We start from the raw sequence: 1,051,532 nt of genomic DNA on the forward strand, positions 1-1,051,532 counted from the left end.
ATACATTGGGTTTAACCTAATTTCAGGCATCTCAATAAAGTATATTCTACAATCTCTCAGAGTAAATGTTCGCATGTTATAACTTGACATTACGACCTAAAACTAATGGCTTAATTCATATATTGGGTTAAGGCTGCTTTGTGAATGGCAGAAATTGCTACTCCACCATGAATGTTTTAGTGACTTGTGCTTTTGCTGTTGTCTAAGTTTGCAGTTGGGTATTTGTAGTCAAACTTTCATTATATTCTTTCTATAAACACTCATGAATATTCACCCTTGGTAATTCAAGCTAATGTCTAACCACTCATTATAGCCAAAATTTTGTGGGATGTCTGATTTCAACCTAACCCCATTTTCAATCTTATCTTAATCTTGTGGGAGATTTTTTAACAAGTCAGGTAGTTATTATGTAAATACTATCCACATTTAAGATTACCATTAAAGTTCCCCTACTGTCACTAGTTTAATAACTCAGAATTGTCAAATTTTCTATAGCAATGCTTTAATAATCAGTTATATCACCTACTCTAAATCCTCCTTCATCAATAATTAAACTAACGTAGGGGTCGGCCCCATGGTAAAGTGGTTAAGTTTCTGTACTCCACTTCAGTGGCCCAGGGTTTCACTGGTTCAGACCTTGAGCACGGACCTAGCATTGCTCCTCAAGCCATGCTGAGGTGGCGTCCCACATGGCAGAACTAGAAGGACCTACAACTAGAATATGCAACTATGCACTGGGGGGCTTTGGGGGAAGAAGAAGAAGAAAATAAAGATAGGCAACAGATGTTATCTCTGGGCCAATCTTTAAAAAAAATTAATTAAACTAACCTAATATGAGTACTGTAGGCTAATTCTCATTATGTTGACCAAAAAGGATGGCATCCATTTCACTGGGAAATTTTAGTAGAAGTTTTTCATTTCTACTTCCTACATTCCTCCATGCTGTCTGTAAAGAATGTCTAAGAGTCCTCTGCATAGATGTAATCAAACAAAGATCCTACTAACTGTAAATGGATCTGGTAGTGTTTTTGCATTATTATATACTCCATATTTGTTAAGTAAACTGCAGAGGTAATATTTTAATATTCAATTTGTCCATTTATAGAAAAAATGAATAAAGTGTCACCTATATTTTAAAATTTATATCTTGTTTTCCTTGTTGTTCTTAAATATCAGTAAGATTTTTATTCAACGTCTAGTCACTTAAGTTTGTAAGCTATAGTATGTTATGCCAAGATCAGGGCACTTTTTTACCTGACAGGATGCTGATTACTTTGACTTGATTTATTCTTCACTCAATGATGTTTATTGTATGTAAGTGTTCATTCAAGCACACTTAATTTAAGATAATTTGAAGAGGGTTTATTTACAATGGAAGTATTTCTGAGATGTGGATTAGATGTAGGAGAAACCACAATGGATACCTCAATAACCTGTATTTTAGTAACAAGTAGGAGCTATCACCACACTTGGACATCATTGGCAATAGTACTAAAAAGATGAGAGAACAGAGTGGTCAATGGAACTAGAAAAAAAAGATTTGTGCAGAGCATGCCACCTTGAGAAGAACAGTGATTTTTCTATTGGGTCACAGTCAGCCCAAGATGATGTCATTCTCCTCCCTGCCTCTGGTCTCCTGCTGGGGCTTTCCATTCGTTGATCCAATTAAATCCAGAGGGCTATGGAGTCATTTGATGTGATCCATTCTGGGCAGCCTCCTGGATGGAGAGGAGATCTGAACTCAGACTTTAACATTATTATGTCTCTCACAACCTCATATCTTTTATGTATGGTGCTGATCTTGAAGTGTCTACTTTAAGAAAAAGCATACATTTTAAGTTCTTTCTTCCACTACCAGTAATGAATTTTCTCTGTGGGTATTGTCATTGGAATTTCATATTAATCAATTGAAGGGATTATTATTTTTATGATACTAATATTAGCTCCACATTAACATGATATATCTTTTTATTTACTTAATAATTATTAATCAATAATAATTTTATCTAATGCAGATTGTCTTTCTGAATCTCAGTAACTTTCTTTTTGGTTTTGAGATCTTATACATTCTTTGTTAGATTTGTTCCTAAGTATTTGATATTTTATGCTATTGTCAAAGGTGTCTTCTTTTTAAGCACATTTTCTAATTGCTTGTTGTTAGTGTATAGAATGACAATGGCCTGCTGTATAATGATTTTTTTTTAAAGTTTTTTTTGTTGCTCTATCACTTTATCAAGTCTCTCTTTTTTTTTTTTACCCCTGGAAAAGATTTGCCCTGAGCTAACGTCTGTTACCAATCTTCCTCTCTCTCTTTTTTCCCTCCCCAAAGCCCCAGTACACAGTTGTATATCATAATTGTAGGTCCTTTTAGTTGTTCTATGTGAGCTGCCACCACAGCATGGCTACTGAGACAAGTGATGTGGTTCTGTGCTGGGGAACTGAACCTGGGCCGCCTGAGGAAGGAAAGAGGCTTGGTAAGCAACAGAAGTAGCACTAAAATCAGCAAGGAAATGATGGATTATTTAACAAATTGTACTAAGACAAATGGTAAGTCTATGGAAACAAAATTAATTGGACCACTATATCGCATCATGAACAAAACCCACTTGACAATGGATTTATGATGAAAATGTGAAAGGCAAAACAATAACAGTTTTAAAAGAAAGATTAGGAACTACATTTTTTGAGTCTGAGATAAGGAAAGATTTTTAAAAATGTAAGATTCAAAAAGTGTATAACACAAATGGGAAGATTAGTACATTAGACTTTATTAAACATAAGAATTTCTGTTCATCAAAAGATAATATGAAAATAAGAATGAAAAGACAAGTCACAAACTGGGAGAAGTTGCTTCAAATTTATAACAAAAGATTAGTATTCAGAGTATCTCAAAGTGCTCCTATAAATCAATAAGAAAAAGATTAACAGCTTAATGGTCAAAAGACACAAATAAGCATTCACAGAAGAGCAAACATGAATGGCCCATAAATATAGAAAACATATTCAGTCTTATTTGTAAAAAGAAAATACAAATAAATGTGACCACTATATCATACCTATCATATTTCAAAAATATTAAAAAGTCTGATAAAACTAAATATTTAAGTGGATATGGGGCAACAGGAAGTCTTATAAATTAGTATAAATAAGTAAGATTAAGTAAAATTATAAGTTGATGTCATCACTTTGAGAAACAATGTAATGTTATGCAGAAACGTTGAAGGAACATGGTTTCTACAATGTGGCACCTCCCATCATAAGAATAGAATTTCTCGTATGTTTACCAGGATGTGTGTTCATAGAGACATTTGTAATGCCAAAATCCTAGAAATTAAACAACTTAAATTGTGATATATTTATTCAATGGATTACTGTAGAGCAGTGAAAATGCATGAACCATATCTATAAACAGCAGTGCAGATGGTTCTGAAGAATATAGAGCTAAGCAAAAGAAGCAAATCATAAAATACATGCACAAAAAATTTTACACATGTAAGTTTAAAACGTATGAAACTAAGCAATATATTATTTAGGGATGTGTGCATAGAAATGAAACTAGAATGAAAAGCAAGGAAATAAGAATAAAATTCAGAACAGTAGTTAACCCTGAGTACAAGAAAAAAGTAGTTTAGGGGCAGAACTGGCTTCAGGAACAGCTGACATACCCGGATTCTAGTGCTCAAAACATATCTCCCATTTGTCTTTTTCCTCCCTATCTCTGCTTTCCTTGGTGTTGACTTCAATCTCAGCAGGCTCTCCATTCATGGGGACTACCAGCACTTCCAGGCTCAGCAACCTTTGGAGAGTAAAGACATCTGTTTTCTAGTTGCTCCAATGGAATTCCAGGCATGACTCTCATTTTCCAAACTGGGTCTTGAGTTCACCCTTGCGTTGGTGGTGGAGTTGTGCAATTATCACCACCAATTCTGCACCACGTGTTAACTGCTTAACCTTAAGTGTCAGGGTCAATCCCAGTAGTCCACATTAATAGAATGGGGGATTTGTGGTCTTCCAAAGGAAAATTAAGGCTCTGTTACCAAAAGAATGGGATATTATTGATGCTGAGATGCCAAAACAACAGATGTGTACTTCGGTCTTAAGGCAAACCATGACTCTCTCTCTGAATCAAATACCTGACAACTTTTAAATGGTGGTTGCTAATATGGAGAGTCTATAGGATGCTTAGATGCTTAGCTAAATTCTGATCGGAAATTAGTAAATGGGAGGAAAGACTATCATCTACGTATGACAAGAATACCACAGTACTGTGTGTGATACACTTTAAAAAATCCGACTCAATTGGAGTAAATGATGGAACAATTGACCCCACATCATTACAAATTCATTAAATTTACAAATTCATTAAAGATCCATAAGACCCCCAGAATTCTCAACATTTGTGCAGCTTTCACTGCAAATAGAAAGGAGAAAAAATTGGGTGCTCTCAGGTAACAGAACTAAATTCTAGGGATGGGCTTGAGATATCAATTCAGATTTAGAGATCTGGAGTTAATACAGCCACTACAAGTTGAATTCCTGATAAGCAGGAGCCCAGGGAGTGGATAAAGCATGCTGATAATCAGAAGGGTCCTGAGTGGAAACTTTCAGAATGGGGGGGACCTGGGGCCACCCAGGACAGCTGGGACCACTTAGATACGCATTTCTAGCTTCCTTGCATTCTCTAGTCCGTATGAGGCAGTGATCGAAAAAAGATCTTGAAACATGAAGTTTAAACTTTAAAATAAAACCCAGGAATTTGATCAGTGGAAATACCACTCACCTATTTATTTTGATTGTGTGATGCATGAATTATGATACTTTTGTCTGCAGATTTCCAGAGTTAGTCAGTCCCAGAAATGGTTAATTTCATGACTCAACAATGTTAAGGTTTTGCTTCACCTTCTCTAACGTTCCCTGGGCTTTACCGCTGTGGTAGCAGTATCTTGTCTTGGTTTAAGGCATCACATCATGACACAGCATCTAAAGGGAAAGAAAGTGGATGGAGAGTTTTGAAGAGGGTCGATTAGTCTATAATAAACTTGCCATAATTGTAATGGTACCAAGACACTCTCAGAGTAGTTTTGAGATTCTTCAACTATATGCTTTAAAAAAAGGGATTATACTACAACTCCCTTCATATTTCTACACATTGGATTTGAGGTACAAAATGGGGCAGAGTTGAATTGTTTTGCATTATAGTTGGGGAAGGGGTTGAAGTTCCTTGCGTGGTGGAAAATCTTAGACGGAGAAAGAGAAATCAACGAGATTGGGCCCTTTATGGGGCAGCAAAAATATCATAGAGTTGGCCAAAAAGGAGCTTTATAGAATAGGATAGTCTACTAAGGGTTATTTATTTATTTTATTTACATATAAGTGGTGCCTAAGTATATTATTGTAAAACATTTTTAAAATATAGAAATACATAGACTAAAAAGTGAAAGTCTACCTTCATATCTCCCCCGTGTTCTATTTCCCAACACAAAGATGATAATTGCTGGCAGTTTAGTGTATATGCTTGCTAGTCTTTCTTATGAATTTTTATTACAAATAAAATGTGGTCATACTATCCATACAGTTCTGCAAAGTGCTTTATTTTGACTTAACAATGAGTTAGTTGTCTTTCCTTAAAAGTCATATGGATTTCCTTATTCTCCAGTTGCTACTTAGTATACCATGCTATGAATATTCCAACATATATGACATCTATATTGTCTAACTTTTTATTACAAATAGTAATGCAAAAAAACCCACTTTGGGGCTGGCCCCGTGGCCGAGTGGTTGAGTTCGCGCACTCTGCTGCAGGCGGCCCAGTGTTTCATTGGTTGGAATCCTGGGCGCGAACATGGCACTGCTCATCAAACCACGCAGAGGCGGCGTCCCACATGCCACAGCTAGAACCCACAACGAAGAATATACAACTATGTACTGGGGGACTTTGGGGAGAAAAAGGAAAAAAAATAAAATCTTAAAAAAAACCCCCACTTTAGGGGGCCAGCCAGCAGCGTGGTGGTTGAGTCCACTTTGGTGGTCCAGGGTTTGTCGGTTCAGATCTTGGGCGCGGATCTCTGCACTGCTTATTAAACAATGCTGTGACAGGTGTCCGACATATAAAATAGAGGAAGATGGACACAGATGTCAGCTCAGGTCAATCTTCTTCCACAAAAAGAGGAGGATTGGCAGGAGATGTTGGCTCAGGGCCAATCTTCCTTACCAAAAAACCCCTCCACTTCTTTGTACATATGCCCTTGTGCACCTGTGTTTTCTGTAGAATAGATATCCAGAAGTGAATTACTGATTAAAGTAAATGTTCCTCTAATCTTCTAAAGATTTGTCCTTTTACATTCTAAAATGTCATTAGCAGTGCATTTTCCTACTAAGTGCGTGAGAGGAATTATTATTCCCCTTTTTGTCAAAAGTAGATATCTTTTTAATTGTTGCCACTATATTACGTAAAAAACTATATATCATTTTAGCTTAATATACATTTCCCTGATTATAAGTAATATTGAGCATCTTTTTATATATCATTTGTATTTGAATTGCCTCATTATCTTTTTTACCTTTTTTTCTATTGGATTCAATTTTATTTATTGATCTTCAGGAGTTTTTAATATTCTAGATAATAAATTGTTCTATATTCTATTCATAAATATTTTCTCCAGACTGCCTTTTGCCTCTTGACTTTATATTGTTTTGCACAAAATTTTTAATTAGTATGCAGATGTATTTTTTTTAACTATCTTAACCATTTTTATGTATACAGTTGAGTGGTAGCAAATACAGTCAAAATGTTGTATAACCATCACTACCGTCCAACTCCATAACTCTTGTCATCTTGTAACACTAACTCATTAAACACTAACTCTCCACTTCCCCCTCCCCCAAGTCCTGGGCCACCACCATTCTGCTTTCTGTATCTATGATTTTGACTCCTCCAGGGACCTCGCATAAGTGGAATCACACACTACTTGCCTTTTTGACTGGCTTATTTCACTTAGCATAATGTCTTCAAGCTTCATCCATATTGTAGCATGTGTTAGAATTTCCTTCCTTTTTAAGGCTGAATAGTGTTCCATTGTCCATATAGACCACATTTTTTTGGTTCTCCCTTCATCCATGGATGGACACTTGTGTTGCTTCTGCTCTTTGGTTGTTGTAAATAATGCTTCTATGAACATGGGGTACAAATACCTCTTCAAGATCCTGCTTTCAATTCTTTTAGTTGTACACCCTGAGGTGGAATTGCTGGATCATATGGTAGTTCTATTTTTTTTTATTAAGGTTATGAAAGTTAACATCCTTGTGAAATTATGTTGTACATCATTATTAGTCATGTTGTAGGTACACCACTTCACCCCTTGTGCCCTCCCCCCACCCCCTTTTCCCCTGGCAAGCACCGATCAGTTCTCTTTGTCCATATGTTAACTACCACCTATGAGTGGAGTCATACAGAGTTCGTCTTTCTCTGTCTGGCTTATTTCACTTAACATAATACCCTCAAGGTCTATCCATGTTGTTGTGAATGGGACGACTTTGTCCTTTTTTATGGCTGAGCAGTATTCTATTGTATATATGTACCACATCTTCTTTATCCAATCATCAGTTGCTGGGCACTTAGGTTGGTTCCATGACTTGGCTATTGTGAATAATGCTGCGATGAACATAGGGGTGCACGGAACTTTTGGAATTGCTGATTTCAGGTTCTTAGGATAGATACCCAGTAGTGGGATGGCTGGGTCATAAGGTATTTCTATTCTTAACTTTTTGAGGCATCTCCATACTGTTTTCCATAGTGGCTGCACCAGTTTGCATTCCCACCAACAGTGTATGAGGGTTCCTTTTCTCCACAGCCTCTCCAACATTTGTCACTCTTGGTTTTGGATATTTTTGCCATTCTAACAGGTGTAAGGTGATATCTTAGTGTAGTTTTGATTTGCATTTCCCTGACGATTAGTGATGATGAGCATCTTTCCATGTGTCTATTGGCCATCTGTATATCTTCTTTGGAGAAATGTCTGTTCATGTCCCCTGTCCATTTTGTAATTGGGTTGTTTGATTTTTTATTGTTGAGTTGTGTGAGTTCTTTGTATCTTATGGAGATTAACCCTTTGTCGGATAAATAACTTGTGAATATTTTTTTCCCAATTAGTGGGCTGTTTTTTTGTTTCAATCCTGTTTTCCTTTGCCTTGAAGAAGCTCTTTAGTCCGATGAAGTCCCATTTGTTTATTCTTTCTATTGTTTCCCTCATGTGAGGGGTTATGGTGTCCGAAAAGATTCTTTTGAAGCTGATGTCAAAGAACGTACTGCCGATATTCTCTTCTAGAAGACTTATTGTTTCAGGCCTAATCTTTAGGTCTTTGATCCATTTTGAGTTTATTTTAGTAAATGGTGAAAAAAATGGTTGATTTTCATTCTTTTACATGTGGCTGTCCAGTTTTCCCAGCACCATTTGTTGAAGAGACTTTTTCCTCCATTGTAGGCCCTCAGCTCCTTTGTCAAAGATTAGCTGTCCATAGATGTGTGGTTTTATTTCTGGGCTTTCAATTCTGTTCCATTGATCAGTGCATCTGTTTTTGTACCAGTACCGTGCTGTTTTGATTACTGTAGCTTTGTAGTATGTTTTGAAGTCAGGGATTGTGATGCCTCCAGCTTTGTTCTTCTTTCTCAGGATTGCTTTAGCAATTCGGGGTCTTTTGTTGCCCCATATGAATTTTAGGATTCTTTGTTCAATTTCTGTAAAGAATGACATTGGAATTCTGATTGGGATAGTGTTGAATCTGTAGATTGCTTTAGGTAGTATGGACATTTTAACTATGTTTATTCTTCCAATCCATGTGCATGGAATGTCTTTCCATCTCTTTATGTCGTCGTTGATTTCTTTCGAGAAGGTCTTGTAGTTTTCATTGTATAGATCTTTCACTTCCTTGGTTAAATTTATCCCAAGGTATTTTATTCTTTTTGTTGCGATCGTGAATGGGATTGAGTTCTTGAGATCTTTTTCTGTTAGTTCATTGTTAGCATATAGAAATGCTACTGATTTATGTATGTTGATTTTATACCCTGCAACTTTGCTGTAGTTGTTGATTGTTTCTAATAGTTTTTCTATGAATTCTTTGGGGTTTTCTATATATAAGATCATGTCATCTGCAAACAGTGAGAGTTTTACTTCTTCGTTGCCTATTTGGATTCCTTTTATTTCTTTTTCCTGCAGAATTGCTCTGGCCAAAACCTCCAGTACTATGTTGAATAAGAGTGGTGAAAGTGGGCACCCTTGTCTTGTTCCTGTGCTGAGAGGGATGGGTTTCAGTTTTTGTCTGTTGAGTATGATGTTGGCTGTGGGTTTGTCATATATGGCCTTTATTATATTGAGGTACTTTCCTTCTATACCTATTTTATTGAGGGTTTTTATCATAAATGGATGTTGGATCTTGTTGAATGCTTTCTCTTCATCTATTGAGATGATCATGTGGTTTTTGTTTCTCATTTTGTTAATGTAGTGAATCACGTTGATTGACTTGCGGATGTTGAACCATCCCTGTGTCCTTGGTATAAATCCCACTTGATCATGGTGTATAATCTTTTTGATATATTGCTGTATTCGGTTTGCCAAAATTTTGTTGAGGATTTTTGCATCTATGTTCATCAGTGATATTGGCCTGTAGTTTTCCTTCTTTGTGTTGTCCTTGTCAGCTTTGGGGATCAGGGTGATGTTGGCTTCATAGAATGTATTCGGGAGTGCTCCATCTTCCTCTATTTTCTGGAATAGTTTGAGAAGGATAGGTATTAAATCTTCTTTGACTATTTGGTAGAATTCTCCAGAGAAGCCATGTGGTCGTGGACTCTTATTTTTGGGGAGGTTTTTGATTACTGTTTCTAATTCTCTACTTGTGATTGGTCTATTCAGATTCTCTATTTCTTCCTGATTCAGTTTGGGTAGGTTGTATGAGTCTAGGAATTTATCCATTTCTTCTAGGTTGTTCAATTTGTTGGCGCATAGTTTTTCATGGTATTCTCTTATGATCTTTTGTATTTCTTCAGTATCTGTTGTGATTTCTCCTCTCTCGTTTCAAATTTTATTTATTTGAGACTTCAGTCTCGTTTTTTTAGTGAGTCTGGCTAAGGGTTTGTCGATTTTGTTAATTTTTTCGAAAAACCAACTCTTTGTTTCATTGATCCTTTCTACTGTCTTTTTTGTTTCAATATAATTTATTTCTGCTCTAATTTTTATTATTTCCCTCCTTCTACTGACTTTGGGCTTTGTTTGTTCTTCTTTTTCTAATTCCGTTAGGTGTCGTTTGAGGTTGTTTATGTAAGATTTTTCTTGTTTATTGAGGTGAGCCTGCATTGCAATGAATTTCCCTCTTAGGACTGCTGCGTCCCAAATCATTTAGTATGGTGTGTTTTCATTTTCATTTGTCTCCAGATAATATTTGATTTCTTCTTTAATTTCTTCAATAATCCATTGTTTGTTCAGTAGCATGTTGTTTAGTCTCCACATTTTTGGCCCTTTCCCAGCTTTATTCTTGTAGTTGATTTCTCGTTTCAAAGCATTGTGATCGGAAAAGATGCTTGATATTATTTCAACACTCTTGAACTTATTGATGCTTGCTTTGTTTCCCAAGATATGGTCTATCCTTGAGAATGTTCCATGCACACTTGAGAAGAATGTGTAACCTGCTGTTTTTGGATGAAGAGTCCTATATATATCTATTAGGTCCATCTGATCTAATTGTTCATTTAATTCTAAAATTTCCTTGTTGATTTTCTGTCTGGATGATCTGTTCATTGGTGTTAATGGGGTGTTGAGGCCCCCTACTATTATTGTATTGCTGTTGATGTCTCCTTTTAGTTTTGTTAATAGTTTCTTTACGAATTTTGGTGCTCCTGTGTTAGGTGTGTATATATTTATAAGTGTTATGTCATCTTGGTGTAGCATCCTATTTATCATTACTGCCCCTCTTTGTCTTTCTTTATCTGTTTTGCTTTGAAGTCTACTTTGTCTGATATAAGTATGGCAACACCTGCTTTCTTTTGTTCATTATTAGCTTGGAGTATTGTCTTCCATCCCTTCACTTTGAGTCTGTGTTTGTCTTTGGGGCTGAGGTGTGTTTCCTGGAGGCAGCATATTGTTGGATCTTGTTCTTTGATCCATCCTGCCACTCTGTGCCTTTTGATTGGAAAGTTCAATCCATTCATGTTTTGAGTGATTATTGAAACGTGGGGGCCTACTGTTGCCACTTTATCACTTGTTTCCGGTTCTTTTGCATTTTGTCCTGATGGAGAGCTGTTACTTTGTGTTATTGTCCTTCGGCTTATCTCCTTGTTCTGGATTTTGTAACCTCTTTCCTTTTTTTGATTTTTCAGGAATGAGGTTCTTCCTGAGCATTTCTTGAAGAGGAGGTTTTGTGGCAATGAACTCCCTTAACTTTTGTTTATCTGGGAAAGTTTTTATTTCTCCATCATATTTGAAGGATATTTTCGCTGGGTAGAGTATTCTTGGCTGCAAGTTTTTGTCCTTCAGAGTTTTGAATATTTCATTCCAATCTCTTCTAGCCTGTAGGGTCTCTCCTGAGAAATCTGCTGATAGCCTGATGGGGTTTCCTTTGTAAGTTATTTTCTTCTGCTTGGCCACCCTTAGTATTTTCTCTTTGTCATTGACTTTTGCTAGTTTCACTACTATATACCTTGGGGTTGGTCTTCTTGCGTTAATAAAGTTTGGAGATCTATTGGCTTCTGTCACATGAAGTTCCGACTCTCTTCCCAAGTTTGGAAAGTTCTCAGCTATTATGTCTTTGAACAGGCCTTCTGCCCCCTTCTCCTTCTCTTCTCGCTCTGGTATACCTATATTCCTTATGTTGCATCTCCTAATTGAGTTGGATAATTCTCGGAGAGTTTCTTTATTTCTTTTTAGTCTTAGTTCTCTCTCCTCCTCTGTCTGCAGCATTTCTATATTCCTATCCTCCAAATTGCTAATTCTGTCCTCCATATTATCGACCCTACTGTTCAGAGAGTCCAGATTTTTCTTAATCTCCTCCATTGTGTTCTTCATCTCCAGTATTTCTAATTGGTTCTTCTTTATAGTGTCAAGCTCTTTTGTGACATAGCTCCTGAACTCATTGAGTTGTCTATCTGAATTCTCTTTTAACTCGTTGAGTTTTTTAATAATGGCAGTTTTGAAATCATCGTCATTTAGGTTATAGATTTCATTGTCTTTGGGATTGTTTTCTGGGTGCTTATCATTTTCCTTCTGTTCTGGAGATTTAACATATTTTTTCATACTGCTTGATGGCGTGGATTTGTGCCTCCGCATAGAGATAGAGTTGTCACTGCTTCCACTTGTTGCGACTGGTGTGTGTCGGGGAGCAGCTGTTTAGACTGCACCAACCAGGAATCCTGTCAGCTGTTACTGAGTGGACCTGGACCCCTCGTAGTCACAGTGGTCCTGTGGGGTCCCTCGTCGGTTGTGGGGGTAATTGCAAGGGGGCCTCAGGCTGCTGGTGCCTACTGTTGCAGCCCACTTAGACGCACTCCCTCCTTGTGGTCTGCAGCAGTGTTGTGGGCTTTCCCAGCAGCCAGGAGCAGGATCACCTATAATCACCGCTTTGTCCCCAACAGAGCCCACAAGATCACACTTGCCCACTATAGGTCCCAGCAGAGCTACGAGTATCTTCTGCAGTCTGTCGTTAGCACACCTAGCTGTGCTACTTTTGCCCCAGGGCCTTCCTGCCTTGTGATTGCCAGTTGGGACCTCTCCACTAGTTCTGTGCAGAGGCTTTCGCTGAGGCTGCTGTAGGAACCTGGAGTTCCCCCCTGGGCTACGTAGCCATTTCACCGGAGCTCCACTCTCACAGGATCTCTGGGAGCCCCTTGCCTCGTCTGGGACATGGCCAGAGTCCGTGGGCCTGGTGGTGGCTTGTAAGCTGCTGCCTTGTGGGGAATTCTGCTCTAGGGAGATTCCTGGTGTTCCGAACGCTGGGCGGGGCTTCCCTGCCAATGGCGAGCAGAGGCCCTCCCTGCTGGGGGGGTGTGTGGGACCCTGGAGTGTCCCCCCGGGCCACAGAGCTGGGTGTTGGAGCTCCACCCAGTCCCCCAGCACATCCAAGGGAAGTCCGGGTGCCCCCTGCACCGGAGACCAGCAGCAGCTTGCCATCTGGTGCAATGCCAGGGAATCTGCCAACCGGGAGCTTCCCTTTGTCCTGGATTCTGGGCGTGGCTTCCCTGCTAATGGTGAGCAGAGGCTTTCCCTGCTGGGGAGGTGCGGGACCCTGGAGCCTCCCCCCGGGCAGCAGAGCCGGGCGCTGGAGCTCCAACCATGTCCCAAAGAACGTCTATGGGAAGTCTGGGTGCCCCCTGCACCAACTTCTGTGCAGGAGACCGTGGGCCCAACAGCAGCTTGTGGTCTGGTGCTGTGCCAGGGAATCCACCTGCCAGGAGCTTCCCTTTGTTCTGGATTCTGGGCGGGGCCTCCCTGCTAATGGTGAACAGAGGCTTTCCCTGCTGGGGAGGTGCAGGACCCCGGAGCCTCCCCCCGGGCCACAGAGCTGGGCGCTGGACCTCCAACCGTGTCCCCAAGCACGTCTATGGGAAGTCAGGGCACCCCTGCATGGACCCGTACACCAGAGACTGTGGACCCAGCAGCAGTTTGTGGTCTGGTGCTGTGCCGGGGAATCCACCCGCCGGGAGCTTCCCTTTGATCTGGATTCTGGGCGGGGCCTCCCTGCTAATGGCGAGCGGAGGCCTTCCCTGCCGGTGGGTGCGGGACCCTGGGGATTCCCCATGGGCTTAGGTGTAATCGTGGGGGGCTTGAGTAGGGCTGTTGTCACCTGTTTCCACTGACGCTCCGCTGGTGAGTGCACACTCCCGCCCTTGGTGTGTGGTGATGCTGTGGGGGAGTCCACTGGAAGAGAGCCTCCTGCAGGAACTGGGCTGTCCGGGGGTTGGGGGTCAGGGGTCAGAGAGTTTTCACCTATTTCCATCTCCTCCCGGCGGGAAGTCCATCCGCCTTCCGATGTATAGTAGCACGAGACTCTTAGGCATCTTGAGATGCTGTCTGGATATCCTTTGTTAATCGGTGAATGTCCAATTAGCTGTAGATTCTTAGGTTGGCTCCCGCCTGGCCAGCTGAGAAGCTCTGCTGCTCCCAAAGGTGGCTTTTTTCCTCTCTGGCCGGAGTTACTGCCTCTTCTGCTTTCGTCAGGACTGTCCCTTGTTGTGGGGGTTCTTTTTATCCAGTTTTCAGTTTTCAATCCAGGGTGATTCTTCCTAAAATTTTTGTAACCTGGTTGTGTTTGTGGGAGGAGGCGAGTTCAACGTCTGCTCACAGCACCATCTTGACGAGAACCTCCACAGATGTATTTTTCGATCATTATATTTATAGCTGTTGGGCTTTGCATCTAGCTTAGGAAGGTCTTCTCATTAGAAAATTATAATTATATTCTCATGCATATTTTTAATTTCAAATATAATTTCATTTTCATTTTGAATGATTAGCTGTTTCAAATAAATCTGGAAGTTATTTTTGTGAATGACACGATGTAGTCATTTAAATATGGTTTAATAAATGAATAACAGGTTATCCTTTCTCCACTGGCCTGATAATAGTAATCTTTGTTGTTCTTCTTACTATGATGATGATGATGATGATGATTATAAATAACATCTTTTGGTTGCTGATAAGGAGAGTCTAGCCTTTTATTAGTTATGTGAATTAACTAATTTAATCCTAAAAGTAGACAGTTACTGATATTACCCCCATTTTATACCTTAGGAAATCAAGGTTCAATGAGGTTAAATAATTTTCCCAAGGTGACACAGTCAATTAGTGTTGGAATCAGATTTGAACGCAGCCAGTCCTGTTCCAGAATGCATAGTCTTAACTATCATACTATTTCTATAATATTCTAAATTTCAGTATTAACAGATGTCTTTTTTGTACCATCCACTCTGTTTATTGATCAATTTCCATACTAATGTATGCTATTTTAATTACAATGAATTCATAGGCCATGTGGATGTGGTAGGGGATGTCCCCTCTTATTTGTTTAAATATTTTCTTGTCTATTTATTTCCATTTTCTCTTTCATATGAACTTTAAAATTAGCTTCTCAAGTTTTATGGAAATCCTGTTGTGATTATTTGACTTTATACATTTATTTGAGAAAATTAATGTCTTTATAACATGTGAATATTTTTCATAGAAACAATCTATTCATTGATTTTGATTTTTCAAAATGATCCTTAACAATGTTTCTTTGTTATAGTCCTGTGCTTGTCTTTTGGTTTTATCTTCAAGTAGTTCAAAATATTTATTTCAATTGTAAATTGCACATTTTTCAACTATGTTTTCCAATTATTTATTGCTATATATGGAACTATAATTAGTTGATTTTTGTCTCTGAGATGTAGCTGAGTGATCTTATAAATTATAATTTTTCTTTTACTATTTTAAATTTCTTTTCTGAAAGAAGCCTGTGAAGAGCCTTTTGGATTTCCTTTAGAAATGAAGAATATAAAATCGTTACACAAATGAATGATTAGGAAAACGAGAGCAAAGAGAAAAAGCTTAACATTCACTGAGTCAACCCATTAAAGTAAGTAAATTTTATGAGCCAGTCCATGTGGATGTGAACCAATGATTCTTTACTTGAAAGATTTTTTTCTTTGCTGTCTTTTTTGGCTTTTTCTTTTCCTTTAACATAAAAAGCCTAAGGAAAAAAATGATATGTCAATTTACATTATTATGATAATCTTGATTCTTGCTTAAACAATTAAGGAGTGCCTGACTCAAAGTGAAAACATCAGCTTTGTGCAGTGATTTCTTCCGTTACGTTTAGTCAACCTCAGCATCTTTGAAAGGCAAAGACTTCATACTATGAATGCCTGAGAAAATCTAAAGAATATTTGTTTGAAACATACACACACACACACACACACACCCCACATAAGCATGTACTTCTGAAGTGTGAAAAGCAAAATCAGCAAAGCAACAGTCTGGTGTCAGCCAGTTTAGGTAAAATGCCCCATTCTGACCAAGAGCATCTTACCAGGGGACAGAAGGAGCATGATAGCAGGTTTTAGAGGTTTCTGAAGATATGCTACCTTTACAGAATGCTTTAAACTTGGTAACGTTTCCACACATTGTCGGTTTTTTTATGTTTATTACAAACTGATAGTGGTTTAAGTCAGAAATACTTCAGAGGAAATTAAAATAACAGGCATTGCCACATAACAGAAATTTTATATAACACATCTCATGATTGGTAGAAATTGTACAGAATATATGGAAATAGTAAAATTGCTTGATTTAAAGTCCGAGAACTAAAATTAGAGGCCAAGTACTTGAATAATTCTCTTGAATATTTAGTGGATTCCTACTTTGAGCTGAAAAATATACATATATTCCAAAAGGGGGAAGTTTTCTGGACCTTTGGGAAGACTCTTTCTTCCCTCTCACCTTTCTTTTCCAAAAGCATTTTAGAGTAATGTAAGACATTTTATAATGTTCAGGTATATTTATAACTTTTTCACAATATTTATTTAGTATTTATAAAGTTCAAAGGAAATTAAATAAGATGAAGCTCCTGTCTTCAAGTTTACATCCTAGAGTAGAACTAGTGTATACTGCTAAGAAAACATAAACTGTAAGTGCAAACCAGACCAGTGCGAATTTTATGCAGGTGTTGAGGAAACTCACCCGCGAGGCATTGAGTTAGGCAAAACGTCATGGAATAGCAAGGCTTAAGCTGGCTTTGAAAGAACTGCAGGTTTTGCCCATTTGTTGAATTCTCTGGCTGACAGTAATCTCTTTTCACTTTAATTCTGATGTTTCATTTTTTTCATTTAGTGCTTGATGGAAAACTACATCCCAGCCATGGGATGATGACGTCACCCATCACACTTTCAGCATCGGTTATGAACTTCTTGAGAAGAGGGGCTGAGTCTTGTTCTCAGCTGTTTTCCTATGTGCCTCTGTACCTATTCACTGTCTTTGTTCACGAAAGGTTATTTATCCATAAAAATTTGCATACTTGAATAATATTGTTATATTATCACAAATATATATATATAGTTTTCTCATATAGATTTTTAGGAATGTGTGCGGCCACATCTAACGTATTTTTACATCCTTCCCAGTTTCTAGCACAGGGCTCTGCAAATTGTGAGTGCTTCATGAATTTTCTCAATTGAATGATAGTGTTGTGGATGAGAGGACGAATCTAAGCAAAGGAAATGAGAGATATAGACAAGGGCAAGGAAGGAGGTCAAGGTGAAAGATATAGCATCTCTTTGGTTACGGAATAGTTGAGTATCTTCAGCAGTTTTCCAACATCAGTTAGTAGAAACTCCATCTTTCCAGTTATTTGATTCAAAATTCTTGAATCCTCTCTTTCTCCTTATATACCGTCTCAAGCAATCAGGTAGTCTTGTCAGCATTAAATACAAAGTAAATTCCAAATAGACCCATTTCTCACCACTCTCGCTGCAACCACTGCAGTCCAAAGGAAATCATCACTTACTTGAAAAGATCTCCCTGCTTCTACCCTTGCTCTCTTTCTGGTGTAGGTCATGTCCACATGGAGGCCAGAGAAATCTTTTCAGAACATACGTGGCTCCTCTGCTCAACCCTTAAAATGGCTTGGCATCTCTTCCAGAGCAAAACCCAAGGAACATATATGGCTCACGAAGCCCTACATGATCTGGCTCCTCCACTCTCTCTGCCCTGCTCTCATCTCACGTTCACCTTTCACACTGGCCTCCATGCTGTTCTTCTAACACTACAAAAGGACTTGTGACTCATGACTTTTGAAGTATTGTTTCCCTCTGTTAAGAATACTCTTACCCCAAATCATTGCTTGCCTCATCTCTACACCTCCTCTGGTCTTTTTTCAAATGTCACCTTCTCTGACTATCCCGATATTCTGAATTCTTTATACAAATTTGTGCCCATTCAACAAACAAGCTCTGTCCTCACAGCTGTGCTTTAGCATTTCCTTCATAGCACTTACTTCCACCTAACATATTCTGTATTAATTGATTTGGTTCCTATCTGCCTCTTTGCCTCCCCACTCTAGAATGGGAGCTTCAAGATGGTAGAGTTTTTCTTTTCTTTTTTTTTTTTTCAGTGCTCTATCCCTAGGACCCGGGACAGAGGACCCTAGAGAGCACTCAAAAATGTTTGAGTTTTGCTTTGAGATGAAAATCAACAGAGATACACTTGAAGAAGGGAGTAGAGGTTACCTGTAGTCAGAGAGAGGGTAAATCTGAGGAAAATAAAGAGTAAGGAAGGGATTGCTGTAATCTGATCTGAGGTCACCTGGATATTGTTTAGGAAAGTAGTTGTGGAAATAAGAGAAGAAGTAATGAATTCAAATGGGACAAAAACTGAATTGGCTGAATTAACTATAGTGGGTGGAGGGAAGTGTGATGCCATAGGAAGTCCTAATACTGTTATCTTAGAGAGCTGGAAACTTGGGCCACTCCTAACAAAGACAAAGGTGGGAAGTTAAGCTTGTTAGGAAGAGATGACTTTGCTGTTAACTCTCCTTATTTTGACTTTTACTCTCTTTGAGTTTTTCCTCTTTTGGTATTATTAAATGCAATGGGAGTTAGACTTGAACAAATTACGGAGTAGGGACTTTAAACTGTTTGGCTACACATTTGAATGGATAAAATGAGTGACCATCTGGATTAGTAAGAATTCCTTTGGTCAAAGTCATGGTAACCCAAATCAAACTAGCTGGAGCAAAAAGGGATACTTATTGGAGGGACACCTTGCTGTCAAACGTGATTAAAGAAGTGAGACGAATCAGCTTTTGGGAGGGCAGAGCCGTCACAAGCTCCAGGACTAGCTGGAACAGGGGACATGAACACTGCCAGGACTCTCTATCTCAGCTTCTTGTCTCTGCTTCTCTGCTTTTCAGCTCCAATTTCTCCTATTCAAGGCCAGCTTGCTACTCTGCTTCCTCTGCACCTGCATCCTACGTCACGGTGTTCCCACTTCCAGGGAGGCGCTGGCTGGCTCTTGCTAATTTGAGTTTGAAAAAACCCCAGCGAAGGATTCAGAGTCACTCCTTTTAGGTCATAGGCTCACCCTTGGGTATTCAGCCAAGGCCAAGGGGCCATGATGTGAAGTGTCCTGCATGAGGACCAAGAGTCTGCTCATTTTATCAATGAGGAAACTGAAGCACTGGGAGATTAACTGATTTGTCCAAGACCACCCTCCTAGTGCAAAACTATTTGATCAGTGTCTATAGACGTTATTAAATAAATATTAGTTATAATTGGACTTGCATTCATTAAAAAGTCACCTGGGAAAGGTCTGAAACAGAGCAGCAAAAACAGGCATATAGATTATATTTAATAGGTTACATGGTACCACCTAGTGGTAATCTGGAGAATTTCATCCTTGTTCATATTTCACTTTAATAACCGAGGAAGTTTTGCTTAATGTAATCTTTAAGAAGGTATCATAAATTGGAAATAACAAATTTACTTATTTTATGGGTCTATTAATAGAACAGCATACTTTAAAGTATCAGTCCAATTAATAATCAGTAAACCAGCTTTGTAATGCTGATGTTGACAATAACTTTGAAGTTTAAAAAATTGTGGCTAAGTTCTCTTACAGAAAATAGCCATCTTTCCTCAAATGCAGTATAAAATGAGCCAGATTTCAAGGCTTGCAACAGTTTGGTAAGACAGACAGTCGTCTTTCTGGGAATCACATAGTTGCTACTATGAACGAGGTAAAATGTAGGTATGCACTAGCGGCCTTTTCTGAGCATGCACTTGCTCATCCCAGAGGCCAGCAGGAGAGCTATTCTGCAATTTGCTTCTAGCAGAGGAGATGGGGAGCCACAGGGCACAGAGCTGGTCAGTCAACCTGGTTCTGAATCCACGTGTCTACTCCAGTCTCACCAATTTGGATCAATGCAGCCATGCTGTTCCCTTTTATAAATGCGTGATTTAAAACAATGTGATTCTAACATTTATTATTTCTACATATTACAGCACGATTTTTAAAGTAAGGGAAACCTAATTTCCTTTTATAAAAATATTAACCACTTGACTGAATATTTTTAAGATCATATTTAGTTCAACACCATTTGATGATTTTTAGTATAAACTTACATTTCTATTGCAGAAATGATATTTCATAGTGCATGTGATCAATAAATTTGTCCCTGGAGTACTAGATGTGTAACAAGAGATTTGCATATCTTTAGAGAATTCACCATACCATCTCTAATCTAATCTAAATATTAGCCTGATTTCAGCTCTAAAGGCTGAAATCAGGCTAATATTTACAACTCCAGTTATTTGATGAGATCATTCAAATGTTGATATGATCCACAAGGGGAAAAAATCATGAGAAAGCAGGTAACTTGAACATAATGTTTTCTTCCCTTGAGCTAACAAGATTTCATTATGTGTGGAAATATTACTCTATCCTTCCTTCAGGTAAGAAAGAGTTGCTACTCCAGCTTGTTAATTAGTTCCATTTTCAATTCCCGTATCAACCAGCGGCATGAGAACAGTTTTTAGAGGCATTGGTAAACTAAGGGCTGATAAATGTAGTTGATTGAGTGGTAATATTTAAAATTAGATATATTTTGAATGTAAATCTCATTTATGTGGAAACAGAAGATTTTAATGGCGTCTTAAAATATACACCTGTAGTCCTTAATATATTTAATTTCATATGAATGTGCGGGTGATATATTTTGCTAAGTATATCTGGAATATTTATGGAAACCATCTGGCTTCCCAGCAGTTATTTAAAATTGAGTCACGTTAATCACAATTTTAAAATGTTTCACAAGGGATATAGAAAGCAGCAGCTCCTGCAGTATTTCCCCCTCTATTCCATCCTTTCCTTCCAGAGAAATTTGGAGGTGATCCAGGAATCTCCTGGGATGCATCAAGAATCAATACTCATATACACACTCAGGGCTCAAGATCTTGGGGAGCCTGAAAGAGTGGCATTTGATCATATTTTCCTGATTGGGAAAGTGTACTGGAGAGCCCTTCTGTATCCAAGCAGAATGCAGGATTCCTGGGCTTCCTATAGGTGTGTTCTGTAGCCTTGAAAAATAAAAGAGAATAATGCTATTATTCAGCAAATTCTTCATGGCAAGACATAGCTTAGCTTGCTCTTGGCCTTGACCAGGAACAGTTTTACAAATAATTCAGTGACGCTAAGAGATAAGTGTAGCTAGAGAAAGATCCAAGTAGGAGTGTTTAAGGGATAGGGTGTGTCTGCTCATCTTCACCATGCTGTCGGGGGTCCTCCTCCAAACTCCAGGAGAGTGGAATTGTCCCTGCCTGAGTCAGCAGTGCCTGGCCCTGCCTCTCATCTGAGCTGAAAATTTAGAAGCACAGATGCCTCCATGACTCCATCTGAAGCCCATCTTTAAAACGAGGGATTGATTGGGCCCATCGCTAATGCTGACAGGTCCCCAGCCCTTAGCTGAGTTGGGTTTATGATGGAAACAAAATGAAACAAGAAGAATAGGCCTCTTTCTCCAGAGACTCTGTAGGATAATTCAAAGAGGGGAGATGAATCTGGGAAGAGGGTGTGCTTTAATTCATTTTGTGAACCAAATCTCTGGTTCCATGTGGTCTTTTTATCCTCTCTTTGGAGCATCATCCCAAGTGAGAGGACTCTCCAAATGGGTCCCTTCTGATGAGGGCCCTGATGCTGACGAAATCCTCCCCACTTTCCCCCTGTGGACGTTGCGTGAGAATCAACTCTAAATTGCTATGTTCTCTGGAGACATTTCCCACATTTTCCTCGAGCCTCAGTTTCCTGCTGGAAACCCATAGGACCAACACCTCCAGGAGAACTTGCAACTATACTTTTGCATACATCTGCCCATGCTTCCTTCAGGCCCACAATTTTCATTCCATTCTACTACTCCCTACTCTTCTTCCATCATATTAGGCACCTGGATTTCTTTCTCAGTGTGTCATTTACCATGAGGCAGAAGACTTTCCTCACCCAGGGAGCACGCAATGGAGAGACCAGCCTCTATGCTAAATTGTTGTCCTCACTCCCTGAGCCGGAGATGGTAGCTTTTGCAACTATTGGTGATCGCGTTTCCTACATTTATCCTTCTTTCTAGGACCCAGTGTAAAGCAAATCTTAGATAAAAATTAGCTTTTGGAAACACAATGTAAATCAGGGAAAGAGGCAGAGAGGAATTTGACATAATAACCCCAAGGAGACATGCAAGGAGGAAGCATTCCTTGATTCCCACTTGCTTTCTACTGCTCCATTTGTAACTCCAGGTCCTTGGAGGTGGATGGAGTGGAACACTTGATGACATGTACCAAGGCAGGCTGAGAAGAAGAGGCATGAACTTGGGAGTAGAAGCAGAGGAATCAAGGGACATATGGAGTTGAGAGCAGAGGAGAGAAGAGACAGTGGGCCCAGAGAGGAAATTTTCTTCTTCTCTGCTGGCAACAAGCATAGTGGCCATACTGCATAGCTCTAAGACCCTAGATGAAACATCTCAGGACCCTTGATGATTTGAGTATAATTTGTATGTGGCAGAAAAATTCCTTCTGATACTTCACTATTTGTAAAATGTGTATATGTTGGAAGATATGATTAAAACCTGAATCAAAGGATTGTTTTACAAATTCTTTTGGACTCAGTGAGTGTGGAGAGGAAAGAGATTATTCAATATGGGACCCCATCACCCTTCTCTTCCACAATGCATAGTACCAGGTTATATGTATACATCTGTACAATATATCAATCATGTGCCATCCATCTCCTCTTGAGCTCTTCCAATACATGTCATGAAGAAGAAAATTGAATAAATATGTGTCTAGCATGTTTTCTTCAGCCTTAATGCTGTGTCATGAGAGACTTTTGCTAACTTTCACCAATCCTCTTCTAGACAAGCTGTTCGATGCTCTGATCTTCATAAAGCCAGACCTCTGGAGAACATCTAAATATATTAACATCCAAGAGATAAATAGAAGGATACTTCTAGAAAATCTGAACAATGCAAGTTCCTAGTGTTACCTTTATGTCTGGTTTCTTTTGACAGCCGGCATACTAGGTGCTGCGAGACCTCTGAAATACCCTGAGTCATTGTTTATCTGAGTTATATATTCTACTAGCTGCCTTGTATGGCCCCTGGTCCAAGTGTTTTTGGGCAGATTATAGCAGGACCATATTTATTCCAAAGCTGAGAAACGTGTATCTGAAGACCTGTAGTGGAAATTCCTAGAACTGCTCTATCTGCCAGTCATTAGCAGAACACCAGGAAAAGTCTTCATTAACTTGAAATGGGAAAGCCCCCAACATTAAGGGTATCCAAAAAATTATGGATTTCAGTGGGTTTCCATATCCCATTTTTCAAATTTCACTTCCATTTTAAACAATTTTTTAATAAAAAGAATCTTCTTTACTAATGCATTATTAGTTTCTGCTTTTGGTAACTTAATTTGATAGGCTTCTCTCCACCTGAAATTATTCATCAATATTTTATTCCAGTGTTTGTCTAATTAAATGTTTTCATTAACTCTTTAAAATACTTTTTTTTGTCTTTGATTTTTCTGAGGTAGTAATCTACCTTGATTTTTAGTTGCTTAGACCAATACATTACTCAAAAATCAAACTGATTTGAAATCCTTCTTTTATCATATACCAAGTTGTTTCAAATATTTATGCCAATTTCTAGGTTTATTTTTCTGTTCTGTTTATCAGTTTGTGCTTTAACCATTACCAAATGTCTTGTTTACTCTTTTATTTTCTTTCTTTAGTTTTACCTTTTATTTTTCTCAAAGATAGGAAAGCTTTGAATTTTCTATTTATTTTTATTCCAGGAACACATTGCTGTTCTAAACTCTCTCATCTACACTGATGGTTTGTTAGTTGATTTTCTTGGCTTTTCTAGGTAAACGATCATATTGCATGTAAATAGTCATAAATTTGACCCTTCTTTTTCCATATGTATATCCTGTTGATTTCCTTTCTTCTTCCCTCCTTTTTTCCCCTTCTTTCCTTCCTTCTTTCTTCCCATCTTCCCTCCCCGTTCCCTTACTCTCTCTTTTTTTCTTGGTTAAAACTTTCTAAACAATGCTGAACAACAGTAGGAAACGGTGCAGTCTCATCTTATTTTTGTTATAGTCTTCATTAATGTGAATGGATAGGTTTGTTTGCACTTTGTTGTTCAACAAAATATATTTGCTGTTGGATTCAGTTACTGGTGCACCATTTGGGCCAAGTGTAAGACAGGAATGGTAGCCTGTGAGTCAGCAGCCACATGCTTCCATAGGGTGTATGTAGGGCGTGGTTGAGAACTCCCTTTCCCCATCCCCACTCATCATCTGCCCTGCTTCAGGCTAAGCTTGCCTAGATTCCCTGCTGCTTGGAGCTTGATTATGTTTTCACAACTTTCTGAAAACTATCCACTGGCTCTCCAGGTGGGCTAGTGAATTGCTGGGTGGTTTGCCATTCACCAAGTTAAATTTATCAGCAGCGTGTCTTCCAGAAATTGCTTGAAGTGACTTTTCTCTGATTTCTCTTAATGTTTTAAAATTTCTTTGGAATGTCAATGGGAATTAAGTAAACAAATCAGCTCAGCTAACCTACTTGAAATGAGATTTTTTAAAAGATAAAATCTATCATATTTAATTCTCAAATGTCAAAACATAAGTGAATCTTCCCTTAAGCTATAAAGACTGATGCAAATGATGTATTAAAATTCAGGTCTTACCACACATCAGTGAGGGTAGCTCACTTAAAAATGTTTTCCTGCTTAACTAATTAACACTGGATTAGGAGCAGTGGCTCCAAAATGAAAATAGGAATATGAATAGGTTGTCTCTTTCCAAAAGAAGTGACAACTAAGCACGTGTGTTGAAAGAATTTTTATTCAAATTATTCTATGAATTATTTTACTTTTATTATATTGGCAAAGAGCCTTCCTAAGAAACAATGTTGAATTTTGGATCAACACTGCATATTAACTAGGAAAAAAAAAACCCTATCTCATTATTCTTTCCAAATAACAAGTATTTTTCCAATGGGACCACTGTAGGTTTGTGCATATTGATATCTGATTTTTCAAAAGATTTACTACTCTGTTCACTGTTTTGCAACACTAGGTCTTGTTGTGTCTTTCACAGTGAAATGACATCTTTGTTTGAATCACATTTTTGGCAGGATGGTGTTCTGTTACATCCCATGGGAATCTTGGAGGCTGAGAAAGAAGGGAGACAGCTCTTCTTACCTAAGAAGCTTATGCTTGAATTTTTGTTTTGGCTTCTAGGAAACTTGCCCCTGTGCATGAGGTGAGTATAAAAATCTCTGTAATGCTTGATCAAACTAGATTGTTTTCTCAAATTAAAAGTACACCACAGAGCATTGAAAAACCCTTTTCTGCTTTTAGACTTAGTTCAAAATCCAAAATGAATTTGAATGCAACCTATACCAGTGCTCTCCACCTTCGTTCTCATACCCAGACATCTTCAGCCATTTTATATCCTCATTTCATTCCTTCAGTGGAAAACAGCTCTTTGGTTCCTAACTCAAACCTGTTCTCTCTGTCAGCACCCCATGCTCAGAATCTCTCCTATTTTTTATTTATTTCACTCAACTAGCTCTCTGATTTCTATAAGCCAGTTCCCTGATTTTCAAGGTAAAACATGGCTAATCTGTCAAACTAAGTCCAAATATAGGCATAGACTTGGAGTGAGTTAGTTAGCCAAATCTAGCTTCTTTTTCTCTATGCTCACATTAACTCATTATTGTGACTATACGATAAAGATGAGATAATATGAAGGGCCTGTGTTATTTCTCATGGACTGACAACTTGGTTTGATACATCTCTACCCTGGACTGCCTGGACATTTATACTGACACCCACACTTTCAATCATATTGAAGGTGATACATAACTAAGGTGTTATAAAAAAAAGTCTGCAAATATCATCTCCCTCTTCTATGGCTTCAATTTGAAGTAACTTAACATCTCAAAATTCTGCAAAGTTCCCAAACAAGCAGGCTTCAATGACACAGATCATGGTTGGTAAGATTTACCATCTTGGTAACTTTCCAGGATGATTGCTATTTTTTTCAAGAAAGCAGCTGTGTGCCCCCTGCAGGCAGGTTGCCTCACTGGTGAGGTCACTCTGCTGGTGGAAAGGGCCCCCCTGTTTCCTAGAGCCATTTCTTCTTCCATATGGCCAGACCATCTCCAGCTCGCTCTCCTGATTAGTCCACTGCTACAGCCTTTTAAATGTAGGGCACGTCTCCTACAAACGAAAGAACTGCAAGATCTGGGTTCTAGGCCTGGTTCTGTTCCTGACCCAGTATGTGATTTTGGGCAAATCAGTGCCTCTGGACTGAACCTCAGTTTCCTAGGACATAAAATGAGTGTTTTGGATTTTATGATATTTCATGTCACTTCCTGCTCTAAAGTTTAAAATTCTCATTCATCTCAAGGTTCCTTCTCTTTTAATTTATAACTTACTATCATGGTCTGTTGGCTGCTGGGAGGAGGGAATGAGGCAGGCAGGGTACCTGTCAACTCATGATTGCTGGGAAATTAAGTCCTAGCCCAGATATGTGTTTTATTTTTCTCCCCAGGTCATTTAATTTATGTCTACCTGGTGGATGAGTTAAAATAGTAACCCATACCTCCTTCAAGAGCATTTTATTCATCACACACAAATGATAAATTTCCTGAGGGGAAATGATACACAGTCTAGGCCGTGTTTCCTTATATTACATTCCAGTTGGTGACTGGTGCATTTGGACCACAGGACAATCCTCCTCTTATTGATCCTGCATAGGAACGACAGGCCTGGGGTTACTAGAATCTCAGAAAGTCTAGGAGGTCAGAAAAGAAGTTGAAAGAGGCCGCGTTTCCAGGAGCTGGTATGAATACCTTTATACCTTAGGTGACTAGGAATTTCTGGTGTGCCTTATTTTTACAGGTTTTCTGAGTAAGGAGATTTGAGGACATGTAATCTCTGAATATTCAAACAACATCAGAGATGAAAAGGTGTCATTTGATTGAGGTTAAAACCCAGGTAGGCGGCTGGCCCCATGAGATAGCAGTTAGGTTTGGGTGCTTTGCTTTGGTTGCCCAGGGTTTGCAGGTTTGCATCCTGGGTGTGGACCCACTCACCACTCATCAAGCCATGCTGTGGCAGGCGTCTCACATATAAAATAGAGGAAGATGGGGACGGATGTTAGCTCAGGGCTAATCTTCCTCAGCAAAAAGAGGAGGATTGGTGGCCGAGGTAAGCTTAGGCCTAATCTTCCTTAAAAGAAAAACAACAACAACAACAACAAAAACCCAGGCAGGACAAAGTTTATTTGTCTTTAAAGTCTGGAATGTGTATGCAAAAAGGAACTAGAATTCCTGATTGCCTGGAACTTACCCCACTGGAGCAGGAGAATTTCTAATTTTTTCCCTTCCTTTCATTTGTCCAGGCTGCCTCTGGAGACCACTGAACAAGTAGGTTAGTTACAGCACCACTAGGAAGCTTGGGAACCTAGGTTTCTTGAAAGGATTGCAGTAGCATTAAATAAAGCTATAGGAAGCTGAGGCCTACTACTCAGATTTCTGAGGCAAAAATACACTTTGTTATAATAATAGAGCTTAGACTTCTCGTGATGGGTAGGGATATAGAAGCGAAGTAGCAGTCCTTGTCATTACTCAAAGAGTCATCTTGTTTGACCTTATCTGATGCTGTTAAGCAACCTTGAATAAAACCAATTTATTCAAAAACTGAAAGCTAAAATTTAGGCAGATATTTTTGAGATTACTTAAATTCCATACAATTCATCTCAATTAGAATTAGAAAGCTACTGCACAAAAGATCTTTTAAGAAGATATTGATGGTGCTTGGAATTCACCCTTTCATTTTGTCTTGGTTCGCCTTGCTAGAGGTGTATGCATTTTGTTGATCGTTTTGGAGAAACAGCTTTTGCTTTTGATTATTTTTAATATTGTTTTCCCATTTTCATCTGTTTGAATTTATGCTCTCATTTTTATTATTTCTTTACTTCTGCTTTCTTAGATTTAATTTACTCATCTTCCTCTAGTTTCCTAAAGTAGAATTGTAAGCTATTAACTTTAGATCATTCCTAATTTCTCCTATTGTAATATATGCATTTATGGTTATAAATTCCCCTCTAAGCACCATTTTTACTGTATATTATTAATTTTTATTAGCTATATAATTATTTTTATTTTATTCAAAATATATTTTAATTTTTTTGAGACTTTCTCTTTGGCCTCCATGTTATTTAGAAGTGTGTTCTGTAGTCTCCAAATATTTGGGGGTTTTCCAGTCAACTTTCTGTTTTTATTTCTAATTTAATTCCATTGTGGTCTGAGAACATACTTTGTCTGAAATCTATTATTTTAAATTTGCTCTGTAAGGCAATAATAAAAATGAAAGCAGAAATTTGAAAAGTTGGAAATAGAAAAAGAGTACAGAGAGGAAACAAAAAATAAAAGCTAGTTCCTTGAAAAGATTAATAAAATGGATACAATTCTAGCAAGGCTAACCAAGACAAAACAAAAAAAGGAGAGACAGATAGACAGAAGACAAGAACGACCATACCACAAACGAAAGAAGCATTGCCATTACTGATCCCTTGGGCATTCAAAGGACAAAGAGGGAACAGTATGAATAATTCTGTCCCCAAATTTGATAACTAAATGAAATGGACCAATTTCTTGAAAGACACAAACTACAAAACTCACTCAAGGAGAAAAAAATAACATTACTATCCCTGTATCTACTGAAGAAATTAGCTTAATAATTTAAAACTCTCAGAAAAGAAAGCACCAGGTCCAGATGGTTTCATAGGTGAATTCTATCCAACAATTAGCAAAGAAATACTAACAAGTCTCTGCAATCTCTTCCCAAAAATAGTAGCAGTGGGAACACTTCCCAATTCATCTTAGGATGTCAGCATAACTCCAATACCAAAACCAGATAAAGATATTACAAGGCAAACAATCCCACAGATTAATATTTCTTATGAACATAGACACAAAAACACTTAACAAAATATTCACAAATTGATCCAGAAATACATAAAGATAATAATACATCACTACCAAGTGGTGTTCTTTCTGGAAACACAAAGCTGGTTCAACATTCTAAAATCAATTAATGTAATTGTCACAACAACAAATCATATGACCATATCAATAGATGCAGAAAAAGCATTCGACAAAATTCAATACTCATTCTTGACAAAAACTCTCAGAAAACAATGAATACACGGGAACTTCCTCAACTTGATAAAGGACAGCTACAAAAAAATCTATAGCTAACTATATACTGAATAGTGAGAAATTGGATATTTTCTCCTAAGATAAGGAAGAAGGTAAGGATGTTCTCTTTCACTATTCCTGTTCAACATCTTACAGGAAGTCCTAGCTAGCGCAACAAAACAAAGAAAAGAAATACAATGTATACTGAGCGCAAGGGAAAGAATAAAATTATCTTCATCTGCAGCTGACATGATTCTGTACGTAGAAAATTCCAAACAAACAAATAAGCAAACCTTCCTGGAAGAAATAAATGAGTATATCAAGGTTGCACAATACAAAGTCCATTTCTTTCCTATATTCCATCAAAAACAATTAGAATTAGAAATGAGAAGAGCAATGCCATTTACAACAGCACCAAAAAGCTGAACCGTTTGGATACAAATCCAACAAAATCTGTATGGATGTGTATGTGAAAAGCTACACAAAAGTGATGAAAGGAATCAAAATAAATGGAGAGATAGTCCATGTTAATTGATTGGAAGATTCATTATTGTTGAGACATCAATTCTCCTCAACTTAACTATAGATTCAAAGCAATCACAGTCGAAATCTCGGTAAGCTTTTTGTAGATGTTGACAATCTGTGATATTATTAATAAATAGTAAATTAATTAATTTAAATTAATAACTGAAAGGAACCAGTCTGAAGAGGCTTGTATTGTATGATTCCATTTACGTGTCATTCTCAAAAAAGCAAAACCATAGAGATGGTAAACAGATCAATGAATACCATAGGTTTGGGGTGTGGGGAGATTTGGGTAGATGAAACAGAGAGGATACTTTAGGGTGGTGAAACTATCCTGTATGATCATGTAATGGTGGATGAATTACACTATGCATTAAACTTTACAGCACAAAGAATGAACCTTAAAGTATTCAAATAAAAAAATCAGGAGTTTAGGGGGATTTAAGGATGGAATGCAAACTGCGATATTAGAAAACTATGAAATAATCTCACTAAAGGATGTGAGGACAAAAGATGCTAACCTATGTAACTGCGGAAACAAGTGGAGTCTGTAAGACTAAAAGTAGAAGGAACTACATATATACACTACACTCCAGTTGGTAACTTTGTTTCCCATTGGGATAAGGGTTAACAATTCTGCAACTGCTATACACACATGGGAACTGAACAATTAAGTAAGTGAATCATGGATAGTGGGAGCGAGATTTCTCAGTTTTGTAATGGGGCGTTACAGACAAACAAAAGGAGAAGGCTAGGATATTCTGTGGTGTAATAGATTAGAGTTGGATACATCCATATGAACTCATGTTTAGCTTAATATAGATACAGACAGCTACTTATAGGAATACTTATAGAAATATAGATTAGTACATACACATATATTTCCTTGATCTGTCAGCTGAGAGGGCTTAGAAACAAGGACAGCTTAGTAAGAACTAGCATGCCCAGTACCCAGATCTTGGTTTCTAATACTCTTCCTCCAATACAAGGAACTGACTGGGGCTTCCTGGAGAAATGGTTGATTCCAAGACAGGGGCAAGGAACACACATGATGAGTCTGAGGAATCATGTGGTGCCAGAAACCAAGGAAGTATTCTAACCCCTCTCCCCTACCTCTAAAACAAAATAAAACAAAAAACAAAAGCAAAGAGCAAAAAATCCACATAAAACATAAAACACAATGATGCAGACATGTCAAAGGGGTGCAGGAACCAACTGGAAGAGCTCTGTTTGGTCACAGCTAGAACGATTTGAGCAACAAAATTAATAGCATAGTATTGGATTGAATCCAAGATAAGAAGCAAATACTCATGAGTCCATACTACTATAAACAAAGATTGAATAAATAACTCTCCCCACCATAAATGTGGGCTGCATATGGTGACTTATTCCAGAGAGAACAATACGGAAAGGGAGAAAAGAGTAATTTTACAATGGAGAAACCTGACAAATACAACCTCAGCCAGATGATCAGGGTTAATATCAACAGCGATGTCATGTTGATAGTATGTACACTTGATATGATGACATGAGAATGATACCTTACCTATGTAGACTTCCTCCCCCAAATCCATAACCTCATGAAAAAAAGTCATACAAACCTCAATTGAAGGGCGTTCTACAAAATACCTGACCAGTATTCCTCAAAACTTTCAAGGTCTTCAAAAGCAATGAAAGTCTGAGAAACTATTACAGTCAAGAGAATCTTAAGGAGGCATGACAAGTAAATGTAATTTTAAATGGGATCCTGGAAGAGAAAAAGAGCATGGGATGAACACTCAGGAAATCTAAATAAAGAATGGATTTTCGGGCCCAGCCTGTGGCAGAGTGGTTAAAGTTCTGTGCATTCTGCTTCAGTGGCCTAGGTTCACGAGTTTGGATCCGGGTGTGGACCTACTCCGTTCACCAGACATGCAGTGAATGCGTCTCACATACAAAAAAATAGAGGAAGATTGGCACAGATGTTAGCTCAGGTCTAATCTTCCTCAAGCCAAAAAAGAGGAGGATTGGCAACGAATGTTAGCTCAGGGTGATATTTCTTCAGAAAAAACAAAAAAGAATGGATTTTAGTTAATGGTGTATCAATGTTGGCTCGTTATTGTGACAAATGTATCATGCTAACGTAAGATATTAACAAGAGGGTAAACTGAGTGTGGGCTATGTAGGAGCCCTACACGTTATCTTCTTTACTTTTCTGTAAACCTAAAACTATTCCAAAACAAAAAAGATTCTTAAAAAAAACTGGGTGTTATGTTTAACCACAATAGGTTCTAATCATCTAAAGGTGATGAACAAATTTATTTATGCATTAACCAAAGATAATTAACAACTATAAACTCAAGTATACTAGAGTCCAGTGACATACTTGATCTTCACTGGACTTAATGGGAGATGCCTTCATGGCCAGTGAAAAATAGGATGGGTTTTAACCAATTACATAGATGTATGTACTAATCCTGTTAGTTTGCAGGGTCCAACATTCAATCCTTTAATTAGTCTAACCACAGTAAACTTTCTATTTCTATCATATAAAAGTTTCTTCTCTTCTTTGGATGGTCACTCAAAGAAGTTCTACACTGGGCTGTTTTGTCTTGCTTGAGCAAGTGAAGAAACTCAGTGTTCGTTTTATTGATGGACAGTCTTTGACATTCTTTTTTTTTTTTTGAGGAAGATTAGCCCTGAGCTAACATCAGCTGCCAATCCTCCACTTTTTGCTGATGAAGACTGGCCCTGAGCTAACATCTGTGCCCATCTTCCTCTACTTCAGATGTGGGACACCTGCCACAGCAGGGCTTGCCAAGCAGTGCCATGTCCACACCCAGAATCCGAACTGGCAAACCCTGGCCGCTGAAGTGGAATGTGCGAACTTAACAGCTGCGCCACCAGGCTGACCCTGACATTCTTTTAATGAGAGATCATACTGAGTGAATCTATTAGCTTTCCTTCATCTAGAGCAGGGTTTCTTAACCTTGGCACTATTTTGGGCCACGTAAGTATTATGGGGGCTGTCATGTGCATTCTAGGATACCTAGCAGCATCTCTGGCCTCTGCCCACTAGATGTCAGTGGCATGCTCTCTTCCAGGTATGAAAACCAAAAATGTTTCCAGCCAAATGTCCCCTGGTTGGCAAAGTCGCCACTCCTTGAGAACCACTGGTTTAGAGCAACACAGGGCCTGAGGTGTTCAGGATGGGGCCTCTTGAGTCCATGTTCCTGGGGCCTGCTGTTTGTAGTGGTGATAACTCAATAGCAACAGAATATTTACTGTTCTCATTGACTTTTGCCTTGTTTCCCAGCCAGAAATCTGCGAGTGGCACACAGTGCCACTATGTTGGGACTTTAGAGTTTGCCGATGGAGCACCCATCCTTGGTTTTGTCCATTAAATTTCTACAGGGAGAGGTGTTTGTCCCCAGGATTTGGTACATCATTAGTGGGCTCCTCACTCAATCTGTGCCTAGTCTGTTTGTTGTCTGTGTCTCCTATCTTCTCTCTGTCTCCTTTGCTATGTAGACCATCATTGGCCAAAATGTTGAACAAAATTCTGTTGTTCTGTGTCTTCCTTGTATATCAACTCTGTTATATTCTGTTAACTTTCCTCTTGATTCTATGTTAAATTTTGATATCCAGACCATCTAAGTGGATTTCATAGATCATTAAGAAAAATAAATAACTCAATAGAAAAATAGGTAAATAAAGTGACTAGGTAATTAATCAGTTAGATTGCAAAGATTACAATAATTTACAATAGCATCAGAGTTGTTGAGGTGTGCAAATTTATTTAATGCTAGTAGTTGTGTAAATTAATATATCCTTCCTGAAGTTCCATGTGATAACACTTCTCAAAATTTAAAGTTATATACATTTTAACCTAAAGGAAAAGGTTTCCGACTGAAGATACACATTTTTTGATTAGTAAATATTCATTGTCAACTATTATGTGCGATACTGAGAATAAAATGGTAAATGATATAAGAATTCATAACCAGTTAAAATTCCCATGCTAAGAGGCTGGTTATATGTACTTACAAGGTAGTATTATGTCAACCTTAGAAAGAATAAACTACATTTATAAGAGCTGGCACTTAAAAAAAGTAGCAATATTTCTAGAGAATATACAGGATTAAATTACATGTAACAACAGTTAAGTTGAAAAACTGGATAATATAATTCCATTTTGTTAAAAGAAATTTAAGAATGCATCTGAAAGAAAATGAAGGATCTTCACCAAAATTTTGCCAATAAACTATTAAATTGTTTTGCTTTTCTTATCATTAGGACCACTGAACTAAATCAATGAATAAATGAATAAATGTTAAGGAAATAAATTAAGAAGGGTTGGATTATCAAACATTTAACTGCCTACTCTCTAAATAGAATTATTCTTTTCATCTTTTTCCCAAATAGCATGATCAGAAAACTATGTTAAGGAAAATCATTAATAGAAAGACCTTTGTATATAAACATAATCATGATTTGTTTTAATAATCCTTAAGGTATAGTAAACCTAAAATATCAGTAGTTATTTAGCGATTAGCTATTTCAGTGGTGGGAGGCGACAACTTCCTCAAAACCTCCAATGAAGGCAGTTTCTTCTCTTGCTCCTCTGTCTTTTAGCTGGGACCCACTGCCTCTTCTCTTTTGCCACATGGTGGCAGCGTCTCAACACTGCTCCTCCATTTCCTCCTGGGCACGTACACTCAGGCAAAACCTCGATCTGTGCACCACAGTATGATCAGAGGGGCATGGCTAGGTGAGACCTACATGCCACGAACACGAACACTTGTGTGCTGTGTAATGCCTTTCTGTGAAAATACTCTGTGACACAGAAGAAAATAATATCTAATGTTCAATTGCCATGTATAAAAATTATACATATTTTCGAATAACATTTTAACTTTTAGAACAACTTTATCATTAATTTAGTTAGCTTCAGAGCAAATTTCAGTACTGGTAATATTTTCTACAATTAATTGTGCTTTTTATCTTATTGTCTTAGTAGATGTAGCAATACTAATTCTTAAATTACTCCTGCCGTCTCTTATTAAAATTAAAAGTAAAATGTGTGATTCACGTGTTCTCTGAGGCTGGGTGGATGAGGGAGAGAGAAGAATCCTTTTAAGGCGGTGTATTTCAGTTTTAGGAAATTAGACTGTCACCATGTGAATGTGCTAGTAGGTAGGACAGTACATAATTTCCATGTTCACCATTCTCTTCCTGGTACCTAGCACCAAGTCTGGAATAAAAGAATAAATTAATAATGATCTCTTATTCCCCATCTGATGATTCTGCTTTCCTGCAGCTGATGTTTTAACTAATCCTCAATATCATCACAGAATGATACTAAAAGTTATTCATAAAAGATACTTCTAAATGCACTTGCCTTTTATTAAATATATGGAGCACACACATTTAATAGTAACTAAAAATATCTTTGAAAAACTTTATATTGGTTTTCTGTGCTATGTGCTATGGTAAACATAGTTTTTGTTTGTCTTGTTAAATTTGTAGTTCATAGTGAAAACATTGTGTGAGATGACTATATGTTCACATATATCAATATAAACAAATCATTGGGTCAGTTAAGATTAAGAAAATAGGTCTTCTGGTTAGACATTCTAAATTTCAGTATTACTCACCTAGATGTTCTTGTTCAAGCTATTTAAATTCTCTAAAACTTAGTTTCCTCATGTATAAAAGGAGATGAAAATACATCTTGTATAGAGTTTGGGAAGATTCAGTGTCAGAATGTATATAAAGCAGTTAGTGGGGTGCCTGGAGCACAGTGAGTGTTATAAATTGTGCTCTGGTTGCTATTGCTTTGACAAAAACTAGAGAGTATACTTCTGGAAGTGGGAAAAATCAGGTTTATGCATTATAGTGAGATAACTTTATAATGGTGAAGAACAATGATGAATGGTGCATGAAAAAGACACTCTCCTTGACCAAGCATTAGTTATGTCCTCTTCTTGATCAGGCCTCCACCTTGGCTTTTGGTATATGTCCTTGCTAAGTCTAATTTTAACAAGAATCCTACAAAGCAATTTAGAGACAATCCTCTACCCTTGATGTCTGATCAAGTTCTTTGTCCCCCACCTTTGATGTCTAAGTCCTTGACCTGTCTTTAACAACAATCTTGGTAGGCCACTGCAGCAATAATTGTCTTACCTTTGATGTCTCCTTTTAGTAATTTTCCATCCATTGACCTCACTCATCTCCTTGGCTATTAATCTCCAGCTGACTTTGCTGTATTTGGAGTTGAGCTCCATCTCTCTCCCTGGTTTCAATACCTCTATTGCAATAGTTTTGAATAAAGTCTTCCTTACCATTTTAAAAAGTATCAGAAAAATTTTTCTTTAACAGGCACACCATGCATAGAGATTCATCACTGATTATAGACGTGGATTACAGGATGAATACCTTTGTGTGCATGTGCATGTGTGTATGGGTGTAGATGTGTGTGTAGGTGGAAAGAATCATTGCCAAAACTCAACCTCATTCTGGACTCTGTGATTAAAAAGTGAAACAAGTAATATTTTTTATCACTATAGAAAAAATTCCCTACTTTGTGTTGTATAAATATATCTCAAAGGCTTCACCAGTGCAGACTGAAAAGCAATGTCTTTCCACTATTGCTCTTATATTTCAGATATTTTGGGCTATTTTCACATGCTTCTTCTTTAACTCAAATTTCATAACGTTTGACCAAGTGCCCAAATCATTACTTTTGGATTTGTCGAGATTGTATTGTTATTGCACAAAATTGGAGTTATCCTACCAGATGCACATTAAAAAAAACAACAATTACTATGGCATCAGCTTTTGGGAAAAGAAAATAGCTTTATTGCTAGATTGATCTGCAAGGAGACAGGGTGCATATGCTTTCAGATCTGTCTTTCTGATCCAGGGCTTGGGGAAATATTTATGGGATGAAGGGCAGGGTGGTCTGAAGTGAGGAGATAGGTGATTGGAGGTAAGGAGAAGTGAGATAATTGATGTTCTGTGCAAGCATAGTCAAGCTTCATGCCTCTTCATAGGACTCATTTTCACAAAATAGTGGTGTTAGTATGACGCAAGAGTGGAGTTTTCAGACCTTTGACATCATAAGTTCAATTATCAGGCATTTTTGCAGGCCTAGTTGATGGGTTGGTGGTCTCAACTGGCCTGACCTGGAAAAGGGGTCTCAGTTCCTGAAAAACCACTCATAATTGCTCTGTTGATAAAATGGGGTCAGCTGAACTGGTCATGGAGGGCCTGTGGTTACAAATTTCCCTTTTGTGATGTTCATTCCTCAATCTTGAGGGATGTAGTGTGATGACCAACCACTCCAGCTTCTTCTTGCTGATAAAGAGCAGAGGTTGTTCCATCTCACTGAACCAGTTTCTTAGTAAGGTGGTGATTCATGTGGGCTCCCAAAGTTAGACCTATACTGTGTAAGCAAGTAACCAGGTATTTAATAGGGAACATTCCTAAAGAAACAAAAAGAAAAATAAGGCTAATATTTGGAGCAAATTATAAATCAGTTTCTGAGCCAAGGGAGCAGCAAGTCAAGAAGATTTCTAGATGTCAGGGTCAAAGCATCTTTTGCAGTTGGAAATGTCTCTGATGATGTCATCACGTGTTCAGGCACCTTTCTGAGTGGCTTACACAGCAATAGGCATGAATCTCTCTTAAGTTTATATCAAGTTGTCCAGCCTCAGTTTTGCAAGCCCTCAGGAAAAAGGGTGGTTCAGCTCTCAATGATTCCAAATGACAATGATGGATAAATTGAAAATGCTAGTGTGGAGATTTGTAGCCAGATATTTTAGGAGACTAGAAGAATTCAGGATCCAGTCAAGTTTACAGATAGAAAACAAAAACCTCAATTAACAGAACTAGAATCTGATATCCACAAGTGTGTACTATAGTTTCTATTGTAACATAATTTTTCTCTCTAAAATTACCCTCATTTTTTTCTCTCTCTTTTTTTTTGTGAGGAAGATTAGCCCTGAGCTAACTGCTGCCAATCCTCTTCTTTTTTTGCTGAGGAAGACTGGCCCTGAGCTAACATCCATGCCCATCTTCCTCTACTTTATACGTGGGATGCCTACCACAGCATGGCTTTTGCCGAGTGGTGCCATGTCTGCAATTGGTATCTGAGCTGGCGAATCCCAGGCTGCTGAGAAGTGGAACATGCAGACTTCACTGCTGTGCCACCAGCCTGGCCCCTTACCCTCATTTTACCAAAGATAGCCAAATTAGGACTAATTGGTTGGCAAAATAATTCATTTCAATAAACTTGGCCAAATTATTTACATAACTACAGTAAGAATAGCTATTGATCATATAGACTCTTTTAAAATTGCATTGCAGTAACTTTTTATAAGGAATCTCAGATTGAACTTTAAAGGCCTCTTGAGACCAGCAAACCCAAGCCAAGGACTTGTAGTCAGACTCTGCCTGCAATACCTACTGATCTGGGTGAATTCCTCTCTTCTTATGAGGTTTCCAAAATACCCTGAGGTTCTCTGCACCTTCCAGGGAAGTGATATTATTCATTCACCTGGTAAGGTTGCTGGGAACCCTGTAAGCAAGGTGCCAGGCCAATATTTTCAAGTGGCTTTATTCCATAAATTCAATCCATGTTCCTTAAAGCTGTTTAGTCATGTCTGAGTCTATGCATGATTCCCTCAAATATTACATTCCAGTCAAAGCCTTGGTAATATAACCAATTCTTCCACTTGTGTCCTATTATAAGGAGAACAGATTCTTATTGCACTTATACAAATAACTATATTGCCATAGAAACAAGAATACTCACTCATCCTGGCCTGCCCCATGGGCAAGTGGTTAAGTTTGCACTCTCCACTTTGGTGGCAAAGTCCACTTTCACTGGTTTGGATTCTGGGAGTATTTGTAGTACTGCACATCAAGCCATGCTGAAGTGGCATCCCACATAGCATAACCAGGGGCACTCACAACTAGAGTATACAACTATGTACTAGGAGGCTTTGGGGAGAAGAAGAAGAAGAAGAAAAGAAGATTGGCAGCAGATGTTAGCTTAGGTACCAATCTTTAAAAAAAAAAAAAGAATACTCACTCATCAAGAGTTTGCAAATTCTGGAGGGGTCAGGTAGGGAGAAAAAGATGAATATTTCAATTCTGCTTACAAAGATATAATTTACCAAATTTCTATAGGTCACAGTTAGCTTAAAAGAAAAGAGAAAAGGTTTCCTTAAATCTGGAAAAGCAAAACTTTAAAAATCAGCAATAACTCAAACAAAATTTGATAAAAATTATAATCATCCCCATCACTTCATTTATTCCCATGTAATCAACTCCTGATCTTGATCTTCTGTTAGCCATATTATGAGGTCATCAGTTTCTCCATCAGAGTTCTCTAATTTCTTACCCACTTCAGCTCTATAATCTGAAAATTTGTCAGAAACCTGTATTCTAGAGCAAGTGTCAGAGTCCTTTCCATGAATCTCTCTGAAGATGAAGCATATTTGCAAAAGCTTGAGTAAAAAAATAGTTAAATATCTGTGAATGACAAAAGATTTAAAAGTGGTATTTGACAAAGAAACTTGGTTATGTCTGTGACATACAATAATTTAAAATAGCTATAATTATGACTGATAACCAGGACCTATCAGAATTTTAAGAATGTTATTTAATTTTAAAAACTCTTATGTTAATAACATTTGCCCATGTAATATAACCTAAGAAGGTTTAACATCATTTATTTGACAATGGTTCCCAATATTTTGACATACCAAATAAGCCTAATTAGTTTAATATCTCTTTCTCTACAGAAAAAGATAACAAATTCCTTGAGAAGTCCCAGTGCCCCATTGGAAATTCTCAAAGTTTGAATTTTGGGGAAGTTGGCAAAAAAAATCAAAAGATTTTAAAACACTTGATCAGATAGGAAGCAAGGCATAGTTACCTATTTAACCAAGGGCACAACAGAAGATGTTAAATGAAAGCAGAGAGAGTTAAACAACAACAACAGCAACAACAACAAAATCCCTTAGTTGTCCCAATAGAGAGACCTCAGCTTTTTGATCATAGGAAATTATTTTGACAAAACATAGGTTTTCTGTCTTTTAGGTAGATTTACCCAAAAATAAAGAAAAACCTTTTATAATCTCTTTGCTGAGAACTGACTAAAAGTCTAGGAAAATTAACACTTTAAGAGAGAGGAAAAACCAAATTTTAATTTTTCTATCAGTTTACTTTGACATTAAAACTTATTCACTTAATTAAATTCATTTTAATCTTAGCCAACTTGACCATGTATACAACAATTTAATCAGGATTACTCTTCCACAAATCTTCTATAAATTTCTTTTTACATTCAGAATTTGTCCCATGCCTTCTTTCTTTCCTCTTCGTACTTCAGGACCAATTTATCTTTCTTAACAAAACAACAAAAATATTTCCATTCTTTTTACCTTCTTTACTGAAAACATACATCTTACTTTCCTTGAATACAAAGATGTTTTCCTTATTAATTTTTAGTAGCTTTGATCATATATATTAATTAGAATTCTTAACCCTTACAGACATTAATTTTTAGTGAAAACTAAGAAGAGGGCAATTATAAACTGTTTTTTACATTAGCATTCTGTGGCTTGACAAGTTTATAAATACTTTTCATAATTTCTAGAAACATGCTACTTCATAGTAAATATAAGACATGTTTACTAATAGACTCAAACATCTTCTTTTTTGTTTTTCAGTGACAAGAAACCAAAAGTAGTTAAACTTAGACATGTTTAGCCATAATGTTTCAGTATTTTATCTTATTTGAAAATGACCTAAGCACTGAATGAATTTTCCATCATTTAACTTAACCTAGCAAAACTTTAAAAGTTTAAGTAACCAAGGAGATTTTGAAGTTAAGTACATTCACTATAACACATAGTTATTGTTGAAAAGTTCACCTAATACTTTTATCTTTTTCACATCTATTTCAATTGTTCTCAATAATTATTCAGATTGCCTAAAAACTTCTTGAGACATTAGGCAAAATTAGCTATCATTTTAAGTTCTTTTTGCTAACCAGTTTTGTAACAGAGATAATATGAGCTTATTTGACCAATAAATGCAGAATAAAGGCTGCATGTCTCAATCATATCCAATGTTGATAACTATGAGGACATGTCTATTTCAATCAAACTAACAAACTTAAATAAACTTTCACTTACCAAAGATTATTTTGTATTATGCTAGCTTGAAGAAACATTGGAGTTAGTTTCTATCACATTTATATAAATGCTTACTTTAAGCCAATTAAATAGAGCTCTTGTAGAAATTATACCATCCAGGGGTAAAAAAATAATCTCTCTCACACACACATACACACACACACACATATACATATACATAGATATATAGACACATACATGAAGACTCCACAGCTATCATTGTAAAATTACTGCCATGAATCAGATATAGTAATATAAGGCTCAGTAGTTATGAAAGCACAATTGAATTCAAATCTTTTCAAGCTTTTTCTACTAATATCTATGGAGAAAACACTCAAGATGCTAGATTTTGGTTGTTGGTGCTGTTATAGCCATTTTTCTTCTTTTTCTTCAGTTTTAGGAATTGGTGAGGAGCTACATAACAGTTCCCCACAGAGGTTACAAGCTTTTTGGGATAAAGGCAATGGGTAGAATCTGAACTGCCTCTAGAGCTGCATTTCCAGTCTTGCAAGGATTATAAGTTGAGGATAGTTGCTCTCAATTCCTCAGAAATTTGGGTTGTAATGTAAATGGCATTATAGCTCAATCTACCTGTCCAACTACATCATCCTAACTTGCTTCTTTCCCTCTGGGTGCTTAGTTTTACTTTAATTTAGGGAAGAAGGCCTGGAAAGAAAATTCTCATCAGGCTCTAAATATCAGCTTCAAGTTTGGCTGAATTTCTGATCATTAGTTGCTAACTCCTTTCAAATATCGTGTCAGGTTTCAGCTGGGGTGAGCAGTAATTATACCTGGCAGTATTGAACAATTCTGGTAATCTTTATCTTAGAAGCATTCAAAAACGTCTCTGAGTCTTGTTAACTCTGAGAGGGGCTCATTTTGGGCCCTCCTGTGAAGGTAGATTAAGGATGTCTGTAAAGCCATGGCCTAATAGGCTTTTATTTTAGGTATCTTTTATAACTTATATTTTCTTTTTGTCACAAAACTTTCAACAAATTTACTTCATAATTTTGATGTCTTTGCTTTTAAGTAAACTTTTAAATGATCTTATCTAGTCAGAATATTCCTTCCAATGGCCGACGTAATTCCCCTGAGGCTGACAGCAGTTTGGAAGGACCCCTAGGCACAAAAGGGAATGCAATCTGCATTTCTGTCCAGCCATCTCTGACCAAAAAATGAGAAGCAACCACATTTTTGTCTGACCATATTCTTTGGATCCCCCCAACCCCCGCCAAGCAGATGATTATCAAGCCAAGCTCTCAGGGCATGAAACAAGCTTGGTAAGATTTTGCATTCTTTGTAAATATTTTCAACTTCTGATACCTTTAGGTTCTGAGCAATTGTGCAAGATCATGGGAGCACTTGACATTTTTAAAGATTAAAGATTTTTCTTGTTTCTTGGTTTGGAGGCTTGAAAAGAACCCAAACTGGCCACTGTAATTTTAGATTATCCCAAGTTATCTTGCCAGCTGTTTACAGTTATCCCCAATTTAGGCAGCTCTTCCCAAGGTGGCTGCAAGAAACAAAGTTATTTGGAAAGAGAATTTGTTACCATCACTGAGAAACTCAGTCCCCCAACAGCTAATTTTAACAAATAAAACAGTCAGATAGACAAACATGAAAAGACATAGAAATCCAATATTCTGGGACTGTAACCCAGGGTATTCTGGGACTCTAACTCAGAATTTAGGACTCTAGACTGTTCCTTTGAGTGCACCAGTGGCTGTACCCTTTTATATTGTCTCCCTTGGAATGAGACTTGAACCCACAATTCTAGCCTTGGGACTGTAACCCAGCAAAAATCTCCCCAGTGAGGACTCTAACCCACAATCCTGATGAGATTATTAGACAATTTTTAACAAAGCCACTCACCCAAAAGACATCTTGCCCCAGAAGCTGTTTCTTCTTCCAAAAGAAAAAGGCACCAAGAGGTCTAGAGTGCCACAATGGGAGACAGAATCCAATCAGCCAAGCCTCTAGAGAAAATTATCTGGGCGGCCACTTAGGGTCAACAAAAAGATCATGCACTCCACTGGGGATTCCAGAGCCTTGGGTGGGCAGTCACAGGACCTAGTCCTTCTGTGGGTTTCAAAATTGTTACCACACAAAGTTGGGGTTCTCCTACCAGATGCACATAAAAAAATGCCAATTATTATAGCATTAGCTTTTGAGAAAAGAAACCAGCTTTATTGCTAGATTGATATGCAAGGTGAAAGGGGGCATATGCCCTGAGATCTGTCTCCCTGATCCAGGGCTTGGGGAAAAATTTGTGAGATGAAGGGTGGGGCAGTGTTAAGTGTGGAGATGGATGATTGGAGGTAAGGAGAAGTGAGGTGATTGACAATCTGCACAAGCATAGTCAAGCATCATGCCTCTTCATAGGATGCATGTTCACCGAATGGTGGTGTTACTGTGATCTGAGGGTGGAGTTTTCAGCCCTTTGATGTCAGAAAGTCACTTATCAGGCATTTGCACAGGCCTAGTTGATGGGCTAGTGATCTGAACTGGTCTGAATTGGACAAGGGATCCTTCCTAAAAGACCACTCAATTATTATTTTGAGAAGATGGGGCCAGTTGAACTTGTGCTAGGGGGCTTGTGTTTACAGCATTAAATTTATATGTCATAAAATATCCCTTATAAAGAAAACTTGACCAGGTCAATCTTGATCCAGATGCCAAAATTATTTCTCATTACTTAGAGGATTAAGATCTAAATATAGAAAAATATGTAATTTCTTAAGTTTCCTCTGTCTGCCCTATAAAAATGGTAATAAATGCTTAACTGTCATCATTTTGATAGATGAGTTCACAATAACACCATGCGAATCAGTGAATACTTTAAATAAAGGAAGATTTGTAGGTCATTGTTATGACTGATATGTTATTTCAGATAAAACCTACAGACTAGTGTAGTAAAAAAGCATTCGTATTTTATTATTTTGTGAAATAAAGTAAAATAACTTTTTTCCCCACAGGCTACTGAAGTTTTCTTTACCTGCTATGTGTTGCTTTATATAAATTTCGTAAAGTTACTTATACTCCCTTCGTCCCATCACTGTCTGTTTTCCAGAGGAAAATTAAATGTTACAGAGACAGAAGTTAAATTGGAACGCTAAACCAGACTATTTTTCTTTTCCATGTCAGATTTATAAACTAGAAAAGAACACAATACAAAACGTGAAAGAGGAGGATTTCATATTTTGTACTGCATTTTTTTCCTAGCTTATAAATCTGTTTAAATGAATTTCCTGTTTTTAATTTAGTTTTCCTGATGTTCTTCCTATAAACATCATCACATTTTTTATTAGAAGCAATCTAACCAATTGTCTTTGTTCTTAAATTTAATTATATTTTTTGAAAATATGGTAAAATGTGACCACATGTCACAAACTGGGTTTTGCCTCAGAATTTCAAAGTTGCTTAATATTAGAAAATATGCTAATTTAATTCAGCATATTTATAGGTTAAAAGGTCAGAATAGCTTAATAGATGAAAATCATTGGATAATATTCTGCCTCAATGAATGACACAAGGTTTTTAGCAGTCACTGAACAGATGTGAATTTCCTTTTTGTGATAAAAGGTATTTTCCAGAGGCTTATACAAAACATAATTCCTAATAATGGAAATATTCTATTTAAATTCAGGAACAAGATAAGAATGTCCTGTCCCTCATACAATTCAGCATTATATTAGAGGCCCTAGTCTATGTAATTAAAAACAAAAGTAAATAAAATATAAAGGTTGTAAAGAAAGGTAAAAATTGCCCTGTCATGGGCAAGTTAATTAATCTGGTAAAGTTAGGGTTTTATTTTGCCCAATTTATTCATTTCTTGTCTGTTTGGTAACATCCAGATTAAAAATTTCTTCCTAGGTTTTTCCTTCTTGCTTGTCTTCTCAGTGTTGAATGTATATTCTTGAAAATTTTCGAGTCTGTATCCCTCCAAGTGAAGCTGGGACGCTAGTGGAAATAATTAGCTTGTTTCCCATCTGCATCCAGACTGACTTTGAGTAAGTCCTTGACCCTGAAAAGACTCAGTGTCTCTATTATGAATTAGGATATTAGTATTCATCTCATATTAATCTTTTGTAGTTTGAGCTATTTTATGTGTGCATGTACCTCAAACACAAATACAGATTGAGTTGTTTTAGTGTTTGTGCCTCAAATTTACAGACAAATTTTTTATCCAATAATCTAATACAAATTTTCTATCCTATTATCACAAACTTCAAACAACTTGAACTAGTCATAATTAGTGGATTTAGGAATATGTAATGCTATTTCTACATTACAGTTAAGGAAAATGAGGCAGAGAGATATTAAAAGACATAATTACAGTGTTAGTTCAGATTAGGTTCCAGATAGTAACAAATCTTGCAAAAAAAATATTGTGATAAAACTTCATTTCTTTTTTAGAAATTGGAGTCCAGAAGTAGGTAGTCTAAAGCTCCATGAATATCAGGGATCTAGGCTCTTCTCTATTATTACTACCCTTTTTGCTACTTCATAATCTAAGAAAGTTTGTCAGTCTCAAGTTATTCCATCCAGCAAAAGGAAGAAGGAATAAATAAGAAAGGACAAGTTGTCACTTAAGGAGGTTTCTGAAAGTTGCAACTAACACTTTGGCTTATTATTAATTGGACAGAACTTAATCACATAGCCACACTTAGCTGTGAGGTAAGATAACGTAATCTTTATTCTAGGAACACCCAGCTGCACTAAAAAATCATTGGTACTCTTACTAATAAAGAAGAGAAGAATGAATATTGGGATATATAACTAGCAGTCCATACCATGATAAGTCTGATCTTCACTTGAAGTTTATTTGTTTATTTGAAATTTATCTTCTCTTTGACTAGCTTGACACACCTACATGCACTGTTCGTAATCTTTGGATCAATAGATCCAGTTTCTGATATTAACTTTATGATTTCTTATATATCTTCAACACATATCTTACTTTAGTTTGTACTCTTATTTTCTCATTGTATACAGAAATCCGATATCTATCCCTCCAGTGGATATATAAGGAATGTGCAGATCTAGCCCCACAGTTCCCCATTAAATTCTCATTTGTATACACGTCTTTTTTTTCAAAAAAGACTTTTTTCTATTAGTCCAATGATCTGTCTATTTATGTGTATCTGGTCACAGTATCCCACTGATGACTGTACACATTGATAAATTTAATGTTACTTTAATTATTGAGATTTTTATTATAGGTTTTAATATTTGTTAGGGAAAGTTTACTTTCATTACTTTTTCTATTATTTATAGAGTTTTTCTACTTTATTTTTTTTTTAAAAATTTAAACTTAACTATACTGCTTCTAAAAATTCTGTTAACATTTCTCATTGTGATTGTGTTAAATTTATAAATTAATGTCTTGATAATTTTGAGTCTTCCGACCCAAGAACAGGCATGACTTAAACTTGTTGAATTTTATTTTTGATCCCTTATGAGTGTTCTTAAGTATTTTTTCCATATTTAACTAATGCCTTTAAATTTTACATAACAGTATTTTAAATTACATAGCAGTAATTTCCACCATTTCCCTTTTATATTATTAATATGTTTGGAAATTTGAATAATGAGTGATCAGAGGGCTATTGGGTAAATAAATTAACAGGAGAAGGGAGTAGAATCCTGCTGAGGGATGTTTAATCTGGATCATGCCAGGAATAAGCCATACCTGTGACCTGCTATGAAACAGATGTTTTTAATGATGCTAATAATTGGGCTTTCCAAATGTGCTGCTGGAAATCGTTAGTGAGGCAATAATTTTCGCTATGTGTAAGTGAAACCCAAATAACAGTGGTTTATATAAGATAGAAAGTTGATTCCCTCTCAGGTAAAATGCGGATTTAAGGATTCAGGAATATCTCATGGCTCCACAGTTCTCCGGGACTCATATAACCTCCAGCTCTGCATTCTGCCATCCCCAAGATAGTATCATTGTCCTTAAGTGTCAAGACGGAATTTCAGCCGTCACATCCACAATCTAAGCCATGACATAGAGTAAGGGATGAGAAAGTGACATGTCCTCTTCTTTTAAGGGACATGGGGTACCATTTTCATTTATGTTACAGTGGCCAGCACTTAGTAACATGGTTGCTTGTGCACAGGATACTGGAAATGTAGCCTTGATTCTAGATGTCCATATTCCCAGCTAAAATTCTAAGGAGGAAGGGGAGTTGAGAATTAACTAGGAGATTTAACCAAAAAATAGGCTTGGTCTATTGGACATACAGGCATACTTCAACTTTTTTCCTTGCAACAGAAACTTCTATTAAGTGGATATTCACATATTTTTCAGTACATCTTTACACATTACTATAAATCCTAGTATGCTAGACTTCTACTTATTTCATATTTTCTGTACATTAAAACTTTTTCTTAATGAGAAGGGAACACCCTAATATCATTGGTAACATATTTTGTAATCACAATGTAGGCTAGGGAACACCTGGGAAGTTCCTGTAGACAGTATTTAATCTATAATATTATAGGCCATCCTAACCTATTCTTTAGGTTCTGACACAGAAGGAGTTCCAAAATTCAACTATTTTAATTCTTAGCCAACATATAAATTTTCTCCACAACCCCCCCACCCTCAACATTGGTTATATGGCCTCTGCATGGAGAAAACTCAGCCCTTTTAAGAGTCCATTCCTTTATAAAAACTTATAATCATCAGGAATTTCTTTTTTATATTAGTTGAAACTTACACACCTGAAATTAGAGCCTATTAAAAACTTGGTCTTTTTCTCTAGAATCCAGAGATACATGATTCAGTATGGGAGCAAGCATTTTTCATATTCAATAAACATACTGAATAAATGTTTAAAAAGTTTTTGCTTAGCCTTCTGTGAAGATAATCTAATGGGTATGTGAAGGTTTTCCATCATGGGCCTATGTTGAAACATTCTCTAGAAGTACTCACAAGACTCCGCATATCGTTATCCTCATGGCTAAGATGCTTTATAGTGTTGTAATAAGGATACACAACTGAACAGAAGTGAAAAGACACATGCAGAGTCTGGAGGAACGCATGTGTAGATTTCCATGTGATTCTTTCTCCTATGAGAGGTCACACAGAGCATACATTCTCCCTAGTAACAAAAATGCAGCAACATGTGTGTGATGTTTCTGTCCAGGGATGCTCATTAAAGATGCAGTTCTCAAGCTGTTGACTGGGGGCTGGTCATGTGGGCATCCTTTGGTTTACTGGGGGCTGGCCATGTATGAAAATCTCAGACTCTACAAGGACAGCAGGTGTTTAGCATAAACCATATTGTTTGCACAGTCTAGGCACAGTGAATCTCCCTTGTCACTTGACTTTTGTTTGGGAACTTTAAGAGCCATGGGCCAACCTTGCCAGTGGACTCTTCCAATGATAGCTATCTCAAGCCTAGTTTGTAAACTCTTTTCTCCAAAGATAAGTAAATGCCGACATCTTTAAATTTCTAGATGAATAAGGTCAAGATATATGTGCAAGTGTGTACTTAATTTAGTAGGCATAAAAATACAATGTAAACATAAAGTGTTTAAAATAGTCATTAAACATTGCAATTTTCCATAGTCTTTTTCAACTGTCAGGTGAATAACAAACTATATTAATCACATTATTTAACAATGGAGGCACCCTATTTTTGCTGGCAAGGTATTTCCATCTTCACTCTCCTGTCCCCAGGAAAAAACACAAAGTTTTGACGTGTTGTGATAAGAGCAATACCATGACTTCTTCCTCCATTTCCCAATAAAAGCTCTGCCACAATCTCAATCCCCAGCCAGCTTCGGCACAATGGGTTTCCTTCCTCCTTGGGCCTGTGTACTAGTTGGTTGCTTTTCTGTTTCTTTAGCAGGAGACTCCAGTCTCTCAGACCTGTATCCCCCTCTGTGGGAGGAGAGTCCTGGTCAGTTCAGTGACTACAGGGTGGAGAATGGAAAGTACATTACAACACATTGAAACTGGAAAGATAGCAGAAATTAAACAGAGAACAGTAAATAAGTTTTGGATAAAAGCTAAAAGTGCAAAACAAGGGACAGAGTGAGTCAGCTGGAATAATCAGGAAAAATTGGATTTGAACTGAGGCTTGAAGTGTGGACAGAATTTCACTGGGGAAATCGAAAGGAATTTTATAGAGAATAAAAGAATGAACAAGAGTAGTGGTTCTCAGCCAAGTGGTTCTCTTGGCTGCACATTGAAAATAACTGCCTAGTTTTAATAAAAACTAATGCGTAGGTCTACCACCAGAAATTTTATAATGGTTAAATAATGTGGGAAATTAAACTAAAGGACAGAGACTGGAAACAGCACGGCACAGGGATATGTGATTGAGTGTAGGGTGTGTGTGTGTGTGTGTGTGTTAAAGGGACAGGAAAAGGAAGGGAAGATTCAAAGAGAGGGGCTGAGGGGAGGGAGTTGTGGGGATCAATGAAAGAGGAACAGATCAAATTAAAGCAGAATATTTACTGATATTCAAGAATTCACATTATTGGCATATTGGGTAAATTAAGCTTAGAGTTTGGGTTTAAAGTTTCAGGAGATATAAAACTTCTTTAAGCTCTTGAACAAGTATGATTTTACAAAAAGATTTTTCATCAGGCTTTTTGGTTTAGGTGGATTAAAATAAGGTGTTGGTGTCACTGGGCCAAGCTCAGATACTCTGGAGATAATGCAGTTCTGACATGAGGAATCTGCATGAGTGAATGTCCATGGTGAAGGCTATAAAGATTCTTCAAAGGGAGAAATGACAGGACATGGATTCAGATTGGGTACAGAAGAAAAGAATGAGCTCAGGATGCTGAAATGAAAGAATGCAAAATATTATGCCTTTAACGGAAAAGACATATTCTACCTTGTGTGGATATCAAGATTAGTACACAATTTCAGGCATGTTCAGTTGGAGATGAGAAGGGATTAAACAGGACATATGCTCAACTGGGTGTTCAGGGCTGAAGAATAATTGTTACCCACATTAAGGTGCTATTTGGAGGTGTCATACAGGCTGAACTCTTTGAGGGAGTAAGTGAAATCAAAAAGAGATGGAGTAACGGAAAGAGGAGTTGGAAGAACCCCCAAAGGAAATGAAAGAGTAGAAACAGAGGAGGAGTGTTTTACAGACTTATCTTTAACTCTAATTTAGCAGTCTGAGGAATAGTCAATTAGGCAAATTCACACTTCTAATACTCACACAGGTAAAATAGCATTAACAAATTCTTATCAATCATTGCTTTGAGAATGATAAGGTTAAAGAAAGCTGAGAGGTAAGGAATAATTAATTGAAAAAGAAAAGAACTGAAGATAGGAATGGAAGATGAGGGTAGCTAGCAAAAGGAAAGAATGAAGATGGTGAAATTGTAGAGAAACAGAAGGAAAAGAAGGTGAGCACACAAGAGAAGGGGTAGAAACTAAAGCAGAAGATGCAACACATTGGTCAGCAGAGGCAAGAAGGCAAGGGAGCAGTAGGAAAAGTAAATGAGAACGAGTCCTTGACTTACTTATGTGGAAACTAGGGAAAAGAAGTGAGCAGGCATGGAAAGAGTAAGCTTGTAGGTGAGTAAGGTAAAAAATGAACAAAGCAAAACAAAAGCAAACAAAGGGGACAGAAAGTATGACAGACAATCATAAGGGTGAACAAAGGATAGGCAAGGGAGGTGGGAAAATCACACAAAAACATGAAAAATCAGAAAGGGAGATTGAGAAAATATCAATTGTCATTTGGTGAGGAAAAGGACTATATTCATTGGCAGAAACACTTTTCATGCTTTTTCTCACTTGATGCAACAACCTTATGATGCAGTTAATATTATTATCCCCATTTTATAGAAATGAAAACTGAGGTATAAGTGGTAAGTTATTTAGCAAAGGTCCAGCTAGTAAATGATGGGACAGGAGTGTGGTTTGACTCTAGGCCTCTTTCAAGGGGTTTGCATATTGCCTCCCTAATGTTGTAGGGGAGGAGAGAAGGAAGTAGAAAAAAGCATAATTACAAAAGCAGATAATATTCAAGACAGATAATTCAAAAGTAGAAAATAGTGGTGATGTTAGAGAAAGGAGAAAAAATTGGTTCAGAGATGGAAAATCAAGGATGAAGAGTGATGGGAAGATAAACACAAGTCATCAGAAGATAACTGTTTGTGCATCTTTGCAAACAAAGTGCACCTAGTTAAGTGACAATTATAACCGGTTTCAAAATGTGCCTAAGAAGTAATCCGTGCATCCTCTCTCTTCTAGACAGATTAGCTGATCCCAGCAAAAGGACGGACTGTGGCTATGAATCTGGAGATCGTTTGTGCATCTCTGTGGATAGTTGGTGGGCTGGTAGGTTCATTTAAATAGCGAAGTAGGTAATAACCATTCCCTAAAGAAAGTATTCAACCTAAAATCTTAGGGACAGGGACAAAACAAAAGCAGTGCTATTCCTTTGTATAAATGAATCTACTTCATCATGTATCTTGTAGCCTTTATGTCATGTTCTAGGATTTAACAGCCACAGTGTCAATAATGATTCCTTCGGACATAGTAAGCTTTTCACAGAAGGACTGACACAAGGAACTGCAAAGGACAATGCACTGGCAGTTAGGTCAGAGGTCCCCCTAGTGACAAGGAGTCTCCAGGATGAGAAAGGATGAGAAATGAGAGAATAGGAAAATAATACTGTTTCTCATTTAACTTTTAAACCCATAAACATGCCACAGAAAAATCTACCACAAATCGTTTTATCAATCAGTAATCTAAGGCTTCAGTCAAATATTTAATACTAAAGTCATCAAAAAATATTTTGTAATTCTTTAATTTTATTTTGAGTTTTCTAATGAAGTTAATTTATGTACAATTTCTTAGAGATATTTCCCAATACTCAGAAACAAGACCACATTAAATTTCGCTTTCTCTGAGTGACACACACACATTGGTTCTTTTCAAAGTCATGGCCACAATCTGGAATTCAGGCTTCTTTACCCCTAGGTTGACTTAGTAGTTTGGAGTATCAGCCTGCTACAGTGGGGCATGGAACTGCATTAAAAAGTGCATGTTTATGATGAAAAATATTCTGCGTCACCAGTGGGAACCTCTATAAGCTTTATAGCCAACCATATTATAATGTCTAAATCTGTTGGAATAGGTTATACTTGGAGAAATAAAACTCTTAATTCACTGTCAGTTTAATTATCCAAAGATTCATTGTCAAAACTTATCCAACAATTTTGCTTTAAGAACCTAATAGAAGACAAGGACTTTGTGCTATCGTGTTGCACATTAGACTTGGTTAGATAAAATATAAAACATCTATACTATAACTACATTAAAATATTTTAGAAAAAAAATCACATTTCGTGGTAAAACCTCGGTTAGAGGTGTTGCAGCATTCTGTGCACAAGTAGATGCCTTTCTTTCTTTTTTACCTAAGGTTTTAACAAAATGAACATTACCAAATCTTTTAATACAGCTTTTGTTTTAAAATATTATAGGCAACCACTTTAACCCACATTTATTTATGATTATAGGGTAATTAACAGAAACATGTTAAAGTTATGGATATGATCCTTAGGGAGATTTTCAGTTTTTTTACAGTGACTTTTTTTCATATATGTCTGGATCTATGAGTTTTTGCTTAAAGATTTACAGATTACTTAAGGATATCCTCTATCACATTTATAAGTACTTGTGGTAATAATAAGTATTTTGTTCTTACAGATATAAATTACTTCCTAAGTGCAATATCCTTCCTTGCTGCGGTTGATTCTGGCATAATGGGGATATCATCAGACCAAGTCTTGCTTTTGCCACCACCCAAAGATCAGACAGAATTCTGTCTTAATGTTTCTAGTTGTCGGTCATCCTTCACTGGGGCAATGAGAATGTGGAATGTCTTTTATCAGGTTCCTTTTTTAAGTTTTGTAATTTATTCTCTTAGGAGATGGTACAAGAATTTTTTTTTGGATAATGTTTTTTGTCTAGGTTTTTGTGAGTATTATATTTTTTCCTGTGTATAAAAGTGTAAATTTTTAGGCAAGCTATATTAATATTATTACATTGCAGCATGTCATTAACACCCTCTAAACCAATGCAGAATTAACACAAAATCTATTTACTCATCTCACCCTAAATAAACAACATGAATATTTTGTTACATATGAATGTGAGAGTGCACAGGATATCTTACTGAATGAAGAGATTAATCTTGTTAATTGAAACTTCTTGTCAACTGAAGGATAAATCTTGAGAGAAATATGATTATAAAATTCATTTTAGAACAGTCGATTAACTTATTTCAACTGAATTAATAAATCACCACTAATAGAACTAATCAATTATTTGGCCATCAAAACCAAATATTCAATGACCAAAATAAAATACATTTGTTAAGCATAGACATAGACCAAGATCAATGCTGGAAAGATTGGTAGATTATTAGTTTATTATTTTAGATATGGTTAAATTAAATATTCTAATAATTGTCCCCTTTCCTTAATCTTTTGTGGTAACTTTAACTATGGTAGCAGAAAGACAAAAGACAAACAAAAAATAAAGTCCTCCTGGCCAGTATAAAATATTGACTGTTTGGAAAATACTTGTTCATTTCTTATAAATGCATTCAATATCAGTACTGCTACTAATTATTATAGTCTTTACAGAGCATTAGTCACTAACAGCTTACACAAATTAATTCTCGGAAACAAAATTCTCCTTTCAGGTAGAATATTGCTAAGTTGTAAATGTGAACAAGATTAAACTGTAGAGAGAGGAACTGTGATATCCCTCAAATATGAATAAATTTCTCCTCTATATGACAGCGTTTGCAGTCATCTTCTCAGAGCTTTTCTAAACTGTTGAAGTACTTATGGGCTGCACATGTCTCATCTTTAGAAGATGCTGATGGACTTTTTGAAGATAAGTAAGAATGGATCCCAAATCATTTCTATTTAACTTGGCAAATGATTTTTAGTCTTATTTATGCCTTTTCATTTTTCTTCTAAAGTGACTGTCAATCTTCCTATTACATAATATATCTAATCATTGAGGATTTTAATGATGAGGTGTAAATATTTTCTTATGATCAGGCTTAAAGTGTTTTATGAAGAAAGGGCAAACATTTGAGAAAAAACATCTTGCACCAACCACCCAACTAACCAGCTAACCAACAAGTAAAACATAAACCAGTTCCTCTCTATTAAAAAAAGAGAGAAAATACATTATCTTCATTGTTTTGGTCACAGACACATAATATGGTAGCTATATACTTGGGGAAAAATCAGCTAGCATCAGGATTAGAATATAAAATAGCCTAGAAGATTATCAAGTCACTCCACTCGTACACCTAGAAGTATAATACACCTAGCTGTGAAAATATAAGAAGGATTTGTGTTTAGATGTGAATGACACTGTGTGTTAGTCAGGTTTCTCCAGAGAAATAGAGCCAATAGGAGACAGGTAGATAGATGGATGGATTTATTATAAGGAATTGGCTCCTATGACTATGGAGGCTGCAAGTCAATAATCTACAGAGCTGATGTCCTTTTCAAGTTCAAAGCCCAGCAGCTGCTGTAGAACCAGGAAGAGCCTATATCCCAGGTTTTTTTGTTTTTTTTTTTTAAAGATCTGTGCTTTTTTTTTTTTGGTGAGGAAATTTGGCCCTGAGTTAACAGCTGTTGCCAATCTTCCTCTTTTTGCTTCAGGAAGATTGCCACTGAGCTAACATCTGTGTCAATCTTCCTCTATTTCTTATGTGGGATGCTGCCACAGCATGCCACAGCAAGCCACCATGGCTTGATGAGCAATGTGTAGGTCCACAGCTGTGATCTCAACCCATGAACCCCAGGCCGATGAAGTGGAGCATGCAAACTCAACCACTACACCACTGAGCTGACCATACATCCCAGTTTGAAGGCCATCAGCTAGGAGAATTCTATCTTACTCAGGGAAAGATTAGCTTTTTGTTCTACTCAGGTCTTCAACTGATTGAATGAGGTCCATCCACATTATGAAGGGCAAACTGCTTTACTCAGTCTACTGATTTAAATGTTAATCTCTTCCAAAAACACCCTTACAGAGACACCACAAACAATGTTTGACCAAATATCTGGGCATCCTATGGTCTAGTCAAGTTGGCACATAATATCAACCATCACAGACCCTATCCAAGGGATGGAGTCAACCACGTAGAGTGAGGTATGGGGTAGAAATCTGGGTACGGTGAAAAACAGGAACAAAAAAATTAGGGCCCATTGGTATTGTACAAGTAAATTTGTAAATTCAGCAGAAATGTTTGAGTATCTCATATTTCATTGGTTGTTGTTTCTCCAACTGACTCCACCATCCAGTAAGGTAAATAAATCACCTGATTAGCAGATTCTCAGTATGTTTCCTCCTCTACCTATTGGTATGGCTTCTACAACTAGGTATTAACATGGGCAATGGAGGAGTTCTTTCTCTTAGCAGTGCCAGTGATATGATTTGGGTCGGCAGCCATCGCAACAGTTGTAACTCAACTGCTCTTTCTAGTCTGATGACAGGAAACAGGAATGAGATTACCAGATGAGGCTTTCAAACTGGGATTGTCAACCTCAAGATTTGACTGGTAGCAAACCATCTTCCTAGATTGTTTTTTTCTTTTACAGGTTTTTCAGGTTCATATACAAAAGTAAATCACAGGAAATTGCAATTTTCTGTATATGAAACATAAGAGTACTTTAGTTAAGGAGATTGAAGAATTTTTTTTCTTAAAGATATGTTTCCTTTTCCTTGTGAACTTAGACTTTTAAGTGTATTGTATTTGTTCCTATTTATATAATGAAACTGCTTTTGAAAGAAATATGTTTTCAACAGGCCAAATTTATTTAAAAATTGCTCCAAAATACAAATCATATGAATTTTTATTGAATAAGTTTAAATCTATGTATGACTATGTTGATCACAAACATATAAATTTTTTAAAAATCAATTTTCTGATATTACTAGAAGCACTTTCCTTACTAATTATAACACCTGTTTTTTATTAACTTTATTTTATTTTGTGAAATTCTATCTTTCTAATTTGACCTTTCACTTAGGTGTCAATGAATGACCCTCTTAAGTGAATTTTTTAAATAGCTACCATTTCTTAAGTACAATAAGTAAAAGAAATTTCATTAAGTATTTTAATATAATATCTCACTTAAAAATAACTCCTTTTCACAGATCATGAATATGCAACTGAGCTATTTAGTAACTTGCTAAAAATCTTATAGTTTGTGAATGGCAGGGCTGGCATATAAAAACCCTGTGACTCCATAGCCCATCCTCCTATCTTGTATGTTGTATTGCCTGCAGTGTGTGTGGCCTGCCAACTAGTTTTCAGAGATCAATATCTACCAAGATTCTTCTTCCTTTCTTAAAAGATATTAAAAGTTATTAAACAATAAAAAATATGCTTCCACTTTTTGGGGCTGGCCCGGTGGCCTCTTGGTTCAATTTGGTGCACTCCACTTTGGCAGCCTGGGTTCAGTTCTCAGGTGCAAACCTACACTACTTGTCAGTGGCCACGCTGTGGCAGCAACCCACCTACAAAGCAGAGGAAGACTGGCAAAAGATGTTAGCTCAGGGTGAATCTTCCTCCTCAGAAAAAAAAATGTCCTTCCACTTTTCACTGTATAATGAAGCAGAAACAAATGAGGCAGAAATAAAAGATAAGATTCACTTCCTTTTATGAAGAATCTTTCACTGGAGGAGAAATGAGCCACAGATGCAATCACTTAACTGAACAAAATGCCCATTCACGTCTCTTCTCCCTCCCTCTCACTGGAGAGTGTGAGCAGGACATCCTCACCCTAGGAGTCCAGAGCTGTAGATAGACAGTCCTAGAGTCTTCCTGAAGATGCTGGTATTTCTACTTCAGGAACTCTTCAGAAGTTCTTTCTTTCTTCCATCCTTCCTTCCTTCTTTCCTTCATCTTTTTTTTTATATACTGAACTCAGGTGTACTTTCTTATTTTTTATTTCGGATTATTTTTAGTTTGTATATTATCTATTTCTTATATGTCAACTCTTTAAATCATTTTTAAAGAGTCAAATGGTTCTATGAGATTTTTGCCATCCCTCCCACCAAAAATAAATACAACAGCTGTATCTAAAGAGAATACCATATGACCCCTTGTTCCTGGTTACTTTGATATTAGCTACAGCATTTCTAAAATAGATTCCCATAGCACATTGATTTTCAGCTTTAGGTACTATCCTTTGTAACACTACTGTATAAAATTGCCATTTAGCTCACCTCACCCCCACCTCACACATTCTTTCCACCTCTTGTTTTCTCTGTGTAGTTGTTTAGTGATTTTGTTAGGTCAATATTCAATGCTTACATTATTTTAATTATTATCACTATTCACATCTTGGGTACGTGCAAACTGATTGCTTTCACTTTTGCTCATCCCTTATTCCTCTTAGAGGTAATCATTGTTCTGCATTTTGTGTTTGCTTTCCGTAGCACATAACACTAATTACTTCAATTCTTTGGTGAACCGGGAAAGTTTCCTCTCAAGATGTTCAAAAGCATCAAGAATGGTATCAATTTCTTCTGGAGAGATTTCTTTAAGAGCTGTGGACTTGTTCTAAATTGCCCCTGGTAGCCAGATATGATCCTCAGGTCTCTACTACCCCCCTGAGGATTTCCTTTGCCTCTTTTTTTCTGTTGAATCACTTATTTCTAGTAACCCATCAATTTCCATTTCGTGGATTACTGTGTTAGGACTCACATGCCAATGGATTTAGAACAGTTGTAAGAGAAAAAAATTTGTAGGTAATTTGCATATCTTAAAATATCTTTATTTCATCATAATTTTTGGCTGAGGCTTTGGGTGAGTATAAAAATCTACACTGGTAATAGTTAAGATGTTTGAAGGCATATCTCCAGTAAGTATTAGCTTCACTTTTGCTGCTGAGAAGCCTAAAACCAGTCTAATTCCTGATCTGTTGTGTGTAACCCATTTCTCATTCTTTTTCTGTTTTTTTGTTTCAGTTTGTTATTTTGTTTTGGTATCTCTTATCCATGGTAGAGGTTTTCCTCAGGTATTTGGTAATACCCAGATGTCTACTCATATTTAAAGTGGACCACTTAGTAGTTCTGAGTGTGTGAATGGAGCTTTTTTGCTACGAACACTCCCTTAGGATGATCTTGCTGGAGTGTTTAACTGGAGATGCTAAGTAGTAACAACTGTGTCTTTTCTCTTGAGTCTCGCAGTTCTCCAAAGGAGACACTTTGGTCACCTGCTTCAAAAGTGAAGGCCCAGCTGCTGGTATTCTTTAAGCCCAAAGAGGGAAGGAAGGAGGGAGAGGAATGGGGGATCTTAGTATTCAGTGTATTGTATTCACTTATACTCCTTGTTTCAACATGATGTTCCTGCCTTCAACTGTGACTAGATTACCTGGGTTAGGGACATTCTGCTCTACCTTTTTGAGTGTGAGAAGTGGTAGTTATCCACTATGTGGAGTCCAGGAGTGAATCTTTGTATATGACTGCTTCTTGCATATGACAGACTTTCAAACTATCACCTTGATTTTATCAACTTCCCTTCATCCAAAGGGTTCCACTCAGTCTTGATTTTGGAGATTTTTGACAAATTACATTAGCATTATTTCTCAGTTTCCCTCTCTTGTTGCTTAGGATTCAGTTTTATGACTATTTTAAATCTTTTTAATTTGTTCTATTTGATTTCCAGCTTCTAAAATTTTGTTATTCCAGATTCCCCTCCTGTTCTTCCAATCCTCTGAATTTATTCATTACTACTATCATTTTAATGGGGATTTTGCTGCTGGTAGCAAAGTTTATGCATTTATAAAAATAAACGTTTTTACTCAAAAATCCTGCTGTTTCTTTAATTGAGATAGTTTCCTTTGTTCCTTATTTAATTCTCTATTTAATTGAGATATTTTCCTTCTGTGTTTCTTTCAATAGGTTATTTCCATGCGGTCTGTTTATATTATAGATAAATTTATAAATTGATTTACTATTAGCTGAGTTTAAGAAGAAAAGTTTTCTATCGATTCATCTCACTAGAAACTTTGAAAATAGGATCCCAGCCACATAGAATTCTTCTGACACCTTACACTGATGGAAGGTGAATATTTTAAGGATTATTAAGATGGAGGATTTCAAATGCCTGTTTACGTTCCCTCTGATATGTCCAGTTCTAAAATTCATTTGAGAGGCTCTAGGCTATCAATTGTTCCTTGAAATAAAGTAATGATGTAGAAGTTAAGATCTTGTGCTTTGGGGTCAAACAAATTTGATTCTATTTGACCAGGGCATCCAAACAGGGATAAAATCAGTTTTCTCATCTTTAAACCTGTAATAACAATAGTACCTACTACATCTGGTAATTTGGGGGATTAATTGAGAAATCCATGCATCATGCTTAACACAACCTGGTACATGAGAAGTGTTCCATATAAAGTGACTGTTATCATGACAAGAGGCAGTAGAGGGTAGTTGTAAAGAACATCTGGCTTTAAAGCCAGATGGCCAAGGTTTAAATCCTGGTTCTGCAATTAATTAAGTGTGTGGCCCCACATTTCCTCGAGGTTTTTCTCTTGAGAATGTGAGGCACAATCAACAATCACTAGACCTCAGTGTCATATGACAGTAAGCATTTATTGCTCATATGTCAGAGGCCTAGCTGGCCAGTTCTGATCTTTTCTGGGCTCATCTCATGTTGGCTGATTTTGATTGGTCACGCAGGGATCAGTGGGGAAGCTCAGCTCTGCTCCACTTGTCTCTTCTTCTCTGTTAGGCAAGCCTGGGTGTTTACCACAGTGATGACAGAATGAGAAGAGGGAGAAACCAAATTGTGAAAATGCATTTCCAGCTAATGCTGTGTCAAGTCTGTTAATATCCTATTAACCAAATCAAATCAGATGGCTAAGCCAGGAGCAGGAAATTATACGTATTCCCCTCTCCCCTTTACCCACTGTAACAGAGAAATTACCATCAAATTACATGTCAAAAACCAGGGACATAGAGAGTACTGAAAAATTTGGTCCACGTTTGCAATCCAGACTATAGTCTGGGAAACTTCCTTAAATCCCATGTGTTACTTTCTTTAAGTAAAAAAATACACAAAGGGTTATTTATCTTCGTAAGTCAACACTGAAGTAGTATTGACAATACTGTAGTCTATAAATACTTAATTAAAATTCTGTGGTCCTGGATCCTATGATTGGCTGGTGCATGTATATCTATGTTTTAAACTAAAATGAGCCTTTTAAGATGTGTTATCTTTTTACTTGACTACTTCTTAACTGACTTATTAGATAAATCATCCAATAACACACCCAATTGAATCATTTCAAAGACTTCCACTGAATTTCACTCCTGCTCATATGCCTTCTGTGTCTCAAACTGGTGCCCTCATCTCTTTCCTCCTCGAACTAGTGTTGCTGACTCCCTTGCAATTTGTTTAATCCACTGTTGCTAGGGCTTTGTGGCCATTGCTCAAAATCCTCATGAATTCACATTTCCTTGTATCCTTACTTCACAGTCAGCTGGGATGAGACTAAAGATAATCAAATGTGAATACAAACCAAACTCTTCTCTCAAGGGTCCACTGTACCCACTCTTCGACTTATGGCTATTGGAGGCAGAAAGATGACCACGAGCCTGGGAGCCACACACAACAGGTTTTCTCCTCTGGTTGTGTTACAGTTTACTTAACATTGACAAACATAATACAAGTATTTTCTGTTTTATGATCCCTACATATGTGCTATGGAAACAGAGAAATCAGAAAATAATGTAATTTCTAGAAATTTGAATATAATCTAAAGAGAAAATAAACTTTTAAATATATGAATGATATAGTGCTTTGAGAATATAGAAGAAGAAGACATAGTTAATTTCACCTCAGGTGGGCTGGAAAATCTTGTGAAGGAGGTGACAACTATGTGAGACTTGAAAGGAAATGTAGCTGGTGAACAAAGCAGGGAATAACAATGCTTCAGGGGGAACAGTCTGTTCAAAAACTTCAAGTTGTTGGAGCTGACCCTGTGGCCTAGTGGTTAAGTTCAGCACACTCGGCTTCAGCAGCTTGGGTTCGTTTCCTGAGTGTGGACCCACACTACTCATCAGTGGCCATGCTGTGGCAGCAACCCACATACAAAAATAGAGGAAGTTTGACATGGATGTTACCTCAAGGCGAATCTTCCTCAAGCAAAAAGAGGAAGATTGGCAACAGATGTTAGCTCAGGGCAAATCTTCCCAAGCAAAAGAAAACCCCCCCAAAACCCCTGCAAGTTGTTCAGCATGCTCAGACAGTGGATGGGTACAGGAGCTGTGAATTATGTAGCTATAAAACTATTTACTACACCTTTAATCTTTCTACTGTAATAATTTGTTCTCCAAATAGATGAGAGAATTTGGCTTCCTGGCAGCCTTCCTCCCGTAGAAAAAATTCACGTATTTAGAAAATCAGACAAGAAATCAGACACCTATGTTTCTAGGATGCTCAATGTTTTAGGAACCTCTGACTTCAGGAAGTCAACAGTTTTACAAAAGATGTTATAGTCTAGCAAAAATTTTGTCTTGGAAACTTTGATTTTTATCTGTACATTTCTAAAGAGTATTACTTAGTCATGGTCTAACATCTGGTTATTATATGATATTCAAGTATAAGGTGTCTGGGTAAAAGAGATAAAAACTCAAAATAAAATGCACGCAACTTACGAGATGGTTCTTTCTAAATTTAAAATTTTATTTACCCATATTCATATTCTCAAAGGTAGGAGCTCAAGCTATCACATTTTAAAACTAAGAACAGCATTCTTAGTTTGTTGGCAGATGATGATCTTTTCTAGAGAGCAGTGAGGCTGAAATTCTGAGTGGACTAATTATAATTGTACATGTTTCCACTTGTTTTTTAGGTTAGAATATTATTCTAAACCGGAAGCAGAGTTTGGAAGAAGTTGGGTTGTGGCTGTCGACTATATAGCTGCATCTCGCTTTCCTACAACCTTGACTAAAGTGTATCAATTCCAGGAGGGCCTGCCACCACGACTTCTTGTTAGTGGGGATAAAGCCCCATTCATCAGAGACTTTACTGACTTACAGAACATAGTCCTGTTTGGTATGAATCTTCTTTACAAAATAAATGAGTCTACAGGTAAGCCTTATAAACAATATCTTAAAGAAAATCAGTATTATATTCAATAGACAAAGGAAAATATAATGATACCAGAGATGTATATCGTCACAACACACACTCTCAAAGAAAGCCATGATTTCCTATGGGCATCCATCCTATACATTTTGCTCCTTCCACTCATGGCTTGTCCTTTCTCATGCGTCTTTATTGACCCATGAATCCACCAGACTACCTCAAATCCACTTTTTTCATCAACAAACTCAGATATAATCTTTTGTTGTTGTTCTTGTAGTGTCCTTTTTTTTCCCACCTTAATATCACTTATACATTTAGAACAAATATAGGAATCTCAAAAGAAAACCTGCCATGATTAATGGGAAATCTAGCAAATTAACTTACGTAAGCTTCCTCCATCCAGCCTTACTAGTCATGGAAGAAGTATTCTGCTCCGGAACCTCAACTGTGAGATTTCCTGACAGAGTGAAAAACAGAAGGAATCTATAATTGCAAATTTGAGTGACCACATCATCCCAATTTTCCAGATATCCTCTTATGCAGTGAATCAAAGTTAAACTATGATTAACATATTTGTATTTCTAAAACCCAAAAGATGAAGCTGAAAGATATAAAAGCTAAGTAAACATAAGTAAATTAAATTTTATTGGCATTAGTTAGAATAACAAATAAACCCAAACATTTTAGAGGCTTCATGCAATTGAAGTTTCCTCTTGCTCCAGTTCTGGGGCAGTGTTCTCAGTCAGTGGGAGTGTTCCTTCACACAGTGAGTAGCAGAGTGATGATCCTTCCATTTGTGGTCCTTCCAGGCCCTGACCTCTATATTATCTACATCTCACCAGCAGAAATATAGCATTTGGAGAAGGCCTGTACATTTCTATCATTTTATCTCATACTCTATTGGTATGAAATAGTCGAGTTGTTTCATGTCTGGATGCAAGGGGCTAGGGAATTCAGCTGTTGCCTGAGAACCACTTTTGTGTGACAAATTTACACTGTGAAAGGAGAAGCATGAATTTTGGTAGTCACCTAGCCATATCTGCCAAATTATGACATAGTATAATTGCATTCTAGGCCTGGACTGTATAAGCTGGCTCTTTCCTGTTAGGATGAAAACATGAGGCACTGCGTGCAGAGTTAGAAGCTGTTTCCTTGAAAGCTTGGAAGTGCCATACTGCAATATTTTATTACGATATCCAATCTTACTGGAATTTAGCTTTGGATTTAAACATGTGATTTTGGGCTGCTATCACAAGAAAAAAATAGGAGATTGAAACTTGAAAACTACTGATGAAAAAAAGAAGTGAGCCTTGATATCACAATAGCTTACATGTCATATAATGGGGCATTTACTGTTATCTAGCCATTATTCTCATGGCCAACCACTCTCCATGCTCCTATTGACACTCAGAATTCAGTCATAGTACCAAAGTCCTTGGAATTTTCAAATAAGCAGAGAATAGGGAAAACAGAGGTATTGAAAACAAAACATTAGTAAAAAATAAATAATGATATCTAAAATGAGCATTTTTAGTTGATATTCAATAGAAATACATACACACACTTACAAAATCCTTTTAAAGTATCATTTAGCTACTTTTTAGTCTCTAAAAGTAGTTTATGTTGCTTTTCACAAGAAACGTGAGTTAAATTCTTTGAATATACAAATAAAATTAACCCTTTAAGGATTCCAGTTAGCTCTTCAACATTTTTTGCTGATAGTAAGAACTGGTATGGAGTTTTTCATTTTTAATTATGTAAAATTTTCAACTACCTCTCCCTCTATAGTAGCGTGAGGTTTTAATCCTTGACTACACAAATTCTCATAGTAGAGAGCTCATATTAAAGTTGAGAAATAGTTTTAGGTAATAAATAAATAATAGGAAAAGAAAGCTTGCCTAGATTTTATGTTGTTTTCATGGGTGATATTAAAATAAACAATGGAGACTGAGGGAAGCTTCAACACTTCAGAAGCTGGATGATTCATGTTAATATAATTCAAAGTACTTTAAAAAATTATTAAATTTCATGATTCAAGGCTGAGGTCAGTTGCCCCCTTACTATCCTCAGTCTTACCAAAAAGGTCTTCATCACTTCCCCCTCGGATGCAGTCTTTGTCACCTCCTCCTTTCTTTGAATGGGGACAAATGTTTGCTGAAGTGTGATTCGTGAAGAGGTGGGAGGAAATGAGCTTGTGCCTCTCCACAGCTTTAATTCAGATGGCACCATAGGAGGCTCCTGAATTCACCTCCTTCCACAAATGTACCATATCTACAGCTACATATGGAACAGTTCCTTCTGACAGAAATTCAGAAACTAGCTGAGTGACCCCTACACATCCAGTGAATGAGAAAAAAACTCACATTGAAACAGGAAAGAGAAGCTGTGACACGATCTTGCCATCATGCCCACACCACCCCATCCTGGTGTGGCAACACACAACTTGGAGGGATCTCACAACTCCCAGCTTCTCCCAGGAGTGAAAGGTTTGGACCCCACATCTAGCAGTCCAACTTTTAAAATTTCCACCTGAGAGATGGTCCCTGAAAACACCTGGCTTCGAAAGCCAACAGGGTTTGCATCCGTAAGACCCAAAAGACTAAAGTGAACTAAGAGACATTTATTAAAGAGCTTGGGCCAACTCACTATGGCAAACTCCACTGGACCCAAAGTAGAGGCAACACATTGAAACATGCCCAGTCTTTTCATGAAAGAGGCCTATCTGCTTATCTTAATGTTACAGACCTAGGGACAGTCTTCTAATTTAACATATATCAAGTGGCTGACTGCAAAACTCTCCAGAGACTGGGGACCCAGTGGGTGCCATCTCCACTCCTTCCCTCTGCCTTGCTCCAGGTTGCCAGTATCTCTTGGAAAGGAGCCTGTGCACAGATCTAGTTCCCTGTTTTTTGCAGCTGCTGCCCAGGAGATACCACTCGATCACCCAGCTCTAATGGCTAGTGGGGCTTAAGTTTATGGGTTCCACAGGACTATAACTAACAAAAGCTGCTGCCTGAAGATCCAGCTTACAATTAGCTTGCATCTAGGTTCTAACTGAGATCCTCCTCTTTGGGATGCTGACAGGTCTTGGTACACCCTCAACTACTGAGAGCCACTAAGAACAAAGAAAGCTGCTTGGAAAATCATAAAGGATTGAGAAACAACAAAGAGCTAGGACAGATTAAACAATAAGATTCATCTCCTACACAAGTCCACTCCTTCAAGACTGGGAGAGGTGGCTGTTTTACCTAATGCATAGAAATAAACACAAAGAGTCAAGGAAAATGAAGAAACAAAGGAATATGTTCCAAATGAAAGAACAAGATAATACCTCAGAAAAAGATCTTAATGAAACAGAGATAAGTGGTTTACTTGAAAGAGAGTTCAAAATAAAGGTCCTAAAGATGCTCACTGAAGTCAGGAGAACAATGCATGAACAAAGTGAAAATTTCAACACAGAGATAGAAAATATAAGAAAGTAGCAAATAGAAATCACAGAGCTCAAGAATACAATAACCCAGCTGAAAAATTCAACAGAAGGATCAACAGCAGACAATCGAAACAGAAGAAAGGATCAGTGAACTCAAAGACAGAGCAGTGGGATTCATCAAGTTAGATGAGCAAAAAGAAAAAAGAATGAAAAAGAGTGAAGGTAGTTTAGGGGACATATGAGACAACAACAACAGACCAATATTCTCATTGTAAGCATCCCAGAAAAAGGAGAAAGAGAGAAAGGACAGAAAACTTATTTGAAGAAACAATGGCTGAAAACTTCCTTCACCTGTGGAATGAAATGGACATCCATATCCAGGAAGCCCAGAGAATTCCAAATGAGATGAACCCAAAGAGACCTGCACCAAGACAATTGTCAAAAGTTAAAAACAAGGAGAGAATCTTAAAAGCAATAAGAGAGAAACAATTTGTTATATACAAGGGACCCCCCCCGCCCCCGGAAGACCAACAACAGATTTTTCAGCAGAAACTTTGCAGCCCAGAAGAGAGTGGCATGATATATTCAAAATGCTGAAAGAAAAAAAGCTGCCAACTAAGAATACTGTGCCTACCAAAGATGTCCTCCAGAATTGAAGGAGGGATAAAAAGTTTTCCAGTCATGCAGAAACTGAAAGAGCTCAGCACTGCTAGATCAGCCTTACAACAAATGTTATAGGGACTCCTTTAAGGTGAAATAAAAGGATGCTAATTAGTAAGAAGAGAGCATACGAAAGTATAAATCTCACTGGTAAAGGCAAAACATAGTTAAATTTAGAACAATCTAACGTTGTAATGATGGTGAGTTAGTCACTTATAAATCTAGTATGAAGATTATAAGACTAAAGTAGTAAAAACAACTACAACTACAATAATGTGTTAATGGATACACAAGATAAAAGAGTCAATTGTGACATCAAAAACATCAAATGTAGGGAGTATGAGAGTAAAAATGAAGAGCTTTAAAATGTGCCTGAACTTAAGTTGTTAACTTAAAAAACATCTTAGAAATATAAGATGTTTTATGTAAGCCTCATGGTAACCACAAAGCAAAAATCTACAGTAGATACAAAAAAGATAATGAGAAAGGACTCTAAGCATACCACTAGAGAAAATTATCAAATTGCAAAGGAGGAGAGCAGGAGAAGAAGAAAATAACAGAGGAATTACGAACAGCCATAAGACAATTAACAAAATGACAATAAGTCCATCTTTATCAGTAATTACTTTAAATGTCAATGGACTAAATTCCCTGATCAAAAGACGTAGAGTGGCTGAATGGATAAAAAACAAGACCCAACTATATGTTGCCTACAAGAGACTCACTTCAGCCTTAAGGACACACACAACCTGAAAGTGAAGGGATGAAAAAAGATTCCATGCAAAAGTAAAGCAAAAGAAAGCTGAGGTAGCTATACTTACATCAGACAAAACAGACGATCATAATATAATGATAAAGATTTCAGTCCAACGGGAAGATATAACACTGCAAATATTTATATGCCAAAACCAGGAGCACCTAAATATATAAAGGAAATATTAACAGATCTAAAGGGAAAAATAAACATCAATACAATAATAGTAGGGGACTTCAATACATGACTTTCACCAATAGATAATAATCCAGAGAGAAAGTCAATAAGGAAACATCTTGGATAAAGATTAGTTTGGAGAGTATTAGAATTTATAAACCACTGACCCAATAATGGATCAAAACGTTTTTGTTTGGTCTAAAAATATTAATATTTCAAATATAAAATTATTTCTGAAGGGGCCAGCCCGGTGGCGCAGTGGTTAAGTTTGCATGTTCCACTTCGCAGTGGCCCAGGGTTCGCTGGTTCGGATCCCAGGTGTGGACATGGCACCGCTTGGCACACCATGCTGTGGTAGGCGTCCCACAATAAAGTAGAGGAAGATGGGCATGGATGTTAGCTCAGGGCCAGGTTTCCTCAGCAAAAAGAGGAGGACTGGCAGTAGTTAGCTCAGGGCTAATCTTCCTCAAAAAATAAATAAATTAACTTGTAAAAAAAAATAAAATTATTTGTGAAGATATAATAATGAGAGATTTCATGAAAAAAATCTAAATTTCTGAGACTCTCCTAAAAAACATTATAATACAGGGTACAGTGGGCCCACATTCCTGCATGTCAACAAATGTCTAGAGTGGTAGCTGCCTATTATTGAAATAGTTTTTTATAGCTACCACCATTACTAATTTTCTATATTTATCTGATCTCAAACATTTATGTTACCTTCTTGGCCTCTGTAGGCATTAGATTCTGCAGCCTCCAATGTAAGTAGTGATTAATGTTATGCACATGAGTGAAAATCCTCAAGGAATGAGTATTGGTAATTGAAAGGGATCAATAGAACATTTTTTGTCCCACTTAAAATCAAAATCAGTTGAGATAGACAAAGGAGCAGGTGAATGGAGATAGAACCTCGGCTTTAATACTGGAAAACAGTTGGAGACTGTGATTTAGATGTGCAGCAACGATGTTCTTCCTGCTCCCGACCCTACTCTAGACATGGGAAAGGCCATCCTGGGGAAAGTCTAAGTGTGAGAATAGACCACATAACCTAGTATTATTTCCTCACTAGTCTAGGTAGAAAGAAGAGAAAAAGAGCTATTCTTAGATCTCAAGACTTTAATAGATTAGATCTAGCCAGTTGAGAAACCTGAACCAAATTCTCTCACTACCAATCAGGTTACACGCAGCATCTCCATGGAATGGAGTAAAAGATGTTGATGAAAATAGCTCTTCATGAAAATTTAGCATTGTCTTCCCATCTCCAAAGAGTCTAGGAAGAAAAAGGGACCAAGTGTTCTGGATACTTGCACTCTCTTACCTCTTGTACCTTAACAGATCTAACCAGAAATATTTCTTCTCTTCAAAAATTGATTTTAAAAACTCTAACTTATTTTCTCTTTATTTAAAATGCATTTTAATCCGTATAAATTTTACTGATTTATTTTTAGTTTTTTATTTATTTTTTTTAAAGATTTTTTTTATTTTTTCCTTTTTCTCCCCAAAGACCCCCAGTACACAGTTGTATATTCTTCATTGTGGGTCCTTCTAGTTGTGGCATGTGGGACACTGCCTCAGCGTGGCCTTATGAGCAGTGCCATGTCCGCGCCCAGGATTCAAACCAATGAAACACTGGGCCACCTGCAGCGGAGCGTGCGAACTTAACCACTCGGCCACGGGGCCAGCCCCTAGTTAGTTTTTTAAAATTGAGGTTTCAGTTTTTCAAATGTTTCTTTTTTCTTTTTTTTTTTTTTGGTAAGGAAGATTGGCTCTGAGCTAAGATCTGTTGCCAATCTTCCTCTTTTTCTTCTCCCCAAAGCCCCAGTACATAGTTGTACATCCTAGTTGTAGGTCATTCTCGTTCCTCATGTGGCATGCTGCCACAGCATGGCTGGACAAATGGAAGTCTGCAGCCAGGATCTGAACCGGCCAACCCGCGGCTGCCAAAGCGGAGTGCGTGAACTTAACCACTTAGACTCAGGGCCAGCCCTTGCTGGTGTATTTTGGAGTATATTTAACACATTCAAACTTGCAAGCGGTCTAAAGAGTATAAGCGTTTATTAGACGAAAATAAAAGCCTTCGTCACCCTCCTTTACTTATATGTCTTGGTCCTTCACTCAATCTTTAAAAATCAGTCTTTGGCACCAATTTCTAGAATTTTTTTATACATCAAACAGTGCAAATAAGTGAATAAATAAAACGCATTTGCACAAATGAAATCATACTCACTGCTCTACCTGGTACTTTTTTTTACTAGAAAATCTTAGAGCTTTTCCCCTGTCAAGATATATTGATCCAACTCATTCTGTTTAAAGGATATGTAGTGTTTCACTTAATGAATTTACCATAACCGTGGACATTATTTTCAGTTATAAACTACTGGCAATAAGGCAACAGTGTCGTTTTATATATATTTTTCTTGGCATAATTTATGATTTTGCCAATAAATTTGTAGAAAGGAATGAATTAAAATGGACGAGTCGTATATTGCCAAATGGTACTCAAAAAAGTTTTCAGGAGTTTACATTTTTATTACAAAACTATGAATTAAGGTTTCTGTTTTCTTCAACCTACTGTTACATAGCAATTGTTATAATTTGTGATAGTTTGTTATGTATAAAATGCTACTTCACTGTTATATAAATTTACAACTCTTTGAATGTGTTTCTGTGCTTTTCCCAGTTCTCTGGTTAGTTACTTGTGTTTCTTATTGATTTTTATATGAAGGGCTGGTCAATTAGTTGTAATTTAAAAACTTTACGTGTGTAATTATTGTGTAACGAACAACTAATATTTGTATGCAAAATACATAGAATTTTGTTTAAAATAAACATTTTAATAATTGGGTATTAATTTAAATTTACATATAATAATTTTATATCTTTTCCACGTTCATTATCTTTGACCAAATGGAAAATTTTAACGATAACAGAAAGTGGGAGGAAGCTAGTTCTAGAGATTTTGGAAGCAATTCTTGACATCTTTAATTCTGGAAATAATTAATGAATTAAAAATGAACAATTCTAATTTGTTCAGCAACAATAATGTCAAAATTTAACATGATCACAATCATGTAGTTTTCTTGTTTCTGGCATTTTTGATTTAGGTTTACTTGTTAGGATTTTGTTCACACATTCCTAACTTTAAATTAAAATTAATGCTGTGATTATTTTGCTCAGTTAATAATTCCTGATTTTTGACTTCATCAATACTTAAAATGTTTAGTATCTAAAGAAGATTGCATTAAGCTATCAAAAATCACTGAGAAATTAGTAAACAAGCATTAAAATTATATGGCTCTTTTGTTGTTATTCTATGTAACCTAATTTTATGAAATTTAGAGTAATATAATTTGCTGATTTATAGCAAAAACCCATAACATTTTAAAATAAAATAGACAGTCAATTAAAAATTTTCATACTCGTAAAACTGAACTGGCATTAGAATACATAACTGATTTGTCAGGGGTTTTTTGTGCGTTTTCACTGACCACAAGTTTATAACAGTTACAACACTAAGCTTCCCCTCCTTTGGTTCACACCTGATAATGAATGCTTAAGGGTCAAGTATGTCAAGCTTGCTTTCTTTTTGGAGAGAGATTGCACTGGCCAGGAGATGGTGACATCCAGAGCTGACAAGAAGCTTTCATATGAAGGTTTTCCTAAGAGCCTCGTACACAGACTAAATCCACCCACTGACTGTTTGAAGAAGAAATTAGATAAATTGATTTGAATAATGTGGACACTGGAGTAGGAAAGTTATAGTTTAAATCTCAATTGCTTTGCAGAGTGAACTTGGGCAATTTTTCTAGTCCCCTCTATGCCTCAGTCTAGTGATTGTTAAAATGAAGATTATGAAAGCTACTTGCAGAATTAGTTTGAGGTGTCAATAAAAACATGACTATAAAATGACTAGGAATCTTCCCAATGAGTATTATGTGTCCACACAAGGTAGTAATTGTCACAGTAATTGTGCTCAGAGATCAATGACGTGCTGTATTGTTGGGGCAGTAAAAACATCTTTGATGAGCCAAGACCATGAATGAGTTTTTATGGAATCCAAAAACACACAGAAAATTTCCTGATACAGTATACAACAGAGGTAGTGTAGTAAACATGCTTCCAAAATCTTCCCCTCAAATCATGTGAAATAACTACACATCTACGAAATGTCTACACAAAACCAAATCCTCAAGTTACTTGAAGACAGACAATGCTAGAAAGGCAAAAGAGCTCCCAGTAAAAAGAGAAAAATCAACAACTACCAATGTCTCAGTAACACAGGCTTTGACCCCATCCCAGCAAGCAAAGGCGGAGCAAGAGAAACTATGGAGTAGACCAAGGCGGGTAGATACTAGCAAAGGAGCCTGAGATTGGGATGGAGTGACCATCAGAACCCAACTTTATTCTGAAAATACTAAAAAGCAATGGACAGATCAGAGTACCTTGGAGCCCAACTGAAGGAAGCAGATTTCAAAGAACGAATACAATTTAAAAGGATAGGGCTGTGATTTAAAGAGAGAAACTCTTTTAAAAGATCAAGATTGATTTAAAAGGACAGGCACAATTTCAAGTGACAGTCTTCCAAATACATAATTTCTGATGGAGAAAAAGAGTGAAAAAAAGGGAAGACATGTCCTTTGGCAATTTGGTAGTGGAGGAGAAAAGAAGAAAAGGAAGGAAATTTAGTGCTCCTCAAGATAAAAGAGAACTGCAAACTCAGATGACTCTCAATTGCGCCCCCACTGTCAAAACAGGTAAACCAAGAAACAAAAAGAGCTAACGCGAGTGGACTTAGCGGACCTAACAGAAAACTAGAAAAATTAGCTAAGTATCATTAATTAGAAATTTTGTAAAACATTATAAAGTAATAAAATGAACAGGAGGAAAAGAAAATCAACAATGAACACTTGCAGAACATCAGGAATAAAATTTCACATAAATCAACTAAAGAAATTTCTCTCAGAAAAATCACACAGAAGTAAAAGAAAACTGTAAGTCTATACTCTAAACAGAATTAAATACACTCAAACAAGATTTTGAGGCTATGAAAACCAACTTGAATCAGAAATTTAAAAACTGAAAACGGAGATGAATAAAAAATGGAGAAATGAAAGAAACAGAGCTAACAAAACTCAGGAAAGAAATGGATGAAAAAGACAAAATCATAAGAGAAATGAAAAAAATAAAGCATAAGTTGAAATGCCCAAGGGAGAGTAAGCTCAAATGAAGTTTTAATGAGTTATACTAGGGAAAGATAGGAAAACAACCAAAATCTGATAATACCTCAAGAATCAACAAATATATGAGAAGAATAGAATAGAAAGTTCATACGTAGGCCCCAAAACACATGGAAACTTAGTATATGACAAACATGGAATCTCATATTGTATGAGTAAAGAGTGTCTTGTTAGTAAATGATGCTGGGGTAACTAGATAGCCGCTTGAAAAAAGATAAAATTAGATCCATTTCTCACACCTTATACAAAAACAAACTCATCAATTTGTTATGCAAATACAAAAGAATGAAACTATAGCTATGCAGAAGGAAAAATTTGGGTGAATCCCTCTTAAACTTGGTGTGGGCAATAGGCTTCTTAGCTTTATGGCTTGGAGGCAATAAAAAAAGGAGCGATTTGGCTACATAATAATTGAAAATGTTTGCATAACAAAAACAGCATAAACAAAGTCAGAATACAACTTACATAGAAGAAAAGATTCTTAACATATACCACAGACAAAGAGCAAACATCTTTAATACATACAGAACTCTTAAACTTGACAGACAAATGAATAAAAACCTGGTATTAAAAATGTGAAAACACATTGAAAAGATAATTCACCAAAAATAGACAAATGATATAAAAAGACATAAAAAATGACTCACGGAAAAATGTTTACATTCACTCATAATCAGAGAAATGAAAATTAAAATAACATTAAATTCCTATTTCTAACCTACCAGATTGACAAAGGTTAAAATATGTGATGGCCATTCTGTTGGTGAGGCTGTGAACAAACAGGTACTATGGAATATCGCGGGTGGGAATGTAATTTGGTGTAATCCTTCAGAAGGGGAAATTGGCAAGATCTAACAAAACTACACAAGCATTTACCTTTTGACCTTATAATTGTACTTCCAGAAATCTATCCTGAAGACATACCTCCAACAATGCAAAATATAAATGTACAAGTTTATGTGTTGTACCATTGTTTGTAACTGCAAATTAACAGAAACAACCCAAACACCCCCAAATAGGAGAGTGGCTGCATTAAAAACTTGAATGCTATGCAGCTATTAAAAAAAATATGAAGAAGATCACTATGAACTGATAAGGGGTAATTTCCATGGCATACTGTTAAATTAAAAAAGCACTTCAGTGAGAAATAAGAAAAACCCTCCTTATCTGAGAGCTCCAGATCAACATCTTGAGTAAAAACATTGAAAAAACCTCAGTTAAAGCAGAAAATTACACCAGACCAAAAGAACAAACACCAGGAGTTGGGAATAAATGGGAAAATCCTTAAATAGCTGTGAAATTATTTTCTGTCATGGACCTTTTTAAAATTAAGCACAGGTTTAAAAATGTTATAGAAAAAAATGCTAATGCAGGATAGTATAAAACAGATGGAGGAAAATACGAAATACCTTCCAAAATCCTGGAGATGAGTAAAGCAATAGAATGAAATCTACACAGAAAAATAGAAAAATAAGAAAAAATTTAAAGAAAAAAAGAAAAAATAGAATTACAATGGCAAAGTCAAGTCAAATTAATATATGAACAAAATTTCCTTTCAAAGGGGTAAATATCCTCATATTAGATAAAAATACAAAATTTAACAGCATGCTGCTTGCAGATAGATAACACTTAAAACTAAGTAGCATGTAGATTTTAATATTAAAAAATATTATTTCCACTTTGAAGATGACTAAATAAAGATATATTTACTGTTTCTATTTCCTGAATGAAGTGAAAATGGTAAAAACATGAAAGACAGAAATGGAAGTTTCACTTTTGCTGACAGTAGGCATCTTTAACCAGGCATTTAGCATTACCAAAAGATAGAAAATGTTATAATTCTCTATTATGTGTTTTGATGGTTAATTTTGTGTGTCAACTTGACTAGGCTATGGTGTTCTGTTTGCTCAAACAGTAGTCTAGATGTTGTCGTGAAGGCATCATTTAGATGTGATTAACATTTAAATCAGAAGACTGAGTAAAGCAGATTATCCTACATAACGTGGGTGGGCCTCACACAATCAGTTGAAAGCTGTAAGAGTAAAGATAGAAGCTTTCTAAAGAAGGAGTAGTTTGTCTCAAGACTGCAATATAGAAACCCTTACTGAGTTTCCAGCGTGTGTGTCCTGCCCTGCACATTTCAGACTCAAGACTATAACATCAACTCTTATCTGAATTTCCAGCCTGCCAGACCAACTCTTTCTCTGTCCTTCTCACGCTCCTGTCTACCATCTATCTGTCTATCTATCATCTATCTATGTATCTATCTATGTATCTAATATATCTATCAATTTATCACTATCCTATTGGTTCTTTTTTCACTAGAGAATCATGACTAACACATGTGTAAATAAAGTATAAGTCTCCAAATTTAAAATCACAGTTCTGGAACCCACAGTGAAGCAGAGAGGCTGGTGAAGGTGATTACACAGAAAATAGAAGAGAAGTTGTAGAACATAGAGAAGACCAGCCCCAGAAAGAGAAAGTTTTACTTCAAGTAGGGAAATACTGAGCACCCTCTTCTTTTTTTTAGTGATGAAGATTGGCCCTGAGCTAACATTTATTGCCAATCTTCTTCTTTTTGCTTGAGGAAGATTGTCCCTGAGCTAACATCTGTGCCAATCTTCCTCTGTTTTGTATGTGTGTCTCTGATACAGCGTGACTTGATGACCAGTGTGTAGGATCCGAACTTGTGAACCCTGGGCCATAGAAGCAGAGCCTGTGAACTTAACCACTACCTCACTGGGCCAGCCCCTGAGCACACTTTTAACTACTATACTATTTTTATTATATTCTAAAATCTGATATCAATATAAGTATTTCCTGTACTATCTACTCTGTTCCTTGATCTATTCTATGTTAATATATGCCATTTTAATTACTATGAATTCACGTCCATGTTGATATCTTGTAGGGCAAATCTCCTTTATTTATTTAAGTCTTTTCTTGTCCATTTATTTTCGTTTTTAGGTGAACTTTTGAATTTGGTCATTGCATTCCAACACCAATTATTTGATACCAAGAGGGTATCCTACAATTCAATTCAATTCTGACCTAACTACCTAGACATAATTAGACATATCTGACATAACTAGCTAAAGTTAGCACAGACTCCACAATTTTAGGGCAAAATCCTTCATAAGACTGCTTCCATTTCAGATGCCAGTTGCAAATCTTTGGTATTCCCAAGCCATCCACAGTCATGCCCACTTGACTACAGGTTTGGGACCTCCTACATTCCTTCAGATTTAATAATTCTCTTGAATGACTCATAGAACTTACTGAAAGTACTATACTTAACAATTACAGTTTTATTATAAAGGATATAGATCAAAAGAGCCAAATGGAAGAAACCCATAGCACAAGGTCTATGAAGCTGGAGGTGAGTATCAGGGGTTGTTGTTGTGTGGACACTGAGCTTCTATGCCCTCTCCTATGGAATCTGGCTACACCACCTTCCCAACATATTAATGTGTTCACCAACTACAAAGCTCCTCTGAGTCTTGAGGTTCAGAGTTTTTATTACGTTTTCATTATGTAGGCATGATTGATTAAATCACTGGCCATGAGATTGGACTCAACCTCCAGGCCCTTCCAGTCTCTGAAGGTTGGACTGGCCTAAGCCAACTTCTAATTACACTAATTAAATGTTTGGTCTTTCTGGTGACCAGCCCCCATCATGAAGGTATGTTGGGGTCAGCCAGGAGTCAGCTTGTTACCATAATAAAGACACTCTGAAGTGTCTTTGGGACACTCAAAATATCACTCATGAAATTCCAAGAGTTTTTAAAAATCTGTGCCAGAAACAAAGACTAAGTATATTTTTTTATATTATATCACAGTCATGAATTTTTATAAAAGTCTTGCTGAGATTAATTGATTTTACATATGTATTTAGAAAAATTAGTACCTTTATAATATTTGAATATTCTTATATAGGAATATGATTGGTGTCTCCACTGATTTTGATTTTTAAAAATAGTCCTTAATGTTTCAGGTTTTTTTGTTTAGTTATAATCTTGCATTTTTATTTTTGGTTTTATTTTCAGGTATTCAAAAATATTTGTTTTTTAATTATGAATGGTATCTTTTTCAGCTATACTTCCCAATTTTTTATTGCTATGTATAGAAACTATAATCAGTTAATTTTTGTCTCTGCTGCATAGCTGAATGCTCTTGTAAGTTCTGAAAGATTTTCCATTGATTCCTTTAAATTTATTTTAGAAGTAAAGAATATGAAAAGTCTTTTGGTTCTCTTCTGAAAATGAATCATATGAAATTGCTTCACAAATGAAAAAAGAGTGGAAGAAAGCAAAGAGAAGGAGGAAAATGTTTAGTGAATGTACCTATCAGAAAGAGTAACACAATTTAGATATTTTGAGCTAGTGAATTTGAGTGTAAACCAATTTCCTTCATCTGAATAAATGTTTTCTTGGCTATCATTTTTCTTTGCTTTTTCTTTTCCTTTTGCATAAAAATGTCTAAGAAAAAATGACATATCAATTTATATTACCATGATAATCTCAAACCTTGCTTGAGCAGCAAAACAATGCCTGACTCAAAGTGAAAATGTTCTAGAGTGTGGTGTTTTCTTTCACCATCTCTGGTAAATCCTAGCAACTTTCACAGGCAAAAACTTTTATACTGTGAATACCACTGACGGCTTGAGATAACCTAAAGAATATTTTGTTTGACACACACCCCACTGAATATCAGAAAAAAAAGTCACTCTAGGAGCAAAATAAATCCCAAATAGAAAGTTTCTCACCACCTTACACTGCTGCCACCAGTCCAAGGGAAACTCATATGGTACCTAAAAGGATCTCCCTGTTTCTACCCTTGCCCTCTTTCTTATGTAACTAATGTCCACATGGTGTTCAGAGTGATCTTTTCAGTTATAAGTCACATCATGTCGCTCCTCTGCTCCACCCTTAAAATGGCTTGGCATCTGTCTTAAAGTAAAACCCAAAGCACATATATGGCTCACGAAGCCCTGCATGATCCGGCTCCCTCATTCTTTCTACTCTGCTCTTGTCTTACTTTCCCCTTTCACACTGTTCCTCCAACACTACAAGTGCACTCATGACTCATGACTTTTGAAGCATTGTCTCCCTCTCTCAAGAACGCTCTTCCCCCTAATCATTGCTTGCCTCCTCTCTACATCTCCTCCTGGTCTCTTTCCCATGTCACCTTCTCTGACTGTCAGGATATTCTCTGACTTATTTTTATAAATTTATACTCACTCAACAATCCCTATCCTTCTTACCATGCTTTATTTTTTTCTTCATAGCACTTATCTCCACTTTTCATATTTGGTATTCATTTATTTTTCTTGTCTGCCCTCCCCCCTCACCCTCCACCTACTGTGGGATCAACATAACAGTAGAGCTTTGTTTTCGTTGCTGCTGCATCCCTGGGATCCAGGACAGAAGATTTTAGTAAGCACTCAAATATATTGTTACTTATCTGAATAATTAAAAGAATGAATATATGAATAAAAGATGGAAGTTTGAAGCAGTAAGAAAGAATCGATAGAGGTTACAGATGCCAAAGAAGAGTTTCGTTTTAGTATGAAAGCCACAGGAATATAGTATGGATACTTGAAGAAGGGAGTCGAAATTAGCTGGCAGAGCATGATAACTTTCAGGAAGATAAAACCAGGGTAAAGGAGGTATTGCTGTAATCCAATCTGAGATCATTGAGATCTGGTTTAGGAAAATACTTATGGAAATGGAGGGAAAGTAATTAATTCAAATGGGATAAAAAGTGAATTGGCTGAATTAACTACAGTGGTTGGAGAGAAGTGGCATTTTGCAGACATTCCTAATACTGTGATCTTTTAAGAAGTGGAAAATATTGGGGCCATTCCCAATGAGGGAGAAATCGAGAATTTAAGCTTGTTTGGGATAAGAGAAAATGATATATATGGGATGTGAGGTGGGTAGCTGTGGTTTATTGATAATTTTTAAAAATAATCTTTGAACCCACAGTACTCTTTATTGCAGTCAGGTAGAGGAGGGTGAATGAACACAAAATTTTTACAGTAAAAAAAAAAACCTGTCCTTTTCAAGTCTTGCTTTTATGTTTTATGTTTTATGGTGCTCTTCATGTATCTGAAGGCTGTAATTTGATCAGCATGCTAATTAGCAGAGTAGTTATTCTGTACTGCCAAATTAGTTCAGGGTATGTTTCTTCTGTGACTAAAGGAGTCATAAAACTAATAGATGAGTCCCCAGGTTCTCCCTGGCCCTATGCCCTTAGCCACATTCCCATTTTAGGACTCTACATTCATAGGCAGCACATTGGCATAATGGAATCTCAGATCCTACATTTTTCCATTGAGACAGAACAAGAAGGAAAGTGAGACCCAGAGGGGGAGAGAGAGAGCCCCAGAAGTGAACTTTCAAACTGTTTTTTTGCTTAAGGATTTTGCACCAGAACCGAGTCTCCTGAAATTCTTTTAGTCTTTAATTTCTGAGTGTGTAAATAACTGGAAAATAAATGTTTATTCAATTAGATTACAGGGATTGGAATCAGGACCGTTATAACCTAATGAAGCAAAGTCAGAACACTCATCCACCTTCGAAAACTACTGAAATCCCTAGTAGCAGAATGTCTGAGAGTGCTGAACTGTCCAGACTTTTAGAACCGAAGCGATGCACCCTTTTACAAAGGGCTTGGCATTTCCAAGGAGGTGTATCCCTTCAAGGTAGTACTTAGTCCTAATGAACCACAAACTTTGAATATATTAACTCCTTGCTTTACCTTTGGGATTCTTTGCATTTTTCCTCTTCTGGTATTATTAAGTATGATGGGAGTTGACTTGAACCTATTATGAAATAAGGACTCAGACTGTTTGGCTACACTTTTGAATGGATAGAATGAATGACCACCTGGATTAGTAAGAATTTCTTTGGTTAACGTGACAATAACCCAAATCAAACTAGCTGGGGGGAAGAGGGGGCATTTAGTGGAGGGATACCTTGTCAAATGTGATTAAAGAAGTGTGACAAATCAGCCCCTGGGAAAGCAGAGCTGTCACACACTCCAGGAATAGCTGGATACAGGGACGTGAATGCTGCCAGGACTCTCTATCTCCACCTCTTGTCTCTGCTTCTCTGCTTTCCAGCTTCTTTTTTTTCAGGCCATGCTCCTGTCCTGCCTCCTCCGCACCTGCATCCTACATCATGGTGCCCCCAGTTCCAGGGAGGCACTGGCTGGCTTTTGCTAATTCTAGTTTGAAAAAACCCCAGGGAAGGATTCTGAGTCACTCCTTTTATGTCATAGGCTCACCCTTGGGTATTCAGCCAAGGTCAAGAGGCCACAGTGCCATGATTGATGCAGCCTAATCCTGGAGCAGTCAACATCACTAGAGGTGTAGGGGTTTGGCGACCAGATCTGAAATAATGCAGGAGCTCCCATTCAAAGCATGTGACCAGAGAGGAGAGGGGGCAGCTCCACGAAGAAGGAGGATGTTGACCCAAGGGTGCCAATAAATGAAGCATATGACTACACTCTGTATATGGAGAGATTTCAGGGAAAAAAGGCCTTTCTGTTTCTTTAAATTTGATCTCCTATATGCTTGGATTTTTGAAATTCCATATTAGTGTTTCATTCATTTCTTTGATATAAGGCAGCATCCATATTAAAAAACAGAACCAAAAAAACGCTAACTATTCTTTTAGGTGTGTGCAGCCACTCCTAGTTACCTGCCTGCTAGCTAACCTGTTCCACTTCTTTTCCTTGCTGGCAGAAACTGCCACTCTCCATAGAAGCTGAAAATCTCGCCAGAACCTACCACCATTTCTGGTGCATGGTAAGCACTCAATAAGTGTTGAAGAACTGAGTGGTTAATAGAGACTGAAGGTGTAAAGAACCCCAGCACAGTGCACGGAAAGGCCATGTGCCTGGTGATGAAGTCCCTGGAGTTTGAACTCACACGGATCTTAGTTCAAGTCTCAGTGCTTATCTTAGGAAAGTTAAAATTTGGAAAACATACGTGCATATACAAATTTACATGAAAGTTCCTGGTAGAGTGCATGTTTGGCAAATAACAATAATAGCTAAGCTATAAAGCGTCAAGGACACTATGGATCACCTTAATAAACATTTTAAAAATGTTTCACTAGGATATAGAAAGCAGCATGTCCTGCAATACTTCATCTCTACTCCCTTCCCTCCTTCAAGAAAAATTTAGAGATGACCAAGAAATCTCCTGGTATTCATCGGGAATCAGCATTCATATTCACACTTAGGGTTTTCCATTCCATTTATTCAGTAAATTATTTTCCTTTTTTCTTATGTTGGCAATGAACATTCTTATGAAACAATGTTGGGTTTTAGATCAACAATGCATACTAATTAGGAAAAAAAACCCCACCCTCTTATTCGTCTTTCTGAGTAAAGAAAATTTATACACTGAGGCCACTGTAGATTTGTACATATCAATGCTTAAGTTTTCAAAAGCTTTACTACTCTGATCAATGTTTTGCAGCACCAGGTCTCACTGTGTCTTTCCCAGTGAAATGTTGTCATTGTTTGAACCACATTTTTGGCAGGATGGCGTTCTGTTACGTCCCATGGGAATCACGGAGGCCGAGAGAGAAGGGAGGCAGCTCTTTTTAACTAAGAAGCTTATGCTTGAATTTTTGTTTTGGCTTCCAGGAAACTTGCCCCCACGGATGAGGTGCGTGTAAAAATCTCTGTAGTGCTTGATCAAGCTAGATTAGTTTCTCACTTTTAAGTACACACAGAGTGCTGAGAAACTCTTTTCTCAGTGGTTTATAGGCTTTTAAACTTAGCTCAAAATTCAAACTGAATTTGAACGCAGCCTCCAATCTTTACCACTGCACCCCACCTTTGTTCTCATACCCACACATCTTCAGACACCTTATATCCTCATTTCATCCCTTCAGTGGACAACAGCACTTTGGTCCCTAACTCAAACCTGTTCTCTCTATCCGCACCCCACACTCAGAATCTCTCCTGGTTTTTCTTTATTTCACTCAACTGGTTCTCTGCTTTCTATGATCCAAGTGCCTGATTTCCAAGGTAAAAGCTGGCTGGTCTGTCAAACTAACTCTAAATCTAGCCATTTGTCTTCTTTTTCTCTATGCTGTCGTCTCGGATTAACTCATTCTTGTGACTCTCTGTTAAAGATGTGATAGTATGAAAGGCCTGTGTTATTTTTCAGGGATGACAACTTGTTTGATACATCTCTTCCCTCAACAGCCTGGACATGTATGCGGACTCCCACACTTTCAATCATACTGAAGCTGATATATAATGAAGGTATTATTAAAAAAAAGAAAAGAATCTGCAAATGTCCTCTCCCTGTTCTGTTGCGTCAATTTGAAGTAACTTAACTTCTCAAAATTCTGCAAACTCCCAAAACTAGTAGTCTTCAATGACACAGACTGTGCCTGGTCAGATTTACCACTGTGGTAAATTTTCAAGCTGATTGAAATTTTTTATATATTATATATACATGAAGTTTTCTTTATCCATTTATTCATAAATGGATACTTAGGTTGTTTCCATATCTTGGCTTATAAATAATGCTGGAATGAACATGGAAGTGCAGATATCTTTTTGAGTTAGTGTTTGCATTTTCTTTGCAAAAATATCCAGAAGTGCAATTTCTGGACAATATGATAGTTTTAATTTTTTGAGGAACTTCCATACTGTTTTCCATAGTGGCCGCATCTAGTTACATGCCCATCAGCATTGCTCAAGAGTCCCCTTTTCTCTACATCCTTACCAACACTTGTTATCTCTTGTCTTTTGGATGATAGTCATTCTAACAGTTGTGCGGTGATATCTCATTTTGGTTTTGATTTGCGTTTCCCTGATAATTAATGACGTTGAGCTCCTTTTCATGTACCTATTGACCATCTGTATGTCTTCTTTGGAAAAATGTTTATTCAGATCCTCTGCCCATTTTTAAATTGGATTTTTTTTTTGCTATCGAATCGTATGAATCCTTTTTATATTTTGGATATTAACCACTTATCAGATATAAGATTTGAAAATATTTTCTCCTATTCAGTAGGTTGGCTTTTCATTTTGTTGGTGGTTTCTTTTGCTGTGCAGAAGCTTTTTAGTTTGATGTAGTCCCACTTGTTTATTTTTGCTTTTTTTGCCTTCGCTTTTGGTGTCAAATCCATGAAATCATCTCCAAGATCGAAGTCAAGGAGCTTACTGCCTGTGTTTTCTTCTAGGAGTTTTTATGATTTCAGGTCTTACATGCAAGTCTTCAATCCATTTTGAGTTAATTTTTCTGTATGGCACGAAATAGTGGTCCAGTTTCATTCTTTTGCATGTGGGTGTCCAGTTTTTCCAGCACCGTTTATTGAAGAGATGACTTTCCGTTATTCATCTCTTTGCCTAAAGTAAGTCCATAGTCCCTCTGGGGGTAAGTGATTTATTATAGTGGAAAGACCATTACTTGAAAGGAAGTGACTTGGGTTTTCACTCCAGTACTACTATCATTTCTACTTTTCTTAAACTTTTTACATAATTATAGACTCACTTAGAAGTTAGAAAAAAAGAAGTACAGAGAGCTCCTCTGTACCCTTACCCAGTTTTTTTCCAATAATAAAATTGGACATAACTATAGTAAAATAATAAAAGCTAGGAAATTGGCATTGATATAATACTATTAACTAACTACACAATGGATATTATTCTGATTTCACCACATTATAAATGTACTCTTTTTGTTTGTTTGACTGGTGTGTGTGTGTAATCTCACTCTATGAAATTTTATTACATGTTAGATTTCTGTATATGCCACAGTGGTCAGGGTAAAACTCTGATTGTTCAACTGAAAGAAATTCTCTTGTGCAATCTCTTTTGTGTCAGACCCTCCCCCAAACACTAAACTCCGGCAACAACCACTGATCTGTTCTTCATCATATAGTCTTTCAGAGAATATTATATAAATGGAATCAGAAGGACCAAAGGAAAGGAAGTTCTAATGCAAATGTTCCAACCTGAGGGCATCTACAACCCCCAAAATATTGGCAAACAAAGCAATGCACGGTAAATGAACAGTTCAATCATAAGTATTTTAAAAATGCAAATTCATTGCCAAAATTTTCTATTAAAATGTTCTTTTGACTATAGATCTTAAAAACCTATTTCTCCAAATTCTATGAAATTAATTAACATGGGAGAACAATCAGACGTCTATCAGGTTTTATGGCATTTTATTAATTTACCAGCAATTGTTAGTAATTCAACTGAATATATATTGGACCACAGCATTTTAGATATTGTTGATCATTAACTCAGTGTTTATTAATTGAGCAAATTAACAGCAAGCTTAATTCAAACTTTAAAAAGTGTTTATTTTATTTTAGTAGGAACACTTAACACGAGATCTATCCTCTTAACAAATTTTGAGTGTATGGTACTTTACTGTTGACTATAGTTACAACATAGTACAGCTGATCTCTAGAGTTTATTCATCTTGCTTAACTGTAATTTTATGCCTATTGAATTAATTCCCCATTTCTCCTTCCTCTCAGCCCCTAGCAACCACCATTCCACTCTTTTCTTCTATGAATTTGACTACTTTAGATACCTCATATAAGTAGAATCATGCAGTAGTTATCTTTCCATGACTGGATTATTTCACTTGATATAATGTCCACAGGGCTCATCCATGTTGTTAAATATTGCAGAATTTCCTTTTCTTTAAAGGCTGAATACTATTCCATTGTATATATATGCCACATATTATTTACCCATTAATCTGTCAATGGACAGTTAGCTTATTTTCATATCTTGGTTGCTGTGAATAGTGCTGCCATGAACATGGGAGTATTAATATCTCTTCGAGATCTGATTTCAAATCTTTCAGATAAATACCCAGAAGTTGGATTCCTGGGCAATATGATGACTCTGTTTTTAGTATTTTGAGGAACATCCATACTATTTTCCATAATGGCAGCATGATTTTGCATTCTCACCAACAGTGTACAAGAGTTCCAATTTCTCCACATTCTTATCAGTACTTGTTGTCTTTTGTTTTTTGGTAATAGTCATCCTGAGAGATGTGAAGTGATAGCTCATTGTGGTTTTGATTAGCATTTCCCTGATGATTAGTGACATTGAGCATTTTTTCAAATTTAAATATTTAGGTATGACAAAATTTTAATAAACCAAGGACTAATTTATGAAGGTACTGTTGCTTAAGGAGTTGCCATTTTGAGTTTTTATTTCATTACACATTTTCAGAAGTTTTTAATTTAAAAGACGAAAAATAAATTCTAAAATCTTCAGAGAAAGTTTTCTTGCAACTTGGAACCTCATAAAAGTTTCTGTATAGCCAAAGACAATGCTCCCATAAATAGTAAAGATATTAAAATGCTGTGACTCAAAATGTGATTTTGCTCATCAGATGTTGAAAGCTTGAAGACAAAATTCAATTGTACTAATTTAATTAGCACAAAATTAATATATATTTATAATGCTCTGTAATAAAAAACTAAATGTTGATGTTTAAAATTAAGGTTTATGTTTTCATACTCAAACTTATAAGAAACATAAGTAGATAATGTGAATAAACATCAATATATACAATCAGAGTTAGAGAAACGAAAACTTCACAAAACATTGAAATACCATTTTTCACATAACAGACTGACAAAAATGTAAAGGTTTGCTGATTTCATTGTCAATGGCCATGGGTAAACAATAATCTTAATAAACATTTCATTTATGGCAGGAGAAAGAATTACAATACACTATTTCTATTGCTGTTTGTCAATAGCCAAATCATCAGTTTCCACTAATTGACTCTATTATTAGTTTCACAAATGAAGCTAATAAAACACACATTGAAAGTCACTTGTGTATTATCTTCAAGAGCATAAAACTAGACATAATGTAAATCCATTTGATGAGAAGCTATGCATTCTTTTATGAGAATGATGTTTATGTCAATATAGGACAATATGAAGAACATAATCCCATTTTGCAAACAAGAAAGGCTTTATTAAATAATTTATTTGTTTACATTCACTGAATACTCAGTGGCATATGTTTAATTATGTTTGCAGGAGTGAGCACCAAATGTTTTTGAAAAATATTGGTTGGGTGATCAAGCCATGCAGGCAGAAAAGTAGTATTAGAAAGGGTAAGTTTCATTTTCATTTAATAACTTTCTGTAGACTTTGAATTTTAATAATAGAAAAACATTAAATATACTATAAAATAAAGAATTACAGCCATGTGAAAATTAGATATTATTGAGAAATAAAGCAACAGTATTTAATGACAGTGTGCATTGATTTTGAACAGAAGAGACGTGTCCGGATAGAACAGTTAATGGACAAGAAATAATGGTCCTGAAGGATGCAAGACATAGGCTTACTTCTCTTCTCCCTCTTGGCAGAACTAACGTTTATTCATCATTGCTTGTTGTTTCTACAAGGAAATATTTCCATAAATATCCCTGGACCCTTGCCCTACCCTTCATTTCTCTCCCTGAAGGTGAGATGGCACCTTGGTGATGGACAGCAATTGGTTGGAGCTTATATATCAAACGTCCCAAGAGCCAGGAATCATTGTGCTTTCCCATTTTATTCAACTCCGCATTCTCATTTTCTCTTTTTAACCTATAGCCACAACTCAAATCTCATAGCAATCCCAATGCTACCTTTCAATAAAATTGAAGCTTATAAAAACCTAGAGATAACTAGCAAATCAGTAAATTTTGTCCATCTCCTGTCAGTGGTACACAGACAAAAAACCAATCTTCCCAGCCCGCAGCCCCAGCCCAAGCAGCTAGGTGGCGCCATGTGAACAGTTCTATATAATGTGTTTACTCTTACTATGATTCAGATTCTATTTTTCAATTTGATTTTGGACTTTTTAAAAGGAAATAACATATATGTATGCATGGGTGTGTATATATATAAAGTGTATATCATATGTATGTATAAAACAACTGGTCACTTCTAGGCGTTTAAAATGAGGTGATTCCTTCTTTTAGACTAAATCTGCTGATGGAAGTGCCCTGGATACCAGAATCACCCACCGTGGAATAGAGGCCCCTGACATTTGGGTAAACATCCTTGAAGCATTATTTGAGCCAGAACTAGAATTCCATTGAGTTAAGCCATTGAAACTTAGAGGTTTATTTATTAAAGCAAAGTGTTACCTTTAGTATTATAGACACAATGTTTTTCAACATAATATACAATGCATTCGTTTTATTTTTTTGGTTTACTTCTTAATTTTGGATTTGACTTTAATTTAAAACTTTTGCTTTAGGGAACAGGTATTATATGTAATATAGAATATAATTATATAGAGTATAAATAATTATAATTTCTCTATAAGACAAAATCAACCAGAGAAAGAAGCAGTATGTGGTATAGACCAAGCGGGGACCAACTGAGAGTGAGTCTTCTGCCAGTGCTGGGCGGTTGTGCCTCTCTCTCTACTGTCACAGCTGCCTTCAGGCCCCCAGGACCACACTATTCCTAAGTGCCAATAAAAGAGAAGTCCTCCATGAAAAGAAAACACTCTGCTAAATAACAAATGACTTATTGATACATGTAACAACTTGATTGAACTTAAAAGTTTTATGCTTAATGATAGAAACAAGGCAAAAAAAAGAGTGTTTACTGTTATGATTCCATTTACTGAAAAAATCTAGAAAATTAAAAATAATATTCAGTGATAGAAAGTAGATCAGTGTTTGCCTTGATGGAGACATGGGGATTGGAGATGTGGGGAAGAATGTGAGGAAGTGGTTGCTAAAGGACATGGGAACTTTTGGGAATGATGGACATGCTTATTATCTTAAATGTAGTGAAGATTCCACAGAAGTAACATCGATCAAACCATATCAAATGATAGATAGTGCGATCTAATAGATAATGCACTATTATGGATAGTGCAACCCTAAATAGATCATGCAATCTAATAGTATTGTACTTGTATATTAAATATATATCACCCTGAATGTTTGTTCCTGGATGTACTGCCAGTGCTTAAAACTGATCTTGGCACATGGCAGGTGCCAAAGTAACATGTGTTAAACGTTGAATGAACTACAATGGAAGACTTTAGAAGTTGACAACTCAGTATTTGCCTCAGTGAATGTCCACTCTATAGTACTTGGTGCTATTCAATAAAGTAGCCATTAGGTAATTGTGGCCATTTAAAACAAATTAATTAAAATTAAATGAAATAAAAATGTCATTCAAGTGCATAATAGCCTCATGTAGCCTCTGCAACCATCCTGGACAGTGCATATGTAGAATATTTTTATCATCACAGAAAGTTCTATCGGACAGAGCTGGGTAGACAAATCCTGCACACAGTAGGCATTCCATAAATGCTTGATAAAAAAGCATCAATGAAGACTGAGGAGAGAGAAGAACAGATGGGGAAGAGAGCAGAAAAGTAATCAACGTTCAATAACTTCGTGTAGCGTATGCAAAATAAAATTTCCTAATTTTTTTTCAGTCACATCAAAGGATTTATATATTTAAAAAGAGAGTCATTCTAACCTGTATGACATTCCCAAAAAGATCTCCATAAAATATTTTGTTCCTTTTTGATGCAAATTTTGCAAAATATACTGATGCTTGATTTACTACGATTTTATACATTTCCATTCTCTCAGGGTATGGCCAGGGACCAATGATGTACTTTCCATTTCTACCTTATAGCCATTGAGCTGAGCAAGACGCTACTTTCACAGAAGCAGATTCACGACTGAGAGACTGGATGCTCCTGCTAAAAAAGTAAAAAGACAACCAATGATTAGACAAGCCACAAGCAAGGAAAGCCATGATGCTGAAGCTGGGAATTGAGATTTTTTTTTTCAATTATTTTATTGAGGTCATATCAGTTTATAACATTGTGCAATTTTAGGTGTACATTATTACATATCAATTTCGATATAGACTACATCATGCTCACCACCGATATCTAGCTTTTATCCATCACCATACATATGTGTCCCCTTACCCCTTTACCCTTTTTACCCACCCTCCACCCCCTTCCCTTCTGGTAACCACTAAGCTGCTCCTTATCCCTATGTTTATCTTCCTTATATGAGTGAAATCATTCAGTGTTTGTCTTTCTTTGTCTGGCTTATTTCTCTTAACATAATATCTTCAAGGTCCATCCATGTTGTTGCAAATGGGGCGATTTTGTCTTTTTTATGGCTGAGTAGTGTTCCATTGTGTGTGTGTATGTATGTATGCATGTATGTATGCATATATGTATGTATATATATAGTGAATAATGCTGCAATGAACATAGGGGTGCAAATATCTTTTCTACTTAGTGTTTTTGTGTTCTTTGGATAAATACCTAGAAGAGAAATGCAGAATAGCTGGATCATATGGTAGTTTCTATTCTTATTCTTTTGAGGTATCTCCATATTGTTTTCCATAGTGGCTGCACCAGTTTGCATTCCTACCAGCAGTGTAGGAGGGTTCCCTTTTCTCCACATGCTCCCTAACACTTATTTCTTATCTTGTTAATGCAGGCCATTCCTGCAGGCATGAGGTGATATATCATTATAGTTTTGATTTACATTTCCCTGATAATTAGTGATGTTGAACTCTTTTCAGGTGCCATCTTCTTTGGAAAAATGTCTCTTCGTATCTTCTGCCCATTTTTTCATTGGGTTGTTTTGTTGTTGTTGTTGTTGAGTTGTATGAGTTCTTTATATTTTTTGGAAATTAACCCTTTTCAAATATGTATGATTTGCAAATTTTCTCCCAGTTGATGGGTCGTCATTTTGTTTTGTTCCTGGCTTCCTTTGCCTTGCAGAAGTTTTTTAGTCTAATGTAGTCCCATTAGTTTATTTTTTCTTTTCTTTCCCTTGCCTGAGTAGACATGTATTTGAAAGATGCTCCGAAGACTGATGTCAAAGAGTGTACTGTCTATATTTTATTCTAGGAGTTTTATGGTTGCAGGTCTTACATTCAAGTCTTTAATCCATTTTGAGTTAACTTTTCTGTATGGTGTAAGATAATGGTCTACTTTCATTCTCTTGGACGTGGTTGTCCAGTTTTCCCAATACCACTTATGAAAGAGACGTTTCTTTCTTCATTGTATGTTCTTGACTCCTTTGTCAAAGCTTAGCTGTCTATAGATGTGAAGTTTTATTTCTGGGCTTTCAACTCTGTTACATTGATTTGTGTGTCTGTTTTTGTGCCATACCATGCTGTTTTAATTACTATCTTTGTAGGATATTTTAAAGTCAGCGATTGTGATGCCTCCAGGATTATTCTTTTTTCTCAGGATTACTTTGGCTATTTGGGGTCTTTTGTTGTTCCATATAAATTTTAGGGTTCTTTGTTCTATTTCCATGAAGACTGTCATTGAGATTCTGATTGGGATTGCACTGACTCTTTAGATTGCTTTTGGTAACATGGAAATTTTAACCATGCTTATTTTTCCAATTCATGAGCATAGAATATCTTTCCATTTTTTAATGTGTTCTTCGATTTCTTTCAATGACGTCTTACCGTTTTCAGTGTATGGGTCTTTCACCTCCTTGGTTAAATTTATTCCTAGATATTTTATTCTTATTTTTGCAATTGCAAGTGGGATTGTCTTCTAAACTTCTCTTTCTGCTACTTCATGATTAATGTACAGAAATGCAACTGACCTTTGTAGGTTGATTTTGTACCCTGCAACTTTGCTGTAGTTGTTGATTATTTCTAATATTTTTTCTGGTGGATTCTTCAAGGTTTTCTATATGTAGAATCCTGTTGTCTGAAACAGCAAGGTTTTCACTTCTTCCTTGTCAATTTGGCTACCTTTTATTTCTTTTTCTTGCCTGATTGCTCTGGCCAAAACCTCCAGTACCATGTTGAATAGGAGTGGTGAGAGTGGGCACTCTTGTCTTGTTCTTGTCCTTAGAGGAATTGCTCTCAGTTTTTCACCATTAGGTATGATTTTGGCTGTGAGTTTGTCATATATGGCCTTTATTATGCTGATGTACTTTCCCTCTATAGCCATTTAATTGAGAGTTTTTATCATAAATGGATGTCGGATCTTGTGAAATGTTTTTTGTGCATCTCCTGAGATGATCATGTGGTTTTTATTCCTCATTTTGTTAATATGGCATATCACATTGATTGATTTGTGGACGTTTAGCCATCCCTGTGTCCCTGCTATAAATCCCACTTGGTCATGGTGTACGATCCTTTTAATGTATTGCTATATTCAGTTTGCCAATATTTTGTTGAGGATTTTTGTATCTATGTTCCTCAGCAATATTGGCCTGTAATTTTCCTTCTTTGTGTTGTCCTCGTCTGGTTTTAGTATTAGGGTGATGTTGGCCTTATAGAATGAGTTAGGAAGTGTTCCACGCTCTTCAGTTTTTTGGAATAGTTTGAGAAAGATAGGGATTAACTCTTCTTTGAAAGTTTTAGTAGAATTCTCCAGAGAAGCCATCTGGTCCTGGCCTTTTATGGGGGGGAAGGTTTTTTTGATTTCTCTTTCTATCTCTTTACTTGCTATTGGTCTATTCATATTCTATTTCTTCTTGATTCAGTTTTGGGAGATTGTATGAGTTAAGAATTTGTCCATTTCTTCTAGGTTATCCAATTTGTTGGCATATAGTTTTTCATAGTATTCTCTTATAATCCTTTGTATTTCTGTGGTATCTATTGTAATTTCTTCTCTTTCATTTCTAATTTTATTTACATGAGCCTTCTTTCCTTTTTTCCTGATGAGTCTGGCTAAGTGTCAATTTTCTTTATCTGCTCAAAGAACCAGCTCTTTGTTTCATTGATCCTTTCTATTTTTTTTTAGCCTCAATTTCATTTATTTCTGCTGTAATTTTTGTTATTTCCCTCCTTCTGCTAAATTTGAGCTTTGTTTATTCTTTTTCTTGTTTTGCTAAGTGTAGTTTAAGACTACTTATTTGAGATTTCTTGTTTGTTGAGATAAGCTTGTATTGCTTGAAATTTCCCTCTGAGTACTGCTTTTGCTGCATCCCATTAGAGTTGGTATACTGTGTTTTAATTTTCATTTGTCTCCAGGTATTTTTTGATTTCCTCCTCTCATTTTTTCATTGGCCCAATTGTTGTTTAGTCTCCACATATTTATGCTTTTCCCTTGTAGTTGATTTCTAGTTTTATAGCATTGTGGTCAGAAAATATGCTTGATATGATTTAAATCTTCTTAAATTTATTGAAGCTTTCCTTGATTCCCAACATGGTCTATCTTTGAGAATGTTTCATATGCACTTGAGAAGAATGTGTATTCTGCTATTTTTGGATGGAATGTTCTCTCTCTACGTATATACCTATTAAGTCCATCTGGTCTAGTGTTTCATTCAGGGCCACTATGTCTTTGTTGACTTTCTGTCTGGATGATCTATCCATTGATGTAAGTGGGGTGTTGAGGTCCCCTACTATTATTGTGTTACTATCATTTTCTCCCTTTAGGTCTGTTAATAGTTGTCTCTGTATACTTTGGTGCTCCTCTGTTAGGTGCATATACATTCATAAGTGTTATGTCCTCTTGGTGAAATGCGTCTTTTATCTTTATATATTGTCTCTCTTTGTTTCTCATTGCCTTTTTTATCTTGAAGTTTATTTTGTCTGATATAAGTATGACAACACTTGCTTTCTTTTGCTTAACATTTGCTTGGAGTATTGTCTTCCATCCCTTCACTCTGAGCCTGTGTTTGTCTTTAGAGCTGAGATGTGTTTTCTAGAGGCAATATATTTTTGGGTCATGTTTTTTTTTTCTTTTTTTTGCTGAGGAAGATTGGCCCTGAACTAACATACTAGCCCATCTTCCTCTACTGTATATGTGGGACGCCTGCTACAGCATGGCTTGATAAGCTGTGCATAGATCCTCACCCAGGATCCAACCAGTGAACCCTGGGCCACCAAAGTGGAGCATGTGAACTTAAACACTGCATCATTGGGCTGGCCCATGGGTCTTGTTTTTTAATCCATCCAGCCAAACTCTGTCTTTTGATTGAAGAATTAAATCCATTTGCATTTAGAGATATTATTGATATATGAGGGTTTAATACTGACATTTTCTCTCTTGTTTTCTGAGTGTTCTATATTTCCTTGTTTGCCTTGTATTTCTGACTGCCATTTCAATTTGGTGGTTTTCTGTGATGGTTTTGTCAGTTTTCTCTTTATTTGTGATTTGTGGTTCTTCTCTGAGATTTTTGTTTAGTGGTTACCATGAGGTTTGTACAAAAGATCTCATAGATGAGATAGCCCATTTTCTGATAGCCTCTTATCTCCATTAGCCTAAGGAGGTTCCATCCCTTTCTTCTTCCCCTTTGAGTTGTTGCTGTCAAAAATTATTCTGCTTTGTATTGTAAGTTTGTGACTAAATTGAAGTGTTTATAGTTATTTTTAATGCTTCCCTTCCCTTTATGTTTTATGTCATAGTGAAGTGTTTGCTAACCTGTTCTGAAAGAGAGCTCCAATTTTCTGATTTGGTCTGTCTGTTTATTTCATTGCTCAAAGCTTTGTAAAACTTTGCCTTTTTGTTTCAGATAGGAGGGCTTCCTTCATTCTTTCTTGTAAGGCAGGTCTAGTGGTAATGAACTCCCTGAGCTTTTGTTTATATGGGAAAGCTTTTATTTCTCCATCATATCTGAAGGATAGTTTTGCTGCATAGAGTATTCTTGGCTGAAAATTTTTGTTTCAGTATTTTGAATATAAAATTTCATTCTCTCACAGCCTGTAAGGTCTCTGCCAAGAAATCCACTGAAAGCCTTGTGGGGGTTCCTTTGTAGATTATTTTCTTTTGCCTTGCTTCCTTTTATATTTTTTCTTTGTAATCGAATTTTGCCAGTTTTAATATTATAAGCCTTGGAGAATGTCTTCTTGCATTTATGCAATTAGGAGTTCATGCAATTGACTTCAGGTACTTGTGAGTCCAGTTCCTTTCCCAGGTTTGGGAAGTTCTCAGCTATTATTTCTTTGAAAAAGCTTTCTGCTCCCTTCTCTCTCTAGTCTCCCTCTGGAATACTTATAATACTTATATTGCTTTTCCTAATTGAGTCTGATATTCCCCCCAAAATATCTTCATTTTTAAAAAATCTTAGTTCTCTCTCCTCCTTTACCTGAAGCATGTATACATTTCTATCCTTTAATTCACTAATTCTGTCCTCGCTAACATCAGCTCTATTTTTTATGGTTTCTAGATTATTTTTTATGTCATTAATTTTGCTCTTCCTATCCAGAATTTGTTTGGTTTCTTTGTAGAGCTTTAACCTCTTTGGTGAAGTATTTCTTTTCCTCATTAATTTTATTGCTGAGCTCATTTAATTGTGTTTCTGAGTTTTCTTGTGACTTCTTAAGTTTCTTTATGACAACTATTCTGAATCCTCTGTCATTTAGACTGTAAACTTCTGTGACTTCAAGATTGCTTTTTGGAGACTTGTCATTTTTCTTCTCCTTTTGTTACTGTAGTTCTTCATGGTGTTTGATGAATTGATCCTTTGCCAGCACATTTATGGTAACATCAGGTTGCAGATTCCACCTGCTACCGCTAGGGGGAAGTAGGAGCTGAGTTTTCTAATCTCGCCCCACCTGCTTGTGGTTGTGCCAGGAGGGCCACTCTGTGTTTGCGTCGGCTGGCTGCAGCTGCTTGGCAGGTTGTGCTCACATGGGCAGAGTTTCTGTATCTGGTGGGTGGATTGTGCACTGCAGGTGGGGCCTGCAGCAGGGGATGAGCTGAGCTGCAATGCTAGGTGGGAGGTGTACCTACGTGGGGTCTGAGTCACTGCCATTCAGTGTGAAGCATTCCCACAGGCGGGGCCACTGTGGCATGGTGGGCACTCTTGTGTGCCAGGCTACCACTCTGAAAGCATTCATGTGTGGCCAGGTTGCCCCGACCCCACTTACAGTTGCACTGTGCTAGCTGCTGTGTGAGTATCCACGACCTGGCTCACTGCTGCCAGGGAGGGGGAGGAGTGTGCTCATCTCATTCCACTGCTTCCTAGGGATCCTGTCAACTCACTTTAAGACGTATAGCTCCGTGGATCTCTCAGGTGTCTTCTTGTGCTGTGTAGGGAATCCTCTGTTGGTTAATGAATGTCCGTTTATTTGTAACTTAGAGCGGAGAGACAAAGGAACTAACTAACTCTACTATGATGCTGACGTCACTCTGGAATTGAGATTTTTATATCTCAACCAATCAACCCTTTGAATTTCTTTGCCTGCTGATAATAGGGTAGAGATGGGAATGCCTTACCAACAAACACATTGTGCCTTGCAGATAAAGTGAAGTATTTGTCAATTTCTGAGGCATGTTGGTAAGTCTTGGTCTCAGGACTTACTTATTTCTGTCCCTTTGTCTTGTCTGTCATAGCAACTATAATAATAAGTCACATATTTTTACCTCGAGTGTGTGTACTTCTCGTGGAGGATCACTGTGAATCCAAATGATTCTGATTGGTGAGACTTCAGCAACATAACTACATAAAATAAACAGTTCTATACAAAATTCAGCAGAGGTTTTTGTGAGATTTAGCACTTATTGAATCCTTTTTCCGTTTCGCTTTATATACAAGCCCAGACCTGTATTTCTGACCTGTCTGAAGTTTAGCAAGATTTGAGACAAAGGCCTGTACACAGGTAATATATATGGGAACATGATCCCAAGAAAATAATGAAAGAAAAGAAAGGAGGAAAAAGGGAAGGAGGAAAAGCTAATACAAGGAGAGACGATTGAGCTGCCACCACTAAAGTAAGATCGTTTAATGTCATGGGATATATGAGGAATATTTTGAAAGGCATCATCCAATTTTTGGCCTTGAGATGTGGAAGTAAGAAGCATTTATCCTTCTTTCATTATCCATTGTTCAAGGTACATTAATTATGTTTTTTATTTTCATATATTATGACGTTTTGATATTTCCTGGGGCCTTTATAGACCTGGAGAGACACTGCCTCTCTCAGAGGCAATTAATTCTTGGGGATGGGAGACAGCTTGCCAGAAACATGCCTTCCTGTACAGCCTTGTGGATCCAAGTCTGAGCCCCTCACCACCTTCTTATCTCTCACATGCCTAGCCAACATTTCTCCTGCCCTAAATCATTCCAGGGCCAGGTACCTAGAGACCACCCCTGTTTCCCAAAATGAGTCTTAGACTGTTTACTCTGCTCTGTCTTACCTTTCCCAAGGAAACCTCAGTGGAGGTCTGACCTATGCTTTCTCCTCACTCCTGTTGTCTGCCTCCTGACCATCCCGGTGCTTCCTCTGTGCCCCTGTGTGGTGTGGCATGTTCACTTATTTCTGGAAATGTCAGTAATATATTCTTCTTTCAGTGTCATTGGCCTCTCCCTGTCCTCTTTCAATCATACCTCCATAAACTAAATCCTAGGTATAATTTTCAAACAAGGGTGGCCCAATGAGTAGAAAATCTCTTGCTATTCTGGTTGTACAAGTCTAGGTACCAAACAGGCTCTTGCAGGTGCCCCAGGTAGCAGCATATCTGTAAAAATCCAAGGCAGTATGTAAGAGGTACAAGGAGTGACTGAAATTAAGTTGCACCTGCATGAAGCAAGTCAAAGCCTATTTGGAACTGATCATAGCAGCATAGGCTGCAGTCAGAATTAAGTCCAAGAGGATTAAGGAGTGATGCACAAGAGATGGTTGATTCAGAACCCCTGGAATACGATTTGAACTACGGGCCGTAAATTGGGAATATGCAGGACGTGCTTTCATGCAGGCCTAACACTTCTCTGTATGTATGTGCTGTGTGCTTATTCTAACCACAGTGAGTTGCCTGAAAACTATGAGAAAATCATTCCCAAGCCTCTGACTTTAATCAACAGATATTTATTGAGCAGTGACCTTATTCCTGGTGTTGCATCAGCATTGGGCTGCCATGGTAAACAAGGTAGAAAAGATGTCTCTCTCTGAGATGTTCAACAAAGGATTACCAGAAAAATTTAATCTCTGATGAAAGAAAGTAATTTGAATATGTAGTAGAAGAATTTTATCGTCTTTCACCTCACCCCAGCTTCTGTTCAACGTAAAGGTGAAGTTTCTTCTTCTCTCTCTTGCATGAGTGAGCATAGAGAATGCCAGCTGCTCTGCAAGTTCCACACCTTATTATTTTGGGATTCCTTTCCTGTGGTGCAACTCCACTGCATGCCAAGGTGAACATCTGGCCCTCATTGCATCATTCTGTGGAAATTAGGGCATGAGGAACTGGCATTATGATGTTCTATGAGTAATAAATGCATTGTTTTCAGATCCAGAGGCATCTTGTTTTCTGTCAAAAATTCTATGTACATGAATAATGAAATGCAAAATTATATATATAATATATTATATCACATATGTGATATAATATATATTATGTATATATTACATATGATATATAATTTGTATATATATAATATATGTCATACTATATAATTATATTAAATAATTCTGAGAGACAAGGAAGAGATTCTGTAAAGAACATAGAGGTGATGGTGACAGTGGCTATATCTGAGCAAACTCTATAGCCATTTGGGCAATATGTGAGACTCTGCTTTGTTTCCCTTTAACGAAGGAAGGTGGTTGAAGGTGGTTAAAACAAGCAGCCTGAATGGGACTTTTGAATGTTGTCTCTAATTGGGGCAAGAGAGTGTCTACAGATACCCGAGTTCCTGTTGTTTTGTGCAGAGGGAAAGCATTAGAAGCTCATTTGTTTGTGCTCCCTCCCCCAGGCTGGAGGAGAAGGATCCAGGAGTCCCAATAGCTGGTATAGGGATTTGTATGGGCCAAAACATTGACAGTGTGCATTTTTAATTGCACTTTCTTCCAGATGATAAGAAAAAGGTTAAGTAATTCAAAAAGCTAATGTAAAGCTTTAAATGGGAGGAAAACTATAAGTGGGCTGTTCTACCCCAGCTTGACCATAAATATGTCTTCTTACTGGTATGGAGACACATTCTCTGCATCCCACCAATTCCTTGCTTCCCTCTGTCCTGATCTCAGCTGCTCTAGGGGTTTGAGGTAGGATCAAAGTCTCCTCATCCCTGACAGTAGGGCCCTACGTATGCTCAGGAACCCCAAAGGCAGCGAGGGATTCACTCTTTATGGCCCTGTTGGAGCTCAGTCCCATATGGGAAAGGGATGCTTAGCAGAAGTGGGCAAAGCCATGGGCTGTAGGGTGGAAGGCACTGTACCACATGAGGGAGCAGAAATGAAGAGTTCCTGAGCCAGGGCATTCCTACGTACTGAGAAGGACAGAACTGAGGGACCAAAGAGAGAAAAACGCTTCTCTGATGGCTCCACCATCACATCTTCTAGCCTAGCCCACCTGCCACTTCCTGCTCCCCTGACTCCCAGGTAAGAGGTAACACAGTCTCTTGGAAGGGTGATTGGGTTTTTTGATATCCTGAAGTGAACTGATCACAGATCAATGCATAAGAAACCAAAAATTGGGATTAGGCCTAAGGGCTACACTCACGTGGTCACTTTAACTTACTTTCTTTACTGCAAATTTTGCTGAAACCTCTCAGTTACATTCAGCATTTCAAGGAATGCAATCACAGCTGCCAGGAGATTGCGAGTCTTGTATAACTGTAAAAACTTTGTGTTCATTCACCCTTCTCTAAATCATTGCAATAGAGTACTGTAGTTCCAAAACAATTTTTAAAAAATTGTCAATAAACCACAGCTGCCCACCCCAACCTCCAGACACAGCAGTGGCATCTCTCCTAAACAAGCCTTAACTTGTCAACTTCTCCCTCATTGAGAGTAGTCCAACATCGTCCAGTGTGCTAAAGGAGAATCTACGAAAGGTCACTTCCCCTTGCTCACTATAGTCAATTGGGCAAATTCACATTTTCTCCCACTTAAATTCATTATCTTTTCGTCATTTCCATGACTATTTCCCTAAAATATAGGCCAGCCATTTGGTAGCTGTTCCTCAATTGGATTCTCTGATGTTTATTCATAATTGGATTTGGGTTATGTGTATTTGGCAGAAATATCACCTAATTACTACTGTGTTCTTCCAGTGCATCAGGTAAAATAGAACGCAATTTTAATTTGTCTCATTACTGATGATGCCCATTTTCTTCACTTAATTAAAGTGGAGTCTGCCAGATTTCCCCAATGAAATCATACTCTTTTCCTCTTTGTATTTATTATATATTTATATTTTATTTATATGTGCATTAATATTTTTATTTGTTTTTATTGCTTATGTTTCATGTTTGTTACTTATATTTATTATATTTGTTCATGTTATGTATATTATATGTATTATGCACTATATATGCGCATGTGTTATATATACATATATATGTATGCATATGTACACATTATATGTACATATATATGTATTATAGATACATATTTGGAAGATACTGCGAACCTATGTAAATATCCTATTCCTCAACAAACTTTAAATGTAATCATTCAGTTATTTATATCTCTCTATATTTCTGTTTTATTATTTTATTCCATGAGTTTTAATACTTTATTATTTATTTTACTATTCCGTTTTCCCAGTATTGGCCAGTGGAAGCCTACTTTGACAATATATTCGTCTATTTTTTTAAAACACATTATTGTTTTCTGGAATAACAAGGTACTTCAAGCTTATCTTTTCCTTTATCTGCCTCAACTCTAGAATCAGCCATTTCTCCAAGGCATCCTTGTTCCATTTATTGAAAAATGCTATTTTGAAGTCAAGATCTGAGTGGTATATGTGTTCATCATTTTTGGGATGTCTCTGCTCACAGACCCTCTCAGTAGATACATCTATCTATCTATCTATCTATCTATCTATCTATCTATCTATCTGTCTGTCTGTAACTATAATCACCTATCATCTAATTTATCTCTATTGAAAATCATGAATTCACAACCATACCTCCAATTCTAATCCAGCAGAACAGGGGTTATTTATCACACTTTTCATGTTTGTAACTCCCTTCTCTACAGTGAAAAAACTTGGCTTCTATTAGCCTTAAATGTTTATTTATTTAATTATTTTTTCTGTACATAAGTCAATCTATCATCTGTGCCACAACCTCCTCCTCTGTATGGATGTCTTCCTCACCCTCTTTGAGCTCCAATATTCTATGCTATGTGGCCTCTATCAATGAATTCCCTCTTGATACTGCTTGGGCTCTGGCTCCCTTTGCTGGGCCTCTCCTCTCAGGGAATGCATTTTTAGCCAGATTTGGACTCTGTTTTCCTATACCTGGGCCTTCCCTTTGTGAGTACACATCAACCATCCTGCTTGGGCACTGGATCTTCATGCTGGGTCACCGTGACTCCCCTTCTCCTGTCCCCAACTCTTATCTTGCCTAGTCTACCTAATGTATTATTCACTGAATTATTCGGGAAAGGAAGGGAATGAAGGAGTCTGAACTTGAAACCATTTATAACGTTTGTCTTCCTTTAAGACCTCATGTCCAATACATTAACAAATCATGTTGGCACTGCATTCAAAGTATATCCAGAATACGATTGTATTACCATTTCTATTATGGTCCAAGATAACACCATATTTCCTCTGGATGATCTCAATAGCCTCCTTACCACTTTCCCATTACCTGAAGAGTCTAGTCTCAACAGAGAAGCTAGTTTGGTCACTCTTCTGCTCAAAAAAATTTCTCTATGTTCTCCATTCCTTTCCAAGTTTAAAAAAAAAAAGTCCTTATGATGGACTACAAGATGCTACATGGTCTACTTTTTGTACCTGAGTCCTAACCCTAGGCCTCTCAAATCCATCAGTTTTCTGATTATATCTCTGACTTATTTCACCTCATTTAATGGTCTTTCTGCTCTTCCAAGAGCATAGCAGGCCTGCTCCCAGCTTCCAACCTTTGTGTGTGCTCTTCCTGGAATAGTCTTACCCCAGGTATCCTCAAGGTTCATTCTCTCTCCTCCTTTATATCTTTGTTGAAATACTCTCTTCTTAGCAAGACCTCACTGATGAACCTTTTAAAATTTTTATTTAAAAAAATAAATTTAATTTCTAAATTAAAAAAATTTAATTAAAAATGTTTAATTTTTAAATTTTGTATGCTCAATATCTTCTAGTATTCCTTATCATTTTTCCCTAAATTATTTTTTCCTTAACATTAATATTTACTGAGACTATCAGGTTTGCTTATTATCCAACTCACTGATGAGAATATAACCTCCATGAGGTCACAGATTTCCGTCTATTTTTCTGTTACTATATAACTAGGGCCTAGGACAGTGCCTCTGGTGTAGTAGGTACAGATGAGTATTTTCTGAGTGAACAATTTTTTTGTGTGTATTAAGTGTAATAAAATTTCTGATGTGTAAAATACATTAGAAATGCAAACTATTTTCTGTCTATTCTCCCTTCCTTGTTAAATGATAAATCACCCCAGGTAAGGGATCATGTATTATTCATTTCTTTTTCCCCCAAACTCATCATAATTAGAACCACACTATAGCATTCAATAAGCATTTATTTCAGTCAAGCAATAAGTAGCTTCTTGAATTAGTAGAGACATGTTGAAACATTGTCTCCTAAATTCTGTAACATTTGATAAGATTGCATGCCTGTGTTTTCTTACTTAGTCTTTACCTCTCTAACACATTGTGATATCAGTGAGTGTCTAGAGATTTCCTGCAACTATCAGCTAATAATGATTTCATTGATACAAAAAGGAATCATTGTTTTGCTTTCTTCCTTAGTTACTTTCTTGCTCTCTTGTTCATTTTCACTCCCTTAGACAGATTTCTTCGTTACACTAAGTGGTTTGCTTTATAAGTAATTCCTAGTGTTAGAAAAGAAAGAATTTACATTTAAAACAAAATTTTCCTAGATGGGCTCAGTTTGGTTAGGGAATAGAATAGTCAAAGATATTTTTATTCAGCCATATTAAAATGGAAATTTTCAACATTAGAAATACAAATCTAAATTTTTAAATTTTACAAATATTTTAGTTGGGTTTTCTGGATCCATATGCTGAGATGGAGTTTGAAGTTAATGCTTTTATAGAGGTCAATACCCTGGAAGGAAGAGGGGGGCGGAAGTAGAACTGGACAGAGATACAAGTCAAACTAGTGCAAGCCCTACAAAGTCCCAGGAACCCATCAGGGTGCTCCGGAGGGAATGTTGCTGAGGATGGGCTAACATGAGAGACTAGGATGCATGGGAGCCACAGATGTAAAGGCACTTCTTACCCAACGAAATGTTCTTTTCCATGGATCTTCCTGGGTATTTGCTAGAGAGTTCAGGGACATGGAAGGAACTGAGAAAGGCTCCTTCTTGGTGTATGCTTGGAGGAAGAGAGAGCAGCTGGAAAGGCACAATCCACTCAGATCCTTCTCCCCATATCTCCTCTATGGTACAAAATCCTTAAGCTGCTGGTGGAGAGGCAGCAAGTCCTATTGCCCTATTGCAACTTAGAGAAGGGTACAGAAAAACAAAATGAAACAAAACAGAAATCCTAGCTCTATTGGAGAAGCAGGAAATCAATCTGCATTCAGATCATTAGAAATTTCCTGCCTCCGGGGGGTACTCAGTCACTGATAAAGTCCTAGGCTGGAGACCCAGTGATGGCCTGAGTGAGACAGAGGATGAACCAGGACAGCAGAAAATGATTCTGCCCACCCACTCCAGGCTAGCAATCATCACTAATAACAAACTTCTAACATCAGAGAAGAGCAAAAACATGGAGAGAGACCTCACTGAAGCACGGACTGATGCAGAAAATACCGAAGGCTGAGGGCAGAGGAGGATCATTGAGAAAAACCCTCCAGCAACCCAGTTTCACCCTAAGCACAAGAGACACTAGAGGAATGTGAAGTCAGTGATGCACTGAGAATAATGGTAGGAGCGACAAAATCCAATTGTTGGCTAGATTTGCTCACTTCCTCTAAACTAAAAGCCTATCAGAACAAGGGGCCTGCTCACTTCCAAGCATGAACACTTTTTACCCTGATCTCTACTCTCCTATACATGTTGTTTGGCTTTCAGCCTAGAATTAAGGGTCACACATAAAAAAAGTAAGAAAAAATAACCCTCTGTCAAGAGACAAAAATATCAGCAGAATCAGAGTCTTATATGACCCAGATGTTGAAGTTATCTGGCAGGGAATTTAAATTAAACATGTTTAAGATATTAAAGCTTTTGGTGGTAAAGGTAGACTACAATATGAAAACATGAGTAATTTCAGCAGAGAGGTTTAAGACTACAAGAAAGAATCAAAGGGAAGTATTAGAAATTTTTTCAACACCACACATGTTGATAGTGGTGAAAAATCCCTTTAATGGGCTCACCAGCAGACTCTGCACAGCTGAGGAAAAGTTAATGAACTTGAAGATAGGTCAATAGAAATTACTCAAAATGAAACAAAAGAGAAAAATGAGCAAAAAGTCAGAACAGAGAGTAAAGGATTTGTGTGATAATATCAAACAATCTAACATTGGTATAAATGGCATCTCACAGCAGACAGGAGAGAGAATGGAGCAGGAATATTTGAACAGATATTGGTGGAGAATTTTCCAAAATAAAGAAAGTTATCAATCACCAGAGCTAGAAATCTCAGAGAGCACCAAGAATAAATATCTACCCCAAACACACCTAGACACACTGTATTCACACTGGAAGGAATCTAAAAATAAAGAGAACATATTGAAGGTTGCCAGAGAAAAAAGATAAATTACATACAGAAGAATAAATTTAAAGATCCCAATAGATGTCTCATCTAAAACTATACAGATAACTGGATTGTAGAGTTAAACCTGTGTACTAAAAAAAAAAAAATAAATGAATGAGAAATAAAGATGTTTTCAGTGAAGCAAACTGAAACCAAACACCACCACCACTACTATGACCATTACAGCTGGCGACAACAAAACAGAGAATCCATTACCTGCAAGACTACGTTACAAAAGAAGTTAAAGCAAAGCAAGTAAAATTTGCATATTCAGGAATTTCTCTAAAAGACAATCGCTCATTTAAATAAAAACGACAGCAATTTGTTTATCCCATATGTAAAAATAAAATTTATGACCATAGCACAAAGAAGAGAACAAAATGAGAATATTCTGGTACTACACATGAAGTAACACAATATTATTTGATGATAGACCAGTTAATTAAATTTGTATGCTGCAGTCCTTGGAGAAACCAATTTTTACCTTTAAATAGTTTGTATTTCTAAAGTAGTATGAAGTAAGTAAATAGTAGAGTTAAAATGAAATCATAAAAAGTACTCACTGCAAAAAAGGGCAAAAAGTGATAAATGTGATAAAAAAGGAACATATCTCTTTGAGCTTGGTAGATTTAACCTAAACATTTAAAATTACGTTAAATGCAAATGGTCTAATCATAAAAGTTCAAGACTGTGATTGTTTGGATAAAAAAAATCAAGACCCAATCATATGGTGTAAACATAAAATAACGATAAAGATCATGGAAGAAAATGATCAAGAGATTAATATGTTAAGAATTTCCAGTCTCTAAATTTTTCTACTCAAAAATTTGTTTTTTCCTAAAGCAGTAGTGCAAATATGAGAACACAAAAAAAAATGGAAAGCATTTTTGGAGTCATTTTTTTCATGGATTTTTTAGGCTATATATATCCCATAAACTTAACCATCATTATAAAGTTTAAGAAATAATTTGTCTGGGGCCAGCCTGGTGGCATAGTGGCTGAGTTAGCACACCTTCACTTCAGCAGCCCAGGGGTCATGGACGTGGATCCTGGGTGCAGACCCACACCCTGCTGATCAAGCTGTGCTGTGGCAGCATCCCACATACAAAAAGTGAAGGAGAATGAGCAGAAATGTTGGCTCGGGGGCAGTCTTCCTCCAGCAAGGGGAGGGGGATTGGCAGCAGATGTTAGCTCAGGGCCAATCTTCCTCACAAAAAAGAAAAGAAAAGAAATAATTTGTCTGAACCAATAATTCACTTCAATATTTTTCCTTATTTGATCTGAACCGCAGATGTAGGTGGGCATCTGTGAATAGTTTGCACATGACTGTTCAGTCCATATGTTCTTTTCTGAAAATAACCCACTTATTGTCTGTGTAAAATGGAGGATTATTGCCAATTATTTTTATGCTATGACTGTGTTAGTCGTTGTCCACAGTTTCATTGGAGCTAGCATGTACAACTAGAAGGTAAACCAATACAGCGGGTACGTGCCACCAAACAAGCTCTGTCTTTAGGAAATTTACATTCTGACAAGGGTAGGTCAGTTAGTTGTAGGCTGTGAGTGCATAACTTGTAAACTGATGTAGGCTCTAGAACTTTGGGGAGAAATGATGATGATTCATGCTCAAATGGAGCAAAGGAATCAGTCTCTATATAGCAAGGGAAGAATAGATTCAATGCACAGAGAGAAATAGAAATGAGTTCTCAGAAAGTTCAAGAAATATAAAGGGCACTTTATTTGGTTCTTGATGAGTTTTTAGCTCTTGGTTCTAATATCTAATAAAAACCATTTGCCCTTTCATCCCACTGTTTTCATGCAGTATTGTACTACATATAAATCCTCTTCCTTTTTTCCTTAATTTACTTTGCCTATTTCACTCCATAAAGCTAAATTACTTTAATTTTTAATTAGTAATATAATCACTAATCAAGATACTGCCAACTATCATTTCTAATATGGAACAGAACAATTCCTACTGGATTAAAGCCATCAGTAGAAAACATATGTATTATTTTGTAACGATATACTCAGAAATTTGTCATGTGTTTATTGCATTGCAACCACAAATGTGCCATTTTCTTATAGCTATCCTTGAACACATATATTACAGAACAGAAATAAAGGCCTCTAAATGATATCCATGTCTGAACCCCCAGAACACATGAATAGATTAACTTACACAACAAAAGAGATTTGCAGATGTGACCGAATTGGAATCTTGAGATGGGAGCTTGTCCTGGGTAATTTGGGTGGACCTGTTATAATCACAATGGTCCCTATAAGCAAAAAAATGGAGTCAGAACGGTCAGAATCAGAGAGATTTGAAGCCACTACGCTACTGGTTTCAAGGATGAAAGAAAGAGCCATGAAGCAAGGACTGAAGGCAGGCTCTAGAAGCTGCAAAAGACAAGAGAATTGATTGTACCCTTCAGCCTCCAGAAGGAACCCAGACCTGTCAGTACTTTGATTTTTGTCCGGTGAAATCCATTTCAGACTTGTGATCTCCAGCACTATATTAAAAAATATAATACATTTGTGTGGTTTTAAAGCCTCTGAATTTGTGGTCATTTGTTATAGTAGCAAAAGGAAACTAATACAAAAGTTATTAGCAAATGAAGATTTCTATGAATGATAGAGCTGCTGTAATTCAATATGGGTATACTTTGTGGTTTTGTATTCCTGAAGTTTATGCTATAGTAATAATTTATTTATTTATGTATTTATTTATTTAAAGATTGGCACCCGAGCTAACATCTGTTGCCAATCTTTTTTTGGTCTTCTTTTTCTTCTCTCCAAAGCCCCCCTGTACATAGTTTTATATCCTAGTTGTAGATCTTTCTGGCTCTGCTATGTGGGGCACTGCCTCAGCACGGCCTGATGAGTGGTGCTAGGTCTGTGCCCAGGATCCAAACCAGCAAAACCCTGGGCTGAGAAGCAGAGCACGTGGACGTAACCACTCAGCTACTGGGCCAGCCACCCTGTCTCTTCTTAAAGGAAAGAAATTTTGCCCTCTGTGACCCTGAAGTACTCTAAAAATATAGACTAGAAAAAGAGATGCTCAGAACACAATTTTCTAACTTTGAGAGAACTAATAACTTCCCAAAACATTGATAAATCAGGTAATACATTATAAACTAATAGTTCATTTTTAAGCGTTTTAGAAATCCAAATATCCTTTTAAAATCTTCTGCCTCTTGACTACTGACCATGAAAATCCATTCCTTCAAATTTTGTGAACTTAATTTAGGTAGAACAAAATCCAAAAGTCCAAGAAACTTTTATGACCTTTATTAATTTAACAGCATTTGTCAGTTATTTAACCCAATCTACATTGGGAAGTTAAACTTTAATTATTATTAATGTTAATTCCATAATTATTAATTAAGTAAATTAACAGCAACATTAAATCAAATTTTAAAATATGGGCACAGACAGTGACAAAATTAAGCAAACATGCAAAGACTAATCTTTGAGAATACTGTTCCTTGAGAAATTATCATTATGGATAAATTTTGAGAAGCAGTTAATTAAAAAAGTGAAGGATGAATTCCAAAATCTCTAGAAACAGTTTCCTTGCAACTTTTACCTTCATTAAAGTTTTCCATACAGTAAAAGACAATGTTCCTAGAAAAATAAAGATATTTAAAAGTTGTAGGTAAAATTTTAATTTTTATTCCAAATGTTGAAATCATTTAAAACAAAATTTAATTTAGTTAGTATGAAATCAGCATGTTTTCATATTCATTCTTAATAAAACATAGTTCGCTATTTAAAATTAGTTTATGCCTTCACATTCAAACTTATAAGATACATAAGTAACTAAAGAGAATAATGAATACAGCAATGATTAAAGAAATGAAAACTCATAAAAAGTGAAGTGATATTTTTCACATATCAGACAGTTGCAAATTAAAAAATTTACTAATACTACTTTTTGGTGTCTTTGCAGAAACTTGAGCCTTAATAAACAGTTTGTGTTGTTTTGTTTTGTTTTTATTTTGACATGGATAGAATCTATAGCACATTCTTTAACTGCCATTTGGCAATACCTGGCCCATGAATTCATTCCTAGTAATTTAATGTGTCACTATTCTAACAAATTAGACTAATGAAAGAACACATTGAATGGCACCTTTGCATTGCCTGAAACTGGAGAGAATATAAATCCATTCAGTGGAAAGCTGTTATTTAAAGAGAATGATGTCTGTCAATATTTGCTGACTTGCTAATTTCTCAAATATACATGGTTAATGAAAAAGATATAGCACAGAGCAGTGCCATTCCTATCATGTCTTCTATGCAAACAACACAATTTTGTCAAATAATTTATTCATTTATTTATAGTCACTAATTTATGTGAATACGTTTTTGTAGAAGTGATTCTGAAACTTTAAAAAAATTTATCAGGCAAGAAATCAAGGTATGAGGTTAAGAGATGATTATGAAAGAGTAAGTTTTATTTACATTGAATAACTTTCTGTAGTGTTTTAATTTTTAATAAAAGTCATATGGAATATATTTTAAAAATAACTATAAATAAAATTATAGCCATAAAAATGACATTATTAAGAAATGGAGAAGTATTTAGTAGTGGTGTGAATTTTGAGTGGAACAAACGTGTTCAGAATGGATTGGTCAGTTAATGAGCAAGAAAGAAAGATACAGAAGTTTTGAACCTGGACCTACTGTTCTTTTCCCGCTATTGATTCTCTGTCAGGAAAATCATGTTTATTTCCCATGGTTTTGTTTCATGAGCAGCTATTTTCCTTAACATCCCTGGCCCTTTGCCTCTCCGTGGAGGTTCCTGATGGGTGGCTGACAATTGGTTGGAGCTTATTTATCAAAAGTCTCAAGAGTCAGGAATCACTCTTTCCCCCATATTATTTTACTAGCAGTGAGGCAGGGAGACCATAAAAGTAAGTGGTCTATTCCTTAGACTACACTTTCCCTTGCGTGGCTTTTCCCAATTCTGGTCGAGGTACATAAATAATTACTTAAAAAAATGCCAGAATAATGAAGACTTGAAATCTCAAAAATATCAAGCTATAAAGGTTAAAATACAAGGAAATTCAACCCAGTTTCTGGTGCAAAACAAAATCTTGAATTTTCTGTTGTCAAAAATGTAGCTGAATATTATGTTAAAAAGTTTGTTCAATATATGTTTACTGACTATAAACAAAATGTGTTCAATAGCAAAAATATTTTTATTAATGATATTATACTTACTATTAGTTTTTCTATACTTGTGTTAATTAAAAATATTTCAGCACTGTTTCTGAATTCTGAGCATTGTGAGCACGCATTTAGTACAGGAAGCTAGGAAGCAAGATAGCTAGTTTAACTATACTCCAATTTGTCATTTTTTCTTTTTCTTTTTATTGTAACCTATAGAGAAAATTCAAAACTCCTTAACAAATCTAAAGTTAATTTTAGTAAAACTAAAGCTTAAAAAAATCTAGAAATCTCTTATATACAATCTTTAAATGAAATCAAGTCTAACCATCCACTCAGTCCCTCACTCATTACATGCTAGGACGTCAGAATTTGTTTATATCATCTGGGCCTAGATTGTACTTTGTATATCTAACAATGTGGCAAAGATGACTGGCAGATCAACAGATTTTGTGATTTCTCTGTCGGTGGAGCTCAGACAAGGATTAAATTTCCCAAGTCCCTTCCATTCCCCATCTAGTGGCGCCGTATGACTATTCTTGACAAAAGTATGTGAGATCAAGTTATGTTTGTTGCTTCTGGTTCTAGGCCTTAGAAAAGGGACTCCCCTTTAAGCTCTCTAATTCCGTTAATTTTTTAATGGGAGCACAATGGTGAAGTTGTGAAGATTGATGGAGCCACAGAGGGAAGGATCCTGGGTCCCTGAATTATCATGGAGGAAAGGCTCCTGTTAGTTCAGTAAACATCCTGAATCATCATGTGAGCCAGAAATAGAATGCTATTGGGTTTTGCCATTACGATTTGAAGGTTTATTTATTAAAACAGCAAGTATTAGCCTGAGAAATGCATGCACAATTTTTAAATTTAATATACAATGTATTCATTTTTATTTTGACTCAGATCTTATTTTCTAATTTTGCTTTAAGAAATAGAAATTAAACACACACACATATATGTGTGTATACATGTATGCACCCATATTAATATATATTTATAAAAATATATAAATATATATTTTTTCCTCAGTAGAACAAGGGTAAATGGTACCTGGGAAATAGAAGAAAGTAATTTTCAAATTTACCATTATGTTTTCGACTATTAGTAAACCTAGGATTTGGAAAATTTAGAGAAATATACCTCCTCCAAAATGGGAATTTTGAGGGGTCAGATTTCTTTGTGTCTATAACTTGCAGAACTGAATAAGGAAAGTTCCTGTAACAATTTATTTCATGGTTCTGTTAATCATGGCAAGTGTCATTATCATGCTTATTACATTTTTCACTTAAAAACAAACCAAAATAAAATAAAATAGTAAAACTTATCCAAGAAAGAAATAAAGATTCCTATTACCTTCTGGCCGAACTAAGATGCAGTGATATTGATCTGCTGTCTTTGTGCAAGGACCTCAGAGGAGAGGACATTCCAAGAGAGGAAAAGACTATAACATGTGCTCATTAAATAAAACCTGTCATAAGCCCACAAGGATTATTGTTAAAATTTTGAAAGAGATACCTATAGGAAGTCAACATTTCCTTGTTTAGATAGCCTGCTGTAATGATTTATAATTATGATTCTAATGTTATTTCATTACCTATGAAATCAACACAACGTATAGAAATTACAAAAAAATAATGACTTGAGGTCTCTTACCTGTATATTCATGCACTTTGCGGATAAAATTTAGAGCAAGCAGGACTGTGTTCTGAAAGCCAGTAAAGTCCTTGATGAAAGGGGCTATATCCCCACTAGCAAGCATCCGTGTCGGCAGGCCCTTCTGGAATTCATACATTCTAGTTAAAGTTGTAGGAAAGCGTGGTGGAGCTAAATAATCCACGAACAAAGCCCAGCTTCTTTCAAAATCCGCTTCTTGTTTAGAATAATATTTTAACCTAATAGACAAGTGGGGGAAAAGTAGGCATTTAGAATTTGTCTACTCAGAATTTTGCCAACTCTATTTTTAAAACAGATTTGTTCACAACTACATTGTTCTACATTTTAGAAGATAGTGTTGAATATATGGTGTTGATTTTAGCCTCTGGATCTGAACATTTGAAGAGATGTTATTAGAATTTTAAATCTGGAAATTTCCATCTTAGAAAAATATGTATTTTTAGTCAAATATTTTGTTGTTTTCATAAAGCGTACAAATTCGGTATTTGTGTATATTGGGAAATGATTACCACAAGTCTAGTTAATATTCATCACCATACGAAGGTCACAAAATTTTTTGCTTATCATGCAAAGTTTTAAGATCTATTCTCTTAGCAACTTTCAAATATGCAATATAGTATTATCAACTATAGTAGTTACTATGCTGTACCTTGCATCCCCCTGATACCTTGCATCCCCCTGAAGTATTCATTTTATCAGTGGAAATTAGAACATTTTGACCCCCTTCACCAATCTGTTCTCTGTATCTCTGTATCTGTTTGCTGTATTTGCAGCTTGTCTTTTCTTTAGATTCCACATATAAGTGAGATTATACTGTATTTGTCTTTCTCTATTTGACTTATTTCACTCAGTATAATGCCCTCAAGGTCCATTCATGTTGTTGCACATGGCAAGATTTTCTTCTTTTTTACGACTGAGTAATATTCTGTCACATATATGTACTGCATTTTCTTTATCCATTCATCAATCAATTGACACTTTTGTTTCCATGACTTGGCTATTGCAAATAATGCTGCAATGAACACGGGGGTACAAATATCTTTTTGAACTAGAGTTTTCATTTTTCTTCAGATAAATAACCAGAAGTGGAATTGCTGGATCGTATGGTAGTTCTATTTTTAATTTTTTGAAGAACCTCCATACTGTTTTCCATAGTGATTGCCCTAATTTACATTCACACTTTCTCTTCTTATTGAGAAAGAAATTTTAAATTTATAATGAATAATTTTTCATCTATGTAATCTGTATCACCTGTTCTAGCAATCTTCTGAGTATGTAAACAACTTGCTATTTTGAACCATGCTTGTTCCCTCTGAAATATTTTATACTATATGGCTTGCTTATTAGGCCCAACGTCCTTCAAGACTTCTATGGAAGTCATGAGGCTTGTTACATTTCCTCTGGCATTACTCTGATACCGACATGGGGATCTAGGTATTATGGATTCAGAAAGAAATTGGAACATATCCTGTGGTTAACCTCTGTGAAAGAAACACACCTGTGTATATGTGCTTTCTATGGAGCTATGGGAATACAGAAGATGAAATATCTACCCTGTTCTTGATTATAGAAAAACTGGTAAGCACACCATGCTTTTATCAAAACATCATAGCCAAATCTCAAATTTAAGAAAGAGAAGATATGAAACATAAGGATATTCAGTAGGGGTCATACAATCTTAATAATAGCACAACTAGACATTGCATAAATTATAGGAGAGCCAATAGCACATAGAAGATAAAAAAGAGATGTGGGCATATGTTTTCAATTCTCTTGGGTATTTACCTAGACATAGAAACGTTGGGTCATATAATAACTCTACGTTAAAATTTTGAGGAAGTGTTAAACTCTTTTTCCAAAGTGAGTGCACTGTTTTCTAACCCTGCCAGCAACATGTGAAAATTCCAAATACTCCACACCCTTCCAACACTTGTTACTGTCTGTCTTGCAGATTTTAGCCATTCTAGGAGGTGTAAAGTGCTACCTAACGGTTTTAATTTTTACTTCTCTATTGATTAATGTTTTTTAGCATCTCTTTATCTAGTTATTGGCCATTTGCATATCTTCTTTGGAGAAATACCTACTCAAATCCTTTTTCCATTTTGAAAAATTAGGTTTATTTGGTTTTTTATTATCTAATTGTGAGAGTTTAAAAATATAATTTGGATACAAGTCTTTTACAGATACACAATTTGCCAATATTTTCTCCCATTCTGTGTAATGTCTTTTGTTTTCTTATGGTATCATTTGCTGCACTAAAACTATTTAGTTTTTATGAAATCCGTTTTATCTGCTTTTTCTTTGTCTCTTGTCCTTTCAATGTCTCATCTTAGAAGAAAATTCCTAACTCAAAGTCAAAAAGCTTTATAACGGCTTCTCTAGTTTTAGGTCTTATATTTAGGTCTATGATGCGTTTTGAGTTGTTTGTTGTATTGTAGGAGACAAACTTCATTCATTTGCATGTGGATTTCCAGTTTTCCAGCATTGTCAAAAAGACTGTTCTTGGGGCCAGCCTGGTGGCACAGCAAAGTTCACGTGCTCTGCTTCAGTGGCCCAGGGTTCGCCAGTTCAGATCCCAGATGTGGGCCTATGCACTGCTTATCAAGACGTGCCGTGGCAGGCAACCCACATATAAAGTAGAGGAAGATGGGCACAGATGTTGGCTCAGGGCTAATCTTCCCCCCACCAAAAAAAAAAAAAAAAAAGAAAGGAAAAAAAGCCTATTCTTTACCCATTCAATGGTCTTACCTCCTTGTTGAAAGTCAACTTTTATTTCTGTACTTTCAGTTCTATTTCATTGATCCATATGTCTATTATTATGCAGCAACATGTTGTCTTGATTACTGTACTTTTAGAGTAAGAGATTGACAGAGATTGCATTGAATCTGTAAATAAATTCAGGCAGTGTTGCTATCTTAAAAATATTAAGTCTCCTAATCCATGAACACAAGAAGTCTTTCCCTTTAAATAGATTTTTAACTTCTTTCAACAATATCTTGTATCTTTTCAGTGTAGCCACGTTTCTCACTTCTTTTGTTAAATTTATTCCTATGTATTTTATTCTTTTTGATACTGCTGTAAATGTATCATTTAGTTAGTTTCTTAGTTTCATTTTAGGTATTTTTTATTACTTATGTATAGAAATACAACTGATTTTTGTATGTTGATCTTGTATCTCGCCAGGCTGATGAACTTGCATATTAATTATAATAGATTTTTAGTGGATTTCTTAGAGAAAAAATATTACTTCTTCCATTCCAATCTAGATTACTTTTATTTCTTTTTATTACCTAATTTTCTTGGCTAGTACCTCCACCATAATCTTGAGTAGATGTAGTAAGAATGGAAATCTTGTCTTGGTTTTCATCTTAAGGGGAAAGGATTCAGTCTTTCACCGTTATGATGTCAAGTGTGGGTTTTTCTAAATGCCCTTTAGCAGGATGAGAAAATTTTGTTTTATTCCTAGTTTTTCAAGTGTTTTTATCATGAAAGAGTGTTATCATCAAATGCTTTTTCTGTGTCTCCTGTGATGATCCTGTGGTTTTTGTCCCTTATTCTATTAATATGGTGTCTTATATCGATTGATTATCAGATACTAAAACAACTTTGCATTTATGGAATAAATCCCTATGTGGTCATGGTTTATAGCTTTTTTTGTATGTCACTGGATGCTGTTTACCAGTATAGTGTTTAGGATTTTTGTGTCTATATTAATAAGAAATGTCCGTGTGTAGTTTTCTTTTCTTGTGAAGTCCCTGTCTGGTTTTGGTATCAGAGTAATATTGTCATTTTGCTATTTGTCCTTACATCTTATGTCTTTGCCTTCTTTTCCTTTACTATCATCTTCTTTTGTGGTAAACAGATAGCTTCTAGTGCAGCTTTTTATTCCTTTGGGGTTTCTTACATTTTTTTAAAATTTATTTTCTTAGCTATTTCTTTTAGCTGATGAAATTATAATTACCACCTTAACTTAAAACAATGTAGTTCAGATTAATAGTAACATTTTAATTATTTACATAAATTTTGCTGCAGTATAGTTCAACTCTTGCTCTCCTCCTTTGTATTATTAATGTTATACTAGTTATATCTTTACACATTATAAACCCATCCAAGCAATTTTATAACTATTGCTTTGTGCAGTTGTCTTTTAAAATCAAATGGAAAACAAAAGTGATACAAGAATATACATTCACACTTCTTTTATGCTTACCTATGTAGTTCCTTCACTGAAACTGTTTATTTCTTCATGTACATTTGAGTTACCATCTTGTGTCCTTTCGACTTCAACATGGACACCTTTTATTATTTCTTGAAAGGCAAGTTTGCTAGCAATTAATTCCCTCATTTTCGCTTATCTGGAATTGTCTTAATTTCTCCTGCATCTTTAAAAGTTAGTTTTGCTGTATATATAAATCTTGGTTGACATTTCTTTTCTTTTAAACCTTCAAATATACCATAGCTCTGTCTTCTGTCCTTCATGGGTTCTGATAAGAAATCAGCTCTTAAACTTATTGAGGATCCCTTGTACACAATGAGTCATTTTTCTCGTGCTGCTTTTAAGATTTCTTCTGTCTCTTTGGCTTTGGATACTTTGATGGCAATTCGTCTAAATTCTAAATTAGCTTTTCTTGAGTTCGTGCTACTTAGGGTTTATCGTGCTTCTTGGATGTGTAGCTTAATGTCTTAAAATCAAGTTTGGGAAATTTCTGGCTATTATTTCTTAAGATATTCTTTCTGCCCCTTTTCTCCCTCTCTCGTTCTTGAAATCTCATTACATATGTATTACACGTTTGCTGGTATCCCACAGGTGTGTGAAGCTCTCTTAATTTTTCTTCCTTCCTTATTCTTTTTGTTTCTCACACTGGACAATCTCGATTTGCCTATATTCAAGTTCACTGATTCTTTCTCTTGCCAGCTTGAATCTGCGTTTGAATCCTTCCAGTGAATTACTCATTTTGGCTATTATACTTTTCAACTCCAGAATTTCTATTTTTTCTATTAATTTTATTTCTTTATGGATATTATCTACTTAGTAAGACATTGTTGTCAGTTGTCTTACTTTCCTTAAATTCTTCAAACATGATTTCTTTCACTTCTTTAAATGTGTTCATAATAGCTAATTCAAAAATTGTACTAATGAGTCCATCTTTAGAGCCCACAGAAGAACAATTTCTATTGACTGATTCTCTGTGTATGTATGCATCCATGCAATATTTTATTGGGTTTTTTTTGCACATATTTTACTTTTCTTTTGAACACTAGACATTCCAGACAATATAAAATGGCAACTTTGAAATTTAGATTCCCACTCTTACCAGTTGCTTGGTCCTCTTGTCATAGTTTGTTTATTGATTTGCCTGGACTAATTCTGTTATACAGTCTGTATTCTCTGTAATGAGTCATCACTGAAATCCCTGCTCAGTAAGCTTAATGGTCAGCCAATGATTGGTTAAAGATTTTCTTAAATTCCTTGAATCAGCACGTCTTCTACCCTTTGCTGAGGAACTCTGTGTGTTGGGGCACACCTTCAATGTAAGGGCTTTTACAACTTTGCCTTAGCCTTTACTTCTTACTTATTCAGGGCCTCAATGTGAGCCAGAGGAGAGATATTGGGGTCTTCTCAGTTTTGGCCCAAGTATGTCCTCAGTTCTGTTGATGAGTGTAGGCTTCTAGATCCCCAGGGATATTTCAGGCCTTTTCAAAGTGCCCTATGGGCATCTTATCCTCCAGATTGTCCTTTTAAGTTTTTGGCCTGGCCTTTGTTTGCTGCAACTGCTATAGCAGTCTCAGGCAGCTGAAATGTTAAACAATTGATGCTGATTGATTTTCCACAAATGCCTTGGGTATAGAACTTTGGCCACAGAATGTGTAGCTTAAGTAACTACAACACCTTGAGAATAAAATTTTTCCAGGGAGCTGTGAGGCAGGTCAAATAGTGACAGTGCTCTGGGGGTGCGGCTTTTTGAGGATCTCCAAACCGAGTATGCTCTTTTGGTGGCTGCACAGCTGCTGGTTTTCACAGCTACATTAGTTACAAGGCTGTTGTTTTTCGAGGCTCCTGCAGAACTAGGGGAAATGGGATGAGATAGGCCAAGTTAAAAGACCACAAACCCTGCTGTTCTTACCTAAGTTTATCACTTTTGTTGAACAAATATTTTTCAGATGTTGCAAGCCATTGGAGAATTCCAATAATTCTGAAAGTGTTGATTTTGACCATTTTTGACAGCATTTTTGTTGCTTTTATTAAGGAGTAAATTTAGGGAGATCCTCACTCTGCTGTTCCAGAAGTACCACCCAAATTGTTTCCTTAATAGTTAAAGAAGTGGAGTCACATAGAAAAAATAACCCAATTTTCTACAACTAATAATATGTAGATCTAGGATTTGAGACCAGATGTTCTGGTTGAAAGAATCCTATACTTAACTTCTACCCTATATATCCTTTTTGAAAAAAAAATAATAGTTGAAGTCACTTTATATTGATTGCAGATTATATGGCAATTATTATGCTATGAATGTACTTCTAAAACAACCCTAATGTGTTATTATTCCCATTTTACAGATGAAAAAGTGATTAGAGATTTCTCATGTCCAAAATTCAGGATTCAATACTTAGATTTGTCTTCAATGAAAATTATTTTAAACACTAAAAAGTTTTACTGTATCAAAGAATGATCATTATCTTAACACATTCCAATACAACATCTGAATGAAATTATAAAAACGGTGTACTAAATAGGAACATATCAACAAAAAGATTAGAAGATAAAGTTGAGGAAATTGGATAGAAAGTTGCAAAAAACAGAAATGTGGAAAGCAAGAGGAAAAAAACTAGAACAATTAGATTTATGATGTAGGAGATTTGACACAGAAGTACAGGAATTACAATAGAACAGAGAAAATGGAGTTTTAGGCTATGCACTCTGCAAGAAGAATGGAAAATAACACACTAAATCACAACTCCTTGAAATTTCAGAAGCTTTATGAAAAAAGTGAATACCTATAATACTATTTTTTATCTATGATTCTACACTCAGCTAAATTATCAGTCAGGTGTCTTGATAGAATAATGTTAATTTCAGATATGTAAAGACTCAAATTTAACCTTCCATCAACCCTTCTTCTCCATTGAAAAATTGGATTCACAAAAATAAGGAAGCAAATCAAGAAAAAAGATTATATAAGATGCAATCAAGTAAGTGTGAAGGGTAGGTTTGTTTACTTAACTAATTAAATTCTGAGGTGGTGCTTGAAAAAAACAGGCACATACACATTTAAACTTATTCACCAAACAATTCATATGGATGTCTTTTTTCTAGGTTATTTATTAATTTTATATATTGAAAAATGAGTCAAGTATTTCCAGATTATTCAATAATTAGGAATAAATGCAATGAGCATGAAAAACTAAGCAAATGACGGAAATTATATCTATAAGCAAAACTTATCTGCAACATCCTTAAAATTTAACTACCTGAAGTACTGTCATGTTTGTGAGCATAAAAGCAGGTTCTCTCATCCCAAGGAAAACACAAATGCTCTGTAGACATAGTAATAAGTGGCCAACAAACCATTTTAGACTTCTTCAATCAATCAACAAAAACTAGTCTTCATGAACAGGTTTTTGCAAGCCTTCAATTAGTGACATCCCCTTATTTCTGAAGGTCAGCCAACCAGGAATGGATTCCCTGTATAAACATGATTCTACTGACAATTGACAACTGTCTCACCTGAGTAACCCTCTTATACTGATGGTTCAATTCACTTAAATGCCTGAAAATCTACCAATCCCTGAACTCAGTATCTCCTAACCACCCATCACAAGATGAGAAGAGTGCTCTGCTCAGTGATACTGTCCCTGACTGACATTCTCTCTTCCTAGAGTTGAAATAAATTCAGTTTTGTCATTTTATTTCAGAAATTGGGTGCTATTCTCATCATCGTTTGAGAGTTGCCATGAAAAATGCTATTTCCTAGGAGAATTTAGTTTTGCACGTGATTGGGAAAATCTACAAATGAAAAAATATTATTTTACAAACTATGTTCTATAAACTATAATGGCTTGATCTCAATTCCAATCTTGATTTTGTCAACTCCCTCTATACTTCTTTGGCTGATAACCTCACCCCTTTTTGTCAGTCATCAGAAGTAGGTTGGGAAGTTGAGCCACAACAAAAAAATGTTATAATGGCTACAATCCTAATTCCTCTCACAGACATGCCAAGAGGATGAACCGTCCCATTGACCAATTAAAAAGTTAGCCCTTGAAGCAATACCAAGAGATAAAATATACAAAGCAGTATAAGTCTCCTGACTCTGATTTTTTTTTTTATCTTAGTTGGGCTTGGGGTCATTAAGAAAGACAAAAGTAGGTGGTTAACAAGAAGACCTCAAACATGTGAGCCAGTTTGCATGTGATCTTTAAACCAGTTAATCTATTTTCCTTTTTTCTTCACAATGTCTCACTCTGGGTGGCAGATAATACCCCTACTACAGTGTCATTCACTTCCATACCAACTCATGCTCCCTTATTCAACCTAGTTTGCTATAAAATGGGGAGAATTTTGAGATTGTTTCAGCTATCTGGCGTGATAACCAAGATGCTTCTTGAATATTTCCCTCCAAATATGTGTTAACCAAGTTATTATCTCTGATCAAAATGATGTAAAGGTCCTGCAATTACTTGCTATTACATCCTTCTGGTTTATAGACAACAGTTCATGTTGAAATAACATTTTTTTGGTCTTATACTTCTGGTTTCACTTGGTTTATTGCTTTTTATTTCATTATATTTTGTTTTACAAGCTTACTTTTCTTCATATTTTTCCCTCCCTAGTTATAAAATACTTTTGAAATTTATCAAGTAAAACATTTTCTTGCCAATTTTCTCTTTATCAAATACTCATCTATGTTTGACATATTGGTAAATAGGTAAATTGCAAAAGACTTCAATGGAAAAAAATGGTGTAAAATTGAAAGATTGTTATCACATTAAAACAAAATAACTTTAGATCCATTCTTACCTATCATGAAAACTTTTATGAGCAATTTTCAAAGACGAGACATGTGCAGCCCATAAGTACTTCAACAGGTCATCAAGGTTATCAGAACATGACTTTACATGCTGTTCAAGAAGTAAAACGCTGTTAATATTTAGGCAATTATAACAATCTGTATTCCTGAAAATCAATTCTATTTACAAATATAATTTTTCAACATTCTAAATGAGGGGAGAATATTTTTTCCCAGAGTTAAAGTATGAAAGAGTTAATGCTCAACACTCCGTAAAGAGCTTTGTATTAGCTATATTAATTACTAGTAATACTGATCCATTTGGAAGGAATAAACCATGTGCTTTTGAAATGTTTAGAGTTTTATACTGTTAAGAACTAGAACTTTAGTGTTTTACTTCTTTGTTTTTCTCTTGCCATGCAATGAACTTTCCACAAAGTCTTCAGAGTCAGAATTGGGGGAAATGGGAAGAATAAGAGTATTTTATCTAATCATATGCAATATAATGAACAAGGTCTCTAAAGGGAAATTGGATCTTTGGATATTTACTCTTTCACCCATGATGCTTTGCTTGGGATATCAATATACGATTCTGATTGTCAAATGACCATTTCAGTCAACTAATATATGACTGTTTATCATATTATTGTTTATAATTGTTTATGAAATAAGCTGATCAAATTCCCCACAGTCTATTCCATAACTGTATTTATATATAGGTTATTGCTCAGTTGACCTGAAATTGTGGTGATCTAGGATACTTCATGCACTATGAAGCCATAATTTCTCCAGGCTCAGGTGTTTGTATATAATTTATTTGGTGTGAGAAGAGTGGACAGGGCAGCCTCAATACTATATTGGTCATAAGGGTACTAATGAGATACGATGGCATGCAGTAATCTACTCATACTAATATTGCTGTCATCATAATAAGCTTTTTCATTTTAAGAACTGCATTCCTTAGGAACATATTATTCAATGCACAAAAAAATCTACATTAAATATTATTGAAAAATTATCTGCTACCTTCAAAGAGTATTTATGAAAACACTAAAAAAAACCTGATAAAATTCATTCCACTTTTTCATTGCTTCTGGAAAGGATGAATGACAGCTAGAAACATTATAACAAAAACTCATCTGATCCTTGGATGGTGGCAAAAAAGTGACATTGTCTGATGATATCCCCATTATGCCGGAATCAATCGCAGCAAGGAAGGGCATTGCAGAGAGATAATAATTAAAGTCTGTATAAACAAAAAGTTATTATTAATGTTAACATATAAAAGAGGTTGTTTTTGAAGTAAAGAAATCTACCATAAAAGTAAATCCACAGATCTAGAAACATGGTAAAACTTAAGCAGTAGTTCTGGGCACTTCAGAAACTTTATCAAAAATTTCCTTTAGTGTTATATGCAACTCGAATATGCTTTTCTTAAAAACTCTGCTTTCATAAAGCAGAATGAATTTATGTTGTAGATTTATTATTTTAAATCATAGATAATAATTACATTGAAATTTAAAAACACTAAATTCTAAAGCACAATAAATGAAAAAGGAAAATTTAGTTACTTATCCATACAATGCTGTGCATACAAAAATACACACATACAAAACTCTATGAGTTTTTATTCTGAATTTGAAAATCTGATGTACCTTTAAAATATTCTAGTACGTATCTAGATTTTTTCTTGTTAAAAACATTTTGTTTGATAATATATCACAAATTCCTACTTCTGTTCTATGTATTTAAAGAAAGTTTTGAGGTTTACAAGTTTTCTCTGGTTGATATTTTCATAATTGGATAAGGTACTTAGTAAATTTAAAAAATATCTATCTAAAAATCCATCTCAAAACATTCAGAGGATTTGAGTCAAACAGATTATTTTTGTAAAAGTAGTAATTCTGGGGGTTTTTCCCCTAACTGAGATTATAGGTTGAATTGATTCTTTGTGGAAAGGTCATCAATCTGAGGTTTGACTCTTACATCAAACTCACCGGCCCACCAACTGTCCACAGAGATGCACAGATGATCCCCAGATTCATGGCCGCAGCCAGTCCTTTGGGTGGGATCAGCTAACCTGCCTGAAAGAGAGAGGATCTAGAATTGGGTTTACTTGGCCTATTTTTAAGCTGTATGTAAAGTAGGTACGTTATGTTTACAAGAATGCATAAAATTTTTATTCTCTGAAAGAACTGTGTCAGCCTTCTCAGCACTATTTTTCCTTCACTTCTTGACATTTTACTTCTCATCTCCCATTTATATTCCTTCCTTTTCTTTAATATCCCTACAATAATCTACTCTTTCTCCTAGACCTTATTTTTTTAACCTCTATAGTTTTTATTTCTTCTACTTTCTAACTCCTCTACTCTTTATCTTCAACATCAGGGAGTTGATATTGTATAATGAACAAAATCTATACTCTATTTGCCTAAAATCAAATCCTTTTTCATTGCTTGCCATATTTTACCCTGGATAAATAAATTCTGTGTCTCAGTTTTCTAATCTGCATCCTAGGGAGACTAATAACAATTACCTCATTAAGGTTTAGGGATGTTGAATGAAGAAAGCTATGCAAAGTGCTCAGCTCAGTGAACATGTGCTCTAAAAATATTAGCCATTATTCTGTTTTTTCCCTTTCTCTTTCTTGTTCCTGACCCTATATTCATGATGTCCTTCTCACCAGTTCTACCTGTTTTTTCCCCATGAACCTATTATGTTTCCTCTTCATTCTCTCATTCTAGTTCCTCACTTGGTTCTTCTTGACCTGCTTACCTTCAACTCGGCAAGAGTAAAGATCTGGGTAGTTCTGTTAGTGCATATAAATTTCTTAAAATTGTTATTCCTTTTTTAAACTGGAATAATATTCAAATATGTGAAATGTTCCTCTCCTGAATCTTAGATTTTTCTCACATTTGGGAGTTGTTTTGACTGTAATTCCAAGAGTCTCTCCTGTTAAGTCCACTCACTCTCTGAGGACATTCACCCATGATGCTAACCTAAGGACTTCTTTATGTTGCTTACTTCCATATCTTCTGATCTAAATCCTCACTGTGTGCCAGTTCCATGTTTGTCAATCCCTCACAGAACTCCTATAGTGGTGATTCCAAGTTATCTCCAACTGAACACACCTGAGACTGAGCTCTTCATCTTGACAGTAAAGGAAGACTGCTTCATGAACTTTCCATTGTTTCTTTTAAGAGTTCCTTTTCTTCTTTTGCAGGGAAAGATTCACCCTGAGCTGACATCTGTTGCACATCCGTTACCAATCTTCCTCTTTTTTATTTTCCTCTCCAAAGCCCCAGTGTATGGTTGTATACCCTAGTTGTGAGTCTCTTTAGTTCTTCTATGTGAGTCTCCAACTCACAGAGTCACCAACTGACAGGCTGGTGGTGTGGTTCCAAGACCAGGAAATGACCCCAGGCCACCAAAGTTGTAAGAATGTCGAACTTTAACCACTAGGCAATCAGGGCTTGCTCATGAACTTTCTGTTTTTTGCCAGAGGATTTTCACTACTCTTCTAGACATCTTCAGCACTTTCCCCTTCTTTATAGTCAAACTGTGTTCTCCTGTTGTTTTATCCTCTGAAGACTTTTTTTCTTGCCTTCCCGTGGCGAGAAATGCTTTCTATACCTTTCATCAAAATTTGGTTTTTGTCACACCCATTTTTTCAAGAACAAAATTAATGCTATATTTGTTACTATTCAAACACAAATTTCTGCTGTGAACTTACTCTATTCCCCCACTATATCATGTCCCTAACAAAAGTTACACATCTCCCGTACTCTCAACATTTCCCTCTCTTGTTTTCTCACATATATCACACTAACTCCAAACTTTGTCCTTTAGTTCATTCTATTTCTTTCTTCATGGATTACTTCTTTTTTAATTCATAAACATTCTATCCTTTTTTCAAGATTCACTTCAAAACTTCTATTTCTAGATTATTCCAGTTCACAACACTCTCACTTTTATCTGGTATCTTATGTTTTCCCCTTAACTGTCCTCTAGGTTGTATCATTTCTAACTTTCCTTCCTAATCATGTTGGGAAGTCATGAAATCTACTGTAAATATCTTTTATGTTTGCCTCAGTCATCCCTTTTTTCATCTCTTTTTCTCTTTGGTGCACTTCCTTATCCTGTGTCTGACTCCCAATATTCTCTTCCTGATTCCAACATTTTTCCAATTAAACTTTCTGCTAAGCAATAAAAATGAATGAATATTGACTATTAATTCAATTAATTATTGACTAATAATGAGTGAATATGCAACTAGATTGATGAATCTCAAAGTAATCAAGACAACTGAAACAAATCAAACAAAAAGAGAATATACAACTGTTTATATGAAAATTCTAGATAATGCTGTCTAATGTGCAATCATAGAAACCAGATCAGTGGTTACCAGCGTAGTTGGGGAATGGGGCGGGGTGAGGAGTTGAGTGACTCAGGGGGCAGGGAGGGCATGGACATAGAGAGTAAGGAAGTTCCTGAAGATGAGAACACAAAGGGAAAAGAATTTGTTTTGGAGGGTGAGGAAGATTGTCCCTGAGCTAATATCTGTGCCAATCTTCCTTTGTTTCGTATGTGGGGTGCCACCACAGCATGGCTTGATGGGTGGTGTGTAGGTCCGCGCCTGGTCTCCAAACCCACAAACCCCGGGCCACTGAAGCGGAGCATGTGAACCTAACCACTGTGCCACCAGGCCAGCCCTGAATAGAGCGACGCATAAAATAATTATCTGTGGTGATAGGTTCAAGGCTTTACACATATATTGAACTTATCAATACATTTTTAAATGTACAGTTTATTGTATGTTTATTATATATTAATAAAGCTATTTAAAAAAATCTGCTAAACAAGAAAGAAAGAAACATTTAAAGTGCTCAAGTATTGCATAAACATTAGGTCCTTGTTACTAAACTAAACCATGTTGCTTAAGAGCCCAATTAAAATTCCTCAATCTGACTTTAAAAATATCTCCTAAACTGGCCCTAATTGATCTCAAATTTACCACCCACTACTCTTTTGCACATTCTAATTTTCCTGTCAATGCAGTAGTCTTGCTCCCAATATAGTCTGCTGTCATTGCCATCTTTGTAATTTGTATTCTAGCAATACCTCCATCAAGCTTTCTGGTCCCACTTTATTCTTGGGATAATCTCAGCCCATGGTTGTCACCTCTCTTCCCTGAGCTGCTCCTGTACTTATGGTCATTATCTTCGGTTTCAGACCTCGCATATTGTTGGTGAAAAAACTTTATGGGCTACTTTCACAATTTTTGATCCTATTTTGGTTATCCCTAGTTATGTCAGAGTTCAACTCAATTAAATTCTAAGTAAAATCAATCACTTAAAAAAGAGAAGAATCTCACTTATTATGTTCATAAATGAAAATGAAATTTTGAAAGGTATCCAGTCAAACGTTCTTTCTTGCTATTTGCTCGTTACTGGACCCGGAATAGAAAACTTTCCTAAGGGTCGATGTACATCCCGTTCGAGAGTGTTGGTTATTGTTTACAGTGGACCTTATGTTTGAGCTTCTCCTGAACCATGTCTCAGGAATTCAGAAAGTCCGCTTCTCCATGCCAAGGACAGACTAAGAATAGGTGTTATACTGGATGGCAGGAGATCCTTCCTACCCTAGTTTAGGATGTTATCATAGATCAGACCTTGAAGAGTCTCCTCCCTTATCTTTCCCACAACACATCCACTTTCTCAGTGATTCTTTTCTTCCAATACTGTTTTCTGGAAGCTATTGATAAAATTCTCTTATTTCTTGAATGACATTTTTAGCCAGAATAAGATAGGTTGTGATTTATGATATTTTTGCTCCAAAATAAATCTCTACTTTTATTTCTGATCATAGAAACAGTTTTCAGGGAGAGAACATATGAGAGAAAGGTTTTCCTACAGAGGATTTTTAAGGTCTATTGGACATTGCTGGGTAGAAAAACCATGCACCCAGGGGGCATTCCATAAATGCTTAACAGAGAGATTACGGGAGAATGAGGAGAAAAATAGAAGAGGAAGAGTGAGAAAAGAATAGCTGGAAAGGGAATAGGAAGGGGAAAGAGAGAAAAAAATAATTTTCAAAAAGGTGGTAGTATATATACCAGTTACTACTTTCTATTTATTTTAAAGTTAGATCAAAGGGTAATTGCAATGAGAAGGAGAGTCGTTCTTACCTGTATAATATTGCCATCCATGATGTACAGGCAATCCCCATAAAATATTTTGTTCATTTTCGGGTGCAAATTTTTCAAAATACTTGGCTGTCTTGTTCAATAGGATTTTATATGTCCCCATTCTCTCAAGGTAATGCCAGACATTAATAACATACTTTCCATTTTCTACCTTGTAGTCACTGAACTCACCAGGACTCTCTTTCCACAGAGGGGGATATGCATCTGAGATATTGGACGTTTCTGCCAAAGAAGCAAAAATACAAACAATTACTACATAGTCCCAAGAAAGATCGAGCGCCATACTGTTTAACCTGGAGATTAAGGTTATGACAGGACTTTTATTGGGAAGTAAAGGAGGAAGTCATATTACTTGTTACACCTCTTCCAATCAATGCTTTCAGTTCTCTTTCCTGGTAATGACAGGGCGGAGATAAAAAAAAAATACCTTGCCAAAGATAATAGGATACCTCACTTGTTAGCCATCTCCCCAAAAAATAATGTTGACTATGTATCAGTCTCTAGAATTTTTAGTAAGACTTGGTTTCTTCCTAAATTTGTTTCTGTGTCTGTATTCTATCCGTCTGTCTCTCATACTAACTATGATAATAAATTAGATGTCCTTCCCAGAGGTACTTGTATTTTAAAGGATGACTATTGATCCAAAATAATCTCTAATTGGTGGGATTTCAGCAATGTAAATGATAAAGTAAGTAATTTTAGGTAGAATTTGGAAGACATTTTAATGATATTTGGGACTTCACCAAATCTCTCTTAATTCTCAGCCACGTGCAAGTCCAGATGTGTACGTCAGACCTGTCAATCCAAAATCCTCATTAGCAGGATCTGATCCAAAGCCTTGTGTCCAGGTAGTTTACTTCAGGGGTTACAGAATGAAAGAAAAGGAGAAAGAATAAAAGGGAAGGAGGAAAAGCTAAGACAAGAAGAGATAATTGGCTTCCCTCCACTAAGGGTAAGAGTGTTATGTTGTCTTTGGACTAATATGGAACATTCTTATGAAAGAACCACTGGCCTTGAGGATGGAAGCGAGAAGAATTTTCTCTCATCATCCACTCATCAAAGATGACCCAAAGGGTAGAAGCTCTCCTGTGGTTCTGGTTGCACAGTCCAGTGTGTTAAGTGGGCTCTTGCAGGTGTCCCATGTAGAAGCAGAAGTGAAGGAACCCAGGACAGTAGGTAAGAGGTACAAGGAGTGATGAAATTAAGCTGTAAATTGCACCTGCATGAAGCAAGTCAAAGCCTGTGTGGAACTGATCATTGCAGCTGTGGCTGCAGTCAGAATTGAATCCAAGAGGATTCAGGAGTGATGCACAGAGATGGTCAATTCAGAACCCCTGCACTGTGACCTGAACTACGGGCCATAATTGGGAATATGCAGGCCATGGGCTCATGCAAGTCCAGTGCTTCCCTGTATATGTGTGCTGTGTGTTTATTCTAACCAAAGTGAGTTGGTTAGAAAATCATTCTCAACCTTCAGACCTAGTTTGACAGATATTCATTGAGCAGTGACCTTATTCCTGGTGCTGCATCAGCAGTGACCTGCTTTTGGGAACAAAGTAGAAAGTAGAAAGAGTCTCTGAGATGTTCAACAGAAGATTACTGTAAAAATTTAATCTCTAATGAAGGAAAGTAATTTGTTGTGTGATAGATGAACTTTACCTTCAATTTGACTTTTTTCCCAGCTTCATTGAGGTATAAATGACAAATAAAAATTGCATATATTTAATGCACATAATATAGTGTTTTGATACACATATATATTGTGAAATGATTACCACAATCAAGCTAATAACACATCCATCACCTCATATAGTTACCATTTTGTGTGTATGTGTGTTAAGAATATTTAAGATTTGCTTTCTTAGCAGATATCAAGTATAAAATACAGTATTATTAACTGTAGTCACTATGCTGTAAATTAGATCCCCAGAACTTACTCATCTTATAACTGAATGTTTGTACCCTTTGACCAACACCTCCCCATTTCCTGCACCCTCCAGTCCCTGGCAACCACTATTCTACTCTCTGCTTATGTGAGTTCAACTTTTTTAGATTCTGCATATAAGTGAGATCATACAGTATTTGTCTTTCTTTTGTCTGGCTTATTTCACCTAGCATAATGTTATTCAGGTTCATCCATGTTGTTGCAAATGGCAGATTTCTTTTTTATGGCTAAATAATATTCCATTGACTTCTTCCTATAATTTACATTTTCTTATTACACAGAGGAGAACTAAACACATATGCAATGCTGGAAGACTGTAATGGAGGAAGACATCTTAATGTTCAAGAATCCTGTCCGTGGAGTAGGAAGGTTTATGCATAATTGTCAGGAATTTTTTCGAATTATAATATATTGACTGTTATTATCTTAGTCTTTTAGACAATATTGACATTACTAATCCTAACAATTCAAGATGGCCTTTTAAACAACTTTTTACCTCAATAATCTAGATGGAATGGAAAGTTTAATTTTTCATTTCTTCTGGAAGGAAGACATTGCTTCATTCTTTCACTCATTCTTTGATTAATTATCCATTTAGTGAACACCAAATAAGTGTGATATGTTATGGAGAATGAAAACATTTAAAAGACTCAGATAACATTTATTCTCAGGGCTAAAAAATGTCTCAAGAAAATTATGAGGAAAGAGTTATAAAAGTTCTGAAAAGGGAGTGGTATCTGTAGGTCTGAGTTGGCAATGGGACATCAGGTAAAGGGAGATTTTACAGAGCAGATGGCCTCTGAGTTAGAATCCATCTTTATTTACATACATAGCTTTCCTTTCCATATAACTTGCTTTGCCCTGGAAGGAAATCTTGAAGCGGTTGAAAATGGAATGCAAAGAGAGATGAAGTGATAAGTACAGTGTGAGGGAGAGCTCATTTGTATGCACTCAGGTGAGTTCCAGGCGTGAGTTGTAGCTTGCTAAGACGCCAGTTCAAGTGTCTGTTCTTCTATGAATCTTCCATGCACGTTGCCATGCATGCAACAGGTCTTCATTTAATGCATTTAATTGCATTTGACTTTAGCAAATGAGATTGTATTCTGGATATATTGTGAATAGAGCAGTGAAAGAAAAAAAAAAAGAAACCAGTAGCTCTTAATTTTCAGTTCTAAGCTAATTGTTCTGTACCAAATGGCTACATTGAAACATTTTTTATTGCCGTTTGTGTTTATTCATCCTCCTTGCTATATAGCTGTTTCATAATCCTTAAAGTGAAACTTGATGCTTGTGGACTTGAGTTGGGTAACGACACAGGCCCAGGAAAGATTGGCTACCACTTATTAACCACTTTTAATTTATACAGAATTTTAATATAACCTGGCAGTGAAATTCTCACCAACTAACTGCCCCAAGTAACTCAAAGGAGGTTTTGAAAGCCCCTAACTCTTTCCCAAAGCTGTTTTTTAACTAATGTTAAGAGATACAATCGCCAACTGCCCTGAACTGGTCCAAACCCCATGGCAAGAGCGACGCCTGTGCAGACGGGCTGAGATTTGTCCAAAAGTTACCTTTGCTTCTTTTAAATGTTAAGATTTCTGCCCCAGGAGGAGCTTAAGCCTTATTAGCATAACATGTGATGTATGTGAAAGCAAACGTTTCCAAACTATGCCTATCTGAGCTTATACCCACCTATACACGTGATGACAAAACTTTTGAATATTCGTTCTCCATCCAAACAAAAGGGTCTGTTTCCTTTCTCCTGGGGAGCCATGGCTTTGGAATAGATTCCCTGTGGTCTCCTTATTTGCTGCAAATAAAGTGTACTTTGTGTGACCACTACATCTGGTAAAGGCTTGATTTCACCTCACCGAGAAGCAAATCCACTTTGGTTCAGTAACAAAATCAGGTGAAAGTTTGTTTAATTGCCAATATTTTTTCTTGGTTAACTATCTATAAGCATCTAATATGTTTTCACTCACATTTTCTTTGTCAAATTTGATGTGTCTTCTTACATTCAGTGTGTTGAAATGTCTTCAAATATACCTAAGAAAAAAATTGGTCCTTTATATAAAGGGATGATATAGTGATACAGAATTGTGTTGTTACTAGAACAGTAGTGGCCAAAGAATTATTTAAGGACATCATTGTAATATTCCAGGACATGAGGTAGTTTGCTGCATCACAGATTTCAGGCACAAAACTAGAATTCTCTCACTTTGGTTATAATCTCTGCTGTAAAATTGAATAAAAACAGTGATTAACCTGTTTCTGTTGTGTAATTTTCCATCAAAGGCAATCTTTTGTATGTGTGTTATCATTTTGATATACTGTTAGGTTCATTTGTCTATGTTAAGATTCAGTTTTTTGTTTTTAACTATCTTCATTTAATTTTATTTTTAATGTAAATTATTAATGTGTTAAATGTCAAAACCATATGAAAAGGATATACCGCAAACTTTTTCCTTTTGTTATCCATGCTTAACCCATGTTTACTCACACATGAGTGACCAATTAGTTTCCAGTTTATCCATTCTGGCTCTTTTTCTTTGTAAAAATAAGTATATCTCTGTGTCTATCTATTTATCTACTTCTATATTTATGTATCTGTCTCTTATTATTCTCTTACTTTTTCTACAAAAGGTAGAATACTATATTTACTCTTTGGAGCCCTAATTTTTTCACTTAAATTTTTCTCTGGGAAATTATTATATATGCCCTTATAGAGATAGTCTTCATTTAAAAAGTGTTTTTTTGTTTGTTTTTTTTTATAACTACCTAGCACTTCTCTGTGTGGATGTTTCAAAGTTTACTCAACCAATATGCTATGTATGGCCATTTAGATCTTTTTCCAATATGTTTCAAATGCCAAGAATATCACAGTGAATAACTTTGGATATATAATGTTTTCCATTTCTTAGGAGGTGAATCTTTTAGGTAAATTCCCAGAAGATAAATTGCTTGTTCAAAAGATTAGTGCATAGGAACTTGTGATTTTGGAACAAAAGGGCATAGATTCACATTTCCCTAATTCACCCCTCTACATAGGATGAAATGCCCTCGAAATTATTCTACAGACCATGATAAAAGGACTCAGAATGCTGGATAGAAGAATGTGGACTGGCTAGAGAGCTCAGGAGTTTAGGAATGACATTGTGATGAGTTTTCTGAGTTTTCATTCATTTTCTACCTAACCCAAGGCTGGGAGCCAGAGAGACCTGCAAGCTGGAACTTCCAATAGGAATACACAGGAACAAGAAAAGCTGCTCTCTTTGGCCAAGGACCAGGAAAGGGGAGGCCCAACCGAGACCTAGTGGGGTCCCAGCCCCCACTCCACAACCTGAACAGCTGCAGGCAGACTAATGAGCAGGCAGCTCCCACTCCACAACCAAGGCATACGTGGGTAGTCCCATCCTCCAAAAGGCCAGCAGCGTGAAGCCCTGTGCCTATATACCCTCCACACCTGCAGCTTCTGCCCTCACCCAGATTGTTTCTCAGTGACAGCAAGTGACTCAGAGAAGTGACTTCAGTAAATATTGAGTGGGAGCCCAATAGCACCAGAAGAACACAATAGACAAGAATAACATTGTAAAGGCTGAGAAAACTAAACTGTCATTGGACTAAAGCACACAAAAGTTGACTGCTAAACAACTTGCTAAACCTAAATAAGGCTATTCTGTGATAAAATGGAAGATTTATATAGGATTAGGAGTCTCCTAACATAATAACCAAACGTGTAGGATACAATGAAAATCACCAGACATCATAAGAACCAGAAAAACAATCATTTTAATGAGAAATTATAATCAGATGCCAATACTGAGATGAATCAGATGTTGAAATTATCTGCCAGGAGTTTTAATCCAGCCATCATAAAAGTGCTTCAAAATCTAATAGACATTTAAGGAACACTCCCCCAACAACAGCAGTATATAAATTCTTTTCAAGTGCCCATGTAACAGTCATAAAGATAGATCACATCCTGGACAATAAAACCTTAACAAACTTAAAAGAATTGGAATCATAGAAAGTATGTTCTGATCACAATGAAATCAATCTAGAAACCAATAACAGAAGGACAGCAAGAAAATCACCCAAGATGCAAGATGAACAAACAAAAATCAATCATTTCTATATACTAAAAACTGTAAACCAAGTTTTATTAAAGTACCATTTATAAGCACTCCAAAGAAAATGAAGTGCTGGGGCTTAAATGTAAGAAAACGTGTAAAGGTCTTCAAGATGAAAGAAATCAAAGACCTAAATGCTTGCAGAGACAAACAATACCTATGGTTTGGAAAACTCAATATAGTAAAGATGTCAATCTCCCTAAATGTATCTTTAAGTTTAACAAAATTCTTATTAATATTCTAATAAGTTTTTTTCTACATGTAAACAATCTTACTCTGAAATTTATACAGAAAGGGAAAGACCCTTTAAGTAAAAACAATCTTTCACTGTAAGAATAAAATGGGAAGAATCATTCTTCCTGGTTTACTGCATAGCTGCCGTGGACAAGACAGTGTGGTACCGTGGGAGGAGGAGATACATGGATCAACAGAACAGAATAGGGAAGCTAGAAATAAGGCTACACAAATATGTGCAATGAATTTTTGACAAAATTGCAAAAGCAATTCAATAAAGGAAGGATAGATTTTTGAATAAATGGTGCTGGAGCAATTGGACATCCACAGGCAAACAAATAAACCTCAGTCTAATCCACAACACCTTATACAAAATCAACTCAAAGTGCATCAGGGACATAAATGTAAAACATAAAACTAGCACAAACATAGGATAAAATCTTTGGGACCTAGGACAAAGCAGAGTTCTTAGACTTGACTCCAAAGCACTTAAAAGTGAAAATTCTTAAAAGAAAAATTGACAAATTGAACTCAGAAAAATAAAAAAAATTTCCTGTGTGGAAGATTCTGTTATGAGGATGAAAAGATAAACTACAGACTGAGGGCAAATATTTGCAAACCACATATCCAACAAAAGACTTGTATCCAGACTATACATAGAATTCTCAAAACTCAACAACAAACAACCCAATTAGAAAATGGGCAAAAGATACAAGCAGACTTTCTACTGAAGAAAAGATACAGATAAACACATGAAATAGCACATGAAAAGAGGTTTAACATCATTAACCACTGAAGAAATGAAAATTAAAATCACGGTGAGATATCACTGGATGCCTATCAGAATGCCTAAAATAAAAGTAGTGATAACACAAATGCTAGTAAGGATGTGAGAAATTGGATCATTCATACATTGCTAGTAGGTATGTAAAATGGTACAACCACGCTGGAAAATAGTACCACAGTTCTTTTTAAAGCTGAAAATGGTCTTACCACGTAACCCAGAAATTAAACCCTTAGGCATACATCCCAGGGAAATGATAACATATTTTCGTGCAGAAAATTGTACACAGATATTCATAGCAGCTTTATTTGTAACAGTCAAAGACTGTAATAGCCAAAAACCCAAGTGGCTTCAGTGGATGAGTGGATAAACAAACTGTATATCTATGCCATGGAATACTACTCAGCAGTAAATAGGAACAAACCACTGATATAGGCAGCAACTCGAATGAATCTTAAGGAAATTATTCTGAGAAAAAAGCCAATCTCAAAAGGAAACATACTACTACTATTACTACTATGTAATATTTGTGAAATAACATTAAGTATAGCCATGAATAACAGATTAGTCACTGCCAGGGCTCCAGGTAGAGGAAGGGATAAGCTGAACATAGATCTAAAAAGGAAGGATGAGTAAGTCTTGTGGTAATAGGATAATTAAGTATCTTGATTATGGTAGTGATTACACAAAGCTTTATGCATAAATGTATAATTTTATATGATAAATTTGCATTTCATTGCAGGTGTAACTGGTGAAATCTGAATAAGCTGTATGGATTGAGCCAATGTCAATATTCTGGTTTTGATAATGTAAAATGTCAACATTGGGAGTGTTTAGGTGAAGGGTGCCTGGGACCTCCCTGTACATTTCCTTGCACTTTCCTATGAATGTATAATTATTGCAAAACAAAAAGTTTTTTTAAAGTGAGGATATATGTTGTTTTGTTATATATGGCCAGATTCTTCTGTGGGTGTTGTGCTAATTTGTCCTGCAACCAGTAATGAAGATTTTAAGCTGCGCAGCTTTTTACTAATTTCCGAGTAAAGAAATGGTGTGCCAATGTGTATTTTGTTGGCATTTCTCTTATCACGAATATCTTACAAAGAATATAACTGTCAAAGCAGATTTACATGAATCATCAATCTTTCCCAACCCAAAACTTAATTAATGATTTTAAAGATACAGGGAAAAAGAAGACACAGAATTTATTTTTGGAGGGCAAGAAACCTTCAGACACTGCATCCTAATTATCTTTTTTCCTGCACTAATGTGCGATTTGAATTCAGATTAACAGATGTGTTCAGAACAATGTGTTCTGAACAAACGCTATTCTCAAGGCAGTGATTTCAGTTTGGGGGCTCCCCAGTTTTATGCTTTGTCACTTACACAGATAAAAAATGCCTACAAGATTAACTCCCATCTCTAGCTCTGCCCCTATAAATCTGTAAATTCTATGTTTATGTACTGGCAAGGATGCAGAAGAACTGGGTCAATCATATATTGCAGGTAAGAATGTAAAATGGTACAGTTACTGTGGAAAATTGTTTGACAATTTCTCACAAAACTAACTGTACACTTATCACATAACCCAACAGTTGCAGTATTGGGCATTTATCCCAAGGAAATAAAAACTTACATTCACAAAAAAACCTGAACTACACAAGTCCATGGTAGTTTTATTTCTAACAGCAAAAAACTGGAAATAACTCAAATGTCTGTCAGCTGTGTCTGGTATAAATGTCTGGCACGTCCATATAATGGAATACTACTCAGCAATAAAAAGGAGGAAATTATTGATAGGCACAATAATTTAGATGGATTTTGAGACCTTTATGCTTAGTGAAAAAGGCAATCTTTAAAAAGGCTACATATAGTGCTATTCCATTTATAACATTTTCTTTGAGCTTGGATAAAAAATTCTACAAGTCTCAATTTTCTAATCTAGATACTAAGGACACTAACTATAATTACCTGATACAGGTTTAGGGAGTGTTAAATGAAGATGGAAATATTGAGAGCTCAGTGTAGTGAATATGTGCACATAAATATTAGCAACTATTCTTTTTTTCCTCTTTTTTTCTTCATCCTCTCTTATTTCCTATTTTCAAAACTTCAAAACAATTTAAATTTTTTAATCTACTGTACCTTCTGTGTATAGTCCCTGCATATGCCTTCAGTTATCTTCCCACTCTATGCTCATTTCTTTCCCCCTTTCAACCATTTCTATACTGGGCTTATTCTCTCTACTCTTGCTAGCTTCCTCTTTTCTCAAAGTCTCTCCTAAGCGGTGGGTTGAGTTTTGCTCCTCTCATCTTACTTGTCTCCTTCACTGGATACATCCTCCTCTTTTCTCCTAAAGATGTTTTTCAGCAACTCTCACCTTTCTTCTTCTCATTCCAGTCCCCTACACTCACTATGTCCTCACTATGTCACCAGTCGTGCCTGTCTGTTTCCCACGAAGCTATGCTGTTTCTCTTTTACCATCTCATTCTAGTTTCTCACTTGGCTCTTCTTGACCTGCTTACCCTCAAGTGGGCAAGAGTAAAGATCTGAGTAGTTCTGTTAATTCATATAAATTTCTCAAAATCATTACTTCTTTTCTTAAACTGGAATAAAATTCAAGTCTGTGTCACATTCCTCTACTGGTTTTTAGACTTCGTCTCCTTTGAGGGTTGTTCTGAATCCTGCCTCCAAGACTCTCTCTCCTTTTAAACCTACTCTCTGAGGATCATCACACATTATACTAACCTAAGGATTGTCTTACGTTGCTGACATCTGGGTCCTCTGTCCTGAGTCCTCGCTGTGCTCCAGTTCTGTTCTGGTCAAATCCCTACAGAGCCCCTCTGTCTGTGATTTCATGTCACCTCAGACTGACGCCTGAGACTGAACTCATCGTCTTCAACACAAGTAAGCCTCCTTTGTGAACTTTCCTCTTTCTGCTGGAAGAATAAATTCTTTTTCAGTTTCACCACTCCTTTAGGCATCCTTCTCTCTGCTTCCCTCCTTATTGGACAATCTATGTCAGCATCCTCTCTTTTTTTCCTTTAAAATTTTTTTGTTTTGCTTCCCTTGACTACTCTTTAATCCACATTTGTACCTCACACCTGGATTAGTTCTACAGTGTCTGAGCTGGTCTCAATGATTTCATTTTTTTCTTTTAGTTAATATAACACTCATTTCCAATAATCCTGAAGAAGAAAACTGTTTTTGTCATATCTATTTCTTCAAGACACAAAGTAATTTGGTATTTCTTACTGTTTCAAACTCAAATTCCTGGCCTACTTACACAATATTCCAATTAACTTATCTCCTAAGTACACTGTGTGTATTTCTGATTGGGCTAGGCTTTTCCTCTCTATCCCTCTTCCTTGGTATCACACACACACACACACACACATACACACACCCCCACACACTCACGTCACAATACTTTCAAACTTGTTTTTTTTTAATCTCATAATATTTCTTCCCACATGGATTACTCTTCTTTCCTTTTCTTTTATCCATCCAAATTCTATTCAGTTTTTAAGATTTACTCCAATTCTCTTTTCCTTCAGTGATTATTTCAGCATACAACCCTCTCTTTCTTCTGAAGATCTTATCACACTTGTGAGATAATAGAAAATATATATATATATATAGTGCTCTATGTCCCCAGTTCCTGGCTCGGAGCTGCTAAACCTTTGTAATTTCCTAAGTGATAAGAGCTCTAGGAGCATCTTCTGTTCTACTGAGGTGACTGGGCAGACTCCTGGAGGGCTCCTGGATGGGGGCTGGTCACCAGAAAGACCAGGCCATGATTAGAAGCTTGCAACTTTCAGCCTTAACCCTCATCCTCCAGAAGGGGAGAGGAGCTGGAAACAGAGTGAATAATTGATCACGCCTATGTGAGGAGGCCTTCATAAAATCCCAATTGTAGGGGGTTTGGAGAGCTTCCAAGTTGGTGAACACATCCACCTTGGGAAGGTGATGCACCATAACTCCACAAGGGCAGAAACCCCTGTGTTCAGGACCCTATCAGACCTTGCCCTATATATCTCTTCATCTGATTGTTTATCTGTATCCTTTATAATATCTTTTAATAAATTGGTAAAGGTATGCTGCCTCTATAATCAATAAACAAGTCATGAGGATGTAATATACAGTATGGTGACTATAGTTAGCAGTACTATATTGAATATTTTAAAGTTGCTAAAAGTAGATCTTAACAGTTTTCAACATAAGAAAAGAAGTTGTAACTATGAGTGGTGATGGATGTTAACCAGGCTTATTGTGGTGATCGTTTCACAATATACACAAATATCTAATCGTTATGTTGTACGTCTGAAACTAATGCAATGTTATATGGAAATTGCACTCAATAAAAAAATTCCTACAGCTCTAAGGGATTTGGCTTTATCTTGAAGTCAGGTGATATAAAGTTATTGTAAGATTAATAATTGGATTATCTTTGTTCCTGGGAGGTGTCTCAGAACAATCTATGTGAGGGGAAAATAATTACAAGGTATAAATAAAGTAGCTTAGCTCCTTGACATTAGTCTTGGCACTGACTTTTTTGGATTTAGCACCAAGAGCAAAGGCAACAAAAGCAAAAATAAACAAGTATGACTATATCAAAGTAAAAAGCTTCTGCACAGAAAGGAAATCATGAACAAAATGAATAGGCAACATACAGAATGAGAGGAGATATTTGCAAATCATATATCTGATAAGTAGCTAACCTGAAAAATGTATAAAGAACTACTACAACTCAATAGCAAACAAGCTGAACAATCCAATTAAAATATGGCCAGAGGAACTGAATAGATATTTTTCCAAACAAGACATACGAATGGCTAACAAGTATAAGAAAATGTGCTTAACATCACTAATCATCAGGGAAATGAAAATTAAAACCACAATGAGATTTCATCTCACACCTGTTAGAATAGCTACTATTAAAAAGACAAGAGGTAATACGCTTTGGCAAGGATGTAGGGAAAAGGAAACCCTTGTGCACTGTTGGTGGGAAAGTAAATTTCTTCAGCCACTATGGAAAACACTATGAAGATTCTTCAAGAAGTTAAAAATCAAACTACCATATCATCCAGCAATTCCATTCCTGAGTATATATCCAAAGGAAATGAAACCACTATCTCAAAGAGATATTTGCACCCTTATGTTCATTGCAGCATTATTTACATTAGCCAAGACATGGAAGCAATCTAAGTGTTGACAGATGAGCGGATAAAGAAAATATATATACATATACAGTGGAATATTATCCAGCCATAAAAGAGGAAATCCTGCCATTAGTGACAACATGGATGGACATTGAAGGCATCATGCTAAGCGAAATAAGTCTGACAGAGAAAAACAAACACTGTATGATCTCACTTATGTGTGGAATCTCAAAAAACCGAATTTATAGAAACAGAGAACAGATTGGTGTTGCCAGAGGCAGGGGTTGGAGGATGGGGAAATGAGTGAAGCAGGTCAGAGTTACAAACTTCCAGTTATAAGATAAATAAGTTCTTGGGATGCAATATATAACATGGTGACTATAGTTAACCATACTGTATTGTATATTTGAAAGTTTCTGAGAGAGTAGATCTTAAAAGTTCTCATCTCAAGAAAAAAAATCCATAACCATATGACATAACAGATGTTAACTAAGCTTATTGTGGTAAACAATTCACAATATATACTTATAGCAAATAATTATTTGTAGACCTTAAACTAATGTAATGATATACATCAATGATATCTCAATAAAACCAGAAAACATAAAAATAAAAAAATAAACAGTTAAACATAAGTAAGAGTTTCCCTCAGTTCTGTGAGCCATTCTAGCAAATTAATTGAACCCAAGTAAGGGGTTGTGGGAACTCCTGATTTGTAGCCAAGTCAGACAGAAGTTGTGGGTAACCTGGGGACCTACTGCTTATACTTGGTAGCAGAAGTGGGGTGGGAGCAGTCTTGTGGGACTGAGCCCCTAGCCTGTGGAATGTGGCACTATCTTAAGGCAGATAGTGTGAGAATTGAGTTAGATTGTAGGACACCTACCTGGTACTGCAGAGACTTGCTTGGTGTGGGGAAAAACCCCAGACACGTTTGGTGACTAGACGTGTCAGAAGGGAAGTGTTCTGTGTGAGTGTGGTAGTAGTGTGAGAGTAAAAGAGACACACAGGTTAGAAAGACACAGTTGGGAAAAACTAAGTTTTTCCTTTAAAAAACCACTATCCAGTACTGTATACTTTGGTCTCTTATTGTCCAATGGTTGGTTTATTCCTAGATTTCTTTTCCAACAATGTATAATTCTTTGAGGAAAGTCGTGAAAAACTTCCTTAAATTCCTTATATATTCTCTACAGTCCTTAGAATTGAGCTACCAGACAGGTAAAAGGAAATGTCACCTCACGAGGTAAAGTCAGAGTCTTGTTCCCTTTCTACATGAAATTATGAAACAAATTACTAGTTGTTCAGTGCCCCTTCCTTTTTTCATCCTTTTTTCCTTCCCTGGTACCTCTTTGTCTTGGCATAACCTCCCAATATTGCCTTACTGGCTTCATTATTTTTTCTACTAAAATCTATCTGCTACACAAAAAAGTGAAAACTTTTGGTACACACAATATGATGGGTAAATCTCAAAATAAGGATTCTTCATTAATAAAATATTTGTATGATTTCATTTAAACAAAATTCTAGAAAATTCAAAGCTAACTGCAGGGACAAAAGGAAGAGAAGTGGTTTCTTAGAGCAAGGCTGTTGGGGCAGAGAGGGGAATGAGGAAGGACTTAAAAGGATTTAAAGTGACTTTTGGTGTTAATAGATACGTTCATTGTCTTGATTGTGATGACATGACTGATGATGCTGTTTTTAAAAAGTCCCGTGCTAACCAAGCAAGAAGCAAACAGTCAATGGGCATAATTATTCAGTAAATTCTAGGTCCCGGTTACTACATATCACCACGGTCTCCTCTCCAATCTTTTTCAAAAAGCAATACAAATTTTCTCATTTGTCCTCATCACTTACCTCTTGAATTGCTTTTGTTAGCCAGAACAAAGATAACTCTAGATTTATGATGATTTTTGTCCCAAAAAAACCTCCAATCTAATTCCTGAGTGTTGATGCTATTTTCAAGAGGAGGAGAACTTTTATAGAGAAAGATTTTCCAACACAGGCTCTCTCTCCATCGTCACTCCAATCAGAGAATTTCAGATATAGCAGACTAAGCTTATACAGTCTTATTTAAGTAATGTATACAATCTGTATTTTGTGCCTGGGTGTATTCGCAGGGTTTGGAACTGAACTTGACACGTAACACAAATTCTATTAGTAGCTGTTCATTGTTGAATGAACGAGGTCTAAGTCTTCAGAGGTTGGCAGCCTTGTGTTTTGCCTTAGTGAGCAGCCACTGTCTAGTACAGTATTCTCCAGTAAGTTAGTCACTAGCCACTTGGGTCATTTAAATTTTAAATTCATTCAAATTAAATATTATTAAAAATTTAGTTTCTCAGTCACATTAGCTCCATTGCATGTGCTCGATAGTTATACGTGGATAGTGCTACCATACTTGAAAGTACATATACATAATATTCATCAGGGAAGAAAGTTCTATTGGCCAGTCCTGGGTACAAAGTCCTGAACACAGAGGTCATTCCTTAAATGCTTGATTCAGAAAAATAAGGAGAAGAAATGGGAGTCATGGGAAAATATGAGGCAGAAACGAGATGGAGTGATGAAGACAGAGAAAAATAATCACTTTTTAAAAACCTGATATCCCTATTCATTTACATTATAATAGAAATTTATTAAAATTAAAAAAAGAGTCTTCTTACCTGAATGATATTGCCAGTCATGCTGTAGAGGTAACCTGGAATCCAAACCCGTGAAACCTGGGCCACCGAAGCAGAATGTGCGACCTTAACCGCTGTGACACCAGGCTGGCCCTGACATTTTGTTCATTTTTGTGTACAAATTTTTCAAAATACCTGGCTACCTTGTTCATTGGGATTTTATACATCCTCGTTCTCTCAGAATATACCCAGATATCAACATATTTTCCATTCTCTACCCTGTAGTCATTGAACTTACCAGAACTCTCTTTCCACAGACAGGGATATAAATCTGAGTTATTGAATATTCCAGCTAAGGAAGCAGAAATACAACCAACTATTACAGAGGTCCAAGAAAGATGGAGAGGCATGGTGGCAAAGCTAGAGGTTGAGATAATGGCAAGGCTTTTATTGGGAAATTGAGGAGGGAGTCAAGGTATTTTTTATGTCCTAGCCAATCAGAGCTTTGCATTCCTTTTCCTAGTGATAACAGGGTGGGGATGGGAATGCCTTACCAATGAAACTAGGGTGCCTCCTTTGCAATATAAGGTTGCCAATGTGGGATTTTACTCACATGATGTGATACAAATTTATTATTAGATTTATTATAAGGCTACACGAGTAAACATTTTTAAGAACTTTAAACATGTTTAATCATGTATCAACACTCTTGTAGCCAGTGCTTAATATTGCCTATCCAGAAATTTGAGTGTGTGAGTGTGTGTGTGTGTGTATAAGAGACAGAGAGAAAGAGAGTCATTTTTCTTTATTTATAAATTCTCTATTTACTCTATGGGAAGTTTTCAGAAGTCAATTTGTTTACTTCTCCTCAAAGGACTTGAAAATTAGAACTGCATTGGAATGAAATGAACTTCAGTGGAATGGAATGAACACCATCAGAATACAATGGATTGCTATAAAAGGCCAAGGTTCCAACCACTAGCATGATTCAAATGGAAGCTATGCAATCATTAATTGGAGCTTATTGTAGAAGACATTTTTACACTGATCAAATATTGTGCTAGATTTTTTACATATTTGGATTTTTTTCTGGACTTTATCTTCTATTTTATTGCTTGGTCTGTTATTTCCTAATACTACATTGCTGTAAATAATGAGGTTTTATAATATGTTTTAATATATGTCATAACATCCCTCTCATTTTTCTTCATCTTCAGAGATTTTCCTTTCCTGTTTATTTTTCCAGACAAAATATAGAATCTGCTAAAAAAGTTAGACTTCTAAAAAAAATCCAATCAGCATTTTTCTTGGGATTCTATTACATTTCAGATAATCTTTGGAATGTTAAAATTTTGATGATGTTGTGTCTTCCAACCAGGAGCTTGAAATGCTTTTCAATTCATTCATATATTCTTCTCTTTTGGAATTCCCATAAACAACGTATAAAATAGCAGTTCAAAAGTAAATTAAGATACATTTTCAGTAAAATTAAAGTATCATGCGTCAACACCAAAAGCACCAACACTGCATATATGTGTAGTAATTACTTAAGGTCCTAAGGAAATAAATTAGAATTTCTAAAGTAATCTTCAGAAGAATAATTTAAAATGATTCACAATTATCAGACTGACTGTGGAATAGATGTCTAGTTACCTGTCCCAATGTTGAGTCAGAGGGTCCAAACCTTAGCAGAAATCACCTCCCCACCTCAAATGATAGAGGCCTCCCTACTCAGTGGTATCTCTACCCATAGTGATATTGGCCTTTCCACGTCCATCTGCATAGCCTGAGGAAATGGGAATGGCTCTCCTGAAGCAGTTGTCATGCAAGACAAAAGCTCATTCTACGCAAGGATCCAGCTCATCACCTTGTTTGCTTCTACAACTATAACTCAATTCAAGTTCCAGCAGGCCTCTAATGGTGAGGCACAAAGTGTGTGACCCATGAGAAGTTACATTATACTCCAAAAGAATGACTTGAGTTTGCTAATTTATACAAGGAGAAATATGGGGGAATACATGTGGGGATGGGTATTAAGAGTGTGGGACAATTGTGGAAAGAATAAAAAGTTGGGTCAGGCCAAAATTATTGATATGGGCTCACTAAGCAGAAATTCTACATTTAAGGTTCCAGCTCAGGAGTTGCAAAGGGTTCTAACAGTTTGCTAGTTTGGTTGGTTGGCTGGAACATGAATCAAATATGGCCTTTGTTGGGGCAGAGAAAATCCTCTTTCTTCCCTTGTGTTCTTTTGGCGGGACTAATAATAAAATTGATGCAAAACCAGATTAACAGGAGAAAAAGCCCAGTTTAAAATGTACATATTGAAAATCATAAAGAAATGATACTCAGAGAGTGAACAAAGCAGGCAGTATAAACTTCTTTTACACAAATATACATAAACTTGTGAGGAATTGACAGGACAAAGAACTTAGGTTTGGGGTACATAAATAGTGAGGAACTTAAGCAGAGTTTAGATTTGAGGTAGTAAATTGGCAGTTTGTTTATGTAAGCTTCTTGGCCCTGAATTTCCTTGCTCTGGTGATAAGGATGCAGGGAGAGCACGGTTCACATAGGAGATTCATTTCCTGCTTTCAGGAGGACCAGAGACAGGAGGGTCAGAATCCTCTTTTTGCTTCTCAAGTAACTTTAACTCAAAATAACCAATATGCTATTGTGGGACATTTTGGAGTAGTCTTCCCCGGGGCCCAACAGTTCCCTCCTCTAAAACTTCTATGGAAGTTTCACATATTAAAAGTTGAGTTGGGGAGCTGGCCCAGCAACATAGCAGTTAAGTTCACATACTCCACTTTGGTGGCCGAGAGTTCACAGGTTCAGATCCCAGGCATGGACATACGCACCTCTCATCAAGCCATGGTGTGGTGGCATCCCACATACGAAATAAAGGAAGATTGGCATAAATGTTAGCTCAGTGACAGTCTTCCTCAAGCAAAAAGAGGAATATTGGCTGACAGATGTTAGCTCAGGGACAATCTTCCTCACCAAAAAAAGTTTTAAAAAGTTGAATTGGTAGGTTGTTTTATTATTTCACTGAATTAATCTCTTAGTCTGGAAAATAAATCAGTTCAGTTAAACAGTTGTGCCTCATTTCAGGAGGCAGTGATGCAGATGGGCTTCCAAAGTTAGGTCTGTGGTGCAAGCAATTAGGCATTAAATAAAAGGCATTTCTATGGAAACAAAGAAAAATAATGGTTAACGGCTGTAGCAAATTATAAACAAGCTCCTGAGCCTAGCGGGCATCCAGTCAAGAAGATTCTAGACGTCAAGGTTGAAGCATTTTTTTTCTGGTTTGAAACATCTCTGGTGATGTCATTGGGCGTTCAGGCAAACTTCTTGAGTGGCTTACTCAGCAACAGGCAGAAAAATTGCCTATACACGGGCTGTTGTGGAAATCTCTCTTAATTTTATATCAGGTCGTTCAGCTTCAGTTTGAAGGGCTTCAGGGAAAAGGACAGCTTTAATTCCAAATTATTCCCAGTAAAAAGGGGAAGAAAAATTGGAAACACTTGTTAGGAGAGTTCTAGCCAAATATTTGAGGAAATTAGAAGAATTTAGGATCCAGTCTAGTTTTTAGGTAAATCACAAACTTCAAGAAAAATTAATAGCACTAGAATTTAATATTCACAAGTGCGTATTTTTGTTTCTATGGAAACGTGATTTCTCTCTAAAATAACACTTATTTTATCGGAGATAGATAAGACTAATTTGTTTGTAAAATAAGCCTATTTTCATAAAAATTGGCCTAGTTATTTACGTGATTGCTGCAAGAATAGCAATTGATCTTATAGGCTCTTTTAAATTTGCTGTGCTGGAACTTGTATAAGGAGTCTCCAGAATGAACTTTTAACAGCCTCTTGAGGCTAAAAAGTCAAGCCAAATATTCTGCCTGCAACACCTGTAGATATGGGTGAATTCCTCTCTTCTTGAGGCTTCCAACATATCTTAAAGTTCTTGCACCTGCCAGAAAGTGATCTTCTTTATTCACCTGGTTAGGTTGTAGAGAAGCCTGTAAGTAAGGTACCAGGCTGTTCTTACAAGGGACTTTATTGGCTTCATGGAATAAACCATATCCTTAAAGCTGTTTTGTCATATCTTAGTTTATACATGTCCCTCTCAAATATGATATTCCAGTCAAAGCATTGGTGAAATAACCAACGTTTCTAATTATGTTCCTGTTCCAGTTCCAACAACTCCTCATTAGTCAATTCTTCAGAACTACTTCTAGGAACTACTCAATGTCATCCTCATCTACACCCAAGTTAAAGCTATTTTCCAACTAAACCACAGCCTTGTTGATTTTTGCAACCTCTTCATCTTTGGTAAATCCTTTGAAGTCATGGATGAACATCTTGAGTGTCTTCTTCCAGATGCCATTCATACACTTCTTGGTGACATCACCCCAAGTCCAGCAACATTCTTGATGCAGTCATAGATGCTGTAATCCTTCCAGAATTGCATCAGTATCTTCTCAGTTGCAACAATAGCCTGGGCAAAAGTCTTCCTCAGGTAGTAAGTCTTAAAAGCTGCTATAACTCCTTGGACCATTGGTTGGATTGAAGAGGTGATGTTTGGAGGGAGAAACACAAGCTTGATATTGGGATGAAGATCACCAGTAAAAGGAGTCTACCCAGGAGCATTATCAACAATAAGCAAAATCTTGAAAGGTTCTCCAAACGGTACTTCTCCATTTCACCAGCACAGTAATTCAGGAGGGCATCTTTGAAGAGGAGCTGAGTCACCCATGATTTCTTATTGCTCTGTGGTATACTGGCTGTGTGTGCTTATTGAGATTCTCGAAGGCCCTGGGGTTCTCACTGTGCCCGATCACAAAGGGTTTCAATTTGTAGGTTGCAACATTGCCCCCAACCAAGACCATTATCCTGTCCTTAAAGCCTTGAAACCTGGCATTGACTTAGCCTCCTTAAGAAAGAAGGTATTTTCAGGCATCTGTTTCTAGAATAGAGAGGTTTCATTCATATTAAATATTTGTTCTGGCAAGTAATTTTCCTCCATCATCAGTTTATCCAGAGTTTCCAAAAATTCTTCAGCTGCCTTCACATCAGCCTTCACCTGCAGACTCATCAAACTTTTTTACATTATGTAATGAATAATGATTCTTGAATCATTTAAACTACCCAGAGCTAGCAGTAAATTCACCATTGTAGTCAGGCCTAGCCTTTCCTTTCAACATCACACACATTTTTGCTTTGTCCATGATCATCACGGTGCTGAGAGGGATACACTTCTGTGTCTGGTCTTCAATCCAGGTCATTAGAAGTTTCTCCATGTCTGATATAGGCCCTTCTTAAATTTTTCTTAGTCTCATTTTCTTCTTTGAAGCAGATTATTTAACAGCTGTCACTTTGTTCTTGTTCTTCAAGATCATAGCTATGGTGGAATGGGACATACCTGACTTGTGAGCAATAACCATCACTGATTTTCTAGTCCTTAATCACTTTCCATTTTGTTTCCAGATCAATCACTTGATGTGGCCTCTTAGTGGCAGTATTAGCAGTGAATTGTGTATGCTCAGGGGCCATGAAGAACAAAACAACATGAGATTAAATCAAGCACAGGAGAAAATCAAGTGAACAAGAGATGTAGTAAACATGAGACACATAGGGCTGTAAAACATGGCATACTGTTTTACAGGAAATGTTTTATTTTGTGATGAAGATTGGCCCTGAGCTAACATCTGTTCCTAATCTTCCTCCTTTTGCTTGAGGAAGACTGTTGTTGAACTAACATCTGTGCCAATCTTCCTCTATTTTGTATGTGGGACACCACCACAGCATGGCTTGATGAGTGCTGCTAGGTCAGCACTCGGGATCTGAACCTACAAACCCCATGCCTGTGGAAGTGGAGCATGTGAACTTAACCACTATGCCACTGGGTCAGTCCCAGGAAACTATTTTTTTAATAAGCAGAAAGAGTACACTTTGAAATGATGATAAAAAAGTGTAGCATAGTAAATACATAAATCAGCAATAAAGTGGTTTATTATCATTATCAAATATTATGTACTGTATACAATTGTATTTGCTAAACTTTCATATGACTGGAAATATAGTAGGTTTGTTTACACTAGCATCACCACAAATACTTGAGTAATGCATTGCACTATGACATTATGACAGCTATGATGTCACCATGCAATAGGCATTTTTCAGCTCTGTTATAATTTTATGGGACCACCTCTGTATGCGCAGTCTCTCATTAAGCAAAAAGTCATTATATGCCACATGATTGTATAAGCCACCCCGTCTACGGTATTTTTGCTAAAGCAGCCTGAACAGACTAAACAGACTAAAGCAACCAGTAAAGCCATGTAGCCTATTTGAATGAAGTTATTGCATCATGAATTCAAAATTTTTAGTAGAAAACAGAGTTCATCATTTTTCTGTATCTACTTAAATCAGTTTTGGTGATTAGTTTCTTGCCAGGAATCTGTATATTTTATTTAGGTTGTCAAATTGGGATCATTTTGTTCATGATACTTCCTTATTATTTTTTAATGTCTATAGGATATGTAGTGATGTTCCCTCATAAATTCTTGATATTGATCGTTTGTGTCTTCTTTCTTGCTTTCTTTATTAGGCTATCTAGATGAGTTTTATTCATATTTTTTAAAGAAGTTACTTTTGATTTTGTGATCTCTATTTTTTCTTTTGCATTTCCTATTTCCTTCATTAGACTCCTCGTTTGTTCTCCTCCACGTACTTTGAGTTTACCTTGTCTTACTTTTCTCATTTTTAACATGGAATATTAGATCATTGACTTTGACCTCATTTCTTTTACCAATATAGCCATTAAAAATATAAATTTCCCTTTAATCATTTCTTTAGCTGCATTACACTAATTTTGGACTGTTAAATTTTTGTTTTCATTCAGTTAAAATTATTTTTTACTTTCTTTGTCATATCTTCTTTTGCTCATGAATTATTTATTCCTTTATTAATTTCCAAATATTTTTGAGAAAAATTTTGCAGATACATATTTGATCTTGCTTTCTAATTTATTTCTGGTGTGATAAGAAAGCAAAGATACTATGCAAAGTTTCAATTCTTCTAAATTTATTGACATGTTTTATGTCTAAGCAAATAGTCTATCTTGGTGAATTCTCCATGTCCATTTGAAAATAATGAGTACTCTTCTATTTATGTTCATGTTAACATATAAATGTCAGTGAAGTGAAGTTGTTTGTTAATGTTCAAATCATTTGATTCCTCACTAGTTTTGATTATTTTTTCTATTTTAAAAAAGGATAACAACATATGCAACTGTAATTATAAATGTTTTGCTTCTTTGCTGTTGTTATATTTTACTTCTTGCATTTGAAACTATGTGTTATGTACATGCACAATTAGATATTTTATGGCATCTTGCTTAATTAATTACATTTTCATTATGAAATGCCCCTCTCTTTCTTTGATAACATTCTATATAAAAGTTTACATTATCTGATTTTAATAGAACCACTGTCATTTTTATGCCTAGCAATTGCCTATTATATATTTTGCTTTTCCTTCACTTTTAAGACACTTTTTCCTATTATTATCCTTATGTTTACAGTAGTTTTTGACACAATTTAGTTAGATTTTGCTTTTCTATCTAGTCTCACATTCTCAGACATTTAAATAATGTGTTTAGTCTATTTATATTGAATGTAATTATTAACATAGTTGGGTTGAAGTTTATCATTTTGCTATTTTTAATAGTTATCTTGTCTTTTTTTGTTTTTTTAAAGATTTTTTTTTTTCCTTTTTCTCCCCAAAGCCCCCCGGTACATAGTTGTATATTCTTAGTTGTGGGTCCTTCTAGTTGTGGCATGTGGGATGCTGCCTCAGCGTGGCTTGATGAGCAGTACCATGTCTGCGCCCAGGATTCGACCCGATGAAACACTGGGCCGCCTGCAGTGGAGTGCATGATCTTAACCACTCAGCCATGGGGCCGGCCCCTATCTTGTCTTTTTAAATTATTTTTTGTTTTCTTACCCCTTGTTATCAAGTACTTTTAAATAACTTGTTTTATCTCCAATAAATTACCTATTTTATCTCTTCATAACTATATTATTTTATTTATATCTCTTTATTATTAGTTTTTCTGTGATTCAATATATTCTTCTTTAGTTGATTTATTTCCAAATAATATTATACCATCTCACATATAATATAAACAAAAATCACAACAATATACCCACTGCACCCTCTGTATTGATGTCAGACATGTACTTCTGCTATTATTTCTGCTTTGAACAGTTATCTTTTTAAAATATAAAGTGATAAAATATCATTTACGTTTACCCACATGTTTACTTTTTTCAGTGCTAGTCCTTCCTTTGTGTAGATCTTTGTTTCTAATTGATATCATTTTATTTTTGAATGGATAATTTCTTTTAACATTTTTTGAAATGTAGCTCTACTGGTGTGAATATTCTCGTCTCTTTTTATTTTTTTCTGAAAAATTTTTTTCCACCATCGTTTTAGAAATTACTTTTATTAGAAATAGAATTATAAGTGGTCTTTTTTTGTTTTTTTTCCTTTCAGCACTTGAAAAATTCTATTTTACTTTCTTCTGCCTTGCATTACTTCTGGTAAGAAACTTCCATTCCTGATTATCTTTGTTTCACTGCCTGACTGTATGTCATGTTCTTTTTACTTCTGGTTGCTTTTAATTCTCTTTATCATTGACTTGCAGCAATCTAATTTTGATTTGCCTTGGTATAATTTTCTTTATGTTTGATTCATTTATGTTCATTGGGTATCTTAAATCTGTTAGTTTACAATTTTGATCAAACTGGAAAAATTTCAGTTATTATTTCTTCAAAAATTTCCTGTGCCATCTTCTCTCACCTATTGTTCTGGACACTAACTACAATTACCTTGAGCTACTTGAGATTGTCTCCAAATTCAGAATGTCTCTCCATTTTTTTCTGGTATTTTTTCTCTCTGTGCTTCATTTTGTATAATTCTTATGACTATGTCTTCCACTTTCACTGATTTTTCTTTACAACATCTAACCTGCTGTTTTGTTTTTTTTTAAAGATTTTATTTTTCCTTTTTCTCCCCAAAGCTCCCCGGTACATAGTTGTATATTCTTCGTTGTGGGTCCTTCTAGTTGTGGCATGTGGGACGCCGCCTCAGCGTGGCCCGATGAGCAGTGCCATGTCCGCGCCCAGGATTCGAACCAACGAAACACTGGGCCGTCTGCAGCGGAGCGCACGAACTTAACCACTCGGCCACGGGGCCAGCCCCTCATCTAACCTGCTTTTAATTACACTCAGTGATAGTATAATTTCAGATATTATATTTTTTACTTCTGGAAGTTCCATTTCATCTTCTTTAGTGTCTTCTATATTTCTCTTCCTTATGTTAATGTTCTTCTTAAATACTTAAATATATTTATTCTATTTACAGTATTGTGTTAAAATTTTTTTCTAATCCCTATATCTGTCATTTCTGGGTCCCTTCTCATTGACTAACTTTTCTCCTGGATATGTTTCACACTTTTCTACTTATTTCATATCTAGTAATTTATTACTGGATGATGAATATTTTGATATTTATGTTGCTTAGTGCTAGATATCATAGTCTGCCTTTAAAGAGTCTTGTGCCTTTTCTATGGCAGATATTTAATTCACTTAAGGTTTAGCTTCATCCTTTGGATGCTTCTTAAAATATCTTTTGGGAGCAACTCTAGAGTCATTTTTACTTGGGGCTAGTTATCCTTACTACTAAGGACTGACATTTGTAGGTGCCCACTGAATGCTCTGCTTATTCAACAATATCTCTCCTGTATGTTCAAAGAAACCTGACTGAGTCCTGGCCCTCTGTGAACATGGGGAATTTGAAGGCTTAAGCTCACTAGCAACTATTTTGCCTTTGGATTGTAGAATTTCACTCTACACACATGCATACTGCTATTCAGCTTAAAGACTCAAGGAGAAGTCTATGTAACTTTCTGGGGTTCTTATTTTGCATGCCTCCCTTTTTCTCTGGTATTTTCCTTTGCAAATTCTGGTAGCCCCAGCTTCTCTAAAGTCCAATCTCTTTCTCCTCAAGTCAGCATAAACTCTGGAGTCTTGAGGTTTCTCCTCCTGAACTTGCCAAAAAGCAGAAAACCATGGCTGCTGTAATCCTTCCTAGATTTGTTTTCCTTCTCTGAATGATTATTGCCTTCTTCTAATTGCTCTCCCATGCCTGAAAGCAAATTTTATATATTCTATCCAAGGTTTTAGTCGTTTATGCAGAAGGCAAGTCCAGCTGGGATATCTTTGTAATGGTAGAAGCAGAATTTCTGAAACTGACAACTTGGAGCACGTGGAATAGAGTTTTATGTACTTCATTCTCAAGGACTGTACTGACAGATCTTGGTAGAACAACACCCATAACAGAGGCAAATTTTTAGTGTTTGGGTACCATAGGTAGCATTTTTATTTTAGAAAATGACAGCTCTGTATTATTCAAGATCAAAAGACCCAACCCCATAATTCTTCTCTCTGCTGGACTTTTAGCCAACTCCTACAGGGAGAGCCAGGGAGATAACTTTTTTTTATCAGTTCACTGCTGACCTTAAGAAAAATATTATCTTAGACAAAGTTGATATTCTGAAGCCTAGTTATAAGAAGACCTTTACTCATAAAAGATATTCTAGATAGAGATTAAGTGCATGATATGAAATCTTGAAAGTTAGGCAAGATATATGGAAAGAAGGAGGTATAACTTTTCCTATGTGCTTTAAACATGGATGAAATGATCTAAAATACTCTAGTAAATACAAGTACAGAGATGTTGCTGAAGTCCAAAAATCTAAGAAAGAGAGATAATATTTCAGAAGCAAGCTAGATTGACACCCACTGGGGACCTTTAATCCTTGATAAGAACACTCTTAAAGTTGCAGATACAGCCCCTTAAACAAGTGCGCTTTCATTCCCGGAATGCTAATTGCTTTCCAGAAAAGTGTTAAGGAATGGGAAGAAATTCTGGGTGGGTCAGTACAAAATATTTAGAGTAAAACTAGGTGAATTTTGAAGTGATGCAGTTATTTATAGGTGGAATAGTTTTGTGCATTTCAGCCTGAAGTACAGTGTAGCCTTTGAATGATTTCACCTCATGTGCTCTTTGGGACTCCTCTCGGAGATTCCTGAGGCGCTGACTCTACTGCTTAGAGCAGCCTGAGGAGTGGGCTCATGAAGATGGAAGCAGAATGGCTCTGATTAGTTCTGGTCTCTTCCCACCACTAGTCTAAACCATGGTGAACATAAATAGAATGTTTAAGCCTGATTGAGTAAGTGAACTAAAAAATATTTTACAGTTATAGAGTTATTAAATCATAATTATATATTTACATAACATAAATTTTGTAATTTATAAAAAGCTTACATATTATATATATATATATTATACTTTTAAGAATATAGAGTAAAGCTTCATCTCCCCTCAGAGTTTCTCCATTGCTTCATAAAGTATAAACACCCCATTTTCTGAAGAGCAGCTTCTGCCAGACTCTGTAACCAGAGATTCTCAACGCTATCTTCTCATAAGAATTATCTGAGGAGGATAAATAAAAATTATTTTTCCCAGGTTGGGCCAGAGAAATTCTGATTTAACTTTTTCAGGAGCATAGCCCAGGAATATGTGATTTAAAGAGCTTATGGGGTGATTCTAAGGTGTAGTCATATCTGAGGATCCCTGCTCCCCCACTCACTCACTCTTCCCCCAAGGAGGAGGAGTGACTTCCAGTGTTTTTCAAAGTTTTAAACACATCACCTGGGGGTCTAGTTAGAATGCACATTCTGATTCAGCAGATCTGGAGTGGGCCTTGAGGGTCTACATTTCTAACAGGTGGATCACCTTTCTCCTTTGAGTAGTAAGGACTTCTCTGTTGGGTGAGATTAGAAGGACGGGTATGCAAGTGAGGCTTCAGTTCCCTCCTTTTCCCTCTTAGCCAGCAGCCTTTCTCCAGGGACACACAGTTTTCTCCTCCATGATATAAGTGACCTGCCCCTTTAGGGCAAGGCCTGCCGTTGAACAGATCTGCCTACAACTGCTGGGGGTGATAATCTTCTGCATGGGTGAAATATTCTTCATCTGTTTCTCAATAACATGGTGAGAATTATGAGTAGTGGTGGCGTATTATGGCCTCCAATACTATCACCAAAAACTTCAGTATTATTGGTATAGGGTACAAATAGTTAGACTTATATATTCTATATTGAGAATTCTTTTTAATTTGTGAGTTAAAAGTTCATGAATTAAAAATTCATGAGTTAAAAGCATTTACTATGACATAATATAAATAACATGAATGGCATGGTGTATTTGATGTATTCATGGTCTAATAATACTAATTTACCATTCTAATCACAACCTATCACTATCTCTATCCATATTTCACTTCCCTGTTATTTCTTTTCTGTTTTATGTCATGAGTTTGATTTTTCAGGATGTCTTGGTTTACACTGGGGAAAGTTATGTATATCCTGCATATCTTTGGATGTGCGTTTCAATGCAACTGAGGGAGTCACACATTAATGGAGCTGAACCATCCCCGTAAACCAGCTTCAAAATTTTCTGTAAAGACTTCAGGAACAAAGAGCTGGTGGTAACATTGGTTCAGTGGAACAAGAACATATGCAACAGCAGACTAGAAAATGTATTGACACTTTTATGATGACAATCTCAATGATACTTCGCCTCTTTGCTAGAATGACTATTCTTTTATGAAAAAATAAAATAACAAGCAAATTCACTTTGATATAAAACACAAGAAAAGGAAAAACATGCAAATGTTATCATTTGACCTCTTTCATTTACTCTCTTCTCATCTGTGGATTATATCGAATTTGTTAAATACTAAAAACTGTCAGCCAATCACACCTCTTCTTGCTCAAACTGTATTTCTTCACTAGTTTCTACTGTTAAGAAATTCAATTGTCACAAAATCATTTCCTGTACTTAATCATGTGGCTTCATATGAGAGTCTTGGAGCTTACCACAGTGGTTTAGGAGATGTGGGTTCCTTTGAGGCTTATCCTGCGCTTATTTGATTGAGTGACCCCAAAACAACATCAGCCTCAACTACTCACCTCAGTGAGACAGGGTCATGAAAACAGAAGAATACAGATGAGAATCCAGAAACGTAAAGGTAGCTGTTTTCCCAGGATTTGTTTTACTGGGAGAGGGTAAGGCAGAGGTAGACAGAAAAGAGAAATGTCTTCTGGAAATGTAATATTCAGTAAAAACAACACCAGTCTTCCCAACATACTAAGCAGACCTGGTGGCCTTGGGAACTGGGTCTGATGTGTTAAGACAACAGGATCTCGCTAGTTAACTCAGAGACACTAGAGAAATTTCCTTCCAAGTAAGTGGAAGCACTTGGTAACTGGAAAGACCATGAAGTAATCAAGGAATGGACTTTGTAGATTACTAAACTGATGAAGCATTATGCTTGCTACTGGCCCTGTGCCAGGACATGTGTATTAGTTTCCTATGGCTGCTGTAACAAATTGCTACAAATATAGGGGCTTAAACCACACAAATTTATTACATTATGGTTCTGGAGGGCTGAAGCCCAATACTGGCCTCCCTGGACTAAATTCAAAGTATTGACAGGACAGCTTCCTTCTGGAGGCTCTGAAGGAAGAATCCATTTCCTTGCCTTATGTAGTTTCTAGAGGCGAGCCGTCTTTGTTTTTTGTTTTGTGATCCCTTCCTCATATCACTCCGAACTCTACTCACATCATCACATCTACCTCTACTCATTTTAATCCTCCTGTCTCCCGCTTATAAGGACTTTGTGATTACACTGGGCCTATCCTGATAATTCAGGTAATTTCCCCATCTCAAGATCCTTAAATTAATCACCTCTTCTAAGTCCCTTTTTTCAGGTAAGGTATCATCTTCTCAGGTTCAGGAGACACAGAGATTGTATTAGTTTAGCAGGGGCCACCTTAACAAAGTATCAAAAATTGAGTGGCCTTAACAATAGAACTTATTTTCTCAAAGTTTCAGAGGCTAGAAGTCCAAGATTAAGGTGTCGGCAGGATTGATTCCTTCCAAGGGCGTGATAAAGAGTTTGTCCTATGCCTCTCCTCTAGCTCCTGGTGATTGGCTGGCAATCTTTGACATTCCGTGGCATCTGAAAACATCACCTGATCTCTGCCTTCTTTTTCACACGGCATTCTCCCTCTGTGTATGTTTGTCTCCAAATTCCCATTTTATAAGGACTCCAGTCGTATTGGATTGGACTTAACCCTGATGACTTCATTTTAACTTCTCTCTGTAAAAACGCTATTCTCACATTTGGAGGGATGGGAGATTTCAACATATGAGCTTTGAGGAGGCACAGTTCAACCCATAACAGATGTGGAAATCTTTTGGGGGCCATTATTCAGCTCACCACAGCATGTACCCACATTTTGTAAGGACCTCCTGACATTATGATTGTAAGGGAATCTTTGATAGTTGAAGGACAGTGGCCAGGTGTGCAGGAGGTCCAAACTAGAAGGTTACATCTTGGGGAACACTATGGCTAGCTTAAACTTGATATGATCTCACTCATAATGTCACAGTTGGTTGTAACTGCTTCTGCCTCATTTCCAGGGTAGCATGAATTGAAATAGAACTTACATATCCTGTGGAACCAAAATCACAGTTATTAGAGCCAGAATTGGCATATGTTCTGTCCATAGGTGGCAGATGAGTGGTGCTTCACAAGGATAATTACACAAGGAATAATTACAATTATATTCCCTACATCCTCCCTTAGATGTGTATGATCCTGTAAAGAATTTGCTCTGAGGGATTTTGAATCTGATTTATTGTTCCACCTAGCAAAAATGATTAGGCAACTTAGCACAACTTAACTTGTAAACAAAATGAACATCATGAATCTTTTCCCTGTATGATTTCCTCATTCTTGATGTAAAAGTAGAAAAAGAGTAAATATTGATACGTAAGTCTATCACCTTTCATGTTTTTTCAATGTGTGAATGTATATGCGTTGTGTCATATAAATCTATCGAACCTTTTTATAAACACAAGGAGAAAAATGCATAATATACACAATACAATTTTGTGAAATTTTTTAAAAACAATTTTAACATATCACTACGTGACAGTGTACCCATTCTTTTTCACAAATGGCATTGAATTTTCTTGTATGAATTTGCAATAATATACATATCAAAACCATTTCAATCATAGTTTGGCCCATTTATTCTTTTCCCAGTCAGTCATTTTATAGAGTTTATTTTGCCATTGGGCAATAATATATGAATGATAAAAATATTGTAAGTGGAATTTTAATTTCTTGAAAAGTATTGCCAATGTTAGTTTTTTAACAGTGACAGAGTGTGTATAGTCTCATAAACTTGTTAGTACTCTAGTCTCAAATATTTTGATCATATCCATTTTTAAATGTAAAAACCAGCATGCTTGTATCTTTCTATGGACTGATTTTCATATCTTTTATCAATTTTTACAGGAATATTGGTATTCCCCTTATAGAACTGTAGTATTTATACATAAGGACAAACTCTTTTTGATATATTTGCTGCATACTTTTTTTGGTCTATTTTTTCCCTCTTTTATTAAGATATAATTGACGTAAAGCATTGTATTAGTCTAAGGTGTATAATAAAATGATTTAATGTATGTATATATTGCAAAATAATTACAAGTTTAGTTAGCATCCAATACCTCACATAGTTACAAATTATTTTTTCTTGTCCTGAGAAGTTTTAAGATCTACTCTCTTAGCAACTTTAAATGTACAATTAAGTATTATTACATAGTCATCGTGCTGCACATTGCATCTCCAGGACTTAATTATCTTGTAATTGGAAGCTTGTACCTTTTGACTTTCTTCATCCACTTCTTCCACCTCTCAACCTCCTCCTCTGGCAACCACCAATCTGTTATCTCTTTCTATGAGTTCAGTTTTTTTTAGATTTCACATGTACGGTATTTGTCTTTCTCTGTCTGTCTTATTTCATGAAGCATAATGTCCTCAAGGTCTATTCGTGTTGTCCCAAATGGCAAGATTTCCCTCTTTGTTACGGTTGTATGAAATCCCATAGTGTATATATAGGACACATTCATTATCCATTCATCCATTAGTGGACACTTCCGTTGTATCCACGTCTGGGCTGTTGTAAATAATGCCACAGTGAACGTTGGGGGGCAGATACCTCCTCTAAATAGTGACTGTGTTTCCTTCAGATAGATACCCAGAAGGGGACTTGCTGGATCATACAGGAGATCTATTTTGAATTTCTTGAGGAACCTCCATACTTCTTTCTTTAGTGGCTGCAGCCATTCACATTTTCACCAACAGGGCACAAGAGATCCCCTTTCTCTAAATCCTCGCCAATACTTATCAGCTTTTTTTGACGATTGCCATGTTAACATTTGTGAGGTGACATCTCATTGTAGTTTTGGTTTGCACTTCCATGATCATTAGTGATGTTGACCATCTTTTTGTGTATCCATTGGTCATTTGTATATCTTATTTTGAAAAATGTCTATTCAGTTCCTGTGCCTACTTTTAAATCAGATTGCTTTTTTTCCTATTGAGTTGTATGAGTTCTTTATATCTTTTGGGTATTAACCCCTTAAAAGGTATATGATTTGCAGATGTTTTCTCCCATTCTATAGGCTTCTTTTTTCATTTTTTTGATAGCTTCCTTTGCTGTGTGGAAGTTTTTTAATTTGACGTAGCCTCACTTGTTTATTTTTACTTTTATTGCCTTTGGTTTTGGTGTCAAATTCAATGTCAGGGAACATACCACCTGTGTTTACTTCTAGGATTTTTATGGTTTCAGGTTTCATGTTCAGGTCTTTAATTCATTTTGAGTTGAGTTTTGCGCATGGTGTAAGATAGTAGTTCAATTCCAACACATTCCATGTGTTTGTCCAGTTTTCCCAAGACCATTTGTTGAAGAGAGTATCCTTTCTCCATTGTATATTCTTGGCTCCTTTGTCAAAAATTCAATGACCACTTGTGCTTGAATTTATTTCTGGTTCTCTATTCTGTTTGACTGATCTATGCATCTGTTTTTATGACAATACCATACTGTTTTGATTCCCATAGTTTTGTAATATAATTTGAAATCATGAAGTAGGGTGCCTTCAGCTTTGTTCTTCTTTTGCAAGATTGCTTTGGCTATTTGAAATTTTTTGCAATTCCATACATTTTGTCCTTTGCCTCCACTTATTAGTTTTATTTCTTTATGTGGAAAAGTCTCACTTGCATGCAGACATTGATCAACCTGTTATTAGACTTTTGAACAGTGGCTCTTGCTTACTCAAGCCATCTCCTAAGCAACAGTGATAATATAAAAAACGTCACCTCTGTTCATAAGAGACAATTTGGGTTGAGAGGTAGCTAAAGAATACTGAGATCTGTGGGAAATAAATGAATGACACATTATAGGGAAAAGGTACAACTGGTGCCTGGAAACATCAGAAGATACTTAACCTAATGTAATTGTTTTCATTAATACCATCAGAAAAGAGTTAATGACGGGCCATTTTAGATAAATTTAACTCATGTTTTTAATATGTGCTTTTTCCACAATGGGGCTTCAGCTGTAGCAAAAATTATATAAAAAAGGAAAAGTATAAGTTTGAGTGATTTACATTGGAGGAGCTCAGAAGTTTCCAACTAGATAGTGAAAATTACTTCTCCAAGAGCTCAGACACTAAGGAAACGGCCTCTTTCACTATGCGGATTGACAATGGTGCTCATATCACAAGGTATTTTGAGCTCAGTCCTAGAATACAAAGTACTGTAAAATCTCTATTCCAGGTGCCAAAACTTGTATCTCGTAAGAATAATCTGTTAGAGAAGAATTTGCCTTGCTTACCTGGCAATCGAGGAGTAAGCATTGAAGAAAGTACCCAAACATTAAGTAGTATAACCCGCCTTCGACATAGATATTTGCATATTCATGTGTAACTCAGGCAATCTAAAGGATTAATTAGGCTTCCACCAGAAATGCAGCTAGATTCCAGGGGCACCAAGGGGTGATTATTGGCTGGTAACTTCAAATTTCGTGGGAAAATACAAAGATGCGAAAGGAATAATAGAACCAGAGAAATTTTCACAAAATAGTAATTATAACATTTAATTGCTTTTAATCATGGAATTAAATTGATCAACTACAGCATCAGTTTGTTATTACGGATTCTTAAATCGATACCAGCATAATTTAAGCTACTAAAGTCTTGGTATTAAGAGTAGCCTCTTAATGAGGAGTCGTCCCCCAGCCCGTCCAATTCCTGATTTCACGACCGTCTTCCAACTTGTTAAAAATGCAACTCCTGTGAAAATAGAAACATCCATATTTCAGTTAGTAAAAATACAAATAAATTTAGAAATCTAAAAATATACAAAATAAAGTCAATTAAATTTTCTAATTATGGGATTTGTAATATATTAGTAGCTCTGCCTGACACTTATATTTGTCAAAAAATAAAAGAAAATGCATTGTGTTGGACAGTGTAATGGCATAAATAAAGAGCTATTTACCCTATTTGAGAATTTGAGCTATTAAGAAATTCTCAAATAATGCATTAGCTGCGATAAATTAAGGAATACAAAAAGGTCAACAATGAAGTGTTTGTTATAATTTTCCTTCAATAACCCACGGTTACACTCTTCCTACCCTCACTTACAGTGTTTTGTTTATTGGACTGAATGTTTTTCTGGGAGGAAGGAGACCTGGCTGTTTTCCTACTGGTGCTAAAACTGAGTGATGTTTGGCATCTCAGCCTCCCCGGCCTTCGAGTCAGTCTATGAAAAGATGGGTTTGGCTACAGGGGCTACACAGTTCTAATTCTAAAATGCTGAGATTTATATGCATAGTATTCATTAATTCTTTTACATGTTCAAATTTCCAAGGAAAGGAATACTGAATAGTGAAGAAAAACCAAACCCACGAGGACTGAGTTAGACAGCTCCTAGCTCAACTCTGCTTCAGCTGCTTACAAAGTGTATCACCTCAAGCGTGTTATTTAACTGCAGTGTATTCTTTTGCTCAAAAATGAGGACAATGCCCCCCATTTCACACTGTTATTATGGACAGTGAATAAAATGATATGTGAAGGCATTCAGTTTAATATCCATTATTTAATTGATGCTCATAAATGTTATAAAACTACCACTCTCTGCACCCGCTCTTCCTCTTTTATCCAACCATCTCTATTTCTTGTTATATTCTCCATCTTGGTAGCTGACACCACTTTACACTCTTTCAGTATCAACCCAAACCACTGAGAGTTATTATCTCTACCTCCCCCTCCGCAAATGCTATTGCTAAGTCCTGTTGATCTGATGCCTTCACGTCCATTCAGTACTACCCTCTCACGTTGACACCCACTGCTATTGCCATATTAAATTCTTTTTAAGCCTTAGCAAGAATTCCAGATTCAGACTCTTACAATTCACCCTCAATATCCACAATCTTCTTAGATTTTTAAGGTGAAAAATCACATCACGTCCTTGCTTAAAAGCTCCTAGCACTTCTATAGTCAGTTCAAATATGAGAGGACTGTGCAATTTACAGCGACTCCTCCAGCTATTATAGCTACCTAGTCCCATCTTTACTTAAACCTGTCTTCTTCCTCTGCTTTAGGCTCAGGATTTACATGGAGAAGCCACCCTCTAATATGGCCATGCCCCTATTATAGTTATGATCAAAAGTTGGGCACCTGCTCCTAGCTTGGCCAGTTGTGGCACTTGGCTTAGGTACTGGAGTAACAAAAATACCCTATGCTTTTCAACCCAGTATGAAAAACTAACAAGTCAATCATTGCATAATTGCACAGTATGAAAAGGATAATGTAGGAGATTCTACTTGAATATAAAAAGTGATGAGAAAGCAGTCCTTGATATTGACCTAGGTTAGCCAGAGGAATGGTCAAGGGAGTGGTCAGAGGAAATTAGCCTTTAGAGAATTTGAAGGAGGGGCAGGAATTGGTCACTTAAACAATGGGAGGAAGAGGTTTCCAGGCAGCATGACTTGTGCGGGCACAGCAGGAGTTAGGTTGCAAGGCAATGATGTTATGGGGGACAGTGGAGAGTTACACGCCAATAACGAAGGGCCTGATTTTCACAGACTAATAAGTTTGAGTCTTAATCCAAAACCTAGAATATCGTTAGAGTAACAATAAAAATTTTAAGAATAATCATATAAAATATTTATTTTAGAACAGTGCCTACTGCAGTAGCCAGATGATATATTGAGGATAATTTATATAAAATGTGGTTAGATCAACTAGGGGGAGAGTGATGAAAACTAGGTAAGGAATGATAAAGATTTGTCCTCAGAAAGTGCAGATGTTGAGGAGGAAGGGACAAAATTAAGTGTGATAAGGAGGCAAATGGTAAGACTTCATAACTTAGGAGAAATGATGTATGCGGCACATGGTGAGAATTAGATATGCCAAATGTGAAATATCTGCGAGATTTGAAAGGGAGATTTGCCAGTGTTGATGTTTAGCACTGAGGGCATAGCTAGAGATAACAATAATCTTATTGGTGCTAACTCCAACAATGTGCTTTGGTGTTTCATGTGTAAAGAGTGAGAAGAGCAGGAGGCTGAGGACAGGTAGCATCCTGAAAAGCTGAGGAGAAAGGAAAAATCTAGGACAATTAAATATATATTTTGCCATTTATATGGGGAGTAATTTACACCTCCTCCTGGTTTTGCATAAGCTTTGCCATAGAAGTAAATTTTGAGTATACTTCTATTATTGCACAGACGAAAGTACATTGTGATTACTTATTTATGTATGTAATTTATCTATTAAGACACGAGATCTTAGAAAAGTAATTTTTATCTATTAATCTAATTATATTCAATATATATAAGATACAGTAGGTACTCAATAATTTCTGTTGAAGGACTCATTATATATACATAGATCTTACGACTTTGGTCCATTTAAGCATCATGTGTATTATAGCTCATGGTCATACCTGTGATTTCGTTTGTTTTTGCAACGAGTCTTACTGTTCTCAAATGTGCCTTTTCCCGTATGCTGAAGTCGCTTGTAAGAATGTGTTGATCTTGATCTGTGAGTTGCCTATGTGGGAAACCCACTGCAAAATCTACGGAACCTTCAAAGTCTGGGCCATATCTTGCATCCTCACATAATTCTACGGCAAGTGCAAAGTCTATGGTGAAGTCTCTTTCAGTTTCAGAAGAATAAAATAATCTAAAAGAGGGACACATTATTAGCAACACGAGTTAAAAATGTTTCATTTTAAATTCAAATCAAAGTCCAAATGTGTGTTTTCTCCTATATTCCTTAGGGTGATTATGTAATTTATTCAATAGCTAACTCATAAGAACCTACAATCTCAGATTGATGTAATTAATCCCCATAGTATCTTCTACATTGTGCCTGGCTGGAGAATCTTTTGAACAGCAACAGAGAAGGCTCAATTTTGAATTACAATTTTTAAAAATTGTAGCATACCAACCAATCCCTCTTACTTCCATCAGATTTATTCTTTGTGATTTCTCATTGTAATCCTCCTGTGTCTACTTCCTATGTCTTCTCTTCTCCTAGCATCAGTTATTTTCCACAAAGGAAGCTCAGGGACTGGGTATAATGAGCCAATATAATGAGTAGAAGGTTATCTAATAGCAATGTCTGAGAATTCTGCAACAAAATACACGGTTGGCTCTGATCTTTATTGTGTATATATACTTAGAATTATTTTTTAAATCATAAGGAATAAGAAATGGATTAAGAATTTTTCGTGGTAACAATCACCTTTTTGAATTTATATATACCAGCAAAACACAGTTGAAAAATTAAGTTGAAATATCAATAGCATTAACAATAACACAAAATCATCAAACATGTAATAATAATTCCAATAAAAGATGTTAAAGAAGTTGACACAGGAAACTACAAAACATCTTTGCAAAAAAGGCGTCTACATAGTTTACAAAATATGGAAAATCTTGCAAGTTTATTAAGTCATCTGGAATTTTTAAATAATTGCCACATTTAGCTACTATTATTTAAAAGAATGGATAAAAGTATGAAAAGTAACCACCTCAAGTATAAGAAAGGATATGGAGCAAAGGAATCTATCAATACTGCTGGAATAAGTGCTAATTTGTAGGAAAATCAAACTATTTGGTACTATGTACTAAACTTCAAACTGTATATCCTTTTGACACAGAAATCTCTTCATCAGAAATTCAGAAATAAGCACACTCAAAGACTTATATGAGAATGTTCATAATGTTCATGATGGTATTATTGGTAATAGTCAAGAATTAAAAATATTGCACTCATTCTTGTACAGTAGAATGGTTAATTAAACTGACATATATTAATCTGTCATTCCACAGATATGAAAAAGACCAAAGTGTTGCTGCAAACAAAACCATGGATGACTGCAACCATTCGAATTTCAATGGAAGAAGCCAAAATGGTTATTGTATTATTCCATTCATTCAAAACTAAACAAGCAAAACTAATTGTTGGTGTTAGAATAGTAGCTGCCTTTGGGTTGAAGGGAAAGAGTAGCAACTGAAAGGAGGAAAGGAGTGCCTGGAGTCATGGTTAGCTCCTGTTTCTTGCCCTGGTGGTTGGTAACACATGGAGCATTTATTTTGTGATAACCCATTGACTTGAACGCTCACAATCTGTGTTCTTCTCTGCACCTGTGTTATCAGTAAAAATGTATTATCAATATTTTCTTCTGTTTCTGGCTTAAGAGTTATAGTGATCAAACTAGTCCTTTTTGCATATGGAACTCAGGGATAGAGAACCTGGTTGAAGGATGTTGAACAGTAAAATACACACGCTTTCCTCATCGAATCCAATTTCATTCTTAAGGGATTCCTTATTTACAATAATCTCACTATTCCTGTTCTAACTGTAATACTTATAAGCCAAAATGAGTCGATCTAAAATTGTTCAATTCTCTAAAACAAATAAGGTTTTTTTGGTTTTTGTTTTTTTGTGAGGAAGAGTTGCTCTGAGCTAACATCCATTGCCAATCCTTCTCTTTTTCTTTTCTTTTTTTTTCTTGAGGAAGATTAGCCCTGAGCTAACACCTGTGCCAATCCTGTTCTACTTCATATGTGGGATGTCTCCACAGCCTGGTTCATGAGTGCAGTAGGTCCCATCCAGGACCCGGGCTGCCAAAGTGGAACATGTGGAACTTTAACCCCTCGGCCACAGGGCCGGCCCTTACAAGTAAGGGTTTGGAAAAACTGTAAGTGAGACACTGCTTAAAAGCACTAGGCACAATCCGTGGTCCACAGAATCACTCAAAGATTAAACGATTTACCATAAAGAGCAGTACAGGTTAATTTATTAATGTTATGGTGAAGATGCTTTTAAAATGAGTTTCAAGCTGCTGGTTAAAACAAAAATGTTAAGGCAGTGGGCATGACATTGCTTAGACAAAAAAAATTGTATTGTGTCAACATTTATTATAAGCAGACAACTTTAATGCTGAAAGACAATGGAATAGGCATAGAATGATGAGAACTGGAGAAAAAAGAGTCTGCAGTGGCAAGAGGAAAGTAGCAAAAGAGAATTTTATGGATGAGTTAGCAGATTTTGCCAAGACCATTCACCTTTGAGTATATATTTTATCCCATCTAAATCAAAATACATCCCACTCAAAAGATCAATATTACATACTTTACAAAAGGTAGTTACCAGTGATATTTACAGTTCAGAAGAATTATCTCTCCAGGGTTTTCTGAGGTTCCCATACCTACGTATGGTCATTTAGCAATAACAACACCAAAATTTTTTTGAAGTCTGTTTCAAGGAAAAAATCTCATGTTTAAAGGCTAAACTTAGGTAATCTAAATCTCTACAGCTCACATTCATACTAAGAAATAACTCATGAGAATCAGAAGGTCATTGACAGGGTAACGGGCAGGAGCACAGCAGCTGACAATTGGAGTCAAGGATGGCCTGGAACCAGACACAGACAAAAGGCCTCGAAGAGAAACAGGACCAGCACTGGGATTCTGGACTTCTCCTATTACAGCTTTTATTTTACCAATACCCATATAAGGCTGATGGATACTTAGCAGGAGACCCCACTGTAGCCATCGTCAACCATTAAAGGAAATTTCCTGTATTTGCCTGGGTTTATGTTTAGCACGAAAATTTCACATCGTTTATCCCACTACATTTTTATTTGTTAAGAAAGAAAAATGGCCGTCTCTTTAGGAAATCCCTTAAGAAGTATTATAGGAATTGGGTGACTGGGTGGACTCCATAGCATTGCCAAATGATGAACAGATACTAAACAAGTACTTCAAACCATTTTTGTTTTTTGGGAGTGAGAGGTGGTGTTGTAAGTTGAGATCTCACTCAGAATGTTTTACCACTCTCTTTGCGTAGCCACTTTATATAAACAGCTAGAATCAAAGAACAGAAATTAATTGCATATTGCACTCATTAAAAGAACTTGATTAGACATAAGCAACTAAGTAACTATGAACTGTACTATGAAAGAATGTCATGGAATTTCCCTTTGGAAGGTGTGTCAACAAACAGCCATCTTTTTCTCTATACCTTCATTGATGGATCAGAAGACACTTAGATGAATTGCAAATAAAATTGGAAAAAATCTTTTCTAAGAAATTCTGGAAAATATGAGAAATGAATATTTGACACAACAAAAACTTATACATTATGTTTTACAATGTCAGGCAGAAACGAAGAGTTAATCGTATCACATAGAGCAATTGTCTTACATGTCACTGAACTTGGGTGTTGCGGCATCAAAAGATGCTCGATGCATCCTCCACACGTAAAAGATGGCTGTGTCCTCATCTGTGTCGTACTTAGGAATATCTCCAATAGTTAAAACTTTCTTCCTGGACTCCAAATACTACAGAATAGATAAGATCTATGTGAATAGAAGATTTCAAAGTAAAATTAAAATAAGTTTATTCATCAATGTCATGAATTCCTGAAATAGAAGACTGTGAAATACTCAATTAGTTATCTAGAAGTAGGTTTATTTTTGAAATAAATTTTAATACTTGAAGATGTCATTTACTTTTACTTATTTTCTTTACAAACAAATTTTTCCAATTTATTTGCATAGACAAACATAATTTGGTAATTGTTACAGAAATTCCACTGAAAAAGCTTTCTTATAGATAAAATTATACTAATTTGCTATTAATTATGCATTTAGATCATTTCAGGATAGGAATAGGAAGAATTCCAGAAGGGCCAGGCAAAACTTTGCACTTAGAGTTTCATACGCATGTAAATAGGAAGTTTACCTATTTTTACATCATGAATCTGATAACAGAGCTTCAGCGTCTTCATTCATCCACTCAGAAAGGGAATAGTCATACTCTTTTACCTGATAAAACACGTTGGCTGCATCCATAATTTGTGGGTTTGAGGCACAGCATTCCGCAATTGAATAACAGAAGTTAGACCTGTGTTCCTCTCAAGATACAAATTCTACCTCATGTGGTAAGTTCTTCAAAAACCCAGATTCAACTGCAGCAAGGAAAGGTATAACAGTCACATAGAAATTAATGCCTGTAATGTAACAGAAGAAAGCTGTGTGGAACCATTAACTGTATATTCATAAATGGAGTTAGCAAAATGCCTCAGGCTCAGCCTATATAATTTAACCAGTTTAGCCCCCAAAACATTCTGTTCAATTTGTTGGCTCAGGAAATGAACAGGACTAGGACAACTTGGGGTCAATCACAGTCAGGGAATTTCCCACACCAGGGGCACAATTTGGATGCAGATACTTGCCATGAATCTGCCTAATTCAAGCAAATCCCAAAGTATCCAGCTCTATGTTTATTTACTCCTCAAATAGGAAGTATATAACAAGGTTTGACTGACAAACGCATTTGCCTCAGTTTGGGTATATATGTCGATGATGCTCAAAATATGTTACTTGTGGAGATTCTGCCTAAATCAACGAAGACATTTCAATTAACTATCTTATCCTATCCTCTCAGTGTTTTAAAGGATTTCTGACTCTCTTTCCAATCAACATTTCCTCAGTTTTCTGTTTGATATCGTTCTTCTGGTTCTTGACGCGAATTCATTTCAACCAAGTACTACTGGAGTATTGGTGCATATTCTGTCTTTGGACTGGTTATCTACTTCTTGATTCCAGTGTTCATCTTGTCTACCAGGATTCTAGTAGCTCTCAGGCCTGGGTTACTCCCAGCACCACTCCTCAGCCTGGCTTTGGAGTCACAGGCACGATTCAACACTTCTTGTTAACGAGACATCCTCCCATGTTCCTGCTTGACAACCAGAGGACTATTTTGATTGTTAATCTAACTGTCAAGGAGAAGCCAAGATAACTAGTACTACAAAACATAAGGGAGAAAATACAAATAATAGACAGAAATCTCCAAGAATGTTCTTCTGTCCTTTAGATGACGTCAACTTCTCACGATTTGAAACTTTGTAAACTAGGTGACCTCATTGGTCTTGTTTCTGCTTTTCACCTGAACCCTGAAAATTGAATGGATGGCTACCAATATAAAGTTTACATTGGTCTGTCTATGCTGGGCTTAAAAGACTTTGTTCATTACCAAATATGACCTTTATTTGAAATGCGCATTTACAAGATTCACTTTTTCAAAATTTTGTCACTAGTGAATTTATATTTCTGAATAAATCATTGAGAAGCAGCAGATATATTAGATGGATGCTACAGTGGCATTGGTCTTTAAGGCCTCAAATAAGTCTTACATTTGGAAATGAAAACTCATTATCATGGTTTTTACAGATTAGGGGTTAAGAAGGCAAACCAGCACAGTGATCAATAAAACGAATTTTAAAGATAGAAAGATGAGTGTTAAGAATCTATTACTAGCTTTGTGGAAGGAGAAAAATTACTCCACCTCTGTTTGACTCTCTTTATTACGAGGATATTAATATAAATATGGAAAGGATTGAATTAAACTATGCCTCTAAGGGCTTAAGTACTGGTGCTGGGATGTAGCAGGGAGGAGTAAATAGTACCTAGTTTGAGTAGCGGCTGGGAACATGTGGAATAAGCAACAGAAAGACTGCAACACTGGATACCTTAAAGAGTCATCTTCTTCTTTAGTGTCTATCTAAAATTAATGATCTGGTGTACACCATAATTTAGAAATGTCTGTAGTAAGAGGTTATCTTTCTCCTTTGGTTACTTTATTGTGTTTTATTTTTTCTGTGGAAGATTAGCCCTCAGCTAACATCTGTTTCCAATTTCACCTCCTTTCTTTTGTTTGAGGAAGATTAGCCCTGAGTTAACATCTGTGCCAATCTTCCTCTACTTTGTATGCAGATTCCACCACAGCGTGGCTGATAAGTGGTGTAGGTCAGCACCAGGGATATGAACCCACGAATCTGGGCTGCAGAAGCAGAGCACACTGACCTTGACCACTAGGCCACAGGACTGTCCCCTCAGATGGCTTTTTAACTTTCTAACTCCCCAGGGAAATTGCATAGAAAATTGTATAAATTTACAGTGGCAGTACCAGGATTTACCCCAAATTATCCTACCCTGTATAAAAACAGAATGAGTAGGCCTCACAACCACAGATCAAAAAAGAAGCATGAGGCAAATCGAACACTTACCTCCCCAGCCACTGTTGATGGATATGCAGCCAGGGGCACCAGCCTCATAAGCACAGACTGAACTATTGAGGGGTTCTGAAAATCGATCTGCAGAGTAAACAGAGCAGGCAAAATTAAAAAAAGTCTCAGATATAATTTTAAACTTTTAATAAAAAGTCATGAAAAAGACACATATGCTCCCCTTCAAAATATTTCTGTTAATGATATGGTCTGTTCACAGCATTTCATTTGCTGTCACACACTTTGAGAGCTGGAAGCTTCTCAGAGATGGCAGTATGTAAAGACCCCTTCTTGACTGAGCTGGAGAAGCAGAGTGTCTCTTTACAGGCAGCCTCTCTTGGTCACTTGATTCATCCTCAACAAACCAAGAGCCGCTTGTCATAATTCAAATATGCAAGCAGTCTTGGTCTATACCAGGGTACCACATTCTAATGCTGTTTCACTCTTTGCTCAGTCTGAGTTTTTTGGAAGTCGAATCACTTCCAAAGACAATTTGGAAAAGAATTTCACGAAAATGGAAATCTGGTTTATTTAGGAAACATCGGGAATAATAAAATTGGTACAGAGACTAGAAAGAGTAAAAGCCAGATGGAGAAATTCACCTAAATACAGGAAGAAAATAGAAGAGATTTTAGAAGCCCAGAGCTCCAAACTGAAGCCTCACATGTCTCCTTCATCTCTCTACAATCCTTGTTTCAGTACAAGTCTAGTTACTAGACCAGTTCCTCTCTGTTTTCATTCCTTTCGTCTTCCTGTATTTAACAAGTAACGGGAAGGAGACTGTGTATTGAGAGCCCTATCTTAGACACACATTCCATTAATATTTGTGAGGAAACCCCAGGCTTTTAAGGTAAAGTAATTTCCGTCCCTTACTTTATATTAAACATCACCCAAAAGAAGCTTTGGCCACATTTCCTATAATCATCTCATCATATGAAACAAAGGCATTTATAGTACCACATTTCTCTGAGAAGATTGTCAGACTGTAAGATGAAAATATCTCAAAAATTGAAAATTTTGGGTGTGGGGGGGACATGTCTCCTCTAAGCAACATGATTGGCAGCTCACAGCGATATACTTTAAAACTGCATTGTTTTTTAACCAGAATTTCTAAAGTTGTAAAAAAGGATATGCCAAATAATTTTACCAACCTAAAGGATTCTTTGGTTAGGTCATAAGAAGGTTTGAATACTTCGATTGAATAAACGATTGTGTCAACTATACACTCCATGAGCATTCAGACAGTATCAGTTAAACACATCAGTTATAATAACAGTGTCAATAATGAAGAAAGAGAAAAGCAACCTTCCTTGGAAAGCATTAAAATGTACATACCCGTCTTATATAACTTTCCATAAAATATGGGGTGTATCCACAGCACATTGCCTCTATTGTTTTCTCCATACCAAGCAAAGTATTTGTTTGACTGTCTTATGAGAATCTTTAACATGTGCAGTCGATCCAGGTACTTCCAGGGATCAATGATGGTTTTGTTATTGTGTACTGGATATTCTGCTATGTCCCCACTAATCTGGTCCCAGAAAAGAAGGTAGTTGTCATCTTCTTCTGTGGCTGACCCTGGATTTTGGGTCAATCCTACAGAAAAGAAGCTCAGGAAAAGAAAAGTAGGGATCACCAAAGAAGACCACATCTTCAATGCCCATTGTTCTTAAGCCTAGATCGAAACTGTGATGAATATTATAGCAGACGGAAATCAAACATTCCTTTTGCCAGTTGGAGAATGAATCTTTGGGCAAATAACACACTGACCAATGAAAATCTGCATAAGTGATGAGTAAAGAAACGGGCATCTGCCAATATGGATTTAGAAGTTAAAATTATTAAAAGATATTGTAAAATGTTTCAAGCAAGTCATTTGCACGGATAATGGAGTGCAGATAGTAATTTATTTTCTGTAGTTTAAATTAACCAAACATTATCAGTATTTCTATACCAGTGTTTTAAATTTAATCCAAATAAATATTTTCATTCTTCTTTAAAAGTTCTCCCAAATGACACTAAAAAAAAGTAAAAAGGAAAGAAAAGGAAAGCAAGAGAGGAACAAAAAATGAGAGGTGTGCAGGGGAGGTTCCAAGATGGTGGCATAGGAAAAGGCTGAACAGACATCCTCCCACAAACACCCAAAATTGACACCTAAATATAAGGCAATTCCTCCTGAAGAAGAACTGAGGGCTCACTGAACAGCTCTGCACTTAGTGGGACCACATAGAAATGGGTAGGAGAGATGGTGACAGGTTATTAACAGGAACTTAACTCTGGGTGCAGTGACCTTCTGCAGAGAGGGATAGTGTGGAGGGGCCCACGTCCAGGCTTGCCTGCCCAGGGAGCAGCAAACAACATGGTGGTTTAAAGGGCACCAAGACTATATGGGAAGGAAATCCATTTACTAACCCTACAGAAACAGTCAAAGGAGCTGGGAACTGCTGGGACTCTCTCTGGGGAGAGAAAAGCTTGAGGGGGGAGCATAGCCCAGATGCTGCAGACCTGCTGAGGCCACCCCAGGAAGCCACCAGGAGAAGACGGACCGAGAACATCACTCCTGGCACCCAGCTCTAGCTCCAGCTGCCTTTCGAGGGCAATCCCAGGAACAGAGCAGCCTGGAATTTTCCAGCTGGTGCCCCACTCCAGTACCAGCTGTCCTGCCAAAGCCAACCAGTCTGTGCAGTCTACACAGGGGATGCTCCTGCACAGGGCTGCTCTTTCAAGAACAGGAGAGGGAGCTATTTTACCTACTTCATAGAAACAAACATGGAACGTCAAACAAAATGAAGAGACAGAGGAATATGTTTCAAATGAAAGAAAAAGTACAACCCCAGAAAAATCCTAATGAAACAGAGATAAGTAATTTACCTGATAAAGTGTTCAAAGTAATGTTCATTAAAATGTTCACCAAACTCAGGAGAAGAATGGAGGGACACAGTGAGAACTTCAACAAAGAATCAGAAAATATAAGAAAGAAACAATTAGAACTGAAGAATGCAAGAACTGAAATGAAAATATGCTAAAAGGAATTAATAGCAGATTAGATGATGTAGAAGAACAGATCAGTCATCTGAAGAAAAACTATTGGAAATTACCCAATAAGCACAGCCATGAGAAAGAGAATTTTAAAAAATAAGAACAGCTTAAGGGAACTCTGAGAGAACATCAAACATACTAACATTCCCATTATAGGTGTCCCAGAAGGAGAAGAGAGAGAGAAAGGAGCAGAAAATGTATTTGAAGAAATAATCACTAAAAATTTCCATAACATCCAGGTCCAGGAAGCACAGACAGTCCCAAACAAGATGAACCTGAAGAGATCCAGACCAAGATATAATTAAAATGGCAAAAGTTAAATACAAAGAGAGAATCTTAAAGGTGGCAAGAGAAAAACAAAAAGGCAGATACAAGAGGAGCCCCCATAAGACTCTAAGCTGAGTTTTCAGCCAAAAATTGCAAGATGGGAGGGAGTGGTCTGATTATTTAAGGTGCTGAAAGGAAAAAACTTACAACCAAAAATATTCTACCTGACGAAGTTATCCTTCAGAATTGAAGGACAGATAAAGAGTTACCCAGACAAGCAACAACTGAAGGAGTTCATTACCACTAAGCCAGCCTTACAAAAATGTTAGTCTTCTTTAAGCAGAAAAGAACAGGCCATAACTAGAAATAAGGAAGTATATGAAAGAAAAAATTATACTGGTAAAGGCAAATATTTAGTACCAGCAATGGATAAGCCTCTTTAAAAGCTAGCATGAAGGTTAAAAGACAAAGGTAGTAAAATTAAGTATAATTTGTTGAGGAATACAGAAAATAAAAATATGTAAAACATGATGTGAAAAGCAAAAAACATGGTAAGGGGCAGTAAAATGTTGTGCATTTAGAATGTGTTTGTAATTAAGCAAGCGAACCTTAAAATAGACTGCTAGATATATATAAAGGTTGATATATATGCATAACTTGTTATACATGAACCCTCTGGTAGCCACAAACCAAAAACTTACAATAGATACACAAAAAATGTAGAGAAAGGAGGGCAAATAGAATGCTAAATAAAACAACTAAATGATAAGAAAAGAGACCAGGATAAGGAGAATGGAACAGAGGAAAACTATGAAAAACAACTGATAAAAATGGAATAAGGACACATCTGTCTAACATTACTTTATATAAACGGACTAAATGTTCCAATCATAAGACATAGGGTGGCTGAATGAATAAAAAAATGAGACCCATCTGTCTGCTGCCTACAAGGGACTCACTTTACATCTAAAGACACACACAGGCTGAAGCTTAGGGTGAAAAAAGATATTCCATGCAAATGGGAACGAAAAGAAAGCTGGAGTAGCAATACTGAGAGCACACAAAATAAACCTTAAAACAAAGACTGTAACAAAAGACAAAGAAGGACATTACATAATTTTAAAGGGATCAATCCAAGAAGAGGATATAACATTCATAAATATTTATGAACCTAATAGGAGCACCAAAATATACAAAGCAAATATTAACAGACTAAAGGGAGAAACTGATAACAATACTAGGGGACTTTAATATCACGCTTACATCAATGGGTATCTCATCCGGACAAAAAAAAAAAAAAAAACGGGGAAACAATGGCCTTCAACAACACGTTAGACCAGAAGAACTTAATAGATATATACAGAGCATGTCATTCAAAAACTGCACAATACATGTTCTTTTCAAGTGGACAGGGAACATTCTCCAGTATAGATTACGTGTTAGACCACAAAACAAGTCTCAATAAATTTAAGAAGATTGAAATCATCTCTAGCATGTTTTCTCACCACAATGGTACAAAACCAGAAACCAACTACAGGAAGAAAGCTGAAGAAGTCATAATATGTGGAGACTAAACAACATGTTACTGATCAAAAATTGGATCAACAAAGAAATCACAGAAGAAATTAAAAATTACCTGGAGAAAAATGAAAATGAAAATGTGACATAAAATGTATGGGATGCCTCTAAAGTGGTACTAAGGTGGAAGTCTACAGCAATACAGGCTGATCTCAAGAAAAAAAATAAACTCAATAACACAATCTAGCGTTACATCTAAAGAAACTAGAAAAAGAAGAACAAACGAATCTCAAACTCAGTAGAAAGAAGGAAATTCTAAAAATCAGAGCCAAAGTAAATGAAATAGAGACTAGAAAGACAAGAGAAAAGATCAATGAGACTAGGAGCTGGTTCTTTGAGAAGAGAAAAAAAATGACAATCCTTTAGCTAGACTAAGAAAAAGAAAAGTAGGTTTTGATAAAATCAGAAAGGCAAGAGTAGACATTACAATGGATACACAGAAATACAAAAGGTTTATAAGAGAATATTATGAAAAGGTATACACCAACAAATTGGATAACCTATAAGAAACGGATAAATTCTTAGAATCATACAATCTTCCAAAACGAATCAAGATGCCATAGACAATCTAAACAAGCTGATCACTACTAATGAGATTCAAACAGTAATCAAAAGCTCCCAAGAAACAAAAGTCCGGGACCAGACAACTTCTCAGGTAAATTCTACCAAACATTCAAGGGTGTAATGCTTCTCATTCTTAAACTCTTCCAAAAAATTGAAAAAGAGAGCATATTTTCTAACTCATTTTACAAGGCCAACATTACCCTGATAAACCAGACAAGGACAACACAAAAGAGAAAATTACAGATGAATATCACCAATCAACATTGTTGCAAAAATCCTGAACAAAATATTAGCAAACTGAATACAAATTACATTAAAAGGAATATACAGCATGATTAAGTGGGATTTATTTCAGGGATGCAAGAATGGTTGAATATCCACAAATCAATCAATATCATACACCACATTTACTAAATGAAGAATAAAAATCATATGATCATTTCAATATATGAAGAGAAAGCATTTGACAAGATTTACAGCAATTTATGATAAAAATTCTAAATAAAACAAGTATAGAACTATCTCAAAATAGTAAAGGCCATATACAACAAACCCACAGCTAACGTCGCACTCAATGTGAAAAAGTGAAGCCTGTCCCTCTAAAACAGGAACAAGACAAGGATGCTCACTCTCCCCACTCTTGGTCAACACAGTATTGGAAGTCCTAGCCAGAGCAATTAGGCAAGAAAAAGAAAACTACAGAAAAAAACACTTGTTATACCTGCAATCTAGATGTTCAATGGGTGAAACAAGATATAGAGAATTTTTAAAGTTGAAAAATTAAATAATAAAGATGAAAACTACAATGTATTAAGTGAAAAATGAATAAAACAGAATGGACAGCAGATCAGAAATTGCAGAAAAAAAGGTGAATGAATTTGAAGACATAGCAATAGAAACCATTCAAAAGAAACACAGACAGAAAAGAACATTTTAAAAAGTGAAAAGACTATTATTTACCTGGAACACAACTTCAAGTAATTTTATATAGATGTGTTGGAGTCCCTAACAAAGTGGAGACAGTATTTGGAGAAATAATGATTGACACATTTCTAAGTTTTATTGAAAATAGAAAACTGCAGATCCAAAACTCAAAAAACCAAAAGACAAGAAATACCAAGGCATATCATAATCAAATTACAAATATCAAAATCAATCATAAAGAGAAAATGTTAAAATTGGCCACAGCAAAGGAGTCACTGGAAACAAGACGAGCAAGGAAACAATGGAGAAACATCTTTAACTCACTTAAAAGAAAAAAAACATAGACATCCATATACACCAAAAGCGTTTCTCAGAAATGAAAGCTAAAGGAAGACATTTTCAAGCAAATAAAAACTGAAAGAATATATCAAAACAAGATTTTAACTGCAAGAAATATTAATGGACATTTTTCAAGAAGAAAAATGCTACCAGACAGAAGACTGCAAGACATGGTAACTACATGTATAAATATCTAAGATCCTTTTAAACAAAGTTATTTAAATCTCTTTCAAAGATAACTGACTGATCAATGGATAGAATAATAACATAGTGTGGGTTTTAAAACATGTAAACGTAAAAGTATAAAATCAATAATATAGGGGAAGAAATAGAATTATAGCATATCTAGCATCCAATTACAGATAATGATGCAAAGAGGAAGGAGATAAGAATGCCCACTTTCCCCATTTCTTTTTACGTAGTACTGAATGTGCTGGCAAAACTAATTAGGCAAGAAAAAAATAAAAGATTCTGTTCACTGACGGCATGTTCATTTTTTTTAAAGATGGACACCTGAGCTAACATCTGTTGCCAATGTATATTCTAGCTGTGAGTACCTCTGGTTGTGCTATGTGGGATGCCACTTCAGAATGGCCTGATGAGCAGTGCCATGTCCTTACCCAGGGCCTGAACTGGCAAAAGCCTGGGCCACTGAAGCAGAGCGTGCAAACTTAACCACTCAGCCATGCGGCCGGCCCCTGAAGGCAGGTTCCTATATGAAGAAAACATATTTCACAATATAGTTGATAGAACTAATGAAAAAATTCAGCAAAGTTGAAGGATATAAAATCAAAACCCAAAAACCAATGGTGTTTCTATATGCTAACAATGAATAATCTAAGAAATTAAGAAAATAATTCTCTTAGAATAGTATCAAAAAGAAGAAAATACTTAGGAATAAACTTAACCAAGGAGCCAAAAGACTAGCACACTGAAAACTGCAAAATATGGCTGAAAGAAACTGAAGAAAACACAAATAAATGGAAAGACACCCCATGTTCAGGGATGGGAAGACTTACTATTGTTAAGATGTCAACACTACTAAAAGTGATCTACAGGTTTAATGCAATCCCCATCAAAATCTCAATGGTGTTGATTGCAGAAATGGAAAAATCCATCCTGAAATTGGTATGGAGACAATCCCGGAAAAGAAGAACATACTTAGATGTCTTATGACACCTGATTTCAAAACTTAGTACAAAACTACAGTAAGCAAAAGCTTACAATACTAGTATAAAAGCTGATGTATGGACCAATGAAAGGGAATAGAGAGCCCCTAAACAATCTTCGACAAGGATGCTAAGACCATTTAATAGGGAAAGGACAGTCTTTTCAAAAATCAGTGCATGGAAAACTGTATATCCACATGCAAAAACAATGAAGATGGATACTTACCTTACACCATACATAAAAATTCACTCAAAATGGAGGAAAGAACTACAAGTAAGAGCTGAAACTATGAAACTCTTGAAAGAAAACATTTGGTAAAAGCTTCATGACATTGAATTTGGCAGTGATTTCTTGGCTATATGAGCTGTTTTTATTCATAGCACTTCTGACACCAAATGTGTAGGGGATTTTCCTCACATCAACCAGGTCTCCAACTGGGTGTTTTACAATTCAATTTACTTTTGACACTAAGTATCCAGAGTTAGTCATACTCCACAGATTTAAGAGCTGAGTCCGAAAGGAGTGCCCTGACTGCAGATGCCAGTTCAAGTATCTGGTCCCAGGTTACCCACACTTCTGTCTGACTTGTCTAGAAAGTTGAAATATTCTCACAATCTCCTCGGTTCCAGTCTGTCCATTTATTAAAATTGTTTGCAGAACTCAGGAAGGCACTTAACTTACTATCACAAGTTTAATATAAAGGATAAAACTCAGGAAAGCAAATGAAAAATATCCATAGGGCAAGGAAGAAGGGAGTGGCTGGAAAAATATGCCATCTCTGGGCACAACACCCTCCTAACACTTCTATTTCTTCACCAACACAGAATCTCATCCTTTAGGGGTTTATATGGAGGTTTCAGTATATAAGCATGCTTGATTAAATCATTGGCCATTAGCGATTAATTAAATCTCCAGTCCATCTCCCCTCCCTGGAGGTTAGGGATAGGGATGAAAGTTCCAATCTTCTAACCAAATCTTGGTCTCCCTGGTAATGAGGCCACATCGTGAAGGCCCCATTCCTGAAGCTATGAATCAGCCCTCCAAAAATCACCTCATTAGAACAAAAAAGATTTGCAGCCCTTTTATCACTCAAGAAATTCCAAGAATTTTAGGAGTTCTATGCCAGGAACCAGGGACAAAGATCAAATATCTTTCTACGACCTCCAAGTATGACATCAAAAAATGTAGACCCATAGAAAATACGTAAAAGATTCAAATCAAACTCATAGAGAGAAAACCACAACGTATGAAATGAAACATGTACCACCAATTAGATGAACAATTTGAGAGATAAACAACCAATTATATGGTGCTGAGAGAAACATTAGTAAACTTGACCATATAACAAAAAAAACTGCTTCAAAGAAACACAGTAGAAAAAAGAATAAAACAATGAAAAGGACATCAGTGAGCCTGGGACAACTCCACTTGTCCTAACATACGTGCAATTGTTGTCCCAAAAGAAAGGAAAGTCAGAAAATTATTTGAAGAAATAATGACTGAAAATTTTCCAACTGTAGTGAACAATATAACCCATAGATCAAACTAGCTGAATGTATTTCTTACACAATAAGCAGGAAGGAAACTACACCAAGGCATATCATAACGAAATTGCTCAAAACCAGCAATTAAGATAAAATTTTAATTGTAGAGAGATTAAAAGACATTACACACAGAAAAACAAAGATAAGCTGATTTCCCCTCAAAAAAATGAACACAATAAAACAGTGAAACACCTTTAAAATAATAAATATGTACATACATAAATTGTAACCTAGAAGTCCATGACCAGTAAAAATATCTTACAAAGGAGAGATAAAATCGAGAATGTTTCAGACATTCCCAAGCTGGAAGAATTCATCGCTATCAGATCCATAGTTCCAAAAATGTTAAGAATGTCCTTTAGGCAAAAGGAATAAGAATGCAGATGGAAATATGGATGTGCAGAAAGGAGAGAAGAGCGCTATAAATGGCAGTTGAATGGATAAATATATTTTTTTTCTTATAATGTAAAAGCCTCTACAAATAATTGGCTATTTGAACAAAAAGGATAACAATGTAGCCTGAGGTTTAGAAGTTATGTGTAAGTTCAACACATGCCTAGAAGAAAAAATGGATGCATAGTATTTAAGATACTTATACTATACATTTCGTGATATAAAAATCATTTGAAGGTTGACAGCGATAAATTAATAATGCACTATAAACCCTAAAACAACCACTAAAAATTCCAAACCCAGAACTATACATAATAATATATGTGTTCATTGATTGTAAGACGATATTAACTAAAATGTCAATTCTCCCAAATTTGATATATACATTCATTGCAGTCCAAAGCAACATATAAGCAAGTTTCTTGTAAACATGGCTGAGTGGGTTCCAAGAATTATATGGAAAGATGAAGTAACCCAGATAGTCAAATCGGAACAAGAAGAATAAAGTTTGAGGACTACTCAGTGTCAAGACTATCAAACTAAACTAATCAAGACAGTGTTGTATTGATTAAAGAACAGGTCAGTGGAACAAAATAGAGAGTCTGGATGCACACGAATGTTGTCGACTTATTTTTGACAAAGTTGCAAAGGCAGTTGAGTGGAGTATTTTCAGCAAATTGTGCTGGAATAAATGGATGTCTGTATGCAAACATACACATCCTGACATAAACTTCACACTTTATGCAAAAATTAGCTCAACATGGATCATAGCCCTACATGTACATTCAAACCAATAAAACTTCTGGAAGAAAACATAGAAAAATATTCCCATGATCTTGAGTTTAGTGATGAATTTTGAGATACACCACCACAAGCACAAACTCAAAACAAAAAAAACATAGATATACATAAATTGTTTTCCAAAATGAAAAATCTTAGTCTCATCAAAGACAAACTGTCATCAAACTGTCATCAAAGACAGTTACTACAGCAAAAGACAAGCCACTGACAGAATGTATTTGCAAATCATATATCTGCTGCAGGTCTCATATCTAAAATATACAAAGAACACTTAAAACTCGAGAATAAGAAAACAATACAGCAAACTAAAAATGTGTAAAAGATCTGAACAGACACTTCACCAAAGATACATGGGTAACAAATAAGCACATGAAAAGATGGTCAACATCACTGTCAACAGGAAAACGTAAATTGAAAGCACAATGAAACACCAATACACATCCATTAGAATCGCTAATATTAAGGGGAAAAAACTGACAGTAATAAATTTGGGCCAGAATGAAGACTGACAGAAACTCTCCTTCATTGCTAGTGGAAATGCAAAACAGCACAGTTTTGTTTGCCAATAGTTTATCTGTTTCTTATAGTTTAACACAGATTTACTATATGACCGACCCGGCAATTTTAGGTATTTACCCATGTGATTTGAAAACACCTTACTTTGAAAAAACCTGTACATCAATAGCAACTTTAATGCCAAAAATGGAAAACAATCCAGAAGCTGTTTAAAATGATGTGAGACTATATGAATAAATTCTGACTGATATGATATGACTGCATGGTTTGTCTGCACTTCTCTAAGGGTAGCTTCCTGAAAAGGAGGAGTTTTCCCTTATGGATCCATCCTTCTTCCTGCTGGCTAGAGGGGGAATGTGGAGGTGTGTTTTCTTCATTCATAGTGTTAAGAAAATATCCTACTGATAACAGAAGACTAGGAAACAATAAGTTTAGATCCCTAAAACTGTGAAGCCACCACTCCATCCCTGGTGGGCCTACTTCTAAACTTTTATTTGAACACAAAGATAATCCTATCTTGTTTAAAGCACAGATATTTAGGATTTCTGTTACATGAAGATAAATCTAAAGCTAACTACTAAAGGATTTTTTCCCAAAGCATGTGTAACAAATGACAGAATCCAAACTATGTAGAGTTGGCCTTGTGGGAATATTTGTGGTAAGTGGGAAATATTCAGATATTTCAGTCTGGAAAGCTGGAAACCCTAAAGAGAGATGGCCTGAAAACAGAAGACAGTAAGGGAGGGTCTAGAATCTTTAGGCTTGGAAACTGCCTAGAAGAAGACTTTGGCTGCAGTCGCTCTCATGCCAATCACACCAGCAGCTAGAAGACTAAAACGTCTCTAAGTTTTAAGAGATTGCATTAAGAGATCGCAAGCGTGATCTGCAGCATCTGTGACTGTACAAGCCCTGGGTCCTTAGTTCTGCACTACCTGGAGGGGACAGACTATCTAAGATCTATTGCCTCCATATGGTCATAGTCTCCGATTTCAACTTCAGTGGCCATGAAGGATTATGGACAAGGGAGAGCCACCAAGAAAAGAAAGTCAGGTGCCTCAGAGGTCAAGGGATAATGGACAAAGGAGCTCCTCTCAGAGGGCAATACCAAGCAACACTGTGCTTGGCCTGAGTATATGCCATGAGGGTTGAATAACAGCTACAGAGAACTGACTACTGGGTTTCCCATTCTTTCCTTTTCTGGATGGAAGTTTTATTATAGTTATGCTATTGCGTTTATTTATAGTCCTATAAGTGTATTAGGTATTTGCTAAGGAGAAAATAGGTCCCTTTGTTTAAAATTAATCAATCAATGAGGAGGCTCATCTGAATCAGATGGGCAAGACCATCCATCACCCAAAGATTGTCAACACTGACTAACAGGAAGTGGAGGGGCCTTGAGGTTTCTTCTTAGGGGCAGAAGGAGCGAGAACTTTATAGTTGTAGAACAAGGGTGATGGCAAAGGTTTGAGTAGCCAAAGAGCACCCTGTGGCAAAGGCTGTAGACATCCGATGTGTCCATTTTTCCCTTATGTCTTGGCAATACAGCTCCTACACTTTTATCTAGATATGTCCTCCCCTAAGACAACCTACATCATCCTGAAAAAAAGACTCCCTTCTTCCAAGAAACTTTTTAGTGGTGTGGCCCTGTAACAAAGTTCTGACCAGTGGGAAGGAAGCAGAAATGATGTGTAAATCTCAAAACTTGCTAATTGCTGATTTAAGGGTCTCTTCTTCCTTGAGGCTACTTGGTTTGCTCATGTGGTAAAAAGTCATCTTGAATCATGTGGATGAGGCCTAGACCTAAAGTGTGCAGAGAATGAAGAGAGAAAGAGCCAGAGTGCCTGACACTGTGGAAAACTTCTAGCTTTCTATTTTATTGAAAGGCAATCAAATTAGAGCTCAATTGCACTCAAAGAAACAAACAAAAAAATACTGACCATCTAGGTACAGAAGCTGGAATCCATAACCAGTTTTTCTGATTATGAATTTTACACAGTTTACACTAAACCCCACTAGGGGAAAACTCTGATGGGGATTGGCTGGTAAAAGTTTATAGAAAAATATTGACTGTGCTAAGTTTTTCTGTTTCAGTACTTGTTATGAAACTGCTTTTAATATGTTTTTATTGTATTGAACACCACTCAAAATCCTTCATTTTATCATGAATTTTTTTTTTTAGGCAGATTAGCCCTTGGCTAACATTGGTTGCCAATCCTCCTCTTTTGCTGAGGAAGATTGGCCCTGTGCTAACATCCATGCCCATCTTCCTCCTTTTTATATGTGGGACACCTGCCACAGCATGGCTTGACAAGCTGTCCACAGGTCCCCAACCAGGATTCAAACCAGCGTACCCCTGGCTGCCGAAGCAGAACGTCAAACTTAACGGTTGCTCTACCAGGCCAGCCCCTTATCCTGAAATATTTTGAGTTTTATCATTATATACTTATAATTATGAATGTAGTTAAAATACTGACTAAACAACTCACAATGGAGTGAGGATTTAGTATCAACTAATTATCTCAACATCAAGAATAGGGCAAAAACATGCTACATAGTAAGTAATGTAAAAATTATTTTGTGTAGTAAAATAAATACATACATATGTTCACATACAGAAAATTACCTGGAAATGTAGACTGAACACAATTGGTAGAAAATATTTTGACACGTGAATCTGTCAATCTGAATTCAGTCAGCAAAATATGAATAAAGTTAGATCTCTCAAGCAAGAAAACAATTAATACTATAAATAAGTGCTCAAAGCACTGATTTTTGGGCTAGGAGAACAAGGCTCCAGGAAGATTGCCATCCGAATCAAGAAGACCAGGAGGCTGAAATTACAGAAAAATACCACCATGACCTCAGATATCTTCAATATTGAAGCAGGTTTTTCATATGAGAATTCCCAGTCTGATGCAGACTTCACCTGTGGTCTCCCCAAACGTCAGCCCACATTGGTCAGAGAAGAATGAGGGCTTCTCCTTCTCTTCTTCCTTTCAAATCTTGCGTGAGTACCAATTACTGAGATTATCAAATCCAGAACTCTCGTCACAAGTGAACCAAAGAAATGTAGTTCCTGTACCAGTCTAAGGGGTTAAGAATGATGATGAAGCACCAATAGGCAAATTGGTAAAGTCCCCACCTTTGTTAACTCAGTATACATATAGACCCTCTATCCTTTGAAATGCTAATAGTAAGAACAGGTCATGCTCCATAAAGCATGATGTCACCAAGCCTCTTACAAATGAATGTAGGCTCTTCTCTCCAGAAAGTGGGGAACGCAAGTTTGTCATTCACTTTCTGGACCCATCTCTGTTTGATGATCTTTCCCCTTCTAGTTCAATCAAACTGCTCCTTTCACATCCTACAACCCAACGTCAAAATTTTAGAGTCAAATTTATGTGGAAATAATAGGGAATAATAAAAAAGTCTCTTAAATGATATGTATTCATAAATAATCAATGACAGAAAAAATGCTTATCTTCAATGGTAGCCATTAAGGCAACTGGTCATGCGAAAATTATAATTTACCTTTTCCAACCCCATTCAGAGTTTTCTTTGTGAAATGACCCAAGATTTTATTCCTGAAGTGTCTAAGCCTATAATATTCCCACAGGTATTGACTTGCTGCAGACTCCCATTAATTTTTTACTATTGCATCTGGGAACTGGCCAGAGAATTCCCTGCTACCAGACATATCTCTCCTTGCTTCCTTTGTATAGCAGGAATCTTAATTCTCTTGGATAATTATGGTCAATCACCCTAAAGCTACATTAACCCTCCTCTTTTCCCGGTGTTTCAGTAACATAAGGAGCCCAAAATGGCTATGTGACAGTCCCACTTTTCGTTCAATAGAAACATTTTTGTGTGTCTTGGTATGTATGGCGTTTAAATCAGTAGAGAACAAAATTAAGGAGATAAGAACAGAAAAATTATGAGTGGTCTGTTAGCGAAAAAAAAAAAGGAACCACTCGCATTTTCCTCCCCTTGGTTCACAGGATGTTTACTCTAGCAGTGTAAGAAAAGTCAGCATATATTAGTCTTGCTTAACAGCAGATACTGTAACTGACAAGACAGCACCACCACCCAATGAGGTGGAGTTAAGCTGAGACTTCAATAGGCCTTTCCACTGAAAGTACATAGCAAGACCAGAATCTCTTTGAAATTCCTTTGACTGTAAGTTGCCTATCCAGGGTGTTGATTTCAATGAGTACAAATTCCTGTTGCTTTCATGGTGGAAGAAATACACTATGATCCATCTACTACCAGAGCACTGGCTGATACTCTCAGAAGATTTTGCCCAGTTGGGGGCTCAGAGTAGTTTCCTGTTGTTTGCAGGTTGAGGACTCAGCGGTGGTGAGAGTCAGATCAGCCTTGGTTTCAGGAGGCTGAATTCGTCCAACCCAATGTAGGATTTCCCTCATATCACCATCAGCATGTGTGTTCTTCCAAGCCTCTGCTCACTGACAATGAAAGTGTGGAGAACTGTCCCTCTGACCATGTCTCCTTCCAAGTAAAGTGAATGACCAGGTGCCCTGTTGAAGTTCTGCCTCTTCCCGTGGTCCTTCAGGGCTGCACCTCAGGGTGCAAGAATACTGCAGAAATCCATATCTCACTGATATCAGCAGATCCTGCAAAAGGTCAATTGCTCAGCCCATTTTTCTTTATCTACTAATTTGAAACAGGAAAATCCTCTTGAGAGCATAGGGATGATGGAAGGAGAACCAGCTATGCAGCGTGATTAGGGCTTTCTAATTCCAACATTCCAAGAGTTGTTACAAATAAGAGTAAATAAATTTAAGAGGAAAAAAAGCTGTTTACACACAAGTTATTGCAGGGGTAACCCAAGAATATTTGTCATTATTATGTGTATGTTTGATAAATTTTTGGATAAATTCATTAGATAGATTTGCCTGTTTATTGCCTATCTCATAAATAGCCCCCATCATGAATTCATGCTTGACAGCGTAGAGCAATGGCTCACATAGCCCCACCTGATTTACATGTTCCAATTAAGGATGGGTTGAACAGAAGTAGCACAATTACCTCGCTATGATCAGAAAGAGAGATCTTTGTGATATGTAATTAAGATCACCTTTCTCCTATTTTTTCAGTCCACTTTCCCTTTGAATTCTGTAGGAGAAAATTTTTTAAAAGTTCAACTTTAGGAAGTCTACAAAGGTATTAATGGTCTGCACCTGAAATAAAAAATATATGTGTGTGTGCAAATATTGCAGGTAAATAGATCATAAAATAGAAATTTTAAATATATTTTTAAGACTTGTGCTGCTCCTGATGAACACTTAATGATGTTGCATCCACTCTTGGCACCACAAACAGTGTTGCAGTAAATATTCTCTTTTGGATAGCTTTATAATGGGAGTTTTGAATACTTTAGAATGAATTTCACTTGAGAACTGCTAAACAAAAGACTTTATGTCTGTTTCTTAATATCTACATATTACCTAAATAATTCCCAAGAATATTATAGCAATTTAAAGTCCATAGCAATACATGTGAGAATGATACATCCATCATTTTTTCCACAGCCAGTTCTTTCTCTTCAGTGTATTCCATCTGATGGGTGAATTAATGGCATTTCGTTGGGCTTCTTATATTTGCTTTTTCCCATTAGTGTGGTTGGACACACTTTCATTTATGTACTTAAAATTTGCATTTTCTCGTCTATGAACATACTGTTTCTAATATTTGCCAACTTGGCAAATCTGATGGGTGAAAAAATGTCACCCCGTTGCTTCTCTATTTCTAATTCGCAGTTCCTACCTACTGGTGAGGTGGAATAAATTCTCATGTCTTTGTTGACAAATTTTTTCATATCTTCTGCAATTTGGCTGTTTTTACCAATTTCCATTTTCTAATCAAGTTTAATGTCACTTTGTTTTTCTACTCAAACTTCATCTTCTATCTGGCAAAGAATTTTTAATATTCTCTCTTTTCCTTTGACCTTTGAAATGGTGATCATCTAAGAAGACTTTATTTTATCTTTAAATTAAAATACAGTAAAATTGACTGTTTTTTCCTTTGGTGCACAGCTTTATGAATTTTAAGACCAGTGTAGATTCATATAAACACCGCTATGGTCAGGACACAAAACGGTTTCATCTTCCCCCAAATTCCGTCATATTCTCTCTTTATAATGACCACTTTTCCCCAGTTTTAACTCCAGCAACCACTGATGTGTACTGCATCATTATAGCTTTTTCTTTCTGAGAATGTCATATAGACGGCATCACACAGTGTGATATTTTGTTACTGACTTCTTTCACTGAGCCTTCGTGCTTCGCCGAGTTGTGCACATCGAAGTTGTTGAGTTTTGTTGTTGTTTGGTTTTCTGTTTGTTTATGTTTATTGTTTTTTGTTGAGTGGGATTCCACTGAATGGATGTGCCAGTTTGTTTACCGATTCATCCACTGAAGGATATTTGGGTTCTTTCCAGGTTTTGGCAATTAGAGATGCGACTGTTGGAAAAAGTCAGATATAAGTTTTTGTGTGAAGATGTATTTTCTTTCGTCTGGAGTAAGTGTCCAGAAGTAGGATCGCAAGGTCACTGTTAGGTGTGTGTCTAATTTTATAAGAAATTGTCCAAGGGCTTCCAAAGTGGCTTTCTTAGTTTGCTGGGCTGCTGTCACAAAGCACCACAAACTGGTGGTTTAAATTACAGAAATTAATTGTCTCTTACTGCTGAAGGTGGATGTCTAAGACCCAAGTGTCCTAAGAGTTGGTTCCTTCTGAGGCAGTCAGGGAGACTGTTTCATGCTGCCCCCCAGCTTCTGGTGGTTGGCTGACAATCTTGGTTTGTATCATCTTACCTTTCACGTTTGCCTGGTATTCTCCCTGTGCTCATATGTGTGTCCACATTTTCCCTTTTCATAAGGACACCAGTCATGTTGCATTAGGGGTTCACCTCACTCCTGTATGACCTTGTCTTAACTCATTACACTTGCAATGACCCTATTTTCCAATAAGCTCACATTCTGAGGTACTGGAGGTTCGGACTTCAGAGTACAAATTTGGGGAGGACATAATTCAACCCCTAAGAGTGTGTATATCATTTGGCCTTCCCACCACAAGGTATGAGTGTCCCAGCTCCTCTGCATCACCCCCAACATTTGATACAGTCAGTATTATTTTAGACATCCTAATAGATACATAGTGGCAGCCATCATAGTTTTTAGTTGCATTTCCTTAATGGCAAATTATATTTAACATCTTTCTATGTGCTTATTTGTCATCCTTGTATCTTATTTGGATAGAATCGTCTATGCAAGTTCTTTGCCTATTTTCAGTTGAGTTGTTTTCAAAATGTTGAGTTTAGAGAGTTCATTGTACGTACCAGGTACAAGTAGTGGGTTTTAGATGCGTGATTTGCCAGTATTTCTTCCTAGTTTGTAGCTTTTCTGTCTTTTCATTTCCTTAACTGTCTTTTGTAAAGTGAGCATTTTAATTTTGATGAAATCCAATTTATTATTATTTTCCTTTATGAATTGTGACTTTGGTATCAAATCTAAGAACTCATTGCCTAACTCTAGGTTACAAAGTTTTTCTTGTATATTTCCTATGAAAGTTTTATAGTTTTACATGTATGTTTATGATCCCTTTGAGTTAACATTTATGTTCAGTGTCACATAAAGCTTTGATACTTAACACATGGATGGCCTATTTTGCCAACAGGTTTGTTTAAAAGAGTATGCTTTGACCGTGGTATTGGTTTTACTCTTTTGTCAAATGTCAATTAGCTTTATTGGGTCTATTCTGAAGTCAGTGGGTCAATATCTGGAGTCTCTCCGCTATTCCATCCGTCTGTGTCCTCTTTCATATATATCACACTAACAACTGCAGCTTAGTACAAAGGCTTAAAATTAGATAATGTGATCCCTTTAAATGTATGCTTATTTTTTTAAAAAATGTTTAATTATTCTACAGCTTTGACATTCTCATTGCTATTCCATATAAATTTGAGAATCAACTCGTCTACATATAAAAAGAAAATCCTGCTGAGATTTCAGTTCTTCTGCATTAAATCGATAAATAAATTGGGGAAGATTTACATGTATTCCATAATGAGTTTTCCAATCTTTGAGCACAGTATATCTCTATATTTCTTAGTTATTCTTTGATTTCTCTTAGTAGATTTTTTTCTATAAATAAAAATAATAAATTAACCAACTTGTCCAAGCTATACTTGCATATTATTTGGAATCATAAAGTTCTCTAAGTGGATGTTCTTATAAATAAAAAGTGGAATTAGATTATCGTAGAAGCTAAAAGTACCCAGAACACTTAATATCAACATAATTATATATGCTGCCCACTGTGTGTCAGGAAAAGTGCTGGGCAATGGGACCACATGATTAAATAAGACAATAAGTTAATAGAAAAACAAGACTAAAACCAAGATACATATTAGTAATTTATGATATGAAAACACAAAATGACAAACATGTTAATACAAACTTTATATGTTTCATTCATAAATTTAATGAACATAAGGAACACCAAAGTAAAGTGGTAAAAGTTAAAATGGTAATATTTACCAAAAGGAATAAGGAAATGATAAACATAGGCACCAGAAGAAAGGTCAAGGATGAAGTCATTTGAGTAGAAGATACTGTAGTTAGATACATGAGTCCCGGTAGAACTCTGACTTGGGTGCCTTCTGAGGCTGGGATTTACTGTACAGGATGCATGAGGACTGAAATCCAAGGTCAGCTGTCCTCAAGAGAGAGAGTCACTGTTTGAATGCAGATTGTAATCATAACTGTCATCAGTCATCAGTTGGCCCTAGTTGAGTTAATCTATTCAACAAACATCTACATCAATATAGTGGAAGTTTCCACAGAGCAAAATTGTACATAACAGACAAACAAAGAAAGAACGTTCTGTCTCTAAGGTGCTTCCATTCCAAGTGACTTACCAAATACCAGATGGCAGTTGTGATGTTCCTGAAAGCACTTTTTATGCCAATTTCACTTGCTATATGAATAATTTAATTTAATCTAATGTTCTATACATAGATGATAAAAAGTACTTCTTCGACCTACTCTGAAAAGTCTCAATAAAAGAGAAGACCAAAAAAAAAATTGCTGTCATATTAGAAATAAATCAGGTATAAAAATTTTGGGGGGTGGATTCTAGAAGGATTCTGCCCTCAGACTACTTCTGAAGGATCCTTAACTTTTACATAGTTTGCAGAAATCTATCCAGGAAATCACAAACAAGGTGTTGTGTGGTTGAGATAAGAAAGCCAAAGCTGAACCCTAACTTGCCAAGCCAAGGGAAGGCTGTGGCCATGGACCAAACACTGGCTGATACAGAGCTTTAAGTTGTAAGTATGAACTAAACATTTGTCAGGTGTATATCTTTTTCTGTTTTACGATTTTCTCCTCTAGGCAATCTCTTCAAATCTCTGCCCAACTCCTTTGTCATCCACCATGGCTTTAGGAAGCTTCCCTTGAATTTCACTCTTATTTTTGTGCCTGCCTTCTGTGTCTTGATCTATCTATTATCCTCATCTCTTCCTCATTTGTGTGTTGCCAACTCTCCTGCAGTTTACTTCATGTCCAGATTTGTGTGTATTAAGACTTTGCTGTCCTTAATGAAAATACTTAGAGACTCACTTTTCTACTCTCCTGTGTTTGACCAGTAGCTGTGGTGTATTGAAAAAAGCACTGACCAACACAATACTGAAGGAGAACAAATTTGGAGGACTGACACCACCCTACTTCAAGACTTACTATAAAGCTACAGTAATCAGAACAGTGTGCATATGAGGTATTGGTGAAAGAACAGACAGATCAGTGGAACAGAAGAGAGAGCCCAGAAATAGAACCACACAAATAAAGTCAACTGCTCTTTGGCAAAGGAGGGCAGGAATACAATGGAGAAAGGATAGCCTTTTTAACTCATAGTGCTGGAAGAATTGGACATCCACATGCAAAAAAAAATGAATCTACACGAAAACTTTACACCATTTACAAAAATTATCTCAAAATGTATCATCGATCTAAACGTAAAACTTCAGGGTTTACGATGGAGGGAGAGACGAATAAGTGGAGGACAGAGGATTTTTAGGGCAATAAGCTCTTCTGTATAACACTGTAATGGTATATACATGTCATCATACATTTGTCAAAACCCATAGAATGTACAGGACCAAAGTTAACCATAATGTAAACTGTGGACTATGGGTGGCAGTGATGTATCAGTGTAGTATCATTGATTGTAACAAAGGTACCAGTCTGGTATGTGATGTTGATAGTGGGGGAGGCGACGCTTGTGTGGGGTCGGGATCTATATGGGAGCTCTGTGCTTTCCACTCCACTTTGCTGTGAACTTAAAGGTGCTCTAAAGGTGAGTTCTTTTAAAAGAAAAATTGTATTCAATGCTTACCAAGTCCTCCTAGAGGGAGAAGGTAGTAGAGAGGCAGAGAATAGGGTCCTACCAGAATCAGATGCCAAAGGGACAGCAAGCACACTCATCTGGGTAGTGTTACTGTTTATTCAACATTAAGAAACATAAACTAAGCTGCTGCTGTGTACTGGATACAGTGCCAGATGGTTAAAGACGGGAGATACAGAGAGCAACAAGAATTCAATCCTTGTTCACGATAGGGAGTGGGAGGTTCAGGATACACTACCCCAACTATGGCCCCTTGACATATTGAAAATTTCAAGCTGAAGGAATCTGAGAAATGACGTGTACAGGAAAGACATCCTGACCTTCCCCTGAAGCAGGTCACACCACCCTCATGTGAGAGGTGGCCTCCCTATATCTGGAGGAATGGAGCACCCTTATCTCTAAAGATGAAGGGACACAGGGAGGGATCTGGATGAACAGGGCTTGCTAAAACGTTTCCCCCAATTAACGCCGTTTATCTCATATCTTTTGTCCTCTGATGTTTCTACTCTTCATCAAATGCATGCAGCATAAAAACACTCAGGTTTAACTATTTCTTCAGGTCTTCATTTCCTTATGAAGGTTCTGGTGTCACATAAAACTTTTATTAAATAAATTTATAAACTTTTCTTTTGTTAATCTGTCTCTTGTTACAGGTGCCCTAGCTGAGAATTTAAACGAGTGGAAGAAAAAGATATTTTTCCTCTCTTATAGGAGAAATAAACAGGTAAATACATAGTCTCTACTGAGCCAGATGAGTTTCCAGCAAAAGGAAGTGATTAAGTCAGCTCTGGGGGCACAGGAAAGCTTCCTGAAAGATGAACTATGTCCTCAGTCTTAAAGGATGATTGAATTTCACCTAGCAAGCCAGGTAAGCAGGGGACTCATGGCAGAACTAATGGCATCGTGGACAGATTTTGGGGACCCTTCTCCCTGGTCTAACAAGCGAATCTAGCAAACAAACTGCATAGGCTTTAGGTCAGTACAAGAAAATCCATGTTGTGCAGGCCATCCTCAGCCTGTGTCAAAATGACCTTGCAGCCCCACATCTCGTGACTGAAGATGCCAGCCGGACAGATCACAGCAGGAGGAGGTAAAGGGGTACCTGCTCCCACATTTGCCAGCTGCATTTCTTAGAGACTGAGGAACTAATTAATGGTCCCGGTCCTGCCTCCCTCCACACATAGATAACGTCAGCATCTCTGAACTTCTTGATGTATAACCAAGAAATTCTTGTTTATGTTGCCTTCAGTACATAATCTAGAGAAAAGTCAAGATGTGCTCTATCCTTTTGTGTTTAACATACATGAACTCTAACCATAATTTTTTTTTCTCTTTTCCTCTTCACATGCACTGTTTATGAAAGAGACATAAGATGCACTTAAACTCACACACTTGGGATCAGTTCCTTAAGAGCTCTCTGTTGAACTGTTTTCCCAGGATTCAAACTCCTCATGCTGATTACTGAGTAAATCCATTGACTAACTTGACTTAGACTCTTCAGTTGACAGCATGCAAAGCATTTTACAGGGGAGCTCTTGCTGCACACCCAGACAGTCAGCTGGGCTGATGTACAGATTAGACAGTTGCAGCATCATTCACTCAGCTTAAAATTTAATCTTCACTTAAGATTTCCCTTGAAGAAATCCTGTTTTTTGGAGAGGAAAGCTAGCTTTGGGGAAGACTGTCCCTAGAAAACTATCACACTTTTAAGAAGGAATAGAAGTTCTTTCTCAATGATACTTCACTTTCTAAGTGCTCCCTGGTTTTAGCAAAGAATTTCTACTTAAACAATTGCCAGATTATAGCCGAAATTGTGCCTCAGCATCTTTGCTTTTTTTTCTTTTTTTCCTGAGGAAGATTAGCCCTGAGCTAACACCTGTGCCAACATTCCTCTATTTTGTATTTGGGTCTCTGCCACAGCATGGCCTCCAACAAAAGTTATAGGTCCATGTCCGGGAACCAAACCCAGGCTGACATGCAGAGCATCCCAAACTTAACCACTAAGCCATGGGGCCAACCCCCATCTTTGTTTTTTAACTCCATGTTTCAAGTGTTATTTAGTCATGGCCCTAAACAGTGGTATGTATTCACTTATGCTGAGCATTATTACATGGGGAGAAATAAGTAAAAATTAAACATAAATTTAAAGTTCTAATAATCTGGTTTCACATTCCAAAGAATAAAAATTAAACTTACCAGCATCTCCCAAAATATATATTCTGCTTATTGAACTTATGCCCTTAGTTTGGCAAATAATATTTAATCATCTTCTTTGAAAATTAAGGAAGGCAAGATCCAGAAAAAACTCAGTTACTTTGCATTTATTTCTACTTTTTTAAAAATTTCAACTTTATGAAGTAGAATTTGCAAAAAGCTAAGCTGTCTTTGTAGACTGCAGGCTTCACTCCTACATTCTTAATAAGAAATCTGTTAGCAAAGGACCTGTCAAAGTGGATTCTTATTACTGGAGATAGACTCCTCCATTAGTGACTTTGCTAACTTATAGGACAGTGTTATCTGATCTGAATTTTCTCCACAAAGCACCTAATTCTACAGATTCTACATATTATTTGATCCATTTTCCATTGTATGGCATGGATGGGTGAAGAATTAGAAGTTTAATCATAGATATTAATCATTTCAGTTCATGATCAGAGAAAGAAAGTATGACTGCCTCTAGGTCATTTCATCCACTGTTTCTGCAACAGCAGGCATGGGCACCTTCTGGCCCTCCCACAGCTGGCCTGCCCTCTCCCTGGGGCGCTCAGGCAGCAGGCTTCTTGTAACATGTTCGTCGACTGACTTGGAGGTAATGTGAAGCCTCTCTATTGCTTTCCTGGGGCTCATTAATGTTGCTTCCTTCATTGCTCTTGAACAGAAAAAAAGTTAAACACAAAACCTGCCCGACTAGTGGAGCGATAATTAAAGCTGCCTTACCAGAGTTTAGCCAATCCAGTTCTGGAGATTTCAGACATAACCAAAACCCCTTTCCCCAAATCCTAGTGCTCTGCTCCAGCCCGTCCTCAAATCCTAGGTTATACAACAAAGGAAGAAACAGAGGCAGTCTGTAACTGAACGTTTGAAAATTATTCATTTAACCTAATTCCTGAATAAATGTGCCAAATCTAACCAAGTTACAACATAATTGAATCCATAGTAGTCCTTACAGCAAAAATATTCAAATTAATATGGTCATGCAAGGAGAGAAGTTACACATTTAAACATTATATTAAGAATAACTTTTTAGATCTCATATCTATATTCCTGATTCAGATGGTATAAACTCTCTCTTACCTTTTAGAATGTAAAGAAAAGAGATTGGGCGGAGAAGTAGAAGTATTTTTAAGGAAACTTGGATGTTCCGAATTAAAGCTCTTTATGAGTTTCAATTTTACTGAAAGTTAGCGTTAGATTAGATATTGTGTTTGAAAAAACATTGGTGAATAAAAGCGATAAGTAAGCTTTTGAGAACTACATCTGCTTAGATTTATCAGCTAGACAACCAGCAACATCTAGTGGTCGGTCCCACGATCAACCTCTCTCTTCATTTCTGCTGATGCTTAGAACTCAGTCACATGCCAAAGGTCTTGGCAGGTATTTTGAATTAAGTAAAATAAATAAATAAATAAAATACATGAAACAACATAAATTGAAATTTAAGTATTAGTTTTAAGGTATATGTAATATAACCATACAATACATATACTGTTATTTACAACTATTTATTTGGTTTATGAGCAATAGAATTTAATACATTGAGTATTAAAGAGTGTTCAGCTGCTTTACTTGTCATAAGAAGGGTTGTAATTTTCTATATAAAGGAGATAGAACTTTAATTTTATCAACTTTAACCCTAAAAGTTAAATTAACATTTTAAGATTCCTATTAGACACAACTCTCCATCGTCTTAACTGGTAAAATTGGCATGGATTTTGAACCATTATTTCTTTTACTTAAGTGTGTGAAATGAGCTGTAAGAACACCAGGTTTCAATGCTTAATAAATGTAATCTGGCAGTGAGGGATAATACACATATTAAGAAATAATCACAGCTAATAATTAATTACTCAGTGGTTGCCTGAGAGAAGAAAGTTTTCCTAAAATACTTATATTTCTTTATGTCCACAAATAAATCCACAAATAAATAATCAAATTGAATACAGATTAAAAACACTCAGGAAATGGGATGATTCCTACTAACATAATTCAAATGTTGATAATGTAATATTGCCCTGATACTGAAAACATAGAGGCAATCTGAAAACAGAGGAGAGAAATGCAGGAAAGAAACCAACGTTTATTATGGACATTTCAAGTGCCAGACACTGGGTAATGCTTTGTGTGCATCTGCCATCATACTTCATCTGCATGACAATTCTGGAGACAGAATGTCATTTGCCCCCCTCAGCACCAATTTATAGATCAAGAAATGGAGTCCCACTCTTGTGATCGCAGAACTAGTAAGTGACAAAAGTGGATCCGAATTCAGCCCAATCTGATTCCAAATTTGATGCTCTCAGTGCTTATCAAATAATATACGTAGACTAAATTCACAGTATGGGCAAAAAATTTTAAAAATGATATCATCATTTCTTTATTCTTCTCATTGTTTTGCAAGCTCTGGAAAAAATGGTTCCAGGTTCAGATGTTGTCTTGAAAGACGCCCCATTGGCCAAGTCTGACTTCTATTTGTTAGTGAACAAAGCCCTTCATTTTACACCTTTATTCAACTACAATGTTAGGGCCTCATGAGACTAGAGAACAAGACAGACAGGTCACCATCTTCATGAATCTTACCGTCTAGTCGGGAAAGACACGCACGTTTAAAATGTATTACAACCTTTTAAACTGCTAGACACGAAAAGGGAAAATACATATTGCTTGGAAATGTAGAGCTCCGGTATCTAAATATCCACAATTAAAGATAAAGCTTAAGATACAAATCTAAGTTAAAGGTGGTAAAGTATTATTAAATTTATACAGCATTAGAGATTCATTCATTCAAAAATCATGTTTTAGCTACCTACAATATGTGAGTGCAGCCACAAAGACAAATGACAGAAAGAGCCTGAACACCAGGAACTCAGGGAAAATGTATGCAAACAGGTATTCACAGTACTGAAGACACACTATCGTCCCACGTGCACAGAGTGGTAAAGGAGAGGAGGGAATGATGCTGTCTGCTTGACTGAATCCTGCAGAATTCACAGAGGAGATGGTTGAACTCTGCAGTTCACTAGCTCGACTGAGGCAGGATAAAAGATCATGCCAGTTAGAAAGAGAAGTGCACGTAAAGGGAAGAAAGAGCTGGAGAGAAGTAGATGGATTTGAGACAGATTTAGAAAGGAATAAGCATCAAGGGAAATAACTCCTCATGGCCACAGAGTAATGGGGAATGTGCATCGCCACTGGGATGCAGGAGAGTCTGGTTTGATGAGAAGAAGCTGTGGATTCTTGCTCATTAACTGGTCTAATCTGTTCCTGACATGTTCCCTTTCCTCAACACCATTCCCAATGGTCACTAATTATTCATTTCCTATTTTGGTAACACTTACTATTTAATATAGTTGTAACATTGACTCTCAGTTATTTGTAAAAGTTAAACTATATACCTGTACAATTTAGGCACTCACTCCTTATTTACATGGTAATAATCAACCATAAAAATGACTGTGCAAGCTGAAATTGTGCAAAGTGATCTTAGTCATCAATGGGAACTGTTAAAATTGTTCTATAACTTTTAAAAATTTTGTCTAAACATTACAAAATCTTACTATCAGTTGTAATTGTATAAAGAAATGAAAAAGAATAGTAAAACTAATATTTATCTAGCACACTATCATTTAAAACATTAGGAACAGTGAGAATAAAAGTATCATATATCTTTGTAAAAAACTTACCACGAAGTGTGAACAATCTTTCCCTTATTCTTCTCATCATATATCTTACCATACAGAGTGAGCATAATTGGGGAATTCTCATACTTCCTTCTAATTTTAGATCAGCTTCCAACATTGTACTCTTTCAATGTTGTGAGATATCTCAGAGAATTCTTGTAATGTGAAGATATGTGCTGTCACCACCTCCTCTGAGACCTCTTCATCCTTTCTGTCACACGCACCGTCCTCGTTTACGGCATTGAGTTGGCGTCCACCAAGTTCCTCTGGCTGCACACCAAGAGTCTCTCCAGTGGGAGCGGCGCCAACAGTCCACAGTCAGCTATTCTTCCACAACTCCACTCATGTTTGAGTCAAATCTCACTGCTAGTGTTATCACCTTTCGTTTCTTTCCTTTTTGTTGGCCTCTTTAATATCTCATTTGGATTATCCAATTTTGTAAAATGTCATGTAAGTTTATCCCTGGGAGACAAGGAAGCAACATAACTATGTGCTTTATTGTCCTTGTGTCAACTGAACAACAGATGTGCAGTGAGTAACCCAACACCAACATACTTTAAAAGAAGTGATGTGATTAGTCACTGATCAATATGTGTGTGTATTATTTACAAAGGAACGTGTGGACTGATGAGCTAGGAGCAATGTTTGCCCTTTGTGCACTCAGTTAATTTACTGTGAAACTGAAATTGAATTGTGTTGTTGGGAGACTGGTGTGACTTGTGCTTACTTAACTACACCATGGTGACTGAAAATTGTGTGTGTTTATTCCACCTCACCAGTAGTTAAGGAACTGCCTGTGCACGCATGCATGAACACGTGGGCGCACGTGCACACACACACACACACACACACACACTAGACCTTCCACCAAGAGTGTGGAACAGCTGAAAAATCTCATACATGCATAATGAAATGAAAAATAGGACAATTTTGGGAAACAATTTTGTAATTTCTTAAAAAGTTAAGTATATATCTACTATACAACCCAAACATTTCACTCCTAGATATTTATTCAGGAGAAATGGAAGCATATGTCCATTGAAGGATTTGTACACAATTGTTCATAGCAACTTCATTTGTAATAGCCATAACTCAGAACAATTCAAATGTCCATCAGCAGGTGAATGGATAAACAACTTGCAGTATATCCATACAACCTCAGTGCACTCAGCAAAATATAGAATAAACAACTGATATATGCAATAACATACATGACTCTCAAAATAATTAAACCGAGTAAAAGAAGGCAGACAGAAGAGTATATACTCCATGATTCAATTTATAAAAAGCCTAGAAAATGCAAATTAATTTATAGTTATAGCAAGAAGATGGAAAGTAGATGCCTACAGGGAGGACAAAGAGAAACAGGAGGAGCAAATACTAAGGGACACAAGGAAAGTTTTTGGCATCGTGGGTATGTTCATTATGTTGATGGAGGTGCATGGTTGTATGGGTGTAAGCATATGTCCAAATTTTCCATTGTGAATATGCACTCTTTATTGTATGTCAACTATATTTCAAAAGCTGTCTTAAGTATGAATAAATATAAAAATATATTTATTCCATTTTCTTTGTCTTTTTTACTGTCATTAGCTTTTCATGTACTTAAAAATTATATTACTTTATATTTGTTCATTGGTAATATAAATTAATTAAAATAAATTTGTTTTGATCTTTTTTCAAAACTTTGTTCTGATTTTTCATATCACAAGACAAAAATTTCAGCTAATTATTAACAGAAGCTATTTAAAGTTCTATGTCATTCTTCTTATCCTTATTCTTATTGTCCAGGAAGTTTCTAAAATAGGTAATGAAATCTAAACCATTACTGAAAGATTGCCTTAATTTTGTGGCTAATATATCAGTATAATTTTACCATTAAAAGTAATTAACATAGCTGCCAGTTGTTGGAATATAGAGCTAACTAGTCACAGAAACATTTGAAAATAAAAACTGAGCTTTTGTTTCCTAGTGGCTAAATTTTTCAATTAATTTAGAAAAAGTAAATTAGAATAATTCCAAATGTTAATTACAATTCTGGGCATATTATTCAATATAAAAGTATATTTTTAAAAATTTACTGAAATTCTCATTTAGGAGTGGCTTAAATATACTCTGTAGAAGTAACATAACAAATGGCTGATATGCTAAAATAAATTTATTGATCAAGACACTTGAAACAATATTTAAACATAAATATCAGTAAGCTTCATATTTTTAGAAATCAGGGGAAACCACAGACCTTCTTCCTTCTTCATAACTGATCTTTAAGCTTATATTTTGACATAACTGAGTCAAACTTTAAGGCAGACATGTCTATGGATCAGACCAGGAGCACGTAGGAGAGAAGTGGTCACAATCTAATCATTCATTCTTTCCTTTTGTGTTACCACCTTACAGTTGAGTGTTTGTGGCCCTCATTGCTGTTAATGGTGAGGTTTTCCTGTGAAGAAAATTCAAAATAACAAATTTACATGCATCGTTCATAAAACTGATGAATGGTGTTCAAAAAATGTCAAATTTCTGAAGCAAAAAAGCCCTTAGTTTGGCAATTTCGACACATGATTCTGTGGTGTCCTGGTAGCCTTGCTCAGAGGTTGAAATGTTACTGGATCCTAGTAATGTGGCCGGGCCTTTCCAGTGATTAAACATTTGCTCTAGGCGGCAGCTCTTTGTAACTACTTTAGCGGAAGAAACGCAGAGAGAAGACAGGAATGCTGTTGTTGAATACTCTGACCTGAAATCAGAAACTAACCTACAATCTAGTATAGCCTCAGCAATAGCAATGTCAGTGGAAAAATCAAAATCAGGACACGCAGACAAAATACTTTCATTGTTAAAACTGGAAGTGGGTCTATATGCAACAACATGTACCCTAACCACCAATCTGAATAATTCAACCAACGTGACTGCAATGTTTTCTGTGTCTGGAATATTTGTCTCAAAACAAAGATCAAGGTTATGGATAAGGATAATTACTGCTTCATGTACTATGAAATTTTATTTTAAGAATAATAACTTTTAAATAATACACAATTGTGTCATTTAATTTTTAATATTTTTTATTTGACATTTATTTTAATATTCTTTTTTATTTTCTAATATCAAGTTATTTCAAGTAGACACCATTTTTACTTCTTATCACAGTATATTATCTCTTAAGAATGATCAACCATCATTTATCATCTAATCTTTATTTTTCAACTGAAAACCTCTTAATGTAATACTCTGCCACACAAAATGACTCACTATTTATTATTATGGACAATGATTATTATTTTAAAACACATAAATAAATTATTACTGCAAAATATATGAAAAATCTATGATTTGAAGAATTCCCCAGATTCTGCAGGAATTCCAATTTCCTATTCCCAAATCCCCAGTATTGATATCCGTAGGGAATTTGAAAACTCTGTTTTGGCAGGTTTATTTTTTCCTCAGTTCCACAGATCCTGATTTACAAATTTCTTTAAAATCTACCTTTTTTTCTAATTTCCATGGCTTGGAGTATTAACCCTGTGTTTAGATTCGACCTATCAAGTGGTTCCAGGACTTTGTAAACCGATATCCAAAATGTCAGTTTCCCATGACTTTTTATGCCCCATCTGAGAATAGGACGTAGTACTATTTTGAGTACATCTTTCTGTACTCATACAAAAATAAAATAATTAACTTACTCGAACACAAACTAGTGACAAAATTCACCAACAGTAATATAAAATAAAATATATTGCCTAATTCTCAGTTTCAAAAGGGAAACCTATTTGTAACAATCTCTGATAAAATGAACTTATATTTTAGACTTTTAGAATCTAAATGAGAAATGTATATGGATACCTTTTACTTTCCAATATGTTTAACACATAAGCCAGTAATGTTGATGCAGGTATTCTGAAGCAATTATTCCCACGTAATGGGAGAAGGGAAATAATACAGCAGTACTCCTCCAATAGCAAGTATTAGTCTAATCAAGGATACAAACACTCATAAACATTTTTGCTACTCTATCACTACGAATCTCTAACTTAGAAATAAGAACTCTTCACGTATCTGTAGAATCAAGCTGAAATGGAGTCACTCAGGTCAGGGACAGAACGGAGATGATCAAGGCAGACACATAAAAGAAAACAAACCTCACCTTACAGGAATTCACAGCTCTTCTCAGAAATCAGTAGAGGACCCCAGCCAATCCCCAAACACCAATTCTGTTCAAGCCATCTCCAGACTTCCTTGTTCCCTTCACTCAGCTACCCTGATCCAAGCGACAAAGAAGACATCTAGGCAACCAATCAGCTGAAAAGGCCAAATAACCCATAATGCCCTGGTCTGTAAGCAACTTGGAACACATTGTTCCCTTAGCCTTGAGTTCCCTGGTTTGCAGGTCAAAAGCCTTGCAACAGATTTATCTTTCTGCTTTGTTTTATTCAATATGTAGAGTTTGATTTTTAATATATCTTTTCATGGAGTGGAAGTATTCAACCTAAGCTTTAGGTTTCCTTAGAATAAACAGAAGCAAAAATAAATAAATAAAATAAAAAATTTAAATGTCAAGATTATAAATAAAAGAATATAAACATCATATGCGTTAAATACTTTGATAACACTGACTAAACAATCCAGTTCTTACTTTTGAATTCTGGCAAAGATAAGAATTTGGCATATAATGTAGAAAGCATTTATTTTGAACAAAAGGATTTGGGGGCATTTTAAGCAACATGGTAGAGAAAATGTATTCCTTATCTTTTATTAGCATGTGGGATAGATATAAATAAATATTTATGAGATCATCCTAATAGAAAAACGAATTCCACCAAGATAGAAGAGCAAAAGTATATGCATCATAACACGACATATGATAAAACAAAGTGCACGCAGGGGTTTTTAATGTGTATCTTAAGGGAGGTTTGCTGAATATCTACATCCTCTGTTGGCTAAATCAAAAAGCAATGTTTTCCTCATCATTTTTTTTCTTTTAATTATTATAAAATATTTCATATATACAAAACATATATTTATGTTACACATATAAAGATACAAAGAATCTGATATGATACACACTCACATATGAAGAATAAAAAAGTATGATATAAAGAATACATGTGATGTACACATATATATAAAAAGTTAAAAAATATTCATTTACCCACCAACAAGCATTAGAAAGAAAACATTACTAATACACTTCAAGGCCCTTAGACTCCCAACTCCAATCTCTCCTCAACCTTTAGCAAGGGTAAGTATTGTTCCACAACTTGTGTTTATCATTCCCTTGCTTTATCACATTCATGCAGGGAAGTGCCCAATTCTTCAATGTGAAGCTCGATGACTTTGTATCTATGCGTGTCTCCACGTAACCAGAACACAGATTGAGTATGGAACATGGCCAGCATGAGCAGCTCAAATGTAAACAGTATACTTCCTTCCGTTAACTTAAAGCAGTGTTGCCTGTTCTTAAAATTCTCATAAATGGAATCACACAGCATAGACTATGTTTGTGTCTGACTTTTATCATTTAACATTATAGTTTTGAAATATAGTTGTGTTGTTGCATGTATCATTGCACTCATGTTGTGCATCATTTCCCACAATTTCCTTGTCTATCTTACAGCTCAGGGATATGAATTGTTTCCAGTTTGGAGCTACAATGAATAAAAGGCTGACACAAACATCTCTGTACACATCTTATTGGTAGGCTAATGCACTGAGTTTTGTTGAATTTACATCTAAGGGTAGAAATTCCGGGTCATGGGGAGATATCTGTTTAGCTTTAGTAGATACTGCCAGTTTCCTAAGTAGATGTGTCAATTTCAACTCCCACCAGCAATATGTGTGAGTTCTGATTGCTCCACAGTTTCTTCGAAACTTACTTTTGTAATTTTTTTTTAAATTTTAGCCATCTGGTGGATTTGTAATGGTATATGTCATTGTGGTTTTAATTTGCATTTTCCTTAAAACTGCTGTGATTTTGAGCACATTTACATATGTTCATCATCGATTTGGATATCTGTATTTATGAAATGCCTGCTTAAATCCTTTATGCTTTCTTAAAATCAGGTTGTCTGCATTTACTTAATGATTTGTAGGAGTTATTTATACATTCTGAATACAATTCTTTTGTTGCAAGGATACATTGTAAATATTTCCTCCCACTCTGTGAATTCTCTTTTAACATACCATTCCTTCTTGATTCTCAGTTTTTATTTCCAGATGTGTTTTTTTTCTTAGAGTACGTCCTTTATATAGTCTTGTACTTAGAATTCACTGATTGTAATTCCTCTTTGTTTTTGTTTATCTGTAAAAGTTTTTTATTCTTACTTTTTTAAATTATTTAATTGGGTTCACGGTCTAGAAAGTTTTTTCCCTTAGTCCCCTGGGTCCCACCTTCTATTTTAGCCCTCAAAATCTATTATTTGCCCCACTGATGTCCCAGCCTTAGTTTTGCATCTATCTTCTCAAATTTCACTATTATAGTCACATTGTATTGTACAATGTTTGGGGAAGTACTTTTTTTATCCTTCTTGAGATATGCCATATTTTCCTAACTCAGAGAATTGGCATCTTTTATCAATTCTAGAAAGTTCTCAGATATAGTCTCTTTGAATATTACCTCACCTTCACCTTTCACCATTCTCTCAATTCCTCCTGCTGTAACTCTAATTAAAATAAATATTATGCCTTCTTAAAGTCATATCAGTGTCTTTGAATATATCTTTTATATGTTCATTGTCTTGTCATTCTTTGCTGCATTCTGCCTGAGAACTTAAGATCTACCATCTCATCAACTCTCTCTTCTGTTGTGCCTAACATGTTATTATTTTTATCATTATATATTTTGTTTCTAGCATTTTTATGTTTCTTTGTAGTCTTGTAAGGACAGGACCACTAGCATGAGTTTTATTTTTAGATTGTCAATCAAATACACAAAGCTCAATAGGCTTATCCAGCACCAAGTTTACTTAGCTTTAACAAAAGGTAGAAAACAGATAGCAAGTACTATGCAGAGCAACAAAATCCTGAGGCCTTCAAACACCCGGGTTCAGTATCTCATGTATCCAATCATTGCACTGTTCTCAAGGACTGACAAGAAGATGTTACGAGAGTGAGTAACATCAGCACAGGGAAACTATGGGAACCAAGGCTCCTCAGCTTAAGCACCTCAGTAGTCACCTAAAGGGATGTGTATCTACCTTGCACTCTTTAGTACAGCTTCAGTACATTAATGACAGGATATATATATTACATATATACAATAAACCATTGAGACAATCATGCACAGAGTGCTTAGATCTGTCCTTTCATAAATAATACAACTCCTCTTAGAGTAGATCAAATAATAAATAGAGTCTTCTGGGCCATGTCCACCTTACAGGGTGCCCACTGCTTCCACAGACCCTACCAGTGGGCATTTCCTCATTTCTCAAGTTATAATCAAAAAAGAGGTACATAGTGGTTCTTGGAACCAGAGAAATGATTCCTTGGTCTGTGGAGAAAGAGTTATTCTAGTAGAAAAAGCTGAGTTGAATCTCTTGAAACTAACTTCACTTACTTCTGGCCAATAGAGTAAACATAAAACAATGTCCTATCCCAGGTATATTGGCAGAAATTAGTGCCATCCACAAAGCTTTAAAGAAAATGTATAGTATGTTAGATAGAATCAGTTATTAGGAAGAAAAACAAAATAAAATAGGGAAGGAGACAGGAAGAAGCGTGGGGTTGAGGTTACACTTTGAGGTTGTGTTGTCAGGGCAGGCATTTGTATAAAACCTGAGGGAAGTGAGGGAGTGACCTGTGTGGATGGCTGAGCAAAAAGCACTTGCAGATGAGCAAAAAGTAAATGCCAAGGCCTTGAGGCAAGACTGTCCTGGCCTGTTTGATGAATGATGGGGAGGCTAGCATGACCTGAGCACAGTGAATGTGTTGTGTATTGGTTTGATATGATTTCAAATCCACTTGTTTACAACAAGTTGTTTTTAAGAGTGAAACTGTTTTGATCTAAGAGTGAGGTTGTGTCAGGATGTCATCATTCGACCTCTGTGGCTATCAGTAACACTCAGTAGGTCAGCTGCTGAGGGGCACCGCTGGGGGCTTATCCATAAGAACATCTGAAGAAACAACTATGATGAAGGAACATTTAAACTATAAATGCCAAGAGTTTGTAAGGACTGAAGGAGAATGCTCCATCTGGGCATGGCTACCCTTTGCTGATCTAAACAGCTCTCCGAAGACCATGGGGCATTAGCTCCTGCCACGAGAAAGGTGACTCTTTTTACCAGCAGTGGTTAAAGCCATGCAGTGGCCCTCAAAGGAGATCATTTTGCCTGTCAATACTGGCACTGCCGTTCCCTAGCAACATGCTCTCACTTTTGGGCTGGCAGCTGGACATCAGCACTCAGTTGGCTAAGCCATCTCTCCTGAGTACCAGTAGAAAGGTACACCTAGAACTAAATTTGGACTTGTTTCTTTCATCTTCCCCTTGCCTGAAACAATAGCGTAATTAGTCTGTTATTGGTTTGGAGCACGTTATTTCTTTATTGGCTTATTAAGAGACATTATCCTGTATGCTATTGGCTTGTGAAATTATGAGAATTCCTGCAGTGAACCTGTGTTGAATAAATTATTGGCAAAGACAATCTCAGTCTCTGAGTGTTAATTTATCACCCCTCAAACATAAGATAGTGAGAGGAGAAGAGGCCAGAGAGGTAACAGGAATAGATCGTGTAGTGCTTTGTAGATCACTTCGGGAATTTTTTGTTTGATTGAGGTGGGAAGCGACTGTGGCATAAAGAAATATGATACATTTTAAGGAAATCATTCTGCTACTTCATTGAGAGTACCTTGATTGGTAGCTAGAACAAGAATAAAGAGAATGATTACAGGGTGACTGCAGCAATCCAAGAAGAGCTGATTGAAGCTTGGGCCACAGTAGCAGAAGTGGAATCAGAAAGAAGTGGTAAAATGTGGAAATAGTTTGATGGTAAAATCAGAGGAATACTTTCATTCTATTAGATTCCATTGTTAGTATTCCAGCCTATTGAGATATATTTGGATCCTAATTCTGACTCTTCCTTCCCACAAATTTTACACATCCTCTTCTTTGTAGGAGTAACTTGTATCTTAAGCCTTTGGATAAACATCAAGAAGTCTCATTAATGTTGACTTTGATCTTAAAACACACACTTTTTATATTAAAGTTCTGGTTGTTAGAGCCAAACACATCTCAAAGAAGAACGTTTTTCTTTCTCCATTTCTCACTCCCTTTCCATCCCGTTCCCAAAGCTGCTTGACTTATTCAATTGGGAAAAGGATACCGTTACTAACTGGTAGTCTTGGTGGTGACCCAGGCAGCCTGACAATATGGTGAAATTAGGTCATTGTGCTCAGCACTGTAGGTCCCTGGTTGAAAGTACGGAGGGAGCGTCTCTGTCCTCTTGGCTTCTTTAACACATGCAGCCTCCTCCTTAGTAGTGAAGAATTGATTTCAGTTCTAATTCAAGAATATTCAAGAATATTTTATTTTATTTTTTGTTTTTTATTTTTAAAGATTTTATTTTTCCTTTTTCTCCCCAAAACTCCCCAGCACATAGTTGTATATTTTTAGTTGTGGATCCTTCTAGTTGTGGCATGTGGGACACCACCTTAGCATGGCTTGACAAGTGAACCCTCACGAACCCTGGCGAAACCCTGGGCCGCTGAAGTGGAGAGCGAACTTAACCGCTTGGCCATGGGGAGGCCCCCTCAAGAATATTTTAACTATTTATTATAGGAAGACAGTTATTCCACAGTTAAATATGACAAAAACACATACACACACACAAAGGAAAATTAGAAATTTATTTTCAACCTCCCAAAATCTTCCATAAATGAGCATGAAGTTTATTATACTTTTTAGTATCGGGAAAGCTGGAAGTACAGTACATAAAAGGGCATATTAAATTAGAAATGCTGTATATGATTTCCACTGGAAAGCTCTGGGTGATTTGCAGTCAAGCTAAGACATATATTCTCTTGATTTTCTAATCAAAGAATTGTACTTACTAAAAGTACAAATTTAATTGTTCTCATACACAGAATAAAAAATACTAAGCATTCATTATTACTTGAAAAAATAACAAATTGGCCTATGAGTTCTATGAGTCCAAAAACACCAGTTTGTCAGAGTTGTTGGGTTGAAGAAGGATTCTCTGTGGACTTCAATAATCAAACATAGGAACATAAATCTTGAAAAGTTCTTGTTCTTTTGGCCAAAAATAAGCAAAATAAATAAAAGTGAAACCACCTCAGAAAATTTCAGAAATTGTAAATAACAAAGTATATTACCACATCAAATCGCAAAACAACTTCTAGGGTATGGGGAATCAGGATTTACTACTGCTTAAAAAGAAAAGCAAAGGTAAGTGGAAGTAAGCTAAATCAGAGTATTAACACTGACTGAAATATCTCTAACCATAATTATTTTTTCTGTTGAAAAGTTGTCTCGTGATTTTTTGTCTTCAGAAACTCTTGGTACCAAACTCCTGAATAGTTTCTACAGATAATGTAAAAGAATTATGACATAGGAGATTAGCTAACAGTTTTTGTAAAGAGTATGACCTAGGAACAAAGTCCAAAGCTTACCATTAAATTCCTGTGTAATTTTAATGAGATTACTTCTGTCTCTTCATTTTGGTATTGTCCCTGTATACTTAATACATAACAATACATGAATGAAATGGTCTTCCTACAACCCTAATAAACATTCATCTAAAGGGTGACCTGGTACACAGTACATAAAATAAGAAGGCATATTATGAGACCTTTGTGATACTGCAGTCACGAACTTTGGTTGTTAGGGGGCAGAGGAGAAAGTTATGGAAAATTCCTGTGACTCATGATGACTTTGGCTGTTAATCCTCAAACACACTTATTTACAGTGAGTTTCTAAAGCAAACTGAGAACGTGAAGTCAAACTCATTTCCACAGCTTCAAGGCAATCAGATAAGAAACCTGAGTATTTTAAATCGCTCTTGGATATAATTATTTTTTAAGTTATTTTTAACAGGAATGCTGATAACACTAGAAAAACGGCAAAACAAATTCTGAAAAAAAATATTTGGTGGGCTTTTATTCTATTTTGGACTGGTCTTACTCAGAAACTGAAATACAAAATTATCTTTCAGTTGCTTAATTGTTGGTAGTGGAAATAAGAACCAAACAAAATTTGCACATTAAATAAATACGGCCTAAGCAACAATGAAACAATACATATGAATTTAGGCACAACAAAATAGGCTATGGGAATTCCACAGCATAGGTTTCTCTTTAAGTTTTAGCTTTTTAACCTTTGAAGGTTGTTCTCTCCTTTGCAGTGGCCAGTCAGGTTTCTTCTGGGATCCGCTGGAGAATAGTTGTTTTTCAACTAGAAAGCTAGGCTTATTTTTCCATTGCAACATTCATGTTCACTGCCCAAATGGCTTCAGTCACTTCTCATTATTTTTGATGTTTTTCATTTTTGAAGATTTCTATAAGTAAAGGAAAAATAAAAGGAGTATATCAGAAATATGTATCCGAAATAGCCAGGAAGGAAAATACTTGCTTTTAAATACTGTTTATAAGACACTCACCTGCATATAAGCTTTTGAAATAACAATTGATAGGAAAATAAGAAGAGTCAGGGGAAAAAAAAGGAAGAAATGTAAACCCTTTAGAAACAAAGTAAATGAGGTAAGAGATAATACCTTCAATTTGTGAAGCTTTGTTCAGTTTACAAAGTACTGTTCTTTGCATTTTAGTTTATCCTTATAAGAACTCCCTTTTCTTCTTTTTTTTTTTTTTTGCTTGAGGAAGATTGTCTCTGAGCTAACATCTGTGCCAATTTTCCTCTATTTTGTATGTGGGACGCTGCCACAGCCTGGCTTGATGACAGGTGTGTAGGTCCACCCCAGGATCCAAGATCTGAACCTGTCAACCCTGGGCCGTGGAAGCGGAGTGTGCAAATTTAACCACTATACCACCAGGCCAGCTCATATAAAAACTCTTTATACAGGTAATGTAAAGTAAAAATCTGAATCCGCAGTGAAGTTAACAGACTTGCTGAGCAATCACTCAGCTAGTAAGAGACTGAAGCTGACTGTGCTCTAAAAAAACTGAATGATTGCAGACCCAACACTCTGGCTGGGGTAAAATGCCTTCAGAATAGAGCTCAGACCTAGAACTCCAGTTCTAAAGACTTCAGAGGAGAAAAAGGCGAACTATAAATGTTAAACTGAAGAAAAAGCAGCAGGTCTCAAGCATGAGCTATACCATCTAAAGCTTCTGTTAACGTATACACTGACTCGACTCTAACACAACAACATATCAAACTCTCAGGTAAAAAAAGCTACATTGCAAATAGAAATCTTGAGTTCAGGCAAGACACTTCAGTCCTTTCCATTATGGCTTTGTGGAGCATGGGGAAGGGTGATTTAAAAAAATCCTGATAGCACACACAAGCACTATACTTAATGGTCAAGAGGTACCAAAAATCAGTCTCTCTTTAGCTCTCCCACACCTGTACATATTGTACTAGTGATCTGTTAAGTGCTGTTACGTGGATGTGGAGAGGAACACTCCGAGGCTCTGGCCCCAGAGTGCCCATTAGCCTAAGACTTTCTTCTTCCCTCCTTCCTCCCTTTTTCCTCCCATTTCTTCCTTCCTTTCTTCCTTCTCTCTCCGTCCCTCTCTCTTTCTTCCCTTTGTTTTCCCTTCTTCCCTTCTCTCTCTCCCTCTCGTCTTTCCTTCCTCCCCTCCCCATCTTCTTCCTCTCTGTTTCCTTCCTTCCTTCCTGTCTTCCTTCCCTCTTTTTCCACTACATACTAAATCCATATAACGTTAAGGAAGTTATCTAAGTTTTATGTGCCTCGTTTCCTCAGCTTTAAAAAAAAGAGGGGCGATAATAATAGTGCCTATTTTATAGGTTTATGGCAAAGATTAAATAAGTTAATAAATGTACACAGTTGGTGTTTTACAGTGAAGAGTTTTACTGTCTCACTGTTAGCTATTTTTATTATATGTGTGAAATAGAAAGGCAAAATATAGTTTTTTGACCTCTGAGGGGCTCACAGACTAATTGGGAAAGAAGAAAGGAGATGCCAAAGTAGAAAGAAACAGAATTTCTCCACATATCATGTTAATTTCCCCAGCAACCTGATTTTATTTTTCTCTGTCAACATCTCCCCTTGGTGTTAACTGGGGCTGGTGGCTGGGGTCGGGTGAGGGTAGTTAGTGGCCTGATGAGAGCAAGGAAGTCTGGATTCCATGCTCGCCTCGATTTCATGCTCTCTCCTCATCATCTGCTATCCCCAATTGCTGCCTTTCGATTTCTAAGCTTTTCTTACATCACAAACAGCAATAAAACTACACATTGTAGAATAAGCATTATAGATGAAAGAACACAGGATTTTTAGGCAGTGTGCCCAGATTTAATTCCCACTCCTATCACCTACTATCTTTGTGACTATATCTGTAAAAAGGGATAACAGCAGTATTTCTCAGTGTCGCGTTTCTTGGGGGAAGAAGTGGGGTGAGGGCAAATGAAATAGATTAGAGCATAGAGAAGAAGAACCTGAAAACCTACGTCTGACTCCTGATTCTAAGACTTACTGGCTGTGTGTCTTGAGGAATCTCGGAATTCCATTTCCTTATCTGTGAATGAGTTTTGAGAGTAATAACTGAATCATAGAGCGGAGGAAACATCAAACGAAATAATGGACCTGCAAATGCTTTGTAAAATGTAAAGTGCTACAGAAATATTACTTGCTATTACCACCTAATATTCACATAAAACTGTTATAAGCCTGTCATTTGATAGCTCAATCTGTCATCTTGACAGTTATTAGTCCCACTCTCCTTTGTCAATAAACTGATTCAAGATAGTACATAGTTAAGCAGAAAAATGGGAGGTGAGGGAATTAGGATAATTAAATTATTTGAATATAAAATAATAGGAATTAAACAACCTTAGTTTTGGAAGGGACCTTACAAGTCACCTCTCTCTGCCTGATCTAGCCCAATCTTCCTCCCAGTACAGGAAGGTTCTAAAAAACATCTGTGCTCTAGTGGCTGGCTCAAGTTGACAGAGCAGATTTCATATTGAATAGAAACTGTGTCTTTTATTGCATTAGCTTTCAAGAAACCTCAAAATGTGCAAGAACTAATATTTCTGGTAATTATTTAGGTTTCAAAATTCAAGTTGATTTAAAATCCTCAACTCTTTTGGCATTCATCAACCATTCCTTTTGGAAATGTCACAAACTTAATATGGAGGTGATGTTTCTTACACTGAATTGAATATTCACTGATTACTTTTGAATATTCAGAATTACTTAGATGATCAAATCAACTGAAGACTGTGGAATCATGTACATTCAGTTCTTCAGGCATCTAGCCAAACACTTCATCCACAGAGGCATAGATATAGAATGCAATTTCATTTTATTTTGCTTTGCTCTCTAAAAAATATCTCTCACTAGTCAAAAGTGTCCTTCAATGGTCAAAATCTGCATCTTTGTGAGAAAAACCTACTGTTCAATCCACAAAATGAAGCTTTATATACATAAAATTAGATGAGAAATTTTTTGAATGAGAGGATTGAGTCAAAGAAAGTCTCCATTTTCTTTTATTTTAGAGGAATCAAGTTCAAGTGTACCTAAATCTGCTTTACATTCTCTTATAAAGCTGATGTTCCCTGAAGAGTTTATTTGAAACAAGGCCAGTCACACTCTGCTCGTTTTCCCTTTTGGGAACTTGGGTACCAGTCTCCTCAACTTGCTCAACTTGATGGTGAACAGTCAAACCTACAGGGAGCACATCTACCCTCTTTAGGAGGCAGCTTGATTGTGAAATGCAGTTTCCTGGAATCTCTTCTGAACATTTTCAACAGGATTTTCTTCCTTGTACCCATTTTCATCCTTGTACCCATCCTCTACTTTCCTTTCATTAACACCTTTTGTAATTAAATAATTGGTTGAAATTGAAATAGCTGCTTTATTCTTCCTCTCATCTGTAGCGATTAAGTGGATATGCATCATTTTTTCAGAAGTGAGTCTTATATTTATACTCCTGACAACTGTTTTGGCATACAGAAAATGTTTGATAGATGTCACTCATTATCTGTCAAGTACAGAACGGGTTTCATTTCTTTATTCAAGAAATATTTATTGAGAGGTCACAATAAGTGAGGCAGTCTTCTAGAATCTAAGGATAGAGCAAACTGATAAAAATCCCTGCCCTCATGGTGCCCTCATATGGGGAAGGGGACCCATAACAAAATAAAGAGATGGTGATGGCCCCATGGCTGAGTGGTTAAGCTTGCGCTCTGCTTCAGTGGCCCAGGGTCTGCCAGTTCAGATCCTGAGCGCAGACCTACACACCACTCATCAAGCCATGCTGTGGTGGCATCCTACATAGAAGAATTAGAATGACATACAATTAGGATATACGAGAACGTACTGGAGCTTTGGGGAGAAAAGAAAAACAATAACAAGAGGAAGATAGGCACAGATGTTAGCTCAGGGCCAATCTTCCTCACCAAAAATAAATAAATAAATAAAGAGATGATGTGTATAGTATGTTAGATGGTATAGGGAAGATAGGTGGTCCCAGTTAGGAAGGTTACAGTTTCAATAAGGTGGTTAGAGAGGGGATCACCAAGAAGGCAATGGCTGAGGAAAGACCTCAAGGAGACAAAGCTGAAAGTCATGTGGCTCTCCGCAGGGAAAATTATACCACTTAGAGAAAACAGCCTGTGTAAGCATTGAGGATGGAGCACCTCTAGAGTTTTTGAGGAATAATTAGGAAGCCAATATAGCTAGAACGGTAAGAAAAGGGAAGAAGTAGAGAGACCACTGAAGGATTTTGAGAAAAGGAGTTACGTCATCTGACTAAGATGTACACACATTCACTCTGGCTGTTGTGATGAGGATGGACAGTATGAGGCAAGGGCAGAAGCAGACAGACTAGCTAGGAAGCCAATATAAGAATCCAGACAAGAAATGACGATGCTGTGGACTAGGTTGATAGCAGCAAACATGGTAAAAATGGTCATATTCTAGATATCGTTTGAAGATAATGCAGATAGGATTTGCTGATGGAGTGGATGTGATGAGTGAGAAGAAGAGAAAGGTTGTTCTCAATTCTCCTAGTGCATTATTTTTTCCGAGTGTGATCCAGAGACCCCGTGCATCAGAATCACCCAAGAAACATGTTGAAATAGATTCCAGGTTCCAACCTGAGAGCTTCTGAATCATACTATCTAGAGCAGAGGCTGCAAACTTTTACTCTAAAGGACCAGGGAGCAAATATTTTACACTTTGCACACGGTCTCTGTCAAAACTGCTGCTACTGCGTGAAAGCAGTCATGGACAAAATGTAAATGAGTGAGTGAAGCTGTATTCCAATGAAACTCTATATAGACATTGAAATGTGAATTTCATCTAATTTTCACATGTCAGAAAGTATTCCTTTTCTTTTAATTTTTTCCCAGCAATTTATAATGACAAAACAAACATTCTTACCTCATGGGCTATACAAAAGCAGGCATGGGACAGATCTGACCACTACCAGAGTTTGCCAATGCTGCTCTAGAGAGCAGACCCCAAGAATATCTATTTTTAACATGCTCATTAAGTGACTTTTTTTATCCACAAGAAGTTAGCAAATTACTGAGATAAATTTTAGTTATCACCATTTGTTCCTTCTTGCTTTGCTTAGTTCATGGTCAGAACAAAGATGGGCTTCTTGAGTGAAATAAGAACTATAATTCGTTTGGAACAATGAATAAAGAAAGATTGTCACCTGCCAAGAAGAAAGAGTAGAAGAAAGAGGGAAAGAAATTAAAAATGATAAGACTGAAAGTTGTTCATGAATAAAATTATGGAATTGGGGAGAGGCTCAAAAGCTTATTATTTAGAAGTAACCTCCACACTTTAAAAAAAAATACATTTACCATGAAAAAGAATCAATCAATGATTTATACATGACTCCATAGATGTCAAAGACAGAGGTCACCACCATAAATATGCAGTCCCTTGTTCTACTCAAGTTCAGATACTGTTGATGGTCTTTAAAAATATACTATTTTGTCATATGAAAGAATACCATCTATCATAAATTGTGCATCACGTACGTGCCTCATCTCTGCTTGTAGCAGCCCCGTGTTAGGTCTCAGTTGTCATGGGTTTTCACAATGACATCTCTTCTCTTTTATTTTATCATCTAGTGCTTCAATTGTTCTTTCTTTCTACTTTTACACTCAAATCATAAAATAATGTGGAGGAAATAAGAAAAAAGTTAATTCACTTAAATGGACTTGTTAATCATAATCATGTTACTGAACTAGCGATCATTCTGGGTTTAAAATAATTAGTTTTGTTTCTTAATCCAGCACGTATTTCTCAACCCTATCGCTACTTTTCTGCCATACTATTGTCTTCTTTGCCTCAAGATTTAATTCATCAAAGTTTCATTTCTGAGACTGAATCAAATAGAAAATGACAATTTTTATTTTAGAGAAAATTATTTTTAAAAATACACTCAAATGCAGTTTTAAGTCCACTAGATAGATCTAAAACTATTAGCAAAGAGCTTTTGCATTTTTTAAAGAACTCACTGGTGAAAAGAAAATAAGTTCATATGTCTCTAGCAGACATTCTGAAAGCGGTAATAAGAAGAGAGAGGACATGGACAGTAGGCAAGATTTCAAACAGGACACCTCAATAACCTGTCTCCATCTGACACTTCTAGCTCCTAAGAGCTGAAGGACATATTTCTTCAAATCTCTAATAGATTAAGTGTCTCATGGTAGTGAGAGTTGCATCACTCTACGATATCCGAAGAGGCCATAGGATCACATGCTATCAGAATTGACAAGTCATAAAGGTTACCTGGCACACCTCCTATTTTGGTGAGGAAAGTATAACTCAGAAAAATGAAATGGCTTGTGAAAGGCTACACAGGTTGTGCAGAGCTGAGACTAGACCTCAGGGTACCTGCATTTTGTTTTCAGGCCCAGGGTTCATGTTACATGTGAGCCACAGTTAATACGACAACACAGGAATCAATACGCAGTAGGTGCCAAATAAAGGCCGTTGATTGAGTTCTATGATAATAATAAAATAATTTTTTAGTGATTATTCTGTGCCAGTCTCTACTCTGTGCCAGTCTCATTACACAATTTCATGTGAAACGGGTATTTTTAGCCTCATTTTACCAAAAAGGAAACAAAATCACAAAGAAATGTGACATTCTTTGAATGAGCACCGAATCTTGGGTCTGCCTGGTTGCAAAGCCTGAACATTTTCCTCTATGCCCCACCATCTCACAGGCTGTTTCCCCAGTGGTTACTCTTCCTGTCCAGCCACGGATTGAGGAGAGAATGGAGGGAAACAAAAAAAAGAAAAGATTGCTTTGCCTAGAGAACTGTTTTCCTTTTCAATATGGTGTATGGTTTTGCTTTTATAATTAACATTCTGCTAATGAGATCTCCCATTGGTGAAGGCTGACGAGTCAGATTTTCCGTGAAGAGCAAGCACTGCAGGAAATAAATTAATCTCTAGGGAAGAAGTGGGGCAAGGCTGTCAGTACTCACACGACTGCCTAATAGGAAATGATATTTCAGAATTTTTCAAAGAATGAAGTGACTGCCGTTCTCCTTCCAGAATATTCTTAAACATGTAAACCTCCTGAGAAGAGGAAAGCAGGTAGCTATAAAATGAAGTGCAATCTTATAACATTTCACTTCAGGCTGTCAGTATTTCCAGACTGTGATAATATCCCCTGGAAATGTAAAGGAAGTTCTACTAGCGTCATTATTTTGTTTATGTTACGAAAAAGCTATATCGATGTTAAATAGAAGGATAAAAGATGTACCAGATTTCAGATCACCAGTTTGAAATTATCCACTCTTTTAAATAACAGGCTTTCTAGTCTTTGGAGTAAAAGTAATCATTGAGCTTAGCATTACACACTGCTTAGAATAACACCGAGGGCCGGCCTGGTGGTGTAGTGGTGAAGTTTGTGCCTTCTGCTTCAGCAGCACAGAGTTCGCAGGTTCAGACCTTGGGTGTGGACCTAAACACCACTCATCAAGCCATGCCATGGTAGCATCCCGTATATAAAATAGGGGAAGATTGGCACAGATGTTAGCTCAGGGCCGATTGTCCTCACCAAATAGAAAAGAAAGAAAGAATAACGCTGAATTATTGAAGTGTTTCTTTATTAAAATTGAGAAACAAGAATATATTTTATGATATCCAAAGTACCTACCTCTCGATATACTCAGTCATTCAGACAAAGTCTTTAATATAGAATCCCCACTTTCAAAATAGTCCTGATAGGGAACTGACTTATGTTTGGTTTCCCATCATACAAGTAAAATCTGAAGTTTAGGTTAAACATTCAGATTAAATTAAAACTCAATAGAAAGACTTCTTTATCTTCTTATAGATGGATTCTTTATTTCTAGCTTCCACCTTGACCACAGTGAAGAGTTTTCCCATAGAGCTTGTTGCCTCTCTTCTGTTTAATTTACCACAGTAAGTAAGTTCTTAGATGTGGTGAATCATTTCCATGTGAGTCTTACTTAGAGATGAGCAACAGCCGCATCACTCTACGATATCAGACTAGGCCATAGAACCACATGCTTTCAGAATTTTCAGAGCATAAAGGTCACCTCGCACACTCGCTATTTTGGTGAGACAAGTATGACTCAGAAAAAATGAAAAGGCTTGTGAAAGGCTACACGTCCAGGTCTTGCATAGCTGGAACTAGATCTTAGGGTATCTGTGTTTTGTTTTCAGGCCCAGGGTTCATCTCATTGCTTGACAAGTCTAATCCATGAAGGATGAGTCATGGCATGGGGTCACTCTAAAGATGTAGGGATAATTAGAAGAACATAGTTGAAGCTTTCTGGTGAAAGGAAATTCCATCAAAGTTTGATCAGGAGAGTACAAAATTTGCTCAGTAGAGAACACTTACGTAGGGCAAAATCAAACAGGCATATTTTAAAAGATTATCTGTCCTGGCAAAGATTGTAGTTTTTAAAGAGACACATAAAGAGGGAAAAAGAAACCAGCCTCCTATTTAGCCAGTCAGATCACCAGAAGCAATCACTGCAATTAATGAGCGACCTACATAATAGCCACATCCTTCTCACAACTAAATGATGATCCTCTGATACCAAATGACTTTGCCCTTGGCTGAAGGAAGCCACCTTGCCCACAGTCACTCCTCCTTCTCAGGGCAGCTGCATCAATGATTAATTGATGCAAGGCTATAAAAGCCTGGCCCCCTCACCCCAATACAGGACAACTCTGAAGAGCCACTCCAGCTCCAGCGCTCCCTGTGAGATCAGCCGAGGTCTGGGTTGCGACTGCATTATGATTCAACTCCCCCCTCTGCCCAGACGTGTTTGGTTCCTCTGCCTTATGTGTTGTTCCTGAGAGCACTTCCCAGTAAACCCTCCCTGTGCAAGTCCACCCTGGGGACTGGACGTGCAACAAATAGCTTAAAACAAACATTTGCACTGAACACGTCATCTGCCAAAAATAGCTCTTAAACTGATTAAACAGTGAAGCCCTGTGCTCCTCCTGAGCTACCGCAGCTAAGGTAAGACAGGGATGAGGGCCACTAGAGAAGGGCAGGGCTTCCACGTCTCTGCACAATTGCAGTGACTTTTGGACTCAGAGGAGCCAGTGACTCGTCTCCAAAGAGGGTTTCTAATACCTCCCACAACCATGGGACTCACAAAGGCCATGAAATTCCCAAGAGGATACAGTTCTTATAGGAAAAAACTGCAGACAGAAACTCAGAGACTGCAAGAGTCACATCAGGTGTGCACAGCCAGCGCTTGGCACAACGTACTGTCAGGAAAGCAAAGTTTTCCTTAGCAATCAACTCATAGAGATGTAGAAGTTAATTATAGTAGCTATGATTCAATTGGGATTTATTATGTAATATACTAACTTTAACCTATTTTATTTAATGTATTCTTCAAAATGGCCTACAGTATAGTGCTATTATTAACTCAATTTTACAAATAAAAAGATAGAGAGGTTAACAAATTGCTCATGGTACACAGCCAGCAAGTGGGAGGCCAAGATTTAAACCCAGCAGTCTGAGGTCAGACTCCAGAGGTTAACCACTTAATCATCCTTTCAGAGAACTGTTCTTTCAGTAATTTATGGACAAAATATCATGCAGACTCAAAAACAATGTTCCTAAAATAAGACATGGGACTTGTGGGGCAAACAGAGGGAACCAAGGACACAGAGAAGGTCATCCATGAGATCTGGTGGGACATTTCCATCAGTTTCTTAGTGAAGAGGAAGTGGGGCTGACAGTACTGATTCTGAGGTATAGTTGGCTATACTCCTGGCCTCAAGAGAGAAACCTCTCATCATACTACGTGCGTTCAGCCATTCACGGCGAACCTTCTAGTTGTTTACATTGAATTCCAAAATAAAGAATTCCCTTTAGCATAATTATTAGATACGTATTTAAAATAGTTGCCCTTCATCTAACTGAAAGAATAAGATCTGGGTGTCCAGAAGGACAAGACTAGAAAAGCAGCACCCCCGTCTTAACAAAGTTTTCGTTCTTGCTTTTGCTTCCGTCTGTGATACACTACAATGACTCTAAAGCCGCCACTCTCACCCAAAGTGAATTTGGGAAGTGACTCGTTCGAGTCTAAGCATTAAAAAGAGGAGAAAGCTCAGAAAGGGTATCATTTGCCCATCCTGAACTCCAAGGTGGTCATCGAATATTCAGAGAGGAGCTATATCCATGCCAAGCATGGTCAAGGTTAAGTGGAGATCCACTGAGTTTTTTTTTTTTCAAATGAAGAAACATACTCAGTAGACAAGATAAAAGTGAGGTTTGAAGAATTATATTTCAGCTATACTTAACTTCGTATTTTTACTTAAGGATTGTCATGCAACTCTAATTCATAATGAAGACAGACTCTGTGATTTACTACAAATTGGGAAAGCAAATGAAATATTGCCCAGAGGAGCATACTAAATAATTTCTAAAGAAATGTATGTTGATATTAACTTAATCTAAATAAGGAGATTTTATTTTCTTCTCTTGAATAAAGTTAGGAAATCTCGCTTGCCTAGAACCACTACTTTAATTCCAGGTCCCCTTTTTTTTTTAAACCATCACTTACAGGCAATATGCTAAAGCAGGTGCTGCCCTGGTCTGTAACATACTCTGCAGTATTCATTCAGGGTACAAGGCTGGGGATGTCACATACCATCCCAGGAAGATGCACACACAGGGGTAGATCAGATAACAAGTTTTCCTATGATTGAAACAAAAACTTTGATCTCAGTAACTGCATTACCTGGTACTTTTTAGAACCTATAACCTTAAGGAAAAAAAATTGTTTCCAATGAATTAATAATAGCTTGAGACGCAACATGCTGCAACAGTTTTCACTGTAGTAGTTGTTTCTTTTATAGTCACACTTGATCAGTATTTGAAATTTGGAGGAACTGCAATATGCATGGTTTTCAAAGCCCTTTACAGAATTTCATTTTTATCACTCAGAGAGAGTCAATGAAAAGGTAATAAGAAAAGCTCTATGGGATATTTTTTATAGGAGTGTCAGAAGCCAGTAAGCTAACTACATGAAAGAACCCAGATGTACAGACAGAGTTTCAGCAGAAACACTTCAGAGACTTTGTATCTCATATTTTGACATTTTCATGCCCTTGGAGGAAAAAAGCGCTGGCTACTAAACTGAATAAGGAGGGGAAAGGCACAAACCGTATGCTTAAGAATAATTACAGTTTCAATTTTCCTACAAACGAAATGTGAAGTTTCAAAGATAAATTGTAACAGAAACTGAGCTGTTCCGTGTGTCTAAAATATTGCCAAGAAAGAAAATTCTCATTTCCCTTGCTAACTCATCCTACATTTCCACAATATGGAAGTCAGTCTGGGTCGCTTAATTGAATGCTGTCAACTTCTCCACAAGCCCATTTGCTCTTGCTTTGCTTCCAGTAGAGATGAAAAATATCAGATCACCATCTCTACAAAGTAAACTATCATCACTCAGGTCTGCTTAGATTAAATATTCAACAATTCTTTACATTAAAAACATCTCAATTATTTTAACATCTTCTCAAGCCATTAATCCTTCTAGTTAATTCTAGCAAAAATTTCAAAATATTATCATGATAACACAAGCAGTCTTAAAATACACTTGCTTGGCCATGAAAATCATAAATGAGGAGAAAAATCTAATAACAGCAAACAATGAACAGATCTATCATTATTGTGAATGTTCACTATTATGCTACACTGAAAACAACATTTCAATGAGATTTGCAGGCAGGGTGGTCACTTTGACTGAGCCATATATTCCAGACAAAGTGGTAGTAAGAATCTGCACACCATGCATTCGTCATGTAGGCAGTTGAAACCAATCCCGGTGGCTGAACTGACCTGTGGTTGCATTGGTGCCTGTGGCTGCAGTTGGCCCACTCTTGCTTCTCTCTTTCTCCAGAACAGCCAAATCATTTTGACAACCAACTGGAGCTTTTGAATCCAGGCCAGGCTGATTTGAGTGCGGTTTCTTGGATATGTCTACATGGAGACTCTGAAATGACATGGGCCAGAGTGATTCATTTCACATGCAAATTATCAGTCCAAAATAAATGCTTTCCAGAGATAATGAAAAGGATGAACATTTATCATGTGGTAAATTATTTATATAAATCTGAAACAGAACATGCTCCATGTCAAAGTGAGTTCCAAATTATATTTTCATCAATATATTTTGGTAAATTAGTTGCAGAATTTTTGAGGTAATCTAAGTGACTAAAATATGAAGTCACCTCAGAAAATCATCTTCAAAGACTACTTGTGTATATTACTTTTTTCACGTGAAGCTAATAATATATTTTCCATTTAGAACATTTTCACTCAGTTTTTATTCTTATAGTTAAATAATCCAGCACTTCATTATATATCATATAATTACATATTGTATAATGAAGAGCAGGTTTCACATCTGTACTCTCTGTACTCTTTATATAAAACAAATCATAACATCTACTTTAAAATAACCTACACTTTAATCAGCATTATGCAAACTTGGCAAAGCTCCTCTAGTCAATTTAAGAATAACAATTCATTACAACAATGAATTATTAAGGCATAACATCAAGAGATTCTAAAACTCATCTCACATATAAGAGATGTCATAGTGGTTGATATTATACTGACATATTATATTCTCCAAAAGAATCATCAGATAGGAGTAAAAACTAAAGACCTAAATAGAAATTGAATTTTCAGCACTTTGCTTCGTACTCATATTCAAACTAGAAGTTCTTCAGTTTGAGCATGATTATAAATTATTCAAAGATTCATACAGTCAAAATTAGCCAGTCAGTTTTGGGCATATACATTAGCCCTTTTGGTTCACTACAGGATAGTAGAGTAAACAATTTTCTTTAAGTTCCTTCTACAGATTGCGTATAGCATTACATTCGTTAAAAGCTTGGATCAAAGTCTTTAAAGCTTGGAAAAAGGCAATAGCGAAATTCAGGTCCAGCAAGACTAAATAATTTACCCAAATTAACAAAATGCACAGGGCCAAGCCTCAGTAATATATCTCCTGGCCCTTAGTCCAGTGCTCTTCATGTCACTCTGTGATCCGTTTGCTCATTTCCTCTTTCAGTGTGGTGGAATGGTTGCTCTGGTGGCCCCAATTCTTCAACCCCTTTTGTATTCATGTTCTTCCCATATAGTGTTGCAGTACCCTCCTACTCTGACTTTTGACTTGTCCATGTGGCTTCTTCTGGACCAACAGGATGTTGGCACCTGTGACACAGAGACTTGAAAGATGCTTGCACAGTTGTTTTTTTCTCATTCTTGACCTCCCACTATGCCATAACAACATACCTAGACCAGCCTGCTGGAGGCTGAGCAGGAAAAAGATCAGATTCAGGTTACCCCAGCCATCTGAATTGAGACAACCAACAGGCAGTGGAACTCCAGACATTTGGGTGAACCCAGCCTTCATTGACTGAAACTGACTCAGGTCAACTGAATCTTACAGGCTCATGAACTAAATAAATGTGGTTTTGACCATATGCCATTAAGTTTTCCTGGTGAGTATGCAGCCTCATGTGGTGATAAATAACTGCTACATCTAACAGTCATTTATCTATAGTATCCCAGATACTGGGTGTAGTGTGAGAATACAAATATAAATATGACATTGTTTCAGACTCTAAATTGTTCAAACACAATTTCTTAAATTGTTTAAACAGAGAATTGAAATAGAGTGTATAAAGTCATTTGTAGATAATTCTCAAATTCCTCTCCCAATGGCAAAATATAGGATCCTGGTGATGCTACCAGGAACAACTCAAAAGATCAGAGTTTGAATGTTGGTATTACCTAGAACTAAATCACTACACTTGTTTATAGTTGACCCATCCACATCACACAAAAACCTAAGTCCATCACTCAGTGTGAATTTTTAAATTTATTGTCATTATTGTATTACCACATAGCTTCGGAAAGAAGCAGATTCAGCTAGCATCTAAGGACTTCAGGATTTTGAACTACATACTTTTGGAAAATATTATTCATGTTATTAGATGAGTTTTAAGTCACAATTTCTCAGTACTGAGCAATAAACTAGATTAAACGGGGGATGTAGCTTCTTGTTTTTTCAAAACAAATTCAACTGATAATATTAGAACATTGAGGGGGAAATATAGGAAGTTTATGCAAAGTATGCTTTATATTATATCCCATACTTTAAAGAGGAAATGGAGAATTTAACTAAAATCCTTAGATCTGAAACCTTTAACATGAAACACTGAGGAGAGAAAATGACTGCTTGATCAGGAGTCAAGTATTGCAAAGGCCCAGGGCTCCTTAATGCAAATCTCTGGCAGACTGGACATTTAGCATATTAGCATCTCAATAATTAAGAACCCACTTTACTGGAGGCAATCTCCTCCTCTAGTCAAGCCTTGTCAAGTTTTCCAACCTCTCCTTTGCTTTATTTATTATAGGCAGGCCCTTGTACCCTTGTCCTAAGGTAAAGGGAGATAAATGTCTCTTAAGCTACTGACCCTGTCACATTCTCTCAGTCTCATTTACTTAGCCCCTCCCTCCAGTTCCTTGGGTCACCAAACCATCCCCAGGTATTGATTTCCTGCTACAATAAAATTCTCACAATGCTCCATTCTTCACTACCCAATTGGCCTCCATTAAACACATTCCTCTCCCTGTCCTTTCCCTCTCTTTCTCTTTCTTCTTTTCTACTGTGCCTTCAATAAACTCGTCGCTGCAATCATTGCGAATACTTATATAGTTATATAGTATTCCATAATATATCTCTTTGATTCAAGTTGGGTTGGTCACTATCTATGGAAATTATAAAGTAAACAATGGTGATGTCAGGGAAAGTGAGAACTAGAGAACTGAGTATGTATACCCTGTGTTCCCGTATTCCCGAGGCATGGGATTGTGGCCTGACAATAATGGAAGAAATAAAACTCTCTGTAAGCATTTCAATGATGTCAAGCCTTCTACCCGAAGATCAGGTCCAGAGGAAAATTAGAAAAATAAAATGTGTGCAAAGAATAAAGAGGAACACAGGTAAGTTTGAACTTGCATGCATCAGCTCTTTGTGATCACTCTATAGTTATACTACAAAAATAAATCCTGTTTATTTTGTGTAATTTCCATTTAACTTGTCATTAGAAATGAGTCATTAGGATTGTGTCTGCTAATGTAAAATGACTATTAAATTATTTTTCATGTTGTTCTTGGCTTGTAGTTTGCATGCTGCTTTTAGTGTTCCTGCTGAAAGCAATGATCCAATTATAAGGTACTGAATGTTTTCTTATGAACAAAGAAAGGAAAAAATAAACATTACCCCCAAAAGTTAACCCAGATGTCCATGAAAAAAATTGAGAGATTTCTTCAAATCTATCTTTCATTTCATACCTATGGTCATGTTGTTGGGTAAAAACCATCCTTTTCCAAACAATTCATTGAGATTCCCAGTTCATGATTATATTCACTTGTGTCTCTTCTCCCCAAGGGCAAATAAGGCTTGCATAAGCAAGAATATAAACTGAAAAATAATCTAAAGGTAATCATCCATATAAAAAGTCTTCTCAGATGATAATCTGAGGTTTCATACAGTTATCCATCTATGCTAATAAGCTGCCTTTTCTGTCCAGAATATGTTCTTCATACCTGTTGAAAGAGAATGCTTTTGAGCTTGTTCTCCCCAATCCCAAAGACAAACCATCTTTGACAAGTTTCCTGTCCCTTGCAGCCTTGGGTTATTTGCAGGGGGTTGCCCAGAACTGTGGTTGACTGGCCTCATTTCATTTGCTCATCACAAGGCCATTTCCATCTCTCCCTCCTCTCCCAGGGCTTCAGGCTTTGACCCTCCCAAGTGAGACTCTTTGCTGGCATCACTTACCCTCCTCATCATGCTCTTCCCCTCTCAACCATGCATACTTTCTTCTTTAAATGGGACTATGCTGGCTGGGCTCTGAGCCGGAAGGGGGCCTCAGCAGCAGTCACAGGTGCATGCCTGCGGCCCATGGAAAAGAAAGCTGCCTGTATCTGCTTCCCTGGTTGACCTGATAAGAGACGACAGCCTTCCATCTCAGCCTTTCAAGGTCCTCCTCTCCCTGCTGGACTTGCTAGGACCAGATCCCAGAAAAGCTAGCCCTGCTGGAATTATGATTAGAGACCTTATCATGCATCACATATCAAAGACCATACCATGTTCTCTGCGAAGGAAATCCTTCATTTACTATTAAGACTGCTTTAAACCTTTGCTTTCAAAGACATGTTTCCAGAAGATATTCTGTATTAAAGGAAGATATTATAAGTACTCATGTATTTCAGTTGCATCCTCCTCTGTTTTCTCTGCTGAAAACTGAGAACTAGACAATTTGACATCTAGAAGTCCCACCATCCAGATTTGATGCTGATTTGACCACCCTCTTGGGAAAAACCAAACCCTAGGTCCTGGATGCAGGAAGAACTCAATATACTCACACTCTTTGTTTGATGGAAACAAGCTTAAGAATTGTCCTCCAGAGTACTCATGGTGGAGAACCTCTTCCCACCCTCTGTCGAGCTCAGTTCAATCTGCTTCCTGCTACTCTAATCTTCTATGAATTTAGCCAAAAAACGAAATGGACGCTTGAAGCAATGCTTAACCAACACATCTTTATTTTAAAATGAGGTCAGAAGAGATAGCTAATCTGTTCATTAGTTATTCTTGAGAAGATAAATGAGAAGTCCAGCCACCATCAAAGATGTCAGCCCATCACTCCTAATAATGGACATGTATGCAAAAGGGTTGGCTATTTTAGAGCTGCCGTGACAAGCTCCTCCCCTACAAAATACCAAGGTCAGCTTACTGCAATGTTGATATCACGAGCACTGGAATAGCTCTTTGTGTATAAATAAATTTTCCTCTTTCTCTTTATTTTGCCTTCCTGCAAACTTTGCAATTATTAATTCACATGATTATTGTTATAACTGTCATAACTCCTATTTAATTGGAAAATGATAACTCTTAGACTCTGTGAGGGTATTTTGTGGCCAAAGGGCAGGAAAATTAATCTTACTTTGAATTAGAGAAACAGAAATTACAGTAGAATAAACTATGTGACACATTTTTTGTTTAGATTAATTTTTGGTGAAATTAGTTTTGAATCAGTGGACATACGAATAGCATTTGAAAAGCGTCCAGCAGAGCAAGGCTTGCTGCACATGGCAGATGGGAACTGCAGTGTACCATATAATGGTTCTGTATCTAGGAAAAGTATTCTAAATTCATTTCTTAAAAATTACATTTCAAATCATTCTAACCTTCTCGGTATTAAAACACAGCATTTCACATGAGTGGTTGAAAAGTGTGCATCCTGGCAACCTGATTTAAAACATTGCTGTATTATTATTTGAGCTAGAAACAATTTTGATAAGTATAATTCATCTCACTGTTTCTTTAAGCATTCACATCATGTGAAATTTTAAATGGTGTGCTTGCCACCAAAGTGTTGCTAAAATGCAAAAAGTTGGTGCTATTGTGAAGTGCCCTGCATAGGATATGGTCCTTGAAGGGTGCTTCACACAGGTCACCTCATCTCAAGACGAATGACCTTTCTTTGAAACCCTTTCCCATGAAGGCTGCCCTTCTCACCTCTTCCTATTCTCACACCCTATTCCTCTTTGCCTTTATAAAGTATTGTCCAGCACTGCCATCCAACACCTTCTCTAAATTTCTATAGAATCCAGGTATGACCTTTCAGTCATATCCAGAATCCTTCCCCACTTTGCTCATAATGCCCTCTTCGGCTCAGGTCCTCCTCTTTGCTATCCCTCTACCAACATGACATCAGAGGACCTTAATGTTCACAACCATTGAACACTTTCTTCTGCTCTTTTTTAGCCTTTTGTAAGTACAATCAGAATTTGGACCTGATTGTCCCTCAGAATTTCTCCATCATCAAGATCTTGGATTCTAGCAGTCTCTTCTCAGCTCACACTTACTTAACATTATTCTTCCTTCTCAGTTAATTCACTTCTGCCTATCAGAATCATCTTGCTCACTTGTTTTTCCAACCCACGGGGTTCTCAATATCTGCTTGTTAACAGTTCTCTCACTGTGGTTATAAGGTCCTCACTTTCCATTCTACTCTATTCGCCAATCCCTAAAAATCACTTTCTGCTCTCTCATCCCCAAAGATAGTTCAGTGCTGGTGAAAAAAAAAAAAATCTTGTAATTTTCCTATTTGTCTCTGGCATAAATTCATTTTGTCTGGTGACATCCGGGTCCTCAGTGTTGCTCAGTTATCTGAGAATCTCAACTTTGGTTTCAGTGAGGGGTTCATAAAGGAGATTTCAAATCTCTTCCTCCTTTTTCAAGCTCACAATTGCAACCTGGCATTCCTCAATCTTAGCAAGTTATTTAATCACTTAATTCATTGAGATCATGGCCATCTGGAATCCATTCCCACAGCTTTCCTTGTCTTTTCTTAGAAATGCACTTGATGGCTCCTCTTTCTCACTGACTTACAAAGTATCCCATCCTCCTTCTAAAATAAGTACCTCTTCCTTGGACTGTGACACTTTCTCTCCCACTTCCCCTTGACTTAATTAATTATTCTACTTGCTTCTAGTGTATTCTCTGACTCTGCCTCTCCACTGCCTTGTTCATTTTCTGTCGAACTTGAGTAAGATAAATCTATTCTTACTGCTCCTTTTCCTTCCCTCCCACTCAGTTATTATCTGAGTATTTACTGCATGGAATTTGGTTTCTGTTCCTACCACTTGACTAAAAATATTTCCACCAATAACTTGCTAATCACCAGTCATAAATCCCATGGCCTTTTCTCAGACCCTGTGGTTCCTGAGCTTTCTGCTGCACATAACTCTGTTAACCACCTCATCATTTTTTTAAAAATGCTTCCTCTCAGTCTCAAGTAACACTGTCCTCTCATCATTCTTTTTTCTCTTAGATCCTCATTCACTCATCTCTTTTGCTATCTTTTCTCTTTCCTCCCAATCTCTAAATCAGTGATCTCTAAGCCATTCTGATTGTGTGTTCTTAACAATAAAAATTTTAAGCATAAAACATAAATGTGATACATGTATATACACATAAAATTATATCTATATTCTACTAACACATATGTAGTTATATACATTGACTCTACTAATATATCATGTGCATTATAAAACAAACTCAAGGTAGAAACTTTAAAATAATAAAGTTGAAGCAAAAATATTTTAAGAAATTTTTTTCATTTATTGACAATATTGAGAAAAACGGTTGAATAGTTTTCATTATTTTTTAAATCTTAACGTAATACTTTGTGATACAGTAATTCAATTTCCTGCTTCATAATTCAGTCAATTTATATACCGAGTTTTAGTAGGTGTCACCACTAAAAACGATGCTTCACAAAGATATATGAATCTAAATGAAAAAGTACATTGTTAATTGCTTTCACTAAGTCAGGATGCATATTTTTCAACAACGTCTACTAATTTTTCAAAGGTAATGTTGAAATTGGCTAATAATACCCCATCTTCCCTGATGGCAAATTGTTTTTGAAAACTACACAGATTTGAGGTGATAGCTAATTAATTAATGTTGTAACTATTGGGTTTAAAACCCACTGAAATTCTCTGGAAGATTTTATAAAGGTTTAGAAATTTTGTTTCCAAGTTTTTGAAGTTTCCAAGATGAGAGGTTTTATAAGTTGGTTGCACACTGTTTTCAGGAATGAAAGCACATTTCAAAACAATCCATTTCCAAAATGTCCTATATAGGATACCTCTTTCATTATAGTTATTTTCTTCTCCTTTTAATTGAAGTGCCAGCTCAAATGTGTGTACAGGTCTTCCTTTCAGTAACAGACTACTGAGAGGCATTGAGAATCGTGGATTACGTAGGCACATTTGAATGCTCACCTTTTTGTAAAATAAATCTTACTATTAATATATCTTTAAGTTTGGAATATATTGTTTGCCACAAGATAATCTGCAAGTCTTTATATGGTACAAAAGAATGCCATAATCGGGCTTGCCCAGTGGCACAGAAGTTAAGTTCGCACTTTCTGCTTTGGTGGCCCAGGGTTCGAGGGTTCAGATCCTGGGTGCAGACATGGCACCACTTGGCAAGCCACACTGTGGTAGGCATTCCACATGTAAAGTAGAAGAAGATGGGCACGGATGTTAGCTCAGGGCCAGTCTTCCTCAGCAAAAAGAAGAGGATTGGCAGCAGTTAGCTTAGGGCTGATCTTCCTCAAAAATAATAAAATAAAAAGAATGCCATAATCATCCCCCCATCTCACAAAGGGTCATGAGGATCTCTATATTACTTACTTTCATTTCCGTAAATTAACCATATTCAAAGCATCTTGCAGGACTTTGTAAATTTCTCTCCTTCGGTACAGTGCGTACAGTGACAGTGGGAATACATTTCATATGTGGATTCATTTCTCTAACCTTCCTTTACAATCACTTTAAAAATTCTGGGCAATGCAGCAGCTCTCTCGGTAGGTGTGCTCAGCTCATCCATAAAGCAGCGCGTTCACTAAGAATTCACTAAGGAATAGAATAATGGCTTCTCTGACACATTTAAAAAGTACTCCATGGAGTTCATTATTGAAGCATAATCTAGCAAATATAATAAACATATATGTCAGGAAAAAACTGAATTCTCATGCAACTTTGTAGAAAATCTTCCTCACTGAGTCATTTGTTCACACAAGTGATAATAACAGGTAACATTTATTTTGTGCTTACTAAGTGTCAGGCCCTATTCTACACCTGTTACATGATTAGCTTATTGAAATCTTCAGCATTTTTTTCTAAGCATCGTCCAAGAGTATTTTCAGAAAAGGAAATGGTTTTGTCACCATATCATTTCTTTGTATTACTTTAGCCATTTTTAGCAAGAACTGGTTTACTCTATAATACGTAGTTTTTTCTTCACCACTATTAAAAAAACTCAAAAGGTTAATGTTAATTTTAATGAATATTAAATGTAATGAAGTACATGATTGACTATAACATAATTATAAACAGCACTGAAAAATTATAGACAATTGTCTTTATATTCTTATTGCTTCGTTTTAAAATACATTGTTAATCCCCACAGTTTCATTTTCTCAGTGGCTAATGTCACACAACACAGCATAAAATATGATGGTTTGTTGTCACTTAGAGTGTTTGTAAATCTTCATTTCAATCTTCTTGATAATTTCAACTTTTTGGCTGACATCTTGATGGGTATTACTAGTTCATTTTCTGGTTTTTTTCCCTTAATGTGGCTGATGGAGAAACATAAGTGTGAAAACTACCAGTTCTACTCTTTTTTTTTGCCTACACTATAAGTACAACATTTTAATAATTTTTTTACTGAAGTATATAATACTTTCAGAAAAATGCACAAATAATAAGGACAGCTCAATGACTGGATAGGAACTGGATCACCTGTGTAACTACTACTCAGATCCGGAAATAGAATGTCAATAGCCTCTCTGCAGCTTCCTCAACTCAGTCACATTTCCAATTCCTCTTCCCAAAGCTGACCACGACCCTGACTTCTAATGTCCTACAATAGTTTTCTTTCTAGTTTGGAAACTTTATATTCTTTGAAACATAGAGTGTATTCTCTTTTGTGTCTGGTTTCTTTCTTTTTATCCATAACTTCATTGAGTATTCTATTGTCTGAATACCAAAATTTATTATTCTAATCTATTATTGAAGAACATTTGAGGTGTTTCCAATTTTTAGCTATTACAAATAATCCTGTCGTGAATATTCTTACACATGTCTTTTGCTGACACGTATGCACATTTCTTTTGGGTGCACACATGCGTCCCCTTCCATAGACATGTAGTTCTTGGGTCGTAGGGTATGTGTATGCCCAGCTTTAAAGATCCTGCAAAATGGTATCCCAGAATTACTCTCACCAGGAGTACATGAAGTTCCAGTTTCTCTGTATTCTTGCCAGGACCTGGTACTGTCAGTCTTTTTATTTAACCATTCTGTGATTTTATGCTATTATCTCATTGTGGTTTTAATTTACATTTCCAAGATGACTAATAAGACTAAATAGCTTTTCAATGCTATATTGGTCTTGTGAAGTAACTATTCAAGTGTTTTGCCCATTTTCTCTATTGTGCTGTCTGTATTTTTGTCATTGACTGGTAAAAGTTCTTTATATATTGTAAATACAAGTTCTTTTTAGTATCCCTTATCTGTTTTGCAGATAAACTCCCCCACTCCGTAGCTTGCCTTTTTGCTCTCTTAATGGTGTCTTTAGTAGTTGAACCTTTAATCAATGGGGGGTTTTTTTGTAATTTTTTAAAATACCTGTCTGTTTTGTAAAATTTGATTTTGTTTAAACTAGAAAATACAATTTTCAAACAACTCAATCAGGCTCATCAAATCTGCAGAATAGCAGATTTACCATGCTCTGAAATCAAGGGTGCCACTGTGTACTCTTGGCAGGGTACATAGCAGGGTTCCAGTCTCAGAGATACTCAATCTCTGGAAACCGAAAACAAGATCTAGTGGCCAGAACTGCCCTATAATTTGAGCTAATAATGACCATCAACAGCTGCTGAATTCATCAAAAAAGAAAAACAAAAAAACAACCAGATGTTATGTATTTCCTGATGGAAAATACACAGCTGTCTTTATAGAGTAGTCCTTCCAAAAAGTCAAATCTGAATTTATCAAGGTTCAAGATTTAACCACAAACCAACAGAAAAACAAGTCAGAAGAACATCCCCAAAGGAAGCGCACTCACAGGCAAAACAATCCTAAAATATATGATATCTAGAATATATGGCATCTGGAACATATGGCATCTAGATTATAGGACATCTAGAATACATGGCATCTAGACTATATGGGATGTGGCACACTAGGAAAGAAACTGATATACAGAAATCCTATGAGAAGTACAAAGAATCTAGAAATAGGGAAGGTGTTTGGAAAAAAAGGTCACAAAAACATCACAGTTAATTCCAGTTTTTATACAAGTTGCTCCATGAAACTGGCAAAAGAAAAACCATTTCTACCTCTGTTCACTTGCAGCCACAGGAATACAATAGGTAAAAATTTATGCTGTGGGAATTCATGCTATAGAGCAAATCCACTTTCTCCAATAAATTGAGAAAAAATAGGAAGAAGTCTAGAAATTAAAAGAGACCTCAAAAAATATCATTCAGTTGCAATATATGTGCCTTATTTAGATCCTGATTCAAACTGTAAGATAATATTTATGAGACAAACAGGCAAATTTAAATCCTAACTTGATATTTGATAACATTAAGGAATTATTGCTGATGTTTTCAGATGTGTCAACTATACTGTTTGAAGAAACGCTACCTTTTAGGGGTAGCTAAGGAAGCGCTTGATGATGAAATGAAATGAAATGATGTCTCCCTCCCAACCCCCAAAAAATAACCAGTGGCACTGAAGAATGTGAGACATAAGTAAAAGAAAATTAGTCTTGAGTTGACTGCTGATGAAGCTGGATGATGGATACCTGAAGGTTCATTATGCTATTCTCTCTACTTTTGCACATACTTGAAAATTTCCAGAATAGTTTGACCTGGCTGGAGATCAAGACCATAATAAACTTATGTACAATGTAAGGACACATAAAAAAAATATACTGGATTTCAGAAAATAGGCGATAGTTTCTTAAATCATCTCATCCGCCTAAAGTTGAGGTTGGTGGTTATTACTAGGCTAGGATGATACAACTAGACCTCCTGTGGTCTCAGAGGAGGAGAATTTCAGACTGTACTTTTCCAGAAGTTACACAAGAGGCTGCAGTTTGGATAAAGTTGCAGGGAGTGGGGAAGAACGTAAGGGACTGAGATCGCAATTTAATAACAAGACTGAGTAAATGAATAAATATAGGCTACATGATGTTTTCAAAGTCAACATGGGGATCATGAGAGGCATCTTGAAGAACAAGCTAGACAACTTCTGAACCAGCTGACACTGTCCATGAGGTCCTGCGCTGTAGACAGGAACAATCTGCCTTGCATACCGACAGCCTCAGAAAACCCTCAATGACAGTCAATAGGGCAGCTTCTCCGAACTTAGGCATTAATGGGTGATGAAACTGTTTCTCACACGGGCAACTCTGTCACCTGCTCTAGGATGTGGAACATGGAGATTTACTTATTTAGTGATGATCAATGATTCTCCCAAGAAACTCTAGGGAAATCAGCTAGTATGTGTGCTTGTTGAAGATTTTGGGGCACTAATCCTCTATGCTACATACATTCTTCATTAATGAAATAATCAGAACAGTCAGTCACATAGCTCTGGACCTCCTCTGAAGGAACTGTTACAGGACAATAACACAGACCAGACCCTCCAGTGTGCGCAAGCTCACTGTCCACCATGGCATTTGCTCTTGGTTAATTATAGGGAATAAAGCAGGAAGAGAAGGATGTTTGGGCCCAGGTATCTTTCCCATCTATATCTGAAATTTTCCCTGAATAGAGAACCAAAAGCTTAGACATGTCATCTTTTTTGATGTTTTAGTAACGCATCTCTAAAGTCTTGTATTGAAAAGAAATTAATTTTATTATATGTAATGTGTACATTAAGTGGAAAGATCTTAAATTCATACTGAGAAAATATTGAATATGAAGTATAGCTGACATATATATATACATATACACACAGATTCATACATACCATTTGAAGCTCTGTAGAAAATGCTTCAACCCAACCCCACATTTACTTTGAAGAGAGAAATTCAGTAGGGTAGAGAGTAAAATTGATGACAAGGGATATTTAAGAACTGAGCATTTATTGATATGGGCTTTATGACACCAGAGTCTAACCCCAGGATCATATAAGCACTTTAAATATATTAAAATCTCTACACAGGTGCGTGATCTGTCATTATCATCTGCCAAGTTGAAACTCAGCTGATGGAGAAACTAGAGGAGCCAAAGCTGATAAATGAAACTCAAGTACAAGAGGATTAAACACGTTCCTCAAATGCAAACAAGATCAGAGTCTAGGCTAAAGGCCCATGGTTTTCAGACCTATGTTCAGATTCCTTGTATTCCTTTCCATTGTATTAATTCCTCTATATTCTTCTAAATCTCCTAATGTAGTCTGAGTTGTGTATTACATTAGTGCCCTTATTGTAATGAGAGGGTTTACTCTGGTTCCTGAAAACTAGAAAATGATGAGTAGGGAAAACTGAAAGAACAAATAGAATACAAGAAAAATATTTGTCAGAGCCTTTTTTTTTTATGTCAGAGAAAAGATACAACGATAGAACAAAAAGCATAAAGGCACTTGCAAAACAATAATAAAGACGTGGTTATTAATTAAAACAGGTCGTGTTTGATTTAAAATACCGTTTTACTCTTGCCTTAAAAGTTAGATTGTAAACAAATACTTGATAAAGCAAAGTGTTTTAGTAGTAACTTTGTATTCCCACCAGATGTCAGGCTTCCCTGGCTTTTGGCATCTTCCTTCCAGAATCTAGCTCTCTATTGCTGACAAAAGCAAGTGACATTATATCTATGTACTCTGTTTGAATATGGGAAATCTGCCAGGACTCTGTGGCTCCAGGATTAAATTTCTCTCATTTGAAAAGAGACTTCCATGGGCAGAGTTTTTTATTTTTTCAAGTCATATATATATCTTTGGGACAAAGGCTATTTACATAAACTCCAGGCTTAGGCTGAGCTTCTCAGGATCACAGTTGGCACCTTTTCTTGATGTTCAAGACTCCAAAAGGCTGGTAAATGCACTAGGGAATGTTTCAGAGTATTATATTTCCTAAAGCAGAGCCAAGTAAGAAGTATTCAAATGCCACCAGCATCTCAAGTATTCTCATCTAATCTCAGCTCCTAGAGTATTTACTTAAAACATTTTCATTTTCTTGGCAAGAAGCTATGTAAATACATTCAGTTTTACCTTTTTCATACATATGCCCTTGAGACATTTTGACTAACATGTTAGCTTTGAGAATTTTACTCTCTAACTATATGTGCACAAATATATCATAAATCATTCCAGAATAAAAGGCTTATCTCAATGAGCAGTGACATTTGCATTTAGGAATTATAAACAATTGAGACTTCCTCCACTCCCTATACTACTAGAGAGAACCTTAATTCACTTTCCAACTTATTTATTTTTAACTTGTACTTTTGACAAATCCATATCCCTGACATGGCTCAGTATTAGTGAACTACGTTTTCAACATGGGAATTCATACAATCCTAGATATTGTCTACACTTTTTATAGGGAATAGGCTATGAACATTCTCACAGGGCACCTGCGCAGGGCCAAGGGCTTTGGGGAAAGAGACCTCTCAGGCAGAGGGGTGATGGTGACTCAGAGAAACATATCTGTGGCAGCACTCTGTCCTTATTACCTCAGCTTTTTCCTGCTGAAGGGTAGCTGAACATACCATCCCAAAATATGACTGTAGGAGTTCAGAACATGCCACCCCAAAATATGCCACTTTGGTATTTAAATCACTTGTGACACTTGTGACAGCAAATGCAGGGGGAAAATCTGTTTCTGAATTCCCCTTATCTGCCTAAAAGACAGATCCTCCAAAAAGGACTGAATTGTCATCAATCCCCTCCCGGAAGTTTCATCAAGCAGCAAAGATTGACTTTTGTCACAGGAGAGGAGACTGGAAGTCAACACCCCACCCAGACAAACTTTGTCACAAACTATCATACCACCCATCTGTTCTTCTAAGGGTCCACTCATCTTTACTAAAAATAACTTTCTCTCCCCTAAGAGGTCTATGTCCTCCTCCCCTTTCCTTATTAAGATGGTTTAAGCTTAATTTCTAAAACTACCCCTTCGGGTTGCTCGGTTTCGCTGGTATCTCCCAAGCACACATAAGGTCTACAGGTTAATAAACTTCTGTTTGCTTTTCCTTTGTTTATCTGTCTTTTATTACAGGGGTCTCAGCCAAGAACTCAAAAGGGTAGAGGGAAAATTATTTTGCCTCCCCTACACTACTCACACCTAAAAGAGAAAAGCACAAGCTGTTGTACAAAGCTACAGGCAAGTTCTAGCCTGCCCGAGATTCTCGTTCTCACTCCTTCACCCCTACTCCACGCAAGGCAGTATGCTGCAAATCTAGAGAATTTAAACTATTTTTCAAATGCATAACATAAAGCAAGTGTTAGAATTTGGTATAAATTTAAGTAAAAAAAATACTCATTATCCAGAACTAAATTCAGAGTCATCCACTGAGAATGGAATTATAATCCAGTTGCCAAATGCTGTAGCATATGTGGATGCCATTATGCAGAGAAAAGGAAAAATTTCTATGGATGGGGAATTGGGGACAAAATTATTCAGGTAAACAATGCAACAAGGAGAGGCTGTAGTATTGTTCACGCTACTAGAAAACAGAAAGTTCTATCCTATTTCAATGGTAAAGAGTCATAGGTTTGTCATACAAAAAGTTTTCAATTTAACCTCTTTGTTTAAAATCTCTCTATAACTTCCATTCTATAGTCTAAAGGATGAATTCCAGACTACTTTCTGTGACCTTAAAGATTATTCCACAGCCCCATTTCACACCTCCCCTTCTGTACTTGTAATTCCCTGGGCAGGACCTGACTTTGCTTGTTTGCAAGTCCGTCTTGCTATATAGTGTGCTTCTCGCAGTCTGTTGGTTTGTTCGTCTTTGACATTTCCAGTGAGTCCTCAACACATATGTGATGGATTAATTAATCACTTAAGCAGTTCATGGTTAGTTGTCTGACGAGGCTATTTCTGTAAAATCCCCAAATGCTTGGGAAATATACGCCTATTCATTTTTCCTTGGGAGACCCTGGAATACCTGCATTATATTCATTTCCTAGGACCACTGCAGCAATTACAACAAAATGGTTGGCTGTTGACATTTCTTGGTGTTCCTTGGCTCATGGCAGCATGATTCCAGTCTCTACCGCCATCTTCACGTTGCCTTTTCCTTTGTGTTCTGTGTGCCTAAACTCTATCACTCTCTCTCTCTTATAAGCTATGTATGATGGCATTTAGGTTCAACTAGTTAAAATGGGATAACCTCCTCCTCTCAAGATGCTTAACTTAATCATATCATTGCCATATAAGGAAATATTCATTTTTCTGCCATATAAAGTAATAGTCCAATTTTCAGGTGATTAAGACGTGGACATCTTTTTAGGGGTCACATATAGCCCACCACAACTTGAAAGCAAACAATTAATCACACGAGAACACAAAGCCCAAACTGGGTTCAGGGTATCTCTCACCAACATAATATTTTCTTGGTTAGACCTAAGCCCAGACGTTTTTATAGCTCTTAAATGGAACGTCTACATATAGTGCACAGGTGGATTGCTCTTGCTAAGTGAGCTACGAATAACTTACACCTCCTAGAGAAGACCAAGAGGATGCAGGAGACAAAAGGGAAGGAGACAAAGGATAATTTGGGAGACAGACTCTATCAATGAACTCTGGTCCTGCAAATAGGAGCAGCCAATGCTGTGGACATTTGGGGACGGAGACCTCAAACACATGTAGTCCAGAGAGAAGCATTGGAGAGCTGGATCCAAAAGGTGGATAGGAAGCCCAAGACGAAAAATGAATTTCCACTTCCAAGTAACAAAGTTGTTGAGAGAGAGAGAGAGTAAGCAAATTGTGAGGCAAAAATAAATTGAAATTACTTCCAACTACCTCCAAGGGCTAAGAATATAGGAAGAACCAGCTAGGGGGAAGGAGGAGGTGGCATGTGACACAGGAGAGCCTGGGCAGACTGCTGAAAGCTGTAAACCTAAAATAAACTTAAAATGAAGTTTTGTATGAATCTGCAATCTGCTGCCTTGTCAGTATTCTCGTCCTCTAAGATGCCCTTATACTAATCATTAAAAGCACGAAGTGGTTTATAATATTATTAATTGAAGGGCTCACGTTCAGCCAACGTGCATTGGTATCGAGCAGAGGAGCATTCACGCTCCGGTAATGCGTATTCTGAATGAGCAGTGCCCATACCAGTTTTCTCCAGTATCATCTCTGATTGTATGCACGGGCCTGTAAAGACAGGGTTGGAAAAAAGAGCCATTGGAGAAGGGATCCCTGGACCTTGAGGCAGAGATTCTCCCCCAGTTCCTCCAGGGCAAGAAATAGGACAATAAAGCTTTGGCAACAGGAACCTAATTGGGTTTTTTTTTCTGTTTTATGGGTCTTTTCTGAGCAGGTGGGTATATTTTATCACAAAGGACATCTAAAATCATTTAAAATACCCACTAAATTAGGTCTTGGAAACTCAAATACCTTCAGAGCCCATGAAGCAGGGCTCAAGATAGATAATAAAAAAAAGCTAAGGACCATATTTGTGATTGATTCCAGGGTTGAACCGACCACTTTGTGACCAGTTTGAGAGCATCTTGTCAGATAAATACTACTGAAGTTTGGAAGCCTCTAGTGGATTTGTATGTTGCTAAAAATTTTTCTTGGATATAAAGTTCAAACTGTCTATAGTCATAGCCCAATGTAATCAAAAAGTGGGACCAAAGTGAAGAATAAGGTGATTTTAGTCAACTCAATTGCATAGTCAACCCAACTGATTCTCCCCAAAGTGGCTCTCAATTGGCCTAAAATCTCTCAATGTCTTAAAAAATGGTGACCATAAAAAACCCAGCCTCATTTTGCTGAGTTGCTACAGAAAGACACGAGAGCATCAACAACTTGACCATTTTTTTTTCTTTTGCTATCTGAAAATAAATTTAGTATGTGGTTACAAATGGCTGTGGAGAAGGGGAAGACTTATTTATTGAAGCAATCTGTGATGGATACGGCATTAGACTGCCAGAGAGCGTTTATGAGTTACTAGGACACCAAGATACAAACTATAAACCATTTACTACAATTTTTTTTAAGAAAAAAGAAATAAGAATTTCAGGGGCATTTTATGAGAGATATATGTGTGTATATATATGTATATATGTATGTTCTGTATCACTAGTAAGTGTGCTAACACCTAAAAATGAAAAGCTTTAAAAATTTTCTGCTTTTATAATCATGTTTGAAAACATTTCCACCTCTCTCTTCCCCTCCATCATATATATAGACACTTTTGCACATGTTTGCTTACCCACCCCTGAAAAGTACTTAAATTTTATAGATACCATCTATGAGGAACCAACAAAACCTACAAATCCTGTAGCTCTGTAGGAAATTCAGTTTTAAATCTGCAAACATACTATCCAATGTCATTATTTCTCAACAAACATGTGGTTAATAACACAGAAGCAGCAAAAGATAACAGTCCACAATATATAAATTATAAACATATGGGTAAGCTTATCATTTCCTTTAAACTTTGCTATTGTGTTTTCTGGTGAGTTTTCAGTACTCTTAAGGTTCAAATAATGATATACCTCATTTAAGTATAAAATTATCATTTTCACTTCCTTTGGTGTTTCTTCTGATCTTGAAAATAGCTCATAGAATAGCATCATTTGCTGTTGCTTATCAAATTTCATTGGCAATATTGGAAACTTAAAATCATAGGGAGAGGAACAATCTGCCTGATATATTATGAACTCTCTTCCATAACAAAATAAAAGAGTCAAAATAGAGTGAATTAGGAGGATAAGCCAGTTAAGGATATGCAGCAGTTCTAGAATGAATTCTTGAGGCTTGAAGAACACAAAAATCTAGAGACACAGTAGGAAGTGTTCAGTTAGGAATTTAGAAATTTTGATTTTATAACCAGTTTCTCCAGTTCTCTAAATGACCTGTGGAAGTCAGTTAAGGTTCCTCTGCTTTTCAGTTAAGCCTTTACTATACCAACACATTCTCATAATAATAAGTTTATGAATATGCAAAAAGAGAATAACAGCTACTGGCTGGCCAAGGTAACGGGTTAAGGTTACATGAGGTTGCTCAAGCTAGATGAGAGAGAGAGGAAATCATCATATGCTTTTTCATCAGATGACGGCTGATGCTCAAGCAAATAATATTAAACTGGCGGCAGTGAAAAATGACAAAACAGAATGAATAAATGAAAACAATTTAAACAAGTTCCTTGCAGGGAAGCCAAGAGAATTACATAAAATATAGGGGGAAAAGAGGATATGGATCACTGTGGAAAACAGTATGGTGGTTCCTAAATAAATTAAACATAGAATTACCATATGATCCAACAATGTGACATCTGGATACATTTCCAAAAGAATTGAAAGCGAGGACTTGAATATATATTTATACACTAATGCTCATAGCAGCATTATTCACCATAGCCAAAGGTGGAAGCAGCCCAAATATCCATTGACAGATGAATGGAGAAAAAAAAAATGTGGACTATACACACAGTGGAATATTATTCAGCCTTGAAAATGAATGAGATTCTGATACATGCTACAACATGGATGAACTTTGAAGATATTGTGCTAAGTGAAATAAGCCAGACACAAAAAGTACAAATATTGCGTGATTTCACTTACATGAGGTGCCTAGACTAGTCAAATTCATAGAGACAGAAAGCAGAATGGTGGTTGCCAGGGTCTGGGGGAGGAAGGAATGAGGAGTTATTTTTTAAATGGTGCAAAGCTTCTGTTTGGGAAGATGAAAAAATTCCAGAGATGGTTGCACAACAATCTGAATGTACTTAATGCCATTGAACTGTGCACCTAAAAATTGATTTAAATGGTAAATTTATGTTATATACAATCTATCACAATGAAAAAAGGATACGAGGAATATTTCTTCCCGGGTTTTACAAAAATCATTTATTAGAAAGGTTAACATCAAAAAGAACAGATTATCTTGGAAATAATATACAGCATGTGAAAAGATGATTCACAAAATAAAGAAGAGTGAGAAAGTAGGCTGCTCTCTTGAGGAAGAGCAGCATGCTAACAAGTGATCCAGAGCAGACTAGAAGGCAAGAGCACAACTAGGTGACTGTCTTCCCCAGGTTACAATAACGATATCTCAGCTCTGGTGAGACTTTTACACTAAAGCCTCTCAATTTCAAGTGTATGACTTGGCTGCTAATCTTCTGCGCACCAAACATTCCAGGTAGGAAGTCTTAAGATTGAGAAAATGTCATCACCCTCAATTTTTCTCCCACCCAAATCCAAATTAAATGAAAAAGTCAGCTTGACATTTAGAAATTTATAAATGTGAATGGAATGAAGGCAAGAGGTTCATGTTAGAAATATACTTGGTGTTTAGGAGGAGTTAAAGAATGAGGCATCTGGAGAAAGAGCAGGACAGAATTGTAATGCTCAGAGGATGCACTAGTCAGACCTTAAACATAATGGGGATGGACTATAATAGGTTTCTTAAGATAGAGTCTCTCTTAGGAAAGATGTACCAGTGTTTCTGAGTTGCTATGGTGTTAGCTTTGTGGGCAGATGCTGAATTTAAACAAAACTACAAACATCTTATTGTGTCCCAGGCTGCTTGACAAATGTGTGATGATGAAGATTATGATTAAATTACTGCCTTTCAGAAATCTTAACCCAAATTTCTCAGGTACACAATGTGTCATAAAAGCAAATCTTGTGTTTAGAATAAGTTCTACGGAAAAAATTGTCTAAATAGTGAAACCTGGGTCTATGTTTTTCAATATTGTTCTAGTCATTTTTGTATTATACCTACAAGTGTGTCCGTAGGTAAAAGAACAACAACTCACTAGATTTTACTTCCAACAATATAATGTGTTACCCTTTGAAAATTGCATTGGGCCCAGAAAAAAAAAAAAGACTAAGTAGTAAAGATAAATAATTGAGATCTGGAAATAAAAGATTTATTAAGTTATTGAAATGGACCAACTTTCCAATATCTGATATCTAGTACAATGATAAGAGTTGCTCCTAGAACAGACTGTTCATTGTCTGCTCCAGGCAATTATTCTCCAATAAGTTGCAGAAGCTGCAAAGGTCTTTATTGGGTTTGCCAGAGTCATTTCGTGACTTAGCTCAGACAGTTAAAGAGGGCCTGATCCTGTGGAAATCTTCAGTGGAAACATTTGTCTTTAGGATTCTCATCTTGTTCCTTCCTCTTCCTTCAATTCCCCAACTCCCTTTAATATCCTTATGTTACCCTAGACCCTTCAGACTGTAGCAAACGTGCAACAGAAAAGTATGAAAGGGAAAAGACCAGCATAAAGAAAACGAAACACAGCGGAACTTACGTCAACATGGCTCCTGATATTTAGAGATATTTCAACAGAATCCTCTCTTTATCTTCAAAAGGACTCAGCCAAGCTGACCCGAACAGCACTCTCACACTGATCTAACTTGGGGGAACTTAAATTATTCCCCGACTCTACCTTCCCCATGGGCAAGATAGCTGCTGAAGATCCAACCATCACAGTCACTCCACTGACCAGCCCTTCACCCCCTTCTTTAGAGACAGTTCTTGGAATGCACATATATTATTTCATGTTTACATCTCACTGGTCATAACTTTGTCATATAATCAACCTACCTGCAAGGGAAGTTGAGAAAGATAGTGTTTTTACTGGGAGCCATATCCTAAAACCCAGAAATTTGTATTACTGAGGAGGAAGCACAGAAGAACAGTTAGAAAACAATTAGCAATCTGCCACGCAGTTCTTACTCTTCATCATATTCCCACAGCACATATCACAGTGCTTTGCACAAAATAGATGTACAAGAAATATTTGATTAACAGCATTTTTGAAATTTAATTCAATTTATGTGAGATGATTCAGTCACAAATTTGGGAATATGATCTAGAAATGCCAATTCTAGTCATTTATATTAAGTAATAAATCAAAGATAGGCTGAAAGATTTAACAACAAGGAAGCACTGCTTATTAAAATATTGTTTTTAATACTAGAAAATTGGAAATAATAAATGACCAATGATACAAAACTGATTACATAAATTATAGTATGTCCATAAAATACAATACAATGCATGGAAAATATTGGCTCTATATTAAATTAGTTGAAAAGAGCTGATTACAAATCAAATTGAGCAGAGGATAAGGAAACTGAAAGATTTATAAAAATTACTAAGAAAATTAACTAATTATTGAATTATAGGTAATTTTATGTTCCTGTTTATCTCTTTTTCAAAATATTTTTCTACAATAAGCATTTTTGCATAAAAGACTACTCATACAGTAAAATCATTTTTAAAATAATATTAGGATAAGTAATGTCAGCATGAAAAGAGGATGGTGCTCATAATTCACACTGAATATTCTTCACGCTCTGTCAATGTACAATTGAGGGACATGAGAAATCTCCTTTTAATTCTTTATTGTGTATGTTTCCCTACTTCTCTCTTATTCTCTCTTAGACACTTCTTTTTATCAGACACTTCTCCTCACACACACACACACACACTCTTACACACTTGCACAGAAAACAAACTAGCAATAAACAGAGAAAGAAAGAAAGAAAGTAAACTTCCAAGGGAATCATAAGAACTGTTTAATCTGTCAACAGCCTCCAAAAAAAACAAATGCATGTTATGAAGACAGCACATCCAAGAACGGACTCCATTTTTCTGCTGGTGTTCTCTACAGTTCACAATGCTGCTGAGTTGGGGTTAACGGTTGGCAGGATCTCCTGCTACTAGGACAGTAGTCTTGCCTCTCTTAAGTAGATTACAGTCATTTGGACTTAGTCACCTGAAGAGTCTGCTCTACTAATACACATAATGAAGATTTGATGGCCAAATGGAAATATTATGGATAGTGCACAAAAGTGGGTCAAGAAATGAGATTTTAATCTCAGTTCTATTACCACTACTACATAACCTTGGGAAAGTCACAATTTCTCAGAAGCTCATGTTAACCTATAATATAATTATGTAATATTTAGATGCTTTACTGAATTAAACTTTGATGTTCATATCTCAAATTACTTCATGGTGAAAGTGAATTGAAAGCCAGGAGATTGAAAGTTTCATTCTCAATTCCTCTCCCAATTTTTTATTGATTCTGGGGTAGACAGTGTGTTAGCAGCTGATAACATATCCATAAACAAAGGAGTGGGATACGATGAACTGTAAGATCTCGTTTGGTTTACACGCCATGGCTCTTTGAGTATGGCCTCTATAACAACTTCATATGCCAGAGTATTGCCATCGGTAAAAGTCCCCTCATATGTAAAACCTGACCCAGCCCTGGGGATATTATGCCTCATTGAATCTAGAACTCACCACAGGATGAAAACCATTCTTTCATTTACCTGGAAAAGGTGTAATCATTCAGTCTATGCCCGTCACAGTATGGGTAACTTCTTTAGCCTCCATTGTTCAAATATGACAAGAGCATAAAGGTGTTAGTGATTATAAATTGGCTGTAAGCAAAGCAACTGAACTCAATATTTATTCAAACCACAGGATTGATGCTCTCTACGTCAAGTTAAGGGGGAAGAAAAGCCTTCATGAAGCTAGATATGAAGCATTGCACATCAGCAGGTTATTTTGAAAGAAGGTTTGAAATAGAAAAAAATGATTCATATTCATAAAAAGGCTCTATACATTTTTGGTGCTCCCTTAGGATTTTTGCTGCATGTACCATCTGTCTTCATAGGAAGTGGCATCCTTAACTAAGCGGTAAACTTTCAGGTGAGTCTGAAATGGATGCTGTGCTAGGACCAGACGCTTTTTAGAGAATTTGTGAAAGGAGGTTAAGACTCCAATTAAGTAATCTTACTATAAGACCCAGACATAGAATTACCAGGCCACCAGGTTAAATGTTCCTGGACCTTACTGGATTGAAGATGAAGCTTAAGCCATAAAATAGGCCTTATGGCCTGGACACAGCTGAACTGGAAGTTTATTAGAGCATAATACATCATGGAGAATTGCAACCAGCTCCACTCACCGCAATAATACCATGTCATGAATTTTACAGAATATAGGAATAGATTTGGGTTCTGAGTTGATCAAGATGCTAATAAAAAGGCACTTTGGGGGCCGGCCCTGTGGTCGAGTGGCTAAGTTTGTGTGCTCCACTTCGGCGGCCCAGGGTTCCACCAGTTCAGATCTTGTGCATGGACCTAGAACCACTCATCAGCCGTGCTGAGGCAGCGTCCCACATAGCAGAGCCAGAAGGACCTACAACTAGAATATACAACTACGTACTGAGGGGGTTGGCGAGAAGAATAAGGGGGTAGAAAGGTACTTTGCTCGATCTTTTCTGGGACACTAATAAACATCTATTCCTAACCTCTGCTCATTTCTTCATGGAATGCAGGCACTATCTCCTAGGCCACTTGGAAATGCTTATCAGAAATGTTCTACACAAACAAAGTGTCAATGGCCTCACTGCAATCATTGTTTTTAGAGGATGTTACACATTTCTGTACAGATCTCAGTCAATTAACTCTTCTGGACCTGGGTTGTAATGAAAAAGCTGTCCTTGCAAGGGAGAGGAAAATTACTGGTGTCTTTTACTAATTATAGCATATTCTGATCATCTTTAGTTGAAAAAAATTGTTTTCTCTTAAGTGGGAGAAAAACAAGGAAATATTATGGTTTATGTATTGTTCTATTGAGTTGAACATAGTTTTTGTCAGAGCCTTAGTCTACATGCAAAGTGTCCCTTCATACAGACCTCTCAGGCACTGATTTTGTTCATTTTTATAGATACCACATACAGTATTTTTTATGGTCAGTCCGAAAAGAAAACACAAAACAACTCATTAATTATAGGCACAATTTCATTAAGGTCCAGTCACAAGTTCTAAACCAGGATATCAATGTATCATTAATATGAGAGCTGTTCTCCTAACGAATGTTTGGATTTGGATTCTCTTAACAGTGGCACAAAACATAGTCAGACTTGGTCTTTTTGTCTGATTTGAGGCAGGAAAAAATCTATTTGTTCTGTTTAGACAATCACTGATACAATTTTAAGTTAATGGTTGAAATTTATAGGAAAGTTAAAATATGATAAAGAAGCTGCTTAATATTCATTTCACATTATTTAAATACTTTACAAGGCATAGATATACAAACAGCCCCCAACCTACAAAGGGGTTGCATTCCTACACTTGGGTAAAGAGATCTGGAGAATTTTTCTAGAAAAGCATTCTCAGGGCTGGCTCCATGGCCAAGTGGTTAAGTTCCCACGCTCTGCTTCAGTGGCCCAGAGTTTTGCCAGTTCGAATCCTGGGCACAGACATGGCACCGCTCATCCAGCATCCCACATGCCACAACTAGAAGAACCCACAACTGAAAATACACAACTATGTATCGGGGGTGCTTTGGGAGAAAAAGGAAAAATAAAATCTTTAAAAAATAAAAAGGCATTCTCAATATATGTCTAGGCTCCTGTCTTATTCACAACAGTTTTAATAGAGTTGAACTTGAGTACAAATAATATTTTCAAACTGATATTTAATATATAATTCTTATGGTGAAGTGATGAAATGTATATGAAGTTGCAACTCAATATGCTTTAGCCCAATGATGCCATCATAGACCCAATTCCTGCTAACACTCCACTCTGCTATCTCAGCATGTCAATTCTGTCCACTGTCCAGTTCCCCTCACGGTCACAAAATAGCTACTAGCCACAATTAAACAAAAATGCTTCTTAATTCACATCCACTGGAAGACAGAGAATCCTCTCCCTCAACTGAGGAACAGAATTTCCTCCCTTCAGTCTCATCAGGCAAACTTGGATCACATGCTCATCGCCAGACCAATAATGGCTGATAGGGAAATTGCCTTAAATGAATCATAAAATAACCCCAGAGTTTGGGAGAGGTTTAAAAAATGGAGGTTATATTAGGAAGAGGGAAGACAGAAATGCATTCTGGGCACTCAGAATGCAGCTTCCAGGATTTGAGCAGGACAGCAGAAGAGGCAATAAAAACAGATGAGGAAAAAATGGTGAGTAGTGGCAATGGTTCAAATTAGTGAATTGTTTATAAACTATCGATAGTTTGGGGAATGCTCATAATGTTCACAATGAAATATGTATGTAGGGTATGTTTCTTGAAATTATTGCAACTAATTGGAGAATTTTCCCAAGAAATCAAGTTAAGCATTATCTTAAAACTCCAGCACATCCGTTCTTTTCAAAAGACCTCCTAAAAAGTATAAGACAGTTTGTTATTTTGGAAATAAATTCTTTAAAGAAAAATTCTGGTCTGCTAGTAAGCAAATGATCTTTCCTCTAAAATTGCCAGCATCTACAGAATACATGTCTTCCATGAATCTATAAGGCTCCAAAACTGTATTTGGCATTAGTATCTTCATCATCAATGACTCAGGCAACACAATTCGAGGTTACAGCACATGATAGGCATTCAATCCCTAAATTAAAAGACCTAAATACTTTCCAAATTAAATCTTATTACAAGGGACTGGTTAGTTTGGCTTCCCAGTCTAGATACACTTTGGATTTCTATTGAGACAGCTATGGAGATTTCAATGAGCAAGAATTGTGAGGTTTCTAATAAAATGTTTGACATTTCTTGTTTTGATCCCAAATATACTTTTTCCGTCACCCTACAGAATGCTGGAAGAATCCATCTGGCATATCAAGATACCACTTTTTAAAGTTTTTTTTTTTACTTTGGTATCAACTTACTATAACTTTTAATTGTGTGTTGCACAAATATTCACCACAATCAAAGTAATAGCAGAAAATCAGCAACATTCTCATCCTACATGTCATACTTCAGCAATCAATATTCAGCACTAACTTATCCAAGTTCAGAAAAGGATGCAGGGTAATCAAGGGATGTCATTAAATAATCCGCCTTTTTAAAAAAAAGTCTTTATCATCATTGTCTATAAAAAGTTAGGAATGTCATTTCAACCTTGTTTAGTTTAACTTTCTAAAAATCTACATGTAAAAATATCAATATGCAAGAAGCTACTCATTTGTATGGCTTTGGAAAAACAATTGTACAGAGCTGATGTCAGGCTAAAAAAGTAGCCCACAAACATCTTGTTAACTTGTAGGTCAATGCCACAAATACAACTGTAAAATAATAGACAAATTTTACCATAATTAAGGTTATTACTAATCAATTTCACTTTTGCAGCAGCACAAAAGATAAAAACTATTGTATGATATTCTCTAACAGAATACTTCCATGACCAAATGCAATATTATTTGAGATGGTTGTATGCCCATTGCCTCTAATGGCTACTTTTGACAAGATGATAATAAAATAAGGAGATGAGAATGATCAGTGTACAAAACATTTCAGAAAGCATTCTGGCACTTTTTAATGAAGCTTTTGGGTTTTTCCTCTGACTCCTCTACCTGTCAATCGACTGCAACTTCTAGTATTTTTCACTAATTATTAACTATTTAGTGATATGACAGCTACTTTATTTAGCTGAAGAAATGAAGCCTAGAGTGACAGCATATTTTTTGGTATTTATTATGCTAGTCAAATTAATTCCAAAAGTAAGTTTCATCAGAGTGGTTCATTGTTTAGCTTTTATGAGAGAGTGGTAATGTCACTTTGAACTCCAAAATGTGCCTGCTCTGCAGTCCAATTATTTATATCTTAACAGAAATGCTGCCACAAGTAATCTTGTTTTTTTTTCCTAAATGGACAACAGATATAATGATTTTTCATTTCAGACATTTCCTCATTAGACTGCTTCGGCCAATTTGTGATTTGTGGCAAAAATAAAATAAAATAATACCATAATAAAAGAAATTGTCAACACCTTATTTTAGAAGGGAAAAGTAAGAAATAAAAAATATCTGTACTGCAAGTCAAAAGAACATTCTTTTACTCCATAATAGAGCATTCCAGTAGAACTTTCTGGAATGATAGAAATGTTCTATATCTGTGTTGTCAATTACCATAGCCGCTAGCCACATGTGGCTATTGAGCACTTGAAATGTGACTGGTTGAATTAAGGAACTATATTTTTAATTTTAATTAATGTAAATGTAAATAGCTCCATATGGCTAGTGATCATATTAGCCATGATGTGTGGTGTGATATACTAGTAGTTTCTACAATTATCATCAGAGTTACTGATGATGTATCTAAGCCTTGGATAATATATATAAATTTATTCTTGAATAGATAAAAAATATACTAAAAATGTGACAATCTCTAAAGGCACTAATACGTTTAGGTTCTTTATATGTAAAGAGGAATCAACTCACTCAAAGTTTTCATCATGTCATGAGTGTAACTGTGTAGAAGATAGATATAGATAGATAGACAGATAGATATAGGTAGATGATAGATACATTGATGTTTATATATATATATACACAAACACATACACCCTGTATTACTCAGTTTAAATTAGTTGTGGTATCAACAACCACCAGTTCTTAGTGGGTTACAATAATGTAGGTTATTCCTTATTCTTGTTATATGCTATTGATGGTTCAGCTATGGCTAGGCTCTGAGACCAAGCTGAAGGATTGGCTACTACATACGACTTAATTTTTTGGCAGATGGAAAAGAACAATGGTGAAACCATGTACTGGCTCTCAAAGCTTTTTCTTGGAAGTGGCATATGTCACATATGTCACATTTCAATGGCCAAGTCAAGAGACATGCACAAGTCTAATATCAGTGGTACTGAGAATATCATCTTCCTTCAGGAATAACCTGACCCAGTAGAGAGGAATCAGACAGAGAAGAGCAGCAAATAGACAATACAATTTATTCTCTACAGATACATACATACATAGATATAGATATAAACACCCACAAATACGTGTATGTATATACGTATATACATACACGTATATGTGTATATGCATATGTACTTACACAGCTTCATTACAAAAGAGATTTGAATTGATTAACAATTATGTATAAAACCGGCATAAAACAAAAAATGAAGAATTGACCATACAATGATAATACGATATAGTCAAAAAAAGAGGGAGTATAAAATATCAAATCATAGATTCTTTACAGTTGATAGAATGGGGTTGTAAAATGGATTAAGAACTTCCTAGTATCCCAAAAGAGGGATACATAATAATTTTACATTTATACTAATCATAAAATAAATCAATTCCTTAGAGAAATAGAGCTTTTATTGGTACAACAATTTATGAAACACTATGTGATAATGAAAAACCAATTCCTTAGCAATTACTTTGAAATAAACATAGGTTATAAATACATATCACTACAATAAACAAATACCTTTAATGCCTAGTTAGCTTTCTGTAGGTATTTATTGAATGAAAAAAAAAGGAATGTCGAATTTCCTATAGCAGCAACATAAAGTCATTTAATGTGTAACACTAAAGCACAAGAAAGTAACATATTTTCTACAAGAAGGTAAATATATAAATATTTGTGCATACAGGGGTTTCTAATTGTGTGACTCGTTGCAGAGAAAAAGTTTAGAGTATATAGAGGAATGGATGGGCTACAACATTTAATTTTTCATGAAGAAAAAGAGAATTCTTGGATCACTTCATGCAAAAAGAAACTGGTTCTTTATTGGGTAAGTAACGTGATCAGAATTACAATAAAAGTTTACAAGACTTTCTCATCCAAATTGTGTACTTTAAAGCAGATACTTAGGTAGCTGGTGCAGTTCTACGCACATTTTGAGGACTTACAAAATAGTTAGTTAACAAAAGAACTCAATGCTAGAGATGTCAAGAAGCTGTGAAAGAAATATACTGAAAGACTGAAGTCATATTACATATTCCCTTTTAAAACGGCTATGTCTTACATCCAGGAATTGGTTATAGTCTTCAGAATTTTGGAAGAGTACTTTTATTTTAATAAGTAAAGAAAGGAGATTTAATATGTAAGTATAAATTTATATAGGGAAATTAATTTAATACTTTAAAATAAAGGGATTTAATTCAAGGAAATTTATATTTGTCATTATTAAACTTTTAGAACATAACACAGTGATCTCATAAATGTTAATCAAATTAATCAATGAATAATAGTTATAGGCAAACATTGAGGTTTGCTTTGTCATCAGTCACACATACAGAGGTTAATGACACTCAAAATTACATCTCTAACTATAATCTCTTCCTTAATCACTCGACTCAAATACGTAATATATATTCAAGTACCCTCCAACAAGTACAGTTGTATGTCCAAACAGCATTTTAAACTTACATCCTAAACTTAATTCCTCCTCTCCTGTCAAACATGTTTCTTTACCAATCTTCTCCATCTCAGTAAATGGCAAATTTTTTCTTCCCGCTGCTCAGGTTAATAACCTTGGAGTCATCCTTGATTCTTTGTTTCATATATGTCCATCACTGAATTATGATGACTCTATCTTCAAATATATCCAACATCTAGCCACATCTCATCACATCCAGTCCTACATTCCTGCTCAATCCACCACTATCTCTTCCTAAGACTATTTAAGAGACTTTTTGCATGATATTTTTTATTTTGCCTTTACCCTTTATCATCTCTTCTTTATAGAGCAGCTAAAAGGCTCATGTCAAACTGTAAATTAGATCATGTTACTTCTTTACGCAAAACCCTCTGTTAGCATCCTATCTTACTCAGAATAGTAAAGTTCTTACCACTGCCCAAATATCTGGTCCCCTGCTAACTCTCAAATCTGATATGCTACCTCTTATTTCTACTCCAGCCATGGCAAGAACTTTATCATCTGAAGGCCTTTGTGTTGGCTGTTCCCTCTGCCTTTACATTGTGTGTTTCCTCTGCCTCTGTCTTCTCTCAGAAATAGACATGACTGGCTTGCTCACTTCATTCCCTGACCTCTCTATTTAATTAATGAAAATAGCTGCCTCCATCCCTATCATTTTCTTTACCCTATCTAAACAATGTTTGGTACTCATCAGGTGAAAACTATTAATTTGAATCTGAAAAATTGACATTGACCTTACTCGAATTTATCATTTCAATCACCTCCTCTACATTATCTCTTCTTGCTGCTATTACTCCAAGCAATTCTAGGCTAAATAAACAGAAGGAAGTTGTTCAGTCTTGTCTACCAAGTTACTGCCACGAAAATCAAAGAAAAACCTAATTAATTGACTCTTTATCCACACTAAAAAAAGGGATAAATAACTCCACTATCTAGATAATAATAGAATCTTACATGAGTTTGAAACACCTGGGTAGGGAGGTGGGAAGAAAGACAAGTGGAATGCTTTCAAGTGTCCTCTTTGTGAATCAGTCCCAACCTGGGTTTGTTCTTTCACTTATGAATTTGAGACATAAGAGTTTGAGAAAGAAGAGAATTTGCCTGATTTCCATAACTTGTAAATGGAAAGTCCACTAGAAAGAAAAGGAAGAGCATTATTATTTTAATTTAAGTACACTCACCAAAGAACTTTCTGGGTGATTAAATTATTCCTGATCCTTAACATGCATTACATAGTGCTTTATAGTTTACAGAATGCTTTCATATACGTTGTCTCCTTGGATCATCAAAGTCAAGATTTGTGTTGCGGCTGTAACTGGAGTAACTAATTAACGTGATCCTAAACAAAAGGTAATTTTGAATACCCAAAAGAATTGATGGTTGTGTGAGGCAGGTGTTTCTGAGCAACACCAGGCTTTTGCATAATAGAGTAGGTTATTATTAGAAGTGATTTGAAAACAAAAAAAACAAAAAAGACCTTTCTCCTAGCTTTTCTACTCTGCTTAGCTATCATGAGCCATGAAAAAAGTTACCTCATCCACTTGCAAATGACTGAAAATATGTAATCAGAGAGAACTTCCCTTAGTTTAAAGTAATACTCTCATTGTATGGATCTGGGCTATCCAATATGTAACCAGTATTCACACGTGGCTATTGAATGCTTGAAATATGTCTAGTCTGAACTGAGATGTGTGTAAGTATAATATACACACTAGATTTTTAAAACTAAAAAAAGAATGTAAATGATCTCTCATTAATAATTCTATGTTGATTATATGTAAATCAATGAAATTAATATTTTTAAATATTGGGATAAAGTATATAAATTAAATTAACTTCACCTGTTTTTAAAGTTTCTTATATAACTCACATTTGTGGCTCATATTATATCACTATTGATAAGACAATTCTGCAAGGGAACATAATAAACAAATCTACATTCATAAATTCTAGTTTAATTAGATTTAATTAGGGAAGATAGAAATGAGAACACAGGTATCTATCACCAGCCTAGAAAGACACAGGAAAGCATGCAACATAATCTGGATCTTAAGATTGTCTGATAAAGGTCAATGGGTAACATTTACTGTGTGTTTGCGGATACCGGACACTGTGCATGCTTTACCTCATTTAATACTCATAAAATCCCTTTGAGGTAGGGACTAAATCAGGATGAAAGCCATTTGCTGTATATTTTTCCATGGTCATTTGCCAAAAATTACCTTGTCTTTCTCTTTCATTTGGTTTCAATCTGCAAACTTGGGGCTTTTTTTTACTCCAATAACTTCCCTTTAATTTTGGGATAAAATTAGTACTAAAGTAACATTAAAACACTAAAAAGTAAAAGTGGTTATGAAATGTATATGTGCAGGAGAATCCTATGATAAGCAAGATTAAAATATAAACTGCTTATTTATATATTAAAATATAAAAATGTACAGAAATATAATAGCCTCAGAGAAGGGCCTGACTGGAAAGCTTGCCCACTAAAACCTTCCTTACTTGCACCCTGATAAGGATCCAGGACAGGCCCAAGCAGGGGTGTTGCATGCTGGCTGTATGCTAAGGCAGTGGCGAGCACTGGTAATCACACTGGGCTCCATAATAGCCTGTGCATTGTCTTGGTCTTCACGTTCTCTCATTTGATTTTGAGTATCTGTATTCTCTTACTTCTTACTTAAAAGCTCCTGAAGAGATTAATATAAATGTTGTCATTTGTTTTGCTCTCTCTCGTCTTCCACATTATAATAAAATTAGACCCCCTCAACTGTAGCAGGAGTTTATGTTTCATTTTGTTCTGACGTCTCCATTTGTACGGGCCACCACCAGGGAAACCTCCTAACTGTGAATTTCAAAGCTTCACGTAAACTACAAGTGTCCCATAAATCTAATCCTGTTATGGGAGGCCCTTGCATTCTCAAGGGATACACCACGAGACTTTCAAGAATTCTCAAAGTCAAGAATACTATTATAGCACATAATTTCTTCCTTAAAAATTCAGTAATGAGGAATGAAAAAAAAGAAATGTAAGTGGTCTCTTCAGACTCTTAATGGCTCTACAAACACAAAGCCAAAATCATGTATGAAGCTATTTGAGGGATAAGAATTACCACTTTCTTAGCTCTCTTACTGCTCACCAGCATTATCAGTAGGCTATTTTCTGGGAACTATTTCACAAAGCAACAAAGTTTTCATCATGTCTTGAGTGTAACTGTGTAGAAGATGATGAAGAGAGAACAATAAATGCCCAAGCTGAGATGGAATGCCCACCCGGAAAAATGGATGGGGAAGCTAACTTCAGCATACCAGCTTCCAAGCATGGGAGATTCAATTTAAGTTGTGGTAAATTACAAATTATTGCATGTTATCATGCCTAAAGATGGTTTGCAAACTAATGAAGAACATTTTGTAATGCCAAACGTAAGGAATTACTCAAGCATTTTAATCAAAATTGAATTGTATTGGGTATATTTGAATGCTAGCTGACCATAACAGTGTTCCTTGAAGAAATCTGTAGTTATTCTTAAATAAATCCTCACTAATAATCAATCTAGAGCAAGGTTTTCTGGAGTGGCTAATGTACAAGCAAATGGATCAAAATTCAGCACACAAAATTCAGAGCATCTGTCCTCATGACTTTCAATTTGTGGTACACAACTGAAATCACTCTTTCATATTCTCTCTCCGTGGTCCCTTAAAATGAGAATTCTAACAAACTCTCAATCATCCTCCAATGGGCCCATTACACTGTGGTCTTAGCTCTTCTAATGACTGCTTATATTTTTGTGATGCCCACCAGGAATCCCCAAAGTGATTTTCACACATCGCTTGTAGTTTTTTTGTTTGTTTGATGCAGTAAACAACAGTTTTATTGAATGTAACATGAACCATAAGCAGCATGTGGAAATATTTTTTTCAAATGTTTAATTGAATGATACTTTGGTAAAAATAGTTGGTTACTAGACACAGAGTTAGCCTCTTTCTTATTCTACTTCCAGAAATAAGAGTATTCCTTTCCTCAGGTAAGGAAAATATATTCAACATGTCCAATATAACCATTGGAGAGTATTTATTAATGATTTATGATAGAGCCCCCAAATGTTCATAAGTACTTCTTCCGCTTTCCTCTTACAATCTCTTTCTGTGAACTGTAGCATACACATGCACACAAATATACAATTTCCCCTATTTAGTTCTGAGCCTAGCTATTTAATGATTTTTCCACTCACACAGATTATAAATTGGTAGAAGAATGTGATGCTCCCTTCACTTAATTAAAGAAGTGTACTTTCAGAGAAAAATAAATGTTAACTAACATTATTTGTATTCGGGGATTCATCCTCCATTCCTTCTAACTAACTTAAATACCATGCTGTGTTTCTGGATTTGTTAACAACTCCAGGCGCATTTCCCTCCCCTTGCCTCTGTCAACCCAGCAAGCTGTTCCTTCTGACTTCAAAGTGCAAATATTTTTGCTTCCTCATCAGTTTTTCAGTTTAAAGGGAGAATTGACTTACCTAAAAAGAAACCATAAGGTCCAACAAATACAATAGAATAAGGAAGCTAATCACTGCTTCCTTTTAAAATATGCATGCCTCTTCCTTCAAAAACAAAAAGACAAGGGAACTGTATTTTGTGAAAGAATAAAGGCAAAATGTGAAAGAGATCTTAAAACAGTATTAATTATACTTTTAAAATTCAGGATCTGAAAATCAGACATCATAATCATCAGCTGAATTATTTCTATATTCAGACAATTACTCTGATTGGAAATTTAACAGTTCCAAAAATATGAAAACATTTCTAAACAAACGTCCCCAAGTTACTCATTATTTCTACAAAATTACCTGGCTATAACTCAATGCTGAATGTAAGAGTATCGTTTTACTTTCATCACACTGGCTTCACTTCCTAACAGGTTCCTAATTGTTTTGGCAGTCCTGGTCTTAGTTCCTATGGCACATAATCAATCCTTCCTGCTTATCACGTGGCTAACCCTGAAGAATCTTCTAACCTTAAGCAACACAAAGTTAAGCTCAATCAAAAAGCAAATATTACAGCGTTTTAAACACATCATGAGAAGACAACATTCATTTCCAAATCACTTCGCAGATCTCCCTTTACCAGGCGGCTCTCTGAATTCTGGTCAACTTATGACTCTACGGGAAGCTGGAGACATTATTTACATTCGGAAGAATTATTTGATTTCTTAAGCTACACATCACATAAAAAATTTAATGAGGAAAATAATAGACTGGAATAAAACTAACATTTTTAAGGATCCTATTAAATTGGGTAAATCATTTGAGTTAAAGCTCCTTGGCTTTCTTCACTTTGTTCTAATTGGTGACTGAGGGAGCTGTCTTAAACTTCTAAGTTTGTTGCGTTTATTATGAAGAAATGAAAATAGGTACCAATTTTTGAGGACTTATGTGCTTGGCATTGTATGAAATGTTTTCCTACAATATCTTCTTTGATCTCTCCCAGGAATTTACTGGGCAAATATCATCTCCTCATTTTACAAGTGAAGAAAGAGAGGCACAGAGGTGAAGCAAGATGTTCAATGTCACTAAGTCCATATACTCAGGCATTGCCTTCTACTGCCCATCATGCTTATTCTTCTGCCATAAGAAGAGTTTATTTCTGCTCCATTAGACAAAGGACTTCAAAAATTATCTTTATATTCCGTAGCAATCGCTAACCTCATATTGAAAGTTGGAACTGTGAAAGCCTTTACTTATTTATGGTTCACCTAAACATAGTTTAAAGCCAAAGATGGGATTCTTTTAAGTTGTACCAGTGATTTTTCCTTATTTTTTCTGCTTCTGCATAACTACTAATAATTAATATATACAGGGCCTCTACTTCACTATTTCTCTTTCCTCCCTCCTCTCGGTCACCACGATCAGCGTGGTCTGTATGTATCACCCCACATATATGTATCAGAATACATATATGATCATATGGACATGTATAATTTTGTTTTGTGATCTTTTTAACAAATGGAAAAATAATGTGTATTTTGTTTTACAAGTCGCTTTTTTTTTTCTTTGCTGAGGAAGATTAGCCCTGAGCTAACATCTGTGTCAATCTTCCTCTATTTTGTATGTGGGTCACCACCACAGCATGGCTGACAAGTGGTATAGGTCTATGTCCAGGATCCGAACTGGTGAATCCAGACAAAAGACATGGAGCAGACAGAACTTTAACCACTAGGCCATGGAGCTGGCCCCTACAACTTGCTTTTTTCGTTGAATAATGTATCTTAGACACTTTTAATTTTCAATACATCTACCTCTGTCTCATTGTTTTAAAATGCTTCATAATATGGATATTCTTGAATACATAATCATTCTCCTATTGACAGACATTTGTATTGCTTCCATGTGTTCATTATTTAGAAACAATGATTATTCTTATGAATGCACACATAGGGGAATTTTCTAAGACAGATAATAGTAAGCAAAATTGCTAGGTCAAAACCAATCATACAGAGTATAATAAAACCTATTTCTTCACACTCTCTGTTTAATTTATCTTTCTTTTTTTCCCCTGTGAATTAAAACATCTTATTTTTAAATTTGCATATTCTTGACTTTTAGTGAGATTAAGAAGTGTTTCACATATTTATTGGTCATTTGTAGTTCTGTAAATATTCTATTTATATCATCTGCCCACTTTTCAGAAAGTGTTAACCTGTTCACAGAGGATATTTAAGGAAGAGTCCTCATATCTGAAGTAATGAAGTGTTTTCTTTATAATTTAATTGCCTAACGATTAAGCTCTTGAAATCATCTTCTGGAAAAAACTTGGATGGGATGTTTCATTTTTGCACAGCCAGGATCACTCAAATATCTTCCTGTTTCTATCATCCCATAGACTATACTCGTCTCCTCTTTCATAAGTATGCTTGCCAACAGATTCTAATTCCTATGACTTTTTCTTGGAAAATCAGCAACGTCTTTTGACTCTAATGTCATTAGAATGTTTACACTCCCAGAGAAGTCTAAAACTGCAAGAAGTTCTAGCAAATGATTTGGAGATTCAATCTTTTCATTTAGGTAGCTCACTAAAATGTCGGGGGGAGACTCAGTCTTCAAGGAATTCTTATTCTATAAGAAGTAAAATTTGTCTGTTAGACTTCTCTTGGCTCTGCCAGTCATGATCTACTTAGCATAAAAATGAAGTTATGCTAAATCAAGTTGATAGCACTGGATAAGTTCCAGAATTCAGTGTCTGTATGTATATAAAGATGTGCAGATTCAAACTAAAGTAACTAAAGTCCCTAAATTGCTCTTTGCATAATTTCGCAGATAGAAAGATAATTAAGAAGCTAGAGGTAATCCCAACAGTTTGCTGATAAGAGAATAGAACTTTGGTCTGAAATGCACGCCCTTGGGGAACAAGGCAAAGAATGTAGCTTCTTATAATTGTCTCATATAATTAAACTAATGTGGAAGCATTGAGACCTTTCAGAATATTTTGAATACCAACTTATCAAAGAATAACAGTTTCTGATCATCACACGTGCTCCATCAATTTCAGCATGACTAGTATTGCCAAGCTCTAATTCTAGAAACTTCCAAAAGAAAAATTTACATTTTTAGAACATGTTTGAGCCTCTTTATCTCATTTTCCATCATTAAAATGAAAGCACTCTAAGGGCTGGCCCGGTGGTGCAGTGGTTAAGTTCACATGTTTTCCTTCGACCAGGGATTTGGTTCCCTGGTGCAGACATGGCACCGCTTGGCAAGCCATGCCGTGGTAGGCGTCCCACATATAAAGTAGAGGAAGATGGGCATGAATGTTAGCTCAGCACCCGTCTTCCTCAGCAAAAAGTGAGGATTGGCAGTAGTTACCTCAGGGCTAATCTTCCTCAAAAAAATAAAAAAATAAAAATAAAATGAAAACACTGTTAAATTACTCAGACATCTCTTAAAAATACTTTGTGCGTTTAAAAAAAAGTAACTGCTTTCCTGTGACTGATAAGTAGCTACAAATCTAAACTTCCACTACAGGATTTTAAAAGACTTTTTAATGACAACAGGAAAACTACAAATATTTTCATCACATACATGACTCTAATATCTTCTTCCCTGCCACAATCTATAAATGACTCAAACTATCACTTAACTTTATAAAAAGCAATTTTAAGAAAGAAGCCATACAACGTAATGAACGATAATTAATATAGCAACAACTGTACATGACTCTAACATTGGTGGCAATGTATTTACATGCCAGAGAAAAAAGAGTTAAGATTAGCTCAAGTTCCATCTGAGAAAATCATAATTGGCCAATTTATTCATTTTTATTCTATAAAATCTTATGTTCTTATGCATAGTTAGTGGCCCATATGAACGTCTGAGTTGTCTGTTGCTGTATAACAAATCACCCCCAAATTTATTTTTTCAGTTTCACTTCTTTTTATTGTTGTTTAAGGAAGTAAAAGGTGAAATTCAATCCAATGAAATTTTTAAGGTCATAGATCATACACCATAAGTTTGCAAGGAATGTATCTGTCATTGTCTCAGTAACAAGTCTTCAGGGAGCCCCTCAGAACCCGATAGCTATTCATTCTAACTCTCTCAACAAATGACCTTTACACAGACTTTCAACCATTAACTCCCTCAATAGCCTACTCTACCCCACCCCCACAATTTATGTGGTCAAAATCACCCCAAAATTTAATGGTTTAAAATAACATCATTGTATCTTCAGTGTTCTGTAAATCAACTAGGCCCAGTTGCATGTAATGTCATCTGGGTCTACAATATCCAAGATGGCTCATTACGTGCATGCCTGACGCATTGGTGAAGAAAGCCGGGCTCTGCTGGGATGCTGTGACAACTGAACACCCAAATGATCTCTCCACAAGATAGCCAATTGTTTTACAAGGAGCTCAGGGACATCTTAACAGCAAAGCAGAACCTACCAGGCCTTCTGAAGGCTTAGACCAGCAACTGGTTTAGTGGCACTTGTACCACTTTCAATTGGTTAAAGCAAATCACATGTCAAGTGCAGATCCCCTTTGGTTGAGGACTACAGAGAGGCTGGAAGACCAGGATGCGTGGTTCACTGGGGGATGTTGAGAGTTTAGCTAAGCTATTCCATTGTATTGCTGCCTTGGCATCCATTTAATTTGGTTAGGCAGCCTGCAGGAGACTTAAACTGCCATTAGGCTGCTCACGGAAGCACAAGTCCTAAAGAAGAGCCTACAGTCACAAGTAAATGCAAATACCTGATACATCCTCCCTAAAGGCCCTGTGACAGACAGCCTCCTCTGCCTCCCAGGGTCTTCCCCTTTTCACCTTTTAAATAAGGCCTCCACAGAGCTTACCAAAACCTCACTCTTTTTGGTTTAAATTGATCAATCCACCTTTGTCCAGGAACTCCAAAACACTTACCCTGGGACCCTAATAAAACATGGTCCCCTGGTCTTCCAGCTCTCTGTGCTGCACCCTGCCCTAACCTCCCTGTATGGTCCCTCCAGGTTTGCTGTGTACTTTCTCCAGGACCTGTGAGTAATAAACGTCTCTATTTCAATTCTCTGGTGACTTCTGTTGAACTTCAGCTCACCATCTGACACCCTGGGGCTCTCCTTAACAAATGCTTATTTAATAAAGTCACAATAGTGGCCTCCTCTGGAGAGGAACTACCACAGTTAGTCCTCTGGCCAAAGATGATGCACATTCCTCACACTTTCAAAATACTGTACACTTACCAATGTCCCTAAACCCCCAAAGTCTCATCCCATTTCAACACCAGGATAAAGTTTTATTTTTTTACTTTTTTTTCAAAGATTTTTTTATTTTCTGGTGATTTTTTGCCTGAGGAAGATTGTCCCTGAGCTCACACCTGTGCCAATTTTTCTTCTATTTTGTATGTGGGACATCACCACAGTATGGCTTGATGAGTGATGTGTAGGTCTGCTCCCAGTATTTGAACCCATGAACCCCAGGCCGCCAAAGTGGAGCATGTGAACTTAACCACTACACCACTGGGCTGGCCCAGGATCATACTGGTGTAAATCATACTTGATGTAAATCAGGTCCAGGTGCAGTTGAGGTTAGTTGCAGGGGACCTCTGCAGAAGACTATGAAATAAAGAAACAAGCTATGCGGTCCCACACACTCAAAATACAATGGAGAGATGGAATCAGGAGAACCACAATAGACACTGCCATTCAACATAGGAGTCACAGATCTGAGAAAATTCTGAGGTTAAGCTGAGTTGCCCGAGATTCTTGACCCACAGAAACTGTGACATAATGAATGTTTATAGTTTTCAATCACTACGTTTTGGTATAAGTTGTTGTGCAACAATAGATAATTAATGTAGATGTTGGTTATATATCTTAATGAATGTTCCATGGCTGGTAAAGAATGTGTGTTTTTGATATTTTTGAGTGAAGTTTTTAATAAAATTAATTAGGTTAATTTTGGTGATAGTGTCGTTCAATTCTTCTAGATGTTAACTTTTTCTTTCTTTTTTCTATCAGTTACTGCTAGAGGAGTGCTGAAATCTCCAATTACAATCGTGGATTTTTCCATTTCTCTTTTCACTTAATAGATTTTTACTTTGTGTATTTTGAAACTGTCTTATGAGGTGCATACATGTATAAGAACCATGAAATCTTCTAGGTAAATAAATCTGCTAAGGTTAGAAAATTTCTATCTTTATATCTGATAATATTTCTTGCCCTAAATTCTGTTTGTCTTATACAGACTTTCCAGCTTTCTTTTGAAGAGCATTTGAATGGTATATTTTTTCCCATCCTTTCTCTTTTAACCTATAATATATTTATAATGCATTTTCTGTAGATAGCATACAGTTGGGTCTGAATTTTTTATTTAGCCTGCCAATTTCTGCCTATTAATTACATTACATTAAAGTGATTATTGATATGTTTGAGTTTAAATTTACCACCTTGTTTTTGTTTCCTATCTGTTCCATCTTTTTTCTTTATTTCCTACCTTACATTGATTGAAAATATTTTAAGATTTTATCTCCACAACTAGCATATTAGCTTTACTTCTTTTATTTAGTTTTAGAGATTGCTTTAGGGTTTACAATATTCATCTGTAATTTATGACAGAGTTGTTCCAAACAATATTATGCTAGTGTTGATCTATATGTTATTCTTCATAATAAGACCTGAGACATCATAACCAGGAAAACAAATTTTATTGAAAATTTCCAGTACTTAAAATATAAAACAGGGACCAGCCCGGTGGCATAGTGGTTAAGTTTGTGTGCTCCACTCTGGTGGCCCAGGGTTTGCAGGTTCAGATCCCAAGTACCGACCTACACACTGCTCATCAAGCTAGGCTGTGGTGGTATCCCATATACAAAAATAGAGTAATATTGGCACAGACGTTAGCTCAGGGACAATCTTCTGCAAGCAAAAGCAGAAAGATTGGCAACAGATGTTAGCGCAGGACCAATCTCTTCACCAAAAAACCCCATATATAAAAAACAGAGCAAAGACTTGTTATATGAAAATAAAGCCTAATAAGGCCTAAATCTTTATGCAAATAATTATATTTTTAATAAAAATAATTTCAAAAACAATTTTAGCTGTCTGAGAATAGCATATTAATTTTCTTTTAGGCTATGAACATATTTTTAGTGCTAGATCAACAACTGGAAGGCAAGTGCTCCTTACCAGATGGTGGGCAGACACCACTGTGCTTGGGCTGTGCTCTGTTATCTTCAAATTCTTCAATACCTCTCTATTCAATTAGAAATTGTTTATATGATAAAAGGGCTGGTTATTTGTTTATTATTTTAAAAGGATTACTTGAGCTTTCCAAATAGGAGAATTCATTAAAGATTTCTCTTTCAGTTTAGAGTACATGTAGAAAGCCCATAGATATCCATTAGTTTTACAATTGTCTCTGGAGGAGTGACTAGGTTCCCTAACATATGAGTCACCAGAATCCATTCATTGTGAAATCAAGACTGTAGGATTGTTATTCTATTTACTATTACAGACACACAGATACACAAATGCAAACATACTAATGGTTGGTTGCTTTCCACCTACACTAAATATAGATATCTCAACGCATTCTCATTACTGGAGGAATTATTGAGCAAGTGAAATAATAGTGTGTATATATAAACACATACACCAAGGCTCAGAAGAAGCAAATCAATCAGCACTATTTAATGAACAGAAGCAAATATGAAAGATAGATGCTTTCTGACAATCTTCCCTATAGCACAGGATATAGGAAATGAATCTGAGACTGAATTAGATTTTAGAAATGAATTACCTTTCCTTTTTTTAACTCTTCCTCCCTCCCAGTGGTGGATATTTGCATAACCAAAGAACATATGTTTCCATTTTTTCACTTTCAACCTGGGTTATTATGTTTAAAATATATTTTCTGTAGACAGCATATAGCTGGGTCTTTATTTTTTATTGTCTGAGAATTCCTGTCTTTTATTGGAGTGTGTACCCATTTACTTTTAAGGTGATTATCGGTGCCACCTCTTTCTAGGAATCTAATTATCAGATGAGCTTTGAAAATTTCTCACATGTTTAACCTTTTTTAAATTATCAGCCCCTTTACATAGAAGAGGCAGAATATTAAAGGTATGCCAAGACAGTGATCCTTTTCGTCATATATAAACCATTTGTTCTTTAAAAGGGAAACACCAGAGCATAAGATTTCATTTTCTTTATTGTACAGAGCATGCAATTGCACTTTATTTTTAGTAAGTTATAGAAGACAGTACTTCATCCAGCCAGATTATTTTTTCCTCCAACTTTATTAAGGTATAATTGGTATACAAAAACTGCGTTTAATTAATGTATACAATTTGATGAGCTTGACATCTGTATACATTCATGTTACTATCACCACAATCAAGGTAATAAACATATCCATCATCTCCAAGTTTCCTGTGTCCCTTTGTGTTTTTGGTTGTTGCTGTTGTTTTGTCAGAAGAACACTTAACATGATATCCACCCTGTTAACAAACTTTTAAGTGCACAGTACCTTATTGCTAACTACAGGTACTATGTTGTACATTAATCTCTGGAATTTACTCATCTTGTATAACTGTAATATTTATCCTTTCAACAATAATTCTCCATATCCTTGTCCCCCTATCACCTGATAAGTGCTATTCTATTGTTTACTTCTATACATTTGACTATTTTGGATCCCTCATATAAGAGGAATCATGCAGTATTTGTCCTTCTTTCACTGACCTATTTCACTTAGCATAATGTCTTTCAGGTCCATCCATGTTGTCTCCAATTCATAGGATTTCCTTTTTTTTTAAAGGCTGAATAATATTCCATTGTACATATATTTCACATCTTATTCATTCATCTGTTGATGGATGTTTGGGTTGTTTCCATACCTTGGCTATTGAGAATAACGCTGCAACAAAAATAGGAGTGTAAACATTTCTTCAACATTCCGATTTCATCTCCTTTGGATAGATACCCAGAAGTGGGATTTCTGGATCATATAGTAGTTCTATTTTTAATTTTTTGGGAACCTCCATACTGTTTTCCATAGCAGGTGCACCATTTTACATTCCCACCACAATGTGCAAGGGCTCCAAATTCTCCATAACCTCAACAATACTTGCCATCTTTATTTTTTATTTTTTATAATAGCTATGCAAACAAGTGTGAGGTGATATCACATTGTGATTGTGCTTGGCATTTCACTGGTGATTAGCAATGTAAAGCACCTTTTCATATCCTTTTTGGCCATTTGTATGTCTTCTTTGGAGAAATGTCTATTTGAGTCTTTTCTTTATTTTTTAATTAAGTTATTTGGGTTTTTGGCTTTTTTTTTTACCATTGAGGTGTAGGAATTTCTTATGTATTTTGGAAATTAGCCCCTTATCAGGTCGACAGTTTGCAAATAGCTTCTCCCATTCCATAAGCTGCCTTTGCACTGTGTTGATAGTTTCCTTTGCTGTGCAGACATTTTTAGTTTAATGTAGTCCCACTTGTCTATTTTCACTTTTGTTGCCTGTGCCTTTGGTATCATCTCCAAGAAATCATTGCCAAGACCAATATCAAGAAGCTTTTCCCTATGTTTTCTTTTAGGAGTTTTATAGTTTCAGTTCTTACATGTAAGTCTTTAATCCAGTTTGAGTTAATTTTTGTGTATGGTGTAAGAGAAGAGTCCAATTTCTTTCTTTTGGATTTGGATATCCAGTTTTCCAAGCACCATTTACCAAAGAGGGGCACCCTTGCATTCATTGTTCCAGATCTTAGCAGAAAAGCTTTCAGTTTTCACCACTAAATGTGATGTTAGCTGTGGGCTTTTCATATATAGTTTTTATTGTGTTAAGTTCTGACTATACTTAATTTTTGAGAGTTGTTATCATAAAAGAGTGTTGAATATTGCCAATAGTTTTCCTATATTGATTGAGATGATCATGTAATCTTTTCCCTTCCTTTTTTTAACGTGTGTATCATATTGGTTGATTTGCATATGTTGAATCATCCTTGTGCAACAGGGATAAATCCCACTTGGTCATGGTGTATGATCCTTTTAATATGCTGTTGAATTTGTTGTGCTAATATTTTGTTGAGGATTTTTGCATCCATATTCATCAGGGATATTAGCCTATAGTTTTCTTTCCTTGCAGTGTCTCTGGCTTTGGTATCAGGGTGAGGTTGGCTTCATAAAATGAATTTGGAAGTGTTCCTTCTTTTTCTATTTTTTGGAAGAGTTTGAGAAAGATTGGTATTAATTCTTTAAATATTTCATAAATTCACCTTAAAGCCATGCTTGGCTGGTCCTTGGCTTTTCTTTGTTGGGAGGTTTTTGATTATTGATTCAATCTCCTTATTTATTGTTGGTTGTTCAGATTTTCTATTTCTTCTTGATTCAGTGTTAGTAGGTCATATATTTCTATAAACGTATCCATTTCTTCTAAGTTGTCCAATTTGTTAGTGTATCATGGTTCATAATAGTTCATTGTGATTTTTTTTTATTTCAGTGGCATCAATTGTAATATCCTCTCTTTCATTTGTTACTTATTTGAGTCATCAATCATCTTTTCTTAGTCTAGCTAAGGATTCATCAATTTTGTTTATCTTTTAAAAAACCAATTCTTAGTTTTGTTGGTTTTTTCTATTGTTTTTCTATTCTCTATTTCACTTTCCTCTTATCTTTATTATTTCCTTCTTTGAGCTAATTTGGGGCTTAGTTTGTTCTTTTTCTAGTTCCTTGAGGTATAAAGTTGGATTGTTTATTTAAGATCTTTTTTCTTTTTAACGTAGTTGTTTATCTCTATAAACTTCCATCTTAGCACTGCTTTTGCTACACCCCAAAAGTTTGAGGGTGTTTTCATTTTCCTTTATCTCAAGATATTTTCTAACTTCTCTTTTGATTTCTTCTTTACCCAATGATTGTTGAAGAGTGTGTTGTTTAAGTTCCACGTATTTGTGAAATTTCCCAACTTCCTTCTGTTGTTGATTTCTAGTTCTTTTACGTTGTGGTCATAAAAAGTACTTGAGATAATTTCAAGCTTCTGAAATTTGTTAAGACTTGTTTTGTGACCTAGAATGTGATCTATGCTAGGGAATGTTCCATGTGTACTTGAAAAGAATGTGTATTGTGCTGGCCATTGGCTGGAAAGCTCTCTATATATTTGTTAGGTCTATTTGATGTGTGGTGGTGTTCAAGTCCTCTGTTTCCTTACTGATTTTCTGACTGGATGATCTGTCCATTATTGAAAGTGGGTTACTGAAGTCCCCTATTATTATCATATTGCTGTTTATTGCTACTTTCAGATCTGTCCATGTTTGGTTTATATATTTAGATGTTTTGATGTGGGATGTATATATATTTATACTTGTTTATCTTCCAGTTGAATTGACTTTTTATCATTATGTAATGACTTTCTTTGTCTCTTGTGACAGTTTTTTACTTAACATCTAATTTTCTAATATATAGGCTCTGATGAATATATTTATCTGATATAAGTATAGCCACCTCTGCTCTCTTTTGGTTCCAATTTGCATGGAATATCTTTTTTAGTTTCTTCACTTTCAGTGTGACCCTCTGGTGGTTGTAAAGCTGCTGGTTTTCAAGGTTACTACAGAGGTGAGGAGAGGGGAATAGGACTAAAGCCAGTTGGGGGCGAGTTTTTTGCCACTGATTGAAAGAGTCCTAACCATCATAAGGTTTATCTATGAAAGCATTTTATTTCTAAACCATCAGATAGCAAAGGCAATCACACTATCAACGTATATATAAAATATCCATGATATACGTGAAAAGGCTATGTAAAATTAAGTAAAAACATTGATTGTGAAGAAATAAATTTTTTTAAGAATTATGTATCTTCCAATTAGAAAGTTTTGTATGAAGTACATGTCTCTTCTTTAGATTTGATTTGGTGTAATCTTTAAAATATGAAAATATTTTAAAAGTGTTGAAATTAAAATATCTCAGTTAAGTCTTAAAGAGGAAAATCAGCTGATAAACCAATATAAGTATCTTTTCTTGCTTATTCAAAAATCAGAGCCCTGAGAGTACTAAAAAATATAGCCTAAAAGAAAAGTAAGAATATCTTTAATGAAGTGAATCATTACATGAATATTATGCTTAATATTTTTATAGAATAGAGGGCAAATAACTAATTATTTTTCATAATTGCACTCACTCATAAAAGCAATGAACACTGGAAAAAGCATCAGAATCAACTTTGTCAGGACTCTAGAAATTAACTAAATATTTGCAACAATCCAATAAGCTTTTATTTGAGAAAAATGACTGAATCTTGATAAGAACAGTGAGCTTTGTGGTGTCTTGACTGGCTTTAGTCCTATTCCCGTCTCTCCAGGTCTATAGCAGCCTTGAAAACCAGCAGCTTTGCAACCACAGTAGCTGTGAAAACCAAACTTTCAGTCACCAGAGTGGCACACTGGGTCTGGAGTGCCCCAAAAAACATTATGGAGGTTCCTCAAAAAGTTTTAAATAGAGCTATCGTATGATCTAGCAATCCCACTGCTTGGTATTTATCCAAACTAATTGAATTCAGGATCTCAAAGACATATATGCATTCTCATATCCATTCAGCACTCTTCACAATAGCCAAGATGTGTCAAAGGCTAAATTCCATCAACAAATGAGCAGATAAAGGAAATGTGACATATACACACAATGAAATACTATTCAATCTTAAAAAAGAAGGAAATCCTATGAATTTGTGACAACATTATTGGACCTGAAAGACATTCAGCTAAATGAAATGTCAGTCACAGAAAGACAAATACTGCATTATTCTATTTATATGAAGTATCTAAAGTAGTCAAATTCATAGAATTAAAGACTGGAATGGTGATTGCCAGTGGCTGGAAGGAGAGGAAAATGGGAATTAATAATCAGTGGGCATGAAGTTTCAGTTGAGCAAGATGAATAAACTCCAGGGATCTGCTGTACAAAATTGTACCTTAATTCAACAATACTGTGCTGTACACTTAAAAATTTGTTAAGAAGGTAGATCAATTGTTAAGTTTTCTTACCACAATAAAACAATTTAAAGAAAAAGTCTCATTCTCAAAGTATTGTCACTGTTACTGATCAGGCACCTCCCTGGAAAAGCCACTTTTGTAGGACTTGTCATTATTTGACCTGACTTCACACACTCTGTGGGACAGCTCTACCACACACTCTGTGGCAACAGCTCTACCTCTAGGACATTTGTTGAAAACAATCAGGAGAAATTATTTAACATTGCATCTTCCCAAATATGTGATACCAGTTGTGGCAATCAAGATATAAGATATCAGGTTATCTCTTCCATATTCTAAATCCCCCCAGCTTTCTTGTTTCATTTATCTCTAGCTGTCTCCAGCATGCCTGCATGCACATACAAACACACACACACACACACCACATACCACACCACTTTTTTCCTTTCGCTGGAAAGCAAAAAACCTTGCATGTGTACTCATGCAGATAAAAAGCCCCAGAGATCACCAATCTATTGGGTCTGTCAGCATGACACTCTGCTGCACCCATGTCACCATGTTCTTTGGATGACATTATCCTTAAACTCAGTATGTTCCAATGAAATTCACACTCATCATCACCACCAGGGAAATGCTTTCACTCCTCCATCTCAACACTCCTGAAAGTACGTGTATGTGAAGAACTCCCTATTTATACACACATTATTTCTTGGATCTCTTTTTTGAACGTATCATAGAGAACAAATGATATACAGAATATCTTGACAGCTTATACCATAAAATAAGTCTCATTCTTCATCAGTATGAATCAATGTGGCACGAGCCTCAGGAAAGGAAGACATCAGTGTTCAATCTGAAATTGTGAAGGATCTGAGACTTTACTTATAAGATAAGAAGTCAGCCTGCCACAGTGATAGGTGGGGAGATAGGTAAATGATAGGTTAATAGATAGGCAGAGAGAGGATGAAAGAGAGCAAGATTGACAAGAAACACAAAGTCTCCAGATCAGAACACAGTTAATTATTTGCAGAGCATCTTAGCACTGGTGAGGTTATGAGAGCTTGATGTTACCCTGCACAGACAGAGGGACTGTACCACAGACTCAAAAAAGTATAACACTAGAGTTTGGCTTGTACATTGACCCAACATCCTCTCAGGAGAAGGAGAATGTTTTATTCTGGGAGGTAACAAGTGTCTACAGAATAGATACATTTCTAAATCTCTCTGAAGCAATATACTGTCTCTATCTTCCAGGGTTTGTTTGCTCTTCAGTCATCCTTTAACCAGGTTTGCCAGTTGTCTTTCCTCAGAAAGTTTGGACCACGTGGTCACATGAAGGCATTCACAAAGAATCGTCTTTCAACAATCAGACCCAGGGCTTGAGACTAGACGGTCTGGCGGCCTTTCCTGAATTACTGTACAGCTTTCTACTATTGAATAATGAAAGATTGGGAGACTAATGTAAAGGAAGTTTTTCATTCCATCAGGAAAAAGTAAAATGCTTTCTTGACATTTTCATTAAACAAACCAATGATATTCATAATCATTACCTTAGTCTGAACTACCTGAACTTTTGAGAGTAATCATTTATGGCAGTAACATGGTACTAAAATACATTTTCAGATTGTAGTTCCTATTTGAAAGTAAGTTATTTTCACATTTTATACCTATATCTTTTCTTGAAAAAATACAACAGAAACGATCACACCAGCAGAATTCTCCCTTTTTGTCACTGAGTAAGCAGGAAATTTTTGTATCTTATAAACTCTTTTCAGACAAGGCTACTTCACTTGATCCCTATCACCTTCCACACACTTTCCGAGAACATGAACAAATATTAGAGAAGTAAAATTGACTTTACTTTGATACAGTAAAAATATTTTCAAGTAAATTTCCGAATTGGAACAACATGACCCTAACACGTAGGTCGCACTTTAGAAACAAAGCTTCGGCGTCTGCAGCATTGCTGATGTTAATCGTTTAGCACCCTCTTACAGCCAGAGCAATTCTCTTAAGACATAAATCAGGTCATACTATATCTCTGCTCCAAACCTTTTGAGGGCTCCTCATGTCAGTGACAGAAAAAAATCAGAGTCTTTTCAACGGCCTATAATACCCTACGTGGCTGGCTCATCCTCGGTAACAGTTGGTTTTTGCTAATTATTTTCTTTCGTTTTGTTTTGCTTTATCTACATATTCCAACCAACTGATAGATGGTTTGATAAACAATTGAGTATAATTAGCAAGTAGCTTAGAAATGAGTTATTTAGCTTTGCACTGAAACTGGATGCATTCTGTATATAATCCAAATTGTTCTCTTGTTCAACTCCACACAAAGATTTATTAAGCATCTTTTGAGGATGGCCATACACTCATTCAAAACATGGTATTTGCTGTACAAACTATCTCAGGCCTAACAAAGGAGATATGTACATCAATGTTCAATCAATACTAATGTTAGCAAATAAAGCAGCAAAAGGGAAAATTAAAATGCTAAGAAATAAAATGCTAAGATATTCCAAGTAAACTGTGGTCAAGATCATTTGACTTGGTCCAAACTGGAAAATTCTCTTGAGTGAAGTAAGGAATATCCAGAAACTTAGATCCGTTCTATCTCGGAGGAAGACAGAAGTAGAGAGACATTAATTTTATAAAGTTCAAAAAAAATTCGGTAGCAATGGCAATACACAATCCAGGTGTATTGGCTTAACACAGTCTTTGCTTGCCTGGTTAGCGCACAGACCCGCAGAATCAGGGCAGATCCAACAAGGAAAACAGTGTACTATACACCTGGCTCTCCAACCGTGCGTCAGCAGCACCATTTTTGTGTGAAAAGAAAAATGTTCCTGCTCCTAAATCTATGTTATTGATGTGTCTAATCCCAATGCCTTTCACCTAAAGGAAACAGCTATTTCAAATCATGAAATTTGCATATAAAACAGCTAAAATTGAGCTATCTTTTAAATGGGGCTATATTAATCGCCTTTTGATATGTTAGTTTTTAGGCATGTGTTATTTCTTTGGATTTTGTCCTTGGAACTACCCTGTGATGAAGGTGCTACTGCTCTGTTTTGTCAGTGATGGAGGCAATAAAAATGGATTCCATGCGACGAACAATAGAGCAGAAAAGTTAATAGAGGCATTCATATACCACTTTTCCAGGGGGCATCATGGGACCCTTAGAAGTGCGTCAGCAGTACTGGCAGGAGAGCAGGAAGAAAGGCCCACCCTGACACTGACTGCAAATGGGAACCTTGGGCAAATTTTTTTTTCTTTTTATTTTATTTATTTATTTATTTATTTTTGAGGAAGATTAGCCCTGAGCTAACTGCTGCCGATCCTCCTCTTTTTGCCAAGGAAGACCGGCCCTGAGCTCACATCCGTGCCCATCTTCCTCTACTTTATATGTGGGATGCCCACCACATCATGGCTTGCCAAGCGGTGTCATGTCCACACCCGGGATCCACACCAGCGAACTCCGGGCCACTGAAGCAGAACGTGCAAACTTAACCGCTGCACCACCAGGCCGGCCCGCCCCAGTTTTCTTAGCTATAAAATGGTGACAATGATACCTGTATCACAAGGTTGTGTTACAGGGGTCAGAAGAGATGGCGTACACAAAACCACTGTGTATTATTATAGTTGCTGGAAAGACACAACTTTAACATTTGGTAACATATTTCTCAATAACCCGATGTTAGGAAAATTCTGAGAATCATCATTTTGGATTGTGTTTCTGGTTCTTTCAAAATGCTTCTCATTTTGAACTATTCCCTAAAAAGCGTATGTTGCCAATCAAATCTGAATTACTGCCTAACTCTCTAGACCACTCTCTTGAAGGCTGATTACCTTTCAACCATGGTTCAAGATTTAGTTTTCATAATAGGAAATAGTTTTGCAGCGTGGTCTGGCAGGGCTTTATAGAGCAGCTTCAGTGAGGCTGACATGTGCTTTTATTAACTATGTTTCCTGTAGCTGCACAGACAATGAGAAATCCACTTCTGTGAGCAGAACCAATTATAAGTGAACAGGTACATTTTTTCCCTGGCCTAGTCATGATGTCAAATATTTGATTAGAGAGGTCTTGTGCTTTTAGCTAAATGGGGGTAAATTTCTTTCCATTTGCAAGAACAAGCTATTTCTGCCTTGCATTCCATAGCCTCTTAGTGTCTTAATTCTGATTTCTCAATGCCAAATAGAGTCACAAATGTAATACCCTGGAGATGGGGAAAACAATATTGTTATATTTGTTTGAAAACAAATTGAGTTAGCTTCAGGAAGGAATAGGCTGCACCACTGCACAGAATCAGATGCATTTGTGACGTGGGAAAAAAGAAAGACAAGTTACACAGAAAAAAAATGGGTGCTAGTGTAGGCAACATGGTGATGGAGCTGGTAGCCCTGGAAAGAGATCTCAAGAGGAGTGTCAAATACAGGGAAACTTTAAGTCAAAACAGATAAAAAGGTGGATGAGGATACTGCTGTGCGCATATCAAATGGAGTGACACAATCACAACAAATCAGGTGTGGAAGTGCAGGACTGAAAGAGGGAAGGGGGATTCTGAAAAGAGCCAGTTCCCGGTAAAATCGTCTTGGAGAAGGTAAGAAAAGAGAAAACAGGAACCAAGTTCCTACTAAATGCAGGATTAAGAAGATAAAGCAACTCCCACTAAATCAAGCATTACAGACAAGGGCTCCTCTTTGGATGGCAAAGACAGAGAGAAACTTATAGGAAATGTCACCAGGAAGACCACCATTCCCCCAAAACACCATAAGCTCATTTTTGGATACCTCCTATATCTTCTCTTTAAAAATCTTCAGCTATAGCAAAGCAACCTGTTGATATTTCAAGGGACTCAAATGAAGATTTTTCAGTTACTTTTAACTGTTTACTGACCAGTGTATAGATAAAGAATCATAGATTGATAGAATATTTAGGCTCAAAGAAATAGTAATGATCTTTACTCTAACCTCATTTTATAGCCAAGGATGCTAAGATTACCCCAGTTCACATGGCACGATAGTAACAGAGCCAGGAAAAAATCATATTCTCCTAATTTCCAGAGAGCCTTTCTTTTCCCCCTAGATATCTAAGATTAAATTTTCAACATTTTCAGAAGAAGACTGTACCTATATAAAGATCCAGAGAAGAAAATTCTGTTAATAAGAGAGCCCAGGTAAGAATAAACTAAATTTAAAAGGTCAGTTGTAGAGAGTTATAACATGAAGATTTCTTACTGAAAGTAGAAGGAAAAAACGCAACTCAGAAAGAAATACTTTTGGCTTTGGACTCAAAATGTAGCTAGAACTATAACCACTTGTTACTTCCATTGCTACCCCCCTGGTCCACGCATGGCACTGTGTATGGCAAGGCCTCCCTAAATGGCCTCCTGTTTCCATCCTTGCTTCCTTACTGCCTAACAGCAGCACAGAAGTCAGAATGAGCCCTTTAAAATGTAAGTCCATTTTTGTCATTCCCCAACTTCATCCCCTAATCACTTTTGTGTCTCATGAAAATTTAAGCCAAAATCTCGACAGTGGCCTTCAAAGACCTCCACAATCTGCCTCTTGTATTTCCTCTCTGATGTTATCTCCTTTCATCTCCTTCGCTCATGCTAACCAGCCATCCTGGCCTTCCAGCTGATTCTTGAGCACATTAGCTACCCTCCTGCCTCAGGGTTTGTACTACCTCTTTCTTATGTCTGGAATCCCCACCCCATCCCACACCCCATACCCCACACCCCATTTTCTGCATAGCTCATCTTATCCATTCCAGTCTTTGGACAAGGATCTCCATAAGGCATACAATGACCACCCTACTTAAAGTTATTCTACTCCCCTTGCACTCTTTATTTATTTATTTATTTATTTGAGGAAGATTAGCCCTGAGATAACTGCTGCCAATCCTCCTCTTTCTGCTGAGGAAGACTGGCCCTGAGCTAACATCCATGCCCATCTTCCTCTGCTTTCTATGTGGGATGCCTACCACAGCATGGCGTGCCAAGCGGTGCCATGTCCACACCCAGGATCCGAACTGGCAAACCCCAAGCCACCTAAGCAGAACGTGTGCACTTAACTGCTACACCACCGGGCTGGACCCTCCCCTTGCACTCTTAACCCTGCTTATCTTGCTCTATTCTTTTTCCCATAGCACTTTTCATGCTCTAATGTTCTATATTATTTATTCCGACTAGAATGTACCAGTAACAGAGTATCAAACCATTTACCAAGGTGTGTTGTTACTTATGTGTATGCAGCACCTAAAACAGTACCTAAAATATAATAATCAAGAAATATTTGCTGAGTGAGAAATCCGAGTAAAAGCAGATGATCGCCATGTTAAAAGACATAATCTTTGGTTTTACTCAGATGGAAGTAAATAAATCCTGCATCACAAAGAGAGCATCACAGCACTGAGGGTTCCTACCTCTGAAGGAAGGGATCTGACATGAAGAATGTTAGAGTTTCAAGAAACGTCAGAAGTACATCAGAAATTGATAGAAAGATACACACGACTTTAATGAGAAGATTTAACTAAATGGAATATCAAACCATTTACCAAGATGGGAAAACCAAGTATCGTAAAAATTTATATTCTCCCAAGTTAATATTTAAGTTTAATGCAATTTCAGTCAAAAGCCCTACAAGATGTTTTCACAAAAGTTAATGAAGTGGCTTAAAAGTTCATTTGAAAGAATAAGGAACTGAGAACCTAAATAATTGGTGATAAGGAGAAAAAATATATATCAATACTAAGACATACTAGAAAATACTACACTGTAAACTACTGATTTAAGACAAACAAGGTAAATCAAAGAAATAAGAGTAAAAAATTGAGAAACTGCCTCCAGAACAGATGAGTAAAGAATAGTTTAGTAAATATATGGTACTAGAAAAATGTATTAACCATTTGTTAAAAAAAAGGTTTTTTTCATACAATATGCAATGCAATATATAAAATAAATTCCTCGTGGATTAAGATATTAAATAAAAAATAAAGATTTAGAATAATTATAAAGGGATCTGATTTTACGGCAGATCAAGATTTCCAAGCTTAAAACTACATAACTAAATTATGACAGTCAGCATTTTGAATGCATTAAATTAACAATAATATTTATTATTATTATTGTTATTATTATTATAAGGCAAACAACTGATATGAGATGATTCTGGATAGAAAAGCATTGATTTGGTGAGACAAAAAAACTTGAAGAGAGTTAAAGATCAAGGGTCAGTCATTCGGCATAACCTGGGTTCTCTTATTACCTAGGTTTAGAAATTTCACTTCCTATTCTTAGTTATTACCACCAGACCTTCAGCAAATTCATTTTTACCCACAAGTCCTTGAAAAATCAAAGATAACAAATTGACTTCACAGTTTAGGGCTCTTTTAAAGACCAGAGCAATCTGATGCAGTTAGAACACCTGAGATGAGATGAAATATTGAGATGAAATATCAACATGAAGTAAGAATGAAAAGCAACAATAAAGAGGGCGAGAGGAACTTTTGGACGTGATGGATAGGTTTATGGCATAGACTGTGTTGATGGTTTCATGGGTGTTTATCAAACTCATCAAATTATATACATTAATTAAGTACAGCTTTTTGTATGTCAAAAATATAAAATAAAAAAATAAAATTCAGGAAAAAAAGAGTGAAGAGCAAGAGAGCAAAGGAGATTAGAGAAGAAAATATAAAGCTCTCACAAAAATTTTTGGAAATAAAAGAGGAAGGCACTGGAATGTCAAAACTTATATGAAATTGAGGGCTTATTTGAACATTAAAAATTTTGACACCTGGGGCCAGCCCAGTGACATAGTGGTTAAGTTCGGGTGTTCTGCTTCAGCAGCCTGGGGTTCACAGGTTTGGATCCCAGGCGTAGACCCAGCACTGCTCATCAAGCCACGCTGTGGTGGCATCCCACATAAAATGGAGAGAGATTGGCACAGATATTAGCTCAGTAACAATCTTCCTCAAGCAAAAAGAGGAAGACTGGCAACAGATGTTAGCTCAGGGCCAATCTTCCTCACCAAAAAACCCCAAAAAACAAAAAGAAAAACTTGACATCCAAAAGGATAACAGGAGATAATTGCATTTCACACACCCACACATACCTACTCATATACAGAGATATGCACACATGGGTGTATACATGGGTAGTATACATATACAAATATATACACGCACCTGCATACTTGGACTTGATAAGATATAAGCAAGAACCAACTTCATTCTTGTTCTTTCATATCCCTTCAAATTTCTGTGAACTAGTGGTTGTTCTAACTCTGCATAAAATCTTGGGAAATCCCATAGCTTTTAGTGAACAAATGGTTCATAATAATCCACATCTGTGTAATAACCACTTAACTCTCAGCCTGTTTAGTATAATAACCAGAGCTCAGAGACCTTCCCTAATTTAAGGCTGCTTCTTGTAGTAGCTTAAGCCCCTTTGAGGCTTCCAAATCTACAAAAGAGAAGAAAGTACGGTAGACTTCTTAATTATTAACTCTCTAGCATCCTCCCCTACTCACTAACTTCTCTTTTTCACTTCTCCAGCATAGAGTCTAGGGGGAAAAGGGAGTAAAGAGAAAGGATACTCAGTCTCGGACTGCTGATGTTTTTGAAATTTGGACATGGCACATGTTAAAAGCCGAGCCATTCATTCGTGGGATACTTTTGCAGATTACTTGGAAACCATCCCAAATGGGAAACACACTGTAGCTTCCCTGTCTAAGGCCACTTACAACTGTCACCCTCAGCTCCTAGACTTCAAGAAATACATCCATTGGTCAGAGTCCCTTCCTCTCTCCCAAGTTCACATCTTGTCCCAAAGAACCCACACATTTGCTCTGCCATTGATGGCAGTGCAGTTTACTCTCAATATCACTTATCCCAGGAGGGGGGACTCTCCAGTCATAGCCTCTGACCTTTAGACTTCATAGATGTGGGCCAAATGCCAGTTCCTGTTTTCCTCAAACTCCCACAGCCCACTGACAAGGTGCCCAAATGGGTCACCTGAATACTCCATCACATAACTTAAGGTGAGGGAGAAAAACCCAACTTCCTTTACCCATAACTTTGGGGATAAAAAATTCACAGGGTATGGTTAACTCTTTGCAAAACAAATCTTCTTTCCTCAGCTCGCTAACTTCTTAACCTTTCTCTTTCTTGACCTGAGATGAGGAGAAATGCCCCTGCACTTAAAGAACATTTGTTCCTGCCTTCCAAAATGTGAGACTGGTAATGCTGTTGGCAATGACTGTAGAACTTTCATCTTCCAAGTCCTTCATCGATAGTCTAACAACTCACTTTAAAATGTTGAGGCTCATGGGCTCACATTTAGTTCTCAGGTTTAGGGCCTCTGGAACAATTCCAAGACCAAGAGTCAAGTGTAACAATCTTTGGACTGCACACATGGGTACATATGCATGAATGTCCATACATCACTTTATCACAGACACAGATACATACAGAACCATACATACATGTGTGTCTGAGTCTATATGTTAATGAATAATGCAAACGTAATATTTATAGAACAAAATATTAACGTGATCATATTAGTGGTGATTTTCCTTTCTCCTTTTGGTTTCTCTATTTCCTAAAATAGCATGCTTACTCTTAAAACCATTTTAAAAGCATATCTATATCAACACATGATAATGCATCTTGTTTTAAAAGTGTGATCTTAGTTCAAAAATAAAGTAATAGATGACTGAAAAAGAATGACTAACCCAGAAGCAGACTTTTTTCAAGATTTTATTTTTTTCCTTTTTCTCCCTAAAGCCCCCTGGTACATAGTTGTATATTCTTTGTTGTGGGTCCTTCTAGTTGTGGCATGTGGGATGCTGCCTCAGCGTGGTTTGGTGAGCAGTGCCATGTCTGCGCCCAGGATTCCAACCAATGAAACACTGGACTGCCTGTAGTGGAGCGCGCAAACCTAACCACTCGGCCACGGGGCCAGTCCCCCAGGAGCAGACTTTTATATAAAGAAATTTATTATGTGATAAAGTGTCATAAAATTGAGATGAATTACTTAATAAATGGTACTGACACATTTTGGAATCACCTTCATAATAAAAATCAGGTTTAATAGTGTATAATACACACATACTATATATATATATACACACACACGTGTATACACATATATGCATACGTACATACATACTTATGTATGTATGCATATACATTAAATATATATTTGAAATCAAGTTATAAAAAGAATTATAAGTAAATAGAATTGATGAACATGTATGGATTACTAGAATGGGGATAAATTTAAAAGCAATAAAAGCAAGCACAAATGAAAAGGTTAACACATTTGGCTGCACAAAAATTTAATACTACATAGAAGTACTAAGAACAAGTAGTCTGAAAATACCCCAAAATGTGACAGATTTGCAGAGTTTTTTAAATATATGGACTGCAAAGGAATTTAGTAAGAGATAAATAAAATAAAATTCATTCCTTCCACCCATAGACATTTACTGAGTGATTGCTCTGTCCCAGGAACTTTAATAAAACACTAAGGAAGAAAGCACAGATTTACATTCCCAGCCTAAAGATGCACAGAGTCTAATCAGTACAGTGGATGAGTCAAAGAGCCGTCATAACACTTTACAGTAAGTGTTATGACAGCGGTTCGTAAGTCCTGTTATGAAAACCCAAGTTAGAAGCCGTGAACACAGATTGTGAGCTGGGGGATGGGAGGTAAGGAGCGCGAAGGAAATTTCCTTAGAAGAGTAACAGCAAAGAGTAGTTTTAGATATAAAGCATAAAGGTTGTTTTCGAATTCTAGCTCTAACACTTACAGGTAGCTCTCTTTCCTTGGGCAACTATTCTCTGAGCCCCAGTTTCCTTGTCTATAAGTTGAGAATATTAGGGGGCCAGCCTCATGGCTGAGCAGTTAGGTTTGCTTGCTCTGCTTCCGTGTCCTGGGGTTCACTGGTTTGGATCCTGGGGGAGGACCTATGCACCACTCATCAAGCCACACTGTGGTGGCATCCCACATAGAAGAACTAGAAGGACTTAACAACTAGGATGTAAAACCACGCACTGGGGCCTTGGGGAGAAAAACAAGAGGAAGATCGGCACCAGATGTTAGCTCAGGGCCAATCTTCCTCAACAAAGAAAAAGCATTAAAAAAAAGCTTTGCCTCAAAATGCTGTACAATGTCACCCTGTTGTTCTATATTAAAAAATAAAAATTAACAAAAGTAAGTTGGGAATAATAATAACACTCATAGGGACGCCAAGAATTTGAGAATTATTTAGTTATTTAGAATTTATTAAGTCCCCAATAAACGGTTGCTAAAAATAAAAATTTGGAAAGATTGGGAACTCAGGAGAAAATAAAGTCTTTGCAAAGTGCAAATTTTGTATGGCTGAAGTATAAATGTGAGACGTGGTATGAAAAGAAGTAAAGTTTGAGAAATAAATAAGGTACAGATGATAAAAAATTAAAAGGAAAGCCACAAAGGATTTTTAGCAAGAGAGTTACATGGTAAGATTTTCCTCTTAGAGTCATCAATATGTCAGTGATGTGGATAATAAATTTGAATATAGTGTGACCAGAAATAAAAAGACAAGTTAGGAGATGGTCTCAATAATCCAAAGGAGAAATGATGAAGACCTGAAATGGGGAGGTGTATACTCGAGACATGTTAAAAAAGTAGAATCTACAGGTTTTAATGATTGATAAATGAGAAGAGGGAAAAAAAGGAAAGACTGTTCCTACATGGCTGGTTTAGGCTACCCAGCGGATGGTGGTCGCATTTGCAAAGATAAGAAATACAGAAGGAGGCTTAGTGGGACTGACTATTGGGACTACTTTTTTTAGGACAGTAGACTAGTTCTTATATTGTTCACTAGTACCCGGTTTTCTAATTCGAGGCGTAATGGAAAGTTATATTTTCTCACCCCAAAATAGACATAAAGACTATAATTTTCTCTGGCCAATTAAATAAGTGCAGTGGACAGAGCTAGAGAGAGATCTTTCATCAGTGCATTATTGTCCATTCGTGATTCTCTACCTTCACTTCCCTACACAGCGACAACTGGTCACGTTCCAGAAGAGGGAGCCTCCATCAGTGTGAGTCCCTAACAGAGGATGCCATGTTTCAGAAAATTTTCCTTTGACAACTCACAGTTTCATGAAATTTTAAGTTACATATAAATTAAGTACATTAATGATTTCCACAATTTTTCTTAGGAAAAACAACAGGCATCAATCAACTACAGTGTGAATTTTAATCCTAAAATCATAAATATTCTCCACGGTACTCAGTCTCTTAAAACATTGCTCATTATTTCTACCTGAAGGGCAATAATCCAGACTTTTGGTCTTGGAAAGTTACCCAAAGTTGATGAGCCTTAATCATCTGTAGAATCGAGATAATGACTTTAGCACTAACTTTACTGGGATTTTGTGAGGATTAAGTGAGCCTATACAGTTAAAAAGCTTAGAATAGTGACTGATTCATTGAAGCACTTAGTTAATAAAGTTCTCCAGTTGCTTATTTTTAATTTTTAATTGCTTTTTATTTACTTCTTTTTATTCCTTATATTTTGGACTTTCTCACCAAAATCTATCTTTTGCTTCTCATGAGCTACACACTCTCCAGCTTCATCTCATCTTCTCACAGAAGTTAGGGTTAGGGTTAGGGTTATATATAATTTATATATATAAATCATATATATATATATATATATATAATTTACCAATTATATTTACTGACACTTGAGTCATCAACTTCAGCCTGGAATTCTTTCCTAAACTACAGACCATCATTAACTTCATATTAGACATCTCAACCTAGACATCTTACAGATATTTCAAACCGAGCATACTTTAAATTAAACTCCTACCTTGCCTCTGCAAAACCGTCCTCCCGTCTATGTCCTGTGCTCCTGATTTAATGAATTCCACCTTTACTCATTCTGACACCTATATCAGAAATCTAGATATTTTCCCCATATTGTGCCTTTCTTATCCCCTACATTTCATCCACTGCACATCCTACAGATACCATCTCCTAAAATCCTCTTGAATATTTCTCTTCCGGTTGTGAAGGCAGTCATCTTCTCTCTCTTATATGAATACTTTAGCTTTACAGCTGGTCTGCCTGTTTGTATTTGAATCAATCATCTGCTCTATAATTAGAGTGATTTTCTTTGTTGAGGTATAATCAATGTTTTCACCATCATTAAGTGTATAATTCAATGAATTTAATAAATTTACAGAGTGGTGCAATCATGGTCACTCTCCAGTTTTAGAACTTTTTCATCATGCCCCACACCTGTTTGCGATTCATTTCTGCTCCTACCCACCGCTCTAGGCAATCACTTATCTGTTTTCTGTCCCTATAAACTTGCCTCTTCTAGATGTTTTGTATTTAAAATAGAAATTTTATTGTTATTTCTCTACTTGAAATGCTACATAGCCTTAATTTTTCCTCTGTAGAAAATCCAAGGAGGATAAAGAGAAAATGAGAACCAGTCTGTTTCAGGTGCTAAAGTTTTAGCTATGGGGTCAATACGGCACCAGGATTTATTGTCAAAGAAGAGGTAAAAGTAACAGAAAAAAAGGTACCTCTTCGAAATATAAAAAGAAAAGAAATGACTAAAAGGAGGAAAGGTAAGGGATGATGGGTGAGTTCCCCAAGAACATAGTAGCAATCCTTAGGAAACTAGCCAAAGAGGGGTCCACAGTCATGTAATTACCTGATGGCTGAACTAGGTAAAGGACAGGCGAAAACTGAGTTCTGACCACTGGGAGAGCATGGTGTGGCAGGAAACCTAATAAATTGCTTCTGAGGAAGTCTCATTGCCCGTCTGTAAAAGAATGATTAAGTGAACCCTGAGCTAAGAAATTTGGTAATGACACACGTCTCCTGATCCGACCTTCTTGCTCTTCCACCCTTATGTTATTACTCTGTGCTACAGCCATTCTAAACCTCTCCCCGATCCTGACAGAGTTGTGCCTACACACCATGGCCAACACATGATGCTCCTTCCGGCTGTATCACACTAAACATCACTCTATAGCTGAATAATTCTACTTGTCTAAACTTACCTATTTCAACCTGAACATCTAAATAGTCTTTTCTGAGTTCAGTCTCAAATTTCCAAAGGAGGTCTTAATCCGTTGTCTCCCAAATTCCCGTACCCTCCAACAGCACTCCTCCCTCCGGTTTCCATAGTGTAATTGTCTGCTCTCCTGTTTCTAATCCATTAGACAGGAAGCCCCCTGAGCATAAATACTGTATTTCATTCACCTAATGTGTCTCCAGTGCTTAACACAGCAAATGACACGTAATTAAGCATTTATATCTATGGAACTAAAATAGGTGCAAACAATTGTAATAATAATAATAATTTTATCATCTAAAATAATTATAGATATAAATAATTTAAAAGCATTTTAAATACAATGTACAATTAGAGTAATTTTAAAGAAATGCAAACCAATAGATTTTTAAATCTTCCTCCTCAATCTTTTATTCTAAGTATATAGTTCCAGTTTTCCTCTCTGTAGCAGTCATATATTCTGAATTTTTCTTGGCTTATTAAGAATGTGTCCATTATTCTGAGCTCCTTAACATATTAATCCTTATCAGCCTTTTTCTTTTTATGGATCCACATCTCTCTTAATGAAGAAAAGGCTTCGTATTCTCTCCGGATCTTATGTTATCACTTACTTGATGTGAAATTCTAAAATTACTAGTGCTAGTCCTACTCTTAGTTCTAGTTCTTAAAGTTTATTTCAACCACAGCTGAGTTGTTACCGAAGGGCTTTCTGCTGATGCCAGGAACGGCCTTAGGCCTTCCTTTAAATTATAACAGTTCTTGGATAGTTAAAGTATTCTCCAGCTTTTTCTAATCACTGGATCAGGAAAGAAAAACCCTTAGCGTGAAAAACGTACATTTACAAGAATAGCATATCAGAAGGAAGTGTCTTTCCTCACCTGATCACTTCCCTGAGCTTTGATATCACCCAGAGGTACAGTTGAAGATTTTGTAACTGCTAAAGACCAGAGGCAGTGTTATAGGCTGGCATCTCTCAGACATTGAAGTTTCTTTAAAAGATGACAGATTTGAAGCACATTTAAATAGATTTTAAAAGAAAGATATGAGATCATTTCCAGTTACTTTCCTTAATGAATCCAGATATATGACTTATTCTACTGAGAGCTATTTTGTATGTATAAAATAAGGGATCTGTGAGTGGACAGGAACTTAAAAAGTGAACATAGATAGAGAAGAGATTGAGGGTTAAGCCCTAAGGCACTGGAACGTTTGCAGTTAAGGCAGAGCCAGCAAAAAATTCAAGAGAAAATCAACCACTGCAGCATAAGGAAATCAGGAGGACATGATGTTCCAGAAGACAAAGAAAGGATTTCAAAAAGTAGTCTTATTCAACTGTGCCATTTACCACTCAGTATTCAAGTAATATGAGGACTGAGGATCGACCATAAAATTTGTCAACCTAGGTATTTCTGGTAACCAGGACACATTATGTACCTCTCAGCTTCAATGACCTCATCTGCAAAATAGGGATAATAACAGCACCATTTCATGAAGCTGTGTGAAGGATTAAATAAGATAACAATACATGTAAGCAGCTAGATAATGCCAGAGACAGAGGAAGAACTCAGTAATGGGCAGGTGGTTTTTTAATTACAGAAGTCTGAGACCAGTCTGGATCCAAGACCTTACAATATTTTATTGAACACAGGATGCCTGACAACCCCACGAGAGAGAATTTGGCTGGGGAAGAACCTAGTTTGAACAGAAAATGTAGAAATGACTACAGCTCAGGGGAGAAACTGCATCCAGAGAGAAAGAGGAGAAAAATAATTTGGGGAGGCAATTCCCATCCTTGGATCACCATTGAGAGAACACACTTCACATGACTTGGAGTTTTACCTTATTTCACAACTAGTAACTGTGTACTTTTTAAACATTAGTTAAGATTGGGAAGGCAGTTGAAAACAACAAACTTCCATTAAGGACAAATAGTATATAAAGTTTAGTAATCTAAATAAGCATAATGTTACAAGTTAAAATTACGTCCTTATCTCTTACACTAGGGGAACAGATATTTCTTGCTTTTTATATATTATGTAAGTCCATAATCTTACAATCAACCCTGAACTGTGTCTGCATAAATAACAGAGACTTACTATATAGTTGCTGTGGTCATTTGATACCTAAATTTATTCCTGTTTTGTTAATTTTGTAGTCAATGGCCTTCTGATTTTATAGGATTTCTTTTAATTTTTTCTCTCCTCATCAAATTTAAAAGTAACTATGTAATTGGTTCATGGTAAATGTCTTAAACAATTGGCATATCTTACAAAATAGCTAAGAGCAACTTGTTCTATTAGAAGTGTATCTTGATAATGAGTACTGGGTCGAGGCATTCTAAGACAGGATCATACTGAAGTTAGATTCTGCGCGAAGTACTATATGAGGAGTTCAGTGTTGTAAAATGTTGGCTAAGGCATTTGTATAAATCTTTTCTTTCTCTACAAATTTTTAGAGTCTTTATGGACCCTGTGGTCTCTTAAGTTCAAGGTTAATTTTTACTTACTATTCTATTTTTCATATAAATCTTTTTCTTCTTACATTTTCTACTCTTCAAAATTTGAAAAAAATACTTATTTTTAGAAGCCCATCCTTATGCATTCTTTCATAGCCATCTTATACTCATTTTCTATCTTAACACTTACTCAGGAAATTTCATTTGGGAAGCAAAGCACAAATGTTTTCATTTAGGCAAGTCTGACATCAACGAAAACACTGCCAAAAGATTAAAAGTAATGGTTGATTTGCAAGAAAGTGGGGAGTTGTAGCAAAACTTATTTGCCCAAATATATAGCTTATCTTATGAATTTATTTTTAGGCAAAGTTTTTATTCTAAAATAAATTCATAACTGATAAATATAGTAATGGAAAACTCAGATAAATCAGTTCTGAAAACTACAAAGCTAGTTAGAACCTACCTTCTATAGATTTCTCCAACTATTCTTTAGATTTTTTTTAATTTAAAAAACAAAACTGAAGGTAGCGAGCTCAAAGAACAGAACGTAAATATCTAGTGAGCCCACACTCAACTCAATGGTTCTGGACACTAAAATCCCTAGAGGGATTATAAGAACTTGGCAATTGAAATGCCCTCACTTTATACATACTGTGCATTGAACGTTCCAAACTGTTAATTCTCCTGCTATAGCTGGTCATTTCTAAAGAGGGATTTCCAGGAGATAGACAGTTAAGAAAATGAAAACTATTCTAACTTTCATAAAAACCAGAAATCTAATGTGAAATGCTTTGCTCCAGATTTCTTTCAATCATTTTGCCAATTGCTGGGAAAATAAGCACATTTTTTTAATTCACACTTTTTTGGAGCTAAAAAGTAAAACTCACTAACACTGAAAATATGATAATCATGTGTTTGGTGATATTTTAGCTCTTGACTCCACAGATGGGAGAAGGAGGCAAGGAACAGTATTAATTAATGTTTTCCATCAGTTCTTCCTCACTCTCCCTGTGAGAACATTCTCAGTCGGTTATAAGCTCAAAGAGGGCCAAAACTTTGGTTCATTCAAGTATTTCCACTAGAAGTGTACTTAGTCATCCCAGAATGGAAACAAAGTTCACTGGACATAAACTTTCTGGAGAAAGATGAGTATTTTAGTAATAGTTTAAGAACTTGTTCATTTTTTTGTTGAAATTCTCTTAAAATCAAGCAATGTTTCCTAATGCCTTACTTTGCCCAATTCTTTTTCATTTAAAACTCTTAAACCATTCTTCAGCTACCCAGCTAGAGGTATTAATGTAGTACAAGTCATGCTTACAGTAAAACTTTAAAAGTTCTGATTACTTGCCCACTTCCAGAAGCACAAAAAGAGCTTATAAATATTCTGCACTTCCCATTCCGCACAGACTTCTACCTGCAAGGTTTCCGTTGGAACTCAAGTTTGGCTAATTTTAAACTCAGTACTTCCTTTAATCATCCATTGCCCTCTCCTCCCATCTTATTCACTTCCGCCTATTATAGCTGGTTGTTTACAGGCTCATGCCATTTACTAAACTGTAACCTCAGGCAACCAAAAATCCATGATGAATTCATCTGTATGTGTCTTGCTTTAAGAACAGCTCAAATATCAGCCAAAAATATGCTGAAATTGTATCTCAGAGTTCAAATATGTCAACTTTTTTAAAGGAAAATCATTTGTTCCCTTTACGTTTCTTATTATCCAGATTTAAAGCCCCCATTTTTTAAGTATATTTTTATTTTTATTTATATTTGTGTGTGTGTGTTTGAGGAAGATGGTCCCAGGCTAACATCCATGCCAATCTTCCTCTACTTTGTATGTGGGACGTTGCCACAGCATGGCTTGATGAGTGATGTGTAGGTCCATACCCCGGATCCGAACCTGTGAGCACCAGGCCACCTAAGCAGAGCACACGAAATTAACCACTATGCCACTGGGCTGGTCTCTAAAACCCCAATATTCGAAGTAAGCCTACCGTCTGCCTTCATCGCCTATGGTCTTTTCAAATTGCTAAAATAATTTTCCCTGTTCACAGGGAAACAGCCTTCCAACTTCTATGTTAGACCAAGAGGACACCCAGGTTAGATCCACATCAGTGTTCAGAAGCTCGGCATTGGTTACAAATCCAAACACTCTTAATGTCTTTACAGCACATCAGGTTAACAAAAACAAGACCAGATCACACTATCTATGACCGAATTCTATAGATGACACATGAGTGATTGTAACACTCTTCTCTAAAGATCAGGATTTAGCCCAGGAGCATGGGTTTCTTTAACACTTTTGAGCCACTCTAACTGTCACACCAGATCAGAAGCAAGTCTTCACACCCTGCAGCAGCAGCTGCTGAAGTGTCTCTCTACACTTCCCCAAAACTAGTGCTCTCCTTCTGTCTTTTCCAGCCCTCACTCTCATTCCGCTACAGGGTTTGTTTTCTGCTCAATTCACAGTACCTTGCCATTACTGCCTCCCTTGCTCTCTGCCTTAATGTCTCCTGTGGGTGTTCTTGTCTGACAGAAGTCTAGAAATTCTGGCAGCAAAGTGGACACTTGGGCATTAAATGGCCAAACAGAGTTAGTGAAATGCAAGATTTCTGCTCCCTGTTGCAGTCTCTGAAGGAGTGGAATATCTCATCTTTCAACCAACGGTTTGTTTTTCCTATCTGGTTATAGGCTCTTTCATAAGGATACAGAAGTTACATTTCTCCTGTGTGGCACTCAGAAATCATAGCCATATATATCCAGGACAGGCAAAAACCCCAGTGAGTATATGTTCTTTCAAACTATCTGAAACTACTTCTGACATAGAAACTAACCCTTAAGGAAGGAGAGTCTACCCCACAACATTCTTATTTAGGATACAATTTTAGGCCCAAGCTCATTGATTTAGACCTTTTATAATATTGTTTTCATCTGATTAAGAATCAGGGGGCCAACCCGGTGGCATAGTGGTTAAGTTCACACACTCTGCTCTGGCGGCCCGGGGTGTGCAGATTCAGATCCCAGGCACAGACCTAGCATTCCTTGTCAAGCCATGGTGTGGTGGCATCCCACATAAAATAGAGGAAGATTGGCACAGATGCTAGCTCAGTGACAATCATCCTCAAGCAAAAAGAGGAAGACTGGCAACAGATGTTAGCTCAGGGCTAATGTTCCTCACAAAAAAAATAAATAAAGGGTCAGAATGCACACATCTTGAAAGACACTATTTCTACATTGTCACATTGTCACAAGCCTAAAAGGAATTTTGAGGGATCACTTGGTATATTCTCTTCCCTTTGTTTGGGCCCCATATATTATTCTCCCAAACAGTTAACAATCACATTTTAAAAACAACAACAAAATCCTTCAGTGTAAAATTTCACGGCCTTACGATGTGCTGTCGTCTCTGCTGATATCCATCCCCCCCTCACCTGCCCCTGTTCATATCCACATTAGAATTCTCAAATTTCTACTACAATTGGTTTTTTTCTTATTTAGGTTTTTCTAAAGCTAGGGAACAGTTGGCAATCTTACTTTGGAAAACAATTCTTTCTATTTATCCTAGTTCCTATAACCTGTCTTCGTATATTCTTAATTTCTAAACTCCTTAGATGAACTGTAGGGTTCATAACTGACAATGGATGCCTGCCACAAGTGAATTTGGCTAACGCCGAGTGAGTTTGGTTTCTCGCTCTTAGACAGCCTGTACATCTGTCCTGTTAGTCAACAGCGCAAGAAATGATCTAGTAACGCTAATGACCTGCTGGGAAGGCAAAAGTAAACTTATGTAATGAAGCATCCGATACTCTTCTCTACGTATGTAATATGATATTTTAGTGAGTTAAGTGAGTTTGAACATTTAAACTCTGAATAACCCTTACAAATTGTTCTCTAAATGTAAAGAAGTATTCCACACACAATCTAAAATCTTAGAGACTTGTTTTCAATGGCTGCTTCCTGCCTGTTGAGTATAAAAAATGTTCTATTTGATCACTTCAAAAGCACATAGAGAGAGAAGAGCTTTAACGTAGATGTCAGAAGAAACATAAAAGAAATATATGAAAGGATGGCTTTGTGATAATAAAAAATAGTTGCAAGACTTTTGAGAATATTATGAGGAAACCGACAGTTTCTGTTTATATTCCAAAAACGATCCACTAAGTGGATGTCTGTCTTCACAGTGAGAAAAATTGTCGAAAATGAGAAGGTCAGCAGATCTGAACACAGGTAAATTATAGCATCCTCTGACATTTTTAAATGATTTCAAAAAAATATAGTTCTTTATCTACCACAGTAGAATTGAAGGAACTAATCACAGACAAAGAATCATAGGCCCTTCTCAACTGACTGATAAACTTTGAACCAAGCAGGAGTCTCCTAACAACATCACTGACCCAGGGTTTCCTAGCATCTGTTATGACGTTTTCAGAGACAAGAAATCTGTTCCAACACATTACACCAAAGTTGTTCTCCCTTTGACTCTCTACCAATGTTATAATGGAAAATAAGAATGCACTCCTTGCCACAGAGTAGCTCTTTAAACGTATAAAATAACTAATATCATCTAGTACCAAGTCATTTAAGTTTAGACTATTACTCAGTTCTCTCAAGCTCGGATGAAAAATGATTCCCGGACCTTTTAACATCTTAACAAACAACTCCTAACATCTTAAAAACCTTCAGTTACCCATATTCTTTTGAAGTGGGGCTCAGAACTGGACATAAGAATCCACATGGGGTCCAACAACTGAACAAGCAGTCAGGAATCATTAAGTTGATCTAGAATCCTACATGTATGAATTTAGTTAAAGACTGCCTTAGTTTCATTTTACTAGCTATGAGATAATGGAAAATATGTATATTGTTTTCTGTCCCTGGTGCCTGACACAGAGCTCCAGAAACCCTTATAATTTCCTAAGTGATAAGAACACTAGGAGCGTCTTTTGTTCTAACGTTTGGTCTTTGACTCCAGTTCCTGACACAGGGCTCCTAAATTCCTTGGAATTTCCTGGGTGATAGGAGTATCTTTTGTTCTACTGATGTGACTCTGGGTGGGCTCCTGGAACCTTCCTGGAGGGGGACTCATCACAGGAAAGACCAAGCCATGATTAGAAGCTTGGAATTTTCAACTCCCCCCTCCCTCCATTCTCCACAGAAGAGAGAGGACTGGAAATGGAGATTATGCCTGTGTGAAGAAGTCTCCATAAAAATCCCAGAAGTATGGGGTTTGGAGAGCTTCCAGGTTAGTGAACACATTCACATACCGGGAGAGTGGTACATCTCAACTCCACGGGGACAGAGGCTCCTGCACTGGAGACCCTCCCAGACCCCGCCCTATGTATTTTTTCATCTGGCTGTTCATCTGTAACCTTTATCATATCCTTTAATAAAGTGGTGAACATAAGTGTTTCCCTGAGTTCTGTGAGCCCTTTTAGCAAATTCATCAAACCTGAGGAGGAAGTTGTGAGAACCTCTGATTTGTAGCTAAATTAGACAGAAGTTGTGGGTAATCTGGGGACCTACGATTTGCGATTGGCTTCTGAAGAGGGGGCAGTCTTGTGGGACTGAGCCCTTAACCTGTGAGACCTAACACTATCTCCAGGTAGATGTGACAGAACCGAGTTGGACATGCAACTGGCGTTGAAGAACTGCCTGGGGAGGGAAAAGCCCCACACATCTGGCGTCAGAAGTGTTGTGAGTGTGGTAGCAGCATGACAGTAAAGAAGAAACCCAGGAGGAGGACTGGAGGCGCTTCTATGAATGCTTTCTTAATAGTTCAGGATTTTGGATTCCTTCAGTTCTGATTGTAATGGACATCTATTCTTCTGCGTCTCCAGATCTTCATGTCCTGTTCCAACATCTCTGTTATTTGAGAAAGCCCGTCCTTATCCCCTTCCTCACCAACTGGCTGGAGTTGGAGCAGCCAAGGAGTTGATTGAACCAAGAGATGAAAATGTGACCCAAATTCCTTCTCTCTCTCTTTTTCTTTTTTTTTTTTTTTGAGGAAGATTAGCCCTGAGCTAACATGTGCTGCCAATCCTCCTCTTTTTGCCGAGGAAGATTGACTCTGAGCTAACATCCATGCCCATCTTCGTCTACTTTACATGTGGGACGCCTGCCACAGCATGGCTTGATAAGCTATATGTAGGTCCACACCCGGGATCCAAATTGGCAAATCCAGGGCCACTGAAGCTGAGGGCAGGAACTTAACAGTTGCACCACTGGGCTGGACCCCAAAGTCCTTCTCTCTTTAAATTGGAAACAGACAAAGAGATTATATTCTTCTCTAGTGATGAAACTATGAGATGCAGGACTGTTAGCAGTAGCATGCCTCTTGTGAATAAAGCTAGCCTGAGAAAATAAACAAATATGTGATGAAAAGTAAGGACCACTCTGGCCGTGTTCAAGATCCTGTCTCCAATTGTCCCCAAAGCTTAGCTGCACCCTTAGGTTCTCCATGAGCTAATCAATTCAAAATGAAAAAGAAAAATAAGCTACTTTGCTTACAAAACAAGTGCTAACTTAAATATAGGTTTTTCTATCTAAAGTTTGTACTTATTCCTCCCTCCCAACTTCATGTCCTATATTAGCTTTCTTTTGATGCTGTAACATAAACTTGGTGCCGTAAACAATAGAAATTTATTATCTTAGACTTCTATGAGTCAGAAATCCGACACAAGTCTTAATGGCTAAAATCAAGATGTCTGCACAGCTGCCCTCCTTTCTGCAGGTTCTAGGAAAGAAAGTTTACTTGTCTTTTCTAGCTTTTAGAGACCATCTGCATTCCTTGGCTTAATGCTCCCTTTCCAGATCTTCAAAGGCAGCAACGTTGTATCCCTCTGACCATTCGTCTGTAGTCACAGCTCTCTCTGACCCTGCCCTCAATTGGAAAAGGTTCTTTTAAGGCCTCTTGTGTAAAGGTCCTTCTAAGGACCTACTTGGATAATCCAGGATAATCTCCTCATCTCAAGGTCCTTAATTTTAAGCACATGTGCAAAATCTCTTTTGCCATCCCATGGAACACATTCACAGCTTCTGGAGGTTGAGACATGGACCTTAGGAGGGGTGAAGGGGTGCAGATGGGGACAGGACATAATTCTGCTACCACTAAAAATGAGAAGAGCATTTCATCTCTCACCACGTTCAACTCGGTAGTAAAAATATATTAAACAAAAGAAGCCAGACACCCTCCACCTTAATAGCAGCCTGCTAATCAACATTATTTGGGAACAACTTAATTTGAAATAACTCCTTCAAAATTGTTTTTCTGGAAAGGAAACTTCTGCTGGTTTTATCTTTGACAGAAGATGAGTTTGAAGATCTTACTGGATTTCCCCAGCATACAATCAGAATGCCATCTTTGAAATGTAGAATTAAAACCATTTCCATATCCAGTGCTTGAAGCCTGAGGCTGCTATCATTCCTGCATATAGAGAGTAAACACAGCACCTCTCTTTGTTTTACTAATTGCTTTGTTTCCCCAAGCTGCCATCACAACATCTGCCAGGCCAGAATGCACTTCTTCCACACACCATAGAACCACTCCCGGCCAGATAAACGACCTCTGCTCCCAGTGGAAGGACAAGTGCTTTCCAACCCTCAGCAGGCAGTCTTCGAGAGGCAAAGACTTCAAGTAGAAATGAAGCTGCAACTCACCCCCTCCCAGAATCTTTGGAGTGGTTATGGAGTTGTTGGTTCTGTAACGATCTCATACTGTATGTGATTTTATTGATTTTGTTTTTCAATAGAACTGTTAAAGATTACAATTCTCAGATAGGCAGAATGTGGGCAGATGCTCATATGCTCACACACAGTTCTGCCAAGATATTTTTACATCTTTCTGCACATAAAGTAAACTGAAGACATGTGTTATAGATGCATGGTATTTGTAACCCCCCAGGAGAAGGAGGGATTTATTGTCTGCTCATTTCCTGGAAGAAGTATTAAAACAACTCTATCTAGAAAAAATGAACAGCACTTTCAAAATAAAAGAGATTTGCTTCTGAGGCACCTTAGAAAACATTCCTAATTACCAAAACCCATTGAAATGGCAATTCGGGTCATCATATCCAAATGTCATCCCTGCTATTTCTAATCCAATATCAACTTCTTGTCACATCTACTGGGTAAGCATCAAAATACAAAATGCTGTGACAGCTCATGCTCTGTTGGTGTTCATTCATCTACTGTGCATCAGAAAGGCTCATTTCAAATATGGCATGAAAGAGAAAAGTAAGCAAAACACAAACTCAGAAGAGATTTGAAATAAATTGCCTCAAGAAAAACACTTGAGAGGAACGACAGTAAAATGATAGCCTTACCTTGGAAGACTTGGGCAGACCCACTGTCCCTTCTTCTGCTAAGCTGAGCAGGGTTAACTTTGTTTCCTCCACTGAAGGATGCTTGGGAGGGCGAGGTGGAGGGTGCAAGAAAGAGCTTTCATATCTCCGCATCATGTAATACTGTTCTTCTGTGATCTCTTCAACCAGAGTCCTGACTACAAGTGATCCTGTATCCCTAGACAAGTTACTAACTAGCTGAACAGTCATATTCAAGCGTCCGACAGGAATTTCCCAGCATTCCCTGGGGTTGGCAAAGTCACTTACGAGTAGATAAGAGTCTGTGATAGCTTCCTCCAACTGCAGTCCTGGGGTAGCAGCCAAAATGTCTTCTTCAATGGAAAGATCTCTCACAGATACCTTCACATTGAAGGGCAAGTGGAACTGCGCACAAAGCTCAGAAATCTGGTACTGTTTCTTATCATGAATCACCTCGACGAAACCTCCTTCCATGTACAAAGGGAACAGTGCCGCCTCATAAGATTTTTTGAGGATTTTTTCACAGGCCAGAACGTTCACCACTTTTTTGATTCCCTCACAGAGGACTTCAGTCGTCTGTGAGTGATGCACTAGAAACTGGTCCCCGACAGATACGGATGACAGCTCTTCATGAGGAGGATGAAAGGCTTTGGTGGCCACCACGTGGAGACGCTCCTTTTCACTCTTCGCTATCTCTAAGTCATAGGCGGTTGGGAACTCCCGAGGTCGTCGCTTGAATTTACCTTTATAGCTAGTGGGGATCAAGAAGTGTCTTTTAGGAAAATTGCTTCTAATTTCTGAAGCTAAGATCCTTGATGCCTGGTACTTTTTGTGGATCATAATGGTTTTTCCTGGCTGTAAGATGCTTCTGGGTAGCTGGGTTCCTTGAGATGCTTCTATGACTTCGGCCACTATGGGGAACTCTTTACTGGTCATTTCAAAAAGATCTTGTGTAGATAAGAGCTGGAGAAACCAGTTGGCATCATAACTGTCAGTAATGTCTTTGACTTCAACATCTAAACTGGGGAGGATGCGGACTATATCCTTTCGGACTGAAAGAAAAAAAAATAGATTATGACATTTTGTGCATCAAAATGTTGCAGTGGGGAGATATAAGAATCTCTCCAAGTGCTAGAGAGAAATTTCATTTAAAAAAAACAAACTCAGATGTTCATGATATAACCTTTCCTATACGTGACTTTCCTTTTTTCAAATTTTAAAAACAAATAGATCTTCTATAAAACCAATACCCATAAACCTGCTGCTCAGCTTAAAAAATTAACCAACATCTTGGGGCCGTATGAACTTCACCAAAATCATATCCTCCTCACTGTAGCCTAAGGGTAACCATTCTCCTGATTCCAGTGTTAATCATCCCCTTGTTTTTCTTCATAGTTTTATCATACATAACATACAGGAATATATATGCATGGGTGTAAATGCATATGTCCATGCATTTTTTCCAGAAGGTTTATTATATCATTTTAAGTCATGCTCTTGAGATCTAGACATTATATGTAAAATTATCTTAGAAGAAAGTTTTGGTACATCAAATAAGACCCTTCCTGCATAAGGCCAAAACATACGTTTTTTACACAAAAATTTGGCCTCTGGGTACAACCACGTTGTAAAATCAGGGTGGTAAGGTACTTAAGATTAATATATGGAAATGGATACTAAGACGGAATCTTTTTCCAATGTGAAAGCTATTTCTTTCTCCAACAGTGCTGCATTAACACCTGAAAAAGGACTGGCATAGGATGGGTCGCAATGGGAGGAGCCACTCAGGAGCCCTAGGTACGCTGGTGGGTGCTTATCAATGTCTTCTTTGCTTAATGTGTCCCTCTGCACTAATGACTCTCTATATTCTTTCCAACAGTCCACTGTCCCAGAAGTCATTCTTTGAGACTACAGAGACTCAATGCATTGTCTTGAAACAATCTGCTCTCCATGTACTTTCCCACATTATATACTTATGAATGATCTTACATTAAAAAATAAAGTTACATGTTAATATTAACAGGATTTTATAGTGGTTTCTATTTTCTCGACAGTTTCTTAACACTTAATATTTTACAGCATTTTCATGATCTGCCACTGTTTCCCAGTATCTCTAGCCACCCTTCTGTTAACATTCTCTCTTCCTTGCATGCCTTTGAAAATGAACGATTTGGAAGATTTAGAAAACAAAATTTTTTCTTATAAAACATTACCTATATTATTACTTTTTATATTATTAACTGTGCAGCATCTGAAAACTGTAACTCTATAATTTGTGTCATATTATTTGTACATGCTGTGTAACAACTTCCTGAAGACACAGCATGAAAATGTATTATTGGGGCCAGCCAGGTGGCAAAGTGGTTAAGTTTGTGCTCTCCACTTAGGCAGCCCAGGGTTCGTGGGTTCGGATCCCAGGTGTGGACCTACACACTGATCATCGAGCCATGCTGTGGTGGCATCCCACATACAAGATAGAGGAAGATTGGCACAGATGTTAGCTCAGCAACAATCTTCCTCAAGCAAAAAGAGGAAGATTGACAACAGATGTTAGCTCAGGGCCAATCTTCCTCACACACAAAAAAAAGTGTCATCTTATTGTCTTGAATATAAAAAAGAAAAAAGAAGAAATCAATTACTGTCTGTAGGCTGCAGGTTGTAAAGATTCCTCATTTTAAAAAAAAGAGAGAGGGGCTAAAAGAACACTTCTTACCTTTATCAGTTCATTTTATAAAGTTTAGCATATCCAGACTTTTGAGATTGTTGCCACAGAACCCAAGGTAATTTAAGAAACTCTGAAATCTCAGTTATGTGGTTCAAAAGGAACTAGGTATAAGAATTGTAGAGCTAGCTAGGGAACACCTAGACTTTGGTTGAATAGATACCATTAAGAACTTTCTGGGAGATCTAAATTGATCCATCAGAACATAGGGACTCTAAAGCAAGCTGGATGCCAATCTATATTTGGGCATAGTGGGTACTGTGGGAAAGAAATTGTCTTAATACCTTAGGAAGACTTTATTTCTGCCAGAGAAAACCTCCAGGCCAGGCTGTCTAACCTCTGTTAAATTTTATGCATGTAATTCCTGGCCTATCTTCAATACTTCTGTCCTAAATCCATGGAAGGTGTGCCAGCCTATCTCATCCTCTTTGATCTGTCAGCAGCATTTGACAGAGTGGATTGGACTCTCCTCTTTGCTATATTTTCCTCACTTACTTCCTTCTTATTTATGATTCTTCTCAATTTCTTTGCTGGTTTCTTCTGTCTACACACCACCCACTCTCCCCACACACACACCTTTTAGTGAGTCTTGGTTCTCTTCCTTTCTCTATCTACACTCACGCCCACCGTGAGCTTACACAGTCAGTCGCATGTCTTTAAGTACCATCTGTATGCTGATGACTCTCCAAAGTATGTCTCCAGCCAAACAATTCTCCCACACTCTAGATATCTACTTAAGATCTCTGCTTGGATGTCTAATAGATGTCTCAAAATTAACATGCCCAAACCAAAATTCTGATCTTCCCAACCAAAACCTAGTCTATTTGTTGCTTTTTCCATCTCAGTTACTGGGACTCCATTCTCCTTGTTCAGTCAGAAATCTCAGAGCTTCTTTCCTTTTCTAGGATCTAACATTTATTACATCAGGACTACCCTGATCTAAACCACATAATCTCTTTCTTGGTTTATTGCAAGGGCTTCCTAAGTAGAGTTCTTACAGTCAAATTTGTATAGGACTGCCAAATTGATACGTCTCTCTTCTGTTCAAAGCCCCACAATGGCAGTCTTTTTCACTCAGAATAAAAGTCAGAGCCTTTGCCATGTTCCTACGCATCACTTGGATCTCACCTGCCACTGAGTTACCTCACTCTAACCTACTGCTGCCTCCTTGGCCTCCTTCTTGTTCATCAGGTCTTTGCATGGCCTGTTTCTTTTGCCTGCTACATCCTTCAGCCTGATATGTTCATGGTCAACTCTTCTTCTTCAAGTCTGCTTAAATATCATCTTCTCAATGAGATTTACTCAACAAATGCTTGCCATAGATTGAATGTTTGTGTCCCCCCTAAAATGCATATGTTGACACCTAACGCCCAGTGTGATGGTATTTGGACACTAGACCTTTCAGAGGTATTTAGGTAATGAGATTAGTGCCCTTATAAAAGAGACCACAGAGAGCTCCCATGCCCTTCCGCCACCTGAGGACACAGTGGGAGGATGGCTGTCTGTGAAGCAGGGAGCAGATCCTCGTCAGACACCAAATCTGACAGCACCTTGCTCTCGGACTCCCGAACTGTAAGAAATAAATTTCTATTGTCTATAGGCCACCAAATCTATGGTATTTTGTTATAGTTACTGAATGGATTAAGACAGTGTTCTATTTAAAATTACAACTATCTCTATCCCCTGCCCTTGTCTATTTCTTCATTTTCCATGTCACAGTTCACCTTCAACCATTCCATATAATTTGTTTATTTATTATAACCACTGTTTACTGTTTGCTTCCCAAGATTGGAACATAAGCTCCACAGGGACAGAAGTCTTTGATTGTTTTGTTCACCAATATATCCCGATATCTAGAATGGTGACCGGCACATAGTAGGTAGTCAATAAATGAATTGAATAAATGAAAAACAGTTGCCAGAACAATGTCCTTGATTGAGCGCTAAAGGATGTGATCCAGTAAATAAGTGGAGTTCCACGTAAAATTTCATTGGGAAACAAATAGTTTCTACTGCTAAAACTCCTGCTATACGCCATAGAAAATATTATATATTGCATTTAAGACATGTCCCTTTAGGTTGTAGTTATCTTACTTAACGGTTTTTTCAATGCAATAAATATTTTTGTTTAATCTCTACAAAATAATGATCTAGACATTTTAAGGTATAAAAACCATCATGATGCATGTGCCTTAAGAGAAGATTCATGGAAATACCTGGAAATACCACATGCAGTGAAAAATCAACAACTCTTCTTAGATCCATCAGAGAGAAGCAAGGGTACAGGGCAAACCATCAGCGTAAAAACTAGAGAGATAAGTAAATAGAGAGAGTTACAGCAAAGTGGGTGCTGAAACCACTGCCGGAGCCAGCAACTGGTGAGAACATTTTAAGAGTAATTGACTAATTGCTGGAGACTATGCATGGACAAGCTTGAAAGATAAAACTTCTGGAGGGCCAGTCTTAGGGACATCCCCCCATGTTTTCATGAGTTTACTTCCAGGAGCTCACCAGGGTTTCAGGGTGAAAATTGGAGAAAAATCCCCTCATGGTTTGGGCAGGATGCAGGGGAAAGTAACCATTTTGAAATACACCCAGAGCATTAGGGTCTCCTTAACAAAGGGCTGCCCTCAAGGAAAACTCTTTACCACAGCCTAACCAATGGGTTTTACCAGCCTCTAGCCAACGTGGGGGAAGGGAATTACCCAACTCCAGCCCCTCTAGCCCTCCGTGTGGGGAAATGGAAATACCCAACTCAACCTCCTCTATCCTTCCTCGCGGGGGAAGGGAGACACCTAACTCTAGCCCCTGCTAACTATTCTGTTTCACTAAGGGGGCATGAGGAGAAAAGCTGAGAAGCACTTGTGAAGGTCATAAGCCAGGGGAACAGGGCCTCAAAAAAGCTGAGACCTAATTATAGTATGAACCTCAGTTTCTTTCACCTGATGCATCATGTCTAGCTTTCAACAAAAAATTACAAGGTGTGTTAAAAAGCAAACAGTATAGTCTGAATAGACAAAGGAAGCATTAAAACCAGACTCAGATATGGCAAAGATTTTGGAAATTTCAGATTGGGAATTTAAAATACAATTAATATGCTAAGGGCTCTAATGGAAGAAACTGCAAGAAAAGATGGGTAATGTAAGCAGAAAGATGGTAACTCTAGGAAAGAATCAAAAGGAAATGCTAGAAATTAAAAACACGGTAAGAGAAATGAAGAATGACTTTGATGGGTTCATTGGTAGACTGGACACAGCTAAAGAAAGAATCAGTGAGCTTGAAGATATATCAATAGAAATTTTGCTAACTGAAAGGCAAAAGAAAAAAGAATGAAAAAAAATGGAACAGAATATCCAAGATCTGTAGGACAATTACAAAAAGTGTAACATATATGTCATGGGAATGCCAGAAAGAAAGGAGAGAGAAAGGGACAGAAGCAATATTTGAAGTAATAATTGCTGAGAGTGTCGCAAAATTAAGGAAGCTTAGAGAATAAGCAGGATAAATACCAAAAAATCAACACCTAGGCATATGATATTCAAACTTTGACTCAAAATCAAGGAAAAGAGAAAAATTGAAGAAGTCAGAAGAAAAAACATGTTACCTATAGAGGAAGAAGGACGAGAATCACATTAGACTTCTCTTCAGAAACCGTGAAAGTAGAAAGACAGTAAATGGCATATTTAAAGTGTTGAAAGAGAAAAAAACACCAACCCAGAATTCTGTGTCCAGTGAAGCTATCCTTCAAAAGTCAAGAATATGCCACTTAAAAATAACACCACTTTGGTATGAGGATTATTTCGAGCTAAAGGTACTCAGAAACTCAGATCTACATAAAAAAAAAGGAAGAGTATTAGAGAAGGAATAAGTCAAGGCAAAAATATATTTTGTTTTCCCATTTTTAATTGATATAACAGATAACAGTTTGTTCAACATAATAATAAAAACAATATATTGATGATTATAGCTCATGGATAATGAAATGAACGACAGCAGTGTTGTAAGGGATGGGAGAGAAGAATTGGGAATACTCTGTTATAAGGTAGCTGCAGTGCCCATGAAGTGGTGCAGCCATTGAAAGCAGACTTAGATTATAAATATATATTGCAAACTCCAAGGAAATGACTAAAAATATTGTTTAAGCATAATTCATATGCTAAGAGAGGAGAAAAAGTGGAATCATATAAATGGCTTAATTAAAACCACAGTAGGCAGAAAAAGAGTAAGAGAAATAACACATCTAGTTTTGGGATGGGGATAAAAATAGATATTAAGAAAGATGTGGCTGCAACATGAGTTTTTAAGGTTGGGAGGAAATTCCAATCCAAGATAGGATAGGAGAGAGAATATCCCAGATGGTAAGAACAGCATGATCAAAGATAAGGAGGCAGAAAAAATAGGGTGTTAGTGATTAGAGTGTAATCCAGGCTCAGGATTTTAAACTAAAGCACAAGGTCTAGACAGGAGACCCGCTGAAGGTAAGGCTATGAAGATGAATCGACTGCCAAATGCCAGGCAGAGGAAGGTATAACTACTTCAACAGGAACTCAAAATAGTCGAGATTAAGAATGACCAAATTAAATTAGGAGTTTGGTAGATTAATTTGACAGCATAATGGGAAGAGAAGGTGAAATCAGAGCATTTGTCTTTTTCTACTAACTGGCATGAAGCCCAAGGATAGTGACAACTCAATCTGTCTAATAACTTTTGCATCAACCTCAAATTTTATGTATTTTTCTCTCATGTCTGTTAATACATTAAAACAAAACTCTTCTTGGTTTTTTAAACTATTCTCTTTACTCTTGCAGGTTTTAAGTTCTCCATAGCCAATTAAAATAAAAACATAGATTCATTTAAAGTGACCTAGAATTTGGAAATGACATCCTCAAGGTTTTAAACTGGAATAGGCTTAACTAATTTTTGTGACACATTTTATTATCTCTATGTAAGTGTCCAAGAGTAAGATTAAAAAATCAACATCTTTTGCTTTGTTTTTCTTATAAAACAAAAAGTTACATGCTCTTATAAAAATATTTTAAAAAATAAGTGGGATGGGGCTGGCCCAGTGGCACAGCAGCTAAGTTCGAAGATTCTGCTTCTTGGTGGCCTGGGGTTCACTGGTTTGGATCCCAGGTGTGGACATGGCACTGCTTGGCAAAAGCCATGCTGTGGTGGCATCCCACGTATAAAGTAGAGGAAGATGGGCACGGATGTTAGCTGAGGGCCAGTATTCCTCAGCAAAAAGAGGAGGATTGGCTGTAGTTAGCTCAGGGTTAATCTTCCTCAAAAAAATAAATAAATAAATAAGTGGGGAAAAAAAAACATTACAATGCTTTATAAATTTATCAACTTTAGATTATCACTGCTTACATTTTGGTATATACAATTCCAGCTGTGTTTGTGTGTGTGTTACAAATTATTTAAACATCATTTACTATTTAACAATTGGGAAAGCGTAATCCTCCCTCTTACTGCCTCCACCCCAAAAAAGGCCGGCTATGGAGTTGAGCTAACTGCAAAAATTTCCAGAAAAAGTTACCCTGACTTCAAAATGATGAAGAAACAAGAAGGCAGCAACTCAGAGCACGAGAGACATTCCTGGAGGTGTCTATTACAAAATTTCTGATAAATTAATTTGAAGTAAAAACAATATTTATTCAGAGAACCTTAGTTTAGACTTCCCAAATTTTCTTTCTAGGGGAACATGAATTGTGCTTGCTTGGGTGTGTTTACTGGTTATCCAAAGGGAGCTCTCATGAAAAAAATTTCCATTCTATTTTCTCTAAAACGATAGCATAGATTTTCCCTTTATGCTGCTGAGTCATTTCATTAAACTTTGTCTTTCTGCCTCTTCTTTCAGGGAAACTCCCTTTACAGTTAGGGCTAATGTTAATCAGAACGTGGTGCTTTTCTGCATTTTCCTCTGCAACAATTCTTTTAGCTAAGGGTGAATTTTGGGGACCCCACTAAAAATTATCTTTAAAAAGAAAATTTTTATGTTTATGCTTGGTTAATGATGGCAATGCATGTTTACTTAGATAATTAATATTCAATTCTGGAATACTCTCAGTCTCAACTCAGCATGTGAGGACTTATCCTTTGCAATTGGACCTGAGCTAGTAGTACAGAGTTGGAAATCTGCTGAGATAATCTTATTCAAGGCTTAAGGCAAGGTGATTGTTTCTACCTATTTTTTTTCTAAACACATTTTGTAAATTCTAGCCCTGCAATTTCTCTCAATTTCTAGTTCCTTTGATATTATTTTTTAACAATAATAATAATTCATATATTCACTAAAATGTTCCCTTTCTAAGTTTGATTTCTTTGTCATTTACTTTCCAAGAATATAATTGCTTTTCTCAAAAGTGCTTTCACGAATTTCATCTCCAGCTCTCAACGACTCAGTGAATTGTTTTGTTTACATTTCTGCATCACATTATACTCTTTTATTATATGGTGATTATTAGATGCACTAATAATTTCTGAGCTCTGTCTTATTCTAGACTTCTAAACTAAAATATGCTTTCCAGTTCATTCATTTGGTCTCAGTTTTCTTTATGAATATTCTATGAATTATTCTTTCTTCCATTTATTCAGCTTCGTTTCAACTTAGAGAAGCTATACTGTGAATTTTCCCCTTAGTTAGATGGTTCTTCTCTGGTTCTTCTGCTGTTTGTATTTATAAATAGAGAAAATGCCTTTTGGATTCCTCTCAAACATTTATAGCAGAAAAATCAAGCATCATTTAAAATGAATATACTTGCATTTGATATGGATTTATTTGTAACACTACTCTGTCTTCTACATTTTCATTTGGTTTATTAAAGCTAAAAAAAGTGGATAGCCATTTTCTTATACTGGATAATAAACTGCAACATTGACATTTGCGTTTGTTAGTTTTATGTGTCACCTTGACTGGGCTATAGCACCCAATTACTTAATCAAACACTAATCTAGGTGTTGCTGTAACGGTATTTTTGTAGATGTGGTTGACATCTAAATCAGTTGAATTTAAGTAAAGGACGTTACCCTCGATAATGTAAGTGAGCCTCATCCGATGAGTTGAAGGCCTTAAGAGCGAAAACTGAGGTTTCCCACATAAGAAGAAATCCTGCTTCAAAACTGCAGCATCAACTTCTGCCTGAGTTTCCAGCCTGCCAGCCTGTCCTATAGATGTAGAACTTATAACCCCCAAGTCTACATGAGCCAAGACTTTAAAATTAATTAATTAATCTATGCAACTATGTATAATTATATACAATATATAATATTAAATTTATATAACATTAAACATATATATACATATTCTCTTTCCCTGGAGAACTCTGACTGATAAAACATTAATAGTTGGTAGTGTAAGAATAAATAAATATATATACAGAGTAAAAACTGTGCTTTCTTCTTCTTGCTGTTTGATTTTTCTATTAGCAATAAGACTAGTGCCTAAAGGAGGAAAACAAAATGGGAGCTGACTAGAGTATCCACTTGGTTTTAAATACCATGTTAAGTAACAATATTTTCACAGACATGTTAGGAAAAGCATCACTGACAAAAATCGAACCTGTTAGACAAATATAAATAATATCAACCTTGGTGCCATGAAGTGAATATTCATTCTCCTTAGCTATTAAATTCATAACTATGTCACTGTAATAAGTCAAATCTGGATATGGTGAGTGAGAAAACCCTTTCGTTACCTAAATAGGAACTTTGTACTGTACAATTATTTTACACAGAAACAATTATTTTAGTTGCTTCATTCATTCACTTATTCATGTATTTGATTTATTGAAAATTGAACTTTATCTGAAGCATTGAGAAGACAAAAATAAATACATAAGAAATTGACTCTAGTCTTTTTATAAATTACTGAAAATTATGTTTTATTAAAAATATTATTTATAAATTACACTTATCATTGAGCAATTTTAGCAACCAGTTTTTTTAGGATTATACTAGGTCCAGGAAAAAGTCTGGGCTAGGACTAATTTAATTAAGCAGTGAGGTTGATGGGTGACATATGTTGCTTTCTACCCCTTTCTTCTCAAATTTACAAAAGTAAAAAGGAAAACAGGAAAGAAAAAAGAGAAAAAGTTCCAATGAACTTAAAAGACATCTGCAATCTTTAAACTAAATGAAGACAGAACTCAGATGGCAGAATGGGAAATGGTTTGGCAGAGTAGAAGGGAAAGCCCACGTGCCTAAGGAGTCAGAGTCTGATGATAAGTCAGCATTTTTGGCCCCACAGGACCCCCAAAAGGCTTACAAACTGGAGGCATAAGGCCCCTCTGAAGGTGGAAGAGGAGCTAAGGGGAAAAAACAAGGGCGTTGTGTGAATGTCTGAAGAATGGTTAAACCCAGGTCTCCAACTCTAACCTGGGGAAGATGGGCAACCACCCCTTCTGCCTCTGTCTCTGCAGTGAACAGGAGACAGAGGGTCTCAGGTTCTGGAAACTGGACATAGGTGAGTAGGGGAGAAGCATAGGACTGAGAGAGAGGGAGGTACCCCCTAAACCTGTGGGATGGTGAAACCCTCAGCGACTCCCCACTGGGCCACAACAGTTTCATAACCCCCAGAAGATATCAAGAAGATTCTTCTCAGGTGAAACTGAACAAGTCCTAGAGGAAAGACTCACAGAAAGTGAATTTGGGTAACGCTCGAATGAAAAAGCTGGCAAAATGAAACCTACAATTCATAAACCAAAAGCTTGTATATAAATAGTGCCTACTTTACAAATTAAAAAAAAAAAAGTGTCTCACATGTAAAAAGGAACAAATGGCAGATAATCACCAGGCATTTGAGGAAAACACTTAACAAGAACGACAAACCAAAACTTAAAAAAAAAAAAAAAAAAAAGCCCAAAAGAGGCAGAAAAATGCAAGGAACAGTTGAAAACTTTAAGAAATTGTAAAATAGTCTGAGAGAGATAAGATATTGCATCCTCAAAACAAAAACACAGTCACATTCTAAAAATGATGCAAGAAATAACTCTTGGAAATTAAAAATTTGATAGCTGAAATGAAAAATTTATTAAAGCAGCTGGAAATGTAGTGAAGAAATTTTCCCTAAAGGTAAACCAGAGACAAGCAGACATAAAGTAGAAAAGAAAATAGTCTTAGATCAGTATAGGAGCTGCAACGTGAGATTAGAAGTTACAGAAAGCGAAAAGAGAAAAACATGTTGAAAGGAAATTACCAAAGAAATTTTCCAAGAAACGAAGGACCTGAATATCCAGACTGAAAAATGCCGTCACAATGAAAGAACAGACCGGCCACAGAGCACATTACTGGGACACTTCTCAAGGCCCTGGATAATCTCTCAAAGGCAATATTGGAAGGTAGAAGATAAAGGGAGCAAAGTTTTCAAAATTCTGAGAAGTTATTTTCAGCCTGGAATTCTATAAGTACCCAAACTACCAATCTTACGAGTGTAAAATAAATATTTTTCAAAGACGCAGGTCCTTTACTTAACTAATTAATATTCTCTGCATCTTTATCAGGAAGCAAGTGAAGGATGGGCTCCTCAAAACTGGAAGAAAACCAAGGAAGAAGTTACTTGATTCCAGAAACTGCTAGCGAACACAGAATCACGTCAAAGTGGAAACAGCAGGATGGTTTTAAATGGAAGCCCCGGGACAGCACTGCTATGAACTAAATGTTTGTGTCCTCCGGTATCCACACATGGAAATCCTTCTCCGCAATGTGATGGACTTACGAGGCGGGGCCCTTGGAAGATGATTAGATTTAGATGAGGTCATGAGGGTGGAGCTCTCATGAATGCGATTAGTGCCCTTATGAAAGTAGGGAGAGAGCTTGCTTCCCCTCTCCGCTCTCCACTGTGTGAGGATACAATAAGTCAGCAGTCTGCAGCCTAGAAGAGGTTCCTCACTAGAATTCAACCATCCTGGTACCCAATCTCAGACTTCCAGCCTGCAGAATTACAAGAAACAAATTTCATTTGCTTATAAGCCTACTAGTTTATGGTATTTTTGTTATAGCAGCCCAAGCTGACCAAGACAAGCACTTACACAGTGGAAAGGAACAAATTCAGATTGGAGCATGAGTATGGAGGATTCCAGGAGGTATTTCAGGAGGAAAAACAACAGAAAAGGTAGATCTCCTGACAGTTTGGGCTATGTGGAAAATTGCATTGAATGGCTTTTTTCATAAAGATGTTAGAGAATACAAGATTTAGGAGACGATTGAAAAAAACAGTGAAACAATAAGGTCATCATTACAGAAAAACAAAGAGTTATTTAGACATTTTACATCACTTGACTGAGCAACAAATAGTCACAATAATGAAAATACTTATGCTTAACCGCAACTTACCATATATCGAGAGAATGAGGAAAGGGAGGAGGAAGTAGCAGAATGGGGGAGAAATCTGGGACTGGTCAAGGGCACAAGGTTTGCTGATGACTTTGTTATAAGTCTTTTTATCACTATTTGACTTTTTTGACTTTGACAAAAATTGAAATTAATTTTTTAAATAAAATGAGAGAAAGAAGAAGTCTCAGAACACTAAAAGATCAATGTATTTTTTCTCCTATTCATTTATCACCTATTATAAGACATTCACATACTGACTTTTTGATATCTCCTTTCTGCTCACGTGATTTCAGTCCTCCGCTTATAAATGAATTAATATGTCAGATATCTGAGCAAAAACTGTACCTCCAAATTTTGGAAGGCCCTGAGTTTTTTCCTAAACTGATACGCAGCTTTCCAACTCTTAAAATTTCTGTTAAGGAAGAAATAATTATCAATCTATACATCGAAACATAACACCTTTAAAAAGTTTTAACGATCAAGATTTCTGATGTTTTGAAAGCAACTTTAAATAGTTGACTCAATTTTTCATTTGCAACCATTCTATATTTCACTTATTACATTAATATTAAATTTATCTTCCTATGAAAGACACAAAAATATCTTGCTATGACTTATATGAGACCAGTAATTAAAGGCCTTGGACTGTTATTTATATCTATTTCCCAAAGACATAAAATAGTTTAAAAATCATTAAATGTATGGTGCCAATTAGAGGGGCTTCAGGCCTGTCACGGGGATTATAACCAAGAATTTCCAGGAACAAATATTTCATTTAAACACTTTCTGCTACTTTTCTTCTTTATGGCACCTAAATTTTCACGTTAATAGCATATTAGAAACTAGCATTAGGAGTAAAGGTTTCATATTCTCTCTTTTCTCTATTTACTTGCTATGTTCTCTTTTCAGCAAATCAATATTTCATAGCTTCCTGTAGTTCTCAATCTTTTTCGTCTTGCTTTTTCCCCTAAGGTTTCTCTAAAACTTCCTATCCCTGGCTCAGACCTGTGCTTTTTCTTGTCACCTTAGAAAGGAAGAACTCGAGCCACGAGGGGTTTGAACTGCTTGACACTCAAAGCCACTGGAAAACAACACGCTCTTGACCTCTAGGTAACTTAGCAAGCAACATGCCCTTGACCTCAAGGCAAGTTTGAATCTTCAATATAAGAAAGAATATTGGAAAACAAGACCATAGTTGATTTAAAAAGTAGTCTGCATTTAGAAGAAAAATATTTACAATGACAATTATTTTTAAAATTGGGCTTATTGTGTTGGACACCCGTCCTCTATTTCCAGGGATATTCTGCAGTCAGGACACATACAAAACAGTCTCATACAGCGTCTGTCCCAAAATTGCTAAACAATAAGAACTAATGTTTAAAATAATCCCTAAGAAATTAAAGATCCAAAACAATTAAAATCAAAATTCAATTTTAATATCAGGAAAGAATGGAAATTGTACTAATGCATTTGGGGAAGGACTTTATTTCAACTAAAGGCTTTCTTCTGGGACCTTGGTTAGCAGAAACCATATTTAGCTCCATCTAAACAATTCGGTTAATACCTCCTGCTCTTCTGTCAATGTTTATATTTAATAAACTGCACCACCATTACCAGTAGATCAAGCCAGTGCCTGGGAATCAGATTGACTTCTTTCTCCCTTCCAATAGACCTCTAAATCTTGCTGGTTGTACTTCTTCAATACCCATTGAGACTAACAGCTCCTCTAATATCCTTCTGAGTGTATTAACCCCAAGGTACCTTGCCACGGACTCAATAGCCTCATTACACTCCTTTCACCTTGTTCCTCCCAGCTGAAACCTTTATTGGTTTGTCCTTTGGACAAATGTTAGCCACTTAACATATATTTCAAGACCCTCCAGGACTGATTCTACTCCCTCACTGCATCTTTTGATAATTGTCTCAACCTGCCTTCTCCTCTCTTTGCACCCCAGCTGCACTGGAGGTCCAATCTTGCTTACCTGCTTTCATGCAAGCTGCTACAGCTTCCTCCAACGTTGTCCCCTCCTTCTTTGCCTGACTATCTCCTATTCATCCGTCAGGTCTTAGTTTAAATGCCATTTCCTCAAAGAAGACTTTCTTGATCCTTAATCTAAATTCTTTCGATATTGTAACCACCTTGCTCACATGTTTATGTTCTGGGTTGCCCTTCACAAGCAGCTGTGTGACAGGAGATGCCAGTGGTTTCAGAAAATTAACAAATTTTAAAGCAGGAAAACGTTATTCATTATTTATGAAAATTGAGGAAAACTCAATTGTCAATTTCGATTGCACATTTTGGGATAGCTAACAGAGCACTATGTGAGGTCTAAAATTTGCTGTGACTTCAATTCTTTATCCTATTAAAAAACAATTATGCTGCGGCCTCAATTTTTTGTAGTATTAAAAAATAATCTCTATTTGAGTGGGATTCCTTACGTATACATTTAGTTCAAATGAATTAATCAATTATTGGTTAAATATTTGTAACAAAATTTAACATGCAGTTCTAAAACCTACCCAAAGGTTCATATCAATATTTTTCATAGCTGTATAAGTGACTAGCGGGAGCAGAGATAAATAGAATTTGAGATATCCAAGGGTAACCTTTGACCAAACATTTTTACATAGTGCTTTTCTTTCTCAAGTGTGTTATATTTAGTACCTTAAGAGAACCTTATTTCCTTCTCAAAAGAACTCCAAGAAGCAGGCAAGAGGGGTTTCATCCTTCCCTCTGCATAGACACAGTCTAAATGGCTTACCCAAAGTCGCCACCTAGGAAGTTACTGACCCAGAGTTAGAATCCAGGAATTTTGACTGCAAATACAGAACTCTTTGCTCCATTCTTGTTCCACTTATGTGCCATAATCTTGAAAATTTAAAGTATTAATTCCTTTGGGGTAACAATGCTCGTTTCAGCTATTCCTAGTTTAAAATGCAAATAATCCGATGAAGATTACATATTAAAACACATTCTTGTGTGAATTAATTTGTCACATCGTTTTCCCTTAAGTTAAAGAGACTCCCAGCTAATAGGAAGATTTATGACCAGTAATGGATGCCGGAAGGAAAAATAAGGGGGGAGGGGGTCTGTCCCAAAAATAGGAGTAAGGGACACATTAAGAAAACTGTGCATCCTTATCTCTTTGTTTACCACCTCCATACAAGAAAGCTTCTATCTAACAAAATATGCTTTATGCCATGAATACTCTAAAAAGCAGCTCTTTTCTGACCATGTGTAACTGGAGGTGATAAAAATGAACTGGCATTTCAATCTTTCTGTACCTGACGGTTGCAGCACCTTACGCTTGGATAGCACCACACAAAGTTATAACATGCGTTCATATACATTATTCAATTGGATCTTTGCCCAAAATACATGGTTTGCTTACTTATAGATGAGAATCTAACTCCCGGGGGCCTTAATGGACAAGTCAGGAACAGACTCTCATTCTTCAGACTCTAAATACTTTCTCCTCCCCAAACCCCACAATGCTCATGTCCATAGAGCATTATTCGCACTGGATACTTACATTTCATCACACCTTGAATTTCATAAACAGGCTTGAGAATCAGAGTACCATAGAAACCTTTAGGGAATGGATTAGTTAAGTCCCACTTATTTGAAAAATCTGTAAGTTTCACAGTTCGTGTTCTGTTCTTGGGGATCTTCCATTCGACAATCTCCTTTAGGGTATAAATATGTTCATCTTCACACTCATAGAATTCTCCTTCTTGTGACAAAGGCAAAGTAAATGAGTGATTTTGGTGATTTCTTACCACTCCACAGTTCACCATTATTTCTCCATCAATCTCTTCAACTGAGTTCAGCATGATTTGTTCATTCTGCTTTATGATGAGATTCTCTAGTTTTATACCCTTCTGATGATAGAAGCAAGGATGCCCTAGTCTACTTGGTCCAATAGGGACGGTCCTTGTAATTTCTTCCATGGTAAGGTATGGAGCTTTATCAGCCACAATCTTAAAAAGACCTAAGAATAGAATTGTGTGAATTAAAGAAAGTTCTTACAATGAAAGTTCTCATAAGAAAATCACAGACAGAGAGTTATAAAACAAGTACAATATAGCTTTTTAAAGTAATGTACCTTTTTAAAGATTAGAGATATTTGTTTTAATCCTGAATTTTTCCAGGTAAAATTTTAATGTATTTTCTGTAGATTACTGATCGTTAGATTGAAGCAAGATAAATGGAAATGAGAAAAATACCTTGAAAGAGAAAAGACCCTCTTCTTGGAAACGGAAACTCTGAATGAGATACTGGCTGTGTCCCAACTACCTGCATGATATTGAGCAAGGTGTTTAATCTCTCAAGATCTTTTTTTTTTTTTTTTTTTTTTGCTGAGGAAGATCCACCCTGAGCTAACATCTGTTGCCAATCTTCTCCTTTTTGCTTGAGGAAAATTTGCCCTGAGCTAATATCTGTGCCAATTTTCATCTGTTTTGTATGTGGGATGCCACCACAGCTTGGCTGCCAACAAGTGGGGTAGGTCCACACTGGGGAACTGAATCCAGGCTGCCAAAGCAGAACACACTGAACTTAACCACTAGGCCACAGAGCCAGCCCTTCTCAAGTTCATATTTTTAATTTTTAAAATGAGAGAACTGGATTAGATCAGCATTTCCATAAATATATTTAAAATTAAATTAAATATTCTAGAAGAAACTATTAAATATTCCAGAAGAAACTATTCCAAGGCCAAATTAACAATTACAAAGCTATTATAGCTGGGAACTGGACAGTGGTGATGTTTGTACAACATTGTGAATGTACTTAATGACACTGAATTGTGCACTTTAAAATGGTAAATTTTATGTTATGTGTATGTTACCACAATAAAAAATGTCTACAAATTTCCAATTAACTTAAGACTTCTCGGAAACTTTAGATACACTGTGACTCAGAACATGAAGAATTTCTCAGATTTCTTTGATTATAAAAGTCTTGTGGAAACATCCACTAATAAATTACAGCATAGCATATCATGATAGATTAGTGCTCCACATAGCTCTCCTTGGAAAATGCCAGGTTAGGTAGTTGCTCTGGATTGAATATTCTTGATTATATAATATCCTTTCTTTTCTTTGCTTCTCTCATTTTACCAGTTTCAATATTTGAAATTTTTCCCTCTGATACAATCGGCATAGTCACTAATACAATGAACTTTTACTATTTAAGACACAGCTTTTTATGCTTTTTATGCTGAAACACATGTTTAAGCTTAATGCTCCTCTTTGAATTATTTTGCTTCTATCCTATGGGGGTATTTGCTTTGTAGAACTTCCAGAAATTTACTTATTGAGTAGATTTTAATAATTCCAGACAAAATAAGAACAAATAAGAAATTAAATAATTGCTTCCTTAATCCAAAAGTAAATTAATGATAATATTATACACCAACATGAACCAAGAAGACAATGTATAAAAAAAACACTAGAATCATACAGCTTGGAAAAAGCATGCATTAGCTTACTCAAGAAATACATTCCAATTAAATTCATCTATATATATCAAATCATTATTAACCAGGTTATAACATCTTTTATGTATATTTTGGGTCACTGTACAAACATTTACGATCAGTTATTTTTGTAGTCGATCTTTGCGCACACACAAAAATAGGATTTTGGTTATTTTTAGATTTAAACTTCCTGAAAAAATGTGAGTGACGCAATCTTGGCAAGGAATGAGTCAGGTAGCCTGTGTGGTCCGTCCTGAAAACCTGAAGAGATTGAATAGGGCTCATCCACTGCATGGGATGCTTGAAGACGGGGAGGCAAACATTTACTTTGAAGGAACTTCTTTTTTATTATGTCTTGTATCAGGGAAAATCCAATAAAATAGTACTCTTGAATTCTCCACAGTAAATGAATTTGTGTGTGTGTGTGCATGCGTGCACATACTTAATCTCATTTGTCTGTGTGTGAAGATTTATTTCTAAGAGCCCACAATCATTATCAGGGTATAGGAAACTAAGCAGTTTTTTGTGAAATAAGTTTTAAAAAATAGCTACCTAGAATCTCATAAATGATAGAGGCACATAGCTTTATTTCTGTCCCAGCTATGTTGACGACATAAGTCACAGAAGAATTAATTCAGCATCTTCTTTCTTGGGGAATTGAGTTCACCTAAGATAATAACAGACCTAAAATGTTGTCAAGTAGAAAAAGCCTGAAACCCTTAGGGCCACCATTATTTCAAGTTAATCACCCACTTCTGAGCTATCTTGCTGAATGTCTCTATTGCAAGAAGAATCTATCTATGAATCTATGTGTTTTCCCTTAGAAGATGATTAAATACACAGTTTAACATACTAAGTGGCAGAGAACAGGAAAAACTATATGATAAACATTTCTTCATATACTACTGCAGCCAATCTAAAGAGTCCCTCCCATAAACAGCCACGTAATGCCATACGAACAAGGGCGAGGTTTTTTTTGATATATAGAAATATGATGTCATATTGGAACTTCAATTTTACAATAAACTAAAGCAGCATAGGCCCGATCAGCTTTAAATTTTACCATTATCTCCTCCATCTTTTTCACAAAGAGTGTAATAGGTTTATCCTGGAGAAAATATGACTTCTTATACTTGCAAGGAAAAACAAAACCCATTTCAGGAGCTGAGTGATCATGATGGTAATTATAAAGTAAGCCAATATGTAATCTTCATAAAGTAAGTTAAAAAGCAGAAAGAAAATAGATTTCCATTTCCAAATTTGATTGTCACCTATTAAAATGGATATTATTGTTATTTTTAAATTAGAAGTTGTTCATAAAGAGCATGTCACTTGAGAAACAAAGATTACAAAGAAATGCAATTAATCTGTTGAAAATTAGTCAATGAGTAAATTTATGCTTTGATTTTACATCCATGAATCCTAGATTTGGGGAGAGTTTATATTTTCAATTAATTCCTAATACTCTGTAATCATTATTATTAATAGTAAGAAGTGAAATTTATTTAGAAATTTACAAATTTGAGTGATTTTTTTCATATGTATCATTTATCCTCACAATAATCTTTTAAGAACAGTAAAACAAATATTATTGCTGGGGGGTATAAAAATGGTCATGATTTTCATAGTCATGACTCTAGAATCTCAAATCAGACCTAAATCTCATGCTTAAGGCTGCCCCCCTGTCATACATATGACTTACAAGGACATTGCTTATAAAAACATTTTTATTCTACTTCACAAAACACGTATATAGATTTCACGAGCTGGCCCTCCCTTTGCATGGATGAACTTTTCCAGACCCTCCAATATGAGAAGAGCAAGAATAATTTCCTGGTTCACTGTGCAGAATTTATGCTTATTGGATTTTTTTCTACTTTTTTCTTCTTCTATCTCATCAATTCCCTTCCAAATAGGGAGTAATTTTAAAAATTAAATTTTCCAACTGTGTATTACAATATCACTTAATATACATAGCATAAGATCATTGTGAAGAGCTTGCAGTCTTTTTTCCTAGTCAAATCTCAAGCTTGCTTTCTCAGTTCCAACCAAATATATACCCTCTATCTCTGAGATGAAGAATCTTAGAGTGAACTTTACCTACCACTTCTCTTCCTCCTCTCCCGTCATCAAAATTAAGATTATTAAAATATTAGCAGCTTAGAATGTGCAGGAAATTTACACTTATAATAATTTAGTTTTCCAAATAGCAATATGAGGCAGCTACAAATAAAACACAAACATGCTACAGATAAGCACATGAAGGTTTGAAGAGATAGCATAAATTCTCCATCATCACATAGCTCACAAGACACATGGTAGGTTTTTGTGTCTCTAAAGATCAAGGGCTTAATCACAGAGTTACACATTTCAACCTTTTGCTATTATCATACATCATAAATTGTTTGTCCAGCCTTTCATTAGCTAACAGGGAGGGTTCCAAGGTAAGAGTCCACCCTCCTTCTGGGTGCAGAAAGTCTTAGAACTGTTTAAATCAAACAACATAAGAGAGTCAACTTCACTGATACTTAAGATGTTGATCGGCACTAGTCTCATCTGTTCGTACGTCAGAAGGCCCTGTGCCTGAAGATGCAGGTGAGGCCTCCGAGGGAGGCCGGGGAACTACACAAAGGGAAGGGTTGACAGTGTTGCCCACACAGGTTCATACACTGTCAGGTGCTGCAGCTCACCTGGCCATTTATAAGTGGGTTTCCAGAATGTATTATCATAGTTTTTAAATAAAGCAATTCTTACAAAATGGATAAATGGCTTTAAATTGCCAAGAAACCATGTATTAAAAATAAAACTACCATAAACACAAGTGAACAACAAAAAAATGGCAGAGTTGACATTTCTACTCCCTCTCAAGCTTTCCTTCAGCCATATTATGAGATAAAACAATGATACTCTAGTCTAATAAAATATGAAAAGTTACTGAAACATTTTTGCCACTTCAAAGTTATCAAAATATAGATTCATATCCACTATCATTATAAGGAAATTTGCCCTTGAGATATAGGTAAAGATACATCAAATACACACACACAATTTTAAATAATATATATTTGAGATACATGTTCAAAAATTTCTAGTGGTTTGAGCTATGTGAAGATTTGCAGACAAATCAGACTGCTACATATTTCTGGATCATGTGTCTTATCTCTCTGCCAAGAAAACAAAGTGCGTCTCACTTCTTTTTGTGATTGTGTGCCTCTGCCTCTTAAAAAACTGCACTATGTTTGTTCTGCAACCAAATTCCTAACCATCCTTGTTATTTTATACTTGCCTCTATAGATTTCTCATTTCACATGCTTCTTGTGACTTTTCCATCACTTTTTTACATTCCTAAGACAATTCTTAGGTCAGCATATCTACAAAAAATATCTTCTTAAAGACCATCCCAAATCCAATATTTCCAAATCGTAGCTCAAGCATCTCTACTCAAGTTTACATTGAAATGGAGTGCAGGAAATGCTCTATCCAAGCGAAAAACTCAAAATCCTTGAGCAAAGTATTAGAACATATAATAATAATGTCCAAACTACAAGAAAATTCCCCATATTTCTGAGAGTCAATTATAGGATTAGTGAACATCATCAACTAATGAGCAATTGCAACAATCTTGATAGAAGAGTCTCTAAGAACAGAAACAAGGAATGTGAGGAAAGTCAAAGTTCATGATAAGAAAATTTTGCACGGCAGATTAACTGAGTATTTCAAAGGAGAGAAGACATACTGAAGATGGTGACCAAGTTTGTTCAACGTTAGAGGAGAGGAAGTGAGGCTGGAAAATTCCTATGTCTGAGTGTCTTTACATGTAGGAATTGTCTATAATAGCCATTAACAGTTTTTGATAGATCTTTTACCTGGAGGTAAAAAGAACAAATCATAGTTCAACTCATTTTTACCTCTTTGGTTCAATCATTGCATGAAAAAAAAAAACACCCTCCTTTTCCCAATAACATTTAAACTCCTTGAAAAGAGTATGCAATATCCAACCATTTGGGATGTTTAACATGGAATTTACATTAATAATGTCAGGTTTTGAAATCAAACGATATAACTTGATGTCTATGCCTAAAGCTCTCTTATAATCATAGCTTATTAATAAATGTCCTACATACTTGTTCATGTTAAAGCTTTCTCTCTCCCAAGCAATGAGAAGGAGTAAGAGACCTCGGGCGAGGAGAGAGGATGTGAGAAATTCTTCTTCTCATAAACCTTGGGGAGAGCACAGCTCCCTGGACTCTTCATTCTGCAGAGCATGACCCCTTGCATTTTGGGAAGACACATACAGGCATCAGGACTGGAAAGAACCCCCACAGACCTTCGGCACCCCATATCTCTGACTAAGCTTGTTAGGAGAATATTCAAAATACCACACATTTACTACTTCCAGCGCTGAGTGACTTTAGGCAATAGAATTTTCAGGGCCAGAAACACACAAGTATCCCAACGGTAAAGTGGAGTGGTTAAAAGTATGAATTGTTAGTTCAGACAGCCTGGGTTTAACTCTGGCCTCAGCCCTTTCCTTGCTGTGCAAACCTGAGAACTTAAACTCTCAGGGCTGCAATTTCCTTTCCTGTAAAGTGGAGAAAATGATATAATCTACCTCACAAAGTCAATGTGATGATGAAATGCTTAGACAGTATTTAAAACACAGCAAGAACCAAAAGAGCAAGAAACGAAAAATAATCGTTATTCTTTCCCCTCATTTTTTTTCACTCTGGAATTCTCAGCCATTACAGGATGGATATAAGGTCAGAGATTAGCACTAACAGGGCCAAAGTGGACAAACCAGACATTCCAGTCTAGAGCATATTAAATGAGACAAAATATATAGAATCCACAATTCAGTGTCTGACACAGACTGAGCAAAAAATCCTGGCAATGAGCATTTCGATAGATTTCACCAGTGTCTGAATATGGAAATGAGCCTCAGGTGATCGCTTTATGTGGACTACCTAGAGAAAATATTTCAAAGTTGCTTTGAGGAGTTTGACCTCATGCTTTGATAAATTGCTTAGAATTTAACCATCATAATTTCATGCCCATAATAAGCAGATTATAGAGAGATGTAAGCACATTTTAAATGCAAATATCATACTGCTTGTAGTTATTCTCAAGGTATACATTATACACAATTGCTGAAGTTCCCTTGAAAAAAAGCAACAGCAAACTGCCAAGACATTTTTGAAAAGGTGTTTTATTCATGGCTCTGAAAGGTAGCTGAAGCCAGTTGAGGGAGGAGTATATCCTCCCTCTGTTTTAATGATCTAAATTTCGCTAATGGAATGTTAGTGGAAAGAGCCTGGGAGCCCATGTGGCACTGATGGCGTTGTTCAGTATTGATGTTGCCTGCAAATTAAATGTACCTAAGTAGCCACCTGTTTATGCTTACGATTATGTAAAGTCCCATATGTTTCCCTCTCTACGCATGGGAGGTAAATATTGAAAAAATTATTCTGGTGTGAAGGGTGAAAACAGCAGCAATTCTTCTATAACTGTCAACATATGCTGCAATGTTTCCTTTAATGTTGTGCTTTGTCTGACATATTTGCTGATTTTTACCATGCAGTGTTCAAAAAAATCTGTTACCCATGGTTCTACAAACAATTAAAAATCAGTTTACATTAAATTCAAATTAGGAAGAGATGATTTTCTGATGTAGCCATAAGTTTTAAATGGATTTCAGAGCTTATGATTTAAGTAGATTTTGATTTGCAATATAAAGAAGACTGTACTCTTATTTTTCTAAATTCATCCGCATGTAAAAAGGAACATTTTCTTCCTGAGCGCATCCCTTAGATTCCATATTACTAGGCAACAAAAAACTAACTCAAATAACATGAATTTGAAAGTCCCAACTAAAATCGGCAGTGGGTTCTTCCACTGGCTAGCCCACCACTATTCCCACTGGATTTGTTCTAGAAAGCAGATTGCTGGACCCCAGACAGAAGATCTGACCTGGTACTTGGTAGCTGGTACCTGGTACCTGGTTAGCAAGAGCTCAAGAGCAGTTTTGAGATGAGCCTCCTCAGAGCACAGGGACATCTGGGGCAGGGAACATCTGTGGACTGCCTCAGACTCTTCAAAGATTGGCCCCAACAGTAGCTTGCAGGAAAGACCAGAGAAACTGGACTTGCTAGACAATGAAGGTAAACAAACTGGAATTTCATATGGTTTACATCTGATCAAGAGGGGTTTAAACATCAACTGTCTAGCAGACTAGTCATGACAGTCCGTGACTTCCCAATAAAGTATTCACAAAAAACACACAGAATATTGATAGAAAAAGATGAAAACTTACTGCATCATCAATAACTAAGAATAACAGACCAACTGCCCCAAACGCCAGAAGTTACTTTCATAATAAAGAAGATAGAGCTGAAATGAGAACATCGGAGGTCTATCCACGCTCCATCTCATGAAACAGAGGCGCCTCTTTAGATTTTTGAAAAATAGGAACAACAGTTATCATTGAGTGCTTCTATAGGCTAAGGTTTGTAGCAACCACTTAATGATCACCTCATTTCATTTATTCAATTCTTGGAAGAATTTTGTGAGATAAATAGTATTAGTATTTCCCAACTTTATAGATGAGGAAATTAATAAACTGATGCACTAAAACACATCAAGGAGGTCCCCAGTCTTTTAAAATTTTGGTATTTTTTCAAACTTGACATATACATAGATAGAAATGTTTTAACAACATTGAAACTGTACCATATACATTCGTTTGGATCCCACTTGTTTCATTTAACATTGAACCGTGATTAAACCTCATGTTTTAAAATATTTTTCACAAATATGATTTTTAATGGCTGTATAATATGTTGTAAAAGATGTATCAAAAGTTATCTTTTTCTGCACTGTTGGGCATTTAAATTGATTCCATTATTTTACTATTACAAATAATTCTAGGATGATTATTTCCTTAGAGTTTTTTCTAATAAATAGAACCACTGAGTTAAAGACCCTTTTCTCAGCAGACTCTTGGTTCTGGGAAGGTAGGGACTGAGATGTAAGGATGTCCCTGTCATCAATCGTTATCTCTGCACATGCACAAAAGAAATATTTGCCAATTGACTGGTAGATGGCTCTTGAAATATAATATTAAATTTATTTTCGGTAAGGTTATAATATTCCATATACCATTCAGTTGGGTTTGAGAGTGACCACTTGACAATAGCTTTCTCAACTTTATTGTCATAACTGTAAAAGCTTAGCTGATAAATATGTGGAAAAGTTGTCATTATTGTTTTAATTTACATTGAGTCCGAACTAACTTCTATGTGGTAATAAGCCATCTGAACTTTTTTGTCCTTTGTCCATTTCCCAGTTAGTGCTCTACTCAATTATTTAACTGATTTTTTTTTTTTGTTTTACATTTTAGTGTTATCTAGTCTTTTTTAAATTGTACCACTTTACTGTTAAACTTTTCTTTTTGTTTTTACGTTCCTGGTATACAGAAAGTTCCATTTTATGTAATTGAATCTGTTTTTTCTTTATGGTTTTTCATTACATTTATAATCTGAAACTTGTTTCAAATACAAACACAAAATAGTTTTATGTAAAATGTAACTTTTTCATCTACTCCAAATTTCCTTTGCTATGTGGTGTAAGAAATAGGTCCAATTTCACCTATTGTTTTCTAAATTGATAACTATATTACAATTGTCTCCTAAATAATTCTTCCTTTAACCCCAGATGTGTAGTACTGACTTCATCAAACAGACAGTAATGCTTTATTCTACGGTCTTGTTTTAGTGCCGTAAGCAAATGTTTAAGTGCATGGACACTACAGCTAAATTCAATACACCACTCCGACGCTTCTATAACAATTAGCACCACTATTATTAATTTATTGATTCAGCTTTTGATTTTCTGTAAGTAACATTTTGAATAATTTCTTATAACTTTGTCATAGGTTTTAATATTGGCAGGACAAGCCCTCCCTTATTGTTCTGTTTTCTAAATATTTGCTTGAATATTTTCACTTGTTTATTCTCCCAAGTGAATTTTAGAATTACTTTCTCAAGAGCTAACATGATAATAATTATGATCATAGTATGAGAGTTATGTTTATAATTGCATTAATCTCACAAATTAATCATGTGCAATTGATATATACACAATATTCAGGTTTTTGATACAAGCACTTAAAATGTCCCTTTGTTTTTAAAAAATAAGTAAGCTTTTATAATACTTTTAAGTAAATAAAGGAGTTAAAGTTTCATAATATTCCTTATACTGGGTATAAAGATATTAAGCCTAGTCATTCTATGCTTTTACCTTACTCTTTTAAAATAGATTACTCATATATTCTAAATAGTTATAAATGGAAAGTTATGACTATATATATGTCTATATACAAATATATATTTGTTTATGTCTATATTTTATTTATATATTTTATATATATTTGCTTATATGTACTCATTTTGTATGCTTTTTATTCTATCTCACTAAACACATTAATTCTAACAAATTTAAAATTTTTGTCTCATTTGATTCTATTGGTTTTTCTGGACAGTCTTACTGCAAATAATGATTATAACCTCATTTCTAAAAGTTTTCTAACTTATTTGTGTCTGGATGTATTTACTTACTTTAATTCCATGATGTGTTAAATAAGGGTAAAACAAACACCCTTATAAAAACAACTCTTTCTTTGCATGACTCACTGAGTTTTACCACTTGGTGCCTATACCTGACTCCCCCAGTGCACAGCTAATAGTGTGACCTGCTGCCACCCTCTGTGTCAGGCTCTGCCAATTTCCAGGAATCTGAAGGTTTTTAAACTCATGTTCCTAAAAATCTAAGGCAGGGTTACAAAAAAAACCATTGAATTATATACTTTAAACATCTGAATTTTATGCTATGTCAATTATAGCTCAATAAAGCTGCTAATTTTTAAAAATGAGAGAAGGGAGAAAGATGGAGAGTTAAGTAAAAGCTTCAAAAAAGCAGTTAGATTAGCCCTCTGATTAGTTCGTGGTGGAACATAAATTGGCAGAGTCTTTATGATATGTGATTTGACAATATGCATCAAAAGCTTTAAAAACATTTTTACTTCTGAAGTCATAATTTCATGTATATGAAACTCTTATAATAATCAGAAGTGCAGACAAAATTCCAGTTAAAAGGCTGCTCCTTATAGCCTAAATTGCATAAATGAACACGTTCAGGGTGGATTTATTAATTATGATATATGCATGTGACGGACTATTACAGAGAAAATAAAAATTATGTTTTGAAGAATAATAACATAGGCAAGTCCTCAGAAATAGGCTTGTTTTCCACTATAATAAAGCATTTGTCTATATGTGTCTGGGTATAAAATATACAGAAAACAATAAAAGGAAATATACCAAATACTAATGCCAGGTAGCTCTGGGAATGAGATTTTGGGAGTTTTAATCTACTTCCCTACATTTTCTTCCATTTTCTAATTTTCTACAAGATATATGTGGTATTTGGAAAAATCAATACATTTTATAAGTTTAAAAAATTATATTCCTTATGTTCATACAAAAACCTGCACATGGACGTTTGTAGCAGTTTTATTCACAATTGCCAAAACTTGGAAGCAACCAAGATATCCTTCAATAGGTGAATGGATAATAAACTGTGGTACATCCAGAGGATAGAATATCACTCAGCTATAAAAAGAAATGAGCTATTGAGCCCCGAAAAGACAGAGAGGAAATTTAAATGCATATTACTAAGTGAAAGAAGAGCCAATCTGAAAAAGGCTACATACTGTAGGATTCCATCTTTATGACATTTTGGAAAAGACAAAACTATGGAAACAGTAAAATGATCAGTCATTGCCAAAGGTTGTAGGGCGGAGGGAAGAACGGGAGGAGCACAGAGGATGCTTAGGACAGTGAAAACACTCAGAGTGCAACTATAATGATGAATACAGGTCACTACACATGTGTTTAAACCCATAGAATGTGCAACACCAAGAGTGAACCATAACGTCAACCATGAATTTGGGATGCTTATGATGCATAAAGGTAGGTTCATCAATTATAACAAGTGTACCACTCTGGTGGGGGATTTTGATAATGAAGGAGGGAGTACATATGTAGGAGCAAGAGGCACACGGGAAACCTCTGTGCTTTCTGCTCCACTTTGCTGTGAACCTAAAACTGCTATAAAAAAGTCTTCTTTAAAAAAAAAAAAAGCTTTTGTTCCAGTGGCAGAAACTTTAAGTCACTGACATGTAATAGTGCATAAATATAGTAAAGCGCTTTACCAACGTCCAGTTCAGAGAGTCAGAACTGAAGACCCGAGTAGACAGCTTTCTAAGGATGGTCTGGTTGCTCTCCTGAGAGACCCTCTGTGGTGATACTGTTGATGTAACACCATGAAGAGTGTTAGAGGAATTGCATATGTGGGAAAGGGGGATGGTAAGAGCAAAAAGTGATGAGATAGATTTTTAGAAGATGTGCATAAAATGTAAAACTACGCAAACTTATAGACCAGTGCCAGTTGTGGAAAAGCCTATTTTAAAATAATCTTTCTGACAGAATTCCAGTCTAATGCTAAAAAGTACACAGGTGGGTGAAAAGAACATTTTAACCTAGGACTGTAGTCTATTTGTTTTCCAGATAATACACATTCTAGTTATCCAAGGACCAAGGACTTAGGGAAACAATCTGATCATATACTAAAGAGTAGAAGAAAAAATAGACCAAAAAAAGGGAATTGGAAATTAGTGTAAAATCTTGAATTTCTTGCACCTTTAAATTACTTCACATTTTCTTGCATGGTATATTCAGAATACCCCTTTTTATATAATAGACACAGGAGAATTTATTTTGCTTAAGTGAGCCCAGTGGGGAAAAGATGCCTTAAGAGAAGTTGACCCAGAAAATTTGGAAGAATAGCTGGTGATTCCTTGAATAGTAAATTATCCAAAAGGCAGGGAGCCCTATTTAGGGCTTGTCTGAATTATGTGTCATCATAACATCCAGATGGAAAAATAGGAGCAAATTCTGCCTTATATCTTGCTTCTTTTAGCAAAAGTTCTTCAAAAAAACAGAATGTAAAAAGGTTATTCACTATAAAGCTATTATATATTTTAAATATTTTTGCATAACAATTTTCTTATCAGGTCCTTTTAGAAGCAGATATATTTTAGTCAAATAAAAAATTAACTATGATCATAAAGTGGCTAAACATGAAAGATTTAGCCATTTCAATGGTAGATGAAACATAAAATGAATGACCATTGAATATAATAGTATATGTTTTTATTAGTTAAGTATATAGTTTACCAAATGAAACCATGGGGAACTTCATCTCGAAAACATTAATGTATTAGCTATTTTGGTACTCAGGCCTGAAGGAGCAGGTTGCATAAATTTTAGTCATTGAGTCTTAATAAATTTCTTGAAGAAATAATTTTTATTAATCCAATCTTTGTAATTGATTGTTCTTAATACTTTTCTCTATCTTTCACATTTATAAGTAAAATGATTTCGAAAAGAATCTCACTGCTAGGGGATATAGATATGCTGGGAGGGAATTCTCCATGGCATTTTCTACATGTCTCAGAAGATGGAGGGAACAGATTTGTTTCCTGACCAGTATAAAAATTATACAGAATATCTCCCTCCTGAGAGACATTCTAGGATAGTAAAGACTCTCTCTTCTCCCCGGAGGAAATTTTATTACATTCCAGGGTAATAAAGACAATGCTTTCCTAGTGGGCAAAGATTGGCAGGTTTGCCAGCAGCCTCTTACACGTTTGGGATTCCCTCCCTAGGCTCCTCCACTGTGTGTTTGGCACCCACCTGACCCTGCTCTATAGCACCCCCTGGGACATAGGGCTCAAGAAGTGCGAAGGTGTGAAGCTCCTGCTGTCTGCTGTGCCATGAGAAATAAACTGCTACATTCATTTGGGCTCATTTTTTCATTACGGACCTAATTTACGAAAGTATGGCAAGTCAGTATGGCAGCTACACGGCTGCTTAGGGATGGCTTGACCACTTGACAGGTAAAATCCATTTATCCATTTATCTAGCAGAAATTCGTTTAAGTAGAAAGCACTGCCTGAAGCTTATATTTAAAGCATGATTTAAATCCATTAAACGTATGACAGAAATTTTATATTTAGTGAATTTTCTAACATTTATCTAAAAGTTACTATTTCATGTTATTTTAGGAGTGGCATCAGTTTAAATCCTTTTAACATTGCAGCGCTTACTGCCTATATCAGAAAAATTAGAAAAGATGCCACAGATCCAGAGGATCTTGTATTTTCATCATAACATTGATGTTGATTGACAAAAAGACCATTTCGCTCTTTTTCTATGATTAAGCAAGAAGTGCTTCAGAACACAGATTTTGGAACCACACTGTTTAGTTCTGTATTGGTGCTCTCCAAGAGAGAGCCACCATCAGAGGCACTGTATTGAGTATTTGAAATGTGGCTACTTGACATTAGCATAGCCTGAACTGAGATGTGCTATCAGTAGAAAACAACATGCTGGATTTTAAAGACGTGGTGTGAGAAAAATGTAAAATATCTCAATAATTTTATATTGATTAGAGGTTAAAAGGATAATATTTTAAATAAAATATATTATTAAAATTAATTCCACTTTTTTTTTCACTTTTTTAAATATCTGTGCTAGGTAGCCTCCAAGATAGCCTCTTGGAAGTCACATCCTTGTGCAGGCCCCTCCCAGACTGCACCAGCATTTGTCTGTGATCAAAAGAATGTAACAGAAGTGGCAGTATGTCACTTCTAAGCTTAGGTTGTAGAAGGCTATGGTTTTCATCTTGGGCTTTCTCTTGCCCTCAGATCATTCATTTAGGAGGAACCTTATGGAGTGAACCATGTGTCAAAGAACTGAAGCCTCCTGGAACAGCTACATAAATGAACTTGGATGAATGAACATGAACATATGGCCTCACAAATATTTCTACCAGACGGTGCTAGTGTAGATTCGACACAACCACTTACTAACTAGGTGATCTTGGGTAAGTCACTTTTTTTCTCATGTGCAAAATATGAATTCAATTAGTAACCTATAGATATACATAAAAATGTTTAAAACAGTTTTATATGTAAAAGTATTTAGACACATCATGAGGCTTCTCATTTGAGTGGATGATATTGGCAGGATAGAGTGTAGGGTGGTAGTGAATATGCCATCTCTAAGCTCTACTGTCACATTTTTTATGTCTCTTCCTCCAGCAACAAAATTTCTACACAGTAATAAAATTTATAGAGTATGATCTAAAAATTCAAACAGAAAAATTTCAGTCTAGGCTTGTAATTTTAATGATGGTTTTACAGATGCAAACACAACCTTCCTTGGACATATGGTTTAGAGACATTAATATAACCTTGCTGTTTAGGAGGAGGGGGAAAAAAACCCTGATTGTCAGAAAAATGTACTGAAACACATTCTTGCAGAATATTTCTCATGTTTAAAGAGAAGGCATTTATTATTCATGCTTTATAACAATACAGAGGAAGAATACATCTTTCCAGAAGTAATCCAGAAATTTGGAACTTCGCTATAACCCAAACATTACATGATATACCAATCTATGGGGATAACGCAATCAACTACCAAACATCAGAATATATTCTAGTTGTGTTTGGCAAGAATAGCACATTTTCTAGCTCATAAAAACGCTCAGCCAAGAGAACTATCTTGTAAGAGAACAAATTGTGCTTCTAAAGTGGTGTGTTTATTTCCATAAAGAACTGAAATTATTACTTTTTATCTCTTTTAGTGTATTGAACATTTTTTGAGTTGACAAAATAGAGACATATGAAAAGATAATATTAATATGGGATGCAACTAGGGATGTATATTCCAAGTTTAGCTCTCCACTCGCATGTTAGCAAAAACTCAATTTCCAGTTTGTCCCCTAAGGCTCCTTACCAAATCTCTACAAAGCTTTCCTTTCTTGACTGCTGCTTGAGATTCCATTTGCTGGAGCTTCTTCTGTAAAGCTATATTTAGTGGTCAAAGGCTGGCTATCTTTCTTCAATAAAGCATCTTTATTTGCAAAGAAATCATCTATGGGCACTTTGTCAAGGTTATAATCATCTTCAACAAAACTTTGAAATACCATGAGAAATTAAGGATTTGTGTTAATATACTTTACTTTAACACAGAAGAGTAGATGTTGCCAGCAAAAATAGTGGAATAAGTACCTCTGAAAATTGTTTCCTCCATAAAAGCAATGGAGAAACTGGTTTAAAAAATTGTCAGAATTAATTTCTTCAGAACTCCAGAAATTAACTAAAGGATTGGAGCAATCTGGGGACCATTTATTAAAGAAAAGTGGCTGAATTTTGGCAAAAACAGCAAACCTTGTGACATTTTAACTTGCTGTATTTCCATTCCTCCCACCCCCTTCAATGCCACAGTAGCCTTAAAAACCAACAGCCTGCAATTATGGCAAAATCAGCAGCTTGGCAGTCACAAGAGGGGGCAGAAGGGAGCTGGAGTTCCTCCAAAGTTTATTCTCAGAGAACTGTCATTATTTGACATGTCTGGTGACTCCCTGCAAGATTCACTTGTGAAACTGTGTTTATTTAATTTTATTTTGAGCTTACTCAGTGGGAAAAGACTTTTCCTCAGGACACTTCTCAAAAACAATGAAAGACAATTATTTAATTTTTGTGGCTGCCTGCAGTGGTGTATAACAGTCGGGAAAAACAACAGGCTAATCTAAAAGCTTAAAAGGAAAAGCCAAGGAATGAGATGTCCATAAGGACAATGAAAAGTTCCAGTATATTCCCAGGAATCTAGAAGACCACATACATGTGTAGGACTGTGCACTTGCCCTAAGCATGTGTGCATCCTTAGGAAAGACCTGATAAGGTTCTAAGCTCCCAATTCTGGCTGACTTTGAGGCTTTACATGAGCAAGAAGCAAAGGCTAAGCAAGAATTTTCAACTGCCTGGCTGAGTGTTGAAGGCATGACCCCAAATGAACACAGAGCCCCTCAAAAAAGCCTAGGAGACTTCTAAGTTCCAATTTAAGGAAATCTCTGTCCAGACATTAGTTGTCCACTAAGCTAACTGAGCAGAGACTTCAGTGGCTGAATATGGCAAAGAATTCAGACTTTAGAGATTTCATTCAGAAAAGTCACTAAACAACCAGCAATAACAACAAACCCTGAGGAGGGGGAAAAATCCAATTTCTAGAGTTGCCACATTACATTGTTTAAAATAACCAGCTTTCAACAACAAATTATAAGACAGGCAAAGGAACAAGAAAGTGCGGCCTATAAACCAGGGGAAAAAAATAATCAATAGAAAATAACCCTCAGGAAACCCAGACATTGGATTTCCCAGAGCATGAATTTAAATCAGCTATTTTAAATACGTTCAAAGAACTAAAGGAAACTACTTCCACAGAACTAAAAAGAAGTAGGAAAATGAAGTCTTATCAAATAGAGAATCTAAATCAAACTTGAAGATAAGTCAATTGCAATCATCCATTCTGAGAAATTGAAAGAAAAAAGTATGAAGAGAAATGGACAGATTCTCAAAGATGTATGGGACACCATCAAGCATATCAATATGTGAATAATGGGTGTCCCAGAAGGAGAAAAGAGAGAGAAAGGCATAAAAAGAATATTTGAAGAAATAATGGCCAGAATTTCCAAAATTTGATGAAAAACATTCATCTACACATTCAAGAAGCTCAATATACTCCAAGTAGCACAAACTCAGAGATTCATGTCATCATGATCAAGCTGTTGAAAACCAAAGGCAAATAGAGAATTTTGAAAAGAACGAAAGACAAAAACTTATCATGTAGAAGATTTCTCAATCAGATTAAAAGCTAATTTTTACTCAGAAACCATGGAAGTCAGAAATCACTGGGCTGACAATTTAAATTGCTGAAAGAAAAGAAGTATCAGCCAATTCTCAATCCAGAAAATTTATCCTTTAAATATGAAGGAGAATTAAGACATTTCCAGATACACAGAAACCAAGAAAATGTGTTACTATCAAACCTGCCATACAAGAAATACTAAAAAGAATTCTTAGGGCTAAAATGAAGACACAAGGCAGTAATTCTATTTTACGTGAAGAAGAAATAAAGAGTACCGGTAAAAGTAACTACAGAGATAAATATACAAGAAAGTTTAAATGTACTTTTTTGTTTTCAAATCTTTATTTCTCTTACCTTATTTAAAAGATAATTGCATAAAGAATAATTATAAATCTGTGTTGATGGGCACATATAAAGATGTAATTTTTGTGATAATAACAACTCAAAGGAGGGGGTAGGGAATGGAACTATAGAGGAGCTGAATGTTATATACTACTAAAATTAAATTAGTTCATCCAAACTAGATTGTTATGAATTAAGACATTAATTGTAATTCCCAGGCAACCACTGAAAAAAATACTAAAAATATGTCTATATTTTTAAAAAGCATTGGACTTCTGATTTCTGATGTGGCATATAAGGAGTTTGGAAGTTGTTGCTCTGTCCCAACAAAAAGTAAAAAGCTGAACAAACTGAAAAATTAACAGCTCTTCTTAGATCCATCAGAGAAGTGATATCAGAGGACAAACTACTGCCTCCAAAATTGGAGAGACAGACAAGCAAGTACAGAGAATTATGACTTACCAAAGAAGAAAACTCTACAAGAACCAGTACCAGGGTAGGACAATCTGAACTGTAATTGATAAATTGCTAGAAACTCAGAATAGACAAGTCTGAAAGTAAAAACATCAGGAAGGCCCTCTCATAGAGGCTCCCACAACTTTGTAAATTTTACCTCCGGGGACTTGACCAGGCTCTCACAGTGAATTTCAGAGAAAATCCCCTCATGATTCAGGCAGGGGAAGGGTTAAAGAAATCATTTTGAAGTAAACCAGAGCATTCTGTTCTTCTTAACAAGCCTGTCCTCAAGAGAAACTATTGGTGTTTTATTAGGACTAACTGCCCTGGAAGAGGAAAATACACAACTAACACCCACTCTGGCCTTTCCACTTGGGGAAAGGGAAATACCCAGCTCTAACCCACTCTAGTCTTCCACATGGGAGAAGGGAAACACCCACCTCCAACCCACTCTAACCATTCTGTCCCACCTAAGGGGTAGGGAACAGGACTGAGAAGCACTTGTGAAGTTCACAGCTTAGAGGCACAGGCTCACAAAAATACTGAGATCCAATCATAGAACTATAGAATATTTCCCTTTCTGCCACACCTTATTGCCACATTTCTAAAGGCCTATCTACTACAGTTCTTTTTACCCAGTACCTCAAGCCTGGCTACCAAGAAAAAACTACAAAGAATGCTAAAAGGCAAAAAAGACAATTGAAGAGACAGAGTAAGCACCCAAATCAGACTCAGATACGTCAGGGATGTTGGAATAATCACACTGGAAATTTAAGACAATTATGATTAATATGCTATGGGTTTTAATGGATAAAGTAGAACAGGTGGGCGATGGAAGAAGAAAGATAGAAATCTAAGAAAAAACCAGAAAGAAGTGACAGAGATCAAGAATACTGTAACAGAAATGAAGAATGCCTTTTATGGACTCATTAGTAGACTGGACACAGCTGAGTAAAGAATCTCTGAGCTTGAAGATATATCAATGGAAATTTCCAAAACAGAAAAGTAAAGAGTACAAAAAACAAGCAAACAGGAGAAAAACACAGAACAGAATATTCAAGTACTGTGGGACAACAACAAAAGGTGTAACATATGCATAATGAAAATACCAGAAAGAAAAGAAAAGAAGGAGTAGAAGTAATATTTGAAGAAATAATGACTGAGAATTTCCCCAAATTAATCTCAGACACCAAACCACAGATCCAGGAAGCTCAAAGAACACTAACCAGGATAAATACCAAAAAAAAAAAAAAAAAAAAAAAAAAAACCGCTACACAGTAATATCCTATGCCAACTGCAGGAAATCAAAGATGAAGAAAAAATCTTGAAAAATAATCAGAGGACTAGAACAGCTTACTCACAGAGGAACAAAGATAAGCAGTATATCCAACTATTCCTCAGAAATAATGCAGGCAAGAAGAGAGTGGAGTGACATAATTAAAGTGTTGAGGGAAAAAGTCACCAACCTAGAATTCTGTATCCTGAGAAATTATCCTTCAAAAGTGAAGGAGAATTAAAGATTTTCTCAGACAAACAACAATGAAGATAATTTTTTGCCAGTACACTTGCTTTATAAGAAAGGTAAAAAGAAGTTCTTTCAAAGAGAAGAAAAGTTATATAGGTCAGAAACTTGGATCTACATAAAAAAAAAAAAGAACATCAGAGAAGGAATAAGTGAGGGTAAAATAAAAACATTTATTTTCTTATTCTTAATTGATCTAAAATATAAAAGTTTATTCATAATAATAATATCAAGAGGAGGGGGCGGAGCAAAATGGTGGGGTGAGCTGACCCGGGATTCTCTCCCCTCCAAAATACAACAAAAGATTGGAAGAACTGAATTTCAGAGAATAAACATAATGCCAGCTCGTTAGAGACCTACAATACCAAGAAGGCGGAGATCATAAACTTTGCTTACACCCTCGGAGGCGCTGGAACGGTAGGAGAGAACATCGCTCCCTCCCCTAGAGTCTGCGTCGCTGCCGCGCTGGTCGGGAAGGAGCGGGGGAGGGGCCGCGCGACCGGGGGATCATCCAGGACTCCTGCCGCTGATTCAGTGGAGACCCGCTGACGGGGGGAAAGCTTCTGTCCACGGGGACCCCATAAATCAAGGGCCTTGGGAGACCAGAGAACAGAACTGATCTGAACCCAGACCAGTGCGTGTGAGTAACAGCCCCTCCCCCCTAACAAAGCCAGTGGGCGCAGCCATCTTGCCCCAAGGCGGAGAGCTCATAACACGCTGCTCTCGACCCCCATCTAGTGGTGACAGGCTGTAACTGCAACTGAATTCTACCACCATGAGAAAAAACTGCTCCTCTACCATCCAGCAATTTATAAAAGCCCCAGACCAGAAGGAAAACAATAAAAACACAGAATTAAGTCCCGAGGACTTGGAATTAGGTAAACTAAGTGATAATGAATTCAGAGCAGCTATAATCAAAAAACTCAATGAGGTAGAGAGGAAGATAGAGAAACAAGCCGAGTTCTGGAGTTACTTCACAAAAGAGATTGAAATCATAAAGAAGAATCAAACAGAATTACTTGAAATGAAAAACACAATGGACCAGATAAAACAGAATACGGATTCCCTGAATGCCCGTGTAGACCACATAGAGGAGCAAATTAGCATAATCGAGGACAGACAGGCTGAATGGCGCCAGACAGAGGAAGAAAGAGAACTAAGAATTTAAAAAAATGAGGAAAATCTCCGAGAGATAATGGATTCAATGAGGAGTAAGAACATAAGGATCATAGGAATTCCCGAGAATATGGAAAAGGAAAATGGAGCAGAAAGTGTGCTTAACGAAATTATTGAAGAGAACTTCCCAAATCTAGGGATCAACGGAGAAATGTGTGTAGAGGAGGGTTTTAGATGTCCTAGATTTGTCAATGTAAAAAGACCTACTGCAAGGCACATAGTAGTAAAGTTGGCAAATAGGAATGATAAGGAGAGAATACTCAGGGAAGTAAGGGAAAAAAAGAGAATAACCTATAAAGGAGCCCCTATCAGACTGTCAGTGGATTTCTCTACAGAAACCCTACAAGCTAGGAGAGAATGGAGTGATATATTCAAAGCTTTAAAGGATAAAAACCTTCAGCCAAGAATACTCTATCCAGCAAGAACTTTCTTCAGATATGAGGGACAAATTAAATCTTTTCCAGACAAACAAAAGTTAAGAGAATTTGTAACTAAAAGCCCTCCATTACAAGAAATCCTCAAGAAGGCTCTCATACTTCAAAAAAGAAAAAAGGGAGAAAGGGGACACAAGCCACAGACTAGGGAGACTGATGGATAGAACCAGAACAGGATAGCAAATATTCAATTATAGCATTAGGGTAAAGGTAAGGAAACTACCAAAACAAGGACGATCTTAGCACTCTAACTACAAATGAATAAGACGAGTTGGAATAAAAAATGAAAATAATTATTTAGGAGGGGAAGAGCAAAGGGTCTAAATCAGTATTGGTCAAGTAGGTAAGAGACCACCAGAAAATAGACTATATTATACACGAGATTCTAAATACAAACTTCAAGGTAGACACTAAAATAAAGTACAGAACAGAGTCACAAATCATAAATAAGGAAAAATCTAAGAAACCCAGCATAAGAAATTGCAGTATTAAATGGGTTGTCTAAAGCACACAGGAAAAGAAACACAGGAAAACAAGATAATGAGTGACAGATTAACAGCATTAAGTCCACATGCATCAATAATCACTCTCAATGTGAACGGACTGAACTCTCCAATAAAAAGACACAGAGTGGCAAAATGGATTAAAGAACAAGATCCAACCATTTGTTGCCTCCAGGAAACACACCTCAGCCCCAAGGACAAACACAGACTCAGGGTGAAGGGGTGGAGGACAATACTTCAAGCAAATAGCAAGGAAAAAAAGGCAGGTGTTGCAATTCTCATATCAGACCAAGTGGATTTCAAAATAAGACAGGTAAAGAGAGACACAGAGGGACAATATATAATGATCAAAGGGACACTTCATCAAGAAGAAATAATGCTTATAAATATCTATGCACCCAACACAGGAGCACCAAGATTCATAAAGCAACTATTAACAGACCTAAAGGAAGATGTTAAAAACAACACAATAATAGTAGGGGACCTCAACACCCCACTCACATCAATGGACAGATCACCCAGACAGAAAATCAACAAGGAAATAGTGGAGCTAAATGAAAAACTAAAACAATTGGACTTAATAGACATATATAGATCACTCCACCCTGAAAGAGCTGAATACACATTCTTCTCAAGTGCACATGGAACATTCTCTAGGATAGACCATATGTTGGGAAACAAGGCAAGCCTCTACAAATTTAAAAAAATTGAAATAATAACAAGCATCTTCTCAGATCATAGTGCTATAAGGCTAGAAATTAATTACAAGAAAAAAGCTGAGAAAGGCACAAAGATGTGGAGACTAAACAACACTCTACTGAACAAGCAATGGATCATTGAAGAAATTAAAGAAGAAATAAAAAAATACCTGGAAACAAATGAAAATGATAGCATGCCATACCAACTCATATGGGATATAGCAAAAGCTGTAATAAGAGGAAAATTCATTGCAATACAGGCACATCTTAACAAACAAGAAAAATCCCAAATAAGCAACCTTAAAGCACACCTAACTGAACTAGAGAAAAAAGAACAAATGAAGCCCAAAGTCAGCAGAAGGAGAGAAATAATAAAAATCAGAGCAGAAATAAATACTATTGAAACGAAAAAGGCAGCAGAAAGGATCAATGAGACAAAGAGCTGGTTTTTTTGAGAAGATAAATAAAATTGACAAACCACTAGCCAGACTTACAAAGAAAAAAGGGAGAAAGCTCAAATAAACAAAATCAGAAATGAGCGAGGAGAAATAACAACAGACTCTGCAGAAATACAACAGATTATAAGAGAATACTACAAAAAACTATATGCCAACAGAATGGATAACCTAGAGGAAATGGATAAATTCTTGGACTCCTACAATCTCCCAAAGCTCACTCAAGAAGAGGCAGACAATTTGAACAGACCAATCACAAGGAAAGAGATTGAAACAGCAATCAAAAACATCCCAAAGAATAAAACCCCAGGACCAGACGGCTTTCCTGGGGAATTCTACCAAACTTTCAGAAAGGATTTAATACCTATCCTTTTCAAGCTATTCCAAAAAATTAGGGAAGATGGAACACTTCCTAACACATTCTATGAGGCCAACATCACGCTGATACCAAAACCTGACAAGGACACCACGAAAAAAGAGAACTACAGGCCAATATCACTGATGAACATAGATGCAAAAATTCTAAACAAAATTTTGGCAACCAGAATTCAGCAATTCATCAAAAGAATCATACATCAGGATCAGGTGGGATTCATACCAGGGACACAGGGATGGTTCAACATCTGCAAATCAATCAACGTGATACACCACATCAACAAACTGAGGAATAAAAACCACATGATCATCTCAATAGATGCAGAGAAGGCATTTGACAAGATCCAACAGCCATTTATGATAAAAACTCTGAACAAAATGGGCATAGAAGGAAACTACCTCAACATAATAAAGGCCACATACGACAAACCCATAGCCAACATCATACTCAATGGGCAAAAACTGAACACCATCCCCCTGAAAACAGGAACGAGACAAGGATGCCCTCTATCACCACTCTTATTTAACATAGTACTGGAGGTTCTGGCCAAAACAATCAGGCAAGAAAAAGGAATAAAAGGAATCCAAATAGGGAGGGAAGAAGTGAAACTCTTGCTGTTTGCAGACAACATGATCTTATATATAGAAAACCCCAAAGAATCCATTGGAAAACTGTTAGAAGTAATCAACAACTACAGCAAAGTTGCAGGGTATAAAATCAATTTGCATAAATCAGTAGCATTTCTATACTCCAGTAATGAACCAACAGAAAAAGAGCTCAAGAATACAATACCATTCACAATCGCAACAAAAAGAATAAAATACCTTGGGGTAAATTTAACTAAGGAAGTGAAGGACCTATATAATGAAAATTACAAGGCCTTTCTGAGAGAATTGGATGACGACATAAGGAGATGGAAAGACATTCCATGTACATGGATTGGAAGAATAAACATAGTTAAAATGTCCGTTCTACCTAAAGCAATCTACAGATTCAACGCCATCCCAATCAGAATCCCAATGACATTCTTTACAGAATTAGAGCAAAGAATCCTAAAATTCATATGGGGCAACAAAAGACCCCGAATTGCTAAAGCAATCCTGAGAAAAAAGAACAAAACGGGAGGCATCACAATCCCTGACTTCAAAACATACTACAAAGCTACAGTAATCAAAACAGCATGGTACTGGTACAAAAACAGGTGCACAGATCAATGGAACAGAATTGAAAGCCCAGAAATAAAACCACACATCTATGGACAGCTTATCTTTGACAAAGGAGCTGAGAGCATACAATGGAGAAAAGAAAGTCTTTTCAACAAATGGTGCTGGGAAAACTGGAAAGCCACATGTAAAAGAATGAAAATTGACCATTCTTTTTCACCATTCACCAAAATAAACTCAAAATGGATCAAAGACCTAAAGGTGAGACCTGAAACCATAAGGCTTCTGGAAGAAAACGTAGGCAGTACACTCTTTGACATCAGTATTAAAAGGATCTTTTCGGACACCATGCCTTCTCAGAGAAGGGAAACAATAGAAAGAATAAACAAATGGGACTTCATCAGATTAAAGAGCTTCTTCAAGGCAAATGAAAACAGGATTGAAACAAAAAAACAACCCACTAGCTGGGAAAAAATATTTGCAAGTCATATATCTGACAAAGGCTTAATATCCATAATATATAAAGAACTCTCACGACTCAACAACAAAACATCAAACAACCCAATCAAAAAATGGGCTGGAGACATGAACAGACATTTCTCCAAAGAAGATATACTGATGGCCAATAGGCACATGAAAAGATGCTCATCATCGCTGATCATCAGGGAAATGCAAATCAAAACTACACTAAGCTATCACCTTACACCCGATAGAATGACAAAAATATCTAAAACTAATAGCAACAAATGTGAGAGAGGTTGCGGAGAAAAAGGAACCCTCATACACTGCTGGTGGGAATGCAAACTGGTGCAGCCACTATGGAAAACAGTATGGAGATTCCTCAAAAAATTAAAAATAGAACTACCATGCGATCCAGCCATCCCACTACTGGGTATTTATCCAAAGAGCTTGAAGTCAGCAATCCCAAAAGTCCTATGCACCCCAATGTTTATTGCAGCACTGTTTACAATAGCCAAGACGTGGAAGCAACCTAAGTGTCCAGCAACAGATGAATGGATAAAGAAGATGTGGTACATATATACAATGGAATACTACTCAGCTGCAAAACAGAACAAAATCATTCCATTTGCAATAACATGGATGGACCTTGAGAGAATTATGTTAAGTGAAATAAGCCAGCGAGAGAAAGATAATCTGTGTATGACTCCACTCATATGAAGAATTTAAAATTATGGACTAAGAACAGTTTAGTGGATACCAGGGGAAAGGTGGTATGGGGGGTGGGCACAAAGGGTGAAGTGGTGCACCTACAACATGACTGACAAACATTAATGTACAATTGAAATTTCACAAGATTGTAACCTGTCAATAACTCAATAAAAAATAATAATATCAAAAATGTATTAAATTATATATTCCTATGTATAAGTGAAATGAATGACAGCAATGATACAAGGGACAGGAGAGATAAATTAGTAATATTTTGTTATTTTAAGGTGCTTACACCATCCATGAAGCAATAAACATGGTGTTATTTGAAACTGAACTTGGATTAGTTGTAAATGTGCATTGCAAACTCTAGGGCAACCACTAAATAATATTTAAAAAGAGAGTATCATAAGTATAATTGATATGCTAAGAAAGGAGAGGAAATGGAATATAAAATGCTCAATGAAAACCACAAAAGGCAGAAAATGTATGGAAGACAAAATTAGAAACAAAGGCAACAAATAGAAAGCAGTAACAAATATCATAGACATTAATCCAACTACATCAATAGTCACTTTGAATGTCAATGGTCTAAATACAACTAAGACACAAAGTGTGTCAGATTGGATCAAAAAACAAGACCCAACTATATATTGTCTACAAGAAACCCACTTTAAATGTAAAGACAAATACGGAAGAGTAAAGGGATGGATAAAGATATACCATGCTACCCCTAATCTAAGAAAGCTGGAGTAGCTATATTAATTTCAGACACAGCAGACTTCAGAGTAAGGAAAGTTATCAGGGATAAAGAAGAGCTTTACATAATGAGGAAGAGCCACTACTCCAAGAAGACATAACAATGTTTAAGAGGAATGTGCCCACCCACAGAGTGTCAAAATACAGGGAGCAAAAACTGAGAGAACTATAAGTAGAAATAGATAAATCCACTATCCTAGTTGGAGACTTTAAGACCCTTCTATCCGAAATGGATAAATCCAACAGACAGAAAACAGTAAGGACATAGTTGAACTCAACAGCACCATCAATCAGTGGATATAATTGACATCTATAGACTACTTCATCCAACAACAGTAAATTATATATTATTCTTCAGCTCACATGAAATAGTCACCATGAAAGACCACATTCTGAGTAATAAAACAGACCTTAACAAATTTAAAAGAATATAAATCATACAATATCTGCTGTCAGACCACAATGGAATCAAACTAGAATCAATGACAGAAAGATAACTGGAAAATTCCAAAATACATGGAGATTAAAAAACACACTTGGAGTCAAAGAAGAAATCTCAAGAGCAATATAAAAATATTTTTAACTAAATGAGAATGAAAAGACAACTTATCAAAATTTGTGGAATGCAGTGAAGCAGTGCTTAGAGGGAAATTGAACTGACTGCATAGATTAGAAAAGAAGAAAGATCTAAAATCAATAATCTACACTTCCACCCTAGGAAACTAGAAAAGAGAAGAACAAATTAAATCCAAGTAAGCAGAAGAAAAGAAATAATAAAAATTACAGAGAATTTAAGGAAATTGGAAACAGGAAATCAATAGAGAAAATCAACAAAACCAAAAGCTTGTCTCTTGGGATGATCAATAAAATAGATAAGCCTGTAGCTAGGCTAAGAAAAAAAAGAGAAATTACTAAAATCATAAATGAAAGAGGAGACATCACTTATCAAAAGGATAATAACATAATATTATGAACAACTCTATACTCCAAGTTTGATAACCTACAAGAAATGGACGAATTTCTTGGAAGACACAATCTGCCAAAACTCACACAAGAAGAAATAGACAATTTGCATAGTCTATATCTATTCATGAAATTGAATAAATAATTAATAACTTCGTAAAATAGAAAGGACGAGGCCCAGAAGGGTTCACTGGTGAATTCTACCAAACATTTAAGGAGAAATTGTACCAATTCTCTACAACATCTTTCAGAAGATAGAGGATAGGCAATACTTCTTCACTCATTTTATGAGATCAGTCTTACTTTAATACCAAAACCAGGCAAAGATATTACAAGAAAAAAAACTACAGCTCAATATCTCTCATGAACACAGATGCAAAAATCTTCCAGAAATAATTAGAAAATTGAATCTAATAATATATAAAAAGAAATTTATGGCACAAGCAAGTGGGATTTATCACATTATGAAAGGTAGTTCAACAAGGAGAGAACTGACACCATCTGACATCAAAACTTACTATAAAGCTACAGTTATCAAGACCATGTGGTACTGGTGAAAGAATAAACAAATAGATCAATGGAACAGAATGGAGAGCTCAGAAATAAACACATATAAATATAGTCAACTGATCTTTGACCAAGGAATAAAGGCAATACAATGGAGAAAATGTAGTGTTTTCAACAAATGGTTCTAGAACAATTGGACATCCAGACACAGACTTTACACCTTTCACAAAAACTAACTCATAATGGACCATAGACTTAAATGTAAAATGCAGAACTATAAAACTCCTAAAAGAGAACATAGGAGAAAATCTAGGTGACCTTAGGTTTAATGATGACGTTTTGGACAGGACACCAAAGACACAATCTATGAAAGAAATAATTGATAAGCCAGACTCGAGTTAAAAGCAGAAAATTGTGCTCTGTGAATAATTGTGCCAAGAGAGTAAGAAGACAAGCCACAGACTGGGAGAAAATATTTCAAAAGAATTATCTGATAAAAGATTTGTATCCGTAATATACAAAGAACTCTTAAAACTCAAAAATAAGAAAAGAACCTGATTAAAAATTGGGAAAAGATCGGAACAGCCATCTCACCCAGGAGGATATACAGATGGCAAATAAGCATATGAACAGATGTTCGACATCATACGTCATTAAAGATCTGAGAATTAAAACAGTGAGATACCATAGGTGTATACGTAGTAGAATAACCAAAATCCAAAACACTGACAACATAAAATTCTGCTGAGGATGTGGAACAGCAGGAACTCTCATTCAATGCTGGTAGGAATGCAAAATGATACACCATTTTGAAAGACAGTTTGGCGGTTTCTTTAAACTAAACATACTCTTATCTTATGGTCCAGCAATCATGTTCCTTGGTATTTACCCAAACAAGTTGAAAACTTATATTCACACAAACACCTGAACATGGATGTCTATAGCAGCTGTTTTTATAATTGCCAGAGCTTGGAAGCAGCCAAGTTGTTCTTTAGTAGGTGAACGGCTGAATAGACTGTGGTACATCTAGACACTGAAATATTATTTAGCACTAAAAAGAAATAAGCTATCATACCATGAAAAGACATTGTGGGATTTTGATACAGGGAAGACGTGCATATTTAGGAGTAGGTAGTATATGAGAAATCTCTGTACATTCTGCTCAATTTCGCTGTTAACCTAAAACTGATCTAAAAAAATTGTCTTAATAAAAAAAATAATTAAAATGATACACTAGAAAATACTTGACAAAAAAGGGGACAATGATGGAGGAATAGATGAATACAAAAGGTCCTAAGACATACCAAAAACAAATGGCAAAATGACAGATGTAAATACTATGTTGTCAGTAATTACATTAAATATAAGTAGATTAAACACTCCAATTAAAAGGCAGAGAGTGGCAGAATAGATTTTAAAAGACTGCCTATTTGTTGTCTATAAAACATACTTTAGATTAAAAGACACAGTTTGAAAGCAAAAGAATAGAAGAAAATAGACCATGCAAACAGTAACCGAAAGAGAAGTAGAGTGACTACACTAATATCAGACGAAATAAATTTTTTAAAAAAATTGTTACTAGAAACAAAGAAAAATACTATAAAATGACAAGAGTCACTCCATCAAGAATAGATAACAATTATAAACACATATACACCTAACATTAGAGCTCCCAGAATATGTAAAGCGAAAGCTAACAGAGTTGAAAGGAAAAGTAAACAATTTAACGATAATAATTAGAAAGTTCCATACTCTACTTTCAATAATGGATAGAACTAGACAGAAGATCCACAAGGAAATAAAAAAATTGAACAACACTGCAAACCAACAGACATCTGTGGAACACTCCACTCAACAACAGCAGAATATGCATTCTTCTCAAGTGCACACAGAACATTCTCCAGGATAAGCCATACGTTAGGCCATACAACAAGTCTCAATAAATTTAGAAGGATTGAAATCACACAAGGTATGTCTTCTGACCACAATAGAATGAAATGGAAATCAATAACAAAAGGAAATTTGGGAAATTCACAATAAAGAAAGATTTTTTAAAAAATATATTGGATTTTTTGAGTTTAAAATCTAAGAGCTTCAAGTGAAAGATTTAAGTAAAGTACAAATAAAGAGATTTTCTGTTGAAATTTATGAAAAATATTAGTGGCCTTGATTTTTGTCTTCGTCCCTACTGCTGATGTACAGGGATTACTCCTATATCTGGGATCTCTTTCATCATCACTTAAGATCCTCTTTGAAAGTATTCCCTAATCATCACCAATCACTTTACCCCTTCATTTTAACCCTGATCTTTACAAGCAAACCAGTTTGTAAACACATTTTTCAAATTGTTGCTCAGTTAATGCAATCTTATCACGTAAATCGAAAGCTCAAAGGGATATTCTAAATAGTAACTCTCCAAATTAAACTGTTAGTCAAAAGCTAAGTGTTTTAACTACTCCAACAAGAAACACTCCTTCCACCAGAAGATTCTAGTTACTCTAACTTACTAAATATTTATTATGTATATCTTTTCCTAAACACTGTAGGGATTAGAGCAACAAATGAGATTCAGATTCTGTCCTCAGCAAGCTTGTGACCTATTAAGCAGATGGTGCTCACAAGACAAGCACACAAATAACTTCAATTACTTGCAAAATGTAATAAATGCAATGATTAAAGCATGAAAGACTATAGTGGTTCAAAAGAGAGTTGTTACATCCAATTAGAGTACTTGGGAAAAGCTTCTTCTAAAGCAATGGTTCTCAACATGGGCTGCTCATTCTTATCACCCTGGGAGCTTTAGGAAACTTTGATAACCAGACTTAATCCCAGACCAAACAAATCAGAATATCTTAGACAAGAGGTCTGAGCATTAGGATTTTTTTAAACTACTGAAGTGATTCCAATGGGGAGCCAAGTTTGAGTACCATTGCTATAAAGGATGGGGGTGAGTCAGGAATAGTTAGAATTGAACAATGAATAAGATTTCAGTTGAAAGGGGGAAGATACTGGAGCACTTGGGAGAATCTTCTCCTCATATAGCTAATTTATTTCATTCCCCAAACCTCACATCAAGTATAACATTCTCTGAAAAGCTCTCCTTGACTCCATTGATGATGATAATAATAATGGTAATAAAAGCTGACACTTTTTATAGCTCTTGCTATGTAACAAGTACCATTCTAATCACTTTAAACATATTTCAATATTAATCCTCCCAACAAAACTAGAGGATAGATAATATTATTGTTGCCATTTCAAGTGAGAGGAGAGTGAATAAATCGGCAAGGTTACACAACTAAGAAGTGGCAGAGTTGGGATTCAAATATAATGACTCCAAAATCCATGTTCTGAAACATGACCAACTGGAGTAAGATGTTCCTTTTCCAGACTCTCATAGACCCCATGAATACTTCAATCATACCATCAATCACATTATAGTGTAAATATTTACTAGATTTTTCTCTTCCACTAATCATTCATTCATTCACTCAATAAATAATTAATGAGCACATTCTCTGTGCCGGAAAATGTGCTTGGGACTGGAAACACAAAGGCAGATATGTCATATTTTATCTGTCAGGAAGTTTTAGTCTGGAGCAGAGGTCGGCGAACTACAGTTCTCAGGCCAAATTCTGCTGCCCATCTCTTTTATAAAGACATTTTTATTGAACCGCAGCCATGCACATTGGTTTATGTATTATCTATAGTCTCTTTCATGTTACAACACCAAAGAGGAGTAGTGATGGAGACCGTCTGGAGGCAAAATCTAAAATATTTACTACCTGCTCCTTTATTTAAAAACTTTGGTAACACGTGGTCTAGAGAATAAGAAAAACAAGAAAATCATCAACAACTATGGTGCCCAAGATACTATGGGAACATAAAAAATCTAGAATATCTAGAATAGGTTACAGGGTCAGCAAATTTTCCAGGAGATAATATTTGAGCTAATTTTGGAAGACTGAGTAGAGTTAACCAGGCAAATAAGAGCAAACCAACTCGCCAGTAAGATCGGACAGGTAAGTTTAGCATTGATCCAGGGAGCCAAAATAATGAAATAAGAGTAAAGAAGGTAGATATGTTTAAGAGATATTAATTCGTTCTGCATAACTTACAAAAGTATACCTCTAATTTCTTCATTCCCACTACGTAGCACACAGCTAGCGGTGCATATAGTTGGAACCCACTAAATACTTGTTAACAGAAAAGATTAAGTCCTATATAAAGGATGTTTTTTAAGGGGGAAAAATATTTGCCTTCTATTAGTCCTTAAAATCATTGAACTATAAGAATTCTGATTTTTTTCACTCACTGCTGTAGAATTAAAAAAAGAAGACCACTTTTTCATTGTTTTCCATTGTATGGATGTTTATATCTATTAACAATACAGTTTTGCAAATAAGGAATGGTGACAGTACAGTGTACCTGGAAAATTCATAGGCAGTTCGAACGATTGTGGAGACTCAGAACCTTCACTGTGCTCACAGATTTCAGCTATGATCTTCTTAATTTTGAGGCCAGTAATTTTAATCACTTCTCCTGTTGACAAACAGCATTCATTTCCAAACATTTCATAAATAGAACCTGCAAAAAAGAGGAGTAAAAGGAGCTTTTACAAAAAGGATTCAATAGTGAAGAACCAAGTTGGAGTCAAAAGCCTCATACGAAGTATTTTATTCAGTTTCTCTCTTAGCTACCTACTTAATAGGAATTTAATCAACCTTGGCAAAATGTACAACACGTCCCAGGAAAAATATTAGATTTGCACTTCATCCACTGGGCAAAATATAAACAATCGTATTTTTGTTATTAGAGTAAATAGAATTTATGGTTTTCTCAGCACCTTTAGCTCATCTTTCCAAGGTCAAACTACAAACATGTCTTCCCCTGCTGGGATTTATGATCTATTTTTGCTGGGTCACAGAATGAGGCTCGTATGAGTCAACAATGATCTAAGTAAGTACTGCAAACAAGATTGTAATACAATCCAAGATCTAAAGCCTGACAGTTTACACACCAGGGTTCATCATATCTGTTTACTAGACCTTGTTCTATTCATCGTCGTGAATATAAGGCCTTTTGTCCATTTTATTTCTTGATTTTTGACAAGCTGGAAACAACTCTCAAAATCTTTACGGCAGTAGGGGGCAGACCAGCCCAGATAAACTGAAAAGCTTCATTTTAGTTCAGAATAGCAGTCTCCTTCCTAACAAATTTTTTATCATAGATGCTAAAGTTAAGCTTTTCAGCCATTTGTTTTCCTTTTTATATCTCCTGATGGAAGAACGGTGAGCAGTGAAATAACCAGAAAGTAAGCAATGGGAAAGAAGAAAGGCAAAAGTTCTGGATAATCCATCCCTAGTAAAAAGAAACAACCGGAAAACTACATCTCTGGGATATTATCACTTTACAACTGAACAGTAAACTAAAGGCTGATGTACATAAATGTTACAGAACTATAGCGGTTGAAATATACCAATTTTTCCTTACCTCCAATATGATTTATATCCTCTTTACTACGCTAAAACAGGAACAATATGAGCACAAGATTTCAGGTTGGTTTGCTTTCTGAATTTTTGTCTATTGAGCCCCCTCGTCACAGAATTTTGCCTGATATATAGCAGGCACCTAAAACATTTTTAGAGCATTAACGGTTATCAGAAAAGTTATTAAAACCAGCATCCAATCTAGCTTTAAAGAACTCTGTGATTGTATCTGTCTCAACAGGGAGCAGGGGCACACTCAAAGGAGAATAGTTTGAGGAGGTTTTAACAAAGGGGCAATTTACCCAGAGGCACAGTTGGTTTTAGGCAAAGCAAGAATATAAATGTCCTGACCTCACCCTTCTCCCTCCATTTGATCCTCTGCCAGGGCACCCCATTGGCCAAATTCAGCCAGAAGCCAGAGCACAAGGGAGCTGCTGATGCCCCTGAAGAAATAAGCCTCCCAAGAAGAGAGTGGAAATGAAAATCCAGCCACCAACCTTACTGTCCATGATTTAATGGAGACCATTTTGCAGACATGCTAATATATCTACTCCTCAAGTTTTAAGTATAAACGTCCATAACTCCTTCCTTTTTCCATGCTATTCTTTTCACTACACGTGTATTCATACTTTTCGTTAAATCCAATACATAGTGTTGTCAGCCATCTCAAATGCTTTGTGGAACAAATTGGGATATTAAAAAAGAGTAATAAATCTGTAGTGACATTTTCCTCCAATGAACTCAGAATAGTTATTTTCTACGATCCTCATTTGGCAATTAATCACATACTAACATTTTACATCTTCAGTATTATCTCATCCTGTGCTTAACTTTTTATGACTTCTAGTTTTCATTACTCCCAATTCAATTTTAAGCTTCAGGAAAGAAAATATTACATTATATTTTTGCATAATTACGTCAACCTCCCTTCCTCATTCATTCAGTAAACTTTCATGAAAACCTACTATGTGTCAGGCATTTTGATTGGCAATAGGTATCAGAGACAAAATGTATAATCTCTTCCCCCACAGAAGCACTGTCTTGAAGGGAACAGACAAGTTTGCAGAAAATTGCAACAGATTATGAGAAAGTTGTGATATAGGAAATACAGGGCATTGTGAGAGTGTATTGGAAACATTTAATTAGGCAGTTACATGGGAAAGAGATTAGAGAAGAATTCCTCGAGGAGATGACAACTGAGCCGGGTTTTAAAGGAACCATCACAAGATGTTAGAACAAGCAGAAGAAATAGTATTTGAAAAGGTACAGAGATGCGAAAGAGCCTGATACAATCTGGAAACTTTATGTAGTTTCTTACACCTCAAATGTAAAGTAAGAAAGGGGAAGTGGTAAGAAAGCAGACTAGCAAAGTAGAAAGAGTCCAGATCATGCCGCGTCTTTATGAAATTACCAATGACCAAAAAAGCCAATTGGAGTCTGAAGCAACCTAAGTCAGAGAATCTACATTTTCAGTTATCAGGGACCAGGAACTAATACCAATTTAATGAGAGGTCATATGTATCTGGGTGCTGGCTATCCAAAATGCGGTCTGCTACATCACCTGGGAGCTTGTTAGAATCTTGGCCAGACCCCAGACTTGCTGAATCAGAACCTGCATTTTTAACAAGATCCCCAGATGATTCATAAGTACATTAAGGTTTGAAAAGCACTGGTCTAGGCAACAAATGTGTAACTGAAATAGTTTCTGTTCTGAGATTGTTGCAAAACTAACCATAGAAGGAAGGACAGGCCAGGCAAAGGAAGCACTCAGTGTCCTTGAGGTGGAGGGTGTTGTACATGGGGACAGGGGAAGGGAAGAATTTTAAACAAGAAAGTGACATGGTGAGATTTTTCTTTGTCACGCGAAATAGAATGTAATTTAACCTATCCCGTTTCAGCTGAAGTCTGTTTGGCTTAATTTCAATGCAATAAGCGTCTAATTGTAGACGTAATGTATATCAAACTGACTGACTTGGTGTGCCATTTTTCTTTCAAAGGTTCCTTTGGAATTCCAAATTAAAAGATGAATTTATGTGAGATTACACATCAATTCACAGGGAATAGAAGCCAGAGAATTCTATGGAGAGAAAATACTGTGAGTTTTAGTCACCACACAAAAAGCTTTTGACTCTTCAGTTCTCTTTCCAAGCATCTTTCTCCTTTTGAAAAAAGAAAATCATTTCTTTCAGTCTTAAAAGAAAAAGAACCTCATGCAAATGCTAATCTTTAATATTTATCTTTAATTATTTGTGACTTCTAATTTTCTCCAAGCAAGAAAGCTGTTAATTCACTTTGAATAAAGTGTGGGCAGCGATGCCCAACACTAAAAGTGGTATCCATGATAGGTGACAAGAAAATCCAGCAAATCTCAAATGCCTGAAACTGGAAGGATTCTTGTACTTTGTTATCATCAATATGATGTCCCTTAAAACATATTTTCTCCTCAGTGAAAATAAATATGGTTAATTTTAAAAATAGCCAACTTTCATAATCTCAGAACAAGCACATATATTATGTGTAATTGCCTTTTAAAAATTTTCTGAGATGTGTATCTGAACTACGTTTTTGTATATGTAGGTATAGACATTAAAATAGTTTTCGTTTCATTTTAACCACAAGACATGTATTTTGAATATGCGAATCTCAAATCTATTAAATCTTTCCAGACTGATTCTTTCCAAGTCAGAGCATATGTATTCAGGATAATGCCAGACATCAGAGGAAACTGGAACAAAGCAGCCTGTTTTCAGTGATCAAACATCGCCCCTGAAGGCTATAATGAAAGATCCATGTGCCTTTGAAATCACCTTTTCTGTAATGCTACTTTGCTCAATAAAAATGACACATTAATATTCTTTTATGAGCTCATCCCTTATTTGACAATCCACATAAGCAACGCTGTGATCACATCAGAACAGCCAAAACAATTGGTTCAATAGATTCTTCCATTTCCTCTACAAAGTTAAAAATGCGTGGCAGTCAGAAAGAGGAAACTTACACTGTTTGGTTTGTTCCCTTTACTCAAGAGGCACCCATTCCCTCCATTCTCCATCTCCCTCCCCTGACATACCAGACCACTCATCCCTCAACAGCCTGTCAAAGTTCAAGCAATCCTACAGATTCGGCTCATATTCATCGTCTTCCTCAAAGCATTTCTTGATCTCGAGACCTAAGAAAGAATTAATTCTTTCCTCTGTGCTCTAACAGCATTCTGTGTATATCTCCATTATAGCAACTGTGCGATTATTATCACAGCCTGCTATCAGGATATTATTTTCTGACCATTGATATTATGTATATTTTAGGATTTATTATGAGTTCCTAGAGAAGAGACATCATCTTAACTATGTGTATACACCTCCTCACATACACACAGCTAATACAGCAGGTTTTGTCACTTAGTAAATCCTTAGTGAATGTTAAGCTATAACTTAGCTTTACTGTAAAATGACAATAAATTATTGTGACTATAGTAGAAGTCCTTCTACACCAGAGGTTAAAGCATGGTCAACCCAAGGCTTTGACATGGATTCTGTCTTCATTTGGTATGTCTAGTATCAAATGTGCAAGCTTATGTGAAATTAGCTGGTCACCTTGTGAACTCCCTAGATAAGGAGCATCAAGGTGGGTCATTCTATAATACACATCTCTACTTGTTACGTTTGCTACCTTACCATATGTTCACTATTTTTATATTGCAGGACTTGAGGGTGAGGTTCCTGAAATGGTCTGAGATACGTTTGGAGGAGTTAGGAAATTATATCTGTAAAGTATGATTGATATTGTACGACAGTGTGTATAGAATCACATGAGACTAGGGATGCCAGTGGCGATGTATCTTTGCTCCTCACAGTCAGGTATGATTATTCTTTGCTTAAGAATAGGATAAATTACCAAGAAGGAGAATTTCCACAAAGCAAACATGTAAGTGTGAACTTATTTTATTGGCCATATTGTCCCTGGACTTGGTGGTTGATAAGGCATTAAGAGACTGTTATAGTGCTACATTCAATTGTCTGAATGAATCTCTAGATAGTTCAACATAAGAATGAAGCTTGAAGTGAGCCATGGATGGAACAGACATATACATGGCCAGGCTTCCATAAACAGCTGTCTCCATCCCCTGTAAGGCAGAGACAAAGTCATTCCCACTATGTGAAGAATATATCTAAGAATAGATGAGCAAATAGATATTTGAATGCAGTGTGCAAATAAGTAAGAGTTAAACAGCAAGCTTGCAACTTTCCTAGCGGTAAATTCTACCAGTTAGATACTGGGTATACCACAAGAGATATAGCTAAACACTGATAGGAAATGGTCTTTCAAGGTCATAGAAACTCTCTTCCCTTTCGCCAAAATATAGGTATAAAGAGGGCAAAACCTTGGCAACAGGTAGTAAGAAAAACCATGGCCACACTAAGAAGAGCTAAGATGTAATCTCTCTTACCGCTAAGAATATGGGGTTCTTCTTGTGAACTGGGGGTTTAACTGTTATACAGGAAGTCAAGTTTAAAGAAAGGAATGTGCTAGAGACTATAGTGAATGTTGGTGAGTCTTAAAAAGGACTGAATATAGGGAAACAATGAAAGACTGGAGCCTGAGAGTCAATAAAGCGGATTAAAATAGAAGTGAGGCCAGAAAGCAGGAATTGCGGGACTTTTCAACCACTCTGAATGAAGTGTGTCGCATTGAAATGACTACGTGTTAGTGGTTGAGGAAGGAGGATTCACAGTTTCATACACCTGCTAACAACTTGATGTTTGTTTAATGGCAGAATCAGTTTAATAGATTAAATAAAACTGCTAAGAGGGTTTGCAAGTTGGTGTCATGATATAAGTCATCATTGCAGCTCTCTGTGTTAACAATTATCAGAGCAAAGCGATATGGGATGTGTGGGTACGAAATGCATATCCTTCCTACACATCTACGAAACATTTTCCCGTGATAATGGAACAATTCAGTGGTTCTGCATCTCCTGAAGCTATTATTAACTACATATTACGCACATTTTACCTAAATTTTAACCCTCAAAATGACATCATAAATAATGTTATAATTTCTTATATAAAAAACATTGCACTAGGAGTTGGTTTACTGTTTTAGGAAAGATTTGGTTTCAAGCACATTTTATATACTTTAATATACTTGCCTACGTTTCATATCCTAAATGTTAAACAAAGCTACCTTAGACCTCTATATCCATTTAAAATCATAAACCTGTTCTCTACATCCCATTTGATGAATAAAAATATACTGATTGAATTGATTACACATGGGCTCCAAAGCACTATGATATGTTCATCCAACGCATACAAAATAAAGCTTCAGTATGTTATAAACTTCCCTAAGTTCATCAGCATGGAACACTTCATTAACTATTCTGCTTATGAAATGCAGTTTAGAAATTGAGAGTAAAGGTTTGGAAATTTTTATAGGAATTTTGAGGTTATTTTATGCCCATTAAACTAAATAATAAAACATAAGCTTTATTTTGTATGTCTTTATTGTTTCACTTTTATTTTATAATAATTAATTTATATTGCATTTTATTAAAGTATCAGTCCATAATGGATTGGAAAAGAACATAAATTGGACGTTCACCACACATAGTTTGAGAAGCACTTCCCTGAAACGTTAAGTAAAAATAGATGACCACAGCCAGTGCAAGGAGCTAAGACGTAGTCTCAGGGAGTTAGAGAGAGCAAAATTTGGACACACTTGCAAAACAAAAGTTATGACCTAATACACAAAGTCTTAATCAGTATTATTAACTCATCTATCTCAATGTCACCAGTAGCATGAGTACCCTGGCTAAAAGACACAGAAATTTTAATCAACTTGACAGTAATAGTTCTAATTGCAAATTATTACATTGGCATTCTGATTTGTATGTTATACTCTTCTGAGTTGTATGAGGCAGCGCTTGAACCTAATTGACCCTGGATGCTTTGAGTTGTTGGACCTACACAGCTAAGGTCCAAAGCCACAAGCAGGTGCAATCCTCTAGGAGATGAATTCTGTGAGTTCTGTCTAACTAGTGTTCTAGGTATTCTCCGTGAGAGAGATTATATTCTGCCATTTTTCCCTCCCCTCCCTAATCATCCATGGCACATTTCCAGCTGAATCCAGATGAGGACTAATAATCCTCCTCAACATAAAGTTCCTGGTGACAATCCATCAATTGAAGATGGCATGCCAGGTATAAATTATTCCCAGCCCAGTCCTGCATTATGACTTATCTTGCTTTCTTTAAACCTCCTTGGCTGATATTTATTTTCAAAGATTTTAATCCTCAGATTGGGCTAATTTACTCCCAAAGGCTTAGTTAAAAGAAATCTGGCAGAAGAAAACAGACTCCCTCAATCCATCATTTTTTTCAGGGCAGCTCTCCCAACTGAGGCATAAAACATCTAACTTGATAATAATCACAACTTTATACAGCCCAATAGCAGCTGTAGGATGAGTTTCCATTTCATTTACATCTGTAAGCAAAGTGCCATTGATTCTAATGGTCTCTTGAATCACTGAGTCTCAGAGGCAGACAGAAGCTTAAATACCATTTAACCCTACTAATGTGTTACAATGACTGAGTCTCTATACAATATCTCTACCAAGTGGTTATCCAAACTATATCTGAACACTTTCACTGATGGAAATCCAACTATTTTAAAGTGCCCTGCTCTACTTTAGAGCAATTCTCACTGCTGAAAAGCTCTGTATTTTGTTAAGTGTTATATGTGTTCCTACAGAATACACATTAGAGGGGTTGGCCCTGTGGCTGAGTGGTTAAGTTCGCACTCCACTTCAGCGGCCTGGGGTTCGCTAGGTTGGATCCTGGGCACAGACCTACACAACGCTCATCAAGCCATGTTGTGGCAGAATCCCACACAGAAGAGCTAGAGTGACTCACAACTAGGATATACAACTATGTACTGGGGCTTTGGAGAGGGAAAAAAAAAAAAAAAGGAGAGGAAGATTGGCAACAGATGTTAGCTCAGGACTAATCTTCTTTATCAAAAATCATACCTTGAGAAAAAAGGATGCACAGTAGAACTATTTTTAGCCCTTGAAATCATACAGAAAACAACTATTTCTTCTACATAGCAGACTTAAAATGTTTGAAGATAGTCATCACCAATTGTCCTTTATAACAAATCAATCTGTCAAATAACTGAAACACGTGTAGGGCCAAGGCTTGCAGCACAGGTTGCCCATTATAAAACTACTTGAAACACAATTTACATGGAGTTGAATGGCTTTCTTGGAGGTGTGCAACATGGTATCATGCCTCTCAAAAATGTGTGCCCTTGAGCATTCCAGGGGAGGCGCGATAGGTATGTTCAAAGGAGGTTTCCTGGTATGCAACTAAAAATCTTTGTATGAGGAATAAGGCAGACAGTTCATACTAGCAACATTTGGCTTTGCAAACCAATGAGTCAAAGGAATTCCTATAGAAGATGTTCTAAAGCCAAGTTTAAGGAAATAATACCTTACTAGCAGCTGGATTCTTCCCCTGAATTCCTTCCACCATTAAAGACAAGACATGAAGATTATTTCCCCAAGAAAGGAGAGAGATTTAGTCATTGTTTAGTTCTGAGACTCAAAAAATTTTTGAATACTTGGGAGACAATAATCTTGAAAAGATACACTTTACTGGAAGGGGAAAATGTATTTCACAATTGCCAAAATCTTTTTTATATAAATATAAGAATCAAATAATGGAAGATATCACATAGTACATAGTAGACAAGGATTCAGCGCATGACATAAAAGAATTTTCTTTCTGGCTGCAAAGAAAATTAGGATTTTTTTTAAATTGCAAAGATGAAAAGAAATCCAGTATTCTATTTTTTACTTCCAAAATTTGCTCTTTGTGACACATCAAGAAAAAAAAGTTTTGTAAATCAAAGCTTTTGATTTACAAGAGCTATTTCTTGTTGAGAGTAATAAAAGCTAGGTCCTAAGGAAGAAGGTTATGGAATTTATACTTTGAAATTAATTCATAAAGAGAATAGAAGAGTCTATTCTCTGGGTTATCTTCTGGGAGACCAGCTGGGAAGGAGAGAAGTGAGTTCAATGGTGAGTACTCTTGGAGAAGATTAGTTGGGTCTAATGTGGAGACATCACGTGGAGAAATAGAGAGACCGCTGTAAATAGTTTACCCCACATCCTCTACGATCAGCTTCAGGAAGCTGTGACTGCAGTCTATGACAAATGAGCATTCTAAGAAGCACTGAATTAATGTGAAAAAACAAGCTCAGTTTCTCATCTTCTCACTTCTGTCTGTTGAGGGCCTCCTTAAATGGCTGCCTGAATGTCCCACAAAAATGATGCATCTACCATACATTTCAGAGGTCCCTACACCCACCCTCAGGTTTGACAACTTACTAGAAGGACTCAGAACTCAGAAGAGCTGTTATAGTTACACTTATAGTCTATTACAGAGAGATAAAACAGATTAAAATCAGCAAAGGAACAAAGCACATAGAGCAGAGTCCAAGACAAGTTTCCACTCCTCTCCCAGTGGAGTCACATGGACAGAGCTTAATTCTCCCAGCAATCGTAGATGACAACATATACAAACTATTGCCAACCAGGGAAACTCACCTGAGCCTTGCTTTCCAGGGATTTTATTCAAAGTCAGTCACACAGTCATGGAGGGCCCATATGACTGATCTTAACTACTGAATGTTCAGCAAGCCCCTCGGAGGTCAAACTTATACAGCATGGCCCAGGGCCCCAGTAAAACAAGAACCGGCATTCACAATAAGTCATATTGTTAACATAAGCCATCTAGAGTGGTCCAAGTTCCAAGGTATACAAAGACACTCTTATCAGGCAGGATATTCCAAGGAGCAAAGGCCAGTCCTTTCTCTAGAACGTACAGAGTTTGAACACCCAAGGCCTGCGGAGTCAACGCTTTACTGCATACCATATCTCAAGACTTTGTTAAAGCTTGTCAAGAAAAAGCTGTCCAAGACTTGTAAAGAGCAAAAAAGAATAATAGATGCCCTTTCCTTAGAGAACTATATATTATCTAGCAGACATTTTGAGAATTATCTGATTCTATGGAGGTATGCAAATTTGAGACATCATACTGACCTATAGAAAATTGGTAGAAATGTGAATGATACTTAGCCATAGCAGTGCAAATGATTATTTTTCATTGAAACAAAAATAATTTTTTCCAGTATATATACAATTGACCTATGCCTTACAGAAAAGATAACCCTAAATATTTTATATTTGAGGATGATAATTGGGTTTGAATACTGGAAAATTCATTTCAGCGTTTCTGATTGTATTTTTGGGTGCGTGTGTGTGTGTGTGTGTTTGAAATGGTGTTAATATCTTACTTGTTTTCTCATTTAAAGAGTTAAACAAAATCTTTCACATGTTCATTTTATGTGTATATGGGAGTGATGTTTTAACTTTGTGAAAAATTTCACTTTTTCAGTTTCACATTAGTTACACAGCATTTGCATTCTCTTTTTAATATGCCTGGTCATTTGTAACAGACAGTGGGATCCTTGGTTCCCAGAAGCGCACTGATGATTTGATAAGGAAAGTGTTCATTATCTGTATTTGGGTTGAAATGCACAGTCCTGAAACTCATCCCTCTTACATTTGTAAAATATTGTATCTGATTTATACTGTAGGTTTTCTTCTTTTTCTTTTCTTTTTTTTTGCCTTACTTTATCTTCCCTTGTTTTCTGATTTATTGAAGAATTTTTTAAAAAATGATTGATACAGTAAAGAGAGAAGATTAAAGATCTATCTTGTCTTCAAAATATATTAAATGTACTGAAGTCCTTCTATAAAGTACAATATTCATTATAAGTCGCCTACCCAAAATGTCTACAGTTTTATTCAGTGAGGAAAAATTCTAAAATAAACACTGATTAACATCATTCTATAGCTATGTGACTTAATAGCATAACTTATTTTTGCAGATCACATTATCTCTTTCTTACAAGGCTTTTCTCATCACAACAAATCTGCAACAGATAAAATTTCAATATCACTTATTTTTAAGAATGATAAATATTTTTAAACTTTATGTTCAAAAGAGTCAGATTGAGAAATTTTAAAATACAATAAAATTCTAAAGTGCATTCTGAATATTGAATCACCCTTCTGTGAAAGAACTCACTGTCCACATATTTCTATAAAGTTGTGAAAACAATGAGGAAAGTTTCTCACCAAATTGAGCTGACACGTATAATATTTAAAGCATTTTCAGTACTCTTATTAATCCGTCACTATCATCTGAGATAGTACACTGAGATCCTACACAATGCAGAGCATAATACCACAAACCATCTGATGGCAGAAGAAAACAATCAATCAATCAAACAAACAAAAACAAAGGATCCCTCTTCTTTGAGAAGTTTACATTCTAGGTAGCTGAAGATAGAAGTCACATACAAATAGCAAACAACAAAAACAAGTAAACCAGTAGACACTGATGCCAAGCACAAAGAATGGTGGCTAAGTCTACTAAAGTTTTTTGAATCTTTGATACAAGTGATAGTAGCCAAGAAAAAATGGTTTTCTGTGCTATAGAAAAGGAGATTTGACTACTGCTTTCTGAAGACTGTTCCTTTCTTCTGGTGGGAAAAAACCTAGAGTTCCTTTGGTAATATAAATCCTTGCTCTTGAGAAAACGTTGAGGCAACCATTGACTTGAATGCAGCTGTGTTTAGCCAAGCGATTTCTCTTTAATATTAATTGGTATGTTTAAGTCAAAACTCTTTCTCTACTTGGATAAACAGAATAACAAATGGTTGTGAACCCACCCCAAGAACCCAAATTCAGCTGCTGAAACAAATCCCAACAGCAGTTGCTTAAACAAGAAATACGTTTATTTCTCCCTCAAGTAACAACGCAGTGGTGACTTGTCAACATTTATATGGAATCCTCATAGGATTCAGGTTTTGTCTATGTTGCTATTCTGGCCTCTTTAACATCAGACTTCTGTCTTATGTTCTAAGATGTCTGCTCCAATTCCTATCATCATGTCTGAATTTCAACTAGTGAAAAAGAAAGATGGAGAAGAGGAGGAAACATTCTTCTTGTTTTAGCGGCATGTAATAGAAATTTCACACATCGAACACCAACACCACCCGTTGACCAAAACTTAAAGAGGCCACATTAAGCTTCAAAAGAGCTGTGCAATATCATTTTTAGCTAGGCAGCTGTGTTCACAGCTTAACCTCTGTTACTACGGAAGAAGGAGAGAACAGACATAGTTAGGGGAACAGCTAACGGTCTCTGATCCAAAAGTTGAGAGAAAGGTGTGTATATATCACGATTTAAATTAGGCCACACTATACCTGTAACTCTTATATTGGCTTATGGGGGAAAAAATGTATATTTTTATTTGAAACACCAAAGACAGGAGGTCTGTTCCTGAGGTTGAGACTGCAAGATGGAATTTCAGGGCTGATCTTTATTCCACTCAAGAGATACAACTGCCAAACACGCACACACTTCCTCTCTCCATTCATTTCTAGGCATTTAACTAGGTAAATATGACAGATAAGAATGCCTTCTCTAGAGTCAAGTTCAAACCCAGGATCTACATTTAATAGATGTGTGACCTGTATTCTTCATCTGTACAGGTAATATCTTCATCTGTAAATTAGAATAGTGCCTCAATTTCCTTATCTTTAAAATGATGATAGTAATATTACCTCAAATAGTTGTTCTGAGGATCAAAAAAGCTAAATAATTTTTAAGTGCATAGCCTGCACCTGGCATCTATTTAAGGCTTAATAAATGTTAGCCATTGTTGGTGTCATAATTATTTCATATGATGTTGGTTAAGACTGAATAATTCAGTATAATGTTATACTGTTGTAAGCTGGTGTGATTTTCTTGGTCAAGATGAAAGATAAGTGTCCTCTTATGGGGATGAGGTTTTCCCTGAACAAAACATTGACATTTTCTTTGTCAATAATCCTAAGAAAGAGAAGCTATGGAAGAGAAAATAGGGACTTGAGAAGGTGGACTTGGACTTGGAATAAAGATACATTCAAGCTCACCTTTTTCACAACTTGTACCAATGAACTTTGGTATGCCACAAATAGGTTACAAATGTGCTACCATATTGAACTTTTCATTCCTTGAAGTAACCAACTCAGGTGAGTCTGGAATGACTGGTGGGTTTGGCTGGTGACCTCTGGCTGCAAGTTGCCTTGTCCATTTACCCCATGTGCCAAACAAATATTTCTATTGTGTATATGTGTCTGACATAATTTAAAGAGTTGGGAGGAATGGTCCAGGAGCACTACTAATGGAAAAGATAAGCTGCTTTCTTTCATATGGAGGTTGCATGAAAAGTAACTGTTACACCAGGCAAGGATACAGCTCTATAGTCATTCAGAAAGGAGCCCTGAAAGATATTTCATTTATTTATCAACTTATTCATTTTTAATCTATTCAACAAATTAACTGAACACATGCTATGTGCCAAAAAAAAAGAACAATGGAAAGTACTACTGATGTAATGGTGAACAAATGATATGTAGTCTCAGGTTTCATGAAACCTTTAATATATTGGAATAAAAGATATTAATCAAAGAATCATACATATATATGATTACAAAATGATTATTACTATGAAAGAAAATTGCATGAAACTAGGAGAAAGGGCCTGGGTTTCTAGGCTCCACGAAGAGTATGTCTTTATTTATTTATTAAACCATTCAACAAATATTTATTAAGTGTCAGACATATTAATCTCAAACTTGCAGTAAAGTTTTATTAAAAGGCTTCATCTGGGACTTTGGTTTCTGGGAAGATGGAGTAGACATACATTTTCCTAGCCTCATATATCCCAGACCTGAAGCTGAAGAAGCTGGCAACCTAGAAATGCCACTGGGTACAGACAGAAAAAAAAAAAAACACAGAAAGAAACTCCAACAAATCCTTTTCTCTCTAGCCAAAAGATCAGGAAAGTAATAGCCTAGTAAGACAGCAAACTTTTTTACAATAAACGCTCTACTCAAGCCAAATACCACAGAAAAAATTTTGGTTTCGCAACTACCCACACTAGGAAAGGCTTTGTAGAGACCTTAGAACCCCACCCTTGATGAGGTATTTAAGACGCTCACCCACTCTTTGCTGTGATGGTGTCAGAAAAGGCAAACTGAGAGACGGGACTTGCATCCTTGTCAGCCAGTAATAAGCCCCATCCTCTGTCAGGGAAAGCAAGTGGGGAGTCTGGACTTTCACCCCCACCCAGCAGTACTGAGATGCTCTTTCATCTCCCCCCTGGCATGATGGCAGAGCCTGTCCAGTGAAAAATTGAAGACTTTTGCTACTGCTCAATGTAATGAGGCACTTCTCCACCACGTGGTGTAAATGGAGGTCATGTGTGGAACATGAGTAATGAGGTCAAAAGTAATGAGGTAATATTAGCCCTCTCGTCAAGGGTGGTATTGGTGAAAACCTAGTGCAGAGCCAGTATTCCCACTCTGACCAGCAGTAACAAGGATGCTCTCCCCTTCAGGTGTCAACAGAGACCGAAGGGAGAACCTGAACTTCTACCTGACCCGGCAGTAATGAGGCAACACACCCCATCCCCTGCTGAAGAAACGAAAAACAGAAACCAAACAGAAAACCAAAGATATAATAGCCTTAACGTATCAAAGACTTAAGCCCTGATGTATCAGTAGTTACATTAATGTAAATGGTCTAAATACATCAATAAAAAGACAGAGATTGACGGGTAGGTTAAAAAACATGAGCCAAATATATGCTATCTACAAGAGACTCATTTTAAATATAGACAAGTGGAAAGAAAGTGGATGGAAGATGTATCATGCAAACATTTATGAAAGGAAAGCAGCATTACTATATTAACATCAGATACAGTAAACTTCAAAGCAAAGAAAATTACTATGGACAGAGAGGGTCATTACCTAATGATAAAAAAGTCAATCTACCAAGTAGATATAGCAGTCCTAAATGTGTATATACCAAACAACAGAGATACAAAATATGTCAAGTAAAACTAATATAACTGAAAGGAGAAATAGTCATATCCATAATTATAAGTTGGAAACTTCACCATCCATCTCTCAACAATTGATAGACATACTTGACAGATTATCAGTAAAGATAGAGAAGAACAGCAACACCATCAAACAACAGGATCTAATCTGCATTTCCAGAACATGTACCTAACAACAGCATGCACACCTTGCTTTCAAATGCCCATCAGGACATACACCAAGATATCCTGTGCCATAAAACAAATCTCAACAAATTTAAAGAATTGAATCATAGTATTCTCTGATCACAATGAATTAAATTAAAAATCAATAACAGAAAGATAACAGGAAATTCTCCAAACACTTGAAAACTAAACACCATACCTCCAAATAATCTGCAAGCCAAAAGAAAATTTCAAGAGAAATTTGTTTTTAATCATATATATATTGAACTAAATGAAATATATATTTTTCATTTTCATTTCATATATATAAACATACACTAAACTGCATGAAAATGCAAATACAACACATCAAAATTTGTGGGACACAGATAAGAAAGTACTGAGGGGAAAATGTGTAGTACTAAATGCTTGTATTAAAAAACAGCAAAATTTTCAAATCAATAATCTAAGCTCCTTCCTCAAGAACTTCGAAAGAAAAACAGAAAAAAAAGATGATTAATGAAACAAAGAAAAGATTCTTTGAAAAGATCAGTAAAATTGACAAACCATTAGCAACTCTGAAAAAGAAAGAGAGAAGGTACAAATTATCAACAGGAGGAATAAAACATTAGCAACTCTGAAAAAGAAAGAGAGAAGGTACAAATTATCAACAGGAGGAATAAAACAGAGGGTATTGCTATAGACCCTCCAGACATCAAAAAGGTAAAAAGAGAATTCTATGAACAACTTAACCTACATAATTTGACAATTTAGGTGAAATGAACCAATTCCTCGAAAGAAACACAATATGCTACAACTCATCCAATGTGAAATGGATAACTGTTTTGGTCCTATAACTATTAAGGAAATTGATTCCTAATTACAGAATTCCCAAAAAAGAAATCTCCAGGCCCTGATTTTTTCCACTAGAGAATTCTATCAAACTTCTAAGGAAGTATTTTCACCAATTCTACATACTCTCGTCCAGAAAATAAAAGAATAGAGAATACTTACTAATTTATTTTGTGAAGCTAGTATTACCATTAAGCAAAAACAGATGGACATTACAAAAAAACTGCAGACCATATCCCTCATCAATACAGGCAAAAGAAAAAAAAATCCTTCACAAAATATTAGCAAACGGAATCCAACAATATATAAAAATAATTATGTATCATGACCAAATGTGGTTAGTCCCAGAGCTATAAAGTTGGTTCAATATTCAAAAAGCAATCAATGTAATCCTCTATATTAACAGACTAAAGAAGGAAAATAATACGACCAGATAAATTATGCGGAAAAAATATTTGACAAAATTAACTATCCATTCATAATAATAATTTAAAAGCTCTCTGGAAAACTAGGGTACAGGGCAACTTCCTCAAATTGATAAAGAGAATCTACGAAAAACCCCTACAGTTAACATTACATTTAATAGTCAAAGACCAAATGCTTTCTTCCTAAGATCAGGAATGAATCAAGGCTGTCTGCTCTAACCACTCTTACTCAACATAGTCCTGGAAGGTCTAGCCAGTGAAATAAGACAAAAAAAGAAAAGAAAAGGCATATGTCTCAGAAAAGAAGATACGAAACTATCCCTATTTGCAAATGACATCATTATCTACTTAGAAAATCTCAAGCAATCAACAGAAAAACTCCTGGGAACTATTAAGTGAATTCACCAAAGTCAGAGAATACAAGATTGACATCCAGAAGTCAATTGCGTTTTTATAACTAGCAACGAATGTGTGGACACTCAAATTGAAAATATAATTTATAATCTCTTAAAAAAAACGAAATAATTGTAAATTTAACAAAGCATGTACAGGACTTGTATGCTGAAAAGTAAAAAAATAAAACTGATGTGAGAATTCAAAGAAGATCTTTGAAAAATGGGAGAGAAGTATCATGCTTATGGATTGGAACACTCAATATAACAAAGATGTCAATTCTCCCCAAATTGGTATAAAGGTTAATGCAATTCATATCAAAGTTCCAACAAGATTGTTTGTAAAAGTAGACAAGACTATTCTAAAATGCATATGGGAAGGAAACGAAACTGAAAAGCTGGAAAAAAAACTTGAAAAAGAAGAATAAAGTAGAGGGAACTACACTACTCAAGTCCAAGACTTACAGTATAACTACCATAATCAAGACTGTGATACTGGGGCCCAAGCATAGATAGATACATCAATGAAACAAAATGTAGTAGTACCTAAAAACAGCCCCACAGAAATAAACCCATCCGATTTTTGGCAAAGTTGCAAAAGCAATTCAATGGAGGAAAGATAGCCTTTTAAACAGACCATGCTGGGGCAATTGGATATTCACAGGCAAAAAAAAAATAAACCTGGTACTAAACCTCACATTGTAAATATATATATGTTGACGCAAAATGGATCATGAAATAAAATGTAAGACTAAAAAACGTTTAGAACAAAAAAAAGCATAAAATCTTTAGGACCTAGGGCTAGGCAAAGAGTTATTAGAATTGACACCAAAAGCATGATCCACACACACAAAAAAGAAAACTTCATCAATTGAACTTCATAAAAATTCAAAACTTTTGCTCTGTAAAAGCCAATGTGAAAAGGATGAAAATACAAACTACAGATTGGGAGAAACTATTTGCAAATCATATATCTGGTAAAGAATTTATATCTAGAACTTATAAAGAACTCTCAAGATCAAACAGTAAAAAAAATCAAACAATCCAACTAGAAAATGGGCAAAAGATATGAAAAATCATTTCACTGAAGAGGATATACAGATGGCACATGAGCACATTGTTAGCGAGCACTGAAGTGCAAATTAAAACCACCGTGAGATATCACTCCATATCTATCAAAATGGCTGAAATAAAAAATAATGACAACAGCAGATGCCAGTGAGGGTGCAGAGAAACTGAATTACTTGTACAGCGCTGGTGGGGATGTAACATGGTACAGCCGGTTGGGAACACAGTTTGGCAGATTCTTAAGAAATAACTGAACATGCAACCGCCAGCATTTCACTCCTGGGCATTTATCCCAGAGAAATAAAAAATTATTTTCACACAAAAACTTGTATACGAATGTTTATAGCATCTTTATTCATAATAGCCCAAAACTGGAAACAGACCAAATGTTCCTCAACATATGAATAGTTAAACAAATCAGGTACATCCGTACTATGAAATACTACTCAGCAATAAAAAGGAATGAACTATTAATTTATTCAAAAACCTGATGAATCTCCAGAGAACTGTGCTGAGTGTAAAAGTCAATCCCAAAAGGTTACATATTGTATGATTCTCTTTATGTAACATTTTTGAAATGACAAAATTAGAAAAATGCTAAACAGATTAATGATTGAAAGGGGTTAAGGAGAGGATGGGGGAAGTGAGAAGGAAGTGAATGTGTCTATAAAAGAGCAACAGGAGTGATATGACGGTAGAAATGTTCTGTATCTCGAGTGTATCAATGTCAGTATCCTGGCTGTAACGTTATGCTATGGTTTTGTCAGATGTTATGATTGAAGGAAACCGGGTGAAGGACACATGGGATCTTTCTATATTATTGCTTATTATTATTGCACATGAATCTACAATCCTCTCAAAATAAAGTTTAATTTAAATAAGCGTGTGTGCGTGTACTATGCATGTGCTGCAGCACAACTTTTGACACTAGGGACAGATTGAGAAAGCCTGAATCAAACACAGAAACACGCATGGACCAGCTGAAGTAGTAGAAGCAGGCTGAGGAAAACTGACAACCCTCAAACTGCATAAATCCTTAAGAGAGTGATGAAAGCAGAGATAGAGGCAGTGGGTGATGTTGATAGATGTGGCCTCTTCCCACCTTTGGGACTCCCAGAGGGACTCTAGAGCAGCGCTGTCCAATAGGACTTTCAGCAATGGTGCACATATGCTTTGAGCTGCCCCACACTGCAGCTAATAGCCACATGAGGCTCATGAGCACTTCAAATGTAACTAAGGAACCGAATTTTTTAATTTGTTCACCTGTAATTTAAATTTAGATACATTCAGGCTCCCCATAACGACCTTTCAGTCAACAACTGACTGCATATACGACAGTGATCCCATAAGACTAGTTCTATATAGCCTAGGTGTGTAATCGGCTGTACCATCTAGGTTTGTGTAAGTACACTGTATGATGTTCGCACAATGATGAAATTACCTAAAAACGCATTTCTCAGAAAGCATCTCCGTCATTAAGAGAAGCATTACTGTAGCTATATATGGCTACTAGCTACTGTATTGAACAGCATTTCCTTTTTCTACTAAAAGGAAAAAGAGAAGCTTAAATGCAATCCTAGGTTTCGCTATTGGTAACGTGCTTAAAGCTTGGTAATTTGGGCATCCTCGAGTCACCTTGATGGTCCTCTCAAGCTAATGAAGTCAGCAATGCACAACCTGAAGTATAACCTCTTACGTACGTAGTAGTTGACGCGTGATTATGGTCAAATGGGATTGCTCTGGAAGACTGGTTATTAATATTGATAGAAAAGGCATTCCAGAAAGTAAAAACATCACTTCTTAGATTTAAACTAATGTATGTTAAAGGATTATCTGGCATCAAGGGTCCTTCCAAGATGATCTGACTACAAAATAAAAAGTGAGTGGTTGAAGAGTACTTAAAGAGAGTGGATTCAAACTGGAGGCAATATAGTGCTATTGTGCTATGGAAGTTCTCCTGAGAGCTACTTGCAGAGTAACAAAAGACACCAGCGGCAACGAGATGTGTGACAGGTGCTGCGGTGATGTAAGTACACAGTGACGAGGGACTGAGTGGCATGGCAGCTGCACACACTGAAATGGCCTTCCACAAACTGGTGAAGGAAAAGTAGAAAATGAGACCAAAATGACTTCCAGACTGCTATGCTGGGGCACGAAGAGAGTGAGGCGTACTAAGATGTGGAAAACTTGGGAAGGGAACCCAAGCTCAGTTCTTGATCTATTGTTTCTAATAGCAAATGGTCATCCTTAAGCAGAGATGGTCCTACCTGGTTCCTCTTAAACAACTGTTTGTCAACAGGCTGGACCAGGATTATTTGGGAAAAATATAAAAATACAGATTCTTGGGCTATACTACAGAAATTCTAAATCAGATTCTCCAGGGTGGAACCCAGGAATTTTTTATTTTAAATTTCGTTAGTAGATTCCAAAATTTGCTTAGATTTGAGAAATATTGTTACAAATCACTAAACAGATAAAGGGAAGTCAGAACTACATATCACCCTGGGAAACTTACAAATTTAGGAGTTAGTTAAACTATAAATGTAAAAACAAAACAAAACAAAAGCAACTCTATGGATAGATTTGCTCCACCAAGAGTGAGATAAATAGAACATCTGAGACACGTGCCAAGATAAATGTTTAATATTATCATAATGTGTGTGTAATTTAGTTACAGTGCTTCAACACAGACAATGAGATACATCTGTATGTATTCGATAGTTTTAAACTATAGCCCTGGGGAAGAGATGAGGAAAATGTTAATATTTGAAGTACACTAATCAGAAATATAAACCCAGAGTGACTAGTTAACACTCAAAAGATTAATTGGGGGGCTGGCCCCGTGGCCGAGTGGTTAAGTTCGCGCGCTCTGCTGCAGGCGGCCCAGTGTTTCGTTGGTTCGAATCCTGGGCGCGGACATGGCACTGCTCATCAGACCACGCTGAGGCAGCGTCCCACGTGCCACAACTAGAAGGACCCACAACGAAATATACAACTATGTACCGGGGGGCTTTGGGGAGAAAAAGGAGAAAAATAAAATCTTTAAAAAAAAAATAAAAAAGATTAATTGGAAGTCCATACTCTTGAAACAATTGCCACAAATGCCACCTACATTTATCTCCTATTAACACAGAAGTTTTCTTAAGTAGAATAATGGGCATTAGCAAGACTGCTTCATTGGTGAGATGAGTGGTGTTCGAGATGTGTTGCTTAGTTCCAAATGTAGCAGAGGCGCTCCTGATCTTGCAAAGGGGTACCAGAATTGAGTGAGCCCATCAAAGGCGCTATGCTTCACAGTCTTGGTTCAGCGGCTGATTCAAAGCAGTTTTTTCACCTAACTAGAAGGGTAGCTGGATCTTGTTGCTGGAATATTGCTGCAGAAGTCTCTAATGAACCTTTCATGAAAGGTGCTGTCAGAGCATCTAAAAAGACAAATAACTGAGACTACATCAAACTGACACACAGGCCCGCTTGCAAATAAGTGTTTTACATTTGGCAAAATTTGATCTAAGGTTTTCTTTCACTGTATGAGATCATGTATTTCCAAGGACTGAAGGCTATCAATATCTACCAAAAGTAACCTAATAATAATGAATTTCCAAATCAATTCTGGTCAGTTTGCAACAAAAGTTATTGTCTCCAGAAAGTTTGGCACGATTTCTTTTTTTTAGTTGCTCTTAATAAATAGGATGAAAATAACATTCATCAACAGGTTACTTTAGTAAAAAGGAGCTGCTGAATTTTACTGAGCAGTGAGCCTGTGGTTTTTTAAAAACATGATGCTTCCTTGAATAATTCTGCTTTTTTCAAAGGAATCTGAATTAGAAAAGCAACTAGCACGAAGGCCAACAGTAAAAACACAACGCTACAGATCACTTGTCAGATGAATGCCCTCTATCAGTGTTTAATTTCACTGTCAACTTTTTAATGAGGACTTGCCAATGAATGGTTTATTGTTCCAAGTAAGAAGAGAACCTTCTTAATAGCAGAAATTAAAATTTCCATTCTTCCTTTTATCTTTAATGGTTATTAGCTTAGGTATATTATCTGAAAATTCAGATACCTAATTATCTTAGATATATTATCTGAAAATTCAGATGCTCTAATTAACAGTTGACAAAAACTGTATCAGTCCAGGAATGATCACAAAATCTGTTGAGCACAGGTCACTGCAGAGCAAGTCATAACATCACTGTAAGTGTTATGTCTGACTTCTTGAGGACACCCTGACTTCTTTGAGAGAGCCACGGTGATTTACCCATCTCGACTGCTGCCAGTGCAGGCAGGTATTAACACTCACAGTGTTAGCTGAATAAATGGCTATTCTTGGAGATTCATTTATTCATTTGATTATTTATCTGTTCCCCTATATGTAACTACCATTAAGAATGATAAAAGTTGATCCTATTTGAAAATAACTCTGAAACAGAAATTTCTAATGTTTTTATTAATCATCGGTGAGGGGAATAATTGCACAAAAACATGCCTTTGGATAGCTCACTGCCTTTATAAAACGAGGAGCTTAGTTCCGTTGATCTAGGGTACTGCCTCACTCTAAAAATAACAGATTTACTAGAAATGTAGAAAGTTACTTTGTAATGAAATGGGCAAATTATGCGGGGGCAGGGTGGAGGGGAAAAAAGAAAATGGATCCCCAGGGCGGTTAGGGAGGGAGGTTGGGTGAGCCCCCGCTGCCGTGGCGGCCCCGATGCACCTGGAGAGGCAGCGGGTGGTGAGAGCGCGCGGCGGCGGGAGCGCGGGCGGCGAGGACCTGGGCGCAGGCGTGCACCGCGGCGCAGCGCGTCTGCACAGCGTGGGCTGACCTTTCAGGAGCTGCAGCTGCCCCTCCGTTCTGACCCGAGGTGTATTGAGGAGCTGGTCTCCCAAGATTTGCATCCCGCCATCTCCAGGCCGGTCCCACGGCGGTGTATTTTCCCGACCAGCCAACGGGAGGTGCGCCTGCGTTAACGGGACCCCGGAGCCCGCTCCTGGCCGAACTTGCCGCCGGTCTAGCCTGGTCCCTAGGGTCGCAGCCACCTCGTCCCTCTGATTTTTTAAAGTATGCAGTGCGTGTAGAGTTGATCTGGAATTTTTTTTAGGTGCCGTCTTTATTACTATCCTCTTAATTATTTGTCCTTTCTTTAAATGAAAAACTTGATGGCAGTGGGGTTTATTTTTTACACCCACTTCCTCGTGTTTTACTACAGCCCAGAACGGGTACTCGAAGTACGTTACAGTCAAAGAGCATCTGTAAATGTATCCAATCTTATCTGACTGAGTAGAGGGGCATAGAAGGGAGGGAGGGAGGGAAAGAGGAAGGGCCAGCCTGTGTCTGATCTAAGACAAGTTCAGATTTCCATTCTTGTGAAGATTCTATAGACTCTTTGAACACGTTAAATCATTGTGGATTTTTTTTAATTACTGGAATAAATACGTACATTATATTTAAACAGGAATTTAAATGGGAATATGTTTACATTAGTAACCGTTACTCATGTTCAAAATCAGAGTGCTTTCTGCTAATGAACAGTTAATTCAAAACTCGAGTGATTTGATTTCAGGAGTTCTGGGAAAAAATGTTTTAAACTTTTCCTGATGTCGATAGAGAAGTAAAAAAAAAAAATGTCCTTTGATCTGTGGTTAGAGTTCACACATGGTAAGGGGGCAGGTGTTCTTTCCTTAACTGACGCATATGCTGAATCACTAAAACCAACCCTTCTAACCTAGAGTAAAACTCTTTAGACCTGAGTATTCTTTATGAGAATCAGAAAGCTGGACAGCTAATTTCATTACATAGCTTAGTAGAAAACTTGCCCTGTTTCCTAATAAATTACTTTTCTTTAAAATAACGACAAAATCTTGTAAAATAATAACTATCTGTTGTCATTTTAGAAGTATTATTTCATGTGAAAAAGGTATGTTTTATTTAAATAAATTTCATCTCATGGCTGTTGCTAAAATCTTAGTTTTAAAAAGGTGCAATGGTTCCAAATATCTATTAGGACTAAAACAAAGTAGATGTCCCAATTAAAATGTAAAGTTTTTAAATTCAAGAGCTTGAATATTGCATCAAAGATAGACATTTCTAAAAATAATTTTTCAGAATTTTTTGCACCTTATTTGAAGTTACTTTCTCTCCCATTTTCAACACTTACTAGTCATTTAGCAGTGCCTACAAAATTTATCAGTATCATAATATACAAAAACATAACCTACTAAACTTAAGGCAAAAATTTTAATTTTTTTTCCTTTAGTAAATATTGTTCAGTGTTAAATAATTGACCAATAATTTGTACCCATTAAAATGAATTTAGGAAATTAATGTTGCTAGCTAAAATGGAAATCCATTCCACAGCACTTGAAAATCTAGCAGCCAATAAAAAATATAATTTTTACTTAGTCTCTTGCTCAGTCATTTCTTTTTGCTTATAAAATGAAGGAAGCATATGAATAATCTATATTTATATGATTATATGCAAAAACATGTGCCAGCACTCCATTTTCTAACTTTGCATTGCGTAGTCAAGGTTGGTACTTAACAACAAATAAGTTAGAAATTTTTAAGTGTGCAACCCCACTATACTTATGAATAATGTACTTCATTGTGCAAAAATGTCCACATTTTGGAACATCTCCACTTCGATAAACAACACGAAAACTTTTCTAGCAGTTATTTTCCTCTACAGCTTTTGAAAATAATCCAGCTGAACTTTCTCTTATCTGAACCTCTTTAGCTTATTTTTCATGTACCTATTATAAACTTTTTCCCTAAATAAGGCCTGCTTGAGTAAATTTTAGGGAAAAAAAGCATTCCATTCAAGCCCACACACAAAACTGCCCTAAACTTTTAAAATTCTTTTACATTTTAAACTTCAAATGTTTTTTTTAAACTAATGTTTAATTATGCTGAAAAGGTAACTTCTTATTGACCTGTAGTCCATGGCCTAAAGGTATGCTAGAAGCCAAATCATATAGTAGCTGAGGTGTCAGATCTTAAATAACAAAAAATGTTTCCAAGGTTGTTGTTTTCTTCAAGATTAGCACCTGAACTAACATCTGTTGGCAATCTTTTTTTTTCCTTCTCCCCAAAGCCCCCCAGTATATAGTTGTATATTGTAGTTGTGGGTCCTTCTAGTTGTGGCATGTGGGATGCTGCCTCAGTGTGGCCTGATGTGCGGTGCCATGTCTGCACCCAGGGTCCAATTAGCGAAACCCTGGGCTCCCGAAGCAGAGCGCGAGAACTTAACCACTTGGCCATGGGCCGGTCCCGGTTCCAAAGTTTTTATAGAAAAAACATTCAACATTTTTTTCAAATCAGATTATGCCTTAAAGAATGTAGCCACACATTTAGTTTTTGCATGTTAACAAATCAATATAATTCCAGTAAATTTTTTAAATGAAACTCAGTATCTAAGTTTACCAAATTTCATTCTGAAAGTGTTCAACCACAGGCCACTGACACAGACAGAGAAAATTTATATTTATTTAATAAACTATTATCCATTTTAAATTTGGGGACATCATAAGTTTGACTTCTTTTTAAAATGCAACATCTGTGGATTTTGGCTGTCCTGGATCTCAAGAGCAGCTTCATACCCATGAAGCTCACCAGAACACGTTGTAAACATGGAGAAAAACTCTACTTTAGACATTTAATGCTTGTTTTTAGTAAATCTTTATGAATGTAAGCTCACATAGAGAGATTCTAGTGCTCTGTTTTCATTTGGCTAAAATTCTTTTTAAAAAATTTGACAGGCCATATTTCATTAGAATTTTACATAATTTCATTCCTCTTGAGTCTGTATGAAGCAATATCTTTGTTGTGAATACATAAAAAGTGGAAAAAGTTTTTGTTTTGTCTGAATATTTAAAACCTATGAAATATGAATAAATGCAAGTTGAATACTACACTATAATTTTCAGATTTTCTCAATTTTGCTACCAAGTCCCTGGCTGACTAAATTAAGCCTGAAGAAAATTAAATTCAATTAGCCATAAAATAATTATGTTGGCATTAAAATAGGCATAATTTTTTGCCACATGAATTCTCATACATGCATCAAATCTGTAAAAGTCATCTTCATATAATGCATAATTCACTAAGTATCATTATTCAATACACTTATTCAGCCAGTTTTAGAGTTAATTCGCCAATGTCACACCTATCAAATTGAAGGTGAAATCAGTAATAATGGATGTTATTAAAAGACAGAACAAACGTGTAACTAATGCTAGTTATTTCTTGTTTGTGTTTACTTTAGCAACCCAATTTGTATAGTCAAACTACATTCATTTAATTATTATAAAACTTCTTAAAATCATTGATGGTTCTATAAGGGTGGAATTCGCTATAGAATTTTGTAAACTCTTCAGGTGGGCAGAGCGAGAATAAACTTATAGTTTCATCCCTGGGGTAGAGGTAGGTCCTACGGCAAATAGGTGACCCTGAAAACGGAAATAATACTCTCACAAGATACCTTCAAGGATTAAAAATTTTTATAAATATAATGAATTAAATAATTTAAATAAGATTAAATATATATTTGTACCTATACACATATGAACACTAAATTTATGTATAGATGAGCATATATAAAGTATTAATTACATGTGTTGCATTATATATATTCACATATATTTATGTAGAGACATGCACATATATAAAATATATTCATGTATGTATTATGTATATTTACACACCCAAATCTATATGCAGAGAGCGTGGCACATAATAAGCCTTCAATATCTAGGGCTGTAATATAATTAATAATCTACTACAAACTATGTCCTGAAGCAAACGTTTCTCTCTTGGTCTAGCGCTATGTCATTTCTTTTCATCAATGCACTACCCCCGTTTCTCCTTTTTCTCCAACAGAGATGGGGTTTTTTGGCTTGACAGGCTCCTCCTCTATGTCACTGTTCTTTGAGACCCACATATTTCTTCTGACCGGTCACACGGACCATAGGGTCATCCCTGAAATAACAAGGCTTCTTTTCACCCACTTACCAATCTGTACTGTTAAACCTGACAAATTCGTGACTCCTTTTCCTTCAGATGCGCATTTTTGGTGGTCTAATGCTCATTTGTATCTGAATGTCCTATAAGGCTTCACGTTCGTAAGAATGTAACTGAATCACGCCTCCAACTGAAAACCTCTGCTGCTCTTGTAGGAACTCTTTCAAGTAATATTTTATCATCTACCACGTTTACGTAGTCCAGAAACCTCAGGTTTGTCATCAGCTCCTCCCTCTTGCTCGCTGCTTCTCATAAGCTGTCAAGTTCAGAAGATTCTACCTGAAAAGACCATGAATTCTGTCTCTTCCCTTCTCTCTAGCTGCAATTAGCTCCTCGCTGTTTGTCTCATATCCATCTTGTAAACCTCTACTACGATGGATGTCTAATCTACTCAACTTTTTGCCTTAAATAGCTCAGAAGTCCTTTGGCTTTTTCTATAATTTTCAAACGTTTTACAATGAACATGTTTTACTTTTACACTTTGGAAAACACATCATAAAAATAATATCATTTTATAGGTTCCTGAATTTATTCTTACAGAATAAATTCAATATCCTTATTATAGTTCAGAAGCCATTTAAAATACGACCACAAATTACCTGATTACCTACTATTCCCTGAGCTGTTCTTGGATCATATTTTGAATTTTCAAATTTGTATAGCCTTCTAAAAACTTTTCTCTCATTCTGGAAATTTCTTATTTACCTGTTCATCTTCTGTACAGGCTGTAAACCCCAGCGAAATCCATCACCACCTCTTGTTAAGCTTTCTTTGATTTCTTGGGTGTAAGCTGTGCTTGTCCCAGTGTTCTCAAAACACTTTACATCTATTAAAGCACCTTTCACATTGTATCATAAATATTGATTTAAAAAAATCTATCTCCCGGAGCCGGCCCCATGACCAAGTGGTTAAGTTTGCGCCCTCTGCTTCAGCGGCCCAGGGTTTCATCGGTTCAGATCCTGGGCACAGACGTAGCACTGCTCATCAGGCCGTGCTGAGGCAGTGTCCCACATGCCACAACTAGAAGGACTCACAACTAGAAATCTACAACTATATGCCGGGGGGCTTTGCGGAGAAGAAGAAAAAATAAAATCTTTAAAAAAATCTCTCCTTTCACTGGCCCATGGAGTCCTTAAGGGCAAGAATCATATTTTATTCATTTTATAAAAGGAAAGAAGGAAGAAAGAATAGAAGGAAGAAATGAAGGGAGATAGGTACATAATTTTAGGGAATAATTTCCATGATTTTAACATATTTTGGCAGGAAAAAGAAATATAATAGTTAATATATTCAAAACACGGTACTTAAAAATCTTACCTCCCAAGGGGGGAAAATATCTTCATGGTATTTAAAAATCCCTATAAGAAATACTTTTGAACATTATATTTATGCACTCATTTAAGCAAAACTATTCTCTGACTTCTGCAAATGTATGTAAGGTTTTATCAGCATTCTCCTTTTTGATAAACAGGGAAAAGAAATGGCTCATGGTATCTAAATTCATAGTAAAGATAAGAGTTCTAGCATTAATGTTATTTTTGCTAATTTAAATGGGTATCTTCAAGTTCCTCACTCTTCTAAGAGTGAAACTCTTGCGATGTCAGAAAGGACTATATGTGGTTCTCCACCATTTCTTCCCTGATATCATTTCTGATCACTCTCTCCCTCCTTCCGGTCTCACTGGTTTCTCACTTTTTCTAAAATATGCCAACACATTCCTGCCATAACCTTTTGCTGAGGATGTTCTCTCAGCTTGGAAAGGCACTCACGTAGATACCTATTTGACGAACTCTGTCAACTAGAGAGAGCCTTTTCCACCTGAGTCATTCCCAACATGCTTTGTAACTGTGTACAAAGTTGGTTAATTCTTCCATTACTTGGATTTAAGGCTTTAGAAAATTCTGGCTAACTCAACTGTATCTGAGACCTAAGGATAAGAAATGAAACTTTTCTAAAAGAAAACTGTGCAGTAAAGGGTTAACTCCATGGGCTTGGGGTGCTCAAACCCTGCACATTCCGAAGAAAGGACCAGCCCTTGACAGGCTCCTGAGAGATAACATCTAAGCCCTTGGAATATCCTGACAGATAAGAGTGTTTTTGTATATGTGGGCACTTGGGCCACACCAGATAGTGAATGCTACCAGCGTGATTTATAGTGAATGCCTGTTTTTTATTCACCTGGGGTCCTGGATCACAGAGTACCACTTGACCTCTGAAGGGACTGGAGATTCAGCAGCTAAGGTCAGTCACACAAATATTCTATGCCTCTCTGACTGCTCCAGTAAAAACCCTGGACGTGAAGGCACAGATGAGCTTCCCTAATTGGAAAAACTTTGTGCACGTTGTGACACATTGTTGCTAGAAAAGTTAAGCACTATCCATATATCTCTACTGGGAGAGGATAACTGTCTTCTCATGGACTCTGTCCTCTATGCCTTTGTCCTTTGCTGACTTTAATCTGTATCCTTTCCCTGTAATAAAACATAATGCTGAGTATGATCACTTTTCTGAGTCCTATATTTCTAGAAAATCATCAGAACTGATGGTGATCTGGAGGACCCCAACACATAGGAGGAAACAAAGGAGGAAAATAGGAGGAAACTTTCATGATCTTTGGTTAGGCAACTTGATAACACGAGCAGAAGCCCTAAAGAAAACGAAATTGATAAATTCATCAAAATTTAAATCATTTTTGCCTCAAGACAATGTTCAGCAAATGAAAAGACAAGCCACAGAAGGGAAGAAATACTTTCACTTACATATCTGAAAATATTTGCAAATCAAACCTACAGAATATAGAAATAATTCTTAGAACTCAATAACAAGAAGACAAACAAAGATAGGCAAACAAATTGAAGAGATATTTTATCAAAAAAGACAAATAAATGGCTAATAAGCACAGAAAAAAATGCTCAACATCATTTATCATTAAGAAAATGTAAATTAAAACTATAATGAGATGTCATTGGCTATAATATAAAATATAGGCAATACTAAGTTTTGGTAAGGATTTGGAGAAAGTAGAATCCTAATACATTTAAGTGGAAACGTAAAATGGTACATTATTCATATCATCTCCAAAGGGGAAATAATAGAAATAATACAAGTGTCCTTTAACTGATGTTAGATCAACAGAATGTGGTATATCCATATGACACAATACTATTTAGCAATAAAAAGGAACAAAGTACTTATACATTCTACAACATGGATGAAACTCCAAAACATTATGCTAAATAAAAGAAGATAGATGCAAAAGACTATGTACTATATGATTTATTTTATTTGAAATATCCAGGAAAGGCAAATTTATAGACAGAAAGCAGATCAGTGGTTGCCTGGGGCTGGAAAAATAAATGATGACTATTGACAAATAGCTCAAGGGGCTTTTTTGAGACAATGGAAATGGTCTAAAATTGGCACTGGTTACATAACTCTATAAATTTACTAAAAATCATTGACTTGTACACTTATAATGGATGAATTTTACAGTTTAGGAAATTATACCTCAATGAAGCTATAAGAAAAGTTTAATGAGAAAAGATAGAAAAATAAACAATAAATAAGTAACTTACATGATATGTAAAAGGCAATAGGTGCTTGGTACAAAAAAAAATGAAAAACATAATAAAGAGCTTGGGAATACGAGGTAGGGGGTGGAAAATTTGCAGCGTTAAATAGAGTGGTCAGGGTAACCCTCACAGAGAAAGGAGTTAGCAAAGTTGACATCTGGTAGAAGAGCTTGCCAGCCCGAGGGAAGAGCGTGATCAAAGCTTTAAGGCAGAAGAATATCCCCAAGTTTGAGGAACAGAGAGGAGAACAGTGTGACTGGAAGGAGAAGAAGATTAGTAAACAATAAACTCAGATAAATAATGAGAGCAAGGAGAAAAAAATATAGGACCTTACTACCCATTGTATGGCTTTTATCTCGAGGCAAAAGCATGACTCTGGATGCTATGTTGAAAACAGACTTTGGAAGTGAAAGAGCAGAAGCAAGGTGACCTGTTAGGTGGCTATTTTGATCATCCTGGCAATAAATTATGAGGGCTTGAACCAAGGGGGTAGATGGAGTTTGTAGTGAGTGGTGAGATACTGCATAAAGCACAGGGCAAGGAATTTTGGCATCCATTTTTCTATTTTTAAAAGTTAATTTGTACTTTCACAAAAATTAGAAGAGAATACATCAAAATGTTAGTAGTATTTCTCTCTGTTTGATGAAGATATTGGTAATTTTGTGCTTCTGCATTTTCCAACTTGTCAGTCATGTGCTTGTATTATCTCTATAAAGCAAAAAATAATTTTTCAATATCCAGTTCATTGAACAGGCTCATAGTGCATAATAACTATGTTTTTGCCAAATTTTTAAGTCAACGCCAATGTGGTTATATACATATGAAGTAAAGAGTGATAAACGGTAATGTTAGCAATATGGGGAGCGGTCAAAGAAGCAACAGATATTGTTTCCTGAATACAGAGTGGTGAACTCACTTTCCCATGAACATGCGGTAGCATTATTACCCAAGTTACTTTCCTGGCCTTATATGATTCTCTCCAGAATATGTCTGATGTCTAATTTTTTTAAATTGATAATAAGTGCAGTTCTAATCATAATAAATATAACTCTTATCCATCAGGAAAGTTTAAGTTATCCTTAAAACATACTCAGAGAAAACAAACAAGCTCAAAGTCTTAGAGATCTAAACAATAAAAATATATATTTCTTATTCCATACACGTCCAATGCAGGTGGGTGAGGGCAGGGTCTCTAATAATTGTTGTCACTTAGGGGCACAGGCTGTTGAAGGCTCCATTTTGAAGTGGTCTACCAGGATAAAATATGTTAACTTATGAACTGGTTCTTAAAGTGTCTGCCTCCAAATGATACACATTGCTTCTCTCATGACGTTGGCCAATGCAAGTCCTATGGCTACAAAAGGGTCAGAAAGTACAATCCTATGAAGTACTCAAAATAAGGAGAAAATTGGAATAAATGAACACCAATCTTTTTTATTATTCTTCAGATTTGATCCTTGGCTATAAAGTGCTCTTTCAAAGAACTGAAGATGATATGATGACACAGGTCAAGTTATCTACGATGTATATCATAATTACTCAAGAGCTGGCTTACTCAGTGCTTTAATCTGGGATTTATGATGGCAGTTGTTATCTCACAAAGGGATCTCTAAAGTGGGCTACCTACATACAAGATGTGAGGTAAGAGAAAAGAATATTAGGCTTCAATTCATATTCATTTCTACATAGAACAAATAAGAAAATTAAAATATACTAGTATTCAATATAAAAGTTTTCTAATATTTAATTCTAAACTTTACTAGTATTTAATATTTTAAAAACCCTAATTTATTCCTACATCAGATGGTCACATGACATGTATAGTCCACAATATACTGAGACAGATTGGGAATTCCAAAAAGTGAGAGTTAAAAGAATTGTCTTAATTCATACATTTTACATATGTCAAGTTAAGTTGATTTAAGAATTGTTATAATCTAATTTTAACTATACTAACTCTCACAAAATACTCAATAACTTTGCAAGATGCCTAAAAGACCTTTGAAAATTGAAGATTGCAGAGCCTATCAGGAAGAAGATGGCAGAGTGACACTTCTATTCCTGGTACAAACTTGTCATCAGCTGCATACAATTGCTATCTAAAGAAACTGCCAAAATAAGATTTATGAAGAAGATTATTTCATATATAGATTGATAGCCACCAACATTAATGATAAACCTGCTCTAAGTGTATATTGTATTTGGTGTATGTTGGATCTTTGTGAGGTATCTTTAAGAGCTATCATTCAAAACAAGTACTGAAATAAATAAATCAGAATCATGCCTTTGAATCATTTATACATGATACTAAGTCAACACTTTTGTAAATATTGAAGCAGTCAGTAATGAAAATATTTAACATTTTCAATAATTTTTGGTAATATTGCTTTCACTAAAATATATTAATAGTTAATATATTATAATAAAGTTAACTTTCATGAGAGAAAAATGGGTTTATTATTGACAAAAAATAAAACTTATTTAAAATTTTGTTAATTTTATCTTTATCCTTTTACAATTTTTATTATGTGTACTTTAGAGTGAGCATAAATATCAATAAAGAAATACATATATCTAAGGTGCATGTTCATTTTTTTTAACTGATGAGGTTTGTGATTAAATAACATGTTCAAAACAGGATTTCTGCTTTCTTCACCAAAACTCTTCCTCTCCTGGTCTTCATAACTCTGTCAAAATCTATCTAGTGGCTTAGGTCAAAATCCTTGCAATCATCCTTCAGTCGTCTCCTTCCTCACGCCTCTGTCAAGTCCATTAGCAAGTCCTCACATGTCTGCTTCCAAAGTGTATCCTGAATGGTCATTTCTCTTCAGACTAAATCAAGGCACCACGCTTTCTCTTCTGGATCATTGCTCAGCTTCCATTGTGTCTCCTTATTCCACTTTTGCCCCACCAGTGCCTATCCCCCCAGAGCAGCCAATGGCTCTCCTAAAATGGCAATAAGATCCTGTCTATCTCCTGTCTCAAACTCGTCATTGACACTTGTAAAATTTTGAAATGCTCTTGCCCACTCTTTAAACCTCCTCCCATACGACTCTCCTCTCCTGCTTTCTGTATGTATGAGGTACACAGCTATTTTTCTCTTCCTCAAACAGACTAAGCTCTTTTTGGTCGCCAGACGTTTGCACTAGCTGTTCACTCTGTTTGGAACACTCATCTCCCAGATCTTTCCGTGGCTGATTCCTTCTCAGCGTTGATGTCTCTGCTCCTAATTCAGCTCTTTAGCGTATGTGGCCTTCCCTGACCACCGTATCTTACAGGTCGCCATCTGCTGCCCCAGCTGCACTCTGTACCAAATTACCTATCACTATGGCATTTGAGGCCTACAAAATCTGTGCCGCCATGTCCCCAGCCTCCCCTCCCACTATCCTTCCCTTCAGTTGCTCTGCTTCATCCCCACCAGCTTCCTTCCTGTTTCTTAACTAGCTGAAGAAAGCTCTAAGGTGGTTTCACTTGCTCTGTCCTCAGCAGGAATGTTCTTCCAGATATGTGCAAGGCTCATTTCCTCAGTTGATTCTGGCCTCTGCTCAGTTCATCTCATCAGAGATATCTGCCCTGATCGTCCAATCAAAAGATCCTCTCTTCCCTCTGCCTCACTTTACTTTCTAGCTATTTAGCTCTTCAGGGCACTTGTATACATTTTAAATCTATCATTTGTTTGATATATAAGCTGGAATATAAGCTCCAATAGGTTAGGGTCTTTGTTTTCTCCCCCCACTGTAATTCTAGCCTTTTGAACAATGCTTGATACTGTATTATTGTAATTTAAAAAACGTATTCCATGCTGATGCTCATTTGATGTTTGTCTATAAAACAATCGTTATTGTTGTTTTTTGTAATTATATTCTAAGTTAATTTCTAGAGGTCAGATGTTTTTATGCACATGTTGTGTGTTGATGAATATTGCCCAGTTGATACCTAGAAAGTCTGTAGCAGTTTACACACGCACCAGCTGTGCCTCCCCTCATTTCTGCACATTCCTACCTACATTGGATTTTGTGAATCTTTTCAATATCTGTGAATTAAGAGATAATTAAGAGTGATTTATTGCTTTATTTGCATTTGTTGTTAGTAAATTTGAAAAATTTTTATATGATTCTGGCATGTGAACTGCCTTTTATATCTTTTTCTCATTTTAAAATTTTATGTTCATCCTTCTTTATTGTTATTCAGTAATTCTTCATATACTTAAGATATTTACATTCTGTCTACTGTCCAGATTGTGAATATTTTCCCAGTTTGTAGTTCGTCTTTCATCCACGTTTATGTATTTTGGGTTTTTTTCAATAAGGAAGTTTTCTATTTCATAAGTTCAACTTTTTCACTTTTTTAAGTCCCTAGCTTAATATTATTCTATGTTTTCTTTGAGTATTTTGACTGTTAATGTTATAACTTTTTATATTTTCTCTCTATATTTAATTTATGTTAGCAGTAATGGAATTCAAATTAGTTTGGTTTTACTTTTTAAAAATGGTTGATCAGTTTTCCTCACAATATACCAACATCATGACAATCATAATAATAGTTAAGATTTAGTGCAAGATTTCTATGGGCCAGTCATTTTGCTAAATACTTTATATACAATATCTCAATTAATCTTCACATCAACATTCAGGATTATGATGAAGTCTCTTTTTCTTAAGAGAGGAACTGAGCAAGTGTTTAATGTTATAAATTGACCATGGAATCACCGCTCATTGGTAACAGCCAGGAGGCACAGTCCTGAGCTTATAACCCTTTGCTTCATATCAACAGGGCAATTTAATAAGTGCTTGAGCACCACGTTAAGAGTATCATGCTGCCTGTTATCACTGTGGTTGTGAATTGGCAGCCTTCAATCCAGTACTCCAGAACCTTACATGACTTCATGTCAGCCCTTCTCAAATTCCCTCAAACCTCCCTTCTCCGAAAATCTCTTGCCGTGGAGTCATCCCTACAGGATGGGTGAGACCTGCTTCCACTGCCTGCACTGACGCAAGAGGCAGAAAGAGGATGAAGCGCGTGTTTCCTTGCCCTTAAAACAAGAGACACCAAGATATTGGAAATAAGTGCTTAGAAAAAGATATTCAAAAGAAAACTAGAGTGGTAATATTATTTTCTAACAAAATAGAACTTAACGAAAAAATCATATAGAAGAAAGGATGATAGTAATAGCATAAGAAGATATAACCCTCATTAACATAAGCACATGCAACATCTCAACCTCAAAAATATGATGAAATGACAGAAATGAGGAGTGAACTAGATAAATGAACAACCGTGAAGGATATTTTGCATGACCTTCTCAGAAAATGATGGGTAAAGCAGATTAAAAATAAGCAGTGAGAGCAAAATCTGAACAAAACAATTAAAAACTCAAGTCTTTGGTATATAGAGAGAGATGTTATACCAAACAACACAATGTATGCTTTTTTTGAGCATATATGAAATATTTCCAAAATAGAACATTTCACAGTGTAAAGGAAGCCTCAAATCAATCCCAAAGAAACAATATAATACAGATTATTATTCTCTAACAACATACAATAAAATTACTAATTAAAAGCAAAAAGATAGTTGAGGGAAACCTATGTTGTCATAAAATAAATAGCATTGGATTTAAAAGGAATAAATTGTACTTTGAGCTGAGTGATAGAGAAAACACTAAATAGCAAAATTCATGAAAAACAGTCAAAGAAGTATTTAGAGAAAAAATATAGTTTTAAACACATTTATCAAAAAGCAAAAGATGTTTTAAAATGACTGCCGATACAATCTAGGAAGCTAGAAAAGGACCAACGGAGCAGACAGAGAAACAAGAAAAGAAAATGCTGAAGATCAGGTCAGAAATCAGTGGAAGAAGCAAAACAACAGAGAATATTAATAAAGTCAAATTTTAAATTCCCTCCAAAACATTCCACGTCAGTAGTTCTTTCAGGAAAATTCTGCTAAATTTTAAGGAAGAGTTTAAAACCTTTTCTTTTTTTGCAAGTTAACTCAGAAAATAGAAAACAACAAAATCTATTTAGCTCATTTTAGGAAGTTAGTGTTATCTTGAATCTAACCAGATGAGTCTATTAGCTCATTTCAATTATGATTAAACACAAAAAATAAATATTATGTCAAATTCCTACATTGTATTTTGAAAATGTATATATAATATGAAAAGATTCTTCAGCTCAAAAAATCTTTAAAGGTAATTTACATTAACAGACTAAAAAAAGCAATGTACATTATTATCTTCATCAATGATGAAAAAGTATTGATTAAGTTCAATACCTATTTATTATGAAAACACCTAGAAAGCAAGGAATAGATGAAAACTTCCTTAACTTAGTGAAGGTTAAATTCCAATTTTAGAGCACTACACTTAATGGAGGAATATTAGATGCATTTTCTTTATGATTAGGAACAAGACAAGGATTTCCATTACTACTTAACATAGTACTGGAGGTCCTGGTCTATAGGTAAGAAAAAACTTAAAGGTAAGAAAAAATGGACAGTTGTAAAACTTAGCAGGGAAGAGACACAACTCTTGATATTTTCTAACAATATCAATATCTATTTAAAGTCAACCAATGAAATTAAAAAGATAAACTATTAGAATAAAGAAGAAAGGTCATTGTACTGATGATAATAGTTACTTGTACTTCTCCACTTCAGAGATAACCAATGAGAAAATGGAAGAGATACACCAGTCGATATAGCAATCTTTATATGTATATATATATACACCCATGTGTATGTGTGCGCATTCTAGGAACTAGTCTAGGATACACAAGATCTCTATGGAGACTTTGCATTAAACTTTGATACATGATTTGGAAGATGAGTTTTTTTGTTTTTTGTTGTTTTTGTTGTTTGTTTTTAGTGAGAGAGAAACTACGCTCATGGATGGGAAGACCTTACTATTTACAACATTGAGGTTATAATTTAAAACATTTCTACATTAAAATTCCAGTTCAGCAAAGTTTCATTTGCAATTGTACTAAATATTTAAATAAGAAATAACACCAAATTTACACATCTTTCAAAGAATAGAGAAAGACTCCACTCAAGAACTTCCATAAGTTCAATATAACTCAATACAAAAACCTGGCTAGAACACTACAAGAAATAAAAAATATAAGCCAATGTCATTCACTAAAAGACATAAAAAATCCTAGCATAAAAAATTAGTAAACCAAATTTAGTGTTATATGGACAAATTGGTTTTATTCCACAAGTAAAAGGTTTAACATTTAAAAAATCAATGTAAAAAACATCATATAATCATCACAAAAGTTACAGAAACAATATTTTATAAGGTAAACATACTTTCACATTTTTTTTTAAAATTTTTAGAAAACTAGAAATGTCTTTAACCTAAAGCAAACATTATATTTAACAACGAATACTTGAAACTTTCTCTGTGCGGTTGTGAATGAGACACAGACGTCCCTTATCATTACTCCTATTCAATATCATCCTAGAAGTACTAGCCAGTCCTTTAACTGAAGAAAGAAAAAAGTATAATCATTAGAAAGAAGAAATAAGATCCATCAATATTCACAGAAAACATGAATGTGTACATAACAAATCCAAAATAATGGAATGATAAAATCAAATAACTAAGAATAAATCTGAAAAAGTGCAAGAATTCCACAAAAGAATTATAAAATGTTATCGATAGAAATGAAAAGAGACCTGTATAACTAGATAGCTATACCAGGTTCATGGATCAGAAAACTTAATTTAAGATGATGCCAGTTCTCTCCAAACCAATGCACTGCTGATCAAAACGACAAAAGGACTTTTGTGGAAGTTGATAAGTAAATTCTAAAATATATATGAAAATTCAAACGGGAAACTTAAAGGAGAATAATAATCAAAACCTATTCTACAAGAGTAGTTCCAAAATTTGGCTGCATGTTATAATCATCAAGGAGATTTTTAAACACATATGGTGATTTCCTATTGCTTACATAGTGAAATCCTTATCTCTTAAGGAGAGACCCAGGCATCTATATTTTTAATACTTCCCAGGTGTTTCCAATGTGCAACCAAGTTTGAGAACCACAGCTTGGTAGCATATTATTGTATTAAATATAATATAAGTTATATATTGTTGCCAACCTGAATTTTGATGGAGTGAAATTGGTATAAGGATAGCAAGTAGGTGAATGGAACATAATAGAAGCTGTGGAAAGAGACGTAGACGTGTATGGACACTGTTCGTGACTAATGTAACACAGTAGGAAAAAGGCAGTTTTTCAATAAATGTGACTGCACCAATTGGCTCCATAGAAGAAAAAACAAACATTGATCTCAGCCTCATACCATATACAAAAAAATTGATGCCAAGTTGATTGCAGATCTGAAGGAGAGAGTCAATAAATGGCATCTCCAGAAGATAATATAGAATATCTTCATGAACTTACGGTAAAGAAAAATTTCTTTGACAACACAGAAAAAGGAAAATAATTATAAATTGACTACACTAACAATAAAATTAAAAACTTCCATTCATCAAAAGACACCATTTAAAAAATGAAACGTCAAGCTATTGTCTGAGAGAGGACATTTGCAACACAGATAACTGACAAAGGGTCAGTATCTCTTTTATATAGACAGATAGATAGATAGATAGATAGATAGATAGATAGATAGATAGATAGACAGATAGATAGATAGATAGATAGACAGATAGATAGATAGATAGATATGTCCAATACATATAAATTTCATCCAGTCAATGATAAAAATTTATAAAATCCAATAGAAAAATAAGCAAGAGAAATGAACAACCTTTTCATAAAATAGCCTCTCCAAAAGACCAATAAACATAAGAAAAGATTTTCAGTCTCATTAGTCACCAGGGAGTTGTAAACTAAAACCATGAGCTATCACTATACTCTTACAAGAATAACTAAAATTAAGAAGATTGATAATATCAAGTGTTGTCAAGGATAAGGATTAATCAGAACTCTCATATACTGCTGGTGGGATTGTAAATTGGTATAACTACTTAGGAAAATTGTTTTTTATTAGCTACTAAGGTTTAACACACACATATGACATGGCAATTCCACTTATTTACATACCCAAGTGAACAAATATACAAATGAACATGCATGTATAAGAATGTTCACGACGTTAGTGGTAACACCTCCTAACTGGAAATAATCTGAAAGCCTATTAGCAGTAGAGTGGATAAATAAATTATGGTATGTTAACACAATGGAATATTATACCCACTGAAATAAACTATATAGAACAGCATGGACTATTTTACAAAGATAATGTTGAATATGTATGCCAACCAGAAAAGAATACATTCTATACTTTTCTAGTTTATAAGTGGACAAAAGTCATAATAATAAGGGTTACCTTTGGCAAGGATAGTGGATAATGCTTGAGAAAGGGCACAAGATGAGACTTCTAGAATACTTGCAATTTTCTATTTCTTGACCAGGGTGGTGGTTACATGAATATGCTTATTTTGTGAAAATTCATCAGAGTGTACACTTTTTTTTCTCTTAATTGAAGTATGACGTATTTGTAAAGTATTAAGGAATGAAGATGGTCTGAACACATGGAGAGACATTCTGTGTTCTTTTGTAAGATAATATAAAAACGTTAATTCTTCCCAAATTAATCCATAAAATCAGCATAATCCAATACAAATTCCAGTTGGGTTTCTGAAGTAAGTAATTGATTTCTTTAAAAACGTATTTGAAAGGTCTGTGAATAGCTACATCAACTTGGAAAAAAAGGAGTGGAAAACAAGAGATTGGTCTATACATGAACTACGTATTAAGAGTTATTCTGGAGAAAAAATTACAAAAATAGTATGATTTTGACACAACTGAGAAAAAATAAACTGCAGAACTAGAAGAGATTTTTCAGAGACAGATTAATCCAGATGTGAGCATATAACATGATCTAAAGGCAGCAACACAAATCAATGGAGAAAGGGTGCTAGCTCAGTAAATGATACTGGGAAGTCAGGTTTACTATACGGAAAAAAACTGATCCTCCAAATGGATTAAAAACTAAAAGTGAAATATAAAACTGTAAAGTTGATATAAAATAATGTAGGAAAATATCTTTGCAACCTGGACATATGGAAAGACTTCTTAGACAAAGCCTCAGAAGCACAAACCAAGAGACAAGAAATTATTTGGAGCTGGCTTAAGAGCACAGAGACATTTCATCATACTGTATACATGGAAAAACATGGTCTCATTCCAAATAACCAGTTACAAATGAATTAAACCAAACCCTATACTAAACTGATAATAGCCTGCACCAATTCATCGCCTGCAGGTTTGTGTGTGTATGTATGTATGAACCAAGTCTGACATTTGTCAACCTTTGTTTTATTTTATAATATGATAGCTAATACATTCTTTTTCTATGAATGGGACAGATTTGCCTACCAACAGTTCTTTGAGTTATTTTCCCAGAAGTTTGTCTGGACCTGATTTGACTACTGCCTCAATTCTACCACTCTTGCAAGCAGAAATATATATTTGCCTAGAAACTGACTTTGTCTGGCCTGCTTAAAAGATTGCCTGCTTAAAACTAACAGCTTAAAGATTCTAGGGTATATCTCATAGGCTTTAATGTTCTTTTACCAAATTAACATGGTAAGCACATCTAAACACGTTAGCTTCAATCATTCGATAAATAATTCAATAAATTCAGTAATCTTAATTGAACTCTGGCTTATCAATATAGATTCTTAAAAATTATCCTGTCATTAGTAGACATTAATTTCTATACCTTCAAACAAGAATGTCATTATTTAAGGAATTAAGAGTTAGGCCACTACAGAAAGAGCGAGAGAAGCGGTGACATAAGCAACATTTAGAAGTGATTTAAGAGTTTGGCAAATTTTTCTTTCTGAACACTGTGCTTTTAATAGTTGCTTTTGTGTTACAAAAACTAAATTTTATCTTTTATATTCTAGAAACATAAATACGGATAACTTTTAGTCTTGATTACAACCAATTTCAAAGGAAAGGCAGAAATAATTTGCCTTTTTTGTTGAACCATTTGAAGGCCTATGAAAGCTCAAGAAGCTTCACTTAATTCCTTGTCCCCATCCACTCCAGAGTCCAAACTAGTTGGTCCCTTCTCCAACGCTACTGGGTCTTGACCATGCGTCACTTAGTTACTGTCTCTCTTTTACAATGACCTTTCAGAACTCATTTAGTCTTTATTAAAATCTCCTCCTCCAATTCCTACAAGCACTTTCTAGCCAGCCAAGAGACAAGAGGGTGCTTACCTTCAAAATAGATGCCTGACTGGATTTCGAGAACCCTGGGGAGGGTCCTGAGGTCAAGGGCGTGGATGAATTCTTCCAGCGACAATGCCATTGCTCTGACTTGGATGGTGTGCAGACTTGGTACTTACAGAGGATTAGGGCTTCTAGGTGTCACTGGTCTGCAGTTGCAGTCCCTGTTCATCATTCCTCCCTCAAGTAGGCAGGGATGTCACACTAAAGCCCAACTGCAGTGGAGTAGCTGGAGTAGCTCTATGTAGGGAGATCAGAGTGGAGGAGGGAGGAGGCAGGAGACAAAAGGTGTTACAGCTTTTTGTTCTCATTGTGGCTTCATTTCCTTCTGACACAGAAGTAGAACAGGATGGGGGTGGGGTGAGCATGTCTGAACACACACTATCAAAAAACTGAGACGTGATAAGCAGCTCACTCTGTCTGTTGCTGGTCCAGGTGTGCATCTGCAGCAGGGACAAGTCTGTTTGGGGTCAGAGTTGCTTGTGACTTGTCGGCCAGAGAAGAACAGGAGTACAGGACTGAAGTCTCATCTTAAAAATGGCACCACGTTAATTATCTCTTTACTTCATTTCTAAAGTTTGGTTTTGGGCCTTATTTGCATATACTCAGTGCATTTATATTAAATTTGGTTATGAAAGTGCTTTGTGTCAGCTCTTTTCAGAAATCTGATACTCTGGAGAGAGGATCGAAACCACTTTTTATTCTTCCACATTAAAAATTTTGCTGAATCTTAAAGGAGGGTGGGGGAAGGGAGTAATATGCAAAGCGATACAGTAAATTAATTCAGTAAGTTAATATGAATTCTGTAATCACCACCCTATAGTGAAAGTATCTAAATCTGTTATTAGGAAGCTTGGGTTTCTTGGGTTTAGCTCTGATTTTGATTTACACATGACTTCAGCCTTGTCTTCTCTGTTCCTCATTTGTTTCATTTATTACATGGAGAAAAAGTAGAAGGAGTCAAATTGTACAATTTCCTCCAAAGCCAACCTTCTACAATTCTGACCCTGTGGTCCAAATTTAGGGAAGAAAAATGCCCAAAGTCAAAGGAGGCAAGAGATACCTCATGAAAACACATCTCTTAAAAACATTCCTCTCTCGATTCTTTGTGTTTGGCTGAAACAATGTTTTAGAGCTAGAGTATATAACTGAAGGTGACATTTTGTACTGTTTTTAGGGGCGAATAAAGGAAGACTGGTTGGTATAGAAACAGGTGAAAGATGCTGAGAAGCTGCACATTCTCCTTATAAATTGGACTCCAGGCTCCCTGTCTAGGAATTGTTTAGTGTCGGGCTGCAGAGAGCTTAGCCAGGTGGAGAGGGTCAGGGCGCCTCTCACCTCCACCATTTCCTTCAGGGAAATGACCTAGGAATAAACGTACTGCTTGATTTTGATAGAGCTTACAAAACTCTTTCAGCTGTTGCAGTCCTTTCGACACTTATAGTAATCTGCCTGCCTTCATTGCTTTCTTTACAAAACTAGAATTTATGGGGTCACGTCAATAGTTTTTTCACCAGTAGCTTTTACCTTCCCACTTGCAAATTTTTTTGCCCCCAAATCTCCCAAATTTAAATAGTCTGCCTTCTGCAACCCTCCCCTCACGTTTAGGCTCCTCAGCCGACTACAAACATCGTTTATGGCCTAGCAGCATATCTCACATGGTTGAATATTTGAAAAAAGCTGCTGTGGACCTCTCCTTAAAAATCATACATCTGTTAGAATTGGTGCTACAACAGATTTCGTTCGATACTTAATCCAAGCTGGATGGCACTTGATTTTTTTTTTTTTTTTAATTTTCCTAAGTCAACTTTCTACCCTACTAGCCAAAGAAGCCATTTCGAAGTATCGCCAATATCTTACCAGTATCTATGCTACTCCTGCTTTTGCTCTTTCAACAGATGACCCCCGATTTCTGTTACAATCTGAGTCTCTTATATTCTCGACCTTAGTTAAGACACTGCTATTCTCTTAGTTTCCCAAAGCAGAGGGCTGCGTCATGGAGATGCCATCTCCAGCCTCCACACCCCTCCAGCCCTATGGATGGCAACATCACCATCACTCACTCTGTTCTTGCTCTGTATCCTCCCTGTTACTACTTCAGTCCAGATTGGAATCACTTCTGACACTGTAGGCCAGGAAATCCTGGCACAAACAGCCAAGATAAAATTGACAAATAAGAGTGTTGTCAAGGTACTTGAACCACCAGGTAATAAGATGAATGATAAAAATTCAACAACTGAAACAGCACATTTCAGGTGTAACAACAGTCAAATTAATGAAAGTTCGGCAACAAACCAAAGCATAAATAATAATTTACTATATGAAAAAGGTAAAATTGTAATGCAGTAGGGAAGAATATTTTATTCAACAAATAGTCATTAAATAATTTTTAAAATAAAAGTTTCCCAAAATTATATGCAACAAAATTAAGTTTAGAATAAATCTAAATATTAAGTTTAAGTAAAAATAAGCCAAATTAAAAAAACAGAAAGGTGCCTGGACAGAGTAAGAAAAGAACTATTTCTAAGCATTAATGGAAGTCTTAAAGAAAAAGACTAACAGGTTTGACAACAGACATATGACATCCTTCTGTAAATCAAAAAGGAGCTTTAACAAAATAGAAAAAAATACTTCAAATAAAGAATTAATGTCTGGGATCTATAAAAATCACTTATTAATGGATACTCAAAATAAATATATTCAAGGACTTCGACTTCTGGCTATGAGCTTGTATGTGACCAACTCTCCTACAAAGGGCATCTCAAAAAGTGGATGAGTTTTTAAAAACCTGTTTTAAGGAGCAGGAGAGCTACCAGGGCAGCCATGACCACAGAGGCCAAGATCCTGAAAAGCAGGAAAACACAGTGAGGGAAACCCAGTATTCTGCAGTTCTTTTCTCCTCAAGGCACTTGTGGATTAGTAATTGGCACTGAGAGAGGCTGAGAAGATGAGCAAAAGTGGTCGTTAAGCAGCAGAGAAGCCAAGTTGAGTCTTTAGCCCTTACACGTGGCTACGGAGACAAAAATTGGAATCTGGAGCTGGCAAGGCATCCAGGTGAACCCAGAGAAGTGAGTTGTTCAGCACTTTTCTCCTTGGGGATTTTACCCACTCAAAAGCAGTACAAGGTGGATTGTATGAGTCACCACTAAGAAAATGGCCGGTGAGAAGCTGAAGAAGCCCAGCCGTGCTTTCCATCCATCTATAGAACTGGGAAGACTGGGCCTGCTGAGTGGGGAGGGAGCTCCAGTAAGTGTTCAGTGCTTTCAGCTAGGGCCCCTGACGGCCACCCCCTGAAAGAAAGGGTTGACTATAAATACAGCAGGGCTTACCAAAATTGAGGTAAATTTAGCCCAATCTCTGATTGGATGAAGGTGATTTATCCCATTTAGCTGCCAGACAAAAGCAAAAGTAAATCCTCCCTTAGGGGAAAATCAACCAGAATTTTGTATAATTTTTTAAACACAGCATCTAGGATTAAAAAAAAAAAAAAAAAAGCATACCTGAAAACAGGCCAAGAAGAGAAATAAGAAGCCATGAAACAAATCCATGGTGGTGACTCAGATATTAGAATTATCAGGCATGCAATTTAAAACAACTTTGATTAACACGTTCAAAACTAGAAGAGAAGAAGAAGAATTTCAGAGGAGGACTGCCATGTATAAAAAGTATCAAATGAAAATTCTAGAGCTGAAAAATACAAGAACTGATATTTGGAGTTCAGTAGTTGGATTTGACAGTACTTTGGACAGATAGAGAAGATAGTTGAACTGGAAATAGAAGAATAGAAAATATGTACTCTCTTATCTACAGAGAGATAAAATGAATGGAAGGCTTTAAGTCTAAAAGTAAAAGGATGGAAGAAGATACACCAAGAAAACATTAAACAACAGGAAGCTCATGAAACTACACCAATATCAGATAAAGTAGATTTAAAGACAAGAGGCATTGTTAGACATTTAATAATGAAAAAGTGATCAATTGACAAGGAAGACCTGACAGCTCTAAACCTGTATGCACCCAATAACACAGCTCCAAAGTATCTAAAGAAAAGTTGACCACATGAAAAGAAGGTAGAGAATCCACCATCAGAGTAAGAAATATTTACACATATGTTCAATTGCTGATAGAACAATGAAATATTTAGAATCATAAAATCCATGGTGCTGAGGGTGCAGTATATACCCACTCATATATACTGCAAACTGATGAGGTCTGCCTTGAAATCAATTTGATCTAGTGAGTTTACATTTAAACATAATCAGATACACACAAAGATTGACTTATACTGTTAATTAAAGCACTTATTACTTTTAATGGTAGAACAAAAAAAGGAAAGAAACCTAAAGGACAAGAATGGAGATTATTTACATCAATTATACACATAATTGTATACTATGACACCACTAAAAAGCGTGTTTTCAAAGAAAAAATTGTTGCCATGAGAAAAATGCTAACAATATAATGTTAAAAATTAGAGCTAGAGGAGAAGCAGCATAGAAAACACAATCTAGAATAGCTACTAAATTTTATATTTTTAATGTGCTTGAGTGTGTTTTTATTTTGAAAAATTTAAAAAGATTGAAAGTGAGTGAAATATTGTTTTTTTCTCTTGAGCAAATAGAGGTGACTATTAATTCTGTCATTTCTAGTACTTTCTTTGCACTGCTTTCACTCAAGCCACCTATTACCTTTTCCTCTTTATTATATCTTGGGGACATTTTTTATTCCTTATCTTACCTTCATATTCATGACCACACTCTTTTCCTTGAAATACTATCTTCACTTGGCTTCCCTCATTTTTCACTCTATTTTTCTATCTGCTCCTGCTAGGTGAAATTTGCATCCCCCTTTTTTTCTGCTTTTAAATATTGTTGTATTCTCACTCACAACATCTATTTGGGTATTCAAACACAATTTTTATCTTACATGTGCTGCAAAAGGCAACATAAATCTCTGAAAGGGCTGATTTTAAGGGAACATGGTGTCAAGGGGCGATGGGCCCCATGGAGAACATCTCTAGCCAATTGTAGTCAGGAAAGAACATAAGCCCAATGGTGCTAGTTTTTCAAAATGTTCTTCTTGTGAAATCACCTTTATATGTTTCAGCTAATTCTCACTTTTAAAAGTGATGGCAAAATTAATATTTTTATGTGAAATTACCTCATCTTTACTAAAAGTGTGCAGCTTATTCTTGGAAAAGGAAATGCTGGCCAAAAATAGATAAATCAAAGGGCTGCCCATTATGACCTCTGACCTGTATGGGTATGTTGATGGCTTCTAAATCTGTGTCTCTGGCCCAAACTCTTTCCTGAGATCCAGATCTACATAAAACCTTTTGGATATTTTTCAAACCTTATGTTCAACATGCCCCAAATTGAACATTTCGTTTCTTCTGCTTTCCCCACTCCCGTCCATGTCTCTCTCCAATATCTGTTGCCGCCTCCTATATTCTCTCATTAATAAATAGCATCACCCTCAAATCCAATTTTCCAAGCCTGAATCCTGCATCTTATTAGTGACACTTCTTCTCTGCCATCCCCTCTACCAGTCACTGAGGAAATCCAAGTCTATTGCTGGGACATTTCTCAAGTCTGCCGCCTTTCCCCAAGCCTACTGCACCTACATAATAAAGGCCACCGCCATCTCTTGCCTACATCAGGGTGAAAGTTCTTAGCTTATTAAATTTTCACAACTTCTTTCCTCGCTGTGAGGCCTGAGTGAGCTTTCTAACGTGTGAATCTGACCAAGTCATTCCCCTTATTAAAACTCCTCAGCAGTTTATTCTTCAGTGGTTTTGTTCTAAAGTCTCTCTGTTAAAATAGATTACAAGTGACAGTAACTCAACTCAAACAGTCTGCTCCACAGGACTTGTGGCCAAAATTGACCCCTTTAGAGATTTAACATCCTACGTGTGATATTTGGTCCTTTCTTTGAGGAAAAGAAGGAATAAATACTTGTGACTGAAAGCTTTTGTCCTCAGGTAAGCATCACCATGTCTGAGGGCCTCTCTCTCAGAAAGACGCATTTCACGTTATTCCAATAACTTAAATATGCTTGGAAAGTTCCTCTAGAGAAAAATCTCTGTTCAAACACTGAACTTGCTCCTCAATGCTTTTACTAAAGAACAGAGACGGACCTGCCCATTAACCCCCCGAAAAGAGATGAGGGAGTTATAGTGTCCTCCTTGCCAATGATTTCCGCCCTAAGAGACGTACTGTTGAAAAAAAAGAAGGAAAAAAGAAAAATAAAGAAAATAAAGAAAAGCTAAAAACGAGCCTTGCATAAGATAGCCATTCTTTTTGTAAACTCTCAGTAGCTACTTTCTTAAAAAATAAGCAGAACTAGCTGAACATGAAAAAAAAATCTCACTACATAAACAACAAAGCAGGGATTTAAAAGCAATATTTTAATATTTGAGTATAACAGTATTTCTTTGAGTGAAAACTAAACCTTAGAGATCGATCATTTTGACTGGTATCTAAATCTCTTCATTTTCTGAAACTTTCCCCTCATTATTTCTTTTTGAAAAAACAAAAATTAGGGGCCGGTCTGGTGGCGCAGTGGTTAAGTTCGCACGTTCCGCTTCTCAGCGGCCTGGGGTTCGTCAGTTCGAATCCTGGGTGCAAACATGGCACCGGTTGGCACGCCATGCTGTGGTAGGCATGCCACATATAAAAGAAGTAGAGGAAGATGGGCAGGGATGTTAGCTCAGGGCCAGGCTTCCTCAGCAATAAAAGAGGAGGACTGGCAGTAGTTAGCTTAGGACTAATCTTGCTCAAAAAAAAAAAAAAAAAAAAAAAATTAGGCCGTGTCCAGAAAATAGGAATTACTTCGTAAGTTTGGCTTAATTAAAATGTGGGATTTATTGTTTCAAGCCATTGATGAGTTAAGAAGCAATTCTAGCTATAAGATAAACATATTTGGAGAAATTATACAATACCATCAGAGAGTCAGGCTCAGCTTTCTTCTGCACAGGCTGCGTTTCTGGGAGTTCATGCTGTTATGGGAACCCCTGCCAACTGGAGACTTATATCTTCCCAGATCCGAGTGCAATAGAAGAGACTGTCTTCTTCTAGTTATACCAGGAAAAGTCCCAGGATCAGCTCTGATTAATTCAACGTGGATCACATGTCTATCTCTCAATCAATCACTGTGACTAAGGGAATGGAATATGCTAATTGCCCAGGTTAGATTCATGTGCTCTACTTTGGATTTTGTTAGGCCGGTGCCCTAGCCAAATCATGAAGATAGAGATGGGAAAGGAGAGGTCTCAGAGGAAAATCAGTGTGCTATTACCCGAAAAAAGGAGAAATCGGTGTTTGATGGGCAAAATCATACTATGCCTACCCTATGTGTCCCCATGGCTACATGGCTCCCTATTTGCAGTATTTTGATCACCTTGCTCTTCCATCTCCAACTGGAGGTATAATTATGTATATGCTTAATGTATAAGAATGCATATGAATTATTTTACTAATCCAGAAAGAAAGTTAAACCTGCTGTAAAACAACTTATTTATCTTGTCAAAATCCACATGGGCATATCTTTAAAAGCATTGCTAAATCAAAACCTCTCACCTTCCCCAGTGAGCCTTTGTGTAAGCCCTGTGAGCGCGTGCCTTCATCATGGCCTCGTTTTCAAAGAAGCGCCTGCCTCCTGCCATTTTTATTCTCCTTTTGAACGAAGCTCATTGTAGGACTCACATTTCTTCCCAAGTAGGTTTATCATTCTGATCATCCTTTTTGCTACTCTAATACTTAATTGTTCTTTCAGCAAACATTTGTTGAACCTCGCTCTGCGCCTGTCGTTATACAAGACGCTGAGAATATAAATAAGCCCTTAGAGAGATTACATTTCGGCAGACCATGCACACCAGTTAAGAATCACAATCCAGTGCACAAACTTCTCCACAGAGATGAGCAGCCTACTTTGTGGGAACATAAAGGAGAGACACCCAACCCAGGAACCTGAAGAGTTAGGAATGAATTTCCTGAGGAACAGTGTTCTGAGGTTAACCTTAAGGAGGCAGTTAGGTAGCTGCACTTGCTAACCTTGTGGAGGCTTTATTCAAATGAGGTATTTTTGTTGTTGCTTGGTTGTTTTGCTTAGGGTTCTGCCTATTGCCTCCTATTTAGGATAAAGCAGGTGTACTCTCCTCAAGTATTCTAATAACTGAAGAACGTACTTTGCTCACTTGGCAGATAAGTAAGACATGGCTGAAAACATTATGTTTCTCAAACTTCCTCTATTTTACAACTAAGAACATGATCCACAATTTGACTGAGATCATTTTCAAAGTTGGAAAAGTTATAGATTTAGTGACAAGAAAACCTGGGGTAAGAACTTCTTACGGAAAGAAGCCAATCTGCTGAGAAACTGCGTCCCCCCAGCCCGCCCCCCACCAAGTAACAATCTCAAAGAAAGAGAGTAGCAACGGGAGAGATTTACACACCACTTTATGGAAGAAGAATGACTTTAGATTTCATTACTTCCTAATGCATCCAATTTCTTTTTTTTTTTTGTATACATGAACTAGCTAAGAATAAATAGAGTAAAAGTTTGTTATAGATGATGATTTTTCACAAAGATTTATAGTCATAGTTCAAATTACCTTCTCAGTGACTGTGTTTTCCAATTAAACTCTGAGAGCCTTGCAGCCAGCCTCATCATTTTCCAAGCTCATTGTTTAGATGTATATATTTCGTTCTTAGGAATCATGAATTTATCTTCCAGAGTTTGTTGTCAGGGAAGACAATTCTTGATATCATAAACAGTTACAACCACATTATGTGAGTATTTGTTTTCTGGTGGTAGATATTCAAAAGTAATTGAATATTTTTATCTATTTCCTGCAACATTATTCCCGGAATAAACTTGTCTGAATAGACTAAGGCACTGGGAAACCTGTTCCTACTCTGACCACGCCTCAAAGATTAGGGGACTTCACATTTAAAATAGAGCTTAGAAAGTAGAGCAACCATCATTTTTTAAATATTTAAATGATTAATTCTAGAATAGGTTGTAGATCTACAGAAAAGTTGCGAAGATAGTACAGAGATTTCCTATACACCCCACACCCACACCCATTTGCCCTCTTGTTAACATTTACGTGACTATAGCGCATTTGTCACAAATTGGAAGCCAATATTGAGAGATTATTAACTAAATTCCACACTTTTCTAGAATTTTATTATTTTTTTCACTGAAGTCCCTTTTCTGTTCCAGAATCCTATCCAAGACACTCCATCACATTTAGTCCTCATGTCTCCCTAGGATCCTCTGGGCTGTGAAAGTTTCTCAGACATTCCTTGATTTTGATGACTGAAATTTGGGAGATACTGGTCAGGTATTTTGCAGAACCTCCCTCAGTTTGGCTTGTCTGATGTTTTTCTCGTGGTTGGACTGGGCTTGTGGGCTTGGGGAGGAATACCACAGACGTGAAGTATTATTCTCATTCCGTCATATCAGGGGTATGTGCTGCTGATACGACTTGTCACCAATGATAAAATGAACTTTAATCACCCGACTAAGGTAGTGTTTGCCAGGTTTCTCCACAGTAAAGTCACATTTCCCTTCATTTCATACTATTATCTTTGGAAGAAAGTAATTAAGCACAGTCTACACTTAAGTGGTGGAAATTTATGTTCCAGCTGCTTCAGGGAGAAGTATCTATATAAATATTTTGGGACTCTGTTGAACAAGAGACTTGTGTCTTCTCCCTCATTTATGTATTAATTCAACCATGTGTTTTCATCAGTATGGATTCATGGATATTTATTTTATACTTTGGGGTATAATCTAATACTGTTTTTTTTTATCATTTTGTAGCTCAAATTGTTCCAGCATTGACCGTTGTATATACACGTCTATAAGTATCCGTCCGTATCTACATTAAGCTAAACATGGCTTCATACTGATGTCCCCAACTCTAATCCAGTGTGTGATGTGGTCCATTCTAGCCTTCTCCTCTGGCTTATTTGTAACCTTCCACTCCAACCATGAGAAACCTGTCTCCCACCATCTGCCATTCAATTACTTACTTTTTCAATCCCAGCATATGTGTCAGAGATTTCAGAAGTGTTAGCCCATACACAGGTACCTTTGTGAGAAACAACTTTATCAACTAGAGTACACAATTTATTATTGTTCCTTTTGTCTTTAGTCTTACGGTTTTCAGTTATTTCCAAATTTACTTTAGGTCAGCACCTCTTTCTCTCCACCTCCTTCATTAAAGTTATGTCATACATTTATACATAAATACATAATGCAGTTATGTAATAACTGTCTACATAACACACATATTATACATAATAATACAGTTGGATTCTTTCATCACAGTCTCAATTCCATCCTGGCATTCCCCTGGCAGTCATCACTTTTATAAGCTCTGTAGCACTTAGCAGTGAGATGCTTAATTATCTTTTCTAAAATACAGAAGACAGACAGAAAAGTACATATGAATATTAAATTCCCAGTAAATAATTATCTTTTGCTGTACGGAAATACTTAAATGCATGTTAAATGCGTGTATGGAAATTGAAAAAATTTCAGAGAATCAAAAACAATAGTAGAATGAAGAAGTACTTTGGGGCCTATTCCTGCCATGAAATATTATGCAGAGTGAAAAACGAATGATGCACAGCTGCATGCATCAACATGACTGCATCTCAAAAATAAGAATAAAAGAGGTCACAAAATAATATAAATATGATTACATATAACAGGAAAAAGTATATTTCAATTAAGGCACAGTAATATAAACAAAGGAATAAGCAACACAAAAGTCAGGATACTACAAATATTGTGGGAAGAAGGAAAGAGACGTATTCAAGGACCTCAAAGTTGGCGGTAATGGTCTATTCCTTAAGCTCAATAGCTGTTTTTATTATTATTTAAACTTATTAAATAAGTACATATGTTACTGGATTTGGTTATATACTTTAAATTATAAAGTTTAAATAACAGACACAGTATACTCATCCATTCATTTATTTAATAGGTATTTATTGCACTACCGTTTGCCAGGCATTGAACCAGCTTTTGTAAATTTTTCTGCCGACCTCAAGTAGATATGATACCTTCACCCACGGAGCTGACAGATTGAAGTTTGCTTGTTTGCCAGCAATGGGAAATATGAAATTTTTTCCAAAAATGTCATGAGCTTAATGGCCTGTCTCACCTTTGGAAGCCAGTCCGCTCCTTGCTCAAGCCCAGAGGCATGTGCTTCGGCTAAGGGCATAGAAAAGCTCTGGAAGTCACCTGGTTATTCCCAAATTTCCATATCATCTCAGAGTCAGGAATCCGTTATGTCCAGGACTGGTCTGAGAAATTCTCACTGGAAGACCAAACCCCTCCTTGGGAAAACTTAATCCCTTAATGTAGACTACGACCAACTTCTGTGGTCTAAAGTGAATTATTAATAGACACAATATATAACTGAAAAAGCTTAAAAGCATTAAGTCAATGTAAGAGGAAAAGCCATAATCTTCCTGAAAATATGACAACTGTCATCGCCTTCTGGTGTTCTGTAATAGTGCCTTTCACACAAAATGGTGTTTTTTGTCTTACAAAGTCCAACCCACACAGTGTGGAAGTTAAGGTCTCCAGAACCCAGCCTGAAGTTACCACGTTCCAGCACTTCTGCCATGAATGCTGTTGCCTAAGCAAAGGGAACCACTTGTTCTTCCAGGAACACGTCACTAATCCAGTGAAGAAAGATTGTTATCGTGTGCTTTTCTCAGCAGTCTGACTGATCAGACGTCCATCCCTGAACACCGTCCAGTGGCCAGGTGTCTGTAATGCTCTGACTGGTCAGGTTAGGTCGCAGGCTCATTCTGACGCTGGACATAAAACACCTGGATGGAGGGTGAAGTAGGAAGTGATTCCTCAGAGAAAGGCAAATAGATACTGGGTGGGAAAAAATAACTCTCCTACACTCATCTTTTAAGTTGTAGCTCTAATTCTTTTACCTCCATGAGCCTTTTCTGATCTTTATACCATTTTCAAAATTCTCTCTTCTTTCACAGAAGTCTCATCAGCTGAACATCTCTTATTATGTGACCTTTTTATGCTTTTTTTCTGTTTCTGGATTGTAATTCCTTAAGGGGAGAGTCAGTGTCTAATTGAGCTGCATGTGATTTACAGCTTCAAACACTGTGCTAAGAAGTATTTTCTAGAAGAACAAATGAATGGCCTTCACATATTTGTCATATTTAATTGAATAATCTGGAACTGAACCAGGTTAAGTTCTGCTCCACCTTTTTCTTCTTTTCCTCAAGATGACAGAGGAAATCATGACCAGACCTGGACACAGGCCGATGCTGGGGCATTTATCTCACCAAGAGACTTCTCAGTTGACGTAGGACTATAAATTCAGCCTTTTAATCCCAAAGCATTATTTAATCTGTATTTGAAGTAAATATCGACCACCTGAAGAGGCTAAATATTTTTCTCCTGAGTGAAATTTTATAGCTCACACCTTAGAATTCAGTCATGTGTACAACATTTCTGGACTACCAGTATTGAATTGGTAATGACAATCAAGGACTGTGTGCTTCCTAGGACTTAATCTGGAGGAAGTATTGCTCTCAAACCCGTTACTGCACAGTACAGAGAAATGGTAGATGCTGAGTCTTAGACTACTCTTCCTATAAGGGCATATCTGTGAAGATACGAAGAAAAATTTATATTCCTTTTCCTTACCACCTTGTAAATCTCTATGGCATGAATCCCTTATGCTATATATCATTTCATATAATGATAGAATTTAAGGAATGAAAGGAACATTTTCTACAATGGAGTCAAGACATAACTGTATGGCCTCTGCTGAGTCTTATTTTGTTTGAAATGAAGTAATATTACAGATAAAATTCAAAGTATAACACTTTATAGATGTATATGATTTGGTTAGCAGAAGAGCAAGTGACTTGAAACACAGTTTGACTTTATTTTATATATAACCAGTGAACCCACGGACCTGTTCATTGTTGATATTGAACCATTTTTAGACTCACTTCCATATTATTTTTTCTAGCTTTCTTGTGGTATGATTGAGATTTATTTAAGGTGAGAAATTTAAGGGGTACAAAGTGATGTTTTGATAAATATGTACTTTGCGAAATGATTACTACAATCATTGGTAATCACAATCACAAACATATCCATCACCTAAATAATTACCTTTTCTTTCTTTTTTTGCGGTGAGAACACTTGAAATCTACTCTCTTAGTGTACAATAGCATTCAAGTATACATTATTATTAGCTATAGTCACCACGCTGTATATTCGGTCTCCATAACTTATTCATCTTGTAACTGAAAGTTTTCACCCTTTGATCAATATCTCCCTTCCCGGCCCGCCCCTCCCCATGCAAGCCTCTGGTAACCATCATTCTAGTCTCTGTTATGAGTTCAACTTTTTGTTTTTTTTAATTCCACATATAAGTTAGATTATGCAATATTTGCCTTTCTGTGTCTGGCTTATTTTACTTAGCATAATGTCCTCCAGATGCATCCATGTTGCCACAAATGGCAGGATTTCCTTCTTGTTTAGTGTTGAATACATATGTGTGTGTGTATATATTTATATACTACATTTGTTTTATCATTCATCTACCACTGGACACTTAAGTTGCTTCTATATCTTGGCTGTTGTAAATAATGCTTCAATGAACATGGGAGTGCGGATATCTCTTCAAGATCCTGTGTTCATTTCTTTTGGATATATACCCAAAATTGGGGATTGCTGGATCACATGGTAGTTCTATTTTTAATTTTTTGAGGATCCTCCTAACTCTTTTTCCATAATGTTTGTGCCAATTTACATTTCCACCAGCAATGCAAAAGGGTTCCCATTTCTCCATATCCTTGCCAGCACTTGTTATCTTTTGACTTTTTGATGATAGTCACTCTAACCCACTTAAAGTGGTATCTCATTGTGGTCTTGATTTGCTTTTTCTGGTGATTAGTTATATTGAGCAGCTTTTCACACACCTGTTGTCATTTGTATGTCTTCTTTGGAAAAATGGCTATTCAAGTTCTTAACCCATTTTTTAAACAGGTTATTTGGAGTTTTTTTGCTATTGAGTTGTCTGAGTTCCTTATATATTTTGGATATTAACCCCTTATCCAATAGATGGTTTGCAAATATTTTCCCTCCATTCTGTAGATTCCCTTTTCATTTTGTTGATGGTTTCCTTTGTTGTACAGAAACTTTTTAGTTTAATGTGGTCTCACTTGTTTGTTTTTGCCTTTGTTTCCTGTGCTTTTGGTGTCAGATTCAAATAATCATTGCCAAGACGAGTATTAAGGAGCTTTTCCCTTATGTTTCCTTCTAGGAGTTCTACATTTCAGGTCTTATGTCTTTAATTCATTTTGAGTTGATTTTATGTAAGATGGGTCCAGTTTAATTCTTTCGCAGTGAGTATCCAGTTTTTCCAACACCATTTATTGAAGAGACTATCCATTTCCCATTGTGTATTCTTGGCCTTTCTGTCAAAAATTAGTTGATTGTATATGTGTGGATTAATTTCCGGGATCTCTATTCTGTTCCATTGGTCTATGTGCCTGTTTTTTTATATCAGTACCACATTGTTTTGATTACTATAGCTTTGTAATATAATTTCAAATAAGGAAATGTGATGACTCCAGCTTTGTTCTTCTTGCTCAAGATTGCTTTTACTATTTGGAGTATTTTGTGACTTCATATAAATTTTAGATGGTTTTTTCTATTTCTGTGAAAAAAAGCCATAGTAGTTTTGATAGGGATTGAATTGAATCTGCAGATCACTTTGGGTTAAATGGACATTTTAATAATATTAATTCTTCCAATCCATAAACACAGGCTATCTTCCCATTTACGTGTCTCTTCAATTTCTTTTGTCAATGTTTAATAGTTTTCAGTGTACAAGTCTTTCACCACCTTGGTTAAATTTATTCCTCAGCATTTTATTCTCAAGTCCATATTATTTTAGTTTTACATATATTAAAGCCTCATTATAATATTACATAACTGATGGATCCATGTTTTGCCCTATTTATAGGAAATGTACTTTTAGAAAATCCTTTTAAAGCTTTTGTTGGGAGTGTTGAATGGGCCTTATCATACCCCCTCTTTGGGAACAAACAAAATTGAAAACAGACAAGAAGCAAAATGGTGATGATAGTATAGTACTTATTTGTTGTTGTTTGTTGTGGTTCAGCTGGACTAGAGAACATATCCGAGACTAGGCACTAAAACTACAGCCTCCAATCACCTTCTCTCAAAGAGAAAGTTCCATATTCGAAACTTAAGAAAATTCACAGCCTCCTTCACAAGTCAGACTTTCAGGCCTATCTCTGGAAAACAGCGCTTGGGGCGCTGACTTGGCTATGCTTACTAATTAAAGGCAAGACAGAGACAAATAAAGTGGTCTGCCTGGGGGCTGGAGAGAGAGACTGAACCACACATCAACCTTTATCCCAATCTTACCAGAAAAGAAGTTTCTCCTAAGGGAGGAACAAGTAAGAAGAATGGGCAAACTTTTTTCCTAGCACTTAAAATAGAGGTTCTATTTTATGAAAAATGGAAATCCAGAGAGAGTCAGAAAATTAGCCGTATATTTGTTTAATTTAAAAATTATTTCTTATTTTGAAATATGGAGAAAACGTTAGAAAAAATTTCTATATTTTTTTACGTTACAATTAAATACCTTTATTGAAAAAATAAACCTAAGGAAAGAGTTAGAAGGAAGACCAAAGTTAGAACCACATCCTCTCTGCGGGAACCTTACATTTTGAGAACATTAAGACAAAGAAAGGAAGAAAAATAAAATGGATGGAGTTCATTCATTTCAGCAGTTAGGAATGTTCAGACAAGGTAGTTAATGACTTCCTGCTTCACAGTTAGATTCTAAATCTGGCACTTTCATCTTCTAGAAGAGTCAGTGAACTCTTCAATGTGCTTAGAATAAATTTTCTTTTTGCTTAAGCCCGAGTCAATTTCTGTTGCTTGCAGCCAAGGAACTTAAATAACGTACCACCAGGCAATTGTTTCATTTTCACCAAGTCATAGTACTAGATGAAGGCTATTAAGAGGATGGACAGGTCAGAACACCTAGTCTCAAGGCCACTGATGAGAAACAGAGACTCCCAGGCCAGGACTGGAATCAAAGAGTTTGATTCGCAAGATCACTGGTTTTGAAATCTAGTCCGTAGAGTCTGGAAAATGGGAATAGACACAAGCAAGTAACCAAAAAACTTATGAGTTGTATTTCTAGAGAAAATGAAGCCTCGAAAATGACGAAGTGTTGGATTATTCAAACTCTAAAATAATCCCAAATCTCACAAACTATAGGAGAAGGGTTACAAAAGGGGGATGGTCCCCAAATCTTGCCCAAGCTATCTCAGATGTGGTCTGGAAGTCAAAGTCAAGAGAGCGGAATGCAGCCAGTCCTCTAGTTACATTTTGGGACCGTACTACACAACAGCTGCCTCTGTACCAACATCTGTATCATTTATAGTCCTTCGATTGCAAGCAACACATATGAAATGCTAATTAAAGCAATAATTTATTGCTTTATATGGAATTTATTAGAAGGATAATGTATATAGAATTGATAAGATGCTGAAACAAGACAAGAACAAGGGCAGCAGCGTTCAGAATGTATGGGCGCTATACCTAGTCTTTCATGTTGACTCCCAAATCAGCAGTTATAAATGCTTCCTGCCTCAGAGCTCCTAGGGATGACCGGTGTTTAACATACATCTATCTGCCCAGCGCCTGATCATAATTCCCTTTCTCCTGGAATGATCAGGAGGGGAGCCCCTCTCAGCACCATTTGCATTGTATGATCACTCTGTGGACGGTGGTCCGTTGAAGCAAGACCAATTCCTGAGACAATCTGGGCCAATCGGATTTTCTTCCCCAGAAAATTTAGAATTTGAACTAAAAGACATGCTGGAAATTGGGAATTAAGTGTCATTAAAGTGAGAACTTTTAAAGAACTAGCCACAAATCCCTGGCCCTAAGACCTGTTTTTCTTGGTTTCCACATTCTAAAGGCCTAATGGTTCAACATTTCTTTGGATTTCATGAGGTATCATAGTATGTTTCTAATAAAGTTCCTCTTTCTGCTTGAGTTAGCATGTCAGCTTCTCTCATTGATATCTGAGAGAACACTAACCACTACACTGTCTAGATAAGGTCCTTATTACGAGATTCAGTGATGGTTTTTAAGAATTGCGCATGGCTGAAATTAACCTTAGAAGCAATTTTCTTGATAGGCCCTAATCCCAGTACAGAGAGTACCTCATCATTAACTCTAAACTGGTGCTTAAGACTCCAATGGGCAGACTCCCATCATTAGAAATAAATTAACCCATGAATAACACATGCCCTGTGATTGACATTTTAATCCTAAAGAAAGAAAATGATTATCAACCTGATTCTGCTGTAACAGTAGTATTTTTATTTTGGCTAAGTCTCTGTAATTGGCTACTTGAAAGAAGACAACTCTGAGAGTATATACAAAACCAATGATAACTGTGGCCCTTGAGTCTTACGCAAGAAGGATTATCTTGCAAAGAGCTGTACATTTGATCAGAGAGACTGATGCTCAGGATTATTATCTGCATAAGGGCATTGGAGCTACTCAGATCTTCTCCTCTTCTCCTGCAGGGAAGAAGGGAGCCATAAAGGGCCCTTCCCCCCCACCACCAGCCAAGGAGGCTACGGTAAATATAAACCTTGTAAATGTAAATACAAACCTTGAGTCTTCAGAATGCTCCACTTGTGAACCTGGTGTGTCTACAAAGAGGGTGGAGCTCTTAAATATTGATGTGGTTAAACCCAGATTGGACCAGACTCAGTATTTCCTGCTGTGTTAGCTGAAAGTAACAGTAACCAATTCCAGTTAGATGAATCTGAAGAGTCAAATTTTTATAAAGTTTCAGAGTTGTTTAAAGGCAAGCTTGCAACTGGGGATCAGGTAAAAACTAGAATCACAAGTTAAAAAACTACCTGGAACTTAAAGTGTTCTCTATCCATCTTTCATTTTTATTTTCCTTGCACGTCATAAAAGAGTCTAAGTAACCCTCCCACGTTCACTTAGTCTGTAATAGAGGTGGAACTGAAATCCAAACCTTTTGACTTCTGGTTTTGAGCAATTTCTACTTCATTTTATCTCTGCCTTGAGAGCAACTAAAATCAGCTATGCAAATCTAACTCCTTTCATGTTTTACTAATTGGTAAATTGCACCAAATGAACATGTATTAAATGAGATTGATGAATAGCGTTTTGAAGGCCCACATCTTTCCCTCCTCCCTTCTGTCTCCTTCTTTTCCAACATAATATAGTAGGTGGAGTCATTGACCATGAAGTCACATGGTTCTGGCTCTGCACCTCGCTAGGCAGACCCTAAGCAAGTCATTTAAACTCTCCAAGTCTTGATTTTCTTCTATTTAAAACAAGATAGTAATTGTATCACCCACACAGTCTTGCCATGAGAGTGAAATGACATATTGCACACACACGATGTCCATAGTGCACCAGTGCATGGTAAAACTTTTGATGGGACTAGGGCTATTAGAATTGCTCTTCCCATGTCAGTCCACCACACAGCTCTGCCATGCCATCTCCAGTTCTAAGCACAAATGCCTCAGCCTTGAGCATTCTCAAACCAAGGATATTTATATTGACAAAAACAATCTTTTAGCATTCTTGTGGAGGAGGAAGTGAGGTGAACAGACGAATTGACATTCATTTGTGACCTAATCCAAGTATCCACGTGGTTTCCCAAAGAGAATGGCCAGTATTTCTGGGCAGTTGTCAAACCTCCCAGTCTACACACATGCAATGGTACCTGCTGAATTAACCTGTGGCATTTGCCAAAGCCAACCTCTGCCAGAAACAAATCTCTCTCCTCCTGCCATGCTGAATAAGAGATAGGGATGCATTAAACATTTACTGAGACACTTCAAGATAGTCTCAGGTAACAGGAAGTGTTTTGAGATTTATTTGGCATCCTTTAAGTGCACATAAGACAGCGGGAGATACACGAGAAATATTCTTGAGATTTTTTCTTTTCAATCAGCTCCCTCTGTGTCTTTTATACTATAATTTATTTTTAAAGAGGCATCATAGTTTTCAGGGTGCCATAATAAAATCTAAAATAAATGTTTTTGCCCAGATAAGCACTATTAAAAGGAAAGGATTCTGAATTCATTTAAATACATTTGCAAAAGATTGATTTTCCCAAGGAAGTGTACATATCTTATTTCTTTAATTATTCTTGAAGTTTTGCCTATCAACTGACAATTTCCTACAGAAGGGAAGCAAAACAGGTTGGCTTTCCTGACAGCAAAGAGCTATAATAATACTAGAATGAAAACAAGTCTGTCACTTTCCTTATCTGTTCTAATGTCTGAGTTACTGGGAGTCAGAAATGAAATAACTGCCACTCTCGTGAACATAGTTTCTAAGAATATATTAAACTGAAAGTTAAATTCAAAGTCAACTTTCTCTAGTTTTTGAAGATTAGTATACTAACTCAACTCTAAGTAATCAGTACAATGAGTTATACAAAATTAGAATAAAATATAGTCACAATATGTTTTATTTGTCTGACTACTTTTCTTCCTCTCTATAGCCCAGAACCTGCCACGTGGCTGCTAACAGCAGGATTTCTCAGAGACACATAAGCACTTGATGAAGCACCCCTCAACCCTCCCACTAAGCCCTGGCCACCAGCCCCAAACCTCCTTTCTATCTTAGCACAGCTCCTCTTTAGAATTCATGGTCTCTTGTCATTGAACTTGGTTTGGGTCTTCCTGAACCTGGTCCTCCCTCAAAAGTAACGATCTCTATTGAAGCGTGGTGATGGTTATACAACACTGTGAATGTACTTATTACAACATTGTGAATTGTACACTTAAAAACAGTTAAATGTGGTCAATTCTATGTTGTGTATATTTTATCACACAGAGAAGTAGTTATCTCTAACTTTTATTCCTAGGTAGCAGAGGGCCTTGCTTTTCAGTGGGCCCAGGCCTTCTTTTTCCAATAGGTCCACCATCTCTACATCTTTATGTGCAAAAGTTAAAAGCTTTTTGTGCTAATCACAGGTATACAAAATAAAACTGTGTGTTTCCACTCTTTCTCTCCTCCTTCAAGAGGTGGAATATAAATTTCCCTCCCCTTGAATGTCTGTGGGCTTGTGACTCTCTTGAAATCAATCAAATGTGGCAGATATGATGCTATGTACATTGTGATGATAGATGACCAAAGGCAATTCATCTTCTTTCCTGCTTACTCAAACTCTTGTGTTGGCTCCCTCAACTGCCACATAAGCAGTCCAAGAATCCTGAAGTCACTATGCTGTAAGGAAGCCCAAACCAACCCCCACAGAGACACGAGTGGAGATGCCCTAGCACAACATGAAGAGAGAGAGATGCGAGTCCTCGGCTGCTCCACGTTCAGTCGCTCTCTGAATGCAACTGCATGAAACTCTGAGCCAGAACTACAGAGCCAAGCCCTTCCCAAATTCCAGACTCACCAAAACCATGAGAGTTAATAAAGTTATTGTTGTCAATTTTGATCCATAAATTGTTAGGCAGCAATGGAGAACTGGAGTAGAATTTGGTACCTGAAAGTAGGTACCATAACAAAACCCAAAAATATGTGACTTTGGGTGGAGGACCAGGCAGAAGTTGGAAGAGCTTTGAAGAGACTATTAAGAAAAGTCTACTTCTGGGCTCTCAATTTTGTTCCATTGGTCTGTGTGTCTGTTTTTGTGCCAGTACCATGCTGTTTTGGTTACTATGCCTTTGTAGTATAATTTGAAATCGGGGAGTGTGATACCTCCAGCTTTGTTCTTTTTTCTCAGGAATCCTTTGGCTATTTGGGGTCTTTTGTTGTTTCATATAAATTTTAGGATTCTTTCTTCTATTTCTGTAAAAAATGTTGTTAGAACTTTGATAGGGATTGCGTTGAATCTATAGATTGCTTTAGGAAGTATGGACATTTTAACAATGTTAATTCTTCCAATCCAAGAGCATGGAATATCTTTCCATTTCTTTGTGTCTTCTTCGATTTCTTTCAACAATGTCTTACATAGGCAGTATGCTCTATGACATTGGTCTGAGCAGCATATTTTCAAGTCCCATGTCTGACCGGGCAAGGGAAACAAAAGAAAAAGAACAAATGGGACTACATCAAACTAAAAAGTTTCTGCACAGCAAAGGAAACCACCAACAAAACGAAAAGACAACCTAACAATTGGGAGAAGATGTTTGCAAACCACATATCAGATAAGGGGTTAATATCCAAAATATACAAAGAACTCATACAGCTCAACAACAAAAAAACCAACAATCCAATTAGAAAATGGGCAAAAGATCTGAACAGAGATTTCTCCAAAGAAGATATACAGATGGCCAACGGGCATATGAAAAGATACTCAACATCATTAGCTATCAGGGAAATGCAAATCAAAACTACAATGAGGTATCACCTCACTCCGGTCAGAATGGCTATAATTAACAAGACAGGAAACAACAAATGTTGGAGAGGGTGTGGAGAGAAGGGAACCCTTGTTCACTGCTGGTGGCAGTGCAAACTGGTGCAGCCACTATGGAAAGCAGTATGGAGTATCCTCGGAAAATTAAGGATAGATCTATCATATGATCCAGCTATTACACTGCTGGGTATTTATCCAAAGAACTTGAAAACACAAAGGCATAAAGATACTTGCACCCCTATGTTCATTGCGGCATTATACACAATAGCCAAGACTTGGAAGCAACCTAGGTGCCCATCAAGGGATGAATGGATAAAGAAGATGTGGTATTTATACACGATGGACTACTACTCAGCCATAAGAAATGACGAAATCTGGCCATTTGTGACAACATGGATGGAACTTGAAGGTATTATGCTGAGTGAAATAAGTCAGAGGGAGAAAGTCAAATACCATATGATCTCACTCATAAGTAGAAGATAAAAACGACAAAAAAAAAAAAAAACACATAGCATTGGAGATTGGACTGGTGGTTACCATTGGGGAAGGGGGCAGGAGGGAGGGCAAAAGGGGTGATTAGGGTCACATGTGAGGGGATGCACTATAATTAGTGTTTGGGTGGTGAACATGATATAATGTACACCGAATTTGAAATATGATGTACATCCGAAAAAAATAAAAATTAAAAGAAAAAAAAAGAAAAAGAAAGTCTAAAGAGCCGGGAGAAAAATTTAGCAGAATCTTAAAACACCTGAAGGAGGCAGTCTGTGAAAACTTGAAGGAAAGTGAGGAAAACATTATTAGAAGCTTTAGGAAAGGAGATCCTTTCATGTAGTGACAGAAAGTTGAGCAAAGCTGCCATCTGAGATAACATGGGAAATAGAAAATGTGCCCAATGAACTTAGTGATCTAGCTGAGGAGATTTCCAGGCAATGTTGTGAATGCTGCCTGGTTTCTTCTAGCTGCCTATCATAAAATGAAAGAAGAGATGAACTATAAAACAAACTATTCAGGTTTTAAATTGGATTTGAAAAGTATGCAAAGGCTCCCCAAATAGTCTTTTCAGTTAATAAAAGCTTCTCAAAATGAAAAGGGTTTCAGGCCAAAGATCAAAGCTAAAATGTGAGTGTAGGAATATATGAAAGAACTAAGGAGTGCCTCATGGCACTTTTCAGACAAAAAGGCCTCAAAAGACCTAAAGGGTGTGTATTCCTTTTAGTTAAACAAAAAGTTTTCTGAGAATCTTAAGGTCATGAACCCTCAGCAGCCTCACAGGTAAACCTAAGGTAGAAAAGCATTTATCTTGAAAAGATCTGGGGGTGTGGCTTTTGTCTAGTGAGATAAATTAGAAATTAATACACAAGAAGCCTATAGCATTTTGAAAGAATTGTATTTGAGAAAATTGAAAATTAAAAGAGGACTTTGGACTCTTTAATTTTCAAAGGCAGGAAGCAAGATGATAAAACTAATCAAATACAAATATAGGCTCCAGGCTCATCTTGTATGTTTCCTGGCCCAGTCCTAAAATGAGTCATTTCTCCAAGGAGTCTTAGTTCCTTTTATTGGAGGATGGGACTAGACACCAAGTACTAGGTGTGCTTATTGCTACTGGGATGTCATTGCTTCTATGCCTTCTCAGAAGACAGAGTAAAGAAACAAGTGTGTGTATAGTATTCTGCATATATGCACATCTTTATCAATATTTCTGTATATATTTGAATTTATATTGTTATACATGAGTTCATAGTTTTATGTCTTCAATGCTAATCTATTACAACATGGATCATTCTAGCTTCCTCCCTTGCTTATTTCTAACCTCCCAATCCAACAGTGAGAAAGTGGTTCTTACTACTATCCATTTACTTAATTGTTTCCCATGAGGATATGGGTTAAGAATTCTGATACTGCTGCACATGTGTACTGGTATTAAACAATTAAGTAAATGCATGACTGATTTAAGACTGAGACAAAAAAGATGTAAGATGAGAAGATGAGCAGGAGCCTTTTGTAGTAGACAGGAAGTACTCCTTTTGTAGAAAGGAAGTACTCAAAAAACAAAAGAGAACATGCACACACAATGATAGGGTATGTCAAAGAGACACAGGCACCAACTGAAAGAGTCTCAATGGCCAAATCTGGAAAAATTTGAAAAAAATAACATAACGTAGTATTGGATTATAACTCAAAGTATAAGGTAAATATTCATGAGTCCACACTGATATTAAAAAATGATTGAATAAATAAATAAATGGAGGAAAATACAAATATCCTCTGAAGAAGAATTCTAAATAATTTATAAAGACATTCCCCCTCAAGGAGGTGGAGAATAACTCTCCATGTTTTAAGTGTGTCACGTGCGTAATGACTTTCTTCATAACGTACAATTTGGAAAGGGGCAAAGGTTAACTTTTCAGTTGAGAAACGTAACAAACACTAGCTTAAATAGGTAATCAAAGTCAAATCAACAGTAATAAGTCATGCTGATAGCATGTACCCTTGATATGATGTGATAGAAATAGCACTTTACCTCTGGAGTTTTCCTCCCCAAAACCTGTAACTCCAGCCTAATAACGAGAAGAACATCAGACAAATCACAATCGAGGGACATTCTACAAAATACCTGACTATTCCAGTCATTAAAAACAAGGCAAGTCTGAGCATTTGCCACAATAAAGAGGTGCCTGAGAAGTCAGAACGAGTAAACGTAATATGGTATCCTGGCTAGGATCCTGGCACAGTAAGAGGACAGTAGGAAACAACTAATAAAATCTGAATAAAGTTTAGTTAATAATAGTGTATCAATATTGATTTGTTAATCATGACAAATGCACATACTAAAGTAAAATATGAATAAAGGGAAATTGGACATATGTGAGAATTCTTTGTATGATCTTCGCAATTTTTCTGTCAATCTATAACTATTCTAAAATAAAAAGTTTGTTTAAAAGAAAAGGAATACGGAAAGACCTGGATCGCCCCAAGAGTATCACAGAGGTGCTGTACCTATCTTGGATTACCTATTGCCAGATTTCTTATTGCATCTGGAGAATTTCTATGTGGTTAAATTACTCTTGATATGATTTTCTAAAACTCCCTGGCAGAGTAAGGCAATGATAACGGGTATCCTGGGTGTCAGAGGTATGAGAGAAGAATGGATGGATGGAGAAAAGGAAGAGTCATAGAAAGGACTAAGTTCTTTCTGAAGCAGGACCATTATCTTATGCAGCCAGATTCTTACATCATAATGCGGTAAGCAACTACACTTCTTTTTTTTTTTTTAACGGACAGAATTACTCACTTTCCCCAGTTAAAGAAAAATCTCTAATTGTTGTTTTGGGTTGTATTATTGAAACAAATGATATTAAAAAACGTGGTGAGTAGAACCTTGAGACAACCCAAGGTAGCAAATGGAGTCTGGCAGAAACAAGGGGGAAGAAACATGCTGACAATGCATTCAGGAAGGAACTTTTAAGATTTGTTGTGAAGGTGGATGATTGGACATAAAAGATCGTGTCACCATAGTCAAGAATCCCTAGTGTTACCTGTGTTACTCAGAGAATTGTTCTTGTTAGGCAGGTTTAAGCTCCTACCATCTGCAGGGCAAAGGAAGTGATAATCTGGCAGCCCCTTGTTTGTCCATGGGATTCTGTGCCTCTTCGGGCAGGAGCACCAAAGGCCCAGTTCCCAAGCGAATGTCTCATGAGACTCCCGAGGAAGGGCCTGGGCCTCTTTTGTTAACTGGGTGTGTCATTCAACCAGTTACTGTCCAAGGTCAAGGATGCCTCATCAACATCATCAATTAGAGGGGCAACAAGGAATTGGATTTAGGTTAGAAACCCACATACACATTGGTGTTCTGTTGGAAGCAAAAACAACAAAATAGAACCACAATGATATCAGAAATAGAGAAGCAGAATGTGGTGACCAAGTAAAGCCCATAACCCCAGTAGAAGGGTATGATGAGGCAAAAGGAAGATCGTGACTTTGGTTCCTGGGCGATTAATAAGGAACATGCCAAAGCAGATGACTGCAAACAGGATTTAATACTATTTGCTTTCGGTTATAATTCACCCTCTAGAAACCCCTGAAGATCATACCCACATCATTCCCCATGAGATTTTAATGGGGTGAATGTGGAGGTGCAATTGTGGTCCCCAACTTCGACACCTTAGGAATCGAAGGAGTTCTAGAGAAAAACTTTGCATTTTACTTCCTTTCTCAGAAAACCCCATGTCTCGTTTCATAAATTAAAAACTTGGCATGATATATTTAATTGTAATTTCTTCCTCGGCCTATGTAAAGTTCAATCTGAGACAATTTCCAAGTGTTTCATTTTAATGACTGAAATGTGTATTCAATTCCTATAAAAATTCAAAGCTCCATTCCGAATGCAGTTGACATTCTCCAGCACATAATTTAAATTTCTCCTAGTAATTTTCTGCCTTCTGTGAGACAGTGATATTACATTGCCTCAAGGCATTTTGCATATTTTGTTGATTTTAACATTTAAAGTCCTGGTGGTTTTTACTCTCTCATTATATCCCCGTTCATGTCCCACATTTGCCTCTATTCCTCTCTAGGAAGCAGTGAGAAAGTTGAAATAATTCATCTGAGTTTAAAAAGCAATTTCTGAGCTGGGGACAGATGAAGGTTTGAGAAGGAAGCGTTGATGAAGATATCAGGAGTCAAGGAATTTTGTTCTGGTTATGATGACTATGAGGATAAAATAGTTGAGTTTTTCTACCTACTATGGAGAAGTCCTAAAAATAAAATGCAAGCTGAGGACTGGAATCAGTTTTAACATTTAGGGAAACAAAAAAATAAATCTATAAAACCAATTTATTATTTAAAATTTTTAGGCAAAAGAGTTGGAAAGTCATGGAGAAAAATGATAAAGTGCTCTAAGTCTCTGACTTTTCAAAAGTAAAGTCTGTTAAGTGGAGAAGAAATACTCGAATGAAAATAGGAGAGAAGAATAAGCTGATCTGATCAGAAGGCAATGCCAAGAGCCGTTACGTCTGTTAAAATTTTCCAGATACCTCCATTCCAGTGTATTGGTATGAAAAGGAAAGATCTGCCTTACATCTACTGGTTAGCATATATATGCATTATATATTTTATTTGTATATTCTACATCATAATATCTAGACTATGATACATATTCCCAGGTATGTACTTTTAAACTTTAAATAGTAATATTTTTTGTAAGTATTTTCACTTTTAATCTTTACCCCTTATTTCTTTTCATCCATTTGCTTTCTTTGGCCTAGATCTTATTCATTTATTCATCCATTGATCCATCCACCCAACACTTATTGAGAAATGCCATTAGGGTACATTAAAGATGGCCACAAATTTTTTGACATTTTTTGCATTGGGAGCTGGGGGTCTATTTCCCTTTCTTTTCAGTTTGGGGGGGCTCTACAACTGCTCTGACCAATGAAAACAATTGACAAAGTAGAAATAACGTTGTTGCATTTTTTGACCAGGCCTTTAAAGACTGCAAGAGTCTTCTTCCTATTTCTTGAAATGCTCGTCCTGAAGGAAGTCAGTCACCTTGCAAGAAGTTCGATGGCCCAGACTCTAGCACCGTTGGAGGAAGCCCAGGCTAGCCACATGCAAAGGCCATGTGGAGAGAGACGACTGACTAGCCCTGGTGGCAGACATGTGGGTGAGGAAGATTTGGATGACTCCAGCCACAGGCCAACTGACTGCAACCATGTGAGTGACCCTAAGAAAGAACCAACCATGGGGCCTGTCAACACCCAGGAAAGAAAAAATACAACATTGTTTTACGCAACTAAATTTGGAACGGATTATTACATGGCAATAAATAACCAGAACAACAGTCCCCAATGTCACGCACTGGGAGGATACAAAGAAAAGAAAACAAGAACCACTCTCTCAAGGAAAAAGTAGAAAAGAGTTTTAATTAATGTTATGAGAAGTAGTTTAAAAGTGACTAATTCTACAGGCACATAGAGAAATAAAGGATTAATTATAACTAGAATCAGGTTTGATAAAAGGTTCATTGCTGAAGTAAGAGAGGTGAGTTAGACTGTGTGAGTTACTTTAATTCTCTGAGCCTGCGTTTCTTTATCTGTAAATCCTGTAAAGATTAAATAGGTGAATCACGTAAAATATTCAGAATATGGTTGGGCCCAAGGTAAATGATCAATATGTATTAGCTGCTATTATTATGGTGATCAGCAGCAGCAGCAGCAGTGACAAACACCTCCATCCCAAGATGTAACTGAAAAGACCAGTAACTCTGAGGTTAGTTCTGCTGGCCCTGGCTGGGAGAGGACTCCACGCTCGTGCTTCTGCCTCTCATGCTGATGTTCTTTCGAGCATCTTTGAACTTCAACAGCCACCAAATAGTTGTATTGCTGTACGTCACACTGGTCTGTCTAAAATCATTGTTTCTAAATAGCATACAGAGGGGAGACACTGTGGCATCATGTTTAAGACTGGATTCAAATCCTGTTTCGAACACAGACTGGCCATGCGACTTTCTCTGCCTCAGTTGTCTTATCCTCCAAACAAAAACTAATTATTCCTCTACCTCAAGAAGTTGTAGTGAGATTGAAATGGGGTAATCCATGTAAAGTCCTCAGCACATAGTGTTGAATAAATGTTAGCCGTGATTATTATTGTTAATTATTATTATTACCACTAGCAAGTACAAATAATACAGTCCCTACTACATGCTGGTCATTTTTATATATTATTAGTGAGCCATTCAACAACCTTTAATCATAATTAGTATCATTTTTATGAAAAAACCAAGGTTCAGAGACAAATTATTTTCCCACTGTTACCTAGCAAGAAACCGATAAAGTCAGACTTTAATTTACATCTGGTTGATTTCAAACCTCATACCTTCTTGAAAAAAACGATAATATTTACTATAAACAGGAATTAACACACATTCTCACTTTATTAGAGTTGCCAGATTTAGCAAGCAAAAATAAAAAATATTCATTGCTTATCTGAAATTCACATTTAATAGAGTGTTTTGTAATTACCTGGCAACCCAATGTCTTTTTTGCTGTTAAACCTAAAAACATTTTGGCTGTTTTGCTAACCATTAAAAATCAGATAGCTGGCCTTTTGACACTTATGCCTTTTTTTGTCAGATGAAATTTAGTTGAGAGAAGAAACATGCTTTTGTATTAGATTTCTCTCATCCTTAGACTCACAGATTGTTACCCAAGCTGAGCGAAAGTGCTCCTTGGAGAAAGGGACTTTGTCTCACTCATGTTTGTGTCTCCCAACTCTCTATATAACATACACCGGCGCTCCAAAAATGCTTCTGGGCTGAAAAGCAGTCAAGAGTTCTTAGGAGTCCTTCAGAGGGAAGAATTGTGCGGTGAGGAAATATTTGCCAATGGTGTGTCCAGCAAACATGAAGCATCAAAAACTTTGTGTAGTTGTTTGGCAACTCAGAAATTAACCCTCTTCTTTCTTTTACAACCAGAATGAAATATAAAATTCCCATATGCAAGCCTTAGGTAAATACTTCAACTACTTGCTTATTCATGTTGAAGTTCTAAACAGACAGAACCGATGGATACTAGCAGATGTGGAGTGTTATATACTATGGACCAAAGTTTCACTCAAAGCTGTTTTATGGCAGGAAGGTTTCTTCATGGTCATCATCATAATCATCATCATCACCATTATCATCATGTTACACTTATTTGCACACTGCATCATCTCCAGGATTCCATTCGGTGAGAAAATCATAAAACCAAGGAAACCTTTCGGAAAGAGCAAGAGAAGACCTGACTAAGGTTTAGTCACAGAGAAGGACAATGGAGTCCCTGAAATAAAATTGCCACAAGAGGCAGAAGCAGTGGGTTGGAATGGAGAAAAAGAAAAAAAATAAAGTTTTTGACCTCTGAGCTAGAAAAACTGGAAGGTGATCTGACTCAAAACAGACTAATGCTCTGGGACAGTACATGCATCTAAAGAACTGTGGCCCTGACGGCCCTGGCCAGCTTTTGCATGGAGATCTCTTCACACAGTAATTCTGGAGGGGTAGGGTTATCGCCTTTGCTCAGGCCAGAAATCTGTACTTGCAGCTATCAAAGTGGCAAGAGAAGTGGAGTAATCCAACCACATCTCTGAACTTGACCATCAGTGATGGTACTTATTTACTGTGGGCAATTCATCTACCTTATATGATCTCGTGTAATTTACTCAACATCTCTGTGCCTCTATTTTCTCATCTTTAAAATGGGGTTAATAATGGTACCCATGTCATGTCTGTTGTATAAGCTGAGGTTAAATAACAATATAATAAATGTTTACTGTTAATATTGCCTATTTTTCACTGTAGGCACTGTATTAGGCAGAGACAAAACTTTATTATAATAAAAGAAGCTGTAGCCTTGGGAGCCCGAAACAGCTTTGGCCTTGAACTTCTCTGACACCATACTGAGGGAGTCAGAGGGAGTTCCCCTCTTTGAAGGCCCATCTGTGCTGGGCAGTAGGAGGAAACACTTAGCTCTTCCAGCCTGCTCCAGTAATTCTGACGCCAGTTTTCAGGCCTAGTGGTCTAGCAAAATGCCAGAGCACCTCAGAAAGCCAATGGCATGGTGGGTGCAGAGCATTCTCCAATCTCTGAGCCTCCACTGGGGGCCAGTACCAGCTCTGGGATCTGGGAGTGAACAGGACTGGCAAGTCTGGCCGATACTAAACACATAAGGATTACTGGACATGTCGGGGAAGAGGGAGCTCCTGACCGGGGCAGACGTCTGTCTGAACTTTACGCTTTAGGCCACCACCTCAAAGGATGGTACTCCTCACTCAGTTAGACAGGCACAGATAAGAAAATAGCAACTTCAAATATTTTTTCTGTAAGGAGCAGAGGTACTTGTGGACCAAGGACAAGAAGATGCTCATCACTGGGGTAAGAAGAGGAAAACAACATATATTCTGTAGATCGCTGATATGAATGCCTCCTATATTTTCCATTTTGATCAGAGAAAAAAATGACGCAACCCCTACGTCTCCTTTCTCAGCACCTGATCCATTTTTTCTTAGGTTCTAGAAGCTAAACATAGATTATTTTTATTTTTTTTATTCGTGCAGTACAGCATGTTTTAAGTTGTTAGCAACTCCTGGATATGACTGGCGTTAGGAATTTGATAATAGAATAGCAGTGTGTGACATTTGATTTTTTAAAAAATTATAGAACATTTCTTTACCCTTTGAGTAGAATTTACTTAAGTTCCAAAGAATTTATTTGAAAAAATGCAAAACCAAAAAATGAAAAAATAATTCTATGTCTGTTTTTCAACATTTTCTTCCGCTTGATGATTCATCTTATTTTTTTGTCTTGTTGACTCACTATTTCTTTGAATGTTGTGACTCTAAGGCAACTAACTCCTTTAATGTTTTTTGCTTTCTTAAAAAAACCCCACTCTCCTGGTTAAAGCAATTTAGAGTGGATTATTTTCTTCTCTTCCGCCTTAAGTGCTCAACGCAAATACAGTACTTACCACTGCAGTGCTCTTTTCAACACTTTCAGAAATACATTTAGTGGTTTGTGGATGGCAAAATGATAACACATTTATCTGCCTTTCTACTAAACTGTAGATCAACACAGGGTATGTGATGTATACCGTGGATTATAAGTGCTGTCCTCAACCCTTCTAAAATGGGTTATACCAAAAGCCATAAGCGTGAATTCATGATGCTTCATTTAGAGTTGGAAGTCTACAAATCTCAGAATAGCTTATTCTATATCAGTTCTCCTGTGGAAGAGGTATAATCTTTGGAGATTATGTTGGCTAGAATTTTCTCTCTAGAAAAAACAAACATAGCAAACAAACAAAATAGTAAAAATCCTTTCTCTTTCGGAAAAGTCCTTGCAAGTTTTCCTAGGAACAAATGAACAAGAGCTCATCAAGTAAGACTTCTATTTCTACTTCTGACTACAATGTGTGTGTGTATGCATGTACACTCAGCAGTGGTCCTCAGCAGAGAACTGCTGAGGCATACAGAATTTGAGGATCCAAGTTCTTTAGCCACCACGTAAGCAGTTCAACTGCCCTTAGGCCACCACGCTGTGAGAAAGCCCAAGCTAGACCACATGTAGATTTCAGATGGAAAGACTCAAGACTGCATGAAGAGAGAGGCCCCAAGGTGACTTGAGGAGCCGGCACCCAGCTGTTCCAGTCCGCATCACTGTCTGACTGCAACTTCCAGGAAGACCCCAAACTGAGACATTTCCAAATGTTTTACCTACACAAACTGTGAGAGATAACAAAATAATGATTGTTATTTTAAGCCACGCACAAAAAAAGATGGAAAACTGATATTTCCTTCAGGGCACTTGGCAATTTTTGAAGCACAATGAGACCCCGAGAATCTGGACACAGGGTTTGGTCAGGGGGCAACTACAAAGAGGCAGAGAACTTTCAAAAATATCAAGGTGCTAGAGAAACAAAACTTGGAGTTTAAGATTTCAAGCAGCCAATATTTATAATTAACAGCTATTTTTATCACATCACACCCACAACAACGACTAAATTGAAAAAGGCTGATAATAACCAGTATTGGTGAGTATGTGGAGTGACTCGAACTTTCAAATGCTGCTCAGGAGTATTCAAAGTGGTACAGCCACTTTGCAAATCTACTTGGCACTCATTATCTACTAATGGCAAATGTGTATTTTCCACTGCTAGGTATAGGCTTAGATATACACTTTGCAGAAATGACTACATATGCTCGTGAAAAGACATGTGCACTGGTGTATAGTAGTACTGTTCTTAATAGAGAAAAGCAGGAAACAATCCAGATGTTCATCACAGTAGAATGGACAGATAAATAATGTTATATTCATACAATGAAATACTATAGAGTAACAAAGGTGAAGGAATGCTTCTATAAGCAATAGCACATCTCCCACAGATAAACTGGACTTTTTCTGATCTCTTGGAATTTTGGCTAAATTACCATCCATCAATGATAGGAATCCATTCGGTCTAAAGGATACCCAATATACATATCTCTGTAGGATTTTTTTAGAAGGTATGTCAAACAATCCTATCATCATCTGACCATCACCCATGTCCATAAGTATATAAACAAAAGACCAGGAATTTGGAAGAGGTTTCTTGGAAATAATGTAGTTCTTTCCTGGTAGTCATTACTAGATTGATGGAAAGGGCTGTGGGTTTCCCATCTCCTCTCCTCTTTCCCTCATCTTCCCTCCTTTTAAGGGTTATGCTGTACAAGAGAACAATCTGGAGATGCTCATCTTACTCTCATACTTGCTGAGCTTCAGAAACTCACAGACTCTCCCTAGCTCATTGCACCAAACATGAGGTGCAATGAGAGAATTCTTAATAGCTTAACCTGTGTCCTTGGAGTTTGGGACCATGCATGGACATAGGATCAGATATCTGTTCTCACCTGGACAATGCTGAAGGTAAATTGATAGCTGAAGCTGCCCCTGATAGCAGGGCCAAAGACAGGGAGCCATACACAGCCATCACTCCCAGAAGTTTTCCATGACAGAGCCAGGATGAATCCATGTTGAAGGTCCCCATTTATCAAAGTGGATTGCTGGGACAGTGGAAGCTCAGAAGTGAGAGACCAAGGGATAAACCTGCCAGGTGAAGGACCTGAGTTGGGCCTGACCAGATGTCAGTCAGAGATGACATCATAGATACTAGGAAACCATCCAATGCAGAACTCCCTACAAGTTGTCCAAGGAATGAAATGCAGCACAAGTTAGCATTTGGATGTCTGTAGCAGAGCAGGCATTGACTGCCTATCAGTAGTAGCCAAGAGGAAATAAAATGACAGGGCCAAAAGAGGTGAAAAATAAATAAATAAAAAGGTTACACCTTAGTTCTAATCTGTCCTCTCCTTCACTATGCTGCTTCAGATTTCCTTTATTTCAGGTAAGAGAGAGGAAGAGTAAATGAACAGACCCTCTACTAACTGCAAAGTCCCCGGTCAGCGTGAGTTGGGATAGGGAAGGGAGTGGCCTTTAACTGTATCAAGATTTAAGGCATGCTGTAGTCCATTCTAGAACTTATAACAACTTCTTTTAATTGAAAGTTCTCAGAAAGCTGTGGGATCTGTCTGCCCTAAATATCCAGGGAAGAAGGCAAGATCAAACCAAACATGTTGAAAGCAGCGGTGAAGAAAAATTAAACTTTCCTTCTTCTAACCTACCAAGATTGGATTGTTCTACAAACAAGTTACGATGATAATGCTCAGACTATATGTAGAATAACTATATCAGAAAGCGCATAATTACAAAGGAATATAGTATAATCTTCATGATCTCTAAAAACACTGAAATATGGCAAAATCTGGGCTGGGAATCTACTTCCTATTTTGGTACTAAGGATCTAGGTTTGTAGTGTCAATCCTGGCATAACTGGATTATTTTTGATACAGATTCCACACCCAATCTCAGCCAACCATTTTGTATCTGTACCCAAAGCCATATGTGAAATCTGTATACTGTGAAATACAGTATACAGTGTACATGTGTGAAATACTGTATACATGTACTGTATACATATATAAATACTGTATACATATGTGAAATACTGTATACTGTATACTGATACAGAATTCTGTATTTTCCTGTATCAGTATACAGGGAAAGACTGATACAGTAAAAAGACATGGTGGCATATCCAGTCTGCTAAGAGACCATGAGATTATCAAGATTATGTATGAAGGGATAGCAAAACATCTACTTGATGACAAAATAATAACCACGATCATTGATTGAGTGATGCCAGTCACTGTACAAAATACTTTACTAAACCCATTTAACTGTCACAATCACACATGAGGGAGGTTCATTATCATTCCTGTCTATTTTACATGTAAAGAAACTGGGACAAAAAGAGATTAAGAAATTTGTTTGTAACCCAACTAGTAGGCGGCAGACAGGACTTGAACCCAAGGAGTCCGGATTCAGTCTATGCTTCCTCTAATATTTCTGTAAAAGAAATGCCTCAAGGGGAAAAACAGAACTAGTCAAAAATTTTTTAAAGTAGTTATGAAATTATAAGAGAGTTGTTTCCCCATGTTTCCTTAAGAACCCGGCCCTCCTAATGCCAGAGGTGTCAGTTTTGAAAAATTTCCTCTGCCCAAAGTTGATTATAGCATTATTATAAAATTCTCAGTGCTTGTCTCTTCCGGGTCTTCAAACCCAGTATGGTGGGCAGGGATTTCTTTAAAGTCAAATTTAGCTGGAGGGGAAATATTAATCATTAAAGGTGGACTGGCCCCAAAGGCTTAGTGTTTCAGTTCTTTTATCTTTACACTTACTTCTCGTAATACAAATATTACAAGATTATATATTTCTGCAAATTTTCCTTGTTTTAAGAGCCTAAATATATACTGGCTTCATAATTCTGATTTTAACTTTAGTAACACTCCAGTTGAAATAAATGTTAAGTGCTCAGAACTAGTACATTCATTCCCTCAGCTACTAGGAGTTGTGCTGCCAATTGTTCCCAATTGAGTTCATCTCTAGGAATTATCCTTGACTGAAAGAAACAGCCTTGTCAATATTAAGACACTTCCTTAAGGGCTGCTTGAATTTTATGAGTAGTCAAAGTTGTGGTACAAAGCTCTTGATGCCCTAAACTCAATTGAGGTGATTCTGAAGGGCTATCTCGGTTTCAGAAACTCCATAGGATCAGGTGAGACCTCTGTTGCAACTCATCACAGTTCAGTATCATCCTCTGCCCTATTTTGCCTCTCTATCCCTCACTTGTGCTCTTCCCCAGGAAAGGCACTCCCTGATAAACCTGCATGCAAGTCTCAGAGTCTATTTCCCGGGGAACCTAACCTAAGACAGTTTGTAGCAAGAGTATATCTAGGAAGCAAACTCAAAAATATGATTTTAGAACTAGATCCACTGTTGGCCGTGTGGCAATAAGGACACCATCACTTGCAGTGCAATTCTTAGAATGTTTACCAGTGGTGAACTGGGATTAGATAACTGGTGAAATGTAATATGGAATGTCCTGGCAGGTGTAATATCGTGAGTTTTGGGGGGAAATAATCATAAGAATGATGGAATCAAATGGTCATTGCTGGGACAATGAACATAATGGGAAAAGGCAATGAAAAGCTGAAGGTGATTAATCACCAGCATAAGATAGGGTGGTAAAATCAGTGAGTCTCCTTGGCACAATGCAGAGACTTTCATTTCCTGCAGCTAGAGAGCAGAAAAAGCTGAGGGTCAGACCAAGGGCTTAATTATAAGAGGACCTGCTCCAGAACAGGTTGAATTCTTAACCCTGGCGGCTTTATACGCCAAGGTCAAGACACAGATTGAGAAAGAGTGGGACCCTGTGACTTGGAAGGGAGACATCTGAGAAAATATACTAAGGGATCCTGAATCACCAGAATCCTCTGAACATCTGGGCTGCAGCAATATCTCATTCCCCCTTCTTAATGGTTGCATTCTCCGCTTGCTTGAAGACAAAGCATAGGTATCTGATCTGAAGGGCAACAGCTTCCTTGCTCAAGACACAGCCCCACCTTCTCTCCTACAGCTAGTATTGGGTCACAATATAACCAGACCAAGAAAGTGCTAGGCCTGCTAAGAGAGGACACTCACTAGATACCAAAGGCACTGAGGGACCTAGGCAACATGTGTGGATAGGAGCTGTAAGTACATATGAGACTGCATCTTGAGAATGCATATAGACGTGGATGGAATGCAAAGAGGGTGGAATGCAAAGGTGGATAACAGCATTTTTATTAATATGAGATTGCTATAAATCACTACAAGACTTAATACACTGGCCAGAACTTGGGAAAATGCTATTACACTGCTCGATTGACTATAGGAGGCTTGGAAAATGATGGCCTACACTAAGTGAAGTGGAAATATCAAGACTGTCAGGATGAATAGTGAAGAAAAGAATTAAAGAGCTCAAAAGTTGGCATAGTAGATTTGATAGTCTACATAAATCCAAGAAAATCACCAGATGACCATATTCTATTGGAGGTCCCAGAGTAACCTCCAATGAAGATAAAAAATGTGCTTGGGAGAAGGGTAGTGACATCTTAAGAGTTTACTGGAAGCTGCCTTTTATAAACCGGAGCTAGCGGTAGAATGTGCTAGAGGTGGAGGGAGGCCTGAAACACAAAGAGCTATGAAGGTAGTTAACAAAACATGGTGTTACCAGAGCAAGATAAGTAGACAGTCCACATGGGTCTTCAATCCATGCAACTCAAATAAGTCAGTGGTTCACTATCAGAAGGCTACCCCAATGACAAGTCATGATCACTATCCAGTTTCCAGACCTGAGCTAGTTCTCAGAGCTGGGAACTCATCAACTGTAGAAGAGGCTGGTTAACCATGAGGAAGGAACCTGCAGCATGAAGACAGGTGTATAGACAATAAGTCTCCCAGTCCTTTCCCCAAGGGAACCATAACTTTTGTTACTGTAGATTGGAGAAAGAGAAATACTCAAACACTTAGAGGCCTGTCAGAAGCATCTTCATTCCCTACCCCCATTAGATTGGTGGCTAATGGGCTCAAGTGGTAAATGGAGTCTGGCCCAAATTCCACTCATAGCAAGTTCCCTAAGTCCATGGACACACATAGTGGTCATTTCTCTAGTCACCAAATGTCTGACTCAAATAGATATCTTATGAGATGATGGCATCTCCACATTGGTTCCTTGATCTGTGAGGTAAAATCTATTGTAGCAGAGAAAAACAAGGTCAATCCTCTGAAACTTCCTCATAATATGGTAAGTCAAAAACAGTATTACTCAAGTCTGTGAGTAAACTAAAATATGGAGTTGTGCAGTTTCAATGGGTAAACTGAATGGTATCTTAATTATATCTCAATAAAACTGTTAAAAAATATTGCAACTTTGGGAAATAGACGACATTAGTGTCAGTCTTAAACACGTACAGGATGCAAAAGTGGTGGTCCTTATCACAACCCTATTTAACTCACCAATCGGGCACCTAGAGAAATGAAATGGATCCTCTAGAAACAATGGTCACCACAAACTCAATTACGTAGTAACTCCAATTATAGTTGGCACTCCGGATATATTATCTTTACTAGAGCAAATTAACGTGGGCTTGGAAAGGTGGTATGTGGCCACTGACTTGGAAAATTAGTTCTTTCCATGCCTATCGGGAAAGAGGACTACCAGGGGTTCACAGCCACACGGGATGAACAGTAGCACATCTGTGCGGTCTTGCCCTAGAGCTGCAGCTCTTTGCCGCTCTCTGACATAAAATTGTCTGAAAGGATCTGGACAATTGTACATTTTTCAAAAGATCAAATTGGTTCACTATTTAATAAAAAAAAATGCTAATCAGACCTGATGAGCAAGAATCGGCAAGTACATTGTAGGCCTTGGTGAGAAATAATAACTCCTGAGTGTGGTAGATAAACTCTACAAAGATTTAGTGGCATGCCACATCAGTAAGGTTTTTAGGACTCCAATGGTCTAGGGCAAGCTGAGACATCCAAAAGTAAATAACAAAGAACTGTCCAAAGTAAAGAACAAAAGAGCGCATCTTTCACCTCCCAAGGAGAAGAAAGTGCAATGCCTAGGGCAACTCTTCTAATTCTGGAGACAGCACACCACGTGCTTTGGAAACTGCATCAGTGTATTTACTGAGTGATAAGGAAGGCTGCTGGCTTTGAGGGGGCTCCAGAGAAGGAAAGGGCTCTCAAGCAGGTCCAAGCCACAGTTAGGCATCCCAATTGCTTGGGCCTTGAAACCTGGCAGACTCACTGTACTAACGTTATGTGTGGTGGGAAAGATACCATGTAGCATTTGGGGTAACCAAATAGGAGAATGACAGCATGAGTTCTGGAGCAATGCCATGTTATCTGCGGCGAAGAATTAATCATTTTAAAAACAACTCTTGGGGTGCAGCTGGGCCCTGCTAGAAATGGAGCATCTGACCATAGACACAAAGCAATAAAGAGGACAGAGCTATCCACCTTGAATTGGATTCTCTTGGACCCACCAAGTAATAAGGTCAGACAGGCTGAGCTGTAATCAATTCATTATAAGATGGAAGTGGTATCACCTGGAACAAGTAAACAAAGACAAGTAAACCGCAAAATAAGGCAGCGCGGACCCCCACGTCATCCTCTACTGTTGCACCAGCACTCTTCTCTCATTGAATAGCTATAGCTGATGAGGAGTGACCAGCTAATGCTGGGGAGAAAAAGGCCAAGCTAAGTCCATAAATTGGTTGACTCAGCACATGGGTGCAAGCTGAAAATAAACTGCTCTTCCGCTACAGCCCCACTTAGTGGTGGCCTTGAAAGACAGTGGCTAGAGAAAATTATAGCATTCAATAAAGTTTTGGGCCGTTCTCCTAGTTATCCACTTTGTACAGAAAGAGAAACGGCCATGTATGAATACACCCGAATTCATAGATAGGGACAAATGGATTGGCTATTTGTTTGGGGTCCTGGAATAAGAAAATTAGAAGCTTGCAGATAAGGAGATTTTGGAAGATCCATGTGGCTACATCTATCAGAGAGGACGTGGAGTGTAAAGATCTTAGTACGGCATATTAATACCAGAGAATGTCCACCACAACCATTGGTCAGAATTAAACAGCTAATTGATGTTACACAGCCTTTGTGCTTAGCCACTGGCAAATGTTCAACCTGACAGCAACTGAGACTGATGCTGAGCCTCCAATGTGGTACCATCCCTTGAGGAGATGAACCAGTCATTTGGTGGCAAGTTGAGTACACTGGATTCCATCTACACTGCAAAAACCAGTGATTTATGTAGACTAGAACCAACAGTTATCCTGGGTATGGGTTACCTTTACTGCTTTTTGGGCCACTATCCACTATCCAAAGACTTACATAGTTTTGGCACCAGCCCAGTGGTGTAGTGGTTGAGTTTGAGCTCTCCGCTTCAGCAGCCCCCAGTTCACCAGTTGGGATCCCGAGAATGGACTTAACACTGCTTGCCCAGCCATGCTGTGGTGACATTCCACATAAAATAGAGGAATATTGGCATAGATGTTAACTCAGCAACAATCTTCCTCAAGCAAAAAGAGGGAGATTGGCAACAGATGTTAGATCAGGACCAATCTTCCTCAAAACAAAAACAAAAAAGAAAGAGAAAGACCTTACTTATAAAGTTTTGGTCTACTAACATGAGGTCTCTCATAACAACAAATAAAACCAAAGGAAGCATTTTAAAGCAAAAGTGGTTCTGCAGTGAGCATGTGGTCATGGAATCCATTGGTCCCGTTACATTACTCATTACCTGGAAACTACCAGCTTGATGGAGTGCTGGAATCGCTTGCTGAATGTGCAGATGAGACACCATCTTGGATAACAAGGCACTATCCTTCATGATGCGAAACTTATTCAAAATCAACATCCATTAGGAGAGATTGTGGAGAAAAAGGAACCCTCATACACTGCTGGTGGGAAGGCAAACTGGTGCAGCCACTATGGAAAACAGTATGGAGATTCCTCAAAAAATTAAAAATAGAACTACCATACTACCCAGCTATCGCACTACTGGGTATCTATCCAAAGAGCTTGAAGTCAGCAATTCCAAAAGTCCTATGCACCCCAATATTCATTGCAGCATTATTTACAATAGCCAAGATGTGGAAGCAACCTAAGTGCCCATCAACAGATGATTAGATAAAGAAGATGTGGTATATACATACAATGGAATACCACTCAGCCGTGAAAAAGAACAAAATCGTCCCATTTGCAACAACATGGATGGACCTTGAGGGAATTATGCTAAGTGAAATAAGCCAGATAGAGAAGGACAATCTCTGTATGACCCCACTCAGATGAGGGATTTAAAAATGTAGACAAAAAGAACAGATTGGTGGCTACCAGGGGAAAGGTGGGGTGGGGGTGGGCACAAAGGGTGAAGGGGTGCACCTACAACACGACTGACAAACAATAATGTGCAACTGAAATTTCACAAGATTGTAACCTATCATCAACTCAATAAAAATTTTTAAAACATCAACATCCATTACATTGCACTGTGTCCCCACTATGAAAATACATGGGTACAGGAACCAAGGGGTGTAGGTAAGAGTGTAGGTAATCTAATAATGATTAATCTTAATGACTTACTTGGAGTTTTGCTTCCTGTACCTTCAACTCTAGGCTCTACAGCTCTAGAGTTCTAGTTCCCAGAGAGGGAACACTTTCACAAGAGGACACAGTAAGAGTCCTATCAAACTTTAAGCCAAAGTTGACCCCTGGCCACTTCAAACTCCTTGTACTCAGAGTTCAGCAGGCAAACAATGGTGTCACCATCATGGTAGGTATAATTGATTCTGATTTTCATGGTGAGGCAAGGTTGCTTGTACATAATAGGACAGGGAAGAATTCGTTTGGTGCCCAAGTGATCCACTGGGGCATCTGTTGGTTCTCCTAGGTTGATTATTGACAGTAAATAATTGAGCATAGAAGCTATGGCTTGGGAAATGCATGGGGACTAGTGGCGGTCTCATCCCTCATGGATGTGAGTTTGCATCACTCAACCACAAAAGCCGTCAAGACCAGAAGAGGAGCTAGTCAAGAATGAGGCAAATCTAGAATGACTAGTAGACAAAGATGGCACATATCCCTGAAATTAGCTGTAGCAGTGGGGTCTGCAGTTTGTGCTATCAATCTTCCTCTTGTAAGTTTTCCTGGTAATAGAGGCCAACCAGAATCTTGGAAGAGCTGATTCCATATGGCATGAATTCATTGTATGAAGCAAATGGCTCCAAGAGCCACATGGGGGGTGAACTGTAATGAGTGCTGTGGTGTCCCACCCAGATCCCTTCTCAGAGCCTATGCACCCATTCCCCAGCTGTCAGAAGTGTTGAGTATTGGCAGCTCTTAACTGAGGGCTTCTCTAGAAATTACCCTTGGTTTGTGGAGACTTCCTCATCTAACGTTATACCCCTTCCCTCTAGGTAGCTTCAGCCAATGATGGGTCAATGCAAGCATACGAAGGCCTGGGTTCTTTGCCTTAGTTGGGGCAACCTGCAACTGTGCAGGGCCATCCCAGCTCTGTTGCAATTGCATCATGGTTAAACGCCTCCCTTGGCCGATCCTGCCTTCTTCAGCCCTTACGTCCGCAGTTTTCAAAAGCACTTCCCTCAATAAACTGCCTGCACTCTAATCTCCAGGTCAGGGTCTCTCTTTAGGGAATCTGACCCACAACATTTCCCAACTCTGTTAGAATAATACTTCTTTTGTTCTCACCTGGCTGTTATAAATGTATACTAAATTATTTTGTTAATTTTATTCCTTCTAAGACAAGGAATAGGACTTTTAAATGTATACTTGAATGATTCGTTCATGTCGCTTGACTGCCTGTGCGTCAAATTTCAGTTAGCATCCTTTTCCTTGCTTCTTCAGAAGATAAGACTGCCAGAGCTGGGTAGCTGAAGATACAGCCGAGGAGATCTGACATCTACCCACCTAACATTCAAAAATGCCGTAATGTATTTCTTCTGTTTCTACAGCCATGGCATAAAGAAAAACCCTGCAACAGCTCCTTTTAATATGAAACAATGCAAAGTCTTTACCAAAGCCACCAATTTCCTGTATCTTTAAGCCTCTTTGCCTCATTTCAAGAACCACAAAACACTATCATTAACAAAAGCCAACAGTATTTCTCAAATTAAATTCAAATTTGATATTTCAGTTTGTTTATCACACAAAAAAAATCTCCAGATGAGCGTCATTATGGTTGCCTGGATAACTTTTCATTGACAACAAAATAAAGTCCAAATGCCTGCCAGGTTGGGCCCTCCACCCTTCATCTTTAAATTAATCTTCACTCCACTCTGCTGCAGTTAAATGGGCTGATAGACAATTCACTACCATCTCTTGTCTTTTTTTTTGGAGTGCCCTCCTCTCTCACCGCTCTCCCACCAGATAGTCAAGCCCCATCTCTCACGTCATCTCTTTCATAAAGTTTTCATGACCACACAGGTCATGAAAATATTTCCATTGCTCATGGGAGAAAGACATCCTTAACACAGCCTAGAGGTCCTGTATTGCGTGGCCTCTCTTGTGCCTCAACGCTATCTTGCGCTTCGCTCTCTAAGTTTCAACCTGACTGGCATTTTTCTCTTTGTAACACCACATTTTTCCTCCTGCAGGGTGATTTGAATACCAGGCCTCATTCCTATAACACTTCCTCTGGCCTGAAAGTCTCAGTCGTTAGCCTAGTTAATTCTTATTCTTTTGTACAATCAGTCTTCACTTCCTCAGGGAAACTTGATCTGACTCCCCAGAAGAGGCAAGTATTTCTTTATTATCTGCTCTCGCAGAACACATAATTCCAGTTATGCTACAGCTTTGTGCTAGTCACCCATTCTTAGTGATTCAGAGCTTTTCTTATTGACTCAGTCCAGGCTTGCGTAGAAGATCAGAAATACCCACTGCAGGTATTTCCAGGAAGAGGCGATTAAATATAGGAATGTAAAGATTACGCAAGTCTTTGGGGGTGAGAAGGAACAGTGAAGCCTGTGGGAAAACTGCCATTAGAATTCAGAAGATCATAAAGTGAAGGAGTCATTTGTGATCTCTGCTGGACTTTTGTGGCTGATTCATAAGAGGACGCCTAGAAGCGGCTGGCAAAACCTCCTATCAGTTGCCTGCCAAAGCCCACGAAGCTTCTTTACACCCCTGGGGAATACTACCTTCTGCTTCTTTTCTTCCTTCTAAATCTCTTCGGAGCACTTCTCATTAGGAATCTAATTTACTAGGAATTTTAGGTAATATAGTTCCCAGACTTCCAGATCAGGATCGACAAAATTATTCTGTAAAGGGTCAGGTAGTCAATATTTTAGGCTTTGCCATTATAGCATGGAAAGCATTGAGAGACACTGAAATTTGAATCTCAGATAATGTTTACTGCTATGAACTCTTGTTTTTCTTTGGATTTTCCCCCAACCATAAAAAGCATTCTCAACAGGGGAGCAGTACCAAGCAGGTGGAAGGCTCAGTTTGGCCCACAGGCAGTTGTTTGCCAATCCTCATTCTACACCCTGCAAAACAAGAAGAGTGAAAATGGTGCTGACATGCCAACAGACAATCTGCTCCCTAGCTAATAAAACCACAATGGTTTTAGCATCTCAACAAGGCCATGGGTGTGAATTAGGGGAGGGGAAGTGAAGAGTAGGAGCAGATGTCAGGGGAGTCTGAGCCACCACACTTGAAATTCACTTGTGGTTTCTTGACCCGCTCAGGCTCAGTCTTACCCAAACCAACCACATTTCATAATGGAATGCTGCTGCACACATCTGACTTTATAATTCCTTGTTCAGGTAACACTCAGCTCTTAATGCTAGCCATTCTTATAGTCCATTCTCATAGTTACTTGATGTTCCATACCATACTCAGTTCTTCCTTTTCTACTAGGGCTAAGTAGCAAAGCCAAAGCAGCTTTACCAATGGAAAATAGTAGTTGGCAGAAGACGAATTAGCCTTCTCCCCAAACCTCAGGGATCTGCATTATGATGTTACTATTGCTGGCTACATACTTCATCCCTTTCTGACACAAATTATTCAAGTACCACTCAGTCTGCTGAGTCATAGGCCTAAGTGGCAGGTCAGCTTGTGCGACCTTCTCTTGCTCTATACATCTCTTGGAACAGGAAGCCTTACAGGTTACCTGGTGGATGGATCAGAGCAGTGTATCCAAATATAATCCCTTAGACATACCGAGAGCTAGGGCTCTTTCTGCTGTCAACTGTGCTGATTGAGGCAACTTATCTCTCATTTAAGGAGAATATCTTGACATTTTCACATCATGGTCCTCCTAGAAACTTCATAATCTCACAGGTCTGTGAACTTTCGCTTGGTTGTCTCCCTTCTTCACTCATGCCTTTTCTTCGTAAGGCATCTGGTTGTTAGCTTCTTCCTGATGACATGGTCAAATTAATATGCCCCAACATAATATTCTATTGTTCATCGAGATGATCAAGGTCCCTCTAGATCAGAATACCAGCTATTCAAATTACCTGTCTGCAACGAGGAGGTAAAGAGCTGGCACTGGAATGTAAATCAATTACTGCTTCCTTATCAAAGAAGTATTGCTAAGAAAAAAAGTGTCCGCTGAGCTAAGCCGTGTGCTTAGTGACATAGTTCACATTCTGGTGCAAACTCCTTAAGTCACTGGGGACAAGTAAGAAACATGGACCAGAAACCCGCTCACAGATGGCACTTTGAGGATCACTGCTCTAGTCTAGACTGTAACATGACAGAGATCAGACATAGCTTTGATAAAAAGACGGTGAAAGAGTACTGCTGAACCTCTGGGCAAAGGTGAGATGTTGCAGGATACATTTACCAATGGAAACTAAAGGGAAAGCGTTTGCTAGGTAGTAGGTACATATCACATGCCAGGGGTGGAATTGTTTTTGTAAAGATACCAGCTATTGTTTGCCTCAGGTTACCAAGGTCCCATTTCCCCTGGCAAAGAATCTATCTATGCGCTCATCACATGTAGGAGGGACCCAATCCCACAGTCCAATTTGATGGATTGTGTCTTAGGGCCATTTCTGGAACCAATTACTGTATCAGTCAAGATTTTGGCAACAAACGAATGGCATACTCAAATGGTAAATTGAGGGATTTTTTTTTTTAAAAGAGTACTTACTGTGGCACTAGCAAGTTTAGGGGACCAACAAACATTGATGAAGCAGGAAATAGCAAGGGCTAAAAGTCATTGCCATCCCTAGACCTGATGGAGACAGAGGAGGAAGCCGTGTTGCTGGAATCAAGAGAGTTGAAGCCACAGGGTGAGGGGCGGAGCTCCAGGAGGTTGGCAGAGGAATGTAGCCACTATAATAAGTGTGCACCAGCAAAGAGAAAGCACCACTTCCCTGGCCTCCTGCCAGCTGATCTCTCAGTTGGTGCCTTGCCTTGGCCAAACCCTAAGTCAGAGAACAAGGGAGTCCCAGTGATGCAGTCCCAAGAGGTCAGCCTCCCACAACACACGGCCAGGCAGAGACGGGCAGAGAAAGGCTCTTAAGAGGCCAAGGAAGAAAAACAAATAGAAAATACGTGTTCATCCACAAGAGAAAGTTTTGATAAAATAGGTTGTATCTCTACCATCGAATACCATATAGCAACCTACAAAATGAACTAGCTTTCCAACATAAATAAATATCTCAAGGACGTAAGTGGAAAAACAGAAAGCAGCAGCAGGATAGCCACACTGTAACATTTATATAACATTTAAAAATCCAATAAAACCATATTTTATGGACTCATAAATATGTAGGGAAAGGATGTTCTAGTAGTGACCAATGGAATGCAGTTCTGTAAACATAACTGTTTTGGGTTGACTATGTCTGAAAATATCTTTATTTTACCCCCACCCTTGAAGAATTTGGCCAGGTGTGTTAGTTATCCATTGCTGCATTTTGTAGGTTGAACTGTGCCCTCCAAAAAGATACATTAAAGTCCTAACCCCCATACCCCAGAATGTGACCTTGTTGGGAAATAGGTCATTGCAGATGCAATAAGTTAAGTTAAAATGAGGTCATAGTATGGTAGGGTGGGCCCTCATTCCAATATGACTGGTACCATAAAAGGAGAAGAGACACGGGGAGTACCATGTGAACATGTAGACAGAAACTGGAGAGATGCAGCTGCAAGACAAGGAATGCCAAGGGTTGTTGGCAAACCCCCAGAAGCTAGAAGAGCAAGGAAGGATGCTCCTGAATAGGTATCAGAGAGAGGATGGCCCTGCTGACACCTTGATTTTGGACCTCTGGCCTCCGGAAATGAGACAATAAATTTCGGTTGTTTTTAAGCCACCCAGTTTGCAGTACTTTGTTGTGGCAGCCGTGAAAGTTGAATACAACCTCAGGACTCTTACCTAGGGTATGTGACATGCTTCTAGGCTATCAGGCCCCATTAGGCAGAGGTGGACAACTGCATCTTTCAGTCAAGGGCAGTCTATTCTTATCCTGCACTGGTATGGTTCAGGGCCTGATGTGCAGACATGGTGTGGTCAAGGAGCCCATTTCTCACTGTCAGGCAGCCCTGTGACTTCAGTTTGGCTCTGGTCTTGCTCATCTCACCTGCCACACCCAGGTCACACAGCTCAATCGCTTGCTTACTGCTATGGCTTTTTACATGCTTTTTAGGCAAGCGTTTCCATTTCTTATTGATGAAATTTTTATCTCTACTTTTCATAGTAGGTTCTGTGTTTATAAAATATGTTTATACGTTGCTATCATTTATGTGTTTGGATTGGAATGGATAAAGATGTTGCTCATATTCAATCAGTGATATTGAACTGGTTGAATTGCCATAGTCTCCTTAGACCCAGATTTATTTTTTGTTTCTCATGTTTCTGAGTCGAGTTACTTACTAAAGAGCCCATTGAATTCATGAATACTATAAATGAAGTTCCAAAGTACTTCAGTGAATGAGCTACCCAGTATACTCAAAGGATAATCCTGGAAAGCTCCCAGGAGCAGATGCCTGTGGGTTTCATTTCTTTGTCTGCTTTTTCAGAAGCAGAGACACAGTATGATGTTTTGTGGAAAACAGGAGAAGAAAGAAGCAGCCCGGATTCTAGGTCTGGATTAAATTATATCTAACAAACATTTATTGAAATCTGCCATGTAACAGTGCCATGTATTAAGCTCTGGATTATGCAGTGTGAGGGTGGAGAGAATGGAGGACCAAGCCGAATATATATCCAAACTCTTGGCTCTGGCTTAGTAAACCCACAAGCTGTAGACCACTCTCACTGACCTCAGATTGTACCACTCTTCTCAGTGTGCTCCAGCTTCACTGGTCACTTTCTCTTCCTTGTACACATCCAGCTTTGTCCCATTTGGGATCCTTGGGCTGAAAGGACTCTCTCACTTATTCTCTGCAGTTACCCAGTCACTTGTAACATCATCTATTGTAGTCCTCTGCATAGCACGCATTACTATCCATCTGTTTTGAGTGTTTATTTACTCTTTATATTTTGTTCACCTTTCTGTCTTCTCTATGTGGTTTCACTCTCTTAGGCCCGGTTTTCGACAAATGCAAGATTTGGCTTAAAATCTGTCTCATATTCTCTTTCTTTTGGATCCTATTACACTCCAACAGTAAGAGAAGGAATATGCTGGAAAGGGGTACTTTCTCCATTGGAAAGAGAGATTATGGACTCAGGAGTTAATGACTACCTAATATTTCCCTCTTGATTCAATAAATGGGGAGACGGCTTTGGATTATTTGCCCCTGTGGAGTGGTGGAAAATTTTATAGTTGTATGTTGGATATATTTGGGTCACCTCATAGGTGATGTGTGTGCTGTGGCATACATATCCTTGGTCAGCAGAAGAATCCCTTTCTTTGAGTTTCACCTTCGTGGAAGCTTGAACCGTCTTTTCAAAACTAGGTACACTATCACAACCAGGATATAGACATTGACAGAGTCCCCCAATCTCTTTTGCTTTTACCCATTTGTGTCTGTGTGTATTTAGTTCTATACAGTTTTGTCACACGTGTAGGTTCGTGCATCCACTACCATAGACAAGCTACTGAACAGTCCCATCCCTACAAGGATCCCTTGTGTTGTGTTTTATAATTACACCCATCTTCCATTCACCCATCCCAACCCCACTCCCAATCCCTGGCAATAACTGATCTGTTCTAAATTTCTAAAATTCTGTCATTTAAAAATGTTACATAAATAGAATCATACAGCATATACCCTTTGGGATTGGCATTTTTTACTTAGTATAATTCCTTGGGGATTCTTTCTAGCTGTTGCCTATATCAATAGTTTGTTGCTTTTTATTGCTGAGCGGTATTCCATAATATGGATGTACAACAGTGTGTATCCTTCACTGATTGTGTGTGTAACCCTTCACCTATTGTAAGACCTCTGGGCTATTACAAATAAAGCTGTTATGAATATTCATATACAGGTTTTTATGTGAATATAGTTTTCATTTTCCCAGGGTAAATGTCTAGGAGTGCGATTAATTGCTGGGTTCTATATTATTGCATGTTTAGTTTTATACAAATCTGCCATACTCTTTTCCAGAGCAGCTCTACCATTTTACATTTCTATCGGCAATATATGCATGATCCAGTTTCTCTGAATCCTCACCAGCATTTGGTGTTTGGTATTGTCACTATTTTTTACGTTAGCCATTCTGATAGGTGTGTAGTAATATCTCATTGTAGTTTTAATTTACATTTCCCTAATGGCTAACGATGTTGAACATCTTTTCATGTGATTATTGGCTATCTGTATATCTTCTTCAGTGAGAAGTCTGTTTGTTTCTTTTGCCCATTTTCTAATTGCATAGTTTGTTTTCTCACTATTGAGTTCTGAAAGTTCTTTATATATTCTAGATGCTGGTCCTTTTATCGAATATGTACTTTACAAATATTTTCTTCTAATCTTGTTTTTCGTCCTCTTCACGTGGGTTTTCCCAGAGCAAAAGATTTTAATTTGATGAGACCCAAATTATCAATTTCTAGTTCTAGAGATTATGCTTTGGGGACCAAATTTAAGAACTCTGCATAGCCCTAAATCCAGAAAATTTTCTTCTATTTTTTTTTCTAAAACCAATACTGCACTCTTCGTATTAATATAGCACTATAGTAAGTCTTCATATTGGGTAGAGTGATTTCTCCTACTTTTTAATTCTTTGTTAAGACTGTCTTAGCTATCAAAAGGCCTTTGCCCTTTCATATGAATTTTAGAATAAGCTCGTCTATATCTACCAAAATTCCATTAGGATTTTATAGGAATTGCATTAAACCTATAATTTGGGAAAAACTGATATTTTTACTATGTTGAATCTTTTAACCTACAAACAAATATATCTATCTAGTTATACTTTGATTTTTTTATCAGCATTTTGTAATTTTCAGCACAAATATTATACATGTTTTGATAAGTATATATCAAAGTATTTCATTTTCTTTGGAGCCATTGTAAACAGTATTATGCTTTTCAGTTTCATCATGTTTATTGTTAATATACAGAAATGCAATTGATATTTTTGTGTTGATCTTGTATCCTATGAACTTACTTAACTCATTTATTAGTTCTAGGGCTTTTTAAGATTCTTTGGGATTTTCTACATAGGTAATCAACTCATCTCAAATAGCGGAAGTTCCATTTTATTCTTCAAATCTGTTTGACTTTTGTTTCTTTTTCTTCCCTTATTGCAGTGCTAGAAATTCCAGCACTATGTTGAATAAAGTAGCGAGAGAGACTGTATTTGTCTTCTTCCCTGTATTATGGGCGAAGCATTCAGTTTTTCCCATTTAGTATGAAGGTAGTTGTAAGTTTTTAGATGTTATCAAGTTGAGGAAGTTTCCCTCCAGAGTTTTTATCATGAATGAGTGCTGGATTTTACCAAATGCTTTTTCTCAATTAATATGGTCATATGCTTTTTTTTCTTCAGTTTGTTGGTATCTGGTGTAGAACAATGATTTTCAAATGTTGAACCAGGCTTGCATACATGGAAATAATCTTAGCTGGTTATGTGCATTATTCCTTTTTACTTTGTTAGATTCAGTTTGCTAATATTTTGTTGAGAATTTTTTTGTAAAATTCATGATATATATTTGGTCTGTAGTTTAGTTTTTTTAAAATATTGTCTTTGTCTAGTTTTGGTAACAGGTTTATATTGGCCTTATAAAATGACTTCTAAGGTGCCCCCTCCTCTTCTAGTTTCTGGAAGAGATTGTATAAAATTGGCATTAATTTTTTAATGTTCGATAGAATACTACAGTGAAATCATCTGGGTCTAGAGATTTCTTCTTTTTGGAGCTTTTAATTATAAATTCAATTTCTTTAATGGTTATAGGACTATTCAAATTATCTATGTCATCTTGAGTTTTCAATTTGTGGTTTTTCATGAATTGACCCTTTTTTCTAAATTGCCCAATTTATGAGAATACATTTTTTTATAGTATTTATCTTTTTAATGGCTGCAGTATCTGTAATGATGCCATCTGTTACAATCCTGATATTGGTGATTTACGTATTCTCTTTATAATTTTTGTCTGTCTTGCTAGAGGCTTCTCGATTTTAATGATTTTTCTTAGAACCAGATTTTTTTTAAGGTATGCTTTTTTTGTGTGAGAAAGATTGGCCCCGAGCTAACATCTGTTGCCAGTCTTCCTCTTTTTTTTTTTCCCTCCCAAGGGCCCCAGTGCATAGCTGCATGTCCTAGTTGTAAGTCGTTCTGGTTCTTCTACATGGGATGCCACCACAGCATGGCTTGATGAGTGGTGTGTAGGTCTGCGTCCAGGATCTGAACTATGAAGCCTGGGTCCCTGAAGCAGAATGCACAAACTTTTAACCACTCGGCCACAGGGCCAGCCCTTGAACCAGATTTTTGTATCATTGATATTCTCTACTGTTTACCTATTTTCATTGCCATCAATTTCTCCTCTTATCTTTATTTCCTTTCTTCTGCTTGCTTTTGGTTCATTTTGTCTTTCCTTTTCTATTTTCTTGAGGAAGGAACTTAGATACTTGACTTGATTTGAGATCTTATCTCATTTCAAATGTAAGCATTCAATGCTATAAGTTTCCCTCTCAGCACTGCTTTAGCCGCATCTCACATATTTTAATATGTTGTCCTTTCATTTCTTTTCTGGTCTGTTTTAAAAATTTTCATTGATACTTTCTCCTTATCTTGTGAATTACTCAGAAGTGTACAACTTAATTTCCACGTTTAGAGATTTTTCCTTTTGCCTTTCTGTTAGTGAATTCTATGGGATTCTTTTAAATTTGTTTTATGGCCCAAGATGTAAGCTATTTTGGTGAATGTTCCATGGTTACTGGAATAAAGTGTATTCTGCTGCTGCTGGGTAGAGTGTTCTGTATTTTTAAATTAGATCCTGCTGGTTGATTGTGTTGTTCAGATCTTCTACAACTTTGCTGAGCTCCTATCTACTAGTTCTATCAGTTACTGTTGGGGATGGGCTGTTGAAGTTCCCAACCATAATCGTGGATTTGCCTATTTCTCCTCTCACCTCTATCAGTTTTTGCTTTATGCATTTTCAGGCTCTGTGGTTTGGTGTGGACACACTTAACATCATTATGTCTTCCTTGTGAATTGATCCTTTTATCATTATGTAATGTCCCTGTATGTAGTAGTTTTATTTGCTCATAAGTCTACTTTATCAGATGTTAATTGCAGCCACTCATTATTTGCTAAATGTAATGTTTGCATGATATATTTTTATCAATCCTTTTAGTCTCAGCCTACCTGTTTCATTGAATATGAAGCATTTCTTGTATATAGTATATAGCTGAATCATGCTTTTTTAAAAAATCGAATATAGGGGCTGGCCTTGAGGCTGAGGGGTTAGGTTTGCACACTCCACTTTAGTGGCCAGGGCTGCCAATTCAGATCCTGGGCGTGGACCTACACACCAATCATCAAACCATGCTGTGGAGGCTTCCCACAGAGAAGGACCAGATTGACTCTCAGTTGGGACATACAACTATGTACTGGGGCTTTGGGGAGAAAAAAAGGAAAAAAAAAAGAGGAAGACTGGCAATGGATGTTAGCTCAGGGCCAATCTTCCTCCAAAAAAAAAAAGTCTAAAAAAGAAAAAATCCAATAAATGAATCTATGTCTTTTTATTGGCATTTTTAGACCATTTAAAGCAATTATTGATATGTTAGCCTGTAAGTCTGTCATTATTTGTTTTCTGTTTATTTTCTCTGGTCCTTATTCCTGTTTCTCTTTCTGTACTTTCCTGTGGTTTATGTGAACATGTTTTAAGATTCCATCTTGATTCATTTATAGTGTTTTTGATCACATATCTTGGTTTAGTTCTCAGTGGTTTCTCTGGGCATGACCACATACATATGTGATTTATTACAATCTAGAGTATCGTTATTTTACTACCTTGAGTAAGGTATGGAAACCTTATTTCTATTTAGATCCTTTTTTCTTCATAACTTTTAAATACCATTTTTGTGAATATCAGATGGTGTTATAATTCATGTTTCCATCATCAAAAATAATTTATAAAACAAATATTTGAGGAAAAGGATGTTCTATTGTACGTACCCATAATTCTGCTCTTTCCATTGTTCTTTCTTCCTTTCTGATGCTTGAAAATTTCTTCTTTTTTCACTTCTTTTTTGTTTGAAGAACTTCCTTTGGCCATTCTTTAAGTGTAGGTATAGCAACAAAAGTAACAGAGACCAATGGCATGCAAGTCTTAAAATATTTACTATCTGGCCCTTTACTGATAGACATATGAGTTCTCCAGGATTTAATTTCTTAAACAATAAGGGGACTGCATTTGATAATCTCAAATATCCCTCTAACTGCTATCATTTCATGAGGAAAAGCAACCCTCTCATTTCTTATGTGAAGGTAGATTTTTTCCCTGAATGACCACATTTGAATTCAGAAAATACAGAAATTGACATTGGAAAGTAAGCAATTAACGAATACTTACTAGCTTTATCATACCAAGAATATAACACGAAGGTGAAAAGAAATCAATTTCAGTCTGCTGATTGTGCTTTAGGTAATTAGATTTAGGGAACCGAAGTCCAAGTTCCCACTGTGGGCTGGCAAGAGCCCATACTGTTTTGCACCTGCCATGGAAGTCAGCATGTACCATCACAATCTGGAAGTGTGGTGCTTCCACAGATGCTTGTCTGCACCTGTGAGTCAAATGGTTCAGGCCACCCCATGGCTTACACAACAAGCACTCCTCTTTTGAGTTCTCAATACTATTATTTCCAGAAGAATTATTTTCTAGTCATCATTTTGGGGGTGCTTACTAGGTGAAATGTGTGAATTACTTTCTGAAATATGCTGTTTTGAATTGAGTCCAGGTAGGAGAGAGTAGAAAGACATTAACCTTGTTTTTTTCCCATCTTAGGTGTTGAGATCCATCTACACATATTTTTAAAACAGAAAAAAGTACGTGAGAAAGCAAGGCAAATAGTAACCAAAGAATAAGTGTGAAAAAATAATTATGATGGTTATTTTAGGAGAACCAAAATTTTTGTTTCTTTAAAAACTTTTTTAAAAGGTCAAAAGAGGAAAATAACAGTTATTTTACCATGGAGGTGACAAACCGGAAGCCTGCGGCCCTTCTACAACCACACCAGATACAGCCCTCTGACAGGTTTTGTTTTCCACAGAGCTGGGCCAGAAGTTTATTTTTGTTTTTGTATTTAACTGGTTGCCAACATTCAAACATTTTAGGAGTTCACATAAAAATTTGCATTTTCACACTCGAGAGATGAGACACTATTGGGTCCATATTCCCATGCAGCAAGGGCTGCTGGGAAGTAAGTGTGCCATTCTCTTGGGCATCATAAATGCTTTCCAGTCCAAAGAGGAGCAGCCTTTCTACTTTGTTCCCTCTGGTCCCCATATGAAACAACAGTTGTCATTTGTCATCAGTCCCATGTTACTGTGTTCCCAGTAGTAGAACTGAAGATGGCAGAACATCTAGTATCCATTTTTCAATCAAAGGTGGGAAAATGCAAGACAGACCAGGAGGGATATATATGTCACAATAAAAATGGGAGACAGTTATTTTTCATAGAGATGAAAAATACTCCTAGTCGAAAATGCACAAGCTAAGGATGTCTGCTATAATAGTACAACCTGAGCGGCCATTCTGAAACATACCTGGCCTATTTCCCTCACTCACAGTACCAGTGGCCTTGCAGACATTTGAGTTTGCCTCTTCTCTTTCTAAGCACATAGCAAATGGATGCCATGGCCATCTTGCTCTCTCTACTTTCCCAAACTGATTTTGTCTCAGACCAGGCAACATAGTGGGAATGCATGGACTTCGCCCGTGTGTACATTCTAACATGTATTTAAGAAAGAACTCATTGCTGACTCAATTTAGACATTTTTGTTCTTTATATTCTGCATCTACTTAGACTGCATCTAAGTACTGAGGGATTTTTGTTGGGCTTTTTCTTTTTGGCCTAAATGCTATATATCCTCTAACTGAATCAAGACTAATAACATTTATAAGTCTAGTAAGACTATGTTAAAATGAACATAACTACATCAGAATAAATCAACACTCAATTTTCTGGGTTAGATTTTAGGTATTGAATGAAGACATTCTATCAGTGATGCATCATGAGAGATAGTATTTGTCATAAAATTACCACCCCACACCCCCGCCCCACTCCCTGAGTAGATCTGAACATTAAAGAAAGAGCACTCAGATATTCAGTAGGGACTTTATGTTTGTTTCAATAGTTTAAAAAACCCCTTCCGTCGGTTTCTTTCAGGATATGATAACAACAGTGTCTCTATGGTGTTTGATATCTTCCAGGTTAGCATTTCAATTCACTTTGGAGGAAGCTGGAAGTTCAGAAGTCTTATATATCTACCACATTTCCATTGATTTTTGGACAATTTATATTCCAAAAGCCACTTATAGCTTACTTAAAATAGATCCCAGGACAGAGCTTTTCCTTTTAGCTTCAGAGAGATAATATTCTAATCCTCTGCAGACCACTTGAACAGACAAGAGTTGTGAAGAGATTCAGATAATATGTCTCCCACTTCAAGGCTCCCTAAACTGTGGGGAGATTTTATGAAATAATATTTAAGGAGAAATTATTACAGGAGGCACAGCTGAGCTGTCTTCTCTCTTCACGTAGGATAATATTGCATAAAATAGCATATTGTTCCTACATTAAATAGGGCTGTTTACTAAAACACTGAAATGATTCCAGGGAGGCTGTCGAGTTTCTGCCCATGGAAATATTTTATAGAGTAAATATTCTACATATTACACTCGGGTATGAGACAGAATATTGATTTCTGGCTATTTTGTTATGAAAAAAGACTGCTTGCTGAAGCACACAGAAATTAAATACAAATGTACAATTGTTACTCCCTTGTGAAAGTGAAGCAAATCTCAAAGGCGATCTTCTAAGGCTAACAGACTATCTCATATTTCTAGTTGAGCTACAGTCATTTCTCGCCTGCATTTTAATATTTATTGGTGTCTATAAGTTTTTTAGATGCTACGAACCTTTCTTTATCTATATCTTTTTCTGACAACGGAGCAGAATTCAGAGGGAGCAGCTGTTGATATCTGACTCCTAAGCTTATTACATGAGTACCTGGAACCCAAGAGAGTCTCAGTGAGGGGAATGCTGAAAGAGCACATCAGCACATCAGTGTAGAGGTCAACAGTGAGACTGTGCTCTCCTTTGTCCAGGCAAAAATATCTTTTTTGCTGTTGTTGTTTATCTCCCAAGGTCAGAGATCATCTGGCTGCAATACAGCAACACATTCATGCAAAAACCTTTCCTTTCTCCAAAGACTAAACCTTAGAAAAAGGCTAGGCAGCTCAGATTAGATGGTTAACACTTATTTTCAAAAGTACTTGGCTGAAATACATAAATTCCCAGTTGCTTGTCTCTAGCCCACATACTTCCAACATTTCCCTAGTGATAATGTATGGGAAAGGAATCTATAAAATTCAAGTTCATGACAGCCATTTAAGGAATAACTGATACAGAGATAGGAGGCCTTTACCTTGGGAAAGCACGACCACTTTTTAAGAGTTCTGCCAGAACATCTCCTGCCCAGAGGGCCACAACTGAGTGGGACATGACCACGCATGGGACTACTCAGGGAGCTCCACAAGGGTATAAACTATGACTTGTTGAATACAAGCTTTGAGAAGAACAGATTTGGTCTCCCCACTCCGTTGTCTCCTGATGAACTGGCCTCTGTGGTGCCCAAACAAAGCAAGCATGACATTTGTATTTCCTGTTAGAGAGAAAGAGGACTCCTTTTGTTCTTTGCTTGAATTTCGGGGGCCACACGGACCTCCTGAGTCTTGTGGACAGTGGTGCTCATGGTGATGTTGGTGGTATGTGGGTGCAATCGTGAGTAGAAACGAAATCAGGGTCACGCAACAAAGCAGAATCCTCCATAGGATTAAGATCGTGAATGGCACCAGGGAAAGAAACTGTGGGTGAGTTTGTGGAATTTTTGTTAAATGCATCCACGTTTAAATGAAAAGTAAGTTTTCCTACGAAAAGATAAAATTTTTCTTATCGAAGTTCTTACTAATAAAAGTCACAAATGTTCCAATAATGTACACAGCGAATGGAAGTTTGAAGATGCCCATAATGATAACATTTTATGAGAAAATCAATTAATGAGGAACAATAAGAATGAAGTGCCAGATTTCTTCGTCATGTCACTGGGAAGCAGTGTCTTTAGTGGACAGTCAGACCCAGATTTGAATCTATTGACAAATCATTTACTTTTTCATTAGCTTCAGTTTCATCATTGGTAAAACAGGGATGATTATTATTATTTGCCAAGTTTGTTATGAGAAAGAAGTAAGGAAATGTATATTACATAAAAGGATAGAGACACAAAAATACAGAAATACAAAAAAGAAATTTGACGTCAATCTCCTGGCCTTTCCCCCCTCCACTCATCTGGACTTTTGGACGTTCAACTAAAGAAATAAAAATGGAAGAAATTAGTGCTTGGACATTCGTTTTACTTTTAATAGAATTTTTGCGGTCTACTTCCATCAATGAGAATAGACTATTCATTTGGGAGTGAAGGGATGAAAATTAAGAGGAGAAAATGGTGTGCAAACAATAGCTATTGTAATTATAAAAACTTTATTTCACTCTTACTTTAATTAAATCTTTATAAGCACCATGTCATGTACTGGCAATCTAGAAAGGGGACTGGAATGCTTTAGTCAATAACACACTGCAAGCTGATGATGGAAAGGTACGGCTACGTGGAGCATGTGAACAAGACCACGTTTAGAAAGGTTCACTTGAGATCCCGTAACAATGCACAAAACAGGAATCTGGCACTGATTTGTTCACGCTTCCTATGGTCAGAACCAAACCTTGTGTATGTAAACATCAAAAGAAACACTTTATCACCTTGCCAGTTTACAGTTTGCTAAAACTTGACGCTAAAAGCACAAATGTTGCCATCTTGTTTTCTTGACCCGTGCTCGGTCATAGGCTGAAAAGATCAATCCCTTTAAAATGTAAATGATGCTTCAAGGCTATGTTCAACATTGTACAAGTCATCAGCAAGGCCTTTGAATGTGTGCAATTCTCATAGATGATCACCAAACCATTATTTACCTAGTGAAATGGTGAAAAATTACTCATTTCTAGCAAAATGTTTTAATTTGGTCCTATATTAAAAGACCCAATCACCAAGGTGTTTTACATAAATTTAATTCACAAGCATGTACACAAGAGAATCACTATAAAGAACATCGCTTCCTGGTTTATGAATAAAAAGTTTATCCTCTACTTACACTAAAACATACAAAAAATAATCTACAAAAATCGTTTACAATTGATTTTAGTGAAAGAAAAAGCTTTCCTCAGGAAAAAAAAATGATTGTGTGGTGGTAGTATTTTAGCCATCAAAAAAGGAATGTAAGTAACCAATAAATAGAATGTGCTTTCTCCATATAGACATATTTACACTTGAGTCTTTGGCTTATGTTTTTTTCTAAAAAGAACTTTAAATGATCCAGCCATCATTGCACATTAAAAGAAAATAAGCCAGTTCTATATATTTATATATTTATATAGAGATCTGCTACACTTGAAACATATAAAAAAATGAACTTTACTATGAATTTGCACAGCTTTTCTTTCTTCTTCCTTTAAAGATTTAACATCTTTTATCTAGAAAAGGGAGAAAAATGCCACATAGAAAGTATTAATTCATGCAACATGGTGGCTGGCTCTACCAAAACCAGGAGAGAAAAGGCTGCATATTCACTGTACAAACACTGATCAGTCCTCGTTTGAATCTGGTTCTTATTAAATATAATTTATGTGGCACGAAATGTTGATGCTTTCATACAGTCATAGAAATTAATTGAGTCCTTTTTATTAAGATACACAACTTCATAAGAAAAATACTTTCACCTCTCGAATGTAAAAGTCTCCCACCCCCCACAGGAAAATCTCTCTGCACAGGTCTCACAGGTGCAACAGCCGCGGGCTCAACAGACGAGCAGGTTTGAGCTGGACGCACTGTGAAGTCTCACCTTCTACGAGGATTCCAGGTACTCCAAAGCCACATCATAGCAGAAGCGGTACTGCTCCTGAAAGGCGTTACACAAGAGGGTTGAGGAAAGTTACGACAGAGGAGACTGATGGTGAATCCTAGCTACCGAAAGAACACTGGGCAACCAATTTAGATTATTCAAGAATTACAAAATTATTTTTTCTATATACAAGTTTAATATCTGGGCATATGTATTTTACATTGGAGTCTAATGATTACTGCTTAAGAAAAATAAACTTGATATAAAAGATAGGTTAGCTGTGCCTCATATTTTCTATCACTTTTTTTAAATCTCCAGTATTTTTTATTTGATTATAAAAGTAGTATCTGATCACTACAGAAAAATCTCCCAGTAAAGGAAAAAAGAGTTTTTATAATTCTATTATCAGAAACAACTGCTGTCAAAATACTTAGTTTTGCTTCAGTCCTTTTTTACGCATTGTTGAAATTATTATTTTAGAAGAAATATAATTACATACATGCACTTGAGGATATAATTTTATATTTTGTTTTCTTTTGTTTAACATTGTTATGCCTCTTTTCCCCAGGTCATTAACATCTCTTTTAATACTACATAAAAGTCTAACATATGGATTGTTTGACTATTAAACTGGGTTTATTTTTTCTCTAATATAAATAATGCTGCAGTGAACATGTGCAAATATTCTTCTCCACACTTCAGATTTTTTTTCTTAGCAGTGAAAAAAGCCAGTCATTTCAAACTGCCTTTCTTCACAATTCCAAATTCTTAATTTATGAAACAGTTTTTGGTTCATCAAAGTATTTAAGTAAATTTTTCAAGAGTAGTTAGTAGTTCTTAAATTTTTTTGAGCTTATTTATACCTCAAAATTGATTTCTGCTGCTTTATATATTTCAGACAACTTGATTGGCAATAAAATTTTTGAGTTAAAACTGCCTTTCCTTTTAAGTCCATCTGTCTGTTGCTCCATCATGAAGAATTTAGAAAAATTCAGAGACTGTATTAAAAATTATGACTTACAACATGTAACTCATTAAAAACTTCCCAATCTAAAACATGTATTATTTCTAAAGAGAACTTCCAGGTGTCTCCAGCAATAAACTAGGGTAATAACTTTCCCCAAGAGGTCTTTATCAATCCTACCCTAAATATCAAGCAGGTGTGATTTTAAATTAGCCTGCCTCTGTGGCAAGTGTGTCTGAAGGACCAACAAGTGCTTGAAAACAGTTAAGCCTCCAGCAATTTGGTTTACACTGGAAATTTCCTTACCAAACCTCACAGTTCAATTCAACAGCACACTGAACTAATCATTAACCCTGATCAAACCCAAATCAGAGGGTGGGGTGTTTAGTCAGAATTCAGGGGACATGAACATAAAGGTAAACAGTAATTCTTTGGAAGGTTCTAGAATGGCAGAGTTTAACCAGAGATTTTTTTTTTTTAAAGTAACGGTGGGAAATCAGAATTAAATTTGGAGGTAAAATTTGAATTCTGAGGCCAGAAGTGACCTCATTGATGATTTTAAGATTTGATCTGAGCGAGAGAGGCAGAGTTTACATTAAGAAATCTGCAGACTGCAAACAATTTAAAGACATAATCACTACCCATCCATTTTGTACAAAGACCTGAGAATTCTACCTCAAAAACTCCCTCAAATCCATTCCCCTTTCTCCACCTCCACTGCCGATACCCCAGTCAAAACCAACACCCTCTCATCTGGATGACTGCAGTAGCCTGAGGGATGAGGTAGGGTGAAGGGGGTTTGAGGGAAGAAGTTTGTCACCACTCTTAAAAGTGAAACAGTATAAATGTAACTCTTTAGATTTTTGTCTCAGGAAGCAATGCAGCTCTTGTGTGAACAATCCATGAGCAGGAAGTGGTGAAAATACTTTAAAGGTTTATTGAATTGCTCATGTTAGTTATCTGATCATCTCGATAAATGTAGGGCAAGCAACAATGATGCCTTGGTTTTTCTGGTTTACTTTCCTGTGAGCACACACTACACAGCTGCTCCTGACCTTATCCCACCATGCACAGATGTGTAAGCCACAGACAACTCTTTTTAGAAGTAAAATATGCTAGAGAAGTTTTTCTTTCTTACTCTGCATACACCTTCACCCGGATGAACTCCCACATACACATCCCTACCTGCTCTTGTTTTTTAAGCTGCGTTCTGATTTTATGAGCCCTGGCAAATTCAAGTAGCATCATACGAACTACACTCTATAATTGGTAAAAGCTGAAAACTGTCAAGGACAACGGTGTAAAAATTTATAAATCAAACAGAAATGAAGAATTATAGATAATGACAAAAATAAATTTCAGTTGCCCTTTAAAATCTTCGGGCGTCTAAAGTGCTGATGCAACCTATGAGTATATCCCTCAGATTAATATTTACCAGTTAACTCAAGATGCTTTAAGAAATAAAAATAAACAAGAATAAAGCCTAGATAGCAGGATTTATTCTTAATATAAAACCATTTACCAAAGTTAACTGCTGCAAATATTTATTGCCTCTAACAGAAAGAAAATCCTATACATTTCCCAAAATTAAGTGAAAACAGTTTTCTTCATCACTAGCAGTTTATGTGATATGTGATTAAGCTCATGTGGGGAGATGGGGATACTCAGCAATTTATCAATTAGGCAAGAAAGTCCCAAAAGACTCACTGACACATCTAATTCTTGATGTGTATATGAAGTCAAATCAATAAGCAGCTATATGAGTGACCAGTCTCTATCCACCCTTCTCCATCTAAAACCCTGTGACTCACCGGGGCTTCCACCATATTGGGCTTGCTGTTCCTTAGTGTCTTGACCGCATGGAACACGTCGACAACGTTTTGTCTTTTCACCATTTCAACAACAATGCCTATGGCACAGAACATGCCGCTTCGCCCACCACCATTTCTGAAAGCAAAGAAATTCGCTTCCATTATCTTCTAAATGTTTTTCCATTTGTGTCTTAATTTTTCTTCATATGTGTGCATGTATGCATACAGGGCAGAGAGGAAGGACACATGAAGATGACGTTAGCTCAGTATTTTATGCCTAGGAATACGCCATGGGCATAGAGGGCCGCGACTTAATGAGACACAAGCTTATTTTAAAATAATATCTACAAAGGTCTGTTAAGACGTGAGTCAGACACTCTTTGGCATAGACAATGGGAAGGCTAATGAGGAAGTGAGCCCCACGTCCCTGCACAGCCAGGCCACGCTGCCGCACTCACAGGCAGTGGATGATCGTCCTGCCTTCCCCTTCCTCGCATTCCTCTTGCCATTTTTCCACCTGCAGGATCAGTTTCAAAAATGACCGTTTGGAGCCGGGCACTTCTCGATGAGAAGCCCACCCTAGATACTGGAACTGCTGCACCATCAGATAACCTTCCTGCGGCTGTTGAGAGAAAAGTATTTTTACGTAAATAAGTTGGGACTAGAATTTTTACTAAAAAGTGCATACTAACCTACACCATGATATAAATGACCTTTACACGAGTCTAGCTGATGTAACTTTGAAATATGTACATACTAGTGCAGAAACATTCTAAGTTACAGAAGCAAGAAACATGAGAATTATCCTTTATGCAAGCTTCTCTCTCATACCCTTATCCAATAATCAATTTGTATGATTATATTAGTTAAATAACTTTCAAATTTGTCTCCTCTTTTCCACTACTGGCACCACTGCACTCCCAATCACAACTTATATAATTACCTCCTAGTTGATCCCGTTCCAAACGGCTCTTACTGCATGCATCAGGATTATTTTGGAATGCAAATAGGATCTTGTCATTTCCCCGCTTTAATGGTTTCCAAATGATCTTAGCATAAAATCCAAATTGCTGCTAAAGCTTAAAACTCCTAACATGATCTGGCTCCGCCTCCTTCTCCAACCATCCCTTTATTCTAACACACTGTTCAAGTTCTAGACACATTGGCCTTTTAATCCATATATCAACTTCATTTCTTGCTTTGGGGACTTTGCACATTTTTCCCTTTTGCTTTGAACATTTCCTTCTTGTTTGCCTTTCTCAATCCCAAAGAGAGTAACCAACTTGTCTTGGGTCTGCTGAGGATTTTTCTGGTCTTCGCACTGAAACTCATATGTCATGGGAAAACTCTCTGTCCTGTGTAAACCAGGATAGTTGGTTATTCCACCCCCCAATAGCTTCTACTGATTTTTCAAATTTTGGCTTAAATATCACTACCTCAAAGAAGTCTTTTCTTTTTTTTTTTTTTTTTTAAAGATTGGCACCTGGGCTAACAACTGTTGCCAATCTTCCTTTTTTTTTTTTTTTTCTGCTTTATCTCCCCAAACCCCCCCTGTACACAGTTGTATGTCTTAGCTGCAGGTCCTTCTAGTTGTAGAATGTGGGACGCTGCCTCAACGTGGCCTGATGAGCGGTGCCATGTCCGTGCCCAGGATCTGAACCCTGGGCCGCTGCAGCGGAGCACGCGAACTTAATCACTCAGCCACGGAGCCAGCCCCAAAGAAGTCATTTCTGATCACCATCACTCAGCTATGTCAGATCACTCAGTCAAACACTCTGTATTCTGTATTTTTTCTCTATAAAATTTCTCATATTTGTGAATAAATGATTATACAATTAGTTTAATCAACTAATTACTCATAACTAACGATTATTTATAAATAATTGATTACACAGTTGTGCTCCCTGATAAAATAAAATTCTTTAAAGACAGGAAATCTCTCTTTTTCCCCTAAACTCTGTGTCACTAGAATCTAGCAAAATACTATCCAGAGAATAGTACTGTTGAATGAATGAGCCCAAAGCTTAAACCCTCAAATGAAAACGTAAGAAAGAATATGCAATACATGAGTAAACCAGACCATAAGGCATCAGATCTGAAGCTCCACATGGTAAGGGCTCATAAATCTTTGGTAGGACAAGGACCTACCTAGTACAACACCCAAACTCTCATTGGTGCATACTAAATGTCTGATGAAGTAAATAACACTAAATAATGAGATTTAGAACAGAAAAAAAGCATGCACTAATAACGACCAGAACACTTAATACAGAGAAACATAAACAAATACGCTGACAAAAAAATGTAGCACAGATTTCAGTTCCTGTTCCCAGAATATTTTTCATACAAAACAGCTCAATTAACATCCAAGTCTTACTTTCTTAGTTTAGCAGCTACAGTTTCTCAGCTAAAATATTACAAGAATCATGTCACAGATGTGCAGACATAATGAGATTCCATTTAAATTAACATCTAAGATATGCATGAATATTATGACACTGAAGTTATCCTTTTTTCTCCACCGAAATGAGCAAGAGAATTGGATATAATTTTATCCTCTGCTTATAGTTATATACATATAGACTTATTAACCAGAAACACATATAGCCATTTTGATATGAGGAACACTGAAACACCACAATCCTAATCACACGCTTAAAATAACACACATACATAGAGCTGCTGCTCTAAAAATCAAAGCAGGCTTTCTCTTTAAGAAAAAAGTCATTACATGGAAGTTACTAATATTTTCTTTTCAAATTCTGCTTCCTATTTGGTTACATAATCTAAACACTTTTTATTAGTATTTTTTGTTTTTGGAAGGAGAGAGACTCCAAGCTTAATTTGTCACTTAGCTCAAAGCGCATGAAAAGTAAGGAAAGGAAGATTCCTGAAGGACACAGTTGCTACTTAGCTCCTGGGGAAAGGCAAAGTGGCAGCAGCACTGGTTCTGTCTACAGATCTGGGCAGAGCCAGATGTTGGGATGTCTAGAAAATGAAATTGTAGGTGGGAGGAGAATCAATGGTGGCTGGAGTTCTCTCTCACACGTAGGACTTGCAATAGTGACATGGAACCCTTCTATAATGGTGGATCTGACATAACCTTTACTCCCGAGGTCAAGCATCTTCTCTGTCATTATTATTATTATTATTATTATATTCTTATTTTTCAATTGCACGCCTTTTCTGGGCTGGATGTCTATACTAATAACACATGCAGTCAACCTTGAGATAAGTCTACATATGATCAGCAGCCAGGTCCAGGCAATCAAACTCAATTGAACCAGTGCATCTGAATCTAGATTTATAGATGGAATATGTTAGTCCAGTAACTGACCAGGAAACCTAGTTTCCAGCACTTCTGCTTGCCTGTTTTTACAATGCAGTTTTGTTCTAGTACTAAGGTATAAGCTGGTTACTAGCTTTGAGATTGATTACATAATGTCTATTAATTCTACTCTCCCTCTTGTCTGAATGGAATTATGCCCCATCATGGTTAGGATCACCTGTTTTGGATCAGCTCAGTTACAACGATTAAACATTAACTTACTCTTGTTAGATTGCATATCCTAAAAATTCGGTTGATCACATCACAGTCCATTGAACAAGACATACATTCCACTTGGATAGGGCCATACCGCAGCATTCCCTCCTCTGGCCAGTACTGAGGGCAGCCCTAGATTACGAACATTTTGAAAGAAAAAGAAAATGAGCATGATTTTTTTCTAAGTAAGTATAAAGCAGATTTAGCATTTTATTACTACTTTATTAAGTTCTGCGTAAGTACACAAAAGCAACCCATAGCCATTAACCTGGGACAAGTCGACTTCATTTAACATCACAATGGAGGTACAGCCATAATCATACACTAATCTCCAGAAGTCTTTCACAGTGTTTGGCAGAGGGTATTGTGTGACGATGAAAGCAGCTGGTTGCCTGTAGCTCTGTGAAGAAACAAGGTAGATGGAGAAACAAAGAACTTAAAATGCATGATCAGTTGTACAAGCAGCTTCAATAAATTTCAGTGTAGGATCAGTAAGACATAATAGCTTCACATGGAGATGGAGCCAGACTGCTGCAGAAGCCATGGAATAACAGATTTGGACCACTGAAATGTGCTGGGACTAGTAATTAGTCAATCTCATGGTAAGACTTCGATGCCTCAATAGCAATTTAAGTCAAGAATTTGTTTTACTTTGTCGAGGAAAGTAAATACAGGATGAATACAAAAGAAGAAACTGAAGAACTTCTTGAGGTTAAGATCCTCCATGAAGTACCTGTTGGGCTGTTTCAGTTTTCTAAAGTTAATTTGCCTGAGAGGTTGAAGGCAAAGTAGGCACAAAATTCCCTGGGGGTAGTGGGTGTGTGTATCTATCTAGCAATCATCTATCGACTGTTATATATATAACTTTTCAGCTCTCCTCCACTCCAAATAAGAAAAACCACACATGCCTCAAACTCATGTGTTTTTACATTATATGGATATCATGAGCACATTCTGCACATCTTGGAGGGAATCCACTTCCCATAGTTTCCTGGGCATTTCTAATGTATATCAATGGTCAGAATGATAGTATCAATCATTTAGGATTTTTCAAGTGCCAAAGAATAAAATCAATGCACTTCTTGGCCTCACTTAAGAGGGAGTGGCTCCTTGTTTGCCAAGCATCCCTTGATTGGGACACACTACATTATCTTTCCAGAAGGAGGGAGTAGTAAAGGCAATGCTCATCTGGCCTGGGCAATCTGTCATTCTGTAGACTGATGATCTACACTAAAATAGGAATATATATTTCTATGTAATAACTTAAACTAAGGGTTTCTAAAAAATAACTTGACAGTTGCCTGAGATAGATTTCCCTAATGTTGATAAACACTGTCAGTGATTTCCTAACTCATTTGTATCACACTACTCTTTAAGTCCTTCAAGTGTCTTAACATCAGTGTAGAAACTGATCCTTGAACTTCATTGATCCTATCACCATTTGGGAGATACTTCTAACCATGGCATTCCACTCTATGGAAGACTGCAGGATAAATCTGAGTAGATGGTGATTCACCTGGTTGCTTCTAAAGGATCTCAAGATCTTACATCTGCAGCTGGAGTGAGTGCTTCCTAAGAAAGGTATGAAGGCTCATGAGAAATATCAGAAGAAAGAAGGAAGCTTTCTTTCAATTAAATGTCTGCTCCATGGACGGTAAGTCAAATGAGGCTAAAAGCTATTTCTCCATTTTTTGAGTCACAGTGGAGGGGAGATGGATGAGGAGATGACATGCGAGAAGACTGAAGATTTCCTATTTTTTTCCTCTCTAAGTACAGGAGCACATCTAAGGCTTTTAAATCATAGAATCCTTGGCCCCTCCTCCAAAATCTTCACGGGCATGGCAAAAGGGTGTATGACAGGAATGGTGGGAGAGAGGGCAGGAGAAGCAGGGAGTGTTGACCAATGAGCCTTGTTCTTGGAAGCCAAACCAAACCTTACTTTTCTGAAGTCCCAACTATACTACTATACAAATCCACAGCACAGTTTCCACTATGAAATATATCTGTGTTGAATCACAGGAATTAAGCAGAGAGGAGGAATAGGCAGAGTACAAAGTTCAGTCTTCATATTAACTAGAAAACCACCTGGAAATTAAGAAAAATTTGACAGAGATGGCAAAGACAAAATTGAAAGGCATCAATATCTTTCCTAATGTTATTATTTTCTCTTTACTTTTTTCACACCTCCTTTATTCACTCCAAATCTAGACTCAGAAGCAAAAAGATTTTGTGTGTTTTCTCTGTATTTAGTATATTTGCCTTTCCAGACAACTAAAATGGGAAGAAATGGTACAATGAGGATCCAATCTGATTTCAGTGGCTATGATTAATGGCTGGGCAAGACTCTCATCATGGCAAAGGTGAGAACTTTTCTCCTGAGCTTGCCTTTAGACTATTCTGCTCTGCAGCACAAAAAAGAGCAAAGTAACTGACTAAAAGATTAGTCTTAGAAGTAGAATGTGGGCTTTTCTAAGCCTCTACTATCAGAAGCTAATTTTGGAAAACACAATAGGAGGAATAACTTAGAAAGCTTCATTATTAGTCACAAAAGAATGAACTCTGACTTCTAATTTCTCCTTGCTATGGTTCCATAGGCTAAAGGCAAAAACTAGAAATGTTTATGAAATAAGGTGATAAACTACTTAAAAGGATTCTGAACCTTGATACCCTTCTTGCTTCTTCCCAAGGTAATCAAAGCAAGGTGGCCAAAGACATAATTTAAAACTCTCTTTCCATGTTGTCCTGTCTACGGGATGCTAACATGCTGAATGCATGCTCTTCTATCTACAGTTTATGAAGTGTGGAGTGGGGCCAGATTGTTCTTTTGTTATGATGGATGCCTTAACATGATATCTTCCATGACTTCCCTAGTTACTTATAAATAGTCTCTGTTAATTGATGGGAAATAAAACAAATAAGCTATAAATTACTGAACATTAAATATCAGAGAGAAAAATTTTGCAAATTAACACAACTTTAGTAGGATGGCATTCTGTGATTTTAAAAATTCATTCCTAACTGTATTCAAAATATGTAAGCATGATTTTCTTTTCTGAAAATAATTAAGATGAAAAATATTACCTGCAGATAGTTCCTGTACAGAATACAGTAAATGACAATCAAACTCCAAGTTTACAATAAAGCCTGAAACTTACGGTTCCTAAGAATCCCTGTAGGGGAAATTCAAAATCATTCTCCAAGAACAAAGGTATTTCAATGAAAGTTTCCAATTTTCCTTTTTAGTTCATTTCAATTTTCTTGAAAATAAAACTAGCCAGTGTTCATCGTATTATGTAGCTTTTTATGACACTTTACACTAACAAAGAGAGCAGTCTCTTACGTCCATAAGAGCAGCATTGATGTAGTTACTACTCTCCCCATCAATTGTAATTAAAAAAGGCAGACATCTGTCAGGTGGCAGCATGTCCATGAAACGGTTCTTGTCATGGTTCCTTGGCAGGCATGCTATACTGCAGTCTTCAGCTTGTAGTCGAGGGGTGACTGAATTCAATGTCTGAAAGGAAAAGGGAACCCAGGTTAAAAGACAGTGACCCATCTGATGGCATAACACAGATCCATCAAGTATTCAGGAGGCCAAGTAGAAAGTGAAGGATTTGTACAGGCAACGGCATTTGCCATGATGACAGGCTGATAGACTTTGTAGTTAAAGCTAATGAAGCCTGAGAAGTGACAAAGAAACAATCTACACATTGTTCAACGTGCTGCTTCTTAAAGGAAAAGGAAAGATAAACACAGTTACCTGCAAAATGCATTGCCCAACCAAAGGAAATAGAATTAGAGCGGCCCATGATGATGCCCTGTCTTCAAAGTTGGGAACTATCCTTTATATCACATTTTGGCATATGCCATAATTGAAGATAGGCTGCGACATGTTGGAAAGAGCACTGGGCAAGAAGCAAAGTGTAGATTTCTAGAGCTACTCTTGACTTCACATTCACATACTTTCAGGGATGTTTTAAGGGCAGTGAAAACATTTGGGGTTATTTAGAGACAAGGTGTAGTACAAACTTCAGCTATTATCATCAATGCGCTTGACTTCACATCATAAGTGACAAGAAACAAGGCCAAAATCCGTAAGACTGCACAAAACAAGTTGTAAATACACACAAATCACCACCAAATTTGACTTTTATGATACCTTTTCTCCATACTGTTCCCTGAGACTGAACTTGTTTGCCCTTCAAGATACAGCAGATATGAGCTCATTAATACAAAAGTGATTCCAGAATATGTATAATGAAAGAGACAGGTATCGCATTATACTTAAAATAGGGTCAAATATTATAAATTTGACTTGAAAGACCTTCCTTAGAAGAATTAATAATGCCCAGAACACATGTAACGAATTGCTCATAAAAGAGGCTCTAGAAATAGTAAATACCTGGAATTCATCTTTGAGATGTGAAGAGTTAGTCTGGGAGTCTATTCGAATCATATCAAAATATGCAGCTTTAAATTCACAGACAGGTATGGCAGTTTCTCCACACAAGCAGGCTTCTAAAATGGCATCATGGATAAAAATGTACTGTTCCTATCAAAAGAAAGAAAAAAAAAATTCGTATTATTTTAATAAAAATTTTCTGACATCAAAGGTGGAGAATACAAATAATTCTCTCTATATGGAAATGTTAATAAAATATCAATATTTTTCTATACGACTTGATGAGCTAATATTGACTTATGTGAAAAACATTTTCTGTTTAGTTTGACAAATGTTGGAGGGCAAAAAAAAAAGGCCACTAGTGATAAATCAACAATCAACATACCTCTGTCTGAACCATATTGATACGACGAGATCTTAAGGCTTTGACACAGTTGTAGATGTCAACAACACCCTCTCTTTCAGCCATGTCCAGCATAATGTCAATCACAATGTAACAGCCAGTTCGTCCAGCACCAGCGCTGAAAAAAATTAAACAAATCTGAAGAATTGCAGGAAGCACGTCTATGCAACCTAAATAAGATCCTTTCGACTTTCAGACAGGTGAATCAAATTGATTTAACAAAGTACAAGACAACATTTGTACATACTGTGCAAACACTTACCAGTGTACAAATAACTTCAGGTAGAGTATCTGCTTTGCTATCAAGTGAAGATTGGAACAAGAGTTCCAAATTAAAAGATATAAACTTTGTAAATTAAATTGTGTTTTGAAAATACTGTATATACGTTGTTCATGTTCCATAGCTTGCTTACACAGTCTTCATTTTATGTAAATCAAATACACAGAATTTCAAGCTCACAGAACTGATCAAAGGGTGGATTCATGCTTTAAAATTTAACCTCAAATTGAAAGGCTCTTATACTCATGTAGTTGTGGGTCCTCTGGCAAACTGCAAGAATGCTGGCTCAACATCTTAAACAGACTTTTGTAAATACCAAGGTAAAAGAAAATTAATTCCAAAACCTTTAAATGGAAAATCTGAGGAGTCACACGTCAGGGGAAGTGCTAATGGTGAGGGTGGGGAAGAAAATGGTGGTTATCAATGGGGAGGAGACCAATAGTAGAAAGAACATATGAATAGCAAGCTGAAGAAAAAAATGAAAATGAATTGTTAGGTACAGAATGTAATTCTTAACAGGTCACAAAGATAGCCACTATTTTACTGTATTTAATTCAGTAACTGAATCATAATACACCGTTGATTATTTCACCCCTTGGGAATGTTTCTCCAATTTTATAATAGAAGTCAATGGACCAAACAAGATATAGCTGGGATTTCTGGGGGGGAGTTCACTTTGTAGTCAGCTTCTTCTTTTCCATAAATTCAGAGATACCTGAGTGTAAGTGGAAAATGACACCTGTGTTTCAAGAGAGTATCTGAGAATCTCGGAGCACCTCTGAAGCAAGCATTTCATAGGGAAGTAAACCTCTATGATAAGTCAAGACATCCCTGAACTGAAAACTTGTTTATCTCATTTTCTAATTGCACAGATGGGCTATTAACATTTCTTTGTTGTTCAGATATGGTCACTTCTCTTAAACCCACTGTTCTTTAAGAAATTTAAGTAAAAGATATTGTAGCTATCTCTATTTCTTTGTTTTGCCTACCATCTTCTCAATCACTGTTCCCAGGGTTTAAGACAGGAAAGTAATTGAAAAGTACATCAGATTTCTTGAGAAGGATCGAATTGAAGATCTTTTTTAAGGTACACAGTATCTGATCCTTACGGGATGCCTTACTTCTATTTCATTCTCTGAGGTTTTTTTCCCCCATTTTGTACATGGTCATTTAAATAGTGAATAGGTTGAATTTTCAGGAAGAAAAAAATACTTAAGTACAGTCTATTATATAGCTTGGAGGGGACAATATCTGAGAATGGTATGCAGCAGTGAGGAAAAGCTTTTCAGATTCAGTACATATTGTTTCTGTTCACATCTCAAAATCAGACCATGTAATTTGCCTTTAGCGTGTCTGAATGCTTGTTTTAAGAGAAGTTTCTAATCAGAAGAAAGTCTAATATAATGTTCATGTTTTTCTGGCATATATTTGCTGGATCTCACTGATGTAGTTTTCAAGGTCCACTGATGGATGGATGTTTTTAAAAAAGTTCTTAAATAGCTGTTTTACAGTGTAAATTCTTGCAATTTAGGCCATTTAGTAACTCTGTATGTCTCAAATTTAGTTTTAAAAGCTGGGACTCAATTGGAAATTTACTAAATTGGTAAGAAATCTTTATTTTAACATACCATTCCATACAATATGGGATTTGCAAAAGTGATAAAAAACAAAACACAGATGTTGACACTAAAACACTAGTGTCTAGTGACTAGTGTCTAGACACTAGAGTTTCTCTGCCACACATTAGGATGAATACATTTATTTAAGTTTCTATTTTATAGCCTCCTTACAGCTAACTTTTATTTTATTGCTGTTTTACCTTATCTGTAATACATGCAAGCTGGAACCTTGTAAGCATGTGTTAGTTTTTGTGCTTAAAAGCCTTGTCTTGATACTTTTAGAAAGCTGGCTGCAGAGAGTCAACACCATTTGGACCACCACTCACCTGCAATGCACAACGATGGGGCCAGCACTGGGAGGGTTGGAGAACTTGACTCGCCGGATAAAGGAAAGAAGCCCTGTGGCATGGTATGGCACTCCATGGTCAGGCCAGCCGGTGAAGTGGAACTGTTTCACTTCACGGATCTCATTGTACCCCCTCTGTGTAAACAGGGTTTCCAAAGAACCACAATAAAACCGTTACACACAATCATGGGTACTAGACTTGCCTGGCAATGAAAAAAATGAAAAATCGACCAAGATCATGCTTTTTCTGAAAAAGGATCCTGGCCTGACCTGGCCTAGGAGCTTACCGTTATTGTCAGAGAACTGGCAAAGAAAGAAACTTAGAAGCCTTGCTCAGTTCTGTAAGTCTGGATAAATTTTATGTGCTTTGACAGTTTGTTCCTTACTGGGAATGACAACACATAAAATTATTAGGGGAAAAGGAAGAAATGGGAAAGCTCAAATGCTGCCCTACTGACCCAATGCACTGAGTTCTCCAGTGGCATACAGAAGCAACTTTCTAGCTTCTCATCTCACAAAGAGATTTCAGTTCCTTGCTCACCCATGTTGAAAATGGTTTTGAAACACAGCTTGTAGGGATTTTCCAGGACACTGCTACTCCAGATTGGTTTGTAACAATATACAGACAGCTAAACTGTTCTTTGGGCAAACTATTTTTCTTAACTCTGAAATAATTCAGCACACAGAGCATTATTTATAGTATCAGAAATACAAAATGAAAGAGGCGAAGCATCCATTATTGTGACCCTCTCCTATTGAGTTACTTAAAGAGAACTCTTTAAATGCACATTTCAAAGCTTTTTCCTTTCTTTTTGTTAAAGAAGCCTGTGGATTGTGGTAGCACAGCTTGGAGAGCACAGATGAAATGCTACAGAATTTATTTTGAAGAATCCATATTTGTAGCAAAAAGAACCCTCCACTATAATCTATATGATTCCAACTCTATGGTGAGCTATCTGTGAAATCTCAATCTCACCTGCTCAATCAGGAAAGGCAGAAAAATCGTATGGAATGAACCAAATTGAGAAAGTTACACTTTAGATTCTATCCTATATGGACCAATATCACCAAAACCTTGGAAGCCACTGATCATATCTTATTACTCATTTTAGTTCCAGGTCCTAGCACAGTACTCTACACAAAGCAGGGCTCAACAAATAATTATAACAGTGACAATGATAAACATCATCATGGAATCACATAAAAGGAAAAGTCACTTTTTATTTTACCAGTTTTCAAGTCAACTCTAGTGAGGAAGGTCATAAATTGTTCTAAGACCTGATTTTAGACATTATTTCACTTCCTTTACACTAATCCTTTTACTGGAGCTGCTCTGAGAGCCTTGCTCTTTTTAGTAAATTCTAATATCTGGCAGCACATGTTCCCTTATCATTCTTCCTATTTAAATTTTCCTGAGTAATTTTCAAATATGCGGTTTTTCAAAAAAAAAAAAAAAAAAAATCATTCTTTGGGGCTGGCCAAGCAGCATAGTGGTTAAGTTCACATGCTCTGCTTTGGCAGCCCAAGGTTTGCAGGTTTGGATCCCGGGCACGGACATACACACCACTCATCAAGCCAAGCTGTGGCAGTGGGTCCCACATACAAAATAGAGGAAGACAGGCACAGATGTTAGTTCAAGGCCACTCGTCCTGAAGCAAAAAAAGAGGAAGACTGGCTACAGATGTTAGCTCAGGGTCAATCTTCCTCACCAAAAAAAACAAAACAAAACCCCAAAAAACCCCCATGACACTCTTCTCCAGTTCTAAATAACAAGAAAACAAGTTAAAAACCCAATCATGTTCCATTTAACATTGCATTAATCCATAAAGTAGTATTAATATCAAGTATTCCCATTCCGGGGCACAGCACATGTCTCCATTTATTCACATCTTATCTTATGTCCTTTGATACACTTATTGTGGTTTTATTCACTTAGGACTTGTATCTTTCTTGTTAAGTAGATTCCAAGATACTTCAGAATTTTTATTATTGTTACAGAGAATTTTAAATGTCTACTTCTGTTTATTGCTAACATAAAGAAAAGCTATGATTTATGAATATTTATCTTGAATTAGTCACTTAAATAAATGATTATTAGTTCCATTTAAAAAATACTATCTCTAGTTTTCTTGGTATAAGTCATTTCATCTTAAAATAATTTTGTCTTTGCTGATAGTTATGTAATTTTTTCCTTTTGTTGTCTTATTCATTTGATAGAGTTTCCAAAAATGTTGAATACGAGTGAGAATGATTATCCACATCGCATTCCGACTGTAACAGCACGCCTTTTGGTTTTCACTCCTTAACATGTGCACATTCCAACTGTAACAGCACGCCTTTTGGTTTTCGCTCCTTAACATGTGTGCTATACTAGCTATTGTTGAATCTCCTTTGTCATGTTTAGGGAGTCTCCTTATTTCCCTAATATAATTAGAGTATTACTATAAATGTCATTTAAATAAAATTAAGTGCACTACAATATCTATTAATAAAATATATGGTTTTGCTCCTTTAATGTACTGACATAATGAAATATCCTGCCAGATTTGCTACCACAGTTCTAATATTCATACATTCTTAAAAAAACAATTACTATAGATCATGTGATGTTTTCTTAATTCACTGCTAGGCTCACATTTTCAATCTTTTATTTTGAAATGTTTTCAAGCATTTTCTTGAATGCAGTTGGTCTATAATGTGTGTGTGTGCACACTTGATTAAGTGAGAGACGGGGTGGAGGGAGAAAATTCAAAAAAATGGGAGACACAGAGAGAAGAGCTTGAGAGAGTGCTATCCTTATCTGGTTCTGTTATTACAGTTAGGCTAACTTTTAAAATGTATTTCATTGGTTTTCACGGTTTTCTATGGCCTACATAGTTTGACTAACATAGGCTTTAGCCATTCCTTAAAGGTTAGAGAAACCTCAACTATAAAACCATAGTGCAATTTTAATGGTAAATTTTAACATTCTATTTTCTTCTATCATCTGTTCAGATTTCTAACTCTCCTTGGGTCAAATTTTGAGAATTATTATTTGTTAGAATATGAGTGTATTTTGACTAAAATCTACATCTCCAAATTTACACACAATCTTTTTATAACTTTCCCAATAGCAAGTATAACTGTAGTTACATCCCTGTTGTGTTTTCTAATATTGCATATTTTGTTTTATTGTTCCTCATTTAGAACTGGCAGTGGTTTAGTTATTTTATTGATCTTTTCAAGGAACTAGCTTTTTGATCTAATTTATTCTTTTTTATTTGTTTCTATTTTCTATTTAATTTTTCTTTTCTACTAATTTTTCTCTGATTTTCTAGTTTTATGATTTTTACATGATTCTAGACTGTCTTTCAAAATAGAAATTATTTATGGATTTAATATGTGTCCCAAGGTTTAGAAACATGCCTGGCACATGGTATACTCTCAAATAAATATTTGTGGAATGCATGAATGGATTTTATAGCATCATCAAAACAAACTTTGACAAGGACTTTAAGAGAAAAAACACTTTCAATACACATATTTTTAAACAGAACTTTAAGGTACTTACCCTTTCCAGGGTGAATGTCCTAACGACATATTCAGCGAGTGGTTCCATTTCTACACAAGTTACTTTGAAGTCACCATAAACTTCAGTATCGTCAGGCCAATACTTATAGCACTTAACCTAAATGACAAAAAGAACATACAGGCGGACGTGAATATAGAATATACCCTAACCAAGATGACCTAATTTCAGTGATAACTCTTCAAGTCACAGTTAAAATACAGCTAAAAAAAATCTATAAATGAGAAAAAAGAATCTGTTACATGATAAATAGAAAAATTTTGTATTCTCCCATAAAAATATATAAGCCTGATAATGTAAGTAGATTCTAGTATAAAATCAAAGGTTAGTTTATCACTCAACAAGAAATCAAATAATTTCTCAATCATTGAAAGTCTACGTGGGAGCACTCATTTGAAATGCTATGCCTATGAATTTTATTTAAAGAATTAAATGATATTCTATTTTAAGCATGTTATATTTTGCTACTCAACTTACACTCATGTTTTATGACAAAAAGAGTCTTTTTTTCTCTTACCCGGCCAACCTCAACTAAATTTGTAACCATCACAATGCAGGCAGACTGTTCTTGCCAGATCATTCTCCAGAAATCATATACTGTTTCATGAACTGGGCCTATGAAGAAATTAATTTGAATATTATATAATCAGATAAATTTTGTTGTTTGAAGAAGTAAGTAGTAAGAAGCATAGAAAAGAGTGAAAGCAGAGTAAACTAAATAAACCAAAAAAGAAAATTAAATGTCTAACACAAAATGTCACTGAAAATGCTTGAATTCAGTTCATATCTAAATAAATTTACACTATAGGAAGAACTATAGGTATATACAAATTTTGGGGTTTTTTTTTTCAATTTGCTGTCTATACTTCCCAATTCAAAAGGAAGTACCACTAGTTTCTAAGGTATTTATATCTGTCACTGAGTTAGTTTAATGCATCTTATATATATATATAAGATACAGATATATGTGAAAAATAGGGAGTCTTTCTTTTTTGGAGGATTAGCCCTGAGCTAACTGCTGCCAATCCTCCTCTTTTTGTTAAGGAAGACTGGCCCTGAGCTAACATCCGTGCCCATCTTCCTCTACTTTATATGTGGGACACCTGCCACAGTGTGGCGTGCCAAGCGGTGCCATGTCTGTACCCGGGATCCGAACTGGCGAACCCAAGGCCGCTGAAGCAGAACGTGCATACTTAACCGCTGTGCCACCGGGCTGGCCCCGATAGGAAGTCTTATACTACCATCAACCAAACAGCAATATTACCAATTAAATATACCCACATCATTTACAAACAGTGCATGTTTAGGGGTTAATAAAGAAAAATCTACACATATAAGGACACAGCCTACCCTTACTTTATTATATTATCACCTCCAAATTGCAAAAGCATCCACTGGGTTATACTCAGTACCATAAAAAACCTAGAATATTGTTCACCACGGATGATCTTTCTAAGTTTAAAGAGTTTGCAATTAAACTCAATTAATCCAAAGGTATGTGAAAATGCTTAGAAAATGACCTCTGTCAAAAGAGGAAACAGCTTTTGTTTTACTTTCCTCTTTTATAAAATAGATGGGAGGGGTCTCTTGTGATGGCCAGTGGTCAATTTGGAGCAATAACTAAAGGTGTTTTAGGATACTTCTATTCCTCAGTGTGTCACTGTAACAAGATTTTCCAACTTTCTTATTTTCCAAGAAGAATGAACTTGACTAAGTTCTCTTTAGACCATTATTTGTCTCAGTCTTGACTTGTAAAAAAATTGCTGGAAGACAGTCTCACATCTCATTATAACAATACCGGTCTGGGTACCATTACAGTCTCAGCCGACAGACTACCTTACAAGAAAGCAGGCAACTTACATAAGATGGGACCTCTCTGGCTTTCGTCAAAAATAAGTAATTCCTCTCTCCAGCACGATTGGCTAGTGCTCTGGGCCATCATAACACCAAGAACCAAATCACTTATCAGCAGCTTCTCTTTTACTTTTAATTAAAAAATAATCAAGCTTTAACTTCTATACGTTTTACATAGATAAACAATTTGTATTCTACAAATGAATAACGAGCAACGCTACTCAGAGGAGCTGATCTTTCTTTCAGTGAGGTCAGATAAAATTGTAAAAAACACCATATGGATGAATAAGCAAGTCTGATTGCTCAATATTGTTTAAAAAGGTGAAGTTTTACCTTGAGTTGCAATGTAGTGGCTTGGTCTCTGGTAGCCCTAAAATAGGACAACAGATTGGTTATCATTTTACATCAGTATCAGAAAGAAATGAATGAAGGCATAAAAAGATGAAGACAACCACCTGTTAAGATTAAGTTATAGTAAAAAGTCCAGAAATGAGTAGTGAACTCATAGTTCACTTCTCAAACCTAAGTTATCTGAAAGGTAAACATAAAACAAAAATTAAATATTTTAAGGGCTCTGATTACAATATATATTGCATAATTGAGTTTTGTTTGCTAGGGAATAACCTCATAGATTTTGTTTGGTTTCACTAACATGTTTATGCCTTCATGTTAATCTTTAGTCATTCATTCCTGGCAAAATTGTGTTCAAAAATATTAATTCTCATTTTATCATCCAAAAGTACAACACACTGCATTACAAATGGACAACGACATATTAGAACCATAAAAAAATAACAGAACATTCCAATGTTAGAGCTGGACAATGCATGTGTGCATGAAGTCAAAGTCCTGCCGAGATATTTTAGAGAATATTCTCCTACTATAATATGTTCAGGAATCTGTCAAAACTATTTTGCGTGCGCTGATAATTTACACACACATAATTATAGGTACACACATATATAGGGAAAGAAGAGTTTTATAAAATGCCTCTTATCCTGAACAAAAAGTTTAGAACTTTTTCTCTCTTTTTTTAGTGTGCCAAGAGTTCTATGTGGTTCAACATTTAATATAGTTTCAATAAAGAGATTATTCCTGATAAGCTGTTAGTTGCTCTCAATTGGTTTGAATTCCAACAGATCATAAATAGCAAAAATGTTAATGGTCTAATAGGGTTAAGCTTTGAATTTGCTTCGTATTTATCAAAGTGCTTTAGTAAAAGCCTGTGGTACAATTTGTCCACGTTCTGGTGCAGGCAACTCAATAGACATATACGCATGTAAACTGAGATCCGCAATCTAAACTTAATAGGTTGAGGATTACAATGCTGCCAATTTGGAAGCTTTCCATTTCTTAATATACCAACATAGCACAATGTTTTATGAAGAAATCTTTTCTAAGCTTTATAAGCATTTCATCTCCTGTTCTTCATGAAAAATTTACCAATTGCAGAAGATGTCTTCTAAGTATAATAAACTAACGGGAGAGGGAAAACTATGAAATTGTTAGTAATTAGCCAAAACACACCGGGGTCTTAACAGGAAGACTGGATAGCGACACAGTCTTATTTAGAACACAGCCTCAGCGTAGGAACCGTAACGTAGTATTATTACAGGGCTCCAGTGTGTATGTTTTGGCAGGAAACCAAGGTTCAACTAAACAAGTAAGAACAAGTGCAAATTTATCAGATAATTGTTGGTTATTTTATTCTAAAGAGTAGACCATTAGCTTAGTTTTCCATATTGAGATGTCTGATAAATTTAAAATACTGAATGAGAGTAAAACGATGATCAGAAATTTAACCAATATACTCAGAGTCTACACTTAATAATATTCATTAATTCAAATATATAAATGAAGACAACTCACTAAATAACTGTAAACCATGAACTTAATAAATGTGATGAAAGTTATTTCCCTGTTTACGGAAATTGGAAAAAGTTGGGTCCTAGTTTTCATGTTTGATATATATAAATGTCTACATATATGCTGCAATTTTTGATGCTTCTACCATTTACCTTACAATTAATGCATATTTTGAATTGATAAATTTTAGCACACCTAGGTTTGAATTATTAAAAAAATATGGCTGATGTTTAATGAGTGCTTAATATGTGCTAGGCATTGTGCTAAATGCTCAACATGCATTATTTTATTTAATTCTCACAACAAAGTTATGAGGTTAGTACTATTATTATTATTATCCCCCTGTAAAGATGAGGAAATTGAGGCACAGAGAGATGAAGTAACATTCCCAAGATTTCCAGTGTGATTTTCAACCAGAAAGTATGAACAAAGAGCCTGTCCTTCTTATATGTATACATAACATATTGCCTCCTTAACAATATTTTATCTTCTATCTGATAATAACTTTCCATTAAATAAAGAATCTACATGTAGATATGTTTGTAACCAAAATTTAATAGTTGAGTATATGATTAAAAAAACCAAACTTTTTGATTTGTATGATTCGATATATATGTGTGATATGTGTATTTTACAAATGCAAGTTAGTAATTATTTTGCCTAAGTAATTTTAATACTTTACAAACCAATACCACACACCACAAAATAGTCTCTCCACCCATTTTTAACATCAGAAGTGAAAGGTAAAAAGTAAAATTTCAGAAACACTAATACACATCATACTATCCAGCTTCTCACATGTGTTTGGGGAAGGGTAAGAATAAAAGCCAGAAACAGAAATCATCAACAAATAAAACTCGAGTACATAAGAACTTGTCAAAAGCTAAAAATGGTCCTGTCTGTCTCAACATAGAAAAGGAAGGAAGTAAAAGAGATCTTTACACATGTAAAGGAGTTACGAAAAAATGAACATAGATGTACTGCATGAGACTAGTTAGGTGAAGCATGCAGAGATAACTAGTAGTAAGCATTAGTAATAACTGTAATTAAGACTAGTTACAATAAATATTTATAATAGGGTGCTGTTATTTACATATAGTGGTACTTACATCCCTGTACAGCCAAATCTACAGCCCAAACCAAAGTCAGGTGTGAAAGAAAGCACAACAACGTCAGTAAGTACTAGGACGTAGAACAAGGAAAAGTGTACAGTTTGTTCTTTATTTTAAAAAACTAGCAATTACTTTATAGGTAATAACAAGCAAAAAGATTCGCATGTATAAGCCAACAAATTGGACTTACTGAACTATCAAGATACTTACATCTATATAGTTGGCATTAATGTAATCTGAAGAAGGATCATCCTCAACAGGTTGCAAAATTACTCTGGAGTGATCATCTAAAATTTTTAAATAATAAAATAAAAGCTATTAAATATCCCCCCTGATGACACTTAGAGACTTAAAATAATTCAATGGTTGGTAAGAGCTTATTCATAATATACTATCAAGATTTCCTTAAACATCACTCATTTGAAGAAACGTAAGAACCTTAATGAGCTTATTACTTATTACAATATAATATTCTGTTAATAAAGCTTCAATGACCAGCATCGTCATAGTTAGGAAGCTTTTAGGGGAAATGACAATGTCTGATAAATCATCATTTGAGTCATGGACTTGTCTAAAGAACTGAACTTGCCTTAACTCCTAATTTTGCTTCTTAGGCATGATTTTAAATGGGTGGGATCCTTTTTGCCTGCATTTTACAGCAAAAGAGCCACAGAACTAGGGAGTGAATGTGAAACCTTTCTATTTCCCGAGAGTCAAGGTTAAATTTTAATGAATTCATAAGATACCCTAAAATAATTTAAATTGAGAATAGAGTGTTCTAAGTATATCAGTAGCTAGTGACAAGCTAAACTATGTTACTTTCCTTACTGCTTCCGTGGTTTCATATGATAATCAATTTATTTGTCCCACGTATACATCTTGAAGACTTAATGAGGAGGAAGTCCCTAATGATAAATAACAAGGAGCAACTGGAATTCAGACACTGGCTCCAAGGAAGGAATAAAGTTATGTGAAAAGAAACACACTCCCACCTTGAATACGTTTCCCGGAAGTCTTAGAGCTATTCATCACTGAAAAGATCTTTTTTTTTCATTATCCTGATATTCTCAGCTGTTTAATAATACCCTCATGCATTTATGTGCAAACATAAAATCAAACAGAATTTCATCTCCACAGGGTGAAGAGTCTGAGTCAATTTAATTAATGAGGATGATGACAATTTCAGAGTCACTGCTAATAGCCAATGCTGTTTTAATATTAAATAGATTACTTTATAAAGAGATGTGCCACCATCTGGGATTCTCTTAAGGTTTTAAACCATACAGAGAGGAAGTGCAACTTACTACTTATCTTCTACACACCATACTTACACTCACCAAGAATTGTCTGAGAACTTACATGCTATAATGTTTCCGTATCGGTTTTTCGCTCTGTTTTGATCTTTTTTAGCTACATCCCAAGAGGCTGACTGTCCTTCAAAGAAGCTCTGGAAAAAAAATTAACAAGCAGACTGAATTTAATGCCTTTTCTTGAATCAGCTTTCTCTGTTCTGAAGACCAAAATAGTAAAGCCACTTTCTCAGGGAGGAAGGGAGTCCTCCAGTGGTAAACAATTCCATTTTCAGACCACAGAGCCTGTTTGTTGGACTCCCACTTGTTCGTCTTGGATTGGACTGAGTTCAAGTTAAGGGCAAGAAAACACTTTAAAGAAAAAAAGGACCTTGAAAGTATTTCAAATTTAAGATCACTATAACTTTGTGAGACAGAAGTAGAGAGAGCATCAAAAACTTCAAAACTACTTTTAATGAGTATCTTTCAAACATACTTTCTTTAGCATTTATAACAGGAAAAAGAAAACCTGTTTTCCCCCATAATTACTCATTAAATTGTGTGCAATACATCACATTTCAGTTTCTTTGAAGATCATGAAAAGGACTGAATCTCTATGACAAGGGACCATATGAAAATTAAAAAGAGTCACCATCTCTAAGAATCTTGGAACAGATGAATTTGTTGATTGGCTTAATTACCATATGCAGCAATTTAAAATATGGCTATAGATTTCTTTTTGCAGAAAAACTCAAACTTTGCTCAAGACAGGAAATGGGGTCTTCAAAGAGTCAACGGTCTTTGAAGTGAGGTACACAAGAATACACTTGAAATGAACACAAAGAACCATCTCTGGCAGAATATTATAATTCCTTGCACTATTTTGTTAGCACAGCATAGTGTTTCCGGCATATATCTAAGATCAACTTTCAAAATTCAAAGATGATTTTAGTTATTCCCAAACTAGGGTATGCAAATAATCTATAAATAAAATGTAGAGCTGAGAAGATTCTTCGTGAAGTTGGACATATTTTGAATGGTGTTTCAAAGTAGAGTATTGCTGGATTCTTTCACTTTAAATGTGCCTGTACAGTGGTACACATATGCCGGTGGAGGAGCTTCCTTGTACGCCCCAGACTGGTATTTCTCAGGAAGTGAAGGTTGGCAAAGGAACTTTTTCACTTTTGCTAATGTTATGTTTATTGGGATCGTTAGTTTAAATCACTTCCTCTGTAGTTTAAATCTTGGTATTTTTGCTTGAGTAGGAAGGGGAAATAAGGTCAGAAGAATTTTACACATCCTTCTTTTGGCTTAATGTTGCTTGGATTTGTGGTGTTCTGTTTTCTTCCCAGCCACCCTCAACAAACCATCCACAAAATAAAACAAAGAGTGACCAGCAGTACATTTAGAACACAAAGCTTGACCCCATTTTTCAACAGAGGGTCAACGAGCAAAGTGGCAGCCAAGTACCTACTGCTGAAGTCACTTGAATGATAGAACCTGTTATGATACAACGGGACTCAAGGTATCTCGCCATGGATTTTTGAGTGGGGAAACATAAGGTCTAACAAAGTGATTTTTAAATAACATAGTAAGATAAATTATGGAATCCAACATTTTTTAATTCTTAAAACAAATTTGGACCCAGATATTTCCCTGGGAAGTGCCCTTTTCTTTCACTGTGTCTACCGGCTCTCCCCATATACACACTTGATTGTACACTCATAAACACAAGATTAGAGGGTCTACAGAGTATTCCATTCCTTGTTAGGTTAAAGCGAGGACAAATTGTTAAATTCCACTGAGTATCATGGTTAGAAATAAACTTCAGCATAGTATTGAAACCTTCACCTCATATTCCTCTTTGAACCCATAGCTGTCTGACGTCTTCATGAGATTAATGTGCTGCAGCAAGTCGGCCACCCTGATGGCTGGGTGCAGCTGTCCCGTCTGGTAAGGGGATTCCGTCCCCTCACAGAGGTAGCGAGGTACGTCCAGAAGATGACTGGACTCCGCCGTGGCACTGTGGTTCTCATCTGGCATTTTTCAGATTCCAGAAGATTAAAAAAGAGACAAAGTTATCTTGTTTAATATATATCTATGCAAAAAAGATTTTACGACCTAAAGATCTTTCTGATAACAGGAAGAAGGGCAAGAAATACAGTATAGGTCCAAGGCAGCATCCCCATAGAAACAAAGTCTTTCACTTCAGCTCAAGGTGTGAGGTCAGAGTGCACTAGGTTTACATCAGTAAGATAACAGATGCTGTGAGACAGAGAGAGACATCTGACCCACTTTTAAAAAGTGTAAGTCGGAGATTTTGCTAAGTTCTTGCTTTTCCTTGTATGTGCAGTCACAGCAGTATAGAGTGGGACCAGAAGATCAAGTTGTCAACTGGAGAGGTGTTTTCGTTGTTGATTCAATTGGTCAAACTCCTTCCCACCCATTTCCCAACCTCCCTCATGGACCAGATCTAGGCCACGCATCTGCATAGGGCTGCTCTCCTCACCCGTGTGGCCTTACTGTGACCTACCACCTGGGTTTCTTACCATGATACACTCCAGACTGGGAACTGTGGGCATTCTACAGAATCGCCCCCCGGCGCTGCTCTGTCTGCTAGCCAGGGGACGTGCATTTACACTCAATCTCTGCTGCCTTGGTTTATTATTATTGCTGTTGTTTTTATTGCTAATTTATTTTGACTCTTCTGGCTACTGTGTGAAAGGAACCAGGGTATGTCTCTGGGGTAAAATCCGTAGGTAATTCCTCTGGAATTCTTCCCTGGCTCATCCAGGCTGCGTTACCCAGCTCCTGCTTTCTGTTCCCATGGCCTCCTGTTCTACATGTCATTTCACTGACTCTGGATTTTAATCTTTTGTTTACTGGTCTATTTTCCTCACTAAACTCTGAATGCTTACAGCATACGGAGTCATATTTTTCTTTTTATTCTTAGTGCCTGGCTCAAGGCAGTCACTCAATAAATATTTCAATGAATGAATTAGTTAAAATCAACTGAATTCTCACCACCCACATTTAAGTGTAGGCCCCATCCCGACTGTGTTATTAGCTTAAAATGAAAACAAACTTTTAAGTCTCTTTCTGTCATAAGAAGGAAGAAAAGAACAAGAACATTTTACCTATGAAGAATAAATATTATTTTAATGACCATAGTACTAATCATTACAATGAGAAGAAGCATGCTTATATTTATCACATTTAAACTTACCACTTTAAAAAAAAAACACAAATGTTTTAAGGGATGTTACTTTGAAAAGCATTATACTGCCATATTGGTTAACAGAAGAGAAAATACACTCTGAGGGGAACTTTTGCTTTTAATGATAATGCATACTGTAGAGAACGATATGTAATTAACAGTTAAACATATTTCAAGTGCTGGTACATTTGCCTGTTCTATCACCAACTCTACAGATAGGATATGGCAAAAAATGAATTGTTGTCCCCATGATAAACATTTTTTCTTCCTGGAGAAGGGAAAAAAAAAAAAAAAGAACCCCACAATCAGATTTGCGTGCTTCTATAATTTAGCTTGATTGCATTTACTTTACTTTCTCTTATTAGGCTGAATGCATTTTCCCTTTTTTTGCATTTACTTCTAAAAATATCACACTGAATAAGAAAAAAAAAAAAAAGCCCTCATGGACCCTGCTGTGACCTAACCACCCAACTGAATGTATGCCCTTCACTCAGGTTCTGCCTGCCCTTCTACACACAAACATTTACTAGCAAACATGATGCATGAGAGATTTCTCTTCTTCCTATGAGACTATATTCAACTGATCTACCTTTGCTAAAATATTACAATCAATAAACTGACATAAAGAATATATACATCTCCCCAGCAAAATTAAATTCAGAAGCCACTAGTCTGGGCGCTATCACAGAATACACAGCTTAGGATGAGAAGTGAGAACAGATATTGTCAGAGAAGCAAACGCAATCACCTAAGCTGGAATAAGGTAGCCAGGGCTCTGTGGAGCAGCCCCAGAGCTCACACTGTACCTGCTAGAGTAGCAGAATATTTACAATTGTAAAAGGCTGAGTGTGAAACACAGAATTCACCCGTATTCCAAATCTTACATTATTGTGTCCCAATATAAAATAGACAGTGCCTTTCATTTTGCATTAAGCTTTAATACAGTAGTACAACGATCAGTAGTCTTTAAAATAATCACATATGAATTATTAATCTTAATACATTTCCATCTTATTAAATCACCTAATAATGTGACTAGCAGTGAGAGTACATGTACTAATCATTATCCTTATTACACATTTAAGAATAGTAACTTCGAATATTTCCTCGACGAAAAGGTTTTCTAGAGTTCTTTGCAATACACTTACCAGTTATAGGGACTTTAACCCAATGAAGCAGTAAAACACAAAAAACAAAAATATGAATCAATATGAAAAGTTTCTAAGCTCCTTTTTAATCAGTAAGTAGACATTAATATCAAGCAATATCTTAAGTGATTTCAAAAATTGCTTTATAAATATAAAATCAATTGGATGCAAAACAACTATAAACACCATGATTCCAAGAATGATGAAGAATGCAATAAATCTTTTCTACATTTGCTATGATTAATGAGAGAGTTAGCTTTTAAAAAATATTAAAAAACAAAAATAAAACCCAACCAGCTTGACTTTCCAAATGAAATAAAATGCATAATGACTGTTTCTACAACTAGATTTCATGGCTCTATTGTGTTAACTCTAGCCTTCCTTAAACATAAATATCCCTTTTCACAGGGAAAATTACTGCAATAAAGTACTAAACTTTATAGTTTGTAAAACTCAAATACATTATCTCATTATCTCTTTACAAAACTGTGTGAAAAAGGTAAGGTAGAAATTATTACACTGTTTACAGATGGGGAAGCAAAGATGTAAGGTATTTTCATGAGTTCATATTGTGAGTCAACAGGAGGACTGGCACTTGGACCCAATGTACATGTTCTCAGAATATCACTGTAATGAAATTTTAACATTTGGGCAGCTAATTTTTTTCCAGTGAGTTTTTAACATTTTAATTGAATTTTGCTTATTAATTTGATGCTGACAGCATTCTATAGTGTTCAACAGACAGACAGCATTCTACAGCGTTCCACAGATGATGACATTTTCAGAGGATTTGGTGCCTCCCCAAAGATCATGATTCCTAGCTCCCTCCCTTCTTGATCAGGCCACCCCCTTGGGACAAATTTCCCAGCTCACGTCCCTGTCATTATTCGCGTGGACATCAAAAGGACAGTGCAATCGGAGAACATGGACTTTCAGATTCTTTTAGAATACATATTCTTTATATTATAAAACTATAACTTTGAATAATTATTTTGGTGAAAAAGAGTTGTATTTTACTTAACTGAATTAGTTGAATTGTTCCAAAATATCTTTAAAATGTAATGAAATGTTGAATACATGGATAACAAGAGCATGCATAAACCATAAGCTAAACTTTTATGTTCACAAGAAATTTAAATACAAAACATAAGAACTGGGAACTTCTAAGATACATTTATATATTTCCATATTTCTTTGATTAAATCTTAAATATTAGCAACACTGGGGTAAAGTGATACAGAACTTATGAGCATGAGCAAGCTGGTCCTGAACCATTGGTGGATAATTAGTCAAGGACGAGAGTGCAAATTGAAATGAAATTGGTTTTACTCTTAAATATACAGTTAGATTAAAATTTAATGTAATTTTAACATCTGAAAAGTCCTTATTCATCACTAGCAATACCAGCTGTCTTTGATGTTATATAGTGGTAAATCTTGGCTTATTCTAAATTTCTTGAAAGATAACACTTACTATGTAAGGTTTATATGGAATGCAAAACTCCACATCAATATTACAGCAACTACCTGCATTTATACATTCTTAATAAAGACAAAACTAAAGCAAATGCACACATTCCTAATGTCTACGTGTAAATGTGTTCTTTAGTTGCTACAAAACTAGGAGGATTTAGAAAATCACTTTCCATCATAAAGATTTTTATATATAAACAAATTATTCAGGTAGCACTGGCCTGAGATGTGTGCATTTGGGTTTATTCTACTAATGTGGATATATAAACATTAGTCATATATTAAGGGCCATTGTACTTTTGCTCCAAATCTAACAGAACCAAGAATTTAAAAAAATATGTTGCTTTAAAAAAGTATACCTTACTAATTCGAAATTTGCTAGATCTGATTGGGTAGACCGCAGTTGCGTTCTTTGATAAGATCATGACTACGTTTTCAAAATTAAGCTGCTTCCTGCACTGTAAATAATTACTGTGTAGACAAACTATAACCCATGCAAGGAGGCATGATCCATGCAAAAAAGGGTGATAAAGAATTAGGGCCTCACCTAACACAGCAGTCGGCACAAGCGGATCATTGGGCACTGCAGGAAAACAGAGCTCATGAAGGAATGTACTACCCTAAAGTTGTATTTTACACTCTTTCTTTCCTTTAAAATAGATTTATGCTTTCTCAAGAAACATAATTATTAAACTTTCTTTGATTACTATACCCTGCAGAGGTAAAATTCTCTTTTTTGGCTTGGGTTATCTCAAAACACCAGGAAAGGTACATCTATAACTATAGGTGAGTAATCTATTCAATTCAAAAAGGCAAGATTCAACTTGACATTATAAAGATTATAAAATTAGTGCAAGGTACGTAGAGAAATAATTATCTCATACTCACTTGAAATAAATTTTTTCAGTTAACTGTGAGAAATGGATTTAATACTTTCTCCAAGTTCATAAGTGAATATTTATTATCACACTCCTGGATTTAAGCTTCTTAATAAGGTACTAACATAGACAATAGATAGAAAAGTTTGGGGGACAAAAGTGCTTTCAAATCCTTAATTGATTAAATATCAAATCAAGTGGTTAGAGAGATGGTACATCAAATTTTCAGCAGAACTTCCTTTCAATAATGATAGTATTTTACGTTCTTCTCTATCATTTAGCTTATAGTGAAATAAAAATAAAATAGATCAAAAAGGCCCTATCATGATTAAAACTTAATTCCAAAATGACTCATACAGAATTTCTAACTTCTAATTTGGTGTAGATACATATCAGGGAAAATGCTGGTCTGCATTTAGGGCCAATAATTACTGAAAAATTTCACAGGCTGAACATTTCAGAAAAAGACTTTCTTTTCTGAAAAGACATAAATGCATACAACCTACAAATACTTTATTTTTCAACCTTATCACTAACATATATTTATAATCTGTACAGAAAATAATGCTTCTATTATTTACTTCTTTCCTTATACACGTTTTCCAAAGTGGGTTAAGCAAACCTCTGGGATATGTGGCCGAATGCCTCTAATGTACACAAGGCCAAGGATGAACAGGATTTGCCTTCCTTAAGCATCAATTTTATTTAAGAATTTGAAGAAACAAAGTCAGTTAATTTAACTTAAATTTTAGTAACTTAAACACAGCACTATAGAACAGAATAGAAAGTTCATAGGAAATTTGAAGATAAACAGTAATAGTGATTGTGGGGCAATTATTAAAATTATCTATTAGACAGTACTTCAGTGGACATATTTTAAAAGTCTTATCTTCATAGATCAACATTAGAATTCTATGTGTGTATATACGGATGGAAAGATGGATGAACAGATGGATGGATGGATGAATGGATTTCACCATTCCCTGCCAATCCCTCAATTCAAGTAACCTTTTGGGTTTCACACCAGACACTTAACAGCAGGCAGATTGATCTTTCCCCTAGTTAACGTTTTATTACTGAAATTCACCAGACTCTGGCAGAATATTTTGATAGAATAATTTTACCCATGCCAATAATTCCCAGAAAGAATTATGATGTCTCCTCTTATCTCAAAAGGAACTTTATCTTACACAAAGGAAGACTCAAATGACAAAATAATTATAAATAAATTCTGACATGAACTAATTTTCTGTAGGCAATCAAGTATTTTTAACTTAAAGCAATGACATATCATTTGGTCTGAATGGCATATGTTTGGAATATCTCTTATGATATAGTAATAAAACATATAATTTGAAGTTAAACTAAATCCAATATCAATACTGAAAATAAACCTTCCTGTAAATTCCATAATATTCTCTCTTTTTCTAGATGCTTCTTCTCTCTCTCTCTTAGTCTCACTATTCAAAATGTAATGTGTAGAATTCAGAGTGGACTTAAAGAGCTTCAAAATCATTTATTAAAATCTTAATGAAGAACTTACATCTTGGACTAAAGTTATGTTGGTCCATGAAGGTGATGGAAAGTGGATCTTCGGCATGCATAGTGCTCTGATCAGCATAACTTCGATCCATCGCATTCACCATATGAGTCATCTCCTGCCGGGTGTTTCCCATAGCATCTTTACGTTTTTTAGCAAGTTTGCTGCCAAGGCAAATACAAAATGGAAACCTTAGTGTGAGGCTTGAAGGAGAGTTGACACCTGCAGTAAGCAGTTCAGGAGAGCCCAAGGATAAGGATATAGTTGTCGTTCAGAAACTCTAAGAACTGATCATAATTGTAGGAATTAAGTTTGACATTCAAACAATATTTTTGGTTGCTATAAAACTACTTTATTTGCCATATGGATATTTTCACATTTAAGCTGTCAACCCAAATCTCTCATCATTTCCTATATTTTATCACTAAAATAAATATATCATAAAATACAACTATATTTTATTAAAATCATAAATAAATACTTCCCTAGTAAGGCTGTTCAAAGAAAACTTAAGCTAAAGCTAACTTTTGGTTTTCCTCCTGGGTCATTAATTCTATTGATCAACTTTTAGAAGTTCTTCTGGGGAATAACATGACTACTTTTCCAAGTTTATTTTACTAGAGCCATCCAACTAAAATAGACAAAGAAATGTCTTATTCTTCATTCTCTGTTGTATTACTAAGTAAAAATGCAACATGTGTAGCATCAACTTATTTAGCAATTGTTATATTGTTACAACATTAATCCAAATCTGATCTTAAGAGACTTATAGAATCAATCACAGCTAGATATAAAGCAAATACACATGAACATATGGGAAAATTATAGACTGTTTAAGAAAATAACTCCGAGAAAAGCCTGGAAAATACTAGGTAGAGGCACTATACATATGATCATAATCTTGAACTTTGGAAATGTTCAAATCCTAAAAATGTGTTTTAGAACCACATGGAAAACTATCCACTACAGAAATGTTTTATAAATGCAGCAGGGCAAATGATTTAGGGAATTTGGAAATTACCAGAGTCACATTTTTGAGTTATTCAACTATTGACGTCTTTATCTTACATTTCAAGGATGTGAAATACATTCTGGTTCTTTGTGAATGTTACACATTAAACATACGAGGACAATAACCATGGACGGTATCTACTAAAACATTTACATCACATTAACAAGGCAATTTATATATGATATAAATAAAGGGATTCTGAAAGCCTGGAGTACCCAGACTACGTTTCTAAGTTTATGGCAGTAGTCCTTGTTGCCTTGGAAATATTCTTTAGTTGTTTTCAGAATACCATTTCTCAGCAAGATTGTGAGCTAGGACGTATTCTTCTGATTCTCATTAGTATCTGTAGTAAATATACTACAAATACTTTTAAAAGGCTCATTTAATAGTTGTGTTTATGTCCAAAGGCTTTTCCCTTAAAAAATTAATCTAGCAACTTGAGGGCTGCTCCTGTGTAGGATATTTTTCTAAGAATTATTAGTACTTGGTCTCAGGGGGTACATACCCTACGCATCCAACATATCAACACAGCAGATCTGACACCTAAATATGCTAGTCAGCTTTAGGGATGGAAATGGCATTAATTTCGTTTTTGAAATAATGATGATGATAATGACAGTACTAGTAAATAAGAAAACAGTGACAGAAGTATAACAAGAACTACCTCTATCACCGCCACCATCACTACCACTACCCCTACACCATCACAACCACTACTACCACCACCGCCATCATTTATTAGCAATGCTTGCTCTATTCACTTAGAGAGCTATTAGCTCTTTTTTTCTAGTCTAGGGGGTAAAAACCCTGTAAAAATCTTACAGGTTTCAGACAGTTAATATAAGCGAGTGCTGCTGCCAGTGGTAAGACACCACCGTAGAGGGTACTATGGAGAACTGGAGAGCAGTCTAGGTGGCAACCTGCTTCCTGACTATTGGCATTTGATCCCAGTGTTGAGCTTCTGATTTTTAAATTACTTTTAAAGAGAAGCCATGAATCTGAATATTTTTGTTAAAATTCCTGATTTTTTTCAAGTGGTCCTATTTTCTGAAACAGTATACGGGGCAAACTGAACATCAGCAGGTCATATCTTAGTCTATAGGTTTCACTTTTCATACTTACCTCTAGGCTGTCATATAGGATATTAGTTCTTTGACCTACAACATTCTTGTACCTCTACTATCTGTTCACTTTCACTCCGTCTCGCCTCATCAGGGAGGCTTCTCCGACTGATCCCAATGCAACCTGTCCCAGGTTAGGTTTCCCTGCTCGGTGTTTTTGTAGCACTATATTCTCTGCCCAGAATAACACTCAGCACATATCATCACAAGTATCCTTTTCATTGTTTTCCCCACTGTATGTTCCATGAAGGGACGGACCATCTGTATACCCTCAGCACTTAGAGCAGTGTGTGGCACAAAGCAGGCATTCAATAAATACTTGTTGAATGGATGAATTAGGCCCGCTTTGTGCTTGGCACTTTTCTTTTGTTAACTCAATTAATTCTCACATGAACCTACTGAAAAAGGCATAAGGATTCTAATTGTATAGATGAGTTCATTGAGGCTCAGACAAGTTAAATAACCTGCCCAAGGTCCTTTATCTAATAAGCAGTGAAGAATGACCTGGTCCCAAGGACTAAGCTATTATACTATATCTGGTGGCTGACCTGTTTTTTTTTAATTGCCACTTTACAAAGTGTACTGTAATATAAAGCATCTAGGAGTTAAACATTCATTGTTTTAAATTTGAGAATAAGAATGTGAATACAGCACAAATGTTTTTCCATTTTAAAATTTTAAAACAGCTTAAGGAATAACTTCCAATCTTTGTTTCTTGGGCAAGAAGAGAGAAAGAATTCATTCCTCAAAAATGTGAGAGATTGAATTCGATAAAAATAACACAACTTGAAATTTGGATTAAAAGTTATGTTAAAATTTTGAAGATGGGCAGTTCAAAGCAAATAGAAAAGATGTGTTTAAACTTTGAGGCTTTAGTTTAAAACATATATAATTTATACATATAAAGGAAATGATTGAGGAGAAATAGGAAGTAATGAATTTGTCAAATGCATGACAGGTAAAAGATTTCATGGCAATGAAGGCCTTTCACTCTTCAGATTCACGAACCTTTGTTAGCTGACAAATTATGGGGGCATATAACCTTTGTTATATCTGCCAGACATGCATTATCAGCTTGGTTTATATCTTAATCCTCACAACAACCCTGTGAGGTAGGCTTTAATTCAGTTTATTCCAAAACAAATAAAAAAATTAACATCAGAGTTGAGTCTTTTGATCAAGAACTGACAGTTATTACGATGATGCCAATGAATGTTAGTTCAAAGATCGCATCTGGTTTTCTTTTAAGTTCTATTCTAATTTATCTCTACTTTTATTTTAAAAAAATCTCTAATTGAGATTAGCTTCACTAGGCATGTTTAAGCAGCCTTTAAAAGCGTATCTCTGTGACATTCTTTGTAATTACGACTGATAATGCCAGCAGCCCTAAGTATTGCAATAACAGTATCATAACCTACTACATTGTCTAGAATACAGAAATGTTATCCATCCACCAAAAAGCAATCCCATTCTAAAATTATAGATACATCAATGGTTAATGGTAATTAAATACTTATTGATTCCTGTAGGTTTGATGCTTTGTCTTGCTCTGAGCAACCATCATATATAATATGCACTTCAGGACAGTTAAGCAATTCATTTTGCAACTACTTGAGTTTGACAGATGTGCAAATGACTTTCATTATCAAAGCAGCCAACAGCATAAACTTCTGCAGGTGGATATATGGGTGGGCTATAAAGAGGAAAAGTGCTCCATCATTGTATGAAATGGTACAGTTAATTACTTTTGGCTTCATCAAACATGATTTAACAAGGGTATTATGATTCATCACAATAAGCTAGGAGCACTGTTAGTTTACACCTGCCTGTTTTAGCAGATTTTAAGAAGCCAAATGCTTATAACATTTAAAATGTTGATAGAATTCTATTACAGTCATTGAGACTCTTATCAAATTCTGTTGTAAAGCTAGCTTAGATTTACCCAGTGAAATAAATACTATGAGATATATGCCCCAAACATACTTAATCACAATCCTTAAGGCTTAAAACTCGGTGGACCAAATATTGATCAAGCAAGCTCCAAGAATACTTTGTTGTAAAAGTCCTTTGGATTGGATGAATACCCTGGCATCTGAGGTCATAAACTGAAAATGACTAGGGAAATAAAGTGGTTAATGCTCTCCATCCTTATCCAAAACAGCATTCCATATCTGAGTATAGGATGAGCTAAGACTTTGGAAGAGAAAAGGAGATATGTGACACCTATGTGTGTTTTGTGTAGGTTGACAGGGTGTTTTTTCGGTCTTGGTTTTATAAAATCATTGTCCTATTTAAGTTATAATAAGCAAATTCATTTTTCTTCTCTAAAAAGAATTTTTATTTATTTGTCATTGCAACGTTATGATTGTGTCCATTTATTTTTACAAGAGCATACTGATTGCCTAGATGGCCAGACCAAAGGTGTTCTGAGGTTACAACTCATCCTGGATTCCTGGAAATGTGGAAAGACGTTATCACAGCCAGACCTGACCTGATTTTCACACTGGGAAGCATTTTCAATGCTCTTCTATGAATACATCAGTTGGGTCAGTCTGTCAAATATAAGTGTTACCTAAAGATAGGGATCAGTAAGTTACAACTATTATCTCCACTTTACCAAATGACTGAGGTATCATATTGATAAGGTACAGGTTGACTTAAGTAAATAAATGATGTTTTGGGCTGCAGACTAAAGCTACTTATGGAAAATTGTAAATAAAAATTAAAAGTAGCTGAACATACAGATATACAATATCCCTTTTTAAAAAGATTAACAAAATAAATTAAGAGGTGAACTTTATAGTTTTAGAGTCCAGAAAAACATATCTTTTGAAATGTCACCAAAATCACAAGCATTTTGTTTTTGTTTTTTTTGAAAAGGGATACTGCATCTTTAACACACGTAAAGTCGTATATCACCCATTTTCTACTTACAGGTAGTAGGAGTAAGAATAGTAGCTCCTCCTGGCAAGCAAATCACAGACAGTGGAAAAAGAGAAGCAATGGTGAATGAAAAGCGTGACTCTGTCACATTCAATAAAGCAGAAAAATGTGCGTTAAAAAATAAAATAAAATAAAATAAAATAAAATAAAATTCATGTTCTTTTGGTTTGCATTTCAATTTGCTCATGCATTGGTTAGAGATCTTTCGCCATGCAATTAAACAGATATGCAATAGAAAAATAAAATTTAAAATACATAATTTGGAAAAAAATAACATGCTGACATTTCTTTTATTGCCAAAAAAATTGAAAAATTAAATGGATTGTGTATTTTCAACATGCAGTTAAGCATAATATCATCCATTACCATCTAAATGTCATGATAGATGTAACAGCTGCGTATAGAACTTGTAGACTAAATTACCTACTTTTCTTTATATATAAACATAAAGATCTATTAGTTTAATATAGAATATATGCAGAATGACACCTAAATTTCTATAAACAAGTCATTATATCTTAATGATACAGAGGTACATACATATATTATGTGAATATATATATGAACCATATACTATAAATACACAAAGATATATCTACAGTAGATGTATGTGACTATAATTCACAAACATTTACTGTATTGAAAGAATTTCAAATTTATGTTTGGAATTATTAATGTATTCATGCTGTGCATTTAAAATATAATACATAATCAATGAAAAAAATGGCATACATTTGGAAATAATTCAACAGTGATTAAATTAAAAATGACATTGCGTTTTGGAAGATGCAATATCCCTTTTCTCAGCCTATAAACTTACTTTATATATATATATATATATATATATACCCTCAGCTGTAGAATTTTACTAAATTGAATTCCAAACCATTTCTTTTCACCACCACCAAAAATACACAAAACTTTTTTTAACGTGAGAAATATATCTATGTATATTATTCCCAGTGAGGGATTAAAGTCTTGAGAAACCTAATAATTTCCCACAAAACTAAAGATCATAAGACACTAAAATAATTTGCTATTCCTTTATTTTTATTATAAACTTGCATATTAAAAGGGAAACTATATTACATACTAAAATTTATTTAAACTTGATACTATCCAATAATGTTATAATTTCTATGATTTTGTGTGTGTATAATAAACATATTTGTGATTAAATCATACACCATACATGTGTGACACACTGCATATGATTAAAATTCATTAAAAAGTTGCTTAGATAAGGGATTTGAATAATTTAGTTATTGTATATCAGAAGGTAATATATCTAAATATGTAACTCTATCTATCTATACAACTGCCACTTTTCCTAGTCACAGAGGTAGTGGTAAAGAAGAGAAACAAAAGCCCCACCATACTTTCTATCAGAAGACAATCAATTAAAGCATAATTATGAAAACTCAAACAGTAAACATTTTAACAGAGAGGCTCATTGATCCACCCATTTAAAATATGAACCAGAAAAAGAATTTGTTACATTATGCAATTTTCCAGAGTTGTCACAGCATTTTACCCACAAGAAAATCATGTGTAGATTGTTTTGGTATACTTTAGAAAATTTATGTTATTTATACAGTAAATTTTGCTATTTATAAAACAGAGGGCCATGGATAAGGAAGGCTACAATAACAAATGTTTTCAAATAAGCAACAAATAAAAACCGAAAGTTTAACCCAATTCTAACTGAGTGAGGACATAATCAGAGGTCATCTTCATGCTCTCATATCCGATCTGAAGTGACTGGAATAATTTTAATTGTGAAGCAAAGTTTAGTTAACTCTCTAAACTGTTTAGTTCAGTTAACTCTCCAAATATATATTTCAACTAAATAGAGACATCAGATCTGAAGGTTATATCCAATAAATTTATTGATCTCGATTGATAAACTTGTAGTACTAAAATTCCTTAATCCTCCTGCCTCAAATATGATGTATTTTCCAACCACAGAGGTAGACAACAGCAAAAAGAGAAAGCACTATTGGGGGAAGCACGTATGTAGCTAATTTAACACAGAACACTATAATGCATACCTAATGTTTCTAATGCAGATGTGTCTTCTCCAACATATATATCTCCAGGGGATAATTGTAAAGAGGCAATACATTAAAATAAACTCTGATGGAATCATTAAACACGTAGTATGAGTCTTATCTATAATGTTAATGATTTATTTTGAGTACAAAATAACAATCATAATAGTATATGATTTAATGTAACGTAATCAACATCAATATTATATTATTCAATATAATTCATAAATTACAAACACTTCTATACACAAAACTATTTTAGGACTGTACTCTGTATGTTAAGTTTTTTAAAAGTTCTTCCAAATTGTAGTATTATCTAAAACACATGATTGGAAGGACCGGAAAGTTGTATTAGTTTCTAAGACAATGTCTTACAGATAATGACATTTTACAGATGGACAAAAGTTCAAATTATAAAATCTGTATACTTTGAAATGTTTTTCAGCAGGAGTATACTTTAATCTCCACAACAAAGTTCAGTTTAAATTCCATTAAGTCTTAATATCTTCATATAATTCCAGAAGATGGCGATATTGGTTGATATAGTCTAAAAGACTAATAATGCTCAATTTTTTAAAAACTGACACTTCATATTGAAGTACTGAAATATTTAGTCAGTGAATATTTAATATACAATTTCACAAAGTAATGTTTATATTCTTCTCATACCTTACTTGTAGCCAACATTTAGAAAAATAGAGTGAATACAAAATAATTCATAGACCATAACCCAACTATCATACTAAATCCTTATTCTGCCACTCTTATTAAGTAACACTTCAAATATAAGATAAATTAATATCTCAAGTATCTGTGCATTTGAGAAATTTAAATTCATACATTAATTTCAAGGTTAACTTGACAAAACATCTATGTTTATATCAGAAATTAAACTGCAAATACCAATGAGAATTTATTTTAAAAGCATGAAAAACAGACTCAGATACTGGCAACATGGTTAAACTAAAATTCTTCTTGTTGTTTGCTCTAATTTAAAAGAGCTCAAGGAAACACAAAGTGTTTAAAAACTAGCGATTATAAGTGGTAAGTGAGTGGGACAGAACAAAATCAGGCCTTACCTCTTTTTGACAATTAATATGACAACTAGGAGGAGGAGGATGAAGACCAAAATTCCAGCACTAATTCCTGCTATTTTCACCACTCTGTCTGTCTGCTTGGCTGGGTCTGGAATCACTTCTGGTTCTTCTGTTGCTGCTGCTAAATGAATCAAAAAAAATGAGTTACTGAAAGCAGCTAATTATTATACAAAGGAAGCTTCTTCCCAGCTAGAAGTTAACTACAAAAGACAACTTATTTATTTTATTTGAATAAAAATATCCTGAAAGTATAAACACAGAAGCCAGCTAAACCACAGCCTGAGAGATTTAGGGTCAAGATAAGGGAAATCTTTCTGAATAGGGGTTTTGTTAAGGCAAAAAATAAAACAAAAACCTAGAAATAACTATCAAAGGGAATGGTAAATTATTTTTCTCCAAATGTGCTTAAAAGTCAGAAGACAAGATTTTTAGCAAATTGTACATTGGAAAGAGATGGGGTTGCTCTAGAGACTCACTTGTTTAGCAGCAAACACCTCAACTCAGGCGCAAAGTGCTGGCTTCGGCACTTTAAGGTAGTGTCTCCGCCCTTGTCTGGGACACAAGGGGTGACACTAAGTAAACGTCTAGTCTAAGTGCTAGAGGTGTGAGTTTATGATTTGATGCGGAAGATTTGAAATGAATAGTTGGTTTGGAGGAAGAAAAGAATAAGAAAAGAAAAACAGACACATTAAGGAATATTTCACATTCTCTCAACAAATAAAACCCAGATAATAAACCTGAGAAATAGGCTTTTGAGAAGACGAACGGCTTTTTTCGTTGCTCTTTTTGTTGTTAATTCTTTGTATCCCCCCTCACTTCCTTTCTTTCTCAATGCTACCACCATCCCCATAGACACACACAATTAAAATCATAAACTCTAATCAATTTACAAGCTCCAGTAGCCCTCTGAAGACACTTTTGTTTCACCTCGTTTACCTTGAAAACTGGTAAGGAAAGTATCATCATCTACATTTTACAGATGAAACAACTGAGTCTTAGAGAGATAAGGAGAGATGATAAATTGCTCAAGAACAGAGACAAAATCTAACACATATTTTATCTTCTAAAGCAGCATTTCTCAATGTCTTCAGATCCACAGCCCCTCCTGCTAAGCATCTGTGTGACAAGAGAACAGGTGATTCATAGGATGAGCCAAATTTGGGGAACTGCCTTAAGGCACCCATCACAGGGTCAAGAGATGGTGGCTGAATGAATAAACAAATGAATCCCTAAGTCTAACCTCAGACCTCTCCAAAGGATAATATGCTAATCCCCCTTAAAAAAAAAAAATCCATTTTTCTACATTCCCATTCTTTCTTCTTTAGCTTCTCTCTCGGCTTCATTACCTCCACCCCCGGCTTTTACCCCCAGTTCTGCACATTTAAATATCTGCTCCAGTTTCCCAGCCACCACAGTCCCCCAAAAGGCAGGCTGATACAAGGTTGCTAACTTTTAATTTTTCCAAGTAGGACGTTAAAAAGAAGTAATATCAATACTATTTCATAAAATGGTAATCTAAAGCTAAACAAGTAGGAAACAGAGTTTGAAGAAAAGTGTTAGAGAGAACACAGTTAACCTTGTAAAACAATTCACAATAACTGTTTGAATTTATCCTGCTGCAATTGGATAGAACAAAGCTTCCCCATGGACCAGTATTTGATGACTGTTATTCTCAAGTAGGAAAAGCAGGGCTTCAGCTTGTTTTTTCTGGTAAGCAAGGGAGTTTGCTTTTCTGACTTCACACTTTCTATATACCCAGGCTTCAGGGAATTTCCAATTTCATTAATTATGACTAGAGGTAGTTGGATGATTACCACATTCCAAACTACACATTTAGAAATAGATACTTATATCATGTATATACCTATATATAATATATATATATCCATATATCTATATCTATATCTATATATATCAAATTTAAATCTGTATATATATCCATCTATATATATACTTCATCATATATGATGTATACATATATATAAAATGAAAACAAGTGGAGGGGCTGGCCCAGTGGCATAGTGGTTAAGTTTGTGCACTCCACTTTGGCAGCCTGGTGTTCAGGAGTTGAGATCCTGGGCATGGACCTACAGGCCGCTCATCCAGCCATGCTGTGGTGGCATCCCACATACAAAATGGAGGAAGATTGGCAACAGATCTTAGCTCAGGGCCAATCTTCCTCTCCAAAACACACACACACAGGCACGCACACAAAAAACCAAGTGGAACATATTCCAAAGTTGGATATAAAGTCTAACAAGAACATATATATTGCTTGTAACTCTCAAATTGGACTGATTTGACACAGTTATTGCCTCATTAGGAAGAGAAAAAAATTATGTAGAAATTCCTAGCAAAAACTTCAATGCCTGCAAGACATCGCTACTCACTAATTAAAGCTTACTCTCATTAGGTTCTATGTGACACTTGGCTTTCTGAGGGTAATGATAATAATCCCTTTGTGATTTTCTGACATCTCACAGAATTAAATGTTTCTGAAACTCTTTGGGAGAGTTCTTGTTCAATGAGTAAATATATTTTAATATCCCATTTTAATTCAATAAAACACATACTATGGCATAAAATCTTCAGAAAATTATCAGATAATAGTATGTGTATAGATTTGCTAATGAATTAATCTAAGTATATTTCCAGAAGCAAAAAGCCAAATCCAAAAGTAAATTTCCGACCAAAATACAACCCTGCAGGTGTATTCAGGGTGTAAAATAGTGAGACTTTTATAATCTATTACGTAAAACAGTGTTATTACTTTGAAGTCATAGTCATATGTCTTTGTTAAGCACAGGACTTCAATTAATATTTACCAAATGAAGAAAAAAAGAAAAAACACCAAGTTCATTCATTTGGGTTGGGTAAGGTGCTTGGCTGTCATGATTACAACTCTTGTGCAAAGACTTCTTCATTGATGTTTCCACATCACTATTAAACTTGGGTACAGAAGGTTATCAAATTCTCTAGAAACATACGATTTAGTGGTTGTTTTCCCTTGACTGTGAATCTTCCTCAAAGTCTTTAGCTATGACGTATTTTATTATCATTATTACTACTACTACTAACAGTATTTTTAATTAAATGTCTGCATTAATTTATTACTTTAGATACTTTAATCACGTGTATTTTTCTAGTTCTTGGCCTACTAGAACCAAGGAACATAAATATCCTATTTAAAATCATTCAAGCTCAGAAGATTCATTAATGGAAACATAAGCAGTAGGCCCTAAGTGAGCATTTTCTATTTTCTTCAAAGAGAGCAAAAGCTATTATAATGACTGTGCCTCTGAGCCCTGTGTATAATTTATGCACACACACAAAGGCAATGTGGAGCACCTTTTTCAGAAATGCTTTCCTTTGCCATAAATCTTTACCTTTTTTATCTGTCAAAGAATATTCGAAGAGTCCCCAGTGTCCTCAAGCCAAGAGCAGCATAATTCTTTGGATAGGGAGAAAAAAACTAAGGCAGTATTTCATTTTTATTCAGCAAATTTATGAGATGCTTTTTTCCTTGCAAAAATAGTTAAAGTAACTTTATAAATTGTGTTCTTGCTCCCACTACTTAAAAATAATCTACCTAAAAAATTTAGGTAGAAAGTACATAAATACCTAAAAAATACACAAATTTACTTTAAAAATTAAAATTATGTAATAGCTGGAATCATACAAAACCATTCCTCCACTTTCATGATGGATAGCAGAGACGGAAGCCTCTAAGTACAATATATCAGGTGATGGCATAGCGGCTTCAGAGACCCAAGCACCCTGCAAATTCTGCAAAGCCTTCAGGGATTTCACGAGCGCTTTCTTTCTTTCTCAGTTATAATTCTGGAAAATTGTTTACACGCTTCCTAATTGTTACTAAAAATCCTATAATCAAGCTTATGTCCCCCAACGCCACCAACTCACCATCACCAACATTTCTAATGATTTACTAGTTATGGAGTTCAATGTGCAGTTTTCTCATATCATTTTATGTGACCACTGGATAGCGTTTCACATTGCTGTCCACTCTCTCCTCCTTCAAATATTCCTTTCCTGAGGCTGCTATTACTCGGTCATCTCCCAGTTTTCCTATGACTCTGGCCTCTCCTTTCCAGATTTCTTTTGTGAGCCCTTCTTGCTTCCTTTAAAAACAGGTGCTTCTTTGAGTTCCTAAAGGATCTGAGCCTCTTGACACTGCCTTTCATACTTTCTAGCATGGTGATTTCATCCATTTCCATCACTTCAGTTACCATCCATGCTGATCATTCTCAAATCAAAATATCTCTAACTAAGAGTTCCAACGTCAACTCTTGACCACGTATTTATCTGACACTTGTTACATGTCTGGACTTCAATGTAGGACAGTCACCTTCAATACCTCACATCCAAACTTGAACTCATACTCTTAATCCTCACACCAGTTCCTCCTCTAATGTATCCCCTTTCAGTAAATGGCACAGCTCCCTATGCAGTTGTTCAAGCCAAAAACCTGGGCATCAATCCTGAATCCTCCTCTCTCTCCTTATCTCTAGAATTAACCTGTAATTTATCATCCAAACTGGGATGGTTTTGCAAGTGAAAGGGGATATCTTTAATAATTATGAGAGGACAAAAGGCAAAAATTGGAATTGTCCTGGGCAAACTGGGATGTTTGGTCACTTTACTTGTTTTCACATACAATTAGTTACAAAGTACTACTACTTCCTAATATCTTTTCCTAATACTACTTCCTAAATATCTCTTGTCTCTACTTTTTCCATCTCTGCGGCTACTACGTTAATTCAGGTCAACATCATCTCTCACCAGATTACACAGCAGCGGCCTGTCTTATCTCCTTGACTTCATTCTCTGCCTAATCCACATCAAAACCCACATTGCAGCACAGAGTATTTCTAAGACTTCAATTGTATCACGTCACCCCACTGATTAGAACCCTCCCATGGGTTCCCACTGCTGTCAAGATAAAGTCCATGAAAGCAAGGACCATGTTTATTTTGCTTACCGTTGTGTTTCTAGCAGGTCCTGGAAAGGAGCAACAGTACAAAGACTACTGGTAGAATGAATGAAAGAATGACACTAAACCTGCCTATGGTATAGACTGTAAGGGCATATAGAAAATCAGTTGTCTTAAAAAAAAAACACAAGGATATATTTGATCAGACCCAAATCTTGGAGGTTTTTGGATACTGGCATAAGATGAATTTGGTACAAACATTTCTGAATTATCTCCAGATATTTCAAGGTTCTCTGCTAGCCATTCCTTCACAAGACTAACCTTTTCTACTATCTGCCACAGTCTACCACCAAATCCAAATGCAGGGAAATTCCAGCAGCATAGAAAATACAAGAGATTTGATATCAGCAAGACTCTATTTTAATTCTTGGCTTCTTCTCTTGTTGTGTGACAATGAGCAAGTCAACATCTCTTAGAATTAGTACTTCATCAAAAAATAAAAATAATAACAGTACCTTTATTACATAGCTTTTAGGAATATTAAGTGACATAATGATGGGAAAAGTTTTAATAAACTATGAAACAGTGGTAATAGTAGCAGGAGTAGTAGATGCTGCTGCCCTGGTTGGAAATAGCTTAGATGTTAGTCCTTTGGGTCCAAGATATAAAAATTAAAAATTATGAAGAAGAGAACTGACACTACTGAAAAAAATCTTAGCAGTCTATTGTATAAATATATAATGATGAGTTTTGTAAAGTACATGTTATTAATTAAATAGTCTGCCACAGTGGATGGCTAAGCCTTACGGGCATCTTGAAGCATGTATTATTCAAGTCAACGATTCTTTGAAGTCACTTTGCTTCATCATGTCACCTGATCTTATGAAACTTGTCTGGTCTTAGGTTATTGACAATAAAAAACAGAGTCTATCAGGGTTTTATATTAGTGAAAAATGAAAACAGCTACACATCACACATTTTGTTTAAACGGTAACTAGAATATAGTTTATTCTTATTTAATAAAGATATGGATATTAACTGAAAATTTCTGATGTGGAAAATAGAAGACTTTAAACAACTATGAAATAAAAGTATAGATTCATATTACAAATATTTAAAGTTAATTTCACACTGCTTAAGGCATCTTCTTGTAGTCTTAGAGTCTCTAAATTTGTTGTGGTTTAAAACCACAGTTCAAAATGTTACATACAATTCTGAAGAAATGATAGAAATACTTTTTTATTGAGGTAACATTGGTTTATAACATTATATAACTCTCAGGTGTACATCATATTTTGACTTCTATATACACTACATTGGGTTCACCACCAAAAGTCTAGTTTCCATCTGTCACCATACAAATGTCCCCCTTTACAAACCCTTTCGCCCTCCCCCCAGGCCCCTAGAAACACCTTTTAAAAAAGCAATAAATAATTATCACATTTCAGGAATGTACTTAAAGGTTAAAAAAATGTAATATGTTTTTTGCTTCAAAGTATCTTAATGAAGGGCAAATATTTTGTTATGTATGAATTTTTCATTAAGTTTCCCACTTAGTTAAATTTACATAGTTGGATAAAATAGAGCCTTAGTGTGTTCTCTGACTTCTTAAAACAGTTGTGTCTATTTGTTAAGCTACTGTTGAAATCTGTCCTTAATTCTTCATTCCATCTTCTTACTGACTTAGATCAAGATCTCGTCATCTTGCTTTTTTACTAAGACTTTTTGCTTCACACATAGGCCCCATCAGATTTATCCTTTATAATGGCACCAGAAAGAGTTTTCTAAAATGCAAATGTGATTAAATGACTCCTTTAACTGCTTTCCATTCAAGAGGAGAGGGAAAAGTTCTTGGTATGACATATAAGGCCTTTCAAAACTAGGCTTTAATCAACCTATTCAATCTCATCTACTGACAATTCCTTTAGGGTATCATATACCCTAGTCACTGAAAAGCATCAGCCATTCCCCAATTACTCAAATACTCCTCCATCTATTTCAGGGTCTGACAAACTGTTGCCCCATGGGTTGTATCCAGTAGATTTTGACTGCAACTATTATATGACTGCAAATATTCGACTTCACAAGATAACATCAAGCTGTTACCAACTTACATACTCACAGAAGTGCATGTCAACTTCACTTAAATCACATCTTAACACTTTGTATTATCAGATTTTGTGGTTTTTGCCAAGTTAGTGGTAGAAAATGATATCTAATATGCATTTGATTACTGAATTTATCTTTTGAGATACTTATTTAAAATATTTATGCCTATTTCTTCCCTGAAATACTCAGTGCACAACTTTGACCCATTTGTTTGTATTTGGTTCTCATCTTTTTCTTATTGGTTTATAGAAATATTTTATATGTGGATACTAATCCCTTGTCACTTATATGTGCTGCAAATACTTTCTAATGGGTGACTTTTCTTTTATTTATGGTATCTTGATGAATAGCAGTTCTTAATTTTAATTAAGCCAAATATATCAGTCATTTATTTGAATTCATAAAAACAATCTTTTCTTTTTTCTCTAAAGGCTTTAAAACTGTGCATTTCATATGTAGTCCTGGATTCATCTGGAATTGCTTTCTGAGTACGATATGCAGTAGGAAGAGACTTCAGGTCCCCATTCCCACCTGCATAAATAGCCACCAGTTACCTGTGGATAAGTTTTGAATCGATCCAATGATCTACAAAACCACTTCTGTCCTATATCCAAACTACATAAATGCATGAATTTAGCTTCCAGATTTTCCATTATTTTACAACAGGCAATATATCTATTCTGTGCTGATATAACACGGTTTTAATTACTATAGCCCTTTAATATGTTGTTAATATATGATGGGCATGTTCCCATGCCTAGCCTCTTCCTCTTGAGCATCTCGGCTCATCTCTATATTTTGCTGTGGGGAACTTCTTCAGATTAAAGTCTAGCTGATAAATTATCTGTTCACTTCTGTCAAAGCCACTAGGTAGTCCATCCAAAGAGTTATTTTTTATGAACCAGTATGCCTTTTCTTCCTAAAAGTTCCCATTTGGTTCCTTGTAAATGGTTCTTTGTTTAGTTACTCCTGACAGCATCTTGCTAAGCTTTATGATTTGTACTTTGTTTCTTTAAATATTTTGTACACAGCCTTTCTGTATTCCGTACCTGATAACCCCAGTCCCTGCCGTCCTTTGGGGATTTAGGTCTGTTGTTTCTGCTAACTCTCACAGTGAGTTACTTTCCTGAATGCTTGGTGACCTTTGATTGGGAGTTAATTGCTTTATGTTAGTCTCTGGGAATCCTGCAGGCCTAAATTGATGATGCTTTCATTTAAAAAAGAACTTGCATCAGCTTCTACCAGTACCCATGAGGTACCACAGGACTCAGACTGCCTTTGCACTACTCAAGAGCACCAGCACTACATGGGAGTCCCAGGCAGGGTAACCCCCTTACTACCAGCCCGCAGATCAGTGTCTCGGGAGCAATTGTGCTTCAGCATCCCCCTTCAGGGACTACCAACCCCTCCTTCTGCCTATTGCTCACTGTTCTCAGCTTCGGTCATCTACCTTGCAGGGGAGAGGGGAAGAGGCAGAACAATGGGTCCTTAGAGACCTCCCCTGGGTGATATGAACCCAGCAGTGTATCTAAAGGTGTGTCCTATCTGGGTAGGATTGTTCTGCAGAGGTCCTCCCAGCACCTAACCTGCCAGGCTTCCAAAAGTGGAAGTCAGATTGCGGGATTTTTTTTTTTTTTTTTAAAGATTGGCACCTGAGCCAACAACTGTTGACAATCTATTTTTTTTTCTTCCCAAGGCGCCCCCAGTACATAGTTGTATATTCTAGTTGTGAGTGCTTCTGGTTGTGCTATGTGGGACGCTGCCTCAGCATGGCCTGGTGAGAGATGCCATGTCCACGCCCAAGATGCAAACCAGTGAAACCCTGGGCCACCGAAGCAGAGTGCATGAACTTCACCACTCAGTCACCGGGCTGGCCCCAGATCATGGGATTTTATGTTTTTATTTTTCCCAAGACCTTATCCTTACCTACACTCTCACTTGTAAAACACCAGTTAGTTATTTGCCCATAACCCACATGTGAATCTGTGTTGCAAATATCTTTCAATGTCTGCAACATATACTAGATTGGGAGACAAGTGAGGACAGAGATATAATCTCATTCATCTTTTTTACATCCAATGATTTACACAGTGACCAACACTTCAGTTTAATGAATGAATAACAAGTAAAAATGTACATTTGTCAAAGTGTGTTTTCTACATAAAAGCATACATCAACTACAATATATTGTTTAAAGTTTTAACATTTTTGAAACAAACACATTAATGCTAGAGTTAACTGAATTAATTTATGAAATCTATGACCGTGCTTTAAGGAAAATTCTGTTCTACAGAGTAGAAGTTGGTAAAGAAGTTCAACATATCTGGAAAATATACTAATGGGGAACACTCTAATCAGGTGGCACTAAATAGTTTTATTATAATAAAACCATTGATCTGGGCTTGAGTTCCAGCTCTGCCAGGTGGAACTAGCCAGGTGGCCTTGAATAAGTTATTTAACCACTGCATTCCTCAGTTTTCTTATGAGTAAGATAGAAAGGATAAAGATACCTACCTACCTTGTAGGTTGATGGAAAGATTAAAAGTGTTACAATATATAAAGTGCTTAAGATAATATGTGATACATGGTATAATGTCTCAGAGAGTGTTAGGATGTATATAATTCAATTCAGATGAAATTCTTTTTCCAAATCTAGAGATCTGAACCACAGCTGATATGGGTTCAAATAAATAGCATCAAATGGAGAGAAGTGCAATTTCTAAAAATACAGAGACATCAATGTTCTTCTTCATCATCTATCACGTATTTGCTGAACACCTCAGGGGTACGAAAGGCTGTACTAGGCTGAAAACTAGAGAGATGAACAAATGTTCTTCCTTCAGAGAGTGTCTAATCTAGAAGCAGAGCGAAGCACTTCAATAACCAGACTTATTAGCAGAATATGGCAAGTACCAAAAAGAGGTCCCAGCAGGGCTCCTGCACAGGGAGATAAAATTGTATCTGGTTTGCTGATATCCTTAGAATCATTCTGCATCAAAGTCCAACTCTGGTTTTTAGATTAAAAGAAAACTCAGAGGAGGTAAACGGCTTTTTCACGGTCACAGTATTAGTTATTAACACAATTAAAAATGTAGCCCATGCTTCCTAACTCCCATCTGGCACTTTTACTTGCGAAAAATGTGATTAGTCACCCGCATTGGGAATATTTTCACCACTATCTTCTCAAAGAGAGAGAGAGATACCAGAGAGGCAGCAACCTCAAACACTACCCAACAAAAAGAAACAAGTAAAGCTGGAGACAGGGAAATACAAATAAATTGGCAGTTAGATCAAATCCTTTCTAGAAAAAAGATAGATGGATGGATGGATGGATGGATGGAATCTGGGAGGGTTCTTAGAGGAAGGTATAAAAGATTGGGAAGAAAAAAAAAGAGGAAAATATAAATTCCATGCCCCATCTTAAATCCATGAAGAAGGCATGGGTTTCCATCCTTTCACCAATAAATTATCTGTTGTCCTTGGCACGTGCCCAGCATATTTCTAGGCTCTACAGAATCATCAGTGAACAAGACAGAGAATAACTCTGCTCTTGTGCAGTTTACATGCCTGTGCTGCGAAGCAGATGATGCACAAGGAAACAAGCATCGTGTGATCGTGAGAAACTCTATACTGGGAGTTAAAATGGGGGATGAGATAGTGTACACAGTGAGCTCTCATCGTGCTTCAAATGGGAGGGAAAACCTCTCCGAAGAAAACACGGAGGTGGATGGTGGACTTCTTATTGCGATGAGAGAGTGTAGCATATCAATAGCAAAATGCTTTGAATGCCTTGTCTATGGACTGGGCCTTAAAGGGAGTTCAGAGACTATGGGGCTGTCTAGTCGATAAAGAAGTTTTTTTTTAACCTTAAGTAATAAAGGAGATGAGAAAATAACAATAGAGTAGAATTAAAATTAACTTGGGGAAGTAAAAAAATAAGAAGACCAATAATATAATGCCATGACCCTGGGGAATAACGAGCTGGACCACATTTATGCTAAAGGTATTGGAAGGGAAAGGAAAGTGTAAATGATCAGGAATCACATCTTCCCTCTACTGATTATTACGTGTGGCACATCCAAGGAGCAACGGCCTATTCAGAGTAAAACAGAGTGAGCTGAAGATTACTGAAAAATAAAAGGAGTAAGTTAAAACAAACAATGCTGAATCACATATCCACACAGAGTTTGTAACAAAGTAGTCCACAGAACAAATAAATTTGAACCTTAAGGTGAATGTTTATAAAATGATATATGTGTCTATCTGGAGATGTTAAGGGAAAAAAGCTTCATGATAATGTCAGTGATTTTTTTTCTTTTTTTTGCCTCTCATAAACTACAGGACCAGGAAAGTCTCTTCTTCAGGGAAAAAACTGGAATATTAAAATCCAGGCACTGCATGTAATTAAAAGGCAAATGCACTTGACATTTTTGTTGGCACAGAACTCAGAATGCCAGATCTAGGCCAGTCATCCAAACATGCCATTCAAAGCATAAACAGGAAAAAAAACCCCAAACCTCCCACATTTGACTGTAATATAATTTGAAATAAAATAGAAATCAAACAAAGCCTTTAATAGTACTCAAGTTATAAGGATGTGACGTGATCTAAAATAATAAATACAACCTACCTTTTAACCTATTTCCACTTTCTTTATTTGTAAAATGAAGGGTTAAGATTAGCTGCTTTTTTGGCTGCTTTTAGTTATGAATTCTACTTTCATTTTCAGCAGGTCATTTTCCACCAAGGCTTGGATAATTCATTAATCTGGCATATCTCAGGAGAACACATAACATGGTTTAAATCATATTAATAGAGGTTGCACTGCAATTTTCACAGGTGTTTATTTACTAAATTAGAGACTGCCTTAATATTGTACAGAGGAGCCAGATTAAAAAATGACTGTATTTGAGTTCCAGCTTTTCCAAGATAATTTAGTATAAAGTTTAAATTATTAATAAATGGTTTAGAATTTGAGACTGGTTTTTAAACCTAAAATATCTTTGGCCTTGAGTGAACAGATAGGAGCCACATTTTCAAATGATTCTTGATAGTCTAAAATTATCTAAACACTGGCTATTTTTCACTATTTCTCCTCAAAATGTTTAGCAAACACTTAGATCCAAGATACTTTAATTGACTACATTTTGTCCACTTCTAGATAACGAACCTCTTTTTATATTGAAAGCCCTCCCCTTGTCTAAATAGGACCCTTTCAACAGGAAATTTCCATCTCTTCAGTGAAGACTTCCCCCGTCCTTCAGTCTCTCTTCTGAACTTCTAGGCACTTATTGGTTCTATTTCTTATCTGTCTTCTCAGTCATGACCTAATAGAAGTAGGGGGCAGTTTTAGGAGGAACAAGGGTTTTTGAGGTCACCATTCACTGATTATATGGATCTGGGGAAGTTACATAACCTCTTTGAATCTCAGTTTCTTCTTCTACAAAACGGGCAATAATATTCTTTCATACATATTCTAAGAATTAAAACAGACAATCTTTCAAACAGCTATAAAAGTTTGCTCTCTGTGTGTGTTTTTCATATCTTTTTTCTTTGAGGGCACACCAGCATCTCCACTCTCTGGCAAAGAACAGGAATTCCAGAAATATTTGATCTCCAAATCCCTCACTTACGTTAGGGATTTAACCACCAATAATCTGCTTGCTACTGTTCGGGAAACAGAGTGTAAATGCAAATAGGCTACTTAACCTTTTGCTTACTGTTCCAAAAGCTGGGTAGTTGGCATAAATGTACTCTCAGAAGAATGCCCATCAGACATGCCTTTAGCTCTCCCATACTCTGAGCAATATCCTTTTCTCCTTTATCTCTGCTTCATATTCTACTGTGACCAATTTTTAAAACACTGTGAGGGTGTTTGTTGTTGTATCTTTTTGTCATCCAACTTTTGACCCCTTACTTTTCTTCTCTTAAAATCTAATTCTCAGCAGCCGTCAAACAAGTGGCTTCATTTTTATTTGGCCTTTAGTATATTTGCTTTTTCAATTACAGTCACGTGTTGCTTAACAAAGGGGATATCTTCTGAGAAATGTGTCTTGGTGATTTCATTGTTGTGTGAACATCACAGAGTGTACTTACGCAAACCTAGATGGGAGAGCCTACCAGGCTATCTAGCACTAATCTTTTAGGATTGCTGTCATATTATGCAGTCCATCTTTGACCAAAACAGCATTATGTGGTACATGACTGTACCTCCGAGCTCACTGAATCCACTCCTCTCAGACTTCTTCCACTTACTGTTTTGAATTCCTTAAAGCTGGTTTCTAAGTGCCCCACTCCAAACGAGTCCTGCTACCGTCAAGGACTCCTAGCTTATAGAGAAAGAGAAAACTTGCGTTTATTCTGAAGAGAGCTCTGAGGCATGGTCCCCCAGTATCACCAGGTCACACAGCTCAGCTCCCAGTCCTCAGTATTTCCTGGCTGACCCACCTTCCTGGAGGATGGTGATCAACTCTTCTTCCATTAACCTCCAAGTAAGCTTGCTCTTTCTCATGGGCTTCACTAAGCCTTAGATTTTATGGGCATATTTCTCTTTCAAGCCCACCAAGCTAACATGCTTTCATATTTTGGGGGTATAGACAGCCAAGCATTTTAAGGGAAAATTGTGCTCTTCTCCAAAGTTTAACATAGTTGGTAGATCAGGGGCTAGATCCCGTCTAACTTTAGTGACTTGAGATCACTGCATAAACCAAGAAGCCCTGACACAGAGAGTAAAAACTTATATGTATTATAAAATCCCGGCCTCAATACATTTTTCTGCTTTAAAAACACTGAACAACAACTCTGACCTGCAGTGAACTGAGTAGGGGGATGTGCAGAAGCAAGGAAAGAGGCAAAAGAAGTAAAGCAAGACTAAATCTGAAAAGCCAAGTGTAATTTGAGAAACAGAGATCCGTAAAGACACTCAATAAATTATTAATTACATCATGTGTGCATATTAACAATTATTCCAAAATTCTTAGCTGGACACTGATCTCTAATTGCCTTGACAAAAAACAAGCTGAAGTTAAGTGAAGAATCAGATGAAAATATAGGATCTATTCTATTTTTTATCAGCTTTTGCACCACAAGTATTCCTTCAATTTTGCAAGAATAAAGATTACTTTTCATTCGAATTCTCTCATTTCCTTCTTTCAGCTTCCTTTCCTTTCATTTCCTCTAGATTATGTTCACTCTGTGTGCTCCATCTCCTTTCCACAGCAAATCAGATCTACGAGATGACTCCAAACAACCTGGTCTGGTGTCTGGAGCCAACAAGAGCAGCCGTGTGGAGGGTGCCTCACAGTGGCTCCCCACTCTCACCTGCACACCCATGCTGCATCTGCCATTTCCAAGCTCCATTTATGGGGGGGACGAACTTGCAAAATTCCATCTCTTTCAGCAGAAGTAGACCCAGAGTCAAAGGAATCTCATCCAAATTGGCAAATGAAAGCTGGCGCTGTCCCTCCCTGATAGCAAATGAGCAATGACAAGGAGTGTCACTTCTCTTGTGAACAGGCAGGACTCAGGTGGTGCGAACAGGGCCTCACATTTCTTCACATTTCTTTGCACAGTGGTGGACATGTTTACCTACTAATGGACAGTGGGAATGGTAGGTCTGATTTAACTAAATGGTGAGGCCAAAACCATGCCGACAGGAGTAAGATTCTATCCTGGGTTTCAATTGTACTGTATTCAAAGCAAAAAAAATGTTCTGATCTGCAAGGTATCCTTATATCACAGGAGATCCCTGGATAGGAAACTGTGCTGGGATTACGTTCCTGATATTATAACCCACCTCAATTTCCCTTCTTTGCATCCTCTAACCTGCCCCACAGATCTGAAGAAATGGAACATGTGGCCAATGACTGAGAGCTCTAGCTTGCTGCATGAAAGAAGGATCCAAAGTGTGATGCATTCTTTGAAGGGGATATTTGAGGATTTCTGAAAGAAGGAGTGAGTCTGAAGACTCTCAGGGTATGGCTAAGAAAGAAGGAATGGGGAGAGAAGGAGGAAGTGCCCTTAAAAGGAAATCTCTTACGGCAAGTGCAAGTATAGAAGGATGCTTCTCACTAGTGGTAAAGGAACTAGGACACTTAAGTCAACGAAAATCCCCTATTTATTCCTTCTTCACCCTTACATACTTCTACAGTCTTCCTTCAGGACAGGACCTCGGATAACCATGTTGCAATCTGAACCACTTAGTCTTGTGGAACAAGATGGGGTGGATACATGGCTGGGAAGGGATGGGTCTGAATTTTCCATTTTCTTGGATATAAGAAAGCCTTCTGGCTCTTAAAGTGGATCAGCAAACCTTGACCTTCAGAATCCTCTTGTTTCCAAGGAACATTTTTAAGAAAAAAGACAACATTCATGGTTCCCTATTATACGTTTGCAATACAATAAACATGTGAGTTTAGTATCAAGTTTTAAAAAGTCGTAATATTTTCACAGTGTGCAAAATTAGAACTATATTTTAACTAATCTCTGCAAACTACCAGAATTTACCAGAGAATTTCCCAGGACTTCTAGGAAGCACACGACAGTAAGAATAAATATTTTTAACTGTTTTGCATAGCTAAGTGAAAAGATTCACTTCTGGACAGGAACTGAGAGGATGCCCAGCTATGTCAATGTTCCTTTAAGAATTGAGTTCCTAGGAAGGCAGAGAGCCTCCATCTGAGATCAGTGGCCACCACTCCCTCAGGAATTTGTGTAGCCGAACATGGACATGGAAACCAGTACCCCTCTTCAGAGAGCACCAACGACCTCAGACCCACTCATCTGTTCTGTCATCCTTCTCTGCAGGTACTAACTTCTGACCTTGAATTCACACCTTCCTAAAGTCAAATTTTATCCATCAAACCTCTCTGGAAGCTAGATTCACAGTCTCAGCCCTCCTAACCTTCTCCATTCTCTTTCAGCCCTAGACCTGGTGTGGTCACCTTTCTCTTCCTACTTGTTGTGGCTAATCTATGTGTCAACTATTACTGGGCCATGGGTGCCTGGTTATCTGGTTAAACATTATTCTGGGTGTGTCTGTGAGGGTGTTTCCAGAGAGATTAGCATTTGAATCCCTAGGGCAAGTAAAGCAGCTGGGTGGTCCCCCAAGGTGGGTGGGCCTCAACCAATCCTTGAGGGCCTGACTAGAACAAAAAGGCAGAGGAAGGGAGAATTCCCTCTTTCTGCCTGACTATTCCATCTCTCTGCCTGACTGCAGGAGCTGAGACACAGGTCTTCACCTGCCCTTGGACTGGGGCTAGAATTTACATCATCAATTCTCCTCTATTTCAGGCTGGACTCAGACCGGAATTACAGCACTGGCTTTTCTGGGTCTCCAGTTTACAGACAATAGATGTGGGATTTAGCTTCCATAATCATGTGAACCAACTTTTCATAATACATCATTTCTATATCTATATCCTGTTGGTTACGTTTCTCTGGAGAACACTGACTTACATAGTACCCTTCATATTATCTTCACCACTGAATTTGCTCCCAGCCTGTTTGCATGTTCCATATTTTGCCTGTGGTTTCCCATTAAAACTCCGCTGGAAAGTATTTTTTTCAAAACTATGATAAAGACAAAGAAACGATCACTTCCCATCTAGTATATTTTAAAACAGAACTATTTGAGCTCTTGTTTTTACGAACAGGGAACATCTCTAGGGCAATCAGATAGTTCACCGATCTCAATCTCCGTTCACCCATACTTTTCGTTTCAAAATAGGCATTTAACCTACTCCTGAAGTTCAAAGCTACTTAAATATTCCAAGTCACAACAGTAATTCAATCCTTTAAACACATAACATTTCAATCCGTATGAACACATTAACATAATTCCTTGTAAGAGCCATATAAACATCTGGATACATCTTACCCTATCACACCACCAAGTACTTTAGCAACTGAAAGTCTATTCTAAGCACATGACCACAACCACTTGCATATAACAGATGATGTTCTCAGTATAAGATTATGTTGGTATGGCACCAGCAAACCATGATCTTAAGAATCCTCGTCTTTACCAGGAACATTTTTAAGGAAAAAGAAAATATAATGGTTCCCTATTATATGTTTGCACTTCTAATAAATGTAAATTGAGTATCAGGTATGGAAATTAATAATATTTTCTCAGTGTACAAAACCAGAACTACATTTTAACCAACCTCTGATAATCCCCAGAATTTATCACTAGACTTTGCAGCACACCACTATATGGCTGCAGTTCATTAACATGCACCAATAAAATGAATATGAGAAAATAAAATGGAAACTGCAATATTTATCTTTTTAACTGAGGTCACGTACAATGCTAGTTTATTTCGCGGTACAATAAGTATAACTTTGACATATGTGGAATAAATTCTACAAAGCTAAAGGAATTTGCCAGCCCTTTTAAATTAGATTATCTCAAGTTATTTCCAAATCCCCAACAGTGAAACAAAGTTTTGCACTCTTCATGTATGAAGCTGGCTGATGACAAAGATTTGCATAAGACATTCTCTCCCTATGAGGCTAAGTTTTGTTTTTCTTCATTAGTTTCTATGAGTTCATATTCCAAAGTCTCTGATTCAGACAGATCGTTTTCTCCAACTTTCCTTATACCTATGTTATTTAGGCTGAACCTCAAAGGAGACCAAAGCGTTCTTATAAATCTTTTGCAAAATTGTGCTATCTAATAGACAGAATAAGTAAACATATTTAAATGAAGATGAGAATCAATGGTTTTGTATATTAGAAAACCCTGGTTCTATCTTTGCTCAAATAAGATAAAATGCTGACTAAACAGCTTACACCTAAACAACGGTCATAATAGAACTTTCTGTCTACATTTTTGTTTCCAGTTGCCACTGTAACAGATTAACCACAAACTTGAGGACTTAAAATAACACATTTATTCTCTCACAGTTCTGGGGACCAGAAGTGCAAAAGCAGTATCATTTGGCCCAAATCAAAGTATCGGCAGGGCCACGCTCCCTCCAGAGGCTCTTGGGGATAATAAGCTCCCTGCCTCTTCCAGCTTCTGGTGGCTGTTAGCAGCCCTTGACTTGGAGTCACATCACTCCAGTCTCTGCCTGTGGTCACACTGCCTTCTCCTCTTCTGCTGTCAAATCTTCCTCTGCTTCTCTCTTATCACATACAGGGAATTGGATCTAGGGCCCACCCAGTTAATTCCAAGATAATCTTTCCATGTCAAGATCCTTGACTTAATCACATCTGCAAATACTCTTCTTTATGAGGTAACATTTAAAGGTGCCAGGGATTAGGGCCCGACATTATCCTTAGGTGGCCATTATTCAGCCTACTACTATCTGTATGCTTTGCAGCATGTGTTAAACAGTATTTTTCAAGATACATGCTTTAAGTAATCAAGAGAATCCCATGAGAGAGAGACCAAGATGATGGTATTGAGTGACAAGGAACAAGGGAAGACAGAGTATCATTTGTCACATTTGACAGATGTCGTAGGCAAGTCTACTTCTCTTCTTTCCCACTGTTAGTGATTTGTTTTTATCGCTAACAGAACTTCTCCTCATCCTCCACATCGTTTTGCACCTAGTAGACTCAGACGGGCTTGCAATTTGCTTCAAAACTTTACTCTTCTATGTGTATGGGATCTTTCCTTTTCATCAGGTAAGATAACACAATCCAGTCACAACAGCTGTATCTCAACAACTGAAGGGCTACATTTGGAAGAGTATGAGAATCATTCATGTACTCCAATCTTATTTTCACAAAGCCCTCACTGAAACTGCAGGAGTTCAATGCCCCAGTTTCTCTTGCTTCTTCACATGTTTTAAGCTCATTTGCATCTCCAGCCTTTAACAAGGCTGCTGTCCTGCCCTGCCTCTCCTCTGCAAGTCCAATCTCCTTTGTTGCTTCCTTCAGCGTCTACCTCAAACCCATCTTTTCCATGAAGCTTTCACCACTGGCCCTGGCTATATATTATCACTTCATATATCAGAATCTCATGGTCATTTTTTTATTAGAATCTCATAATCTTTTAAAAAAGTCTTGATTATTCCTTGTTTTATTCTTAGTTAAACAGATGCACATTTTGCCCATTACACTGTAAGCTCCTTAACGGCAAGGAGTGTCTTACTCCAAATTGATGCTCTGCTCTGATCCCCCTCCCTCTCCATCCGCATCTTGATAGAGAGACAGTCATATAGCTGTGGCTCAATAATTGTTCAATTAATTAAGCTCATTCTCTACTTTGGGCAAACTTTCTGATTACATGACTTCGCTTCTCCAGTCAAGTTATAAAGGAGAGAGATTATCTCTTCCAATTCCTGGTGAAAAAAAGACAGTTATAAGAGGCATAATATTTATTTGTATTTATTTATTTATTTATTAAGGGTTTGAATTTCTAAAGAGAAACAAACTTTATACTTGAAACCGGTATTTTAAATAGCTATCCAGAACAAAAATTATCCTTTCAAAGAGGAGAAATAACTGTTCAAGTAGTACATTAAAGCGTATGCTTTAGTCTTCCAAAGGATATTATTTCTTTGGAAAAATCAAAACGATTTTAAGTGTATATTCAAATAATACATGCTATTCAAATACTATGTCATTTCTATTTTTATATTTCAAAATATAGATCACAGATAAATTTATTTTATTCAAGCCAAGAAGCATAAAATCTTTATTTGTTGAACAAGTACTTGACTGCTTTTTATATGCCGGGCACTGGGGAGATGCTGGGGAAATATCAGCCAGTTAGAGGCAGAACTTGTTTTTAACTTAAAGGAGGAAAGAGACAGTAAACAAAATTTTATAACTAATTGTAATGAATCCTCTGATGTAAAAGACAGGGTAATATGAGAAAACATAAAATAAAACTCTAATCTAGTTTGGGGAATAAGGAAAGGATAATTATAGTGAGGCCTAAAAAGAGTGTGCCAGTGAGACAAAGGTGTGGAATAAATAGGTATTGCGGTCACTGGGCTGTAACTCTGAAGGGACGTCTGAGATAAGAGAAACAGGTTTGCGAGCCATCCTGGTATAGCATAGTGATTGCAGCCATAAGGAAATCTTGTAGCAAAAGTACAAGAGAAGAGGACCCAGATCCAAGTCCTGAGGAGTAGTTCGAAATGAAGGTAACGGGCTGGGTAAGCATTTCAGACAGGTTCAAGGCTTTCTTGCAGTAAGCAATTAAACACAGCTTAGCGTGGCTAACTAGTGGAAAGTGACGTAAGCCACACTTGAAAGCTCGGTTACAACCACGTAATACAGGGCTTTGTAGGCCAGACTAAAGATTTTAAACTTTATCTTAAGAGCATTTGGAAATCACGACAGTATTTTAAACAACTGACATAATCAGATTTGCATTTTTAAATGCTCTCTCTGACTGTCATACGGAGAATCAGTTGGAAGAAGGCAATGGCAGATGCAGGAGGACCAGCTGCACTGATATTACAGTGGTCCAGGCAAGAAATGAAGGGCGCTTGGACTCAACTAGCAGCAGTGGCAGTAGAGACGGGGGAAGAAAAGCAGACAGATCTACGAAGTTTAGGCAGTGGGCTCAATATTGCCTGATGATTGGTTGGGTAGGGGATATTAGGAAGAGAGGAGTCAACCATAATTCCCAAGTATTTGAGCTACTCAGTGGATGGCAGTGAGATAAAGAACACTGGAATAAGAGCAGGTTTCAGGCAGGAATGATTAGACTAGTCCTGAAGTTCTTGAGTCCCATGTGCCAGTGAGAGAGAGAGAATGCAATTACAGACAACTCAGAAGAGATGTCTGAGATAAGAGGAACAGGTTGGCAAGCCGGCCTAGGACAAAACACGACTACAGCTATGGCGGAATCTTGTAGCAAAAACGTAAGTCAGAGGAGAAGAGGGCCCACATCCAAGCCGTGAGAAACTCTAAAGGAGTAAGAGCTAACAGAAAACATGAAGAAATTATGCATGGAAAAAAGAAAAACCCAAGATAGTAGGGTATTATGGAAGAAGCCAAGAAAAGCAAAACTCTCGGTTTAGTTCTATTCTAAGTTTGGATAAACAGGGGAAGTATTTACCCAAAATGTTATTTTTAATTGTTATTTTTAAGTACTAGAGGCCAAAGGACATGTTTATTTGGACATTTCCAAACTGAACAAAAGGCTTAAATTCTTTGTTAAGTGAAAAAAATAGATACGTAATTTTAAATCTCATGCACTGAATAAATAAATTACTAAGCATGAAACATCTAAAACCTATAATCCACTTACAGACTACAACTAGAAATTGACATGGAGCATTTTTGGGGCAAAGTTGAAAAAGCAGTGATAAATTATCAATTGTTTCCCCAAAGTTTAATAAGGTCTCTGAAAAATTTATCTACATATGTGCTTTTGTATTTGAAAATCATATTATGACTAGCTTAGATTTTTATGAGAGCTCTCTTCTAAATATCTCAGAATCAGTTTCAGGTTTGTTTTTCTGTTGTTACAATAGGCAAGGGATGAGGTATGACACTGTTCTACAGATCAGAGAGACAGCAGGAAAAATCTGAGTCAGAAAAAATTGCTGTGTACTCTGGGGCAAGTTATTCTGCTTTTTTGAGGCCCAGTTGTCTCAACTTTAAAATGAGATAAATAATTCCTGCTCTCTAGGTTTGTTTTGAAGATTACTGATTATGTGTTTAACATACCTGGAAGTGCTTGGCACATAGCAGGACGTAATATATAGTTATTAGTATCAATATAAGTGAGTAAAAAATTACTGGCATGCAACACATTACATACCTTGGCAGGATTACCTAAGTTTGGAAAATATTATTGGCATTCTTTTTGCATAGCGTGTCTTATGAAAATCTTTTTTTTGTTGTTTTTAAAATGGAGCAGGGATTCAGTAGTAGATGAAGAAGTTATTCTTCATTTTTTATTATTTTCCTTCCCATTGCAATAAGCAGAACATATCCTCACACTGAAATTGTGGCTGATCCAACATTCTAACCATTGTCCCATTTCATTCATTCAGTTTGTATTCATTAATTTATATAATAAATATTTTCGAGCACCTGCTGTGACAGCTGCTAAGGGCAAACAGTTTCAAGTCTGGCCCAAGCTCTGCTCTCGTGGAGTCTGCAGTCCAGAAGACCAGACCAACATTAAACAAAAAAGTTATAATTGAATTTAGTGCCACAAAGGAAAACGAAAACTCATTCCTTTTCCAGAGTTGACTTGTATTCCACAGTGCCCAGGGAATTTCTGGATTCTTGATGGACCTCATCATTTATCACGTAATTTACAAGAATCCCTTGTCTGGCCCCATTAATGTACACAGACAACACATACTTTCACTAGCAAGAGAAGAAAATATCTATCACCATGTGATGACTGAAGTATTTTCATGAATTCATCCTTTCTTGCAATAGTGCATATATCATTTCCTTTAAAAGCAGACTCCACTAGCATGCATACCACCAGACATAATTGTGTGTTCGTCTAGTACCCAGGTAATTATTGTCTGGCTGTTCATGAGTTCATTCACTGAAGAAATATGTATTTGGGGCAAGCCAAATGGTATAGATAGCACATGAATAAGACAGCACCCGCCTTCAAAGAGTTCAAAGAGTCTTTCAGGAAATTGCATGCCTAAAAGTCAAAGTGACCTTTCGAAACATTTGTTCACAACTTCCTCTGTTGAATGAATGATTATTTAAGAGCTTCATAAATGCTGAGTTCTTTTAATATATTATTTCAGTTAACTTTCACAGGCACCTGTGACGCTTGTGAGGGAGGTATTTGCATCTTCTTCTATAGATGACGACGAGGACAGAGAGGTTGGTATCACCTCTTTCCTAGCCCACCTGGCAGAGCTTCCGTTACTGAAGTTTCTGACTCCACACCCCACTCATCTCTATCTATCTGCAGCTTTCATGTGTGATTTTTCTACAACCCAAATATGATCCTATGACTGGCCAGTTTAATAGCCTAGAAAACTTTCAGGGAAAATGAAAGTGGGAATGTAAATTAAAGTAAATATACTTTTTATAACAGTATTTAGTCACTTAAAATGAAAACACATAATGTTGGAAAAGTTCACAATACAAAAGTAGCTACAAATAATTAGAAATTACAATTGCTGCAATTATGGAAAATATTTATGTAAGCATTGGATAAGACAAAAGAAAAAAAAGCAAAAAATGAGAATTGTTTTAGGATATTTTTTCAAAACATTAATGTTACTATGTTGTTTTAACAATTTTTCCAACAGAGGGGAAAATGAAATGCTGAAGCAGTATTGGTAGCTGGCCCCTGTTCTCAAGATGAAGTTTAATCCTGAGTCTTATCATTCTTCCATAACCCTAACCAACACATCTTTTAGCCTAATTTCTCTACAAATTCTTCTCTGAACATTCCACTAACTTTCCTGTCTACGTACCTTTGCTCATACTGTTCCTTATGACAGATATGGTCTCTGGTCCTTTCTGCTGGCTGATCTCAAATGTCATTTTGTACAGAAATCTGTTTTATGTGTAGGCACATTCTATCACGTTATTAGCCCATCTGTCAGGCTCTCTCACTGCTCACAACTCCTTGAGAGCATGAGCCACATCCTATTTTTATTCTCTTAACGTGGCAGAGAGTAGGTGTGCAACAAAACAGTGTTAATTAAATATTCTTGCATACTTTCATAAGTATGAATATTTTTTATTTGATAAGATGTTTGGATGGTTTCCAATTTCAGGTTAGGATGTTAACTGGATTCCACGTTGACATTATAATAATTCTGCCAACTTGCTGATTCTTTGGTGAGCTAAGAATTCCGATTCAAAGTAAGATTAGAATTGTGCTGGACTGCTTGTGACTTCAATTATCCCCATTTCTCTGTGAGCACTTGGCCAATGGAAGGTCAAATTTCTTACTTTGCTCACTCTTCAAAATACTTGTTAGCATCAAGTTCCAGATGTGCTGGAGAGTGAGGATGAAAGAAAAAAGACAATAGGACCTATTCCCTCACATATATCACTACCTTAGGTTAGGTTCCCTACAAGCAGAGCTTGAGACAAGGATTCAGGTGCACATGATTTAAGAGAGTGTTCTCAGGAGGAAAGGAGAGAGGGAAGCACGATGGGAGAGGAAAGGGGCTAAGTAAGAATGTGATCTCAGATGGAGTCTACTCTCAGCCTGATCTCATGGGGGAGCACTGGAGCATGAATTGCCCCAGAGTTGACCTCACCTTGAAATGAGAGAGCTGGTTTTTTGTACCCCCATGGCAGTAAGTCATTGGCTGGAAGCAGAGAGGGTTGAGAGATGGGCTCATAAAGCCCTGGGCAAAGAAAATGCTTTTCAGTTGTAAGTGATTCTGAAGAGGAGAGCTAGGAGCCCTTAGCAGCTCACACTCACAGAAACTGGGGAATGGGTCCACAAGGTTCGCAAAAGGGATCTGGCCAGAGCTCCAAAAGTGCCTAGCTCCTAAAGCACAACCTCTAAGCTCAAAGTGACACCATAATTGTCTCTTTACAAAAGAATATAAAGCAGCAAGAAAAGAGACATTTTGAAAGATACACATCATAAGATTTCTGACCTAACCAGCAGTGTTTCCAGCTCAGCCAGCAGTTGCTCATATTTATCTGTATATCCTGACACTATCTGTAGAAGGTCCTTAAAACCTGATTCTTCCATTAGGTGACTGTGCCACGTGAGACATGGACGTGTCTTCATTCTTGTTTCTAGCTGTGCATCTTGAAATTGCTTCCTTGGGTTATTTTAATCTTATCAAAACCTTCCTGTGTGTGACTCGAACTGAAAAAGGAAGGTGTTTTCATTTCCACAGAATAAGTCCTACATGGCTGATCAGATAGAGCTGGATCGTTCTCTTAGAAGCAGCCCATTCTCTGCACAAAGCATGTGCACACCGTTTGCTTTTTACTTCCCTAAATCAAAAATCATGTTCAAGAAGAACTTCAAGCTGACTTGAGAAGAATTCTCCTCAAGAGTCAACGATGTCGTTCACTGTGGAAATTGTGATGAACATCTGAACACTGCAACACTGAGTCACAGCATTCATTTTCTCCCCCAACAAATATTTATTAGACACCAGGTCCAAACATGTAAAAGATATGGTAGATAACATGATGAAATAAAATGAAACTTCAAGTTTGGAAGAGATGCTAAACTTCACCACATTAGTGAAACTTTTAATAGCTGGAGAAATTTTTAAAAACTATGACATAATTTGATCTGAAATAAATGAGAGGGCAGACACGGTAGTTGAAGCAGTGATGAGGAACGCAAGCCTTGAATGCTCTGCCTTCATCTTGCCCCACACCCTTGAAAACCACTCATCTAACTGATTGACAGTCCAGACAACCTACACACCAACTGGTGATGTGGCTAAGGCCACACAAGTGGTTCCTGGAACCCAGGCCACCTGATTCCAAGCCTGATGCACTTCCTTGATCTTTTAATTGGTAGATTTTGAACGAAGTTAAGATAGCTTAAGAAACACTAAAATTTAAAATGACAAAGAATGCATTGCCTGCGACTTTCTTTCCCTATAAGAAAAGCAGCAGACCGGTCAGAAGGTGTAGTGACCTGCCTGAATCAACGTCTTCCATCTCATGCCTTGTCTTTTTCTGCAGCCTCACCCAGAGTCACGGCTGGGTAGGTGTGACAAGCTGCCACACTGCACTTGTCTCAGGCTCCAGCAGCCACAAAAGCCAAGGACTTCCTGTGGAAGGCAGGCGTTATCTGAACAGCTTAAGTGTTTCTGGTTTGTTGGGCCTGCTCTGACCTCAAAATCCTGTCTGACTTTGACCTCTGACCTGTTCCTAACTTCCAGCTTCTGCATAAGGCAGACAGCTGAGGCTTGCTCTGGCTGCGGTCTCTCACCTCTGGACTCCATGTAAGCTGTGCACAGCAATTGAATCTTCCCTTCCAAGTCAACGCTGGTTGGTTCCTGTCCCACCCTACCCCCTGCTTCTGGGTTCTCTGCTGTGTTTTTCAGCGATCTTGTGGTTTTCCTCCTTCTGGCTTCTGGCTCCATGTGGGGGGTCAGACTGCTTCTCACAAGCTTAGCCAGTCACCAAATTCAGATAAGTAACAGGAGATTCGCTGTTTTGTTAAAGTTTTGTGAAGGTCATGGCTCTAATAGCCTCATCAAGTTATACTACTAGGACAGTAATTCTAAGCTCTGGTTGTAATTCAAGACATCTTCAACCAAATATATGGGCCATTATTTATTATGTCTTACTTGCCTAGGAACTGATTGCAAGTAGGTTTTAAAAAAAAAATCAGACACCAAATATGAAGAGTCAAACTATCGGGATGATAACATTCACCTCTTTAAGAAGGATGAATCGATGTACTAACTTTGGTTTCCAAGGGCTGAAAGGTTCCACAGGTTTTATATTTTTTAATATTTTAAATCAATCCCATGAAGAAAGGAATCAGTAGCATGTGTCGCAGATGGAGGTCTGGTGACTGAAGGAACACAAGCAGCGGTGAGGTTCACCGTGAGAGGAGTAGAAACACACCCGGGACAGTGTTGTCTGGCCCTGACACCAGACTTTATTCCCTTCGATGATAAATACTTTTTAAAAGACTAATGCCAATAACCCAGAGGTGTACCCTGAACCAGTTCTAAGCTATGTGATCTTCCCAGGGAGAAAGCAGCTGAGTTTCTATGTCTGAACAACTGCTGGGAATGTGGGTGAAGACAATACGTTGCTTTCTGAAGTGGAGAAGGCAGGAGATGTGAAGAAGGTAGGAAAAGAATGAACACATTTTGAGTATTTCCCAACTGTTTCCAGGTGTTCGTATTCCCTGAGGAGTCACTGAGCAAAGCATTACTGATTTGGGGACATGAGGGTGACCCTTGCAGCCTGGCATGGATGCCAGAGCCATGCTCTTAATTTGAAGGTGGACTTTGATGGGGACTATCTGGAGCTACTGGGGTATAATGGATAAATTGTGGTCGAAGGCAGTAATTGTTGAAGTCAGATTTGGAGCATGAAAACCCAGCTGACAAATCTCTTTCCAAAGTGTTTAGCACTATACTCAAACCTCATGAGATCATAGTTGTCCTCACAATTTTCATCTTGCCAGATTTCTGAGGATTTTAGAACAGCATGAGTCTGCTATTTCTGCATTAAGATCAATTTTTGTTTTATTTTACTGACAAACAGATTTAGATGTTAAATGAAATGGTGATTTTACATTTAATGAAATATTTTGTTTTATAAGATAAAATTAGTGATTAACGGTCAATTTCACATGTCAGGAATAGTTTTGTACACAATATTGGCTCTGATTAGGAGCCTATGAATGCCAATGAGGATTTGAACCCCTTAAGTATCACACATCTTTGTATAAAAAGAAATACTTTACATTTAGGAGCAGCTCCTTGAAGCCAGACTGGTCCTCCAGTATGAGCTATGTCCTGATCAATAACTACGTAACAGCATAACTAAACCATCCTCAAAATTGTTAACCATATTATGTTTTTTATACAAAGGGCAGTGCATTTAAAAAAAAATAAACAGAAAGAACTGTACATACAGTTAAAGTAACTAAAGCCTAACTGTGCCTCACAGAGGAAGGTGGCTAAGACAGCCCAATCAACATCTCCTTCCTGTTTTTGGGAACGTTCCAACAACATGAAAGTAAAGCTATAACATGCATTCAGATTGGTCACCAATTTTTCCCTTTTTTGTTTTGAGGAAGATTAGCTCTGAGCTAACATCTGCAGCCAATCCTCCTGTTTTCGCTGAGGAAAATTGGCCCTGAGATAACATCTGTGTCCATCTTCCTCTACGTTATACATGAGACACCTGCCACAGCATGGCTTGACAAGTGGCGAGTAGGTCCTCGCCTGGAATCCAAACCAGAGAACCCAGGGCCGCCGAAGCAGAGTGCATGAAATTAACCACTACACAAAAGGGCCGGCTCCAAATTGGTGACCAATTTTTGATCAGTAGCAGTCCAACCAAAGTGTTTACTACAAGCTTCCCTTTGCTAAAGGAAACAAATCATTAAAATGTTCATTGAAGAAATATATTTCCGGGGCCAGCCCTGTGGCCGAGTGGTTAAGTTTGCTCGCTTAGCTTCAGTGGCCCGGGTTTCGCTGGTTCAGATCCCAGGTGTGGACATGGCACTGCTCATCAGGCCATGCTGAGGCGGCGTCCCATATGCCACAACTAGAAGGACCCACAACTAAAATATACAACTATGTACTGGGGGGATGTGGGGAGAAAAAGCAGGAAAAAAACGAAAAAGAAGATTGGCAGCAGTTGTTAGCCCAGGTGCCAAGCTTTAAAAAAAAATAAAAGAAATATATTTCCTTGTTAAATCCTTATAAAGTTGATATATATACATATATATATATATAAAACAACTTGTTATATAACAAGTTATATTCATTTATTCATGTAGTTAGTACAAAAATATTAATGATCCACGGTATCGTAAAGTAAAGGAGGTGATGCAGAGCCTGATACAAATGAAAAGAAAGAGGGTCCTGAATTTTGGGAAACCTACAGTCCCCATGGATTTTAAAATAGACCATCAAAATGTTTTAACATTTTTAAACGTCAACAGTTTTAGCATTTAAAATGGAAAGTTTTGTATTTTACAATTCCTCTTTGGAGAATGGAGTAGTTGTGTTGGATACTATTTTTGTCTTATCTTTAGCATGAAGAAAAAGGCCTGGGAAATCAAAAGCAGATGAGCAAGACTTGATGGCTGAGACGTGAACTGGAGCTATGTAAAGTATATAAGTCTTTAATAAATACCTGGGGATGAACTGAGTGAAATGTTTAAGGCAAAGTGGTATACAGTGAAAATTTGTTAAAGAAGCACATATCTGAAATAATACTGTGTTTCACAGCTACGTGAGCTATGTGAACAAGACATGTTAGAAAGGAAAACGATGCAAGTGAAATAGACATAAAGATTTTGAAACTACTTATTTCATGTTGTTTGTGCTGGTTCAAGAAAATTCATGGAGTTCTCGTTTCCTGTCACTTAAAATGCTGTCCTCCCAAAGGGCATTACCTATTAAAAATGATTATATTAATTCCCTTTTTATGAAACATTACCAAATCCTTCAGTGAGTGGTCTCTGCCAATATCATCTGGACACATGACAGCAATATGGTAATGATACAATACAAGCAATTTCACCGTATGATCTGCCACTTGAAGATAAACTCACTAAATAATATCATGCCCAAATGTGGCAGGTCTGGGTTCTATTTTGGGGACTAGGAAAAAAGGAAATATTTTGAGATTGCGCTCATGAAAGCTCCATAGCAAAACCTTCCTCAGAGCAACCGAACGGAGACAGATGTCAAAAATAAGCACTGGTACTGAAGGGTCAGCTCTAGAACAGTGACTCTCAATAGGGCAGACAGTGACTTCTGGAGGCATCTAGAAAATGTGTAGGGACGTACAGGTCTCCCAGTGACTAAGGCTCTATAATACTCAGTGGGAGGAAGGCAGGGGAGACCGCAGTAAGAGTTGTTGCATTCCATGATTCTAAGACTAGCAGCAGACTTGGGGGCACTCCTGAAACCCTCTAGTGTGGCTGTATCCCATCGTTTAGGTAATGAAGTACATTTCATGTGATTTCCTTTAGCTTTTCTTTGTACTAACGTTCTGGAATTTTACAGATTACTCTGAAATTATGTACACTGGGACACTGAATGGATTTTGTTTCATGAGAGTGAAGAAGGTCTTACAAAATAGCGGTTCTATTGGGGACCGGTAGGGTTGGGGAGAATCCATTTCATAAACATGCCTCAAGGTGTGAGCAAGGAGAGGCACAGGCAACCACGGCTCCAGGAGTCCGAGTCCAGCAAAGCCCCTGAGTTTTACAAGATCTTCTCTCCTGTGGTGGCCACACATGTCCTTGGGAGCAGTTAAATCTGAGAGATCTTTGGAGACAAATACTTAATCTTTGGGATAACTAAACCATCTTATAGGTGGTTGCCAGCAACATAGTTGTATAGAGAACACTAACCTTCTAGGTAAGAAATAATTACTTAAAAAAGATTTCAGAGGGGAATTAATAGTTATTAGCCATAAACAAAAGAGAGAAGATAACCTTCATCAATGGAATATGACAAGAAAAGGATTGTAGAGAAGGAGTGCCTACAGGTCAATAAACATCTTAGTCATTTTTGTTCTCTTGAGACTCTTTATACTTAATACACAGCATGACAAGTACTTAATAAAAGAAGATATTGAAATAAATATGGGAAGTAAAGAACGAACAAAACGGCAAAAAATAGATACATCACAAAATTATAACAGTTCCTTGAAAAGGTCTACCAATGATCCCTGATTTTTTGGTAAGTAAATGACTTGATTTCTTTCAGTCTCCTCCCTAACTCATTCTTTTCATTGTGGTTGGAAGCGAGTCTTGTTAACAGTGCCACCACCTACACCCACCCTTTTATTCAGGACCAATCAGATCCTCTGCCTCTTCTCAGTAAGCAGTCCTGTATATTTGATCACTGGACCTGGTCTCTGCCCCTGATGGATCCTTTTTGGGAGAAACAAGAGACATTATATACTAAGTCATTTACATCTCGGAGGAAATTTGAAACTGGAGTCTCCTATCCTGAGGTCCCTCTCCTTCCTGCAGAAAAGCTAATTTAGGTCATTTTCTGATACCCTGCATGAAGAGCAACTGTTCCTGTGAAAGGATCCAAATAAAAGCACGATGCAAATGTGGGGCAAGGCAGTCCTCTGAGAGAGTTACCCAATTGAAGCTCCAGAGTTCTCAGCCTCCTGGATCATTTGCCTACCAAGGCTTAAGAATGTATAACTTAAAATAATATCTAGAAACTCAAATTTAGATTTTATGATTCATATAACCCTAAAATATTCAGGAAGTAAGTCTAGCATAAGTAGGATTTTACTACATGGTTATTTCAATCAAGTCTTTATTTAGATAAAGAAAAATGGAGAGAAGTCAGTCATGTTTAGGGTATCTGCCAAAATCATTTCAGCATCATTTTGATAAATAAATATTTTGTGATCATGACAAAGGACTAGGGAGATGAGCACATCACTGATTATTTGGTCAATTCTAAAACTGAATTCATCTGAAACTAAAAAAGAAGTATTCCATAGTTTAGCAGTGTGATGTATTCTATTTTCTCTGCAATATATTACTTGAGACACCATATATGTTAAGGTGAAACTTGACTTTATTCTTTAAGATTTTTAAAATAATTATTATATTCAGAGGAAAATTGAAATTTTTGCTTCAAAAAAAAATTTCCATGTGGTTTTAACACTGATTCCCAAAACCATATGTTCTTTATCAACAAACAGGATACACAGTTTAGATGTTTCACAGCAATGTTTCACAGACATCATTATGTTGAACACTGAAAAAGACTTCCAACAAAACATCTGGTAAACAGAAGTCACACTGAACTTAACTGGCAATGTGCATATTTTTCTAACTTTTTTTTTCAACTTGGTTATATATCTTAGAAGAGATGTAACTATTTTTTTCCAGAAGAAATTTAAAATACTAATTTACTTTATGTATTTTTTATGGTTGTTATGATATTTATCTTGTCATTCTGCAAAGTATTATGTTAATTTTTCAAATGGCTACTTTAAACTGGATTTTTTAAAAAAAGGTTCTCTTACCAATGAATTTAGAAATACTCTCTACATTTGCCTCTGCCAACTGGCTCACCTAACGAATCCCAACTTATTCCTATGGCTACTCATGCTTTCTTCCACACTGATTAGTTTTTGATGCATTTAGTTTGTTTTCAATGAATAAAAAGTAGTTTTATAACATCTAGCGATGCTGCCACACTCAATGTAAGAATGTCTAAAGAATTCTGAAATCAGAGACGGTTGGTAATTAATAAAAGCAGATGATAAACCAAAATGATTCAGAATCTATTGCAGCTCAAGAAATGTGACAGAACCCCCATGCATTTAAACACATTGCAAAACAAAATAAACTATTTCCACACTTTCCCTTAGCAGTGGCCTTTGATAAAAGAGCTGGGAATGTTTGTTAATTTTTTTCATTCATCAACTTGAAACAAAATGCACCACATAAACTGAATAATTAGCTGTGTTCATGTGATTCTCCATTCTTTATGGGACAGTTTTAAAACAACAATCAGTGTTATCATTCTGTAAATCATTTAACAATAAAACATAAAATGTTAACCGTATTTGCCCATTAGATAAGCAAAATCTTAAAAGACTGGTGTCAATTACTAGTGGGAAGGGTATGGAGAAACAAGCATTCTAATAGATTGTTTGAAATGTACATTTGTATAATTCTTTTTGAGTGTAATTTGACTGTAATTATTTTAAAATATATATATGTCATATGACGTAGACATATTGCTTTTAGGAATTTATCCTATAACAATGTGAAGCTAAGAATGTTTACTCCATTACTGCATGTAATAGCAAGACATTTGAACAATGCAAATGTCTATCAATAGAGGAAGGATTGAACATACATTCACACAATGGAATATCTGTATTTTATAACTTGAAAATAAGTCCAAGACATTTTAGGTTAAAAAAAAAGCAGGCTTCAGATCACCATTTCAGGATGATAGTAATATAAAAATCTGCATATGTTTCAATCTCTAGGTGGAAACAGAAATATAGATATGCTTCCCTAACCATAAATAAGTCGGCAAGAGAACCCACCCCCACATTAGGTAAATACATAAAACTTTGACTCTACAGTACAACATTAGATTGCTGATTTGTTTTATAAAAACTGTTTTATAAGATCTGTTTTGTCTACGTAGTTTTCAGACAAGAATATATATGTTTAATGGAGATTATTATAAATTATAGCAAATATATAACACAGACTAGAAATATTTTACTAAAATGAAAAGGGAAGCATACTATTTCAAGAAAAGATCTTGCAGAGTTGAGGAATCTCCATGTGGAAGATGAGAACCCATAATTTAAGACAGATGTGGCCAATCATTGTTTTTGCCCCAAACCTGCTCTGCATAGTAACTGCATATAGGTGTCACATCCTCCATCCCACAACTCTCTTCGTTGGAGCTCAATATCTGGCTTAGTGCCTGACAGAGAGTAAGCACACATTAAATCTACTCCGAGTGGATGACCAAACTCCCACTCTTTAGCAGCCAGTGGAGGAGTTAGTTATAGGAAATGAAGCAATGGACAAAGATGCATTCAAGGGATGATGCTGTTCACCATGATGATGTGAAATGCAAATTTAAAAAATAAATTACACACTAATAAAATAGTTGTCACTAGTATCACTTCTGAGAAATGATGTGGCAGGAAAGCTGAGAGAAAAGCCTGAACTACATGAGGTGATGTCTGAGCTCCATACTTTTTAGAATCTTTAATTTTCTTTCTTCCTTACCTCTCCCCCAAAATTTTCTTATTTGCTCTAGTCTTTAGAACACTGTTAGACCACCTATAATGAACCACGTTTCATCAAACTATCTCCCCTAGTGGCTGAACTTGTCAGAAAAATAATCACTGGCCAATACAAAGCAGCTTGTGATAAAGGAGTCAGAACCGAGATGATGCTTATCAGAGTGAGCGGAGGAAAGTTTTACCAGTACAGTGAAACCCTACCTCAAAAGCAATAGCCCAGTTGGATTTTCATCTGGAAGATAAGATAAGCAAACAAACCAAGAAAGCAGGAGGTATACAAAAATTGGCGTTTCCTCAATGGCAAAGACTGGGGTTTTAAGAGGCACAGATGCAAAGCCAGGTGTTGTAAATAACAGCAGCAGCCAGCAATTAAAACATCATCTTTCTAAATTTGCAATATGGAAGGCACACCTGCACACACAGACATCTATCAGGAAGAGTAGCATTGTTCTAAAGGGACAATTTGTTTATTTATTTAAGGGTCAGTGATACTCAAACTGTGAACTTCTTCCTGCTATTACGAGAGATATATAAAATGTGGCAGGGATCACTTTTACCTCCACCATCATATTTGCAAACAAATTTCTGCATTTCCTTAAACAATGAAGCAGAAATTGTAATCTCTTTACCAATAAATTCAGCAGGAGCTCTTGAATAAAGAATAGAAAATGTAAGAAGTGAACAAGATTCCAAAGTTTGAAGCTCAGTCAAGATACGTGTCAAAAACAGAAGGTGACAAATTGAGATTTACTTAGATGTTTCGGTGATAACATTCACTTTCTGCCTTTACAATAAAAACACACTAATCTATCTATGTGCTCACGTATGTGGCATTTTTTATATCTCATTTTCAGACAATCTGAGGAATTTTTATTTTAAGACAAATTAGAATTTCTCCAGGATTTTTATAAGTGTAATAGGGATTACATAATTTACTTGAGAAAACTGATCACAAAAAATACTAATCTAAAAGTTTTAAACATAAGTTAAATGTCATTTACTATCTTTGCCTTCTGTCAATCACACATAGCGGTCGCTGCTCATTCCAGAAAGATCCAATTAACTTTGTACTCTAATGCCATTTATTAAATCGGAGAGATAATCTTTAAAGTAATCCACATTTCATTAAAAACTGAATAGAATGCATAATTTCAGACACTAAACTGACAGGGGATAAAGACTACTTTGTCTATTATGGAGCAATAATCATAAACCAATGCTCTCTAACACTCTGCAAATGTGTTTCAATGAGGCCAAACTGGATTTTAATCTTTTCTTCCCTACAATAGGATAAATATAGAAAAAAGAGAGGCAGAGCTCATGGTACTATAATATTGCAATAAAACGAATATAATCTTTAGATGTGGGCATTCACTCTAAAGACCTGTTTTTAATTGCTAAGGATAAAAAATACTTCAAGTTTTCTTTAATCTAGCACTTGCCTTCTTCAAAATCAAAGGATTAAATTAGGGAATCTGTATTGCCACTGTATAAAGATAACAATAATATCAACAAATTATATATGTATATAATTATATGTATGTGTGAATGTGTATATTTGTCTCTACACATACATATGCATGTATATATAAATATGTATACACATACACACAAGTGTGTGTGCTTTTACAACTTCTGCACCTTCAACACTTGCTTGGAAATCTCCTCACCTATCAAGTAAAAATCTCTGGAACAGTCTTTAATCACATTAGAGAAATGATGACTATAGTGGACCTCTGGTAATCATACAGCCTTGGTTGACATGAAGATGAAGACTGAACATATATTAGTATTTAAACTGGTGATTCCAGACAGGCAGTTTGGAATAAATGTGGTATTTTGAAAAAAGCACAGAGAACTGGTTTCTAGTTCTACACTTTTCAACAGTTTATTCTACTTTGGAAAAAACTGAATCATCAACGAACACCAGTTTTCTCATTCATAAAATGAGGGCATGACTTAAGTCAGGGGTTCTAAACTTTTAGCATAAAATCATTTTTGTAAAAGAAATACTAAATGGAACATTAGTATTTTATTGATATAAGTTCATAAGTTCAAATTTACTTATTACCAATACCATTTGCATCACTTATTATAAAGCCAATCAGTGAAAACAGGAGAGATGTTCAAGGGTAGATTTGAAATCAGGGGTTATGAGAGGTACCTGCAGTATTTGAGGAACCTATTTATTTTAATGTTCTTTTGGTTGCACATTTTCAATAGCAACTCACTTTGCAATATCAAGATACACTTAAAAACAGAGGTAAAAGGAGAAGTTTTATTTTTACATCTTTTCAGAAACAAAGAAACATAGAAACAAATAAGCAAAACTTAAGGAAAGATATTTGTAAGAGATCTGTGTATAACCGGTTTGTATATGTTAGTTGTCTTCAATTTTAAAAACAGTTTATTACAAAAGTAGAGTAAATGCTCTTGAAATCCCTAAAATGTATGCAAAATAAACTAGTAATATCTTTGTAACATATACAATAATTGCTTAAAGTGATAATAAAATAATGAATATAATAAGTAAAGTTCAATTGGCTTCTTAGACAAAGAATTCACCACTTGCCAGAAATTTCCCATAAGTAACTTTACTGATTTTGCAAACTCCCCATTACTTTAGTAGAATATTTATCTAATATACATACTTACATTACATACACAAATTTTATGGCATTTTTTTCTAGTCTTTAATTTTTCTCAGGTCTTTATATGTGTCATGAATCAGACCATACGCTTCTCAAAGTTAAGGGCTTATGTATCATTTGCTCCTTACAAACGATTACACAGTAATTAAGTACCCTACCCAGTAGAGGGGAGAGTAAAAGTTTAACTACTTTTTAAGCTTATTCTCCTCATGCAGAAAAAAAGGTGAATATTTATATAAGAAATAATGAAATTAATATTTCAGGCAAAACTTGTCTTCTTCATTTTGTCCATTCTAAGAGTGTACTACAGTTTAGATGGAAGGAAAGCAAAAGCTGACTGGAACACTAAGACGGCAAGATTTTTATTCATTTTTTTTTTCTATGGAAGATTAAAAAGAAAATAAGCACTTAAAATTATTTCTAAATTATGTTAATAAGGTAAAAATGTAGTGAAAAAAAGACAACTGATATACGTTCAGGGCATTGAAGAGTGGAATAATTCTGGATAGCAATAGTCATTATTCATTCATTCATTCATTCATTCATCCCAAAGAGACTGACTGCATTTATATTAAATATCAGGCATGGACTTATGGAATACAAGCAGATTGTCACCCCTTCCTCATAAAGTCCATCCAGACAGTTTTTCATCCTAAGAAATTTCTGACTAATAAAGAATTTCAACAATCATTAGCCTTTGAATCCATTGTAGAAATATTACCTTTTTATTCTACTCTTTTTCAAAATCAAAGAGATAGTTTTGCAAACAGGTTGAAAAAATCTACTAGCTGTTAATCTCTTAGTAGCTTTCTCTATATTTAAAAAAAGAATTTACAACAATAAGGCCTTTGACAAAGCATCAGGAAATAGTGGTGCCTAACAGAGGTTAGTTCCAAGCCACGAACCACTGATTTAAGCTTTATTAAAATTGTACTTGTTCTCAGCTTGGTTTCACTTAGATATGCTTTCATTTCCCTCAGGCTCTACTCTATTACTCTATTACTAATATACTTCTCTGGAGTTTCCTCCCTTATGAGTTCAAGAAAAATGAAACTCCAAATCAGATTAATTTTTGAAAACTAATGTATAGATGCAATAGGCAGGAAGAACGATGCACACGCATTCCCTAGCAGGAGGAAGATGTGTGAAGACCAGCAAGAGTGCTTAGGCATTCAGAGGAAAAGCAAGATGGTTATTCTCACTGATTACAGTTTTTCAGAAGGGCTAACAGCTTCCTCAAAGCTAACCCCATCCTGGGACCAAGTCACACCTCTGCCCAGAGTTTCTTAATGGCCAGACTAAACTATCATAGTTGATGCTGGTTTCCACCAGCTTAAAAAAGGGGTATAGAACAATCAGAAAATCTTTTCTTCATGCTTTACCATTTCCTTCAACATGTAGCTGGCAAAATATAAAGTATCTCAGTGCAATTTAAGAAATTAAGGTTAGAATTCTAGACCCTGAAACCCAAGGAAATATATTTTTTTCTTTAGACCTCACCCCAGCTTTCAAACCACTCTCCACCACATTGTCAGCTCTGTAATGGATAAAGCACAATAGTACAAGTCGGGGCTGGCTCTGTGGCCGAGTGGTTAAGCTCATGCGCTCCACTTTGGTGGCCCAGGGGTTCCCTGTTTCGGATCCTGGGCGCTTACCTAGCACCACTCATCAGGCCATGCTGAGGTGGGTCCCACACAGAAGAACTAGAAGGACCTACCACAAGAATATACAACTACGTGCTGGGGGGCTCTGGGAGAAGAAAAAGAAGAAAAAAGAAGACTGGCATCAGATGTTAGTTCAGGTGCCAATCTTTAAAGAAAGAAAAGCCAATTAAAAAAAAAGTTGCAATTCAAGAGCTGGGATTGTTGGATTGTTGAGTTGGACTCAAGTTCAAGTTCATCTGCGGTAAATACGGTGAGAATGAATTCAGTCAAGTAGCTTCTATGCACATGGTGCAACCAAACGGAGCTTCCATGGTTTCACTGTAACTTCTTGACAGACTAAGTGTTCTTTTTCTTCTCATGTTTATTTTTGAATGTCTGATCACTTGAAAAGGCACTAGATCCATCTGCACACTCAGAGAAAAGGGCACCAATGAAAGACTTGACAGAAGCAGCATGAGACAAAACTAAGGTTATGAAGAAAACGTTATAAAAAACCCCTACTCTTTATCCAGTAATTAGGGAATAGACAGCAAAAGAGCAAAGAAAGAATAGTGTCAGCATGTTTTATCATATATTTTGGATAAAATCTTCCACATACATCAACTCTTTTATGACAAGAGAATTTTTCTTAATATTGGAATGTATGTTTAAAATGCATGTTAGCACTGAAGTCAAGATATTTTTGAGGCATTCGGGAAGGACTTATATCATCACTGTTCAAAATAAATAATAGGCTTAACTAATAACAATCTGACTTAGACCATTCCCTGGAATGGGGATAAATAAAATAAAGAATTAAACCCAGTTTACAGGCATCTTTTGCAATCACACATCAACTTCAGGTATCAAAAGAATAAATAAACTGATATTAAATAAACGGGGGAATGCAGCTATGCATGCCTTAGATAGTGGACTTCCCTCCTTTCCATGGCTTCTAGGAGAACCATCCGGGTTCCTCCTTTCCGGCTCTCTCTGGAGCCCAGGGAGAATAAATCCCACCAAAGTACCTATGCCAAGGCAGCAAACGTGTTTCTAATGTTCTAGACTGACACCAAAAAGAGATTCCCTATTTTAAAAATGTCGGGGCCGGATGAAAAAGGAATAAAAAGAATCCAAACAGGAAGGGAAGAAGTGAAACTCTCACTGTTTGCAGACGACATGATCTTATATATAGAAAACCCCAAAGAATCCACTGGAAAACAGTTAGAAGTAATCAACAACTACAGCAAAGTTGCAGGGTATAAAATCAATTTGCATAAATCAGTAGCATTTCTATACTCCAGTAATGAACCAACAGAAAAAGAACTCAAGAATACAATACCATTCACAATTGCAACAAAAAGAATAAAATACCTTGGGGTAAATTTAACTAAGGAAGTGAAGGACATATATAATGAAAATTACAAGGCCTTTCTGAGAGAATTCGATGATGACATAAGGAGATGGAAAGACATTCCATGTATATGGATTGGAAGAATAAACATAGTTAAAATGTCCGTTCTACCTAAAGCAATCTACGGATTCAGCGCCATCCCAATCAGAATCCCAATGACATTCTTTACAGAATTAGAACAAAGAATCCTAAAATTCATATGGGGCAACAAAAGACCCCGAATTGCTAAAGCAATCCTGAGAAAAAAGAACAAAACGGAGGCATCACAATCCCTGACTTCAAAACATACTACAAAGCTACAGTAATCAAAACAGCATGGTACTGGTACAAAAACAGGTGCACAGATCAATGGAACAGAATTGAAAGCCCAGAAATAAAACCACACATCTGTGGACAGCTTATCTTTGACAAAGGAGCTGAGGGCATACAATGGAGAAAAGAAAGTCTTTTCAACAAATGGTGCTGGGAAAACTGGAAAGCCACATGTAAAAGAATGAAAATTGACCATTCTTTTTCACCGTTCACCAAAATAAACTCAAAATGGATCAAAGACCTAAAGGTGAGACCTGAAACCATAGGCTTCTGGAAGAAAACGTAAGCAGTACACTCTTTGACATCAGTATTAAAAGGATCTTTTCGGACACCATGCCTTCTCAGAGAAAGGAAACAATAGAAAGAATAAGCAAATGGGACTTCATCAGATTAAAGAGCTTCTTCAAGGCAAATGAAAACAGGATTGAAACAAAAAAACAACCCACTTACTGGGAAAAAATATTTGCAAGTCATCTATCTGACAAAGGCTTAATATCCATAATATATAAAGAACTCTCATGACTCAACAACAAAACACCAAACAACCCAATCAAAAAATGGGCTGGAGACATGAACAGACATTTCCCAGAGAAGATATACTGATGGCCAATAGGCACATGAAAAGATGCTCATCATCGCTGATCGTCAGGGAAACGCAAATCAAAACTACACTAAGATATCACCTTACACCCGTTAGAATGACAAAAATAGTGTCAAAATGTAAGCTACTTGGGGCCGGCCCAGTGACGCAGTGGTTAAGTGCGCACGTTCAGCTTCTTGGTGGCCTGGGGTTCGCCGGTTTGGATCCCGGGTGCAGACATGGCACCGCTTGGCAAAAGCCATGCTGTGGTAGGCGTCCCACGTATAAGATAGAGGAAAATGGGCATGGATGTTAGCTCAGGGCTAGTCTTCCTCAGCAAAAAGAGGAGGATTGGCAGTAGTTAGCTCAGGGCTAACTACTTCCTCCAAAAAAAAAAAAAGTGAGCTACTTAATATAAACAGATTATAATACTTTCAATTTCACATACTATTGGTCTGATTTTTTAGTCTTATTGCAAGGAATTATTCAACATCTTGATTTCTTATCAATGCTTGCTTGCTTAAGAGTTATTTTCTGTAAATGAGTACATGGTTCCATAAATGATTATCCATTGAGAAAATTTTAAATGGCATAATATGCTAAATATTATTGGACAAAATAAAATTCAATTGAAATGCATCTCTTGTTAGTTTAATATGGATAAAGCATATTTACAGAGAAGTACTTTTGAAAATCCTTTGAGTAAATTTTGTTATAATTTATATAATATTTACATGAATCATTAATGTTTAAATCTAACTATAGAAATGTTACTCATTGAAATAATTTCCTTAAGAAAAAATAAAGCTATTGCAGTATAAATTCTTTATGATACCATGGCACAAGATTCTTAGCTACCAATTTAAAAATAATTGTGTGTGTATACCAATATAGGGCAGTATTACAAATTACATGTAAAAAGACAGAGAGCAAACCAATATCAAACAAGCTAAAACAGTATTCTTTCACTGGAGGTTAGAGAGACTTGTGCCTAAACACGCTGAGCGTGCAAGTTGCACAGCTCCGACCTCACTGTCTAAGTAACCTTCCAGTGTTGCCCCTTTTTCCTGATGTATCACAGGAACTTTTCCTAAGACTTATTCTCCTTTCTGCTTTTCAAAGATACAGCTAACTAAATTCCTCTTCTTGTGGTTACAACAATTCTGGTTTTGGATATATGCTTTTTTATAAATGGAATGACTTTCATGATTTCCAATATAATTTCGATAAACCCTTCCACTCCATTCCTGACGCACATCTTCTTAATGACTTCTTACCTAAATACAAGTCAGAGAGGAGCACCACTGATCTCAACTGCAATGGATATAACTCCCAAACCCCTTTACTCGTCTCATAATATATATTCACATCACTATTTATTTTAGACATTATGAAATTATTTACTTCATATCTTTTTTTAACAGTCAAGCCAATGTCTATATCCTCTTTATGTGTTGGCTGCCATCAGGTATGAGTTTCAGAAGGCAGGAAACAATCTATTACCCAGGAAAGCTTCTAGAACAATTCTTACATGTTAAAAATTTTCAAAGTGATCATGCTATTCTAGTCTGTATGCTAATTGTTCTTGGCTTTTAAATCCTTTCACATTCAATTCTTTCACAAGAATTTTCAGTGCTGTAAATCAGCATAGTGCATACATTTTAAGTATATAGTTTAATGGATTTCACACAATCCATACACCTGTATATACACCTGTGAAATACTGAACCATTCCTTGCCCATATGGTTCCTTCATGCCCCTTCCTAGTCAGTATGGTTATGCCATTTTAAATATTAATTGTATCTTCAAAATGCCCTGCCAGAAAACTTTTCATTTTCACACTGAAGAATTTTATACTAAAGCCGACCATACTGTAAGGTGTTAGTTTAAAATATAGTTAGGCAATAAGTTGATTTTACCTTAATAAATGTGTTTTTTTTTTCATATGTGGAAAAACGCTAAATGTTCAGAGAAAGAATTACATTTGATCTGGATAGAAACATTAAAAAAAATTTAAAAACTTACTTTCCCTCCATGTAATCTCTATCATGAAAATGCAGTTTTGTTTTTATACATATCTCTTTTGTAACCACATAACACAAATTATGTCCTTCTGAAGTAAGGTACAAAATGATTATAATAATTATGATGAAAAGGCAGTTAACTAATGCAATAGTCACAATATACTAGGCACTATTCAAGCCCTTCATATATATATTTATCCTCACAATGATAGTAAGGGGTAAGTACTCTGTTATTCTTATTTTGGGAGTGAGCGGTTAAATAATTTGTTCAATGCTAAAAAATAGTAAGGGGCAAAGTCAGGGTTTGAACCCAGATAGTCTAGGGCCAGAGTCCTTTTATCTGACTCATTAAACCACACTGTCAACTTGAGATCCAGAAGTATAGCAGGGCTAGATTATTAGACAAAGAAACTACCACAGATAGACTCTTTCTTACCACCTGTGAGTTTCTGGCAAATACTCTATGCAACACGGTAAATTCAATTTCCATAATCTCAGCTCTCTTGCAGTATAAAGACCATATGATATTTGTCATCATGATATTATTTGCACTGGGGAACAAAATGACACTTAAACAGCTCATGTTCATGCAAACAATTAACTGAACAAGAAAATTTAAAATTTCAGAATAATTTATAGCTATGTTTTCTCAGTTACAGAAATGCCACATGACCATATTGAAGGACTTCTTGGAAACTAATGAGAGACCATTTCACATTTCTGGCTCTGTTTTAAATCTGGAAAAGCACGTGATGTATACCTAAACGCCTTCTGCCATTATGTTCTAAAAATTTCAACTCTAACTTTCGATCCATAAGCTAAGTTTTTAAAATAAAATAAATGATTATACATTATGTGCATCTCTATATATTTTCTTTTTTCCCTTTATTAAGGATTGCTTTATTTCTTAAAATATCATGAAAAATCTTAGTATCTGAACTGAAAAAGTGTATTCTTTTTCCTTTCCTGTGAAGCTTTTTTATTACTTCTCATGAGTCTGGGGAAGTCTGTCTTTATTGCCTTTACAAATCAAGAGTAAAACACAAATGCCTAATTGAGCAGATTGGTGATTAGATGGAGAAGAATGATGGAAGGAAAGATGCCAGCACAAACAGAATATGGCCATTCATTTATATCCCAAATGAATCAACTACTGCTCATGAATGTGGGTCTAATACTAATTCTGGCAGCAAATGACCCTGAGCACCAACCCTCTGCAGAGCCCCACGTCTGCATGCGGACAGCTTTTTCTTGTTTCTCTTGCTAGAAAACACCAAGTAGCTCTCTCTCCCTTGTTGGCACAATCAAATAACTCTTAAATGAAGGATTATAAACATAGTGAATGCAGGAGATTTTCTCCCACTCTGAACTCCAAATACTCATTCAAAGATGAACATGTTTTCCCTTAAAGAAACTAGGCAACTAAGCTGTAATATGCAAAGTCAGCAGGAATTGCCCTGGCCATTAGCCATCACAGATCTAATTTCTTGGCATCAGCTGGATTAAAAAACACATTTTTTTAAGTAAAAAATTAGTAAAATATCTTCAATCAAACCGCACTGCTACCAATGAGGAGAAGGACCAGTCCCCTCACCTCTACTCTTATATCTGCATAGACTAGCTCGGTTCTTTTCATCTTTAAGTGTCTACCACAGAAAGGAACACACGTTTTTAAACAAGAACTTGCTGGTTTGAGCTGATATTGCTGAGCTTTTCCTAATACATTGGTTGATCAGTAGCACAAGACCTTTCAGACACTAAATAGCAGAAATAAACCCTTCTAAGGTTTTCTAAATCCTTCCTATTCTCATAACAAGATTCCTCCAGTCGAGCATTAGAGGACGGAAAGCAGCCCCCTTTTGTGTTAAATTAGACACCCAAGTGAGTAAGAGAACTTGGCTGGCGGTTTAACGGGGCCCGACTACAAACACTTTGGAATAGAAGTGCCACATGTGATTAGCCCTGAAGCAGGGAACAAAGCTCTTTCATTTTAGAAAGCGGGCAAATGGAATTTGGAACAAAAGCAAACCTCTTACCTTTTGTAGCAATTCGTACACACTGGGTTTTGGTTTCCTGATGGAATAAAAGTGAAAGAAAGTAGTCAGTGTATAGATAATGTTTCCTATTTCACAAACTATAACTGCTATGAAGATCAACTTGGGGTTATAAAGTAGGTTTATACAGAACAGAACTGCAGAATTAAGGAAACTGCTTTTTTTAAATATGTATTTTCAGGGAGATTTTTAAAAGACATGAAATAAGAACTTTAAAATTTGAAATTTTTTTTCCGTGTTTCCTAAAGATTTAGGAATCTGTTTTCACCTCTTAATGAAATAGGCTATCTTGTCTGGAACAAGTGGTAGGGCATTCTATGTGCATTTGTTATACTTTTTGAATAATCAGAAAGAAAAATGTACTTGCAAAGCTAATACAAATCAGACACAAATATAAACTTCATTTTCACCTCATACTTGTAGACTCAAACCAAAGCTGAACATCACATACTCTCACTTGAATCCTAGCATGACTAAAGAGCCATATGACAGAAGGAAAGATCAACAAAAAATTGCATCACAGTTGCACTATAATTTATCTGTTCTTTATTCCTTTGTAGTTCAGTTGTTAGGGGTTAAATATTTCTTAGTGTGGTTATGTTCGTCCTCTTGCTAGACAAATTGGTAGAGGAAGCAGAAGTCAAAATCGGAAAGATCAAGAATTATTTCAATTTATGTTATTTTCTTATCTTTTCTTTCTTAAATGTTCTGGGGTGGCACTAGGAGGTGGAACTCACCTCTGGGCCCACACCTCTGGGACTTCCTTCATTCAGCTTATATCTTCGAACACACGAGAGGTCGGAAAATATGTTAAAGCCAGTGAACAAAACAGAGGCTATTTGTTTTCAAGATGCATTTGTAACTCCATCTTGAGTAGTTCTATATATTGATAAACCAAGAGTTTATAATTTTCTCTTAAGCATTTATTATTTTTAAATTGAACAAAATAAAGCATTGAGGGGGGATTAGTAATTAAAAATGAAAGTTTGCACTTCTATTACTTGATTGTGACCTGGAGCCTTCATAGAAAGCTCCAGGAGTTGTCTCCTATTCCCATAAAGGCCCAAAAGGATTTTGATTTCTGAAAAGCAATCACTGTTAACAGTATCAGGGTTACCAGCCTCTGTTGGTTGGGAGTCATGTCAATTTTGAAACTATTTGCCAAGATAACTGAAATATATTGTTGCTACTCTGTACTTTGATTAAACAACGTGAAGATACATTAACAATTAGAAGAGAAAATTTCTATCAAGGCTTTTAAAGAGAGGCAGAGAAAACCCTTTATAAGTAACAGACATTCATTAACACTCCTCTCATACCATAGACCAAGTAACAAAAGTTAATTTGGAGTCTCTCACCTCTCTAAAGACGAATACCCAAACACAGAACTAAGTTTTCACCACCACGCTAGTTTACACCCAAATTGGAAAAATAACATCCATAGTCTTCTCTTTTTTGAGCAGCCCAATTGCACCAGTGGTACGGAATGATGCGTAGGTAGGAAGTGGGTAGCTGACTTGCCTTTAAACACTCCCACTTATGTAGAAATAAACTAGAAGATGAGAAGAATATTTTCAACCATGAGCATCCTCTGGCTTTGGAGTACATCTTAGAAGATGCCATGGCATTTTTCGTTGGCAAATACTGTAAGCCAACCATGTAGGTAAGCAGAGAGACAGTTTTCATTCAAGAGCAGCCAGTCAATACCCTAAGTTCTCATGGCCTCTGCAGAAATGCAAATGGATTGTTATGTCTTCCAATTCAACTATTCTGAGATCTGATATAACTGTTACAATCGGATATCACATATTTCACATCATGTCCCAGGTACCCACCTCAGGGATTCAATTACCCAAACCCAGCAATTTCCTACATAGCTACAAGTACACAAAAATGTCACGCTTCTACAAGATTTTTACATTGTGGGAGTTTTCTATTAACATTTTTTTTCTACTCGTCTCTGAAAAAAATTAAATTAAGTAAGTTTTAGGAAAGAAAAATCTTTGAAAGAGAACAGCATGAAGCATGAAAGGCCAGGTTATTTGCCTACATATGGAACCACTGGTAGTTTCTAACTTCCTGTTGTGTTTTCCTCTTCAATATTCATTTGGGATCAGCGGCAGTGTTCAAAAACAACTGTGTCCAAAATAGGAAAAGGAGGGGCAGCCAGGGGAATCGAAAACAGGCTCCTCTACGGCCCAGGAACCCGCCATCTCCAGGCAGCCTTCTGTTTAGGCTGTCAGCTGTACCACAGGCGCCCTATTACTTTGTAATCAGAGAATTGTTACTTGTTATTTACTATTTGGCTTGTACCCCCTGAAAAGTTTATAAGGGTTTATTAGCCTGCTGCGGAACACCCATTCTGTTTATCCTGCAGTAAATTTAATCTTCTGAAGAGTGCCGCTACTGAGCAAAGACAACAGAACAATGCCCAACACTTACTGGGGCTGCAGTCGCACGCAGCAGCAGCACACCCACCTTTTCAAATCATTTGACTCACAATTGCTCTTGCGGACTTTCCCGAAGGAGGCGCAAGTAGAAACAGTTACTAGGAAACAGCAATCTCGTGCGGTGTAACTGACACGGAGCCCCAGCCCTACAGTAGGCCCCAACGTGCACACTGCTGGGAACAGAAACACCCCCTACACACCAATTGTTTTTGCGTTTTTTTCCCCTGACAAACGCTACCGAGGATTTATAAAATTTGACTGCTGTTTTTCCTCAGGGCAATGAAAAAGCAAATCCTGGAAGCAGCTCACCTTCTCCACACTGCTCATTGCCTGGAAATAGATGTTGTATCCTTTGCGGGGAGCCAAAGGGGGGTTCCAAAAGCCCTGATAGGTCCTATTGTCGCCCACTGTGAATGGGGCAGGTTCAGGAAGATTCCCCGGGGGCAGTTCTGCAGCGAAGTAGTACGGGGCGCCCCCACTCATGGCATTTTGGTAGGTCACGGGAATCTGATAGCATTCCATCGCTCCGGCTTCTCGCCTGGTTCGGTGTGGGTGCAACTCCTCCACCACAATCTGATAGGCACTTTTTGGAAAAAGAAAAAAAGCACACATTCAGAGATTCTAGACATTAAGATCTCTCAAAAAAAAAAAAAAAAAAATGAAGTACTTAATATTAACGTGTAACATTTAAAAGTTTAAAGTCAGTCCAAACCCACTACATTCTTGTTTTTGGCCATTTTGCAATAAAATAGAATTTCACATGGATTCCAACCCCATCGTAGTCACTAAGGAACTGAAAAAAAGTAAGAAAAATCACCACAGAACTTGACACATTTTTAAATGTTGAGAAATGAGCCACTTTAATAAGGAACCTGACATTAACCAGAGACACATAATAGATTAAGTTCTTTGTCTGATATTTTTAAATGTTTAAAGCTAACATTTTCTTTTGAAACGAGGGTCTGGAAGGCCCAGCTCCAAGGCCCAGCAGAATGGCTGCCTCAGGGCGGAGCTTGAAGCACCAGTTTGCCTTGTCAACGTGTTAGAGACAGAATGTGCTGACAGGCTCTTCCACCTCTTGACCTTGCCACGGCATCAACATTGGCTCAGAGCTATGCAGATCTAAAGCACAAGTGACATGCTGCAATACGGGCACAGATGGACAGAAATCTGTCCTCGCCACCGAAATAGACTGCCTCCTTCTTCTAGAGCTGTTAATAATAAAATGTTACAAATTGTAGAAACAGATGGCATTTGGCCTATTAAAGCTCAAACCTGAACCTTCCAATGCCTTTCTTAAAAACTTTTCTACGAGAGCTGCTATTTTACAGAGGAAAGGAAAGAATAATGCAACTTTAAAATAAAGATCTGCCTAATCACTAATAATTTTTTTATCAATTTCTGAAACTAGTATATTCATAATCTTCTTTCTTCATAGGGCATTCTTTAGGCAAACATTTTGTAGGTAATGTACACCTAATAAAGTTGATGTTATTAATATATTTTTATATATTACTAAGGAATTTGAAAGAATTATGTTTCAAAATTCCTGAAAATTATTAGGAAATGCATTGCGGTCGCTGAAATAAATTGAATATAAATAAGCTGTGTGTAGGGTTGTATGTTCGAATCTTGAGTCTCTAGGCAAATATGCTCATTCTATATGGGGAAAGAGCCACTATTCAATGGCTCTCCAGCAGGAATAGAATATTTTCCTTAATGAACTTCCATAAAAAGAAAAAGAAAAGGGGAGGAAGAGAGATTGAATTTGCATCTGTGACAATTAAAAATAGAATTACCAGTTTAGATACCAAGAAAAATACCAGGTTAGAATCTGGCTTAAAACCCTCACTTAATATAAACTCTGTCAGCCCTACAAACTGAAGAGCTTCATAGATTAAAAAGAAAGGAGCCTTACAAATTAAACTTTCTTTTCTCCCTAATTATTCATGTTCCCATTTCTCATTAAAATATTGCTAAGAAACTGGTAGGGTGGTATCCATCTCTTTTCCTTTAGGAAAAGTACAGAAATTATATTAATGTCAGAAGTCGAGATTGGGGCAAGTAACTAAGGCAGAAGTCTATGCTATTTGGAATTATGTGTACTGCGTCATTCTCTGGACCTCGGCCAAGCTGGGTCTCTAAGCTCCTAGGAATGCTACTGACAAGATACCTGTACTCTGAGGGGGTCACGGAGCAGACACTTGTCAATTTTAAAATACAGGAAATACATAAGCATGGCCCTTGGAGAGAAAAAAGAAAAGATCATGGTAGACATATGCCATGTGAAGCAAACCTAGTCTTTTTTTTCTGCTTATTTTCCATTTTGAATCCATCTTTGTATGTTGCACATTTGCAAATCCTGTGGATACATACATATACACAGATAAACTCACGTATGCATACCTCCCAAACAAGTCGCACCTCACATTCTTGCCCTAATGCACAATAATGATAATTACCCACCCTTGTTAGTCATTTAGCCTGATCCTTAAAAAAATAAATTCCTTGTTAATTATCCCATACCTCTAGGAAAATCCAGACAATCTAGTGAAGATTCAGTCTTAACTAATTCTATTACATGGACATAGGTTGTACACTCCACATTAGGAAACTTCAGGCAAGACAGCCTGTATCTCCAGATCTACCAGCAGCAAAGCAAACTGCTGCTGTTGGAGAGGAGTGGATGATGAACAGATGCAATCTGCTCTTTGGGAAAGAACTCGAACTTGAGATGGAGCCCCAAATTGAAAGTTATAAAGTTCATTTTTAAAAGAAATTATCTTGCCCTCATTGTTCAATTTGTCTGGGCAGATGGTTTTCCAACCACATGCTTCCACTTTTTTAATCTGTTTTTTCTCCTGCTACTTTCTTATTTATCAATACAAATTAATTAAAGGACAGAAAATAAGGAATGAGAAATCAAATTAGAAGTGATTTGACTGATTGCATGAAATGGGCCCGTGCTTATTCAGCCTTGTGGTTGTCTAATTACCTAATGGTACTTAAGGCGAGCTAGAGCTAAATATTATTTGAGCTTAGTACTCCAGCAATTTAAAATATTCCAAAGCCACCCGAAGAGTTTTACTCACTCTACCCATATTTCATACATTCACCATTCCTTTAATTAAATTTTAAAATATTTCCACAATTAAGTTAAAATCAATATACCGGCGTTATGAATCTTCACTCAATACTTAAAATATGATTTCCTTATGTTAAAAAACTAAAAATGATTTCACTATACTATAATCTAATTTGATTAAACACTGGTATGTAGTCATTTGTTGTTTTGTGGGAGGCCAAATGATGACTTCTCATCGTACAATTTCCCTTCAGCTATATGATTATAAGAAAATACATAAGGTGATTTTGCCATTAGCTCAAAAAGCGATTACGTGATACATGTGATAGATAGTCTTCCTGATTTAATGTTTAAAAATGTTGGAGCTGAACCCAAAATTACGTATAACAGCCTTCCATGGATTTTTTTTAACCCAATAGTAAGTAAACCCTCTGTAAATTGTTGTAGTTTTAGCTTCCAAAACTTCTTAGTGATAGCAAATAACAAATCATAGAATTGTTATTCTTACTTTTTATCTGAAATGTCTCCTTAAAGCTTCAGGAGAAATTCCCCAGCTCCAATGTTTTGCTATTTCTCTTATAAACAGACTTCCCAAGATCCTACAGCCACCATTGCTCGTACTGCCCCATTGCCAACATTTTGATGATCCACAGAATAAAGGTTTGATTATCATTTTGGTTACCATTGTATTTCCTGCTCTCCATCTCTTTGCTCCTTAAATGCTCAAGCGAGGTCTCTCATGACTTACCTATTTCTGTAAGAGGAACTATCAGTTTCTGAATCAACAAAGCTCAAAATCCTGGCACTAACTTTAACAAGTTCGATTTTTAACCATGTTCTATCTCCCTTGTAATATACCACTTAAGGGCACATGCTAAATCACCTTATGTGGATTTCTATTCCAAGTATCCAGCTCACCTCCTGGCACAGACTGAATGTTATTGAATGGATGCATTTCTAGAAATGAGAGGTAATTTTAGATTTCTTAATAAAACTAAACTAAATGATCAAACTATACCCAACAAGGATTTTCCAGGTGCCATGACAAAGGTTTTTGGAATTAGAGTTTGTTTGACATTGGGAAGACCAGAGCAGAAAGAATTAGATATTTCCACTGGAGTTGGGACAAATGGATGGTGAAACACCATCTGGCAGAGGCTAGTTACACTATAAAGTAGGGAAAGATAGAACCTAATATTTAGAGCCTATGATAGCAGACCAACCTAACAGATGGATGCTCTGAGGAGGTTTAGCTAGGTGGTATATACATCTGGCTTCTCTTGGAGGGGAGGAGATGGGCCATAGACAGAATGCACTGGCAACAAGCTTTAGCAGAGAAGAAATTCCGATAGGCTGACATAAATAAAGAAGAAATTAGGTCAAATAGTTTCAAGAATCTGAAGGTAGTGATGAGGATCTGATCAAAGATTTGAAGTACCAGACTATAAATACAGCGTTATGAAAATTGATCGGGTCAAATCTGCAAAGAAATTAGAGCACTGGACAAAATAACCTTCAAGGTAAGGCTCCAGTTACTAGTAGCAATACCAACGGTAAGAACATGGTCAGAGGAAAGAAGATAGGATGTTTTTTTTTTTTTTGAGGAAGATTAGCCCTGAGCTAACTACTGCCAGTCCTCCTCTTTTTTGCTGAGGAAGCCTGGCCCTGAGCTAACATCCGTGCCCATCTTCCTCTACTTTTTATATGTGGGATGCCTACCACAGCATGGCTTTTGCCAAGCGGTGCCATGTCCGCACCCAGGATTCAAACCAGCGAACCCTGGGCCACTGAGAAGCAGAACATGTGAACTTCACCGCTGCGCCACCGGGCCGGCTCCTAGATAGGGCTCTTGACTAGAGGATTCAGAAAACAAAGGAGGCAGGAATCATCTGAGGGCCAAATCACCTGACTAGACCAGTCTGGTCCTGCCACCTGGCCTCCACCTATGGGTGATTCCAGATAGCTGGGCAAGTCATCACAAAAAACTAAAGACGGACAAGGTGCAATTAGAATATCAATCTATTGGAGAATTGACTTTTTTCCTGGTAATAACATTCTTTTAAAAATACTTATTTGTTCATATATCGTTTAATTATTTCTTCTTGTAAAATTCCAGGTTTTAAATTTCTTTCTTTGAGCACTAATCTCCTACAGGGTAAAATTTAGAGTTCTCAGCCACTGGGATCAATTCCAGAAAAGGTCATATGTCTTTCCAACAAACACTAAGAGGTTCATTTCTGTGTCCGAAAAAGAGGATATATGACTATCCAGGATGATTTTTGTGTAACCATTAGTTCAGACTATATTAATTCCTGGTAATTAGAAATTTTGTGGGAACTAAATGTCAACAAAGTAAAGAAAAACTTTTGATTTAAAAATGTGTTATTGATAACATAGTCATTAATTCAACAAAGTTCCTGAAGGCCAGCTATGAGCAAAGGATTTACAAGACTGCAGGCACCTTTGATCATCCATGACAACTCTGGGCACAGGCCCTGTGTCTTGTTGTGATCATTTTATCTTTAATTTACAGTGCCCAGCACAGTGCCTGGCACACAGTACATGGTCAGTCAATGTTTGTGTAATAAATTGATTAAATGAATAAAGAGTTAGTGGAAGTTATGTCATGTAGCACAATTACGCAATAATAATACACGGTGTTTGCAACTTACATTAAGTAAAGCTGAATTCACTCAAATATCTAGCTCTTAAAAGATAATGTGCAAGTACCTAGCCACTCGTTTAAACAGCAGTAGCAGAATGGAACACCTACACAGTAAATTTTATCACAGGAAGAAACATGTGATTGACCTGATTACTTGTCCATAGACAAAGATGTTGAATGCAGGCATTTTCTCCTTCTCCTTCGGATCAGCAATCAGACTCACTCACAGATCATTGATTCATGAATAGCATTATACACTTACTTTGCAATTTCAAGTGGCCAGGGATTTGCAAGTGTTTATATTACAAGTGTATTCAGTCATCCCTCTTTTTCTCTGGTGTGGTATTCCCATGATTTTAGCCACAGGACTTAAGAGTCTCCTTTATGGACTCATGTTCTTTTATCAATTTGTTTTTAATTAAGGAAAATATTTCTTCCTTTCCAGAGATATAGGATTATTTGGATGGTTAATAAGTGCTCATAAGGTCAAATGTATTCATTTTACCCGTGGAACAAAGATTAATTTTATTTTTTTTACTGAATAAGTAAACAATCTGAGATGATTCAATTATGAAATGCTTGGGCTGATTCCTGTGCTTCGATTTGTTTCTCAGTAGAAGTATGAAAACAGAAGTATCCACAAAATTTACAAGTTTCACATGGAAACTTGTTTAAGGTTTTGGGCATTTATCTAATTACACATGTGCAGAAATTAAAATCATTATAATAATTCGATTCAATTCCTGAAAACACGGCTCATAATTTTCTGCAAGATGAGGGATATTAGGTAATACGGGAGATTTAATACTGAAAAGATAAAGGAAATGGCAAATTGCATTTTAATATTTATTATAGAATTCCTGATAAACAACAAGTTAGGAATTAAAAGGTCACAGAGGCTGCATTCATTAAAACTCTTCTTTTATTTCCTCAAAGCTTCCTATTTTTCAATCACTCATATGAAATTCTTTATTACAGATTTACTGCATTGGACAGGAGTTATTTTCTCATTCCATTTCTGAAAAATACCTTCAAAGCTCATATACCATCAATACCAACAGAGGAAGTGAAATGAAATGGGACTTGAGAAAAAAATAAAAAAAGCAACACTCTTAAATCAAACCAAGCAGAGAGGTGAATGGTTCAGTTCATGAATATCTCAAAAATCCCCTTAGAATTTTACTCTTAAAGTCTATTTGCAGGCTTTGTCCAAATGAAAAACAAATAAAACAAAAATAAAACCCCTCTGACAATAATTATCAAATGAATCTCTGTTAGAAATGAACCACTATATTGACTGCTTAGCAACTGTGAGAAAATAGCTCTCTACTGGGTGTGTTTTCCTGTAGCTATTATTTTTCCCCTCCTACCTGATAGGTGCACCTTTGGCCTGTGCTGGTCTCAACAGGACAGTTATCGTGGTGGCAGTTTCATTGAGAGAGGCATCAACTCCTTCGTAGTCTGGTAAAGTTGGAGCTGAGAAGTGAATAATGAGGAAAAAAAGTTTCAGTCAATTAACAGGAATATATCATGGTTCAGGATGAAGACATGATCCTGACTGAGAGAAAAATCAATTTAATACTTAATTATCTAAAACTATCCCATATGTGGTAGAATAACACATGCCACTGCATGCTAACCCTGGGAACCTAAAGCAGCGGGGGATATGAAGCCAAGATTTGTTGTTGAAATTTAAACTATAATCTGGCCACTTGTGACACAGACTCCAAACATTTTGTGAAGATGCTTTAGCTTTTAGCATCCTGAGACCTTGAAATCAGCATTGACGGGATGGGAGGAAGGCAGTAACAGTGTAGACTCTGGGGGGTACTGGCTGTAGTTGCACCTGGAGATGTGGACATGGGAACAGCAGGAACAGTAAAGGGTCCCTGTGAGGCAGTGCCGTCTGTGATCTAGTGTTATGGAATGACCCAGATTCACATCTGGACCTTTTTCATTGCTGTGGTCACAATAGAAACACATCAAGGAAGTGTGGTGAATGGGAATAGGAACCTTAGTTTTTATTTACCAAAAACTAGTGCATTAGTTGCCAGATTCTTGAAAAGAAGAAACATAAATTTTTAAAATATTTTCTAATGTTTAGGGAGGGGGCCTTCCTAATCTTGAACTGGGTGAAAAAGTAAACTCAAATGTAACCTCAAATGGTTTTTGATTATTTCCATCTAGAAAGATGTTGAAAGGAGTATATAACCAGTGACATGTGTGCATTGTCAGAAAATCGGAGAACAAATGGCATCTAATAAAAATTTTTAAAGTATTTCATTCATTCATTGAACTGTTACTGAATCCATATTATGTGTCAAATTTTATGAGAAGTGCTATAAATATAAAGATAAATGAAGCATGGTGTCTGACATTCACAGAATTAAAAGTAGGGATTCACATTTTATCAGAAGTGAGTGTCTTATAAAGTACAACAAAAATATAACAAAATGTTAGAGGACCCAAACGGGAAGAAGGTTAATTTGCCAAAGCAGTGGTTCTTAAATGAATGAGATTACAAGCACCTGGACGGCTTCTTAAAACAGATTATTGCCCCTCTCCCCTAGAGTTTCAGATTCCATAGGGCTAGCTTGGTAAGGTGCATTTCTAAAAGTTTCCACATGATCATCATGCTGTTGGTCTGGGGACCACACTTGGAGAACCACTAGCCTCAACTTGTGTTGGGAGGTGGGAAGATGAAACAGGGTTAGGTGATGCTAGAGCTGAATGCTAAAGGAAGAGTCAAAACTCACCAGGAAGAGCAAGCATGGAATAAAACTCCAGAGAGAGGAAACAACATTTGAAGACATCATCACTGAAAGGAGATGGTGTGTTTCAATAGCTACAAGCAGTCTGCTATGCCTGGACCTTCAGATTCATCAACAGGGGTGGAGGATGGGAGGAGCCACACGATGAAGGGCCACAAATGTTAATCATGCATAGATGTTTAGGCTTGATGATACTGGGTATAATATCCTATTAGATTTTGAAAAAACTTAAGTAGGAAATATATGTTGTATAAAGATCAGTAGAAAAATATAGCGAAGCAAGGGGAGTCTGAAAATAAGGACACTGGTAAGAAACATATTTCAACAATCTTTTCAAAATATGGTCTAGATGGAAATGAAAAAACAGACATTAGAAAGAGGCAAATTATCTGAGAAGGACACTGGTAAGAAACATATGTCAACAATCTTTTTAAAATATGGTCTAGATGGAAATGAAAAAACAGACATTAGAAAGAAGCAAATTATCTGAGAGTTATTTAAGAAGTAGAATCAACAGATACTAAATATGCACAATATGTATATGTGTATTATATATTTGTGTGTATTATAGACATATATTGTATATAGTATGTATATTCTACTGACACACACACACACATATAAATCATGCCCCCAAGCATCAGGCCTCAGATAACTTGATTTCCCACTTATTTAAGTGGCTCTTAAAATGCTGAGAAATATAATTATTGGACTCAAGGGATAAAATAACAATAAATTCCCTTAAAAGTTCAAGTGATTCTCAGAAACAAACTAACCATAAATTTTATAATCCTTAGCTTCATTACTACGTGTTTCCGAGATACAGGGATTGCAAACAAGTTTTTAGAGTTCAAATCAAGTACTCATGTTCACAGGTTGATGCAACTGAAACTGCAGTTAAATAATTCAAAGAAAATGCATCTAGCATGTTCCAGCCTTTAACTATAAATTTTCTATTGAATAAAAAAGATTGTGCCTGACCCATAAGAAAATATTGCTCTCAGTAATGTTCATTTGCTCAATTCTACAAGCTTATGTGAATTTGGGAGATATCTCTATTAAAGGATCTTCCTCATTTCTAGCACTACTGCTAATTTTGAAGGGTAGGAAACATGCTCACTATATCACTAAGTCATAGATTCTACTAAAGCGATTCAATAAATATTTTAAATTGATGGGTTAGAATTGTTCCATCAGGAAATGAATTGACAATTTCAATGCATTGCTATTTTCTAACATAAGCAATGATATTTTAAAATTCTTTTTTATTAGAATATTAAGATGGGGCTGGCTCGGTGGCATAGTGATTAAGTTCACAAGCTCCAATTCAGTGGCCCAGAGTTTGTGGGTTCGGATCCTGGGTGCAGACTTATGCACTGCTCAAGCCATCTGTGGCAGCAACCCACATACAAAATAGAGGAAGATTGGCACAGATGTCAGTTCAGCACAATCTTCCTCAAGCAAAAAAAAAAAAAGGAAGATTGGCAACAGATGTTAGCTCGGGGCCAATCTCCCTCACTAAAAAAAGAAAAAGAAGAATATTAAGATAAATCAAATGTAATGCAAAGGACTCATGGCTCATACAGAAATAGCTAATTTTTTCATGATATAAATTTTAAGGTTTTGTGTTATATTCAAAATATTTCCAAATAAAATTTTAGACAAAAAAAATTACAGAGTATTGCTTCCTTTTGATGCAAATGTTACAAATTCACAACAATGGCAGAAATTTTTAAGGATGTAATATAACATATCTCTGCTATGTTATATAGTAAAATACCATTTTATAATACATATATAATAAAATACCATACCATGTAGAACTAGCATAAAAAATGAACATAAAGGAACAAAAAGAACTTAGAAACTCAAAATTAGTATTTTAACATATTAAGCGGTTGGTCCTTTAAAACAGGTATTTTTCAAATTTAACTCTTCAGTTCCATATATAACATATGTACTTTAGTAACTTTAAATAAATAAGATAAAACATTACATAAGCTGGAGTAGATTTAGGGCATATCAACAATGCTAATTCCTGGCAAAAGTTTAATCAGGTTAAACTGATGACCTGACTGAAGGAGAAATCACATCTGTAAACAATCTAGTCAAATGCAAACTATGAAATTATATGCATAACATAATATAAAATTTAATAGTATTTGCTTATCAACCTAACACTTTTGCCTTCTGAAATTTAGATGAATTTATGTGGGACTCCTATGAGAAAGAAAAGCTCGTATTTGTTTAAAATTATCAGAATGTCAGGGAAAATGGAACAGAGACAAGGCATGTGGCACAGTAATAGTAGATCAAGGATCTTCTACTATTCTTTTGATAAAATCCATTCACAGTACATATCTGAAACTGTAATAATTACCAATTCCTCAAAAGTATAACAGGTCTATTAGCATATATTATGAACTTTGAGAGATTTCTAATAAAGATGTAATGCAGTTTTTAAAAACACCACTGTGAATTAAAAGCAATTATCTGAGATGCGTTTGGGTTTGGATATATAACTAATAATAATCTGTATTCAAATAATTCTTTAAAGTACCTTCAATCATGAATAACTATGTGTATTAAAGATTCAATAAGTGAGATGAATTACACTCAGAGTATATGAGACTCTAGGACAGACTACTGTAAACCAGTCCTGTTTGCACTTTATTCATTGGCATACCTGAGATATTGGTGGTCACGTTGATGGCTGTGGCTGGTCCAAAGCCTTTCACTGTGCTGGCTCTTATGAAAAACTGGTAGGTGGTTCCAGGATGAAGATGCATAAAGACATGGTGTGTACTGTTCCATAAATTTGATACAGTCTGGGGAGGTCCAGCCACTGGAACTGCAGGATCGAACGACCTTATGCTGCCGTAGCTGACCTGTTTTAAGAAATACATGTCCTATTACATATCCAATATAAGTGATAATGAATTCTAAACAAAGCCCTTTTAAATAAGGTAGTATTCAAGGACATCTCTATGGAGTGAATCACATCTTTTTTTCACTTCTTTTCCTTCTCATTTTGATACAGTTAATTCACTGTCATTCTGCATCTATCTTCCATCTATCTATCTATCTATCGATCGACCGATCTAGTCATCCACAGATATACCTAGAGTTATATCTGAGTGGACCAATAAACATTTATTTTTTTCCACCAAAAGATAAATTAGGGGCCAGCCCAGTGGCACAGTGGTTAAGTTCGCTCACCCTGCTTCGGCAGCCCAGGGTTCACAGGTCCAGATCCCAGACATACACACTGCTCATCAAGCCATACTGTGGCAGTGTCCCACATATAAAATAGAGGAAGACTGACACAGATGTTTGCTCAGGAACAATCTTCCTCACCAAAAAAAATGAAAAGAAAATAAAAAGAAAAAAGAAAAGATATACATACAAAAATTTATGGTTATATACTTTAATGCACATGAAACACAAAAAATGTTCAACAGGGGCTGGCCCCATGGCCAACTGGTTAAAGTTCTGCCCACTCTGCTTTGGAAGCCTGGGTTCACAGGTTTGGATCCCAGGCACAGACCTACTCCAGTCATGAGCCATCTGTGGAGGCATCCCACATGCAAAATAGAGGAGGACTGGCACAGATGTTAGCTCAGGGCAAATCTTCCTCACCAAAAGAAAAAAAGAAGGGTTCAACAAATTAACATTATTCTATACTTTGTCCAAGTTACATAACAAATTTCATGTCAATAGTATTCAACTATGCTAATATAGTCACAAACGATAAGACTGCACTGGTGATTCCCATCCCCAGATGCACTCTGTAGCCGCTAGAAATTCAAGCATTTTCTGTTCTAATCAACACCGACTACACAGGAACAGAACTAGACATTTGCACGATTAAAATAATTTTTTGTCTTCTTTTTAGCTTCTCACATTTAAAAATAAGAAAATGATTTACATTCAGAGTTGAGATGAAGCTCTGGGATGTCAGGTTTATATTGTATTTAGCTTTTTTGACATTAATTCCTCACTCTACTCACTCACTCAACTGACATTCAATGGCCTCCATCCTGTTACAGGACGAAACATGAGTTTGCTAATTTTATAAAACTTCATTCATTACAACCATGAGTCAGTTGGTTGACAAGCCTAACCTTGCATCTCTAAAACAACAAAATAACATATATTTACTTTAAGAATTTGAGAATTCTAGGTGTTATACAATATGCGTTTGGGTGCTCAGTTTTGAGATCAAGGAATTTGTAAATTAAAACAGAGGAGAACTAATAATGACTTCAAAGCGCTAATCCTCACTTCTTTTCCATCATTTCCCTTTCTCTTTTTTTACTCTCCCTTCAATCCACATTTCAGTTAAATTCCTTGTTCTCCCAATACCTCATATTGAGTGATGACTCCATTTGGATCCAAAGGTTCTTTCCAGTTCAAGAAGATCTTATTTTCAAAGGATGTGCCTTGAAGAGAATTGACTGGTACAGGGCCAGGCACTGCAAATATATACATTTTTGGTTATAAGACTCCTTACATCAGAAACAGAAAGAGTAAATCATGTAAGTTAGGTAAGCTAAATTAAAAATAAAGAAAATGAGGGGGCCACCCCGGTGGCACAGAGGTTAAGTGCCCACGTTGCGCTTCGGCAGCCAGGGGTTTGCCAGTTCGGATCCCAGGTGTGGACCTACGCATCGCTTGTCAAGACATGCTGTGGCAGGCGTCCTACACATAAACTAGAGGAAGATGGGCTCGGATGTTAGCTCAGGGCCAATCCTCCCCAGCAAAAAGAGGAGGATCGGTGGCGGATGTTAGCTCAGGGCTAATCTTCCTCAAACATAAATAAATAAAAAGAAATAAAAAAATAAATAAATAAAATGAAAATGTGTCCTTGAAAAGAAAATAAGCTATATGACCAATTTTCTGAGAATGGGAATTCAAAATAAGTCTCTAAGCTTCGAATACAGAAAACGTATAACTGCAAAGTTATTTCTATTCAAAAGAACACTCTATCACCTTAGAGAGCTGAATAAATTGTGTAGTCTAGTTTCCTCTGTTGTATACCTCTAATAACAAATGAACATCTCATTTGTAATTTGTTTCAAGAACAGAGCTGTATTTCCCTGAAAGATTTTTTAAGGATTATAAGTCCCTAAAGAATCTCTATAAACGAAGTTCATAAAATAATGAATTATAGTAATAATTAACACTCCTTAGACTCAAAACCCAAATCATATAGTACTGAATTGAAATTCCCATTAACAGTCAATCTGACTTTTACAGCTATACTTACTCTCTATAATTAAAAAAAGATAACATTATCACAATTTTAAAAAAATGGTTTAAGATGAATAGGTTCAAATATCGTATCAGTTTTTTAAGTGAAATTCATTTTTTCAAAGCTAAGAATCCTATCAGACCTGTTTAGAACTCAACAATCAGCATAACTGGTTTTGAAGTGTCCCCAGGTATGACAAGACTCGAGGAACCGTCATTCCAGGTCTTATTTGCAAATGTCATATACCATAATACTCAGTGGCAGCAATGAATGATGTGTCAGCTTCTACTGACAAAACACAATATATGGGATACTTCTGCTATTGTGTATTCTCCTTTTATATATTTTAATACATAGTTGCCATTTATTCACATAAATATCCAGTTTCTTATTCTGCTAATGTTAAAAAAATACAGCTTCTCCATCCTACTTTGCTTAAAAAATATGCTTTCTTTTGAAAATATTCACCCAATATTGGGTAAGTATGGTTTTTAATTAATATTTTCCCTTAATCTAACATTTCAGTGAACTCTATACATGACAATATCTAGGAATGTAGTTTCAGAGCATACAGCAATTTTCTGAGGATTGAAATAAATTAAAAATCACTGGATCAAAGGAAATGCATTGCATCATGGCTAGCAGCATCAAGAAATTCTGAATGATATGTCAAAAGAGTAAGATTTATTTCAATCTACAAGGAGATGATGAATGATGTTATGACCTCTGGGACAGCCAACATAATTTGGTGCATTAATAATAAATTCATAAAGGAAAGAAACTTACAGTAAACAGAAAGGCCAGCACTAACTTCAGAAGATATGTTCATGCATCTGTCAGCTGAGGACTCAGGGAGAAGTTAACCAAAGACATCCACTCCCCTTGCCTGGCCCTGCCGCCTCACTGCCCTAGGTCCACAGTATTGGCACAGGCTATGCAGTCAATCAAGGCAGAGGAGCCGTCATGGCCCCTGTGTGCAATCTGTGGCACCTACTGAGGCTGCCATGGGCATTAGTTTGTTTTCCAGGGCGGTACCTATTGTTTCTATTCCACTCAAGTGACATAAGCCTGTGACTGTAATTAAGGAAAAGTATTTCTCCACCTTTCCATACCTCTCATAGAAGATGGCTATTGGGGGAAGGAAGAGACAAAATCCCAATTAGTTATAAATGTTTATTTGATGGTATTATAATTACTGCCTGTGTTCACCGAACACAGTTTGGCCTGCAAATACTACAAAATGGCATGGATGTATTTCAAATTGTTCACAAATAGGGACAGTTTAAAATGTCTGCACGATTCTACACTGGAAAGGAGGTAGACCTGGAAAGAAGTCTCCCTAGAATCTGTGCATTTCTCTGCTCTTCTTATACCTGCTCTACGCTGTCAACAGGATTCCCTTAAAGTACCCACATGTCACGTTTGTAAGAGGAGAAGGGTGTGGGAAAATTACGGACAAGACAGTGCCTACTGTGGACCTGGTACCAGGACTAGTACAGTGGACAAGAGAGAGAACCACACTTAGGTGAACAACAAAACAGACACACAAAAATGTGAGGGCAGGGGGTGTGGCAGAGGCAAATTCCATTCAATAACTTTCTACGTGTGGAGGAAAACGATGTCTGTGTACACACAGACAATATCTACATGCACTTATGATTTGTGTAAATACGACGGGAAGTCACCAAGGCCATCATCACAGCAGTCTTCACATTGCAGGGACAGCTACTTCACATTTCCACGTCAACAACTTTTAATGGAGACAGAATGCTGACTTTAATTCCCCTGCTTGTGATTTATTTGAGAGCTGTCTCAGCTAATATTTTTGTGTGTATAAGAAAGTCCTTTAAAATATAACTCTCAAAATGAAAAAGAGAGGAAAAATGAAATGTGGGTGGGGCAAGATTATATTAAATAAGCATGATAGCCTTTAAAATATAATAAATGTACATTTAAAAATAGCTTTGTATTAGCAAAAAATGTCCCCAAACCAGGCTTTTCTGCTGAGCCAACTTCATAATATTGATTTTTATGAATGCTTGGAATAAAAAATGAAAACAAAATCTCATACAAAAAATTCTACCCATGCATTAAAAAATGCATGCAATAAATTAAATATAAATTCTACCTTAGGGTTCTGGTGGGAAATCATTCTAGCTTTGCTCTCATGATTTATGGATGTCCCAAGAATTCTTTTCATGAAATTATATTCTTTTATTAGATGGTTGATAATTTATTCTTTTTCTATGTATATAGGGCAGCAATAATTTAGTAAGACTGACTTAATTAGATCATCATAACCCATCAATCTTCACAACAATAGATTATGATTTAGATATTATGTCCCCCCTCTCAGGAACACTGAGACACATCAAGCATTCCATGTAGAAACTAGAGCTCACATGGGCAGATGTGAAGACTGAGTTACTTGCAAATACTTCATGGAAAGTTGGTACTTCAATCATTTAGTCTTTATATAAAACAAAAAGAAAAAAACCCTCACAGTGGAAGAAGTTACTTTGTGACTGTACTATGAAAAATAATCTGCAACTCAGTGTCATTACAAATAATAAAAAAATTCTTCAAAACAGAGGTTAAAATAAAACTAGGATAGAAAATAAGATAGAATTAGTCTATATAGTGAATGTCACTTTACTTTTACAATACTATTTCTAGATGAAATAAATACACACAGTCATGAGTTTGACCAATTTAGGACATAATTTAAATTTTCATAGCAATTCACTTCTTGATTATTAACCTAGTCATACGTGTCCCCAAAAATACAGTCAGAAACTTAATGGAATATGAAAAAGATTATATAAGCTTGACTGCGTTCTTTTGTTTGTGGGAAAGAAAGGCAAAGTAAAAAATCATACCAAAGAATACCATCAAATGAATGACACTGTAGAGTGATTTGCTGAAGAAGCACAAAATTCATGTAATTAAGTCTAATATTACCAATTAAGATATCACGTTTTTTAAAATTTTAAGTGCAGGCAAGAAACCACTTGAGTACATTCTTATTACCAAAAACACGAATTACAAAATGTCTAGTGCAAAACAGACATTTTAATATTCATCCCACTTTATGAAATGAGATAGAGATTTTTCACAGCTTTTGAATTTACGCTTAGACTTCCCGTTTCTACCATCCACCTATGACACAAGTACGCTGACCATTCTTTGTTGGATATGCATGTGTTGAGGTGTGTGTTGAGTGGGCATGGTGTGTTTGGGGGAGTTAATATGAGTGTTTGTGTGTTTTTCTATTAGAGCAGGGTTTGTGTTTATTTTTGCTAATGCTTCAGTTAGGTGCCAGTTCCAACCAGATGGTGGAAGTAATCGTGTTTGGTGACCTCAAACATGACAAAAGTACATTTATCATGAATAAGTCTTAGGCTTCTTCTTTGAAATTTTAGGAATATGGGAATAACTTCATGAATAATTTTGAGACAATATTAATTGTTTCCTTCAAACTCTCAGCTAAATGATGTTAAAAAGCTCTCACTTCCTTTTATTACAACATAAACAACAGAACCAGAGTCATTTCCACTTTTCAGAGTGAGAGAGCTTGAAGTGATAAGGAGAATTTCTGGAAACTACGGCACATTGACCTATTTTATGGCAATCTCATATTTGATAGGCATCAAAAGATACATCTGAGCCTAAAGTTCAGAACTTTAGGGAAATTGGGAACACTTCGGTATGCAATACATCCTATTTTCTAAAACCCAAATAAAAACATAGTCCTACTGACAAACTATTCAAGGAGAATTTTAGAAGCCGATGGAAGCATAGAGATCATCTAACTTAAACTTTTCACAGAGATGAGAAAGGGAGAACTAGAAGGGTGAAAGATTGGGGAAGGTTACAGAATTATTAGAGCCAGGGCTGAAAACTCATGATTCGTGACTTGCAGTTCAGTTTTGCCTCAATTCACTATAAAGCACACTTATTTTTCCCCACATGGTTTCGTTCATAAAAGGAAATTTTGAAAATGAAATGTGTTACATTGAAAGAATACATCACTGTTATTATTAGATCACCATTTGTACACTTTTTTGTATAGGGTACATTTTTGTTAAATGAGAAAATGTATTCATGTTTGCTTTAATGACACACTATAGTGCTATAGCAGGTGGTGTGCATGATATAATATTAATATAAATGTTTGCTCCTATTATTTAATAATTCAGAAGTCACACACATAGAAATTGGACAAAATACAGTTCAATTACTTGAGTGGTAATAAGAGGGATAAAAGATGATAGCTAGCCGGTATGTGATAAGGGCCTTTATTTAGACTTAAAGATATAAACTTTGGCCTTCTTTTATATTTAGATTCACATAAAACCGTCTAAAAATGAATGGAATAGGTAAACAATGCTATTTTCAAATGTTAAGGAAAATGAAAGTACCCTCTATTGGTCTGTAAAATGCAAAAAACTAAATTTTAAGTAAGTGCATTTCACCAATAGGTAATCGATATAGTGTCATGAATAGCAAAAATTATTTTGAACATTTGATAAGGAAAACTTTATTAAACTTTCAGTGTAGTTGCCACTCCCCTAATGTATAAAAACAGAAAAGAGTAGAGGGTACATTTCCTCTAGTGTTTGATGCTACTTTGAGGAATATTAAGCTTTTCTGTTAAAGGCGACTCCTTCCAACGTTAACCATGTCAAGAGTTATTTAGCAGATTTCAGAATCCACTTCAAGGTTGGGTACTCTAGGAAAAACTGTAAGCAATTACATAATTCTTGTTATATAATTCCCACTTTTTAAAATAACGAAGTATGAGCATACCGTCTTCATCAGTTTGAATAATTGTCTCTTCACTCTCCTTCCTGCCTTCTGGGTTGGTCAGGATCATCTTGAGGCTGACATTTGTATAAGGCGGCAGATGGTTCACAACATGGTGAGGGGCCTTCGGGTCCATGTCCAGACAGTCTGCCTTGCTCTCATTGTGACCACGGAAGTAATGGTAGCAGATAGTGACATTAAAAGTGTGGCAACGAGTAATGTTGTAACCCAAGGATTCCCAGTCCACAGCAATGCGCCTTGCCTGTATCTCAGCAATCTTTAAAGTCTTTGGGGTTCGCATAGGTTCTGAAAAATAAATCAAAGACATAGATTGCTGTCAATTTTACAATAAACAATCTTGGAAAAATAAAACACTGAGCATGACATAGCATGTGTAAACCTAGGAAAATCTGGAAGTCATCTTTTTCTTTTCTTTTTTTTTTTTGAGGAAGATTACCCCTGAGCTAACATCTGCCACCAATCCTCCTCTTTTTCCTGAGGGGGGTTGCCCTGAGCTAATATCTGTACTCATCTTCCTCTACTTTATATGTGGGATGCCTGCCAGAGGATGGCCTGATAAGCTGTGCCATGTCCGCACTTGGGATCCGAACTGGCAAACCCCGGGCCGCCAAAGCAGAACACGCGAACTTAACTGCTGTGCCACTGGGCCGGCCCCCCAGAAACCATCTTTTATCCTCATTTTCTTGATATACTCATGATCTTATTCTTGAAGGTTTCGGTCAGGGGCCGTGATTTACCAATAGAAAAAGAAAAGGAAAGTAAAATTTCCACCGTCCATAGTACTCAGGAACATGGCAGAAAAATAAAAACCTGAAAATGTGGCCACGATGCCTTTACAGTTGTTGCTGTTGTTATGGTCCAATTCTCCACTTTTCTTTTCTTTTATCATTATTGAGCAAGTGAATTAACTAATATATCATAGTTGATAAGAGTCAACACGTTCTGCTCTATGATTTGTCACGTCACCAAGCTATGCTGTGTACTAATTAGTCTAATTGTAACACCAAACTACCATTTATGAAAAATGATGCTGATATTAATGAACATTTATTATTTCAGTAATGATGCTGTTCATCAAAGCAAAAAAGAAAACCTGAGAAAAATTACTAGAACACACGTGGATATTCACATTGTCATCTATCCTTCTTGATCTCTTTCTAGGAAACACTCAAGTCTGACAATCCATTCACTGTCACCCAAACCAAACTGGGAGGTAAATTTCCATTCAACTGGAAAATGCTGGTAGAACTAAACACTCCAAAGACTGGAGTCCATCCGTCACTGCTTCCCAAGTGTATTCCTTCCTCATGCAAGACTAACTTTAATAATCTAACTTAATCAAAATAATTACTCTATGAAAGTCACAGCCATGGCACAGTTTACACAGTAAACAAACCAACACGCAGCAAAACTTTAATACACTGACTTGACCAGTAGATTAATGTCAAGGCCAAGGTCAAGACCTTGTTAGTGCCTCCCTTAACTCACTAAGGACAGACAATGCTCTTGCTAAAGGAAAATCAGTCAGGAAAAAAGAAGAAAATAATTAACACCAAAAGTCTAGTTTGGATGTTTTTATAAATTTTCATTTTTGAGATTAAAATCTCAGTTCTGTAAAAATAATCAGCATGGTACACAGATGGCAAGCCCAAATTGGGATTCTAGTTCAATGTATTTAAGGTGAGATCTGAAATACACGCTGGTGGCTATTTAATTTAAAAATTCAAAACTACATATATATATACATGCAAATTAATCTTTGGTAGAATCCAACGCTTAGGTTTTAAATGCTGTCTGCTAGTCTTCTGATTGTTCACAGTATCCAGTCTCGCTATTTTACCACTTTTGTTTCATGTGTCTTATCTGAAGCACTGTAGTCAGCTGATAAAGTCAGCTGGAAGACAGACGTGGTTTTCTAATCATTTAAGAAATCTCTTTACACGTCCAGCTCTGTGCTAACATTTTCCCCACCAGGCACAAGAGTGAGGTGATGACACTTTCACTTCAGCCTACTTAGACTGAAAGCACAGTCTTCAGCACCATCGTCCACCAGCTGACTAGGTGGTTGGTTAGGTAGGATCATCCTAAAATTCCCAGATAAACCATCATTTTGCTGCCTGCTAGACAGCAAGCACATACAAGTTAGTGGCCATTTTCAGGTTAGGCCATACTTTTTCTAAAATTATCTAGAATGAAAAAGTAAGATTTCCCCAGAAAATACTCGGAATATATGAAAGAAAAATCTCCCATACAGCAATGAGAGAAAATATCAATAAATATTTACTCCTCTGGTTTAGTTTTTTTAGGTCTAGCATTTATATTCTTATTTTCTTATTTTCATACGCCCCTCATTTTGAATCTGGCATTTTCCCCCCTTATAAATTTCTCCATTTCCAAGTGATCGCTTTCATCCATCTTTTGATTTTATCCTATTATTCAGTTTTCACTTTTCAATTGAAAAATTTTCACTTGCATTCTAATACAATTTTAAAAGCATAAGAAAGGAAGCACAAAAGAAACTGAACAAGACACAAATAAATGGAAAGATATTCTGTGCTCACGGATTGGAAGAATCAACACAGTGAAAATGTCCATACTACTCAAAGCAGTCTACAGACTCAATGCAATCCCTACCAAAATTCCAATGGCATTTTTGAAGAAATAGCACAAATAATCCTAAAATTTGTATGGAACCACAAAAACCTTGAATAGCTAAAGCAATCCTGAGAAAGAAGAACAAAGCTGGAAGCATCACACTGCCTCTTCAAACTACCTTGCAAAGCTACAGCAATTCAAACAGCATGGTATTGGCATAGAAATAAGCACACAGATCAATGGAACACAATAGAGATTCCAGAGATAAACCCACAAATATATCACCAATTAATTTACAACAAAGGAGTCAAAAATTTACAATTGGGAAAGGACAGTCTCTGCAACAAATGGTGTTGGGAGAACCAGGCAGCCACATGCAAAAGAATGAAACTCAACCACTATCTTATACCATACACAAAAATTAACTCAAAATGGATTAGAGATGAACATAAGATCTGAAACCATAAAATTCCTAAAAGAAAATACAGGTGGTAAACTCTTTGAATAGGTCTTTGTATGATTTTTTGTATCTGACACCAAAAGTAAATGCAAAAATAAATAACTAGGAACTACATCATACTGAAAAGCTTCTGCACAGCAAAGGAAACCATCAACAAAATGAAAAGGCAACCTACTAAATGGAAAACAATCATAATCATATGCAAATTATAAAGAACTCATACAACTCAACAGCAAAATAAGCAATCCGATTAAAAAATGGGCAGAAGATCTGAACAGACATTTCCCCAAAGATATACAGATGGCCAACAGGTACATGAAAAGATGTACATCACTAAACACCAGGGAAATGCAAATCAAAACCACAATGAACATCACCTTACACATGGTAGAACGGCTATTATAAAAAAGACAAGAAATGAAAGATGAGAAGTAAATGTTGGCGAGGAGGTGGAGAAGAAGGAACCCTTGTGCACTGTTGGTGGAAATGGAAAACTGTATGGAGGTTCCTCAAAAAATTAAAAACAGAAATACCATATGATCCAGCAACTCTACTTTTGAGTATTCATCTGAAGAAAATGAAAACACTAACTTGAAAAGGTATATGCATCCCTATGTTTATTGCAGTATTATTTACAATAGCCAAGATATGGAAACAACCTCAGTATCAGTCAACAGATGAATGGATAAAGAAAATGTGGTATATAGATGTATATATACACGATATATATACACAATATAATACATATATATACACACACATAATAGAATATTATTCAGCCATAAAAAAGTAGGAAACCTTGCCATTTGTGACAACATGGATGGAGCTCAAGGGCATTATGCTAAGTGAAATAAGTCAGAGAGGAAGAAAAACACTGTATGATCTCTCTTATATATGGAATTTAAAACAAAGAAACAAACAAAGAAGCGTATGGATACAGAGAACAGATAGGTAGTTGCCCGAGGTGGGTTTTGGATGGTGGGAGAAATGGGTGAAGGGGGTATACATTTATTAAAATTTTTTTAAAAATTAAAAAAAAGAATCTGTGTTACAGATGTATGACATAACTTCATTTAAGGGAGTGGAGGAAAAATTTACCTAAGTAACCTAGGAAATAAGTAGAGACTATTGACAAAACAACACCGAACAAAAAAACAGTGGATATTCATAGTAATGATTTAAAGTTCACACATGACTTTAAGGTGGAATAATCATAGACAGACTATATTTCTAAACAGCAAAGTTAGAGGCTTGTTCAAAAAAAAGAAAGTGGATATATGAATGTTACAAAGGGGAAATGAAAAGTGGCAAAGAAAGAAAAAGAAGCTATTTAACACTTTATGTTCTAAGAACCTTAAGAAAAGCCTCTTCAATCTGCCTGTTATATCGCTGATTATATTTCTACATTTTCTCCTAAGTGAATCATAAAATAATTAAATAATTTATTTCGCAATTTATAAACTAAAATAATTATAGAAATAAATAGAAATTTTCTTCTCCTAACTAATCTCATTATATCCAATTTCTTTTGACTTCTGGCCTCCTTCACACGACCTCTCTATGTAACACTGAAAACAGGAATGGATGCGCTACTTAATCTCTCTGCTCCGCGGCAGCAGCTAGCTGAGTAGTTATTGGAACTACTTGAAGTCCTGAACAGCCCTGGAGCGAAGGCATAGTTTGCACAAACTTGATGCTTCTCCAGCCTTGGAAGAGCAAGAAGAGGCGCAGATATGTCCATACTGGGGGACCCAGTGCCAAAAGCAGAAGCAACTCATTAGCCCCTACTCTTTCATTCCCACATTAAATAAATAAATAAATGGAAATCAAAGCACACCTAGATAGCTCACAGGCCGTGACAGAAGACAGAGTAGTAGTTTCACATCCTCAATATTTACATTTCTAAGAGTTGGTAAAAGACATATTTACTGTGTATTATGTACAAAACTACACGGGGTTCACTCTGAGAATTTTCTTTTGGTGTATTTAAATGCTGCTTACTATGACACTCACATAAACTATATTTAAAAACTTTCATTTAAAATGACGAAAGGGCAGGTTTATACATGGTATACATATGTGTATAAACCACCATCATAACTTCAGTAACAATACTCTATTAACTGGTACAAAAAACACAAAGAGTTGTGAAAAGAAATAGTCTTCTAAGAGGCAAAGAATCTTTCCACAAGGTCAATATGGTATTTAATATCTATATTTTTCACAATGGCCTGAATAAATGCTGTGAACGGCACTGTTATTACTAAAAGAGTGCCTTAAAACATAATCTGAGTGTCACCTAGGGCAATATTCAGAAACACAAACACACAGCAAAGTAAACACACACAGATAACACACAGACACATCCAAAGTCAAAGCTGTTATTTCGAGCTATATGACATTTCCAATAACTTAGAGGCAGTCACTGTCTAATTACACTTTCTCTTAATTGGCATGTGCCTTATATTTTTTTCCAGTTTTTACTGAGGTGAGACCTTCTCAGCTATATATATATATATATATATATATATGTAATGCATACATATATGTATTCAAGCATGTACATTTATATACATATACATATATATACACACATATACATACACACATATGATAGGCACTCTGGTACGCAACTCCTCTGAATTCCATTAGGGCTGACAACTACATACACGTGGATCCTTATATTAGAGTATAAACAGCAGAGCCTTGAGATTGTTCTACTACTATGAAATTCATTCAGAGAAAATTCTATCAAAGAAGTCAACAATAAAATTACCTAAATTCATCACCCTGATCCATTATTCTTGCCCCTTACCAATAATTGCATTGAATTTCTAAGATATCAATACATAAATAAAAATTTTAATTTTCTAAATGGAATAATTACTTAAATTGCCCTAGAATAACTGGAAACAGAATGATATTGCTCAAAAGTCACTATGTTATATACAAGCTGGGCATAAGTGCTGTTTTAAGGATTAAATAAGGTAAAGACATGACCTAGTAGGGTGAATAGCACATAAACGAATCACAGTAAATAATATTTACAACAAACAACATAAATAACCATAATGATGATAAAACAATGGAGGTCACATTCATCAATGCACTGTCTGTCAAATGTTTTCAAATTTACTAAATGTTCTTTCTTCTTCCCAATTTTTTACTTTCTATTTGCAAATTTTTATTAGGTATTCCATACATGTGATTTTATAAAACAGTTTTCTCTCTTTTTCTCTTGTTTTTGCCTTTCTAGCAAAAGGAAATTTGGGAAAGAAACAAGAAATTGAAAAAAGTTGTGGGGCAAACTTGTGGCAGAAACTTGGGAAGGAATACAGCAAGGGAGGGACCTTCATGCAGCAAAGGATGACACTGAAATATTCTGAACAAGTCATCCATCTATTACAAAACAAAAATAGATAGCCTATTACATAAAGTATGCAACACCAGACACTGTGGAGAATGCAAAAATGAATAAAACAATAATAGACATTGGGGCTGGCCCCGTGGCCGAGCAGTTAAGTTCACGCGCTCCACTGCAGGCGGCCCAGTGTTTCTTTGGTTCAAATCCTGGGCTCGGACATGGCACTGCTCATCAAACCACACTGAGGCAGCGTTCCACATGCCACAACTAGAAGGACCCACAACAAAGAATATACAACTATGTACTGGGGGGCTTTGGGGAGAAAAAGGAAAAAAAAAAATCTTAAAAAAAAAAATAATAGACCTCAAGGGGCTTAACATTTACTTAGCAAAGATAAGCTAAGAAAAAAAGAAAAGTAATTAAAACAGTATGATATAAATGGTATATGAATGGAACAATATACTATAGGAATAAAAGAGGGAGAAATAACTTTCACCTGTCAAATGGAAGAGACATCTGCATTAGGCTTCAATGGACAAGGCAACAAGATCTAGAGACATAGTTCGGGTAAATGATACAAAAGCAGAGGAAATAAGGTGAATAAATAGGCAGAACACAATTGGAAAAAACATGTAATCCATGTGTTTGCTATGCAAGTTATCTAGTAGAAGATTATGTAGGAAAAATTGGTTGGGAAAAGATTGGGAAAACCTTGGACGTCATGGTAAGATATCGAACTTGATCTAATGTGCTACAGAAAGTCACTGAGTAGGAAATTAACATAATCAGCTAATTTCTTCAGGAAAATTCATTTAGAGGTTGTGTCAAATGTGCAGACACTGGAGGTGGAGAAATCCAAAGATTGCAACGTGTTAGAGGAGAATAAGGGGCCAAGAAGGAGTGTGAGTTCAATAGAGAATAGAGGTAACTTTAGGTTGGAAATTGGTGAGTCAAGAACAGCTCAGTAAAGACAGTAAAAGAAAAAGCATGAAGTCAAACTTCCTAGATCATGCTACTTTTTTCTTTTTTTCGAGGATGATTAGCCCTGAACTAACATCTGCCACCAATCCTTCTCTTTTTGCTGAGGATGACTGGCCCTGAGCTAACACCCGTGCCCATCTTCCTCTACTTTATATGTGAGACACCTGCCACAGCATGGCTTGCCAAGCAGTGCATAGGTCCACACCCGGGATCTGAACCAGCGAACCCCGGGCTGCCAAAGCGGAATGTGTGAACTTAACTGCTGCGCCACTTGGCCAGCCCCTAGATCATTTTACTTTTTGAAATCTGTGTGTTCAGTACAGAACTTAATCTAACTGCTTCCCCTAAATCATCAATTGAGGGGTTCAGACTGGGTGAAAGGACTGAGGACACCAGCAGAGGAATTAGAAAGGCTCAAGGCCACGTGTGATATACTTGGAGAACACAGTGGTGGTGGTGGTGGGAGTGGCGCAGAAAGAACACTAAGAAGCCGGTGAAAGAACTGACAGGCAAAATCTAGTCCTTTCCCATTCTCTCTTCCATGCCTTCATTCATTTCCAATAAATCCTAGGAAAACACTTAACTATTAGATTTTTTAAAAAGTATAAATATATATGCAATAAGACATGTCAGTATTAGCTGGTTTTCATTATCCTTTCTGCAAAATGTTGATTAGCCAGGTTTACTAACTTTTGCCACTCCATTTTTCTTTATATTGTTCACCTATTTCCTAACTGTTACAGGGATCAAGGACACATGAAATCAAGAAGAAATAAAAAGATATGGCAGAAAATTTACCTATCAAATTTACAACCAGTATTATACAATTAGCAGGTAAATAAGGAAGTAACACATCACCGCCCACAATAAAATTCTAAACAGATCCAGCATGGGGTTTCTGCCCATAATAATTTTTGTGTCAAATATTTTACCCAACTTGATAGGATAAAATGAAGAAATATTTAATAATTCTCTGAAGGTTAAGAAAAATAAAGGCAACATAAACAGACAGAACCTGTTGACTTAGAGTCACCTCTCAATAGAAAGATGATTTAATAAGTGGTTCTAGATAACAGATAAAAGGGAGTTCAATTTTTTGGTACTTGCTAAACAACACGTGACATGACAGGTCAATATCCATGTCCTTTTGTAGTGCTAATCTCTAGTTAATTCTGAAAGAGTTGTGAAAACAAAAGCTTTAGCAGCTAGCTACAAGAGAACCAAGGGCAGGGATCATATTTCCCTAGAATCAGTTTTTAATGATAAAACTTATTATCCAGCTGTCAGTCAGAGAAAAATAGAAGAAGTCCCAAAGCTCATGCCAAGAAAAAAAGCAAGATCTTGTCAAAGATGTACACAAATTAAGAACACTGAAGCATGACAGGGAGCTTGGTGCTCCTGGCTGCCTTTTCATCAGAAATCTTAGAAGCTGACTGCAAAGCACAATTTCCATTCCATTTATCAAAACAAATACAGAAGAGTGAATCTCCTGACTGCTAGAGGAAAATATTTGTTAGTGAAAAATAAAAAATAATTGAGACAAAATTTCTGAACAAAGGAGAATTTTAAAAAGGGAAAAGGAAAAACACATTGGCATACCTTGGGGGAGGAAAACACTTAAGGTCTTTGGAAGACACTGTCCTCACTTTTCCCTATTGATGCTTTGTATTTTTATTCTTTTCCTCGTGGTGAGGATGGAAGATAATCAAGGTTTTACATTGCACATCTTTTCAATCTTGTAGCATCATTAGTCTTGCCAAAAAGATTTCATCTCTGCTCCCATGGGTCAAATTGAGTTAATGATAAGTTGGTGAGATGACTTGATTAATACTGTAACATGAGGGAGCCTCGGGTCCAGGAATAATCACAAACCAACTGTCAGCTCTTTTGGCTTTCTGGCTGTGTTACTGAAATGACATGCCTGGACTCAGGGGACAGAGAATGACAGGGAGTGCATGGCTCACTCAGTGCTATGCAGAGTCACAGTAATATTTACCCAGTACCATCAGAACAATACTAAGCACATCATCAAATTAAACCAAAACATGTCATCTTCGCTGTTCTCAAGAGTCTGACCGAAGTTCATCAGCTAATTCTGATAAACTAAACTGCATCCTCTCTACAATAACGCTAAGGAAATCATTTGATTTTTGAACAATAATACCATAGTGCCAGGGAAAAAAGACAAAGATAATTTTTTCTCCAATAGATAAATCCTACTATCCTAATGTCTTATCACGAAACCCAATTTTCAAAATATGGGCAGTTGAAAATTTGGGGACTCTAAAGTTTTTCACTTAAATTTTTATGTAATAATATTAGACTGTGTTGGAAGAAACATGTAATTACAATTCATGAATCCACTTCAACTCATCTCTGATATTGCATATTCCACTTATGTGTTATAACTTAAATAAAATTTAAAAAAATAAAACATTCTCTATACATAACTGCCTGAACTTGGATAAAACAAAATGGAAAACAGAAACAAAATTTTCGTAATTTATAGAACAAAAAAGAATAATCTACTCCAATTGTAAAAACAAGTTTTATTTTTCATAAAAATTTTTAGCAACAGCATTAATTGAACACAAAAAGGAAGAGTGACTTGTATATAACCCTGAAAAAAAGTAATACGCAAAACAATGCTTCATAATATACAGATTAAAAACAAGGTGACTTTAGAGGAGCTGTATATAACAATGACAAATTTTAGAGGTGATTTTCAGTGCCATCTTCATCCCTAAAAAGAAGATAATGATACACCGCTTAGATTGTCCTAAAAAATGAGGTAAATATTTTGTATGCCAAGCACAGTGTTTATCATTGTACATGCTTGGAAATTTTATTTTCTGAAAAATACAGCAAATAATTTTAATATGTTTTAAGTTCAAGAGCTAATGAAAACAGAACCTAAGAACTTAATTCTGTGTAGCGGTTACAGTGATGGCTCCAACTCTTCACCTCTCCTCGTATTCACTCTGCCATGTGACTCTGCAATTCCTCACACCAAAGAAGTGGGGTCTATTTCCCCATCCTTTGATTTTGGGCTTGCCTTGTGACTTTCTTTGGTCAACAGAATGAGCTAAAAGTGATGGTGTGACAGTTCAGGCTATATCTCAAAAAGTCCTGTGAGCTCCTGCTTGCTCTTACACCTCACCATCACTTCTAGAATAAAGGATACATGTGGAGCACAGCTGAGCTGTCCTCGTTGTACCAGCATAGCTCAGTCTAGATCATCCAACAGCGGTAGATCTGTGAGACAGCCAAGATCATCAGAGGCTGCTAGCCAACCATTCCAGAAGTGGGAGCAATACATGCCTGCTTTATGCCACTGACGAGATTGTGTGGATAGCTGTTGCTCAGCATTTTGAAATAGTTTATATTCCTACTCTCCTCATTTGGTAAATTACCTTAATATTTGTGTGAAGACTGTGTCTGTGATCTCTCCATAGAACAGTACTATACAAATTTTCTTTCTCCATTAATGAGTTGTACTGAGCCACTACATGCTTACTTAGTACTATTTTTGTAATAATAGGAAACATTTATTAAGTGCTTGACATATGCCAGATACTTTGGTAGAATGATTGACGCTTTAAAAGAATGACTTTAAATGAATTTGTTTTTGTCTTTGTTTCCAAATGCTCTTTCAAGGTAGGTTCATTTCCTCATTATGCTCCCACTGATACTAATCTATTAAATGTTGGACTAATAATTCTATGAGTGATAAGACATGTCAATACTTTATTCTAAGCTATAATAATTGAGATAGTAGTTTTCTAGTACACTATTCCATCATTGCAACATAACACTTATTAAAATACTTCAATTTTTTATATCAATATGACTTTGCAGGTATATATAAAAGTGAATCTGCAAGAGTCTAAATTTTTTTTACTTTCAAGTGGATGTCTGACAGAAAAAATAACACTTACATATACATTTTTTATTCAAACCCCTCTAACACTGCTTAGATGCAGAAATAGTACGTTTTCCCCAATTATATAACTCCTTTGTCAACATCTTATACCTGTCCTTGAATGAATCAGTCAATTTAAACTAGGAAAATTGTTATAAACTCAGTTAATGAAATGTTAAGAGGGCCCATTTTACGTGAAGTTATCTTATGACATGAAGTCCCCCACATCACCCGCCAAAAAACCTACAACAATTGCATTACAGTGATATCCAAGTATATCTGGCTCATTTTGCTCCTTACAAAGATTAGGATTTTTTTTTTTTGAGGAAGATTAGCCCTGAGCTAACTACTGCCGATCCTCCTTGTTTTTTGCTGAGGAAGACTGGCCGTGAGCTAACATCCATGCCCATCTTCCTCTGCTTTATACATGGGATGCCTACCACAGCATGGCTTTTGCCAAGCAGTGCCATGTCTGCACCTAGGATCTGAACCGGCGAACCCAGAGCTGCTGAGAAGCAGAACATGCCAACTTAATCACTGCGCCACCAGGCCAGCCCCAGATTAGGATTTTAAGACATCGATTTAGGTCCTTCTTTCATTCCTTCTGCACACTTATTAAATAGATTAATTTGCTTTAGTTCACATTTCTGAAGAAAAAAGAAAATTATTCTAAATTATCATAGAAGAAAGCAATAGTATATGAATTTCAAAAGTGATAATGGCTATTGACACACTTTAACACATCATTTGACTTTATAAATGTAAGTGTCTGGTACTAGGCTTGCTTCGGGAGCACAGAAAGACAGGTAAGGAGCATGGGGCTGCTGCTGATTTGTCCATTTCCTCTTCTGAAGCCACCATTTATTCTATGCTTTCATGCATGATTCACAGCTTGCAGATCCTTCACATGTAATCAATAGTTGTGAAGTTTTATATTAGGTTTAGAGATTAGACAGCCTTGATTATAAATTTTATCGATTTGTACAGCTTAGCTGCAGAAATCCCTGTACATTTTTCAGAGATTAAATTAAAAGGAGATATATGGCCTCCACACACTAGAAATGCCAGTGTGATTATAGTTGTGACCTCTTTATACTCATTCCTCTAGATGAATAAAATCTATCTAGTGTACCAAAACATGAATCAGCATGCCAACAAGCATCAAGCTGAGATAGTAAACACAGTGGAAATGTGACAGAAAGAATTACAAAACCACAAGGAAACCTGCCCAAGTCTATAATTAATGCAGGAAACTTGCAAGGATTAATTGTTTCAGCTCATTAGTAAATTAGGAAATTGACAGAGATAAGAATAAGGAACTCCTTAACTCTACCTGGAAAACTCAAGCTTATTTTAAAACTGAAGATTTACGATTTCTTTTAAGATAAAAGAATGAGGACATCTTTTTTTTAATTACTAGAAAAAGAAATATCGTTTTAAAGTTAGCGAATAACCTAGTGACTATAAAATTCATAACCAAATCTGCTTTATAAATATTCCCACCTTAAAAATTTTTAAAGCACTGCTGTATATTTTTTGTCCACAACTTTAAAGCCTGAAGTTGTTCAGAAAAAAATTAATAAACATCTATACAATCAACAAATCCTAGGGAAGCTAATATTTGCCAACTTCAAAATCTTACTTTTCTCTTTTAATGTTCTATTATGGTTTTATGAATATTATTTTACTTTTGTTCCTTGTGAAATATCTTTCATTATTCTGAGTGTGTCCCTGATCTGTATAAGTCCTATATATGATGATACATAAGGCAGAAATAAGTGAAAGGTGATTCATCTTGGCATTCATTCTGAAGAATTCATTTTCCTACCTTCAAAAAGCTATTTAACAATGAAGTCTAGAGCATGGACTGCCTTGAGCCAGTCCACAGGGTTAGACCAATGTGCCAGTGTGTTTTATATTGGCCTTGAAAGGAAATGAAACCCCCTTAAACCATATAAATGAAAATGTAACCTATTTATCATTAAATTCTTTATGTAAGATATTCGATAAAGATAGTTTCTATTACTAATATTTTCAGATGACTCCATAGGAGAGGATAAAATGGTGATAACACCTAGAAATGACAACCTAGGAGAATGCTTTCCTTTGTTTCCACAAATAACATCAAGGAAGGGTAAATTTTGAAGTATTATGTAGAAATTCCTAATCTCTAGATATTCACAGAAGAACAGTAAATGAAAGAGAAAGTGTCAACAGTGTAAAGGCACTGAGAAATTATTTCATGTTTGTTCTGTGTATATGCTCCTTTCATAATCACATTCTTTCTATATCCAAATACGTATGAGCAGTTCCAAATCATCCCTTGAATTTTGGCTCATAAACTCAAACTCCCTGGAGAAGATTATTGTTGCTCAGACACAATACTCTTAAAACAAACCTCATCACCTTCCTTTCATGAGTGCCTCCTTCTAGCCTCCCTATTTCTATTAAAGGCTTTAGGCCTTAGACTAAAACCTTGGTGATATCATTGGCTCCACTGTTCCCCACACAGCCCCTCATCAGTTACCAAATCTGTTTACATCATTTCATAAAATCTATGGCAGCTCTCTGAACCTCTTAATCCAGGGCCTACTCTTCTCTCGCCTGAACTATTAGAAACTCTTGCTACTACCAATACTTTCCAATGTATTCTTCATGCAGGCCTTCCAAAGTGCAGTTGCAATTCCATGATTTGCCCATTCAAAACACTGTTGGAGGTTTCCTAGGCTAACCAAATATAGCAAAAAACAAAACCAAAACCAAAACCAAAACCAAAACTCTTGTCCTAGACCCCCAGGCTCTCCCAGTACACAGTGTATAAAGGGTCTCCTAATACCACTTTCTCTCATATACTGCTGCCAACACCCTGCACTCCATGCAAGCTGCTCATCAGATACCAAAGCTAACGTAAACTGCCCAATATATGTCCCATTGTCCATTTCATTCTCTCTACTTAGAGTATCTTCCCCGTAGACCTCCCTATTGAAGCACTTTAATGTTCAGTTAAAAACACATATCTTCCCAGTGACAGCTTGCCCCAGGAAGCCTGACAAGGTGGTAAGTGATCTTTAATTCTCAGAGCCACTTATCTACACCTCTATTAAGGCATTTAATGCGTAATATCTTCCACTCATTTTGTGTGTCTGTGTGTTCAGGTCTCCTATATTAATTAATATGTAAATTTGAAATCAGAAACTATGTCCTATATACTACATAAATAGTACACGTAAAATGGGCCTTGAAGAAATAGTGCTAAATAAATACATATTAAAATAATCAGCTAATATGTCTGCAATATATAGGTAGTTTTTAAACCATAGAATAAACTCCAAAATCAGTTCCTCCTAGAACAATTAACTTTAACAGATATTTAGCAAGTAAATACAAATGGGCTAGACTAGTTCCTTGGGATAACAAAAAAAAAAAAACAAGACATGACTCCTTTCCTTGCACAGCTCACAATGTGGTGAAGGTGCAGGCCCACACAGAGGTAAATTGTATTTTAATGCAAGAATAAAAGCACTATCGGACCGAGGAGGTAAAGGAAATTTCAAGACTCTGATGCTAGGAACAATAAGTCATGTCACCATAGTAGTAACAATCAACCTCTTTTGAAAGGATGACTAGGTGTTCTCATTGTGAAGGGAGTGGATATGAAGGGCCTTCAGAAAAACGGGGTCTGCAAGGAATCCTCGCTGCCATTTTGGACAGTGGGGAACTTCCACCCACACGTCCAGTATTTCTCTATCTCCGTATTCATCCAGTGAGGAGAAAAGCGTGCATGGGGAAGGCAAAAACATTTGAACATTAATCTCCAGCTGGATCTCTCCCAGAACTCCAGATTCATATATCCAATTACCTACCAAACACCTAATTTGGCTGTCTAACGGGCATCTCAACCAAAATCTGCAACACTGAGCTAATTCTCTTCCACATCCTGTTCCTCTAGTAGTCTTCCCCATCTCAATAAAATAACTGCATATTTTAGTTATCCCTAGAGTCATCCAAAGGCTTTCCTTCATCATATTCCTCATCCACTTCATCATCGATGCTATCTGTTCTCTCGGCAATGTACACATAGAAGCTGATCCCTTACCACTACTTCCACCACTGCTATTTCTTTGACGTTGGCCACCATCACCTGGAGCTGCAATCAGTGAAACTGTCTCCAAACTAAACCAAAATGAACCCCTGCCTCCTTTTGCCCCTCTTTCACACAGTTCTCAGAGGGACCCTGAAGAGCCCACCAGTGACTGTCTACCTAAGTCAGAGTAAGAGTGAGAGTCAGCACGATGGGCTTCAGGTCCTGCACATTCTACTACCCAGCCCACCCCCAACCTCACTCCCTGTCTGGGCTCATCTCTCACTATCTCCATCTACTCCACCCATCACACTCCACTGAAATATGCCAGGCACATTCTTGCCTCTGGTGGGGCCTTTGCACTTGCTCTTCTCTCTGCCTAGAAGGTTCTTCTCTCAGATATCCACTTGTCTCCCTCCCTCTCCTTCTACAGGGTTTTATTCAAATGTCACCTTCTTAGTGGAGGTTTTCTCGATCATCTTATTTAAAATCCAATGTACGTTTACCGCTTCTTTTTCCTCTCTGGCATTTACTGTCATCTTATATCATTTACATTTCACTTATTTATCTTTATTATTTCCTGTCTTCTCATACTAAAAAGCTTGGTACATAATTCGCTGCTCAATAAATATTTGGGTTGATAAATTAATCAAAGAATGAATATATAAATTAATGGATCTTTGTTATCTTCTGCAGTCAGCAAGTTCCTAATATAATAAATGAGCTACAAATTCTTGCTAATTGAAGGTTACTTTTAATAAGAGAAAAGCCACCATTAAAATTCTGTGTCTGAATGTAGTTATAAAATGAAATTTAAACTACTGACCATATGTATCCTCTAGAAATAGGCTTCATATGTTTTAACGCTTAAAAAGCAAAGTAAAGATTTCAATTTGAATAACAAAAATGTCAAATGACTAGGAGAAAACAAGTGACAGGAGAGGAAAAGGTTATTGTAGACCTGAGAAAAAAACAAAGGTGGAAAATCTCTGACAGAAGGAAGTATATATTTAATGTTGGAAATTTGAAAAGTACTTTAAAAATTTTATCTAGCATGAATATCAGGCTGCTTTAATGACACTCATTTCGAACTGCCTTTTATTGTTTTTTGCTCTTTCAAGTATTTTTCTTATTTTCTCAACTAGAGAGCAAGTTTCTGCAGGGCAAGGAACATATTTACTACTTCACTTATTTCTTATTCAGTGCTAAGCAGAGAGTAAGAAAGCAATGAATATATTAAACAATTTTACCCTAAAGGAGTTGTTATGAAATCTAAGGGCTTTGAACATTAAATATCAAAATAACCTCATCAAGATGGAGAAAAAAATGCTTGAAGTCAATGGATGTTATTTTCAAAGCACAGAAAGAATAAACTTTCGGTATCTTAGATTATTTGATATTCCAGCTTAAAAATTAGATGTTCTGTAAAAATTGAGTTTAATTTATGAACAATTGATTTTGTTTTGGGTTACACTGTAGAACAGATGGTGTCATTAAACGCATATTGAACATCTTTTTCACTCACATGGAGACCTAAAGAATTAGTTCTTTAATTAGAGCCTGCATCGGTACTGCTTTCCAAGACTTTACTGTCAATCATGTTCTCTGATGCCCAGGGTCAAGAATCTTTGGGCACTGCTTTACTTACACTAGCCTGTTTATTTCAGTGACCTACAACAAGTTTTAGAAGAATATTTCCTAGCCTTTATGTATTTCTACATGTGGTATATATATTTTTTCTTTTTTAAAGATTGGCCCTGAGCTAACATCTTTTGCCAATTTTCTTGCTTTTTCTTTTCCTTCTTCTCCCCAAAGCCCCTCAGTACATAGTTGCATACTCTAGTTGTACATCCTTCTGGTTGTGCTATGTGGGATGCTGCCTTGGCATGGCCTGATGAGCGGTACCAGGTCCATGCCCAGGATCCAAACCAGTGAAACCCTTGGTGGCCCAAGCAGAGCACAGGAACCTAACCACTCGGCCACAAGTTGACACGTACATTTCCTAAATTACTGAAAGCAAGCACAATAGGAGAGCAGAAACCTCCATTCGTGAAACGATCACATATATGAATGAAACAGATGAAAGAGAATGGGCTGTGGAATCGGACTTCCGGTTACTTAAGTATAAGGTTACGTAACATCCATGCGTAACATTCCCAAATCCACAAAATGGGTGAAAAAAAATAGTACCTACAAAGAATTGTAGTAATGATAAAATAAGATGCTATATGTAAAGTGCTTAGAAAAATATCTGCCCTTTTTTACAAACAAAATGTAACTATTAATTCTATTATAATTCTATATTAGTGATCTACTATCATTACCATTTATAAGAATAAAACCCTAGAGAGTTGAGAAGAGGGTTTTTTGTCTAAACTGAATTCCCTGTCACCTATGGCTATTTATCTATCTTCTATGTCCCACGAAGAAAGTAAAAGCATTCATTTATAATTTTCAAAATGTCGAGCTAAATAATTTTTGAAATAAAGCATGGTTTTTGGATTACTCTGTCCATCTTCAGATGCTTGAAGAACACATGTGTAAGATACCAGGGAAAACATCTAACTTGAAATAAAAAGAGCCCTATAATCTAACAGAAATCTAACAAACAGAAAACTTTACCAAAGACTAGATAAAGCTGCTGAGTATAAAGCTTTTCTGCTAAACCGAGTCCCTCAAGCTCACACTCATTTTCCTACGTGAATGCAAACGTTTTTTCTCTACAAGTGAAATTTTCAATACAGCATTAAACACTAGCACTGAAAATTTCAAGAATTCTTGTCACCAAAGATGAGAAGGACCAAAAGCAGACTTCAAATTCACACTATTTCTGAGAGGCTTGTCAAGCCACTAAGAAAGTTAATGATAAATATTATGCCCTCAAAAAATCAGGAAAAGCTATTGACAAAATGTCTACATCAATGAACATTTGTTAGATGTTGCATGACGTCAACATGGAGGAGCCATACCATGTAGGAGAGCAATGCCTGTCTCTCAGAAGTAGTAGCAGACATTCCATTTAACATTTGAACAAACCACTGACGTGCAGGGGACATGCTCTTGATGGATGTGTGGGATAAATTTGAGGACACAGTACTTGATAAGTTTGGTACCAGTCATCCCCGAAAACCACAACATGCAGGAACAAGGCAGTGAATTCAACACTAGTGGAACACACCTACGTATGCAGAGGGGAAAGCCGGCAGGCATTTTGAAAAGAGAATTAAATAAAACTCAAATGTCAATACAGATATTTTTTCCTTGAGAATAGCCGAGAGTCAAGCATAATGCTGCCCGACCTTGATTCAGTACTGAAGGAAATAATAAAATAGTGAATACAACCATCTTGTATTTTTCATGTATTGAGTGAAGAAACAAGAAGTGAATACAAGACTGCCTTGACATATTGAAGTATGCTGACTATCAAGGGGAAAGAGGCTCACACAGGTTTTCAAAACAATGGATGCAATAAACACATCTCTTCCTGACACTGATCATGCTATTAAAGACCATTTCAATGATCTCAACTGGTATGCCCAAATTGCCAAATTTCAGCAATATATTCAATTTATTTAAAAGCCTAAACCTATGACATCAGGCCAAAATATCACCATACTTAATTCTGAGGATCAGAAAGGTTTCTTAAGATGACTGAATAGTGATTCAAATGACACAAATTGTTGCCAGATTAACTGAATTCAAAACACAATAGTTTTCTCTATTTTTAGAGAAAGGGATTCATATCCCATCGGTAGGTATATTTAAAAACATATCCAATGCTGCAACAAAACATGAAAAAATAATTTTTACTCCTGAATTCAACACGACTACATTAAAATTGATTTGGCAGTATGTCCTAAAACATTTAACTCTCTAGCTTGAGTAGGGTATGCTTGCCAACTTAGACTCTGACAATTTGCTAAAAGTATTTACCAATAAAATATCTATTCATCATTTCTGGTTCCACATTAGATCCAAACATCCACAATTCATAGTCACCAAACACTTACTAGAGATCATTCCCATTGACTTATAATTAGGAGTTAGTACTTACTAAGTTAGAGGAAACAAGGAAAAGAGAAAACATGGAACAGATCTAGAACTTAAGATTCTGTTCAGAATATTCATCTTAAATCTACATACAAATAACAATGAAAGTTGCAATTAATGACATTTTTTCTGATATGAAACAAATATTACTTTTACTTTAAAATATAGTTTTACTTTGGGGTGGGGAGTGGGGGACAGGGTGAAATAGGTGGAGGGGATTAAGAAGTATAAACTTCTGGTCATAAAAATAAATAAGTCACAAGATGTAACGTACAGCATAGGGAATATAGTCAACAATATTGTAACAACTTTGCATGATGACAGATGGTTACTCGTCTTAACAAGGTGATCATTTCGTAATGAACATAAATGTTGAATTACTATATTGTATACCTGAAACTAATATAATAGTGTATGTCAACTATACATCAAGAAAAACAATATATATATAGTTTTACTTTTGTTTAAAAATTTACCTATAACTGTGTTTTCCAAGTTTCATTAACCTCCATTATGTCATCTGTAGATACCAAAGTTGTGAAAACCACTGATATATTGGGTAAAGTTCAAACTCCCTAGCAAAGCAGATAATACCCTCATTGATCCCAGCTCAGCCTCGCTCGTCATCATCTCACCACTGTCTCCTTCATGCTTCTCGAATACCAAACTGTCTGTCATTCTCCATATCCACATGCATTTTTCTTACTTCCATAATTCTGTTTCTGTTTTCCCTGATATAAGATACTTCCCTCTCTGATACCTCCTCCCTCATTCAACCATTCCATCTGGCTAACTCCTCATGGCTATCCTTTAATATCACTTAGCCCAATAATATCACTTGGCTTTTTATTTTTATATTAGCTCAGATGTTCTCCAGGAATTCCTTCCCTAATCTCACGTCTTCTCCTTGCTCAGTTACATGCCTTTATAATGTTTTGTGATACTAATAACATGGAACTTAGGCTTTTAAATTATCAATGCATATGCTTATCTCTACAAGTGGAACGTGAGCACCTCTAACTTTTTTTATTGTTATATCTCAGAATCCAGCACAATATCTGACACAAAGTAGGTACATCCATAAATGATTTATGACTGAATGACTGCTCCATTTTACCTGTGAGGATGGGGGAGAGGGTGTTGGTAAAGGTTTTTATAGCTTTAATAAGTTTATTCTTCCAGTCACTATTCTCACCATCCACATAGAAGCAGGGTAAAGTAAATCTTGATGAGCTAGACAGCTGGTGATAAGGATAGTCATAGATTTTCTTAACAAAGAAATTACTTTTAGAAATTGACTTTAACTTAATATTCAAACTTTTTAATACACCATTCTCAATTTGTATTTTATTTTTTTGAGGAAGATTAGCCCTGAGCTAACTGCTGCCAATCCTCCTGTTTTTTTTCTGAGGAAGACTGACCCTGGGCTAACATCCATGTCCATCTTCCTCCACTTTATAAGTGGGATGCCTACCACAGCATGGCTTTTGCCAAGCCGTGTCATGTCTGCACCTGGGATCCGAACCGGGGAACCCCGGGTCACCGAGAAGTAGAATGTGCGAACTTAACCACTGTGCCACCGGGCCTGCCCCTGTATTTTATTTTAATGGCACCAAGCCCTTGCTTTCCGGACTTAGTTTGGATTTACTAAAGAGAAACTTAATGAAGAGACCGGGGTAAAACATGCAAAAATAACTGCATTCAAGACTAATATATATGATACTGTTTTTTGAAGTATATATTATAACTTTCTTGGATGAAAACACATTAAAAAGTAAACCACGGTATTAAAGAATTAGTACTTTTTAAGTTAATATGAGATCTCAGCATTATTTTCACGATGGAGAGAACATATTTTAGTAAATTACAATGAATTTTTATTGGCTTAGCCAATGGAAAACATCTGTTTATGAAAACTGTGGCACACTAGAAGCATGTAACAGAGTCAACATAAAAGTAAGTGTACCACAGGTTCAGAGCTCTCTTTTGACAAGTTATCTGGGCTGGCAATTCCCTTGCCCCGGCAAGATCATTTTCAAAACACAGCAGACAAATGCTTCTGTGTACTTAAAAAATGCCTCTAGGGGAAGAGGAGTAATAATCTCCCTTAATAATTCACTAAGGCTTTTCCAAACATGGTACCTAAATATAGTTTAACACATAGAGTTCAGAGGCCATATTCTTTGCTTTCACTTTAGTGGAGAATTACAATAGCCTCATTCACTGGGTAAATGCAGTTCGATTTCTTACAGGCCACTCAAACTCATGTCAGTAACTGAAATCATCATCTCTTTCGCTCTCTCTCTTTCCAAACTGGTCCCCACCCTACAGTCACCCACTCATTTGATCAAACCCAAGAGTCCCCCTAGATATACTTTTTCCCCTCTTCCATACACTTACATCAAATCAAACCCCAATTCTATTTGCTACTCTAAAATTCATCCCTTCCTCATTACTCCCAGGTCTCACTTAGAACAATGAAATCGCCTCCTAACTAATATCCTTACCTCCAGTACTGTCTGTCTTCCCCTTGTTTCTAATTACTGAGGCAAATACTCTTAGTATAATAGTCACTGAAAGATGGACACAAAAACGTGTCTACGGTGCTGTGCCAATCAACTACACCCCAATACAATGCACATACCTACTCACAGAAAGGAGAAAAACATCTAGAAAGAATCACAAAATGTTGTTGTTAGTTGTTTTTTATGTGCACACAATAACAGATACACATATATACATATACACACATATACATACTACCCTTAATCATATAATGTACATTTCCTACTGGTATTATCTAATGAGAATTGTGATTTGTGTTATAAAGGAAAACTAAAAGGAATTATGACAACATACAACAAGGGAGCTTTGATGGGTAATAAGGCATCATGAAAGGCTCCCTTGAAAAAGGAGCACATCAGCTGTACCTTGCAGGATGCGTGGGAGTTGATCAGATAGAGTTGTTGGGGGCAGTATTCCAGGCGGGCAGCTCAGTGTGAAGGCCCAGAAGCAGAGCACAGTGCAGCCCAGAGCGGCCAGGGAAATAAAGTCAGGTGTGGCAGGAACAAAGAAACAGGAGAGTAGAGTGCTGGCAATGTGGCTTGTGAAAGAGGTGGTGCCCACGTCAAGCTATGCCATACGTAAACGATTACAGTCTTGATGTTTCTCTGCAATCACCAGTCTGTTTATACATGTGTCTTCATTTGTGGTTGAAAAAAATTAAATGAAAATGCCATTCTCCATGGTGATATTCCTAAAATGTAATCTCCTCATGTCGCTCCTCGTCTCCCTATCACACTCAGGAAAATGTCAAAGAGCCCTGAAAGCACATCACAAACTCTGCATGGTGGGAGAGTTCTGGCTATTGGCCTGCACCTCTCACCACACCCCCCAATCATGCTGGGCTCCAGCCTAACCGGAACGGCTCTGTGTCTCTGAGTGGGCACAATCACTTACTCTCTGTGTGTCTGAGTCAAACACACTTGTCCCCCAGGGTCCTCTGGCTCATACATGTAGGACAACCAGAAGTAAGGTCCCAGTTCCTGCAGCAGGTCCTCCAGGCAACTCACCCTCTGTGCTTACATATAAAATTAGGATTCTCCACCCTGCCTGCCTCTATTTTCCCACGTGCGTCTCCCTGGCAAAATTCAAACACACTTAGGTAAAAAGGTGCAGAATGCCAAAAATATACAGAAATGTAAACAGCCACAAGAGAAATGATTTTATCATTATAAAAATGAACTTTGAAAGTACCTGGCATATAATAGAAACCATGAAAGATTAATTAAAAGAGCAAAGAGAGAAATTTCACACTATAAGTTTAAGAAAGCTTTTTCCTATCACTAAAATGGGAACATTAATATCTATCTTACAACACTCTCAAGGTTGATAGGATTATGACATGGAACAATATAAATGAAAGGGATTTTAAAAATATAATATGTCCAAAATGTGTATTTTATTATTAGTTTTGAGCTTAGAATTAAAAATCTCAATGTTCACATGCTCTTATATTGAACAAGTTTTATCGTAAAGATACTGTAGATGGGAAATAATTGAATTTGCTATGCAATGCATATCTTTTTCTCTCTTCCAGGCTTAACGCATGCTAGTCATAAACAAAATTTGTTTAAGTGTTTTTTTAATTGCAAAACAAATATATAGCATGGTATACAGACACAAATAAACCCTCCTCCACTCTTGCTCTGAATTCCCACTCCTAGCCTCCCTCAGCCTTGTTCCCTAAATCTAATGACAGACTACTGTTAACATACCTGCAAGTCACAGCTTTGTCTCAGTGATTTGTTGCCTTTCATAAGATTTCTTCTATTTCTGTTGTATTCTTAGAGAATCTATGATGCTTTTAATTCTATCTTCTCTACTTGAGCTCTAATCTGTCCTCTTCTGTCTACAGTATCTGCTGCTGGTGAGGGATGGATTACGGTTAACTGGGATACAGAATTATCTAAATTTAGATTTAGAACCCATAACCTCTTAGAAATTTTATACACTTCTTGTCTTTTTTAAAAAACTATTTTTTAATAATTTAAAAATAAAATTTATAAGAATTTATAATATTATCTATATTTAATCTTTGAAATGCAGTAGCGATATTATCTGATACCTTCTTTAAAATATCAAGCCATTTAATTTATTCTTTGATTATGGAAGGTCATGCTACAAATACACATTAATATATTGATAGCTACATATCTGGGGGAAAATCAGGAGTCTTCTCAACAATAATCTTTCAAGCAATAAGATATGGCACAACCAAAGAGGGCTAGATAGGATGTGGCAGATACAATGCAGCAGAACCACAGAAGTACAATTCCAAAACTTGAATTAAAAATAATTAAATTATTCTTTCTAAGGCTGCAAAGGTAATCCACAGTCCTATACCTAAGCTAGCAAGCCACAATAGGATGCAGTCGATAAGAGCAAGGTTTCTGCATTTGGACTGTTGGATTCAAATCCAGATCCAGGATTAGCTGTGCGACTGCGGAAAACTTACATAACTTCTCCAAGCTCTTGTTCCCTCGTCTGTAAAATGCTGGTAGAGAGAGGATCTTGTGTTGAGCAAGAATATAAGAAAAGATAAAGCTGTTATTATTAAAACTCAGCTTCAAATTTCAAACTTATAACACTGAATTATTAAGTATAAATTAACAAATGGGAATAGCAAATCTGTTTTGATGGACAATTATGTCTGAATTCCGGAATTATGGATGACAGCATTCATGATCCCTACAGTTCCTCCAGGGAGACACAGGTCTCTAAAATGCAGTTGGAAAACCGATTTTCTATGCTAAGCTTCATGTGATCATAACTTGGGGTGATTATCAGTATGTATTCAATAACAATTGAGCAAAACAAATCGATTAGATAATAACAGTGAAAGGGGTATAATATTTTTACCTGTGCAGACTTCCAAGCTTTAGAAGGAAGAATCTTAAATTAATACTTCTGACTGCACTGGCTACAGAAATAGGTATTTCCTAAAGATGACATTTTATTATCTGCTATATTTACATTCTGCAGCTTTCTTTAAGTCTCCAGTCTAATTTATTTTTATCCATTAAGATTTATGCAGCTTTTGAAAAAAAATGTTGTCTAGTTTTCAGGATCTAAGTATTCATATTGTTCTAAAGATTCTTGTATTTTCATAGTTAAGCTATTTATTTGTGATTGAGTAAATATGATCCAAGAGCCCGAAAATGCACCAATTCCACAAGGAAACTGCTTCAGGGTGGAGAGGAGAAGGAATTCACGCAGCATGCAAAGGTTTTTGATTATAACAACATTCACAGGCAAACAATAACGATATTAAAAAATAATAGTCATAATGACCTATGATTCAAAATAACTCCATTTATTCTTCTATCCATCAGACTTTCCAGTAAAGGGATCTCTGACTCAATTTGCACTCAATGGTAACAAACCTAGGTTACCACAGATCTGTACTGTGGCACATCTGTGTGAGTAAAAACCATGGCACTAGTGTCAGCTCTCCAGGCCCAATTCTGGAAGTAAAAGAAACAAGCAGTTTTGCTCTCAATGAAATTTTGATATGTATGTAAATATTATTTTTCTCTAATATGAAGGCTTCCTGTGATGAATATAAAATACAGAATTCAGAAAAGTGAGAAGAAAGCTGAATTACATATAACTTCTCTTAACAACAAAACTTGAAAAGGTTTCCCCCATCAATGTCCTTTGAGCTATTAAAATGCAAGTATAGGACAGCCAGAAGTTTGGAATTGGTTCTTTCAATTTTTACATTTATAATGACCTATGAGTTAAAAAAAAAGTGTACTTTTTTTAGCTGTGTTCTTAATCTTTCCTGTTTTTACTATGATAAACAAAACGATGACATTAGCAAAACTTCTCCATCTTGTCTTCCAAATCGTTAATAAGTCTAATACCCTCAGTACTAAAATTGATCCTGAGGGTACCCCCTATTAACCTCTTTCCAGTTGAAAAATCAGCCATCTATTTCCAGGCTTGCTTCCATCCATTCCACAGTTTGAAATCTGAGAAGGGAATTTTCCTGTTGGTCCTTGGGCATCAGCTTTCCTTAGCTATGTCTTCCTTGTAAAGAGCTTTATCAAAAGTTTGAACCACAGAAGAATTTCCCTTCCCCATACATAACTTTTGTCAAGCCACTTCATTTATTGGATTTCTCTCAGGTAAAGGTTTACTTAGTCTTAAAACAGAACAGTCAGAAACATTATTTAAATATTCTAATAGTACAAATCAGCTGTTTTGAAAAAGCCAGGCAAACAAATTAAAGTGACATGAGTAAATTTAAATTTCACCCATCTGCTGCCTAATGCATAATCCATTAATCAAATGAAATTTACTATCTTAGTAAAGCATACTTAAATGGGCTTGATTCTCTCCAGTAATAAAATCATACTTTTAAAAAATTTTAGCATAAAAACATAACTAAACAAAAAAATTAACAGGTCATGGATCTGTTAAAAAAACTTATTCTTCTTCATTGTTATTGCTTTGAATCAAATTTTCAAAGTTCAAAATGACATGCTTTTTTAGATGGATTGATACTTACACAAATTTTATTCCTCTAATTAAGAATACAAAGTCTCTTAAAATATAAAAGGTTGTGAACATTTACTTTCTGATAAAAAACATTTCACAAACTTCTTTAGGCATATTGAAAAAATTCAGAACTATATAATAGTGGCTTGAAAATATCTTCTCAAAGGATTTGTTCCTAATAGTGCTGCTGACTTTGGTAGTTATTTCCAGAAAGAAGTTAAAGCTGTCCATGAGAAAATGATAACTGGAAAGGTAACTTTACTCAAGGACCAAATTGACTTTATCCCAAAAGAGAAAGATTTCAGTTTTATATAGGTTTCCTTTTTTTCTTTTCTTTTCTTTTTTTTTTTTTTGAGGAAGATTAGCCCTGAGCTAACATCTGCTGCCAATCCTCCTCTTTTTGCTGAGGAAGACTGGCCCTGAGCTAACATCTGTGCCCATCTTCCTCTACTTTACATGTGGGACACCTGCCACAGCATGGCTTGACAAGAGGTGCATAGGTCCACGCCCAGGATCTGAACTGGCAAATCCCAGCCCACTGAAGCAGAATGCGCAAACTTAACTGCTGTGCCACCAGGCTAGCCCCTATATAGGTTTCATGATCGTGATTTTTTCCTGTTTCCATATTAATTTCACAACACCATGATGGGCTTAAGTACAATGGAAAACCAGTAACTACAGTGCTTATGGGAACAGTGTCTAATATATTCATGTTAGACATCCCCTATTTTCAACTGAAATAATGGACACATTTTAAGAATTAATTAATGACACCGCGTATGAAGCAACAGCTCCAGACCAGGAACCTATCTAATTGTTTACATGTCATTTCCTTTTTGAGGAAGATTAGCCCTGAGCTAACTGCTGCCAATCCTCCTCTTTTTGCTGAGGAAGGCTGGCCCTGAGCTAACATCCATGCCCATCTTCCTCTACTTTATATATGGGACACCTAGCACAGCATGGCGTGCTAAGCGGTGCCGTGTCCGCACCCAGGATTCCAACTGGCAAACCCCGGGCCGCTGAAGCAGAATGCGTGCACTTAACAGCTGGGCCACCAGGCCGGCCCCTGTCATTTCCTTTAATTCCAACAAGATATAAGATTGTTTCTCATGTTATCTCCATATGAGAAATAAGGTTATACCTTTTGTCCAAGGTCTCAGTATTGCAGGAAGAGGTCTGATTCTTCAATATTATAATCCAATGAAATCTGAAAAATGTTTACAGTATAAATGTTCTTAACTAATTTGCCAGAGACTTCAATTTTTTCAGATGTTGCACTCATTATTTTAAACTAAATCCTACTTTCAAGGATGACTAGTATTAATTTTTTTTGCATACTAATTCTAGTCTTTTTCTATGCAAATCTCTTCCTCATAGGCTTAAAAATCGAGATTATATTTGCAATAACAATTTTGGTATTTTGCTCTTAATATTAAGAAATATTTGAAAATATTAGTTGTGAAGGTCTCTGCGTGCAGTGCAACTTTCTTCTTTTTTTTATTTAGCAATTCCCAGCTTAGAAACATCTGAGCTATTTCTGACCTAAAACAAGAGTGTCATTGAACATACATTTTTGTATCAATTATAGATTATTTCTTTTGAATACAGTAATTCCATTCTTCAAAAGTTATCAAATAGACACTGGATACACATTGCGTGAGGGGCGTGATAATTTTTTAATGCTAATGCATTATCAAACTCATAACCTAGAAACCAGGACAGACTGGAGCTCTTGACGTGCGCTAACGATGTGTGCTAATGATTGTATTTCATGTATGTAACGTTTGTGAAAAAGTTTCTTTACTTATTGAATATTCACCATGATCAAGTCAGAAAAGTATCATATCCTTACCTGCACAAGAAAAAGGTGAAAACTAAAACTCAGGTTTGTGGGAGAAAGAAAAGCGAAAATCTGCTTTTTAGTTTAATTTTGTTTTGAAAAACTATTTCAAGACACACTTGATTTCAACTATTATCATGAAGAATATAATGCTAAAGAAAAATTATAATGTATTTCAACAAAACAGCACTTATGCTACTCAAAACAAACTTTTCATTACAAGGAAAAAAGGAATATAGCACAAGAAACACTTCCCCTGTAACAATGTCTCTGTATGTTAGGTGCACAACTTACATTTAAAAGCGTGTTACCAAACAATATATTTCAAAGTACCAAACTAAATAAAGGAATATTTTTCTCCTAACTTCAAGAGGAAAAACTCCATTCTCTTTTTCTTCTACAGAATTGGAAAAGAAGAAATGTAGTAAAAAATGGTTATTTAAAATAGGTTTTTATCAATCCATCAAAATTATTCATTGAGTAATAACTGTTGTTGGCAATTAGACTTTTGCTGGTGAATATGATGTAGTCTTCACAGAAATCAAAATATAATGATGTACATCTGAAATTTATATAATTATAAACCAATGTTACCTCAATAAAAAAATACATTTAAAAAAAGAGAACAAAAAATTATTTATCGAGTAATGACTGTTGTCCAGCAATAAGATACTTGAGAAGACTCATACTTTTGTTCAAGGACTTTACAAAATAGTTGTGAAATCATTACTTTATAAAACAATGAAATCAAAAATTAAAAAAGCATAACTTGAAAAGATAAATGACAGTATTATAAATAAGCATTAATTTCTGGTAGTGAGTATAGCTCAAATTCAGAGATTCCGAGTTGACGGGAAAGTAGAAAAGAAGTGAGGAAGTCTCCCGATTTTAATGAGACTCTATCTTTACCCATGAAGACTGAGATTTATTTACCAAGTCCCTGGGCTGATAGCTCCAACTAACAGAAATGCTAAATGGAAGTACCCAATATTTACTCTTCATGATACAAAAGCAAAATAACAGTGACAATGCTTGAATGACCTAATTTGTGTGTGCATGTCTAAGTTTTCAAATACTTCCTGTCAAAGTGATTAAAACCCAAAAAATAATAGCATTAAAAATTACATTTTCTCCTCATTCTACAATAATATTCCTAAGGCTATAAAGAAACATATACAAACTTATCTACACAGAAACTTTTTCTTGAAAACAGTATTATAATACTATTTTGCATATGAAACAGGTAATTTAAAAAAAAACTCAAAGGAATACTTCATAACAGCTGCTTCATTTTTCCTAAATGATTGCCTTTTTGGACTTTATACCTTCCAAATGTTGAGTGAATTTTAAATGTCTTTTAACATTCAGGGTTTTTTTCCTACCCCAGCAATCAATGCTAAGATTACACCACACCTGCTCGCCTGTTCAAGTTTCACTTATTCTGAACTTAGCCCTAGACTCCAAGAACTGAATTTAGCTTTCTGATTCATGTCTAAAAAATGAGCCAATAAAATTTTTACTAATTTGTGGCCATCAGTCATTTAACTGTGCCTCTCTGGTGTTCAGAGACATCTCATTCTTTGAGAGAAGGGCAGTTAACACCTGTAAGGTAATTATATCTACCAAATGCTGTTGGCCAGGAGTATGAATACGTAATTGTTCCGGCCATCTGTTAATTGTTCTATTTGAATCACTTATTTCATCATATACATTTACTTGGCATCTACATACTTCTACTAGCCTCTAGAAATGCTACATTTGCTTGTAGCAGGGTATGTAAGTCTTTATTAGGATGGAATTTTTAAGTCTTTCGGGGAAGACAAAATTAAAATGGATAAAAAAGCAGATGTGTGCACGTGCTGGGAGGGGGGCAGAATTATTCTAGGGAGAGGGAAACTCAAATAAGAAAGTAAAACACTGTCAGAGGGAAATAGAAATTTAATAGAGAAGGTGAGAGTTGATTGGAAGAGAGCTGGATAATTAAGACAGAATCCAACCTGAAATCCTATGCGTTAAAAAAGCACTATTGATCTCTGTCACAAGGAAGCCCCAGCAAAAGGGACTGATAAATCTTCTTCACACCAAGCAACTGAAAAAACATTCAACGCTCCTCATGGCTTTAAGCCTTAAAGTGGACTCCTCAGATTCCACAGAAGGATACAGAACTCTTAACTGAAACATAGCAAATGTTTGATATGCATTTTATTTGCAATATTCTAACTGTAATGAACACTATTAACACAGGTCTGAAATTTTTTCCAGCTGTGTGACTTTCGGAAAGTTTCTTCACTTCCCAGTTCCCTCAGTTTCATCATCTATACATTAAGGATAACTGAAGTATGAAGCTTAAGAGAGAGAACATAGGTAGAACACTCACATCTGTGCCTAGCATAGTGAGGGTTCAATAATGAGTACCTATTATTATTATAATCAACATTTTTGTGATAATTCTAACACTTGGTAGACCACCAGTATGTTCATTATTACTGCAGATTAATTTGCTTTTCTACAGGCTTCTTTTGCAAGGTTTATGCAGGTGTTTGAAAACCTTACGGATATGGCATGGTATAAGTAGGTTGAACAGTGGCTCCCAAAAACAGCTATCAATATCTAGCACTTCAGAATGGAATCTTACTTGGAGTGAGGCTCTTTGAAGAGGTTAATTAAGGTAAAGATCCCAAAATGAGATTAGGGTGGGTCCTAAATTCACTGATGAGTGTCCTTACAAGAGGCAGAAAAGGAGTAAACAGAGAAACACAGGACAGAAGGCTAAGATGGACGCAGAGAGCGGAGAAATGCAGGCACAAGCCAAAGAACTCCAAGGAGAGCCAGGAGTCACTGGAAGCTGAAGAAGCCAGCAAGGCTTCTCCCCCAGAACTTCCACAGATGAACATGGCCCTGTCAACACCTTGACTTCGGACTTTTGGCCTCCAGAACTGTGCGAGAGTAAATTTCTGCTGTTTCTAAGCCACCCAGTTAGTGGTCATTTGTTAAGGCAGCCCTAGAAAATCAACACACATGGTTAGGAGGTGCTTTGTTAGCACTGGTCTTTTTCAAGTCAGCCCTGCCATCCATTTCAATAACACTGCCCAAGCACCATCATAACTTTTTACTCTTTTAGAAAACTTATAGACTTACAGAAAAAGTGCAAATGTAGTACAGAGTTATCATAGATCCCATACCCAGTTTCCCCTATTATTAATGTCTTACCCTGATACGGCACCTTTGTCAGAATTAATGAACTAATATTAATATATTATTATTACCTAAACTCCTTACTTCATTCAGTCTTACTTAGATTTACTTGGCTTAAACCCAGTGCCCTTTCTAAGTGCCAGGTTCCCATCTAGGATACTGTATCACAGGTGGTCATGATACCTCCTTCATCTTCTCAGGTCTGAGATAGTTTCTTAAACTTTCCTTGCTTTTAATGACCTTGACAGTTTTGAGAAGTATTGGTCAGATATTTTGAAGAAGGTCCATCTACTGGGATTTGCCTGATGTTTTCCTCAGGATTAGACTGGGTCTATGGGTTTGGGGCAGGTGGGGGGGTGGGGGGGTGGGGGAGAGGTACAGTGTCATTCTCACCACACCATGTCAAGGGTACACAGTATCAACAAAACGTATCACTATTAATGCTGACATTGACCACCTGGCTGCAGCAGTGTTCGTCAGGTTTCTCCACTATAACGTTACTGTTTTTTTCATCACTTGCGTACTATAATCTTCGGAAGGAAGTCACTGGGTAAGGCTCAACCTGAAGGAGTGGGGAAGTTACCCTCCACCTCCTTGAAGGCAGAATTATCTACAAAAATTATTTGGAATTATTCTGCACTGGAGACTTATCTGTTCTTCCTCAATTATTTATTCAATCATTGATATCAATAGGGACTCACAAATATTTTTTTTTATTCCTCAGTTATAATCCAACGAAACTTTGTCTTGCTTGAATTGTTCCTGTTTTGGCAATTGAGAGCTCTTTCAGTGCCTCCTATGTCCCGTTGACATAACCTCTCCACCACAGCGGGATTTTTTTGAGCACTTCCGACATAACCTCTCCACCACAGCGGGATTTTTTTGAGCACTTCCTTACTTTCTGGCGCTATAAGAGGCTCCAGAATCATCTTGTATTTTTCCTGCCCCAGTCCTAGAATCAGCCATTTTTCCAAGGAGTCCTGGTTCCTTTTACTGGAGATTGGTGTTCGGTGGTAAGGATGCCCATGACTACTGGGGTGGCATTGCTTCTAAGTCTTCTTGGCTGACAGAGCAAGAAAATATATGTGTGTATGCTAACCCATGTACATACACATTCTGTTTACACATTTCTATGTGTAACCATCTGTATCTACATTAACCTAACGATGAGTTCATACTTACATCTCCAACTCTAATCTATCACCACATAGATCATTCTCACCTCCTCCCATTGCTTATCTGAAAATTCCCATTCCAACAGTGAGAAAACTGGCTCCCCCATCTGCCACCTACATACATAATTCCTCAGTTCTTGTAGGCACGTAGAGCAGATATAGAATTTTTAACCTTTATCCCTCAGGACAAAACCTTATCAACTAGAGTACAGTAATAATGTACAGTTCCTTTAGCTTTTAGTTTTACAGATGCCACTAATTTCCAAAGTTAGTTAGGTCAGCACCTTTTCCCCACATCCTCTTTAGTAGAGTTTGTTTCATACATTTGTAATATAGTTAGATTACAGTATCATACAGGATTATTTCACTGCCCTAAAAAAGATCTCTCCTGCTTCATCTATTCAAACCTCTTCCCCTACACAAACCCCAGGCAACCACCAATCTCTTAACCTTCTGTGATGTTAATTTCATGTGTCAACTTGAAGGATGTTTTGGACGAGATTAGCATTTAAACATTGAATTTTGAGTAAGCAGATTCCTCTCCATAACGTGGGTTGGCCTCAACCAATCAGTTAAAGGCCTGAACAGAACAAAAAGATTAGGCTCTGTGAGCAAGAGGGCATTCTCCAGGAGACTGCCTCAAACTTTATCTGCATCACTTGCTCTTCTTGAGTCTCCCGCCTGCTGGCCTTTGGACCGAAACTGCACCATCAGCTCTCCTGGGACCTGAGCCTGCCAACCTAAACTGCAGATTTTGGACTTGCCAGCCTCCATAACTGTGCCAGCCTATTCCTTGCAACAAATCTCTTTCTATATATAGATACACATACACATCCTATTGGTTCAGTCTCTCTCTGGAGAACGCTGACTATAACAACTATAGTCTCTATAGTTCTGCCTTTTTCAGAATGTTGTACAATTGGGATCATACAATATTTAGCCTTTTCAGACCATTTTCACTGAACAATATGCATTTAAGATTCAGTCATGTCTAGGTGTAGCTTGATAGCTCATTCCCTTTTATTGTTGAATACTATTCCATTGCATGGATATACCATAGTTTCTTTATCTATTCACCTATTAAAGGGAATCTTGATTGCTTTTAGTTTTTGATGATCATGGATACAGCTGCTATAAACATCTGCATGCAAGCTTTTGTGCAGATGTAAGTTTTCCAATCAAATAGGTAAGATTTTAAACGCTAGATAGTATGTAAGACTACATTTAACTTTGTAAGAAATGCCAAACTGTCTTCCAAAGTAACTGTGCTATTTGCATTCTCATTAGTAATGAATAAAATGTCTGTTGTTCCACATCCTTGCTAACAACTAGTACTTTCATTTTTTGCGGATATTAGCATTCTAATAACTGTGTATTGGTATTCCATTGTTGTATGAATGTGCATTGTTGAAAAGACTATGCCTTCTCCACTGAACTTTCTTTGTGCCTTTGCCAAAAAGCAGTAGACTACATTTGGGTAGATTTCTTTCCATGTGTGCGTCTATTTCTTCACCAATACAACACTATCTTCACTACTGTAGCTAAATAATAATTGTTGAAATTGGGTAGTGGAAGTCCTCCAACTTTGCTTTCCTTCTTCAGAACTACGACAGCTATTCTGGGTCTTTTGCTTTTCAATTTACATTTTAGAATCAGTTTATCAACATTTACAAAATAGCTTGCTGGGATTAGATTGGGATTTTGTTGAACTTACAGATCAAGCTAGGAAGAACTGATATTTTAACAATATTGAATCTTCTATTCCAACACAGAATATCTATTTATTTATTTAGTCCTTTTTTATGTCTTTAATCAGTGTTTTCTAGTTTTCCAAATACAGATCCTGTATGTGTTATGTTAGATTTATTCCTAAGTATTTCATTTTTGGGGTAGTGCTATTGTCAATGATATTTTTTCAATCTGAAATTCCAATTGTTCATTGTTGGTATATGGAAAGGTAATTGACTTTTTTATACTAACTTTGCATTGTGTGATATTTTTATACTAACTATTATTTCCAGGAGATTTTTGGTAGGTTCGTTAGGATTTTCTACATAGATAATCATGTCATCTGCTAAAAAGGATAGTTTTATTTCTTCCTTTACAATCTGTATACATGTTATATCTTTTTCTTGCCTTACTGCACTAGCCAGGATTTCTAGTATGATGTTAAACAGGGTGGTAAAAAGGACATCTTTACCTTGTTGTCAATCCTAAGGAAAGGATAGAACTATTATATGATTCAAGGCATTCATTTAAATTTCAAATCAAACTGAGACACATATCTTCGGCTCATGTTCTTCTCACAGTGAAGAATTTTTCCCTTATTATCACCTTCCAATATATAATATAATTGATTAATTTACTATGTTATTGCCTCAAAAGGTCAGGGATCTTAGTTTTGTTCACTGTGTCCCAAACACCTTGAACAACTTCATGGTACATATCAGAGATTCAATAAACACTTGCAGAATGAATAAATCTACTGGCCTCAATACTTACTGGATATGTAAGTATTGCTTATTTAAATTTTAGTACTAAAATATTTCAAGTAAGTTGAAATCAATACTTTTCTACTACACAACTCCTGAAGAAATCTGATGACGGAAGAGTCAAGACTATAAGGATTAATAATAAGTAACAAATCATATTTGGACAATGTGTCTTTTCAACCCATGTAGACAATATTGCCAATAGCATGAAAGTAATATACCCCAAATGACCACTCAGAGCCAAAGTTTCACCTAATACAGGAAATTTTATGATTACTTCTTGCCACCTGGGTTCACTATTTGTGGTGATCATGCCAGGAGAAAGAATGAAAAATTCATATGAATTTTTAAGATAAAGTAAAAACTTTCAAAGGAACTGTCCTGTTAGAGATGAAGAAGTCAGGCTATACCCACAACTCTCCCAGAGGTAGTCAGCCTTTCTTCTCTAATGCTAGAGATCTTTGATGGAAAAGAGTGACAGTTAAGTTACTTTTGTTTACTCACAAGCTAATATAAAATACCAAATGGATATTTGTGGAATGAATGATAAATGAGAGCTAAATAAGCCATAGAAATGACATGAACCAGTACTTCAATGTACTGCAACAGGCATTCTTTCTAGAAAAGATGCTACCAGTGACCATTTGGAAAAGCGAGGCTAAAAGGGACCTATTGATTTCATCAGGAAATATTCCCACTAATTGCATATGCTGCATATTTGACTCATGATTTGTAGAGCCAGAGATCTTGATTTAGTCCAGGTCTTCTTTCTTGCTTTGAAAATTATACAATTTACATTACCTTGATTTATCCTTTAACTGTTTAAGTTGGCTTGTGACTTTGTCTATAACTATTTCTTTTAATTCTGATTATTCCACACTTAAGCTCAGTGTCTGTTCAAATGATTTTTCCATACCTCTCAGAGTAAGCTATCTAATCATAGCTACTCAAGATAATTGTCATCACTATTATTCCTGTGTAGTGCATGTTTTCATTAATAAATTGACTTGTATGAAAAAAACTGTGTCTTGCCTTATTGCTCTAGAATCTATTGCTTTAATGTAATATTGCTAGCCATTTTTTCCATTTGACCACCGATCAGCTTTGATCACCAGAAATTAAGTATTTGCCTAAATTAAGTTGATGCTATCAGGTTCTTCTCTTCCTTTTTGTTACATTCACACAAGAGGCACTTTCACAGTACCTTAAACAGGGAAATTACTCAATAAATGTTTGCTAAATTGAAACTAAGGGAATAAGAAATGCCATCACTTTTCTGAGTTATAGGAATGGAGGCAAAAGTGAGGCGATCTATCATTGCTAACAAAAAGAGCATATGCACATAAATGTAAAAACATAATGGCATATTCAACCCATTTACAAGTTGAACATCATTACCTTCAGAACAATCTCAAACTAATAGTATTTATAAAAAAAATTAAGGTAGTGCATTTTATTAGGCATGTCCCTACTCCCATTTTGTATACACTTTATTGTCATTTCACGACCAGATGTGTCATCATGTCAGTTGAGAACATTAATCTTGCTTAGACTCAAAGAAAAAAAAAATGCCATCCAATGAAAGCAATGAGGCATTTCTCTATATCTTTTATGTTTAAAGGCTTTCTGAGTGTCATCAGATAATGTCACATTCAAACAACCATCTTGCCAGTGCTGAATGTACAACTCTGCTCCTATTGCTGGGCAAGAAGATTTAAGAATGCAGTAAGAACTATGATATGGTATATTTTGTCTGAATCATAGAACACTTTCAGATGACAATAATGCAGAAATTAAATCATTGCTTAGGTCAAAAGATTAAGGCACCTTAACACAGAAGATAATTTGTTCTAATTATGCTGGCTATAATTTTTCTCTCTCATACTTTTAAATTCAATTTCCTCACATAGCTAGAATACCAAATCTATTTCTGCAAACATTGCATTTCTTCTAAGGATGTGCTTTCAATAACAAATCTTGCAATGTACAGATTGACTTGCTTTTCTTCAAAGCAAGAACAATAGTCTCACTTCGTTGCCAGGACACCTGTGAATGTTGTAAGATATATCCAGCATCCCATTTCAGTGAATGGTCCCATGAACCCTGAGTTACAAGCTGGAAACCGAGCAGTCTGGCTCACCTTACCTCTATAGTCCTCTCTCACCAAGTCCTATCAATTTTTCTTTCTGTATCTTTTGAATCTCTGCAATTCTCTTACCCACACATTAATCCAAGATAATAAGATAAAAATAGGTATTATGGAGTAATGGATTTTATTTAGGGAATGCCCAGTTAGACAAATTAAATAAGGTTATTTACCTTAAGACTCATTAAACAATTGAACATGGTTATTGTCATTGTAACTCCCCAAACCACATCTGGAAAATTCATTTGGCAATTACTTTAAACGCTTGGGGAGTATCTGAATAAACAATGAATTACTTTTCCACAAACAAAAGGATAGCACTGGTATGGAAAATATATTGAAATGGGGAGAGAATTTCACCTCTAATTTAGACACACAAGACTCTGGATACAGACACATTAACAAATAAGGAAACACTTGATATGAAACCCATTTGAACAACTGAATAATTGAATATATTTTAAGGAACCTGGTTTGAAAGACAGAACATTCTGGGGTCAGCTTCTCCATTCCAGAATTATATAATTTGCTGTTGCATGAGAGACCAATTGTTGTCTTCTGTGTTATAATTTCCATCCATTTCACATCCTCATGGGATTGTAAATGTCTCCTTTCTGCTTCTCTTCCCAAACACCTTGTGCACTGTTTTTTTCCTTTCCTGCTTCCATTTTAAGAAGAGAGAATTGAGGAGAGGGTGGCACATTGAAAAGAAAAATCAATTCCCTATGAAGCAGTAAAAAGCATAAGTGAAATAATACACTGCAGATTGCGCCGGAATAGAGCTTTGAGCATTCAATTCATGCCATGGCTTTCTTTCAAAGTCACTGGAAGATAAAGCAGCAATTGTGACTTTGGCAATCTTCCAAATCTCAGCTATGTGTTGTTTGAAAAACTACTTCTGTGGTCGCAAAACATGGGTGATCAGGTGGGGGCTGAGCAAAGGTCACATGACCTAATAAAAATCTACGGGGAGCCACGTCAGGTGAGAGGCCACCACTAAGCATGCTCTAGTCTGCATCTGCTTGAGGGCGGATGGCAGGTGTGCGTCTGGCCACAGGTAGCCTATTAACTACTGCTCGACAGTAAAATTAGCTCTCTTCTGTTGCCAGGCATCTCTGCATCTCAGTATAGGATAGATATCCAACTCTCGCTGCAGTTTTGGCTGAAAATCTTCCAATGCCCCTCCAGCCAGCAGCGAAATTAGGACACCTGCAGAATAGAATGCCCTCCTTCAAGTCAAGTTGAGTTGTATAATAGTGCCTTTTCTTCTTTTAATGAGACTGAGTTGTAAAAGAGATATCTCCAGACCACCATTTCCCAGTTTACAAGAAAGCATGATAAACTCTTCAACAAGTAATTTTTCACTATATTCATTTAATAATGTTAAGTTTGAGGCCACTAATGCTGGGAGAATGTGATTCAAAAGTTGCAAACAGAGTCATTAGTGTTTTCATTTTAGCTCTGATCTGTACACTAAAGAAAAATATTATACCGGTGAACAATTTGTATATAAACTATTTAAATAATTATTGCCATTGATGTACATAAATCATGTATTCAAAGGCCAAATATCTTTTTGAGACAAATAACTATACATCACCGCACTACAAAAAACTCTACGTCTATAATCAAAGCGATGAAATAAAATGCACACTAAAAATATTGCGTAAGATAAAAGGTCAAGTATAGAAATAGTTACAGGTTATTCATTTTTAAAACAAGAACTAGCGTCATCAGCCATAGTGGCTTTTTCTGATTCTCTTTTGCCAATTAAGACCCTCTCTGGAGAACACTACTAATATTGAGCTTTATCACAGATCTTTCCTGAATCAGACAGATGATACCACTACTATACAGACAAAATATAAGCAATATTAGTTAAACTTACGGCATTCTAGATTTTCATTTAGAATAAGAATATCATACTAATTCTATCTTCCACTGAAATTTTTCCACCACACAACCTGAATTCTACCTATGCCACCACAAGTCTAAATGATAAAATGGCAAACATTAATAGCCTTCTCAAGCCATATAAACCAGTGAATGGTCATAATTTTCCCATCAGCCAGATTTGAACACCTAGGTGTCAACATCTCCCATTCCAGTAAGAGAGCAACTCTCCACAGAGAGACATTCAAAAGTTACTGAGAGAGTCAGATTTATTCACATTATCACATCAGTTACAAAATGAAGTGAAAACGACATTTCTAACAAGGTGTCATTAGTGAAAAAATGCAATCTTAAGGAAAAGAGGAGCATGCTGAAAATTTTAGCTCAGGGTATTTATAGGAAGAAATTCAAAACAGCTACTTAAAATCAAATGTTGAAAAATGAGAGGCCAGCCCCTGGCCAAGTGGTTAAGTTCGTGCGCTCTGCTTCGGCAGCCCAGGGTTCACTGGTTCAGATCCTGGGTGCAGACCCATGCACTGCTCAACAAGCCATGCTGTGGCGGCATCCCATATATAAAATAGAGGAAGACAGGTACATAGTTAGCTCAGGGCTAGTCTTCCTCAGCAAAAAGAGGAAGATTGGCAACAAATGTTCGCTCAGGGTCAATATTCCTAGCCAAAAACAAAACAAGAAACAAAAAACAAATTCAAATTGGATGTCTTAATAAGTATGCCATTAAACAGCAAAGCCACAGGGCAAATATAAAATAAATATCTGTATGGAATAATGACTAAAGAAAATTTTTCAATAAAAAAATAATACATTTGATGTTGTGGATCTCAAATATTTATAGCAACTCTAGGTCTTTTATTTCCCAGAATGGTCCCGATGTCAAACCATCTAGCTTTTTCTACCTACAAATCATTAGAATGGCATAAAATTTAAAATATTTTAAGATTCAAACACTGCCCCTTGCAGTCAAATTGGGAAAACAAATTTGGCAAACTATGAGTTCTGATGTTTTACCTTGAACTGTTCCAACAATAATATTATTGTAATATCCATTAACAAAAATATTGGCCAGTGATGGCAACAGAGTAAACCATATTTGTGGTGATGCATATATTTCCATTTCTGTTCCCAAATACATCTATGTGATGCCAAAACAAACATAGATGCATATTTATGGCTTCTCTTAGGCATGCACAATCTTAAAAAATATTCCTGCGTTTTAACTGCTCTTTGTGTTACAGCCATTATTTTTAAAAATTCTACTAAGGAATACAAATATGATATTTTCCAAAGTGGCTTTTTATAATATTGTCAACACTATGCTCTACTCCTGCATTGTGAATGTTGTATTTTTCATTAATTAAATTTCGGGAACCTTTCATAGTCACCTCTGATGGTTAATTTTAAGTGTCAACTCGGCTAGGCCATGGTGCCCTGCTGTTTGGCAAACCCCAATCTAGATGTTGCTGTGAAGGAATTTTTTAGATGTGATTAACATTTAATCAGTAGATTTTTAGTAAACCCTCCATAAGGTGGGTGGACTGCATCCAATCAGTTGAAGGCCTGAAGAGAAAAGACTGATGTCCCCCAAAAAGGAAGAAATTCTGCCTCAAGACTGCCTCTGATCTCAACACTGCAACATCGACTCCTGCCAGAATTTTCAGTCTGTTAGCCTGCCCTGCAAATTTTGGAGTTACCAGCCTTTACAACTGCATGAGTCAATTCTTTAAAATAAATCTTTCTTTCACTCTCTCTCTCTCTGTATGTGTGTGAGAAAGGCATTACAGACAGGGCTCAAAGTTCTTCCTGGACAACGCAATGGACCTATCAAACACACATCCCAAGTAAGTTCCTGAGATCTGGGCTCTGAATATGTACGGGAAGATGCCCAACTCACTGAATAGCAAGGCACCTTCAGGCTCTTACTTTTTTCAGAGAAGTTGCATGAGGGGTATTTTCTACACTCCTGCTTAATAAAAATGTCCTTTTGTGGCCTTCTCAAACAAATACTAATTTGATCTGGTATAAAATTCTTGGCTCACTACTTTTCCTCAAAACATAGTAGACGCCGTTGCATTTTGTTCATGTATTTATTGCTGTCGAGTAATTCTGCAGTATTTTTATTTTTTAAAAAAAGGCTCCTATGCTACTTCTTTCAGTTTATGCAGCTTTGGACAAGTCTGAAACCAGACTGAATTTGGGGTGACAGCTAAGAAAGACAATTCATCCTTGGCTCTTGGCCCTACTCCATACTCCTTCTGTGATGGCTGCATCCTTTCCTCAGATGGACAACCGAATGACTAATTGACATGCATGCTTCCTTATCCAAGCCTCAGAATCTAGTAGACTATAGTCTGGTGAAGCTCCACAGCCCCGAGGTGGATCTAATTCTTCTCCCATGGCCCAGTGATCTAATGTTCAGAACAGCTGGAATACCTAAAAAACTAGAAGCTCCTCCATAAACTGCCACCTGGCCTTTCCCGTCTCTTTTGGTTGTAGCGTGCCACTTGTGGGAACTATACTCCGTAAGCAACCATAAGTTCTTTCCTTCCTTTTTCTCATTTATTCTCAGTTACTTTCTTGGAGTTTAAAACTGATCGGTGGGTACTTGAAGATGGGGTTTAGTTTGAACAGCAAAATCTCTACAATATATGAGTAGTTGGCCAGTTTTTCACTTTGAGGAAATCTTTTATTTTAAGCCAGGTTCAATATAGCTTTTATTTCCTGCTTCAAGGTGAGTTTAGTTAGTTCTATTTCCAGAAGCATGGCACAGGTAACCCACCAACTGCATTTTAAAATCCAGTTCCAACAACAGAGATATGAATATAGGTGTGACAAAGCAAGCAGAGTGAAATGATAACAGTACAATCTAGGTGGTGGTTATAAAGGTGTTCACTATAAAATTACTTCAACTGCTATGGTCTGGACATGTTATGTAACTAACTAAATTTTTAAAATTCCAGAATTCCTCCCAAATTCTGGCAGTAACTTGATCATCAGTCTACGTTTTCCATATTGTGAACCGTCATCTTTTTCTGGGACTTCATAGTCAATTTAGTGGAAGTCCAGGGCTGCCAGCCAAACACCATCTAAAAATAGAAATCTCAGAATCTCTTAATAGTAACAAATCGTTACTTACTAAACCCAAACAGCATCCAAGATGCTCTTTATGAAGCAAAGGGAAGCTTACAATCTAATGGTGAACAGCCAAAGCAATTATACTAAATGCTCCCACAAGCTAAAATAATTTAGTAATGCAAAATTTACTAGATCACATGAAACTTCCCAAGCAGTGAATGCAAAGATTATATATCTCTCATGAATTATGTCAAAAATACCTAGCATTAATCAAGAAAACAAACGAGGATCATCCCACAAAATTAGCATCTGCCACTTTGGGTTTTCTCTTGCCCATTTGAAATATAAACACCTGGAATATATTCAGTAAGCAATAGATATTTCATTTTCAAAATATATAGCTTTATAAACATAAAGGCTTATTATTATCAAGGGAAGATGAGTATCTGGATTGTGCCAAATTACTTTTCTTAAAAGAGCTAATACATACTCAGTCCCCAAGTTAGAAATGGAAATCATCTACATGTTCTTCTTGTTTAGAAATAAAGAAACAGGGAAGAGATGTTGAACATGTACTGTCATTTTAAATACCTGACACTGGCCAGAACAATTTCATCTTGCCTAGAAGAGACTGTTTTCTGGCCAATCCCAGATGAATATAAAGTAGTTATACAAGCCATACAATTAGGTTACATGTCTCTCTCTTCACCTTTTTGATTCTTTCCTGCCTTTCAATAGGGAAGAAGAGATATGCCAACTGGGTGTGGGTTCCTGAACAGAGATGGGGAAATCTCATGAAATCTCACTTATTTGTATGACATTTCCATAATTTCACTTCTTTTTCAAAATGGTTGGCACACCTGCTGTATCTCAGAGATTACTGCTCAATTGACTCATGCAAAATTTCTTCTTAAATTCTCCGTGGTGCTTTTATCACCTTGATTTTTTCTTTTTCTTTTTGAAACTGCTACTTTTGATTTATTTTCACATCTCCTTCAATTAAGTTAAATCATCCTCTTTTATCTTTATTGCCATTTGATTTGCTAATCAATTTTAGTTTTATATGGAACCAATGATTTTTCCACCCATTATTTAGGACTCCAGGGAACCAGGCATCCTGCCTTTGGAACATCAGCAATCCTGAGCCTTTCAGACCCTCTGCTTAGTTTCCAGAGTGGCAGCATAATGGCAGATAAAGTAAGGGTCTTGTACTGGGGAAACTTAATGGACAGATTCTATAATCACTTGAGTGCTTTCTCTGCAGACAGCACTCCTCATCACAGCAGTGATGTGGGAAATACAAAAGAAATGGCAAGGCTTCTATCTCCCCAAGAGACTTCAATCAAACAGGGTGAGGGGTGGGCAACTAGCAACTCATGCAGGAGTATCCATCAGTGAGATTTCAGAGAATAGCATGAGCTGGAGCAGCCTGGAGAAACAGGCTGAGCCAACCTGTGGTCAGGAGACAGTGAGGAAGGAAGACAATATATCTGCTGGGAGTTTAGGCTTTGGTCAGAGAGCAATTGGAGGTAAAATTAGACAGAGAGGGAACAGCCACGTCCTTGAGAATCTTAAACAGCGGATGAAGAATTTGGACTCCCTGCAAACAGTGATAAGCCGTTGCAGGTTTTGAGCATGGGAATCAAGTATGTTAAAAGCAATATAAGAAAAAGATGAATCTGTTGGTCTACAGAACAGATATTTTTTTTCCTAAGAAAGCCTAGAAAGGACAGGTTGTCTTGGAAGCAGCTGCAGTGGTCCATGTGTGAAGTGATGAGAGCCTAAATAGCTTTATAGTTATCTCAGACATTTTAAGAATAAAATGTCACATAAAAGACATGTCACTAACATATAAAATGTGGAATTGCATGAAACTATGGTTTAAAGAACTCCTATCTTCTTTTTGCTCTCAAAGATCCCCTATTGAGATCATTATAGTTAGGAAAATAGGCTTTTACACTAACAAAGAAATATGAAACTTTGAGGGGGTCTTTTGAATGATTAGGGTTCCTTTTTATCGTAAAGTTAATGCAGTCAATAAATCTCTCTTCTCTCCTCACTTCTCCCCTTCTTCCCTCTCTCTCTCTGTCTTTCTAACACTAATTCTACAAACATGTCTAAATCCAGGCTGTCCTTCATTGACAGTTTCTGATGAGCAGTGTGGACTTCAGGATCCACATCCAGGAGCTCTGTAAACTATGGGGTACTGAAAAGATAATGAGGAGACTCTGCTCCAGTTCTCCAAATTCAACTGCTGTCAGATACCAATAGCTTGGCTATAATTCCATACTTTAGGTCACAGTGGTTTGCTTTTATTTCTCTAACAACAATTTTTTAACGCAAGTAAACTGGCATTGAGTAATTAAAAATAAAATTGGGGGGCTGGTTCCCCTGGCCTAGTGGTCAAGTTCACACACTCCACTTCGGTGGCCCAGGGTTTCACCAGTTCAGAGCCTAGGCGAGGACACGGCACGGCTCAACAAGCCATGCTGTGGCAGTGTCCCACACAGCACAACCAGAAGGACCTACAACTAGAATATACAACTATGTACTGGGGAGCTTTGGGGAGAAGAAGAAAAACAACTGGCAACAGACGTTAGCTCAGGACCAATCTTAAAAAAATAATAATAATAATAAAAATAAAAAAATAAAAATGCAAATCAAATCATTTGACACCATCAAAGATATAATGAACATCCATTGATTTAAAAAAAAAATCTGAGAGAACAGAAAGCAAGATGCTAACAAATGCTGTGAACAATCATGGACCACTCAGACACTGTCATCTCATCCTCACTTCTCTGCAGTGAAGGAAGATATTTCCTCATTTCTTGTTTAAAATGTTACTGCACCCTCATCTTCTATCCAGACGCATAATGTTGCTTCCTGGCTCTTTAACAATGGCATTCTGTAGAATTCATTGTATACCTGGCAGTCTAGACGTAAATGAACAACATTTATGACAGTTCTATATATTATTGTTCACACCACTTTGAAGAATAACCCTAACCACAAGTCATCATTTAGAGTCTTATAAACAAAATGAGAAGACTATATTAAAATTCTATAGGAGCGAGAGATAATTTGTGCAAAGGACTTTGAAATTGGTAAATTAAGAAATATATATGCATTTTTTCCTTTAATTTCAAGCATCACCTTTGAAATAACTCAAAGTATACATTACAGTAGTCAAATATCCCACAATAAATGTCAAGAGCTTGCTTAAGACATGCTAGTCTTACTAGTCCCATGCCCAGCCTGAATTGTTGCTATGATGTCATTCGATCCCTTGACTGCTACAGCAAAACTGATTTGAATACACTGACCACTGAGTCACAGATATGTAATTTTTCAATGACTGGTGAGAAAAATTATTTTTTCAAGGAGGAGCAAATTTATTATGTGAGCTAATGAATACACTCAGAATTATTATGGGTAGAATTTAGGATGTCTATTTTATAGGTAAACATTTTCAGGAGAAAAGACCAGCTCCAAATGAAGTCGGGAGATAAATGCAACTGGACTTCCAGGTTTAATTTCTTCCTTGGCTTTTGCAATTGAAAACACTTTAAAATTCATACAAAAGCTTAGTTCTGATTTTAATGAAATAAGCTTCTATTGGCAGAAATGATCTATAGCCCTTAAACGTGAAGATTACTTATCCAAAGATGACCACAGGATTCTGCTTTTACCAGACAGCAGAAAACTCTACTCAGAAGCAAATATCACACAGGAGACTGGTTTTGTGGCTGGAAGCCTGTCTCTGTGTCTCTCTCTTTCCTTCCAGAAAGCCTATGAACTTGCACGTCTACACTCAATGCATTCTGATTGTCTATTAAACACAACTTGATTTCTCGATTGGTGAGAAAAACTTAAGCCCATGAAGGCTTGAGTGTTGATGAAATTAAACTACAAAGGAGGATCTAGATTATTTTATTTTGCACTCTATTTTACTAAATAGCACTTAAAATTATTGTACCATTAAAGAACTTTGAAAATGTATAACTAACATTTTACTCTGTTTATTATAGTAATATAAATTTCTTTATAGCTCAAAGGAATAATCTTGACCAAGAAACTTAAAATTTCAGTACAAACTAGTAACTAATATTGTCATATCTCCAAAGATGAAATAGTATCTTTCTACATATGTTGAGAAAGAGACATATGTATTATAAACCAAAGTAGGACAAATCCTTATTTATCTCCAACTACCACCATAAAAGTTGCAAACAACATATTAAATAATAAGCTCTTCTAAACAAAATGAGTGTGAGAGGATGATTTTAGAATACTTTTAGTCAATAAAGTATACTTTAAAAAAAAATTAAAAGCATAAATAAAACAAAACTCTTCAACTAAAATCCCATGGAGCTTTGGGGAATACAGTCTTTGAACAGCTAGAAAAGTATCACAAAGATATAGATCTGAAGGCAAACCTGAGGTACAGCCTTTTGACTATATTTTAAATAGCTGTTCTATGTGCTAAAGTAACCATTTTGAGCGGCTAGAGATGTATGAATTCAATTTTGGTTGCAAAAGCATTTTATGTTCATTTGTTTTGATTATATAATTGTTGCATCTCAGGGCCGGCCCAGTGGTGTAGTGGTTAAGTCATGTGCTCCACTTTGGCAGCCTGGGGTTTGCAGGTTTGGATCCTGGGTGTGGACCTACCCACCACTTACCTAGCCATGCTGTGATGGCATCCCACATACAAAACAGAGGAAGATGGGCACAGATGTTAGCTCAGGGCCAGTCTTCCTCACCAAGAAAAAAAAAAAATTTGCTGCATCTCATCTTGGCCTTGGGTCTCTGATACTTTCCCCATTTTTTATGTAGTGGGATGTATTCTAACCATCTTTTTTGATTCTTCATATAGAAGCCAGAAGAAAAACATTTAAATGATTTTTCAGTTTTACTTTCATTTTATATTATAAGACGGCTCATTTTTGCAAAGCAGATTTGGTGAAATATATTGCTCCATCTAAATTAAGATAAATTTTTCTTCCTTCCAAGCATCAAATTCTGATAATCAATAACCAGCTCTTCTCCTTTACTCCTTAAAAACCAAAAAATACATTAACATATGTGTGCATAGTTATATACTGTTATATATCTTATTAATACGTATATGTGTGTATGTATATTTAAAGACTATATAGATATAATACAGCCATTGTAATTGACAACCCATGAACTTGCTTTCCATTCTTTAGTTATCACCGCGGAACCAGAGGGCAGACGTTGGCTCAGAACATGCGCTCAACGAGCAACACAAATTCATTCATTTTTACTTTAAAATTCAAATTGAGAAGCCTGCAGAGAAGCTGATAAGCTGACTAGTAGAGTATAAAGTCTAGCACGGGCCTTAAGATCTTGCACAGGTGGATTATGTGTAATGAAGTAAAAGGAATAAATATCATCTAAGGTGAACAAATTCGTCACAACTCTCGCCCAGGCAGTCAAACACTGGAAGTACATTGGAAGTGATGAATATAACATTCCACTGGAAGCTGTAATATAAATACCACAAAGTATATATATATTGCTTTCATAGACATACATCTTCCAAATGCAAATGCATTTCTTGGAGATGGTAATAGAGAGGAAAATTTTAAAGTGTTTTTTCTTCTTCATAGAGAAGTGAACTCAAGAAAATTAGAATTTGTAAACAAAAAGAAAAATACCAGTAAATCTTAGTTTTCCACAAAAACAGTCTCAATTTAATAAGATGTGAATACTCTTCTATTTGTAAGAGACCACAGCACCAAGGAATCCTGTTATCATACATATAAATGCATGTTTCACACACAGGAAAGCTCTGGTACTATCATATATAGGATAGGCTACACTTTAAGCCACAGCCAAATAGAGATAATTTGGTACATTGCTTTTTAAGATAATTTCATATCATTGTAATATAACTATTCAAGATATTTTTGGTCTCTGATCTAAAACAGTTACATTTCTCAAATACTTTTCAAAACTCATTCATGTTGAAGGAATCAGAACATTCAGTATTATTTTTCCAAAATCGATTGATCCTGACTTTTACTACATCGCCCCCCGCTTTCTCTCCTATAAAGTAGATCCCCCCACTATAAATGCCTCCTCTGCATCTCCCAGACACAGAGAAGCTAAAGGAAACAGCAAGAGATGGGCATCAAGCTCCATGCTAACAGACACAAATATTGTAACTCAGCCCCTCTCTCTCCCTCTCCTTTCTTCCAGTTCTTCGACTTATCACCAAACACACGACACGGTTCACCTCTCACCAGACACAGCACTGGAAGGGGACTGGCTATTCACTTAAGAAAAGCATTGCATGAAATCCTTTTTAACTAAATGCTTTGAAACATTAAATGCTGTTAGTACACATAAATATTTTTCTTTTTAATCTGACTGACTTCACCTAAAACATGGTAGTGCAATGCTATCCTGTCCTACGCAAATCTGAAAATGAGGCTCTCTATCAGCATTTTAGCATATTCCCACAGTTATGAGGACCTCTTTCCCACCTCGATCATTACCAATAATTGCAACATTTCCATAACAATTTGGGCCTCCCTCTCAGTGACTTCATGTCCTCACCAATCAGCTCATGCTCTCCAATGCTCGCATTCCAGGATTTCTTTCACCTCACTGGGACTCCTAATCTACTGATCCAGCCATCTTTTCATTGGTTCTCATCCTCTATGACCTCCCTTCCCTCCTCACCCAGCTTAAATTCAAAGCACATCATTATAATCACATCCTTTCATAAACTCTCAACTCTTTTGTTCCTCTTAATACTTTCCTGGAGAAATCCCAATTCCTAGTTAAATCCTATTCTCTGACTATTTTGCACTTGAAATGAAGTAGCTGAAAGTTGCTGAAGGAAAAAAAAAAAAAGCATAACCATGACAACTGGTTTCACATTCGATATTTGACCACAAATCTGAGGCGGGTCCTCAGCACAGCCAGGCAACCATACTATTTCTTGTGATCTAGTCACTCTCCTGGAGGGTTATTTCATGTGAATCTCCCTCCTCATATTTTCTTCTGTTCCTCACTCTCACTCTTAGCTGCTTATAGCTTGGTTCTCTTTCACTCATAAGAGAACATCGTCATCATCCTACAGCAGCTGTGTGATCCTCTCTCTCCTAAGTCACCCCAGTGCTTCTCTTCCTCTAACCCAGTGCTTCTCAAATCATCTGTGGCAAAGGACCAGCTCCTATACCCCAATCTAGTGTGACTCTCTACTTTGTAAAATACAATAAAAATAAACTACAAAATAATAAAGTAAAAAATAAAGACGTGCTATGTATCAAATATCAGATTTAACATACACAATTACTATATAAAATTGCTACAAGATCTTATTCTCAAGTTCTGTTTCTCTTGTTGTGTATCACTGATAAATAGCTTGTCACAGACCCCAGCCCAGTGAGCATACTTTGAGCAGCACTGCCTAACTCTGGTTGATTCCTCTGCTGGAATATTCCTCCCCCAGAGAGCCTTGCTCCTTATCTTATTCACCTGAGTTCCAATTTCACCACCTCAGAGAGGATTTCCCTGACCTTCCTATGTTATCTAGCAAAATAAAATCTTGCCTGGGGCCAGCGCCTTAGCCTAGTGGCTAAGTAAATTCAGTGTGCTCCACTTCAGCCACCCTGGGTTAGGTTCCAGGGCGTGGACCTATACCACTTATCGGTGGCCATGCTGTTGCAGCAACCCACATATAGAATAGAGGAAGATTGCCACAGATGTTAGCTCAGGGCGAATCTTCCTCAAGCAAGAAGAGGAAGATTGGCAACAGATGTTAGCTCATGGCGAATCTTCCTCAGCAAAAATAATAAAAATAAATAATAAAACCTTGCTGTCACTTTCCATCCCTTTGTGTTATTTTTCTTCATAAGCTTTATAATTTACTTGCCATTCTTACCTAATGATTTTTTAATGTTTATTCTCCGAATATAAGACAATTCCATGAAGTCAATGACTATTTTTCTGCTACTGAGTTCCCCACATTTAAATTCTACCTGGCACACAGTAGATGTTCAATGGTATTGAAAGCAGGAATTTCACCCAAGATGTAACCAAAGATAACTAGTACGGTATTATCACAGGTGTTTGGATAATGGAAAAAGTTTCTGTGATTTCGTAAATGCTGATGTGCAGTTTCTTTCACAATAATATACTTTTAATTCTTTTTTAACATGTGCTCCAAAATTAGGAAAAAAATACCAAGCATCAGCTCTGACTCTCAGGAAACATGGTACCGTGGTGGAGGGGGCTCCATATTAACTGTTAGGTGTGTTGTTAAAATAAAGTTTACTTCACAAAAGCTATACAACAACAAGCATCTACAATTGCTTTAAGATACTTGGGAAGAAGTCAACTGTAACAAGCTTTTATACAGAAGAAATGCCTGATGAAATGAAGGCATGGACAATTAAAACACATTCCTTTCAAGAAAATTAGAGGAGAATTCATAAGATTATTGCTCCTTTACTATGAAAGGAGCTGAGTCTATTTGATTTCAGTTCAAGCTGATTTTACTGTGAACTCATTACATTAAACAATCAACATATTTAGGTGAAATTCAGAATAATAAGAAAATAAATTAAAATTTAAAAATCACACCACATTTCTTATTCTTGAGGTAAAGAAGCAAGAGTGAAAAACCTATTATATTTGGAGGAATTAAAAATGATCAAAATAGATTTCGCTTATTTTTTAATAAATATTAAACATAAATCCTTTCAGACTGTATTTTTGCCATAAATAAATTTTCTTTTGCATTAGATGTAATGTATACCCTGTTACCTCACAACAGAGGTATCTCACAGTTAACATATTAAAAAGTCTTTCTTATTTAAAAAACATTAATTGTAACTATCTTGTTGAAAGTTAATTAACTTTTACCAAATTAGTATAATGATAGACATTCATTATTTTATGTTCCCAGCACTCTAAGCCTGTGCCTTTGGGAACAGCACCCATCTTCTGGGAAATGCTCCTTCTTCCTTGTCTTTGGTTTGATGGGCGCTCCATCTCCTCATAAACCCAGCCTTAGCCACAGCTGGGTCAGGTTTGGTACCCTAGCCCTCTAAAGGCGGATGATGGGTAGACCGGTGACCCTGACCTAGGCCAGGCAAATCAGGGCCCTTCCACCAGATCTGGGGTTAGAGGTTCCTTCCCTCTCTGGGGATGGCTATGTAAGATGGGAGACAGTAAAGCTACTGCCTTTGAAGTTTGACTACAAAGAGGCAGAGAGATTTTTGGGGTGACAGAAATGTTCTACAGCTTGATTATGGTAGTGGTTTGTGATGACTCACATGATTGTATACTAAAAAGGATAAATTTTACTCTATATTAACTATATCTCAGTTAACCTCACTTTAAAATTTAAAAATCCAATGTACTGATTTACATAATTCATTATTTGTTGGAGTTGTGTTTTCCCATATTGTTTTAATATACACACCAATTCAGCAAAACAGTATTTTTCTGCATTCTAATTTGCAAATATGATATAAGAGGCCATGACAAGGTATTAAAATTAATACTTTAATATCATTCTGGGGAGCAGTGTATAATACTCAACAATTTCATATCTCGTTTGCACAATCTATAAGCATCATATAATTGCTTCGATTAGGAACATGTTTTAATACAAATGAATAGCTTGAGAAAACAGGCACTGGAGAACCAAAGTGGGAACATTTCTCTTATTCTAATCTTATTAGCTCATTCTTCCACATCAGTTTGCTCTCCTGTTATCTTCTGAGGTATTGCTTTGTATAAAAAGAATATTACTTCCATTTTTAACTATTTGCTTAAGTAGTAACTATCTTGTTACTTACCATATATAAAAATGTATGCCATATAGAATAAGAAATTTACACATGACTTATGCAGATAGATATGGGAAATATTTATGAATAAAAATGACAACATTTAGAAACGTTTAAACAGTCTAGTAAAGTAATAATTTGCTTAAGGCTAAATAGTACACTTTTTAAAATAGTTTTTGTATTTAAAATTCTAAGAAACCAGGGGGATTTTATGGTTTCAGAGAAACCATTCATCCTTTGGGCACTCAACAGCAAAACTAACTCTTTGTCCTGGGTGATCCTTCAGATGTTCATCAAACAAGTTCATCAATGCCTCTCTTCCAAGGCAGAAGCTATTTCCAAATATCTATGAATTTCATACAGTACTAAGACTTCAGTTGAGAAAACATAATATCATTAGGAATAAACACCAAATCTTATAAAGAACACAGATGCAAGAGGAAGATGGGCATGGATGTTAGCTCAGGGCCAATCTTCCTCAGCAAAAGAAGAGGAGGTTTGGCAGCAGTTAGCTCAGGGCTAATCTTCCTCAAAACAAACAAACAAAAAAAGAAAATGGATGCAAAAAAGTAAATCTCAAAAGTTTTCAATACTCATCCAGAGAAATCTTCCTATGAGTAGCATTTCATTGAGTGTGAGGGCTGAGCACAGATGGCTGTAGTTATGTTTTTAAAATTCTCTCATGCAAGTAAATATGAGGCTGCCCTGGCTCAACATTAGTTCATATGAAAACCATGTAAGATAAAGGACAAAACAAAACAAACAATAAAACTCTAGGAATGAGAATGCATTCTGCCTAAGAAAACAGCCCATGGTCCTAAAATCATTAAAATAAGTTCACAATCCTCCTTCCTCCCTCCACCCACTAAAGCAAAGGCTTTTCTGCCTGCTTGATTACCCCCCATTTCACTGCTCTTACAATATATGGAAACTTCCTTGTTGTGGAGATGGTTAAAAAGTCAATTTATATAATAATACCGTGATGGAGAGAAACAACACAAAACACACAGGAATTTGAGTTGGCTGCTAAACTTGAACCAAAGAATGGCTGCCAAGAATTGCAATGTAATCTTCGTGACCAGAAAAAGGGAGGAGAAAACCATTACATCCAGTAGTGGCTGAACCACCACACGAGGAGTTCAGTTCTCAATGCCATATTTTAAGAGGGACGCCAATGAACTTGTTTGAATGACAAACATCTGCAGGACCATCGTGGAAGAATTAGGGTTTTGCTATCTCTGCCAGAAGCATGAATGAGAATACATTTTCCTTAAGTAGGTAGATGCTGTCTAAAAATAAAAAGGGTTGCTTTGTGAAGTAGAAAATCCTGATTATTGGAATTTAAATATATTCATTCATTCAAGAATTTCATTAGCATATATTATGTAAAAGGCTATGTAAGGCAGTATGGAATGACGGTTAGTAATAATAAAAAAAAGTTATTCCATCGAAGAATTTCTACTCTAGCAATGATCTGGCAGTACAGGTAGTTCCTGTGTTGGATAATTGTAGGAGGCAATCCTCACTTGGTAGGAAGAATATACAAATGGTCCACTATAATCTCTTCCAACTCAAATGGTTAATGCTGACCATTAGCATTTTATTACTCATTTCCTGAGGTGACTTGATCTTCCTTAACAGGTTACCAATACATTATTAGCATTTCTTCAAGGTACAATCAGACCTGAAACCAAGAATTGGCTAATTGTGCAAAAAGAATGCATTAGCCTTCCATTTCTGTCTTTGTAAATCCTCCAAAACATTTTAGTCTTATGAAAAAAAATGTCTTAAGTTCTGCTTAAAAATGTTTCCAGCAACACTGATTTACTTAGTAAGACAATCACTAGTGTGTAGCAAATTTATTTGCATGTTAATTAACTTTGGGGGAATGAGACCTGGTTTACTCTAAGATTATATAATGTCGTTCCAGAAAAAGAACAAAGCCAAAGTTTGGGAAAATGACAGGATTTAATTACCTGTTTCCATGATTTCAAGGGGAATTCATCTACCATATCTTACATAAATGACTGATGCATTTTAATCAAAGGGAACCAAGAACTGAATCAGCCTGTTTGATATTATGGTGCAGGCTGTCACTGGATATCAAACAAAATCTTTATGGCGCAGCACAGCTAATGAAATAATAATACCATTGATAATAACACTAAAATAGAATACACCAAATGTAAAATGTACTATATTGGTGTTTTAGACTTGTCTGATTTAAGAACAATACTTTAATTTTTGAAGTTATTATGCTGCAGTAGCAATATAGTGTTGCATAAATGCAATAAACAACTTTGGCATCTGATGGGCATAGAGTCCAAATTCAATCTAGTACTCACTGGGTGACACTCACCAAATCTCACTAAGGTTAATTCTTCATTTATTTTAAATGGGGTTAATAATATGTACATGATAAGGAAGTTGTAAGAATCAAAATAGATAAGGTATGCAAAGTACTTGGTAAGGAACCTAGCACTCAAGTAAAGTCTCAATAAATGGAAGCTCTATATAATGTTGGCAGAATAACTTTCCATTTTGAAACATTGGAGCTCATTTGTATTACTGTCATCACTCTCCCTTCTTTCTTTGTTTCTGCCCAAGCTAAATCAGCTTGGATTTATGTGCGAATAAATGATAGGTAAGAGAAGAAATAATCATTGCTGAATGCTTTTAAAACTGAGATCATTGTCAGCAATTGTAGACATTCAACTAGGTGGAATGGTGTTCTGGGACTTATAACATGCCAGGATTTCATAGGAATTATGGGATCTTCCTCAGTAACCCTCAGTGAGTCTTATCATTTCCTGGGCGGTGAAAGAGAGAGATTGCTTGCTCATGGGACAGAGGCAGGATGTGGTCTTAAGACATTCATTAGTTTCAATTTGGGTTACAGGGAATGCCAAGAAGTTCCGTGGGTTCGGCTGTAATTTTTGCTACAATCAATCTAGCAGCAAGCCAAAATATAAACCCCCAGGGATTGGAGTGAAGATGAGGTAACACATCCACAATTACTACACTGGGCTTAGTGCTGCTTTTATAAGCTTTTAATAGCACATAAAATCATTTCTGATTTTATTCCTTTTGACTTACACAAATACATACGAGGCAAGAGGCCAAACAAATTGAGTGTTCCCAAAAAAACTAGATGTGGAGAGAAGCTACATAACTCTTCCATTATTTGTGAAGCAAATAATCCAAAACAACTATATTGGTATACGTCCTATATTCTAGATACACTGAACTCTGCAGGGTCTCTCCTTTGCACTCACCACGCCCTCTCTTGGGAGTATGTCATGCCTTCCCTCCTCTGCCTGTCTTGCTTATCTTTCCAGGGGCATTCCAAATGCCACTCCTTCTGTTCAGCCTTCCCTGCTTCACTGCAACTTTCAAACAGTTGACTGCTATCAATGCTTTGAAAACATGCCCTGCTATCACATTACATAAACATCTGTTTATCTATCCCCTCCCTCTTTGATCACACATTTTTATTGAGGAGTCACAAGTTTATAACATACAAATATGGGAGGAACGAAGTGCAGGGCTACAAAAAAGACAGTTTCAAGGTCAAAGCCTGACTCTATCTATATGATCTGGGAGAATTTAGTTGAGCTTTTTATGTTTACTCATCATTACAAGAGAACAAGAACATCTCCCTTTCAGGTTTGTATTGAGGATTAGGTCTAATTTATTGGCATAAGTCATGTAAGGCGATTAGTGCAGTATTTGGCAAAGACAATTCTGTTTTAAAATGTCAGTTATTAGTTTGATTATTGTCAATACTCAAATATGGAATATCACGTGATAAGCGCTTTGGTAGGAGAAAAACAAGTTACTAAAGGGATTCAAGGTAAAAAAAAGTAATTTTGATAGGTGTGTCAGAAATATGAAAACTGTCACTCAGGAATTCAGTAAATGTTTACTAAATTGGCTTGAATTTCAGATCTGTTGGAAATTAAACTAGGAGTTAAAGGGCAGAATTTTGAAAAGCAAAATAGGAAGAAAGATTTTTCCCCATTTTATGGATTTCAGGTTTACTTCTGTCATTTTTAAGGTATTCTAAACTATAACAAATCAAGAAAATCCTATATGATTACTATACTATTTCATTTTACGGATGTATACAGCCATAAAAAAATAATTAATCAAAATGGGGAGAGGAAAGAGAGAGAGCAAATTAAGACATTCTTAAAGAAAGACAGTCCTTAATTCTAATCTGTAGCTTTAGGCATCTCTTTAGAAGATTGTTTTGTCATATTAGATATGAGAAGGAAATATAAATGACAGAGATCAACACTCACTTAATAAGGTGATCTGCAACAAGCAGTAGAAAAGACAATAAATTCTTCATAGATGAAAATCTTAGATCAAATATCTCTTCAAAAATCCATCTCTCTCTCTATATATACATATGTGTGTGTGCTTGAATATATAGTTAAAAGTAGCATAATACAAGTGATACGCATGTTTTATAATTCTATACTTATTGGATTTTACACAAAAACTTCTGCTGCAGAGGAGATAGTATTTAAGAGGAATGACTTGGGTTTGCCCATTAGAAGGTTATTACAAACTTTGAAAACAGAATTTAAATGGAGCGGTCAAAGAAACAGAATAACAGATGATTAATGAGTGAGTAAATACTATAGAGACAGAAACTATAGTATAAAAAGGCAAATCTTTTGAGATCCTTATTAGTAAACGAAAAAAAGGTTAGAGCACAGTGAGGGAAAATTGGGGTCAAAAATAAATGGTCTTTTCCTTTGATAAGGAGATTTAAGAACACGAATATTTGTAGCCGGTTTGGAAGAACTGATGTAATGGATGAAGAGAAATATATAAGATGAACTATTTGAAGGAAAAGGTCAGTGGAAAGATATGCAGCTAGGATTAAGTGGATTTAGGAAGGGGGTACCATACCTGAAAAGGACATAGGCTGGACTTGCCACAGGGTCAGGAGGAAGGTAGGAGGGAGTAAATTCTGAAAAATGTTTTGTTCAGGAAAGAAGGAGCAATCACAGAGTTTAAATTACACATCTTTAATTTTTCTCACTAAAAGATTTTTCAACTGAGAGTTAAGAGAGTGTTTAGGTGTTTGAAAGAAAGGGACATTATTAGGGTCACCAGCTGGTCCCAGAAATAAGGAGTCAAACAGAGATGAATGAAAGCATTGAGAGTAACCTGGACTTATACTAAATTTAGCCTATCAGCACAGTAAAAGGACTTCTAGTCACACTGTATCACGAAGGGGGATTGTGGGGACTTCTGGGCACATGGTACCATGAAGGCAGATTGTGGGGTTTATTCAAGGATGAGGCCTGGCAAGAGGGAGGGGCAACCTAGACAGAGTGAGCACAGTGGTGAAATAAACAGTCAAGTAGCAGAATGAGATTGGGTGGTGGGAGACTCGGGGAGAAAGATAGAGAGAAACTGAGGAATTGGGGTTTATAATGGGACTAGAAAAAACAGAAATCAGAGTAGTAGAGAGCAAGAGGTTGAATGGATAAGTTTAATGCTAGAAATCAAAAGGTCCAAGGAGTGCACAGGTGGTCACTGAAAAAGAAATACCTTAAGAAATGAAATACTTATTTGGCTAGTTAAGTCACCTACGATGGTAGTAGAGGGAAAGTTAGGGGAAAAGGCGTGGTCTAGATGGCAACATGGTGACTGAGAATGTAAAAGTCTGAGAGCTGGCGGGTCACGATCAAAGAGCTGTCCTGACTCATGAACGGGGAGCAACTCAGGGAAGAGAGAAGGTGAGAGAAAATCAACAGGCATCGAGGAAGTCTCAGGGGAAGCACTTAGTGAGCTGCCTGGGACAGGGTAGGATTCCAACACATCTGAAAAACTGACCTCACAACACCAACTGCTCCTTTTAAAATTAAATATTCAACTAAACTAGAATTTGTCATGTGCTTTCCATTTCTCAAAAACTGAATATACTGAGGAACATGGCCCAGAATCTATGACAGGTTTTGCCTCCAAGGAGTAGAGAATATGTTTGCGAAGAAAACAAAAATACAAAAATGTTTGCGAAGAAAAATAAAACACGTGAAGAAATGAGTGGATTACCAAGACAAAGTGTGTGTATTATGTGTTAAATAAAAATCAAAAGAGTATCAGAGACACAAGAGAAAGAGGATTTCAATAAGCTGAAGTTGGAAAGGTGAGACCAGCAAGATAGTGAAGACCATATGATAAAAAGGGACGATTTTCTTACTAAGGTAAATAGCACGATGTGCCGCAGAGACTGGGGCATGGTCGAGAAAGCTATTAATATATAGTATCAGAAAAATAATTAAATCTATTTAATCATGTTCATCTTTCTCTAGCATGTGGGTTTTTCTATTAGTCAGAGCATATTATATATTTACTATCAGAGGAAAGAAAATATGTTTTCCAGAATTTGATTTAAATTACTTGGGTGTAAAACTGTACTATCAGAAAGTGATGGACCATTCAAACTACAATTAGCATTACATTTTTCACCACAGCTCTACAGATTGAAATCCATCTGTCAAGTCACAATGAATATAAGTAAATACACTATCCTCTCCTTTAAGAATCAGCCAGTTTAAAAAGAATTTAAGATAAAGGCATCATATTGGTGTTCTGACAGACAACGACAACGTTTTAGATACAATGCCTGCTAAATGAAAAATATGAAATTCAGCAAGGCCTTGTTAATGATTTCATGTGATGGAAATTTATTCACTCAATATTCCCATGAAAAAAATGGCCTCTTCCCCTGATATATTAAAATAGCTAGAAAGGGTTTAAGATAACCAGTATAAAGGTGTAGTGAGGGTCTCCATTTATCAAAATAAGCTTCACTCTCCATGGTCCCAAGAAAAAAGTGAAACTCCATAAACGCTATCAATAATGATGATGGAAGATTAGGAATTCAGAAGCATGTGTTCTTTAGCTAAGAAATGATTTATGACTGGAGCAGGCTATGAGTATGACAGAAAAATTCCATAGGAAAGACAGAGAAAGCTGAGTCAGGGTTATTTGCTAAGACTTAACACATAGGTCATAGTTGCTGTGTATAATTTAGTGATTTCATTTGCATATCACATCTCTTAAAGGCATTTGTTAATACATAATCAATGTATTAATAACTTTGAGATGTTGTATATTGAAAAAAAGACAATTCAATGCATAATAAAGGTATAACCATCATGAATATTTATGTATTGAAGACTATACAGCATCAGAATGTCAACAGCAAAACAAAACTGGTGAAGAAGGAAGAAACTGATCAAAATTCATTTTTATGGATAATTCCATCATTAGCATCTCTAAAAGATGACTGTAATCAAAAATTATATAGCGTACCTTAATAATACAATGACAAGGAAGACTGAATAATGATAAAAATACCACATTTTAAAAGAGAATTTCCACTTTTAAGAGACTACATATCTGTGCAAAAAAATCATTTACTTGGTTAATGAAGAAAAGTTTAATAAATTCTGAAAAGGCATAAATTGCATTGCCTCATTTTCTGACCACAATGTAATGCAAATAATTGAAATTAACTGGAGATTTGAAAAAATAAATGATTCACCGAAGAAACTACTTCATCAAAGAGGAAGTAAAAATGCAATTAGAGATAATTTCAAAAATAACAAAATTGATAACCCAATTTCCCGCTATGAAAAATTCTCATAATTTGTTGCTTGGGTAGTGATACACGATGAAAATACAATTATATGCACAAAGTTATATTTCATTTTTATGTTTATTACGGAAAATGTTAAACGTATGAAAAGTAGAGAGAATGAAGTACCAAACCCTCATGTACCTAGCTTCAATAACTTAGTTGATTTGTTCAAATCTTGATCTAAACACTGTCTACATGTTGCATTCAGTTGATATATCTTTTAAATCCCTTTCAATCTGTAAGTCCTTGCTCTCTCTTTCATATTGCATTTTAATAATCAAAGCAACTAGGTCATTTATCCTATAAAGTTTCCTACATTCTAGATTTTTCTGCTTGTATATGCTTAACATTATTTACACATCTCTCAATGCCCAGAATTTCCTATAAACTGGTGGTTAGCTGTGGGAGCTCAATCAGACCCAGTTTGACTTCTTTGGCAAGAATATATCATAGATGTTGTATATGTCTATCAGGAGGCATGGGATGTTCAATGGTCTTTCCTTTTGTGATGTTAATAGCCATCAATGATCATCAGCTAAATCCATTCTTTTCACTGAGTTTTGCAACGTGAAGATATTATAGTTCTATCATTTCTTCTTTATTTATTAGCTGAAATAATTCTATAAAGAGTGCCCTCACTCTTCAGCTAGCTACCCTGAGTTGTAGTTAACATAGAAAATACAGGTTAAATGTTTGATTCTTTTCCTATATTTACAAGTTTTCAGAGAAGTATGTTGGTTTCCTAGGATCATCCAAAGATTATCAAGGATATCAATTTCTTAGGTATTATTATGAACTTACACATTTTAATATATTCCATGTGATTCAATATCTTGCATTTCTTTCCTCCCTTTCTTAAACGTTATTCTTTCTTTCCTTCCTTCTTTTTTCTTTTTCCTCAAAATATTCCCATTTTGACCAGTGGGAGCGACATCAAGCTGGCTTTTCAGTCATTGTGACACAACCTGGGTGATCTTTGACAGCTTCCTTATTTTCTGGTGTTACAAGATGTGCCAAGCTCAAACTGCATTTCCTGCTCCAGATGTGGTATCAGTCATTTCTCCAAAGAGCCACAAAAATTGGGATAAATCAAAAAGTGCAAGACCAGCAAGATGTCACTCAGACCACGTGAATGTTAGGAAGCAGGCCTAAGTGCTGAGGTGGACATCAGGAAGCATAATTCCGTGAGCAGTCTTTATGTCCCCGGGTACAAACACCAGGTTTAAGAACTGTGAGTTCTATGCCCATGTAGCAATTCTGTAAAGTCTTAAGTTTTACAGTTTTGATTATATTTGTTTTCTTCATGATTTACTATAAGTGTTTTGTGTTCAGTCATCTCAAAGTTGCAAGTCCTAGTGTAAGCTAATACTTTATAAATTGTACCTAAACTAAAAATACCAAATGTGGAGCTTATAGAAAAACAAACTAAATGTGAGGTATTTACAAGCATCAATAAAATTGTTTAATCTAGACATTAGAAAACTCAGTTAATATCCCTTAGCAACAAAAATTAAACACAACATAAAATAGTTATTATGAGAATATAAACTTTATTTAAAAAAATCACATAAATGCATAGAACTTTCAGGATCCACTTCTAAATAGCTCTTCATTAACTGCTTGCTTACGTATAAGTTTGCCTGCCTGTACGCATGCACACATATATGGTATGTATGTCAGCCAGGCAGCGTAGCATCATGGTTAAGACATGGATTGTGGAGCCAGGCTGTCTCAGTGTAAATTCTGGCTCCTTCTTTTAATAACTGCATGTCTCAAAAGAACTCACCTAACTCCTCTTTGTTTCATTTTTTTTGCCTTTAAAAGGGTGAAAATAATACCTCATCCTGTTATTGTGAGAATTTAAATGAGTTAATATGCATAAACATTTATCCAAATTCTGAAATACGCTGAGGCAGTTTATAGTTTTTAATACCACCCCCCTTAGTTTTTCTGCAAAGGTATTACCGTGTCTGATCACAGAACGTTGCTCTAGACCCCACCGGAGAATTCTTATGCTCTCATGTCAGAGCATAGGCTATTGATTTTTCACAAAGCCTCTTTAAATCCTGTGAATATTATTGTGTCCCTTCAACAATTGTCTAGCACTTTTTCTTTTTAAATGGGAAAGGTACTTCAAGACTTGTCAGGATTATCTCGTTTCTTAAAACAGATAAATGATACTATTTTCTTTATTATCATTTATTGATGTATATCATATTGGCATACAAATGTAAAGTAAATATTTGAAGTACATCACATCTGAGTAAAAAACACATGCAGCAAAAATTCCTCTGAGTGACCTGATTATTTGTTTTGGACTATTATGCAGCTTGTGAATGGTCAAAAACATTTGACAATCATTTGAATACCTAACTTTATCTTTCTTCCAAAGGCATTAAATGTAAAACTCAAGAAAAATAATTTTTGAAGCATCCATGATAAAATGAGACCTTTTTAAACGTATGGCCTCTCTGTCTAGTTCGTATTGACTGAGTTGTGTTCACCCTGGAAAGCGGAGAAAGCACACATCTAATAGCGGACGGACAGGCCACTGAGGACAGTCTGAACGCTTCATCCACAGCACGCAGACATTTCCAAATAAATCACCAGGAGTTACATTACAGAGTCTACATGAACTGCCCAGTTCCTAGTTCCCATTTCTCGTTCTTGTTCTTCATCTAATTCTACGTGAAGCAACAGTGCTCTCAAACCGACTAGACTCTTGGAGTGACTCAAAACACATCGGCACTGTGGCCACTTCAGGTTTCTCCTTGCCTCTTTCCACACCTTATCAAAGAGTCATTTATTACATCTTTTTTCTTTCTCTCTATTTGAACTAGAAAACTGTTTAATTCTTCTATTTCATTCACTTAGATATATACTATCCTTCTTTTCTACAGGTACCTGGAAAATTCAGCAGTTGGCAAAAGTCTCCCCTCTCAGGTGATCATTTCTGAAGCTCCTTTGAACTCATCAGGACTAATACACGTGAAAATCATTTTGGGGCCAAGTGTACAGCACTAGATTTACTATTCATATAACACTCCTTTTCATTTTTGAACGTATATGGAGTAGTCAGGGAGGTCAAAATTAGTTTTGGGTGGCAAAGGACACTATTGAAATACCTCTCTTTGATCTGAAAAGTTTCAAAATTCAGTAGAAAACAAAAATACTTTTCATGAAAAAAGAAGTGGAGACTATTAAAGAAGGAAGAGATTCTAAAACCTAAGTTGTCAGTGTCATCTATCTGAATACAGGAATATTGACTGTTCCTCCAAGAAGGTATGAAAATGCTCTAAGATTCCATTTTTCATGTTTTTGAGCAAATGAAGTAGATTAAAGTTCCAGACTAGAAACTTTCCACAGACTACATAAGGAAGCTCCAGGTAACCTCTGCCATTTTCCAGTTTCTTTCCCAGTATAAGAATCTACCAATGAGGCTTACTCCTTGCTGCTCTATTTTCCCAGAACAAGATAAAGCTGGATATGTCCAGCTACCACAGTTTCTTAGCCAGTGGCTGCAAGCTCATTTTATAGTTAAGGTACAAAGTAAAAATTGTACAAAACCCATTATCCGAATTCTCTATAAAACACCATAATCCAACATGGTTTTTGAAAGAAATCACAGAATGAAAAGCCAAGTTTATATACTTTCTAAAGTACCAACTTGCAACTCTTGTATTTTAAAGGAAGATGAAGATGAATATAAAAAGAGGAGCATTATCTTTAAAAGTCTGCTGGTGCCAATAAAGTCTATTTTTTTTTCCTGACAATCTCCTTGTGAACCTGCTGTGAAGACAGGAAGATAAATGTATGGTATCAATCATTTCGATGGCAATGGATTGTGATGTCAAAACAGAGAGGAATACGCATTTATAGTTAGAGTGGGACGTTTGGAGATAAAAACAAAATTTAGCATAAGGTCTACAGAATACACAAAACAGGCCAGATCACATTTATTTATATCTTGAGGATTTTATCAATAGTACAAATTATATATTGCTATAGAAGTATTATATTGCATTTATGCACTGATACACAATTTTTCAAACTTATTCTTATTTCACGACCCTGAAAAGCTCAATTTGAAAAAGATGATGATTACTATTGATTTTTTTAAGACTCCTCATACATTAACAAATAAACATATTGTTCATATTAAGTAAAAGAAAGGTACACTTAGGCAATCAAAAAGGTAGAGTAATAAGAGATATACCACATTCATTGTCAAGTGGAGTAACTTCACCCCTAAGGGGGTGAATATTGGTTCTTGCAGGGGACAAAAAATACTACTTTTTTATATACAGTACATAAACAAATATACAGTATATTCGTGAAATTAAGATTTCATGTGATGAGATAAAAGAAATTCTAAAATGGCTCTGGGAGGAGTAGGTGACAATTAAAAAAACGTTGAGAAACACTAAATGTACCACCATCAGCTAAGGAAAGGAGTCAGTAACATGATACAATGTGGAGGAACCACAAACCCATGGAAATTTAACTCAAGGAGGGAAGAAGGAATTTGGACTCTAACACTGAGGAGATAGTTCAGTGGAAAAAGAGTTGAGTCAAAGAAACTTGGATTTAAGTTACAACTCAACTTTTCATTAGACATGTGGCTTGTCCACATTACTTAGCTTTCCTGAACCTCACTTCCCTAAATCTATAATGAATATAATACCTAAGCTCATCAGATTGTTGAACTGAATGCAATAATGTAAATGAATACATAGGACAGAGTCTAACACATTGAAAACAATCAATATGTAGTATTAAAGAAATAAATATTAACAAGCACCTAGTTTAACAGATTTATATTGACCAGTTGAAACACTAAGGTGATTTAGTCTTCAAAAGCCTAGAAAATAGAGATTAGAAGATGGATTTAAATTAAAATAGTTTGAATATAAAAGACTCCCTTAGCAATCAGAGTGATCAAATTCAAAAAATGAGTTATTGAAGGAAGCTTTGGAACTTCTATTTCTATAAAATTTTAGGTGACTACACCTCCATCTGTTCGAGATGGCTTATACATTCCTGAGCCTGAAGGAGAGGGTTAGACCAGATGGTCTTGAATTCTCTTCCACCTCTATTATTTTCAAACTTCAAATAGTTTGTGTTCAATGTGCCAGCTTAAAATCATTTATAGTGGATACAATGGAAAGGATAAGAACTTCGAGCCCATGTTCTAAAGGACACTATAGCTTACATTTTGAAACAATTTATTTAGTAAGTGAAATTTTGTCAAAAACAACAAATGATGGTTGCATTCGTAATTAACAGTTCCAGGGCTTTCTTGAATAGAAATTAGAAAGAAACAATATTTGATGAATGCATTACTGAAAGTTCACGTTCTAGTAGCCCTATGTGAATTGTCAGTGTGTATTCCATAGTTCATTATGATTTATCTTCATCAGCCATAGGCCAAAATTACCAGCCTCCAATTACTTTGCTTCCCAGTTTCAAGAGAGAGGGAGAGAAATTATGTCAGTCTACCACAGGAGATAGCTTAAAATGCCCGAGGTAAAGAAAGTAATCTACTGTTCTCTGACATTCGCTGCCTGAAAGTCATTCACATTAACAACCATTCAAACTTGTTTAGTGCAAGCCAATTGCTTCTATTTCCCTCTTGTCAGTTACATTAGCCTCAATTCAAATTTAACTCATAAAATTTTAAAAAAATAAAACTCTCACAAAGCCTGACAAGGGCATATATGGGTCCTGACAGAAAGTAATGCTTCTAAATTTACCAACTTTAATGTAATAATTGTCAAATTTTGATTTTCACAAAGAACATTATCCGTTTAGAACATATGCTCATTTTCATTCTCTTCTTTTCCCCCTAAACCACAGTGTGATGATGGGCAAATAAATGTTTACCAAGATAAAGATAAAAAATAAAAATCCTTCACTTCCACTAAGTATAGCATCAGCAGAAAAAAACAAATGTCCTTAATTTCAACCAAGACTATGTCATTATTTATGATTATGAGATAGAGATCAAGTTACATTTCAAACTGCATAATATAATCTAATATTCTTTCACTAAGAACTATAATACTCATATAACAGACCATTAACTTCCAGACAATTTAGAGCTCACAAGGTTATCAGCACTACAATAAGAAAGTGGAGATGACATATAAATAACAATAAGTGCCAATATACTGTTATACAACCTAACGGAGATATTAGTTTTGATGTTTATCTTATTATGTAGAACTGTAAGACTGTGATGTTCTACAAGTGGATTAAATAATTTTTGATATTATTCAAGACATAAATCTTACATGTGTGAATAAAAATGTATGACATATAACACAACTACCAATGAGCTGAATCTTACGTTTTTTTTCTAACTTTACTCTTTTTATCTCATTTTCTTCTCTTTGTAGGTGTTTTTTGTGTGTGCAAGAGAAAGAAAAGACATTGGGCTAGATCTTTCTAGGCTTTACCACAGCTGTATGTGGTGGGAAAGCCTGAGTGTGGGCACAGCTGATATATTCACTGATACTGTCTTACACTTTTCACATATAGAGAAAGAGCCCGAGGTGAAAGTAATAGATCCAATTATATTTAGAAATAATTAATTGTCAAATCCTGAGTGAAGGCTGCATTTCAATTCAAGAATGAACCAACTATCTTTTTATGTGTTCAATTAATAAAGGAAAGAGTAGACTCTTTCTTCCCAGTTAACTCTATCTCGGTGAGATCCATTAACGTGGAAAATTGAGCAGTGAGATAAACTGCTGGAAGCCACAACTATTGACAAGATCTTCACAGTATCCTTCTTAGAAATGGTGACCAAGACCTCAGAGAAAAACATAACGTGGACGTCTACACTGACAGGCTTTTCTGTTTTCTTTTCTATGTGATTAGAACAATTTTAGTTGTCTTTATTACTTTATCACTGTATCAGTTATTCTTCTTAGAATTATTTCAAACCATCAGACTGAAACTTAAGACTATTAAAGAATAGAACCTGGGAATGTTTCTACGCCATCATTTATCAAAACAAAATCCTTTTCTTCTAAGGAGAGATTTTTGAAAATGCAGTTACCATTCTGCCTTTTCTTCACCGTATGTTTAAATGTCTTTGTGCTGGAACAGATGTAAATAATTTATCATTTTTTCCTTTCCCCCATTATACGGGGTACATTTACTCCATAAAATTAAGACAACAACATGATTAAACAGCTCAGTAGAAAAATATTTCTCAATTTCCCTTAGAACTTTATGCTTGATGACAGAGAAAAATGGAGAGATGTTGTCATATTTGGAAAAGAAGGAAGGTTATAAGCAAGCTGAGCTAGCATACCTCTCTTTCTTTAAAGATTGGCACCTGGGCTAACAACTGTTGCCAATCTTCCTTTTTTTTTTTTTTTTTCCTGCTTTATCTTCCCCAACCCCTCCTGTAAACAGTTGTATATCTTAGTTGCAGGTCCTTCTAGTTGTGGGATGTGGGACGCTGCCTCAACGTGGCCTGACGAGCGGTGCCATGTCTGCGCCCAGGATCCGAACCCTGGGCCGCCGCAGCGGAGTGCGCGAACTTAACCACTCGGCCATGGAGCCGGCCCCTAGCTTACCTCTTATAGCAAAGGTTCTTACACTTTTTTATGCCCTAGCCGCCTTTGGCAATCTACTAAAGTCCAGTCCTCTTATGAGAGAACAAGGTGTACAAATGAGAAAATACAGACACTTGCACTGAAATGAGTTCTAAGGGAACATAGCTATCAAATTATCTTTTAAATATGTGATACACTAATAAATGTGTTAATTTAGTAATGCATTCAATAGAGGCAGGTCTAATAACTACCGTAACTTCATAGTAGTGATAATGATATTTTCAAGGTAACTGCAACATCTATAATGTCATAGGAGAATATCTGTGATGTTCGTTGGAGACAAAGTCATGAGCGCTACTAACAGTATCATAGGTTGTGACCTATATTCACAATTAAAGGAAATACTGAACTAGAGTTGGAGATTAGCAGAAATAAGACGTACTTTTTCTCATGTACAAGTTCTCCAGTGGCCTGAGATCAATTCAAGGACATGCAGGTTAAGAACCCTTGTTTCAGGGGAATACTTTCAAGTGTCCTCCATCACCTTCCCTTACAGCTCACTCCCATCTCATACACACACAAATCCCTCACTCCTCATCATCTTCTGGAAGACAACCTGTAACCAACTCTAATTATACACCCCCTAATAATGGACATCACTGATGCCATTATATGGCAGCTCTTATATACATATATACACATCCATGTATAAATAAAGATATTTGAAAGGGAACATTAATGATGAGTCAGAGATACACGCAATACTCTGAGATAATTGTTCAAATTCAGAGATACAGCTTTCATCATGAGGAAGAACGACTACTGTTCTTGAATGAGGCATCATCCTGTAATCTTAGTTATGACAACTTATGCCCCTATGTTTAGCTCTCAGCTGCTTTCTTCATAAAACAAATCTTTACCCACTGGTTATACTGGATTACTAATTGCTTTACACTTTAATTTGGTTTTGTACCTGACATTACTATGAAATTGGCTGTCCAGTTTATTACGGTTTATTCTGGTAAAAATACAACTCTCCAAAACCTCTAACTTGTGATAAAACATATAATGACCCTGCTTCAAAACCATTAATACAGAATTAATATCTCCATCTTTAAAAAGTTATTAAATAAAAAACTGTGTCAAGTTAATTTCTGCATTTTAATCACTAGCTGGAATGAACTGGTTTGCTGATGTTCATATAATAAATACTGCTTTTAAAACAAGCATAAAATAAAGATACAGTTGGGGATTGTGGAAGATTAAAAATATGTTAAGACATTGTTGAAGGTGGGAGGAAGGCTAGAGGAAAGGAATATTTGTAAGAAGGCAGACAAAACACATAAAAACAAAACCAGCCAAAGAAAAACAGAGAATTATTTAAGTGTCTTTCATATTTTAAAATACATTTCGGACAATAAAAACTCTCTAATTATAAACAATCATAGTTCAAAGAAGCGCATATAAAACAAAAGGGATGAAAAATAAGTTGTCATAATTTACTAAGAAGGAAATCCAAATGGCTAACAACCAAATGAGATGTTCAAATTGGGATAATTAGGTAAATAATTAAAATAAATGTAAATAAAAAACCAAAAATTCAGTTTTACACTCAGGCTGCCAAAAGTTAAGGTCTGACAATACCAAATACTAGTGAAGAAGTGTAGAAACTAGGACTCTAATAATTGATGGTGAGAGTATCAACAACTATGAGACCTTAGAATGTAATTTGACAATTTCTAGTTAAAGTGAATATAAATATAACAAATGACATTACCATTCCAATTTTAGTTATATATCACAGAAAGTCTTTTATGTTTACAAAAGATATATACACAGAATGTTCATAACAGCATTGTTTATAATTCGAAAAACTGGAAATAATTTAAATGATCACCAATACAGAAATGATACATAAATGACAAGTCACAGAGTGAGATAATTTTTCAGCCATGAAACTAATAAACTAGCTTAATGTTTCTATACAGATAAATATCAAAACCCTAAAACTAAGAGAAAAGTTATGTGATAAAATTGTTTATACTTTAATACTTTAAAAAAAATTCCTTCAGAACACTACATTCTCCAAAACAATCTACTGGAAAAAATTCAGTCAAAAGGGATAGATCAAATAAAGAACACAGGGGTAGATAAGTCATGGTAAAATGACTGTGATAAGTGCTTAAATGGGGAAGCAGGATGAGAAAGCAGTGAGAATTATGGCTACAAAATGGAAGGCAAATGTCACATAACATCACAATGTAAAATAACAATGTACCTAATATGTTATTCATTACTTAATAAATAAGTGGTACTGAACTAGGATGTTCATGTTTATACCAAAAAGTCAAGAGTTACCATCCAAAATAAAAACTGAATTTAAAAAAGAATCATTTTGACCCTTTAAGATGTTTCGTAATACACTTTCTTAACACATCCAATATTTAAAATATACCCGACCTCATTGACTAGATTAGTTTACCCATATTATCACAAACATAACTCTCTTCCATACAAATCTCACAGATGCAATTTTACTTATGTTTGCATCGATATATATATATATCTCCTGCAAGTTCTATGCGTGCAAGGTTATGTTTATAATTGCTATGAAATCACCCAGGACTTTTTGACGCACTGCGTTAAAAAATTTTAAATGAAGACAGGAACCAAAGAAAAAAATGAAAGAAGGAAACACTTGCGATGGGAAAATTGTACCTGGCTGACAGTAATTTCAGTTTTACCTTCGTTTCCTATTTATTATCATTTGAAAAATCAAATATTTATTGTTAAGAACAAGTGCATATGGAATAGATTTTGCAAATTACTTTATCCAACTATTAACCCTTCCCTTCTCTTTCTCCTCTTTATGCACATACACATACATACACACACGGCAAGAGAAAGAGATGTATGAAATGAATTTCACTCAAAATTAATGATCATTTTTTCTGCTTGACAGGACTTTTGGGTGATTTTGTTTTTTTCTTCTTCATATACTTGCTTTCTATCTTTAACACTATGGTAGAAATGCAATAGAAAAATAAAACTAACTTAATGGGCACTGAAAATGATTAGGAGATATGAACTTTGTTTTTTAAATATTTACATATATAAAGTAGTACAAAGCAGACCCAAAATGTACACACAGTTAAGAAAGTAAATAAACTGAGATTTTTATAACTAACAAGATGATTTAAAATTTTTTACCTTCACTTAAATTTTTAAATCTATCTCTGCCTTAATAAAATCAGTAATAAATTTGTTATAAATTCATATACTATGAATGAATCTTCAAGCGTTTATTAAAAATTAATGAAAATAAAACCTAACCTATCCTCTTTGTTAAAGTTTATATCATAGAACAATTGTAGTTCAATAGTATGCAAAAGATGATAGAAAAGTAAAACAGATACAAAAAAAATTTTAAAACTATTGAAAAATAGCATTGGATATTTATCGAAATTCTATGTCATAGATAAATTCCTGGATTTAGCTCTCAGTTATAAGAGTATTTCTTCTAGATCCTGATAAGGAGAAAGCTACCAAAATTCTGACCAGCAAGTCTTCCTCTTGGCTTTAATATTAACTGCTCATAGGAGACATAGCTTTTAGAAAATCAATTTGCTCAGAGCCTCAAGACAAGATAATCTGGTAGTAACAAAGAGCAAAGAGATATTCACAAGGATTGCCTGAAGGATATGCATTACAGACATTGCCCTAGACAGGCTTCATTTTATCCCTAAATCAAGCCCGAGCCCCACAGAAGATACTTTTTTCTTATGCTCAGAATTAAGACAAGATATATTTTTCCGAAGCAACTGATTTATTTTATCCTATGAAAACTGTGACTTCCGTGGATAAGATCATGGATTTTGGAATCAGAAGTGCGTGGATTTGCACCCCAGCTCAACTAGTTAATAGTTGTGTGTGACCTCGAACAAAACACTTAACTTCTCTGAGATTTTTCTGCATATGTAAAATATAAGAACATTACCACTTTGCAAGATCATTGCAATCATTAAGCAACATAATCATGTGCCAAATTCTGAGCACAGTTCTTAGAATGCTATTAGTGATTGATAAACATTAGTTCTTTTATTATAAATAATAATAAATATCACAGCTATTAATTGATACAGATTTTGCTTTTACTACTACTAAGCTCAAAATGAACTGTATGGTCTCCTCTAATAACACCAGATCCATGCCATAAGGTTTGATTACTCTTATTACCTCATGAATTTTTTTCCCCCGGTGTGTCTTTTTTTTCCCCAAGTTATTTATCAATTTAGTATACTTCTGTTCAATCTTGTATGTTTTAGTAAACCACCTCAAATTATTCTTGAAATCAAGAGGAATGTAAACAATACATATATCCTTATGTAAATATATAAATAATAAAATAAAGGCTATTTGAATAATGTTTACATCCTTTAAAATTAACATTGATATTATGTTTTCTGTTACCTAAGATCTCTTGGGTTATCAATAGCATCAGGCAACAACTAGGAAAAAAGTATAATCCCTTTAGGATAAAATATTCAACTTCCCCCAAATTAATCAATAATAATAACAACAAAGAATCACTTTGAAATCAGTCCAATGTTTTACTGGAGACATAGCCTGTGCTATTCCTTATACACAAATACAAATGAAAAACTCACCACAACGCAAAATACTATGACAACTTGGTTGATGAGAAAAAAGCAAAATGGCGCAGAAATATGTACACATCCAGGAAAAACTAATCCAATTTTTAATAGTAAAGATTACATTAACATATTATTTGATGGCAAACAGTCTAACAAATGAAGTAAATCTTAAATATACAAGGTTAAATAGAAAATTATACCAGAAGTTTAAAAAAGTTTGTTACATTACTATTTCCCCTGAAAATCGACTGTGATGATTCATTTCTAAATTGAACAAAAAAAACATATAAAATTATTTTCCTATTTGCTATTCTGGTGTCTTTTTTTTCATCTGAGATATTCTGGCACTGACTGTGTTTAATATCAATTCAGTATTTCCATATCACTCTCCCCTCCCCAAGAGAGTTAAAATACACTTTACATTACTTGGTGCCTAATGAAAGGTAAGTGGATCATACAACTATGTGGGTTACAGCAAAATTTCCTATAAAGAAATTATTCCTAGGTAATTTTCAGAGAAATTTCATTATCAAGCAGTCCAAATGTAGTAAGATTCTCTTCTACTAAGTATTCTAGTAGGGCAAAATTTAAAAGCAGAAAGGACACTTCATAAACTTGATTCTTGCTATTATCATACGCTGTACTTATTAATAATATTCCCATCCCATAACTGATGCATTTGCTTCCTTATATTATTTCTACTTATATGTCTTCTCCAAATTCAATTTAGGAACTGATTCTACCCGCTGCACCCGTCCAAGAATTTTACTGCATTAAGTACTAAATAAAGATTTAAAGATTTGTCAATGCACTTATTGTCACCAACAAGCTACCTTTAAATAAAAGTTTAACTGAGTTCTAGCCTGGGGCCAAATATTTTCAGTTCTGAAATTTTTAAAAATCTAACTTAAAACAACATTCAAAAAGCAGAGGAAAGTGATATTTTTAAAACCTGAAAACAGAAAATGGCCCTCAGAAGCTGAAATCCCCTTCAGACTAAGTTACTGGAATGAAAATGCTGCTGGATGATCCACAAGTGCGGGAATCTTAGTAAATCTTGTGACATCTCCTAAATACGTAACAGTTCAATTTCATTCTCTCACACATTTTGACTGAAATGAAAGGGAAAAGGATTTTGCTCAAAATAAGAAGAGCCGCAAGCCTAAATTAATTGCGTAGTTCGAAGTACATAAATTTATAAAGCCCTCAATTATATCCACTTTCAGAAAAATACGTGTGTGTATGTGTATCCTGAACTCAGTTTTCAATATTAACTTGCAATATCATTACCATATTTAGTCCTTAAATGGACCTTTTATGCTAGTGTAATCATCCTAATTTTAAAGATATGGAAACTGAAGTCAGAGGCTTAAGTGAACCATAAACTAGTTAAATTCACATCCATTGCTAAAGCCCAATGTCTTCTTTCTACTTTGTTTTTGGTAAATTTTCTGCTTTTTTTTTAAAAAAAGATTTTATTTTTCCTTTTTCTCCCCAAAGCCCCCCGGTACATAGTTGTATATTTTAGTTGTGGGTCCTTCTAGTTGTGGTATGTGGGACACCGCCTCAGCATGGCTTGATGAGTGGTGCCATGTCTGCACCCAGGATCCGAACTGGTCAAACCCTGGGCCGCCAAAGCGGAGCGCGCAAACTCAACCACTTGGCCATGGGGCCAGCCCCTAAATTTTCTTCTTTAACAAATATTTATTTTTATAAATGAAATGTCTTCAAATAAGTCAAGAAATAACAAAATTACCTATAAAATTATTACCTGACTTTTATTCTTATTTCATCATATCTTGATTTTCTCACTTAATATTATATATTCATATTTCAAATTAAGACTTTATAATATATAATTTCAATGGCTATACATTATTTAATATGGGGATAACATAATTTATAAAACCATTCCTTCCCTTTGAGCATTTAGTTTCTTTCCAATTTCCACTACTATATACCACATTATTTTAAAAAGATGCCTGTGTGTGTGTGTATGCATGCATGTGTGTGCAATTTTAAGACTAATACCGCAATCGAGATGACAAATATAAACATTTTGATAACAAACGTCACGCACTTTCCAGAACAATATAGGAAAAAACCACTTACATCTGATTTGAAACACAAAATAAACTATCGGTGACAAAAATGCTGGGATCCTAGGGAATGAATGTCTTCGAGTTACAGTAAGAGGTTTCTTCTGTTTTAATTGCTTTATTACTCAAAATTTATTTAGACCGTGAACAAATATTTTAAATGGTAATATGGTTTTCTTGAAGTACGAGTTCAGATATAATAAGTAAAATCTTAATTTTGAATAACACAAAATGAACTATAATGGGAAACTGTATGCCATAACTATCACCAAGTAGACCAGGCTGCCCCTGAGTGATGCCCACAAGGCATGCGAGTACCAGGCAGGGATGAACGCCCCTGAGGTCACAAAAGGGTGAGTGGGAAGATATCTACATCTCACTATCAATAGCTACCTTTAAATTCTATCTACCCATATCTATAACTCTTTCTATGCTTTTACTCAGCATAGCCTATTCTCCTGGGAGAAAATGATAAAGAGACTGAAGACATGGGTAATTCCTTTGCAGTCGTATTTGGAGGGTTAGAAAAACTATTGACTTTAGTCTGCATTTTCTAAAGGTAATATTTCCTAATGCAGGAACTTTATTTAAAATACAAACAGGTCTGACCTGACAAATTAAGTTACCAGAGAAATGACCTCTTTCTCAGGAGTGCCACTTTGGGAGTTAGCACTGAGAATTCATGTGCCATCTTTTAAAGTAATAATGTAATAAACCTTTCATTTCCACTCCATGAGTGACACAGACATAACAAGTAAAGAAGAAAAATTAAAACAACTACTTCTACACCACGCATGATTGCAAAGGACGTTTTAGGAGTACAAAACTTGTAGCTATAACATCATAAAAGCAAAAGATTCATATTTCACACCAAATGATAGATTATGAATGACTTCAAGAGACAAGGGTTATAGAAACTGTATAATAGGGCTTTTTAGAACCAGAGTCCCTGCAAGAAAGCAAAAAAATTGTGAATCCCTTAGATTGTGCACTAGAGTACGTGAACATTTATGTACACACAAAATTGAGAAAATAATAAAACAAAGCAACAAACTACACACTTGCACGGAAAACGCCTTCAGTTTCAGTGTAAGCCATTTCCTTAGTATAACGATATAGCTTCTAACGGGACAAGGAGGTAGGATGAATCTGAACACAGGGCAAGAGTGACGATAGGGTGGGGTGGGGAGAGAAGGAAAGGGAAACGGAGAGAAAAAGAACACCTTAAGTAAAATTTTACTTTCCTCAACACAGCTAATCCAAAGTCATTTCAGCCAGTGTGTCACAACCTACTTATACATCAACTGGGTTTGAGTGATGAAAATTTGCCAAGCCAAAAATGATGCAGTGTTTGTCAAAAAGATTGAATTGCACTTTCATATTAGTACAAAAAAAAATGACCATACATGATTATTGCCACAAGCATGAGGTTGTTTAGGGGATAATGCAAGCACCTTAACAGTAGGTAGTAATGGAAAATGTCTATCTCTTTTTCTTTCCTTTCAAGGTAGGCACCTGTAATATGCCTTGTTAGGGTGCCAAACCATTTCTCACTCCAAACTCCTTAAATACCACCTGTCCAAGCTGAGAATATATTTTCAACTGAACACATATGCCATATTCCTTGCTAAAAATCACAATACAACAAATGCTTTACTAGTACCATGAAAATTAAAATATTACGTACTATTTGTAATAGAGGAGCAGCTCTGTTCCACTCTTCTGCTACATGCAGGCACACAGTATTTTCCCTATTATTCTGACTTTTGATTATTGGTATTTTAAAGGGCTCTAACTACATCCTCTATTTTTTAAAAGAATATTTCTAACTCTGAATTTCTTCATCAGATCAATTTTTGATTTTAATATATTAATAATATTATCCAATTTTAACTTTACTGTTACAAATATATGTACACATGTTTCTGTCAAAGCATACTTCCAGCTTAGCAGATATCCAAATCTGACACTTCCTCTCACAGCCATTTTCATAATAGAGGTGATAATAACTCATTTTATTAAAACATATTACAGAAATTGATCAACTAATTTTAGAATGTATTTTGAGAATCTTTTCACTGATATTGTACCCAACAAAATAATTGACTAGACTAAACATAGCTTTAAAAAGGGGTTACTCAGGGCCAGCCCCATGGCCAAGTGGTTAAAGTTTCATGGCCTCCACTTCGGCAGCCCAGTTTCACGGGTTTGGATCCTGGGTGCGGACCTACTCTACTCATTGGCCACACTGTGGAAGCACCCCACATAGAAAGTAGAGGAAGACTGGCATGGATGTTGGCTCAGTGCTAATATTCCTCAAGCAAAAAAAGAGGAAGATTGGCAATGGATGTTAGCTCAGGACCAATCTTCCTCACAAGAAAAAAAAGAAAGAAACAAGAAAGAAAGGGCTTACTGATTACTTACAAAATTACAATTATCAAAATATTGTAACTTTGAGGGCCCCGCCCTGTGGCTGAGTGGTTAAGTTCCACAGTTCCACGTGCTCCACTTTGGTGGCCTGGGTTCACAGGTTTGGATCCCAGGCATAGACCTACTCCACTCAACAGCCATGTTGTGGTGGTGTCCCACATACGCAAAAATAGAGGAAAATTGGCACAGATGTTAGCTCAAGGCTAATCTTCCTCAAGCAAAAAAAGAGGAGGACTGGCAATGGTTGTTAGCTCAAGGCAAAACTTCCTCAGCAAAAAAAAGAAATAAAGGTAACTTCAAGAAAAAACAATCAGCTAAAAAAGTAGAAATCCAATTAACCTTGTCCATATAATTAGCATTATACTCAAAGACAAAGGAATATTTAAGGAATGAATCACAAAATTCTCCCTGTTTTTGTTTTAATAATAGGCAATTGTAGAGTCATTTCCTTAAGATGATATTTGTCCTGCTGTTTTATAATACAATCTCAGTCTTGTTGACCTACATTTTAGTTTATAAGAACATTCCACTAAAACCTGACAAAGTAGAAACACTTATTTGCTGCTCTTCACTCAAGCAAGAGAGGTGCTTTATTTCCCCTGCTCTGGTGAAAATCCTAGGAATGTATAGATTTTTAAGTTTGCCCTACAGATGCATCTGACTTCAGGGTTTACAGAATCAGACTAATTATTTTAGTTCATTTTCAAAGCACTCAAGTGTAGAATTTGATACAAAGTAGAAAAAATAAGTTGTTATAACTCAAAGTTCTGGTAAGGTATCAGCACCACACTGTTTGTCTCAGAGTAGCATCCCCAAGAACGAGCACGCCAGCCCTGCTGTTAATTCCCCATAGGTACGCTCAGGATCCTCTCCTGTGGTATGTGGAGACACCTGAAGGGGGCACGTTCTGCAGAAGAGCACCAGGAATCTTTGAGATGAGATACCCTGAGAGGTCAGAAAGCAATTCAGGAAAAAAGAGAGAAGGGCACTCAATGATGTTAGCCTATTTGCAAGTGCGCATAGGATCAGCTGGTGAAAAAGAACACTAAATCCTATTTTAGTTCTGCCCTTGGCCTAATGCTCTGAGCTGCCCAATACTGGGAACACTTAAAATGCACCTGTGGATGTCACAATCCAACAAACTAATCAGTCTTCATAAAGCATAGACTGAACAAGTTTAATGCAATTGAAAATATAAGACAGCCATTGGACATTTTAAAATTGGTTCTAGGGAAAAACATGAACAGTTTCTGCCCTTGAGCGCTCTATATTTTAAGTTGTTTCTCTGTAAAAACATTAACAGTTTGAGTAATCTGAATAGTTCATGCAAGAAGATACTGATACATACACTATAATTCACCTCCCCCAAAAACAGTGTAATTTTTTAAATGTGATTGAATAAAATCTACTTAAATTTCTAATTCAAGAAAAGCATACCCATGACTCTGACACCATGAACGAAATGCTAATATCTCATTTCCAACACTAACATAGTGACTTCCCTTCTAACACTTTCCCCCATGTTTTACCACTTCAAGTTAAAACCTGTCCCTATACCTTAATTTTCACTTCCAATGCGTCACAAACTACTGATTGCACCTTGCAAATCTCTTTCAACGCTGCCTCCTCATTGACGTTCTCATCCCCACCGCCTCAGTTCCAGCCCTGATCAGTTTTTGCTTAGAGTGATGCAGCAGCCTTCTGGTCTCCCTGAAATCTCCTTTCAATCCTTTTCCTAAACTACCACTCGAGAGAGATTTCTAAAAAGCAAATCATTCTAGCATTTTAATAAAAATCCTTCAAACTAATCATCCTTTAAAAGTCACTCTCTTGAACAAAATATTTTAATGTATTAGTTTAAAAAAATCAAGATGGGCTGATGAACGAATAAAAAGATGGATTGGTGGATAGATAGATGACATTGTGTATACAGTGAAGTTATAGTGGTAGATACATGGGTGTTCACCGCATAATTCTTTGAATGTAACTTTGAAAATATCAGAGAAAAGTTATTTTTAATGAAATGGCTTATAATGTGGCAATGGCTAATATTTACTGTGGGCTTCTTATGTGCTAAGTAATCATTTTGCACACATTATTTCTAGTGGTGTGTAGGAAAACGTCTAACACTTCCAACATGTTTGTCAGCTCTCAAAAAAAAAACAGAGGATGTGGTGAGGGAAAAAAGCTCTGATTTGTGGCATTTGCCAATTTCTATGCTGTAACAGTCCCACAACAGTTTTAAGCTTCCCAAGACAGAATTGGAAGAGATGAGCATTAGTGTATCATTATGTAGTATCTCCAAAATACAGACTAAATAGACAATTTGCCTCAGGAACATAGATAATGGTGCAATATATTAAAATAATTAGGAAGCTTTAGATATGTATTACTTTTGTTTGAAATATAATTGTATAATTGTTAAAACTTAATCAATTCTCAGCTTTAGCAAATCATTGACTAGCTCACAAATATCAAGCTGGGCCGGTTCAACTATTGATCATTTTTTTACAAATGACAACACGAAACATTAGAGACATTAAGTTACTCGCCCAGTACTAAGTGTTAGAGCGAGCTTTCAACCTAGATTTTACTGACTCACGAATCCTAACTCTCAACCGCTAATCTCATGATATGCTGCTTGATGACATTCTACTCATACTTCAGGGCCCCTTTGTGTTCCCAGACAGCCTAAAGCACATCTATTATACCACTTATTGGTCTAATTATTTACGTACATGCCTATCTTATAATCGGTCTAGGCAGCTCAGCATAGAAATGCACTCAGGCAGCCTGGATTTGCATCTAAGAGTTTACACTAGTGCCGGCCACGTGGTAAGCACTCAATACATGTGAACTGCCACGACCACGAGCCCCTAGACTTGCAAGGCTGCAGGGCAGTCTTCCTCTTAGAATACCCAGCTCTTAAGGCAGTGTCTCGCATATAGGAGACCCTCCCGTCAGAGAAAACAAGACAACACAATATGAAGGATAGTCTTGGTTTTCTTGTCAAAGAGCTGTTTGATATTGATCAAACCTCTTCACTACTGAGTCCAAGTGCCCAGAATGGTGACAAATGGGGGAGTTGGATTTGCTTAACGATAAAGTACTTTCTTGTGCTAAAACTGCACGACTGCACACATGCCCTTGCTGGTGCCAGTAAAGTGCATTGATACAACACCTACAGACTAACAGAGTAGTGTGTGTCAAGAACTTTTCAACCATATAGAGAAAGATATATGCCCAATCACCATTGCAGCATTTACGATAGCTAATCATCAGAGTCAGTCCAAACTTCCACTAACAGAAGAATGGTTAAATATATTCTAGTACATATACCCAATAGAATACCAAGCAATCATTAAAGATGATGGTTAGAATGTCCTGTAGAAACGCAGGAAATGACTTAATATGATGGTAAGTAAAATAAGCAGAACGTAAAACTATATACATCTCATACTTACAACTGACAGAAAAAACCACAGGCACAGAGAAAAATAAAACTGCATTGACAAAAATTACAATATACAGGTGTAGAAACATTGTAGCATCATAAGTGTGTTTTAAAAAGATTCTATTTGTGAAATTTAGTGTAATGCTTTGTTTTGTATAATTTATCAAAACAATTTGGGTGTATGAATTTTAACGAATCTAGAACTTCCAGCAAGGGACCTCCAAAAAAATTAAGCTTAGTGATAGCTAGTGCACCCCCTGTCACAGTCACATTTTCTCCTCCTGAGCAGAGTGGAGTGGGTTGTTTTAGAGAGCAGACGCATGCACAACGCACACACATAGGTGCAATGCAGAATTCACCAGAGAGAATGGAGAAACACAAAAGGGAACTCTGTCACAGGGATTCTCCCTTTTCAGTATTCCTCAGTAATATAATTTTTCAGGTGGTGTCCAAATTGCTAAAATTGACTGCAAAATTTTAAAAGAAAGCCTACATTTGTTCAATTAAGCTGAAAACACAAATATTAATGTAATGTAATAAGCTAGCCTTTTCAAAAAGTAACTGGTCTTTGATGGAACTTAGCCTTAAAACAATGAGATTTTTCCTTGGTGGAGAGCAAGCCAGACGTGAGGAGGAGGCAGAAGTTCAAGGATTATTGGAGCCAGCTGGAAGGAGGATTCAGAGAAAAACTCTTCTCCCAGTTGCTCTCAAAAACAAGCAGAGTTCTGTATTCCACTGATGTACTTTACGTGAGGTGGAAAAACAGAGGGAAAAAACCCATTTAAGTGAAATTAAGTGGAATGATGAGTCAGTTTCCACATTCTGTTCACTTGTTAGAAGGGGATGTACATATTAACTAAGCTACCTGCTAACTTTACTTTTAAAAACAAGATAAATGAGAACCGTTGTCTTCTCTTCACCACCTTATGCCTAGCTCTACCACAGAGCCTGGAAGGAGTCCAAAATTCAGGGGCTAAATCATCAAGGAAAACAGGATCACTGGCCCAACCCATGAGAGTCCATGTTAATCATCTGATAGCAACAAATTGGTTTTGTTTAAAAAGGACAAAGCTTCATGCTCTACAGCACTACTGTTTCATGAGGGCACAAGAAGGGGTCATCTCCTTGGTGAGAGAACAGCTGTTGTTGCCTTCATTTTGTAGTTCTTCAATTACTAGAGAGAGCTCTGATACGTTGTCCCAAAATCAAAAATTCATCAATATACCAGTTTGTTTTTAAGTTATGTTAGATTTTTCCCAAAAGCATTGTGCTTTAAAAGGCCACCATATAAGGGTGATAAAATGAATAACAGCTTAAGATAATATTGTTTCGTAGTGGAGAAATTAAAATTTTAAAACATATACTTATATTGTTATAATTTACTGGATGGCAAAAAAGAAGTAAAAAGTTAATGAAGTATCTAAGCAAACTTTTCAATGATTACTGCCATATATATTTCAAAACTAGATATCCATTCCTTTAGTCACCTGTAAGGTCTACCTCACAGAAGAAAAACTTCCAGCAAAGCAATAGATTATGATTTCCAATAACTGTTACACTGAATCTTGAGCAAGGGTTTTAGGTGCTCTTGACTTAAAGAAACACCTAATAATTGGCACAGAATTTATTTCACTTTCCTTCTATCACTACAGTTAACAGGGGAGCCTATTGGGGCTGGCCCCGTGGCCGAGTGGTTAAGTTCGCAAGCCCCGCTGCAGGTGGCCCAATGTTTCGTTGGTTCGAATCCTGGGCACAGACATGGCACTGCTCATCAAACCACGCTGAGGCAGCGTCCCACATGCCACAACTAGAAGGACCCACAACGAAGAATATACAACTACGTACCGGGGGGCTTTGGGGAGAAAAAGGAAAAAAAATAGAATCTTTAAAAAAAAAAGGGGGAGCCCATTATATATATATATATATATATATATATAAATGTACAAAACCTTGTTTTGACAATAAAGTATTATAGATTCACATGTACCATTAGTACAAAAAATATGAAGTTTATATATTTTGAGAGGTAGATTTAACAAGACAATACAGTATTTGTTTAAAAATAAAGTAAGTTAACCTGTAAAAATCTTTGTTTCCTGATTATTATTCCTTTATTGTGAAGGACTATGTAGGTATGAAATATTAACAAAGCAAGACAATGGAAGATGAGTTATTGAAACTCAAACTTCACCTAGATGATTTCACTGAGACAATTAAAATGGACATCTCTCAATGATTTCTAGGCCATATCATACGTAGTGACAGCTGAATTTGCACACATCTTGCTTAGGGTGACATGAACGGCATGAATTTCTTTCCTTTGAAGTTCATTTTTTATTGGGTTCACAGAGTATAGCATAACTTACAACACTTGAGATTAGAATTCACTCGTTCTCTCTTTCCTGTGAATATGCTTCTTTCCCTTTGCAGCTTATACACAGGTTGGTAGAGAGGAAAGAGGATGGAGCAGTTGTCCCTACAGGAATTATTAGCTATAATAATATGGCCATATCCTGCAGGAAGACCAGAAAGTGATTCTAAGATGATGATCCCATCTTTGAGAGTCAAGTTAAACGATGAAAATAACGAGATACATCTTGATAAAGTCATTTTTTCCATTCAAGAAGTTGTACGGAGTGACCAACACTCTCCAAAAATGCTAATTATAACTAGGTTGGGTCTGGATAAGTGACCAAAATAAGCATGTAAGTTCCAAAAATAAGCATGAACTCCTCCCACCAACCCCTGCCCAAGAAAATGTGTCTGCAATTTTTTTTCTTGCCAGAAAACCTGAGTTCTAAGAGTTTTCTTTCTTATTCCAACGCAAAGAAAACAAATTATAATTCAAGTAAGGAAATAAGCAGGACTGACGATTGAAAGCAGAGGTAGATTCTCTGGGTAAAAAGAAAGAAAATCAGGACAAGTACATGCACTAATGTAACCACAAGGGCACCATGGGAGACAGGTCTGAAGACGTGCATCACAGGCTGAGTCTTTCGAACTCAGCTTCACAATTAACACAACCCCTAGTGTTTGACATATTGATCCACAGCTTTTAATCCCACCTAGGTCATTTTCTTCTTCAGACAGTCTTGTGTTATTATCATTTAAGATATTATTAATATGCCATTTTATTTTTATTTCTACTTTCTGATATCAAATAAAAGACCTAGGACCGGAGGGGAAATCCAGGACATTTAACGGGACTGATGCTGCTATTCAAATCACTGCCACCTGTCCGCTTTCTTGCAGTATGCAAAATTCAATAAAAACAAATGAAGCCAATAAAAAGAGTACTTAATGATACTGTTAACAGACTCAGCATGTGGTAAAGTACAATGGATAAATAAAAATAGTGTCATTTTCACTGGTTACCACGTGCTTTTTTAGCAACAAAGTCAGTCAGAAGAAATCAATTTTAAGCCAAAAGCAACCAACTCTACTGAGTTAATTACACAGCTACTAATATCCGTACAAGGAAGTGTGCCGTGAACTATATGTATGGTTAACTGTACATCTCACTCCTGAGGTAGAAAACAAAGAAGGTAGTTTGAAAAATGATTTCATATTTGTTCAAATTTCATGACTCATGCTGGGATTTCTTAGCACTATAGATCATTAGCAGGGTTAACAGAAGTTGATTATTTTATAGCTCTCTCTTCTTTATGGAAATTTAGAATATATTGCTCCCCAGAAATTTAGAATAACATTTCTATAGTCTATGGGCCCCAAAGAATTCAAAACCAACCAAACAAATTACAATGATGATTTAAATGAGGATATGAATTATATTTTCTATTTAATTCTTCCATCTGTATATACATTTCCTCTCTGTGGAAAGGAAAAGAGAAGGTAAGTCATCCTTACAGTGGCTAATGGCTTCATATTGTTCTATGCACTATTTCAGAATTAAGAAATTAGGGACAACGCTATGGGTTTGATCAACAGAAGTGTCAATCCAACTCTCTTCAGAGAAGAAAAGTTAATGTTGTTTTCGAACACACTGCTTGGGAAAAATTACTTTTTGGTCAGAAATTTTCCCCCTTATCTCTGGATTTCCAAAGTTCTTTGTAGTTTTATTATATCACTTATTATTTTTATTCTTATTATGGTTCTAACACTTGACTGTCAGTTCCTTAAGAGTAGGAATCCTATTTTATTAACGTTGTATCTTCTGCAGTCCTAAAGGTGGCAATGTATACAACTTTGACCCTCAATGAAATTTACGAAATAAATAAATATCCCATCAGATACACAGTAGCTCTTGAGTTTCTCTCCAATCTTTCATAATTTTCTCTTCTAAAATAAGGGGTTGTCCTATGAATTTTACATGCATATTAACGACAACCCATCTATTTTAAAAAGAAAAGTAAATCAAACAACAAAGTTAGATCACCTATAAAATCTCATTACAATCCCTTTAATGAAAGGAACTTTCTTTCTTTTTTTTTTTTTGTGTGTGTGTGTGGAAGATTAGCCCTGAGCTAACATCTGCCACCAATCCTCCTCTTTTTGCTGAGGAAGATTGGCCCTGAGCTTACATCTGTGCCCATCTTCCTCTACTTTATATGTGGGATGCCTGCCACAGCATGGCTTGCCAAGTGGTGCCATGTCTGCACCTGGGATCTGAACCGGCGAAACCCAGGCCACCAAAGCGGAACGTGCAAACTTAACCACTGCACCACTGGGCCGGCCCCTGAAAGGAACTTTCTTGATTGTTACGGATGACGATATTTTCCAGGAATTTACAGATTTCCTCTTTCTAATCTAAAATGAGAGAGACATGCTGCAGAGAAGATTATAGCCAGTGTATTTTTTTTATTATTATAAGATTGTTTTCATGATCTCTCTGCCCCCCAGTCTTTCCTTAGCTCTAACTCGTCTTCCACAGAGATGAGATGATCTTTCTAAAGGCAAATCTAGCAGTCAGTCAGCTTCTTACGAACAACGGAACAGCAGCCTGGATCATGTGAGGCCCTGCCACATCCCACCTGCGGCCTTGATTCTATCACAACCTAGAGTTAGCCAATGCTCCATCTATTTTCTGAACCCAAAAAACATCAGCAATGTTTGCAATTGGGTTAAACATGTGCTTCCCTCTGTTTTTAATTCTATTTTCTGTTCTTTTCTGCCTCAAAACCTCATAGTCAATTTCTAAGACCCAGTTTAAAAGCTATCCTTTCCTGGTGACGGCGTCTCTGAAATGCTCTCTCTTAAAGAACAGCTTCTTCCTCTAAGTTCCTATCACTTTGCATTTTACTCTTTGTTTATAGGTCTGTCTCTGGTGACTTCAAGGGGCTTAAGTGCAAGGCATTGCTTGCATAGCTTCGAAGACCTGAGACGGAACCCAGTGCTGTTAACAAAGAAAGAAGTCGATAAAAGTTTTTCTTATACTGAATATTTAATAAACAAATGTCTTTCAAACTGAAATATTCTCTACAGAATTTCAAAAACAAAATCAGGTTACTATTCACTACAAAGAAAGAAATCTAAAAAAAAAGGTTTTACTCTTTCAGATTTTTGAGAAAACTGAAGAATTGTTTCTCATCACTTTCCTATGGCTTTTTATCTATAGTTCTTTTTTTACTTCAATAATAATAGCATTGCCTTTTAAAATTCTTGCTCAAAAGCAATAAAGAAGCCACATAAAGATCATATATAGGAAATTGATACATTTCAGAAAATTCTGAAACAAGCTTTGATGTAAGCCTTCAATTTAAACCAAATAGTGTGTCCTCCTTACACTGTTAAACCAGACCAATTATTACAAGAGTTGTTTATTTATTTTTTTTTAATCTCAAGGCTGAGTTTCAATGATAACTAGCCTTTGTGATTGATAACTATCTTGGACAACAGTAAAAATCAATATATGGTTCCATTTTGCTGATGAAACTAACCAAAAAGGCAAAATTTAATTCTTTACCTTGTGGTTTCTGGTATGTGCCTGAGTACTGTTTTGTTTTGGTTTTTTCCTTCCATTTTGGATTTAGGAGAGAAAAAATGCACTTTTAGTAAATGTCTACGTTTAAAATAAGACAGTCGCCTTTTCACTGCTTCATAGATCTACAAGTTTCACTGAAAACTGCCAAGAGCATTGAACTTCAATATAAGAGCAGAGAGTAGTTTTTCCAACTGTGTAAATATATTATGTTCTGGACACCCTGAACTCTTGACCTTCCCTATGAGGGAGATGCTGCTAAAATGTCAGTTAATCATAAAGCAGTGCCATGATGGGTTACCCAGAAGCAGAAGGCAATTTAAAAGAGCAATTTTAACATGCAATTGCCAAAGCATGCAATGCAGTCAATTTCTGATGATGGCATATTTTATTTCCATTTAATAAGAGAAAGAGAAACTATTTTCTTAGCTTCTACACCAGATGGTATACCCAGAGGAAACATACACATGGAAAAAAACAAGTAGACTTTCTTTGACTGTTCAGTGGAGTTTTTGAATTACTTCCAATTTAAGAGAACTTCTCATTTACACCTTTTTTAAAATTTATAAAATGCCTGAAGAAGCATTATGTGAACAATAACATGGGTCAGGCTGTAAGCTAACAGTGAAATAATCATACCCCTCAGGTGCACAGAGAAGCATGAGGCAAGCGTAGGTGGCCACAGCCACCAGAGGCTGTAATTACCATCTTTCCTGGCTTCGGAGACCCTGAAGCAGGTAACTATATTTACCAAGCGATTTTAATGTACTTTAGAAAGAAAAGAAAAAAATAGCTCTGGCAACGAGGCAGGGTATTTTCAAAAAGAATAAAGTGAAACTTGTTTTTATACTTCTTCAATTGTTTAAAATACTTGAGACACAGCATATATTTGAGGGTTAAGCACACTAATCAATTGTGCTCTCAACAAAAGTGAACTGGTAAATATGAAGCCATGTTTTCTCAGGAAGTAAGTTAGCCGTGCAGATACTACGTTTAAAAATGAACAACCCTCCCCGATTTTACCTATTGTATTTTCATTTATTCATGCTATACTACTATAAAAGGGAAAAAACATCACCTATAGTGGGAGAAAGAGGGGTTATAATTCACGCTTTTCAAGCACCAGACAATGGGTATGAGACCCCGCTGGCCATCTGTCTGATACTAGATAAGTCACTGTTTTGTGTTTCCTGAGTCTTCGATTCACCAGCTATAAAACTGGGATAAGAATACATCTAACTCACAGAATTGTTGTGAAAATAAAATATCAGGATAGATCCACTTCATATGCTGATTATAAAGCAGTATTAATCAATACTTAACTATGGAAATCTACATTTGCATTTGAAAATGTAAAATTTACTCTTAATACACATAAGAAAAGCCATTTAATTGACTTGCTGTAAAATTATTTATTGACAGATTTCCACCAAGAAAACAGTTTACTATTGCCAGAAATAAAATGTCAAAGGTTTGGGGACTGCTCAGTGGCATCGTGGTTAAGTTTGCGTGCTCTGTCTAGGTGGCCCGGGGTTCGCTGGTTGGGATCCCGGGTATGGACCTACACACTACTTGGCAAGCCATGCTGTGGCAGGCGTCCCAGACATAAAGTAGAGGAAGATGGGCACAGATGTTAGTTTAGGGATAGTCTTCCTCAGCAAAAAGAGGAGGACTGGCGGCGGATGTTAGCTCAGGGCTAATCTCCCTCAAAAAAAAAAGGATTTCAAAGGCTTAAATCCATTAAGACGAAATTTTTAACACAGTGAATACTGATTTACTCTTTGGCACTTAGTAGTCAAAAATCGTTCCTCTTGTGGTGTAACATGCAGGGTGTATTAAAATAGCTATTTCAAAATAATCAACATTCATTCAATCTGACGGTATTAACGGTAAAACACTACAACTACGGCGTGGCATTCTCCCAGTCTTTGTATGGAACCAGTATTCAGTGCCACCTGTAAAACCAGTATGCAGAGCTTGCACAACTTAACACGGTTACATGGGAACTTCTCCAAAGGTTATGTGTGGGGTCTCAAAGAAGTCATTTCCCCAGAATATGAAGAATTATTAGGCTTTTGAAATCTGTACTAAATATCAGCTAACATCATAGCTAGCATTAAGTTGTGTGCTACTTTGCTGTTAGAGGACCTCAGGCTGAGCCCAGGGATGTGCTGGTAAAGGCTGAAGGATCTCATAGTCAACTTCTGCTTTTCAGAGATTGATTAAAAATAAATACAATATAAATAAATAATAAAACAATAACCACAGTTTCTCTTAAATCTACAATGTACTTAAAAATTTAGTCTATAAGCACTTTTGTTTTACCACAAAAACCCCCACCAAACACACCTTATGAGAACATTAATAAATTAATAAACATATGTGACAAAGACGGCACGTGAAAGATAATTTTAGAAACAAATAAACTTTCTACAGCTGGAAGTAAAGCTACGAGTGAACCTCACAGCATTTTATGCCACAGAGTCCACAAATTAAATGTTTCTCAAATAAAGAATCAGAAAAAAAGACCAACATAATTCCAAAATGTCAAGACATTATAAATTTGAAAGCAGCTATGAGTGTAAGTTATTTTTACTCTAGCCCCTCCCACACAGATAAGGTTATTCTCAAAATAAAATACCTCAAAGCACTTTATAGTCATATCTTTACTTACCGCAGTTCAATATACATTCAGAACTCAAGCATTTGAGGGGGATAAATCAATGCTCATTAACATGTTGTTTTCGTCCACTTAATATAGCATAACTAGCTTTAAAACCTAATCTCATTCACTTCAGATCTCCATTGGGCCTCACACCAATGACCAATTTCACATAATTCCTAGGTTAAACAAAAATTACATTCTATTAAGAATACATTGTTTGGGACTGCTAACTTTAAATGGTGTATTCTGATGAAACTGAAAAATAAAAAGGTAGGGGCCGGCCCGGGGGCACAGCGGTTAAGTTGGCACGTTCTGCTTCTCAGTGGCCTGGGGTTCACCGGTTCGGATCCCAGGTACAGACATGGCATCGCTTGGAAAGCCATGCTGTGGTAGGCATCCCACATATAAAGTAGAGGAAGATGAGCACAGATGTTAGCTCAGGGTCAGCCTTCCTCAGCAAAAAGAGGAGGATTGGCAGTAGTTAGCTCAGGGCTAATCTTCCTCAAAAAAAAAAAAAAAAAAAAAAGGAAGATGAGATATTTAAAAGAATAAAGTTTGGGGACCGGCCTGGTGGCACAGTGGTTAACTTCACAAGTTATGCTTCAGCAGCCTGGGGTTCACAGGTTCAGATCCTGGGTGCAGACCTACACATCACTCATCAAGCCATGCTGGGGCAGCATCCCACATGCAAAATAGAGGAAGATTGGCACAGATGATAGTTCAGGGCCAACCTTCCTCACTAGGAAAAAAATAAAAAGTTTGAGCACCTTTTTGGGAAGTCAGGAGGAAGACCACTGGAACAGTAAATTACCATATGTCATTTTAATTTGCTTATACCTTACAAAGATTAAATGTAGAAAGAAAGCTAAATTTATTCGGAAACATATGTCAGCAATATCCCCAGTAAAACAGACTCACTGACCACCTTTTTCTGTTAGCAGGGGATATTAATTTTGGAAGACAGAGTGAGTGACTTCCAGTTTCTACACTGTCTCTGCTTTAAATTATTTCTTTGACTCGTTGAAGCTGTGGAGTCAACTTGTTTCTCTCTCAGAAAGTTCATCTACTCCAGTAAGAATAATGTGTCACATTACCTAAAAGGAAAGGACTCAGCAGTACAGAAAATTTAAAAAGCAAACTGTGAATTAGCTGAGTTGTGGAAATTTACGCAATGCCTTCTAGGTTAGAGTGCTTTTCAGCCATAGGATCAATGCACGACACCAAGCAAATCAGTACACTGTCTAAGTCTTAGACGACCGAGCGAGCGGTTAGACTTCCTAGTGAACATCTTTCAATAGGCACACTTGATATATCTAAAAATTGAGCTGGACTTAAAAATATTTAAGGATTATAGTGTATCTGGTAATTGAATAGGTTGTGCTTTGATTTTAGATCAGAACTCTTGGTGGATAGCCCCAGAATACTATATATGCTAAAGAGATGTTCAAGAAACTGAAGATATTTATAGGCATTTACATTTTCAATGATCCCCACAGTCTTAGTTTTCAATTTTCAGAACGTACGTCATTAAATGTTCAAGATGCACAGAGCCATGTGCTAGCTCTGCAGATATTTCAACATAACGCTTGATGGATAAGAAAATGTCTCTTTCAACTAAACTAAAAATTAAACTATTTTCAATACTAAAATAAACAGTGCACTAAAAAAAAAAGCACTCTAATAACTGTTCAGTGGCTTTTAACAAATAGCTAACAATTTCTCCCATTATGACAGCAGAGTACAATAAGGAACTAGGATGTATGTTTATATAGCACCTTTTATTTCACTTTTTATTCTTTTTTTTGTGATTTTTCCAGACACTATTATTTTCAGCCCTCTGTGTCCGGCATGGGGAGGGCAGTAACAAGGCTTAAAAACATAGGAAAACCTCTCGTCCTGTACAGCTGGCTGTCAAGCTGCTCATTTACTCTCCAACAACAGGATTTTCTGAGAGATGAGTTATCTCATAGAGGCTTGCTCCAGGGTAACTTTTCTCGTCTATATTATCAGATACGGCCTCTGCACTGACTAGAACAAAATTATCGAGGAAGACAATTTCCACGTAGCAGAAAGGTATTCAGAATTTGCTTGAACTGCAAGGTTTTTGTCCCTCAATAATCCTTTCACCTGCATCTCTCAGAGATTTTGCACTTAGTACAAGCAAGCTGAGCAAAATTACCATGAGAGAAAAGATATGGACTCATAATAATACTGAACAATAATGGAAAAACAGTCACATGGCTCTTAAATGAGTTAAATTATGACATAATCAAGGCTATGACTTACCAAATTCACTGGAACTCTTGGAATAGTGTGAATATATCATGTAGCAAAAATTAGAACTTTTAGAATTGTGCGTATATTGTACATCTTATACTAGATTCCTTCACCAGGCAGAGCGGCCTGCTAGCCAGTCTTACCTGCACATTTGGTTCTGGTGATTAGCGGAGGTCCTGGGAGCCCTGTTCCACCTTCACCAGGTCTTGTAAGTAGAACACGGATCTCATATTCAGTATCCGGATCCAAATGCCATAATTTATAAGTGGGAGCATTGACTGCATGGGTTTCTGTCCAGGATCCTGACGTCATTCGGTACTCCACTTCTTTCAGGATAATGGGACCATCGCCAATGATGGAGTTGGCATTTAGCTGAATCAGCAAATATGTAGGCCCCACACCGAGCAGCTGGGGAGGAGCAATGGGTCTTGGTGGTTCTAGGAGAGACGAATGCGCAATCTAATTAGTTAAAAATCCAAAAGACTATAGTACATAGATACATTAATGTCTCTCAAAGCCTGAAAGTTTAATGAATAATTTATTTAGGAGTACATAATAAATACTTAAAAGAAAAGTAGGACATGAGTGGTCTGACAACTGTACTTTTAAAGAGCAAACACTTTCCCAGATGGGATATGACCCTTTTACCACAGATTTCTTTTATTTAAAACCTGCCTCTCCAGGAGATAAAATTGTGCAGGAACAGTAACCAAAGGAAATAATGAGAAAATATTTAGACATGGATAGCTATTAACAGAGTACAGTTGATCTTTGACATCCTTGAGGTCCTAAGACCTCTACAAATCTTCAAATTGATGAATATTGCTGTAACTCCTTATTTCATTCATGAAAGATGGCCAACTGGTGTTTTTGCTTTTGCTTTGCTTTTTACTTCTGCAGAGTTCCTGCAGATGAGATAAGGAGGAAGGCACAGCAAAGCAGAACTCCGAAGTTGATGCCAGGTGCTGACTTGTTTCCATACACCCACCTCTGGGAATAGGAAGTTGACATTTTCACCAAGGCAAAATCGCAAATCATGATGTATCATTGGCTTTTGGGAGTGGCATGTGAGAAGGCAATGCATCAAATATTAAACTCAAATATCAAAGGTGTGCAGCAATTTAACTTTAGATAGCTTAGATATTTTGCTTGAAAGAAATTTTGGGAAACATTATTTCAATATTTGAACTTATGGGAATGATGAATGATGAATCAGAGCCCTTTTTTCCTCCTTAACAACACTGTAGCTGAAATTTGATCCTGGGCTTTATGAAGGACTCCACAGCTCTAGCTCTGTCCTTATGGTCTGTCCACGGGCAAGGCTGTGTCGTGAAAAAGTTCTAATTGGTACATTGTGATCAGGTGGAGTGTTGTTTGAACATCTACAAGAACACTTCTCTGGGAAGCCAACAGACTTTAAAGGAGAGTGTTAATCTTTAATAAAGTGATAACTGCCCAAAAATTGTTTTAAAAGGTTTTTTTTTAAGAGTCAAAGTAAATTATATAAAGAAAAACTATTAGATGCAACTCCACAATCCCCACTTCAGCCTCACCCCAGGTAGGGATAGAGTGGAGAAGATGCAGACACAGGGGAGGTAAGAACAGACAGCCAAGAGCTTTCAAACTGGATTCTCTCTTTTAATGATAATGCATGCTTGTCATAAGAAACAATGCAAAAAACCCCATAGATAGGTTTTACCTTCTGATATAGGTGTAAGTGAAGCAAAGGTTCTCCATTGTAGCCCAGGATTCGCTCTTAAACCTTGATTGTTTCAAAGTATAGTTTCCACATTATGTACCCCTGAGTTACAAATATCTCTGCCGTAAGGGATGAGCCGAGCTGGCCGAGATCTCTACAAGCTAAAGTCATTTTCAAGAATTTTCCTCCAAAGTTCATGTGACAAATATTTATTGAGTGACTACTAATGGCTAGGCTGTTCTACACATTGAGTATTCATTTAATATGGCAAGGGAGACAGAGGAACCATAAATCAACAAATTCATTATTTTAAATTGAGAGTTATATTAAAAAAAAAACCACATACTGTGATAAAGAATAACAGATGGGGGGAGAGTATCTAGTGAGTAACACTATTTTTCTATCCAAAATCATTTGAAGAATATAAGTTATTCCCATCATTAATCAGAGCTCATTATGGCAATAGCTTTCACACCAGCTATTGGTAGAATCGTATGAACTTGTGTTTCCCTACACTCATGTTTAAAGTGAAAACAAAACTAAGCTTGAATAAGATAATGTGTGCTATATAAACTGTTTATGTTTGTGATTATTCCTATTTCTTTTGAAAAGTAGTTCTTAACACCTGATTTATAAACTTTAACTACAAAATCTGTTCCTTATAGTTTGAAAATTGTTTCAACAATTTATAGTCAAATTGTGTAGAGGGTGAACTATTTCAATGCCACAACTGACTTCACTTGAGAAGCCAGTCAAGAAGAAAAAGCTGAAATAAAACCAAAAATAGTTTAGAATTTTCATTTATCAGCTAAAGAAAAACAGAATTAGACATTTCATAGCATGAAATTTCACCAACTAGCCTAACATCTTTTATATTCCAAGTTTACAAAAGTTTAGGTAGACAGAGGAAAAGAGAAAGTAGATACATTTTTTAAACCTTAAACTAAAATGAAACTGAATAGAGAAATGAGCATGATAGAAAAAATGCAAATGTCTTCCTAGACTATCTAAATGCTGAACATATTTTAAGAAGCAGTCTGTATTTCGCGAATAAACTGAGTTGCCTCAGATGTGCAATGTTTGTTTTCATTCCAGATGGCTCATATACTGACTAATTTAAGTAGGAAATGTTGCTAAATTCACAGCTTACTGGGGTTCTCGCCTAGAGCAGCGATGCCTCACATTATAGCTGAACAATACTCTGAAGAGGTCTGATATTTAACATGATGGAACAATTTGCCAAATGAATTATAAATAACAAAACTTGGTTAATCTATAAATTTATAGGTATTCTGAAACCTGACCTAAAAGCCCATATTAGTGAAGGCTAAATCTTACCCATCAAACTCTGCATATCATTGCCACAGAAAATGAAGAGAAAACCCAAGAAGAGAGCAAAAGATGGGAGGGAGAAAGGGGTGGGAGCTACAGCAAAATGTAGTATTAGAAACAAGTGAAAAAGTAAAGCATAGTGTTTTTTATTTCATTTCTATTCTTAAGGATATGACATGTAAAAGAAAATGAAATTTGAAGTCAGGAGATTTGGTTTCAAAAAATGCATATGCTGATAGCCAGGTAAACTTTCCTTGGTGTTACAATTTCTTCATTGATAAACTAGGCATTATTTTCAGAATTTTAAAAGACTTTACATTTCTAAATATGTCAACAAGCCCTACTTTTGATCTATTTTGTTTTGTTTTTGCCAGAAAGCACACAAATTTTAAAACTGAAAATTAATATTCAACACCAGTGTTTCATGTACGAGCTTGATGCCATGAGGTTTTCAGTCCAGAGAAGGGCGCCACTCCACTCCGAGCAGCCTCACATCTCACTTGCTGTGGTCAAGCGAACAAGAGGGGCAGCCCAGGAACCAAAGCCATAGCTCAAATCTGCAGCCGTGCCAATGTTCAGAGAGGCTCAGAAGCATATATCTTGATAAACAGCATGATTAGAAGAAGTGAAATCTACCATTAATGAGACTAATATATCACTACGTATTAAATTTTTTATGTTGGAGGTAAAAAGTAGCCTCATATTAGCATATGTATTTTGTTTTTAGGCCCTTGAGAACAAGGAGGCTTATTTATAAAATCTCTATTCATTTCAATAAATTATGCATGAATTTTAATCAGTTAGCAAATGAACAAGTAATTGTTTTGCAGCAATATTAATATTCTTCATAACTTAATACACTCTCAGACTCAGAGGTGTGGTGCGAATAAATCCCGGTTGTACACTAGGTATCAACTGAAGCGTACAATCCCCAAAGTACAAGATAAACTTTGCCAATGTTACCAATTAACTTTCAATTAATGACTTACATTCATTATTCTAGAGCTAAACCTATTATAAAATTGCAATTATACATTCACATTGCTTTATTTGCTTTTTATTTCAAATAATTTTCAAGTGTCTTGAAATCAAGATAAGCCATTACAAAAGCATATTCTCACCCAACTATTCCTGTTACACTGCTTTTCTACAAACATATGTGTCATTTATTAAAATTCAGTTAATTAATAAAATGCAAAATCAGAAATAGAAGCCACAAAGCCAGAGAAGTCAGTTAACAAAGAAAACATCAAGGTAACGACACTGCTACATTCAGCTTTCCACCTAAACAAACTAAATGCAACTCGATCCCAGCTCCTTCCAAATTGTTTTATGTGTTTGTCAAAGAGTCTTTGACACAAAGTATCTCGAGATCAACCTCCCCACTAGAGAAGCAGGCAATGATATTACTTTTGTCTCCTATGGCTGCTGTAACAAATTACCACAAACTTTGTGGCTTAAGACAACACATATTTATTCCGTCAAAGTTCTAGAGGCCAGATGTTGAAAATCAGCATCACTGGGTTGAAATCAAGGCAGCAGCCCATTCCTCCAAAAGTTCTAGCGGAGAATCAGTTCTTTGCTTTTCCAACATCTGCTGGCTGCCAATCTTCCTTGGCTTCTGGCCACATCACTGCAATCTCTACCTCATTGCTCACACTGCCTTCTCCTCTTCTATCTGTAGTCAAATCTCCCTCTGCCCTCTACTTATAAGGACACTTGCAATTGCATCCAGGGCCCACATGGATAATCCAAGATGCTCTCCCCATCTCAAGACCCCTAAAAATCACGCCACAAAGACCATTTTCCAGAGAAGGTGACAGTCATGGGTTCCAGGCATTAGGACCTGAAATCTTAGGGACCATTTTTCAGCCTCCCACAGACACAGACCGTGATCTCATTCTTCCACCTGGGAGACATCTCAGCTCCACCTTTTCTCCAGTTGGTAGGAAGCTTGTGAGCAGAAAATACTTCTCATCAAGTTTCCTAGCAAGATTCAGAGCAGTGGAAATTATCAAAGAGCTAATAATTTATCTACATTGTCTTCTTTCTTCTATTTATTTTTTGCAAAATGAAATGAAAATACAGATGATGCAAATTAGTACTCAAATGTCTACAGTAGTCAATGCTCCCTTGCCATATCTAAACTCCTGTGAAAATCTCTATTAGAATATTTGCCTTAGAGATAGATATTTTCTTATTTTTTATTTTTTTACTTAAATGAATGGATCACCTCAAAATCAGTATTTTATTTATTGTTTCCATCATTAAAATTTTGATCCAGTTTCAGTTAAAAAAGAAGATTCTCTACTTCATGCTTCATGTTTAATTTTCTTCCTCATCACCTATTGAAAGCTGAAGTAAAGGGGAGTAGACAGTAGAGACTGAAAGCTGGAAGGATGACCTCAGTGTACCAAATGATGCAAGTATTTATTTATCAGCTGCCCTATAATAATTTTAAATGATTTTAAATTACGCCTCAAAAGGATAACGGTATAGTTTAACGGTACTTGAGGGTTTCAAGAAAATTGAAACAGTAACACTGATGAATAGGGAGATGGCTTTTCCTCCCATAAGAAACAGAAAGCAGGTTATAGATAACTAGAAGCATTTTCTTTGGACATTTAATATCGCATGTATGACAAGGTAATTTGTTTCACTTTTCCTTACATGTTAAAACATGAAGTACACACTTGAAAATTTTTAGACTTATTTAACAAGGTTTCTCTTGCACCCACATCTTATAAACTGTAATGCAAATATATTTATTAAAAGAATAATAGTTCTTTCATGATTTTTCACTCTATTTTTCTGATATTTCAGATTTCCAGTCCTAACAAATTCCATAGGCATCGAATACCTCTCCCTTCCCTCTGTCTAGCTACTATCTCATAATTTTTGCTCATATCAATGAGGCAGTCAGTAAATTCTATAAATTATCTTTCAGATAAATTACTATTTTAATTATGTTCACACATTTGTGCATTGACAGATTGTTTTAAGTCAAAGAATTTTTAAATTTAATATACTAAAATTCCTTTTTAAATCCAACAATCCAGTCGGTAGATAGCTTTTTCAAATCCTATCATTCAGGTGGCTCACAAGCTTGAACTGGTCAGCTAAAGTTAATGATATGACACCACAAAGTTTGGATTTTGTCGAACCCAAGGCTCCTATGCCAGCACCTAGACCAAGTATCGATCAAAAGGAGTTATTGTTACCTAGTATCAGCTCCATGGAATGCTAGACGGGTGTTAGCATATAGTCATGGTTGTCTCTGGAAAGTGCACTGTGCCCCATTACCCCAGCTCAGAATATTTCACTCAAAAAACTCTGAGAACCATGAAATAAGCATACATGATTCCACAGCTGGAAGTAGGTAAAAAAAAAAAACAAAAAAAAACACTGCAATTGAATAACAAAACCCTCATTTAATGAAATATGTTTGTTTATACTACATATTTTTATCAGCATTAATTATATCCAGCTAAACAACAGTTTCTGTGCCCCCTCCCAGTTGTTCTCCACTGAGGGCAGTTGTTCTTATGACTGAGGAATGCTACTGGCTTTCACTGGGCTGGGCCCAGGAGTACTTAAGATCCTAAAATGCACAGGTCATCCCACACAGTGAAGAATTCTCCAGTTCAAAACACCAAGAGGCTCCTTTGGAGAAACACCACAACCATGTTAAAAATAATTTCTCTTCAGCAATCCTGGGCTTATGCTCACCCAAAATTACATCACTTACAATTCCATTTCTCATAAAAGTATTGGAGCAGAATTTTGAGGAAGAGGCTACAAACCCTGAACAGGTGATCTTTATCCACATTCACACAGGCTTGACCACGGCCAATGAGGTACAGTCAAATGGGCATTTGAGTACGCAGTCTGCTCATAGGAAGTGAACCAATAACGTTTTTGGAAAACAATCCATCAATATATATCAAGAAATAAAAATGTGTTCAAAACCGAAATAATCCCACTTCTAGGAATTTACTTATAAGGAGATAATTTTTGTTCAGAAGTGCAAAAAATTAAACAATCAAAATGTTCAACAATAGGAAAATGGTGATGCACTTTATGGTATATCTATTCAAAATAATTATACACAAACTTCAAGAACTCAAGTTGTGAAAATTATACAACAAACATCAGGGCACATTTGAAAGTTTAAGATTATTGCAGCTTTCATTTTAAAAAGTGTGGTAAAGGAAGATGCGCACGGATGTTAGCTCAGGGCCAGTCTTCCGCAGCAAAAAGAGGAGGATTGGCAGCAGTTAGCTCAGGGCTAATCTTCCTCAAAATAAAATTAAATTAAATTAAAAAATTAAAAGGTAAAAGTGCATCCCTAGGGAAAGCAAAAACAAAACCAACAACTACCACCAGAAGGAAATGCACCAAAAAGCTAACAGCAGCGATTAGGGAACTGTGAGACCAGGAGTGGCTTTGCCTTTTCTTTTGTCTCTGTTTTCCAGCAAAATTTGTACTGCACTCACAAAAATGTCTCATCAGTGCATTCTCAGCATTTGTTACAGTGCCTGACAAAGTTCAATAATATTGTATTAGTGTAAATGACTGCCTCAACAATCCCCCCCCCCACAAAAAGTTACCCATGCCACTCTAAGAAAACATGACCTACATAATTCTACCAATGCCACACAAGGAAATGTAAGAACCATCATTTGGAGACAGCAATAGTAAAGTTTTGTCTATTTATTTATTTATTTATTTATTTTCAGATGCTGAAATTAAGTCCTTAAAATGCAAGATTTACCACCTCATGCTTTCAACCATGGAGCTAGCCATTTGCTCTGACATTGATACACAGCACCTACAAAATGTTACTATTTAATTAAAGAAGTTAGTTGACTGGAACAAAAGAATACTTTCTAAGCAATTGCTTAGTGACCAAGTGGCATCAAATTATTTATACAGCTTGTAAAAAAGCACAGCTACAAACCTATATAACAATTCTCTTTTGTCTTTTAGTCAAATCAGATCAATTAAATATTTTTTTAAAAATAAAAAGTACACATATATATAAATTTGAATACACATTATCGATCAAGAATATTATCAAAATATACAATTGCACTAATACTAGAATAAATACCAATAACTTGAGTTTCTTGAACAAAAATTTAATTGGGGCAGGAGAAAATTCTGATGCTAAATATGCCACTCTTCATATTAAACAGCTTACTTTGTCTTTTAATCCCTGTGTGGTAGAGATTCACTTTTTTTAACTGCAAGACCTGTGGAATTACAGTATTTAATCTCAATGACACGGCTCTTTCCTGTGGCCTAAAGTGCTGAAATAAGAAGAATCATTTCAGCAATGAAACTGCAAATTTTGCATATTGAAGTTTATATCCTACGCATTACCATGGCATTTTATTCATCTTGATTTGAAAACACCACAGCAATAACTTTATTACCTGCTGAAATAAAAAGGCACAGCTGCAGCACACTGTTTTAGATCTGTCAGCAGAAACTAAAAACAAGGTTAGCCTTCATATTTGGAGTATATGAAAAGGTGAAGAGATTTTCAAAAATGAAGTTTATTTGCTTTTTAGCCTATATAATCTAACTATGAGAAAACTACAAATTTCTGTCTCATTTTGTCTAAAAACTACACTCTGCCTCACTGACAGCTATGCAATAAATTGGTTCAGAATTTTGAATTATTGCAATAATTCAACAACTTTACAAAGACCTCTATCAGTACCACAATTCATATGGCAGCAAACCACATACGTTACGATGAAAATTATGGATCCCTTTGACTGAGTCATAAGCTAACACAGAAAATTTTTCTTATGGCTGTTTAATCCCTCATTTGAGCTCGATCAGAGCTCAAACTATTCATGCATTTCAAGGAAAGAACATCCAGTTGATTCCAAGAATAACAATCAGGTCAGTAGTTAAACCAGGAAAGCCTTCAACTCTTTGTTTGGCTCCCTCAAGTCTAGGACCATAAACAGATAATCGCCTCCCCATCCCAGCAGTCACCTGTCTGAGGGAGGAGAATATAAAAAAATGGTAGAAGAAAGGTGGGGAACTGAGTCTGGCAATGACAATGTATGCACCAGTAACATGTTTAATATGCCTCGGTTATACAGGCTACTGTTCCATTCTAGGTTACGGCCCAAGGGAGTTGCAGTAACACCATATATTCATTTTATATTAATATGTATTAAGATACAATAGCTGACTCCAGTAAACCAAGAGATAGTAATTAAAAGAAAAAAACTCCACTGCAAAATCTCTATAATGAGATTATCATACCTCGCTCTCTCTATATTTATCTATCTAGCTATCTATATATACACATATATATGTACATTATATGTAATATGTATAACATAAGCAAGAAAAAATATTATTTAAAAATATTCTGAGTCTTCCACATGTAGAATATAAGAACATTAAAAAAATCCAAATCTTAAGGAATTTTAAAACTATGCAATTTGAAGAATTTCCCAACATTTAATTGAAACCAAACACAATCCAAGTTTGCCAGCTTGATCCTGGGGTCTAAATACTTTGTTGTGTTGACTCGTAATAAGCATATGTTCTTTATGAATACGTACTTTGTGATTATTCCAAATCAATTCAAAATGACGCAGGAGCTTGTATGCATATGTAGCCACAACAGATGGCCATTTCTTCAACGTAATGACTCAGTGCATTCATGGAATCAGGAGCTACTACCCGCTCTCTCCACTCAACGGCTGACTTCCAGGCAGGTAAAATTCAAGACTCTGTTTACCTCAAGTTAATCGGGAGAATTATTATTTACCTGTTATTGGTACATGACTGCAGGGGACAGAGCAGCCATCTTTTAGCCAGTCATATTCCTCTACGTATACAAGTGATATGGTATTTAGTTTTTTTATGAAAGAGAATTTATGATGACATAGTAAAAACACTCGAACATGTCTTCAATCATATAGAGAACTCCTCTAGATAATAGGCTCTATGTATGCAATACTAACTCCAGAGTAGTCGTAATTTTAGGACATTTTTCAGTTCAAAAAGCATGAACCTTCAGAAATTTTAAAAATCTTATAGCAAAGAAACTGTGTCATTAGCCTATACAGATCCAACTCAGTTTTGTAATGTGGAGAGTCCCAATATATATTCATTTCAAAGCACACATGATATAAATTAGCAATTAGAGAACATTTCCTCAATTTTTAGATTAAACAAAACAAAAAACAATTATGTGTCCTACTGGATTAGATGCCCTTGATTAAATCAGGAGATAGAGAACTTTTAATGTGGAATGAGATCAGCAGAAGCGGTCAATGACTTCACATCAACTATTCCTGATAGAAACTAAATAAAAGACTCAGGATATTTGAACAAGGGACCAGAGGACAGATTTCTGTGCACTTCCATTTAAGTCCTTGAACTAAGAAAAGTAGATTTTTATGGGTAACTCGAGAGTGTACAGGCATAATGAAGAAAAAAAGACAATGCCATAAAAATAGAGCCATCAATGTGGTCACCACAATTACAAGGACTTCTGAATAATCATTTTACTCATCCAGTTCCATTAGCATTCCTTTAGGGGCCAAAATACCTGTCCCCAATAGTCAAAGTGCCATCAAAAATAAAGTCACCACACCTAGTTTTATAATCAGATGGAAACAGGAGGCAGACAAGAATAATTCCAGACCTATCAGATGAAATAACAAGACAGTGACACTTTAAAGATACTTAACCATGTAAAGGGGTACGTGCTCAAGAACATTTTACACAAGTGTGACAGCTCAGCCAGCTAGAGAACTTTTATTTCCATTGCCTTCGACCACGCCCACTTCCACACCATAAAGGGACAGCTAGACCTTCAGAATATCAAAATAAATTACATCATCTACACCACAAAATATTGGAAGGCAGTCCTAGTTGTGCCACTCAGTGCACAGCAAGGGAAAGTTTCCAGAATAGTAAAATAAAGGGTGTCAAGACCATAAGTAATGCTATTAAATCCTCCTTTCACAGTTACTGCTACTCAGTGACAAGAAACCTCTCTATTCTACTCTGATAAACATCATACCTTTTAAAAATAAGCGCATGAAACAGCAACTGACCCGGACTGTTCATGTATTCTTTTGCAAACTTCAAACTTTCCCGCTTTAGCCAGATCAAGTGAAAATTTTCTAGGGGAAAAGAAAACATAAGTAAAACGTGCAGACATTTTCATGGCCACTGAAGAATTTTGTAAACAGTACCTCCATCAGTGGACTTGTGATGAATAAAAATTGGGTAGGAAAGCCTACCATTTTAAGTGATACAAAGAGGAGAAGAGAGTACCATTTCTTGTTCCAAAGCCTTACGCTTATATTTTCAAATATATTTTCAAGTATAAGTATAAGCCTATATCTATGTCCAAGTTTTCAATTAAGAGTCTGACATTGCGAAAAGGTCAAGAAAGTTATTTTGGAAATTAATCACAGAGGTATAGCACATATATTATTCCCATAAGGCATAATGATAAGTGTAAAATGTTAAGGCACTAATTGGTACCTGGATATTTTTTATCTTGTTTCAAAATTTATTTTATTTTAATATATAAATGCAAAACATGTTAAATAGATATTTTACTGATTATAAATTTATGTTCTTCTCTTTATAAAATCAATGTCAATTAGGTGGTGAGGACCAGGTCAATGGTCAAGCCTGTGCCTTCCAAGACATGGTGCCAATTGGGAGATACTCATATTATAGGCAAAATGACCAGGGGGGGAAAAAAAACTAGATAGCTTTCGTGACTAACACAATATTATGGATGACATACAGAAAATTCCAAAAAGAAAACATAAAATAATATAGTCACTGTGGTGGTTTGAAAACATGGCCACAAATTCTCTGAGAACCCTCCCCATTGACAGGTTGGGTCTGTGCTCCCTCTGCCTGAACCTGCCTCAACATGTAGAGTACAGAGGAAGTGATATATGAGACTCTGAAGCTGGGTCACAAAAGAAGATATGTCTTCCCCTCTCTTCACTGGAACTTGACACACTTGCCTTTGAAGTCCTGACCCATCATGTTAAAGTTCAATTAGGTGGCGGAATAATCTCAGCCTAGCTGCCAGGCAAGTGCATGAAGAAGTTTCCAGATGATTCTTGTCTCCAGGAGTTTGAGTCTCCTTCAACTGTTCAATTTGAGCATTCTCAGCTGAGGACACAACCATCATGTGACAGAGAAAGACATCCCCGCTGTGCCTTTCTGAATTTCTGGCCCACAAAATCTGCGATCATTATAAAATGGGTATTGTTTTATGCCAGTAAGTTTTGGAGTATTTTATCACACAGCTGATAAATGGGACGCTCTATCTCATCAAGAGGCTGAAGGTAAACTTCAATGAAAGATGCAAACTTCTTAACATAAAATACATTGCTCTTTCATATGTCCCCTGCTTACCTACCTAGCCTCATGTCTTACTACTCTCCAACTCCAATCACATGTTCATATGTAACAATTTGTATTTTCTACAGGCAAATCTTCTTCTCATCCACATTTACCCATTAGATGCTGCCTGGAGTGTCCTTTCACCAGTTACAGACTTAGAAAACCATTCATCTTCAAATCTCAGATCTTTTATTAGTGCCTCTGATAAACCTTCCTCAGCACACTCTCTCCAGCCTGAAATAAACGCAACTTTTCTTGTAATGGATTATTCTATATTTTCTCTCTCTCTAGTTACTTAGCTCCTTGAAGGCAAGAACTTCATATTGTTTGTCTTTGAGTTGGTGTCTTCAGTGATTGGCATATTAGGCAATCAACGATTTTTAAATGAATGCATTTATGAACAAAGGAAAGAAGGGACATAAGAGGCAATTAAAAACAAAAGGTAGGAGAATATCTAGTGTTTGTGCGGCTATGGAACAACTAGAACTTTCACACGTCAAGTCAGAATATATATTGATACAACAAATTCAAAAAACTGTTTGCCAGTACCTACTAAAGCTGAATATAAGCATACTCTATTACCCGGCAATTCCGCTTCCAGGTACAGGCTTCCCCAAAAAGAGGATCTCTTCCTCAAAAGTCAGGTACCAGAACATTCACATACCATCATTATAAACAGCTCAAAGTGAAAATAAATCAAATGCCTAGCATCAGTAAAATGGATAAATTAAGCACCATCACAAGATAGACGATTTCCAATAATGATGTCAAGTGATCTACAGCTACATGCGACAATATGCATGAGCTTCACAAACTTGATGTTGGAGAGGGAAGACAGAGGAAAGAGTACCAACTATAGAATTCCATTGCCCTAAGTTATTCATTACTGTTAGACGCCAGGGACAGTATGTAGTTTTGGGGGAGTGGGGTTAGTGATGGGAAGGGAGTGAGGGGATTTTGGGGTGCTGGTAATATTTTATTTTTTGATGGTGGATTGTGCATATATTCAGTTTGTGAAAATTCATCGTTATACATTTATGAAGTTACATTTTTAATGTGCAATTTTCTGTATGTCTATACTATAAACAAGAAATTAAAAAATAAGTAAAAGAGAAAGGTAATTATGTATTTAATTGGTCCCAAACTCCTGTCCAGACACATCTCCCCACACACACAGCTCAAGAACCATTATTATGATTAGAATCTCATCCTAACTGAGCTTTGCAATTTAAAGTCAGTTTTTATGGCAAAAATCTAATTTGGTGAAAATTTCTCTTGAAAATTCCTAAATCATTCACAAAGAGTAGCTTATCTGTTTTTCTCTTACATGCTTCATTGCACCAGTATTGACTTCCAAAATGTGAGAATCTCTGAATTCAAAGAAACAAGAGGATGTCAATCTGCAAAAGTTTGTCCATTAAAATCTTTGTCTTTAAGACGGGTCAAGCTCATCTCGGAGGGAGGAGTTGAGCTCCACAGTCACCTTGTATGTTAAGTGTGTTATGAAGTGACTACATCATCTAAAGGCATCAAGGAAACTTTTTTCTGCTTTGTAACTCTAAGTTCTTGAGAATTACTTATTTGAATTCATCTGTATAGGATATACTTTTTTTACAAAGTTCATACATTTCCTATAGCATCCCTCTAATTTCCTCTTATTTAACATTACTCTGGAATCATGCCAATTTTAGGTCATTAGTGTCTTGACATTATTTGAACTTTGATTGCATTGCCACTGATCACAGGAAAACGCTGTGAGCCCACCTAACAGCATCTCTCTAGAGTTTGACTCAGGTAGCAGACACAGAAATGGAACTACTCTACAAGCGAGTCATTTGAAAAAGTGATTTGACTTTCAATGTGAAGAGCTACTCAGAGCACATCCCTACCTTGAACATAAAAATAGATTAAGTGGAGGAGAAAATTTCCTTTGGAGCATACATTAGAAGTTTTCTAATCCTATTTCACCAAGCTGAAAATAATAAGATGATAGAGGTAGTCTGTAAATAAACAAAAAAAAAGAAAAAACAAGCCAGAAAGTCTGAGATTTTCAACTGACTTGATCAAAGATGGCTGGAGCATAGAAAAATCCACCTTACTGAGTGTTGTCCAGGAGGCTGTCTCAAGCTGTTAATATTCATATGAAATTAAGGATAAGTGCTAACGGACTGACTTCAGAAAGAGGCTAGACCACTAAATTCTGAATGATTTATTTTTTCCATAATCAGAGAAGCTTTGAAATCCAGAGAATCTTACGATATTATTACAGACATTTAAAATATTTCCAAGGATTTTATGGAGCTACAGAGGCAATTCATAATTGTTGGTATAAAATCCAAGAAGAATGTTTAGGGAAGAGGGGAAGAAGAATGCATGAAGAATATCCAAATAGTTTCTTAGCTTTGCAGAACCCACACAGTGCCAGCTTCTGCCTAGATTCTAACAAAGCCCTGGCAGGCTTGCTGGAATCTAGGCAGAGTAAGGACACAAATGTGCTTGTGCGTACATGGGTGCATGCACATGCTTCTGTTAGTACATCAGAATCGGGGAAACGGCCATGTATGGAGATCACAGTTTTTTAAATACCCTAAATTTGATTTAAAAAGGGCCATATATCTCCTGCTCCTTTATTGAGAATCTCTGCTGTAAAGTGGTAGGTTAGAGCTGTAATGCTACTTGTCAGGACAGGAAACAGTTAAAAACAGTAGCCAACCAACTCAAAGTAAATGTACTGTTTCTAAAGTGACAATAAAATTTTATTAATCATAGTTACATAGTAGTTAGAATCCTGGAAGTTTATGGGGAAAATCTCAAAAATCTGTTTCTTATTGATACTTATTTAAATCTTGCTTCCAGTAGCATTTTGCTAAAGCCACTATGTCAATTTAGTTGGTTATGTATAGCACAGTGTTAGACCCTGATTTTGTGAAAGAAGTGTGGGCTCTGGAGTCACACTTGAGTTACCTGCTGGGACCAATGCCTTTGAGCTACTTGAACTGAGCAAATTACCCATCAGACTTAGGTTCCTGTGCATAAAATGGGGATATTAAGAGTTCTTGTCATGAAACCAGAGAAATAATGTATGTAAGCCATCTATCACAGCACCTGGCACATTGTAAATGTAATATAAATAGGTGTTTTTTATTACAACTTACACTAAACATTTATATTCTGTTTTATTAAGTTCACATTTACTAGAAAGAAGAACTAGCTATTCCGCGGTCATTATCTCCTGTTACGTCAATCAGTTACTAAAACAAGCTTATGAGTTGGTGCTAAGCTACGCTCACTACAAATGTATATGGAAAGTGAAGAAATTTCAAGCATAAAAATTTGAGAAGAAAAAACAAATCCCTGGGACATGCCCTGCTTATTGACATTTTTCATTGCAAAGAAAAGTCTCATTTGCAGGTAACTTTTTAATTTTCATATACTTGTGATTAACTAAATCTGGAACAGTTACTTTTAGCTGGAAATAGAAAGAAAAAGTATAAACAGAGGGTTTAATGGCTTCTTAGATCCTTATGGAAAGAAACTAGAGGAGAGGAAAGAACTAGATTAAGAAATTATTCATGTTATAATTTAAACACTAGATATTCCCACAGCTACGTATGGAATTATAAGACCCTAAAGATCATGCGTCTTAGTCATTTTTATTAGCAACAAATATAATGATTAACTTACAGTAAGTGCTCAACAATGTTAATCAAAACAGTGAATAAAAGTTTTATGTTTATAATAAGATAGTTTTTGTTATTTAAAGTGAATTGAAGAGAAGTGAGAGAGAAAGGATAAAAGTCTGATGATCTTCAAAACAAACTATTTGGTTTTGGTATTTCAGACACATTCTCTCACCGGAATCTAAGAAAACACACACATTCAGCAAGAGGGCACACTTCCATCACCCAGCAGAAAGACACATGCTGCTAATGATAAAAAGTATTCATAAAAACAACTTCAATTATATCTTGCACTCTTCCTAAGTCATTCAATCAAGGCATTGGCAACAACAAAACACTTTATTTTCAACATCAAAAGAAGATTATCAGTATCAATTGCTTAAACCAACTGTAGATAAACAAGTGACTTTAAAAATACAGGCAAGTAAGCCAAGAAAAGAGAAATGTAGAGTGTTAGAGAATTTTTAAAAGATAATTGTGATAAACTTTTTACAATCATCTTAAGAGTAATTTCATATAATACTTTAGGCTCAAGATGAGGAAAGGTCACTAATATATTGCCAAACTCATTTTTATGAGATGAATTCAAACATAATTGCTGCAACTATTCCAGCCACAATTTAGACATAGAATCCAATTATCCATTTCATTTCCATTTATACCTCATAGGCTAGATCATTTATCATGTTCCACGATAATGATCAGAAGACACATGGAAAGTGATTTCTGGAGGTAACAAATTACCTACCATTATTAGCATAGCTTACAAGATCCTGTCAACAACTACTATGCATAAATATGAGGTAATTAAATTTACAATGTGCAGGAGTGTTTGATATGCTACTTGCTTCCTTCACAGCTGCCAAAAATCTGGGTTGCTAAATGCAGCAAATCCATTTGGTTGCAAATCAGGAATCATTATGCCCCGAACTCAAACAGGTAGCTGGGATGCAATGGCTCAAGATGCTGAGATGCATCTTCCATCATCTGGTATTATTACTTCTTGCCACCAAACCATCCATCATGACTGCGGAGACAGCTTGGAACGATAGTCCTGGACCCTCGCATTACTGCTCCTTGAACTCTGTCTCATCCATCTTTTGTATCATTCCTGATTCACAGCTAAGTACCCTCTCCCGGCTGCAAAACTAAATGCGAACCTGTAATGCCTTTAACCTGCACTGCCTCTCTAATAGTAATTGATTTCTCTTTACTATGGAGTCACTGTTCAGAAAAGACCATTCATGCTTGCTAAAGCTGAAAGATGATTTTTAAAAGACCCAAGTTACAGAATCCCCATAGTTGTAGAGAAATGCATTATTTTGTTTTGTTTTGCAAGTTCGGCTTCAGAAATGCATTTGTATTTCAATTTTAATATTTATTCATAAAACTCCGACACATAAACCTAAATACAGACGTAAATGCCTCTGAGTGCAAAGGTACACACACCAAAAAGGAAAGATAACCTATAACATGTATATAAATGCCATATTTCAATCTGAAATGTATTAATCAGAGTTTCCAATATGTTTGATAGTAAAACTCATATCTTTAAGGTACTCAGTATGTTGAAATTGCAAAACGTGTGTTTACCCTTGACATAATGCAAACAAAAGAGAGAGATTTAAAGTCAGATGCAAGAATATTTGGGAAAACTTCCTTTTAAAAGAATCTCTCACTCACCTATTTGTTTCCTTCTTCACTGATTGCTAAGAAAACCTTCAAAAATAATACCAGTTACACAGTGGTTGGTATACCATAAACTATCCAAGACTAACGGGTTTTAATTCCGCTCTATCTGAATGCTGCTATAAAAGTTTAATAAATCAAAATGATCAAAATGTTCCCAGTGGCAGATTGGGATTCGGTTTCCAATTCAAATTCTGTTTAATATATGGCTTCTCTGACATCCTGCATTTCTACCATCCATGTTGAATCCCAAACACCCTGCTTTTCATCATTACCATGCATCAACCAGTCTGCTCATGGTAACTACTTTTTAACAGTCCTGAACAATACAAAGAAATGTCAAACCTAGCGGGGATTTTAACATAGGAAAATTATGGCAGGCGGGAACTCTTTATCTACCCTTAAGTAAATATTTTTAAACTACCCGATGCAGTGAATGACATTCTTTGAGGCTCAAGAAACGCTGTTGGGCCAAAAGTCTTAGAAAGAAAATCCCCCTCCTTCTAACACTTTAAAAAATTGATGTAAGAAAAAGACATGTCTAGGAGCATTATCATCAGGGGCAATCAAATTTTTGAAGAGCAGAGAAAGTAGAGAAGTCTTTAGACAACTTCCCTTATTTCTATGAAGTAACAACTTTTTACAAAGAAAAGAAAAAAGATTTTCTTTTTACAGCCTCAAATCCAACCAAGAATCTACATGAAGCAGCAGGGAAAAGATATTTACATATGATATATCTTACATGTTTTTATATGTGGATAATGCCAGGAATAAAGAAAAAAAGACATTATACTTAACTATGTCAGGGTTCTCTTTCTAAATTTTCATTTAATTGAATACATCTGCTTTTATCCTAAGTTTAACAACATGAAAAATTCTAATAATATTGGCTAAAGGCTGTGAAATGGAAGCTTACAAAATACAAAGAATTTCTATGCACTAAGTACCTATTGTTTAATTCATCTTGTGTTGAATCCTTATTTAATACCCTGCAATTAGTCGAAGCCTTTCCCAGATGCCTAAAGCTTTTAAATCTGTCTCTCCAGTACCCCAATCAAGAGATTACAACTGAAATTACCATCTATGCTCTCAAATAAGTTCTACAAGCCTTCCAAATTTCTATCCCTAATACCGTATTTCACCTAGTATGCCAGGCTGACTCCTCCTTCTCCTGTCATTCCACAATGTTCTTAATGATATTTCCATTATAATCTCTCTGCGTTGACCCGTCCTTTCCACCACAACCCCTCTCAAGGACGCCTCACTGTCTCAAGCTTTTATGCTTTTTAGAGCCCCCTAAACTTACTCCCTACAAATTCATCATTCACCAAATCATCTACCATCCTGGTTTTCTGAGATAGACATGAAGCCATGAATAATCTATTCCAAAATGCCCAAATGTTCCCAAGTCAAATGACTCAATAAATTTATATTTCTTAATCTGGCATTCAAATTGCCCCACAGTTAGGCCTCAAAGTATACTTTCAGGCTCGTCTCAGACTTCTTCCCTGGAAAATACTTTGTTATGGTCAATATTTAATACTAGTCCACAAGAGCATGTTATTTTTCCTCAAAAGAATGTGTCTTCCCACATCATGCCTTCTGGTTGGAATGCCCTTTACTTAATGACCCAAATCCTACCCATCCATCAATGGTAAGATGATACTTCGCCTCCTCCCCAACACATTCCCTGATGACCAAAGGCAGGGAGGAGGCTGTCCTCCTCTGCTCTCCACATTAGACCACGCCATTCACATGGCACGTTACAAGCCATGCTGTTTTTGTTTCTTTAACAACAATTATTTGATTATATCTGCTGGGTGTTGGCCATGGTACTGGCTACTGAACACAACAGTGAATGAGCAAACGGGGACAGTCCTTGATTTTTTCAGTCTAGTGGTGGAGGCAGATGTTAGGAATGCTGCAATATTTTGAAGACCGGTGAAGAAGCACTGCAGACAGAAAAAGCCAAGGTCCTAAGTAGAAGAGAGCACGGTGCACTAAAGCAAGTGAAAGAAAGCCACTGTGGCTAGAACTCGGTGAACAAAGGGCAATCTCATGAAGGACTGGAGAGGTGGGCAAAGCCAGATGACGAGGGGCCTTGGAGACTGTGATGAGACACAAGATTCAGACTGCACGAACAAGGAGAGCACATTCTGATTTACTCTACGTAATATGATCATTCTTACTGCTGAGTGAAGACTGACTTGGAGGAGGCAAGTGCTGATGTGGGGAACCACATAGGAGGCTTTTTATAGAAGAATAGGAAATAAAAGGTGGTGACATGGATGAAATTGATGGTAGTGAAGGTAAAGAAAGTTCTGGGAACCCAGACGAAATGCAATAAAATTCAGACAAATGAATGAAGCAGTCAAATAACATATTTATTTCTATTTGCTATATCCACATCAACAACGCAAAAATATTTGAAACCATTGTCTTGTACAAATATTTTTTCTGCACATACTAATAGTAGGTATTAGATAAATATCTTTTGAAAGCTTAGAGCTAAATAACTTTGGAGAAAAAACTGTAAAACTAAATCGATGGATTTTCTTCTGTACTAGAAAATAACTATCATTTGGCCTAGAGGTGTTTTGGAAAAAACTGAGAAGAAACCTGAATGAAATATGAATGTGGAAGCATGCATATATTTGAGGAAAAAGAAGTGCTGGTGGAGGCAACAGCAAGTGGAAAGGCCCTAAGGCAGGAGTATGCGTGGAAGAGTTGGTATGCCTGCTATGAAATAAGGAAGGAGGTTAGGGATAAGAAATAAATTTTGTGTGGTACTTGGGAGATATTTCATTTAAGGATTTCTGGACCAGAAAAAGACTGATTTTTTTTCCTTAATGTGAAGGGAAGACATTGGAAGGGGTGACACAGTAACAAGAACGTAGCAATGGTTTCCTCCATATGTTTATGAAGATGAAAGAAAATGTCAATGGCAATTAGGAAGATGTAAATAACCATGTGGGTACAATTTCTTCCTAAGAAGGGTAAGGTAATTATTCATTTATTGTTCCTCTGTTTTAACACAATGACAGATTCTGTGCCATCACAACTAAATCTGATTCCAAATCGTGCAACATAACAGAAAGACAACAAAATATTTTCCTAGTTTAAGGCTCAGAAAGCAGAAAATGGAGAGCAAAACAAAGCCTTCTTCCAAATTATATCCTAAAGTTAAAAAGTAACCTTGTCCCTCTACCTCACAAGAGATGAGAACACATCTGTAGGCCATAATGTCTATAAAAAACAAGGATCATAGCTAAGATAAAGCCGTATAAGGAGAGGCTGTTATGGATTCAATGTGTTGAGGAATGCTGCCACATATTGTGCCAAAATTAATTAATCTCTGTCCAATCCTCAGTCCCCAAATCCTCACTTTTAACACTAAAAAGGTAAAAGTTTTCCTTTTTTATAAAAACTAATAACTATGAACTAAATACAATCCATGCTGAGGACTAACAAAATATAAATGTTTATCTGCACTTATTGGTGTTGACCTTATGATTGTTTTTAATTCTCACTACACCAAATGTTTCTTAGAAAAGGGAATAACATGGTTTATACTAATTCAAATGGAAAGGAAAGTGCTTTCTGTGGTACTACAATAAAGCTTTGTTGAACAAGTTGATTTGACTGATTTATTCATAATAAATACATACATATTGTCCTCTGTCTTCTTTGTAAGACTTCTACCTAACACTTCAGGAGTGTTTTCTGTTTTCTGTGTATTTCCTAGTAAGCAGAATGTGTATCAGCTAGCTTTTAAAAAGATGTGACCATCTAAGTGCAAACAGTTGATGATAGATGCAAAAAGCTCAACCAAAAAAATCACCTGTCAGTCATACCCTGGTAGGGAAGCCTGCTATTGTGGACTTTCTTGAATATGAAGTGATGGAGAGTGTGAGAGACTCAAAAACTATAACTAATGAAGTAATGTCCCACCACAACACCTACATGGCCATCTTTACTCAGTGTCCCACTAAAAACTATGAATTAGCTCTCTGCCTCACTGATTGATTTCAGTCTGTCAGCTATAGAGCTTCTGTTTAATTAACACTCTATATGACTCTCACATTACAACATTATTTACCAAATTATGGTTAACAAAGAGTTTTTAATGGAATAGCTTCTTTGGAGTGGTATTTTCTATTTGTTAGGGGATCTTATTTTTCCTATAGAATTAAAAATATGACCAAAATCAAAGTTGAAACTTGGTGCCAAAATATTCAATAATTCTACATTTTCCTATAAAATTAAGTGAATTCTAAATTGCTTGAGAGCTGAGACTACACATGCTGTTTCTTTGTAATTTCTCGGTGCCTACTACTTACCATTGTAAGTACTCAATAAAAGCTGCTAGCTGATTTTTCAATGAAGTTGCAAATGGACTTCATTGCTTCCTTTTTGGTTTGGGGTAAGAAAAAGAAAAATAGTGAACAGGGAGGGAAATATAAATTATGAAGACATTGTTAGTCCATGAAGTTGATCTAAGTCCTTTGGAATAAGTGGACCCAAATTACATTTATAACAAACTCCAAGAGAAGAGAATTATAGGCTCAGAAGGAAAGCACAGACCTACTATCAGGGCTCTGAAATCAAGTTCCCTAGAGTTCAAGAGAAAGCATGACTTGGCTTGCGAGTCACTCTGCTTCCTCTTTGATCCTTCTCAAATCCTTAGGAGGAAGCTCCAACAAAAGCTTAATCCCCAAAGAGTCACTCCAAAAAAGCGACCAGCTCCTCAACTGCTAAACATTATATAGAGCTCTCCATGTGAATCACCTATGCAGACACACTCAGAGACCCTTCGGGGAAGAATTCTCACTGCATTTTCATTTCTAAAACAAACAGAGAAAATAAATAACAAGAAAATAACCACTCAGGCAAAACATGTGCTACATTCTACAATTTGCATGAAGGAGCATAAGGAAACTCAGAGGAGCAGCAAGTAAATAGGAAAAAGTATTTGGAATAATGGTGTACCAAAGTGGACAGAATGGAGTTTCAGTTATAAGACATTACCTTAAATAAGGTCATCTGGCATCCTTTCGCCCACTTAGAATTTAAAAATGTACCAGACATCTTGTATATTGAATCACCTGAATTACAAGTAGCTACTGTGAATGAAAGGAGACTCCAAATGTTTCCTTTATCATACTCAAGGTCGCAAAGTAAAATTTTTTGATATGCAACATTTGGAGTCACCTCCAAATTTAAGACATTTGGTATCCCCTGACGGATTGCATGGGCTTTCCTAACTATGTAGGGACAGTTGGGGAAAATTAGTATGTGGTTTATGCATGTGGTTAGACTTTCATTATGTTTAGATTTTACAAAACATAGACGTTTAAATTGAATCCTCCAGATAACTAAATTTTCTGTCAAGTTGACTAGTTTTTACAATAGAAGCAAAGAAAAGGGATTTTCAAATCACCATTAAGAAAAAAGATCTTTACATGAATTCATGAGTCTGAGAGCTGTCCTATGAAAACTAGTAAAAGTCAACAGTGTGTGGTATTAAGCAAACTGCTGAAGGACTGAAGCTAGAAATTCCACGGCCTTTAACTACCAGCTAACAAAAGTATTAATAAAGTATGTTGTGTTTTCCACTTCCCAAATGTCCCTGCTTCTCATGTAAAAATATTAAAATGAAATATTCAGACCTAATTTTTAACTAGCATATACAAAAAGACTATAATACAACTTATTGTGCAAATCAAGATTATTTTTCAGGTGAAAACAATGTCATGCTAAACTTAAAGTCACCCTCCTAGTCCACGTGAGAAAGGAGACATTGGTTCAGACACTAGAACAAACAATTGCCATCCTTTTTTCCTGTATGTCAGCAATCTTCACTCCAGCTATAGATAGGGGTGGGTATGTGGTTCATCATCCATACCCTGCATCTTTTATGGTCAGCCCCACAGCTCTGTCTTCAACTAAACGATTGTATTTATTAATTTTTAGAAAATTATCAATTGTCTTTACGTAAAGTTGTGCTAGGTGGTGCAGCAAACAAAGATGAACTAGACAGGCTCTGATGGAACATCAACTACAAATAAGTACAATAAGAGCAGAATCCAGAAGGTTTAAATGCAAACCTAGGGTTAGTTTGGACTTCTTCCCTCCTTCACAACTTCATTCGATAGCTGGTACTAAGCAACCGATTCCATTAACAGCTTGCCATTCACCAAATAAGCTATGATCCCACTGTTATCTGACTTCTTCTAACACCGTTCTCCCATATTACCAAATTCCAAACTCTGTATGTCTTTCAAGATTAAGTTGTACATTCTCCTTGTGTCATTGTATGCAGCTATGCAATTTTTCATACTTGTAGGAGGTAGTTACCTCTCCAACCCCAAGTGGATGAGACTAAGGAAGTAGGTAGCCGTGTTGTCATCCTATAACCATAAGGAGACCTGGTTTAGGATAGAAGCCAAAGCCGTGGACTGCAGGGTGAAGAATGTGAAAGATCTGGATCCTTCATGACTAAATGAACCAACCTTGAAGCTTATTCCTGCACTTTCCAGTTACAGAAGGTCATTACACACCCTTATTTTTAAGTTAGTTTGTGTTGTCTTACCAAGGGACGTATTAACAACAATCCACATTCTTTATGATTTTAAACACTGAACTTTGTTTTTCAGGTCCAGCTACACTGAGTAAAGACTGGGTAGATGAGTTGACATTCACCTTACTTTATAGCTAGAGGTTACTGGTAATCATTAGGAATAGATATAAATATTACCTAAACACTTTTTATGTCCAGAGCAGTTTGATACTGGCTAATAGTTGACACTAAAATTTAAAAATCAAACCTACAACAAACAAAAAAACTACGATTTCACATTAAATAACATGTAATTGGAATTTCACAGATAAAAATAATAGATATAAAAGCATAACTAACAACTGGGAAGAGAAATTGACTGTCACTGAAGCAATCAGAGAATTTTGTCTAAGTTTATTGTGGGTAGTTGGTTAGAAATGTGAGTGTTTGATTCAGACAGTTGGAAAGGACAGGAGCAGATCGCAAATGAGGTAGCAAATGAGAATCTATAACGTAACTCAGGCTACAAAGTTGGTGCTTTTAGTTTGAAATTTGTAAACACCATTTCAACCTGTATTTCACATTTTTTACACTTCAATTTTGTAGAAACATCGAGCAAAAACATCTGCTCTTCATCTCATCTCTGTAAAAACTTCTTTGTCAATAAAGATTGGCTTCCACAGGCTGAAGACATTATCATTACTCAAAATGATCTGGAAGCAATGTTAAAGTCATGACCAAGTAAATTGTGTTTCAACTCTTGTTTTTCCTCCTCTGGCTGTGGAAACACAGAGATCAATACTCTTCAACACGAGAATTTTGCAGTGAAATTTTCATTTGTAACAAACAGCAACAAAAAAGCCTTCAGCATGCCTGTCACTTTCAGTTTAGCAGAAAATGCACTAATAAACTCTTACCCTTGGGTCATCATTGGCAACAGGCAATACTATGCCAGCTCTTATTAAAGACTAGTCATATCACTGCCCCCAAAATTTCCTTTAAAATTACCATCTTTTGCATCCACATAACAGAATGTCAGCTTTGGAAGTGCCAATGAGAGACAGGACCTGTCACCATAGTTAATTCTCAGCACTATGTCAACACCGGGACAGCTGCCCCCGAAGGGTATGTTCTTTGGTTAGCAATATTTATTTGGTGGTTATCTGGACAAACAAGAAAATTTATTGCTCTATCTTAGTTTTCAAATAAAACACCAAGCTCAGTATCACCTGTAAGTATTAGATATATAACAAACTAAAATGTTGAAAAGAAAAATTAAACTGCCAAAACTATCAAAATATGTTTCTAAAATGTTAACAGACTCTGGATAGCACATCCAAAGCCCCATCATATTTTACCCAACAGGTACAATATAAAATCTAAAACAGAATATAGGCTAAATGGCAGGACTTCCTTAAAAAAAGAAAAAGGAAAGAAAAAAAGCCAAAGTTTTCTATGAAATTCAAGGATTCTCCCTTTATAAATCTCATTGAAATAATTATTTCTTCCACAAGTGACACTCTTGGAAAAGCCATAATGCAATTGTCTCCGGGTAAAGAAAACCAAACTTTGATAAAATGGTAAAATCTACTTTTCGCTTCAGATAAACAGGTAATTTCTTTTGAAATAAACAGGCATTAAATGACATTAGAAAAGAAGAAAGATCTTTAAAGGGAGCGCCTGGATAAAAGCTTCAACTCTGCCATCTATAAACTGCTGAACAAATCATAGGGCCACTCCCTCAAAAAAAATTATCTCTATCTAACCAGCCGGTATTCAGAAGCAGTCTACCTGCATTATGAAAAGCCAGCATCTTCTTCAGGGGCCGCACGTCGTGAACGCACATACAGTACCATGAAGATACAGTGAGCATGATGACTCAAGAGCACACCTACTGTCCTGTGTCCACAGTATATTGTCACTCTGAAGAAAACCAAGGACACCCGCAGGCTTTCAAACTAGGCTCAGGTGAGAAAGCTGCTGGGACCGGGCTCAACAAAAATGAATATACAAGCATGTATGAACACAGTTAAACCGTCTCTCTACCTAAATACCAGAGCCAAATGTTATCATGTTTTCTTATTATTCAATTAATTAGGGCTATGATTTCATGAGCTTAGGCGGGTGATATGAGCTGACTCTGGAGACATGAGGGAAGTTTTATTTAAAATAGAGTCATATCCAATCTATAAAGATCAACTTTTTTTTGATGAGCTATAGGATCTCTCAAGAAAAAAGCATTACAAGCAGCTAACAGCAGTACTTAATAATGTTAATGTGAGATACAGCTGTGTCACTGAGAGTCAAGAAACATGGGGTTAAATTCTGGCTCAATTATTAGATCTTTGTGGCTCTAGGCAATTATCAAATAATCTGAATTTTAATTTTCTTCTCTCTAAAAGTATTGAAGGTTAAAGCATTAAAACCCAGTAAATCTTAAAATGAAATAATACATGTAAAAGACATTTGATGTCAAGCAATATAAAATATATTAACTTGAATATGAATGTATCTCATTTTCTCCTTCCAGCCTCTCGGCCTTGACACATCCCTCGCTCTCTGCCTGCTAATGTTTTTTCTCTTACTCCTGCCCCCACATCCACATCCCTCACCTGGGCAGCTTTTTCCCAACCTTCTGTTGGAAGAGATAATCAAGAGGACACCACCACTGGTTGACCCTCGAGCTGGACCAGGGCAATCAGAGGCTTCTCACCCCCTCCTCTGCCCTTGGAATGTACGCTCTGCCTACCATTCCCACAGTAAGGAGCTATTCCAAAGACGTAGCCTTGAGGAAGTAAGGTGTTGTTGCAACCATCTGGATGGTATATGTGACTGAACCCAATTACAGCCGCTATATAAACTTCTAAGATTGTGGTAGGCGGGTACAGAGATCTACTCGTCTTGTGGCCGCCCAAAACAAGCCTTGTAAGTCAATAAGTTCCCTTGCTTATTAAACCCGCCACCTACCAACCTGGAGCGGTGTGCCTCTTTCTTTGGTCTCCTTGCCCCCCGTGTATGGGGACCAGTTTGTGAACCAACACCTTCAAATGCTATCTCAAAGAAAACTCACTGACAAAGGCCTTCCCTGGTGCCTCTGACAAGTCTCAGTCCAGTGTAGATGTTTTTCTTAGGACCTCCCAAACTTCTCCTTGAAGACACTTCCTGGTTTATATTCATTTGGGTCCTTATTGAGTGACACCTGACAGTCTATTCAACAGAGCTGCTTTTCCTCAATTTTCACATGGCTGATGTCTTCATTTTTTTAATGTTTCAGCTCAGTTGTCACCTTCTCAGAGAGGCCTTCCAGAGCATCTTAACTAAAATATCAGTCCTCCCCATTTTGTGTGTCTATTTTTCTTCATAACATATACCATGACTTGATAATACATTTTCCACATCTTTCTATATAGTGTGCCTAACACAGTTTAGTGTTAAGCTCCACATGGTCAGGGACTTTGTATTTTATTTACAATTATATCCCCACAGGCTAGAACAGTTTATGGAATATAACAAAGACTCAGTAAATTCTGAATGATGTAATATGCACTGTGCACTTGTACTTATTTTTCCACTTTTCACCTCAGATATGTACTGTGTCATAATCCCTCACAATTTCTCTAGTCATCTCAGTATCCAAAGAACATTAGCAAGTCTAACCATCTAAGATTCTACAGGGGCCAGAATTGGTGAACATCCACCACTGGCCTTTGATACTGGTAAAATTTACAGGTCTACACGGGGATAGAAACTTTGACATTGACCTCATTGCCACAAAGCTTTGAAGAACAAATGTAATATCTGGGGAACTGTTTTAAAAAGGAAAAACAAATTAAATTAAAATGCAAACTAGATGATAGCAATAGGGAACAAAGTGTTTTACAAGGTTAGTTCTATCAGAGCTTCCTAAAATGGATTCCTTTGGATGGAAAACACTTGCTGAAAACTTGTCTGGCGAACCATACAACTACAGTCTTAATTTTACCTTAAGATATTACCAGAACTTTTATAATAATATGATTTTTTTAGTGACTCGAACACTAGGTTTAAAACTCAATCCAATTATCTACAGATTTGCTTTTGTTCTTCTAAAGACATGCAATTTCATGACATGAAAGCAACTTCACATTACCTCTCACAATAAGTTGAGCAAAATTGGACACACCAGAACCTCGTTCTGACTGAGTTACACAGCGATACAAATCCTGGTCAGTTTTTGTCACTTCTTGCAATCTAAAGGAAGCCGCAAATCTTCTGTGATTGATGTTTTTAGTCTGGGCTACTGGTATATCCTCTCCATTTCGTCTCTGCAAACAGAAAGCAATCTTTAAAAAACAGGTTCTTAACATTTCCGTAAATCTAAAGTATCTTAGTAACCAACATCTGTGATAAATTATTCTTGTTATTAAATTAGGAGGAAAATGCCTACGTAAGCCCACAAATTTTTACCATTGCCATTCAATCAGGAAAAGTATGTAAGCAAATACTGGTATCCTTTAAGGAGCACAGTGTTGACACTATAGTCATAATCTCAGTTTTCCATAAAATTGCTGTTAGCACAGCATATATGAAGAAACAGGACAGGGGCCGGCCCCGTGGTCCAGTGGTTAAGTTCACACGCTCCGCTTTGGCAGCCCAGGGTTTTGCCAGTTCGGATCCTGGGCATGGACATGGCACTGCTCAGCAGGCCACGCTGAGGCGGCATCCCACGTGCCACAACTAGAAGGACCACAACTAAAATATACAACTATATACAGGGGGGATTTGGGGAGAAAAAGCAGAAAAAAAAAAAAAAAAGATTGGCAACAGTTGTTAGCTCAGGTGCCAATCTTAAAAAAACAAACAAAACAGGACAGTTAATGGTTCTGGGGTAAATGATTCACTATCCCCCTTCTCCCAGAGTATATACAGGTACAAGCTTCTTTTAGCCCTTATACCTTACTGCATGGGCTCCAACAGGTTTGTCCCCTCCAGAAGAATGAGACCATGATGGAGGCATCTCAGTCTTCTAAATTGTAGCACGTGATAGCCACAGGATGACAATAAAATACTGATGAATAATTTAGATCAAACTAAACTCTGTGTTCTTTGCAAACTTTTATCTCTTTGACATTAATAATAGCCAATTTATGGAATTTTTTAAAAGTAATCAAAAGAACCTAAATGTTAAAAGAATATCTGTCAACATTCGAAATATCAGAAAACATATTTACGATATCAGGGTGCCTCACACAAGAGCAGTAAGGGTAAACTATAAAGGAAATGGTTGAAAATTCAACTATAACAAAATTTATAACTTCTATATGTTATAAGACATCATAAATAAAGTGAAAAAAAATGAGACACAAACTGTGATAAGATCTTTGTCATGGAAATAACCATCAAAAGATAAATAACCAGGTTATGTAAAGACCTTCTACAGTTCAATAAGAAAAAAGACAAATAACCCTATCAAAAAACAGCCAGGCTATAAAAAGAGGAAATGTATATGTCTAATAACCATGAAAAGAGATCCTCAACCAAATTTAAAAATTCTTTATGTCAAAGACAGCACAAAAGGCAAAGAAAAGCCACAGCTACGAGAAAGAATTGGTCATGACCCTCAACCTCATTTCTTCTTGGGGAAATGCTAAAGGTTACCCTTGGTGACCTTTCACACTACTAGACATATCATTTCATACTATTAGTTATAGAAAAGAAAACCATAAAATTACTAGTGGAAGTGTAAACTGCTAAAGTCATTTTAGAAATTACTTTGTTACTATCTGGTAAAGTTGACGATGCATAAACCTCAAGGCCCAACAGTTCCACTTCTACCTTTCTACGTGTGAATCACTCTTGCATACACGATCATGCAGATACGAACAGGAATGTGGAACTCACCATCATTTGTAATGAAAAAGATCCAAATATTCCTGAGTAGTGCATAAACAAACTGAGTTGTATCCATTCAACAAAATACAATGTAGCAGTTCAACTAAGCAAACTAGGACCAGCAGTGTGCTGGTAGAAAGGTTGAACAACGCCAGCATGCCACTAACTTGAAATACATGTATGCATGCTTAAATCTCAAAAAAAAAAGAATCCTTAACAAAAATTAAGATATGAGATAAAAATGCAAAATGCTGACTTCTATTAATTCAGAGTGCTGGGTACATCAGTGATTATTTTGTTGTTTTCTATAATTTTTTTGTATTTTTGGAATACTTTTGTACTTTTTAAAGGAGTAAATAATAAAGGGATCATTCTATTACTTTAATATTTTAAATCCTAAAATCCACAGTATCTTTAGCCAGCCTTCTCCATATCTGAAATGATATATATGTGCATATCATGTAGTATATATGTGTATGCGTAAGCATATGAATACATATATACCTTAGGACATAAAGTTCCAATTATGACTTTATAATTTTTCACTCATTCAGTGTTTAGTTAGCTCTTCTTTCCTTACCCACCCAACTCCATGATTTTTGCACCAAGATCCCCTGCTCATTCCCCTGGATAATAATAAAGAGAAAATGCAGCTTATACCCAAAAGCCCTAAATATACATTCATAAAATCCAGCCTAAATTCTTTCCCTACAAACCACATAAACAAAAAATCATTACACATGCACATCTCAAACTGTATTTTTTTCAATTATCACATCATTGCATACAATAGTTCTAAATGGAAGGCTGACCATGACTCGGCACTCCGTATAGCTGTACACACCCTCACTTCATTTTCCTCCAATTTACCCCTCCAGTTTGTGCTCTCAACCTTCTGTCACCTTTCTCCCTACCATTTGTATTTCACAGTTCTTCTGAAAGACCAGCCAACTCCTGCTGCCTACCGTTCCTTCTGAGTCATCTTGCACATGCACACATACATCCACATCTTTTAACACCATGCCTTTCAAAAACTCGTCTTGACTTGTGAAGAGATTCTAAGTACCCTTAATATTTCCCTCTTAATAATCATTATTCCAGCTTTTCATCTTAATTGCCATTCATCTCACAATGCCACTTTTCTCTAAATTTTTCTCCAAGGAGGGCACATTTTCTTCTGCTATCTGAGCCTCCCTTTGGAGAAGGCTGCCATTATCCTATTTCCTAACTGTCAGATCACTCTTCCACTATCCCACTCAACAACTATGCAACTTCCACAACGCCCAGCATGCCCAAATCTCCTTCCTATCACAGTTGTCTATCAGTCCAAATTATCCTCTCCACCACAGTCCCGTGAATATTTTCAGTGATCCCAAAACTCACCCCACCCTCAGTGGGACCCACCAGACTTCCTACCACCTCATAACACCCAATTTCTTGTGCTGTGATAGTTTTCTTTGGAAGCACACCTGCCCAGGTGATGCCATCTCCTATTTCTTCAATAATTGGCATCATCAGTGAGACCTCACTTTCTGACCTTTTACTTTATAAGCAGCCATGTCAAGAGGTTTTCACTAGCCTGAAAGATTCCTAGATTTTTTAACTTTACATTGTTTATTCATTGCCAGGATAGGATTTGAACCATTTCAAGAATTACACAAATCCTCCTTAGACTTTCAAAAATTATTATAACAAAATGTATAATACATATTAATTAAATTAATAATAAAGGGAAGCTACATGAACACAGAACCTCAAGGACATCTAGACATCATTTATACCAAGCTATTTCTGAACTGTATCACAACTCAGAGATGTTGAGGGGCCTGCTTAAGGTGATCCTATCAGGAGATCACAAAGCTGCTTACAGTACATCATGTGACATTTGTGTGTATTAATATACTAACATACCTATAATATATATATGCTTATATAGGATATACATTATTTATATAATTAATGAGTATAGCAGACAGGCACTATTTATCTCTTGAAATAAAATAACAATTAAAATTATTATAGGGGCCAGCCCCATGGCCAAGTGGTTAAGTTTGTGCACTCTACTTCAGCAGCCCAGGGTTTCACCTGTTCAGATCCTGGGCACAGACTTAGCACTGCTCATCAGGCCATGCTGAGGTGGTGTCCCACATAGCAGAGCCAGAAGCACCTACAACTAGAATATACAACTATGTACTGGGGGGTTTCGGGGAGAAGGAAAAAAAGAAGATTGGCAATAGATATTAGCTCAGGTGCCAATCTTTAAAAAGAAATATTATAGAGTCATAATACTCAGGTTTACCATCAATGATCATTTAATAAGAACTTCCTTGCACCTCATGTTATGTTACCTATTATCTTGGTTCTGTCACAGCTCTCTCATACAAATCCACTATGATAGTCATTTCCATTTAAAGACTGTAAAATCAGGATTCAGAAAAATTAGAAATGTAATACATAGCCTGTTAGTAGGAGTATTAAAACTCAAAACTAGGTTTGAGGGCACAAAATCCAGCAGTGTTTCCTCTAAACTAAATCAAAGCTGTTTTTCACTTGTATCATAGGTCCAGTCCCATGAGTTGATGATTTGTTGTTGGGCCTTGATCAGTGCATTGTAGCAATGAGAAAATATAATGCACTATACTAGACATTGTTTTATTTACTTAGCTTCCAGTAATGCATTACAGTTAAAAGTAGCAATTGATGACATGTACATTTCAGAAGTCAGAAAAAATGATAACTTTTTCTTTTATAATCCAAAATAATAGGTCTTTGCTGACAAGAAGCTATCAATTTAGCAGAGTAGGCAGGAGCACAAAGAAGGAAATAAGAAGTAATGGTAAATTTCTCTCTTATGCAGCAGTGTTTGTATAGTTTTCTGCCTTTATAGTCTTCATTTCCAGGTTCTTTATCCTGCTTTGAGATTATTATGTGATTTCTCCATTGCAAATATCACCAACTCTGAGAAATACTAAGAAATGAATCACAAAATTATATGCTCCAGGAATTATAACCTAGCATTTTGCTTTCTTCTATTCCTCTTCCTCTTCCCCCAGGGTCCTTCTGATGTTTTCTTCTTATTTTGCCTCCAAGTATGAGTTGCTGAGACTTGTCTCTTACCAAATAACCCGGGGCAAATCAACAGAATCCCTGAGCCTTATCACTCCTCTATTAACCTAAGTAAGCTTCATCATGCAGGGTGCATGCAGCGTTTATGTAACAAGTTCAGTTCCCAGAATAAAGTAGTGGAATAGTAACATTGGTTAATTCTCAACATTTATAATAACCAGGGTATTAACTAAACCCATTACTATTCAGAGTGTGGTCTACAGACTAGTAGCATCAAGATTACCTCTCAGATTGTTACAAACGCAAAGTCTAGAGCTCACTTAAGACCTACCGAATCAAAATCTGCCTTTTAACACAATCCCTAGGTTATGCATGAAAATATTACAACTTGAGACACACTGGTTGGGAACAATCATGTGGGTCCTATTCCCATTAACACTGATGGGTCTAAAAACGGATGTGTACCCTGATTCCGGTCAATGAGACACCATAGGAATAGGCCAAGTCATTTCTAGAAAGGTTTCCTTACTACTAAAGAAGACACAATGTGTCACCTTTTCTTTTTCTCATGCCTAAAAACCAGAAGAGCTGCCTTGCCAGTATAAGAGAGCCTGATCTGAGGGAAAAGTTGACACATTGAAGATGCACATCAAGGAGAAAGAATCAGGCTCCTGATCAAGTGTCTGAAATGATGTCAACATCTCCTAGAGCCCCCTTTGTTTTGGACTTCCTGTTAAGTGACATAACACATTTGGTTTTCTATTACTTTCAGCTTGAAATCCTAAAAGTTAACATGGTACAGTTAAAATATGCTACAGTTTATTTCAGCTTCTCTTCTCAAAGCTGGAGGAAAGAAATTAATCCAATTTAATTTTAAATTAAATAATGTGGCACCTAGAACACTTGCAGAGATTATTTCACTCTACGGACTTAAAGAAAAACTTAAATTACATTTATTGTTTTATTTATTTTTTACTGCTTTTCCTGGGCACATCATGATATATGGCTCCTCCACCCTTTTAGAATTGGAGAAAGTGGAAAGACAGTGTTTTCGTACGTTTGGTATTTAGGTCCCTGTTGAATAGCAGTAAGAGGACTGTATATGATTTGTCAGGACTTGTCCTTTTTTTCCCAAAACCAATCCCAAAGTAAACCTGCACACTCTAATTACCTGAGGTTGAATGAATCACACAATTCAACCCAATTAATCCCAAATACATGAGGGTTCCTTACCAAGACCTGTCTCCCATAAGAAATCTTTGCTTTCTCACAGGGATGATAAAGCTATCATCATCACCCTTATTATTATTGAACAATTAAATTGAAGAATTGTAGAAACATGAAAGGGTATCAGGGCAAACATAAAGGTTCAGAAATTTAGAAATTTCAAAAATTAGAAACACTATGTTACTATTTTGAGAAAAGCATCCATTTACATCCACTAGAAATTATTTATTTATATAATTATTTATATTTAATATATGATTTATTGATATAATTATTATATATTCATTTCAATACATTAAGCACTTCATAAGAAAATAGTGTTCCTCTAGGAAAAAGTTACACGAAAATGACAATATTAAGTTCACCAAAGTATTTACTATTTGGCAATGAAAGGATTAAACAGGGTGGATGATATTTAGCACACAAAAAGAGACAGGTGGCAAATATTCTAATTCTGAAATAAAGCAGGGTAAAAATGTGCTGAGGATAGCAAATTATTAGAATCGGGATCATTAACTTTGTTCCTTCAATTGCAACAAAAAATAAAGTTAGCTATAAAACAAGAAAAGGAGTTTTAACCTAAGAAGTGTTGGGAGAAGATAACCAATATGAGGAGCCACACAAAGAGAGCAGAGACTGAACCAGGCCGGGGGGGCTGACATCTACATTCCAGCCCTGACCAGTATTTTTTAGCTTCACTATTTCTCATTACTTCTCAAGATCTCCAACTTTTCTTCTAAAAATGGGCGTATCAATTTGGACCTGTTTATTCAACAAGGATGCTAAGAATATTAGGTGAGATAATGTGCAAACATTCTAATTGCAAATGCCGATAATATCAATATTATGAAGACAATAATTAAACAATATCTAAGTGAGTAATACATTTGATAACCGAGATGGTCTTTTGATCTATCAACTTGGCTAGGTTACAGTTGCTAGCTATTCAATCAAACACTAAACTAGGTGTCCCTGTGAAGGTATTTTGCTAATGAGATTAAAGTTCATAACCAATTGACACAAAGAAGGGAGATTATCTAGATAATCTGGGTTGAAAGTTCAATCAGTTGAAAAGATCTTAAGAGCACAGCCGAGGGTTCCCCAAAGTAGAAGAAATTCCACCTGTGAACAGCAATTTCAGTCTGTGCCTGAATCCTCCAGCCTGCCCTTCCCAAGGGTTTGCCCCATAGATTTCAGACTTGCCTAGCCAGCCCCACAATCACATAAACCATTTCCTTGCAATACATGACTTGAAAAATATTTTTATATATCCTACTGGTTCTGCTTTTCATATTTAAACCCTGACTGATAGTGATGATTTTGTTACCAGAAATTGTTCTAGATGAACAGACTTTTAAGGATGAGTTTTCTGATGTGGTTTCGTTCTGGGTTTTCTGGAACTGGTTGTTTAATCTGATTAGATTTAAAGCCACTAATAAGTCTACTGCCAGTGGTAAAGAAGACACTGCTAGTCCATAGCATGATGTAGTAATATATATATGCAAAATATCACTGTTAGGTATTCCTAATCAAATATTTATAGAAGGTAAAGTTCTGGATGACCACATGTTCGCTACCTTAGAACATTTCAGACAAACTAAGGAATATAATGGTGTAGGGGAGGAAGACAATTCCTCTACCATCTAGGTCCTTCTGGCTGGTCTAAGAATTAAATTGACATGAGACAAAATAACAGGAGAAATATCAGGCAAAGCTTTATAACATGTATACATGGGAAAACCCCAAGGAAAGTGGAGCAACTCAGGCAGAACGGCCGAAGTCACTACCTTAAATATCATTTTCAGCTAAAGACAAATTGGCTGCTTGCTTCAAAGTGCACTGGAGAAAGTGGGGAACGTAAAGAATGTGAGTTTACAATTATAAAACTACACAATTCATAGTAAGAGGGAAGTTGAGTAGAGCAAGGAGGCCAATGTATTAAACCATTACATCTGGGGGATTTTGAGAACTTGGTGGCAGTAGCATAGTTTTTCACTCTTTTTGAATCTGCTACATAAAAACAGACAGGACAACAAGAGAGAGTAAGGAAAGAGAAGGTCCAGACCAAATGAAGGTGAAAACAAAGAAATTCCAGAAAGCAAGCAGCCATACTTTTAAAGGTAACTCAAAGCAACAGAAGAGGGATTCTGTGAAATCAGGAATGCTCTCCTGAACCCCACCTCATTTTAAAATTTTGAGAAAACTTATTTCACTTAAAAATAAACAACTTAACAGCATCAAGGTCAAATCCAATCTAAAGTTACTCTAAGTTTAACAGAGACTAAGGAGCAGAGTATGATCCCTAACGTCAATGAAAATAAGTCAGAAGAATATGTCCACAAAAGAGATCAAAACTGGAACCTAATATTTCAAGAAAAGCTAAAATATACTAAGAAAATTATTCCTGACATGAAAGAACAGTACAAATTTGAATTGATAAAACTGATAAAGGAGGAGACAAAACTTAAGAAAAATTAGAAATGAAAGAAAACATCATCTTAGAAACTGTGATTAACAAGAGCGAATAAATTCAACATATGATGTCTTAAGCAAAACAGAATGTGAAAAACAGAGACCATTTTAATTTAAAAAATAGGGAGAACAAAAAGTATTTGAGAGAAAGTGACTAATAATGACACACAAAGATGAAACAGAGATAACGGAAGTCCATACAGAAGCAAGGGAACAGAAAAAGTACTAAAGTTTTAATTAAAAAAAGAACTTTCAAAGATTAAAAAAAGTTATAAAATACATAATAGAAGAACACACTGCATACCTGAGCATAGTAACCCAGAAGGACCCACAGTGATACATATTCTGATAAGACTAGAATCTTTAAAGAAAAAAAGAAACACTTTCAATAGCTAGAAAAAGCAGGTAGATGATTTATAAGGAAAAGTAAATTTATCATCAGACTTTGACAGGAAGGCTTTATGCCAGAAGAAAATGATGTAACATATTTAAGTTACTCAAGGAAAGAAAATGTGAATGAAAGATGTTATATCCTACAAAACTGACTTAAGAATCAAAGGCACAAATAAACTATTATCAACACCCAAGAACTCAGGGGAAATTAATTCCACGAGCTATTTCTGAGGAATCTACTAGACAATGAGTTTCAGACAACTAAAATTACTAGGAAGACATGACATATGGACTGATGATGAACATTAAAACATAGCTACACATAGAATTAACACTAAATAAGGGCAAAGTGGGAGAGAGTACAGAATACAATGGCTATATACTAACAGTGGAGACGTGGTACAAGCATTCAAAATCACATGAGATTTAAAAACATAAGTAATTATGGGGTATTCTAATTCTCTCTTTCCTTGCGTCATGGAGAACCAAGAATATTAGGGTGGAAAAAAGAAGATATAACTGACAAACCGTAACAAAGAAAATATTAAGTGAAAATCTTTAGGCTTGAATTTGCAATATCAATATGAATTCATAGGTATTTTATCTTTAAATATATATATGTTTTTCTTAGTTCTGTTCACTGAAAAGGTCTAGCAATGAGTACCCCACCTCAGCATCCACATGATGGTCCTGAAATACAATTTCTCACTAAAACGAAAGAGGGTGCCAGGTCTGGTGAAGAAAACGCACAAGATGACACTAGAACATCTCACAAAACCAGAAAGCAAAAAAGCTTCAAAACTACTGAAATCATGTCTAAAGGACTCTGAAGAGGCTCCCACTGGCCAAAGATGAGATAATATGAGTTTTAATAATAGTAATAATTGCACTGAAATGAAGTCCATCAAATATGTTTAACTCCATGAGTTCACAATATTTTAAAAAATAAGAATCAGTCACCTTTGGAGGATGATAGGAAACCACCTCATTATATTAAAAACTAGCAAATAAAGCAAAGATTTGAGCATTTATCTTCCCTTTCCTTAATGAACTGTCACTGGGTAGCCAATTAGTAAGCAAGGAGAAGTATCTTTTCATTAACTAAACAAACGCAAAAGAAAGAATATCACAATTTACAGCCTCCAGGAATGAATATTGGCATTAAGTATCAATGGCTACCAAGATCACAAAAAGAAAGACAAGACATTTTGTGCCTCCTGTAATCACACCAAATACCACCTCTAGTGTTGCCAAAGGATCAAACTTGACTCTGCTTCTGGCTGCCAATTTGCAGGAAATTCAGAGGAACATGTTGAACTAGAAAAGGGTATTTGTATGCGATGAGTAAAATGCAGACTAGGAAATGACAAGTCAAATGGCCTGGGTTCCTCAACAGAGAAATTGTGAGGGAAAGAAAGGGACAGAGGACAAACCCACCGATTAAAAGAGACTTTAAAAGATATGTTTTAAAAAGACAGATGAGAACAATCTATAGTGTGTAGGGGCATACATCTAAGTTGAAAAAACTGAAAAAAACATACACGGGCTAAGAGTCATGGTCATTGTTATTTGCAGGGGTAGGGAGATGCCCCAGTTATGACTGGGATAGAGCATTTGTAAGGAGCCTCTAGAATGGCTGGCAAGTCTCTTTCCTGACCTGGGTGGTATGCACTTTATGAAAATTCATTGAGTCATAGTTTTCATTTTGGGGTAGCTTTTTATATCTATGTTTTATATTGCAATAAAGTGATTTTATAAATATTAGATCTTTATATCAGACTGCTTTTCATAAAGAAGAAATTCAACCTGCTGCCAGAGCCCCCATGTTGTAACACTGATCACAGCTCAATGGAAAGTTAAGTGCTTGACATGACACATCTGGAAAACACTGAAAGGGCAGCTCTGTGAACAGCAGGAGAGTGCATTATTCTTGCACAGGAAAGCAGTAAACTGTTATTTATAGATATCGATAAGAAGAAATCCTTGAGCTTCTATGACTGTCAGGCTTTACAGTCATGCTCCAGGGATAGATAAGGAAGATAAAGAATATTTCACACATTATTCATCTATAATCAATTATGTAATCTGTAGACAACAAACTCAGAGTTTATGAATTATTGAAGAAAAAAATAACACCCTATATTTTTAAGGCATTGAGCTCTTCACATAAAGACAACCAAAATGACCTCAGGAATATTTAACAATCCTAAAAATTAAATATGATTAAACTTTCTGATTCTCATTGTTACAAACATATACGCAAAACACCAAAGGTAGAAGACAAACATTATAATCCGTGATACTTGGTCAGTGATGTTAATTCAAGACCAATGATCATAATTCTTTACATGAAGCCATGAAAGAAGAATATAATGCCATGCACTTGAATAAACCAACGTCCTGAAGAAAAACAGGACTGACAAGAGTGATAGCTATTAGCTACCAAACAGAACAGTGGCTCTTAAGTAGAGCAGAATTAACTGTAAATCAGCATATACACAAAAAAAATCACTACCGCTTAAACTGCTTAAACTAAGGATAAACAGAGAAAATTAGAATTAAATAGCAGGCTAGTGTTCATCTATCAGTTTTACTCAAGAGCAGTTTACAAGTCAGGAAAGCACAAGAGACATGGTTAGCACTCCTCTCTGACATTACTCCCATTCTGTGAGCCACAAGGAACAGAAGCCGAGACAGAAAGCGCCAATAGCCCTCCCATAGATTAATTCTCCTAAGTGATACCCAGGACCACTCAGGAGTATAATTTGGCCATAAGCTTCACACTGTCTTGGTAAACTTTTATTAAGGCTAAAAAGAGCCGAAAGGAAAGGGGATGTCTCCCCATCTTTCATTCTAATTTAAGATAATTTATATGCAATTATGAAGATAGAAAGGAAAAAAGCAAATAAATGGATCTAACAGACAAATTAGTTCCAAGACAGAAATGAGAAAACAAACTCATCGACTTTACACAGGCTTTACAAAATAAGCTTTTGAGGAAATTCAGAAAGCTGTTTCTATTGTTTCGTTCTCACATCTTCCCAAATTCCTTCAACTGGTACCAATCAGATTCAAAATTCTATTGTCTTCTTTCATTTGGCCCTCTCCTTCCCTACTCACCTATCTTCCAAATCCACCAGCACTGACCAATCCCAAGCCTTCACTATTTGATGTCTGTATTGCCAACAGTAGTTTTGTCTCCATCATGGCCTAGTCCCAACCCTGCCTTAAACCATATTACCTCTGCTATCTATTTTGAACCTTCCACTTCAATAAGATCCATCTCGTAATGTTCCTATCCCACCCTGATGCGTACACTAATCTGCAGTGATAACCATGCCCACTTAATCTTTGCGTATTCAAGTCCTTTTTATGTCCCTCAAAGACTCAATCAAATCTTCCTTAATTATTTCAGCAAACACTCCATTCTGTCTTGCTCTCTCTCAACTCTGAAATAGTAGAGTGCTTAGATTCTATATGGTCTTTTCTTACGCAATTGTAGAAGCATCTCTCAGGGCTGCAAGGATCTTAAAAAGCATTCAGCCCCATGCTTGTACGTCCTCTACATCTCTAGCAAGTGCTTATCGAGATTATGCTTGGGTACTTCTACTAATTGTAATTTTACTACCTCCTGGAGTAGCTCACTCTAGGTTTCAACAGCCCTACAATTACGAAGTTCTTTCTTATTATCAGCTTATATCTCCCACCAAATTGCTTCAAACCATTAGTTCTTATTGTGCTTTAGCATCTATAAAGAACAAATTAAATCCCTCTTTTATATTCCCAATTTTCTAAGATTTTAAGAAATTTATCCAGTCTCCCACAAATCTCAAGATATATTTATAATATATCCTTTTAGACATTCTGACATCTTTTCTTCAACTTTATTCACTGTCCTGGTAATTATATACTGCCTTTTGTTATTTTAATATTTTAGATATACGTCAGATACTCTTAAAGCTAATGACCTAGAAAAATCTCACAAGTTTGACCAAGTCTAGACATTAGGACAATTTTCCCTATACCTTAGCCCTGTATTTCTTTTATTTCATGGTATCCCATGTGAGCTGATCATATATTACATGTTTAATCAATTTAACTTTGAAAAATTCCTCTCGAATTGTTTTCAATGGATTCTCCACCACAAACTGTATGTTTCTAGGCATAGATTAATTTCTTCCAAGAACTTTCCTTCATTATAATAAATGCAGAATTACAAGAATTTTTTCTCAACAAGAGACAGTATCAGAGATAGCAAAATCTCTTGTGGAAATCAAATATGCTTCAAACAGCCAGGTGCTTCATACGATGGTATAAATAGGCACGGGAAAATACTATAGCACTGGGCATCAGAAGGAGCTCTGTTAGCAGTGACTGGTTGGCATTTGACACAGTGCAGTGATATATTTCATCAGTTAATCTTTTTTACTTTTAAATTAACACATCCTTTTAAAAATTATGCTTCAGATTTCTACTGTCCCATGATGATGTTCACAGGTAGTAAAGGAACAAGGCTACGACATTTGCTTGGACAGATAAAACTCTACGTGACCAGAAGTTTCAGACCAACCATTTTCTTTGACCCTCAGCTGACAACAGCTGGTACTGGAAGAGGTCGGCCTCTCTCTGGTTGTTTTTTTTAGAGCAATTTGCATCTCATTTTACTAATTTTACTCTCCAATTATTACTCTCAATCCATAGCTTAAATTATCGATTGCTCCACAAGGAATGACATTTCGTTTGGCCGAGAAACTAGACGTATCACACTACATTAGTGGTGACCAGCTTCACGAAGGGCAAAGTGGTGGCTGACTTTCCTGTTTTGGCAGCCCCACTGAGGAGGCACAGTGCCAGCACCTGCGGCAATTGCTGACAGATTGGCCCAATTGCCACAGCTTTGATGGCAATCTGCATAGGATTACCAGTCACACATTAAACAGCCTCGTCTCAATTCACCAAAACAAATGGTGCCACCAAAGCTCTCCACACAATTCCCTACATTCAACAACTCCACCGTTGAATTTCTCTGTCCAATCCAATGATGCATGCCCGCCAAGCTCTGTAATGACGGATGGAGTCATTAGCATTTTAGTTTCTACACTGAACCTGAAGCCAAAGCATATGGTCTGACAGATGTTCCAGCAATGGGCTCTATTTGATTTGCCATATAGGTGTCCACTTATACTGGCCCTTCGTGAAAGAACACTAATTTGTAAGTTACAGTCCAACCCCTGCTTCAACTCTTTCACATTCCCAAAAGTTATAATATGTTCTGATGACAGAACACTCAGAACATGCTTGCATCTATATTTCAGCTTAAACTCATGATTAAAAATTACCTCTGAACCTAATCAAATCACTTCAAATGGCCAAGAAGGACAAAAATGCAGGTAATGTTTATAGGTTACTGCCATCTATAGCTTGATTAGTACTGCCAGTAATTTGGTTATTTGATAAAATGTTTCATATACTCACTTTTTCTCTCATTCGTGGTTTATTGAGGTAAACTTCATATTCAGTGAATTTGACAGACCTTAACTTCTCTCAAACACACTTACATCTATAGACCCGACACGGCAATAAACATATATGACATTTACATTACCTCAGAAATTCTCCCCCTGCCCACTTCCAGTCTACCCTCATCCCCCACAGGCAAATACTGTTCAGATTTTTCTCACCATAGATTTTGTCTCTCCTGGAACTTAACATAAATGGAATCATACAAGATGCACTCTTTTCTGTCTGTCCTCTTTCTGAAAACAAAAGGTTGCTGAGATGCACCCATGCCAGCGCATGTATCACTCATTCCTCGTTATTGCTGAGTAGCACTCCATTGCTTGACTGAACCACAAATTGTTTATCCATTCTCCTGCTAACGCACATTTGGAATCTTTACAATTATAGGTTATTATGAGCGATAAACATTCTTGCACAAATTTTTTTTATGAGCACATGCCTTTCTTTCTCTTGGGTAAATACTTAGGAGTAGAACTGCTGTGTCGTATGTTAATTGTTGGCTTATACATTTACTTTTTCCTGTCATCACTTTATCTACTGTTCACTTTCGTAAGAATAAAGAGAACGACTAAAATTTTTAACCTACAAAAACTAGATAACCTAATTTTTCTTTTTCCTCTGAGAAAATTACCTCATCAGAACTATAACCAGCTGTTTATATTATTTTACTTGGTAATATAATCAGTATAAATTATACATTAAATTTCATTTGTGATCTTATTTCCTATAACCTGTGCTTTACCCTAGCCTTAAGTTATGAACTATAAATTCTCTACCATTGGGAGTTCCTTAGGGACACAAAATGGCTTAGTTCTAAAACTTGTAAGAATTGAAAAACATCTACTCAAGTGGGAAAAAACTGCAAATCCTAAGTTGACCAAAAACTGTTAAGTGTTTATATCTAGATACAAGCTACTTCGTTGAGCTTTATGATAGAAAGGGAATTTGGAAATGCTCTAAGAGCAACTGAAGACTTTATTCCCTTATCCAACATGAATGAACTGCATAACACACTTGTTAAAACTATGTTCAGAAAGGCTCATGATTTCACCACATTTCTAGTTTGCTGACACTCAACAGATTTCTGAAAACGTTCATCCATGTTGTTTTATGTATCAGTAGTTCACTCAGCATATACGAGGAGGTTAATTTGGATTATATATTTTGTCACTGTTTCCTAAATGTCTAGAGTGAATGAACTACTTCCAAGACTATAATTACACAATCTGAGATCTTACAGGAAAGAACACTCCCTAAAGAGGCATCCAGAACCACTATGATATGCTATATAAGGTATCCTAGATAGTTCAAGTAACTTCTTTGCTTTTTTTGTGCTCCAGTTTTTAATTTACCTAATTTGTATGTTATTTTAAACAAGAGAATGGTTGAAATATGAATTGCAAGCTAAAGACAATAAACAAGTGAGAGAATTTAGTCTCTAAATGTATTCCCATACATAAATTATTCTAAATATCAAATACTATTAGCTATAACGGTCAGTTTCTTTCATAGCAGTTGTCCTGTACCATTTTTCCTTTAACATGGAAAATTGGCTGCTTTTCTAGTTTTTGTTATTTTATCCCACAGTTAGACAACATTTTACCAACTGAAGCACAATGCTGTATAATGTAAGTGATTTGGAGGACACAAAAAGTTGATCGCCATTTTTTACTTCATTATTTCATTACTTCCGTGATAAGATGCAGTGGCCTTTCACTGAGCTGCTTCGAGTACATTCATTCTCAGTACTGTCAGCAGGTATTTTAAACAGTTGTTCTCACAATGATACTTAATTTAATGGACAATTTTTTCCCATACAGAACTAACGACATAAAAATTATACATTCTTCCATCAAACAAAAAAGGTAATCAAGGCCATGTTTCAGGCCATTAAAAATAATTTAAAGACCTAATTTAGCAGCTTATAGCTGAAAGGGATTTTAGTCTCTATCCAACATGTCCTCTTATAGATAAGGAAATTGAGGCCCAGAAGAGTTCAATGAAATGTCTAAACTCACACAACTAACTGGGTTAGAAGTAAGGTTACAATTAAGATGGGCCTCCTGATTTCCAGGAAGTTATTCTACACCAAGTAAACATGACCTGATGTCTACTTCTATGAGGTGGCTTGTAGATTCAGTGTGGAAGCAAGATTCTTCCTGCTTTCAGCAAAAGATGGGTTAAGATTTTTAAGACCACTTTCTGGTTGACTCATTCTACATATGTATAATAACCAGTCTTATTCATTTGAAAACATCCCTAAAATAAGTAATTGATAGTTTTCAATATTTCTTAAACATGGAGAAGACTCTTTAAGAGAGTAAGTTAACGGAAGTGGTATTATTGAAAAAGGTAGGAAAGCCTTTTAATGAATAAGGTGAATATGTAAACTGCTGAGAAATTGTGCAATCTCAATGTCAAAATAGAAGAGAAATACACAAATTCACCTTGGCAAATATAAAGACAGGGAAGAATAGAAAAAAGAAAGCAGAATAGAAGTCTCACAGAATATTTTTCTCCCTCATGTTTGTTTGAAAAATGGCAGGAGAAAAATATTAAGAAACCGTTGTGCAATGAGCCAATCTATGAAGTAGGAAACAAACAACAAATAAGCAGTTTTTTGACTGCAACCCACTCAGACCTGCAGGGCCAGAAAGTCTTTGTCGCCAAGAGGCAGCTGCTGTCTGAGTACACAAAACCCTTTTGATTTCAATGTCACATTACATCCTGGGGCATAAAACCAGGGGCAGACTGCAGAGCCCCTGGTTTTCCAAGACAAAACTATATGGATCACAACAAAAGTCAAATGTTCCTACCTAATGAAAAATAATTAGCAAAATAATTAGAAAATATGCCTAAAAACATTTTAAAACTAATTTATTTAGGCTGAGAGAGAGAAAAAGAAAGAGGGATTCTGACTTGACATTTAGCTGATAAACCAGGCTGCACATTATACAATACACTTTCCACGAATAATAATGTTATATTTCAATATCTGTAGGGGAAATTAGCATAATCACAGAAAAAAAGGGAGGGGCATCATTTCCTTCTCACATATTCAGGATGGTATCCTGATGCCTGCATTTCAAATAAATTATAAAGTAGTGATAATTAGATTTATATGAAATACATCTGCTACAACATCCAATTGGATTGTGAGAATTAGATGAAATAACACAACATCTAGTGAAACATTAGGCATTACATTAGGTATGATTTCGATAATCATTTATTATAATCATTGCCCCAACCACCTGCAAACTAATAATTATCCCCAACACTAATTTCACCTCTTTAAAGATATAGTAAAATAAATCCTGGTGTCTATGTTCAAGGAACTAAGATAATTTTACAATGATTTTTCCTTTTGGTCTCTGTCGGCATTCTCAGTAATTTAAAATTCCAACTAATTAAATGCCTTTCCTCATCCTGATACGAATAGAACCAAAAATAATAATAATAAAGGTACTCAGAGAATATTATTACTTATTTTCTAGCTTCAAATATTTAGGTCAACAGCCATCTGTCCCAGGTCCTGCCTCGTGGCTTTAGAGCTGCTCTTTGCACATTCTTTAGTCTATTGTTTTCTCTCTGATTCTTTTAAAGCCCTTTATATGCACCATTTACATTTCTCTAAAACATATGCTAAATTGCAATTCCTTAAAAATATATTCATTGAGATTTAATACGTGCAAGGCAAATGCCTTGACCTCAGATCTGTGATTAACCCTTATACACAAAAATTCTGAAAAAAAAAATTTAATTTGCTCTCTTCCAATTCACATTTCCAGAACTACTCCCAAAGGTTTCTTAAAATACTTCTAAAAAATTATGAGAGTATGACAGTTTCTCCTTAAACGCTGTGCTCCTGTAAGTTGAATTTTCAAAACATTAAATTAGGAAATTTGCTTGTTTTTCCTATTTCAAATGGATATAGAAAAACGGTTTTTACAGTTCATACATAACATTAGAGAATCAGGTTTCACTAGAAATTAATCCAAATACTTATTAACTATATACTGTTATATTTTTTTCATGTTCCAAAAATGGAAATATCTAAAAGGAATCTGCAGCCAACTAAATGAAACCTACACATAAGACAACTTGTCTCACACACACAAAGAATGAGACCACAAACAGTACATTGGCGACTTTTTTTAAATCAAGGGTACCCATTAGCTCTGCTGCCCACTTGGCCTTACCTGCAGCCATAACTTGTTATGCACAGCATCTCTCCCTGTAGCAATACACTGAAATGTAGCATTCTGCCCTGCATTGACCTCCACGTCCCCCAGGCGGAGGAAATGAGGAGATTTATCTGTGGAGGCAGGAAAAAAATTATTTTTTTCACACGAAGAAAACATGCCGGGTTACTTTTTCCCAACACAATAATGTTGTTAATACTTTTACCTTTGGCCAAGACTAATATCATATGGAAGAAAATTGAGTTTTCTTTTTGCTGAAAGATACCATTTCCTCTCTCCCTCTCACAGTTCTTTTTTCAATCGCTCCATTACTTACTGCCCCATAATTGCTAAACTCTGTTCTATACAGAGTGAGCACTCAACAACTCCTGCAGAAAGACCGCCAGAGCATGTTGCATATGGGTGATAATAAAACAATTACCAGTCAAAGCAAGCCAAGGAGATCACATAGGCACAAACCAGAGCATCAGAGAAAAATATAATGAAAACATATAATGATATCTAAAATACTGACATACACATGACCAGTGAACGATTAAGCCACACTTTGAGACGTTAGATCTTTCTTTCTTTTTCTTTTTTAACTTCAATAGTTACCATCCTCTCATACTTCAAAGGACAAGGGAATATTTTTATTTCTCTCAAATAGAACAACGACTTAACTGTTGTTAATCCACTTCCTATGATTCTATAACCTTAAGAAATTTACCCAAAAAGGAATATTAGACCAACAAAAAATGATGATTGCAGTCAAAATATGCATGGCTTATATGACTGTCAAGCAAGCATGCTCTATAAGTAGCTTTTAAAACTGAAGCTGTATGCATGTTTTCAACTTTTGAAAGGAAATATAGACAGGAAAAGCTAAGACTCAGTGAGTAAAGAAAGCTCATGGAGGACCACGTCACAATGAAACTGCTGTGGTGCTCAATTCATATTTTTCTAATCTGTTTACTCATGAAAGCCTTTCTTTAACATCTCTTTCAACAAGTGAAAATGAACAGTAGATGGAAACACCGTTCACATATGCTAATAGATGGAAAGAACTTAGTAAACCACTTGAAATTTGAATGAGATAATTTTGTTCTCTTTTTTCTTAGAATATACCACATGGAATAAATCTTTTGACCCTTGCCTACAACGTCTTTCTCCAGTTCCTCATCTCAGTAAGCACTTGAGAAAAAATGAATGCTCAAACAAGAACATGAGCTAGAACAGTGGTTGTCAAACTGTGAACTCCAGACCCAGACCAGCAGCAGCAGCATCACCTAGGAACTTCTTAGAAACGCAAATTGTCAGACCCCACCACAGAAGTATTGAGTCAGAACCAGGGGAGGGATGGAGCAATCTGTGATTTTCCACAACCTGAAGGTGATTCTGATCAGGCTAGGGTGTGGCAACCACTCAGGAGGAGCACAAGCCGTGCCCACCGCCACCCACCCACTCCTCCCCCAACCCCACCCTTACCCCAGCTGCAATGGTGCCCCCCATGCACGCTGCTTACAATGTGTTAGAGAATTTCTACCAGGAGAATTACTGAACAGATAATCCAGAATTCATGGGCTCTATAAAATGCTGCTGTTGGGAAATACAGGTAAAGTTTGAATTTACACCAGCTGTTTTCTGCCTGGCTCTACTGAACGCATGCAATAATTGTCTTTCAGGGAATGTGATGTAAACACAAACACTCGCGCCATCTGAAGACCAATCAATGTGCATCTAAGGACATAACAGAACTATGTAAACCAAGCTTCTTGTTTTGTTTGCTTTCTATTGTTTTGTTGTCTAATATGGATTAACCAGACTTCTATTATTAAAAAAATTAGTCCTAAATTTGGAATAAGGTGAACTAGTTCATTCTCTTCATTTCACTCCAACTTTCAACTTCGCAGATCACATAAGTTACTGAGGCTTCTTTTGATTTTCCTTTCCGTTAAACTCTGATTTGTTATCCTTTGCTTTCCTAGACAATTTAATAATACCAAAAAGATGGAACAAGTCCTACCCAGAATTTCATTTACATTTGTATTTTGTTCTCAGTAATTGAACAATTTAAATGCATCCTTTAATGTGTGAACAATTAGTTGCAAGTCTGAAAAATATTTGATTCAAAAACCACAAATATTTCAGTATTCTTTTAAAATTGAACAGAAGGCTAAGAGTCACAACAACAAAGAGAGAGCAATGACCAAGTAATAAACAGTCACTGCCAATATAAGACACGTGTTGAAAGGACACAGAAAAATACAATTCTTAATCACAACCTACCACAAGGATAACTCAGCACTTGGATGTCATCAATGGCAATATAACCGCTTCTGCCTCCTGAGACTTCAGCTTCAAATATTACCTGTCAGGAAGAAATAGAAAACATTTACAACAATCATTTTTAAGAAATTCTCACAGTGGAAGAAGAATAGCTATAATACGATTAAAAAAGTTAAATTTGATTTCTGTCCCGTAAGAATTAAAAGTTTATCTTATAACGTAGAGTAATTTCCTAAACCTTGTACAAGTAAACCAAAGAATTTTTTTTTGAAGAGCAATTAAATTACTGAGGTCAAGCAACTCTTACTAAATTTTTTAAGCAACTACTATTACGTGGTGTTAGATTGCCTGAATGGGCAATATATAGGCAGAAGAAATAGGCAGATATAGCAAAGCTCATATTCCTAAATTTTCTCTTACTGATTTTCTCCATTTTTGTTATTTATTTAACATATGTTGAGCATCTTCAATGTGCCAAGCAGTGCTCTAACCAGTGAAGACATCAAACGAATAAGGAAATAATCTGAGCTTTTAAAGAGCTGAATTTTCAAAGACAGAAGTCATCAGATAGATTGGTGGTATTCCAGGCAAAAGGAATAATAATACTCCAAGGAACAGAATAGAGCTGCATGTTTGGGGAACTAAGTATGGCTACAAATGCTCAAAAAGGGAGAGATGAGGTTAGAGAGGTGAGCATGGAAGGCTTTAAGTATCCTGGGAGTGAAGTCAGGAGCATATCCTGTCAATAGTTCCACATTAACAAATACTAAACAAACAAAAATTTCCACGTTCAAATATGAGCTCACATTAGAGTTTTGTTGTTGCAGTCAACAGCAGAACTTCATATAGCATTTCTTTTAACACATAACGTGTGCTGTGACTTTTCAAGACAAAATAGATGTAGCATGCCGCATTTCAACATTTTATTTGACTACGGGCTCCTTTATTAGTGGACATAGATTATTTTTGGAGTATTTTGCAAAGCATTTTAGGAAATGCAATCGAAGTTGATACTTAAAGTAGGAATATAATATAATCAAAGCGGTCTTTTAGAAATATATTTGTGGGGCCGGCCCGGTGGCATAGTGGTTAAGTCTATGCGCTCAACTTCAACAGCCCATGGTTCACAGGCTTGGATCCCAGATGTGGACCCACACAACACTCATCAAGCCATGCTTTGGTGGCATCCCACATACGAAAGAGAAGAAGATTGGCACAGGTGTTAGCTCAGTGCCAATCTTCCTCACATAAAATTATATATATATATATTAGTCTGTAAGGTGGAGAATGGCCTAAAAGAAGATAAGACTGGAAATAGACAGTTAAGACTGGAAATAGTCAGGGACTATGCTAGTAGCAGTGGGAACAGAGAGATGAGAAGAAAAAGGAGAAGTAAAAAATAATGCTAGGAATATAGACAAAATAGAACTTATTGACTCATTAATTGTGGCAAAATATAGGACAATTCTGACTCCTGGCTTGGGCGACTAGGAGGAGGATGCTCTCAGGATCCCTAGCCAAGTCTAGTGATACAGAAAATGCTACAAATATGAGGGAGAAGATAACTAAGTACATTTCAGACAGTTCAAAGTTGATTTGCCTAGGATACATATGGGGCAAACGCTTAGGAGACAACTAGACAGATACATCTGGAAGAGAAGGAATGGGTCTAAAATAAAACTACCGATTTGGAAAGCAGCATCACGGAAATGAGAAAGCTCTAGATTTGGAAGCTAAGGTGAGAGGTGAGTAAGATGGCAGAGGAAGATAAAGAAGGAAAAAACCACTGAAATGGAAGGCAAGAGGACAGTCATCCTCCGTCTTCCTCTGTAAAGCCCGAAAAGCACAATTTGGACATAATAGTCAAGGAAGGAAGAGAAGTATCAGGAGACTTTGGTAGGTCAACATTCCCACCTTAGAAAAGGCCGGGTAAATTACAATACCAATTTAAAAAATGTAATTTAAAAACATTGGATGTCTGCATAAAAAATGGCTTGGAGATGAAGCCAAATTTGAGGAGGACAGAGTCTCTCCAGTGTGAGTAAGTAGCAGTATCATCAGCGTGACATCCTCCCCATTCTCATACCATACGCCTACATCCGCCCCAAAGTCAATGACAACGGGACACAGTAGGCTGGGTGGATGGCTCATCTCCCATCCATCCACTCCCATCATAAACTTTCTCCAGCGTTACTTTTTTCCTACTTCAAGTTGCCCTTTATGTCTACTGATTTCACTGGAATAAGCTGAAGCTAAGAAATAGGAGAATGGGGTCTCTCTGGGAAGAGACATGCTGCATGATGCAAAGATGGCTAATCTATGAACACAGAAATAAATATATGCATATATGTGTGTGCACATGTGACTTACATTTCATATAAATGTATTTGATATGAAAACAAGTGTCATGTCACTTTCTAAATATAGGAACAAAGGCTTAACAAGAAATAGAGGAGAGAATCAGAGACTTTAAATAATGTATAACTTCAAGCAACTGTGGTATAGGCCACTCTCTTGGGGGTGAGAAAACTTGGATCTGACTCCCAACTCTCCTGTTTACGAATTCTAGAGCAAATCGCATAACCTTTTAGCGCCAAGTTCCAACTCCATAGTATGAACCTAACACAGCTTTCGTTACGAAGTTTTATGAGGTTTAAACAGAAGCATATCTAAAAGTGCTACAGAAACCAAAAGGTAAGATTATCAGTATTGTCAGGATGTGAGATTTGTAGAGGTGGATCCCAGGAAAAGAAGTTTGATTTGCTTGAATGGTGGGTCAAGGAAAAGGAAGGTATAGTAAGAAAAAGTGGGAAGATCATTTAAAAATTGTTTTCATTCGTATGACTAGACCACGAGTCTATACATGTAATTAATAAATGTTAGTTATTTCAGTTTTGTTACAGTCAGCATTAATTAAATTATCTTAATTTCTAGGCTTCTCTTAGTTTTACTTTCTTGAATTGTTTAACTTCCTTTATTTCATATACGGGATAAATTTAAACAAGCTTACTATACCCCTGAGAAAAAGTTTCTTATTTGCTCACCTAAATGGAGCTTTATTCTGGACAATAAATTTAGGTCTTGATTTAAAAGCAGCAAAAACAATCAGTTCTTTATTAAAGAAAAAAAAAATGCGTCTCTTTCTTAGTGATCTCATTTTCCCTACTAAGTGTTGTCTTTGCCTCATTAACGAGAGGTAGAGGAAATTTCGAAGATCAGATTCCTCTACAGCTAAGATCTAATCAGCTTTATCACTTCAACAGAGCCTTCACCTTGTAAGGCTCTTGTGTCCAGTCAGGGGAAACAAATCTCAGTGGCTGTATTGCACAAAGCTTGCTTGGGTTAATGCTTGGGTCAGCTCTAATGCCTGGTGTCAAGTAGTCAACTAGAGCTTCCCAGGAGAAGAGAGCAATGGCAGCCATACCAGACGTCAACTTTAACCCAGCCAGGAGGCCAGCCTGGGAACAGAACGAATGGGCTCTGCTTTTCATGCTGTTTTCACTCCACTCCATTACCTGAAATACTGAAGGTGATGATTCTAATCAAATTTCTGCTACTCTAGCAACATTCTTGGATTATTAACTAAATAAGTGAAATAAAGTCAAATTCAAGTAGAGGGAGGAAAGAAAGGCAAACCCTAAAGAACAAGCACAACTTTATACTTTGGCAAACTGAATCAATGACAGGAAGTACCTCATATAATGGAAAGTTGACCTCGAAGTCAGGAAGCCCAGGACCTAGTTGCTGGTCTGCTATCACATGTAACCCAAGCAATTTATTTAACTGCGTCTTCTTGGCCTCATCTAAACAATACTGGCCTTGCGTATATCACAGGTTTGTTGTGAAGACTAAATGGTATATGTGAAATGATTAAATGATATACGAAGTACCCCATAATACAAGATATTACGGATAAGAGAAAAATCTCAAAATATTTTGCTCTTAATTTTCTTTCAATATATCATAGTGTTAAAAGTGTAGGCTCCAAAGTCAGATATACATCTAGTTCACATTCTTTAAGTCTAACTTTAACTTATGGAAAAACACGTGTAAAGTTACTTACGTAACTTTTAACATGTAAAATCTACACCTCAGTTTATTTTTGTGTAAAAAGAAACTATTAGTATCCACCTCAGGGCTACCAGGAGGATTAAATGAGACACTGCACATGAATCATTTAGCACAGCTCCCGGCACACAGTAAGTGTTCCATGTTAACGGGCACCCCTGCCATCATGGGAAGAAAATATCCATAAAGGACACATGCACTAAAGTGAAATTTCTTCCCATTCCCTTCTCTCTTTCATCAAAAACTTAACCCCTGCCCCAAATGGAAAAAATATAGAATAAACTGGTATTTTATTCTCATTAACTTCCTTAAACTTGTGTTTCTGCCATTTGAATTTTTAAACATTGAATGATGCTAATATAAAGTTCAAAGTAAATTACACATTTGCCTTCAAAGAATAAATGTACTAGAATAAAAATCTATTTCTAAATATTCATGTCCAAATTTTGATAATGAATAAAATAGTCATCTGTAACACACAGAAAGATAACTAAGGCTGTGGGTCCATCCATATCAGTGCTGATAAAGCACATTTGTCTACATCTCTCATTACAATGAGAGGCTTTAAAATCAGGAGCTGAGGTGGACTCAACTTTGTGTTCTCAAAGCTTATTCATAGTGCCTGGCACATAGTAGACATGCAACAGAGGGAAACTGAACAACAACAAAGTATATACACAGAAACATACACATATACAAATATATACACAATCTACAATATATGAACAAAGTATGCCACTATCATTAAATACAATTGACTTCTCTCTCTCAAGTAAACTCTAAACATTGGATTCTCAAGGATCCATCTTAGGCATTCTCTTTTTGCCATACTTTCTACCCTGGTAGGATAAAGAAACATAAGCCTGCAAAATGACAGAGAGGATGGGGGGGTGAAAAAGTATGTGGAGATATAACAGGGAAATGGAAACTCATGGTGCATAGGTCTGCGCACAGGATCCGAACCCACAAACCCTAGGCCACCAAAGCAGACTGTGCAAACTTAACCACTTAACTGGGCCAGCCCCAACTCTATTATTTTTATAACTTGAAGAAAGAAGGAAAGGATGAGTGAGGATATGAGTAAATTTGTAGGATTGGTAGATAAGGGAGTTTCTAGTATATGGCCTCAATTTTCTCAGCTATAAGGGATAGGCTAGTGAAAAGGAGGGGTGGTTGGAGTTTGGAGAGAATCAAATGGAGAGGAGAATGAGAAAGGGAATTGAACAGAAAAATGTAGCAGGATTTCAGAGTATTGTGTGTGCATTTGAAGTTGGTGACTATGAATTTCTAGGGATCCCAATCTACCATGAAGTATGATTTTTTTTAAAGAGTTTGATTTAAAGTCCATAAAAAGGAGACAGAAAAAAAAAGCAAGCAAAGAGTGGGAATGGCAAATGTAACAATAAAGATGATGATGAAATCAAATTTTGATATGATAAGCAAGTTGATGAATTGGCAAAAGACAGATGGTTTGATGAACTAGTGCTCCCTATGAGGTTGATGGATGATCCCAGTAAAATGAATAAAGGAGAAGGAGATGAGTTTATGATATAGTCAGAAAGTGAGATGTTTACAGGTAAAGTCAGACACTTGTGAGATATTACAAGATCTGTTTAACCAGAGCAGTGGGTTAAAATAAAGTAGGTGATTTTGGGAGATGAGGCAAAAGAAGGACAGTGGCATTTGGAGATAAGAAGGGGAAGCAACTATCAAGGGACTCTCTTCAGTACAAAGACACTGAAGTCATCAGGATGATGGTGGGCCTTGGGAGTGGACAGAGCAACTCTGACACTAGCACTAAAGTTTACAATGAACAGAAGAAAATGACTTGGGGTCCAGTGGAAGCCAATAATGAGGATGATGGCATGGTTGAAAGAAAAGAACCTCAAAGGAGCAAGAGTGTTTCCTATCCATTGAACTGATCCTAAGTTACATGGGAATTATTATCTGCTCTTGTTAGGGAAGAAGCGTCCTCAAGCTAGAGCCACAAACAGAGTATGATTAAAACTACCTGATTAATTGTATAAATAAGTTTTCAAGGTTCCACTCCCCTACTAAAACATAAGCTCATTGAGGGCGGTGATGTCTTACTTCCCACAGCATCACTGAACCACAGGAATTCTGTTGAAAGCTGGGGCTGGAAAGAGTTCCGGTATGTCACAGAAAACAAGTTAATAATATAAGTGGAGTTTAGTTCATAGTTTTGCCTCAAGGGGAAATATGGGATAAGGCATTTAGTTCACTTTTACCTGACTTATAAAATTTGTTGACATAATAAAATGACTCCTCCTTGAGAAAGTCCCAGATAACTTTCCCAAGCTAATTTAGAAATCATGAAAACATAATTACTTCCCTTGAATAGTTAAATAGTGCTGTAAGGAATAAATTACTACTTATAGGCCTCAGAAGATCTTATACCGAGTAAGTCAAATATCTACGTGGAAGTTTCAAAATCTAGAATCTAGCTTCTTTTCAAATGTGAATATTCTATTTCTGTTCATACTTAAAGATTAACATACACATAACTGGCAGGCGATAGCAAAAGTCCAACGCACAACTGCCAGTTGCTGTCACTCACTGTAGCTCCTCTCACAGGCGCTGTCAATCGGGAATTCTGCTTTCTCAACGAAGACTCACTGAATGTGTTAGAGAAAAGAAGCCTCTCCCTGTCAGACCTCTGCAAGCCAGGCTGGCTTGCCAACTGACTCCTGGAATAGTTGATCTGTAAGAGTGCAACGCATGAAAATGCCTTCAGTAAAGGCCGTGGGGCTTTGAAAACTAATGAACTCCACAGCCCTTGCCTATCGGTTGCCTACCTGTGTAGTTCCTGAAGGAGATAAACACCTGCCACTGAAAAAGGTACACAGATAAAATATATAAGCCATGGAAATACTGGTACATTCTTCAGCTTTAAAGCTGCTTGAGAGAGTAATTAGGGGATTCTAATTATATGCTAACTAAATTGGGAAGGCAGTTAAGACATATAATCAAGCCCAAATAGATTTTTCATCTAAAACCCTTTCATATTTCAGATTTTAGCTATCCTTAGCACCTCCATGACTTACAGGTGCATAAGAATTCAAAATCAGTTATTACTTTCCTTAAGATGTCCTGAGATTAAATATGGCCAGTTTCTTAGAAGGATTAGTCCTGTCAAGACTTTACATTAGGACTTTACACTCTGCAGAGAATAATTAAGGTTCCAGAGATTCTAAAATCTACTCTCTGTTACCTGAATATATACAGACTTTTCGTATAGTTATAGGATCTGCCACTCAATAGAAGCTGCTGTATGAGTTTAAATATTCTCTTCTCTTTCATACAAACACACACATGTACAGTCCTATCTATCCAAACAATTATAATAACATAATGGTGACTTAAGTTGATTTTAGAATGCAAATTCTATGTATAGTATAGCCAAGAATTCTTAAATAAAATGTCAACGTTACAAAAATATCCTGAGGTTTGGCATTATCAATTGCCTAAGGGAGGAGAGAGATTGCCACATTACCAAACGTGGATGACAATATACTAGGTATATACTAGGTACACTAGGTATACACTATACTAGGTGTATACTAGGATGACAATATACCAGGTCTGCAATATACTGGGTATACCAAGACCGCACTTGCATGAAGAACAAGAGCTTCCATTCAACTGAAACCTTTTTCAGGGTGATGTTGTGTGTGCCTGATCAACAACAGAACATGACTCAAAGCACACGCCAGTGTGCACGAAACACTAAAAATGCAGGACCGCAGATCAAAAGGAGAAAATAAAACCTAAGAGATTTCACACAAAAGTAGACTGTACAAAATAAAAGCCCAAAGAAGATGCTTTACAGAAGGCTCCACAGTGGAATGCAGATGCAAGCACAGTCCACTCCTACACTTGAAATTAGCCCAGGGAGTTGGCTATCTCTAATGTAATCACCAAGAGTATCTAGATCTAAATAAAGGAACTAACAATAATCACTTTTAGAGCTTATGCTAGAATGTATAAGTTCATAATTATAGTCCATTAGTTATTTAAATTAATTTTCATTCCTGAAATCTTGTACTTGCAAAAAATTGTCAATGGTCTTTTTACTTTAAATAGATATTGACGTAGGTTAACATGCATTAAAAACGCATGATCCATAATGTGGCTAAGAGAGACCCAGACAAACCTTTCATTTCTGAAAACAAATACACTTAAAAGTTGAACCAAAAATAAATAACACTCACAAAATAAACCCAAGAGTTTTCGAGCTCTCTGCACATTCTCTACACCATTAAGATGCCTTTGGGGGAAAAAAGGTATATCTTCCTTTCCCAACAAAGGGTTTGACATTAGCCTTTATGATAATGGAGATACACGCACACATGCACTGCATGCACACACAGCACAGACAAGTGGCCACTGGCATCAAGCACGGCCTGGACTCTGAGTCATAGATCTCAACTTAAATCCCTGTGCTGACCTCATGGGGTCATTGTGAGGATTGAAAGAGACTATACACAATTTAGGAGGTTCTCCATAAATGTTAACCCCTTTCTCACTTTCCTGTCCTTCTCCAGGGACTTATTCATCATAGGTAGTACCTTAAGATCCGAGCCGGTGAGAAATAAGGAGGCAGCTCCAGGTGGCACTGATGCTGGAGACCATGAGAAAACACCTCTCAGCTCTTCAGTACTGCAACAAACTCAGCACCACACATTCAGACCACCTTCCCCATTCCTAATCTCTAATGTAAAACGTTTCCAGCACCCCACACCCACATCACTAACCTACCCTTACACTGACTCCTTTATCATTTCAATTCAAAGCCCAGTATGATGAAGATGGCTGAGGCCAGAGACCACAGCATAATGTGCCTAACTCTCTGCTCTCTTTAAAGGTATCCCCAATTTCGAGAGAGGCAGGCAGACAGACAGAACATAATGCTACACTCTAAATGCCTATAACGTATTCAGAAATAAATTGAAATAGGACCAACTACTCATGGCACAGCCTAATTTATGTTAGAGTATAAATTCAGCAAAAGAGAGAAAAATCAAAAAGACAATTAGAAGAGGGAAATGAAACAAAAGTTAACTGAAATAATCCAAGATCTAAAAATGCCATGAAACATATTTTTCATTCTGTGGGTCTGTCCATAGACACGCAGGCAAGCAACTTACACCATAAAAGGTTTGATGTAAAACTGAAAGTGGAGAAGCAAAGGGTAGCAGAAAATTCATCAGCAAAATGTCATTTCTGTATCTTTACTATCATAGCTCCACCATCTGGGTTATATTTTATAGTCAGTTGTCTGAGCCAAAAATAAAAGATGACTGGTTAAGGTTGCTATTTCTATCAACATGACACTGAATTACAGCACTATTTTTCCTCGCTTCTAGAGATGTGCCATTTGTCTTCCTACATCCACAGGCAGAACCTTTTAAATTTTAGCACCAACAGTCCAATCTTCCCCACAGCAGAAGTAGATCACTTGCACAACTGTATCTGAAAAAATACTTTCAAACCAACACACTAAGTCTGTTCCTCACCAAACTGAAGGGACTCTCAAGAGCTTTACTTTATAATCATGGAGCTCAATTAAAAAAATTAAAATTAATATGCAACCTATATGTACCATCACACAAAGTAGCTATTAACTTATGAAATCTGTTGATAGCATGCATTTATGTTATAGAGAAAGGCAAGCTTTAAGTGAGCTCAGTGATTAATTTCTTCCCAACAGGTAGTATAACCAGATCAGTCTACACAGAGGCCAGGTTCAACTGGGTGCTAAACTTCTGAGCTCTCATTATCACAAATGCAAACATATTAATATGTAATTGTTTGGTTAAGACCACGTGTAAAAAGAGAATTCTTTACTTTCACCACATTGGTTCAAGAATTAAGTAATAGCTTTCCCTCTTGAACAAATAGGTTAGGGTTAGGGTTGGGAGAGAATTTTACACAAAGTTAATTAGAGTAACCAGTTCGTATATTCTCAGTTGAATTTAGGGGGGAAAAGTCCATGAATTTTTTTTCCTATCTTATTTTACAAATAAATGGGCAAGTACAAAGATATCTTTGACTATAAGGATTAAATACCACCTATATAACTAGCCATTATTATATAATTTAAGATGTCAATGCTTTTAGCTAGTAAAAAGCCTAGGGAAAACTCAAACACTTTGACTAGGTGAAGTAGTGGACAATACATTTCACAGTCAGCTTCCACAGAAGAAAATAATGGGGAACTTTAGAAGATATCTTAGCACTGCTAAAAAATGAGTACCTACAAATAAATATGCACAGCTATATCTGCCTTGACTGTTTTTCCTAAAAAAGAAAAAGAATGGATTTAAGGTCAATTAACTAAAAGTATACATTTCACTTAATTCTTTGCAGAATATCAACTCAAATATTTGTTAATATGTTTAATAAAATGATCACATGTCATAAATCAGCAAAGGGCACAGTAAATTTAAGAATATTTCTTGCGAAAAAGTTTGAAACAAAAAATTATCTAGAATATTCAGAGATCTGAAGTTAGCTAGGACTGAACTCTGAAATCTCAGTCAAAAGGAAGTAAAATGACATCCTTTTCCTTATCATAAAGTCAACATTATTTTTGAAGAATACCTATAACCTCTCCGGGTCCCTGGCAATCAATAAAATGGGTTATTTGAGGCAGAAAATTTCTGAAATTACCATAGTGATGAGAAAGAAATCCTTACAACTCTTTGTACAGGACAAAAGCCTGAAACTATATAAAAAATGTGACTGATTCATGAACCATTTTTGTTACCCACAGAAGACAAAAGGAATGGAACAAAATTGGGCCTTAAGGACGAATGGGGAGAGACAAATGCTATCTTCATCGTGAACAGGGAATGGCCAAGGAGGGAGAGTCTTAGTTTTATTGGCAGGATTTAGTTACAGATGAGGGAACGTGACATACACTGTAATGACCAAGTGTAATGACACTTCTTTAATGAAGAAGAGAATATTCAACATAAAGTGACTCAGGTGATGTGAAAGAGTCACTCAGGTGAATTTAGAAGTAGTTCATGAAAAGCAAAGGCCCTTTCCAGAGACTTCAGGAGACATTTAACCTAGTTAAAGTTTGCAGTGCTTCCACTTATTGGCATTAAAGTATCAACAAATCACATAGATGTTGAAGGCTGCAAAATACCTTGGAGAGACCAGGCGGATGGTTCCCAGCATGTTGGTCCTGCCACCAGCAGCATCAGCAACATCGAGGGACTTGTGAGAAATGCAAATACTTGGGCCCCACCCACAGAAACTCTGATCCACAGCCTTCCAGGTGATTCGGATGCAGGCCAAAGTCTGAGAAGCACTCATCTAAGCTGACCCACGATAGGATAGTTAAGAGGTAAACTGAGCCAGAAGTCATTGTCTTAGTCCTACAGTTAGTAACGGAAGACTAGGTTCTAAGAACCAGTCTACTTGCTTCATATCTTTTTCTTGGTGTGGAAAATCAATTCATGATTGGATTCATGGGTTTTCTTTTTCAGATACCCAGCTAAAATAAATCTATAGATACAGATACGACTATATAAAACACTAATTTTTAGAAGTTTAAATAATTGGCCACTCACTTATTTATCAAAAAATATATGAAGGGCTTAATATTTGATAGACATTAGAAAGAGAGAAAGATCTAACTGTTAAGCCCTGTCGTCAAAAGAGTCACAATGCGGCAAAAGAAATGGATGTGTTAGGAAACAACTATAGCATAGTTATTTGTGATAAAGCCGAGTTAGAAAGATAGGAGAGAATTCAGAGGAGGGAGAAAACTACTCCTCTGAACAAAAGACTTCAGAGAAAGTGATCTCTGGGTGATTCTGTGGTCAAAGGAATACTTCTCCATCCCCCAGGCACTTAGTGAGCACGCTCTAAACATCCCAGCCACTAGGGATACCGAGATGCATCAAAGGCAGGGCCACAATTACCAGGAGGCAAAGATCTGTGACTTATGGAGAGTGTAACAGACAACAAGGGAAATGGTTGACAAATTATTTTCTCTCCGGGAAAGCAGAAAATGACTCAAAAGGAAATGATTCCAGAGAAGAGTTTTAAAACATAAGGCAAACAAAGAGAAACAGACGTATTACAGATCAAATGAGGTCCATTTGCAAAAGTAGGACAATAGGAAATTTCTTGACCTATTGGCAGGGGGAATTTATAGACATTTTAGGGATAGTTAGAAGAAAAGAACAAAGATAAGGCCTGGGAGATAGGAGGCTGCACCCTTATCTTGCAGAGACTTTTATGCCAGAAGCGGGAGTCTGCTCTTTATCCTGAAGGTGCTGTAACTTCTCTGAAGGGTTTTACAAATGAGATGATGTGGATCTGCATCTTAAAAAAAGGCCATTGTGGTACCAACAGCCAGACTGAAGGACTGGAATCCCATCAGAAGGACCTAAACATCCAAAGTTACACCTAAACATGCTTGGGTATTAGTTGGCCAGTCAAGAAATATTTATTGCACGCTGACTACGTACAATGATGTGAGAAGACTCCATCTCTACATTCATATACATATAGTTACGGAGTGAACAAGTATGTGTTACTACATCTCCAGGAAAACAGGTGTATGTGTGTGTGCATGTTGCTCATTTTTCTCTTAAATCCAAAATGTTACTAACAAGGCAACAGTGTTTAAGGTAAATAATCTTAAAGCAGTTTTACTTAAATTTAATATGAGACAGAAAATAAAGTCATAAATATTGTCTTCGTTGCAAGATTTATAAAACAGTGAGTGAGGCTGGTGTAATAAAATGCAGACTTTTTACTCCTTTCACTGTCTGTTAAATCCAGTTTTCATAGACAGGAGAGTGGTGAAAATTCATCATTAATTTTCTCTATACTAACATGTCACCAAAAAACCAACAACAATTTACTGAACTAATCTAATTCAAAGTTCCCACTCTCAAAGAACAAAGGGTTTTCTGATTTGTAAACAGACCTAAACTTTACTGGTGATAAGCTCATAACAAATCTTGGCAGAAAGAAAAATAGCCAGAATATATTCTATTCAGAAGTCAGTTAGGACCACTGAGAATTATTTAAATATGCTATTTTGAGAAGATGCACAGGAAGGAATGTTACAGGAAATAAAATCATTTCCTTTTTACTTAAACTATAGTTTTATTCATTTTTACAATAACACTAGTTTACCTATGTCTATCCTGTTTGTACCTATTTTCCTCTGTAAAAAAAAATATAGCTGATGGGGGCCGGGCCAGTGATGTGGTGGTTAAGTTCACTCGCTCTGCTTCGGCGGCCCAGGGTTCGCCAGTTCCGATCCTGGGTGCGGACCTACACACCACTCATCAAGCCACGCAATGGCAGCATCTTACATACAAAATAAAGGAAGATTGGTACAGATGTTAGCTTAGGGGTAATCTTCCTCAAGCAAAAAGGGGAAAATTGGCAACAGATGTTAGCTCAGGGCCAATCTTCCTCACCCACCCCCCCCGGCAAAAAAATTCTGAGAAATCTCTTAAAACTTCTGTATTAGACCACTACATAATGTTAAATCAAGCAAAGTAATAATTATAATTTATTTTGGAAGTGAGGTGAAAATTATTTTACAACAAACCTCTTTCTCAGTTCAACTCCAGGATGAAAACATGCTGTCACTGAAGTTTCAAATACATTAGAAGATACCACAAAAAATATGAAGTCATAATGAGTTACTCTCGAAGAACCCGAGAAATATTGCTTTAATAGTTTAACACTTAATGGTATAGTTCCTCTCTAAAATCTGAAACAAAATTAACCTAAATTACAAAACTGATTTGCATTCTCTTAGCTTTCCCATCTCTCATTTTAGCCATAGGCTGAGGTCTCTAATCAGTTTTTATCCTGAGCTTGCTTAGCAGTAATTTCTTTTTACCCCAGTACATCTGTCACTCTGTCCAGATCTGAACTTCATTTTCTATTCTACCTGAACAAATATAAATCCCATCTTGTCATTACTTTTTTTCTATATATCAAGCCTAATTCTTAAAATAAAAATTCCCCAAAAACTTCCATTTCTGTTTCAACAGACTAGGTGATTCATTGTTTTACTTCCTTTGGCTCATATGATTAAAGATGCAAAAGCAGAAATCAATATTCATAAAGATTTTGCAATAGGTTATACGGATTTGAAGTTTGAGGATAATGTTTCTAGAGGGAAAAGAATAATATTACAAATAACAGTTAATTTCCCAAGCTAACCCTTAAGACATTTTAGTCCATAACAAAGGTGAAACAGTATACTGTACACTGGTAACAGGCTTATTTTTATTATACTTTCTTTATAAGATACATTATGTCCTTAACTCTGAGTTAGTAAAATGTTTAAAATACAATACAATGTAGCCACATGTCTACAGTTACTAAAGGACAGGGACTACATGGGACCTTCTGAGTCTAGAACAAAGCTGTCCAACAGAACTGTGTCCCACAATGGAATGTTCTCTATCCGTCCTAGGCCCAGCAACATGTGGGCACTGAACACTCGTAATGTGTTAAGCGTAACTGAGGAAATAAATTTTTAATTTTACTTAATTTTAATTAAATTTAAATAATCACATCTCACTACTTGCTACCTCACTGGACAGTGGAGCTCTGAAATATGAATTTCAACAACTTTGGAGAACAGCATTTAGGAGGTGTATTAATGATAGTAAAATCAAAAGTCAAAAGAAGCAATTGGAGTGTCCTAGTAAATTTTCATAGAAGAGTAATATATATTCCATAAGAATCAAGGATGTAGGTTCTACTCTTAAGGAAAGCTTTGAGTTGAGCCCTCACATGATGAACTAATTATTTAATGGCATCAAGAAGCAAGGGTGACATGACTAACTGTAGAATCCAATCCCAGGAGTTCCTCAGTCTGAGGAAGGTCCCTCTGTGTGCAAATGACAGACCCGGTCACGGGTGCTTTCTCTGGATCACGCAATGCTGTGCAGTTCACTAATAGTCAAATACAACTTTCCATGTTTGGATTTCACCCCAACTTTATGGAAGACAAACTGAGCTACATGGTGAAAGTTATACTACACCACAATATTGTGGATCCACCAATGTCCAGTTTCCAGTATGTTTTCTCCCTAGATTCAAAAAGTATGAGACAAACTCAAGATTAAATTATTGAAACCAAATATATTCATATAGCAATATATAATAAAATGCATTATAAACTATACTCACTTGAAAAGGGATTTTGACCTTAAGGAAATCAAATTGAGAATCTTAGTCTTAAATTAAAACAAATATTGATCATCAATATCAGTATTTTACAGTCCTAAACTTTTGGCCTTTTTTTTTTTAACTGCAGGAGTGAACTCTTTTGAAAAGTGTTAAACTCTCCACATACAAAGAGAATCCTAACTTCCCAAGGAAAGAAATTAGAGTGCTTATTTACTTAAGTTATCTTTAGAAAGATAAACCCTAAATTATCCCCAATTACAGGGCTGTGGAGGGGTGCAGGGCAGAGAAGGAGGGAGAGAGGTAACAGACACTTTATCCCAAACCATCTAAACTGTCAGTTGCTTTGGAAAATCAGTTTAAGACTAGAGCCTTAGATAATAGGAATATCCACCTTCCCACCTTGTACTTTCACTAGTTTATATGTCAATATGAAGCACTAACATGAAAAGTCTATTTTGTGAAATAAGTAAAAACTATAAAAGACTAGGGCTCTTATATATGTGTATATATGTAAAATAGGAAGTTAACTGGTACTTCATTTTTCCAAGAAATTGCAGCTGCAGTCCAAAACCGAGGGCAAAAAATGTTCTAAGCACTTTACATTCTAGAGAATTCGTGAAAGACTGGGGCCTTTCTTCAATATTTGGTGAGCGGTGGCAGACCCAGGCCCACCACAGCCCACCACCTTTGACACCCAATCTCGGCAGAACACAGGACAAGGGAGAGAAGTGCATTACTGACAGTGATGGGCACCCCCATTTCCGGGAGGGAGGAGAGGCAGGTGCTGACCCCACAGAAACCTTTCCAGGGCCAAGTAAATGGAAGGTTCCAAAAGAATCACTCATCAAGATTGGGAGTGTCTGCGAGAAGGGGAGGCTGGCAAGTGGCTCCCATACAAATGCTCCATGAGAGATCCCTTGAGAGGACTTGGCAAAAATCCCCTAAGAACAAAGAGGCTGTTCCTTTCTCATTGTGGAGATTGTTAATGGAGAGACATTTGCTATGGTGGCCTGTAGCAGTAGGACCAGAAGGGTCCATAAAGTTGCCCACCCAGTGGTCTACTGGTAAATGTTCAACAAGTGACTGGGAGGAGGGGAGGATGACAGATCCTGGTTTGCAGCTCTTGTTGATTTCAGTAATAGAAATCCTCCCACTATGGCCAATTTCAAGCTACCAATGTGAAGTTACTGAATGCAGAGTGCGAAGAGATGTGGCAGCACGCTATTACATAGTATTTCTCAACATAAAAGGACAACAGACACAAACAGCATCAAGAGCATAGATGATAAAACACAGTAAAACAATTAGGAAGTCATAAGCTTTGAGTATTTGTTACCTTGTTTTTAATATAATTTATTTGATTATTCACTTACATAATGTAATTAGTAATGGCTGTGTTAACAGCAAGATCACAAAATTCCTGAACATTTAACAATCGGCTCTTGTGATCCAGTCCAAGCCAGCTCTTGCACACCACGAGTGTGCCGAGAAGGTGACTGGGCATTTCCCTGCTGTCCTAAGGACCTGGAGGAGGTTCGTCTCTCGACGTGGAGCACCTTGTGGAGGCGGTACTGGGGCTCTAAGGTCTTTCCAGTGGCTAAGTGAGGGGCCACCCCTGCTGGAAAGGTAGGAGAAGTCCTGGAGGGACACAGCAGCCCCTTTCCAAGGGGGTCCTTGAGGACAGAGGGGGCTGGTGTGAAGCAGAATGCCATGCCAAGGAAGCCATCCCCATAGCAGCAATAAGGAAGGACCACACCCGTCGGTGGGGCTTTGCAGCAAAGCTAAAAAGCTATAAAAGAAGAAAAGTCAGAGTAAAAGCAGTCCTTCTTCCCGCCATGTGACATTAAGTCCAGTTAAGGAAGAAGAACCTGCCTCCTTTAGGTCTGCTTCCAAACCCAGTCCCGGCAAGAAGACAAAAGAAACAGCTGCCTGTGCACTGACTCCTCTCCTTCAAGGGCCAGGCTGCAAGTCTGGGTGACAGTAGGGGGAGGGAAGGGAAATAATAAGAGCAGATACACTTATGCTGGACTGACCTGGCTTTTAATAACCGAAAATGACCCAAAACTATGACATTTGTCCAACACGTCATTAAGAATCAGGGAAGAGTGCATTGAAAATAACGGCCAAAGGTAGGAAATTAGGTCAAATCCTCCCTGAGTTGAAACCTCTCAACAAACCAGTTACATACAAGCTTAAGGTGTTACTACTTAGAATACTGTGTTAGATATCCACTGATAACAAGAAAATGAAAATAAACAAAGACAACTTTTCCTTTAAAGAAAAACAGTCTATTTTAAATACTGTTATCATGCAAATGGTGCTACATGTAGTCTTGCCATTTTTGTGTGGGCATCATTTCTCCATCATAGATTGACATCTAATGCGAAGAGCCATAAAGTGCTCTAAATATGAAAGTCATCATTATTAAGAATAGTAACACTATAGTATCTGAATGCACGTTCCTTTATTTGATCTGCACAAAAGAGTTGCCAGGTGGACAGAACAGTTATTGATAGTCACGTCTTATAGATAGTAAAAATGAAGCTGAGAGAAACGAAATGACAAGCTCACTTAAAAGCCAAAACCTGAATACACTCAAAGGCCTACCCAGCTGGTATCAGCTAAGGAGCACTGGCTTTAGGAGTCAGGCCTGGGTTCTAATCCTCGTTATGCCACTGACAGTTATGTGATATTGGGTCAAACAATCTCTCCAGGTCATGATTCTCCTATGAAATTAAATCATTGGACCGCAATGTCTAGAATTCTAGAATCATGAGTCTATTTCACCAACCAGGAAGGCAACATGTCTGGAAGAGGAACGTAGTGATTACACATCTAAGCTTACAATGATGCCAAAGGGAAGAATTCAGGCAAGGCTTACAGGGTACCAGAAATAAAACAAACTTGTGCTAAACCAGCTCTCCCCTCAGAAGCTTTTACGCACTTCCTAAAAACCACGTTTCCAAGCATTTCCAAGCTTGCCTAATCAACAGGGCTTGCAGGTGGAACTAAGTGAAAATATGAAATTGAAGTAAGGTGTGAAGGAATATAGACGAGAGTAATTTCTGGGGGGAAAAAAACTGCTAAGCAATCCACGTGAAAATTATATCTCACTCTGTTGTAGAAATTATCAATAAATATCATAACATTTTATAATTTATTATGATATTGGCTATTATGTTATTAATCTCATAAAAGTGTAGCCAATTAAATGCTACTTTTGGTTTTCAGGAACAAGCAGAAACAAAAGTATCCACATATTAATGCACACACCCAGAAAATAACAAATCAGTGTCAGTGATGAGTCAGTACAAAGCAAACGGAAAAAGAAGAAAAGTCTCCGATTCATCTACATGCCATAAATGCACCTTTGAACAGGCAAAAATGTAATGCATTTCTTCAACCAATTTACCAAGAATTGAAATCACTAGGTGAGTCAATAAAATATGAATTATTTTATTTTCTCTCCCTTATTTCTCTCTCATTTATTATTTCACCAAAAGCTGCTGGCCGCTACAACATTTAAAACTCACGTATTCCATGGGGGGAAACAAACTCTCCCTTATTTATATTTGTTCTTCATATCCACAATAAAGACATGTGGGCACGTATCTACGTAAAACATACAAACCAAAAGCAGCTGCAATCAGGTAATTTAGTGCACATGAGATGTTATCTTCTAAAGTGATGAAAACATCCTAACCAAAAGAGAAACCTTTAAAGTGGACCTTGTAAATAAAGCCTAGATTTCCTACTAAGTTTATCATTCAGGTTGACACACCAGGGCTGGGATCCCAGGTCCTCGCTTACTGTTTGACTCTGAGAACACTACATAAGCCTCCCACAGCCCTTCTCATCCTCTGAAACACAGGGCTGACCTGAAGGGGTCGTGTGATAACATGTGAACTGTTCTAACGTGGAGCTGGCATTCGACACATCCATTTCCTCTTAGAGTCCTGCTCAAAGGTCGTGGCATCAGTGAGGCTTCCTACACACCACGGTCTCAGCAAAGGCCTCTAGTCTGTTGACAAGAAAGAGTTACACTGACCTCACTCAGCAATCTCTTGAGTCACTCACATTATCCCTAGGAAAAGAACAATGCCTCAGTGTCCTTATTCCTGTTTCTTATACAAAGCTATTAACCATCACCTTGAACCCACCCACCCATCCAACACACAAACTCCAACCAAACTCATGGACAAGATGGCAACATGAGATGGAAAAAACAAACAACTGCTCTTCACCAAGCAATAGCTGCCAGACAGTGCCTGAGGCAATTTTGAACAAATTTGAAGCCTAGACACAATAAATACATTGTACAAGAAAAGAGACAGCAAGCAATTCAGCTAGGATTTTATTATAACTGGATTTGATCCTAAAGCCTATGATCTTAAAGACTGTTAACTCTTCCTCCAACATTTAGCCTCTACCAATAATTCACAAAACAGCTTCCTGGAAAATTTTATACTAAGTAATTGGCCAAACAACCCAGAAGACTCCACAGTTAACAAGAACAACATAAAAACTCCCCTCTCTGTGGTCTTGGGACTGTGGCTATGTACAGCCTTGAAACAGCGAGCATAATGTGCATTTCTAGCTTAAATAACCCAAGGACAGTACCAGACCACAAACACAAGACTGTACATCAAAATTGTCAGCAGCAATAGAATATAAGTTCAAATTGGAGATTTCTGAAAAAAGGAGATCTGGTAAGTCATTGGAAAAGGCATGAACAAAAGAGCTCAAGAAAAATCTATTTCTTCTATTATATCAACTACTTGGGCTAATGGGCCATTCCGATTTTCTAGTGATTATAAGGAAATGTACAGTTCAGCTGAAACATATACTGAGCCATCATAAAACTACCAGAATCATATTTTAGCACACAAGAAAAATCCTATTATTCCTCTTTCAGCCTAATAGAATGGGGGAAAAATGGGATTGTGGTGGCAGGGAAGACTAGAATGCAAGCACTCAGGTACTGTGAAATAATCATTATGTCAAAGGAATAGATACATTTGTCTGTACCTTTCCCACGCTTATGCCCTGGAGGTGTGTGATTATCTTATCATCATTGCTGTTCCCCAGAGAAACACATTTTGCTTCATGATACAATTTTTTAGAAGTGGAAAATGTATTACCAGAGGTGCTTGTTAAACTGATGATGATGACTTAAATTAACCCTACATTTGTCACTAAATTCCAAGGGTCATCCATTATTGAGCACAAAAAGTCATATTTTCTACCTGAGAAGAAACATAAAATGCAATGAAAGTGAGAGAACCATTAATTAAAGTTTATATGAAAGAAGACAGAGAACCATTAAAAATACTTGCAATTTCAGCCTTTTTTGCGATCAGGGTCCATATTCAGAAAGACAAATAATCTTCAAAGACAGACAAAAAGAGTAAAACAGTTTACTTACATTAGCCCACTGCATTACCCTAGAAAATCGTTATTCTGCAATAATCACTGTGCCCCAGTGAACAGTAAAATTATTTTTAACAATTCATTTGTTTTACAACCTCTAAAACACAATGGCTCTAGGTAAATTACTCTACAATAACTTGATCATCTACCTTTGAATCAGTCCTTTATCTGTAGGACTAAGCAATCTTTAAATATAAACATCTTCTAAAGGAAAATATTTTCAGTATATTGAACCTATCCCTACTATTTTATTATTTGCTGGCTATATATTCTCTGAGGACAAAATAAGATCATTAAAGTGTTTATCAATGAGTGTATGAACAAAAGCAGAAAATTTAATATATTGCCTTGAGAGATACTTTTCAAGTTTCTTTCCTTGGTAGGAAAGATAGAACTATATTTTTAACATTCCTGAAGGGAATAGTCATTAGTCTTATCATTTGCTTGCCATCAATAAAATGTAAATATGAACTCTTAATAAAGATGACTTGTGACTGTCCATATATCATGTGATCTTCTTCAATCATTTCCCGTGCTATAATCCTCAGCAAAAGACACAATGCAGGTGAATTCATAAGCAATAAGCTATCACTCTGATGTCACCTACAGAAGAGAGACCACATCAATCAGTAATAACCTTGTCAAGTTAAAATCAGACAGGAGAACAACGTGGTAATAAGTGTCTCATATCTCACATGCTAAGGGCTAATTAGTTACAGAAAAGTCCCAGAAGCCAGGAATTTATTCTCTTTGATAAAATAAAGGCAGTTTAACAAAATGCCCTCCAAAATTCAGCTCTAAAATTCCAGAGCTTATCAATCTTATAAGAAAAGGAAACCGGAATCTATCTGTTCTGCAAAAATGTTACTACTTCATTCATTAAATTCATTAATTTCTCCATTATTAGAATGAGAATTAAATTGCCTAGTTGTAAGCCAACAACTACAAGTAAATGCTGTGAACCTGTTACTGAAAATATATGAAGAAAAACTAAATTTCCACGATTACATGTATAAAAAGTATTATGTGATATTTTAAATAATAAAACTAATAATGTTCTGAACAGGTAAATATCTCTGAAACAAAAGTCATTACATAGAATGAATCAAGAATACATAAGTACTTAAATTGCGGTAAGGGTTCAAGGGGCAATTCTGAACTTTAGCACCTATTTTGTGCCCAGCACGGTGCAAGGCAACATGGAGAACAGAAGTTAAAGTAGAATACACAGATCCTGTCCTCAGTAGCAGAAGAATGATCTCAAAAAGCATCTACCTATAATGTGTCAGGCAGTGCATCAGGGCACTGGGCTACAAGGCTAATACGAAGACAATCCCAATAGCCCAGGAACCAGAGACGAAGTAGAACAAGGGTAGTTACAAAGTGACATTATATGGACTATGACAGATGTAGCTACATAAACCTGCGGAAATGCAGAGGAAAGACTAAGTGTCAGGTGAAGCTGGAGAGACTCAAAGGAAGGTTACAGTGTGACTAACAGGAAAGCAGAAAAGGGTATGATTAGAGAGGCGTGAAAATCAGGCAAAGGATTCTGATTCCCCAAAGTGTTTGCAGAATGCCCTAACTTTGTATATGATGCCAGAGAGGCCAGCTAATCAAGGGGAAAACAGACAGAAATCAAGATGGTGGTGGGAATAGAGAACTTTACCCACATATGAAACACATTACACATAGACAAGGTCATTCATTAACTGATTTTAATATGAAAAAATGTGAAGTTTGGGTTGTGATGAAAGCTGAGTCAGTTCCAACTACAAAGTTTCCAGCAACAGAGATTCTGAGAACAAGCATCACTGATAGAAATGTTGAAAGTGGGACACAGTTGGAGTATAAAGAGTAAATATAAATAGTTTGTGTTTATTGACAGTTAAAAACATAAAATAGCCAGCTATACTTATGTAAAATCTTTCTTTATTTTTATGCATTTCTTTTACTACCTGAATAAGTGCAAGGAATAAGAAGTGACAGATGTTAAATTTGGAATAGTTGTTTTCAAGTTTCTTAAAATCATTGGTATAGTATGTAGAAGGTAATATATTCTCCAAAAGCAACTCCTCCTGTATAATGAGTCTGTTGCAGTTTTTCTATGTAATAAAGCAAAATCAATTTAGCATTCTCTGTGGCTGCAAGAAAGTCTTTAAACCAATTAAATTAACTCTCCCTTCTGCTGATCGTACTTGCTAGTCGATTATCCTTAAGTCATAGCAGGTAGTCCTTACTTTTGGGCCGTGATGGTTTCCTGGAAACCACATCTTACAGATGGCTGTAGGGGGATTATGTTTTCCCATAGGAAAGATGTTATAATTTGGGTAGAGTTTCTGACATCAGTAAATTATGACAATGACAATTATATATTATTAAAACAAAAAAATGCAAATATATAATAATACAAAAATATAACCATTTTAAATGGTAAAATTACATTCCAAGTCATCTCCTAGTATTTTTGTACTGAGGAAACCTTAGAAAGTACCTAAACTGCAACACCATATTTTTTCAGATAAAAGACATACATAGCCTAAATTCCAAAAGGTTTCAGTGTATTACAGACAGAAACAGGACTTTATCTGAGTTCTACTGGTTCAAAAGTCAAGGTATTGGGCTGGCCCCGTGGCCGAATGGTTGAGTTCGCGCTCTCCGCTGCAGGCGGCCCAGTGTTTCGTTGGTTCGAATCCTGGGTGCAGACATGGCACTGCTCATCAAACCACGCTGAGGCAGCATCCCACATGCCACAACTAGAAGGACCCACAACGAAGAATATACAACTATGTACCGGGGGGCTTTGGGGAGAAAAAGGAAAAATAAAAAAATCTTTAAAAAAAAAAAAAAGTCAAGGTATTTAACATTCTATTACATTTCACTCCCCAGTCTTACGAAGTCACATACAATGACCATAAATATTAAGTACACAATAACTACAAGAGAAGATCCAATATATCACAAAGTAAACACATTCCAGATGAAAGAGGCAATTCTACCATATTCAATTCTGAGCATCTTCCACATAGAGTACAGACACTAGGCATCTTGGAAACATCATTTATACATGTGTCTTTAGAGAATGTCTAATATGCAGCATCCAATAGTCAATGTTTAGAATGCACTTTTGGAGATTATTTATATATTGTATGTTTACATATTGTACGTTTCTTCAAAGTGCTACTCAGGAAAATTTTAACTAATTTCTCCATGAAAAAAGAGAAATAAAACCATCTTTGGAATCACTCTGTTTCAATGTAACCAGTGTAGCATCTTGTCACAGAGGAATCAGTGAACCAGTCAGGCATCAAGAGCCAAGATTGTAACTCCCACTTTGTTTTTTTGCTGCATATATGCTCTACAAAACGGGAGGACAGGACTGGGTCGTAAGGTCTTTTTTGTTTCTTATCTTAAAGAGCTATGATTCTGGCTTCAATTGTCAATTTTTGGCAAGTAAGACTTGCTTTACTCAGGTCCTTAACATCAAAAGCAGCCTTAAAGGAATAAAGAGCAGACAAAGGCTGCATGAGTGCTGTAGTCCATGGAGGGAGAAAATAGAAGCTGCGACTCTGCCCTGACAATAGTGGGAGAAACAAAATCTCAAAAAAAATAGTCTCTGTAGTCCAATCCAAGCAAACCGAGATGGCTGGCAGACGACCAGGTGCCAAAGAAGCCACAGCAGCTGCCAAGTTACCAGCAAAGGAAACATGGTACCCTCCTGCCCCAGAGTCAGAGCAGTGATTACTAGCTAAGTGCTTTAAACTTTGACAGGGCTGGAGAAGGGACTGACCAGGTGTCCACTCTGTAGAAAAGGTCCTCCCTGGTTCTTAAACAAATCAAGATGAAAGCACCACAGGGAGGTTGAAAGCAGATGATTTTACCACCCCCACCCTGTTATCAGCTTTATAAGAGCTGTAGCTGGAAAACGGTTGATAAAACCGATGTAGTAATCTCCCCTGCTATGCTTTGATCTGTTTTTTTTTTTTTTTTTTTTTTTGGCAGAAGCAGCTATTATCTACTCAAAAAAAAGAAAGGTCTGATCAGGTACAAGTCTCTATTGGCACCCTGGCCTAAGCTCGGAAGCCCCCTCCTTGACCCAAGTTTAAAAAGCAGTCACAGAACACTAGCACCCGGGGGTTCTCAACTTTGAAGACATCATTACTCAGATTTGGCAAACTGTGATTATAATATCTCTGGTTCTCTTCCCAGATAACTGATGCATAATTTCTGGCCAATGCTGTGCGTCCTTAGCAAAGTTGGTTTATTTGCTTTATTTGGAAGAGTTGGAACAAATGCATTTAAGATTACTATCAATCTGAAAGGTTTAACATGAAGTTTATCAGGAAAATAAGTATTATCATATTAATGGCACTCATTATATTAATAATTCAATTTCCTAAAACAACTTTAATATCAACTGCAATGAACTTTTGCTCATGTTGATTATAATGTATTTATCCACATACGAATTAGACATTAAAAGTAAAAAAAACAACAGATAATGGAATTTTTAATATGAAGTTAAAGGAAATACCAAATGCTTACAAAAAACAGTGGTATTTAATCTTTGTGGGGCCAGCCCCATGGCCAAGCGGTTAAGTTCGCACACTCCTCTTTGACAGCCCAGGGTTCACCGGTTCAGATCCCGGGCACTGACCTACACATCACTCATCAAGCCATGCTCTGGCAGCATCCCACTCAGAAGAACTAGAATGACTTAACAACTAGGATATATAATTATGTACTGGGGCTTTGGGGAGAGAAAAAAAAAAGAGGAAGATTGGCAACAGATGCTAGCTCAGGGCCAATCTTCCTCACCAAAAAGAAATATACTTTAATCTTTGTGAAGTCCCAGAACCCATTCTACGGAAACCATGGATCCACCATCCTAATGGAGTATGTAAAGTTGGGTTCACAAGCCTTTGAAGCTCAAAATTGGACAACCTAGTGATCCATAGATCCCAGATTATGAAACTGAATCTCTAAAATTCCTTCAGATTTATAGTCTAATATGTAAAATCTTCTCCTATAATCACTTCAAGACTGAACACAAAGCATGTCTAGGTGTCACGGACCAAGAGTCCTTCTATTTTGGACACAGGCATGTCTAGGGTTATCCCCTTTGCATATACTCGTGGACATATCTGATAGTTTCACTGCAAGCATTACTGCCATAGACATTTTTGCCACAAATATTTTCACCGCATAACTAACTGGCTGTAAGGCAATTTTGCCATAAAAGATAAAATAACTCGTCAACGGTTTGGTTTTCTGTTTGCTTCATTTCTCCATTGATGAATCAATCACCATAAAAGGTAAAATAACTGGCTGACTTTGGTTTTTGTCGTTTCATTTCTCTATTGACAAAATTCTAGAAGCTATTCCCACTTTTATATGATACAAAACTTAGTAATTGGTCTACACAGTGCCAAGTAGACATGGTGGTGGTGGTGGTGGCGGTCTTAAAACAGTTAGCATTTCTTCCAGTTAGCACATTTATTGATGGCTTTATCAAGCTGATAGATGACAATGATTTGCCCCAGGAGTTGGTTTCTTATTTTCAAACATACTACATTGGAGGAGAAAGAGGGCTGAGCACATCTTTGAGGGTGCAGGGTTGAAGCCACACTTTCCATTGAACAGAGACTAGTGCTTAGTTAGGTACAATCCAGAAAAAAATGAAATAAAATCAATTACTTGTGCAGTATTACCATGATACACACACACATTTTAAATGTATTCAAATATTTTGTATTTCACCACAAAGTCTTTTTTTTTCTAGATTGGCTATGAGCTAACATCTGTTGTCAATCTTCTTTTTTTGTTTCTTCCTCTTTCCAAAGCCCCCCTGTACATAGTTGTATATCCTAGTTGTTAGTGCCTCTGATTGTGCTATGTGGGCGTGGCCTGACCAGTGGTGCCATGCCTGTGCCCAAGATCCGAACTGGCAGAACCCTAGGCAGCCAAAGCAGAGTGCGCGAACTTAACCACTGGGCCACGGGGCCAGCCCCTGCCACAAAGTCTTTTCAATTTTATGACTCGTTTTTTCATGTTTCATTACATCCTTTTTAATTAATGTCCCTTTTTTATTTTTCATGATTTTATCTTTTACGGCAAACTTGCCTTACAGCCAATTAGGTAGGTGATAAAATGTTTGCAGCAAAAATGTTTAAGGCAAAAAAACCTAAAACCACTCATGGAGTCCCCAGTTAAAAAGTATTCTAAAAAAAGGATCCAGAGAATACTAATCAATACAGAAGTAGCAATTTATTATTGTAATGTCTCAAAATCCCTGTAATAGTATGAATTTTATCAAGCTTTCCTCTCATCATCAAAATCAAATAATTGTTCAGCAAAAAAATAAAAATTATTATTATAAAGTTATATCACCTCTCTTTCCCAAATATAGACATAGATATACAGATAGATAAGCCAGGGCTCCTTTTTTTATTATTAGTGAACATAGTTTGTTGAATTTATTATTGTAAGAGTGAAAACAACAGAAACTACCAGACTAACATCACTAAAAGATGAAGATTTCATTACGCAAGGTGTAAATTTCCCCTCTTCAAAATGTTTGAATTCTACCTTTATCATGTAAGTATAAGAAAAAATGTTAGGGCAATAGAAAAGCAAGCCTAAATAATGACCCATCATTTCTAATAAGATTTTGACAAATTACAACACTAAATGTTATCGTTTTTAATTTCCTGGAAGAACTGTATCTCTAGGACACAGGACATAGGGTGCATCCTCCTTTGTCTCTGAATAACTACAGCGCACTTTCCAGCTCTTAAAGAAACTGGCATTCTGTAAAAATCAGAAAACTACAACTATAATCAAGTGTTTGGCTAAGTAAATTATTACTTGGGTCTATAAAGATAACTTAGAAATTATTAAAACCATAATTTGAAAATTCTTTTGAGAGCATTTTAAAATTTACCATCCATAGCATAATAAAGCACTTTCTCGGATTTACAACTCACCAAAATAAATTTAAAATTTTATGTCACAGTCCCACAGGCAGATATATCTACAGAGGTAATCACTAGCATTCACATTCAGATAAAAAAAAGCCCAGGTTGTTCCATTGGTCATCACAGAAACAGACATGAGAGGATTTTTCTTCTGGGTCCAGACAAATGATTCAGAAATACCTCCCAAGAGTTACAAATAGGTTGTCTCACTACTAAATTTGTAGGCCAGCTCACAGAAGAGTATAAACTGAAATAGTCTGATTTGGATAAAATGAATGTGTGTCTTCACCATTCTAGATCATCACAGAAAAAGTCAAAAGGCAAACTTCTGGTTTAAGCTAACCAACAAAAGCAATATGAATGAACATGGCCTTTTTGTTGCTAGTGAGGTCTAACAACTAAAATTATTCAATAGACTCACATTTGAAACACCCTGCAATACTATCAATTCAGTCACACCCTAAGCCAAGTTATGTTCCTGTTTCCAAAGTGAAGAATAAGTCAGTCTGTGGGACTGCAACATGTTGGACTGTAGTATGAACACTTACCAAGCACATTACCTTGCACTTCAGTAGCACTGGGCAACACACGACACTGTTCCATTTCATTCATAATGACACACTTACAATGTAGCTATTATCCCTACTTTAGAGAGGAAGACACTAAGCTTCTCAGATGTTGACTAACTTGACTGACTCAACAGTAAATGAACTCAAATGATTCCAAAGCCTGTGCTCCTGTTTGCACACCATGCTGCAATATTATCTCTATATATGTCGGTTTACTTTTTTCAATGTAAAGCCAAGTGTTCAGAGCCCTGAGATGGTTAACTCTGTTTATATTTATTTGTTTACTTGTGGCTTTTTAATCTGTTTATTTATTCATAACCAACAGGCAAACTCCATAACGTTCCCTGGAAAGAGTAAAGGAGTTTAAGGGTCTGTAGCCCCCTCTGGGTCTATTTGGCTGTAAACAGAAAAGAGCTAATAAAGTGATAAGTGAGCACAGTGCAGTTATTGTTAAGAACAGTTGCAATAATGAGGGGCTGAAAGGAGACAAATACTGACCCAGGAGTTGAAGGTCCTGATGGTAATCATCAGGAATAAGGATTAGACCACTCAACCCTATTTGAAGTTATCCAGGGGGTAAGCATGGTCCCGACGAGTATACTTTACACAGGGATTTAGTATTCACTTGGGTGCTCTGGAATTAGTACGGGTTATGACAACAGGAGACCTGGCATAACACAAAGAGAACTGGACCAGTTACTGAGAGGTACGATTGCAAGTCCCACTGTCAATAACTGATTGCGTAATATCACATAAGTGGAAACTCAGGACCCCAACTGCTTTCACCCATAAAATGAGAAGGCAGGACAAATGTTTTCTGAGGTTCCTTTCAGCAGTAATATTTGATAAGTCTAAAAGGCAACTTGTTACAGTTGATGAATTATAACGCAAGTTTCTTTCAAAATTATGTCTTATTTTCTTTGCCACGTGATATATATATTATTTTCTTTTTTGGCAAGTCATAACCCAATCAAGCTTCTAAAATGGAGGTAATATATATAAACCTTGACTATTTTGTAGAGCTTAATCAGTGTGATGGTACATGTAAACCTTTTTGAAATTTTAAAATATGCACATAATATTAAATCTTTAAAATATTAAATGATTAAAATCATTTGTTAATATAAGACAGTACTATCTTAATTACAAATGCCAATGCACATAATTACTGAATACAGAAGAGGATAAGATTCTGCTGGAGGCAACATATATTCCGTTTTATGATACCTGTAATTTAAACACAAATTCCCTTGTTTATGTCTACTAATAGCATTTACCAGGACATCATATTTAAGACAACAAAACTATTGTCTTTAACCACAGAAGTTCAAAAAGAAAACAAATTTATTTATCTTTCTGAATTATTCTTTTCTGCTTACAGATGTTTTGTATTTGTTTATTTAGATTCTGCCTCCATTCTAGAAAAGACTTAAGTCAGCTAAAAGGATACATTAACCACAAGAAAATTCCACGAGTGTAAAATCAGAGGGGAAAAAAGGAGAAAAATGAGAATGAAGACTCGAGTTAGAGGCAGAAATAACACTCAAATATGTTTACCATAAACATCTATATACCTCCTATTAAATAGCCATAAATTGGCTCTGAGCTTTCTAGCAAGAAATGCAGCATGCAGCTCCCGGTGTAATTTCATTCAGTAAAACAATTCCATCGGGAGGCAAATGAATGTGTTCCTTGTGCCAGGCTCCAGAGATCTGGTTTGACTTAGGGAAAGATTTTAGATAAAGAGGGAAACATAAAGGATCACATATCTTTCAAGCAATCTTCTCCAAACATTGTTTCTCTATTCAACAACGCCATTTAAATACAGATGCACATATTTCAACAAACTTTAAATCTGAAGAAATTACATATACAGACTTCATATACTCTTATGAGAATTAAGGAATCTAGCCTTCAAAAGACGTGACCGTGTCCAAAAGGGTGTCCTTCCTTTGTTGAGTGCAACACCACAAGAACAGAGATTTCCTTAGAAAAGTTTTTCTAAATCTTCTCTAAGTGAAAGACAATGCATCACCTGCTTCCTGGAAAGTCTACTCCACCTAGCCTGGCACAACAGTCTGATTCTGAAAAAGAGCTGCACTAACGTGAAAACAGCAGTCTGCTTAAGTGGATTTAAAGAAAGTAATTTAATAAAACACACACTGAACGTTTAACTTGGAGTTAAGCTTAAGAATACTACCTGTGAAGTGTAAACCAAGGTAACTTGGACGGGTCTTTCAAGAAAAGTCATCCACAGTACATTGATCAAAGAAAATAACATCAGCGGCAGATCAGTTGTCAATTTATGCCACTTTTAGATTGATATAACAAAACTATGAAACTCTCTATAAGAAAATGGTTATCTTTTGTCGCTGTCAGAGAGCAGGCAGGCAAGAGCTCTGTCAAAACACCGAGAATCAATTTAAAGAGAAGAGAGGTCAGAATACAATCATATTTTACCCTAATGAAATATGTGACCCGCTCTCTCAAAATAATATTCCTGCTGGCCCCGACTCTAAATAGTAACGCAGACACAGACTCTGAAATGAGATCAATAACTGGGGTGGGGGGTCTCGGTTAAGCTCTGGTATAGCTCACAACAGACTCCTGACCAAAGAAGTAAAGGTTGAGGAAAGGGCAGACATTAGTTTCTGTGTGGTTAGAATAAAATTCTAGCATGATTTATGAAATGACCTCAGCCATTCGCTTAGGGCTTACATTAATAGCTATCTTAAATTAACTCCAGCCTTCTAGTCCAAACAAAGTATATCCTAAGTTATGGAGAAAACTTGCAGAAGTACCTGATCGCCTCTCTAGTACTTAAAACTATTTGTTGAATGAATGGCTGAATGATCCAATGTGCTATTTGCTCATACTGAGAATAATAAAAACAAGCATGACGTGAAAATGGGGACAAATACAGTCCCATTATTTTAAAAACTGAATAAATTGAGTTAAAAAAAATCCTACAAACCAGTGTTTCCAAGGTCTCAGTGAAATTCTATTAATATTTTAAATGAATATTTTCTGAGTATTCCCAAAGAAAATCTAGAAGTATCAGAATAGTACATAAAGGAAATGATGCCACTCTTGACTTGTCCATATTTCAATAAAGCATTTGGCAAAATCTCTCACGCTCCCATTATGGGCAAATTGCAGAGATGAGAGATGGTTATAATGCAGTATTATCACTCTCTGACTAGTCTAACCTCTATACTGGAAAAAGAGTTGACAAATGCATTGTCACCAACCAGGAAGGGCCATCCTGCCCAGGGTCAGAGGGCTGGGTCTGTAGCCTTAGTGTATTTATTATTCTTATCAAACACTTGAAAGAGAACATAACTAACACTGATCAAACACACACAAGACTGAAAAGAATACCCAATGCCCTGGCTGAGAAAATTAGGATGAAAAAATTCTTAACAGGCTGTGATAATGAGATACATTTAACAAGATAAAATGTATTAGCAACAATGTACAATCCTTGGTTCAGACACACACCTCCTGATTTCTCAGGTCAGTGCTCTTGTTACACTCCATCACATTCGTACATAAAAAAGTGGAGACTTCTCATCAGTCATACGAATAATCCAGGAAGGAGCTCTGGGCCAAGAGGCCAGGGGTGAGAGCAGAATCAGACTGGGTTGTGCTGGTCTTCAGTCCTCAAAGCGCTGTGTTTACCTTTCCCACTGGGTGATTAATCACCCTGAGATATGGCCTAAGCACTTATTTAGACTGAGAAGTACCTCACGCTGTGAGCCATTAGAAGTTGAATATAACAGAATTTAGAGCTGAGAATCATACCAATCCCCCGGAGGAACAATTCTCCCAAATTTCTACTGAGGGCGGATTTTTTAAAGATGCCAAAAAATTGCTTAGGACTAAGCTCTGTTCTTTGAATGTGTTACAGCCTGATTCTAATTAACAACAACAACAAAAAAATAATATAAATCAGACTCTAGATTAAGAAGGAAAAAAAAAGAACTGATTTGTGATCTTTGAGGAAATGGGAAAGCAACAGGTACTCTAGCATTAGACACCTTTAATTAAAAACGCAAAGTAAATGGACTCATTCTGCAATGAATGGCTTTCCCTAGCTGACTACAGAACTGCTTATCAGGTCCATCTGTTACAGCCACAGACACAGCCACTTCGATAGGGATCAATGGAGCTGGAAGCCAAGTAAATATATACCCCCATGGTAGACTCAAGAGCTATTTGGCGGTTTCCCCCCTCTTTTTTTTTAAATTGAAACCATTGGAAGAAAGTACTTTCACCAAGTTTCTTTTGAAATGTTCAAATAGTTAAGCATAAAAGGGAATGCAAAAATGCCTTTCCAAAGCGACTATTAAAATATTATTTATTTTGATTTTGACAAGAATAGCCATATATGATTTCTGCTATTTGTTTTCTTCCCAAATTTTAGTTGGCTGGTAGAGGAAAGAATTCGTGGATAAAAGCTAAAGCCTTTACTATTAACCTTCTCACATTCCCTCCCAACCCATTTCCCAGCATTTAACTGCCAGTATATGTATAAATAACAGTTACCAGCAACCTGAACAAGACCAAGATCAGGCAGGAAAGGCTTTGTTAATTATTGACTTACTAGAAGAGACCCAGAGAAAAAGAGAGAGAGAGAAGCTTTTGAAGCTTTCCTTTATTAATAGCAATAACATTTGAAAAATTATGTACCTAAGATAAATTTCAAGGTTTAAAAAAGACCAACCTCATCTCCATCTCTTACATTAGTCTTTTCTGGCCAGTGTCCCTCCAGGCTCGCAGGGTTAGGGGTAGGCCAACGCAGACACAGCCCTGGCGGCCTGGCACCCAGCACAGTGATGGGTACATAGTAGCTTCTCAATGTCAGTAAAAACATTTGAAAACACTGTTTCTATATGACCTTAGTGGCCATAAAATTGTCACTATCTTTCTCTTTTTTGTAAATATACCATCAGGAAATTTTATCAAAGAAGAAAATAATATTAGCTAATAAAACAGAAGTTTAAAAAATACCTGGTGGTGGCACCCTACTTTTAGAAAGCAATTTAACAACATACTTCGTGAGCCATCCTTTCTGAGTTCAAATGCCATCCTTGGGGAATTAACATCTAAGAAAATAATATTTAGTAAAATAAAATATATATATATGTAAAATTTAAGAGAAAATTGGAATCAACAGAATTAAGTCAACTATAACATTTTCTCAAGCATGTTTTCCATTCTGAAAACTATGATCATAAAAAAAATGTTGAACTAAGGCAGAAAAATTTTATTATATTAAAATATTTAAACTTTTAAACAGGATATGATACTGTACTTATACTATGATTACAACTATGTGAAAAACACTTAGAAACATCCAGAAAATGTTAATATATTAATTGTAGTTATGTTAGATGTTTGGGACTTCGAACAGTTTTAAAATCTACTGTCCGTACTTTCTGTATCATACTAGGACAATCCTTTTCCAAAAAATATTTTGCTACTTAAGCAAATTAAACTTCTAGGGAAAAAAATCTAGGTGAGACTGATTTCATATTATGACACTTTAAGAGGATTAAAGGAGGTAAAAGAAATCTTTACTTGCAAAAGTCCTGCCACATTCCCAGCAGAGCAGCAATTATTTCTCCCATGAAAACAGAAAGGCCTCTGACGTCACGATGACCCCACTAACAGCCCCCCTACGGAAACCCTGCCTAGCCGGGCCAGGATCCTCCAGCCCTCCTCCCCAGCCCAGGCCGCTGAGAGCAAGGGAGAACAGGGCAAGTCCAGATGGGACTGCTCCTAACAAGGCAAAGGCAGGAGGCGAGGGCTGGGCTTTAGGGTCTAAGGGCAGAGAAGAGAATCTTTAGTCTTTTGTCTATTCAGAAATAAGCTGTATCTTAGGCATATTTAATATGGAATATAACCCCATCTCACCCCTCCTCCCAAAATGGTCGCTCCAAGAGAATGTGAAAGGGAGCTCAGGAGCCCAAGAGGAAGGCTCTCAGAGGCAAAGCCGATGATAAACTAGTTTTGCCTTAATTTCACTTGTATCGTCCCACTTTCATCACCCTTACAAAACTCCAGCAACTCGCCTATGCCTGGCACTTAGTAGTACAGAATCAGGGACTCACGTAATGCTGGAATCCCATTTTCCATTAGTCCTTCCCAGAAAGGAGACAGACTGTACCTCAGTGATAAGAGAACAACCCTCATCAACCTGGAGCCCATGTGCCTGCGAATTATAACTCCATCCCTCTGCACTATCATCCCACTGTCTGCAAACCCATCAAACATCCCCTTCTGTTGTGACCCTAACAGAGGACAGAGAGGTGCAGGGCAGCGCCATATACTTACACACAAACTCAACGTTCTTCTAACTCAAGTTTCTCTGATACACCCAAAAGTCCCCACCAGAACTGATCTGCTATCTTTGTGTGTTTAGATTGAATGGGAATTCAAGAACAGTACTTTCCTCCTTGTTCAATAGCAGGAAGAAGTAGACAAGGGAGTGAGGAGAGAAAGACAAATGCATACAGTGAGAAAAAAGGGGAAAGAAGCCATAGGAAAGGGCTCCTCTCCAGCCTCCCTTCCACCCCCTGGCTTATTTGCTGTTTTCCCAGTGAACCCATATGATAAAGAGCAGGAAACACTAAGATACTTTAGAACTATATATTGCTTTCAATTAAGAAACATAGTGGAGCCTCCTCTCTTAAGGGGAAAAGTCTTGAGGGTGTTTTCTCTTGTTTTGGAGAAAAGGCAATCCAGACAAGCCACATCAAACTCTGTAAAAGCATAAAACATCTACCTCAGTTTCAATACATGTTACCAGTATATCAACATAAAAATATTAATTTTGCAAGTCAGTCAAGCTATTACATACATGCAAATGAGTCACACACACACCAGAGGAGCCTGCTGTAATTTTTTAATAATGCTATCAGAACCTGAGTCTGTCATTTGCTGGAATGCCAGCTCAGTAGCTCACTGCCCCCTCATCCCTCCCCAAGAGGCAAGATAAAGGAAACAATCTCGAAAACAGAGGTTTAGTGTGGAATAATTCTTTAAACACCAGAAGCTGATAAAGCATGCTTTACAATTGCAATTTTATGCTACCGGCTTGTTCATATTTTTGCCAAGGGATTCGGTTTACATCAATCTCCACAAATTTATGTACTCCGTGTACAAACATTTTAACATAATAATAATCTTCTATCAGAATAGAGAGACAGCATAGTCTAGAGAATTGTGTGTTGAATACCCTATCCGGCCTTTCTATCTCTGAGGGATTCTGTAAAGATTAATTAGTAGATACCTCCAGAAAGCATTATGAATTCTTTTCCAAACATACCACACAAACACCATGTATTTATTATACTAGAAAGAAAAGAGGCAATAATGTAGCTAGGAGAGTAAAAAGAAATGGCAGTTGGGATCAAAATGAACGAGATAACTGCTGAAAGGGGTTGGAGGAAAGACTAAATACAAGAAATATGGTGACATTGGTCCCACAAATGTAACAAAGGCTAGGGCTTCCTATGGGCATTGCAACAAGCCAGCCCACCACAAGGGGTTAAAACAGGCCAGATTTTCCCTCACAAAGTGTCCTGATTTCTCCTGGAGGACAAGTGCAGCCAGAACCCAGCTTGTCTTCGACTTGCCCTCCCCCTGGCTCACTCCCTACCTGCCCTGGCCACAGAGTCCTGAGTGTGCAGACGTCCTTCACAGACCATTTCCTCCAGGGGTGCCCCAATCAATCTAGAAAATGACAAAGGTGACAGGGAACCAAAAAGGAGAAGCTCTGCAAGAGAGCCCAATCCGGCCAACAAACAGGAGTCAGAAATATATATTAACCTTGGAGTAGAAGGTTTTAGGGGAGCTAAAAATACAATTAGTACATTTTTGATTTATGAGAAGTGTTTCACAGTTATGAAGGCACATATAAAATAGTTTTTCTTCTCATATGAGTAATATTGCTTTTATGGAGGATGAGGGGGACCATTTTAAAAAGCATGTAGTTTTATATGCAAATCACTACTTTACTATTGTAAATTCATAAACATTGCCTATTATGTTAAATAATTTTCAATGTTCTACTCCATAAATTAATCATTCCTAAACGATCATTATCAGACAGAGGAATATGGACTGAAAAACCATATAAATAGAAGCAAAACGCATATTTACACTAAGATTAAAATCAATAGCATTTATTAAGAAAATAGACTAAACAGCTATAGAAATAATTAAACTGAAGGCAGCAAAAACGCAGCCACTCATCCAAGGATTCCCTCATTTTGTCATATAGTATCCACAGCTCCTGGCAATATCTCTGGTACCCACGCTTGACTTTGCTTCCCGCACATCTCTTCTCAGGCCTTTAGCACATCATACCTAGACTATGACAACAGCCCAGCCCACTAACAAGTTGGTCTGACTCCTTGAAGTTCCCTGTGGCCTAGATATGGCCAAAAGTTATATTTCCCTAAAGCAACGCTCTAAAGATTTTCATTATGGGGAAACCTTCAGAGCGCTTCTCTTTATTGTTATTGTATACAGCTCACACTTGTTAGCCTGGCATTCGTAGCTCTTCACAATCTGGCCCCCTTCAGTCTTTTATGTTCTCACTCTCATTCCAAAACTAATCCTAAATTCTATTTCGATTGAACTTCTGTAATTCACTGAAAAAGCCTATCTCTCAACTCCCAAAACACCTTTTCAAATGCCACTCCCTGTTCCTAGGAGTAAATCCTAACAATTAAAGGCCTCCACATTCTTAAAATCTTTCCACATCATGGTGATTAGATGCCCAGCTCCATCCTCAACCTCCCTGCCCCTTCAGTCAGAGCACATATCTTGCACTAATCACATGACACTTTTCCTACTCTGATTTGACTCTAGATACTGACCTTTATCTGTCTGTTCTGAAAGGACAGAAACTGCCTTCTACAACTCCAGGTCTCATGTGGTCCCTGCTTAAAATGTTCACTCAACAATGTTGTCAAATGCAACAAACTACTACTTTGCAACAAAACTTCTAAAGGTTATTCTCAATTTCACTAGAGTTTAGAAGGACAAAAACACAATGACCTACTTTAAAAAATCTGCATATTTATAGAAAAGATGCATTTACAGAACATTTTATAAAGTACATGACTTTTTATAATTATTGTTCATAATACAAACAAAGTAGGTCAGAAGCATCATCTTGTCTTTAAAACTAAGGCAAGTAGACTGCAAATAATATTTCCATAAGGCTCTACCATACAATTATTTAACAGACCTTCAGGCTATCATTACTGTGCTTGGCTTGTAAGTATGTAGGGTTTGTTGTGATTTTTTTTAAAATCTTAATTTGTTTCTGGTATTAAAGAACTGCCACCAATTAAGAGACAGCATGGAAAAGTTCATTAAATATCTTATTAAGTCCTAAGTTATGGGCCAGGCATTGTGCTAGGCAATGAGAATATAAAGTTGAATAAATGTAGTCCTTTTTTCTGGGTCTCCATACCAATACTCTCTGTTCACACACAATACTAAGAGGCAGATAGTTTTCTTCTCCCTACCAAAATTTCACAAGCACAGCTAAAAATTGATTTTTGCTATCCCTGTGCAAATGTTCTAGCAAATCACATTAATGTCCTAAGCCACACTGGTCACTGTCTGAGAATCTTAACCAGTTTTAACATCAAAATGTCACAAAGCAAAGTTAGGAACATTGAAGCCATTCATCATAGTTCTGGTCATCCAGGTACCAGAGGATCCCTCTTAGTTTTCACAGTTCTGCTCAATCTCAATGACTCCCTTCTCTCTCTTCCAACAAAAAAAAACCCTATTCCACATGCCCTCCGGAAGACCCCTGCCATTGTTAAATTCCCCTCTGTGTAGGACCCAGAGTCACCTACCTCATGATGCTGCCGGCTGTTTCAACCCATCCCAGGGTGAAAATTGGGCTCCAGCCCAGCTTCTGCTGTGCACTTGCCCTCCCACAGCAGAGAGTGGGGGCTATGCCTTTTTCTCTCTGACTGCTTTTAAAATTTTCTCTTTATCACTGGTATTCAGCCACTTTATGATGATGTACTCTGGCATGGTTTTCTTTACATTTAATCGGCTTGAAACTCATTGTGCTCTTGGATCTGTGGGTTTATAGTTTTCACCAAATGCAGAAAGTATTTGGTCATCGCATTCCAAATATTTTTCAGTTCTCTCTTATCTTGTGGGACCCCAACTGCACATATTAGACTACTCGATACCAACCCACAGCTCACTGAGACTCTCTTCATTTTTTTTCACATTTTTTCTCTTTATGTTTCGTTTTCAATAGTTTCTATTGCTATGACTTCATAACAACAGGAATATCCCTCAAAGTTCCATTTGGTTCATCTTGCAGTCTTCCATTTCTTTCCTTGTCATGCTCATATTTTCCTCTGTCTCTTGAGCATATGGCACATATGCATATAATAGCAGTTTAACATCTTTGTTTGCAAATTTCATCATCTCTGTCCTTGCGGGTATGTTTCTATTGATTATTGTTTCCCACTACTATAGTTCATATTTTCCTGCTTCCTTGCAAGCGAGGTAATTTTTTGTTGGATGCTAAACACTGTGGATTTCACGTTGTTTGGTGCTGGATTTTGTTGTATCCCTTTAAAGAATATTGAGCTTTTTTTTGACACACTATTATGTATGAAGCAATATGATCCTCAGAAGAGGTAGTTTTAAGCTTTGTTATGGTGCATCCAGAGCAGCCTTTACAATATGGTCAATTTACTGCCTTAAATAAGGCGATATTGTTCTGAGGACTACCCATTTCTCCGAGTATAATGAAGGTGCTCTGCCCTGGCTGGTGGGAACGCAGATTAGTCTCAGCTCTGGGTGAATTCTGAGAATTATTTGTCCGGCTGTTTTCAGTAGTCCTTTATCCTGCCACTTAGAGTTTCACCCATGTATATGTCAGTTTGAAAAGACCCCTCTGCAAATCTCCAGAACTGTCTCTTTTTGTGTATCTTTCCCTCCACTTCTCTGTCCTACAAATTCTCACCACCTCAGCCTCCCAAACGCTGATCTCAGTTTCCCCACTCGGTGAAAGTGCTGGATTCTGTTTAGGTTCCCTTCCCTGTGCCAGGCCTGCATATTACCTCCAGGCTAGAAACCTGGACAACCTTACACATCACCTCATTTCTTTCTCTTCCATCAGGGATTATAGTACTGTGTTGCCTGATGTCCAGTGTCTGGAAACTGGTGCTCAGAACTGCAACTCCTGCAGCAGTTAATCCTTCATGAGAAAAAGCAGAGTTCCTCCCACGGATGATCATTTAAAACCCCCTCTCATCTTCTGCTCTTGCACCTCAGAGAGACTTCCAATCCTTTGTTTACCTTAAACCCGACCACTGATCACCTCAATTCCTCACTTACCTGTAACCTTGATTCCACTGCACCCTCTGTTCTACTCTACGGTTAAAATCAGCTTTACTTCAGGTAAGTGTTTTAGAGAGCAGATTTGCATTCTAGGATAAAGAAAAATGCTTATGCATTTCCAAAGAAATTACCACTTTCCACTACCATCTAGATCTTTTCAATATTTGGGGAGCTAGCATCCAAAACACAAAACAAACAAACAAGCCAAATACAGAGATACACTTCACTACACATTGGAAGAAAATCAAATTAACCTCGTTTTCTTCATGGTTATTTCTAGAACAGTCATTCTCCAAGTGCGGTCCCAGACAAACAGAATTCAATATTCTCTAGGACTTTGTTAGAAATGCAAATGGTTGGGCCCTTCCCTCTTCCTAATGAGTCAGCAACTCTGGGGATGGGGCCCAGTAACCTAAGTTTACCAAACACTCCAGGGATTCTGATGCCTGCTCAAGCTTGAGAACACTGGTGTAGAGTTTAGTGGAAAAGGAGCATTAGGCTGTAGGATAGAGAATTAGAAAACACTTTAAAGGATTCTACATATAAGCAATTTAATTTTTTAAGCTCCCCAAATTTCTCACTTATTTAAGCCCTTCTCTATGCTTATTGGTATAAAAGCAACACATCCAAAACACCAGAGAAAATATCTGAAGATTGAGTTTAGAAATAGAGAGCACAGTAAGACAGGAAGTGAGAGTGTATTAGGAAATGCAATGCAGGAAGCAAGAAACGACAGCAGATACCACTTACTGAATTTCTACTACACACAGGCATTAGATAAGGCATTAAATATGCTTTAATTTTTTGGTTGTTAATCTTCACAACAGTATCATTTTACAATCAAGGAAACTGAAAATAAAAGATAAGTGTAGTAGGCAGAATAATGGCCCTGAGAAAACATCTACCTACTAACCCCTGGAACCCATGAACACGTTATGTTACACAGCAAAGGAGAATTAAGGTTGCTAATCAGCTGACCTTGACATGGGGAAGAGTATGCTGGATTACCCAGGTGGGCCCATGGGCCCATGATTACTCTGGTAATCACGAAGAGTCCTTAAAGTGGAAGAGGAAGATGAGAATCAGAGGCATGTAACAGAACAGCTCAGTGGGATGCAATGTGGGAAGGGCTCACCCTGCTATTGCTGGTTTTGAAGATGGAAAGGGCCACAAGCTAAAGAATATGGGCAGATAGTCTCTTGAAGTTGGAAAAAGCAAGGAAACATTCCCTCTTAGAAACTCTGGAAAGAAACACACTCTTGAATACACCTAGATTTCAGCTCAGTGAGACCATGTCAGACTTCTGACCTACAGAAGGATAAGTTCATGAACTCGGTAGTTTTAAGCCACTAAATTTGTGGTGATTTGTTATGGCATCAATAGAAACCTAATACAGTAAGTAATGTGTTCAAGGCCACATCACTAGGAGGGGGGTGAGCTATATAATTTGAATTCGGATTTTTTCCATTGGGTCCTGTTGTCTTCCCAACAATACTCACTTATATCCTATATTTAATGTAGCTCTTACAGCATACTGATATTTCTACTGCTGCTCTGGTTACAATTAGCGATCTCTTAAGGAGTCTTACACTCTTTCCCAGCTGCGATTACCTATCAGCAATCCTTTATCTGAACCAAGCTTGCAGACCTGGTGTTTTAAAGAATACTCTTTAGTTCTCTGGTTCTGTCACTTTTTATTTTATTACAATTGACCCAGTTCACACATTTATGCTATCAGCTTGGCTCTAATAGGCATTTGTTTTTACTGTTCTTTTTTTTTTCCCCCTGAGGAAGACTGCCTTAAGCTAACATCCATTGCCAATCATTCTCTTTTTCTGCTTGAGGAAGACTAGCCCTGAGCTAAGAACTTGCTAATCTTCCTGTATTTTTTTTGTATATGAGACACCTCCACAGTGTGGGTGGTAAGTGGAGTAGGTCTATGCCCCGAAGTGGAGCACATGGAACTTTAACCATTTGGCCACTGGGCCGGGCCCTGTTTTTACCATCCTTGTCTAGATAAAGGGTGAAGTTCTCTCACCAGAACTTTTAACTCCTTTGACCACTTGGGAAAAATCTATAGTTTTAGAAGTTCATGCCCATGCAATATAGCATGAAAGAGAAATAAAATATAGCACTGATAGAAAGGAAAAGTTCTAATGGCATTCTTTGCAAAACATATCATTAGCTACCAATAAAATACTAAAAAAAAATTGAATTAAATAAATTGTTTTCTCAGATGTCCATAAGAAATCTTAGCATATACTAAATGGACTTGCAAAAAGTAATTGAGAATACACAAAGCAATGTGTTAATATATATATACACACTACATTAGATATAATTAGATAGATAATTAGATATTATCTAATAGATAATTAGATATAATATACACTACATTAGAAATACACTAATATTTGTTTTATTTTTCTTGTGAATTATATTGTGAAAACATATGTAAATGTTTTAGACAATCCAGTGTTGTTGACTTCATGATTATAATGCATATATTTCTCATGGAATTATGCAATATATCATAAACATAAATCTTCTTTTTATTTAAGATTTTATTTTTTTCCTTTTTCTCTCCAAAGCCCCCCAGTACATAGTTGTATATTCTTCATTGTGGGTCCTTCTAGTTGTGGCATGTGGGACGCCGCCTCAGCGTGGTTTGATGAGCAGTGTCAAATGCATTTTTGTAAAAAAGACTTTGAAAATTACTGGTTTAGATGAGGAGCAAATATTTTTTAAACATATTAAAGATCACTCCTGTTGATATTATAATTGCAATTTTATCAAGAAAAAAAAGTAGTACGTGTATAAATGAGAACTTAATATATCTTTCTCTCTGAAACACTGACTTCTATGTCAAATAGTCTTTTACGTTTACTTTTCCCAGGCTCCAGACACAGAGAAATACAATTCCCAAACATCTCTTCCACACCTCTAGATCTAGAGGTGCTATATTCTCTATTTGTCATGAACCTCCCCCTTTACCCAAAGACAGAATATAATGCCCCATTCAGGACAGAGTGTATCTACCCTGTGAATTCCTCTTTCGTGAATCTCAGGCAATAGATAATCCTCCTCTGTGCTCCCCACTACACCCACAAACAACCATTACAGCACTTGAATTTTGATGTAATTATTTCTTGATTCCTTTGTATCCCCCACAAGACAGGAAGCCACTCTAGGACAACAGCAGTGGGTACTCCATATTTTTATCCCAACACCTAACACAAATGCCTATCTGGCAGAAAGAATACCAAAAACCTTTGTTAAACAAAAATATCCTTCTACAACTATGTACCGGGGGGCTTTGGGGGAGAAAAAAGGAAAAAAAAAATATCCTGTGGGTCAAAGAATAGCCACTGGAGTGAGATAGTTTGGGGTTCAACGTACAACTTAGATTTACTAGCTTTGTGACCCTGGTTAAGTAAACTTCACCAAGTCTTTAGTTTCCTTCTTTATAAATTTGACTTAATATTTCACTTCATCCAGTTGTTGTGAAAGTCAAAGTAGATAATGTAAGTAAAGATATCAGTACACAGGAGAGATAGCTGCTATAATAATAATGGTTAATATTTATTATAATAATATAATAATAATTATTATAATAATAATAATGATTCTGTATTTCAGACCTTCACAGATCTTACTCTCTTTCACTTGGCTGAGATTTCTGAAAGCTTAACAGAAATGCGAAACATCATTTACCAGTCTATGGCATGACAGAAGGAAAGTGCCTACGAACATTTTAGAGAAAGTAAAATTTTCCATAGCAATAAACCAGATCAAAAAAGTTACAAGGTGTTGGGTCTACTAAAATTAAATAATAATCATCATCAAACTATATGAAAAACAAGGAGATACCCCACTGATGAAAGTAGAGTTCAATTCATTTCAGCAATCTTTTTGTGACTTCCTAGCACAGGTAACTCATGTGCAAAAATCACAGGGGAGATGCACAAACAGAAGGTAGACTCAGTTCCCTGCCAATGCACTGTGATGAGACGGATACAAGCAGACAATAATGCAACCAACAGAATCTGAGAAAGCCTACTTGATATCCCAGTGATGGAGATTTTCTATTAGCAGGTGTGGATCACTATTATTATTATTATTATTATTATTATTATTATTATTATTATTTTTATTTATTTATTTATTTTGTGGGGACAATTGTCCCTCAGCTAACGTCTAATTCCTATATTTTACATGTGGGTCGCCAGCACAGCATGGCTTGATGAGTGGTGTAGGTCCATGCCCGCAATCCGAACCTGAGAACCCGGGTTGCCAAAGTGGAGCGTGCAAACTTAACCACTATGCCACCAGGCCAGCCCCTATTATTATTTTTTAATCATTACTTTTACATGTTTCCCAGTCTCCACCATATTACATATTTTCCACAAGGATAATCAAAATCTTTCTATTTGATACATTAGTATACTAAGTACATTCCTTAATTTCATAATTTTAGTTTATTTTACTAAATTTAAGTATATGTAAACAAATATTACTAAAAACAGTCAATCAATAAATGTTTGCTACATGAACAGAGCATTTTGTTATTCCTAACCCTGGTTCTAATAACCTTTCTAGGGTGTCCAATACAGATTAAATGACAGCCTTTCCTCAAGACACCATTTTCTCCCCACCTCTCTTGGTATCATGTGTAAAGAAATCCCTCTCCTCTTTTTCCCTCCAGTGCACCCTGAAGTACAAATTCTGTTTGATGTCTATTTCTCTTCTGTCACCTGAATTATCAAGCTGGTCTTCTTTGGGGTCCCAGCGGGTTTCACAGACTCTAGCTTCCTGTTTCTGCCTGTAATTAGTGAGTTTTATAAATATCTGCCTGCATTTTGCATACTGAGTTTTAAGTCAATTTATTAGATTAAAGTTTTGGGGCAAAAGATAAAGTTTATTGCATTTCCTGTCTCATTTTGGTAGACAGAGAGTACATTTGAAAATAACCTGAAATATACCTGCAGTAACCAACAAAATTTTAAGATTTAGCTAAGTATCACATTGGCTACGAGCCCAAGTTTTGCTTATCTACTATGATGGCTTCAGACATGTTAAGCAGAGTTTACATAATATTTGTATAATATATATCTCGCCTCTGCTTTATCCTAAACTCAATTAAGTTTTATTAAATAATTTACGAGGGCAGAAATTATTATAATTTTGCAAATATGAATAAGTGACAGAGGGCAGACCAACTCAAAAAGAAATCATAGACCTTCGGGAATAAAGCTAGAGTCATTAAAAAACATATTTATGCAGAATTACAGTATGAAACAGGAATATATAATGTCCTACATAAACAGGTACATAATCCCATATGTGATTTCATTATACTATTTGGGAGTCCTTTAGTTATTAATGTTGGATTTTCCTCCGTAAGTTACATATGATTAGTCTGCATTTGAGACAAACTATGCAATAAACTATGTGTGTCAACATATGAATATTTTTAACTATTACTCTTCGAATTTAAAAGTTTAATAAAAACTTTACAGTACCAGGCTGTAGATACTGTTTAAAAAGACAAAAGAAACCTTGACGAGTCCAAGAAGTATGAGATAGTTCAGAAAAATGAAATGTAAAGTATCAGTAATGTGATCCCCCATTCAGTCTAGCAGAGTCACTTACATAAGACAATCAGGAAGTTTCTATAACAGCATCTAAGTTATAAATATACAAGATTTTATGTATGAAGGACAGAGTAGAAGAGGAGGAATGGATATTTTTATATGAAAGTACACTCAGATATATGTTGAGAGTACAATACATAGTCTGTATAAACTTCTAAGATTCAATATGCTTGCATTAGGTCTGCTGCTTGGACTAGGCTGTTTTAAGGTTCATTAAAAGACAATCCCCTTGGGACTGGCCCAGTGATGTAGCGTTAAATTCGCGAGCTCAGCTTTGGTGGCCTGGGGTTCACTTGTTCGGATCCCAAACGCCGACCTGCACACCACTTATCAAACCATGCTGTGGCAGGTGTCCCACATATAAAACAGAGGAAGATGGTAGGGCTGTTAGCTCAGGGCCAATCTTCCTCAGCAAAAAGAGGAGGATTGGTGGCAGATGTTAGCTCAGGGCTAATCTTCCTAAAAAGAAAAGAAAAAAGACAACCCCTTCTACCTCCCTCCTCCAAAACAGATAAGTTCCAGAAGGCCCTCATTAGGGCAATGCTATTAAAGTGTGACCAGTCTGCAGCCTGACAAGATCTGGATTACCTGGGAGCAGAATGCAGAGTCTCATCTCAGGCCCTGCCCTATCCTGATGGAATGAGAACCACCAGGAGTGATGCCTAGGAACATGGGTTTTCACAAGCCCAGCTGGCAATTCCATGCACAGCAAAGTTTGAGAAGCACTGCTCCAGGACGGAGGTCAACAAAGCACCTGATAGAAAATATTTAAGAGTTTATCCGCCACATGCTGTCTGTCACAGCTACTCACGTCTGCCCTTGTAGCACAAGAGCACCAGAGACAATAGAGAAAAGAATGAGCTGGCCATGTGCCAACAAAGTTTTATTTATGGACACTGAATTTTCATGTCATGAAATATTCTTCTTTTCTTTTTTCTTTCTTTACCCAAACATGTAAAAATGCAAAAACGCTTACTGAATCAGGATATACAAAAACAGGCCATAGGCCAGATGTGGTCATAATTTGCTAACCTCTGCTGAAGGATATGGAAAAATCATAGGGCAGGAAGAGATTATAAGTACCTATCAAGAAGCACACTGGTCCTGAGGCAGAAAAAAAAGGATTGATTTTTACGCAGTAATTAACAGGAAAGACTCAGCAGTAAAAGTAATGACATCCTCACACCTGGGCAAAGAGATGTGTAAACGATGCAGCAATGTCATTTCAGTGGGGAAAATGGCCTGGATTAGAATAAAATAAGTAAAGCACTGCGTACAAACCTGATCACAGTAAGTAGTTTTTAGTTCTTGCTTCTCATTCTCATTTATAGTCAGGAAACATGAACCCTCACCCTAGCTCTAGCAAATCCAGCTGAGTGATCTTAGGCAACTTAGTTTCCACAACTACAAATTAAGGTTATTATTTTAAGTAAAATCTTAATTCTCCAAAGTTAAACTTTCAGGATTCTGAAAATGAGGCAAATGCAAGGCCCACATAACTTACACTTCCGGACCCTGTAAAGTCACTTGGCAATTCCACACATGGCCAGTAGGCTACACTGTAGCAATTATTTATAGCACACTGTCATAAACATTAAATTTAAAAAAAAAATTTAAATTTACATCCTTACAGAGTGTGTGCCAAAGAACATGAAAAACAATTAAATTCACCAAAATCAAGTCTCTCCTTTACTCAAAAGCTTCCAATAAATCTCCACGCCCTCTGAGTAAATGTCAAGTCCTTCCCAGGCACTACATGTTTTGAAGTGACCTGACCCAAGTCGCTTCTTGGCCTCACTTCTTTCTCCTCTTCCCCTGCTAACTGCCCTCCAGCCACAGGAGCCTCCAGAGCCGCTACTCCTGGACACACTAGGCATGTTTCCACCATATGGCCTCTGTCCTGGCTCTCCTTCTACCTGAAATGCTCTTCTGGCAGATACCCATGTGGCTTACACCCTCATCTTCTTTATACATCTTTGCCCAAGAGCCAACTCAGTGAAATCTACACTATTCAATTTAAAATTACAACCTGCCCCTGCCCCTCAACTCTCAACAACCTCCCACCCTGCTCTATCTTCTTCTCCACAGCTGTTACCACCTTTTAGTCTTACTTATAGCATTAGTTGTTTATTCTGTCTCCTGTGACACCCATAATACAAAGGCTTCTTCAGAGTAGTGATTTGTTTGTTTCTTTCATTCACTGGTACATTCTAAGTACTCAGAACAGTGACCGGGATGAGGAAGGCTCTTAAAAAATATTTGTTGAATAAATGAATTGATGTTTGCCTTATTCAAAGGTAAATATCACTAATTTTTTAACACAGGCATAAAAATATACCGATTGTACGACTGGAAAAAAATTTAGCATCACTTTTAATACAATTCTATCTTTCCCAAAATAATAATGTTTTTGCTCACACTGTCTTTTTTAGATCTGAAAATTAGAAATTTTCTTGTCAGTTTTCTCAAATGCCCTGATGCTTGGTGCTAAGTACAGAAACCAAAATATTTTTCATCACTCTCTTGATATTTTAAAGATGTTGAGTAAAAATACATATCATATTCAAAAGTAGCTAAATTTTGTGTTTTAATTGTTATTTGCTTTAAAACATAAAATAAAAAATAAAAAGTTAAGAGAAATGTTGAACACAAAAATACATTATGATTTCAGGCTTGTAGTATCTTCGTTTAGACAATAATATTGATTCACTTAAAGTATAAAAGGAAAAAGCCTTTTTTCTTCCTTTTAGAAGAAAGTGCAATTCTGCAAATGCACATCTAACTATTACAAATACAGTTTATTTAATATTGTCTTAATATATATATAGTCTGAGGCCACTTTAGAGTTAGAGAAAGAGTCATCATTGCTGATATATTCTTCACTAACTAGACTGCCTTGTTTCTACTGCTGGAAAATTATATTATTTTATTCTGCCTTTTAGAATAATGATATTATTTCAATGACTTATGTTTTAGATCTAGCTAAGCTATAATAAAATGATTTACATTGTCCTCCTTGCCACAGGTAGGTTATTTTGTAGCACATTCAAAAACATCTACTAAACAGATAATGCATGTAGTTTCATTCATTCAAAGCTTCTGCTACTAAATTAAAAACGAACAGAAACAAATCAAAAAAATCTCTCAGTTTTATAAGAAGCCAGGGAAAAAACCAGAGTACCCTCTGCCCAGAACTATCTACCCTCCTTTGCTCTAGTCACCCTATTTACTCAAAACATGGACTTGGAAGAAGTTAAAACTAAAGTCTTCCATGCTAAAGTCAATAAACCCCCCCTTTTTTCCCGTCTTCTCTGAGATTTCTGCAGGATTTAATATTCTTATTTTTTCCCTTCTTAAAACTTTCTCTTCTCTTACATTTCCTGTCACTCAGGTTCATGGTTTTCTCTTAATTCTTAGTATCTCCCTTCTGTCTCCTCTGCTGGCTTGACTTGCTGGACTTTTCCACAGATCACCATACGAGCTGGCCATTCATGAGACCCCCCTCTTCTTACTCTGTCTATTCTCCCTGGGCAACACTAGCTTCCTCTGATGTCTGTCAGCATCTTCACGCTGATGACTTCCGAATCTTTTTCTCTTAAGATCTTTCTCCTGACCTTTAGGCTATCCAAACTATGCATCAGCTCCACATGGACAGCCCACAGTCACCTAAATCAGCATCTTCCACCCCTACAACTCCCAGCAGACACACAACACACACCATCTGCCTCCTTTCAAATAACCCAGATCTCAGTAAAGAGTGTAACAATCCACTACCCTTGCACAATTAGAAACCTAGACATCACTTCTATCTTTTTTCTCTAACCGCACAAGTCAAATTAACCTCCAACTCCTATCCATTCCATCTCCAAGCCATTTCTGAAATCAATGGATTTCACTCAAGTCTGAACTATTAGTGACCTATTTCAGGTCCTCTGTCTCTCTCTCTGATCTCTCTACTAAAGGACTTTACAAAATCAGCAGGCTAATTCCAGGATGTCTTATCAGCTCCCCATTACCAACTAGATCATCCAAAGTTAGCCCCCCTTTTTCGTCCACTGACTTTACCTCTAGATTCATTGGGACTTTCTACTTGGGATACCTATTACTGGAATTCCTTTAAGGGGTCACTCTGTCAGTCTATAGGAAGATGCCCTGGTGCGTGGAGGGGATATGTGTGAAGGTGTCTCTACGAGTGAAGAGTGGAACAGAGAATAAATACTTGGAGATCACATCCACTACTGTATTCATCCCATTATATTTCTCATCAGTTCTCTTCCATGCCACTGCCTGGGTTACTTTTGCAATGAAGTGATTTAATAGGAGTTGGACCATTCAATGATCACTCGTATTACACTATTATAAATCAGATATTCTCTAAGTAGAAATGACTCTGACCCTTTACTGCCTCAAGAGGTTAACCTAATCTCTCCTATAAGTGATTTTCTTAAGCAAGAAGACGTAAGTTAAAGCTGTGGCATGAAGATTCATTGCTTAATTTTATTCCATTAAAATAAATTGTTCGAGCAAATTTCTCTTTCTAAAATGGAAAGTTGAAACACCTGCACTGTTTTTACATAGAATTTAAAGAACAGAAGATTTCCATTATTACTGCAGCTCCAAGAGTCAATTATCTCAATTACAGCCCTCATTGAACAATTATTTGAAGTCTAGATAGCTTTTGAAACAACAGAGGAGTTCACCCTCAGAAAACAAAAGCTGCACTGTAGTCAGAATAAAACACCATCATGGAAGAGCCGATCATAGCCCATGACTCATGCAACTCTAGAGCATTAAAATTACTACAAAGAAGCTTCCATATTTTGCCTGTGGCTCACCTGAAAAGACTACGAGCAACGCTGGTGCCTTCTGCTCCTCAGTAGTAAACTGCGGGTGAGGTAAGAGCTCTTTCTGCATAATCTTGCCAAGCAAAACCAAAGTATGATACTAAGAGGGAGGAACACACTTCTTTATGAGAAAAAATGTTTTAGGATGACCCTCAAAGTAATGTTTCCTTTAATTAATGTTACTACTGAAGGTACCAGCATTTAACATGAGGGAGGCAAAATGTTACCAATTATTTTTAATTTACTTAATTACCCATGATTTATTATACCGTATAGAACAGGTATGCACATGATAAAAATACACAAAACACTCTTTTCTTTGCTTAAGGGGAAAAAAGTTACTTGATTGTGAAAAGCATAAAATGACTTAAGTTATCTTGAAAGAAATTGAACAAAGAGGAAATCTTGAGTCACTCAGACATCTTTATGTGTGTGACATGCACAGATTATGTGGCCTCTATGAGTCTCTAAAATCAGGTTGGATCAAATAATCATTAAAACATTCCAGTTTAAAACATGTATAACTCTACACCAATTGCTAAGTTTAAAAGCCATCTTTACCTCTATTAAGAAATGCGACTCTGCACAAAGAAAAGCATTTCAAGATTTATTTGTTCAAGAGAATTAAGAGTATTAAATTCCCAGGGAATTCATTTAACATACAATTAAGTATATGTTCCTCAGTTCTGCCAAGAGGACAGTAACGGACCGATAATCTAGAAGAAAAAGAGAAGAAGCATGTGTTGTATAAAACAAAATTTATGAGAAGTCATTCTAACTCACCATGGCAATTTAAGGAATGGATTGGAGAGCACAGCTCTATACCTATTTTGCTATTTCTATGTTTCTTTTCTTAAATAAAAATGATTCTGAATATAAAAATAGCTCTTTATTCTACTTGTCTTCTAAGTATTTCCTTCTTGATTGCTATAGAGGAGACTTAAACAGTAAGTTTGACAAAGAAGAAAAGAAATGTTGATATGCCTTTTAGTAGATTTTTTAAGAACCCCCTTTTCAAAGCCACCATTTCATTGATTTATCCCTGTCGTTTCGGTGCAGACCAATTAATAGCTGAAATAAAGTTGACTGATGGAGAGGCTTGAACCAGATTTTGCTTTTTCTTTTCCTTTTTTCCTACCTTCCATGAATCAACAAAGAATACTGGCTTCACCTTCTACATCATTAGTAGCTTAGAAGACAAAGTTTCCTTTTTTCCGCTATCTGGCTTGAATAGCTAGTCCAGGCATTTTCACTATTACTGGGCCTGTTTATAGAAAAGGGAAAGAAAAGAAAAGAAATCCACTAGAATGTGGAAGTATTATTCCTCTAGTGGTACTGAGAAAGTTGAGAAAGATACAGAAATAAATAAAAAAGAAATCAAGAAAAGAAAAATAGAAAATAACCACTTACTAATAGTTAAAAATACACGTAATTTAGGAAGGAAAGACTCTCCATGGAGATTGAAAAATTGGATCTCTCAGAAAAATACAGAATCTGTCAATTTTCCTAAGCAATATTTTTCATGTAGAAATTTTTAAAATCCAACTCCCCAAATCAAATAAAATTTTAAAAATTCACCTAGGACAATCCAAATACAACTGCATAAAATTAGTATCCTTCTACTAATCAATCCACCAATATGCACTAATTATCTAGTATGTGCTAAATGGACCCTTGAAAAAAGTTTAAAAACATGGATGACAAACATTTGAAAACACACTCAACCTCAACAGTAATCAGAGAAATTCAAATAGTCAAAGAAATACAGAGTTTGATAACAATTTTACATTGACTTAATAAAAAAAATCTGAAAAATCTAAGAATACTAATCTGAAAGTCTAACACTACAAATATCATTACATTAGTGAGAATAGGTAACAATGCAAATGCTTGCAATATGCTGGTTGGAATGCCAATTGTTCAATCATTTTTGCAGACAACTTAGTGTCGTCTTATCAAGTCAAATATGTATATGCCCCATGACTCTACAATTTCACTACTAGAGAAGATCTTATACATGTGCACAAAGACACACATACAACACTATTTTCTGATATACCAATTAGAAAATCCAGGAACAACCCTAATATCCATAGTCGGAAGACCGGATAATTAATTTTAGCATACTCAAAAATAGCATACTATACAGCAATTAAAAAGAATTACAGCTACACACACAAAAAAAACGTAAGTTGAGTTGGGGAGGGAGGAATCAAGTGGCCAAAAAAATGCACCAAACATGATAACATTTATATAATATGTCAAAAACATATAAAAGTTATAATAATTGTTTTAAGTAAGTTAAGGAAAAAAGAAAGTTTTAATGGAAAGATATTCTCAGAGAATTCTGGTGATATTATTTCAGTTGGTCTGTGGGTATGTGTATGTTCTACGGTTTTTTATCTTGTGCATAGTCATATATTTATAAAATATTTTGTTAAAAATAAATACTTAGAAAACGGACTAAATACTCAGAACTGCTTACATTTAGAAGAATGAGAAAAAAAGGAAGATTAGAGAAGGGGAGATAAAAAACTAAAGAAATTTTAAAAAAGAAGAATATAGGCTTTTAGAGCTAAGGAAGGAAAACAGAGTCCAGCAATGTCGAATGTCACAAAGAAGCCAAGGGAAATAAGGACTTGGAAAAAGTTAGAGATATCTCGTCATCTTGAGATACTAATTTTCAGATGCATGAAAGGAATAACAACCAAGCCACAAGGCATAAGAGAGCATCCTGAGAGGAACTAGAGGCAGCAAGTACAAAAGACCCTCTGCAGAAGTTGGGCTATGAGGAAGAGATGTGCATGGAAGGCCAGTGCAAACTCTTTTCAGCCGGATGAAACTTTACATGTTTGCAGAGAGGGAGGCAGGCATCAGTGGGCAGATGGTATGTATCACGGTGGCCTGGAGAAAGGTACCAAAGATGAGGAGAAAGGAGATGACTGTAGAGATTATTTGTCACTTTTAAATAAATAATATTCTAATCTTGGGCATTAAAAATGATAAGCTTGCTATTCCCTATATCAAATGTCTTACTCAACAGTGAGAAAATAGTCAACAGGCTATAAATTACAACTCTGCTGCAGAATCGCCTCTTGAGTTAACCTTGCTCCTTTCTTTTTAAAAATGCACCGTAAAGTCTAATCCAACTGAGCACTCACTAGACTTTTTAAAGGGTCATCTTAAAGGGTATCAGAGATGCATCACCTCTCCCACTCCTCATTTCTCCCACCGTCTGCTCCAAGGACAAGATTCTGTCCTAAGGAGGGTAGTGCTCCCCTAGGGACAGAACAAGAGTGGTGGTGTAGATGGGGCCCTTGGGAGCAAGGATAAAGATGGAGAGAGGTGAGGGAATTCAGAGTCTAGGGAGAGTCATAAGTCTTCAGAAACCATCCAAACAGTGCAATAGTGTCAGAGACCAGATGCAGCAGTCCTCCTGTGTGAGCAGGGCTCCGACCCTATGCAAAGCAAGAGCCATACTGGGGTGTGCCAGCTGCTCCTCCTCTCGCGGGGGTTACTGCCTCCAAAGTCTGTTACAGCAGGGGCTGTAAGTAACTTCTCATAGGCCTAACCTCTTTGCACTGCTGAAGGAAAGAACTGTAACAACACTTAGAAATTAAAGCATTTCCGTGGGTTGTGAGAAAAAGTACAAATGTCTCTCAATGCATATTTTCCAAATAATTCCCTCCAAATTAAAATATTCATAATTGTTTTTCTCTTTCTTAAAGTTAATAAGCATCATTTTCACAGAAAATTTCCCATTTTCAGACTGATACCGATTTACTCTCTCCAGGCAATATGATCACAATTTATGGTTTCAGTAATCTCCCTACCCAATTCCTTCTTGTAGTGGCCATGAAACTGAAAAAAGAAAAGAAAAAGTTCCAGAGTCTGCTTCCACAAACCACTGTCACCCTTTCATATGACGGCTAATCAGAGATGCACAGGTACTGGATAATGAACAGCTCTTTTCTTTTCTTTCTTTTTTTTAAAGCTTAGTGAGCTATACCCTGTCTTGACCTAACAACCACCATCCCTTACTAAGCTAATTATCGATAACCTTTGTAGGCTTTTACTTGGAAAACAGAAGAAGTGGATTGTGCCTTTCTTTCTGATTCCCAGTTATTCCCCAGGTAGCTGATAGCCACACATGATCTCACTGGGTGTAGAGATAATTTGTCAGGAAAGTCTATGTGACCGAGGTGACAGAACTGCTTCTGCAACATGAGCTCTCTCTGAACTAGTGTGGGGTTCAAGGCTGAAATTCAATTCAGGGCATAACCTCTTGACAAGGTAGCCTTGAATTTAACTTAGTACAATGATAACTAAGAAGCCTGGGATAACTTTGCCTCTTGTATTCTTTGCTTGACTTTCTTTCCAAAAGAACCCTGACCAAGGAAGATCCAAGAACAAACTCACTTAAAACTTCTGTGCCTTATAACTCAGGCCCCTGACTAAGTAACTCAACTGGCTCCAAACTCAGAAGCAAATGGCAATGAGAAAAGCAGAAAGGATCACAAAGGCAGCACACTGACAATTCTCAGGGGCTGGCTACGCTGCAAAAGGAACTCTCAACGTGAACAAGGAGCTCCCTGCTGCCAATGAGTAGGGCCCTCTTGATTGTGTAGAGAGTGAATGCCATTTACTAACTGGGCTGCATTAAAACTGGCCAGGTCCATTTGTGAACAGCAACCCACTTTATTTTCCAGGAGATCTTGGGGCACAGCATGCCCTTTTATGGCATAAGGAAACTTACTTGGCATATGTGACAAAGAACTTGTCCAACTTGGAACCACTGGTACACAAAGCAAATAAAGGATTAGAAGCCACCCAGGTGTAGGAGATTAAGGACTTAATGGGCAGATGGAGGAGAAGAGCATCATCTGGACATCCTTCATCCTTTATAATAAGGGAAAGTTCCCCAGTGATCCCAGCAGAAAGAATAAGCTTAAAAGAACAAAATTTAGCAATTCTGTTGACAAAGGCAAAATCCTTGAATAGACCTTTTTTTTTTTAATATGAGTCTGTCTGCCAAAACCTGATCACCTTTCATAATAAATAAATATCTAGCAGAAAGGGAACTAAGTAATAAAAATATGCCTTGTCCCCGACAGGTCATCATCCAAAAATGTTGAACGTCACAACTTCAAGAGTCTAGTTTGAACATAATAGTAACAAATGTTGGAGAGGTTGTGGAGAAAAAGGAACCCTCATGCACTGCTGGTGGGAAGGCAAACTGGTGCAGCCACTATGGAAAACAGTATGGAGATTCCTCAAAAAATTAAAAATAGAACTACCATACGATCCAGCCATCCCACTACTGGGTATTTATCCAAAGAGCTTGAAGTCAGCAATCCCAAAAGTCCTATGCACCCCAACGTTCATTGCAGCATTATTTACAATAGCCAAGACATGGAAGCAACCTAAGTGCCCATCAACAGACGAATGGATAAAGAAGATGTGGTACATATATACAATGGAATACTACTCAGCTGCAAAACAGAACAAAATCATTCCATTTGCAATAACATGGATGGACCTTGAGGGAATTATGTTAAGTGAAATAAGCCAGCTAGAGAAGGATAATCTGTGTATGACTCCACTCATATGAGGAATTTAAAAATGTGGACTAAGAACACTTTAGTGGATACCAGGGGAAAGGTGGGGTGGGGGGTGGACACAAAGGGTGAAGTGGTGCACCTACAACACGAATGACAAACATTAATGTACAACTGAAATTTCACAAGACTGTAACCTATCATTAACTCAATAAAAAAAATGAACAACAACAAAAAAAGAGTCTAGTTTGAACAGATGGGGCCTGAATAACAGCTGAGTTAAGGCCCACCTTTGATCTGCTGAGCTCAGTCTTAAAAGAATGACTTTTAAAAATCATCAACTGTCATCACACTGTTGTACCGATTAGACTCTTCTGAGTGGTCCACAAGCACTTAGGAATCAAATTAGCAAAGAAACCTCACAATCTGGATTTGGAAACTTCTGAATAATAGGGCCCAACCTATTCAATGGAACCTATCCATTCCCCTTCATTTCAATCCCTCCACTTCAGCCAGCCCAGTGTGGCTGTCCCCTCACACGGTATGCTCATTCGCCTTTCCAACCAGCCGAGGGCGTTATCTATGCCCTGTCAATGGAAAACCTAAAACCCCTTTCACTCTTGCCTTTACATACCCAGATCCTGCTCCATTTCTGTCTGACCACAGAGCTAGCCTATGTGTTGCTTCCTTCTTGAAGTTCCTTTAAAAGTACTGTTTTCTTCACTCTTTTGGGCATTTAATCAAATACCAATAAAGGCAGCCAATAGGGATGTTTTATCTCCCTCAGAGGACTTTCAGTTCTTTCCCATTTTTTTTACTATAACATTTTAAAACATATAAAATTAGAGACAATTGTAGAACAAAACCCCATTTAACCATCACCTACCATCAAAACTTATCAACACAGGTCCAATCCTGAATGGACTTTATATTCCTGAAAAAAGTATGATTAAAAAGCTCCACATAACTAGAACCTACTCATCTCATCTTTCAAAAGGTCCCCTCTGACCAGTATGCTTGTCCCTGTCCCTCCAGGATGCCAATCTCCCCTTTGGGAGCTGTTTGCTCTGTTGCTGATGCATTTCCCTGATCTTTGTATGCCCCCACCCTTTTTGTCATTAGATTTCCAGGTGAAGGCCAATTCTCAAACAGCTCTTCCTGAATCACCTGATCTGAGGTGGTTTCCAAGACTCTAACTCTCACATTATTTTATTTTAATTATCTGCTTAGCACTTATTGCATTCTGATCTGTTTCCTATTTACTTATGTATCTGGTTTCCGCCCACCTCCCCCGCTCCCTCGCCAACCCTTGGAGTGGAATTCCTGGGAGAACAGGAACCTTGAGACTAATTCAGCACTGTGTGTTCCCAGCAGCCAGAACAGCGGACGGCAGAGATGCGGTTGCTTGTCAAATGGATAAGTCAAGCAGTCTTTCATAGCAGGCCTTCAGAGAGAAAGTCAACAGTGCAGTTGTCCTCAAGGCCACTCTGGGTCCCAAGTCTTCTTCAGGCTTGGATATTCCACTTCCCTTACATGCTGTGAGATAATCCCACATCTTTTCAATTCTGTCTCTTTTTGACTTTGCTAGCTTAGTTGGTGTCTTTCATTTGTAGATAAGAGCTTTAAATAGGCTACTTTGCAGCTTTCACTGCCTCCTTCAAGCTCATACAAGACACAAACATTGAGTAGACTAGCTATCATCCCATATTGCAGAGACTGAGGTGCAAAAGATCCCACAAAATAGTGACTCTGCGCAAGGAGGTGTTGAGCAATGGACCTAGGATTGAACACAGGCCAAGTGACATCTGGTTTAAACCTTTACCCAATACATAAAATGGCCTCAACTTTATTTTCTACCAACATAAAAAAAATGAGAACTTCTACTTCTGATTCTCATGCAGCATGCCACAAAACCTAATATAATATACATACTCAGTAAATGAATAGCTACCTGGTTATGTGTTTATTGTTCTGCTTACAAGTGCCCTCTCCCTAAAACAAGGGGAAAAAACAAATGAGAAGAGAGAGAACCATGAAAGAAAATGAAAAGAAACAGCAAACAAACAAAAACAAATAGAAATTCACCCTGGTATTTTGGGGACTAAATTGACTTCACCCCTCTGTAAGCCTTACATTACTAAAATTTACAACCAAACCAAAGTGTCTTTCAATAAATATTAACCCAGACAGTCATCGCAACTGTTTCCAAGTATTATATTTGTGCTGTTCCTGAAAAACACTAGGATCTAAAGATGATTGAACCAAACTTTGATCTTTAGATGCTACAAATTTTCTACTCTTTAATACTTTATTGAATTATTATATGGTATAAATTTATGACTACAGACCTTATTTTTAAACATAAAATGAAAACTGATTTAATGCTTCCAGAAAGCTAAGAAGAATGATTTTTTAAAAGATCATTCAAAGAATATTAAGAATCTAAATCTCATCAGAGAATTCTAGTGGTGTGTAAAATGGTTATTTATATAACTAAGTGCAGAAATACAATGTAGCAGCTAGTTTTATAATGACAGTTTTTAAAACACCTTTTGAAAATCAAGATAGTTAAAATTAAACATAAATTGTCCACTAGGATACATAAGTGGATGTTTGATTTTAAGTCTCCAAAGTTTGTTTCCTTTATATTCCAGCCTATATTACTGACAACAGAATAATTAGATTCTGTATAATATTACTTAAAGGAATAGTAAAATAAACACAGATTATAAATATTTTTGACATTTCCCTTATATTTCCTTCCTACTATACTCTCTCAATTGAAAAACTTGTACTAAAATAGATAATTACCTCCTTTTATTTTTCCATTATGTTCTAACAATTGAACTGAAATCACCACAGCATAAAAGTTAAATCTTAGATAAAAACATAATATCACTCAGTTTTGTTTTTCTCATGAATAGCCAATATTTTGTTCACATACCACATGCCGTCTAGAAGGAGGAAAAAGCAGGCTTTGAAATGGAAATGGACAAAGAGGTCACAGGGAAATTCAAGTTGCACAGAAACTCAAAAGCCCTAAAAAAAGACCAGTTCTAATTAACTACCAAAGTAACTGAAGAAGGAACTGATTTTAAACTATCTATATTTTTCTTATATGGTACAGCACTTACAGAAACATCATTAAACTGATTGGAAGGAAATGGTTCTTGCATTTTTCTTTAGTTTGAGTAGGACTCCTGCCCCAGGAGGATACATTTTAAAAATCTTGGTACATAAAGATCAGCCCATTAAATGTATGCTAAATAATTAACACAGAAGTATGGAAAACAAGGAATCAGAAGTACGTTAATTCAGATCCCACGTGCTGGGCAGAATGCAAGTGAGAGAGCAAGGGAAGAACAGGCATCTCTCCTACTATTCTTTGGAACCTCTGTCTTCCCCAGTCTCGATAAAACAAATTCCTAAAGAAAAAGTGTCATAAATTGAACAAACTCTGCCCAACTCTCCTTACTGCTCAGTATTTTTTTAATATTCTATTCAAAAGGAAATGAATTAATTTCAGGGACCAGCCGGGTGGTGTAGTGGTTAAATTCACACACTCCCCTTTGCCTGCCCAGGGTTCACGTGTTCAGATCCCAGGCGTGGACCTACACAGCACTCAACAAGCCATGCTCTGGCGAGGTCCCACATACAAAATGGAGGAAGACTGGCACCAGGATGTTAGTTCAGCAACAATCTTCCTCAAGCAAAAAGAGGAAGATTGGCAACAGATGTTAGCTCAGAGCCAATCTGCCTCACCAAAAGAAAAAAAAAAGGAAGTGAATTAATTTCACAGAAACATTTCTCAAAAGAATTAGTGAAGGGACACTCGACAGCTCCTGCTACACCAAATAAAAACAAGTATGATTTAGCAGAATAAAAAGAGACTGCTCTCAGATACTTGTAATAATTATTGCGCTATCTAGCAGGACTCTTCTCTTCATTTGTTTACATTTATTTACAAACTGTAAGTTTCATCAATGAATCAATAGAAACAGAGTCTAAAAGAAAAGTAAAGTAGGTGTTTTATAATAAAAGCAAATCACTTTTAGGAATCAGAGAGAAGTCACCCGCACAGGTTCTAAGTTTTAAGAAAACAATGACTATGATAACCTGGGAGTGATTCCAAACTCATTTGGGGTACTTTAAATGAAACAAATAGGGAATCATTAGGATTAAAAATCAGCAGCAAGGGGCTGGCCCCGTGGCTGAGTGGTTAAGCTTGCACGCTCCGCTGCAGGCAGCCCAGTGTTTCGTTGGTTCGAATCCTGGGTACGGACATGGCACTGTTCATCAAACCACGCTGAGGCAGCGTCCCACGTGCCACAACTAGAAGGACCCACAATGAGGAATATACAACTATGTACCGGGGGGCTTTGGGGAGAAAAAGGAAAAAAATAAAATCTTTAAAAAAAGAAAAATCAGCAGCAAAAGTCTGCTTTGTAAATAGCCTATCAAACAGAAGGCATTTTGCCAGTGTAACATGAGCCGAAGTGCCAGTGGTAGGCAATTACTGATGCCACAACTAGAATAAGTCTATCTAGTTGTGACTAACTTCAGAAGTCACTGATGCGGCTAAAGTCCAAATTTTTAATAGCTGGATTAAATTACTAAAGAGGAAAAGGAGGAATAATTTTGACCACTAAATAACCAGCAGTTCAGTCCACGCGTGAAGATCAGAAACATTCATTTAGCACTTGATCAAATATTAAAACAAACTAAAGGTGACATACATGGAAGTATCCAGCACAGTGTCTTATACACGGTAGACACCCAACAGGTGGTGGTCTTCCCTCCCTTTCTTTCTACTCCCTTCAGTCATCGATTCATTGTCTTGCAGCCTTATCTAATTTTCAAGTACACTTCTGTCTTCTCTCTACAACTGGACTCACAAATATGACTTGTTTCCTTCATAGACAGATATGTACTATACTCTTCATTCTACTATATGTCTCACATGTGCTATCCATAACAGTATGAGTTAATAGGTGGGATTGCTAGAAAGTTCAAGAAAGATGTGACATGGTGTATTAGGATGCTTTTGGCTGCATAGGAGAATACTCATCTACAAGTTGTTTAAAAAATAGTTTTTATTTCTATTATTATTATTATTATTTTTGCCTAAGACTAAGACCCTGGATCCTTCCACACGTTCTTCTGTTACCCTCAGTTTGTCACCTCCTTCCTCATAGTTACAAGATAACTGCAGTAGCACCAAGCATCATGTTCTCATGCAACGACATGTCCCTCTCCTTTTAACTGGGAGGAGCATCTTTCTTAGAAGTCCCCTAGCAGAACTTCTCTCACAACTCATTAGCCAAAATTTTGTCACAGGCCTGTTTTACCTGCAACGGAAGTTAGGAAAGTACGTAAGGTGGGAGAGAGTCCTGAGAACGTGGAAGAAAGTGGAAAAAAAATGACTGTTGAATAGATAATTAACAATATCTGCAATACCATTATACAAGATAATGAGCCAGAGGCATTTATAATGCTTATAAATAAAGTTACAGCATTAGGATCTGTGCTATGGATCTAATCTAGTGCTATGGATTGAACTGTGTACCCACCAAATTCCTATGGTCCTAACCCGCAACGTGACTGTTTTTGGAGATGGGGCCAGTGGGAAGTAATTAAGGTTAAATGAGGCCACAATCTGACCCTGATCTGACAGGCCTGGCGCCCCTCTAAGAAGAGGAAGAGACACGAGAGGTCTCCCTCTCCACCATGTGAGGACACAGAAGAAGGTGACCATCTGCAAGTCAGGGAGCGAGCTCTCATCAGGAACCAAACAGGCCAGCCCTTGACCTCTGGACTTCCCAGCCTGAGACAAATAAATGTCCATTGTTTAAGCCACGCAGTCTACAGGATTTTGTTAGGGCAGCCAGAGCAGACTAACTAATACATCTAGGAAAGGAAAATCGTGCCACCTTCCCTTCTTCAGGGGGGCTTGACATGGCTGACTGAGGACCAGGATAAATTGGAAGTTGCAAGAGCGATCGCACAGGCGTGATGTCTTTTCCTCACTCTCTGCATGGCTGGTTCGTGAGCATGCTCTTACTTCAGCCTCTTTCCCCAAAGAGCAATCTTTTAGAGACTTTTTATTTGAGTAAACAGTCACTTGGTGTAAGTCCCAATCTTCTTAGATCGAAAGCCAGCAGTATCTCTGGAGTGTAAAAGTCATTCTATTGCCAAAATATGACAGCAATACATGTTAACAGAAACCTTTAAAAAGGAGACAAAAACAGAAAAGCCCATGCCTGTCCAGTTCTTAGATTTTTTCAAACCTATAGAAAATGTTAAGAAGAAAATGGGTTGCATAAGTTCAGTGTTTGTTTCTCAGTGAATTAGGGGGTGAGAAAAAAAGGGCACATTCTGCTTTATTATCATTTTCCAATTTCTGGCCAAACCCCTGTAGTTTTCATCACGCATCATTTTCGTGATTAATGATGTGCACCCAGTTAATGGAAAACAGCAGATTAGGTTTCCACTAATAGTTTTGGAAGTTATGTCTGCCTGCCTCATTTGGTAACAACCTCACTGTTCAGTAAGAAACTAATGGATTTAATCCCAAAGCAGAACTTAGTTTTAGGCATACAAGACAAGTCAGATTTCCAGAGTGGAGAACATTACACTTTTAGAGGTGTGCTGATCTTCAATTGAAATTTAACATTGAGATAATTTCTCACAATGTTTGGGGATTTTTTTCTTTTTACTTCTATTTAACGATCAATTTAAAAAGTTACAGTATTTACTTGAGGCCTATAAAAATAGGTAGAATTACAAACTTATAACCATGGCAAATAAAATAAATATGATACTTTCTATAATTAGTATACCGAGCTGAAAAGACACCTATTGTTCTGAAGACATAGGTGAGAAAGAGTTCCTTATATATTAATGTATCACTGCAATTCTTATGTCATAAACAAAATTTACATTTGCCTGTTCTGTTTCACTATAGAAAGTGCTGGCTCCAAACAACTGCGGTTTAAGAAAATCATGTGGCTCAGTGGAAAGCATACTAATCCAGGAATAGAGGAATCAAGAGGCAAGAATTCTAGTCCCATTCTGCCTCAAATTACTTCGGAATCAAATCTGCCTTTTATTTTCATTTTCCCCACTACATTTTATATTTCTCTCTCTTAGGTCATTTAACAATTGCTGTACCGTTTCAAGTTTTATCTATGTCTATCTCATATTTCCCCTCTGGACTAGGCCCCTTAAGGGCAGACACCACATCTGATTTACGTTTTTATCTTCTATGATGCCATGCTGGACCGTAAGCTTCAGGAGAAGAGGGACATTGCCTGTGCTATCCCCAGGGGTTAGCATGGTGTGACTTCATGCTAATAAGGTGTCAAGTAAGTAGACGTTTTAATAAATAAAAAACCTGAAAAGAATAGCATGGAGGGAGAGGGATGAATAGGCCGAGCATAGGATTTTTCGGGCAATGAAAATACTCTGTGTGATACTATAGCGATGGATACAGGTACACATTTGTCCAAACTCTTACAATGTACAACACCAAGAGTGAGCCCTAAGATTAACTACGGACCTTGAGTGATTATGATGTGTCAGGTGTAGGTTCATTCTTGTAACAAATGTACCACTTTGGTGGAGGATGTTGATAATGGGAGAGGCTATGCATGTGTGGGGGCAAGGGGTATATGGGAAATCTCTATCCTCCTCTCAACTTCTCTAAACACTTTATATATATTAACTCACTCAATACTCACAACAACCCAATGAAGCAGGTACTGTTGTGATCCTCATGTTTCAGACGAGGAAACTATAGTCAAAGAGATTAGAGAACATGCCCAAGGCTGCACAGCTGCTAAGCAGTAGAGCCAAGAGTCACAGGGGAAAGGCTGGCCCCAAAGGCCACGAGCCTCATCCTAATCTGCCAGAGAACCAAAACTCATTATTTGGAGGATCATTTTGCCTTACTTCTCAACTTCATGTATGCTAATTTTTCCTTTTTCAAATCAGAGCTTAAGCTTCTTGGGGTTAAAGTGAGATCTCCTCATTATTGACTAGTCCACAGTATAAGTAATTTAATTACCACACCAATCTCCTGTTTAGGCATCTGGTAAGACAGACTCTCTGGGAAGGCAAATCACAGCAAAATACACTATATGTATTTCAAATTTTTAGTCCAAGAGAAAAATGGAAAAGAGAAGAGCTAGCTTGCAGAGAGGATTTTTTTTCACTTCTAGGAGTATTATTTTTATACAGAAATTATCCTATACCAATTAAAGTAGTAGCACTCTGGGGCTATTTTCTTTTTGATTGTTTTTTCGTTAAAGCTGAGTAAGAAGGGGGTGTATCTGAGGGGTGGTCAGATAAGGAATGATTCCAACAAAGAAAAGAGAGGATTCTCCACCAGAAATATGAAGGAAAAAGGAATTAGAAAAATGAAAAGGTAAAAAAGAAAAAAGTGAAAAAGAAGTTTTGGAGAGTGTAAATTCTCTGGAGAAGAGAAGTTGAGTAAACTGTGAAACCAAGGAGCATGATTTCTATGCATATCATAACTCTACTTAATCTAGGGTCTGGAAAAAACAAAAAACAGGCAGTGTTTCTTTCAAAATGAAAATAAATAAGCTTCAAACACGGCACATTGCAATGGCTATATTTTAACTTTTAAAAATCCATAAAGATTCTGCATTAAGCAAGAGTCAAAAGTTTTTCATGTCATTTCCTAATAGCAAAATGCTCCATAAATACAGTTTATGTTATCCTGGTTGTTTCTAATCACTGATGTCCAGGTACAACCAGCTATCTAAAGGACAGAATCGATGCAAACATCAATCAGTAACTTACTGACCACGAAGCACATGAATAAAAAACATTCTGCTCTGTTATTTGCCCTCATTGATTGTTAAAGTTTTGCAAGTTAAGGAAAAAGATGTGGAAGCAAAGTAATCACTTAAGAAATGATCTATGGCTCAAAGTTCAATCTGCAACAAGGCAACATTTATCCACAGGTTCTGTGTATTTAGTAATGTTGTTCTCTGACAAGAGATTTCCAAAGAGATCTCCCTGGTCAAGTTGAAACGCATGAGGCACTCTGCACTGCTCGCTTAAAAACACCCCAGGTCCTGTCACCCAGGGAGCTTTGTCATGCAAATGGACTGAACAAAGAAGCATTCCTCTAGTTCCAGGTGCTCTAACTCAACATTAGAATTAACTTTGGAGAAATCTGTGCCTTAGGAAAATATTATTAATATCAATGATTCTAAGAGCTCACAGAAAATTAGGAAAAAGTAATTTTATGTACGCCATTTCTTAGTTATGAAGGAACAGAAGTAGGACATCACAGATATATTATTTTTCGATTTATCAAAATCTACTCTATGACTGTGTTTTTTTTTTTTTTTTTAGGTACAACTAACAATTTGATTCCTTAGAGAATGATCTATGCAGGTAGCAAATAGCGAACAGGGTTGAATACAGGCAATGTGACTCCAGAATCGAAATTTTTAACAATTTTGCTAGATTTGTTATTGGGTGTTAGTTTATTTTAAGGAGGCTGAATCCATCAAGAGTTTTATTTTATTGAATCAGAGCTTTTTCTTTTCAGTGTTATGCTAAGCTCCAATAACAGATTCTCATGAAGTCGGTATAATGACAATGTGATGTGAGGGTGAACCAGCAATGACAGCCATTAGCCCAGTGCTGTCAGAGAGGAGCCCATTTATCTTGCACCCAGCACGTTAGCATTAGGTATACACACCTCCACCCACCCACCCACCTCCTGCATATGCAGCTCTCCCAGAGCTGGGGGCCCTGAAAAAGCAGAGGGCTCTCCCAAACCAAAGAAAAACATCCTTCAGTTCAGGAATAATGGAACCAACTGGAATGTGCTGCAAATCCAGTGAAATCTCAATAGACACATAATCCTGAACGGAGAACTTACCTGGGGAACCACAGCTATGAAGTAAGAGGCTTTTAATACAATAGAAAAGTCAACTCAAGACAAAGCAATTAAAACAATGCATTGCATCCCCCCCCCCCCCCCCCCCCCCCCCCCCGTCCCTCCTCAGGAATAAAGACAACCCTAATCTGAAGCAATCGTTCACTTTTAAAAAACAGACATGAAACTGTTCTTAGTTTGCAAATTACTCACTTATCATAATAAAATACACTTTTACGTAAATGCATTCTTATTAGGCTCTATAAAAAACTACAAATGGGCAGGTCTTTTAAAAGTTTAAATCTCAAGATCTAACACAAAAGTGAACTTTCAAAACAGGTAACTTTCTGTTTCCAAGTACTGGACCTCCCAGTGAGGATTACTGAGCGATTCTCCAGACTGGGAAATGGTCTCTTTTGGTTAAATCGTATAATATCAGTCACACAAAACATAAAGTAGATACTTACACTATTCACTATCTGGTTTAATCATAACTAAATCAAACATTTCTGGGGGAAAAAAATTCAAAGACACATGGACAGATTTTCCTTATTTTTGTTTGCTTATTTTTATAGTCCATATAATTAACAAAAATATAAATAATTATTCAAAATGATTCCCGCTCAGATAACATATTTCATGAAACACTATTTCATGTTTATTTTCAAGAAGCCAGTAAATCAATTCAGTCTGAATATTGCACTCAACTCAAAAAGACTATTTCTTCCTGCACAGAAACACAGAAATATCCATCAATAAGTAGCTCTTTGGCAAATAACCAACCAGTTTTGTACCTAAAGCTACTTTTATCTATATGTGGAAATATTTTCTCTGCTTTGATGATATCGTGCCAATGTATTCAAACATTTCCTCAAGAACAGGGCTGGAGGAGGGCTAAAGAGACAATCTCTCATTCGCAGCAGCTAGCATTTATCTCCAAGTATTACATCCACAGTGAGATACAACGAGTTCAAAGCATAAAGCAGAAAAGCACAGACGATTACCTGATATTCATTGGGCCAAAAGGTGCTCACTGCTAGCTCAGCCCGAAGCCAGTCTCGACCGGTGAATCCAGTCACATTCCAAATTGGATTGGCAAGAGGTCCCTTATTCACCCGAACCAATATGTTCAAAGTGCCAGGATTCAGCCCTTTCTGGCTATATAACAAGTAACTGAAATCAATACAGTGAGTGTCATTCTCCTTCATTGTAGGCAGCTGAAGTCTGGCTTTTTCTCCAGGGTCATGATCTGAAGAGTCCACTATCATATAGGAACCTGAAATGACATTACATATAATTAAGCTAAATAGATATATACGCAAAAGGGAATGTATAGTAGTAGAAAGAATACTAAAAACGATACCAATCCATTCTGAGTAGTATTAAATGTAACTCAAAAAGACTATGTCCTCCAGAGCAGACCCATAGAAAGAAATAAAACAAGTAAGTGAATTGAATTCTTAGTAGGTAACAGACATTGTTCAAAGTACATAACATGTACTAATTCATTTACTCTCCAAAACAACTTGTTATTATTCCTGTTTTACAAATTAGGAAATTGAGGTATAATGAGTAACTTACTCAAAGTCAACAGACCAGGTAGAGCCTCGTTCAAATCCAGATCTCACTCTAAAAACTCCCTGGTCTTACTAAACAGAGGTGTTTTATTATCAAACGAACCAACAAAAGCAACAACTTCTTGGCCTGGTTTTCATAGAGGGTGCCTCTTTCCTCTTGACTATCCATAACACTAAGAGTTCAGGCACTGGAATCATTTCCGATTTCAAATCCCGAGATCATCATTTATACAAGCTGTGTGACCTTTTGTAATGTACTGACCACTCTGAACTTCAGTTCGGGGAATAAAGATACTTTGCAGGGTAAGTGTGAGGACTGAACTTAAAAATGTCAAATTCCTAGAGCTGAGAATCTGACACATAGTAGCTTCACCTACCTGGAGCCTCGCCCACGAAACTATCAGCTAATCATCATTGCCATTGGCCACAGTTCTGCAATAGTTCCTATGCTCTTCTAGAGCCGCAAGAACCTGGCTTGAAACTCATTAATCTACCCCATTACCTTTGATTTAATAAGTATTCATTGGTTATGTGTCATGGGGAGGCACAGGACATAAAGAGTCCCAACCTGCTAACACCTCATAGTTCCACCCTCAGCACGATATCTGCACTGCAGGCAGAGGTCACCCAGCGCCAAGCACACAAATGGGACTTGACCATCAGCTGCTGTTAGCCCAAGGACCTCTGCAGAAAAACCACTGGTTTTTCCCACATCACTGTGGATTTTAACAAAGACACACATCACAAAAAAATGTACATATGCCTATTTATCACACTTAAAGTAGAACACAAATTTTATTGTAAAATATTTTTTGCCTTAGATGTAACTTACCCGAAACGCATTAGGTGTACTGTTAGAGAACCCAGTGTTACAAGGATGACGCCTGCACCTCTCTTCCTGACCAACTTGTAGAATGAACCAACCTTCTGTGTGTGCTCCCTAAAACATAAAACCTTCCACCCATCACATACTAAACTCTCACTGACACTACTCTAACTAGTCCAATTAACCCCCAACAGCAGGTCCAAATCATGGCAGGTAAGAGGGCTTCAACTACACAAGAAACCAAAATTTCAAGTCTGACCAGTTCCCATGAGGGCGTCACTAGGGGCCAGAGCTTCTGTGAAGATTTCATATGATGACACTATGACGAGCTTTCAGCTAAAGCACAGAATAAGCTTACTACAGTGATAGTTACTGACATTACTTTCACTTCATTTTTCCCAGTCCTCATCTTCTCATGTAACCTGGAATTCCTTTATTTCTGGATTCTCACAGATATACACTAACAAATAAATCGGCCATGTATATTTTTGGAGAAATGATGTCTTTTTTGAAACAGGATATCTTGGATCCCAACCCAATTTATCGAATCAGGATGCTTCTCCCCTGGGTTATGGTCACACTGGGAAGTCCAGGGCTGATTTGCCCCGGCGTCTTTCACATTCACCACAGCAGAGCAGCCAATTACTGCTTTTAACTAGGACCAGGCCTGAGATCTTGCATAGGTTACTTAGCGTCATTGGGCCTCAGCTTCTTCACAACACTGTGATCTATTTCTTCCCTGCTACAACAGTTTTTTTCAGTGACATGGCATGGCAGTAGTGGCTTTAAATTATTTTTACAAGTCTGCATCAATTATGGCTTCTGATTGCTAGGTTTAAAGTAGTGCTTTCTAAATGACTTACATGCTTTCAAAGAGTTATTTTCCTCCATTATAAAATAAACTTTGGAATAAAATATACTTTGACTCACATTTTAATTATATAGTATGATATTTACCATTAAGACCATTTAGCAATTTTCAGCCAGTTGCACTTTTAAGCTACAATAATTTTCCTATTAAGAAAATGGAATGAGCAAAGTATATTAATTTGTAGGAATTACCAATTTGATCATTAGAAAGACAAAAAGTCACAAAATAAAACCTTGTCCAAACTATTTAGCATTTCAAGGGCATTCAATGCAAGTTACACAAGTTTTTTTTAAAGTGCTGATATTTCGTTTCTATAGAATGTTTCTGCTAAATGGGCTTCTTTCAATTCAATCTGACTATTGCTGCATTTGCCGAGTGCTATGAAATAATATGCATTATAATATTGCACAGTTCCAGAAAGGAAGAAGCAAGAACTAGCAACAAAAAGCTATCTAAATCCTGCTGCCAACTGACTTCGTATAGCCGCAATTTACCCCGGTAGGCCCCGTGGAGGGAGCTGCCGGTTTGACACAAGATTCCCTTCCATCATCTCAAACACAGAGAACACTACGCTATTCTGATCAACTCCTGAAAATGACTTCTACAGTCTCCCAGAATAGCTTCCAACCCTTATAGTCAGGAAATTCTGCAACATACACTTCCTTCATTCTCTACGTTATAATTTAAGCTTATTTACTATTGTTCTACCAGCCAACTAATCCCTCAAAATTCTAACAAGAGTTCAGTTCTATTTCGCTGTGATTTAGCTCTCCTGAGAATTAGTAATGAAATATCTGTGTGCACACACAGATAATTACTAACTTGCAATTAACGTAACTTCTTTAATGTGGCCTTACAAACATTCCTTAAAGTCTCTTGAGCAATGGAGTTCTCTAATATATCACTTAAGACAGAAGAGAAAAACTTACATGCTTACAATAATTTTTAAAAAGTGTAACCTTTCTGGAGAGCAATTTGGCAATAAGAATCAAAAACCTTAAAAGACAAATATATCCTCTGGTTTGGCAATTCCAAAGCTAAGAATATAGACTGGATGAACAGTCATGTGTATGTACAAAAGTATAGCTTAGAAAAGATGCTCATCTCATCACTACACTGTTTAAAATAGAGAACAACAAAAGTATTTTAAATATCCAATAATAGGCAATTGGTAAAATCATGGTCAGTTTGATGAATAATTAGGCAGTCATTAAGAACGATATTATTCAAACCATGTAATGGAAGATATTCACAATATGTTAAGTCAAACAAGCAGGCTATAAAATATTATACTCACTTATGATAAGTATATATTTATGTTAAATAAATACATTTGTGTAAATGTGTGTGCATTCATATAGGTACACATAGACATGCAGCACATATGACTGAAGAAAAACAAAGACTATACAGTAAAATGTGAAGTACATTATTGGGAGCAGCTGTAATTGTCTTCTGCTTTCTTCTTCTTGCTTATGTACATTGCCTGACTGTTCTACAAGAAACATGCATTAGAATTGCATTTTTTTTTTAGAAGAGAGACTGTATGAATGCTATCTTACACGAGGAACATCAAAAGAATAATGATAAATACTTAGGAAATAAACACAGGTATTTTGTCTTTTGAAAATAAATCCTATTTGCATCCTCCAGATTAGCAGCATCCTGGCTTTCAAAAAACACAATACAAATTCAGGAACTTCTTATTTCAATTCATTAAAAAAGAGAGAGAGGTAGCAAGTACTTAGAGTAAACAGCAGTTTTTATTTAAGAGGATAGCCAAAGAAAGCAAGTCCCATATTCATAAACACCATAGTCTAGTATCTAGATGAATAAATAATACCCTATGGATCTTATGTATTAATGGAAATTTTATCTTTTAAGCTATACTTCTAGAAATAACGTGGCAACAGAGGAAACAGGATTAACTGCAAAGAAAATAATGAATAAGTAGGTTCCCAAATTTCATCCTAAAACTTCCTTACTTATATATATCCTGTTATACACTGACATAAGATTTTTATTGTCAGTTCTTATTCAAAATCCACTGAATGTGCCTTATAAACTAAACCGAGAGAAATTTCCACTTCTCAGCTTAGTATTGACAAGCCTGCATGATTTGCCCCAAAGTGCATTTGTGACTACCTCCCACTACTTCTCCTCCCAACCATCTCCTCCACTTGGACAGAGTCCTCATGACTCTCTCCACACACCGTGCCAGCTGGCTTCTCCAGGACGGGCCCAAGCTCTTATCAGAAAGCCTCCCCTCATCTCAGCCCCTAGCCAAGTCTCTGCCATGGTTCCACCTCAGCCCCAGCCCACGCTGAGCTTTCTCTGCCTTAAGCCCTTTGATACACGGTTTCTGCCTCTCTGATTCTAGCCTTTAATTATGTAAAATTAAAATTGGTACAAATTTTAAATAACATATATAGAGACTGTTTATCTCCCTGAGAAGAGTAATAATGTTCTCTTAGAAGGCACTCGATTCATTCAGAGTCCAATCAGAAAAGAGAAGGTGCACAGGAAATCTAACAGTGAAAGTGTCATATAAAGAATTACTAACTAGAAGAAGGTAGAAACTCTAAAGTTGTAAAGAGAACACTAAAGAATAACCCCCGTACCCAAGGAAGGAACAGCTGTGGAACGGGAGTGAGATCACTGAGAAGCAGAACTGCCTTGAAGTGTGGTTGCAGCCCACTGCATGGTGAAGAAGTTTGCTGGGTCGTTCACGCCAGAGCTGGTCTACAGCTGCTGGGCAAGCAGGAAACACTCCCTTGAGGCAGGGGGTGTGCTGTGTGCACCCTGGGAGGGCCACAGCAAGTGGTCACCAGGCCAGGACTAGGACTGCAACCTCACATGGGGACTGCAGGCACTGGGCACATCACTGGGCAACTGTCAGCTCAGCAGTACCAGCAAGAAGAAACTAAAATAGAAGCACTCGTCAACCAGGTGGAGAAGTTCCTTCCCACTAAAATGCCCCTTCGGCACCCTCTACTGGCAAAGCGTAACACTGGGATGGCTACAAAAGAGAATGCTTACAGGGCCAAGCCCCACTATCATGGAGCAGTCCATGAAGGGCAAATTTGGAGCTGTGAGGCATGAATTGATAATTGGCACAGCATCTAACAAGGGCCTTGCACATTATAGAAGTTCAATAAATACTCGGCAATTGGTTAGTTGGGTAGTTAGTTGACTGAACGAATAAGAAGGAGATAAAGAGACTAACGACATAGAACTGCTGAGGCAGCACCAGTCTCACCTAGATGTGAAATAAATGATCAGAAAACATCAAAACAACTACAAAAATAAAACAAACTATTGGAACTGCTTTACGCTGCTTGCAGACAGAATCATTTGATGGAAGAGTATAATGTTTGGAAGTACGCACTTAACCTTTGTGTCAGAGCCACTCTTATGCATATAAGAAACTTTCTATTAGGGGAACACTTCTGAAACATTTTAGCCTCAGGACAGACCCCCTTTACACGCTTAAAAATTGTTGAGGACATTAAGGAGCCTTGGTTTCCATAACCTGTATCTATCAATATTGACCATATTAGGAATTCAAGCTAAGAAATTTCTAAAACATTTATTAATTCAGTTAATATCAACAATAATAAACCCAGTATATGTTAACTTACATAACGTACTTTTATGGAAAAATTACTGTTTTCCAAAACAACCAAGCAAACTAGTAGGAAGGGAGGCACTGTTTTATATTTTTGCAAATCTCTGTAATGTATGACTTAACGGAAGATGCCTAGATTCTCATTTTTACTCCTGCATGCAGTCTGTTGCAATATCACACATCACGTAGCCTCTGGGAAAATTCTACCATACACTCATGAGAAAAGGAGAGAAAAAAAGGAAAAATGACATCTTAGTGTTATGACAATAGTTTTGACCCTGTAGGTCCCCTGAAAGGGTCTTGGGGACTCAAAGTGGTACCTGGAGCACATGTGGCGACCACTATATTTACTGCATATAACTCTTTTTACCGTCATGCTGTAATGAGAACAATATCAATGCTTCTATTTCTGTTGAGTCTACTTCACTCATTTGGTCTCTGCAGGGTATAAACATGTACTCTATGAAACTAAACTCTTCCCCGGTATGGTGGATGTCTAGAGAATGAAAATTGAAAAACCTGAATATGTTTACATCAGTATAAACATAAAGGGTATATTAGTCAGGGTTCATCAGAGAAACAGAAACAATAAGGTATACACACACACACACACACACACACACACACACACACAGAAAGAGACTTATTACAAGAAACTGGCTCATGCGATTATGGAGGCTGAGAAGTCCAGACCCAGGAGAGTCAATGGTATAGTTCTAGTTTGAGTCCAAAGGCTAATTTATTCTACCCTAACAAGAAAAGCATTTTTATATGTTCCGAAGACCACTCTGAATAGGTACCAAAGCACCAACACACTGTGCAAAACAGTTAGTTTTTGGCATTGAGTAAGATTTTCCTAGTAGAAACAGAGAACATGCCAGAAACTGTTGGTGTGAAAAAACTGAAAACACTGTGCAGGAAGACAGTTTCCAGCCCAGCCAGCTTAAGAAGCAATAATCAGGATTGTTGGGTACAGAGAAGAGCGGCAAGTGAACTCACGATTTGGGTCCCAGCCCATCTGGGATGAGTTTTTTCTTTGTTGTAAAATTAACATCTCTCAGCATTTCTGTTGCTGTTACCTTTGTTCTGAAGGCAATGCCATTGACCTATCGTTCATAGTATCTCTCAGCTTCTCATTTTCTTTTTACGAGCTTCGTTTCCTCACCTCATTTTTCTTCATCTGATTAGGTGGTAACATAATAAACCAAGTTACTAAAACTAAGAACCTAGGAATCAGTTTAATTTTTCCCTTTCCCTCACTCTGCTCTTGGAATCCACCAGCAATTCCTATTGTCTCTACTTCCAAACTATTTCCTCCATCCACTCTCTTCTCTTCATTTCACAAGTTTATCAAGCTCCTGTCACCTCTCAGGAGGACAACTAGAACACACCCCAAGAGGTTTCAAGATTTCCACACTAGCAGCCCTACAATAGTTTTCTACAAGCAGCCAGACTAATTTTTTCAAAACATACCATTAATCTTTTCTCATCCCCACATTGCGACGAGAATAAAATCCAAACTCTTTGCTCGACTATCAGCTTCAACATAATCTGGCCCCTGCCTTCCTCTCTCACATTATCTCCTACGCCATTCTCCCCTTGCTCAACACGGTCCAGATACAGTGGAAGTTCCATCTGCCCTTTAAAAATCCAAGCTTCTAGGGGCCAGCCCAGTAGCATAGTGGTTAAGTTCATGCACTCTGCTTCAGTGGCCCAGGGTTTGACGGTTTGGATTCTGGGCATGGACCCACGCATCACTCATCAAGCCCTGCTGTGCTGGCATCCCACACAGAAGAACTAGAAGGACTAACCACCAGAATATACAACTATGTACTGGAACTTTGGGGAGAAAAGAAAAAAAGAAGAAAATTGGCAACTTATGTTAGCTCAGGGCCAATCTTAAAAAAAAAAAATCCAACTTTTGCCTGCCCAGGGTCTTTACACTGGATTTCCCTCTGCCTGGAATGCTCTCTCCTCAGCTGCCTTATTTTCATCATTCAGGTCTCAGCTCAAATGCCATTTATTAGTGAAGTATCCCTTGGTCTGTTGACTAAAGTAGTTCCTTCTTTTTTTTTTAATTTTATTTATTTTTATTTTTATTGATTTTTTTTTTTTTTTGAGGAAGACTGGCCCTGAGCTAACATCTGTGCCCATCTTCCTCTACTTTATATGTGGGATGCCTACCACAGTATGGCTTGACAACAGGTGCCATGCCCACACCAGGGAGCCGAAACAGCAAACCCTGGGCCACCAAAGTGGAACGTGCAAACTTAACCGTTGTACCACCCGGACAGCCCCTGAAGATTCTTTCTAACGTGTCACTCTTTAGTATCTCCTTCAAAGTACTTGCAACTTACTAAATTTATTTGTTTACTTGACTGAAAAACTTCACAAAAGGTTCAGATTTCATTTATCTTGTTCATCCAAAAATCTAGCACAATGTCTGGAGCATTGACTTCTATGGGGGGGAATGTTTTTATGACAAAATCTGATAACCATCTATTTGTGGTTCCTGCTCTGCATATCCATATCATGTCTATAATGCTCTCTCTCTTTTTTATAATGCTCTCTTACGTACCAAATATACCATATCTACCTGCGCATCACACAGCCCTGGTGCAAGCTTTTCAAGACCAGAAACCTCATTTCCTCCTAGCACCAGACAGAGGGATTTCATACCTGTAAACTCTTGGTGACCTTAACTGAAGGCAAGCAAAAATGAAGAATTTCAAAAATAATAACAGTATTGATTTTTCAACCACAGAACAAAAAGGTAAAAAAATCATAGAATCTGAAATTACTTTCAACAATGCTCTCAATCTTGACGCTTCCCCAAGAGATTCCATTATTTAGGTAAGGTTGACACAAGTTCTCTCACTTTTTTGCACAGTCTATGATTAATTCTTCAAATTTTTGCATTCTATTACTTCTTAAGATAACATTTCTCTTCTAAGGGAGGTCACCCCCTATATCATGCAGTTTGTTTCCAAAAGGCAGAATGAGGCACACTTTATAAAATGTCAGATTAGAAAAAGCAAACTTAGCCCTCAAACTTCAACACAACAGGACTGAACTGGCCTCTTCACAGGATTCTATTCCCAATTTTATTCTCCCTATAATGTTCCACTCATCGCCCTGGCAAAACAGAAACTGCTTCATTCACATTCTACAGGAATAAAATTTCTTGTAATCCCTGAGAGTAAGGACTTCGTATTTATTCGGTCTAAGTAGCCAACTTACATTTGAAAATAGAAAAATGTCTTGATTTCAGAGAGCAGCTTCTAAAACTTTCAGACAACACAAAACACTACAAAGGTTTCAGGTCAAGTTAGCACAATATTTCTCTGTCTTGGGAGACTAGTGCCCTTAGGGAGTTTATCTGATACATGTTAAGATTTAGGAACTGAGTCAAACGTTGTGCTATAGTTCAATCTCCTCCTCCTACAATATCTTAGAAAGCACAAGCATGAATCTACTTGGCTCCTACTTTGACCACACAAATTTTCATTTTCATCTGTATCATGTAGAAAACCTGTGCAAGATGATTATTACAAGTGGTAACATCCTCTACCTCCTCTTTAGAAGAGGCTAATTTCATAATCTGCTGTGCTTTTCTCTCCAGGATCTTCCAAAACTGCAGTTTTCGCCACCTCCTACCCATCTATTTAACTGTCTAGCTCAGGCAAATACTTTAGCCTTTCCTTGTCTTAGTTTCCTTATCTTGAGATGCCTAAACTCCTGAGCTCTGCCGTCAGCACTAAATGAGATTGTCTGCATGAGGTGCTGAAGCACACTGATTCGAGAAGTCCTTAACATTTGTTCCTTAGGACATATTCATTCCTTTCCTATCGAACAGTAGAGACGATAACATGGAAAAATGTATGAAAAGAATATTTTTCAAAGGTAAAAAATAAGATGACAATGTTAAAGAGTAGTACCCATAGAAACTTCCAGTTCAATGACAGCAGAACCTTTCTCAACCCTTCCCTTTCATTTCTTCCCAACTCCACCTCCACCCTTTCATCCCAATGTGTCAACCCTCCTTCTGAGCTCTGTCCTTCCCATTCCTTTCTAACCCTCCTTTCTCACCCTTTCTTTCTTTGAAATCTGAGGTAAACAGAGAATACTCTACCTGGCAACACACATACACACACCACCTTACCAACAACTGTAAAGAATTCACAGCCCTAAGTTTAAGATCTCCTGTTCTAAGATTTCCCCAATTTCTGAAATCTTAGCACTCTCCCCAGGGCTCTCCAATCTGCACAGTTCTTATGTGATGTGGTACTGAAATGTTTTGAGAAGGAGCTGCTAAAATGAAAAGCAACTTGAGAGAGAATAGTCAGAATTATATTGCCCCAACAGGCAAGAAAGATGTTGTTCTGCGGACAATTTCGCAATCACCACTTGCCTCTTCAAAGGAACCAAGATTGGAAACAACAACGAAAAGTAAGAGAAGGTAGTACAGCCTGCAGTCTCTGGAAAGTGCCTGAAGACTAAATATCATACTAACAATTCCAGCGTGTTGTCGGGATATACTTCAGCACCATTAATAATGGAAGGCCAGAACTCAAGGTCAGCAGAGAATGAGCGTACAGTGTTTCTATATTTCCATATAACTGGATATTCCCAAAGTCAAAATATTCTACTCAGCAGTTACAGTATGTCTAAAGGGACTGAAAATCTATTTTAATATATTAGAAAAGCTAGGCTTTGTTTTGACTCAAAATTAATAATAAGAGACAACAACTACTCTTGAATAAGCAAATGGCGGTTAAAGATCAATTTCTCAACCGGGTTCTCAGTTTCAAGGGTAATCAGGCTAAAGGAGCAGTCCAACCAAGGAAGTTGCTTCCTGGACCATTAAAGTTCCTCATTACAATAGAAGACACTTCATAAAAGACCTGAGTGGAAGGAATGACATATATTCCACTATCATCCAAAAGAAATCATATTCCTGTCTATGAAATGGTTAAGAATTCAGGCTCTGAAGCCAGAGACCTGATTCTGCAGCCTGGCTCTGAGAATACCAAATCCAACTATCCACCTCTCCTCTACTGATGAAAATCTCAGGCCCAGAAAAAAGAGAAACATCTCAGATATAATAAAAGTACTGCTTGAGAGGTTGTTGTAAGGAGTACAGAAATGGGAACTATCAAAGTAAAATAAAAATCTTTTTATATTTCTATTTACAAAGTATGATCTAAACCAAAAATGTGTCTGCTTGTTTTTGAAAACAGTGCCTGCCTTAGACTGCCTAAGACAAACAAAGGAAAAGAAAAGCAGAGGCTGAGAGCATATGATATGAGAAAAAACGAGAAACTGAGCACAGAACACTAAAGAGTCCAAGTGAGAGCAGAAAAAGAGAAGAATTACGTGCTTACACGTTAAAATGTAAGATCTGGGAAGACAGGAGAAAAGAAGGAAGAACAGCGTGGTAGACAAAATGGGGCTATAATTTATTTTGTCTCCCCAAGTAGCTTCCAAGTATGAAACCATCCAAATATGAAAAAAGAAACTAAGGTCCCAGAAAATAAAAAGGCAAGAGAAAATGGTATCATCACCTCAAACGTTAAGATTGTTGCATTCAGTCACAAGATGATTCATCTACTATAATTCAAAGATTTGATGTAAAATTAAAAAAAAAAAAAAAAAACTGAGACCCTTCTGAAGTCTCCTGACCCTACACTAATTTAAGATAGCTCTAACAGAATTACTAGTTCCCAATACTAGAGCAAAGGATAATACTCAGTCATATCACTGTTCTCTAGGATAAGCTATTGCATCTCCAGTGGTGCCAATCCAGCTGTTATTTTAAAAAAATCACCAAACACACTTGGTCAATTGTGAAATGCCATGTTCGCCAATGGTGAGGAAAGGAGCAGCATGCAAATACTCCTCTGACTGTTGGCATACAATTACGTCAACTTCCTCTTAACAAACACAATCACCCAAGGATAGTCCTCCAACAAAACATTCCTTTGAAACATAACCAGGAAAGCTGCATGATGCAAGTGACCTCCACTCCAACAGCACTCCTTCTGCCCTGAGAGCAACCAGAGATTGTACTTTAATGTTTTCACAAATGCTAACTTAAGGCTCAATGGGTGAACACAAACACTGAGAAACTGCAGAGCTTCAGTTCCCACACAGCCTTTTTAAAGCTTCCCTCTGGGGTGTACTGCAGCAGCTAAAATAGGAAATAGTTTCAGCCAATGCAGGGAACAGTGGGAGCTCTGACCAACAATCAAGCACAGGTGTTTCCCCACCTTCCCCCAAGGGGGAGTGCCCTTCTTTTATGGAAAGGAAGAGGGAACTTCAGTAATTTCAACAATTCGACTTTCAGATCTTTCAACTTACTATTGAGATGTACTTTCAGAATTTCAGTTAGATTCATAAGATAAATGGAAACACCTTAAGAACAGAATCAAATCTCTCTCCCTTGAGAATAACCAGAAAGAAGGCTATGTCTCCAACAATTTTTTCTAACTGTAATATTATCAAGTATCTCATTAATAATTGATTAAGTGACTTAAATTTTTAAAAAAGGATTGCTCTTGAATGGCACCACAAGCAGTGACTAAACTCTGCAAGCACTGTGAACGGGCAGTGATCACGCTAACTACTAGAGGCAGCACGATCTACTGGGCGAAGCAATCGACTGCATGCCCAGACACAGAGAAGACCATGCATTCCGTCTGGAACGCAAAGTCCTAGCAGGTCGGGTCCGCACAAACCTTGCAGTGCTTACCTGCCATGAATTACCAGCGTGAACTCACAGTTCACAATTCATAAAGATACAATACACATTTTTGCCTTGTTTTACCCCTCCTTTTTACTTAGAAGGCTTGTATTCTCTTTTTCTCCCCAGGGAGCTCAATTCCCACCTTCTCATGAATTCCTATGATTGATCATACACTTAGTAGATAATTAACAAATCTTACATTTCCTACCTTGTAGGGCTAGACGTCTGGAATTTTCCAAACTCAATAGTAAACTGAAAAACTATTGCTTCTATCATGCCTGTCTGCATGGTGAGCTACACACAGCAGATATTCCATTGATGGAAATGATGATGGAGGCTAACTGGATTATATTAATTAATAGAACTACATAAAACAGTAAAAATACCTTATTTAATTCATCCAACATTCTAGTGAGATATAGAATATGTAAAACACTAAATATTACACAGAAGAATGAGAGGTTTAGAAAAGTTAAGCAACTTGCTTACAAGTCAATCCAAATCTAATACTAAAATTATCTTCTTTAGCTTCTATATTATACTATCTATCAAAGTGGACAAGTCTAGTTTACAAATGAATAATATAATTTAAATATTTTTAAATTGCATGGAAAACCTAGTGAGCATGGATTTAAAATGCTGTAACAAATACCATTTCAGCACTTTGCCTTCATGGGGCTTCTTCCACATGGATGAAGCATCATATAATGATCAAAGCATCAACAAATATATGTCAAAACAAAACTGTGGAAACCACTATAAGAGAGAGGTTGGCTATGAGATCACATAATGGGAAGAGATGACCTCATTCAGAAGGTCTGAAGATCTTTCTGGGAAAGTGAGATTAGAACTATGAACTGAAGAGTGAAAGAGGGTTATTAACTGAAGAGAATGAGGAAGGTCATTTCAGGCAATAGAAACCACTTGTGCACGGGACCTAGCATAGGGTGGATTATAATGAATAAGACAGACTGAAAGTTTGGCTGGATAAAAGAAAATGGGAGAGGAGGATGGAGATGCAGGATATAAACAGACCAAGAAGGCCTTGTGGAAAAGATAAGGAGTTTTGCCTTTATCTTAAAAATTATAGAAAGACACAGGAAAGATTTAAGCTGAGGGAAGTGGAGGCTGCTATTCTAAATCAGATTTACATTTTGGAAAAATACTCTGGCGACCGTGTAGACAACAAAACGGTGATGAGGTAGTGAACACAGTGGATAAAGGAGACCAGTTAGGAAATAGTGGTACCATTCTGGCAGAGAAAAACTGTATTTAATGATGGTAGTAGACGATGGAGAGGATGTGAAGCAACAATCCAAAGCCTATATGAGAGGTGAAAATCAGGGGCCAGCCCAGTGGCACAGCAGGTAAGTTTGCACATTCTGCTTTGGCGGCCCAGGGTTCGCCGGTTCAGATCCCAGGTGTGGACCTGCGCACTGCTTACCAAGCCGTGCTGTGGCAGGCAACCCACATATGAAGTAGAGGAAGATGGGCACGGATGTCAGCTCAGCGCTAATCTTCCTCAAAAAAATAAAGAAATAAATGAGAGGTAAAAATCAGCAAGAATTAGTGTTACATATAAAAGTGAAGACATAGAAGAAGATTTAGAAGAAAAAATGATAAGACACAGAAGTGAAGAAGAGATAGGTGTCCAGAATGTACAACTATTTCCTGCTTATAGACCCAAATAGACAGTGGTGTCATTCCCTGAGAGTCAGCATACTGGACAAAGATAAACCCTGGGGAAAAGGTCAGTTCCACTTCTTTACTGTAAATAGTAGAATCTACCGTATCATTTTTGGCAAAAAAAAGAAACTTATTAAAGGACATTAGGAAGCCCCCAAAATGACCAAAATATACCAGGATCCCTCCAATGGAGACACACTGCTGGACATACATAACACTGCTCCCAACACCCAGGTTGGATCCTGTACTTTGCTGTCCCTGGATATCTAGGCCTCCAATCTCTGCAGAAGGATATCCTCAAGAAGCCTCCTTTCTGCAGTCAACAGTTTCCTAGTCAAAGCTCCTTTGGGTGGTCTGAACGGCGGAGATTTGGTCATCTGTCGATATCTTAGCTATACAGACGGCTGAAAAGGTAAGCGTTTGACTTCTTTCTCAGGCCATGAGAACTCACAAGGCAAGAAACTCACCAAATATAGAAAAGGCTGCCAAAAAGAATAATAAATATTATCTAAGGAAGAAGGGACATTAATTTCGTTGAGACATACCAGAGAAGACGTCAAGTAGGCAGCTGGATATATGAATCTGTATTGCAGAGGAAAGATCTTGACCATAAACACATTTGTGAATCATCTGCACATATATCTACACATGTAAGTTCCATAATACTACGATGTTTTTTGCTTTTTTAAAACTTTTCAACAAAATCTTAAATCTTTTACAAATATAACAGAGTAAATTTAATTAGTTGAATTAATGCCACACTGTACGTTACTATGGAACACTGAATGCAGCAATCTAGTAGCAAACCTTTTTATCAATAAGAGTGATAGAAATACTACAGAAGACACAGGAGAAATTCATTTTAAACCTCTAACTTTACGGCTAACTCCGATAACTAAAAATGTTCTTACTATCTTTTACCAAAATGTTATTTCAACAGCAATGAACAATTTGGGTGATTTCCAAGACCCCACAACAGACTCTGTCTGCAGCTGGCTGAAAGCCACTTAATAATGTACTCACAAGCACATACCACCAGTGTGGGTATCTCAAGTATACTCACCTCTTGACCCTCACTAAACACATGTTTGAATCTGAACAGCCATCCCCTGATTTATTTTTTCAAATACAAAACTAAAATCCCCTGTTGAGTGTGTTGTATATTTATCCTGATCAACATTTGATTTAAAAGACAATGTGTTCTGGGGAAGAAAAAATTGACAAGACGCTAAAACATACATATGTATCCGGAGAGACAAAATTTGAACTAATTGTGATGGAAATACCATTGTGATTTTCCTCTCCACAATAGTTTTGGGCCTAAAATTGTTTCCTGGAACACAGAAAAGCACATAAATATCCTTCCACACCTGAAAAATGAAAGAAATGAGAAGGTAACAAACAAGTGCACGGTGATCAGCCAGCTGCAGTGCCATCTGCTGTGTGAAGAACTTCATACTGATACCAACACTGGGAGTCCGGGAAGGACTTGGGGCCAAGGAGGTCCTTAGATTTAGAAAAGGTCCCACAAGGGGCACTAGCATACCACAGGGCCTCTGATTCTTCTTTTTTTTTTTTTTTTTTTTTAAAGATTTTATTTTTTCCTTTTTCTCCCCAAAGCCCCCTGGTACATAGTTGTGTATTCTTCGTTGTGGGTTCCTCTAGTTGTGGCATGTGGGACGCTGCCTCAGCGTGGTCTGACAAGCAGTGCCATGTCCGCGCCCAGGATTCGAACCGACGAAACACTGGGCCGCCTGCAGCGGAGCGCGCGAACTTAACCACTCGGCCACGGGGCCAGCCCCTCTGATCCTTCTTTTACAGGTAGAAATGACCTCATGGTCAAGGTCCTTAGGATAGTAATGGGGAGAGTGGTTTCATCCACCTTTCTAGTTGTCCAGGATCACATTTGGGATGAAATCCAAAGCTCAAAATCACTACCATTAGCCTCCTCCAAAACAAAACCAGAGGAGGAGGGTGGTAGTGGGAGAGATGCAAGCTGTTAAGGGGCTGAGCAAAAGGAAGAGGCAGAAGCCCGAGGAATCAAATTCTTAGACAAACTAAATAGATTTGTCCAGATGACCTACAAGAAGGATAAGATTTCTCCAGTGGCTAGAATTTCCTCCTAAGATAAGTCATTTTGTCTAAGTATAAACTATTTCTTGGATCTCTGTCAAATCAGTAAAAATAGCTAAGAATTCGCTGGTCTGAACTGTCAGAGTAAACCCATATGGCTCATAACATAAACACGGCAAGCAGATAGGGTTTCAGGACTTTCTTTGTTGATGAACATTTCTTTCAAGACAATTTCTTTATGGAATCACTGCTTTCTAAGAGACCCAGAAAGTGGATAAGCATCATTACTTTTATCTTAAAAACCTCCAAATGTGCAAGAAAGCACGCTCTGTTAAATCCCTGTGGGCATAAAACAGTTTAAGAGTAAACCCCTGATTCAGTGTTTCTCAAACATGAGTAAAATTCCAATCTTTAAAAAGGAAAACTTTCTCACAGACCTCAGCGTTAACTTAAACTATGCATAGATAAGTATCTGAGTACTAACTTAAGAGTAAGAGTTCACTCATACAAACAAATGTAAAAATCAATGTATTTAAATCAATCCTTATTTAACATAAATTATGTTTTGTGAAATCAAAGTAGCAAATATTAGATTAAATAGTGAACAATATATATTTATTTTATATTTTACATTTCACTTTTGGGTTTGATTTTTTTTTTTTTTTGCTCATGAGAAAACATCATTTGAGTCAATGATATTATAATCTTTGTTATTTTTCTTGGATAGTGATTTTTAGCCAGTGATTCATGCTTTTGATGGACCAATAAATTTAATAATGCATTTTAAAATACAATCATAGGAAAAATTTTAAGCTGCTTAATAAAAATTCTCCTCAAGTGTTTACTTATTTATTAACGAGGTTTTTCAAGTTAATGTGTACAAATTCAGCAGCCGCACAGTATATACGGTAAAAAACAGTGATACTGGCTGGCATAACTATCACAGTTTATGACAAATTTCCTATGTTTGTGGCAGGTATTATCTGCCACGCGGTAACTAAAGTCTCCCATTACTTTTCTCTAAGTGAACCATTGTTAAACTTTGTTATGTGCTCTAAACAAATATGCAGTTCATACTTCCATTTAACACAGACATAACATCAACACAAATGGAAATAATACCTCTGAATTATTTCTCATTCACTCAGACTCTCTTCAATATGTGTATATTAAATTTTAGACTCACAAAAATAAAAACATACAATTTTTAAAACTTTCATAGAACTCAGAGAACATTTTTATAGATTGTAGTTTGAGAAGCACTGCCCTAGCTCACTTAATAATAAACTCAGCCCCAAAGAAAACTTATCACTTACAATCCAGAGAACTGAAAGTAAGAAAACAGGAGCAAAAGCACACTGGAACAAAAGTACATCTACATGAAGCTAAATTCATTTTTTTTTTTTGGAAGAATACCCAGGACTTTAATTTTTCTGAAGAAAAACACTTTTTAAAAAACACATTTGGAGGGATTCACTCCCTTAAAATAGGAACCACCACTTGATGTTCTATGCCTTTCTCTTCACCCTCAACTTTAGAATTTAATACCAGGAAAGGCTTTCCTTCCCCCTTAAAGTCGTAAAGTAAAACCTAAGTAACGACGTGTTTCCTTTTCAAGTTGGTGCCAGAACTTGCATCTAACTTGGGCTCAACTAGGGCAGCAATGTAGGCCTTTGTGGCTGGAAAATTTACGTTTATTTGCTGGAAAGTTGATTTTACAATCATGTTTGCATTCTTACATATCAGGTATCTTCTTTCCTTATTTATCTTCGCCACTTGGGTAACTATCTTAGAAGTAAGTCACTTCAAATTATTCACGTGACAACGTAAGGTTTAAGAAAGTAGATGAATTAAATAAGGAATGATTAGTAAATGAAGACAGCTCCCACTTGTTACTAAGAACAAGTTTTCCCTAAGTGCCTATACCATCTTGGCAACAGCCCAAAAGCCGAGTCTATATAAAATCGTGAATGGAGAAGACACTCAATTGTGATTGCCTGCTAAGCTATATCCAAGAAGAAGAAAAATCATCTACTGGTTATTTATCTCAATATTAAAAACTGAACATAGTTATGCCAAGGAAAAAAAAAAAAGCCTATCACGTAGTCATATAGCTCTGCCCCAACACCACCTCATCTTCCTTGAATAGCTGGGTACTGGCTGAATGATAGGGTCTTATAAATTGTATGAAAATGTATTATAAATTGTAAAGTGATCCCCACTTTTAGAGTAAAGCAGAAAATTCAAACTGTGAACAAAATTAAAATGGTAGAACTACAGGAAAAACTGTTATAAATTAAAGGAGACTTTTAAAAGTCATCTTTTTAACAATTTCATTCTAGCACATTTTCAAAGAAGAAATCTTTCGATTAGAAGAAATCTTTCTTATTTTGAAAAAGCACAGTTATTCAAAACCTACATAGATCATCATTTTTCATTGGTGAAAATTCACAAATATTTCTTTTAATTTCAGAAAAGCAAGAAAGATGTCTCCTATTTTTCTATCAAACTTTGTTCTGGATATCCTGAACAATGAAGTCAGACAGATGATATAAATGTCTATATAAAATTTTTTTAAAAAATCAATAGATTGCTATCAATAAAAATAATACAAGGTTTTGTAACATTTAAGGAAAAATATAAAACGAAGAAATAGGAGATGACCTGATTTACATAAAAAGGTTATTCATATAAGTTAACTCTACAGCACAGTAAGGCTTCTATTAACAATTCCTTAGAATAAAAAAATTTAAATGGAAATTCCAGCTGTTTAAATGCTTTATCCAAAAACATTTCATAAATTATGTGAAACAAAGTTTGCATATTTAGCTGCTTGACAAAACATACAAAGGCAAAGTTCCTATTTCTCCCAAGTCCAGTTGAAATAAACAAGACAGATCTTAAACTAAGAAACATCTGCAATTTTGTCTATTTTTCTAAGCATATAGTTAGGAGAATGAACTCTGAAGTCAGATCAAACTTAGTTCAAATCCTGGCTCTACCCCTTACAAGTTAAGTGATCTTCACAACTCACTTCCACTTTACAGAATTGGGCTCTTTATCTGCAAAATAAAGATAATTACCTGCCTTATAGAAATTTTGGGAGGCATACATGGAATATACTTATCCCTTTAAATGTTTCAAATATTGCATACAAAAAACAACAACAACAAATTTCTGTGCTTTGATTTCTTAAGTCAAAAATACTTCCTCACTCTTCTCACTCAAAAGGAAGCCTAACTCCCTCACGTGGATCCCCTGTTGTAAACAAGTCAACTGTATCCTGATCAATAGGACCAAGGTGAAGATGTTTCTTACACCATTCTCTCTACATCCACCGATGCTGCTCCTGCTCTTAGAAACCCTCCCATCATCACTTACCCAAAGAAATCACACTCATCTTTCAAAAACTAACTGAAGTTATATCAGGATCCTTATCCTGAATTCGCTAACAATTGGAGATCTGTGTTTGCCAAAATTCTGTAAAACATAAGCTGATACACTATAATGTAAGACATATGCTGCCAGACTCAACCAAATTAAACCATGACTATTCACAGTCTCTCTTCAACTCTCTCCAATCACCTCTCATTTCTAAGGAGGATTTTTGTTTGTATTCCTCACCTTTTGTCACACCTCTGCGGACCGGGAGAATGAAGGGGGGGAATTTTTTAATTAATCTAGAGAAACTATAAATTTGTTTATTTAATAAAAAGCAGAAAGTTACCTGAGGAACAGAAAACAATTATCCTTAATGTAGAGGAATGGGGAGAAAGGTAGGTCTCTAAATATAAAGCCAAGTGATTACTTTTTGCAGAGACACACAAAATTAGGGCAACTACTATGTGATAAGGAACTTTGAGGAGTCATAGAAAGAGGGTTTCCTTTTTTAGCAAGTTTGCCGCTTATTATGATATACATCATACACACACACAAACGCATTGATACATATATACATATGCATAAATGTGAAGGAGTCTTCAGTGAATGCATGCTATTTTACACACTTTTTGATAAGGAATATATGATTCTCATTGATGTGACACCAAAGGGAATTGAGCCTTTAGGTATGAGCAAGAAGAAGCATTTTTGTTCCCATTATATACATGAAATACTTAACTCTGAGACTGGCACAAAGTAGGTATCAAGTGAGCAGTAGCTGCATTCATCCTGCTGTCTATTTTTTAATTATTCTGTGTGTGTTTGCCATCTCCTCAAGAAGACAAGTCATCTTGCTGATGACAACATCCTATTCTACTTCAAGCCACAGCATCCAGCGTTGTACTAAGAAGAGGTCAGGAATCAATAAGGATCGGCTAATTGAATCACTGACATTTGAGACAATCCCAACATCTGAGACACAAATAATTAAGTTATGATGTGAAGCTCAGCCTCAGAAGAAACAAGAATGTTTTCCAATTTATTTCTCCTCCAACACTGTCTAGGATTCCTCTTCAGTACATAACTGAGACTGGAGAGATAACATATGTGCTAGTTGTCATGCAAGGGAAGTCTACACTCCTTGCATTTTATCCCTTCTCACCGACACATCTTGTTACCATGAAGGTGTTTAATACAACCTTGCCTGTTATACCAAATGTTCTGAGATAATGAATCGAAATGTATAAGCCTTATTTCCATTAGACTTATATATATCTAATCCTCAAAATAGACTCAATTTTAACTACAAAGGAAAGTGGTAGGGTTTTTTTTAATACCCACTGTATTTATTTTTTTTAAATTACATTTTAAAAAGATATATATCTCAGGCAATAAATGCCTTATTTATCTACTTTCACCTTAATGAAAAGCGGAAAAGAACATACTTCCACCTTAGTATACACCTGCTGTCTCAAAAATGTTCCAATAAGTAACAATCAGAAGCAGGAAAGAAAAGAGAGATACAAGGATACTACATTCCTGATGTTTCTCTGTCATGTGAGTGGCCACAATCTCATGAAATTGTGCAGGATTTAGAGAGCTTACAGATCATTTCATTTGCCATGTTTTACAGATTAAAAATCTGGAAAACACTGAATTTAAGTGACATATCTCAATGACAAACATTGTAAAGATTCAAGGAAAGAAACTAAAACACAGAGATGAAAACTGAAAAGTCTTTTATTTTTGCCTGATAGTGAGTAATCCTGTCATAAAAAGTTGAAACTTTTAGCCAATTTTCTGATACATCCTATAGCATAATAAAACTTCAAATAATTAATTTCCTGAGTATAACGATCTTATTAATAGACAGTCTGCCGTAAAGCCCCAATCCAAAACATTTCATAAATTATATGAAATAGAATTGTTTTCCTTTTCAGCTGCCTGACAACTCAATCCTGTGCAGATTCTCATCCCTCAGGAAACAGACAGCTCTCAGGAAAGATAAAACACTTATAAAGCTTACGATTGTTCCCAACGACATGGATGGGCTCAGACCAACCAGTTTAACGCACGGTAAGGGTGTGATCTGGAGTACATTATGTCTCCTTTCTGAAGCACAGGTCCTTCCTCTATCAGACAGGGAAAATGCAGCCTGCCTCACAGGACTGGCATGAAGAATATATTGGAGAGCACCCGCAAAGCATTTCACATGAGGCTTGGCACACAGTAAGTCTACAACAAACGACAATGCCATGCTTGCTATTCCTGTAACAACAGGAAAGAAATGAAAAAATATTAATTGACATGCATCAAAAGACTGACCTTAAGTGATATACTTTGACTCTCAAGCACACCAGAAACAGTCAATGAGGCTCCTAACAACCATTAGAATGTTACCTCACCAGAAACAATATAAATTAATATTTTAATCTTTGATCTATGACTGTGAAAGAAACTTTAGCCATTCACCAGCAAGCTTGGTGGGACAGTGGGAGCAATGGGAAGATAGGTGAGAAGACGGATCATTTCAATCATGATGGCACTGTCTACTGACTCTGAGCGAAGTGTGATTTTGTCCGCTTGAGACAATGAGAATATCATCAAGGGAGTGTTTATACCTTCTTCCTTGTTAAACGGTACCTTAAAAGTGTTGCTAATTCAGGCAACTGAAAGGCAAACTAAATTCACTGTAGAGCCAACTGCCATTCTGAGTATCTCAGAACTGGTAGAAACTGGAGATAAATCTATCATCAAGAAAGGTCAATATAACATGTTGAGATTATTTTTTTTCATTTGTTTGCTTATCTGTTTTTTAAAACCACAAAAGTCAACCCTCTATCAGAGACCTTTAAGTTTTTCATTTAATCTGTAAAAGTCTGTATCTGAGGATGTATGTGAGAGGGAGGGGGCAGCAGGGGCACACAAACGTAAGGGATTTCCTATCTCATATGTTTTTAAGCTTAGTTACTGTTCCTATCCTCATACAAAATACAGTTAAAATATATGTATACTCATATTTACCCATTACAAATGCAGCTAGTGAATTCCATTCTCTGCAAATAAACTCTTCAAGAAATCTAAAAGTTTCCCACGTTTTATGTATTTATAACACTCCAATCTCTACAATGTAATTAAAATTTAAAAGTGCAATCCAGCATCAAAACATAACAGTCCATGAATTAGCTGTTTTCACTGTTGCTCAAAAAGTTTATTCTAAGTTCCTGAAATTTTGCTTTGTCAGCAATAGAGCACCCATGGGAATTAGATTATGTCAATAACCCAAAGATTATAACAAAAAATATTAAGACATGGGTCTCAATATAGGTCATCTAGTGTAGATTTCACACAAACATAGATGCTTTGAAAAAAGCTGTGAAGAATAATATTCAAAAGTCACCATAGCATTATTAGTATGGAAACATCAAACGAAGGTATATTATTTCCAAATTTGTATTTACAGAATTTGCAAATAAATTTTCCAATTAACTCATTATATGAAAAACAATGTAAGATTAACTAACACGTCTGATTAAACAGAGCCCCAAATTACTAAATTGTGCCAAAAATGAGTTATTTTAGGCAAATGCTGATGAAGACAGATAAAGTTTTGAATTCAATGCCTACCCTTCTCTAAGCCAATGAAAAAGTATTTTCCACATGCCAATAAAATGGTTGTTAGATATATTAAACTAATTTCTCTTAGTTACGTTAACATAACAAAATCCTCCTGCAAATCTTTAAAATATGATTGCAGTTAAGACCTATGCGTATTATATTTTATTCATAGTGGATATTAAAGTTATAACAACTAAAAAAATTCTATGAGAATTACAATCCAAATATCAGTTTGTAAATTGAAATATTTCTATTTATTTTAACAAAATATACAATCACTTTTTATTTTCTCCTACTCCCACTATATGGGAAGTTTTAGTGGCAATATAATCCTCACAGTCAATTGAAGAGAATTACTTTTCAGTTAGTCATTAAGTATTTTCAGCTATGCCTTTAATAAGTCATGTATGAAAACTTGGAAGCTCTATAACAATTTGCTTAACTTCTAAATTGGAGGTGGAGCAAATCAAACATCCTGTTGAACACTGATAAGAAAAATAATCACTAATTTGGTGATTATGAATAAAAATATGTGGGCACCATAGCAAAGGAATGACTATATCCCTATTAAATGAGAAAGCAAATGAAAACCCACCTAAGAATGCCAGTAATTGCCACGGGCTTTTGCAAACAGAGATTTCCATACCATACCCACCCTCCCTTATACTACACAAGAAGGCAATTACAGGTAAAGAAAGAAATGAAGGTAAATGAGAAATCATAAAGAGGTATGAAGGAGGCATAAGAGAAAATTCTCACGAGAGTCCCAAAGAATTCAAGTGTGAGACTCAGAAAAAGAAAAAAAATTTCACAGCCAACTAAGGGCAATGAGAAATACTACAGCAGAACCAAAAACAGGGGATGTTACTATTCCTCACACCTCTTAGGCTCATTCACTTAATCAAACGTAAGCAGGAAACAAAATGCAGAAATAAATTTGCCCATAAATATTCCCCAGTGAATTTGTTTTTTCAAGAATTAAATCTCTCGGATAGTGGTTTATAATTAAATGTACAATTGCAGATGAATGAGAGATTTTATCAACAGGAAAATACAGAAATTCATTATAGCATCATGCTTTCATGATCTCTGCCTTATCTTCTTTTTATTTGTATCAACTATAAACAAATGAATAAATGAAACGTGAGGTGAGGCCCACAGCGACAATTTAGGTAAAGAGCTTCTGCTGTTTTACTGCCTTAGTTAACAACAAATGAGCGTATCTTCAGAAGCCGGTGCTGCTAAGAAGGAAAGAATAATAGCAGAACCAGTCACACTACTCAACAAAACTCAGTGTGCATACTAGGCTTTATTTGTAAAATACATGTAGAATTTTGATGAAAGGAAGTGCTGTTGAAAAGATGTAGGTGTTAGATTCTGTCTGCTTTGTTTCACTTAAGCAACAAGGAGATTTTATGCATCTGAAATCTACGGGAGCATTGGGATTTGGGCTAGATTTCCAACAGTGGAAACTTAGAGATGATTGGAGGATAAAAAGCCTACAGGTTGGGTGACCAGATTGGTCTTCCTCCAAACCCAAACCCAGAGTAAAATGGGGCACTAGTAACAATGACGCCCAGGCAACAGATATGAACCAAGACTCACCCAGGAAAAGCAGGCCATGTGGGCAATCTACCCACCAGTTTCAGAACAAGAAGCAGCGTTTTCGTTGTGGCCAGTACTAAAAGAAAATCACGTAAGTCCATGTGGGTGCATCTACTTGATGGGGACAGCAGAAAGGAAAAAATAAAAATTCCAGGCAACAGGAGAGGAGCCAGAAATAACAGGCCAGGAGGAGGAGTCAGATGATCAAAGACATTCAATTTTTATAGGGTACCTATGGACTAGCTCACAGCCAAGGTAGAAGGTACTAAAGGTACCAATCAGGGTCGGATATAAAAATGTTCTTAAGCTTCAAAGGCTTCAGTCTGTTGTAAAAAGCAAGCCAGCAGATACTATACGTGTTGGGGGTGCAAACGCAGAGGATCGAGGGGAGTTAACTTTGTTAAAATTCAAGGACAAGCAGGCTTATCAACAGTATCGAAATGCCCTTAAAGAAAAAGAGGACAGAAGGTAAGAATGAGGGCCCCCAGAGGCAACCATGGATTTAACCAACATTGATACAATCCAGTCATGTCTATACCAGATCAAGGTTTTCAAACCGACAGATCAAGGGTGCAATCTGTCCACAGAAGTGTTTTGCTTGGCCTGCACACTGCTTTACAAACACTTAAGCCGATACTTTCAAAAGGCAACTTCAACATAAAAATCGAGATTTCTAGCTTCTCTAGAATAGCTAAAAGTTATAGAAATACCGGGCCTACATTTCTGTGTGCCAAGAAACTGTGGATTGCAATACTCTTTCGTATTTAAACTTTAAACGGACAAATTATCACTAAGCCAGCTTTTATTATCTATTGGCCTGGCAGAACTTTGAATTTTAAATCAAATTAACTTCTTTGGAGGCAGAAAGCTAGTCTTTTATCTCCAGTTTAACGAGGTACACTTCTGTCCCTAATCCTCTAACCTACAAGTTAAAAAAAAAGTGAGAGCAAAGATGGTTTCAGCTCTGTCTACTTTTTCAATTCCAGGCATCTGTACATGCAAATACGTGTGATGCTTTGCTAGGTGGAGAGTCATCCCAGAGAGGCAAACCCTGAAATTAGCCAGGAATCTGAAAGACACTGCATCAAGCCTGTGGATGAAAAATAACTCATTCAATCTTGGAGTAATTTCTGCCACTTCCTACTCGCTGAAGTCCAAGGGCCTGTAGAATGAGGAATTCAATCAAGAGTGAGGAATCTCAGAACTTTAAGAAATAAGAGGCAGCATCATTGTGTCAAAATGAGTGGTGACTTGACATAAATATAAAACAAAAAACCTGCAAATCCAAAACAACAGTACTCCTACTTTTTATATAGGCAAGGAAATTGGTGTGTTTTATGTGGTAGAAAATGAAGTGTGAATTTAAACACGACGTGTTCAGACAGGTAGGACAGAGGCAAATCATCCCTGTATTAATTCCTTAAAGATCTGAAGGAACGTTTGATAGATGACTGCAAAGGGCACGGGAACAAACTTAAAAAGAAAAAATATCTCTGAGGACAGATCATCAGCTTCTCAGATAATTTTCGCAAGTCAAATTGATTAAATGAAAGTCCCTGATAGTGCATTTTCTCACCCAGTTCTTACTAAAAATGTACCCCAGAGCCTAAAATTTCCATTCTCTAAATTAGAATTTACCAAGCTGAATTCCCAAAACCCAAAGGGTAACAAGGACTTTCAAATATTTTCTTCACTGAGAATTTCTGTAAAAATGAAATTACGTAATGAAATTCACACAAAGCAAGTAAAAGCTACTATGTCAAGGTTGAAACGGTCAGGGGCGTCTTTGCATTGCCCTCCAGCTTACAAGGGACACTGTATTCAGGGTTTGGAGAGATGGAGTCAACATCTGGTTGGATGTGGGAATGGGGAATCAGCTGGTGCTCTGAGTCTGGACCACCCATCTCAATTTTAAGCAGAGTAGTTCAAATTACTCAGTTTTACATTTTGGTACTGGCCGTTCAGGTTAGTATATAATCATTTGAAAGATTCTGCTAATAAAAATCATCCACTACACACAAACACCAATACTAGAATACCTTTGAAAGTCAAACACTTCGATGAAGTACTAAATGCTTTAGTTGCATTGTCCTACAGTAGCTTCTCCGGACTGCTGTCAGGGCGATCTCTGTGAACTCCAGATTGAACTGGGTCTCACCCACCACCCTAGTATAAAAGCATGTGTTTTAAGACAGATAATGATATCTTTATGACCTGGCCTCCTCCTGTCTTTGCAGTTGCTCCACTGTCTTTCTTGCACTTTCTGCTCCAGCCATCCAGAACTTCTTTTATTTCCTTTAAAGTGCCATGCTCTCGCCTAACTCCAGATTTTGCATATGCAGCTCCCTCTGCCTGGTAGGTCACCCTCCCACCTATCTTTGTCTGGCTAGCTCCTATTTGTGTGCACATCTCAACAGAGACACCACATTCTCAAAGGCTGTGTGCTTCCACAGCATCTTGGACATCCCCTAACAAAGCACACATCACGTTTTATAACTGCAGTCCTCGCATTGCTCGGTAGCATGGGACTGTAAAAATGAACACGCAAGCTGAAACTGTGCAAATAAATTGGTATAATCAATGAGAAGACTTATATTTGTTCAATGTCCTTTAGAAATTTTTGTCAAAATTGTAAATAACTCATTTTCATTCATAATTTTATAGGGAAATGAAAAAAATAGTGGAATAATTATTACACTGAAAAATAAAACATTACAAATGTTGAGAAAACATTAATAAAGGACACTGAAAGTTCAACACTTAAAAAACACACAAGCCAATAAGAAAATGGGCAGGAGGCCGGCCTGGTGGCACAGCAGTTAAGTTCACACATTCCGCTTTGGCAGCCTGGGGTTCACTGGTTCGGATCCCAGGTGCGGACACAGCACCGCTTGGCAAGCCATGCTGGGGTAGGTGTCCCACAAATAAAGTAGAGGAAGATGGGCACGGATATTAGCTCAGGGCCAGTCTTCCTCAGCAAAAAGAGAAGGATTGGCTGCAGATGTTAGCTCAGGGCTAATCTTCCTCAAAAAAAAAAATAATATATATATATATATTTAATAAAAAAAAATAAAAATGCTTCTCAAATTTAAAAAAAAAGAAAATGGGCAAAAGACATAAACAGACACTTTACTGAAGACATTTCACAGATGGCAAATAAGCACACAAAAGGATATTCAATATTGTTTTTCAATAACATTTAAATATTGTATTCAATAACATTTGAATATTGCATTCAATAACAATATTCAATATTGTTAGCTGGTAGAGAAATATAAATCAAAACCACAACAAAATTACTAAACAACTATTGATACAGCTAAAATAAAAAATAGTGTTAATACTCAGTGCTGGAGAGGATGCTGAGAAAATGACTCATACTGCTGGTGGGAACGTAAAATTGCTTTGTCAAATAGATTGACAAGTTTTTAACAAAACTAAATATGCAATTGTCATACTATACAACAATTACACTCTTAGATATTTATCCAAAAAATTTATGTTCACACAAAAATATGTAGACAAGTGCTCGTAGCAGCTATATTCATAATAGCCAAAGAGCAAAGAATAAAAATGTCCCTCGGTGGGAGAATGCTTAAAGAAACAGTGGTACATACAGACATGGAATACTACTCAGCAATACAAAGGAACAGACTGTCCACACACTCAACAACTTGCACAGATCTCCAGGGAATTATGCAGAGTGAAAAAAGTCAATCCAGAAAGTACATACCATATATACATAATATACACACATACACACACTTGCAGGTACACATTCCATTTACATAACATTCTTGAAATGACAAAATTACTGACAAGGAGAAACGATTAGTGTTTCCCAATGGGTAATGACAAGGGGGACAAGGAGAGGTGGAAGTGACTAATAAAAGGGTAGCCTGAGGAATTTTTATGGTGACAAAAATGTTCAATGTCATGACCATGGTCAGCAGTTACGTGAATCTACACGTGATAAAAATTGCACAGAACGTAGTACATATCCATACACGCAGGTGCACAAACACATATACACACACAGGAGTCCATGTAAAACTGCTGAAATCTGAAAAAGGTCAGGCTGTACCAGTATCAACGTGGTACTGTACTATAGTTATGCAAAATGTAAGGGGGTGTCATTGGGGTGAAGTGGAGGAACAGTACACAAAGGCTGCCTGTATTATTTATTAAAACTGCATGTGAATTTACAATTATCTCAAAACTAAAAACAGAATTAAAAAGTTATCAGGGGGTATAATAACATTCAAGGAGTAAAAGGGTACATGTGTACAGTGACAGAATGTAGTCTTCACAGAAATCAAAATATAATGAAATACACCTGATATTTATATAATGTTATTAACCAACGTTACCTCAATAAAAAATAATAAATAACAAAAACATGGTCAAAAGTAGTGTGAACAGTGCTTGCCTTCTTTTCTGCATAAAACTTACAATATAGAGGTAGCATCTATTTTATGCCTCAACAAACTGTCATATTTCTTTCCAAATCTGGATTTGCTTCCAACATTTTATCCTTTGCACTTTTAACATGATAAAATATCTCCAAGAATTCCTTTAATGTGAACAATTTGCCAGTGTCACTTCTTCTGGGACATATTCTCCTTTTGGTCACAACCATGTTTCTCATTTACGCTGCTAAGTTCATGTTCACACAGTTTCTCTGGCCACATATCCAGAAGCTCTTGAATAGCAAGAAGGTCGACATCCCCATGGTCGGCAATACCTTCCATAACTCCATTTAGGTTTGATTCAAATTTGACTTCCAGCATTACCCCTTTTTTTCATCGCTGCATTTTCATCTTTGTCAGCCAATTTCCTCTTTAAACTACCCATTTCTATAAACTGTCAAGTCGGTTTACCACAAGACAAGGAAGCAACACAACTACACACTTGCTGTCTGCTTTGAGTGTACGACAGATGAGCAGCGACCACTCAGCAAGAGACTCTGAAGGAGGTGACAACCAATCCATTGATCGCGCTGCACCTCTGTGACTCGTGCGGTGATTTTGCGGGCTGACGACCTAGCAGTAAGGTTTGTGCTTTATGCAATTACTCATGGTCAAGAGACCACAGTAACTGAAATTTGAGGTGTGTTGCTGCAGGACTAGCAAACAGTACAATAAAGCGAGGAATGCTCGCACTTGTTCCATATTCCACCTAGTAGATGATCTCCTACTTTCCTGGCATTATTACCAAATCATTCTTTATCGATCCTTTATTTCCTCCTTATGCAAACATCTAGAGAAGCTCTGAGGAGTGTTTATGAAAACATAAGCCTAAAAAGAAACCACACACACAAGCATACTGGTATTAATAACCACGTTAACACCAAACTGTACAAATATTACCTCGAGATTATCTATTGTTAATAAAATAGGAAACAAAAGTCCTGCAGAAATAATTTATAGATGGTTTGGTGGGTTTTAGATTTGGTTTGGCTTGGTCTTGTTTTAACTTCACTCTTCTTTACCCACTAATTTCCATGCTAAAGTGTTGGTTTTCACTCCTTGAACAGACACCCACTCACATCAGGATGAGCCATCACAAAGGGAGCTACAGGGTGGCAAACGAATCTTATCCCAGGATGTAAAATCTGCTAAAAACGTCCACTTAATTACTATTCTCATTGATTAAATCCAGAAAGTGCTCCAATTTCTTAGAAGGGAATTGCATCCCACGTATAAAAAGACTCATCTTGTATTCCTGTTAACTGTGCATTTAATTTCCAAATATTTCATATGTAGAACGATCTGTATTATTTCCTAACATTTACTATATAAATTTTACAGAAGTAATACACATTCCTCATAGAAAATATGAAAAATGCAAAAAAGCTAAAATTAAAAGCATTCATAATCATACCACCCAGAGATAACCACTGTTTTCATTTTAACATATTTGATTTTTCTATATATGGAAATACTTTTCCCTCAAACAAAATTAGATTCCTAGGACACTCATTCTTATAAATCACATTTCTTTACATAACATATTCTGAATGTTACATTTTTTATTCAATTTTCTTTTACTACCTAACATAGGAATCAATATAAACAGCAATAAGAATGGCTAACATCATTAGAAAGAGGAGGGCAACGTGTTAAGCATTTCATAAGTATTAACTCATCCAATTCTTATGACAATGTGAGAGTCCTATTATTATTCCTGTTTTACATGAAATATGAGGCCTAGAGAGTTTAAACTGTCTTGCTTAAGATCACACAGCTGATATATGATGGAGCGCAGATTCGGGCTTTCAACCACATGCCTTCAGTCTCTGGAAGTCAGCCCTTAACATATTCAAGGTCAGACTGAATTAATTAGGTCCAAATTATAGCATGTTTTAAAATAAATACAGTTATTTCACTGGCAAATATTTCATGAAAATTAAGGAATGACACACAGCATAGTAAACATTTGAATGAATTTAATACTTTACTGGAGGGTTAGGATTATTTTTACAGAAATAAAAATTTGTTTTTTCCTTGTGGTAACAGCTAACTCTAAAGCTCTTAAAGGTATATTGACTTCGTTATTGTACATTATGGTTAAACATTCTCTTTTTAGTAATATTTACAGTCTGAATATTACGCTGTGAAGATGAAAGAGTTTTCCTACACCTATGTGCATAACAATGGAGTTCAGTAAGTGACACTGTTTCCAAAAGTGGGAGAGTAGAGGCTGAAGCTGCTTGCAAACCATTTTACCAAAGATTACAGAAAAGTACAGTTCTATCCATGATGGATAATTATTTGAAATTTAAAGTAGTAGAAGTGAAATACTTAAGACTGATTACTAAGTCAGTCTTTTACTTTCCCTTTCCTTTCTTACCTAAAGAAAGAAGATTTTTAACGCCTTCAATAAGGCACAGTCCAAACATTTATAGAGGGCCTCATGTGTGTGGAGCAGCCTCTCTTTACCAATAATACGTATTTATGCACACACACACATAAATATACGTGTGTGTGTGTGTGTGTGTATGTATCATATTGTAAAAGTCCAGCAATGGGAGAGCAAAGAAAAAGATTCAAGTGAATTGTAAAAAATATTTTTCACCAAAGTTCCCAATTTTTCTACCCACAAACATTTTTTCGACTAGAATTTCACAATTTGAGAATGCTGCTGAATGCAGTTTTTCCCTAATCCTTCTCAAACCATCCTTCTCTGAAGTTGTTAAAAATCAGTGAGCCAACTAAAAGGAAAATAGCTTTGGGAGTAAATAAACAGAGAATCAGTCCACACAGTGTGTTTAACTTAGGCAAAGAGAGAAGCATCTAAGCCACCGGTGTTAATCATCCTGTGCAAGGCGAGGCCTTCTCTCCAGGTGCAGGATCGCATTCCCTTCCGGGTCCTCTCCCCATCAGTTATCCCCCTTCTCTCCTGTCTCTTTAGTCCATCCCTTTTGACTGATCTGCATATAATCTCCTCCATCTTAGCAACAGCAAGAGCCCCTCATTTAGGTCCAGATTCCTCTCCATCTACTGTTTCTCCCTTCCCCAACCCAAGCTTATTGAAGGCATAGTCAATGGGGCACTTCACTGCCACCTTGCTCTTGTCTCCTTCTGTGGGTGAAACTTGTTCCACCAAGGTCACCAATGAGTCATCAATTAAGGATTTATGAGGCATTTTTCATTTCTCATCTTAACTCTATCTTTGCACAGTAACAAGAACCATTAATGATTCTTCCACCAACCTGCAGTTCTACCCGTATGCACTTCCCTAACAGTAGTGCTATTTTGTCCTGCTTCCGCTCTGATGACCCTCCTCAATTTTCTCGTGGCCTCCTCTTTTTCTGTTGATCCCTCAGTTAAAGATTTTCATCTGGCTTTCTTCTGTCTTTCTTCACACCAAAAATTGCAATGTTTCATAGACAATCTTCTACACCCATGGCTTCAGCCACCAATTTGTGCTGATGATGTACAAATCTATATTTCTACTTCAGATCACTTTCCAAACAACTATGGACAACGGAGGTCTGGAAATTCTTTAGTTTGCTCTCTGTCACACAGGTAACCAGAAGCAGAGTTGACATTGTAAGCTGTGCCTCCTGACTCCACTTCAGTTCCATGCTTTTCTTAACACAATGCATAGCTTCCCTAGTTCTACAAGGGAGGAAATGCTGAATTTCAAAGAAGCAATAGAAAAAATTTGAATGTCAGGACTTTACATGAGGGTAGTACTTCATGATGAAGCTGGAGCTTGGAAATTACGGGGGTTTAAAATTTCCAGACACAATTTAAGAATGAGAGGAGGCTCGGAAGTGTTGCAAATGAGACAGGGCACAAGGATCCATCCTTCATAAACCAAGAAAATGAGACTGTTTTTCATCTCCTACATTTTCTTTTTGCTGTATTTTCAATTACAGAATAAAGCAATGCAAGGTTGTAACTATCATGCTATTAAATCTGAGCCTTAAGCATGTTCATTATATAGTTGTAACCTAGGAACTATTTAATCAGCTATGAATTCACATTTTAATAGTCTCATATGATACCACAATACTAAGCAGAAGGAAAGAGGCAAAGACAGAGATCATGGACCCCTGATTACTAACTGCCTTTTACAAGTTGTACAACATGACCTAGGAAGTAGTCACTTCCATAAGAGGGCAAAAAAGCCAGGAGCAGGAAAGAAGTATGGAGAGATCTATCTTTCAGCACCTGGCTGGGAAGCCCCAGCTCCCCGATACCTAGTTCCACCCTGAATGTTAAGAATTCAGCACTTCTGCCACTGTCACAGTACACACCATTCCCAGCCTCAGTCTATTTATATTTATAGAATAGCTAGCTCTCTGTAACCAGAGGAGGAGATCAACACCACCCAAATAATTGTAAATATTCATACTTATGTGAATGATTATAAATCCATACCTATCATTCATAATTATAATTAATTATAAATTTTCAAGAGCAACTGTCTTTATTTTTCAAAATGATAGAAAAATGATACAATATTTCCATTTCAAGCACTGTATTAGAATTACCATACTGACCATATCATACTGGCAATATATCATATTGCACTATAACTAGTGTTTATATCTGTCTGTCTAACTTGGCTGTAAACATTTCCTTCATCAGTGCATTCTTTTCTACAAATTGAAGGTACAGTATCACATTTATGAATAGATGATGTGTTGATATGTTATAACAATAACTAGTAGCAATGTTATGTAACCATTACTCTATTCAATCACCTCTCTCAGCCAACCCTACGTGCTTATCAAACTTCTGTGAAATACATGAATAATTACAGAGAATAGGCACATTCAAAGAGCCAGTACCAATTTTATAATTTTATTTCAGTCCTGTAAACTAATCTCAAAGTTAAATTCAATGTATTTTTATAACCCTGAATACTCAAACACATCAAAACAGACTAACTTATTCAAAAGTTAAAGAGTGATAAGAGCAGCCACATGATATTCTAAGCAGTTGTAATAAAGTAGAGACCAAATTCCACTTGTCCCATAATAATCACTATTTACTATAACGGTCCTTAGCCTGGAGGAGAGGCCACATTCAGGCCAGAGCCTATAATCCCATTCAGACGCCCTCAGTGGAGGGGGTGGCAGTGCTCCCTGACACCTTTGTATCAAGCTGACCCCTCCTCTCCACACAAACAGCTCATGGCTCTTGGGCACTGGAAGAGTTCACTACCTGCTACCTACTCAGAACAACCAGCTGTGCGCAGCTGAATGAAAACCCTGCTGCGACCAGAGAGGGAGGTTATTGGAGGGAGTTGAACATCCCTAGGTTTCAGCCAGAGAACCTCGAGCACAGTTCTGGGGAATTTCCCAAAGACTGGGAGGTTTAGTCTACCAAAAATTCTCACTGGACAACGGAATAACTCAGTGCTTCTGTGCCGTCCTCAGTCCTCAGTAGCAGATCACCTGGAAGTGAGATGTCTTCCTAAATCTGTTGTTTCAAAGCAAATAATTATCCTGATAAGTCATGCAAATAGAACTTGTTCAGCTGAATGACAAAAGTATCCAGTGCATTATCTCAACACATGGGCAGGCAGAGAGATAACAGGAAATGAGATGCTTGTTTCAATTTTCAAATATCTGTAGGCAGCAGCTGGAGAGCAGCAATATGTTTCAGTTGGGAGGAGTAGTTCCTGAAATTATAATAGACTGCTCAGATTTGAAGGCAGAAGGAGAAAAGTGGGAAGGTTGATATACATATGGATAAAAGTCTTTACCTATGTGGTGTTTACACTGACGGTTCCCATTGCATGAGCTAATTAGAAAGGATGTGCAATGTGGGCAACATCCTCTTTAGCTTGCTTTCACTGAGACGCATACTCCCTCGGGGTATTGGCACTCAAATGCGGCACGGAATTCTACTGGAGGGCAACCACGCAACCCAACGGTTGCTCATTAAAAAGTACAATTTCCTATTACCACAATCGGGTTTTTGGGCCCAGGAATCTTCCTTTTAAACTAAGCATCCAAAGAAATTCTGATGTCTGGCGTCCTTGGGTCATGATTTGAGCAAGAGTGACATGATTCCCTGGTACTCTATGCCCTCACCATCCCTGGCTGCCCAAGAAAACAAAAAGTGGATAATTTAAAGGAAGTTTTAAGAAAGCCAGCTTGTGTAACACTAGAAAAATTACTACCTTGCTGAACTTCAGAGAGTTTTATCAAGTAAGAAACAGTTAATTTTAGAAATGGTTTCCATTTTTCAGTTTGATAGCCACACGATATTATTTCACTTATTTTATGTTTGCATTTTGTGCCTCCTGGACTATATTCTATTGTACTTTATAGACATGATTAAATATTTAAGAACCATGCATTTCAATTGCCTGCAAAAATTCTTGTTTTAAATTTGCAACAGTACTCATGCTCTATAAATTTACTAATATTTTCATTTTATTCAATTTAAAAGTATTTTCTATCTTTGAATATAATCTGTTAATCTCTAAATAATGGTATAATTCAATTTTCCCTAAAGAATAATTTTTTGTAACATCTAATAGTAATCTAAAAGTGAAAATTATTTTTTGTTCGTTTCAGTTCAACACAAAATCTATAGCACGCCTGTGAGTGAGTGTCTGCTAGCTCAACTGATAGCTGATGAATGAGCCATAGGCTACACAGGAAGATTTCAGGAGATGCTCAGCTGGCAACATCCTTTAGCCTAGACTCAAAGGAAGGCTGATCTCTTTCGCAGACATTTTCCACTGTTGTAGTTCAACTCACTGCTTCCTAAGCGATGCAAGTTAGGAGAAGGCCTTCTTCACTAATACACATTTATCCAAAATAAAAGAGAAATTTCTTATTTCTCTTCAAATGTAAGCATTTTTGCATTCATTGTTGCTCAAGGTTAGATCCTACAGAGTTTTTGCAATAGAAAAAGCCATTTGAGAAAATGCATGATCTTTTGAGAATGACAAGGCTTAAGAGAACATCTCATAAAATTCCATCATTTTAAGATAAATCTAAAAAGTTTAAGAAAAGTAAACTCCTTTTATTTTCCAGGGATGGTTCACATTACTATCAGAAAAACAAGCAACAATTATTGATCTCCTACTGTTTATAAGGCCTGAGTACTAAACCATGACATATATTATCTCATTTAATTCTCCTTTAATCTCTGTATTTCAGATGAGGAAGCAATGGTCTTAAAGTCACAGGCCAGGAAGTGGCACAGACAGGATTCCAAAACTTTGCCCTATTCAACACTACCTTCTTGAAATCTCATCAATCACAGGCAAAGAAGTAGTCAGAGCACATTGAGATGTGATGACAGCTGCTATTACATAATGTCAAGGTGAGTCACTAATTAGCATTTGAAAAACACATCCAGAGTAGTAACCTAATATGTACGATGAGTGTGAAGCCCATAATTCACCTCCAAACCCATTACTCTACGTCTTCTGCTTCCCTTGGCAGAACTCCTAGACTACTTCTCCAAAATGTTTATGATCCACAGGACCCCATGTGACTACCTTCATGTTGATTTCAGCATCGATAAAACTTTAATGTGCTTTTAATATGCTTTTAGGTAAACACTGATGAAACTAACAGCTAGGAAACGAAGCAGGGTTGGAACGGCAATAGCATTCCACTTCCCTTACAACCAAAGCTAGCCTGAGCTTGTTTTCAACATACCATCACTGCACTAAAAGGTTTTCAGGTTCAGATATATAACTACTGCCAGTCCAGAGCTTCTGAGTAACATGAAATAACTTATGTCACCATTCTGATATAATATAATTTCAATAAAAATCAGAGAATTTTGACGCCTTAGACAAAATGAACAAATTTACAATGATAAATATACAACAGCCTTTAGATTTTTCAGAAATACTGAAAATGGGACTTAGGACACCCACTACCCATCATTGCTTTCTTACACTTAAGAATCCAGAGCCAATTGAGAATCATTCACCACTTGAAATGAATATGGCTAAGTGTCAAGTATCTAAGTCTATAAGGACTAGTTTTTCAGTTATTTAGAGTGCTTGATAATTAGTACAGTTTATAGGATTCCAGAATTTGTTTCAACTATTCAGTTTATAAACTCTATATAAAGGTAGTCCCTGGACAAAACCATACTCATAAAATTACTATGTCAAGCAAGAAAAAGGCTTGCCTATGAGAAAATCTGCTTTCCCATTTTGTACCTATGAATGGTTACCTGTTTTCTTCTGTGAAATTAAACCTATATTTCTCCATTAAAAACTAAAAACCAGAATCTAGCTTTTTTTTTTTTTTTTGCTGAGGAAGATTCAACCTGAGCTAACATCTGTTGCAAATCTTCCTCTACTTTGTATGTCGGCAGCCACCACAGCATGACCACTGACCAGCAGTGTAGGTCAGCACCAGGAACCAAAGCCAGGCCACCGAAGTGGAGAGCATGGAATTTAGCCACTATGCCCCTGGGGTTGGCCTTCTATTTTGTTTTGTTTTTATCTTTTTACAGGACAGCTGCGACTATGCAGGCCATTAAACACACTGGATGATCCTTTAAGTCATAAAATGTATAATTTTCAATTAATATGAAACATTTTGTATATTTAAATAATATATTAAGGAATTGTTTAATTCATCTAAATAAAGATAGTTTTCGTCAATCAAATAACTGCCTTACAAATAACACATTTCATAGTTTGCAGCTTACTCCCACTCATACACTATCTCAACATTTCAACAGAGTATGATATAAAGCAGACTCCTATTGAAATAAGTCTATCTTCCATATCTTAGAGCACAGAAGGAAATCTTTCGTGTACTTCATTTGTCTTCAAGTCTATGATGAGTCCACAGGTATAATCAGGTCATTTCATTTTAAGTACGTTACTATTCTGGAAAGGATTTATAAACCAGAATCTAACTTATTTTCTTAAAGTGATTTATCAAGGTAACTCTTCTGATTCCTCCTTAACCAAAAATTAAGACAAAGAATAGCTGTGCAACTTTTACCACAGCACCACTGAAACTCTGGTTCCTATGCTTAAAACTGAGAACAGACTGAGAACCTCGGAATCTCCAATTTTACTGACATCAATTTTAAACGTTAAGTTAAAATTCTAAAAGGGCTAGCATCAAATAAAATAGCATTTACAAATAGAGGTAAAGACCACTTTTCACGCCAAAATTGCAAAAAAGAAAAATTGCAGAGTATAATATTTATACTTTTTCTACAAAGAGAACACCAAACATAAATTAGGACAATAAATTTAAATGTAAGTTTCAAACGTACACATACCTTCCCCTCACACAGAGATGTCAGTGTGCTAAGGAAACAGTATGAACCAAAAATTTGACTGTAATGAAATAGGTCATCATAAACCAAAGAGAACTGGTACCAAAACAGAGAAGTCAAGATAAGAAGAAAAGAATTACTGCAAATACCGTAATAAAAATCAAATTTGTTTTAGTTACTACAACTCTTTAAATTTACAAAAGATAGACAGAGACAGGAAACCTCTTCTGTAGCTTTTCTTTGTGTCATGCATCATAAGCATTCCATTCACTGCCCTCACTTCCCATCCCACTTGTAGTTAGATGGTGTAACGTGACTTTTTCTGACCAAGGAGCTGTGACATGTGTCACTTCCTGAATAAAGCAGCAGGACACCCACGAAGATTTTCTACTCCCTATCTTCTCTTACCACTAAGCTGGAGAAAGTTCTGTGTTCCAAATGGTGCAACTACCAAAATGGACAGCCTCAGGCAGCATGGGTCTCTGAATGACTACAGGATACAAAGACCTCAAGGACGTGCGACAGACACGTAACATAAGGAAGAAATAAATTGTTATTGTCCCTGAATGCACAGTGAATTACGAACTACAACAAAATCTAGTTGAGGCTCAACTAAAAGAACTTCCAAAATCAAAGAGACGGTCATAACAACGGTCTATTCTAAGCTACTTGGTAAATAGTATGTGCTTCCATTCCATTCCATGTGTGGAAGCCTCCTTCACGCCCCTATATTTTGACTCATAAATTACAGTCTCACTAGAAACAGTCATAACTATTGTGTCTCCTTTTCTGAGGGTCAGTTTTCTGATCACTCATTTCTATCTACCACTTTTACCACTAATGGCTGATCAAATCATGGCAAAGTAAAAATATTCACAAAACAACTCAAATAGTCCTCCAAAAAAGCCCATCAAAGAGGAAAGTCCTCTTTTGTAAATCTGTTTGGAGCATTTCCTGTGTGTTTCTTTTGGGCCCAGAATTTAAGGCTATAACACCGTCTTTTTACACGCTGCTTTTGATAGCTAACACCCTTCCAAATGGCATTTCCATACTCACACTCACGGTTAGTTCTCTTATCAGAGTGACAGCATTTCAGAAGTAGAACAGATCATTTAGCCAATCCTTCTCCCATTGTGTAGATGAGGAAACCAAGGCCTCAGAGTTAGTAATAAGCAGAGCAAAATCCTGCTTTTTGGTGTTACTGTAGCCTCCAAATTAGCTAGCACTTTATCCAATAAACAGACCATATTCAAATTTTATCTCAATTATTATATATAGTACTCAAATGTGGAAACATTTTATACTGTTATATAATAAAAGTCTAACATATTGTGATTCTGAGTCATGAAGGATTTGCTCAAGGCCTAATTTTTCTTATATGTCCTCAATTTTAAGTTCCAAATTTTGGTATTTTCTTAGATGCACATGCCATTCAAACAATTGCCTTTTATTACTTGTCCTATTATGGAAGGCAAAAGATCCATACATAAACTTGCCAGATAGTTTATAGAAGCTTCTACTATTCTACTGAATTCAACATGTATTGTATGTTTATACAGGGTAACTATAAAAACATATCATTAGAAACACCTAATTGATTTGTTGCCTGCATGAAAACAGGTTCAGTTTACTGTCATGAATATCTCTCACATCTTGATAAGCTGTTGGCAACATTTGAAAAGGACAGTGAAGACACTATTAAGTTTTTCATTAGAGTCAATAATGATCAATGAATTCTTCAAAATGAATTAAACAAATAAATAAATAAACTTTTTCCTAAGAAGCAATGCTTAGATATTTTATTTTAAAGTATACAGATAATAATTAGCTATCTCACTTGTTCTTTTCACCTATGTTTAATATGTTTAAATGTGCACACTGTAATTTAAATGTACTAATGAATAGTCTCATCCTTTTTACTGCATACTGGTTTTCCTATTAGGGTGACCCAGAGGCCTATAAAGTCTATAATATCCTAAATGAATTATAAAAGCAACCACTTTCCTTTTCCTGCCATCTCATAGATCCAAGTCTGAGTTTATTAAACAGGACTGTTATGGTGAAATCAATGATTTCATCTTTTCCTAGTCATGGTATGACTCTGATGAGCTATATTTCTGTATTGTTAGAGGCAAATCTGAGAACAGGTTATTATAAATATGCTGTACCTGCATATATCTGCATTAGATATACTTTGAAAATGGCAAAGAAAGTCTAAGGAACACTGTGCTTCAAGCCTATCTCTAATTTCTTAGAAGTCTCCTACAGAACCTCACTCATTATGCCACACAAGGTAGACACAGCTGTGAATAAAAACTTGCAAACATCATAGGCCAATTTCAAGCGCTAGTCAGGTATATAATCCGCATGCTCAATTCTCTTTTTCCTAACAATCTTATCTAAATCTTCACAGCCATAAATAATCAAAGATATTTAGTGAGTTTAAAAGTCATTTCTGGGTTTAAAGTTTGAGGGCTAATGTGTCATTTGAGGCTAGTTTCATTTGAATAGGGGTTGAGGTGAAAGGAGAATTGAGGTCATATTTAACTACGAACAAATTTACTGGCAAAATGTAAATAATTTCAGAGAATCAAAATTAGATTATAAGAGTCCTTCCAAAGCCTTTACAGTTGACCTCAAGTGGAACTGGCATTCTTCTAGCCAGTGACCATGACCACTCACAAGCCACAAGTACCTCAATGGTACATACCCATCAGCCTTGGTGTGCCTAGCTTCGGCCGTTGACAGCATTTTGGCACTATGGGACTGTATATATGGGTTTGTTATGCAACTTGTCAATATCAGTCTTTTAGAACAGAGCGAGAAGGTCCCTCTCTGAGTTTGAGGGTTGGATGTTTTCCAAGACAATGGTCTTATGTAATGGTTAAATCAAGAACAGAGAAAACCTGATAAGATTGGTTTAAAACCTAATCAGGTTTGCTATCCAAATGCTAAGGCATTCATTAGTACTCTCAAAAGAACAGTAGTGCTGTCACTATGATACCTGCCACCCACATTGTAAGCCACAGAGAGTAGTTTTCCCAGTCTCTGAATCTTTTTGCAAACATTGTGGGAGAAGTGAGCCAGGAGATTTCCTGTGTGTTCCAATCCGTCACAAGAAATGAGTTATTTAAGTAGAAGACAGATAAGCTCCCACAGAGTCCACCTGGTGGACTAGCCCTTACATTAGAAGGGCTCAGGGGTCAAACAGAAAAGCCCAAGATAAGCACAGAAGGGAAATGAACCCTAGAAGCTTCTGGGAGTAGATTATCGCTCTGACCAGCTCTTCAGCTGCTACACTGTAGATGTGAGGGCATACTTTTGGAGAAGTCGGCAAAAAAGAAAACTTGAATCACTTAGGCAAAAACATTGTAGCTATCCAAAGCAGTTCTAACTAATACAACAGATTTAGTTAAAACACTTAAAGCTGGACTAAAGGATTTACACAAAACAAATCATACCTCACATCTCTTTTGTTGTGGTACAGTAAAGTTATTATAATTTCCCTATTTCTAAATGTTAAGTATTACATAAAAATTGCTGCCCCTTTTCATAATAACACAAAAATTTCGGTTCCTTAAGCATCTACATATACCAAGTACTGGGCTAAGGGCTTTACACATGTCGAACCTACATAAGATCCCTACAAAGTGGGTATCATTTTACCAGCTTTATAGCTGAGTAAATAAAGGCTTAAAGAAGTTTAAGGTAACTTCTCCACTGTAGGAAACAAGAGTTCAGAAATGAACCAGGTCTTTCTGCCCCCAAGCCTGTATGTCCACAATGCCTTACAGTTTTACAGCAATAAGGACACACAATGAGGATGTGGCAGCACCTCATGTATGTATTTAAATTATATAAAATCAACTGGGTGGGTCCAAGAAACAGGAAAGAGAGTGAATTAGAGTCATGGTGGCAGTTTGCCTGCTTTCAGATTTAATGAGCAAGCATATGAGACAACAGACACGGATATGCTATTCCCGTCATCTTGTCACTTCCTTGCCACTTCTCACAGCATCAGCTTCTTTAGATGCAGGAGATGACTCCAAGTGTTAGAAGATACGTATCTTCACAGAAGTGGGCTTCTAACTCCAAGCTAATCAGTCATCTGACGCTAAAGTGTTCCAACACTGGGGATAAGAGCTTTGTTGCATCTGGTGTACAAGAGTACCTTGGTTGCTATGTGGCATCTTCCTCGAGGATCTAAACTCCATAAGGGGAGAATATGTACTATTTTGTTCACTTTTCAAACTCCCCTGCCTGGTACACAGTAGGGCCTCAGTAAATATTTGTTGATGCATGGTTAAATTAAATGCAAGTCTACTGTATGTGGTATTCTTCCTGCTGGTTTTCCAACGTTGGCAATAGACAATACTGAATTATCCAGGGGCCCCCACAACCCCTCCACCATTAATTCTATCCAGTTTGATAACATTTACTTAAAGAGAGATTATCAATATCACAGGATTCTAGAATTTTAGAGATATGTAAAATCACTCATTAGAACATCCACTTGGACCCAAAACAGTAGCGTTCTCAAATCCAAATCATGCTGAATCCAGGGATTTTCCTAATAAATCCAATATTCTCCACCCTGATACAGCTTTGAGTAGTTTTAAAAATAGCAGTACTCTGGCCCTACCCCTAGAGATTTGAATTTAATTGGTCACACGTGGGACCAGCACAGGTATTTTTAAGATCCCAAAGAGTCTGAGCAGGTGTGATCACCACTGCCCTTTGCTGAATCTCTGAGTTAAGTGTGGACAGAAGGCCCATAATAAAATAAACGATAGTAGTTAGGATGGCAATAGAGAGTGTCTTTCCTTCTAAGTTGTTTCATATATAAATCAAACCCCTAACTTGGGCCTCATTAATACTAGGTCCCTACATCCAACCCAGGTCTCTTAGCACATAACAGCAGTGCTAAAATGGAAACCATTAACCACTATAAAAAATACAGAGTAACGCCCTTCTTGAGAGTTTGAGAGAACCTTTGGGGAAAAAATATTCTCACTTTAATGAGTTACAATGTTAGTTCAATTTTAAAAAGCAATTAAATGAAGCAAATCCATTACCTAATTTTTGAGATTTGACTCTCTAATGTGCATACCTAGCCTTCCCCACGTCCACAACCAAAGTAATACAAAACGCATAGATGTCATCTCATTCCATTGCTGAGCTTATTTTATAAGTCATTGAGTTTAAATCTACAGACGTCAGGAAATTAGAAAACTAACTTCACTGAAATTTAGATGTGGAAAAGGAAGGGTGTTGGGAGGAGGCAGGGAAAACAGGAAGCAGAGACTGAAGGAGAGAACAACTGAATTTAGGGTGACAGAGAGCAGAGAAAATAAACTGAAGGAGGATCTGGGATGAGAAAATAAAGGACAGGCCCATGATCTGCACTTACTCTATTTAAACAAACAAAACAAAATCAATTAATGTCAGACAATTCCATTTAAGGGAGAAGTGCCTTAACAATTAACCCTTCTGTTTAAAATAAATAAACAAATAAATAATGCAGGCAAATCTGTGACAAGGCCAATGACCAAGATCCTGTCTTTACTGGTTGCTTCCTCTGACTAGTTGCAGCTTCCTTTGAGTAATCCTAATTTTCCCCCAATGAAGCTTTATCATTCTTTTCAAGTTACTTCCCATTTATTTTTAACACAAAGTAAGTGCTACCGACCCAAGATTGCAACTACTGGAATGAGGAGTATCTGAGTCAGAAGTCATTTTCCTTAACTCTTTAGGGTCACAGGACCAGAGTGAGGGACCAGCCACCCTGCCTGGAACCCAAATCTAAGGAGCTCTGTGCTCTTCACCAAGCAAGTACGGTCAATTCTCTGAGACTAAGTTTTCAGGTCTGTAAAGTAAGGAAATCGAACTGGTTTCTAAAGAACTCCCCAGTTCCTAAGTACTGTAAGATTATAGATTACAATAATGGTTTTTAAAATTCAGGTACCAGAAAATCTTTCCCTTATTCAGGAAAGCTATAAGAATAAAACTCTTCACTTCTTCAAAAGAACAAAAATCACCAAAGTGCAAAACTGCACAGTTGACTTAGTTCACTTTCTTTTAAGGAACGCTGGCTTTGCATGAAATTTAAATTCCACCACCACTTTACAAGCCAAGCTTTCTGCCATTGAGATATAGTAAGCATTTCACCAAGGGGAAAAAAGTTATTCTGAAAGTACATGTATATACTGATTTTGCCCCCTCACTGTCCCACCACTCTTAACCTAAGTTTCACTGAATCATTTTCTATTTTTATATTCCTGAAGAAGACATGCAGTTTTCAGAAGTGCAATCATAATGATTTTAGAGAGCAGGCTCTTCCAAAGTACAGTTTAGCTTCGAAGAGCTCTGCAGAGAAAATGAAAAGGTTCCATATGTAAATAAGGTTCAAACACTGAGCATTTTAAGTAAAACCTCAGTAGATAAGCACAGTATAGATAGACGTCTTACAAGACATTTAAATTATATCAGGCCCTGGTCTGATAAATCTAAATTTAATTTTGCCTTTCACTAGGCGAAATAAAATGCTACAGATGAAAATTAACTATTCTTCATTCTTAAATGCTTGACATAGAAGTGGATATTTAAAAGCAATTCAGGCGTAGTCCATGTCCAAAGAATTAAATTTGGTAGATCAAATTTTAATAAACCTATAGAAAGTACTTTCTTCCAAACTCAATGTACATTTATTGAGAAGCTAGATTAAAATTTAGTAAATTGTAAAAAAAAAAAAACAAGCTTTAGAAATTCTTTAAAATATATTTATCTGTTTTCTCTTACATTTTAATATCTACCCAGTGGGCACATGCCACACAGATGGGGAGGTCGTGATTCTGAAGACAATTCTATGGCTACTCTCATGGGGAAATCTATTCCAGGACTGTGCCCTTTGATCTGATGATGGAAGGTAAGTAGAAAGGAGGGAACATGAGTCCTTTTCTTCTAAAACTGACAACCTTGTAGAGGAACAAACCACTCAAAATTGGACAAAAGCTCAGAATAATAAAAAAGCACACAGGATTTTGAAAATTTGAGGGGGAAACAAACAGTTTAATCATGAAGGAAATAATAGTGAAGGCAAACAAAAGTTTAGAGCTCTTATTCAAAACAGAAGTTGCTTCTAATTCAGTTCTCCCCACCCCACATACAGACACACGCCCCCACACACATACACTCTTTATGTCTATGGCATATTTATAAGACAACATCATTCAGATTTACGGTCTCAATAAACATGTGCTGATTATTCCCATGTAGAAGATTTAAAACAAGGTCTTGAATGAATGGGATACAATAATGAGTAAAAAATGGAAGCTGCTTTTCAGAGGCATAACATCTACCGGGAAGGACATGTCATTTGGTCCCCTGCACATAACGGACTCAAAATAAATATTTTTATAGGAAAACATTTTTTTTAAAAAAACAAGCAGTTCAACGACAACAGCTTCTGCTCATATTGTGGTACTTGCCTTCCAACCTACAGAGCTGAATGTACTAAATAAACAGCATCTTCCACAGGGCATCCCTGTTATTGATGTAGCTGGAAAGTATTATTCATTCTTTATCCAAATGAGGAAAAGGTTTTGGAAGGCTAAATTAGTTGCTCACAGCTACAGAATTAACAGTAAAATAGGGAATAGAACTCAGGGTTCCCCAAGCTATTGCTCCAGATATTTTTTTTTTTTCATTTCCTAAATAAAATATTTCTCTTTTATAGGCCTTCGGGGGTATTAAGTAGTTTTTCATAATAATATTCATAAAGCAGTGCTTTTTTAACATCAAGATAATTCATCATACCAAGTCTTCATTTTTCTATTTTAAAACCTACTTTAAATGGACATTATTTTTCTGATGAAAATTTTCCACTCAAGAAAACTCAAGTATTAAATTCAAAATTATCACCTAAACATTCCAAATTTCTATATAAAATCTCACCCCAAAAAACCCATCATTTTGTAAATTAGTTTTAGTCTTTTGTTACTACATCAGAAAAAGAAGAATCAATTTGCCTCATTAAAGAGAACTTTTATTACTTTAAGAATGAAAAGATTACCTTCATGATTTATTACAAAAAATTCACTATTAAGTTGAAGTTTGTCCTGGAAATAAGTCTTATTTTAAGTATTTGGTTCCAAGCAGTAGCTCCAACACAACTAAATACGAACCACGTTTTCCCATTTTGCCCTTTGTTAGCATGGGCAATGACTTTACCATGTCTTGTGGCTATTGTTTCAGTATAATTGAATTTTTGGAAGATTTCATTTGCCTCAAAACATTTCAAGAGCACAAGATGAACAATTCAATTATAATCAGACAACTCAGTGAATTGAAACTGAATAAACAGAAATACTGGGGTTTGTCTATGAATTATACCATGCTTTTCCACCCTCTACCACTCCCACCACCCCCATCAGCAGGAAACTCAAAAAACATTTGCTTTGTCTTCAATTCTTCTTCCTCACGGTTATTATCCTGCCAATTCATTTTATTAGTTACATCTGTTTAATCAGTTTGGCCTTTAGACTACAATGTGGAGTTAGTAAAAATAAATAGCTACTTCAATAACAATCACATGAAATAACACTTTTATTTCAAAGCATTTCTAACCTAAACTGGATAGCTTGTTGGCATATGTTCATTTTATACATTGTAATAGAAATATTTTTGTGCAATCTATTTAGATTTTGACTACAGTTCTAACATTGTCACTACTCTTATAGGTCTGAACTGGTAGTTACTATAACAACTTGGAACACTTCAAAATCCATTACAATCTGCTGCTGTCCTTCTCATGCCTCATCGGCAAATTTCTATTCTAGCTCATTTCTCTCTCCGCTGAACGGCCTCCTTCCTTCCAAAAGAAGCTCAAAATGGGATACTGGGAGCACCATAACCACTAACTCACCCAACCAACCACCAAACTTTACTTCCCCAAATAACAAGTAAATGTATATTTAATCCCAAGAAATACAAGTTGTTCCAGGTTTCATTCTTCATCCCCAAATTCTCAGCTCTTTAACGAATCTGCTTAAGCTCTGAGTTCAACGGCATTTTACTGCAAGGGAAGCTGCTTAAAGATTAGCAACTCAGGGGCACACAGCTGCAGGAAATGAACACTGGCCCAGTTAACCAGTTAGCACCCCTTTCTCTCACATAAATTAAGTGGTTTACCTAGTCTTAAGGCAAAGTCTTCTTATTCTATGTCCAAGTTCTAACTAGATGACTTCTATTTTAAACTATCAGGTAAGATTTTCTAGGAACAGCTGTGCTACCAGTTGTTTATGTCATAACAAAGGAATGGACTTCAGAGGCATGGCACAAGGATACCAGAGAATGAGGACAAACGCAAATTTGAAATGAAGAAGTACAATTGAAGGAGCCTCTGTAAAAAGGAAAGGATTTTCTAATGCTTTGGATGTGGTGGTTAAAACGATATTCATCCACACAATCATCCAAGAACAAAAGAATCAAGCCAAATAATAAACTTCAATCCATTCCAATATTCAGTGTATCTGGGAAAACCAACGGATGTAGGCACATTGTATCCGTTGTTCATGTAACCCTTAAAGAGAATTTCAAAAGAGTTGAGATGTAAGCCAGAAACCTAAAGACAAATAAGGACTATCTGTAGTTGGTCTTTCCTGCTTGGTTTTAAGTCATTGAGGATGGATAATGATAATGAAGACAGATAATTTTAGTTAGGCTGTATTTTAAGTGCTCACACATGATACGCTGATGAGCACGAATGACTTACTCCACGGGACACAGAATATACCCCTCCCTGCTCTCAGAAGAGTAAGTCTAGATTCTTGGAACATCACAAAGACTTTTCTGGTCAGTCAGTGTCCTGAAATTTTTCACTCCCCCTTGCCAAATTTTGAACACAAACATGGAATGGGAAAATGAACAGAAAAGACTCATGTATCTATGTGTATATGAATTTGGGTGTGTATAGAATGCCATATGGATGCACCATACACTGTAAAGGTTGGAAAATAATGAGAGGTAAATTCAAGGAAATGGTGACCTAAGAATGGAAACATTCCAATATATTTATTAGTCTTTACAAGCAAAAGTAAGGTATACATGAAACACCATAAGTTCCTTCCAAAGATTTTGTACTAAAGCTGCTAGTCAACCAACGCAATTTATTCCTAATGTTCTCATGTTATTTTTACGATTTTTCACCAAATGATTATATAATTAAATATCATTTCAAGGCTTAGGCCTTGGACTATATTCCTTGCAAAGCTGTGTTCATTCACATTTTGAAGTGCAGTATATACATCGATTAGGCACTAATGCATATTCAACACATCATAAACAAAAACAGGATGACCTATTGTAACACAAAGTGCTAGAAATGATTTACACAAAACACACATATACACACTTCCTTTGCTCCCATTACTTTGATGTTTATTACTTTGAAGTTGCACATTAATATCACCTGGGGGACTTTAAGTATCTATGCCCTGGCCCTAACTCGAGCCAATTAAAGTTTCTGAGGGTATGGGATCAATCCTTCATACAGAATACTCAGCTATTCTAAAATGCTGCCAGTTTTGAAAACAGTCTTTCACAATTGTCTTAAAACTTAAATGTTACTTGAAATTATCTTTCCTCCCAGACTGAGTATCCTAGTTTTCCATTATCCAAATAATAATATAATATTACAAATTATTAAAGGCAATTATACAATAAATGTGTCCACGTATAGCGGTCTAGAATGTAGGTTTCTCATGATCCATTTGTCCTTGTGTTAGTCACTCCGAATTTCTGTTTATGGGACAACACTTTTGCCCGCCTAGGGGCACCCCTAGGTCTCAGTGCTAGAAGTAGTTATCACTCTCTTAAGCAAAAAAATTGTTTCTACTGTATGTGTGATTATCTTTTCTTGTATGTTGCAATTAATTATATTTCTTTTTTTTCACTTGCTACGTAAAAAAAAGAAAGAAAATCTCAGAAATGAATATATAGTCCCCATCTTACAATTTTCCAGGACCTCTCCAGGGTACCTTTTAATATTAATTTCACACCTTGTTTCATATAATTTTCCTTCTTTTATCGATAAAGATAGAAAAGTAGACAGATTTGTGATAATTCTATTGTGCTCTAAGTTCACCTGCATCATTCCCAATATCTGTCACCAGAGTTTTCAATATGGTACATATTCCGCTAACAACACAGGCCTTCAGTGCTTAGTTTCCTGTGTATATTTCTCCTCGTCTTTGATCTCTAGACAGTGGAGTAATGCTTGGTTCAGTCCTTGGAACTGTTTATTTATACCTACCATTGTGATCATATCTAGTCTCACGATTTCAAGTATTATCTATATCCTGAAGACTCCCACATGTGTATCTCTGGCATGGTCTTCTCCTCTGAATATCAGACGTGGATATCAAATAGGTACTTCAGATTTAACATCTCTGAAGCCAAACTCCTGTTCTTCTCCAAACATCTGGCCCTCCCACATCCCCATCTCAGTTGATGTGCATTCCAGGCTTCCAAGTACTCAGGCCAGAACACTTTTTATTCAGATTTGACACCACAAATCCAATCTGTCACCCAATCCAATTAACCCTAATGTTTAATCACCTCCTCTGATTATATTGGTCCCAAATTACAATCTTGTCTCTCTTGGATTATCAAAACAGGCTCCTAACTGGGCTCCCTGTGACTACTCTTGCTCTATCCCAATGTCTGTTCTTTACAGCCTGCAGTCAGTTTGACCCTGTCAAGATATGTCAGATCGTGTACTCCACTTAAAACCTTACAAAGTCCTGTTGATGGGCCTCTCCAATCACTATTACTACCTTGACTTATCTCCTACTAGAAACCCTCACACTCACCCTCCCTCAGCCAAACTGCCCATGTTTCTGTTTCTTCGATGCCAGGTGCACTCCTCCTTCAGGGAGTTCCCACTTGCTGATCCCTCTGCCTGGAATATTCTGCCCCTTGAGAGGTGCATGACTCGCTCCCTCACACCTTTTAAATCTTCCATTTTCTCCATGGCACTCAGAAACACTGTACATTTTACTTCTAACTTTTCATTATCTTTCTTCCCATCAAAATATAAGCTCCTTGAGGGCAGAAATTTCATCTGTTTTGCTCATAAGTTTATCCTAAGGGTCTGGCACATATACTATTAAACGAATATTTGTGAAGTGAATGAATGAATGAGTTGGTAAGTAATACGTGACCAGAACTGACTAAATTACCTTCACCCTAGTAGTTTGATTTGTTATTCAAAAATCTCGAGGGAAGTTAAAAGGAATCTGAAGGTGATCAACTTCATTAAAGCAAGAAGCCAAAAAAAAAAAAACACACACACAGAATCAAAGTTTACTAGACAAAGAAAATGTACTTAGCTCCAAAATAAATGAAAAAAATGTCCTAATTAACATGGAAGGTCAACTAAAATGAGAACTACATGCAATTTTCATTCACTCTACAGACTTTAATCAACTTCAGAACTGTTATAAGCATATAAATTAGGTTATATTTTAAACACATTAAAACTCTTTCTTTCTCAATGTGAGAAAGAGGACTTGGCCCTTGTTCTGTGTAACTCCAATACAGTCAAGATGTCATCCATCTCCACAGTTTGCCTTTTAGGATGTGCAGCGTCACAAATCTTGACAGAAATGCAACAAATGAACTACACATGTTAAAGTGAAAGTTATATTTTAATAACTATGAATCAGAAGTTACTTTCATTTATATATTAAGAAATTTTTACATTTACGTACTAGAGAGTGAACATAATAAAGTAAGATAAATAAAATATAAGTTCTGTTTTGCCTCTGGACAAGACTGAGTAGTTCCTACTGAACCAACTTTCTCAAAGATAACAATTATAAACTATAGAAGTTCAGGATATTTATTGCAGCATTAATTATGAGAGAAAAAAGAGAAAGAAATTATATATGCATAGTATTGTGGAAACATTTTAAAAAGTATGCCACTTCTGTATGATAAAGAATCTTTATGTGGTACTCATCCCAAAATTATCTTGGAAGATGAGGAAATACCAATAATGTATTAGGTAATGAGATTTGTGTGTGACTGTTTTACGGTTTTCTGATATTTAAATTTTTGTATACTATACATGTACTAGGGTTTGTTTTTGTTTTGTTTTGTTTTGTTTTGTTTTGGTGAGGAAGATTGTGGCCCTGAGCTAACATCTGTTGACAATCTTCCCCTTTTTCGCTTGAGGAAGGTTGTCCCTGAGCTAACATCCCTCCAATCTTCCTCTATTTTGTATGTGGGATGCCACTGCAGCATGGCTTGAATAGTGGTGTGTAGGTCCACGCCTGGGATCTGAACCAGCGAACACCAGGCTGCTGAAGTGGTGCTCGCGAACTTAACCACCACATGACTAGGCCAGGCCCAACATGTACTAGTTTAGAATCTGAGGAAAATGAGCATGACAAGAATTTCCACTGAAAATACAAATAAAGAAGAAATCTTGAGAAAACTATCAGGAATCTGAAAACAAAGACTGGACTCCAAAATAATTACCGTAATGTATACGCTGAATCTCTTTTGTTCAAAGAAGCCCAAAGAATTTCATGTGAAATATGCTAATATAACTGGAAATTATGTATATTTCACTTTGGGGGAAATTTTACAGGACACAATTTAGTCACTTTCTGGTGTCATCTATTTTCTTTTTAAAAATGCTATTTTTACCTATATATAACTATCTGTCTACCTTTACCTCCATTCTAATATAATTATTACACTACTTAAGGTTCAAATAAGATTGGAAATAACAGCAGGAAATGATGAGTTATTTCCTATGGCTAAAATGATCTTAGAGACTAAACTTATGAGGCTATTTTAATTATTGAGTATTTATCACAGCAAAGTACCATTGTAGGTACTATCAGGAAAGGAAAGACTAAAACACAGTACCTAATTATTGGCCACTTGCCTTGTCTCCCTGATACTCTTCTACTAGTCTGTCTAGTTTCTGACTAAAAGCTCTACTATGTTCCTTTTGGAACTTGGTCAACTCAATTTTGCTTTATTTCCACATACTCCAGTTCTTGCTTCCTACTCTCCGCCATTGCTACTACAGTCATAGGATAGAATACGGTGAATCAGTTAAATGCTATAGAATGCAGTGCTAGGAACCATAAAATTCACTCACGTTCTTTGAAGCACTGGCTAGAAAAATGACACGGAATAATTAAAGATACAAGCTCCAATCCTCTTACATTACCAACACGATACACTTCTTACTTGTTGGGGTTATTAAAATCTACTTTCACTGTTTTCAAAGTATGTTCACAACCATGTATTATTTTGATTCTTACAACTACCCTCTGGGAAAGGAAGGGCAACTATCAATGTCCTGATTTTACCTTTAAAGAGAGGACCATTTGTCTACAACATGTGGACTTACGTCCAACTGGTAAATGTTTGAATCTAGAGCCTGAGTCTTCCAAAATAATAAGCTCTTAGTAGAAAATGCTTTGATGGCTTCCTCTTCTTCATAAGGTACTGGGTATATCTCTCAAAAATATCAAATCCTTAAGAGGTTGTAGACATTCTCAGACTCTTGGGAAATGCTTAGTAAGTCATATGTTCCCCCTAACACTAGTTGGCTAGATCAGGGAGAAAAAGCTTTGGACTTGTAGGGTATTCACTTCATAGAGAAGAGAGCAAACTGCCTGGGTGTTTATCTTGTTTAATAATGTTTGCTATTTAATATTTTGCTGTTTAACAAAGCTTTTGTGCCTGTTTATTTTATTTGTTTTACTTACAGCTTTACCTAGAATAATCAACAATTATTTGCAGGAAATGAGAATACAATGAAGCTCAAAGTAATTTACCCACTTTCTTATGGACAATAGGCAAGTACCTGGAAGAAAAAATAGGGCAGGGACTTTCTAACTCCTGTTCATCCCACACGTAAACCCCTGCACACGGAGCGTCAATCCCAACTGTGTGGCAGGACAACGATCACAAAATGGGTTCATCTAATAACAGAAATAATCCACAAATATATTCTTGGGAGGGAAAAAATTCAGAGAAAAATCTCAAAAATAAGGAATTTTAAATCCTTTAAACTCTAGAGATGACTGACTCTCTTTGAGGTAGTGGAGATGAAATTAAAATGACACAGGGGAGATTTTGCAGACAGACATCATCTTTGATTGAGTCAGTACAAGCTCCCAGACCAGGAGATGAGTAAACTGAGAGTTTCGTTCCCCATTACAAACTCAAGCTTCCCCTAAGGACGGTGCCTTACAGAACTGTCCAATTTTGGACTCTGCAGAATTCTATACTATTCTGTGTCATTTTTCTGATAGTCAGTATCTAATATTTTCCTGGGAAACCATATACATACTTACACACAGATACATACCCTACACACAGATACATACCAACACACACAAATAGAATATTTTCAATTTAAAGGGTTCATAAACCCCCTAAAAATTCATTACTAACACAATATGTAGATGAGATATATAAAAAGCAAAGAGAATTGAACTTACCCTTTTTTCATTCTTGAAAAGAGGAACCAAAGCATAAGAAGAGCCAGCATAATCTATTTTCTCATTAGAACAAGAATTCACAACTAGCAACCTGTGCATATCTCTACTCTCTGATAAAAGGTTAAAAATTTCCCCAAATATGTAGATGTCAAATAAGCACTTGTACAAGCTCTAGTTTAAGCTATAAAACCAAAATCAGCTTGCATGATAGAAAAATGCAGATTTTAAAAATAATAATAAGCCATATCAGACAGAGATTCAATTTTTCAAATCTACATATTTAGTGGTGCTTGCTTGAAGATATTTGTATAATAACAGACACGCAGTTTTTGTAGCACAAGATACCTTTAACCATTTTTTCCAGTTTCTCCACGTTTCAAATGTTGCCGTATGTCTTCTTCCTATGTCTTTGTGACATTATAGGCTGCGGCTGCTTTCCACATTAAGTAAAATCCAAAGTAAAATGACGTATCTCATTTAAAAAATGTTAGAATAAGAATGATCACAAAGCAATTTAGTAAGCCAAAGAAAAACTTATGTAAAAAGTCTTAAGGAATTGAGAAATAAAACCTTTTTCCAAATTATTTCCATGTCTTAAACATCCTATCTTTGTTAAGAATAATATTTGAAAAGTTCAGGTTAACCTACAATACTGTTCTATGGAAATCATTTTCAAATACCATTATGTGTCATAGTGCAAAGCACCTGCATTCAGCGAACAATTATGTAGGAAAAGTAATTTTCTGAACTGTACATAAAATAATTCCTAATGAGCTGATGAAAAATTACAGTGGGGAAATGCAATTTATTACTTGCTTAAAAAGTAAGTGAAAGGAATTCAAATCAATTTCTCACAGATTAATGAGATTACTAACCAGCCACGTCAGTCTGGACCAGAGGGAAGAAGAGAAATAATACTTATTAAGTATCAACTACATGCTAGATACTACCAAATGGTACATAAACATTATTTCCGTTCACTGGTACAACAAAATAGAGAGAGAAAGAGGTTTTATTATTCCCAATTTACTGATGGGAAAACGGAAGCTCAGAAAGGTTATGTGTCATGACCAAATAGCAAGCAAAAGCACCTGGATTTGAATTCAGGTTACTCTGGTTCCTGTGTCAGTTTACCTACTTCTACATTATTTTCTTTGCAAATGAAAGGTTACACTAGAGATAATTTTTAAAGTCTCTTTTAGATTTAATGGAAACTCATTTTCATGATGTTAAGGACACTATTATGGTTCTACTACCCAACAAGTTTATAGGATACACTGAATTTGGGATTTCATGTGTCAAAACACAAGGAAAATTGAGCACAAAGGAATGTGTCTTCTATTATGCTATACTATCATTAGTCTAGTATAGTCTCATAGTATAACCACGTATTGCCAAGCGTCCATAAAAACCCCAGCAAACATTTAAAAGCAGCCTGAAGGAAACCTATATGAAAATTATAAATCATTTTTGTTGGTAATCATTTCTGTTTATACATTCCATTCTAATGATTTCTTGGGGCCTGTAGATGTCCAGTTTCTAAACACAGATATAGAGCATTTAAAATTCCAAGTAACTTTTGAACCACTGCCATTGGTCTAGTAAAAAAATTGCACAGCCTGCACAGCTAAGAGAATAACATGAAAGCTGTCCTATCTTTTAAAATGGAGTTCAGTACAAAGGGTGGTATAAACATTGTGATGAGAGAGAAACCTGGACTTTATGATGAGGAATGTGACATATAACAGCGATGGTTAGCTCTTCCCACTGGCTTATTGTCTTCATTGATTTTAGTTTTAAGTAAAAGAGAACAGAAGAAACAGTCACCTCTACAAGCTAAAGAGATGCTGTTTCTTGATTTCAGTGGCAATGAATATACCTCAGTAATCCGGTAAAAGAAAAAAAAAATCAAAATCAGTACCTATCACATCAACCAAGGTTTTACTGTCACAATTATACTCTCAATAGGCAAGTTAAACTCTAAGACATAAAACAAAATATCACCTTCCAATACTGCTGCAAAGAGCTAAAATTTCAAAGCTTTCACATACCACATAGAAAAAAGCATAAACACAAACAATGAAATAGTATTATAGTGTTAATCATTAGAAATTGTTCAGCATAAAAAGTGAAAAGAGAGAGTACCAGAGATCATTTCTAAATATAGAAAGAGGAAGACCTAAAAAAGTTTGGAATTAAACTCACTCAGGCCATCCTGGTAACTAGACCCCTCCCACTCATCTACACGGAAATGCTTAAAGGCCAGTTAACAACAGCTGGTAATTTGAATCATTTCCTAAAACACCCCGGTTTTATTTTTCATCAATATCACCATTCAAAAATAATCTGAATTACAAGATTAATTAATATATGGTCTCAAGAAAAAAAATTGAGTGAAGCTGATTCATATTTCAAAAGATTCTGAGTCACTCATTCAACAATGATTAATTGCAGGTCTATGTGCCAAACACAGCACTAAACTGCACAAAAGTCATGGTGGTTTTGTTTCATCTTATCCTCCCATTTTAAGTATCAGTCTCAACTATTTTCAAGAACGATGTCATTTTACGAACACTAGCACATCCTTTAGCATTGTTTCAGATATCATTGTTTTAAGCCACAAAACTGGTAAGTCAAAAACATTAGTAGGGTTACATTCAGAAGACTTTTTAGAGTTTAACCAAATTTTTATTTTCTATAAAATTCTAAGTTATTTCTTAGCCATGTATAGAGTAAAACACTAGAACCATGAGAGAAATTAAATATCCAAATGCTATTGACAGTTAATATTGAATTTATTTCTTAAACATTTCAGAGAAGGATAATCTATTTATTAACGTAAATACTAATTTAGGAAATATATTCATACCTTAATAGGCTTGCTCCTTACCAACAGTAAAATCAGGAATTTCAAATCAACTTTTTCCTTTCTTAAAAATTACTCCTTTCTCATTATAGAATAACTTTGTCTTGATACTTGGGTTTCAGGTTAACTTATAATTGATACATTCCATACAAGGGGTATTCCACAGAATGTTTCCCTTGTTAACATTTTTATCAATAGAATGATTTTTGGTTTAATACCCAACTTAGAGATATCTCTCAATACAAAGATATTTAGTCAATACTATTTTTCTGAAAAAACATGTTTACTAATGACTCAAAAACTCAATACAGGATATAACTAAAACTATGCATGGAAAGAGTTATGAGTTACGTTCAAACACAGTTAGTAAAACATCAGAATTGTGTAAATATTTTTAAAATCTCAGAGTAACTAGAAACGGTTTGTGTGTGCAGAATATAATGAATACAAAGCCGTGTATTCCATACAAAGCAATTCTGTAATAAATCTAATTGTCTGGATCACATCAACTGTTTGGCTTAGGAAAAAATGTTTTAAGTATTACTCCGCCTACTTTGAAAATCTATTATGTATGCTGTGTTTTAGTTACATTTTAATTAACTGGTTGGGCATTTTGGTTAGCGATCTAACATCACAATTTTTCCCATTTAAAATTATAGGAAACTGGGGCCGGCCCGGTGGCACAGTGGTTATTTCACACATTCTACTCCTCAGCGGCCCGGGGTTCGCCAATTTGGATCCCGGGTGCAAACAGGGTACCGCTTGTCAAGCCATGCTGTGGTAGGGGTCCCACATATAAAGTAGAGGAAGATGGGGATGGATGTCAGCTCAGGGCCAGTCTTCCTCAGCAAAAAGAGGAGGATCGGCAGCAGTTAGCTCAGTGTTAATCCTCAAAAAAAATAAAATAAAATAACAGGAAACTGACTCTTTGTTGGCATTTTCACACAGAATATATGATTTTCAGAAACAGATTTTCAACATTAAGTGAGAGATTCCTGTAAACTAAATGATAACCTATTATGTGCCAGAAAAAAGAAACAAATTTTGTCTTAAAGAAAATAAAATACGATTGTTTCAGAATGTGAAAGCAACTTGTCAAAGACAAAATTTCAGTGGATATAAGAAATTGTAACAAGTTTGCAGAGAGAAATTTATTTATCTTGGAGTACAAAACCTGCAAATAACGAGTCTGAAAAACGAGCAACGGACTGTGTTAAAACTCTTGTCAAAGTTGGCTTGGTTTGGATAGGCTTTTTTGTCTTTTCTTTTTTCAAACTTTTACTTCCAAATGTTACATTGTTAGACTGGAATTACGTTTTCTTTCTGTTAAAATAACAAATTAATCCCAGTAATTTCAATCCCCTCTTAACAAGGGGTTGTAAAAACTATCCTAACTTTCTGTTTAACTTGAGCAGAGACTCTGTATGTCTCCAGAGCAATTTCTTGTGCATTAAGTTGACTTTATTATTGTTTTCATCATTAAAAACAAACACAACTTCATTACTACTGGAACAATTAAGTTTTCTTATAATTACGTTGCCTTCTGCTATTTTACTTTTAAATACTAAATATTAATAGCAATTACTATATTAATACAATTACTATCATAACAAATATTAATAGTTACATTAAAATATTGATATTATTCTTTGTTCTCAGGCACCTATGCTACTATCTTAGTCAAGTGGCCAATCTCCTACAAATAACTTTTGATTCTGCCTGCTAAATTCAGAAAAATAGAAATGTCAAGAAGCCTTTTCTTATAAACTGTGGAATTTCCTATAGGGCTTTGAACAACCAAAAAGATTTGTTCCCTTACCTTATGAGCCCAGGGAAGCTAAAAATAATTAAGTTTGTCTGGTGTGCTCCACATATTTTAACTAGCTCAACATCTTTGCAAGGCTTGCATAGGAAGAGCTTCAAATCAGAAAAGTTCAACCTCTGTACATTAATTTTCTTCAAGTAAATGTTATTAAAATAAAATATATGCCCAAGATCATACAATTTACAGGAAGATCCTGAGAATTATTAATACCCACATGGTCCATATATCTTTTCTCTCCGGGGAAACAATAACCAAATCCTTATGAAATAGTTAAGTCCAGTACCCAACAGAGAACTTTTCTCTTCTCCACCCAGGTATTGTTGGTGACTATAATAAATTAATCACAGCCATTCAGGCTTATCTGCAAGTGGCTTCTGCATTTCTCCCAAACTCTGACTAAAGGCTCCGCTATAAACTATAGGTTCTGGAAACTGGGTCCTCAACTAATGGCCTCAGTGGATTGGACTGGACTAGATACTTCTAACTATGATGTCTTCAAGGACTCGCCTCACGGGTACAGGCTTCAGCGCTGATAATCTTTACACATCAGCAGACTGTAGCAGGACACAGACCAGAACTTCCAGGGCTGATGACTTCCTGAAATAGACGGCAATCCCCAAATTCAAGACACTACCAATGAGTTAAGTACAACTTAATAACTGATAAGGAAAATCTAATTGGAATTTCTGTATGGAAGATCACTGGTATATTTTTAATATTCTATTTTTTTATTGGGATAAAGTTCTTCATTCTTCTTGACCTCTAACCCTTACTTTGACAGAACCTTAAATGATATCTTATTCTCACTGATCCTCAGAAGTTCAGGAATACATTCTTTTTCTAAATTTCTTTACTTTTATTTTTTATTTAATTTTATTGTTTTTTTTTTGGGGGACAAAGATTAGCCCCGAGTTAAGATCCACCACCACTCCTCCTCTTTTTCCTGAGGAAGATTGGCCCTGAGCTAACATCCGTGCCCATCTTCCTCTACTTTATATGTGGGACACCTGTCACAGCATGGCTTGACAAGCGGTGCTAGGTCCATGCCCAGGATCCGAACTGGCGAACATCAGGCCGCTGAAGCAGAGCATGAGAACTTAACCGCTACTCCACCAGGCCAGCCCCTAAATTTCTTTACTTTCAATGGCAAAGTAGCTAACAGGATAAGTACAAGAAGAATCTGCCCCTCTTTCTACCAGAATGTAATTTAACAAATCAACTGTGTGACGAAACTGTTTGACTTTTATGGAGTGTTATATCTAAGAATAACTTTTACTGAAACATGTATGACAAGCCCTCCAAAGGGACAAAGGCTATTTTTCATATGTGGAACCAACACCTACAAAACCCTCTCAGTAATCCTGTCTGTTACTTGGTCTAAGTTTATAGGTTCTCAGCTTGACAGGAAATAAAGAAGGTTAGCTCCTGGCAGGCTAGGAATCTCAGCTGATTTGGGAGACGTAAAAGAGAGAGAGATCACTCACATTTATAGGTACTTTAGGTGATACCCAGGTGGAGATGAATAATTAGAGTTTGGTTTCTTAGCTTCTGAATAGAAGAGTAAATAAAAGAGATTTTTTCAGAAAAAAATTTAGAGTAGTAGAAACTATTAAGAATACAGTCCTAGATTTCTAATGAAATCTCCAAACAGAAGTCAATGTCCTGCCCTTAGTAGCTGTTTCACACGGTATGGCACTAGCCATTTGGATCCTATGCAAGGTTTGCATTTGTTAATAAGCACTTCTTGCTGTACCTATGTAAATGAATCAGACCAAAACAAAACAAAACCATCTTTTTTGGTTGTTTTTAACAAGAATTATCCTTAGAGATTAATTATGGTCATAAGGGGAAACTGTTAAGGAGAAAAAGTTCAAAACTTGGAACTATGCAAAAATTGACTGTATATCTATAACCCAAAGATTAGCTAATTCTTTGTGTGTCTACCTTTGATACTATTTGTCTGAGTCACTATTCCCTATTGATTAACATATTTTATAAATCTCTGAGAGAAGATGTTAATTTGTAGAAAGCTCATGCAATACAAATGATACCTATATGATAATAATGTAAATAAATTTTGTCTGGTATAGAGGCAAAGATTCCTGTTTGTAGTAAAGATAACCTCAAAAGTTTTTATTTTATTGCCCTGTTAGACGTTAATCTATTTAGGATAAAATTAGGAATCTTACTGTAAGACATTACTGAGAGAAATTGATAATGACATAAAGAGATGGAAAGAGATTCCTTGCTCATGGATTGGAAGAATAAACATAGTTAAAATGTCCATACTACCCAAAGCAATTTACAGATTCAGTGCAATCCCTATCAGAATCTCAATGACATTCTTCATGGAAATAGAGCAAAGAATCCTAAAATTCATATGGGGTAATCAAAGACCCCAAATTGCTAAGGCACTCCCAAGAAAAAAGAACAAAGCTGGAGGTAGCACAATCCCTGACTTCAAAATGTACTGTAAAGCCAAAGTGATCAAAACAGCACGGTAGTGGTACAAAAACAGACACACAGATCAATGGAACAGAACTGAGAGCCCAGAAATAAAACCACACATCTACCAACAGCTAATCTTCAACAAAGGTGCCAAGAACATACAATGGAGAAAAGATAGTCTCTTCAATAAATGGTGTTAAGAAAACTGGACAGCCACATGCAAAAGAATGAAGGTAGACCACTATCTCATGCCATACACAAAAATAAACTCAAAATGGATCAAAGACTTGAAGATAAGCCCTGAAAACATAAAACTCCTGGAAGATAATATTGGTAGCCCACTCTTTCACACTGAACTAAAAAGGATCTTTTCAAATACCATGTCTTCTCAGACAAGGGAAACAAAAAAAATAAACAGGTAGGAATCCATCAGACTAAAGAGCTTCTGCAACGCAAAAGAAACTAGAATCAAAACAGAGAGACAACCCACCAACTGGGAGAAAATATTTGCAAATCATATATCTGAGAAGGGGTTAATCTCCATAATATATAAGGAACTCACACAACTGAACAATGAAGAAACAAACAACCCGATCAAAAACTGGGCAGAGGAGATGAACAGACATTTTTCCAAAGAAGACATACAGATGGCCAATAAACACATGAAAAGATGTTCAACATCACTAACCATGAGGGAAATGCAAATCAAAACTACACTAAGGTACCACCTTATGCCTGTTAAAATGGTTATAATCACTAAGACTAAAAATAACAAATGTTGGAGAGGGTATGGAGAGAAGGGAACCCGTATCCACTGCTGGTGGGAATGCAACCTGGTGCAGCCACTATGGAAAACAGTATGGAGATTCCTCAAAAAACTAAAAATAGAACTACATATGACCCAGCTATCTCATTACTGGGTATCAACCCAAACAATTTGAAATCAACAATCCAAAGTAACATATGCACCCCTATGTTCATTGCAGCACTATCCACAATAGCCAAGACACGGAAGCAACCCAAGTGCCCACAGACTGATGACTGGATAAACAAGATGTGATAATATATATACAATGGAATACTACTCAGACAGAAAAAAAGACAAATTCATCCCATTTGCAATAACACGGAAGGACATAGAGGGAATTACGCTAAGCGAAATAAGCCAGTCTGAGAAAGACAAACACCCGATGATTTCACTCATATGTGGAATATAAACAAGACATGGACAAAGAAAACAGTTCAGTGGTTACCAGGGGAAGGGGGTGGAGGGTGGGCACAGGGGGTGAAGTGGAGCACTTATGTGATGACAGTCAAGAAATAATGTACAACTGAAATCTCACATTGATGTAAACTATTATGAACTCAATAAAATAAATTGAAAAAAAACACCAAAAAAACTAGGAATCTTATTCTAGCAATCTTTCTTTCAGTGACTGTAAATGCTTTCCTTGCACCTGTAATCTTCTGAATCAGCCTTATCATCCTGCTGCTTCCCTCATTAACGAATTCAATATATCTTTAGCATGTGTGTTTATCCACACTGTGTAACACTTGACTCATTTACAGTTTTTGAGTTTTTTATAAAGTATGTTACCTTATTTCTTCGATGTCATAAAACTCAGGAGGAAGAGAAGACAGAATACAAAAGTTCTCAATAGTAACAGTTGCAGGTTAGAAAGCCAAAACAAATTTACTAATGGCAAGAAGATTTCCTGCTCCTCAAGTTAGGGAATATCATGCTCCTCTAATAAATGCTGTGTCTACTCTTCTAAATCTGACAGCTTCTCAGCTCTACTACCTACATATCCATCCTATCATATCTGCATCCAATAGTTCTAGGACAGGCACTGTTGTTTACGTACCCAATATCTACCCCATCCTTATTCCATTACAATCTGACTGGCCATGTGCATCAGGGGAGGCTCCAACTGGAGGCGGGGGGGCCAAAGGTAAAGCCAATCATGTCTTATTCTCCCCATCACTGATTGGTTTAGGCATGAATATGTGACATAATTTTGGCCAATTAGACAAGAAGATAAATCTGTTGATAGGCACCTCAGAAAAGTTCTTCATGTTTATTAAAAAAATAAAATAAAATAATGGAGAGACAATCTCTTTTTCTTCATGTCTAAAGTTAATAACTAGAATAGCTGGTGCTAGAACATCTTAGTTGTCACGTGCCCTAGGTATACAAAATATACACTTTTATTGACGAATATTTCTCAATCTGATAGCCATGAGGGGAGTTAGCCTGAAGTCAAAAGAGCACCTATCAGAATGGAGGAGCAGAGGGATGAAAGAACCTGGATACTTGAGGATATCCTGGAGCCCCTGAATCAGCCAATCCTGGATCTCTTGGTGCGTGGAAGCAGCTTTCTCTATGGTTTAAAGATATTTTGAGTTGGGCTTTTCACTACTTGGAGCTGGAGATAGAACTTGGAGTTCTTATGAGATACAACTTTCACCACACTTCCAAGTCAGCCCTGAAGCTTTTTTCTGTAGTCTCTAAAGAAGGATCTCTACTTATACTTGTTTACCCAGAGTCCAAAAGTCAAACCTTTCTCCTATATCTCTACATACCTAGACACCTAACTTTGACTTTCCCAAGACGTGAAACCTCTGGCAATTTACTTAACATGTCTGAACCTCAGTCCCCTATCTATAGAATGAGGTTAATACAGATCTCAAAGGGCTTTTATGAGAATTTAGTGAAGTAACATTTTTAAATGCCTGGAATTAGATAGAAAAGCAATTTTTTAAATATCCAATAAAGTCTAGCCTGGGATGGATAAAAATCACACACTCAAAACATAATTTCTGAATAGCCAAATTTGCTAGTCCACTTCTCTTTCTTTTTTTTTTTTTTTGAGGAAGATTAGCCCTGAGCTAACTACTGCCAATCCTCCTCTTTTTGCTGAGGAAGACTGGCCCTGAGCTAACATCCATGCCCATCTTCCTCCACTTTATATGTGGGATGCCTACCACAGCAAGGCTTTTGCCAAGCTGTGCCATGTCCGCACCCGGGATCCAAACCAGCAAACCCCGGGCTGCCGAGAAGTGGAACATGTGAACTTAACCCCTGTGCCACCCGGCCGGCCCCCACTTTTCTATTTAATTTACCAACTATTTAAGAACTGGAGGAAGGTATAGAAATACATAATCAACTTGATGAAATTTCTGAAACTGTCCTATTTAATTTTATTCTCATAACTACAAGAAGCAAGTCAGCATATCTTTTTAACCTGTTTCCCTAGGTGAAGATTTCATATGGTGCTGGCATTTCTAAGTTGTCATGTGTTCTAGGTATACAAAACATTCACTTTTTATTGACGAATATTTCTCAATCCATAATTTCTTGTTTGGGGGAGAGGAAGAAGTCTGTACAACATACCACAGTACTCTCAGCAGAATTTAGGTTTGAAGAGAGTCTTCCAAGATTTTAAAAGCATCTTTTTATGTAATGATAATTAAATCTATAAGCCTAGCTCTATATTTTTAACAATATTAACTACATGAGGTAATTAACATCCCATATTTTTAAATAATCCCTAATTTAATCACGTATCTGTCATTGATTTTTTTGCTGTCATTCTTTCTGTGTTTGAAAGACAAGACCTTTGAAACGGAGAACGTTTTGAGAGTTCCGTAGCCATCCTGAGACAAGTTTATTTTTGGAGAAGTGAAGTACAACGTTGTAACTGTACTTTTGCTCTCACTCCCCCAGGAAAAGTAATTTTGTTACTTTGGACCAGTATTGATTTTAAGGTCCCTGTGAAGGGAGACTGTCTAGTCTCTGAAATTACTCTGTATTCTTACCCCTAATTCATTTAGGAGGTTGGAAGTTCTCCCACACTGACACTAATATTAATTTTTTTCCTTTTTTTAATACCAGACTGTTTTTTTCCACCTGAGATATATTGGGACACATCTAAGTTAGATATATTATGTACCTGAAATATCAGGAAAATATTCCTGTCTCAGCATGCCATTTCTGTTCACTGTAATTTAGACATTCTTCATGCTGCATTTACGTCCACAAGGGTAAGAGTCCTTACATTAAGACCCAGCCTTCGTGAAGTGGCTCCCCCTTCACGTGGTCCATTACAGCCTTTCACTCTCTGACCCCGCACTGCCTCCGACTCCCACTGCTCTTAATAAGCAACTCAAATGTGGTAAACCTTCTTGGCTGCGCTGAGGGCAAAAAGCACCAACAGACACATGATAACATGGTTTGGAAGAGCACACTGAAATAAGCCCATAATTCTAGTCCAAAAATACCCCACTGCAAACAAAGTCTTTAAATTATTTTCAAACCCTAAACTTTAGTCTGAGTCCTTTAGTCCATGAATTTCTCTCCTACCATACCTGCTCTGAGACGGCAGATAATATATGTGTTTCTAAAGGTTTGCTTAGACAGACAGGTGGCAAGTGTTCATCAAGTAACTAAAAATAGCATTCAGGTAAACCAAAGAAAAGATAAAGCATCTCCCTGGGGGATCAGAGTATCATGAGCAAACCCTGGAGCTCAGCAGCAGTCCCAAACAACGGCAAGTCTCAGATTCCAAAGAGACAGTCATTTAAAGCTTTTAGATTTTGGAAAGAAATAGTATTTTAGATGAAGTAGGAGAAAATCATTGTGGATCAAATCGAATATGCAGCTCATTACAGTGGATTTAAATGTCCATGACCAAGTCAAGGAAATCTGTCAGCTACACCATAATTATGAAGCACGATGGTATTGTGTTAACAGTAATTTTGATATTAGACAGACTGACTTAATTTCAAATCCTGACCCTGGGTGGCTTTACATAAGTTATTCACTCTACTTACCCCTAAAATGTCACTGATTTTGTAGGGTTCATGTGAGGATTAAAAGAATAGATCATGTCCCTGGGATAGTAAAACCCAGGAAGCTACCAGTAAGCCATAGCTAATGGTAGCAAGTACCTTCATCTCGGAGATGCTTACCTGAAAGTGCTAGTGTGCATGGAACCATCGTTTGCCAACTGTCCCTTGGTGCCTTACATCTCCAACTGTTTCTCACAGAAGCCACATCGAGTGAGCTGGGATGGCGGGAAGGAAAGAGGTTGGGGTAGGGATATAGGGAGTACAAAGCAAGCAGGTTCCAGGACAATTGGTTCTTTGCTACCAATTTTATATATTTGAGTACTGGGGAATATTACTTTCAAAAACAGAATTCTACTGTTTAAAAAACATCTGAAAATTACCAAATGTTGCATAACCTTCCAGCTTTAAACTTCTGAGGTTCTCGAGCTCTCTCACCTTCTTGGAATCGAATGCCTGTATCCCACACTTAGAGGTTTTCCTACCTGTGTAATGAACTGATGTCAAGCTATTCTCTACCTATCCCTCTCTTGCCCTCTTGTCTCCCTTCCTTCTTCTCTCCATGACCACACATCTCTCAGTTCTCCTTAGACAACTGCACAGGCTTACACACACACTATCTTTGGTTGTATTAATAGACAATGTTAACTAGATGACAAAAGGAAAATAAACCAACATTGGGTCTGATTTGCTCTATCCTCTCACACAAACAAAACTAGCCATAATATTTTAACTCAAAAATCACATTACTAACGCTATATGTACATAACTTTGTTCTCCCACTCTCTGCCATGTTTGACTCTGGTAGATGTGCTGTCAAATAAGTCTGTTAGTTCAGATGTGTAAAATTTTGGCAGTTATGACCTGTAGAAACATATGTCTTCCTATCAACTATCTATAATAAAGTGATGAAAATATTAGGCCAAGTGATCCACTCATTTTAACAAGCGATTAAGGTTCCTAGACTGATAGAGTATACGTTAGAAATGGTAAGTCAACACAAAAAGTCCCTTGAAATTTCTCCTCAGATATATTAAAAGGTGATACACTACCTACATAATATTGTTTAGTAAATTTTTACTGTCTTCTCTTGTAAAACTAAGAGACTAGTATCATTAAATAGAAAACTTAGCTGAAATTGTGTTACCTATAAAACGTCATATGAATCAAATTGTGGACACCAATGTTTTATTTGATTTTCACTACATTACACTATCAGAAGAGAGCCAGGCACAAAATCAGGTGACCCGTGCACACCCCCTATTGAATACACAATCACAGTAAGTCTCTCCAAATAAATATTTGAAGAAGGCAAGCCTTATTTTAACAACCTGGCTAATAATTCATCTTTAAACTCTGAGATAAAAAAAAGTATACACAGTTCTAAAAGTAATAAATTAATATAAAGGCACATTCCTGAACAGCACTGTTCATTCCTCATCGTCCTCTGTTTGGTCATTTGCTCTCCACATTTTAGTGTGGGGGCAGAACTGAGATCCAGTAGGGGCTTAAGCTATTGAATCACACCTCACTGAGTTTCATAACAGAGGAGAAATAGTTTCAATCTTCAGATTAATTTAATGACGGAGGGCTTTTATTTTTATCATGTGTATTTTTATATATATAGAGAGAGTGTGAGTGTGTGTGTGTGTGCATTTTATAGAGGAACTCTGCATAGTGATTTACATTACTATCAGTGAAAAGTACCAGATTGAAGGCAGGAGACGACGCAGTCATGATTTTAAATACTGTCAGATGGGTACTCTAGAGACTCTCAACTAAAATTCAATTAGTCACTTACAAAAACCTGTTAAAAGAAAAAGCACTTATAATTACAGTAGAAGGTAAATGTATCGAGATGTCAATCATGATCCCTACTCTCAGATCTAGGACAGAATATATAGGAAAACGGCCCAATCCATTTGTTTCATGAGGTCATAAGTTAGAAAAGAATACCTGACAAACAAGGTCATGGGCACAGATGTATTTGAGATCAAAGCACAATTTCTAGTTCCATGCAACATCTCTCAGTCTCTATGGGTTTGTTTTTTTATATACCAGACTTTGAGAAGACGCGGATTAATCTGAAAAGCAAAAGACAAAAAAAAGAGAGAGAGGGCGAGGGAGAAATCCTAAAAGGGACCTCCTTCTTGGTAGCACTAATTACATTTAAAATTATATCCAAAATAAATAGGTGAAATCATTTATAAAGGCAAAGGCCAAATATTAAGAATTATGTGCAGGTCTTCTAATTACATTAAAATCTGAACTGAATACGATGCCTGGGAAATGCGGTATTGTTTTACTCAATTAATTTTTTAGTGAGAGAAAGAAAAACCTTTTTTGTTTAACCCTTGACCAAAATATTTTAAACCACATTACATAAGCTGACATTTCTGCCCAAGTAAAATGAAATAATGTCTTGGGAAATCAAAGATGAAAAATATGGCTTACGTTCATGAGGACATTATAGTTTAGTGGAGAGAAGGACATTTTAAAAAATGATACTGTAATAGCTGCAATTGAAATATGTACAAAGTACAGTGGGGAGCACATTTAGATGTGAGGGTAGACTATTATGTAAGAGTCAGGAAAATCTTTAGTAGCATAAGAAGGCGTAATAGTTTGGTGAGTGGATAACTGGACACGAAAGTTTCTAAGCAGAGGGAAGAGAACAGAGATGTCAAAAGAGCGCAGTATCTTTGAGTGTCGGAGTCGGGGGTCCAGGTTGGTGGAAAAGAAGAAATATATATAGCTTTTATTCTAACCTATAACATCTTTTTAAATTATTAGTTTAGTTTCCCTATAGATCCCTGTGAGCATTGGTTTTATTTTACTTTGTTTTTTGCCAATTTTTATTAACATGTAAGATACATAGACAAAGGTACACGACTCACAATTGTACAGTTCACTGACTTTTCAGTTTTAGCTTACCTGTGAAAACACCATCCAGATCAAGAATAGAGTATTGCCAGCATCCAGAAGCTCCCTCACGCCACCTTCTAAGCATTAATCATGGCCAACCCCTGCCAACCCCTCCTGCAGGTAAATAATATCCTGACTTCTAATATCATCTAGTTTTGCCTGTTTTTGAAATTTATATAAAGTTGTTCATTTACATTTCAGGGTAATATTCCATTCTATGAATATGTCATCTTTGATTTATCCATTGCATTGCTTTCAGTTTGAGACTATTATGGATCCTGATGCTGTAAACATTCTTGTGCATGTCGTTTGGAGAATACGTGTACTTAGTTCTGCTGGGCTTAGACCCGTGCGTGGATCTGTTGGGTCATTTGGATTGCAACGTCGTTGTACAGATTTATACACCACCAGCAGGCTATGGGCGTTTCACTTGCTCCATAGTCTCACCATCACTTGAAATTTTGATTTGCGTCTTTCTGCTGAGCGTATAGCAGTTTCTCATCGTGGTTTTAATTTGCATCTCCTTGAAGACTGAGTTGAGTGGGCACTCATATTTTCATAGGATTTTCAGCTATTAGAATATAGTACTCATTCTTTTGTATGCTGTTTTAAACATACTTGGCAAGCCTTTCAGGACCATCACTGTCACCTGACAAAGGTGGTACAGGGCTAGGAACTGCTGAGGGACATTTTAAGCCATTATCGATAGCATATGCCTTCAAGTGAGGAGAATTCACTTCTTTCTTTCACTATTCCTCTCTTCCACCCTCCTTCATTCTTCCTTGATTCTAATTTACTAATTCACCGTCTTTCTTTTTCCCTTCTATGTTTCCAGTCCAAAAAAGATGAATAAGCAGAAGGCAATTAACAAAGTCCAAATACTGTTTAGAGAGTTCAATAGTTCAATAACAAGTTTGCATCAGAGACCCAGCCTTCTTACTTAGTTACCAAATGTTTAATTTATTTTTAATAAATGAAAAAGCATGTCTGTTTATTTGAAAATACATGGATTATTCATAAAATTTTAATAAAATAAACCTAAAAGTCTTCTCTTTTCTAATTTATGACAGATAATGTTCAGTGAGCATTTTAAAGCAATATCAGAAGGAAAATGGAGAAAAAAATAGTATAAATTGTAGAAAGAGAACAGTAAAAGAGGACTATAAACATGAGTGCTTTCTTTCACCTTCTCTGAGATAAATACAAGTTACATTCGGCAAAAATAAAGTGGCCATGACCTTTTTCCCTCCTCTGCATGATTAATTACTTAATGTCCTATTAATTGGAAGATGTGGCTGAATTTCAAACACTTTCATTTTCCGTGCATATCATCCTGTACTGTAACCACCGATTAAGCTGTTCATCAAAGGTGAGCCAACAAGGTCATCTGAGCAGCATCTCTTCAGCTTTTCATTACCCATCTTCAACGGTAATTAACAATGGTAACATTTCCATAAATCAACATCTTTCTGATTATTCTCTGATGATAAACAGTCAAAATGTGTGCATCCCAGCCCACCCCTTTTAATTTTATATAAAAAACTTCAGTCTAAATATACCACAGAGAAAACTCAGGTGAAATATTACAAGAGTCTCCTTAATTAAAATGTACCAGGAAAATAAGGTTATGTACCTTTGAAAGAAAAATACAAACCTATGCACAAAACTAAATGAGTCTGCTGACAACATAGGGCAAAGATACGAAGCAAGCGTGCCAGCTGCCTAGTACCAATTTATTCCTCTGGAAAGGAAGTCAGAGCTCAGTCCAGCTTCAGAAACAACCATTTGCCTACTCAGCCACGGAAGGGGACAATTCAGAATAGAAAGCAGACTTAATTCACCTTTCTCTCAAAGAACACATCACAGGGAGAACCAATAAAAAACTCTCCAAAGGATATATTTACTATATGCATTTACAAATTGTAATTGGAAAATGTAACTTTTTAGGTTGGTTTTTGTTTACTTTGTGCCCTTGAGGTCTGTTGTTTACTGTTGACTTATTTTTCCTTTTGGTTTTTTTATATCATATTACTTAGTAAGTTCAGGGGTACTACCAATAAAATCTCCTCCCTTCCATCACCAGAATTGACATTTTTATCTCTAATGGCAATGTCTAATATTCTCATATCTAAAATCACACTCAGTTTAGGAAAGTCTTTCTGAATTTTTAGAAAAATTAATTATAAAGTATTTAAAATAATCATAATAAAAATATTGAAAATATATTTTAAAACTTAATAATAGGCAATCAGCCCAACAATTACATGTGATTATATACCATAATTATATAATGATTCTACATTATTCCATAATATATTAATATTTTACATTATTAAATATTATTATATGGTATATTATATATACATAATTGTTATATAAATATATATTACATTTCTAAATATTGGAATGAAAATAGTGCATTCTCTTCATTATTATATTTTAATATTCCTGTTTACATATTCAATTTTTACAATTTAATAAGTTATTGCCAAACATATATACATAGAGCTTGGAATTAGTCTCAAATTAATATTAAGTGAAGGCACATATACTGGTCTGATAGTATATAAAACAGTATACATCTGCTGCTATCCTATGTTAGTTAATGTGTTTTTCACAAGTAAGAGAGAAAACAACTCAAACTGGTTTAAACAATAAGAAAATGCATTATTTCATAAAACCAAAAATCAAAGCCTATGACAAAGTTTAGGCGAAGAATGAACAGGGCTCAGCCCTATTTTTCTGCAATTTACTCAGAAAAGACCTCCCATATCGGACAATTTTGTCTTCAGTCTGGCATGCTCAGAGCCACTGGCATGCTCCTGACCAGAGGGACATGGAGAGAAGCACTCCCCCGACCAGGGAATAGAAGTCCTTCCCTTCGTCTTTTAGGATTAAACCTGTGTAATTTAATCAAATAGAAACTAAGGTTGCTGATCTCACATTTTAAAGATTTTATTTTTCCTTTTTCTCCCTAAAGCCCCCCAGTACATAGTTGGATATTCTTAGTTGTGGGTCCTTCTAGTTGTGGCATGTGGGACGCTGCCTCAGAATGGCTCGATGAGCAGCGCCATGTCCACGCCCAGGATTCAAACCGACAAAACACTGGGCAGCCTGCAATGGAGAGCGAGAACTTAACCACTGGGCCATGGGGCCGGCCTCATATTTTCTTATTTTAGGTACAACAAAATAATTCGTTGTAATACTCTCCTGTGGTCAAGCTCCTTGACCACATCAAGGAGCCTTAATGTACTCTTCACCTTTCCTTCAGTAACTTTCAACTATACAACTATGTACCAGGGGGCTTTGGGGAGAAAAAGGAAAAAAATAAAATATTATAAGAAAATGCTACATAATCCAAAGTGATTCCCCCAACACTGGGTAACCAAAATGATTCTCACCTTGCGGCATCTCGGGTGGCAGATAATGAGGTTCTTGAGCACTAACATGCACCCATTCGAAGTCGTCATAGAGATCCTGGTGGTAATCACAGGCCCCTGGACCATCATCAAACGTACAGCCACCTAAATGGAGAAGAGAAGAACCATGGGTACATTCTAAACACATTTGCTAAAAATGCAGAAGGCGCTGGAGAGGGAAAGGTTACATTGAAATACATAATGTGGTACTCATAAGTATAATAATAAATAGTACTCCCATATATCACTATTCTCATTAAGTTTTCACATAATATAAAATTTCTATCAGTAGCTTCTGTCTGAATAAGAAACCAGTTTAAGCCTCAGAAGGCTGAGGCACAGATTTTGAAATATTAAAAATAATAGAAGATACACATATAGTGAGGCTTTCTTGAAATATACAAACCAACTAAAATCTAAATAGTTTTTAACAACTTTAGTGGGGAGAAGGGGAGGGAGGAAAAGAATGAAAAGTGTCTTTCTTTGTAATGTAAGTTCAAAAGGGTAAAGTTAATACATAAGTCTTATTAAATTCCTTGCTTTAAAGGAACACTCTGAAATCTACTCCTAATAGCAAACGAAACATATAAAGCTTCATAGAGTCTAAGGTATTTGAAGTTAGTGATACACTCTTCCATACCTTATTCAGATTACTTTCATATACAATTATGACTTAAACAGAGGGGGAAAAAACCTGAAGTCTATAACCAATCAGATTAGCTATAATCACTCTCACCACTTCCACTTTATTTAGTAACCTCTTTTTTAAAAATGGAGGTAGCTTTTCCTCTTTACATCAGTCATTTTTTCTGGCTTTATTTTCAGGGATAATTTTATGGTAGAACTAGAATGATTACTTTTGCCTTTCAGCCTACACATACAGGCATGCACAACCCAACACATTTCGTTTATTCAAATCATGAAAATAAGAACTGGCCTATATGTCTAATCTTGAAAGAAAATGGATTAGAACTAATGAAAATCCAGCAGTGGGTTTAATGAGAAAAACCAATAACTTGTCTCCTTTCAAGCAGTTTATTTGTTTAGTTTCCATGGGGATCTTTGTCAAGAAACTCAGTGAATTCTCTGGGAGTGGTAAACTTCAGGACTATAAATTCTTCTCTGTAAACAAGGAATTCATTTTCCTCATCAAAAGTTTGTGAATTTGAATATGAATAAGTTATATTCCTCATCAATGACGGAGACAAGCCAGCATGTCAGGCAAAGAAGTTAAAATCAGGGATGTCCAGACGACATTGTAGTCCTAATGACCTTTTCAAAAGCAGAATATGCATGTGGCTATCCTTGAATCACTTAAACCACATCAATCCTACAAAATAACCAAACTTTAGCACCTTGAAAGATTAATATTGTCTTTTCAATTTGTCTAAAACAGCCTTTTTATAAATGCTCTCATGAAAAATGATGTACTTTTTAATTTAAAATTAATCAATGAAAAGAGGATGCTAGGAAATGCATCTTCACATGGCACAGGGAAAGTTTTTCTCAAAATACAATTTGCTCTCACAACCCTAAAATGACTTATGCTTTGCAACACATGCCTTCAGGGTCCCCATTGCCCTTGATAACAGTGTGAGTGCCCTCTGTCTATAAATTTAAAGTGCCAGTCAAACCTATGTTGGCTCATTTGGAAGACAAACGGCCTTAATTGCTGTCCTTCATAGCCATTGTTAATTTTAGACTCCAAGATTCTTATTAGCAATAACAACTAGGAGTAGCCATACAAAATAAGTGGGTCAGCCCCTGCTGCTTGTTGCACCTCACTGCCATATCAGTCAAGAGTCTTGGAAACAGTTACTGGTCTATTTGACTTGAGTGACAAGAAAATTTTAAAAGAAGATTTTACAGTTTAAACTAAGTTCTAATCTAAGAGGTACCGTACATCTGTTTACCACATATAGAACATATCGATAAAACTTTGGTAAAATATTTTTAATTATCTTTTTGTAAAGAATTTTATATTTCAATGTTAAGGACTAATACAGTGTACTGGAGAAGATGATAGAAAATACACAAGATACTATTCCTGGCCCAATAAATGGTATGGCATGGACAGACAAGGAGGAGAGGAAGAGGGGAAAATTATATATATATAAATAAAATACAGTGTGCTATAAAGGATAGTAACAGTATGTCCAAAGTCACAGAGAATACAAATGACAAATGATTGGCTACCTACACCCAGGTTGGTTAGGAAGGCTTCATGGAGTTAGGCCTATAAAGATGAATAAGGATGCGCCAGACCAGAATGAAAATAAGACTGCAATTTCCTAAAGAAACATGATATATTGGGGAATCTCAAATATTCTCAAAAACTTCTGTGCAATGAGCATGAAAATTATGCAGGGAACGAGGCAGAAACAAATCTAAATATGAAAGATTTTAGGTATCATAAGATGTGTAGATTTCATTGTATAGTTATACAGAAGCCATTAAAGGATTTTACCCAGGAGTATGACATAGTCCAAGCCACATTAAAAATAAAAAGTAAAATAATAATAACAATTCTAGCAGCCACTTTGAGTTTAAAGAGAAATGGGGGGAAACGAAGGTGGTAATTTGGTTCAACCACATACAGATAGCACATAACACATCTTGAGCTAATTCCATTACATACAATCCATGTTTACCATTTAAGGCTCACTAGAAAGCCCTAAAAACAAAGCCTTCTATATACACATTCCTGAGTTCAGGACATCTTCATATACAGTATCGTAATCTATGTAAAAGAGAAATATCTTAGCAAGGTTATAAATCATAAATAAAAACATAACTCGTGAATTTAAAGTTTCACTGAGCTAGATGGCAAAACAAAAGGAGATAATACTGAAATGATGTTTAAGAAATTTAGTTAGGCAGAGGGGATGAAAAATGAGCAAGAAAACATCTTATATCTCCAGTTGTTGTATTTGCTACTGGTGATAAGACTACTGCAGCAAATCACATCAGAGAATGGTGACCATACATTCCTTGACCTCTGGAAGAAAATGACTTCTGAAGAGCCATGCCACAGATTGCTAATTCCTCTCTGCTAATCAGCCAGTTGAGGGACAGATTTACCATTGCAGTGGTCTGCCTTCCACTATGGCAAACCACTTAGAGGGCTTTGCAAGCTGCTCACCTGAAAAGAAAAATCCAGCTATTTTGGATTTGCCAAATTTCTCTCCCTTCTTAAGCTGCTCTCTGAAAGGACTGGTACTAAAAAAGATTAGGTATCAAAAAAAAAATCTTTAAATTTAAAATTTAATTTAAAAAAGAAATGTTACCCTGGCAAAAGAATTTGAAATCAACAATACAAAGAGGCTTATGCACCCCAATGTTCACTGCAGCATTATTCACAACAGCCAAGACGTGGAAGCAACCCAAGTGCCCATCAACTGATGATTAGATAAAGAAGCTGTGCTATACACACACACACACACACACACACACACACACACACACACACACATATACAATGGAATACTACTCAGCCGTAAAAAAAGACAAAATAGTCCCATTCGCAACCACGTGGACGGACCTTGAGGGCATCATGTTAAGTGAAATAAACCAGACAGAGGGGGCAGCCCCGTGGCTGAGTGGTTAAGTTCGTGTGCTCCACGGTGGCACCCCAGGGTTTCACAGGTTTGGATCCTCACCATGGACATGGCACCGCTCATCAGGCCATGCTGAGGAGGCGTCCCACATGCCACAACTAGAAGGATCCACAACTAAAATATACAACTATGTACTGGGGGGCTTTGGGGAGAAAAAGGAAAAATAAAATCTTGAAAAAAAAAAAAAGCCATACAGAGAAAGACAAACACCATGTGATTTCACTTATTTGTGGAACATAAACAAACTTACAAAGAGAACAGTTTAGTGGTTACCAGGGAGAAGGAAGGTGAGGGACGGGCACAAGGGGTGAAGTGGCACACTTACATGGTGTTTGACAAATAATAACGTACAACTGAAATTTCACGTTACAAACTATTATGACTACAATAAAAAAAATAAACTGGAAAAAAAAAAAGAAAAGTATCCAGGGTCCAGCCCCATGGCTGAGTGGCTAAAGTTCCATACACTCCCGCTTCAGCGGCCTGGGTTCACAGGTTTGGATTCCAGGTGCAGACCTACTCCACTCACCAGGCACACTGTGGAGGTGTCCCACATACAAAAAAACATTGTATTAGAATAGTGGCACTGATGTTAGCTCAGGGTTAATCTTCCTCAAGCAAAAAAGGAAGAGGATTGGCAATGGAGGTTAGCTCAGGATGACTCTTCCTCAGCAAAAAAGAAAAAAAAAAAGCATCCCTACCCCAAAACTATACTGCCTAAATATCTAGCACTTGGAGAGAGTCTTGAGTGCTTATTTAAACAGATGGTGGTAGCTCTATGAGAAAGCATGGAATAGAGATCCGTTCTGAACTCACGAAAGACTGAATACTAAAATCAAACTCTTTCTGAAGTCAAACCTTTCAATAAAACCAAGGGTCAGATTAATTTAGAACAAAGTTGAACTGGAGAAAAGCAAAAAGTCAGTTAAGGTCCTGGACGGCTCTGAACATTTTGTGAAGGACATTCTTTCAAAAGATATTGTACTAGGATCTTCCACATTCTCCCCTCCAGGGCACTAAGGCAGTCTTAATTTCATGACTGAGAATAACAGCAAGAAACATACAGAATTATCTTTCACAGTTCTTTACTGTTCGTAAAGAACAAGCTTCATTCAGCTAAAAATACAGACCATTTTTCTTTTTATTTTCTTAAATCATTTGAAATATGCAGGGTTTTAAAAAGTAAGAGGAGAGTTCTGGACAAAATATGTTGACAAATACAATTTCCTTAGCACAGTTGTTTTATGACCCTCAAAAATGGACAATATTTTCCAATTGTAAATTAAGCTGGGAAACACAAATTTGTTTGTGTAAGTGATCATCAACTTTGGAATGATCTTTCTTGCATTAAGGACACAAAAAAAGTTGAATACATGACATTAAGACACACGCACTACACAATTAAAGTAGGTCATTCTGAATAGGTCATTTTTATCTATGCTAATGAGAAACTATAAACTAAGTTCACTCCTATAATCCCTAAAACTTATTACAAAAAAGCTGCAAATACTTCACAAAAAACTCAAAAGAACAGGAAAGGAACTTATTACCGACTATCTTAAATGTAATTCCATTTAAATTCTGAGTCAATATAGTCCACTCCCAGAAAAAGAGATTACTGGAAAAAGTGTAAAAATTGATACTTTTAAATAAAGTTCATATTTCCTCTGAAATCTACTGGGATTAATAGATTTTTCCCCCTTTCAACTCCGCACTTCTGGGAATACTAAACATACAAAATAAGAATTGACATACCACGATCAATATTGAGGTAGTTTACATCTGCTGTAAGGAAAAGCAACACTCTTGCTCAATTAAAGTACTGAAATTCAAATAGGAAAAGATAACCCAAGAAGATGCAAGAACAAATGCCTTTGAGGGCATAAGTATGAGTCACTGGTCATAATAAATTGCTCTGGTTAAACACCAAAATAAGAAAATTTATGAATAAAACTTTGTAAAAGGATAACCATTTCACACCCAGAAAAAAACCTTTGCCCTTTTAGTGGTTAATTAGTATGCAAAAACATTATTTGAGCCTGGCTCCTTCATAAAGCAAAAGGAACTTGAGAAACATTTGTGGAAATCTAAACCCATCATTTATTGATAGATGCAAATGACTCTTAATGAGGAAAGAAGAGCTCATTTCAAACACACCCATAAATTATCTAATTATTCATGCCTAGGCTTCCATTTCTAGCCAAGAATATATGTTTAATATATATAATACAAGACTATTTAACTCAAAAGACTTCTTTACAAATTGTCTATGATTCAAAGCAAACACTATATTCCAACTGACTGAGTAATCTTCCTTTAATAAGACTGAATTAACCAGAACAGAGTTGCAAGTCCAGCTGCACTCCCCTCCATCTTTGCAGAAAGGCAATATTAAAATCTCCCAAACGTCAATCAGTAACACTTAAGGAATTTTAAGGAACCGACACACACTACCCACTTAGGTGGCAGAAGAGAGACAGTGTTTCTAGATGCAGCAATGGAGTGATGGTTAAATAGAGCTCTGCTATTTTACTGCTTTGAGCTTCAATTTCCTCCACAGCAAAATCAAGTTAATAATAGCCACAGTATGGTGGTATGAGGATTAGTGATAATGCATGGAAAGCCCTTAACACTCAACAAGTTTTTTTTAACAGCACCCTTATTTTTGTTTCATGCCCCGTTCTTCACAGTTTATTCTGTATATATGCTATACAGATGCAACCCTATGCATGTATTCAACAGCTAAAGTCTAAATGAGAAAAAAAACTTAAATGGCTCCCATATAATTTACCCAGAAAGACTAAGAGTTTCCAGAAAGGCAATATTAGCATATTACCATACCCAGATGTCCCCCAACACTTACCAGACACGCTTTCAGTCAGGAAATACCTCCCTTTAGATCAGGGGTCAGCAAACAATGTGTAAAAAGCCAATTAATAAATATTTCAGGGTTTGCAGGCTATACCATCTCTGCCACAACTCCGTAATTGGTCATTGTTGCAAGAGAGCAGTCACAAACGGTAACCAATGGTATGGCTATATTCAAACAAAACTTTTCTTTACAAAAACAGGTGGCAAGCTGGATTTGGTCCCTGGGCCACAGTTCACCAACCCCTGGTTTAGATCACTCGGATCTGAAGTATACTTGAAAATTATAGGTAGTACACAGTCTGGTTAAAAGCTTACCACCAAGGGTCTCTGATTTCGGCATTACCTCCAAATGACTCAATTTTCTTTCCCACATATCAAAACACAGACAGGAAACTGAACTAGAAATGGAGTCTGAAGGGCAGCCTGAAACCAAATTAGATTATCTGTCTGGGCAGAGGTTAAGTCAGAAAGTGAGAATATGAGAGAGCTAAAGACACTTTTCAAGGTCCTCAAGTCTAAAGGCTTCAAATTTTTAAGACCACAAAGGAAAATACATTTCACGTTGTGACACAACAAATACATGCACACAAGAATTCAAATATTTATACAGGTAGTTTGTGTGGACACACAAATACACTGATTTACTCAACCACTTATTATCTCCTAGTGTGGGTCACTAGTCCAGTTTTCTTTCTAGAAGTGAAATGAAATGAAGAGAAGTTGTGTGAATCAGGGAAGGAGATAAAAGAAAACAGGCCAGCAATCCTCTGTTTCCAATACCTGTGAGCACACGTCCACTGTGGGAGAAGACCCAGAAGACAGGTGAGAGCAATGCAAGTCCCTATACCCAAGTTTCAGGTCTCAGGCACAAGTGGACGCCAAAAATAAGCTTTTGAGACCTAGACGGCCCTGACAGTCTGTATGTGACTTCATCCAACCTCATTACGGACCTAATGGATGATTACATGCCAAACAGCCATAGAAGTGATTTCACAGATGAAAAGAGGTTTATTAAAATATAAAAGGAACATACTAATGAAAGGTACCTTATAGCAGAAAAAATAAAAATTGCCCAGGGTCACAGAGCAAGAAAGTCTCAGAGCCAGGATCTGAACCCAGGCACTATGGGTCCTTCACTCTTAGCCACTACACTAAAAACTCCTCAAAATCAGGTGGGAATAGACATTTTCGGAATCGTCCAGTACAGCTCCCCCAGTGGGCATCACCTCAAGCCATGAGACCACTATCCACACAGCCATGTGAGGGCATGGTGGTGCTGCCCCCTTTGAGGATAAAGTGTAGTGAACTTTGAACCCCATCACATGTCAAAGTCTCTCAGGCTTTACGTCACAGGTAGGAATGGGTCTTTATTGGACAGAGCTACAAAAGGCTGGCTGATTAACCTGTGCAAGAAAGTTTATGTAAATAGGGTGACTTAAGGCTGAGAATTTGTATGATCAGAACACTATCCTATCATCCCTGCTTCATAACCTTCACTTTGCACCTCATCCACCCCAAACATGTATAAACAAGTGGCTCTTCTATCTTCAAAAACATTAAAATAAATTAAAAGTAATTTTGTTCTGACAATTTATTGCAGTAGCCCTCACATTTCTGGGTAATTTATGGGTGTCTTTCTAATCCTAGGATCAGAAACCAGGTGTATTTCCAAAGATTGTTAATGTATTTACCCAAGTCTCTTTTCCTATTTTTTTTCCTTTTATCTATTCCACTAGAATCTCATCTTTTTTGCTTTGCATTAGATATACAATCTAAAGAAACCCATTGAACAAAGTAATAGAGAGTAAATGTACTGAAAAATAAAATTCCCAACTGAAGCCATATTTACATTTTAGTAAAATTGGAAACCACCCAAGCTCACACTTATACATGTCTTTGTTTTGTTTTGTTTCTCGTGGAGAGATCCTGGTGGGCTCCACTTCACCCATATCAGACCCAGCCTGGCTTATTTCAGCAGTGGCTCCTGACTCAGCTCGAGCATGATGAGTGATAGATCACTTTCATTTACGAAGAGAGTTCTGAGAAATGCTGAAACCATGTAAAACAGAATTCCATAACCCGGCCTCCGAGAAGAAGGGAAAAGAGCTGCCATGAGGCTGTGCATTTAAAGTTTTATATCAGATTGGCAAAGGAATCTCAAATATACTCAACTACATTTTAAGAAGGTCAACAATTCAGTTTTGTAAGACTTCAAAATACACTTCAAGGAACTGATAATCAGCTAACGTAGGTAATGAAAATGCATCTCAAAAGCAAAAAAATACATATCTGTCTATTTTTTCATTAATATGAAGCCCTTTTTTAATCGAAATGTTTCTTCTAGACTTGCTGTAATGTAGAAGGTATACAGATCAACGTCTGGGTTTTTCATAGTTCTTAAAACACATTCTTAAGAGTAAAGAATTATGGTTCTTTCTGCCATTTTCTTTATTTAGAAAAAGAAAGTTGGATATCATCATTTCAATTGGTATATTAACTACTGATATCGGACGTATTAACCAGTTCTTCTCTTTCTAAGCATCATTTGAAGAGTCAGTTTGGCCTTCTCCCAGGTCCACAGCAAACAAGCCACTCACACAAACACACGCAAATCGTTACGTTAATACTGAGTGATGTCAGAAACCCTGCTGTCAGGGATCTCTGCCCCTTTTCTCGTAAAAGCAGCATTCTGGGCTTTAACCAAAGTTTTTGTGAGGCTTTTGCTATAGCCTTTAAAAGCGTCAACTTCTGACCAAGTCAGTGCTGAAAGCCTGAATAACAATAACTTTCTCTTCTCAAATCGCCTTTCTTAGGAGAGTGCATATGGCTACCATGTTGTGGAATCACCACGTAAAATAAAGATATCTCAAGCAGCAAAAAACACTGCTATACACAGACCTTTAAGGGACATCTAAGCCAATGGCCATTCTAACCTAATGGAGAGAGTCTTAATTAAGAGAATGGTGACTAAGCTTTTACACAAGGCCTCATCAAGATCCAGGTCTCCCTGTGTCTTTGTTTTCTCATCTCTAGACCAACAGAAAAACAATTTGGCTTCACTTTCCCATCTCTACTTCCACCTACTACATACAAATACTGTGCCAATTAATTTGAAAAATCTCTCCACAATATCCTATCACATTAAAGCAAAATGCTATACACACTGAAGGCATCATTAAGTTAGGATTTTAGTTAGGAAAACATCTAGGTAGATCCTTATTATTGTTTTATATTTACATAAATGCTTTAAAGTAATGCGACCAATAATTTGGAGGATTATAAAACGCAAGATGAGCCTACAACAATAGTCCATCATTTCTGAGCCTTTGTGCAAAGATAAAGTGGCTCTATGGCAATAAATTCAGGTGTATGTCAGAACTTCATGCCACCACTGACTCCACTCCCCAGTAGAACTCCTAAAATGTAAACGATCACAATTCAACTATTCTTACATAATAAAAATATTTTAAAGATGTTGACTCTGCCTAGATTAGAATTTCATATGAAATTCAAAAATACGAAAAATGCTTCAGTGCAGAAAAGCAGTCTAGGCCTGGAAGAATAATTTAATAGAGATATGAAGTTAACTTTGTTTTGCTGAAAATGCCATGCAGATCAGGGGCTTACAGTTCCCAAGAATAGGAGGTATAAAACTATCTACAGACTTGAAATATCCCTGCCTTATCAAATTCAGATGATTAGCCGAAGCACTGTATTTCATTTATTTAACATTCTTCACTTTACTTTTCCCTCCAGTTCTTGCTCTAAAACAGAAGGATGGACTTTAAATCTATCAAACTGTACAGTTTACTGATAAAAGGCAAACACGCTTCTTCAGAATGAAACATAAAAACCTGAAAATCTTTCATTTCAAACATATGGGGGGGTGAGAAGTTGGCAAATCAGATTTGAATAATAGATTACAATCAGTCACAGTGGGAAGGTGGCATTTGAAGGCTGGCACCTCAAGCCATAGTATCTTCTAAAAATAGATAAAATAAAGACGTTATTACAACGTGGAGTTTACAAGGTCATCTTAGCAAATAATTAGTGAAAACAAATTGTCCCTAATTAATGTCCCAATAAATTTATGAAAAGTCTGTCATCCTCACTCACCAAGCAATGGTAAATTACAACAAAAGTGAGCACTTTTGTCCATATCATTTGCAAAACGTCAGATGATTGATAACATTTAGAGTTGACAGTACACGGGGCAGCAAAAGGAGGCACTTTCTTTAGGGGTAGCAATTTGGTTTTATTTATTGAAGATTTTAATCACTTCCTTTTTAATCCAGCAATTGCACTTCTAGCAATCTACCCTATATAAATGTTCACATATGTGCAGTCCTAAATCCTATAAATACAGGCTACAGCTACCAACCCCCACAGAAAACAAAAACAAATTATCTATGGGTCTTTTCAATGACACCCAAAGACAGCGGAGCTACCTTCAAGCTTGAAGGGCACTTACAGCCAAACTGCTTGCAAATAAAATCACAAACTTTAGAAGAATGAACACTTGTAGGGTATTATAATAGTTAATTCACATGAGGCACCTAAATGTTCAACTTTATCAACTGGCAGAGACGAAGACAAAACATATTTTAAAAGGCAGTCTAGAATCCAGCAAGTATTTGGCAAATGTTGAGACAATAAAAAGATCCAAAGATATTATAGAGGTAAAGAAATGTTGAACCAATTGCACAAATGGAAAGAAGAAAATGTCATAGAAGATTAATGACATACAAGTATCGTTCCCCAGCCACCAACTCCTTCAACTGGATATTTAAGCAGATTGAAAAAACAAACAAAAGGAAACTACTTATGAGAAGTAACATTTTATGATAAAACACTCAAGATAAGATTGATTATAGCAATAGCATTGTAAGTCAGCCAAAAATAAAATTATCTAAAAGAATAGCTTTGAGTATAACTTCCTAGTATTCTCCTGACTTTTAATAACATAACTTAGCACTTTTTCACTTATCATGTCGGTAACTTCAGGCTTCATCTGAAGGTACAACCAGAATGAAAAACAGATTAAGGCCTAACAGAGAACTAAACAGGTCAAAAGCATTTCCGTGCTACTTCATCTGCAATGAATGGGTTTGCAACTTTGTCAGAGAATGCATATACAGGTGTATTTCCATGTGAAAGGCCTGGACCATGATTGTCACTGTCTAGCTACTACTCATAACATTATTTAATTCCACATTTTTCTAATAATCTGATATTAGTAAAACAGAATCTATTCCTAGAAACAGCATTTTCAATTAGTGGAAGACAATTCAATCAACTGGTGAAATCACATGTTAAACTTATTAGTGGAAACACAAACATATCTTTCAACTTCAAGTACCTTCCTAATCACTCCTTTTATCACTCAATTTTATGTTTCATTTTAGCCTAAAATTTGGATTTTACCATAGATTTACTTAGATCAAGATGACGTGCGGAGGAGGTAGTGCCGGAGGACGTGAGGCATGAAAATGAAAATCACGGTGCTGAGCAAGCAATCCGCTGATATTCCAAGTAATTGTATTTGACTAAGATTCCTTCAGGAAAAGCTCTGCAGAGTGCCTAGTAACAGGAAGTACTGCTGGGCTAGAGAAAATAGATGATAGAGCCCCAGGGGCATGAAAGCATCTCTTGGGGTAGGAACAGGAGAGACTTGGGGGTGGGGCCCTGGGGAAGCTGTGCTAAAGACTAAGAGCTTGAAGAGTCCAAGAGGGCAGAGGGTGGGGGTGAGAGTCCAGTGAGGTGAGCCACAGATGGACATGAGAGTGGACTTTGTGACCTATACAACCTAAGTGGCAAAACCATAATTGAGGTAATTGGCGTAACCACTCATGATACCATGAATTGTGTCTCCTTAAGAACTGCCAGTATAATACACAAAAGGTTTTTAGATAAGTAAGAGGCATTCAGATTCTTGCTCAACAGGTTTTAATCCCCAACCTGTTAAGAACTGCCTCATCTAAAAGGAAATGTGAGGTTAGGAAGCTTCTCCCTGCTGGGATCAGGTCTACAAGAAAATATCCCCCCATAAGATGACAATCATAGATTTATAGGATTCTGCAGTCCACCCCACCCCTCCCCCTAGTAATCCATAAAAAGGACTGGCTACATTTCATATTAGGATTTGTTTTTCATTTATTCGAAGCATCTTGTAAAACAGACAAAAAGATTTCTTTTTGCTGTAGAGATATTGACAATCACATGATCATGTTTTCAAGAAAAATTATCTTTACCAAAACATTAAAAGCCATTAAAAGTTAGCGACTGGTCACGTGGCCCTGCACCAGGCTGTGGCAACGTCTGCAAAATGAAGTCCTGAACTGAGGTATGTGTGATTTTTTTAGAGACCACAATGAGTGAAAGGCTATTGAATCTGACTCAATGGCATTAATTACACCTCCAAGGGTGAAGTGAGAATTGTGTGAGTCAAAGAATAAAATTTTATAGTACTATAAAACACTGGTCGAGAAGTCGCAGGGGAAGGGACCTGCAGGGTAAGTAATTAGAGGCAGGAGAGCTGACTTGCTGCCCAGTCACTAACTTGGCTGAGCCTTCAGTGGTAAAACTTTCTTCCCAGTCTTAAACTTATAATCACAATAACACCGACAGCCTCCAAAGACAACCAAATGAACACACGCCCCCTCTTAAACATTTGAGACACAAAGTAAATCTCTCCAAGGACCCAGCGTGCCAGGCATACAGCATTTATTCCAAATCTCAGTGTTACCATGGAGAAAAGTCAGATCTAAAGCAGTCAACATTATCGTATACATTATACACCAGAACATATAAACATGTATTTTCACACAGAGAAAGGAGGAGGAGATTTTTCAAGTTTCCACTCCTAAATTGAGAGCAGTTTTATTTCAATCCTATGATCAAATCTATTCTCTACATATTGACAGCTTCAAGCAGATATAAGTAACAACAAATTACAATATGTGCCATTTGGTCTGCAGTTTTGCAATTACAATCTTTAGAAGCATTAGAATTCACAAACAAAACACAGCAAGGCTGTATGGATCTCAGAGGGGATTAATGAAAATATTTGATCAGAATACAAATACAGTGTAAAGCCAACAGTTATTTTTAATATACAAAAAATATTTAACACAGTTCACAGCACATAGTAAGTACTAAATAAACATTAGTTGTTTTCTTTTTTTAATTAAAAAAATCACATACAGTCCCACCAACCAAAGATAATCAATGCTAACATTTTGGTGCATATTTCTTTCTAGGTTTTCAAACATTATATTTCCTTACTGCTAACTGCTGATATTTAGGAAAGCCACCCACTTTTTGAAAATTTATATACCCAGTCATTTTTCTAATCATCTAAATCTAATAATGTTACAGTTGATGTTACTGGGACTTCTAATATAAATTCATAATGTCTAAATAATGCTGTTTGTTCTCCTTTGTGTATGTATGTGTGTGTATATTTATTTGAATCCATAAGAATTTCTAAAATCGTATTAATAATGGTGACATTGAACACATGTTAATTTCTAGTGCTGTTCCTATTAGACCGTTGCTTTATTAGTAGATCAACGTCTCTCTCCACTCATCTTCAATGCTCCTTCCAAAATGGCATATTTAGGCTCAAGGTAAGAGTAGCGACAGAAGCTGTAATAGTGTCAGAAGTGGTGACAGAAATGGATGTAGAAATAGATGCCATTCTGGTCGAGATGAAACCCCAGCAGCAGGAGCAGCAGCAATAGTAATGAGAGCAGCTAATGATGACCAGCTACTATGCGGCAGGCATTGTTCTACGTGAAGTCATTCATTTAATCCTCACAACAACCTAAAAAGATGGGTAGTAGCATTATGTCCATTTTATAGATGAAGAAACTAAGGTAAGCTTAGTTTACTGAGCTCAAGTGATTTGTTCAAGGTCATAATGCCAGTCAGGTTCCAATCCAGGATCCAAATCCAAGCAAAGTTGGCATTTCTGAACTTTCTTGAAATGGATAGAAATCAGCACTTCAAAGGGAAGATGAACATCAAATTTGAGGAGAAAGTCAACAGGAAAGCCAGGTATTACCAAGTGAAAAATGCAGACTCAACAAGCAGCCACAAACCATAGGCAGATACCATGGGCATTTCTACAAACGCAGGAAAAGATTTCTGGAGAAAGAAAATACGTTTTTGCACAAACTATGGCCAATGGCAAGAGTTCCCTTAGGAAAAGCAGATTTCATGCATAATGGCTTCCTCTTGGCCCAACAAACTCACAGACTTCTCAAGTCAATGAATTTTAAGTAAGCCACTGGCACTAGTTCTCTTTCACTTCTTTCTCCCTGTTTCTTCTCTTAGAGAAGGGGAAGGAGGCAGGGTCTCATTTAGCAGCTGTGGCTCAGCTGTCTACTCCACATGCACACACCAGGAATTTGACATCTCTTCAGACATGCCATTTACAAGCGAGAAATTGTTGGGAGAACAAGAATACAGGCCTCTTTCAGTTAGCATCTCTTTTGTGTAATAAATATTTTTAACTTGGTTTATTTCAGCATCTACAACCCATACATTTCCTCAGTAGTAGAGGGCATTTAATTTACTAGAACCAGCTATTTGAGGATGGTGACTGTATTTAAGCCCGCCTACATATCGCTAAAGCAGGACAAGGCAGTGACATTCTAACCTGACTCTGAGTTCAAAGTAATCCCATAAAGAAAGAAACAAAATATCAAGGGTATCTGCCAAGTGTCTACCTGCATACGGTGCTCCTCAGACCAGTGTATAAAAGAACACTCATTTGTCCCTCACCTCAATGAAGTCCACCCTAGTTTTCCAGGAAAATGCAGGGCTCCACTTGTTCTAAACACTCATTTATTTAAAATGAAGGAATTTGAAAATGTGAGGAGTTGCAAAAGATCCTCAAGCCCACTGAGTACAATTCTCCACCCAGTACAGGAATGTCCCCCAGATCTCAGGACAGATGGCTTCTCCGCATCTGCTTGGATATTTTCACGCCCTTCATCTTAAGGCAGGACTTCTTTGCTATCAATGGTATTCCACCATGATGGCTTTGAACTCACTTGACAATTCAGATGGAATGGCATGACACTTGAGAAATCCAATCTTCCCCAAGACTGCATCCTATCAAGTGTAATTCAGCCATTAGACTGCAGAATTGGAAAGGATTCTAAGGGTCATTTAAGCACAGGTCAGTTTTCATTTAACCTAGCCCACAATTTAGGTTTACTTAAGTAGGAGGTTTAAGTTATAATCATCATTGTATGAGGATTACCCTCCCATACTGAGCCAACTTTTCAAAACAAAGCTTCATTTCTGGGGACTTTTTCTTATTCAAACTGATATCGACTTTTTAATTATTCTCTTTCCAGCCCATTTAATTGACCTTAAAAATCCTGACCAAAAAAAAAAGACTAATAAAAGTTAGTAGGTCACTAAAGGAAGCAGAAAGTACAATCTTGGGATTGTGATGTCTCATGGGTCACAACTTGGAGAACAAAGAAACTGGCTCCATTCAGCCTTTAAGAGTGACTGCACAGAGAAACAAATTCTCTGTGCTACTCCCCAAACTCTAAGGTATAACCCTATTCATATTAAACATGCTTGTAATATTAAGTAAAATAAATGCTCATAGAAAAAGGCTGCGCTTTCTCCAACTCCCAGTATGGAAGTAGCAGAACTAGAAGGGATGTAAGATTTTACCGGAATCCGCTCCCTGTCTCCAGGTGGTGCCTCCTCTCACAGGGGGACTCCCTAAGGTTAACTGACCTTCCCAGACTCAGCAGATAATGACAGAGAGCCTCCATCCCAGGCCCCTACCCCTAGTGCACCAATTCTTTTTTCTCCATCACACACCACCTTGCAATGCTTATTGTTCAGCTTGCCTCCATTAGCCAATTTAATTTTTAAAATATTTTTTTTTACGAGTGAGCACATATGACGTTTCTTCAGAGTGGAAGATTTTTTAAAGACAGCAGATATAGTATGTCATTCACCTAATTTAAAAGAAAATGAATCAAATAGGCCAGAACTTGGATTGCTTTGCCACTACTTATTTTCAAAACCTCATCTTCTGGAGATTAGTTCTTTTCTTGCTCTGTCCAGTCAATCTAATGTAATAAAGCCATTTCTAAGCTTTTCTAGATGTGGCTGAGAATATGAGAAAGCAAACGCTTCAAGAAAAGATCAGATTTTTTTAAAAAGAAAGAAACCTAAGTATCTTTCGTAAATCACATCTTGTGTGTCTGACAACATAGGTAGCACTTTCATTTAATATTTACAAACATTTCATTTGCTTTTCTATTATTTCCTTTAATATTTACAAATGTTCACTTCCATAACTATTTCATTTAATACGGATATTTAATATTTACAAATAGAGTCAGTGAAAATGTTCTCATTTTACAATTCAGAAAACTGAGATGCAGTACACTTCATTGATTTAGCTAAGACCACAAAGCTACTAATTGGTAAAATGAAACCTGTATCTCTGATTCCAAAGCTTGTGTACTTTCCAATCCACCTGAAAAACAACGGCAACTGGGGTCTTGACCACATGAGGCAACATGAGGCAACGGCGGAGACTCTTCACGAGCAAACGGTCTAGATCAGGTAAGTGTTACTAAATCAGGCAGCTGTGGTTTTGCTTTGATAAGCTTTTTTCAATTTCTGCTCATTTGCTCACATGATTCAAGTGTCAGCACAGCCTGACAGAGCTGTTCTCTGCACGTCACCTTCCAGACGTGCTTCCCAACAATCTCAGAATTCTCCCACGCCAAGGCTTCTACGTGAAAAATACAAGGAAAAGAGATTTTCCTCTAAGAATTTTGGTATTTATTCTTGAGAAAAATCTGGATGAGGCATCATATGAAAACTTCACTTGTGTTTAGTGTCCAAGGCCACAAGACAATTGCCAAGCTTTTCCTTTGAATGAATAACAGTTTATTATTTTAATAAACACAAAAGAACATTCGTATTTCAGTAGTGAAAAGGGTGCCATTTGAAATGTATATTGACAGAAAAAAACATTCTTCTCACAAATCACTTAGGCAGAGATGATTCTTGAGGATAATTTCCACGTGTCAAGTCCCCTTCTCTACTGAGAGAACAGACTAAGGAGAAGCACCTGAACCCAAGAGGCAGCCGAGGAGCCACGTAGAAGATAATGCCACGAAAAAATGAACCCTAATCCAACAATTGTTATGATTATAATAAGTCCCCATCTGTAAAATACTCTAGGTGTTTATTCACTCAATCACAGTAGCCTGTGTGAATAAAGCAAGGTACAGGCACAAAGGAAGGCTTTAACGAAAGCTGTTGCAAATGACTGAAAATATAAGATGAAAAACTTCCTTCTTGTATGTGTGACTAAAAAAAAAACTTGGTTGTGTTAAATTTGTGACAGTTGGGATTAAATATTTGGGGCTAATAATATCTGTCAGTAACATCAGAGCTCAATGAACCTAGTTACCAGTAAAGAACTCAACTCAATAAACATTTATTGAACCGCCAGCAGCACCATTACTGCACTGGTTGGGAATACAGAGAAGAACAAGTAGCTGCATAAAGGGGGCAGGGAAATATAAGTAAATAATTACAATATGAGGAATATACACCGTGCATATAGTAACAGGATAAGTGATTAAGAACCTCTATACTCGGGTAGGTGTTCGACAAAGACTTCACAAAAAATCTGACATATGAACTAAGTTTTGAAGGAAGAATGAAGACTGACAGACAAAGAAAACAGCACATACAAAAACAGAGCTAACTAAAATGGGATTAACTTTGTTTTGGGGCAGTAGCAGGTTTAAGAGACGGATGCTAAGAGAAGAGCTGGAGAGGCAAACAATAGTCAGTAACAAATGGCACTGTATGCCAAGCCGAGGACCCAGGACTTACCTTATAAGTAAGGGATGCAAGTGAAACATGTGTCTTAAAAAGACCATGTCAGCAGTAGTGTAATGGACAGATTGTAGAGGGCCACACACGAGACACAAAGACAAGATATGAAGAAGTGATTGCAATAGTCTGGGTGAGAGTTGCTGAAGGTCTGAACTAACAGGTGTAAAATCAGACCTGCTTTTAGAACGGTGGTGGACAGATGTTTCTTTTTTGCAAGTGACGGGAAAATAACATAAAACCATAAATTGATAGGCATTATTTTTTTAAAAATTAAGAAGTTTACACATCCAATAAGTCTTGGCTTTCCTTTAAAACTGAAATTAGAGGAGAACGCATGGATACACAAAAACATACACATGTATGCATATACACGTGTATGCAAAAAAGATGGAAAGGACGGGTCACAAAATTTAGCAGTATTTCTTTCAGACTAGTAGGATTACAAGCTTCTTCACATTTTCCAAATTTCTTCCTATGAATTCTTTTATCTTAAAATAAAGATGTCATACATTTATTCTTTCCACTTTCAGACTAGAGGAAAAAACACTTGAAAACAAATGAGAATGTTCACATCATTCAGTAGATATTTACTAAGTAAAGACAAATCATACTTTTACATATACCATACCTATATATATAGATACAGACATAAATCCTGCAAAGCAGAAAATTTTATATAAAATTCTTTATTTTCCTCTTTTTTTGCTTTATATAGTACTCCAACATACAATGAAGAAATAATTTCTTTTTTTACCTTGGGTTAATGTTTACATTTTCAGACCACGAACTAGTTAGATTTAACAAGTGGTCCACGATTAAAGCTATGTGGTATGTATAAGGGGTAAGAGAGCCTAGGAATTAAAATACTATGACAAGGATGAGCCATTGTTAGAGAGTTAACTCTAATTTCAAAACTGCTCTATGGATAACTCAATTCTCCCCGCAGCCTTACACAAGGATAGGCCATTAAATATCAAAGAGAAGTTTAATATACTGTTTATACATAGAAAAAAAATGTACCGGTTAATAATGCAAATTCAAAAAACAATAATGTTATAATGGAAAGCATGGGAACCATTTAATAATGCTAACAGGCACAGATCACTGTAATACAAGAAAACTAATTTGTTGGCGTATCATCAGAGGTTCTTTTTGTATCTATCACTATTATAAATCACTCCAACTTCACTAACAAACAAATATTTAATAATTAGGCAATAACACTGAGCCTTCCATCTTGATTTGCTTAATAACAAGATAATTTCTTTGATCATAGCAGTATTTTTGTCACCCAGTCCCTCTTCCTTACTTTTCTCATTCCTAATAATATTGCCATGAATTCACAGTTCACCTTGCCTCCCGGAGGAATAAACAGCATTCCACAGTAAATCTCAGTTACCTGATGTGAGAAAAAAGCAAAAAGAACATGGTCCTTTTCATCTCTAATTCCCAGAGACATTCTCAGCAATCTCTCTCCCACTCTTCACAGTCTGGAGTAATAGACTGCATTACTGCTACCGACACCCGTCCAGAGAGGAGAGGGCAAGTAAAAATGGCTCAGGTACAAGTGAGTGTGTTTGTTTCTTAATTAAGATTTCAAAAAAAAAAAATATAAAAATGGATGCTAACATTCTGTAAAGACAGTGTATCTTGTCACAAAAAAATAAATACTACAAAAATACTAGAATTTTATGAATTCTACTTATTACCAAGTTATAACCATTTTTCTTAACATAGTCACAGCTCCTTCAAACTCTGGCTCCTCAAAATTCCAAACACTCCAAATAAAATTTTTCTTTTAGGAAAAAATGTGGTTTGAACCAGAAACCATAGTCCTTATTAAAACATTTTTCTGCATGTCCTCAAGCATGCACCACAAGCATATGTCTGCAGCACCCCTGCCTTGCAAACATGTCCCTGGGAATCAGCCTGTCTCCCGCCCAGTACCAGAACACTACTAAAAAGAAGCAGCAAGGAACCAACCTGGACACATCATAGCTCTACCAAATTTTAAATGTTGCATTACGGTGTCTCTGACTTTTTAAACAAACCACTTCTTGTCTACACCATTCTCTTTTCTTATCCCTATTTTTGATGTGTCTCCCTGTTCACAAATACTTCACTCTAACGATTCTCGCTAGCTCTGTAATATACTCATCCACACCATTCCCTCAATACACTCAATCAATTACATGAAGGCTTTGCCCTTCTTCTCTTCTAAAATTCTTATCAGCACTTTATGGAGAAGTCTCCAAGTGTCTACAAATAACTAGTATCCAATAATCCCAAATAAAGTAGAAATAGTAGCAACAGGGTTCTTTTTGATCTTACTACCTGAAGCTCAGAAAATATTTGGGGGTAAAAACCATTTGGGGGCAGGGGTTCATTACTTGAAGCATAAGACTCATTTGTGTATCACAGACCAAAGAAGGAAGAAAATGAAGGCTAAAAGGAGTAGATGTGACCTTTAGCTGCCTCTTTCAAATAACGGAAACTGAAAAAACACAGAACCGGAATTCGATAGGAAACTAACCTGAGAACCCACTGAAGACTTCAATTTCCAGAAAGCTTGCTGCCCTTGGGTGTCCCTCACTGCCAGGGCGGAGAAGCCATGGCAAGAACGATTCTGGTGTTGGAAAGGATCACATGTTCTTTGCATTCCCAACAAAAAGCAAATACGGTTAGAAAAACGTGTTCCTCCAAAGGCTTCCCTCCAGAAAAGAAAGTATGAAGAGATCCAAAGACTGTGCTTCCAGCCTTCCCAGGACAACCCGTTTCCCTTGTGGAAACTCAGGAGGTTGGTTTAGTTAGGTGTGAAATCCTTCATAATAGCTGCTGAGTACTGAAGCCCAGTGAGCACAGAGCAAATGAATAATCATACAGAACACGGAACGTGGATAAGATCTACTTTGTTGTGAGTTTATGCCATTACATTTCCAAACTCAGATCGTATGTACTTGGTCTGCCTCACACATTTCTTAAAATAGGATGCCTGTTCTCCCCAAAAGAGGAAAGGGAAGATTGTCATTAGCTATGAAGTTTAGAGAAAGACAGTCATCTCAAATGACTACATCGAATAAAAAGAAAAAACATAAATTGGCTCAATGAGGCTAAAATTCTGAGAACAGACTTTTTCCCTACACATAGTAGAAGTAATTGTTTAAAATAAGCACAAGGCTCTAAACAGAATTATCTGCCCAATTTTGCCTGAAAGTCTTCCTAGTAAAAAGCTAAAATGCATATTTTTTCCTTTTTTGATCTGTGAATCTACTGTTGTTTTAAATCAATAAATGCTTAATTACCACCAACTAAATCCAAGATCCTATACTAGATATGTGGAACATGGTTGGACAAATGAGAGCCTGTCATGGCCTTCAGAGAGCTTAGAGTTCCACCGCGAAGACTGGGCATGGATACAAAAGATGACAACACAGAGCAATCTGTGGTAATTACAACAGAAAGTACAAGCAAGATCATGTAAGTGCTTAGAAGAAAGTAGTCACTCAATTTTACACCTGCCACTTATGGTCAGGAAGATGTGATGGAAATGGAAGCACTAGGAAAAAGCCATACTAGAGCCTAAGGAGAACATTCAAATCGAGAACAGCATAGGACAGAAGCCAAAGGTGTGCCTGGGGAATAGTGCATTGTGTAGCTTGTATTCGAAGCAGAAAAACAGTGGTAGATAAAGACAGAAATAAGATGGCAGTTCGTAGTATAAGATAATCATCTTCAACTGTGGGGAACATGACAAAATCCGATTTGGGTATTTCAAAGCCTTCCTGTGCCCAGGCAAGATACCCTACCTTCCTACCTCAGTGGTACATCTGCCACTCTCAACCTTCATCACTTTTGCTACATCGGTTTCTAGTTGCTTATTGTAAACAATATAATTATTCATTTTCAGATTCTTTAAATCCATATTTATCAAATCTGACAGGTTTGTTTTTCCTGCTGTCATTTTTGTTTTATTTTATTTATTTATTTACTTATGTTTATGTCGTATGTGTGTGTGAGGAAGATTTGCCCTGAGCTAACACCCTGCCAATCTTCCTCTATTTTGTATGTGAGATGCCTCCACAGCGTGGCTGATGAGTGGAGTAGGTCTGCACCCAGGATCCAAACCCATACACCCAGGCACCGAAGTGTAGCACACGGAACTTTAACCACTGGGCCACAGGGTTGGCACCCCTGCTGTTATTTTTAAACAAATAAAAGTTCACTGGATTTTTAGGACATTAACTGGTAAAGAAAACTATTACAATATTTTATCTTAAAAATGATAAAGCAACAAAGGTTTTTGGGGGGAAGTCTCACACGGAACAAAATCGGAAAATAGAATTTTTGAGTTTATGAGTTTGGAAAGGTGGAAGCAAAAGGGGATATGAAAACAGAAGAGGGGGACTGGCTGTCAGAAACTGTCCCATAAGTATTTAAAAAGAACACTGGTGTTTGTGGCAGAAGATATCAGTCAGCGTTTTATCCAAAAGAGTGCAAATAAGATAGGAGTGGGAAAATTAAAGTGTTTATTGTTTGGTTGGGTTTTTTCCTTCCCTTCTTCTTCTCTCTTTTTTTAAACTGAATAGAAATACTCTTCTGACAAAGATTCAAAACTTGTTGACTAGTAAGAACAGGATTTTTTACAAAGCATTCAAGACTCCACAAGGATTCGCCTTTCCAGAGTTACCATCCATTTCAGGAAGAAAGGATTCAGTAACTACACAAGAGAGCCCCTCTCCGCCCCCCACCCCACACAATACACCCAAAATGAATTGCTAAATATTAGAATTAGTACTGTTGTTCTTTTTTAGCTGGAATCATAAAGATCTGTATACAAAAAGTAGAGAGTTAGAGGTTGATTATAATGACAGAATTATCATCAAATAATATTTCTTTAAGCTCCACAATAAATCTGAGAAGCTAAAATTCTGTTCTTAATCCTTCTCGTGTAAAAAGAGTCTGGGTTTGGTTACCGTTTTGGCAGGCTTGAAAGAACACCTTACTCTTGTAAACTAACAATTCATGATTCATGAGGCCGGATCCATTCAAACAAAAAAACACGCACACTAAGCAACACACAAAGGCTCACCCACCTCAGAGCCCAGGCCAGCAACCAGGAGCCAAGAGAGCTGCTCTGTACTTCTACTCAGAGTTCCCCCTGCCTACAACCCTTGTTTCATGTTGTAGATCGTCTAAGTGTGTTAATAAGTGGTTATGTTTACTTTTTCATGATGCATTATTTTTCCCCATACACACGTTTTTAATCTGTTATTTAAGGTATAAATTTAATGTTGTCATTCTTGTGTGTGCACGTGCATGTGTGTGTGTATAAACTGAGTTTGAGACCTTATAATCACTCTAAAATAAAAATCCTCTCCCCTCCACTTTCTCCCAACAAACATAAGTCTCTCTCTGTGAAAGATCTGAAGTACCAAAGAAACTTCTTATACTTACTCTGAAAAACATGTGCCACTACGGCAATTCATCCAGATACAATTACTGATGATTTATTCAGAAAACTTCAAATCAAGTAACGTACGCAAGTCATTATTTTTCCAGTGGCCTCTCATGGGATTTTTGCCCAGCAACTATCTCTAGATGGTTCTACAGCATCCTCACCCTTAATCAACATGGTTATTCCATGTTAGTTCCACAGATTCTGTTCCCTTACCACAGTGAATTGGCACAAGGGTGGGACTTAACCCAACACATCAGAATTTCCTGCCTGAAATTTTGGACCTGGTTGAGACTCACTCCATCAAGAGAAATTAGGATATGAAATTTTGGAACTCTCAATGGTCGTACTATTATGTGGAGAAAAAGAGTGTAACTCAAAGAAAGAAAAATGAAGCCAACACACAAAGAGAAATAGAGAAGGAAATGACGATGGCGCCCTCAGGGGTTCTGTGTCCCAGTTCTCCTTGTTCCAGAGGTCAGACTGCATGCGTGACCTCCCCATGGTTTGTTGTTTATTATTCCGTTCATCCTTAGACTTCACTAGATTCCCACATAGCTTTCTAATATATTCCTTTTCCCCTCCAAACAGTCAGATCTTTGTCTATAATCAAAAGATTCTTAAGTAACACATTATTGGTCCCATTCGTTACGGCATGGGAGAATGCTTTTTTCCCAAAGAACTCAAAATAAAAAGTATCACAGATGTTGTTTAAAAAAAATAAACTGAGCATTTCTGTTCTTTAGAAATGCTACAAAACAGAGGTTAAGAAGGTGAAGCGACGAGCATAATAACCTGGGCATCAGTGGTATACACATACAGCGCTAAAACCAAAACTGTCAGAATTACTCTTCTTTCCTCCTTATCTGTGTGGTTCAAAGTCAAGACAAGCATACTGTCATCTTAACACAAGTTTATCTTTCTCTGGCAATTAAAAATCTTTTGATGAGTAAAGTCGGAGGTGGTCTTTTCTGAGCACTTAAAATCAAATTAAAACGCCTGGAGGAAAAACCTTGGAAAGTCCAGCTTTTCTGATTTAAAAAGAGGAAATCATTTGTAAATTTTTTTTCTTTTCTTTTTTTAATGCAGGATCTCACCATTGGTTAGTAATAACAGCTGTGACTAGCAATGAATAAAATGTATTTTCAGACTCTTCTCATGACCTAGGAACATTATCATCCTAAAAATAAAAAAAGCTTACATTAAAAAAATGCCTAAACTCTATCAAACCACTCTGGACAGTTTCTCGTTATTTTTTTTTTTATCAGTTTTGTTTTATTTCATCAAAGTGGCAGGGGCAGGAGACTAAACGAAGAAAAAAATATGATCACGAGTTTCATGACATTAACATTTATGCAGGTATATAGAGTCAAACAATATACTTCAGAGAAACTTAAGAATTATATATTGAATAAACCTTATGGCTTTTCATAATTGCTGGATCACTATTTTTGTTTTGGGGAGTTTTTCTGATGCTCTCTCTTTAATAAATATTTCTTGAGATCTTTCGACTATCAGAAGAAAATGCATAGCAGAGAACATACATTTCAATTAATTTGAATCTGTAAGAAAAAATAACAGACTACTCTTAAGAGAACTATAGCAAATGAAATGTTGCGGTACAAAATGTTTTATTTTTATAGTTAGAGAGTAAAGATCTACTGAAGAGAAAGAAAAGCAGCCACTGAAAACTCACTTTGAGACAGGAAGTTCAGGTCTGCTTACCCTGTCAAGTTAGTATCTGGAAGACTGAGAGTAAGGTCCTATTTCTCAACAAAGCAGCATTTTACCTAAAGTCGCACTATTCACAGAGGAGGGAGAAAATAGGACTAAGTCAGTAAATAAGTAAGTGATCCCTGTGGAAGTTGAGCAGGGTTCCCTCCCTTTTACTGACAGCTCAAGAGAGCCTATGGCAAAAGTCACAAGGGAAAGTGGTTGTGACGCTCAGTGTCTCTTTTTCTCTGAATCAAATCCACATTCCCTTTGGCCCAACTGACTGGAAGACACTCTTCTAGCATCCCCTCTCTTCCAAAAGGAGTAGAGAACATCATACTGTTAGAAACTGCTAAACCCCAAGTTATTCTCATGCTATGTTATTCCTTTACCTCAAAAGCATCCTTGACAACAAGGGTTATTTTAACTAACCTAAATTTATATACCGCTAAGAATGAAAGGCATTGGTAGTTAAACAATGATTAAATGGTAAAATACTTCCTGATTTCAGAGATTTTAAACATTGAGGAGGAAATGTGTGTTTTAGAATCAAAAACCCAGTCTTGTAGTCTGTCTCACATTCACCACAACCAAGTGACGTCAAAGACCTGCTGGGTCTACTTCAGTAAGACCCTTTTCTTTCAAACCTTTCCTCCTCTTACTGCCACAACCACCTCAGGTTAGACCTATGTCTGCTGAGAAAGACTTACTGCTGGAGGCCCCTCCACGCATCTCTTCCCAGTGTCCAATCCATCTCATCTGTACACACTCTCCGGATTGACTCTCCTAAAGGGAACACCAGATCATGGTTCACCCACACGAGAAAGCTTCGCTCTGATGTCCAGACCTTCCACCACCTTGCCACAACCCCCATGTGGGGAGCAACATTTCCCAGGAAGGGTCTGCAAGAAAATCTTTCATAGCATTTTTGTACATTTTACTAAAAAAGAGAGTTTTATGATTAAAGAAGTGACTATAAATAACACTGAATACATTTTTTAACCTAAGACTTCTCAGAATCCTTAATGTTTGAACATCTCTAAGAGGCATGAATAGTATCCAAAGTTTCCCAAACTAATTTCACCATAGAAACCTCTTCGTGCATGTGATCTCTGGAGACTAGCGTTCTTGGGGAAATAAACTAGGACTCACTGCTCCTCATAGTTATTCCTCTGCTTTCTGTCTCAAGTCCTTGCACATTCTAGTCCCTTTGTTGAAGATGCACTCCCCTCTCACGGCCTCCAATGTGCACTGGTATTTATCAACTCAAGGCTCAGTTCAAACGCTCATTCATTCTAAAAGCTCTGCCTGCGGCCCCTAGCTGGAATACCTCCCAGAGAACACCGATTCTACTTTTCTTTCAGTACCTACCACCTTCTACTTTCCATTAAAACTATTTTTCTAGTATTTTATTTTATCCCTATAATCTCCTTGAAAGCAGCATCTGGGCCTTATTCCTCTTTTTATTCTTCTCAGCACCCAACAGTGGGGTTTAATTATTTCTTAAGTGAAAAATTCAAATGTAGCCTAATTTTTATAACTTCTGATAACCCCCTATGACCCTATCATGCACCATGCTCCCCCAAATGCTCCCTGCTTTGAGAAAATGAACAGAAAGAGTCAGCATTTCCAATACTCACCACATCTTTAAAATCATATAGGAACAAAATCTAATATTTTTAAAAGAAAAGATGGTAGCTTTAAAGTTTTACTGAACACTCTGTTACTTCATCTTGTCATTTGTCACTAAAAAGGCTTTATAACCCATGTTTTGGGAGAGGAGGTGAAAACAAAGGAAAGCATTTGTTTCTGCATAAGATAACCTTATAAAGTCATTCTTTCTTGATTTACCTGAAATTAAATACACAACATTCCTATTTCAAGCTAGAACTGTCAAGGAAATATTTTTCTTTTTTGAAGCAAGTATACTCTGAAGATTTCAGAGCTATGACTTTTCCGGTTATTCACCAATTTCAACCTTCCATGAGGAGGCCCCACATGGCCAGCAGCACAACTGGTGAGGCACAAGTTCTCCTTTCAAAGCATAAAACACCAAGAAGTTGAAAGATGATGCCCCTCCTTTAATGTATTTCCCCATCATATGTTCTAATGTGCGTTAGCACCAAACAGGCACATGTTAAGGGTGTAGGGCTCACACTGATTGTATTAATAATAACAGCAATAATAGCTAACACTTACTGCCACTTACAGTGTGCCAGAGGTTGCTTATGTGCTTTACAGACACTAACTCATTTCAACTTCAAAACAGCCCTATGAAGAAAGCACTATTATTATCTCCACAAATAAGAAAACCTAGGGAGGTCTTACATAACTTATCCCAGTTCCCACAGTTAGTAATGATAGTTCCAGGATTTTAATCCAGGTGGTCTGACTCCAGAGCCAAAACCCTTAGCCATCATGCTTTCCTGCCTGCCTTCTATTAAGACAGTTACATTCACGGTTTGGAGAACCACTCCTACTACCCAGCACACTTCTCGCCATTACTGACAGTCCGAAGAAATGTCAAGATATTGGGGGGGCCGGCCCCAGGGCCAAGTGGTTAGGTTCGCATGCTTCACTTTGGCGGCCCAGGGCTCCGCCGGTTCGGATCCTGGGCGTGGACAAGGCACAGCTCATCAAGCCATGCTGAGGCGGCGTCCCACATGCCACAACTAGAAGGACCCACAACTAAAAATACACAACTATGTACCGGGGGGCTTTGGGGAGAAAAAGGAAAAATAAAGTCTTTAAAAAAAAAAAAGATATTGGAAACCAATGATGTCTGTGCTCTGTCATAGACAAGTGAAGGATGTCTGCTGGGAAGAAGACACAGTGTAAAGATGAACATGATTTTCAAAACTTTTGTGATTGAATTAATAGATTTTAGATTAACTAAATAGATTTAATTTATCAATTACCTCTGTGTTCCTCCAAGTAAAATTGGAAAACTGTCAATTCCTGGATAACTGCTACACCAGAATCAGTCCTCTCTCCTTAACCTCTCCCTCTGCCAGCCTCCCCACTTCTGGTACCAACCACCTCCATCAGCTAGCAAGACAATATATAAAAAAACTTTTAGCACTGCCCTTTCCATATACGGTAAAAGAAGAAATCATATAAGAATCAGTAGACACTGTGGACTGACGAATCCTCTTCCTAAGGCTTCAATGGACGTACTTGCTCAGGGATAACACTGAGTCTATTCTACTGAAGAACCAGCTGCTTGGAATTCTCGAGGGGACTGCCCTATCACAGAGCACTGCACCCTGAGCCTAGGGGAAAGCAATCTTAGCAATCTAAGATGTACAGCATTAGTAGACTACTGAAAAGATGTGATGCACACCATTAGCTATACAAGCTTTCAGTTTGTTCTGTAAATATTTATTAAATGCCAGGCACTGTTCTGAGCACACCAAGATCAACAAGACAATGAAATGTTGAGAGTCTACATTCCACAAGCAAGGGTGGGTAGATCTGGGAATGTAAGACAGAGTGGTAGAGGAGATGCCTCCCGGAGGAGGAGCTGGAATGACTGGAAGAAGGACGCCAATGTGAAGATCTGTGGCTAAAAGTCATTCCAGGCAGAGCAAACATCAAGCACAAAACGCCTGAAGTGGGAGCAACCTTTCAGGGGTCACCAAATGGTACACCTGTTGGTAGACCTATGACTTCAAACCCTACTACATTATTCCAAGCAACTGAGCTGAGTACCAATATCAAAACCTGCTTGAGATCTTTAAAAATAAAGATTCATTTTCCCCAATCCTGTTCTACTAATTAAAAAATTAGAATAATCTGGAAATAAGGCACTAAAAGCTACCCTTTTAACAGCAAGGGCTACACTATGACAAAACAAAGGTAATAGTGCCACTTCCAAAGTAATAGCAAAATAAAGTTAACAACTAAAAACATATTCACATCCAACTCATCTATAAAATGTATCCCCTTATCACGCATTCCAGTGCATTCTAGCGGTGAGACACACGGGCAGAAATGTTTAAAGAAAGAAGTGTTTTAAAGAGGCATCTATTAATAAAAAAAAAAAATACCATATTGTAGAGGCTCTTCTAGAAGTTGGCCTTAATGATTCAGAATGTACACTTGCTCTACTCAATGAAGTGTGCATTATTAATTAGATGATTTCTGCCTTGAAAGACTTAGAATAATGAAAACCAAACACAACTGAGAACATCCACCATGATGAGATACGTCTGCATAATTTTCAATGCTATATAACAAAGTTTAATTTAAATTATAAGTGTTGTTTGCATTTTTTAATCCACTTCTTGGGTGTAGCCTTCTAGGCATAAAAAAAATCAGAACTGAAACCTCAGTAGTTTGTAAGAGATTTACATGTGATTGTGACAACAAAAAGGAATTGTAGGAATTACTACAAGTAACTCCTATTACTTGTAGAAATAATGGAATCACCTTAATAAATGAGTGCAAAAATGGGAATGTTTTATAATATGAGCAATTTAAGTGAAGAAACTTAGATTTGAAAACAGTAGACTACCATTTCAGCTTAACCATGATTTAAGAAAGAAAAAGAAAAAAGCTGCAAAAAAACCTCTCATGAGACAGCTTAATGAAGCTTTAGGAGAAGTAAGAGGAGAAAGCCCTGGACAGTACACTTGTTAGCCACAGAGTTTCCTCATCTAAGGAAAATAGGGATAATACCTCCTTTCTGCCAAGATTATTTGCAATATTATATGGGCATTGAATTCTAAAGTAACTAAGGCAGAGCTTAACGTATATTAGGAAGTCAATACTGGTTAGTTCTCTTTCCACGTCATCCTTTTTGGAACCCTGTTCAATTTCATTTGATTCAACAAGCATTTATTGAGTGTCTGTGTCAAGAAGCATATTGATACTGGTGATGCAATGGTGACCAAGACATGTTACATGACTTTAATGATAGAAAAGATAGAAAGGACACAATAACTCACACAGCATGGTATGTACTATCCCGAGAGTGTAATAAAACACATAAAAATTTAATGCTGCTTAAAAAAAAAAAAAGAAAGAAAACCACAAAGGGATAACTTTTACGTCTGACCTTAAAATATAAGCAAGAATTTACCATGGCAAAAAGACAAAGAAGGCTGTATCAGGAAAAAGGAGACATGAACTCAATAAATATTGACTCATCAGCCTAGTGGTTGCTGGGCTCTGGACCGGCACCAAGTATGCCCAGGCAGAGGTCTAGAGATGTGAATATACATGGGATCTTCCAGAAAGAGCAAGTACTCTAGCAAGTACGCTAGTACTCCCTCCCCAATGCCTATCACACACTCCCACATAAAAATAAGTATGAATAAGCATGGGGATTTTTAAATTATTCTCAATTACTGCACAAATGTGCATATTTTGCATTGTGTTAGAAATCTTCTCCAGAGAAGTTATGTATAAATTTTAAGTATACAATTTTAAAACACAAGTGTCTGTTACATCTAAAATACGTTTTGAAAAACAATACAAACTATCTTTGTGAGCAAAGCAGTCTGAAACATTGCATATTCCAATCTCTCCAGCGCAACTAGTGGTCACAGGTGATGATGTCAGAATGAAACGATTTTCTTTAAATATGCTTTAAAATTTGTCAGACAGTACAAATAATATCAAGAGCGTATCAACTGAAATGAAATGCCGTTTCATTTAAGGTAAGACTCATCAGCACTGGAAAAGTTCAAGACGTGCCCATGTTAAACCAACAAACAGTCCAGCATTCTACTGGATGCAATTGTTTGTTTTTCCTTCTATCTTTTCTAATAAAACAACAGTCTCTTCTAAAACCTCATTTAAGTGCCTGGAACACACTAAAGCTTAATATGAGACCTCCATTTAAATCACAGATACCTAACAGTAAAACTGTGTCCTTGTAAAGCCAAAAGAAATGAGTGAGACCTGTCCTAAGGATGGAATGGAGCTATCACGGTAGCTTGATATTCTCCATGAAAAAATGTACTGTTCTCCACCCCCATCCCTTTTAGAAATAGCAGGAAGATGTATTATATATTCTCTTACCTCTGACACTAGAAGGAAGGAAGAAAGGGAAGGGGGGGAGGGTAGAAAAGGAGGCCTGTTAGAAAACATAGCTCCTTACAATTTTATCTAATATAATTTGTTAGAATTGTCATAAACCACCACAGATCACCTTTATAACTATTATTTTCAAAAGATTTTGTTTTTAAAACTTCAAACAGAAATTCAAAAATCCCCCTGGAAAAAAACACTGCTCCTCACTTACAAAATAGGTAACTTTTGATAACTTTTCATTGTATGAATACTCGGGTATATTTTAAACATGATTCAGTTTTTTTAAAAAAGCTGATATAAACTAACCTTTTAGGAATTGCTACTGTAATATGTAAAATTAAAGTGCACCTTTGGTGTTATTTGCAAATGCAATAATGTCATTGAGAGCAGTTCTTAGAGACAAAGGGCTAAACAAATACAAGTTGTTATCCTGGAACTCTGTCCCTTTACAGTTATGCAGCAATGGGCCTTGACAACTCAACACACTTATCTAAACAGTAGAACCCATTCAAACCCATTACAAACCATTAAGATTATCAGCTCTCATCGGAACCACACAAAAATATGCCTACGTGCGTATTTCACTTTCAGGATGAAACTATTTCAGGTGGCTCAATTCAAGATCTTCAAAGTTTAATATTCTCACAAAGGACTCAGTTGAGTCATTTGACCAAAAATATGAAGCATGAGATTAGTCTAAACCAACGTTGCCTCCAGCATCTCGGTATATTGTGTTCAGAGACACACGGACACACACGTACATATCTAACTCAACACAGTTTCTTTGATTTTACTTTTATATTTTTACTATGAACTTTTATTTAGGATTTACCTTACTATTTCACATTTTCTTTCCTTAATCCTTTCCATTCATGTCACTGTCTTCTGACTTTGTAACTTGTTTATTTTACTCCGATTTTAAGATTATTTTAAATATTTTCTTTTATTCTTCAATTATTTAATTTCCATAGCATTTTCTTATAGTTTATTGTGAAATTTCTAAATAACTCTTGTCCCCTTTGGAATAGACAGGAGGAAGGCACTCGAGCATACCAGATAGAGTCACGGTAACACAATCCACAACCCGTAACAGAGAAGACAGAAGGACATCTTTCTTTTGAGAGCTTTTGTGTGGAGCCGCCCACATCCCAAGTCCAAGATCTCCCGAGCAGTCCTAGAGAAGATATTTCATCTTAACCATCATTAGCCAGGTGTGGCTGACAGACCTATTTTTTAACTATTTAGACAACCATCTAGGAACTACATGGGCAAAAGTGCCCCTCCAGGAGGATGACAAACCAGCCAACAAAACATCCTGATGAATTGAAGCAACAACATTATCTCATCTCTAGGACAATTCACAGCCTCTCTGAGGAGGCAGGTGGATATACTAAAACCCACGGTCTCTGAGCACAAGCACAGAACTGGGCTTTTTCTCCTGGGCAAACCAGTCGTGGATAAACAAGGCGGCATAAGGGGTTTTCCTAAATAAATCTTTCTACTCAGTTTCAAAACGACTTATACTAGAGCGTAACTAGATACTTCTGGACCTCCCTTCTACCTTTTTTGGAGAGATGCACGAGGCAGAGGGCAGCAGAGCATGCCTGTGAGCAATAGCAGCATGGATCACCCCTTAATAGCTACGTGACCTTGAGCAAATTGCTTCACCTGCTGAAATCCCAGGTTATTTACTTGCTTTAGAGGTGGGGCACAGAACTTGCCTCATATATATATATATATATATATGTGTGTGTGTGTGTGTGTATGTATTATATGGAATATTATATGTATTATATATATATGGAAGTATTAAATGAGATCATGTATGTGGAGCATGACTGACACTTTAAAAACTCAATAAATATTAACTAGCTAAAAACAAAAACAGCAAATCTGAAGTATTGGAATCTCTCTTATGCTGGCCCATTCCAAACTAAACTTGAATAAATAGAATTATTTCATTTCAAGAAAGGAATTTAAATATTCCCCATGTGTAAACCTCGCCAGTGTGCTGTCTTTATCATAAAAATGGAGAGAATGCCCACAGTTGAGATTCTCCCAAATAGGTTCTCCAATTGTTTAAAACAATTTCAAAGCTTAAAAATTCCAAAAGCTTGGCTTGCAATGGCCATCCTGACAGGGTCTAATGTTAGATGACTCCCACCAATGTGTAACTAAAGGGATTCTTCTAAATTAACTGGTCTTTTGAGGATGAAATAGTTTGACTGGAAGTATATAATACACGTATCATTGAGTATGGGCCTATTTTTTTTATTTTTTTCTTGATGTGGAAATGATCTCAACATAACTAGCCAACGGCTTAGATGTGAATTTACTACAGCATTCAGGGAGAGGCTGGGCAAAGTCGAAGAGTCGCACAGAGCAGCCTGGGTCGGCTGATGAAATTGAAGAAAATGATAGTTTTCCATCTTGCTAGTGGGTGCTTTTAAAGCAGTTCCTTATCTGTCACTTGAAAGAGAAATGCTGACCCTAACAATCATTAGAGACTACTCTTAAGAGACAGGTCACAAAGAGTTGATAAAGGGCAGGAGAGCAATCGTGACTGTGAAGAAGTCAATCTCTTTAGTATTTTAAGACGTTCACCCCTCTAGTATTATAATAGCTTGGTCACTATGTGACGCTGGACCAAAATATTCAGAAAAGCCATTACTCAGAAATTAGAATGAAAATAAGCCATTATGTGCTTTCTAGTCATCAAAAGTGTTTTAATAAAAATTAAGCTCTCGGGGCTGACCAGGTGGCGGAGCAGTTAAGTTTGCATGTTCTGCTTTGGTGGCCCAGGGTTTGCCAGTTCAGATCCCGGGCAGGGACATATGCATCACTTATCAAGCCATGGTATGGCAGGCATCCCACATATAAAACAGAGGAAGATGCCCACAGATATTAGCTCAGGGCCCATCTTCCTCAGCAAAAAGAGGAGGATTGGCAGCAGATGTTAACTCACGGCTAATCTTCCTCAAAAAAAGAAAAAAAAATTAAGCTCTCAAATAAACCATACCAGAAATCAGCATTTTGGCATTACGACTGAATGTAGTTTGAGAAGCCAACTAAGTGGCTTGCCAAAATGAAAAAAAAAGACAGGCAATATACAAAACAAGAATTATACTTCTTAGACCTTTTGGAGTCACAGGTAAAGTGACAAAGGACCTCCCCTTAGGCTGTATACAAAAAGATAACTTGTAAGTTGCTCTTTGGGGTCTCAACCAAAATATTTCTAAAACATTGTTTAAAACAATAATTAGTTTCCTAGGATAGTCCCCTAAAGATTGGTAGGTAGTTTAAGTCCAGTTTTAAAGTATAGTTTTAAAATTTTGTAGTTGAATTGGAAAATGACAGAAAATAATAAAGTAGCAAGATTAGGAATTAAAAAAGTTAAATAATCTAAGTAAAGGAATTTTTTTTTTTAAAGACTGGCACCTGAGCTAACATCTGTTTTGAATGTTTTTCTTCTTCTTCTTCTTCTCCCCAAAGCCCCCTAGTACATAGTTGTATATTCTAGTTGTGGGTCCTTCTAGTTGTGGCATGTGGGACGCCACCTCAGCACGGCCTGAAGAGCGGTGCCATGTCTGCACCCAGCATCCAAACCGGCAAAACCCTGGGCCACTGAAGCGGGGCGCGTGAATTCAACCACTCAGCCATGGGGCCGGCCTCTAAAGGAATCTTTTAAAATGTATCTCACCTGTTGGAGCTTAAAGAAAAGCAAATTTGAAAATTTCCGGAGGAGGAATACTTAGATATACGAAGTTTCTGAAGACAACTTTTGACATTTTTGCTCACTGTGTAAAATGATGTTAGCTACTTTCTCTAAAACACCTTTTCTTTCCCATGCTTTGAGTATATTCTGACACTAATTTCATCAGTTGAGATTACTTATGGCACATAAATGAAAGGGCACAGTGGCAGCTAAATAATAAAAACTAACAATCATTGAAGAACTTTTTCAAATAAAGTGATATGCTGAGAACTTCACATACATTATTTTATCTTCAAAACAAGCCTGTAAAGTAGGTATTATTTTCCTCATTTTATAGAAAGCAAAGGCACAGAGTACAAGCTACCTCGCCCAAAAATCATCAGATAGGCAGAAGATTAAAACACATGCAGTCAGACTCCACAGCCTTAACCATTACATTATATTGCTTCTGTGAAAGGTTTTCCTAAAGTTGAGCTGGCCAAAAGTGGCAAGAGTGAAAAAAAATGGAGTTAAATAAATTCTTGCTGGAAAGAAACAGAATGACATAAAATTAAGTGAACATAAAGTGGATAAATAAGGAAAGCATGCCCAAAAGCAACAGTACAAGCAGTGTCATCCCTATTGGGTGGGGCCACAAGGATGTAGCATGTGGGCCAAGAGGAGAGTGAATGAGTAGAACTTGAAAAAGAGAGCTCCTCCCATTGGCCAGAAGGTGTCGCTATTCATAGAGCCGCAGGGTTCAACGGAGTATATGTAAGGGCTGATTCGCTGTAAACCACTTCACACCACGGGGGTTTCAAAAGAGAGGCTTCTGTGGGTGACCTCCACTGACACTTCCACCTCTGCTCAGGAGTGAGCAAATATGTGAAGATTTGGCATGCAACTTTTAAACAGATGCCAATCCCTGGCTCTTCCCTCTACCTGCTCTCACACACACATTAACACACTCTAAGCCATAATAATTCTTCCACTGTAAGTTTCTCCTTTGAAATGGCAATTGCCAGTGGGGATTTCTCTGAGAAGAATGTGCTTTATCACTGCCAGGGCATAGAGAAGTCTGAATTAAGGAAACAGCTGGCTACTTGCCACAGGCAGGGAATGGAGAAGTAAGAGCCAGTCAGCATTCATCTCTGTAGTTCTGTTCAACTAACTACCTCTGGCTCTCTTCATCTGCCTTCATCTTACCTCCTTTGATTTGGGACCAAATCAAGGAGCTGCTGCCCACCTCAGATGCAACGTATTATCAACTTACAAAGAGAGATGAACAGTGAACTAGGACTGCCCCGGGTCCCAAGTCAGGATGAGAAAAGCCTAAAGAAAAAGAAGTTAAGGAAACCTGAACACATTCCCAAATACTTGTACCACCGCTTAAGCTCTTACTGATCAGCTGCTTCTGAATTAATCCCCAAATAAAGGCTAGCATTTACAGAGCTCCTACTGTGTGCCAGGAACACAGGAGATAGCTCCAATCTTTGCATCAACTCTGGGAGGTAACTTTTGCTTTCTCAGTGAAACTGAAGTTCAAAGAAAAAAATAAATATGATCATATAATTATTAAGTGATAGACCAGTATTCCAATCAGATCTCCAAATCTCATGCTCTTTCCATTACAGAATGATGTATCTCTCACACCAGGCGCACACTGAGATTTGCTCACAAGGTACTTTGCGGCAATCAAGCGATTGCTTTAAAAATACGGGAACACTTCTTAGGAGACCAAGATTCCAATAAATGGTGAAAAGTTCTTTACTAAGTGGGAATTGAATATTTAGGAGAGAAACAACAGTTGAACATCTTCCCGCTTCCCTCTTATTTCACAATATTTTATAATGAAATTATCAAAGGGGTTGTTGGGTGGTTATGAAGGAAGAAGATAGCACCTTTATCTATAAAATTACAAATTAAATGAAGGCAGAAACTGTCTGATTCACCAGCGAGTTCCCCTGAGTCATGAATAAAATCTGGCCCATGGCAAGTGGTCGATATATATTTTTAATAAAAGAATCAAGAAAGACAATTCACACTGATGTCATTTGAAACAATGAGCCTTAGTATGTAGCGCTAATTCAACCCAAAAAGAATCACATATGGGAGGTTTATGATAATTGAATCTCTTTAACATTCTAAATTCATGTCTGCTACGATTTCAGAATTTTTAAATCTCTGTTTTAGGGTAAACAGAAAGTACCAAGAAAACAGGCCAAACACCAAGGAGTAAAGTCCACAATGAACGACAGGGTCGATGACCCTGCAGATGATGACACGCTGCTCCTAATTAGTCTCCCAAAAGTTTCCTGAGGGTTACTTTGTTGAAAGTGAAAAAGCACTTGCAACCAGATGCAGACTTCTGAACCTTCGGAAGGTTCCCAGAGTAGATAATGAAATACATTTGGCCTGTAATATACTTCAACCATGTGCTAATTCAAAGCACTACTTTACATTCTGGTTCTGAGTCTGATTTAAATTCGGATTCATACAAGAAGCAGGCGGATGGATAAGGAGGAAGGATGTCCCCATCCTATCTTTTGCTTTGCTGGGAGTTAGCAGGCTGTAGGCAAAATTTCAGTGGTTTAAATTAGCCATTGGGCATCCTTTTAGCTCCATTTTCTTACAAAGCTCCTACTACCTCGTTTTCAAGTCTCCCAAAGGCTTCAAGATGTCGCTGTTGCGGCGTATGGGTGGTATCCTGCCTCCCCTGAGAACTGAAAGCTCTGCAATTGCTCAGTCCCTTCTTCCATCCCAATCAGAACTTTCTCCCTGTTTAGAACTGATTTCACATGAGTATTGAGAAAGAAACAAAGTAACTCACACAAAAGTATGGCTTTTTAATTTAAGTTTCAATAGAATGGACTATAATTGATTTAAGTAGTTCCCTATTGGTGGACATCTAGTTGCTTCTCAATGTTTTGCTATTAAAAGCAGTACTGCGATGAACATCTTGTATATGGATATTTTGAATAAATTCCCAGGGGAGGTGTTATTGGCTATACCCATCTGTATTTGATAGATATTGCTAAATTATCCTCTATGGTATAGTACGTATAGTTCCCACTTACCAAACAACAGCATGTAAGAGAATGCATGCTTCCAAAAGCTTTACTAACAGAGAGGATTATCAAGTTTCTGCATATTTGCCAATCTGATAGGTGACAAAAAGGTTTTCTTCTGTCATTTTAATGTGCATTTCTTTATTATAAGGGTAACTGAGCATCTTTTCATCTGCTTAAAAATTTGTATTTCCTTTTCCACAAACGGTTTGTTCATATCCTACCTACAATTGATGTTCATATTGATATTGATATTCATGAATTAATAGGGGTAACCACTTAAACCCCTGAAAAGCATCTGATGTTTTTCAGAAGACTTAATCACCCAAATTAGTCCTTAATTGGTGCTATTTCAGACAACATGAAACTGTGAAATGAAAACTTAAGGCAGGACAGAGGAAACATATTATCGGGCAGAAGTAATCAGCAAAGAGCTCAACCTGGCCTAGGGGTTTTCTTGAAGTGCTCTCCAAAGATTAGAAAATTGAGCCAATTGATAAAGAGCATTTGTTTTCCTGCTAGTGAGGCCCACAATTCACACTCAGGCTCCTCTCCCCAAGGCCCGTTCTCCCTCCCTTACCTGAAGGCCTTCCATCTCTCCTTCAGGCAACCTAGAAAAGCACTAATCTATGTAAGCCTGGGAGTCACACAGATCTATCTCCCGTAAAGAAAGACACAATAATAAAGGGATAACAGTCAGTTCCAAAAAAAGAATTAACAAGACAGATGTACTAAAACTGACCTCCTAGGAGGGAATCACCAGATGAGCCATTAAAGCAGACATATACGGGCAGTTACACGTGAAAGCAGGCAGCTGGTATTATTCACTGTTACAGCAATGAGAAAGGTTAGGAAAACTCAGATCATCTGTTCGTCATCCCCAGAGAGGCCATCAGAACAGAAACATAGATAAGAAGAGACCTCAGTCAGCACCAACACGCGGGAGCTACAGTAAGTCCCACGTCTAAAGAACAAGCAACTAACCCTTCAAAGTCCTCAGACTTCCAAACCCAGACCAACCAAGGAGTTGGCAAAGGTCAGACCTCAGGTGCCGAATCGATATTTGAATAAATATCAAAAGAGAGAGGCAAAGATGAATACTGGTGGACGTGTCCTCAAAATACTTCATAACACTATTTACAATTCTGAATAGAGATGCAGCTTTGTAAAGGTTTACATATGCAAAAGCTGGTTCTGGAGCCATAAATAAATTAGGGAGGTGGACATTCCTCACTGAATTCTCCCTACAATGCCAGATAAAATCCTTGTAGCCCCACCACGACAGCCACCTCATTTCTCTGTACACTGCCTATGCCCTCTTGTACTATATTCCCTTTGTAGCTCCCTCTTTCATTATTTTATCTGTCCATAGTTCTCTTTCTTTCCTTCAGCATTGGCAGGACCAGAATATATTAGGGATATGTGGTCTAGCATCCCACTCCCCTTTTCTCAAGCCTCCAAAATCACCTCAAGTAAACTACACTCCAAATAAATAAACATTTGCTTGCTATCAAATGCAGCTTCAAAACAGGCCCCTTGGTCTCCCACCCACAACCACATGGCCACCCAGAAGCCTCTCTTTTGTAGAAAACTGGTCCATCCCTGCCCATAAAATATACCAACTCATTTCTCATGTCAGATACTTGGTACCCCACCAATTACTATGTCATTTCTCCCACACAGTAGTGAGATTCCAAAGAAGAGTATGTTTTCATCTATGGCAAGAAATACATTCAAACTAAAATTGTGCCCAAATGGTAGGGCAGGTCCTGAGTAGAGCAACTGAGGACAGTCACATGCACATAGAGGGTTAAGGAAAAGCACTAATTCATTCATTGATTGACTCTTGCATCTTCATGGCTCTAATTAGTGTAGCCAGTACATTAATATGGCATCAGGAACCTTAAAGACTAATTGTGAAGAAGAATCAGACTCATCTAAAAGCAATTCAAATTCTGATAGCATGGGTGGACAGCACACACGTGTATTTTTAGTAGAACTTTAAAGCTCAGAACTTTAGAAGTTGGTTGCAATTTTAAAATAAAGCTGGCAAATCAAGTTATAATAACATAGTAAGAGAAGCTGCATTTCACAAAGAAAAACATGCAAAAAACAAAGGGATTAATTTTAAAACGGTGGCAGGGGAAAACATTCTGGTCCTTCTTAAAAAACACAGATAATTTGTACATTGTCTTTAAATAAGCTCAGTCTAAATCAGTAATAAGCAAAACAATTTACTTAAACACGTAAGTCTTTATCATTCCATTTACCAGGTGCTAGAGAAAGGAGATGTGAAAAGGACATGAGGGAGAAGGAGTGACGAAGAGAATTCAAAAAGAAGAAAGAAGGGGATAGGAGAGGAGTAGACAGAGGGATAAAGGAGGAGGAAAGGGAGAAAGAGGAAAGTAGGAGGGGAAGAAAAGAAAAATGATCATAATTACATTCAAAGATGCATGCTCTACGAAGAGAATGGATTTGAGGGAACTCTAAATAAATTAGGGAGCAAACCTAGAAGTCTAGGTGGCATAGACTAAAATGGTGAGGTTGGGGTAAATGTAAGAAAGATCTGACAATTGGCTAACTAGAGCTCAATGCTTGAAGGAGAGGCATAAGGGAGAGGGGGGATATTGAGAATGACTCCCAGGCTTCTGATAGTAACCACTGAGTCAAGGCTAGCAGGCAGGGCTAGAGGAAGAAAACATAGATCTGTCCAGGAATCGGATTATTTCAATTTGCTACGCCTAAGATATAACCAAACTGAGATACAGAACAAGTGAAAGAAAGGTCCTGGGGCTTGACAAAGATTATCTTCTTGACCAAACTTCAGACAAGCTCCTCTAAGCCCTCTTCTCGACTAAGCTCCATGTTTGCCAGACCTGCACAGCCCAATTTTAGCAAAAACTCTGCTACGTCAGTTTAGTGAGACTCCCTCATCCTCGAAATCTGATCAACCTCAATACCTGAACAAATTCCTCATCTCCCACCATCCCCCCGGTGGTGTCTGATCACCCTGGCTGCCTTCAGCTTGAATCCTGTCAAATCAGTTCAACTAGAATCCCCCTTAGCCCTGATGTTCCCCTTTAGTACTTCTCCATGCACTGACACCCACCCTGCTCCTTGGCATTGAGTCCCCACTTGTCTGTGCTATATTTGAAATGAAGCCCAGTTCTACCCTGAGCTCTCCTTCCCCCTATCGCAGTAGTTCCTGAAGAAAATCTGTTCTTACCACTTTAACTACTCTCCAGTTCTGGTTTTCTTTAAGAGGCTCAGAAGAGAGGTCAGCACTGGAGTTAAATTTAGAGGAATGAATGGGTTTATAGATAGTACTAGTAGCTAAGATACTAGATAAAACTATCAAGGAGAGAAAACAGAGAATGAGATTATGAAAAATACAAGAAGTAGCTTTCTAAGGAACTTGTTGCCAAAAGAGGATTGTCCATTCAAAGAACAATAGTATCTCCTTCAAAGCCAGGATTTTCACATACCACTTAAATGGGCAGTAACTACCGACAGAAAAAACAAGAACTTGAGACCCAACTCTTCATGTGTAAAGAATACTTCATTGGGCTGCTAGAAAATTTATATGGGTATAATATGTACGTATACATAATGTATATATAATTTCTGCCACATACCCAAAAAATGAGAGTTCCTTTCTATTATAAATTAAAAGGCTGAGAATAGGAATACCACTCAGCTGTAAAAAAGAACAAAATCGTCCCATTTGCAACAACATGGATGGACCTTGAGGGAATTATGTTAAGTGAAATAAACCAGATAGAGAAGGACAATCTCTGTATGACTCCACTCATATGAGGAATTTAAAAATGTAGACAAAGAGAACAGATTAATGGCTACCAGGGGAAAGGTGGGGTGGGGGGGTGGGCACAAAAGGTGAAGTGGTGCACCTACAACACGACTGACAAACAATAATGTACAACTGAAATTTCACAAGATTGTAACCTATCATTAACTCAATAAAAATTTTTTTCAAAAAAATATTAAACTACAACAACAAAAATACTAAACAACAACAAAAAAAGTACTAAACAAATCTAAAAAGAGGGCTGAGAATAAAAATGCATTAAATGAGTCTGCATCTATTTACGGTATAAATTTTTTCTTCCTAACATTTGACCAACTTTTAGAAACAAAGCAATGGCAATTGGTATGTAACATTTATATATCTTGATGTTTTAAAATGCTTTGAAATTTTTAGTTTAGGAACTAGGAACGTAGACTGATGTTTACATTATCACTATAGTTGTATGGTAAGAAAAACCATATTAACAATAAGATTGTTGATTCTAGTTTGAGAGTACCCCAAATAACTATTGTTGGATGGGTAAAACACTGCTCACAATGCTGAATTCTTTGCTTCTCTTCCTCTGTGTTTTCGAAACTGAGTAGCAATTAACCTTGGTACAGTTGCCAGAAACCTCCATGTGTAGATAGGCCTAACACGTTCCATCTTGTCTAGGTTAAGAACGGGCCAGTTTTCTTTGCTTAGAATCCCAGGTTGGCCTCTCACCAAAAATAAATGCTAACTGAAGGATCAGACAAAAATAAATAAATAAATCTAAAGATTTCCCTAAGTAATGGTGATGAACTCACATATGACTTTGCAACCTGCAACTTCTACTAGCGTTCTGAGATGTGTGGCCGGATAAGCGATTTCCAGATAAACAAGAGCGAGAGTAAAACCACTCTCAGAAAACTCCCTCAATTAGCAATCACCTTCATTTAGCAGCAGCACCTCCACTATGCCAGCTGCAGGGGAAATTAATTAAATTTAATAGAAGCCACGGGGGAAGTAATTAAATTTAATAGAAGTCATGGATTCCAAATGAAGATAAACTGTATCTGTAATCAGACCTACTGTGTCACTTACTCCCAGGTTTGTAACAGCACAAGCCAACTGCAAACCACCTTCCCCGGGAATGCCAAGTTACCTGGAATCACTTGCTCCTTCCTGCTTCAAAATGTAAAATGATTGATGCATCTGCTACAGAAAGCATCCCTAACTTCTTTAATTCTTATTTCAAACTAAAAAAATCTGCACCACCGGAACATGTCAATTACGAGTAAACGAGCAGATCTGAACAGCACAGAAGCCAGAGCACAGACAGGAAGTAATGAAAGGTTGGCATGTTTGCTTTGGGAAGGAAAACTAGCGGCCCATTCATCTAAATGCAGTTATGTTTCAATTTAACTAAATTACAAGGTTTGAAATTAGCAATGCTTCAAGCGCCCCGGGCCACCGCTCCCACCAGAACACTTCATCTTTAATACCTGCTCCAGCTTGCAAATAAAACTAAGGAAAACGGTAGGGGAAAATGCTCAAAACATCTTTTTAACAAAGGCCTTTTCTAACTACTGCAATCTTGTGTTTTTTACCCCTCAGAAAATCTAAAGCTTAAATGAGACAAAGCCAAGCAATACTTGATCCTTTTTCTTTTTACTGTGTTCTATGCATGGTCATTTGAATATCTGCTTTATTTATCATGATAAGTGTAAGCTTCTTAAGGACAAAGATCATTTCAGTTTCCAGTTGCTTATCTCTAGAATACTTAGCACAGTGCTTTGTATGCAGTGAGGGATTAGAAAACTTTTATTATCCCACTGCAATGGGCAGGAGTTGGATAGCACTGCTCTCTATGAAATCATGACCAACACTGGTTGGAGCGGGCAAGCTACTCTTGGTTGGTAGCACAGGGCCAGGCAGGAATGCCAAGATTACCACCTGACCTCCGAAATAAGAAAGAATTCAATTGCGGACTTGTTTTCAGGACTAGCTGCCATGCGATTTATTAAAGCGCTTTATTTAAGACAAAATGATAATAGCTAACATATAACAAGCATCTACTATATGCCAGGCACAGTACTAAGCACTTTCCATAAATTCTCTCATTACTTGCTAACCAAAACCCTATGAGTTAGCTATGATTTTTCTCTCTCATTTACAGCTCAAGAAAGAATAGTTCAGAGAAGTTAGATAACTGACTCAAGAACCTAATAGCTACTCAGCGATGGGACCAGAGTTTGAACCAGCTTGAACCTGTTCTGGGTATTTGAAGGTATGGGACAACTTTGGCCATTTTCTAGTGCGCAGAATCAAGACCACGCTCCTTAATGATAAGAAATATGTACGGCACAAAAGCTAAGCCCTCTTTGTTTAGAAATACTGGTGCCAAGTACATCAGAAATTATTTCATGATTCAGTAAACATCTTTCTTTACAACGTGGCAAGCACAAATGTCTTGTTGATCTGGCCAGCCACTGGCCATGTCAGATGCCCCTCTGTGCTTTCACCTTCAGGGTACTTACTACATCGATTGAAATTATGTGACTCTCCACCAGACTGTGGCCTCGTCAATGATAAGGACAAAGCCATTCAAGCCAGCACCACCAGGGCCTGCCACATAACAGAAGCTATAGATGCTTCATAAATGTTTGTAGACTAAATGAAGAACTATTAATTTTTTTTATAACCTTGGTTCTAGAGAATCAATACACCATTGCTTCTCATAATTAAGTCACCTGAGTTACACACAATTCCAATCGGTCACCTGTTCTGCAAAGAGTTTCCCAGTCTTTTCATTTCATGTACACTAGTGCCCCCTTATCCGAGGGTATATATTCTAAGACCCCCCAGTGGAGGTCTGAAAGCTCAGATAGCACCAAACTCTAAACAAAAATACTATGTTTTTCTGATACAAACATACCTAGGATAAAGTTTATTTTATAACTAGGCACGGTAACAGATTAACAACAATAACTAATAATAAAATAGAACAATTATAACAACACACTGTTATAAAAGTTATGTGAATGTGGTCTCTCGCTCCCTCTCAAAATATCTTTTTGTAGCATACTCACACTTCTTCTTGAGATGATGTAACATAATAAAATACCTCCGCAGTGAGATGAAGAGAGGTGAATGACACAGGCATTGTAATGTAGCTTTAGGCTACTACTGACCTTCTGAGGATATGTCAGAAGGAGGGTCATTTGCTTCCAGACCTCAAGTGACCGTGCGTAACAAACCACGGAAAGCAAAACCACCGTGGATAAGGGTTGACTCCTGTCCTCCCCTCTCCATAGAATTAAACTCTTACTGAGTCCCTGCACATATTCCTATTACAGACCTCACAACACTCTTTCCCCACTTACATTCCCTACCGTCTCCCTCTGTTAAACTATAAAGACCTTATCTTACTCCTCTTTTATCTTGAGCACCCAGCACAGAGCACAGTATCTATGAGGCACTAAATAATTATTGGAAATAAATTATTTATGGATGCGGCTCTTTACGATGCTAGCTCTTTGCCATCGGGAATCAAAGATGTGTTCTCTATGTGTTTGGACTGGGGTAGGGACAAGAAATTAGGAATATCATTTACTAAACTTTAATCATTAACCTAACTCAAAAATATTAATCAAGCACAACATTTAGAACTGGTCCCCTAACAAAATATTTTGCCTTGCCTAAGTAACAAAGATCTTGTCAGTTTCTTTCTTACGGTATCTCAGTTTTATAAATGTGTTTGCTTGTACTCAAGTAATTTTTAAACAAAAACACATACGTGCATCCATCAGGAGGGGGCTTCACAAAATCTCATACTGTACCTAGTTGAAAACAGCTTCCTTTAAAACCCTCTTAACAATCAATTCCTTTGTCTACATAACTGTATTATTTAAAACAGAGACTAATACCTATACATTATTATTTCATTAGAATTTACTATTTTGGTCACTACTAGTGTTTGATGTCAATCTATAGAACTCTTTTAAGTTCTTAGCACACCTACAGAACTTGGAAAGAAAATGCACCATAGGCATTATTATTGTGAGAAGGACACTTCTCTCATGGTTCTATCTAATACTTCAGTGTTGTTTTTTTCTCTACAAAAAAAGAGAAAAAAACCTGAAAGAAAAGGGTAAAACCAGAAAATACCAGAAAGAGACTTATATAATCTCATCTCTCTTTCCCAGGTTAAAAAAAAAAAAAAGATTTTTTTCCCTCAAGGTGCCATTTATTAAATTGACTGTTAACCAAAATTACAAATAAATATTTAATACTAGTGTGTGTAGAATAGACCCTATGTGAATTCAACAACTGAAGAGTCAAATACATTCACCCTTAAGTTATTTTTGCCCACACACGTACTGTGTAAGATGGAACTGCAGTAGCATGAACAAAAACCAAGAAATCTATAAAGCAGAGAAATGATTAATACTTTGACAGTGAAGAAGTATGTTACCTGCTCAAATGGTATTTCCTTCCAAGGATACACACACTGTTATAAGGACGAGTGAGATCACTATTAAGAAATTCACTGTGAGGCATTATTGTACTTAATTTATTTGAAAATTAAAAACAAATTATCCTCTTCCCTGTAATAGCAGTTTAATTTTTTCAAGCTGTTAAAGAACCAATTAAACAAAACCACTTATTCTAATGCATGGAAGAAATCCTACTGTTAGAAATACATACCAAGATAATTTTTTTATATGTAAGAACAATTGCATTACATGTACATACAACCACTTCCCCAAGCCAATGATACTTGAAGTGTTGAGTTTCCCAGGACCCTTCTAGGAATCATGAGGTCAAAGCTATTTTCATAATGATACTAAGACATTATTATCTTTTTCACTGATAGTGCAAAAGCAATGGTGAGTCAAGCTGTTGATAGCATTAGCATGAACCAAGCAGGGGCAGCAAATTTTACTAGCAGAATTTACTCTTCATTGACATGCAATCATAGTAAATGAAATGCAGTGTCACTTAAGAACGTCTGTAACAAACCTGCAAAGTTAGTTAATTTTTAAAATCACAATCCTTGAGTACATACCGTTTTAATATTCTACATGACACAAAAGGGAAGCATGTATAAAGCATTTCTGCTACTTATCAAAATACGATGGGACAGCTGTCTCAAGGAAAAGCACTTATGAGACTGAGATATGGGGTGAACTAGCCCCTCTGTTCATGAAACACTGTTTTTTTACTTGAATGAATGACTGAAGACCAACTATTCAGAATTGGGTATGACTGACATTTTCGGGAAAAAGAGCAAGGGTACCTGTCATTTCAAGGAAAATAACTGACAGTATCTGTTGCCAATGATAAGAACGGAACTTTTAAGTGAAAATTAGTATCTCGAAAATTTTATCCACCATCCTGAGCTTGACAGCTTTCCAACACTTAAAACATTTTCTGATGTTAACAAACGTAAGTGTTTGATATTATACAATGAAATGAATCAACGTCTGGAAGATCTGCATAACGTACCGAGCCCATATTTTCCAAGTGACCAAAGCAGGATGTTAGAAAATCAGGCATGAATAAGAGATCTATGCAAAGTACAAAAAAAAACAATGTATTTTAATGTAGCAAAGTACAAAATGTCCACTAATAAAGTTTTTGATTCCTCATTGAAACTATTTTGTGTGTGAGAGAGGAAGACTCGCCCTGAGCTAACGTCTGTGCCAATCTTCCCCTACTTTGTACATGGGATGCCTCCACAGCTTGGCTGATGAGGGGAGTAGATCCATGCTGGGAATCTGCACCCGCGAACCCCGAGCCACCAGACGAGCAGGCGGAACTTTAACCACTCGGCCACAGGGCCAACCCCGAAACGAACTCTTAAGAAATTACAATCTGTAGAGTTCTAGCGTAGTATCAAAGATGAATATCCACAATTACTTGGAAAGTCTATTAAAATATACCTCCCTTTTCTTTCATATATTCCACCAAAAGAACATATCACAAGAGACTGAATGCAGAAGCAGATACAAAAACCTAGCTGTCTTCTAGTAAACTAAAGAGAATTGTAAAATATGTAAAGAAATGCCCATCTTCTCACTAAATATTTTTGTTTTGGAAATGTAGGGGGGTTTTCCCCCCACAAAAAATGCTTTATGTTGGGGCCAGCCTGGTGGCGCAGCGGTTAAGTGCTCACGTTCTGCTTCTCGGCGGCCCAGGGTTTTGCCGGCCCGGATCCCGGGTGCGGACATGGCACCGCTTGGCACGCCATGCTGCAGTAGGCGTCCCACATATAAAGTAGAGGAAGATGGGCACAGATGTTAGCTCAGAGCTAATCTTCCTCAAAAAAAAAAAAAAAATACTTTATGTTAACATAGAATGGATTTTTTAATTGTTTTTTAAATCTCTCAATTTTAAATCCTTTTATAGTAAATGTTGATAGACATAATCCACATAAATAAAAGTTATTTTAGGTCCTCAATAATTCTTAAGATTGTAAACGGGTCCTTAGTACAAAAGGTTTGAGAAGCACTGACCTAAATTAAAAAGTCATTATCTACTTGACAGCCTGATTCTCAGTAGGATTTTTACCAAATCTCTAATAAAATCAAAATAAGGCTCTTCCTATGCACACTTAAAGACACCTATAAAATGCCAAGCAGCATGTTAATTCCTCATGATACAGGATGAAGTGCTTGGTTCTCATCCTCAAGTGCCTTACTGTCTCACACGGAGATGTCCTAGTCATCCCAGGACTATGTGGGGACAGGCCATGTGGCAGCTTGAACCCACTCTCAAAGTCTGTGCCACCGTTCCCTACCAGTTCAGAAGGCTTGTTACCAGTTTCAGTGCCACCGTTAATTTCTGCTTATCACATTTCCCACGTTTTGATTGTTTTGGTCTCCTTTCACTTTTTCGGATTCTCGAACTCTCACATAGAAGGTGCCCCCTTTTAAACAAACAAGGCCATCCATCTGAGTCCTCCCTTCTTTCCACTTAATGTATACACTAGGGTGTTTGGTATAACCTTCAGATCACTTTTTTTTCCCTGAGTTAATTTGTTGCTGGTTACTGATTGTGTTTTCACTAACAAAGAGTGTTGCAGGGATCACTGTATCCTCTGAGCTTTCAGATTTTAAAAACTTTAGATAAGGTAAAATTATGTCCCTATAAAACCTAAACTTTAATAACTGGAGAAAATAATACACACTTATTTTCTTAAATTCAAATTCTGCACATATAATGGGGCAAACCATACAAGAATAAGAAACAACAAGATCTATTATTGAGCGCTTATTTCCAAACCATGAGTAACACCTACTGAAAAATCACAGCAAAATTCTGAGCTGATCGTGATTAGTTGGCACCTTATTCCTTCACTGTTTGACACTAGGCAGTAACTGAACAATGATAACAGACTACAGAGATATGACCAAGTTCTGACATGGCGAGAGTGAGCTGGAACATATTCCCTAAAATCTGTATTGTTCATTGCTATGTAGGTCTCCGGTGTGGTTGAGAAACCACCTAAATGGCTTCTGTTATGTGCTACTCTCCAAACCATTCTTCATTCCTATGAGCTCTTCCTCCACCTAGTCAGCATAAGGTGGCTAAGAATAAAGACCGTGCAGTCAGAGGAGCCTCCGTTCAAAGTTCCCTGTGTGACATTAAGCACTTTACCTCCTTAAACCATTTTCCTCAGACATTAAAAAAAAAAAGAGCTAACAACAACTAATCTGCAGATTTTATGACTGAATGATCTCATAAAGGTAAGTAACCACATTTTAACCATTTGGAAAATGCTAGCTATCATGTTCTAATCAAAATTCCAACCATTATATACAACTGTACATATGTCCATTTTCCTACGGCAGATTCTGAAAATTAAAAACACAGAGCCATTCCATTTCTTTGACTCAGAATAAAAGCAGGAAAAACCCACACGAAGGATGTGACCAAACATATGAAATATCTCACTGTGAGAGGAACAGAGAATTGGGATCCACTGCACAGGCTCTGGGTGTCCCAAGTGTCTGCACCCCTCAGCCCCAGCCCTACCTTCGCTAGTCCCACACCTTTAGACAACTAGGTGAATTTCAGCTTCCGGTTCCTCCTCTGTTGCATGAAGAATTAAATTATCTACTTTATGGGTCTTATGAGGCTCAAAAGAGCTAATGACTGTAAGGGGCTAAGCACAAAGCAGGGCACAGAATAAGCCCTGAATAAGCGTAAGTTCGTGTATTATCGTGGTCCAGTGGTTCAGATTTGGCTTGGCTCTCACTGCCGAGGCCCGGGTTCCTTTGCCCGCTCAGGGAACCACACCACCCATCTGTTGGTTGTTACACTATGGCGGCTGCAGGCTGCTGTGATGCTGAAAGCTCTGCCACCACTACTTCAAATACCAGCATGGTCACCCATGGTGGACAGGTTTCAGTGGAGTTTCCAGACTAAGACAGACTAGGAAGAAGGACCTGGCCACTCACTTCTGAAAAAATTGGCCATGAAAACCCTAGGAATAGCAGCTGAGTGTTGTCCGAATCAGTGCTGGAAGGTGAGAGGATGGCGCAAAAAGATCAGGCAGATTACACTCTGCTGTACACAGGGTCACTAGGAGTCAGAATCCGCAGGACAGCACTAACAACAAAGTGCATTATTATTTTCAGGTTGCCTTTGTAGTGTTTCTTCTATGGTTCATTTACTCTAATTTATGATTTAACAAAAACAAGCAAGCACCACCCAGAACACTTCTACATAAATTGCTTTGAATAAAATCCATATATTGTGATAAAGTTTGGCAAAAGAATATATCACGTAGTAAAAACAACAGCTATCTTGTAAACTTGCTTTTATAATAAGTGATAAAACTTCGGGATTTGGGAATATATCCAAGCTCTAAGTTGGTGCTTCTCTACCCTGGCGGCACAGAAGAATCACCTGGAGAGATTTTTAAAAATACAATGCATACTGAGGATCCAACTTAGTATGCTGAAAATGGATAGGCAAGGAAGACAACTGTCCCACCTTCGCATTATCAACTGCATTTCAAGGTAACCATAGCAGACAAACAGGTCTTCTATATAAAATAATTCTAGATAATATATGGAGAAGGAACGATATAAAAAGGAAATCTCCATTTTTCAATCCTTAACAGAATAAGACAATGGTCCTCAATGAATGACAAAACCATTAGGTATAAGGTCGATGAGGAATCCTGTAATAAAACGATTAGGCTTTTACTACCTGAAGCCACTGGTCAATTTTACCACCAGTATATGTGAGACAATTAGTCACTGTATTCATTGAGATATAACGCAATAAAAGTACTTGAGGGGGAAGATGGAGGGGTTTGGGGAGAGGAGGAGAGAGAAGACAGAAAGAGAAAGGAGAAGGGAAAAAGGAGAGGTAGAGAGAGGAGAAAGGGGAAGGGAGGAATAAGGGAGGGCAGGAAGGAGGAGAGGATGGGAAGGGTAAACAGGGACAGGAGGGGTAAGGAGGGAAGAGAGGGTATGATTGAAGCAGAGACGCAGAAGAAGCTGAACAGAGAAGTTCCTGACTTGTTGACGCTGAGACTCACCATGTTTTTGTCCTTTAATAACTGGGCACCCCAGTTTCCTTGGAACAAATTTTTCCATTTTCTCAGGATAGCCCATGCCAGTTCTATTACTAGAATCTTCAGAGTTGTGAATATAAGTAGAACTCAGAGAACAAAAGAGGGATCTACTTTATTCCTAACTTAAAACACTGCAATAGTCGATTACTATTACTAGTTACTAATAGGGACTATTTCAGATTGATTATTGATAGATATCCCAAATGACAAAACATTAGAAGCTGAATGCAATCAATGACTAAACCACATTCTGAAATGATTCAATCCAATGAGTATAAATTTGAATTGTCACAAGAACTTAATGAAAACTTTAAATGACCACCAAAAAAATTAAAAAGCAGAAAATTTCCTCAAGACCAACACATTCTCTGCATATTTCAGAAATATAAATCTAGATTGATGGATGGATAGATAGAAGGAAAGGAAGGACGTAAAGAAGAAAGGAAGGAAAATGGAGAAGAAACGATAAGAGGGAAGGAGGGAAAGTGGGAAAAAACACAAGTTCAGATGTTGCTAAACAAATTTTGACGTTAATCCAAAAAGGATGGTCTAGACAGTACAGATTTGTGTAGTGACAATAAACTGTCTTTTGTCAAAAAACAGAGGTTGTAGACCAGGCTCTGGCTAACCAGCCATGCTATCCTAAAGACATCACTGTACTGTTCTCCTTTCACGCCAAACTGACTAGCCTCACAAAGAAGGGTCTGCTGAAGATTAACGGTGGTACTGTACATGAACTGATCTCTACGTAAAAATATTCAAGTATTTTAAAAGTCAAACAACAGTATAAACAAGATTGAAGACAGAGTGCCAATGTAAAATAAACTATTCTAGTAAGTAACTCGGAAGCTTAGTTTCCTCAGCTCCTAATTGATAAGCTAATTATATGTTTCAGAAAAATAATAAACCTTAATTTCTATAAAATCATTTTGTGATTCAGTCTGTTAATTCAGACAGGTGTTGCCCACAATTCATCTAAATTAGCAAGTTTTTACTGCAGTGCTATTAAGCTGCATAGGAAAAAATTAAATGAACCCAAAATGGGTATATTCCCTCATCTAAAATCTCATTACAAATTCTTACCATTTAGTACGCTCATTTTCTTCTTAGCCTCATGCCAATTCTCCACTTCTGTGACCTTGAAAGCAGGGATACTGCAGATAGGAAGCGACCATTACCACTGAGGGGCTCCAGTGACATGTTCTCAGAATTTGGAAATAAGCTCATGGCTTATTGAAAACAATAAAAATTAAAACATAAGTAGCATATCACATCTTAAAAATAAAAAAGATCAATCTGTATATGAGCCCAGTGACAACTGCCTTGATCGCAGAATCAGACTGAAATCCCAGCTCCTCCACTTCTTTCAGGATGTGATTTGAGGCAAGTCACCGCACGTTTCTCCACCTCTCCTTCCCTCTCTGCTATCCGGGGAGAGCAGTAGTTACCTCCCAGGGTTGTCAAAACAGTTTGAATGTGATGATGCACATACAGCACTTAGCACAATGTCAGGCACGGAGTAAACCTTTGACATATGTTGGCAGAGTCCGAGGGTGCAATCTCAGAAAGGTTAGAACATGAGGACATAAGCGGACTATTACACGTTTGCTCCCTCTCTATTGTCTGAAGTAATAATTAAAGGAAGGGCGAAGATATGCAAGTCATTTTAGGGGAACACAATTATTGGTGGTTGGATGAGTCAGGGTTCTCTAAAACAGAACCAACAGGGATATATAATTTAATATAATATATATTATATAGGATATATATTACATACATCCAACAGGATATATGTATAATATATATATATGTATACATATCTGAGGAAACATTATAGGAATTGGCTTGCACAATTACGGACACTCAAGTCCCATGATCTGCTGTCTGTAAGCTGGAGACCCATGAAAGCCAGTCAGATAATTCAGTCCAAGTTCAAAGGCCTGAGAACCATGGGAGCTGATGGTGTAAGTCCCAGTCCGAGTTTTAGATTTAACCCAAGATTTAGGGGGGCTAATGGTGTAAGTCCTGGTCTGAGTCAGAAGCCTCAGAAATGAGAAGTTCCAACGTCTGAGAGCAGAAGATGGATGTCCCAACTCAAGCAGAGTGCAAATCTGCCTTCCTGCACCTTATTGTTCTAGTCAGACCCTCAAAGGATCGATGAGGCACATCGGCATTGGTGAGGGCTATCTTCTTTACTCAGTCTACCAATTCAAATGCTAATCTCATCTGGGAATACCCTCACAGACACGACCAGAAATGTTTTTCCAGCTTTCTGGGCACACTTTTAGCTCACTCAGGTTGACACATAAAATTAACCAACACAGGGGCTGGCCCCGTGGCCGAGTGGTTAAGTTCGCGCGCTCCGCTGCAGGCGGCCCAGCGTTTCGTTAGTTCGAATCCTGGGCGCGGACATGGCACTGCTCATCAGACCACGCTGAGGCAGCGTCCCACATGCCACAACTAGAAGAACCCACAACGAAGAATACACAACTCTGTACAGGGGGGCTTTGGGGAGAAAAAGGAAAAAATAAAAAAATCTTTAAAAAAAAAAAAAAATTAACCAACACAGTGGTGTTTGTCCAGTACAGTTCAAAGCAAGAGAACCCTTTCATCCTAGAAATGGCTATCACGTTCCTGGACAGAAATGTCCAGAGACAACTTATACAGCAACCAAAATACCTTTGAAAACCTAACGCACCCAGCTCTAGGCAGGAGTGGTTCACCCAGGAGCCATCTAATCTGTAAGGTAATCCCTTGCATGGACTTGGTCATCAAAAGAAGTTAATAGCTAGACAGAATCAGGGAATTATCTCCAATTACACAAAAATCAGTCTCTTTTCAGTTCTCTTATGACGAATCAGTCTCCTCAAAACAGATAAAATCAAAATTTTAAACCTGCAAAACTCAAGATCCAGCAGTGAAATTGGGTGACACCATCAGTAATTCTGAGAATCTGTAATGCCCTGACAATCCGTGAGATCACACCTATTCTGCAACAAACAGACTTAAAGTACCCACTATGTGGCAGACGTTGGGAATATAAGGAAGACTCAGTCCCTGCCTTCACGACTGAGTCAGACAGAAGCCCAGACGACCTTGAATAAAATGAGAGCAGCCTCATGGCAACTTACATACAAGGGGCTATAGAACAGAGAAGTATCAGAAATAACTTTCGATTCCATCAGAAATTTGTTCATGGGAATCAAATCTAATTGTTTCCCCTGAGAGTTAGAAATAAAGAATGAGTAGAATCATTTCCGGAATAAGTCATAGAATACTAAATACTCTTCATGGGAGCACAAAATGACACAAGGAAGGCAAAGTGCCACAAAATCTCTGAAGCTATGCCATCATACAGTACGGAAGAGTAACTGTAATTATGGTATCCTAAACCAAAGACAGAGAGAGTCCATAATTTAAAGCTTAAGTACCATACAATGGTGGTTTATATACATTACATAAATAAAAGTAAGGTTTTTATTAATAATAAAACCTTATAAAATAAAAGTGTAGTTCTGGATTTTCATTATTCTGTACTGACAATTGCCTGAATCTTCACTCTTCTAAGTTTTTGAGTAAACATTTATTAAATCAGATTTAAACTCTTACTTCCAACTGTCACAGAGAAAGTAAATTTTCTTCACTGTGTCGTTGCACACATAGACAGAAGAGTATTTCTATAGTTTATATATAGCATTTTTTGAGATATAATTGATATATAATATATTAGTTTCAGGTATGTATAGTTTTATAGTTTCCTCTTTAAAAGTAAACAAATTTTTTTAACTTAATATTATTTCCCAAAGATATTTCTATTTCTCTTTCTTAAAGACCTGTGCTTCAATAAGAACTCCCAACCCACCCCTGTAATCCAAATTCTATTTGGTCCTGCAGTGAAGTCAAATGTGAGATCCTGACATCAATTTGTTGCCATGGAAATAATTGAGATGTCAATGTTTCTGCATTACGACTGTACCACAGGAGCAGATGGGCTGACAAGGGGAAAAATCTTTGCAAATACCTCTCTAATAATTAACCAAAGTGTTGGGTATTATTTTAAGTTCACATTATTATAAAAACTTGAGAAAGACTGATTTGAACAGCACAGAACATAGCCAATTTCCACTTCTGAATTTTTACCGAGGAAAATATTTTCACGTGACACAAACAGAAGGGCTTGCCGTATTCTTTTATCCATTTGATTGTTTTCTTATTTGTTGCATCACTTTTGTGCTGCATAAAAACATATACAACCAAGTTCAGAATAAATCAGATCTGACAAAAGCAAACTCTATTCCACTAAAGAAGAAGGTGACAAGGTAAGATGAGTAAAGAGACAGACTTAGTGCTTTAACTTCTTTCCACCATCTAAAGGAAAATATTTTCTTTGTGAAGAATACAGAAGTTGGCTAAGTAACTCATACAGCTAATCATTTACAATATATTTTTGCTGTCATAATGTTTGTCAGGTCCTTTATTTGCCACTGTCCCATAAATCTGTTCCAGATAATTGGCTATTTGAATACAAAGAACAAATTCCTTTCTGTATGCTCCACAATACTTAACCACATCTCCTGGACTAAGCTGAATTAATAGGCATTTGTGCATTCACTTACAGAGAATTTTTTCCTAAAAGTAACAAGGGTTAGTACACTTAAAATACACTGGGAGATCATGTATATATGCATGCATGCACCATATACATGTATAAAACTGTCACTCTCCTAATCTTCAGAAGGTACCATCATTTGGAACCTCTTACTCTCCCACCTACAGCGAGCCTTCTTTATCCAAACACGAAAACGTTGTTCTTCCCCATTGTAGGCTAATTACACCATCTGTTTAGCCACAGTACTATTAATGTTAACTCCTTAACATTCCCACATGGACTGCCCTCAAATACCTAATACTGTCAAATGTACAAGTGGTAGACAAGGCAAGAAAATCAGTCTCCTGATTTGTATTCTCGACTCTCTCTACCAAGGCAACACCACGACCTCCACAGGGACTTGAGCATTTGGACAATTTACTTCCATCTCACCTTGGTTTAATGGTGTGAGCTGCAAAGACGAATAATAACAACAACAAAAAAAATCACTCCATTCCCTCCACCAAAACTAAAAATTGGAAAAGATGTGAATGTTGTGTGGAACAGATGGGAACAAAGCCAGGAAAGAAGGGAAGATGAAGAGTAAATTATCTGACAGGCATTGCTTATCCTTGAAATCAAGCCAAACAGTTTATTTTCTTCATTATAAACTAAAGGCAAAATAAAGTTAATGAAGAGATACAAATCTCCTCATAGATTAGGAGTATACCCATATAGATACCCGTGATAGATATACCCATGATATATAGATAGACAGGCAGATAAACTCTACACTAAGAAACTAAAAATATAACCTCAGGAAAGATCATAAACCAGATATCTGAATATTGATGAGAAATAAATGGCTACCTCATTTCATACCATTTGAAAGAACCAGAGCATTTTTACATGGAATTGTTAAACATATGAAAGAAATCCATTATGCGCATCTTCTCCTTATTATTCCCTGGACCTATCTCTATCACCAATAAAAAGACACACAGAGAATGATCAAATACTTTTCTCATGGCCACTAAAAATTATATATTCTTTTGATTATTAAAGCCCAGAGAATTTTGGAAATACATACATTTACCTTAAAATTCTATGTACATAAAAAGCCATTCTCATAGCTTGAAGATTGGGACATTCAAAGATAGGTACCATGGGTTAAAATTATCAGCAGTGTATTAGGAAGGAAGAAAAGGATCAACGTTAAGGGTGTCGGGACCTCTGGTAGACTCATTTAGAAAATGAGAAGAATGAATTTCATTGTCTCTATGTTCCTTAAGTTATAATATCCAATAAATCAAAACATCTCCTTATAGTTAGATTATCACACTAATTAATATACCTAGTTTCTAGAAACGTCACAACATGGTACCAAAACTTGGCTCAGTTCATCATATCCTATAGTTTTTAAGCCCACTGTTAACAATGGGACAAAAGGAAAAAGGAAGAAGGCAGGAAATCCACAGACACAAGTGCACCTTATTTCACCTCACCAAGTTGCACCTTGGAGGCAAATGACACAGGCCATCCTCCCACCATCTGAGCCCTTTCTATGGACTCTGAACAGATGGATTTGAAACCTTTGTATCCAGAGCTCCCATTAAAAGACAAACTGACAATCACAGCAACAACAGAGTCATCTGGACAAAAGCACAGGCCCTCAGGCTGGCCCTACTCTCGACAGACTACAAGAAGCTACTAGGAGTCTGTTACTATCATTCTTTAAGTTTCTCCAAGTAATAAACCTTCACGAGTTGCCATTTTTGATAAATAAGGCAATAATGGTGCTTATCTATCAGAATAATGACATTACATAGAAGATAATAGTAGTGTTTCAGGACATTCGGTCTGCTGTGACAAAATACCACAGACTGGGTGGCTTATAAAAAAATAGAAATTCATTTCTCACAGTTCTGGAAGCTGGAAAGTACAAGATCAAGGCACTGGCAGATATGGTGTCTGCTGAGGGCCCACTTCCTGGTGCATAGATGGTCGTCTTTTGGTTGTGTCCTCACAGGGTGGAAGGAGGCAAGGGAGCTGTCTGGGAGCTCTTCGAAAAGGACACTAATCCCATTCACAAGAGTTCTACCCTCACGACCTAATCACCTCCCAAAGGCCCTATTTCCAAATACCATTCCACTGGGGATTAGGTTTCAATATATGACTTTGACAGGGACATGGACATTCCATCTACAGCAAGTACTCTACAATTAATGGGATGCAAACAGGTGAAGAGTCATAATATGTTATTGATTATGTATTGTTATATGGCCCAACTGTGGCCTGAAACCTGTGAAGAATGCCCTTTTCTTTCCAAAAGAAGTAACCATTAAGGACGAATATAGCTGTAAATTTTAAGTTCCCTGCCCATTAAGTCACTGGCACAATTCAAGTGATTATGAATTTCTTCACTTAGTAGAAACAAAGCCCATCTAATTTAATGGAGACACAACTGCAGCTGATGAAAAAGATGCAAGAAGAAAAAACTTCCCCCCTGAAGACGATGGACCTCTGTAAGGAATGATAACTCCATCAAAGTTTCATGTCTCCACTTCTTTCTCACTCAAGTTCAAGTGGATCAAAGGGGCAGGGAGCATCCATCAACGTTTATATTAGTTGTTAACTATTTACTCATCTATTTATTTTGAAGGTCAGAACAGTAAGTGCCTCAAAATGGAGGACAGATACAAAATAATGAACACTTAGAGGCACAAATATAAAAATAATACTTTCTTAAGATACTGCAATTTGCAGCCATCTTTAAAGGAAAACAGTGAAAGGAAAAAAGTGCAGCTTGAAAGAAATTGTTTAAAAGTACTCTTTCACACTAATCTTTTTTCATTTCTTATAATGGACCAATTTAATCAAAATGTTTCTCTTCAGCACACAGACCCATGTATTGTCCGGAGTTCCTTAGAAAAAAATACATATTTATGCACTTGTAGTATAAATAGATACGTGTAACCATCTTGAAAAAAAGACTTTTTTCTCTTCTGTTATTCTTTTTGTAGATATATATGAAATCCAGATGTCCTAATGGAAAGCCACAATTTATCAGATGTTGAAATATCATGGAAATATAAAGGAATTTTAAAAAGCTATAAAAATGCATTAAAATGATACTTAAATACATTTGCCTAACAAGTCTCCTTTAGGGGGGAAACTGCATTAAAATAACTTGTTTTGCACATACTCGAATTTTAAAAAGGGACTGTAACTGCTTACAAAAGTTCCAAAACACATTGACCTAGTTTTTCACTTTTTAAGACAAAAGTACCTGACTACTACTAACAGTAACAAGAACATACTTAATTTCTAAGGCTACATTGATTAATAAAGGATAAGCCAAATTTGCCCTAAGCAGCAGGAAAAGGAGAGCAGGACACCAGACAAGACTGACCCATGACACTTTGAGGTGATGAGAAGGATCTAATATTTATGATTTTAACAGCTTTATTGAGATATAATTCGCATACTATAAAATTCACCCTTTTAAAGTATAGAATTCAGTGGTTTTCAACACATTCCAAGTTGTGCAACAAGCACCACTATGTGATTTTACATCGCATCTCTCCTAAAAATGACCTAGTACTACCTACCAGTAGTCATTCCTCACAACCCCCTTCCTCCCCACTCCCTGGGTAACCACTGGTCTACTTTGTCTCTACAGATTTACCTATTCTAGATATTGCGTAGAACTGAAGTCATACAGCATATGTTCTATGGTGACGAGCTTCTTTCTCTTAGCATAATGTTTCTGAGGTTCATCCATGTGGTAGCGTGGGTCAGTACTTCCTGGCTTGCTACTGCTGAATATTCCATCTAACATTTATTGTTAAAAACAGTTTCAGGATATTTGCCATTTTTCTAATTTCTGGCCTCTAAGAAAATATTTGGGGGTGGAAAGGGAGATGGGGGGAGGCTGGTGAGGACAGAATAGGAAGGATGTGTCCTAGAAGGATTAGTAAAAAAATCAATGAGAGAATCTAGAACAGCAGTCCTCAATAGAAATATAATTAGATCCATGTACGTAATTCTAAATTTTCTACTTAATGGAATTTTAAAAAGTAAAAAGCAAATAACATTAATTTTAACAATATTTTATTTAATCCAATATATCCAAAATATTATCACTTCAATATGCAACAATATAAAAATTGAGATATTTTACATTCTTTTCTTCATATCATATCCACCGTGTAACTTACACGTATTGCAGATCTCAATTCGGACTAGCCACATTTTAAGGGCTCAAAAGACACATGTAGCTGGCTAGTTGCTACCATTTGGACAGCACAGATTTAGAGAGTAGAGGGACATTAGAGAAAAGAGAGAATGGTTAAAAAGCATAGGGATTGAGGAACACAAATGAAAAGAGAGTGGAGAACGGAAGAAAAGGGTCAAAACAGGCAGATTTCAATTTCGACAGTAAACATTTTTTGTGCCCCACATCTATAGTACCTATCACAGTGCATGCACATGGTAGAATTAACTGACTAGGTTACTGAGGGCACTATACAGAAAGGTAAAATATATGTCTGTCCTCAATAAAATATCACTAAGAAAGGGAGCCAAAACACTTTTAAAACTCTAAGTTGGAAAGTGATGCCCCCTATGTGACAAATGCAGATAAAGTGATAGGGAAAGGGGGTGGGCAATTCACACCTGGGAGAATCCAGCACTGCCCTTCCGAAAGTTTGTCTTATACTCGCACTGTGCTCTTTTATACTTGAATTGTCTCTATTAGAACAGTTAAAATGAAAAGATGTTTGATGTTAGTGTTCTCATCACCTGGTAGCCTCTAGCACGCTACTCCCAGGGTTAACAATCAGTGTGGGATGTGGAGCTCTGCCTCCTACCCTATGTCGCATGTCTGTGATGTACACTCACGCCTTCAAACTACTAAAGCCTCAGTTTATCTGTGAACTGCACCTTCATGCCACATGTAGCCAATATTCATCAACCACTCTAGACACCTAATTACTAGATAGTTCTACATCATTAGTATTCGATCTTAAGTAGTTTGATATAAAACAAATCTACACTTTAAATAATGTGCCCTTCTAGATAACTACAACATAAAACTAAGGTAGCTATTAGAAAGCAAGAAAATTGAAGCATTTTAATTCAAATTTTATTACAGTTTCTACAAAATAATTTGGCCTTCTCTATAAAAGTCAAACTTGATCTTTAAATAAATGATTTCACCCTTGAATTCCATAAAAATTAGAGGTAAACTAAATTATGCCTGGAATGCAAGCACCTATTCATTATTGCATAGTATTTTAGGCAAAAAGCCAAATTACAATAAACACAAAAGCTTTACATATCTTTATACAACTAAACAGTGGTTTCAACTGTGAAATCATTTAAAAAGTCACATATTCAACTATTAAGTTAGAGGGAGTCTAACCTCTAGATGGAAACAAAAAGCTAGGCCATAAACTAGATAAATACTGGCAGAGAAACCAAAGGAAATTCCTTAAGATCTCTAGGACTTTTGAGAAAGAAAGGAGTGCATTAATAACCCAAAATGTCCATTTGTGTGATCTGCCTTAGCAGACATTAAAGAAAGCTAAAAGCTAATTTGGATAAAGCAACAAAGTAGATCTCTGAAATCTCAAACAAAAAAAAAAAAGATGCTGTACTGATACAATTCTAAATCAAAAGTGATAAATCAGCAATCTTTGAACATCTCATTATTATGTATTTCACCAGGAACACTTTAGAAGCTTTATTTTAGTTTTTAAAAAAAGACAACAGATGGACACCCAATGGCTCCAGCACATTCCGCAGGGAGTACCTATAATGCCAGCAAGATCAACTCTTCCAACTTGTGACAAAGAAGAAAACTCAAACAGTAACACCAATATTATTATTTTTTAATTTAGAAGAAAATAGGGTCATCGAGATTTAAAAAAAAAAAAAAAGGCACCACCACCAACACAACAAAAAGATTGCCAGTCTATCGGAGTGGGAATAACAGAGGTCACAAAAGTTATGGATGGAAAGATTAAATCCAATTTGTTCTCTCTCTTGGGTTTGATTTTTACGCTGAAAAAAGGTTTGAGAATTTGCCATGGGCACCCCTACACGACTCTTATGTATTAAAAGGCCTTGTGCAAAACAAATATGACTTTCAGCAAAACAATCGAATAAAAAGTATATCTTCCGACAAAAGCAGTTTGGTAACAAGTCAACTGAGGGTGAAAGAAAGGCTGAAATGCACAGTGGGGGCCAGGGAGGGGCAGTGATGGTGTGGAAAAGATCAATTTAAAAAGAAGTCTCCAATACTGAGTCATGAAATGCAATGATAACAAAATAAGATCATGAAGAAGAATATTTATTATACAATTACCATCAAGCAGCTTATTTTTCAACAAAGGGTAAAAATAACTGTACAATATTTGGTATTAATTTTGTAAATCCAGATTTTAAATTCAAATTCTTTTTATTACTACTGTGAGGGTATAAATAGCTCAATTTCAAAAATCTTTTTTTTTAATGAAAAGTAAATTGAAAGACTAACAGCATGATGTACCAGAAGACAACTACTATTGTAAATTATTTGGGTTCTAAGTACAGCCAAATCCACTGATAGACCATACTTCAAAAAAACTGAAAATGTTGAAAACTTCTTTTTACCTTGTTGCTAATAATACAGTCAATAAGTTGCAAAGGCGAAGTTTGTTTCTAGGCACTAGTTCACTATTAATGATTGTCAGGGCCAACTACATCATTTGACAAAAGCAAAAGGAAAATGTAAGACCTCTGTTCAAAAAGAAGGAAAAAATTCTTTCATCTTCCTTTCTTCCGTGGTGTCTCAACTTGTAATAATATCTATTATTTGTTATTTAATGTCAAGCTCTGGTGGGCATGGGAACACTCATGGGGTAATTACAGCCCCTCACAGGTGCCGAGGGCCCTGTACTCTACCTCGATAAGCAGGAGGCACACACTAGATTCAACAACCCCACACAGGCACCCAAGCGCCCTCTGGGGACAGAAGGTGAAGAGTCACCGGACTGGGCAGGGGCCAGACAGCAGGTGGCCAAGAAGCCATCCCAAGGGGGTGAGAAGCAATGGGAGGTGGACCACATTGATGCTGAGGGCCCAAGCCTCAATCTCTTGCTCCACTGTCCTATGGAGCATCACTTTCAAAACTCAAATCAAAGATAAAATTAAGAAGAATTTCAGGACAGCAATCACAGGGCATTAAACCCCCAGTGTCTGCTCTCTTCTGAAACTGAAGCCCTGTGTGACTGCACTGGTTGCTGGCCACGAAGCAAGCCCTGACAATTGTGACTCAGACTAAAGAAGGAAAACTATCAAACTTTTTTTGTAGCAGCTACTGCAGGTTTTCTTGGTTGACTCTGTCTTCATAATATCTACCTCTAAGTCTTGGTCAATGCTACAGTTACAAATAGGAGAAATCTAACAAGAAGAAAAATACACTGGATATACAATATCTTATCTATTAATCCATGTGTCAGACAATCCAGAGAAACCGCAATGCAAGTTAGTCCTGAAATTTAAAGAAGACAATAGTACGGGAAAGAACGGCAAAGAGAATATACCAAAAAAAATTTTTTTTAATCTAGAAAATAAAACAATTACAGTTGAATGGCTTCCTATGCACAATGTACAAGGGACTCCTACTGGCCCCAGGGTAACAACTGGCAGTAGATGCATTACAGGCCTTAAAATGGCCAAAATTTTTTGAAATTTTTGAAAATCTTTGAAATGCAAAGTGATCAGAAACATGGGACAGAATTCGGTTCCTTCGTAGAGAGGGGAATAATAGGTATGGTCAGATATACAACACTTAAAAAATGAATTATCTTTAATTGGGGATGGGAAAAAACCTAATGATTTTATGAGTACAGAGGAAGGGAATATGGCTCATTAAAGAAACAACTAAACATGCAATTAAAATGAATCAATTAGAAAAGGTAGGGTATACTTAAAAGCAATACTCACAGTACTTTCTTTGAGCTAAGGTATTTAATATGCATAAAACTTAAATAAAACTTAAGAGAGTAAAATTATACAAATGAAAAGTATCCTCAAATAATGCCAGGGAGACTAAAGTTGAGAATGAACTAAGACTCCTGAAAGATACTAAGAATAACAAAAGAAGCTTTTACTATTATATTTTGGGCAAAAGGAACAAGAAAAAGTTATGCTCATAACTGGCAAATCCTATTTTAGTTTTGAGAGGAGGTGAGGGGGGAGGAGGGAGGAGAAAAAAGAGGAAGAAAGTAAACCTGCATATAGACGAGAATTCTACAAAAGAGTAAATGACCACTTCTGGCAAGTTTACATATCCACTCCCAGAAGAAGTACACCCCACCATCAGAAATCTTGCAGGTTCATGCCACTGAAACCACTTTGGCTAAAATTACCGATAACTTTCACGTCATCCATGCCATGCATATTTTTCAACTCTTTCTTGAAGTTTCAGCAGAATACAATACGATTCAATACTGATGACCACGCCCTCCTCTTCACATTCTTGGTTTCCATGATGTATACCCATTAGTTTCTTCCAATCTTTCTGGCCACTCCTAGGTAGGTTTCCCCTGCAGATTCATTGTCCTCTCATTGGCAACTAAATTTTGGAAGTTTTCATTAGTATCAATAGTTTCAATTACAAGGTAATGCAGATGTCTCATAATCCAAGCATTTCCTTTGCACTCTAAACTTAAATATCCAACCACCTAAGTGATCTCTCAATTTGTCTGTCACAAAGGCATTTCAAACACATCCATGTCCAAGCTTATGATCTACACCCCTATCCTCACCCTCAAACATGGTCCCTCTCTTAGTAACAATACCTCCTCTCATCCAGATTTAAAAGCCAGAAAAACCCAGGATACATTCTTGACTCCACCTTCTCTCTCATCCTCTCATCCAATCCATCACCAAATCTTGAGATTTTTACCTTCTAACTTTCCTCTCCATATCCTCCAACACTAACCAAGTTACCAATTTCTCTCACCTGGATAACTGCAGAGGTTTCAGCTCGTTTCCTGTGCCACTCCTACCTGCTGCCATTCTGCTTTCTACACTGAAGCCAAAATGATCTTTTGAAACAGAACTCCAATTTTATCACCACCGTCACCCCCCTTGTTGCAATCCTTTAATGAGTTCCTATCTGCCTCTCCTCAACCTGAGCATCTCCTTCCCCTCCATCCTCATCTCACTCAACACATTCTCCCAATGTGCCCTGTGAACTCTCGTACCTTCAGCCACACAGTCTTTGTAAAGGTTGTTCCCTCAAACGGGAATGCTTTCTCTCCCACAATTCAGCTCTCTTCACTTTATTAATTTCTATTTATCCCTCAGATTACAGCTCACCTTTTCAGGGAAGCTTTTCCAGATGCTCACAGCATCATGTACCTTAATGTTATGCAGTTAACTGATTAACATGTTTCTTCCCCATTAGAATATAAACTCCATGAGGTCAGGGACTGAATTTGCTTATATTCAGTATCCTGCATCTACCTTCTAGCATAATGGCTGGCAATGCATAGACATTCTTCAAGTTCTTGTCAAATAAATAAAGACTGTTCTAATTTGAGATATCTTACTTGACAATGGAGAGGACAAGACTTTTTCATTGGTTATTGAGTCACTAGGACAAACTAATTTGGAAGTCATAGTCTCTCGGAATATTAACAGGTTGATATTTCTACGTTTACTAAATATATATGCAAAACACACACTATCTTGGACAAAATTTAAGTCTGGAAATATCACATAAATCTTGAATTTCAAGCTTTTAGTTAACTATACCCTTCAGCAGGAGTTTATTATGATCCTCATTTAACTGCCTATGAATACCAGAACTGGACATTTCTTATCATGTAATGCTTATCTTCAAGTAGTATAATTTGTCTCTGTTTAGACTGACTCCTTTTTTTCAGTGCCCAAGTTCATATTACTGTTGAACCTATTATCTTTGATATAAAGTTTCATGAGTATAAAATTGTTCTGGAATAAATTTACAGAAAAGGATTTCCCAACAAATCCAGCAGTAATTCCATGACTTCCTGGACAGCACCCAAACCTCCTCACTCGTCATTCATCTATAGACATGTCCACGCCCCACTACCCCCAAGAAACAGATTACTATTAGTTCTGTTTTACTTTTTCATAACTACCTTTCATCTAACTAGTATTTGTCACTTTCCCTTAAGTGGAGGTCTCTCCAACCCTTTGAAAAGTTGCAATGTTTCTACTTCAATCAGAAATAATTTTCTAAACTCTTTGTATGGCACAGAAACACTGCCTCAGGCCAGGAAAATTCAATATACACATTAAACACCTTTTAAAAACAAAGTTTTAATGTATCTGATTTCACCAACACAGTGTAAGTTCCTTTTCCACAGAAATTCCCTGTGATAAATAAAACTCACAACTGTAAAACAACGTAGTTTTGACAGCAACGATAAATGTACGTTTCGCATTTGTGGAAAAGTAAGACCCCGATATCCATGTGAAGATTAACAAAACCAGACCAATATCTCATCTTGAAAAAATAGAAATGGCCACTACAAATGAGTGCTTCCTCTACTTATTTTATCTAGCTAGAAAGCATATACTAAGCCATCTATCAAGAAACAAAAGGTTATCTTGTGTACTTAGCTGTAGATATATGTAAGCCAAGGGAACTTGCTGTTGCAAATTAATAAGGTAAGAATGCACACAAGGAGAGCATGCCTGATTTCCTCAACTCCCAATAATCTGAAAATACCTCCAAAATAACTTGTATGCTGACCTGGGAATTCACTTCAAATCCAATAAAACAAAATGCTGGCCATTTCTTCTATTGTTGTTATTTGTTAAGACCCTAGGGTAGCTTTAAGGAGACGCTCTCACACAAGGGTTGAGGATAGCAGAGGAAATGAGCACTAGATAAGCAAATCAATCTAGGTCTGTGCCTCAAAAAAATAAGCATTTAGATGCTTCTAGTCATGTTTTTAATTTAACGTGAGTATTTAGGTTTGTACTTGTGATAGACAGAATAATGCCCACCCCCACAAGTGTCTTTATCCTAAACCTTGGAACCTGTGAATATGTTAGATGACATGGCAAAGAGGAATTAAGGTTGTAGATGGAGCCGAGGTTGCTCATCAGCTGACTCCGAGATGAGGAGATTATCCAGGATTACCTGGGTAAACCCACTGTAATCATTAGTGTCCTTAAACATTGAAGAAGGAAGCAGAAGAGGAGAACCAGAGAGACAGCAATGTGACAAGGACTGGGCCTGACCTTGCTGGCTTTAAAGACAGAGAAAAGGAACCATGAGCCAAGCAAGGTAGGCAACCTCTAGATGCTGGAAAAGGCAAGCAAATGGATCTTTCCCAGGAGCCTCCAGAGAGAACCCAGCCCTGCCTGGATTTTAGCCCAGTGGGACCCATCTGACCTCTAACCTCCAGAAGTGTAAATTAATAAATTTGCATTGTTTTAAGCCACTAACTTTGTTGCAAAGTGTTGCAGCAGCCATAGAAAACTAATATAATACTTCACAACTATGAAAAATGTTATACATCCTGCTATTTCTAAGCCTAATAATAAACTAATCATTTTACTTTATATACTTTGTAGTTTAAAAAAACCCCAAAAACTCATGGTCTACTTCAGACCTCACTAAACCAATTCATTAAATTACTTCTCCTTGGGTCTCAGTTTTCTTATTTTCTAATATAATGGTGTTCGTTGAGACATTCTAAGTTTCCTTTGAGCTCTAGAGTTCTTTGCATCCTTGTCTTACGAATGCTAATTATGAAGTGTTCTTCGAGATTTGACTTTTTCTATGAAATCATTTTGTTAACCCCTGATGAGCTTCTTAACGAAAGTAGTCATGTTGAAATAAATCTGACAGAAGTCCACCAAGTTATTCATAATAACCTACTGCTCTTCATTCTAGGTCTCTCATAGCAACTTTCTTGCTTTACCACGGCACTTCTCTCATCTTTCAAACAGACCAAGTTCAAGTAAAAGAATGCTTCAGACAGGAATTTCATGCAGCTTTTTTGTTGTGGTGGTGATCTCAGAAGAGGCAAGGTAAAAAAAAAAAATCAATACAGTACAGAATTTGGCTTTTAAATAATTCTTTACAAACAGATCTTTACAGGTTCAATAAGGCATTATCTAGAGAAGAAACAATCTATCTCTTTTTTAAATGGCTAAAAAGCCTTTCCTGTAAAATATTACACATCCTGGTTATATGGCTTAACATGTACAGTTAAAAAAAAATATATTGCTTTTAACCACGTAGTGAATTTATTTCTCTTAAAAAAAGAGAGAGTGTGTCAAAAAGCTGAAAAGAAACCAGACAAGGAAAGTTAAAGCTGTAGGTTAAGGGTTCAGTTAAGTCTACCTTTCATTTGGAGAGTCAAAACAGTGTTAGAATACATGATAGTGCCTTCAAGAAACACCACTGAGGGACAGCATTTAAAAGCAAATTGCATGCAGGTCGGCCCAGTGGCGTAGTGGTCAAGTTCACGTCCTCCGCTTCAGCAGCCCTGGGTTCATGGGTTCAGATCCCAAGCGCAGATGTACACACTGCTCATCAAGCCATGCCGTGGCAGCATCCCAGATACAAAACAGAGGAAGACTGGTACAGATGTTAGCTCAGGGCCAATCTTCCTCAAGCAAAAAAGAAAAAGTAAACTTTATGCAACAATGTTCTCTTGGCCTTAAGTGAATTGAATACGCCTGAGAATAACTGACGGTCAACGCCAGTAGTTAAAAACATTGTGGGTGCATAAATCTAACATTTTCCCAACCACGGTCGTAAATATGCCAAATAGTACAGGGAGTTGCAAGATATCCAGTTTCTGATAAGCGTGAGGTATTTTTTTGTGTAAAATTTTACCGGACAAAATAAAATGTTTGATTTTCAATACATTTGAAAGCAGACAATGGGGCAGGAAATGAATATGAAAAAGACAAATGAATTGGGCAGAGGATTCTAGATATTACGGAAGATGAGCAGCAAAGGTTGGAACAATCCTGTTCCAGAAGAAAACCACTGATGACAAAAAAGTTCAACTCACAGAACAGTGGTTTCCAGGGACTGGGGGACAGAGGAAACGGGGCAATGTTGAACAAAGTACACACAATTTCAGCATAAGATGAATGAGTTCTGTACATCTAATGTACAGCATGGTGATTACAGTCAATGACACTGCAATGTACACTTGAAATTTGTTAAGAGAGTAGATCTTAAGTGTTCTCACCACACACAAAAAAAATGGTAACTATGTGAGATGACAGCTGTGTTAATTAACTTGATTGTGGTAATCACTTCATAATGTATACGTATATTAAATCATCAGGGTGTACACTTTTAAAAATAAACACTACTTTTCACGCAAAAAAACAGAAAGCTTCAGGAAGAGTTTGGGGCAAGGTGCAGATGGGGCAACAGAGATGTGACAGGGACTGTATTAGTGGGGAAAAGAGAGGTCTTAAAGGGAAACAATTAGAAATAAGCAAAAAAAGGAAATCAGAAATGCATTAGTAGATACAAAACAACCTCCAAAACATATATACACACAACAAAAATAGGCCAATCAATAAGGAGCAAGTGGCCTGGCTGTGAAATGGACCAGCTAATGGACTCGGGTGAAGCACATGCCTTCCTATTTTTAATCACAAGCTGCAGGTCGGACAGGTATACACGAGTGGGTGTGAGGTCCCCACTGGATATTTGCCTATTGCAGTTTTGGAGCTGGGATCAAATGATTTGAACATAGTTGTGCTGATTATGGTTTCTCAACAATGATTTTAACTGAGTTCATGCGTAATTAGAATATATTAGAAGCAAATCATATGCTTTCTTATGAGAGAGACGTGAAGAGCAGAAGAAGAGAGGGAGAAGACTAAAAGAGGCCAAGAACAGGAAGAAACTGGGCAGAGGAGAGAGGCAGGTGAGAGGAGAAGGAAGGAGAGCAGGAGCCTCAGCCCCTCCACATCCCGCCTCCTCCCCAAGGCTGTGTCCCTCCAGAGAGCAGAAAAGGCAAGTGAAATCAGGAGGTTCTGCTGAGCCTTTGTTCCTCATTCTGCTCTTTGTTGTTTCCCCTCATGAATTCTGCCTTTTATTTGAATAGTCCCCCAGGAGCCTGGTTTTGTAGCTTCTGTTTATTCACATGGTTCTGTATGTCACAGATGGTGCCACACAGCCAAATGCAGCGAGTGGGTGTGTGTGCATGTGCGTGTTGTTAGTTTTGTTTTTTGCTTCCCTGTCACCTTTTAGTATAGGGAACTCTCTTAATTTGCTTTTATCTTTTTATTTTGAAATAATCTCAAACTTACAGAAAAGTTGCAAGAATAATGGAAAGAACTCCTGTGCATCCTGTGCTAACCAAATTAACCAATCTTCAACATTTTGTCAGATTTGTTTTCTCTTTCTCATATATTTAATCTTTATTCTATTTAATTCTATAGAATTTATTTATGCTTCCGAAACAATTTGATGGTATGCTGCATATGACATGCCCTTTACCACTCAGTAATTCTATGGTGAATATTTCCAAGTCACAGAACATTCTCTTACATAAGCACAATACTATTATCAAATTCAGAAACATTAACATTGATACAATATTATTACACAATGCATGGTTCAGCAAATCTGTGGGCCAAATCTGGCCTGCCAACTGATTCCGTAAATAAAATTTTACTGGAACACAGTTATATCCATTCTTTTCTGTAAAGTCCGTGGCAAGAATGTGAACAATAGCAGAGCTGGGTAGTTGTTGCAAGAGAGATAATATGGTCTGCAAAACCCAAAAAATTTATTATTTGGTCCCTTACAGAAAAAATGTTGCTGATTCTGATATAATTTATTGTCCATATTCCATTGTCAGTTGTCTCAATAATGTCCTTTTTAACTGTATTTCCCAGTCTAGGATTCAATCAGGGATTATACATTACATTCAATTGTTACATCTCTGAGTCTCCTTTAATTCAGAACAGTTCCTCAGCCTTTCTTTATCTTTCACGACTTTGCCATTTTGAAGAAGAATAGCCAGGTATTTTTTAGAATATTCCTCTATTTGGGTTTATCTGATGTTGCCTCATGATTAATTTCAGGTAACGCATTCATTGTCAGAACACTCTAAAAGGGATTTTATGTTCTTCTTAGGGTATCATACCCAGATCAGAGGACAACTGTCTGCCCCTTCTTAATGATGGTAATTTTCATGTTCTGTTTCTCCACTATATGGGTACTATATTTTGTCCTTGCATTTCATTAAAAAATCTGTAGGGAGATACTTTAAGACCATGTAAATATTCTGCTCTCCATCAAACTTCTCCTGTCCCCACTGATGATTCTTTCCCAAATCAATTTCACTATTATAAATGCAAAATTATAATTTTCCTAATTCATTCGTAATATCACAGAATCCAAGATAGTATCAGTTTATGATCAGAAATCAGACTCATGTTTTGCTAGCCATTCTTCAAGGATCTCTTAGAGAATGTTAGAACTTGTAAAACTCTTGAACTTTGATGGTCGTAAAGTCTCTCAGGCTACAGAATATCACTTCAGACAAATGTTCTCAAGACTCAAATCATCAAAATTTCTTGCTCATCAGGACACAAAACTTATCTTATGAAGCTACCACTTATGTTAAAAAGCTACATTTTTAAACTTCCATTATTTTCACCCTAGAATGAACATTCATTTCTGCAGTACAGTGTAGAAAACAGACATCCAAGACAAAACAACACAAAAACGAAACCTAACATATTTTGTATAATATCAATTTTGAGTCTGCCCACAAATCATTCCTTTCCACTTAACCTACCAGGGCCACGAATCATGGTTCAATAACCACTATCTTGGGTGTGAGGAACTAAGACACAAAGTTTAGGAACTGAATTATATATTAGTTCGCTAAGGCTGCCATAACAAAATACACAGACTGGATGGGCGAAACAACAGAAATTTATTTTCTCACCATTATGGAAGCTAGAAGTCCAAGATCAAGGCGTTGGCAGGTTTGGTTTCTTTTGAGGCCTCTCTCCTTGACTTGCAGATGGCCACCGTCTCATTGTATTTTCACATGGTCACACAGACGTAAGCATCTGTGTCCTGGTCTCTTTTTAGAAGGAGAACACTCCTATTGGATTAACGCCCACCCATGTGACCTCGTTTTCCTTAAGCACCTCTTTAAAGGCCCTATCTCCAAATATAGACACATTCTAAGGTACTGAGAGTTAGGACCTCAACACATGAATTTGGAGGGGACACAATTCAGCTCATAACAGGAGCCAACAACCAGGTTCTATTTAAGATAATTGCCACTGATTTCCTAGGTGACACTAAACCATATCTACTTATATACTTGGGTCTTCCAATTCAAAGTGGGACCATGATAGTAAAAAGCCTGAAAGTCATGTTGTGGGAGGAACCTGAATATTCATTTAAAGGAGAGGTGACACACAGGGGGACCTAATGGCTGTCATGAAATAGACGAAGGACTCATACAGAACATGCATTAGAACTTGACTTAAGTCATTCACAATAGTTTGAAATATGACAAAAAAAGATTACATTTTTCAATGGAAAAAATGATCTTTCTAACTTATCTGACACTAGAAGAAAAATCAATGACCTCAGAAAATAGAATAAATGCTTAGAATAAACTGAGGATTGAAAGAATGGCAAGGAGTTGGCAAAACAAGGCTGTATATTTACATTTGTATATTCTTTTTCTCAAACAAACTTAACTTTAAGACAGAATGCTTTCAGTGGCTCTGTCCATCAAAATTTAAAAGTTTTCTGGACTTTCTGCAACAACTGAAAACTCAAGATTGCCTCAGGCAGAAGCAAGAAGTGAAATATCTTCATACCAAGGTTCAGTGTCATTATATTTTTCTCTGGAGCAAAATGTATGCCCCAAACTGTCAATGATACAAGGGCAGGAAAAGACAGGGCTAAAAGGAAGAGATCATGTAGGGGTGTTGCAAGACATTTAAAAATGACAACTAAAATTGAAGCCATACAATGCACCTAATAGCTTAAGAACCGTTAGTACTTATGACATACCAGCCAAGAATCATTGCCTTTCAACATTAATTTTATACTCAAAGTTTAAAACAATCTCCTTTACTGACAGTGGCAAGGCAGACTACATACCTAGATATATGATGATATAAAATGAGTACCTCTTCTCTCTGTTCGCTTTGAATTTCAAACCCTGCCTTTCTTGAAGCTAAGTCAGAAGCATCATAGCACAGTTCACAAACAGGAGATCCAGGGCCAAATCCCGGCCCATTATTATCAGCTATGTGTCCCTGGGCCAGATACTTAATCTCTCTAGGTCTGTTTCCTCATTTGAAAAACGGAGATAATAAGGGTTAGTAAGTACCTCATTTACTTGCTGTGAGGATTATACAAGATAATAGATTTAAAGAGTGCCTCACACACAGAAACCACGTAAAAATAAAGCTCTATTCTGTTGGCAACAGGGAGGCAGTGAACATTTAAGATGGGACTCGCATGACCAGATTTTTGTTTCAGATAAGTCACTTTGGGAGCATAGCAAAAGATGATTGATTAGAGGAGGTCGTATGTGCAGCCAAGGCAGGACACCAGATAAAGAGACTACTGCAATAGTCCAGGAAGGATATTCTGAGAGGCTTAAGTAAAACAGTATTGAAATATGCAGGAGGGTACATGGAATGGAAAATTTTAAAGAGACAGTACAGGATTTGGTGTAAGGAGTTAAAGAGGAAGAATCAGTTGGGTAACTGGAACTCTAAAGGACTGGTATGCAGCATGCTTGAGAGCAAATAATAGAAGTGCTTTTAAACCTGTTGAGATTGAGGCACACTCCTGGCCAGCCCTGGGGGTTACTGCCTGAAACAGATCTGAAGCATAAAGGAGAGGCGGAGTGGGGACACCATTTTGATTGAGAGTCAATCTTATTGCACTGATAAGAAAAACATTTTTTAAATTTAGTTAGAGAAAAACAGACGGCACTGCCTAATACAAGAGAAGGTTTACAGCCAAACCCTAGTATAATGTTCAGTGTCAAGTATTTTGGTACAGTATTTTATACTTATATAAAAGTCATTCCATCCACACTGCATCTATTCTTCAAAATCAGCACTGGTTTTGACAGACCAAATCCTTTTCTTAAAAAATTTAGAATAGATGTTTTACCAACCAGTTTTCCGCTATGTTTCATTCATTATATCATTCCATAATTCCTGAAAGAGGACATCCATAGAGCTAATCTAATTCTGCTGCCCAAGAACTACACCTCCCCATGGCAATCCTTGTGTTCACCAGAACCTTTTCCTCTCATATCCAGAGGTGATCTAGTTTTTACTGGGGTCATATAAACAGGCCTTCAAAAACATCTCACGTAAGATGTTGGTTATGAATATGTCCAGCAGGTCTTGTGTGTTGGGGAACATCCTTTGCGTCTGAGATCAACTCACGCAAAATTATTAAACAGTATTGTCAGCCAGATGTGACTCTTCGGATAAAATATGTATAAATAATACACTGGAGACGCATAAAGTCATTTTATTAAAGCAGGTTTAGCTTAGTAACTGTATAAAATATGTAGATTTAGTTTTATCTCAACACTCTTTGTACTATGATTTGGTAGTCTTTTTAAATAATTTAGTTTCATTCATAAAGCACAATATCATTTTGGTTTGATTCAGCCAATTATTGCATATTTTTTAGGTTTATGGATTATTACTTATTTAAGTCCTGGAAACCTGCAAACAATTACTGAGGAACTTAGACTAGGTGATATTAACGTCTAGATGATGATCAGCGTCAACAAGCATGGGTTCTCTCTAAACTGCTTTTTTTTTTACAAAGAGTTTTCAAAGATTTTACTTTATTTTATTTTTTGGTGAGGCAGATTGGCCGTGAGCTAACACCTGTTGCCAATTTTCCCTTTTTTTTCCTCTTTTAATTCTCCCCAACGCCCCAGTACATAGTTTTACATTTTAGTTGCAACTCACTCTAGCTTCTCTACATGGGATGCCACCACAAGATGGCTTGACGAGTGGTGTGCAGGTCCACGCCCAGGACCTGAAAAGGTGAACCCTGGGCCCCCCAGCGGAACACAAACTTAACCACTCGCCATGGGGCCAGCCCCTTTAAACTGATTTCTAAAAACTCAATTTGACATTGAAAAAAATCAAATATTACTAGGTTGTTACCACCAATATGTAAAATAAAGATGTTTCCATGTGTTTAATTTCCAAAAAAATTAATAAAGAGGCAATAAAAAGTTAAAATGTGATTTCCAAATCTTACAAGGAAGTCAGAGCAATCACGAAAAGTCAGGAAGAATAAAAATGTTTACCATTTTGGTGTGAAATTACCCTGAATTAAATTTTAGAAAAAGTAACACACTTATGACAAATAAAGCAAGCCCATTTTATTTCAAGAAGCTAACAAATTCTATTAAAGAAAATATACACAGTGACACTTACGAATCTCTGGCAGACGTACTATAGCTGAAAGAGGAAGAAAGGTAAGAACATTATTGTCGTTGCATTCAACATTTACCACGAAGTTGCAATCTCTTTTCTGTAACCTATAAATTAAAGTCTAAAAGCTCAACTTCAAGGAGTAACCACCATAAATCAACTAACATTATATAAAAGCCCCAAAGAAAAGGCTACACTTACCCAGTTCTTTCTAAAACACTCAATATTGAAAAATTCTTTTGTGTAAAAAGCACCCGATATTTGTGATGCAAACTTGATAAACATAGAACATACTCAAAGATACAAGTTAGACACAGAAAACAACTTTTCCCATTAAAAAGAAAGCAAAGTTGAGGGTAACAAAGTTCCTGTGTAAAAACCATCCTCTTTTCATACGTCAGAGAAGAGGCACAGCTCAATTCTGAGGCATTAACAGCTCCTCCTCCTCCTGCCATCATTCTCCCTATGCCATCGCCACCGTCACCAAATTAAAGGGCCTTGAGAAAGAACCATGCACAACCTGTAATGGGATGTTTCAGATCACCTTCCTTAGGCAGATGTGTGCATGCTATTTGAAAGGAACTGAAAGAGGGGGCGTGGCATTCCTCCCAACTTGGAATTAATGAATGCAGGCAATCTTCGGAGACACTGTTTGATGTCAGTGGTCAGTGGAAAAAAAAAAAAGTCAAACAAAGATTGAAGAGTTTAAGAACCGGCACAATCTTCCTTGTGGTTCACAAACTCCTTCCCACCTTTCCCACCTCTCTCCTCCCCCTGCTGTTGTTTTCTGAGAAGGACACCAGCATACAGGGACCTTCACTTTTCCCTGCTCACGGAGCCAGGCCCGAGCCATCACCGTGTCTGCTTTGGTGGCTGCAATGGGATGCATGCGCCCATCGGAGGCAGCCATTTAGTGGTTTATTCGCCCTCCATGTGAACAGCCTCGACTGTGAAGTACGGCTGTGTACTTTTATTTAATATGCTTGTGCCGGGACTGCTCTCACGTGCCTCTCATCACCTGTCTCCTCTGGAAAGTGGAATACACGTATTCAGGGAACCCTAACATGACCTTCATCCTGACAAGGGCAAAAAAAACGATGCTACAAAACAAGAGTGTGGATACAGGCCACTTTGCAATTTTAGGATGTCTTTGCCACTCTGGATGAGACAGGATCTCAAATGCACATGGGTTTTGTTTGTTTGTTTTTCAGCAAAGGGAAAGATCATCATGCCTTGGGAGTCAGTAGTTTGGAGAACATTTTCATAGTTATTTTGCTTTTTACCTGCCCGCATCAAAGAAAAGGTGTATTATAGCTAGAAAAAAAGTTAGTGAAACAATATTTTTAAAGTTTTGCTAAATGCAAGAAAATTAAGAAGGGCCTTCAATTGTAGGCTAAGATAAATTGTTAGACATAAAACACAAAATTCAGCAGCCTTCTCTACAGCACTTCTGGGGAGCATCCAGCTCCACACCAGCCTCCCCTTCACCATGCTCCCGGCTTAATCTTCCTCACCAAGGCAGTTGGGTTCCCAATCTACAGAGAATGCACGTCCGCCTACAGAGAAGACCAGATGCTCTCGGTGGTGAATGGGTGGGTCTGAAGCTGGTGTGAGGCCTCAGCAAACTCTGCCTATACCAGAGTGCATCTGGGATTGTTCCAGGTGACGAAAAGCTGCTCTCGGTGGCTAGCCCCAGTCCAAGACCCCGAAGACTTCTGGTCCTACACAGTGTTAGTGGTGTACTCAACGGTCCAATCGTTCACTAGAGCTTCATCACCTCAGCTTCAATGAAACTGTATGGTTCTGGCGCTAAGTCATTGCAACTAATTAGATGTCTCAGACGGACAATACAATCCACATTGTCCTTCTGAAATGATTATGGCACTGAAAATTAGGGGAAGAAAACAGTCAACTTGGCCTTCCTCAGGTAGACGTTTCTCACTACAACATCATGCTTTAAGCTCTTATTTACAAACTAAACAGAGGCATGAAATCCTGTATTGACTCAAGCCCACTGTCCAATTTCCACTGTAACAAAATCCATCTTCACTCACACATAGTGTTTACAGATGGGGGTGATCGAACCCAGCTGGCTCAGGGCCTCTTTGTCGTAAACAAATTGGGAAGGGGTGTATTTTTAATCTCAGCAGTTGTGAAAGAGGAGGTTTCACACAAAGGTTTTCTCTTTCTGCCTTCCTGCAAGGGATATGCTTTCTTTGGGAAGACATTAGTGCAGTTAAAGTAGGATTTGAAAGAGGAATGATTAGAAAGGATTGTTAATTGCTCAATGACGACAGAGCTAAAAGGGGGAAAAAGTTCTTCTTTTCTCTCAGCACACTATTAAATTAAGTGTCAGGTTTTATTTAACACTATTTTCCTATTTATTAGAACTTCTATATTCTGCCTCATGGTTAAAATAAGAAATCTATTCTTATTATTTCCATTTCTTCCATAAAATTTTTCCTTCTACTTCAATATTCTGGAAATAGTCCAAGGAAACTACCTGAGGCCACCTACCATCTCATAATCAAAACCAGCAGCTTTCTTAACCTTTCCAGTCCCCTTGGCCTTTTCCCATTTCTCTAACTTATTTTTGTCCTTGACTTCCACACCATTGGCTATGAATTACACAAAGGATTTTCCCCCATCTTCACTCCAACCTTAAGCCAATGCTCTTTTCCTCTCCCATTCCTTCCTCAGTGAACTCGTTCACTTTCAGTTCTAAAGACAGTCTGTGGCTGACACCCAGGAGCCACCACCAGGCTTGACCCCACTCATTCCTCATTCACTCTGGTCCTTCCAGATGCCTGCAGGACATCTCACTGAGATGTCAACTGAAATTTGAGAAGTGAAAACCTGAGCTCATCTTCCCCCAACAATAAGGAAGCATTCACAAATTTCCTGTAACTGTCAATGTTAACTCTGTCCTCCCAAACCCCTAGGCGCCAAAATTTCAAGTTATGTTTGACTCTCTCCCTCTTCTACATCCTCAGTATTCAACCTGTCTACAAACTCTGCCACTTCCCCCTCTGCCATATCTCCCTGACCCATCCTTTCCTTTTCATTCTTCAATGTCACTCCAGCCCAAGCCCTTACTCCTCAGGCATGAATTCACAGTAAGTCCCTAGCTCATCCGCTCACCTTCAGTTTTTTCCACTACACTGAATTCTCAGAATAACCTACACAAAACATGGAAGGCGACTTACAGATGAAACACTCATTTTCCTGATGAAAACAAAGGCACAAAGAGGTTTACATATTTAGGTGGAGGTGGAGTCACAGGGTTCATGATTTTCTGTCCAGTGTTGTACCCGCTGCACAAGAATGCTTCTAATTATCACATCAACCACCCATCGGCCAAGGCCCACTCTGAGCCTTCATGCATCACTCTTTGCAAGGCCTAAAACCTTACACCGTACCATTCAAGCCCTTAAAAATACTTTCACTGCTTCCCCAAATCCACTTCTCAGTGTTCATCAGTATGGCCCTCTTCTCTAATCACTCTCTTTGTCAAACCCATACCAACATAATTTTTCACCCTGCTGTTGAGTCAGAGTACATAGACATCCTACAAAGACAATCTTCTATTTTTTGACATGTGGTTGAGTCCTGACAACAGTTTTAAGACAAACATGAGAGTCAAACAGGTTTGCATTTCCAATTCAAATTTCAGAGAGCAAAGAATTCATTTAAAAGCTCTAATTACATCTTATCCTTTGAAATAATCTTGAAAATGTATTTTCATCATCTCATACATGTTCTTTAACTTTGTTTTACCATTAAAACTAAATATATAGCCAACTACTTAAGTTTAACTGTTAACTGGACATGTCTTACTTACCTCATATACCAATGATTCCACCATGATTTAGAACATGAAACCTTTATCTTTTTAAAATTTTGCAATTTTGCATACCAAATGCTTTGTATTTTTATTGCTTTATTGTGTTGCATGCCTACAACATGCGGCAATCCCAAAGAGACTACCGAGTCAAGACCTTGAGACAGTGGGCTGAGATAAAATGAATGAAGGGAGATTCACTTTTTAAGCATGGATTAATTCATTAGTTTCCTATTTGCCCTTGCAACATCTGCAACATTGTATTACAGAGACCATGGTCTCAAGGCCCCCTTTACTGAGAAACTCTTTCACAACTTCTCCTCCAGTTCAAATTCTAGCTCCTTCTTTGTTGACTGGATTCAATAATCATTCTTCAGCTACCTTAGAGAGATTTTGATAACAATGCATCCTTTCAATTCATTTGTTTTCAATTTTAATATTAATTGTTAAGTGAGTGAGAGCCAGTCTTCAGTTTCTACCAAGAATTTTTTAAATATGCAGCTCAAGAATCTCCAACAAGATTTACATACTTAAAGGAACTGAATCTTACAGGATTTTACCTCTTCTAGTGCTATATGGCATACTATTTTCCAGAAGACAAGTGTTCAATGAAGGCTTCTTAACTAACTCAAGACGGGTTCTAAAAATGGACCATCGGGCTGCTGTGTATTTTCTTCTCATAATTTAATTTTGTCTAATGGAATCATTGTCAAATTAAAATATAAAAAAATAAATGAATAAATAAATAAATCCTGCTTACATGGATTTCAGGCATTAACACAAGTTAGCAGTTTACAGGATTTCTTCTATGTTATTGTTTGTTTGCTTGTTTTGAACACTCACCCCGAGTGGCAGGAAGCACGTTCTTGCTTTCTTCAAACAAGAAAACGGACTCAAGCACCCTAATAAGACCCATGCTGGATGACAATGAACAATATTCCCCAGCCCTTTGAAGAGATGAAGTACCAAGTGAAACAGCCAGGGCTATAATGTCCACCCCAGCAAACAAGTGAAATCAAAAATATTCTCCTGGTGGTCGGGCTCCATCTACCTTTCCTCATAGTTCATATTGCACTGCACACTGTTTTTGGCCACAGTGTATGGCTTAAAGAACTCTGAAATGGGAACAGACTGGAAGAAAATCCTAATTGTGAATAATGTGTGGCCACAGGATGAGAAATAAGAGGAGAAGGAGGTGGGGAAAGAGAAAGAGGACTAGAAATAGAGACGTGGTTAAAATAAAACATATACCTCAGGGCCAGCCCTGAGGCCAAGTAGTTAAAGTTCCCTGCAGGTGCTCTGCCTCAGGGGCCCGGGTTCCCGGGTTCCCGGGTTCACGGGTTCAGACCCCAGGTGAGGACCTGCTCCACTCCTCAGCCATGCTATGGCAGCAACCCACATACAAAATAGAGGAAGAGCGGCACAGATGTTAGCTCAGGGCTAATCTTTCTCAAGCAAAAAAAAGAGGAGGACTGGCAACTGATGTTAGCTCAGGGCGAATCTTCCTCACTAAAACAAAAACACATGTATCTCTCAGAAGAGACAAACAGAAACTCACTGTAGGCGAGAGGCTCAATAAAAATGCTAAAAATGAACTAGCAATGTGGACGTTTTTAGATACTGAGTGGTTACATCAAAGTAATAAAGAACAGCCAGATCACAGAAAAGCAGTATCTCCTCAAAAGCCACCAATGTGCCACATTAGTTAGTCAGTCAGTGAACTGTTTCTGCCACTAATGGACACACAACAGAAAAAGCAAGGTGTGAGAGAGTGCAGAGAATTCCCTACTGTTTGCAATCAACAAGACACCAATTGTTCTTGGTTGAATGGCTTATTCTGGGAATTCTTCTGACAGGAGGGATCAGATAGCATCTGCCTCTTTCAAGTAAAGGCATTAAGCCAATGACGAGTTCTCATTATTCCAGACAACAACAAATGAAGTCAGAGCAAGGAGGAACCAGGTGGTATCCTGCTCCTGAAACCACTTGATGCATCGACATCATGCTTTTATCATAGCTGAGCCAACTCAGAACTAACTTCCTTAGAGGCAGGATTCTTGACAAAATAAAACTTTACTAATGTGAACGTCTAGTTATTAAGTACTGAGACTTGGGTTCTCAATAGTGTAGTAAATGCCACCAACACTGAGCCCAGAAATTTCTCTATTTATTCATTTTTAAATGCTTGAGCGATGTATTACATTATCAGACCTACAAGAGCAGTATTTTTTCTACCAACATATTTTTATCCTATTGACTCATTCACATCTTGTTTTCCACCACGCTGAATGTTTAAAAGCAAAAAGGCAGCATGTCTTTCATAAAAAGAATATAATTCAAAAATAATATAATTCTGATTTTTCATGTCCTTTTCTTTCTCATCGTCTTTTCCTTGGATTTTATGAATGAGTGTAGTTTAAGCATAATAATATCGAGTCTGACTCTTTCTGAGTAACAATTTATTCATAAAGATGAACAAGGGAACAGAAAATAAAAAGTAACAGAAATCTAATGTACTAAAGGAACTCACACATTTCCCTAATGTTCAGGTCATGAATACTATCTGTGCATTCAATGCCATTTTGCACACAAGCATGGCTATCACTTAATATGAAGAACCAGTCCTAAATAAAATCTCTGTACTCCATGATCAGACAGTCACTGCTTACAACTAGTTTAGAATTAGACTGTAATTAAACTGAAACTCTAATTAAAAGTACTAGACTAATGTGATATGCAATGTCCTTTATCATCACAGGCCAATTACGTCTCAGTTTGCCATTGTCCTCTTGCGTGTATGGATTTTATCTTTTTATAAAAATAACGGAACACAGATTTGGTAATGACATCCTGGGCAGGATGTCCTGGTAATCTCCAGGGTCAGTCATTTCCTTTTCCATTTATTTTCCCCTCTTCATGGTTCTATTATACATCCCAAGGCCCCTTGCTTCCTCAGAAACATATCCTAAAAACTGATCAAAGTGTCTTTCACATGGAGTAACTGAGCAATCCTAAATATACATGTTACTATTGCCATGTTTATCAAAGAAAAGAAAACGAAAGTTGGTTTCTCTCACATGGTATTAATGAGCTTATCTATCATGCTTGGTCTTAAATTATTTCCAAGACAGTATAAAGCAGGTTTAATGAGCAGTAACCTGTTAGCAAATCTGTAGTTTCTCTGGAATAGTGGGTTTCCGTTCCAGTAACTCTTCTTTCCACTTCCTTTTATAGAAGCCTTAACAGTAAATGCTTAGCAACATTTTAAATTCCTAACAGTAAAATTATAATCTAACTCTTTTGGAAAAATAATGCTTTCTACCAGCTATTTTCAATCCTGTTTATAATCTTAGTTAAATTTTCAAGTGAATTATTAACCTTCAGTAAACATCGACCTCCAACTTGTAACAAGTAAAAGAATCTAATACTAGCCTCAACAAATCTGAATAAGATTGAGTCTGTGATGCTGATTTCATTGTTGTTGAGCCGGTTATCAAATGATAATACTAACACATATTTCTGCCCATGGTCAGAAGTAAACTAGGAAATAAAATATTTCCTGAGTAATCCTTTGTAAAGTAAACTTTTAAAACACAAATAAGTCACTTGTAAATGACCTTCTGTTAATACTCTATTTAAAAAACAAAGTGTTAAGAAAATATTGAGTTATACTTAGGAAATGCAAAAAGAGGCAATGGAAAATTATCCCCATTTATATTTTTTCTACTAATGGTGTCCTCAAAAAAATTTAATTAGCATAGTTTGTTCAAATCGAATCACATTTTTAAACTCAATAGTTTCCTTCCTTTCAGAAAATACAAATCAAATCCACAACCCTAACTGCTGTAATTTTAATTTGCTTCAAAACACATACAAGCCTCATAAAAATTAAATTTCCATTTTAACAAGCAGACAATCTCAACAGGATGCTCACAGGATCAAAGGCATTAGAGTGGAGTCTCTGAACCCACAATAAAAAGAAAGAATGATCTACACATAACAATGTCAATTACGTGAAGTTTTAATGCTACCCACAAATAAATACAAGCCATATAATTACAATCCAACTATATGGTTAGGAAAATTATCAGAAGTACCTAGCAGTCTATAAAAATATTAACCTATGGGTTGTTGCAATCAGCTCATAATGATACTTTAAGTAACTTGAGTAATGACATTCTAAATACAGAACAATCATTTATAATAGCACACATTACACATTTATCACCAGGTTCTAAGCAAGTAACCAGTGCTCGTGCTAGTTAGTCTTCACTCAGTTCTGCTGCCATCAAATTTCTAACAATTCCTTTCAATGGGGGAAAAATAGAGTGGGAAGAAGAAAACTTGCCTGGCATGCAATTCTATCGTAACCTTATGAAGATCAGTATTTTTAAAATGTTTCATCTAGCAAATCATTCACTGAAAATGCATACAGATGACTATACTTAATACTGTACTGAACAGTGGAAATACGGTAAGAGACATTTCAGATGCACTCATCACACACACACAAGATGGTAACGATGTGAGGAGCTGGTATGTTCATAAGCATATGCTTGACTGTAGTAATCATTTCCTTACATATATCAAATCATTATGTTGTACACCTTAAATAGATACAATTTTATTTAAAAATATATCAATAAAGGAAAAAAGGCACATACACAGAAATGCCTACTATATGGCAAGCACTGTAATTACAAAGACAAGGTCCCATTCGTGGAGAAGAGACACACAGACAAGTCCTGCGTGTTGTTACAATAAATAAAATGAAGTAAAACAAAAGAAGAATGAAAAGACAAGAAAAGAAAAGAAGACTATTTAAGGTACAATGGCTGTCACACTGAGGATATGTGTGAACGAAGAGAGATCTCATGGAGCAATTGGGAGGAGCTCTTCCGAGGGTACCAACATTGGAAATAATCACCACAGAAAGGATGCAGAAGCAGAAAAGGGAAGTTGACAAGGTCCAAGAAAAAACAGAGGGGCTGGCCCCGTGGCCAAGTGGTTAAGTTCGTGCTCTCCGCTGCAGGCGGCCCAGTGTTTCATTGGTTCGAATCCTGGGCACGGACATGGCACTGCTCATCAAACCACGCTGAGGCAGCGTTCCACATGCCACAACTAGAAGGACCCACAACAAAGAATATACACCTAAACAACAGAATGGCACTCCTGCTGGAAACATGTTATTAAAGAATAAATTAATAAATAATAACCAGACAAGCAATAATGGAAAATACTTTCTAGAAAAGAAGAAGAATCAGCAGTTTTTCTTAGATATTGAAGACACTTTTTAAAAATCTAGGTAATATTTTTTCATTTACTCTTACAGCCAGAAAACAGGTACCATTATCATCATTTTCGAACAAAAAGCTAAACAAGGTTTTAACTAATGTAACTTAAACAGTGACTGGCACAGTTTAGATTCATATTCAGTTTTATTTGGGCTCCAAAGTCCATGCTCGCTCCATTATTCTGAATTCTGTGATAAGATCAAGAAGTGCCTGGCCCCCAACCCAACACTGCTCTGCCCTACATTTGGTTTTCTCTCTAAAGTCAGTATTTCTTTGGCGACATAGTGCACCTAATATGAATGAGGACTCTGTCAGACCATTAGAATTCTTTCTAGAAATTTAATACTTGCCTCATATCTATATTCTGGTTGTCAGTGAGTCTTTATCCTCCAAATGACTGTGAACCAAGCGTACCCAAAAAAGAGAAGGGGGTTCTGTAAAGATGCTGCCTATAAAGAGAGAAGAGACTCCCAGGAATACTAAAACCAGTCATAAGCCAGCAAGGACAGAGTCCCTCAAGCAGGCCAATTACACTGATTCCAACGGAAGGATATACCCAGTGCATTTCTTACAACTAACTTACATCCTATGTGCCAGACACCATGCTAAGCATTCTACGTGCATTATACCACTCTAAGGTAGGTACTATCATTAGCTCATCCAGATGAGTTAATTGAGAATTTAATATCTTGTTCAAGGTTATGCACTAAATAAGTAATAGAGATGAAATACAAGTGGCATGGGAGAGACAGAATACATTAAATAATAGCTGGGAATTTATTGAAATAATACATAAGTAAATTGATAAGGGGTTGAAATAGGGTGCAGGTAGTTAAGAATTAAAAGTACAGGAGAGATCATAGAATCTAAACAACTACCATGGATTTGACAAGTAAGTAAACACAGACTGTATTACTAAAATGCTGTGTTAATTTTAAAAATTATAATCAACAAAGCTGGTGCAGTTGTAGGTAAATGATGGAAAGATATATTGTCATTGTCAATACAAATGTGAAAGATCCATTTAGGAATCCAGTATGGAATTACAGTAAAGAACATTAAAATAGTCTCATTTTTTCCTCAATAATCAAAGTTTTAGAAATTAACCCAAGGAATACTACTAAAAATGCACAAAGTTCTTTATTTTTAATTATTAAAAAAAAATTAAGTGTGAAAGGAAACCTAAGTGTTTAACATAGGTTAAATGGCAAACTATAGTATGAATTCATATATTATACAGGTTTTTATGACAAATATAAAAAAAACTTAGAAAAAAGAATGCATTTATTAGATGTATTAATTGGGAAAAAAGCAGAAAACAAATTGTATCTGTTCTGTGATTGTAACTACTGAAAATAACTTAGGCAAATGGAAAAGGAGAGGGGAAAAAATGAACACAAAAAAATTTGACTGAGGTGACTATCAGTTTGGTTGTAAGTGACAGAAACTGAACTCAAACTCGCTTAGGCAAAAGGAGAAATGTATTGACTGGTGCAATTAAAGAAAAGAGTGAATAATTAAACCATAAGATGTGCAAGAAAGAAGCCGGTTCTTATAAACAGTTGAGTTAAAAATAAAATTCAACTGAGTAAATATTAAAGATCTTATTGGCTTTGTGAACAACTTAAGAATCAGGCAGCATCTAACCCAGCAGATAGAAAGGAGGAGGAGGAAGAGATATAAAAAATGAAAGACCTTTACAGGCAAAAGGGAGCAGAAACAAGGAAGCTATACTAGGCAAAAAAGCGGATTGGTTACTGTAAGGTTACCTTCCTTTAGGAAATGACAGGGATCCACCAGGCAGATTTCCTAACTAGTGCTTATCAGACAAATCCTGATTGACCAGTTTAAGATTCCACTTCTGGGAGAGTGGAAATTGTAGTTAAGTCTTGATTTGGTGATGTGGGGCTTAGCATAAGAGACTCACTTTTGGGCCTGCTGTCTCGTTTTTAACAGTTGGAATTAGGGATTTTTAACACGATGTGAAATCTCTAGTTCCTCTCTCTAACACTCTTCTACTGCTTTCTCCACGTGGCAGGAAAGATGGATGCCACGAGCTCTCATATTTTAAATTTTAGAGTTTTCACCACCTTTTAGTAAATGACTTTCTCGTCCAGTTTAATAAATTCTAGGGAAGGGCTTTTATTTTTCTAGTGTGGCTCAGCTACCTATGCCCTGGATAAAGGAAGGTAGGACACCTTGACTGAAAGTTCCTCCAAGACTGCCTACAATCAGGAGGTATAGCTTCCCAATGCAAAATGCGGATGCTGCCATCAGAAGGGGGAAAAGACGCTGGGCATCCACAAACCACAGCTGCCTTCTCTAGGATCCTAAACAAAAGCAGATGATTATCTTTGAAACCAGGGTTCCACCTCACTTTTCATCTTGAGCATTGTGATATTGTGATTTATAATAAGAAATATATATTTGGTCCCCATTTCTTGACAGAGCTCCTAAAACTCTTGGAATCTTTCAAGTGGTAAGAGCTATAAAGGTTTTGATATTCATAACAAACCCCTTTCAACCACATCTGAGTTTATGTTAATGAAATGACCTTTGCAAAGCACCTAAGGATGGGGACTTGTTGTCAGGGGAACCAAGTGTGTGATTGGAGGGTTGGAACTTTCATTCCCACCCTCACCCCCAACACACACCTCTGGGAGGGTCGAGAGGCTGCAGGTTGACTCAATAACCAATGGCCAATGATTTAACCAATCATGCCTATGTAATGAATCCTCCATAAAAACACAAAAGGACAGGGTTTGGAGAGCATCTAGGTTGGTGAACACGTGGAGATTTGGGGAGAGTGGCGTGGAGAGGGCATAGAAGCTCCCCATCCTTTCTCCCTACCTTGCCCTATGCATCTCTTCCATCTGGCTGTTCCTGCATTACATCCATTTTATAATAAACCGGTAATCTAGTAACTAAAATGTTTCTCTGAGTTCTGTGAGCCACTCTACGACATTAATCGAACCCAAGAAGGAAGTTGTGGGAACCTCCAATCTGTAGTCTGTCAGCAGCACAGGTGACAACCTGGATTTGCAATTGGCCATCTGAAGGTAGGCAGTGGGGGGGGGGGGGGGGGTCCAGTCTTGTAGGACTAACTCCAGGTAGAAGACATCTCCAGGTAGATAGTGTCAGAATTAATTGCTTCGTGGTGTTGAAAAAACATACATCGGAATTGGTGTCAAAATCAGAAGCATGTTAGATAATTCCACCCTAAAACTGCTTAAATGCAGAGAAGAACTTCCTATTTACAGTTAGATTTGCCAATAAGTAGGCTGAATCTATCGTTTCTGAGAGTGGGGATTGAGAGGGGTGTGATTCAAGAAGAAAATCATTACACCTGTATTAGTATAGTGTGTTCTGAAGTCTTTCAACAAACATATGTAAATGTCATTTAATTCTTTAAAATCTGATGTCAGTTCTTAAAATAAAAGTGAATTTCAGCTATAATGAAAGAATTACTTTCTTTCACCCTTCACTGGCAAATAGTTTAAAACTAGGACAAGTTTACAGACATAAAACAAATTTACACTGAGACATAAAGCCATTCATCTCTAATGGGAAAGAAAAAACTCTACCATATATGAAAATAATCTTTTTCTCATAATTTACATCCTTTATTTTTATTGTGAGTAGGCTTGAGAGAAGAGCATACTTTAAAAAAAAAAAAAAAAAATTGATGTGATTCTCTGATATACTTTCCACAAACCATAAGCCTAGGGTTTTGAAAATATTTTCACAGCAACCGATTTCAGTGCCATAAATTGAGGAGTGTACATGCAGGTATTAAATAAGATAACTGAAAAAGACAAATGTCTTATTTTGAAAAATGGAATATATTGTCTACTGAATTATACACAGAAATACCAAGATAACAAAGTAGTTCCATGATAGGAAAAAAAACCTTCATAAATCATTCCAAAGGCAGTTTATGTTTAGAGTTTCACACTTAATAGTAAAGTACATTCTCTTGTTTTTTTCTAATCCTGGTAAGAGTCCTGTACACAGAGCAGGTAGTGGGCTGGCCCATAAACTGGGAGCAAATCTCACTACGAAATGATGCTATTCTCAAGCCTCTAGCATAATAACAAGTGAAGTGATATCAACATGGTTTCAGAAACTAAACTATGCTTACCATGTGACTCTCAACCATATGAAATTAAATAAAATATAAAATGTAAAGATTAATATAATGTAATTTTATTCTTTGTATGTGTCTAAATATCTGTATCAAATTACACTTATATAAAAGGCCCCTGACACTGAACACAAACTAGTCTTCATTTAATTACATCTTAAAAGGGGATCAGGACAAGAGTCCAGGTGTTCACTCTAAGTTTTCTTTTCCTATACCACCTACACAGTTGCACATTCATGGGAAATGTTTAGTAAGCTCAGAAATAAATTTTTTATTATTTCCCAGGCCAATCTCAATGTAAATATGTATGTAATCCATTCTGTATTTGTGTTTTCAGAAAAGATCCCACAAGTTACCTTCAATGGTCACTGTACTGCATTTTCACAACTGCACCATTTCTTTGGTTTACTGAGGCATAAGTATCCACCAAGGGCCAGCTCCGTGGCTGAGTGGTTAAGTTCGTGCGCTCCACTGCGGCGGCCCAGGGTTCGGATCCTGGGCACGGACATGGCACCGCTCGTCAGGCCACGCTGAGGCGGCGTCCCACATCCCACAACTAGAAGGACCTGCAACTAAGATATACAACTGAGTACAGAGCGGGTTTGGGGAGATAAAGCAGAAAAAAAAAAAAAAAAAGATTGGCAACAGTTTTTAGCCCAGGTGCCAATCTTAAGAAGAAAAAAAAAAAAGGAAAAACATTTAAAAAAAAAAAGTATCCACCAAAACACTAACCTATTTTAAAACACATAACATATTAAACATATTTTTAAATAATTAGAAAGAGCTCGGTTCATCAGTTAAACCAGTCTTGGGCATTAATATGGCCACTTTAATTCAAACAACTTCTCTTTTTCCTCTCCCTTGCCCTCTTGCTGTCTTTTCTCAGAATTTTTTTTCCAAAAGACGACAGTCAGGGATATACTACAAAAGCAGCCTTTAACAGAAATAATGAGATTAACGCTGGGAAAAAACGAAGGTGAGTTTTGTTATTATTTGAAAAGTTAATGCATGACAAGAAAAATTTTAGCAGTGTTTGCTGACCCTGCTCATTCCGAACCACGAAACTGCTTGAGCCACAGCAAATTACCAACCATGATAAGAGTAAGGGATTCTGCAGACGGATCATTCCTACACAGTACAGCCCAAAGTGACCAGTCCCTGGATATGGCGGACTAGAAAGCAGTGGGACGGGTGAAGGAAAGGAGGGGAGGGAAAATGCTGAGGCATCTGTAGTCACACCACTCAGGCCCAAATACTGGGAAGCTCTATCCACATGAGACCCAGTTAACCACACTGATTACGTAATCATACTTTCCAAGTGTGAATCCCGACTCTGTTATTTTCTAGCTGTGTGACCTTGAGCCAGCTGCTTAATCTCTCTCTGGCCCTCCACTTCCCCATGTGCAAAATTTGTCTGAATCAATCTGATAGGGCTGTCATAACAAAAAAGCACAGACTGGGTGGCTTAAACAACAAATTTATTTTCTCGAAGTTCCAAGAAAGGCTGGAAGTCCAAGGTCAAGGTGCCGGCAAGGTTCTCCTAAAGCTTCTCTCCTTGGCTGGCAAATGGCTGCCTTCTCCCTGTGTCCTCTCATGGCCTTTTCTCTATGTGCATGCATCCCTGGTGTCTCTTTTCTTTCTATAAAGACACCAAGTCCTATTGGATTAGGGCCCCACCCTTACGATCTCATTTAATCTTAATTCCTTCTTTAAAGGCTCTATCCCCACATACAGTCATATTGGGGGTTAGGGCTTCAACACATGAATCTGGGGGGTGGGGGGACAGGCGGGGGGCACACAGTTCAAACCATAAGAGTGTATACCAATAATACCCACCTCAGATGACTGTGCTGAAGATTAAATGTGCTAATTTACATTAAGTGTCTTGGCACATAGGAAGTGCAATATAAGTGCTTACTATTAGGCCAAGCTCCATTAAATTTCCATTTCTAACAAGGACCCACAAGTCACAGCATCAGGTGGATGAAAAACATTTATAGTCTGTCTTTAAGATATCTTGTATTGGAATGGTGATATCTTTGGGGGAAATGTAGGAGACATCTTGCTGAAAATATTTATCTCAATTCAAAACTTGGGTGGTTAACATAGAAATGTTAGTGGCTCCCAACCAGAAACAAAACCAATATATAGGTTTGATTTTCTCACATTCCCAGTGGGACACAAAGGCTTTTTGTGCCTCAGGATTATGTGCTGATAAAGAATGCGGAAAGAATGTTTATGAGGAAGCAGACAAAAGCAGCCTGGCTCCCATGTATCTACACTTGGCAGCTGTAATGTAGTTTGGGTTATACCAATAATTTCCAATTATTTTACCCGTGGTTAATTCCCAAGCTGGAAAACGGGGATGAGAATGTCAGATTAACTTACATAGACTCAAGTACTCATATGAACACCAAAATCTACTACCAAAATTAACATTAGGCTTACACTGATACATAATTTTTTTCCCCTGTTCCTTTTTCAACCACCCTTCTTGATCCTCGCTGGGGGCCTTGGAACCACAAACATGATGCACAAGAGAATGTCGGGCAGCAACAAGGACAATGGTAGTAAAAATTACCACAAGCACAGGACACAAAAGCTAAGGCTGCTAGGTAGGTAACTAACAGCCCAAGCATCAAGGCAGGAAGAGTTCTAAGTGAGGAAGATTTCCCTGGGGATGATTCACCCATGTTCCCAATTTTTTAAAGAATTTAACATAATCTTCTAATTGTGGAAGTCTGATCCTATCACTCGCCTGCCTAAAATCTTTCCATCATCAGGCTGCCTCCAAGATAGTCAACGCTCCTTGGGACCCAAGGTTTTCACAACCTGACCCAACAAATTGCCCCACTCATCCCTAGTGTCTTCGAAGACCGCAGCAGCAGTCTTCATTGCTTTATTCCTGGGCCTTTCACGGGCTGCCCTCTCTGCCTAGAAAGTCCTGACTGGCTCTCTCTTACTCTTCCAATTCCTGCACATCTTCAGATCTCAATACTGGTACCCCTTCCTAGGTAAACTTGATCCATCCACCCCCAACTGAGAAATCTGCCACTTCGGTGTGTTCCCACCATGCCCCAAACCTAACACTATTATCGAATTTATCATACTGTTATGCTGCAAATACTTAAGCCACTCTTGTGCTCTTCATCCGGAAACTCCAAGGATAAGACTTACAACTGTTCCCCCATCTACGATGCTTTTCCCAGATTTTCCGGGTAGAGTCAGTTCCTTCCCTGGTCTGTCTTCTCTCAGCAGCTCATTCCTAAGTAGTTACAACATTTATCAACATATCCTTTTCTCTCAACAGACTGAAGCTCCTGCAGGGCAACGTCAAAAATAGAACCTAACCCAGTACCTACCATATCCTAGTGGCTTAACACATTTGTTGTTAGTTTTAATGGTGAATGAATAAAGACTAGTTACTGGAACCTGCTATTTGGTGAATTTGTTTGAGGTTTGGTAGACTAAGTTTTATGTTGAAGTTCATCATAACCATTTTTTAAAGGATATAATAATTTAATTAAATTAGATTTTATATTAAAAAAATAAAATGAGCTGCATTCTGGTCAATTTTGACAAAGATTTCCCTTCAAAATACAGCCCCTAACATTAGTGTATTACACTTCGGATAAGACTTAGGAAGTGTTCTGATCAGCCAGAATTATGGTGTATAAATAGGGAACAACCTTGAAACTGCTGCCCAACAGCGGGCCCTCAGCAGGGCCCTGGAGTAAGAAAACACTTTTGTTTCCTGGCGGGTAAAAGGTTAGAGCCAAACACAATGGTCCAACAGAAACAACAAAATGAGAAAAAATGTTTACAGGATTTATCTTGACTCTTTGGGAAAGAAAAAATATTACAAGCCTTCAATCGAAGTGGCACCATGCCGTCATGCAATCCAAAAGCATTTTAAAATCTGCCCATGATGTTTTCTAGTAAACATTTCCGAAAGAGCCTGAAACTTGATTTATGTGCGTGAAAGGGAATTAGAGTATGCCTCCTACATTTTACAATTCACATTAAAACTGTCATAATGCCCTCAAAGTATGTGGGGAAAAATAAGTGTTGAATTCCAATTTTTCTGACTTTAGGAAGCAGCCAAATGGTAAAATCTTTGCTATTCTCACATGCAAAAAAATTCTCAGTTCTCAACCCTCTAGTATGTGTCCATTTTCTAAGACAATCCATTAAAAACAATTTGTTTTAATTTTTTTCCTCTCTCCATATTTTATTACACACCAACTCAGTGCAGTCTAAAAGAAAGTGTCTAAGTGTGGAGGGGTGGGCGTATACATATGCATATATATATGTATTTATGTATATTCCAAAGAAGAGAAAGTTACCAAGGGAAGAACTCCAGAAATAGTAAAGCTTATCACTAAAGGAAGCTAAATTATAAAGGAGAGAGAATTAATATAGCAAAGTGCCTGAGAGCAAGGATCAGTTAGTTGTTTGGAACCAAAATGGGTAATTTTAAACAACTTAAGTTTTCAACAGACACACGTGCACGTACACTTACACACATACCTTAAACCATAATAGAAAGGGAAATGATTTGAAAAATAAGAATATTCAGCCATGATGCCTAAAACAGAATTATGCAGGGAAAAAAGCAACATGCAAATTTGCTTTTAAATTCTCACGAAGACAAAGGTCAAAAATTCAACTTTAATTTTCTCTTTCTTGGTAAATGTCATAATTCAACCCACGTGCTTACAAAGCACCTCTCATCTTTTCCTCTCACCGAGTCCCCACAAATCAATCAGCAAGCCCTATCGTTCCTACCTTCGAAATACGTGTTGGCTTCTCTCCCACCCTACCCTCATCCAGACTACCGGCATCCCTCACTTACGTTACAAAGAGGTCCTCCTAACTGGTCTCACCAAAATCCACATGGCCCCCTCCAAACCATTTTTCACACGGTGCTCAGAATGATCCTTATAAGGCTAGACTGTAAGGACCCTGATGTAAAGGACCACGCGTCAGTCCCTAAAGCACGCCACAGTAATGGAGCTCAATGTATACTTAAAGAGGCAGTGAGTGCCCCCAGAACCTTGGGAGAAGAAGCAGGCCTAACGAGGCAGTCTCATCCTAGGGTCCAGCAACGTGCGAGGCTGAACAAACCTTTTCCTAGATCTTGAGGTGGAAAGGAGGACAGACAGACAGGGTGCTAGTCCTAAGACCCTATCCAGTAGTAAAATGGAAAACAGAATATTAATAACGAAATTTTGTCTATGATTGTTATATACTTTATCTATTAAGGAATTTATCATACAATTTATATGTTGACAATTTCTAGGTATACGCGATACGTACAATTAGTATTCAATAAAAGACTATTCTTAAATATACAAATATTAAGCCAAAATGAAGTAAGATATTTAATTTAGCATCTTGGGATCTGAGACCAGGTCAAGATTTAATCCTTACATGTCCTGTCCTAGAGGATCAGAAAGACAGCAATCTTCGAAAGTATGTAACTTCCTTCAGCTTCACCATTAGTAACAACACATACAGCCTTTAAAATTATTACCATCCTGTGAAATTCATTATCTTCTAAGGAAATAAACATTGAATAAACCAATTCTCACTGCTTCCAGATTTACAGAAAGCGTAAATGTCACACAAGGTGTGATGATGAACTAATGATGATGTAATGTGACATTTTCAGGTGTGGTTTGTGGAATTGTTCTCATTTTATAATAAAAATTTTTATAAACAGAGAAGACTATAGTTTCCCTCAGAAAATTTTACTCAGAATACGTTTATAGTGCTTGCAGCACAGTAAACTAAAGAAGGCCAAGCTGGCTCGGAAATGAGTAACACATTATAGGGAACAAACATTAGGTTAGTTATAAACTAAAAAGGGCAACGTCCAAAAAGGATAGCAAAATAACACTATGCCACAGCCCTCCCACATACACAACAGGATGTGAGCAATCACGTGGCCTTCTATCAATTGTTAGAATTGGAGATGACTGAGTCTATACTACCAGCTGTCCAAAGTAAGTGTTCACTTCAGAGGGACAAAAGAAACAAGCTAAGGGCCAGTCACTAGCAGAACACTAATCTTAATATTAATAGTTTTAAGATGCGAAGGAATGAGGAAAATAACATTAAAGTAAGCTCTCTTTCTTAAATATTTTTAATTAATTATCCCTGGCTTTGCACTGAAAAAATAGTACTTTTAACACAAACTAGACAGAAATAAAATTGCTCTAAATACTTGAGATTTTCATCTTGCTCTGAAATGAGTAAATGTAAAATTTCAGACTTAAGTAAACATCAAAACAAGAGTCGTACACTGAAATATGTCGGCTTTCTTGTTTTAACTGAATTCTTCCCATTTCCCCTCCTTTATGTCTTACTCCATCACTCTTACACATTCCCTCTCAGTGTTAACTCATCCATATTTTGATGAGCCCTGTTCTGTTAGTTCCAATCTGAAGTTTAAGTGATTATCACTTATCAGAAAGGTTCTTCTTTTCTCTTTCTATTAGATGTAGCTAACTCATAAACAGTAAAATCTCATTAACTGGAAGTGGAGTAAGGGGATTTTGTGAATCATTTTAAGATCTGAATTGCAGGACACTCTAAAAGAACATGCTTCTTACACTTTGAAGTATTTTTTCTAACAATAAGTTTTTTAACATAGTGACTAAGGTAAGTCCTCTAGAGAATTTTTCTCATGAATAGGTATGGATGCTGTGTTATTAGCATACGAACTGTTTATATCTGAAGTGTGAAAAAGTAAAACAATTAGTTCTCTTAGGAACTGTAAATAAACCTCCTGAAACTGTACTCACTCTATTTCCTTAACACTCACTCTCTTTCTGTCAAGTTGTTAACAGATAAATCACAGCCTAGCTTCCATTCCAAGGACCCCAACTTCCAAACTGTGGACAGTTCCCAGTTTCAAAACAGGCAGTCTTCCCAACCTGGGCTCCTGGATGGGGAGGGGCCTCCAGCCCTGTCCCTTCCAGCAGGAGCCCAGGGAATCTACATTTGGGCTATATTCCTTTGAGAAACCTCAGCACTGGGTACTATGTTGCTCTTCCTGCCCGCTTAACCTGACCAGCTCCCTCCAAGCCATGGAGGAGAGATTTGCTCAGTTCAATAAACAACACTTGGCAAAGAGCCTTCCTCCACCTAATTTGCATCCCAATATCCTCCTCTGCTTTTAGTAAGACTAGACTCAGGGACTGATGGAGAACAGAGGCATCAATGCTCCTCTGTCCAGATAACTGCCTCTTCCTCTAACCACTGCGAAATACGTTTAATTATGATACTGTTCATAACTCTAAGCCTTCAGGATGTATACTGCAATATGAAGTTATGCCATACTGACAAACAAAAGGCAAAATATGTAGATTTTTATCAATATATTCTGGAATTAGGCCACAACATAAGTATGGAATAAAAACAAATATCTTAACAAGAAGTTTCGCTAGATGGCCACATAGATAGAAAGATCTATGACTGAGAGAAAGAATAATAGAAACATAGAAGACAGCTACTTTTATTCACTGAAATACCTCAACTCACAATTTTTACAATCAATTGGAGGGTTTGTGGTCCTGTTTTGTTCCTTTGTTGTTGTTTTTCTTTAAGTCTTGGATATCTTTTTACTCAGAATTTTTTAGATGTTCCATTGAGTATACTATTGGTATTTGAAATTTTTTTTAAAAATCAAGTTTTATTTACAGTGTTATTTTTCTTTTATAATCAAGATGCAAGTTTATTTGAAGACAAACGTGAATAATGAGTTTGTACAGGTATGTCCAAAGTACATTTGCCTTCTGTGGTTGTGTCAAGAGCAACACCAAAATAGGAAAAGTAAATATAAATAAAAACCATAGCTTCTTCATTCAGCACCACATCTTGTCATAAACAAGAAACAAAAAACTACTCAACAGGAGGGATCTCTACTCATGAAACAGAATTGTAGACTTTTGAGTTGGAAAAATACTTCAAAAGGCACTTAATCCAACTATTTCCAGTCAAACCTGGTATCAACTAGTGTTTGAAGAGCCAAAGAGTAAGTCGTTGTAATAATCACACATTTGTACAGATCTTTCAAGGGTGGAAAAGCATATTCACACCAATTACTTTATTCGATCCTTACAACCCTGTAAATAGTTAGGGTAATGGTGGCGCTGTCCCCAAACTGAAGATAAGGAAACGGGCACGGGGAAATTAAATCCCTCACTCACAAATTAAGCAAACCCTGTGCTCTTTATAGTCTACCAGAAGTGGAAGAGCATAATAAAGAATGACCTTGGAGTTTATCAATTGTGTGACCTTGGGCCCATCACAGACCTTGGGTTACTTCAGAGGATTGTAGTGAGCATTACTGTATATGAAAAAGTATAGTGGCTTTCCCACTTTTTGTCAGACCCATAGTGAGAAATTCATTTCACATTGTGACTCAGTACACAGAGACATAAAGATGTATAAATCTATTTAATTAAAACCAAACTGTCATGAAACAATACTTCCTCTATGAGACGCAAGCTTGCTTTTATTATTGCTATTCTTATATTCTCTTCTAATTCATGTTTTTTTAAGCTGCTACCTACTGAATTGAAATCAGTACTCACAAAATCAGTGGTTACATGCACTTTGAAAATACTGAGCTGATGTTTATAAAGTATTTAGTCAGTGCTAGATCCAGTGAACACTAAAATGTTAGCTATTGAAGATAATTTTTTCGGGGTGGGGGGGAGGGCTGAGGAAAATTGGTCCTGAGCTAACATCTGTTGCCAATCTCCCTCTTTTTGCTTGAGGAAGATTGTCCCTGAGCTAACATCCACGCCAATCTTCCTCTATTTTATACGTGGAACACCTGCCACATCATGGCTTGAGGAGCAGTATGTAGGTCCATGCCCAGGATCCGAACCCACGAACCCTGGGCTACCGAAGCAGAGTGCGTGAACTTAACCACTATGCCAACAGTCTGGCCCCTGAAGATGATATCTTTAAAACTAAATGTCACTATAGGCCAGTGGACCTAAAACATTAAAAAAAGGGTATATTTTTTGCCGTTGAAATGACAGTCGAGACAAGACATATAAACAGCCCAGAGAAATATATACCAATGACTCCAGCTTCTGATCCACAACCAGGTAAAACCCTGATGCCCAGGCATTGTTGTGTCATGTCATCGGGCTTCAATGAAGAAGTGGGTAAATACAGTGAGAAATGAATTACAGATCTTCATCAGGCCCTGCTGAATAAACAGTGTTGAGATACAAAGTAATATAAAGTAGAAGTTGTCTGTCAGAAACAGGTGCTCTAAAATGGGTTGTCCTGCGTAATATGATCATGTGATTAATTCAGAATTGAGGGAAGATTCTTTCATTTTAATCACTGTGGCCACTATTGGTCAGCTTTCCAGCCTTATGAATTACAATATACCTAGCATAATTAAATCTTTGATTACAATTAGCTAATTCAGCCATCACTCTGAATATCAATTAATTCCTATAGTATTGTAGGCATAAAGGTAAGAGACTGACTTTAAAGTCTGCTGATTCCAGGTTATACAGCAGAAAGTGATTTTATAAAGTAAATCCCTAAGAGTTTATATTAACATACGCCTCTTTCCTATAACCATGTAAGTGCAGAAAACACAAAGTCCAGTCAACTTAGTACTACACCTTTATGAATACTGAGTAATATCTGTCACTACCACTTTTCCCACTTGGGTTTCTTCAAGGAAGTGAGACCAGCAATTGAGAAGAATTAAATCCACATTCTGTTTTGAACACACTGGGAAAATTTTATTATGGAATCTAGTTTTAAGTTGTGAAGTTTGGAATGCTTCCAAATTCTTGAAATTGTTCTTATATGAACAATATCAGGGAAGACAGATTTCTTTTTCCAGATATGAGATGAAAGATTTTATGTAAGATATACAGAGAGAAATCATACAGAGAAATCCATTTTGCCAAAATAAGTCACTTGGGGACTGTCAGCACTTTGTCACATATTACTAAATTCAATGAACACACACACACACACACCCTCCTACTAAAAGGAAGAAATATATATATATGTACAACATATTCACAATCTGCCAATTTCAAAAAATACCTTACAACATACTCTGAAGTGTGAATATCGTTTATGAGGCATAGGAATTTTCATCTAGCACTGCAGGATTAACCTACAGGACATTTTTTAGAACATGGAATATTCTTGTCTTATGCAAATAAGGATTATAGAAGCAGGTGTTAAAACAACATTCCACTTGTATGTGACATTAGGATAGATTAAATAATGAAAAACTTTTTTAAACCAAGTAAAATAGTCAGAAGTAACTTTAGCTAACTGTAGAATTCAGTGGAAAATAATAATAAAAGATCATTAATGTAAAGCAGAATGGGATGCAAATCCATTCACTTTCAGTGACGCGTTTATTCTTCCAATATTTCTAAATAACTCAAATGCTGGCTGCTCTTGTGGGCCACAGGCAGGACGTTACTACAAGGATTATAAAATAATTTTCAAGCTATATTGGCTGGAAAAACACCACCTACTGTGTAATATTCTGGAAAAGATGGTGCTTAGCATGAAAATGTACACAATTCAAAGGCATTTAAGAGCTTACTCTTTAAGTAGACTTAACAGGACTCTAAGTTAACAGTCCTTGAAGAGAGCTGGACTACTGACACCAATACCTACAACCAACAATATTCACCCTGTGCAGTGAGGAAACTTGAGGTAAGCAGAAAGCCAGTCTTCTTGGGACTTTTCCTGAGATTAGGCTCCATGGCAGATGCTCCAAAAGCCTCTGACATCAGCATTTTATAACAATGAACCCAAGCCTTGTTGATAACTAAGTCTTTGCTAATGGGTTTCAAGATGGACTAGTCTTTCTCACATTAAATTATGCTCTTTGAGGAGAGTGTTACAGAAAGACCCCATAATTAAAGAGGAGTCACTCCCTGGGCCCCTCACACCCACATCCAAGATTATAATGCATCGGGTGGTGTGCTGGAGCAAGCCTAGACCAGCACCTGACAGCCAATTGCTAAAATCTTCAGCACTTTTGTAAGCCAATTGTCAATCACAACCATTTTTAAAAATTAAATTACAGAAACTTACATTTGAATAAATTATATTTAAAACACAGGTATTAACTCAAAACTCATCACTTCCTAATTATTTTACTACTCTTATATTACATTTATGTTTTGAGGTTATTTACTTCTCTTGTATCTGTATGGTGGAAATACTAAACAAAGGTGTGCTATTATGCATCTCTTCCCAACTCTATGTTCAGGGATGTCACAGTGGTAATGTGAAATCAGCCACAGTGGGATTGTTTACACAGTGGAAATGGGCAAATGCTAAAAACTGAATATGGGGGCGGTCTGTTTTGTGAGAATCGATTGTTAAACATTTACCACCATCACCATTACTTCCTCATTTTTCCATGAGCATTGTGTGCCAATTCTTGGGAAATTTGCCATTGATGGCCTTCTGCTCCAGAAAGGCCTAACAAATCACCCTAGAAGTCAGTGACTGTCCTTTCTCCGTGTCCTGATGGCACTCTCTCATTGTTCCTCCCACTCTGAATTATAACATTTATTTCTAGATCCCCCAATGAGTCTATGAGGTCCTTGGGTGCAGAGGCTTAATCAACTTTTCCATCTTTTTGCCCTCTGTGCTAAATGCACTGCCAGGCACTAAATGGAGAGCCATTAAATACCTGGTGAATTTAACCAAATTAACATGAAAGGAGTGAGACAAGCTCTGCCATACACATCTTATTGAAAGAAGAGGCCACTAGCTCACCGGCTCTCTACCAGGGATTCCAATCAATCACATGAATGCACAAATCAATGCTGCCTGCCCTGACAAGGTATTGCCAGAAAGAAAGGGCTAATAATTTAGACTGGTATCACCTATTTTAACAAGCTCGAAAGGATATTACATTTGACATGCTGTCATTAAAGTTCCAGTCCACTGCCATAATGTACAGAATAGATATATCCTTTTTGTCAGTGCTCACATCAAAGACAGTGCTCGATGAAACTGTAATCCCCACAATAGATGGGGATGTCAACAACAACAAAAGTCTCCACCTCAAAGGAGGCCTCTCACTGCTTTCAAGGCATTGACACCTGAAAAGGTAAATGCTGATATGTCATCCTGCCCCTCCCATTTCTCCTCTCCTTTACTTGACTATATTTGAAAGCAACCGGAGACACCTTAATAAAATTACATGCCTTTCTAAAATGCGTTAGCAACTGGGGAAGTTTGTGGTACAATTATGAACGAGTGATGGGGCTGGACAGAGTGCTTCTGCCTCCTGGTATCCCAACTCCCAACTGTGAGCAAACTGCTGAGAGACCAGAAAAGATCTTAAATGGATACTTACATGAACAGCACGTTAACTGCGGAAAATCCTGTACCTAAGCTAAGAAGTGAAAAACAGCCCTCCACGCAATTCCCAGGCCTCACTTGGGATCTGCATTCCTGACAGGAAGGGGCCAGAAAAGGACAAGATCTGATCTGCAGGATCTAGGTGACTTTGCCTTAAAAGGGAGGACTCAGAACCCCTGGCTTCTTCGGGAGGTATCTGCTCTAATATTGCCTGGTTCAGGGCTTCTCCAACTGCCTCATGAAAACACACTGGAAGTCACAGTTTGAACCACACTGGGTAGAATTTATAGTTCCTGTATATATTGTTATATTTAAGTATACTGTCTGTTATATAGTGTTTTCATTCCATAATAGGTCTGACATTCTCAATTAATCTTTTTCTGATTGAGTATCCTTTAGATATTTGTCGTGACATATAAGGGCCAGTGTGCTTTCCAAACAATAACTGGGTCACAATTCTGGAGCCCAAAACAAGCAGTCCAGGTTTTCATCCCCTGTTTCGAATGGTTCCATAATTAAATTTACATGTGCTACAGAAGTTTGTTTTTTTTATTGCTCCTTCATATTAAGACTATGAACCTGTTCAAACAGTGTACCAAAATGCAGCATCTTAAGAAACGGACTCCTTAAAGGGAGAAGAGCATATGAAGACACTTGCTGCCACCACAATCACAAAGAACTATGTCATGGGAGCATCCAGTCAGGATACAAAATGGCATTATTATGGTAAATTGAATATTATAAGCGCGTTTATTTCAGCAAGATTCAAACCTTCAGTGCAAAGAGTTTCTTTGATACAAAAGCTGACAGAAATTTTTAATTACATCTGGAGAACAAATAATTTCAGAAGTATAACATGGAAAAGGAAAGTGTGTTTCAACTAAAGCTAGAAGACATACATCAAGAAAGAGAATGAGTACACGAAATGGAAAGCCTGAATCAAACCTGAAATCTTCATTGAAGCTTAGAGAAGTTTAGGCTTTCCTCTGAATTGACTGGCGTAAAAGATGACATGCATGAAGCCATATTAAAATAGAGCCAGAGCAGCCATGTCAGAGGAATTGGCTTGCACGTCTTGTTTTCTTTACCTTCCAAGCTGGACCAAACCACCAACATTCCAAGAAGTCAGTAAGAATGAGAATATCCTGTTTATAAGGACTGATAAAATTGGACTTTGCTGATGACCGAATCACTAAACAATCTATGAAGTACACACCTAGCCTTACCTCATCTAGCACCAATGAACTCTTCTTTAATGCAACTTACCTCATCTTCCCCTCTTCTTCCCATAACAACTCTGAGCCTTTCTCCTGTAATCAGGACACGATTTGAGTTTCCATCTGAATCTGTGCTCCCCGAATTGCAATTCTTTGATCCCAAATACCTTGCCTCTAACTGGTTTCTGTTTTTGTAGGTTGACACTGGCCAGGGAGCAACTGTGCAAGTGAGCTAACAGTTGTCAAAAGTTTAGGCAGCCCCATGCTCTGTACACAGGACTCTAAAATGGCTTTACCTTGTTGATAGTGGCTTGAAAAAGTCTTTGGGTTTAAATGGATTTGAAACTAACTGGGCTAAGGAAGAAAAGAAAACAAAAACACGTTATCTAGAATTCATAGGCAAATGGACGTTCTAAATGCCAGTACCGCGTTTACTCGCTGGGTGTCAAATGCAAATAGAGCAGTGCAAATATCCTTTTCTCACCCTATAACCTTTGGGGAAACAACATTCTTTAGGAGCTAAGGAGGTCTCTCTTCTGCTTAATTCTAACGATCTGATTTCTAAATCTGAGTGCTACTCCGAGACAGGACATTAGTCTCATGGGGACGGACACTTCTTGAAGGTGGTTTGTTCTCACTCCTCAACTTTCTGGTCAATTCCCATTTTAATCTTATTCCCAAATTAGAGTTTTCATATTTTATCTGAGATTGAATCTCTCCAGGGGGTAAAAACTTTCATGAATGCCCAAAATCTCCCACCTCCTCCAACCTACCTAAGAAACGTTAAATGCATTTTCCAAAGATTTTTTTAGGTATTTTATACCTAAAACTTGATGCTTTTGGCACATTCACCTGAGCTCCCCCACCCATCACTTTTCTGGATGTTTTGTTTTGTCTTGTCTTTCATCCTAAGATTCTGATTCTTAGGAATCAATGTAAAATTGCCTCGTTTCCATAAACATTCAATTATATTCTTTACAGTGCTTGCTGTGGTGTGTTGACTGTAGGCAAATGGGCAGCCGGTTATTTCTCCAGCAAAAATGGGTTTATTTAGGATTAGCAAAGAATTGCAATTCAGAGTATGCAACCGTGGCGAGCCAAGTGCAAGTCTCCAGCAGCAAGAAAAGAAACTCTTTTTTACAGGGGAAGAGGAAGTTGGGAGGGCTGTTGTCAACAAAGAATCGATCGGAGGAATTAAGAGTTTGAAGGACAGGGGCTTTTCACTGGCCCTGTTGTGACAGTCTCTCATTGGCTGAGCTTCCTGCTTGTCAAGAAGAGGAGGTCTTTCTTCTTCCTGTTTGGCTCTGCTATGGAAGGTAGGATGTGAGAGCTCCCCCTTTTGGCATCCCAACTCCATCTTAATGAGGTTTCTGTTTATTAATTTCCACAGGTCTTTGTTAATCAACATATTGAGTTGATTTATTTCAGGCTTCCTATTTCTACTCTCTGCTGGTTTTATTTTAAAGTAAAAGATAATGCAGTTAGAAATTTTAGGAGATAACAGCATGGGATTAGATATTTTGCAAACACCGGTTAATTTAGTCCAGTAATAATGATGATGATGACAATAAAAGCTAAAGCGAATGAATTTTATTAGTGTGCCAGGCACTCTTTGAAGCACTTTAACTCAGTATTCCTCAAAACAAACGTCTGGGATAGGTTCCTGGATAATCCCATTTTATAGATGTGGAAACCGAAGGGAAGTGGTTAGGTCACAGAGCAAGAAAACAGTGGAATCAGTATTCATGCTCAGGCAGTCAGGTTCCAAAATCTGTGATCTTAAACCTTATGTTATACAGTCTATGAGTGCCCTTTGCTTAAACATAAAGGAGGCAACAAAATGTTAGTGATTCGAATAAAGCAAAATAGTTTTCTAAATTTCTACTTCCGAAGCTTTCATCTATGTAATTCGGCACTTGATTTTGCTTAGAAAAAATTTACGCTTCTCCAAAATTACTTTTCTTCTTCATTCACACCCTGCAAGTCATGTGGGCCTCCCTTAATAGAGATTTTCAAAATCTCGATTTTCTAGCAGGGCAATGGGCGTATTTAAATGACAACACCATTGCTTCCCTCAAAATGAATGACCAAAGCCCCAGGAACAGAACTTGCTCTGCTTCTGGGATGAGGTACTGGGGCAGTTCAGGGATGGTCATGGCCTATGCTCATTCCCGGCCGCCAGGCCTCTCTGTTGGCCTCTGGTCTCCCTCTCTAGGGCCTGCCCACTGCTCAGAACAACTCGCTCCGCTGAAACCGCTGTTGAGGCAACAGTGGCAGTTGATGAGCAGCTGTAGGTCACAGCAAATATGAATGCAGCCAAACCACCACGGCCTCTGCGTAAGAACGTTCAGATTGTGAATGCACCTTCACATGCACTGTCCTCTATGAGGATGCCCCCAACCTTCCTGCTCCTGCTCCCAGAGGGAGAGTCAGTGACTGAGCTTCCAGAAAACAAACATGCTCTCTCTTTTACCCGACTTGTTTATACACTTCCGATTACTCAACTTTTGGGAAATTCCACTTGGTGGAATTTTACTATCGTTGTGGCAAATTTTTACATAATTCTTTTCTGGTAGGCTCCTAGGTTTTTGTGTGTAGACTCAAGGATGCGGAAGGAGGGCTGACCCACTGCATTCTCCCAGGCAAGGTCTAAAGTGGACCAGCAAATTGTGAGAGACAGACTGGGCTTTGAGACTTGCCAAGCCACAGGGGGATGGTCAGTTACAAAATAACCTCAGGCTTCCCCCGTGAATTACTACATGTGAAGCTATGCAAAGATTACTGTTCTTCAATAAACTCACATATGCTCCCACAGCACAGGGACAATACCTGGCCTACCTGCCAGCATACCCAGGACCTGATGCAGCCTTGTCACGTAGTAGATGCTCAAAGATACATGGAGTCAAAGAATAAACAAAGGGATACAAACCTTGACAGAATCATGCTCTCACCAACTAGGCAAACCAGCTCAGACAGCAAAAGCATTTTTTCTCTCTTCATGAAAATATTCAAAAAGAAAATCAATACAAACAACTTGCTATATGTGATCTCAGTCCTTAAACAGATGTTTAAAAACTGACAGTAAAAATATTTTATAATCACATATTTTTTATTAACGTATCTGGTGAGAATACAAAACCTATTTTGTAGCATTACAGAGAAAAATTTACTTAAATATATAAGAAATACATATATGTGAAAATGAATTTGGGGGGCTACATTTTATGATACATAACAAGATTACCCACTATTCACAAGATCCTTACTGACTCTTCTTTATCATATCACTTTCCTCAAAAACTTCAATATGCAAACAACTCAGATAAGCAGTGCATAACTTAGATGTGCAAACAGATATCTACTGTTTTCATTTTTCATTCTTCAGCATATACTTTGTGCCTTCAGCAACAATAAATTTCCTTATTATCAAAGTTTATAGTCCCAAAAAAATAATTTACATTTTTATGGTAGTTTACCATTATAAAAGTACTTTCACATATTTTACTAATCTTACCTTTAAAAGTGTCCTATTGAGTAACTAGAGAAGATATTAAAATCACTCTTCATTGTAATAGTCCCGTTTTAGTGATAAGGAAATTAAGGATCAAGCAGAAAATAATTACCTCCAAATCTCAGAGCCAGAAAGTGACAGAGTGAAGACGGGGACAACACAGTCTTAGAGCAAGCCCCATGCTCTGTGCACTAAAACGGTTTCATACATGGATCTCCAAAGAAGCCTTCTGCTCTCTCTGAAGCAGGAGGCTGCCAACCCCTGCACCTCATCTATTCCCTAAGTACTTAAATGTGAGTTTGGATGAAGGGGCAATAATGTGTCGAGGCCAGACAGCCCTCTGCTTCAACTAGCCAGGTTGTCAGACAAATTATTACAACTTAGTCATTCAGGAGTCACACTTATCACACCTGATAAGGATATAATAAGGGGTAAAAAAGAGTCACAGAGAAAGCAGGCAAAACACAGGGAAGAAAATCATTATTCATTAAGTTCTTTAAGATAAGAAACAAAGGCTGTGAAAAGAAGCCCCAGTGACAGAAGGAAGCATGCTCTACTCAGCAAGCCTTCCTCCACACTCGATGCCTGCACCCTACATGCCTCGTCCACACCCGCTGCCTGCATCCTACATGCCGGGCCAGCTCTGGCCAGAGAAGCGCCATCCACAACCGTGAAAGGGCTTGGGGATGACACTCTGGTCTAAACTGGCACAGCCACATTTGCGCCCCTGGTCCTCAGTCACACCCAGCTCTGGGCCACTGGCAGAAACATGGTATCTAATACCAGTCCGCTATCCCTCACGTGAGAGGAGGAGGTTGCTACTGCCCTGCCTTTTAGTCATTATTCAGTACCTTCTTACAACAACTCTTTCGAATACCCTGTGTTGCTCAGGTTTGTATTATAAAGTTAGGCAGCAGAGCCGAGAAGATCAAAATGATAAACAAGTTCACCTTCACCTCCTTTGAGTTTTTCGAAATTACCTTCCAAAGAGTGAAGAGTGACTAGGTTTTATCCTCTGTATCAATCAGTATCATTTATCACAGTGTGACTTACCCTTTGGCTTCTATTAAAAATAAATGCATACGTGCAAATACCTATTCATGCACATATATATATACATAAATCCTGTAGGACAGCTGGGAACCAAGCAGTTGTGGAAGATGGTCTCTTTTAGTCTCAGCTATATTAATTACTATCACCTTATATTTGGATTACTGATCTAACTAAAGCTAATCATTAAGTCAGCTTTGCATTTGGAAACATTCTTTTAGAACTACAGAATACAAACCAAAATAATTAAATAAAACTTGAAATAATTATCTATATAAATCACTGTTAAGCAAACGACATATATGTTATAAAAAACAGTGACCTATAAATCAAAATCTTGAGTTTGAGTTCAAGTTCTTCCAGGCTGTATGACTCTGGGCAAGTTTACTGAATGAAGGGATATTCATTTCCAAGGTCCCTTTCAGCACACAAAGTTCTATGAATTTTTAACGTTGGACTTTTTCGATACTGAGGCAAAGAGAATAAAATAATGAAAATAATAAAATTATGTTTTAAAGCAGGGCTTAAAGGGAAAACCAAAAAAGAAACACTCCCTAAATTATGATCGGCTGATGTGCAATGCACACAACCCTGCCAGGCACAAGTTGCCTCTTTCCTCCCTTCTTCCTCCAACTCCTTCATCTTAGACATGAGGGCTTAGACCACCAAGTCTTCCTGGAGTTCCCACCTATATTGGTCCAGAGCTGGGAACCGTCTCATCCAAGTGTCTCTTCCTTACCATCTCCTTTCTTCCCCCTCAGAAGGATTATAAATACACACAGGTGCACGCTGCTCTTTCTGTGCTTTTACCGCACCTGAGTTTCATCTGGAACAACTACACTGTAGTTTGGCTCCCTTTTGAGAACCCGTGCCCCTACTGTTGACAACTGATCAGTACACGTGACCTGGGTGGGGATGCGGGGCTGATCCCATAATCCTAGTGGACCAAGCCAATCAGGGCACTTACTGCCCCTCAGTCAGAGCCTTTGATTCAGGGGCTGGACACATGATTCACCGGATCCAATCAGAGTGAATCTCAGGGCCTTTTCAGGTGCAACCAGCACATAAGATCACATTTTCCTAATAGACCCGAACTGGAATCTTATGATGTGGCAGCTGCCAAAGCCACCTCGCCTCCACACGGAGCCTAAAAATGAAGCTCCTTGAACACCCCAGAGCTAAGCTGAGCAGACAGAGAGATCATATCCCAAAGGAATTGTGCGAACTCCTAAAGGAAGCGCCACCTGAACTGTCAGCTAGGAGAGACAATAAATTCTGCTTTTGTTGCAACCAGTCTGGGCTGCACTTTCTGCCAATATGCAACCAAAAAGAATGTCTAATGACTACACATATGTGTCTCTATTTAATAACGAATCTTGGCTCTGGTAGTTCCTCACACCACCACCCGAGGAAAGTTGTTACTTAACCTTTTGGACCTCCGTTTATAAAATGGAGATGATTCCAATCTTAAAGGATTATTGTGAGCATTTAAAATTATGTCAAACATTGATCATAAGGCCTGGCAGGTTGCAGGAATTCAGTAAATGGCAGCTCCCATTGTTGTTTTTGCAATTGCTTTGGGGAAATCTCCCCTCTCCAATGTGCGAGAGAATAAACGAGCCTGTTTATTGCTGACAAGAATAAAAGTAGAACTAGCACAAAAGGCAAACTCTAGAAATTGGAGTAAAATTGGAAAAAGCGAGGAGTCAAAGCCTTCGGACTCTGAAGCTCTTGAAGATACACGGAAGTACCTTTCAGAGTTTCTCGCCATCTCCAAGTTCTCCTCCAACACTGATCTGTCTCCAATTAAACCTCTTCTTAAATGCCAGTGTGTCAAATAACCATGGAAATCATTAATCCAGCAACTATGGTTTTTGTAATTCAAACAGTTTAGGTTAAGCAGACTTTCATTTACAGTCAAATGAGCACAGAATTCTGCTGTGTAACACCACAAACTCCAGCTCCCAGTATCACACAACACAACCAACTATTATGGGTTAACACTAATTTATACTTCTCGTTTTTCATTAGTCTCTGCCATAACCATGTCATTATGCCAGTATTTTCTGAATTGCCAGTCAATGGCAAGAACCAATCTAGCAGTCGTGATTTAATCAGAGACTTCAGTGTTGAAACAGCCAGCAAAAGTAGACACATTTAGAATAGTAAATGGGTAACAAAACACACTTACAGGCTCATTAATAAGAAGGCAATTAGGTCTTCTGGGAAAATTCATTTTCTAAAAGAATGCTAAAGCAAGCTATAAAATGCAAGTAAAATTGTGTTTTGACATGAATAGTGTACACTGTCTGTTACATCATAATTTTTCTCTTGGGAAACTGACAAGACTATCTGTTCTTAAATATGAGCAAGAAAGATACTAAAAAGAACACCAGTGATATTTAATGCATTCTACCTAACTCCCATTCATTAAATTTGATTGTCCCATAAATGAGCTCCTTATTACAGAGATCCTTAAATTACACGTAGGAGAAAAAGAGAAATGTAAAACGAGAAACTGCTGCTACTAGCAATGTCAGAGGGAATACTGTTTCCTGTATCAACATATCAATATACTAAGTAAAAATGACTTGGCATATATCACGTTCAATTCCTCATACGTTTATCTTTAAATCTTCTTAGACAGCATGTTCATAACCAAAACTACTTAGCCTATTTTTATTGTCTTACGAAAATATTTCTTTCAAAATTGTCTGAGTAGGTATTCTTTAAAAAAATTTGAACAGTGTTGTTTTGATGTGTCTGAGTTGTTAAATTATAATTAAGTAAATACTGATCAGAAATACAATTCCAGGGAAATTTGTTTTCATGTTGTAATTAATCCTTTTGCAATACTTTTACAATTCTACAGTAAAGTGCATGTGGAAAAACATTTCAAACCATGCTTTCTTCGTCCTAGAACAGTGTTTCTCAAAATTAAATGTTCAAGCAAATCACTGGGGATTATATTAAGCGGCAGATTCTGAGTCAGAAGGTCTGTGGTGGGCTCTGACAGGTGATCACAAGATCATCACAAGTTCCCAGGTGATGCTGATGCCGGTGGTCCATGGACCACAATTCACGTGGCAAAATTCTAGGGCACCTTGCAGTTGATGAATCCAATGACCTCGCAGCAATCAGCCATCAACCCCTAGGTGGGCAGTGAGGACCCTAGAAAGGCTTCCTCTCTACTCTTGAATTTGCGGAATGACCTAAGGCGAATCACATCACAGAGCTGTGGCCAGTCTGCCAGTTAAGCAGCTGCTAGGTCACCCCACCACCGGACAAGGATTAGGGGAATTTCTGTAGCTGGTCAGCTGCTGCCCTGGGGAGGGTTTGGAGAATCAGCCTACAAGCAGCTGGTTAAGGAGCGGCTGCATTGACAAGGGTTTATATAAATAGACACCAATCTGGAGGAAGATTTATTATTTTCCTATTAAAAGTATAGTAGAGTCCAATATATTATATAGCGTATACTTTATTTTCCCTTTCAGTTTCTTCATCTATGAAATAGACAAAATAATTATCTATTTTCAATACTCCTTCCAGAATATAAGTATAGGAGTTTGATCCCATCTGCAGATGTCCTTAGCTTCCTTCTCACCTGAACCTTTTAAATATCAAGTTCTAACATTGTTGGGGCCCACTCGGTGGCATAGTGGTTAAGTTTGCACACTCCACTTCCACAGCCTGGGGTTCGCAGTTTCGGATCCTGGGCGTTGACCCAGCTCCACTCGTCAAGCCACACTGTGGTGGCATCCCATATAAAATAGAGGAAGATTGGCACAGATATTAGCTCAGGGCTAATCTTCCTCACAAAAAAAAAAAGGTGTATCATTGTTAAGATGTGAGTATATGTGGTCCATGGACCAAAATTCAAGTAGCAAAATTCAAGGGCACCTTGAAGTTAACGAATCCAGTGACCATGAGGCAACCAGCCATCAACTCCTAGGTGGGTAGTGAGGGCCCTAGAAAGACTTCCCCTCTCTACTCTTGAATTTGCTGATACAAATTTACATATTTATATCTTTACATACCTACTTCTTTCAGCCTTCCCAACAAAATAAATGCAAACTATAACTCCACTAGACACTATTTTATTTGGCTTTATTTCTGAGTTCCTCTTATGAAAATAATTCCTAGAATGACACCTGTAGAAGGAATCAGCCAGCACCGCCCTGTTCATCACTTTTATTAACAGAACTCTACAATCATATTAAGTGGAAACACAGATAATTTCATTCAGGAGTACTTAATTTGCTCCTAAAACAATTGTAAGTGACAAAATAAGCCACTTGTAATTTTTATGGATTATCAACACACAGAAGAGAATGCCAAAAAATTCAACCAGAGTTAAGTGGGGAAATGGCACTGTTCCACAAAAGGATCAATGTGATCCTTACATCAGGCCCAATGTTTTCCCAGAACCTCAACAATCTGCAAAACCTCATAAAACTAAGTTTATTTAATTATGTAAGCTCAGTATTTATTACTAAAATATTAACTACAAATCAAAAGAATTCCCACAAGAATACCACAGGAAAATAAACATACATCTCACAACAGAATCTTCATGGGACTAATAAAATCTTTTATGTGGAACTATGTTTCTTTAAGAGCATTTTTCATATAAACACATTCCCACTGCGAGGGAGTCTGAAGTTTGTAAGCCATCTACCTCCAGAGTTCTCACTGATATCAAACATTCAAATATAATTTTTTTAAGTGTTCCAAAGCATAGATGTATTAACTTCTCCCACTTATCTTAAAATATCAGGCAATAAGGTACCCAAGTTTTTTCTACCACATTTACAAAAAGGAACTTAAAGTCTCTCTTCCACTCAGAGATATGTAAGCAGAAACAAACAAATATTCCGGACATTAAAAGATTACTTCATGGATTTGCGAGTCTGTTCCTGGCTTCAAGTGAAAAAAAAATTAGCCTGAGTGATGTACTCACTCACTTACTTTGTCATCAAACATCATTTGAAGACATATCATGAACTAATAAAATACCATTATTCAGTAACTATAACAAACAGCAGGCAGGAGTTTTGATGAAAAAACAAGTCATGTTCAAAAGCAGTTATAACCTTTTTAGACAAAGAGAAACGCTATTTGATAAAGGAACAGAAATCAGATATGATCCAAGGGTAAAGTCTGAGAGGAATACCCAAAGGAGAATCTTTACATCCACAGAAGAAGAAATGAAGGTGTTTGGACAAAGGCAAGGGCTGATTCCAATAAACAAGTCAAAAATAGGCCTTTTTTCCCTCCTTAGAAAATAAAATAAAATAAAAGATCAAACACACACACAATCCCAGTGCTCTTTGTTTTGTCTTTAAGAACAACCTGTAAACTCTCTTGATGTTTCCTGAGCGATCTTCCAGTATTCCTCTTCCTGCCTTCCATGAAGAGAAGTCAGGGTATGGGAACAGCACAGGGCAGATGAGGACAGAATTTTCCATGCCTCTGAGAAGCAGATCCATATTTAGCATGATTTGCACTGTCTTTAATACCACCTTGAGCAGACGTAGAACAGTGCACTTCCAAAGTAATAGTAGGCAACATGGTTTCTCTATAAAATAGGACCATATCACATGAACTAAATGTTTTTTAAAGACCATAAAAACATGTAGTAAATCATCATTGCTAGAAATTTGAGGTTTGCTGGGAGGATTGGCATTTGCTCTGGGTAGTGGCTGAGTCATATTTCCAGTTTTTAAGAACATGTCCAGCACCAAAAGATATCTGGCGAAAATAAAAAGGCTGTGATTTTGTGTAGATGCGTGGGGGGCTTTGTTGTTGCTGGACAGGAGCGGGAAGGAGTGTGGGAGAGGGGTGGAGTGGCAGAGGGGTTGATTTATTTTTCAAATTCACATCTATGAGCACAAAGAGAAGAGCTGTCAGCAGACAGATGCCAAAGCCCAAACAGCGGCCAGCGCTGCCTCTTCCCCTCTGGGAGGCCAGACAAAAACGACATCTTGTGATCTAGGAAAATCTACCCCTCAGATAGAAGGAGACTTGTGAGAGAAAAACCAGTCCTGGAAATGTCTGGTTACATACCATTACCAGTATTAAAATCTGGAGAGAGTCTGGCCAATCAAAACTAGAAAACTAACAGGCAAACCGTAAAACAAGCTGTCTCTGATGTATCTTCCTGGTAGGTAGCATGTATAAGAGAAATTAACTTCACATACAGAGACATCAAGGAACCAGATGCTAAGAAAGTGGCACTGCTTCGATGAGTTGCAAGGTCCTATGGGATCAAATGAGTGCACGCTTACAGTATGGCATGCCAGAAACTACATCCAAAGCAGGATCTTGAGCTGCATTTCCAGGCTCACATCACACCAGAGAGACAATAGTCCCTCTCTAGGTCATTGATAAGACTGCATCTAAAAAGCTGAATATTTTTCTCCACACTGAGATGAAAAAGCTGCACAACCAATAGTTGAACAGCCAAAGAAACTGACTAAAAACATATTTCTTGTACAATTAGAATACCAGGAATGTTAATTGTGACTCTTCCACAGGTTCAGCTCAAGGAAGGACTTAGAATAGGCAAGTAAAAAAAAATTGAAAAATAAAGGATAATTTCTTTCACTGTGCTGATAAACTTATGGTCTGGCCAAGGGAGGTTGTTCATGTTTAATAATGAATAAATGAGTGACTGGCCAAGGGAAACACACACACACAGACTCCTGAACAGCCTGGCCTCGTGAGGTGAGTGTGAAAGCAGGCACAGGAAGTCAAGGCGCTCAGCTGCCTTAATGGATGATGATTACACCCCAGACAGCTGTGTAACGCTTTACAATTTACAGTGCCAGTTGACATAAATTATTTCACACCATCCTCATAAAAACCATGTGAAGAGGTCAGGATGGGTATTATTATCCCCATTTTACAGATGAGAACGCTGAGTCTCCAAGTTACCTCATCTGTGACTCGTTTTGTCTATCATCTGAGTCCTAGCACAGAAAACTTTCTTACACGATGATATCAAGAGATGACAGCTACACAACCCAGTGAATAAACTTTAGCACATCTTTGTGCTTCTACGCCTCAGTTTCCCCAAATCTAACACAGATAGGACACTAGGGTCAGTTTAAGTGAGAGATCAAACTGAAAGAATACAAATGTAAGTTGATATTATAGGAAGTTCTAGTTTTAAAGAGGCTCACCATGCAGAATTTTTACACAAACTCCAAAAGCTAAGAAAAAAGTCACAATGATGAAAATATTCTTAAATTTGCGGTTTAAGCAAAGCAGACTGGATGAGCACATGACAAATCAAAGATCCAACACTCCTCAGTCTTTCAAAATTTGCTTTTGAAGCTTACTATATTAGGAACCACACAATATCTCAAAGTGGTAAACTGGCCTTAATGAATGTGATTTACAAGACGTATTTAACAGGATGTTTAAAAATCCTGAACATACGTTTGTTTAGGACTTCTAAATCCTTTTTACTTAAATTTCTCTAAAGAAATAAAAGTTCATCATTTTAAGTTGAACATAAGGAAAAACAGCAAGAAAGGATACACCTCCAATCTCTGAATCTCTGTCTTTGCCACAAATCTGACTGCCATAAAAGCTGATGATAGAATACCCAATGACTATGGATACCAAGAAAATGTAAATTTTTACAAAACAAACTTTCAATCTATGGAGAAAGGCAGATCCACAATCTGACGGTAAACTATAGGCATAAAAAGCATTCATTTCTGAGCATATATGTAAATGTTGAATGGCAAAATTTTGAGATCCAGTCCTGTGAGAATTGTACTTATTAGGACTGCACATTCTTTTACTTAAATAGAACACAAAGTCAAATGTTTTGCTTTGTTGCTAAATAAAAGCCAGGCATATTTGGTTAAATTACTTGGAACTGGATGGGTAAGAATACAATTGCTCATTAGAGATATCTGAACTCCTGGGATCAGAACTCATCTGCACATTTTGCTGGAGGAAACGTAATATTTGCTTGCTCATTAAAGGGTAAATAACATTTGAAAAGAGAAAAAGAAAAGTTTCTTTACTGCTAAAAATATATCCATCAGCCGTTGAGACATTAATAGTCGCCACTCTTGAATACGTGTAAGTTTAATCATGCAACTGGTAGAATTCAAACTTTCAATTAACAAACTACACGTCTTTTCAAGCGTAGCCTCTGTGCAGCGACAAACACTGTGCAGAAATCAATACCCACTCCAACTTGCCTGCATATAATGACTAACATCAAGCACGGTTCCAATACTAACGGCAGCGTATGTCAGAGATGCATGCAGTAATGCTGACGCCAGAAAGAATTGAATTAAGCATCGAATCCTTCACTGCATAGAGCTGTGGTCCTCTGCATACATCACCGATATACAAAGCTTTTCCTCTACACGCTGCATTTTGTCATCTGCCTGAGTGCACAATACACGCCGCCACCGGAGTCTGTTGTCTAACTCCTTTTATAGAGTTCTAAAGGGGGGCGAGGGAGGGAACGGAAGGGAAATAAACATTACTCCGGATCACAACAATTCGAGTTTATTTCCAGGAAACAGGGCAGCCACAATAACGAGAAAAACTGACAAGTGCAAAATAAGTTCGCTCTCCGCGTCCTGCGGCCTCAGCCAGGAGCGCGGCTGTCGCTTTCCCTGTCCTCTCCATCACCCCTCGGCCACCTCTGCGTCTCCATCTGCACCGCGCACCAAGGCAGCAGATGCGCTCACCAGCCAAGCTGAGCTGGGCGGATTGGCCAGAAAAGTTGTCAGGACCGGCGGGAGGCAGACGAGCGCCCGGGAGCCCGCTCCCCAGCGCCTACCTGGTGAAACTTCAGAGCCCCCAGAGGAGAGAAGGAAAGAAGCAACCAAGAGGAAAGATAACAAAACTGGAAGGGAACAGAGGACGGGACGGCGAGCCACGGCGCCTCATGGACTTCTCCAAGTGGCTTCATCTAGATCCCCAAGGGCTAACGGGCGAGACCGCACACATCCCTCCTTTTGGGTTCTCCTGGCGGGCGGCAGCCGTTCGCAGCCCCATCACCCAGGCCGCCTCCGGGAGTAGCTGGGGCAGCCTCCCCGCGGTTCTGCCCGAGGAGCGGGCTCCCGGCCCCGGAGTCAGGCTTCCCCAACCCGGCGCCCAGACCTCGCTGCCCAGGATGGCTCGGCGGGATCCTTAGAATCGTATTTCAAAACATCTTCCAGGTTCCGCCAACACACACGGAACCTGCTCCGTGCAGCGCCCGAACCACAGGGCAAAGCCGGGAGCAGCCCCACGCCGGGGGAGGAGAAAGGGACTGGGGGAGGGACGGGGAAGTAGTTAGACAATAGTCCGGGGAGGTTATTCCCGGGACAAAAAGCACCTGGCAAAGCGCGCCGAGGTCAGTCCCTCGGAGTCTCCACGTTTCTGACAATGGCTTCCCAGGGAAATGTTTTTGGAACGCTCTAGGAGCAGACAGCAACAAGCCCGCACCAGGAGCAACAGAGTAGCCGTCCTCGGAGTCGTAACTACTTTTTCTTTCTCTCTTGCCCAGCGCGGTGCAGCCTGCGCCCGACGCCGAGGCCACCAGCGTCCCCTAAAAGCCCTGTCCCCCATGCACCCGCACAGCTGGCCGGCCGAGCCCCGAGCGGGAGCGGAACAATGGGGAGCGAAGAGGAAAGTTACCTGCGCCAAGCCGCGCCCAGCCCCGTGCCCCGCGTCCCACCTGGCACCAACTCTGGGGACATGTCTCCCTCTGCCCCGTGCCCCCCGGGCCGCGAAAGCTGCCCCGAAATCCATGCCCCCGGCCCTGGCGAGCAGCCGCCTCCAGCCTCGCGAGCCCGGGGGCTTTCGTCGGGGCTCCGGGCGCCACCCGGCCACTCACCTGCGGAGAACTGGCCTTGGGCCGACCCGAGGAGAGGCCACGGGGACAGGAGCAGGAGCGCCACAAAAGCGGGCAGCGCCGCCGCCGCCGTATCCATGTCGACTTTGGGAGAAGTTTCCAGCCGCTTGGCAAAGAGCTGCCGGGGGGATCGCGGCGCAATCCACGACGGGGGGCGGCGGGCCGCGCGGGCCGAGGCCGGGGGGCGCCCGCCGGCGCCTGTGCCTGCTTCGCGGTCGCCCGACTACCTCTGGGGCGCCGGCGTCGCCCGCGTCGCCGGCCGGCCGCCGCGGCAGCTCTCCATGCTCGGCCGAGGCGGCTCCCGTTCGGCAAGAGTTACTTTGCTCGGGGAGGGACGGGGGCGGAGCCGCGGGTGACGTCGCGCCGCGGGCTCCGGGCGCTTCGGAGGAATGCGGGCTCGGGCGCGCCGCCGCCGCCTCCCCCGGAGAGCCGCGCGCAGCCGGGCCGCGCGCCCGCGCCCCGCGCCGCCTTTGTTCCCGCTCCCTCGGGGCACCGGCGGGAAAGGGGTCCTCGCGCCGCTGGTGGCCCGCTGCCGAGATCGGAGTTTGAGATGCGCGAGTTTGGTGCGCAGGGTGGCCCGAGCGCAGAGGACGAGCAGGGGCGTCCCGGGGCTCCGTCCCCACGGCGGAGGGCCCCCCGCGCGGCTGGCGGTAGGAAAAGGGGGAGCGCGGCAGCCTCTAAGGGGACAGCCACCTGCGCTGCAAACTCCCTGTCCTTATTCATGTCACAAGGAATGACTCCCCACCCCCATAGAAAACTTATTGTTCCTTATTCATATAAAAATAAAACTTGAACCAAAATAAACGTTCGGTAACTTTCCAGTGGGAGCAGCTGGCGTGTCTCCTTTCGGGTTTGTCGTTTGCTGAATTTTTGGATTCACTCTACTTCACCGACTTTGCTGGTTGTTCTGAAACCTTCCGGCCTCTTTGCACTTCTTCCCTCAGGAGGAAGCTCGGAACTACATCAGGGCTTCCTCTTCTTTCCCTGCACTCCGGTCTGCTGGAGGACAAGAGGGTTTTGGTTTTGTTTTCAGTATCTAATAGCTATTTAAGACAAGGATTTAACAAAAGGACTTTACCCCGACAACGAAAACAGCAAAGGATGATTTCACGCGGAGGAAAATAATGCAGTCAAGTATTTTAGTTTGCTACTTTTTCAGCAGCTTGAAGTGATTTCACCATATGCCACCCTTACTTGCTTCTGTGCAAAGACTGTATATGTAGTTCATACTTTATTCATTTTTGCAAAATATCAAGTAAAGTAGATGTGGTCATAATTGCATAACCATAATTTTTTATTCACAATTTTGACGTCATATATACAAGTCTTAGAACAATAGAATCTATTGATTGACATCTGTCAGTCACTCAGACATCTTTAGCCTTTGTAAATCAAGACAATGCAAAATTCGATTTAATATAACGTTCCCATAATTTACTGACGCATTTTTAATTGAAATTAAATATATGGAATTAATGACCAGGCTTATGACAGAACAGGAAAAAAATTTATATACATATATATGTATATAAAAACTTGAAGGGAAAGACTCTGAAAAAATAAGAATAGAAGCTTGGTTAAACAGAATTTGGAATCTTATAGCTGGCTCATTAGCACACTGACTAGCCCAACACTTGTCAATTCATTCCAGCATAGCTAAATCCATTCTTCCTTAGGGTGCAACCTAGAATCTTTTTAAACTCATTAACCTATAACTGTTAGCACATCATTCTTCCTATTTCTTTGATTGAGAAACATTCCTAAATCCTAGGAACAAAAAACTTAAGGACATATATTTTCCTTTTGAAGCCTCAGCAGAACTGTGTAAAATTTAGCAGCAATATGCCTCGGGAAAAACAAAAGCCCACCATCCATATACTAATTAATCTATTTTTCTACTCTTGAAAGAAAGATGAAGAAAGTTCATGACCTGGTAGATTTGTTTGTTTAAACATGCAAAAAGCTTGTTTAAAAATTGACTTGGAGCGCCAGAGCAAAGTACACACAGTTCTTACCTTGCCCATTCTTTGGGTCAACTGACAGAAGATTCATCTCACTTTTATCCTGGAAGTAATAACAGTAACAGGTAATGTTTTCAGAGTGTTTACAATGTGCTAGGCACTGACTTATGATATACAAAGTGTCATGGAGACATTAAGTATACAATGTCTCCTGAAGTTCAGACAAGAATCCTATGACACTGGTACAATCATTACTCTCATTTGACAAATAAGGAAACAAGGTTAGAGATTAAGTAATTTGCCCGACAGCACATATTTGGGTGAGCAGTAGGCAGGGGAAACAAAGAGGGGCAAGGAAAGTCTTAAAAGAAATCAGCAAACTGAAAGGATGTCTTCCCACTAAAAATCAAAGAAATGCAATAAAACTTTTGCACAAGTAAATCAATCCACTGGGCCTTAGTTGTCACTGATGCTGACCACAATAACTTATCCTGGCCAGAGTGGACTGAAATCACTTGAGTAAAGAGTGTGTGTCTTCCATATAGTAACTGGCAAATATTAGGAACTTCTAGGCCTTTGTTTATTTGAAAGAATGAATGGATGTATCAATCAATTAACAGAAGAAGTATAAATTTGGTATAACTTAGAAGGAAATTGCCAATGTGCATTAAAAAACATCACTAAAATATTCACATTCTTTATTCTCCTAGTTATTTTAAGGAAATTATCCAAAATATGGAAAGTTTTATATACACAAAGATATTTATCATTTACAAAAGGGAAAGGTAGAAATAATATAAATGTCCAACAATAGGCAAATTCATGAGCATTATCTTGATAGAGTATCTCACAGCCACTAGAAATGAAGATTATTTAAAAAAAGAGTAAGTTGCAATGTGGAAAAATGCTTATGATAAAATGTTGGGTAAAAAAACTCAGAAAACAGTACAGAGTTTCAGTTTGGGAAGATGAAAGCATTGTGGAGATGGATGGTGGTGACACTTGCACAACAATGGGAATGTACTTGAATGCCACGGAACTGTATACTTAAATGTGGGTAAAATGGTACGTTTTATGTTATGCATATTTTACTACAATGAAATAATCAGAAGACAAAAGTTAATATGTGCTATGATTACAACTAAGAAAAAAGACTGAAAAAAACCCATAAACCATAATATTGATATAATTAGTAGAGGATGTAAAATAATAAAATTTTATAACTGCCCTTCTCTATTTCCCTACTGTTTTTGGTATATAGTTAAAGTGTATCTTTTTATTTATTTATTTATTTATTTATTTTGTTTTTGCTGAGCTAACATCTGTGCCAATCTTCCTCTATTTTTTGTATGGGTCATTGCCACAGCACGGCTGACAAGTGGTGTAGGTTGGTGTCCAGGATCCAAACCCATGAACCCAGGCCACTGAAGGGGAGCACACCAATCTTAACCACGAGGCCATGGGGCCTGCCCAAAGTATATCTTTTTAAAGAGGACAAATTTGTATTCTGATTACAGATTTACCACACAGTTAATCCAAACATAAATTTAGATCTGCATTTGGCAAAAATGTTTTCTGGGGAATCCCAGTTCTATCAGAATTTAGTAAGTGTAATTGGAAAATAGGGTCTCCAGATCAAATAAGCTTGGACAACTCTGGACTGAGCACAGTTAAGTTCAACAGTTTCCTTCTCTATATCAGGCTTCTTTGCTATATAGGACTTTTCCATGGTTACCAATATGGTATTGCTCACTCTGAATCTGTTGGAGGCAGGGAAAGGAATGCATTGTTCTCAAATTTGGGACCATAGAACTCTTCAGTAGAGAAGTATTACTCAAGATTAGGGTTCAGGGAACAGAATTTAGGAAGTACTGCCATAAGCAGCATTTAATATCTCTGTATCTCAGTTTTTTCCCTATGAAAATGAGGCGAATCAATCAGATTTTTCAGAGGATTAAGTGAAATCTATATTTTTAATATATATTTTTCATATAAATGTAAATTTACTTTAGGTATAGATATGAAAGGGCCAGGGTGATAGTAATTGCTGTGTAAGTGTTCTTTTCCTTCTCTTGTTCCACTTAAGGATTATGTACAAACCTGAGACCCAGCAGAAGCAAGGTTTTATTTACCCACTGACAGACCATGAGTGTACCCACAATATGTATTTATAAGCAATTAGATAATATTCTCAGCTTGTTAATAACTAATTGCTAATATTAGGCTTTTCAGTTTGTAATGCCTACTCACCCACATGATCTCGGTGTCTCCTCAGTCCAACCCTGTGGAGTAGGCAGGGCAGGTAGTTTTATTAATTTCACGTAACGGATGAGGAAAACCAAAGTTTAGAGGGAATAAAATACTTAGCCAGGGTTATGATGCTGGTCAACAGCAGAGCTGTCACTCTGACCTGCGTATTCTGATTCCAAATCTCATCTTTTGCCCATTCCCCAATACCTAGGTACCTAATTCTAATCTCTGAAAACTTCCATTTGAGTTAGGCGTCAAAATCCTCAACGCCGTTCCTCAGACAGAGCCTGTTGGGCTGGTTGGTGGAAACGAGCTTCCATTTTCTCTTTCAAAGGAGATAAAAAAAAAAGAAGAAGAAAACCGAAAAGCACTTCCTTACAGTAATAGTCTTGCATGGGTGGGTATGTTGTCAGTAGAGTCCTCCAGGAAGGGAGGGGCAGGGAATTTCTGACAATAAAGTCCTTGAATAGAACCGGGACATTCAAAAAGAAAAAAAAAAAAGGCGACCGTTAGTGCCTTTGAAAGCTGTTGCTCTGGACTGGTGTTGGAGTTTTCGACTGTAGGGCAAAGCCCAATTGCTCCCTGGAGTAGTGCTGGAACCTGGCCAGTTACTGCTTAGGTCTTAACACCAGAGGATCCAGGAACAAATGGAATAGTCATGACCATGTGCCTAAATCTCTAAGGAAATTCTCCTCTCTATATGTTCTTAGGTAATTCTGGATCAAATGGAAAGAAATGCACTGTTCTCAAAACCAGAGCTATTTTGTGAGTCCCTTGAACCCTTTAAAATATCCATAACTGAGGATTAGTTCAGAAACACTAGTCAAGAAAATGCACGGTCCGAAGGTTTTATCCAGGGGAAAAAAAAAAATAGCAAGCAGCTTTGAGAGCTCAGCGTTGCCAATTTGGAAGAGCAATTTGCCTACAGCTGGATATAATTAACAAGCATGGGTCAAAAAGGAAGCCAATCATAAAAGTGTGAATTGGATTGAGCTGGAGGGATGGGCCAGTGACAGTCACTTCCAGAGCTGACATATTCTGACTTCAGAGTCTCTCCCCATTTTCAAAAAGCCTAGTCTAATCATGCTAATAAAAGATTGAACTCTGAAGGAAAAAGTGTTTGGTTTTCATGGTACCCTAGGATGAGTTTAAGTCATCTGGGACACTCAATAGTGCGTTATTCACGCTTTATACTAGTGAGTAATTTCCATGCCATATATATATATATGTATATATATATTTCCCCTGCCCCCCTGGCTAGCCATAGGAGAGAAGGTATAAACGACCCTGACTACGTAGTATCCCATTGAATCCTGTTTGAATTCCTTTAATCTGAATGGACAAATTATCCTGAGATTTTTTTTTTCGTTTGTTTATTTTAGTAAAAACCAGGAAAGAGGATAACTCTTAAAACTAATTAAATACATCATGTACTCAATAATATATTTTGCAGGGTTAAGAGCTCATATGCAGAGTTGCAGCCTGAGGAGAATTAACACAGCTGAATGAGAAATTCTCTAATGACTATGCTCCTTCCTTCCTCCCACTTACTTCTGAAGGGGATTGGGGCGCTGGTTTCACGTATGGAACCCTGTGGATCTTACCATCTTTCTTCTCTGCTTCTTCTGGTCTGGAGACAGAGTGAAATAGAATTCGGAACACAGAATGTGGTGCTTCCAAAGCCCTGGAGACTTTTCTCATCCTCCAAATGTTCTTCAATAAAATCCTCCTTTAAACTGTTGGTGCTGCCACAGCATTCATAACCAGGGGAAGTCTGACAGCAAAATGAACCGTTAAAGCCTACGCGCAAACATAAGGGCTCATTTCAGTGCTCAAGGCCTCTTTAACCAAAGCAAAGAATTCATTTTGTCATTTGCAACCATTTATTGAGTGTACAACACAGTGATAGTTACTCTATGGGGGATACAGGAGAATTAGTAGTTTACATTTGAGTTTAACAGACAAAAAAATAAGAGACAACAAACTGTGTGTGTAATGTATACATACATATATATATATTCTCCTAAATGTGAAGGAATAGAAAGCAAACTATTAGGTCATGGTGAAGTGAAGTTGGAGGCAAAAGCCTTTGGGGGATGACCAGTTTTGAGCTAAATCTTGAAGAAAGTGATGGTGTGACTGGAAGAAAAAAAGGCCGGAGGTATAAACCACTTTTTGGAGCTTGAACTTCTTACTCCAACAGGCTTTCTGGGAAGTAACTGACCAAAATATGCCTCTCATTGACTGCAATCCCTGTCTATCCTGGAGATGAGTTCTCATTTTATTGTTCGATGTTTTCAAATCACCTGAGAAGCCGTGTTGGAAGACGCATAAAATACAGATTTCTTGTAACATCCGTTTTTATGCTTTTAAAGGTTCACAACTGCCTAAACTAAATAAGCCCAGAGAAGAGTTCAGTAAGAAATAGCCATCCAAGCACAGTGGAGTATTAAAATCACATGCAATTTCTTTGGGGCCATAATGAAATAATCAATTAGCTATTTTATTTGTTGACAACTACAGCTGATACGAACTAATGGTCCACCAATCTCAGCAGAAAGTCAAAGCACCACAAGCTACAACACTCTGGGGAAAGAATCAGAGGCTGAGTTGGTCAAAGCCTGGTTTTATTCCAGCTTCTGCGTGATGTAAAATGTCCATTTAACTAGTTCATATAAACTTTAGAGAAGCTTGGTGGACAATGTGAATTTACATAAGAAATGATAGTACTAGCTAATTTTTTAAAAAACACTTTCCATGGGGGTGGTAGGCAGAATACTGACAACCCCTTCACTCCCCCCCCAAAATATTCATGTCCTTGGAACCTATGACTATGTTCCCTTACATGGCAAAAGAGTCTTTGCAGGTGTGATTAAGTTAAGAACCTTGAGATGGCAATGTTATCCTGGGTGGGCTCAATGTAATCCACAAAGTCCTTATAAGGCAGGCAATAGAGTAGAAAAAAGATACAGGGATGGAAGCAGAGATCAGAGAGGAGAGAAAATGCTATACTGCTAGCTTTGAAGACAGAGGAGGGGGCCACGAGCCAAGGAATGCAAGTGTACTCTAGAAAGTGGAAAAATCGAGTGAATGGATTATCCCCTAGAGCCTCCATATGGAATGCAGCGCCCCTGACACCTTGATTTTAGTCCAGTGGAATCCATTTCAGACTTCTGACCTACAGAACTGTAAGATAGTAAATTTGTGTTGCTTTAAGCCACCAAGTTTATAATTGCTGTTATAGCAGAACAGGAAGCACATATTCATGGGTTATCTCGTTTGATCCTTGAAGCTATGATATCCATTTTACATGCTCAAATGAAAAATGACAAAACTGAGGAGAAAATCAATACTCAAATAGGTTACACAATTTGCTTAAGTAAGTGGTGGAGCGGAAGCACAGATCCAGGTACTGTGACCCCAGAGTCTGCAGTGTTAAGGAATGTGCTGTTTCAAAATACTGATTTTGAATGGCAAGAATATACTGAATTACCACAGAAAGGTACATTGTGAGAGAAAATTTGTAAAAATTTTTTGAAGGTATTTGCCATTTTCTGTGTTTGCAACAAATACCGTTCTGAACATTCTGTTTCAGTTCCTTTGCTATAAATGCAAGCAATCACATTCTAGTCCAGTAGAATTATATTATTTACTCAGAGGAACACATAAACTAGGAGATAGCCTTATCAGTAGTTGTCTTGAAGGTTAATCAGTTACATTTGGTATATTTCCTTTGGTATATACCATTTGGCATAGTTGTACCTGTCATTACATTGTCTTCCATAGATTATATGCCACTGAAGGGGCTGAGACAATATTTGTTCTATTGTCTGCAAGGCCCGGAGCCCATGTCATCCTAGCCACTTGCTTGAATCTTTTATATCTGAATCAGTTTGTCATTAATTCTGGGCTTCGTTGCCCCATTAGGAATCAAACTTTTGTTTCATTGTTGCATAGGCTGTCACTCTAATTTCCTGCAAGTCAAGGACTGTATATTGTTTATCATTGTATCTCCACCCGTAAAATAGTTATCACACAGTTGTTCAATCAGTAATAGTTGAGAAATGAATCAATGAATGGATGGGTGAATGAATGAAAAGACTTTTCAAGGTCAAGCAGCTTTATAGTCTGGCAGGAAAATGTACAGAATTCTGAGATAATGAAAGAACAAACCCTGGAGAGAGAGTTTAAGAATAATAGAATAAACTGAGAAAATCTTAACTCCTGTGGCCATTGGAAGTTTACAAGTATCGTTCTGATGCAAGATATTGAAGCCCATTTTTTCCTTTATTCCATTTCTAAGTTTTTTTTTGATAGCTACAACATTGATCAAGAATGCAGACTTATTAGTTTATTTCTTATGGTGTTCTTCCTGCCGATGAAATACTTATTGCATGCATAATAAATAGCCGTCAACACCACTTATTTACACCGAGAGATGCAGAAGGTTTATATTCACAGCTCATTGTGTGAAACTCAGAACTCAGTTTCTACTGCAGCAATGAAGCTGTGAGTGTAAATCCAAGGCATCCTGAGTAAAGTGAGATTGCACCCTGAGACAGTTTAGGGCTGGTGAAGTCATCTTAGATCTGGGGGTTTGGAGGGTTTCCCCTCTTCCTAGATGGTTTCAAGAAGGGAAAGCTAAGTCTATACCTCTTATTCAGAATGTTGTCTCTCAGCTGTGAAATACCTAAGTAAACACATCCTGATCAGGTCAATGGCCCAGGATCAGTGATTGGTTATCCACCCTCAATTCAGGGGTGGTAAGATACCTCTGCTTTGAGCCTGCCCCACGCCACCTGATTTTTTCCTTCATTTATTTAATAAATATTCACTGTATGCCTCACAGTGCTGGGTACTATTCTAAGTACTGTTCATACAGCAGGGCACAAACTAGGCAAAAATCTCTGCACTGTGTTTCTATTCTAGCAGAAGGAGATGGACAATAAACAAATAAGTAAAACATATCGAAGGCCAAAAAAGAATAACTTCTATCATTACAATTAATACTGCAATATCTGAAAAATATCATTAAAAATAGTTTTTTTCATATTTTGCTTTTGAAACCAAGACTAGGTTCAACAAAATAATGTTACCGAAAGTAAAATTTTGACTAAGTATAAGAAAAGAATGTGTGATTAATAGATAAGAAAGATTTCTTTCTTTGCAACCATGTGTATTTATATTTTATGAATAACTATTTGACAGTCAGGGTTTCCTTTTTTACTTTGCCTGCTAGGAAACTCAGAGCTAAATTTTTAGTCATCTTTAGTAACTGTGTGTGACTTTTTGATCTACTTGGTTATGTACTAAATTTCTAGTGGTCTTATTTGCCTATTCTACCCTGGTTTTTCTTTCACTTTGATTTCTTTACTTATTTATATTTTAATGTATTGGTTTCATTTTTGTAAACCTGGAGCTAAGCCTACCAATAAATCAGAAAAAAAAAAACACTACTTCAGGAGAATGCGTACCTAAGTTTCATAGATTTATAGAATAGATTGAGAAGTTCTAACTCCCAGCTTCTTAAATCTTTTTAGATGAAAAATGCCAAGTCACAGAAAGTTAGGGTGCCTTATCCAAGATTTCACATTGCATCCTCAGGCATGTGCTAATTGACCAGCTGTCAGGGTGAAATGAGAATGGGGGTGGATTCTGCATTATGAAAGGCTATTGGTTAAAATGTAATCTAAGGGTATTCATCTCTAAATCACAGATTCTTGCTAGCTCTTAAGCTCCTATCTCCTCCATGTGACATTCTGCCAGTTATCCTTGGATTTGGGTGAGAGAAAGGGATTAGGATGACCTACCAGGTCCTGCAAATTATTAACAAAACTGTCAAGGAAAATAAATCTTGGTACAGAATCTATAAATCTTAGCAGATGGACATGTTTGAGGAGACCAGGTAAGACATTAGAAATGCTTTGAAATTATGCAACCTACTCCTGCATTAAAAAGAAATTATGTGATTCAGATCCAAAGGTATGATTTCTCAAGAAGAAAAATGACACTTGAGTTGGTAAGTGACAAGGCCCATCACAGAGCTATTTTGTCCAGTAGTAATACAGCTGCCGATCAGTTTACTAAGGAGCCCAAGGACAGATTAATTATTTAACAGTGGAATAAATTGAAAAGTTGGCCCTAACTACTCCAGTACAAATTGAAACACCAGATTCTGGGAAACTCTCAGCAATAATCACAGAAAATGCAAGTGAATTTGAAACTAGGTATTGCGATTGGTTTATCATTGCCATCTGCTTTTTCTTCCTCTTAACCCTCAACTTCCGTCGCCCCCCGCTCCAGCCCATCCAATTACCTCACTCCCCACATCCCCATATGCTCCTTCATATTTACCAATACATTCCTTTTTTTAATTTTCTTCTTCTTCTCCCCAAAGCCCCCCAGTAAACAGTTGTGTATTCTAGTTGTGGGTCCTTCTAGTTGTGGCATGTGGGATACCGCCTCAGTACGGCCTGAGGAGCGGTGCCATGTCCGAGCCCAGGACCTGAACTGGCGAAACCCGTACCTCCAAAGCGGAGTGCGCAAACTTAACCACTCAGCCCCAGGGCCAGCCCCACCAATACCTTCCAATATGGCAATTCCTGTCTACATCGCTCCCTCCCTCCTTCCCTCTCCCTTCCTTCCTATATTTAATGTTCTGTACCCAGCATTGAGAGGACAGAGATAGAGCACAGGGGCCCAAACCTTCAGGTGCGTATGTTACCATCTAATGGTGAGTATGGGGACAGGGAGAATGATATGTGAAAAAAGAATTATGAATAAAGGCAAAAATGATGGGCACAACTGAGGTACAAACAACATGCTGTGAAAACACCGATGAAGAAGCAATTAATTTCTGTCATTTTCAAGCAAGCATGGGTGACAAATATCTTCACTCTGTTTATTCCCCGCCCATCTGTTTCTCTCACTTCTAATAGGGACAATTTGGGATGTGGGTTGTCAGTTTCTGCTACTGAAATGTGAAACTGGAGGATGAAATTTATTCTGATGTAAACCTCAGAAGAGGCTGTATTTAAGTTAGTATAGTGAAAGAACACTTTGGTGACCAAATCTCTGTGAGGAACAATGATCCCGTTGCCAGTTTCCACTTTAGGACCTGCCGTACTGGTTATTCCGACCATGTGTTCTCATTTCTCCCTCTCTTGTCCAACTTACCAATGCCTTTCTAGGATTTTCCAGTATTTCGCCTCACTAGTTCCTTGTACCAGACTATTCTAGCTGCTGTTTGCTTCAGATACAGACCAGTCTATATACCAGGACGACCTGATTGCCTGTGGATTATGAATTTAGAAGCACTCTCTAGAGACACTTTGTCTAAAATGCCATCATTTTATGAGTCTTACCAAACATTCAAATGTTCCTGTGAGGCTAGAACAGAAGGTCTATCAGTCATTTATACCTCAGTTTGAATGATTTCTTCATATCATTTTTCTCTAAACATCCAGCAGACGCAAGTTACCCTCGGGAGGCTAATTCATTCATGCAGCCACTATTTATTTAGCACCCTATTACAGGTTAACTTGTTACAAAAGCGAATTAGACTTGTCCCATTCATATGCCTGTTGGGGAAAGAAACATACCATAATTTTAATAAATGATAATTGTATGGAGGAACCACAAATGCTACCTTGGGAACTGGGTACAGGCTTCAGAGAGAGGACCACAGATCTGAGGTAAATCTTGAAGTTTGAGTTGGAGTTGGCCAGAGGGGGAAGAAAATTGGAATTAGGAACACTTTAAAATGAGGAAGTTTTGAGTGAAGGCCAGGATAGAAACTTACGCAGCCAGGAATAGCATAAGACACTGTGGGTAGGGGAGAAGAGGTCGATTCAGAACTTGGGAGAAAACACCAAAAAGGAGAAAGAGATCAGAGGAGATTATAAGACAGCCTGTGACTATTTTAGATTTTTGTCATTGAAAGCTTGTTTTAAGAGGCAAAGGAATAAGACAGTTGGGATTACATTAGTAGGATAACTTGGAAGGAATTAGAATGTGAAAAGTAGAACTGACAGTACATAAATCGTTAACATTACTTTTAACCAACCCTTCTCCCGGTCACCTAGGATCGGCATGGTTTGTTACACAGCAACATGTTGAAAAGCACAGGAGTGTCGGTTCCATCACTGATTGACTGCTTGCAAGTACCCACACTCTCAGGGCTCCGTTTCTTCATATTTCATAAGAAAGCACAGGAAAAGATGATCCCTAAGATCTCTCTTAGTCCTAAAGGCTATGCTTATTTTTAGGTCTTGGAAGAACTGTGCTGTGTATTGCAGTATCTGAGTAGACACAATCTCCTCCCCCTGGGAGTGTTACCAGAACATTGGCATCAAGGAACTCAGGGTTTTATTATTTTAAATTTTAAAAATAGCTTTTTTCCTCATTACAAAAATAATGCATGTTCATTACAGAAAAATTAGAAAGAAGAGAATTGTAAAACATCACAATTCCTACCCACTCCCACACAACCACAGTTAATACTTAGTGTATAATCTTACTGAGAATGCTATGATTTCATGTAAGACCATGTTCATTTAATGATGCCTTATTCCCTACCAGAAAAAGCTGCTTGTTTGCTTCCTCCAGAGCCAAGAGATTGTCACACAAATAACCATTGAGCATTTCATGGGGTTCAACAAATCCAGGCAGATTTCATTCTCCCTAGAAAGTCAATCAACATACATTAAGTAAAAGCTAATAGGATCACAGCTCAATACAAATGTCTTCCCTGTGATTTTAGATTAATGCTTCCTCTTCAAGGAACACACTCAAACATTAATAGGAGGTGTGATTTATAGCATATATACCATGTGTCAGGCACTGTACAAGGTACTTTCTATGTGCTATCTTTAAACCTCACATAATTCTCAAGGGCAGGTGTTTTGATCCCAGTTTTGCAGATACGCTCTCAGCAGCTTGCAGAGGTTAACTGACTTTATTATGACCACCTTGTTAGTAAATAGCTGAGCCAAGATATGGAACCCAAACAGCCTGGTGCCGAATGCCATCTTCTTACCACAATAGCAGCATTCACCAAAATGTTTTCCAAATAATATTAGTGTCCAGCGAGATGATATGAGTGTTCCATGAAAAAAGGCTTCACTGTCAACTCCGTTTGAAGAACATCACACTGCAGGAAAGAAACATATCTAACTTTATTTAATGCTTAGTTCCTTAATCTTATTTGGGCACTACACATGTTTTCACTGACAGACCTTCAGCCACATCACTGTAGAGACCAAGGTGAGCAATAATGAAACCAGGAAACATTCACTGGTCTAGATTTTTCTCTATTCAGTACAATTTAAACAACTACTGCCCACTAGGGACATTTCATGCAAGATCAGGGAACCCTTGAATACTAGAGCATAAAACTACCAAAAGCCATTATTTTCTTTGTAGTCTCAAGTACAAACTGAAACTGATTTATTGCAAAGTTAATGAAGATTAATCCATAAGCCCCCTTGCATGGACCCCTTCCAAAACCCTGGGAGGTTTCTAACAAGGTGCTCATATAATCATAAGCTTTTTGTAAAATTTGCGAGGAAAAAAAAAAAAAGTTGTACTTGTCATTGGCTAAGACTTTGTCTCCTTCCTCTTCAACTTGCCCTGTGCTGCGTTTTGTCCCGCTGAGTGATGTTGGGATAGCTGTGGACCTTTTCGGTAGTGAGCTAACTAGATGAATTAGGAATGCCATTAGATTTGCCTAATGCAGTGATTCTCAAGTGGGGGCAATTTGCCCTCTCAGGAGACATTCAGTGATGTCTAGGGACATGTTGGGGTGTCACAGCTGGGGTTGGGGTGGGACTATTCCTGGCTTACAGAGGCCAGGAGAGCTGCCAAACACCTGGAGTTCACAGAACACCGGTTCCTCCCACCGACAAAGATTTGCAGGGCTCAAGATGTCAATAGTGCCAAAATTGAGAAATCTTGGTTTAGTGGAATAAATTTTTATGGTTTGCAATCACTTTCACATAGAGTTAAGTTATTCCTGATTGTCCTCATGTAGAAATGGCTTCCGTGAATATTCTGTGCTGACTTGCCCAGGGTCATGACTTCAAGACAGAAGACCAGACATCATATCACTGTATGAACTGACTCCGCCATAATAGACACTGCAAGTGTATAGGTGGCGGGAAAGAAAGAAGGTTTGAAATTTATGGGGCCAGAAGCCAGTCTGAGATAATTTTCCCAAACATTTAACATTGAAAATTAATAGGAGGATAACCTTTCAAACCAGAAGTCCTCTTCTGTTAAGAATGTCCTCAATAATGCAGTATGTAAAATTATTAACACAGCATACATTTTTCTCTTTTTGAATGAGGATTATGCAAAGTGGAGTTTATAGAACTCTTCAGATTGTAGGGCACATGCCTAAAGCGGTCCTACAAACTCCATGTATGTCTATTTTTAAAGTCACCTGTTTTATGCATCCCGACAGAGGGGCATCTTGCCATGACATTAGCAGCTACGAACTGTGAGGCTGAAATAAAGCTTTCCAAACTATCATTAATTTAAAACTCACTTGATCTACTATGCTAGAAGACAGACTGAATTATCTTTCCATTCCATTTCTAGAAAATATAGAAATTGTCATAGAAAGAGGTGCTGGTGAAAAAGTAGTATATAGGTATTAGGCAGAAAATTAATAGAAATGTTATGGTTTTCTTGAATTTTTGTGATGTTTATTTTATTTGACAGCTTTTTAAAATATATAATTTGTTGTGATTTCTTTTATCATTTTAAATATTCACTTTTGAATCCAATTTTGAATTTGTAATTTTAATTTCTTTGCTTAAAAAGGCTCCACAAAGTTATGTTAAACTTCACGCCCCACAGAACCTAGATATTCTCCTAGAAACACACTTTATTTTCGTACAAAATGCTAAATTGGTCTTTCTTTTATTTCTTTAAAGGCAATGTTTGCTTCCTGCTAATGGCTCGTTGCAGAAAGCAGCCCCACTGAGAAGTCCATTTTTTTCCCTTTCTTCTGTTCTGTCTTACTAGGACTGAAATATTCTCTTCCATTTCCCTTACTTAATGGAAAATGAAGATGCAAGGGGAAAAAAATCCCATTTCCTCTGTGAAACCTGCTGCCCTAGAGTCACAAGTATAATTTATGGATTCTAGGCATGCTTGCATTCCTTGCCACGCCAATAAAGTTTATTGAAATTGGAAGTGGAATTAAAAAGCTTAAACCAATAGAACCAGTCCAGGGGTCAGACAAAAATACATATGTAGGCTATACCCAAATAAGAATGTTGCTCTACCCTCAGCCAGACTGTAATGCACGTTAGCAAAAGCCAGTCTGCTTTATTTTCTAATCCAGGCTAATCATGTTAACATTAAGGAAAATTTTCATTTTTATTTAATATTTTAAGATCTAAGATTTGTCATTCCATATTAGAATGAGAGTCCAAGAAAAAGAGAACTTTTTGCCTTACAGTTCAGAGTTCCAGGACTTTAAGATTTAGAGAGAACGTGACAAAAAATATCTATGGTAAGGCTAAAATTACGAGTCAGGGTGAGCATTATAAAATTTAAGTAAAAATGAATTTAAAAGTGATATGAGTACATTGAATTGGTTGAAACATAAAATCCCACAGAGAAGTATTTGTGGATTGCTGCAGGAAATCCACATTAAAGCACGTTATTTCATGCCGAGAGAATCTCACTGAAATTATCAAGTACTCCTGTGGCAAAAGGGAAAGAACAACCCACAGCTTGATGGCAGCAGTCAGGAGAACAGCACAACCCAAAATAAACCCCTCACACTTTCCGAGGGCTAGCTCCTGCTAATCAAATGTCTGGAAACATCTGGGCACTACTCGAAGTTGCCTGAACATTCGGGCCAAAGAGACAGACATGCAGGTGGCAATAGCGCGCAATAATATTTCAGAGACACTGCTTTTGAAGCATTTCTAATTTCATTCCATGTTAAAAACCTCCAGTCTAACAGGGAGGCAAAGACGACGGTCATCAAGAGCCTTAGAATGCAGATCAGGGAACATCTGAAGCTAAATGCACTCAGTAGGCTGGATGTGTGGGGATAATCCGACAAACGAAGCGTTAGGGCTCCTGACTCAACTTCTTATTCTCTACTTTGTGTAGCTCTGGAGTGATCAGAGAGGCTTGCTACCAGAAACTTTCGGAGGGAGAATTTGTGTACTTCAATGTTGCAGTGGGAGAATTTAGCTGAGAATTCTGTCAAGCTCCTGGCATTAGGGAAAATATCTAGAGGGCTCTGTAGGCTGAATCGTTTGCAGAATCAGGAAAAAAGGAAGTAGTCCGACATAAAGAAAAGGCTACTGATTTAGAGACAGAGAAAAGGTACAGAGCTGTGACCTGGGTAAATCTCTGCACCTTATCTGTCGAGTCTAGACCAGTACACATCTGAGAGTAGGGTGATGAAGACTGAATAACAGTAACAGATGTGAAATGACTTCACAAGGGGCCTGGAACTGAGTGGTTTCGTTGTTGTTTTAATAATTATTTTTCTCTTCCTTCATCTAACCTCAACTACACTTAGTTGATCATGTTTAAGAGAAAGCTGTTTGTCTACTATATTTTGAAATTAATCATCAGCATTTTGTTTCTTTATATGAGTAAACATTTTGAAATTTGAGGGAGAAGCTGTTAACAAAATGGAGAGACTTACTCATTAGATGGCTCACAGAATAACATTAGATTTCCCGTTTGCTGAGGAGAGGGAATGGAGACGTGACTTCCTAAGGACTCTGACTATGTTGTGTACTCGGAATTTCTTTTCAATTGATCAAATAAGTCCAACCTAATCTGAATAAAAATAAAGTTTCTAAAAAACAATATTACATATGAAAACCATGCTGAAATTAAGTCGTATTTTAATTTAAGCAGGAAGCTTGAGCTAACAATTTCTACTACCACGCGTGAAATGTCTAATCACTATTTACTAGAATGAAATACACCTGCATCTTTCTTCTTTCTTCTCTCCCTCCCTCTGTCTCGCTTTCTTTCTTTCTCTCTTTTGTTCCAGATGAACCAGAAGTGAGTTGGATCTCAGTCTCAATGTACTACATTTTAGACCTAAAAGATTTCGCATGATAGTCTTATTTATAAGCTTGTTCTATAAAGACTCTGATGACAGGATCATACTGTATTCCAATGTAACAGAAAAGTAGTTTACTATGTTAAATATAATATGAGAAGTCTATATAAAAGTATATTTTAAGAATACTATTTTAAATATAGTAATATTATAATTTTTACAGTTCTTCCTACCACACCATTATTCATAATTCTTGTTTTTTTCTATAAAAATAACATTGGTTTCATGACCCATAACCACATTTCTCAGAAACTACATGACCATTCTGTTAAAACTCTGGGGAAATAAAACTGAAATAAATAGCTGAAATCTACCAGCCATGTAACTATATTATCAGCACTTCGAAAGTTAATGGGCATCTGTTAAAATGTATGCATATATTTTCTTTCATACCTAAGCCCATCTTCCCCAGTTTTATGTCACAGTTTTCTTCTCTTCTTTTCAACACACTGAAATTACAGGTCCATAATGCCTTATCTGAAAATCTAAGATCCAAAATAATCTGAATACCAACAGGCGTTTTGAAACTCATATGATGGGAAAACCTAGCTGAACATGAGGTTACTTATGATCTCTATTTTACGCACTTAGGGCTGTTAACATATTTCGCTGTGAAAATAGCCATCTTTGATTACAGAGCTTCCACAGACCCCACTGTGGATGGATATAATGTATGATACGTATCCCACATCATTGGTTTAAAATTTCAAAAGTTCTTAACTTTGACACACATCTTGCATCATGGATTTCAGGAAAGAGATTGTAGACCTGGATTTCCTTCAAGACTGCTCCTGTTTTATTGACTCTCAACTTTTCTTCTTTATTTCTATTTTTAAAAATTCAATACACTTGGATTACATTAAAGTTCAGCAGCGTTTAGAAATTGATCAGGGGTTAATAATTCAAGGCCTCTTTTGTGAGCTATTAAAAGTAGAATTAAAATTATTTCTATTGGAGAGCAAGGGAGAAAATTAGATGTCAAACAAGAGTATGCATTTGAAAACACACAGAAAGGTGTGATTCCTTATCATGGAGGGGGATAGAATGCTAAATTCTAGGTAACCTTATTTAAATGAAGGAGTTTCATTTTATCAACACATCTCAAAAAGCAGATCCCTGGCACTGTATACTAACTGCTAAGAGCCCTATGATTTTCTATCATAATCCAGCTGTTTTCCAAGTTTTTGATAGATGGCCCTCAGTGCTCTGCCACCCTGCTCTGTGAATCATGTAATTGTTTACTGTACCGGTCCATTTAACTCCCTTTTAGTGCCATATCTCATACATACCCAGAGCATTTATATTTCCTTTCTTTGATGATGAAAGAAAACATTTTATGTTTTCTATATATGGGAACTCAGAAGACAAATTATTAATGCAAAAAGATAATTCACTTTTTTCCCTGTGTTGTCTTTTCCTTTCTTCCTTCCTTCTTTCCTTCTTTCCCTCTTTCCTTCCTTCTTTTCTCCCTTCCACCTTCTCTCCCTTCCATCCTTCCTTCCTTCCTTTCTCTCTCCCTCCTTCGTTTACTCCTTTCCCTTACTTCTTCATTCTCATTTGCCCTTTCTTTCTTCAAATGAATATTATTTTGAAGCAACTTTGATGCATGTGGAGCCCTTCTCTTGAAATATAGTGTTTTTTTCTCATATGGAAGTTAAACACATAAATATTGCCCCATTTAAAACAACCGTAATGAACTTTTGTCCTTATTATCAAAATGCTGTTAGATATTACTTTAATAAGTGATAATATGATTATATCAATTAAGCAAACATAGATTATGTGTTAATGACATCTGGTCTGGATAGAAAAATAGGAATTTGAGAGTAAACTTTTCTAAATTTGTAAAATTTCCAAATCAACTCAGAAGTGTAAAAATATACAATAAACTGCACATAAAGTATACAATTTGATTAATTTTGGCATATATATTGCACCTGTGAAAACATCAACACAGTCGAGATAATGAACATATCCATCACCCAAAAAAGTTTCTTCAAGATTCTTTGTCACCCCTTCCTCCCATCCCTCCTGGTCCTCTCCCCCATCTTGTCATCAGACAACCACTCATCTGCTTTCTGTCATCATAAATTAGTTTGCATTTTGAACAATTTTACATAAATGGAATCAAGCAATGTGTACTCCTTTTTTTACTGACTTATATCACTTAGTATAGTTATTTTGAAATACATCCATGCTGTTAGGTGCATTAATAGTTTATTCCTTTTGATGTTGAGTCGTGTTACATTGTATGGCTATGCCACAATTTCTTTATCCATTTACGTGTTTATGAATCACTTTGGGTATATTCCAGTATTGGATATTACTAATAAATCTGCTGTGAACATCTACGTAAGTATTTGTATGGACAAATGCTTTCATTTTTCTTGAGTAAATATCTAGGAGTGAAATAGATGCATCATATGGTAGGTGTATATTTAACTTTTTGAGAAACTGCGACACCGTTCTTCAAAGGAATTGTACCATTTTACATTCCCTTCAGCAGTGGATGAGAATTTTGATTATACTGCATCTTCATCGACATTCGGTATGGTCAGCCTTTTGATTTGAGACATTCAAATAATTGTGTAATGGTATCCAACTGTGGCTTTAATTTGCATTTTTCTACTGACTAATGATGTTGAGAATCTTTTCATGTGACTGTTCTCCATCCATATGTCTTATTTGGTGAAGTATCTTTTCAAATTTTATATCCAGCCTTTAAAAATAGACTTTATATTTTAGAACAGTTTTAGATTTACAGAAAAACTGAGAAGTTGGTACCAGAGTTCCCACACACCCTACATCCAGTTTCCTCGAACATTTTATGTTAGTATGGTACCTTTGTTACAATTAAGGAACCAATACTACTGATACATTATTATTAGCCAAAATCCATATTTTACTCAGATTTCCTCAGTTTTTACCTGATGTCCTACATTTTTCCTGGGATCTCATCCAGGATGCCACATTATATTTAGTTATCATGTCTCCTTAGGCTCCTCTCATCTGTGACAGTTTCTCAGACTTCCCTTGTGTTCAATGGCCCGATAATTTTGAGAGTATGGATCAGGTATTTTGTAGGATGCTCCTTTAATTGAATTTGTCTGGTATTTTTTTCATGGTTAGACTAGGATTATAATTTTTTTTGGAAAAGTCTACAAGGGTAAAGTGCCAGTTTGATGATATCATATCAACAACATACACTATCAACTTGATTTATCACTGTTGGTGTTAATTTTGATCACCTGACTACGGTAGTGTCAGTTTTCTTCACTGTAAGGTTGCTCTTCCCCTTCCTTCTTTCCATTCTATACTCTTTGCAAAGAAATCACTATGTGCAGCCCACACCTAATAGGTGGGAAGTTATACTTCCCCTGTTTGAGGGTGAAGATTTATATAAATTATTCAGAATTCTTCTGCACAGGAAAGTTACCACTTTTTCTTCATTTATTTATTGCTCAAATGGGTCCAGCTTTGGACACTGAGGGCTCTTTCAGTTTGTTTCTGTATCCCTTTAACATACCTCTGATAATGTTTTGAGCACCTCGTGACTTTCCGGCATAAAAGATGCTCCAGCTTCATCCTCCTTATGAACATTTTTAAATTAGGTTGTTGTTTTCTTATTAATGATTCTTGAGGGTTCTTTATATATTTTGGATATAAGCCCTCTATTAAATATAGGATATGCACATATTTTCTCTAAGTCTCTGGTTTGTCTTTTCATTCTCTTAGCAGTGTCTTTTGAAGAGCAGAGGTTTTTAATTTGATAAACTCCAGTTTATAATTCTTTTTCTTTTATGTGTCATGATTTCAGTACTACAGCTAAGAATTCTTTCCCTAACCCAATGTCACAAATTTTCTGAGACTCTTCTAAATTATTTAAAGTTTAGGTTTGACACTTAGGTTTCTGATGCATCTTGATTTGTTTTGTATATATGGTGTGAGGTATGGACTGAGGTGCCCTTTTTTAGTATTCAGTATCCAATTGTTCCAGCACAATTTGATGAAGAGAGTATACTTTCTCCACCCACTGAATTCCCTTTGCACCTTTGCCAAAACACAATTGGCCATATATATGAGTATCTACTTTTGCACACTATATTTATTCTCTTCCTTTGGCCTATTTTTCTATCTTTACATCATTACCACCTTGTTTCGATTACTGTACCTTTATATTGTCTAGAAATAAGGTGATATAATTCTCCCAGCTTTGTTCTTCCTCAAAATTTGTTTTGACCATTCCAGGTTCTTTGAATTTCTAGATGAATTTTAGAATCAGATTCTCAATTTCTACAAAACAAAGATTGCTGGAATTTTTACTAGAATTGCATTGAATCTATGGTAAAATCTTGGCTGGGGAGAATTGACATTTTACAATATTGAACTTCTGATCCATGAACATAGTATATCTCTCTATTGGTTTAGGTCTTTTACTTCTCTCTGCATTGTCTTGAAGTTTTCAGTATATACGTCTTGACAACTTTTATCAAATTTATTCATAATTATTTAACTTATTTCATGCTATTGTAAATGCTATTTCAAAATCTCAACTTCTAATTGTTCACTGCCAGCATATAGGAATACAATTGATTTTGTATATTGATGCTGCATACTGCAAATTGCTAAACTAACTTAGTGGTTCTGGTAGGTTTTTTTGGTACATTTTAAAGGTTTTCTCCATATGACCAGGCCATCTGAGAATAAAGATAATTTTACTTTTTATTTTCCACCGTGGATGTCTTTTACCTTATTTTCTTGTGTTGTTGCACTACCTAGAATCTCCAGTGCAATATTGAACAGAAGCGGTGAAGTAGTCATCCAAAATTTGTTCCTGATCTTAAGCAGAAAGACTTTTGTCTTTCTTCATTTAGTGTAATGTTACCTGTTCCATGTTGCAATCAGAAAGCATTCAATGTTTTACTTTAAGTAGCTGAAGGTTAACTGTAGATTGTGGCCCTTGTCAAGTTAAGGTTTTCCTTTCTATTCCGGGTCAGTTGAGAGGTTTTTGTTTGTTTGTTTTGAGGAAGATTAGCTTTGAGCTAACATGTGCTGCGAATCCTCCTCATTTTTTGCTGAGGAACATTGGCCCTGAGCTAATATCTGTGCCCATCTTCCTCTACTTTATATGTGGGACACCTGCTACAGTATGACTTGATAAGAAATGCTTAGGTCCGCACCCAGGATCTGAACTGGAGAACTCCAGGCCGCCAAAGTGGAGTGTGCAAACTTAACCACTACACCACTGGGCTGGCCCCTGGTTGAGAGTTTTTATCAGGAATGAATATTGGATTTTGTCAAATGATTTTTCTGCATTCATTGAGATGTTCACAGAGTTTTTCTTTTCAGTCTGTTAATATGGTGAATTACACTGATTGATTTACATGTTATCAATTGTGATTTTGCTAAAATATTAAGAATTATATCATCTATGTTCATCATAAATATTTGTCTGGTTTTGGTATTAGCATCCTAGTGCTAGCACCGCAGAATGAACATGGGAAGTATTCCTTCCTGTTTAATTTTTGGGAGCATTTTGCCTAGAATTGGTATTATGTCTTCCATAGAATTCACCAGTGAAGCCGTCTATAACTAGAATTGTCTTTCTGAGAAAGTTTTTAACCACAAATTCAATTTTTAAAGTAAATGTAACGTGATTCAAGGAGGTGAGTGAAATCCGAATGGGCCAAACCCAAAGAAATTCACACAAAGCCCTATCAGTGTCATACTTGCAAAAACTAAAGACAAAGAAAACCTCTTGAAGGCAGAGAGGGAGAAATGACACTTTGCTCATAGAGAAAACCATTCAAATGACAGTAGACTTCTCATTAGAAACCATGAAGACCACAAGGATGTGGCACAATATTTTTTGAGTAGTTAAAGTAAAAGACTGCCAACCCAGAAGTCTATATCCAGCAAAAATAACCTTCAGGAATAAAGTGGAAATCAAGAAATATTCAGATGAAGAAAACTGAGAGAATTTGTCGCCAGTAGACCTATCCTCAAATAATGGCTAAAGGAAGTCATCTAACAGGAAAGTAATAATAAAAGAATAAATCTTGAAACATGAGGAAGAAAAAACAATGGAAAAGTAAAAATATGTTTAATCACAATAGTTTTTTCTTCCCTTCTTGAGTTTTCATATTGTGTTTTACAGTTGAAGCAATAATTACAATACTGTCTGATGCATTTCTAAATGTATGCAGAGGAATTATCTAAGACAATTATTTTATACATGGGTAAAGGATTATGAGGGAGCTAAGGTTTCTACACTTCACTTGATCTAGTAAAATATCAATGCCAGTAGACTGTGATATATTGTGTATATATAATGTGATAACTATCACAGCCACTAAGAAAGATGTACAAAGAGATACACGTAAAACACTACAGATGAATCAAAATGGAATTCTAAAAAACGCTCGAATAATCTGCAGGAAAGCAGGAAAAAGAAAACAGAAATGAAAAAGGAAAAGAACAAACAGAAAACAAAAAATAAAATGGCATACTTAAACCCTAACATACTGATAATTGCACTAAACGTAAATTATATACACACACAATTAGAAGACAGATTTTGGCAGAGTAGATAAAAATACATCGCCTAACCATATACTGTCTACAAGAAACTCACTTCAACTGTAATGTCATAGATAGGTTGAAAGAAAAAGACCGGAAAAAGGTATACTATGCAAACCTTAATCAAAAGAAAGCAGGAGTGGTAGTATTAATATCAGATAAAGTAGACTTCAGAGCAAAGAAAACTGCTAGAGACAGAGAAGGACATTACATAATGACAAAAGGGTCAATCCACCAAAAAGGCATAGTAATCCTAAATGTGTTTTGCACTGAACAATGAGCTGTAAAATGTGTGAAGCAAAAACAGACAGGACTGAAAGGAGAGATAGACATATCCATAATTATATTTGGAGACTTCAACCTTCCTCTGTCAAAAATTGATAGAAAAACAAGACAGGATTTAGAAGAACTCAACAACACCATCAACCAGTAAGATCTCATGGAGACTGAACATTCTATCCAACACAGCAGAAATCTTAAAATTGCTACAGAATATGTACCAAGACAGATCACATTCTGGGCCATAAAACAAACCTCAACAAATTAAAAGGACTTGAAATAATGTACAGTCTAATCTTTGATGACAATGGAATCAAACTAGAAATCAATAACAAAAACAATAAGAAGAAAACCCCCAAACATGTGCATACTAAACAATCCACTTCTAAGTAATTCATGGATTAAAGAAGAAGTCTCAAGGGAAATAGATACATTGAACAGAATCAAAATGAAAAAAAATCAAACTGTGTGGGACACAGATAAAGCAAAGCTGAGAGGGAAATTGCTAGCCCAAAGTGTTTACATTAGAAAAGAGGAAAAGTCTCAAGACCATAATCTAAACTCCCACCTCAAAGATCTAGAAAAATTTAAAAAAACCAAAACACCAAATCAAGCAAAAGGAAGGAAGTAATAGGAAAAAAAATGACAGTAAAGAGCAGAAATGAATGAAATTGAAAACATAAAAACAGTAGAAAAAAGAAATGAAGAAAAAACTGATTCTTTGAAAAGATCTATACATTTGACAACTCTGGCAAGACTAACAAACAAACGAACAAAGGCACAGATTATCAACACAGTAATGAAGGAGGACATCACTACATATCCTGCAGCCATTAAAATGACATCAGGGATTCTATAAACAACTTTATGCTTGAAAATTTAACTGCTTAGCTGAAGTGAACCATTTCCTCAAAAAGCCAAACTCACTCAACTCAATATGAAATAGATAATTTGAATAGCTTATAAATATTAAGTAAATTGAAGCATAATTAAAAACTCTTCCCCCAAATATTCGGATTAGATAGTTTTACTGCATAACTCTTCCAAACATTTAAAGGAGATTTAACACTAATTCTATATAATCTCTTCCACATAATAGGAGAGTACACGTCCTAATCCATTTTTGAAGCTAGTATTTCCCTGATATGAAAACCAAACCAAGATGGTACAAGAGAAGAAAAATACAAACCAATATCTCCACAGAATATAGACGACAAAATTCTTAAGAAAATATTAGCAAATAGAATTTAACAGCGTAAAATGTTATACTCCATGACTTAGTGGGATTTATTCCAAAGAGACAAGGCTAGATCAATATTTGAAAAGCAATCAATATAATTCACTGTATTAACAGGATAGAGAAGTATCACATGATCATATGAATTGACACAAAAACACATTTGACAAAATTCAAAATCTATCTATGATAATAGCTCTCAGAAAACTTGGAATAGAGGGGAATTTCTCAAATTGATTTTAAAAAAACCTACAGAAAAGCTACAACAAATATCATACTTAATAGTTAAAGACTGAATGCTTTTCCTCTAAAGTCAAGAACAAAGGAAGTATGTCTATTCTCACCATTGCTATTCAACATGATACTGGAAGTTTTAGCCAGCACAATAAGAAAAAGAAATCAAAGTCATACAGATAAAAAAGGAAGGAATAAAATTGTCTCTATTTGCAGACGCCATGATGTTCTACATAGAAAATTCTAAGGAATCTACAAAAGAACACCTAGAACTAATGAGTGAGTTCAGCAAGGTCACAAGATACAAGATCAAGACACAAAACCAATCACATTTTTATGGTCTAACAATAAATACATGGACATGAAATTAAAAATAGAATACCATTTACAATCACTCAAAGAAAAATAAGTATAACCCTTACAAAACACGTACGGGACTTGCATACTGTAAATTATAAAGTGATGAGAAAAAGAAACTTTGAAGTTCCAAATAAATGGAGAGATGTAACCTGTTCATGGACTCGAAATTTCAATAGTATAAATGTCAGGTCTTCCCAAATTGATATACAAGCACAATGCAATTCCTATCAAAATCCAGAAGTATTTGCTTTTAGATATAGACAAAAGTTTTCTAAATTTATTTGGAAAGGCAAAGGGACTAAAAGAGCTAAAGCAATTTTGAAAAAAGAATAAAGTGGGAGAAATCACTTTACTCGATTTTGTCTTATATAAATAACTACAGTAATCAAGACTGTGTGGTGTTGGTCAAGGAATAGACACATATATCAATAGACCAGAATAAAGAACTCAGATATAGCTCTAAACAAGTATGCCCCACTGACTTTTTACAAAGATACAAAAGCAATTCAATGGAGGAAGGGCAGTCTTTTCTTTTTTTTTCTGTTGCCACCCCTCTCTCTTTTTAAAATTAAGATTACGATAGTTAACAACCTTGTGAAATTACAGTTGTACATTATTATTAGTCATGTTGTGGGTACACCACTTCACCCTTAGTGCCCTCCCCCCACCCCCCCTTTCCCCTGGTAACCACTGATCAGTTCTCTTTGTCTATATGTTAACTACCACCTATGAGTGGAGTCATACAGAGTTCGTCTTTCTCTGTCTGGCTTATTTCACTCAACATAATAGGAAGGGCAGTCTTTTTAACAAATGGTGCTGGAGGGATTGGATAACCATGGGCAAAAAAATCCTGCAGCAAAAAAATCGCACCTTATACAAAAACTGACTCCAAGTGGATTGTAGATTGAAATGTAGTACATAAAACTACAAATATTTCAAAGATTATATAGGATAAAATCTTTAGGACCTAGAGTTTAGTGAGAGCCTTAACCATGATCTCCCCAAATGTGATCCCTAGATGAAAAGAAATCCAATAAATTGGGCTTCATCAATATGAAGCACTTTTGCTCTTCAAAAGATCCTGTTAAGATGATAAAAAGACAAGCTACAGATTGAGAGAAAATATTTGTAAACCTCAACAGACAAAGGACTCATATCTTGAATATACAAAGAATTCTCATAACCACAATAAAAAACAATCCAACTAGAAAATGGACAAAACATATGAAGAGGCATTTCACTGGAGAGGATGTGCAGATGGCAAATGAGCACATGAAAAGATGTTCAGCATCACTCGCCATCAGGGAAATACAAGAACATGATGAGATATTACTTTGCATATATTAGGAGAGCTAAAATTAAAAAATAGTGATATACCAACTGCTCTTGAGGATGTGGAGAAACTCAATCTCTCATACTTGCTGTTGGGAATGTAAAATGTTACTGTCTTTCTGGAAAATAGCTTGACAGCTTCTTTAAAAACTACATACATTTACCATACATACCAGCAATTGCACTCCTGAGCATTTATCCCAGAGAAATGAAAATTTATGTGCACACTAAAACTTGGATATGATTGTTTATAGCAGTTTTATTTGTAATAGCCTCAAACTGGAAACAACTAAAATGCCTCTCAATAGTTGAATGTCTCTTAAAAGTATATCCATACCGTGGAATACTACTCAGCCATAAAAAGGAATGAACTATGGATATACGTGACAACTTGGATTGATTTGAAAAGCATTATGCTGAGTTTAAAGAGCCAAATTCAAAGGTCACATACTGTATGATTCCATTTATATAAAAGTCTCAGAATGAAAAATTATAGAAAGAGAAAGTAGATTAGTAATTTCTTAGGGTTAGAGATGATGAGGAGAAGGGAGTGAAAGTGACCGTAAAGGGGGACCTGGAGGCAGATCTTTGCAGCAATGGAATAGTTCTGTATCTTGATTGTGTTGGTGGTTACATGAATCTACATACAGGAGAAAATGGGGTAGAACTATACACAAACATTGTACCAATGTCGATTTCCTGGTTTATTATATTGTACTACAGTTACGGAAGACGTAACCATTGAGGAAATTGGGTGAATGGAACAACGAATCTCTCTGTACTACCTTTGCAACTTCCTGTGACTCCATAATTATTTCAAAATAAAATGTTTTATAAAGATAAATATAATAAATTAAATTATTTGTCATCTTGGGAAAGGTATGGGATTGTTGAATTTTCTTCTGATAGTCTGGGTTTTAAAATTGTTTTTACTGAGACTTAAAGGGAACATATAAATGAATATTTACATAGAATACAGGGGCAAAAAAAAAGAGAAGGAGACAGAGAGGTATTTTAAGTCCAATGTGGAAAGACTAAATTATTTAATAGATATTGTTGGAAAATGGACTATATGTCTATAAATTTCAAATGTATCAAAGTCTAGCAATATTGGGAGGAAATATGCGAGAATATTTGATAGTCTTTATTTTCTTTCTTTTGAGGAAGATTAGCACTGAGCTAACATCTGCCACCAATCTGCCTCTTTTTGCTGAGGAAGACTGGTCCTGAGCTAACATCTGTGTCAACCTTCCTCTACTTTATATGTGGGATGCCTGCCACAGCATGGCCTGACAAGCGGCAGCTGTAGGTGTGTACCCATGACCCAAATGGGTGAACCCCAGGGCACCGAAGCAGAACCTGTGACCTTACCTGCTGTGCCACCGGGCTGGCTCCTGATATAGTCTTCATGTGGAAAGTTTTTCATTTTTTTAAAAAAGGAGGACAAAGAAGAAAAAAAACAGCCATTAAAGAAAGATGGGCAGATCTGAATATCAAAAAATTAGTTATCTATACAGCAATAAACCAATAAATTTACCAATATCCAAGTTCAGAGAACAAACAGCATATTGGAGACTAATATGCATCATTCATATTTTAAAGAGTGTAAGTTGCTGAAAGCCTGGCCACTGGAGCTTAGCTAACTGGGTTAGATCCCACCTGTACCTCTTCATTATTTATTAGGCTTTGGACAATTTACACAAACACTCTGCCTCAATTATTATTTATTTGTTTAATTTGATTTATTTTGGTAAGAACACAACATGGGATTATCTTATTTTAAATGATTATAAATATTCAAGACTGAAGAAAACATGGGAAAAATAGGAATGTCCATACACTGCTGATGAGAGGGTAAATTGTCAAATTTTGTTTTGTTCTCTGTGTTAAATGTTGCAGGTTTTCCTCAAACGTGTTTGAATTCGTAGCTCATTGCTGCTGCCCTTGGGCATTGGCATGGGAAGAGAGTTGGTGGTTAGTGGGATGGGAGTTATAAGTACTCAGCATTCATTCTTTCACTTAATCTGTTTATTTTTTCGGTCTAACGCTTCAGTCTCCCTGATCAACCCTCGGGTCCTCTGCTGGAGTGGGGAAACTGATCTGAGGGTCCGTGGGCCCCAAGGAACACCCCTTCCTGTACCAGATCTCGGGGCCTCTGAGTCTCATGCCTTTTTGGGATTCAGAGGGGGTGAATCTGCTAGCTAGTCGTTAATATTCTCCTCTGCAGCTCTTAGATTTCATCTTCATTTTGTTCTGCCAATTTGATTACTCTCCATCTGCTTTTCATCTTCTAAAATTTGTTCGCCTCTCTTACCCACTGTTGTCTTCTCTCTAATTCTCTTTGTCCTTGCAGGTTTATTCTTTTATCAGCATTACTTTCCATCAGTTTCATTTCTAGAGGGAGTGGAAATAAACACAGGAGTTCTCTCCACCGTGCTTAAATGAGACCCGTTTCCTAAAATTACCACAAGAAATATGATTTAATTTTAAAATTAAAAAAGTTACTTTAAAATGAATGTTGAATTAACAGATGAGGCCACCTCCATCTCTGTATTTCTATGATTCTTTCATTAAGCATGAATCAAATAGAGAGGAAAATGACTGTTTGATGATGTCCACATCCCACATATTCAACAGAGCCCTATCAAGTTTATTTTTATGGTTCCCTTTTCCTTTTTATGTCGAGATTTGATTTTTCAATTTGTTGAACAGTTGCTTGTGTTTGATGTAGGACCACACAATGTGGGATTGGCTTTTGCACATTGAAGAACTGTCAGCTCACTATGATGGAAATCTTCAGAGCTAGTTTCAGGGAATATTTGTCTAATTTGTATTGTTTTTTAAGTCCAAATTGCAAGGAAACAATTTATTATCACCAGAAATGTAAAAATGCCCAATAATCTCTAGCAGCTCCAAAAAATGTTAATTAGGACAAAAATACTAATAAAACCTTCCTGACCTATATAGAATATTATTGATTTGTTGGCTTGGGTTTACTTTCACAGATGTTTCCTACAAGATTTGAAAATAGAAACTAAGTTTAACTAATGTCATCTGATGTGTAAATACCTACCCCGTGCATGTACATATCAGTTTAGACCTCTTCATGGACTATAATACAGTACTCTCAAAGAGGAGTTTTATCTTTTCTGCTCTGTAATTGTTTTCGTTTCCATTAAAAGAGAAAGACACAAATAATAGCTAGAATGAAAGCACGCAATCTATGTTATGTCAGTAAATCCTTGATGTCTATTAAAGCCCCACCTAAACTTGCAATTCCCCTGACAGAGCACGTAGGAAGGCCTTTCTCCAGCTGCTGTTTTTGCTGATGAGATGCCAAATGTCTTTACAGATACATCTCAAAAAGAGAGAGAGATGGGAATGCAATTATAGGAACTCTGCTTTTAAAAGCAGTAGTTCAGAAAAGGTGAGTGATTTTATACTTACTAGATCACCACACAAGAATGATTTCAAATGATGTTCATTAACAATAAAAAAATGTTATCTGATTTTTAAGTGTTGCTTTATATCTAATAAATGATGGATGAGCTGCCCATCAACTGCCACTCAAAACTGTGGAGCTTCATCATGTGATGATTTTTTCATTTAAAAAAATCTTTCAATTTTAAACTTTGAACATTTGTTTCATTTACCTGGAATCTAATTTATTCCTATGCATCAATACTCATGAGCTGTACTCTGAAGACTTGTTATACCACAATGAATATAGAGGCAATCAATATGCAAATGTTAGTTATTTTCATGCATATCTTGATTTTATGTAAGTAACGTAACAAAGGAGTAGCGTTAGTGTTGTAAATATAAACTGTATAGTCTGAGAGTGAAATTTCAAGAATTTCCCTTCCTGTTTTCAAGGAAAAAACACTGCAATATCCAAATAATTCCCACTACTCCTGCTTTTCACATGATCCGCCCTCCAAAGAGCTTGCTCCTTATGTAGGAGGTGTTGGTTTAGATGAATATTCATATTTGTGAACATATTGTTTGCATTAATAGTCTTTAATGAGGATCAGCATAACATTAAAAATTTCTAATTTCAAACTTGGGATTGCAGAAATATTGATTCTTTGTTTTTTGCTATATTCTCCAGGCGTTTACAATCAGGATTACAACTTGTTAACTGTGATGGCCCAGGAAATAGAAATCTTGGAGGTAACAAGAAAAAAATAAAATAGAATAACAAACTCCTCTCTCTCCCTCTCTGTCTTTTCTTCCCATCCCTCCCATCTTCCTTCTCCCTCTTTCTTCTTTTTTTTTTTAATAATAGTAACCATAGCAAATTGAGTTCACAGTTATTTGAGATTGGACGATGTTTCTTATTCATCACTTCCTAAGTTAGATTACACGTCTGTTCTTTAAAACAGCAAATTGTTACAAAAGTGTGGAGGAAAAATAAAACTGCCTTTGAGGATGGGTGATACATTTTTAGTGTTCTTGAATATAGGTGCAAATTGAAACGGAATAAAACAAGCAAGAGCAAATAGGGTAAGAATTAAAAACACTTTATCTTCGTTCTTCCATTTCCTTCACTACAGAGTGCAATCAATACTTTACAACAGGGTTAATACACTCTCTTCAAACATGCTATTATTCTTTCAGAAGCGCACAATAGCTTTATGAGTTATGCAGTCTGCAGTCTTTCCAAAGTGACAAGACTGTGAGGCTGGGTAGATCGCAAGCAATTCTTGGTACCCTCTGTTGGAGTATTTCCAGCCCACACCAACAATACAGCAAGGACTATACAGCTGCAGGTAATTTTAACGGTGGACGTTCTAATTTTAATTAGTATAATTAACAGAAACAAAAAACCCAGAAGTTTACTCTTTCTGCTCAGTACTTATTGAATATTCAGATCTTACATCTGCTCTCCATTCGAGCAAAGCCTGAGTTGCGCTACTTTGTTTTAGAGTGGTCTTAGTTTTATTTCGTATGAAGACAGTATCCCAGCTTACTCCTGGATACTTTAGCATAGTTCAACTTACTTTTATATAGGTTTTTGTATTTCTAAAAATATATTTAAAAACAAAAGCAAAAATATTATTTGAGCAACATATGAAATGTTGAATAATGTTGAAGAATACTGAGTAGCATTACTAAAACTTGTATTTCAACCTATTTTTCACAGATGACAGCAGAAAATCCTTTCTCATTGCAGTTTTCTTATTATTACCATTACCACCAAAATAACTAAGGGTAAAAAGCATTATAAGTATAGAAATCAAATAATGTAAATTAAATATCTGCAGTATATATAATGTCATATTAGAGAACTCATCATTGTGATTTCAAATGGGAAAAAAATGGAAAGGCATCTGTTACGGGTTGAACTGTCTCACCAAAAACAAAAATGTTGAAGTCCTAACCCCAGTAACTGTGAATGTGACCTTTCTTGGACATAAGATCTTTGCAGAGGTAATCCAGCTAAGATGAGGTCATATTGAAAATGGACCTAATCCTGTGGCTGGGGTCTTTCTAAGAAAAGAAAACAGAGACACGGAGACACACACAGGAAGAATGCCATGTGAAGACAAGTCGAGATTGAAACTATTCTGTCAGAAACCAAGGAACACCAAGGGTTGCCAACCGCCACCAGCATCTGGAGATAGGCAAGGAAGGATTCTCTCCTAGAGGCTTCAGAGAGAGTGTGATTCGGCTGACATCTTGTTTTCAAACGGTGAGTCTTCAGAACTGTGAGACGGTACCTTTCTGTTGGTTACAGCCACAGGGTTTGTGGTACTTTCTTAGAGCAGCCCTAGGAAACTAATACAGTATCCTCTGGCCAAATGAGATTCCACCTAATCAAAGATATTCTGTTATATATTAAGGACCTTAAAGCCCTACGATTTGGCTGGGAGTGTAGGCAAGGCTGAGAGAAGAGTTTGTAGGAGAGGAAGACCCATCATAAACTGATTCTGTGCGTGATTACCGGAGGACAATCACCTACACCTAACCGATGAAGCCAATAAGCTGTGCAACGATAATGGCACACATTCTCATGTTCTTCAAATACTGAAACTCTGAAAAGGAAAAACATGTGTCTCATCACTTTAACAAGTACTTAGCACAGCTGAAGTTCTTTTTTTTTTTTTTTTTTAAGATTTTATTTATTTTTTGCTTTTTATTTTTCCTTCTCCCCAAAGCCCCCCAGTGCACAGTTGTATATTTTAGTTGTGGGTCCTTCTAGTTATGGCATGGGGGACGCCACCTCAGCATGGCTTGATGAGCAGTGCTAGGTCCCCACCCAGGATCCGAACAGGCAAAACCCTGGGCCAGAGAAGCGGAACGCGCGAACTCAGCCACTTGGCCATGGCTCTTTTAAAAACGTTTTTTGAGAAATTATCAAAGTGGAGAATCATCAAATATAAAACAAACCAATGAAGGAAGGTATCAACTAATTTTAGAGCTGGAGGTTTAGGCCCTAATCTTGTTGACTTGTTACTCTGCCTCTTTGCCTGGTCTTTGCTCTCCTGGCTTTGGCCCTGGCTTATTCCAGCATCAGTTTGCAACGTTATTTGCAAGTATTAGGAATCCCCTTATATGGAGAGAGCAAGACATAGATGATCCAGAGACGATAATGCATTAGATTGAGAGAATAGAAGAAAAAGATAGAAACAGAACTTTCACAGATGGATTGGAGGAAAATAATTAAAAGATAGCACATTACACCAAGGAGAGGAAATAAACATTGGAAAGGAAGCAGAAGAAAGGAAGAATCAGAAACAGACAGTGCCCTGGAAAAACAGGGAAGACTGAAACGATATTAGAGGCAGAAAAACGATAACCTAAATTGCATTTGAGAGCAATATTTTAGAATAATGTATAGGATTATAACTTCACAAATATCTTTATAAAATGATAATTTGATTCGAAACAAGTATTAAATAATTATGTAAATGCAGCTTCTTTTTGAGCAAATATGTGACTGGAGAGGTTTGTAACAGATGCATCAGAACGACAGGGGAGAACAGATCAGGCAGGCCTCAGAGACATTGCAGGTTGGTTCCAGACCACTGCAATAAAGCCAATATTGCAATAAAGCAAGTGACACGATGTTTTTGGTTTCCCAGTGACATAAAAGATATGTGTAATCTATTAAGTGTTCAATAACATTATGTCTAAATAAACAATGTACATACCTTAATTAAAAAATACTATATTACTAAAAAGATGCTAACCATCATCGGAGCCTTCCTCGAGTTATAATCTTTTTGCTAGTGGAGGGTCTTATAAAAAAAAATGCAATATCTGTGAAATACCATAAAGCAAAGTGCTACAAAATGAGGTATGCCTATGTTTAGAGGCCACAACATATGCTTAAATTAGTCTTCTACATGCTTGTCGAATAATCTCGGGACCTGTACTTTCTCTGTGTTCTTTCCCTTTAGATATTGTTACCAGGAGCTTTGGTGATATTTAACTAGCGTTTATAAAATACTTTAATCATTTTCACAAAATGTGGTATAAACTGTTATCAGAGTTTTGTGTATGCATTGTGTATGTGTGACAGTATCTACCAGTAAACAATACAACACCATTTTCCAGAAAGCCTTATCTGCTCAAACGATGTTCACATTCAATCACTCCTATGATGAGAACAGGCTCATCGGCTGCTGTGTGTAGATAAGAGGCACAAAGTGTGTAAGAAGAGAATGGAGTGGAAGAAGCATTTCATAATTTATCAAGATCTGCTGGCAGTAAGTTATTAAAAAAACATAACATTATTATTATAAGGTCATTTCATCCTGTTTGCTTTTCTACCGTCTACACTATTTTCCCCTTTGTTCCAATTAGTTTCCATTTTCTACACTTTGCTGTTTCCTTCGCCCTCAAAATCGTTAAGTTTCCAAAGTCCTATTAGCCTAGGAAATATACATTCTCACCTCCCACATTAATCTATTCCACCTCATCTCTTTCTTTTGGTCATTTTTTCTAGTTTCTGTTGCCTAGAAATCTGTTCATTGTGTCAAAATTCTCCCCACTACTTATAATTCCATAAAGGTAAGGGTGGGGGTGAGGGGTGATGAATATCAGGCTTAATTCGAATCTCCTAAATTTCCTCTAGACTATGGAGATGTAAAATACTCCTTTGGGAGGACAGGGCATATGTATATTTCTTTACAGAATACACGTTAAAAAAAAATGTGTGCATCTAAGGACCTGGGGAGACGAGCATCTTGGCATTTGTAATCCTCCCAGTCACTTTGAACACCCAGTGCTAGAAGCCTTTGTCTAGTTGTCTGGAAGGATTTGTACAAGTGTTTTCTGTTTAAATATAAACATATTAATCTATTATCAACTAACTTTTTAAAGGAAGATTATCCATGATTATCCAATGGGCAGGCCCTGGGGAAGCCGTAGAACCCTAAGAAGGCAGAGAACCTGGTAGGTTAGAATGACTCAAGGTGAGGTGGAAGCAGCTAAGGACAAACTGCCTGGTCATTTTGATGGCTTTTCCATCCAAAAGTACTACCACTGACTGTCCCATTGTCCAAAACTTTGCCACAATATTTTGAATATTCAATGTTCGATTCTCTTCTGCCGTTTGTGTGCGTTACATTTGAAAGCACAGCTACGTTTCCTTGTTCAATACCCTCCCAGGTACTTTTTCTCTGACCCCATCGAAAGCCTATATTTGTTTGTTCTGTACTCAGATGTATTAAACAAATGTGCCAGTTGGAAATAGGGTAAAAACTTGTCATAAATACTTGTGTCTTCCTTTTGGGTTTTATTGTAGTTTGGCTTCTCTTCTCTAAAAGGTTTTTCTCTTTTTGAGTTCAGTTATCATCTCTGTAGCACAACTCTCAATTCTATTGCTTCACTCAACAACTTCCACACAGAGACTTTAATTTTACTAACATGTCTTGGGGTTCCTTATTTTCTTTTCATTATTTTTCTTTTTTTACCTTTGACCAACATCTCCCCGATTCCCCCATTCCCCAGCCCCTGGTAACCACCATTCTATTCTCTGTTCCTATGAATTCGGCTTTTTAGACTTCACGTATATCATATAGTATTTGTTTTCTTTATCTGCCATATCTCTCATAGCATGATGTCCTCAAGGTCCATCCATATTGTCACAAATGGCAAGATTTCTTTCTTTCTCATGATTGAATAATATTCCATTGTATATATATGCCACATCTTCTTTATCCATTCATCCATTGACTGACAGTTAAGTTGTTTCTACATCTTAGCTATTGTGAATAATGCTCCAATAAATATTTTCTGTGTTTAATTTTTTTCTTTTCCTCACTAAATCTCTGTTCTTTGTATCTTTCGGTAAGATGTCCAAAGTCACTCCAAGTCAATCAATGGCCAAGCTTTTGCTCTCTCTTTTTTGTCTCTCCTTTTCAAGCTTTTCTCTCCATACTGCACTCAATCTTAGCCCTTTGCTCTCTAAGAGCTTCTTCATCTTTGCGCTGATATCTATGACCTTCTTCTCTTTAACTTTCTTGCACTTTTCCTGTTTTCCGAATCCATTTATTCCCCCATTCTCCAAAAGATTTTATTCTCTCATAAACTGCTGCATTTGTTCAATTCTCTTCCACATTAGCCAGGTGTATCTTTATACTGAAGATCCTTCAAGCTCCTTTCCATATCCTAAGCTTTCCTTTAAATGTATATATTACTGGTTTTGATAATTAATGATGTGAGTATGTGTTTTTCAAACATGATGAGTCCAAAGAGAGCAGGCAAAACCCACAACTATAAGGTGTAAAATTGGGAAAACAATTCAAAAGTGGTTATACGTGCACAAGCCCTGCTCATTCAATCACAGGAAACATCAGATGGACCCATTGCAGAAGCTGCAACAGGGTTGGGGATTTGGGTAGCTTGATTATGTGAATATGATAGAGCCTTGCTTATTTATACATATTCAACAGGTATTGGTTGAACTTTCATTATATACCCGAGTACGCTCCTATGTGATATGAAAAATACAGATGTGTTTGAGAAACTATGCATATCTTACAGAAACGAACAATTCAGTAGCTATGTCTTTGGACTTCTGGTATTGTCGTGCTTAAAAGAAATTATTGCCTAGATCAGGGATTGTCTAGGTTACAGAATCCATGTTCTGGTTACTATATTACACCATTTCACAGGACCTATTGATGATTTCTTCTAAATAATTCTCTTCTGTCCAGTTCTCACTATTCTACTACTAGTATTTCAGTTTGGACTTTAAAAAATAATTAGCTAAATAACTATTTTAGCCCCCTAACTGGTCTTCCTGCCTTCTAAGTTCTCTCTCTGTCACTCTCTTTCTCCCCACTTATCCATCTGTCTACCCCTCTATTTATTTTCTTCTATTTGCCATGTTCTTGACTAATTTCTGGGGATCCTATGGTGATACCAAGGTGGTGCCTCCCTTAAGGAACTGACAGCCTAGTTTAGTTCACTGCTGTTCAACTGAAGCTTGTATTTTCCTCCCTGAAAAGTCTTGAACATCTTTCAGTGCCTTTTAGGATAACGTTTGACCTTGTCAGGGCTTGCAGCACCTTCACATTTTGGCACAATGTGTTATTATTTGGAGGGAAAGGCAGGAGCCAGGGATGATTGATACCTTGCAATGTGCAGGGCAGTTCTATTTAACAAGGATCCCACATGACAGTCAAATGCCCACAGGTGTTCAAAACTTCATCTGAACTCAGAGACTAACTCTGTTTTCATTATATGCCAAGCTTTTAATTTATTTTTTGAAATGGTTTTAATATGTACTCATTTTGATGCTAATTTCAACCAAGGTAGTAAACTAGCCCAATGGCTAGAAGCCTCTCGTATATTCAAACTTCAGGAACCAGAACAGGAAAATGAACAATGCTGTAAGAGAACCCTGGGGTATCACCTCTCCATTGCTCTCTCGACAGTTGACTAGGGGTGGGGTGGGGGGGTGGTGTGTATGTGTGTGTCTGCAGATGTTTTTAGCCTGGGATAGGCTGCAGCGCAATAGGGCACTTAGGGGATAAAATAGAGAAGAATTTATATTCTGTTCTTGCTCCACTGCCCCCCATTATCTTGGGACAAACAGCACCTACTCTAAATCCCTGCTCAGAACTCTTGTCCCAGGATCCTCAAGAGGAAATTTTGGGCAGAAAACAGCACTTTTTTTCTGAGGCTCCAAGAAAAACAGTTGGAGACAATCTGACCTCATCCTGTTGTGCCTCAATCTTACCAGCACAGTGGAACTGTCTCTGGAACTTTCACAAAGACTAATGCCCTGATCCCGCCCTTAACAGTTTCAGATGTAATTGTTTAGGGCGTGGCTTGGAGAATCTAAAGCGGGTCTCTAAACAGTTTAGGACTAGGGAATTCTAATTTAAGGAGTATCTCCTCCTAACACTGATTTGGCCAAGGGTGGTGAAAGATGAAGACCTGACCTGAGATGTTTTTGGGGTAAGGAGTGATTTTTCTGGTGTTTCAAGCTCTTCATCTTAGGAGTTACTAACCCCCTACCTGCACTCCCTGATTCGTTGAGCTGACACATTGGGACATACACATTACCTGACAGCGTGGCTGATACTTCTAGAGCAGTGGTTCCCAAATTTTGTTGCACAGGGGCTGGCTCCGTGGCCAAGTGATTAAGTTTGCACGCTCCGCTGCAGGAGGGGGTTGGGGAGATAAAGCAGAAAAAAAAAAAAACAAGATTGGCAACAATTGTTAGCCCAGGTGCCAATCCTTTTAAAAAAAGGATTGGCAACAGTTGTTAGCCCAGGTGCCAATCTTAAAAAGAAAAAAAAAAAAATTTGTTGCACATTGGCCTCACACAACAAAGGACAGAGATCTCTGGAAGATAGGAAACAAATGAAGTGTGAGCCCTATGATTGCTCCAACTTTGAGAGAATTTCCAGATCATAAGGAGGATAAACACAGCTGGAGATCAGTGGGCTCCCCAGTTTGAGGACACATAATTGGAGTCTCCAAAGGGGGAGGGACAGAAAAAATATTTGAAGAAATAATGGTCAAAAATTTTCCAAATTTGATGAAAGCTATAAACTTACACTTCCAAAAAAAATTATTTGGGGGAACACAATTTAGTCTGCAACATTTTACAATCCATATATTTTTAATTTGCTCTGTAATCTATCAGTTAGAAGTCTTTTGTGGAAAAGCACAGTGAAATTATTCATATAATAGTGGCTTGACCATTGTTTTTCAAACTTTGATACTATCCCCAGATGATAATTGTACAACTTCTCTATAGACTTCTGTTTTATAGTCTGTTTCTTTTTTATTTCTTCTTAATCCATCTTTTATTTCCCCAAACCAACAGAAGGATACACTTCAAGATCAAAGTACCAGTGCCTGATATGGTTGTGGGTATTTTTGCTATAAGCATCTTTGGTGAAAGGGATTTCACTGCACAACTAATTGACTATAAAGACAATTTTGCTGTAAAAGATAAAATAACTGGTTGATTGATAGTTTGGGTTTCATTATGATTTCATCTGGTTACAAATGTTTTTCATTTGGTCCATATAGCTTTCATTTGGGTACAACTATGCACTCTAACATTTGGGTGAAACTGATAGCTGTCTTAATGAAGGAAGAAATTTTAGCAAAGAAAAAAAGTGTGATGCCAAACAAGGAGATGAATCAATATGCCAAAAATTTTTTTAAAAAGTGTAATACTGTGAGTGAAAGACTTGGAAGACAAAGTGCTTAGGTAACAATCCACAAAATAAAATCACTTCTTTGTGCAGTATTGCCATAAATCTATACACATTTAAATATTCAAATATTTGTATTCAAATATTTTGTACTTTCATTTTTTGCAGTCGTCTTTTTAACTTTGTTATTAACTTTTTATGTTTCATTCTGACCTTTTCAATGTCTCTCTTTTTATTTTTTGTGACTTTATCTTTTATGGCAAAATTACCTTATGGCCAATTACTTGTGCTTTGAAAATGTTCTGGGTGAAACTGCTTGCCGAAAAGATGCTTATGACGAAAATACCAGGTACAACCTAATGTATGCCTTGGCAGGTAGCAGGCTATCAGGAAATGAGATGTGTGTTCTGTGATGTATCTCAGTCTCGTTCCATGCCATAAAATGAGGAATTATATGACTCCATATTTATAAAGTTCAGGTCATTTGTGAGGCTATCGTATTTCCCTTTTTTTCTCCTCTATGAAAATTTGTTAATTTTGTTACCGCCCAAGGTTGGTCATCTGCCTACTGCAAGACACGCCAATAATCGACAGGCAAGGTGGTTAGAAAGAAAGGGATTTATTACAGCTTGCTAGCAAGGAGGAAGATGGGGACTAATGTCCAAAAGAACCGTCTTATGGAACAAAGACTACAGGCCACTTATGTAGGGGGCTGGTCTCTGGGTGGGGCAGACATCTGGTCTTAGTTTCTGATGATCTTTTGTTTTATTGGATATGGATTAGAGACCAGAGTGATGCCTTATACCCTGATCTATCAGTTGTCATTGATGGCTATCCACATAGACTCTCTGTCTAGGGGTCATCACATTCCTAAGGAACTGAAAGAACAAAGGTATTGACTTATTGCAGCTAGGAGGGGCCATAAATCTACAGAGCATGTATATCTCCTGGAGGGTGTGTATCCAGCTGGGTTAGTTAATCAGGTCAAGTTACAATATGGTTTCTTTTCTACAATGTGGCTTCCCTTATGTCAACCTTGTGTTGAGCTGATATCAATTTGTCTTGACTTATTCTTATTTCAGTTAAGGTTATGTCCCTTTTTCCCTTATCATATAAGTAAGATTGGTGTGTTTACTTATTGTACTAATTTTCTATTGCTGCTGTAAAAAATTACCACAAACTTAGTGGCTTGAAACAACAAATATTTATCTTACAGTTCTATAGGTAAGAAGTCCGGCACAGTTCTCACTGGGCTAAAGTCAAGGTTATGATAGGACATGTTCCTTTCTGGAGGCTGTCGGAGTGAATCATTCCTTCCCCTTTCCAGCTTCTAGAGGCTGCCAACATTCCTTTACTGCTTCTCCATCTTCACAGCTAGCAAAGGCAAGCTCAATGGCATCACTCTGAGCTTGCTTCTGTCTCCACATCTCTTCCTTGGCTTTAACTCTCTCTCCCACTTTTAATGGGCCTCAAGATACCCAGACAATCCAGGATAACCTCCCTATTTTAAGGTTAGCCGATTAGCAATCTTAATTCCATCTTAATTTCTCTTTGCCAGGTAACTTAATTTACATATTCGTGTGTTCTGGGGATTAGAATGTGGACATTTGCAGGGTGGCATTATTTTGCCTACCACACTTTTTCATAACATCAATTTTTGTTCTAGCATCCATGAATATTCCCCTTTTTCATTTTCTTATGTTTATATGAAACGAGTTCACTTTACCCTACTTATCACAAATTGTATCTTATTCATTTCACATAGGTATAATCATCTGATAATTTCAATACTTTTTCTGGTGTACTAGTGCCTAATTCTTTACGTGTTGAAATGTAAATTATTTTATTTTCCTATTATGACTATAATTTTATAGTTAAGCCTTCCTTCATTTTTGAAGTTATGTGTGTTAGTTGGCTACATTATCTATGAATTTTATTTCAGGATCATAAAGAGGATGTAACAAAATAATTATAATAATTATTGTACGGGAGGGTTGGGTATCATAAGATTGGGAGCTACTGTGTTAGAAGTAGAAAGCTGACTCCTTGAGCCATAAACTGAAACCTCTTCAAGGCTAATTGAAGTGTTCTATCCAAAAAAATCATACAAACACCACTCATCCGCAAGAGGTGCATCCAAATACTTTGGATATTCAGGCAGATCTGGAGCTACCATTAATGGAAATGTCGACCTTGGCATGTCATTCATTTTAGTTTTATGAAGAACCTCTCCTCGCAGACCTGTGACTAGAGTATGAAATAGAGCTCAAATAATATACTTCGTTAAAATCTTCACAAAGCAATAACAGTTTAAGCAAATTACCTGAATGATTAAAACCAAAATTGGGCTAGAATTTACATTTTCTAGAGAAAAATTAAAAATGTGTCTTAATTTTATGTTGGCTACCAAATGACAATGTGCATACATTTTCAAAATTAAAATAAATATTGTATTCTTCTTTGTAACACTTTTAATTTCTATTTATATATTTATAATGGAATTCATTACCAAAAGTTTCCTTAATTTTATGGGGATAGTTTACATGCAAATATATATTGAACTAGAAAGTTTTTGTGTTTTTTTTAAATTCTCCACATTTTTCAATGGAGTAAATCTCATCTCTGACATTACAAGTCAAACACAAGCCTACAACAGACGTTTTTGGCTTCCTTCATAAAGATAATAGAGTGACTCAATATTCTGCTTCAGAGTTTTTTCTCTGAAACCTCTTCCCTTCTCCAGCTATGTAGTGATGGCGAGAGGGGCGGTGATGGTAGGATAAGGTGGCGCGTAAAGTGCTGGAAATCCTATCCCTCTCACAACTCTTTCACAGTTGGTTCCTTCCATGGGTCATGCTACGAAGGAAGACACCTCAGAATCTAGAAGGAGTTGAATAGAAATAATCTGTGGAAGTCCTATCCTGGAATGTCTTGAGGGAGAAGAGTCCTTGATGATCTCCTCCTTCTAGAGGTACGTGTGCACCTCCTAATCAAATGGGGGCTCAGTAGATGGTGGTCTTCTGCCTCCAAGAAACTGCCAATCAACAACTCAGATAGCCTCCACTGCCATGAGGATATGTATACAATTGAGTGTCTGGCTGGCTTCACTCATTCGCCTGCCTCCCTGCCCTCTTTCTGGTTTAGGCAGTAATAGATAACTGTGGTGAATTCTTTTTTGTTAGACCTGGTGCTCTTTACTCATATCATTTCATTTAATGCTTATACCATCTCTATGTGGTTAGAATTATTATTATTTTACCGAGGAAGCCAATCAAAAGACACTTAGGAAGGCAATTAACTCTCAAGGTTATCGCAGTAAACAAGTCTCAAGGCCAATAAAAGAACAGTGGTTGTTTAACATGAATTTGCGCAATTCGTTCATTCTTTCAACAAAATATCTGAGTACTTAATATACGTCAAGCAGAGAGCTAGGTGTTGAGAAGGCAATGATCAATGAGAAAGAGAAGGTATTTGCCCTTTGGGAATGTAAATTCTCTTGAGGGAAATAGATGCAAACAAGGGAATAGACTAAGTAGTTACAAAGTGTAAAAATTTTGATGAAGAAAACACCTAAGGAACCCCAGTCAGGAAGAAAGTTATTCCAAGTAGAAAGTTCAGGCAAGGTGCCTCTGAGTGGGGACCATTTAAGCCAAGTCTTTAGGAAGACAAAGGAGAGAGTGTAGGAGCAAGCACAGCTTTCCAGGCCCTCACACAAATGGATGAGGAGGATGAATCATGTGTGGTTTGGGTAAGACTGCAGAGGTCATACAGGTAAAGCATTTTTTGGAGTGTAATTTGGCAATACCCATCCACATTTTAAGTATATCTTAAATTTGCTTGGATGCTGCACTTTCTTTTTGGTAGGCTTATAAAAATGTTCTTGCCTATGTGAACTAAGCTACTGGAAATCAGGTGAATCTCTTCCTTTCCTAAGGGAAAGGAGGATACGGATCCCAGGTTGTCATTGCTGTTTTTTCTTTTCTTTTTCTATCCTCTGGGCTATAAGTGATAGTGCTCCATTTTGGATTTTTTCCCTACTCTGCAGGCAGTCACTGATAGAGATCTTTCCTGGAATAGTAATAGGAAAATAATGGACAGCAAAGCTGACACACCACACGCTGGCCTCTGTTGAAGGTGCAATCATAACTTTTACTAAAAAAAGTTTATTTTGGTAAAATAATATCTTTCAAGCTGTCCTAACAGATACCAATGAGACCCGTTCTCTGTGGACAGGATGGTGGCGGGAAGCCATCCCAGATCCCCAGGGCCATGCCGTTGGGGCGGAATCCCAGAGCACTCACACAGTGTAGCGACGAGATTGCAGCTATACCAGTAAAACCTGCTCTGTAGGACGGCACCAGGCTAGATTGTTATTTGTGCTTTTGTTTTCCTGTAAATCACTTTTGAGTTTCTGTTTCTCAAGTCTGGAAGCAGCAGGCATGTAATTTTGGCAGAACCATTCTCAGAGAGTTTCTAGTTGTTTTATTGTTTATTTAGAGTGTGGGGGTAAGTAATAATGAAGAGACTGGTGCCATGGGTTAAGACTGGGCAAATTTCCATTTGCAGCTCTGCCAGCTGTCTACATTGTAGGCAAAATGGAGAGTTAAGCTAATTATCCAGGTAGTTTAGGCAAAAAGGCGTAAATAAAGAGAGAAGGATCCAGTGTTCCCTCCAGCCCCTGCCTGTGTCATTGAGGTAACAACCACAATGTTCTGCTTTAGTCTGGCTGTGGAAACCTGAGCCTCTTGTGGCTCAGGGTGACTTGCATTCTGAGAGTAGACTCTATCCAGCTCAGTAGGCTGTGACTTCCTTCCTGTGGCATAAAGAACATATGAGGTTAACTAGGGCAGGTAGGTAGACGTGATTTAATTCCAGGTACAAAACTTATCCCGTATTGCCTTGTATCCTTTGCTTTTGTGTGCTCTTAAATCTCCAGCGTAATTTGGCATCAATATATTTAGTTCTATTAAGAATTCTCCAGGCTCAGGTCATGCAATCATTTTAGGCAAACTGTGACATGTATTCACATGGATTTTTTTTCAATTGAGGCAACACTGGTTTATAACATTATATAGATTTCAGGTGTACGTCATTATATTTCAACTTCTGTGAGAACTACATCACATTCATTACCCAAAATCTAATTGACATCCGTCACTGCAGACATGTATCCTTTTACGCCTTTCGCCCTCCCCCTTTCTCCTTTCCTCTCTGGTAACCACCAATCTGTGTTTGTTTGTTGTTGTTGTCGTTGTTTTATCTTTCACAAATTAGTGAAATCGTTGGTATTTGGCTTTCTCTGTCTGACTTATTTTGCTTAGCATAATGCCCTTAAAGTCCATCCATTGTTTTTTTTTATGGTTGCGTAGTATTTCATATGGATTTTTATCTTTTTCTTTCCTTCCACATTTATTTAGTGTATATAATATTCTAGGCATTGTGCTACATATTAGAGAAACAAGTCAAACAATATTCCATTATGCTAATAAACTCAGACTATAGTTGTTGGGGAGACAGATAAGTAAATTAATAATTATACTACACTATGGATGACTATTTAGATAGAAATGTATATTGGAAGCTGCTAGAAAATGATACATGATAACATTATAGTACCCTAATACACTCACACACACAGAAAATACACAAAAACCAAACAAAACAAAGAGCAAATAATAAATAGCAAAGCTACCCAGAAAGAAAAATCTGGACTATCAACTCAGATGAATATTAATATGACATAGTTGTTGTTAGTTTTACGGGAAATGAACCTTATATGCAATTATTGGTGATCTAGGAGAATAGATTTACTGGATAAAATAATTTTTTTAAATAAGAGGTTTAATCTCTCTTTCATTGAATTATAAACATCATTACAGAATGGGGCATATTTATTTCTTCTTTGAATTATCTACATTTCATGACACATAATAGATGCTTAATTAAAAGGTTTGGAGGAAAGAAGTAAATACCACAACTTTAGAAAGTAATGATTCTTTTTTTGTAGGGTATATTAATGAAACATATTGCATACCTCTCTGTGTTAGTAAAGACAACATTAAATATGACATCATTTCTTTGAGAATTCAGAGTCATTGTTATGAGCAATAATTATTTAATTGAACTTTAGATGTGCATGCAGATAGAGATATAGGATGTAGGGACAAATGGCTATCAATATGAGGAGGTACTTTACATTTTCTTTCTTTTTTTTTTCTTGAGGAAGATCAGCCCTGAGCTAACTACCACCAATCCTCCTCTTTTTGCTGAGGAAGATCAGCCCTGAGCTAATATCCATTCCCATCTTCCTCTACTTTATACGTGGGATGCCTACCACAGCATGGCTTTTGCCAAGAGGTGCCATGTCCACACACGGGATCCGAACTGGCAAACCCCGGGCCACTGAGAAGCTGAACATGTGAACTTAACCACTGCGCCACTGGGCCGGCCCCTACATTTTCTTTCTTGAAAAGACCCGTAGATTGCTGAATGATTGCTTCTAGTTTATTGCCATTGATTTGTTTTCTTTCTTACATATGTGGAAGTAAACCAGTGTACTGCTTGGCCCCAAGGGAAATGTAATATGACTATTCTGTCCCAATGTAAATCATAGAACAAAAATACACAGTCTTCTCTCAAGTGTTTCCTTACCCTCCAGAAAATTCTTCATTCTCATTGCCAGTTGATTTCTCAGTAGTACACAAATCATCATCTCTTTTTTCCAACCTGTCACTACTAACATGTAAACTTCAATATATTTTTCTATATATTTAGGTTAATATTTATCAAACAAGTATTTATTGAACAACTGCTATGTATCAGGTATTGTTGTAGGAGTTCAAGAAACATCAAGGAACGAAACAGTCAGAATCCCTAACTTCATGGAATTTATAATTATATATATAACTATAGTGTCTCACTGTTTTAAGAATTCATATTAGTGTAACTGGAACAAGAACACCTATTTATGAAAGAGTTTATAATATTTTACAGTTGACAATGCTCTTATAGAGAATACAATTTCATTGGAATTTCACAGATAAGATAGATAGATAGACAGGTGTTATTACTGTTTTTTTGCAATGTACAGATAGAGAACTTGGGCTTGGACAAAGCAAATTACTTCTGAAGGTCACATGGGGATAAGTAGCTGAGCTGCTTGATTCTAGATACTTAAATATTCCAAAGCTGCCTCAGTATTTTTTAATTTAGAAAATATTTGTATATTCATTATTTAATTTGTTCTTCACAGTAATCTATGTGGTACCTCCTGGTTCCACCCTAATTTTGGTACCTGATAGTATAGAATTTCTGGGTTATCTGTCCAAGATCATCTGGCTGGTAATGGTGGAACTGGAAATCCAACCATGTTCATTGAAGAAATCATCTCTGTGTGCTAAATGCCTGATGAATATTTTCTTTAATCTCTCTATATTCTTTTAGGCGAATGAAGTCCTAAAAATTCATCACTATGATGGAAATTTTTGAATGCTTTATGAATTAATATCCCATGACATCAATTTTTCTTATAACATTACATATTCTGAATAACACCCAGGTATACAGTTTGAATAACGAGTTGACAGTGGCAGGCAGCAGAATCACAAAACCATTACACGACGCATTCTGCTTCTCAGAGTATGTTCTACGATTTTCTTAGGTGAACCTATCATTCAGACAAGGCTTTCAAAAAAGCACATTGCAGATGCCAAAGTAAGGTTAAAACAACCAGAAAAACAAAAACAAACCCTAGCCACTCATCCATTAACACATACCTTGTAAATATAGATCTAGAAATGTACATTATTTTTGATGGATGGAATTTCCAATAGTGCAGGTTTTGTTACATAAAAGACAGCAGGATTGGTATATGCAAAAGCTGTTAAGGTATCCTTTTTCTTCTTAAACTCAGCGGTTTGAGATTATTACTGTTTGGCAAGCAGGAGTAAATTGGACCACAATTTCACCAGCTTTGTAGGAGTATTCCAAGAGACGGTGTTCATAAATGAGTCCCGAAATGCCACATAATTTTCCTGCCACTTCATTGTTTGATGGGTTTCTTTCTATGGACACACTCAGTCCTTAGGTTTCATGTCCCACTGCCAAATGTAAAACCTGCTTGTCAAGTGGCACATAAGGGCCTCTGCCTTTTTGTTAATAGGAAGCACTTTGTATAGTAATGTGGTTTCTACTAAACTAACTGTTATCCTTCTTGTATAAACCTGAACGTTGCTCTGATTGCCCTGGATATTACGGTTTCCTTTGCCAGTAGATACCCCAGCGGAGGGCCCCTTGCCGGGACTGTTTGGAGTAACTTCAAAATGACACCTCCTCCAATACAGTGATGCTCTCGGGGCTCCTATGGTCAATAGGACTCGGGTTGTCCTTCTCCATGAATAGCCTAAACCATCTGACGAAATGTAGCTATTTTAGAGTTTGTTCTAAGAGGCTATTAGGCATTTAGGGTAACAGAAAGATAGGAAATCATCATATATCAGGCACCTAAAATATCTATCAGGCCCTGTGAGATGCCTTCCACACGGTATCTTATTTAATTGACACAAAAAAAATCTCTATAAATTACATATCATCTCCATTTCACAGATGAGAAATCTGGTACTCAAGAAACTTACATAGCTTATCTAAAGTTAAATAACAGAGCTGGGATTTCAAACTCAGATTTATCTCACTCCTAAGATGATGCTCTTTTTTCTTACCTTTTGGTTTACTGGGTTTAATTTGCCTTTAGACTAAATGAAAGTGAAAGAATTTCTCTTATGATAAGCAAACTGGTAGATTACATATCTTTTTCTTGAATCCATGAGTCTTTTAGTTTTCATGGCTCTATTTTTGGTTTGTTTTCTGTTAGTGAAAATAGACCATATCTATGCAGATGTAGGTTTGGCTATGGGGAAATTTTGTAAGTTGCATAGCAGTAGAACTGCCAAACTGGTTTTGCCCACTCTTTGCCCCAAAGCTCAGTTATAATGGGTAGGGTCTACTCAGTTCAGATATCTGCATATGAAATAGGTTAGAAAGAATCTTTTACTTGAGACTTTATGAAGGTAACCAAATGACTTATTAAGAATGACTAACTGTATTCCAGGATGAGCAGGGACCACGTTCCTTTTCTGTATAGGTAACTTAGGTCCATCTAGGGTTGCCATGGAAATAGCTTCTACAGGTGATTTTTCTGGATGCTTTGTATCCCTTGATCCTTTTGGTGATTTAACCAGTCTCTACCATCTGGAATTGATACTCTGTTTCAGAACCCTTACTGACAAGATCTTGGTCCTTGCATCTACAAATAGCAAGGGTTCACTTTGAGTAGAATGTTCATCAGTAGATTTCTACGCACACTGTGTCTCTCCAGTATGCTTGCTGCTTCGTTTGCTTATTAGCTCTTCAATTTTCTCCCCTTTGTCTCCACCTATTTAGGTAGGAGTTTCCTTTTTCTTTTTTTTTTAAATTTTGATTTGTTTGTTTTATTTTTGGTGAAAGTAACCAAGAACCTAACTCAAACTGGCTTAAAAAGTAAAAGTGGTTAACCCACCGGCGTAACTGAAGGTTTTAGTGGTTAGTCTGGACTTCTGGTTCTGTTCAATGAACAATCTTGCTTTATTTTTCTGTTATTCTCTTGGCACCCATCTCCTGCAATTTTAGCTTTGCCCTCAGCCTGGCTTGCCTTATGGTTATAAAATGGCTGCCAGTAGCTTCTGGATTGACCTGTTTCTCCATCCAGGTTTGTGGAAAAGAACGAGAATATTGCTTCCCAAACCATTGAGCTGCAGTTCTAAATTTTTCTCTGAATGAACCAATCATGGATGCCCAGGGGGCATGAGTCTAACCTAAATGATTTATTCCAATCAAGGCTCATCCCTGCTGGAGGTCATGTGCACCACAAATGCTTGGTTTCTACACAGTGGAGAACGACAAATACTCCATAGAAAGTAATCAAAATGCCCTACATACTGCATGAACCTAAACACTAAATTTGTCTTTATTTACTTTTTTGTTTGTTTTGCTACTAATACTGGAGCAAAGAAACTTAGAGGGAGGTTATTGGGATCTTTTTTGATGAGAAAGTCACATTCTTCTTGGTAACCATGGTGAAAACAGATTTTCTCATTTGTGCAAGTACTGAGACACAGCGTTATCAAGGCTTTCAGCAGGAGTTAGTATGGTCTAACCATGTGGTTCTCAAAGTATGGTCCCCAGGCCAGCAGCATCAGCATCACCTGGGAATGTTTAGAAATGCAATTATTGAAACAGAAATCCTGGAAGTGTGGCAAATATGAGTTTTAACAAACACTACAGTTGATTCTGATCACATTCAAGTTGGAGAACCATTGGTCGAACAATGACGTCCACCGTCACTATCCTGTGGTTTCCATATGTACTTGACAGCCTTGTTTACTTTCATTTAATTGCAATTTGAGATTGGGGTGTACCAGACCACTGAGCCCCCAAAAAACCATTTTCTTGTTATATTCTGGCGCATACCAATATAATTTTGAATTCAGCCAACATTGTACAGTTAGTTCTGCTATAATGAGTGTTTTTAAAAATGTGATTTTGTTCCAATGCAATTGATATATTAGGAAACAAGTTTGGCAGAAAGCAAACTTTGCATATACTTATGTGCTATTTCATCTGCTAGAAAAATTAGGTGACTACAGGAAACTGTACACAGCTGAGCTGAACAACATACACACACTCATACCTCACAAGGACAATCGGTGGCCCACATTAATCCACATCTGGTGTTACAACTTCCTGTCGATTCAGAAAACCTTCCTTCCACCATTTCACAGTAACTCACAGCTGCAACCCTTCCACAAACTTCAGGTCATTTTCAAGGTAAAGTGCCATATTTGTTGTAGTATTCATGTATTTCTTATCCATTCAACAAGTGTAAAACTGTGCTACCTTTATTAGGTTCTTTCTGTTTCTGGTTCCACTGACAAATTTTTTAAGTATCATGCCCAGACTCCTATAGTTTTATGCCTTCTTTCTTTTGCATAGTGTGGAGATTTTCTTTTTCTTTCTTTTCTTTTTTTTTTTTTTTTAAAAGATTGGCACCTGTGCTAACAACCGTTGCCAATCTTCTTTTTTTTCCTGCTTTTTCTTCCCAAATGCCCCCAGTGCATAGTTGTATATTCTAGTTGTAGGTCCTTGAAGTTCTGCTACGTGGGACGCCCTCTCAGCATAGCTTGATGAGTGCTGCTACTTCTGCACCCAGGAGGCGAACTGGTGAAACCCCGGGCTGCTGAAGCAGAGCGCTCGAACTTAACCATTCTGCCGCGGGGCAGACTCAAGATTTTCAGAAACATTTGTTGCATTAAAGCAGAACTGAGTGTAATTTGAGCAAAAATTAGCAACTTAAAACTGTTATAATCCTTATTTCAGGGTAGATTCTTTGTTTTATAATCATAATTACTTTGTTTCTTCACTGGTAAGCACAAAAAACTTAAAACTTTCACCATCAGGGAGTGACAGCCTTAAAAACATTTATCAGTTTTTATAGCTATGCATTTTGCTTGGATGTATCATTGCAGGCTTTAAATACTAAAATATGTTACTCTATATCAGAAAATGTTCCAAGAAAAAAAATCTCATTTTTCCTTAGTTTCTTCTCTTTTTGATAACCAATTATCATAAAATACGAATACCTGAAAATGTCAAATGATCCTTCCCTTCTCAGAATAAAGATTTATTGATAAAAGCCAAAAGATTTTTAAAGAACATTAGGAGTTTGGCATCATATTGGGAAGGTTTAATAGCTTTTTATTATTGCTGTTGTTTTTATTGCTATTATCATTATTACTTGAATATATATATTTCTTTGTCTTATTTACCCTTTTCCAAAAGATTTTTATTCTTATATTTTTTATTAAACTCTTTAAGGGATGCAAAAAAATGCTTGTCGATTATAGTCATCCCTTACTGTATGAAGGAGGAAAGTTCTTTGGTGATTAGCTGTGTATATGTTATGCGCTGTTAAAACAATTGGCTTAAAGGGCTGTGCTGAAATGACTCTTTGGACTTGCTTATTTTCCACTACATTCCCTGTCACCCTCACCCCCATCCGGTGGTACAGTGCTAGGAAAGCATGATTTCTGGAGTAATGAAAGCTCAGTGAGGAAATAATAGCACCTGCTGGCCCTTTAAAGCATTTAGCAATCAAACATGAATTGTCCAAAATGCATTGACCCTGAACAGAAATACACTGAAGCTGCTAAGTTTTATCTTAGTAATTATTCATTGCTTATTACTTTGTTGTTTGCATACCCTCTATGTTTTCCACATCAGTGTTATCTGTCTTAGATTGTGATCTGTTGTGACCTAGACTCTGTTTCTTAAATTGCTCTGTGCAATTAAACGCTTTGTGATTATGGTAAAAAGCATCATTATAACTGTTAGACTAGAGGTCTATGTACAAGCTGTATGCCATGGAGAGCAGATTCTGTCACTGAGCAACAGCTGGGAATGCTCTAGATAAGGGCAGGACTGACAATTACTCAGTTTAAAACAATCCACTTATGCATACCTCTCAGTATACAACACTGGGCCAATGTGTGTGTGCGCGTGTGTGTTTGTGTAATTCACTTACTAATCTATAACAAAGGGAATACCAATTACATTTGGTTATATAGGAAGATCAATTAATAAATTTGTTAATGAGGACCTTTGGTTGGCTGTGTTGATTTCCTATGGTTTGGTCTCTTAAATCTGCAATCTTTATTATTCTCACTAGTGACTCACAGTAAGTGGTGAGGCATTTACAGCTATAAATACATTTTAAAATATCAGATTTGATACTTTGTATAATAAGAAATTCCCAAGCAATAGTCTCAAATAACTTCCATTAATATTTGCTTAGTGTCTGATAAATCCTTAGACATATGGTCCCACATAACCAACAAAATACTTTTTTCCAAAATTAAACTAACAGTCTTTGCAAAGATGTTCACTAAAAGAAAATGGAACACAATTACACAAATCAGGTCATTGGGTAAGAGTCAGTTTCGAGAAACACAAATTTGTGTTAAACAGTCTATAAAAACCTCTGAAGAAATATGACTAGTCATTAACTTCCTTATTCTTGAAAGATTCTTTTCCTCACTGAGTTTGTAGTCTTCTGCTTGTTAGCAAATACCAATTGGGCTTAAAAAAAAGGAAAGGAAAAAACCCACAAATGAATGTCAATCATTCATGTAAACTTTTGGCATTGTGTAATGAAGTACCCTGAAATCCTTGATGAATAAACATCTTGAATGCCAAATGGATTTTCAGGGGAAATATAAACTGACAAACATTTCTAAAGTTCTAAAGTCAATTTCCAAATTCCAAGTTATTCTTTCATAATGTACAAAACCCTTCAGGCTTCAACAGAAAGTACTTTTTACAATTTAAAAAAACCCCTGAAATTTGAGAATAAAAGCTTATATTTTAGAGAGTTGGTGAGGAAATAACCCTTTAAAGGCTCCTTTTGTAAATATAAACTGCTGGGGGAAAAATAAGAATTTTAAAAGACAATGAAAACATTCTGACGTCTGGGCGTGATTTAGTGCTGACAAATATGTCCTGTACACAAAGTCTTTGTGTTCTAGTTCTGACTTGTTCACTAGCTCAAGGTTTGACCTTGGGCAGGTCATTCATCTCTGAGGGTCTTGTTTCTCTTAAGTCAACGAAGAGTTTTGTCTGTAAAATCTTTAAGGTGCTTCTCTTTCTAAAATATTATAAAATTATCATTCAGATACCATGGTATGATTTTTTAAAACCATTTAAATGTTTACAGAAAAGTATTTTTAATGCACACATTATGCTTAGCTACAACGTTGAAAGAGTTCTAAAAAATCCCAGAAGTGTCGCTTAAATTTACTATTGCTCTGATGACCAACCACTATTGGGAACGGGTGCACTTTTTCTCTTAAAACTTGTTTGTTCGCCTCAAATACTGTTGGAGGTAAAAGTACATGAATGTCTATTACAAAAACACAGACAATTGGATATTATTTATCATAATAGATCTGTAGATAACATGGACCATTACCTACATATTACTTGTTAAATTTAATGCCCTCTAGCACTCGAGTAATTGTATTGAACCCCTCATTTGTGTATGTGTGTTTATCTTGAGTAAAGTTTATTCCAAAGATCAGTGCCTCTCAGTTAGTCAGGAAAAGGTCAAAGCTCTTAAATCAGTCTGATGTATGTCAACTAAAAGCCTCAGAACTGGTGGTATTTCTCATTAGAGCCTTTCAATTGCAAGGTAAAGAGAGAGAGAGAGAAACCACAGGGCAGATATTTTTCTACAGTGGTTTGATTCAGTGAATGTTGTTGGACAAGTAAACCATTAACTGAATATAAAAATATTGCAAATACATATTTCTCATGTTTGTTTTCATGTTGTCTGCCATTCTGACAACTAAGGGGAAAATAATGCATTTGTAGAGGTAGGTAATCCTTGTATCTCTGTGTTTCCTGGGCCTGAAATAATTGGCAGTGTGAATCTGAAATGCAGACACAGGAAGTCACCCTTGGTTTGATGCCTTTTTTTGGCTTTTCATGTTTTTATTTTGGTGCATTTTTTCTGATATCAAATATTACCTTGGTGCTAAAAAATCAAGAGGGGGAAAATGCAGGCGGAAGAACGAGAAAAATCAGCTCATTACTTCTCTCCTCTGTATGATTGGGCTCATGTGATTGGTGCATTAGACTTTGTAGTGTCATTTCCCTCCTTTCTCTGTAGACATCAATACTAGCAAATGAAAAGCAAAATTCTAAAGTGCGAGGAAAAGCACCAATTATTTATGTATGCACATAGTTTGCAAGGATTTCTAACCATTGATCTTCAGGTAACTGTCTAAGCTGAAGTAGACCTAAATGCGTAGGTGGCTGTGCTGTATTTTTACATTTATTGTAATTAATATCTAAAGCAAGAAGGAAAGGACAAATTGTCACTCTTATTATTTTCCCCATTGGCCTCTGCAAAAGTAGAAAAGAGAGGAGATTGCTTTCTATCTACTTGAAAAACATTTAAGGCATAGTGAATTCAAAGATCCTTAGGCATTTTCCTCAAAATTTCTTTCAGTGAAAATTGATATGAATCAGATTTATATTGAAAAAAAGGCAGGGCCATTGCTCCTAGCAGAGTTATCTGAATGGTTTGCTAGGTCAAACACTCTGCCAACTATTTTCCTCTTGATCATAGGATTAGTGTATTAGGCCAGATTCTTATCCTGTGTAACGTGGAGCAAAGTTATTTTTGGAATCTGACAGAGTGTACAATTTAACACTCCTAAAGGAGACTTTCTAAGATTTTACTCCCAAAAACTGAGTGGATATTATAGTAAAATATAATTCCTATACTAAAGTACAGCTGTAAAAACTAAAATGCAGTTTGAATACATTCAGAGCGAGTCTTCAATGCTTTCTCCATTAAATAAAGAGATTGCAAATTAAAAGTACTCAAAAATTGCAGTTGACATTCAGAAACTCATTAGCTTCATTCTTTTCCAAAATCACCATAGCAATTAGTCTAAACTTTAATTGGCCAAAATTGTTCACCATTAAAACACTGATTTTTAAAAGACATTTTTTTTTCTGCCTTGGACTTACATTTTTTAGGATTTTAAATCCATTCCTCTACCAGTTCCTGAAATCATCTGGCACATTTGCATTTGCATTTTATCTGTGCAGAGAGGACCTTCCCTTTCTTGGTCTCTCCCATGTTGACCTCTTCTGCTTGGTCAGACATCTACGAGCATCTTGTGCCAATCATCTATAGATTGCACGCCAGTCATTATTTCCCCCCCAAAAAGGAAAAACCTGTACATAGGGATCCAATTTCTATTTAGAAATCTGAGATATGATCTTTTGTCAATTCCTAACTTTTTCTTCATGATATAATCTTTACGTTTTCATCTCAATTTAACTACTTCAGTTTAAGATCTTACTTCTTTATTAAAATATTTACCACCTTAAAATTATCTACTACAACTTACTACATGCAAACTTTTATATTCCTTCCTTCCTGTGTTCAATTAGTCATTTGTTCATTCAACAGCTTCTAGTGCTGACACTGTGCTAGCAACACAGAGTAAGAGGAAAGGGATGTGTCTATGATTTAAAAGTGCTTGCAAAGAACAGGTAAACAAAAAGTACTTTTAAGTGGTTAAGAGAACAAAGGAAGCAGATTACACAGGGCCTGCTGGGGTCCCAAAGGAAGGTATGGTTGCTACCATGTGGGAGGGAGATGGTGAAACAGACACCTGCGGGTGCAGATGATGCTTGACCTGAGTGTTCAAAGGTGTTTTTGCCGGATGGTCAATAGATGAAGGTGCTCTCCCTACAGACAGAGAACTAGAAGAAAAGCAAAGGCTGAGAAACTGCAGGGCGAATTCAGGGAACAGCAAGTAGCTCAGCCTGGCTCAAGCAGAATGAGAAACAAGGCACAATAGTGAGGCAGGGTCCAATTAAATGGCTGATACTGAGACAGAGTGCGGATTTCAAACAGCATATATGTCAGGGGGAGAAGCAACAAAGTTAAGCAAGAAAAATAATATGCTATGTTTTTTTTTTTTTTTTTTTATTTTAGAGGGAACACACCAGATACCAGAAGAAATAGAAATAAAACATTTCAGAATCTAGCTTTTGCTTCCTGTTAGCAAAGACTCCACTAAGGTGGAGTAAAGGAGTATAACGAGGAATAAAAACAGAAGTAAGGAAGAGAGGGAGAGAAGCTGCTCTCCTTCCTGGAATGACAAGAAAAGTGGCCTACACAATTGTGGGAATGTGGGTACTCAAACACAGGTCCTTTCACCAAAGCTTGGTAAATATGTGGGTAAATATGAAATTATATTCAAACAGTTTCCTTAAAAGTCATATGACAAAAACCAAAACTATAAACCCATGATTGAGAAAATAAACTATATGATTGAAACTATAAACCATATGTAGAAGTGATATTTATGACAACAACAGCAAAAAGGACAATAGTGGATAAATATAACTCTTACTTTATAAAATTCTTACATTTTATGTGAAGTGCTATAAAACTAACTCTAAGTAGATCATGGTAAGTTAACGATGCATGTTGTAATCCTGTAAACATCCACTGAAAATAATGGACAGATGTGTATTTAAAAAGTCAATAGAAGAATTCAACAACAACAAAAAAATCAGTTAACCTAAAAGAAGTCAAGAAAGAAAGAAGATAGGAAGAAAAAAACAGGTAAGACAAATAAAAAACAAATAGCAAGTTATAGTCTGTTCTTGTTGTTTTAATTCAGGCTAAGAATCTCTGTCTTCTAATAGGAAGAAATAATTCACTTGTATCTACCATAATTATCAATTTCGTTAGGCCCAAGTCTTATTAAAATACAGAGATTTTTAGCCTGGATAAAAATATAAGGCCCAATTATATCCTGCTTATAGGATAATAACCTTTCTTTAAAGAAATACAGATTGCCTCGAGCAAAACAATGGACAAAAATTATACTATGGAGTCTGTAAGCACAGGAAATTAGTGGTCATATTAATGTCAGACAAAGTAGACTTCATGACAAAGTGTATTATCAGATATAAGTGTAATATTTAATAATGATAAACTGTTAATTCATTAAGGAAATATAACAATCATACGTGTGTACATGCCTGAGAACAGAACTTTAAAATTCTTGAAAAACGCTTGACAGAACTGAAAAGACATATAGACATAGCCAAGTAACATACTGTATTCTTTCATTAAGATAGAACTAGACAAAAAATTAGTAAGAATAAGGAAGATCAGAACAATATTGACTACCTTTAGCTAAATGATATCAGTAGAATACACTTAGCAACTGCAGAATATACGTTCTTTTTAAGTGTGTGTGGAACATTGACAATACAGTTGATATGACAGATCCAAAATTAAGTCCAAATAAATTTCAAAAGATCGCAATATTCCTGAGTATATTCTCTGATGACAATGAATGTAAATTAGAAATAAATAACAATAAGATATCTAGAAAAGTCTGAAATATTTGGAAATTAAATAACATTCTAATTTAATATATGAGTCTAAAGATGAAATCACAGAGAATATTAGAAAATATTTTAAACTGAATGGTAATGAAAATACAATATGTAAGCATTTGTTGTATAGGACGGCAAATTCTGTTTTCTTCCATAAGGAGTAACTGGTACAGGACTTGCCCTTTCTCTGTGAACAATTAGAAAACTGGACCAAATATATGAAACAATTGTTTGCAGACCTTGGCCAACAGATAACAGAGGACTGTGTTTCCTTAACAAATGAGTTAAGACCTATAAGCCATAGGGAGAAAAGGTGCATGAGAATAACCACAGACTTTTCTTTAAAAAGAATGCAAGTCAGAAAGTAATGAAACAATATTTTTTAAAATGCTAAAAGAATTCTATATCCAAAAAAATATTTTCATAAAAGGCAGGCAAATAAAGACTACTCAGACAAACAAAAACTGGAAGAGTTTCTTGCCAGCAGATTTTAACTACAAGAAATATTAAACAAAGTACTTCAGGTTGAAGGAAAATGATACCAGATGGAAACCTGTTTGTATGCAAAGGAATAGAGTGCCAGAAATGGTAAATACGCAGTAAATATAAAATCCTTTTTGCTTTCGTTTTTTGTGGCAAAATATACATAACATAAAATTTACCATTTTAACCATTTTTAAGTGTACAGTTCAGTGGTAGTAAGTACATTCATGTTGTCGTTCAACCATTGCCATGATGCATCTCCAGAACTTTTTCATCTTCCACAAAATTCCTTTCTTTCTCATTTCATTTCTTTTATTTTTTACTTGTTTAAATGATACTATACCATTTAAAGCAAAAATAATGACAACATATTTTGTGACTTGTAAGATACTTAGAAGTAAAGTACATGACAACAATAGTACTAGGTGGGGGAGATATAAGTCTACAATCATAACATCCTTACGCTTTACATAAAGAGGTATAATATTTGGATGTTGAATAGATCACTTAAATAACAATAATTTAAAAACGCGTACTGTGAAAAGTTGAAGATACATATTGTAAACCATAGAGAAACCACTAAAATAGCAAATATATGGCCAATAAACCAAGAGTGGAGATGAAATGTGTTACTAAAAAATACTCATATAATCCAAAAGAAGCAAAAGATGAAAAAATGAAGAACAAATGGGACAAATAGAAACCAATAGCAAGATTGGAGACTTAAAAGCAGCCATATCAATAATTAGGTTAATTCAAATGGTTTAAGTACTCCAATTAAGAGGCAAAGAGTGTCAGCCTAGATTAAAAATGGAGTACTCAACTACATGCGGTCTATGTGAGATACACTTTTAATATAATGACACAGGTTTAAAGGTTTAAAAGTAAAAGAATGGAGAAAGATGTATCGTGCATTAGAAAGCCCTTATGATACATTGAGAGAGACACGGCACCCTTCTGTGGGAGTCCTTCCCAAATGCATATCCTGAATCCAGCCACGAGGAAACATTAGACAAAGACAAGACCCACTGAGGGAGAGCCCATGAAATAACTGATCTGTCCTCTTCAAAAGTGTCAAGGTTGTTAAAGTCAAGGAAAAATGGAAGCCTTCGTCCAGACTGAAAGAGACTAAAGAGACCTACAAGAAGTGATTCTGGAATTGGATCCTTTAAGTATAAACATTATTGGGACAATCGGCCAAACTTGAATAGGGCCCCAAGAGGCAGCCTGAAGAGTTAAATGAGTTACATGGTAGTATTGCATCAATGCTAATTTTCTGATTTTGATGATTACATTTTCTTGTGTAGGAGAATATCGAACGTCTTTGTTTGTAGGAAATATACACCAAAGCAATCAGGGTATTGAGGTTTCAGATTGATACCTTATTCTCAAATGATTCAGGAAAATATTCTTTGTGCTATTTGTACAACTTTTCTGTATGTTTGAGAATCTTGAGAATTTTTTTTAGCTTTAAAATTGCCCATAGAGATGAACAATAATTGGAATAACATTGAAACTCTCAATAGTATCGTTAGATTCCAGAGATAGTGGAGTAGTGCCTTCAAAATTCTGAGGGAAACTGCTGTTCAACACTGAATCCAATACCCAGACCACCTGTTAATCAAGCATGAGGGTAGAGTCGCAATGTTTTCAGATGCTCAAGAACTCAGAAAGCTTATCTTGTCTATCAGACACTAGAGAATTTACTCGTTCAAAATGAGGGAATAAAAAAAATCCATCCATTGATGGAGAGAAACATTAAAATGGCAGTGCTCAGATAGCCTAAAGAGTTAAAAGAGGGGCTCAAGAGTAGCCGAATTAGGAGACGGACCGAGGTCTGTCTGGAAACTACTCTTCAGTGTAGGTCTTTATAAATAGGTACATGCATTGCTTTACTCGTGATGTTAAAGAATTATATTTAAAATGAAGGAGCTAAGGAAAGTAAATGAGGAAGTAAAGACGGTAAGTGAAGGCCAGTCTTCTCTACAATAAAAGGAAGGAAAAAGCAGGAAAGGTGGTTGGAGAAGAACATGGGTTTGAGAGAGATTATATTTCCTGCTAAATTAAGAGAAATAAGCATGGTGTTATAATCTGAGGGGAAGCCAGAAGAGTAGGTGATCAAATAGAAAGCACTAGAAGGATGCTTTTTCAACTATGCTGGTAGAAATGACATGTTCCAGGTAGATAGAAATAATTTGTAGTCCTGCATGCCATGGAGAGCTCCACTTTTCTTCATACAGAACATAGGCTAAGAAAAAATCGAACATATAGAACAAAGAGGATTGCAAAGTTTGGTGAAGATTTGAGATAATATTTGGGCTCATAGTTGAAGGAGCTGAAAGAGGGACTCATAGGATTGCCAAGCAGCACAGATGGTCCAGCTTAAGAGGTGAATAGACATTTTTCAGTAGCACTAGCCACACATTTGTATGGTTTTTTTCTTCAAATGTTATCACAGCCTGGGTGAAGGCGCTAAATTTAGATTTGGGACTTGCCCAATGGGTACAAAACAAGTGTTAACCCAGGGGGTGGTCTAAACTGAAGAGAAAAGGTAGCGAAACTCTGCAAGATGAGGAAGGAGGGATTGAAAAACTGGAGGTCAGAATGCGTTGAAACAGCAGTAAGAGTGGGATTAAAGGAGCCTAAAACGGGGATGGTGTGAAATTGTAGTTCAAGAAAGAATATGGTGGGGGAGCGGGAGACAGAATTGGGACTGACTATTCAAAAGAATTGCCATTCAAAAGAAGTGGCCTGGCGGAAAAGATCACCAATAACTAAGCAGGGCTGATTGTGTAGAAGGAGGCAAAGCAGAGAGGTGCCTGGGGAACGTGGAGCTAGCTCTCTAATTGTTCGGGGAAGTTAGGCTGACTGAGAGCCTCTGCAGCATCCTCGCATTTTGGGGCTGACATTTCTCGGATGAATCAAACTTTCACCACGTCAAACTGTCTGTGGGTGATAAACCGCCTACTGTGGAGCTGGCCTTTTCCTGGTTTCTACTTTGGCACCGATTTAACACCTTAGTCCTTTCTAGCAAGGTCGTTTTTATTTACGTTTGCAATTTCCTCTGCATTTCAGCGGTACTTGTCTTGGCACACAGTCTCAGCTGCAGACAGCTTTTATTTGTAGGTTTCCCTATTCAGGAAGAGTCGTCCCTGCTTAGGGATTTCACTGTCATTCTAAGCTTTCCACGGAGCTACGACCCTGCGACTTCCTTCGAATTCAACTCACTGGGGAGGCCTCTTGAAATGCTGAAAAAAACAAGACAACATTTTGTACAAAGGAGAGAAGGCAATCAAAAAGAGATTCCAGAACCAAGTAGATACCACAAAAAGGACAGGAAAGTGAAGACAGTGACAGGAGCCAAAAGGACAAATGACAATACATCAAATCCTTCATAAGCCAGCCAGAAGCGCCAACACCAAGAGCAATGGCGTGGAGTTAGAGGTTTGCAAACAAGGAAGGAAGTTCTTGCTTCATAATTCCCAAAACTACCACCCAAGCTACTACAGGTCATAAAAAGACATCCTATTGTTAAAGTAAGGAAGTTACTTCCTGGCCTACAGTATTAGTGAACTGGTTAGTTTTTGGGGACTCTTCTTGAAATTCATTCAGGTATAGATTTTCAAATAAATACATTAAGTGAGTGAAACAAACTTGTGTTGAACCTACATTTTAAAAACACAATGGTATAGTTAAGTAATGTGCCTAGATACTGAAAACATATTTGTCTAAGCACTGTCGTATTTTATAAAGGATGTTTGTATCTCTTTTCCCAATATTTAGCTGTCCTGGCTATGATGCAAGATAGATTAACAGATGTTCTGTAAAGTAATTGTAGTCAAATATAAAGATACAGTTCGGGGCACTTATAACGTGCCTTTAAACATGGATGTCAGGAGCAAACTGTAGGTCACACGATCCCCTAATATGCCACATTTTGGACTGTTTGAAAAACATGGAAGTAGTGATGGTCAGGAGAGGATGCAGAAAGCAAGGTGCATGGCAGTTACAAAGTTCCAGAAGGAAAGTCCTAGAAGGTGTTAAAGATTTGTGGCTCCCAAATGAGCCTCTTTTTATCTGGGAAGATTTTCAGAATGATTTTTCAATCATCTATTTCTTTAAAATTAAGGGTATTTTAATCTAAAATACTCCACCCACTTGAGGTAGACATAAGAAATACTGAAAGACCATTTTCACACCCCCACTAACCATTTAAACTAACTCAGCTGTAGCAGGTCCTGCCCTCACCCACAGATTGACTCCTGGTTCAATATGGCTATTGACTTTCACCATAAGTGGTACCCTGCCGTAGCTCATTTACTCTCAGCAGGGTGAGGGGGAGCCCAAGAAGAAGGGCAGGAGGGCAGGCTGCCTCAGCCCACTGTCCAGCCCTGGCTTCAGGTCAGAAAAGTTTTGCCTCATCTTCTCTCCACTTTCTACATTTGTTTCACTCTCCTGATAATTTCTGAGGGCCTGACCCTTTGGTCACACACTTGTTCTTCCCCCTCCCATTTCTGATGATCATCCAGACACTGTTTGCTGGGACTTGTGAAACTCCTAACTTGCTCTGATTTCCAATATTTATTTCTGTCCTCTTCATTCTTCCTTGATTACCCATTTCCCTGACTTTTTTTTTTTTTTTTTTTTTTTTGGTGAGGATGATTGGCCCTGAGCAAACATCTGTAGCCAATCTTTCTCTTTTTGCTTGAGGAAGAGTGGCCCTGAGCTAAAATCTGTGGTAATCTTCCTCTATTTCGCATGTGGGATACCACCACAGCTTGGCTTGATAAACAGTGTATAGGTCCATGCCCAGGATCCGAACCCACAAACTGTGGGCCGTCAAAGTGGAGTGCACAAACTTAACCACTACACCACCAGGCTGGTCCCTTCCCTGATGTTTTAAAATGTGTTTCTCTCCAGTTTCAGTGCTTTTCCTGACCTCCATTTTGCCCTGCCCCTGGATATCCTGCAGTAATTAATGCTGTGTGAAAGAAACTAATCAACCAATACTTGAAATTCATAATAACTTTGAAGAGAGAAAAAACAAATCTTGCTTTTCTTTTTTCAATGTGTCCCCATAGATTTCACTATCCTCCTTTATACAGGGACCTCAGTGGCACTAAGTGACAAATTACTTCTGGCAGTTTTCTGGTGATCATGGGTCAAACCCTCCATTCAGATCCAATGAGTCACTAGCTCCAACTTGTGAGCTGGTATTAATTTTGCCTCATTTGCAAAAACCAGCAAGAATTTGGGAGACAAACCATAGCCATTATAAGATATAGCTTCGGAATAAGTGAGGTTTGGGCTCGTGTCCCAGCTCTATTATATCATAACTTTGATCAGGATAACAACAACAATACTTTTTCCCCTAGTCTTACCATAGAGCTTGGTACATAATAAGTGCTTAATATGTATTAACTATGATGGTGATGAGTAAACACATGTAATGAATTGCCAAGATTTGGATTGGCTTTTACATGGACTTTCTTTAGCAGATGCCTGGCTCCCCAAAGTTTCTCATGTCGATGGCATCCTCTCTCGCATAACTTACCGGCATTGTTTGTTAACTGTACTGTTCGCTAGAATGTCCATAAATACACTTCTGGCTTTGTGGAAATACTTCCCTCCCAACAGTGTCTGCTGACAGTTCCAGCTGGTATGACAGTCCCTGTCTAGTCAGGTGCTATCTTTCTGTCCTGTGACACACCTACCAGAAGTATGTGTCTCCAAGTTCATCAGCTGACCTCAGGAACCACCTGGAAAGGTTCCCTCCGGAATGTGACAACACCTCTGACTGAGCCCTTCATATCTCGTCACCACAGACCATCAGGAAAGAAGGTCAGGAGGAAAATGGCACTCCTCTCTTTATCATCTCTTTCTTTGCCTCATTATGATAAGCCTCACAATCCTTAGGTTGGGATGACCTACACGGCCTGGCCCTGGAGTTCTTCCCTGGCTCTTGTAGCACTTGCCACTTGTGACTTAATGGGTTGTTTTCAGCACGTCTCCCCTTCAAAATTCTAAGCTTTATGAAAACAAAGAAAACCTATGTACCTCCTGATTACCGCTTTATTCCCAGTTCCCAGCCCAGGGATGGGTAGGATCACTCACTGGTTAAGAGCTTGCGATCTGCAGCCAGCTGCTTGATGCAACTTATGACTCCACCCCTGCTCCCTGTGTGGATTTAGACAAGTTACTTCAATTTACTCGCTTGAAAAATAGGTTTTTTAATAAGAATGTTTACCTCTTAGGGAAAATTAAATAAGTTCATATGCATACAGCACTTAGCATTGTGCTTGGCACAGAGCAAATAGCTATTAAAGTAGGTGCTTGATAAATATTTGATGAATTAATAAATGCCACAGTAGGTCCAGCCATCAGCATTCCGCAGACATCATTTAATCACTCTGACTGGTCCAGCTGCCTTGAGAGCCTCTTGATTTTTTTCACACTTGTTTTTCATTTACTGCCTCTCAGGCTTTATTGTATTTGTGTCAAATCCTCTTGTCTAAACATTTAAGAAAGCAAAACAGTGTTACATAGTTTTAAAAACCATTATAATTTGACTCTATGGATTTCTAAAATTTCCCATACACAGTGCTTAATTGCCTCATATGAGGTTTTACATTGCTGATCAAATCCATTCATTTAATAGACCTGTCATAATGTGGTGAGTGGTGTGTAAAGAAGGATGCTAGATTAATGTGTGTATATGTGTGTGTGTGTAGGTATATTTGTGTGTATGTGTGCCTGTGTATATTTGTATGTGTGTGTGTGTTGGGAGTGGAGCTGGCAATGCCAAAGATGAATAGGATGAAGTTTCTGCTCTATGGAATCTTGAAATTCAATAAAGAAGATAACCATGCAAACATCTAAGTAAATCACAAGGTCCCATCCTCTGGGAGCCTGTGAGTATCTGCATCCTGCTCTGGGACGGCATAATCTTTCTTTGTGTCTATAATTTTACCCAGGCTGGCATCTGAATTAGAGTGTAGCTCCTAATGTTTCACTTTATCAGTTTGTACAATGCCCCACGTCTCTGTACACCGAAATACTGTTGCTATTAGCACAATGCGAAAAGAATCGTTTTCCCTGAAAGGAACAAAAGTGGTGCCACGAAGCTATAGAAAAAGGTAAGTCTCACAGTAAAAAGACTTTTCCTAAAAGGACTTCCTAGGGAACATTTAAAAGTATTTAAACAAACAAACAAATTAAAAAAGACAACTGAGTAGAATTTAAGCCTGTGTCCCTTCCATATTCTCTTACCCTGGTTCTTTTGACCCTTAGTGAATCACTTCTTGGGGTTATTTATTTCCCTCCCAACTTTGCTGTAAGACTGAGTGAATTCCCAGAGGGGAGGCTACAGGAGTCTGTCAGCATCAGAGTCTATTCTGGCAGGAAAACTATTCTATATAAGAAAAAAGAAATGGATTTCCTTTCCCTGTCGTTCAATATTTTCTTCCTCTACTTATTGGCTAAATTCCCCCTCCTATTTCCTCACAAATGTCAGGGTTGGGTTGCCCCACTCTCAGACAGCTCTCTTCATTATGATTATCAGTGTTAATGCCATGTCATTAATCCTCCTGGGCATACGGAGGCCTCACACTGAATGAATGGGGAAGGTCACCATGGAAACATTTGTCTCCATAGCTGACTCACTGCATCCCCCAGAACTGCTCAACCACATCCTGTCTGCCATCTGAATTGCACTGGATCAAGCCACAAATTTGGCATTGTCTGTAGGGCCATAATCTTTTTAAAAGCTATTAAAAACCTATGCCAAGGAAACGTTCCTCAGACTCATGGTAATAATATCGCTTGAGATGTGTTGACGTGGGAGATGCTATGCGACTAGTTGTTAACACCTTTCAATAAACATACAGAGCAAATATTACCTGTGGTTTTCAGCTCCCAGTTACTGCCCGATCCTGTGGTCTCCGGAGATAGGCACGGGCAAGAAACAAAGTGCCCATGTCGAAAGTAAGCAAACTGCCTTCACTCTCACATTTCAGACAGCATCCTCCTCAGGGTGTAGTGGGATCTATCAACCTGTAGCACAGTGAAGTGGAGGGGAATAAAATAGTCTTGGCTGGATTTTTTTGGCTGTTTCAATGAAAAAAGCAAGCAAGATAACACATGTAGGAAAATTATAGTTGAGGACTGCAGACTTCTCACTCAGCCTTATCATGGGAAGGCAGGAGAGCAGCATTTCCTAGATGGGAAATTAGGTCTATGCCGGGAGATATCAGGCTTACATGAAATTACCCGAGAACTACGGTGTACACCCCAGCCACCTCAGCACAGCCCAGTGGAACAATCTGTCTGGGCTTGCTACACTCAGAGCTGGCTGTAATCATGCCAACCTAGACCTGCAGGAGAAGCAAGCCTGGGAGTGAAAAAGGGAACAGACTATTTCCAAAGCCGAGCACATTCACTGGATCTTTGCAGGCAGGTGGGTCTGCATTTCTTGTTTATACTTTGGGTACCGGATGGAAGTCTTTACTTTGAGGGATAATAATAGTAGACATTTCTGTAGCACTTGCTGAAACATATGCCAAGCTGTCCATGTATGAGTTCATCTGATTCTAGAAATTATCATATGAGGTAGGTAGTATTCTTTACTTGATTTGACAATTTAAGAAACTGAGGCATGGAGCAATTTAGTGATTTTCCCCTGGTCACATAGCTCTTAAGTGACTGAGCTGGGACAGAAACCCAGACAGTTGGCTTCCAGAGTTTATTTACTTAAGCATTAGGCCATATATTTGCCTCATTCTCTCCTCTCTCCCTGTCTCCTCCTCATTCTTTTCTCCCTCTCTCCTCTCTCCTTTCCTCTCTCTCTCTCTCTCCCCCTCCAACTGGCTGTCCTCTTGATTGGTCTCTTGCTCTCTCATATCCTTCCCACTGCCTCCTGTCTCTCCCTTAACTCCCACTCCTCCTTTCTTCTCCCTCCCATCTCTCTGTCTCTGGAAGTGGACAGTTGATGGGCCCTACTGGGTACAGCAGCTGGTCCCAGGACAAGGGACTTGGTCTCTCCCAAACTAACTTCTACCTGTAAAGCAGGAAAAGCTGGTCTTTGCTTCCAGATCCCCCCTTCCCACCAACCCTGCTCAGTCCCTCTCACGTTTCCTTTCTTTTCCACGGACTTCCAATTCTCTTGTACTCTTTTCCCTATCAAAACTTTTCTCAGAAAGGATCGATATCTCAAACTCATACAGTGAGTTCAATCTCCTTGTTTATATTAAAGTGTTCCCATTTTATGGACATTTGCTCCTTTTTTTTTTTTTTAAACTTTGTTATTGAAATATACCATATAGATGGTGCTGTGGACTGAAATGTGTATCCCTCCAAAATTTATATGTTGAAGCCTTAAATCTCAATGTGACTGTATTTAGAGATAAGGCCTTTAAAAAGAAAATTAGGAGCTGGCCCAGTGGCACAGCAGTTTAAGTTCACACGTTCCACTTCTTGGGTGGCCTGGGGTTCCCTGGTTCAGATCCCAGGTGCGGACATGGCACTGCTTGGCAAAAGCCATGCTGTGGTAGGCATCCCACATATAAAGTAGAGGAAGATGGGCATGGATGCTAGCTCAGGGCCAGTCTTCCTCAGCAAAAAGAGGAGGATTGGCAGTAGTTAGCTCAGGGCTAATCTTCCTCAAAAAAAAAAAAAGAAAGAAAATTAAGGCTAAGTGAGGTCATAAGGATGGGGCCCTATTCCAATATGATTGGTGTCCTTTTAAGAGGATAAAGAGACATCAAGGATGCGTGCGCACAGAGAAAAGAGCATGTGAGGATGAAGGAGGGAGAAGGCAGCCATTTGCAAGCTAAAGAGAGCAGCCTCTGGAAAACATTGTTAGCACCTCAATTTTGGACTTCCAGACTCCAGAGCTACAAGAAAATAAATTTCAGTTGTTTAAGCCACTCAGTCTGTGACATTTTGTTATGGCAGCCCTAACAGATTAATACGTATGGAGAAATAGACAAATCTTAAGTGTACAACTTGATAGATGTTGACATATTTATGTACTCTTGAAATCCCTACAGATCAAGAAACAGAACATTTCATGAACCCAAAGAAGCTCTCTCATGCCTCTTCCCACTCACTTTGCAAATTATGCCCATGTTTTCAGATCTACCTTCCTGCAGAAAGGGTGTGCTTAGGTCTACCCCAACATGTGGGAGGCCTGTGCCTCTGCAGGCATCCATCATGTCAGTGCCTGGGTGAGTGGGTTGATTCCAAGGGTCAGGGGTGGCAAGGATCTTGGCTCAAGATCTAAAGCAACATTCTTCAAGCTGTTTCACAAATGATAAAGATGATGTTACAATCTTCATCTGATTTCTGTGTCTGTTTCTCAATTGTTTCTCAATTGGGGATGGAAAAGTATACCATTAGCTTCTTAAAACCTAACATCTTGGTGCTTGGCTGGGCCCAAGGTTGGAATTTTTAAAAATACCTTAATATTTTTATCATGAAAGGTTTCAAACATTAAAAAATATAGGTACTAATATAATGAATCTACCACCTGATTTCAATAAATTGAGACAATTTGCTATATTTACCTGTGAAAAAAAATTTAATTTAAACTCCCTTAGTAAATCACAGAGTTCTACTACTATTCTTAAAGTCTAAAGGCTCTGGGTCTTGCAAACAAATAAAGACCGCCTCTGACAGAATCAAATGAAAACACAACCCAACCCAAAACTCATAATTGCCAATCCCATTGTTATCTAATGTATTTCCCAGTATGTTGGATATCATCTGCTAATCTAATGAAATACCCCAGAGCTCAAATTGGTCAATTTTAAAACTTATCACTTCCTTTGATATGTGATTGAGGATCCCATCTTGATTTGAATTAGACCTCTGGTGAAGGGGTGGGGGCAGCTGGAAGTTTAAGCAGATTTGGGGCTGACTTGCATGACTAACATAATTTGTCTCAGTTCCCACTCTCCAGGCCGGAAAGGTCTCAAAATCCATTTACTCATCTTGTACTCCATTATACATATAGGAAGAGCAAGTGGTGAGCCACCACTTGAAAATGGGACAACTTCACCACAGAAAATCTGGACAGATTTGTGAGGGGAAGAGTAGCATAAACTCTTAGAAGAATTGCTGAATGGGTTTAGAGGTGACAAAACTATTACTGGTGGATAGTCACCATGAAGAGTCCTGTGTCCTGAGGGAACATGCTCAAAAAATGAGAAAATTGGGACTTTAAGGGAAGACAGACAAATCGAATCATATTAAAGGTGAGCCAGGGAGAAGTTTACATTCAGAGCTGGTTTGTTAACGTTTTGGTGGGATTATCCATTCTAGCGTGGTGGAGGTAAACTATAGGTAACTTAGAACATAAAGAACTCGTCGACTTCGTGTTCTTACACCAAAGACCTAAAGAGCATGTTTGAAAAACAAATGACCAGGCCTCCAGGAGAGAGAGAAAGAGAGAGAGAGTGAGAAAGAGAGAGAGATTGATTGATTGGAATTGAGAGAGCAAGAAAATGGAAAAGAAATTCGTCCCTAAAAATCTGCAAGTGGTGAGACCCCTACATAAGGTGGAGAAGACAAGGGACCAATTTAACCAGCAGGTTAAACTGTTCAAGGGTCCATTCCTTGATTATCTTGTGTGATCGTCTGTTAACTCTTTGGACTTATCAATGCAAATGAGAGACCACATGTATTCCAGTAATAAAGAATCCCAGGCCACAGCTGCTGAAGAAACTCGAAACTGATCCTAGCGTGAGTGAGATGCTTCCGCCAGGACTCAGCAGGAGTTGTAGAGAAATAAGTATGGACTTTAATTTCTTTGAAAAATTAACTCACAGGGAGGAGATTTTATGTGTCAACCTGACTGGGCTAAGGGATGCCCTGGTATTTGGTAAAACATTATTTCTGAGAGTCTCTGTGAGAATGTCTCTGGAAGAGATTAGCTTTCTAATCAGTAGATTGAGTCAGGAAGGTTGCCTTCACCAATATGAGTGGACATCATCCGATCTGCTGAGATCCTAAATAGAATAAAAAGATGGAGGAAGGGCAAACTCGTTTTCTGCTTGAGCTGGGATATCCATCTACTTCTACCCTCGGACATCAGCCTTCCTGGTTTTGGGGCTTTCGGCCACAGACCTGGACTCACACCACTGGCCCCAAGATTCTCAGGCCTTTGAATTTGGACCAAGTTATACTACCAGCATGCCCAGTTTTCCAGCTTGCAAACAGGAGATTGTGGGACTTCTTGGCCTCCATAACTACATGAGCCAATTCCTATAATAAATCTCTTATAATAAATTCCTACGTAAATCTCTCTCTACATCCTATTGGATAGGTTTCTCTGGAGAACCGTAACTAATGCATGGCCTGAACTCAGAGTGGATACTCTTAACTTACAATACACTGGAACTTTATTAAAACTTCTTTTTCCCTTTTTCCTTTTTATATTAGGATATGTTACTAGGAGAAAAATGAATAATTTAATGATCTCTTAGGATATCCTGCAAAAGTATGCTCGGAAACGTTTCCCCCATTTTACCTGCCACTAACAGTATATAAAGCGTGCAATTTTAATATACCTTGTCAAAATGGGCTGTTATCAATTTTTACATTTTATTTCAGTCCAGATAGACTATGTCATTCACAGTAACAAGCAACCCCCAAATCTCAATGACTTACAATAATTTTAAGTTTATATCTTGCTCAAACTACACATCTTTTTCAGGCTAGATGGGCACTCTGCTCTGTGTCATCCTCTCTCTGGAATCCACCCAGGAGAGCTCTGGAGGATGTTACATCAGCAATTAAATGTTCTGGCCCAGAAGTGAAAAATGCCACTGATGTTCACAATCCCGTTAGCCATTACTAGTTACATGGCTTCACCTAATCACAGATTGCTCTGGAAATGCACATCTACCATGGGCCAACAAGGAAGAAAGCTAGAAAATACCTCGTGATCAGCAGCAGGATTGTTACATATTTTCACAAATGTCATAGCTGAAGAATGACAACTTGCCATATTTTCATTTATATTACAAGAAAGGTTGAGAAATTTCTTCTGTGTAAATTGTTCATGCTCTTTTTGTCTTATATATTATATTTGGCATGTTGGTGGAGTCTAGTACAAAAGTCGGTTGAGGAATTGAAATTGTTCTCAAGTTATCAGGAAGGATTTGCCAATGTCCCTTCTTCCCCAAGAAGCTCCATATAAGGAAATATTCTGGATGGTAGTGATCACCTGATCTGCAACACACCATAAGCAACACATCTTAGAGTTGTTTCAAGAGGGGAATTGACAATCAACCCCTGTTGGTGACTTGTGATTGATTCTTACTTATGCCAGTATAACATTAGGCAGTCTACCTAACTTACTCTGCTAAAGGCACCTCTTTTTCCAAGGTATGTTTGTTGGGTCTCTTCAATTGAAAGTGACAGGCTTCTAACTCAAACTAATTTAATAAAACAAAAATGTATGGGCTCGAGTAAAAACTACAGGCATTCCTTAGGTTTAGGCATGCTGGATATGTGTGGTCAAATAATATTATCAGAAATCTCTCTCCTTCTCCCCATCTCTCATGTCTGTTTTCCTCATGTTGATCACAGGTTTTCTCCACGTGGCTGCAAAGAGAACCTTGTAAGTAAGTGTCAAACCTATATCATCCTTGGAACTAGGAATCTCAGAGAATAGGGTATGACCTTCCTTTTGCCACATTCTTATCAATCCTCAAAGAGACACTGCTTAACCTTACTTGAAAAATATCCCCCAATGGGACCAATCTCTCTATTTAGGGACAAGGGATAAGTATGTCAATCAGTAATTGGCTAGCTTTAGTTTCATGATATTGTGGGTCAAGTTATGTTCCCCCAAAATTCACATGTTGAAGTTCTAACCCCTAGTAACTCAGAATGTGACTCTATTTCTTGAGATAGTTTCCTTAAGGAGGGCAATTAAGTTAAAATGAGGTCTTTGGAGTGGACCCTAATCCAATATGACTGATGTTCTTATAAGAGGAACTCTAGACACAGATGTGTACAGACGGGAAGATCATGTGAAGACACAGGGAGAAAATGGCCATTGACAAGTCAAGGAGTAAGGCCTCAGAAGAAACCAATCCTGCCAACACCTTGATCTCAGACTCTTATGTTTCAAACTGTAAGAAAATACATTTCTATTGCTGAAGCCACCCAGCCTTTGGTATTTTGTTATGATAGCCCTAGCAAACTAATTCATGTCCTTACTCCTGTGGTGTGATGGGATAGGTGTGGCCCTTGGAGTGCCCACCAAGCCACAATCTCCACAAAGGGAGACAGGCAGCCCTCAGGAGGAAAAGAGAGGTCTCAGACTTGAAGAAGGTGGGAGGGATGCTGGACACACCATAATTGCTGATGTCCGCACAGGTGGAGAGTAACCAGTTTGCCTTGGTCCAAAGGTCATGATTTCACAGCACCATTCTGGAAGGACTATTGTTTACAATAGATTTCTTATCAGAATTATTCCAAACATTTTGAACCTCAGCTTCAACCATGACAATTTGGTGTAGTTTGGAATGACCGCATAGCATAGTGTTTACAGGCTCTTGGGTTAGTCCTGTCTGGATTTGGATTCTGAATCCATCCATTTGCAACTAAGATTACCTTAAGAAGCTATTGGAGTCTGTGTTTCCTCATTTATACAATGAGGATAATGAAAGTACTTTTCTCTTACAGTTGTGAAGATTCTTTAAGTTAATTCATGTAAAATTCTTAACACAATGTCTAATATAGTAATAGAAATAGATGATACTGTCTACTATTATTCTTATCATACCTATTATTATTGTTATTTTTGTTATGTATAGATTGTCCAACACACTAAAATTACCTAATTGAATATGTCATTCAGAGTTCTGAATTTATAGCTTAAATATTATCTATATACCTTATCATTGACATACAAATGAAGATTTGTATCGACATACAAATGGAGATTTTAAATATGTCCTAAAGCATGTTTCAGGAAGAGAATAGAAACTAGACTTGCCAAATTACACACATTAGTGATGAGTACGTTGAATTCGAGGTGCCTGTGCAATAGCAAACTGGGAATATCCAGTTGATGACCGGAGCTCTGATGTCTAAGGACAGAAGTCAGGACACGAGATAATAATTAAAGAGTTGTTTGTTTATGTCAGAGATTGCAAATGCAAATTGAAGGAATTGATTTTTTTTTTCTTCCTAAGCAGCTTTTAACACATAAATGGGCTACCATTTCATATCATATCATGTAAAAATTTAAAAAAATAGAGCTCTTCTTAATAAATCAGGTGATGTGGGCATAGTGCTTGGCATTTTCATATGCCGAATATCGTTGGGAACTGAGGAGTAGCTGCCCCTTTTGGCCATGAAGCCAACTCTTCACTCAGGATATGGATGTACATATATTTGCCACTCATTTGGGCCACCTCCCTCCTCTCTGGAGGCGTTTGAGTGAGACCCTTGGTGAAGTTGACGTTTAAAGCCAGAGATGCTAGTGAGGTTGCTTGTGGAAGTGGAAGGAAAATGGGCCAATTACTGAAGTGGGGAGAGAAAGAGGAGTCATTCAAGGAAACGGAGAAGAATCAGTTAGTAAGAACACCAGGAGAGAGCATCGTTATAGCACTCAAAGTGGCGGATAATGTTAATCAAAGGGTGATGGTCAAACAGTGCCACGTTCCCGAAGACACCTGGCAGGCTGAGTGAAAAGAATCTACTAGTTTTCTCAATTAGATCACTCATGACGTACATTAACTAAAGTAGATTCATTCTTGTGATGGAACAGAAATCTATCATGGGCAGAGGAAGTGAGGAACTCCTTTTCTGTTTTTTCAGTCTTTTGTCTAATGGAGAGATAGATGAGGTTTTATGGGAGTGTTGCCTCTCTGTTATAGAATAAAAAAGTATTTATTGACCACCTGGGAAGTTGTTCAAGTAGAAGACACTGCAAATAGGAGAGACAGAAACAATTGATGGAGCCCAATTCTAGCCAGCTGATACTGATAGAAGAAAATTTTAGTCACACCTATATATGTGAATTTTAAGTCTTGTTAGTCTTGAGGTGAATGTTCCATAAGTTCTTGGAGCTCAAAAAGTTTAAAAACTAATTTCACTCATTGATCCTACCCATCCTCAAACATCTTTCTATTCCTGTATCCTCTCTCCTTGTTACGCAGTCTCCCCAATGAGAAATCTGGAAGTCGCTTTGTACTTTTTTTTTTTTTTTTTTACCACCAGTATGTTCCTTTTATCTTTCCTGCCACCTCTCATCCAATCAGACATAAATCCTATTGATTCTTCTCTCAAGTATGTCTGGAGTCTCTTTTTTCTTAATCAGGGTTCTCTTTTCTGTGATATCCACTGAACCAGAAGCTGTTTGAGGATGAGGTTTATTCTCTATGTTTTCCCTCATTTCAGTTCATAAAAGCTTAGAAAACATATAAAAAATGATCAGTAAGTTTTGTGGAGATGAACTAAATGGTCTGGTCCTTGGTTTTCCAGTTTCCTGTCCTGCTACCCTTGCATCCTACACTCCACACTGGCTCTACAACCTGCTCTTCCACCAATACCCCAGACTAGTCCGTGTTCCATGTATTCACACAAGCTATTACCTCGCTATTACCTCTGCCTGGAATGCTCTTGACAATGCGTTGTGCCCCTGGAAAGCGGACCTTGTCTCTGAAAAGTTAGTAGAAAAACTAATGCCCCTGTGAAATTTCCCCTTATTTTTCTACTTTTGTGCAGACCTTGCTGCAGAATATCAAATACATTTCTTTTTCTTTCTGGCATACAACGAAACATTTCTCAGCCTCACTTGTGTGACACGGCCACAGAATGCGAGTGGAAACAATGTGTGTACGCTCAGGCTTGGCCCATAAATTCCTCCCAGTTGCCATCCTCCATACCGTTTCCCACATTCCAAAGGCCGATTTAAAGAACCCCTCAAGGAGATGTTAGGAGCTATGTGGTGAAGATGATAGCGCTATTGGAAAAAAGGACCCCAGGTCTACAAGTCATTGGTTGGAGGAGACCTGCAAATCAGCAGCTCCTGCAGGGGACCCTTGTGAGAGTGAGAAATAAACCCTCATTGTATTAAACCACTGGGATTTTGGCATTTATTCATTATAGTTACTAGTGTAATCTTAGCTAAAACAGCTCTCATTGCATCTTGTATCTCCATTATAATTCACCATGTTAGACTGTAATATAATCGATGGATGTGTCTATTTCTCCACTAGACTGTGCCTGTTCTGTAGACTTAGTCTCTATCTCAATATTCACAATATCTGGCACAAGAAAGGGGTTGTTTTACAAACATAAACCCTACATTTTATAAGACATCCACAATATACTATATTGGCCTTTTCTCAAATTATTTTTTGAGGGGGAGGTTTCACAAAAAATAGTCCTCATAATTACAAGTATCTAGATTTTTTTCACACATGAAATTCTCTTATTAGAAAACACATCAGGTGTAAGCAGTCATATTTTTACCCAGTTACCACAAGGAGTTCCTTCTATTCAGAATAATGAGTGATATTGGACATATTTTCAAATTCAAATGTAATTTTAAAGTGTATAATTTGTTATTTGTATTTTCATCACTGGCAAGTGATGGTAGTTTGTGCAAATTAACGCTCACAGTAGGAGTGTTTTAGTACTATTGAATAATAACAATGCAATTTGAAAGGTAATTCTATTATGGCAAGCTTCCTGGGAAAAACAAGTGGCCTGACTGTTATAAAATTTGGAGTCGTTGTTAGAAATTACAAGTTTATTGAATAAGAAATACAGTAGTCATTTGGCCTTTAAAAGTGAAGTTTTGAATAGGTGTTAAAAAGAGGTAGTTTCATACAATTCTTTTCATTACCTGTCTCTTCTTTTTTTCCAAATTTTCAAACCCTGGATTGGAAGTAAGAATGAGTTGTGAAGGGAGCGAAAGGGTAATTGTTGTTCAAGTCAAAATAATAGCTCTTTTAGTTCTTTCTAAGCTTTTCTCTTCATTCCGGGGCAAATAAAATAGTTTCAAGCCATTTTAATTATAATGAGTGATTGTTAAAATAATAGAGAACAGAAAATGCCTTTGTTATTCAGCATTATTCTCAAAAGTAATTAGTACAAGTAAATCTGAGAAGTACTGGTTACTAAAATCCAATATGAGGGTATATGAATATCATTGTTATGTAGAATCTTACTTTATATTTTTTCTTCAGAGTAAAATCTAATTAATTTGAATTGATAATTATTAACTTTATGAGGAGTGAAACATTTTAGTCAGAAGTTTGTTTTATTTATTTGTTTTAAAATGTTGACAGTAAAAATGAAATTTCAGAAGATTTGTTTAATCTACTTACAATGTTTAAAAAGAGAAAAAAAGTCATAGTCCTGTTCACGGAGTTAATGCAAATTACAATGGAATCATAGATATTTACCAAAGTAAGTATAATAGGATCTGATTAATAAATAATTGAGTTTATGTTAGTGTATAAACTTGGAGTGGATGCAATTACATTTCTGTTATTTTATTTTTTACTGAGGAAGATTAGCCCTGAACTTAACCAGTAGGCCATGGGACCGGCCCCTACATTTCTTTTAAAATATCATAGAATCTTAGTTTTCTGTGTTTTGTTCACATATTTCTTCATTAAACAACAAGGGACAAGCAGATAGCATTTACAAGATCAATAATGAATCTTTGCTGCTCGGAAAAAAAATGTCTCCTCAAGTTAAAATGCAGAAATTCGAAACAGGAGATACTAGGAAGCTGGTGACCCAAAGTGGGTTTTTTCCCTTCCATTATCTACTCCATCCAAACTATCTGCCTCTCTTGATTCAAATGGCTTCTGGGACCCATGGAATGGCTGATCTGAAAGGTCTTCATTTCTCCTCTTCCCGTAGGGCAAATGCCCAAGACCATCAAAGAAGCCTTGGGCTAGAATGTTAATCACTGGAATCAGAGAAAGCTTGGCCCTTAGAGATTAGTGGAAACCCAGAGGGAGATAACCATGTTTGTGGGCCTGGTTTTCATTGGTTTCCTAAGGGAAATGACATTTTTTTTTTGTAAATGAAAGAAAGAGAGTTGGCCATCCTCAGACTTCTTACGTGTCCCCAAGCCTGGGAGAGAATGACCGGTGTGTTAGCAAGGACTTCTACACTGCTGGTGGACCACCAGCGAGACCTCCAATATTTGTGCTACTTTATCACTGGTACTCTACCACCAGCCCTGACTTCCACTGAGTAGAAAAAATAAAACAAAGCCAAAAACATCAAAAGGGGCTTGGTAGCCAGATAGAGGAAGATCATGCAGAACAAACAAAACACGTCAAACACAATCGAACTCCTGAAGAACATAGACAGTAATTTGTACTGACATATAGAGTAACCATGGAGATTCAAGTACTTCTCAAGAAGTCTCTTTGGAGCTAAAATGAGCAAACAAACAAAAATAAAATTCACCCCTTCCCTCCCAAAAAGAAAAAACATGGTTTTCCAACCAAAGAATTTACGAGAATAATCGAAGGAGTGGCAGTCTTTGGTAAACGTGATGAGACTGCTATATGTCCCACAAAACCTGGTTCCTCTTTGTCCTAGGCATGTGGTAGATTACACTCCCCAGCCCCTTTGGCACTTATGAGTGCCCAAGCTGTTGAGTTCTTGCTAAAGGAATGTGAGTAGAAGTAATGTGCACCGATTCCAGAGCTGAAATACAAACTTCTAATGGTGATCCTCCGCTCTATCCCCATCTGCTAGCTTGTTGTAGATGCTTAAGGTGACCCGGGAAGCCCTATGTTGAATATGACAAGTCTCCGTCAGACTAGGTTGGCCAATCAGAGCAGACTCTCCCTGACTTTTACCACTGACACACTATGTGATCAGGAAATGCACTGCAGTTGGGTTGAGCAATTGAGTTTATTGGTTATGCCTTAAGTATACCTAATGAATACAGTGAGCTGAAAATTAGTGGTCTGAAAGATCAAAGGAAAGTAATATCATAATGTATATAATATAAAAATAGATTTATGGAAATTATAAGATATTTGGAAAGTAACTAATATGTGAACAAATGGAGTTCCAGAAGAGAAAAAAAGAACAGAGAGGAGAGCAATGATTAAACCAATGAAGAAAACTTCCCTGAGATGAAGACTCGAGAGAAGTTAATGAAGTTCAAGTAGAACTGCTGAGAAAATATATACACCTAAGGATTCCATGGTAAAATGCTTAAAGAAAGACCATTATAAATATTCACCCAAAAGAAGGAAAAAAATTCTTACAGAAGAAAGAGAATCTGACTGTCAATGGAATTCTCATCTGTAAATGGTAAACACAGAAGAGAGTAGAGTAACATCTTGAAGGAAAAAAGACTTCAAGCCAGGAATCCAATGTCCACTTATAGAAGATATTCATCTATCAGTGTGTAAGAAAGATATTTATGATTACGCAAACCAAGTAGTCTTTGCTGCATTAGAAGAAAATAATTGAGAAAACAATGTATTCAATCCATAAATAAAATAGGAGAGAGATCCTGCAATAGAGGAAGAGGAGAAGAGAATATATAGCCATATAGCTAAATCTATGTGGATAATAATATCCTACTGATTTGGACTGTTAATGTGTTAATTGTGGAGTCAGGAAACTGAAGGGATATATGAGGACTGAATATTAGCCTATGACCAAAAGTACTACATCGTTTGAGCCAAACCTAGGAATTGATAGTGGATGGGAGAGGAGAAGAGTAAAAGCATTTCAATAGTTTTATCTGGAGCATGTAGAGAGGGAAAAACTAAACATAGCTCATTGGTTTGTTATGTGTGAATATGTATGTGTGTATGTTTGTGTGTGTGTGTATGTAAGGGTGGGAAAGCAGGAAGTAGGATGGAATTAGAGCATCTTGGTTGAGGAAAGATTTGCCATCTGATTTTTAATAGTAGTAGAGAGATAAGAAAGATATGTACCTGATTAAGAGTCTCATTAATATTACTATTAAAAAGTACGAAAATATAGAACAGACCCATTAATATGAACACGAAAATAAAATGAATTATAACAATATAACCAGCAAAAATAAGGAAAAGGAAAAAGAAGGAGAAAGAATGTAAAATGCAGTCAGTTCTACAACTCAACATGCTCATTCCTAAAATAAATTCTTCTGCAAAATCATGCAATTAAAGAACCACAAGGCTTAGGGGAAAAATGGGGTCAGGGGTACAACACTCAAAAACTTTGTCAGTGATGCACTAATAAAAAGATTGGAACCTGATAAAAATGGTGGGACAGTTTTATATATGTGGAATTGTTAAAAAATACATAAATACTACAATTGACATGGCAAATTACCTTGAAAAGACCACAATTTGCTTGTGAAGGGAGGAGCTGGAAGAGTTGCAGCATGTGAGTTACTGTGAGGTCGGGGGAAGGAGGGCTATCAAAATTTGCAATCTTTTGCAGCTTTAAATCCTGAGGCATGCTTTTTCTGCCTTGGAGATGTAGGTCCTTCAAGACACCTGTTTATAATAGATACTTGTTTCATCAATATTTAAAATTTGATCCAATGCAAAGCCTTCTTCTTTAATTAACTTTGATACTGTGGCTGGAAATTCTCTGACTTTCTCATCTGCATGTAGCTTTACCAACAGCTGAAGGCTTTGGGAAGTGTGACGTTTGAAACACCAAACCGGGTGTACTAACCCAGGTGTATTAGTAGCACTAACAGGAGCCAATTCTGCAGGGTTTGGTGACTGACATCTCTGTAAATGGTGCTTCCTCTTTGATTGTGAGAAAGGTTGTTCCCAATTGTGGCACTATTTGGTCTTTAATTCATATGCTCAGCAATTTTTCAATTTCTTCTATTTCTTTGGGCCTTGTTCTCATTTTATTGACTTTCACAGTACTTGAAGTTTTTCCAGACATAGACATTATTTTTGCGGAGTTGTCTCTGATGGTCCCCAATGTGGATTCTTTATGCTTGTCGGTCGGGAGATATCACACATTCTCTCATCTCTTCCAAAACACTTTATGTCCTGTTTCTCCTCCATACCTAAAGCTTTTCTCTTATAAGCACTGCTTACATGTTTGAGATGTTTAAAGAGTGGTTTTCTTCATATAGGAAAGTTCATAAATTCAAAAGAATAGAAGAATAGAACCATGGAGGACAATGCATGCTGTGAACTGCAGTCGCTGCTGCATGTCTCAGGGGTGAGCATGGTGCGTTTTGTGTATTAATTATGACATGGCTCAGGTCAGCCAGTACAGGCTTCTGCCTTTACTTGGTGTTTTTTAGGATATTTATGAAATGGTTCATAAGAAAACATGAAATTTATTGTATATCCAAGTTGTTCCCAAATATGTCAATCATGTTGGAAGAAATTTGTATTTTAAAATAAGCACAATAGCAGAACCAACTGAATATGGTAAAAAAGTAACATAAGTAACAAAATGTTATATCTGTCATTACATTAAATGTTAGTTGAAATCTCCCTTTCCAAGAAACTGTCAAATTGATGTAAACAAATCACAGTTATGTACTGATTTCACAGAAAATACATTATAACAAAGAGATGAGCAGAGAGATAATGAGGTAAATTCAAAAAAAATAACGCAGGAGTGCTAATACAAATAGCAGAGAAGTTGAAATTTAAAGATAATGGTACTAATCAGAATAAAGACAGACATTATATAAAAATAAAATTGCATTTATGAGGGAGATATACTGATTATAAACTTTTATTTAACAAACATAGCGACTAAATAAACTAAAATCTATTAAAAACTAAATTAAAATCTAGTGGAATTTATATATACAACAAAATTTTAGGATACCACTTTCAATTTTGAATAGATAAAGTAGAGAAAAAATTAAAAAGTTGTTTTGAATAAAACAATATTATATGTATATATACACACATATACTTGTATATGACCATAAATATAACATTTTTATATCCTTTAAGTATAGAAAATATTATAGATCAATTTTACATTTTAACTAGACGTAAAAAAATAAGTTAAGTATCAGAAAAAAGAATCTTACAATTTATCAAAGAATTAAAACACTATGATAAAGGCTTTATATTAGAAATGAATAGAGATTCATTATCATGAACTCTGCCGCCAGAGTTTAATATAAAACAAAGAGAATAAGCATATGTTCATAACAATATGTGATGGAAACAGCATTTTTAAAATTTATCAGGGATTTCGAGGAAAACTTTTAGAAAAAAACATTAAAATTAAAAAGGCCATTTACCAAAAACACAGCTGAAGTTTATTTCTTTCCTAAACAATGAAATACTAAAAATCCCTAAGAAATCATTGAGGCTTTATGTTTCCAAATGAAAAATGGACAAAGGATGTAAATGGGCGATTCATAGGAGAGGAAATCCAAAGTGTTCACAAATAAATGAAAAGATGGTCAAACTCACCAGGAGTCAAAGAAATGGAAATTAAATTAACAGTGCAATGTCATTATAACCTGATTACATTGGCCACAATAAAAAAAGACTGCTATCTTCCTACTGCTTGTGGCAGAATAAAGAAAAGAGTATTTTAAAAAATTGCTAGGGAATATATGAATTATTACTTTTTTTGGATAGGAAATCTAGTGACAGCTATTGTAATTAAAAGAGAAAAAATACCTTACATACCCTTTGATCCAGCAATCCAATCCTAGGTTTTTAGGCTGTAGAGTTAAAAGCACCAGTATGTAAGTATAAATATGTAAGAATGCTTAATTAAGCATTGTTCATAATACTTCCCCTCAAAATGGGAGGAAAATGAATACCCAGTATAACGGTTGAATTATGATAGCTGCGTATAATGACTTATTTTGCAGCTATTAAAAATGAATTAGAGCCATATCAAGGAACTTTGCAGAATTTCCGTGAGGTGTTATTGAAGAAATAAGAAGGAAAGGAAAAGAAACAGAAAAGTGTATATAATAAGATTTTGGTTTTTAGTAGCAAATAATGAAAAAATAAGTATATATTTATGAAAATATATATCAAAAAATAGGGTAAAATAGCTACTATGTCTTTAACATGGTTTTCTTGGAAAGATAAGGTAGAATAAATGTTGTGAAGAGGGGAGGTGAGGAAAGGTGGTATCAAGAAAAAAGCAAAGGAAAAACAAGCAGTAACAGACTACAAAAGAAAAAAAATGTCCAGGATATGATCACATTTATTCATCTATGCAAGTTAATATCCTGCTAGTCTTATAGGTTTCTATAAGAAGAGATTGGTATTTAATCATCAATTGGGCGTAATTGCAAATGCAATAAAAGCCCCCATAATGGCAACCTCACTCTATCAGAATATCAAGCTCTAAAAATGTGGGATTACATGGAAAATTTGGGTTTAAGAAGGGTGTGCTTGGGCTAGGCTCCCCTTGTACCTTACAGACCAGAGAGAGCATAGGCAAGATGCCGGCCTGACCTTGCCTCAGGAGCAGTAATGACGGCTTGAGGGCTTGGGTTTCTCCAAAAGGGAGAAACCCTACACATTTCCAAAGGAACCAGTAGGATTATCTTTACATAAGGATCTCATTACTCTGCTTTGCTTTCTCCATTGACAACTGGAGCCAATTGTGTGGAAGGTTATGGCAGGTGGCTACCTATGTACAAGAATATGAACAAATTCCTGCCTTACAGAATGGTTCCCTAGGTTTGAAACAAACATTCTGATGCCTAGGTCCCAACTACAGAGATTCTAGTTCAACTACTATGGAGAGAGGGGCTGGCTTTTTTGAGATAGAACAACAGAGAGACAGAGAGAGGGAGAATTAACTCTATTGTTCAGCTAGAATTGTAATCCATTTCAAATCTATCAAAGTCTCTGTATTACAAACCATTCCACATCCATCATTTAATCATTTAATGGGCTACATCATTTAATCCTCATCTGTTAGTGAACTAGGACAAAATAATTATCTAATTATTATCTCACAGGTACTGAGAAATAGTTAAAAGGGAATGGTGATGTTTGTCATCAAATAAATATATAAGAGGTGAGACATGGACTAGAACAGAAGAGATGAAGCTCTAACTGTGGTCAACTCTGGCAATACATTGGAACCACCTGGGGAACTTTACAAACTACTGATGCTCCCCTCCCCCAAGATTCTGATGCGACTGGCCTGGGCACGCGATTTTAAAAGTTTGCCCAAGTGATTCTATTGTGTAGCTAGGGTTACAGATAGCCACTGATCTAAGAGGAAATAGCATCAAACACTATAGAGATGTGTATAGAGGTGTGAAGACCCTTTGAGATGGATGTCACTTTATTCATTCATTACCTGAGTCAGACATTCAGTTTAGTCATTCTTTTCATTACATTCAATTAACTTGGTATTTATTAAGCACTTACTTTGTATTTTGTCAGTGAACCAGGGGCAGAGATTCTCCACTCACTCACCACTTGATAGCTAAAATGCAAATTTGTTTTCACTAATTTCTCCTTGTGCCTGGAAGGCGTCGTGTATTCTGACTCTGGCTCTGTTAGCAAGAGGGGCAAGTTTTCTCTTCTTTTCTCTTCTCTTCTTTTCTCTTGTTTGGTTTTAGCAAAGTGGGAAAGAGCCTAGGAAACTTTTGCTGAGTATCTACTCTATGTTAGGCAAGGGTTAGCATTTCACAGTTGGAGTCTCACAAATCTGTGAAGGAGGTATTATTAACACCATCTTACAAATGAGGCTACTGAGACTCGAAGTGATTACGTAACTTGTTCAAGGTTAAATAGCCACTTGGTTGCAAAGCTAGGATATGAACTGCGAAGTACTTCCTCCAAAACTTTTGATTACAGTTTCTCTAAAGCCAGAGGAGAATAAAATTACGTCCCCACTGGAAATTGGGTGTATAAGCATGTATTTAGGGAGGTGTCTGGGAAGTTAGCTTCTTTGAAGTTTCTTCTTATAGCTTAAAAATTCATTTGAATTTTTATTTCATCTCCAATATGCTAATTAAAATGTAAAAATTGTGTTTAACATACAATTAGAAAACATATTCTGATGTTTCTGCCTTAATGGCTGCAATTGATCAAGTTTATCAATTTCAGAAAATTGTGTCAAACTACAGACAACTGCCTCTACAGACAAATTTCGGTATCCAGACAATTCTGGTTTGCCTTGTAATCACTAAATTTCAGGAATTCATACTAACATAAATCTGGGGGTACAAATGGCAACAGGCTCTTTTTCACTGTAGTTCTGAATCTCCGACAAGTCTTTCTGAAAAGAAGCTCTCAAATGCCACCTGGATTGAAAACGTCTCTGCATCCCCTGGCCAGTCTTACTTACTTGCTGATGCTGATCTTTATTTTCCCCAGTGGCGTACTCCTCATCTCATGAATCAAGAATCTCAAGTGACTCATAGTCCCTATTATTAACTGTCTTCATCCAATTAAAACTTCATTTTCTGTGTAGTGATCATACACGTATTTCAACCACTCAGTTTGCAGCAATTTGCACCCTTGTAATTATTTATCCAACTCGCATAATTGTCTGTTTAATTTGTATATTTCCTGCTGGTATAAACTCCAGGAAGGTAGGAACTTTGTTTATCTTTTTAACGAGTGTATCCCCACACCTCGCATTTTGCCTGGTACATATTAGGCACTCAGGATTTGTCTAATGATTACAGTGTAGGACTTTCCAAACTAATTTACCCCTAAAATATACTTTTTACGTGCCAATCTTCATTGACCTTGAAGAAAGCATGAAGTAATTTTTAATTTAATTGATTGTGCTTTTTACTGTATTGTTCTAGCCATATTTTCCTTTTAGTTGCAAGATATTCTGAGAAGTTTTTGAGATTTTTTTTTGAAATGTTGATCTAAGAATGATGATTTCTTGTTGCTATTGCCTAGGGGTTTTATACAACAAAAATCCCAATATTCTTGATTATTTATATCTTTATGATAAAAAATTTTAAATATAAATAAGCATCAAAGTTCATCAATACCATTAGTATTAATAGCTTCTATGTACCATAAATTCATGAGTTTGGATTAGGAAAGTATTCTTTGGTTGTTTCTTCTGTCAAGATCATCTCAGGGACATCTGAGGGACAACTGAGTCAATGATATCAGATTGCTATGCATTTCTATTGTCCTGTGTGTTTTTACTGATTTCAGACCTGATTTTCAGATTGTTGGCTTTTAAATCCCTGTCAACATGGCCAATTGAAAATATAATTTAAAAACTATTTCTCTTTTGTAAAGTAAATGAAAAAGTCAATAAATTCCCTATCTACCCACAATTATTAGAATTCTCATATAATTGGGGAGCTCATCAAATCAGGAAATGGAGTAGCTTTCAAAGTTTCCCTGTGCATATCTACTAATTAGGTACATGCAACCACTCAAGTCTAAAAGTTTTTTAGGGTATTATTTCATATGTATTCTTTATTTATCACATGTCAAATACTAGTTTTATCACATACACAGAAGCATATACATCATTTTTAGTGACACACAATTTTATATTATCTCATAGCATCCTCACATTAACAGAGAAGATATTTGTTGTCTGTTAAAAAAATGAAGCAAACAACAGAAAGCAGCTGAGAACATTGAGATTCAGTCTTGCCCAAGGTCACAGAAGCCCGTCTAGAGTTGGAACGAGTCACAGATCTGCTCTTTGTCTGCTGCTGTCCACTCTGATTTCAAAGTAGAGGCTCTTTCTCACTCTTTTCTATTTTAGTTTCAGAGTTCTGGCAGAATGGAAGAAGTATAAAGAGAATGGTTCACTGCTTCTCGGGTATACACTATCTTGTGAGAATTTATGGGTCGTGCTTGAGAACAGTGCCTGCATGGCAATTCTTGCAGCATCTTGACTGCTGTATATCATCCCATTTTCTTATTTGCCACAGTATAAATCAGCTTTGCAAATCGCCACTCACGCAGGTAAGTAACACTTTAGCCTGGACAGTATAGTACTTCCCAATCTCATATATGGTTTAGTAAGCTATATCTGCTAAATAGACCACATTTTTTATCATTGTCATCTCCGAACCATGATTAATATTAACTGACGAATGGTGACCAAGGTAATAGTCTCAAACTCTTGGGGCAAAGAAATGATGCTATTGCAGCACCGCTTTGTTAGCAGGATGTCTATGAGTAATTAATAATTTTAAGATACCTAAACGGATAGTCTATGGGGTTGAGGTAGAAAACCTTCACCAGGCGTTGGCAAAAATAAATAAATAAATGAAAAATGTGCGGTAGAGTAAAATGCAGCTAAAAAATAACCTTGGCAGAAAGAACAGGCACAAAATACAAACTGGGAGCTCTTTTCAAGAAAAGTTTTGAGCTGATCCAACTGAGTATAAAGTAGAGCTGCAGGCCCAGGGTAAGGTTTTGCAAAAAACATTGATAGTGGATGTGTTTATGGTTTTTAAAGCTCGAACTAGCTCGTGTGCCCACAGCTCTGACAGCTCCTGGTGGAGGGGAAGCAGCAGGAGCCAGGAGGGAGCCTCGGACTAGCCAGCGGCGCCCCAGTTCTGCCTAAAGAGTTGGCCTCTCCTCTTGCCTGGGGCTGAGAAGCTGCAGCTGGTCCAGATCAAGGTACAGGGAGGGAGTAAGTAGGTGGTTTGATTGGAAAGACTTGATCTGGCACGAAGTCAAGTAGGTCAGCCAGGTGGGGCCAAGGCAGGCAGGGCCAGAGCTCCGTGAACTTGTAGCTTTGAGGAGGGATACCTGGCCTCTAAGGGCTTCTTGGCTAGAGGCTGCTCTGTTGTTCTTTCCTTTCCTGCCACAGCCCCCACCCCCGCAACCATGGGGTGGAATCCTCAAGTCTAAAAGTTTCAAAATGTTGGGAATTGTCTTATTGCCTGGAAGTAGTATCACATTACCAGGGGAAGTTTTTGTGTCCTGAATTAGAACTAGTTATTGATCTTTGCCCTCCATGGGAAAATCATTCCCTGGTGCTCGAAAAAGGGGAGTTCGTGCTGGTGAAAGGGGGAATCTTAAAGCCAAGGACACATCTGCGCTTAAGCAGATAAATCCTCACCTGAGAGCATCCGTAGACTCTGCAGCTCTCCTTCCTTTGCCCTTGACTCCGTCAGCTCTCTGACTTCACGAAAACAGTGTGAAGCAACTGATGAGAGGGGTTCCCCAGAGCATATCTGGCCCCTCTTCCCCCTGACTGCGGGTTGACAGTTGATGCAACACTAACTCTGAATAGGTGGAACTGACTGTTGTCAAATTAATATTTATACAGAATTTGCTCTGTATGCAAAACCAGTCAGGCTCAAGTTTCTAAACAGTGGACACTGGTTTTACAGATTGTGATGTTTTTAAATACTGTCCCGGTATGACTGAATCCTATGTTGGCGTGAAAGCGTAGTCATGCAAGTGAGTGCTGGGCCACTTTTAGTGCACAGTAATTAAGAGTCGCCCACAAGGTAACTTTATCATTATCTTTCAAGATAACCATGAGATTTTCAAAACTATTCTTTTTTCTCTCCTGTCTAACTCGAGTAAGAAACTCTCACAGAAAGAAGTCTTAACTAAATTTTCATTTTCCCCGTAACTTTTGTACGACTCTATTCAAGCTTCAGAATTTGGAATAGGCCCAAAAGTTTCCCTTTAGGCCATTCACTGACCAAAATGTCTCTTCTCTACATTCACAAAATGGACAATAGGCTTAAGGTATCATTACTCCAAGAAATTGCACAAGCTGAAAACATATACAGAATTAAAAGACATATACTTAAAAATATTTAAAAAAAACATTTAGATGTGTCTGAGGAATATTTCAGTCACTTGAAAATACTATGGAAGACAGTTATTCTTAAGCAGGTCTTAAAGGCAGCTGAACGGTCAGAGCCAGGCTCCACATCTGGAGCCACGAAGATGTTTGAGATATAAGGCTGTGGTCAATGGACAACCACAAGGCAATTTCTGAGCAGGGAAGTAAATAAGATTAAGAGGAGTTAAGAAAGGGAATGTAATGAAATGACGAAGGAGATCCTTCTCTCACGTCCCCATCGGATGTCTTCAACATCCTTTATATTTTTCCCTTTTGACACTTAGTAAGTTTAGAATTATGTATATTTAAGTGAAGACTGCCTACTTCTCAAATAAACTGTAAAATCCACAAGGGCAGGAACATTGCTCTTTTTCCTCATCTTGAATCCCTCATTTTCTGTGTATGATGCACATAACCTGTGCAATATGAGTGCTCAATACACTTTTATGAAAGAATAAATAAATGAGTGGAAGAATGAATGAATCTAGTAGGTAATTAGAAGTTTAGACAATGAAGGAAATAAGTCCAAGGATACCACAGAAAGCAGAGTTGACGTTGAATAATAGACTGAAGGTTTTGTGCTCTGTGTCCTGATTTACAGTCTGTTGGGGACCTGAGTGCCCAGGTGTTGACAGTGGCCAAGGAGCATTATGAGACCTGGAGGTGAATCTTTTCTCTGTGTTGGTGTTAACAGCAAAGCTAGTACCATACCCTGGATTGTGATTACACACTGTGTATACAATAATTGTGTAACCATCCAGGTAAGCGGTAAACAAAAACTGTTTTCATTTCTTAAACTCCCTGTGCAATTCTTTAGCATAAGAGATGATAAACAATTTTGGCAGACAGTCAAATGTTTGGAAAATATTTTCAGGGTAGTAATGAATACATAATTATTGTAATTCCTCAAATTTCATGGTAACTCTTAATTGCATGTTCAATAGGAACAAATTCAACCTGATTTGTCTAACTAGGTGGTTGTACAATAATTAATACCCATAATAAAGATATTAAAGGACCATCTTAGCTAATAATAGCAAGTTTATCCTCCTTAAATGGGCTATTTCTTTTTCCAAAATGTTTTGCAGTATAATTTATTAGGACTAGTTTGCATTCACCAAATTTCTTTACTAACTATCTACTAGAAGCAATTTGTCTTTTTGTTAATAGGCTTAGAAATTTGAGTTTTAAAGCCAATTAAAGAGAAAATTATCAAATGAAGTAAGCCTAATTTATTTAGCTAACTGACCAGCTTTTGCTTTTACAGAATAAAAAAATATGGAATTTTATGTCTTGTTTTTAATGACTTTCACTCTAGTACTTTAGATGTCAGTGCCCCTGTTACAGAATCCACAGAGTGGGCTTAGTCATTTACTGGTTAGCCTCTGAGTATTGCAGAGGTGTTACTTATAAACTAAAGAGGATCAAACTTGAAACAGTCAAAACAAATCTGTATTAAGGAATGTGTTTACTACCTCGTATTTACTAAAACATTAAAAAAAAAACTCAAGAGTTTCAGAAAATGTTTATTCAAATAGCAGGCTAGAGATTGGGGACATAGAGATGAAAAATGTAATCTTTGTCCTCAGGAAGTTCGCTGTCTAGTAGGGAATATAGATAAGCAAACCAAGCATTTCATTCCAGTGTGATGAGTCATGTAATAGAAGAATTCACACAATGTTTAAAAATGAGAGCCGAGAGTTAGAGACATGATTTTTCACCCTAGAAATAATCTATTTTGTTGTCAAAGAAGATTTTCTAAAGGCAGTTATACTTGATGGGTTTCTTGAAGGAAAAGAAGATATCAACCAGGAGGAAATGTGTGTGTATATGGTTGTGTGAGGGCCTATAGTTTGAATGTTTCAAATGGAGAAAAAAGCATGTGTGAAGAGATTAAGGCAACACATAGGTCTTTATTACTTGTAGCTCTGTATAGTATTTATATTTAGTAATCATTGATGAGACGCTGGGGGAGATAAACAGGAGCCAGATCATTGAGAACCTTGTAGAACATGATAAACCAATGACTCTTTATTCTGAGAATGATTTGGACCCAATGAACAATTTTATGCAGTATAGTGCCTTTTTTCTTTCTCCTTTGTTAGAATACATGCTATCTTTCAACATACATAAAAATAATATGGCCTCCTTTAAAAGATTTTGAATTTCGGGGCTGGCCCGGTGGCCGAGTGGTTAAGTTCGCGGGCTCTGCTGTAGGCGGCCCAGTGTTTCGTTAGTTCGAATCCTGGGCGCTGGCTGACATGGCACTGCTCATCAAACCACGCTGAGGCAGGGTCCCACATGCTACAAGTAGAAGGACCCACAACGAAGAATATACAACTATGTACTGGGGGGCTTTGTGGAGAAAAAAGAAAAAAAATAAAATATTTAAAAAAAAAAGATTTTGAATTTCAAAATAAAAATTATTACTAAAAACAAAGAATTATAATCTCCAATAAGATTTCTAAGTTACTCTGTAATAAATATGATTTGTTTAATTAAAGAAGTCTCTCTTCTTTCATCCTACTCCTTCCCCAACATTTAGATGGGATTATATGATTTCCTTCCAGGCACTCAGTTAAGAATAACAGCTTTAGGATCAGTGCGGAATGTGGATAGAGAAATTTCAGAATAAACTCGGGAGATCTGTGAGGAGGCTGCTGGGTATTGCAGGTAAGAAGCCACAGGTGCCTGAGCTGGAGAAGCAGTGGTAGGAACTGAGAGAATGGGGTTGATGTAAGAGATACCAAGGCGGTTAGATCAATAGGTCTGAATAAGAGATTAAGTGGGTGATGGAAAAGATACAATGTTTAAAGTTGATTGCTCAGTTTCTGATTCAGCCTAATAGGTAGATGGCGACTCACATCAAAGTGTTTTGAAGGAATGGGTATGGAAAAGAGGTAGGAAAAATGTTGAGCTCAATTGAGGATCTATTGATTTAGAAATGAATGATATCTAACAGACGTGAATAAATGGGTTGGAGCTCAGGAGAGAGATGTGAGAGGCAAATACAGATTGAAACTCATTGCTGAACAGATGGTAGTTGAAATCGCAAGTTTGGCCAAAATGTTCTAGGACAAAGCGTTAACTGGAATTAGAAGAGTAAAAATGAAGAAACTTTGGGAAAAACCCATATCTTATAGGGAAGGGGAGGAAGATGAAACTTCAAAGACACTGAGAAAGAGTACCATAGAAGTAGGAATAAAACCCAGACATAGCAGAATCTTGGAAGATGATGGAGGAAATAATTTCAAGGTAGGAAAAATAGTCACGGGGCTGGCCCAGTGACATAGCGGTTAAATTCACAGGCTCTGTTTCAGCAGCTGAGTGTTCGCTGGTTCAAATCCCAGGTGCAGCCCTAGACACTACTTATCAAGCCACTCTGTGGCAGGTGTCCCACATATAAAGTAGAGGAAGATGGGCATGGATGTTAGCTCAGGGCCAATCTTCTCAGCAAAAATGAGGAGGATTGGTGGTGGATGTTAGCTCAGGGCTAATCTTCCTCAAAAAAAAAAAAAAAGAAACAAAAGTAATCACAATGTCAAAAGTGGCTGAGAGGTCAAGTAAGATGAGGATCTACAAGTGTCCATTCAAACTGGGAATTAAAAAGTCATTAGTGGCCAGACTACCTCATTTGTGAAAACTCAGGCAACATTTTAAGAATTTATGTTAAGCCAAAAGATTTCTCTTGTGAGGATAAAACCAAACCAAATCAAACAAAAACACTCTGATATCATAAAAGTATTTCCTTTACTTATTTTTCTAAATGTTACAAGGCCCTTTGGCCAATTGGTTTTTAAAAAAAGGAGAAGAGGAGTTATAATTGCTGCATCAATATCCTTATTAATTCAATCAATTTTGTTGATTTTAGTAAATCCATGTAATCAAAATGACAAAATTGGCCTCTCACATTCTATTTCTTTTTTTCATATTATTTGTATTTCTTTTATTAATTAATAATTCTGAATATAGCTTTCTAAACTAGCGTTAATGATTCTATATCCATAATTTAGTTATTATAATGTGAAGATTTTTTCCAGCTTTATTGAGATATAATTGGCATATAACATTGTGTAAGTAAAGTGTACAACATAGTGATTTGATCCACATATATATTGTGAAATGATTACCACAATAAGGTTAAGTAACACATCCATCACCTCACATAGTTATCACTTGTGTGTTTGTGTGTGGTGAGAACGTTTAAGATTTACTCCCTTAGCAACTTTCAGGTATACGATACAGTTTTGTTAACTCTAGTCACCATGCTATATGTTAGATCCCCCAAACTCAATCCCTTATAACTGAAAGTTTGTGCCCTTTGACTACCTCACCCTCCTCAATGCTGGTAACCACCAATCTACTCTGTTTCTATGATACGTTTCTTTTTTTTAGATTCCACATATAAGTAAGATCATGCCGTATTTGTCTTTCACTGTTTGACTTATTTCACTTAACATAATACCCTCAAGTTCCATCCATGTTGCAAATGGCAGGATTTCTTTCTTTCTTATCTCTGAATAATATTCCACTGTATCTATGTACCATATTTTCTTTATTTATTCATCTGTTGATGGACACTTAGATTGTTTCCATGTCTTGACTATTGTGAATAATGATGTCATGAACATGGAGGTGCAGAGATCTCCTCGAGGTAGTGATTTCATTTCCTTTGGATATATACCAGAAGTGGAATTGCTGGGTCATAAGGAGTTCTATTTTGAATTTTTTGAGGCACATCCATGTTGTTTTCCATAGTGGCTGCACCAATTTACATTCCCGCCCACAAGGCACAAGCCTTCCCTCTTCTGCATATCCTTGCCGGTATTTGTTTTCTCTTGTCTTTTTGATAATAGCCATTCTAACAGAGGGGAAGTGATATGTATAATGTGAAACTTAGCATCAACTTTGGTAGAAGTTAAGAAAGAATTTAATGATTTTTTTAACCCTATAGAACCTCTCAGGAGGAGAGCCTTCCCCAAGTAAATCAGTCAATTAAAAGCATCAAGGAAAATTTATGCCCAGAGCTGGATTTCTCTCCAGCTGATTCAGGTTTTTCAGTTTAACCCTTAATAGGAGTAACACTACATAAAGTTCGAATTTGGTGACAATGAAGACAGAAAAGGGGAGGGAAATACAAACTCTTACTTGCATTACCTAACAGCTTTATTGTAAACACAGGCTAACTTCTATTTCAAAGTGAAATGATCACAAAAGCTCAAAATAATCTTGGGCAGTACAGGAGAGGAGAGAAAGCACTGAAGTAGACGCCAAAGATGAAGTCTCATGAGATGAAAAAATGGCAGGAGTAATATTTTTGGCCTGGGAAAGGACGAGATGTTTCCAAGAGGTGACTCCTTCCCTGAAACAGGACTGTGTGAATTATGTTTCCTGGGTACATGGCACCTGCAATGTAGATGGTTGGGAATTTTGGAAAAGTTAAATTGGTTACTTATTTCATTCCAGATCACTGCAAACATTTCCCAATAAATAGAACATCTCTACGATTAACAAAGGAAAGTTCCAGAAAGTATAACTCTTCCTAAGTCAGGGTCTCCTTGGTGAATATGAAGATATGTTCTTACTTCTGTGATCTGTTGTTCACTCAGGGAGCAGAAACAAGACTGATAAAGAGAATTTCTATTCTTTCATTAATTTAGCAGAGCGAGTTGGAGCCCTTGGTCTTCAGAACATCCACAGACCTGTGACGTCCTCTAATCCAGCTTGTGAGGAACAGAAGAACACCTGTCATTCCAGAGTCAGAGAGACACTCTAGGCTTCAAGTGAAGGTTAGAGGCCCAAAAACTTTCCAGAAATACCCCATGGAGCTATATGTGAAAGCAATAATTTCCTTTCTAATTCTAATTGATTTTAAAAAGTTTCAGTTTGGAAACCAATTGGAATTTTCACCTAAATATTTGAATAATCTAGCACTATGTGTCCGACTTAAGACACCTTTGAAAATCACTGCACGTGTCCACATAACCACATGGATCACCTATGCATGAATATACACAAGATTTTCAGGCCATGCCTCAAAGAAATATGAGATTATACTCTTTGCTGGAAAATTTCCAGCCCTGGTATTTATATCTATAGCATAATTTCCATCTTAAGATGTGATTAGATAATTTTTATAAGAGCTATACAAAAGTGCTTTAGGAAAGAGACATACTTCTCTAGAAAGGTTATCAACCAAATGATAGCCAAAGGTTATCAACTGGGAACAGGTCATTGCTCAAATTTCTATGATCTTGTGAAATATAGGAATGGCTAATTATTTCACAAAATTTATTACCAGTTTTAAATTTGTGAAGGTTACTGGGACAAATTAAACAGTGTTAGAAGGAATACAAAAATCTCCCTTTGGAATGAATAAAATTGCCTCTAAAGATGATCAAGCAATTCCTTAGCTCCTGCTTGTCAAACCCTGGCTACAGAGGGTGACATCTTTCTCACGTACAATAGCTACCACTCTTGTTCAAAAACATGCAGTGACTGAATATTTTCTAGCAAATAATGCTTCCCCCAGCTCTGCTTGACAAAAGTCTTAATCATCTTCAGGTTCTTTCCAAAACGTCATCTCTTTGTGAAGCCTTTTCTGAAGCGTTTCAATGGAATATAATCTCTCCTTCCTCTGACTTCACTAAGTACCCTGCTCTTCACTTCAGTATTCTGTTTAATTTGTTCAATTGCCACACTATTTTGTAAACTTCTTGGGGCACAGAGTTTCTTCTTCTGCTTTGTATTTTCTCTCTCCTTAGCCCTGTGTCAGATAGGTAGATGGATAGATAAACAGACAGACAGACAGATAGATAGTTGATGTTCTAATATTTTATTTTTAATTTAAATTGCAGCGAGGAAAAGGAGGCGACATAAAAGGATTTTGAACGACAGAGACAAGACAAGACACTGGCCAAAAAGATCTTTATCATCAGCTACTAATGGACTACAGTTGGAAGTGTTATGCCAATCCATGTGGAGACTGGCTCTTTTTTTGTCATCGCATAATTTTCACTCTTGTTACAGTAGCTTATTTATTATATGTTTACCTTGATCCACTTTCTTCCTACTGCTGGATGCTAGAATGATCATGTCCCCTCCCTTTTCCTTAACTTCCTTCCCTCTTTTCCTTCGTTTTACAAAAATAATCTCTGCTACGTACACTATGCTAACATTTATTATAGTAATAACTAAGATGTGTTCCCTGCCTCGACAGAGTTCTCAGACTGTGTGTTGAGATCATAGGTTAACATCTGTCTTCACCTAATAGATCCTGAGTACTCATCATTTGCTGTGTTTCAGCTGTTCACCATCTAAAATATGAATCTAATGCTGAACACGTGGCTCATGCTGCAGAGAGTTATGTGCTTATGGGCAGAAACTTCACCCCTGACCTTCAGACGAAAATGACTGTTCCAATCGATGTAGTGTGTATAGCTCATGATGTTTTACAGTAGAATTCACTTGGAACAGAGGTACTGAGAGATTTGGATAATGGCCGCATGTCAATTTAGTGATAAAACCAGAGAAATTCATGATGAACCTTTAAGTGAGAGGACATGATTTTTCTTGCAGCACAGCTGAATCCTTGCTATTATAAGAAACTTTAGGGTGAAATTTTCTAGAATTACGCAAAACATATTGAACTACTATTGCAATAGTATGAAGTATGATGTCAAACCCATACTGGGATAGGATACACGCTCAGGCATAAAATATATTGTATTTCAAGTTGAACTTCGTGACAGCTGAATAAGAGGTATGGTATTGCCTTTTAATGAGCTAATTCCTTCCCAATTTTAAGAATGATGAAAGGTCAACCCTTTGAGATTGCACAGCGCACATTTCTAAGAACTTTTATAAATCATCCCTATGTTCAAGTGCAAGGCAACCATAGCACAACTCTAAGTGTTAAACCAAAAGTGCCTTTCCAAATAGGGGAGAGAGAAGCAAATATTCACAGTAACAATATGCTGATTGCTTTATGAAATAGAGAATTAACCTTGGTAGTTCCTCAGTGGACAAGGCTTGGATAAAAGAGAAAGGTACTTCTTTTTTTTATTATTATTATTATATTTTATTGAGTTATTGATAGGTTACAATCTTGTGAAATTTCAATTGTGCATTACTGTTTGTCAGTCATGTTGTAGGTGCACCACTTCACCCTTTGTGCCCACCCCCCACCCCACCTTTCCCCTGGTATCCACTAAACTGTTCTTGGTCCATAGTTTTAAATTCCTCATATGAGTGGAGTCATACACAGATTATCTTTCTCTCGCTGGCTTATTTCACTTAACATAATTCCCTCAAGGTCCATCCATGTTATTGCAAATGGAATGATTTTGTTCTGTTTTGCAGCTGAGTAGTATTCCATTGTATATATGTACCACATCTTCTTTATCCATTCGTCTGTTGATGGGCACTTAGGTTGCTTCCACGTCTTGGCTATTGTAAACAGTGCTGCAATAAACATTGGGGTGCACAGGACTTTTGGGATTGCTGACTTCAGGCTCTTTGGATAAATACCCAGTAGTGGGATGGCTGGATCGTATGGTAGTTCTATTTTTAGTTTTTTGAGGAATCTCCATACTGTTTTCCATAGTGGCTGCACCAGTTTGCATTCCCACCAGCAGTGTATGAGGATTCCTTTTTCTCCGCAACCTCTCCAACATTTGTTGCTATTAGTTTTAGATATTTTTGTCATTCTAACGGGTGTAAGGTGATATCTTAGTGTAGTTTTGATTTGCATTTCCCTGATGATCAGCGATGATGAGCATCTTTTCATGTGCCTATTGGCCATCAGTGTATCTTCTTTGGAGAAATGTCTGTTCATGTCTCCAGCCCATTTTTTGATTGGGTTGTTTGATGTTTTGTGGTTGAGTTGCGAGAGTTCTTTATATATTAAGGATATTAAGCCTTTGTCAGATATATGACTTGCAAATATTTTTTCCCAGTTAGTGGGTTGTTTTTTTGTTTCAATCCTGTTTTCATTTGCCTTGAAGAAGCTCTTTAATCTGATGAAGTCCCATTTGTTTATTCTTTCTATTGTTTCCCTTCTCTGAGAAGGCATGATGTCCGAAAAGATCCTTTTCATACTGATGTCAAAGAGTGTACTGCCTACGTTTTCTTCCAGAAGCCTTATGGTTTCAGGTCTCACCTTTAGGTCTTTAATCCATTTTGAGTTTATTTTGGTGAATGGTGAAAAAGAATGGTCAATTTTCATTCTTTTACATGTGGCTTTCCAGTTTTCCCAGCACCATTTATTGAAAAGACTTTCTTTTCTCCATTGTATGCCCTCAGCTCCTTTGTCAAAGATAAGCTGTCCATAGATGTGTGGTTTTATTTCTGGGCTTTCAATTCTGTTCCATTGATCTGTGCACCTGTTTTTGTACCAGTACCATGCTGTTTTGATTACTGTAGCTTTGTAGTATGTTTTGAAGTCAGGGATTGTGATGCCTCCCATTTTGTTCTTTTAAGAGAAAGGTACTTCTTAGAGGAGACCAGACCGCACAGAACACTTCTTATCCGGATGTGGATATGTGCACTATCTGTTTAGCTCTGTGTGTCAGGTCCTTCTGCCTTATCCTCAGATTTCAGAAAACGCGTGCTATGTACAGCATGGCCATGATGGATCTGGTTTAGAGAGGGGTTGCCTGAGCATTGGAACATTTCTAAATGTTCAGTTTAGAGAGATTGAAAAATAGTAAGTACCACAACTGAAACCAGTGCAGAACCTGGGGTAGGTAGTTGGTGTTGGCGGGTGCCTAGAATTTGGGTTCCACCTCCAAAATTCCAAGGATATTCAGATGTATTTCTCTAACAAAATTGCAGTTAAAGGGGAATGGCATTGGGAATATAAATTGGTATCATATTTATATTTTTAAATCCTTTTCAGTGAGGAAGATTGGCCGTGAGCTAACATTTGTTGCCGATCTCTCCCACCCCCATTTTTTCCCCTCCCCAAACCCCCAGTGCATGTTGTATATCTTAGTTGCAGATCCTTCTGATTCTGCTATGTGGGACGCCACCACAGCCTGACTTGATGAGTGGTGTGTAGGTTTGCGCCCAGGATCTGAACCAGTGAACCCTGGGCCACTGAAGCAGAGCAGGGAAACTTAACCACTCGGACACAGGGCTGGCCCCTGGTATTTTCGTTTTAAAAATTACCTAGCATTAATTAGTACTTTCTATATGCCAGGGACTATACTAAGTTATTTACAGATAGTTTTATTTACTATGTGTCATGTGTCTCAAAAGTGTTAATTTTCTTGAGCCAATATTTCTACATCCAGGAACTTATACTATGATAGTAACCAATGATCCATACAAAGAATGCACTAAGGTGTTTGCTGCAGCATTATTTATATAGCACAGACTCTGAAATAAATGTCCAACAATAAAGAATGCTTCAGCAAAGTTACATGTTAGGATATTATGTACTTGTTGGAATCATGCTTGCAAAGAATACCTAATAAAATTGGAAAATGATCTCCATGAAATGTTAAGCAAAAAATTAAGTAGGCTGCAAAATAAAATATGTAAAATAGCTTTAACGTTACAACAGCAATAAACATATGCACTTTTATAAGAAGACAGAGGAAATACAGCAAAATGTTAATTATGGTTTTATCTGAGCGATGGGAATGATGAATAATTTTAGTAACTCTTTTAAAATGCATTTCTGCTTGTTCCAAATTTTCTGCAAGTTTATGTTGTTTATAATTAGAAAAATAAGCTTAGAAAATTTTCTGACAATATAATTCCTGGCTTCTCTGGAGGAAGATTCCCTTCACTTGGCTCCCTGCCTAACAACTGTGTCAGTGAGACCTCCTGCTCATCTGATAATTCCTTGGGCTAGTGTTTGGATCTCCAGTTAGAGTGATTTTCTTCTAGACTTTGAGTGCATGATTTCTTTCCTCTGAAGAAACCAGGCCCCACGGCAGACTGTTGATTGTGGTGCCTCCCTTTGGTGAAGGGATCCTCGGGTAAACTATTCCATTCCACCTTTAGTTACGCACCGACACCCTGACTGGCTTCCTGCCTTGCTGAAGGTACTCTGGTGGGAACTCTGGGGATATACTGAGTGTCTCAAAAAGTACTTGAAAATTTGGGATGTGGATGGGGGATATCAAGCAGTCCTCAGCTCTCGTCGGCTTGACCACAGCTGTCTGTCTACTTTGAAGACTTTACTGGCAAGACAGCCTGCAAGAATGTCTTCATGAAAGTCCCTAGGACTCCTGGGTAAGCTAAGGGTAAGGGACTTTGGGGTTAGAAGTCAGTGGCTCCGGGGCTGGCCCCGTGGCCGGCCCTGTGGCCGAGTGGTTAAGTTCGCGGGCTCTGCTACAGGCGGCTCAGTGTTTCGTTGGTTTGAATCCTGGGCGCGGACATGGCACTGCTCATCAAACCATGCTGAGGCAGCATCCCACATGCCACAACTAGAAGGACCCACAACAAAGAATATACAACTATGTACTGGGGGTGGCTTTGGGGAGAAAAAGGAAAAAAATAAAATCTTAAAAAAAAAAAGTCAATGAACTATAAAAAAAAAAAAAGTCAGTGGCTCCTACAGACCTTGGAGCATATGGAGACTCAAGAAATATATGATGAAGGGAAGAATATGGGGGAGATAAAAGTAGCCTTTAACATAGTAAGTATTTTAATTTTATTTATTTACTTAAAATGGAGAGTGTTGAATGGGGTAGTGGGGCAACTTAATTAATTAGTTCATTACTTTTGAGAAAGATTATCCCTGAGCTAACATCTGCTGCCAATCCTCCTCTCCTGCTGAGGAAGACTGGCCCTGAGCTCACATCTGTGCCCATCTTCCTCTACTTTATATGTGGCATGCCTGCCACAGCATGGCTTGACAAGCAGGACATAGGTCTGCTCCTGGGATCTGAACTGGCAAACCCTGGCCCTCCAAAGTGGAGAGGTGAACTTAACCACTACACCACTGGGCCAGCCCCTGATAAGTACTTATATTTATCAACATTGCTTTTCAGAGAATAGATAGAAGATAGGGAACACACATGAAGGAGGTCAGGAAATCGTTCTGAGGTAGGGCAAGTTTAGGGACAAGTGCCCCATCCTAGGACAAATATTCAGAGTTGATAAGGAAAATGAAGAGGATATTGCAGGGAGACATCATATAAAGGACATCGAGATACTTGATACCAACTCTTCAATAAAAGAAATTAAACATTGCTTCTTTTAAGGATCCAAAGAAGTAAAATTACTTATGGCTCAGCCCATCTATGGGCTACTGTGGTAGATGGAATAATGGCGCTGAAATGTGGCAAATCCTAATCTCTGGAATTTGTCAACATTACTTTATTTGGGAAAAGGGTCTTTGCAGATGTGACTAAATTAAGGATCTTGAGGAGATTATGCCGGATTATCCAGTGGGCCCTAAATACCATCACTAGTCTCCTTTTAAGCTAGAGGCAGAGGGAGATGCCACACAGACACACAGAGGAGAGGACATACAGAGGAGGTAACGTGGCCGCAGAAGCGAAGATTGGAGTGATGCTGCCGGTCTGCGAAAATGCTTGGAACCACCAGAAGATGGAAGAGGCGAGGAAGGATACTCCCATGGAGACTTTGGAGGGAATGCAGTCCTGCTGACACCTTGATTTCAGCCTTCAGGACTTCAGAACGGTGAAGGAATAAATTCTTGTTGTTTTAGGCCACTAAATTTGTGGTAAGTTGTTACTATAGCACTAGGAAACTAATACATAAAATAACTCACATTGGAGAACATCCTCATTACGATTGGTTGGGGAGAAACATGATTTTAAACGTTGTGCTTGCCATATGGTGAGAGGTAAAACCAACCTTAAAGAGTAGGCAGGCAGTGGTGGCAGGTATCTAGGAGCACAGCGGCAGCAATGCCATTAGCTATTCTTAGAGAATTGGAGAGTGAAAGGAGGGAAAAGTAAGAGGGAAAGCCTCCCCCTCCTGAGGCCCCAATTTCTCTTTTAGTTGAAACATTAAATCCTGGCACCTAGATGAGACGAAGTTGTTCTAGTTACAATACTGGGTGGGAACTGGAGCCAGAGACTCTGTGGGGTTATTTACCCAAATCCTGAATTATTCTTCAGAATTGCACGGCTGGGTAAAAAGGATCTATGCTATAGTTTATCAACATGGAAACCAATGGAAGGAAAGTGGTCTGACTCATTTTTCTGGACCTGAAGTACAGTTCTTTTCAAAGAAATGGTTTAAATTACTGGTTTTAAAAACAAAACAAAAACAACTGCTACTTCAAAACTCAAACTAGATCCACTCCGAAGCACTCTTTCCTCAAAACTACCTTGGGGATGCCAGACCTAGGAAATTTACATTTGACAGACAAATAGGAAAGTTTTTCATGTTACACAAAGGCGACCTTATAATCTAGCTGTCGGGCTGTAGCTCCATTGAAGCAGAGAAATGTGGGACAGATGAAGATCATTGGGGGAATCCAGCTGCAGCCACGGTCTCAGGGAGCCCCACTTTGGTTGGGTGAAATCCCAGACGCTTATCACAAAAGCAAGAGAAATTCGATAACGACCTGGCAGCCGCGACCAGGCTTATTCTTGCTGGAACAAGAGAGTGATATTCAGATTGACATGCTCTTGAAGCGATCAAAAGGGAAATGCAAAAGTGTTTCTTCTCAGAGGTTCCAGTCACAGTGAGTTTGGTCAGATAGTGCGCGGCGCCCCGTCAAGGTACTTGTTAGAGTGCGTAAAATAAAGTTGGGAAAGAAAGGAAGAGATTGAGGAGAGCAGAGTATTTATTTACTAAAAGGACCAATGAAATCAATCCCCTCTGAGTGTAAAAGGAGGAAGGAACTTACTCTGCTAGGTTTTTAAAATACGTGGGCAGATGATTATTTCTAGAGAACACGTAGTGGATGTTTGCCATGTATGCACCAAAGGTAAGAGAATTCTGCTGTGTCAACTCTCACAAAATAATGTATTAAAAAATCGATATTGATTTTTTTTACAAAAGTGATACATATTATTATTATTATTTTTAAAAACCAAGACTTGTAATAAAGGCATATAATATGGAGAGCGACTTTCCCATAAGTGTTCCCTCCTTGGAGTTAACTACAGTTAACAGCACAAAATTATAGAAATAGAGCTGATAAATTTGTAGATGCCATCCAGTCCAATTCACTTATTTGACAGTGGTGGAAAATGAGGCACAAACAAAGCTATTGAGTTGTTGAAGTTTGTGCAGCTAATTAGAAAAAAATCTCGGTTTGCTCTTATATCACCTAAACATACAGATGCTTTTGTTCACCTGATTTTTCTCTCGAGCCACCAGGAACTCCTAGATATTTTGAACCTCTTGCTAGGTTGACCCAAACAAAGCAAGGAAGGAAGTTAAAAATAATAGCTGAAGACAGCTACAGAGAGTTACCTAAGGTAATCACATGAAGAGGTGGTTTATATTTGAATCATCAGTCTCAATAAATTGAAGAGAGGCCATTCTTATTTTCAAACTTGAGGAAAAAAACTCAAGATTGATAATGATAATATAATGATAGAGTATTGACCAATCTCCAGAACTTTGTGTAGTATAGGAATATATTTTTAGCTCTTTCTCTAGGAAACCTCCAGTTTCTGAATCATTTTGGCCAGTTCCTACATCTTCCTAATTTATCCTTTGCGGTACCTCCCAAAGCTGCTTATTTTATGGCAAATAATATGAAACAATTTCTGAGTTCTCTCCGAGGTTTACAAAGTTTCACTGAATGCTGGTGTTTTTTCCTCTAAAAGAATCTTTATAAATGTCCCTTTATTTCCATATCCTTTAAAAACCACATTTAATATTTAACCCTCTCTGGGGAGATTGTTCTATGGAAATCCCAGAAAATTCACTAAAATCACTTTACATATTCTTAACTGGTACTAACAACTGTGTCTCTCTTAAATATTTTCATATTTTTCCATGATTTTCTGCTTTTTCAGTCTTTCAAACTAGAGTAGTGAATACGATGAACAAAGAAATTGTCAATCTACCATTTTGGCCCTCGTAGCTTCCAGTACCGTTATCAAAGTGCCCTAAGATATGTCTATGAATGATACACTAAAAATACGTGTATTCATATTGTGTATGCATGTGTATTTATATATGTACATATGAATTGATAGATATATAGTTCAAGATTTTTGAATAGGAAAGGAGCTTGGACTTTGAGCCATGTAAATTTGGGATCAAATGTTGGCTGTTCTACTCGCTGGCTGTGTGATCTTGGGCAAATTGCCCAGCTTCTGAACCGTACTTTCCTCGTTTATAAAATGAAGATAATAATGAGTATCTTGGGGTGCTGTCACCAGGACTAAATAAGATAAAGAAGTAAAGGACAAGATACAATTCCTGGCGCCTAGTAGATGTCAACAAATAGCAGTTATTATTATTGTCTCACAAATAACGTTACATTTTCAGAGGACTAAACGATGTTGCTTAAAAATATTCAGCACTTGTCCTTTCTGTAACAATTTCTGTCATTTGGAAAATGCTACTTCTGTGGGGATCATTTGCAGATTGGAACTTTATTCAGTCTTTCTCAAACTGACATTTTCTCCTCTGCTCCGTCTCTGACAGCTGTGGCTGCTCTGCTGTTATCGCTTTCTGGCTCTTCTCCTTGTTCATGCATTGTTTCAGATTGGATTGTAACATGTTCTGGAACCATTTCAGGTATTCCGCCCTCTGTGCAATGGCCTTAGAATCAACTTCTCCCACAACTGGTTGTGACATTTTTATCTGTTGACCAAAAGTCTTAGTTGAACGTAGGTGATGTTGCCATGCCTCTGGAGTGCCTGAAGTTCAGAACTTTTTACTGGACACTTTCTCTTGTCACCTGATGCTAAGAGGAACATGTCAACAGTGAAATTTATCTGGAAGCTGAAAATGATGTTACTGATAGATTTAGGTGTCACATTATATGGTAGACAGTAATGTTGCTTGATAGAATATTGTTTGACTTTGTGCCAAAAACACATTGGGTTCACTCTAGCTGTCTAGCTCTTCGTGTATCAGTATGTCATTTGCTAGCATGCTAAAAATGTAGCAAGAGGCCAAGATTATTTTTAGTTGGAAAAGCTTCATTTACTTCTTATAGGCTGAATAGATCTTTAATGAATAACTTCTTTAATTTAGCCTTGTTTTTAACACATGAAAAGGAAATAAATATTCAGTGATTTGAATGATGGATTCTCTATAACAATGAAATATTTAAATGCTCTTACCAGGAGCATTAATCGACTGCAACGTTTCTTTTGACACCACAAGGATTTTCTATTAAGTGAGAGTAATCTTTTTTAAGCTAAACATAAAATCACAAACACAGAGAGCTTCCATTTTGAACTTTTAATGCTTAGAAGTGAGCGTTTATTCAGACTGCACATGGAGGTGTTTTCCTTAACTGTTGCATGCATAATGACCTCTTCTAAATCAGCATTAGTTTTATGATTAATTTTGAAACAAAAGCCTAAATTTTAGTCACTGGTGTGAAATGTTTCTTGGAGCAGGAAAGTGGAATTTGTTTTCCTCTAGCGCTAACTCATTCATCATTTAATGCCTTCTGATATTAAATGCCATATTTTCAATAATCTAAAATGATGCATAATTTACAAAATGCTTCAATTCTATTGCTATAACATTAACTGGGGTAGATGATATAGAGTAATATGAGCCTGCTGATAATGAATTTGCTGAGATAAACTGAAATCTAGGTGAGAGGGATGCCTGTAGAGGATTATCCTACCTTGAAAGTAAGAACCAAAAAGATGGTTCATTCGTTTGACTAAAGCATTGAGTTCATGCTCATGTAGTGAACTGTTTTCCTCCATTTTCTATCCAAAAATGTGTAACCAGGAAAAAATAATATTTTTGAATAATTTCTTATGGTAAATTAAGATAATAATAATAATTCTTCTATTTCTCATACAAGTAGCCCTTGAGGTAGACCATTACATAGCAAAAAACCCGCATCTATGACCTCACCAGATATCGAGGTCATTGTTGGTTATTTTTTGTTTTTTCTTTTTAAATTTTCTTTCTTTTTTTTTTTTTGAGGAAGATTAGCCTTGAGCTAACATCTACTGCCAATCCTCCTCTTTTTGTTTTTGCTGAGAAAGACTGGCCCTGAGCTGATATCCGTCCCCATCTTCCTCTACTTTATCTGTGGGCAGCCTGCCACAGCATGGCTTTCCAAGCGGTGCCATGTCCGCACCCAGGATCTGAAGTGGCGAACCCAGGTCTGCCAAGAAGTGGAATGTGCGAACTTGACCACTGTGCCATCAGGCCAGCCCCCTCTCTTTAAATTTCCTGAAGGATTATTTCTCAATCACTTTTTGCCCATTTGAAACCTGTGGTGTTTTCCTATACTGGTAGATTTCAGTCAAAAAATCAGAAGTCTTTCTGGATATTCAAACAGGAAGGGATTGACACAGGAATTACAGACACCACCATTGTTGGGGCTGGGGAGCGGCAGTCAGGGAGGCCAACCTGCTTATCACAGAGGCCAGCAGACCTAGAGAGGACTCCTCTTGAAGATGCCATAATCTTAAGAATCTCCAAGAAGTGGCTGTCAATGTTCCTGCTGGCTGAGCCAGCCAAAGCGGATGATTTGGAAGCCTTTGCCCGTAGAATCCCATGTCTACCTGTCCTTATTTCTTTAACTGCTGTCAGAAAAGAATGCTGTTTTCTTCTTTGCTACTTGCTGCGGATCTTAATGCTCGCTCTCCATTTGCAGACTAACCTGCAACCATCCAGTTAAAGAGTCTGGGAAATGGAGTTTCAGATTCTTTTCCTTTGAATCAGTTGGGGTTACTATAAAAGAAAATACTGTAGTGCAGCAGATCCAGTGTCTGGTGACAGAGCTCTTCCTGGTTTACAGGTGGCCGTCTTCACGCTGTATCCTCACATGGTGGTGAGAGAGAGCTCATGTCTCTTACTCTTTTTATAAAGGCGTTAGTTCCTTCATGAAGACGCCACCCTCATGACCTAATCTAATCCCAAAAATTTCATAAAGGCCCCACCTCCAAATTGGGGATTAGGGTTTCAACATATAAATTTTGGGTGGACACAAACATTCAGTCCGTAGTAAATTCAGCATCCATATATGCCCTTCTACCCATATTTTAATTTCAAAAACAACCACCACCCAACTTCATGCTTCCATGTGATATGATGTAACTATGCCTTATTCGGCTATATACAAATGTGATCAAACACAGCTCACCCTTCCCACAAAAGGGCGGACACAGAGTTCCAGGAATCATCTGTCCCTGGGGGATGTCCATTCTTTTTCTAAGTCAATTCCAATTTTCCTTTGATATCTTATAACTCATAGACTGACTTATAGGGTTAATCTATACTAATACATTTTAGATAGAAGAGGAAGGTTAGAAAATAAACTGGTTGATATATGCAAATTTGCATATAATAAAGCAGAAAAGGAGACAGGCTTAGCTTCTGCATACCTCATTTCTGCAAGTGGCTAAGAGGCCATGGTTGGTATTTATGATTTCCTTCTCTCACTACCCATTCCATTTACCCTCAGGAAGCATCTTGGTTGGTCATGGTTCTTTACCTGATGGGGTGATGCAAAACTTCATTTTTGAAGAGCTAGAGTTATTAATGGCCCTGCTTTTATGAGATTGCTCCACTCCTTTATTAAACTTTTCCACTGGACACATGAGTACTAAGAGGCAACCTAGAGAATCGCTTGAATCCTCTCTGCCTTCATTATGTAGTAGCAACTCTATTTCTGCTTGATAATCAGCATAAATCGCTCCAGTTAGTACAGCAAACCCTTCTTTGCCTGTTGGCTTAGTGGCATGAAGAGTTCAAAGCGATGAGGGGGCTGGGAAGGCAGGGGACGAGGATTGTTTAAACTTCAGTTCAGTGAAATCATTGTTAGGTCCACTAGTGGAAGCATTTTCTTTAGCAATTAAGGCCTCTAAACTTGTAGAGCCAAAAGATGGGAAATGGGAAGAAAAGCTTTCATGATTGGGTCCCTGAGGATAGCAGTGAGAGGAATCACTCCCATTTCCACTTCTTGGTTCCTTGGTCCATGTCTTGGGGCTATGAGAATAATAGCGCCATATTGGTTGCTGGTTCAGAACATATACAAAATCTTGTAGGACAGCACCTAGCTGAACAAGGTGTTATTACTTAACCAGCATCCTAACTGGGTTTTTAATAGGATATTCCACTGTTGTATCAGGCGAGGAAACTTGAGGTGACGAGGCACATGATAAGCCCAATAAATTCCATGCCTGTGAACCTTTTTCTCAATCTTTGCTGGTAGCCCTTGGGCTAAAAGTGAAATTTTGTGGGTATCCTGATAGAGAATCAGGAATTCCATTAGTGTAAGGGTAGTGGTGATTACAAAGCAGTGCAGACAGGGAAGGCATATTCATATCTGTCGTGTTTGTTGTTGTGAAACATGTTGCTTCCTCCTCCATGATGAAGTGGTCAACCTGGCTAGTGGATCCTCTTGGGTATGGTGCCATAAAAGGGGACCAGCATCCTCCTCAGCTGATGGCATGTTAGGTGTTTAGCAATAATGGTAGTAAGGATAGTCTGGTTGAAGGAAGACCATGTTTTTTGAATCCAAGTGTAGACTCTATCCCTGATGCCTTGACTACTTTGTTCTTGAGCTCGTTGGTCAAGCTGAGGAAAGAAGGTGGCCAATATCCACAGGAAGTGTTATCTTCTCCACTTAATTACTGGGAAAATTCTCTGCAGTTGATGCCTGTTTGTGAGCACTTACTTGGGGCACAAACAATTTCAAACTTACCCATTCACAAAAGTTTACCACCTCTCATTCAGATCTTGTTTCCAATCCTTTGTTTTGTTTCTTTCAAAATCCTGAGCAAGAGGAAAACTGTTATCCACTTCCCATGGTGTAGATCTGCCATCTCTTTCAAGAAAAAGTAAGAAGTTGAATGCATTGATTTATGTACAAAAATGCATCCATTTTTGGATACTTTAATGAATTTTGGTGAATGTGTACATTGTGACCTCCACAAAACCCAAAATACAGAACATTTCCTTCATCCAGAAAGTATCCTTGTGCCTCTTCGCAGTCAAAAAGTCCACTTAGCCCTCTTCCCAAACAAATACTGATTGGCTTTCCATCACTATAGAGTAGTTTTGCCTATTCTAAAATTTCATCTAAGGGGAATCATGTAGTATACAGTCTTTAGTGTCTGGCTTCAGTTCACTGTATAATATTTTGAGATCCACCAGCGTTGCTCTAGGTATCAGCAGGTGGTTCTGTTTCACTGCTGACTAATATTCCATTGTATGAATATATCACAATTTGTTTGCCCATCACCATGATGGATATTCTTGTACAAGTCTTTCTGTAAATGTATGTTATTAATTCTCATGAATAAATACTTAGGAGTGGAATTAATGGTCCACATGTTAAGTGCATGTTTCACCTTACAAGAAATTCCCAAATATTTTCCAAATAGTGGTGGAATTTTCTGTTCCTCTCAGCCATATATGAGCATTCCCATTGCTTCACATTCTTGCCAATACTTTGCATTGTCAGACTTTTAAATTTTAGCAGTCTCGAATGGGTATTTACTGGTTTTAATTTGCATTTTCCAGTTGATTGATGATGTTTCAAAGGCTTATTGGCAAATTGTATATCTTTTTTTGTGATGTGTCAGTTCAATTCTTTTTCCCCTTTGCAGTTTTGCTATTTTTCTCACTATTGAGCTGTAAGATGTCTTTATATATTCTGGAAGCAAGTCCTTTGTCAGATTATATGTACTGTGAGTATTTTCTCCCAGTCTGTGTCTTGCCTTTTTATTTTTGTAAAGGTCTCTCAAAGGGCAGTCATTTTTAAACTTGATGAAGTGCAAGTATCATTTTTTTGTGTGTTCATACTTTTTATGTGCTACCTAAAAATAGTACACAAAAACAGTGAAAATAGTACACCAAGGTCGCAAAGATTTTTCTCGTATGTTTTATTCTACAAGTTTTATAGTTTTAACTTTTACACTTGGGACTATGATCTATTTCAAGTTAATTTTTATGTATGATTTGAAGTAAGGGTAGAGGCTGCACATTACAGTCTTTATCTCTTGTGTGATTTCTTTCCATATCATCCACGTCTCTATTTAAAATACCCAATCTTTCCTTTAGTTTCTTAAACACACAGATACAGCTATAATAAC

General features: G+C 36.8%; 4 protein-coding genes and 1 long non-coding RNA gene across 27 annotated transcripts; 1 reads left to right on the forward strand and 4 right to left on the reverse strand.

Annotated features, from left to right (window-relative positions):
* Positions 1–86,750: 86,750 nt before the first annotated feature.
* C10H6orf58 (chromosome 10 C6orf58 homolog) lies at positions 86,751–140,354 on the reverse strand. The gene is made up of 9 exons (XM_070223765.1): positions 140,229–140,354; positions 125,043–125,282; positions 120,853–120,939; positions 119,917–120,101; positions 118,867–118,967; positions 109,824–110,062; positions 105,181–105,277; positions 88,053–88,126; positions 86,751–86,862 (listed from the first exon to the last, which is right to left on the reverse strand). The coding sequence occupies exons 1-8, from the start codon at positions 140,338–140,340 to the stop codon at positions 88,054–88,056; spliced, it is 1,134 nt and encodes a 377-aa protein (XP_070079866.1). The 5' UTR covers positions 140,341–140,354; the 3' UTR covers positions 86,751–86,862; position 88,053.
* Positions 140,355–158,064: 17,710 nt separating this feature from the next.
* Positions 158,065–199,343, reverse strand: LOC138915848 (protein LEG1 homolog). Of its 9 annotated transcripts, none has more exons than XM_070223777.1 (9): positions 199,164–199,306; positions 197,265–197,465; positions 195,026–195,484; positions 192,063–192,155; positions 167,572–167,658; positions 165,329–165,471; positions 164,706–164,842; positions 160,934–161,172; positions 158,065–158,274 (listed from the first exon to the last, which is right to left on the reverse strand). In XM_070223777.1, exons 6-9 carry the CDS (start codon positions 165,353–165,355, stop codon positions 158,171–158,173), a joined length of 507 nt encoding a protein of 168 aa, XP_070079878.1. In that variant the 5' UTR covers positions 165,356–165,471; positions 167,572–167,658; positions 192,063–192,155; positions 195,026–195,484; positions 197,265–197,465; positions 199,164–199,306; the 3' UTR covers positions 158,065–158,170. The 9 variants fall into 9 exon arrangements, with proteins under 9 accessions (XP_070079878.1, XP_070079876.1, XP_070079877.1 ...); XM_070223775.1 differs by having other exon boundaries at positions 165,329–165,513; XM_070223776.1 differs by lacking the exon at positions 192,063–192,155 and having other exon boundaries at positions 165,329–165,513.
* A 5,499-nt stretch (positions 199,344–204,842) lies between these two features.
* Positions 204,843–382,481, reverse strand: THEMIS (thymocyte selection associated). Of its 3 annotated transcripts, XM_023651047.2 has the most exons (6): positions 382,132–382,481; positions 340,313–340,471; positions 307,584–308,042; positions 291,001–292,049; positions 218,489–218,642; positions 204,843–206,523 (listed from the first exon to the last, which is right to left on the reverse strand). In XM_023651047.2, exons 1-6 carry the CDS (start codon positions 382,220–382,222, stop codon positions 206,492–206,494), a joined length of 1,944 nt encoding a protein of 647 aa, XP_023506815.1. In that variant the 5' UTR covers positions 382,223–382,481; the 3' UTR covers positions 204,843–206,491. The 3 variants fall into 3 exon arrangements, with proteins under 3 accessions (XP_023506815.1, XP_023506816.1, XP_070079875.1); XM_023651048.2 differs by lacking the exon at positions 218,489–218,642 and having other exon boundaries at positions 382,132–382,454; XM_070223774.1 differs by lacking the exon at positions 307,584–308,042 and having other exon boundaries at positions 382,132–382,416.
* Positions 382,482–439,135: 56,654 nt separating this feature from the next.
* PTPRK (protein tyrosine phosphatase receptor type K) lies at positions 439,136–942,555 on the reverse strand. Of its 13 annotated transcripts, none has more exons than XM_023651049.2 (33): positions 942,103–942,555; positions 824,951–825,073; positions 752,363–752,634; positions 685,732–685,813; positions 683,461–683,576; positions 664,839–665,013; positions 636,474–636,767; positions 545,370–545,672; positions 539,672–539,781; positions 537,993–538,194; positions 533,906–534,011; positions 527,095–527,368; positions 524,318–524,354; positions 480,215–480,353; positions 472,012–472,172; positions 470,138–470,173; positions 468,119–468,130; positions 465,605–465,789; positions 463,824–463,911; positions 462,675–462,751; positions 462,462–462,479; positions 459,820–459,856; positions 458,150–458,247; positions 457,615–457,731; positions 454,045–454,199; positions 451,802–451,937; positions 451,417–451,566; positions 450,355–450,528; positions 447,283–447,414; positions 447,021–447,146; positions 443,929–444,092; positions 443,471–443,606; positions 439,136–440,752 (listed from the first exon to the last, which is right to left on the reverse strand). In XM_023651049.2, the coding sequence occupies exons 1-33, from the start codon at positions 942,197–942,199 to the stop codon at positions 440,699–440,701; spliced, it is 4,386 nt and encodes a 1,461-aa protein (XP_023506817.1). In that variant the 5' UTR covers positions 942,200–942,555; the 3' UTR covers positions 439,136–440,698. The 13 variants fall into 13 exon arrangements, with proteins under 13 accessions (XP_023506817.1, XP_070079885.1, XP_070079886.1 ...); XM_070223784.1 differs by lacking the exons at positions 468,119–468,130; positions 470,138–470,173 and adding exons at positions 477,076–477,105; positions 479,136–479,177; XM_070223785.1 differs by lacking the exons at positions 468,119–468,130; positions 470,138–470,173 and adding exons at positions 477,076–477,105; positions 479,136–479,177 and having other exon boundaries at positions 480,215–480,350; positions 942,103–942,431.
* Positions 942,556–1,032,902: 90,347 nt separating this feature from the next.
* LOC138915846 (uncharacterized) lies at positions 1,032,903–1,040,826 on the forward strand. Its single transcript, XR_011422204.1, has 3 exons — positions 1,032,903–1,033,008; positions 1,035,996–1,036,124; positions 1,037,193–1,040,826. It is a non-coding gene; the product is annotated as an uncharacterized lncRNA (long non-coding RNA).
* The last annotated feature ends 10,706 nt before the right edge of the window (positions 1,040,827–1,051,532 follow it).

Source organism: Equus caballus, chromosome 10 (assembly GCF_041296265.1).
Source record: "Equus caballus isolate H_3958 breed thoroughbred chromosome 10, TB-T2T, whole genome shotgun sequence".
In the NCBI taxonomy this organism is placed as follows: Eukaryota; Metazoa; Chordata; class Mammalia; order Perissodactyla; family Equidae; genus Equus; species Equus caballus.

Bases quoted from the DNA above. Each gene is read 5' to 3' on its own strand.
- LOC138915848 (XM_070223778.1), bottom strand. From the start codon at position 165,355: ATGGATGCAGCCAACGTGTTTTATCAG. The intron at 164,843-165,328 runs GTAAAAGAGTAT...TCTATTCTGTAG, and splicing joins CAGCCAACGTGTTTTATCAG to TATTTGGAGTCCAGGAAGAA. The intron at 158,275-160,933 runs GTATGACCATGA...CTATTTTCACAG, and splicing joins AAAAACAAACGAAATCACAG to GAGTTGCATTTTTAACAAGT.
- C10H6orf58 (XM_070223765.1), bottom strand. From the start codon at position 140,340: ATGCCTCTCCATCTTTCTTGGACCTCTGTAATAGTTGGTTGTATTTCT. The intron at 120,102-120,852 runs GTGAGTTTGATG...TTGTTTATACAG, and splicing joins TGTGGACAGTTGGTGGGCCG to ACTTTAATTATTATCTCTCT. The intron at 88,127-105,180 runs GTAAGTTAATCT...TTACTTTTTTAG, and splicing joins CTGCAAATCTCTTTTGTTGT to CAGGAGCATCCAGTCTCTCA.
- PTPRK (XM_070223784.1), bottom strand. From the start codon at position 942,199: ATGGATACGGCGGCGGCGGCGCTGCCCGCTTTTGTGGCGCTCCTGCTC. The intron at 538,195-539,671 runs GTATTGGGAGAA...TTCTTAAAACAG, and splicing joins GAGTCATCACTCAATATGAG to GTCAGCTACGGCAGCATAAG. The intron at 454,200-457,614 runs GTAAGTACCTTA...CTGTTTACACAG, and splicing joins GGACATTCACCCTGGAAAGG to AGGGGGTACAATGAGATCCG.
- THEMIS (XM_023651047.2), bottom strand. From the start codon at position 382,222: ATGGCATTGTCGCTGGAAGAATTCATCCACGCCCTTGACCTCAGGACC. The intron at 308,043-340,312 runs GTACACTGTACT...TTCTATTCTTAG, and splicing joins ACTGCCTATGAATTTTCCAG to GTCTTTTTAAGATTGTGGCT. The intron at 206,524-218,488 runs GTCAGTTCAGCC...CTTTACTTATAG, and splicing joins AGGCACCAATGCAACCACAG to AAATCTTCAAAAATGAAAAA.